We start from the raw sequence: 1,153,433 nt of genomic DNA, 5'->3' as shown, positions 1-1,153,433 counted from the left end.
GAAGAAGAAAGCTATATAATCTTGAAACCAACAGAAGTTGGTCCAATAGAAGAGATTACCTCACCCATAAGAAATATTGGTCATTTCCACTGTACTTTGATATAACTCCTGAGCCTCAACTCTAGACTGTGATAAGTGCCTGCAGGGTTGGATTGTGCTGTGTGTCGTATGTACAATTGGTCATGTCTACATTTGAGTGGTAAACTTTTGCTTATCTAACAGTGTGGTTCTGGCTGAATTAATAAATCGTTCGTTAAGAATAGGTAAGTGTGCTGATTTGAGAAATACTATTCAAGTTAAAAGTTGACCTGAGAAGAACCCAGCATTACACTAGCCAGCTAATGCTCCGGGACTCCATAAAAAGGGGTTATCCTATTGGACTTTATTATGTATCGGCAAAGTAATGTCCCCAAGGTCATGGACAGAGCCAGGAATAGAATCCCTGATTCCAGTGCAGAATACTATCTACTGGACAACATTGTCTCTCTCAGCGGGCTTCAACTCCCCTCACCCACCTCATGTCTCCCACCTTTCACACCGGTGGCGGAGCCAAGTCAGGGGTTAACCCCCAGCTTGCTGGTTCTGAGGTACTTCCTTTCTCTAATGCAGCATTAACAAGCCATCGTCATGCAACATAACACTTCACTCTTACAGAGCCCCTTTTCAACAGCAGATCTCAAGGAGCTTTACGAAGAAGGTCAGTTTCCTTGTGCTCATTTTGCTGATGGGGCAACTGACACACAGAGCAATGAAGTCATTTGCTAGGGCAGCAGGCGGAACCAGGAATAGAACTCAGCCCACCTGAGCCCCACTCAAATTTGCTGCCATGTAATGGGTAGCACATTGATCTGGAAAAAACATACCACAGATTCACATAAGGAAAAAAAAGGCCTTTAAACTAGTGCATATAACCCATTTTAATAGGGTAAAGTTACTGGTTATTAACTGCCCAGGTTTTCTCCTTAGAGGGTTTGGTTGTCCGGGCCTTTAAAATACAGAGCTTGACAAGAAAAGATGGTGGCAATACACTTGTATATGTGAAATGTAGCTCAAGATCTGAGGCATGAGGAGGCCAGACTGTGCCTGGATATTCAGTGCTGTGGAAAATTATTTAGTGGCTTCGTCTACCATCTCGATTTGGTCTTATTCACTGCGTGCTGACACTTCACCGTCATTCTGCATGATTTCTGCACTGTACAGTTATGTGAAATATCACATTTCATTAGATTCCTTGCAGCCAGTCACTCTCCATAAATGTAAGCATTTTTATCAGGCGAATGCCATTGTACAGCAGCCTCCTTACCTGCAGGAGGATTTGGGATAGTCAGGGGGGAGGCTCAAGGTTGGGTGATTCAGTCCTGGCTCACTGCAAAACAAGAGTTTATGTATGTTCTAAAGCAGTGTCATTGTATCAACTCCATTTTCCTCTTGCACATCTCTCTGGCCCTAAAGTCATGGGCCCAGATTTTTAAAGGTACTTATGTGTTGCTGCACTCAATACCACAATGCCTACCTGATTCAGGGGCCGCTGCTTTTCAATTGGCTTGTGAATCAGTTAGGTGTTGCAATACAATGCCTGCATACCTTTACAATTCTTAAAGATTAGATGGGTGAGGTGATATCTTTTACTAGACCATAAAAGAGCAAATGCAAAACCAGAACATCCTCCCCAGAGGATTCACCATCTGTAACCCTCTGACAGCTCCGTACAACTTCAGATATGCTGAACAGCTTTGCAGACGGAGTTCAGAAAAAACTGAGGAACCATCTCCTCCACGTCACATATTCCAGAATGGACAACCTCAAACAAGAAATCATCACATGCTCTCACACACTGGAAGAAAAAAAAATCCGGAAACCTACCCAGATATCATGCAGGTAACCCAACACAATATTTAAAAAAAAAAAATACATCCTGATGACAGCCAACCAACACAGAAAGTAGAACCAACTACAACAACTTCACAATCAACAGAACACCAGCTCCAGGAGAAACCATGACACCAGGACCCACCACATAGGCCATTCACAACAACCCAACATCACCAACCTATTAAGACAACCCCTAAACAAAACTGAATTATCTGTACTCTCCAAGAGACTAAACTTCTGCACCACCACAGAACCTGATGGCCCAATAAAAAATATTACCTCTCCCACCTTGTCTCTCTCATATCCTGAGACCAAAACAGCTACAACAACATTTTTAAAATGTGGGCTTTTATACGCTCAGTCACATCTGGTTGTGCGCGAACATACACGCACACACTGAGTTACTTCCTAGAGGTGTGAATCAGCAAGGTGCTCAAGCACACAAGCAGTCAATGGAAGTACTTACATGCTTCAAGTTAGGCATGTGCCCAAGTGCCTTGATCAATCAGGGCTACTGGCCTGATTCTCATATTTCTCAGGGCTGATTTACAGTAAAAACTCACTTTGGCATAGCTACATCTCCCAGGGAGTGAGAAATCCCCATCCTTGAGAGATGTAGGCCATGTCAACACTAAAAAATTATGCTGACTCAAGTTACATCGGCATACAGCTGCCACAGTTAATATATCGCTTGTGCGTGTATGTACTTGGCTCCTTGTGTCAGCAGTGCATGTACTCACTAGGAGCACTTGTGTCGATACAGAGTGAGGTGCATCGTGGGTATGTATCCCAGTGTGCAACTCACCACTGTCCAGTGCACTGTCTTTTGGGAAGTTTTGGCAATGCAGGCATGGGGCCAAAACAAGTCATGATTGGGAGCATGGAGTCAACTTCCCAATTTGCAATTGTCTCCATCCCATCATGTTATCTGTATCCCATAATTTTCACACCTTTTTTCTCAAAATCCCACGAACCTACATGGCCTTCCTAGCTGGCCACTATCTCTGTCAGAAGCATGGAGTCTGCACAACTCTGCACTATTGTCCTGAGCATTGCAAGCATACAGCGCACAGTTCTGCAGTATCTGCAGAGCCAAACGAAGAACTGAATGACTGGGGAACATGATGATTTCTTGGAGGACCAATTGCTGTGAAACATAGTAAGAACCAATTTGAAGTTGTTGATGGCATTCACAGAGCAGCTCCAGATGGCATAGCACCACTTCTAGGCCTGAGAAATGAGCTCCGATGGGCGGGATCACATCATAATGCAGGTTTGGGATGTTGAGCAGTGGCTGCAGAACATTCAGATGTGCAAGGCCACATTCCTGGATCTGTGTGCGGAACTCATCCCTGCCAGGTATCGCAGGGACACCAAAATGAGAGCTGCACTGACAGTGGAGAAGCGAGTGGTGATCACATTGTGGAAACCTGCAATGCTGGATTGCTACCGGTCAGTTGGGAATCTGTTTGGAATCAGGAAATCCATTGTGGGATTTGTTGTCTGGCAAGTGTGCTCAGTCATTAATCTGCTCTTGTTTCACAGGAGTGTGACTCTTAGCGATGTTCAGGACATAGTGGATGGATCAACAGCAATGGGGTTCCCGAACTGTGTGGAGGGAGGGTGGTAATAGATGGCATGGATATCCCAGGTTCAGCATTGGAGCATCTTACCATGGAATACATCAACAGAAAGGGTTACTTTTCTACGTTTATGCAAGTGCTGTGCTTCACTGACATCAGTGTGAGCAGGTCAGGGAAGATCCATGATACTTGCATCTTTAAGAACACTGGACTGTTCAGAAAGCTGCAAACAGGGACTTTATTTCCCAACCAGCAGATTACCATTGTCAATATTGAGATGCCAGTAGTGATCCTGGAAAATTTTAAGGCCCAGCTTGACAAAGCCTTGGCTGGGATGATTTAGTTGGTGTTGGTCCTGCTTTGAGCAGGCGAGTGGACTAGATGACCTCCTGAGGTCTCTTCCAACCCTAATCTTCTGATTCTATGGGGGACCCAGCCTATCCCTTAATCCCTGGCTCACAAAGCCAAACACCGGCCACCTTGGCAGCACCAAGGAAAGATTCAACTACCAGCTCAGCAGGTGCCGAATGAGAGTTGAATGCACTTTTGGTCGTTTGAAGGGATGCTGGTGTTGTCTACTCACAAGATTGGACCTCAGTGAGAAAAATATCCCAATGGTTATAGCTGCCTGTTGTGTCCTGTGAAGCGCAAAGGGGTAAAAGTTTCCACTGTGGTGGCAGGCGGAGGTGGAGCAACTATCTGCTGAATTTGAATAGATACAAGAGGTATTAGGAGGGTTCAGTGCAGAGCTATATGCGTGAGGGAAGCTTTGAAAGAACATTTTAACAGTGAGCCGGAATAACATGTATTGTTGTAGTTTGCTCTACCTGGCGCTGCTCTTTTGTGGCCTAATAGGTGCATTGACAATGTTATATTCCTACATATACAGCTATCACCACACAGTTCCTATTAATTTTATTTGTAACCAATCCTATTAGTTGTGTGACACTGTGCCGTAATAGGTAATTGGTCACTTTTAGAATTGCTGAGAACTCGGCAGCATATGTTTGGAACTAATAAAGTTGAATTATGTTCTAAATAATAGAATTTCATTTTGTAACAAAATCAGTGCAAAAATACCCCATGCAATTTTACAACAAATACATTAAAACGTAATATATTCATAGAACAGAATTTATTAAAAGGGAAAGAACATTCATGTCGATTTCAGCTATGCAAGTTATTTCCATTTCTTGGAATGCTGCATTTGTTTGTTTGTTTTAAACCAATTTTTTTCAGTTTTTGATTTTGAAATTATTTGTTGTTGTTTTAATTTTGGGGTGGGAGGGTTGATGAAAAAATCAAAGTTATTTTTATTGCAGAAATGTTTTCCTCAAACTTCTATGGGTTTTCCCAACCAACTGTAGTTAGCGGTTTGGATGAAAAATAAGAAACACACATATATAACCTGAATCTCCTCCCACTTTTAGACTCAACTCTTTTTTGAAATGATTGGATTTTTTTCTTTTTTATTTCCCACTTTGAGTTTTTGTTAGAGATGGATTCGAGGGAGGATACTATGTGATATTCCTAATCAGGGGAAGTGAAAGTGTCTGAATTTTCCCAAGAAAACCTGTGAACATAAGATCTCTATCGCAGTTTTACAGACTGGAGAGGTTTGGATGAGAAACAATAGATAAGCATCCAAGCCTTTGAGGGCTTGTATAAGGAGGGCCAAAGTTCTGATTCTCTTCAGGGTCACCCATCACTAACTCTCATACACACATACCTGTAGATACATGTGTAATTGTGGACACATGCTAATAAAAACACAAACCTGTAGCTCAGTGTACAAGCACACATAACACAGTATCTAACGAAAAGAAAAGGAATACTTGTGGCACCTTAGAGACTAACAAATGTATTTGAGCATAAGCTTTCGTGAGCTACAGCTCACTTCATCGAACAGCTGCCATTTACAGACTGTCAGAACTGTTCTCAGAGCGCACTGGAAAAAAAATTTCCATCCCATGAGACTTTTCAAGATTTCAAAAAAAAAAAAAACAAAAAACAACAAGGAGTCCTTGTGGCACCTTAGAGACTAACAACAAGGACTCCTTGTTGTTTTTGCTGATACAGACTAACACGGCTACCACTCTGAAACCTGTCAAGATTTCAAACTTTTTTCCCATTCCAAACTGGAATGGAAAGTTGAAATCTCAAAATTGTCGGCGAATGGATAATCAGGGGAAAAAATGGATTGGGGCAGTCAAAACGTGTCATTGTGATCATGTTGAAATATTTTGTGTTTGACTCTTTTTTTAGTATTTTTTTAAACAAAATGTCATTTTGAACCAAACCCAACAATTTGTTGTAGCCAGCGTCGCAAGATATTTACGTGCCAGATGCGCTAAAGATTCATATGTCCCCTCATCTTCAACCACCATTCCAGAAGACATGTCCATGCCAATGACGGGGTCTGCTTGATAACGATACAAAGCAGTGTGGACCGACACATGTTTATTTTCATAATCTGAGTCAAATGCCAGCAGCAGAAAAAGTTGATTTTGTTTTTTGGTGGTTCAGGTTCTGTAGTTTCCACATCTGAGCATTGCTCTTTTGAGACTTCTGAAAGTATGCTCCACACCTTGTCCCTCTCAGATTTTGGAAGGCACTTCAGATTCTTAAACCTTGGGTCGAGTGCTGTAGCTATTTTTAGAAATCTCACATTGGTACCTTCTTTGCTTTTTGTCAAATCTTCTGTGAAATTGTTCTTAAAACGAACGTGTGCTGGGTCATCATCTAAGACCGCTATAACATGAAATATATGTCAGAACGTGGGTAAAACAGAACGGGAGACATACAATTCTCCCTCAAGGAGTTCAGTCACAAATGTAATTAATGCATTATTTTTTTAACGATCATCATCAGCATGGAAGCATGTCCTCTGGAATGGTGGCCAGAGCACAAAGGGGCATACGAATGTTTAGCGTATCTGGCACATAAATACCTTGCAACACTGGCTACAAAAGTGCCATGCAAACACCTGTTCTCACTTTCAGGCGACACTGTAAATAAGAATCAGGCATCAGTCTCTCCCGTAAATGTAAACAAACTTGTTTGTGTTAGCAATTGGCTGAACAAGAAATAGGACTGAGTGGACTTGTAGGCTCTAAAGTTTTACATTGTTTTGGTTTTGAGTGCAGTTATGTAACAAAAAAAAATCTACATTTGTAAGTTACATTTCACAACAAAGAGAGTGCTCTACAGTACTTGTATGAGGTGAACTGAAAAATACTATTTATTTTGTTCATGATTTTTACAGTGCAAATATTTGTAATCAAAAATAATATAAAGTGAACATTGTACACATTGTATTCTGTGTTGTAATAGAAATCAATATATTTGAAAATGTAGAAAACCATCCAAAATATTTAATAAATTTAAATTGGTATTCTATTGTTTAACTGTGTGATTAATCATAATTAAATTGTTTAATCGCAATTAATTTTTGAGTTAATTGTGAGTTAACTGCGATTAATCGACAGCCCTAATTTTTATTATAATGAAAAAGTTCAAAATATCTCATTTTTATTCTTCACTGGACCGAAAACAAATTTTGAAACTTCAAAATTTTTCACGAAATGGAATTCTCGTTTTGCGGCTCTCCCTATTGACCCCCGAGTCATTTGACTCCATTAATTCTGGAGACAAACAGCTGTTACAATGTCCCAAGGGATCTTTATGCATCAACTTACTCTTTGTCATGAGTGACCCTAAGTGACCTCATGAAAGGGGCTCAAACACCCAAATCCTCACCTCCCATTTGCAGTTCAGTGACTCTCTCCTCCCTGCCCCTAATGTTGCCCTATGAGATATAAATATGTGACCTTATTTTGAAAGGAAATTCCTTACTTGCTTGCAGCTCCATCACTTATGCATTATAGACTTTCTACTCAATTGCAGCATAATCTTGTAGGAATTTATTATGCATCCTGTATATAAAACAGTATGTACCCTCTAGAGAGACCATCAAAAGGTAGTTAATAGAGATGTTAAATTATTATTGGTTGAAAGGCGCTGATGCCCTAGAGTAATCAGATTCCCTCTTTCTCCTGCTTGCTTCATATACTATATGTAACATATACAATTAATAGTGCACATATATCAGTCTCTAAATATATCTCTGTGAAGCCTGCTTGAAAGTTAGAGAAACTGATGCATAAAACATGTGGAGTCAAGCAAAGATGTCACACTAGGGCACATTACAAGTGCTAGCAAAAGAGTTGATGGATATGGTAAAGGAGGCACTGAAGAGAGTTCTTTTATGCTGTTTCCTCCTCCCACTATTTATTTGTGCAGGAAACCAGTCAAAGAGTTGGAAGTGGCTGAGTGGGGGTAAATAGTCACATTGTAGTTTATTAATGGTCATGAAAAGGTGTAAAAGGAGACCTGCCACAAGCTGCCGGGACATTGGGAAGGGAAAGGGTGTGTTATTAGATTAGTCCCAAGGGTCTAATGATTAGAGTAGATAAACCTTGTGTCCAGTTGGACAGGGTGCTGGACTGGAACTCAGGGAACCTATATACTCCTCTCAGGTCTGTCGTTGACCTGCTGTGTGACCTTGGCCAAGTTACTTCATCTCTATTCTGCTTAGGTTATAAGATCCTCAGGTCCCTTAGTATGTGCAACAAATAGGTCCCAAACTCGTCTGGGACTTCCACACTATTATAATACAAGTTAATATCACTACTAAGGATAATTATAACAGCTCATAATATAAATAGTAACTATGGAAAGTAAAAACAAAATCTCCTAGATGTAACAATGTCTGATATATTGTAGGAGCAAAATGATTCAGAGAAATCCGTCCAATAGCAAATAAAACATGCCAACAGGGGGAAGTGGCAGAGCAGCTGGAGAAGAGAGAAAATGTCAGTATATAAAAAGCACTGCACAGGAACCAGAGGAACACAACTCAGCAGCAACCGTGCCCTTAATCACACACAATTCCACATGGTGCTGCAAATTCAGACTTTAGATTTCATATATTTATTAAAAAGAAAAGGAGGACTTGTGGCACCTTAGAGACTAACAAATTTATTTGATCATAAGCTTTCGTGAGCTACAGCTCACTTCATCGGATGCATTCAGTGGAAAATACAGTTCTGTATTTTCCACTAACAAATTTATTTGATCATAAGCTTTCGTGAGCTACAGCTCACTTCATCGGATGCATTCAGTGGAAAATACAGTGCTGTATTTTCCACTGATTTTCCACTGAATGCATCCGACGAAGTGAGCTGTAGCTCACGAAAGCTTATGCTCAAATAAATTTGTTAGTCTCTAAGGTTCCACAAGTCTTCCTTTTCTTTTTTGCGAATACAGACTAGCACGGCTGCTACTCTGAAACCTGTCATATATTTATTGTTTTGTCTAAACTCTGCTTGGCTACCTTATCTGGAAAAAGGAGGGAAACATGATAGGATCCATTTTTGATATGTCTCTGCCATTCTGCTGGATCTCTTTCATTCTCAGGATACACCCACAGTCGTATGGCATTGGAGGAATCAAAGAGGAGAGTCAGGGTAAAGCGCACTCTGTAGGTTGTTACATAACATATGAAAGGAGAGTTTACGCTCATTGTGGTCTCCAGGAGTAACCTTGGATTAGGCTTTTCTCAGGTGGAAAAACTCAGGCAGGAAGAAGCAAAACTAGTGTTAAACTATGGGATTGGCGCAAGAGTCAAAGGCAGGCCAACTCCTTCTGTGGACAGGTCATTGGCGCCTGTTCCAAGCTTTCTGAAAAGGGAAATTGCCTGTGAGGAGTTTCTTGCCCACCTGTGGTCACGGGAACAGGACTCGTGTAGAATAAATAAATAAACAAATTGAGACCAGACTGAGTCCCAAGAGCTCCTGAGCTGACTAAACGAATGTAGGTTGGGTCTGTTCTATTCCTGTAACTCAAGAGGGAAGCCTGTCTTACTTTGCTTGTAATGCAACATAAGATGAGAGGAGTTTAAATGTGTGTCAGCTGTCTGTTGTTTTAAAACCATTTTCTATGATGTTTTGTTCTAACTACTAATATATCTACTTGTTTTAAGAAGGCTGTTGGTCCCTGTATAGATCTGGTGACAAACTCCCAAAGGGCAAAAACACAGTTGCCCAGTTGGACCTGCTCAATAATAAACAGTTGACATAGATAGACCAAGACCTGGGTACAACAACTTAAGAGCAGTAGAAATGGGAAATTCCATCTGAAGACAGGTAAACTATAGAGTGAGTAACAATAAGTGCTGGAGATCTGGGGTTTGAACCCTGCTAACCACCAATGAGTAGGGTCATTACACTTGCACAGGGGATCATTCAGATGATTTTGTCAAGGACGCCAGCAGTGGTTGGAGTAATCTCTTGCAAATAGTTCCATTGACTTCAATTTAGCATCATGTCACTTTCAAAACAGGCTCTGAGATTAAAGAGTTGTCAAGACTTCTGAATCATATTACAACTCTGTAGTTGTTGTTTTTTTGTATACATAACATATGTTTGGTATCTTTAAACACAATTACTTTTGTATAATAAAAGTGTTGATTTGATGATGTGACATTTTCTGCAAGTGTGTTTAACTCAGTTTATGTTTTCATAAGTTGCAATGAAACTCAATTATGTATGTGTAATAAGGCTCTTGATTGTTACACTTCTACTTTTCTGTATAATGAAGCCAGCAATTAGAATTTGGTTGCTCTATGGCTTAGGAAAACATACTTGTTTTGTAGACAAAAGACTCTTAATGAGCATGTCTTTTTTGAAAGTGTTTGAAAAAAGGTCAATAACTCAAACATATAATTAGTATTCTTAAAAAAAAAATGTTTCCAGACAATACAATAACTTTTGAGGACAAACAGTCCAGATTACATAAATGTATGCCTTAGAGTGGACACAGAAATAAATCAGAACATGTTTCAGCATCAAGGTTATGCACACACAGAGCTATATTGCTGAACTTGCACCTGTAAAATACTCACGTCTGGGTGCATGCTAAATATTGTAATAGGCCCTGAAAGGGTCTCTCTAGGAGGGGAGATTTAGGACTGATCAGAGACTGGCTCAGTGGTAGACAGCTGAGTACCTCTCTCCTAGCAAATCAACTCTCTTTGGGGGTGGAACTAGTGACAGGAGTCATTTTGGAAGGTAAGAGAGGGTGGCAGAACAGAGCAGGAAAACCAATGGGAGTTTGGCTTATCATCTGGGAGAATTAGAGCCCTGATTAGGGAAGGCTCTAAGTGAGGAAGCCTCAGCTGGACAGACTGAAGAATCCTTGTTTGGGGAAGATATAGGGTGAAATCCTGGCTCAGTGAGGTCAGTGATAAAACTCCCATTGACTTCAATAGGGACAGATTACACCTTTTGGGTTACATCTACACCACGAGTTAAGGGTGTGATTGCCCTGCTCATGTACACAGTCTCCGACTAGCTCTCATCAAGCCAGCACAAGCGCAAATAGCAGAGGAGCTGCGGTGCCATGGGCAGCCATAGTGGTGGCAGAGCTGAACCAATGCCAAGTACCTACTGACCGCTTGGAGGCAAGTTCGCACTCAGCACAACTCAGCCAGGCTTCTCCTACTGCTAGCAGTGCTACCATGGATGCCCTGCCACTTATTCTCATGTTCGCTCCATGAGAGAAGGGGAAGCACACTCCTAGCTTGTAGTGTAAACATATCCTTAGTCTTTGGCTGTGTTCCTCTCACTTACATCCCTGGGCCTAGAGCAAAAGACTCAGTGTTATTCATAAAGCTGGTCAGAATATTTTCATTGAAAGGGTTTTTCTGTTGGAATTTGCCATTTTGACAAAGCAATATTTTTTACAAAGTCTTGTCTTGGGGATAAAAAACGGAAAACATTAATTGAAAGGTCCCATTTTGACATTTTCAGAATGAAAAGTTTTGATTTTTTTAACTTGGAAGTGACTCTGTTTTGAAAATTATTTTATACATATAAAAAATGAAAAGTCCCTAAAAGGGTTGAAATTGAAACAAAATGCTTCAGATTTATCAACATGAAATGTTGTGAAATTATTTTTTTTCCCTAATTTTGTTTTTTGAACAATTTAAAATTTTGGCTTTTTATCCCAAGTTGGAATGATTTTTTTTTTTAATCTTGAGACTTTTCATGGGACAGACAGTTGGAAATTAGATTTGCTTTAGTTATTCACTATTATGTGAGTCCAGTCATTGTGTTTAGAGCTCGTTGAAATCTTTTGCAAGAAAAGTATTTATGGTGAAAAATGGCCCTTTGTGAAAAAAGAATTTTTTGCCCAAAACAAAATTTTAGTGAATGCCATTGATTTTTTTCATGAAAAAAATGTAACTATTTTCTAGTAACATTTTTATTGAAATTGTTTTTAAAGCATTAAACTTGTTTAATAAAAAAATGCCTTTTCTTTCTGAGACCTATAGTTTCAGTAAGTATTTTTTCAAAAGACGTTTCAATAAAAACATTGATAAAATAGATTCCCAGAATTTCATGAAAAATATATTTATTTAGGACCTAGCAAAATGGAAAAAAACCTCAAAATTTCATTTCTGAAAGCTCTTTTCCCCATTTTCTGACCAGCTCTCCATTGTGTTTATTTCTATTATTTAAGAGGAATTTATTTTTAATTCAAGTTTGTCCACAAATATTTAAACCTAGTTTCAATCTGAATAGGCAAAAAGCCTCTTTTTGAAATTCCTGGCCTCATCTTTGTAATAGTACACCATGCTGAATTTCTCTTCATAGGGGATGATAGGAGCTCACTAGAGTTGCATGACATCTTTTTTGGCCAAATCTTTTCCAATTAAAATGTAGATTCAGTACCACAAACACTTCTTGACTTTGTGTTGATTCTGATGAATGGTTTCAACTAGAAAAAACCTAAAAGACAAAAACCAAAAGGAATCATTTTGATTCAAAACAACTTGTGATTTCAAAATTCCCTTCATTTTTTTAATAACAATGTAGAAGAAACAAAATGAAATGTTTCATTTTGATTTCAAGCTGAGTTGAATAAAACATTTTGTTTGGCTTGCAATGACACTTTTTCCAATTGGCCAGAAATTTTTAACGGATTCTTTTTTTTTTTATTTGACCCTTTTTAAAATATTTTTTGTAATTTCCAGTGAACTGGAAAATCTGTTATTTGCACAGCTCTAGATGTGACTTATGTATACAGATGTGACTGTTAAAAAGTCTCATAGCTTCCTGAGAACTGTTTGTACTGAAAGGCTTTAAACTTTCATAACTTTCATATTATATGGATGTTATTGCTTACTTTATCTGTTTATTTAGATTCTATATTCACTTGCCTTAAACTTTTGGTGCATCACTGACAATCAAAATACAAATTCTAATAAAATAGAAAATACCTTCCTTAATCCATAAATCCTGAAAGACAGACCTTCTGAAGTTTTTTTCTGACAAGTAGCATAATTAGAAAACCTGACCTATGAGGAAAAGTTACAATAACTGGGGATCTTCAGTCTTGAGAAAAGAAGAGTGAAGGGGGATCTGATAACTGTCTACAAATATTTTAAGGTCTGTTGTAAAGAGAAAGGGGATCAATTGTTCTCCATGTCCACGGAAGGACAAGAAGTAATGGGCTTAATCTACAGCAAAGTATATTTAGGTTAGATACTAGGAAGAATTTTCTAACTATAAGGGTAGTTAAGCTCTTGAATAGGCTTCCAAGGGAAGTTGTGGAATCCCCATCACTGGAGGTTTTTAAAACAGGTTGGCCAAACAGCTGTCCGAGATGGTCTAGGTTTCCTTGGGCCTGCCTCAGCGACTTCTTGAGGTCCCTTCCAAACCTACATTTCTATGATAATCTCCCTCATGTTGTCTCTCAGAATTCCCCCACAAGAGGGTTTACTCTTGTGAATAAAGTTACTCATGATTAAGTCTTTGCATACACAATCTTAACTCTGCCCCATAGTGCTTATGTTCTACAACTCAGGGTGTGAACCTTAACCCCAGTTCCAACCCCTTTATACTGGGCAAAAGGGCCAGCACAGCATAAAGGAACCCTAAAAACTCTGTAGAAAGCCAAGGTGGATTCCTCCAATGGAGGCATTCCTAGGACAGACAGAAGGCCCGCCTTCTCATACCCCCTTGCAAGTTAGGTGGAGCTGTGTGTTGAGGACATGCCCCTGCTGCCTCCATCCCTGAACCTAGCATGCCCTCAGGAGTGTCTCTTCATCACACAGCACCGCCATGCTTCAGGGCCATACTGCGGCCCACAGGGCAGCCCCGGGAGGCTGTTGCAATTTAGATGGGCCCCTAGGGCCTGTCTAAATTATACAGGGTTTCTCCAACCCAGATTTGGCTTAAAGCCTCCTTACCCACCCCTGCACTGAGAGTTCTGTCCTGTGCCTTTTAGAGGTGTGGGCCAGCACTTTACCCGCTGTCACTAATTACACAATCATGTACAGTTTCTCAAATACATACAATAAACATAATACAGTTTCTTCCACAATCTTGGGTACCCATGTGTAGACTCTAATGATCTATGTATGTCAGACCAAGGCCACGGAAGTGATCTGTATGAAAAGTACATAGTCCATAGACAATTTACTACAAAGATTTACAACAGACTGTAATAGGGGGAATGTATTGATAAATGCAGAGATTAGAAAGAAACTACCAGATTAATTATCAACAACTGCCATACTATCTAAGGTGCCTCAGCAATACAATTACACAGAAGCAGCTTAATACCATTAAATACTTTGTACCAAGAAACATACATGCTTTTTATGTCGTTTTATGGAAAAAAAATCCATTTTCCATTTCCTTGTACTTGTACAATTAGAGATACATTGATAGCAGCATGCAAGTATAAATTCTGTACACAGATTCTCATTAAAGAGAATTCAGAACAATATATTTTTGAAGAAATTACATCCAGTAGTTCAAAAAGAATAATATTTTATTCAGACAAGTTTGAGGTTAGAATATATATATATATGTGTATATATATACATATATATATATTCATTGTTAAAATTACTCTGTTTCTGCAAAATAGCTTCTGAAATAATACATTGCTGTTCAGGAGGGTATCTGTCTTTAAAAAAATCCTTTTAAATGTCCTTGACACTCATATACTATGCATTATTAAATTATGCACAAAAATATTACATTAAAAGAACATTATTAAGGTTGCAAAGTCAAGCACTCAAAAGCCAGCAAATACCATAATTAAGGTTGCCAGTGTGACCTTAATTCAGCCCATTTGTGTATATGCATTATGATATTGTCTTCAGTTACATGATCACATTTATGCATCTTCCCTCTCCATGAAAAATCAATGCGAGTTAGACATGTAAGCACTTTTGAAAATTCCACTAGGCATCTACCAGCATCTTTATGTTTTTAAAAACGTTTACAAATCTGATCCTAGGCACCCAACTCCCACTGACTTTCAATGGGAGTTAGGCACCTAACCTGCTTAAGTGATTTTGTTTAAATCCTTCTAGGTCCCCAATCCTCAAAGGTATTTAGGCACTTAACTCCCACTGATTTCTGAACTTTTGAGGATCTGGACTTAGGTGCCTATCTGTATCTTTACTCACCTAAATATCACTGTAAATCTGCCCCAAAGGCCCTGAATCAGCAAAGAACTTAAGCACACACTTACCTTTAAATACCATGATAATTCACTGGGACTTGAGTACATACTTGAAGTCAAATATGCATGTAAACACTTACCAGAATAGGGATGCTTTCCTGAGTCATGAGTTTGCCCTAATTATCTCAATGTGTTGATAACTCTGAAAACTAATGCTAAGCAGTAGAGCTGATTGAAAAATCCCCATTCTCCCCCCCTCCCCCCATGAAAGTGGCTTTTCTACTAAATGGACATTTTTGAAAAAGCCATTTTCATTCCCCAAACCTGGGTTTTCATTGAAAAACCAACCCTCCTGCCCCCCAGCCTGAATATTGCATCAGCCTTTTGCACTCGTTAAAATAAATGTGTTGAAAGTCACACCTCAGAGTTAAACTGCTGCAACTTTCTCATGCAGACAAGCCCTTAAAGTAATTTTTTATCTGCTGCTTCGGATTCATGCATGAAAGAAGGTTGGTCTCCTAATTAATGCACTGAGTTGGACTCACGAGATCTGCGTTCAGTTCCTAAGTCTACCACAGAGATTTCCTGCGTGGTCTTGGGCAAGTCACTTCACCTCTCTCTTCCTCAGTTCTCCATCTGGAAAATGGGAGTAATAATACTTTTGTGTCATGGGGCTAATTGACTGGGAAGCGTTCAGATGTTACTGTCAGAGGAGCCCTGTAAAAAAGATACACATGTTGTCCCATTAGAGTACCCTTCTTGATGGCCATCCCATGAACTGTTTTCCAACTCTTCGCATGTGTAGCCAAGTAGAAAGTGTGGGATCATCCCGTACCAACAAACAACCCTGAATATTTAGACTGTAAGTTCTTATTTAGATGGTAAGCTCTTTGGGGTATAGATTGTCTACTCTTCTGGGTTTTGACAGCACCTACCATAATGTGGCCCCACTCTTGGTTGGCCGTAAGGCACTCCTGTAATAAACACGGTTGTTAATAATACGATTGCTTGGAATGACTATCCTCATCAGCTTCCTTTGCTTAAGGTATAAAAAAGAAATGAACACCTGGGGAGAAGTTCCATATACAGCAACATTTTACATTTTATAAGCACTTGTCCCCAAATGAATGGATAAGTGACCCCCAAAATATGAACAAAAACTCCTAGCTCGTCTGCATCTCCAGCACGGGGCTGTGTAAATTAAATAATTATACCCTCAAATAAATAAACAGTCTTCTAAATCTTATTATAACAAGTGACTGCATCATTAAGTAAAGGGCAGATGCTCCTTAAGGAATCATTTCAGCAGCGGCTGTGTCTTCTCATATGTGTTTTATCTCTTTATCTATTAGCCAACATTATGGAGAAGGTGGTTTGTGTTTCGAGCCCTGGCTTTCATTGTTAAATACTTGGCATAGCACAGAAGTGATAGGGTGTATTTTTAAAAGGCTGTCTAGGGGGTTGTTAGCTTGTATCCTAACCCACCTGAGATATGGCTGCTCTTTGGGCCAGTTCAGCAAAGCACTTAAACATGTGCTTAACTTTAAGTACGTGCTCAAATCCTATTGAAGTCAATGGGACTGAAGCACGTGTGTAAGTGCAAGGTCCTACATGCTTTGGTCTCAACCCTGCAAGTTGCTGGGCATCTCCTGACAGGTTCTGAGCACCTCAACTCCTTTTTATTTTAAGGGGAGTTAATGATGCTCAGCAGTGCACCTTGCAAGATCAAGATGGGTTGAGCTGACAGAGCTCTAGAATGAAAGATCTCCATGGGAAAAAGTCCAGGGAGCTATAAGAAACTGGTCACTGAGAAGGTGTTGTTCTTTCCTCTGAAGCACCACTGACTCAATGCCCCAGCAACAAGTCCATAAAGCTTGGCCCATTGAAGCTGCACCAGTTTTGCTCCACCTAAGGGTCCTGTCTGGGCCCAAAGGTGGCAAGCAGGATTAGATTGTATGTGCATTGTCACGTCTCTTGATCATGAAACTCATCTGCATAACTGACCCCAGGAGAAGCCCATCAAGAAAGGAGAGCATCGGCAGACCCAGTGCGGGGGACATGTCAAGGTTCCATGGTACCTGCCTTCAGGGTTGTATTTTTTAACTAGTATCTGGTTTTCAAGAGCGCTGAATTTACTGAGAAGAATTGTAAAGAATGAAATCCAGTACAAAGTGCTGAAGACATTTACAGTCGAAATGACCTTGTCCCACACAAGGACCAAATGGCTTCATGAGGCATTATCTTATAATTATTTCAGACTAATATTAATGTTTAAAAGTTAGTATTTTAATGGGTGTGCATGATCCTGATGATGCAGAGAAATCAGATGTGGCTTTTACACTGCTTTGCTCACACACCTCACATACAGACAGCAGACAGGCAGCATAATTCTCTTTTGAGCTTTGGGTACAAAACAAATCATTATAGTTTTTCATGTATGCCAAGTTTAAACAAACACCTGTAATGCTTAGCGATTGAATTGGCTCCATATACTGTATTAGTGTCAGCTTCCCTTAAGGACTTGACGAAGTGAGCTAGTTTTGTGTGTATGGGGCAGGTTGTGAATCCCCTCCCCCCCACCATACTCATCCTGCATGGACTACCATGTTTTTAGTGGCATGATCCTTCCTCTATTGACTTCAGTAGCAAAGCTCTCGAACTTCAGTTGCGTAAAGTCAGGGCTTAGCTGAATAACTCCTCCCTACTATGTATTTCCAGAGGGACAGGAAATTAGGAGTCTTGTTTATACAGAAGTTCATGGAAACTACAGGAGAGGAATGTGGTTTTATCAGATGATGGTGGAGATCATTGTTATCAGAAGGACTGGTTGAAAATTTTTCATCAAAATCACTTTTGATAGAAAATGGCCTTATTCGTTCCAAGTAACATGTTAATGGGCTTTTTTTTTTTTTTAATTTTAAACATAAAAACAAAATAATAAAATGAAACCCCAATTTGTTTGGCTTTAATTTTTAAATGTCCACGGTTTTGGATTCTGCTACTGGGAAAGAAAGGGGGAGGGAAATGGGGGAGAGAACTAAAGAAAAAACAAAACAAAAAAGTTCATATTTCAGTTTATCTCCAAAAAGCATGAAAAAACCATTACAAGAATTGTTTTTAAAATCCCTAAAATTTCCCATGTAAAACAATTGTTATTTATTACCAGCTCTAATTATGATTATTTATATTACTTTAGAACAGAGGCCTCTACTTAGATAAGAGGCCTATTTTGCCTTAGGGACTTGCAAACATAGAATAGGAGACTGCCCCTTTTCATTCATAAATGGTCCTTGTCACAGGCTTCCTTGCTGTTTATGGGGAATTGGGCTCAGCTTTTCCTGTAACACAGCAAGTATCCCCTAGCTGACCCTGGTTGGATGGTTTTATTGGAATTATTGGACACAGCTAGGAAAGGGTCAGGAAGGCCTGCACTGGAAGAGAGCTCAGATGGGAAGAGACGCATCCAGGACAGACAAGCCTGGGTGTTCCCTTTCCTGGGGAAGGGCCTGGTAGGAATCGGGCAGAAGGAGAACTGGGGAGAGCCCATGGCGAAGGATGTTCCCTGCTGGCTTTTGCCCACCTGTCTGAGCTTCCTTCGTTTCCGTAACTTGTTGATGACTCTGTTCACTGGCTAAATGCAAATTAAGCAGAGCACACATTCCTTTGTTTGCCAATTTATGTTTGGACAGGGCTGTGGGGTTTGGATCGTGTTGTTAAGCAGCCCTGGGAAGCAGCCCGAAGAGTTGGTGCTCAACTGAGGAAAAGCTCACAGGGAAAACTTAAGAGGGATGGAAGTTCAAGCCCAAGGAGGCCAGAAATGGTTTAAGTTTATATTTCCATTTGGGATTTTGTCTGTGAGTCCCTGCCTTGAAGGAAGGGTGAACCTAGAGAGATTGTGGAGCCTGAAGGATGCAGGTAGTAGTGGGCCCAGGAAAGACCCGTGGAAAGGGTCTATTGACAGGTTGGGTAGGAAGAAGCCCAGGAGGAAGTGAGTTGCCGTGCTCTGCATAGACAGACCTGCTTACTAGTGGGTCCCTTGGCTGGAAGCCACATGAGAGGGTGGCCTGTATTCCTCTACAGGCCTACTGAGAAAGGTAGTGAGATGACTCCGGAGGCCAGGGGTGGAAGGGCCAGTGCGTCTGGACTCAGGTCAAAGACTCGGCATGAGACTGTTAGACTTTGTTTTGTTGGACTTTGTTAGCCCAGAAAGGATGATACTTTAAAGTGATCCTGCTGCAGGGCTTGGTCACAGGAAGGGGCAGATCACTAGGGCTGGTGCATCTGTCAGCAGGAGGCACTAGATGAGGAGAGCCTGCCACGCAGTGTTCTGCTATGAGGGCACACACCAGTGGTGAGTCCACTCTTCCACCCTTGCATTACGAACTGGAAAAAGAATCATCAGGAAATTGGACTGTTTTCCAAAATCACAAAGGGAGAGAAAGAATTTCAATGCTCACACTTTCCTAATTTCATTCAGAATCTCTCTCGCACAGCCCAGTGGTATCGTTAGAGGGTAGTACATATGAAAATGGTGGGCCAAATTATCTGCTGGTATCCGTTGGGGCAGGTCCATTGAACTCAATGGAGCTGTGTTAGTTTACACCATCAAAAAAAAAGTGGTCTTATGTGACTACCCTTTAACTAGTGGCAGACTTAAGATGGATCAGAGTGGACAGGCAGCCTGGCCCTTTCCTGATCAAACAAATCAAAATGCTTTGGAAGTGTAAAGGGGGATGGTCTGTCAGCAGAAGGAGGTAACATAATAAGAGGATCAGGTAATATTCTGTCCTGTATGATAAGAGAGGAATCTTGCTTTTGGAAGACTCAACTTAGCTCTTGTGACATACCAGGGTACAGTCCAGACCAGTGGGGAGATATGTCACCCTGCCCTGCAACCATGGATGCCTTACAATGCCTTTTTGAAGTAGCTGCCACTCACTGCACCACTCACAAGCAACCTTTCAGCATGCAAGACATATTGTGAGTGTCTGTATGTAACTGCAGCCTTCTGGCTACATGTGGGTTACGCTCTGGCTCTCACCAGCCTGGGTTAGACTGCTGGGTGACACACCCCAACACACCCCCAGCCCCAGATTTTCCCCCAAAAATGTATGTCCTGTACTGCCCAGCCCTCTCTTGGATAGTACAGATATTTTTAAGTCCGGTATTCTTTTAAGGGAATAATGTGTCAGCTTCTTATCTCAAATAGTAATTCAGACACTTCAATTTAAACACACTGGATTAAATAAAACAGTAAAACAAGTTTATTAACTACAAAGAGAGAGATTTTAAGTGAGTACAAGTAATGGGGCATAAAAGTTAGAAATGGTTACAAGAAAATAAAGATAAGACATTTACTAATGCCTAATTTAACAAACTATATTAGACTCAGCTGAAATACTGTGTCCAATCCAGATGGAGTACTGTGTCCGATTTTGGTCACTAATGTATAGAAAGGATGTGGAGAAACTGGAAAGAATCCAGAGGCGAGCAACAAAGATGATCAAAGGGATGGAATGCAATCCATATGAGCAAAGGCTGAAGGAACTGGGTATGTTTAGTTTGGAAAAGAGGAGATTAGGGAGGGGTGACAACGGTCTTCAAATACTTGCCATAAAGGCTTGCCATAAAAAGGATGGAGAAAAGTTTTTCTCCCTCCCCACAGAAGGCAGGACAAGAGGCAATGGGCTCAAACTACAGCATAACTGATTTAGATTAAATCTCAGGAAAACTTCCCTACTGGAAGAACTGTAGGACAATGGAACAGACTGCCTAGGGAGGTTGTGGAAGCTCCTTCACAACAGATTATTGACCAAACTCTCATGTCAGGATCCCTTCCCAGAGTCTAACACCTTTTTCTCTTCAGGTGCAGTGGCTGCAATAGGTAGGAAGAGAGAGAGGGGGGTCCTGTGGCATGTTTGTCCCTTCTTTTCATAGTTTCAGTCCCGCTCTTGAAAAACATTTCCAGCTGGGAGACAAAAAGTCTATAGGGAAGGATGTTCCCTGATGGCTTTTTCCCACCTGTCTGAGCTTCCTTCGTTTCCCTACCTGGTTGATGACTCTGTTCATTGGCTAAATGCAAATTAAGCAGAGCACACATTCCTTTGTTTGCCAATTTCTGTTTGGACAGGGCTGTGGCGTTCGGATCATGTTGTTAACACCATATAAGGGAATCTTGTAACTTCACATACACTTTTATTACACATATTTTACCAGGATATTACTGACGAGCAAATTCTAAGTTTTCAAATGATTCCTTACAAGGCATAATTTGTACACAGATTATTATGATAGTGTGTAGGGTATGGATACAGGGGTGTATTATGTCACAGCCCTGCATTGGGCAACGTTTCATTCTGAAGAGAGAGGAATCAGGACCTAAATGTCACATTGATGGACGCACTATTAACATTAAATTGCATTGTATTGGGTAGAAAGGAACAGCTGCATGGAAGTTTTCAGGGACCTGCAAGGAGCCAGATGGAGGCAGCGAGGTGAGTTAGGATCCAAGCAGACCAGTTTGGTCCAGGAAAGGACATTTTGGGCCAAGAGACTGAAGTCAAAATAAAACCCAGAGGCATGGAATTCCCGGCAAAGGTCAGGGTTTGAATTAAAAGTGGCCACATGAAATCCTAGTAAGCAGGCCAAAAAACAAAGCCTCTTTGAGGAATATCCAGGAGGTTGATTAGGCTCATAAGCCAGCACTGAACCATCTCCCAACTGTGTCTCTCTTCCGGAAGCTGCAGCTCCACATGAGGAGTGGCTCTGTCTAAAATTCTTTGTTTTAATTAGCTGAAGTCAAGTTAAGTAGTGAATGGATATGAATGCTTAAGGCACTATTGAGAGAGACAGAACACCCATAGGTGCCTGTTGCCAGAGGGAAGGAAGTGAGCTACCTCTCCAACCACTAAGGGACAACCAGAGGGCTGGAGTTCCAGCCTGTGGCCCAGAGACAGTTGAGATAATGAGGAGAGTATTCCAGAATGCTAAGAAGTTAATAATCGCAAGGAGGAGGCACGGTGCCAAACAAGCATAGAAGAGTGCTATGTGCTTCTCAGCTTGGCTGTTGCTCTGTCTCTGCCAACAGCAAAGGTTATTTATTTTTATGATTGACCCCATGTAAGAGAGAATCACTCTTGGGTGAAACGACTAAGTGCTAGGCAAGGATAACTGAGGTTCTGATTTCAGGCAAGGATAACAGAGGAGGCATCATGATCTAATGAGTCAGGTATGGCGTGGAGAGGGAGTGTGGTCCAGCAGATAGGACACTGGGTCTGCCATCACCAGTGATTCTGCCACTGACCTACTGTGCCACCTTTGGCAAGTCATTTCATCTCTCTGTGCCTCTGCTTTCTTCTCCACCCTTTACCTGTCTTGTCTATTTAGACTGTTAGCTATTTGAAGTAGGGACTGTTGGTCTGTGTACAGTGCCTGGCACAATGGGGCCTTGATCTCGGCTGAGGCCTGTAGCTACTACCAACAGAATAACAGTAATCATGGATTGCTAAGTGTTTGTATTGCTCCTTGTAAACTTGGCATGCTCTAAGAGGGCTATCTAATTTACTGATAGGGCTTGTCCGTCACTCACCCTAGTATCTGAGCACCTGAGAAGCTCCTATTCATGTAATTGGTCCTTCCTCATGTGGGCAGACCCACTGAATTAAATGGGGCCTCTTGAATCGCAGGATTGTGCCCCAAGTGATTTGTATGGCCTGAACCTGTTTCCACTGAGGTCAATGGAACACCTCCCGTTGGCTTTGATCAGAGCAGTATTGATCGTGCAATAATAAAGTGCCTGGTCCTGCTCCCTTTGGACTCAGCGGGAACTCCTGGAAATCTGGTGTGAGTGCTGCATAACTATAGAATGTTTCCATGGTCTCAAGCACAGCTTACATAGGGGACTAGGTATGCATGAGGCAACAGGTACAATGGGATGAAGGCAACAAAGCAGTATGAGCACAAACAAAAACAGGCATGCCTTAAGCAGCAACTAGAGAGCTCTCTGGCCAGGAAGTTCCTATATTTATTAAGCTCCCCCTGCAACACATCCTGATCCTCTTTGGTAACTGGGGGCCCAGGAATTATATACCTCCTGCACACAGTGGTGAAAGAAGCTTCTCTGCTAAATTATGTTTCCTCACCCTCTTATTCCAGCCTTACACCCTTTGCCATGTGGACAGATAGGTTTTAAAGCCAGCAAGGACTATTACAATCATCTAGTCTGACCTCCTGCATAACATAGGTGATAGAATTTCACCAAGTGGCTCCTGAATCAAGCCCATAGCTTTCGATTGAGTTAGAGCATAGTTTGTAGAAAGATAAATTGCGAGCAACTTAGAGGAGGAACTGGTTTCTTTGTTACTTATCTGTAGAGCGCCTAGTGCAATGGGATCTGATCCTTGAGTGAGGTTCCTATGCACTATGTCAAGGTTCCTCCCCCACTCTGAACGCTAGGGTACAGATGTGGGGACCTGCATGAAAACCTCCTAAGCTTATCTTTACCAGCTTAGGTCAAAACTTCCCCAAGGTACAAAATATTCCACCCTTTGTCCTTGGATTGGCCGCTACCACCACCAAACAAATACTGGTTACAGGGGAAGAGCTGTTTGGAAACGTCTTTCCCCCCAAATACTTCCCAAAACCTTGCACCCCACTTCCTGGACAAGGTTTGGTAAAAAGCCTCACCAATTTGCATAGGTGACCACAGACCCAAACCCTTGGATCTGAGAATAATGAAAAAGCATTCAGTTTTCTTACAAGAATACTTTTAATAGAAATAGGAGTAAATAGAAGTAAAGAAATCCCCTCTGTAAAATCAGGATGGTAGATACCTTACAGGGTAATTAGATTCAAAACATAGAGAATCCCTCTAGGCAAAACCTTAAGTTACAAAAAAGATACACAGACAGAAATAGTTATTCTATTCAGCATAATTCTTTTCTCAGCCATTTAAAGAAATCATAATCTAACACATACCTAGCTAGATTACTTACTAAAAGTTCTAAGACTCCATTCCTGTTCTATCCCCGACAAAAGCAGCATATAGACAGACCAAGACCCTTTGTTTCTCTCCCTCCTCCCAGCTTTTGAAAGTATCTTGTCTCCTCATTGGTCATTTTGGTCAGGTGCCAGCGAGGTTACCTTTAGCTTCTTAACCCTTTACAGGTGAGAGGAGTTTTCTTCTGGCCAGGAGGGATTTTAAAGGGGTTTACCCTTCCCTTTATATTTATGACGCACTATCATGATAATAAATAAGAAAAATCAGTTACAACAAAAGTCACTTGACCAGATCTTCATCTGATATAAACAGACACTGCTCCATTGACTATGTGAGAGCTCCTCCAATTTATATCAGCTGAGGATCTGACTAAGTGGGAAAACAACTGTTAGCGATTCCTGGTTTTTGCCCCTTTCATTTTATGCTGCACTGATCAGTATCCACATTTTATCTGCTACTTTTTTATTTACCTCAGTGCTGGTAGCGTTGCCTAATTTAATGATCAAGTTGTTAAATTTTCCTGATTGGGCTGTGTCTTCCCTTGATTTAGCGACGCCTTTCTGGAGTGCGGTTGTTGCACACTTTGCTGATTGAGATGCATAATTTAATTTAATAAATGGAGCAAGTTTACTATCATTTTTGCATATTTTATTATTAGGGAAGATTCATATTTTGCAGCTCTAGCTTATTCATTCCCCTTATTTATTTATTTTTGGCAAAGCCAGCTGCGCAGACAACACTTGTTCAGCTGCAAAACTCCGCTGACCAAGCTGTGCAATTCAGGCACTGAACTTCTTAATCTTTTCCTTATTAAGGTGCATAGACGAGCAGTGGAAATTCCAGATGCTTTTACTTCAGCTGCCTGAGCTCATGTATTAAACTGTCGACAAATCTGTTGAGGATATCATTTGTTTTAAGACCATTAAAGTGCATTTTCTGTAGTTTTAGCTATGGTTTTAGATTCTTTGATAAAGCAAATAAAGATGCAATCAGTTGCTTTGTAACTCTCTCTATTTTGCATATAGTAAGTGGCACAAGCTCTCCAGAACCAGCGGCGTCAATCTTTGGAGAAACGTTTATCCGACTGTTTGAAAGAAAACCTAAGCATTTTGCTATCTGAGATTCTGAAGACACAGCAGGTTGGAAATACTCTAATTCCTGTTCAGTTTATTTTGCATAATATATTGGAGGAGGGGGAAGGGGAAACCAGCCAGAAACTGGACTAGCAAGCATAGAATGTAATAGCTATATAAACAGTGATAACAGGCAGCTCAATCAGCAAAGAATGCAGCATGATTATGTATAAAATTTCATCCACTAAAGTTCACAGCATGATCAGAAAAAGTAGGCAGCCCAATCAACAGAGCATAAAGCTCCACTGGCGATGAATATGGTTTGAAAACTCAGCTATCCAGAGGATTCAACGGGATCAGCAAAGTTCTAAAAGGTGGACTCGGAGACTTGCTGGATACAGCAGTATAAAGTCGGTAGAATGCTACCCATCCATCTTGTCGGTGATGTCCTGCTTCCCATGGTATGTCTGGCATCGAGCAGTCAGTGGGTTCCTGTCTCAGTGATTTTGTGGATGCAACGATAAATGCTAAGGTCGCATTCAGGGTGGAATCTTCCACTTTGAAAGATTGTTGTGGAAACTGGTTACTGCAGATTTTCGTGCACACAAAATCCTGTGTTGGTGCATGCAGATGCACATGCATAAATCAGGTATCACTATTACTATTTGTTATTAGAGTACCACAAGCCTTTATCATCGCCCATCATATCTCAATGCCTTCCAAAACATTCAAAATCTCACTAAGCAAGCCCCAACACCCTGCTGCCTGCAACTTGATTCCTCAGCTAAGGAAATCAGGTTTTAGGTCCCAATTCTTCCAGGTGTATGTAAGCATATGCCTAACTTTAAGCCAATAGGAATATTTACATGCTTAAAGTTAGTCACATGCTCAGGTCCCTTGCTGAATCAGGATCTTTATTGTTTGGGAAAGCTTGGGCAGAGAGGTGAGGTCTCACAGCTCCATGATCTAGAAGTGGCTGGGTATGTGTCTATGACAGTTTGTTGAGGGAGCTATTTAGAGATGTGGGCCTGCTGCTAAAAATATTTGGTGAACACCCAGCTGCCCCATTTGATGGCTTAAATTGAGACCACCTTTTGGAAATGTGATTTTGTAAGGTGACACTTCTCACGCAATGAATGAGAAAACTAACTAAGGCAATGGTTCTCAAACTGTGGGTCATGACTGCAAAGTGGGCCATGACCCCATTTTAAAGGGGTCGCCAGGGCTGGCTGAGACTTGCTGGGGCCCAGGGCCGAAGCTGAAGCCTGAGCCCCAGCACTTGGGCCGAAGCCAAAGCCTGAGGGCTTCAGCCCTGGGTGGTGTGGCTCAAGTTACAGGCCCCCTGCTGGGGCTGAAGCCCTTGGGCATCAGCTTTGTGCCCCACCTCACCCCAGGATAGTGAAATTTGGGCAGGCTCAGGCTTCGGTCTCCCCTACCGGGGTGGTGTAGCAATTTTTGTTGTCAGAAGGGGGTCACCGTACAATGAAGTTTGAGAACCCCTGAACTAAGGACTAGATTTTGTTACCTTTACTCCTGTTGGGTGGTGACTTACACCAGTGGACCCAATAACTTATGAAATTCTTTCTGGAAAAAAGATACTTGCCAGCATGAATGAGGGCATCAGGATTGAACCCTGACTGAATATTAGACCAGGGCTCTAACCAAAACCCCAGATACAGCACCCAAAGGCAAATCTAGATCTGAATGTTCTGGCCTCCACCTACTTCTATTAAATATCCTAAACGTAGGCAATAGGCAATGCAGTCAGATATAAATAAGAAGTGACTCAAGCGCAGAATTCAGACCAATCCTGAACAGAGGCTGCCCTACCTTTGGGATACCTGGCAGATTTGCTTTCATTTCATTTTGGGGGTGAGCCAAACAAATTTTCCTTTATCCTCCTCCTACTTTGTTGGGTTGGGGCACGAGCAGGGGTGAGGTGGAGAAATCGGTTCTGCCGCTCTCCATGTCGTATCTGTTTTATGAATAGAGGGCATCTGTCAGAGAGTGCCTGGTCCCTGTGAGTAGAGCTGGGCCCGGCACCCGTTTCAGGAAGGAAATTCACAATAGAGTGGAGCTAACTCCGATAGGGGGTCCCTAGAGCAAGGGGCCAGGTGCTCAGAGAAGATGCCCTGGGGCTGCTGATCCAGGAAGGGAGCAGCACTGACCAGAACTGGGAAGCTACGCAGAGCAGGAATGCCAGATACCCCTGGGAGGGGTGACCCTGAAGCCTGAGAGAAAGGAGTTGTAGCCCAGTGGGCCAGCTTACCTCTATTGTATTCACTGCTTTGCATTATATTCAGCTTTATTAGATTTAGCAGTAATGCCAGGAACCTACAGGCTTGTATCCTTTAAGACATTGGCTTCAGTAATTAGCTTGAGGCCTACAATCTTTGGCATAGATAAACTTAGGTAACCTATAATTTTTGGGGAACTGGAAGTAGAGTGTGAGAGGAAATTTTGTCCATAATGACATCAGCCAACCACAGACACATGAACTAACACCAGCTTCTGGAAGGTTTTGGACGGAACGTCCAACTGCAAGAATACTATGACAACGAATTGATGTATATGATAATGGGGTGAAATCATAAATATACTAACCTATAGAAGGACACCTTAACGTTGGTAAGGGGAGAAAATACAAATAAGGAAGAGGTGAGAAATGCTTACTGAATATGCATTAGGCATGGTAACGTCAGCATAACATGTTATAAAAATGGCTCCCCAGCCTGTGGGCAGTAGGAGAGAGAGAGATGTAGCCCTTGAGAGGGGCCAGAATGATGGCCAATGGTGAAGATGAGGAAGGTGATGGTGATGAGGAAGATAATGGCTAACATTTCAGGTTGTTCTGCAAGGGATGGTGTGAGTATGGATGTTCAGATGTACTTTCTGTGTTATCTCTATCTACCTATCTGAGTTAGAGTGTGTGTGACTTTGCTAAATGTATTAATAGATTATTTATTTGTAAATATAGAAGAGTTCCTACAGCGTGAGGGTTGCAACTGTGTACACCGGGGTTCCCAACTATATAATAATTTTAATAATACTGGGCCTGATCTTGGGACAAGAACCTGTCAACCCTCCAAGTGATAACTGGGAATTCATATTCATAATCTATAGATCAGGCTTCAGAGTGAGTTAAGACTGTTTTCTGTTTGTTTACTTGCCTATTTTAAGAAAATAAAGAGTCTTAAGGAGATTTAGCATGTCAACGTGTTCTTGGAAGCTGGGGACAAGCCCTGCTCTGTGCTAGCTTCATTCTCCAGGGTTCTTGTACCAGGATTTTTTATGAACAGCGCTTTTTCGCACTCACACACGTGCGACTGTGCAATAGTAAGATTGCTTCTGTTTTCGAGAGTACAGAAAAAACGGTTATAATCAGTCTCACTAGGACATCTCTTTTCATCATATTTCCACTGTCTCTCCCATCCTGTGCAGTGGCCACCCCCTTGGCTGACATAGCAGGGATTGAACCTCTAGAACTAAAACCATAACATGCTACAGCATAAGTGAGAGTGCCATAGGTGAGGCTGTAACAGACTCATCACCTCTGAGCAAGGGGCATGGTGGAGGGCCTATAACACACTCCTCAACTTGGGTACACATGAAAGATTGGCAGCACTGAAAACTGAGATCTTTACTTACCTATAGACCAAGTGCCTCATGGCAGATGCTCATGCAAAACTTTCCACCCATTTCCTGCTAACAGGAGAGAGATTAGTTCAGTGTCTGTGCCCAGTGCATCCTAGACATTTCTGCTGATCCTGTCACCAGGATGGCAAATGTGAAATGTATGCCTATCTGTCAAGAAATAGACAGAGACCTCCAGCACATCTCACATAGGCTCCTGACCAGTCAGCTGATATAGGAATGACTTTCAGAGCCCTAAAGGGTAAAACCTCTTTATTCCTTTCCAGTCTCCAAAGCCTTCCACTCCCCTTACATCAAATGAAGCTAGATGAAAGCAACTCAATGTTGCAAGTCACTGCAGCTCTGCAAGATCATATCTTGATCTGCAAGACCATATATTTTCCATCGAGATTTGTGTCTGTACAGATTGTGTACTGGCCACCTCTACCTTCCTCTCTGTGGCATGTTAAAGCTGATGATGGCTGAAAAACTATTGCTGGGGAGCATGTATTACAGTACGGACTACATCATGATGGAGAAATAGAGAAAAGAAGCAGCAGAAAAGACAGACATGAGACATGAAAGTAAGGAACAGAAAAAAAATAGCAGAGGGAATATAAAACAGTGGCTCAGCAAGTGGGGGCATGTCTGTACTTGAAAATCTGGCATGTTTGACACTCAGTGTGAAACACAATGCATGCGTTCTCACAATAGTCCTCACCCCTATCGCTCCCAAACTGATGTTGACAACAGATTTCCCGCTAATGCAGGCAGGGTCAAAGAAGTCCAACACTCACTGCAATAAAGCCTGTTATGCATCACAGGTTACTGGGCTTGAGGCAGGAATTACTGGGTAAAATTAGCTGGTGCTATGGAAGAGGCCAGAGCAGAAAATCATAATGGTCCTTTCCAGCCTTAAAATCTTCAATTCTGCAGATTTGCTTCTATCAAGCAAAAAGCACAATTTGCTACAATGAATTCTGAATTCAACTGACGTCGTCCACAGCAGTCAAACAACCATGTTGAACACTAGCTCGGGAACAATGAGAGAAGTGCTATATTTTAGGGAGGTTGTCAAACATGGCACCTCATCTGAAAAAGAGACAAGCCAACATTTCCAAAAAATATTTGCTAGTAAGAACCTGATTTTCAAAATTCCTGAGCCTTGAGCAGCTACCACTGATGAGAAGGACCTGAAACTCTTGAAAATCAGGCCACATATTTGAATAGCTAAATATGAACTTAAGATCCTAATTTTATACACCCATTTTTGGTTTGCTGTCAAACTGAGAGAACATATATAGTGGGGTCCAACAAGGCTCAGTCATGGGTCTGGTACTATTCAATATGTACTCAATTACTTGGATAATGAAGTGGAGAGTATGCCTATAAAATCTGCAGCTGGCACCAAGTGGGGAAGGGTTACAAGCACTTTGTAGGACAATTAGAATTCAAAGCAGCCTTGACAAAATGGAGAACTGGACTGAATTCAACAAGATGAAAGTCAATAAAAATAAAAGTATAGGACTGCACTTAGGAAGGAAAAACCAAATGCACAAACTACAAAAATGGGGCATAACTGAGCCAGTGGCAGTACCACTGAAAAGGATCTGGGTTTTATAGTGGATCACAAATTAAATACGTGTCAACAATACGGGATGAATTACGAAAAAGGCTAATATTCTGGGGTTTATTAAGAGGCATGTCGTACGTCAGACACAGGAGGTAATTGTTCCGCTCTACTTGGTATGGGTGGGCCCTCAGAGGGAGCAGAGTGTCCAGTTCTGAGCACCACATTTTAGGGAAGATGCGGACAAACTGTGAGACTGCTCCCTGAGGAGAGCAACGAAAATGAAAAAAGATTTAGAAAACCTGACCAATGAGAAAAGGATAAAAAAAAAAACTGGCCATGTGAGCCTTGAGAAAAGAAGAGTGAAGGGGGCCTGATGAGTCTTCAGATATGGTAAGGGCTGCTATAAAGAGAACGGAGTGATTGCTGTCCATGTCTACTCAAGGTAGGACAAGCAGTAATGGGCTTAATCGGCAGCAAAGGAAAAACTTTCTAACTACTGTGATGCATTCCCCCCACCCTCCGGGATGCCACCTGATGTGCTGGGGTACTACTGAGTCCACCGGTTCTACCAATCTGGGTTCCCTAACACTGCCCTGCTGAGCCAGGCCCTCAAGCCTCCTCCAGCAAGCGCACACACACACACACACGTAGGGCCACACCCAGCTGCAGAAAGACACAGACACTGAGATCAGCTCTGTGTGGGAAGATTCAGCTCAGGAATTGCCCAGCACTCAAGTGTGCATCCCCTCTGGAGCGTAAACCCAAAATAGTATTGTCTTGCGGTGCACAGAAAACTGTACAGAGTAACCTCATTAAATTTGCTCCTTCCCTCAATGTGGAGGAAGATATGCACAGCTTTTTGTCACCCGGTTATGGATTGCACAAACTGGTTTAGAGAAAACAACAAAAACTAGTTTATTAACTACAAAGGATAGATTTTAAGTGATTATAAGGGATAGCAAACAGATCAAAGTAGATTACTGAGCAAATAAAACAAACACAGAAACTAATCTTAATACACTAAAGAAACTGGCTACAAGCAGTAATTTCTCACCCTAAATGTTGTTTAATGGCAGATTGCAGAGTTTCTTGAAGACAAACTGCTCTTGCTTGCAGCTTAGAACTCCAGGAATTCCTTTCACAGGCCAGACACCTTCTAGCCTGGGTCCAGTCCTTTCTTCCCGAGATCAGTCTAAACTGTTTTCAGCAGTCATCCTGAGCAGGGATTCAGTGAAGAACTGACCCTGATTAACTCACTTCCCTGCCTTAAATAGGATTTACATATGTTGGAAATCCTTCGTTTTCCTGTTTGATCCCCACCCCCTTTGTGGAAAAATACTAGCAGTCCAAGATGGAATCCCATACCAGGTGACATGATCACATGTCCCTGCAGTGTCAAAGCAGTCATAAGTCCTCAGGAAGACTTCTCAGGAAGGTGGGACATTAGCATCTTCAAAGTCTTATTGTTCTCCCTAATGACCCATCCAGACTGATTGCATTCTGTCTGTTGGGTGTTCCCCAGATGTAAACCCAATTGTAATAGATACATAGTCAATATTCCTAACTTTAGATACAAAAAATGATACATGCATACAAATAGGTTAATCATAGTCAGTACATCATAACCTTTCCAATGATGCCTGACATAAACCATCCTGCATATCTTAGTTATGCCATATTCATATTATAACAATATTTTTATGAGGAATATAGGGCATCATGTCACAACTACGAGTGTAGTTAATCTCTGGAACAGGTTTCCAAGGGACATTGTGGAATCCCCATCATTGGCAGTTTTTAAGAACAAGTTGGGAAAACACCTATCAGGGATGGTCTAGGTTTACTTGAGCCTGCCTCAGCACAAAAGGCTGGACTTGATGCCCTCTCAAGGTCCCTTCCAGCCCTACATTTCTATGATTGGTTGAGAAAGCTTAGCCACAGCCTGGATAGTGTAACAAAATGTAAGATCCCTTTGCTCCCACCAAAGCAAGTTCCTTCATCTTTAGATGAATGTGTTGTGACAAAGTTCCTGCTCTACCTTGGTGGGTCTTGTGCTTACTGGTGGATTTGCTCACTTTGGAGCTTCATGGCAGCCCTCAGCTTGGCCGTTTTTCTGAATTCACAGTCCAGGTTGACTCCTCCTGTATCTGACCAGGAGCTGGGAGGATTTGAGGGGAACCCGGGTCCGCCCTCTACTCCAGGTTCCAGCCCAGGGCCCTGTGGAATGCAGCTGTCTAGAGTGCCTTCTGGAACAGCTGTGTGACAGCTACAACTCCCTGGGCTACTTCCCCATGGCCTCCTCCCAACACCTTCTTTATCCTCACCATAGGACCTTCCTCCTGGTGTCGGATAATGCTTGTACTCCTCAGTCCTCCAACAGTATGTGTTCTCACTGTCAGTTCCTAGTGCCTCTTGCTCCCAGCTCCTTACACAGGCACACCACAAACTGAAGTGAGCTCCTTTTTAAAACCCAGGTGCCCTGATTAGCCTTCCTTAATTGATTCTAGCAGCTTCTTGATTGGCTGCAGGTGTTCTAATCAGCCTGTCTTAATTGTCTCCAGAAGGTTCCTGATTGTTCTGGAACCTTCTCTGTTACCTTACCCAGGGAAAAGGGACCTACTTAGTCTGGGGCTAATATATCTACCTTCTATTACTCTCCTATAGCCATCTGGCCTGACCCTGTCACAGTGTTTAGAGGAGTTTGACTTTGTACCACAGGATATTGTGAGAAAACTTGGCACTGTACAATATCAGTACAGCATATAATTAAGAATGGATTAAGAACTGGCCAACTGTGAGCTCAAAAAGCAGTTCTGAATGGTGAACCATCATCAGATGTGGCTTTGTTTCCAGTGGGGATCTAAAAGGACTAGTAGTAGGCCTGACAGTATTGAACATTTTAATCAATGAGATGGAAATAAATATCAAATCACTGCTGGTAAAATTCGTGGATGACACAAAAAATGGCAGAATGATCAATGATGAGAACAGGCAGTCATAGAAAGAGATCTAGATTGTTTGGAAAGCAAGTCACTTTCAAATGAGATGTGTTTCAATACAATCCAATGAAAGGTCTGAGAACAAAGAGTAGGATCAGGAACCTACAGCTACAGAATGAGAACTGTATCCTGGAAAGCAGCGACTCTGAAAAGGATTTAGGGGTCATAATGGACAATCAACTCAATATGAGATCCCCATGTGATACTGTGATAAAAAGGAATAATGTGATCTTGGATGTATACACATGAAAGTAGTGAGGTGATTTTCCTCAGCATTCAGCATTGATGAAACTGATACTAGAATTAATACTGCCAACAGTTCTAGTGTCCATATTTTTAAAAGGATGTTGAAAACTTGAAGAGGGTGCAGAAAAGAGCTACAGAAATGATTTGAGAGCAGGAAAAAAATGTCTTACAGTGAGCGACTGAGAGCTCAATCTGTTTTAATCATCAAAAAGAAACTGAGGGGTGACTTGATTACAGTGTATAAGTACCTTCATGGGGAGAAATTACCCTGAATTAAAGGGCTCTTTAATCTAGCAGAGAATGGCATAACAAGAAACAATAGCTGGAAAGTGAAGGCAGATAACTTCAAATTAGAAATAAGGCACATTTTAATTTAATTTTATTTTAAACAGGGAGGATGATTAACCATTGGCACAAACTACCAAGGGAAGTGGTGGATTCTCTATCTCTTGATGTCTTCAAATCAAGGTTGGGTGTGTTTCAGGAAAATATGCTTCATACAAACACAAGTTATTGGACTCAGTACAGGGGAAACTGGGTGAAATGTAATGGCCTGCCATCTAGGAGGTCAGGCCAGATGTTGTCGTGCATGGTCCCTTCTGGTTTTATAATGTGTATTCCAGATTATGATGGATTTCCCATAGGATTTTTGGATGGAATCCTACCCTGTTTTTACTGGCAGAAGGACACAGCACAGGCTAACTTCCTTAGTTCGAGGTCCCTTTTTTCCTCCCTCTTTGCAGCCATAATGAGACACAGTTAGGTGTGTGTTACCACCAGATAACTCTCATCTTGGGTCACTGAACGCGCTCCTCCTTTCCTTATTCTTCACAAATCCCCCAAGGCATGTGTTATCTCACAGCAACACATGCCTTGTCGCGTCTTATTTCTTCACTCCGAAAAAAGGACAAACAGTATGGGAGAAAATGAAAGATATTTTCCCCACAGTTTTGTGCATGCGCGTGTGAGCGCGTCTTTTGGGCTTCTTTGGTGGGGAGGGAGGGGAAGCATTTGGGAGATACAGAGAATTAAGAATTGAAAGAGCACAGAGATAAAGCAAAGAAAGATGTAGGAACAGCAGCACACCTTCGTTACATAGCAACAACACAGCTGGGATAATGGATTGTGATGAAAGAATTCCAAGAAAATTACATACACACACAAGAAAAATGATGGTAACAAAATATAGGCAGAAGAAAATTAAGAAATGGTGTATAAAGAGCCAGGGTATGCAAGGAAACTTGGAAGAGGAAGTAAAAGGATTGGCAATGAATCACACAAAAGCAGAGCATAGTGGTGGTGTGTGTTCAAGGAGTCTTTTTTCCCCCTTCTTGTGTGATGTCTTAACTATTGCAGTGAGGCCAGATGATGGAGCATATAGGTGTCCTACCTCATAAGTAAATAGGAGCCAGTGTAGTCAAGTGCTAAATTAGAAGACTTGGAATCTGGAGGCCAACATTGCGGCGGGGTTTGGTGCCTCGTTTCTTGGCTGCCCAACTTTAGACATCTTAAAGGGGCCTGGTTTTCATAGGGTGGGTGTGCAACTCCCCTTTGGAGTATTTAGGTACCCGAATACCTTAGAGAATCAGAGCCCAGTTGCTTTTGAAAATATTGGTACTGGTTTTTATCCCTGACTCAGCCACCACCTCCCTCTGGGTCTTTAGCCAAGTGACTTCACCTCTGTGTCTGAGTATCCTTGACTGTAAAAAGTGGATGATGTCACTGACTTGCCTTTGTAAAGCTCTTAGGGATGACCAGCCAGAACAGCCAATGCACTGTTATATAGTGCATTGGAAAGGATCATACCTTGTGTGTAAGTGGCTAGCAGTTCAAATGTCCTCCATTGCAGGAAAAGGTCAATGTTCTCTTCTCTTTGGAGGTCAGACTCCATGATCTGATGGCCCTGATTGCCCTTAAAATCTATGAATGTAAGTGTGAAGTATTATTGTAGGACAACATTTATAAAGTGTCTTAACTGGCCGCATACATACAGCTCTTTAGAATCCATGGGTTACATGGTTCCTACCTGCAATGGTGGAGACCAGATTCTTCCAGCCCTCGCCTAGCTGCATTATGGCTTCATGGTAATTGCAGCTCCCGGAGCACTGCAGACTCTTCTCCCTGGACACAAGTGAGCGGGGAGTGGTCATGGATTAATAGGTCTTTCCTCTTTCCCCAATTGTGTGCTGCACATCATAAAATGTCAGGCTTCAGAGTAGCAGCCGTGTTAGTCTGTATAAGGTGCCACAAGTACTCCTTTTCTTTTTGTCATAAAATGTGTGATGCAAAGTATTTCCCTCCCCCGAGGAGCACTGGGAGGAATTGTGGGTCTAAGAGGGGACAGTGAGGCAATCCATGGGGCAGTGAGCCTCTTCACCAGCCCTTTTTCAGGCATAACCTAACTTTATATAGACACAAGATTCACTTAATCTACTGCTGAATGCAGGCACCAATGGTCCACAGCATGCTATACACCAGTGGGGCAAAGGACTGGACAAAAATACTATGGGAAGCCTACCATACACATTTTGATTAAAAGTGATCTAGGAGGCCAAATTCATCCCTAAAAGACTGCGCCATGCCACCATGGAGGAATTTGGATCATGAACCATAACAATAATTCAGTGTAGACATGATGATTCAGGTTTGAAGGTCTCCTCCAATAGACCAGCACACAGGAAAGTGCATGGGAATCTTTTTTTTTTCTGTTGCAGCAATGTGCATGGCTGAGAAGACCCTGTTATATTCCAACCCTGTATGCTTGGACCACTCGGCCATTCCTCTCTTACAAGCACCATGATTCTCTAGTTACAATGGTCCTCCAGAAGAAAGTATAGCACATACTGTGTATTCATAGAAATGTAGGACTGGAAGGGATCTTGAAAGATAATTTAGTCCCATCCACCCCATGCTGAAACAGGTCTAAGTAAACCTAGATCATCTGACAGATATTTGTCTAACCTGTTCTTTAAAAAACCTCCAGTGAGAGGGATTCCATAACCTCACTAGGTTACCTACTAACGGCAGACTGGATCTATTAAGATGTAATGTTTGTTATCCATTTGGGGCCTGATGCAAAGCTCATTGAAATCATCGCAATCTTTTCACTGATCTCAGTGAACTCTGGATCGGCCCCTTGCTGCAGACACATTGTCTGCATATTATATGCCACCTCTTTTGTATGTAGACAGCAACTGTCACGGTGTCTAAATTTTAGCACACAGTTTAGTTTGATTTTCTAGGTCTTGGTGCCATGTACAGAATGTGTGTAGGATTCAAGTGGTGCCTCCAGCAAGCATGAGTTCTGCAGAGGGAATGTCATCTCATCTGTTTTAGGCTTCTTGTGAGCTGCCATGAAAGAAAGAACTCAAAGCTGTGGGGGGCGGGGTATGTTTGCAGTCTGGGGTATTTCCTAGCATTGGTGGAAAAGATCTCGCTTCGGGCCATTGCGGACCAATAAACAATTCATTTTTATATTGTTCTAATTAATTTAATTAAGTTAACTTCCAAGGTGTGTTAAGAAGCAATGCCTCGGATGATTAACTGTTCCCATATCAAGGTGTTTTCACAAACACATTTACCTTGATTAGTGTACACATTATTATGTAATTAAATACCTCACACAGAGGAATTTATTAGTGCCTCCTTGTCTCCTAACAAATAAAGCAGCCCTTGAATTCTCTCTGAAAAGAAGCTTTCATAAACTAGGTGAGAAGGACAGATAGAAACTCTGAGAGAAATATAGTCATAGTATGGTCATGCATGCAGGTTCCTGGCCATGTCTGAAATGATCATTCTGAGCACTCTTGAGTTTGTAACATCACAAAGAATGGGAGATTCTTTCAGGGGCCTTTGACTCCCAGATAACTCTCTGGCTAATTAAACTCCTTTCTGCACACTTGGCCGTTAATGTCTATCCATCAGAACCTACCGATCACCAGCTAGTCACTACATCTCAGAAACAACCTGGCCCAAGTTCTGTTCTCAAGTACGGACTCAGCAAAGCACTTAAACACTTATTTAACGTTAAGTATTCCTATTGACTTCAACAGGACTTTAACATTTGTTCAAGTGCTTTGCTGAGTAGGGTTGAACCATGCTGAAGTGCTTTGCTGAATTGGGTCCAAAGCTAGTCCCACTGGCTTTAGCGAAGCAGTGCATATGCAATTGAGAGCAGCCTTTGCCCCTATCTCCATACTGTATCTGGTATTTATTAGGCGTGACCACAGTATTTCAGCATTCTCTGCTGGGTTTGTCAGTAGATCATAAATTGCACTCACCATCTGATGAAGCAATGAGGTTTGCTTTATGCCTCATTGATCACTTTTCCAGGCATTAAAACCTAGGATGAGCAAAACTCAGATGCTCAGAGGTTCAGTTTGGAGACTCGACCAAACTTTATAAGAATGTATCATGAATGCTTTGTGTCTGGAAAGGCTTTTGCTGGGCCATGATTTGTCATTTAATTCTCTGTAACTAATTACTTATTCAGGGTGGGTTTGAAACACAATGGGCATGAAACTGGTTCTAAATGGGCCTCAAATAGTAATCTCTGGGTCCCCATAGGCTTGAAATTCAGCACAGTGTAATTCAGTTTGACTTCACTGGGAGTTGCCCCAGTTTATTCATGGAAGGCGAAATTCAGTTCTGTGCAAACAGGCCACACAAGGTCCTATTTGGAAGACCCAAGAACTGTTCAGGTCTTCTGCTGGCCAATCTTCACCTGGGTGGATTTCACCCCGCCTGAATATGACCATATGAATCAAGAATTGCTGGTGATATTTCAGTACCCCTCACACTTGAAAACCAGCAGCAACCACAACATGGGTTATTTTCAAAATGTTAGCAAGTGCATCTGCTCTATTTGCCCATTGTTCATCTCAACCAGGAAAGACAACAGAATCCAGATCTACCAGGTTTAATACAGAACTCACACCACTTTATGGAACATGGGGACAACATAAGATTTGGTAGACTGGAGCAGACCAGTCTTCTTGCTGGAAGGTTGCAATGTAACACTACTTTTAATCTTAGAATCCATACACATAACACACAGTAACCAAGACCAGTCTCAGACCGGGTCCATTTCTCTGGTAAACTTTCTCCAGTAGTGGTCAGCACCGATGCTTCAGAGGAAACTGCAAGAAACCTCTAAATCTCTATTTCTTAAAGATTTATTTAAGCCCTGAAACGTAAGGTTTAATCTCTCTTCCAAATGATTTTTAGCATTAATTATTCTAACTCTGGACATTCTTGATATCAGTTTAAGTGTCCAAGCCCTCTGAGTCTTACTGTATTCTTGGTCTCCCTGACATCCTGTGATAATGCATTCCACAGTCTAGTTACACATTTTGTGAAAAGGAGTACCTTTTTAGCAGGTTTGAATTTGCCACCTGTCTATTTCATCCACTGTCCCTTTTCTTCTGGTGCTGGGAGAAGGGGAAAAGAGAAGCTGTTGATCTTCTTTCACATAAAGAAAAGGAGTACTTGTGGCACCTTAGATACTAACAAATTTATCTGAGCACAAACTGAAGTGAGCTGTAGCTCACAAAAGCTTATGCTCAAATAAATTGGTTATCTCTAAGGTGCCACAAGTCCTCCTTTTCTTTTTGCGAATACAGACTAACACGGCTGCTACTCTGAAACCTTCTTTCACATAATCTCTCTGTGTCTCTGTTCACTGTCTGCTAAAAACACTTCCTTGGTCTGTCTTGCCCGCTCTGATTTAAGCTGTGCAGGGCAGGGACTCTCCTGCTCTGTGTCTATATAGCACCTAGCACAATAGGGTCCTGACCTTAGTTGGGGCCTCTAGGTTCTACTCAAACTGTCATTATGTACTGGGCCCCTTTCCCTCTTTGTTATATTCCAGGGAACATAGTGGTATGTTAGCAATTGCTATGTGGACTATCACTGCAGTACCAGTCTTACATGCCTTTAGGGGAAGAGAGAGAATTGATTAGGCAGGGGTATCAGTTTCTTTAATTGCCTTCCCTGTACCGATAGGATTCTGTAGCTCATTTCCTCTCATTTCACCTCTTCCATCTAAATAAATTAAAACAAAATGAATGGGGTTGCTGCCACTCCCTGTCCTTTTCCCCCATCAGTGGAGCATCAGTAGCAACTGCACTGTGTGCAGAGCCTTAGGACCTGCTGTGAATTTGCCTGCACTGTTTACTTAACCTCCAGTAACAGTTTCAGGATTTCCATTATTGCAAGAGTACCTGAAAGTTTCATTGAGCTAGGCACTGTATGTTCTGTTCACAGCATACACACGTCAAAGTTATATAAAAACATCAAACTCTTGCTGGAAGGTTGCAATGTAACACTACTTCTAATCTTAGAATCCATACACATATCATGCAGTAACTAAAACCAGAGACAAAGCAGGCTGCTCCCTAAGGCAGAGAGGCACAATTCACCCCATCTTGCTGTATGAGGACTCTTTGTACGTTTACTCTGATTGCCTATTTACCTACAGAGCCCTGTGGCCTGCAACAAGATGAGAAAAACCTCTCACTCTTAAAGTAATAGCTTACAATTTAGACACAGTCCTAAATATGCCTCACTATATATACACATAGTAGCAGAGCTCTGGCTCTGAAGAGTTTACAGTCTAAAGAGATAAAGGGTGGGAGAGAGGAAATATTATTATCCTCAGTTTTCAGATGGGAAATTGAGTCACAGAGACATTAAGAGAGATTACTGAGGGCAGGTCTACATTACGGCAGGGATCAATGCTCTGAGATTGATCCACCTGCAGTCGATTTAACAGGTCTAGTAAAGACCCACCAAATCGACTGCAGATCGCTCACCAGTTGACCTTGGTACTGTCCCCCCAACGAGAAGAGTAAGGTAAATTGTCTGGAGATTTTCTCCCATTGACCCCCCGCAGTGTAGACCCTGCGGTAACTCGCCCTAAGGTACGTCGACTCCAGCTACGTTATTCACGTAGCTGGAGTTGCATAGTGTAGTTCGACTTACCGCGGTAGTGTAGACATAGCCTTAGATTGTAAACTGTTTGGGACAGGAATCGTCTTTTTGCGCTGTTTGCACAATGCCCAGTGCAAGGGAATCCTGTCCCATGATTGGAGCTTCAAGATGCAACCACAACAGTAAATAACAATTAAATGCCTTGTCCAAAGTCACACAGGAAACCCACTGGTAGAGCAAAGATTGTGCCCTGAAAATCCAAATACCTGACCAGAGTCTTAACTACAAGACTCTCTTTCTCTTTGCAAAGACTCTGGGTTACCTAAGGCCCTATGTAAACTAGCTTGATGCTGTTTCCCATTCAACTTGTAGTGAACTATACACTTGCTTTCCCAATGTATGCTACACTATTATATACAGACATCACCTTCCCCTGTAGAGAGGATAAATTAGGTGATATTTTCTGGGAATCTGGAAAATACTCCTGAATGCCAAGTGAATCAATGTTGAAATAAGAACAAATACAGTCCCTTCAAATGGGACAAGAGCTTTTCAGTTCCGTGGCAGTGAGAGAGAATTATGTTTGCCTGGGGCCAGCTCCTCAGGGAGCGAGGATTGATTCTTTATGATTGATGACTCAATACGTGAATGCCAAGTCATCAGTTTCCTGTGTTCATGGCATTGACTGCATAAAGATAACTTTTCCCTTGTTCCTAAGCTTGGATACGGTCCTCACCTGGAGCACAGCCCCGAAGGAGTCAGGTACAAAACGTGAATCAGTTCCATTAAATAAGAGACAGGTGGAAACGTGGAGTTGGAGCAAGAACCTTGCCCAGCTTTCAGGAATAGACCATATTAGAAAGAGTAAGGTCAATGCAATCCTTAGGCCCTGGAACATCCACGAGATGCACTGAGTGCAAAAATCACAGGTCCTCAAAGGAAAAATCACATGTCGCTTGCCTATCATGGTTACATATTCTTAGTGCAAAGTAAATACATACATTTCACATTGATTTTGTTGTCTAAAGCTTTTGTCTAGGAACACTGAATGGCAATTTAATGTTCATTCCTCTACAACATCATAAGCCGCACAGCTCTATAATACAAAGCCAGTTAAATTGGAAAGCAGAAATATTTAGTTTTATTTCTGTGTTTATTTTCATGCATCAAAAACACAATGCTCAACACATTACAGAGTTAGGGGCTTGGTTCTACCTCCGCTAAAAAAATTCTGCAACCAGAAAGAGAAATTATGATTCCATCCTCTGCGAAAATACCTGCCCTTATCCCTCCATCCCAAAAAACAGAACCAATGGATGGATATATGGATGTCTTCTGTCTGCTAAATTTGGGACAGATCTTCCGTCCTTTCTGCATCTCCATTGGTGCCATGGGCACCTAAAACTGCTTTGTATAGTCAGTTAAGTGTTCCCCAAGCGGAAGGAATGCTCACTTGACAGAACTGTTGTCAGCTGTTCGTGCTCCTCCAGTGTAGGGGACATGTCAGAGATGCGGAGAGGAGGGAAGATGTGTTGGACTGCAGAGGAAGTAGAGAAGGAGTATGATGCCCCTCTGGTGACCTGGGCTGTCAGAAATGTTCCAACCAGCATATATTAGAGCAACCTTGTTGGGTGCGCTACCTTGGACTCAGAGAATAGTTTGGCCTTGGTCAGCCACAAGATCAAGGGAGGGAGAGAGACCATATTGTTATACATGGGACTACAAATGTATCCTAATTGCAATCTCAACCGTGAAAAGCAAGTGAAAGTTCGTAAAGTGTCACAGTAACCTACAACCCTAAATGTTCATAGGAACAGCTGCAAAAAGGTAGACAGATAGAATTAGTCTAAACAAAAAGGTCTACTCATATAACTCAAAGTAGGTATTAAGATAATGCCTGGTAAACAAGAGAAGTGTGGGACTGGAAATCAATGGACCAAGTTTGGGGTGTGAGAAATTAGACCTAGTTGTTAGACAAAATAATGAGGGAGTGGGTTTTCCCACCTGCTACTCCCCTTTTGGGGGCCTCAGAAAGATACTTTTTTGGGGGAAACAGACCAGCAGAAGATGCAAAGGGGAAGCGTAAGTGCAACAATGGCTGACTGAAACAATGGGAAGGGGCAAGCTTCACAATCACGGCTGCCACATCCATCATTTCCTAGGACCCTGGGATCTACTGTGACATTGTTGGGCCTTTGTTGTCCTGATACTGAGAAATATCCTGACCAGACTGGGCCAAGAGAGGGACCCAGCTGACATCTCCGCCTCCACTGTCTACATCAGAATCCCAAATGCCACCTGGGATGTGAGATTTTTTGTGTGTGGGTCCCCCACCCCCAACCGCTTGGTGTCCTTTTCCTTCCCCATCTTATATCTTCTCTTTCCTACCCCTCACCTTTCCCCTTATAGTTAATAAGAGTATGGCTTAGCCAGCCAAGACTAAGTTTTGCAGCACTGCTAAGCCTGTGACCAGAGGCTGGTAAAAACACTTCCCTAAATAGCCCAGCGCTGGTACAAGTTTGCTAGGTCTCAGAGGGTTTGACAAGACCGTGCTGTGTCTGTGTTTTCTAGCAGTGAGCCAACACCAGAGACAGAAGCTGCCTTTTCTATCACAGGTGTTCTTTTCCCTGTCCTTTTGTATGTGTGTTTGTCATGTTTTGTCTTTTAAGCAATGGGCATGGATGTTAGCAACAACAGCGATTCCAGCCCATCTAAACAAATATTTTCTCTTGTTCCCCAAAAGGACAATTATTGCCATCTAAAAGACTGCCAGAAGGGGGAGGTTTCCTTTTATAAACTTCCTCCAGCTAGAGGGAAGAAGAAAAAAGGGATGTTATTAAAAAGAAAGCATCAACACATTGCAAATGTAAACGATTCTTTTTTCCTGTACCTTTAATAAAAGCTTAAACAATGACTTTCTGTCATGTGTTTGCTGTGGTGCTAAGCAGGCGGAGGTCTCTGTGTACCAAATCCTGAAACTTGTTGAAAACTGTTTAATGCTGCATAGTGACAGGGTCAAGTCAACACCTTGCAATCTTCAGGCCCTGTCATGGATCCACAGAATCAGTGCTACCCCCACCCCCAGCTTTGGAACAGTCTCTTGGAGGAACCCTTTTGATGTGCCAGACCCCTAATGGGTCACATTCTTCCTTCCTAGTCAGCAATGCGGGCCTCACCACCTCGTGAGACTGAACCCCTGGAACTTCAGTCATTCCTGCTTCACACCATGACTCTGCTCAGTCAGACAGACTCCTGGTAGAGAATTGTCCACTCTTCAGGGACTAATGCACCTCACTAAGTATTTCCAGGGAAACTCAAGCAGCGTTTTCAAAACAGTCGGGTTTATTAGTCGACTGGAACTTAACACAGGAAGTCAGTCATTTAGTACAGAGAACTGAAGGTTAAAGCATAGACCAGTCTGGTCACTCCAGAGCCCTAGCCAAGCTCTCATGACTCCATTTTCAGGCATCTCAGTCTGACACCCCTCAGTCAGTTCCCAGGTGAGCGTTTCCAACTTCCTCCAGAACCCAACACTTGTCCCCCACCTTCCAAGTTGGGGGTCTCTGCTCAGGTTCCCTGCTGAAAGTGTTGATCCGTGAGCCATTGGAAGTTGCATTGACTCTCTGGATCACTTGGGGATCTGGGTCAGTTTCAGCCAGTTCCTTAATGACTCTATGCATTCCACCCAGACAGGGAGGTCTCTCTCTCTCTCACTCACACACCAGTATCTCTTAGCCTGCCCCAAGAGCAAACAATCATTTTTTCCCCTGCGGGGTAGCAATGCACCATGTATGGGCAGCTGCCAGATACATAGGATTGACAGTAAATATTAGAAAATTTCCCACTTTATCACAAGTTCATATATTCTACCTAAATTAATACAACAGTAGTTTACAGGCATCTTTGTCTCCTTGACTCCTTAGCTATGCTGAATGCAATTGTAGAGCCAGCCCTTTGTAAACTAGAGTGAAGAATGGATTTTTTGGTTCTGCTGAAATTTTGAAAAGGAAAAATAATTCAGGGTGGGAGGAGGGATCAGTCCAAAACCAAAAAAAATTGAAATTTTCAGTGAATCAAAAAGTAGAAAAAAAATTGTTTGGGGTTGATTGAAATGTGTCATTTTGATTTTGATCATTTAATTTTTTTGACTTTTTTTGTAAATAAAATTGAAGGACATTTTGAAGTGAAAATTTGTTTCAAACCAAAACATTTCATTTTGACAATGTCAAAATGTTTCTAGTATTACTAATTTATTATTATTATTTATTATATTGTATTATATATTATTATTATTATTATTATTATTATTATTATGGAACAGTTCAACAAAATTGACCCAAATTTGCAAAAGATTTGGAGTTGCCAAATCTTAATTTTTCACTGTAGGAACGTGTTGGCTCAAATTTCAGTCAACTGTAATGTAAATACAATGAAGAGCGGTTTCTTGTGGGGGGGGGTGTCCTCTTTATTCTTAGCCAGGCCAGCTGTACAGTGAGAATTACCTTTTTGGTGATATTTTTCATCTTAGTTCAGATATTTTTAGTCTCATTATCAGATGAATTCAAAGCTGGATCTCAAAGCATGACTCCAGCCTGCGCAAAACAAAAGTAAGGCAAAAGAAGATCCCAAAATCCCCAGAGAAATGAAACAATCAACCACACGTATATCTTATAGCAATAAAGATCTTAGAAAGGAGTGCACTTCAGACTACAGTTCTTTATCCACCAGTGAGGGTGTGAATGTTTGGCTCCATGTTGACTAACAATCTGTGATCACTAATGCTTAATGTTTATCTGGTGATTCCACTTCCTTGATTAATATTTAATAATACTGATATCAAAAATGGTTACCTGGGAGCATTTATAATGCATCTTATTAATGCTACCGGAGATGCAATATTACAATCATCCTTTTAATCACATCACATTGCATTTGTCCTACTCAAAGGCACGGAGTTATCCCATACCTCACACTAATACTTTCTTGACTCGAAGATTATGTGCCATGTGCTAAGAAATCTGTATAGAAATAGGTTTGGGTTATTTCTCCCTCCTCCCCATCCCTCCCACACTGCTTGATTTCTTTTCCTGGCTTATAAATATATGATGGCTTGTACATTTAAGTTGCTTTCTAGCTTGTTTTTAAGTAGCAAATGCTTGAGGATGAAAGCCTGAGAGGCACACAGTGTATTTCCCTCCATGTCATAATAAAAGGGGTGATACCTTTTGAAGATTCTGAAACCACTGCTAATGATTTTCCATGAACTTTTGATGTAGGGAGAGAAGAAAAAAGGATTATATTGAAGAGGGGTGATCCAGTTCAGAACACACCGCAACCAACTCTCCACAACTACACCTCAGCCTTGTCAAATCAACTCATTATGTAGGGCCTGATAGTCCCCCAAAGGATTGGGAAACATGGCGTACAGTGACAGACCCACAACAAACTGCAATCATCAAACTCTCCTTAACCCACACTGTACCCTGGCCAATTAACCCAAACTTGCCCTTCATAATCCCAAAATACTGGAAATCATGCTTTATAGTGATATATTTAAGGGGTTCAGTTTATTTCTGTTAGCAAAAAGAAAGTTAAGGGGGTGATATGATTACAGTCTATAAGTACCTAATGGGGAAATATTTGATGCTGGGTTCTTCAATCTATCAGACTAAGATACAAGACTCAATGGCTGGAAGAGGAAGTTAGACAAATTCAGACTGGAAATAAGACTGCAAATTTTTTAACAGTGAGGGTTGGAGCAATTTACCAAAGATTGTGGTAGATCCTCCATCATGGACAATGTTGAAATTAAGATTGGATGTTTTTCTAAAAGGAAATTCTGCTGTTCAAACTAGGATTATTCCTGAGAAGTTCTCTGGCCTGTGCTACACAGGAGGTCATGCTAGATGATCACAGTGGTCCCTTCTGGCCTTGGAATCTATGAAATTCATACATTCCTAGGGCTAGATCCTCAGCTGGTGTAAATCGTTGCAGCTCTGTTAACTTCCGTGGAGCTACCCTAATTTACACCAGCTCAGGCTCTGTCACAGAGATTTTAAGTCCATTATCATTTAGTATAACCCCTTGCATAATAAAAACCAGAGAATTCCACACAGTGATTTGTGCAAAGGAGTCAACAATTCTTCCCCATTGTACAAACATTTTGTTACCTGGTTAGGAATATCCTCATTATTTATTCGTATTACAACAACTCTAGTCCAAACTGGGTTAGTTGCTTTGTGGGTCAAAAGTTGCTTCTCACACTCCTTTACCCCTCTGTTGTCCACACACAGGTTGGGAGCACGGTCTTTGTTCCCCAATTGCTGTTTGTCTGGGTGGGAGCAGGGAGATGCCCCCTGGGGCACAAACCTTGTTTTATATCCACAGAGTTCTTCTAGCACTACATAAACCAGAAATAACGTCCAAGCTATGGTGGACCTAACCTATAAGTGCACTGCTAGGCTCAGAGACTTTGAAGGTCATCTTGTGGATTCTTCAGTTAGTAGCTGTCGTTTAAGGCTGAGGTAATAAATAGCATCATTATTATTGTTGTTATCTTACCATCCTGAAGGATCCTGAAGAACTTTCCAGACATGAAGGATTATGCATAGGAATCACCCCAGTATTTAAACACATTCTCACCTAGGGTGAACTGCAGCCGCTATTTAAGTGCACAGGCAGAAAAGAACGCCCTGTGCAGTAAATAGCAGTCAGATGCTTTAGTGAGGCAGAGTGAAAAGTGCAGTGCTCCTTTAGAGGGGGTCATGCACCATCTGAGGTGGCGGCAGGCGAGTAGAAAGCCCCATGCGCTAAGAGTCCCAAGGTAAACAAAGTCCAAAAAGGAGCAGATGCTTCGGATAATGGCTCGCCTATGCAGGTAGACACTCTGCTGTCGTAGCTGGGCAGGTCCCAAGATATTGGAGAGACAAAGTGGTGACATAATAACAACAGAAGTCGGTCCAATAAAAAAGATTACCTCAACACCTTGTCTCTCGGTAGGTGCTTCCACATTCCAGAATTTCCTAGTGCTTTCAGTTTTTGCTAAGACGAGTCCCCGTCAATTTCTTGACAATTTTAATTACAATGAGGCCTCCTTATAACGACTTTAGAGGCTCCATTCAGTGCTTCCTTTCATTCACATCTTATCTACCTGCCATCTGGGATGAACTAGCATCACCTTTCACCTGCCACCATGCTTCATTCAAAATGCAGAGACCAGCGCCAGGTTAGCCTTGCAATACTCAAGCGGGCAAAGGCCTTCAGTGCTTCAGTCAACTGTCAAACAGCAAAACCAAAACAAGTGCCCCTGGTCTGCTGGTCTTGAACTATGGACATCATATAAGGCTGTTCCGGTGATAGACCCTTTCTGATTTAAGTCGCGAGCTCCCTTTTAGGGATTATAATGGCATGTCTACATGGAGAATTAGTGTGCAGCAAGCCCGGCTGTGAATCTACAATGAATCAACTTGCTGCACAGTAACATTCCATGCCATCAGTGCACTGGTAATGCCAATGTCCCTTATACTATGCTCATGACCATAGCATTGGAGACCCTTTCAGGAATGCATTAAGCAACATGACTCACATCTGTCTCGTGCTGTTTGTCCTCTCATCCACTTCCCAGGGGGAGAAGCGTGTGTAGCTGAGTGTCTTGTTTTGGTACAAGCTTTTTGTTGCTATTCATCTGTCTGCCTAGACACACATGTAAATTATGCACTGTCAGCCAACACAACAGAAGTCCTGTTTACATACAAGGTCAATCTGAGGATGTGAAGTCCACATAAAGTCAGCACCACAGGGAGTAAACCACTGGGGACAAACAGAGTTTGGGGCAATATATGGAAAAAGCAAAAGGACACCTTTTTTATCCTGTACTTGAGGAAGTAATTGAGTACTACGATTACATTCATGAAAATAGGATCCCAACCAGCCTGGGTCAGAAATGCTGCAAGAAGACTCTGGGTGTGATATGACTTCTTCAGACAGGAGGGTAGCCTGTTAATTTAATTTAATTTCTAGAAAGTGTGTTATGATTTTGTTTTATATGCAGCTTTGCTGTTTCCATCATTATCCTTACTCCCTATGTTGTCAATCTTAATCTTTGATAATAAATTTAGCATTGATTTCATTCTAAATATATCTCAGTGCTGTGATGTTATCTAGGATCTGATCCTCAGCTGAATCAAGGTAGTGTGTGTGCTGTCCCGTTGGGGATAGCAAACCTGTTATTTCTGTGGGTATCCAGTGTCAGGGGCTGGATATCACAGGGGTAGGCTTCCAAAGGGACTGGGGTGTACCTATTGTTTACCTGAAAAGGATAGAGAGGGTTAGCATTGCCCTGAGAATATTGTTTGTGTGGCTAACAGACTGTTAGTGGTGGTTAAGCACAAACAGGTCTTCCTCTAGCTGGAGGCAGTGAGGAACAAGTTGACTCGCAGTTCTTGATACCCCAAGAAGCATCAGAACCTCAAAAGCACAATCCCTCCCTGCTGTTTAGAGACAGTGCTGTCTTCCCTTCTTTCTAAGTCTGACCAGGTCCATGGGCTTCTGTATGTGTGGCCATGGTCCCACCTCCTTTTCAGCCCCGGCAGTGGATTGTATCCCAGGACCCATGGAAGGACACAGTCTCTGTTCTACCTTGAGTTCAGGGACTTAAGTTCTCCCTAGCCCTTGCACTGAGATCACAAAGGATGGGGGGAAACAAAGTGTCTTTGCTCTTCCCCCATGCACCTATTCCATGGACAATCCAACTCCACTGAGTCTCTGGATACTAGGACAGCAGCATGTTCACCTTGCGATTGAATGGGGGTAACATGGGGTGAGGACCTTGAAGAGATCTTTGGGGTGGGGTGTCCCCACTGTAGGGAAATGACCCCCCCAAATTTATCTTCAGTTTGGGGACAGAATTTTTACAAGGGGCTCCTATGAGGCCCTCTGAGATTTCCACTGATTAAATATGAAGAGTTCTAGCAGGGTGAGAAATAGCCAGTCCCACACATTAAGCTATGTTCACCTTGCATAGTTGCTTCAGCTTTTCCAGATAGGCACTGCAATAACCACCCCTTCCACGGAGAAACCAGAATCTGGCTCTCAGAGTTTATCAATCATATAATAATTAACCTATTAAACCTAAAATAAATGCCTAGTTAACTGTGTTTAGGCCACTTCTCTGCAATTTAATTACAAAGCAAAGTTAATCGGATTTAGGAAGGCAGGAGTCTGAGATTTTTTTCCCCCTACTCTAATGATAATTTCATTTAGGTTTTTTTCACTCCTTTTTCAAAGTTAATTTAGTGCTGGTAAAAAGGTACTGGAAGGACAGCGTGGAGTCTGATATCCTCTATCTCTCCACAGAGCAGATCCAGTATGAGTAGGACAAACTTCCCTCACATATTTCCACCATTGCTACCCACAATATTCTTCAATCCTGACCTAGAAGGACCAATTATATGGGCATAGATTTTAAAGCCAGGAGGCACCACTGTGATCATTTACAGTATTGCCAGCTCCAGACATTCAAAAATCGTGTCAGGTCCCCCAAAATCATGAGATCAGCTGAAAAATCATGGGATTTAAAAGTATGTGTCATGTTCTTTTCATTTGCCTCCTGGTTTTAGAGTCTTTTGGTGTCACATTCTCAAGCTTTAATCTGCAACCACAAAGGCTAGAAATGTTCCTTTTATTCTGAATGAAACTGAGATTCTCTCCTAATCCCATGCCTCCAGCAGCTGGAGTTTTAAGGGGAAAAAACACCCAATATCAAGATAAAACCGTGAGAGTTGGCAACACTGTAAATCTTGTTGGATCTCCTTCCAGAGCACAGACAGTGGAATTTAACCCAGTAATCCATGCACCATGCACAGTGACTTGTGGTTGAATAAGTCCTCCATGAGTGAGGGTATCATCCAGTCATCATGGATTCTAATTCTGAAGTCTCACTTCCCCCCTGCCCCCCCAAAACACCTCATTCCAGTGCTCGAGTCATGCCAGAATGCTCCGGAATATTGTTCCTGTACTTCATTTTAGGACAGGGGTTCTCAAACTTCATAGTATCCATGACTCCCTTCCGACAACAAAATTACTACATGACCCCTGCAGGGGGGATTGAAGCCTGAGCCTGCCTGATTCCCACTGCTCTGTTTGGTGAAGTCAAAGCCTGATCCCCACTGCCTTGGGCAGGGAAGAGGTCAAAGCTGAAACCCAAGGGCTTCAGCCCCAGCCAGGGGACCTGTAACCTGAGCCCCACTGCCCAGCAAGTCTAAGCCAGCTCTGGCGATCCCATTAAAATGCGGTCCTGACACACAGTTTGACAACCTCTGTTTTAGGAGCTGGAACAATGTTCTGATACTTCTGCTACTACTGGGCCAGGCAGCTCCTTCCCTTTCTGGCTGCAGAGCATCCTCCCAGCTGGCAGGTGCTGGTGCCAGGGCTGAGCGGGGCTCGGTGGAAGGTCAGCAGGGAGGGTGGGGGCATGCGTGAGCCAGGGATGCTTCAGCCAGGACTGGGTGGGGAAGTGCAGAGCCCAGAGCCAGGCAGTAAAGGAAGCCAGGTAGTGGGGATGCCTGGACAGTGAAGTGCCTTGTGGGGAACAGGAACAAGGGCACAAGTAGTGGGGAGGTGGAGACAGGACAGGTTCTGCTATTTCTGAGGCTTCCCCCGCTTTTTTTATCTTCTCCCCCACCCCCCAGGACCTCCTAATGCCCTGCATTCTGTCACTTCCTGTTTTAGGACTCCAGCATTGTGTAAGCCATCACCTTCCCCAGACCTTATTCACACTGATGCATGCCAGAGGAGAATCAGATCCTTCAGTTCCTTTCCATCCTTCCCCACTCTGCTGGGACTGGTTGTGGGAATGACTGCTGAGATGGTGTTTTTTCACACCTTGGACATCTGCCCACAGGAACGGGAAGCTCAGACCCTCCGTTCATTTCTCAGAGGCTGCCGAGCTCCAGTGTACTTTTTAAAGGTGATGTTTCTGGAGCACAGTTCATGTGTTTTCCCCCCTCTACGAGTGCCTTGAATTGGTGCTAGCTCTACCAGGCGGCTTCACAACTGCTTTGATCAAACCAAATACTTTCAGCTTCCTGATTCATGAATAAACAAGAGGCAAATAAAGGAAATAAATATCTGCTTGGAAATTCTTTCACAAAGCTTTCAAACAAATCCACACACACACACACACACAGATGTGCATTTCCCATTCTCCCCAGTGCATAGTGTGTGAAGGTGAGAAAACACCTCTTTCAAGTTGGCCCACACGGGGCTTTTGTTCTTCCTATTCAAGGGATCTAAACATAGAAGAAGAAAAAATCTATTGCGGGGGTGGGGGAAGGTACACTTTGGAAATACTCTCTGAAAGGCCCTTAAAATGATATAAGAAGTTCCCATCTCAGACAAGTTGCTTTTAACACAAAGATACAACAAAGTCATTGCTGCCTTTAATCACATCAACTTTATCACATCCTGGGTAGGTTTGTTCCGTCTATATTGTAACACTTGGCACTTATTTAGGTAATGGATAACCTATCCGCATCCACACTAAGATCCTTCACATCCAAAGCTTTCCCAGTAACGCTGGCAACAGGTGTGCAACTTCATAGCTCCTCTGAACACCACGGATGAAAAAGAACCGAAACAGCATTTTTGAGGCTGTATAGTGGAGACCTCCTCTTAATGCCACATGCCTGGATCCTAGCTAATGCAGGAATTACAGACACAAAAGACCTATAGGGATATTCGTTTCAATTAAAGCTTTTTTGTTATGATGTCATGGTAGGGGGTCTATTTCAGACCACCTAAACAGGAGGAAGAGATGGATGAGCCTTTCTTTAAACAACTAACAAAATCATCCAAAGCACAGGACTTAGTGATGATGGGGGACTTCAACTACCCAGACATCAGTTGGGGAAATAATTCAGCAGGGAAGATTATCCAAGAAAATCTTGGAATGTATTGGAGATCTTTTTTTTTTTTTTTATTTCAGAAGGTGGAGAAAGCTACTGGGCGGAGGCTGTTCTTAATTTGATTTTGACAAACAAGGAGGAACTGGTTGAGAATTTGAAAGTGGAAGGCAACTTAGGGAAAGTGATGATTAAATGGTAGAGTTCGTGATTCTAAGGAATGGTAGGAAAGAAAACAGATGAAAAGCAGCGCACTGGCCCTCAAGGTTGGGGGTTGAGTGTGACAGGCCAGCAACCTATCGCATAAAACATTAGGTCATAGGGACACAACAAGGTAGCCATTCTGGCAAACCGCTATGGGCCAGCCTGCAGCAGAGCCAATCTCCTGGCAACTTAATGAGTGCGGCTGGCCCTGAAAGAAGCTGCCACATTGACTTCGCCACCTGATTGGCTGCTGAAGTCATGAGGCTGCTACTTAAAGTCAGCAGCCGCACCATCTAGTGGTTGCTTAATGTATTCCTAGCCTGTAGCCACACTTGGTCCTATCCTTGCCTCTGCTGTCTCTAGTCTTGTGCCAGCCCCCATCTTCTTCCTGACTTCTGAGTCCTGGCTTAGACCCTCAGCTCTGCTTTCTGACTACAACTCTGGTTAACACTTCAGTTTGGGCTTTGATTTCTGCCATTGGCTATAAGCCTTGACTTTGCTCCTGGACTCTCCTGTCTGGAGTCATCTCTAACGGATAGGCCAGACTTTTGCTCCAACCTTTAGGCCAGACTACCCATGAATCTGTCATTGACACAAACAGCATGAAAGCCAGGCATAGCGGAGCCTTGCTCAGGCCCCAAGTGACATCTGACAGAGTGGGAAGGACTCACATTCATGTATGGGAAAAAGTAATTGTTAATGCTCCATGTATTCTTTAGATGATCCCAACAACAGTAGCGTTGAAAGCAAAGTACTGCGTAGGAAATTAATCCATTTTTTTAAATGAAAAGAAGGGTCAATGGACCAAATCTGGAGGTAAAACTAAGGAAAACTTAGACCTCATTCCAGCTTCCTCAGTATGTAGGCTATACCAACTTTGCGGCAGATGCTTTGCCCCTCTCCATTCCTTTTATGCCACTCAGGCAGTGTAAAGGGAGAAGAGATAGAGGCCGCAACTCACTTCCTGGGGCTACCCCTTGCCGACAGACTCCCCACCAGGCACAAAGCCAGCAGAGCCAGCTCCTTTTCCTCCTCCCATCAGTCCTTGGCACATGGGCTGTGGTGGAAGCAAGCTGGGCTGTCCTTCGTTGATGCATTGTGACTGTTGTCAGCTGGCACAAAGTAAAGTGGTTTAGGGGACGCTCTAACCTGTGGCTTCAGCAGTGGTTGGTCAGAGAATCAGGGAACTGTAACTAGTAGCTTGATGCCCTTCCCCCCACCCCCCTGGTGTGCCCCGGGCTGTGTGTTGTTAAGACTATCAAATGTGTGCTATTTTCACATCATCTCTGAGTATGGCCCAATATCTCCTACTTCCAGACAATTCTTTTCCTTTCTCCTTCTGCATAACATGCATAACATGGTAACATAAGAACAGGTAACAAAACCGACCAGTGAATATCTGCCTCTCATGCCCCCTCACAAAACTTTGTGGTTCAGCTGCCTATATTAGGTTGAAGTAAAGACTCTCTTGATAACATTCAGCATCCTACTTGGCCATGATGGAAAGAAAGCCTCCTTGAGAGGACCCAATGTGACAGTGACTCACCGGCTGATGCACCCCTACATGGGATTGTTTGGAGTAGCAGGGTCTCCTCTTTAAGCACCTTCCCTGCCAAGAGCCACTTCAGGCCTACTCCTTCTCATGACATGACTTAGCCCAGAAGGGACTTCAAGTGACCTGAGCGGAGGGCCAAGTCCAGTACAGCTATAGTCCAGTGCCTTCACATCAGGTTTTCAGCCCAACTCCAAACTTACTAGTCCTTTTCAATCCTTGTCATCACTGGGCCTTCCCTTTGCTCTGGGTTCAAGCCCAGAGACCCTGTAATAAACAGCTAAGGTCTGTCAATATGGACCTACCACTGCCTCCCTGGGATACTTCCTACCATGGCCTGTCTCTGGTCCTTTCCACCAACCTCTTCCCAGGCTCACTCTTCTGCAGATCCCAAAAGGAAAAGCACCACAGTCCTAGGGAACAAAGTACCTATAAAAGTCCTGTTCCAGGTTTACCTGCCCCTAGGGAGGCTCTGGCATCTAGAAGTATCTGGTTCTCTTATGGCCATTGCCAGGACCTCTTTCAAAGGGATAGTACAAGAGACCCCCTACCTCCCAGTCAGCCCACTACTGAACTGAGCTTTTCCCTTTCAGTTCCTCCGTCCAGGCTTGAGACGTCTCACAGTTGAAGCAGGGCAGGGCTAACTGAGCCCACAGGCTATCATTAACTCCTTCCTGCCCAATGCAGGGTGTGTACACCCCATCACACTCATAAAGCTTGTGTGATGACCACCACCTTGGATGATTCCAGGGGTAGAACCAGGCTCATCTAGATCTAAAACACCGGTCGCTACCGCTCAAGCTAAAGAAGCAGCCACTGATACCAACCTCTGTAACATACTCCCATGCTCTTTGCACTCAAAGGCATGAATAACGCACACTGACCAATAGGTTACACTAGCAGATTTCACAGCATGGAGCTAGTGCACGAGAACCAGAAAGTGAAAAAAAACCTACCAAGAAAAAGTGAAACATTCATTTCATTGTCATAGCTAAAGTGAACAAACAACACAAATGGGACCTGTTTTCCAAAGTCTTTATGTTCTCTTTATCTAAGATCGGATTAGTTAACATAGGGAAACTATTTACGTTTTAAAAAAAATATATATTGGACCAGAACCTCAAAAATCAGGATAGTTCAGCTTAGGCCAATGAAATACCACTGACTTACCCACACTGAGGATCTACCATTTATATTTAACCTAACAAAACCATTGTTGCTTTATTTCCATATTCAAAGAAAAATATAATATACTGATGCGATCTTCTCTACGTTTCTCTCCTGAGAACAAACACAGTTGAAATCATGATCTTTAGGATTTTCAGGGCTCACAAGTCTGAGTCTAGCAGTTTGTACTGTTGTGTCCCAGGATACCAAGAGCTCCTTAGCAGATTCAGTAGTGAGGTATGTAACTAGGAGCTTTATTGATCATGTCTGGCTTGCCTGAGCATTCACAAAACATTAACTAAACTCCCATAGACCTGTTTCAAAACACACTGGACTCATTGAAAAACCTTGAATGGATTCTGGAGGGGAGTTTCTTTGGTTGCTCCAAAGTCTTGCTCAGGATCCTGGAGGTGATGTTCCCAGGACAACATTACAGGAATAGCCTGTTACTAAATTTGCCCAACACTTCCCATTATAAGACCACACATTCAGTTGCTTATACCATTGCCCAGCATAAACAATTCAGGCTGAAGTTTTCTACTCTGGGTGTCTTCTGAAGGCTGAAATAATTTTAGGACATTTCAGCCAAAATGATTCTGCTGTTTCTGAGAATGAGGCAGGGCATAAATACATTGTTTTGCCCATGTTAAAAAATAATGGTGATCTCTTTTTGAAAGCATTAGTGCGCTCATGTTTTGGAGCAGGGGCTTGAAATTTGGCAGGAGAGTGGCCTTTTGGCCAGGCTTGTGTCTTTTGCAGTCCGCCTGAAAACATGCCCAAATTTGGCCAAGTTATGAGCCTTTGAAACATCATAGTCACACACACTCAGTAGAGACTTAGATTTTAGCGGCTAAATTCCCTGAAGATTCTGTCCACACTGAGCATGTTCCAGCCTGGAGCAAAGCTTTACTTCTCCTGAAATTGCCACTCTGGGCTGCTGCAGGGTCCAGGTCTGGGCACTTGAACTGAGAGTAGGAAGATTGTTTCCTCAATTAGCTCTCTGCTGAGTGCATGTGATGTGGAGAAGGAAGCTGCCTAATTCAGATGCAGAGGGGTCAAGAGCCAGACTGGGGATGGGGAGTAGATTGGAACATGCGGGGGAGACTGGGACTGGCTGTGTAAGGAGACTGGAGCTAGGACTGGAATCCAGGTATTGGGAGCTGGAGCAAGGGGTAGGGACTGGCTGGACAAGAAGACTGAGACGGAGAAGTAGTGGGGCAGGGGAAGGAAGCGAAGAGTGAGGGAAGACAGATGACAAGGAGCCAAGGTGTGGGGAGAGAAATGGGACCAGCTGGGCAAAGACTCTGGGACAAAGATCTGCAGGGGGACAGTGAGATTAAATGAGGAGCCCAAGGCAGGAGGTTGGGGCTGGGTGCTAGCAGAGATGGGGAATTTGGGTGGTGGATGGTGGAGGTGGTGAGGGAGTGGATGAGGAACAAGATGGGGGGAGGTGGAAAACTGGGACTGAATGGGCAAAAAGACTGGGTACAGAAATAAGAAGGAGAGTGGGGCTGGAACAGAGAGTCCAGAGGGGGAGACTCGGACTTCCTGGGCTAGGAGATAGGGAGTGGGATGAGAATCCTAAAGAGGAGAGGCTATTTGTGGCTAGGTGAGGAGAATGGGACTGGGGCCAGGAGCCAGGGATAGGGAAGAGACAAGACTGGGACAGGGTGGAGGAGAGGGGGGTAGAAGTAGCCGTGTTTAGGGGGAATGGGCAGAAGAGTCTGTGCCGACCAGAATCTGAAATAGAACTCAAGATTTCTGAGTCACATTATTCCCCTGTTGCCAGCAAATATCTGTGAAACCTACCGGCAAAGCATGTGTTTCATCTCCTGTAATATTGGTTCAAATAGATCATGCCAACCTACTGTTGCTATCAGTTACTCTACAAGCTAAAGTAGCAGCAATCTGTTTGGTGGATCTGTTTTTTCCACCGACCCCGCGGCCTCATTCAATGCACAGAATAGAGCAGTCCTGGGAACAAATCAGGGCTGCGCAGTGAAAGAGACTTGTGTCTGTAGGACCCCTGCTTCATTTGTTGCAGAAGTTGGAAGGTGTGTGTGAAAGAGGAAGGGCCACAGAGTCTTGAACAAGACGAGGGATGGCCCTCATGGTGAAGGCAATTTCATGCTGCCCTGGAGAACTGAATTCTCTCCCTGGAGTTCCTAGGTGATGCTTATCATGTCACTTTAACCAAACGGTTCACACATGGTCACTCGTTTTCCATGGTTCATTTTTTTTCTGGTGCCTGACTTGAGACGCTGGGGTCTGATTTTCAGAAGTGCTGAGCACTCACGGCTGGGACGGACGTCAACGAGAGCTGTGCGTTGAACATATAAAGTGCTTTATAATCATAAAATCAAGTCCTAGGCAGCTCAAATCGGGCACGCAAAATTAGTGGCTATTCTTGGCGCCTCAGTTCCCCAGCTGTAAAATGGGAGCGTTAACCCCTCATCTCACAGAGCTGTTCCGAGAATAAATTCACAAATGTTTGTGAAACACTCAGGTACTATAGTGATGAGCGCCACAGAAAAGCCCTGAGGAAATTAATCACTCTATCTTGAGAGCAGGGTTTGAATAGTACACAGTAAATAAGGCCTGGCACCACACACTGACCAATGAGGAGAACAAAATATTGAATAGCTGCTCATGAAGTGAGCGCAGTCCATCCCGTACACTGAATGAGGCAGGGGTCCTGTGGAGAAAATAATATGCAATCATGTAATTAAAGACTGTATCATAATGTATACACACAAGGAGAGGGGAACAAATTCCTGTTGCGCAGGCTACCTCATTTCAAGTATTTCCTAACTTCTGGGTACTTGACTTTTCAGCCTTCAGAATGTTCTTCTAACAAAATTTGTGTGTGTGATAAATGTATATGTTCTGGTCCAGATCTCTCACTCTCTCTCTATATATATATCATATGCCAGATCCTCAGTAAACTGAGTGTAAACTAAAGTAACTCTATTGTCTTCTGTATGGTTATGTCACTTCACACCAGCTGGGGATGGTCCTATCTATATTGTCTGTCTTTTTCACTGAGACACGCACTGCCGTGTACAGCGAGTTAATATGGAGGCTTTAGCTTTCTGCCTCTATACTGGCACAAGTCCACTGATAATCCCTGGCATGACTGATCCAGCTAAGTGGCCTGTATACAGAGGGTTAACCTCAGTTTGAGCCCTGAGTCTGTTGTCTACTATGTGACTTAATAATAAGTTCAAATTATGGAGTACAGTAAGGTCTAGTTCCATTTGCGTCAAACAGCTGACTCTAGCTATGCACAGTTCAATTACAGGATAAGAGATCCTGTAGTTAATGTTATTTTGGGAAACCAAGGAATTTTCGTGCCAAAGAATTCAGAGAGATGGATACCGTGACAGACCAACTGCTTGGTACAGCTGTCTAGCTGGTCCAACACACCGCCTGCAATTCAAAATCTGTATCTATGCCTACATCCCAGAGTGCTAACCAAAAGGAAACAAAGTTGCACAGGGGCTTCAAAAGGGGTGATAGCTGTGAAGGAGACCCTGCCTTGACACCTGATTGCAAAAGGGGCCTTCTAGAGAGCAGAGGCTCGTGTTTAAAGATCCCTCTGGAGGACTTTATGTGGCATTTTTCCTTTGTAGATTTCAAAAGCCTGTGACAAAGCAAGGGATTTTATAGATGGGTAAAGGGACTTGCTCAATGTTCTGGGAAAGGTCAGTGGCAGAATGGGGAAGAACACCCAAGTCTCATGGCTTTTACACCATGGCCCCACACAGCCTACCAAGTCACATCACCGTGCATACAGAGTTTACAATATGTTTTCCATTCTTTCACATGGAACAGAGAACTGTCCTGAGTATGAGACAGAGGGGTGCTGTATTGGGCTTAGAGTACAAGACAGGCACTCAGGACTCCTGGGTTCAATACCCAGTACAGCATCCAACACTGAGAAAATCATTTAACAACATGCTGTGCAAATTAATTCATGTCTGTAGATCCCTTTGGGAACCTCTGAGTTTACCAGGCTATAGAACGATGAAGCATTGTAATAGCTCTGCCAGAGCAAAGTGAACATGGCTCAGGGATTCGAATCCAGATCTTTTAGCCTTATAAGCGAGGGGCACTAACCACTGGACTATAGGCTTACTTGGGGCATGGTTTTCTCAGGTCTCGTCTACACTGTAATTGCTACAGTGACGCAGCTGCACAGATGTAGTGCAGACACTCTGTGCAGACATTATTCCATCTCCCCAAGCAGCGGATAGCTCTCCTACCAATATAGTGCTGTCCACACCGGGGTTTAGGTCGGTGTAACTTACGTCGCCCAGGGAGGGGCGGGGTCATTTCCCATGCCTGAGCGATTTAAGTTATACCGAAGTATGTGCTAGTGGGTACAAGCCATCAGTCTCTCCTGTCTGTATTAAATAATTAAATATTCTTGCACCAAAGAGGGAGAGAGATTAACTGACTCTATAACCTGTGGTTAGGTCACTCACCTGGGAAACTCAAATTCAAGTCCCTGCTCCAACAGCTGACCCAGGGAAGTTATGTATTTGGGAATGGGAGGAGTAGCGGATAGAGGACAATTTTCCTAGGAGGATGTGGTCCATCTGTAAAATGGGAACAAAGCACTTCCCTCCTTGATAGGGATGTTGTGAGGTTAAACACATTAAAGATTGTGAAGTGCTTATCTGCTAAGGTAATGGGGTGAATATAGATTCTAAAGCAGGGGTTCCCAAACTGTGGTAGCGTACCCCTAGGGGTGTACAAGACATCTCTGGGTGGGTGCATGGGAGAAATTGTATAATGGTGGATTTTATGTATTAATTATTTTATTTATTGCATTTGCATAATAGGCTACTCAGGTGAAGCTTTAAAACTCTTTGGGAATTTGTTATATAAAATAAGGTCATTAATTTACTTCAAGATGTACCGATGAGAACACAGCTACACAGAGACGCTGACGTACAGAGCCCTGACCTCCAATCACTGTGCAGCCAGCCCGGGCTCATCTCCCAGCGACTGTCCAGTCTAACTGAGCTCAGAATTTAGGGATTTTTTTCAGTTGTATACTTTGCACTATAACTATATTTGTACGTAACAGTGAAATATGGCCAGATGGCTAAAGACAGGCAGTGTTCAGAAGACTACACCAAATATCACTGATGAGAAGGGTACATGGACAGCTGGAAAATATGGAAGCGGGTACGCAACAAGAAAAGTTTGGGAACCTCTGTTCTAAGGAGACTGTCCTCACAGAATTCAGTACATGCTGAGTTTGCAAACCAAGTATGTATTTGTCTTATCTGGGGAGTCACCCACCTATACCCATTTCTCAGAAACCACCAAAACAAATGGCTCTGGTAGGCAACCTCAGAAGGGTAACAAAGGCCTAAATGGGCCTGGGGACTCAAATACTCTGTCATCCTTCGGCTGTGGGGCTTCTGTAACAGGGCTAGGGCACTGTGGGGAGCAGTGGCTGATGCAGCCTTTGCTGTGCTGCTCTGGAAGTGCATAGACTAGGACAGATCCTCAGCTGGTGTTGCTCCATTTGTCAATGAGGTGATGCTGATTTACACCAGCCGAAGATCTGGCCCTGAGAATTTCAACCTGACACCACTCGCCAGCACCAACGTCTATTTTAAAACAAAAGAGTCCCGCTCCCCTTCATCCCGTAATCTGTCATGCACAACTTCCAGCTTTATCGTACTCCCAGTGGGCCTATGGTCTGTCTCCGTCCTGTAGTAAATAAACTTTCTTTGTCTCCAATCCCATGCCAGTTAATGTCAAAGAAAACCAGAATCCATTATGCTCATACTGCCCATTCAGCAGGTCTCTGCGCTATACATCAAATGACACCCCCCCCCCCGCCAAATCTACTGCCTGTAACTTATTTTTGTTCCTTTTCTTAAAACAAAGGGGGAAAAACCCAGCTGTTCACTCTCCCAAGAGTGCCATTGAAGTTATCTTCCCAAATGCATTTGATTTTCTTTTTTCAAAAATCAGTTTGAGTCTGATTGGTGTAAAGCCTGACTACCCTCTTGCCTTGTCCCTGAAGATCCCTGCTGGCGTGCTAACAAGGGGGTGAGGCACAGCTGTGCTAAGAAACTGCCAACAATTAAGAAGTAATTGTTTAAAAAAAAATCAAACTCAGCGTCTTCTTCTTTAAAACATAGACGTGGAAGATAGGAAGGTAGGAGGCCTCCTGATGCCTTTCAGGGTATTTCTACGTAGCAGCTGGGAGGTGTAATTCCTACCTTGGGTAGACATACAAGAACTCACTCTGCTTGAGCGACCATGCGGAAATTAGCAGTGTGGTCACAATGCCCGGGGCAGTGGCTTGGGATAGACAGTCAGTTCCGTCCCCAGGGGTTGGGGTGGAGTTGTACTTGGGCAGCTAGCTGGAGCCACTGCCCGTGTAGCTCCGGTTACACTGCTAATTATCCTGTGCTAGTTGTCTCTTCCCAGACTCTTCACTCTGGTATCTGAGCAACTGAAGTTAGGTATCAGATCCAGTGTTGAAAACTTGGGGTGCAATCCTGGCCCTGCTGAAGTCAGTGGTGAAGCTCTCATTGCTTTCATTGCAGGTGGCTACACTGCCATTAGACACCCCATGCCAGCTGATTTGGGCTTGGTCCGTGAGACAATTTAATTGCAGTGTGGATGACTGGGCTGGGGCTGGAGCCCAGGCTCTAGGACTCCGCAAGATGGGAGGCTCCCAGGACTCGGGCTGCAGCCCATGCCAGAACATCTACACTGCTATTGCTCAGCCCAAGCCCAGCAAGCCGGAGTCAGCTGACGCAGGCCAGCTAGGGGTGTCTAATTGCAGTGTAGACATACCCAGTGAGGCCAGAATTTGACCCTAGGCCTGCTGGGCGTAAGGCCAGCGTTCAGTCCACTAGACTGAAATTCTTCTGCTTATTCTCCTCTAGCCCGGCAAGGAAGTGGTGAATGAGGTTGCATAAGGCAGAGAATTAGTTTGGGGTGGGGAAGGGGGTTGGAGGCTGGCAATTGTCAACGAAACTCTCTGTGTCAGATCCTAAAAGATGATATCAACTACATCCCCCACGGAAGCAAACAGGACATACAGGTGCCCAGCTGAGAACTAATACCACCCAGAACTTGATCCTTTGTTGGGGTGTCACCGCTCCATTAGTTTAATATGAACAGTTAGATCCTCCACTAGCTGTGTTAGCCTGTATTCTCCATGGTGCTGGAGAAGAAGGCTGGCCCAGAGTTTAAGTCACTAAACTAGGACTTGGGAGACCTGGGTCTAACTCATCATTCTGCTACAGACATTCTGTATGACCTTGGGCAAGTCTTTCAGTTTCTCTATGTCTTAGCTTTGCCACCTGTACAATGGGGATAATAGCAGTGCCCGACCTCATAGGGGTGTTTTAAAGATAAATATATTAAAGACTGTGAGGTGCTCAGTGATTATGGAAATGAGGCGATATAAATACCTAAGATAGATAGATTACTTTTATTTCATTCAGCTTGCTTGTTTCTTGCCTGCCTGAACTGCAACTTCTTGGCCTTTTAGCTAAGATCCAGCTAGTATCCTTTTAATAACCAATACACCTTCTATCAGGGGATTGCTTCCTGCTTAGGTCTTTTCCAACTCTTACTTCTATCAGCCTAACTGAAATGTTCAGTGTATGTCTGTGAATGCTGATTTCCTTGTCAACGGTTGGATTTGCCCATCAAGAACTTTTTCTCCAATTGCTTTTCAGCAGTCCACCCTTTCAGTCTTTATGTAAGCAGTTAATCTAGATTCCAAAACGTTAGGCAGAAAAGTGGAATCCTGGCAATTTACTAGTAGACTTCCCCTGCCCCACCCCACCCCCCACAAACCTTTTAGAGCAGGGGTTCTCAAACTTCATTGCACCGCGACCCCCTTCTGACAACAACAACTACTACATGACCCCAGGAGAGGGAACCTAATCCTGAGCCTGCTTGAGCCCCACCACCCGAGGTGTGGGGGCCAAAGCCTGAGCCCCACCACCCTGGGCAGGGAAGGGGGTAAAACTGAAGCCCACGGGCTAAGCCCCAGGCAAAGGGCCTGTAACCTGATCCCCGATGCCCAGGGCTTCAGCCCCAGGCAGTGGGGCTTGGGCTTCAGCTTTGGCCCCAGGCCCCAGCAAGTCGAATCCAGCCCTGGCAACCCCATTAAAACATGGTCATGGCCCTCTTTGGGGTCCTGGCCCACAGTTTTAGAGCTAAGTTGGCTATGACAGCTGGAGATCCAATCTTTCAGATGTTAACTGCCATATTTGAAAACAAGTACTGTAAAGAAAGAGAAAAGACAAATTCACGGGCTGCGGCTCTGAGGGTACATTGGATATCAACGGCTGAATGGATCTTGGTCGCTGTGCGAAAGTTGTGCTCTCCTTGTTCAGCAGGTCTGTGAATGCAATGCTGTAATGTTTGGCTCATGAGATCAAGACAGGAGAGCTCTCAGGCTTACAGTAAGAACCTAAGGGTAGATGTGGATTAAAGACAGAACCAGATGCTGAAGAGGATTTTCAGCATTCACATTCCAAAGTGTGTTGTGATAACACACTGTATATGACGCACTAGCAAATTGCCTCTCATATGCTTAACCCATCACCGAGTGCTATATGCTTGATAAGGAAGCTACATCCAGCTACACAAGGGCTCCAGTTTATTTATAACGTTTCATCAAGGAAACCGCATGAAGCTCATGCAGCGTCTTTCCAAGGAAGACCTGGGGCTAAAAAGACATGGTCAGTATTACATGCAATGAAGAAGGTTCACAAGGCAGTCTAATGGCAAGAGCTGATAAAAGTGGAGTAGGATAGTGGATTGTAGTGTGAGGGGTAGAGAGGCATTTCTCCCTTCCCCTTTTATTTTTAAATTCTTTCTAAATCACTCTTTTGATGCCAGCAAGGAGCACACGATATGTGTGAAGACTAGCCAGTGTGGTGCACCTCTCAGTCCACTAGGTGGCAGCTGGGAGAGCGGGCAGTCACAGAGGCACCCTCTCACTCAAATTTGGGACTGGCCCTTTAAATTCTTCTGCTTCTCAAAGAAAAAATAGAGAAACAATGAAAAAAGAAATCAATACAAATTCCATTACAAAGGGGGATGAGCTGAGATTTTTTTTTTATCAAGAAGGCAGGTGCTTCAAGAGTTAAGGCCAAAATGTTGTCCTGAAGAACACACCTTGTTGTTTCCATATGGTATGGTCAGGGCAACCTCCTGTTGCAGGGAAACTCAAGGGGATGTTATGGATGGAGTTTGAAGTTTGCTCCGAACTTTGTAGCTAACAATCAGCCCAAGTCAGATATTCAGCATAATGTCGTTTCTAATGTTTTTAGCACAGAATAGTAATAAGGCAGGTGCTTTTCAGTCAGTGTTCACAAGAGGTAAGTGACTATCAAGCCCCTTATCTCCAACAAAGTTGCCATGTGACCTGAGTTCATGGAGCACCTCAACAGCAAAGCTCAGGACTGGATGGCAGTGGATGCTGCTGAGACCTGGGACAACACACAAGGCCTTGCTGACTTATCTATGTGTAGCCCTTCTGCCAGGTGGAGCCAGCAGCAACCAGAGCCGGGTTCAGTATCTAGGGGTTCCTTTCCATTGATACAACACAAAATCGGCTCAAGCCCCCACCCAGTAACCTGGGAAATTTACACACCACCCCTGAGCGCCTCTGAGAGGCAATGCTTCCCCTCTCACAAGCACAGAGTCTGAGTGTGGAAAATAAACTTTTAATGAAAGGAGGGAGGGCACTCCGTGTTAATTTGGGAAATTACCGTAAACAGTGTTCACAAACATAAACCATGAATAAAAGATTGGGTAGTCTCCTTTTCCCCTCAGGTTCTCAAGTACAGCAACCCAAAAGTCCCTTTCACATGCCCGACCCTTCTCTGCACCCCACTCAGAGCTGCACCTCTGAACGCTGGGTCTGCACTGACCAAAGACAACATCTGTAGAGTTCACTTCCTGCCCTGGGTGGGTTAAAGAGGGTACCTTACACGCTTCACTGCTCAGGCACTTGCTCGCTGCCCCGTTCTGCCAGCCACCCTGCTGGCCGCTCACCAGCCACCTGCTCGCTGCTTCCGCCGGCCGCCTGCTCACCGCTCTTGCCACGCCTCTCCACCAGCAGCCCCGCTGGCTGCTCATTGCGCCGCTCCACCAGCCGCCCTGCTGGCCACTCATTGCACCACTCCGCCGCACCAGCCACTCGTTCACCAGCTGACTGCCAGTCACCTTGTGCTGCCGCCTGCCTCTCTGCTGTGACCCCTGCACATCAGTCTCTTAGCAATTTTTAGCTCTTTGCAGGCTGGGTAGAAACACAGTCCTACCACAACTGAGTTCAGCTCTGATTGGGCATTTGACATTACATAGAGGTTCCTAATGAAGCCTGTTTAGCTCTATTCTTTGAACAGTGGGGAGGAATAGGTTAAACCAGTCTAGGGAGGAGTCTTGAGGGTGTGCAGCCTGTCCCCACCCCTCTTGCTTTCACAGGGCTCTGACATTCGAGTCCCTGGCTTAACAAGGTTCTTCCAACTGAGGATGGCCCCCTCATTTGGGACAGGTTAAGCACAGTCCTGCTTTCTTGTATTCCTACAATAATTACAACATTGGTTACCATATTTCACTACCCCGGCATTCAGTATTAAGGTGATTTGTACCCAACACCAGCCAAAGTTGATCACTTTGACACTACTGTATCTGCTGAATATGTAAGCAGAGCTGGAACAAACTGTATTTACATAAACACACCCATAGTCTCTCCCCCTCCCAGCTAGCTGTCAAGGAAGCATTCATTCAGACCCTGCTTGTATATGGATAGTACAGTCCGTGCCCTACAGATGTATGTGACAGCTGCTGTCTTGGCTGACCTTGTGGGACTGAACCTCCATAGCTAAATACGAGTGGCTACGACTTGATCTAAAGAGCCCCACCTCTGTAGCTGTCAACTCACATCCTCTGCAGATTGGCACAGAGGGGGGCCAGTCACTCTCACTCACCAGTGGGTTACATGTACTCAGAAACTTCCTGCATCACAGCTCATAGTGGAGAGTTATCATGTCATCTTCTTGGTACTTTCACGTCTAACGTTGTGACCGGGGTGATACCCCTATGGGGACTGCACTGTACCTGAATGAGTCTTTTACACAGATCCCTTTCTCCCTCCACTGCTATCTCACTTGTTCATTGAAGACTTGATCCTGCCCGGTGCTGAGCTCTCTGGACCTGAACCAGAAAAGTGCGACTACTCACATGCTGAAAGTTAAGCCCCTGCTGAAGTGCTTTGTTGAATCAGGACCAAAGTGTGTTGATGATGTGAAATGGAGATCTGAACAGAACAGTGCTTAAGTAACACAAGCAAGGGACAGAACTATTGAAATGTTCCTCAGGTCCCTGATCAGAATGCTGACCCAGCAGCTATTACAAAGATCTGATTGTACTCTTCTTAGCTAGGGCCATTCAGGCCCTCCCCCACCACAGCTGCTAATCTAGTTGAAGTGAATAAAATAATGGTAGAAAGTGAGGCAAATACGATCAGTGGGTCTGATCCTTTTCCTACTTCTAGCACTGCACCTATGTGATTCCACTGATTTCAATGTGGTTACTACTGAGTTGCACAGGAGGAAACAGGAGGAGCACCAGGCCCAGAGAGAACTGGTTTCTATTCCTCTCTCAGCCTCACACTTGAAATGCAGCTTTCCTTAACTTACTTAGCCTCCTTGTGCCTCAGCTTTCCAAGATGCAAATATCTGGGAGACTTAGCTCATCAGGGCCAAATTCTACTCTCTCTTACAGTGGTTTCAGTGGAGTGCAGAATTTTGTCCTTGCTGACTGCAAAGTGACAATAGATCCTTAGATGAAAGGTGAGGTTGAATCTGCAACTTTAGCCTTGATCCAGGAAAATACGTAAGCATAGATGTGAACGGAACTACCAACATGCTTAAAGTTAAGCATGTGCTTATATGCTTTGCTGGATGGGGAGCTAAGGCATAATATGAAGGCTGGTCTAGTGTACGTATCTTGTAGAAAGGTTGTCTCTAGTTGGCATAGGAGGGGACTCAAGAAATCTACATTCAAATCCTAGTCCGCCATAGACTTCCTGTGTAACAATGGGCATGTTACTTAATAGAGTCTCTACCTAAAATTGGTACCTCTTAGGGGTGTTGCCAGGGTAAAATCCTTTAATGACTAAAGGGTTATGTGTACTTTGAGCTGGAGTTGTGATTCCCAGCTCTTGGAAACATATCCCCGCTAGCTCTCATCACGATAGCTCACTAACAACAGAGCGTAGCTGCAGCTGTGCAAGTGGCAAGACAGATTAGTTGCCCCAAATACATGTCTGTGGATGGGATATGTCTCGGATGGGTACATAGTGTGGCCACTCCATGTGCAATGTGCTAGTTGGAGGAGAACTAGTGTGATTATGTCTCCTCGGGCCGGGAATTACAGCTCAAAGTGCAGAGGTACACTAAGAGGTGCTCAGGTGCACTGTGATGAGAGCAACATAAGCACATAAGTCGATATCTGGTCTCTGACTTCCTTTTGGCCTGTGAGTCAATGTCATTTCCCCCCTCCCCGCACAGACACACATCTTTTACAGCAGAAAACTCCTGACAACATTCCTTCATTTAGGTTTCTTTAGTGTTTTTTTTAAAAAGTTCTTTAAATTGTCGCCTTTGTGCAAATCAAAAAACCCCCAACCTACTCCGCATTCAATTTATAAATTGTTTCCATTTACATCATGTTCCAAATATAATGAATGGTGCATTCTGAGTTTCAAAGACTCTGCTTTTAAATGTAATATTTTAGGTTAGTAATCAGAGTCTATTTTGAATATGTAGCGCCTACAGTACATATGAATATGCTAATCAGCTGAACTTAATAGTTCTCATTTGTATTAATGCAAATTAGGTGGCTGTTCTTTCCACCAAATATTTTCCTTGGTATTTATTGGACAAATAGAAATCCCCCCTCCCATAATAAGTTCTCCTATTTCATCTTAACACTTTAAAGGGCGTGTTTTATTTTAGCTTAATCTAATTTCATTGAACAAAATTGCATCTAAAGGCAATATAAAGCTACAATTTTTTCCACATCAAATAATAAAAATGGCTGTTAATTTTACATGAATTTGACCTTTTGGTTTTTGCATTTCAATTAAACTTCTCTCATAGTGCGGGTTTCAGAGTAGCAGCCGTGTTAGTCTGCATTCGCAAAAAGAAAAGGAGTATTTGTGGCACATTAGAGACTCACCAATTAATTTGAGCATAAGCTTTCGTGAGCTACAGCTCACTTCATCGGATGCATCCGATGAAGTGAGCTGTAGCTCACGAAAGCTTATGCTCAAATAAATTGGTTAGTCTCTAAGGTGCCACTAGTACTCCTTTTCTCATAGTGCAGTGGATATAGCCCTGTTTGTAGGTATCTGGCTGTTATCTTAGCACCTCCTCCCATGTGGTATCCACCGACTTTGTTGATCTTCATTGATCATTAGTCTGATCTTGCTTCCATTGAAGTTTGATGGTAGTTTTGCTATTGACTGTAAGCAGAGCAAGTTCGGGTCCTATATTTTTACACCTCCATATGAATGGCATCAGGCATCAGAAATGAAAACAAGTATAATTGTACAGTGCTAGAATTGCAAGTCATGTACAGTCAGAATTTCAAAAGAACTCAGCACACTGTGAATATGAGTTATGTTAGTGCCGATCTAGGAGTCAAGCTCTTCTGAAAATCTGCCTCTTGTTCTCGGGTGCTGAGTACCCAAAAATCTAGCCTTGAACATCTTTGCAAACCTGGTCCAAGCAACCTGACCTGGCAATTCATGTGTTCTATCCTGTTGAACTCCATCATAAAGGCTAGAGCTAAGCCAGAAGGCAATTCAAGAAGCAGAGGTGACAAAAAGACTGTAAGCTCCTTGGGGCAGGGACCGTCTCATTGTTCTGAGTTTGTACAGCACCTAGCGTCATGGAGCCCTGGTCCATGACTGAGTCTCCTAGATTTTGTGGTCATAATAATAATAATAATAACAATAAAAACATCCAGATGAATGGTCCTGACCTCTAGTGGCTCCATGGAGATCCCAGAGGATCACAGAAAAACCACGGGACAGATCTCCAGAAGATCTAGCCCCGTGTGTTCTCTTCGGAGGAGGAGGCATTTCCAGCATGGGGATAATCCATGTAAAATAGGGGACAACTTGGCCCCTAGGTAAGTGCCTTCTTCAGAACAAGGTTGAGCTACCGGTCCGTTACCCGTAGCACTGCCGCTAAAAGTGGACATGCTCTATAGCTAAATCGTCGATAGTAGTCTCCAGGGAGGGGAAATTTGAACTTTTCTGCAGCCCTAAATGCAGTTTTAGAATAAACTTCTGAAGAAGAAGAAGAAGAAGAAGAAGAAGAAGAAGAGAGTTCATGGCATTTTTGGCAGCTAACTAAACCCTGTGCTTCCACAAAGGGCAGCCCCCAACTCTGACCCAGAGAGCAGGCTGTTCCTGAGTATAATCAGGGGGATTGTACTCCAGCAGAAAGCTATCTCCAGCCTTCTAATGACAAATGCTTATGTTTTGAAATGGGGGGGGGGGAAGAGCTAAGAAACTGTCAGAGCAGCTCAGGATCTCCATTAGAATGCAGAGTGCTCCAGAGTAATTACAAAACAGCTGTAATGGAAAATTGGTAGTCAAACCCATTTTCCACCAACTAGAACGGTGAATGGGCTCCATTATGTCCCTAATTCTCATTAACTTAATTTGCATAGGAAACAATGAAGGAATGCCTAATGAGTTAGTCCCTCACAGCAGCTTGATACCCCTGGAGCTGGGGTTTGATCCCTAATTACAGGACCTGTGGCAAAGCAGGGGGAGATTTTTACCCTTACATGGGGGAGACGAAAAGGTTGTCACTGCTGTTTCACTGGAAAGAGAGAGAGAAAGAGAGAGAGAGAGAGACTCTATTGGCTACTCCCTTATTAATCTCTCTGTGGATCATAGCACTTCCTTTCTTCATTGTCTTTGTTCAAACTGGAGGCTCTTTCAGAGGGTAGATTCTAAGAGAAGACTTCGCGCTCACTCACCTGCCCATGGGGAGGATGAGCTGTGGCTGAGTGCTACTCCCCCAACCAGGTGAGGATGGGGGAGGAGGGGCTCCTTCTTCTACTGGGAGGGAGGGAAAATAGTTCTGCTCCTGACACTCCTCACTACTTTAACCCCCGTCTGTATCAATGGGTGAAGGGGTGCATGCCCTGACACTGCTTGGGGCTGCCCCAGAGATTGATGGCTTTGCAGGATTGAGCCAGATCTGGGAACTTCAGTACCCGATGCCTGGTGTGATGCCATCAACTGTAGTCACTCTTGCTGGGGCAGCAGTCTGCTGTACACTATGCCTGGTTCATTATGATTTGTATTGCAGCATTGCCCAGAAACCCCAGCAGAGATCAGGGCCCATTACACTAGGTGCCGTACAGACACAAAACAAGATCATATCTTTTTTTTAGAATGGTTGAATGCAATGCAGATAATTTCTTACACTGAAAATGCATCTTAATTGTGGGCTCTATTGTGCTTTTCAGGTGAAATCAGCCCTGAGCATAGAACCTGCACAAGAACTATATGCTTCACTCAACACAAGCTTTTGCTTATCATTACAGTTTGCTATTTGAATTACAGTTGTGCCTATAGGCTGAGATCAGAGACCTCCTGTGCTAGGTGTGAAACAAACATACAGTAAGTTAAAGCCCCCGACACAAATAGTTTACAAACTAAATAAATAAGACAAAGGCAGTATCACAATTCCCACTTTACAGGAGAGCTGCAGCAAAGAACACTCAGGTGGCTTCCCCAGGGTCACACAGGTAGGGTTGCCATGATTCAGGTTCACAAAAAGAGGACGCTGCTGGAGAGGGGGGAAAGGGAGCAGGGGGATACTCTTTGGGGGTGATGGAAGGTTGTATGTGCACTGGGGGATATTTGGGGGTGCTGGAGGGGAAATCTGGGGGGTGCTGGAGAGCTGTATGTATACTGGAGGATATTTGGTGGTGCTGGAGGGGCATGTGTATTGGGAAAGGGTATTTGAGGCATGTTGGAGGGGGTACCTGGAGTGTTCTAAAAGGGTGTGTGTACTGGGAAGGGTTATTTGGGGGTGCTGGAGGGGTGTGTGTGTACTGGAAGGTATTTTGAAGTGCTGGAGGGGCCTGTGTAGTGGGAGAGGGTATTTAGGGGGTCCTGGAGGGATGCGTGTGTACTGGGAGAGGTACTTGGGGTGTGTTGGAGGGGGTACCTGGCATCTCTCTTGAGGTGGGGGGTAGGGTTGCTCCCTGCCATTGTGGCAGGGTGGCTGGGTCAGACCCAGAATGCAGCAACAGCTGTCAGTCAGCACCTCCCTGCGGGGCTTTCCCCCTCCTCAGGGAGCCAGGACCTGGGTGGGTGGGATCCGGCAGCTGCGAGAGACCAATCAGATACAGGTGCAAGGGAGGGCCCAATCGGGGCTCTCCCTGAGCTGCAATGTCTACTCTGCAATTAAAACCCAGATACTGCCTCTTATTTAAAAATCTGCCCCAACAGAGGGTGGAGGATCAAAAAAAGAGCAGTCTGGAGGAGTTGAAGCAGAGAGGATTGGTGTTGGAGCAGAGAGCAATTTGGAGGAGTTGAAACAGAGTGGATTGGTGTTGGAGCAGAGAGCAGTTTGGAGGAGTCGAAGCAGAGTGGATTGGTGTTGGAGCAGAGAGCAATTTGGAGGAGTTGAAACAGAGTGGATTGGTGTTGGAGCAGAGAGCAGTTTGGAGGAGTTGAAACAGAGTGGATTGGTGTTGGAGCAGAGAGCAGTTTGGAGGAGTCGAAGCAGAGTGGATTGGTGTTGCAGCAGAGAGCAGTTTGGAGGAGTTGAAGCAGAGTGGATTGGTGTTGGAGCAGAGAGCAGTTTGGAGGAGTTGAAGCAGAGTGGAATGGTGTTGGAGCAGAGAGCAGTTTGGAGGAGTTGAAGCAGAGTGGAATGGTGTTGGAGCAGAGAGCAGTTTGGAGGAGTTGAAGCAGAGTGGATTGGTGTTGGAGCAGAGAGCAGTTTGGAGGAGTTGAAGCAGAGTGGATTGGTGTTGGAGCAGAGAGCTGTTTGGAGGAGTTGAAGCAGAGTGGATTGGTGTTGGAGCAGAGAGCAGTTTGGAGGAGTCGAAAGAGAGTGGATTGGTGTTGGAGCAGAGAGCAGTTTGGAGGAGTTGAAGCAGAGTGGATTGGTGTTGGAGCAGAGAGCAGTTTGGAGGAGTTGAAGCAGAGTGGATTGGTGTTGGAGCAGAGAGCAGTTTGGAGGAGTTGAAGCAGAGTGGATTGGTGTTGGAGCAGAGAGCAGTTTGGAGGAGTTGAAGCAGAGTGGATTGGTGTTGGAGCAGAGAGCAGTTTGGAGGAGTTGAAGCAGAGTGGATTGGTGTTGGAGCAGAGAGCAGTTTGGAGGAGTTGAAGCAGAGTGGATTGGTGTTGGAGCAGAGAGCAGTTTGGAGGAGTTGAAGCAGAGGAGAGTTTGGAGAAGTGCTGTGGTGGGCTAAGAAGACCAAGACCCTAGGTAAAGGGACACCTGGTTTGTGCAGAGGGAGGGCAGGAAGCTCCACAAGCTGAAGGGCAGGAGAGGGAAGTAGCCCAGGGGAAGGAACCGCTAGTTCTAGTTGTTTACCGCTATCCCTAGGGCCCCTGGGCTGGGGTCTGGAGTAGAGGGCGGGCCTGGGTCCCTCCCTCTCCACTCCCCTCCTCTAGGACACTAGTGGGGCAGTTAATACCCCAGTTCAGGGGCAAGAAACGGTGCCCTGAACCCCACCCCACACCCCCCAAGAAGAGAAAGTGTGAGACCCATCATAGTAGTGCCGTCAATTTGCCACAGAGGCTAATGAGAGAAGACCACACCACATTTGGATGGACTGTCTCTTCCCACGCAGACTTGACTGCTGTATTAAAATCCTCCGAGGCATCCCGGGACTAACGGGGCACCTCAGTCTGAGTCCAAGACACATGAAGAGCTAAATCCGACAGACAGCTAGAGCCCGTCAGGAATGGGCTATGCTGCCCAGAGTGCTAACACACCTAGCCAGCAGACTTGCTGTCTCTGTCACTGTCCCACTGAACCTGCTTTGAACTAGTGATCCTGAGCTGAAAGGCTCTGCAGCTGCTTCCCATTATCCCGGGCCACCCAGTGACCTTTAACAGCACAGAAACTATTAATGAGCTAATAAGTTCAGTGCTATATTGACACAGAGAGAAAAACATCTGTTTGTGTGCATCCTAGGGTACAAGTTTTAACCCACAAAGTCAATCAAGCCCCTTAAAAGCCACTACACATTGCTGCAAATAGATATTGTCATTGTCCAGATCCTCGGCTGGTGTAAATCAGAGTAACTCCATTAAAATGAATAAAGCTATAGTAAATCACTATTCACTTGATGTAATTTTTTAGCTTGGTCCAGTAGATATATCACTGAGCTGGAAATCTGGATTCTCTTTCCTGCTCTTCCACTGACTAGCTATGTGACTTTGGGCAAGTCACTTCACTTCTCTTTGCCACTGTTTTCCCTCCCACCCTTTGTCTGTGTTCTGTATTTAGATTGGAAGCTGTCTGGGGCAAGGACTTTTTCCTGTTATGGGTTGGTATAGCACCATGTGCAATGACGCCTTAAAGGGATAAGAGGGAAGATTCTCTCATGGATTGGTAACTGGTTAAAAGATAGGAAACAAATGGTAGGAATAAATGGTCAGTTTTCAGAATGGACAGAGGTAAAGAGTGGTGTCCTCCAGGGATCTGTACTCTGCCCAGTCCTATTTAACATATTCATAAACGATCTGGAAAAAGGCATAAACAGTGAGGTGGCAAAATTTACAGATGATACAAAACTACTCAAGATAGTTAAGACCCAGGCAGACTGAAAGAGCTACAAAAGGATCTCACGAAACTGGGTGACTGGGCAACAAAATGGCAGATGAAATTTAATGTTGATAAATGCAAAGTAATGCACATTGGAAGGCATAATCCTAACTATACATATACAATGATGGGGTCTAAATTAGCTGTTCCCACTCAAGAAAGAGATCTTGGAGTCATTATGGTAGTTCTCTGAAATCATTCACTGCAGCAGCAGTCAAAAAAGTGAACAGAAAGTTGGGAATCATCAAGAAAAGGATAGAGAATAAGACAAAGAATATCTTATTGCCGTTATATAAATCCATGGTACTCCCACACCTTGAATACTACGTGCAGATGTTGTCGCCCCATCTCAGAAAAGATATATTGGAATTAGAAAAGGTTCCAAACAACAAAAATGATTAGGGGCTTCCATATGAGGAGAGATTAATAAGACTGGAACTTTTCAGCTTGGAAAAGAGGTGACTAAGGGGGATTATGATAAACGTATATTAAATCATGAGTGGTATAGAGAAAGTAAATAAGGAAGTGTTATTTACTCCTTCTCATAATACAAGAACAAAGGGCCACCAAATGAAATGAATAGGTAGCAGGTTTAAAACACACACAAGAAAGTATTTTTTCACGCAACGCACTGTCAACTTCTGGAACTCCTTGCCAGAGGGTGTTGTGAAGGCCAATACTGTAACAGGGTTCAAAAGGGAGCTAGATAGATTCATGGAGGATAGGTTCATCAATGGCTGTAAGCCAGGATGGGCAGAAATGGTGTCCCTAGCCTCTGTTTGCTAGAAGCTGGGAATGGGTGACAGGGCATGAATCACTTGAGGATAACCTGTCTGTTCATTCCCTTCGGGGCACCTGGCATTGCCCTCTGTCAGAGGACAGGACACTGGGCTTGATGGACCTTTGGTCTGACCCAGAATGGCCATTCTTATGTTCTAATCATATCAGGGCCTCCTGGCACTGCTGCAATACAACTATAACAGCACCATCATAAAGATGTCATTTTATAATGACATCTTTTGAGGTCAACCTTTTGAAAAGCAGTCATCGATCTTCAGTTCCCAACTTGAGAACCTTGGCCTTGATTTTAAGCTGCACTGAGCACTCAGAACTCCAGTAGAAGTTGATAGGTCCTGCAGGTGCTCAGAAGCAATGAAAAATCAGACCCAAGGTGTCTCATATTGGCCAACAAATATTGAGCCACTCAAAGTCAATGGCCATTTGGGTTTTTTTGAAAAATATAACTCAGATAAACACTGCTCCATGTGGTTAATCATATTTGTTTAATTAAGGTAACACATCTGCGCAGTAAATAGCCTGTGATCGGTCAGTAACATAACTTTGTACAAGTGCAGAAATAATTGGATAATGTAATGAAATGCATGGCGGAATTTTTTAAAAGGAAATATAATGAGATTTCATCATTTTATATGTGCAGGTAATTAGTTCTTTAGAAATAAGAGGAGAGCAAATTATCTGCAGATTTGAACTGGCAGGAAGCAATTCAAATGGCGCAGCTGAAGAGGTAAAAATGATCTGCTTTAAATCACTTGAAATTCAAACCAAAACTGTTCCTGGAGGAAATCAGATCAGTGACAGGCGCTGACAGGATCTGTTTTGTAAAACAGAAGCTATTAGGCCTTCAAAGTATATGGCCTTCATTTGCTTTTGCCCAAGTCTCACGTAGACACAACACTCATTGAAGTCCATGGGCCTGATTCTGCTTTCACTAAACCTCCTAGCCGTACCCTACGCATTTTGAAATTACCTCCCTGAGACAGATTCTAGCTGCATGCGGTGACATGAATATCCTCTTGTGTGCCTAATTTGAGTGCACAGATACCTAATGTCAATGGCAGTCAAGCATAGGCCCCATGCCCCCTCAGACACCTAACTGGCCATGTGCACAGCCATAGAGGTACAGACAGCTATTTGCGCCTTGCTTTGAAAGCCTACCCCTCTCTCTGCTCAGGGGGACCCAATATTTTATTGATACACTTCCACCCTCTACTCATCTTTAATATTTAAGCAGGCTCTCACAGCAGGCAGCAGGCAGCTCATGGAATGCAGGTGGCCCTGCCAGGGGTACGCTGGGATAAATGCCTCCTGTGGAATTTGCATTGCTTTTGTTCTTCTCCTCCGAATTCTCACAAACAGTCCCAATTTGAAAATGCAAACAAACAAGCAGAGATCTAAACTTGCTCTGAAGGAAGCCTAACCCCCCTGAAGAAAGTTCCCCTGGGCCACTGCTGATTTTGGTTTGGTTTGGTTTCACTCTTATTTCTCGCTATTGTTTTCTTTCCTTTGTACTTTGATGTTTCTTTGGGGACTTAAGTTTGAAAAAAAAAGAAGAAGAAGAACAAACACAAAGGCATTTACAGTATATTTTTGCTTGGAACAGGCCTGTTGACAGAGTCAGGGGAAAACAAGGGGATAAAGGATTAGTGAGAAAGCAGGCGAGAGGAAGGCTGGTATCTTAGCTTCCTTGAGCTAGCCTTCCCCAGGGTTTCCACTCTAGGCATGCATCTCCAAATCCATCCAGAGCGCCAGAGTAAATGCCCTGCCTGACACAGACATTCGTCTGTTGTCCCATCACCCAGCAGGCCCTGCCCCTAGCCAGGCTAGTTCTGCCCACCACACCAGCCAGGCCCACCAGAGGAGCAGGGTTGCAAGCAGCTTGTATGACTGACCTCACTTAGGCCCATCGTGGGGTTTGAGCATAGAAGCTTCAGTGCTAAAATGTCTACTGCTTGAGCTGAAAGACTAAGGACCAGTCCTCAAAGATATTTAGACACTTAATGCCAACTGGTGGCTAGACACCTAAATACCTTTGAGGATCTGGGCCATAGTCCTTTAGATGAACGGCTTTCCACTCCTGGGAAGCTATAGTCTGAAGTCTTCTAGCATGCAGCAAAGGGCAAGAGCAAGAATGGTCCAGCAGTTGAGGGCTACTTCAGGAAACCCAGATTCAATTCCTTGTTCTGCATCACCTCATCAGTAGTGTAAATATTTCTAGCCCCACTGAAGTGAACGGATCTGACCTATTGTCTTTGTGATCACATGCAGCTACTCATTTAACTATGCAAATAAGAAAGTTGCTTAATGAATATGATATCAGGTACAGCTTGGGCTGTGTAACTGTGTATTCTGACACTGTGTTCTTGCATTGCTTTACTTTGCAATTTAGGTTTGCCCTAGAATCTGCAGATCCACACATCTGAACGGATCTCTTGTCTTGCTCTTAAATAATGTTGACTGTAGTAATTGCAACAATCTTCCAGGTAATTATAAACCCCAAGCTGGTCTTTTGTGGTCAGTGAGTCTGTGGACAAGACCAGTGGTAATTCAGAATATAGGTGGCCCTGCTGTACATAGCTTTGAACTGTAATAAAGGTAGATCTTCTTTGCTTTAGAGGTTGTGGTGACTTCTCCCTAGCTAGAAAGCAATCTCATGTAATCACTGTAATTTGTTCTGAGTGTCCCCAGGACCAGATAGTGGGCCTCATTCTCCAATTCCGTGCCACCTTATGTCATTATTTATACCTGTGCAAAGTGGACAGAGAATGCTACCAATCTCTAGGCTTTAGCCTCATTTTGGGCTAGATTGTGGCTCTCCCAATACAGGGGAGACTCAAGGAGTCATGGCCTGCCAGATCACCACTTAAAGGGCTGGGGAATAGAAGGTTCCATGGAGAAGTGAGTGGGGCACAGATGGACAGGGTTAGGGAGTGGCTGAGTGGGGGTAGGGAGAAAAGAGGGAAAGGGGAATTCAGCTGGCTGGAAAATGAGTTTTTTCACCTTCGAGATTTTTGAGTGAAATAAAAATCCCTTTCTTTTTTTTTCTAAGAAAGCAGCCATTTACTGTGAAAATTTCCATTTAGTTGAAAACCCAAATTTTCGACCAGCCCTAATTGTGAATCTCTGAGTCACAATTCCCTCCCAGGGCTCCTCCTGGAGCATTGCAGCTATTATTATTATTTGTCTTTTGATGACACCTAGGAGTCCCAGTCCTGGTACAGGAGCCCTTCATGGTAGCCACTGTACAAACCCAGAACCAAAAGCTGGTCCCTCCCCCAAAGAACTTTCAATCTGCAATGTGTCATTCCTTACACTGGGCATTGAGGCTCCATATAGCCCTTTCCACAGCTGCATGTGACTACACAAGGTGTAGGTCACCAAGCAATTAAGTCTCATGTGCATTCATCTCATTGCCCTCGGGGTTGTAAAATTGAGAGGTTGTTTGCATGGCAACAATTGCCTGTGAAAAAGCATCTTTTCCCTTTCTTTGCTTGGACCAGAGAAGACTAGTTGATGACCCCAGTTCAGTCACAAACAAAGAAAAGAAGTCATAAACACCGAGTGATTTATTTGTGTGGACAAAATGATTTGATGTTGTTCCTCGTTGACAGAATGATCTGGCCAGAATTACATTCTATTGATAAACCTGTGAGGAAATGCCATTCATCGACCACATGATGTTAGGGGTTGGGGGGAAAATGCATTTGACCACAGAATATTATTTTTCATGAGTTGTCAGTCATTTCTAGGGATTTGAACAACCTCATGTTTGCAGTCACACTTACATCCACTCTGTCTTCTTTTTATTCATTTAACCATTTAGTCCTTTGCCTGGACGTATTTCTATCAGTCTAATCTAATTTGGCCATGCATTTCTAGTACCTGGGCACCCAAGGCGGTGATTAGAGGTGTTAGAATGGTGTCACATTAACTAAGAGCTGATATGATGACCTTTGCCTTATACCAAAACATGACCTCTCTTATTAGGGGAGAAAACAATTGAGTTAACTACAAATAAAAGTCACATGCTTCTGTGCTCCTGCTTTTCCCCTAAAGCTATTCCAGATCCTGCCCGAACCAGGAAGCCCTAAGAATTTTTTGTGAGAATCTGATCTTGTGAAAATCCCAGCCCAGTAAAATTTGCCAAGATCCAAAGAAGTTTTTATTAAGAAATCCCATATTTTGAATGCTTAGCCCCCTGGATCTCTGGGAGATGTTGCAGTTCCACCAGTGCAATCTTCAAGACCCTTGAAGATCTATTAGTTGTTTTGTGAAATTATCCCCAAACTCCCCTTTGTAATGCACCAGGATCCTAGCCTGAAATAATTGTTCTGAGCTTCTGCTACACTTGCTGCCTCATTCGGAATGTGCCAGCATTCCTCTTCACTTGTATGTTGCTTATGGTTACCCTGCTGATATCTAATGAAGACTAACCTGCAAAAATATCTGCAGCACAGAGTGGTGGGGGTGGTCAAATTTCAACACAAGAGAAGAATTTGTAGCCAGAAATATCTGATATATATATATTTAGCTTCCTTTCCTCCACTTCTGTCTTGGGGGCCTGTCCATGATCTTTTGGTAACATACACACATTCACACTCACACATGATCTATCACCCTCAAGTAAGGGATTGGGAGGGAGAGGAGAGGAGTTCTGATCTGGACCAGTCTTCACCAGAATTAGAAATTGGCTTTAGATCGAAGAGGATGGTGAAGGTTTGATGTTTTCTTTTTATTTTTTTTCCCCATGCTACCGATCATTAATGTTCTAGTTCTATACAGTAACAAAAACCCCCTAATCCTGAATATAATTAAAACAATATGAAGTAATATTAAAGGGGGAAATGTAGTCCATAATCTCGTCATTAACCCCAGTGTCCTGGCCAAATTTAAATTTGAGTGACTGCTCGATGATTTGACTACTTATAATTTCTACTCTAGTTTTAGCTGGGTATTGTAGTCTTCTCTCAATAAAATACAGTGCACCATGATTTTGCAGCTTCTTTCCACCCCAAATGGGGTGCATTGCAGTGGGAGAGGGAATGATTCTTAGTCATATAAGGTGAAAACTTGGTCCTTTTGTAGTCAATAGGAATTTTGCCATCGTCTTCACTGGGGCCAGGATTTCCCCCATAATATCTATTTTATGCTAAAGATTAGCCTGGGACATGGAATTCAAATTTCCCTGGAGTTTAGGGGGAGTTCATGTCCAGACTGGAATCCAACTTTGTAGCTGGTGCCTCTCTTCATAATGGGTCTGTGATAGGGAGCTCAGAGGGCAGGCTAGTGGTTAGTGCACAGACTTCCTGCCCTTGCCTCTCTATAAGGTTGATAGGTTTCAGAGTAGCAGCCGTGTTAGTCTGTATCCGTAAAAAAAAAAAAAAGGAGTACTTGTGGCACCTTAGAGACTAACAAATTTATATACCTGTTCTTGACCTTAAGCTGGGGATCTTCAACTTTCTAGCCACATCGGGATTTAAGCCCTTAAGAGGGTTTTGTAGGAGGACCAAGGACCTCTTTCTCCACCAGGTCTCATCCCAGGGCCATGTGGGAAGCGACACCAACAGGGATGTCCCTGCAGTGAATCTAAGTTGCTTCCCTGGACTACTTCCCACCTATAGATCCATTCAGTTTGTGGTCTGTCCCCTATAGTCCAAACAGTCAATAACCTTACAACAAAAAAGTCCAAAGGAGCACGACCTGCAAGTTCTCCAAGGAGGTGATGGTTAGAGAAGGCTTTTCCTGAGGGTCTTACCCACTCTGTGGTCCCCTCTCAGGCTCCACCTTCTGCCTGGCTTCTGGGGTAAGGATTGTTCTCTCCTACAGACCATCCACCACCCTTTCCCTGGGCTTCTGAGCTCCTTTTAACCCTCTCTTCCAGTCAGAGCATACTCGGAAGGTCTGGAGGGGCAGGGCTACCTGGGCCCAATATTGCCTTTTAATCTCTTCAGGCCCAGTGTGGGGTTTGTAGGCCCCATCACAGGGTCAAAATCACAGAATCTGAATATCCTGAAATTCTAGGTGTTTCATTGTTCTGATTCAAATTTGGCCCTTTTATATTATATATCCTATAGCAAAGCATCCTAGGATACTGTAAGGTCCTTTGTGACATATAGTCATAAGATATTATGGATAAAAATTCCTAGTAGTGAAAGCAATTGGACTGCAGTAAGTAGATTATTGCAGGAATCAGCTGATGTACCATCGATGCAGATACCCAAGAGCGTAGGGGAGTGATGTAGTAAACTGACTTAAAAGATGCAGAGTTTCAGAATGGGTAAAACAAATGGTTTAAATGCACAGAACATCACTAGTCAACAGTTCAAGACAGGGAATGAGGAATAATAGTGTAGACAATTAAAATTGCAGAAGGAATTTGAATGGGTAGAATAAAATTACACTTGTCAGCATATGACCAAGACAAGAGAATGGAGACCCCTCTTCTTGTGAAAAGTGGAATTGGCTTTTTAGTTGCTAGAAATATCCAGGACCTTAGTTTTAAGTCTCATTCTGAAGGACAGCATCCCCAGCAGCACTTTGATCCCACATACCATGTCGGGACCTTGCTTTAAAATGGATTGAGAGGTGAACATACTGGATGGGGACTCAGGATGGTAACTGGTTGGGACATTTCCGACAAAACATGTTTTGGTCAGAAAATGTCGTTTCACCAAAACGAACATTGTTCTTGAGAAAGGGTCAATTTTGATGAATCTCCCAATTCCAAAAGGTTTTTTTGGTGGGGGAGGGGGAAAGGTTTCAAATTGTTAAAACATCCCATTTTGACATTTTTGAAACAAAAAGTTTCTGGATTTGATGCAAAATGGCTTTTTGTTTTGAAATAGTTCATCTGTACTGAAAAAAAGGTGGTTGTTTTTTTTTTTTTTAAAAAGGTCAAAATTAAAATGTAAAGTTTCAAAATTATCTAAATAAAACATTTCAATTGACCCTATTTTGTATTTATTTATTTATTTTTGCATGATCAGTTCATCAAAATGTGCACAATTTTGACTTTTAAGCCCTTTTCAAGACAGGAAAAAAATGTCAAACTCTCAAAAACTCTCAGAGGACACGAAAACTGTCTTCAGCACTGTTCTACTCAGCAGTGGCTATTGGAAGGGAAATGGGAATCTGTCGTTATAATTGGGTCTCCAAATATATCCTAATTGTGAGCTCAGCTGTAAAAAAAATAAGTGAAAGTTCATAAGATGTGAGAATAACCTATAATAATAAGTGTTAATGGGAAACAAAAGGCAGACAGAAAGGCTGAATTAATCCAAACGTAAAGGGCAACTGATATAACTCAAGGACTGTGATAAGATCATGCCTGGTAAACAAGAAAAGTGAGGAACCAAAAATCAGTGTGTCAGAAACTAGGCCGAATAGGTTGACAAAATAATGAGAGGATGGGCACTCCCTTTTGGGTTTCTTAAAGAAAGTGACTTTGGGGGGGAAATGGCTACTGAAGTGAGCTTCACCATTATGGCTGCCACCCCTGCCATCTCCCAGGACCCCAGGTCCATATCTTCCTGATCCTGAGAGATGTCCTGACCAAAGAAGACCAGAGAAAGGGACCCAGATGACATCCCCAGTGCTACCAGCTCTGGATGAATCCCAGACACCACTTAGGATATCAGACTGTGTCTCTCTCTTCCCCGGCCCCCATGTGTACTTTTCTTTCCCCACCTTATTTCTGCTCCTTCCTATCCCTCTCCTTTTTCCTTTTCTCGAATAAGTGTCTGGCTTAGCAAGCCAACAGTACTGTAAACCTGTGATCAGGTAGAGGTAACTAAAAGCAATGCACTGAACAGCCTGATGCTGGGACAAGTTTTCAAGGTCTCCGTATGGCTGATAAGACCGTGTGCTGTGCTTGTGTTTCTCCAGCTGTGAGGTTGGAAGTGAGAGTCAGTGCCAGGGACAGAAGCTGAATTTTCTATCTTTGTTGTTCTTTTCTTCCCCCTTTGTGTGTGTTTGTCCTGTTTTGCCTTCTAGGAAACGGGATCAGATTCAAACAAAAAGAGTTCCAGCCCATCTCAACCCACTTCTCTTTCCCCGCAAAGGACAGTTATTAACATCTTCAGTGCCATCTAACAGATGTCAAACAAGTGGGGGTAGAAAGGTTCCTTCTAAAATCTCTCTCCAGCTAAAGGGAATAAGGGATGTTGTTAAAATGAAAGTCTTACTTAATACTTTACATTTCAAATGCTTTAACTGTTTTCCCTTCTTTTCTGTGTCTTTAATAAAAGGTTAACATAATGTTTAATGGTGTGTTTGCCATAGTATTAAGCAGGCTGAGATTTCTGTATACCAAACCTGAAACCTTGTTTAATACTGTTTTATGCTGGACAGGGACAAGATCTTGATAACCGTTTAACTCTTTGGGCCCATATTTTCCATCTAAATATAACAAATGCCAAGGATGTGTCTGACAGTCCAGAAATTCAAGTCAACTGAGTTGTTTTATTATCCTAGTGCATCCTTGAATCTATGCATACATTTATGCTCCTGCATTGGTCTGTAGAGTATAGAACCACTGCCATGCCACTCATAGATTTGCAAAAAAACTGCCCCTTTTTTTTCAATTAGTGTGCTTTTTATTAATAATTTTTGGTATTTCAGTCACATGTAGAGGCCTTAACCAAAGTCAGGGTCCCATGGTTCTAGAAGTAAGAACCTGCCCTTTCCCTGAAGAATTTAGAATCTAAATAGACAAGACAGAGAGACAAGGTATTATTATTACTCTTTTACAGATAGTGAACTAAGGCACAGCAAGATTAAGTCATTTGCCTGTGGTCACACAGCTAGCTAGTGGTACAGTTGGGAATCAAACTCAGATCTCCTGAATCTCAATTCAATGCCTTAGACAAGGGACCATCCTTCCCCCAATGACGTGTCACACAGAAGGGGACTCGAATAAGTCCTTACAGATCCAGTCAGAGAGCAGAAAGTGGTTTGATTTTGGTAGATGAGAGAGGCATAATCTGAGCCTGAGACTTCTGAGTTCCTATCTTGGCTTGGATATTTTTATTTTTATTATTATTTGTACAGCAACACCTAAAAGTTCCAACCATATTGTGCTAGGCACTGTACAGACATACAATAAAAGATAGTGCCTGCCCAACAGAGCTTACAATCTACACAGACAAGGCAGACACAGGGTGAGAGATGAAACAGAGGCAAAACGATTTGTCTAAGGTCACATCAGTGAGGAAACTGGAAATAGAACCCTAATCTCCTGAGACCTACCCACTAGACCATGCTATCTGCTGTTTGGTCCATACAAGGGGCAAGATCTTTTCTTCCAGCCTGTTTAATGGGACGATGCCATCCTTCCCCTCCTCCTTCCCCCCTTCTTCTTTCATTTCATATCCAATCAATATTATCTGACAACACACAGGTCAGCAACGATAGCAGTAATATCAGCAGCATGGAAATTACAAAAGAAACTATTGTTTGCCTTGAAATTAAGGGCTACTGAAATCAATAGTACATTTGAAAATTGATATCGATCACATCATGTGTGTGTGGTGGGGAGATGCTGGGGGTTAAGTCCCCTCCCAGCTACATAATTTCTGTTTCATTTTGACAAAGCCAATGAAATCAACCTAAAAATTATACACATACAAATCTTTTTGAAGCAATTGAAAGGAGAAAAATATTGACATCTCATAATTGGATTTCCCCCCTTACAACAATAACAGAGCCTGTTTTTGTGATTATTTTCCAGGGTTTGGATGTTGGGTTATTGTTTTTGAGGTTTGCTCTGGGTTTGCTTTATTTATTTAAAGGTTTCTACTCAAGTCATATGGAGAAGAAGGGAGGAATAAAGTCTGCAAATGCCAGTCGGATCAAACAAGCCAGGAATAGTAATAGTTATTGTTTGGCGTGTTTGAGACCTACCGTGTGACAAATTGATTTGAAGTCATCATTTGCTTAAAAAGGCAGTAAATGAAACTTTATGAGATGGGGACAAAGTAACGACACAAAATTGCCCATCCAGAACTTCTGATGGTTATCAGTTAAATAAAATAAATTAACTGTTTTTCCCCTTCTTCATAATGTCGGCAAAAATCATATGCAGCCAAAAATATTCTTTATCCTAGTTCCTGAGTGAACCAACAGCTCATATGGAAGTGGCTAGTGAGGACAGAGTTTGATGGTTAATGACTGAGGGACTGTAAGTAGCCGAGAGTACTACAAAATGCCAAACAAATAGTGTCACGTCTTGAATACTACCTATTCTTTTATTTTATATTTAGTGCTGGAGTGACAGCCCTGGACTCTGCAATCCTCTATCGACAGAACAGATATAGTCCCAGCAGTTGATATATAGATATATAGAGATATAGTCTCCGTCATCTACTTTTTTATGTGCACAAGAACAAGTCTGGCTATTTTGAGAGGCAGTGGATAGAAGCATCTGAAACAATTGGAAGGAATGAAGGCTGTTTTCCAACTTCCAACTTCTTTCTTCACTCTGTTCCAAGTAGGGTGACCAGACAGCCTGATAACATCGGGACTGTCCCACTATTTAGTTGTTTATCCTGCGTCCCGACCAATGTACGGTCAGGATGCCATTTGCCCGATATTTTGCTTCGGCGGCACAGTCAGGATGACATTTGTCCCTATATTTTGCTTCGGCGGCGCTCTGGCTTTTTTTTTTTTGGCTTGGGGTGGCAAAAAACCTAGAGCCGGCCCTGATGGGGGGGCGGGGGGTCAGCCTGTGGCTGCCCCCCCACGTGTCCCGATATTTTGTTCTTGTCATCTGGTCATCCTAGTTCCAAGGTAAAATGTCTGTCAAGATTGCGAGATGTTCTCAGCGATCAGTTCATAGTGTCTGAAAAAAATGGGTAAGATTCTCAACCACAGTAATCCCTGATTGGTTAAATACTAGGGAGCGCTAAGCATCGGGACAGATGATAGGCTCTTCCCAAAGGAGAATGCATCACATCCAGGGTGTTCCAAGTCAGTGTTGGCCTGATGTGGTTTGTTTTGTTTTGTTTCTTTTCCCCCTAAGGTACCTTTCATGGAATGGAGTTGCTGGAATCCAGTTATTTCTCCTGCTGATTCCATCACTGCCAACATGACAAAAAAACCTGAAACAATGGACAATATGACTATAGTTCATGTGCCAGGCATGGCATCCAAAAATGTGTGGCGACTTATGTTCCGATTAACAAAGAGCCTATGCTCACAGGTGTTGTAGATACTGTTATTTATTGATTATATAGCATCTATCACAAGCTTCACAGCAAATTTTCCTGAAATATAAACTGCCCAAATTTTGCTCTCTGCTACATCTTAGAATTACAGCGCCACAGACGGAAGACAGGGTCAAAGATTGCAAAGTTTAATGAGTATTCTTTTCAACATTTAATGTCAGCAGATTAATCTTATCTAGGCAGTGGGACAGATTGTAATGTGAGTTACATGTCTGTTGGTCTACAATAACACCACTTACCCATCTCCTACTCTCAGGCCTCCCCAACTCTCAGGCTGCTTTCCACAAGTCTTCTTCTTCCCCAGCCCTGCATTGGCTTCTATTCACCTCCCAGACTCCCAAATTCCAATTCCTCATCTTTGCCTGCCACGCTTTGCACAAATGTCATGACAGAAAAAACAGACCAGATTCTCATCTGGTGTAAATTGCCATAGCTCCATTGAAGTAAATGTAGATCAATCAATTTACGACAGAATCATAGAATCATAGAATCATAGAATATCAGGGTTGGAAGGGACCTCAGGAGGTCATCTAGTCCAACCCCCTGCTCAAAGCAGGACCAATCCCCAACTAAATCATCCCAGCCAGGGCTTTGTCAAGCCTGACCTTAAAAACTTCTAAGGAAGGAGATTCTACCACCTCCCTAGGTAACCCATTCCAGTGTTTCACCACCCTCCTAGTGAAAAAGTTTTTTCTAATATCCAACCTAAACCTCCCCCACTGCAACTTGAGACCATTACTCCTTGTCCTGTCCTCTTCTACTACTGAGAATAGTCTAGAACCATCGTCTCTGGAACCACCTCTCAGGTAGTTGAAAGCAGCTATCAAATTCCCCCTCATTCTTCTCTTCTGCAGACTAAACAATCCCAGTTCCCTCAGCCTCTCCTCATAAGTCATGTGTTCCAGTCCCCTAATCATTTTTGTTGCCCTTCGCTGGACTCTCTCCAATTTATCCACATCCTTCTTGTAGTGTGGGGCCCAAAACTGGACACAGTACTCCAGATGAGGCCTCACCAATGTCGAATAGAGGGGGACCGATCACGTCCCTCGATCTGCTCGCTATGCCCCTACTTATACATCCCAAAATGCCATTGGCCTTCAGATAAAGATCTGGCCCACTAATACTAATAATAAGCTCAGAAACCTAAATTCAGACCATGGTATTAACCGAGAGCCACTGTTCTTTAACTATCCTGTTTCAAACTGTAGTTATATGTCATTTTAAGCCTGCTTATTTCAGCAATTCAGCATGAGCATCATTTTTTTTTTGTATTCCTATATTCTTTTGCTACAAAGCATTTGAGTTCACCTTTAAGTTATTTATGTATTTATTCGAGAAATCTCAACTGAGAAGCATGTGATTTTCCCTGAGGCTTCTGCTTTTCAGGTAGCATAGTCTGAAATATGAAGACGAGAATACAAGTTGTCTTCAGTCAGTAACTTGAACTGGGTTTGAACTAGGAAGTGACTTCTAAGACAACTCTTTTTAATGGGGGAGTCTAAAGTTAAGTCCCTAAATCCACATTTAGTCACTTACGTGCTGAATTATAGAAAAGCTGATTAACCCCCAGCTCCTAATGAAGCCAGTTGGATCTGCAACTTTGAAGATCAGGCCACTGGAGGCTAATATCAGGTCCCAAGTATTGACCTAACTGGCTAGCCCAGTCAAGGTCATCCAGCAAGACAATGGCCCCGCTAAGATTAAAACTCTTAAAACCAATGTTTAATTTGTGCCAGGGCTTGCCAGGCTGAATCCAGGCACTTCTGGGCTTGGCAGTTCATAGCCATGGCACCTCTGGGCTTGCCGCATCACTTATGAAAGTAAAAAAAATGGTTTGAGCCCCAGAACCAAATTGCTTGAGGCCCAGCACCTGTTTCATTACAAATTAAGCACTGCTTAAGATCTAACTGCCATTTTCATACAGTCTCCAGTAGAAACATTCCTGCCCTAATCAGAGGTATAATCTATCCAAATATGCTAGTAAATTCTGGATTTTCATACCAGTAAGATCTGATGCAATGTTTGTATTCTATATACTTGGGTTTGTTATGACACATTTTACGTATCCCTGGATTGGGGAAACCTAACCACTTAAGGAATCTGTCTTAATGGCATCTGAAGGAAAAAATCAAGCAGAGTATGGCATTTGGGGTGGAAGTGAGGGTGGCCTGGATGATTAAAAGCTATGAAAATGTAATGGAACAAGATCCAACTCAATTAAAAATAATAATAATGATAAAAATAACAATTGTGTGGGAGATGTGGAAAAAAATGTTCAGTGATGAGTGACTAGCAGATTGGAAGTACGCCCAAACCTGTCCCATGCTAGAGCATGCCAATTTCTTGAAGATGACAGATGATGGAGTTTTCTTTTAGTGCACTCCATAGAAATGCAGTACAGCCCCTTCTCCATTCTCCCAGATGCATAAGGCTCAGTAGGCCATTAATAGATTTCTCAGATATTATTCCCCTGCCATCATTCTTCACCCTCTTCTACTTTTCCTCTTCTCTTCTCTATCCTTTCCATCATCTGGATTACTCATCACTCCAATGTCAAAAAAACATATTTCTCTTTTATTTCCATGCAAATCTGTTGGTGGCACTGATTTTTGTGTCCTGCACTTAGGCAGGAAGAATCCCATGCCCCTCTACCAGCTGGGGACCAATTGGCTAAGCAGCAGTTTTGCAGAAAAGGACCTGGGGATTACAGTGGGTGAGAAGCTGGATATGAGTCAGCAGTGTGCCCCTGTTGCCAAGAAGGCCAATGGCATATTGGGCTGTATTAGTAGGAGCATTGCCAGCCAATTATTCCCCTCTATTCGGCACTGGTGAGGCCACACTTGGAGTATTCTGTCCAGTTTTGGTCCCCCTACTACAGAAGGGATATGGACAAATTGGAGAGAGCCCAGCAGAGGGCAATAAAAATTATTAGGGAGCTGGGGTACATGACTTATGAGGAGAGGCTGAGGGAACTGGAGTTATTTAGTCTGCGGAAAAGAAGATTACGGGGGGATTTGATAGCAGCTTTCACCTAACTGAAGGGGGGTTCCAAAGAGGATGGAGCTACGCTGTTCTCAGTGGTGGCAGATGACAGAACAAGGAGCAATGGTCTCAAGTTGCAGTGGGGGAAGTCTAGGTTGGATATTAGGAAAAACTATTTCACTAGGAGGGTGGTGAAGCACTGGAATGGGTTACCTAGGGCGGTGGTGGAATCTCCATCCTTAGAGGTTTTTAAGACCCAATCTGACAAAGTCGTGGCTGGGATGATTTAGTTGGTGTTGGTCCTGCTTTGAGCAGGGGGTTGGACTAGATGACCTCCTGAGGTCTCTTCCAACCCTAATGTGCTATGATTCTATGATTAGAGTTAGTCAATTTTTAATGTTGATTTTTCTATGAAAGCTTTCATCAAAATTTTGAATTTCAGCAAAAAAGAGAAAAATGTTGAGGCAAATTCTGCAGTTTTCCTTCTCCCCATTTTTTAGCCAGTTCTTCTCTATATATTTGTTGTTCTGTCACCGTGGTATTTTAAGTACTGGACAACTAAGATCTTTATAGCATTGTCCATATTGGACTTCGTATTAGATTTTTCTCTTCCAAGTATTAGGAATTTTTATAAAATATTTTTCCAGTTTTTATGGCTTCCATGTCCACATATTCCTGTCCTATGTGGTGGGAAGTCTATAGGAAGCTAGCCAGGTTTGACGTAGTCTTATCTCTTTCAAGAACTCATTCCAAAGTTGGGCACCCTTGACTGAGAACGCTTTAACCCCAGTCATCACAAGCATCACACTAGATCAGTGGTTTTCAATCTTTTCTCATGTGTGGACCCCTAAAAAATTGACTGGAGGTGTGGGCCCCTTTGGAAATCTCAGACATAGTCTGTGGACCCCCTACACTAGATCTTGCTTTTTTTTTTTTTTTCAGAAGTGGACAGCTCTCTCACAAAGTGGTAGATGGAGATAGTCTGATTGTAGTGCACAGGAATTGGGGAAAATCCCTTTAAATAGCTTGGAAGCCCTCTCTGTCTCCCATTCAGAACCCTGCCAGAGCAGCAGTGTGCATAGACAGCTAGGTCTTATATACTTGTACACCAATAATAAAAAAGGTTACTTAGAATCCAGCTGTGCCTGTCTGGTTTCCTAATATTCTTAATGTTGTGTAGACAGCAAAGACACAACAACGGGCAATGAGGATGGGATCCTAATCCAGGAATAGAATGCACTAGACTGTGTTGTGGTACAACATGGAACTAAAAAATGATCCGGTGCTGGCTGAAATGTATGACATTACAATGTGTGGATGGAGTCATGGACACAAACAACGGAGCCTAGCTTCCTTTGCTCAGAAAGAACAGTTAAGCGTATCTCAAGATGACCTAATGTGGCACCAGAATGGTTATTCCCGTGAAGCTCAGGTCCCACATAGTTCAAGATTTACAAGAAGGCAATTTGAGAATTGTAAAAATGAAAGTCCTGGCCAGGGATTGATACACAAATAGAGGAAATGGCAAAACAGTGCCAAGCTTGTCAACAAATGCATCGCATGCCTGTCTAAACATGTTGCATCCTTGGGAGTGGCCAGCTACCCAAGGGCAGCAAATCCACATAGCCGATGCTGGACCATTTATGGGGCATAGGTTTTGGATTGCAGTAGATGGTCATTCTAAATGGCCTGAACTTTTCTGTATGAACACCATTAGTTCAGCACAAATGGTGGATGTGTTAAGACCCTTGTTTCCAAAGATAGGAGTTTCTGAACAGGTTTAAGTGACAATGGAACACAATTCACATCTCAAGAGTTCTAGTTGTTTGTTAAAAGAAATATTATCAGACATCAGAGAGAGAAGGTTGGTGAGGTAATATATTTTATTGGACCAAGTTCTGTTGGTAAGAGAGACAAGCTTTCGAGCTACACAAATCTCTTCTTCAGGACTTACCTGAAAGCTTGTCTCTCTCACCAACAGAAGTTGGTCTAATAAAAGATATTACCTCACCCAACTTGGGTCTCTAATACCCCGGGACGGGCACCGCTACAAGAGCACTGCCTACAACAATAGTATCGGACATGTCATATCAACTCCTCACCTTTCTCTCTCAAATGGATAAGTGGAAAGATTTATTCCGACCTTCAAGCAAGCAATTCAAGAAGAAGAGGGCTTACAACATAATGTTGCAATTTTTTTTATTGGCCTATAGGAATGCAGTCCCTGCGAGCCCAAATCATGTTTATGGGATATAATTTAAGGTCTCACCATGTAGATAGGTGGAGTGGCCTTGTATATTTATATATCGTTAATAAACCTGGATACTTAGAATCCTGTGGTGCCAGTCTGGTTTCCCCATAGTCTTAATGTTGTGTAACGAGCAAAGACAAAACAGTAATACTGATTTTCTTTTTAAATACGCATTTTATAGGAATGTAGAGCTAATGCGTGTAAGCGGAGGCAGTGTGGTCTAAAAGATAGCGACACACTCTGGAGATCTGGGTTCTGGTTTTGGACTGGCTGTGTGACTGTGGGCCAACTGCTTTCTCTCTCTGCCCCTGTTTCCCCTCCAGGTATTGCCTGCGTAGAATTCTTCTGGGCAGGGACTGCTGTTCATTATGCATATGAACAGCACCTAGCAGAAAGGGGCCCTGCTCTTGGCCTTTAGTTGCCACTGCAATACAAATATTAATAAAAAGAAAGTATTTTGTTCAAAGATGTCCATGGCAGAGCCTGGGATACAACCCAGAACTTATGACTCCCAGTCCTGGGAAGTAACCAAAATATCATCCTTCTCCAAACTAAGAGTCAGCCGTTGCTACCCTGTGCCTTTCTCAAACTCCAGTAGACGACGAACTAACTCTTCATGCCCAAGTGCCATATGCAGCCCCAGGTTCTTCATTCAGTGAACCAGCTATTACCAAAATAAAATGCAGAGGGAGAGAGAGAGAGAAATATTTCTGCTGCCCTATTTCCTAGCCACATAATGCAGGCAAACTAGTTTGGAAGTACTCAATAAAAGCCACTTGGATACAAACACATTAAAAAGTTGCCACACAAGCAAAGATTTTTTTTGTGCACCTCTCTCTTGTCTCATCCACAGCCTGTCCAGAGGCAGAGAGAGTGACAGGTGTAATATCCTCCCTCTGAAGTTGTCTGCCGGCCGGGGACCAATGAAAGGAATTGGGCTTGTTTCTTGGCTTCCTCATGAGAGATCAAGATTCCTAAAGGGAAACTGGTGATGTTGATTGTCTGAACGCTTGTGCCCCGAGCACAGATGACATGAACCTTCACTCATGGAACATAGGTAAGTTTGTTTTGTTCCACAACAGCACGCTCTGCTGGGAAAGCTCTGTCATGTGCTTTTGATACAGGAGTAATGGTCTCAAGTTGCAGTGGGGGAGGTTTAGGTTGGATATTAGGAAAAACTTTTTCACTAGGAGCGTGGTGAAACACTGGAATGCGTTACCTAGGGAGGTGGTAGAATCTCCTTCCTTAGAAGTTTTTAAGGTCAGGCTTGACAAAGCCCTGGCTGGGATGATTTAGTTGGGGATCAATCCTGCTTTGAGCAGGGGGTTGGACTAGATGACCTCCTGAGGTCCCTTCTAACCCTGATATTCTATGATTCTATGATTCTACAGGGAGGGCTGTGCTTTTGTAAACAAAAATGTCTAGAGGCAAAACTTCCCCGCCATGTGCAGAAGACATTGCCATTGTACTGGGGGAAGATGGACAATCTTGTAAACAGCACATAGGAGATGTAGGCACTAAGGGGATATGGCTTCATTTCTTGCCTCCGCTACAGACACTTTGTGTGACCTGGACCATGTCACTTAAGGTGTGAATTTCAAAAAACACTCATGATTGAGCTAACACTACTCCTGCTGAAGTCAAAAGGAGTTTTACCATTGGCTACAGTAGGAGCAGAGTTAGGCCAATACTAAGCATTTTGATCTTAATCTCTCTATGCCTCAGTTCCCCATCTGTAATATGAGGAAAATTATACTTCTTTTCTCCCACCTTTTGTCTGTCTTGTCTATTCAGACTTTAAGGTCTTTGGAGCACAGATTGCCTCTTTCTACGTGTTTGTACAGTGCCAGTCTGGACTTTGCCCTTTCGGGATGTGTCTACACTTCATTTGGGGCATGCCTCTCAACCCAGATAGTAGACTCACACTAGTTTCCCTGGAGCTAGTGTGCTGAAAATAGCAGTGTGGACATCACGGTTCTGGCAGAGACTCAGGCTAGTTATCCAAGCTTAGATGCACGGGGTTGGGTGAGCCAGAGGGCCTGAGCTTTAATGTCCGCATTGCTCTTTTTAATGCACTAGCTTGAGCAGAGCTGGAGCAAGTCTGTCTACGTGGGCTGCGAGACTTGCTCCCATCTGCAACCTAGACATACGCTACATGCCATCATAATATATGCAACAAAATGGCGTCCCTGGCCTCTGTTTGCCAGAAGCTGGGAATGAGCAAGGCGGGATGGATCACTCGATGAAACCTGTCTGCTCATTCCCTCTGGGGCACCTGGCATTGGCCACTGTCGGAAGACAGGATACTGGGCTAGATGGACCTTTGGTGTGACCCAGTAGGGCCATTCTTATGTTCGTGTGTTCTTAAAATAAATACATAAAAGATAATTTGCAGAAATGAAGTCATTTGGGATCCAGAGCTTAAACTCCCCCCTACCCCCTGAGATTGGAGATATTTGACCTAGGGTGTTGGTTAGGCCCAGAGGCAAGACAGTTGTGATCCTGGCTCAGATTGTAAACAATTCCCACGTCAGAAGTTGCTCAGGCACAGCCTTTTGGATCTGGTCAGTCTCCAGTCACACATCGGTTATTATTCTATAGAACATGGTTTATATATAAAAATCACTTCCTGCATAGCGGTAAGGAGGTGGAGTGGAACAAACTGACTCGGTAGGGCTCGTGTGCACCAATTCCTTCACATGGACAAAATCAGAACTGCTGAAGCCAGAATACACACCTTAACACACTTCAAACCACCTTCACCAAACAAGGACACTCTACCAGAGAAGTAGATCACATCATCGAATGGGCCACACAAATACCCTGAGAGAAACTGCTTTAAAATAGGACAAAAAATACCCCTCCAACTGCACAAGCCTAATTATCACCTACCTCCCCACACTGGAACCAATAGAGGGTATCATTAAATAATTACAATCCATACTCTATAGGGACTACGTGATGAAATAAATCTTTCCCCAGCCCCCTCTTCTGGCCTTCAAGCAACCCCCAGTCTCGCCAAGCTCATTATCAAAAGCAAACTCCCCACAGACCATGACCCGCCTTCTCAAAGCAGTGCCACACTTCCTATAACAACACATGCAAAACCTGCAGACATATCTCCACTGTTACAATGATCAAAAGTCCCCACCACATGCCTTTCAAGAGCCTGGATCCTACACGTGCCTATCACAACATGTGGTGTACCTCATCCCATTCAGTAAATGCCCCAAGAACAACTATGTGGGAGAAATCAGACAATCACTGTGCTCGTAAATGTACTGACACAGAAAAATGACAAATGAAAAACACACCATATCACTTGCAGGTGAAAACTTTTCACAGAATGATCACTCCATATCTGACCTCTTAGTCCTTGTCCTCAAAGGAAACCAGTGCAACACCTTCAACAGAAATGTCTAGGAGCATAAATTCATAACTTTACTAGACACTAAAAATCATGGTCTTAATAAAGACACTGGATTTGTGGCCTATTACAACAATCTGTAATTCACTAACTCCTGCTTGTGTGTCCTATGATTGCAGAGGTGTTAACTGGCCACTTCATCTTGAATTGTATCTTACAATAAGTGTTAACTACTTATGCTAAACAATCTGTTTCACCTGGTTTTTAGCTGTGACACTCTTAATACCTGTCCCAGACCTGAAGGAGAGCTCTGTGTAACTGGAAAGCTCATTCACCCACAGAAGTTGGTCCAATAAAAGATATTACCTCACCCACCTTGTCATTCTAATACCTTGGGACCAACAGAGCTACAACGACACTGCCTAGATTAACTGCCACAAGCTGCTAACACAACTGCTAGGATTACAGCTACAGCTATTCAGGAATTTTTCAGTGAAACTATTTTTGCATCAGAAAATGCAGATTTGACGAAACAAAAACTTTTCAAAAGCTCAACTAGATGGGATTCCCTCTTGAGTTACAGGAATATAATAAACCTGACTCACATCCTCCTAGCCAGCCCAGACACTCTTGGGACTTAGCCTGGTCTCCGTTTCCCTTCCAGAGACATGTCCATCTATCGGGAACTGCCTTATCTTAAACTCACACCTTCCCTTTGAGCCTTAGCCTAAATACCATTTGCTCAGTGGCTCTCATTAAAGGACCAGGTTTGAAGTCTACCTTTTGCCGCAAACTGGTTTTCCCTAATTGGCCATCCAAGAGCATGGCACTCTGATGGTGGCTCCATTGTTTGGCTGTTAGACCCATTCAGCCTTCATGGTTTGCAATCACAGGCCTTGTGTCAGTGGCAGGGGCATGCGCTGAAAGCATATGCTTCCCCAACATTGCAACACACCTCCTCAGAAATTCTAGACATAAAACCCAGTTTGGGGTGCAGGTCAATATCCACCACCCTGCACCCCTGCAATCTTCATAACCACCCTCTCTGGAGCACCTGCTTTGATTTCAGTGGCAGACGAAGGAACTCGTCATCACCAGAAACTGATCAACACACTGCAGGGCTGAGCCTTGGAGGACGCTTCTTCTGCCAGCACTACCAACATTAACCCACCTGAGAAACTGACATCAGGTCAATTTCTCTGTCCCTTTATGAGCTGGTTTTGTGAGTCACCAAATACCCTCAACCTTCCTCCTCTGCATTCTCACAGGATCAGGAAGTTGAACTGAACGCCCCACGGGACAGGGTCTGTCTCTTCTTCTGTACTTTGTGCACGGGTGAAAGCTTTCTCATTCCTCAACTACTAATAAATAATTGTAATAATTAGTATTATTAATAATGCAAGATCTCAGAGTATATAAACATTGGTAAAATGGAGCATCTTCAGACTTCCACGAGCACATAGAGGCCCCCCAAGGAAATAAAATTATCCAATCAGAGGGAAATGTCTTGCAGCCAGTGTAACTTTGGGAGAAATGTTATGTATCTAATCGGCTTTTGGTGCTCTCTCAGGAAACACTCATAATTGTGTATTATTTGTTAGGCAGGAAGAGTACACTCGGGGCTGATGGATGATTTTTAATTATCAAAGCCCTATGTGAGATGAGTTTGGTGGGTCTCAATCAACTACTGAGTGGACAGGGGTACAGAAAGGACATAAGACACCCCCACACACACATTTAGCACTAGTCAGCCCTCCTGTTGGCAGTCTTAGCAGAGAGACTCTGGACTGAGCAGGTCCCAAGGACTAAACTTCCCTCAATCGCTGCCTGCATTGTACTTACCTGGGGTGAAATTCTGCCCTGTGCAAAGGGTCAGGGCAAGGATTATGCACCATCTAAGCTTGATTTCAAAGGCTTAAATGAGGCCTATGCCTTTTGCTGGCCCTTTGCATAAAGTGAACTTCATCATCTGGGACTAGATACAATCTTTCAACCTTCACCTTTCTCAAGGCACGAAAGGGAAGGAAAAGGTATATTGTGTAACCACAAAGATAAGGCCCAGTGGCTGCTGCAAGCAGTTCATACTTACAGGGCCTTTGCCCACCCCGTAGCTAGACCTGGCCTATGAACTTCTGCCAATAGGGTGAAATTCACCTCAGTGTAGAAAAGCCACAGGAGGAATATGCACCATGTAAGCTCTATTTTGAGGGTGCAGAATTAGTCCTCTGTGGGATGGGCACTATCTTAGCCAATAATGGGGGCTTGAGCTGGGGACTTCCAGAGGTGAAACACAGGAGTTGCTCCAGCATGAGCTAAAGAACCAACTTTCTTTAACTGGCTCTGTAACAGATCCATATCTTCTGCAGTTCGGCACAGGGGAACCCTGTAACACATGCTCAACAGAGAGTAAAATCTGCCCAGCAGTGAACTTTACCTCTAGGGCCCTGCATTCCCCATGACTTGTTGCATCCTGAATCCTACCCCCAGTCCTCTTTCTCTCTCCTCCACTTCCCCAGCCTGGTAGATGGGTCTTGTCATAAGTATAAAGGGAAGGGTAAACCCCTTTGAAATCCCTCCTGGCCAGAGGAAAAACTCCTCTCACCTGTAAAGGGTTAAGAAGCTAAAGGTAACCTCGCTGGCACCTGACCAAAATGACCAATGAGGAGACAAGATACTTTCAAAAGCTGGAAGGAGGGAGAGAAACAAAGGGTCTCGGTCTGTCTATATGCTGTTTCTGCTGGGGATAGACCAGGAATGGAGTCTTAGAACTTTTAGTAAGTAATCTAGCTAGGTATGCGTTAGATTATGATTTCTTTAAATGGCTGAGAAGAGAACTGTGCTGAATAGAATAACTAATTCTGTCTGTGTATTTTTTTTGTAACTTAAGGTTTTGCCTAGAGGGGTTCTCTATGTTTTGAATCTAATTACCCTGTAAGGTATCTACCATCCTGATTTTACAGAGGGGATTTCCTTACTTGTATTTACTCCTATTTCCATTAAAAGTCTTCTTGTAAGAAAACTGAATGCTTTTTCATTGTTCTCAGATCCAAGGGTTTGGGTCTGTAGTCACCTATGCAAATTGGTGAGGCTTTTTATCCAACATTTCCCAGGAAAAGGGGGGGTGCAAGTGTTGGGAGGATTGTTCATTGTTCTTAAGATCCAAGGGTCTGGGTCTGTAGTCACCTAGGCAAATTAGTGAGGCTTTTTACCAAACCTTGTCCAGGAAGTGGGGTGCAAGGTTTTGGGAAGTATTTTGGGGGGAAAGACGTTTCCAAACAGCTCTTCCCCAGTAACCAGTATTTGTTTGGTGGTGGTAGCGGCCAATCCAAGGACAAAGGGTGGAATATTTTGTATCTTGGGGAAGTTTTGACCTAAGCTGGTAAAGATAAGCTTAGGAGGTTTTTCATGCAGGTCCCCACATCTGTACCCTAGAGTTCAGAGTGGGGAAGGAACCTTGACAGGGCTTTATTACAATATGCACTCCCGTTTGCCCTGGGAAAGTGTTAATCCTGGGGCTGACTGTCAGTCTTGCAGTGGCTGGTGGGGTTTTTATGAAATTAGACATATTTGTCTTGATGCTTAGTAGAGAGCATGAAATTCAAATCCCTGTGTTTGGCATTCTGCGGGCTAGCATTTTTAATATTCAATGACATAACTTCATTGTGGTTTTGACAACACTATATAGGAGTTGTGCTTACCACTGAAAATTAAAGCCACCGAAAGAGTTGACAACAGCAGAATTCTGATGCTTCCAGGCTCCTGAAGTGATTGTTATTCCAGTTTGTCTAGAAGTGCTTATTGTGTTTGTAATACCGTCAGTTCCACTTAAGGGCTACTTGAAGTCAATGCAATACAGGTAAGTACGAGAGAAACCTTTCATTCTTTCTTCCTGAACTGTTTATATCTCTGTGGCTTAGCTGCATTTTCATTTTGCCTATTGTTTGATTCATTAGATTATTTCTTGATATCTCACCAGGCTGACCATTCCTTTCTATCTACCTAGGTACTTATCTAGCTGTCAGCACCACACTATCTAAGCACCTAAGAATCATTAATGGAGTTTTATCTTCACAAAGCCCTTTGGAGGCAGGGAACTCCTATCCCCATTTTACAGATGAGAAAATCTGTGTGTATGCACGTATGAAAACTGGCTATAGTGATTGCCTGAGCCTGTCCTCCATGTATACTGATCATGCCACCAGGCCTGAGCTGATTATGTGTATATTACACTCACAGTCCAAACTCAGAGTTAAAAGTTAATTCAAAATATAGAAAACCAAACATGTTCAATCCCAAAGTCAAGGAACGCTGTTGGTATGATTTGATATGCCCAAAAAGCAAGGAACCCAGAGGTCCCCCCAGACTGGAACTGTCATATCTCAAAGCAAAGTTCTTTGCCGAGATCTGCCCAGACAATCTCTGTCCTTGTTATTACTGTAGCATTGAGAGACTCCAGTAATGATTAACTGTGTTGTTAAGTGATGTACCAAACGCGTGGGGAGGAGCCAGCAGGCACTTACAGTCAAAACAGAAAAAGGGTAGGAGAGGAAATAGAGGAGTAGCTATTTTTCTAAGGTCACCAGCTAAGAACTCATGTTTCCTGGTCCCCCCAGAACAATGACTTCTTCAGAGGACACGCCGACTTTCCTTAGAACTGCTGTTTTGCTTTCCAAACTAGTAGATACTCAATGGTTGCACCATCAGCCACAGTCCTGCACTGAAAGCATATTGGAAATGAGATCTATCATGTAGGTCAATGCAAAGTAATACACACTGGAAAACATAATCCCAACTATATATACAAAATGATGGAGTCTAAATAAGCTGTTACCACTCAAGAAAGAGATCTTGGAGTCACTGTGGCTAGTTCTCTGAAAACATCCACTCAGTGAGCAGTGGCAGTCAAAAAGCTAACCGAACATAGGCACCAACTCCGTGGGTGCTCCAGGGATTGAGCACCCATGGGAAAAAAATTGTGGATGCTCAGCACCCACTGGCAGCCCCATGGTTCAGTGCCTCCCCCACCTCCCCAGTGCCTCCTGCTCGATGGCAGCACTGATGATCGGCTCCTCCCAGCACCTCCCATCCGCTGTGATCAGCTGTTCCGCGGTGTGCAGGAGGCGCTGGAGGAGGGTGAAGGAAGAAGCGGGAGGAGGGGCAGAAAGAGGCGGGGTGGGGGGCAGGACGAGGTGGAGTAGGGGTGGGGGCTTGGAGGAAGGGCTGGAGTGGGGGCGGGGCCTGGGGCGACGGGGGTTTAAGAACCCCACAGCATCTGAGTAAGTCGTCACCTATGTAACAGAATGTTGGGAATCATTAGGAAAGGGATAGACAATAACACAGAAAATATCATATTGCCTCTGTATAAATCCATGGTACGCCCACATCTTGGATACTGCATACAGAGGTGGTTGCTCCATCTCAAAAAAAGATATATTGGAATTGGAAAAGGTTCAGAAAAGGGCAACAAAAATGATTAGGAGTATGGGACAGCTTTCATGAGTTGAGATTAATAAGACTGGAACTTTTCAGCTTGGAAAAGAGAAACGAAGGGGGAACATGATAGAGGTCTATAATCATGACTTGGGTGGAGAAAGTAAATAAGGAAGTGTTATTTATTCCTTCTCATAACACAAGAACTAGGGGTCACCAAATGAAATTAATAGGCACCTGCTTTAAAATATACAAAAGAAAGTATTTCTTCACACAACGCACAGCCAACCTGTGGAACTCCTTGCCAAAGGATGTTGTGAAGGCCAAAACTATAGCAGGGTTCAAAAAATATACATTCATGGAGGATAGGTCCATCAATGTCTATTAGCCAGGATGGGCAGAGATGGTGTCCCTGGCCTCTGTTTGCCAGAAGTTGGGAATGGGTGACAGAAGATGAATCACTTGATGTTTGCCCTGTTCTGTTCATTCCCTCTGAAGCACCTGGCATTGGCCATTGTCGGAAGACAGGTTACTTGGCTAGATGGATCTTTGGTCTCACCCTGTATGGCCGCTCTTATGTTTTCATGTCCAAGAGCAGAATGTTACCATCAGTTTTTACAGAGGATTCAGTTTTAGAGCCCGATACTGCAAACACTTGTAACCATGAGTAATTTTACTAACCACGTGAGTAGCCCCATTCAAATAAATGGAACTAGCCATTAATGTATAGTTACTTCCCTTTGTAAAAACAATGAGGAGTCCAGTGGCACCTTAAAGACTAACAGATTTATTTGAGCATAAGCTTTCATGGGTAAAAAAACACTTCTTTATGAATCTGAAGAAGTGCTGTTTTACCCACAAAAGCTTATGCCCAAATAAATCTGTTAGTCTTTAAGGTGCCACCGGACTCCTCGTTGTTTTTGTAGATACAGACTAACATGGCTACCTCTCTGATACTTGTTCCCTTTGTAAGTGTTTGCAGGATCAGTACCGTTGTGATCACCTCTTCAAGGACTAGATCCTGCTGCTCTTAGACATTCTATCAGGGTGATATTCACCCCTTTGAAAAAGGCCAGAAAAAGGTCTGTGTACCAAGATTAGCTGAAATTTAATGGTTCACAGGCCTGGTGCTGGATTTCTGCTTAGATGTGAATTTCATCCTCAATGACTATATCATAGGGTATTGTATAGGTCAAAGTCAAAAGGGCAGATTCTGCTCTGCTGCAGAGGTGGAAAGTCCTCAGCTGTGGAATGGAATGGAAAAGCTGATCCCTGTGCCTCTCTGCTTGCAGCCCCGGTCCAGGGGTCAGGCAGAAGGAGAAGCTGGAACTACTCCCTAGAATCCATTAGGACCTTTGCTCTTACCATTGATTGTACATGGAGGATACTCAGAAACAACAGTGGTGGGCAGCAGTGTAAAGTCCTAAGATTAGATGGATAGGTTTCTGGGCTCTCCCCTGCAGACAAATGGTCCCTTGGGGCCCATAGCCAGGTACTATAAGATAAAACAGTCTTTCAGATTGCTCTAACCTTCCCCGGGGCAGAGAACCACAGAGCTGTACCATCTGTCTGACAGCCCCCCAACACAAAGGTTTAGGCCCTAGTATCTCAGTGGTGTCCTCACTTGGACAAAGCTCTCTTTGGCATCATTGAACCTTTCAAGGCTTCAGTGAGAGTTTTGCCTTGAGTGAGGGCTGCAGGATGTAGTCACTTTTTTTTTGTTGTTGTTAAAAAGACACACAGTGAAATCAAGGCAGTATGCAGCTCACAGAGATGAGATTCAAATGAGCATCACACACTGAGCAGGTCAGCATGCATTTATCCCTGAGAATGATGAGAGACACAAAGGATCACATGCTGAAACAAACACCTATGGACAAAATTCTGCATTCACTTCTACCTATGCATGCCCTCTGCATTCATTCCAGTGCAGAGTATCAGAGGGGTAACTCCACAAAAACAACGAGGAGTCTGGTGGCAGCTTAAAGAGGGATAGCTCAGTGGTTTGAGCATTGGCCTACTAAGCCCAGGGTTGTGAGTTCAATCCTTGAGGGGGCCATTTGGGATCTGGGGCAAAAATTGGGGATTGGTCCTGCTTTGAGCAGGGGGTTGGACTAGATGACCTCCTGAGGTCTCTTCCAACCTTGATATTCTGTGATTCTATGATCTGGGCATAAGCTTTCATGGGTAAAAAACCCACTTCTTCAGATGCATGGAGTGAAAATTACAGATGCAGGCATAAAAATACTGGCACATGAAGAGAAGGGAGTTACCTTACAAGTGGAGAACCAGTGTGGACAAGGCCAATTCAGTCAGGGTGGATGTGGTCCACTCTCAATTAATGAGGAAATGTCAATACTGAGAGGGAAAATTGCTTTTGTACTGAGCCAGCCACTTCCAATCCCCAGTGTAGAGTTCACACACGCTTCTGGCAATAAATAATGTGCCAGTGTAGACTAGCCCTTGACTGCGCAACCCTTGCTCACATTGGTTTAATTGGAGCCGCTTACATGAGCAAAGGAAGTGCTCACCAACCTGAAGGCTGCCCAGTAGGAAAACATAGGAGTTGCCATACTGGATCAGACCAGTGGTCCACCAAGTCCAGTATTCTATAACTAATAGCAACCAGATCCAGCTGCCTCAGAGGGAAAAAACCTTGCAGGAAACAATTATGATGTAACCTGCCCCCAGGGAATATACTCTCCTAGCCTCTAAGAGACGGAGGCTGGGAAATGACTACTGTAACTCTAGATATTCCCGTTATCCACAGAAACGGCTAATTCTCCTTTGGATCTGCTAAATCACTGGCCTGAATGAGACCCTGTGGCACTGGCAATGAATTGCTGTACAGCAATCTCGCCCCGTGGTCTAAATAAACACTCACACTTTTGTTTCTAGGGTTGTTACAGCCATGTTGGTCCCAAGATATTAAAGAGACAAGGTAGGTTAGGTAATATCTTTTATTGGTTGATCCAATAAAATATAATTACCTCACCCATCCTGTTACACATATATCTTTTAGAGTAGCAGCTGGGTTAGTCTGTATCTGCAAAAAGAAAAAAGTGGGCTGTCGCTCACGAAAGTTTATGCGCAAATAAATGTGTTAGTCTCTAAGGTGCCACAAGTCCTCCTTGTTCTTTTTGCATATATCTTTGTTATTTCTAAACCATTTGCCCCACCCCTAAAAAGAGAATTGTTGTCTCCTCGTTGAGGACTATCACCATGTCAAGTCTGAGTTTTGTTTTGTTTTTTAAAGTGGAGTAATTTCTGCAAAATGAAAGCCTCTAAAAGATGCCTTCAGGCAAGAAAAGTACTTTCGATTTCCCTCTGACAGATGTTTCAATACTGGGGAGTTGAAAATCTGCTTTGGGCAGAGAGCAAGTGAATCAAGGAGGAGCAGGGGCAGCCGTGCAGCCGGAGAGCAGCAGCGGTTTCCCCTTCAAAACTCCAAGACTGCGGGAGAGGGGAGATAGCAGGGGAGGGGCTGGGGACTAGCCTCCCCAGCCGGGAGCTCAAGGGCCAGGCATGATGGTCCCACAGGCCGGATGTGGCCCGTGGGCCGTAGTTTGCCCATCTCTGTTCTGGAGTCTAAGAATAAAAGCAGTGTTACATTGCAACCTTTCAGCAAGATGTTTTTATCTACCATCTGTATGTATTTGCCATGAACACAGCAAACCCTAAGGCTTGTGGGAAGATGTGAATAGTCTCATTGGTTTCAGTATGTCAAAGGGGCTACTCACACGAGTCACAATGTGCAGAATCAGGCTCATATTTTTCATTGGTGCTGGAAAAAATATCCCCAAGCTAACACCAGTCTCCGTGGGTTTAGTTTCCTGTACAAACGCTTGCAGGCTGACGGACATAAAGCTCACCACTCTCATACCATATTATTCTGATCATGAGGGTTTTGATGAAATTCCTTCTTTATCCCCAATCCATTTTATTTTTATCATGGTGATTGCTTACTAGTTTCCCTCAGATTACTTAGTAGCTGGGCATCAATAGATAGCAGTGCTAAAGGGAATAAACTTTAGGGTTTGCACATAGACCATCCATCATGGAGAGATGGGTTTGGGTATTTTTCTATGATTCTCCTTGGTGGTCAGCTGAGTGTAGTTCTGTTGCTACCAACAGTGGGGGATTACAGGTGTCTCTCTGCTGCTTTCACATTGCAAAGTAGGGGGTTATTGATGGCATTTCTTTTCCTCATCTCTGAACCTCGAAGGCTTGCGATGCCAGGGCAGTGGTGTGTAACGTATATGGGGAAGCATAAAGGCAGAGGAGGGCTTACCCTGTGTGACTTTGCGCCCCTTTGCTGCCTCTGTTTTCCCTCCTTCCCCAGTTAATCAGACTTCACGTGGTGAGTGTTTTCTCTATAGTTCTTCCCTCTTGCCAGTCTGGTTTATTAAGATAAAGTTCAAAACACCACAGATCTTCCCCTTAGCTTTCATAGCTGGCTGGTACCTTTGGCTCACGAGTCTTAGTCCTGACCCAGCTAAGGCTTTCCTCCTGTCAGGCTCCTGCTCCCTCTCACCCCAGTCTTCTAGTTAAGAGCTCCGGATAGTTACTCAGCCTAGGCCTCCTCACTGGCCTTTTTCTGGCTATTGTCCTGCATTTTAATAGAGCACTCGCTCCCAGGTAGAGCAGTTTGGGAACTTTTCAACCAAACTGTTTTTCACTGGAAAATGCTGATTAGTCAACCCCCCAACTTTTCCTGCAAAAAGGACTGTTTTGATAAAACTTGCATCAAGCAGCTTCCTCAGATCCATGGTCAAGTTTCTGTGAGAGAAAGCCTCTTTGTTATGGCTGATTATTTTTATAGATTGTTGTAGCTGGGCTAGGCAGTGACCTCAGAGGCAGGAAACCCCACTGAAGCCAGTTCTAGTCCCTCCTCTGGTGATTCATATCATGGAGTTGAACGGTAGTCTTCCATAGCCCAGCTGAGTGCTTTGGCTACTGAGGGGTGGGACTCTATTAGACCCTCCTCTTGGAGCTGTTCCATATTGTATAAATAATTAAATATTTATGGGGTCAGAGAGAAAGGTCTTGGCTTTGGCCTGATGGGGAACAGGATTTTTTTTTCAAAATTCTCCTGGGACAGGAAAACCGTTTCCAACCCTGGAGCCTCTCCTCTGACTGAATTCAGGCCACACTCATATCCCCAGTAATCCTGGCTCTTAGTCTCATGCTCCCCATCACATGACTGTTGTATTCATTCCTTTCACCTGCAGAGCTGGGCTAAGCCTGGCACAGATGTGGCTTGTCTCATATACTGTGTTGTGGGTCATACCACGAGAGGACCTAAACTGGCTCTTTATAAAAAGAACTGTTTACAGAGGTGCTGTAACTACTGCTAACATTCTAGCCATGTGTACACAGACTAATTTCCTGGTCCTCCTCCAAACTTTCTATCCTGCAACGTATTCTTCTCCCTCTGAGTTCCACGCAGGTTGCTCCAAAGCTGATCCCAACCCTCTTCTAAATGGCCAGTTTACCCTGTAACTGCTTAGAGAAAAATGCAGATTGGGGAAATTGGTCTCTCCCTTATATGGATGCACAGTTAGGGTGTAAGGCCCTCTATGCAGACTGTATAAGGGCCATGCAGGATTACAGCCCATGGGGAACTCAGGGACTGCTTCCTTCCTTCCCACCTCCCATAAATGGGGCAGAGATGGACACATAGGACACAGAACTATGGCTTCCACTGGCTAATAGAGCTGACTGACTGCATTCAGTGGGGAATCTGCATCCCATAGGGAGGGTCAAACCCAGAGCTAATCACAGACTCATAGAACTACACGGTTAGAAGGGACTGCAAGGGTCATCTAGTCTAATGCCTTGGCCACTATGCAAGATTGCTTGTGTCTAAACCATCCAAGACAGATGGGTATCTAGCCTCCTTTTGAGCTTCCACAACCTCCCTTGGCAGTCTGCTCCACTGTCCTATGCTTACAGTTAAGAAATGTTTTCCTGACGATCAAGCTTCAGCTAAAAGAAGAGCACAGGGGAACTTCCCTGAGTCCTAGGTTAGCACTCAAACCACCTTTTCTCTTGGCACAACCAAACTGTGCTTGCTGTTTATGAAACTAGAGGGCTCGTTGATTATTTTTGGTCCTCAGTTGTCAATTATTACCATTCAGAATATCCATTTAGCTCATGCCTTTGGGCATCCATACATGGCCCTGCTCTGGTTAGTCTCTAGCCCAGAGTAAAGGAAACAATGTGACAGTATCTGTACCCTGCAATGAGGATGGGAGGCATCGGCTATATGTAACAGCATCAGGTGCCAGGCAACAGCTTGAGAATTAAAGCTAATTCCTCTCAAACGTTCGGCTGAGGAATTCCAAGCAAGATCAAGAAGGGAGGGGGATGGGTGGCGGAGAGGGGAAAGGTGAGGTGTTTTGTCATTAACAATATAGCCTCACTTATCACTTACAACTGGAAGTGCAGATAGCAGTTATTACAAGATGTACCATTAGTACCAAAGCTCATTACCGCGCTGTAATCCTTGTAAGCATTTGTTACTGATACCAGTGGAGTTGGCAGCATCGTTTTATATATATATATATATATAATATATATATTATATATATATATATTATATATATATATATATATGGCATTGAAAAGAGAGCCAGACAATCAAGGCTTGAAACATTTTCAATGAGCATCACAGGTTCATCCCTGCTAAAAGGGACTCTCATAAAGTGCTTTAAGCTCAAAATGTAGGTGTTTTCCCTCCCCCCAGCCCACAAAGTGCTTTTATTGCACCTCATAGAAGGAAGGGTGTCCTAGTGAACAGCACAATTGATTAGAGTCTCTGGAGACCTTCGTTCTATTCCTGGCTCTGTTGGGTGACCTTGGGCAAGTCACTTTGCCTCTCTCTGCCTCAGTTTTCCCCTCTGCAAAATGCGGATAATAATCCTGGCATCCTTTGTAAAGGGCTTTGAAATCTACTGATAAAAACACTGTATAAGAGCTAGGCATTAATAATAATAGAGACTGAATGGTTCTGTATTCCAAATTAGAACCATTTTACCTTTTTATCATCTATTTAAATGAAAAGATAATAATAATAAATAATAAATACCTAGCTCTGTATATTTCCAGCCCAACCTTAACATTTAAATTTAAACTTTGGGTAAAGGAGCCAGTAGCGGAGTTAGTTCAAAGAGGAATTAATCCAGGGATGTTCTGTGGTCTGCACTGGGTCCCTTCTTGATTAGAATCTATGAATTGATTCCAACCAGTTCACCCCATTATTTTTACAATGTGGTCAACCCCAAGCATTCAAAACTCGTGAGCCACTCCCCAAAATAATAATGAGATATCTTAAAAATCGGGGATTTAAAAAAAACAGGAAGTGTTGGGTGCCTCTCTGCAGCCATGAAGGCCAGAGACTTGTTTTTGAAATGGAAACTGAGATTCTCACCTCATTTCATGACTCGGGGAGCTGGGGCTTTGACAAAAATACATCAATTATCATAAGACTTATTATCAAATCACAAGAGTTGACCACATTATTTATGAGCTCAAGGGGCTGATGGTCCACTTCCTCATGCCGGCTAATCATTTCTACCTGTACAAAGTGGGCGTCTGTCTAGTACTACCCACACAGAATACTAATGTATTTCATGCACTTTTCTCAGGTGTAAATGAGATGGAAAAATGGGGCCTCTTGGTTTTAGGGCCCATTTTAGGGTGTCTAATGCAGCTTTGGGAGACCAATTTCAGGTTAACAATTTGACTGCACAAATTCATCTTGATTCGAGTTAAAATAGGGTGCTGATCTGGATGTTACTCAAGGCACAAAAAGGTTCTGTGCTAGAGGTAGGATTAGCACTGCAGAGTTACTGGTCTCCAGCACCGTGGTCACATAATACCTCACTCCTTAGCTGCAAAGCCTGGATCTCCTCTCAGTGGTGTAAGCCCTGTGGCCTAACGCAGAGTAGGAAGCTTGCTACTGAGACCTGCTGGCAAGCAGGGAGAAGAGAATCCCAGGGCTGCTTGAGAACTCCAGATGGACAAAAGCTCCATAGGGCAGGTAGCTCTTTGCTGGCATCTACTGGCGAGCAAGGGGAAATGACTGAATGTGCCAAGCCTAATTTGCATCTTAGTTATGTCACGGTTTGGGGAATTTGGGTTAAAATACAGGCAAGTTTTGAGTTTAGGCCAATAAAACACCATTGTCCCCATTGGGAAATGAAAGAATGTGAGAACTGCATGGAACATGCCTGGAACGAGGAGTTACCACGACCAAAATCACAATCCGGTACGGTTGAGTAGCTGTGCCTAGAGAACTCTAGAAAGAAGAAGAGTGAGAAAAAAGCTTCCTACTTGCTGCTGAGAATTCCTTCCTACCGACAGGGATTCTGTCCTATAGGCCAATGATTTTTCTCCAGAGTCTGAAGACCGAGCTAAGATGCCCTTGAGGTGGCAGAGGGAACCGAGGTGATAGTGCTGAGGTGGACTTGAGGTGACGGTGCAGTAAATGAGGCCCTGAAGCAGGTAACAGCATTGAAGTGGCTTGGACTGAAGCCTCAGACAGAAGTAGCTTAGATGAGGGAGTCTGGTTAGGGCCACCCTATCCAGTAATCAAAGTTGTAATCACTTCAGATGGGGTAGGTGAAAGAGCATCTTATGGAGAATGGGCAAGAATCCTTGCATGATCCACTGCAGATCTAATCATAATGGCAGAGTTTACCTTCTCTCCGCTCCAGTGGACGGATCACCTAAAAGAGGAGGGGGAGGGGCCTAGACCACCCCACTCCAAAAATTGCTCAGAAATCCCCAAGTCTGCCCTTCTTGGCAGCTCTGTCTCTCTATTGACACCCCCAAGTCCTTCTGCTCCAACATGGCAGGCCAGTGCCAGGAATAAAACCCAGGTCACCTCAGTTCCAGGCCTGTGCGCTATCCTGTAGGACTTGCCGCCTCTTTATTAAGGACTTTTTTGATTGATTTCTGAAACAACCCTTCAAGGCCTCTGCTACCTCCAACAAGGCAATAGGAAAATGGCCTGGTCTGTTCATATGTGGCCACATCCTGTACTGACCGGTGATAATAAGAGATTCACCACACAAGCGGGATCTGTCGTGTAGTGGGGAAGAGTGTCAGGAGCCACATTAGTAGTGGTTGTTGCAACAGGAATAGAAATGTCTCCAAAATCAAGCATTGTCGTCAAGAGGCTCTGTAGCCCTCTACAGAGACCCAATGCTAGGTGCTAAGCTATAACCCAATAGCTTATCCTGCTCTGCCCCCAGACCACAGGGAGCTGTCAGATAATGTCCCACCTTCCCATCACAGTTGGCTCAGTGGCTCTTTCTGCCTTATCACTAAATACTGCAGCTCGCACTCATAATTCTTATGGAACTTCCCCCTCCCCACTTCCCTTTGAATGATTCATGTTGAAGTTGGAAGGATTAAACAATATGTTATCTCGTGCACTGGTAATCGCTGCGGGTTAAAATCTTGCAGTTTGCAAGAGAAGTCGTGTTGCTTAAGTTATGCAGGGACCAGAGGCTGCAGAGCAATAGAATCTTTCTGTAGACTTTTATCATGCCTACTCCTATAATGTATTATAAATCATTACCTTCTTAGTCAGCATCCTGGAGCCGCCAATAGTCTAAAGCATGCTTTTCTGTTCCTAAGAAATCGGTGAGTAAATTGACTGCTCAAGAAAGGGGTTGATAAGTAGCATGGATGGATGTTGTACAAGATTCACACACACACAGCTCAGCTCTTGCACTACAGTACAACCTCCCTGATGTTCCAGTGCTGACTAGCAATGCCCTGTCACTGTGGGAGTGTTAAATTCCCTGTTATTCCAGTCTTCTTTCAGCTCCTCCCAGAAGCTTTTTCACTTGAGTTCAGACTTGCAGCACTGCATCTGATTCAAAGGCTACTGAAGTCAACGGGAGCCTTGCCATTGACTTCAGTGAACTATGGATGAGGGCTATAGTGCAGATGCCCTGACCGGTTTTGCCAGGGCTCCTCAGTCTTGATCCACAACATTCCTCACTACTCCAGTCCTGGGTCACCAAAATGTTCGGTCAATGACTCTCATTCCTGACTTGCAGTACCACAAGCTATTCCAGTCCTAGAAAACCTCTTCCCAGTGCTCCTGAACTCTCACCATTTCACCTTGTAATATTTGGTGTTAAAGCCCCAGCTCCTGGAGTCAGGAGAACCTCAGCTTTTATTTTAAAAGAAAATAAGTTTCTAACTCTCATGGTTATGGAGAAAAGCTTGAATGTGACCCAAGCACACCCTCAAATGGAAAGCAAAGAAAAAGAACCCCATAGTTATTATTTTAAAAATATATAATTTTAAGAAAATCTTGGGATATTTTTTGGCCTGATGCCTGGGTTTTGAATGCTTGGATAGGCAATATTGTGCCAGGCTACCCCTTGCTTTTCTGGTCTTGCCACTTCAACCCAGTTCTGAGCCTGTTATGAGGTTCAAAAATGTTGGCCCAAATTTTTCAATAAACTATTTTTGCTGGTCTTTGTTGATGAAAGCCATTCCCGGGGTATAACAGTTCTGCCCAAAACTACTGGAAATCTCATGAGAAATTACTCCTAGAATAAATTTTCAACAAAGGAAGTTTGGATAATCTCTGGATACAGGCTGCTGAGCTGTTGCCTGGTCTATTAATTGTGCATATAGCGATCAATCAGAAATACCAATTAGCACTCTGTAGTTTAGTGGGGTCTTGCCTCGTGATCAGACCCAAAAATATTAGATTTCAGAGTAACAGCCGTGTTAGTCTGTATTCGCAAAAAGAAAAGGAGTCCTTGTGGCACCTTAGAGACTAACCAATTTATTTGAGCATGAGCTTTCGTGAGCTACAGCTCACTTCATCAAAGCTTCATCAAAGCTCATGCTCAAATAAATTGGTTAGTCTCTAAGGTGCCAAAAATATTAGAGTTACTATGAGGGCCCCAGTGTTCCTGAGGGAGATAATCACACTTAGGAAAGATATTTTGTCCAAGTGATATTTTTATTAAACACAGTTAGCAAAAGCACAAACGCTCCAATCCAGCAAAGTAGAGAGAGATAATACTGAATGGTCAAAACGTCCAGCATCTGAGCATCCATATACTCACACCATCCCCCGCAGAGACATTAAAAATGGTGAGACAGGTGATCCACAAGTGGTCCTATCTCTGACATGCCAAGAAGATCAATGGATAGCTCTATTGTAGGGCTCTGTGGCTGCCATGAACATTCATAAGGATGTTCGGCCTCCTTAGTCCCTCTCTAAACTTCCTCACCCTGATAAATTTGGGGCCCTCTTTCCTTACATGCTAAAATAACATTTACCTCAAGGTCATTTTCATATGCTTCAATGGGTTACCATACCACTCTTGCGGTTGAACTTCTGAGGATGTTCCTATCCTAAAAGATCCAAAATGAGCACTAACGTAGTTTGTGGTTACCAGTCAGAAAATTAGTCAGACTTGTTTCTGACAGCAGTCTGTTCTATGATACCTTATGACCAAGGCTACTCCCAGTCAACTGCTTATGCTAAATGTGTGTTAAGACTTTTGGGCCTCATGCTTCAACTTTGCCTAAGCTGTTGTCTTACAGGCCTTGGACCCTGTAGGTTTCTTGACTTACTGCTTTCACTCATATCTATACCTTACTTATGCCTTACTTAGCAAGTACTTATACCTACAGGCGACAGGGTGTTCATCTGGTGCAAAGTCTGACTGAATCGTTATTAGAATTAATAGGGATGAAAAGGAGTCTCTTTCCACATATTTATTCTCCTGTTCCCCGCTTATGTTTGCTATAGCGAGAGCTTTACCCCTGGGATGCTAAATTCAACCCTTCAGAACCCTACTGGGTTCAAAAGAGTTGCTCACAGTTTCAATGGGGCTGAATTTGGCCTGAGGTGTTTGTCTTTGTGGCAGAGGTAAATAAATAATGGGCCAGATCCTCAAGTGTCCTGAAGCTAGGCTCCGCACTGATGAAGGGCTAAGTTTCCATTTCCTCTCTGTCCAGGGATATTTGGGATACCTGGGCACTTGCTTGGCTGCTGATTCAAGTTAGAGCAGCCTCCGGGACAGATGAGATTAGACAGATTAGAAGAGTCCTGTCTGCTCTAATTTATGCCATCTGGCTCAGCTCATTAGGGGCAATTTTTCCATCCCAAGAGTTCCAGAGTATAGTATTCTCTGGCCAATCCCCAACAGAGCAGGAACCTGGGGCATAACACTACTTATGGTGGCTTTACACTTTTTAGAGATTCCCCTGGGCCAGGAGGATCTCCATCTAGCTTAGAAGACCAGGTTTTTTGTCTCCTTTATGTCATAAGAGACTGAGTGGGGGAGGGAGGGAGGGACCAGGAGCTAAAGAGGAAGGATGGCTCAGTGGTTAGGGCACTAGTACAGATCTGGGTCCAATTCCACTTTCCACCAAAGGCTTCCTGTGTGACCTTGGGGAATTCACTTAGCTGCCTCGTGCCTCGGTTTCCCACCTGTACCACTCTGGCCTACCTCACAGAGGTGTTGTGAGGATAAATGCATTACAGATTGTGAGGTGTTCAAATGCTACGGTGATGGCGGCCATCCTGTTACGAAGCGACATCGTCCCTAGTGGGTTAGTGACTTCTGTAATATCCTCTGGTCCTATATTCCCATCCAATGGTCCCACAGGCTTTTTTAAAAGTAGATGCATGCCACAGCGAGAATGGATTATTGCTTGTTCCGGACTGACATGGTGCCCTGAGGGCCCTTTGATTTGTTCTACAAGGCATCTCATGGATCGTTCTCGTTCTGGACCATGACGGAAAGCTGATTCATTCTGTCTATCCTAAATGACCTGTGACTGAGACTCTCTGTGTGTCACAGGGGTGGCAGACCGGACGGCTGAGCTGGAGAGGGCTCACGTGGGCCATCCCTTAACCGAGCCAGCCCATAAAGGAGAACCTCAGGTTAAACAATAATAATAATTTTAAAAAGTGTGTTTCCAGCCCTTCTCCTTGAGGAAATAGCCAAGAAAGCCAGGCAACCTGAGCAATAGGCCTGAAAAGCACATGAAGCTGGGCTATACAATCTGCTGCAAGAGGCTGGGATGGGGAACACCTCATGATTTTCCCTCCACTCAATTATTAATTATTAATGATTATTGTAACTACCATACCATCTAGGAGCCCTCACCATGGACCATAATCTCATTGTCTTAATAAAATGCAATCAGACTGTTCAGATTAGTTTGTGTCCTCAAAAGTTCATACCTGGCCCTCTGCTTAGTGAGTTGATAACGGTGATGTACAATGAGCCTGGGAGTCAGGAGGGCCTAGCAGGTGGCATTCTGCACTGGAGTCAGGAAATCTGCTTTGTGACATCGGGCCAGTCCTCCTACCCTTGGTCTCAGTTGTCTACAGGGAGAGGAAGTGCTCAGGGGAGGGACTGTCTCTCATTGGGTGCTTGGGCCAGGGGCTCCGATCTCAGCTGGCCCCTCCATGTGCTACTGTTTGCAAATAATAAGCATGTAGGCATCATCATGCCATCTAGCTACAGCACAGTTAAGAGAAGGTTGTTCCCTTTCAGCATTCCCTATTCATGCTGTTCTATTGCCACGAGATGACTATCTCGGAATACCTGTCTGATATAAGGACAGACATTTGTTGGTCGGGTGCATTAGTAGTGGTCATCTTAAGGCAGGATGTCCCCGACAGAGCTGCATGGAGACTGCAAAGCAATCAGAAAGAACTGTTCCAACTGCACTACACGCCAAGGAGGATCCTCAGAAATTATTTGCTGAACCCAACTGAATAAAATAAATTGGAAGGAACTGTGATTTATACACAGACAATGCACAAACAGTAATATGTGAAATTCACCCAACAAAGGAGCTATTAAAAATATTATCCATCACTGATTAGGTAGTTCTATCTCCCCATCCCCTACTGTTTATGCTGGAAAAGAAATAGGCATATTTCTGTAGCTATCTATCTTAGTAATTATGTGCCCCCATTCTTTGGGCACTTTACACTCTTTAATCATAGAATCATAGAATATCAGGGTTGGAAGGGACCTCAGGAGGTCATCTAGTCCAACTCCCTGCTCAAAGAAGGATCTAATCCCCAACTAAATCAATGCGTTTATCCTCAGAACACCTCTGTGAGTTAGGACACTGCTATTATCCCCATTGTACAGATGAATCATAGAATCATAGAATATCAGGGTTGGAAGGGACCTCAGGAGGTCATCTAGTCCAACCCCCTGCTCAAAAGCATGACCAATCCCCAATTAAATCATCCCAGCCAGGGCTTTGTCAAGCCTGACCTTAAAAACTTCTAAGGAAGGAGATTCCACCACCTCTCTAGGCAACGCATTCCAGTGTTTCACCACCCTCCTAGTGAAAAAGTTTTTCCTAATATCCAACCTAAACCTCCCCCACTGCAACTTGAGACCATTACTCCTTGTCCTGTCCTCTTCCACCACTGAGAATAGTCTAGAACCATCCTCTCTGGAATCACCTCTCAGGTAGTTGAAAGCAGCTATCAAATCCCCCCTCATTCTTCTCTTCTGCAGACTAAACAATCCCAGTTCCTTCAGCCTCTCCTCATAAGTCATGTGTTCCAGACCCCAATCATTTTTGTTGCCCTTTGCTGGACTCTTTCCAATTTATCAACATCCTTCTTGTAGTGTGGGGCCCAAAACTGGACACAGTACTCCAGATGAGGCCTCACCAATGTCGAATAGAGGGGGACGATCACGTCCCTCAATCTGCTCGCTATGCCCCTACTTATACATCCCAAAATGCCATTGGCCTCCTTGGCAACAAGGGCACACTGCTGACTCATATCCAGCTTCTCGTCCACTGTCACCCCTAGGTCCTTTTCCACAGAACTGCTGCCTAGCCATTCGGTCCCTAGTCTGTAGCTGTGCATAGGGTTCTTCCGTCCTAAGTGCAGGACCCTGCACTTATCCTTATTGAACCTTATCAGATTTCTTTTGGCCCAATCCTCCAATTTGTCTAGGTCCCTCTGTATCCTATCCCTGCCCTCCAGCGTATCTACCACTCCTCTCAGTTTAGTATCATCCGCAAATTTGCTGAGAGTGCAATCCACACCATCCTCCAGATCATTTATGAAGATATTGAACAAAACCGGCCCCAGGACCGACCCCTTGGGCACTCCACTTGACACCGGCTGCCAACTAGACATGGAGCCATTGATCACTACCCGTTGAGCCCGACAATCTAGCCAACTTTCTACGCACCTTATAGTGCATTCATCCAGCCCGTACTTCTTTAATTTGCTGACAAGAATACTGTGGGAGACCGTGTCAAAAGCTTTGCTAAAGTCAATAAACAATACATCCACTGCTTTCCCTTCATCCACAGAACCAGTAATCTCATCATAGAAGGTGATTAGATTAGTCAGGCATGACCTTCCCTTGGTGAATCCATGCTGACTGTTCCTGATCACTTTCCTCTCATGTAAGTGCTTCAGGATTGATTCTTTGAGGACCTGCTCCATGATTTTTCCGGGGACTGAAGTGAGGCTGACTGGCCTGTAGTTCCCAGGATCCTCCTTCTTCCCTTTTTTAAAGATTGGCACTACATTAGCCTTTTTCCAGTCATCCGGGACTTCCCCCGTTCGCCATGAGTTTTCAAAGATAATTGATAATGGCTCTGCAATCACAGCCGCCAGTTCCTTTACCACTCTTGGATGCAACTCGACTGGCCCCATGGACTTGTGCACGTCCAGCTTTTCTAAATAGTCCCTAACCACCTCTTTCTCCACAGAGGGCTGGCCATCTACTCCCCATGTTGTGATGCCCAGCGCAGCAGTCTGGGAGCTGACCTTGTTAGTGAAGACAGAGACAAAAAAAGCATTGAGTACATTAGCTTTTTCCACATCCTCTGTCACTAGGTTGCCTCCCTCGTTCATTAAGGGGCCCACACTTCCCTTGGCTTTCTTCTTGTTGCCAACATGCCTGAAGAAACCCTTCTTGTTACTCTTAACATCTCTCGCTAGCTGCAGCTCCAGGTGTGATTTGGCCCTCCTGATTTCATTCCTACATGCCCGAGCAATATTTTTATACTCTTCCCTGGTCATATGTCCAACCTTCCACTTCTTGTAAGATGGTGAAAAGAGGCATAGAGACTCTATCACTAGCCTGGGGTCACACAGGAAGCATAGGGGGAACTGAACCCCAAGCTCAGAAGCTAGCTGCCACTAGGCCATCACCTGACCATGGAAGAAAGGAGTGAGATGGCCTGATGCTATTTACCAACAAGCCATCAGCTGAGGAATGGACTCTACTGGTGAATGGACATAGGGGATCAAACCCAAAACAGAATGTGGTTGGATCAGATCCATTTCATACAAGGACTGGTCTCTCTCTCTTATACTTCCTCAAGCGTGTCTTGCTGATAAAGTCTCACTGAATTGAAGTGCAGTGGTGGGGGTGGGGAATATCTTTCCCTAAGAGTCTATAACCTTGAATTTCCTTGTGTGCTACCCCCCAAGGGTGGCTGCAATGATAGCTCCAGGTTTGTGCTTCAGAAATGGCCTATGATGTATGCCAGGGAGCTTAAAGGAAAAAAGATTATCCTGGCGATGCATTAGAATGAAAGTGTCAGACCCATGCGTTGAATATATTCTGGCACAACTATTATCCTCACTAATGATGTTTCCATGAAAACATAAAGATCAAGGAAAGAAAAAGGAATAACAACAACATCTTTCATTGTGTTGCTGCATGTCTGATAAAGTCATTAGGGAAAACAAGAAAATGGCTTTTTGATGCTGATGCTGCATAAACATGTTTTCTGGAGGAAAATGTTTTCACATTATCTTAAGAGATGAAAAAGGGGAGAGATTAAACTCCCAGGCCTCCTGTATGCCTCCTGTTTCCCCTCAACCCCATTTACAGGGGATGCATGGTATTGAGAAATGATGACAAAGGTTGAGGAGAGGGACATAGTCATCATCTGAAGGATGTAAACACCAAAGGAAAAAAATGAATTCAGGCACCAGATTCGCTAAGGGTACAAACCGACAAAGCTCCATCGAAATGGAAGGAGCAACAAAAATATATACATCAGCTGTAGATCTGGCTTGTACTTGTTCAGGGTGGACAGGAAAGGAAGGATAGCCTTGTTGTGGAATGCTGAATTAGGACAGAAGAAATCTGGGGTCAGGTCCTGCCACAGATTCCTGGCATTTCCGTTGGCAAATCAAATTAATTCTCTGTGCCACAGGTTGTCTATTTCAACGGCATGCTTTTCTGTACGGGGACTGCCTCTCGCTGTGTGACGTTGTAATGCTTTCCACAATGGGCTCCTGGTCTGGATCAAGGGATTATAGCAATGCAGATAATTAGAGCCGGTTGAAAGTTTTTGAAATTTGATATTTCAAGGGGGGGGGGATTGCTGAAAGTTAGAAGTAAACAAGAAAAGGATGGGGTGCGGGGGGGGGGTGTCGATGAAAACCAGCCCCTTCACATCAACTTTTTGGTTGAGAGAATAGGAGCGTGTGCGTTTGTGTGTGCGCGAATCCGCAGAGTTAATCTCATTAATTTTTCACAGAGACGGAAGTTTCCTGAGCTATCTTCTCAAATGCCCATGGTCTGTGCCAAATGTAACCTCAATGCCACCTGCCTCACCGGGCCTTTGAAGGCACTAATTAGCTCTACCACTTTACAGGGACTCTAGAAGCAATTTTGCTTTCCTGCTGTCTGTTTCTTTAATTCCAGCCTGACTGTTTTTTTCCCCTTTCCTTTTCTTTTTTTCTCTTCAACCTCATTTTGAAGGTCTGGCAGCTCAGATCCATAATGGTCTCTCCTGCTGGATGGCATGATAATTGGGACTCAGAGTTCTAACGGTGTTCTGGATGTGTCGTCATCAAACAGCAAAGCCCTCATTAGAGCCCAAGTTGTGTGTGTCTTTTTTCAGTGGAACTTTTACATTAATGGCTGGTAGGTGTCTGGGAGCAAAGATCATAGGCTCTTTTGTTAGTCAGCCTTTAGATAAAGGTTTTACCCACTGAAGTGAAATAGTTCACTTCATCCCACTGTGTTTTCCATTGTAAAAGGGATGTGTCGATTTCTCTAGGCTTTGGATGTGGTGCTTGATATGACAAGGAAGCGCTCTCCAAACTCTAATTGTCCTGAGGTTGCATTATTTATGCAGGAGAAGCATAAAAGGGCTATTCTAGCATATAGGTTTTTTTCACTGAATTATCAATTTGATCCTTCCTTATGATAGAGCCACCTTCTCCCTGCTCACGACAGAGCTGCAGCATTTATTCACAAGAAGTGGACTTCACTAAAACAGGGTAGAGTAGTCTAATGGTTAGTGTGCCAGACTGGGAGACAGGACTCCTGGGTTCTATTCCAGATTCTGCTGCTGATTTGCCTGTGCAAAGATTCAGTACCTCAATGCACCTGTAGGAAATGGTAATCTGTATATTTCCCTGCCTTACAACGGTGTTGTGAGAACTAATGCTTGCAAAGTGCTTTGAGATCCTTGGATAAAAGAGGATGAGTAAGCGCGAACTAAGTTACCTCCATATTACTGACCAAGACTGAGGAACAACCAAATTAGAAACTGTCCCCCTCGAGAATCCATCTGAGGTGTGTGAACGCATTTGGCCCCACAAGTGATGGCGCTCTCACCGCTGGGATTTCTAAAGAAAGATGGTAGAAAGTTTTCTGACAAAATGTTTTGCCATCAGAAAATGTCAGCTCCTCGAAAGCAAAATGTATCATGGAAACAAGTCAATTTGGATGAAATTTTGTTTGGTTGGGGGGAGATAGAACATTCCAAAATGAAACAGAATGTTTTCATTTTTCATTTCAAAATGACTTTTCATTTCATTTTCTTTTAAATTATATAAAGTAAAATATCCAAAATCAAAACTGTTCTATCAAATTAAATGTTTTGTTTGACCCCAGATATTTTTTCCAGAGTTTTGTTTCATGGTAAATTTTGATTTTTTTTATTTTCATTTTGTTTCTTTTTTGAACAGGAAAAATGGTGGGATTTCCTGTGAAATAGGAAATCCAGTTCCCCTCCAGCTCCTCTAGCAAAGGCAGACTGGACAAAAATACGAGTAAATATATAATGCGGAACAATCATCTTTTTGCACAGAAATAGACTGGGTGGGGCTTAATTGTTTTGTTTTGTTTGCTTGTTTCGTTTTCCATCCCTATATTCTCTGAGTCTCCAATATATGAAACAGTAGAAATATTCAGCTGTTCGGTTACATGTCTGTAGTAGATGTGTAGACATCACTATACCATGATTTAAAGGATACCCCTATTATGTTGCACACAGTAATTAAAATCACACTGTATTTAGGGGCTCTCAGGCAAGACTCCCAGCAGGTCAGATTCTGATCTAAGTCATATAAATCTAAATCCGCAGAAGCTCTACTGAAGTCAATGGACCTACACCAATGAGAAACAAGTGTGAGATAGGGTGACCAGATAGCAAGTGTAAAAAACCGGGATGCGGGGGGGGGTTATAGGTGCCTATATAAGAAAAAGCCCCCAAAATCAGGACTGTCCCTATAAAATTGGGAGATCTGGTCACCCTAGTGTGAGATCACATGGCTTCGGGGTTTGAACTGGTCAGCAAAGAAGGTGCAAGAGAGAGGAGATGGTTCCCAAGCACCAGTGTCAATTAAAGAAGCCTCAGAAAGGTATAGCTACTACTTTGTACTCAATTTGCATAGGTGCAATTGATTACACATGGTGCAGGACAAAGAAAAATCAAGCTCTGGGTATGTGTGAGTGCATGAGTTTCTCCCTCCTTTTGCTGCAGGGCCAGATTCGGATCTCTGTTATGCTGAGGTAAATCTGCTGTGGAGTTACTCTGATTTACATCTCCAGAAATGAGATCAGAGATCAAATGAGTGAATAGGAGAAATAGAGAAAATGGACCCAGACCTTCAGCCAGTGTAGATTGGTGTAGCTCCAATAGAAATACACTGATCATACCAGATAAGGTCCATTTTCTCTCTTTCTCTCTCCTGTTCATTCCCCTTTTCCTATTCCTCTCTCTCTGCCAGTTTACTCTTTCTTCATCAGTTCTGCCTACACTGTTACAATTATTTGATGCCTCCCTGCTTCTAATAATTCCAATGACATATACAACAACACCAAAAATTATCACCCGTAAAATGATACTCCTCTCCAGGATTCTGAAAAAAACAACCCGCCTTGTTTTATTTTAAGTACTGATCTGAGTGCTACTTTTAAGGGGCTGTCTTGGTGATTAAACCTATGTCTGGACCCATGAAGAGAACTAAAAAAAAAGAGGGAGCCAAATGTCCGCATAAAGGAGGAATAAAAATCCAGAGAGAACATCAAATGCTGTATATTAACACAGGGAGAAAGTCAATGAGCAAAATGCTGAGTGTACCACTGACAGGAATGAAAGAGATTAAAGGATAAATTCATCCCTGGCATTAGTCCAGTGGTTTCCATAGAGTTACACCAGAGATGGATCTGGACCTAAAAATTCACTTACCTGAAAAGAAAAGGAAGAAAAGACTCCAGGATGGGATTTTTTTTGCCACATTTGCAGCTGGGTTAAATCCCTCCCAGGAGGTTAGCTGCTGGCACTCACTGGCAATGGAGAGATGCCCATCACCATTACTGATTATTATTGTTATTATATATTAGTTATGGAAGATTTTTTTCCAGTGAGATCAGCACCCATCATGTGCCCAGAGTGCTCTGCCCCATGGAAAATCTGGCCCTGGTTGTGGGTGCTGAGCATTTTGAAAATTCTAGCCAGAGTGCCCTAAGTGCAGATGTCTACCTATGGACTTCTGTGGCCCACTGTGATGGGGTTTATCGGCCCCAAACCAAGACTGAGACAGGAGAAGGGTGGGAGCAGTACTGAGCCAGGAAAGCTCCATCCTTCAGGCACAGCCAAGCATGCTCCTAGGGAAAAAGCCACTATAGAGAGCCCCAGCAGCCCAGGCAAGGAGGGGAAGAGAGAATTCATTTCCTGGAGGAACACTGCTCTACAGCAAGAGGGGAAGAAGCCCCTCCGAGGAGGTCCGGCTGTGAACCTCCACCCCGCTTTTGACCTTACTTTAGTGGGAGAGAGAACTGCACACGGGGTCACCTTCATCCACCCACAGACTGTGGGGTTTTGAAGCAAAGGATTTTAACCCAACAGCAGCCAAGCCCCAAACAGAGGCATCAGGTGTTGTAAGAAGTGGCCCAGGGGAAGGTGAGCAGGAGATTGGCCAAATCCAGGCCATCCCAGGCTGTTACACTTTTAAGCCCTGGACTGGGACCCAATGGAGTGGGAAGGCCCGGGTCTCCCTACCTACCCTAAATTGCCCTATTCCTAGACCTGGGTTTGGCAGGCCAAGGGATAACTGGTAAAGAAGCAGATCCAGCTGGGACCCCATCCAGGAGGTCCAGGACATTGAAAGAGAGCCTAGAGGTGGAGGTCCAGACGACTAGGCCTGCTGACTGAACAAACAACTCCACTACACCCCTTTCTCAGTGAGAGAAACACAATAGGCAAAATCCAGACTCCATTGAAGTCAATGGGAAAAACTCCCCTTGACTTCAATAGAGCTCTGATTTCATTCAAAGCTTATGCTCAAATAAATTTGTTAGTCTCTAAGGTGCCACAAGTACTCTTTTTCTTTTTGCGAATACAGACTAACACTGCTGCTACTCTAAAACCAGTCAATGGCCTGATTCTGCAAACATTTGCTGCTGGAGTTAGGGGAAGGATATCTTCCTATTGACTTCATTGGGCTTTGGATCAGGCCATAATATGTCCTAAATGAAGGCTATAGACAGAAGAAATCACTATGTGAAAGACTGGGTTTTGCATTAGCAATAGGCAGACAAGAGGAAGAGATTACAGCAAAACAAGACACTGAAAAAGAGATGGTTTGTTCTTCCAATTTGTTTCTCAACTCACTTTTTTTCAGCTAGCAGTTGGGAGTGGAGATGGGATGGAGATAAACAGGCCACATGCTGCACTCAGGAGGTACAAGGGTATTATTACTCCCCAGTTCATAAATGTGAATGAATTGCCTGTTCTGGGTTTGTCCCCAGATAATGAGAAGTGCTTCTGAGATTAGGAGATTAAATCCTGACCTTTATGTCAAACCCAAAGGATCCCAAAACATTAGGGAAACTGAGATACAAGTGCTGGTCTCAATCCTGCATCAAGATACAGCAGTACAGACCCCTGTATTCATGAGATGTTCCATTCATTGCAGTGGTCTGTGCTGGCAATCTCAATGTACATAGTCCCACAGCGAAAATCCATCCATCAGGCAAAGTTAAGGTTGAGAACGTAAATATGAAAATGTCAGGAGATTCTCTGAATAGAAGCTAGACAAATCTAAACTCCCTGCCACTCCTCCTTGTTGCCATGCCAACTTTCAGATTGCATCCCATCATAGGGACTGTACACAATCTCACCTCCCTGGGGACCATGAGGTTTTTGGGTACTTCCATCTCCTCCTCTTTGTCTTGCTTGAAAATGTATCCTTCTCATCCTGGTCAGAATTTCCCTTAACTAAATGCAAACAATAAATTCAGTCTCTTGATATTTTAGAAAACAAATGGACATCTATTTTGCTGGGGGAAGGGGAGATGTGTGTGTCGGGGGGTCAGAATCCTGTAAAATAGATCCTCCCAAAACGGCACTAATATTTTGGGGAAAAATGCAGTCCCAATAATTAATAAAGAAGAAAATATTGTACCATGTAATACAATTGTGGGGGAGGCTGGTGAGGTAATAGGGTGATAGCTGGTGTAAATCAGTGTAACTCCATAGTCTTAAAGTGTTCAGATGCCACGGTGATGGGCGCAGTATAACACAGATTCAATTTGATCCAAGGATGTCGCATTCTTTGAATTGCACATTTTCCATCTCCTCACCTCTGGCTTCACTGGCATCTCTGCAGAGCCTGCTAAAGTCTACAAATTTGACCGGCTCACTGCTCACACCTGAGCTCCGAAGTGGGTTAAGTCGGGAGGGCTCTAGAGACCTTTCTATTTAGACAACCCACTTGGCAGTGGGGAAAGAGAGTGAGGGCTTCCTCTGGAGAATGTCAAAACTAGGTCAGGCTGTCTGACTGAGTTAAAGGGATCATATGTTACTGCGGGTTCTTTCTTCCAGCTCTTTTCTCCTACGCAAACCCACAGCACACCAACACACGCTCCAACAACAACAATAATTTCAACTTCTGGCGTATCATTAATCTGAAGACTTTAAAGCAATTTCCAAGCAGTAAGTAAACTTCTCAACATGCCTGTTCTATACAGAGGTTAGGTCCAAGGGGACAGATTATATTACCCACTGCGTCCCCGATATATAGCTCCATCAATGTATAGATTCTGTACTGGAGCTGCGATGGCTTGGGAGAATTCCCCTGGTACTGGCCTGGTGGCCCCATGCTATTGCCCTTCCAAGTCTTGGCATAGGAGGCATGCGGGGTGGGGGTGAGATTGGTTGGGGTGGGGATGGGCGGAGTAGAAGGGGAAGCAGGAGTGGAAAGGCTTGTAGCACATGATACTATGGGGAATCAAGATGAAGTAAAGCCCATAGAGTCTGCCATAATTTAAACATTTAGACAGAAAAAATATGAATTAAAAGAGGAGTTCTTAAAAGCATTTATTAGATGGCCAAAAAGCCATGATTTCACAATCAAGAAAGAGGACAACTTTGGCTATAAATAATGACAGGTTTCAGAGTAACAGCCGTGTTAGTCTGTATTCGCAAAAAGAAAAGGAGTACTTGTGGCACCTTAGAGACTAACCAATTTATTTGAGCATGAGCTTTCGTGAGCTAGTCTCTAAGGTGCCACAAGTACTCCTTTTCTTTTTGGCTATAAATGCATCCTTTTTCATTGGTGAAGGCAATAATTATAAAATAAAAAAGTGATATATAACAAATGGAAAATAGGGGATAATAGATAGTAATTGATATATGTTAGAAGCTATGAGGAGTAGAAAGTTGATAAGGGAAGCTAAAGACATCACAGAAAACTCTGTGGTTAGCAGGGCTAAGTTTAAGTTTATTAGTAGCAAAATAAATTGTATCAATGATATAGGCCCATTACTATATAGGTGAAATGGTAAAACTGAAAATAATAATGCAGAAAAGGCAGAAATATTGAATAAATATTTGGAGTATGAGGCGGTTTTACTCATATCTTATGAGGTTGATAAAGTATTTTCCAGCCCATTATAACTGAGCACAGTGTCGGACAACATCTATTAGGGATAAACATTTTTAAATCAGCAGGACCAGATAACTTGCATCCAACAATCCTAAAAGAGTTGGCTAAGGAGAACTCTGGTCCACTAATATTAATTTGGAATAAATCCTTGAATAGCAGGGACAATTCTAGAAGAATAGAAGAGTATGAATTGTGCTAATATTTAAAAAAGGCAAACCAGGTGACCTGGATAAAACTATTTGCCAATTAGCCCGACATCATTCCTTGACAAAATAATGGAATAGCGCTTATGGGATTCAACTGATAAAAAATGAAGGGATAGGAATATAATTAATGCCAGTCAACATGGTTCTATGGAAAATGGATAAGTCTGATTTCAATCTTTAATGAGATTACAAATTTGGCTGATAAATGAAACTGCATAGAAGTAACATACCTAGATTTTTGTGAGGCATTTGACTTAACACCACACAGTATTCTGATTTTAAAAAGATTAGCACTGTACAATTTCACTAGAGCATATGTGAAATGGGTAAAGACTGGCTAACTGACAGATCTCAAAAAGGAGAAGTCAATGGAGAATCATTATTGAATGGGGATGTTTCTGGTGGGGTTCCACAGGGATTGTTACTAGGCCTAGTGCAATTCAACATTTCCATCAATGGTCTGGAAGTAAATATAAAATCACAGCAGTAAAATTTGTGCATGATACCATGATTGGCAGAGTTGTAAATAATGATGAGGACAGGATAGTCATATTGCATAACTGGATTGCTTTGTAGCTTGGGTCCAGTGAAACAAAATACACGTTACTACAGCCAAATGTAAAGTTAACTTTTTGGAACAAGGAATGTAGGTCATACCTACATGGGGGTAGCGTATCCTGGGGAACTGTATCCTGGAACGCAGTGATCTGATAGAGATTTAGAGATTAAAACGGACAAACAACTCGACATGAGCTCCCAGTGTGACTCTGTGGCAAAAAGGGCCAATGTGATCACTGGATGTAGAAACAGGGAAATTGAAAGTAAAAGTATGGAGGTGACTTTACCTCTATATACAGCATCGGTGAGACTGATATTAGATTACTGCATACAGTTCTAATGTCCACATTTTAAAAAGGATTTTGAAAAATTGGAAGGGGTTCAGAAAAAAGTCACAGAAATAATTCAAGGGCTGGAGAAAATGCCTTACAATGAGAGATGTAAAGAGCTCTATCTGTTTAGCTTATCAGAAAGAAGACTGAAGGATGGCTTGATTACAGTGTACATGTCCTTCACAAGGATAAAATGCTGTGTAATAAAAGACTCTTTAATCTAATAGAGAAAGGCATAATGAGAACCAATGGCAGGAAGATGAAGCCAGACAAATTCAAATGAGATATTAGGCGCCGTTTTTCTTCAACTGTGAGGACAACTGAGTTCTTTAAGTTCTGAACAAAGTACGAAGGGACGTGTGGATTCTCCATCTCTCGATGCCTTCAAATCAAGACGCTAGGCCTTTCTGGATGATTTGCTCAGTCAAACACAAGATACTGGGCTCAGCATAGCATCACTGGGTGGGATTCTCTGACCTGTGATACAGTGGCTGATCTAGTGATCACTTCTGGATTTAAACTCTGTGAATCGATCAAGTTAGAACAACCAGGGACTACTCTAACTTATGCGAGGCACTGTTTCAACCCTTAGAGCAATCCAGAATCTAGAGGGCGTAAAGCTGTTGTAATACCAGTTCTGCCCCTCTCCCTGCTTCCTGCCCCCTGCTGCTTCTGAGCTGAACTTTCTGGAGGTGCAGCACCAAATCAGACCCAATATTTTCAAGAGTGAGTGTCTCAAGTTAGGCTCCCAAGGATCATCATTGCCGGCACCTTGTGCAAACATTTACCCAGTGCCAAATGGGTGTGCAATTCTACCATTCTGACCAGGCAGTCTTGTACCCCAATTTTGCACTCATTTTGCACTGGGATAAATGATTTGCACAAGGTACAGGGGAGCTGAGAATAAGGACCCTGAATCTTCCTTTAGGTGCCTAAGTAAGTGGCCTGATTTACAGAAGATTTTCAGCTCCTACTGAACTCCATGTCCTTGACCATTTTTCTCTGTTCCCCTTCATCCAGAGGACTAATGGGAATATTGAAGCCAGTAGGGATGGCGTAAGCCACCTGGGGATTTCTATACACAGCTGGCCAGAGTCAAAGGTTTTACAGCCACTTTGCCTCACCATAGTTCAGTAGAGAGCCTACCATTTAGCAGTGTTGTGTGACCATTCACATAGTGCAGACGTGATCAATAATACCCAATTCCCTAATCCCCTTAGGTGGCTTTGAAAATCTCAGCCAGAGCTTTCTATTTCACTGTTGAGCCTCGGCACTTTGCTTCAAAGAGATTGCGGTATATCGGGACATAACACCTATCACCAGAGTAAACCGCTGTACAGAAAATGTAGAGGTGAAATATGGTGCCCATAAAGGACTTTATTCTTCACCCTGTGTAGGCTTAAACTGCTATTGTGTTAATTTCAGGGGTTAGGGGTTTTCCCTTCACCCCTACCCAGGTTCTTGACACGCAGATAGAAAGCAGAAGACCGGAAGGCCGAGGTGCAGGCAATGTGACATTTATTGGGGTTAGTTTCAAGCAAGCATATCCATATCTCTGACTCCACAGAGCCTTTTTCCAAGTGTCCTTCCTGCTTAGCAGACATAATTATACCTGCAGTGCATGCCCTTGGTCCCACCCCTTACAATGTATGGTGATGTTCCACTTCGGAGGGTCTTGAGTCTGGGGGCTTTGGTCCCACCTCTTTTGTATCACACTGGAGGCGTAAGGAGTGAGGTTGTTCTCTGGCCAATGCCAGGCTTTTCTTTGGCTTTTAGTGTTTCTTATATCTTCCCCTCCATTCCCCTTGCCCCTTCCAACTGGCTGCTTGACCTTAGCATGAGGTAAAAGTCGAGGCAGTCTTCAAGTGTATGCTCATATATTGCACTCTTACCAGACTCAGCAACACTTTCGCTCTGTTCCTTACTTTTTCTCATTGTACTAAAAGCCCCATCTGGTTGTGGGAAATGCAACACGCAGTGGTTTTGTTCTTTGTTCACATGTATTAGTAAGGATATAAGAGCATCAAAAATAAAACCCAGAATTCTACCTCAGGCAAACAAAGAGGCCTATATACTAACATGAATTAAGCCATATATGTTGTGTTGGTAGGGGGGTGCTTTTCAACGACAGATAAGTTATTAGTGTGATTCTCTTACTGTATAACGTTAAACATGTATGATGGGTTTTAATCCTACAATCTGCAAGGCTATGGGAAGTCCCTAATTAGTTATGCTCTGTACCTGGGAGGTGATTGATTAACTATCTCCTGGCCAGAGGGGGCAGAGCTAGGCTGTCTAAGGACGAAGGGAGAGATCTAGGTGAGAAGAGCTTGGAGAGTTTCCTTCTCCTGGGGAACAGCCTCCAGGAAGGTCTGGGAATTTGAGGCTGGCTGTGGTCAGAAAGCAGAGCTATAGGAGATGGATTCACTTCTGTTGTAGGGCCCCAGAGTGGAGAGGAGCCCCGAGTTAGGATCTGTGAGGACCGGGAAATGAGATAGAAGCCAACGAGGGTCAGAGGGCTAGGTTAAGAGGTACTAAGGTTCCCAGCAGAGAAAAGCCTGGGGAGCCAGTACCTGAAAAAGGGGGAAGAATTGAAATCAAGCTCCAGGAGGGACCGAGAACTTATTGACCAGAGTTGAGCCCTGGAGGGACAAAGGAGCTTTGGTATTGCTGAACCCTGGAAGAGCACTACCTTGTTAGTGACTTGGCCAGAGGACTGAGACATAGAAGACCTGGTGGGACAGTCTAGTGACGAGACCTGCTGGCACTGATCCTTAAGGCCAAGGAAATGGCCCCCAGGGTGGCGGAGAAAGGCAAAGTGTGCCTGCAACTCCACGTCTAGCCATGGGGGGTGCCCTAGAGCTAAGAGTTTACCTTTACAACATGGTTCAGAGTTTTGAGTAAAGAGACCTTGGCCTGCTTAGACCCTTGACAAACATTCTAAAAAAATCATGCAAAAATTTGGAAACTTTGATTAGGATACACAGTGAAAAAAAATCCAAATGAAAACTTTATTATTGAAACTGAGTGGTTCTTCAAAACAATCTTAATCAGATGTTATTCAAGTCCCCTTTTCAGAGGGAGGATATTGGGTAGAGCCCCTTATTTTATAAGGCAATCGTTCAGATATCCTGGTTTCAAACGATTGAGTGCCTTAAAGATAAGGACCAAAGACTTGAACTTGACTTGATATTGTATGGAAAGTCAGTGAAGAGAGCTGAGGAAGGGTCTGATGTACCTGCGGTGACCTGTGTAGCCAAGGAGACATGCTGCAATGACTGTATTACAGGGAGATTCCTAAGGGCTTATAGCTTCATGTGTTGAATTGCTGTAATCCAGAGAGGACGTGATGATGTGTACAACTGAGACCAGGTCATCATTACGTAGTATGGGTCAAAGCATTCCAGCCAACTGGATATGGTAGAAAGAGTTACATGCATATCCTGCTATATGTGCATTTAGCATCAGTGAGGAATCCAGGAGCACTCCTAAACTGTGGAATGAATTAACCAATTAGGATCCTGCAACTTCAACCAACGGGGACTGTTCTGTGGATGCAAATGCTTCAAATTACTTTAATTTGCCAGTTAACATAAACTCCACTTTAGAAGGGTTTGTTGTTGTCATTTTCCTTTTATATTATTTCTATCCTCCTTTGTTTCAATGTGTTTATCACCCTCCTTAAGATGAAGACAATGATGATTTAATATTATGATGATGCCCAGTGGCTGCCCTCATGGCTTGAAACCCAATTGCATTAAGCACTGTACACCTGTATAAAGAAAACAAAATTCCCTGGCCTGAAAAACTTATAATCTAAGTAACAGATAATCAACAAGAAGTTGGTACAACAGACAGGAGTGGGAGAGCACAAGGAAATAATAAGATAATTCTGAGTAATGAAAAAAAAATGGAGGTAAGACTCTGGGGTTTTTAATCACCTCAACTATCTTAGCATCCTGCACCAGGATGCTGCTGTCGGTGTTGATCTCTATACTACACCACAACGGAGCTGAGTCTTTGCAAAGGGAAAACGGGAAGGGGAAGGAATTAACCAATATTTAGTGTGCACTCCTGTGTCAACGTTGCTTAAAAATTCATTTGGTGTATTTGTGATTTAGTTTTTACAAGTGCTCATTATTTATGGTCACTGTGTGGATGCACAAGAACATTAATTATGCCCCAGATTTGTACACAATCTGAGTATAGCTGGGTCTGATGTCTCCATTCCCCTTTCACCATTTTATAAGGGTCTTGCATGCTGTATGGCTTTAAAAATGAATAATAGGATATCTTCATGGCTTAGGATCCATGATGTGGCATCTGAAACAATTGATATCAGGCTTACAGGGAAACTGCCATCTTTGCAAAAGTATTATTGTTGCATTTTGAGGCCCTAGTTAGGATCAGATGTCACTGTGCTGTGCACTCTACACACATATAATAAAAACACCGTGCGAAAGAGTTTACAGAGTCAGACTAAGTAAAGTTTATCCTAATTGGGCCTGATCCAAAACCTATCCAAGTCAGTGGAAATATTCCCATTCATTTAAGAGTAGAAACAAAGACTGTAGGCCATACTTACAGGATAGGGGACTCTATCCTAAGAAGCAGTGACTCTGATAAAGAATTTGGGATAGTGAGCTGAACATGAGCTCCTTAATGCCATAATGTAGTCAAAAGAGTGAGTGCAATCCTTGGATTCATAAAGGGAGGAATTTTGAGTCGGAGCAGAGAGGTTATTTTACCTCTATATTTGGCACGGGTGCAGCCATTGCTGGAATGCAGTGTCCAGTTCTGAATTTGACATTTCAAAAAGGATGCTGATAAATTGGAGAGGGCTCAGAGAAGAGCTACGAGAATGATTAAAGATTAGAAAACATGTCTTACAGAGATAGACTAGAGGAGTTCAATTTATTTAGTTTAACATGGAAAAGGTTAAGGGGTCACTTGATTATGGTTTATAAATACCTACATGGGGAACTGTCATAACCATATAAGGGTAACTTAGAATTCCTCCTTACCTGTAGGGGGTTGAGAAGCTCAAATAACCTGTTTGGCACCTGACCAAAAGGACCAATGGGGAAAGAAGATACTTTCAAATCTTGTGGTGGCGGGGGGAAGGCTTTGTTATGTGTGTACACTTGGGAAGCAGAGAAGCATCAGGTCAGAAAACTCCTTCTCCTATAAATCATCCTAAAAGTCTCTCATATTACAAAAATTGTAAGTAAAAGCCAGGCAAGGCGTGTTAGATTATCTTTTGTTTTGCTTGTGAATTTTTCCTTTGTTGGAGGGAGATTTATTCCTGTTTTTTGTAACTTTGAAACTAAGCCTAGAGGAAGTTCTGCTGTGTTTTTGAATCTTTTGTTACCCTGTAAAGTTATTTTCCATCCTGATTTTACAGAGGTGATTTTTACCGTTTTTTAAAATAAAATCCTTCTTTTAAGAACCTGACTGATTTCTCTATTGTCCTAAGAGACAGGGGTTTGGGTCTGTGATCACTTTGTAACCAATTGGTTAGGATATTATTCTCAAGCCTCCCAAGGAAAAGGGGGTGTAAGGGCTTGGGGGGATATTTTGGGGAAATAGGAACTCCAAGTCGTCCTTTCCCTGATTCTTTGTTAAATCACTTGGTGGTGGCAGCGTACCCTCCAAGGGCAAATAATTTGTGCCTTGGAGAAGTTTTAACATAAGCTGGTAGAAATAAGCTTAGAGGATCTTTCATGCAGGTACCCACATCTGTACCCTAGAGTTCAGAGTGGGGAGGGAGCCCTGACAGGAACAAATATGTAAGAATGGGTTCTTCAATCTAGCATAGAAAGGTCTAACATGATCCAATGGCTGCAAGTTGAAGCTAAACAAATTCAGACTAGAAATAAGGGGTGAAAATTTACAACACTGAGAGTAATTAACCATCAGAACAATTTATTCAGAGTTGTGGTGGATTCTCCATCACTGGCAATTTTTAAATCAAGATGGGATGTTTTTCTAAAAGATCTGCTCTTGAAATTATTTGGGAGAAAGCTCTCTGGCCAGTGTTATACAGGAGGTCAGACTAGATGATCACAGTGGTTCCTTCTGGCCTTGGAGTCTATTAATGTAGGTGCAAAAAGAAAATGAGGACTTGTGGCACCTTAGAGACTAACCAATTTATTTGAGCATAAGCTTTCGTGAGCTACAGCTCACTTCATCGGATGTATACAGTGGAAAATACAGTGGGGAGATTTATATACATAGAGAACATGAAACAATGGGTGTTACCATACACACTGTAACGAGAGTGATCACTTAAGGTGAGCTATTACCAGCAGGAGAGCAGAGGGATGGGGGACAATCTTTTGTAGTGATAATCAAGGTGGGCCATTTCCAGCAGTTGACAAGAACGTCTGAGGAACAGCGGGGGGAAAGGAGAGGGGAATAAACATGGGGAAATAGTTTTACTTTGTGTAATGACCCATCCACTCCCAGTCTTTATTCAAGCCTAAGTTAATTGTATCCAGTTTGCAAATTAATTCCAATCCAGCAGTCTCTCATTGGAGTCTGTTTTTGAAGTTTTTTTGTTGAAGAATTGCCATTTTTAGGTCTGTAATCGAGTGACCAAAGAGATTGAAGTGTTCTCCGACTGGTTTTTGAATGTTATAATTCTTGACATCTGATTTGTGTCCATTTATTCTTTTACATAGAGACTGTCCAGTTTGACCAATGTACATGGCAGAGGGGCATTGCTGGCACATGATGGCATATATCACATTGGTGGATGTGCAGGTGAAGGAGCCTCTGATAGTGTGGCTGATGTGATGAGGCCCTATGATGGCGGCTCCTGAATAGATATGTGGACACAGTTGGCAAAGGGCTTTGTTGCAAGGATAGGTTCCAGGGTTAGTGGTTCTGTTGTGTGGTGTGTGGTTGCTGGTGAGTGTTTGCTTCAGGTTGCGGGCTGTCTGTAAGCAAGGACTGGCCTGTCTCCCAAGATCTGTGAGACTGATAGGTTGTCCTTCAGGATAGGTTGTAGATTGTTGATGATGCGTCGGAGAGGTTTTAGTTGGGGGCTGAAGGTGATGGCTAGTGACGTTCTGTTATTTTCTTTATTGGGCCTGTCCTGTAGTAGGTGACTTCTGGGTGCTCTTCTGGCTCTGTCAATATGTTTCTTCACTTAGCAGGTGGGTATTGTAGTTGTAAGAATGCTTGATAGAGATCTTGTAGGTGTTTGTCTGAGGGGTTGGAGCAAATGTGGTTGTATCGCAGAGCTTGGCTGTAGATAATGGATTGTGTGGTGTGGTCAGGGTGAAAGCTGGAGGCATGTAGGTAGGAATAGCTGTCAGTAGGTTTCTGGTATAGGGTGGTGTTTATGTGACCATCGCTTATTAGCACGGTAGTGTCCAGGAAGTGGATCTCTTGTGTGGACTGGTCCAGGATGAGGTTGATGGTGGGATGGAAATTGTTGAAATCATGGTGGAATTCCTCAAGGGCTTCTTCTCCATGGGTCCAGATGATGAAGATGTCATCAATGTAGCGCAAGTAGAGTAGGAGCATTAGGGGACGAGAGCGGAGGATGAGTTGTTCTAAATCAGCTGTCTATCCTTGCAACAAAGCCCGTTGCCAACTGTGTCCACATATCTATTCAGGGGACACCATCAGAGGGCCTAATCACATCAGCCACACTATCAGAGGCCCGTTCACCTGCACATCTACCAATGTGATATATGCCATCATGTGCCAGCAATGCCCCTCTGCCAGGTACATTGGTCAAACTGGACAGTCTCTACGTAAAAGAATAAATGGACACAAATCAGATGTCAAGAATTATAACATTCAAAAACCAGTGGGAGGACACTTCAGTCTCTTTGGTCACTCAATTACAGACCTAAAAGTTGCAATTCTTCAACAAAAAAACTTCAAAAACAGACTCCAATGAGAGACTGCTGGATTGGAATTAATTTGCAAACTGGATACAATTAATTTAGGCTTGAATAGAGACTGGGAGTGGATGGGTCATTACACAAAGTAAAACTATTTCCCCATGTTTATTCTCCCCCCCACCCCCCTCTGTTCCTCAGATGTTCTTGTCAACTGCTGGAAATGGCCCATCTTGATTATCACTACAGAAGGTTTTTTTCCCCCCACTCTCTTGCTGGTAATAGCTCACCTTAAGTGATCACTCTCGTTACAGTGTGTATGGTAACACCCATTGTTTCATGTTCTCTATGTATATAAATCTCCCCACTGTATTTTCCACTGAATGCATCCGATAAAGTGAGCTGTAGCTCATGAAAGCTTATGCTCAAATAAATTGGTTAGTCTCTAAGGTGCCACTATTACTCCTTTTCTATTTGCGAAAACAGACTAACACGGCTGCTACTCTGAAACTTAATTTCACAATGTCCCGTTAATCAGTTGGATACTCACAAAATGTAATGCTTGGATCATATTGAACAAAATATGCCAATCAAGACTGCCGAGTTACTTGAAATATGACATAAGAATATTGGAATTCACATCCTAAATTAGAACTAAGGTCCATCTAGTCCAATATCCTGTCTCTGGCCTTGGTCAGTACTGGATGCTTCAGAGAAATCTCCTAGTGGACAATTATGGAGCAATCTGCCCATATGGGACGTTCCTTCCAAAACCCACTCAATTAGTGATTGGTTTGGCCCAAAAACCCCTGTCCTAGGATTTGGGACACTTGGATTCTATTCCCAGCTCTGCTGCTGATTTGCAATGTGATGTTAGACAAGCCATTTCCCTCATACCTCAACTGGCTCATCTGCAAAAAGGAGCTGATGCTTACCTTGGTTTATGCAGTGCTTTGAAATCTATGGGTGAAATATGCTATGTAGAGGCTAAGTATTACTGCTCCCGGTTTACATCTCCCTGACTGAATTGACGATAGTAGTATTGCACCTGATACACACTGCTGTGAGGAAGATCAGTATTGTATCTTTATCACTCTTAGTTACATAGCCCCAAGGGCACCCATCATTTTTAAGATGAATAAAAAATTGCGGGTCCCCGCTCTGAGGATCTTACATAGATCCTTAATTCCAGCCGTGTTAAAGTAACCTCCATGGTCGCATGCGATTTTTCCAGAACCCTGATCTCTAACTGCATCGATCCAAGAGTAACAATAAATAAGCGGGATAATGAAGCGATTGGCTTCTTCAGAAAGGAAATGTCAAGCTGCATATGGAAACATCACCAGCAAAATAATGGCTTCTGCTGCAGTAGTAGGGGTGAGGCATTGATCACTGAACAGACATGGGCAGTGGTATGTTTGAAAGGATTTACTTGCAAATACGGGATGGGGGGGATGGGAGAGGTAGCACTTTCCATGCTCCATCTGAGAGGAGAAATGCTGCAATCCCTTTGGAACTCAAGTCAGCTGGATTCAGGAAAGTGCTCTTTGTATTCCTGATACCGCTGCCTCCTTTGCCCCAAGCAATATTTCGGGCCTTGCAAGGTTCTTTCTGTTAGGACGAGAAATCAGTGAGAAGAGTCATTTCTTATTATCAGTGTAATCTTGTTTGTTTTCAACAAATGTAGGCACGATCCTCTTTCCCTGAACACAGTAGGCAAAAACATCAGCAAAACATTTCCTTGTTCAGAAATCCCCAACCCTGCCACTCCAGGGAACTCTGTGCTTGAGGTCATGTCTACACGAGCACTGTTGTCAGTATAACTTATGTCGCTCAGGGGTGTGAAAAAACACCCCCCTGAGTGACATAACTTACACCGACAGTAGCACCAGCGTGGACAGTGCTATGCCAGGGGGAGAGCTTCTCCCGCTGATGTAGACTCATAGAATCCTAGAAGATCAGGGTTGGAAGGGACCTCAGGAGGTCATCTAGTCCCACCCCCTGCTCAAAGCAGGACCAACCCCAACTAAATCATCCCAGCCAAGGCTTTGTCAAGCCGGGCCTTAAAAACCTCTAAGGATGGAGATTCCACCACCTCCCTAGGTAACCCATTCCAGGGCTTCACCACGCTCCTGACATAGCTACTGCTGCTCATTAGGGGTGGTGTAATTATGTCGATGGGAGAGCTCTCTCCCTTTGGCATAGAGCAGCTACAAGGGAGATCTCTTAGTTCACGTGACTTGGCTCTGAGCTGCCGTGCGGTCTAATGCCTGGGTAGCAGAGCCACAGCCCCAAGTTATTATTTATGACACAAAGGGGCACGGTTGCTCCTTCAGAAAGAGGGGGCTTGGCACAGCGATTGGCTTTAACAAGATCTATGATGGTCGATGGGTCTAAGAGTCACCGGCTAAAGGCAAGGGGACTACCTGGTCAGGGCAGACATTCAAGGCCAGATTTTGTCCATTAGGCTCTAGCCCTCTTTGGCCACTGAAGAGCTGCATCAATCCAGGTGGACTTTTGGAGGGCAATTGTGGCTTAGGTTAGTGCGCTACCCACCCGAAAGAGTGTGCATGTAACGTCTGCCATCTTAGCCAGCACCACGGACCTCCAGAAAAAGAATCGTGAGTCTGCACAGTTTGAGTTAAAGAGCAAGCTCTGTAGATGGGGAAATGAAGACCCAAATCCTCTGTGGATGGGGGGCATGTAACAAACACTGGCCAATGGGTTACATGGACACTCTTCACCGTGTCTACAGCATGTGCTCCTCTCTGCAGCCGGCCAGTTCTCATGGCCAGTGTGGAGAGATGTGCTGGGTCATGTTACCCACTTCTCACTGTCTCCAGTCCCTGTGCTCAAGGGAAAAGCAAGGACTGTAAATATCCCTGGCATCTAGAAGTCCCCCTTCTGCCCTCCCCCAGCCCCCTTTCCTGCACTCCCGTGCAAAAAGCAGGCATAGATTTGTCCCTAAAGATCCACTGGCACTTTCTGGAAGAGCTGGGGTTTGCCATGTCGTCCATGGCCACCATTTCCTCACCGGCCACATGTTCTGTGCAATTTCTGTCTGCCTGATTCCTACCCCTGCACCCCAGAAATGGCTCCATTGCAATGGCAGAGGTGAATTAAATGTTTGCATCTGTACAGTTCATAAAGCACTTTGGGATCATTCCCGGAGAAAGGCTCCATATAACTCTATTAGCTTGTAAAGCAAACATGGAGAAATAGCCTGCTGGTCATAAACAAGCTGTCTGCAATTTGTCCTGGGCAATATATGCACTGGATCTTATTCAGAAAACAAGATGTGCTTTTTGTTTTTATACTGATGGGCATCGCTCCCAGGGATTCAGTCCTAATATAAATATTGGTAATAGACATTGTATATCACTCTTTTCAGTAATAGAGTTTAAAAGGCATATAGTGGCAGTATAAATACACATGGGTATATCTGAGTACTCTGTTAGTTACAGGCAGACTGGTCTTGGCTGCTGCTCCTTCTGTATCCTCCCACACCATCCAGTGCACAGGGCATCCACCAGTTTCCACCATTTATTTCAGTCTTGTGCTGGTCTGTTCAGGCTTCTGAGTGTCACATTGATGGGTCTGGCATTTTTTTCTATTGGTTGGTGTCCTGTTTCTCCAGGTCACCCTCTTCATTTTTTTCCAGATGGTGTTGTCCATATCATCACTTGCCACGGAAGTTGCGTTGGTAGCATCCGTAAAGCATGTCCTAAATATGTTCTTCCTCTACCTTTCCTTCTTCTTTGTACCATATTTGATGCTTTAAATTGGTTTGCTCTACTTTAGAATTTCCAATGTGGCAAGAAATTCTTTTCAAAGAACTCTGAAGATCTTCCACGGGCATTTACTTTGAATGCATTAATTTTCTGATCAATTTCTGCTACCGATTTTCAGGACTCTGCTCAACAAAGGAGGACAGACATGATGACTAAGAATTCATGTCTTTGTTTCAGTGCCAATCATGCCACTTTTCCAAATCTGTTCACACCATGTAAGCTGTTGGCAGCCTTTGATATTTGTTGCTCGCCATCTGGCACGGTGTCACCATCTTTGCACAACTCACTCCCTCGATAGTTTGTTTGTCCACTCTTGTGGTCACTTTTGGGGCATGGGTAGCCGTATAGTTTGTCTTCCTTGTTAAATGAACAAACCCACTTGTTTTGCAGTATCTGCAAAATGCGGGTCTTTGCTTCCGTTGAGCAACGTGTTGAAAATGTCATCAGCAAAAATGAGGTAATCCAAATGTGCTTTATCATTTGCCCATAAAATTGCTCAGTTGCCCTCTGCAGTTACTTTCCTCGTGACACAGTCAATGACCAGGGCAAACAATAGTAAGGACATAATACACTCTTGCTTACTACAATTGTCTCTGCAAATCATTGGCTGATGTTGTCAGCATCTCTGAATGCACATGCAGTGTCTCGGCTGTTTAACATGCTATATATCTGGTGTATGGTCTGTGTTCTCACCAAGCCTCAGGGTACATCTACACCACAAATTAAGGTGTAAATCACAGGTAGGCATACCTGCACCAGCTTTTAATATAGCTAACATTGGTAACAATAGTAGTGAGAGGCATGGCAGCATGGACTTCAGCACAGGGCAGTCATCCCAATGTAAAACTATTGTGCACCCCAGGGAAGTACTTGAGTGGCTAGTCTGAGCTGAAATTCATGCCACCCCATCTTCACTGTTATTATTACCCAGCCTAACTAGGTAGCTAATAAAGCTAGTGTGCCTATCCCTGCTACAATCACACCTCAATTTGTGGTGTAGACATACCCTACACTGCGTCCAAAAGGATTAAAGTGATCCTTGGATGCACAAACAGAGGGATCTTGAGAAGGAGTAGCAAAGTTTTATTACCTCTGAATTTGGAACCGGTGCAACCATTGCTGGCATCCTGTGTCCAGTTCTGGTGTCCACAATTTCAAGAAAGGTTTTGATAAATTGCAGAGCATTCAGAGAAGAGCCATAAGAATGATTAAAGGATTGGAAAGCCTGCCTTATGGTGATAGACTCAAGGAGCTCATTCTATTTATCTCAACAACAATAACGTTAAGGGGTGACTTGATCACAGTCTATACGTGAGTACATGGGGAACAAATATTTGATAATGGCTTCTTCAGTGTAGCAGAGAAAAGTATAACACGATCCAATGGCTGGAAGATGAAGCTAGACAAATTCAGATTGGAAAAAGGGAGTAACATTTTAATTGTGAGGTTGATTAAACATTGGGAAAATGTACCAAGGGTTGTGATGGATTCTCCATCACAGGCAACTTTAAAATAAAGATGTCATGACTTTTCTAAAAGCTATGCTTTTGTTCAAACAGGAATTATTTCAGGGGTGCTCTAGACCTGTGTTAGAGAGGAGGTCAGACCAGATGATCTCAATGGTCCTGTCTGGCCTTACTCTATGAATGTATAGTGTTATGCTTTTTTGAACAGCTGAGACTTTTGGCATTCCGGTGATTTTCCTGTAGTCCTGGTGAATCATGAGATAGGGGACAAAATCACAGCAATGTTTACCACTAGGCCTCTGCTACCAGCACCGACGTAATTTTAATGGTTGTCCTTTTAAGAACTATTAGAGCAACCTCTATGGCTGTGCACTGGTGGAGAGCGTGTCAGCCTGTCTTTCAAACGGTTCAAAGAGTAGGGCTGAGTGATTGGGTGTTCGAATCCCACACTGAGCCCAAAGAGGTTAAAAGGACAAGACCGGGCCCAGTTAGCCCTGCCTCTACAGGCCTGCAGAGCATGCTCCAGCTGGAGAAGCAGGTTAAAAGGAGCTCAGGACCCCAGGCTATGTAGGGAGAGTGAACAAACCCTTTTCCTGGAAGGCTGCGCCTGAGACAGAACCATACTGCTGGCAAAGCCCACAGGAGTGCTTTCTCCAACTCCCATCAAGAACTGACAGGCCCTGAGGGGCTCTACTCATCTCTGAACTGTCAAGCTCCTGATTGTTTGGACAATAGCGGATGTGGCCCAAACTGAAAGAGAGTATGAACGGGAAGTGGCCCAAGGCAGCAGACGAGGAGCTTCTGTGTGGAGGGCTCTGACAATGCTACTCCCCAAGAGAGTCCTGGGCTGGGACCCAGAGGAGAGGGAGAGTCCAAGTGCCCATATCCTTCCCAGTTGACAGCAAGGTCCCAACGCAGACCAAGATTGTGATGCCTTCATCTTAAGATTAGGGGCCAGGCATCTCTACCCCTTTTGCTTAGGAGGTGTGAGACTGGAATCTAGTTGCTCTGGTCACGAGGCCCACGGGGAACTGTACCACAGGCTGGTCAAAAAAAATTCTGTCAAAATGTTCTGGGTGGAAATGTTGGTTTTCAGCTAAATGGAGGAAATACAACTGAGTGAATTTCAATTAACGGAAGTGTCATAAATATAAAGGGAAGGGTAAACCCCTTTAAAATCCCTCCTGGCCAGAGGAAAACTCCTCTCACCTGTAAAGGGTTAAGAAGCTAAAGGTAACCTCGCTGGCACCTGATCAAAATGACCAATGAGGAGACAAGATACTTTCAAAAGCTGGGAGGAGGGAGAGAAACAAAGGGTCTCGGTCTGTCTATATGCTGCTTTTGTTGGGGATAGACCAGGAATGGAGTCTTAGAACTGTTAGTAAGTAATCTAGCTAGGTATGTGTTAGATTATGATTTCTTTAAATGGCTGAGAAAAGAATTGTGCTGAATAGAATAACTATTTCTGTCTGTGTATCTTTTTTGTAACTTAAGGTTTTGCCTAGAGGGATTCTCTATGTTTTGAATCTAATTACCCTGTAAGGTATCTACCATCCTGATTTTACAGAGGGGATTTCCTTACTTCTATTTACTCCTATTTCCATTAAAAGTCTTCTTGTAAGAAAACTGAATGCTTTTTCATTGTTCTCAGATCCAAGGGTTTGGGTCTGTGGTCACCTATGCAAATTGGTGAGGCTTTTTATCCAACATTTCCCAGGAAAGGGGGGGAGGGGTGCAAGTGTTGGGAGGATTGTTCATTGTTCTTAAGATCCAAGGGTCTGGGGCTGTGGTCACCTCTGCAAATTGGTGAGGCTTTTTACCAACCCTTATCCAGGAAGTGGGGTGCAAGGTTTTGGGAAGTATTTGGGAGGAAAGACATTTCCAAACAGCTCTTCCCCAGTAACCAGTATTTGTTTGGTGGTGGTAGCGGCCAATCCAAGGACAAAGGGTGGAATATTTTGTACCTTGGGGAAGTTTTGACCTAAGCTGGTAAAGATAAGCTTAGGAGGTTTTCATGCAGGTCCCCACATCTGTACCCTAGCGTTCAGAGTGGGGGAGGAACCTTGACGAAGAGATATAGCAGCCCGGTGAAGTTGGAAGAGTGCAATAAAGAAATAAATGCTAACTCTATACTTATAGCTTAAAGTGACTGAGGAAAGTGCCAGTGGTAGAATGCTGGCATTTTGGAAGAACTGTGTAAGCACTGAGATTGCTAATACTTGTCTGGTTCTGTTTAAGATGTGATACTCTGATCAGAAAGCCCTCTGGAATTTAGTAGGGTCCAAACCAATAGGTGTTTAATCTGTCTTTCTACAGTATTTATATGGGCATTATTAGCTTAGTATTTGAACATCTCAGTTCTTAATATATTTATCATAACAAAAGCCCCAGGAGGGAGGGAAGTGAATTAGTCCCATTTTATAGATGAGGCGCTGAGGCACAGAGAGATGAAGTGACTTGCCCAGGGTCACACAGGAAGTGCCTGGATCCCTAAATAGCACTTTAACTACATTTTTATTCCATAGAAATTTAATAGGGGGTCTATAAAAAATACTCTTAAAAAATTCCAAATGGAGCTCCTACTCTAGATATGACGAACCATCCCTCAGAATTCTTGCAGGGTTCTAATATTCTATTAAATGGCATAGAAGGGTCCAAAACCTCTAGAAAGCTCTCATCAGCGATCCAATTCTATACAACTTTCCCATAAAGGTAGTGGAGGCCACGTAGAGGGTAAAAGCTACAGTGCAGTGGTCTGAAATTAAAGCTGTTGCAGGTATATAATTTAATGTGACATTAATTGGGTAGTGGGAGAGCATAAATGAGAATCATGGAGTGTGTGTGTGTGCTGGAATGTTTTGTTAAAGGGGGAACATTGCAAATGCTAACCTCAGCAACCCGGAATAAAGAACGGTTGAGTCTTATACCTCTGGGCAGCCGTTACTGTCAAAGGAGTTGTCAGAAAGGACGAGTCTCAGCTGATGTAGATCAGCACAGCTTCACTGAAGTTACACTTGGTCAATGGAGCTACACCAATTTACAACAGCTGAGAATCTAGCCAAACTTCACCTTTAGTGGATGATTCACAAGGCATGTCTGCACTGCACATTTAAACCAGACTCTTACCAGGGTTTTAGACCGTCCCCCCTGCCATCCATATAGAGAAACCTCTGATGTGGGTTTGGAGATGCTTTAAGCCCAGGCTAGCCCACTGGAAGTGTGGCTTAAGCCTGGGACCTGGTTTAATTTGGGATGGAACCCATCCACTTTGTAATGAGGATGCCGACAAAATCACTTTGGTGCTGATAGTCTGCCTATGTCCTTCCCACAGTTCCCCCTAAAGAACAAACAAGTTCTCTCTCAATTGTCACAACTGACTACAAAAGAATCCTAGAGAAAAAACCTGCATGATCTTCATCCGTGGTTCAACTGTGCTGTAAAGATATACCCAACGGAACTCAGCTATTGCTGTGTGAAATCCTTGGACTTTTAGCATGAGATCAGTCACTTTAGACCCTTTGAAACTCCCTTCGTCCCTTAGTACAAAACAGACCAATGATGCTGAGCTTCAGGACCAAAAGCTCCTCCTTTGCCCAGGAGGAGATGGGAGATAGGTAGCTGGGTGTGTGATTGATGTTCCCATCGCAATTGCATACATCTCTTTTCTAGCTGGGATGTTTTAATTTTGGGATGGTTGCTGTGTGTGTTAACTTGTTGGTGCATTTTGTAAAAGCCTAATGGATAGAGCTCTGGGCTGCGACTCACAAGATAAGTGTGCTCTCCCACTGACCTGCTATGTGAACTTGGGCCAGTCACTTCACCCAGCAATGCTGCTGTTTCCCCTCACAAGCAAGCAAACCTGACGAAGACTGGAAGTTCTTTGGGGCAGAAACGCTCCCTGACTGTGCCTTCCACAACAGAATCCTGCTGTCTTCCGGGGCCTCCACTGGGAGGAATCATGTGCCTCAAACAGAAGACCAGGGGTGCCCAGGAACTGCTCAGACTGGCAGCTCACCCAAATCAGTGGAGAAGGGGGCTAGCAAAACTCTAACTCACAAAGGGCCCTGCCAACAAAGCTCCTGAATGCGGGAGACATCCAGCCTCACCGTATGGCTGTGGCGCACAACTTAAGCCAGAAAGAGACACAGGAAGTTGTCTGAGCAGCTACGTGAATTCCTGTCTAGCCGCTACTGTGAATCCTGCTTACTTGTCTGACTCGAGCCCAGCCTCACACCCTGCTTCCTATCCTCCTTACCCCAGACCCCCATCTGTTCCTGGTTCCTGCTTTCCTGCCTCGCTCCAGGTCCCCATTCCTATGCCCTACCTCTGATCCTGGCTCCAGCTTTGATGCCTCACTCTGTCTCCAGCTCTGACCTTTGGCTGGGCTCCTGACTGTGACTCCAGCTCTGGTGCCAGGTGCCTGGCTCTAACCATTGGACCTGACTGCCCACACCCTGGTGCTTACATCTAGATACTATCATAATACAAATAATAAGGATGCCCAAAGCTTTGGGAGGATATTCTTATATTGCAGAGTAGTAAAAATCAGACTGTACATTTCTACACTATTTATATTTTCTGGGATCAGTCTCAAATAATTTTGATTTATTAATCTGATTCTGGCTAGTGTTCCACGGTGCACCATTGTATGGTATAAAGTCAAATTCTTCCATGGACTGTACACAATAGGGCTAGATGGGGTAAAAATCCATACAGAACTTAGCCCTATTTATATATGAGAATAAAGACACACACACACACGCACATTTTGACTTCACCCACCCTCCTCACAGTACAGAGCTTTTCTAATTTTTGTTTCTCCGTGCAGGGTATCACAGGCTCTGTGATTTGCTGAAAGAAAGCTGTAGAGTATGTTAATTTCTGTGGGACTTAGGCGGACTCATAACTCTTGGAGATTAATAAGAACCCAGGAAGTATCTATCTTCTGGTGATGCTTTCATTTGCGCAGTAATAAAGCTTGCCTTTCTTGTTTAATAAAAACAATGAGGAAACAAATGGGTGTGCAGATACTGGAACTTTTGAGGAATTAATTCAAAAGCATGGAGGAATGTTTTTTATCATGCTGTAAGCACCCAAAAGGTGAAAATCAATCTTCTCTGGAGCTGTTACCCCATATGTTACCCCAAACTTAAGGCACAATCCTGCAAGGGTGCTGGGCAGCTATTGGAAAATACAGAATGAATGTTCTCCTGCAGGTTGCTGAGCACACAGCGTTCCTGGGAGATGCTGAGTCATCATATAGTTGCTATGGTTAGGAAGGGCTGCATCACCAAATGCCAACGCTGCTTCTGTTTCCTCCACCTGCACCTGTATCCATACAGAGAACCTGACCATGGATGCCTCTACCCAGATCCTGGTGTGGATTTGCAGAGACTGTGGCCTTCATTTCCCACTCACAGAAAGTTCGGCTGGGGGAACCATCCAGTGTGAAAGGTGTCTGCTGGTGGAATCTCTTAGGAAGCAGGTGGGAGAGCTACAGGAGGAGGTGACTAGGCTGAGGAGCATCCGTGCCTATGAGGAATTCATTGACAGTGTTCACTTGGAGACATCCAAGGCTGAGGAAGCTATCCAGCTAGAGAGGACTGCTGTCACACCACCGGGGGAGGAGAATATGGCTCTGTCACAAGGAGGACTGGCTGTTGGTTACGTCTGGCAGCTCCACCCCTACTCCCAACCCACCCACCACAGTCATGAAGAACTGTTATCCTGCCCTGGCAAACGAGGGATGAGGAACCAACCCCAAAAGTGGAGGAGAAGAAGCTCTGTACTCCCAAAGTTGGGAGGATCTCAGCCACAACTCCCAGGAGGAAATGTAGGGTAGAGGTGGTTGGTGACTTTCTTCTGAGAGGGGCCAGAGATGCCCATCTGTCAGCCTGACATGGCATTCCAGGAGTCATATTGCCTGCCAGGGGCCCATAACTGAGATGTTATGGAGGGACTATTGAGGATCATCTGGCCTTATGTCTACTACGCCATGCTACTGATACATGTGGGCCCTCATGACACTTCAGTGTCTGACCCTGAGCAGATCAGAAGTGACTACAGAGCTCTGGGAGTAAGGATGAAGGAGTTGGAGGTGCTGGTGATGCTCTATACGATCCTTCTGGTCAAAGGTAGGGGCCAAGGCAGAGATAGATGCATCCTGGAGGTGAATGCCTGGCTGTGAGGATGGTATTGCCAGGAGGGCTTTGGCTTCCTTGACCGCAGGATGCTGTTCCAGGAAGAAGGACTGCTAGGTAGAGATGGGGCCCAACTATTGAGGAAGGGGAAGAGAATATTTGGATACAGACTGGCTAACCTAGTAGGAGGGCTTTAAACTAAGTTTGAAGGGGGCAGGTGACAAAATACCACAAGTAAGTGCAAAACCTGTTGAAATGGCAGAAGTTTTAAACGTCTTTTTTTTTTTCAGTTTTCACCAGAAAGGTTAGCAGTGATTGGTCATCTAACATAGTGAATGCCAGTGAAAATGAGGTAGGATCAGAGGCTAAAATAGGGAGGGAACAAATTAAAAAATATTTAGACAAGTTAGAGGTCTTCAAGTCACCAGGGCCTGATGAAATGCATCCTAGAATACTCAAGGAGCGGACTGAGGAGATATCTGAGCCATTAGTAATTATTTTCAAAAAGTCGTGGATGACGGGAGAAATTCCAGAGGACTGGAAAAGGGCAAATATAGTGCCAATCTATAAAAAGGGAAATAAAGACAACCCACGGATTTATAGAACAGTCAGATTAACTTCAGTACCCAGAAAGATAATGGAGCACATAATTAAGCAATAAATTTGCAAATACCTACAAGATAATAAAGTGATAAGTTACAGTCAACATAGATTTGTCAAGAACAAATTGTGTCAAACCAACCTAATAGCTTTCTTTGACAGGGTAACAAGCCTTGTGGTTAGGGGGAAGCAGTTGATGTGGTATACCTTGACTTTAGCAAGGCTTTTTTTTACTGTCTCACATGACCTGACTTACAAACTACAAGTAAATACAACCTAGATGGAGCTACTCTAAGGTGGGTGCGCAAATGGTTGGAAAACCCTTCCCAGCGATAGTTATCAATCAACCTGGAAGGATATATTGAGTGGCTCCTGCAGGGATCAGTTCTGGATTTGATTCTATTCAATATCTTCATCAATGATTTAGATAATGGCATAGAGAGTACACTTATAAAGTTTGCAGACGATACCAAGCAGGGAGGGATTGCAAGTGATTTTGCGGACACGATTAAAATTCAGAATGATCCAGAGAAATGGTCTGAAGAAAATAGGATCAAATTCAGTAAGGACAAATGCAAAGTGCTCCACTTAGGAAGGAACAATCAGCTGTACACATACAAGTGGGGAAAGACTGCCTAGGAAGGAGTACAGCAGGAAAGGATCTGGGGGTCACAGTGGGTCTACCTATGAGTCAACAGTGTAACATTGTTGCAAAAAGAAAGCAAACGTCATTCTGGGCTGTATTAGCAGGAGTGTTGTAAGCAAGACATGAGAAGTAATTCTTCTGCTCTACTCCCTGCTGATTAGGCCTCAGCTGGAGTATTGTTTCCAGTTCTGGGAGCCACATTTCAGGAAAGATGTAGACAAACTGGAGAAAGTCCAGAGAAGATCAACCAAACTGATTAAAGATCTAGAAAACCTGACCTAAGAGGGAAGATTGAAAAAAACTGGGTTTGTTCCATCTGGAGAAGAGAAGACTGAGAGGGGATCTGATTACAGTTTTCTAGTACATAAAAGGCTGTTATAGGGAGGAGAGAAAAAAATTATTCTCAGCCTCTGAGGATAGGATTAGAAGCAATAGGCTCAAGCTGCAGCAAGGGCAGTTTAGGTTGGACATTCAGAAAAACTTCCTGTCAGGGTGGTTAAACACTGGAATCAATTGCCCAGGGAGGTTGTGGAATCTCCATCAATAGAGATTTTTAAAAGCAGGTTTGACAAACACCTGTCAGGGATGGTCTAGATTAAATTTAGTCCTGCCATGAGTGCAGGGGACTGGAGTAGATGACCTCGTGAGGTCCCTTCCAGTTCTATGAGTCTATGCTCAGCAGCTTTCAGGATCAGGTCCCATTGCTTTAGCCTGATGTGTTAAATGTGCTTCATTATTTGTATTACTGCAGCACTGAAGGGCTTAGCTGTGTTAAATGTACACAGAGCAAGAGACAGTCCCTGCTCTGAGACACTTACAATCTAAACAGGCAAGACAGACAATACAGATTAGCAAACCACCTGTGATATATGTTAGTCATGGTGTGGAATGCGCTGCTGGAGGGTGCTCAGATGCTCCCATGATGGGGGCAGTATAAGAACTTCCACAGCACAGAGTACTGGAATTGGTGGGAACCGAATCCAGGTCTGCTTGATCCCGATAAACACATTTTCACCAGTGCCTTTTGCTTAGTTTCATCTCCCTGCCCCAATACATATTTGTTTGCTTGGGGACTGCCTTTTCTTTCAGTGAAACAAATAAAAACCGCAAAAGCAAATTTCTTGCAGATATGTCATATGAAATTATTGCTGTTTAAAATTATAATCTACGGTTTTTCTACAGAAAAGATATTTTAGGATTTTCTTTGTTTGGATTTTAAGATATGCCTCTCCCCTTTCTTTAAGTGCATGTATAACTGGTCAGTGTGTGCTACAGTTGTACCCCGAGGCCTGCTCCACAGAAGAGAGTAGTCTGCTACATGCCCTGGCAGCTGGCTATTCAGGTCAAGCTGTGGAAATGCATGTTTACAGGTCTCTGGCTCGACCCCTGGTATCAGCAAAGATGGTGGCTCTCACACATATGCAAAGCAGAGTGAGAGTGGATCTGTGCATGGATGGGAGACCTAGCTGGAAAACCAAGGGAACTATAAAAAGTAACTATGGTGGTTTAGTAGGTGTTGCTCCCCCTTCGGAGTCAGTATCAGCTTCATTCTCTAGGAGCAATGCTGTTGTGCTAAATTTCAAAAGCAACATCCTATAGCCATAAATGATTCTCTTCATTGGCACAGGGAGATTAACCCCAGCATGGTGGCTAGATTCCAGCTTGGATCTGTACATTCTCCCTTCTGATATACACTTTGCAGTTTCAGTTTGATACCATATTTCCCTTGTCCTTTTTTCAGTTTATTTCTGTGGTGTTAAACAGCTTTCTGCCTCTAGAGGCATTTCAGTGATGGATGGGATAATTCCATCATGCATGGAGCAGAAAGGCTTTGGGATCTTTGTAAGCTAGAGTAGCTATCAGTGGTTATAGACAGGAATGACTTTACATAATAATGTGCTCTGTATTATGGCTGTAGTTGTGACATTTCATTGAACCCCAAGTAAGGGTCAGCCCATGCTTTCATAACCCACTACTGATGGTGTGTTACTGGCCCTCCACTCTGTGCCGATCCAAAGAGGCAATGAGTTTGTTGCTGCACCCAACTCTAGAACTGTGGCATTTTTGCAGCTTGTGCTTTTAGCTCTGGAGGTTCCCCAGTTCTTTCCCTGCTCCTTGGCCAAGATGGCGGCTGCCACACTTTCACTGTCCTGAGAGTACAGCAGGAACCAGGCAGTGAGTCTGGCTTCCCCTGTTTCTCTAAATGGAAAAGGAATGTCAGCTGACCTATACCTCAAGATCACACAAGCCTGAGAGTTTCACCCACTTACAGGTATTGAGCCCAATAGCCTTTCTGTGGCTAAAGCCTATCTTCTAGAAAGGCATCCAGCTTTGACCTGAAGACAGAGAGGGATGGAGACGCCACCCCTTCCTCTGGTAGTTTGTTCCAATGGCCAATCACCCTCACTGTAAAAGAAATGTGCCTTGGTTCTTGTTCTGCCTTTCTCTGCTAGATGGAAGGGCCCAGAAGATGCGCTATTTCACACACCCCACCAAAGCTGGCCTCACCAGAGAATCTCTCAATCTCTCAGTGCTAGAGCAGTGGTTTTCAACCTTTTTCTCCATTCACAGACCCCTAAAAAATTCTGCATGGAGGTGTGGACTGCTTTGGAACTTTGAGACATAGTTTGCAGGCCCCCAGAGGTCCGTGGACCACAGGTTGAAAACTCATGTGCTATAGGGAAACGCCAAGGCAGCCTACTGCAGCTGTAATCAGTGTCTGCAAGACAGAGAAATTCTCCACTAGCCAGCAAAGGGGCCTTTGTGGCTCCCTTATGCTGCTACAGTGGCAAAGGGATGCTGTAGTGGGACCTGGAATCCCACCCTCCTTAAGGCTTCCATGAATGGACTTTTTCTTGCAATGACCCTGATTCAACAAACACCAATAGCCTAGCTCCCGACAGTCATTTATTTTGAGGTTCATATGCCACAATGGTGAGGATGACAGATTGCTAGACAGAGGTTGGTTAATTAGACCCAGTATCGAATACCAGAATGGACACGTTTCCAATAAAGGGATGGATTGGGTTCCTGGGATCTTTACTCGACTCTGCCTCTAACTCAGGGTGATTAAGGGTAAGTGACTGAACCACAATACTGACACCTCTGTAAAATGGGGCTTATAATACATCCCTATCCTGGAGTGGCATGGCAAATATTAAAGGGTTTTGAAAGCCGTGGATAAAAGGTGTTCAATGCAAATTGAGCAGGGGTTTGGACTAGATGACCTCCTGAGGTCCCTTCCAACCCTGATATTCTATGATTCTATGAAATGGCATGACACATAAAATCCACTGGTGGCTTTCATTTTTTGCAACTTTTTTTTCCTCTAGACTCTCCGTAATGCTTACACATAATTTCTATAACAGTTCCTTTAATGATGCTTCTGACTGTGGCACACAAAGGAATTGTTCGGCTAGGTGGAACAAAGTGCAACCAAGGTGGAAGTTCTATCCTCTTAAGCCTTTTGGAGCTGACACTACACTTAGCTATGGGTTAGGATATCATATAAGTAACTGTATTACACTGGGTCCGCTTCTCCTCCTACCAGTTTCACTGCTCCTGACTCTAACCTTCACTTAATAAAACTGTGTTCTAGCCACAGGCTATGAGTATTTCAGAGTCCCCGTGACTAGTAAAGTCAGGGACCTTTGCTATACAATAAAAAGGGGAGGAAATATTGTGATAAATAGCACTGCCTATCATTTCTTTTTCCTCCCCTCCCGAACACAACTCGAATCTCTACTTTGAAAAAGAAATACCTTGTATTTTAAACCACTTGCTTCTTAAATCAAGGACACTGTTAAATATTCTTAAATAAAATACTACTTAAAATGGGTAATTTTACACGAAGTGGGAGAGAGATAGCACAGGCACATACAGTATATCAGACGGAATTAGTTTTTCATGCTACAAGATGTAAACAAATCTATTTAATTAGAACACCTTGTTGTTATTACATCCAGAGTCATTTTTCATTAAGGCGGGAGTGGGGGAAAACTGTCTGCAGTGTTCCACAAAAGATCTAAAACTGGGTTATTTTTAAGTTGCCTTTATTTTCTGATTTCCATGTGTATTGCTGTTGTGCTAGGAGGCCCCAAATGCAATCCGGGCTCCATTGTGCTAGGTGCTGTATATACACATAGTGAGAGACAGTCCTTACCCTGAAAACCTTACACTCTGAAGAGTCAAGATAGACAGAGGCACAGCTAGGTAAAGTGACTTGTTCAAGGTTATATAGCAAATCAGTGGCAGAACAAGAACCAAAACCCAAGTCTCCTGCCCCCCCCAGTCCAGTCCCCTAGCCACTAGAACACACTGCCTCCCTAGCTTTACTGCTGTCTATAGATCAGCTATCACCTTCTTAGCTGAGCATATCTCAAACATTTCATTTCATGAAAATATTCCATCCTCAGGAAGTGTGGTGGGGTGTATAAACCTCACACTGGGACAGAAGGGGTTAAGGAGCAGTTCTAGTCCCAGGTGGTTCCATCCCTCCACACTTGCAGAGTCTGCTGCAGCTAGAGGAGGAACTTAAAGAGAGTCAGACAGCTCAAAAGGGGCGCAGACAGGATAGGAGGAGATACCTATCTTGGGAGCTTCTGAGTAAAGGTACAGCAGCAGTCTTGGCTGCAGAGGAGAGGTCTGCAAATGGTAGCTACCCCAGGACCTAGAGATATTTTCTTAGCCCTAAGGAACCCTTCATGTCACCCTACCGACATCAGGTACATCATTTGTGAGGTTTTGACCACACCTTGGACTGGGAGTGTAAGTGGTAGGAAGTGACCCCCAGGGAGGAAGCCCCAAAGCACTCTGGAGTGTTTGCTACCACAGCATCTTATAGGGCCATGGGTTGGAGCCCAGTGGACTGAGCTCCCCTACCAACTCCCAACCACTGAAGGGAGCACAAAACCCCTTCCCCTGGAGATAAGAGTGGGGCGGGACAGAGACATTGTAAACCCTGATGCAAGGGTGTGCAACCATAAGGCCCAGAAGTGGGCTGAAGAACCTTTCTTTTATGGAGACACTGGACTCTATATTATGTTGGACTCTTATCCCCCATATCTGGGGTGCACTTGACTGGCAATCTGGCTGGGGGGCAAGTCGCTACATACAGAAAGGTGCAGCACCATAGCATCAGAGTGATGGTTGGGAAGGGTTGTCAGAGACAGGGGAGAGTTGGGACCCAGTGACCCAGCCACTAGCTGGCACCACTAGTAAGCCCAGCTCATCACAGGAAATATTATTATCCCTGTTGAATAGGGCGGGGAAGTGACTTGCCCAGACTCACACAACAAGACTATAGCCACACCAGGAATTCAATCCATGTCTCCATACTCCCCAGTCAACTGTCTTGACCATAACACTATCCTCCTCCATCTCCTTTAGTGTCCATGAATGATGCTCAATTAGCAGTCCTGGCATGGCTTGTCAGCTTCCCCACTAGTGTGACTCAGCTTGAGCTAGAAAACTAATGTCTAGGCAATGAAAGGGTGGGATAATTCTTGATGACCTATTTAGTCCTTGGCTTCTCTCTTCCATGGTTGTAAATTCTCAGCTTGGGCTCTGCTTCTCTTCCTTGGCAGCACAAGACCAGCAGTTGTACAAACTGGATAATCGGGCTTGCTGATGTCTCCACGTAAACTATTACTCAGGTAAAATTAATTTAAATTCAAAGGACGATTCAGCTGGCCAGACAGCATTGATACTGGGCAAAACTAGTTCTGGTTCACCCATCTCTAGGACACATCCTGCCCTTTCTCATGAGACTGCCTGCATGCAGTTTAAGTCTACAAATATTAATAATGGGCCAGAGCTAAAGAGCTTAGAAGCCTTAGTATGGTGAAATAGTGGTGGCATGTCCTACATAGGAAGAACTGTTAGTACTGTTACACGTTCCCTATAGACTAGGTTGTATCTTTGAACCTGTCTCAGCAGCCATATTGGGATCCAGGAAGGGGGCGGACGAAGCCCACCCACTGCTAAAGGATCCTCTCCCTGAAGCAGATGCTCTGCTATCCTGCATGGGTCCTAATACCATGTTCATCTTTGTACTACCTGAGTGCCTTCCGGTAGTGCAATAAGCAACATCCCTAGCATCTGTCATGTGTGTGTGTCTTTGTATGCGTGTGTATGTATAAAAAGAGATCTGCCCTCTTGTAGGAACTTTTTCCCCAGCATTCCTTTCTGTTAGCTGGCCCTTTAAATCTCACAGAGACACACAATTGAAACCCTAACGTGCCATTTTGCACCTGATTGCTGCTCTCCTTCTTTTCTAGCTGTCGTGAATATTCTTAGCTCCTGTTGTGTTTTCTTTCCTTCTTCCTTTGCCACACTGCACTTCCATAGTTGGCATTAGCTCTGGGATCTTGGTGCTGATCCATCTCAAGAGTATGGACTGTAAAGTAATTTTGAGCCAAATAACAGCAAAGCACCCTCTGTAAAACTGGCAGACTCCAGAGCACGATTCCTCTCCTGTAAGACTAAGCATGGAACCTCTGTAATAAGGCAATTTGTTTAACAGAATTGCCTTGATCACTAATAGTTTTCCTAGCTGCTGTATCTTTTTATTTTTTTAAAAAAATGTAGATTGAAATGAATGAATGAAGTCAAGAATTGATAGCTGGCAATAGGGAATCTTTCCAGCACCCTATTATTTAAGGGGAAAGAATGCCTGTGTAATTCAAAAATATTTTTATTTATAATTTTGTGTTCTTATGTAATAGTTCTGTTCTGTTATTGCTCAAAAGCCTCAGTCAGGACCGGGAACCCACTGGGCCAGATTTTTGAATGTGCTCAGAACCCAGAAGCTCCTGTGATGATGTTTATTAGTATATTTTCAAGAGGACTCTTCACCCAACTAGCTGAATTGTTTTGAATATGGCCCATTGTGCTAGGTGCTGTACATATCCAGGCAACAGGGATTACAATGGAGACATCCAGAGCTAAAAGTGTGAGTCTTTCCAGCTTGAGATAAAGGGCCATGCTTTCTAGCTGGGAAATGCAATGGAGTAAAATCAGCTGTGGATCAGAGGACATGTATCCCATACCTACATATTAAGAGACAATCCCTACCCCCAAAAGCTGACAGACAAATGATTAAGCACATTACTAACTTTGAGCCGTTGAGTAGCCCATTTAAGACAACGGGATGACCTATATTAACCACTGGAACAATTTACCAAGTGTCAGGGTGGATTCTCCATCACTGACAATTTATAAATCAAGACTGGATATTTGTCTGAAAGACATGGTCTAGGAATTATTTTGGTGAAACTCCATGGCCTGTGTTATATAGGTGGTCAGACTAGATGATCACAGTAGTCCTTTCTGGCTTTGTGCTTTAAGCAGATGCATAAATGTTTTCAGGCTTAGAGACCTATAAAGGATGGTGGGGAGACAAGGATGCTCTGAATATTAATAATAACTAGCTGTTGTAGAGTGCTTTTCATAAGTAGATCTCATAGTGCTTGTTAGGGGGCTTATTCCTTCACCCACTTACTTCCCTGGTCCTTCTCGCATGAACAGAGAGCAACAATACCCGAAGTCCAAAGGTGCAAACAATTCGATGTTTATTAGGGTGAACTTCCAGCAAGCATGATTCCAGTTTCCTTCCTTAGTGTCCTCCTTCCCAGCTCTGACACCACAGAGCCTTACACCTGTGTCCCTGTTCCCATTCCTGCCCTTAGCCAAACATGATTCCAACTTCCTTACTCCCATTCCCTGTTCCCATTTCCCTCTTTAGCAAAACATGATTCCAATTTCTCCAACCCCATTCCCTGTTCCCATTTCCCCCCCACACACACACACTTCCTGATTGACTGCAGACTATATAGTAAAACTTGAGTTCGGCTTTGCTATACCTTAACCAATCATTTTCCTGAATTTTAACTAACCAATCCGAACATATTGTAACATGATTATTTAACCAATTATATCCCACCACTTTAATTAGTTTACACCCAGCAAAATTAATTATACAGCAGACAGGAACAATCACAGAACCAGACAGAGATTATATAGAGAAACAATAGCAAAGTGGGAACTATAATGACAAAACAATACAGAAGTGAGGATTTCACATCCCAGCTATTGATAAGTGAGTTCTTGCCAGACAGGATGCTATCAAACTAAGTTTCCTTTTACATTTTCTAGGCACTTCCCTTTCTCTGGAGGCCATAGGCACTATCAGGACAGGATTGTATTTCTAAGAGCCCAATAGCACCTTCTTTCAATGTGACTAGTTTGGAATGTGAGGATATGACCATTTGCTTCCCAGCTTATGGCTGCCTCTGCTGCTTAGCCAATGGCCTTAGCCTAAGAACAGGGCCTCAGACTGTCACAGTAAGAGAAGGCCCTTACACAGGCAGACAGTGATTTTGATTCTCTTTTGTACCTCTATAACTAGCCAAGTGATAAGAATACACCTAAATTTTTAGAGTATAGGCCTTTACAGACAGACCTGAATATCTATATCCTAACAGTGCTTTTCACGGGAAAGCTAAATATCATCACCTCCATGTTAGAGGGGGAAACTGAGGCACAGAAGTACAGTAACTTGTCTAAGGTCACTCAACATGCTAGAGTTGGGACTTGAAGTCTGCTGAAGCTTAGTCTAGTCACTAGTGTGCTATCCATTAGGACATACTGCCTCTCATATATATGCATTTGCAATTTTTAAAAAGTATGTTTTCTTTATAATAAGTCTCAGCTATGTCCACCTGCCCCTCCACCTGACAATGATTACTTGGCAGACTTTTTTTATCAACATGCAGCAGAGGAAGAAGGTAGAGTAGCTTAGCTATTATGTGAGGAGGCAGTGTGGATCTGAAACTTGGTTGACACGCAGGTCACCTGCCTCTGCTACTGACCTTCTGTGTGCCCTTGGGCAAGTCCCTTCCCCTCTCTGTTCCTCTTTCCCCCCTCCCGCCCTTTGTCTGTCCTGTCTATTTCAACAGTAAGCTTTTGGGGGCAGTGTCTGTCTAGCTGCGTTTCTACAGCACTTAGCCCCAGTGGGCCCCCAATCTCAGCCGTCTAGTCACTACCATAATATGAATAATAATGACTCTGTACTGGAAATGTCTATTTGGTGTACTGATACGAGGCCTGTTTTGTATTCCTCTGGTTCTGTCCTCTTCATTAGCGATGCTTAGATGCGAAACAAAGAGCTGATCATCTTCCCGTAATTAAACATTAGGAATGATATTTTAAAGAATGCTGAGTGAACTTCAGTGCTCATGAAAGTGAGGGATGAACAGCACCAGCCTAGTAAATATCTCTAAGAGCATGCTTATCTGGGCATGCTGTCAGTGGCAGGCTGGCCTTTCAAGGCTCGATCTGCAGAAGCCGCCAAGCAATAAGCAATCAGATTCTTATCTGAACATTCATGCCTACCCCCTGCTTCTCTCTTCTGACCACTCTTGTCTTTAGGTCGTTTCCCTTCTTTTCCTCGAACAATCTGTCTCCTCTTCAGGGGTCCTTGCTACTGATGGTGCTATTTAAGGGCATTTGGGTAACCTATCTCACCTTTCCAATGCCAGCAGGGTCTTTTTAGTCTACTGCGTCTCACTTATCGTGTACCCTGGGGCTTCCCAGGTGTTTATTGTTTATTGCCCAGCTTTCACCATGAGATCATAATATCTGGAGGCTTGCCTCCCTGCAGAACTGCTGACCTGGCCTGGGAGCTTGCATGCTCTGGTGTTTTGTTTTGTCTCACTGGGCCATCAATATACATGAATGTATAAACAAGTGGGACGTCCCAAAGTGCTGCTATAATTTCAAGAGGCGTTTTCAGCAGAGCCCAATGGAAGGATTATCTATGAATGTATAATACTTATATGGCCTCATCATCCTAGCTGTTTTTATAGAGAACAATGATATCTCCCCTTAGCCTTCATTTGGTTAGGCTAAACAAGCCAAGCTCTTTCAGTCTCCTCTCATTAGGTGGGTTTTCCATTCCATTCTTGTTCCAGTACTTGACTATCCTTAGAGTTAGAAAGTTTTTTCTAATATCTAACCTAATACCTAACCTTGCTACAGATTACTTCTTGTCCTGTCATCAGTGGAGATGGAGAAGTATTGATCACCATCCTCTTTATTACAGCCCTTAATACATTTGAAGACCATTATCCGATCCCCCCCTCAGTCTTCTTTACTCAAGACTAAACAGGCCCAGTTTTTTTAACCTTTCCTCGAAGGACAGATTTTCCAAAGCTCATATCATTTTTGTTGTTTTCTGAACTATCTCCAATTTATCCCACATCTTTCTTAAAGTGTGGCACCTAGAACTGGACACAGTACTCCAGCTGAGCCCTCACCAGTGCTGATTAGAGAGGAACCTCCTGTGGCTTATGCATGAAACTCCTGTTAATGCACCGAGAATGATATTAGCCCTTTCTGCAATTACATCACATTGTTGGCAATCAATTTGTGATCCACTATATCCCCAGACCCTTTTCTGCAGTACTACTGCCTAGCCAGTTATTCCGCATTTTGTAATTATGCATTTGGTTTTGCTTTCCTAAGGGTAGTACTTTACATTTGGCTCTATTGAATTTCTTCTTGTGGATTTCAGACAAATTTTCTAATTTATCAAGGCCATTTTGAATTGCTTGGTGTCCCAACTTGTGTCATCTGTAGATCTCCTCACTCCATCATCCAAGTCATAATGAAAATATTGACTAGTCCTGGAACCAGGACTAGCCCCTGCAGATCCCCCTGAAATATGACCCTTCCGGTTTGATAGTGAATCCTTGATAGCTACTCTTTGAGTATGCTTTTACAACAAGTTGTGCACCCACCCACTTTATAATAATTTCATGTAGACCAGAATTCCCTAGTTTGAGTATGAGAATGTCCTGTGGGACTATGTCAAAATCTTTACTAAAATCAGGATCTATCACATCTACAGCTTCTCCCCTATTCACTAGGGCAGTAACCCTGTCAAAGAAGGAAACAAGGTTGGTTTGGCATGATTTGTTTTTAACCAATGCATGTTGGTTATTACTTATTATCCTCCAGGTGCTTACAAACTGATTGTTTAATAATTTGTTCCAGGATCTTTCCAGGTATTGACGTTAAGCTGACTGGTCTATAATTCCCTGGACCCAATTTGTTCCCCTTTTTGAAGATAGGCACTATGTTAGCCCTTCTCCAGTCCTCTGGGAACTTACCCATCCTGCATGAATTCTCAAAGATAATCAAAGAGGATTCTTGCATTGACCATAAGGTGTCACTTTGGTTACTTACCTGATGCTCATGCCGCATATCAGAGGTTCTTTGGAAGAGGATTGATCTGGAAGTCTAACGAGAATAAACTTTCCCACAGGATTCCCATTGCTTCCAGATTTGATTTAGGCAGGAAATGCCACAAGAATGTCCTCTTTATTTACCAAAATATTCTCTGACCTCCATTCCAGGTATTGCAGCCCATAGGGCTAGCTTGCCTTTATTATATTCATTGTTTGCATTAGATTCTGCCTTTATTATATTCAGCAGTAATGCAAGGAACCTACAGGCCTGTATCCTGTAAGACATTATCTTCAGCAAGTTAGCATAAGGTTGGAGACCTGTGAATTTTGGCACAGATAAACGGCCCAACAGAAACCCCAAGTATTGGGGAGCTGAAGACAGAGTGTTTAAGGGGAATTTTTGACCACAGGAACATGAATTCAACCACCAGGGGGCCATGGCAACAAATTGACGTATATGATAATAAGTTGAGATCATTGATATACTAACTTATAGGAGCAGGACACTCCAACATTAGTAAGGAGGAAATAGTGAGGAAATGCAAATAAGGAAGAAATAAAGAGAAACCCATCTTGATATGCATCAGACATAGTGGCATCAGCGTAACATTATAAAAGTGACATCCCAACCTATGGGCAGGAGAAAAGAGAGAGAGATGTAGGCCTGGGAAGGTGCCAGAATGTTGGCCACTGGTGATGAGGGGGAAGGCGATGGTGATGAGGAAGACGATGGCTAACATTTCAGACTGTTCTGCCAGGGATAGTTTGAGTATATGGATGTTCAAGTACAGAAAAGGTTGTCACAAGGAGGAGGGAGAAAAATTATTCTTCTTAACCTCTGAGAATAGGACAAGAAGAAATGGGCTTGAATTGCAGCAAGGGCAGTTTAGGTTGGACATTAGGAAAAACTTCCTAACTGTCAGAGTGGTTAAGCACTGGAATAAGTTGCCTAGGAAGGCTGTGGAATCTCCATCATTGGGGATTTTTAAGAGCAGGTTGGACAAATGCCTGTCAGGGATGGTCTAGATAATACTTAGTTCTGCCTTGAGTGGAGGGGACTGGACTAAATGACCTCTCGAGGTCCCTTCCAGTCCTATGATTCTATGATTCTGTGTTCAAATGTACATTCTGTAGTATAGATTCATAGATTCATAGATATTAAGGTCAGAAGGGACCATTATGATCATCTAGTCTGACCTCCTGCACAATGCAGGCCACAGAATCTCACCCACCCCATCCTGCGATAAACCTCTCACCTATGTCTGAGCTATTGAAGTCCTCAAATCATGGTTTAAAGACTTCAGAATGCAGAGAATCCTCCAGCAAGTAACCCGTGCCCCATACTACAGAGGAAGGCAAAAAACCCCCAGGGCCTCTTCCAATCTGCCCTGGAGGAAAATTCCTTCCTGACCCCAAATATGGCGATCAGCTGAACCCTGAGCATATGGGCAAGATTCACCAGCCAGATACCCAGGAAAGACTTCTCTGTAGTAACTCAGATCCCACCCCATCTAACTTCCCATCACAGGCCATTGGGCCTATTTACCATGAATAGTTAGAGGTCAATTAATTGCCAAAATCATGTTATCCCATCATACCATCTCCTCCATAAACTTATTGAGTTTAATCTTGAAGCCAGATAGGTCTTTTGCCCCCACTGCTTCCCTTGGAAGGCTGTTCCACAACTTCACTCCTCTGATGGTTAGAAACCTTCATCTAATTTCAAGTCTAAACTTCCCGATGGCCAGTTTTTATCCATTTGTTCTTGTGTCCACATTGATACTGAGTTTAAATAATTCCTCTCCCTCGCCGGTATTTATCCCTCTGATATATTTATAGAGAGCAATCATATCACCCCTCAACCTTCTTTTGGTTAGGCTAAACAAGCCAAGCTCCTTGAGTCTCCGTTCCTAAGACAGGTTTTACATTCCTCGGATCATCCTAATAGCGCTTCTCTGTACCTGTTCCAGTTTGAATTCATCCTCCTTAAACATGGGAGACCAGAACTGCACACAATATTCCAGGTGAGGTCTCACCAGTGCCTTGTATAATGGTAGTAACACCTCCTTATCTCTACTGGAAATACCTTGCCTGATGCATCCCAAGGCCGCATTAGCTTTTTTCACAGCCATATCACATTGGTGGCTCATAGTCATCCTGTGATCAACCAATACTCCAAGGTCCTTCTCCTCGTCCGTTACTTCTAATTGATACGTCCCCAGCTTATAACTAAAATTCTTGTTATTAAACCCTAAATGCATGACCTTACATTTCTCACTATTAAATTTCATCCTATTACAATTACTCCAGTTTACAAGGTCATCCAGATCCTCCTATGTGATATCCCGGTCCTTCTCTAAATTGGCAATACCTCCCAGCTTTGTATCATCTGCAGACTTTATTAGCACACTCCCACATTTTGTGCTGAAGTCTGTAATAAAAATATTAAATAAGATTGGTCCCAAAACCGATCCCTGAGGAACTCCACTGGTAACCTCCCTCCAGCCTGACAGTTCACTTTTCAGTATGACCCACTGTAGTCTCCCTTTTAACCAATTCCTTATCCACCTTTCAATTTTCATATTGATCCCCATCTTTTCTAATTTAACTCATAATTCCCCATGTGGCACCTCATCCAATGCCTTACTGAAATCTAGGTAAATTAGATCCACTGCATTTCCTTTGTCTAAAAATCTGTTACTTTCTCAAAGAAGGATATCAGGTTGGTTTGGCACAATCTACCTTTTGTTAAACCATGTTGTATTTTGTCCCATTTACCATTGACCTCAATGTCCTTAACTACTTTCTCCTTCAAAATTTTTTCCAAGACCTTGCATACTACAGATGTCAAACTAATAGGCCTGTAGTTACCTAGATCACCTTTTTTCCTTTTTTAAAAATAGGAACTATGTTAACAATTCTCCAGTCATACGGTACAACCCCTGAGTTTACAGATTCATTAAAAATTCTTGCTAATGGGCTTGCAATTTCATGTGCCAATTCCTTTAATATTCTTGGATGAAGATTATCTGGACTCCCCGATTTAGTCCCAATAAGCTGTTCGAGTTTCGCTTCTACCTCCGATATGGTAATATCTACCTCCATATCCTCATTCCCATTTGTCATGCTACCATTATCCCTAAGATCCTCATTAGCCTTATTAAAGACTGAGGCAAAGTATTTGTTTAGATATTGGGCCATGCCTAGATTATCCTTAACCTCCACTCCAGTATCAGTGTTTAGCAGTCCCACTTCTTCTTTCTTTGTTTTCTTCTTATTTATATGGCTATAGAACCTTTTACTATTGGTTTTAATTCCCTTTACAAGGTCCAACTCTACTTGACTTTTAGCCTCTCTCACTTTATCCCTACATGTTCTGACCTCAATAAGGTAACTTTCCTTGCTGATCTCTCCCATCTTTCACTCCCTGTATGCTTTCTGCTTTTTCTTAATCACTTCTCTGAGATGCTTGCTCATCCAGCTGGGTCTACAACTCCTGCCTATGAATTTTTTCCCCTTTCTTGGGATGCAGGCTTCCAATAGCTTCTGCAGCTTTGACTTGAAATAATCCCAGGCCTCCTCTGCCTTTAGATCCATAAATTCTTCAGTCCAATCCACTTCCCTAACTAATTTCCTTAATTTTTGAAAGTCAGCCCTTTTGAAATCAAAAACCCTAGTCCCAGTTTTATTTTTGTTTAGCCTGCCATTCAGTTTGAACTGAATTAGCTCATGATCACTTGAACCAAGGTTGTCCCCTACAACCATTTCTTCTAGGAGGTCCTCACTACTCACCAAAACCAAATCTAAAATGGCATCCCCTCTAGTCGGTTCAGCAACTACTTGATGAAGGAATCCGTCAGCTATCACATCTAGGAAAATCTCAGCCCTATTATTATTACTAGCACTCGTCCTCCAGTCTATATCTGGGAAGTTAAAGTTTCCCATGATCACACAATTTCCATTAGTATTTACTTCATTAAAAACATTAAAGAGCTCTCTATCCATATCCACATTAGATCCTGGCAGTCTATAGCACACCCTAAGCACTATCACAGGGGAGGCTCTAGTAGTTTTCTTCCCCAATGTGATTTTTGCCCAGACGGACTCTGTCTTATCCATTCCATCGCTTCTTATTTCTTGACATTCTAGCTTATCATTGATATACAATGCTACTCCACCACCTCTACCTTTATTTCTGTCTTTCCTAAATAGCACATACCCTTCAATACCTGTAGTCCAATCTTGACTACTGTTCCACCATGTTTCTGTCATCCCTATAATATCTGGTTTCACTTCCTGCACCAGTAGCTCTAGTTCCTCCATTTTGTTACCTAGGCTCCTCGCATTGGTGTACAAACATCTTAATTTTTGCTGTTTGGCCTCACTCACATTCTTTACCCGACTAGGCACGGACATTCTACAGCCAGTATGACCTATTAGACTGGAACCCACACTGCCCTTCCTCCTTATGTCCATTCTCCTACTGATGGCTGTATCCTTTCTTACTTGGTTTTCTTTCCTCTCAATGCTAAAATCCGGCGTGGAGATTACCTGGACATCTCCCAACCATCTCCCCCAAATTCCTAGTTTAAAGCTCTCTTAATCAGTTGTACCAGCCTCCATCCTAGAAGTCTATTTCCTTCCCTACTCAGAAGAAATCCATCCCGAGAGAACTGTCCTCTGTCCATGAATGCCTCCCAGTGGCCATACATCCCAAAGCCCTCCTTATAGCACCACTGCCTGAGCCATCTGTTGATAGTCACAATCTTGTCACACCTTTGTTGCCCTTCTCTATGAACAGACAGAATCTCACTGAAGATCATCTGAGCCTCGATTTCCTTAAGCGTCTTCCCCAGCCTGGCATAGTCTCCCTTGATACGTTCCAGCAAGAATCTACCGGTTTCATTTGTTCCCACATGAAGGATAATCAATGGATTCTTTCCCGGTCCCTTTAGGATCCTTTTCAACCTCAAGTCTACATCCCATATCTTAGCACCTGGAAGACAGCACACCCTTCTATTCTCTGGATCAGCTCTTGTTACAGTCCTGTCTGTTCTTCTCAGTAAGGAGTCCCCGATCACATAGACCTGCCTTTTCCTGGTGACGGTGCTATTCTCCAGTCTATCCTCTGTTCCCTCTGGCTGCAAGTTCTTTCCATTCCTATTCTCCCTTGTAATCCTCTTCAACCCATTCTGTATCCTCCTGGGGCTCATATTTAGTGTAGTCTCCATTGACTTTTCCCTTTTTCCTATAGGACTAGCTACTCTTCTCTTCTTCCTTGCCCTTCCACTTTCATAACCACCTGCTGAGCCCCTTCTTCATTTTTCAACTCTGCAAACCTGTTCTTGAGCTCTATTTTTTCCTTCACTGGCCCGTCTTTTCCTCTGCCTGGTTCTCTTAGTCACATGCTTCCACTGTCCACTTTCCTCACCCAGCAGTCTCCCCTTAGAATTCCTCAGTCCTGCTTCCATCTGCAAGTCTGAGCTTTTACCTTCAGCTGCCTCATGTCTTTGCTCCATAATCTGCTTGAACGCCCTTCTAAACCCAACCAGACTGTCCACCTGCATCTCCAGTCCTCGGATCTTTTCCTCCATTGGCTCTATCAGACAGCATTTCATGCAGACAAAACTCTTACCAGGTCCCCCCTCCAGGATCATGGACATACCGCAGCTTCCACATCCAGTCATCTCCATTGTGTCTTCCACTACATGGGTCACTCCCACTGCTGCCTCTGTATCGGTCATAGCCTTCCCACCGAAATCCTTTTAATCTGGGAAAGACAAACCATACCAAAACCCACCACCTACAGCGAAACCAAACCCCAAACGAGCACCACAAGACAAACTCCCCTTTCAAACTCCCACTGAAACTCCCCTGTTTACAGCTCTGTTTGCTGGCTCCTGGGCCGCTACAGCTGTCTGTGCCGCTGCCTGACTGGCTGGCGACTTACCTTACTGATTTGGAGTGTTTGTCACTGTGTTCAGTGTATTAATAAACTATTTGTAAATATAGAAGGGTTCCTATAGTCTGCATGTTGCAGTTCTGCACATTGGGGTTCCCCAGTAAATAATAATGTGAATAATACTGGGCCCAATCTTGGGACAAGAACCTGTTCACCCTCAAAGTGATAACTGGGAATTCTTAAGTAATCAATATAATTAATACATAATCTATAGATCAGGCTACAATATGCAATCTGAACCCTGGGCTACGCTAATGTGCTACTGACTCATTAGGCTAGATTTTCCACTCGTGTGAATTGACGAAGCTCCACAAAAGTCAATGGACCTGGGCCGATTTACGTGAACTGGGAATCTGAGTATTTTATTCCGGAACAAATGATAAACATTTTCCAGCAAATGCAATTAACAGAAGTCTTCTGTTTTCCCAGGGGTTTTGCTTCTTTCCTTAGCTATGGCCCTGAATAAATTTTTTGTTCAAGTAGGAAAACAAAGGCCTAGATTCCAGTCCCTCACCCGTCTTTCTGTCAGCACACAGCTCTACTATAATGGATTTGTCTAAGGTACACCGTTCGTGTGGGATATTGGGAGCCCATCATTAAAATCAGTCTTATTTCCAGATTTTGGTGAAAGCCTTGGGTTGATTCTTACCTAAACTAAGTTGATTCTCCTTCTACAATGCTTGAAACAAGGTGTTTGTGTTTTCCCCCACTATTTCTCAGTAATTTGAGGCTGGAACATGACTGCAACCAGGGGAAAAAAGTGTTTAAGAATAAGAAATTAAAAACATTTGTCTCTAGAGGCTGATGAGAATTAATAGGGAAGAAGTTTGCTTAAAAGTAAACATTTCTCCTCTATCTGCAGTTCATGTACTACATGTTCTGCACAGAGGTTTTTTTTAAAAAAAAGATTGCTGTTTGTATGTATTTGCACTCAAAAATTAGTACAGGATTATCTATAGCCATCTGGAAATACTATTCTCTGTTTGTCTCAAGGGTAAGGGCAGCAAACAGGTTGTCAGAAAATAAGATCTTCCTGAATCATTGTACCTTTCTAGAATGGAATGTGACTCAAATGGTGTAAGGTTCTGAAATGTTAATAAACTCACAGATTCATAGATTTTGAGGCCTGAAGGGACCATTAAATCATCTAGCCTGACCACCCATATAACACAGGCTAGAGAATTTCAACCAGTTACTTCTATATTGAGCCCAGTAACTTGTTTGAATAAAGCATGTAGATATATGCTTTCTACTTCTCTTTTACAGAAAGAACTGCAAGCGCAAATGCTGGCATCCCCTGAGAATGGCTGATCTCCTTAAGTTTCAAGACCAGTTTTTGAGATTTCAGAGGCTTGGGGAAAAGGAAGGATAATCTTGTAGTTTAGGGACTAGAGTAAGTCTCAGGAGATCTGGATTCTCTTCCTAGCTCTACCTTATGCGTACCAATGTAGATGTAACCTATTCTGGTACTTACCCATGCATATGCACATTTATGTAGCCCATACTCATTCTGAATGTGACATATGCTGAGCTGGACATGGATACAAGCTGTATGTATGCATACAAATGCATTCATACTGCCACTTTTTGGTACACGTGTTTGGTGTTAGCATTTCAGGGGTGGTATGCAAGGGTTCTGTGCATCACAGAAGACACTCTTGGAACCATCTTGCTGTGCATTGGTAGTACGGTCCACCGCCTTCATGCATTTATCGATGTCAGTTCCCACTCACCCTTCTCTCCCTCCCAACTTGGTGGAAGAAATGGAATGAGTGACTGACAATGTGTTTGTGTGTTGCAGTACGCAACCGGTGAGAATCTTGGGTGAATAGATTTGGACTTTTCCCACAATCTGAAAATTAATGACCAGTATGGTGACTGATCCACTGCATCCCCATGACCCAGAGATGCCAGAGACTACCAATGTTGTGACTATATGTCTGTGGGTGGATTGCCGCTTCTGGACAGGAGAACCTGCTCAAGGAGGTGGGATCACATCGTCTTGGAAACCTGAAATGACAACCAGTGGCTGCAGAACTTCAGAGTGAGAAAGAAAATATTTCTGGAGCTTGGTAAGGAGCCATACAGTGGCAGAAAACTCATTTCCGTAGACCCATACCAGTGCAGAAATGGGTGGTTATTGCCTTCTGGAAGCTGGCCATACTGGACAACAACTGGTCAGTTGCAAACCACTTCAGGCTGTGGAAGTCAACGATTGGGTTCATGATGGTGTCAGTTTGTGATTCTGTCAACACTCTCATCTACCCAAATAGGGTGACCAGATAGCAAGTGTAAAAAATCAGGACAGAGGGTGGGGGATGATAGGACCCCATATAAAAAAAAGCCCCAATATCGGGACTATCCCTATGAAATCGGGACATCTGGTCACCCTATACCCAAAGGGGGTCGTCATCATCAAAGTTCCGTAAATTCTAGCTGGGTTCTAAACAATGAGATTTCCAAACTGTGGGGGATCAATCAGTGGTACCCACATCCCCATACTTAACCCACCAAAAGGAGCGAGTGAGTACATCCATTAAAATGGTTCCTATTCATCCCTTCTTCAAGCCTTAGTGGATCACAAAGACTGGCTCATGACCACTGACATCGGACACACAAGAAAGGTTCATGTTGTCAAAGTGCTGAGGAGATTGGGATTGTACTTGAAGCAGGAGAAAAGGACTTTATTCCCTTGAAATGAAGTGGTTTTGTACCATATCTTTGTGCTTAGTGTTATTCTGGGGCACACCACATACCTGCTCCAACTCTGGCTAATGAAACCCTACCCCGGCATCAATGACCCTGCAAAAAGAGAATTGAGCTTCAAACTAAGCAGCTGCCGCATGTTAATGGAATATCCATTAGTGTGGCTGAAGGCTCGTTGGTCATGCCTAGATGCTCAGTTGGATGCAAATGTGACTAACGCCATCAGCATTATTGTGGCATGCTGTGTGCTTCATATCATTTGTGACATTAAAGGTGAGAACTTTAGGACAGAATAGGGACAGAATTGGCTGTCAAAACCTGTACAGACAGACTGATCCAGTGATTGTTTACATTGGTGCTGGATCACATCGGGCCAGGGACACCAAGATGAAATTTCTGCCTACATCTTGGTTGGAACACTGAGCAGCCTGTGGATGACCTCAGCCTGATCCCAAACAAAGCACCACACCGCACACACCTGCTGTAAAAACATAACAGGGAACATTCATACTCATTGTGTTTCCAACACACAGTTTAGTTCCCCTCCTACCAATGGTCATTAGCTAATTGGTTAGATTGTGACTCACTGTGCGTAACTGGGGGAGATCGCCTCTTCTGGTATAACACCTTTTGGTTTGGTTTGGGTCTGCCCAGTTAAATTTCATTTATTGTTCTTTTGTTTTGTGTTCACATTCACAACTGTTCACCGGACCACAGTTTGGAGGGGGGGGAATATACAGTATTTGTAGGACTTTGAGAAGAGTTGATGAAGAATTTGGGAGGGGCTTTTCCAACTGTTCTGATTGTGTGCAGGCATAAGGGCACTTCCTGGCTGCTAACTGTGAGTTACCCCATGGTTCAAAGCGGTAATGGCTGGGGGCTTGAGTAGGCACCATTTTAGCTCTGTTCAGTATGTTGTGGAACAGTTACTTCACTTTTTTCCTCCAATTCTCTGTGTTGTAAAAACCCATAGGGAACTTGATCCACCCTTAGCTTTACTAACGGGGGAAGGAAAAAAATCTGTTATTTCTGTGCACGTTGTGCTTTCCACATGTCTCCAGCTTACTAGGTAGTCTTCAGATAGCGCTGGAAGAGTGGGGTTAATAGGCTGACGGGGGTTTTGGGAGGGTCACAGACACCATGCAGTTTTGGGGTCTGGGGAGTTATGGGACTCAAGAGACCAACTGGTGGGGCCCAAAGCTGGAGGGGAACAAAAAATGTACCCTTTTGTCACAGCCAGAGTGAAAGGTCCACACAAAAGTATCGAAACTAGTAAATGTAGTGTAGCACTGAACATTTTTTAGAAAAAGAACTGTGAATGAAAGCAGAATGGATCAGACCCCCAAAAAACATTAGAACTTTAATGCCTACCACCCCACGTCCTTGTCTGGGGGAGATGAAGGCCAAGGGGGGAACGGCTGTGGGAAATGGTCTAGAGGGACAAATGGGAACATCTCCTGCGCAGGGTTTGGGAGTCGGACATATGATGGACTTCGGTAACAGGCTCAGGCTCATTGTTCCCCTCCTGCATGGTCACAGGGCTCCTCCTGGGAGGAGTTTCGGCTGCCATTGCAGGTGGTGGTGCCTGGAGTCCTGCAGCTTTCCCCCTGTTATTTGGGGCAGGGGGATTTGGATCCTCTGCTTCAAGAACACTCTGGGCTGCAGACACAGGAGGAGGAGCTGGAGGAGGAGAAGGAGCCAGTCTCCAGACCCTGGCAGTGTCTATTGCAGCAAATGGGACCCAAATCCTTTCCACCATTTGTCCCTTTGGGCAAGCTCCCACTCCCTGGACCATTCGTCCTGCTTCAGGAACTGGATCACTATTGGCTCCAATCTCTGGCAAATAACATTCCTCCCCCTCCACAGCCCGTTCCTCCGTTTCTCTCATAAAATCAAACTGCTCCTGACTCCTTCTATCAATGCCAATGAGTAGTCCTCAAGTGTCCTTCTCTGTCTGCCCCCACTGTTCCTGGGCTGCTGCTTTTGGTTCCCGGGTACAATAGGTTCACCCTCCTTAGCCTAAGGTCCTGACAAGTCACTCAGAAGAGCAACATTATATTTTTTCTTTCCTTTCAAAGCAGCTAAGAAATCCCCCTACATAACATAAATTTCCTGTTGGAGGCCACACGATAGATACTTCTCAGGGATGCAATTGTCTCATTATCCTTATATCTCAGGCAACTTTTGCAGTCCCCTGAGAAAAGGAGCACCTGTTGAAAATGGTAGGTAGCAGGAAATAATTGTTTTTTTTAAAATATATGTCTGTGTGTGTGATTGGGCTGGGGGGTGGGGAGAGGTGCATTTATTTCAGAGGCAATGCTAACTGTTCCCAATGTCTTCTTTTAAGGGCAGGCCATTGGTTGAAGAACATAAGAGTTTTGAAAGTACTAGACTGGAAAGGGGAAGTGATTTTCCATTCCTGTAATGGGGATCTGGCAATCTGTGCCAGAGAAATATCTGTGTTGCTTGTAAAAAGAAAAGGAGTACTTGTGGCACCTTAGAGACTAACCAATTTATTTGAGCATGAGCTTTCGTGAGCTACAGCTCACTTCATCGGATGCGTACCGTGGAAACTGCAGCAGACATTATATACACACAGAGATCATGAAACAATACCTCCTCCCACCCCACTGTCCTGCTGGTAATAGCTTATCTAAAGTGATCATCAAGGTGGGCCATTTCCTGCACAAATCCAGGTTCTCTCACCCCCTCACCCCCCTCCAAAAACCACACACACAAACTCACTATCCTGCTGGTAATAGCTCATCCAAAGTGACCACTCTCCATATCATGAAGGTAGGGTCTGGTGAACTACGGAGGGGCACCACGCACATTTTTGCTGCCATAGAACCTCAAGAACCAGCTGGAGTTTCTGCTGCATTGGAAATTTGCAGACACAAGTTTATGAGACTGGGAGACAATCCAAATGGAAATGGACTATATACTAAGTCAGTGGATGGGGCCTGCATGGAGTGGGAGAAGAAAACCATCGTAAATGGCCACCAGTCCCCAGACCAGCCCCTGCAAAATCAGGAAAATTCTGGTCTCTTCATCCAATGAAAGACAAAGAAAGGAATGGAGGAAGAGAGTCACACAGCAACTTTACTTTGTTCCATTAACCTTAAGATCAAGACCCCAAACCACTTGCCTCCCCACTACAAAAGTCCACCAATTTGGTTTGTGTAGCTTCCAGAGCAGATCCCCCATTCACTCCCGGGTTCTGCAGCATGGCTCCGAGTGGGGAGATCCCAGACACCCGGAACCAGGAATGCTTGAAAACATTTGTACGGTAACAGAGGACCACTGCTGCATTCCTTGGAGAAGCAAAGGCCCTTCTCCTTCCCGTACGTAACCAGTCCTGATACTATCCCCCTTCCCATACCTTCCACACAGCACCCATTTATAAAGGTGGTGGAGGTACTGTACTGAAAGTGTGTGTTCCTGAAAGGAGCAGCAAACAACTGTAACTCTGGAGAAGCAATAATCTAATACAAATGTCTTGTCTCTGAAACAGACCTTTCTGCCCCCGCCCCTGCTTTCAGCCTGTTGGCCATCAAACACAGACTCAAGGGAAATATGATCGGTCACTGAAAATCTCTTCTGTAGTGTCTGTCAAAGATTTTATAGTGGCTTGTGATAATTCAATAAAATGTTGAATTTACAGTTGAGGCTTGGCTGGCCACTGTCAGAGGGCAGAATTTCCTCATCCTGGATTCCTTACTGCAGATCGTCCTCCCACAGCTCTGGTGCCAAGTTCAAAACCCAGTGCTTTATTTATAGTGTGAATAAAACAGAACAGGTTCCCCACAGCTCAAGTTTCTTACATTCTCCCTAGTCATAGGGTGAAAAAAACTCATCTCCCTGAGATCCTGGGCATGTCTGGCTCTTCCTTACAGCCTATCCCTTTCCTCCTTCCTCTTCCAGTATCTCTTTTAGCTCTCTTCTGTTGATGATGTGAGCCACCTTGATTATCGGTTAATCATTCAATCTTTGTAAATTATCTCTCTAACTTACTCCATATGGGGATCTCTACTGAGCGCCAAGAGTGGTGAGCTAGCCTCAGGCTACTCACACACCTCCCCCATTTTTGTTTTCCTCTAGGCTCTTTTCTCCCTCCCGTGGTCTCAGTCTTTCCCCTACCTTCTCTATCAAACCTTGTCCTAGTTCAGTCCCCTTTTCATTCCTCTCAACCTTGGGGTTTTCCCCCAGGATTTGGTTCCTGGCTTGTTTCCCATCTAGGATTTTCCCATTTCTTCTTTCTCCAGCCTCTCCACGGCTTATGGGCCTTTTCATTAATACCACACTTGCTCTACTCCTGCCCATTCTGGCTATTTGGGTTTCCAGGCATTCCTCCTCCCACCCATCGCCTTTAAAGGAAAGGGGGTCCTATCTGCTGCAGTTAATACCAGTTGGGGAAAGGTTCTGACCACCCCAACTCACTTCCATCATATGTTCCCCACATTTCCAGAGGTACTCTCCACTGGACAGATTTTTCTCCTCCGTATGAATACATGTCAGTTTTACTCTCTCTCCTGGCACCATCCAATAGGGTTTCACTCAGTCTCTCCTGCCCACCAAGCACCCAGCAACAGAGAGTATCGGGAATATCCCTTGTCAGCACCTCAGTTTCACAGAGATGGCGGGCATCCATTTTGACTGGCCCACGAAGGATTACTGTCCACTCAGAGAAGTCAGCAAAATTACAGTCTATATATGGGCAGCCTTTTCCCAAATATCCTGAACCCCCGGCCCTTGTAACACACAATTGGTTGGTGTATGGATGGGAACTCCTTCTTGTCCTCCCTCTTCTTTTCCTGTGGTCTACCCTCCCTGACTCCCCACTTATCCTCCCTGGGTCATTTTGAAATGGACAAACTGGCTTATGCCTACCTCCACAAATTCTTCAGTGAGTTTTACAGCAGCTTCTAATGTAGTGGGTTGGTGTCACCAAACCCAAACCCCAGTGACCTGAGGAGGACACTGTAACAGTTGCTCCAAAATAATGGAGGTCATGACCTCCCCAATTCCATGGTCATCAGAACTTAGCCACCTAGCGGCCCAATCAATCAATTTTTGGGCAAAGGCCCTAGGACATATAGCCTCTGACCATCTTGCTGACTGAAACTTCTGCCTGTACCATTCAGCAGATACCCCCATTCGATCTAGAATGGCTGCTTTTACTCTACTGTAGTCAGCTGACTGGGCATCACCTATCCCCATGTAACCCACTTGTGCTTCTCCTAAGGGTAGGGAGCACATCAGAGGGTCCATATTCTCTTCTCCCAGTCTGCTTCTGATGCCACCCTCTTAAATGTTATTAAAAATGTATTGGGGTCATCCACCTGACCAATTATTGAACAGCCCCAAGCCCAATGCTTAGCTATTACCCCCAGCCAGGGGACTCACCAGCTTCTCCATGAGCTGCATCTGTACCTGGCTTATAATAAATCGCTGTGGCTGTGTTGATGTCCAGCTTGCCAAAATAACAAGGACCATCTTTCTTGTCGTTGGATCTGTTGAAACTCTTGGGGTGTTTTCTGTAACTCCTTCTGTTATTCCACTATCCGGCACATGAGTGCCTCCATGCTGCCCCAGTCCACCATGCCTTCTTGTCGGCTCTCGTCTCCAGCCCTTCTTCTACACCAGAGAGTGGAAGCCTCCAGACAAGCCCCCATTTGTCACAGGGAGGGGCTCCCTCACCAAGGATTCCTTTCTGCAAGCAGTCCGCACACAGCACTCTGGGCAAGTTCAACACCTAGAGTTTTATTTACAGTGTGACTATCACAGAACAAGTTCCCAACAGCTCAAGGTTCTGACATTGCCCCTAGGCACAGGGTGAGAGCTCTCATATCCCTGAGATGTTGGACATCCCTGGCTCTTCCTTCCAGCCTCCCCTTCTCTTCTCTTCCTCTGCCTGCCTCTCTTCTAGCTCTCCTCAGCTTATGAGCTGAGCCACCTGGTTAATTGATTAATTATTCAGTCTTTGACCAATTATCTTCCTCATTTGCCCCATGTGGGGACACTGACCAATTGCCCAGAGTGATGGGTCAGGCTAAAACTCCTCATTCTGTCACAAAGACCATTTGAGTGAGGGGAGGATGGCCTTTCTCTGTGTCTGCTAGGGCCACCTCACGCATGTTCCCCATTGCCTCCCTGCCCTGGCTTTCATCACCAACCTGTCAGATAAGGAGGCCAATAGTCTTGAGGAGTGGGTCGTGAGTTACCTCCCTCTAAGTACTGGAAGCCCTGGAGATCATTGGGAATGGGTGACAGGGGTGGATCACTTGATGATTACCTGTTCTGTTCATTCTCTCCTTGACACCTGGCATTGGCCACTGTTGGAAGACAGGATATTGGGCTAGATGGACCTTTGGTCTCCCCCAGTATGGCCGTTTTTATGTTCTCATGCGGTCCAGCTCTTTGAAGAAGGCACATATTGCAGGATTTTTCCTGCACCTGGAGTCTTTTGCTTTCTGGTACCAGAGCTTGAGGTACTTTATCACTTCCTACCGCTGGGGCCAGAGTTCAATGAATTTCTGCCTGTGCCATCCTCCCCAAAACTTCCCAGTACAGGAACTTACACCTAGTGCTGTGGGAGAAGTTGTAGAGGCCAGTGTACTCCAACCACACATTGATAAGCACCCATGGCAGCCCTCAGACCTTGTTCCATATTCATGTGTGCCGGTGAAAGGAGTGCACTGCAAAACTGTTCTAAAGTGGTCAGCGCAGCTCACTACTACCGGTGAAGACTGGGACCTTTTAGAGATTTGAGTAACGGTCAGGCAGGAAAGGATCAGTGCTTTGGGGGGACAGGGCTGGAGGACTACTGAACTCAGGACCTGGTGCATGCTATTTAGCCCCATCCACTGCAGAAACTGTCATGGTATGGGGCCATGCCTTTGCCCAAGACATGTTGATACACACAACCCTCAGGCATGTTAGCATTTTTCCCCCATACACACCTTGAAACCTGTGCTTCTGGGATTTAATGTGGACAGTGAGGAGGTTTTAGCACAACCACATGCATGGATCCATGTCCAGTCACCCATGTGGATGTAGATTCAAACACCATGTGCAAGCTTGGGAAAGTTGCTTAATCTGTACATCAGTTCCCTGTCTGTAAAATGGGGATAACAATACTTCCTTTCTCTCACACTTTGGCTGTCCTCCAATTTAGATTGTAAGCTCTTTGGGCTGGGGACCATGTGTTTGCACAGCATCTAGCACCATGTGAGCATCTAGTACCAGGAGCACATACCAAGTGAACCTTGAGTAATGCCTGACCAGGGATATGGGAGGTGTTGGACTATCGGGCTGATGTGCTCAGTAAGCTGCTTGATATGTTTGCCTTTCTGCTTGTCTCCCTTCTCCAAGAAACTTCCTCCTTCAGTGCTTTGCAGTTGTTAGGGTATGTATCAGGTTAATAGGGCATACAGAAGCACCTCTGAGGCAGAGTGAGCCCCATTGGGTACATGCCATGTCAACTGGAGTCATTACACAACTCAGCCATCACATGAGAGTCTGTTGCTGGGGAAAGGATAGTATCACAGACATGGTTGGTATCTCCTGAATCATGGTATCGCGCAGCACTTTGTACCTCTTGCCTAACACAACCTAGCAGAATGCCATTTCTATACAGACTTTAAAATCTCCTCCTGAAGAGACCATTATTGTCCCAGTAGAGAGAGTCAGGCACCCAAGGAGACTGCACTTGATAAGCTCAGTCCTCACAGCTCCACTCAAAGTGTCTGGACAGCCAGTGGGACTGACGGACATGAGGAAGCCCCCAAAACTTGATGTTAAAGGGACAGTAGCACTTGGGTCAGTGAAACTCTCAAAACCAAGAGACAGCCAGAGAAAACCAGTCAATATAGTTTGCGATGTCTTTTATCATGGAGCTGCACCAAGTCATGACTGGAGAGAGGTGCACATTTGCTGCAGCCTAGGAATACTTGAGAAAAGTAAAAACAATCACACTCAGATCTCTTTACTCTGCAGTGATTGTGGGAGGCTATCATTATATACCAAGACTTGCATTCCAGAGGGTTAGGGCACTGGATGGGGATTCAGGGGATCTATGTTCTATCTTTACCTGTGCCACTGACCTGCTATCTCACCTTGGCCCACTCACTTCCCCTTTGTTTCCTCTCCCACCCTTCATCTCTTCTGCCTACTTGGATTGTAAACTTGATGGAGCAAGGACTGTCTCTCTCTCCGTGTTGGTACAGCGCCTCGCACTGATAATAATAATATCTTGCTCTTCTGCAGCACTCATCTCTAGGTGCCAATAATAATCTTGTAGTACAGTGTGAGATTGTGTTATTTTTTTCAAATATTGCATAAATAGAGTCTAGCAGAATAGAATAAAATATAAAGTAAAAATAAATGGCTCAGTCAACTCATCTTTAATGCTTTGCAGCGTGACATTTATTTTGTCTAATGGAATGCGACTTTCATACACCAACTGGAAATTTAAACTTGGCCACAAGTTATGATGTCCATTACAATACACTTTTATTATGTTACACTGTATTGTTGTTGTTTCTTTAATCTATTGCTAAGACCCTAACCGTATGTCTGCGTCGATGAAACCCATCTGTCAAAAGCACAGTGGGGACATTATTATGTAAATGTTTCTAGGTCCTCCTTTTGGGGAGTAATTTAATATACCGTCCTAATATTCCAGCCAGAGGGGAAAATGTTTATGAAAAATTCTTTTTTTTTTCTTGTAGGAAAAAGGGAAAGTCAAGTTGAATTTGGTTTTCTAAAAAAAAAAAAAAAAAAAAATCAGCTCTCTCTCCCCACCCTCTGCAATAAAATCTTTTAAAGGTAATGATTCTTTCTAATATTTTTTTTCACAAACCAGGAGCTAGGTAGCACAGCTATCTCTTCTATATTACATTCATATTTCAATAACCTAAGTATTTTTAGCAGGTGCCATGTTGGAATATTTCTCTATTAGATTATGTTGTAAAATATGCAGAAAGGTATGTAGATTTTGGGGGGGATGGAAGGGGGGAATATTTATGACAGGCTTCAAACCACAGCCAAAATCCATACATCTAAATTTTCTTGCCTTGGAGGTACTTTGCCATTAGTTAAAAGAATGAGGCCATTTGTCTGGGTGCAGGCAAGCGGCTAAAATAAAAACAAAAGACACGGTTCAAAGGAGATTCCTGATGGCAAAACTCCTGCCCATAGGAGCAAGGACTGTAGGATCTGGCACAATGTGGTCAGCAGAATCATATGCCACTCTCTCAAAAGGCAACTGTTCTTGGTGCCAGTGATCTAGTAAAGGTACTTACATGTCCCCCAAACCCCTTATCATAGTATCGCAGCACCTCCACAATCTTTAATCTATTTAGCCTCACCAGACCCTTCTCAGCTAGGGCAGTGCTAGCTATGATGCCTATCTTACAGATTGGGAACCAACACATAGAGCAAATAAGTGATTTCCCAAGACCACTCAGGAAGCAGAGATTTGAACACTGGTCTTCTAAGTGCCTCATCCAGGGGGCCATCCTTCCTGACAATCTAGCTGCTCATTTCAGGGGAGTTGGATCAGGCTGCTAGATACCATTCACTAGGCACATTTAGTCTTAACTTGCCAATCTTCACTCATTTGAATAATCCATCTTGGGGCAAGTCAAGTACCATTTGTATGTCCTATGCATGGTCAGTGATTAAGTGTTGTCCAGACTGAGCCCCCAGCATAGGGCAGCTAGATTTCTGCTCCTGTCGAAGTCATGTTCATTTTATGATTGACATCTACAAATAGCCAAAAGTGGCATTCCTGATGAAGTCATGAGGGGCTGACTGTAGTGGCTGCCTACGCTTGTATTTGATTCAGCATTAGGAAGTTATCAAAATACGTGATGGGAGAGGTACAGAGAAAATGTGGGAAGGGAAGGATAATAGAGGAGAAAAATGTGACAACTAATGACGATCCAACTGCAACAGGTTCATAGGTTTGGTTTAGACCAGCACTCAAAAGTTCAGGGAGGGGAGATCCTCAATCTTCAGATTGTTAGGTGGGCAGATACTGCAATACTTTGGAATTATCAACATTGAATTTCAGCTGCCATTTTGCTGCCCAATCACCCAGTTTTGTGAGAGCCCGTTGTGACTCTTTGCCCCTTATTCCAGATCATTTCTGAATATGTTGAACAGCACAGGCCCCAGTACAGATCCCAGGGAACTCTGCTATTTACCTCTCTCCACTTTGAAAACTAACCCTTTTTTTCTACCCTTTGTTTCCTATATTAACCATTTATTGATCCATGACAGGGCCTTCCTTCTTATCCCATGACAGCTTACTTTGCTTCAGACCCTTTGGTGAGGGACCTTGTCAAAGGTTTTCTAAAATCTAAGTGTGGACTATATCCACTGGATCACCCTTGTCCACACGTTTGTTGACCCCCCTCAAGGAATTCTACTAGATTGGTGAGGCATGGTTTCCCTTTTCAAAAGCCATGTTGACTGTTCCCCAACATATCATGTTCATTTATGTGTCTGATAATTCTGTTCTTTACTATAATTTCAAATATTTTTCCTAGTACTGAGGTTGGTCTTACCAGCCTGTAATTGTCAGGATCACCTCTGGAACCTTTTAAAAAATTGGTGTGACGTTAGCTATCCTCCAGACATCTGGTTCAGAGGCTGATTTAAGTGACTGGTTAAATGCCACCGTTAGTAGTTCTGCAATTTCATATTTGAGTTCCGTCAGAACTCTTGGGTGAATGCCATCTGGTCCTGCTGATCTATTACTGTTTAAATATATCAGTTTGTTCCACAACCTTCTCTACTGACACCTCAGTTTGAAACAGTTCCTCAGATTTGTCACCGAAAAAGAATGGCTCAGGTGGGGGATTCTCCCTCAGATCCTCAGCCGTGAAGATCAATGCAAAGAATTCATCTAGCTTCTTCACAGCAGCCTGGTCTTCCTTGAGTGCTCCTTTAGCATCTTGATCATCCAGTGGCCCCAGTGATAGTTTGGGAGGCTTCCTGCTTCTGAGGTACTTTAAAAAATACTGTTAGTATTTGATCTTTTGCAAGTTGCTCTTCACATTCTTTTTTGGGCTGCCTAATTATACTTTTACTCTTGACTTCCCACAGTTTATGCTCCTTTCTATTTTCCTCAGTAGGCTTTGACTTCCAATTTTTAAATGATGTCTCTTTGCCTCTAACTGCCTCTTTTACTCTGTTGTTTATCCATGGTGTCATTTTTGATCATCTGACTGTTTATTATTTATTTATTATGTAGGGTATACGTTTAGTCTGAGCCTCTACTATAGTATTTTAAAAGTTTCCATGGAGATTGCAGGCATTTCACTCTTGTTACTGTTCCTTTCAATTTCTGTTTAATTAGCTTCCTCGGTTTTGTGTAGTTTTCCTTTTTGAAGTTAAAATACTATTGTGGTAGGTTTCTTTGGTATTTCACCCCCTACAAGGATGTTAAATTTAATTACATTATGGTTACTATTACTAGTGGTTTAACTATATTAACCTCTTGGACGAGATGCTGTGCACCATTTAGGATTAAATCAAGAATTGCCTCTCCCCTTGTGATTTCCAAGAAGTAGTCACTTCTGGTGCCTATAAATGTTATGTCTTCACTTCATCCTGAGATGACATATAAACAGTCAATATGGGGATAGTTGAAATCTCCCCTTATTGTAGAGTTTTCCATTTTTGTAGCCTCTCTAATCTCCCTGGGGCATTTCACAATCACTGTTACCATCCTGGTCAGGTTTTTCACGCAATTCATGGTCAACCTGTGGAACGCCTTCCCAGAGGATGTTGTGAAGGAGAAAACTATCACAGGATTCAAAAAAGAACTAGATAAGTTCAGGGAGGATAGGTCCATCAATGGCTATTATCCAGGATGGGCAGTGATGTTGTCCCTAGCCTCTGTTTGCCAGAAGCTAGGAATGGTGACAGGGGATGGATGACTTGATGATTACCTGTTCTGTTCATTCCCTCTGGGGCACCTGACATTGGCCACTTTCGGAAGACAGGATACTGGGCTAGATGCACCTCTGACCCAGCATGGCCGTTCTGATGTTCAGTAGTATATTCCTACTCTCCAGAGTTATTATTCAAGCATGGAATTTCTATCCATAGACATTCTATGTTACAGTTTGATTCATTTAAGAGTTTTACTATATTTGACTCTATGCTTTCTTTCATAATAGTTCCACTCCTCTACCAGCACAACCTACTCTGTCATTCTTACATATTTTGTACCCTGGTATTACCATGTCCCATTGAGTATCCTCATTCCACCAAGTTTCTGTGATGCCTGCTATATCAATATCCTCATTTAATAGCAAGCACTCAAATTCAACCATCTTAGTATTTAGAATTCTAGCATTTATATACAAGCATTTATAAAATTTGTCAATATTTAATTTTCTGCCTTAGATTATGGTGACACCTTATGTCCCAGTCAGGGTCCCATTGTGCAAGGAGCTGTACATGCACAAAGCAAGAGATATGTCCATCCTCAGAGAGTTTGCAGTCTAAACAGACAAGATGGATACTCAGGGAAGAAAGGAAAAGTGAGGCACAGAGAGATGAATGACTTGTCCACAGTCACACAGGAAATCTGTGGGGTTAAGAGACGATGCAAAGAGCAGCCAGAGAAAGCCATTTGCAGAGCTTAGCAAGTCTGATTGGTCCAACAAAAGGCAGGAACTATGTTACATAGTCTTGAGTGCCATCTACTGGTACCTTTTCTATTCACTAATATTTACATATGTAAGTAAGAGCCCTGCTGTAACTAAGCCTGGAATTGAAGCTACCTTTTCTATACCTTAGTCCAGGAACTAAGCCGCAAAACCAGTCTTCCTCTCATTTAACACATCACCCTGAAACAGCCTTCAGGTGGACTTACTGCTTGCACCTGGTTTTCCCCACGTTGACAGCGCTTCACTAGTACCTCACCAGTGTGATATATATATGACAGAGTGCAATAGGGCTCTAGTTTAGATTGATGAGATGTCAAAGACAGAATCAGCCAATCCCTTCTCCTAGATGCTTGTCCTAGGCTCAATCAATAGCATGCCCGGCTTGAAACATTGCATCATCAGAACACATTTTCATTGGCTGATTGTATTGTGAGTGCCTGGCACTATATCTAGCAGCTTCCACTGTTTTCAAACCGGCCCTTTTGTGAGATCTGTGGCTGTATACGGTTCCTGTAATCCTACAAGGTGCTGAGCTGATGGGAGGCCCTAGACTCGGGGACAGCTAAATACTTTCTGGATCTGGCCCAATAACTGTCTCGTGCACCTATCCTGTCTTTTTCCCTCCCCTCGGTCACCCACTCTTTTAGGGATTTATTAGTCTTGATAGGGGGTGATCAGACATTACTTTCATCTCCAAAGCCATATGTGATGTGAATGCCTCTGGATGGACTGGCTGGCAGTGGGGATTGAACCTTGGACCTCTAGCTAGAAAAAAATACAACACTTTAATGCCTGAGCTGAAATATGTCACTGCTGTTAGAACAAAGGCTACAACTGACTTATCAAACTGCCACAAGGTCTATCCTCCAGTGGGGGAGAGAGCCACCCCACAAGCAGGTAAAGTAAGATTGGAAGCCCCATTTTATGCCACTTGTGCTTAGCTTCAGAGGAGAAATCCATATGTCAGAGAAGAGAAGGCATGTCAACTTTTTAGTGAAGCCTTTCCATTTCAACCCAAGATCCTGTTAAACCTCACACGTAAACAGATTGGACCTATTCAGGACTTGGGTGGGAGATTTCCAAAGATAAAAACAAAGTGCTTCAGGAAGCAGTGTTAGTGAATGAAAAGGTGGAGATGGCGTTCCCTCTGAGCCATACGAAAGCATGTCAGGAAATTAATATTTTTTCCTGAGAGGTTTGATGTTTCAGTGAACATTCAAATATTGAAAATTCCATCCCCCCACAGAAACATATTGATTCACAAATCCTGCCTTGGTACCTCCTAGGGGCTGTTGTCCAGGAGCCTCATGACCCATTCTCCTGTTGGCGGGGCTGTCTGGTTGGGCTACATCTCCCACGATGCAGCATGAGTCTCCCCTCTTGGAGAGGGGAGACAATGCACCATGTGAATCTGTGACCATGGTTCGTCAAGGGAAATGTAGCCTGTGGAGAAATGAGAACCTTCTGATTTGTTTTATGGCAAACGTGACTCAGGTTTACCTCTCCCCTGTTGGGTGTGAAGAGGTAACTGAGAAGGAATCACCTAGCATGGATGAACTACGAGGAACTAATGTCACTGAGGGTAATGAATCCAAATCCCTGGATAGGTAAATATGTCTGGAGAAATACTACCCCCTAGCAGCAATTACATAGACAGGTTTTGACCAGGTTCAGAGACCCAGAAAACAAAAACTGAGAGCTATATGAAGTGATCAGCCTGATACAGAGGCCACTGGATCCAAGAACTGATAAGAGACTGAGACCAAGAGGGACAGACCCTGCAGAGAGGGGTTGGAGGACTTTGAAACCTACCAGGGTCTCCCTGTGGAAAACGGTAAGGCAGGAATGCATACAAGCTGGTTATTGGTTTCAACCTATGGATTCTCTGTAATGCTTTTGTTCTGAATAAATACTGCACTTTATGAAGCTGGCTGGTCACTGTCATTTTCCTGAGAGAACAGGAAGGCAGGTGCTGAACTAGACTCAGACTTGCTAAGGTAATCACAGTGAATTGTAGAGGCACCTGGAGCCTACATCTCTAGTCTGAAGGGAGAGGAATTCCAGTTGCCACACTGAGAAAGGTGACTGCTTGAGACCTGAGTGGGATGCTGGCAAAGAGGTCAGTTGTCTCTGGAACTGGGACATACTGCAATTAGGGAGCCTGGCCCATAGAAGAGAATGGGGAAACCAGACTACAACTCCCATGACACATTGCAGCCCCAGATCCAAATTAAACTATTTCCAGTTTCAGAGAGAATATCTTATTTTTCAGCCATTTGAATTTTTTTTCACAAAAAAACCCACAAACTTTCCACAGCAAATACTTTTTGTGAAAAAAATCATGTAGATGAAAACCCAATTTCCAATGGAAAATTTTGGACCAGTCCTAGTCAATACCTTACCCTGTGTCCCAGCATCATGTCCTGAGACACTGAGGTGCTTCCTTTCAGATGAGATGTAAAACCAAGGCAATAATAGCACTTCCCTACCTCACAGAGGTGCTGTGAGGTAAAATACATTAAAGATTGTGAGGCTTTAAGATACTGTAGGGACGGGAGCTATGTAAGTATCTCAGATAGAACACACCTGTGATGACAATGTCCTTTGGTCTTCTCAGGATTCTGCTGTGTGTGGGGATAGCCAGACACCCCTGGGCTCCCTGTAAACCCTCTGTCATAGCAGAACTGGGTGGTGAATGCTGCCCCCTATGCATCCTATCAGAGAACTTTGCTGTGTGCAAGCTATTAAAGATGCTGCAGGACAACACACAGCAGGGGGATCAGCTTTTAGTAAGGTCAGCTGTGCTCCGTGATTGGCAGGGCAGCATTTGCTGATCAATAGCTGCAAGAGATTATTGATCCACCCACCAATCTGAACTCTTAATTACTGACATTTAAATGTCAGAAAATTTAAGATAGTTTATGTCACCTGACTTTAATTTCTTTTTCCAGAAGCCTGCCCTGGCAAGTTCTCATCTGGGAGGAGCAAAACCTCATGCCCTTCGGCTCTGATCTCGGGTTTGCCGATGTAAATCTGGAGTAACTCTATCAAATTCACTGCCTTTTGTCTGGATTTGCACTGGTGGAGTAGAGATTACAATCTGGTGCATTGTGTCCTTATACTGGGTGTCACTTAAAACTCTGGAAGAATCCAAAAGAAGAGCTTGTTTTCTCCTCTTGACCTACTCCCTATTCATCATAAGTAAAGTCTCCAGGTTTGTCTACACCGTGTGGCTGTGTGCACAAGAGGGGTGTGAGTTCTAAAGCATCCCAATGTGTTACACATCCCTGCCCCATGCAGACCCTGCTGGCATGTACTGAAAGTTCCCTAGTGCACATGAGCATTGTATTGCTGGGCTTTAGGAGTCTAAATGAGTAAATCACTTTTGCAAATGATATTTAGGCTCTTACATGAGACATTGCAACTCTGAGCACAGCAGCATCTAAATACTTCTGGAAATCTGGGCCTAAATGACTTGCCCAAGGTCACATAGGACGTCTGTGGCAGAACTGGGAATGATCTCAGGTCTTCTGAGTCAGAGTCTTAGCCAGATCTAGCTTTCTTTTCTGTGTGTGTAAGCTGGTGGTGTTCTTCAACATGGCCCCACAGCAAAAGAAGAACTGTTTCCAGATTGCAAGAGAAAGAAACCACCACAAATTTGTTTATTAAGCTACGAGGCAGCTCAGTACTCTCATCATGGATTGTACTCGTCTTGCACTGAGTTTAACATATCCTAGAACTACCAGAGACCCTGCTTTGAAGAGCTGAAAGTAATTAATGGTGGGGCGGGGAGGGCAGGAATACTAATTTTAATTAAAAAAAAAGAATTTCAGTTCACAAAATCGAATGTATTACTGATATTTTAAATGTCCAGCTGCAAGAGAGAACCCCCAACGTGTGTGGTGACTTAGACAGCTATGGCACCAGTAAAGATATTCCTGGAAATACCATTTTCCCCCTTGTATATGTATATCTGATGTTATCTGGAGCATCCAAAAACGTGTTTGTGTATGAAGCCACCATAATAGGATTTTGTGAATTGTTCTTATCTAGGCATTATATATGCATCCAGTGGGAAAACTTTACTTTAACCAGGTACATTATCAGAAAATAACAATCTGGGGCATAAATATCCCAAGTGTGCATCTTTTTTATGAGGTTGAACAGTTCAAACAAAACACATTTTTCCCATTATTTGATGTTTGATTATTATATTTTTCATTATTATGATGATGTTCAGCTGCCAGTGTTGGATTTGTACACGGGCTTTGTCTATTACATTAGGGCGTTCCTCTAGTCAGACAAGCATGTTCTGATAATAGTGCCCAACAGTAGAAGAAAGAAACGGTGTAAGTCAGTGACAGTGGTTTTTGGAAAGGACTGTCTCTCTGTTATTTACACCTCTCCGGTGAGCACTCTGGTGCTGCTGAGCTCTGGGGACAGTGAGGCCCAGTGGGGCAGCATGAACGGTGTCTTGTGGCACACAATGTTGAGAACTGAGGTGATAAAAGAGCTTTGAAGCTCCCACCAGTATCAATTTCTTCTACTAAACCCCATGGTCCTATGAGAGTAGAATTCCAAGGAAGAGGAGAAAGGGGCACCAGCCGTGTAAATGTACCAAGGCAACACTCTTGGAGAGCTGCAGGTTCTGGTACTGATAAGTAAACTTTTTCTTTCTCCTCTGAGGTGGCCTCCATATACTTCCTATGGTGGTGAGCAAGAAGATGGGCTGAGTGAGTTCTGATTAAACAAAGTTTGCAGAACTGCTCTCCCAAATCAAGCACTGGAGCTGGAAGCCAAGGTGAGAGATAGCCGTGCTGTGTCCACCGTGTATAGAGAGTGGGAGGCTCTATGCATTGCCCATCTGGCCTTGGATTAAGGATAGACAGACAGGAGAGCTCAACTGATGGATGTTTACAGGGAGCATGGCATTCTCAGATTACAGAAGCTGAGACTCCCTCTGCACAGACTGGATACATCTGTGATAGCTACAGTCGAAGGAGATCGAGGGGTGTGAAGTATGACAGAAGTAGAGGGGGCCATGGGACCCATCTGGCCAGGAAAAAATCTTGCTGTTCTGGAGGAGTTCGGCTCAGCAAATGTCCACAAACCCATGAGAAGGAAAGTGTTGGCTTGTACAGAGATCAGAATTGCCTTGATGAACAATATCTTCTGGTTGAGCGTCAGGATGGATTCTCCACAGTTTGTCTTTAGATTGAGGGACAGAAACAGGGTGCATATTCCCTCCACGGACTCTAAACCCTGACGCATCCATTCCCAAACCAGCCAGTCTTTCAGATTTGAGTATAAATGGGTTCACTAATGACTTTAAGATACAGCCACTATATCCAAGGACTTGATAAACACTCTGGTGCTTGGATTTCATGGTGTTTAGATGAGGTATAAGACACTGAATAGAAAAAGACTCTCAGTGCTATAGGAAGACTTTTGTCTTGTACCAGCAGAAACATGGAAGCGCCCAAATTCCCATACTCTTCACAAACTACGCTCATGAACGATGACAGGTGGAGACTCTTTGGCATAGCCTCGGTCAGTACATATCTCATAGCATATTAATGGTCTCCCTGGCATACTCACCCATGTGCATTTATGTAGATTAACACAGATTGCTTCAAAATCCCAAAGGCATCTATGAAGTATCTGCTGGAAATTTTGAATTAGCAGAAAGCCATTGGGTTCAGGGATTCTCTGCTTTGAATGATGGGTTTTTCTGTCTACAAATATTTTTCACACTTAAGTGGCGATGGATTGTGTGCCCATTTGCGATGTAGTACTTAATGGGGAATAACTCAGGCAGACTCCATCAGCTGTTACACAAGAGGGCTTTACAATGCCTGATTTTCAGAGGTACCCGCACTTGTAGCTTCCATTCAAGTTGTCTGTAGTTGTGGGACTGACCATCTATGAAAATTCCGCCCTAAGTACAATCCCATCTAACAAAGGGCTATAGTTAGTGTATTGATGTGCATCATTTACTGTCATTTTGTTACATTTTGTTGTGTGTGTGTGTGTTCTGAAAACCATAATTAATGCATCATAATCAACCATTCCATTTCTCAGCTCTCTGTACAGTGTGAGTCCCGCAGGCCTTTCTCAGAGTCCAGCTGGCGTATTTGTGCATTCAAGCTTCACTTCCAGCAGTTATGCCTGTTGGTAAATAAGCTGCACAATCAAAGCAGTTCTCATTGCAGGGAGTGACTACTAGACAAAGGAAGGTAAGAAAGTAGGACACTAGGTTTAAAACTCCTAGCCTTCTGCAGTGTCATACTTGGGATGCACCATGAAGCTGCTTCATGCAGACAGTTGAGCAGTACCGTATCCTCTCCACACAATAACAGAGAACACTGTGCAAGCTTGGCGATAGCTGAAACCTAGTTCTTCAAGCCCCCATGATCATCTAGTCCTGTGGCAAAGGAAAATGAAGGACATTTATTTCTTCTTGTTGCTTTCTTTTTTCTTAAGGGGAATTCTTATTCCCACACACCAATTTCAGGCACCTACCACTTTTGCCTGCCCAAAATAAGAGTGAACTTCTCATGCAGTGCTACACAGAGGTCCTCCAGCTAATGAGATGGACTGCAGTCTACATGATGGTGATACATGGTATGTATCTCTAGGCCTGGGGAGTAAAACCACCTTGAGTTTTTCCATTGAATGTTAATGAGTCCGTAAAGCAGTTCTGCTACCACAAGAGTAGATTCTGCCACCCTTACATCTGGTGGGGTAGCATTTACTCACTCATCTAATTGATTTCAATAGAGCTACTGGCCTGCCTACGTGGTACTAAGCATGAGCGAGGGTTGTGGAATCTGATCAGTCGACTTTGGAGCTACAGCATCCAGTGGCACAGGAACACTGTTTCAAGTGGGGGTGTTGCACCTCCCCTAACCCCTGTCTGCATCCCCCGCCGCCCCCTAGAACTGGGGACAGGAGCCGGGACCTTGCTCCAGGATGGGGGATGTGGACGGTGGACAGGGAAGGGCCGAGGCTCGGGCCACAGCTGGGGATGGGTGCGGAGCCCCGGGCGCGGGGCCAGGAGCGGGGCCCCAGGCGCGGGACTGGTATCAGGACCCTGGGTGTGGGGCCAGGAGTGAAGCTCTGGGCGCATGGCCAGCAGCTGGGACCCTGCAAACAAGCCCGGGAACAGAGCCCCAGGCACGGGGCTGGCAGCTGGGACCCTGGGTTGGGGGCCGGGAGTGGAGCCCATGAAAAAGCTGGAACACGCCACCACCACCCTTGCCGCACCCCTAGTTCCCACGCCTATGATAGCATATGATCTATGGTGAAATTCCATGGCAGGGAGGCGGAAGAAAAAAAGTAACAATGATACCTACTTATTCCTGACATCATAATTTAAATACAATTTATTCCACCAAATAATAATACATTGTTCTTATATAGTGCTTTTCCGCAATAGATCTCAAAGCACTTCACGGTCTTTAATATATATTTTCCTCACTTCACACTGTGAAGTAACATGTAGTTGAGTTGTGGTAGCAAGGCAAATAATCAGTCGTCTTGGTTAAGGGTGGGATTTCAATTTCCTTAGGTGCTTTTGGAAGTCCCATCCTAAATGACCGTCTCAATTAAGAGACTTTAGTTTTTTTCAGTTCAAAAAATAAACATATCGTTTAGAAAATACTGCCCTGAATAAAATAAAATAAAAATGAGTTTTACTGTATTTCTTCCTTTGTTTGACTTTTCTTTTCTTCCACTTAATCTTTGACAACTTCTGTATTAAAAGTCCAGAGCTCAGAATTTCAGCCTGGCTAATCACCACTTAATCGCTTGGCATCTGCAAAATGTATACCCCTGCTACATAAATTCTGCCCCAGACCCCATGCTATAATAGTGTTCTGATTAAGCAGCAGGCATTACTGTTCCTCAGCGTTGGCGACATTGGTTTTCTGAGAGATGTCACAGAAAGGCATCCAACCTGACTGGCGTTTATCTCACTTAAGTGAATGAAGTACATTGTACAACAAAACCTTCTTTTAAAAACCCCCTATTTTTGGTGGGGGGTGGAGGTGATTTCTGTCCAACAGTCCCAATAAGGAAATTGCACTGTTTTAATTCTGTCATGAATAATAACACTTTGCACTTCCACACACAGGGACAGATTCTCACTTGGTATAATTTGGCATAGCTCCACCGAAAACTTGCTTGTTAGGGGGCTTATTCCTTCACCCACTTACTTCCCTAGTCCTTCTCGCATGAACAGAGAGCAACAATACCCGAAGTCCAAAGGTGCAAACAATTCGATGTTTATTGCAGTGAACTTTCAGCAAGCATGATTCCAGTTTCCTTCCTTAGTGTCCCCATTCCCAGCTCTGACACCACAGAGCCTTACACCTGTGTCCCTGTTCCCATTTCCCCCCCTTAGCAAAACATGATTCCAATTTCCCCACCCCCATTCCCTGTTCCCATCCCCCCCTTAGCAAAACATGATTCCAATTTCCTCACCCCCATTCCCTGTTCCCATCCTCCCCTTAGCAAAACATGATTCCAATTCCCCACCCCGCATTCCCCCCCCCTTACTTCCTGATTGACTGCAGACTATATAGTAAAACTTGAGTTCTGCTTAGCTATACCTTAACCAATCATTTTCCTGAAATTTAACTAACCAATCCTAACATATTGTAACATGATTATTTAACCAATTATATCCCACCAGCTTAATTAGTTTACACCCGGCAAAATTAATTATACACCAGACAGAAACAATCACAGAACCAGACAGAGACCATACAAATAAACAATAGCAAAGTGGGAACTATAATGACAAAACAATACAGAAGTGAGCATTTCACATCCCAGCTATTGATAAGTGAGTTCTTGCCAGACAGGATGCTATCAAACTAATTTTCCTTTTACATGTTCTAGGCACTTCTCTTTCTCTGGGGGCGATAGGCACTATCAGGACAGGACTGTATTCCTAAGAGCCCAATAGCACCTTATTTCAATGTGACTAGTTTGGGATGTGAGAATCATAGAATATCAGGGTTGGAAAGGACCTCAGGAGGTCATCTAGTCCAACCCCCTGCTCAAAGCAGGACCAATCCCCAATTTTTGCCCCATATCCCTAAATGGCCCCCTCAAGGATTGAACTCACAACCATGTGTTTAGCAGGCCAAAGTGCAAACCACTGAGCTATCCCTCCCCCCCCAAAATAAACCCTGGGTTTAGCAGGCCAATGCTCAACCCACTGAGCTATCCCTCCCCCTAACGATGTGAGGATGTGACCATTCGCTTCCCAGCTTATGGCTGCCTCTGCTGCTCAGCCTAAGAACAGGGCCTCAGACTGTCACAGTAAGAGAAGGCCCTTAAACCGACAGACAGCGATTTTGATTCTTTCTTTTATACCTCTATAACTAGCTAAGTGATAAGAATACACCTAAATTCTTAGAGTATAGGCCTTTGCAGACAGGCCTGAATATCTATAACCTAACATTGCCCTAACCTGCTGTGCACACCAGCCCTGGTTCTAGCAACCATGAGATTGCTAGTGTTGATGGACCTGCAGCATTTTGACCTCTGTAATCTTGCTCAAAGCAATTCTGGATGCCATGATGCTAAAAATCATAGAATCATATAATCAGAAGGGACCTCAAGAGGTCATCTAGCCCACATCCCTGCACTCATGGCAGGACTAGGTATTATCTAGACCATCCCTGACGGGTGTTTGTCTAACCTGCTCTTAAAAATCTGCTCTTAAAAATGACGGCAGAAGCTGGACAACACAATCAGTCCCATAAGCATTGGTACTTCCTCTATATTGAGGATTTTGTCCAATTCACCCACCAGTGCTATCTGGGATTTTGAGGAGTTTTACAAACATTAACTAATTAAGCCTTTGAAACAGGTAGTTACTAGTGATCACCTTTTATAGGTGAGTACTGTGAGTCACAAAGAGATTATACAACTTTTCCATAGACCTAGATGAAGTTTATAGCAGAGATTAGAACGCACCCCCCAGGATGTGACCATTGTGCCTTCTTTATGAGCCAATTCCTTCCTCTCTGAGTTGCAAAATCGAGTATAACACAGACTGTAGTGCAGATTTTCCACGGCCATGCTGAGATGTAGGAATTCTGCAAACAAAGATGGATGCTTGGCATACCGATTGGCATGGCAACACCCAGAATGCTCTTCCATCTGACAAATGTGGTCATTGCCTGAGCTCTGGGAGCAAACTGAATGTTTGGAGCATTGCTTGTGAATGCACTTAGTTATTTTCCATCTGTTTTGCAACCCCTTATTGCAGAAGGCTTTTCACGCTTTTAGCCTTCAAACTTTCATTGAGTGTGGAAGCACAGTTTATAAATAGGCTAGAGTCTTTGTTTTTTAAATGCCACTTAGATCTGGCTTTACTGGAGTTTATAAACATGCTATGTTCAATTTTTATCGCTCTCTTTTTATTGGCTCAAGAAGGCAGTTTGTCTGTCAGCTACTCCTGTTTACCCAGACTGTTTTATGGTAGGCTGTGCTCAGAGACCTGCTGTAGAGTAAAATAGCTGTTATATAACCAATAGTGTTTTAAGCCAAACATATGTTGCCCCAAATCTGTTTATTTCACAAAGGGTGAAGTTTACACTTGTGGAGAGGTCCAGCATGAGGTCTGTGCACCTTTTAAAAGCCACCTACTTCCTATTTTAAGGATGGAGGTTGGACTTCCCTGTCAATAGCTAAGGTGCAGAGGTCATAATTTTGTGAATTTCAGCCATATCAAATTAAGTGATTTCTTTCTTCGAAGAGCAGGAGACATTTGACTTAACTGTTAGCAAGTAAGAAAACAGGCCACAAAACTGTTCTGAGGAATTGTGGGCTATTTGATGGAGGTAGGTATCAGATTGACAGAGCTGGATACCTAAATCTTCTCTTCACCAATAGGAAAAACAGAGTTGGAGCGATGTCACATAATAGATGCACTGGCATTATAAACACTAATGTGTTTTAGCCCTGACTTGGAGGCACCAACTGCAGAGATAAGAGGAAAGTTGGACGTTTGCACACTAGAACCTGGTCTGAGATGGTGTAACAGGGTCTGCTGCTCACCACTCAGCTGCGCCTCCTCATGGCTCCTCTGGGGAATTAGCTCTCCCTGTCCTGTGGTCTCACACCTGTTGCCTCAGTCCCTCACGCTGTGACCCCCTAGTCAGGAGCAGCAGTGCCTCTCCTTCGTGGCTTAGCCCTCCAGCCAAGTCACAATCCTCTTCCGTTTCTGGGGTCTCACCAAAGTCTCCTCCCACAAAGTCCCAGGCAGTCTCCATCCGCGCTGCCTGCACCACTCCCGCAGTGGCTGGTCAGGGAACCTGGGCCTGTCCTCTACTCCAGGTCCCAGTCCAAGGACCCTCGAACTAGCAGTTCAAGTCTATACTCCCTCAGACTTTGCTGCTCCTCTCTGGGCTGCTTCCTACACTGCCTTCTTCAGGCTCCTACTCTCCCCCTTGTATCAGGGAGTGTGACTGCAGGCTCACCTTGCTACAACCCTCCTCTAGCCTCAACTCCTGGGCTTCATAGAAGCCCCTGCCTGTTCCTGACCAGGTGAGCTTCATTGTCAATGAGTAGCATGGCCCTTAGCTACTGCTGCCTTAACCCTTTCGGTGCTGGTGTGGGGCGAACACTGCATCACAGGTAATATTTATTTCATTGAGACCACCCCGCAGCAATGACAATTTGGGCACGACTGGTCTGGATTCAAAGCTTTTGACGCCTACTTTGGCAAGGTCACCGATTCCTTCCCCAGAGCTTCCCCGATTCACATACATTGTGGCAAGCGCTTAAGCATGGGTTTAAATCCATCCCGCTTCAGGACAGTCGCCAAGCCCCTGCTTGAGCGCCATTGCCCCAAGTGCATAGTTAGGCACTTGTTTAAGTGCTGCCCTGAACAGGGAGAGGGTCCTTTATTGAGTCCCAAGGGAGTGGATGGACTCCTGCCCCCCTTGGAATCAAGGGCAAAACTCCCACTGACTCCATGGTGCCAGGAGTTTACTCCAATATTGTTTTAAATAATAATTGTTCGGACATAGGATTATTTGAGAAACAAAGTGAGTGTGGAAAGGCCCCCTCGACTCAGCTCTCTAATGCTTTAGAAATGATGTGTCTATATTTTCCCATCCGTGGGCTTGTGCTAGGGATGTATTTGGCCCAGAGCTCTAATGATTAATATATATATAGTGGAGAAAGGGGGGGGGGGAAGCCATTTTCTTTCATAAGATGAACATACAATATTAAGGAAACTGAAAACTACATTTCTAAAATTGTTTCCATTTCAGCTTCCTCCTGACTATGGAGAATCAATACGCCAGAAGAGCATAGCCTTAAACGTTAATATTACAGAATAAAATTCATTTTTGATGGATTGATGGGCACATTTTCTTAAGGCCAAGCCATAATGAATATAAACTTTTTCTGATACTCTCTCGCCTTTTTCCTCTTCCCCCACGGAGAACTTAGTGAATAATAGGACAGCACTAGCCTGCGCACAGAACCATCTATTATTAGGCACCAAGAGGTTTTGCTGGGACTGATGCCCTCACCCCTGTATATTCACTCATAATCACAAGGCGGAATCAGAATAAGAGAAAGTGCTGTTGTTTGCTCTGCAGTCCTGGCTCCCTAGTCAATCAAGAGAGGCTTGGCTGACGTGTCGCTGGCTAATAATTCCCTGGGGAATTTCGCTGCCCTAACTACATGGTCCCTAAATGTGCTGTGCTTAAAAGCAAATCCATGTCCACCCTAATTTCGACATGAAGTTTTACATCATGTCACACTTGCTTTTCTTTCCGAATCAGCAATAACCAGCTAGTGCTTCACTAGTAATTCTGTTCAGACACACAGACTGGGTTTGAAAAAAATAATAATTCACTCCGCCACCTCCTGCAGCTGTCCTGGCGCTTGATGCATTTATTCGCGGGAGTGGGGCACGATCCCCTTGTTCTTGTGAGCCCCAAAGTCTCATTGACTTTAACGGGAGTTATGGATGTGAAAAGCCTTCAAGATCTTCCCAGTGTCTCTGGGATGGGCTCTAAATTGTTTGCATTGGTTCCCCGCCCCCCTTTTATAGCTAGAGTGGCCCAAATCCTGATTCCACTGATGCCGGTGGCAAAACTCCCATTGAGTTCAGTGAGAGCAGGATCTAGCATACAAGGTTCGTGAGGGATGGCAGCTGATTGGTCAGCAAGATGTGCTACAATGCTATTGAAAAGGGTTGAATAGCCCACAACAGATACTTCTGTTTCTTCTTTATTCTCTTTTCCCTGTCTTTTTTTTTATTTTTCCATCTTATCAATTATACGTACAACACCGGGAGCCAAATTCCACTGGACCCTTGGAAAAAGGTCATAATGCTCCAGTAAAGTGCATTTGGCCAGCACATTGTATTCCAGTTAAAAGAAGGAATAATTTGTGCAAAGGTGCTTGTCTGTGAATCGTGTCCTTGTCTGGGCAAGGTGTCTAGAGAAAGGACCACAGCCTCTGAGCACTTGGCCATGGCTGATTTCTGCCCTCTTCCCCAGAATATAGCAGAATGAACACTTCTGAACTTGGGTGGAAGGTGAGATCACAGCAGGTTGCTTTCAGCCATGTCCTGGCGCAAGTGCTAGAGGAGCCAACTAGGGGGGGCGCTTTTCTTGACCTGCTGCTCACAAACCGGGTAGAATTAGTGGGGGAATCAAAAGTGGATGGGAATCTGGGAGGCAGTGACCATGAGTTGGTTGAGTTCAGGATCCTGACGCAGGGAAGAAAGGTAAGCAGCAGGATACGGACCCTGGACTTCAGGAAAGCGGACTTTGACTCCCTCAGGGAACGGATGGGTAGGATCCCCTGGGGGACTAACATGAAGGGGAAAGGAGTCCAGGAGAGCTGGCTGCATTTCAAGGAATCCCTGTTGAGGTTACAGGGACAAACCATCCCGATGAGTCGAAAGAATAGTAAATATGGCAGGTGACCAGCTTGGCTTAATGGTGAAATCCTAGCGGATCTTAAACATAAAAAAGAAGCTTACAAGAAGTGGAAGGTTGGACATATGACCAGGGAAGAGTATAAAAATATTGCTTGGGCATGTAGGAATGATATCAGGAGGGCCAAATCGCACCTGGAGCTGCAGCTAGCAAGAGATGTCAAGAGTAACAAGAAGGGTTTCTTCAGGTATGTTGGCAACAAGAAGAAAGCCAAGGAAAGTGTGGGCCCCTTACTGAATGAGGGAGGCAACCTAGTGACAGAGGATGTGGAAAAAGCTAATGTACTCAATGCTTTTTTTTGCCTCTGTCTTCACTAACAAGGTCAGCTCCCAGACTGCTGCGCTGGGCATCACAAAATGGGGAAGAGATGGCCAGCCCTCTGTGGAGACAGAGGTGGTTAGAGACTATTTAGAAAAGCTGGACGTGCACAAGTCCATGGGGCCGGACGAGTTGCATCCGAGAGTGCTAAAGGAATTGGCGGCTGTGATTGCAGAGCCATTGGCCATTATCTTTGAAAACTCGTGGCGAACGGGGGAAGTCCCGGATGACTGGAAAAAGGCTAATGTAGTGCCAATCTTTAAAAAAGGGAAGAAGGAGGATCCTGGGAACTACAGGCCATTCAGCCTCACCTCAGTCCCTGGAAAAATCATGGAGCAGGTCCTCAAAGAATCAATCCTGAAGCACTTGCATGAGAGGAAAGTGATCAGGAACAGCCAGCATGGATTCACCAAGGGAAGGTCATGCCTGACTAATCCAATCGCCTTTTATCATGAGATTACTGGTTCTGTGGATGAAAGGAAAGCAGTGGATGTATTGTTTCTTGACTTTAGCAAAGCTTTTGACACGGTCTCCCACAGTATTCTTGTCAGCAAGTTAAGGAAGTATGGGCTGGATGAATGCACTATAAGGTGGGTAGAAAGTTGGCTAGATTGTCGGGCTCAACGGGTAGTGATCAATGTCTCCATGTCTAGTTGGCAGCCGGTGTCAAGTGGAGTGCCCCAGGGGTCGGTCCTGGGGCCGGTTTTGTTCAATATCTTCATAAATGATCTGGAGGATGGTGTAGATTGCACTCTCAGCAAATTTGTGGATGATACTAAACTGGGAGGAGTGGTAGATACCCTGGAGGGGAGGGATAGGATACAGAAGGACCTAAACAAATTGGAGGATTGGGCCAAAAGAAATCTGATGAGGTTCAATAAAGATACGTGCAGGGTCCTGCACTTAGGACGGAAGAATCCAATGCACCGCTACAGACTAGGGGCCGAATGGCTAGGCAGCAGTTCTGCGGAAAAGGACCTAGGGGTGACAGTGGATGAGAAGCTGGATATGAGTCAGCAGTGTGCCCTTGTTGCCAAGAAGGCCAATGGCATTTTGGGATGTATAAGTAGGGGCATAGCGAGCAGATTGAGGGACATGATCTTTCCCCTCTATTCGACATTGGTGAGGCCTCATCTGGAGCACTGTGTCCAGTTTTGGGCCCCACACTACAAGAAGGATGTGGATAAATTGGAGAGAGTCCAGCGAAGGGCAACAAAAATGATTAGGGGTCTAGAACACATGACTTATGAGGAGAGGCTGAGGGAACTGGGGTTGTTTAGCCTGCAGAAGAGAAGAATGAGGGGGGATTTGATAGCTGCTTTCAACTACCTGAAAGGGGGTTCCAAAGAGGATGGCTCTAGACTGTTCTCAATGGTAGCAGATGATAGAACGAGGAGTAATGGTCTCAAGTTGCAGTGGGGGAGGTTTAGATTGGATATTAGGAAAAACTTTTTTACTATGAGGGTGGTGAAACACTGGAATGCGTTACCTAGGGAGGTGGTGGAATCTCCTTCCTTAGAGGTTTTTAAGGTCAGGCTTGACAAAGCCCTGGCTGGGATGATTTAACTGGGAATTGGTCCTGCTTCGAGCAGGGGGTTGGACTAGATGACCTTCTGGGGTCCCTTCCAACCCTGATATTCTATGATTCTATGATTCTATGTTGCTGGAGATGGCTATTCAACCATATGCTGTGTGTACACCACCAGACCAATCAGATTCTGACCAAGGAGTGAGAGTAGAGAATGATTATTAATTATTGGTTTTGTTGGATGCAGAAGCATACCACACAGCCTCAGCTGCCTTCAGGACCCTTGGTCGTTTGTGCCCACTAGCGCCATGCCATGGGGACATTGCTGCACCCTAGGGTAAAAACTGAATCGTGTGCTTACTATGAAGCTAAAGGCTGTGTCAGAGTATTATGGTAGATGCTTTAAGAAGTCTCAATCATGTGAGTGCTGAACAACATCAACTCCCACTGGAAATCATTGGGAGGGCTCTTAGCATCTTCAAGGATCGGGCGCTAAACAGAATTGTAAGTATTGTGATGGGGCAAGGGCAAATGGCTATGGAAAAGTAGTGGGAGATAGATATATTAGCTCCAGGCTAAACAAATCCCTGGTACCAGGATAAGTGAAATGGCAGCTGCTCCAGGTCAGTTAAGACACCTGGGGCCAATTAAGAACTTTCCAGAAGGCAGGGAGAAGGCTAGGTTGATTGGGACACCTGAAGCCAATCAGGGGCTGGCTGAAACTAGTTAAAAGCCTCCCAGTTAGTCAGGTGGGTGTGCACGTCAGGAGCTGTGGGAGGAAGTTGTGCTGTTGGAGAGGCTGAGTAGTACACACCATATCAGGCACAAGGAAGGAGGCCCTGAGGTAAGGGTGAAGTGGAGCTTGAGGAAGTGAGGGCTGCTGTGGGGGAAGTAGCCCAGGGAATTTTACATGTTATGTTTCTAAAAGGTCAGCTACCATAGCTGATACTATTAGGGTCCCTGGGCTGCAGCCCGGAGTAGAGGGTGGGCCCGGGCTCCCCCTGCCCACCTTTGCCCCCTGATTAATCACTGAGACTGGGAGACAACAGAGACTGTGCAAGGAAGGATAACTTCTCCTCACCTCCCTCGCTGGCTTTTGATGAAAATGGCTCAGTAGACTATGACCCTTGTCTCTAGAGAGAGAAGGGTTACGTGGAGGGTCACAGTGAGCCTCTGAGGCTAGCGAAATCCACCAGGAAATGCGGTACCCACAAAGGCAAGGACAGAACTTTGTCACAGTATTTATTGATGATGTCTTGCTATCTGACTGACTGATTGGACCTGTGCAGGGCACCATAGGTGGAATTCTGGCTGTGTTGAAGTCAGCAGGAATTTTGATACCCATGGCTGTAATAATTTATTTATATTGTCATGCCTAGGAGACCTAGTCATGAACCATTGTGCTAGGTACTGTACAAACCCAGAACAAAAAGAAAAAAAAAACCTGCCACAAAAAGCTTCCAATCTTTCCTAAGGAGTTTGCAATCTAAATATGTGGGCTAGGATAATGTTATTGGCTTTTCTAGCCATTCAGTGATCAACATTTCAAGTAAGACTTCAGAGTTCCCCATGCATTTTATGCAGAGTCCTTGTACCTCTATTGAGTTTATTCATTCCTATGTATTCATCAGGTTTGGCAGCACCCAAAATGTGCCAGCTGATTTTCAAACAATGGTACTAAGTGAAGAGCTTTGAGATCTATACAAGAGCACAAAATTAGTATAAATGTCTTCTTTAAAAAGCAATGTATGTATTGGGCCAGATCCTTCAGCTAGGATAGATTGGCATAGTCCCATGGACTTCACTGGAGCTACATCAGTTTACACCAAGGATTGCATGTTTCCAGCTGTGTTCAATGGCATGTGGTGGGAGTTGAGGTCTTTGTAGCTAAAAGATCATTTGATAAGTCTTTGGCTCCAAGTTTGCAGAAAATTTCTACTCTCATGTACACTGATGTAGATGTACATTGACTTCAGTGATGTTACACCTGATTTAGATTAGACCAGAATTTGGCCCTCTAGCCTGCTCTTGCAGGGCTGTGGACTCTTTGTAGGTCTTTTCAGTCTCTTATTTTCACCCTGAAGCTCTCAAGGTCTAGACAGAGGTGGCTCTTGCTTCTCAGAAGCTCCATCCTTGGGAGACTTTGTTCCCACCTCTGCTTGCTTAAAAAGCTGCTTTTGTTCATGAAGGAATCATTTCCCTTTTCAAGATGTGTCAGGCTGCACTGTATATCCATTAATTTTGTTGTGGCTCATTTTCTGTCACACTCACGATCCATTTTCTGTGCCATTGCACGCTGAAATGCAGGTAATTGTTGCTTTGGCATTTCCTGTGACCTGGACAAATTAGCTGGTAAGAACATCTTGTTCTAGATTTATTTTTTTCTCGGAGACCCGTTGATGTCTCATGAAAACTGTTGAAAGTAACACTTTGTTCATTCACAGGGCAACTCAATTGACTTGGATGCACTTACAGCAGGTGTGAATTTTGCCCTTCTGGCTTTTGCTTTTGCTTCTATCTCACGCCTATAATTACTTTCATTCCTTAATGAAAGAAGAAAAAAATACTGTCAAGGTGAGTGTCACAAAGATTAGTTTCTCATGAAAGGGAAGGCTGATCTTGTGTTTAAAGCATAGAACTGAAAGACATTTGGTCTTGATTCTATTACCAGGGCTTCTTGTGAGACCTTTGATAAATCACCTCTTGATGCCTCAGTTTCCCCATCTGTGCGATTTGGAGGAATAATGGCATTACTAACACTCCTTTACATCACAGCAGTGTGGAGAAACTTCCTGACCAGCTTTACATAGCGGGGTTGTACGAGCAGCCCTATTGACTTTAACAAAAGTACTCACATGAGTAAGAGTTAGGCATTAATTATTTAATATTTGTAAACCATTTTGAGTGAAAATTGTGTTTATTTCAGAAGGTCTCCTCTCAGCCTTTGCTCCTAAATTTCCCCAGAAATCATGAAACTCTCTTTGTGACATAGAATCATAGGACTGTACAGTTTTGGCACCATGTAATGTGTCTTTTTCTTTTGCATTGAGATAACTTCTAGACAGCTGTTATACACCTGAGATTCTTGGATTTCAGGCAAGGAACCACGTTGGCACTGTAGCCCTGTGGACAATAAACATGTCTCCAAGATCTGGCTCATACACATTCAGAAAAATGGAATGTATAACCCTCTGTAATAGTGACTTGAAATAATGTGGCAAGGACCATAGTATATTGATCTAGATCTATCTTTTGAAATGATATCATAATCATCTCTACAGCAACCAGTTGTGATGTTCTAAACAGAGGATTAGTAGTGTGTACCACGCAAAAGAAGTGCCAAGTGAGTAGGTAACACCACCATTGCTGTGAGTGAGGGGAGAATACAGATTTATTCACCGATGTTGCACTCACTTTTGCCTATTCACCATGGTTTACACAATACAGTGAGGAATCAGGCTAGAAATTTGACCAACAAGGTTTTTTTGACAAACATATGCTGCTTATCATTCTGATGTTGTCTAGAAGTTCCTTGGTTTGTTTTACTCTTAATATGCATTCCACTATTTGACTAGGTTTATAAGTTACACATAAGAAGTGATAATTATCAGGATCATTCTTTTCTTCTTTTTCAAAGATCATCAGTAATACCACTTGCTTTTTTCCCAGTTTCTGTTCCTTTCCTAGATTTTCGATTAGGTATTTTCAAAAATATTTATCTTTTGTAAAACTTGATTGGTTGTTAATTCTTCAGACACACAATGCTGCATATCCCATGGACTGGTTGAATTGTTGTGTTCAGATTTCCTTTGAGCAGTGTTTCATGAACCAACAGTGGCTATTTGTTGTTTCTTTAATTCTTCTTTTTCAGGGGAATTGTAAAGCTCATTATGGTGTCTTAACTAGAGTTGAGCGGGAATTTTTCATTGGATATTTCTGGTTGTTAGAAGAAGACCATTTATCAAAACTGAAACTGTTTGCAGGAAAGGGTTGAGTTTGACAAATTTCCCAATTTGAAAAAATGTTGGAGGAAAAACATTCAAAATTATTTACATTTTGAAATCAAATTTAATTCATACTTAAAATGGGTCGAAATCAAAACAAAATGTTTCAAAGTTATCTCAATGAAACATTTTGATTGACACAAACTGAATGGGTTTTTTTTTTCAGTTTGTTGATTAGCAAAAATTTTCAAGATTTTAACTTTTTGTCCCAAATCAGGATGGGAAATTTTTCAAAATCTTGACACGTCTCATGGGATGGGAAAACCGTATTTTGCCCAGCCGTAGTTTTAACATATCCCAAATATGGGGGAGTTTTTAATACTTCTTCCAATCAGATTTACTTATTACTACTGCTAGAGTTCTTAATTCCTCAACATTTCCTTTCCTAGAATCAAAGGCTCCATCCAGCAAAGTCCTTAACCTCGTGCTTAATTTTAAGCATGTGTAGTCCTTGAAGTCAATAGTGCTGCATCACATGGTGAAAATTGAGCTTGTGCTTAAGTGTTTTGCTAAATCTGGACCGAACACCTATGTCCTTCTGCGTTACTTACCGTGGTGAATTCAAAAGGCAATTCTCCCCTAATACTCTCAATGTTCTCACTTCTGCTTTACCCGGTGTCCACACATTTCCAGTCATAAAGGGGTCTGGGTTGCACACAAGAAAGCTCTTTGTTCAGCCATATTTGTTTGTTTTCATACCAAGCAACACATAAATCTCAGTAGCTAAATTTCTCCCCAGGAGCATGGTATCATGCAGTTTACACCGGTATTGCTTTTTCGTTTGTTTGCTTTAGTCGAAGCAACAATTTTTTAACAAAGCTCTTCAAGATGCAGGCAAAAGAAGAAAGGGAAAATAAAAAGAAGTCCAACCACATCTAAGCTTGAAAATCTCTCCTGCATGTGGGAGGGGAAGGAGAGCATGGTTCTCAGATAACCTTACAAAAATCCAGGACTCATATTGCCCTTAAAGAAAACCTCAAAGTCGAATCTCCTTTGACCTCATCATTTAATGGAATCTTGTTTGGTCGCTAAAGAAGTCATCTGATTATCTTGAAGTCAGACTCAATATTTTCCCTGGCATGAAGCTAATTAAAGGGCAAGGAATATTGTACATTACGCAATTCCAATTTGGCTAAGCATTATGCATGATGCTTCTCTGTCTCTTTCTCGCCGACAGATACAAATCTCTTCTTAAAGCTCATTTCTTCTAGAAGGCTTCTAAAGTGCCGCCTGTGATGCATCTGAACATCAATTAATTCAAATAATTACTAAATGAAAAATGTGTTCAAGTTGCATGCACTAGCCGTGCAAGTCAACATGGCCAAGTTCCTCAAATGTATTTAAGTTCCTCCAAGGGAATTAGGCACCTAAATACCTTTTAGGATTTGGGCCCATGTAAAAATATAGGGCCAGATCCTCAACTGGTGTAAAGGAACACAGCTCCATTGACTTCAGTGTAGCTGCTCCTGTTTACACCAGCTGAGGAATTGAACTACAGTCCTCTCCTTTCTCTTTCCACTCTCCTCCTCCTCCTCCTTCCCTGTGTTGTCCTCTCTCCATGTTTGGCAGTAGGAGGAGTTGTAGGAAGGGAATGGTTCTGTGATTCAAGCAGCAGGAAGGGGTCCAATGGGAAGTGGGTCCCTGGCCCATGGGTTGTGGAAGAAAAGCAGCCATGGGAGAAGGTGATAGGAGGAAGATGAGCTTGGGCTAAAAGCAGGAGAGACTCAGGAAAGAAGTAGTGGGATGGAGCTGGGTATGTGACTCAGGTTCAGAAGAAGCTTAGAGAAGGCAGCTCAGGCCCTGAAATTAGGACAAGGGGTGAGTTTCAGAGCCTGAGCCTCAGCACCAGTGGAAACGTCTACATTGCTATTTTTAGCCCCGGGAGCCAGAGTCAGTTGACCCAGCTCTCACGCTTTGGGGTCTTTTTGCAGTGTGTGCCACTCACCCTCACAGAGTCAGCTTCAGGAAGCTCAAGGCAAATTTTAGTAAAGACGCAACCACCAAAATGGCTGAAGAGAAGGAACCAGCTGGCACACAGCACTACTGTGGAATTTTGTCTAAGTAAACCAGGCTGAACCCCTCCTCTTATGGAAAGTGCTCTTGGATCCTTAATGTCCATAGACGGCCACCAAGGCCTGGGGTTTGATAGTCTCCTCTGAAAAACTCAATGACAGGAAAGTGCAGGGAATATACGCAAACATGCAGGGCTGGCATGCCTGGAAGAGCTGAACCTGGGATTCCAGAGAGTCGAGATCTCTCATCCTTAAAGCTTCAGCCACTGAGCCATGAAAACTCATTCTTAGTCTGTCAGAATTTTCAGAGGCTGGATTTTCTTATATTTACAATTGTATTTAATTTTCTAATTCTGCTGCACAGAGAGACCTGGGAGTGAGGGGGAAGAAGATGGTGGCAGAGGGGGAGCATGCTTTATAAATAAAAGGATTAATTACTATTAGTCTGATTTTATTTTATTTTTAGGATTGATTTGTTTAATGCCTATAGATGGCAATTGCATGATGGATCAAGGGAGATGACTAGCAGTGATTGGCAGGAATAAAACAGTCCTCCTGCACTGGGAAAGCAAACATTTTATTTAAGGAAATGGCAGTGAAACCCATCTTAATAAATAACTGAGCCAAGTTGACTTAAGCACTTATAATGCCAGTGTCTGTGATAAGCAATGAAAACATTAATATAAAATGCTTCACCATAAGCGAGTACAGTCGAGCTCCGAATGAGGTATTAGAGCACAGCATTCTCTAGAATGGCATGCTTTTAAAGTGATGTTTATGATCATTGTTATTTTGGTAACAATGCGGGGGGGGCGGGAGAGAGAACAGAACAGCAACAATTGTTATCTGCTAAAGATAATTTTATGACAGCAATTGTTATCTGCTATAGGAAGGGTTCCTAATAAGACCCAACATAAAGCTCTCGTCCCAGTGGGAGAACATCTGTGCTAAACTGCAAAGGAGGTAGCTACCACTGGGGTTGTTCCGAGTGCATTTCCGATCCCGTCGCAGACAGAGTCTCATGAGCAAAGTCAGGTTAGAAATTAGTAGATTTCCAACCACCAGAGGGGTGAGGTTCTGGTACAGCTGCTTAAAAGGAGCTGTGGGAGCAGACAACTTTGTTAGTTTGAAGAGAGCTGGACAAATTTCTGAGTGCAATTGTATGACGGTGTTGCTTGTGAAAGCTGGGGGCAGGACTCAACCTTTTATGTCTTATGTTCCTAAAGCTCATGCTTCAGGATTTCAGCCGGCCACCAGCAGAGGGCAGGAAGGGATCTCTTCTCCCAGGATATTCTGGGAGGTTTTTTTTTTAAAAATCTTGGTCTTATGAAGCAGCACGGATGGCCACAGCTGAAGATGGGACTATAGGTGGGGATGGCCAGGGCTCTGAGGTGGCATGGAGCATTCTTTCTCTCAGGTGCTTGGCTGGCTGGGTCTTGCCCACATGCTCAGGGTCTAACTGATCACCATAGGTGGAGTCTGGAAGGAATTTCACCCCAGATCAGACTGATCAGATCAGATCGCACAAGGTCAGACCGATGAGCTAGCAGGCCCTTCTGGCATTCAGCTCTATGACTCAGATATAAATTCCCAAGTGCTGGATCTCTGCCCAGCCTTCCTGGGCTGTAACATGGTAAATGGGGTATAACATCAGACCTCCCAACATTTCAAGTGGCTAAAGCAGGCGGCCCAGCCATTCAAGTTTGGCCCTTCTGCCCCCCCCGCCGTAGATGGAGATGGAAAGGTGGATAGGCCAAATTGGATTGGGAGCTTGGAGAGGTATGCTCCTCCTCCCTCTCAATTTCAGCGCCTCTTGTCTCCTTATACTGTAACCAAAGGGAGAAGAGGAGAGAGCAACAGGCAGAGTGATTGGCTGCTATGTGCTGCCAGTCATCTGCCTGCAACAGCAAAGGAATTTGACAGAGCGGCTAGAATAGTAGTAATAGGACAAGCATTACGGGAAGGGTCCTTCCCTCTCCCATGAAGTCATGTCACGAAGTCATGCTCTGAGTAACCCAGGGAGTGGGTATATTATTATGAGGCGTCACTAGATAGAGGTATCACCAACTCTTACAAGTTCTGCTTCACTGAACGTATAGGCAGCTAGATCTTGGCAGAAATGGTGTTAGTGGTACAGGTGTTATTTTTTGTTTGTTTCATTTCATTGTTTTGGAAACTACTGGACATCACCAGCAAAGTACGTTCACTGCCTGAAATATGTTATAGCTGTGGCCTACAGCATACGCTGATGTAAGAAAACATTACAGAGGTCCTAGACCTCTGCAGCTGAGTCTTCATGCGGAGCACATTGCTGGACCCTGTGTCACAGGCTGGCCGGCCATTTAAGTGGAGTTGGGTTCAGCCTCACCTGTGCTGGATGAGCTACCCCCTGCCCCTCAGCTGATCCTGGTGTACTGGGGAGCAGATGGCTTGGTTCAGTCATCGGACACAGCTGGGAAGAGGCTGGGTGATTTTTCTAAAAGGCTGGGAGGGCTCAGTTGGGGAGAAGTGCTGCAGGAGGGAGGTTGTCTTCTGGAACTGGTCCTGAAGGGAATGGGCAGCAGGAGAGAAGAAAGTTGCTGTGGCAGGCCCTGGAGAAGTCCAACCCACAGGCATACAGCCTAGTGGTAGACTCAGAATGAGGATCCATCCTGAGGAGAACACCCAGGGGGAAGGACTCCAGGCAAGTGGCCCTGATGGTCAGTGGCTTGGGTAGGAACTGGGCCTCCAGGGAGAAAGTCCAGAGGGCCATTACACTGTATGACAGTGAGGCAGAAGGGTGGCCCAGCCTTGGTGAGGAGTCACCAAGAGCAGAGAAGCCCTCACACAAAGGTGACTAAAGATCCCTTTGAGAGTTGCCAGGAACAGAGTTCTCAGTTCATTATACTTGTTTGGGAACTTTGAAATTCTAAAGGGGGTGGAACTCTGGTGTGACTAGCTAGTGGGCTCAGCTAACACATCACTGGAGTACTTTGGATGGGGGAAGATGGCCACTCTGAAGTGAAACTGAGGCAGGGTGAGTAATGCCCCTGTGGGCCACAAGGGGGTGCTACAGAGCCTGAGCCTGCCTCAGGAGGGAGGGAGCGTGCCCACAGATGACTGAGCAGCATAAAGGGGAGTACCACACCCCTCAGACACCTGAGAGAGGGAGTCATGATTTCCATGGGCAGAGCAAATCCTGTCATTAATGAGCCCATTCTCCTGTCAAAGGGAGTGAGCATGCAGCTATGTACTGAGCTGGGGGTAGGAGTACCAGCAAGAAATGAAGTTAGGTGACCAAAAAGGCTGGATCCTGCACCTGTGGAAGTCAATGGAAGCTTTGCCGCTGTCTTCCAAAGCTGACCAGCTGGTTTTGGTGTCTGGGGATATTGGAGGAAGGGGGTGATTTTCAAGGGCACAAAGGGGAGTGAGGCACCCAAATCCCATGGACTTTCAAAGAATCCTTTGAAAATCTCCCACAGGTCCCATGTGTGCTTCTCAGCGTGTATTGCCCTTGCTCTTGGGGAAAGCTCGGGAGCTCCCTTGCCATAAGCCTGCCGGTTAAACAGTAGATGTTCTGAGCTTCCCACCATTTCTGACCTCAGTTCAGTTTTCACTGGGCAGTGAATATTTAAAGCTGGTGGATGGTCTCACCAACCAGGGAATGTAAATAAAGGTCCAAATCTCAGTCCTCTAAAGGTCTTTCCTCAGGGCTTGTTTGTTAGCCACCAGATCATCACAAAATCAAAACCAAATCAACTGGAAAATACTGGACAATATTTCTCCTGAGACTTCCACTGCTGTGGCCATTCAGAAAGGGAGAAAACACTCCCTTCCTTTTGACCGGCTTCCCCTTCCTTTTACGCTCTGCCCTGAGCAACTGCATATCCACAAAGAACCTGTTAACCCTTTACAGACTACAGTGTTTTTAGCTTGTCACAGAGTGGAGGAGGAAGGATTTTCAGGTGGTGGGAACTGGTTAGATGTGGCCCAGTGTTGGGCAGATCGAGGGAGCTAAGTTGCTGGGGAGGAAATTGGAATGTATTTCCAGGCTGGTTCAGATGTGTGCACTGGTTTGCTGTCTGGCTTGGGTCCCAAGGAGGTCTGAAGAGTGGAATTACCTTGCTAGCTTCCCTCCAGACAGTCCAAACAATACTTGCCATCTAAGCCTTGTTTCAGTTCAGATCTGAAGTAAAATTGTATTGATTGTTTTGGGGAAAGAGATTAAACTGTAAATGTATATAAGCCCTTTCCTCCTGATTTATTTATTAATTATTTGGTATTTTACTTCTACTCATTTGAATGCTGTGTTTATATTGGCCCTGATCATGCTATTATTTAACATTTACCTCCTGGTAACCAAAGAAGGATGCATAATGGCTCTAGTCCTCTTTGCCATTGTCTTTTCAGCCATGCTCTTGTTTCCATTCGAGGACTTTCATAGAGGTGTAAATGTCCTGTTTAGATTGGACAGGGGTCTATTCAATCAACAGTGAATCAGGGCCTGCACCAAGGTGATCAAACAGATATTAAGAGAGTTCTTGTTTGCTTATGACTGTGCCCTCTTTGCACACACGCTCCAGGACATTCAGCTTATCATGGACTGCTTTGCTTATGCCTCAAAATGTTTCAGTTTCACAGTCAGCCAGAAAAAGCACCAGATGGCCAGCATTATGAGTGTCATGATCCCATCGTCACAATTAACTATATGCCCCTCAGCTCGGTCAGAAGATTCTGCTACCTGAGTAGCATACTTCCCAGCAATGCCATGTTGAATGGTGAGATCATTCAGCGCCTACATTCACCCACAGGCTCTGGAGTGAGTGTGGAGTCTTCCTCAGTACAAAGATACAAATCTATTGCAGGGTTGTACTCACCTCACTCCTCTACAGCTGTGAGACATGGACGCTCTACTGACACCACATCAGACAACCATCATAGTTATCCTCATCATATTATGGTAACGTGTAAAGGCCTTAATCAGGCTGGGGCCCAGTTGTACTAGGCACTATACAAACACAAGGGACCATTCCTGCCCCAATGAATCCTAGTTGGGCACATGGAACTTCACACTCAAAGCTCATTGCACAATGAGGACCCCAGTTTAGTTCATGGGACATAGGGATTGTCTACAGAACCAGTAACTCCCCCATGTGAACACTCTGGGCACAAACTAAAAGGTACCTAGTTTGTACTCATGTAGGCCTATATTAATGTGAACTAGGCACCTTTTAATTCTCACCTGTGGTGTCTACAATGGAGTTTACTGCACAGAATTCTAGTGCTTCCTGCAAATCACACAACCCTAAGCTGAATTCTGGGGTCATGTGGACATAGTCTTAAAGTGAAGCACTATAGGGAGATAAGAATTGCCAGACTGGGTCAGACCCCTAGTCCATTTAAGCCAGTGTCTTGTCTCAGGCAGTGGCCAACAGCAGAAGCTTGTGTAAGAATTCCACAGCAGCAGATGTACAATAATCTTCCCCCAACATTAGGATTCACCCCGATCTCTAGTAGCTAGAGATTGGCCGAAGCCTTGAAGCATGAAGTTTATTATCCCTTGAACAGCAAATGTAATGATCAGTTACAATAACTCTGGATGTTCTCGTTGTGTTACCCTGGCCCTTGAGCTATGTTCTTTTACCCCATGGCTCTGAGATCATTCCACAGCAGGGATAGAATGATACCAACAGCTAACCCCAGAGGAGGTAAACATGGCTGGTTGTAGTGGGAGATCTTCATTTGAGTTGGGTAACTTAGAGAAAGCAGGAGCTGCATCCAAAAGGTCAGATCATCTTCAATCTGCAAAAAGAACCCATGTCGGGTTGCAATTTCCAAAGGGCCTACAGGCCTGTTGAGAACTGGCCGCTTAACTCCATTACTCTCTTTGGAGAGTTTCCCAGCCTCTAAATCACCTTGTCTCAGACTGAGCTCCTCAGTCAGAATCCACACATAGAAGTGGGAAAATTAAAGAAAAGGCGAAGGACGTATTATTTTGCCCAACTCTCAGGATCAGGGTAGTTTGTTCTTGGGCCTTAAGTATTAGGTTAGAAGAAAAGGAGGACTTGTGGCACCTTAGAGACTAACCAATTTATTTGAGCATAAGCATAAGTATTAGGTTGGTGTTTATTTTGTTTGAATCTGTTCATCCAAACTTGGATAAACAACCTCCCTTCAAGTTATTTCCTTAATCAACCAAAATAGTACAACCAACAAACTGGCCCTATATCTGTGGGGTTGATCAATTAAACATGTTTTGGATTATTACCTTGGGGTGGGGGGGGCAGAGGGAGTAGCATGGGTCGTGGAGGATGTTCCCAGAATCCATTTTTATCAATGGTATTTATATGGCCCATCTTACCATAGCATCTGAGAACCTCATAAACATTTATGCTTACAACTTCCCCATGAGGTAGGGCAGTGCTATTATGCCCATTTTACAGATGGCAAACTGAGGCACAGAGCGATTAGTTGACTTGCCCAGGAAGTCTGAGGAAAAGCACAGCTCTGAAGATAGGTCTCCTGAGCTCCAAGTAGTACCCTAACATGCTGGGTGCTTGAATATAGATACAGCACAACTTTAAACTGAGAGGCAGAAGGAGAAAGAATTGTGTTAGGTTAGAATTTTTAAATGGAAGGATGATATGCCTCAAAATAAAGTAAAAATCTGACAACGCAGCGTGCATGTTATCTGACAGTCATTATGTGTATTCCCAGCCTGCAGTAAAATGTAATTATAAATTTGAACTGAACAGATGTATTATATGGAAGTGCTTAAAAAATTATTAGGAACAGCTTTTAAATTAGTGGTAATAAAGCGATACCTGCAGTCCCAGCTTGTTTTTTCCCAAGTTCAATAACAAAAAAAAACCCCTCTGTTTATGTTGGTTTTATTATATATATGTCCATCTGTCTGTCTATGTCATCTATCTCTAATTTATTTTCATGTATACCTATATATCCCTCCGTGAGTAGGAAAAAAAACCCTACAAGTCAAGGTTCTTAAATTTGCATTCTAGATAATCACAAGGGCAGGAAATCACAGTGTTGTGGTTGCTGGCACATCTTTGTCTATGTGTGCATCAAAATCCAGTTTTTAATTACATGATCATATACCCCCTTCTCAAATAACACAACAGAGTAATCACCAGTTGCTGGAAATGAACCTGGGACCTCCAGAGGTAAGCATATAAGCCTCTAAAACTTGAGCTAAAGGCCTAATTCCCTTCAATAGGAGCTTCAATAGAATTGTAGCCTCTATGCACCAGGCACAAAAAAGGGACATGTATCACACGCTGACCTGGGAATCACAATTAGAGCTGGCGAGCAAATGGAACCATATTCTCTTGGACTATGCAGTACTATGGAACTCAGAATGCTTCATGAAATCAGGTTGGCTTCATTTTGGAAGAAAACTGGAAAAAAATATCCCTGCCGCTGTCAAAATGGAACAGTTTGATCTCTATGGAATAAAACATTTTGAATTTTCATTTTGTAATGTCTCCATTTTGAAACCGTTCTATTTTGGATTATAATACAATTTTTTTTTTTAAATAAAAGTCAGCCTAGAGAAAACCCTTGCAACTGACACACAGCAAAACAAACACTTGAGGTATCTCTTCATGGAGAATTTTGAATGTTTCCACTTTCACTCTGAATGAAGCCAATTTCTAAAATCGTGAAGTCCTTTCTGAAATGAACCTCTACCCTCTGCGTAGCTCGACTTGCAACAGCATGCATTTTTCTTTGCTAAAACTTCCCACGGGTTTGTATAACACCTTATCATAACACTTCAATTGGTCATTTAAACGAATTTTGTCATCAGGCTTGTTTATTTCCGCCAGTCAGTGTTACGGATCTGTCTTTGTCCAACATGAAACTACATGTACTGGATGTATCGCTCATTATTATACTTCTCGTTCCTGTTATGTATAAAGTCCAATCCATAAGGGAAATGTGGAGGATTATCTATTGTACTGAAATGGCCCTCATTCCTGTAGTGTTTGAGTGCCTCACACTCTTAAATCTCGCAACCACCTTTGGAGGCAGGGAAGTAGTAGTTTCCCAGTGTTACAGAGGAGGCCCTGAGGCACAGAGTGGCTAAGTGACTTGCCCACGATCGCTTCGGAAGTCTGGCGCAGAGCAGGGCAATGAAGTCAAGTCTTCTCAGGCTAGTGCTGTAACCACTGGACGGTTCTTCTCTAGAAGCAGAAGACGCACTGGACTTGTGGGAAGCGGACAAACGGTTCAGGGCTAGGAGTCTTGTCTCAACAAATTGACCTAGGTCAGTACTTGTGTGAAATCCAGCTGCAAAACCCCAGAGCGCTGCAGGATCACAAGTGGGGTACTCTGGCACACTCACAGCAGGGCCAAGTGGGTGCTGCAACCACTCCCGGCCTTACTCCTCCAGCTGTGGCTGCCTCCTTGCAGCGTGGTGACCTGTGCTGTAAGCCTGCTGACAATCACTATACAATTAACTAAGGCTGTCTGCACCTTAAACAAGCTAACAAAACTCAAAGTTAAGCAATTCGCGGCAGCACTTGAGAGTAAGGCTCTCAGGTAGCACTGAGGCACTCCATCTCCATCCCGCCTCACCTCACACTGCCCTGAGGAGAAGGCAAGCCTTCTTAACTGGTCTGCTGGCCTCTGACTGATCAGTTTCCCCTCCTTGCCTTTCTAGGCCTCTGGAAGACTAAGGGTTGGGGCTGGGGGGGTTGGTAGTCTGGTCTGAGTGGGTTTTCCTTGTCCAGAGAGGTGTCAGGGCAGTAACAGCTCCAGTTGGGGGTGGGGAGGGCGAGTGGCAGAGAAGGCCTGATAGGCCAGAAAGGAAAGATTGAAAAAAAAAATGGGTTTGTTTAGTCTGGAGAAGAGAAGACTGAGAGGGGACATGAGAACAGTTTTCAAGTACATAAAAGGTTGTTATAAGGAAGAGGGAGAAAAAATTGTTCTTCTGAACCTTTGAGGCTAGGACAAGAAGCAATGGGCTTAAATTGCAGCAAAGGAGATTTAGGTTGGACATGAGACAAAACTTCTTAACTGTCGGGGTGGTTAAGCACTGGCATAAATTTCCTAGGGAGGGTGTGGAATCTCCATCACTGGAGATTTTTAAGAGCAGGTTAGACAAACACCTGTCGGGTGGTCTAGATAATATTTAGTCCTGCCATGAGTTCAGAGGACTGGTGGAAATAATGTTGGTGGAACCACTTCCAGAGGGAGTCAGCCAAATCCCATGGAAGTCAATGGGAGTCTTTCAACTGACATCATTGGTCTATGCATTGCCCCCTTAGTAACTGAAGAGAATAAAAGTTTACTCCCCTTTCCGTAGTGGTCTGGATATGTTGTCCCTGTAACAGAGAAAATAAAAGGTGCTTTTAAAGAGAGTCATTGTCAGAAATAAATAAGTGACATGTATTGGCATATCTAAGGAATGGCATTCAGTGGAAAAATGAGGAGATATTTATCTGATCTTTATTGCAAAGAGGGTTTATTTCCTGAGAGAATGCTTAGGAGTTAAGCGTCCATGAAACAGCCTTGGAGTAAATAAAAAGACATATTAACTGCAGCCTGGAAAGCAAAGGCTGTGGTAAGTCTGGCTGAATTAGGGTGCTGATTTCAACATAGGGTTTGGGTTTCACTCTCTCTTAAATTGAACTTAGGGGGTGAATTTGATGCTAATGATAGAGATGTACCAGAGGCTAGGGGTAGGTGAAAACTGCAGTGCTTGTTTCCTAAGGTGCACCTCTCTTCTTTAATTATTTGTAGTGCAGGTGTTGAATTGGAAGTATCAGCTTCCTAACCCTTCTATTTTTTCAGGGTGGAGTTCACTCCATGCACCTAAAGCTGAAGTATCCAGGTGGAACATGAGATGGTGGTGTAGGTCCACCATAGCCCTCAAATCAGGGACAGCATGAGGGATGCCCACTCCTAACTACAGCTGGTAAACAACTGGTTGTTTGGCTTGTTTTCTGTTTTTTGTTCACTAGCAGGACCAAAAAAAATGAAGAAAACAAAACTTGGTTTGGATTTAATTGAATCTGGACATTGTGCAAAATGTTGGCAAATTCCAAAAATCAGTCGTGAGTCAAACAAAAACAATGTTCGACGTGCAACAAAACAATCTCAGGATTTGTAAGAGCTACATTCACAAAATGGCCAGGAGGAGGCAGTAGTGCTGGCCTTGTAACTTTTAGCCCTGTGGCTGCGTGAGATGAAGGTTCAGTTCTCCCCTCTGCCTGCTGCGGAGAAGGGGTTTTAAATTGAGAGAATAGGGTACATTGTAGGAGAGTAGAAATGGGAGATATCGGATTTTTCAGTTCACTCACAATTCCAAAAAATGGGGAAAAAATTATTTCAAGTCAAACTAAAATGAAAACATTTCTAAATTTTCAGTGAATCAAAAAAAGGGGGTTGTAATAAAACATTTCATTTTGATCTTGACCCAACTCAATGTTTTGTTTGTTTTGAGTTTTGGCATTTTGACAAAAGCACAGGAGGACTAGATCCCCAAAACAGGGGTGGGGGGCGCTGTGAAAGGAAGTAAGCCACCTCTCTTTAGCCCAGTGGTTAGGGTACTTTTCTTAGAAGTGGGGGTTCCTGGTTCAATTACCCCTCTGCCTGGTGCAGAGAAGAGATTTGAACTTGCGTGGTCCATACTGCAGGAACGTAGCTTAGCTAATGAGCTATATGGGATTATCTGAGGTAAGTCTTTGTCTCAATCTTCCATGTTGAAATTATTCTATTGTTAGGGACCTACCAAATTCATGGCCATGAAAAAACATGTCACGGTCTGTGAAATCTGGTCTCCCTCTGCAAAATCTGGTCTTTTGTGTGCTTTTACCCTATACGATACAGGTTTCGCGGGGGAGATCAGTGTTTCTCAAACTGGGGGCGGTCCTGACCCAAAAGGGAGTTGCAGAGGTGTGACAAGGTTTTTTTAGGAGGGTCACAGTATTGCCACCCTTACTTCTATGCTGTCTTCAGAGCTGGTGGTCGGAGAGTGGCGGCTGTTAGCTGGGTGCCCAGCTCTGAAGGCGGTGCCCTGCCCTCAGCAGCTCAGAAGTAAAGGTAGCAATACCATACCATGCCACCCTTACTTCTGCACTGCTGCCTTCAGAGTTGGATGGCCAGAGAGTGGTGGTTGCTGACTGAGGGCCCAGCTCTGCAGGCAGCAGCAATCCCATATCATGCCATCCTTACATCTATGCTGCCGCTGGCGACATCTCTGCCTTCAGAGCTGGGCTCCCAGCTGGTAGCTGCCTCTCTCCTGCTGCCCAGCTCTGAAGGCAGCACTGCGGCCAGCAGCTGCATACAAATAAGTACCACAACCGCCCCCCACAATAATCTTGTGACCCCTCCACAACTCCTTTGTGGGTCAGGACTCCTACAATTATAACACTATGACGTTTCAGATTTAAATAGCTGAAATCATAACATTTATGATTTTTAATATCCTAAGAACAAAGAATTGACCAAAATTGACCAGGAATTTGGTAGGGCCCTATCTACTGTGTACAAATAATTAGTCATTGGAGCAGTGACTTGCACCTAAGTCTCCTACATTGTAGGTGAGTGCCCTACTTACAAAGCTAGAAAGTCATCCTCATTTTTTTTCCTAGCCCATGTTATTCATTGCCATTCATAGTGGCAATTCATGATGCCAGTGACTAGTCATCTATAGCACCTCATTGCGTTTGGACATCCTTAGATATATTTGTCACATCTAGACCTTATATTGCTAAGGCATCTTTCTGCCTGAAAGATTTTAAAGCTCTTTATAAACTGGGATGTGGGGGGCAAACTATATACAGGAATTGTTTCACCTATCACTGAACTACCCACCTCGAGGGTGGGTTATGGCAGCTTTTTCACTACTCATAGCAACTCCACTTAACAATGTAGAACATGAAATGAAACAATTGGAGTTGGTATCTGGTAATTAGATACCATAAGGCCATTTGAAGCTGCAGGATTAATGTACATAGGCAGAATATAATGACCCAAGCCAGACTTTGTCAGGGACCCTGGGGTTAACAACACAACCCCTGGAAAAAGAGACCTGGGACTTACGTTGACCAAAAGGGAACTATTCCACTTATTTAACGACTTGTATATCATTAGCACTGAGATGCGCCATTTAGGATCAGGGCACTGTACAAACACCTCGTAAAATACCGTCCTTGCGCCAAAGAACTGACACCCACTCCTTGTATTAAGTTAGCCTGTAACCAGGAAGTGGAGTGGATAGCGGAGGGAGGCTTGGGTCAGTCTGCGCAAATTTTCAGAAACCACGATGGGAATGGTCAGGCCTAGTGGTCAGAACCATGGCAGTCAGAGCCAGAATCAACAGTCCAGCGCAGGGGTGGAATGAGGCAAGAGCAAGGCTCAAGCAGGCTAAGGCTTGGGTAGGTCTGTTGCCACTATCAGGCAGGAGAGAGTTCCAAGTCGTGGGATGACATGGAGAAGACTGGGCTTCTGTTCCTACTGTGAGGTTTATATGCCTGCCCTGGGAGTCACCTGACTACTTCCTGTCCTGAGGATTTGCTAGAGCATAATACAGGTCTATCAAATTACGTCTAATATGTACTCATGTCAGCAGGACTCTGCACCACACATCTCTTGCTGCAAGAGTGACTGGGTGGGGGGCTGGTGTTAGTCCATTGAAAAGGGAGAGGTTTTGACTCCAACTCAACAGAATATTTAAGCACATGATTTAATCCCTGTGTAGTCAACGGGGCTACTCACCTGCTTCAAACTAGCCACATGCTTAGCTATCTGGTTGTCAGGGACACCAAGGAAAAGTGCATGACATCTTATAAATATCCCCGAGTCAGTAGCAACACTTTTACTTGTGAAGGAAGATGATTTAAAATTCCAGTAGAAAAGCATCATGACTCTACCAGTGACCCCCAACCTTACAGCTTTGTGTGTTAACCAAAAATGTCATTTTTTTCCTTTGGAATTTACTGCGGACTAGCAGTGAGAGTTCCTGATCATAATCAGTTACACGAGAAATGGTTTATTACTTACAAAAAATCACTTAAATGAAGGGAATTATAAAATCATTTTTACAGTAGTCTTTGGATAATAAATTGCAGCGTCTTAAATATGAGTAGATTCTTTTATCTGAGTTTATCTTGTTGAGATGGATCAGAATACTGTAATCAATCACTCAGCTTAGCCATAAAACGGTTCCCTCATACATGTGTATTCTCTTAGAAACAAAGTCATAACGTTTACAAATAACAACTTATTGGGTTTCAAGGTTAGCCTGGCTCCACGTTCAATATTATCTGACATTTTATTGGCTACTGCACAAACTTTTGCCTAATGCAGTCATTTTACTTAGAAAAATTAATTGAAGGGTTGACTATAATAAAGTAAATTTAGGGGGGGAAATAGTAGGAGGACAGAAATAAAAATCTGTTAAAGTGAAGAAATGGCTGAGGAAACAAGCTGTGGAAGGACAGGGAGGAAAAGGGAAACACTGTTAATCTAAAGTGAAGTGTCACAGGGTGATCTGGTCTTTTAAAGGCTCAACTGTGCCCTGTTTGATCAACCTTCCCAGGTGAAGGGAACAAATCCTGGGGTCACATGGTAGATGATGGCAACTCAGAGCCAGGGTTGCTGGGATGGAGAGGACAGCCTGAGTCCAGAGAGTAGGCTAGAGACAGGGAGCGAGCAAAGGTGCTTTCTTGAAGCTCTGAGGTAGACAGCTGGCTTGGGAGCACAGGTGCTGAAACTAGGGGTGCTGTTGCATGCCTTGGCTTGAAGTGGTTTCCACTGTAGACAGGGTTTACAGTTTTGGGTCAATGGCTCTCAGCACCCCTGCCTGGGAGTGCAAGGCTGCCGGGCGCAGGCTAGAAGCCAATCGGTTGGAGGAGAGCCTCAGCAGAAGGGACTAGAAACACTCTCTAACTCCTGTCCTGAATTGTTCCAGCTCTGCTCCCTTGCCTGGCTTCTGAATCCAGTTCTGACCATTGGTGCTGGCTGCTGGCTTTAACCACTAGGTCAGACTGCCTTTATGCTGGTCCCTGACAGCACTGGCTGGTGAGTGGGATCACAGGGGAATACATAATAACTTAGCAAGTGGGAATCACGATGGCCAATATTTTGGCAAGTGATTAGCGACAGTGAAAGTCTCAGCTTGTGTGTGTCCAAGGTGAGGAACTTTAAAGGAGTCTTATTTTCCGAAACTGCTGAGCATGCAGCCTGTGAAAATCAGGACCTTAGCTGAGCACTGAAAAGAGGAGGCAACCCAAATTGCTAGCTAATTGTGGGAAATGTAGGCCTATAACATTGATTCAAACCAACTTGGGAGCACTTAGGACACATTTGCCAATAAAGGATCCCAGGGGGAAAAAATGAAGTAATGAGTGTTCTGAAAATTAATGAATGCAGCCAAGACTTTCCAAGTATGGGTGCCTGAAGTAGGCACTCGAGTTCCAAAGGTGCCGAGTATCCTGCAGAGCTGGTCAGAAATTCCCCAGCAGAATTCTGCTTTTCTGTGGGAGAATGCTGGTTTGTTGAAGTGTCTTACTGAGATGGTTTGATTTTTGACAAAGTTGCAATAGAACTTTGCCTGGTTTTCTGCCAGCTGCCCAGCAACCACCTGACAAATTGTTAGGGAGTTGGGAAGCCCAGGTCTTCCATGCTCCTAGCTCCTCTACAGCTCGCCTGACTGTATGGTCAAGCTTCTGCTCCCCATTAGCCTGCCAGGGGGGCTGCTGAGGAGCTGGGTGCACGCACTGGCTTCCGAACTCTGAGGCTCCTGGATCAGCGGGGACTTGCAGCTCCCAGGATCATGGCAGTTTGGGCTTCCGCCATCCACAGCTCTGGAGCAGCCCACCAGCAGACTGCCTCTGAATTGGGAACCCCAGGGTTTCCTGGGCCTCTGGCTCCAACACAGCATGCCAGATGGAATTCCCTGGAGCCAGGGCTCAGTTTCCTTTTCCAGAGACGTTTCAGAGTAGCAGCCGTGTTAGTCTGTATTCACAAAAAAAAAAAGGAGTACTTGTGGCACCTTAGAGACTAACAAATTTATTTGAGCATAAGCTTTTATGAGCTACAGCTCACTTCATCAGATGCATTCAGTGGAAAATACAGGGGGGAGATTTATATACATAGAGAACATGAAACAGTGGGTGTTACCATACACACTGTAAGGAGAGTGATCACTTAAGGTGAGCTATTACCAGCAGGAGAGCCGGGGCCGGGGGGGGAAGGCTTTTGTAGTGATAATCAAGGTGGGCCATTTCCAGCAGTTGACAAGAACATCTGAGGAACAGTGGGGGGGGGGGAATAAACATGGGGAAATAGTTTTACTTTGTGTAATGACCCATCCACTCCCAGTCTTTATTCAAGCCTAAGTTAATTGTATCCAGTTTGCAAATTAATTCCAATTCAGCAGTCTCTCATTGGAGTCTGTTTCTGAAGTTTTTTTGTTGAAGAATTGCAACTTTTAGGTCTGTAATCGAGTGACCAAAGAGATTGAAGTGTTCTCCATCTGGTTTTTGAATGTTATAATTCCTGACGTCTGATTTGTGTCCATTTATTCTTTTACGTAGAGACTGTCCAGTTTGACCAATGTACATGGCAGAGGGGCATTGCTGGCACATGATGGCATATATCACATTGGTAGATGTGCAGGTGAACGAGCTCTGATAGCGTGGCTGATGTGCATCCAATGAAGTGAGCTGTAGCTCATGAAAGCTTATGCTCAAATAAATTTCATAGAATCATAGAATATCAGGGTTGGAAGGGACCTCAGGAGGTCATCTAGTCCAACCCCCTGCTCAAAGCAGGACCAATCCCCAATTAAATCATCCCAGCCAGGGCTTTGTCAATCCTGACCTTAAAAACTTCCAAAGAAGGAGATTCTACCATCTCCCTAGGTAACGCATTCCAGTGTTTCACCACACTCCTAGTGAAAAAGTTTTTCCTAATATCCAACCTAAACCTCCCCCACTGCAACTTGAGACCATTACTCCTTGTCCTGTCCTCTTCTACCACTGAGAATAGTCTAGAACCATCCTCTCTGCAACCACCTCTCAGGTAGTTGAAAGCAGCTATCAAATCCCACCTCATTCTTCTCTTCTGCAGACTAAACAATCCCAGTTCCCTCAGCCTCTCCTCATAAGTCATGTGTTCCAGACCCCTGATCATTTTTGTTGCCCTTCGCTGGACTCTCTCCAATTTATCCACATCCTTCTTGTAGTGTGGGGCCCAAAACTGGACACAGTGTTCCAGATGAGGCCTCACCAATGTCGAATAGAGGGGGACGATCACGTCCCTCGATCTGCTGGCAATGCACCTACTTATACATCCCAAAATGCCATTGGCCTTCTTGGCAACAAGGGCACACTGCTGACTCATATCCAGCTTTTCGTCCACTGTCACCCCTAGGTCCTTTTCTGCAGAACTGCTGCCTAGCCATTCGGTCCCTAGTCTGTAGCTGTGCATTGGGTTCTTCCGTCCTAAGTGCAGGACCCTGCACTTATCCTTATTGAACTTCATCAGATTTCTTTTGGCCCAATCCTCCAATTTGTCTAGGTCTCTCTGTATCCTATCCCTCCCCTCCAGCGTATCTACCACTCCTCCCAGTTTAGTATCATCCACAAATTTGCTGAGAGTGCAATCCACACCATCCTCCAGATCATTTATGAAGATATTGAACAAAACCGGCCCCAGGACCAACCCCTGGGGCACTCCACTTGACACCGGCTGCCAACTAGACATGGAGCCATTGATCACTATCCATTGAGCCCGACAATCTAGCCAACTTTCTACCCACCTAATAGTGCATTCATCCAGCCCATACTTCTTTAACTTGCTGACAAGAATACTGTGGGAGACCGTGTCAAAAGCTTTGCTAAAGTCAAGAAACAATACATCCACTGCTTTCCCTTCATCCACAGAACCAGTAATCTCATCATAGAAGGCGATTAGATTAGTCAGGCATGACCTTCCCTTGGTGAATCCATGCTGACTGTTCCTGATCACTTTCCTCTCATGTAAGTGCTTCAGGATTGATTCTTTGAGGACCTGCTCCATGATTTTTCCAGGGACTGAGGTGAGGCTGAATGGCCTGTAGTTCCCAGGATCCTCCTTCTTCCCTTTTTTAAAGATTGGCACTACATTAGCCTTTTTCCAGTCATCCGGGACTTCCCCCGTTCACCACGAGTTTTCAAAGATAATGGCCAATGGCTCTGCAATCACAGCCGCCAATTCCTTTAGCACTCTCGGATGCAACTCGTCCGGCCCCATGGACGTGAGCACATCCAGCTTTTCTAAATAGTGCCTAACCACCTCTTTCTCCACAGAGGGCTGGCCATCTATTCCCCATGTTGTGATGCCCAGCGCAGCAGTCTGGGAGCTGACCTTGTTCGTGAAGACAGAGGCAAAAAAAGTATTGAGTACATTAGCTTTTTCCACATCCTCTGTCACTAGGTTGCCTCCCTCATTCATTAAGGGGCCCACACTTTCCTTGGCTTTCTTCTTGTTGCCAACATACCTGAAGAAACCCTTCTTGTTACTCTTGACATCTCTCGCTAGCTGCAGCTCCAGGTGTGATTTGGCCCTCCTGATTTCATTCCTACATGCCCGAGCAATATTTTTATACTCTTCCCTGGTCATATGTCCAACCTTCCACTTCTTGTAAGCTTCTTTTTTATGTTTAAGATCCACTAGGATTTCACCGTTAAGCCAAGCTGGTCGCCTGCCATATTTACTATTCTTTCTACACATCGGGATGGTTTGTCCCTGAAACCTCAACAGGGATTCCTTGAAATACAGCCAGCTCTCCTGGACTCCTTTCCCCTTCATGTTAGTCCCCCAGGAGATCCTACCCATCCATTCCCTGAGGGAGTCGAAGTCTGCTTTCCTGAAGTCCAGGGTCCATATCCTGCTGCTTACCTTTCTTCCCTGTGTCAGGATCCTGAACTCAACCAACTCATGGTCACTGCCTCCCAGATTCCCATCCACTTTTGCTTCCCCCACTAATTCTTCCCGGTTTGTGAGCAGCAGGTCAAGAAAAGCTCTCCCCCTAGTTGGCTCCTCTAGCACTTGCACCAGGAAATTGTCCCCTAAACTTTCCAAAAACTTCCTGGATTGTCTATGCACCGCTGTATTGCTCTCCCAGCAGATATCAGGAAAATTAAAGTCACCCATGAGAACCAGGGCGTGCGATCTAGTAGCTTCTGCGAGCTGCCGGAAGAAAGCCTCATCCACCTCATCCCCCTGGTCCGGTGGTCTATATCAGACTCCCACCACTACATCACTCTTGTTGCTCACACTTCTAAACTTAATCCAGAGACACTCAGGTTTTTCTGCAGTTTCGTACCGGAGCTCTGAGCAGTCATACTGCTCCCTTACATACAGTGCTACTCCCCCACCTTTTCTGCTCTGCCTGTCCTTCCTGAACAGTTTATAACCATCCATGACAGTACTCCAGCAATCCATTTGTTAGTCTCCAAGGTGCCACAAGTACTCCTTTTCTTTTTTCCAGAGAAGTTAGACATTTGGGGGCCTTATTCCAAAGCAGTAACAACACCAAATATCCAAATCCTCCAAAATGAAATTCCCTTTCTGTGCACAGCTCTAGTCCCCAGCAGTGGGTGCTCTGGAGACAGACTGAGAGCCCCAGAAACTGAAATCATCTCTCACAGAAAAGGTGGTGGAAGTGAAAGCTTCCTTCAAAAGGTGCTTTGCCTAACCTCGAGAAGCCAATCCCAGGAATGAGTAGAGCAGCCTCCACAGTCTCTTTCATCCTTGTCCTCTTTAGTGAGACTTCCACCAAGGCAAGGGGGGCAATGGTTATGATGGAAATTCTCCACTAGAATTTGAACCTGCTGATTGAGGCAGTACAAACATCTCCGGATGATGATATTGACTTTCAGTCACTGGTATTGTGGACTGGTTGCAAACCAGTGACCTGCTAGTGATAGTCTCACCCTACCATTACCAGTCCCTTGAGTCTTCAGACCTTCATGCAGCATACAGTTCTAGGGCTGAATTCTGTCTGCACATAAGTGTGTGGATTGGAATGAGTGTCTGCAGTGATAGCTGGATGTATCCCTGTGAGTGTAACTTTTGGCCTTTAGCAAGTAGATGGTAATTAGAGCGGGGTGAATAACTTTTTCTGGTTGTTCTCAAACAAACAAACGTGTTTCAGGGTGACCACAAATGAACATTTAAAAAAAAAAGAAAAGCAGTTAACTGAAAAGTTGATTTTTTTTTTTTAAAAAAAAGAGTGGAAAGAAGAGGATTGAACAAACCATTTTATTTTGAGGTCTCTTATTTTTTTAATAAAATTGGAGACAATTTCACAACAATGTGGTTTTGAACTGAAACATTTGGAAAATGTCAATGTTATGTTTGGCAAATTTGCAAACTGTTTTGGTTGACCCGAATCTGCAATTTTTACCAAAAAAGAAAAAAAATCTGTCCATTTTTTGCCCAGCTCTAGTGGTATTATTTTTCACTTACTTTTCCTTCCTTTTGAGGATCTCAAAGCACTTCATCAAGACAACTAAGGGTGATTAAAGATGGGGTTTTCGTTCCCATTGAAATGATGGGTAGATTTACCATTAACTTTAATGTGAGCAGAGCTAGGCCAATGCTGACAGCTTTTGCCAATCCTATGCTGTGTGACTTAGTATCTACATGATAGCTGAGCTGGGAATATAATACAGGTCTCTGGAATCCCCCATGCCCTTGCCCATAAATCACAGGTCGCTTCTCTCAGATACATGTATACATACAAAACAAAAGATGATGTAAAGGAATATATGAAAGAGGAAAGGAATAAATTGAAATTAAAAGAAAGGGGTAAGAAGAAAAAGGGTTAATAAAAATCAAGATAGATAAAAGTAAACAAATCCAATGAAAAAAATGCTAGCTAATTTATTTAATCATTAGCATTTTTGAATCTTAATGAGGCCTGATTTCATAGTAAACAAGAAAAATGAATTTCAGAACCCAGTTCTGGTCATGTTCAATTTCTATGCTGTTGAGGTTTTGTCCCCTTTTAATTGTGGGGTGGGAGGCAGGGGACAATGGTCTTAAAGTAATACTAGTAAGCACTGCAACTTTGAAAACTCTAAGTATATGAAAAGGAGTCTTTGACGGGACTGCCTGTGATAGCAGAGGATGAGTTGATGACTCAGGAGGTTCCTTCCAGTTGTATGTTCTGCTCTGTGTGTGGTTTAGGTTATTATTGTTTATTAATTGTCTGACAGTAGCACCTAGTATCCAACCCAGATTGGGGCCTCATTGAACTAGGCAAGAATGAAACACAGCCCCTGCCCCAGAAAGCTTACAATTGAAATAGACAAGACATTCAAAGGATGAGGAGAAAGGAATGTAACGTACATGTAGAGTGAACAATGTGGTGACTTGAAAATGATTTACTAATTCCGTATTTCTTTCCTAGGTGTCTAGCTGCTGGGTCTAGCCCATATGCTCAGGGTCTGAATGGTCACTATATCTGGGGTCAGGAAAGAGTCTTCCCCCCTGTCACATTGACAGAGCCCCTGCGGGGTTTTCACCTTCCTCTGCAGTGCGGGACATGGGTCACTTGCTGGTTTGAACTAGTGTAAATGGTGATTCTCTGTTCCTCAAAGTCTTTAAATCAAGAATTGAGAACTTCAGTAACTCAGCCACAGGTTATGGGCTTATTGCTGGAGTGGATGGGTGAGGTTTTGTGACCCGCAAAGGACAGGTGGTGAGAATAGAAGATCATGATTGTCCCTTCTGGCCTAAAATTGTACGAGTCTTCCAGTTCTACGTTTGTGTTTGTTTTGGGGAAGGACTGTTTAATTTAGTTTATTTTTTTTTTTACTTTCTGGGTGGGAGTGTTTGTTAGATGGAGGTTAGAAAAAACAAGGAAGAGAAAGGAGACATTATATTTAGTGGGTTTGTTTGTGTATGTGTATTACATACACATAATAGAGATGCTGCATATAAACCATGTGATAGTTCTATAAAGTGAGTAAGGGCTTTGTCCCATTGGTTATCATATATCTTCCACTCTAAAAATAGAGTGGTTTGTGACAAATATTCATTGATCTCAGTGAATATTTATTCAATTGGCAACATGTGCAGTTATAGGCACTACAATGGACTGAGTGGAGGAAACAGTTTTATCTTCATTCAGTGGGAACCTGCTGCAGCAGGGGTAAAGTACATGGGCTTTGAGTTCGAACAGTGAGGGCCAAACATTTGTAGTTTGGTTTCATTCAGAAAATCACTGACACACCCAGGAGGGGCCGGGAAATACCAGCTGCTTCCTATGAGGCATAAATCTCCTCTTAAGTGCAGGAGCCAGCTTTGCAACATAGCGTGGAAAATGAAGTCAATTCTGTGAAGATCTTTGCATCAAGCTGAAGTTTCTGACTGCAGCTCCAGAGTGAAATCCTGTCCTCATTGGGTATGTCCACACAGCAAAGGAAGACCTGTGGCTGGCGGGTGACAGCTGACAGGCTAACAGGGCTTGGGCTGTGGGGCTATTTCATTGCTATGTATACTTCTGGGCTCGGGACCCTGTGCGGAGGAAAAGTCCCAGAACTTGGGCTGCAGCCAAGCCCAGAAGACTACACAGCAGTGAAACAGCCCAAGCCCCAAGCTGGCTGTCACAGGCCAGCCACAGGTGGCTAGTTGCTGTGTAGACATACTCAATGAAGTCAATGTCAAAACTGTCAATGATTTCACTAGAGTCGGGATTTCAGCCCAGGTGTCTGCAGCAGACAATGGTGGCAGTGGTTGAAAGACATTAAACAGACATGGTTTTGCCCGCAGTTAGGTCTCAGAAACAACTCCACGTGTTGTCATTATAATCAACACATTGATAACGTTACACTTTTCATTTAGATTTGCAGGTGTAGCAAGAATATGAGGGTTGCCTAATTCAGAGCTGGTTAATTTTTATTTTATTTGTATTTTTTGTAACCTACTCAATACATTTTCCACCTAAAGAGATACATGGGCTTTGAACCAAGGAAAGTTTTGGAATTAAAGTCACTGAAACTCATATGTGCATAACCAGACTTAATAGATTTTTATTTGGCCTATATTCCTATAACATACCTCTGAAAAAGTCATTGCAGGATTGGTGTCGTGGGTCCTAATTCAGAAAAGCATTTAAACAAATACTTTAATCATATGCTTAAATCCATCACAATTAAGAGCCTTGCTGAAATGAGGCGATAGGAACCGATCCTGCAAAGATTTACATATATATTTAACTTTATGCACAGGGAGTTGTTCCAATTGTCTTTAGTGGGGCTACTCATGTACGCATGCATAAGTCTTTCTCAGATCAAAGACTAAGTGAACAGGCTGTACGTTAAAGCAACCTAGATTGTTTTGTTTGATCTAATCCAATAGATTCTCCCCCACCCTCCACACCCCAAGCTAATCCATTTCTCATCCTGTCATGGCATATTTTTTTTTCTCTGATGCTTGACCAAAAGAACATGAAACTAATTTATTTCCATAACAGTGACTTTTCCTAAATACAAATGGCGCTTTGTTCCAGAGAGTTCAAAGCAAATACGATATTTTTTTAATGCCACAAACATGTATTTCCTCATCCTCAGAAGGACAAAAATAAGACAGCATGTCAATTAAAAGCACAGATTTCTCCCCTGGAATCATAGTTGGCTCCCTTATACTATCATCTATCTATCTCCATACTTCCATCCAAAGATCTTAAAGCCCTGACCAATATCAGTAGGTGAGGTGTGATTACGTCCTGCTGGTTGGCTAACAATTTTGTACATCCTGTGATTTGTATTACTCCATCTCAACCCCACTTCTTCCACCACTCCACTTGTTACACATTTGACACACACTTTGGAGCAGGGACAGTCACATATGGTATGTTTGCATGGGACCTAGTGCAATTGGGCTCCAAAACTGTTGACTTCTAAGTGTCACTGCAATGTAAATGTTAAACCACACTATCCTGGTAAGGTAGGTAAGTGTTACACCTAGTTTAAATAGAGAGAAACTGGGGTAAATAGAGGTTAGGCAACTAGCCCAAGATCACCTGAGTTAGTGGCAAAAATAAATCTCCACTCTCCTGATTCCTAGTTCTCTTCCCTTGCCACTAGACTACTCTTCAGCCACAGGCCTCTGCCAGAGACAGGATATGGGGCAAGATGGATAATGGTCTGACCCCCTATGGCAGCTTTTAAGTTCATCTTCCGAATCTAAGTTTCCTTCTTCTGGGGCAAAAAGAAATGTGTGGATGTGATAGGATCACCAAAGTGTCCTCAAGGAACCATTGTCCTTGTCCCAAAAACCCAGCAGAATTTCTGGAAATTTGGCTCAAAGTTATTTCAGGACTGAATTATGAGGAGGACACTGCCAAAGATCAGGAGTGAGTCAGAGAGACATATTGGTGTAGGCCCCATACTGGACTAATAAAGGGTTGTGAGGTTAAAGTGCCCCCAATCTGTCTGAAGGAAATGCTATTGGTCGTATAAAAATTGATGTATAAAAATAATATAGCACTAGGAACAGGCAAGGAAATAGAACTGGTGGAAACTTCCCAGATTTTGAATCGGATGAAAAAAATTGTCACATATCTTAATCAAAAACTGTAAACTTGGGGGAATTTCTACCAGCTCTAGCAAGGAACTTTTTATACATAAAGAAACAAATGGTCCCTAACAAGCTTGCAATCTCTGTAGAACAAGACACATGTGAGAGAAGACACTGGGCAACCATTCGGCAGAGGGAGAGTGCATGAGACCAGCACAGCAGTAATTGCTTGAAGAGATGATTTTTGAGGAGAACAGAGAGGGGTGCTCAGCAGGTCAGGACATGGAGTATCCATTCTATGGCTGGGCAACATTTCTGGGGCAAAACTTTTTCGAAAAATGCGGATTTAGTAACAACCATTTTATGAATTCATGTCTATTTTGCTGACTTGCTTGTTTAGGAAAAAAACGGAAATATTCAAAGCATTTTTGTTTTGATACTTTTGAAATGAAACGTTTAACTTTTCAGTTGAACCAAATCTTTGTCTCCAATGTCCTTCCATTTTGTTTTTTTAAAAAGTCAAAAATGGTCAAAATGAACAAAAATTAAGCAATTTTTTTGAAACAAAACATTTAGTTCAACTCAAACCAAACTTTGTTCGACTTTTCAAATTACCCAAAATGTTTTTCGATCTTAACTAAAATGATTGGATAAATGTAAAGTAATACGCATTGGAAAAAATAAGCCCAACTATACATACAATATGAAGAGGGCTAATTTAGCTACAACTAATCACGAGAAAGATCTTGGAGTCATCATGGATAGTTCTCTGAAGACGTCCACACAGTGTGCAACAGCAGTCAAAAAAGCAAACGGGATGTTAGGAATCATTAAAATGGGATAGAGAATAAGACAGAGAATATCTTATTGCCCTTATATAAATCCACGGTACACCCACATCTTGAATACTGCATACAGATGTGGTCCCCTCATCTCAAAAAAGATATACTGGCATTAGCAAAGGTTCAGAAAAGTTCAGATTAGGGGGTTGGAACTGGTCCCGTATGAGGAGAGATTAAAGAGGCTAGGACTTTTCAGCTTGGAAAAGAGGAGACTAAGGGGGGATATGATAGAGGCCTATAAAATCATGAGTGGTGTGGAGAAAGTGAATAAGGAAAAGTTATTTACTTGTTCCCATAATATAAGAACTAGGGGCCACCAATGGGCAGCAGGTTTAAAACAAAAAGAAGTTCTTCTTCACACAACACACAGTCAACCTGTTGAACTCCTTGCCTGAGGAGGTTGTGAGGGCTAGCACTATAGCAGGGTTTAAAAGAGAACTGGATAAATTCATGGAGGATAAATTCATTAATGGCTATTAGCCAGGGTGGGCAAGAAATGGTGTCCCTAGCCTCTGTTTGTCAAAGGGTGGAGATGGATGGCAGGAGAGAGATCACTGATACCTGTTAGGTTCATTACCTCTGGAGCACTTGGCATTGGCCACTGTCGGTAGACAGGATATTGGGCTAGATGGACCTTTGGTCTGACCCAGTGTGGCCACTCTCATGTTCTTATGATTGGGTTTTGTTCACAATTTTTGAAAATGCCAACACACCACACAACTCGTTATTCGCCCAGGTCACGCTCCATGTGCAGGTGGTAACCTCATGCACATTACAGAGGCAAGAGGGAGAACAGGAGGCATAAGGAACAGCAAGGCAAGATGTAAGAGTGGTATAGGGGAGTAAGTAAGAGTGGTATGGGGAAAATAAAAGCAGAGATATAGGGAGTGGAAAGGTGTTTTTGGGATGAGGCGCTAAAGGAGGTCTATGGATCCACCCGAAGTGTGGGCTGGTGTGGCCTGAGAGGGAGAGGATGAGGAAATAAGGTCTTTACTCCAAGCTACTTGCATTTTTTAGCAACAAAAGTTTGATTCCAGCTGGCCTAAGAAAACAAAAAAAAAAGTTAAAAATGTGCAGTAGTATTCTGAAAAATATTACTTTTAAAAAATGCCAATTTTTGACATTTAATCCACCTTTTATGTGTGTTTGTGTGCAGTTTTAAAAAAATCTGACATTTTTTATCATTTTGGTGGGATGGGGAGTTTCCATCAAAACCCAAATTTTTCAACTAAAAAATTCACTGAAATAGCAAAATAGGGTAAAATTTGACCATCTTTAATTCTGAGCCTGTTCTGTGATTGCAGAGCAATAATGGGGAACCCTCATATTCTCTTGGGTTTTCTAGTTTTATTTTGAATATTTTGAACAGGCTCAGTAATCCTCTTCAAGACAAACAGACACAAAAGCTATAGGCCTGGTTTCTCAGCTGGTTTAAATCACTGTAGCTATACTGATACCAATGAAGATGTGCTGATTGACTCAGCTCAAGATCTCACCCGAGCGAAACTAGAAGCCAACCTGTCTGTGCTCCCCCACATCCTCAGTAGAATATAGCGCATAGCTCCTGTATTTTGTGGCTGAGTACTATGGTGATTGTTGCAATGCAGATTAGAGTAGGGAGAATAATAGGAAAGATGGAGAGAAAGGAGATGACAGGCAGACAGATATGAAAACACTCAGTCTCTCTCTACTATGAGGCTTAATTAATGTTCAGAAAGATTTTTGAGATCCCTGGATAAAAGAGGCAGTCTATGGCCAGAACATGCTTTCACCTGCTTTATCATTATTACTTATTTGTATTATTGCAGCATCTAGGAACCCTAGTTTTGACCAGGGCTGCATTGTATCAGGCACTGTACAAACATAGATGATCCCCGCCCCAAAGAGCTTACCATCCAGATAGACCAGGCAGGCACAGGTTAGGCAGAATGAACAATGTAACTGAGGCAAGTATCTTGCTAGTTCCCTGATTTTTTTTTGGTGAGGGTGAGGTGTGACGGGAAGGGTCAGCTAAATGGGAAGGGAAGTGTCCAAAGGGGAAGGGCAGCAGAGAAGAAGGTTAGAGGGCCAGGCATAGAGTGAACCTGAGTGTATTAACTGAACAGCAGTTTCCTAAGCACTTGAAAACCAAACGTTTGTTCCTTTCTAATACTGGGGGTTGTTTTCCCTCATTAAATACAATTTAAATAATAATAAGGGAGCCTTTTTTTTCCCACCTACAAATTTTTTCTTCTTCCCTGCAACAAATATAAATGCCTCGGGGTGATAAGAGGATTGAACCCTGCATGGTGTTTTGCTTCGTTAGAATGTTCCCAAAAATGACTTCCGCGGGCGATGGGGAGGTGTAAATGAATGTTGCAGTAAATTGGTTCCTGTTGTGGGGCCAACAACAGAGCAGGCAATCCTCTGACTGTGGAGGGTTACCGCAATGTGCGTGCCATCTGGCAAAATGATTCAGTCCCCTTTGGTCTCCGTAGGGATACAGTGTGTTGGCTGATTTTTCATGGGCCTGAATCCTACATTTAATACGGTATCCTGAGATCAAGTGAAAATAAAGACCCTAGCTATCCCTGAATGCCATTAAGGAAATAAAAGTAGGAAGAGGTTGGAGGTGGTATATGGAGACTTGTAGGTCCAAATCCAACTGAAGGACAAGATTGTACCTTTAGTCACAGCAGCCCTGAGCAAGCTGAGGTGGCATTGTGATTCTGAGGCACCATTCCTTCACTGCTTGCTTCAGCAGGAAGGGTATTAATTGGCTGCTGGCCTACGCCAGCTACACTGGCCAGTGGGTGAAGATGTTGGAGCCGGGACTCTGCCCATTCCCTGTCCGCCTGCTCTGAATGAGGTGTAAATGTTCAGTCAGTGCCTTCTTACTTCTATGCACTAGGTGAAAACTTTAGAATGCCCAAGCATAGGACGTAAGAGGAGTTTTTACTCATCCTTGAATGGGCCCGTAGGCTAAGTCGCTATCTAGCCCTAAGTCAAGTAAATAAAGTCATTATCATATCCTACTTGTAAGGAGTTGAACTGGGGACACCAATTGGACAAAAATCACCCATCCAAAGTGGACACCTAGCCCCCTTGATGGGAGACTTAGCAGAGGAAAAACCCAGGACCAAGAATTATAATCATTGTCATTTATTATTTGTATGACAAGTGCAAAATCATGTCACAGGGCGCTTGATGCTGTATAACAAAGAAGAGAGTCCCTGCCCCAGAGAGCTCACAGTCTAGATATCAGACCAGTAAACAAAGCAGTGGGAGAGAGGAAAGAGTGTCCAGAGCTGAGCAGAAAAATGGTGGGCTTAGATAGCTGTTTGCCCAGCCAATGGGGCTGCAGATACTGACCCATCATCATGTGAGGCCATTTGAGCTGATGGCATGGCAAGGAAGAATCTTGTGGTGTAGATAAATAGATAAGTTCAGTTACCAGGGCTGTCAATCTGGTGCATTTCATCAACGTTAATTTGCCCAAAAGAAAAAAAGGGAGGGGAAAAAAACACCAAATGTACTCCTTACAAGTTGTTCTATGGGGGATGGAAATGCAAGCAGCATGAATTTAAGGCTAAAGCACAGGGGATAATTTCCAGCATGAAGAAACAGAAGATTTACAGCTGAGGTGCAGTCTCAAAGTGACTTTACAAAAGCTTTCTCCCCATCCCATCCCTCTCCCCCTCTCTGCAGCCTCCTTGAGATCTCATGTATCATTGTTTTGTGCACACCACTTTCCATGAGAGGAGTTTAATGGCATTATAAAAGTCACATTGTGCACAAATTGGGAACTTCAGCGCCTCGGAACTGCTCTGATGCATACACACTTTCAAAGTTTTCAAAGCAGAAATGTAGAAGGCACTTCAAGGCACAAAAACAGCCTTGGCTAAATTACTTCCTATTAGTATGTCACATATTTCTTATATACGACTGTGGTTTCATGAAGTGACAGCCGTGCTTGACAATAAAACTTTGCACTCTTTTTTATTTATATTTTTCCTGATTTTTTTTATTCCTTCCTACATTATATAATGTCTGATACTAACCCACACATATTTCTGCTACCAGTGAGACCAGTGCTGCTTGCTTTGCTTACCAATAAGCTGCGCAGTTCTCTCGACTCAACCTAAGAAATAAGATGCCTGAAATGTTAAGTTGTTATAACAGTTGACAGTTATCACAGAGAGCAGAAGGAATCAAGAACAATTTAACACGCATGGAGGTTCTAACTCCCATGACCCATTTAACGTTAAAGGTGGAGACCCCTGAGAGAAAAAAATGTATCCAAAACCACATTTGTGGCCTGTGTAAATTACACCTTAAATCAGTGAGTCTCAGTCTTTTCCCTAACATGACCACCCCAATGCAACAGAAAAAAAATCACAACTTTTCTCCCATTTATATGGAAATAGAAGGTAGTTTTGACCCCCTGAAACCTGTTTTCAATTTTCCCCACTCCCCATTTCATCATGACCCCAAGCTGAAAACCCATGCTTTAGTTTATTGAAAGGAAGAATCCAATTTGCTTCTTACTATCGTTTTACTTCCTGTGTGTTGGTTGGACTTTGAAATTAGAACGGTTAGTTTTTACTTTGTGTTCACAGTCAGTTTCCACTTCTTGGTTCTCAGTTATGTACACAGTGCTCTGTGGTTGAGTTCAAGATGTTATACGGAGATATTTAAATTCTCAAACCCTGTGTGCTTTTCAATGTTCTCTCTCTAGCTCTCAGTTTCATGGAGTGGGGAAATTATTTACATTGTTAGAGAACATTTTTGTATCATACTTACATTTTGAACCTAAATTAAGGCTGAAGGGCCTATATCCTTATATGTTAGCATATAAAAAGCTAATGAGCCTATGACAAGGAAACTATGCATACATCATCACCCTTTGGAATAACGAGTTAAGACGAGAAATTAGCCAACTTGCAGTGGTCTAAAACTGTAAAAAATGTACTATATTTCCAAGGGGAAAAAAAGACACTTGTACAAATCCTGATCTTTATCATCCTCAAAAGCTTTATTTCTCCAGGGTTTTTTTGACAGCATATGCAATAAAGAATATAACGTTTGTGATGAACATAAATTGCTAGAAGCATCCTATTATAATATGGTCGTGTCAGCTATTACAAAGTTCATGGGGAAAAGGAATACATGCAATAAAGGACATGGTGGAAAGTGTTGTTCCGAAATATCACAATTGTAAATCCTTGCTGGCTTGTGTGGGTGTGTGCGGCCTGCCGTGCCTGATCAAAAAGATATAGGTTTGTTGATGGATCTATTATATAGTCTGTCCCTTTAGCTCAAACTGTAACTCCTGATGCCTTTAGCCCTGGACATCCGCAATTCAATTCTGGTATCAACCAAGCTGTTATAAAAGCTCTGTTTCTTTTATCTCTGAAAGCACAGATGAATCCAGCAGGACCACAATGGAACCTGTAGCTCAACCTGACCACAGTAAACATTGTATCCAAAAGGGGATCTACATTAGAAGGGTATAACCCATCCACAGTCTTTGAAGTCAAATCAAATTCCTCATCCTGCAAACTACACATCACAGATCAGGGGCCCAGTTTAAATCTGGACAAGACAACTAGTTGAAGTCCTAAGGTAACCCTTTTTTGCCCCCACAGTAATGGGTTCCCCAGTGGTAAAGAGTTAGAATGATTATAACGGCCTGGATAAGTCACTTGCTCCTTTCTAGTTAGCAAGTATTTTAATCTTGTGGTTTTCCTGGTTTTCCCTTTTTTCTTATTCCTGCAGAGGTAGTACATCCTAACACAGAGAACAATGCAGGCCACACACCCAACTCTTACCTTTGTAAGTATTAGGCGAGGTAGCATAATCATAGTATGGAATAAGGAGTGATTTGATCAGAAAAAGACTTATGTTGGTCACCTTAGTTATTATGGAAAAATATACCATAAACATAAAACAATAATATCAATCTTGTTTTTATGTTCATGCACACAGACAAAGAAAAGGAAACATGGTAAATTTGGGCTCAGTTTACGTAGATGGATAATAAGACTTTCAATTATTATTGCATTATTTGTAAGTACGTGGATGAAAAATTGGGTGACAATATGCAAAATATATTTTCTGCATATTATAATATTTAGTAATGTCATTTGATTTTTTATATGTTTCATTAAATTGTTTTGTGGCTTTATTATCTACCCAGATGCACAGCTCAGAAATACAATTATTCAGATTTAGAAGCAATAAAATTTGGCATGCATTTACTTGTATTCAGAATTCCTGCATGTTAAAGAGAAATTACTGCATTCTCCCCACATAGCTCTATTCTCATGCCTTTGCTGAACCATTCATTAGATGGAGCACATTATAGAAAATACACCATTTATGTTAAGGAGCCCTCTGATAACAGATGTATTTGTACAAAGCAAATATTTCAATATATCATAGCCTTTTGATCATGACTGTAATAGAGGCAAACCTATACACATTTTCTGTAATGCATATCACTGTTATATGGCTATTGAGAAAAAAATGAGTGCTATATATTATGTGTTGTAAGGAAAGGTACCTGCAGCCATAGTTGCAGCTGTTGACAATGCTTTGAAAACATTATTGAAAGCAATACAAATTGTTCTGCTTTATAATGAATGTCTCAAATCCGCTTTTAAAAACGTGTCTCCCAGTAGAAGCACAGGGAGTTTTCCAATGGCCATTTTCAGCATGTCCTTTCAGCTGGTTCCGGGAATCAAGTTCTCAAACATATACACACAAAGGGGCCAATCCTGTCCTAACCCCTCAGTAGTTGTGATCGGTCCAGTGGCAAGTGTAGGGAATGTGTATGTCCAGGGAGAGGGAAGGATGTGCAGAGCTGGAACAGAGATGTCTGTGGATCTGAGGATCCCCGACCCTATTAGCGTGGAGGACTGCATCGTGGCCAATGGATCCACACCAGGGCCTGCAGTAATGGCCACAGGATGTCATCTGAGGGGAAAGGATCACACCTAGTGTGGAGCATCTTTGCTTAAAGACCACGTGGGCTTTGTAGCAGGGATAGGATTTAGCCCTAAATATTTGCAAGCACTCACACAAATACTGTAAACACACAGAAGTTACTACATTTCACTTTTCTCTCTGCTTGCACAATCTGAGTGCATCCCACTCACTAACACATTTATCCTTACAACACCCCTGTGACGTAGGGCAGTGGTACTATCCCCATTTTGCAGACAGGGTGCTGGACCAGAGGAACTTGACCCAATTGATCTGGGAAGTCAATGGCAGAGTTAGGGATTGAACTCATGTGACTTGGGTACCAGTCTACTTCCTTAACCATAAGCCCATCTTTCCAGAAGAGTTGGTGGAGCCTAAATTCTACTCTGCTTTACACTAGTGTCACTCCATTGAATAATGCCAGTTTAAGAAAGAGAGCAGAATTTGGTCTCTGAGCAACAGCATGAATTATTTAAACACATCTGAACAATTTTTTCAAAATGAATAATTCTTCTGCATCTGGTGTAAGTCCATTGACTTCAACAGCTTTCCTCCTTATTTACTCCAGTCTGAGGGCAGAATCTGTGGGCCTTAATAGTTGAATCAACAAGTTATATGAAGTTTTGGGGTGTTTTTTTTTTTAACCAAAAGAAAAGCTCTGAGCTCATATTCAGTAGAGTCAGACCAACTTCATGTTGCGGTGTGACATTTAAACAGATTGTAGAGGAATAAGAGCTTCCAGATTTCCAATGTGAGCACTTCTCTACTGATGTATTCTGTCTTTCAGAGATCGCAGCTGCCTTTTGATGTAAGTGTTCACCGCGTTCCATCCACCCTATTTTATTCTCCATCAGGAAAGAAATGTTAGTCATCACCCTATCAGCTATATAAAAAATGGCTAAAATAAATACAGGGCCTAGTATATATCAGCGGGTGTTATTCTTGTTGTAAGTCAAAAGAATACCATTGCCACCAAGTTTGCTCCAACCCATCTTGTAATATTGCTTGCGTGCTGAGCGCTACAGCTGGGATTTTCAAAGAGGGAGAGGGGCTTAAACATGGAGTTATCCCCCATAACTTGGAATAGAATGGGGTCTAAGAGTGCATATGGCATTTTTCAGCCTACTCACTGGTTCTTGCCCTGTGCCGTGTTTGTACTCCCCCGACCCTGCAATGGGTGGTGTGACGGTGGTAATTTAAATGAACACGACTTATGAGGAGAGGCTGAGGGAACTAGGATTGTTTAGTCTGCGGAAGAAAAGAATGAGGGGGGATTTGATAGTTGCTTTCAACTACCTGAAAGGGGGTTCCAAAGAGGATGGATCTAGACTGTTCTCAGTGCTAGCAGATGACAGAATGAGGAGTAATGGTCTCAAGTTGCAGTGGGGGAGGATTAGTTTGGATATTAGGAAAAACTTTTTCACTAGAAGGGTGGTGAATCACTGGAATGTGTTACCTAGGGAGGTGTTGGAATCTCCTTCCTTAGAAGTTTTTAAGGTCAGACTTGACAAAGCCCTTGCTGGGATAATTTAGTTGGGGATTGGTCCTGCTTTGAGCAGGGGGTTGGACTAGATGACCTCCTGAGGTCCCTTCCAACCCTGATCTTCTATGATTCTATGATTCTATGATACTATGACTAGCTGCCTTTCCAAACGACAAGCATTAATTCAACCATGCATTGTTGGAACTAGGCTGGGTGCAATTGCAAACGTTGACTGCATTTTGTGACATACACCCCCTGCCTTTCCAGCCTCACTCATTATTTTTCAACTGACTATAGGGGGAAGGGGTAGCTCAGTGATTTAAGCATTGGCCTGCTAAACCCAGGATTGTGAATTCAATCCTTGACGGGGCCATTTGGGATCTGGGGCCAAAATTGGGGATTGGTCCTGCTTCGAGCAGGGGGTTGGACTAGATGACCTCCTGAGATCCCTTCCAGCCCTGATATTCCATGACTAGCTCTATCATTAATCGGTCTATCTATTTCAAAATGTGAATGAAATTTTACATTTTCAGAAGAAAAAAATAAACAGGGATGAAAACTTTGCAAATACCTCCCACCCCCTCAACACACAGACACACATACACTTTTCCTCTCGCCAACTCCAATTCTTTATCTAGTAAACAGTGTTACGGCAGTGTCCTGGGAAGGTGGGGCTGCACACTACTCTGAAAATGCTCCATCAGAGCTTTATCCTGATCTCTTGAGGTAGGAATTCCACAGGCTGTTCCACCTCGAACACTGTGCCCTAGGATCTGTCATCTGCAGCATCTGTGGAGCACAGCTGTCTTCTCTATGGGCTAGGGATGGAGAGTCAGTCTCAAACACAAACAGGTCGTAGCCTTCTCTGGCTCTCGTAGACTAGGACTTTTAATTGGATGTGGAAACATATGGGAAGGCAGTGGAGAGTACACATCTTCAAGTGTGTTTTAAACCCATCAGGTCTGCTCTTGTCTTGTCCCTCTAGGAGGTGTGATCTAGAAGGAAGAGCCCAGACAGCTGAGGGGCAAAGGTAGATTGAGGCATCTTTGTACTTTCTAGTTTTGGGGTTGTTCTGATGCTTGAATGACATACATTAGAGCAGCCAGTAATTAGTGTTCAAGCACTACCGCCACCCCAAACAGGATCCAGTGCCTAGGCTTGGAAGTTGACCAGCTGAGGCCTGAAGCTGTGTGTTCAATTGAGGAATATCCTAGTAATAAACTAATGGCCCCTACACTGGAATTTTCTGTTACTTTTTTGCAGCTTGTGACATTATTGACATGAACTGGGATCATATAGATCATTGTTGCAACCAAGTGGCACCAAATCTTGTAGTGGCACCAAATCTTCTATAAAGGGGGTCAAATAAGGTATCTAAAACAAGGTTAGGGTTTGCTGGTTATGATTATGCTATCTGTATGCATGTATCATTTTTGTATTTTAAGTTATAAGTATTGGCTCAATACTGTCTGTAGTTCAAACTTGTGCTATGCTTCTGGGTGACACCCCAGACAAGTTGGTATCAGCTCTGCCTAGCCTGCTTGATGGCCCATTAGGGACGATCAGCTATACAACTGACCCATTGAAAGAAGGCAGATACATCCAGCGACTCAGCAAGGTATGCATTGACATGCCAATGGACAGAACTCTGAGGTGTTTCCATGCCATGTGCTGGACAGCTTGTCTTTGGGGCAAAGAAAGTAGAAACCACATGGCAAGAGACTATAAAAAGCTGCTGTAGCTCCTCCATCTTGTCTTCAATCCTGCTTCTTACCTCTGGAGGGATTTTGCTACAAGCGGAAGCTCTGCACAAAGGACTGATGACCCATCCCAGCTGTGGATGTACTCCAGAGACTTGATTTGAACCTGCAGCTTATTCCATCACTGCTACAAGCCTGAACCAAGAACTTTGCCATCACTGTATGTAATTGATTCCATTTAACCAATTCTAGCTCTCATTTATATCTTTTTTCCTTTTATGAATAAACCTTTAGAGTCTAAATGATTGGCAACAGCGTGATTCGTGGGTAAGATCTAATTTGTATATTGATCTGGGTCTGGGGCTTGGTCCTTTGGGATCGAGAGAACCTTTTTTCTTTTACTGGGGTATTGGTTTTCATAACCATTTGTCCCCATAACAAGTGGCACTGGTGGTGATACTGGGAAACTGGAGTGTCTAAGGGACTAACTTGTGTGACTTGTCGTTAGCCAGTGGGGTGAGACCAAAGTCCTCTCTGTCTGGTTTGGTTTGCCTTAGAGGTGGAAAAACCCCAGCCTTGGGCCGTAACTGCCCTGCTTTAAGCAATTTGTCCTGAATTGGCACTCTCAGTGGGGTCCCACCAGAACCAGCATCGTTTCACAGCTGTAGATGGATTTCCCTAAAAAATAAAATACAGTTGGACTCAGAGTTCCAAATTTTGCAAAAAGAAAAGGAGGACATGTGGCACCTTAGAGACTAACAAATTTATTTGAGGATAAGCTTTCGTGAGCTACAGCTCACTTCATCGGATGCATTCAGTGAGCTGTAGCTCACGAAAGCTTATGCTCAAATAAATTGGTTAGTCTCTAAGGTGCCACAAGTCCTCCTTTTCTTTTTGCAAATACAGACTAACACGGCTGCTACTCTGAAAATAGTTCCGAATTTCTATTTTATCCCCCCCACCTTCTGAATTTTTGACATCTCTTAAAAGTTCTTCCTTGTATACGCAGCAAGCCAAAGTAAGGAGACAAAACAGTGACAGGGCAGCTCCATTCCCCTTGTTTTATCTCTCTGCTCATGTACACAGGCATTGACTACAACTCTGTGCATCTAAGACAGGATTGTTTTGCAGTTTCCGGAGCTACCTCACTGTTCTTAGCATTGAGCTTTGAAGCTTTAGAGTCCTCACAATTGCTAATGTCAAAGCACTATGAACAGGAAATGGTGACTCTGGAGATTTGGGAGCTTTGTTCTCTGAGTTCCCTGTTTGAAGCTAGTCCCTGGTAGGTAGCAAACAATTATTATTATTTCATAGTTGCTTGGTGCTCTACATGAAGTGAGTTAGAGAAGGGACATGATAGGCCTCAGATATATAAAAGATTGTTATAAAGAGGACAGAGATCAATTGTTCTCCATGTCCACCAAGGGTAGGACAAGAAGGAATCAGCTGAATTTTCAGCAATGGAGATTTAATATTAGGAAGAAAACTTCTAACTCTATGTCCTCTTAAGCACTGGAACCTAGGGAAGTTGTGGCATTCCCATCAATGGAGGTTCATAAGAACAGATTAGACAGACACCCAGGTAAACTTAATTCTGCTTCAGCAGGGGTGTGTGGAGGGTGGACTAGATGATCTCTTGAGGTCTCTTCCAGCCCTACATTTCTATGATTCTGTGTCAGGTCAATCAGTTGCACCAATGGGCTCTCTGTTGGCAGTCTCACCATTTAAGACTGAGGGGCCACTTCCCAGATCAAAGCTCTACTTCTTGCTCTTCTCATGTGACTTTAGGGGAAACAATCAGGGAAGGTCACAAAATCCAATGCCACGGTACTTTTGTGCCATGAATAGAACTGGGAGATTTTTTTTTCAACTAATTCACCAAAAATGCATTTGGTGGCACTGAAAATCTTCACGAATTTGGTGAATAATTTTGGCTGAAAAAAACCCTGAACACAAAACTTTTGGAAATGTCCTCACAGTTAATTTAGAAAGTGCCAAAAATACCCAGGAAACCTTTATTCAACCATGTCCTAATTTGTGAGTGGTCAATTTGGCAGCCTTCATAATGTCATCTTAATGCAGGCTTTTTTCCCCCAAGTATAATCCTAAACTTATTAAAAAGTAAACTGAAAATGAGAGATGTGGCATCAGATTGAGACCCACTTGGGTCCTTAGCAGCTGTAGTAGGTAGAGCTTCTCCTTTTAGGGGATTACTGTAGGGGGATGGGACACTTTGCCAGTGGGTTTTCCATATAGGAATATGCTCTAGTGGGCACAGACTCTTCTGCCTCTCTGCTCCCCTAAGCATAATGCTTTGTGCTTCATCCCCACCTTTCCCTGTCCCAGTCCCAATCCTGCCTCTTCCCCATCCTAAACTCCTCACCCCAGTCTCACTTCCTTCATCTCTCAAGTCCCAACCTCTGCTAATCCCGACTCCAGTCTCTTCACCCAACACGTTCTGCTCTCATCCCTCCTGACTCCATGTCCCAATTCCAAGTCTCAATCCCAGTCCCAGTATCCTTGGCCAGCATTCCCAGTCTCCATCTGTGGCTCATAGTACTAGTCTCCTCATCCAGCCAGTCCTAGTCTCCCTACCCCATCACCCAGTCACCATTTCCCTCTCCATCTGCCCCCTCCAGCCTCCAGGTCCAGCCTCCCTCCATCCCAGGCTCCTTGTTCCAATCTATTCCCACCCCCCACTAAGTTGGCTCTTGTCCCCTCTATATTTGAATCAGGCAGCGTTCTCCTCTATGCTGCCTGGGCCCAGAAGGTGGGTCACGGAGAGGACAGAGGGTATGTCTACACTGCAATTAAAAACCTACAGCTGGCCCATGCCAGCCAAGTCAGGCGAAGAGGCTTGGGCTAAGGGGTTATTTAATTATGGTGTAGCTGCTCAGGCTTGGGCTGCAGCCTGAGCTCTGGCACCCTCCCACCTCTCCGGTTCCTAGAGCCTGGGCTCCAGTCCAAGCCCAAATGTCTACACCACAATGAAACAGCCCCATAGCCCAAGCCCTGCGAGCCTGAGTCAGCTGGCACCAGCCAGCTGCCAGTGTCTAATGACAGTGTAGACACACCCAAAGAGACCGTCTCTCAGCTGTCAGTTCAGTTCTGCAGCAGCGCAGAGCAATAGTCACAGGGAATGTTCCACTTAGCCCGGGGCTAGAACACGCCCACTATGGAGGAAACTTTGGGAAATTCAGGAGAAGGTTTCCTGTGCATTCTGGCGCTGACTAAATGAACCATTAGGGATGTGCCTTTTGCTGTCCCGGTGAAAATCTGTCCACAGTTTGCCAAGTTATAAGCTGCTGAGTAACAGTTCCCACATGCTCAGTAGAGACAACTTAGATTCCCATGCCACCAATGGGCAGCCATGCAGTGCCCCATCCAAGGAGCACTGTGGAGATTAGATACCACAGGAAGTACTGCCCAAGGGAGCCAGAGGGACAGAACCCTGTGGCCTTCTGATTGGCCCATGTTCACTATTTAAAAGGAGGTTGGCCCAGGAAGTCGTCTGGGCAATCCCACAGACTTCTGCTGTGATGCTGGATCTCACATTGCTTGCTGATCTCTAGCTTCTGACCCTGACTCCAGCCTGGTAACTACCTCAGGGCTCTGACCCCAATCTGACCCTGGCTCTTGCCTATTGATCCTGGTTCCAGTGATTATGCTGATCCCTGCCACCCCATGACTGTCCTTGTCTTAGTGACACCAGGGCAGCTGTGACTGCTAGGCCAGATTGCCTACACCCCAACCCCTTACAGTTCTTTGGGGGTGCAAACTAAAAAGTTCCTAGTTCACATTAACATCGACTCCTTCAACCAGGACTACATTAATGCAAACTAGGAACGTTTTAGTTTGTGCCCACATGGGGGAGTTACAGCCCTGGGGCACTCATGGCTCTTCACACCCCTGTAGTCCAAACTGTAGGGCAGCAAAGTCATAGACTGTGTCACTCACCCACGGAGCATGGGATTGAACCCAATGTTTCTCAGTTGCTGGCTAACGCCTCTCCATCCACTAATCTACAGGCACACTGAGACTGATGCACCCGTCCCATGCAGAGCCCAAATGCACTCGGTGGAGCTCCATGTGGATGCAGCAGTCTGCTTGCTGGTTGGACAATGTAAGACTGGGGCCCAAGGTTGCCATCTCTATCATGGGGAGGCTACTACCTCTGCATTGTAAACACAAATATCTGCAGAGCTAGGTCTAGATCCCTGGACCTACAGCTCCAAAACACAAGCTTCTACTAGCTCAGGAATTAAAGGAAGGACTGTAAGCTGTCACCTAAGGAAAGACCATTACTATAAATAATTAATAATAGCAAAGAATGTCTATTCTAAGCTGCGACCAGCCAGTAGAGGGCAACATATTCATGCGCTAATAGGTACTGCTTGATCTTGCGTCCACTGAAATCAATGGTAACATGGCTCTCACTGACATCAGTAAGTGCAGGATTGGGCTAGTAACTTCAGTTAGAATGAGAGGTGTTTGACACATTTCAACTTCTGGGATTTCAACAATATTTCAGATTGCAATATTTTTTATTATTTTTAAATTGACAAAACATTCAACGTTTCCCCCCACATTTTTGACTTTTTGAAACTTTGAATTTTGAAATTCAGAAATAGAAAAAGGATTTTTGTCCCCCAAAGGTCAGCAAAATGTTGTTTGCTTGGTTTTGTTTCTAACTACCTCTAATTGAAATCAATGAGAACATGACTGGGCCCAAATTATCCACAACAAAAATCATTAATTACTTTGTTTAATTATAATCTATGCTCCTCAAATGTAGTGTGTGAGTTTTCAAGGAGACTTAGTTGTCTGTAAAGTTCCAAGGGATAGTAATAAGCTGTTTTTTTTCACCAGAAAGAGACCAAAAAATGTAAGACAAAAGTCAAAATTTCAAATCAGGGTCATTTTCTTTAATGACATGTTGCTGAAAAAAGTGCATTGGTGAATTTTCTTCAAACCGTATTAGAAGTTCAGTAACAATCTCTGTTGCTTTGAGAATAAATCTGGCATATTTTAGACCAAACAAAATTTTCAAGGCAAAACTATGCTGAAACCAGGCTTTAAATTATTTCAGTTAAACTTTGATGAAACTGTTGAAGGTACAACTTTACTGAGAAAAATGTTTTTGGGGGTTTCTTTTTCTGCACTTGAGTTAACTAACATGTGGTAACTAACAAAAGGTAAACCTCTAGTGAAAAACAGGCAGCTGGTAGTTTTAACGTGGTATAGTAGGTTGAGGGGAAGACTATGGGTAGTCTGGAAAGAATTTTATTTTTATGGTTTTATAATTAGTATGTTTATTTTTAGGCATTATTTTTTTTTCAATTTTCATCTATTTAAATTTTCACAGTTGCAGGAAATTATGGAGAAGGTCAGAAAATGGGGGAGTCAGACAATTATTTAATGACTGTAGGTGCTCAGTTGCAAAAAGTTGAAGTTTTATAGCTCTTAAAACACAAATTGTCAACATCACATGTCAAAATACGCCAAGTAAACACCCTTAACTCAAACTCTGTAAGTTCTCCAGCAACGTTTTTCTTACTTTGCCTATCTGAAATTTTGATTATTGTGGACGGAAATATTTATTATCAGCTTGTGTGTGCACAGTGAAATCGATGTGTACTTGCATTTACAAATACAAATCGAGTCCTTTCAGGTCTAACTAGGGGGGGACTCGGGTTTATGCAGATCTGCCTAGAGTTGACTAGGAATTTACCTTGTTTTAGTTCTTAGCTAATGTGAGTTCAGAACACACCTTTTCCTTCTAGGGAAGACAAGGCCTATCTCACCATAATATGCAGCCCCAGGGGATGGGAATATTGAGGATCATTGCTCTGCAACAAATGTGAAGGACATTAGCTAGTTACATGATGAGCCCTTTAGGGGGAGGGTGGTTAGGAGCAATTATTCACCCAGAGTATGGGCAGGGAAAGAAAACAAAACAGCCTGTTACAAATGATAAAATATCTTGCTAAAGTGGAGGCCTAATTTGGAAAATATTCATAAGGCTTCCTAGGCTGGGGTATTTGAGACAAAAATAGCACTCTTCTCGTCAATGATGTATAAGATTGCTTTAGAGAGACAAGACAGAACGTACATAGTGAGACAGTGAGCGAAAACACTCTTAATTGTAGACGTGTTACAGTTTAGGGAGTAGAAACTCCACTTGCACTGCTGAATTTTGTATCAATGCTTCCATGATCAGCACAGACCTGGCCTTTGGGGGCTGGTGAAGTTATAGCTTCAGGTCCTCCCTGAACGGTGAGAGCTAGAAATGCCAGGGTTAATCTCAGCTTCCATTTATAAAGTAGATCTCTAGCCCTCCTTGCAGAAGTAACCTTGAAAATATACACTGACCAATGGGGATGACAATTTCCCATTTCCCATGAATCCTAAGTGGTTAGGATTTTCAAAAGCCATTGGAGTCACACAAGTCCCACTAAAAGTCAATGGGATTTTTGCTTTTAAGTCACCTAAACCCTTTTGAAAATCCTACCCAATGAGTTATTCAGAGTCTCCTCTCACACACCTCCAGAGAGAGGGAGCTGTTTGTTAATTGTCTTTGTCATGGGGCTTCCAGGTTTTGAGAAGACAGCAGATCAGACTGTAAATGTAGGAGGCAACGCCCTCTAGGCTTCTATAGATGGTACCATGGTCTCCACAATCACCCCTCACCTGGCTGTAACGAGCCAGGTCTTCCGCTTAGCAGCCAATATGACCTCCAGCTAGAGAGACAGATAGTGATAGAGACAGCAGTCTAGGGGGCTGACTGTGATATTGGAAGCAAGTGATTTTGGCAAGCTCTGACACTGACATCTTGATTGGCCTTTGTCAAGCCATTCAACCTTTCTGACTTCGGGCCCATCCAACCTCTAATGAAGTCAAGAGGTATCTTTGGGAGTCAGGTTAGGCCCAGAGTTTTCCCATCTCTACAATGGCAACAATAATGCCTGCCTCTTTGGGAGTGGGGGAAGGTGGTGCATGGCTGCGGTGATTAACTACATTTTGAAAATACTCAAATTCACCTTTCATTAGCTGGAGGCCTAGCAGCTCTCAGAATCCTGCCTGATGTAGTCAATGGCCCCTTTCTTCTAGATATGAAATGAGCCAGCTGCGTTCTGCTGTAACCCAGGCTCACCTTGCTAACCCTCCCCAGAATCCTCCAGCGTGCCCGATGTAGGACAATGTGATCAACTGCTGTGGCGCAATCAGCTGGTTGGGGTCTCTGATTCCCAAATCACTGCTCCCCCTGCTAGATCTGAGACAGGTAGCCCTGGGAGAGCAGGTGGTCGCAATTTCACAGCAGCAGTGGAGGAAGATAAAGGGGATCAGGACTGGTCTGTTAGAGGGTGGGTTGCCCCCAGGGGCTGGAGAGACTGGTGCTAAGCCAACCTAGTTACAGAATGAGCCCCAGCTGAGAGGAATAAACAAATTCCCCAGAAAGAACAGAAGGTGGCTGCAGTACAGGGAGTGAGAGCCAGACTTAAGTGGTGATAAAGACCAGCTGGGGAAAGCTCTGGAGACAGAGAGAGAGAGACAGGGCCAGGGCCGGGGAGCTACCTAGCTGAGAGAGTAAGGCAAGCTCTCCAGGCAGGGAGAGACCCTGATTAAGCAGGGAAGAGCTGGACAGACCCAGCATGGAACTTAAGAGGCTGGGTAGGAGAAAGCAAGAAAGGTAGTGAGAAAGAGCTGCCACACCTCGCCTGGCCATGGGGGGACACCTAGTAGTGAATGACTTCACGCTTCTTAGCATGTGCGCAACATGTCTCAGGTGGCAAGTGACAAGGATTCATCACCGAATTTGGTCCGATGGTTGGATCATTCGTTTCCCCAGCCTGGGCCAGGTGCTGACAAGGAGAGCAACATGTACAATGATCCGTGCCTCCCCAGTAAATTCACTGATATTGCCCAAATCACAAACCTAGCCCCCATCTTCTTCCCCCAGATTCCTCCACTCAGCCCCCTGTTTCACTGCCAGCACTCTGAAGGGACTCAAGCTACAAAGTCATACCTGGATGTTTCCATGCAGGGGTCTCGCCACAGAAGAAATATATTTCAAGCCCTCTCCCCGCAACCCTGTCAAAAATAAAACTGTGTTTTTCATTTAATTATTATTTGTATCAGTGCCTGTAGGCCCCAGCCAAGGTCCAGGCTTCATTGTGCTAGGTTGTGTAGAAACACGTAGCAAGAGTGTCAGGAGCCTGCCACTGAGCCTGGTACTAGCTAGTTGACCTACAGTTGAACACCCCCAATTAGCAAGCCCCCTGACTGGCTGGGAGACATCACCAGACCTGCTCTTAAGTCTGGCAGCAGCAGCAGGCCAGGGCCGCTGGAACAATTTTTATAGTGGGGGGTGCTGAGAGCCATTGGATCAAGCTGTAAATCCTGTATATGATGGAAACCACTTCAAGCCAGGGGGGCGGCATCAGCCCCTAGTTCCAGCACCTATGCATCAGGCCAGCAGCTACTCAGTGCTTATGTCTGCAGCTGTGATTCCTACTTGGCTCCCAGCCTTGCTCCTGCTCTGCTGCAGTCTGCTCCAGCCCAGTGTGGTTCCTAACCCTCAGCTCTGACACTTGGTTCCTGACTTTGCTGCTCCAGCCACTAGGCTTGACTACCCACACCCTGGTCCATGACAAAGAGTCCCTGTCACCAACAGCTTTCAGTCTAAATAGACAGGAATGAAGGAATGGTTATATTATCTCTATTTTATTGACGGTGAGTCAAGGCTCAGAGCAACTTGTCTGTGGTAGCTCAGGAGTTCGGCAGCAGAGCCAGGCTCTTCTCTATCCTAGCTCAGAGCCCTTAACTACACAATCAGTGTTTTCCTCTTACAAATTATGGACTAGTTAAAACTCATAGGAGACTCAAGCTTCAGATGATCCTCTTTATTCTTCTCTTTTAGCTCCAACCAGATTAATCTTGCTTTCCTATGTTCACAATAGCTTGCGTTGATTTCACAATGTAATCAATCCCTGGCTGCAAAGGTATAGAAATCAGATTGGTCAGCTAATTCAGCTTTGTGTGCCAGCCACTAGAGGGCAACATAACCACAACCATGGAAGCAGGTCTGATTCTCTCTGGGAGGGAACAACCGCATCACACACAAGCCTGGCACTGTGCTACAATGGCAATGTGTACAAAGGACTGATGGGAAAATAAAGGCCCACACCCACTGAATTCGACAGCAAAATTGCTGCTGAAGGCCACAGAGTTGGACTGAGGATTAATTTTGCTCATTGGTCTCAATAGGAACAGTACTGAACGCTGCGAGGACATGTGCCATTGACAAAATATTGTTTTTTGAATGATCTGTGAAAGCATGTTGAACCCCTTGAGCAACACCCATTTTGTACTGGATCAACGGCCCCCTGAAGTCAAGGGGAGTCTTTCCATTAACTTCAGGGGGCTCTGGAACAGGTCCTAGGTGAACTCAAAGGACACCCCATTCCATTGCATTCCATACCTTTCAGTGGACAGTGAGAATAAGGCCATATCTTGGCTTTGTGGCATATTGGCCAAGGTTAACTCAATCACTCAGCTATGGAAACATACCAGGCCAAATTCTACTATTGGTGTAACTCCATGAACTTGCACAGCATTATGCCAGCAAAGAATATGGCCAACTATCACCAGCGTTTTAACCATTCTAAATATGGGTTCCTCAAGGGGCAAAAAATAACACAAGAAATTTCCAGGATGGCTTCCCCCCTCCTTCCCCCACCCCCCCGGCCACCATTTTATTGTTAGCATAGTGTAAAAATAAATAAATAATTAAACACAAACAAAACGAAGATGAACTAAGGACATGAAAATACAAACAAAAAAATTGAATTTGTATTTAAGATTGTGGCACAAGGTGACTGACAAGCTGGGCTACCCTGAGGTGAGGCCAGCACTCCCTCCTTCACGCCCACCATTGTCTATTAGTGGTAGTAGTATAATTCATATTGGGTCAAATTTTCAAAATTGTTTAAGGGACTTAGGAACCTAAGTCCCATTTTCAAAAAGGGATTTAGGCACTTAAACTCTTAAGTCCAACTAATTTCCAATGAGACTTAGGCTCCTACAACTCATAGCTTCCAAGGCCAGAAGGGACCACTGTGATCGCCTAGCCTGACCTTGTCTATAACACAAGCCATAGACCTTCCCCAAAACAATTCTTAGAGCAGATCTTTTAGAAAAAACAAACAATCTTGAGTTATAATTTTTGCCAGTGATGGAGAAACCGCCATGATCCTTGGCAAATTGTTAATTACCTTCTCTGCTAAAAACTGATGCTTTATCTCCAGTCTGAATCTGTCTGGCTCCAATTTCCAGCCACTGGACTGTGTTATACCTGTCTCTGCCACACTGAAGAGCCCATTACCAAATATGTGTTCCCCGTGTATGTATTTATAGACTGTAGTTGTCACCCCTTAACCTTGTCTTTGTTAAGCTGAATAGATAGATTCAAAGAGATCATTCACTCTAAGGCGTGTTTTCTAAGTCTTTAATTGTTCTTGTGGCTTCTCTGAACCCTCTCAAATTTATCAACATTCTTCTTAAATGGTGGACACCAGAACTGAACCCAGTATTCCAGCAGCAGTCATAACCGAGCCAAATACAAAGGTAAAATAACCTTTCTACTCCTACTCCAGGCTCTCCTTTTTGTGTAGCCAAGTTATGCCCAATTCTTATGTCACTTCTGAAAATGAGATATTACTAACACAATACAGGATTCAAGTTGTCCTAACTGTCCTGAACAGTGTGGGGAATGTCCTCACTTTCCCACTAGGAAAACCAAGAGGGTAAAAATGTAGCTTGGTTATATATGAGGACTGACCAGTGAACAATATATACATTGGGGCTTTAGTATAGAATGCAGCAGCAAACTCAAGGAGTTGTCACAGGATGCAACAGCTGAGGAATGCCTATTATAAAGTGATTTTTATGAAGTCTCTGCAGTAGGCCATGAACTTTTTAAAAAAAGAAATACAGCAGATGGGGAAATTATAATAGCAGGTTCTACACCATCAGTGATTTTTTTTTCTCTTCTTTCTCATCAGCATGAATCTGGTAGTGAAATCAGCAGAAAGGCAATGCACAGGTCCAGTGCTGGCAAGAATGAAGTAGACCCTAGGGAAAGTCTAATTGGACAATAATTGTAGGTTATTATATACTATGCTCCAGTACAGTGGAAAGCTGGTCAGCTATTAGTGAGGTTGGAAGGAACAATCAAGAGGACAAGGATAAAGTTTAACATCTTCAAGGTACAGCTACTCGATGGCAAAGCTGTGGAACTGCGGGATGAGAACAGAGACCAGTGACATGGACAGAGAATGGTATCCTACACCTGAAAAGGGATTCACTGTTGAGGGAGGAAGGCCACTGGAATTCTCTGATCACATGTTTGTGAGAGGCTGACATACTGTGGGGACTGAGGCCATAAAAGCACCTAAATAGATAGTGTGATGGTGGATCAGATTTTTTGCTGATGTAAAACAGCAGTAGCACCATGGAACTGATGGGAGTGACACTGATTTGCCCCAGCTGGAGTTCTGGCCCATTGCTTCCCCAAAGCCCGCTATGGTAATCACAATCAAGCAGCAAACAGGGGGGTTGTGTGAGGCAGCTCTCCAGGGGGAAGGAGGAGTGCTTGCTGCTTGACGGTAGTACATAGAGTGGTATATTTGGGGGGCCCTGTTCTGAGCCTAGCCATCTGGTAGGCAAGGCTGAGAGCTTCTTAGTGAGGTTTTGATCCCTAATCCCTTTAGGATCCATTAACGGTTAAGCAAGGGGCGGGCCTATTCAGGGACAACAGGAGTTTAAAAGGCCAGCTCCAAAACAACCAGAGGAACTAGCGAATAGGAGCAGCAAACGGAAATGTTGGTGGGGGAGAAGAGAGAGAGACAGATACACCTAAAACATTCTCTAACATAGGCCAATAACCTCTCCCCCCCCAAAAAAAAAAAACCCTCAAACAACAAACAGAAATACCAAACACAAAAGCCGTGGGAGTAAAATCAATGCAGGCAGAAGTCCAGCAACAGGTTGGGGGCTCTCCAGATTATTGCATTGAGTGCAGCATTTATGATTCCCTGTCTTGTGGGCAAGTGGCATCTTTTTGAATTCCGTGCAAGGAGCTCCTGGCACTCAGAGACCGAGTATGGGCTCTGGCGATCACCGTGGCTGAATTGGAGGAGCTAGGGGAGACAGAGAGGTACATAGAGGAGACATACTGGGAGATAGTAGAATGCTTCCAGCCCCCGTCTGACAGCCTCTGTGCTGTTAAGGAGGATGAAAGTCTCAGGAGGATGAAACATCAGACTTTAGGAGAGGGAAATGCTCCCATAGTTGGGACCTTCCTTCCAAAATGATGTCATGGCATCCTCTCGCACTGAGGATACCTCTCTGGAGGAGGAAATCCCACTTTTTAGGAAGAGCCAGGTAACAATAACAAGAGATTTGAACATTAGAAATGTAGATAGCTGGATTTGTGATGACTGGGAGAACTGCATGGCTAATTGCCTTCTGGGTGAGAAGGTTGCAGATCTCTCAAGACGTCTAGATAGACGCATGTGCAGTGCTTGGGAGGATCCAGTGGTCATGGTACATGTAGGTACCAATGAGATAGGGAAAGGTGGGAAAGAGGTCCCAGAGGCCAAAATTAGGCCACTAGGTAAGAGATTGAAGTCCAACCTCCATGGTAGCATTCTCTGAAATGCTTCCAGTTCCATGCAGAGGCCAGTTAGAGAGATTGCAGGGTCTCAAGAAGATGGTGTAGGGAAGAGGGTTTTAGGTTTATTTGAAGCTCTGGAACCTTTTGGAAAAGGAGGAGCCTAAACAGGAAGGATAGACTCTACCCAAACCAAAATGGAACCAGACTGTTGGCATGCAAATTTTAAAAGGTTTCAGAGGAGTTTTTAACCTAAGGGCTCAGATAAAGGTGACAGGTGCAGAGGAGCACACATCTGAGATAGAGACATCCCGTATGGGAGGGTCTATTAATGGGGCTTTTCTATATCCTAGTAAAGAGGCAAAGATAGAAGTTAATAAAGTACAGGTAGGAATTGAAGAGAAACAGTCAAATGAAAGAGTCTCATTCAATTATATCACACGAAGGCAGACAACTAAAAAGTGACAAATTTTGTAAGTGCTTGCATACAAATGCTAGAAGTCTAAACAATAAGATGGGTGAACTTGAATGCCTGGTATTAAATGAGGATATTGATTTAATAGACATCACAGAAAATTGGTAGAATCATGACAATCCAAAGGGACATTCTAATACCATTGTACAAAGTATATAGCAATGACAGAAAAGGTCATGCTGATGGGAGAGTGGCATTACATGTGAAAGAAAGCACAGATTCAAATTTAGAAAAAATAATCTTCAATGATTCAAATTTTAATATAGAATCTCTATGCATAGATATTCTGTGTTAGAATAATAAGTGTATAGCACTCTGACCACCTGACCAGGATGGTATGGGGATTTGATGGGGATTGTGAAATGCTCAAGGAGATTAGAGAGTCTAGAAAAACAGAAAACCCAGTAATAAGGGGGATTTCAACTATCCCAATATTGACTAGGTATATGTAGCCTAAGGACAGGATACAGAGGTAAAGTTTCTAGGCAACATTAATGACTGCTGCTGGGACCAGCTTGTCCTGGAACCCACAAGGGGACAGGCAATTCTTGATTTAGTCCTAAATGGAGCATAAGATCTCGTCCAAGAGGTGATTATAGCTAAACCACTCAGTAGTAACGACCGTAATATAATTAAATTTAACATCATTGTGGGAGGGGGGAAACACCAAAGAAGTCCACCACAGAGCACTCATGGAAGACAAGGATATGGTAGGAAAGCTAAAGGAATTATTTGCATTGGTCTTCATTGCAGAGGATGTGAGGGAGAGTCCCACCCATGAGCCGTTCCTTTTGGGTGACAGATCTGAGGAACTGTCCCAGAGAGAGATGTCAATAGAAGCGTTTTTTAAAGAAATGGATAAATTAAGCAGTAATAGGTCACCAGGAGCAGATAGTATTCACCTAGGAGATATGAGGAAACTCAAATATGGAATTGCAGAACTATTAACTGTGGTATGTAACCTATCAGTTAAATCATCTTCTATACCAGATGACTGGAGAATAGTTAATGTGAATCCAGTTTTAAAAAAAGGGATCCATATGTGATCCTGGCAATTAAAGACCAGAAGCCTAAGTTTAGTACCAGGCAAATTGTTTGAAACTATAGAAGAACAGAATTATCTCTATAATCTATCTATCTATCAGAGACATAGATGAACATGATTTGTTGTGGAGGAGTCAACACTGCTTTTGTAAAGAGAAATCATGCCTTACCAGTCTACTAGAATTCTGTGAGGGGGAGGTCAACAAATATGTGGACAAGGATGATCCAGTGCATATAGTGTCTGTGGACTTTCAGAAAGCATTTGACAAGCTCTCTCACGGAAGGCTCTGAAGCAACGTAAGCAGTCAGGGGATAAGAGGGAAGGTCCTCTTATGGATCAGTAACTGTTAAAAGACAAAAAAACCAAAGGGTAAGAATAAGTGGTCGGTTTGCAGAATGGAGGGAGATAAATAGCAGTGTCCCCTAGGGATTTGTACGGGGACCATGTTGGTCAACATATTCATAAGTGAGCTGGAAAAGGGGGTAAGCTCTGAGGTGGCAAAGTTTGCAGATATTCAATTCCAAATCTGCAAAGAGATACAAAGGGATCTCACAAAACTGGGTGACTGGTCAACAAAATGACAGACAAAATTCAATGTTGATAAATGCAAAGTAATGCACATTGACAAACATAATCCCAACTATACATACAAAATGAGGGGGTCTTAATAAGCTGTTACGACTCAAAAAAAAGATCTTGGAATCATCATGGATAGTTCTCTGAAAACATCAGTTCAATGTGCAGTGGCAGTCAAAAAAGCTAACAGAATGTTAGGAACCATTAGGAAAGGGATAGATAATAGGACAGAAAATATCATATTGCCACTATATAAACTCATGATACACCCACACCTTGGACACTCCATGCAGTTCTGATCACCCTATCTCAAATAAGACATATTAGAATTGGAAAAGGTACAGGGAAGGGCAAGGAAAATTATTAGGGGTATGGAACAGTTTCCGTATGAGGAGAGATTAAAAAGACTGGGAAAAGAAGCAGCTAAGAGGGGATATGATAGAGATCTATAAAATCATGAAAGGTGTGCAGATAGTGAATAAAGAAATGCTATTTACCCCTTCGCATAACACAAGAACCTGGGATCATGCAATGAAATTAATAAGCAGCAGGTTTAAAACAAACAAAAGTAAGTACTTCTTCACACAACGCACAGTTGCCAGGGGATGTTGTGAAGATGAAAACTATAACTAAATTAAAAAAATAATTAGATAATGTCATGGAGGACAGGTCCATCAGTGGTTATTCTACAAGATGGTCAGGGATATAACCCCATGCCCTGGGTAACCCTAAGCGTCTGACTGAAACTGGATGACAGGAGATGGATCACTTGATGACTGCCCTGTTCTGTTCATTTCCTTTGAACCATCTGGCATTGGCCACTGTCAGAAGATAGGGTACTGGGCTAGATGGACCATTGGTCTGACTGAGTATGGTCATTAAGCCAGAGTTGTTTCTTGCCATACTTCTGATCTTTCCTATGCAGTGACATCTAATTAATATCTGTAGAGTGGTTTGAGATTCTTGGATAAACGTCCATATAAGTACCAAATCTTAGGAGGTTGAATTGTCTTTTGTCTGCTGTCAAATACAAGTAAGAAGTGGCACATGAGTGGGGGTTCAAAAGATAAGCTGGTAAGGAGACAAGATAACCAGATTAGGGCAAATAGGATATAGCCGATAATGAGAGTAATTGAGAGGCCTGAAAAGCAGACAGAGATAACAGGATTTATTGGAGAAGGTAAATATTGGTTGACAAGGTTTGGGGATACTCAGTGGGAGAGGAAAAAAAAGCAGTTGGCAAAATAATAATCCAAGGACCTGGGAGAAGAGAGAGGAATGATTGTAAGTGAATATAACACAATAGAAAAGACAAATTACCTAGAAGTGGACTGGGAACAGGAGCAATGGATGAAATGAGATAAGGTAAAATGACAGGAGCTGAGGGTTGGGAATGAAACCATATATATTTTCTCAACCAGGGACCTGAAGAATAAAGTCTAGATCTGTGGTTAATTCAACTCCTTTTTCTGTAAAATCTATTTTGTCGTTGTTCCTGCTTTTACTCCTGCTAATAAATGCCAGAAAAGCAACACATGAAGGCTTTAAGTCTGAAGAACGTGTCCAATCTTGGCCCAGCACCAGTGAATCCTACTTGGATCAACCAGGTCCAATGGCTCTGAAAAGAGAATTACAGGTACCTCACCAATGCCAGCTTAAATGCACCAAGTAATTTAGGGGCTGAGAGAAGATGCCAGAGGCAGTGTAAATGTGTGTGTGTATGTAGCCCAGGGAAGGGAAAGCCTCATTTATCTTTATGGTGGTAGTTCAGGGTCTTTTCCCCCCTGTAATGTGATAGTGGATCAGGAAAGACTGGTTAATATGGGACTCAATCCTGCAGCCTAGAAATCAATGGGAGCTTTGCTATTGACTTCAACAGGTATAGGATCAAGCCTGTGGTGAGATAGTAAATGTCAGGTATTTGGGGGCTCAAAGAGATTGGAGAGGAAGGATGGTCCAACGGTTAGAGCACTGACTTGGGAGATGCAAAATCAGTTTCCTGCTCCACCACAGGCTATCTGTGTGACCATGAGCAAGTCACTTAGCCTCTCTGGGCCTTGGTTCCCCATCTGTAGAATGGGGTCACAGCGCTTTCCACCCTGGCAGGGTGTTGTGAGGATAAATATATTACAGAACTGTGGGAGGAGCCAATACTACAGTGATGGGAGCCATGTAAGTATAGATAGACAGTGGAGGAAAATATTTTCTGCTCCTGTGTGTGTGTGTGCGTGAGAGAGAGGGAAAGAGACGGACAGTGGATGGAGAGGGGGAGTGTTAGAGTGGATACTGGGACCGTGGTCATGCTTCCAGCACAAATACACATCTGTAATCTGAGACCCTACAGTGCATTGTGGTCAGTGAATAATGTGTAGGGTATTTTGAATGGTGCAACTAACGCTATTCTCAGGGGTGGCCAAGTTTTAGAGGCAGGAGAGACGTGCTTCCATCGTGGCTGGAGAGGGACTGTGACCACAAGGGGAGGGAGGGGAAGGTTGCAGGCCTGACTACACAGAAGCCAGTGCAGAATGCATTGAGAGGTGAAATACTGGGCAAATGCAAATGATCTTTTCCCCTGATTAGCCAAGGAATTGATTCTTCCACTCTCCACAGCAGAGTGGGGTAGGCTGGGATAGTTGAGACACACAGTCAAGTTGTGTTGACCGCAAATTTAGATTGGGATGCAGGGAGACTAAAAATGCGTAGAAATGTTTTCCTGGTTTAAAAAAAAACCCTAGATTCCAGAGTATCCAGCACCAGGAAGTGAAATGTCTAAAACCAAGGGTAAAACTGACCAGGCCAGTTTAGAATAGAATCAGAGAAGATTAGGGTTGGAAGAGACCTCAGGAGGTCATCTAGTCCAATCCCCTGCTCGAAGCAGGAGAACACCCACTAAGTCATCCCAGCCCAGGCTTTGTCAAGTTTCATCATTTTTGCTCAGTGAAATGCAAAGTAAACCTACTGACACAACTCTAAGTCATCAGACTGAATCCAACACAGTTGGAACAACCCAGCTGTTTGGTGGCCTTCAGGACACAGGACTGGTGGTCTCTGTCCAGATCCTAGTGTACAAGTGTCTGCACTAGTAAAAGCTCTCCCAGGACTGGTACTAAATAGCATTCTTCACTGCCAGTCCCTCTGCTAAAGGTGGTCCCTGCAGGTCAATGTAAATTGATGGAGACAGTCTGAGGAAGTTTGAACTACCATTTTCATGCTGTGGGTGACGCTAACCTGTAGATCTCAAAACGCTAAGGAAGGTAAGTATTGTGATCCCCATTTTACAGAGCTTGAAACTGAGGCACAGAGAAATGACTTGTGGAAGGTCATAGCCAAGAAGAGAACCCAGATCCCTTAACACCGTGTGCCCAAGCCACTGGACCATGCTGCCTTTCACAAAGGGACGACTTTAGTCCGCAGGGCTGTTCATGTGGTATATTTCAACTGCTCACACAGGAAAAAGGGTGACAAACAGCATAAATGGTGGGAACATAAATAAGATTTTGAAGGTTTTGCTCAGTTTTAATAGTCTAACATGTTTATTAATAGGAGTGCGCATGTGAGAGAGAGAGTCGAATACTGACAATGTCTCTTTAATTATCTAGCGAGAAGGTTTTCATTACACCTACAGTGGAGGGGAATCATTCAGCAGCATGGCAATAGAAAATTTCAAGAGACGAAAGACATGAATGGATTTTTTTTATTCTTTCTTTCGTCTTCTATTATGAACCATTTGTGAAGAATCCTTTTATAGATAGATAATCACGTATGTACTTACTGGGTAATCCAGAAGGGAAGGAGGCACTGTATACACAGAAGAGAGGAACAAAATGAATGCAGCGCTGACCTAGCTCAGGGTGCAGCACCTGGGCATAGAGAAGAATTTGGGTTTATAAATTGAACTTCTTTTCATACCCAATGGGTCCCAAAATGCTTTACATACAGTACAATGAGCCTGGTGCTGGGAGTGCAGAGACTGCGTAGGCAAACACAGCAGTCATTGTATGCTCGGAAATAGCTTGCATGTAGCATTATGTATTAGAATCTGCTTTAGTGAGAACGAGACAGAATGTTTGTCTTGAGATTGACATGAACCCTTCCTCCTTTCTGGAGGTGCCAGGGGATCCTGAACTCCCATCTGGGCTGTCACCGGAGAGGAACACAAAGGGAATGATTCAGTGTAGCAGAATCCTGCCTTTCACCCTCAGTAGCAAGACACCACTGTAATCTGGCCCTGGCCTATATCCTTCCCTCCTGCTGCCTAAATGGCTCCCTGGCCTCCCTTCTCTCTGGACTGTTCCCATGTTCTACTTCCCTTATTCTTGGCTTTGGGACAACCCTATGCCCACTGGAGTCAATGGCTTTGTCTACACTGAAAGTTTTACAAGCAAAAGTTCTGCTGGCCGAGTGCCACTGAAATAACTCTTCCAGCAGAGCATGCTGACGCTCAGCTGCTTGGGCTGGGGCAGTGTGTACCAAGCTGCCCCGGGAGAATCGTGATGCACTGCGTGTGTGTGTTATTTATTATTTGTGTGACCGTAGTGCTCGGGCCCCAGTCCTGACCCAAGATTCCCATCGTGCTAGGATAGTCCCTGCCCGCAAAAGCTGACACCTAAGTTGGCATCCCAGTGTCCTCCGCACCATGTCCAGGCGCACTGCCTTGTGGGAAGTTGTTGCTGTGTGTTGTGGGATGTCTGCATGCCTCTGGTGGAATTGTAAGGGGCTGGGGTCTAATGTCCACACTTGCTATGTTCTAGTCTGAAATCATCTATTCTTATGCACCACTCATGAATTTTCTGCTGGAGTCTTTCTACGGACTACCAGAGATGTTGGATCAGCAGCTGCTTCTGCTTGTCTGTACGGCACCCTCCCTTCCCTTCCTCCAGAGTCCATCTTCAACCTCCGCTTCTTCCATGGATCCTTCCTCGCTTGAGCTCACCAATAATCTCTTCCTTACCCTGTCCTTGTTTGTTATGTCCATTTTAGGCTGTCATCCTTTTAGACAGAGAACTAGTCTTACCCCATGTCTGTAACACAGCATGTTATACAGACTGATATAAAGGATTATTAATAATAAATAAATGGATATAATATTTATCCATTTCTCATTCTAAGCCCTCGTGCAGCATTGCTGTGTGCTGTTAAACAGCTGCTCTCTGCCTCTTCAGAGGTGACTGCATTTCCATGGTATGGATAAAATATCAGAATATAAAGATGCTTGAGACGGTGAAAGCTACAGCATAATGTGACACAAAACTGTGGGCGTGGTAGAGTTTTTAATTACACTTGGCATTGCCAAGTTTAACTGCCAAGCATCATCTTGCTGGAGTGTGACTGCACTTACTGCACAGTGCTGTGGGAGCAGTGTAAGAAACGATAACCCCATTTCCTTCCTGCATTGATATGGTCTTAAAAACAAGAAGATTTGATGAACCATTAAGAGCCTGATGTTCTCATTCAAGTCAACAGCAACTCTTCCATTGAGTTCAATGGGAACAGAGTCACACCCTCCATTAAAAAATGCACAGACAGTGTTCAACCTAATTGGAGCTTGGGTTGCCATCTGGGATGTAATAGATTTCCTTACAGTTTGTATCACAAGTGGTGCCAGAAGACAAAGGAATGGAATTGAGGTGGTGTTCTCCACTCTTCCGATGGTTTTACAATGATGCAACTCCATTGGCTTCCGTGGGATTGCTCCTCCATTTACCCTAGCGTGCGGGTGCTCAGTATTAGGACCGTCATGTTTAAAAAATTAATTTGGAATAGAGGGAATGACTCACACAAATCGGTGAGTGCTCACTCACACAAGCATGGCTGCGTGAGGAAGTGTTCACCAGAGGGAGTAAAGGTTTTACATTTGCACCCCAGGGACAAATCCTGAAAAGCTGGGATGCTCAAAAAAGTGCCTGTGGAATCTAAACATTTTGAGCACGTGACAACCATTGGAGAAGGATGACCTTCCACGTAAAGCACTGGAGAGCTGAGTTAAATTCCCAGCTTTGCCACAGACTCTCTGTGTAGACTTGGGCATGTCACTTCATCTCTTTCTGTCAGTGCTGTTCTGGAAGCAAGTGTAATGTTGCAGTTTGTCTAAATCTGTGATGTCACTTGAAGACATCAAGGGTCTTATTTGGAACTGGTTGGGAATTTTCAAAAGAAAAGGGTTTGTTTGTTTTTTCGGGGGGAGAGGGGCTATCTGTCTTGGCAAGAAAATGTTGACTCATCAGAACAAGAATTTTTCACAAGAAAGGGCTGGTTCTGACTGCATTTTTGTTGGGAAGCATTTGCAGGGCCAGGTTAGAATGTCTGGCTAAAAGAGCAGAGCAGACCGCAAAATAACCAGGTGATTAGGACTCTCACATGAGATGTGGGAAGGCCCAGGTTCAAGTCTTTAACCAGACTGTTGGCTCTTCTGAGGTGGGTGTCTTGTTACCCGGGGTTTTTCAGAACCCAAAGCAGTGGAAACTTAAGTGTATCTCTCCAGGCGGTGTTAGGAATAAATCAATGGGAACAGTGCTTCCATCTGATAAACGATCGATACAAGCAAGCATGCTCTTACCTAAAGCTACTATTTATGAGATATTAAGCACATACACACATACCCAATAGGTTTAGGACATCCCAGATATAGTTACCCACACTCTGAGATGGTTTCAAGTGATCACCAGCCAGGCTTCCAGGGGGCCCTCTTTCCATCCAGCTGATGGGGAGTTTAAATGCCGGCTCCTTGCCCGAAGAACTGCTCCCTCAGAATGCTCGGGGTACTTTTACCTAATCTTTTATAGCTAACGCTAACAAAGCACGTAACCTATAGTGACTCTACTGCATCACCGATTCTCCTAATTTCAACACACTGCCCATTACCTCAAAACATGTCTAGTGTTTCTAGCCATAACAACACTATATCAGGAGGCACCTAAAACAAAGGTCGCTATTCACTCACTCCCCTCCATAACTTTCTGTCGCATCCTCCCATTCTGATTAACAAACTGCAAGTATGCAGCTGTCTGACTGTGTCTCACAAAAGCCTAAGATTATTCCTAGGGGTGTGATGTTTGGTTTTCAGCTGGCAGTGGCTGACTGCATACAAAATGGCTGACTGCAGTACTGTCAAGTTCTGGGGTACATGCAGAGATGTCAAGTTGCGGGGTAACAGTCTCTCCAATTGTATCTGTTCCAAACTGTATTAAATATTCATTGGGCCAGAGAGAAAAAGAGAGAGAGACTGTACAGTCCTGTGGTTAGGGTTATTCTGTGGTCTTTCTCTCTGTCTGTTTTTTTTTTTTCCCCGCACAAAAATCAAAAGGTGTCAGTTTGTGCCTGCTGCGGAACAGGAAAAAAAATAAATCTCAAACATTTTTGTGAGATGGGAAGACGGTTTTCTGCCCCACTCTATTACCAACACCGCTGCACAGAGTACTACTCAGTCCAGTTCACAGAGAGGGAAACTGAGGCACTGGATGCATAAGTGACCTGCCCATGGCTACCTGGTGAATCAGTGGCAGATTTGGGAATGGGAATCCAATCCTCCTGATTCACAGCCCTGTGTTTTTGCCACATGATCATCCTTCCCTTTTGAAAAAATAACAATTCCAGGTTCAGGAATTTTGGGGGTTATTCAGTCCAAAGCAAAAAATACCCAACCTAGGTATAATACCCAACCCAACTCACCTAGGTCCTGATCAGCAACCAATTGAAGTCAATAAAAGGACCCTCTATTGACTCCAATGGGGTATAGAGTGGGCCCAAATACAACTGGCTGTTCTGTTCTGAAATAAGTTTAGGGCCTAAGTAAGTTTAGGTGTTTCTGGGCCTAACTCTGAGCTGGGTTTATACCCAGGGGTAAACCCATTGGTCATAACAGAGCTACTCCCAGGTTTAAGTAAGACAAAAATCTGTTCCTTCCAATATAGATTTAGAATTATGGAGAGTCAAAAGCAGCATGTGGCAAAAATATGTCCCAGAATATTAAGTCCAACTGGGAAATAAATGGAGACTGGGAAAGAAGTGGAGACTGTTAAATTGATGAATTGGTTCATGCAGTGGCGCAGTGCCCTCCCCAACCTCCTTTCCCTTATTGACTTCTGATTTTCAAAACTACAAAGTGCTATATTGCAAGAATAGCAAAATCAATGAGACACGATAACTGGGGATAATGTGGTGTATAATCTATCATTGACCGAGTCAAGCACTTTGAAAGGGGGTCGAGGGGAGCTGCACCGACTGGTTAAACTCTTTTTTTTTTTTTAAATAAAATAAAAATGTCTCGGGGAGACTTTAATAAAAAAAAACTCCTTGGAAAACTTTCAATGCCTATAAACGTTTGAGACGAACTTTATGAATCAAAACAAAGGTTTGTCAGTGAGATAAGTTCACTGAAGAGGACTGTGTGTTTTGAGGTTTGGGCTGTGTTTTTTCCCCTTTGGTCCTAATAAAATTATAAGTGACTGGCTGTGGGTTTTATTAAACAGCAGTTGTTTGGAATACAAGGGCAAATCCTCAGCTGGTGTGAGTGAGGACAGTTTACAGCAGCAGAGGATCTGCCTTCTGAGCTGCTCTGGCGTTAGCTGCAACTGTTGTCTGCTACAACGTTTGATGTAAAGAGCTGTTCTCTTCAGCTTCAGCTTCGTGTATTCTGTAATCACATCTGGCCTCTCTGTCCCACTCAGGAGGCCCAGATGGATGGGGAACTGACCGCAGCTGGACAGAAGAAGATTCTCCTCTCAGAGGGGAAATGCAAGTATGCCAGCACTGAGCCCTGCATCTGCTCTTCCTACATCTCGGCTTGTTGCGGTGAGAGGGAAAAGAGAGAGGCATTGTATAGTCTATGCTCTATGCACATAGAGTCCATTAAGGACCCTGTGTGCCTCATTGGAAGCTCCCAGAAGCCCAGGCTGGCCTGAGATAGGTAACTCTGTTTCATGCAGGCTTTTCATATTGTGAAATTTGATTTTAGTTTGAAAAAAAACAACCCACAAATTCTCTGCAAAAGGAAACGGAGTTGCAGAAGCCCACATAATGGGCTGCTCCTGAACTCCGGACCCTGGAAGCCCTGGGATCCACAACTCCAAGGCAATCTGACTGGATGGCTGCCCCAGAGCTGCACGGGTGACCTGCGGGAAAGGAGGAAAGTTTTGAAATAGGCCTGGCAGACAGGATTCTTGGGTTCTGTTGGACCTTTGTTGAAATCCAACCGACCCCACAAAGCAGCCTGATTTTGACAAATTGAAACATTTGCTAAAGGGATAAAATAAAAAGGGTATTGACAGAATTTTTTTGACCAACCCCAGTCAGTCCTGAGAATCAATACGGAACTGATCCCCTGTCAGGCAGCCCACCTGCACTGATCTCAGGCACAGGAGAGAAACAATCCCTTTGACTCCAAAATCAGATCTCTCTCTTGCTCCTGAAAACCCAGGCCTGATCCTGCAACATTCATGCCCAATCGTACTTACATGTGTCAATTGTCCCATACAACTCAAGCCTATGCAGAGGTAGAATCACAGCATGTGCTTGTGGATGGAGCATCAGACTGGGATCCAGGAGCATATTAGTTATGAGTCTGATCCTGCAACTGACTCCATCTATGGACTTGGGGAAGGTATCTGATTTCTCCATAGGCTTGACCCTTTTTTCCATTGAAATCAATAGGAATTTTTCCAGTGATTTCAGTGGGAGGAGGTTTAAGGCCCTGTGCCTCATTTCCCTCAGACAATGGGGCTGAATTAAAGTTGTACAGGTTACCTTAATATTGGCTTTTCCTAACTTTTGAGAGCTTGATTTTACAACCTTAATAATATTTTTTTAACATAGTTTGTGTGTGTGTAATTTCCTAAGTTTTTAAAAAAGCAAACTTAAAAAAAAAATTCAGTCATATGGCATTACGTGGTCACTCACATGGATCCTGGAGCCCTTAGGACCTCCCCACTGACCTCTGCCCCTTAAGCCAATGAAATAACTAACACCCCTATTAGGTTGTCATCCTCTATGCAGTTGAGCACTAGAGGGGGATGTGACCCTTTGCCAGGGGGGTTCACAACATTTGCTGACAGCAGAGGAATGGTGAGACTTGGGATTCTTGGGTTCCATACTGAACTCTGGAGAGGAATGTGCTCTCACAAGCCCAGCCTCTCCTCAAGTAGTGACCCTTTCTGCTCTGTCCCTTCCAAACTGTCCCAGTCTTGCAACTTCCTGATGCCTTCCTTCCTGGCCCAGCATCCTCATCTAGACACCCTATGTTCTAATCAAGCAGCTCTCCCCTGGGCCCAGCATGCAGTTCACTGAGAGCACAAGAGAGACACTTTCCTTTCTCTCAGTTCCTGTGCCAGGCCCTAGGCACCACCTCATGGCAGCCCAGATCTGTCATTGCAGGGAAAATCCTATTCAGTCCCAGGTGGAACACGAGCAGTGACAAAATGGAATTCAGTTGCTAAAATCTAAGTCTCTACTGATCATGTGAGAACCACAATGTTTCAATGGCTTATAAATAGGCCCAATTTGAGCAAATGTTCACAGAGGCGTCGCTAGGCACATTCCTGACACAAAGGTCACCTCCCTTTCTCAGAAAGAGCTGAACCATTTTTGCTGAAAGTTTCCCACAGACTGCAGCCTGAGCTAGACACCTGGCATAGAAAACATTAGCATTTGGCAAAGCTCTAAGCAACTGGAAAGAGGTCTTATAATGGGAAGTGTTGGGCTACCTTAATAATAGGTGATGCTCCCAGCCCTACCTATAGCAGAGAGGTAGGCTAACTGAGGATGCAAGGGTGAAGAGCAGAACAGAACTGGTTTTGCACAGAGATACAGAAATATATAAAGATGATCTATTAGATATATATTAGCTGATGGTAAGTGGCTTCTAATTTAGTCCCTGCATTGGGGTGAAGTTTACCCTTAACTCCTTGGGGCAGTAATCTGTTATATTTTCAGCATGTTTTACCTCTTCCCCAGCTCTGCATTAGTTAACGGCACCATATAATTAGAGATGACTGTTCCAGGTATAGAATTTGGGTCTAGATATTGGGAACATTTACATTCATGGTTTGGGTTTGATTTTTTTTTATAAGGAAGGGTGCCATTTCCATATTTATTCTCTGGTTTGTGATATATAGGAGGTTAGATTAAATCATCTGATGGTTCCTTCTGGCCTTAAAATTATGACTCTGGTTTGGGGTTTGGATTTTAAACGTCTGTGGAGATGGTGAATGTTCAGGTCTGAGTGTTTGGTTTGGTCAAATAATAATAATGATGAACCATCAAGAGTAATCATGAACAGTTGGATGTCAAACTCAGTGGGTTAATTTCGTGAGGTCCCACAGAGGTCTGGCCTATAGTCAGTATTTTCATTAATGACTTGGATAATGGAGTGCAGCGTGTGCTTATTTGGATGAAACCAAGCTGGGAGGGGTTGCCAGCACTTCAGAGAGCAGGATTACAATTTAAAATGAGAATTGATCTGAAATCAACAAAATGAAATGCAATAAAGACAAGTTCAAAGTACTGGACTTAGAAAGGAAAAATCAAATGCACCAATACACCCTGGAGAATAACGAGCTAGACAGTGATATTGCAGCAAAGGAGTTGGGGGTTACAGTGGATCATAAATTGAATATGAGTCAACAATGCGATGCAGCTCCAGAAAAGACTAATATCATTCTAGGATGTAATAGCAGCATCACATTGAAGACAAGTTGGACGAACACCCGTCATGGATGTGTGACGTTCCCCTGGTGTTAACTGGACCGGTGATCTGCTAGTCCACTCCAGTCCTCAGCTCTGGGAGACAGCCTTACCCTGCTCTGCTGTGAGAACCCCCACTCTTGAGCCTTCCGAAGACACCCGACATGACAAACTTTGCATTGGATACCACACAATCATATTATAAGGATGAACCTGGGGGTGTAGGGTGTTCCCCCCAGGTACAGAACGTCACAGGATGTTCTAGGTAAACTTGGACCTGCTTCAACTGCGGGGTAGGGGGGTGGACTAGATGATTTCCTGAGGTCCCTTCCAGCCCTACATTTCTATGATTCAGTAAAAGTGAATAAATACTAAAGAACTGAGATTTTCTTATGCATTTTTCTTCACTCAGTATTACCTGTTGCGAGCATACTGTTTCCATACTGATAAACACACAGGTAACTAGCTATCTATATGCCCCCTATAGCAATACAGCCCCTTTCCCATAGTACAAGAGTGCTTCCCAAACATTTAAACATACAGGAACAAATGCTGTAAAAAGATCAGCCTGAACCAAACTCATAACTGCAGTTTCCCAAAGATCTGGGGATGCCAGGGCTGAGAACAGCCCAAAATTTTAAAACACTGTAATGAGACTAAGGGCATGTATACACTTACCTCCAGAGTGATCGATCCAGTGGGGGTCAATTTATAAGTTCTAGTGAAGACACGATAAATCGACCACCGAGCACTCTCCAGTCGACTGGCGCAGGCGGAGTCGATGGGGTAACGTCAGCAGTCGACTTACCCCAGTGAAGACACCACGGTAAGTAGATCTAAGTACGTCAACTTCAGCTACGTTATTCACATTGCTGAAGTTGCGTAACTTAGGTCGATTCCTCCCCCTCCCCAAGTGTTGACCAGGCCTAAGACTCTACTCTCTCCCAACATGCAGACACACAGTTATAGCAGCTATTCAGTCTCCTGCCCCCGTTTCATAGGACTGTGATATTTCCCTGACCATATGCTTGGGTGAGAATCCTCACTGGTCTATCACGTTGCTCCTGTGGTCTTGACCATTTTGTAAATCCTTGCATTACACCTTTTATTTGCTTACCAGGCTCCATCTGCCTTCAAAAGACTCACCCAAAGATCATTCACATTTCTTATGTTGGAGAGGAATGGACAGGATCCCTTGGGAGTGAGAAGTAAAGACAGAAGGCTTGATCCAAAGTCCATTAAGGTCAAAGGGAAGACTCTTATTAATTTCAAAGGGCTTTGGATCAGGCCCATAAATGTTAGGCAGGATTTAGGGGTCAGACCTTATTTGTAATGCTGGATAAACTGATGCAGTGGTTAGACAGCATGGTGCTGAGTCTGATGATAGATAGATGATCAGGGAAACAAACTTAAAATAGCAAACAGTTTAACTTTTCTTTAACAATGCAACTAGATTTTAAAATGAATCTCAGATTGGAGGAAACATTTCTGAAGCTTGGCTGTAGCCTCTCTTTTCATCTCTGTCTACAGTATTTATATACATGGAAACATGCACTTTCAACACTTAGTAATCTGCCATACAACTGCACTAGAATGAGGATACATGAAGTCAGTGGTGTTACTATCCATCTTGATATCACAACCCACAAGCAGAAGAGTAAAACAGAAACTTGAATGAGTTTTGCAAGGTGAGCATTGCACTCATGCAAATATACCCACTACTGAGGTTGTGCTCATTACATTTATAGAGTAATGTCAGAGGCAGATGGCCTAGTAGCTGAACCATGGCCTGGGATACTGGGAAGTCCTGAGTATTCATAGTGGCTCTTCTGTTTCACTTGAGGCTTTGAGCCAACATTTTCAAAAGTGTCCACTGATCTTTGGAGTACACCTTGAGACATTTAGGGTCCAATTTTTAAAGCTATTGAACACCAATAGTGACTGTTGATATTATAACCTGATTAAAGTGGGTATCCAAAAATGGACTCATTCTCAAGAAGTGAAATTTGTCCCTTTGTTTTTCGGTGCCTCAGTTTCCCCACCTGCAAAATAAAGATCGTTACACACCAAAAATACATTAAAAGACCATTATTAAGGTTGCAGAATCAAGCATTCAAAAGCTAGGAAATGCCAGAATGAAGGTTGCCTGTGCAATCTCCGTTCAGCCCCATTGTGCATATGCATTAAAGTTAGAGCTGAGCAATTAATTAATTTTCAGGTCAGGAGATAAACTAAAAACTTTGAAGAACAATATGCTCAGTTCAAAATTAAACTGATTTTTTTTCCCCTTATCAAAACAAAAAATACATTTTGGACCAAGCAAAAGGTTTTATTGAACTCAAAATTATATTTCCCCAATTTTTCATTTTATTTTGAGTTGTTTTAGGTTGCTGTTCACCTTTTCTTTTTTTAATTGGCTAAATGTCTAAGCTAAATGCTGGCTTGAAATGACAAGCCAAAACAAAACGTTTCAAAATGGCTGAAACAAACATTTAGACTTTTCGATTTTTTTTCAGCCAAAACTATTTGCCAGATTTGATCCAAGTTCATGAATAGTTTCAGTCCCCTGCAATTCAAATGTCAGCCCACTTAATATTTGCTGAAAAAAGTTGCCCAGTCCTAATTATAATACAGTCTTTAATTATATGATCACACTTTTTTTCACAGAACCCGGGCCTCATTCTGGGCATACAACGGATGATGCTCACTTAATGATATTTGCTGACAGCAGAGGAATGATGAGGCGTGGGAATCCTGGGTTCCATTCCAGGCTCTGGAGGGAAATGTGCTCTAATGGACATAGACTCTTCCGTCCATTCCCCCCAAGCATGACCCCTTTTGACCTGTCCCCTCCAACCTGTCCCTGTCCTAATACTGCAAATTCCCCATACCTGACTCCTTGTCCCAGTCTCCTATCCTCAGGCTTCTCAACCGAGCCTTTGCCCAGCAAGGCCTAGTCTTACCACCCTGAACTTCTCCTCATCCCAGTCTCAGTCTCTCCCCCATTCACAGTCATAGTGTCCTTGCCCAGCCAGTCCCAGTTCTCCCCTTTCTGGATTTAGATTCATAGATTCATAGATATTTAGGTCAGAAGGGACCATTATGATCATCTAGTCTGACCTCCTGCACAACGCAGGCCACAGAATTTCACCCACCACTCCTACAAAAAAAACCTCACACCTATATCTGTGCTATTGAAGTCCTCAAATTGTAGTTTAAAGACCTCAAGGAGCAGAGAATCCTCCAGCAAGTGACCCGTGCCCCATGCTACAGAGGAAGGCGAAAAACCTCCAGGGCCTCTTCCAATCTGCCCTGGAGGAAAATTCCTTCCCGACCCCAAATATGGCGATCAGCTAAACCCTGAGCATATGGGCAAGATTCATCAGCCAGATACTACAGAAAATTCTTTCCCAGGTAACTTGGATCTTACCCCATCTAAAACCCATCACAGGCCATTGGGCCTATTTACCATGAATATTTAATTACCAAAACCATGTTATCCCATCATACCATCTCCTCCATAAACTTATCGAGTTTAATCTTAAAGCAAGATAGATCTTTTGCCCCCACTACTTCCCTCGGAAGGCTATTCCAAAACTTCACTCCTCTGATGGTTAGAAACCTTCGTCTAATTTCTAATCTAAATTTCCTAGTGGCCAGTTTATATCCATTTGTTCTTGTGTCCACATTGGTACTGAGTTTAAATAATTCCTCTCCCTCTCTGGTATTTATCCCTCTGATATATTTATAGAGAGCAATCATATCTCCCCTCAGCCTTCTTTTAGTTAGGCTAAACAAGCCAAGCTCCCTGAGTCTCCTTTCATAAGACAAGTTTTCCATTCCTCGGATCATCCTAGTAGCCCTTCTCTGTACCTGTTCCAGTTTGAATTCATCCTTCTTAAACATGGGAGACCAGAACTGCACACAGTACTCCAGGTGAGGTCTCACCAGTGCCTTATATAACGGTACTAAAACCTCCTTATCCCTACTGGAAATACCTCTCCTGATGCATCCCAAGACGACATTAGCTTTTTTCACAGCCATATCACATTGGCAGCTCATAGTCATCCTATGATCAACCAATACTCCAAGGTCCTTTTCCTCCTCTGTTACTTCTAGTTGATGCGTCCCTAGCTTATAACTAAAATTCTTGTTATTAATCCCTAAATGCATGACCTTACACTTCTCACTATTAAATTTCATCCTATTCCTATTACTCCAGTTTACAAGGTCATCCAGATCCTCCTGTAGGGTATCCCTGTCCTTCTCTAAATTAGCAATACCTCCCAGCTTTGTATCATCTGCAAACTTTAGTAGCACACTCCCACTTTTTGTGCCCAGGTCAGTAATAAAAAGATTAAATAAGATTGGTCCCAAAACCGATCCCTGAGGAACTCCACTGGTAACCTCCCTCCAACTTGACAGTTCACCTTTCAGTAGGACCCGTTGTAGTCTCCCCTTTAACCAATTCCCTATCCACCTTTCAATATTCAATTTAATTTCTGGTGGCCAGACCTGCACTCTGATATGGCCTTCAGCAGTCCAGAGCTCTTATTGCTAGGGTTGTTCTGCTTATCCCCAGTATGGAGCGTGCCTAGTGTGGATGGACTATTCAGGGAATGTAGCTGCTAAAACAGATTTACACAGGGAAACAAAAGGCACATCCCTGACACAAAGGCCACCGCCCTGCCAAATGTCCGTTTCCAGCTTCAAAGCACACAGGCACCAGAGCTTTTCAAAAACCAAGGTGGCCACAATTTTTTTAACATGGGCAAAACAACATATTTTTCTATAGGTTTGTTCTCAGAAACAGCTCAACAATTTTGCTGCAAATTAAAGAAAAAAAAATCACCAGAGGCAGATACCCATCATGGAAGATTTCAAACCAAGCAGTTAAAGTATGACAAAATTATTATAAGTAACTGAAAACAGGGTCTTATAATGGGCAATGACATGCAACCTTAATAGCAGGCTCTAGTGTACTAATTTTTCCCTACCTCAGTGGGGTACTGTGAGCATTAATTGCTAAAGATTGCACACTGATTTGGTGATGAAAAGTGCAGTAGGAATCTGAAGTATCATTGTTCTTACAATACAGCCTTGCCCGCTTTCATTACTGATTATGTACAGAGAAATTGTGGCAGAACATATGATGGAAAAGGGATGAGGAGATAATCTACTTGATATCCACTTTCAAAGGGCTAAAAAACATGTTTACAGTGGATACAGCATAGATAATGGGAATACCTGGGAGATGGTTGTTTAATAGAATTCACTGAGTGGAATTTAGTTTGTGCGTGTGTGTTTTTGTATACAAATGCCTATCTACACACACACACACTTCCAGTTTTCAACCACTAAGAAGAGATTAACACAGTTTATCGCCTAAAAATCACCATTCCTAGTTTAATAAGAAAAGGCCGAGCTAAGAAACGCTCCCTTTTATTGCGATGAGAATTTTTTCTGCCTGCCTTTGGTCTGAGCCCTATCCAAAGTCCTTTCAGCCACAGGTATTTCTCATTCCTCCCCTCAGCCACTCTTTGCTATCCTTACTAATGCAGAAGAGCACTGATTCCCGTATTCATTCAGGGCTCAGCCTTGCAAACACTCATGTGAGTAATCCTTCCTCACATGTATAATCCGTCTGATCTCAATGGACCAACTCCCAAGAATGCAGATCACTGCCATGTATAAGGGGTTGCACAACTGGGCCCGTAACCAGGTGCACACATTCTTGCCTGACTTAAGAAGACACAAGCTCTTTTCATTTTGTGGCATGTATCAAGGGCCCAGACGCAGCTCTCCTGATTTATTTTAATGAGACTAGGGCTGGACATTCCTTACCAAGTGTAGTGAATGCTACTGTAGGTATTCCCAGTTAGTTTGGTAGGCATGGCAGGATCGGGTCCTTCCATAATAATTGGGGGTGTATAGGTTTGGCCTGAGATTTGAACTTTCTTTTTTTTAAATGATGTCATAGTTTGTTTGGAAATAGATCAGGAAAATAATCAGGTAAACAATCTGTGAATATGTGTGTTGAATTATCAGCCCAGAACTCTAGGTGGGTGAAGGGTTATTTTTTTTTTTAAATATGTGGATTTGTCCAGCAATTTATTGGACATTGTTAAATTTGTCAGATAAATTATTCGACAAATACCAGTCTATTTATAAATTCTCCCTCCATTAACCTTAATTGCTATTCCTTTATTTCTTCTCTACCTGATAATGCAAGCTTTTATACAGGATGCAAGTTGCGGGGACTGGGATTTTACTTTTTCTTTGTCAGACGTTGTTCTAAGAACATAAGAACATAAGAGTGGCCATACTGGGTCAGACCAAAGGTCCATCCAGCCCAATATCCTGTCTACCGACAGTGGCCAATGCCAAGTGCTCCAGAGGTAATGAACCTAATAGGTAATGATCTAGTGATCTCTCTCCTGCCATCCATCTCCACCGTCTGACAAAAAGAAGCTAGGGACACCATTCCTTACCCATCCTGGCTAATAGCCATTAATGGACTTAGCCTCCATGAATTTATGCAGTTCTCTTTTAAACCCTGTTATAGTCCTAGCCTTGACAACCCAAGGAGTTCCACAGGTTGAGTGTGTGCTGAGTGAAGAAGAACTTCCTTTTATTTGTTTTAAACCTGCTATCCATTAATTTCATTTGGTGGCCCCTAGTTCTTATATTATGGGAACAAGTAAATAACTTTTCCTTATTCACTTTCTCCACACCACTTATGATTTTATAGACCTCTATCATATCCCCCCTTAGTCTCCTCTTTTCCAAGCTGAAAAGTCCTAGCCTCTTTAATCTCTCCTCATATGGGACCCGTTCCAAACCTCTAATCATTTTAGTTGCCCCTTTCTGAACCTTTTCTAATGCCAGTATATCTTTTTTGAAATGAGGGGACCACATCTGTATGCAGTATTCAAGATGTGGGCGTACCATGGATTTATATAAGGGCAATAAGATATTCTCTGTTTTATTCTCTATCCCTTTTTTAATGATTCCTAACATCCCGTTTGCTTTTTTGACTGCTGCTGCACACTGCGTGGATGCCTTCAGAGAACTATCCACGATGACTCCAAGATCTTTCTCCTGATTAGTTGTAGCTAAATTAGCCCCCATCATATTGTATGTATAATTGGGGTTATTTTTTCCAATGTACATTACTTTACATTTATCCACATTAAATTTCATTTGCCATTTTGTTGCCCAATCATTTAGTTTTGTGAGATCTTTTTGAAGTTCTTCAATCTGCTTTGGTCTTAACTATCTTGAGCAGTTTAGTATCATCTGCAAACTTTGCCTCCTCACTGTTTACCCCTTTCTCCAGATCATTTATGAATACGTTGAATAGGATTGCTCCTAGGACTGACCCTTGGGGAACACCACTAGTTACCCCTCTCCATTCTGAAAATTTACCATTTATTCCTACCCTTTGTTCCCTGTCTTTTAACCAGTTCTCAATCTATGACAATATGTTCACTTCAAGGGCCTGATCTATTCCCCCTTTCCCCCAAAGTCAATGGAAAGCCTCCCACTGACTTCCTGAATTTTAGGATTATCCTCCGCTCCCCCACACACAATGCTTAATGCTGCAAAAATAATTATGCATGTCAGGACCTTTACTTATGTGAGTAATGTTATTACCATCAATGGATCTTCTCACGTGATTAAAGCTACTCACGGGCCCAAGAGTTTGCAGAATTGGGGCCAATTGAAAGGAAAATGAAGTAGCATTCCCAAACAAAGGCTTGATCATGCAAACCTCTGCACACATGATTAGTGCTCACCTGTGCGAATGGTTCCATTGATTTTGCTTCTCCACTGACTTCAGTGGCATTGCATTATGGGTCAGATTCTATCACCCTTCAGTTGAGTAGAGCCTCATTCTCTGAGGACCCATATTGAAACGAATCGGGCTACTCTCAGAGTAAGATGCTGCTGGCCATGAGAAAGGGGGGGACAACTGGACCATGGATATTTATTTGAAAGTAGACAGTAGAAACTTTAATAATAATTAATAATACTTGGATTTAGTTTTTATTCCTTTTATTTCTATGTTCTGAGCAGCGACTGCTTTCCCCTCCCTATGAGCAACTGTAGCTTGCTTTTGAAGACTGTAGTCAGGCCAAACTCTCATGGACTGCAGAGGCAGTTTTGTCTGGTTAAGGGCTGGAAAAGTGGGCTTACTGCATTACCTAGGGGATTACCTGGGAACAGTCCTCACCTAGGAACCATGGAATAGGCTCAGTCTATACCCCCCCCCTTTAATTATAATGGTTTAAAAACCAATGTAGTTAAAATGGTACCACCCTTTATACTGGTCTAAAGGTGCTTATGGGGGTATAGCTTATTTCCATTCATTGAATAGGCTATATTGCGATAAGCACCTTTTAACTGGTATGTCTGTGGCAACGGCATTTTAGACTTTTATACTGCCGCCCATCACCACTGTAAGTGAACACTAGGGGGGTTTATCACTTTATATCTGCTTCTGAGCCATGACAGGTATAGACATACAAAACCTGTATGTGAACCAGCCCTAGGTAGAAAACTGTCAAAAGGACACCCTGGCTGAGCAGTAAAATTATTCGTTCCACCTGCCTGTTTTGTTGTTGTTGTTTTGTTTTAAATTGGCCTGCATTTGGAATAGCAGTTTCATGCACTAAAATGTGTTAACAGATCTGCCCCTTGAACGGTTGGAATCAATGTTGGAATCTGTTTCACCTTTGACTTCGGTGGATGTTTATTCTTTTAGCCTGGTTTCACATGTATTAATTCAAAAGGCCTTCCTGGCTCCTTGGCATATATTTGATTTAAATCACAGTCTTTCCCCAGATCTCTTCCTTCAGGATTTCTTTATAACGAGCTCTTCTGTGTGGTTGTACATAGGCTGGGATATGGGCACCAGTCAGCATTTGAAGGCAAGCAGTGCTTAATTTGTAATGAAAGAGGTGCTGGGGCTAAAGCAATTTTTACTTTTATTTTTTACATTCATAACTGATGTAGCAAGCCCAGGGAACTATGAACTGCCAAGTGCAGAGGTGCTGGGGCTACGAACTGCCCAGCCTAGGGGTGTCAGGGCTCAGACCTGGCAAGCCCTGGCACAAATTAAACACTGAAGGTGAGTAATTCAAGGGAAATGCAGGTGGGGAGGGGAGAAATCTTAGCCTGGTCAGTTTCCCAAAGCGTTGGATGCATCACTTGTGTACACATTGCACTGTGCTGTGAAATGCTCTCCGAAAGGAATGCAAACTTTCACACACACACACAAATAGCACTCCATAATTTAAGTGAGGCACTAAAATGGGATGCCATCCATCAGACCTTTGGAGGGCTCTGAAAGAAAGCTGCTTCTCATGACCAGTGTGAGATATTTAAAGAGCAATAAAAGAGAAGGACCTGCCACAGGCAGGGCTTTGTAATGTAGGTCTGAGTTACCGGGAGAGCGATGATACAAGGGAAAGGCTGTCCAGTGCTGCCTCCGCCCTCTCCTGCACCTGCTACCCACTGTGAGATGCTTGGCTGGACAATGCATTGGCATGCTGACCGGCTGAAAAGCCGAGTGTAGGAGCAAGCAGGATCTCGGGGGATTTTAGCAAGGAAGGAACTGACTCCCCCCCTTCCTCCGCCCGCGAAGTGAATAAGAGCTGGGGCCGAGCCCGGCTTCGCTACTCCAGTGGCTGGCCCCGAGTTTATTTTAGTTACCAAAAAAAAAAAAAAAAAAAATTCCGGCCGGATCCTGCAACCTTTTCCCCAATCCCAAATCAAGGGGATCGTCCAGGAATGCAGGATCGGGCCCCTGCCTCATGCTCCCACTGAGTGCTATGCAGCCTCGGCTCATTTAATGCATCAGACAAACCTAAGGACAGTTTCATTTAATGTTGTTGTAGTTTCTTTCTTTCTTTCTTTAAGGCAGGAGGTAAAAAAAAGTGTTTTTTTTTTTTTTAATTCTTCTATCACACTGGGAGAATAGCTCTGTCAATAGCCGTTTAGAAACGCTAAAAAATTAAAGGAATAGCCTCCTTACTCCTCTCCCTCCCGTTTACAATAACACGTGTTACCCCGCCCGCCACACACACACACACACACACACACGGTCTCCAGGCTGGAGCTGATGCACAATGCGGTTGCCTAACTGCTGTGGTTTTCTGTGCCCCTCACTGTTGCTCCCTGAAATTATGGGGTGACGTGGAGGGGGAGATCATGTAAAACCATGACAGCTCCCTCCCCTGCTTCAAATCTGAGTCCAGGCAAGATGAAAATTAGCTGACTGATTAATCGATATATGGCCCCGTTATGGGAGAAAGGAATAATAGTTTGGTGTGTGTGCGCGCACACAGAGACACACAGAGAGAGAGAAACACACAGAGAGAGAGACACACAGAGAGAGAGAGAGAAAGAGAAGCACAGAGAGAGAGAGAAACACACACAGAGAGAGACACAGAGAGAGAGAGAGAGAAGCACAGAGAGAGAGAGAAACACACACAGAGACAGACACACAGAGAGAGAGAGAGAAAGAGAAGCACAGAGAGAGAGAGAAACACACACAGAGACACACAGAGAGAGAGAGAAGCACAGAGAGAGAGAGAAACACACACACACAGAGACAGACACAGAGAGAGAGAGAGAGAGAGAGAGAGAGAAGCACACAGAAACACACACAGAGAGACACAGAAAGAGAGACACACACACAGAGACACAGAGAGAGACACACACAGAGCGAGACACACACAGAGACAGAGAGAGAGAAGCACAGAGAGAGAGAGAGAGAGAGAAATCAACCAAGAAGGTGCTTTTCTTTTTCGGCCCAGGTAACTTGAAGTCTGCAAAGCAGCTTTCATCTCTCCTCCTCCTGTTTCCCTTTCTCTGCTGGTAGCATCAGCCCCGCCAGCAAGCCTCCACAGATTTCATTCCAGTTTAAGGGAGGGGGGGAATGCTTTGAACGCTGGTAATACCCTTATTTTAAAAAACCTTGTGCTCATGGGGGTTTGGTCTGTTTTTTTTTTTTTTTTTTTTGCCCCCTCCGAACGACAGGAAATGAGATCTTATATATTTAATAGAGTACAATTTAATTGTCTATAATGCATTGTTCGGACGAGCATCTCTCAGCCCTGATGAGAACAAAATACGTTTAATGTTTCCATCAGAGAGAGAGAGACAGACTAGTCTGATGGTTTGGGAGTCGAACAAGGAAATCTTATCTAAGCCGTCTCTTCCCCAGCACATATACTCCTTTACAGCCCACTCCCGGCACTGATTGCATGTAAAATACAGGATCATCATCACCATCAACAGTAGTCCTATAGCTTCCCCCTTCCTCTCTAAAGATCTACAGTAATACAGTCCCCCTTTCCTGCCTTGATGGCATAATAACATAACTAAAGAGCAAGCAGGGTAATTTTTTTTTCAGCTGCAACAAGATCAGACAGAGTAAGAGAGAGAGAAATTATACAGCCACAACAGTAAGAGCAGCCTGTGATGCTGAGGCTTCCTCCTTCTCTGAACTGCTTTTAAGATCAATTTCATCATCATCATCATCATCATCATCAGATTTAATAGAATAATAAAGCCAGAACACCTTGGGGTCCCCCCTCCCCAAATAAAAGGCAGTTTTCCGGGTGATGACTGAAATTAAAACACGCCAGCGATTGATCGTAAGGCTTGCAAAGGAAAAGGGAAGGGGGGTGGGGGTGGAAATCATCATCATTGCTCCTAAAAATGCAATCGCTCCCCTTTGCTCACTTGGCACAATAGAAATTGACTCTCTCTCCAATAGCCATGCGCCTAATGCTATTTATAGCCAGGGGCTGGGTTGGAAGGTACCATTGAGCTTCTCCCAGGCAGGCAGACGGGGGAGGTGGGGGGGGGCTAGCTGGGAGGAGGGGGGTTTAGCCAGGGTAGAGGCAAAAGCAGATCCCACCCCCTCCGCCCCCGGTCCCTACCCTGCTCATCCACACACGCACCACCCCCTCGTCTGGCTGGGAATTTGAACCGCTCCAGCCTGTTTAAACGGAAAGGACACAGATCCTCAATGTAAAAAAAAAAAAAAAAAAAAAACACACACAAGAACAAGAAACCAGCCCAGACCCAGGGAGCGAGGCAGAGAGGGAGGAGTGTGTGTGTGAGTGTGTATGTGTGTGTGTGTGAACGCGGGAGCGAGAGCGAGCGAAGAGAAGCGAGGGTGGGGGGGGAAAGGGAAAGAAGATTTTCTCTATGTATATAAAGATGGCCACGTTAGCAAACGGACAAGCAGACAATACCAGCCTGAGTAGCAATCACACCAACCCCAGCACCAACGGGCACATGAACGGATTAACCCACAGTCCCGGAAACCCCGCCACCATCCCCATGAAGGACCACGATGCCATCAAGCTCTTCATTGGGCAGATCCCCCGCAACTTGGACGAGAAGGACCTCAAGCCGCTCTTCGAGGAGTTCGGGAAGATCTACGAACTGACGGTGCTGAAGGACAGGTTCACTGGCATGCACAAAGGTGAGCTCCCCTCCAACTTTCCCGGGAGAGCCGGGGAGTTTGGGGGGGGCGCGGTGGGGCGCAGGGGCTGCCAGACCCTCCTAGAAAGAGAAGCAGAGCGAGAGGAGGGAAGGGGGTGGGGGACATCGCACATGGTTTATTTATTCTTCTTCTCCTTTTTTTAAAATATATATATATTTGCTTTTGCTTTGCGCTGCGATGCAATCACTTGAGGCAGCCGGAGAGCGCCGGGAGGGAGCCGGGGTTGGCCAGAGGCAGCTGTCCACAGATCGGTGGTGCTGAAAGGACGGGGAGGGCTTATTTATTTATCTTTCCTAGCGGCACATTTCCACACCGGGTGTGTGTGTGTGTGTATTTTACAGCTATTCCGTGGGAGAGATCCAGGACCTTAAAATAAAGGGATGGGGGAGGTTGAGTTAATTTTGTTAAGGGTGTGTGTGTGTGGGGGGGGACAATAAAAGAAATCCCAGGCAGGGTTCTTTCTATACAATTGCAAAGTAGAGAACAGCGGGGCTCATTGAAAAGGAGGGACTATTAGACCATCCCGAGCAAACCTACCGTGCATACACAGCGACACTTTTCTTTTTTTTTTTAGCGTGGATGCTCAATTCTCCGGGCATGTTGGAAGAGATCAGTAACTTTTGGGATTTTATTTTAAGGGTCTGGAGCAGCGTTCATGAAGCGTTTCCTTCCGCCCTCCTTCCCCCCCCCCTCGCCCTCCCCCCCAGGTCTTAGCTATAGCGGCGGAGTGGGGTCTGCAAATGTTTCATCCTCGGGGCTGTTATGTTCGGATGTGTAGTTGGGATCAGCAGGAGTTCAGTGCTTGCCACCAGGTTGATCGCCAGGCATGAAAGTGGGACTAAACTGAGTAGTTGAAGGCAATTTACATAGAAGACCCGCTTACAAACAGGATGCGCTGGCAGCCCAAATGAACGCCGTTAACTCCTGAGGTTATTGTTATTATTTATTAATTCTTGTTTCTTAATTTTTATTTTATTTTATTTAGCATTGCTTTTATAAAAAAGGACACCGCCTTGATGAAACAGAGCACAGATATGAATGGGTGGTCCCTTTAGATCCAGGGCTGGGGGAAGTCAGATGTATTACATTAGGGTTTAAATCTCAACTTCTGTTAACCCCGCAGACTCCTAGTGGACAGAGTCCCAGAGAACAATTTCGTTGGGTTAATATCTATTCCGCTTGCTTGATGAGTTGTAAATCGTAAAGTTAACGGCATGTTTAGCAGTCAACACCCCACCCCCCGCCCGCCCCGGAAAAGAATGCAAATATAACCCTATAGACAAGAAAACAAGAATGCAAATATAACCCTATATCCAAGAAAACAATATACAGAGAAAAGAGACTGAGGAGGGCATATAAATTACAGGGTATTTTCCCTCCCCCCAGACGATCAGTATAACTTAGGAGCTTTCTCACCTTTCAGTCAAGCTTCCTAGAAACCACATCAAGGTTAGTGTTTGGTGTGTATCGTTTAAACAACTCGTCGGTAAAAATAAGCATCAGGAAGGCGAGGTCCTAGGAGACTGTCTCTGGCAGATGCGGGGTAGTTCCCGTGGGCGGTGTGTGTGAATGGTGCGGGTTTCTTCCTTAAGAAAGAGGAAACAATAGTAATGAAGAATACAAACTTTACCACAGAGCTTCCTCTGAATGCAAAATCCAGGGCATTTGGAGATGGCATCTGGCTAGAGGCTTCTTGGATTTAGTCTGTAATTATTTCTAGCTCTGGGCAAACTTTAATGTCTTCCTATTTTGTACACTACGTATCTCACCCTGTAGATCATGCATTGTCCGCAGAGATGTGTGTTTGTGTGCACACACAGAGAGGGAGCGAGCACTTCTCTTGCTGTCTGAATAATGTTGAGCGAATATTCCTGAAATAAGCAAGCCGCTAGGACTTCATTCTCCTCCAACTCTATATTTAAAGCTGCCACCTAGGTTGGGGGACCGGTCAGGGTGGATCAGCCCGGGCTGCTGTAGAAAGCAGACTCCTTTTCAACCTCTTAGTACTTCTGGACTTCGGAGTGGGGGGGTCTTGGGGGGGGGGATGCTGATGGTTATTGTCATGGAGCGGGGCTAGGCACCGAGATGCCAGCGTTTGAGAGATCGTTTTCATGTAGTCCGTCCGAGAAGTGTCTGAACTCCGTTCGGGTGATGCTGCTGATTTATTAGCTAATCCTGATCAAAATGTGCCTCTGGCTACCTGGGGGGAAAAAATGACTTTCTTGCCACTGGTGATTAATTACTATTAAGTCAAAAAGCATGACGGGGCTTTGAAAAATTAGGATTGTGTTTTGCTTCTCGTTTTTTTTTTTTCTTTCTTTCTCACTCGCCCCTTTTTCTTTTGTTCTCATCTAAGTCGGCAACATAAAGCAGAATATTAACTCAGATCCCCCCCCCCTTTTTTTTTGGCATGGTTGAAGAATGGCATAAAGATCCTCTAACTTAGATCCAAGAGCGGAGGGTGGCGGTATAAAAACCCCAGACGCTTTCCACAACTGCAGCATAATGAGCGTCCATAAATTGATCCCTTTCCCTTAGTCGATTTCACGCGCAGACCTAGCCGTGGGGGTATCCCAGTGAAGGATGTCAAGGGTTAATGGGAGCTGTAGTTTATTTAACTGTGTGGAAAGCGATCCCTTTAATAAATAAATAAATTGTATTACTAAAAAAAACCACAAACAACCCGTAGAGTAAAAACATGGAGATCAGTCATCTCCGGTGTAAAGCCACTGAAATGAATGGAGTGGAGGTGTGCGTCTCAGCAATAGTAAAGAGATCCCTGTAGGGTTTTTCTCTGTGACATGGGAAATTGAGAAGAATAGATCTAAAGGTAAAGTCAGAGATTGTCGTCCCCCCCCCCACACACACACACACAAAAATCCATCCCAAAAGCTTATGAGCTCCCAGGCTCTGTTACAGTGATTCAGACTCTGACATCCAGCCCAGATACTTGATAGAAATACATTTGTTTTGCAGGCACGTGTGTGTGGAAGTGTAAGGATCGCCTGATCCCTGCGCAGAAAGGTTTTCATGGCATGGTCTTAACCCCTATGTCCCCTCCATCCCCCGCTCCTTCCTCCCGCTCCTCTCCCCAATGGGGCAAGAGCAACACACTCATATCCTCTGCTACTTTATTGTGTTGTTGGGAGAGGTTTGTGCGGATGTTTTGCCAGCAGAAATCTAGGCAGCTTTGACCCCCCCCCCACACACACACACTGATACACACACACACAAAGAGAGAGAGAGAGAGTCAACTAATCACAGACTAACAATTTAGCAAGCCATCCATTCATAACTTCCCCCCTCTTGTCTGGCAGCAGAGTATGCTTAAAGGCTGAGTTACTGGGAGACATAAAGGTTAGTGCTCTCAGGACAGCCATATTATAATGCATTATTTGAAGTCATTTAAGGCCCATTTTAGTGGTATTTAGTATAATATTTATGAATTAATGTAATCAAAATATAGAACTGTCCCAACAGACTTAAGCAGCCTTTCCTACCGATGCATACTGGTACCGAAAGCCTGGAGTGGGTTTTAATTTGAAGCACACAGGCCTGCATAATATTCTATTTAGGAAGTCCGAATAGATCTGTGTATCCTACTCTCAACTGCGATTCAGTGAAACAGAGGCAGGTTAGTGCACTTAAAGAGAGAGGTTCTGGGGGCTGGTAGGTACAGCATTGTCCTGAAAGCTACAATGTCCTCTCAAATTGCCTCTGAAAAAAAAAAAGAACTCAGAGAAAACCACCATGGCAGTCACATTGTTAGGATGATGTACTCAGATGACCCAAATCTCACTCAACAAATCAGGAAAGGCAGTTAGCAAGATGCAGTACCAACATATCAGTTTATTTCCCCTGTTTGCCATACCCTCTTCTCAAAAGCATGACTAATTTTGGAATTTCTGACACCTGGGGTAAAGGTATGCAAGGCTTATTTATATTCTCCCATGAGAGAGAGAGAGAGAGAGAGAAAGAGATTGCTCAGCATGATATCAGTTTTTAGGATACTTCAGAAATTCAAAATAATAACAATGACTATTAAATTAAGAGGCACAGATAGATTATAAAGATTTTGGGAAATGAAAATTTAGTCAAAAAGGAACACAAGTAAATACAGGTGCTGAATAAACACTTCCATAATTGAAACATAAGGTTTGCCTGGCTGAACACTATGCATGTAGTATTTAGTGCGGTAGTAAAGCAGACAAGTTTTAGGGAGGAGAATGCACAAATAAACTGGAACAAAAGAGTGGAGGCTTTATGCCTGCTGTCTGAAGAACAATCCCTGAAAACAGGCGAAAGACAGTTGGATAGCTTGATCTAAGAGAGGAAAACAAAACAAGCAAAAGACAGATGAAGAAAAAACCTCAAACAAGCCTCTGTACATTAACAACACCCCATATAGATGTATCTATATCTATGTACATTTTATGTCAAACAAATAGCGCAGGTTGCTTTGCAAATTAAAATGCTAGATTTTAAGTCTTTTTTTCCAGTGGCCTGGACATGAATTCTGGTTTTGTATAGCATCTGCACCCAGTACCGTTATGGTTGTTACCATTGTGCCAGCATTTCCAATACAAACACCAATTTTCAGGGGTCTCTCACTTGGCTGTAAAGTTTTGCATTTATCAAATGAAATAATAATAATTACTATAACGTGCTTAGTTTATAGTTATATAACTGGGGGTGGGGTGGGTGAGAAGAAAGGGGGAAAAGTTTGTAGTTCTAGGAGCTTTTTTAAAAAATTTCTACAGCTTAAACCTACATTTCATACATATTTCTAAACTGAGATTCTTCATGCCAGTCAGTAACAACACGTATTACTGGGACGAAAAAGTCTTTTTAAGGGGCTGACTTATTTTTAATGTGAGGCCAACAGAGTAACATGTATGAGAATCATAAAAGGAAGGCCATAAAGGCTGTAATAGCTTCCAAATACCTGAAGGATTATTGAGCATGGTCATTGGAGGAACTGACCAGAAATGACAGTCCTGACAGTAGAAAACACTAGAAACGTTGTCGCAGTGAGGACCAAGCCTGTGATCCGTCTAGTCCACTCTACGGTCTCTGACAGTGGCCAGTGCCAGATGCTTCAGAGGCAGGTGCAGGGCACCCTGTGGGGGATGATTCAAACTGGATATTAGCAGAGTCAGGCAGGCAATGGAACAGTCCTGGGAGGGAAGTTGACAGAGTCATGGGGAATTTTGCCTGAGTGAAGAGGGAGTAAAGCCACAGGAGCTGTATCACATTCAACATAAATTTGGATGCAACCCTTCGAGAGGGAGGGCGGATTTAGGAACTTCTCTGTGCGTTGCAGGTGGGCTCAGCGCTCAGGGGCTGAAAGATCAAGGAAGGGCCCTTCTGGCCTCGAGAACTGCAAATACGCAGCAACTTCTTCAGCCAGGCATAAGAGGGTTTTTTATCATGCATACCGTATGCGCATGCAGGCCAGCCGCATTGACCTGGCAGACCATGACGACTCTGAAGGAGCTGTTACGGTCCCTCACGTCAATCGAGTGTGACTAACGGAGGGTTTATGCGACAGGCAGTAACGGTTTCAAAGGAGAAATGATTGGGGGAGATGATACCTGTATTGAAAAAAAAAGAAAAACAAAAAAAAAACCCCAAACAATTCCAGCAACTTAAATATGTCTTGGCTGTAAAGTTACAGTAATAGTCCAGAACAGCAGAAGGCCACAAATTTCATAGGTGCTCATCTGCCAACTCCTTTGTATTTGTGCCCTACAATACTTTGTTCCTGTGCTTGTCCAAAGCAGGTGAACGGTTACATGAGCTAAGCTGAGCACTGTCCTCACAGAGAACGAGACTACAAATCTAAGCATCCTCCTCTCTTTAGCACCAAGGGCCGGCCCTCTCCTTCCCCTATGGAAGTCAATAGGTGTTTTACCATCTGCTTCGATGGGAGCAGGATTGGGCCCCAGGTTTGCATGCAGTCAATTACCTTCCCACGCGAGCCCTGTGCTAGTTGTATGGGCCGCATGCTTTTTAAAAGCTGTGGGTGGTGGATTTACATAGTAAACCACAATATCTCCGGTCGATGTTATCAGCTGTCCTACACTTCCAGGGCTGAGCTCATCTCTTTTCCTAGATTCCCTTCAATGGAATAAAGTAATACTTAAAGGAAGGAGGGAAACCAACAAGAGAAACAACTCTTATTACAAGTCTCTTCCCTCCTTTCTCACTCACTGATGCCACAGGGAGTTGTGCCAGAAATAGCTGTGAAGGACTGAGCCTTATCTATTAAAAACTGCAATGGGGATGGGGAGGGGAAGGCATCATGGCAGGTAGAAATTAAGGCTGTTACCCTACCGTAGCTCCGTGGACTGAGCTGTGGGATATATTATAGGGATCTTTTTCTTCCTAAGTCCTCCATGCCATGGCATGACTGAGATCTCATGATCTTATGGAATGATATTCTGCACGCTCTGTGCTGCAATACTTGGTGTGAGCTGAAGTCAGGGTGTCATCGTGGGATTTGCGTTTGTTTGCTTTTGTCACTTTGAGCCCCAGCCTGGATACAACATGCAGGTGAATGCAGCTTTTAATGCGCATTCATTATACACAACTGACATCTTCTCTAAGGAAGAGAAGGCTTATTATTGTAGCTGCTTAACATAAAGATGGATGGGAACACTAAGCCTCTCAAATAAAGTGCCTGACCATATGTAATGACTAAAAATAAATAATATACAGGTCTATTCCATGGAAATGAATGGAAAGACATATAGATATAGACATTGTGTTAAGTTTGTCAAGCAGGAGCAACCAAAAATATTGATCAAGGCAAGGGGAAAAATTGATAATGAACTGGACTCCAACAAGATTTTAATTGACAGTGACTTCCATGAGCCAGCTTTGGACAGTGTATATAAACTGACCACAATGGAACTTTATTGCAAGGCTCTCTCCTTTAATTAATTGTCACCTTTGTTAAGACTGGCTACAGATCAAAGGTTTAAATATACTTAACAGGTTCTTAGTAACAAACCCTTAACATGCATTAGAAATATCCGACAGCTGAGCCAATGAGGCATACAGATTTCGATCTACCTCTCCCTTATCTGTTTATTTCTCCCTCCTTTATTTGAACAGGGACAACCATTGCTTAACATTAACCATTTCATAGGACGGGAATGTTGCTGATGCTTTGTCACTAGGAGCCTGTTGTTGTCCGGACAGGTGGGCTGTAAAGATATAAGTTAGAGTATTTTGCAGATAGTGGATCACACTAATGTGCATTACAGATAGACAGGCAGATAGACAGACATTTTCTCTTTTGCTTATGCCACACAATCCCTCTTTTCCCGCACTGCTGTTTAAATCTATAATTCTCTTCTTTAACTCTGGAAAAGATTATGGGATGTCATTTGTATGGAAGGTGCTGTACTGAATAGAGTTGTCTATGTAATGTTTATACAGAGAGCTATACTAGTGTATACACAATCATACATATATTGTACATACATATTCATGAAAACACATGTTCAGTATACACATGGATAAGTATTTATGTGTGTGTGTGTACAATATGAACATAGTCACATATCTCTCTAAATATTTCACTTGTCAAATACAACATTACGGAAAGATTATTCTTCGGCAAAAGTAACAGGTGACTTGACTTCTTGGAATCAGTATGTGAAGAGTTGAACGTGATATGAAGCTGTTTGTTCATTGTGCTAATTTAATGATACGGTCACACCTAATTAATCCATGTCTGGTTTACGCGTAGCTTGTCTGGGTCTCAAAAATATTTAAAGATAACCAGGCTGACTTTACAGTGCGCTGAACGTGTGGCTCCTGACATGAGTTTTCTTCAGAGAGAAGAAAAATGGAGTTTTGCAAACAGTGTTGGTCTGATTAGATCTGACTGCATACTTGGACAGTTTCTAATACAAATATCTACGCACACACAGAGCATGCATGCACACATGTGTATATAAAGGACAGACTTCTCTTTGCACAGAGTTCCCCTTTTTTTCAATCTCTAAGGGTAGATTTACCTCACACAATAGGCATCACTCACTGAAAACACACAAATATCTTTGTTGTCGTCGACAGCTTCTTGCAGGTGGATGAATAAAGCAGCATCAACCTAATAGTATCCCTATATAACAGTGCTTTCTTACCAGGATCCAGAGGGATGAAGGCTTTCAAAAGATCAAAATATATATCACAGAGTGCTTGTAGAATTCCCATGATTATATTTCCTCTACGTAATGTTCTAATTCACCATTTGATCCATTCTAAGGGGACCAGTTTTTAGGAAGGGCGGGAAGAACATTACTTTATTATCCTAAGATGTTTGAGGGTGAGTGAAAATCATACCTAAAATTATATACAGCAATACAGTAATGAGCTTATCAATACTTCTTTAAGGAAACTGACAGCCTTTAGGAGAGATTCAGTTCTGTGAGCAAAGGTCACGATGTAGATATATTCTTCATTAATAATATCGATAGCTTTGTTGACCAATCTAACCAGAGACTGTATAAAGTAACTGCTGTAACAGTTAGGGAAGGAGGACAATGCAGAATTTACAAAATTGTCCTGTAATGTTAATAATATTGATTGATGCTAATAATATACTAAGGTTACAGATCTTTTGAAGCACTTCTTTGAAACGTTGCATGCAAGACAGATCCCGTTCCTGAGCAGATTGTGTTGGCTTGAAACTCTTTGAAAGCTAACACAGTGAAAACTCTGCTTCACTGCCTATTAAAAGCAGGGCTCATCCCTTCCCCGTTATTCAGAGAAAAGAATGTTCACCCTGTCCAAACAGAAAGTGACCCACTTCTCTGCTATCACACATCTATCTGTATCTTTCTTTTACATAAGATCTTTGCATGACTGTATCACAGCCGCAAGGGGATCAGAGACATTAGAAATAGCAAAGACTCTTTGGGCCACCTAGTCTAGCCCTTATCAGTGAAGGATTGATCCCTAAGAGCAATTTTGCTTTGTTAGCCTACCTGGTGATGCAGAAAAAAGTGTCTGGTTATTTTCTGGTTATTCCCTCCCCCCTTTTTTTTCTTGTTTTTAAAATATTTTAATTTAATTATTGTGAAAAGAATCGAAGGGGAAGGAATGCACTCTCTCTCTCTCTCTCTCTCTTTACAAAGCAGACAAGGATCTGATCCAAATCCCATTGAAATCAACAGAAAGACTCCCCCTGTTTTCAAGGGGCTTTGGATCAGGCCTCAAGTTAGAAACAATTTTGCAGGATACTGCTCATGAGACAGAAACTCCCAGTAATATGGATTGTGACTGCCTTAAGATTGTTAATTGTATAAATCTAGACATGCAGACCAGCTTGCTTCAGAATCTCCTAACTACTCCCTTCAGCTGTATGCTGTCTTATCTAGGTTTGCTAGTTCATTCATTTGGTTATACCATTCAGCTTGAAGTGTCTCATTCTAGTCGCCGTACAGTAGTTTCAGGATGGTGTGCCTCGCATTATTCCTTGTTTCAGTGTAGAGGGCAAGTGTTTTCCTTTTGCAGGGGTTTAATTGCTTTTGAAAGCTATTTATTTGATCAGATTCAGTCTTCCATAATACATGGATCAGTGGTCTGATTTTTCACTCTCTTCTGTGACATGTGCCGTTCCTCATTTATGCGACCCCTCCCTACATCAGAATGTTTTGGGGGTTGTTTTTTTAAAAGACGACAAAGAAACGTAGGTCTCATTTGATAGGCTGGCAGTAAAAAAAAAAAAAAATACCTTGGTGGGAAAGTGAAGGTAAAAACCCTTGCAAAAGTCTTCAGAAGACATTATTATTACATTGTTGTTTGCAAGAGATGGTACATAGCTGATTTAGAGGCCCAGAAAATAAGTATCTTACAAATTATTTCATTCCAAGTTCACCATGAGCATAAGGGATACAAATAAAAACCAAAACCCAAACCAACCAACCCATCAATACATTGCAGGTGAATTTGCACATAAAGATGTTGCTGGAGATAACAGTGATACAGTGGTGACAGTTTTTACTTTCTACTAGTGGGGATACTAAAAGTTAATGCCACATTAACCAAAACAAAAGAAAACATTGGTGTTCATTCTTTACTATTCACTACTGGCTAATATATGGCAGGGCTGCCCTCTTCTGAGTGTTACCAGTGCTTTCTATTGTTTTCCAGCTAGGGACAGAGTATGATCTAGCCGTGATGGGCTCATAATGGGCAACCAGAACTCTTGGGTTCTAATCTTAGCTTTGATAAAGACTCAGCAATACAACCTGAGCAGGTCGTTAAACTCCGAGGCCTGATCTGAAGCTGTGGAATCAATGGAAAGACTTCACTGGGTTTTGGATCATACCCATAGCTTCTTCATCTGTCAAATGGGAAGAATCAGACTTCTGAGGGAAGCGGGGGTATGATGTGAGGCTTAATCAATACTGGTAAATGATTTTGAGAGTCTTAGATGAAAGATGCTAAATCAGGGCAGATTATTGGGAGCAGCGGAAACACCCAAACCCGAGTTCAGGCTTTAAAATGTGGGAACAGGATGAAGAAATGGATCTCAAACGTTTTGGCTGAGTGTCTATTTGGGCCTGCTGAAGCCAATGGGAGTTTTGCCATTAAGCAGGCTCAGGCCCTTTCTTTATAATGTTGGTGCCTACAGAGATGTACTCATGCACTAACTCAGGATTTTGAATGGACTATTTAAAAATGAATCATATAGGAGCTATGTATAGTCATTATTGTTGCTCCTTAGGGAGCTGTATGCCTCCGCGCTTTGGGAAAGGGCTATGGCAGGCCTTTCTGCTCTAAGGGCCTGGTGCCAAACCTGTTGACTTCAATGAGTTTTGGATCAGGCTTAAGCAAGTCCTTAGCGAGCATCAGGGTCCTTAGCGAGCATGGGTCTGTGGTGGCAGGAAGTTGCTCCCGCCTGATGGCTCCTCAGTGGTTTAGCTTAATTGTGTTGGTGGTCTCTGTCCATTGGCTAGGATGTGACCCAAAGCCTAAGGAAGTCAATGGGACTTCTCCCATCTGGCTTCAGTGGGCTTTGGATGAAGTGCCTAGTGAACAGAGGGCCACTTCACAAAAAACTACCACCACTATGGGCATGAGAGGACAGGAAAGGAGGCCATGGAGTGTGAACTCCCATTATCCTTCCATGGCAGAGTGGTCCAGTGCAGGGGTGGGGTGGGGGAACTTCCGGGGTTCGCTATGTGGATAAACAGAGGATTCCAGTGGCCAGTCTGTCAGATCAGCATGAAACTCATTTGAAAATCATTTCAGCGAAAAGGGGTTTTTCAGGGTCTCTCCCACACTAACCAGCTGGCAACCAATACTAGCAAATTGAACAGGTGGGTTTTGTTTTCATTTTGTTTTGGGGTGTTGCTTTTTGGTTTTTTTTTTTCTACTATGTCAATATTACATTTGTCATTTCTCATCCCCCTTCCTGCTCATTGTTTTGAAAGCCCAACACAGAGGAAGTGGGGTTGGTGGAAGGGTGGCTCTGAATTGCTGGTGGCGTAAACCCGCGTTTTCAGCCTCTGGTTGCTTGCGGTCAGGTTGATCCACTTTTGTCGCTGACATTCTGCGGACGGTGGGAAGGCAGGTTTTGTGTGTGTGTGTCCGTGCAACATGATGGTGTCTGACGGCCTGAAATCCAACTTAGTCTCCGTTTCGCAGGCCCTGGGGCAGGAGGGAAAGTCTGTGTTTAATTATTTATATATTTGCTTAGCTTTACTGGCAGCATGAAGGGGAAGAACGGTGTGTTCTTGTTTGAGAAGAGGGGGCTCTGTGTTCTCTCCAGTCTGGTCTCCCCAGCAATGCGGGGCGGGGGGGCGGGGGGGTTGTGTTTTTTAAATGATCGCTCGCTACTGACTGGTTTATAGGTTGTCTCCCCAGGCTCAGTTCTCAGATCCAGGCCTATGCTTTTACTTTCCAAGTTCAGTTCCCAGGCTCTTCCTCTCTGGGTCTGGTTCCAAGGCTTGGCTCTTTAAGCTTCGTCCCAAGGCCCAGTCTTTGCCCCCTAGCTGAAGTGCCAGCTCTCACTCCAGGAGTTCAGTTCTTGGGCTCGCTCTGTCGAACTCCAGGCTCAGTTTCCCAAGGCCCCATGCTTGCCTCAGAGACACACTTCTCATAGCTACCTGCTTGCTTGTCACATTCACTTCCCAGGCCTGCTCACCTTTCCCACGCTCTCACTGTCCTGACCAGATTCTTAGCTCCATACTGTTGCTGCCCAGGTTCCCTGATCCACGTTAAGTTCTCTCCTTGTGCTCTTGTCAGCCACTGCACATGCTCTGGGTCCATTCCTTGGACCTGCAATTTAACTCCCATCATTCTAGCCTGTCCCCGTGCTTCTCTGCCCTCCACCAAACAGCAGGGCTGGAGGCATGCTCAGTATTTGTGCAGAAGATAGGCCGCTCTGGCCAGCCGAAGTAAAAGCCATGGCAAGCATTAGAAAGGAGCGGACTCTGTCCATCCAGGCCAAAGAAAGCAGTCTCAGTAGAGAGAGGATCAAGGCTCTGTATCCTCCTTTGAAGATCAAAACACAATACAATATATCAAAAGCTATATAATGTCACCATTTTTTTAGCCAAATCAACACCAGATTTCTCCCACCAGTGCAATGATCCCTCACATATTTTCCACGGGATTATGTTTTCCCTGCAGGGCAAGAATGCTACTTCTTACAAGCAGATTTTCCTGTAGTTCTGAAGCTTTTTCATATCTTAAATCCTTTCTCCCCACCCCCCAAAAATAAATAAAGAAAACATCTCAGAGAAGGGAGGAAGCATAGTCTGAGATGACGGGGACTGGGAGGCGGGAAAGCTGCGTTCTGTTCCCAGCTAGCATCCTGTATCATCTTGAGCACAGTCTTTAAACCAATCTGTGCCTCAATTTCTCTGTGTGTAAGAAAGAGAACCATGATGCTCAGCTTTGCACTGATCTTTATGTGGAAAGCATCCGTCTGGGTTCAAAGTGTTTATCATTATTATTAGGTCTGGCTTATGTCTGTGCTGAAGGGCTGGGCATTTCTTGATCTAGCAGGCCAGTGCACGGAGCACCTAAGCTAAAATCTCCTTTCTTACTATCCACTCTGAAAGCATCAGTGGCTGTTTCATAATCCATGGCAGTCAATGCGCTCCAGTCCTGCAGATCTGCTTGCTGTTTTCTGCCACCCTTAGCTATATTACCTTGCAAACGCTTGCATGCCCATCCCCTGTCCCTGCCACCATGGCTTACTTGTAAAATTGCTGGTTGTGTGCATATGTGTGTGTGTTTGTGTGGGCAACGGCACAAACATCTCCAAGCTGCCGAGCAAGGTGTCGAGCATGTTGTAATGTATTTACCAAAGGATAATGCAAACCACAGGCAAAAAGTACAGAGAGGAGGAGAGGAAAAATACTTAGAGCCGGGGAAGGTTGAGTGTTTGGAAGGAGGGGGATTTCTCCCCCATAACTAATAAATCAATGCCCTACCTTTGTCTGGGGCGAATGAATACATTTCCTGGTTTGTTGCTTGTTTGTTTTCGTAGAGGCCACCTGAAAACACAGAACAGTGGAAAGGAATCCAAAAGCATTTAGCAGCTTCTTTAGAGATGGCAAAATTCAAGTCGCATAGTCAGAGGATGACTATTACTTATGCTTGGCTTTACTACCAGAGAAAGTGTCGGATCATCTATTCAGATCAGGATAGTCAGCTATGCCAAAGGTTTAATCAAATATTAAACATGGTCAGTAAACTTGAACCAACGTTGGACGTGCAGCAGCACCGCTTTCATTCAAGCAAGCACTCTGGAGGAGAAAGTTTTCTCTCATCGCCATCCGACTGGGGTTTGCTGCAGGCAAAGGGAGCTTGTTTTAGACATGCACACATCTATCTATCTATCTATCTATCCATCTATCCATCTATCTATCTCCTTGTGAGTCTGTGTGCATAAGGTATATTCCTAAATGTGAGATATATGCACATACATACACATGCAGAAATAAATGGTGTGTGTATATGTGTTATGCACACACACATAGCTACACAGAACTGTGTGTGTATATATATATGTGTGTGTGTGTGTGTGTACATATTTACCTACAGGTGTACGTATGCATACGCACACCCACAAATCTACCTATATCCTGTATGGGTGTGTATGTGTACATATGGATGGTATATATATGCTCCAACACTTATTTATTCTGATTGAAGGGGTACTCTGGGATGGAGTGCTTTGCAGGGAGGTATGGTTTATGACTTTCCCTCTCCCTTCTATTATTCATTCTCTCTGATTTTTATCTAATCTCTCTCTGATTGTCCTGGTGCTGCTTAATAGCCAAAGTGAATTTTTATTACATCATCAATATAATCTCCAGATAATCAGCATCTGTGTGCGCTGCAGTGTACCCTTTAGCTTCTCATCTGTGTTCATAAATAATAAGAATGATAATTTGGGCCTTTTTTTGTTTTGGTTTTTGGTATCAGGCTAAGAGCTCCAGATGGAGTGCTTCACTCCAACTAGGTTGTTCTTGCAGTTTTATAACCCACTATGTCAGCCTGACTATTTCCCAGATTAATTTTTGGTGCCTTACCTTTAAATCACAGGTGAATTTATCCATGTATTTTCCGTGCAATAGAGATGTATGTTAATTGAACGATACCATGACGCTGTTAATATACACATGGACCCCTTCATATACAATTTGTTCATCACAACAGTGTGCTGAACTGTTTGCCCCCCCCCACACACACACACAAACCCCTAGCTCATCTATAGCTTTCTACAGGTAACTATCCCTTTTCTTTGATATGGTACCTCTAGTTGTAGGATCAGGAGACTGGGAGGCGGGATTCCTCGGTTCTAGTCCTGAGTTTTTCATTAGCTGGCTGTGTAACATTCATCAAGTCACCGAGTGCTGAGAGTTTTGCAGGTCAAGTCCTTAAAATTCTTTGTACCTCAGTTTCCACCTCTAGAGCCTGAGGTCCAAATAAATGATCAATGCACATTGGAAAGCATTATGCCAGCTAGCCACACAAAATGAGGGGGTCTAAATTAGATGCTACCACTCAAGAAAGAGATCTTGGAGTCATTGTGGATAGTTCCCTGAAAACATCCACTCAATGTGCAGCGACAGTCAAAAACGTGAACAGTTAGGAACTTTTAGGGAAGGGCTAGAAAATATGACAGCAAATATCATAATGCAGCTATATAAATCCATGGTACACCCACACCTTGAACACTGCAGGCAGTTCTGGTTGCCCCATCTCAAAAAAGACATATTGGAATTCGAAAAAGTAGAGAGAAGAACAACCAAAATGATTAGGGGTATGGAACAGCTTCCATATGAGGAGAAAATGAATAAGGAAGTGATATTCACCCATTCACGTAACACCCAGTGAAAAGAGGCAGTAGGTTTGAAACAAACATAAGGAAGTCTTTCTTCACACAACACACACGCAACCTGTGGAACTCATTGCCAGGAGATGTTGTGAAGGCCAAAAGCACAATTGTGTTAAAAAAGAATTAGATACGTTCATGGAGGATAGGTCCATCAATGTCTATTAGCAAAGATGGTCAGGGATGCAACCCCATGCTCTGGGTGTCCCTAAACCTCCAACTGACAGAACAATGTATAGACATATCAATACCTGCTTTCTCCTGAGAGCACACTTCTTCTGCAAAGCCTGACAGTGATAATGCATACAAGTTAAATGCTGTACTTAAAAATTGGCATCCTGGTTCTTTAAGATTGAACATTCATCCAGCACATAAACTGTAATATCTGTGACTGAACCGACAAGGCTGGAGTTGGTTCTTCTATGTTTGCCCTGCACTGAACATGAGCACATAGCCAGAGCTCAATCAACTAAAATACAACCAAGAAATACAAATTGCACACACCTGGGCACATACGGGGTACTTTCAGATCAATGTACTATACAGCAATGTACCCAGGAGGTTGGATACCTATCTCTTTAAGATGAAAGGTTTCAGAGTAGCAGCCACGTTAGTCTGTATTTGCAAAAAGAAAAGGAGTACTTGTGGCATCTTAGAGACTAACAAATCCGATGAAGTGAGCTGTAGCTCATGAAAGCTTATGCTCAAATAAATTTGTTAGTCTCTAAGGTGCCACAAGTCCTCCTTTTCTTTTTAAGATGAAATGGAGTTATGACACATTGGCCCCCATCCAGCAAAGCACATGGTTAATTTAGCCAGGTGAGTAGCCACACTGAAATCAGTGGGTGTTTTGCTGGATCAGAGACCTTGAGACCTATCTAAGGTATATAAGGAAGCTCTAACCTAGTAGAAGTTTTCTGAGATCTGGTGAGAAAGTATCGCACCGTGACTCAAAACTATGCACTTTAGACTGCAAGCTATTGCAATTGTAAAGGAAGCCCTCAGCACTGTGAATACATGAAATGGCTCATCCTACAGTCTCCACAGCGTTTCCTACCTCTTTATAGACTCTTTCTGGCTTTTCTTACAGAGAGTGACAGGTCAGAGCAGTTCAGGAAGTAGTTTTGGTTCCTGCAAAAATGTGGCAATGAAAACAACAAAACAGTTTTCAGTCTCATCCAAAGTTTTCGTTTTGTCAGCCAAAGCCCCTCCCAAAATTCCATCCAAATCAGACCTTTTGTTTGGAAGAAAAATCCTAGAGGGAAGAAAAAATTTGCATTACAAAATTTCGACCAGTTCTATTGAAGATTAAATAATCTCCCCATTCTCCTCCTCCTCCTCCTGCCCACAACAATCCTTAAATAAGGACTCAGTCCTGTAACTGGGGGGAACTAGTGGGGCTCAGCACCTTTCAGGACTGGGCCTTGGCTCCCTGCAGTGCAGAAGACGGACTCTTTGCATTCCGTGTGAGAGAGGATGACACACTGTATAACGTCTCCCAGCTGATTTGCATGTCTTTCTGACTTGTTTGCTTTTTAATTTATTGCATGTGTATTGCCATGGTTTATTTATTTATCCCCCACAACCAACCATCCCCGAATCTACCAGCTAAATCCCTTGGGGTGGTACGAATGCAGCCTCATCCTTGACAAAAATCTACCTTGAAGAATGAAGAGCATTCCCTATTTGTAACTGGAAGACATGAAAAGGAACGCATCACTTATCTGAATTTGCTGTTCATCCAAGCACTGTTTATGGAGATTTACAATACCTTGCCTCTGCAAAGAGCTCTATTGCGCAGCGAGCGCTAGGGGATTTTAGGTGGCGGTATTAGCCGTGGTATTAAAAATGCATTGGAAGGCACGAGGTGGGAGATTAGTTGGATAGAAAGACCCATGAATGAAGGGTTAATTACATTCAAAGAGGCCATAGTAGGGAGGAGAAGAGGCAATAGGTTTCTTTTCTTCAAAATTTACTAAATAGCTGGAAACACGGTTTAATGAATTTTAATGGGATCATTCTGAATCCCATGCATATTGCATCTGCTGACTGTAGGAAGTCAAGGTATTGTTGAAGGGAAGGGTATTGCCCTACTTTAGGTTTCACAGTTTGGTATTTTTTTTTTTAAATCCCGCAACAAGCACTTTATTCAGAAAATATACATTTCTATACTGATTAAAAAAATGCCCTTGCAAATGGAAAATCTTGCACTGCCTGGGAGTGCACAATACCATAGATTATTCTACCGTTCCATAGCACATGTGCTTTACATTTATTGAATCAAATTGTGCCGTCAAGATTAAGGTGCCTTTAGCATCTCTCCCTGCTAAGGAGCCCTCTGTCAGGAGTTCCGCTGTCAATTACATCATGTAAATCTGGGGTCACTGATTTCTTCTGGGATTAGACTCATGCAAATGAGAGCAGAATCGGGCCCCTTCTGGTGGGGAGAGAAAGAGAGAGATGGAAGAAAGTTCTCTTTTATTGAAAACGTAGGTTGTCTGGGCCAGCATCAGGAGCTGTCCAGCTCATTTCCATGAGGGCTCTGGCAGGGCATCAAAAAGACAAGGTGAATCCGGTACAACACAGCCAACACAATCGTACTGTAGGGAGAGCATCTGATGTAGCAGCGCATCACGAACATCAATGGGTTCAGCTTTGTAGTGCCCACATGAGGTAAGTCAGTAGCACCATCCTTCTTTGACACAGAGGGAAACTGAGGCAGGACAGTTAACATGATTCACTATGGAGTGCATCAGAGCCAGGGTCAAAGCACAGATTATAACTCAGGAGCATCTGGCTTCTAGTCCTAACTATCTGTCTGTTTCAGATACATCTATGTTGCCAATTCCCCTGGTAGCTGGGTACCAACCTATGTTCTATAGATAAGGCAGGATACCGGCTCAAACAGCAGATAAAATGAAACAGCCAGAATTTCTGTTCACTAGAGGGCCAGTCCTGAATGGCTGAGACCCCTCATCTCCCATTGAGGTCCTAGTTTCTATCCCCACTGGCGTTGATGGGGATAGCAGCTTTCAGGATTGGGCTCTTTACATTCAGGGCTTGTCTACACCAAAGATACACCGCTTTGACTGTATTAGTATAATTAAAGTGATATAGAGCCCTACTGCGCATGCAGTTTTACTGGCATACAGGTGCTTATAGTGGTCTAGCTTATTCCCAAAGGGAAGGGACATGAACTGGTATAATCACATACATGCTAGGGGTGGTACTGATATAACTATTTTGGTTAAAAAAAATCACATCCCTATCTGATCTAGGTATACTGCATCAAAAACTGTCTGTATAGGAGGAGTCCCAGAGCCTCTTGAGATAAGTGACCGAAAACGTCTGAAGAACAGAGACTGCCTCATGCTGCAAAGCTGCGATCTAGATGTGAGTTCGCGCTGCTTGCAAAGACTTGTATGGATCTCAGATTTTGATTTGTCATATTATGGCGACAGGGGCCAGCTACCAAATTCAGCTCTGGATCTTCTTCCCCAGCGTTCAGGGCACACAGATCCATGTTGCTTTTTTCAGACCTGTCTACTTTCAAGCAGGCAGCAGAGTGCCTGGTTTAATGGAACCAATATGTTACCCAGGCAAATAAATGCCAGACAAAATGCCAAACATGTTACCCTAAATGCCAGCATTCCGGGTCCTGAAATCAAACCGAAATGCTTTGTCATCAAAGTGATCCTTCACCAGGCCATTTACTTGGTGTCTATTGCCTTAATTCAGCTGGAAGGAACCACTGTCCCTTTCCATCTTTCCCAGATATATGCCCCTCTTAAGACATTATCAGCTTGCCAGCAGGGTGCTTCCACACTGGCCACAGCTGGTCTGAAGCTGTCAGCATTCTCCAGTAAAGTGTTAAACAATACTTCAGATGAGATCAGGCTGTTGTTTCTCCACCCCGCTCCCCCTCGCCACCCCCCAGATGCTGCAGCAAATGGTTTATGTTTACTGTGTGCTAAAATTACACAAAGACAATGTCTTTTTCTCCTCATGCTCATTTCCGGGGGACTGTTCTCTCCTGGGGAGGAAAAATCAGACATCTGGGCTTCTCTTACAAAATCAGAAAGTATTGCGAGTCTTATGAGAAACTCCCTGTTCTGACCGATTGCTCTGTTCATATCCGATGAGCAGCCCAACTTACTGGTGCTTAGGCAATCTCTGACCTACCTTGGGACCATTGTGGAATTTCTCTCATCACTAGTGTCTTCTGTTTTACCCACTCTTCTCTACCGATTCCCAGTGCTGCAGCAATGTACCCTCAGGAGCGGCAAGTCAGCAGATGTGCGTTCTATTCCTAGCCCTGCCTCTGGCTCACTGCGTCAGCCGGGGGCACGTCACTTCCAGAGAAAGTTTTCAGAAGGGGCCACTAAAATGTTTAGTGCCTCTGTGTTTTGAGTGCCCAGCTTGAGATGTGTAGGCATCTCCAAATTGGGCTCTCAAATTGAGTGGCCATTTTTGCAAATTTGGCTACCTAAAAAAAAAAAAAATCATTCTGTGCCTCAGTTTCCCTCTCTGCAAAATGGGGACAATCATACTTCCTCTTTTGTAAGGAGCACTGAGATCCTCCAGATGTGCTAGGCGTTGTATTACTATACCATCCATGCACAGGGAATAGGTGTGTCATCTCAGTATCGTAGATATTGAATGAATAGATATTCCCTCGTAACCAGAACTGTTCCTGGGCTGTTGCATCAAGAGGGGAGCTGGCCTTGTTTGGAGAATGATCTGTGAAACCACCAAACCCCTTTTCTATTTCAGTCTTCTTATGCTGGGGATAACGATTGAACAACTGATGCCTGGGAATAAATTTTTCTCGTAGGACGTCTATTTGAGCACTGACCCTGTTATTAATCAGCCTGGATTTGCTATAGGAAGGACAAAGGTCAGTACAGCTTGACTCGCTGTGTCTCTCTGACACACCAGATACAATGCTGCCACATTGTGGCTTGTTCTTATCGGTTCTGCCGCACACAATGCACACACCTTATGCTTGCCTCCTGGAAAGGAGCATTTCCACTGTCTCTCCAGGGAGGACGGGTTGCTTGATGACTCATGCACCTCTCATTTTTGTACACACCACCCAGCTCGATGGTTTTGCGCACACACCAACAAAAAGACCCCGCACCAATGACTGTAAATTACAAACAGGTTGCATGTTTCAAGGGCTTTGTCAAGCACGTCTGTTTGGGCTTCATGCAAAGTCAAATAGAATGTAGTGTGCGTTCAGGGGCAGGCAGTATTTGACTTCCATCAGTTTCAGACACAAAGCCGCTCATTGTAATCATTGTTGCCACGTGGGACTCAGTCCTCCAAACCCCTGCTCAGGTAAGGAGTTGCTTTCAACGGGTCTGCATGTCCAACGGAATGCTTGCTGGATCAGGCCTCTGGTCTTCCTAAAAAAAATCAACCATTTGTCTCAATCTACTGCCATGTTCCCAATTCTCCCCCGCCCCCCCACCCGCCTCCCGCGCCCTTCCTTCCTTCCTTCCTCTGAAAAATCCCAGAGCAGGACAGGAAATTAAACCCCTCCATAAAGAATCTTTGGTGTCACACTGGCTTTTCACTCATTTATTGTACAGTCATTATTTGCAGGGATGGTGGGCAGGGAGAAGAAAGTTACTTTATTCATTTAGTAGAAGCAAGAGCTTTCAGAAGAGCTTTAAAGCAACCGGCCGCACCCACATGAAATAAATATATCGGGTGGGAACTGCTACCATCTGTCTGTGTATCATCAACGTCACAGCTTCCGCCTCGTATTAATATCCTCATTGTGCCGCCTCAGGGCTGGTTCTAGATGCCCATTATTAGGGAGCGAGGTGAGTATTCAGGGAGGTGGGAGGGCTGGATGTCACTGTTTTAGAAAACAACATTCCAGGGGTTCAGGGGCTAGTTAGATCCCCAGAAAAACTTGGATTTTAAGCATTTAGAAAAGTAACATTTGGCTACTGTGTCAGTATTTTGTCATTGTCACGTCCGCTGCTTAACACTGGATACCTCCGTACATATTTTGGCCTTTCTTACAATAATTGGGGGCACCTTGAGGATCATTTGGGGGGATGCCCCTTTTGCCCCCTCCCCTGCTAGCACTGGGCCTATGTCGGATGTTAATGAGTGCTAGGTGCACTGGAGTATCATCAATGTGTTTGGAGGCTGCTCTAAATCGAGGGAGTAAATGAATGAGCTGTCCAGGAAGGCTGTCTCCAAGCCACGCAGAGCCATTCCCTCAGCTGCTCAAAGGTTTCTCGCTTTGCCAGGCCAGACAAATTCCACTGCAGCCTGGATGTCTCTGTTCCCTGCTTATCTTCAGATCCTCGGTGTTCTCTGCTGGGAACCCATTTGCCTGTACGTACTGAAATATCTGACGAGTCTGGTCTTTTGCACCCCACTGAGACCATGGCTGCGCTGCAGACCCTGTGCTGGCATAACTCTGTCGGCACAATGTAGACACAAAATATGCCAACAGAAGGTGTTGTTCTGTGGGTACAGTAATAGCACCCGGCAAAGGATGTTAGCTAAGCAGACAGCAACACTCTTCTGTTGGGTGTGTCTTCCCTGTGGGTTTTGTCGGCACAGCTGCATGGGGTAGGGGGCGTGATTTTTTCACATAGCTATACCAGCATAATTTTGCCGTGTACAGAGCCACTATGCAGTGTGGATTAGTGTGCTTTTAAAAATCCCATGCATATTGAGGCCAGGTAATATTTCAGAGGCGAATACCCCACCAGCTCCTGACAGAGTCAACCAAGAAGACTCCCGCACAGGGCCGTCGCACCATTCTTGGGGCATGGCTACAGGCTCAGTTTTGGACTGTTACTCATTCACGCTCATGAGAGGTGTCACTTGACAGCCCCTCTGACTAGCGGACCGTTGCCAGAAGCAACACAAGCTCCTCACATCATGCAGTTCCTCGCATGCTGCAGCTCTCCTCAGTCTTTGTGTGGAGGGATGAGGCGGGAATTCAGTCTCTGGTCAATCCTTGGGTGCTCTGAGGGTATGTCTACATGGCAGATGGGAGCGTGACTGCCAGCCCAGCTAGACAGACACACTGCTTGAGCTGCAGCATGTGTGTCTACTCAGGCCGGGAGCACACACCCAGACCTGACCTGAGGGGACGATGAATTGCAATCAGGTTTGTGGTGTGGACACCTGGGCTGAGATCCACCAAGTCACTTCACAGAGGTCACCACACAACTATCAGGTCCTAACAACTTTGGGTAGGTGATGAATGGGACCGAAGTTTAACCAGTTCTTGAAGAGAGGCGCTCTATCTCATCCCCAATCCCATGAGCTGTCCCATCTCCACTGCTACTTGGTTTCCTGTCCTGCATTGCAGAAAAAATCGTGAAGCACCTCTTCTGGAGCGATTTTGATAGCTCTGGAATTATTAATGCTCTTATTAGAAGAAAGACAGGGGGGAAAAAACAGGAGATAGGAAATGTGGTTCAGTAATTAGCTCAGAGGAATGGGGACTAGGACTCCAATCCAGGAAAGCCCACGTTGGGGAGGACAGAATAAATAAAGTCACTTTATCTGACTGGAGTGCCAGTGTCATTCTGCCAACCTGCCCATTCAGGCCCATGCAAATAACACAGGAAAACGACTGATGAAAGCCCTGATCCTGCAAACACGCATGTGCTTGATTGTTGGCCCATTGATGTCATTCGTGTATGTAAATGATTGCCCCAGCAGGGTGTGAATACACAGGGGGAAAGGTGAGACATGATACACACAGTGCTGTCAAACATACAAGATAAACATTCTCAAAATATTAGAGACTTTTTTCTTTCTATTTCTTTGTTATAACGGCCAGATCTTCAGTGGGCGGAACTTGGGACAGCTCCATTGAATGGACCTACATTGATTTTCACCAGCTGACAATCTAGCCAAATGCATGTAGGTGTAGCTCGTAATAACAGGAGGCAGAAATGTGACTTTGAAGTTGATGTCTCTTCATCACCAACTCTTGTTAATTAAAGGCCAAATTAAATTAAATTAAAGGCCTTTACTCCTACCGATCAGCCGCTACTCACAGGACTAGCCCCATTGAAGTCAATTTCTGTAAGTAACTGCTCATCAACGCAAGTAAACTGTTCACAATCTGACCCTACCTATACTAGAGTTGCAGTGTACTGGAAGTAGACATGAAAAACAAGTTTACTCTGGCATCGTTGGTTACAGCGTAGGATAAAATATATGCATCATACTTACTTTATCATGAATGGCACTGTTAACGAGAGAATGTGTAGTATTTGCCTACAGTGGTTTTTACTGCTTGGGTTAAAGATTGCATTTTTCAGAGTGAATTTTCTAGTTGGAGAATGCACCATTACACATTATGAAGAATTATTATTTAGAGGCTGGGATTTCTGGGATTTCTAAACTATTGCACATTTAACTTTCTTAACTATAACTCTTTCTTAAAAACCGTTGTTGTTCTTGTTGTTGTTTCCCAGGTGAGGAATGACTTGTTGATATGCAGCAAATAGTAATAAGGTGTGATTTCCTTCCAGTTACAGATATTGGAGCAAAGTGCACATAATGGATGTATTTTTACATCGGAGAGGTTACATCTGTGTACAAAAACAAAGCCATTTTGGCAGTCACGTTACAGATTAAGGGCTGGATTTTGCACCAGCTAAATCAATGGGACTTTTGCCACTGATTTCAGTGAGAGCAGGATAGGGAGCTGAATTGCCATTGTAATGAGTAACTAAGAAATAAATATTGACATAACTAGGTCAATAATGGTGGTGTTTTTAAGTGCTAAAACTGTTCATTATAACAATAGTGTTTTTTCATGCTCATTGTAACTGCAGTGTAGCTACAGTACCATGAAAGTATAATAATTTATTTCCATTGTTTGTATTACAGTGGCTCCCACAGGGCACAACCAAGATCAGGGCCTCATTGTGCCAGGTGCTGCACATACATATAATAAGAAAGAGTTCCTGCCCCATATAATGTACCTTCTCAATAAACAAGCCAGAGAAAGGATGGGAGGGGAAACAAAGCCACGGAGAGATGAAGAGACTTGCCCAAGGTCACAAGACAGCTCAGTGACAGAGATGGGACTAAAACATAGGTCTGCTAACTCCCAGCCCGGAGCCTTAGCTAGAGAGAAACAAGGAGTTATATAACAGCTACCATCACTCCCCCCACCCCCAAAAATGAATAGAAATCAGGAACAATCTAACTAGAAATGCTTAAGCAAACTCCCAGGAAGGAAAGTCAGCATAATAGGGAAAGGGATTTATTCTCACAAAAGGGTACTCTTGTTTAAAGCAGCAGCCAGGAATGCTGGGATATGCCTCCAAGAGACACACGCTGGCATGGACCAGAAATGAAGCCATCCCCACATGAACAGAGAGAGTTGTGCTCTGCTCTGTGTAATACGTGAAATGTGTAAGTGGTTATGGTCCCTGGAGGCACTAGGGCATATTACTATATATAGGACTGTTCCCAAATTACAGTACATCTTCCCTTGGCTGTAGCATTATCAGAGTACAGGGATTTTTAAACCAGCCCACTCCAAGCTATTTTCCTTTGTTCACTGTGTAGCCAAGTGTTAATCATTGCATGGAAATGAGATAAAAATCCACGGTGGAAGTAACCAAAGGCAAAATGTGTATATAAATAGAGAGGTTTCTGGGAACTAACCATTGTGTTTTGTTTTTCAAAGCATAATAGTAAAATTATATCTACTTTAAAGAGGTTTAGTTCACCAAAACTCCTTATTTAACTGGTAGTGGATAGAAATAGGTACTGATCATGCAAGGAACTTTATGGAAACAACCCATTGACTTTAGTGAGGCTCTATGGGTATGCAATAAAACACCAGTGGCTAGCCTGTGTCAGCTAACTTGGCCTGCGGGGCTGGTGCTGCAGGGTTATAAAATTGCATTGGTGATATTTGGGCCCAGGCTGGAACCCGGGCTCTGGGACCCTGCAAAGGTGGAGGGTCCCAAAGCCTGGGCTCCAGCTCAAGCCCATATATCTACAGTGCTTTTTTATAGCCCCACAGCCCAAGCCCTGCAAGCCTGAGTCAGTAGATGTGGGCCAGCCACTGGTTTTTTATTGCAGTGTAAACATACCCTTAGAGACCGGAGCTATACAGGCTGGCCAATTAGCTCAGATGTACCTGGGTCAACTGCATGTATTGGCCAAGATTGCAGCTATCACCCTTGAAGAATGGCAAACAGGAAATTGCCCCTTGCCTGTGTGGACAAAGAATGAGCTTTTATAAATGTTTCTTTGGGGGACTGATTCTGCAAGGATGCTGAGAGCCTTCTGGGTATACTTACAACTGCCTCAGGGCAAAGAGGGGTAGGGTAGGACTAGATGACTTCTTGTGGTTCCTTCCAGACTTACATTTCTATGATTTTATTATTCTGTTAGGTACTGATATTCATCTTCTTTTGACCTATAGGGAAGTTGAGATACCTGGGTTTATTCTCCCTCGTCTTTACATCTGCAATTGATTTCACACCATACTGGTTCCAGATATTTCCCCCCCCCCCCCGATATGTTAGGGTTTCTTTTTTTAATGGCTTCCTTCCCTTTCAATATTTTTGTCCAACAGCTATTTGTTTAGTAATCTCCCCTTAGGGATTAGCACACTAATAGGCAGTCAACAGAACAAGAAAGAAAGAAACGTAAAGGATGAATACTTGGGAGAGAGCATTAATCTTTTCATGTCCTGATTCTAGTCTGGTACATTCGCTATATATATATGTGTTGACTCTACCTGACACATCTACAGCATCATTCAAGCAAGATTTCAGGGTGCTTTGTAAGCATTAGGGGCACCTCTACACTTACAGTGCTGCAGGGCACAATTGTATCTCTACAGCAGCGCTGCTGCAAGGAGTGTAGTGAAGACGTTCTATTCTGACAGGACGGAGTTCTCCTCTCGACATAAAAAAATCCCACCCCCTCGAGCAGCATAAGCTATGTCTGTGGGAGCAGCTCTCCCACCAGCATAGCGCTGTGCGTACCAGTGCTTACGTCGGTGTAATTTATGTTGCTCAGGGGTGTGGAAGTGGGGAATGGTTATTCACGCTCCTGAGTGATCTAAGTTTTGCTGACATAGGTGGTAGTATAGACATAGCCTCAGTCTCCCAATGTTCATGTGAGTTAGGGAAGCAGTATCACCGCCATTGTGCAGAAGGGTAAATGAAGGGAAGGAGAGGTTGACTTTTGCAAGGTTGTACAGTGATTCAGTGACCGAGTCGTTCTCACCATTTCACAGCATTCCACCAGTCCCTTTACATCTGTGGCCCCAACCCTGAAAACACTTAGTTATACATGTGTTTAATTTTAACCACATTCATGCTTCCATTAAACTCAATGGGTCTGCTTCCATGTTGGACTTAGGCACATGTGTAAAAGTTGGCCGGATTGAAGTCTATATTGCTATACTGGTTGTTTCCTCCTCCTCAATTTGGATTGGATAAAATACCATCAGATAATCGTGCTCTAGTGTCTGAAAAACAGGGCACATGTGCAAATGTACAAGGGAATTCAAGAAAACAAGATGGCGGACAACAGACACATCAGATTGTGGAGGATTTCCCCTAAAATATACCTCTGCTTCTCTTTTGAAGAATGTTTACTTGTACATATATGGTCCTTAGTCAGGTTTTATGCTTTTCACTCAGTTCTTTCCCAGAAAAACTACCAATCTAATTTGTCATTTAGGACTAATTTAGCACTGTAGTAAAAGCTTTTGAAAAATAATTTTTCCTGAAAATTGCTACAACACATTTTGGTAGGAATCTGTTAAAAGCATTCTCCCCCCCCCCCGCCCCCCCGCCTGCCCTCTCGTGACTGCGTATTAAACACTTTTTCAGACTAATTCTTCTCACTTCTAGCAAGCAGACAATGGGACTACTCATATGCATACGATTAAGCACGAGGAAAAACAGCTCAATAATTGTATTTGAAAAGCCTTGCATGCTGTTAATATTCCTAAATAACTCATGCCTGTGAATAAATTTACAAAAAGTTGTGCATGCCACTAGCAGTGTTTTAAAATACCCACAAAACACAGGAACCCATGAAAGCCAATAATTTTAACGTCCTAACATGATCATACAATCTGTCCTCAGTTAGGCCCTGATTCTGAACAATGTATGTCAATAAGAGGTTTTGTATTGACTTCGATGTGGATATGATCAAGTCCTGACTCCTCAATTAATTCAAATAGGTTGCATGGGTATAACTCAAGGCAGAATTTGTGCTCTAATATAGTTTTGATTATAATATTTCCTAGTAGACCCGGTTGGGATTTCTTTACTGAAGGTTTTTTCACTCAAAAAATTCAGTTCATTGGAGCAGAAACTGTTCAGGAAACAGGGTCAGTTTGGACATATCTCCTGAGAAAAGGTTTTGGAAAAGAAAGTTTTGAAATTATGAAAATGTCTTGTTGTCACATTTTCAAACCAATTTTTTGAGTCCAAACAACCTTTTGTTTTGAAATTTTAGTACATCTAGACTAAAGAAAGATTAAAAAAAGAAAGAAAAAGGTCAAAATGGAAACAAAATATTTCTGAATTATTTCAAGAAAAGTTTTCTATTGACCTGAGCCAAACAATTTTTGGGGTTTCTCAGTTTGTGAAAATTTTTGAGATTATTGACTTTTTGTCCTGATTCGGAAAAGGAATTTCCGTTGAAATCTCTATAGTTCTCACAGGATGGAAAAATTTTTATGTGCCCAGCCCTACATCTTGGTACAGGAAATGCCTGTCGGACGCACTACCCAGAATCCTTTTCAGGAATGTAAGTGTGTTCGTGTTTGGACAGAGAAAATAAAACAAGGTGGATTATTAACAGCAAATCTCAAGGTACCCACTTTACTATTGGTAATGATCTGGGACTCCCTCCTCAGGTCTCATGGTAGCACCTTGTTTTGTTAGATACATACAGCAGAAGGAGCTAGTATTATTATTCAAAAGGCCATAGAGTTGGTAGATGTGCTCCTGAAAGGTGTATGTGGGTTGCAAGAAACTGCAGGTCAAAGGTTTAATAAAGCAGTATTACTAGCCCTCCTCCCCGAGCATTCAAAAATCATGAATTAGACTGCCCCCAAAATCATGAGCTTTTTTTAAAAAAAAAACTTTGGGGTCTTTTATTTGCCTTCTGGAGTTTGATCCTTTAGGGTTCATGTTCTCCAGCTTTTCTAAGCCAACACAAGAGCTAGAAAATAGCCATTTTTAATGAAAGCTGAAATTCTCACACATTCACATGCTCCCAAGAACTGGAGCTACCCTAAAAGACGCCAGATTACAAGAGACTCCGAAATGGATCCCAAGAGTTGGAAATACTGGTGAAGGAACAATAAAAGGAGCTGATTGACTATTTATTCAGCATATGAAGGCATTCTGAAGCTGACCTCTCATGGTTTCACTGCCTGTCTCCTGATTTATTTGCTCTTTGTCTTAAAGCCTCAGCTCCTGGACTCATGTGTCTTTGAATCTCAGCTTTCATTTTATTTTAAACTTACATTTCTAGCCTTCACAGTTGTGGAGAAAAGCTTGAGAACACTACCCCTAAAGGCTTGAGAAATCAGAAGGCAAATAAAAAGAACACCACATGTCGTTATTAAAAAACCCTCATGAATTTGAAGCCAGTCTCAGGATTTTGGTTCCCAGATTGATGATTTTTGAGCAGTTGGAGTTGGTAATAGTGCCATAGACCCCCCCTACAGGTAAGGAGAAATATGACATACACAACTCCTTAGAGACCTTTAGCAGTGGGAGCTGTGTGAAATATCTGCCACACAAGCAAAACTGATATATAACTCACCCTGGTTTCATGTTTTCTCAGAGACTGGCAACTCAGGCCCAGGTTAGTTTTAAAGCCCATCCATTCTTTCAGCTGAGTCCAGACCCTCGTTCAAGGGAGACTGGCCTGATGTTTGGTTTTACAACATGTAAAACTTGGGGTGTCGCAGAGAGTTGACAATGATGGTTCAGTCTGAGATTAGCTATCAAGGCTCAAAATGAAACTGTGCCCATGTCTCCATTTTATTTGGATTTTTAGAAAAGTTCCTGTTGACTGCTCGCCGGGGGAAATGTCCTGCTGTTCAGAGAGCCCCTTTGGGCTAAGTGGAGCATAGGTTTTGTCCAGGCTCTCTTCAGAGGGGCAAATTTCACTGCTAGGCGATTAACAATAATAACCAATCTTATCAATACAGCAACAGCCAGCTATCTACTCTGCTCATGCTAACAGCCTGTCGGGAATAATCAATTCCTATCTCTGCCTTCCTGAACCCGCCTCCCTCTTGAAAGCCTGGAAAAGAAGATAGGCCATACCGCATGACCAGAATCTCAACAAACTTTAGTCTTGCTCAGGGGAAGATTTAAAGACAAAATGCCCCATGGGCAAATGAACAGGTAGAGCCCAGAGCCTAGGATTTGGGGTAGGCAGTAGGAGGCAATGAAACAAATCCTGCCCTTGAATTGATGCAGCATTTCTTGTTCTCTTTTTGTTTGTTATTTCTACCTTTATGCTCCTTCAAGCTCTCACTTTTATTGTTCTATTCTTTCCTGTTCTTCTACTATTTTCACCCTTTATGTACCACTTCCCAGCTAGGTCTCTGGACAGAAATCCCATCTCTGCTACTAGCTTGGCTGGTGAGCTTGGGCAAGTCCTGGCACTGCTCCGTGCCCCAGTTTCCCCATCTGTAAAATGGCAATAATGATCCTGATCTCCTTTGTAAAGCACTCTGACATCTAATCTAGCTACACAAACACACACACACACACTGGACCCAGTCCTACAGTCGTTCTGCACATGGGGTTTCCCACTGAAGTTACACAAGGTGTTGCATTTGGAAGGCCTGCAGGGTAGGCGAGTAAGTGCACTGTATGTAATACACAGAGGGCCTGATCCAAAACCCATTGAAGACCATGGGAATCTTTCTATTGAGTTCATTGGGTTTGGACTCAGGCCCATACTGAGTAATTGAAAAGAAGTTTCTTCATCACTATCTCTATGCTCCTTTTACAGCTACAAAAGGAGTAAATTTTGCACCCTGTATCTGAGGTTGCTGTAATAATATGACGGTCTTATTTATGCCCATCAAAGACACCCAGGCAAAATTGTGGGCTAGTTTAGATTTATATTCAAACCATTCTGCATCCTCAATCCCCCCCACCACATTGCCTCTTCCCCATCCCTCTCCAGAATACATTTGCATCCTTTAAATGATCTTGTTTATTCTAGATGTTGGAATATAGTTATCTGAATATTAATTATGGCTTTAGTGAAGTTCATCGGCTGAATGCAGGAATTGAGAATTCTTCCTCAGTTGCAGCCACCTGCTTAGATTTCTGTGTTTATCTGCTTCACTGAGTTTAAATCAGTTTCTGTAAGTGAAAGTCTGTTGCTTTGAGCAGATGTTAATGCTCAGAAATAGTGTACAGCCTGCTATTAGCATATGTACCATAATGCTAATAAATAGAGGCATGTAGCACCCTTGAAGGTGATTCTGATTTCGATAGCTCTCCCCTTCCTCCACCCAATCCGCCTCCCTTTGGAGAACCTTTGGATTACATGTGACTGCAAGCAAAAGACCCTTCCTCACCCTGGCTCCCACCCCTGGTGAGACTTTAGGGAATGGTCTGGTCTGTTTATACTACAGCTGGATGATTAATGATATTGTATATTGTAACTAAATTGTACCGCTATTATCATCAGGTCACTGCTGACAACTAGATATATCATCTCTGGGGTTTATATACAGATAACAAATTTAACTATGTGAATAAGTGAAGGCTCGCTGTTCTGCTAATGCTAATGCAAATGTTTCCACCCACTGGACTTCGGTAATGCACCGTAGGTGGGGATTTCATTACAGCAGCTGCCATTGGGTACCACAGCCAGAGTGGCTGGGGCATCGGTGGTATTCCTATTATCATCCTTGGGTTTGGGTACTGCTACATGACAGGAGCTATGTCAGCCCATAGCTGCATGTAGTGTAGACACTTATTAGAGCGATGGAGGGGTTTTCCCTCACTATAGGAAATCCACTTCCTCCAGAGGTGGTAGCTAAGTCAACAGAAGAGTTAGTCTGTCAGTCTAGCTGTGTCTACAGTGGGGGAAAGATCGACCTAACTACATCACCCAGAATGTGAGATTTTTCACAGCCCTGAGTGAAGTAGCTAAGTCAGCCTACATTTTAGGTGTAGCCCAGATCTTTGTTTTTGTTTTATCCCAAGGATTTGGAATAAACCATCTATGAAAATGGACAATCATTCAGAATAAAATTGTGCACAAACAGCAGCCTTCTGCCAAATCTCAAATCAAAATGACTGGGTGTTTGATAAGGTTTGGTTAATTGATTTCTAGCCTGAGCTCCCTGTATACTAGGGTAGATCATGAAGCAGATCCACGAACAGAAAATCTGTTTTCATGTTTTGTCCAGCCCAGTCAGAGTGGGAAGGGTTGAAAACCTCAGGAGAAAGCCAGGTACTTTGAGATTCCTAGCTTCATTTCTAGAGACCAGTGCTGCAAACCTTACTCCGACAAGAAGTCATTCACATGAGTCACCGCCCCGTCTTCAATTAGAAGACTTGCATGAGTAAGGACTAGTCGTGTAAGTAAGGGTTTGCAATACCAGGCCTAAAGATTAGTTGGGAAAGTTTTGGCTAAGCAATAATTCACACTGAATGGAGCCTCTACCCTTTTTTGCTACTCATCCATCAGTCACTGACACATGCCATGCTAGGTTTCAGCCTAGAAATTAATTACTACAGTTAATATCTAGGAGCATCTCTGTCCTTATATGCACCAATATAAATCAGGAGCATCTGCAGCAAAGTCATTGGTATTACACCAGTGTGACCAGAATCAGGCGTGTGATCAGAATCAGGTCCAGGGTCTTTATGGTGACTTACAAAGAATGGGCGTGATTCTCCTCTCCTGGTGGTGTAAACCTGTGCTGACACAGGTAGAGTGAAGTGAAGAGCAGGTTCAGGCTCATTAATTAATACTCACAACAGCCTTGTGAAATAAACTGGCTGCTATTAAAAGTCAATGTTTACTCACAGTCCTCTCACCTGAGATAACAGCAGTATTTTCCTCAAACTTAGAAAAGGAAATACCTGGTCCCAGATTCTGTAGTGCAGTAGCTGTTGGCTTTCTCATGGCAATCGCTGTAGGCAAGTATTCATCCCATTTTCCGCATAGGAAAAGTGAGGCAGAAAACAAGTGATTTCCCACAGAAGAAAGTGGAAGCAAGTCAGTGTCAGAACTGTGGCATTCCCAGCATGTAGTTCAGTGATCAGACCATACCTTTGCCTGATAATTCTATTAGATCTGATACACCATGCTGCCCGCCTTAAAGACACAGTTACATGAATTCTGCCAGCGGGTCATGGCAGGAGATTTCACAATAGTCAGGAGTGAAATCAATGGGCATTAGTCGCCTAAACACGCCTCAGGGTCTGGGCCCAGAGTGTGAAAGCTGCTCCAAAGCAAGGGTGGCAATCCAGTTGTAATGGTGTAAGAAACTGACCTGGCCCAGCTCAGTCCAAACTGGTTTCTTAAAAAATTAGAAAGCTTTGCAAAATCTCACCCTTCTGTCATCTGAATGCTAGGGCCTGATCAAACTGAGCTTTTTGATATTGCCTCATCACTAACCATCACACCAGCCCGCCTGATCATTTAACTTGACAGCATGCACCTTATATCCAGGATATCCATCATCAAGACAGCTCTTGAGCATCTGATCAGAAGCAACAGGCAACTGATATCTGCAGAGCTTAAAACAAAGAGGAAAGCTGTCCTCTTTTTCAAAACAGCCCATTCAACAATTTAAGAGTCATAAAATACAGACTGATCTGTATCAATTCATTTTTATTCCACTGACCTTTGGCTCTTCCTCCCCCCAGCTATATCTTTCCCTTTCTGTACTTATTGATCCCAAACTAGGCTATTAATCCTGAACCCAGAAAAGATTAGAGATAAATCAAAAAGTGCTTGTCGTTAGACAGAGGTGTAAAACTTTATGTTGCAGGGTGGGACGAAAACAAGCAAGTAACCCAAGGCAGGAGAGGAAGGGAAAGAAAGAAAGGAAGGTTAGAAATTTAGGTGTACACAGAAAAAATGTCAGAGGAAGGGCAGAGAGACAGAGCTGCAGTGGCATCTGTGTTTATGCTGCATGTGATGGGTTTCATAGAATCATAGAATATCAGGGTTGGAAGGGACCTCAGGAGGTCATCTAGTCCAACCCCCTGCTCGAAGCAGGACCAATTCCCAGTTAAATCATCCCAGCCAGGGCTTTGTCAAGCCTGACCTTAAAAACCTCTAAGGAAGGAGATTCTACCACCTCCCTAGGTAACGTATTCCAGTGTTTCACCACCCTCCTAGTGAAAAAGGTTTTCCTAATATCCAACCTAAACCTCCCCCACTGCAACTTGAGACCATTACTCCTCGTTCTGTCATCTGCTACCATTGAGAACAGTCTAGAGCCATCCTCTTTGGAACCCCCTCTCAGGTAGTTGAAAGCAGCTATCAAATCCCCCCTCATTCTTCTCTTCTGCAGGCTAAACAATCCCAGTTCCCTCAGCCTCTCCTCATAAGTCATGTGTTCCAGACCCCTAATCATTTTTGTTGCCCTTCGCTGGACTCTCTCCAATTTATCCACATCCTTCTTGTAGTGTGGGGCCCAAAACTGGACACAGTACTCCAGATGAGGTCTCACCAATGTCGAATAGAGGGGAACGATCACGTCCCTCGATCTGCTCGCTATGCCCCTACTTATACTTATACTTTGTCAGAGACTCTCAGAGCATGGTGCCACCTCAGGTGATGTGTAGCTTTAATGGGGGCGGGGGGAAAGCAGCTGAGACTCGCTGTCTCTTCCTCGGTCTTCCTTTGCAGGGACCTATGGGCCATAACTCTTTCAGGGCAAATAACAAGCATTTCCCCATCCAAGTGTAAGCACATTGGCACTTAATCCTATTTTATAAAGGTTATAGTTTTACATAAATCACTTGCTCTAAATGCACTTTAGTCATCCTCTTTGTGTTAAGTTTCTCTTTAAGCTTAACCGGGCAAGGAAGATTTCTCCCACTGACCCTTTGGACATGACCCCACTGAGATTTAACTAGCCCCCCCCCATGCTAATATCCCTGGAGGAATTCATACTGATGCCGGAGGCTAAGCAGATTCCCTCGCCAGGGTGGGGGAATTAACTTCATCTTTCCCCCGTCTCAGTCAGGTCCAACAACCCACCAGCCTGATTGCCTTACGGAGCCTTTACATGTCTCATTCTTGCCTCCATTGTTAATATTTTGTGGAGGGAGGTGTGATCAAGCCACACACCGTTTCCTTGACCAGCAGAATACACAGCCCTTATGGGGCATGCAAGGAGCCCCTGTAAGCCGAAGGATCAGGCATCAAAAGAGCCTTTCGCAAAGGGTTGTGCAGCTCTAGACATCATCGTTCTGGGAAATGGTAAAGCAGTGGGGTATTCCAATATGGCTGCTTTTGGTTTCTTAATTAGTCTGCCACGCATCCCCAGCAGACAAAGTGCAAACACTGAAGTCTCACATTATAACTTGGAACAAGAGAACAAATTTAAACACCACACCACCACCAAAAAAGAAGGAAATAAAAGCTATGTGCTATGCAGGGAGCAGTGGAGGGTTGGATAAAGCCTGGACCGCGATCCAAGAAGCAGGAATTTTTATTGAGGGTGGACACACAGGCGCTTTGCACTCAGCCACACCCTGTTAGGAGTGCACAGTAGGATGCTGTCACAGGCAAGTGAGAATAATACAAAGTTTAAATTCCCAAGAGTGGTACAACTCGGCACTTTGTAAGCTGCCTCCTCTGCTATTCCTGGTGCTCTTGGGCAGTCAAGAGCTACAAGAAAGCTGTTCCAAAGACCATGCTTGCTTCCTACAGGCTCAGACGCCATCCGGTGCAGGTGAATATACCAGGCGAGGTGGAGAATCTGAAGAAATAGGAGTTTTCCTTCTCCCTGGCAATAGAAGAGGAGGCATAGAGCTGGGGGACATTTTCTGGACTGAACTTTTTTTTTCCCCACCAAAAAATGCAGATTCAGGTCAACCAAAGCATTTTGCAAATTTGTGTCGAATTCGCCAAATTGTTTGAGTTAAAGAAAAAAAATATCCAGACAAGCCAAAACTATGACATTTTCGAGATGAAACAATTTTAGTCCAAATGATTGCTTGTTTCAAGTTTTCCAATTTCATTATTTTCTGGAAAAACAAAAAGGCTTAAAAAACCCCTTAAAACCAAAATAAAACATTTTGTGTGACCCAAAACTTTCTTTTTTCTGTTCAGCCATCAAACCAAAACAATAGTTATTCACACAGCTGTATGGAGCGGTAATGCCAGATGGAAATTAGGTAAATCCTTTCCATGCAAGGCTTTCTAGTCCTCCCCTCCGTTTCCACTGCCGGACATGCAGTTTCTGATTGTTGTCAGGAAATACAGTGTACTGAATGGAGGATGCTTTCTGCTATTACACTGGCACAGTGATGGGTGGTGTTGTGATGTGGGCACTGGACTGTGCATGAAGAGAGGTGACTTCTGTCCTATGGAGTAATGCCGGACAAGCCACATCACCTCTTTGTGCCTTAATTTCCCCTCCCACTCTTGTCTATTTAGACTATAAGCTGTATGGGGGAGGGACTGTTTCTATGTGTTTGTAAGTACCTAGCATGATGAGGCCGCAATCTTGACTGGAAAAAACGAGGAGTCTTTGTGGCACCTTAAAGACTAACAAATTTATTTGGGCATAAGCTTTCGTGGGCTAGAACCTACTTCATTGGGGTTTTCTTAGGCACTACTGCAACATAAATAATATTCTTCGTGTCAAACGATAGAGGTGAACCAAACTCAGAACATTTTCTCCCCATTCCTTCTGAACGGAGGTGGGTCAGCTAGGGTCCAAACACCCTGGTCTGTGTTTTTGCAAAACCCAAGCGGAAAGGTCTTGCAGACTGAAACCCAAATACTGCTGTCTCAGGCTCTGGCTGCCTGGAATGTCCAGATATGCTTGGCCCTCCTGCTTTTTTTCATTGTTGTGCTGACTCTCTGTTTCTCAGCTCTAACATGGGAAGCAATGGGGTTAAAATGCTGCAAGGGAAAAAATGGCCTCTTGATATTGGCATCCTGGCAGCAAACAGGAAAGAACAGGTGATTCCCATTCAGACTTTCCAGAATTAATAGGTTTGACATAAGCTTCCAGGGCCTATTTCAGAGCCAGTCCAAGCAGGCAGAGCCCTACTGAGGTTTCAGTGAGGTTTCAACTCTTTACATCCAGTCTGTGTTTGGCCTTCAACTTTTGGAATATTACCTGAACAGCATTGTCTGGTATCACTAATACACTCTCCACCTTGAGGGACCCAGGATAGTAACAGAACAGAGATGGTGAAAGTCACTCCAGTGCAGATGGGCAATTTAAGTACTATGTGCCACTTAAGTTCCTGAAAATAGACACTGTAGGGGAAGTAGTTTTGTCTAATGGATAGAGCACTGGGATAGAACCCCAAAGAGTTAGGTTGAATTCCTACTGCTAGCCTGCTGTGTGAGCTTGGGCAAGTAACTTCATCAGCTCCATGTCTCAGTTTTCCTACCTGTGAAATGGGAATAATGATACTGACTCCTTATAAAGTGCAGGGAGATCTAGACTTTTGTCCACAAAGTGACTTTTGCACCTAAGACCTATTAATTTAAATTAAAGTTAGGAATATGAATACCATTGAGGATCGGAGCCCGACCATATGAAACACAGTGAGATTTCCTAATAAAAAGAGCTGTATAAGAGCACGGTATTATTATTAGCCTTTATAGAGTTGTGACTTGATTTCAGTCTGCACGGGGAACAAATATTTAATAGTGGGCTCTTCAATCAAGCAGAGAAAGGTACAAAGTGATCTAATGGCTGGAAGCTGAAGCTAGACAAATTCAGACTGAAAATAAGAGGTACGTTTTTGATAGTGAGGGTATTTAACCAGTGGAACAATTTATCAAAGGTCATGGTGGGTTTTCCATCATTGCTGATTTTTAAATCAAGATTGGATGTTTTTCAGAGAGACCTGCTCTAGGAATTATTTTGGGGAAGTTCTTTGGCCTGTGTCATACAGAAAGTCAAATTAGACAATCACAATCATCCCTTCAGGCCTTGGAATCTATGCATTCCATCCACAGTCAGATGTGAAAATAAAAATCTCATAACCGGGCAGTGACTACATTTCTCTGCGTTCACAGAAAGTTAAATGATCTTCAGTTCTGCCACCAATTTTGTGTGACTTGGAAGAGTGGTAGGAAATTCTAATTCCCTACAGTAACAGGGACATCACACTAGAAGAGCAATGACAGAGATATTTCCTCCCAGGAGCCAAACTGCAACAATTCACGATTTTGCCCCCAAGTGAGGTGGACCTATTTATCATTTGTATTATGGTAGCACCTGGAGACTCCCCACTGAGACTGGGACCCTGTTGGGCAAGGTGCTATATATGGGTGAAGCGTGAACCGCCAGCTGGGGGAGGCTAGCCCCCAGCCCCACCCCTTCTGCCCATGACCCACCCACCCGCTGGAACCCAGAGCTCCTCCACCACGGCCGCTGGCCCCAGCCCCAGGCTAGCCTCCCCAGCCCCCTCAGCCCTGGAGCGCCGGGAGAGTGGGCAGCGCGGCCCCATCCCAAGCCGAGGCCACAGCATAGGAGGAGCTGCAGAGCGAGAAGCAAGAAGGGGCCTGCTGGGGACAGAGCATGAGTGGGGCCATGCCTGGCTGTTTGGGGAGACACAGCCTCCCACAGCCTATGATACATGCTGCGCATGGTGCTTACAAACACATACTGAGAGACAGTCTCCAAGGAGCTCACAGTCTAACTAGAGAAAAGAGATGAAGGTGGAAGGGAAAAGGGATGAAATCATTTCACTGTGCTCAGCAGCAGAGTAGGGAATTAAGCCAAGGGCTCCTGAGTGCAGTCTGGTGTCCTACCACTAGCCTATGTTTTGCCATCAGGTAAACAAACATAGCCCTCATCACTGCAGTATCTGAGTATCTCACAGTCTTCAACATATTAATCTTCACAGTGCCCCTGAGAGGTTGGACCACCATTTTTAGAGCCGGAGAAATGAGCTATACAGAGCTTAAGGAACTTGACCATGGTCACACTGGGAGTCTGTGGCAGAGCACAGAATTCAATCCAGGTCTTTCAAGCAGAGCTGGATGAAATTTGGGGGACAATTTTTTTTGGCCAAAAAACAGAGTAGGGTCAACGGAAACATACAGTGAATTCATGTTGAATTTGCTGAATTGTTTTAGCCAAAACACAAACAAAAATACATTTTAAAAAAGGATTTTTTTCCATATCTTCAAAATGAAACATTTTGACTTGAAACAAATTTACATTTTGAATTTGGCTTCAATTTTATTTGTTAAGAAGCTTAAAAAAACTCAAAACCAGAATATTTCATTTGACTTGAAACTTCCCCCCGCCCCTTTTTTTGGTTCAGTGTAAAGTTGACCCAAAACATTTTTTCCTGTTTTGTGTCTGTGTGTGTGTTTAATCAGTGAACTGAAAAAAAAAATCCATTCTTTGCACAGCTCTACTCTGAAGTCCTAGGCTCCTAACCACCTTCCTCTCTAACATACATTGGAAAGAAACCATTGTGACAATTTGCTCCTGGGTCGAATTTGCAATGAGACGGAGTAGAAAAGAAATTTCCCTGCACAAAGAGAAGCAAAATGAATTAAAACGGTTGCTTGGCTCAAAGCCCTGGTTTCAGAATCAAGACGTTAGAGACAGCAATGGCCATAGCTTGTCTCCCTTGCCAATGCAGAATCCCCGAAACACTGGCTGGGTTTCTCTTTGGTGCGCATTGTTTATTTTGGGATCTGTAGTAGTTGTCTGGTCAAATCAGTCGCATGTGCTCAGTGGTGAATGCAGTTACTCAGATTGTTCCAAAGAGCCACCCCTCCATGCTAAGCACATCCACATCAGCAAGTCAGCTGCTTCCCCACAGCTATGCCCGTGATTCCTAACCAGCCACATCTACACACACACACACAAAGGATACAGAAATGCATTTAAATTTTAAAGTCTCTTCCTCTAGGGTTTCTTGTTAAAGCTACGCTGGAAATAATGTTGTGCTAGGTCGGGGAAATGCAAAGCCTGTGCTTTCTTTAACAGAAAGAGAGAATGCTACCTCTTTGAAAAGAAAACTTCCAGCTTGGCCTCAAATTTATTCCAAGCATGACAGAAAGGAGTGAGACACTATTTAAAAAAAAAACAAACAAAAAACTGGTTAAGGCCTAAGAAAGAATGAATAGCAAACAGGTTCCCCCCCCCCTCCCCGCTTCCCTCCCTCGTCCTAATAGAGTAGCAATGCAGGTTCGGATCTAGTTTTCAAACGTATGCATAGTAGGTTGCTCATGCAAAAATGCATGCACAGTTGCCATGATTGTGCATGCTGGCTGGGGTTTTGTACATGCAAATAGACGAGTGATTATGTGGTGCATGACAAGCCAATTCCATGCTCACATACCCAATGTGAGTACACTGTCATGCTAACCGCACACACCAGTTAGGCATGCAGCTGGGCACACGCTGGGCACAGGCAGGCGCATGCCGTTTTGAGCCCAGGAAATGCAACTTGGTATCTGAATGTTTGAGACAGGCAGGAGGCTTTTAGCATGGCTGAAAGATGAGTCACGGCTGGCGTCGTGCTCTCTGCACCAAGCCTGCTTTGATCCACTCCACTGGCCCAAAACAGCACTAAAGCAGGCATAAGCGGCTCCCTCTTCACCACATAGGTCCATCTGGGGTGGAGGTATAAAGTCATTGTGCAGCAACTGACTAGGAGGCATGGCCAGCTAAAACAAGGCCTGGCTGGAGTAACCCCTGCCTCTTATAGCTGCCCCGTTGGGCTGTTGGCAGCTGACTGGGCATTTCCATGGCACGTAGACAGCACAGGACTGGGACTGAGGAATGCATGGTAGTATAATCTCTTTACCATCCCAGCTAGGCCAACCACCACTCAGGTACAACCAAGGATGGGACCAATTTTATTTTATTTTATTTTATAATAACTGGTTAACTTCATTTCACTTGCTGGAGCATATCAATAAATTGACAGCTCTCACGGAGGGAGATCCAAGCATCACCCACAGTTACAGAGAGATCAGAAAAGCACAAATATTTTATAAATGTTGCTTTTAGGTGTATTAAAAGTAACTTGGAGGAGACAGTGGGGGGGTAGAGTGCTGATTTGATTGCACATACTGTAGGAATTTAGAAAGTAATATGCTTTTCATAATCGCAAAGGACCTGGTCCTGCAACGAGTTCTTTGAAAACAGACTTCTGCAACGACTCAGAGCCCCCAATGAAGCTGAAGTGGCTTCTCATGGATGCAGCAGCTCAGTGCAGGATTTGGGCTCAATTTCCCCCACCTTGCATTTATAAAGCTACCTACTCAAGTGGTGTAAATTAGTGTCACTTCACTGAAGTCAATGGAGCTGCACAGATTCATCGCAGTTGAAGATCTGGCCCATATAGCATATTTTATTACTAGATAGAGTATTAAGTGTCTGTTTATACAGACTAAAGAAGATACACTAAAAGAAAGTTAATGTTACTATGAGAACAATAGCTTTTCTTCTTCCTTACTTTTGTGAGTTTAAATTCATTACTTCATTACATTTAATTTCCTTTTTCCCCTCTAAGATGAGAAAGGCTCAGATCCTCAAAGGTATGTAATTTCCTCTTATTTCAGTGGAAATTAGGAGCCTAAATACCTTTGACCATCTGGGCCAAATTGCCTCAGCTTAATAAAGTTAGTCCACTTAAAAACTATGTAGGCTTCACAGTTTGCATTTCATTGAGATGAAAGAGGCAAAGGAGGTATAAACATATCCCTTTGCTCTAGCTTTGTGGTGAGCAGCAACCTGGGCTAATGGGGCAGAAACATGCTGGTTTTCATTGCAACAACTCTACCTACCTAGTGGAAAGATACTTTTTTTTTTTTAACATTTACGATCTGTAGCAGTTTTATAAAACTGAAATGCAGAGAATTGTAATGGCACCCAATCATGATGCATGCAGCGGATCTTTGGACCAGGATATCAAAGCAGCTCTTTGTATTTCATTTAGACATTTACAATCTTCTTCACACAGATTGTCCCAGCTGCACCAGGCAGGCTAGGTAAGGCAAATGAAAAGTTCCCACACCCACTTTGGGGACATCACACATGAGATGAAGCATCATTAGATACTAAGAATCTTAGCCCCTGCCTATTGAGCATGCTCAGAATCAATTTGTTTTACATGCTTATGAATAGTTTATATTTAACTCCCCCCCAAAAGCACCTGGCAAAGAAATGGCTCCATAGAAATCAAGCTTCTAGTCCAGGGCAGTTATATATTCAGCTATCGCTGACAAGTGCAAGATTAGAAGCAGCACATAATCAACACCTTCCTTTGCTACTACTTAATTTCTACTAAATCTTGCTTAGCTACAGCTGCCCCTTTATAGAAACTTTTCCCCAGCATGCTTTTCTGGGGATGGCCCTTTATATTTGGCAGAGATCACTGGCTGCAGCCCTAAAGGGCTAGTTTGCAAATGGTGGTTTGTTCCTGCATCATTCTGTCCTAGCTGGTGAGTAATCATAACTCCTGTAATGTTTCTTATGCCTGAGGTGGATTGCATGTGCTGAAAGGAAGCAAGGTCCAGAGCTACAAAGGTAGATTGAAATCAATGGAAGTTAGGAGACTAAATACCTTTGTGATTCTGGGCCCAAAGGTCTTTCTCCTTCTTTAAAGCTTAAAAGTTTTGTTTCTCTTCCATATCTCAACTGCGTCTGAAGGGATTTTCCTGAAACTGTACCAGCCCCCAGATTCACGCCTGTCCTGAGATTAAGCATGGGCAATTTCAAGCCAATAGGAGAATTGTTCAGAAACCTGTGAACATGTAGAAAACTGAAGTCCTGTTCTCCCACAGCAGGATACAAGTAACACTCATTAGTAAAGTGTTAGAATACATTGAACCCTGAACTGCAGACACTTTCATGGACTTTATTTTAGATTGTAAGCGCTTCAGGTATCGGACTGTCTCATACTAAGTGTTTGTACAGCTCCTGGCACAATGATCTCAACTGGGGAGCAATTTTGATCCACATAATAGAATAGGGCTCTGTGCAGGTGTATATGTCAGCACATGCACCTATCTTTGCAGTGTTGATGCTTTTAGGTACCTACATAAGTATTTGATAAATATATTCCTTTATATCCTACAGTTCTTGAGCACTGCTCTTTCACTGTAGGATGATAGTAAACCCCTTTGGAAAAAAACAGAGCGCCACCATTTGATAGGTGGGCAGATAAGATATGCAAACATAACAGTAAATCTTTATTTAGGTTTCTGAGCTATTCTGATTAATGGCTGCATTTTTCCTTCAAAGGTTCTAAGTACTTTTTAATGGGTATGTATGGCATGATTGTTTAATTTATTGTACTCTCCTTTGCTGCTCACACTTCCATAGACACTGGAAACTCTGTCATTTCTTTCCCCTTTTGCAATGTCCCAATTTTGCAGCTACATAGGGTTGGTTTCCCTTGTCTGCTTCTTGGGATATGCAAACCAACTTGTCTCTGTTCTGTTTATTTCCTTGCATTTATTTACCAGAATCCCAATCTCCAACCGGGGAAAATAGGCCCTGATCCTGCAAACACTTACATGAGTTTTTAACTTTAAGCACATGAGGTAGCCCACTGAAATCAATGGGGCTACTCCAGTGCTGAATGTGAAGTGTATGCCTAAGTGTTTGCAGGATCTGAGCCTTAGGTGGCTAGCTGACTCTAGCCGTTTGGGATGACTAGCTTGGTTTGCAGTGGAAAGAGTGCAGCTCAGTGTGGGCTGCTCTTGGACATCAGCATAATTTGTAATGGCCCAATTCGTCCATGTAGGCCCTACGTAAACAGTGGTGATACATTTCTCCCTTTCTTTTTCTAAATGGCTTTGAGACTGTGTGGACTGAAAATGAATAGATGGTTCCAGTGTAAAGTACACGCCAGATGTGAGGTGTGTATAATTGAGAGACTCAACACTGATGGGATGCAGCAGCCCTTTGAACTGGAGAGGGAGGAAATGGTAAAAGTCTTCCTCCACTTTAGGGCTTGTGTTCTGTAGTTAGCTATAGTGACTGCCAGTCATCCCACCCCCTGCTGTGGCCCTGAATACACATTTCCCGACCTGTGCAATCCTGTTCTATGCGGAGTTCACTTTAAATCCTTTAAGTCCACGGAAAGGTCCCTCCAATGTGTCTTAGGTACTTCTGTGGCTCATGTTACTTTAGTATCTGAGCACACTATTTCATGTAGTTAGCCTCACAGCACCCCTGGGAAGTCAGGCTGTGCTGTTATCCCCATTGTACAAAAGGGAAACTGAGGCAGAGAGAGGCTAAGTGACTTGGCCAAGGTCCTGGAGGACATCTGTGACAGAGCAGGGAATTGCACCCAGGTCTCCCAAATCTCAGGCTAAAATCTTAACCATGTTTGAGATATAGGGATTTATAACAGAGCCCAACCCTGGGAGCGTACTTTGTAGCTGTAAATAGTTGAGCAGCCACAAATCTATCTGATCTCAGTGGCAGCTCAGCGAACTCAGGGCTTCACAGAATCCGGGCCGCACACAGGGCCTGACTGTGCAAAGTGCTGAGCAGCCCCACTGGATTCTCATCTCTTTCTGAATCTGACAGGAATCCAGGGGTGAGGGTGCTCAGCACCCTGCAGGAGCGGGCCCAGATTGAGGATTGCATATAGAAAGCTGGGTTGGGGGGGGGATCATGCCAATCAAAGGAACAGCCTAAACAATCAATGCCAAGGGACAATTTCACGCACAGGCTCTGTCCCTCGTTCGCCCGCTGACAGTCCTGATTCAAAGAAAAGCAAACAGATGGGAAAATACGATTACTTGCAGAGTCACCAGAAATCCAAACAATATTCCATCACAGGTGCTAGGCCAGAGCGCTAATTCATCGCATGCACCGTGTTATTGGAAGTGGCCCGGCACGCTAGCAAGGCAATAGATCATGATAAAAAATGTGTAAGTGCTCTGTTATCACCAGGTTAACATGCTTTGCTATGCAACCTTGCCGGCTGGACAGAAACATCCTTACATAATGACACACAAATGTGTGTGTGTGTTGGGGGGGGAACCCAGCAATTTGCTCCAAGAAGCAAAATCAAATCTTCCTAGCATTTAGTGTGTATATATGTGTGTGTGTCTATGCACACACACTTATTTATATATGAATATCTATCTATCTATAGTTAACCACTACATATATAGGAAAAAACCCAAGGGAACTCAAGACTAGAAAGCAAAGATGTTAAAGAGTCATTAGCTTTTTGCTATTCTTCCCAGTTCATCTGCATGATTAGGAGTGTTGATAACCATGAAATTCACCAGATATTTGCTATTGTTTCATTTCTCAAGAGCTGACAAGGCTGTTCAGATCCGGATAATCAGGATGCACTTTGTTGATAATGTGGATGAATCAAAAGCCATCTTCCTGGCTGGCAGATGGGCTCTTACAGGCGGAGAGGGAGAGAGAGCGGGGGGACAGACAAACAGTGTGTGAGAGAGATGGAGAGCATGGTGCGTGGACTGCGCAAGAGAGAAACGGTGCATCATACACAGTGTGTGTGTGAGAGAGAGGGCAGTGCACTGTGACAGCGAGCGTCATGCACAGCGTGCGACATGCAGAGCGTGACACAGATTGAGAGAGTGTCGTGCCCAGTGGGCTGAGAGAGCGCACGTGGGAGTGAGGAACCAGGTGTGAGAGACACTGAGCCTGAGCATGGTGCTGTGGGAGCGGGTGGCGCTTGAGATGGCTGTGTGTCACAGGGCATATCCCTGGTGCCTGGTATAGACGAGGGAGACAGTGTTTGTCACGCTCAGCTGTGTGGTTGAGAGGGAAAAGGCGTGAGGGTGCGTGCCCAGGGAGAGGCAGTCACGCAAACAGAAACAAACACAGGGAGGCCCCCCTCCATCTGTTGGTCTTGCACTTCTTTCCCCTCCTGTTCCCAAGTGTCCCTGCCCACACCCTGCTAGCTGCGTGAGGAGAGGCCCTCATCAGCGCTTTGGCTGCAGTGAGGTGCCCCGCAAGCCAGGAACGCCATGTCATGGTTCTCTCTTGCCTTGCGGAAGGCGCGCCCCTGGGTATTTTTAGCAGGTCCTTTGCGTTCTAAATGCTACAGGCTTAGCGCTGCCGGGTACGCTCGGTGTCATTTACCTTCGGTGTAACAAGAAATAGGAGCTGACTCAGGGATTAAGGCATGTCAAGTCAACACAAATAAAAAGCCGGGGAGGATTAGTCAGAGATGAATGCAACACAAGGGCTGGGTGTTAACTGCAAGGGAAGAAGGCACCTGTTCTCTCTCCTCTGGCGAGTGGTTGGGCAGCGTGTACCATATATGCCGTGGTGTTCTGAGGGCACCGTTCCCTAGAGCAATGGAAGTTTCTTAAGACACCCAGATAAAGGATTGTGCATCTCACTGAAGCCTTCATGCCAATGATGGCTCAAGCTGCGTGTTCCCCTCTACCAGACAATGGAGAGTTGAGTATTGCCCCTCAGATAGTATCAGGGGGAATAGTGGTCTGTCTGGGGAGGGGGCTATTTAGAGGGGAAAGCCATCCCATCCCACTGAGTAGCAACCATCAGTGCCTCCTAGCGTAGCCCACGGGTCCATGTGTGTTGTGTCCCCCTCTGTACCTCATCCTGAAACGTGAGTCCGCTACACCACCTGGCTCTTTAGCTCAAGCTTTGGTTTTCGTGCTGGAGGCATTCAGTGGGGAGGGGCAGAGGTATGTCTACACTGAAATCCAAGGTGCGATGGCAGCAGGGGTAGACAAACCCGTGTCAACTTTACCCACGCTAGTGAGATCCGGCATAAAGCATGTGGATGAAGATGCAGGAGAGGCAGCGTGGTCTAGTGGCTAAGGCACTGCTCAAACAGGGGAATCTGCATCCTATTTCCCGCTCTAATGCAAACCGCCTTGACAAATCACTTCATGTCCCTGTGTCTCAGCTCCCCAGCTGTAACAAGAGACTAATAACGCTTCCTTCCTTCACACCCTTTGTCTGCCTTGCTGATTTAGATGATCAGCCCTTCTGGGCAGAGATGGTCTTTTAGGAGGTGTTTATACATCACCTCACACAGTGGGACCGCAGTCTGGTTTGGAGCAGCTGGGTGCTGCCGTAATACCAGCGCTATGCGCACTTCCAATAACAGGACAGACTTGTCCACATGGGGGTGCTCCAAAAGGGTACTTCAACCCTGATGAAAGACATTTGGAGCTGTGGGACTCGTGGGACTGTGAACATCGGGATTTAAGGGCCTGACTTTCAGTTCCCTAGACACACACACGCACCATTTGAGGAGGGTGAAGGAGCTGGCCTGATTGCGGCCGCCTTTGGGCTGGGGAGGGGCGATGACAGAAATAAAGATGGCTCAGCGTTGTTGACCTTCCACCTCTGTTCTGCCTACACTTCGGCCTTGTCAGAAGTAAATGGCCATAATGGGCCTTGGTACAAGACATTTGATAGCCTCTGGTCAGTGTCCCAGGAATTATGTCCTCAATGAAAACGGCTCTTTTCATCTCTCCCTTTAAACTTTCTACATCGGCTGTCAAAAAGATGCAAGAATTAATTGAGAAGGAAAGCCAGTGCCACCGCCTCAATTCCTCTTTCTGTCAACCCTGCTGGAGAGCCAGGTGTAAGTGTTGCATTGTCTAATCCCCACCTGGGCTGTGATTTGGATCAAAGGAAGAAACGATAGCTCGGGACTACTTTCTGTTAAATCATGTTCCGGTCTGTGCATCACTGACCCCACCCCACCTCCTAGCTAATTCCACTCCGTCCCCAATGCAGGGAATCCAGGCTACCCTCCCGCTCTGTTTTATGTAATGTCTATTCACTAGAATGAATCTTTTTTTGTGTGAAGGGGGTGCGGAGGATTGGTGGGTTTTATTAATGTATTTATTTATGCTTATGTATGTATTCAATGCTTTTGTAAAGCACCAGGTTCAAAGTCAGTTTGATTCAGAGGGCAGGATAGAGGCAGAATCTCTGCTTTCTGCCATTGACCTGCTGTACAATGTTGGTCAACACATCCCATCTGTAGCTTCTGTTTCCTCTCCCATTCCTTGTCTGTCTTGTCTATTTAGAGTGCAAGCTTTCAGGGGCAGGGACGGCCGCTCGCTCACTGTGTCTTTGTACAGCACCCAGCACAATGGGGCCTTGATTTCGATGGTAGTCTGTAGATGCTCCTGTAATCCAAATAAGAAATAATCATAAATTTGAAATTCACTGGCTGCAGAAGCAGTGGCCATATGAACTTCTCCATGCTTCTCCTTCCTCCCAAAATATAGTTCAACCAGAGCAGCGTGCTAGGGGCCAATATGGTCTCCAAGGCACAGGAATAGGGGTCCGGAGGTTGATAGAGTCACAAGGTCTTCAGTTCTATAGCTGTCTCAGCCAGTGATATTCATGTGTTAAACATTATGCGGGCGAGTAGGCCAGGGCATACGTCTCTGTAGGATGATACACGTCACTTGTCCGATGTAGTGTAGGTATATGCAAAAAGAAATGGAGTACTTGTGGCACCTTAGAGACTAACCAATTTATTTGAGCATGAGCTTTCGTGAGCTACAGCTCACTTCATCAGATAAGTGATGATATCATGCTCAAATAAATTGGTTAGTCTCTAAGGTGCCACAAGTACTCCTTTTCTTTTTGCGAATACAGACTAACACGGCTGTTACTCTGAAACCTGTAGGTATATGGTTAGTTATTATTTAGAGTAAATTTGTGCCTGGAGTTGTCAGGCAGGATCAGGATCAGGGCCCCCCTTTATGCTAGGTGCAGTACAGACACACAGTGAGAGTCCCTGTCCTGATGAGACGGCTGAGAAAGAACAGTAAGTGGCACAGAGATGTGAAGTGATGTCCTGGAGGTCATGCAGTGGGACAGTGGCAGAGTTGGCAATAGTGTCCTAGCCACTTAGAGTGTGTCTACAGAGTGAGCGGCAGCCCATGGCAATGAGTCTCAGAGGTCAGGCTCATGCAACCGTGCTAAAACTGGTGCTGTGTAGACATTCAGGCTCAGGCTGGAGCTCGAGATCTGAACCCCATCACCCTCTCTAGGCTTCAGAGCCTGAGCTCTGGCCTAAGCTACAATGGCTACACAGATATTTTAGTGCTGTTGTGTGACCCCTGTGATCCTGAGCCTGGCAAGTCCCAAGCTTTGAGACTTATCGCCTGCCACTCGCTCTGAAGACACACCCTTAACTACATTGTGCCCCATGTTCTTTAATTATACACACCCAAGCGCACAAACAAATACAAACCATTCCGATCTACTTGCTCCTTCATCTTGTCATTAGAGCTCTGTGAATAACCAGTTTATCAGTTTGATGGCTAACTGAAAAATTCGGGGGTGGGGGAAATCGTTGTGGGTTTATCCAAAGTGGAATTTAAAAAAAAAGTCAAAGATATTTTATTTTGGGTTGAACAAAATGTTTTTTGACCAGAAACTAATTTTTGTTCACCTTTTTTAAATAAAATCAAGGTAAAAGTTGACAAGAAAGACATTTTGAATAGAAAAATTTAAAAGTTTCACTTTGAAAATGTCGAAAGAGAAGGTTTTGCCTTTTTCAGTTTCTTTTTTTTTTTTTTGGCCAAAACAGTTTGGTGAATTTGACACGAATTTGCAAAATGGTTTGGTTGACCTGAGTCTGGATTTTTTGGTGAAAGACAGTTTTGTCCGAAAAACTTACCTCGCTTTACTTGTCATGTGTGGTGGTGTCCCCAAGAGTCAGCTGGGTTGAAGTGAGGGAACACAGAGATGACCTAATGGGGTAGATTATTTGGCAGAAATCCATTCATTGTCTGTTCTTGTTTTGACAATATTTAACTAAGGGAAAAGTCTTCACCAATGCTACAGGCTGCATCTGCCAGTGGTGTATATCAACGCAGGTCCATTGAAGCCAGTAAAGCTATGCTAATTTACACCTGCTGAGGGTGTGCCCTTTGTGAGTATTTCCAATGTTAAATTCCTGCTAGGAAGGGCTGAGGGGGAGGGGTGCATTTCTTTATTTTACTTATAGTACCATGAAGAGGAGATGGGGGTGGGGCAGCGTGAATGCTTGTGGCATGGACTATGAAGCCAATATCACGGCATCTGAAGACTAAACCAATGAAAATCTCAGTCACATGAAATGTTTGATATCTGATCTTTCACTGTCTAAATGTCATAGAAAGAAAGGATCTCTCTGATATTTCAAGGAGCTGCAAAGTCTGTGATGACATGCCAGTATCAAGATTTGCATATTTATTATAGATAAGCTGTCAAAATGTATGTTGTCAATTTCACCTTATACTCAGAATTTAATGATGCACATAAAGGACAGAAAATCTTTAATATTAATATTAATATGATTTTAGATTATAAGACTTCATTGTGGATATCAATCACCCAATCCTTAAGGACACGTCACTCAAGTTGATATAGTTTATAGAAAATTAATGTACTCCATTCTGTATGATCTAGTACGGGGGTGGAGGTTGGAAGAGGGTGTAGGGAAGTAGGGGAGTCCATTACTACACTTCTTCACGTGTTAACTTCTGCCAGAGCTTACTCCTTGGTGAGCTATGGCATCTGACACCTTTTGGGTTGTAAGTGGCACTGCTTAGACTGCATTCCCGCTCTAACCTGGAATGGGATTCTCACTTCACTGATGGATGTACATTGCCATGTCAATGTTTGCATAAGCAGCTTGTGTTTTCTCAACAAGAAATGCTGTAGAAGAACAATTTCAATTCCACCTGCTGTCTAATAGCATCATGGAGGTGAGTATAGCAACCTCCATGCACTTGAAGGGTGTAAATACTGAGGAGGAGGGGGAATGTGTAGAGTAGCCCCGGTGGTTGATATGACTAGACATGTAGCAGGATGCAAATGAGCACAGGAAAATGGGCTGGGATCAAGGAAAGTTTCCTAAACTTGAGCTCTATTAGGCAGTGGAATAATATCCTCAGGGGGGTGATGGAAATGCTGGTGTATATAACAAGCTTCTTTATAACAGAACTGGGCCAAATGCTGGAGAATGTTCTATGGGTACACCCCACTGACCTAGGCAAGAAACGAAGGGCTTCATTCTCCCACTGCATTGTACCTTGGTCTGTCCTTTCCATCTGTACAAAGGGCAATCAAATCAGCATTTTACACTGACTTTGCACAAGTGTAGATGATTGCACAAGGTGCACAGCACTGATAAATCAAGCCCTAGGTGGTTTTTCTCTGACTCTTGCATCTATCATACTTAACTTCAGCTATTATAGGGGAGTTTGTAGTCAGACTAGGAAGGATGGTTTTGTGGATTAAGCACCGGGCTGTGATTCAAGAGATCTGGGTGCAGTTTCCAGCTCTCCTACAATCTTTCTGTGAGACCTCAGTCAAGTCGCTTAATCATTCTCAGTGCCTCAGTTCCCCATGTGTTAAAATGGGCATAATGATACTTCCTTTCTGCCACCTTTGGTCTTCCCCATCTATTTAGCCAGTAAACTGTTTGGAGGCAGGGACGGTCCTTTAATAGGAGTTCATACAGTATCTAGTACAATGGGGTCCCCACCTTGGTTGGGCCCTCTAGGTGCTATCAAAATAAAAATAATTACATCATTGATGCCTTCTCTGACACTCATTTCCTACATGACCTTGGGTGAGTTCTTTCTCTTCTTGTTGCCTGTTTTACCTCCCACCCTTTGTATTGTCCATATAGATTGTAAGCTCTTTGGGGAAGAGATTCTCTCTCACTAAGTGTTCGTGCAGCGCCTAGCACAATGGGGCTCTGATCTCAGTTGGAGGCCCGCAAGTGCTACCATAATGCCACTAACACCACTGCAGAACAGCATCGTAGTCAGGCACGAGGGAAGACATCTCAAAGGTCTTCTCGTTACAGCTCATGGCAACTGATATTGCCTAAACAGTGTATGAGAGCACTTTATAATATCAGAAATAGACAGGCTGGGGAGCTCTTACAAATATATGACAAATGAAAGTCAGGGCCGGGAGAGCCCTGACTCTCAGCAATGAAATCATGAAAACTGGATCAATGTAGCTAGTTACTGCTGGAGTTTGTATACATACATACTTTTCTTATCTATGAAAAAGACAAAGTCGGAACAGGCTCAATAAATCAAAAAGTGGGAAGTGGGGAGGGAAATGAAAGAACTGTACTCGCACTGCTTCAACAATCTTTTAACAGAGCCGAATTGGTGTGGATTTTGTATTAGTGGCTCGGATAGCAGGGGGGAGAGAAGGAGGGAGGAATCGCCTTCCATCTTATTTACATCCATAAGCTGATGGATGAGCACCTTGAACTTTTTTCATTCTGGTAAGAGTACGAAACATTTCCTGGATCCAATGGCAAAACACTGAATCAGGAGAATTCTTTATCTTATGCCCATGTCTTTAGAGCAGCTGCAAAATTGACCAAAAACCCTAACCGATTTATGAATCTTATCTATTCCCCCCACTTGTTAACCTATCTAGGACAAGTGTTCCCATGCAGATCTGTCTCTCATCTGTTTCCTGTCGTTCTCTTGGTTAGTAATATAAGCAATGAAGTAAGCCTGGCAAGCTGTTCCTTCCCTTGCACGTTCGGTCCTAGTTGTATCTGTTTATCTCCTTGTCTCCAATATCTGCTTCTATCTATTCGTGTGTCCCCTTTCCCATGTTTTATCCGTTAATACCTCTTGTTCAGCTGAGGATAAACTCAGTAATAATTGCACTATAAAATGAAGAGTACACTACATGTCTCTTATTGCTCAGGGGTCTGTTAATTGGAATTTATAAAGTTCAATAAACTGTAATCCAATAAGACCTAAACTCTTATTCATTTATCTTAGAGGTAATATCCGTGCTGCCAGCAGTACTGTGGGAGAGGTTGAGCCATGAGCACTCACATGCAGAATGTGTGTATATTCTGCAGCCTCACAGTAGGTACTTTGTTTCTGACTTCCTGCGGCCATGCCAGCTTGTCAAAGCTAAGCACCATTGGGCTGGCTCAGTGGCTGCATGGGAGACTTGTAAGGAATTCTGTGGGAAGTGGTGTGGGTGATGGCAAAGATAGCACTTTTCCCTCCATATCCCAGCTTGGCACTCAGTGGTTCTGTGCTACAAGAAGTGCCCTTTTCTGGGTGACATGTTCAACAAGGCCATGATAATCAATGACCACTAAGGAAGCCATGGAACTTTGTCTCCGAAATAAGGGTGTTAATCCTGAACGCATTCCATCTCATGTTTTTAGATGCTGCCTACCTAAATTCCCCTGGCTGTGTCAATGGGATAAGACTATTCAGATCCTGGACTAAAATACTTTATTATTTGCACTGGGTACCATTGCTGTGTTTCAACTCATGCGTGCCCACAAATCAGTGATGTGTGGAGTCCTCCATTTATACTTCAGTTTTGTTCCTGTGGGATCTTTCAAGTTGAAGGCTGCTATACAGATGTTATCAGCTCTCCTTGCAGTACATTGCATTTTACAGATGGTCTATGACTCCAAAAGTCACTGGCGTGCTGCTTGAGAAAGAAAAAGAAAAGCAGGGGCAGCGTACTCCTAGCCTATATTATATTTCAAGTCCTTAAAATAAACAGCCTCCTGTTGGCTGATATAGAGGCAGATTGGATGCCATGTATTTCAGTATCAAACAATTACGCATTATGTAACCTGATCCTGGCTGAGATTTCACCAAATATCTCCTTGGTAATGCAGCTTAGACAGCAATGTAACAAGCAGACAAGCTAAATAGACAGTATGATAACCAGTGATTGGGTTACTTTATATGTTGGATATAGGAATTTTGGACCCCAATCCTTTTTTCTCCAGGAAGCACCTGAAGTTGTAGGTAGAGCCATGGGCATGGTCTCCAGCTAACTAATTACAATCCTTGTCCAGTTTTGAAGATAACTATGATTATTGAATGTCAAGCTAATTGTTTTATTGAAAACAAGATTTTCATGCATGTATTTCATTTTGAACTAGTATATTTGGAATTTAGTCCAGAATTATTTTTTAAAAAAAGTAATTGAAAATGAAAAATTGGTGTTTCATCTTAATTTACATGAAGGGATAAAAATCATTTCTCAACCAGGGCTATGTGAATGCCTGTGGCATGCAGTACAATGTACTTTTGCATTTGATTTGTAGTTACTGTAGGTCCTACTTTTCTTGTCAGTGAAGAATGCCCCGGATTAAGAAGAGTTGTTTTTATTATTAATGGTGGGTGAACCTCAAGAGAGGATGAAGCATGAAGTTTCTATCCAGTCTTTACTCATAAGAATATGAGAATGGCCATACTGGGTCAGAGCAAAGGTCCATCTACCGATAGTGGCCAATGCCAGGTGCCCCAGAGGGAGTGAACCTAATAGGTAAAGATCAAGTGATTTCTCTCCTGCCATCCATCTCCACCCTCTGACAAACAGAGGCTAGGGACACCATTCCTTACCCATCCTGGCTAATAGCCATTAATAGACTTAATGGACTCAAGTGAAAGTCCAGTAGTGTCAATGGGACCAATATCTCAGCAAGGACAGTGAGGGTAAAATACATCTACACTGGAAAACAAAAAACATATAAATAAAAAAACAAGTGTGTTCTTAACTCAGGTTACCTAACTTGAGTTAAAATAGTGATGAAGACACGACAGCTTGGCTTTTAACTTGGGTTAGCAGCTAGAGTTCAAGCTTCTAGGGCAGCCTGGGGTTGACTTGAGCTGCTAACCTGAGTTAAAAGCGGAGTTTCTGTTTTCACTGCTATTTTAACTCAAGTTGGCAAAGCTGTGATAAGAACTCAGTTTTTTTCTACAGCGTTGACATAATCCTGAGTGAGAACTTCAGATTTCTGACCAAGATTTGGATAAGCACTGACTATCTAAGGGTATGTCTAGACAGCGCAAAAACCCCAACAACAAAAAACAAACACCCCCCCCCCAAAAAAAAACATGGCAGTAAGTCTCAGAGCCTGGGACAAATGATTCAGGTTCATGGTACAGAAATAAAAGCGGCAGTGTAGACATTCTCACTTGGGCCTCTGAAACCCAACGAGGAGGTAGAACTCAGTCTGAGAGGAAAATCTGTACGGCTGTTTTTAGCTCCATACCGCAAGCCCAAGCCAGTTGACCCAGGGTCTGAGACTTGCTGTTGCAGGCTTTTTTTTTTCTTCTTCTTTTTTTTCTGTATAGACATACCCTAAGCCTCACAGGTGTGTAAAATGGTTTGAGAATTTTAAGGGAATGGATGGTCTTCTGATTGACAGTCACTCACTCACTGGACTGAGACTCAGGAGATTTGTACAGTGTTCAGTTAATATTGTGTCAGGTCCCAAAGAAGTGGTTAATTGATAGTGCAGTAATTAGAATGCAACTAATATCTTTTGGTTTCAGTGATACCTGCTGGTATCCTGCTGTGAGATGGTACAGCCCCAGATGCAATGTGAAAACCTAGCATTGTTTTCAGAGTCACCCAGACTATTCTGAACCCCAAAGTGAACTTAATTTGGGCATGTTTTGGATAGGTTCTTATTTCACATCAGCCAGCTTGTCAATGTCTACTCTTTATTCAAGGTGGGTGAGGACTGCAGTATAAATGATTAAGATCCAGAATGGCAAATGCTGTAAAGTAACCAACGGTGCCATGAGCTAAGGCAGTATATATGTAGCTCCTGTCCCAGGCCTCATTGGTAATGGAAAGCCAAATACCTAAGAAAACTGAACACTTCAATTAAAACACACCAGGTTGTCCATCCCGGAGAGTGTCAACTATAGTAATCTCTTCAATGCCTTCTGCTGCTGCATTGCAGTATTGGACTTTAGAGAGCCTAATCTCTCAACAAGGCCCTGATTCAGAAAAATCCTTTGTGATATTCTTGGTTTCCACTGAATGAGATTTAAGCATGTGCCTGAAGTGAAGCATGTACTTATGTGCTGTGCTGAATAGGGATGGTTTCCTGAGCTGGAGAGGGGCTCAGTTCTGCCCTTGTTTACAATGAGGTTAGTGAGATTGCATGTGGGTACCTGAAGGCTGATTGGAACCTTTTTTGTCAAATAATGCACCACGCTTGTTTGGAAATACTTATCACTGAACGTGACAACATCTTAAAATAACACAATGCAATTAATTAGCTATTATTATTATTTATTATCATTAATTGTATTTATTCCTTGCATAGCACCTGTAGTGTAACAGATAGTTCAGAATCAGATGTCAGTAGTTTAACATCTTTAAAACGCTTAGTACTTTCCCCCCCATCTTCTATGTGAGTGGTAAGTAATAATATAATCTGACATTTCCAGGATTCATCCAGAAGGATCTAAGCTATATACTGGGATTAAATTCACCTAGTACTGAAATGCATCTACCTCTGGGGTGGAATGTAACAGCTCTTTAACAATGTATCATGACGCTCTCATTAGTTTAGTGCTGGGAGTAAAGATGAATGCCAGACCAGATTGAAAATGCAGTGGGAACACATTATTATTTAATATTTAGCATAGCTGTATGAATATTAATATTTCAGTAATACCTATAGGCTCCACTTTCTGATTGGGGCCCCATTATCCTAGGCCCTAGGCACACATGAGATGCTGTACAAATATGAATGCAACTAGATAAAATGTATAAAGTGAGGCCTTCGGGGTTAATAAGTTACTATTGCAAAGAATGCAAGGGATCTTTGATGGCAGAGGCAATCAGGACCTCTGGGTTTTGCATCTGATCTGAAAGATGGTACATTCAGGAGTAGAGGCCAAGATTCTAAAAACAACCAGGTACCTAAAGTTAGACTTTTAGTTCTATATTTAGGCATTTCAATGTGCAGCTTGATTTTTCAAAAGTACCAAGCACCCAGCAACTCCCATTGAAATCAATAGGGACGTCTCATTGCTCAGCAGTTTTGAAAATCGTGCTGCTTATTTTTTCTGTTGAAGCATTGATTTCTAGTTCCGTGATGTGTCAAGGTAAGATGTGTGTCGGTTAGGGTCACATAGAGCTTTGTATTTTAAGTAGGAGAGTTCTCTCCCTTTTTTTCCTTAGTGCGTAGTGCTTCATTTTTCTTCCCTTTTTTTTTTTCTCTTTGAGTTGCAATCCTGTGTTGCTGGTGGAGTGGGTAGAAATTGCTTTGCTGTTCTGCTGTGAACTCTTTGGAAGTCTTTTATAGCACTGTTAATTTCATTTGCTGTTTGGTCATAGTATTTAGAAACATATTCATTAGATTTTTCAATGACCGCTGTTTGAAGGTCTTACTTGTATTGTTCCTCTGGATCTTGGGTAATGTTTAGAGATTTTTAATGGTGTGATGGCATTTGCTGTTCGCTGAAACATAGAACAAATTGGCTGTGGTCTGGTAAGTATAACTAACTATTAGTTAGGGTTGGGCAGAAAATGGTAAGTATTTTCAATGAAATTTTTTGCAGGAAACAAAACAATAAATCATATCCTTAAACAATTTTCATGGAATTTTCAGTTTTTCAATAAAGCAAATATGTTCATTTCAATTTGAACCAAAACCAACAGTTCAGTTTTCATATATATATTACACAAACCTGAAATATTTTGATCAAAATGATTTTTTTTCCACAGAGAAAAAATGTGTTTGCCAAAAAGCTTTTTTTTCCCCCTCCAAAAAATATGTCAGCATTTTTTGGATCAGTTTTACAAGAGCATTTTTCACTGAAATCTAGGTTCATTATGCAACAGTCCGTCATCCAGTCACCCTTTGCGTAGTTATGCATAAACCGGCCTAAGGAATTCTTTCCCATTGAGAATGTATATCCCAAGGCTTTTGCACGGACTTAATATCATCTTTCCTTCTGGTTCTCAGCCTGTGTGGGCCTTTGTATTCATGAATAAGAATTCTACTCAGTTCTTGAAAGGTGTTGATTTCTGACTGGATGCTTAGGAAATAATCTTGGTCATAATAGGAGAATAGGTGGGGTGTATTGAGAGCACAGTGGTACAGATCAGAGTGCAGGTGTAGGAAGTCTCTGAATATTTTGACTCACGGGTGACTTTGGCCTTTCTTTGCAGGACGGATGTATTTTGCAAAATCTTTGAGAGAAATTAAAGAACACCAAAGTATTGACACTTTACTGTGTCTTTAGTGGCCTAGTAGCCCCACTGAGGCAATATGTAAGGGCACCTCTGCCTTACCGGGCTTCATGTAATATGATCATGTCACATCATGATATTTTCTGAACAAAGTCTGAAATTTGGGGCTTGTTTCCAAAGACTGAGGAGAATAAACTTTGTATGGTCCAGCTGCTTTAGAGTAAAAAGTGGTCATGTTCCTAATGTTATAAATACTGACTTCCGGTATGTCCAGAATTCAAATTTGGGAGTTAGTTATCTGTTACATTTAGTGGTTTTCTAACATTGGTCATCTTGTCTGCCTGTTGATCTGTGTAAATTGAGCGGTGTGTCTGTCTGCTAGCACAGCCCTGTTGTTGATGGTGAGGCTGGGGTGATGTTCTGGAACCAATAGTTCTGGTATTTTTCTCTGTAGGTGACATTCTGCTAAGGGTACTTGAGACCTTCTGTTGACTTGGTGGGTGGGTGGGTGGTGAGATTGGCTTGCTGTCCAGGGCTAGGTCTTTGATTCGAGTAGTGAATATTCCTACTCCTGAGTTGTTAAGATGTATCTTATCACAGAGGTGATAGTCTGGGAGGTATTTCATTGACATGCAAACCATGTGCCCACTGTTCAGTATGGAGCAGCTATTTTGTGAATGATCCCCTTTTATAATTGCAAGCAGTTTTTCTCATGGGTAGCAGAGAATCTGCCTGCTATAATTTAATTGGCTGTATGCTGCACAAAGGGGAAAGAGGGGAGGAATGACATGATTCAAATTCTTTCTCCTGCCACCAACCAGGTTGAGTGGGACCGTTGTTTTAAACTGTTGTCAGCAGGATTAAACTAGATATTTTAATAAGTCTTTTCCATGTCACTTTCCATTCTTCTTCTCTGATTCCTTTCTCCAGCTCCCTCTAGTGTCTCTAAGTATGTAGTGCATCTGCTCTTGCCTGTTCTACTTAGTTAACATTTGCTACCAATGGAACAGCGTGTAAATGGACTCTGAACTTCATGGGGTTCAGTTACTGGAAGAAATTCCAGTGGGCTTATTTCTGAGCATACTGTGAATATACTTTCCCCTCCCAGTTCTGCACACCTGCATGAGTCTACCCCTATATATACCCAGATAATCTGCAACTAAAATCTCTTTTGTGTATCTGGAACAAATTATGCTGGCCCTTTGCCATGCAATGAAATCACACAGTTTTGCATTACACTCTCAGAAGCCTTAATTAGTGAAGAAGGCAGCTGTATTCTTTCAAAAATACATCTATTGGTACAAACTGCTGCATGATGGTATGAAAGAAAACATGCCAATGTTTTTCTTTGCACTCCCAAGGCTCTCAGAGTTGACATGCAGGTAACATGGGCTGGAACTGGTTACATCTGGGCTGTACATTTTCTCCCAATAATAAGAATAGGTGAAACGTTTTTTTTTTTAAACCAATTGTCTGTAGTACATTCAGATGATTAGAATGAAATGTGTTTATGTGGAAATGGCATGTTCCTTTCTATCCTATCTAGTTACTTCTATGGCCCTTATCACTACAGAAGTCAGAAATCATTTTTATTTCAAAGGGGAAAAAAACCCAAGATTTTGTATTTGGCAAAAAATTTCTTTCTAATTTTTTTTTTAATGAAAATATGAAAGCCATTTTTGGGAGGTGGGGGGCAGGTTGGTCTTGGCAGGGAAACCCACAGAATAAAAGGTTCAAAGATGAGCAAATCCGTGAAGCTGATACAAGACGGAAAGCAGTGGAAAGATTTAATTTGGCTGCATCGTCGCTGCTGAGTTGACCAATGGGAATAAAAAAAAAGTACGTTCTGGGGGTTTTGTTGAAAATTTGAAACCCAGCTCTTTTTGGTTTGGGCTGGAAAATGTTTGGTTTTCAGATGTGGAAAACTGTGGTGGGTGGGAATTAGTTTTATGATGAAAACCTAAGAACACGTAGAGGAAAATGGACATTTTCCATGAGGGAAAAAAATTTTCATAAAAAACAAAACAAAAAAACCTCTCATCACTTTTTGCGATCGGACATTTTAACCCGTTCTGTGTCTGAGCAGCTCACAGACATGGATGGATTGTTATTCTCACAAAACCGCTGTGAGGAAGGGAAGTTTTATCCCCATTTTACAGATGGAGAGGTGATAAAGCAAGTTGGGTCACACAAGAAAATTGTCGCTGGAGCAGGAACTGAACCCAGTTCTGCTGCATCCCGAATGAGTGCCTGACCCATTACAATATGGAGGCAGGTTTCAGAGTGGTAACCGTGATAGTCTGTAACAGCAAAAACAATGAGGAGTCCTTGTGGCATCTTAGAGATGAACAAATTTATTTGGGCATGAGCTTTTGTGGGCTAAAACCCACTTCACCAGATGCAGCATCTCCTACTGGATAGAGCCCTGGAGAGGACCCAGGAGCCCTGGGTTCTATTACCAGTGTTGTCACTCCTTGCTAGGTTACCTTGGTCAAGTTACTTCCGCTCTCTATGCCTCATTTTCACCATCTGTAAAACGAAGATAATGATGCTGACCTCGTTTGTAAAGTGCTTTGAGATCCACTGATGAAGAGTGCAACGTAAAAGTGAAGTATTTATTTACATTATTCTTCCATCCTACCAGCTGCCTACATTGCCTTCTACATGCATTTGATTAGTGTATCAGAGGAATTGGTTATGGCGATCCATAAATGAGAGGAAATCAAGGCAATGGAAATTTAGACTGAATATTAGTGGTGGTCTTGTGTGTGCGTGGTGTGGGGGGCTGGAGATTACCTGATGATATCCGTGCAATTGTCTCTCATGGAAAGTGCCAAAAAGATCAGTGGAAAGGGCTGGAGCTAGTTGAAATTTTTGAAAAGTTTGAATTCCCCCCAAATAATTAGGGGGAAACATTGACAATATTTTTAACCAACTATCGAGTTGGCTGACATTTTGAAATTTTGTTCAGGGAAAAATATGACTATTTTATGGAAAAACTGCATGACATTTAGGGTAGTGGGTGAAATTTGTGAAACTGCTCTCCTTTTTCTGACCAGCTTTAGAGCAGTTGCATGTCTTCATCAATAGCATATTCTTCCTCATACACCCACTGTGAAGTAATGTTATCCTTAATCAGTTTCCGGCTCTTTTAGCTGGTCTCTGTCTATTCCTTTACAAAGTCCTGACTCAAGTGTGGGCTTCCTGTGATAGTGACCTCCAGGTTGAGGCAGGGCGTCCTAGGGTATGTCTCTGTTGCAGAGTTAACTCGGCTGATTAGCACTCATATTTGAGGACCTGAGTTCGTAGAGTCATAGATTCCAAGGTCAGAAGGGACCACTGTGATCATCTAGTCTGACCTGCTGTAGAACACAGGCCAGAGACCTGCCCCATAATAATTCCTAGAATAGATCTCTTAGAAAAAAAAAAGTCCAGTCTTGATTTAAAAATGGCCAGTGATGGAGAACCCACCACAATCCTTGGTAAATCGTTCCAGTGGTTAATTACTCTCACTACCAACTATGTTCGCCTTATTTCCAGTCTGAATTTGTCCAGTTTCAGCATCCAGTCATTGGCGCATGTTACACCTTTCTCTGCTGGATCAAAGAGCCCATGATCAAACATTTGTTCCCAGGGTAGCTACTTATAAACTGTCATCAAATCATCCCATAACCTTCTCTTTTCTAAACTAAATACATGGAGCTCATTGAGTCTATCACTATAAGGCATGTTTTTCTAATCCTAGTTAGGGTGTGAGCAGCCACACTGCAAAGCCCTATACTGGATCCTCCCTGGTGCCATGCCCATTTGTCACTAGGACTTCTGGTGCCCTATCCCATGTACTATAGTCAGCTGAGCTGCTCTGTGATTCTTTCCCAGTGGATTATGGGGAAACATGCCTGTTCTTCTGGGCGCACAGGTGGAATTGTGGGAAAGCATTGGAGGACCCATAAGGAGCTCAGGGTTTAGCCCACATCCTCACTGCAAAGTTGGTGGGGTTACTAGCCTCGGAGAAAGCCTCTCTCGACTTTAGTCTGTTGCCCCAGATGGATCAGCTAGCCTGAGTTAAACACTCCATTAAACTTGGGTGAGAGCGTTTTGTGTGTGGAAGGGAGGAGGGGTTAGGGGCAACCTCTGAATAGGAGCCCTGGTTATATGTGCAGTGAAGACATACCCGTCAGTTCTGTCTACACTGTACACTTAAACTGGACTCTGGGTTTTAGTCTTTAGCCCCCTGACCCACTTTTATCCATATAGGAAAAACCTCTGACCTGGGTTTGGAGGTGTTTTAAGCCTGGCCTAGCTGATCTGCCTGGAGGCATGGGTAAGAACCCGGGCTCCTCTTTATCTTGGGTTGGAACCTGCCCACTTTGCAGTGAGAACACAAGATAAATCACTCCAATGCTGATGGTCCTCCGATACCCTTCCCACTGTTTCCCTCGAAGGCAGTCCAAGCTCTCCTGTAGTTGACATAAATAATTGGGAACGAATCCTAGAGTGTCTCAGCACAAAGAACCATGGGAGAGGCTCCCAGGCGTGTGTGGAAACACCATAATGCAAGTAGGGCTTTGCAGTGGGGCTGCTCAAACCCAGTGCTGGTCACCAGAGTTAACGCCTTTAACGCTCCTGCCCAGAATGTTGATTTGCTGAGAGACTCAGGGTTTAACCTACACAGATTAAAAACCGATGTAATTAACTCACTGCACCCCCCTCCTGTGCATACACTTCTATTGATTTCAGTTGACTGAAGTAAGCTAGTCCAAAATAAACTCTTTAAAATCAATCGAAGTGTGTCCCTATGAGGGGATTGCACCTGTTTAGATCATTGCATAAACTCTGTGTAGACCAGCCCTGACTAATTATGGGTCTCTGAGGAAAAAAGGTGTGTTCTGGCCTCATGTCAGCGAACACGTGGTCATTAACACTAGGGGCTTGTCTGCACGTACAGCACTATGGTGCTGCTGTGGTGTGTTAGTGAAGGCACTAATACGCCGATCTGAGAGCTTCTTCCATGGGCGTCGTTAGCTACTGCCTCTTGGGGAGGTGGATGATGTTGCCAGGAGAAGCTCCCTCATCAACATAGCACTGACTACACGTGGGTTAGGTCGGCATAACTATGTGTGTATTTTTCCCACCCCTGAGCGATGTAGTTATACCGATATAGGTCTGTAGTATAGATCCGGCCAAGGTAAAATCCGAGTGAAGGCTAGGCCATTTGTACCTATCACACATGTTAGCAGGTCAAGATATGGCGAAGTCTAAGATTTTATCCTTGTGTTATCTCTCGCAAAGTAAGAACAGGAGCCGTGCAAATACCTGACTTTTCATTTAGCCGGTGAGGAGTAGATGCTGGTGCCATCCCCGTTATAACCTTTAGCCTAGTGGTTTGAGCATGAAACAATTCCCCCCCCCACACACACACTTTTCAATTTGCCAAAAATTCCAAAACATTTCAGTTTCGGATAGGCCCAAAACTAATGTATTGTTATTGGGAACTGCCAGCGAACTGAAAAGGAGAGACAAGGTGGGTGAGGTGATGTCTTTTATTGGACCAACTACACCTGGTGAAAGAGACATGCTTTTGAGCTCCACATAGGAGCACATCTCTTTCACCAGTGGAAGTTGGTCCAATAAAAGATGGACCCACTTTGTCTCTCTCATATCCTGGAACCAGCATGGCTACAACCACACGGCAGTGAACTGAAAAATCAGTTATCCACACTGTTCTGCTCAGGACAACTGGGTTCTTTACCTGGCTGTGCCACCAGACTCCTGGGTGATCTTGGACAATTCACTTCTCCCCTCTGTCTCTCTTTCTTCACTTGTAAAATGTAGAAAATGATACCGACCTCCTTTGTAAAATGGTTTGAGAGCTACTGATGAAAAGTGCTGTATAAATATCCAGGTATTAGTGTTATGGTAGCTTGCACTATGGCTGCCTAGACTGTATCTATTCTCTGGAGAAATAGGACGCCATTCTCCTGGGCTGTTAATCCAACCTCTGTCACTTGTCAGGAGTATTAAACTCGGAAGTAAAGTTTAAGACTTTTTTTTTTTCAAAAAATGTAAATGTGCAAGGGTCAAAGGCAGTGAGGTGGGTGAGACAGGAGAAAAATCTTCTGGGGCGAAAAGATCTTTGGATGAGCTGTACAGATCACATCTCTGCAGTTTCATGACTGATCTAATTGCTTTGCATACAGATGAAAACCTCCCGTTCTTCAACAATAAGAATTCACAGTGAGAGAGGCAGCAAAATGCAGCTGTTAATGTCTGTTTTTTGAGTTTTAGGAGATAGACATTTGTAAACATCGCTAAAATCAGAGCTCGGCACTGGAACAATGAATGCATCGTGTGTGCTCAGAAAGATATTTCTGATGGTTTTTTTCTCTGGACCGTAACATAGAGCATTTATTTATATGTTTTTAAAAGGCGCTTTCTTTGTTTCCACATGGTCCAATTAAACTGAACAGCTTTTGAAAGTGAAATAAAAACCAAGGGGCAATGGTTTACAATCCCAAACCTGGGACTGAGGGTTGACACATATTTGTCACCCTGAGCTGAGATTAAAAATATTGCCCACTTCAACCTTAAGGTGTTAAGGGAAATACTTGTTAACTCCCCCTAGTAGCTCTTTAGGGTACTGCAGAGGAATTCTGCAAATAGATTAAATATCAATTACATACAATCATGCTTTAGGCTTGAATCCGTGTTGCCCAATAGCCACTTTGTGGCTCCTAGTCCTCTCTCAACCACAGCAGGCCCCATGGTGGAGGGAGCATTCTGGGATAGATTGGAGCAGATCAGGGACAGGAGGAGATGCGGCCAGGATACTCCTGTGATCTTGCAGCTCTATGATGACCCACAGAGGCCATTGCAGCAGCGGGGCCAAGATAGAGCGGGCCTCCGAGACTGAATAGGAGTCGTGCAAGCCACGTCTCCTGTTTCTTGATGAAAGTGTCTGCTGAAGCCAGGGGCCAGGCGATCAGAAAGCATCTAAACCCATGGCTAGGGGTGATGTACTAAGCTTTGGCCAGCCCAGCTCAGAGATGAAATCTACAGCTGTTTGAAAAATCACTAGTGGAATAGCTTTTCCATTGGGAAATGCTGATTTGAGGGAAGTGATATGTTCTTGCCAGCTTGGCCAGCTCCTTAGCAGCCCAGCCGGTAGAGATTTGGAGAGCCGGGAATAGATCTAGTTAAAACATCACTGCCTGGGATGGAGTGGCCTGGAGGGGCTGGGGAATGTCTAAGCTGCTACTGAGGAGAAGGTAGTCCCACTGGGATAGGGAGCGAAAGGTCACAGAACTGGAGGAGACACTGCCGGGGCTTTGCGCTTTGCAGATGGGAAAATGCAAGGTTGTATACAGGGGAGCCACTGATGGTCTATGGAGTCTCTCAGAGCTCTAGGTGAGTAGCTAGAATCCAGCTGCAGTGAATTCGTGTCTTACCATGTGGTGACTGGTCAGAGGCCTACGTGCGACGAGTTTGGTGGGTCTCCGTCTGGAATCTAGTGGATGAGGTGTCCAGGCCACACAGCCAGCCACTCCCCTGCTTTGTCCTCTCTCCCCTGTTCTTGGCGACCTCAGCAAAAAGCCAGCCAGGGAAAATGACTGCTCTTGCCCCTGCAGGGCCTAAGTCCTGTGTGGCTTCCTGAGGATCATAGAATATCAGAGTTGGAAGGGACCTCTGGAGGTCATCTAGTCCAACCCCCTGCCCAGAGCAGGACCAATCCCCAACTAAATCATCCCAGCCAGGGCTTTGTCAAGCCTGACCTTAAAAACTTCTAAGGAAGGAGATTCCACCACCTCCCTAGGTAACGCATTCCAGTGTTTCACCACCCTCCTAGTGAAAAAGTTTTTCCTAATATCCAACCTAAATCTCCCCCACTGCAACTTGAGACCATTACTCCTTGTCCTGTCATCTGCTATCACTGAGAATAGTCTAGATCCATCCTCTTTGGAGCCACCTTTCAGGTAGTTAAAAGCAGCTATCAAATCCCCACTCATTCTTCTCTTCCGTAGACTAAACAATCCCAATTCCCTCAGCCTCTCCTCATAACTCATGTGTTCCAGACCCCTAATCATTTTTGTTGCACTTCGCTGGACTCTCTCCAATTTTTCCACATCCTTCGTGTAGTGTGGGGCCCAAAACTGGACACAGTACTCCAGATGAGGCCTCACCAATGTCGAACAGAGGAGAACGATCACATCCCTCGATCTGCTGGCAATACCCCTACTTATACACCCCAAAATGCCATTGGCCTTCTTGGCAACAAGGGCACACTGCTGACTCATATCCAGCTTCTCGTCCACGGTCACCCCAGGTCCTTCTCTGCAGAACTGCTGCCGAGCCATTCGGTCCCTAGTCTGTAGCGGTGCATGGGATTCTTCCGTCCTAAGTGCAGGACTCTGCACTTGTCCTTGTTGAACCTCATCAGATTTCTTTTGGCCCAATCCTCCAATTTGTCTAGGACCCTCTGTATCCTATCCCTACCCTCCAGCGTATCTACCACCCCTCCCAGTTTAGTGTCATCCGCAAACTTGCTGAGGGTGCAATCCACAAAATCCTCCAGATCATTAATGAAGATATTGAACAAAACCGGCCCCAGGACCAACCCTTGGGGCACTCCTCTAGATACCGGCTGCCAACTAAACATGGATGCTCATGCTGTTCCTCCCTGCTCTGTGAAGAGAAAAATTCAGTATCCAAGGCTTGCCCATAGGGCACCTTTCACCATAACAGGCTGTCAAGCACTTGCCTGTGTCCCTTTGACAGCCAAACAAAGCATGTAGGTGGGAACTTGTGCACTTTTAGTACTGGTCCCCGTCCCCCCGCTGACCATGTCCCTGCGTTGTTGCCATGGAGATGGCAATTACTCGAGGAGGTTTCTAGGATCTGATGACCCTCCCCACAGTCTCACCTCCCACCTGCGGAGGTGCTGACATTGAGCTAAGGGTCAAGTCCTCATCTAAATGTTTTGCTTTGCAGAATGACACATTTGGGGGGGGGAGGTGGCAGCAGCACAGAAAACAATTTGTCAAATTACCTACAAAACCGGGGCTGGGAGACTTACATTCTGGTTCCTTCGGGGTACATAAGCGTAGGGTGGAAATGAGCAGCCTGAGAAGTCACCTTTTAGTCAGAGTCAGAATGTTTGTTTTTTTTCTGACTGGATTTTCTCGGTTTTCTCAGAGCGTCTCACTCTTATCATTTTGTTATTTGGTCCCCAGTCTCCTGCCTATATTTAAAAGCTGAGAGACCATGATTTTTATTGACATTTGTCAACTCCCAGGTAAGAGCCCACAGAATCTCTCTTGTGCTGGTGGGAGAAAACTCTGTGGTGTCCTGAGGAAGAAGTTGGAAGGAGAAATGTTATTAGAACGGTTAAAATAAGAGCCTGGAACATGGGGCTCTGAGTTCGCTCCCACTCCCCACCCACTGACTTATTTAACAAACTGTGGCCTCATATGTACAGACACTAGGGCCCTAAGTGGGGATTGAACCCAAGACCTTTGGTGACAAAAGGACAGGCCTCACCAGGGAGGAAGGCTGGTCTAGTGGACCGAGATTCAGATGGCCAGATTTTGTTCCTCACTTAGCTACAGATTTTCTGACCAGTTTCAGAGTAGCAGCCATGTTAGTCTGTATTCGCAAAAAGAAAAGAAGTACTTGTGGCACCTTAGAGACTAACAAATTTATCTGAGCATAAGCTTTCATGCATAAGCTACAGCTCATGTCATTGGATGCATTTTCTGAGTAACCTTTGATATGTCACTTCATATGCCCTATGCCTGTATCACCAGTCGTCCAACCTGCACTATACCTGCAGCCTCTCAGGGGAGGGGAATATAGAAGCAAGCAAGTCCAAAACTTTCAGAAGGAAAAGCTCCAGTGAACATTCCTTCATGCAAACCACCACCTGTGTTCTGGGCTTCTGGCCTGAGCAAGAGCTGAGGTCGACTGTGCTCTCCTCAGATTGGAAAGTGACAAGTATCATTTATAAAGGCTTAGTATTCAGTTAAGTGTAAAGTGATGGAAGGTGTGGTGGATCACTGCATTGGTGCACTTGCACCTCATCCACATATCTATGCAAGTTCATGTCCAGTTTGAAGCCAGCCCTGAAAGGATTAATAATATCAACAGCATTGTCAGACCATGCCATGAGGTTCTGCTCTGGGTACCTTTCAGATTTTCTCAGCAGAGCACAGAGATGCAATTAGACAGTGAGTGATCTTTGAGGAAATGCTTGGCTTTCCTAATGGCCAGACATTTCTCTGGCACCTTTGGTCCCAAAGTGCATTACAAAACCGTATGTATACACAAAGGAAACCTCTGGCCCACTACTGACATTCAGTCACCGCTGGGGTGATGGGCTATAGCTGTTTAGCAGCAAACTGCAACATTACACAGCAGTTTGGAAAGAGAACTGAAGAAGGGTGCTGAATCAAATTGATACAACAGGAGGAATTTAGGTAGGCAACTCAAATTAGAATTTGGCTAGGTTATCTAGACTAATGTCCTTTATTCTTGAGAAAATATCCTTTATTATTGCAGGGGTACCCAGAATGCCCTAAGCACTTTCTTCCCAAACACGTAATTTAAAGAGCATATAGATTTAAAGACCTAGGCAGGATGGGGTAAAGGGATCTATCATATGTGCAAAATTTCCTTGAGATGGTGATTTCAAGTTTTAAGTATGGGGCTGTTTTAATTACCAAAGTAGAGGGCATAAAATATCTATGGATGAGAAGCAAAAGATCAAAGCAAGCCATGGAATTGAATAAGAGACCACTCTCAAACAAGCCCACCATAACTGATCATTTTAGCAATCAACCAAGATTCAAAAAGTTGTACAATCCCCCCCACAACTACCCATTTATGGGGAAGTTATTTCCCATAATTCCCTTTCAGTCTCGGTATCTTCTTCCTATTGTTCAGCATTAAACACAAGACTACACCGCCCAGGATTCTCTTCCTACGTTCAGATACAATTCAACTCTTCAAACCATGTATTTCCAAGGTGAGTGCTTTCCTGATTGTATAGCCACCTTCAGAGGTATCACTGCCAATTAGACCTCCCAAGGTGGTCCATATATGCTCAGACCCCAGCTTGACAAAGCCCTGGCTGGGATGATTTAGTTGGTGTTGGTCCTGCTTTGAGCAGGGATTGGACTAGATAACCTCCTGAGGTCTCTTCCAATCCTAATATTCTATGATTCTATGAGACCCATCATTCCACCCACTTTGCACAGATATCAAATTAAATAGGCAAGGTGCAAAGAAGTGTTGAATAAAGTCCAAGATCTTTACTTGGCATCGCAACCTGGTTTGAGCATATATGAGTCAGTCACCTTTAGGTCTATCTGCCCAATCCAGCAGTGCTCGGACTGTGATACGTGAACCACTGGTGGTCAGCAGAGAACTGGCTGGTCACATGTTGCTGGCTTTTCTGCCTTGTTTCGGCTATGAAAAGAAACTGCGAAAATATATAAATACTTCCCCTGTGTTTCTCATCCATGTGAGCCATTGCTGCAGTTGCCTCAGGAAAACTAGGTCATTGTGAAGGGGCGGGGGAGATATGGTCCATACCATTCTCTTGTAGACCCCTCCACTCCCAATCACAGACACCATTAAGATAGTTTTTGCTCCCAAAAAGCTTCAGAAGCCCTGATGTAATCTATCCAAGTTCTTATACAATGCCCTTCATTGTAGCACCCAAGCATCAGCCAAGACTGCAAGTTCTCTTCTGTTGGACGTCTGTGTAGTGCAGGATTCCTCTTTGCCATGCCTTGTGGATGTGGTTACCGCGCTCGCTGACAGAAGGATGGTGCCTCTCGGCATTTGTGGTCATGCATGATTACAATGTGCTTCACTTCCCAGCTTGTCGAGTTCACGATCTAGCCCTCACAGCTGTCCTTAAGCACAGGCTACACATTTGACTTCGTGGGCTACTGGGGAGCACCAGCTGTCCGGTGCAAGCTCTGTCTGTCACTAGCCAACCCCTTATCTCCTCCTCCTCCTGCTTCGAGAAGGTGAGAAGACTGTGGGGTCTTCCCCTCTGGCAGCAGAACTAAAATGCAGCTCAGCAAATAGTTGTCTTTGTACCACGGCGAAGAAGTGCCCAGGATGTGTTTGATCATGAACGATGTCCTAAAAATATGTAGGTACTGTACGGTGGGGGGGGGGGGAGGAGGCGTGACTTCATAACAATGCTGCAGAAATCCATCTGGTTGTTAATACTCATGCTAGTGTGTCTGTGCACTGCTAACTTCTGCTGGAAAGAAGCAGACATCCTCCCCCAGGATTTTGGTAGGGTAGGAAGCAGGCCCAGTGGATAAGGCAGTGGGGAGACCTGGGGTCAATTCCTAGCTCAGCTCCAGACCTGCTAGGTGATCTTTAGCAAGTCGTTTAATCTAGAGCAGTGGACGGAACACTGGACTGGGACTTGGGGGACTTGGGATCTATTCCAGTTTGCCACAGGCTGGCTGGGTGATCTTGGACAAGTCACTACACCTCTTTGTGCCTCAGTTTCCCCATCTGTAAAATGGGGAAATTACAAAGAAGATATTAAGTCCTTTGAGATCTAATAATGAAAATCACTCTAAGTGCTCAGAATTATGACCCTGTGCCTCAGTTTCCCCTCTGTACAATGGGGGCAATAATTACCTACTTTGCAGGGGGTCTCTGAGGATGAATTCTATTAAAGATTGTGAGTTGCTCAGATACTCTGGTAATGAAGGCCTTATATGTACATAGCTGTTTCATAGCATTGCTAATAGACAGCCTCCATGTGGTAGAGTCCTGTGCTTTAGAAGCAGGAGGATATTAATTTGGTCCCAGCTATTTGTGACTGTCCTGCGTAGCAACAGTTGTAAAGGCCTAACTTGTGAAGGGTTTGTTCGAACACTTACACAGTGCTTCTGCAAAGTAACAGCAGGGAATGGGAAACTGGGGCAGAAAGATTGTGATTTGCCCACAGACACCAAAATCAATCAGTAACAGAGCTGGGATTAGGGTTTTCAGACTCCCATTCCGGCACTACGAAAGTTCGTCCTATTCCCAAACACAGGGCAACGTCAGTGGTTTGGATCCCGTGTTAAACTCTGCTGCTTGACAAAGCATGATCCTGGTGTTTCCACAGAGCCATGGGGCTCTGCAACAGAAGGCTGCTGTGCAGTAAATTCATTGTGTATTGTGCAGGGGACCATTAGTTAGCTTATTATTAATACATGTGTGGGCTTTAATATACCAGTGTTGTATCTGTCAGCATCTCTACCAGGTTTGCTTTTGTCCTTTGTGTTTTCCCCAAACAAGCTTATACAATTAGTTTCTTCTTGTTTCCTAAATTATTTTTGCTGCTCCTAATTATTTCACACTCCATATAAAAGAGTTATTGGGGTAGGTAATGGGAGGCGAGGGATCGCATTGCCAGAGCGTTGCAGGCAGTGGGATGGTAAAGCAACTTTGATTTGTTTTATTTATTTATTTTTTGGCTCAGCAGTGTTAAGAAGAACTGAAGACTCCTAGGGATTAAGGGAAGATATGATCCAGATCTGTTGGATCATAATTTGGGGTCTTCAAAATTGAACAGAGAGCAGTTTGGCCCTGCCACTCATTTCACCTGAGCAAGAAGTGTGCTTAGATCGTCTTAGACCAGCATGTAATAGAGTTCATTCCCAGATCCTCAGATAAATGCTCCTGTCTTGAAGAGCAGAGTAATACTATCCCCTTTGTGTTTCTAGCCCCGTAGCTCCCATTCCCACCTCTTTCTGTCCCTTCCTTTGGATGCATGGGATTAACTCCCTCTAAAACATCAGTTATGGTTTTGCATGTGTCTGAGAAAGAGACTGGACTTGTACTTTTGGAGTTGAAGGTCACCCGCTCTCCTCTCCCCATGCCTTGTATGTGTGGATAGCTGAAAACTGTGGGGGGCACGTGTGCGAGATACAGTCCTGCATTGTTACCCCAGGCTCCCTTCCCTAGCCATTAAGAAAAGAATCAGCCCTTCATGTGCTGTGTTTGGCCCAGCAGTCCTGTAGGGCTTGGATGCTTCTATGGATCCCTATGGCCTGTGAGCTTGTACTGGATCCATATCAACCAACCTGGCCCTGGTACTTTCAACTCCTGTGTGCCACTGAAGTTGTGTAAACATCCCTGTCCTGTCCATGGTAGGGTTACTCACTGGACAAATTACTGCAGTATTACAGCAGCAGCTGGACTTGTGCTAAACTGCTAGTGTAAGCAGGACTCAGATGTATTTACTGCTATGTCATGCTCAGAGGGTAGGTGTCAAGCGCTTGAGCTCTGTCTGCTCACGCTATGTTGCTGCACTTCTGCTGGCATTTGCTTTAGTACAGGTACTAATTTTTCTAGCATATACAAGGCCGTAGAGTGTAACCTGGAGCAGGCTCACCCTTCCCAGGTGGGGAAGTGAGCTGCAGCTCACGAAAGCTTATGCTCAAATAAATTGGTTAGTCTCTAAGGTGCCACAAGTCCTCCTTTTCTTTTCACTGGTGTCACAGAGGTTCTTTCTGGCTTAAGGTTCCGGCTGCTCCCAGGGGATTATTCCCTTCTGTGTATGCCCTCCTCCTCGGTTTGTGACATTCTGACTGTCCTCCCCAGCAATGATTGGAGTACCATCAGGGTCATGGCTGGAAGCAATGGGCTTGTGGATAAGTACCAGGACAAAAAGGAGAACTGGGTTCAATTCCTGGCTCTGCTGTAGAGTACCTGAGCTACCTTCTGCAATTCATGTGTCAGTTTCCCCATCTGCAAAATAGAGGAGCTGTGAGGTCGAATTAATTTGCATAAGGTGCTTTGAGATCCTTGGACAGAAGTTGCTATGTCTGAGTGCAAAGTACTGTTGTTTATCACAAGCAGCAAGAACAGCTTCACCCTCATCAACAGCAAAGGTCTAAAACTTCCTGTGTTGGAGGGAGTTCAGAGTAGGGCAACCAAAATAACTAAGGGCTGGAAAAGACTGATTTTATGATGAATGGATAGGCAGAACTGGGCCAGGCAGTGACCAAAGGGTGGCGTGAGGTGGACAAAGATACGGTCGCTATTTTAGTGTTTGAAGGGTATAAATACTGAGAAAGGAAAGGATTTGCTTAAATTGTTTGATATGGGAGTGGGATGAAATTAGACAAAGGAGAACTTGGGCTGAATCTGAGGGCAAAGTTTCCTAATGGCAAGATCTAATATACTGTGGAATAGAGCTTTCCCTTGGGAGACTCTCTCTTGGGATGCTTATTACTAGACTGTTCTAAGCACTGGTGAAAAGGCTGCACTGAAATGGATTGCATGGCCCAGCGGGCCTTTTCCATCTCCAGCTGCATTGATTCTACGATCCCTGGTAGTGAACAAACACATACTGAGCAGGGGAAAGGGAAAACCACAGAAAATATATGAAAAAGCAGCCAAAATTCCTCTAAATAGAACATTTGTCAGTTTTCCATGAGGCACCAATGGGTCTTTAAGCTCTTCCCGGCTTTGAACAAATTGAGAATGCGTGCTCTGTGTGTGTGTGTGTGTGTGTGTGTGTGTGTATTCTGTTTCTTCAGGGTGAGTTGGGGGAAGGAGAAGGGGCAGAGGAAGACGCATCAATTTGGCGCATGTTACATTACAAACTTCTTGGGAATAGATCAAATTAATGAAAGGAAAAAATGGGGCTTTGACAGTGTGTTTGGTTTTACGGGACTGTATTGTTTTATGAGAAGCACTTATACGAAAAAAACTAAGAGAAAACTCACTTCTCTGTCTTTTTCTTTCTCTTGCTAAGTAGATGCTATGGTTGTTTGTGGTCGTTATTTCCCAGTAGAAATGTTACGTTCTGGAGCACTGCCTGGAATGGCGTCAGAGCAAAGATTTTACAGACAAAAGACCAAACAAACACAAAAGCCCAAACCCAACACAACAGTTATTAGGGCTCTTTAGGGAGGAGATGAACTAGTATGTTTCCCAAAAAAGGTCACCCCAATATTGTGCTTTAAATCCTGAGGACCCCATCAAATTCCATTCTACTATATCACTCTGATACAAATACTGGTCATGTATTTAGCCTTGTAGGCTCTCAAAGAGCTTTGCAAACATTAATTGAGCATCACAGCACATGCCCCCTTTTTGGTAGGTAATGTAACATTAATTTTTATTTTACAGATAGGTAAACTGAGGCACAGAAGGGACCGAGTCCAACATTTTCAGACTTGGCCATTGATCTTGAGGTGTCCTATTTAAAGCCCTTAACAGCTGATTTTCAGTGCTTCTGAGTACCTTCAACTATAACCAAAGTCAGTGGGAGCTTCATATGCCCATTGTGTCACTTTATAGCTGCCAGTATCCTAGACCCTTGTAACTGAGACTAGGAAATAGTAAAGAAACAATGGTGCCTTGGCAGATGAGGTTCTCCTGTCTGGAGCAGGGCAGGGACCTGATTTTCCATTTATTCTGTGGTGGTTGTTTTTTTTCCCTTCCATTGCCAAATGGAATGAAAAAAAAAGTTCAAATTTTCCCATGAAATAGAATTTCCCTCCCCCAACTTCCCCAAATGTTTTGGGTTGATCAAAACATTTCATGCTGATTTTGATGATTTATTTATTTTTAAAAGTATATAAAAACAAAGAATTTTAATTTCCCAAAGTCCCTTTGAAACAAAAAATCAAAAATTTTCATTCGGAAAATGTTGGTGGGACATTTTAATGCATTGTTTTATTTTTTCCCCCCATAAACAAAATTTGACCAGAATGACACATTTTTCGAATTTTCAGAAAAAACTTTTTTCTTTGCTCTCCCCCTCCCAAAAAAAATAAGTTTAATTGAAAAATTCCCAACCAGTTCTACTCCTGTCCATAGACAAGGGAGCTCCATCCAGCCTCACCCTGCTGGCCCTCTCTGTAGCATTGGATATCGGTGATCATCAGATACATTTATCCAGCCTCCAAGAATTTGCTTGTGTGAACACACACGCCTAAACATGCCTCAAACCAAACACCAAGGGTCATGATGGTTATGGTGGCTCTTCCACCACCAGAACACCCACCTATGGAGGGCCACAAGGGTCAGTCTTTCCAAAGTATTATTTGAGATATATGTGAAATTGTTGGAAGAGCTTGTGAGACCACAGGTGTGCAAGCAGTTTATGGTGGGAACCGAGGCTAGCCCTACAGCTTATAGACCTCCACTGGAAACAGCACATCACTCTGCTCTCTCAATTCTTACTCACAATCAGCACCTGTGGAAAGAGCTGGCTGGATTGCTGGTAGGAAGAGGGGAAGTGCATTTTGGAGATGGACCTGAAGGAGAATAGGTGGATAAGCAAGCTGCTTTCAACAGCAGCAAAGTCCAGATCTATAACATGACTGCCCTGCCCTCGCCTCAAGTTCTGTCAGTGCACCCCAGTCCTGACCTACAATGCCACCTGTCATGCCAGTGTTAGTTCTTTCAAATTACAGCCAGTGCCCTTCACACCCAATCGTATTTTGGTATCTAAGGTCCCAAGTTACCAGAGTATCTGGGCACCTCCCAGTCCTTCATGGATTTATCCTCATAACACCTATGTGAGTTCGGGCTGTGCCGTTCTCCAGCATTTTACAGGTGGGGAACAGAGACCCAGAGAGGATAAGGGACTTGTCAAAGACAGGAAGTCTGTGGTGGTGCTGGGAATTGAACACAAGTTTCCCAAGCTGTAGGTGCTATCCCTAAATATGGGGCCAGTCTTCCAATGGTGTCAGTGATTTCATGATGTGGACAAATGTCCACTAGATCTGTCCAACCCATTTACACAGTGACCTAAGGCAGCCTGGAAGGGTAAAAAGTCAGCAGATTAACTCCTGAAGTACCTCCCCACCTTCCCGTTTGCCTTTAATATTTTGTTGTTAATGGATTAAACTAAAAGGGATTAGCCATTTCAATTTCTATTCTGCTGCTTTCTGCATTTAACATGCTCCCTGTAAGTGATGAATTATTGACTATTTAAATGAGAATCCAAACAGTCTGAAAGAGGAAGACTGCCTTATCACTAGCGATGCTAAATCTTGGGATATAGGTTGGGATATTCTTTTCTCTTTTCAGTTAACCAACAGGGTGCCGGTTTCCGAGTGCACACCTGCTAACCCAGCACCTCAGGCTTTTGTCTGGCCAGTGTCTAATGGTCCCAGAGAGTTAAATGTTGTTAAACGTGTGAAATTTAACCTATATTATTGATATTGGGTTCAGACCAAAGTGTCTGCAAAGTGGCTTAAACAGAAGAGTTCATTATAGAATAAAGCACATTGGCAGGAGACCAGTTCCACCTGCCCTTAAAATTGTTCCGATTTTTTTCTTTTTAAAAAAAAATTGCATAGATTTAAATATAAAGTCTAAAGCCTTTAGGGCTCAGGGATCTGTCCTGTGAAATAAGACAGGCTCTCTCCAGGTGCCCCAAAGAGAGAGGGGCTGGAGCAGCAAGAGAGGGCAGGGGCTTGGAGCATCATCAGTTCTGGATAGCTGCCTAGGGCAGGGCCAGCAGTGCAACAGGGATGGGAGCTCCACTGGGACTGGAGCAGTGTGGCAATAGCCGCTGTGGATTGCTATGGGGGTAGCGGTCGGAGAATTCTGGAAGTGGGGGCACCCCCACAGCATCCTCGTGAAGAGGAAGGAGTAACCCTCAACTTGTGCCCCATAAGTGACTCACGTTCAATCGGGATAGGTCAATCCAACCTGGGGTGTGGGTGGGCAAGGAGGATAAAACAGATGGGGGCTGATTCTGCAGCATGCTAAGCTCCGTCAACTTGAGGGGAAGGAGAGTTCTGTAGAGAAGGCACTGGACTGGGATGCAGGAGGCCTGTCTTTACCACAGACTCCCAGCAAGACCTTGGCCAAATGACCAGAAGGAACCATCTTGATCATCTAGCCTGACCTCCTGCACATCGCAGGCCACAGACCCTCACCCACCCACTCCTGTACTAAACCCAGAATCTCTAGCTGCATTACTAAAGTCCTCAAATCATGATTTAAAGACTTCAAGTTGCAGAGAGTCCACCATTTACTCTAGTTTAAACCAGGAAGTGACCTCTGTCCCATGCTGCAGAGGAAAGCAAAAAACCCCTCTGCCAATCTGATGTGGGGCATCTTCTGCTTTTGGAGGATCGGGGAAGGGCACATCAGTATTTCATGTCAACTTCTTGTTTTACTTTCTGACGGCTTTGTAAAAGGAATGGTGCATATACTCATACCTGAGCCGTTAGATGGTTTTATAAGCCTCATGCATTTTGAGCATTGGTTGATGTAGGGTGTTTGGGGACAGGAACGTGAGGAGAGAGTTTGTGTGTATGTCAGAAGCAGAGCAATAAGACAGCCATTTGGCTAGAAGTTTGGTTAACTCTTAGAGCATTAGTCTTTAGTAATAATAATAATAAATAATACCTACCTCTTATATAATGGGAACCATTGTCCTCTATCATATACCCTAAGTATTTAAATTCTTCCCCTCTTTCAAGTTCTTTGCATGTGATATCCTTTATGGTGTGTCCTCCTGCCTTGGTTGTCATAGCTTCAGTCTAAAGAAATAGCCAGCATTCACTCTAAGCCCAGTCCACTCAAAACTGTGTTGACAGTGTTCAAAGCTGTCTTGCAGGAACCCACAGTCTTCCACACACATCATTAAGTCATCAGTGAATGGCATGTTCCCAGATGGCTCCCGTCATATAGTGTCCCTTATCACATACATGATAACCACAAACAAGAAAGGGCTCAGCCCTTTGACCCTTGATGAAGGCCAGTGTTTACTGGATGGTGTGGCAAAGCGGGATAGTTTTATTGGCAGGAGTTTGGAATGGCTGGGTTTCACGTGTGACAAAGCCACTCTTGAGTTACAAAAATAACCCCAAATGAACACCATGAAAATGTATCTTTCTCCCCAGCATGATCAGGCATTCCAAATGCAACAAAATCTATTACAGGACAATATTTAAGAATTTTGGGGTTTTTTTTAGTTTTAACATATTTATTGTATTTTTGTATACAAATTGGTGGATCCCATTGGGCTAGGTGCTGTACAAAACCCTAGGCCATGTCTACACTACAAACTTACATAAGTATAACTACGTTGCTCCGGGGTGTGGCGCCGGAACAGGGGGAGCCATGGAGTCAGGGCCCTCCCACTTTTTGCCAGGGTGGACCCAGTCCCTTTCCTCCTTCTTCTGCCCCAAGGCCCCACCCCCTTGGTCAGGCCAGTGTGGAGTCTAGCCGGGGAGCCTGGGCAGCTGTAGGGAGCCGTGGCACAGACCCTCCACCTGCCCGCATGGTGCAGGGGGGCCCAAGCAGCCCATATCCCTTCCCCCTGGGCTCTCTGCCCGGCCCAGGCCAGGTGGAGGGGCCTTGACTCTGTGCTGGCTCCCCACAGCTACCCGCTAAAAAGTTGGGTGGGGGAGGAAATTCAGGTGCACCCATAATTATTTTTTTTTCAATTTGTTTAGCAAACCAGAAACATCAAAAAATTGTTTCAGATCAAAGGGAATGTTTTGTTTGACCCAAAATGAAATGTTTTGTTTTGTTTTCAATTTTGTTTTACCTTTTTGGAAAATGAACTTGCAGTAAGATTTGAAATGAAAAGTCATTTTGAATTAAAACATCAAAATATTTTGTTTTGATTTGTTTGGAATTTTCTTAACCAAAACCATTTGTCAAATTCAACATGAATATGTGAAATGTATTGCTTGACCTGAAATCTGCATTTTGGGGGACACACACAAAAAGAGGTTTGTCTGAAGAATTGTTGCCCAACTCTACGCACAATTTAACCAGATGAGACAGACAAAGGGAAGGATGAGGAAAGGGAGCCCCAGAGAGGTGAACCCTACTCAGCAATTTAGTGACAGATCTAGATTAGAACCCACATATTCTGATTTCTTGTGCAGTTCCTTAACTACTGGATCACACATAACACTGTTACTGCAAGAAGTCTAACTGTTCAGATCTCAGAGGGAGATTAAAAATCGTAATAAATATTTAAACACCTGTGAAGCTAAGGTACAAGAGCTGTTCCAGAGGGGAAAAAAAATATGATTTGGGGGGTCTGATGGCTGCTGTTATTTTGCTGAAGAAGTTTGTGTTTGTTTTAAAGGCTGGAATGCCAAAACGTCACCCTTGGTTGACTCCCTGATTTTGCACTTCGCAAAAGATCCCCATCTTGGTAGCAACGGCAACAAGGAAATAACAAAAGAAGACGACAACGATGTGTAGTGTTTTCTGGCAGGAAATAGCAGATTAAATTTATCCTGACTGAATTTCTCACAATTGCAGGAAGGGGGAAAAAAAATTCCCAGGCTTTTCAGACAAATAAATGCCATTTAGTACCAGGATAGCTATGCTATGCACCGTTACCTTCCCTGGGCAGTGGGCAAAGCACAGTGGTAGAACTTTCTTCAGTGGGATCTCTATGGAGGTTTCTGATTTTGCCAGCAGTGCTCTGCTGACACACGCTACAATAATGCCGTGGTGTGGTTCTGAGCATGGGCACAAAGCACAGGGGAGATGGGAGAAACACGGGCATTTGTATGATGCTGCGGCATGGGGTGTGAGCCAGGGAGCAAAGCACAGGAAGAGGTGGGGTAATGTGGGAACCCGTGTGATGCTGAGGCACAGTACTGAGTTGGAAGCAAACCACAGGGTAAGACCGAGCAGGGTGTTTGTGCCCAGAATGCTTTTGTGCAGGACTGAGTTGGGTGCAGAGTGCTGCAAGATCGGCCCAACTGGGCTTTGGCCTTTCATTTTCCCTCACAACCTTCTCATCTTTTTGTCTCACTCAAGTCCAACAACGAGCAACTGGCCACGAGAGTCAAAAGTCAGTGCTCTTCTTCCCGGGGGTGGGGACACATGAGTATGCCTGCCTGAGGCGCGTGAGCCCTGACTGCTGGTTTCTGTGCCCCACAACATGGCTGCCCTTCTCCTCTGCCGCTGACTCCAGCCCACGTGCTCTGGACATGTAGCATAAGGCAGGCTTTCCAATCGGAGGGTTTACTCTAGCCACCGCCAGATATATAGCTGAAACATCAGTGGGTCTCTTTTTCTTCCTCCTGTGGCAGCCTGGTAGCATGCCAGAGGGTTGTGTGTCGCCATTCTCTTCCTAATGCAGAGTGGCTAGAGTTAAAAAAAGGAGAGAGAGAGATGAAGAGTCATAAAAGCAAAGTAATGTTGCCACTAAGCATGATGGGTAATGATATGCAAACGAAGGAAAGGCAGTACAATTGCTGAAGTAGCCATTTGAGCAGAATGACCCTTACGTTAAGGAATGCGCCTTTTAAACTTAACCGAAAGGAAATAAATCTAATTGACGGATGGGGAGTGAAGCAAGATTTGAAAATACGTTTAAAATACTTCAAAAAGAGTTGCTTTTTTGTCTGTTTGTAAGCGGGGTGGGGGAGGGAGGGCAGGGTTTGTTCAGAGACGTGGGGCTGGAAGGAAAGCCCAGCCTGAATCTCTGGAAAGGAAAGAGAAAAGGGGGCAGTGTGGTGTGTTGGGCCAGCCCAGCCTAGTCCCGAGCTGCAGTGATTGACATCAAGTGCACTTGCTGGTCCTGTCTTGGGCCCGTTTGACAGCTGAGCAAGGGGCCAGAGAGAAATTAATCTGCTGTAAATGAAACTAAATGGATTGCAGGGTGCTGTTTGTGACCAGAGTAAGTGGCGAACGGGTTCAGCATGCAAAGGGCTGCAATTTAGGCCAGGATGGCTACACTGGGTCATTCATCTTCCCCACATAAAATGAGAGGAACCTAATCCTTCCGTCGAAACAAGGAGAGCAAGGTGGTGGGGGGAAGAAGGGTGTTTTAGCAATGTAACCCCAGGGCAGCCGCCTTTGGAATAACTAACTATTAAAGCGCCACTCATGCCCCTGCCAAAGGAAAGGAAAGGGAAGCATTAAAAAAAATAGTTAATGGTTGCAATTCTGGCGGCTTCAGTCCTAATTTAACCCTGGTGACCTGCTGCCTGGCTCCAAACGAGATTGAAAATGTTGCATTCAACTGATGCTGGAATGGCAATTAATTCTGAGGCGGATGCGACAGCATGAGCTAGTGGACTGTGCTCTCAAGGGGAGTCAGGACACCTGGGTTCTGCTCCTAGCTCAGCAAGTCCACTTGGGCAAGTCAGTCCATCTCTCTGTGGCCCTTCCCACCCTTTGTTTAGATTGTAAACTCTTTGGGCCAGAGGCTGGCTGTCACTTGTGTGTGTACTGCACCTAGTACAAGGGGGGCCCATTTTAAGTGGGGGGGCCCCTCTGTGTTACAACCTTAAAAGAAAGGTTCTTTCACAAAGTGACAGAAATGCATGTGTGTATGGATCTAGCTCTCTGTCTAGATGCTTATAAGGATCCCCACTGCTGTTGTAGCTGAGCCAAAACGTGTATACATAAATGAATTGATATCTCAGTGCTCAGATATTCTAGTGATGGATGCTACAGAAGAACCTAAACGTAGACAGAGAGGCCTGAATTAATGTCTCACTGGTGCCTATCAATAGCCAGTGGCTGCTGCTGACATGCAGTGTCTCAGTGGGCTAACAGTAAAGTCTTTAAGTAAAAACAATTATTGAATGTATAATGTCTAAGTCCATTAGTTGTGTCCTAGTATTGACTGACGTTAGATTAAAAAGCATGTCCTTATTGCTCTCTCCTGTCATGGATATGCCAGGAAAGGTCAGTCAAAAAGTATAACTGAACTGTGTACTCATGCATCCATAGCTACGACAGCAGGAAAGGGGCCACCAGGGAGGAGAACCAGACTTTGGGGAAAGTCCAGATCCAAGTTTCATTTCTGTCCCCTAACCTGTAACAGGTGAACCACACCCCCTCATCCAATCACCGCAAGTTAGTCTGGATCCAGTTCTCCAAACACCCGAGCTTGGTCCCGTGAGATGGGACATTGGTAAAAATTTTCCAAAGTGCTTAAATGACCTAGGAGCCTAAGGATATGGCTGCACAGCAAAAGCTATGCTCAAGCTAGCCTGACTCCATGTAGCGCAGGCACCAGTTGCAGTGAAGACAGTGCAATGTGGGTTTCAGAACGGGCCAGAGAGCCAAGTATGTACAGAGGTCTGTGCCGGATTTGAACTATCTGCATTGCTATTGTTACCCGCACGAGCTGAATGGAGGCTAGCTTGGATAAGCTACTGCTTCCACATACCCTAAGTGCCAATGGGACTTGGACTCCTCAGTGAATGAGGTGCTTTTGAGATGTGTAACCAGTATGGCATGAAACAGAGATTTTGCTTTTTAGGGCTTTTGGACAAATTTTTCCCCTGGGTTTGATTTGTGTAGGGTTCATATTCCCATGCCCTCCCCCGCTCCCACTTTTCCTTTGAACTTTCAGTTCTGCTCAGCCTCAGAATTGAAACCGCTGTGTCTTGTGTGGTATCTTGTGCGGTATCTCAGTGGAAAACATATTTGGGGTCAGGAAGGAATTTTCCCCCAGCTCAGGTTGGCAGAGACGGGGGGGTTTCATCTTCCTCTGCAGCCTGGGGCCACAGGTCATTAGCTGGTTTGAACTAGAGTAAATGGTGGATTCTCTGTAACTTGAAGTCTTTCATTCAGTATTGGAGAACTTCAGTAATTCAGCCAGAGGTTAGGGGTCTACTACAAGAGTGGGTGGGTGAGTTTTTGTGGCCTGCAATGTGCAGGAGGTCAGACTAGATGATCATGATGGTCTCTTCTGGCCTTAGAGTCTGAGAGACCTGGGGTGCTCTGTTGAGTAAGTGCTGTTCATGCATTCTGAAAATGCTGGGGGCAGTTTTTAACTGAGTCACTCTCCCCCGAAAACAAAACAATCCTACAGTCAGGATTTCACTAGCTGTAAGTTGATTGTTTTGGCTATTTTCCTTTTTTCCCCAGCATTTTTCCGTTGTCCCTTCCGATGCCTCTGCATTCCCTCTAGGAATGGGCCTGAATCAAAACCCTGCCTCCAAACAACCCTCAAGTTTTGGGAAAGTTTGCCTTCCAGGCTGAACTTTGTGATTTAGAGCCATCGCTGGTTCTTTTTCCTCCTTCTGCCTTTGTGTGTCTGCTGCATTCTTCAGAGGTGCGTGCCAAACTGCAAAGCTGAGAGTATCGTCTTTCCATAATGTTGATGCCCTGGAGGGTAGTCTACCATGCTGAGTACTACGACAGCTTGTCACTGTGTAGCTCCTTTCCTCCCAGAAGATCCCAAAGCACTTTATGAGCTGATTTGGGAGGAAGGAAAATGTACTGTCTATAATTTGGGAACAGCCAAAACAGGCTCTGTACTGGCATGGAGTCAGAATCTAGATTAAATAGCCCTGAGTGACTAACCACAGAATAGGTATAGAGAAAACAAATGGTCTTGTGGCTAAGCCACTGAGTTGCAACTCAAAATGATTTGGGTAGTTCCCCATCTGCAATGGGAGAATAGCATTGTCCTACCTCACAGAGGTGTCATGAGGATAAGTACGTTCATGCTTGTGAGACACTCAGCTGTTACGGTAATGGAGCCATGTTAAGTACCTTACTTTCCTCTCACTTTTTGTCTGTTCTCATCTATTTAGAATGTAAACAGGACAGGGACTTACTTACTGTATGTGTATTGTGTGCCCATGTATAGGTGCCCTTCATTGGACACACTCTAGGCACACTACCGTAATACGAATAAATGAAAATAATCTACACAGTACCATTGGGCAATCCTACCATTGGGTAGATTTTGAGGTTGCAAAGGCCCAGTGCTCAGGGTTTTGCTGTGCAAAATCAGGAGTGGGTCTGGTCCTTTTTCAGTGTTATCCAAAGACCAGGATTCAGATTAAGGATTGATCCATATTACATATAGTTGTCTCTTCACCCCGCACTGGAGCCCAGCCAATAAAACTGGTTGAAATTTTTAGTGGAGAAAATATTTCCACCTAAAAATATGGTTTTGTCAAAACCATTTTGGGCAAGAAAATGTCAATTCTGTCAAAAAGAAAAAAAAATCAATTTACCTGCAAGCAATGTCGAAGCAAATATATATATATAGAGAGAGAGAGAGTCAACATTTTGAAACAAAAACAATTTTTGAATCTGGGACTGGACGACAGGGGATGGATCACTCTAAATTGCCCTGTTTTGTTCATTCTTTCTGAAGCATCTGGCCATGGTCAGAAGACAGGATGCTGGGCTAAATGGGCCATTGGTCTGATCCCGTATAGCCGTTCTTTTGTTATTATGGATACAATTGTCAGAGATGGAATTGGAGCAGAGCCCTGTGATAAACTAACTCCTCAGCTTTCCCTCTCCTCTCTCTGCACATGGAAAAAACAACAATATTGTGGGATCGTTAATGACTATACTAGGGTAGTTAAATTCTTGGGTTTATGTCCCAGTGTGGAGTGTAGCACATCTTGTAACATAGTGCTCCCAGTAATAGCTCACCTTTTGAGTCATCAACACCTCATGGTTGTTGCTTAGACATCTCTCATCTAAATGCTGCTCTGGCCTAACCATGCTTGGCTTGTGAAAGCTGACCCAAACATGGACTAAGAAGGAATTGCTGGGTGCGGTTTTGTGCTGTGGAAGTAAGAGTGACGAGACGCACGGATGGTATGTTACCCTTCCAGGTTGGGAATCGGAACTGAGTGGAGTTGTTCTTCTGGGGACATAGAGTTTTGCCTGTCCCCTCAGAACCAAAGGGGCAGTGGTATGGCTGCAGGATATTCACTCAAAACCTGCTATGGTCTTAGATATGGCAATGCATAGCAGAAGCAAGGCTGTGGGGATACTGGCTACATTTCACAGAGGAGAAAGGGCGGGGGGAGATGGAATGTCAAAGGAATTATCTGAAGTGGACACCCCAAAATGAGTGTGTGGTAGAATCACCACCGAAGAGAGCTCATCTGATGGACTGACTTGTGCACGAGGGCATTTATTGTGCCACTGTGTTGTGATATGATGTGCTTGTGCTGTAACACAATGTGGTGATGGTCCCTGGAAATTGTTTCTTGACCCTTTAATGGCCAGCAAGTTAGGTATTTTGACTATTGGATAATGTAGTGGATGAAGGTTTGAAAAGTGAATAGCCTTATCTGCCATTTTGGACATGAAGCTACTGTAAGATTGATCCTTGTAGCCTCCATCTCTGGTTAAGAGTCTTTGAAAACACCAGGTACTAGCATGCAATCCAGTGATGTCTAAAGATAGGGAAAAATGCCTAGGGATGAAACTCCTCTCTGGCAATAGGATAGTTAAGCCATGTCTACAGGAGGAGATCTCTTCAGCCCGGAGATGCCCCCATCGAGGGCCTGGGAACCTTCCTCCATCTGCAAGTTGAATGCTCTCCTTGTAACCATAGAAACATGATCTGTTGCAACTAAATCAAGTGACAATACAAATAAAATTAATAATGTTTGGTTCCTGTCAGAAATCGTACCAGTTGTATTAAGAGATTGGCAGGCAAGACTGTGAAAAGAGGATTGACAGGTAAGTGACTGGGAGATTTAGAAAGAAGAGGAGGTGCTGAGAAACAAAACAATACTTTTTGCTTCTAGTGCAGGAGATACTTTCATTATTTGTAATAATCGACGTATCCTCTGTGTTCTGAGGGGACTGTTTTCTTATGATGTAGAAACCTCCATGCTTTCCTGCCAGTTTGCCCACTGAGCTTCTCAGTAGCCCACCTAAGCTCCCAAGGTGACAGCCTAGCTGGGGTTTCCAGGATCCAGGTTTATCTCCAGCCTACCAGGTGGGATGAGGAGGAGCCTGGAAGACATGGGAGCATGGGCTCCCAGCTCTGTGGCAGACCACTAGGGGGGCTGGCCCTGAACCAGGCACTTGATGGCTGCCAGGATAGCTTGGAGCCAGGGCTCCATTCCCTTTCACAGAGAAGGTGGAAAAGTTTGATTCCTTGCCCAGATGCCAGTGCCTTTTGCCCCACCCTATCACAGCAACTGACAGACATGCTCCTACCCCTCCTCCAGGCCAGGTGTCTCCACTGGGACCACTGCAAGGCAAGTCTGAGCTGGGCCAGGGAGTCCCACCTGCTTCCCGGTGGCCAGCCCTATCCCATGTGCTGCAGTGAACATAAGATTGGCCACAGTGGATCAGACCAGTGGTTATTCTCTCCTGGTATCCTGTCTTCATACAGCAGCCAAAGCCAGGTGCCTCAGAGGGAATGAACAGAACAGGGTAATTGAGTGATCCATCCCCTGTCGTCCACTCCCAGCTTCTGCCCGTCCAAGGCTAGGGACACCCAGAACATGGGGTTGCCTCCCTGGCATCTTGCCGAATAGCCATTGATGGACTCATCCTCCAGGATCTTAGCTGGTTCTTTTTCAAACCCAGTTATACTTTTGGCCTTCACAGCATCCGCTGACAATGAGTTCCACAGGTTGGTTGTGTGAAGAAATACTTCCTTTTGTTTGTTTTAAACCGGCTGCCTATTAATTTCATTTAGTGACCCATAGTTCTTGTGTTATATGAAGGAGTAAATTACACTTCTTTATTCACTTTCTGCACACCAGTCAAGATTTTTAGACCTTTATCATATTCCCTCTTGTTTGTCTCTTTTCCAAGCTGAAAAATCCCAATCTTTTAAATCTCTCCTTGTATGGAAGCTGTTTCATACCCCTCATCATTTGTGTTGCCCTTCTCTGTACCGTTTCCAATTCTAATATATCTTATTTGAGATAGGGTGATCAGAACTACATGCAGCTTTCAAGGTGTGAATGTATCATGGGTTTATATAGTGGCATTATGATATTTTCTGTCTTATTTATCCCTTTCCTAATGGTTCTTAACATTCTGTTAGCTTTTTTGATTGTCACTGCACATTGAGTGAGTGTTTTCAGAGAACTATCCACGATGATTCCAAGATCTTTCCTGATTGGTAACAGCTAATTTCAAGCCCATCATTTTGTGTGTATAGTTGGGATTATGTTTGTCAATGTGCATTACTTTGCATTTATCAACATTGAATTTCGTCTGTCATTTTGTTGCCCAGTCACCCAGTTTTGTGAGATCCCTTTGTAACTCTTTGCAGTCTGCTTTGGATTTAACTATCTTGAGTAATTTTGTATCTGCAAATTTTGCAATATCACTGTTTACCCCTTTTCCCACATCATTTATGAATCTGTTGAACAGCACCAGTCCCAGTACAGATTCCTCGGGGACCCCAACTATTTATCTGTCTCTAGTCTGAAAACTGACCTCTTATTTTTACCCTTTGTTTCCTGTCTTTTAACCAGTTACTGATCCACGAGAGGACCTACCCTCTTATTCTATGACTTCTTAATTTGCTTAAGAGCATTTGGTGAGGGAGATTGTCAAAGGCTTTCTGAAAGTCCAAGTACACTATATATCCACTGGATCATTCTTGTCCACATGTTTGTTAACCCCCCTCTCTCATTTCTGTCCCTCGACCTCCATGCGTGTGGAACCATAGCGGGGTCCCACTCTTGCCTTGACGAGATACTGGGTGGCTGGACTGCGGAAACATAGATCCTCTCCCCCCCAAAAATATTTCCATTGTGGGGACACTAGCCCCCCTTTGTCCTCTCCCCTGCTTAAAATGCTATGTATAATTGGCTGTTTCTCAGAATCAGTATCGATATCCTTACCAAAAAGCTTTGGATCAATGAAGGTTAAATTCAGAGAAGTACCTGAACGTATAGCTATGACTCAACCTAACCATTTGAGATGTAGTTTTCGCTCCTTGTAGATCACTATCATGGCCCAGAATTCTTATCTTGTTTGTTCTAAACAGGCTAAGCTCTCCTCTCCTACTTTCTGACGTCAGCTGGGGTTCTCCAGTGAGTTTCAGCCTCCCAGTCACTCAGCAGCTGTTCGCTATTTATATCCTCACCAACGGAACAAAATAAAAGAAAACTGCATCATTAATGTGTGTTTGTTTATGTTTCCAAGCATTCACTAGCCAGTGATTTTGGCATTCGTTCACTTTAGAGATGGAAAGATAAGACCTGCTAGGTCATTCTGTCCGTCTCCCAGCCAGTAAAATATTGTTCCCTGTGGTAGGTTTATCATTGCTTTGTCCAGTCCAGTTTTGAATGACTCTAGCAAAAGGGCTTCCACCAGACCTGTTGGGAAGACTAGCCACACTCCTATAGATCTTAGCCATTAAGAAATATTTGCTGACATTCAGCCTATAGCTTTATTTATTTGCTTCCATGCCCTTCTTCCTAGTTTATGTCCCCTTGGACCACCCTGAATGACAGTGAAGGAGGGGAAAACAGGGCCAATCAGGATGCCTTGTTAGCCATTCTGGTGCACTCGTGAGATTATACTAATGTATCAATGTACTATGTCATTGAAATCACTTCCTGTCTGCTGGAATCAATCTCAGTCAGAAAAGAACTCAGCGGCCGGCTGCCTGAGTATGACAATACCAAAAACAGAGTGGAAGATTGACCAGTCAGCCTTTGATGGATTGTCACTTAAGATCTCTTTCCACTCCAGTCACTTGACACTGTGATTGTTTAGAAGAGGGCTGGCTTTTTTTTTGAGAGAGAGGTTCTTATGTATTTAAAATCAAAATTTCTCTCTGTTTGGATGAAGGAGTGTGCTGAAGTTGCAGTAAGAGGGAATCATGAAAATCAGACATGGGTGAAGGATGGTTAGGTCACCAGGTGCACCCTGCCTCAGTCTGTGCAGGATTGCTCTCTGCCTTATAGTCCCCATTGCTTGGCATAGTGCCATTTTCTGTGTCTCGGGGAATGGAACTTCCATTACTTCCCTTATTGATTCATTGACTTTAAGGTTGGGAGGGACCATTATGGTAATCTAGTCTGATGTCCTATGTAGGTCATAGAATTTCACCCAGTAATTCCTGCATGGAGCCCAGTAACACAAGCCTGAGCAATGTAGGTTCTGAATCAGGGAGGTCGTGACCCCCAGCGAGGTTGGGAATGGATTCAGACACTTGCAACCAGGCTCCCTTGTATAAGGCTAGAGGGCAGAGAGCCCTTTCTCTTCCCTTTGTAATATGGGATCATGGTATGGAAAAAGTTGAGAATTAGTGAACTAGGGCATATTATGTAGAAAGACTTCCAGCCATGATTTAAAGGCTCCATGGGATGAGGAATTGCCTTTGTAAGACTCTTCTGCTGTTACAATTGCTTATTATGGTAGCACCTAGAGGCCCCAGTCAGGAAATAGGGCTACATTGTGCTATATACCATATAAATGTACACACATCCAGCATGATCACTGCCCCCAAAAGATTAAAGACTCAAAGAGAGAACAGCTAAAATAAAAAAACAGACACTGAAACCATGACTTAGTAGAAGCTAGGCTAGGAAGCTTTGCTGATGTCCAGCCTAAATATTCATTTGTTGAATTTCATGTCATTACTCTAGTTATTATTCCCTAGCACCATCCCAAACAATTCCTCTCCGTATGTAGTGTTTGCACCCTTCAAAGCTTTGTAGCTGGCTATCATCTATCCCCCTGAGTCATCATTTAGCCAAGCTTAGTTCTATTGACCTTACTTATAATTGGAAAAGGTGCAGAGAAAGGCAACAAAATGATCAGGGGTATGGAACAGCTTAAAAAGATTAAAAAGACTGGGGCCGTTCAAAAAAAAGGAGTACTTGTGGCACCTTAGAGACTAACAGGTTGATAGGATAGAGGTCTATAGAATCATGAACAGAATGGAGAAATTGAATAGGAAAGAGTTAGTTACCCCTTCATATAACACCAGAAGTGGGGGTCACATGTTGACATTAGGAAGCATCATGTTTAAAACAAACAAAAGGCAGTACTTCATAACATCCACAGTCAACCTTTGAAACCCATTGCCATGGGATGCTGTGAAGGTCAAAAGTATAACTGGATTCAAAAAAGAATTAGATAAGTTCATGCATCAGTGGCTATTAAGAAAGATTGTCAGGGATGCAAGCCCATGCTCTCGGTGTCCCTAAATCTCTAACTATGAGAAGTTGGGACTGGGTGACGGAATGGATCACCCAATAGTTGCCCTGTCCTGCTCATTTCCTCCAAAACATCTGGGAGTGGCCACTCTCAGAGACAGAATACTGAGTAGATGGACCATTGGACTGACCCAGTGTGGTTATGTAGAAGTCAGTCCTTCTGGCCCACTAACCATGTTTATTGCTCTTCTCTAAATTCCCTTTGTTCCCTCAGTGTCTTTCTGGTGCTCAGAACTGAAGACTGCCTCTGCTCCGTGATGCGATGCCTCTTTCTAGACTTCTCCCCCCCACCTTCACCAGACCACATTTGCAAGATCGTGCTGGTCCACCGTCACCTATGGTGTCTTTTGGCATTACTGCTTTTCAAGTTCCTTCTTCCAGCTGAATTTCCAGATGTTTTATCCTTGGGTATTTCCTGTCTGTATTTCTAACCTCTCTAGGGGCTGAATCCTTTAAGGTGCTGAGAGCTGTCAGCCCCCCCCCCCCCCCCCCCCCAATATAGCTTAAAGGCACTGAACGTGTAGCTGCAGTGCTCAGCCTGTTAAAGGATGCAGCCTGTAGTTCGTTTGCAACACCGCCCAGTTTTGTGTCATCTGCATATCTCATTAATGTGCTATTTACTCCCTGTCCTAGATCATGACTGTAAATAAGAGCAGATCTATTGCCCCCAGCTACCTTTCCCACCTCGATGCATTGACACTTATCACACGTTGTCCTCCTGCCAGAGCACCTGAAACTCTTCTCAGCAGCCAGCCCAGTTAGAATTCATTCTCAGAGGAAGGTTTTTGTGAGGCGCTGTATCAAATGCTTGACTACAGTCTAGCTGCGTCCCATCTAGTCCATTCCTTTCATTCGCTAGTTTCATAATTCGATCAAAAATAAGTGCCATCAAGATCTCTCTCTCTCTCTCCACTAGTGACACTCTAATTCATCTTTTCCATTTGTCTGGAAGTTGGACTTCCTACCCTTCAAACTGGCAAGAGCCCCTTTTAACTTAGGAGACGGGGGGGGGGGGGGGGGCGTTAAATTACACAGATCTTCATGCAATTAATATTGCTAAGTTTCTCTCCTTCCCAGCCCCAAAGATGGCTGCTTTGTACCTTTGTGGAAACTGGAAGCCGTAGGGCCTCTCTCTGTGTAGCCTAATTTATACATCCTTTGTGATCAGCTTGCAGTGCAGGTACTCAAATACTATGGTGATAGGCATGGCCTATATATCTAAATTGGTACAACAATGCCGTCTCTCCGGTCTCTACCTCACAGGATTAAGGACTGTGAGGAGCTGAGGTTCTACAGTAATTGGGGCCATATAGGTACCTAAGATAGATAGGTCTGTGTCTTAGCTAGTGAGAGTTATTTAGACTGTAAGCTCCTCAAGGCACTGTCACTCACATCACACATTTTCAGCACTTAAGAGGAAGGATGGTCTTAAATTTAACACTCGAGTACTGGGTTCAATTCTGTACTCTGCCACATTCTCCTGAGTCACTAAATCTTTTTTCTCCTGCCTGCTGTGTGTCTTGCCTAGCGTAATTACATCTTTGAGGCAGGGACTGGCTGCTGTTACGGGTTTGTAGTGGGCCTAGCACAATAGGGTCTTGACCTCTGTTGGTGCTGCTGTAATTCTAATAATTAACAAGTAATGTGACGAATGTCACTTTCTGCAAACTCTTCGTTCTGTTGGCTTTTTACTTGCACCGCTAGGTAGAACGCCAGAGTGGGGATCACAGTTTTTGGTTTTACTATCAGCCCTTCCAGTCATTTTCTGTGTTGAGGTCCAGGACACTTGCTGTGCCCCATTTTACACAGTCCTAGAGAATGTTTACTGTGGTTTTACCTCCGTATGAGGCCTCGTTATTGCACTGACTGCAAAGCACTTTGTAATCTGCTACTGAAGCATGATTTATAGAATGTGCTAAGTATTTCACAGAAGTTGGGACACTTTTAGCTCCTTTTGATGATCTTGACCCATTTGGTAAATCATCAGTTTGGCAGTGACTAGACAGTGGTACAAAGTGTAAATCACCTTATTATACTGAAACCTATCAATTAGGGATGAGGCAAAGGTCACCGTAGGCTAAGACTAAACCATGAGAAATTTCTTTCCCAAAAGAACACTTTTAAAGAGAGATTCCAGAGATTGAAAATCAGGGTGTGCAAAGGGAATGATTATTTATTATCTGCATTGTGGTTGTGTCAAGGAATGAACCAAGAATGGATCCTCACCATGGTAGGTACTGTGCAGCGTAGAGTAATAAATAGTCCCTGCTCCAGGGAGCTTACGATCAAAATAGACATGACAGACATGGGGTTAAGGAAAGGGATGGAACATGCAAGCAGGGATGGCTAGAAAACCTCATGTTAGTGCCAGGATTCTTGGGCGGGGGGGGAGTTAATTCCTTGGCTGAGGTTTTGTTAAGAGAAGATTAGCTAATTGGAAGGATGAAGGGAGGGAGGGGAACAGGGCAGGGGAGAAGAGATGAGAGAGGAAGCAGTAAGGTATAAGGGACAGGAATGGATTGATACTGAGGTGATAGCAGGTGAAATGGAGGAAACAGCCAAAGAGCAGCAGGGAAAAAGTGGCCACAGTCACAACTGTAGAAAGCAGCTTACGTTTCTGGTACATTCGATAATGACCTGACGCAGACCAGGGAGAGCGCTTTTACATTTCACCTTTCTGGCTCCTTTGCTAGGCCTGGCTTATTTTTGAAAACTCATTATTTAAAGAAGGAGAATTTAAGCATTTGGACCAACATGTCAATCTTTTCTTACCTCAGCATAGAGCACAAATCTTACTTCTGGGTGAGCTGGGACCATAAGAAGGCTATACTGGGTCAGACCAAAGGTTCGTCAAGCCCAGTATCCTGTCCTCTGACAGTGGCCAATGGCAGGTGCCCCAAAGGGAATGAACAGACAGGTTAGCATCAAGTGATCCATGCCCTGTCACCCAATCCCAGCTTCTGGCAAACAGAGGCTAGGGACACCATTCCCGCCCATTGTGACTAACAGCCATTGATGGACCTATCTTCCATGAATCTATCTAGCTCCCTTTTGAACCCCATTATAGTATTGGCTTTCACCATGACCATAACATCCAGGATCAGGCCCTGAGTTCAGTGTCTGAGCAGTGTAGAATTTATTCAGACTCACTTACTGCCAGATCCTGTGATCCGTACCTCAGACAAAATTGAGTAAACACAATTGTGATGAAAGGAGCATGTGTGTTTTCAGCAGAGGGAAGTGCGTTGTTAATAAACCAGAAACTACACATACAAGTTGGTACTACTACTGGGTGTAGTTAGATTAACACTGCTAGCTCCTCAAATCCCTTCCAATGCAAAGACCAAGAATCAAGTGCAGGGCAGGATTTGGCCTTAAGTGAGTACGTGCGTGAGGTGGGATAAGGAGAAGTGTTGCGGTCTGGATTAGATTTAAAATGATCTTCAAAGCTAAATTAGCATTCGGAGTCACAGATACTGGAATTTTACAAGCTGTTCTCATGAGATTTTAGTCCCAAATCAGACTTCTCTTGAAGTCAGCTGATCCTGTGAGATTTCAACCAGCTTGAATTGTGAATCATGTGGGTTCAGTTGTTCTCAGAAAACTTCTGCCACCTTGGTCTGAAAATCTCACGAGAGAGAGCTGCTGCTTGCACAGAAGCAAAAGTGCCAGGAACATGCTAATGTGCCCTTAAGGTATGATCCTTATGTGTTCCTGGCATTGAACATTGAATAACTAACCTTTGTCTGACCATAAAGACTGTATGTATGTGGTCTGCAGTTCCTACAGTTGCATCATCCATGAATGATCCTTGCAGACTTCTCATTGCTCATTTCATCATGGGATGAAAATCCAAACTCCTGTTGTGTAGCTAATTCTGAGAAACAATGGGAACAAAAGTTGGGTCCCAACTTTAATATTTCTTCACAAGGGGGTTGTGCCGTTCACCTGGGCAAACTATTGTGTTATCTTTGCTCTTGGTTTGGGGACTGAAATGCCAGGCTATGAGGAAGCCAGACATGGCAGAGAGAGGGATCAAAGTTTTGGTGGTGGTCAGAAAGGGCCATTTGATTTGGGCCATTTCAAAAGGCAGCCAGAGGACCCAAGGGATGGAAAGTGCCAATTTTTTGAACTCCAAGTCACTGATAATGAGGCTGCTGATGGATTATTTGAGAATTCTGGAAACATGGGAAGCAAAATTGGAAAGAGTCCCTGAAAAGCAAGTGGGACTGATGATCAGTGATGAGGGGAGGGGAAAAACAGTTTGAGAAGCATCTAGGAATATTTCAGAATCCACGGAGTGATTCAAATGCTACTAGTAACAGAGAGAACTCCAAAGGCAGGACCCAGAACAGCAGGTTCAGAGCCTAATTAATTTGCGCTCACACTTAGAAAAGGATTTAACACATGATGAGCTGAACACAAGTGACAGAGAATGATCAGATAGACGGGTGTAGCTGGAAGCAGGAGTACAAACCTCTGCAAGCAAAGCTCTTGCAGAGCAGTTCTTACCCGACTAGAAGCAGGAAGTATTGTTATAGCATGGGAGATGCTCTTCTTGCTGGGTTTCAGGCCAAATTTGTCAGTATAAGTAACTTTTGCATACACATCTGGGCTATTGGATGCTTCTACAAAGTGAAGCCAAACTGACACTAATGCAGTTCACTTGTTACTGATTAGAGTACAGCTTTGTTATCAAGAGAGGAGCCTCTCATTGGGGCTACTGACAGAAGTTAGGTGTTGCTGAACCTGAGGAAGGATTTTGCATGATTGGACTTTGTCTATTAATGTATAATTTAAGGGACAATACGTGCAATTTTAGATGAGTTAATGATCTCTTAGAAATGTTAACTTTTGTGTTTCCTGACTCTTTGATTCTTAATGTGCTGCATGAATGAAGGTTTTGGCTTGTGTGTGTGTAAATATAATATAATATAATAAATTCAATTGAATGGGAAATGCTGGCCTTCTAAGACTTGATGGCAAACAATTTCAAGAGGAAAAAAATGAGCATTCCACACAACAGGGCTTTTCAAATGTTAATCTGCCTTGTGAGGAATCTGACAGAGAAGATGATGTCCAGGAAGATTTATATGCCTGTATTTCCTCCAAACAGTTAGCACTCCGTGGTTATGGTGGGGTGGAGCTAGGCAGAGGAGGTGACAGCTCCAACCCTGTGAATGGTTCTTCACCGAAGATGCTAACTTTCCTTAAAGGCACTTAATCACTATGAAAACACCGGATAAAGAAATTAGATACAACATTTCCGATCCCAGGAACACTCCGGTGATCAATGCTTGAAGGATTCGCTCTAGACTGAGAAAATTAGAATAATTTCAAACACAGAGAATAAGATCCAGGATAGCTCAGAGGAAAAAGGTCCTTTCTCTCTTTGAATTTCTAGACTGGAGGCATCATCTGAGATGATCACTTCAATAAAGGAGTTCTAACTGGAAACATCTTTTTTCTCTCTGTTGGTAGTTGAAATCTCTTTTTTTTTGACAGAGGAAGGATTGGGCAATAGCCTGGATTTTGGGAGACCTGGTTCAAGTCCCTTCTCCTCCACAGACTCTGTGTGTGATCTGGAACAAGTCATTTAGTCTTTCTAGGCCTCAGTTCCCCATCTGACTAATGGGGATAATAACACTGCCCTGCCTGTCAGGTGTGCTGCAAGGATAGATAAAAGATTGGAAGGTGCCCAGATCTATGTGGGCCATGTAAGTACCTAAGACAGATAGACTTTTCCTTATTTTCTTGTTTGTACAGCACCTGCCATGATGGCGCTCTGGTTCCTGCTTGGGGCTTCTAGGAGATATCAAATAGGGACACTCAGGGATGCTTGATTAACATGTTTTTTTTTCATTATTATTATTATTATTATTTATTTAAATAGAAACATGACAGGTTGTGTGTGTGTGTGCACGCACACACAATTAATTTGTGCACTTTTCACAAACTGATGTAGGACTCAAATAGGTTCAGTTTGTGACCCTCCCTTTGATATGAAATCCTTGAAGAAGCAGTGCAAACAGTGTATGCTTCAAGAGAAATTAATCAGCCTCAAATACAACGATGCATCACAGGAACAAGGAGTAATGGTCTCAAGTTGCAGTGGGGGAGGTTTAGGTTGGATATTAGGAAACACTTTTTCACTAGGAGGGTGGTGAGGTACTGGAATGCGTTAACTAGGGAGGTGGTGGAATCTCCTTCCTTAGAGGTTTTTAAGGTCAGGCTTGACACAGCCCTGGCTGGGATGATTTAGTTGGGGACTGGTCCTGCTTTGAGCAGGGGGTTGGACTAGATGACCTCCTGAGGTCCCTTCCAACCCTGATATTCTATGATTCTATGAAAAGGTCTGACCTGATAGAAACTGCATCAGCAAGTCTGCTGGTTAGTCAGCCTAGGTCGGTGCTGCTTTTGAAAGTTCTGTTAATAGGTTTTTTTCCCTTGCTGAGGCTCCAATTCTGATCTGAGTTAACCTGAAGTAACCCCAGAAGGTGAAAATGGTTATTCTGGTTTGACATTGATGTAACTGAGATCAGAATCTGACCCATGGAATCTCAGGTGCGAGGCAAGATATTATGAACTCAGTTACACCAGCGTATCTTCGAAGTAATGGCGCTGACTTTTTTGGGGCTTCTCTGGATTTACACCCATGTCATTGAGATCAGAATTTGGTTTATAGTGTCGTGGCTTTCATCTGAGGATCTTAAAGCACCTTGAAGAACCGACGTATACATGGAAGCACAGAAAGATTAAGGGCCTGAGCTAAAGCTGACTGAAGTCAATGAGTGTATCTCCACTGGCTGGGAGCCACACTTTAAGTGACTTGTTCACAGGCACACAGCAAATAAGTGGAAAAGCTGACACTCTGAGTTGTGTTCTAGCCACTAGGCAGCACTTCCTCACCCAGAAATAAAGGTGTGACCAGCATGTATATAGCATCAGGTGTATAGTTACAAGCATGTTCTGTATGAGGTTATGTACAGAGATAGAGAAAATCATATAAGATATCATAAAACATACATCAGCCAAAGAAACAGTCGTGACTTGCTAAGTGCTTGTCCTTTGGTCTAAACAGTGGGCAAAGGAGAGAGGCTGTGCCAGGATACTTGTGGCTCTTTGCCAAAATAAAGCAAGGAAGGGGGAAAAAGCCCTTAATTACAACTATTAATAGTTGGCCAATATGCATCATCTTCATCCCGCAGATATATCACGGCATTATTACTAGAGGTCCAGATAATGCACAATCCCTGGGGTGGCTGAAGAAGAACAGAGAAAATAAAAAAGAGATCCTTGCCTATATATAGCTGAACACCACTGGCTATGTGAGCAAACTAATTCAGTTCAGTCTGTGGTGAGATGTCAAGCAAAATGGATTTAGATTCTGTGGGCCAGATTCAGATTTCAGTGACACAGGCATAAATCAAGCATAATTGAGGTGGAGGGTAACTCTGGATTTCCACGGGCATTGCTCGGATCAGAATCTGTGCCCATGACTGTGTTTCACCCCCAATTTATGCAAATTCTTCAGGGGATTCGTTATAGGGTTGGAGTCACCATCACCACCACATTATCTACATGTATTCCATGCAATTATTATTTTATTGAATTCTCTGGAGGTAAAATTAAAATAGAGCTTTTCTTTTTCCATCTCTGCTTCTGTTTTTGTTTCCCCTTCTCTTTAACAACCCAGTCTCCCAGGAGAACACTTGATACATCCTCATGCTTCCCAGAGACTGCAGTTCAATAGGCTGAGAGTTAATTAACATCTGGGAGTTTCCAGATGTTTATGTACTATCGCAAAGAGCTGGCCATTGCTAGCAAATGAACAGCCAGAAAAAGGTGATCCAAACAGAGCACCCTTCAGTTAATTAATATGTGTCTGGAAAATTCAGCATGGTCCAGAGAAGCTAAATTGAAATTAGGAATAACTAAGAAAAACCCCTTCATTATCAACAAATAGTTGATTAGATTTTTTTTCAAACCCAGATATAGTTCCTATGCACTGTAGTCATGTATTCTCATTGTTGCCCATACAGTTAGCTGACAGAAAAAGGCACAGCCTTCAGCCTACCTTCGTTTATAAGATGTACTTCAAAAATACCATTAAGTGAGGATACTGTATTGGGCTGGATGACTCAAGCGATTTGTTATAAGGTATGAAGCCTTTGTCTATAAGTCAGGTTCAAGTCCAGTCCAGGTTGCTGAAGGCAAGTTGTTCTGTGAAGTGAGTTGTTGAGTAGGATGGCTCCAGAACTTTTCATCAAAATAATTTTTAGCAGAATGTAGTTTCTGCAAAATTGAAATTTTTGTACGGAAAATTTTGTTTGTCTTTTCTTCAATTTTTCTGTCTGGAAAATCAAAAAATGTTTAGCTTCAGAAACGTTTATTGAACTGAACCTTAATGTTTAATTTTGAATCAGTTCAACATTAGGCCTGCCTGTGTTTCCTGAACATTTCACACGTGTTTGAATATCTAATGCCGTCATTGTCACCTATGGGCTGTACTCTTTGGCCAGACTACATTTCCCATGATGCACCACAATTCCTCTTCTGACCAAGCCGCATAATATATCATATTATTCACATGACTGTGAGTGCATTGTGGGAGATGTCGTCTGGCCAGGAAGCACAACCCATAGGAGAGAATGGTGGTAAGAGACACCAGAACTGCAACTCCCATGAGGTGACACAGTGCCATTGGTTTCAGAGTGGTGGCCTTGTTAGTCTGTATCAGCAAAAAGAACGAGGAGTACTTGTGACATCTTAGAGACTAACAAATGCATTTGAGCATAAGCTTTTGTGGGCTAAAATCCACTTCATCGGATGCATGTAGTGGAAAATACAATAGGAAGATATATACACACACACACACTCACAGACCATGAAAAAATAGGTGTTGCCATACCAACTGTAACTAGAGTGATCAATTAAGGTGAGCTGTTATCAGCAGGAGAAAAAAAAACTTTTGGCGTGATAATCAGGATGGCTCTTTCCTAACAGTTGACAAGAAGGTGTGAGAAACAATAGGGGGAAAAATAAGCATGGGGAAATAGTTTTAATTTGTGTAATGACCCATCCACTCCCAGTCTTTATTCAAGCCTAATTTAATGGTGTCCAGTTTGCAAATTAATTCTAGTTCAGCGGTTTTTTGCTGGAGTCAGTTTTTGAAATTTTTTTGTTGTTGTATGGTGTCTTTTAGGTCTGTAATCGAGTGACCAGGGAGATTGAAGTGTTCTCCTATCGGTTTTTGAATGTTATAATTCTTGATGTCTGATTTGTGTCCATGTATTCTTTTACATAGAGACTGTCCAGTTTGGCCAATGTACATGGCAGAAGGGCATTGCTGGCACATGATGTCATATATCACATTGGTAGATGTGTAGGTGAATGAGCCTCTGATAGTGTGGCTGATGTGATTAGGCCTTATGATGGTGTCCCCTGAATATATGTGGACAGAATTGGCAACGGGCTTTGTTGCAAAGATAGGTTCCTGGGTTAGTGGTTCTGTTGTGTGGTGTGTGGTTGCTGGTGAGTATTTGCTTCAGGTTGGGGGACTGTCTGTAAGCAAGGACTGGCCTGTCCCCCAAGATCTGTGAGAGTGATGGGTCATCCTTCAGGATAGGTTCTAAATCCTTGCTGATGCGTTGGAGAGGTTTTAGTTGGGGGCTGAAGGTGATAGCTAGTGGCTTTCTGTTGTTTTCTTTGTTGGGCCTGTCCTGTAGTAGGTGACTTCTGGGTGCTCTTCTCGTTCTGTTAATCTGTTTCTTCACTTCAGCAGGCGGGTATTGTGGTTGTAAGAATGCTTGATAGAGATCTTGTAGGTGTTTGTCTCTGTCTGAGGTGTTGGAGCAAATGCAGTTGTATCTTAAGCTTGGCTGTAGACAATGGATTCTGTGGTGTGGTCTGGATGAAAACTGGAGGCATGTAGGCAGGAATAGCTGTCAGTATGTTTCCGGTATAGGGTGGTGGTGATGTGACCATCGCTTATTAGCATTGTAGTGTCCAGGAAGTGGATCTCTCGTATGGACTGGTCCAGGCTGAAGTTGATGGTGGGATGTAAATTGTTGAAATCATGGTGGAATTCCGCAAGGGCTTCTTTTCCATGGGTCCAGATGATGAAGATGTCATCAGTGTAGCACAAGTAGAGTAGTGGTGTTAGGGGATGAGAGCTGAGGAAGCGTTGTTCTAAGTCAGCCATAAAAATGTTGGCATACTGTGGGGCCATGCAGGTACCCATAGCAGTGCCGCTGACTTGAAGGTATACATTGTCCCCAAATGTGAAATAGTTGTTGGTGAGGACAAAGTTACAAAGTTCAGCCACCAGGTTTGCCATGACATTATCGGGGATACTGTTCTGATGGCTTGTAGTCCATCTTTGTGTGGAATGATGGTGTAGAGGACTTCTACATCCATAGTGTAGAATGGCCAGGATGGTGTTTTCTGGAAGATCACCAATGGATTGTGGTTTCCTCAGGAAGTCAGTGGTGTCTCAAAGATAGCTAGGAGTGCTGGTAGCGTAGGCCCAGGGTCTGAGGAGAGAGTCCACATAGCCAGGGAATCCTGCTGTCAGAGTGCCATTGCCTGAGATGATGGGGCATCCAGGATTACCAGGTTTATGGATCTTGGGTAGCAGATAGAATAGCCCTGGTCAGGGTTCTAGGGGTATGTCAAGGTTCCTTCCCCACTCTGAACTCTAGGATACAGATGTGGGGACCTGCATGAAAGACCCCCTAAGCTTATTCTTACCAGCTTAGGTTAAAAGCTGCCACCACCAAAGTGTTACACAAGGAATAACAGGGGAAGTGCCCACTTGGAAACGTCTTCCCCCCAAAATATCACCCCAAGCACTACACCCCCTTTCCTGGGGAAGGCTCGATAAAAATCCTCACCAATTTGCATAGGTGAACACAGACCCAAACCCTTGGATCTTAAGAACCATGAAAAGCAATCAGGATCTTAAAAGAAGAATTTTAATTAAAGAAAAAGTAAAAGAACCACCTCTGTAAAATCAGGATGGTAAATACCTTATAGGGTAATCAGATTCAAAACGTAGAGAATCCCTCTAGGCAAAACCTTAAGTTACAAAAAGATACAAAAGCAGGAATATACATTCGATTCAGCACAACTTGTTTTATCAGCCTTTTAAACAAAACGGAATCTAACGCATATCTAACTAGATTGCTTACTGACTTTACAGTAATTCTGACCTGCATTCCTGCTCTGGTCCCGGCAAAAGCATCACACACACAGACAGGACCCTTTGTTTCCCCCCCACACCCCTGTCCAGCTTTGAAAGTATCTTGTCTCCTCATTGGCCATTTTGGTCAGGTGCCAGCGAGGTTATCTTAGCTTCTTAATCCTTTACAGGTGAAAGGGTTTTTCCTCTGGCCAGGAGGTGGTTAAAGGTTTAAAGGTGGTTAGCCTTCCCTTTATATTTATGACAGGTGTGTCTGTGCAGATTTGTTCTTGTGCTTTTCAGGGAGTTTCTTGAGCAGATGGTGTAGTTTCTTTTGGTAACCCTCAGTGGGATCAGAGGGTATTGGCTTGTAGAAAGTGGTGTTGGAGAGCTGCCTAGCAGCTTCTTGTTCATATTCCGACCTATTCATGATGACGACAGCACCTCCTTTGCCAGCCTTTTTGATTATGATGTCAGAGTTGTTCCTGAGGCTATGGATGGCATTGTGTTCTGCACAGCTGAGGTTATGGGGCAAGTGATGCTGCTTTTCTACAATTTCAGCCTGTGCACATTGGTGGAAGCAATCTATGTAGAAGTCCAGTCTGTTGTTTTGAATTTTAGGAAGAGTCCACCCAGACTCCTTTTTGTAATGTTGGTAGGAAGGTCTCTGTGGGTTAGTATGCTGTTCGGAGGTGTGTTGGAAATATTCCTTGAGTCGGAGACGTCATAAATAGGATTCTAGGTCACCACAGAACTGTTTCATGTTCGTGGAGGTGGAGGGGCAGAAGGAGAGAGCCTGAGATAGGACAGATTCTTCTGCTGGGCTAAGAGTATAGCTGGACAGATTAACAATATTGTTGGGTGGGTTAAGGGAACCACTGTCATGGCCCCTTGTGGCATGTAGTAGTTTAGATAGTTTAGTGTCCTTTTTTCTTTGTAGAGAAGCAAAGTGTGTGTTGTAAATGGCTTGTCTAGTTTTTGTAAAGAGCACTTCAATCTCCCTGGTCACTCGATTACAGACCTAAAAGTCGCAATACTACAACAAAAAAACTTCAAAAACAGACTCCAACAAGAAACTGCTGAATTGGAATTAATTTGCAAACTGGACACCATTAAATTAGGCTTGAATAAAGACTGGGAGTGGATGGGTCATTACACAAAGTAAAACTATTTCCCCATGTTTATTTTTCCCCCTACTGTTACCCACACCAGATTGTCAACTCTTGGAAATGGGCCATCCTGATTATCACGACAAAAGGTTTTTTTCTCCTGCTGACAATAGCTCACCTTAACTGATTACTCTCATTATAGTTGGTATGGCAACACCCATTTTTTCATGTTCTGTGTGTGTGTGTGTGTGTATATATATATATACACACACATCTATATTTTCCTGCTGTATTTTCTACTACATGCATCCGATGAAGTGGGTTTTAGCCCACGAAAGCTTATGCTCAAATGCATGTGTTAGTCTCTAAGGTGTGCAAGTACTCCTTGCTCTTTTTACAGTGCCATTGGTAGATGTAGTGTGATATCGAATTGATTGTTTTGACATTGTTCATAGCTTTTTATTCTATGAATATAGATAGATAGATAGATATAGATCTTTCATCCTGATTTGGGATGAAAACAAATGTTGAGATATCAAAATTACCTCCAAGAGGGGAAATTCCTTTTTTGCTCATCTCTACTTCTGCGTCTGTCTAGTTCCTTAACACATTTTAAAAAATGTCCTCACAATCCGCACCGATTTAGAAGTCAAGGCATACAGACAGCCACGGGGTGACTCCTTCAACTTCGAGTCAGGTTTGTGCCACATTGGCAAGAGGTATGGAGAAGTTTGCATTGTTGCTGTCTGCTCTCTTTCATTGTTTGGTGGGAATGGGATAACCCTCTGGTGCCATTAATCTTCCACTCTAAATTCACTTAAATATTTGTTTCTTAAAAAGGTACCACTGAGGCTGTGCCATCAATTTCCCTAATGAGAGGCTGTCAACATAAATTATAACTCTCAGGCACGTTGTGTATTATGGAGCATGCTGAAAAGTTACTTCAACAAGACTTTTTTTATTTATTTTTTTTTGCCTGAAACATTCATTCCCTTTCTTCCCTGGTGCCGCGCCATGTGCGAGTCACTGATTAAATTCCCTTCTTCCATTTCAAAATCTTGATGCCCTGAGTGCCTTGTTTGGGGAGCCAGTGACATTTTGATGCCCTCCGTTATATACAGCGTGCCTGGGACTTCTTTGCAATTCCAGGGCAGGCACATATAGCTGTGGAAAGGATTTCATTTTGGTTTCTTCCTCCTGATAACTCATCGCACTCTGGCTGGATCTCTGAAGGAAATGCTGCTTTTATAATGAAAGGAGGGTCCTTCTGCCTGAGACATCTGAATTATGGTCACAGCGTGGCCAGCATTGCAGGGTTTCATTATTCTAAGCTGTCGTCATAGCCATCACAATAAAAGGAAATATATAACTACCATGATGGAAGCTTTACACTATATAGTTTATCTCTATAACAGTGTGCTATGATGTACCTAATTAGACTGTATCAACTGGTCCAGGTCTGCTCCCAAAGGGAGATTTTCTTATTGTGTCTGGTCAGAGAGCTCTCTGCTTATGATTTATCACTGAAATTAAATTTAAGCATTGTTTCCCATTTGATTATCAAGCTGTAGGTGACTTTTAAAAAACGCTTTTCAATCCATTACCCTCCACTCCCCACCCATGAGCCTTCACTGCCACTGTCCCCACTCTTTCCCAAAATAAATAAAATCACACACACACACACACACACACACACAGAGCACCACTGGAAGTTGAAAGAAGAATTGAAGGGTACCAATTAGAGAGAATAAAATCATTGCTACTCAGAGCTGTTCTGCCTCCTTTCCTTACCTCGCTGCTGTTTTACTTCTGACGTGCACAGTCATTGATGCATGATACATGTGAACAGTTGGAATATACGAAAAGGAGCCGTCCCCACACACACAGACATTAGATAAGATGATCCAGCAGGTGTTTCCCATCTCTGATTCTAACGATCATCCAATTTGTGGGAGTTAGTGGGGTGAGTTCTTCAAGAAAATATTTAGAAAACTACCTTTTAACTTATTCCATCCTCTAACCCAGTGGTTCTCAACCCGTGGCCCATGGGATGCTCGCAGCCAATCAGCACACAGCTGCGGGCCATACAGGTAGTATTGGATGTGGCCCACATAACATATCGTTGGTCGCATATGCAGCCCACAATGGTATCTATGTTGAGAGCCTCTGCTCTAACATATTCTATTTAGAACTTCTTAAAAGAGAAAAGTGACCTATTTTATTTCTTCTGTGTTAGCACCTAAGGACCCCAGTCAAAGATCACCACACAAATAATTTAAACACCACACAAATAATACAAAGGCAATTTGTGTCCCGGAGAGCTCACAATCTAAGATTTAAACAAAGTGTAACAAGTGAATAAACAAAGAGGAGCTGGTGGATCTATGTATACTTAATCCTTCCTCAGCAAAGCGGGATAGACAAGATGATCTCTTTAGGGCCTGTCAAGGTTCCTTCCCCACTCTGAACTCTAGGGTACAGATGTGGGGACCTGCATGAAAACCTCCTAAGCTTACTTTTACCAGCTTAGGTTAAAACTTCCCCAAGGTACAAACTATTTTACCTTTTGCCCTTGGACTTTCGCTGCCACCACCAAATGTCTAACACCGGTCACTGGGAACGAGTCCGTTTGGAAATGTCTTTCCCCCCAAAATCCTCCCAAATCTTACACCCCCTTTCCTGGGGAAGGCTGGAAAAAATCCTCACCAATTTGCATAGGTGAACACAGACCCAAACCCTTGGATCTTAAGAACAATGAAAAAGCATTCAGTTTCTTAAAAGAAGAATTTTAATAGAAGAAAAAGTAAAAGAATTACCTCTGTAAAATCAGGATGGTAAATACCTTACAGGGTAATTAGATTCAAAACATAGAGAATCCCTCTAGGCAAAACCTTAAGTTACAAAAAGACACAAAAACAGGAATATCCATTCCATTCAGCACAGCTTATTTTCTCAGCCATTTAAAGAAATCAGAATCTAATGCATATCTAGCTAGATTACTTACTAAGTTCTAAGACTCCATTCCTGTTCTGTCCCAGGCAAAAGCATCACACAAACAGAGAGAGAGGCTTTGTTTCTCCCTCCCCCCAGCTTTTGAAAGTATCTTGTCTCCTCATTGGTCATTTTGGTCAGGTGCCAGCGAGGTTATCCTAGCTTCTTAACCCTTTACAGGTGAAAGGGTTTTTCCTCTGGCCAGGAGGGTGTTTAAAGGTGTTTACCCTTCCCTTTATATTTATGACAGGGCCCTTCCAGCCCTCTATTTCTGTTATTCTAAGGCAAGATAATGGAACATAAATAGACAGTTGTTGAGAAGACTTCCCCTTTCCTTCTTCCCAGGTTTGGAAGAAGCTCACAGTTTGATGGACAAACCATCTAAAGCTTGACTGGTCAGATATCTCCAGTCAAAGAAGCTGGGGTGGGGGCAGAGACACAGGTTGTAGTTGTTTTGTAGTAACTTGCTGGGAAAGTGTCCTGTGCATGATAAGCAGTTCTTGTGCCACAGTGACTGGCAGCCTTTCCGTATACTCCAGTAAGGGGGAATAATCTGATCACATTGCATGCACAACTAGGATATTGCAACATTGGCCTGTTGCATAATGAGGTTTTTTACTTTCCTTTACCATTCTACCATGGCAGGCAATGGCCCCTGCAGTTGATAGGCTGTCCCGCTAGATGGACCAGTGATCTGATCCACTGTGGCAACTCTGAATTTCTAATGCTTTCTAAAGTGATACGATGTTTGGACTGTTCATCTGGGCCTCAGCGTAATTGCCTTCGTATGTCTGGCTTTGAGCAAGCGGGGAGTGCCAGGTGGTTATTCTCCAGTGTGAATGCAAATGGGGGGTTACTCGGGGATGCGAGCCAGGTTAAGTGCTATGTGTCATCCTCTGCAGTTGGAAATCCCAAGTCCTTGTGTGCCCCTTACTCTGGATGTATGGTACCAAAGGGGAGCATGAGGATTTAATCATGGTCAACAGTGTGCTTAGGAGATCTTGGTTCCACACTCCACTCCTTGTCCGCATTGCTGCAACTTGGTAGGAATAAAATGTCAGTCCCATATCAACAGCCCCATTAATGTCGGAGTGGGTTCCTCTCTGCTCTGCATCCTGCTCCATGCTTTTACCCAGCATGGATAAATGCAATGAGGCGGAATCACCCCCCCGATGAGCACGTGCTGGACACAGTTTCCTGTTATCGTGAGAGCCTGGGGAAAGGGATTCATTCTATTCCTGGGAGAGTATCCCACTAGGGAAAGGGAGTCTGCAGCTCCCTCGCTGGAAAAGCAAGAAGCTGAGCATTGTTCTGCATCCTGCTCCTAAGCTGATCCACACCAAAGCTCTGTACTTAACGCAGGGTTGTCTTTCGTTTGCAGGGTGTGCCTTCCTAACATACTGCGAAAGGGAGTCTGCCCTGAAGGCCCAGAGTGCGCTGCATGAACAGAAGACACTGCCAGGGGTGAGTCCAGATTGCTGTTTTCATCTGCATTGGGTTGTATATTACGTTCCCATTTGGGGGTAGGATGATTAATGACTGTTGTTGCTCGGATGAGTCCATATTTGCATGGGGCTATAAAATCAAGGTGCCACAATCCAGCCTAGACGTTTCCAGACGTAGCAAACCTCAGCTTGTTGTTGTATCCAGAAGCACACAGCGGAAAATAACCCATTTGGGGCTGGATTCTGCCACCCTTTGTCATGTGAGAAAGAGGCTTTAGGGCTCAGCCTTCTGATTCGTGCATGGACATGTGTGTATGAGGTAACACCTCCACTTCCCCGCCCCTCCCCCCCTCGACAAAGCAAGGCGTGGTGGCAAAAAGAAACGGTTTGAATTATTGAGTTATCACAGACTGAAAACATATTCTTCATGACAAAGTGGTTTGACTCAGTTGCTTTAGTATTCAAGCAGCTGTAGCAGATTGGAAAGGCAGTGAGACAAGGAGAAAAAAGAGAGAGAGAAGAGAAGAACATGAGATAATGAGGAAAATTATTCACATGAGCAAGATCTGAGGTTCAGACAACACAAGCAGAACTAAAAATAGAAACATCACTCTGAGGGGAAGACCTGGCCTGCAGGGGCGGATTGAGACTGGTCCTTGGGTTTCTCAGGCCAGTGGTAAGGGTTGGGGGTGGGGGAGACACGGGTGTGGTTGGTGTACAGGGACAGGGAGAAGCACAGTGCAGATCTGATTGCAGCTGGAGGGAGTATCTCTGCCTGCTCTGTCTCATGTGGATAAAGGATCAAGGACTCAGGAGGGACAGAGATGTGTCCATAAAGGTCAGGGGGCAAGGGGTATGTGTAGAATGAAGAGGCTGGGAGCAAAGGTTTACCCATAAGTCTGTACACTCAGAGTTTTGAACAAGGACTGCATTACTTTAATCTACCCCTGTATGCAAGCTGGGAGTTGCTATCACTAGACTCAAGTTACTCTCAACTGCTGAGAAATTGTTGCTTCTCCTGATATGTCCATGGCCCTGTATCAGTCTCTAGAACTGACCTATCTTTTCATCCCCTTACCAGTGCAGATGCCCACACACTCACGCGTTCGGTGCGATCTTTGTCGTAACGGGTGTGGTTTGTTTGTGTATGTGTGCGCGTTGTTCACTAAGAATACCTTCACGCCTGGTGACAGCTCCAACAAACTAGTTCTTCTCAAAAATATGAGTGGCTCTGGTTGCATTGTTGCTACTCAGGGGTGATTCCTTCCAGTTTATTTTCTTTTTAAATCCATGCCGTCTCTGTGCCTGGGCTACCAGCTAAAGAGTATGTGTGTGCACATACTCACAAAAGACAGATATTTAGCTTAGGGATGTTTCAAATAACAGCTTCTTCATTTATATTTTATTGAGCATGTTTTAGAGGCATACGCATGCAAAAACACAGGGATCAAGATTTTCAAACCTGAATCCATAATTAAGTGGCTAAATTGGGGTCCTGATTCTCAAAAACGGTTGTTTATTTAGTAGAGCCATTCACTGGGAGTTGTTGGATACTCAGGAATTGAAAAGCAGGCTATTTTAATCATGTCCAGAGCTCATATCATTCCCATGAGGTCAAAGTCATGTCTCAGTGAGGCTGGTGTAAAACTGGAATAACTCAACTGAAGTCCATGAGAGTTGCTGGGTGCTCAGCACTTTTGAAAATCCGGTGAAAAATTATTTGCCTAAATATGGAGTTTGAGAGCCTGATTTTAGACACCCAGATTTGTAGTGGCCAAGGTGTATGTCTGTATGTCTATATAAACAACAAAGCTCTGAGGGTGAAATCCTGGCTCCATTGAAGTCAATGGCAAAGCTTGTGTTGATTGCAACAGGGGTAGGAGTTTACCCTTAAGGTTTTATGTCTGATACTATGAGGGTCTGAGTACCTCTAGCTTTTATCAATTCAAATTCTGACCTCATTTGCAATGCTCTAAACCCAGACTAACAGCATTGACTTCAGGAGAGTTATTCGTGTTTAACACTGGCTGTAATAGTGATCAGAATCTGACCCCAAGGGCAATGATGAAGGCTCTGTGCTGAAATAAGTGACCAGAATTTCAAATATACTGAGCACCCACCAGAGCCTTTGGCTTCAATTCCAATTATTCCTCTTGGGATCAAGCCCTTCTTTCTCCCACCCAACCTGGCTGCAGACACCTTTCCATCAAGTTCCTGAACTCATCCTCTGGATGATGTTTCTCTAGTTTGTTTCAGGGAACCAGCCTTGTCTTTGATAAGCTCTCATGCCAGGATATTATTTTATGGCTCCTATGCAAGTAGCAGGGGAGTATTTTATGACATACCTAACTGGGCTTGATGACATGCACTGGCAATATTAAGCATAATTCATCACCATAAAATGAGAAGCATGCCTTAGGTCAAGGGTCAAAGTCCTCTCTGACATGAGTTTACAAACAATACATATATAACACATTCCCTTCACCTGCTAGTTTCTGTGACACAAACAATACTACTGAAGAAGCATGAAAATAATTAACAAGCCAGGTATAGAAAGGGGAAAGTAATACATACAGTAGATCACTGAATTGAGGCTTCCCCCCCAGTAAATTATACAGTACTTGCTCTTGTATTACTACTGCATGCATATTTGCTGTTATAAAACATAGAACTGAGTCATTTGTAATAATATGCACATAAATGCAAATGTATGGAAATGATGAGGCACCAGAATTTTGTGCATAGATCCAAGCTCCTGCCTCTCAGCTGTGTATCACTGTGTTTTTAGTGGAGTGGTTACATGCACATATTTTACAGTAATTACTTTCTGGATGTGCTTTGTAAGATGACAGAAATATGTTTCACATATTTTCTTGTTATATGTGAGATATAAAGTCATCTTGTGGAATAATCAAAACACTGCTAAGCAGGTGTGTGTTGATTAATAAAGTCTTTATGGTCCATTTTTTAGGGGGAGAGTTGTGATAAATATTTTGCGGGAAGTAGAACGTAATGTAAAATATCAACTTGCTTGTGAAATCTTCTTCAGCCCACTGCTTGGGACAGTTTGAAAGTGTCTTCTGCCTAAAACTGAAGGACTGGGTGTGCGTTAGAACACTATTGTGAGTGCCAGGCGATTCAAATTTTAACATTTACTTGTGATTGTTTATTTTACATATAATAGAATAGCTGGATGATGAAGTATATTAGTTTTTTAATAATTTATAGAAATGCTTTGATGTTGCAGTAATTACATTAAAGGTCACATATCAAAGGTAATTTGGGTGAGCAGCTGTGATGGTTTCTCAGAAGCAATCAATATTGCTGTCCGTGGTGCTGATTTCACCAAGGGGACTGCCAGATTAAAGGAGGCTTATTACCAGCCAGACAGACACAAGGGAAATCAAGAACAGATTGGAGAGATGCACTATTCTCTTTCCCCGCCTATAATTAACACTGTTCACCATAATCTGTGCTAATCCTTCATGCTGGGAAAACCACTAGCATTTTTAGACATCTCAAAGGCAAATTAGGCAAGGTGGAATATTTTAATAGGAGGGGGATGGGAGAGAATACAAAACGTAAAAGTTGATTCCCCCTTGGGAATTCTGAGCCTGGTAAATCTCCCCATGATGAAAGTTCAATATAAGAAATGCAGTCCATAATCTAGGAGAAAGCAAAAATATGACCCCAACAATGACAGTGCAGGGGACATGAGAATTATGTGCCTGCCCGCTTCGTTTAATATTAGCTATTGGCCCCGCAGAGCTCCATAGGAAATGAAATCAGGGAAATAAAATTGTTTTAAGTGTAGTCATTTTCATTACAAATTATAGCAAAGTCAACTTTTCCCCCTTTCTTTCTTTCTGAGGCTAACGTCAGAGGATAATGCTGAGAAATGTAATTAGGCTATCAAGATCGACTTTTATTTATGACACAAATAAACTGAGCTCATGTATGATAAGCACGGTTGCATTTTTTCTCTGTTTCTTTGTGGTTTCTCAGACACAGGGACTGAAGGGGCTGTTGGTTGTGGGGGGCTGCCTGTTTTCTATAAAATCAGAACTCACCAGCAAGGCTCCAAAGAATAAATATAAAAAGGGATAGCTGGCAAACTGTTAACCTCCAAAATTTTAGGTGCCTTTCCAGACTTTGAAATCCATCAAAAATTATTTTGTCGTCTTATTGAGAGGGGAGAAATAGTACTGCAGCTGTATTATATTTCTCAGCAACTTACAGAGTTTCTATTTTGCTTCTAATAGCACCCAATCTGTTGCTGTCTTTATGCCGCCCAAACCAACCTATGCCATTCCGTACTACATCTAATTGAGTGTTTCTGTAAAAGCAAAGGAGGGTAAATATGTGTTGCAATAATATCAGGAAACTGGGGGATGTCAAGGTGCTCTGAAGCTCCTTTAAAATTGGAAGGAAACGATAGCTATTGAATCCAGAGGCGTGGTTCCTGTTTCATAATTTACTGAAATTCTCATGTGTGTTACCAATCATGCCTTGATGAAATGCATGTGCATGTTACCAATCATGCCTCCGTGAAATTCATCATGTGTAAGGAGTGAAATTCAGCCCTTAGTTACTGAAATCCTCACAACAGGGCTTAAGTGAGACTCAAGTAGTGCATAGACCTTGCAAGGGCCCTGTGCACAGGGTATGAATTTCATCAAGTCTAGTAGGCTGTGCTGTAATTTTACAATATTAATTCACTTTTTAATGCTTCAGTGGGTTTCCTAGAAGCTTGTTAGGAAACTATGAAGTCGCATATTGCCCTGCACACTGCATTAGGCCAAAAGCTGGATTTAGATCCCCCCCACCGCCCTGAAAAGTTTTCACTACCAATGTAAGTTGTAATTTGGTCAGCAGTGGCAGGCTGGAAGGATTCCATTGATTAAAGTAGCCCTCTGAACATACAAGCTGCTCACCATGCCCTTTAGATTTTGAAAGAAAACACATTTAATTGTTCCCCTGGGAGAACTATGCCTGTTTCCAAAGTTAAAAAATGAAGATGAAAAGGAGCAAAAACAGATTTGAGGGAAGAGACTTGCAAACACTGAGCCTGTAGAAATTCTCCTTGAAATCTTCGGGCATCCACGTCATGGTTAAAAAAGATTCTTCTCCCTCCTCTCCCCAGGCTGATCAGAAGGTCAAAGGCTCTTTGGCTCTTTCTTCAGGGAAAGGAAGGGTGTGGGGGGAGTAAAGCCACTTTCCATTTACTAAAAACCCCTGTAGTTTGGCAGTGCTGTGCTATTCACCAGATGAGATGAAACACCTGGGTCCTATCTGCTTTGTAAACATTAAAGTTCCATTTCACTAGTTAAAGATTGGCTTCTGTAGCCCCACTCCCGCAACCACAGGAATACAAAGTAAACTCACTCTCTACGTTCCAGTCCAAAGAGCTTTGGAGGAAAAGGCTACAGTGTAAGTGTTGTGTCAGAACCAGTGTGTGTGTGCTGCCGTCTCACCTCAGACCAGCACTCTCATTACATCTGTAGCTTCCGAATAGGTCCCTTTTAGATTTGCAAAATTCGAGCAATGAGATCTTGCTTGTCTTTTAGCTTTAGAGGAAATTAATATATACATGAATATATAACACTGTATATGTGTGTGTGTGTATATATATACACGCCCACACATATCTACAGGAAAATTAAAATGAAATTCCAAAGATTGTATTATCTCTCTCTCTCTCTTTTTTTTTTTTTCATTTGGATCTCAAAGGACAATTGTTGAGCAATTCAACAAAAGCCGTTGTTGGACCTTCATTCGCTTCATGTGTTACTCAATGACAACTTTTCTCTTTCTGACGTGTATGCCATAGGAGGATCAATCTAATTTTATGTACAACTGTAAAGATGAATGATAAGTAGAAAGGATTCAGGCAAGTACAAGCTGAATAAATTATAAAGGGCAAATGATGACAAGGCTGGGGATCCCAGGAGACAGTGATGTGATAACAGAAACTAAAGACGAATTCATGATGGATGTAGTTAGCATGTACTGAGGCTGTTAATTCTTCAGGGTAGTTTTACAACTTCTTGTGATTGGAGCAATCAAAGTATTTCATTTTAAAGAGGTGCTATATATTTTCACTTGTCTGCTGTGCATATTTGTATGTATGGCCTCATTTATATGCATAACAGTAAACTCCCATAGGCTAGTCAAGCTTACCTCCCATCAAAGGGTCCCTATTCTCCAAACCATAATGCCCCTGTTTATGCATAAATAAATAGATAATGTGTAACGATTTGAGGGCAAACCTGGATCTCAGCAAAAACATTTCCATTTTCATAGCGGCACAGCACACACCAATCAAATCAGCTCGGGGACTCATCCAGTGAGAGGATGGGTGCCCTCAGTTTCTGTCAAAGCCAGGCGTGGAGATTGAGTTAGGCTCTCATAATATCCTTGTTCAGTGTGTGTGTGCGTACGCACACACATTATGTAACTTTAAGATAGGTCATATTTTGGGCTTAAGCTACTCAAAGGGAAGCTGATGCAACGTCTAAGGTTGGAAACAAATCTGACCTCTTGGTTGTATGCTTTTGTTTTACATCCATTGTTCATTATTATTATTAAGGGAATTAACATGGATTAACATGGTTAACATGAAAATTAACATTTTCACCCTAAAAAGTTTTTTCTTCTCTGTGAGCGATCTTCACCCTGGCCTATGTTTGTACACACCAGGCCCTTGATTCTGTCCTCACTTGCACCGGTGTACATCAGCAGTAATCTGACTGAGAGATCAGTGGAGCTACATGGTGTGGGAAAGAGGGAAATCAGCCCTGTATCGGTTGCTGTTAAAATGATGGTGAACCAGAAACCAGGACTTGCAGTGGGGACGTAAAACATTACTAAGAATTCTTCAACTAGGAGGTCTGATCCTGCAAAATGCTGAGCATCCACAAGACTTACTGGGCCATATCATGCAGTCCTTACACTGTAATCAGGCAAGTTCCAGTTGAAGATCATGGGAGCTGAGGGCACTTGGTGTCTTGGGGAAGCTGATACACACCTTTCAGGGTCAGGCCCTTACCACTTAATGGGCCCATAACTCTAAGGCTTTCAATTGCAATACTCTAGAGTTTTGAGCCATGACCCTTCTGTGGAGCATGCATTTTTCAAGGGAAAAGCAGGAGCATCTGTATTAGTAAGCAATTATGATCCTGTTTTCATGTAATCATCTCTCAATAATAAAGAATGAGTGAGGAAAAATGCAGAGAACCTTTGATGTTTTTCTCTCCCTGTGTATCTAGACAGACAGGTAATTCTGTGTAACTGGAGGCAGAGAGCCAAACCTGGCAGTCATTATTTTACTCTTAGGGTGAAATTTTCAAAAGCACGTATGTGACTTAGTCCCATTTTCAAAGGTGAAACTTTGGAGTTTCTTTGAGACTTAAGTATCAGAGGGGTAGCCGTGTCAGTCTGGATCTGTAAAAGCGGCAAAGAGTCCTGTGGCACCTTATAAACTAACAGACGTATTGGAGCATAAGCTTTCGTGGGTGAATACCCACTTTGTCGGATGCATGAGACTTAAGTTACTTTTGAAAATAGGATTTAGATTCCTAAATCAATTACGCCTTTTGAAAATTTTACCCTTAAGGCTTGTCTACACTTGAAATCCTGCAGTGGGTGCAGCTGTAGTGTTTCAGTGAAGGCATTACCTATGTCAATGGGAGCGGTTCTCCCATCAGTATAGGTACTCCCATCTCCCCAAGAGGCAGTAGCTAGGTCTACAGGACAATTCTCCTATTGACTTAGCAGCGTCTATACTGAGGGTTAGGTCAATTTAACTGCATCGCTCAGGTGTGGCTTTTTCACACTCCTGAGCAACATAGTTATACGGACCTAATTTCCTAGGTTAGACCAGGCCTTTGTCTTTACTCTGGCAAAATCCCATTGATGTAAACAGATACAAGGGAGTAAACTATTTTGCCTTAAACACTCTCCCATCTCCAGCTGCAATTCAGCAAGGTAGTTCAACATGTGACTAGCTTTGAGCATTGGAGCAGTACCTTTGAAGTCAATGGAATTACTCAGGTGCTCAAAGATAGGCATGTGTTTAAATACTTTGCTGAATGGGGGCCTTTTAGTGCTAATAATGTAGTGTAATTACAGTGTAATCTCCCATCATAGTCCTCTGCTTCAGAACAACTTCTAATGTGACTTGGCATAACATGACCTACATAATATCTAAACTTAACTTCAGAGGCTCTTTTCTTTTTTTTTTTTGGCAGGGGGGAGGGAGAGATGGGGAATGACTAGACTTGGGTCTGTGCTATCAGTTCAGGCAAGTGGGTATCCGAAGTGACTTTGTTCTGCTGAGTAGCTGCAGTGCAAACCTTAAAGTGCCGCCACGTGTGTGAGCGGCTGCACTTGGCAGATTCCCAGCAATGTCAAAGCTTTCTGATTAGTTTCTGTAAGTACAAGGACAAAATTAAGCCTAACCTATTTTTCAAAGAAGAAATGTGCCTTTTTCTCTTTAATGGAAATGTGATTGTATCTTGTTTCCCATACTTCCTCCCCCCCCCAACCCCCTCCAAAAAAGTCTTGTCTTATTAATGTATATTTTAAAAAGCATTTTAGAACTCGGGTGGATTGTGTGTGTTGAATTTTGACCTTGGATACATGCTCCAAATCAGCTCCTTGGTGGTATGGGGATGAAGTCAAACTCCTTCCTTGCCCCATTATGTGTGGGAAGCTAAACCCCCATAATCCTTTGCTGCTTCTGTCTGCTTTCCACCACTGTTAATTCGTTCTTCAGCATGCCACCTGGATGGTGGAGTTGCATATTTGTTTCCTGGCCAGGCACTGGCAAAGCGAATTTTGTCCAGTTGTAATTAAGCTCTTCCAAGCTAATGCTCAGGTTGTTGCTTAACTCGCATGTTGAAGTGCTGGGTTTATTTATCCCTTGTTCTGTGCATGGCTTGATCAACTCTGCTCTGCTGCTATGAAACCATTTCTGGTCAATGGGTGTGTTTTGAAACCTGTTGAGATCAGCTTCTGATGTCACTTACACTGCACCAGTTTGTTCAATGGAATAATTCCTGATTTACACGAGTATAAGCAAGATTGGAATCAGGTTCATTCTTTGTGCTTTTTTGTTGCTGTTAAAGTAACATTGTTGAGTGACAATAGCCCTAGGGTTAGGGTTTAGTGTGTAGTAAAGTATTTCACAAAAACTGTCAGTAAAGTTTTTTAAACGTTAGATTTAAAAAAAAACAAAAACGAACACAAAGGTCTCAATTATACCACTGTGAAACTGGTGTGAGATCAGAATCAGGCCCATAGATACTTATATGTATATGGACAGACACATCTGTCTGTCTAATATTCACAAACTACTCATCTTTTCTTTTAAGCCCCTTCCTCACCTGTCCTCTGTTGTTTGCTGTTGAGATGTCCACTCCAACCCCTATCCCTGCTAATGATGTTAGCCATTGGTTACAATCCCCTTTGCACTTTCTCCCACACTGGCCTTAAACTCCCCATAAATATCCACAAAGGCCACTTCAGTGTCATCCTTCACAATTTCTCCTTAATGCTCGCCTTTGGACACTGGCTAAGCGTCTGGCAGTCTGTGACCATTGCTCGCCTGGCTAGCCATGTCACATTGTCGCATCATTTCCATATGCTCCCTTCGCCCCTCACACATCTGTTTGTTGTGTTCACTGGATGTCTCATCTCTTATACTTCGATTAAAATATGTCAAGGTAGGGACCATTGTTGTGAGTTTGTGCAGTGCCTTGCACGGCTATCCATGATGATGATCCATAGACATTACTGTAAAATAAATAATAGGTAATGAGATCAGCCCTATACAATGAGGGAAGTTGGAAAGTTCTGCCCTGCAATCCAGATCTGAACATCTTCAAAGGGATGTTTCAAATCTGGAGCTTTGGTTTGGGTCCATCTGTATTTCTGGTATTAAGCCTGAAACATTTTCCCTCAGTGCTGTGAATCCAAACACCAGAGACTAGAGCTAATGCCTCCGAAGCGAGTCTGTCCAACCTCATCCCATTGTCTCTATTGAGTGAAGTGCAACAGTTAAACAGACTCAGATCAGGTATATTTACAATTATTTCATTTTGGATAATCAAATGTGATGTTCATTATGCAGCTAAGAAATATGGTTTTCAATAGAGCGGGCCTAATTCTGCACTCTGTCTACTTGATGTAGACAGGGACACTTCATTGCCTTAAGTCAGATTTACATCGATGTAACTCAGGTCAGAATCAGATAGGCTTATCCTGGTGGTGTCCCTTTAAGATGCCCTGAAAAGCCACCTCCCTTCAGTAGGGCTTGCACTTTAGAGATTCAGCCTAGGGACCTGGAAGGTCATTTGTTTCTTTTCTGGGACCGAGGCTGTGCTGTTGAACTTGCTCACTTTGGGGAATCCATTGCTGTTTGAGCATCTCTTTACTCTCTGGCATGGAAAGCCTGACTGACAACTCAAGTCACTCCCGGGGTCTTGGCCTTGCTGCTGATTCTCTGGACAGGATTCCAATCAGACTCCCTCATTACTAATACCTGTCTTCCCCATTCTTAGCAGCTCAGGGCATTATTCGTGCTCTCAGTGGAGTCTGGTGTAAATCCTGAATGATCCCAGTGGATTTATACAAGTGCTGCCGAGACTGGAATTAACGTTTCTGTTTTAAATCTCCCATTTTTCTTTGTTTCTTCCCTTTCTTTGCAATATGTACTCTTTCTCTCCTCCCCTCCACAGACCCCCCCACAGCAACACGCTGTATTGTCGAGCACTCTTCACCAACATAATCACATTTGGGCCCAGTGTTTTTCCTGCAGACCCAGGAGTGCGCAGTGCTTAGGCCTCCATTATTAGTTTACACAATAAATGAAGCCCATTAGAAGAGGATAATCAGGGCTTCGAGAAGGCCACCTCACTCGTTATCCAAGGAGGTTATGTTAAGCCTCTGTAGTTATTAATCAAACTTTCCCATGCAGATAGCTGAAGATTAAGAGCCACATTTATCCTCTTTATTTATCATTCTTTTGCATTGATGTGCAAACACTCTTTATTATCGTTACTTTTATTATTATTCATGGCCCGGCCAGTTGGCCACAACTGCTTCTCAGCGTTGTTTGAAGTCTAGGCCTATCCAGAATGGTGTGATGATAGAGCTGAGCCACTGGAGGGCACTCTGGTTAGATTCTGGAAAGAATTGCTGGGTGTCCTAGAAAGTCTCTGCTGGCCATCCCTGCATTGCTATATCTTACCCAGAAGGTCGAAAGACAGGAACTCTCCTGAGTCAAAGCTCATTTTATTTAGTGAACGAGATTCAGAGCTAGTGTAAAATGGCTGCACCTCCCCCCACATCAGTTACACTCACTGATACCAGATTTGAATTTGACCCCCAGGCTGGGGGGATGCATGGCTGCTCTAGCTTGTCCCATCCTTATGGACCTGCTCGATGACTCCTTTGGGCACAAGTTTTAGGGAATAAAAGCTCCTGATTGTGAAGAAAATCTGATCCTTTTTGAGTCCTTCCAGCAGGGCCAAAGGAGGATGACTAACAAATAGAGCTGGTTAGAAAATGGGAAGCGTTTTTTATGAACATTTTCATAAGAAACTATCTTAGCCATGTCACTTGTGGAATTTGTGCAGCCTCTTAAATTGCCTCCTTGGGTAGGTTCCAGGTTCTACCCTAAGGCAAAACATGGGAAAAGGAAAGCATGGTAGTAAACCACTGGCCAATCCAGCCTGGGAGAAAGGATCGTCTTGTTGAGCTAAGGCGGTGGCTCTCAGCCTTTCCAGACTACTGTACCCCTTTCAGGAGTCTGATTTTTCTTGCCTACCCCCAAGTTTCACTTCATTTAAAAGCTATTTGCTTCCAAAATCAGACATCAAATATAAAAGTGGGCCAGCACACTATTACTGAAAAATTGCTGACTTTCTCATTTTACCATATAATTATAAAATAAATCAACTGGAATATAAATATTGTACTTACATTTCAGCTTATAGTATATAAAGCAGTATAAACAAGTCATTGTCTGTATGAAATTTTAGTTTGTACTGCCTTTGTTAGTGCTTTTTATCTAGCGTGTTGTAAAAGTAGGCAAATATCTAGATGAGTTGATGTACCCGCAGAAGACCTCAGTGTACACCGAGGGGTACGTGTACCCCTGGTTCAAAATTACTGAGCTAAAGCACGGAACTACCACTAGGAGAGCTGGGTTTCATTCCTGCCAGAGATGTCCTAAATGATGGTGGGCAAGTCATTTCATCTCTCTGTGCCTTGGTTCCCCTACTGTAAAATGGGGATATATAACCTACCTCTCTTTCACCCTTTGTCTGTCACGTCTATTTAGATTGAAGTTCTTCAGGGCCAGGACTGTATCTCACTCTGTGTATGTACAGCACCCGGCGCACACAGACCCTGATCTCAGTTGAGGTCTCTAGATGATACCATGGTATAAAAAAATAAAAATAGCTGGTGGAATGTGCCTTTTCTTGAATGAAAGGTGAAGTCTCAGGGTGATGTTTGTCATTCAGAAAGGAGCCCTGTCTCTTTTCCCTTCCTCATGACTGATCTGAAAATAAATAAGGTAAGAGTGACATTCTTAGTATTACTTTAAAAAAAAAAAAGAGAGAGAGAGAGAAGGAGAATTTCTTGTAGACTCCTACTACACTTCCATACACTGTATTTGACATCTGTAATAAAACTCGGGTCAGATATATCTTTCAATAAAAAGAGGCATCCCGCAAACAACCCTGCACTAGTACTAGGGTCATGTCAAGAATAATAAAGAGAACTATTGTCACTGCATTCAGCCTACTGCTTTGTGCTGTTCCCCTCACCCCTCCCTTTCTGCTCCTCTCCCAGACATAATGCAAGATGTTTATCAGGTTCTTCTGCATCTCTCCAAGGGGCAGGGAACGGAGGCTGGTTAGCAGCAGTGAGGGCTTGTCAGTGTCGTTCTGCGTGCCACCTTCTTCTTCAGCAGCCCCGGGTGAAGAAAAATATGGGGAGATGGATGGCTTTGTTGGGTCACCTCTGTCCTTTCTCCCTGTTTGGATGGATGGTTGTAGGGGGGAGGAGGGCATCTTCCAAGAGTAATCTGGCTTCTCCTAACGTTGCTCCCTCTAGAGATGCTATGGTTTTGTTTTCTGTGATTGAATTTGACAGTGATGGGGTAACATGACATTATCCTGCACTAGGAATAATGTGGACAGGGGCTACTCTGCCAATCCGTCTCGCTCCTGAGCACGTTTCTTGCTATTCCAGCCCTGTGGCCCTTTACGCGATCTGCCAATTCAACTTGATCCTGCCCTGCTACACTCCCTGCTATTCCAGCCCCGTGGCCTAGCTTACATTATTTATTGTTACGGTGCATTATTTGTATTGCATTAGCATTAAGTAGCAGGGCCCCGTTGTGCTAAACACTGTAAATACACGCCACACAAAGACAGCCGACTTAGCTCTTCTCTGCATAACGCCTCTGTTGCAGACTGGCAGGCTGCTCTGCCCAGGCACCTCTGACCTGACCTGCATAATGCTCTCTGCTATTCAAGCCCTGCATGCATCTAGCGATGCCCTGCCTTTACCCCACATGCTGCTCTTCTCGTTTTGGAACTCTGCCTGCAGCCATGCCAGTCCTGAACTTCGGCTCCCTTTGCTAATCAATACCTTTTGCTATTCTGGTCCTTGAGTGTGTCTCGAGCATAGGCTTTCAATCACACCAACTTCTGTATTGTGTGATCTAGACAAATGGAAGCTGGGAGGGGGAGACCAGCAAACTCATTTTCACTTGTGATCCAAGACAGGCTTTGACGCCAGGCTACCATAGGTGAAAGGCTCATGCTCCTGCTTCCTTAACATCTGCCAAGTAGCTTCTGCTGCTGCTTATTGAATCTCCCCTTTCCTGAGGGATTGTATTTTTTTTTTTTTTTTGCTGTAGGTGAAAAATTGACATCACGTCCCCATCAGGGTTGCAATACTTGCTCTCCTCTGCCTGAAACATGGTTACACTTGCTGGCTCACACATCCAGAATTCAGCCATTTGATGCCTCACACCTGTATTTTTTTTCCCTTTTCCCTTCAATTTCCAAAGCCTAGTGACATTCTTTGCTGTATTTCGGGTGCTGGCGCAGATCAAAGTCCTCACAGGATCAAACAATCTGCCTTGTGCAAACCTTATGGTAACAAACAAGCTCTTTCACTGACAGAAACACGCTGCTCTGCTGTATTTTCAGCAGCCTATCAGGCTTGATTCGGAGGAAGCTTTTGATTCCACAAGGAAACTTTCTCTCTCGCCCTCCCCCTCAGAGACGGCAGAGGATGCTCTCTTTGGATGCCGGGAACAGGGGAACGCGTTTTTGCTCAGTGACTTTGGAGAGAGACATTTGTTAATACAGCCATGCAACTGGTTTGCACAGAAGCTGTGGACGTTATTTTATAGAGGATAGGGGAGGGAAAGTGTATCTAGTGGTTAAGAGCAGGAGACTATGAGTCGAGGATCTTGCCTTCTGTTGTCAGCTGCTGCAATGGTTTGTTCTGTGAGCTTGATCCAAGTCACTTCTTATGTCTTTGCCTCTATTTTGCTATCTAGAAAATGCTATTGAACTGAATCCTGAGCTATGCAGGCCGAGTAGCCTTTGCCAATGCATAGAGGGAACGGGCAGGGCCAGGATTTGAACCTGGGAGCTGTGCCTGGCAGAGCAGAGCTGGCTGATTTTTGTTTGGTTTGCTGGCAACTGCAAAACATTCAAAAGGGAAACATTGGTTTCAGGTCAGACTGAAAACCCAATTTCTTGACATTTTCAGTCGATCAAAACGTCGAAAAAAAATCATGTCAGGTCAAACGGAATGTTTCATGTTGACAAATTTGAAATGTTTCCTTTTGATTTTGACCCTTTTTAAGCATTTTTATTTTAAGTACAAATTAAAAGCATATTTTGCAGCCAAAAGTCATTTTAAACCCAAAAAATCCACACTTTTCATGGAAAAAAATTTGAAATAAAACATTTCATTTGGGCAAAACTGACATTCATTCCTAAACTATTTGATTGTTGCCAAATCTGCACTTTTTGCTTAAAAAAGAAAAAAAAAGCTTTGGCTGAAAAATGTCACCCAGCTCTAGTACACAGGCAATGTGAGTCTTATTTGGCAGTTGTGAGGCATCTTTGATGTTTGCAAAACTGCACTGAGACCTAACTATGAAGTATTGTTCACATCCACACACGGTCCTGTGATCACCTTGGGTCTCTGAGGAGTGTTGTAAACCTCATGTTATGTACTCATGGAGAGTTACAGTTGTAGCCTGGAATTTTCTTAAAAGGCCTTATGTGACTTAAGAGCACAAGCGCCATTGAAAGTCACTTAGGGAATGGTTTTACTTCAGAGTTAGACTGGGTAATATGCACCAAAATGTGAAAACCCTGGTGAAGAAACACTCCGGGTGTGAGTGTCCCCACAGCAAAGCCCTTCCAGCATTACTGACTATGTTTACACTGCAAAAAACAAAAAGACAGAGAGTCTCAGAGACGAGGTCTGCTTAGTCCACTTGCAGGGTTCACACTACAGGTTTAAAAATAGCAGCGTAGACAGTCCTGCTCAAGCTTTGAAACCTGACGATGAGGAGTGAATCTCAGAGCCCCAGTGGGAACATGTACACTTCTATTTTTTTATACATAGTGCAAGCCCAAGTCAGCTGACCCAGGCTCTGACACTCGCTGTTGCAGGGTGGTGGTGGTTGATTTATTTATTTATTGCATTGTAGACTTACCCTTCGGGAATGTTTTCACTACAGAGTTAGCACGGGGAACATGCACCTGAGTCTGCATACGCTTGGAGTAGCCTACCACAGGGGCAAGCACCCCCACAGCAAAGACTTACTCGCGTTACTGTTTCTTCACACACTCATGGGTGTCTGAAAGCGCATCCCATGGTTCGTTCTGCTGAGGTGCTCTTGAATTTTCTTTATGCTGAGATGCTCTAGAATTCTTTCCCTGTCAAGTGTGGGAAAACTTGTCTATCTTTCGAGGGGAATTGTGGGAAGGCACTGGAGGACGATGAGCAATTGAGTGATTTAGCCTTTGTCCTCACTGCAAAGAGACCAGCCCAAGTTAAACTAGAGCCTGGTCTTTAACCTATAGCCGGGGCATAAAGCACCTCCAAACTTGGGGCAGGAGTTTTCTATGTGGACAGCAGAGTGGGTTGGGCTAAAACCACAGTAAGAACCTGTGTTATCTCTGCAGCGAAGACATACCATTCGACGAGTACCTTTGGTTCCAGAAACTCAAGAGACTCCTTTCTCACCATCATTAGTATACCTCCCCTACATCACTGCTGTCATTCACCAGCACCGTCATCCCACTAAACCATCTTCAACTCATGTGATTGTTGCCTAGAGCAGGTTGAAATTTGTTTGCATTTCTCAGGTTAAACTTTTTTGGGGAAAAAAACAACAATCTTATTTTTGTTCAAAATGTTTCAGACTTTTCTAGGGTGGGGGTTTGATTGTGTTTTTGGAGGGGAGGATGGAAAATCTCTAGGTGATTTTTTTTTTCAAAATGAAATGGAAATTTTGGTTTTCATTTTGTTTCAAACAGTTTTGTATCAACTCTTTTTTCACTGTTTTACTCCCTCCCTCCTGTATTTACCACTGAAGAAATTTTAAAAAGAAAGAGTGGGATTCCCTCTCCCAGTATTTCAAACCAAAAATGTCATTTGTTCATTAAAATGTTGCCAAACATTTTTTTTGCCAAAAACTATTTTTTTGTGCACGCCTGTTTGTGTGAGCGCATACAAAGATTAGTATCAAACCCCCAATATTTATCATAAAAATTGTGACCAGCTTTCTTGTTGACAACCAAGTGCAGCCATGTTACAATTTAGTAGACTAGGTCTTAAGGATATTGTCCCTGAACCTATGCTGATTTACACTGATATACTTCAAGTGACTATTGAGATTCAATTATATTGCTTGAGTTTATCACTGGTGTAGGTGAATTCTAAGTCAAGTACATTGCTTCTAGAAGGAAAATTAGAGATAAAAATGCACCCCCAGTCCCCGCTCCTGCATTGTTTAGTTGTGTCTTCAAGGAGCTAGAGTTTTTGGTGGAAGAGTCTTGTGACTTTCATATCCGTATCAACTCTAGTATTCACGGGTATTTGGCACCTTGGCCCTTGAGGGTAGAAAAATAAGGCTCAAAAGTCATGCTATCTATCACTCTGGCCATATGGTCAGCAGATTTGGGGAGACGATACCATTTCCCATTGGCATTGCTAACACCCGTTGATCAAGCCGTTGAGATCTTGTCCCCTTGCTCTCTTCTGCTAGGTTCCATGCAGAGTAAATAACTCCTCTTCTGCCTGCTAGATAATATTTATTCTCTTTCATTTTGACTAAAGGGAAGAAGAGTGGTTTTCTGTGTTAATTGTCTTCAATATTTCTAGGCTCCGAGTCTCATAATCAACATTCGCTCATCTTCTGACGGGTAGGGGGAGGGATGCTGTCCTCAACTGATTTTAATTCATTCAGGCCCTTATTTTTCCAGGAAACTTCACTGGGGATTAAATTTATCTTCCCCAAGAAGGCCCCCTCCTCCCATTGCAAGAAGCTGAGGCAGGAACAGCCGCAAATTATGATAAAAATCATTAAAATAATTGTACATTAGTGCCCTTGGCTCAAGGAGACCAAACTTCCACTGGGGAATAAATTGGTTAAATTAAATGAATTTTGATAGTGACTTTGGCATGGGAGATTGTATGGGGGTAAGCAGGAGATTGAGGGGAGATTTGAGAGGAGATGAGCCCCAAAAAGTTTATCAAGATTTTAAAAATGCTTTGTAAGCCATTAATTGGAAAACTCTTTCAGATAATCATTTCAGACGGCTGTCTAGCACCCAAGTATCACAGTTAGAACTGGTCAAAACCCAGGAAACCAGTTTTATGAGAAATTCCATTATTGTTAATATTTCACAGGGATAGAAATGAACCCAATTTTTTCATGACACTTCAATTGCCTTTTTGTTGTGCTTGTTAAAATGTGTATCAAAGTTCTTTTCCAATGCATATTTGGCCAGCTCTAATCAAAGGATGCTGTCTAAATTATGACCCAGATTCTCTGAACCAGCTGAGCAGTGCTTGGTATCGGTTCAGAGGGGCCAAATGAGATCTCACTGACACCTCTTCATGCAAAACCTGTGTGTTTGGTAGAGGTCTCCTATCCATGTGGCGAAGCTGCCTAGTTGGTGAGATCTGATGACTTAATGGCATGAAGCAGTGTGGGTGCATGGATAGAAAACAAGCTTTTTCTCAAGCTTGGATCAAAACAGAATTTCAGTGAGGGAGCAGTTCCTCGTGGAACAAGGTGAGGAGTATCCTCAAGAGTTTTGTACAGTGGCTCTGTAGATTAGACATTTAGAAGTGACACTTTAGTGCAGAAAACCCATCTTAGTCATTTGCAGAAAAAAATAAAGGCTAGTTCAGGCTTTTGACATTCGGAAAGAAAGTTGGTAAGAAGTTAATAGTGCATGGAAGAGACAGCTTGGTATGGAAATGGCCAGTGGGTGGAATTTTTCAAATGCTGAGTATTGGCTTAACGCTGCTCTAACAAAAGGCAGTGGTAAAACTCCCACTGACTTCAGTGAGAACAAAGTTAGGCCAACACTTTAAAAAATCCCACTTAGTCTTGGTGGGAGGGAGGGAAACCTTTTTACAATGTCTCTTCTGATTATACATGGAAAACTGAGGCACAAGACAGTTATGTGACTTGCCCCTGTCTCAGAAACAAGAATGCATTTCCATAGTTCCTCTGTGTACCCAGAGGGACAGACAAGTTCTCCCACATTCACTAGGAAAGAATCATAGAGCAGCTCAGCTTAGAGTAGCACAAAGAACCGGGGGATATGCCCCCAGAAGCCCTAGTGACACACCTGGGGGAGTGTAGCACTAGTGAGGACACTAACTCAGATAGAGTTTCCAGTGTGCCTGCTAGGCTAATCCAGGTGCTGATCACCTGAGTGAACTCTGCAGTGAAGACATACCCTTGGAAACTGAAGTACTTTTGTATCTTCAAAACAGGCATTAACATGTTGCGTTTCCTATCACCGTAGATGATGATCCACTTCTAAGGATGAATGGTTAGTTTAGTCTTCGTGGCTCATTCAATCATGAGCTACTTTTCTCAGACTGAAAGCAAGCGAGGACCAATTCTGATGTGATTAGAGCTGGACACAAAAATCTAAGCAAAACACTTTTTTGTGTTGGAAAATGCCGTTTTGACTAAATGGAATATTTTTGCTAAATTGCATCAATTTAAATGAAAATTTCCCAGGAAATAATATTTTCAAAATGATTTTTTTTGTGTTTTGAAATAGATTTTAATTTATTTTTTCACTTGTATGTTATTTTTTATTATGGGTGCATTATGCCATGGTATGTCGCTAATAGTGCACAATATGACGAGTTATGTGATGTGATATATTAGGGGCTGCTGACATTTCATGTTATGTTTGACAGTTGGAAGAAGAAAATAACAGTGTCAAACGGTTTCAATACAGCATGAAAAGAAGACGTAGTGAACTAGAAAAAAAGATCCAGTGTTTCAATTTACACTAATTGGCAGCTGCCCTTAATGGTTTTAAAAATGACATCAAATATCAAATAAAATAATAGAATAGTTCATATATTATGTTACAAAACTACTACTGACCTATTTTAAAATTAATTACAAAATAATAAAAAGGATATAGAAATAAACATAAAATAAATTCCAAAATGGAAATTTTGTTTTGAAGCAGACATTTTGAAGAAAAAAATTTAAAAAAATATTTCAAAATGGATTTTTTTCAGCATTTCTTTTTTGCAGGCAGTTTGGGAAAAATAATAGTCATTTTTGTGTGGATTCAGAATGAAAACAAGTGGCAAAATGCCAGTATTTTCCATGAAATGGAAATTCTGAATTTTAGCCAACTCTAGATGTGACCCACCAATACCTGGTCAAGTATAGCCATCACAGGTCAGAGAGAACATTGTGTAACCCACACACCTCCTGGGTGTGGTGTTCTGTCCCATCTGGTGGCACCGAGACCACTTAGAGAGAGAGAGAGAGAGAGAGATTAATGAGTTTGCTCTACAGCCTTAGCTAACAGGCACTTGGCTTTTAGTTTATGCAGTAGAGGCTCATGCACGAAGCTCCAGAGGTCCAGGGTTCGATCCTGCCCACAACCGGGGTCTGTCAGCATTACAATTGCACAGCAATCAGGTGTTAGTGACCAACGCCCAAGGTGAACTGGTTGTCTGGAGGGGAAAAGTGTCCATATCCTGTTGTTAATTCATGAAGAAATTGAGGACCTTTGCACTCCAAAATGAGGGTTGCACAAGGCAATCAGGGCTAAGCACCCCCTTCTGGAACCAGATTTTCAAAAGTGCCCCCTTCCAGGCAACCTAAATAGTGGCCAGCTTGTCAAAAGTGCTCCTTCCCCAGCTGCTTCCATTGTGACAACATGCAGAGTTGTTTTGAAATCCTGGCCGCTCACTTTGAGGCCTAGATGGAAGGAACAGAGCTCTTCTAAAAATTGGGCCCTTCCTGGCCCTGGGAGTGTGGTCTAGTGGATAGAACACTGTTCTGAGACTCAGAAGAGCTGGTTCTACTCCTGGATTGGCCAATGGGTGACCTTGGGTAAGTCATTTCATTTTCTGTGCCTATCTTTAAATGGGGATAATGGTACTTACCACCCTTTGTAAAGCTATCTAAGAGCTAGATATTGTTGTTAGTGATTTTTAAAAAAAATCCCTATCATCATGCACAAGAGGGCTCGTGCATTCTGCTTTGCCATTCCACCGTGGTTGGACGCTGGCTACAGTAAACTGAGCAAACACCAATCAACTTCCAACCCTTTCTCTTCAAAACACCAAATAATATATATAAAAAGCTACTTTGTTACAACCCCATCTGAAGTGTAGGGTATTCATGGGAACAAGCCAAAGGCCTTCACCCTGTCTTTCCAGCCTAGTTTGATGCAATTCTAATCTGATTATTAAACTTGTAGCAGGCACGGTGCCGGCAGAAATTTTTTCTTTTTTTTTTTTTTTTACTGGGGGATTTTCTTTTTGGTTGATGTATGTGTTCCCTGCCATAAATACTCACCCGAGAAGCAAAGGTTATTTGGTGACTGCTTAGCTGCTTCACTTTATGAAATGAAACTCAGGGCCTGGGAGAGGGATCAGCAGCAGAAGAGTACTGGGGGTTGTCAAAGGAGGAGGATCGGTTGGTTAGGATTGCAGCAGTCAGATTATTTTGTCTGTCTCTCTTTGTTTCCCTAAGTGCTTTTAGCTCCAATAAGATGTGTTGGATTCACAGCCCCGGGAACGGAAGTGCTCAGTTTATTCACAGTAGAGGTATGGTCCTGGCTGATGGCATTAGGAGCTGCTAGCCACAATACCTTGACCCTGTTCTGGAGCAGCCCAGCTCTGGGAGCAAGAAGTAAGAGTTCATTTCCCAGGGCCCATTCAATCCTTGGCTCTCTGATACAGGAGGTCAGACTAGTTCTAATGATTTGTTCCGGCCTCAAACCCTGTGACTATATGGTGTGGATGCATGTCTACTAGGATCTGGACATAGGGTGCCAGATTATATCACTAAAGCCACCAGACAGCTTTCAGATAGGGAAGATGTTTGGGCATATTTGCCCAGAGCTAAAATTCTCTACCTTATCAGTTGGCTTTTAAAACAAAGACATAGTGAACTTTGTAGGTGGAGCTAGTGGAAAACATTTTGACACCACCTTTTTTCCCCCATAAAAAATGCCACTTTGTGGAAAACAAAATGTTTCTTAGAAACATGTTGGTTTCAATGACTTTTTTATCAGGAAGTCTTCTCTCCACAATCATATAATCATCGAATATTAGGGTTGGAAGAAACCTCAGGAGGTCATCTAGTCTAATGCCCTGCTCAAAGCAGGACCAGCACCAACTAAAGGATGACATTTTCCATCCAAATGGGGGAGAACCTCTCTACTGCCTGATTTGGAGTGAGCTGGAATGAAAAACTCTGCTTTGAATCAGGCAGAGTGGGGACTTCCTAGGCACTGTCCTGTCCACTCGGCTACAGAGGAAGTCCCCTGTTCTTTTTCGCTGTTTCTATTGGAAAAAAAAATAGAAAGGTCTCATTTGTGGAACAAAAACACAGTTTGAAACTTCAGTCCTTTGAGAAGCAAAACTGTTATTTTCCAGCCAGCCTTATTTATGGGGAGATGTCTGTTGTCTATCACCTCCACTTTCAGATTGGGGCTAGTATGCCAATTACCTTGTATTAATGTGGTTTACTCTTGTGACGTATACGTGAGCTGTTCAACATTAGGAGAAAAGCACAAAGAATCTGTCCTTCCATGACTCTAGGCTGGGAACGTGGCTGTTAATGGATATCTGGCAATAACCAGATGCTAGAACAATTTTTGGTCTAAACCTCTCTTCCCTGTGGTCTAAGTGGGCCATATGTGGCTTTCAAGCTACACGGGAAACTCCCTCTCATTTGAAGTGAAGGCTGTATTTAACCCTAGAAGAAGAAAGTAGAATCCTATTTCACACTGCTCAGTGTAGGATGACCTTTACATTAGAGCTGAATCTGACCCTTAATGTTCCTAGAAACCAGAAGTAACTTCACTGATTGCAGTGAAGTTCCACCAGTGTAAAACGGATCAAACCCTCATGCTCTTAGCCTACATGCTCAGAGGACTTAATATTTCGATGCTCACGTGCGCTCCTCACTCTCTTTATTAAACTATTTATCTGAGAGAACTTCATATTTTCTTTTAGGATAAACTGGAGATAACACAATCTGCTTGTTTTAATTTGCAAGGTTAACTGATCTAATTATCTGTGTGTGTTTATTTAAATCCTTTCGAGCACTATGCGATTGCAGGTGGCTGCTTTGTATTCCACCAACAGGAAATCTCTTAAAATGAGATGATATAGCTCAGCGGGTCTTCTCGTATAGAGGATTTTCTAATAATGTATGAATTTATTAGCAGGCAAAGATAAATAGAGGGTTTATTTACATTAAACAAATGCATAGAGAACTCCCCCCCACCCCAAACCATGGCCTTACATTGGTGTTATAAGAATTATCCAAATGTAATAGAAAGCTTTTAGTTAAGCCATGGGGATTTGGTTCCCAGCTCTGCCATAGACTGTCTATGCGATGTTGGGCAAGTCACTTAATCTCTCTAGGTAAATTTTTCCTAAGTGATTTAGGGATGGTTTCCATCCGAAATGTGTTTCTGGTGTAGCTATGTCATTTAGGTTGGGAGTTTTTACCAACGTAATTATACCGGTGAAAGCTTGAGAGTGGATAATTCAATTATATCAGTGTAGCCTGTTTTACCGCCCCAACAGGAATAAGCTATACCCATAGGAGAACTTTTGTACCAGCTTAACTGCATCCAAACTGGGGGAATCAGCTACTTTAACTGTACCGGTATAGTTAAAGCGGGAAAACTTTCTTATGTAGACAGGCCTTAGCAACCAAAGTCCCCTTTTCAAAAGGAGTCCAAGTGTATTTGAAAGTGAATGGGACTTAGATTTATAAGTACTTTAAAACACTTTTGAAAAGGGAACTTAAGTATTTTGGAAAACTTTGCCTCTCTGCCTCTGTTCCTCACACATACATAGTGGAGCTAGCCAGGGTTACAATGTGGTCTAATGGCTGAGCACTAGGAACCAGAAAAGCTTGGTTCTGTTCTTGGTTCTGCCACTGCTGGGTTACCCTGGGCAAGTCTCTCCACCTTTCTGTAAAATGGGGATGATTATACTGACATGACAGTTAGAAAGCTCTTTGAGATCCACTGATGAGGAGCACTGTATAAGAGGTAGGTATTATTATTATACTAATATTGTTTCTCCCAGCCTTTGTCAGTCTTGTCTAGTTAGTCTCTGCCCCAAAGAACTTGTGGTCTATCTTTAACTATATTTGTACAATAGCCCAAAGTTCTTGTGGTGCTTCTAGGTGCTGCCATAATACAAATGACAATAATTTCAGAGCTTTCTTGGATACACCTGAATCTGCAGTTTTACTGAAGGTATCCAGCACCTGGTGCTTATGTGAGACAATGGCTGACTGTTACCAGAGAGCTGTAAGTTTGTGTATATGTAACTAATTGATTAATAGAGAAGGAGCTGGTAGGTGGTACTCAAGACTGTGTAGCATGGACTTTGGGTTTGGTAGGACCAATAAAACTTGTTGTGTCACTGCAAATGGCTTCCCCCTAGGCAACTCTTTATGTTAGCTCTTAATTCTGACCATATTAATGGGCTAATACATTTCCCCTATTAGCACAAAACCATTGTTTGCAAAGCAATCAGAATCATTTGCTCCTGTTTTCTGAATGCAAGGTGGCTCAGTGGCCCAAGACATTCATCTTATCTTTTGGGAACTTACTTCTCCTTAGCAAAGCTGATATCTCGCTCCCCTTAAGCACCTGCCAGTGATAAATAGAAGAGAGAGACAGGTGTTAATCTCTTCCGGCTGCCACTCCCCCAGGGAAAGACACTTCTTGATCCTGGCTATGATCTGAAGGAGATCACCTTCGATTAGATGAAACATCAGTGAATATTTGAAGCCGAAGTGATCTGTTCGGCTATGCAATTCTCTTTTAGGGGAAGTGGCAGCCATTTAAACTTAGACTGGACAGAGGAATGCCGCAGATGCTGCAAGGTACAATCCTGCTTTGGCCACGGTGTGAAATACCATTGGCTTCAGTGGAAGTTCAGGCTCACTTTGCTGATCTTGCTTACTCTTCAGCCATCCTTTGATATGCTGTCGAACGCAGAGCCAGCCCCTGAAGTCTTCACTCCGGTGATGCACAGTGGTTACTTCTGGGACTCAGATGAATAAAACCCCGACGACCGAACCAAATCTAAATAAGGATGTCAGAACTTTGGCCTAAAGTATTTATTCAACTGAGTCCCAGGGAGAATTCCAGGCTTAATACTAAAATACAAATATGAGCATTTCACCTGTTGTCCTGTGCACGGACGAAGTTAATTGCCTAATCTCAAAGCCAACTGCCCTATAGTTTTAAGAGGTTTATGTATGCGACTAATTAAGCACTGCCAATTTGGTAGCTAGCAGCTTTCTGCATTTAACAGTCATTGATCTGGGGACTGTTCTGAGTGGTATTTCCATTTAGCTACTGCCAGGGCTGCAAGCTGGTTGCTAAAGGTGTATGGGGTCGTGAAGAGGTGCAGAAGTCAAGTGCAGATTGGACACCTTTGCGCGGCCTTGATTCTCCAAACCCCGGCCTTGAGGACTAAAAATACTAGAGAGCTGAATGCATGCACTTGCTGCATGGAGCACCATTACCCCCAGGGGACACTGTTTTGGCAGAAGTGCATTGTGGGAGCTGTAAACGAGCAATAGCAATAGTACATCAAAGGGAAGTTAATTAGTGGGGCAGGATGGTCCCTGTAGCATACAAGGGAATCCGGTTTTAAAATGTCAGAGATGGATGGGGAGGGGATACCCTTCAATTAGCTAGTTATAAAGGTTAGCAGTACAGAGACACACGAGTGGCACAGTCACCTTGCCCCGGTATCCCTCTGAAAGTTGGGCCGCATTCTGGTGGACCAGTGCTGAGGTAAATTCTGTCGCCGGTGTGCACCTGTAGCTCATAACGGTGTCAGTGGGAGGCATACACTTGCCTGAACTGAACTCAATGCTGCTCAAAAAGTGTCACTTGGAGGAGTTCTCGCCAGAGCGGTGCTATTTCCCAGAAGCAACAATATGCCACAAAGATATGAAAGAAATGGATGCTCCCCTGGCTGGTTAAGAAGGTGATCTAGATAAAGAAAATCACCTGCCACCTGTGGGCTTCCAAACAAGCCTAGAGTTACAGATAACTGAAGGAACCACTTTTACCCATCCCCAATATTAACCCCTTTGATATTCGATACTGTACTAGAGAGGCTCTAGTGAAGGCTGTGTTGGTCATATCATTATTAGCCCTAGTTTAATATAGGCTTTAATATAATGTTTTTGAACACTGTGTAGGGCTGAGAAAAGCTGGATCTCAAGGTACTTTCATGAATAGGGGATTTAGCTAGAACACTGTCACAGAGCAGATAAAGGACATCTCTGAATTGTGATGAAAATTTAGCAAGCCTGGACTGATGAATAGTGTCAGACGGAACCTGAACAAAAGTTTGTGGTTACAACATAAAATCAAGGAATGTTTGGTTCTTTGGACTGGGTTGCTTGTCTCATCCATACCTGGGGCTAGTGATGGGCCTTAAATTGGAGCTTCAGACTTAAGTACTCTGGGACTCTGGAAAAGTTCAGATTTGGATCCAAATCTGAACTTTACAGCTCGGGTCCATTGCCACGCTTTCTAAATCCTAGATCCCAGGAGATGGTTTAAGTGCCAAACTTCTTGGCACAGCCCCTTCTCTACCTGAAGTACAAAGTAAAACAAAAGAGATGAGATTCACCCCCAGGAAAGCAGAAGAAATGTTTTGCACAAACCCCTGAAAATTGGAGGTCTGGTGTTCAGTGATGAGCACTCCTAGCTCCTGTACTATTCAGTAGGATGCACAGTAGCACTGATAATCAAACCCTGAAATTATTAAGATTAATGGAGCCATTTCTCGATGGCTATACAAGTCAGCCAGGCTGGCTCTCAACTGAATTTTTATGAAAACTCAGGAGGAGGCCAGTAATGAATTAGGAAAGTTGATTTTTTTGTTAAAATTCCAGAGGAAAAATAAAGAAAAATCTTCTTTTTGACAAATCTGTTGTGGTTTCTTCAGTCAGAAATGTGCTCACTGGGTTTCTGGGCTATTCTAGCCTGAGACTGTGTGTAGAGCTCTACCTTTGCCTGGAAGTAGAATAAAGATATATGTTAAGGTTTTCGTCGCTTGTGGGTTTTAATGGGACAGGTGCTGCACGAATTAGGGAAGCAACAAGGAAAGGAGACTGGCTCCTGAAGGTGGCTCTCCAGAGGTGGAGAGGGAAGGGGTGTGTGTGTGTGTGTGAGATCCATTCAGTAACCAGCGGTGAAAGGAAGAATCAAGAGCTCCATTGCATAATGACAAGGGAGTCACTGAGCCTGCTTGAGCTGAACAGGAAACAAGCTGAGGAGAAAAGTTCACTGACTGCTTAATTGCAGGGGGTGCTCTTGTCCCACTGTGTACACAAATCCTTGTCAATAGCGCTGTGGCACTGCCTGTTAATTAATGATTTACTTACACTGACCCTTGACCCCGAGGCAAATAAAGGGAATTTGTTTTGCTTCTATTAACTCCTCTGCTCACTCAGCAGAGGCCCTGCAGTCTCCAGGTTTCCCAGTATTGCCTGGCCAGCTGGGAAGCTGGGTGTGTCCTTCCAGCCAGGGTCTGGTGGGGTGTTGGTCAGTTTAATTTAATTGGAGTTATTCCTGATTTACACCGGTGTAAGTGGGCAACAGGATCAGGCCCAACATCCTTTGAAAACAGTGTCCATTGGCCTGATCCTCCCCTCACCCTGGTGGGACTCCATGGATCGCAGGGGAGTCAGTGTACATGAGATCAGAATCAAGTTCCTCGTGTGTGCACATTTGTAATGATCTCATCATTTCTTGTATTGATTGAATCCCGATGCCCCCAGTTCTGCCTTCAGTTAAAGCATGGCCCAGAAGTTAGGGTGTTAGCCTGGAGTACTAGAGACACGGGGTGACTTCCCTACTCCACCTGAAACTCCCTGGGAGACCTTGGACAAATGATTTGGGCTTGGTCTGCACTTAAAAGTTAGGTTGATATAGCTACCTTGGTCAGGGAGTGTGGAAAAAACCCACATCCCTGACTGATGTAGCTATGATGACCTAACCCCCAGTGTAGACACAGCTGTGCTGGCAGAAGAATGCTTCATTCCATGAAGTTGCCCTTGGTTCAGGGATCTGGTGTTTTACACTGTTGGAAAAAACCCTTCTGTTGGTGTAAACTGTAGCTATGTAGCGGGGTTATTCTGGTTTAGCTACAGTGACGTAGCTATGCCAGTGTTATCTCCATAGTCTAGGTATACAATAGTCTCCTTGTGCCTCTTATCGCCCTCTGGGGATAGTAGCACTTCCATGCCTCCGAGGGGGTCTGTGAGGATAAATACATTAATGATGGTGAGGTGCTCGGATACGATGAGAAAAGGGATCATATAAGTAACTTCAATAGCTCACACATAGGTGCTAGTTGGATTCTTCAGTTTTTGTTTTTTTTTTAACGTTATTGCTTTGGGCAATACATGTGGAAATGCCACATGTAGTTAAATCAGCGTGGAGGAACCTCTCAATAGTAACATTGCTTTCTCATGAGGCGTCTTGGTCTGTTTCAATTTCTCATTAACAGATACAGGGTGACTCAGAGTGGATTGAAAGGCAGACGGACTCCTCTCTATCTGAGGATCACATTGTTATTAAAGTGGCTGGCAGTTACCTTGGTGGAGGGGTCACCAGCTAGTGCTCTAATCAATAGAACAATGCTTTTTATGTAAGATTTACTCCCAATCTGTTCCACTTTTGCAAAGAATATTCATACCAATCGATAATGAGCCGTGATGACAAACTAGCTCATTTCAGTGGAATTTGGTGTCATTAAACTGTTTTAAAATGTTGTTTTTCATACCTTTTTTTAAAAGATGAAATCTTTTTGATGAGCAAATTTGGTGCTGGAATTGCAAGCCCTGAAGAACGAGCAAGATTCTGATCTCACCCTCATCAATCTGGAGTGACGTAGTTGAATTCAGTGGAGTTCAGGGACAAGTTTTGGCTCAAGATCAGACTTGAATTTAAGGCTTTTTATGCCCAGAAGCTGGTTTATTGCAGGTGTTGATCTGGAAAGCTTCCTCAGCATTGCTCACTCCTTGACCCTACAGCTGGTCAAAAAAATTTTGTTCAAACTTTTTTTTTCCCAACAAGAAAATTACCTTTTTCTCTAAAAGAAAGTTGTCACTGAAAATAAAGCCTTGATATTTCATTTCTTTTTAATTGTTCTGGTTCATGGTTTTCAAAACTTGAAAATCTTTTAGCTTTTTTTCAGAGGGTGGGGTGTCAAAAATGGAAAATTTAGACAAAATATAAAATAAAATTATTTTCATAGAATCGTAAAGAAATGTATCATAGTCATAGAAGGGACCACTAGATGATCTAGTCTGACCTGTGTATCATAGGCCACCAACACCACCCAGCAACCCAGATGTGAACCCAATAACTAGAACAAGACCGAAGTATTACAGCCCTCAGGAGACTAAGCTGTTGTGTACCACAGGCAGAAAACAGGAGGGAGTGAAGTACACCAGTGCGTGAGGCCCCTGTCGTGGCAGGGAGTGTCTTGAGTGGGAAATACCCAGATGACAAAGTCTGCTTGACCTTTTCCTAGAAGGACCCTTCTATGAGTGAGAAAGGAGTTCAGCTTCAAACTCAGCCTCTGAGACTTAGGAACTTGGGAATTGGCATGTTAGGCTGGACGAGACAAACAGTGCACCTAGTCCAGCAGCCTGTTTCAGAAAGAGGTCAGAGCCAGATACATCTAAGGCAAGTGTAAAACCCCCAGAGAGGACAACTGTGCAACAAGATGCCCAGGGGTAGGAGATGAAGAGAGGTGCAGTCTCTAATCCCAGGCAGTTACAGTCTGGGACAACTCCCATTAAAGTGAATGGAACTTTTTCTGTCGACTTCAATGGAAGTTTGGACCTTGGGCACCTTGGCTTGTGTCTTGGAGCAGGAGGCACAGATATCTACGTTGATATTTTGTCCTGGGCATAGTGTGAATTGAAAGCAGTCTTTTTATTGAAGTACATGTCTGTCTAGGGCTTGATTCCATCCTGCACCCATACTCTGATCTGGGTAGGAGAGTGGTGGGGTTATCGTAGATGAGCACAAGTCCATGGGGCTGGATGCGCTGCATCCGAGAGTGCTAAAGGAGTTGACGGATGTGATTGCAGAGCCATTATCTTTGAAAACTCATGACGATCCGGGGAAGTCCCGGACGACTGGAAAAAGGCTAATGTAGTGCCCATCTTTAAAAAAGGGAAGAAGGAGGATCCTGGGAACTATAGGCCAGTCAGTCTCACCTCAGTCCCTGGAAAAATCATGGAGCAGGTTCTCAAGGAATCAATTCTGAAGCACTTAGAAGAGAGAAAAGTGATCAGGAACAGTCAGCATGGATTCACCAAGGGCAAGTCATGCCTGACTAATCTAATTGCCTTCTATGATGAGATAACTGGTTCTGTGGATGAGGGGAAAGGAGTGGACGTGTTGTTCCTTGACTTTAGCAAAGCTTTCGACACGGTCTCCCACAGTATTCTTGCCAGCAAGTTAAAGAAGTATGGGCTGGATGAATGGACTATAAGGTGGATAGAAAGCTGGCTAGATTGTCGGGCTCAACGGGTAGTGATCAATGGCTCCATGTCTAGTTGGCAGCCGGTATCAAGTGGAGTGCCCCAAGGGTCGGTCCTCAGGCCGGTTTTGTTCAATATCTTCATAAATGATCTGGAGGATGGTGTGGATTGCACCCTCAGCAAGTTTGCAGATGACACTAAACTGGGAGGAGAGGTAGATACGCTGGAGGGTAGGGATAGGATACAGAGGGCCCTAGACATATTAGAGGATTGGGCCAAAAGAAATCTGATGAGGTTCAACAAGGACAAGTGCAGAGTCCTGCACTTAGGACGGAAGAATCCCATGCACCACTACAGACTAGAGACTGAATGGCTAGGCAGCAGTTCTGCAGAAAAGGACCTAGGGATTACAGTGGACAAGAGGCTGGATATGAGTCAACAGTGTGCCCTTGTTGCCAAGAAGGCTAACAACATTTTGGGCTGTATAAGTAGGGGCATTGCCAGCAGATCGAGGGAAGTGATTGTTCCCCTCTATTCAACATTGGTGAGGCCTCATCTGAAGTACTGTGTTCAGTTTTGGGGCCCCCCACTACAAGAAGGATGTGGAAAAATTGGAGAGAGTCCAGCGGAGGGCAACAAAAATGATTAGGGGACTGGAACACATGACTTATGAGGAGAGGCTGAGGGAACTGGGATTGTTTAGTCTGCAGAAGAGAAGAATGAGGGGGGATTTGATAGCTGCTTTCAAGTACCTGAAAGGGGGTTCCAAAGAGGATGGATCTAGACTGTTCTCAGTGGTGGCAAATGACAGAACAAGGAATAATGGTCTCAGGTTGCAGTGGGGGAGGTTTAGGTTGGATATTAGGAAACGCTTTTTCACTAGGAGGGTGGTGAAACACTGGAATGCATTACCTAGGGAGGTGGTGGAATCTCCTTCCGTGGAAGTTTTTAAGGTCAGGCTTGACAAAGCCCTGGCTGGGATGATTTAGTTGGGGATTGGTCCTGCTTTGAGCAGGGGGTTGGACTAGATGACCTCCTGACGTCCCTTCCAACCCTGATAGTCTATAATTCTATAATTCTATCAGGGAGCCTACTGTCCTATGTAAAAGAATAAATGGACACAAATCATACTGTCCTATAGGAAGGTCTGTGCCAGTCCCAGTCCAATGTAAGTTAGAGGCTACTCTAACTTCCACCATTGTGTGATCCTTAAGGGACCATACACTGGCTGAAGATCAGTGTAGCAGAGCTCCCAGCTGTTCCTCAAGTTGGGATTGGATATTGGGGGCTGACGGAAGGGGCAGCTTTGTGTCCTCTGCCAGGGGAATTCTAAGTTGGCCAGTTACTGCCAGTTACCCCACATTTGAGACTCTGGCCCATAATAATACTAGATACTGCCATAAGTGCAGGGGACTGGACAAATGATCTGTCAAGGTCCCTTCCAGTCCTATGATTCTATAATCGGATCTAACCAAAGTAGAATCGGATAACTTGGTTAAGAGGGGAAAGGTATCTGCTATTAGATGCTTGTTGTAAATTTGATAATCCTTCCATTTCTGACATCAAAATACATGATGTATTTGCTGCCTACAGTGGACAATTATCTCCAACTCCAATTTTGAGCATCCCCGGATGCACGGACTAACTTACCTCACCCTTTGGAATACTGCCAGTCAGTCTAACGCTGAGTGGAGCACAACTGTGTTTATGGATTGTTAGATTTCTTAATATCCTAATAATTCCCTTTCTTGGGCCAGACAGCAGTGTGACTTCTTGCTATACCAGTAAGCAATATCAGCCCATTCCCCGGGAGTCCAGATCGTGGAGCGATACAGCATCGCAGGGGACCAGCGTCAACTTTTGTCAGCAACAGGCTAAGTGGCTGCAGAGCTGTATTCCAAATTCTTCTCTGACAAAACTGGGAAGTGTTTTGAAATGTAGTTTTCCCTTTTCTCCCGCAAACCCTGCCACCTGCAACGTTACTTTTGAATTTACTGATTGAAGGGGAGGAAACGAAGAAACCCTGAAAAACAAATATCCCCTTGCAATCAGCTTCCTTTTTCTTTCTTTTTTTATCCCCTTCTCCCCTGCCCGCAAATCCTGGTCCCAGCTATATGTTATGCAACGAATGTGTGTGTCTATGGGCAGGACTGGGCCTCTTCAGGTCAATGCCAGTACACAGACAGGAAGGGATGTGCCACATCTCCTGTCGTTACGGCATATTTAGGGTGTTACCCAGGCTGACCTGCATGCTTTCCAGACGTACAAGAAGGGGATGGTCCCTGCTCCAAGGTGCTCACAGTGTAGGGACAGAAAAGTAGCCAGAAGGTGGGGGAACAGAATAGGCAATTTATGTATTAGTTGTATTGTCTTAGTGCATAACAGCCCCAGCCATGGAGCAGGACCCCATTGTGCTTAGCGCTATGCAAATACGGAACAAAAAGAGGGTCCCAGCCCCAATTTAAGTTCCAAGCTACCATGCTTCCCTGTAGCCAATATGGGTGAAATGTGTCTGTAAGAGGAGCTTACATGTGGAAAGGGCAGAAGCCTGGCGAATAAGCTCAGGGGCATCATACCATGCATTGATGTCTGCTGATGGAAAAGCTCTACAGAAGTTTCAAAGATTCTAAGGCCAGAAGGGATCACTGTGATCATCTAGTCTGACTTCCTGTATAACACAGGCCATAGAACTGCTCCAAATTAATTCCCAGAGCAGATCTTTCAGAAAAACATCCAATCCTGATTTTAAAATTGTCAGTGATGGAGAATCCACCACAGCACTGGATAAATTGTTCCAATTGTTAATTACTGTCAGCATTAAAATTATATGCCTTACTTCCACCAGAATTTGTCTAGCTTCAACTTCCAGCCATTGGATTGTGTTAGATTAAACTGCCCATTATTACATATTTGTTCCCCATGTAGGTACAGACTGTAATCAAGTCACTCCTTAACCTTTTCCTTGTTAGGCTAAGTTGTTTGAGCTCCTCGAGTCTCTCACTATAAAGCAGATTTTCTAATCCTTGAATCATTGTCGTGGCTCTTCTCTGAACCCTCTCTAATTTTTCAACACTTTTGAACGGTGCACCCCAAAACCGGACACAGGATTCCACCAGTGGTTGAACCAGTGCCAAATGCAGAGGTTAAATAACCTCTTTGCTCCTACTTTAGATTCCTCTGTTTGTGTATCCAAGAATTGCATTGACCCTCCTTGCCATAGCGGCATCACATCTGGAGTTCATGTTCAGCTGATTATCCACTGCAATGAACCCCCCCCCATATTTTTCAGAGTTGCTGCTTCACAGGATAGGGTCCCCCATCATGTAAATGTAACCTACATTCTTTGTTCCTAGTTGTACACCACTGGTTCCTATTTAGCTGTATTAAAGCCCTTACTGTTTGTTTGCACCCATTTTACCAAGCAATCCAGATTGCTCTGTATCAGTGACCTGTACTTTTCGTGATTTACGACTCCCCCGATTTTTTGTTTTGTTTTGTTTTCTGCAAACCTGATCAGTGATGATTTTATGGTTTCTTTCAGATCATTAGTAAAAATGTTAAATAGCATAGGGCCTAGGACAGCTCTCTGAGGGACTCCACAGGAAACACATCCACTCAATGATGATTTCCTGTTACAATGACAATTTGAAACCTATCAGTTAGCCAGCTTTTAATCCATTTAATGTGTGTCATATTGATTTTATATTATATTTTTTAATTAAAATGTTGTGCAGCACCAAATCAAACACCTTCCAGAAGTGTAAATATATTGCATCAACCCTATTACCTTTATCAACCAAACTTGTAATTTCATCAGAAAAATTCTCAAATTAAGTTTGACTATTTTCCATAAACCCATGTTGACTGGCATTAATTACATTGCCCTCCTTTAGTTCTTTATTAATTGATTCCCATATAAGCTGCGCCTGAAATCGATGTCAGACTGACAGTCCTATAATTCCTGAGTCATCCTGTTTTCTTTTTAAAATATTGGAATAACATTAGCTTTCTTCTGGTCTTCCAGAACTTCCCTGGTGTTGCAAGACTTATTGAAAATTAACATTAGTGGTACAGAGTTCTCAACCTGCTCTTTTAAAACTCTTGGATGAAAGTTATCTAGACCTGGTGCTTTAAAAATGCCTAAATTTAGTAGCTGCTTTTTAACACCCTCCTGAGATACTAGTGGAAAGAGTTTTATCATATTATATGTGACTACATTGTCTGTTTGCTTTCAAAATAGAGAACAAAAATATTTCTTGAAAAGGTATGCCTTTTCTGCATTATTACTGATAATTCTACCACTTCCATTTAGTAGTGAAACAATACCATTGTTCCTAATATACTTAAAAACAACAACTCTCCTTCTAATTGTCCTTAACTTACTGGCCATAGATTTCTGCTTAGCATCTCCCATCAATTTTCTACAATTCCTAGCTTCTGATATATATATTCATTACTATCAATTTCCCGTTTCTTCCATTTGTTATATGTATTGTTTTATTTTTATTTCGTATAGCAACCTTCACTTCCCCTTTAAACCAGGTCTTTTTTTAATAAGAACTAGGTATTGTATATTACACAGGGGAGAAGGAAGCACAGAGGTGATTGTGGAAAATACTGACAGACGGATTTCACACTGGTAGCAAGGCAAAATTAACTTTCACCTGAGCCACCATTCCAAACTGCCTCTCAAGAACTGAAGGCTATAGATGAAGGCTGATTCTGTTCCGGCATCCAGGATTGGTGCTTCATTTCTGCTGAAGCACAGCCCCATTTCAGCTGCCGTGACATTGCTGTCATGCAGGTGAGGTTAACTCCACCATGTGTGGGGTGGATTCCTTGCTGCCATTTAGTTTAGATATTTCTTCTCATTTTGTAATTTCATAACCTCGGCAACAAACTTCTCCCCACCACTCCCCCGTTACCATAGTGGTTTATGAGTTCTGTGCTCTGCAGTCTATTAAGGTTCAGTTCCCGGCCAATAAAAATGAGGAATTCACTCCTGCCATTCCACAAAAGGCGTTTTAATGCACTCGGTCGCCTGGAAGCCAAAACGCAATAGTTCTGTATTGCTGGTAGTTGTGTAACATAAAGCCTTAATAAAGGTTTATAAGGGAAGGCTGTGAAATGGAGGGGATGGAGCTCAGCTTTACATGCAGCTGTGATGGGGAGTCAAACAATAGAGAATGTGTTGATGGAGGAGGGCAAATAATTGTATTCCATTGGGATGTCTGTTGTTCTAATGACTCTCTTAAGGCTTGGTCCTCTGGTTTGCAAGGCAAAACTCCTATCAACTTCAAGCCCCTCCACAGGGCTGCAGGATGAGGCTTGTGGAATGTCATGCTACATTAATGTGAATGTGTTTTGACAGGCTTCTTGCACATGGAGGGAAACTCCCATATGTATTGTCTTGAAGCATTAATCCGTTCCTCTGCTGCCCACTCTAAGGGTGATCTGTGTTTCACGAAGGCATCATCGCCACTGCACTCCATCGCCTTCTGCTGCGGCTGTAACATCAATAGACCCCGGCTGTTGGCAGGCAGGATCGAACCTGGGATCTCTGGAGCTTAGTGCATGAGTCTCTATTGCATGAGCTAACAACCATAAGGTTGTTAGCTAAGGCTTTGGAGCAGACTCATTAATCACTCTCTAGGGCTATGTCTACACTACTGGGGTAAGTCGACCTACGCTATGTAACTCCAGCTACGTGAATAACCGCGAGGGGTCAACGGGAGAAAATCTCCCATCCACTTACCTTACTCTTCTCGTCAGGAGTAGAGCACAGGGATCGACTGGAGAGTGATCTGCAGTCAATTTGGCGGGACTTTACTAGACCCGCTAAATCGACTGCCGGTAGATCAATCTCAGAGCGTCAATCCCTGCGGTAGTGTAGACTTCTACTAGATGGGACAGAACACCACACCCCGAAGGTGTGTGGGTTACATAGCATCTCTGAAAGTAGGATAGCATCCTGGGGTTAGGGCCAGGCCTGACCGATGTCGATTTGGATAGGTCTACACTGCAATCAGGACAGCCGGCTCCCAGCTAGATCACTAAAAAGAGCAGCATGGGCGGTGGCACGGAGAACCGCCTGAGTGTGTACTGAGGAAGTGTGTGACCCTGTGACCCTGACTACACAACTTTTTTTTTTTTTGTGAGCTAGTATGATCAAAGCTAACTGGAGTATGTTGACATATGCTGCAATTATGTCTCAGTGTAGACATACCCTTAGCTGGTCACATGGAATAATTAGATTCTGCGGACTCTCAACTTTCATTTAAAAAAAATCAAAAAGTAGCCGGTCTAAATAATATATCTATATTTTTACCAGTGGCTTTTTTTGCCTAAAAATGAAGTTTTTGTTTTTCTACATTTTCCACATATTCAATGAAAAAGAAATCGCTTCTTCAATTTTCAGGTTTTGTGTTTTTCTGTTTCTCCCTTCCTCCCTTTCCCTACTCACATTTTGTTCACTAGAAAAACGGTGGCATCGAAGGAGGAGAGAAAGGAGGAAAATGGGGAAGCCAACGTTTTTATTCAGCATTTTTAAATATTCTTTTTTTGAAAACTGTGGAACAAAAATTGGTTGGAATTTTTTTTAAATGAAAAATCTTCCATTTTTCAATCCGCTCCAACTGATATGAGTTTCTAGCCAGGGATGTAAAGACAACATTGAGCATGTAACCAGAATGTAAGTGTTTTTGTGATCTCTGCCTGCGTCTGCAGGGAGCCTGAAACAGTGACTTTGGGAAGTGTAAATTTTGAAGCCTCCATTTAATCTCATTTGTTAACTGGTTTCAGAGTAGCAGCCGTGTTAGTCTGTATTCACAAAAAGAAAAGGAGGACTTGTGGCACCTTAGAGACTAACCAATTTATTTGAGCATAAGCTTTTGTGAGCTACAGCTCACTTCCACTGAATGCATCTGATGAAGTGAGCTGTAGCTCACGAAAGCTTATGCTCAAATAAATTGGTTAGTCTCTAAGGTGCCACAAGTACTCCTGTTCTTATTTGTTAACTGTAAAGCCTAATGATGACACGGGAAAGTCAGCATTAACTCTTTCATTGCTGGTCTCCCCAGTTTGAGGAAGAGGGAGAAAAGGATCTCAAAACATCTCTCACTCCATTATCGACTTGCTAGGATGCCATGATTAGCTGGTCACCCATTTGTGCCATAAAAAGCAACATCGCACACAATGAACATTGAACAAGGTCAAGGCCAACCTCCAATCTGTAATGTTGCCCTCAACACCTGGGAGCTCTTAGCCCGTGACATGATCCGATGGCAGCAGCAGCTCTGTCATCTTGGACTGAACGATTCTGAGAGCTTGTGGATTGTTGTAGTCCAGGAGAGATGTGCAAGGTGGGAAGCTAAAAGCAGTGCACATTCATCGACAGTTGTTTCAACTGTGGCACTTGCGGATAAGACTGGAGGTCCAGAATTGGTCCCTGGTCTCCCAATAAGTGACCGTAGCTCATCTGTCGAAATCAACAGGAGACTCCATGGGTGTTATGGAGGATAAATACATTAAAGACTGCAAGACACGCAGCTGCTATGGTAATGGGTGTCCTATAAGTAAGAAGTTGCAAATGCTACAGACCCAAATGCCAGCAGGAAGAAAACTTTAGCATTGGCAGTAAATCATCAGGGGAAAGAAAAGTGCTTGAAAGAATACCCTGAACAAATTAAATCTCGGGGCCTAAAGACAAAAGGAGGGGGAATTAATTTTATACAGATATGAAATACTCTGAATCAGATAAGTCTTGTCATTAGAAAAGGCACTAAGCAGCAAATGCCTGGATAATACTGCCAGTTCTGTGCTGCTCTTGGAACCTCTAAATACATTAAATCCATAAAACTAAATGAAAGCAGCTGCAGTTTTATAGAAATAAAAGGCGCTCATATTAAAAAGCTGAAAGCTTATGAAATGAAAGAAATAATAATAATAAAATTAGAGGGAGGGAGGGGGAGGATGGCAGCATGTGGAAACAGGCTGCCAGGAAAGGCATCATACAAAAGATGCCCCATCAATGTGTGTAAGGCCTAGGGAGTCGAAGCAGAAATCTTACTCTCTGCTTCCCAGTACTTTGTTTATTGCAGAGGACCAGGATGGAAGGTGAAACTGGAGGTGGGAGATGATTGCAGACAAAAAAGAATCATTTTAATTTGTAGGCAAGTTTGCTTTGATGAGGAGCCTGAGTCTTATTGATGTTACAGTGGCACTCGGAGGCCCTGACCATGCTTGGCACCCTGTTGTGCCAGGCACTGTACAATCACTCCCTGCCCTGGAGAGCTCAACGTCCGAATACGTGACAGACAAAGGAATGGGAGAAAGGAAGCGAAACAGATCACGGAACAGTGGAAGAAGAGATCACACAGGGAGTCTGTGGGAACTGAACCCAGATCTCCTGATGCCCACTCCACCCATGTCACAAACTTAGCTTAGCCATGCTTCGGTTTACCCCACTGCACAGTGGAGGATGGAAATACTCACCCATGTCTCAGGGATGGCATTGAGGCATCATTAATTCCGTGTTGCAAAGTGCTTGGAGATCCGGGCATGAAAGGTGCCAAGTGAGTGCCAAGTACGTACATGCAGCCACGTCTGAGCCATTTAAGCAAAGTAGACACTGACCACGGTTGATGCATCCTGTGCTTTGATTTTTCGACCCGCTCCTTGATTAAGGAAGAACAGCCCAGACACTTGGAGATGGATGAATGGCTCGTTACGGTGCAGCTGGACAGTCTGTGGCTCTTCAATCCCATGCATGCCTTTCCTTTCTCCACCATAGGCCTTGAGTTCTGAGTACCCTTGCTACTGGATTGCATATGTTTCAAAGCAGAACAGGCCTTTAGATTGCAGAGCAGCCTGTTCTGTTTTCTTAGCTCTGTTATTGCCTATGAATAGGTCTTCTCATGTGCTGTTTGGAGGTGTGTGTGTTTTTTCTTGAGCACAACTTTTAACTTGTTCTAACTGGATGCGTTTGTCTAGAGGTAAGGCAGATATATTTTCCACCTAACAGAGAGTAATGTGTGTGTGTGTCTCTGATAGAGACAGAAGCCCCCCCGACCCCTTAGTTATTTCCCAAGTAACCCTCCATGGCACTACTTTTTTCACCTATTCAGGAAACTTGTGTGCAAACCAGAGACACTAAATCAGTGTTAATAATGAAATCCTCTCTAGAAAAGGATCCACCCTCAGATTAAGACAGATAAAGAACCTAACAAACAGGAAAAGACACCGCCTGTCTCATTGCTCAGGGAGAGAATTAATTTCTGCAGACTTAGAAAACTAAATAAAAATATTTGCTTTAAATGCCAAAGTTTTGCATTACTGCATCACCTGCAGCTTTCAGCCCAAGGGGGTTTTGCCATTCTCATCCGTAGCAGACAGAAAAGGCTTACACTCTCTTCGCCTTTTCCGTAACCTTTCAGTCAAAATAGGCAAACAGTCCAAAACAAAGTTCTTTCTTTTAAAAAGGACCAATTATTGTCACTTTTATTTGTCACCCTTCCTCAAGCTGCCTAAGTATAGCCAAAATCACCGTGAGCAATCAAAGATGGCAAAACTTCCACAACACACAAGCATTTGAAAGCCTCTGCATTTAAACAGAGTGCAAGAGCTAGTCGTAAGACCAGATCTCTTGGGTTTTCTTCTTGGCTCTGTCACTCTGCGTGGATTAGGGTAACCAGATGTCCTGTTTTTTGGGACTTTTTCTTATATAGGTGCCTATTACCCCTCACCCCCTCTCCTGTTTTTTTTCACAGTTGCTATCTGGTCACCCTAACCTGGATGAATGGACAGACAGAAAAACTTACCTACCTCTCAGGAGTGTTAATGCATCTTAGTAAAATGCTTTGAGATTCAAATTCCAGATAGGCTGAAATACTAGCCATTAGAAACCCATTTTGGTGCCCTGTTTGTTCCTGTATTTATCTTGCCATTGCCTTTCTTGACTCATTTTGGTCAATGGGGGTCTCAAACATTTTGATTTGCTGTAGGGATGCAAAGGTGAAGTGAAGTTGTGAGATTATTTTTACTGTCTCTGATTCCTCTCACTTTGCTCGAAGAAAACTCCAAGAGGGCAAGTATTCTAGTCCCGCAACACAGCGCGTGTCAAGCGTTACCATGGCAACCTGGGTGTAATTAAGGCCTGTTTCAGCTGCTAACAGCTGTGTGCATTTTATCGGCTGTGGCTATATGTGTGTGAATCTATATCTCTGCATATATCCCTATATCTAAAATTGCTGCTTCTCTATATCTATATCAGTAGAGAGACAGATGCAGTCATGTTCAGAGTTCTTCCTGCTCTAGGAGTGACTGTGAAAGCACCAGAGTTCTTAATCACCTCTCCTTATCCCTAACTATCAGTCATAATGAAGTGTGAAGAAATGCACATAGCCAGAGAAGGAGCCCTGTTCAGAGGGTTTGAGTTCCAGCACCTCTTTGAATTGCTCTTAGCCCCTGCAAGCTTCCTTCCCATTAAGAATGGGAAAGAGAAGGCACTCTGTAGCTCTCAGTGGCTCTAGTGAATGTGTAGAGTTCTGAAATACGTCACTTAACTTCTTTGTGTCTTCCCATGGCATCCCCCTGCTGACAAAACCCTCCATCCAACAGCCCCTCATTTACTTGGTTCATGTACTTGAAATGTGTAAGGTATATGAATCATAGACTATCAGGGTTGGAAGGGACCTCAGGAGGTCATCCAGTCCAACCCCCTGCTCAAAGCAGGACCCATCCCCAATTTTTGCCCCAGATCCCAAATGGCCCCCTCAAGGATTGAACTCACAACCCTGGGTTTAGCAGGCCAACGCTCAAACCACTGAGCTATCCCTCCCCGTGAGTTGTGGTTGATCTTGTACCAACACCCTCCTAGGAAGGTCACCTGTGATTACGAAGCTTGGGACCTCTGGTTTTAAGAGAAGAGCATCTGCTAAAGAACCAGAACCCTCACTTGACAGGCACTAACACTGCTAAACCACTATATATGGTCTAGCCGCTAAAAGGGAACCAAAGACGTACGTTGTGTCCGTGTGGGTTACACAAATGTCACTTAACTGGCCACTGTCTTGTTCTTTTGTGATTGCGGTGAAAGGAAATACACTGGTCACCACTTCGATTCTTAGTTATCAGAATTTTTTTGTGTGAGCATATATAATGATAGCAGCCTTCAATTACCTGAAGGGGGGTTCCAAAGAGGAGGGAGCTCGGCTATTCTCAGTGGTAGTAGATGACAGAACAAGGAGCAATGGTCTCAAGTTGCAGTGGGGGAGGTCTAGGTTGGATACTAGGAAACACTGTTTCACTAGGAGGGTGGAGAAGCATTGGAATGGGTTCCCTAGGGAGGTGGTGCAATCTCCTTCCTTAGAGGTTTTTAAGGCCTGGCTTGACAAATCATAGAATCATAGAATATCAGGGTTGGAAGGGACCCCAGAAGGTCATCTAGTCCAACCCCCCTGCTTGAAGCAGGACCAATTCCCAGTTAAATCATCCCAGCCAGGGCTTTGTCAAGCCTGACCTTAAAAACCTCTAAGGAAGGAGATTCTACCACCTCCCTAGGTAACGCAACAAAGCTCTGGCTGGGATGATTTAGTTGGTGTGGGTCCTGCTTTTGAGCAGGGGGTTGGACTAGATGACCTCTTGAGGTCTCTTCCGACCCTAATATTCTATGATTCTATGTGCGTCTCGACATATATACGTGTATATTTGGCATGAGCACACACAAATATAGACAAGTACCATTTCTAGCACAGGGTGTTAACTCTTCTTTGAGCGTGGGGTACTGCAGCAAAGCTCAGAAAATGAAATCATTAATATCTATTCTTATTTTATATTTGTATAAAACACCATACATTATTAGGGTTCTGGTGTGAACGAGCCCTCAAGATCTTAAGCCTCTGATCTGTGTGAAAGGGAAAGACAAGGAGGGAGTGGAGTTAAGAGAAGCTCTTGGGGAAGATGACTCACAAAGTGAATGCTGTGCAATCAAGGCAATGATGTTGTTCAAAAGAAATTTAGCTGTAGATAGACCTTTTACAGGTCAGATTTTTTTTTAAATGGCCTCTAGGTTTGCACCTGCAATAATTGGTACGCATATGCACATTCAGGCAGAGTTTCTGTGTGCCAGTTGGATCGCTAGATATGTAACAACCAAAATGCATGCAGGCAAATGCAGGTGTTTTCATATACCAAATTGCAGGTGCCAGTTTCAGAGGCCTTAAGGGCTATATTTTGAAAGATGTTTCTACATGGCCATCCTTCCTGCCAGCCCTATGTCATGTGTGCAAAAGCACCTGTTTTGACTTGTGCACTCTCATCACCTATTTGTGCAAGAAAGCCTGTAAATTCTATATTTGCACAAGCAAGAGAGTGCACAAACCAAAGTCATGGTTTGAAAAATTGACCCTCTGTGGGCGTAAGTGTTTTCTAGCAGTTAGAGCATGGAGGGCGGGAGACCTGGGATCTCTTCTTAGTTCTGTTTCTGTCAAGTCACTTAACCTTAGTTGGCAGCTCTGTAGCATGGTACTTTCTTTAGAGCCATATTGTGAGGCCTCAATTACATTTGCATAAAACTTTGAGATCTTCAATTGCAAGGTATATTTGTGCTGATTGTTGCCATCGATCCCTGATAGGCATTTGGCTAAGGAAAACTGCAATACACAGTTGGTGACACATTTTGAATGACAGCGCAGCAAGAGCCAGAATGAATTCACAGGCAACTAATGCAACCCAGAGGCCAGGCTGTATATTATTTTGAGGGCTGAAAGAATCTAGAGAGAAGAGTACTTGCAGATATTTGTGATGAGGGAATCATTTTTTTTGTGGGGAGAGGATTTGGCCTGTTGTTGTTGTTGTTATTATTACTATTATTATAGATTTGGATCTGGAATTCCATGGAACAGTGTTAGAAATTAAGGCTGATTAAAAACGAGGAAACGTGAACACTCTCTTTGGGGGAAAAACGTGTCCCTTTTTATGGGTGAAAACACTGATTGTTTTTATTTTTTTATTTATTCATTTATGTATTTTTACCAGCTCTGTAGCTGGTCAGAAAATGAGAATTCATTCTTTTTGTCAAAATAGATGTGAAAAATTTGTCCTTTGCTGTCCAAATATTTTGAAATTCAAAAATGTTTGAAACTGAAAATGCTTCTTAGTCTGAAGGACTATCAACACGTTAAAGGCTTGGTATTTCATGCAGTCACAATATTCCAGACGTACTAAACATGAATCTTTAATTCCAGTGGTATATAATTTGTCCACTGGTAAAATCTCTCTGAATCAAAGGGGGATAATATAAATAAAAAATAACCAGGGTACTCAGAAAGATAGGATATTGAAGTCAGAATTCTAGTGAGCTGTGAGCGTTGGAAACATTTGGGTTGGGACTGTAATGGATCTAACTATGTAGCTGTTTTACCATTTGTCTTCTATATGTTGCGTATTTAAATCTCACAGGACTCTGATAACTATAGACCTGGGTTGCCATTTTGTCTACTGTTCTTTGCAGACTCTCCCAGAGGAAAATGCACCCACTGTGCTCTTGACATAAAAATAAAGGGAAGGGTAACAACCTTTCTGTATACAGTACTATAAAATCCCTCCTGGCCAGAGGCAAAACCCTTTCACCTGTAAAGGGTTAAGAAGCTAGGATAACCTCGCTGGCACCTGACCAAAATGACCAATGAGGAGACAAGATACTTTCAAAGCTGGAGGGGGGGAAACAAAGGGTCTGTCTGTCTGTGTGATGCTTTTGCCGGGAACAGATCAGGAATGCAGTCTCAGAAACTCTGTTAAGTTTCAGAGTAGCAGCCGTGTTAGTCTGTATTCACAAAAAGAAAAGGAGTACTTGTGGCACCTTAGAGACTAACCAATTTATTTGAGCATAAGCTTTTGTGAGATACAGCTCACTTCATCAGATGCATTCAGTGGAAAATACAGTGAGGAGATTTATATACACACAGAACATGAAAAAATGGGTGTTATCATACACACTGTAAGAGTGATCACTTAAGATGAGCTATTACCAGCAGGAGAGTGGGGGTGGGGGGGGGAGAAAACCTTTTGTAGTGATAATCAAGGTGGGCCATTTCCAGCAGTTAACAGGAACATCTGAGGAACAGTAGGGGGTGGGGGAAATAAACATGGGGAAATAGTTTTACTTTGTGTAATGACCCGTCCACTCCCAGTCTCTATTCAAGCCTAAGTTAATTGTATCCAGTTTGCAAATTAATTCCAATTCAGCAGTCTCTTGTTGGAGTCTGTTTTTGAAGTCAATTTGTTGTAATATTGCGACCTTTAGGTCTGTAATCGAGTGACCAGAGAGACTGAAGTGTTCTCTGGCCGGTTTATAAATGTTATAATTCTTGACATCTGATTTGTGTCCATTTATGCTTTTACGTAGAGACTGTCCAGTTTGACCAATGTACATGGCAGAGGGGCATTGCTGGCACATGATGGTATATATCACATTGGTAGATGTGCAGGTGAATGAGCCTCTGATAGTGTGGCTGATGTGATAAGGCCCTATGATGGTGTCCCCTGAATAGATATGTGGACACTGTTTGCAACGGGCTTTGTTGCAGGGATAGGTTCCTGGGTTAGTGGTTCTGTTGTGTGGTATGTGGTTGCTGGTGAGTATTTGCTTCAGGTTGGGGGGCTGTCTGTAGGCAAGGACTGGCCTCTCTCCCAAGATTTGTGAGAGTGATGGGTCGTCGTCCTTCAGGATAGGTTGTAGATCCTTGCTGATGTGTTGGAGAGGTTTTAGTTGGGGGCTGAAGGTGACGGCTAGTGGCATTCTGTTATTTTCTTTGTTGGGCCTGTCCTGTAGTAGGTGACTTCTGGGTACTCTTCTGGCTCTCTCAATCTGTTTCTTCACTTCCGCAGGTGGGTACTGTAGTTGTAAGAATGCTTGATAGAGATCTTGTAGGTGTTTGTCTCTGTCTGAGGGGCTGGAGCAAATGCGGTTGTATTGTAGAGCTTGGCAATGGATCGTGTGGTGTGGTCTGGAGGCATGTAGGTAGGAATAGCGGTCAGTAGGTTTCCGGTATAGGGTGGTGTTTATGTGACCATCGTTTATTAGCATCGTAGTGTCCAGGAAGTGGATCTCTTGTGTGGACTGGTCCAGGCTGAGGTTGATGGTGGGATGGAAATTGTTGAAATTGTGGTGGAATTCCTCAAGGGTTTCTTTTCCATGGATCCAGATGATGAAGATGTCATCAATGTAGCTCAAGTAGAGTAGGGGCATTAGGGGACGAGAGCTGAGGAAGCGTTGTTCTAAGTCAACCATAAAAATGTTGGCATACGGTGGGGCCATGTGGGTACCCATAGCAGTGCCGCTGATTTGAAGGTATACATTGTCCCCAAATGTGAAATAGTTATGGATGAGGACAAAGTCGCAAAGTTCAGCCATCAGGTTTGCATTATTGTTAAGTTAGTAAGTAATCTAGCGAGAAATGCATTAATTTCCTTTTGTTTAATGGCTGGTAAAATACGCTGTGCCGAATGGAATGTATATTCCTGTTTTTGTGTCTTTTTGTAACTTAAGGTTTTGCCTAGAGGGATTCTCTATGTTTTGTTTCTGATTACCCTGTAAGGTATTTACCATCCTGATTTTACAGAGGTCATTCTTTTATCTTTTCTTTAATTAAAATTCCTCTTTTAAGAACCTGATTGATTTTTCATTGTTCTTAGAATCATAGAATATCAGGGTTGGAAGGGACCTCAGAAGGTCATCTAGTCCAACCCCCTGCTCAAAGCAGGACCAATCCCCAATTAAATCATCCCAGCCAGGGCTTTGTCAAGCCTGACCTTAAAAACTTCTAAGGAAGGAGATTCTACCACCTCCCTAGGTAACGCATTCGAGTGTTTCACCACCCTCCTAGTGAAAAAGTTTTTCCTAATATCCAACCTAAACCTCCCCCACTGCAACTTGAGACCATTACTCCTTGGCCTGTCCTCTTCTACCACTGAGAATAGTCTAGAACCATCCTCTCTGCAACCACCTCTCAGGTAGTTGAAAGCAGCTATCAAATCCCCCCTCATTCTTCTCTTCTGCAGACTAAACAATCCCAGTTCCCTCAGCCTCTCCTCATAAATCATGTTCTTCAGATCCAAGGGTTTGGGTCTGTGTTCACCTGTACAAATTGGTGAGGATTTTTATCAAGCTTTCCCCAGGAAAGGGGGTGTAGGGCTTGGGGGCATATTTTGGGGGAAGACGTCTCCAAGTGGGCTCTTTCCCTGTTCTTTGTTAACACGCTTGATGGTGGCAGCATACTGTTCAAGGACACGGCAAAGTTTGTACCTTGGGGAAGTTTTTAACCTAAGCTGGTAAGAATAAGCTTAGGGGATCTTTCATGCAGGTCCCCACATCTGTACCCTAGAGTTCAGAGTGGGGAAGGAACCTTGACAGCTCTCAAGGAGACAATATTTTTATCCTTTCTTGTTTTGTTGTTCTAATCTACAACTCATGACATCTGAAAAGATGTGTTTGCTCATTGTGTGTAGGGAAACGTAACAGGGGAGCAAGACCAATATTTACAGGACCAGTCGATTTATCCAAACATAGTTTTTGGAAAAAGTGATCAGAAAGAAAATAAACCAGACTTTTTAGAAAGTAGGGGTGCTATGTTTGATTAGGAAGGGTAGGTGGGAAAATGGAATTCACAGACCCAGAGTTCAGACAACTACAGGCTCTGGGATGACGTACAGATTCAGCAGCTTAAAAGTTTCATTTGGCTGTGAATAGATGCCAAGGAATATCTACCAATCAAACAGACTCCAGTCCTTTTTAACACAAGATTTGCTTTAATTATGAAAAGTATATATTAATTCCTCATCACACTCTAATCCTTAACCAAACTTCTCCTTAGCCTCTCTTATCCAGTAACTAGTCTACCTTAACTGATATAAATCCACATATCCACATCAAATATATTCATGAACCTCTCTCTATATATGTAAAATCTTTTAAGTGCAGGTTTAAGCTAATGGCTATGTGTCTGTTATTTAATACCCAGCCTTTCTTGTGCTGCTCCCATTGTAACCTGACACAGATGCCTCAGTCCCTTACAATCAGGGACTGTTTCTCTGCAGTGTTTCATGAATCCGTGCCAGCCCATAAATCTCTTAGATTAGTGTGGAGGTGTTTGGTGCGACTGTGCTTTGCTCACCCCCCCTCGGTCCCTTGCTGACGAAGCTTGAAGTTGGCTGCGAGGGATCAGGAGTTTTGATGTTGGTTTTCCTGTCTGTATGCTTTGTGAATTAGAATATCAAACCTGGTAGCAAATCTTCAGGCATCAACCCTACTTTGCATCAATTAAAAACATCAAAACCAAAGTCTCTCCTGGTTCCTCCTCTTGCCACTTGATCTCTTACTCCACTAGATAATGTAACTCTTTTCCTAGCTCCTAGTTCCCGTGTTCCTTCTTTTATTTTGGATTCTCCCCTCCCCTGGTCTCTCCTAACATTTTTTTTTCTTTCCATTCTTTCACTCTTCCCTAACGGGGGAAACACCCTGATGGAGTTTTGTCATCTAAGATAAATGGTAGAGTAAGATCCTTTAACCAAAACTGCCCTTGTATCTAATTCAGCCCTAGTTTATTTTTATTAAGACCCATGTCTGGAACAGTTTTCATTTCAAAGCACTTTATAACAATGTGTAAATATCTTCATTCCCAGTTTACAGATGGTGAATTGAACCATAGAGCAGTTTGGTAACCTTTCCAAAGTCACACAGCAAGTCAGTGGTAGAGCAAGGAACAGAGCCCAGGTCTCATGATTCCTAGTCTTGTGTCTAAGTTTGTTAGATAAATCACTATTATTTAGACTTTGGATCAAAACCAAACCCTGAATCTGAACTTTGAGGAGTATCAGCTAGAGGGCTAAACTTTTTGGCCTAGACCCACCTCTCTTACTGTCTATTTTGCATAAATGCCATGGGAACACATTGCACTTCAGAAAAAGACAGGAATCCAGTTCTATGTTGCATACCGACCAACTTAGATGAATACAGTCAAAGTGCATGAAAGCAGTTCATGCACAAGAAGGATGCTCTTTGAGGAATTTGTATGAGTGTCTCTTTGTAATCCCATGGACCATTTGGCATTAAGGTTCTAAAAAATAGGACTATATACTGAAGTATCTCCTACTTCGACCACATCACTAATGAAGAGGTCCGTAACATCATCACCCAATGCACTGGGTCATATGAAGACCTCCTGACGACCGTGAAGAAGCACAAGCTGAAGTGTTACGGCCTTGTAACAAGATCATCTGGCCTATCCAAGATAATCCTCCAAGGGACAGTACAGGGGAAGAGAAGAAGAGGTAGACAGAAGAAGAGATGGATTGACAATATAAAAGAGTGGACGGGATTGGACTTCGCGGAGACTCAAGCACTGACAGTCGTCGGGGGGGAGACAATTGGTTGATTGCCCATCTGTGATGGTGCCCCAACAACCAATGTGGTTAGGGAAGTGATGATGAGTATACTGAAGATACTTCCATATTTATGTAAATCCCCATGTACACACACAATTTACTGATTATTTTTATTTGGATTAGTGAAAAAATAAAATGGGCATTTCATAGATTTTAAGGTCAAAAGGGACTATTGTGCTCATCTAATGTGACCTCCCCTATCAAAGGAATTATTTTGGGGAAGTTCTCCAATCAGTTATGCAGGTGGCCATATTACAGTATCACAATGGTCCCTTTTGGCCTTGGAATCTATGAATCACACAGGCAATAGGATTTACCTGAATTAATACCTGTTTGAACTAGACCAATATCTTTCCGAAAAAAAACATCCAGTCTGGATTTAAAAATTAACGGTGATGGAGAATCCACCACAAACCTTGGTAAATCGTTCCAATGTTTAATGACCATTGGAATTATAATTTTAATGTCATACATTTAGAAAAGCAATAGTGCACATACTGTCATACTGTAGATCTAAATGACCCTGTCTCAGTCAGCTGAACCCTGCTGAGTAGTCCAAAAAGAAAATAAACCCAATCTACAGGCTCTTGTGTTCGTGTGTGTATCACTGCCACCTGTTGGATGGAAGAAGAATTTCTCAACTATCTTGCACAAGTGAGGTATCGGTAATTAACATTCTCTTTTAACCTGTGGACTCTTCACACTGGTGTGAAAAAAATAGATTCACTGCAGGATAAGTACAAGTCACTTCTTACCCCTGTGTAGCATATATAGCCATTGTTGAGTGTGTGTTGCCTTTCCTCGATCCACAGAGCCCGGCAATTGAACTCGAGGTCTGAAGGCTCACAAAGTACCTGATTCAGTGCCTAATGTTGGCCAAAATGGCCACTATCATATCTTCACTAGTGTCAGAACATCCAGTGTGGAAAAGCCCTTGGCATAGTATGGGAAAGAGGACTCATGGGGTAAAGACCAGAGAGGTACCATTTTCTGTTCCTAAATTAACCATCTTGAGATTTCTGACCAGACTGCCGGTGCCATAAAGGACCGATTGATAATACATTGACAAGACTTAGGCCTCTACTGTGCTGAGACCACTGTCTATTATGAGGACCAAGCCTTTCGTGTTGTTTCCTTGTATTCCCCTTTTGGTCTGTCTGTATCCATTTCCTCTTGTCTTATGCTTAGGATTGTAAGCTCTTTGTGGGTAGGGACCGCTTTTTTGTTCTGTGTTTGTCCAGCACTTAGTACAAAGGAGCCTGCCCCATGATAGGGGCTCCCAGGCAATACGAAAATACAAATGATAGTAAATCATTTCAGTGTGTGCTTAATCTTTTTTTTTTTTTTTTTTTTTGAAAGATGGGTTCATGTATTCTCAAAGAAGCTTCAAGTTTGTAAGGCTTAGGCACTCTCCTCTGTTGCTATTATCCTCTGGAATTTAAAAAAAAAAAGAAAAAAAAAGGAAGATTCCTGCAGCAAAGTGAAGGCCTCAAAGGGCTGGATAATAAAACAAAATTACTATGAGCATGAAGGGTGGAAGGGAGAGTAAGCAAAGAAACAAAATCAAAATGTCCCAAACGGGCATGTTGGATTGCAGGTGTATGTGTGAGCACATTCTTGTGTTTCACTTCCCTCCCTTAAAACAAGCCCAACTGATTTATTTCAAAATTTGTACAACCCTCCCCGCCCAAAAAAAGGAGGGAAGAAAGAAAGAAAAAAAAATCAATTGAAGCTGAGAGAGACTTTGTTTGCCAAGTTTCCTGCCTCTGTTTGGAGTGAATTTTTATGGCCAAGTTATAAACCTTTGAAAATAGGAGTTTCTAATGGAAATGCTGACCGACCCTTTATACAGTGACGTTAATGCTGGCCGCTCTGAGATTGTCCTTGTCTTTTTATTTATTTATTTTCCCCTCTTTGTCCTGAAGGTCCTACTACCTTCAGCTTGACCTCAGTCCCCGGGAAGCTAAGGGAGGAATTCAATCTCCATTCCAAGGGGATTTTCAGCCTGTAAAGCGGGAAGGTGGGAGGGAGGGAAAGGGCTGGGAAAACATTATGCTTGGGATATTAACACTCCCCAAAGCATTCTGTACTGCTGCATTGTGTGCAAGTCTCAGACATCTCTTCCTTCACTTTCCTCCTCCTTTTTTCCCTAGCAGCTAATTGCCTCATTAATGTAAACACTATCCCTCCATCCAGCCAATTAACTTGCTAATTTTTAAGCTAACAAAAAAAAAAGTTAGCTTGAGAGAAGGTAAAAATTATAATTGGTTGTATGTTCAGGTTTTTCTTCAGCCTTTTTTTGGGGGGGTGGGGTGGTTCATATATGCCTTTTTGGGGTTGGCTGCCTGCGTCAGCTGAACTGAAAGGGGTTGTGATGTGGAGCGGAAATTATCTGTTTTTATATAACCCATCTTCTCATTCTGCACTATATGGAGTGAACAGGTGCCTCAAAATCACAGGTTTACATGGGGGTTGCAGTATTCCCTGTGAACATGGTCTAGCCAACAGGACGCTAGACTGGGAGCCCAGACGCTTGGGTTCAGTTCCCCTATTTATCTTAGGTCCTTGTGCATACTTACTGTAGCATCTGAGCACCTCACAAACATTAATGTGAGGTAGGGAAGTGCTGTTGTCCCAAATAGAGGGTTTTACATATGGGGAATTGAGACACAAATGAGACTAAATGACTTGCCCAGCGTCATACAGAAATTTATGGCCGAGCAGGAACTTGAACTGAGATCTCTGTGGTCCCAGAGGAGCATCCCAACCTTGGGACCATCCTTCCTCTCGCTCAGTGACTGCACTTTGGGCAAGCCGAGTGCTCTAGCAGGGAAGGCCCTTCTATCCAAATGGGTCTGTGTGGCACAAAAGGGTCACCATGCACCTATCAATCAGGATCTGTGATGTAAAGAGACTTGTCTTTATAACCACTCAGCAGTAGACATGCCATGGACTCCCTATGTGCTCCCAACAGACCCCTACATATGTGCTCATTTGAGCTGAATCCATTAGTTATGCATAAGGGTAGATGAACCTCCTGGAGAATGAGAGTTTACAAACCTCTCAGGCCACCTTTTGGACTTGCAAAATGAGTTGGAGTTTGGAAACAGTTAGAGTGGTGTTTGCTCCTTTCCCCTAGGACTCGCAGTTGCCATGACAAGTGAAAGGTCAAGAGTGGTAGGTTCACCTAGAATTTAGGCTGGCATAAGTTAGGCACTGTATATAAACTATATAGACTGTATTTCTTTTTTCATTCAAATTTTTCACTTCCTTTCTCTGTTCTCTTTTCTCCTCAGTCTCTCTGTCTTTTTGATTTTTCCTCTGACCTCTTTCTCCGTTGGCTTTTTGTCTTCCTCTCCCAGCTCCTTTTTCTTTGTCATTCCTCCTAAGCATATGGCAAACCCAATAACACTGACGCCACAGCGGACATTTTAACCCAGCGTGTTTGAGTGGGCTTGAAATTAAGTGCCATGGGGCAGCCATTCCTCATTCTGTGTGCAAGCCTGAGGGAGGGGACCTAGGTAATTGAGGTATGAGCTCATCTCTGGGTTTCTTAAGAGGTTCACCCTCCTTGTCCCCCTTGCCTGGCAGTAGACAGTTGCCTTTAACTTCACCCTCTGGAATCATATCTCAGTTTAGAAGTATGTGTGTACTCTGCGGTTTGCAGGCAGTTTCAGTGAATCAAAGCCACCAAAGGAGTTAAAAACTGCTAGGTACTTTTATTCTCTTCTGAAAAGAACTGAAGTCCATAGGATTTAATGAAGGGTGAGCATATGGGCTTGGAAATAAAACAAATTTACCTGAGCCTTCTGTTTAACACCTCTGCTGTTTCACCTGGGCCCCCTCACCTTTCGATGAGAAGATGGAGAATGTTGCTACATCCTAAGAACTGGCCTGACCATTGTACTTTAGGCAGGAAGCATGGTCCAGTGTTTAGGGCCCTAGCCTGGGCATGGGGAGACATGGGTTCAATTCCCTGTTCTGCCACAGAGTTCCCATGCAAACTTGGGCAAGTCACTTAAAGTGAAATTTGTAAAGTGTTTAAGCACCTAAAGTTGCAGATAGGCTGCTAGTGGGATGGCTTTTAAAAATCCTACTAGGTGCCTTTCTACAACGTTAGGTGCCTATATGCCTTTAAAAACCTGGTCTTTAATCTCTCTGTGCCTCAGTTCCCCAAATGTAAAATGGGGATCGTAGCACTTCTCTAGCTCAGAAGGCTGCCATGAGGGTAAAAGATTGTGAGACACTCAGATACTACAATGATGGGGTAGGCAGGCCATTCATCCAGCTTTAAGTCCTGCTTTTCTACCTTTATCCCCTGTCTGGTACTGAGACAAAACCTGATGTGGTTTTGTCCCGAATCAGATGGGCAGGCCCAAAAGTACCAGTATTCTGGGGAGGTGCGAGTGGCCACCTATATGTACTGGTAGCTAGATAGAGTGCAAAGTGCTCCTAGTAAGCCCCATACCTTGTGTGACCCGCTCAGCCACAGTGTCCCCTGGCATTTTTGTGAAATTCTAAATAGGCGGCAGTGAGTCTTAGTACACCTGCTGTCTCCAGCTAGGGAGGAAGGCCAAGGACCTTCTCAAGAGACAGACGGGAGGGCAGAGCTTCTGCCAGCAGGATCCCTCCTCCAGAGGCCTGGATAGACCAGATATACTTTTGGGTGCCCATCTGGACTGAAGCTGTGGCCCTTTGGAGCATTCGACCATGGCTGGATTTAATAGATCACAGTCATGCCTCTCTACTCGCTACACAAGATGGAAGTCAAATACATGCTGCATGCTTCGGTGCCCCTCAAACACTTGTTTAGCATCTTAACTTTATTTCTTGGTTTCCATTTCTCCAGAACACACAGGGCTTGATGTTTTCATTGTTGTACACAAGAGCATAATTTTTTTCTTTGTAGCCTCTGGCTGTTGCACCACTGTTACAAGATTCCTCCTAGGAACAGCAGGGCTGAGATATTCCTCTTTATTATGTGCTTTTTCTTGCTCTCTTTTCCCCCTCCTCCCCTCGTTCCCCGTGCCTCTTTGGTTCCAATTAAGCTTGCTTTTCTAATTAGCATCCCGATCTGGTGCATTGAGACCAAAGAAGGGAACCAGAAAGCCACGGCAGAACCTCTGATGACCCCAAAAGAGCACCGTGGCGCTGAGAAGCTGGCATTTCCTAAGCTGGAGTTCGTTGAATGACTCTTAATGAGAGGAAGAATCAGGACAGTCAGTGGAACTGAGGGATTATACTAGGTATCATTGCTTGGGAGGAATACCTTGTTTTGGACTAAGGCGGTGCAGAGCACATTCCCTCTCACCTTCTATTTAAGGTGGTATCTGAACAGCTCACCATCTTTAATCTACTTGTATACCCAAGACACATGTGAGGTAGAAAATACTGGTAGCCCCATTTTACCCATAGTTTCTCTGTGCCTCAGTTCCCCAGGTCACAGAGGAAATCTGCAGTGGAGTAAGGAAGTGACTCCTGGTTTCCTCCCTGTCTTCTGGGGGTGAGCATGGACTCAGGTAGAGCTATGGAAAATTCACTTGCTATTTTGTGGCATCATGCCTGCGAATTTCCACTGCGTAGACATGTGCTTTGTCACCAGTGTGCTGTATGGTGTGAATGAGACTCAGGTGTTGTCACAATGTATTTGCTCCTGGTGGGATGCCTATGTAATGGGCACTGCCAATCACATGAGTTCCCGGGGCAAGCAGCCGTAGCAGACAGCAGCGGAGAGAGGTGGAATGGGCCATGCACACGTCTCAGAATGAAGAAATGGGGGAAAGCAAACAATGGTAGTATGTAAGAGAGCACGGCTTCAGGTTCCTTTTGCTATGACAGTGGTGGTGGTGGGGTGAAACGTGATGGGGCCTGGGGGAAGGACCCAGTCCTGCAGCCGGGGCAGAAATGACAAAACTTCCATTGACTTCCATAGTTGTGCGCTCCAGCTCATTCATTAGAACCCTTTGCAGGTCACAGGCCGCGTCCCGTTCCCACTGGCGTCGATGGAAGCACTCCCAGAGAGATCGGGGGAGGTAGCGCAGGCCCTTGTATTTTCACAGTATGCTAGTCAGTACTTTTTGCAGCCAGTCCAATCTTTACCTTTCCCCATTGTGACATCCAAGCTGAACTTGTTTCACTGTCGGGTGCAATCTGGGTATTCTGTTTCATGCCCAGCCATGTGTATCGTTTCGTTTCAGTCTAAAGACAACAGGCCAGTTACTGAAGTCCTTTCTCAGCCATTTTTCAGGCAAAACACCCAGTAGAGCCAACAGGAGTAACTTGTTTTTTGCACTTTCCCCAAGTAGTATCTGGATCAAACTATCAGGACTTGGCTGGATATTTTCAAGGCACTGTGGCTGATTCTGCCGAGCTTGCTTGCGTTAATAGGTAAAATGAATCTGTTGGCTCTACAGGAGGATAAAATAGTGAATGGGGATCTAGTAGGTGAGGTTGTCATCTGTGTCAAGGTCTGCTTGGAGCTCCGGAGAGGGGGATGGTCTGTCTCTGGCACTGGCTTCCTGACTCTCTGCTCTTTTGCAGCTCTTGTCCGGATGTAGCTTAGACCAGTGGTTTTCAACCTCTGGTTTCCGGACCCCTGGGGGTCTGTAGACTGTGTCTAAGAGATCTGAGAGAGGTTGTCATTACCATAGAACAGTGGTTTTCAACGTGTGGTCTGTGGAACCCTGAGGGTCCACAGACTATGTCTAAGATTTCCAAAGAGATCTGCACCTCAACTGGAAATTTTTTTAGGGGTCCACAAATAATAAAAAGGTTGAAAACCACTGGCTTAGAGCGACCCTTGGCTGCTGTAGCCTGTATCAGCTGGCAGTCTTTCAGATGAGAATCACAAAAGCACATGGATGCTACGGCCATGCCTATGGCCTGCCCTCTGCACTGCAGACAGTGACCACAGTGGTGCAGAACCCACCTTTATACCCACTAAGAGTTTCCTTCGTCCCAGGGGGATTTCCATCCAGACAGTCATTTTCATCCATGGCTGGTATCGGTGCCTTTGCACTGCCTGAAAGGTGAAGTGGTTGAATCAGGGAAAAGCAGCTGGCCCAGTAAGGACGCATTAATGTTTGGTATGAAATATTCTCCTCAACATACTCCCATATGTTCTAACCTAGCAAGGATATGCTTCTTATTTCTCCCTCTGCCCATGTTGCTAGGTCGGATCTCAGATCTTTAATTCTATTCAGATTTTTTTCCCCTGAGAAGACAAGACATGAAATTGCTCTGCCAATAATATTAAAGGATGTATCCAATAGGTACAGTATGAGGAGATTTATCACATTACTGAAGAAATTAATAATTACAACAATATTAATTTCATTGCTCAGCTGCACCCCGCCCCAACCAAAAAAACAAACAGACCTTTCTACCTGAAGATAAACACCTCATTTTAATCTGTAAGGAATACAGTTTTAACAATGAGTCCTCCTTGTGGCACCTTAGAGACTAACAAATTTATTTGGGAATAAGCTTTTGTGGGCTAGAACCCACTTCATCAGATGCATGGAGTGGAAAATACAGGAGCAGGTATAAATATGTGAAAAGAAAGGAGTTTCCTTACCAAGCGTGAGGTCAGTCTAACAAGATAATTCAATTAACAGTAGGATACCAAGCGAGGAAAAATCACTTTTGTAGTGGTAATGAGAGTGACCCATTTCAAGCAGTTGACAAGGTGTGAGTAGCAGTAGGGGGAAATTAGTATGTGGGAAATTAGGTTTAGGTTTTGTAATGACCCAACCGCTCCCAGTCTTTATTCAGGCCTATTTTGATGGTATCCAGTTTGCAAATTAATTCCAGTTCTGCAGTTTCAGGTTGGAGTCTGTTTTTTAAGTTTTTTTGTTGAAGAATTGCCACTTTTAGGTCTGTTATTGAGTGACCAGGGAGATTGAAGTGTTCTCCTACTGGTTTTTGAATGTTGTTATTCCTGATGTCAGATTTGTGTCCATTTATTCTTTTGCGTAGAGACTGTCCGGTTTGGCCAACGTACAGGCAGAGGGGAATTGCTGGCACATGATGGCATGTATCATGTTGGTAGATGTGCAGGTGAATGAGCCCCTGATGACGTGGCTGATGTGGTTAGGTCCTATGATGGTGTCCCTTGAATAGATATGTGGACAGAGTTGGCACCGTCAAATTAGGCCTGGATAAAGACTAGGAGTGCTTGGGTCATTACAAAATCTAAACCTAATTTATACCTGCTCCTGTATTTTCCACTCCATGCAGCTGATGAAGTGAGTTCCAGCCCACGAAAGCTTATGCCCAAATAAATTTGTTAGTCTCTAAGGTGCCACAAGGACTCCTTGTTGTTTTTGCTGATACAGACTAACACAGTTACCACTCTGAATGCAGTTTTGTTGCTTTGGGAATATTTTAAATGCCAAAACAACAAAAACAAATAAAAATACCCTCCCTTTAATTTTATTGATTTCAAACCTAAATCTTTGATCATATTATCAGCAGCTGGGGTTTGTTTCTTCCGCACGTTTCTTCTGTCATTCCCTCTTCACGCCCCGTAGCGTGCCTTCTTTTTTCCTGCTAGGATGCTCTCCGCATAGACAGCTCTGCATTAGCCCCTGAATTTCAAACCCTGGAAGGGTTTTTATTAATAGTAGCAGTAAAATTGTCTCACCATGGTTGCTCTAGCCACAATTTGTTGGAAAACTCTGCTGGGAAACTTGCAAGGGACACCTTGGGGTCTAATGTACTTGCATCTAATTGGCAAATCTGTTCAGGTCCCCGTGTTAATATAAAACTGTTTTGTTAGTTGTAAAGTACGTATAAAGTACTGCTAATAATGGCTTCAAAACTGAGCTCATATGGGCCTCAGAGGTCATCTGAAGAATAGAAATTCAATGCTGTCTTAAAGCTTCCATGCTTTTAATGAGTAAAATTGTATTAATGTTTCCATAAGTAAATTCCTCAAATATCTCAGTTTCCGTAAGGGAAAGTATGACCCTTTTGAACGAATTGTATGAATTGAGGGTTGGGGAAAGGGGCTCCTTTGAAAGCTATGGAGATTAAATCCCTCTGCTTATCTTCTGTTTGAACCAGAGTTTACTGAAGTCAGCAAAAAGACTCAAGTTGACTTGAATGGGACCCTACAGAAGAGCTATAGCACACGCAGTAACATTGAGTTTCACCAGCGCTGTTCAGCCAATATGCCCTAAGCTTGTTCTGCAGAAACTCTTGGTGCTGAGATCTGCAAAAGGTTCTGCTAGACATTTTTGCATGATTTTTTTTATCATGTCTTTCAGGCCATTTTGCACCCTTCAAACTTGACTTGTCCATAACATTTGACCAAGAATTGGTTTTTTTTTTCACATTGGAAAAATGCCAAAATTCCAAATTTTCAGTGTAGACTTCTGAATTTTGAATGTCAAAACCATCTTCTTGTCAGGATTGGGGTATTTTTGTTGGAAAAAATGGTCTCATTTTCACTGGGAAAACTGCCCCTATTTGTGAAAGCAATGGCAAACCTGGCAAAATATTCCACAAAATGTGCCCATTTTGAAGTTTGTAAGAAAATGCGAAAAACCTTGCACTTCAAGTCATTATGTTTCCTTTTGTGGACATTTCACACTCCTCTACCTAAGTAAATAAGAGGTAGATCAGACTCTTTTTGCTGAGCCTGTCAGTTGTGGGAATAGTTCTTGTATGAAGGACACTGGTCCTCTGTGAAGTGGGAATTCAACATACAACATAGTCATGTTGTGATATGTTGGCATGTATATTGGAAGTAACTTCTTGCTTTGGTTGAAATGATGGAAAATCTAGATTTAAGAGAACAAACCAAGACAGAAGGAGAGAGGCAAGATAGAGAAGAATTAAGCAAGAAACAATAGGAAGGGTAATGGACCATTATCTATTTTTTGTAATGTTTCTGTTATTTTTGGGTGTGTGTGTCTGCAGTTGATAGTCTATTGGCTTCTGTGACGTGGTGTACAAAACCCAAACTGGGAAGGAAGGGGTTAAGGAACAGCTCTGGGCCCAGGTGGCCCTGGCCCACTGCACCTGCAATGCCTTCACAGGCTGGAGGAAGAGTTTTGAAAAGGGAACAAAGTAGCTCAGCAGCTGGAAGACAGCAGAGGTGAGCTGACCTGTGCTTAGCTCCTAGGAAGAACGTCCACAGGAGCACCTGCTGCCTGAGGCCTGCCTATAGTAACCTGACCAAGCCAACAAAGAAGGGGCCAGTGATTCTCTGAAGGTAGAGAGTTTATCTTGGTGGTTAACTCTTTACTTTACCCAGTGGGAAGAGAGGAGACTGGTAGGAAGAGATCCAGGGAGGTAGCCTCATTGCACTCCGGGTTGCAGGACTACCATTGGGTCATGGATCGGAGCCAGGTGGAGAGAGTGGGCCTGGATTCTCCTACCTCCCCCTAAAGAGGGACAGCGACAAAGTCGAATCCCTCATGCAGGGAACCTAGTTGGGGGTGATGCTGAAGATACAGGGGTCCAGACCCCCTGACCCAACAGGTAAGCCCCATGCCCCTCACTTGATCCCAAAGACTTCCCCATTATGGGACTTTTTATATATGCCCAGAATGGGGAGCCTGGCCAGAGAGCTTGTGTCAATGAAGGGACAGACCACTGCAGGGCAGAGTGGTGCTCTGAAAGGGGAATGCCCAGGAGGAAGACAACCTGCCAACAAGGCGGCATTGGCAGAGACTGTTCCCCTTCCCAGCCGCATTTCCCCCCCAAGAAAGCCATGTAAATCCATGCCATTGTATCACCGTGAAAGCATAAGAAGACAGTTTGAATTTCTTTTTTCAATGGCCGAGATCAGCACTGTTGCTTTTGTTTATGTGGTGCATGTAGATCTTCCTACATCTGACAGGTGCGCCTCTCCAGGGACCTTTTTGTCAGCCTGGAATTCTCCCTCACAACCATAGCGAAGCAAAATGCGATGACCTGATTAGCATGAGGACTGCTGATTCACCAGGTGGGAAATGAGAGAAGATTGCTTATTTGCTAATGTCAGGCATCAGTTCAAGGTAACTGTTGACCCTTGGTCAGGTCTCAGGGAATGAAGTTAAGTGGTACTTTGGTCATTCTGCCTTGACAGAAGAGACAAAAAATGATTACAAACCATATTGAGTAAAACAAAACACCCTCCCACCCAGAGACAATTGGTAGTGAAGCTCTCCAGTGTATTATCCATTTGAAAATATCTTCATCCATCTTTTTGACTTTCTGCTTAAAACACTAACCTAATCCTAACCTAATCCCTTTCAATTTTCGAGGAGAATTGGAGAGTGAAGAAAAACAAAAGCATGCAAGAGAAAGCTTTATGCTAACAGCTGGGTAAAAAAGAGTATATAAATTACACTGCCACCAGTCCTTACTAATGTCAAGTCATTCTTTCCCAGATAAAATCACGTGAAAGGTGTTTCATTTATAGGAGAAATTAATTGCTGTCTGTATGATTGAGCTGTGTGAAAAATCCATTCTGTGTGTCCCATGTCTTTTTTCCCCAGTTGGGTACAATACCACTTGTTCATGATGAAACAGAATTTCCCTGGGTTTAGAGATATGGATCACTTGGTGATGACCTGTTCTGTTCATTCCCTCTGAAGCACCTGGCATTGGCCACTGTCAAAAGACAGGACACTGGGCTAGATGGACCTTTGGTCTGACCCAGTATGGCCGTTCTTATTGGTAATAAAAAAAGTTGCATTGAACCTATTAAATCTTACATGATGTTTGCTCTTATTTAAACAATTCATTATGACTGGATATTCATTTAAGGCTCTGATCCAGGAAAGTTCTTCACCATGTGCTTGAGTCCCGTAGACATCAATGCATGTATTGAATTGGTTTCCTGAATTGAGGCCTTAATGCATCATTGCTGCCCAGAGTGGGTGAGCACCTAAGGGCTAAATCCAAAGCCCATTGAAGTCAACTGGGATTTTTCTCTTCACATCAGTGGGTTTGGATCCAACCCCCCCCCCGCCCCCGGGTCTTCATTCACCCCCAAAATGTTGGTAGTTCTTTTAAAGCTGTAGGGAACCTTATTGCTATGATTTAAGGTGATGGAAAAATAATTCTCTAAGGAGAGAGTGAGTTGCTCAGCTAGATTTTCTTGTTCGATTTAAGAGTTTTTTTGGTTCTGAAAACAAATGTTTCATTCTCTGGCCAGTTCACATTCCAGAAACCAACCAAAACAGCTAACACTGCCGGCAGTTTCAACAAAGGGATGGAGACTTTGAATGGACCATGGAGAATGTATGGGCTGGTCCACGCCTTCCCAAAGAAACATCTGCAGAAAGGGAGCAGGGAAGGCAATCTCTGTGAGGCTCCCTTTGTGGAGTTTCTCCCGGGCAGAGGCAGGGGCATCCTGATGTTCGGATTAAGCTGTCTCAAACCTTTGCATTTATTCATATGGAGGATTTATGCTTTATCACCCTATAATTCATTGGTAGGGCAACTCTTCGCAGGGCCTCCATTGAGTCCTCCCTTAAACACAAGGTATTCTCACTTCACAGAGGGGGACTCTACAGGTAAAGGTAATACAGCCTCACGTTCTGATCCCGTTGCGGAAGCAGGAACATAAACCAGGCCCTATTTGATTTACTATGTTCTTTCACTAAACTTGCTGGGGAGGGGAGCCTCTGTTTCCGGGCGGATGATAAAAACTGATGGTCTATTAAGAGCTCCATCGGTGGGAATGCTACTCCCCTGCCTTCTGACAATGGACTTCAGTAACTGACAGGCAATTAGCAGGAGCAGCTGTTCATACCAATAGGCCTATGTCCAGTTCTCCCCTTCTCACCTGTTACACTCCTTGATAACCAAGAAGGATGACATGCCAGAGTGCAGGCCACTTTGTGTCTTGTTCTTGTCCTCTCTCCCATCATTCAACATTGTTCCCAGTCCCCAGGATCCTTTGATCTGCTCCTGGCTGTGTTTAAGGCCGAGTCGGGAGCAACTGAAATTAATGGAAGTTTTACTCCTGGCTTCAGAGGGACCAGGATTGGCCCTTATATTAAACGCCATGCTATGGCATCTGAACATGTGTTGGCCTGTTCCTTTGCATCTGGTAATTAAAAGCCTCAGCATGCAATGCAAACGGTGTGAGCAGCAACTCAGTAGCTGTCTGTGCATGGGAGTGTGTTGGAACGTGGGGCTTAAAACGCCCTGTTGGGGTCATTCTGGATTTATTTATTCGAGATCAACGTGTTTTGGAAATATTAGAAATAACTTATCGGCTCATTGACTGAACATTAAGACACTATTTCAAAAACACTAAGAGGAAGAGCTAACATTTCATTTGGATCTAAATGATGATTGTATCTATGTTAGAATGACAAAATCCCAGGCACTTCTACTTATTTACCCTGGCTTCTTGCCTTGTAGAACTGAAGTCAGTAGGTAACTCCAGTCAATTAGCTTGTAAAATTACTATTTTACCATCGTACCTAGAGGTCCAGACTGAGATCAGGCCCCCATTTTGCTAGCTGCTGTGTAAGCACGTGTTAAGAGACAGTCCTTGCCCTGGAGAGCTGGCGGTGTAAATGGATCAGACAAACAAAGGGAGGAAGGGGAAACATAAGCACCAAGAGGTGACGTGGCTTGCCCAAGTCACACGACAGATCAGCAGTCGCACCATGTGTCCTGAGCCCCCTTCCAGTGATCTGTCCAGATGAGCCCATTGCCATTGCTGTTCATTGGCACGATTTAAGCTCTCTGATACAAAGTTTTAGCCCATGAAAGCTGATGCCCAAATAAATGTGTTAGTCTCTGAGGTGCCACAAGGACTCAAGGACACAAGGAGGAGTGCTGGGCAGAGACGGGCTCCGTCTTACGAAGAGAGGGAAGAGCATCTTTGCGAGCAGGCTGGCTAACCTAGTGAGGAGGGCTTTAAACTAGGTTCACCGGGGGAAGGAGACCAAAGCCCTGAGGTAAGTGGGAAAGAGGAATACCGGGAGGAAGCACAGGCAGGAATGTCTGTGAGGGGAGGGCTCCTGCCTCATGCTGAGAATGAGGGGCAATCAGCAGGTTATCTCAAGTGCTTATATACGAATGCACAAAGCCTTGGAAACAAGCAGGGAGAACTGGAGGTCCTGGTGATGTCAAGGAATTATGACGTGATTGGAATAACAGAGACTTGGTGGGATAACTCACATGACTGGAGTACTGTCATGGATGGTTATAAACTGTTCAGGAAGGACAGGCAGGGCAGAAAAGGTGGGGGAGTAGCAATGTATGTAAGGGAGCAGTATAATTGCTCAGAGCTCCGGTTCGAAACTGCAGAAAAACCTGAGTGTCTCTGGATTAAGTTTAGAAGTGTGAGCAACAAGAGTGATGTAGTGGTGGGAGTCTGCTATAGACCACCGGACCAGGGGGATGAGGTGGATGAGGCTTTCTTCCAGCAACTTACAGAAGCTACTAGATCGCACGCCCTGGTTCTCATGGGTGACTTTAATTTTCCTGATATCTGCTGGGAGAGCAATACAGCGGTGCACAGACAATCCAGGAAGTTTTTGGAAAGTGTAGGGGACAATTTTCTGGTGCAAGTGCTAGAGGAGCCAACTGGGGGGGAGCTTTTCTTGACCTGCTGCTCACAAACCGGGAAGAATTAGTGGAGGAAGCAAAAGTGGATGGGAATCTGGGAGGCAGTTGGTTGAGTTCAGGATCCTGACACAGGGAAGAAAGGTAAGCAGCAGGATATGGACCCTGGACTTCAGGAAAGCAGACTTCGACTCCCTCAGGGAACGGATGGGTAGGATCCCCTGGGGGACTAACATGAAGGGGAAAGGAGTCCAGGAGAGCTGGCTGTATTTCAAGGAATCCCTGTTGAGGTTACAGGGACAAATCATCCCGATGAGTTGAAAGAATAGTAAATATGGCAGGCGACCAGCTTGGCTTAACGGTGAAATCCTAGCGGATCTTAAACATAAAAAAGAAGCTTACAAGAAGTGGAAGGTTGGACATATGACCAGGGAAGAGTATAAAAATATTGCTCGGGCATGTAGGAATGAAATCAGGAGGGCCAAATCGCACCTGGAGCTGCAGCTAGCAAGAAATGTCAAGAGTAACAAGAAGGGTTTCTTCAGGTATGTTGGCAACAAGGAGAAAGCCAAGGAAAGTGTGGGCCCCTTACTGAATGAGGGAGGCAACCTAGTGACAGAGGATGTGGAAAAAGCTAATGTACTCAATACTGTTTTTGCCTCTGTCTTCACAAACAAGGTCAGCTCTCAGACTGCTGCGCTGGGCATCACAGCATGGGGAGTAGATGGCCAGCCCTCTGTGGAGAAAGAGGTGGTTAGGGACTATTTAGAAAAGCTGGACGTGCACAAGTCCATGGGGCCGGACGAGTTGCATCCAAGAGTGCTAAAGGAATTGGCGGCTGTGATTGCAGAGCCATTGGCCATTATCTTTGAAAACTAGTGGTGAACGGGGGAAGTCCCAGATTACTGGAAAAAGGCTAATGTAGTGCCCATCTTTAAAAAAGGGAAGAAGGAGGATCCGGGGAACTACAGGCCAGTCAGGCTCACCTCAGTCCCCGGAAAAATCATGGAGCAGGTCCTCAAAGAATCAATCCTGAAGCACTTACATGAGAGGAAAGTGATCAGGAACAGTCAGCATGGATTCACCAAGGGAAGGTCATGCCTGACTAATCTAATCACCTTCTATGATGAGATTACTGGTTCTGTGGATGAAGGGAAAGCAGTGGATGTATTGTTTCTTGACTTTAGCAAAGCTTTTGACACGGTCTCCCACAGTATTCTTGTCAGCAAGTTAAAGAAGTATGGGCTGGATGAATGCACTATAAGGTGGGTAGAAAGTTGGCTAGATTGTCGGGCTCAATGGGTAGTGATCAATGGCTCCATGTCTAGTTGGCAGCCGGTGTCAAGTGGAGTGCCCCAAGGGTCGGTCCTGGGGCCGGTTTTGTTCAATATCTTCATAAATGACCTGGAGGATGGTGTGGATTGCACTCTCAGCAAATTTGCGGATGATACTAAAGTAGGAGGAGTGGTAGATACGCTGGAGGGCAGGGATAGGATACAGAGGGACCTAGACAAATCGGAGGATTGGGCCAAAAGAAATCTGATGAGGTTCTATAAGGATAAGTGCAGAGTCCTGCACTTAGGACGGAAGAACCCAATGCACAGCTACAGACTAGGGACCGAATGGCTAGGCAGCAGTTCTGCGGAAAAGGACCTAGCGGTGACAGTGGACGAGAAGCTGGATATGAGTCAGCAGTGTGCCCTTGTTGCCAAGAAGGCCAATGGCATTTTGGGATGTATAAGTAGGGGCATAGCGAGCAGATCGAGGGACGTGATCGTTCCCCTCTATTCGACATTGGTGAGGCCTCATCTGGAGTACTGTGTCCAGTTTTGGGCCCCACACTACAAGAAGGATGTGGATAAATTGGAGAGAGTCCAGCGAAGGGCAACAAAAATGATTAGGGGTCTGGAACACATGATTTATGAGGAGAGGCTGAGGGAACTGGGATTGTTTAGTCTGCAGAAGAGAAGAATGAGTGGGGATTTGATAGCTGCTTTCAACTACCTGAGAGGTGGTTCCAGAGAGGATGGTTCTAGACTATTCTCAGTGGTAGAAGAGGACAGGACAAGGAGTAATGGTCTCAAGTTGCAGTGGGGGAGGTTTAGGTTGGATATTAGGAAAAACTTTTTCACTAGGAGGGTGGTGAAACACTCGAATGCGTTACCTAGGGAGGTGGTAGAATCTCCTTCCTTAGACGTTTTTAAGGTCAGGCTTGACAAAGCCCTGGCTGGGATGATTTAATTGGGGATTGGTCCTGCTTTGAGCAGGGGGCTGGACTAGATGACCACCTGAGGTCCCTTCCAACCCTGATATTCTATGATTCTATGAATGTGCTCTGGACCCAGAGAGTTAAATGATTACAGTGAGTCATGGAGAAATATACCAATAAGAAACAAAAACAAATTAGAAATATTATCTCAGAAACTTGCTCTGTATCCCTTCTCTCTTTCTTACTCTGGATCACTGGATGATAATCCTCATTTCTAGTCATCCTGGGCCTTTTTCCATCTGACTCACAGGCTACTTAATGTATCACTACCTCAGTTATATCATTCTCAGTAAGGCTGAATGGTTGTAGTTGAAGGCCTAGTATGATGATGATTAGCCAAGATTTTCAAAAGTGACTCGTGGTCTTGGGTGCTAGAATGTATAGATGCCTAGCGCGAGACACCTTCAAGGGGCCTGATTTTCAGAAGGTGGGTGCTCAGCACTATCTGAAAACCAGGCTCCTTAAAGGTATATCAAGTTGGGCATCCAAACACTGAGGCACTTGTCACATTTGCAAATCTTGATCATGGCATTACAGTGTACCATCTAAGCCGCCCTTCTAGTGATCAGAACTGGGCCATATGCAAGCAGAGCACCATCCACTTCAGTGGAGTTCCACATGGATCGATTACATAGAGTGTCTTGTAATCAAACAGCTGCATGGGTGGGATTACAAGAGCGTAGTCTAAATTAACCTGATGTATGACAAAGGATTTGGACAAAGACAGGGATAAGTGAGGTGGCAGGAAGCTGAAGGCTACAGCAACAAGATTCTGTGGCTGCCAGTGCGCACACCTTGAAACCAGATTTATTGTTTTATTTTTCTTCCATCTTTCCTCCTCTTTGCTTTCCTTCTGTCTATTCAGACTCTCAGAATATTGCCTAGTTTAAAGGACAGGAACATTTTATTTGATCTACTGAACAAAACAAAGCAAAAAAATGCAACAATAAGGGTAGTATGTATTCAGCAAGCAAGGTAAGGGCTACAGTGGGAAGGTAACATATTTTATTTGATTTCAGAAATCTGCCTGTGAAAAGCCCAGAATCAGACTTTTATTATTCCTGGACAATCAGCTGATGAAAAGTGGAAATATAACTTGGAGGAAAAATTGGAGAGACTGCAAATGAAACATATTCAGGTTAAGGACAATAGTCTTACACATTCATAGTAATCTGGAAGTGTCCCATGTGGCATTACAAACATTACCAAACAGTTTATAAACTTAGACGCTGCAAGCTATTCTATACATACAAATCACTACGCCCCCACAGAGCCATTGAAGTCAGCAGGGTTCCCGGCAGGTGCAAAGGCCAATTGCAGCGTCAGAAGTTTAGGGTGAAATATTGGACCCACTGAAGTCAATGGGAGCTTTGCCACTGATTTTGGTGGGGCTGGGATTTCACCTTTAGGGTACATCTACACAGGGATAAAAGCCCAGCAGCAGGGTTGTGGTTGGCCTGGGTCAGCTGACTTGGGCTTGTAGGGCTCAGGTTGCAGTGCTAAAAATTGCTTTGTAAACATTTGGGCTTGGGCTGGAGCCTGCGCTGTTGGGCCCTCCACCCCCATGGGGTCCCAGTGCTCCGGCTCCAGCCTGAACACAAAGGCCTACGTAACCCACAGTCCTCCTGGATGTGGTGCTCTGTCCCTTCTAGTGGCACCGAGACCACTTAGAGATTGAGTCTGCTACAGCCTTAGCTAAGAGCCATGTGGCTTTTAACTCATGCAGTAGAGGCTCATGCACTAAGCTCCCGAGGGCCCAGGTTCGATCATGTCCGCTGACAACAGGGGTCTGTCGGTATTATACCTACAGAGCAATTTTTCAGCCCCGGAGCCCAAGCCCCATAAACCCTTAGTCAGCTGACTTGGGCTAGCCACGGGTTGTTTATTCCAGCGTGGACATACCCTTCGAGTATAACCCTGGAGTGTTCATGGCAGCTGTGTTAACAGCACCAGCAACCTGACCGGTTGGCCGGAACAGTGTGACCCCCAACTGGAGCTGGGAGGGGGAACGATAAAGGAGGCAGAAAATAATTACCCTTCAAGGGGACAGACTTGCAGATAAAGGTTCTCTGCATCCAAAGTGCCTCTCCACAGACGATCACCGTCCAGACAATAAATGAGCCTTTCTGCAGGCGTCACTCACCCCCTGCACATCCCTAGCCTTAACAGGGAAAAGATCTGCTGATCCAGACTGAGTGGAAGATGCCCTTCATTGTTCCTGTAGCACAGCTGCCAGGATATTGCTACCTTCAACAGAGCCATCTATCCAACGCTTACTGGTAAATTGGAGTGCACATCACATGTTCTCTCAGGCTAATGATGATATAAGGGAGTAGAATCTGTTGGTTGCCTTTGTAGCAGCTGCAGACAGCCTGAGCTATTCGGCAGAAGAGGAAAAAAGTTTCTGAAGCTCACTAGCTATTGTCAATCACAGATGAACTGTCTCCTCTATTGGCTTTAAAAAAAAAAAAAAAAAATCCACGGAGCCAAATTCTGATCTTAGTTATACTTAGTGTTAATCAGGTGCAGATCCATTCCCTTTGATGGAGTTACCAGATTTGCATTGTTGTAACTGAGATCAGAATCTGACCCCATTTGTCTGGAGATTCCCTTTCTCCTTCAGTTTTTACCCATGAATGCAGCAAGAGAAGTGACACCACATTGCTACCAAAAAAAAAAAAAGAAAAAGAAAGAAGAAAAGTAGCATTACAGAGTCTTCTCCTATCAAAGTCGATGGGAGTTTTGCTGTTAGCTCCAATGGAGCAGCATTCTGCTCTTGCACTCAGAAAATCAGCCTTTAAAGCAGAAAAAGTGACAAAAGGTGTGTGCTGATTTCTTGTCCCATAAATGCATGCCATTTAGAGGAAAATTAAAATCTGAAGTAGGGAAATGAGTGACATTTTCAAATGCAGTTCTTTCAATAGACATTTTGCTCTGATTTCAAAAGAACATTGTTATGTGTTAAGGAAACCACAATGCATTACTAAAAATGTACTTACTGAGGTGCAAGAACTCGTGTGAGACAAACAATGCATAGCCATTGTACAGAGTCCTCGGTTAATATGATATTAACAATTGATTGAGTCTGTGTTTTATTTTATTCTTGTCATATTAATTATTGCCAATTTCATCTGAAGCATCTTTCTGACTCTTGTTCCTAAATAGGTCATTTCTGATATTGACGTCATTGGTCACCTTGTTAGGGACAATAAAATATCAACAACAAATCAAAATAGTTATTTTTGTAATAATTAATGGGTGTTTTATTGAGCTTTACTGGCCATAAAATAAATCTGCAGGATCAAATTCTGCTCAGTGGTGCACCTGTGAAAACCAGGTGTAACTCGACTTAAGTCATTCCTGATTTAGGCTCCAATCCCGCTGACCCTTATTAATGTGAATGGCCCTATTAACTTTAGTGGAACTGTTCATGTGAGTAAGAGGTTCTAGAACTGGGGCTTGACACTGGTGTAACTGAAGGCAGACCACTCTCCTTAAAATAATATCCAAGTATTTAACCGAATCTGGCACACAGAGTTCAATAAAGTCAGTGGAGCTATACCATTTTACACCAGCTGAGGATCTGCACCATAAAATCTCATTAAAATCAAGACACCACAAAATAAATGTAAAAACATACAAAAGAATGTGTTTTAATGCTTGCTATCTAAATAACATGTAATACATTTTAAACCCACTCTATACAAGATACTGTATACATTTATACCTTTTAAGGACAATGCAGAGAATTGCTTTCACTGTAGTCAAAGCCAAAAACTATAGCCCTATCTCAGGAATAACTTCCATTGTTATCATCATCGTTTAAGATTTAGTTAGTTAGTTATAGAGTTTTGCCTAAACAAGCATTGCTCAATTAGACCTGTATCCTGTAATGGCTGTTAGTTTCGATTGAGATGAACATCTATCCAAATAGCCGACCTGCTCTAAACTTATTTGCAGTGTTTTTGTAGCCATGTTGGTCCTAGGAGATTAGAGAGACAAGTTGGGTGAGGTAATATCTTTTATTGGACCACTTCTATTGGTGAAAGAGAGATGCTTTCGAGCTTACACAGAGCTCTTCTTCAGGTCCTTCACCAACAGAAGTAGGTCCAATTAAAGATACTACCTCCATCACCTTGTCTGTATAAAAATATCGCTCCTATGCACCACACTCCATGCAAAAACGTTTTAAAAAATTGTTTCACGATGATTCACAGAGCAGCAATGACACTCCAAGGAAATGAGGAGAAAAATGTGAATCTTATTTTTTTCAGTTTTGTGTGGAAATGAAATTGGACTTTCTGCAGACATTCCGTCTCTGAATCTCCCTTTTTCCTTTGTAGTCGATTTTAGTGTACTGTCTTGCTTTTCTTTGTCCCCACCCTTCAGAAAATAATCCAGAGGGTGTTCCATCACTGAATGGAAATCTTTTGGGGGTGACACTATGCTAATACCAAATAAATAACACAATCAAACCCAAACTCGTTAGTGGGTAGGTCACCCAGCCAACCTTTTTAAGACTCTTCTTGATGCTAAAGGGAAAAAAAAATATGAATCAACAGGCAGGACAGGAAGACCTTGTTGTTGCTGAATGACACATCCTGGGAGTGAATTGTCCTCATTAGCATAGTGTCACCCATTTGTTTTCCTTTGTTGAGGGAAAGGACTTCAGATGACCCTCTTGAAAGTTAGTTTGTAATTCCTCTTTTCTAATCTTGGGAAGCTGGCTTACCTCTCTGTTTCTGTAGGTCGACTGCATTTTTTTTAAGGGCAACAGTACATGCTCTTTGAAAAGCAGCATCCTGATGTTTATAGGCTTCTTATTCTATCCTGTTTAGATTCTTATATCAGTCCCGAGGTATGATATTCTAGTCAGGTTCCTATACAGTGCACCTCACAGTTGAATCTGAGCATCCATCTGTCATATTTTTCCCCTCCTATTTCTCTCCCTCAGGTTTGTTGCCTCTTGTTGTCCTTCATAAGAAGGAAACAGGACTTGTTTGAATTGAAGATGAAGTGGTATCTTACTTGAAGGACAGTACAGTATTGCACATCTCAAATCCTCACAGAACATGTCTACAGCCAGGGTTGGACGTCTCATGAGGATAGACTTCTGTTATGGTTTCCTATTGTCTCCTGGAAATGCCTCACAACATGCCCTGTCTTAATGGGGTTTGGGTTCTAGTTCTAATGGAAAACAGGAAGCTCAGAGTTGTGTGTCCAGTTAAAACAACAAACAACAAGGGAAGAAAGTTCAAGATTCAAAGCTGAGGTTTGGTTGGAGGTTTTGAGGCAAAGGTCTTAGGTTGGTCCTCATCTAAACTCAACATGCGAGTTATCACTGATAGCAATAGTTCTAGAGTGAAAAGTACATAAAGCAAGAGTGGGACTGTTTAATCTAATCTAATTTTACCTATCTATCTGTCCAGGAGATAGGGGGACAGTGTGTGTGTGTCTAATAATATTACAATTGTAGTTGAGGAAGGGAAGATATTTTTCTCTCTCTCAAGTGTTTAGGGGAGGAAATAGATTAATGGGTGGCATATATTGGGGTCATTATAATATGGGTTGTTCATCTTAGGTTTTTTAGGCATGAGGAGGCCAGTATATTTACTATAGATTTTTTTTAAAAAAATACTTTATTCTAAACACTGCAAAATATCCAGCGTTTGAGAGAGGTGCTAATAGAATGAAATAACTAATAAATAAAAATAGATAACTAGAGTGTTAGTGTAACCCACCCACCTCCTGAGTGTGCTGTCCTCTTTGGTGACGCTGAGACCACCTAGAGGTTAATGAGTCTGCTACAGCCTTATCCAAGGTGCATGTGGCTGTTAACTCGTGCAGTAGAGGCTCATACACTAAGCTCCAGAGATCCCAGGTTTGATCCCGCATGCCGATGACTGGCATCTGTCGTTGTTACACTAGTATTTGGAGGGTGCATATAGAAGAGGTGGAATTTGTTAGGGTTATCTTAAACCTTATAACTAGGAATGATGGGTGGAAATGTGCTAAGGGATATTTAACTAGCCGGGAGAAAGTATCCTATCATAAAAATTCTTAGGCTATGGGTAGAGTGGTGGAAATCCCCTGGCTTTGAACTATACGTATCTACACAAGCAGAAGATATCTGATATTAGGGGCTCTTTAATCTAGCTGACAAATGCATAACAAGATCCAATGGCTGGAAGTTGAAGTTAGAAGAAAAATAAAACGGAGAGCACATGCAACTTTCAGCATCAATGGTAACTAACTTTTGAAACAGCTTACCAAGGGATGTGATAAATTCCCCATTGCTTGTGGTCTTTAAATCCGATATCTTTCTAAAAGATACGCTCTAGATCAACCTCAATTTCTTGGGCTCAATACTGGTCACTTAGGAAGCAGGAAAGAATAATTCTCTCTACTGCAGGAATTACTGGGTGACGTTTTATGGCCTTTGTTATAGAAGTAGTGTAGCCTAGATGATCGTAGCATCCCTTCTGGTCTCGAAATCTGGAAGTTGATGACTAGACAAAGCACTGGGGGATAATACTGGGATGGAACCTTTCAGCGCTGACCAAGTGGGATGAACTAGATGACCTAATAGACCTTCTTAATCACTAATGTCCATTTGGTTATGGTCATCGAAGCTATCCAGTTATGGTCACAGAGTGATCTTTCCAGTGGACACACTTTGCAAAGAAACACTGCTCCCAAAGCAAAAGGAAGCATGATGTTCACTCTGTTTTGAAATACACCTTAGCATTGCTGTGCACCCAGCTATCCAACATTAACACCGAGTGTTTGCAATTAGATGGCCTTATTGCAGAAGCTCAGCGGTTCCTTGAATCTGCAGCAGGAAATGGCTATGCTGTGATGGTATGGATTATCCTCTGTCGGAGAGCACCCAGGCTCAGTGACGCGCTAACTTAATTCTCTGTTTTACAGCTGCCATACAAAAATACCATGCCTGATTTCAACAGAGAGCTGGCTGTTTGTCTCTCCGTGCAGTCTGCGTTGTGGCAAAGTGTCCTTATTCCCTTTCTTTCCTCTGATAATGATGCATCTCGTTGGGTAGGTTCGCTAATTTGGGTAGGGAGCTGCCTGCCTGGGTGTTTGTAATGAGCCTTGGCTTAATGAGGCCAGCAGATTTGCCTCATCTGTAAAGAAAGAATGGAAGTGTTTAGTATGTGATAAATACATGCAGCTTCGTGGGCAGAAAGGAGGAGTGAGGGTAAAGCAGCCATTTTGTAATCCATGGCAAGGGGTAGCATCCAGCAGGCATATTAGCATCACTGCACTCCCATAGCCAGCCCTTTATTATTTGTGTTATGGCAATGCCTGGAGAGGCAGGATGGACCAATTGTTAGGGCACTAGCTCAGGACTTATAATTTGCTGCTCCAGGATAGACTTCCTGTGTGGCCTGGGGCCAGTCACGTAGCCTCACTGTGCCTCAGTTTGCCATCTAAATGTGCCTCAGTTTCCCACCTGTGCTGTGAGGATAATAACAATGCTCTGCCTCACAGGAGGATATATAGGTTAAAGATGGTGAGGCACTCAGCTACAACGGGGATTCTTAAAAGCCTCTCATTACCATATCACAGCTGAGTTTAAGACAAAGCCAGCAATAGAATCCAATTGCTGCAGTGCTGTTCCCTTTCCACTAGAACGTTTCTGCTTCCCTCACTGCTCTGCTGGGGCAATGCTTATTTGCAGAAGGATTAGGAGGCCAACTCTGTTCTGGAACTCACTTGGAGATCCTTTATCGCTCAGGCATGGGCATAATCCTGCAAGGTGTTGAGTGGTTTCATCTCTCACTGACTTCACTGGAATTTGAGTATGCTCAGTACCTCACAGGATCCAGTTCATATCTGGGCCTCAGCCTACACATTCCTTAAATGGGGATACTACTACCCCCCCCACTCCAGACTTAATGAAGTGAGAGAATGCAAGCATCTCTCACGAAAGACACTGCACAGAGTAAGTGCCAAGTATTCGGTACCTCTCAAGAGGTGTACGGTAATCCATTGAAGACCACGTTAAACTCCTATTGATTTCAGTGGGAGGAGGGAGGCCCGGAGGGAAAATGCCAAGGGGCCTAGTCAATGTTGGGTTCATGTAAGCTTTGATCCTTCACCAGAATTAAAGATTCCTCTATTCCTTAGTCATTTAGCCCTTCCAGCAGAGAAATGGAAGGAGAGGGGGAAAAAAAAACCATGGAACATGTAAGGTAAAATTAATTAAGTATGCTGCTGGCGGTGTGCTGGTACCCTCGGTGAAAAGCTCACTGCTTAGAGCCATAGAACGATCAGGCAATGAAAAATAAAATAAAATAAAAAGCTTTAGATTTACGATTCCCATTCTCATGTGTTCTCACCGTGGTTCATATGGATTAGGACTTAAGTTCAAACATTCCCTGTGGAAACTGGGGCTTGCTGACTCAGAGCAAACAGCATTAGAAATACAGGTTAAGCAAACTCAGAACTATTCAGGTTCAATTCAAGTTTCAGCCAGTTTGGTTAGAGTGTGTGTGTGTTTGTCCGTGCAATTTTTGACTCTGCTGCAGCAGCATTTGTAGGATAAATGGAAGTCCAGGGTGCTCTGCAGCGGACAGTTTTTCTAACCCTTGCATTAGGAGAGGTGACGTCCTAGACCTGAGGTTTGGAACTTTCATCTAACCCTTTCCCCACCCCCAACCAACCCAAACAATGGGACACTTACCTCTGGCATGATTCTTGCTACCCTGTAAATGATGACATGTTAGAGAACAATTTGGGAACCTGGAAAATGGCCCCCAAAATGAACTGCCTGGAAAAATAAGGGAGAAATAAAGGGATTTAATGAGTATTTTGACTGAGACCCCCCTGCAGAATTCAGCCCATCTATTATAATTAGTAATACTAATACTTAGCACTTTCCTAGAGCTACTCCAATGAGAGATTCAAAGGCACAAATGGCAAGTTCCCCTTGAACAGCAACGTGAGTGGGACATCAGGCTGCCATTTGAATCTCTGGTCTCCGTTATTAACAACAATTTTTATAATGGTTGTGCCTAGACATCAGGATTGGGACTCCATTCTGTTAGAGTATAACACACAGTGAAAGACAGTCCCTGCCCTGAAGATCTTACAATCTAAATAGGCGGACACAGGGAATCGAGCTTTATTTGTTCAAAGTCACAGGTGAATGGCAGAAGAAACTAGAACCCAGGTTGTCTGACTCCTAGGCCAGCATTCTGGACACTGTACTATGCTACCTCTTCACCAAATCACTCAAGTAGCTGGCCAGCCTGTTATCTGGTATATTTAATGAAGGTGCCATCTAGGTACACTCGCACATCTATAGGCAATATATAAATTCCAGGGTGGGCATTTCAGAGCTGCCTGTGAGATTTAGATGCACAATCTCAGAAGAGAGAACTCAATGAAAAGCAGGGTGGATCTTTTGTTCAGGTTAGCATTTTGCTTCAGTACCTTCTCGAGATGGGCCTGAAGCAAAGCACCAGATCCAAGAGCCTGTGAACACCAAGGAAGTTGGGACCTAGAATTGAACTCCACATCTGGCTCCTGTCTCTGCAATGGGCTGAACCCATCTCTGCTCCCCAACTAAACTTTGGGAAGGCCTCTTCCTAGATCTCTCTCCAATCGTGGGCCTATCTCTGGCAACTTTCATATTCCAGAGGTTAATGCAGTAGATCCCATGTTTCAAAAAACCCTACTTTATTTTAGATTGAACTGTCTATTCGACCACACTGTAAATGACCCTGGTGTTCAGCCCTGGAAACCACAGAGTGGCTTTGATAGAACCAAGTAATGAGGAAGCCAGTTTCCTCACCCTCACAACCTGGCATGCATTGGTGTCATTAAACGGGAGCCTCTTTCCATGGCTTTGCTCCTCTGCAAAGAGTCATCTGATTTCTGCTTTGGGAAATGCATTACAGATGCTGAGAGAGAACTCACCTGCAGGTTGCTTTGCACATTGTATTAGGATTTTACTCTATCACAGAGATTTCTTTCTGTCTCTTTGGACTTCTGCAGCATCCCTGCTCTAATCCATGGACCTGGTTCTCATCTAACTTCTATATCGGTGTAACTCCATTGACCTGACAATAACTACTCCTAGTTCATACCACTGTAAGAGAGATTAGAATCAGGACCTCTGAACTGACTGCTGCCTCCCATCTGTCTGTCTTTGGAACCAAATGGAATTACCTGATCTCAGTAATACTAGGGTCAATCTGGAGTAACTCCATTAATGACAGCCTGTTGAATCTGCATATTGAGAGAGAGTAAATGCCAGTTGTGTGAAAGTGAGGGGACTCACTAGAAGGTGTGGAGGGACAACCACATGTCCATGGTGAGGAATGGTCCTTCAGAGGCTCAACTAGCCTGTTGTTAGAGTAAATCAGCTCAGATTTGTCAAGTGACTGGTTTGCAAGGAGTTATAAAAACTAAGCTGAAATGATTGATTGTGGGAGGAAGAGTATAAATCCATCACATCCACTGGGGCAGGTCCTGAACCGGAAATTACCTTATGCTGCTCCTGCACTAGATCCCTAAATACTTCCCCCATCCCAGTATAGCACAACTGTAATCACTCCTGTTCATCCAAGACCTTCCCTAGCTATGCAAGTTGAGGTAATGATTTGCCCCTAAATAATGTGTGTTTCTATTCATCTTTGCACACACTGATTGTGTACATGGAATCCCTGTCCCAAAGAGCTTCACTGCTAAGACAATGGTCAGGACGCCTGGGTTCTGTTCCTGGTGATGGCTGCAGACTGTTCCATGACCTTAAGCAAGTTTCTTAATATCTCTGTGCCTCAAATTCCGCATCTGTAAAATGGGGATAATGTTACTTCTTTTCCTTTGTAATCTGCTTTGAGCACTATGGATGCAAAACACTATATAAGACCAGAGTGGTAGTATTAAAACCTGAGTGGTTTTGAAGCAATACACCCAAGAACCATATAGACAAATCCATAGTGGAAAGTGTGGAGGTGGGCAAAAATTTTCAGATTTGTTGGGGGTGAGAGGCAAAAAATGCAGATTCAATGACACCAACACATTTTGCGATTTTGTGTTGTTTTTCCTGAATTGTTTCAGTTGGAAAAAACCCTCCCTCCCCACCCACCCCCAAATCTAAACACGTTTTGACATTTTTCCAGTGAAATGTTTCGATTTTTCAGTTCAATGTTTCCTTTATATTTACTTTTAAAGACTCCAAAACATTAAAAAAGATCAAAATCAAAACAAAACATTTCTATGTTGTCAAAACAGAACGTTTTGTTCAACCTCAAACTGTTTTTTCCTTCTTTTCAATTTGCTGAAAAATTTGAAATTTTTGTGTGTGTTTGCTAGTGAGCTGACACATCTATTATTTGCACAGCGCCAGGTATGTCTGGATTGTAGCTGAATTGGAAAGGGGAATATTAATGAGTCTTTTGAAGGACATGAGAAAGGGACTTGGAGTAATGTCAATTTGGAGACTATAGCAGGCATAAGAGATGTCTTGAATTGAATGACAGAATTGTGGGTGTGTTTATTTGAAGAAGTAAATGTAGAATATCAGTTAGACTAGTGTATTTAATCCTTCTGGGAGTGGCTTTGAAAATGTACCTCTAGGTGTCTGAGTTTTTCCAGGTTGCCAGCTAAAGATGAAAAGAAATCCAAACACACCTACACAATTACACCTGCCTATCAGGCTGCATTATCACAGGCTTCCAGTGGCGTGCACAGATCATAAGATTTTCTCATGGCTTATGTCACCAGCAATGTCCGGTACAAATCTGGCATTTTATCGTACGTTTGGTTCTTGTTACGTCGTACCTAATTAGACAGCAGATCCAAGTATTGAACACGTATTCTTTCACTAGCTATCTGAAATTAAAGCTAATCATAAAGACATTACAGCACATACAGAGATTTCCTTTATTACAGCATTAATGTGACCTTATGTCGTGCACCCCATCTGATTAGCGTGCAATACCTTGGAGCAAATCAGTTAACACTCATGCATCTACTGAAGTGTCAAAGCAATACCATGCGTCCCCTAAATGATGCACAATAAATATTCCATTCCACCTTTTCCAGCATCTGTCTTCCTTGGTCGGACGCATCCATAAATCGACGTGGGCGCCCTGCTGTTGCAATGCTGTGATGCCGTAGCACAAATTAGAAGTTCCTTGCCTGATTAAGACCTACGGGTCAGATCCGCAGGTAGTGTAAACTGACATAGCTTCGGTAGCTTCCAGGGCTGGATCAGCTTTAGTGGATCTCTCGGTTTTTAACCCAGCTGGGAAGCTTACATTTGCCATATAATGAACATGTGTGTATGTGTGTGCCTATAATATAAACAGGTTATGATGTTTAAAGTCACCTTAAAGCTACAATAAAGAAACTATCTATGTTCCATGATATCTTTTTTTGGAAAGTGCCTGTCACTTTAGGAACACGGTTCTCAGTGGTTTTCAGTGGGGGGTGTGCCGATAAATCCATCGGGTGCGTTCTGATGATCTTTAATTTATGTATGTCCATATATGTTTGTATAGGGGGGTGACTTCCTTACCCCAAAGACCTTTCCAATCAAATAGCCTGATTCTGATGTCTGTCACACCAGTGTAAATCCAGCAATACCCTACTGAAGCCAAGTTAAGCATGTCATAAGAACATAGTGATGGTCACACTGTGTCAGACCAAAGGTCCATGTAGCCCAGTATCCTGTCTTCTGACAGTGGCCAATGCCGGTGCCCCAGAGGGAATGAACAGAACAGAGAATCATCAAATGATCCGTCCCCTGTCGCCCATTCCCAGCTTCTGGCAAAGTGTCCTTAAGTGCTTTGCTCGATTAGGGCCTAAGAAAGGATGTGCATGCTAGAGCCATCTCTTAACTCTTCCCAATATCCATTGTCAGGGCAGGACCATAAATTCAAGGTAGAAATCCGAGCTCTGTGCTGTGTCAGGATCCACCGTTTGCTCCTAAATTTTTCAGAATACATTTGTTGTAACGTTGATAGCCGTTTAATCGCTTGGTAAATTTGAAGTTTGCTAGTGACACAGTGGCTGGGATCCCACCCTCTAGATTTGGACTGCCCTTCCTTCCTCCTCCTGGAGTAGAACAGTTATAGTTTAATTCTGTACCTCAATTATTTATTATTATCTATTTTTCATTATCCCCTTATTTATAATTTAATTCTCTAACCCTGTGATGCAATTCATAACCTCCATTATAAATTCTGTGAAATACTGGAGATAGATTTGCAGGTAGGGAGAAGTGTTTTATAAAATAAAGTGTATTTTTTTTATTGTTGTTATGAGAGAAAAGAAAACCAGTGACCTCTGGCTTTTTCTTAAGACATTCAGGAATTTTCAGACATGCTGCGTACCCAAAACCTTCCACTGAGCAATCTGAAAAAAGGGCTAAATTTGTATAAGTCCTTTATCTTTCTATGAATTTGTACATACTTCCGCATTTTAGAAACTCCCCTGTGAGATAGGGCATTATTAGCTTCAATTTACAGATGGGGAAACTGAGGCACTAGGGAGCTTGAATGACTTTTCCTCGGTTACATTGAAAGTCTCCGTTTGAACCTGGAATTGAGCTCAGGTCTTCTGAGTCCTAATCTAGTGCACTAATCACCAGACCAATCTCCTTGCATCTTGTCTGTTCCCCAGCAGCTGCCATTGTTCTGGATTTTCTGGGTCTGAGTGCTTTTGCCAATCTGGTCACTTGCTTTGGGTCCAAAATAGGAGCTAAGCACTTTGTGAAAGTCTGTTCCTCTATTCTCAAGATGTGCCAATGCTCCCAAACTCTAAGGGCATTCAGTTCCAGTTGTGAGTTTGGAATATCCTCTTTCTATACGGACCAAACCAAAATCCCTGAGACTATGTGAATTTCACAGCTGGATCCTGTGGGCCTGACTCTTCTCACCCTGGTGCAAATCAGAAGTAAGCCTCCTGAAGCCAATGGAGTTAGACTGGTGAAAACAAAATGACCACCAGGACTTGATTCTGCTATGGGCTCTAAATGAACAAAAACAACAAAACAGGTCTGAACACTGCATCCTTTGAGATTTGGGTATATTGGTGCCTCTTGCTTGATCATTCCAGATCCTCCTATAAAATAGCTACAGTGGGTAGGCAGGCTTTTCTGCACAGGTCCTATCTGCTTATTTGAAGTGGCCTAATGCACTGTGGTTTGTTTTGTTTTTATAACTGGCTACTAACCCTGGAGGGGTTGGTTGTGCTCTCCTACCAGCTTTTTGAGAACAGAGGGGTGTCCAGCAGCAGGCAGTGGCCCGCAAATTAGCAGTAACCTCTGCCCTATTGTGATCCTCTGGTGGAATACGAAAGGGAGTGGGGGAATGGGAACTGCCCACCTGTTTTGGTTTATGAAATGACTCAATTGTGTCTGAAGTTCCGTCTTCACTGCAGAATTAACTGTTGTCCTTAACCCCCTTTTCCACCCATACAACCCTCTCAGCTGACTTTTGTGATTCTTTAAATCCAGGCTGGCCGGCTCAGTTGGGGGCGTGGCTTACAGCCAGGGTTCGCTTGGGCTGCTAACCCATCCACTTGGCAGTGAGGACACAGGCTAAATCACTCAGGTGCTGATGGTCCTCTCGTGCCGTCCCACAATTCCCCCCACGTGCCCAGGACAGGTAAGTTCTCCTCCAGTGAATTGGGTAAGAATCGTAGCGTGGCTCAGCTGAATGCAGCACAAAGAACCAGGGATGTGCCCCCAGGACTATTAGTGACACACATGGGGGAGCAAGTGCAGCACCAGGGTGGGCCCAGTAACTCGGGTAAGGCTTTGCTCAATCTGGCTTTTCAGATCTGGATGCTGATCGCTGCAGAGCAGGCCCCGGTGAAGATGCACCCTGAATGTGGACTCAAAATAGCACTTTTCAAAGCACTTTGCAGTCATGACAGTTTCCCACGATCCCCACTGCGTATGGATGGGAGTCAGTGTGGACAGCTTTCCCTCTGTGCATGCTGCCCCCACACAAAGGCAGTCAGAACCGGTATTCAGACTCAGAGAGCTCCTGGCTCCCAGCCCTACCCTCTGACCATTAGAGAGCCCTTCTCTGAGTCATGGTAACAGATTTATTGCAGCTGTTCGCCTTATGTCAGAGAGAGAGTCTTGCAACGGGAGAGCTCATCTTGCCATGAGAGCATAGTGCTCCCTTTGCTGCTTGACTGTCATCACATCCAGAGCTGGCGCAGATGTCGGGGCTCTTCCATTCTGGGAAGTCAGCTGCCGATCTTCATCCAGGCATTCAAACCAAAAAATTAGTCTCCTCTGCAGTGCTAACCCACAGAAGTCAAGCTGGGAAGATCTCTGCCAGCCAGCCTGTTGTCCGGGAGAATGACAGTAAATGCTATAGCGGCCTGCCTGGGGGGCCCAGAGATAGAAGGGTGAGGATGGAAAGCAGTATATTGAAGGTGGAGGGTGAGATAAGCAGATCCGTTTGCCTGATGAAGAGACAGACCTGAGCTCCTCTTGACTTCTCTGCATTTCTGTCTTTTAACTGTGTCTTTCATCCAGCAGGTGCAGGGTTATGGCTGTCCTGCGCTCTTTGCTTTGCAGACCCGTCCAGAAATGTTTAGCATGTGGCATAGACTTACTAAAGGCAGCAAATGTGGAGCTGATGCTGTCACATACTTCTCCTTAAGTCATGATATAAAACACACACTCAGCATTCCTGGGGCTTATCAAACCCCGCTGTACATTACAACGTAAAGCAGAGTGTGTGTGTGTGTGTTTACTTCATTGTGAGGGGAAAATAGGGAAAAGAAAACACTTTTTTTTTTTCAGAAGGTTGTCAACTGAAATGTATTCAAGAGATGAGTGCATTTCCCAAGAGCTATTTCAGGTGTTTTCTCACTCCTTTTAGTCAGGCAGAAAGATTTTAATTGTAGTTTCTTTTTCTGTTTAAAATTGAAATAAGGCGATTTGTTGGCAGACCCAGATCTCTGCTTACATGAGACCTGATAGAGAGGGTCTCCGACAGATCAATAGAATTTAGCAGCAAAGTTCATGGAATGGGTAAGCCCACTCTACGAAGCGCTGTTATAAAAGTGCTGTTGGTTATGGCGGAGATTTTCAAAGCCTGTGACATCTCAGCCCGTCGGTCATATTTCCAATATGAAATTTACCAAAATGGGACAACGTTTTTGATGTGGTTTTAAAGAAAAAATCAGAGACTATTTTACCTGGGTGATTTCTCTTTTCCTTTTCTAGTTTGTCCAAGGCAGTGGCCTTTGCAGAGGCTTTTTCATAGGTGTGTTACCAACCCAATGGACAGTTGCAATTACCCAGTCTACCATGTAGATATAAACAGTTAAAGACTCTCTTGTGGTGAGGGTATTTAATTTGGATAGAACAACTCCAGATATAGAGGTGTCTTTACAATCAGCTTTGCAGTGTGTACGCTGCAATGCCGGGCCATAATGAGGTGGTCGGGTTCTGATTCATTTGTATCTGAATGATACAGCATGGTCTAGTGGTTATATCAAGGGACTGGCAGTCGGAGACCTGGGTTCTAGTCCCAATTGTGCCACTGGACTGTGGGCAATTTACTCCTCATGCCGCAGCTGACCTGTTCTGTAAAATGAAGATAATGTACCAATGTTCACCTTTGTGAAGCACTTAAAGATCTACAGAAGGGCAAAGACCTGTAGAAAGGTGAAGTCTTATTAAAGTCATGGGGGGAATGAGAAATAATGGCTTTTTATAAAGCTATCACCAAGATCCCCTAAGAGGTGGGACTGCTGTGATGAGCACAAACCAAGCTGTTTCACTGGTCAGATTGGTGCAGCAGGCCCATATACCAGCTGAACCAAACCCAGTTGTGGGTGTATTAAGCTAATAAGCAGCTCCTCTCTGAGCTCCCCTGTCCTGTGCTTCCCTGGCTCATACACTAGACACAGGGAGAGAAATAGACTAGCCTCGTGCTTGGGATTTTATGATGGAGCGTAAATCAGGTCTGCCTGTACTTGACCAAGGTTGAAACCCACAGTGCTGCATGGTAATTAGATTTTTAAAAGATTTTTTTTCCTCTGGTTTATTTATATAGCAGTAATTACCTCCAGCACACAGTCGGAGTGACTGCTTGTCTTTCATGACCACACTTTTACCCTTTCATTTGACTGTCCTGGGCTTCTGTGGTTAATACAGAGATTCATTCATTATACCCTGGCCCCCATCCCTGCCAGTCCTTGCATAGTCGCAGAGCAGGACTGGGGCATGCCAGCTTCAGAGTGAGTGGAGGTGATAAGCCAGGCTGAGCGCTGGACGTTAGCCCTCGGCACATAGCACCTGGATGGCTCGCCCCCGGCCCTTCTGTGCCCACTCCCTCAGTCTGAGCGCAGGGTATAACGACAGGGCCAGCTGCGGGCTTCGTTGGGATCCTCGGCCTGTCTGTGAGGCGCTCAGCTCCCTGCTCCCCTCTTCCACCCTGTTCCTGTCAGCAGGCAGGAGTAATTAGGCAGTGGCGTAGCAGCGCCGGGTTCCCCGCCCAACACTCCACATCGGTGCTGGCAACTACGTTTGTGCCTCAGTGTGCCTTGACCGGGCGGAGAAGGTAGAGGTGTGAGGGTGACGAGGGGTGGGCAGTGACTGTTAAAGGCTCAGAGGCTTCGGCTAATGTTTTGATCTTGCTCCCACTCATCTTGGGACACCTTTCTTGTAACGATCCCCTTGTGCTGAAATGGGCTGCGGTTACTTCAGTCTTACTCTAGTGAGGCCTAAGCATCTTCCCTGTGCCTGCCTTCAACTCTGGCAGTAGCTCCTTAGCTCTGTCCGTCTCTTAGATACTTATCTGGTCCCCATCACTGTAGCATCTGAGCACCTCACAACCCCCCTGGGATATAGAGCAGGGCTATTATTCCCATTGTACAGATGGGAAACTGAGGCACAGATAGACTAAGTGACTTGCCCCAGGTCACACGGGAAGTCTGAAGCCAGCAGCACCGCGTCCCAGGCTGGCACCCTCACCATCACTGGCCCATCTTTCCTTCAAGGGTCAGATAAACAAACGTTCGCTTCTGCACACTAGCAGAAACATCAGCTTGTTCTCAGAGGGCAACTGGAACTAGAAACAGCTGCCGCCCCTTTAAATATCCCAAGTTCTGGGTGCCTTCCAGTTCATTTGCTCAGCACGGAGAAAGACTGAACCTCTGAACCCCTCAGGTTTGGAATTACTCTGGGGTTTGCAAAAGGATGAGATGTACCATTAAAGGGACAGGCTCAGAGCTGAAATGGAGCAGCATCCGTGGCAGGGAGCAGGGGACCATGTGCAGCAGGAACCGTGGCATGCCCGAGCAGCCAGATGAATAAATAGGCGTCTCCTTGCAGCGAGATTGAGATGAACAAGAGGCATTAAAGCTTCCCCCCCAAAAGCAAACACCACTGGTGAGTCAATAAATGGTGGAGTTCATAAAGTGGCATTTACCTCCACGGCGCCGGCTGCAATAAATTCCGATCAGGCGTTCACGGACTGTCTCTGTTCAGAGGGGCTTTGGTTCCTTTCGAGCCCCCTGGGGCTTGCTCATCCGCCTCCTGCAGGGCCTCTTTTTGGGACAGCCCAGCCGCGGCTGAACCAGCAGCAACTTGTCAGTGCGTACTGGGATGTGTTCCCATAGACTATACAGAGAGGAGCCAAACGCTAGGTCCATCTCCATCTGCTCCTGGCCACTGCATCGGATGTGCAGATAGGGCACACCTATGAAGTCCCTGCTCTCGCCCATTGCAGGTACATCTGTTAGCATTTCTTTCAGACTAATGTCTAAAGCAGAGGTCCCCAAATGTTGGGGCACGCCCCCTAGGGGGGCACAGAGGAAAGTTCAGGGAGGTGCAGCTGGGGCCTGGGCCAGCCCCCACGTGGGGCACCACCCAGCTCCTCTCCCACCCCGTGTGCCGGCCCCACTCCTGCCCCCCCACACAATAAGCCACAGCCTAGGCCCCCTTACTCCTGTCTGCATCTCTGACCCTCCCCCCCCCGGGCAGCTGGGGATGGGGGGAGGGGAAAGGAGGTTGGGGATTAAGGGGTACGGGAGGCTGCAGGAGGGAAAGCGAGGTTGGGAAGATGGGGGGGAAAGGCTGGAGAGCTGGGTAGTGGCTGGGGAGGGAGATGGGGGAGCCGATGGGTGGTGGCTGGGAGATGGATAGTGGCTGGGGATGAGAACGTAGGGCAGGGAGATGGGGGAGCTGATGGGTGGTGGCTACGGAGATGGATAGTGGCTGGGGAAGTGGAGGGGACATGGGGGAGCCGATGGGAGGTGGCTGGGGAGATTGATAGTGGCTGGGGAAGGGGAGGGAGATGGGGGAGCCAATGGGCGGTGTACAGCGGGGCTGTGAACACCCCCCGGTTTCCCATCTGTTGCTCTTCTTCTCTATTGAGATTGCAGGCTCTTGGGAGCAATGCCTGTGCGCGCCTGTGTGTACAGAACCTAACACGATGGGTTGGTGGAGGTCTCTAGGCGCTACCTAATCCCAGCCAGAAATAACTTGCTGCACTCACGCTCGGAGCCCAGCCTGTAGCATCTTTCTAATCGCCATCGTTTCCCCCTCGCTGACTTTCCTTGAAAGGACAACGTCAAGATAAAACATCAACTATTTACTCCCATGCGCACATACAAAAATCCCTCCTGTATTACTTCTAACACCTCGGATGATTAATTTGGACATGATTTCAATCATCTAATTGACTTCTCGCCATTCAGGCTGTTTACATTTGTTCTTGGTCTGCTCTCATCTTGGGCAGTGAGACTTGGGGGCGGGAGAGGGGGCACTTCGGATCATCATCCATTCTCCCTTTGGGCCTCTTCCACTGTTGTGTTTTGTGTCTCCAGCCTTAGAGGACTGCAGGGATTTTTTTTTAAGATGGATTAACAATTTAGGGCCTGACCCTTTAAATGTTACTGACTGAAAGGCTTACTTCTATGAGTCATGTTATGGAAACCATCCAGCAGTAAGCACTATATTTGGTAGGAAATGTTTGTAGGATTGGGCCCTTAATGCCTCATTGGAATCTCAATTAGGTCAATAAGAAGGATCCCAAAGTCTTCAATGGGCTTTGAATGCTTTCTGTGTAAGGGCCATATTCTGATCTCCATTCCAGAGTAACTCCTTACTTGAATGCAGTCACTTCAGGTGTTTGCCAATGCAGCTGAGATCAGAATCTGGCCCTAAATGTCAGAGTTGCAATACTTTACCTACACCTCCTACAAATGCATGCATGAATCCCATGGAGGTCAGTGCAGCCTTTCATTGGCCGTTCCACACAATTTGCTCCGTAGGGTCCCTTCAGAAGAAACCCAGGATAATCCAACGTGCTTTCTGCTCTGCATGGAACCCAAGCATTTTGCCTGCAAGAAGGAGTGTGTCCTGATGTCTCTTCATCAGAGTTCCCGTTGGTGCAGCCTCCTCTAGCATGGTATGCACCTGTTGTCTGCCTGCCACTCCAGAAATGACTGCAGTACGTGTCTGCTGTTTGCATGTGCACCTGTGAAATGCATGGTGCTATGGGAACCGAAGATTAAGATCGTATTGCTAAATTGCAAACCAAAAATAAATGTTCTTTTCCTGATCTCGTCAGAACAGCTCTGTCTTTGCAAAACCAGAGAAGCTTAAGACCCTGCTTTTCAAAAAATGACTAATGATTTTGGATGCCCAACCGGAGCCATTTTAAAGTGCAGAGCACCCATGCACTGAAAACCAGGCTCTATTATGGCATCTCAGATCGAGGACCCAGAACCAATGGTCACTGAGAGAACCTTAGTCTGGGTTTGAAGACTGAACTCCTTACATTTTCTTTCAAAACTCACCCTAGTTTATCAGTGATGCTACCTCGTGGGGCTTTGAAGAAACAGAGGGGTGGAGCTTCTTCAGCTGGAGTTTCCCGCTGCTGGCATTGCCCACAGCAATTCACTCCTTGGTCCTGGATCGTGAAAACTAGATTTTCCTCTGGGCAAAGCCAATAATCTCCAGTGGCTCCCCCAGCTCAGAGAGGTGGATGCTTAGGAGCAGAATTTGTACTTTGCCTCCCACACATGCTTGGGGGTTATAGTTACACTACCGGACGGAGAGCTTTGGGCGGGTTGTGCCCTCCTGGAGTTCCAGGAAGTACATGCACCGGAAGGTCCTCAGGATGGTTCAGCACACTCTCCTCTCTGGCTGGCACAAAGGAGGGGCAGGACCAGGGTCCCATCCTCTTTGAGTTGGCTTGTGTGTCTGCCACCATCTTGGCCAACTCAAGGGGTTGAATCGGGGACGGCCAGAGCTAAAAGCACGTGCTGCTACAGCGTGAGCTGTAGGGCCCATCTCTGCAGCTGGGGGCTGTAACACACCCCTGTCCCCTGTGGATTAGGGAGAGAAGGCAGTGGGGTGCATTTGCTCTCCTGGAGGTGCTAGGAGAGATTGTGATTATGCCTAGTCCTTGCCAGAAAGGAGATTCCTCCTTGCAGTCTCCCATCTGCCACATGTAGGGACAACTCACAATCTAGTCCTTAATCACAATATATTTCACTTACAGTCATTGTGATTGAAACAGTTACAGCTTCACCCTTTGTCTAAGGAATGTTGATATTCATGCTATTCTCTGTACTTTACCCAGAGAACATGACTGTGATTTTAACGGCTTGCAAATGGTTAATGGAATGATTTTAATGCGTGACCAGCGAACATGCCTCCGTTTATCTGGAGAGCTCAGTATTGTTCCTAGAAGTGGGCAGCATAATCCCCATTTTACAAAACTTGTCCAAGACACCATTCAGTGAATCAGTGGCAGAAGTGGGGTTAGAATCCAGGCCACCAGATTACTAGCCATGTGACCCAACCACTAGACAGGAAAGTAAACACTGGTTCAGTGCATGAGGAGGTCCGGTGCAAGCAGCAGAAGATTTGGGACCAGTAGACCTACGTTCAATTCCTATCTTTGCCACTGATCCGCTGTGTGACTTCAAGCAAATCGCTTAACTTCTCCATGCCTCAGTTTCTCCATCTGTAAAATGGACATAATCATGCTTTTAACCAATTTTTTGTAGTGTGCTTTGAGATTTACCCACTGAAAGCACTACAGACAAGCTAAGTCTCCCCATTTGTGAGGACAAGGTGGGATAAGTAAAATAGTGTTTATTTTCCCAATTCTTTTTATATAACCCACGTCTGATCCAATTTGACTTGTGATATCCCAAACAACCTTCTGGATGCAGAGCCACTGTGTTTCGGTGGCCTGGAGTTCATGGTTTCCAAAGGGAAGGGTATTGGGAAAATATCTTTATAAAAATTAATCTTTGCTGAACTGTTTAATAAAATGGAGAGCTACCTTCTCCCCCACGATTAATATTTGGGGTGAAGGGAGCAAGAGCATAATACCGGGTAAGGAGAAAGCAGAGAGTTAAAAATGCAGTCAGCAAATGGTGGGAACAGCCCACCGAAGAGTTAAGTGACAGAGCCTTATTCACTCATATGAATTAATAATTGATTCAGTAACAAATCACTAATGTTGCAGTAGTCATGGTGAATAAGATAATAAATGTGTCCTGTCCAGGGAATGCAATGTTGTTAGAATTCAGCTGAAATTATTCATAAATGTGCTACTTTTCCTCATCTCCAACTACTGCTAGTTTAGCTTTTCTGTTTAATCTTCCTAAGCTGTCACATTAGATGGTGGAGCCAGTCACATTCATATACAGTGGAATATTAAGGGGAACTGCGGAGACATTATGTCAAATTTCAATAGATAATAGACACAAATTGGGAAACAAAGTGCCTCCATCCCTTCTCCCACTTCCCTTCTGGCTTAAGTAAAACCTACACACACACACTCTCTCTCTCAAAAAACCTTCAGATATGATCTACCTCGTGGAATGTCCGATCCCTTTTGGTACCCCTGTTCACACACAAGGCTTGATGGAAAGGCCATTAAACTCAATGCGGGAGTGTTTCCATTGACTTCAGTAGACTTTGGATCAGACCTACAGACCAGAATCAATGGGAGTCTTTCCGGTGTCTTCAATAGTTGTTGAATCAAGTCTGTAGAGTGAAATTGACCCGTGTGCAGAGGGGCCAACGCAAATCCTATGCACCATTGTAAACCCTGAGGTTTGCCAAGGGAAACATGGATGCTAGATGGGAGGGCAGTATCTATGAGGAAAAGCAAGAGCAGAAGTCTGGGAAAAGTGTAGGTTGTATAGGCAGGGAATTATTGAACAGCCGGTCACTAAACACTAGAGAGGGCCAGAGGAAGATAGTGGATTGTTGGAAAGGATAGAAAAGTATTGAAAGCCTCGGATACCAGGGAAATACTGGGTACTAAAATGTCATTAATCTATCAGAGAAAAGCATCACAAGAACTAGCGGCTTTAATAGTAAAGGCGATTAACCATTGGAACAAATTACCAAAGTAAGTGGTGGAGTTTCCATCTCTGTGTCTTCAGACCAATCCTGGATGTGCTTCTGGGAGATATACTTTAGCCAAACACAGGTTATTGGGTAACTGGTGAAATTCTATGGCCTGGGTTATGCAGGAGATCAGACTAGATGATCTAATGGTCCCTTTTGGCCTTAAAATCTCAGATTAAGGTGACTGAGGAACAATAGTGGATGAAAGCAGAATTGAAAAGGGCTGGTGAAAGTCGGAAAGCAGTCAGAAGAGCCATAGGGATTAAACAGAGTCTGTGGGGAAGCCAAGAAAGAATCAAGGGCAAGTGAAAAATGGTGGGTTAGAAACCAAGAGGGCAGGTGGATTACCTGAGGCAAAGGTAGAATGAAAGGAAGCTGCCTCAGCCTGGACTTCTAAGGAAGAAGGATACTGAGCTGGGGAAGCAACGTACCTCCTCTGTCTAGGGTTGGATTGAGAAGGTTGAAGGGGCTGAGGGCTTTCTCACCCTGATCCAGACTGTAGCCTAATTCTAGAGGTGTGGGCCCACACACACACTTGCAGTATTCAATAGAGGACTCATTACAAACAGGGGATGTCACGCTGAGAGGGGGGAGTGCATGCATTTATACCAGGATTGAGGGCTTTTGCAGTCCTCCCCAACTCTCTAGTCTTAGAAATATACATAGTTTGCACTGCCATAGTGATTTCCTCCAAGGATCTCAAAGCCCTTTACAAACATGGTGCACGGTGTTCCCATGATGTACCTAGGGACTCACCTCACCCACCCACTGAAATGCAGCCTTCTCTGGGATGGAACACTGCAGCTACTCAACAGCCTGCAGTCCAATATTTAAGGCTAGGAAGTGGAGGAGACCTCTGCAGCCAATTGAAACTGCAGGGAGAGTTTAGCCAAGAAGTACGTAATTTCCTGAGCTGGAATTTGGCCAAGACAACATTGTCATGCCTTCATTCTTAAGAAAGGAGCCATGGGGTCTGCAGTGGTCACAAGGGATCGGGACCTTGGCTTTCTCTCCTATCCTGAAGGTCCTGGTGTCTGGAATGTGACACCTAAGGCCTGGTGGCGTGAAGAAGAACAGCACCTCTGTAATCAGAGCAGAGACGCGTGCCGTCCCTGCCTCCATCTGAATAACCCACTCAGCTTGCTGGGGAGAGCAATTGGATGGCATGTTTCTCTGATGGGCAGTGATGTCAGGTTGCTTCCACATGGCAAGGCACGTGCAGCAGGGTTGCCTTAATCTGCTCCTCCTAAAGGCTCTGTGTTTACTCAAACTCCACTGCATGCTTCTTCTCAGTGTAAATAAAACACACCTCCCTTGGACATTTCAGAATAAGGAGGTTGGGGAAAAGAAAAATACAGCATGTTGGAGACCACACTCCTTCCCCTCCCCTGCCCCTTTTATTAATTGGCAATGGTCATTCTCTGCTGATGAGGACGCAAGGTCCCTTTAAGTGATATCCTGAGCACTTCTTTGTATAAGGAAGGGAACAGATAAAGTGGAAGTTAAATGGGAGAAAAGTGCATGGATGGAGCCTTAGGCTGGTCATCTGGCACTGTCCACTCCTCCTGGGTCTCCACCGCCCTGCTCCCACTTTCTCCCCATACGCACATACTCTTCTTTTAGTCTCAGTAAGTTATTAAAAACGTGGCCATCACTGGCTCCCAGGGTCAATATGTTGTTTTTAAATTTAAACATGAATTTCCATTTCATTGAGCCTTCAGGCCTAATGAGATGTGCTTTGACAGGAGCAGCTAGCTGGAAAAGGCATGATTGAGGAGCGAGCCAATAATATTAACGCACAGCAGAGTGTGCACCCAGAACGCCGGAGCCACAAGCCTTGATTCGCTCCTATCCGGGGCTCTGGCTCCGGCAGGCAAGGGTTTGTGCTGCAGGCCCTGCAGTGAAATGTCAAATGCATTTAACCATCTGTGAGCTCTTCTAGGCCTTGCCCAGCGCGGAGCAGCTACAAGAAACGCCTCTGGATCGGGATGGGGAAAGGAGACCAGTTCTGCCCAGCTTACAGGGGTGTTCTGAGGCTAGATGCATTACTGGTTTGGAGGTGATCCGATCCTATGGCTGTGGGGCCTATAAAAATATCTAGATCAGTGGTTCTCAACCTGTGGTCCACGCCCCCCTGGGGGTCTGCAGACTACCTCTGCAAAAGACTTAGACTGAAAATGGACGCAACAGAATTCAACTACATTTACAGACAATAGATTTCCAAAGGGATCTGCACCTCCATTCAAAAATGTTTCGGGGTCCACTGATCTAGATAATAATAATAATAGTACCCAGCTCTTATCTAGCACTTTGCCTGCTAGGTGAAGAATCTGTGCCCCAGTCTAGTAGGGGGCTCCAAAGCAGCTGAAAGGCTGCAGCAAACGGCCGACCAGCAGGGCTCTGAAAGGGATTTTGAAAAGTATATGAGGGCACAAGCGACTCAGGCGAGTTCAACCTGAAGTGTTGTATATGTTGGAGAGCATCATGGAGATGCAGACTGAGACTGGCTAAACCCGGGGCTTGAAATCCTTTCTGTAAGGATCTATCCTCTCCTCAGGTCTAAGGTGTTACGAAGTGGCCCGTGTTTCTCAGACTTTGCAGCTGAAAGACACTGCCATGATACTGCCAGAGGGATTTCAGGAGGGGCACAGATAATTGCTTGCAAGTTGAGAGGTCTGTCCACATTAGGGCCGGTTGGACGTTTTCTGTTAAAACTGATTTTGGATGGAAAATTGAGGTTCCAACAACATGAATGTGTTTGAAGGAAGTGCTTGTTTGCTGCAGAAAATACTTATTATCAAAACTCAAAAAAAAGATTGGGTGAAAATAAAACATTTGCAATTTGTGTGCCAAAAAGGTTTGGATTTGAAAAAAATAGTCAAAAAGTTCCAGGGGAAAATGCCAATGAAAACCATTCAATTTTCACTTTTTTTTGAGGGGGAGGGAATTACAACAACCTGTACTCCAAACCTCCTGAGGCTGCAAGGCCTGTAGAAAATGGCTCTCTCAATGCCATTTGTGTTTTTTCTTGGGGGAGAGGGATAGCTCAGTGGTTTGAGCATTGGCCTGCTAAACCCAGGGTTGTGAGTTCAATCCTTGAGGGGGCCATTTAGGGATCTGTGGCAAAAATTGGGGATTGGTTCTGCTTTGAGCAGGGGGTTGGACTGGATGACCTCCTGAGGTCCCTTCCAATCTTGATATTTTATGATTCTATGCTTCTGGTTGGGCCAGGACTTTAATACGAGAATAGCCTTCCCCACGGTATTTCAGTGCTTTTGCTCCAGGCTGGAATCCTGAAGGGCAAATTCAACCTAATATTAAAATTGAAAACTACATCAGAATGATAGTGACCGGCAAAGAGTGTTGAACATTCAGCACTTTTGAAATGGGCTAGTTATGGAGATAGGCAAAGCTTTTGGGGGGATCCCTGGGAATTTTTTTCCTGGAACTGTTTGCTCTTGGTCTCGATCCAGCAAGCACTCAATCACATGAGTAACATCACCCATGTGAGTAACCTCTTTGAACTCAATGAGACTATCGTGAAGCATGTGCAGAAGTGCTTGTGGGAGCCAGCTATTCTTCTGAGCTGTAGCCTGGTGTTTGGGACCACAGCTTGTAGCATATTGTACTGATGAAGCTGCCTGTCGTATCAGGAGACTGGACTCTATGACCTTCCAGTCATGTGTTTCTATGTTTTGTGAGCTAGGGGATTCTATGCTAGTACTGCTTAATTTTTAGAGTAAAGATCATAAACTGGTAGAGTAGAGCGGCCCTGTTCTGTTATATCCCATTCAAGTTCCTCTCTCACACCCATAAGGGAGCCCCTACAGACTTCGTTGTGCACCCCTGGACTTTAAAATGTGACACAGAGCTTTCAGATTCCAAACAACCACCCCGCTGTGCTTTTTCCACACCTTCCCTCCGAGGTTCTCCAGAGCACTTTTATAGCTATGAAGTAATTAAGCCTGACAGCTCCTCTGTGGAGGCCACATATTCAGCATTGCTGACTCATGATTTGTTCACAAGTCTGGTGATATTTGATGTTTTCCTTAAAGTTCCAACCCCTGGAATTTTGTGATTTATTTAAAACAAACAAACAAAGTTTCTAGCCTTCACAATTGCAAAGCTGACTAAAAATGTGAACCTGCAAGGTTCAAAAGCCGGAAGGCAACTAAAAGGAACCTAAGACAATATTAAAAGTTTCACGATTTTTCAGCCAATCTTGTCATTTTTGGGGGGTGGCTGGCTCAAGATGTGTAAATGCTTGAGGTTGAGAGGGCTAGGGATTTTAATTTCCATTTTACACCAGAGAGGCCCCGATGGTAAAGAATTTGCCCAAGCTCATTCCAACCATCAGTGGTAGAGTCAGGAATTTCACAGATACTAAGGTCAGAAGGGACCATTATGATCACCTAGTCTGACCCCCTGCACAATGCAGGCCACAGAATTTCACCCACCCACTCCTGCGAAAAACCTCTCACCTATGTCTGAGCTATTGAAGTCCTCAAATCGTGGTTTAAAGACTTCAAGGAGCAGAGAATCCTCCAGCAAGTGACCTGTGCCCCATGCTACAGAGGAAGGCGAAAAATCTCCAGGGCCTCTTGCAATCTGCCCTGGAGGAAAATTCCTTCCCGACCCCAAATATGGCGATCAGCTAAACCCTGAGCATATGGGCAAGTTTCACCAACCAGATACTACAGAAAATTCTTTCCTGGGTAACTCAGATCCCACCCCATCTAATATCCCATCACAGGCCATTGGGCTTATTTACCATGAATATTTAATTACCAGGTGTCCAAGCTCCCAGTTCCTTGTTTTATCTGCTAGACAACTCGCCCTCCCAATGAAGAGGCGTGAGCCAGGCATCATGGTGGGGTTGCAGGGGTTCGCTGCTTTCACATGTAGATCATTTTCCAGAAGCTCGGTTTCATGAGTCAGCATTTCTGAGGGCAATAACTTACAGGAATAAACAGCGCGCGAACGCTGAGTTTGCTCAGGTAAATTTGGTTCTAAAGTGAGTGATGTGCTTTGTGGTAATCAGGTACAGTTGTGATTTGAACGCTTTAAACCCTGTGAAATATGTTCTCTGTCCGTTGGGGCTGGCTTGATTGTTTCCTCCCGTACCTTTAGCTGTCTTTAAAAACAGGATCCTTTATGGGGCGTTCTATATTGTCACTACAGAAAAGCGAATAGCGAATGTGGTGGTGGTGGGGGGGGCGAACACAATTCTCCCCGGTTTATTGATTTTGGGGAATTGCAAAGGGAAGCTTAGAGATCTGTGTGTGTAGAGGGTGTGGGGAAATCGGACTGAAGTACATCATGGCCATGCACAGGTTTTTCCAGAGTGCTTTTCTGTTCAGCAGAATCTTGGAAAGAGTCAAACTTTTTCATGTTCCCTGCGAATTGGAGGCTTAGATCTCTGACCTTTTAAAAATCCATTTAGAGTCTCATCTTTCAGAGATTTAAACAAAAGATTTTGACCTCGAGGGCTCTCCTTTTACACTTGATGAGAAAGAAAGGATAGGAAAGAGGGTACAGCAGAAAGAAAGGAGACATAAATTGAATGGCTGAAATCTGACGGTAATTTTCCAGGCAGGAGTGGGAAGAAGAAGCCTGAAAGGATATGTGCATTGTGTCTTTAAATGAGTAGTGAGAAGTCGGGCTGGGAAAGATGCTAGGAAGAGACAGACTAGCGTTAGAGATAATGCTGTTTTCCTCACTCAAATAAAACTGCTTGTTCAGTGGTAGAGGAAAGGGATTCTTCCTGTTTTTCCTTCCCATTGGCCCCCTAGCCAGCTTCTTGCATGCATTTTGAATACATTCAATAGGAATGCTACCATAATAGCTCAATGTATCTTAGAGGGGCGAGTCCTGTAAGACGCTGGATGCTACCATCTTCCACAAAGTGCCATGCCATTCTTCACCTCTGAGGCCCTATAGCAAAGTGATTTCCTGTCTACAATGTTAGAGGTGGCTGCAAACGAGTATTTTGACCCCCCAAAAAACCACCTTTTTAACCAGATGGAAATCATCGCAACAAAATATTTAGTTTTATCTAAATGTTTTGGGATTTCAGCAAAAACCCGGACATCAAACTTGGGGGCAGGGGGCATGGATAGCTGACAACCCCAAAATCTTGGGAAAATCAAAAAATGGTGTGAGGAAAAAATGTTTTCTTTGAAATTTTTCATGAGAAATCAGTACATTTCCGTACTGGCTCTGAGTGGAGTTTCACTATAACAAAGAGAGGGGATAATAGGAATCCCCTCAGCCCAGGAATGGTGACAGGCCCTTTCTTTTGGTGGGAGGAAGCAAAAACAGCTGTAATTAATGGAAAGAACATCTGTCAAGCCAGACTGCCCCTATGAGAAACAGTCATTGCAAGCTGGAGAGCTCAGGATCCTCTTCCTCTGCTCAGCTAGACATTAAGTGATGTGCCCAAGGCCAGAGGGGAAGCCAGTGGCTTACCAGATTGGAAGTCAGAGATTCTTGCCTCTCAGCCTCTTGTTATCTCGTGTGACCAACATTTTTCCAACCTCAGTAAACACTAGGGTTGATTCACATCTGAGGAGGAGGTCTGGGGAGAGAGGGAGATCCTTCTGAATGTAAAAGCACGCTCTCCACCCTTAATCTGAGCCCTTCTTTGAGCCAGTGGAGTACGTAGCCTGCACTATACCTCAGAAAAAGACCAACTCCCAGAATCGAGCCGCTTACAGTTCAAAGGCCCTCGTCATGATGTGCACAGATTCTGTCAGGGATGCATCAGAGGAGGTGGGGCTCTGCAATGGTTTTGGAGTAGGTAAGGGTGAGAGTGTGGCATATAAGCAGGAAGGTGTTCTGAGTGACACAGTAAAAGTCATGAGGTTTGGTGGCAAAAGGCACGGTCAGGAGAGAAGCCTGGACTGAGGGTGGGTTGGAGGAGGTGGTGAGAGGTGTAGGCTGGGAGAAGCTTATGTTGAGCTTTGCAAGTGGAGAGCAGAACGTTGAATGCGGCGGGGAAGCTATACATGATCACAAACCATCCCCTCTTTGCAGAGGGTAAAAACAACATAACAGTGCACTTCAAAGCCTTGATAAGCTTTCCTCTTGGCTCCTTCCCTTCCTTGTGGTGTGATTTGAAAAGCTGTGTATCCCCGTGCAGTGTAGGCTCCAAATAATAGCTCAAGTGTGTGAAGAAAGGAGCAGATTTCACACGTAAGAAAAGCAGGACAACATTCCATCTGGGAGGCAGGGATGCATGTCCCTGAAGGATCTGCAGAGGTGTGTTTAAAACAAAAATAACAAGGGAGGTTAAAGGAAAGCTGCAGTGATTAGATATAAGGGGCCAGATCCTCATCTGGTGTAATCAAGCATAACACCATTGAAGTCACTGGAGTGATGCTGGGTTATATACATCTGAAAATCTATCCCAACGGTTTATATGACCTTCCCCTGGTGAAATTAAGGCCAGATGCAGTCTGAATAGCCAGCAGAATCACCGAGAGCTAGATATTCTGTTAGAAAACTTTGCATTTCTATAATACTATCCATCTGAAGATCTCAAAGCACTTTATAAACATTAAGCCTGCAACCTTTTAAGGCAGGCAAGCACCAACTCAATGGGAATTGGGAGCCTAACTCCTTTAGGCTCCCTTAAAAATGTCAACTTTAATGTATTAAACCTCAACACGCTTCCAGGGGGCAAGTAAGTATTATTCTCCCCACCATACAGATGGGCAGACTGAGCTACAGAAGGATGATGGGACTTGTCCCAAGATCACATAGGAACTCTGTTCCAGAGCTGAGCTTTTGTCTTTGGACACCTGATTGTGTCTTTTAACCGCTATGTCGTCCCTCTCTCTGCTACTGTGTGGGATAGTCTCCTAAAAGAAGCGATGGAAACCACAGTCGGAGGTATGCACAACTAGATTGTACAAGATAATGGTGGGATCCGATGGTGGGGGATACCCAGGATTGGTGGAGACAGGCTGGAGGACCAAATACATCTTTTGTGTGTGTCTTTGCCATGATAGAATCCCTATGAATTATAGAATATACCGATATACAGAATTATGTAAGTAGATATGCAGATCCCATGGTGATTGGGTGGCTGATGAATACAGTTGTCACTGTCCCCAGAACCATCTGTGACCCTGGAGTTTGTGAGCTTGTCAGCTGCCATTTTATTGCTATTTTCAAGCAAGCTAAGTTCAGTCTGGTGACGTAGTTTGGGACATAGGAGGGGCACTGTGATTTAGTGCATAGAGCACTGGACAGAGACTTGGGAGACCCAGGTTCTACTTCCAGTTCTGCTACTGACCTTGGGAAAATCATGTAAATGCTCCATGCCTCAGTTTTCCCATCTGTACAGTGGTGATCATGATACTGACCACCTTTGTTTCAAGCTCTATGAGATCTGATTTGGAAGCATGAGAGAGGCAGCCAGGTTTTGACACACTTGTTGTACGTGTTCAGAAGACTCCTTTAACCCGTGCTCCTGAATCGGTGTGACTGCAGCTAGTTTCTTCTGCAGGAGACAGGCGGTTGTGTCAGAAGGAGAAAGTCCTGCCATTTCTCCCTCCATCCGCTCTCCTGAGTCCCCCCACCCCATCGATCCTATTATATCAAAGGATGCACAAGGCATAGGCATGGTCCTGCCTAGGGCCGTTCAGTGCTGCCCCCAGATGAGGCTGGAGGCTGGTGGAGAGCAACGCGTTTCCTTCTCCTGACCCCAGCCTCACTCACCAGAAAAACTCCTCCTGCACATCAGCTTGTTCTCCGGCTAGCCCTCCCAGCAGGCCCGTGGACTGCGAGATATTTTCATAGCAATGCTCTTCATAGAAGATTAGGGTTGGAAGAGACCTCAGGAGGTCATCTAGTTCAATCCCCTGCTCAAAGCAGGACCAGCACCAACTAAATCATCCCAGCCAGGGCTTTGTCAAGCTGGGCCTTAAAAACCTCTAAGGGTGGAGATTCCACCACCTCCCTAGATAAACCCATTCCAGTGCTTCACCCCCCTCCTAGTGAAATAGTGTTTCCTCATATCCAACCTAGACCTCCCCCACTGCAACTTGAGACCATTGCTCCTTCTTCTGTCATGTGTCGCCACTGGTGGAAAGTGAGCCAATAGGCTCAGACCCCTGTGTTCAAAAAGGGAGCTTGTCGTAAGCACGAAATGAAAGCAGACACCAGCTTCTTGTATCGATTTATTTTCATTTCAGAGGGTTCCCTCCCCCCCCTTTTTCTTTTGGCTGAATAGAAGGTTTTGAGCAATCTGTTAGTGATCGTTGCTAGCACCCACAGCGCAGACTGCCTGCTCAAATCCCTGAGCGGTACCACCACTGTTCTTTATCACCTGCCTCCTGGTTTATTCCAGGAAGGGGTCTGCTGCTGTTGAGCTTGCGGTGCTGTTCGTTTTCCAGGCCAGGGGCAGGGGAGGAAGCTCAGCCAAGCTGTTTGCTCAAGATTTGGAAGAAGAAAGAGCAAGACAACTCCTCTCCCTCTCCTTTCCCCCCAGTCTTCACCCTGCCGGCGTTTATTCTCTGTCTGTGCCTGTCTGTCTGTTTTCTCGCTGTAAATGTCAGCCCACCATCCTGGGTGATGAGAGAGGAGTAGGGGATACATGGAGAATGGATACTCACCCCACTCTGATGCTCCTATGTTTGTCTCTCAAGGGATGCAGGTTCCCAGAGGCTGCTCCTAATGATGTAGGCCTACTGGAAAGGAGCCCTTTAGCAAGGGCTGTTTGAGTCTCCTGGTCCTGGTTATTCCACTGGGAATGCCATCCCTGCAAGCGTAGGGCCCTCTGGGTAATGCAAAGACAAGGTGGCACAAGTGTAATGTAACATGCTGGTAAAATGTGTCATATCACCCTCTAGTGGTTGAGCCACATAGAGGATAACAGCCTATTACTGCTACCCTCTAGTGGGGTTTGCCTGTGGCTCAAATGGCAGAGGTCTGGGCTTTGGTGCTGAAGGGGCTTCAGACTTAGGAACTTCCCCCGTTTTGTGGGATTTCTTGTTGAATGTGTCTGCAACCTGCTCCAGCCCTGTAGGGGGAGGGGATAGTGGCAGAGGGAAAACAGATATTACTTATTTTCTCCCACAGGGCCCAAACAGTACATAACTGACCCTCACAACCCTCCCGTGAAGGAAACAAGTATCGTGATGTGGTTGCTTTAGATGTAGAAACTATAGCACAGAGAGGTGAAATGGCTTGCCCCATGTCACACAGTGACAGCTGTCAGGAAAGGAGCCCAGGAATCCCTGACTCTGTTCCCCACTAGACCGCCTGCCCTCCTCACCACTCTGTGTAACTTTGAGGTGAGGGGTCCTTCTTTGTCCCAGAATGTTGTGGGAATGTCTGACATGCTTTCGGTTTTACTCTGTAAAACAAACTTCCAAAGCTGGGGCTGGCTGGTAGCTCCTCTTTTGACTCCTTGGGATTTACTGTTCCTCCCCTTCATATTTAATTGTGTTTTTGAATAACCAACATATCATTTGGAGAGCAAATAAAATCCAGAAAGACCTGTTGCAGGATGGGTTCATAAACCAAACGTCACTGCTGGAGAAAGGGGAGGAGGAAAAAGCCTTGTGGTTTGTTTGTTTTTTTTTCCCTGTGCAATTAAAAAAAAGCTCTCAAACAGCTGTAAATCCAACTCTGACACACTTTGTAGGGGTGAGAAATAACTGCACTGCTGATTACACCTGTTGTTTGGACAGCCTGGGAGAAGCTGGCATCCCAATTGCCAAGAAAAGCTTTGCACTTCTGTCACGCCTGCATAGCAGGATCTCGGCACTTTACACATGGTAATAAACACAGCCTGGAACACCCCAGGAGGGAGAGTAGATCAGTAACCTAGGACTCATTTGTCACTATGCTGCAAGCCCCAGCCTGCAGAACTAGTCGGTCTAGAACACACGTCCCCTGGCTCCAGAAAGACAGCCTGACAGCTAGACCTGGTTGGGAAATGATTTATGTTTTTCCCGTGAAAACCGTTGACAAAACTTCACCTCGTTTTTCATTTTCTGCAACTTATTTTGAGTTTGTGTTGAAAACCTAAATGGTTTCAATTGCTGAAAACTGAAAAAAGTTTGTTTGCTCTTATGAAAACCTGAAAACTTTTGATTAAAATGGTTTGATAACAAATTTCCAGGTAGTCAAAAAGCCATTTTCCATTGGAAAAAAAAATGTTTTGATGGGAAATTTTCAACCAGCTCAACTGAAACCTACCAGGAGAATCTTCAGTCAATGTCAGCAGTATGAAGTCTGTGACACACAGCTGGGCAATTCTAATTCTGTGTTCAGATCTTGCACTGCTTCGCCAGGAAGATGTCAGCAAATTGAAGAGTTCACATAAGAGCAACAAATATGATGTAGGGCTGGAGAGGTCTGATTTATGAGGAGAGATTAAAAGAACCAAATATGTATAGCTTGGCCAAAATATGGTTAAAGAGAAGAGGATATTTATATCCATATATTCTGCAAGAGCATAAATTCCAAGGAAGGAAATGAACTGCTCATATTGGTACAAGGGGGGATTTACTAGGACTTGTTGTAGGTAATTAAACAAAGGAAAATATCAGCTGAACGTCAAGAGAACTTTGCTAAGGGCTAAGATAATGAAAATAAATAATTATACCATAACATGTTCAAAGTGCTGTAATAAACAGAAGCTAACTAATCTTCACACACAACATTTCTGGGTAGTTAGGGCAATATTCTTGTTTATTCCCTTTTGCAGATGGTAAAATTAAGTCACAGACAGCCTGATTCTTCTCTTGCTTACATTGGCTTCAGTAGGGTAGCTCCTGAATTATAAGCAAAAGGAGAATCAGGCCCGTTAAGGGGCTTGCCCAAGGTTAACTACCATGAGATTCTTTCTGCTCCCATTGACCCTTGTCTTCATTAGAAAATCAAGTTTAACTTGATTTTTATCAGCTGAGTTCTCCAAAGTGATGATGCCTGGTCAGTGCAGAGAAGGATGAGTTGTCATCATGTCAGCTAGTTTTGGGTAAATCTTATTGGGAACACTGTTTCCCCATGAGTAGCTCACCCAATGATGACCATGACTGGTCTATTTCTGCACAGACTGATTAGTTGAGAAGAGCATTTGGTGACCTGACTCAGTTGTGAACAATCAAACTCTGTGACATTTTCAAGGGAAGATGAGCCCATTGCAGTTAAAGGGAGTGATTTTCTCCTGCTTTGCAGCTTGTGCCCAGTCACCTTCTCTGCAAAGTAAGTATGAGATACTGCCATTCCACTTTGCAAAGGCATGACAATGTTACCAGGCATGTGGAGAATCATTTTCCATAGGAGTTTTGCAGTGAGCCGGGAGCAAATCTGGGATTAGAGCCCCTGATTTGTAGCACTGTGACGAATCCAATGCACCACTCTGCCTCTCACTCCATTGGGCTGTAGGCTCCTCTTTAAGGGAAGAGGCAGAAGTCTTGTTGCTTGGGACATCTAATTCTCTGGTAGCCTAGACAGAACCCTAGCAAACAGCTCATAAGGAACACTCCCCTATCGACCTAGTGGGACTGGACAAGGTGAACCAATACTAGGTGTGTTCCGTCTCTGGACATGTCTACACTGCAGCTCAAGAGTTAATTTCCAGTTTGGGTTGGATGGACATGCACTAGCTTTGCTCAAATTGGCACACTCCAAAAATAGCAGTGTAGTTGTAGATGACAGCTCAGGCTAGCCTCCCTCACCCCACCAGTATGTACCTAGCATCTTGGACGGAATTGCATTCTTGTGGGTAACCTAAGTTTCTGCCCATGTTGCTGTGGCTACCCTGCTGGCATACATACCTGCGCTGGAAATTATACCTCCCAGTTTCACTGCAGACGTAGCTGCTAACATCTCTGAGCCTCATCCAGTTCCAAATCAAGTCAAGAGGAGTCTTTTAGTTGACTTGATCAGGCTCTCGGTCAGGCCAGGAACCTCTGTGGTCTTTCTCGCTGTGTCTGGAAAGCGTTTCACGCCAGTCAAGAGGAAAGCAGTCTCTTCTATGCCACGCACGGTGTCTTGGACAAAAAGTATCATCAGACGCGTAAATGAAAATTTCATAAGCGGTTTATAAAAAAAAAAAAAATGGGGGGGGAAAATCCCTTCAAATCAATGCAAAAATATTCCACAGTGGAGACATTTTGATTATTAAAAAAAAAGAGAGAGAGGCTGCCTGAAATAAGCAAAATTTCAAGCTAATGGGAATCTCATTCATTATTTAATCCACTTCTTATCTGAAATGTACAAAAAAATGGAATCTAATATGGCGTATGTATGTTGTTGTCTTAGCGAAAAGACAGGGAGCAAAGGCCTGCAATTTCACTTAATATATTAAATCCAACTGCAGGCTTTGAGCCAGATTAATAACTCTAGCGAGCTAGAAAATCCCAATATATATTTTTTTCTAGCTCCATGCATGATGTGGCTTGATTCATAAGCAGCCCCACTGCTGGGCTTTATTAAATACAAATAAAGTATCTCCTCTATTGCAAAAGCCCACAAGGTGACAGAAAGAGGGGAGGGGAGAGGGTCTGCCTTTGCTAGCTAGGATATATTTTCTTTGGTTTCTTTCTCCCACCCTCCACCTCCAAAATATGTATTTATGCTCAGACATAATAATGTGTGTGTAATTTGTTCCTGATGACCAGGGAGTACTCATGAAAAGGGATCTGGGATCTTCTTACCCTCAAGTGGTCACGACTCAATTTTATGTCTCACTCGAAACATAGACACCTTAAGTAGCACAATGATCCATAGCACCAGACTGGACACTTGGTTGGTTGCTGATGCCAGTGGGCTACAGAATGACATACAAGTAGCTCACTGCAGAGACTCCTGCTTAACTGGTAAAGTGTGATGCAGAATTGCCAAGCCCCAGGGTTAAAAAGTCATGAACAGCAGGCTCCCGAGTGGCATGAGATTATTTTACCAACCCTAGAATTAAAAATAAGAATACTAAACTTTAGATTCCTTTTCCTTCAGGGGTCTGTGCCTTCAAGGCTACACTCAGCTCATGTTTTCAGGCATTTGATCGGTTCGTCGGCCTTCCAGGATTAGGGCTTTATAAAAAGCCCCAAATGTTGTGAAAGCATGAAGGGATCGCAGAGTGGGCATGTTTACAAATTATGGAAGGGAGTCCTGTTTAGGGCATCACTTAAACATATGCTTTATGTAACGTTAAGTGTGTGCTTAAGTACTTTGCTGAACTAGGGCCTCCATGGGCACCATACTCAAAAAGTTATTGGACTCAGTGCAGGAGTAACTGGATGAAATTCTATGGACTGTGACATACAGGAAGTGAGATTAGGTGATTTAATGGTTGCTTCTGGCCTTAAAGTGTCTAAATCTATGCAGATATACCATGTTGGGGTCTGAGGTCCTGAGCAGTGCTAGGTCTGTGGTGAGTACTTGGATGGGGGACTTCCAAAGAGATGTAGAAATGCCCAACTTCTGCAAGAATGTGGTGTCATATTCCATGATGCTCAGTCCTTAATTATATTACAGTAGCACTTAGAGGCTTCAGTCAGGTGCAGGAACCTATTCTGCTAGGCACTGTACAAACACAAAGTAAGAGATGTTTCCTGCTCCAAAGAGCTTATAATCAAACAGACAAGACAGACGAAGGGAGATGTTATGCCCGTTCTGCAGCTGGAGAAGTGAGGTGCACAGAAACCAAAGTCCCACAGGAAATGAAGTAATCCCTGTAATTTACAGTGTGTCTCAGGGATGGTGCTGAGTCAAAGTAAGGCTCTTGCCATGTTCTGATCTGTGGGTTCAAATCCAGTGACTCGATAAAAACAAACAAAAGGATCGTTTCATTTCATCTACATCTCCTAAGAAAATTGAGTTTGAATTCTACTGGAAAAAGATAGAATAACCTCACAGAGGTAGTACACCCAGCGGCTTTTATCTTGGGTGACTGAAAAGATGTATAGAGTACTTTTATTATACAAAAGCAAGCAAGCAAGCTAGGATTGCAGATTATCATATGTTAGGAAAAAAATAAGAGAATAGAGAGGTTTTGTTGTTGTTGGCTTTTTTAAAATTGTGTGTGTAAAAAGTTATTTAAAAAACACAGTTGCTTGATGGATTTTTCCACTCACTCTTGAAGTGGGTCCAGGGATTCCAATCCGGAGCGCATTGAGCTGATGGAGATGATGTCTGAAAGGACTGAGGAAATGGATGTGATGCAGGAGGAAGGAATGTTTTCTGTTTGTGTCCGCCAGGCACATTTTCATGTTTCTAGCTGGGGGTTGCCCGTCAAGATGATCATATATCGTCGCTGCATCTGTCTCATCCTGCTGGCAACAAGTGAGAGTCTGAGGAGTCTCAGGTGTTCGTGGAGATGAGCAGGGAAATGGGGCCATGCGTACATCAGGCTCTAAAATGGCCGTGGAATGCAGCGTAGTTATTTATTTGTATTATGGTAGCGCTTAGAGACCCAGATCAGGGATCGAGCCCAATTGTGCTAGCTGCTGTACGCACATAACAAATTGATGATCTCTGCCTCCCAAAGGGCTTATGTCCAAGCATATGATGACAGACGACAGGTGGATACAACGAACGGAGGGAGCACCAGGTAACGGTAAGCTGATTATGATTGTGTTGGTAAAGAGCAGAGCTAACACACGAGCTGCCTAGTGATGGTTGCATGGTTTGGAGATGTCATGACAAAGGTGAGTTTCAAGGAGGGAACTTAGGGAAGATGCTGTAACAACCTGCTACGGTCTCTGTCGCGTGCTCAGTGAGCTCAGGTGTTGGAACATTAGAAACACCTGCAATATACGTGGGGTCGAGACATCATCATTGGCAAGATATTTGTCTGGACTAGACTTCAGGGAGGTTCTCCCAAACCTACCTCAGTCCCCCCACAACCCCCCCCCCAAAAAAAAGAAAAAGGAAAGGTTCCGTGATTTTAAGGCCACAAGGGATCGTGTAGTCTGACCTCCTGCATAAAAGAGAGAGGAGAATTTCACCCAGAGATGCTTGCATTGAGCCCCAATACCTTGTGGTTGAGCAAGAGCAGATCTCTTCTCAATTTAAAAAGTCCAAGTGATGGAGAATCTGAGCTGGTGTCTTTAGTTTGTAGGGTCTATGTATGTCTGTGTGTCATATAACATACACAGTTTGTTTTTGTCATTAAGTCTGCTAAGGAGGACATTTTGAAAAGCTCAGGCTTTCTAAACGTGGGCATGTATACTGCAGAGGCAGCACTGAAAGCTAATTTGAAAAATTCATGCTGGACAGTAGGAGAAGATGTGCCCTTTAAATAATGGTCAGTGACCTGTGAAGAATTTCCTGAGTGCAGGGGGACCTCAGTGGAATTGTTTTATGCCTACGAGTGTGTGGCTCAGCAGTTCCTACTGGAGCGATAGGAAAGGGTATATTGCTTTCCTTTGATTCATATTGTAAGGGATGGTTCTAGACCCAAAAATATAGTTTTGTAAAACATGTAAGTTCAATAGAAACATTCCTCGGGCTTAAAAGAAAAAGAAAAATCCCCTTTGACTTTGCACATTCCCTTGCAGTTATGGTAACTCAACCATTGCAACTTCCTCCTTTGGGTCCCTCCGTATGGCACACCACTTCCAATGGCCTGCAAATGCCAGAAGTTAACTGATTGAGGAAGGATGGTCTTGTGGTTAATTCACTGGCATTCATGAGATCTAGGTTCAATTCTTGGCTTTGCCATGGACTCCCTCTGCGGTCTTTAGCAACTGACATCCCTGAGTTCCACAGTCCCCCTTCTGAAAACAAACGGGAGCAACATGTGCTTTCTCCCACCTTTTGTCTATCTTGTCTATTCAGGTTGGTGTGCACTGTCTCTGTAGGTATGTGTACAGTGCCTAGCACAATGGAGCGCTGAACTTCTTTGGGTGCTACTGTAATATAAATAATAAATTGAAAAGCACAAGAGCAAACATAACCCAAAGGGGGAAAAAGCACACAAATAATGGTATTAACAAAACATGAGGTCTTCTTCCCCATTCATCCACACACGGCTTTTCTGTTCATCAGATTCCCCTTTCCTCATGTGTACCATGTTTGTGTAGATGACAAGTTCTCAGCTCACAAGACACTGTTGCAGGTGTGCAAAGCTCATAAATAAATCAAACAACAACAATGATGATTGCTCTAGTGGTCTAGAGGCTCGAGATGAAATTGACAAGAAGCAAAAGTGAACTGGATCAGTCTGTTTTCCCTGTGCAAGTGGGGAGAACTGCAAAGTTGGAGGAATTGCCAATTTGGAGGAGGAGCGTAATATCATACAAGGAGATTTGGATGATCTTGAAAGCTGGAGTAATAGAAATTAGATAAAATTTAATAGTGCAAATTGCAAGGCATTTAGGGACTAACAACAAGAATGTTTGCTACAAACTGGGGATTTATCAGTTGGAAATGAGAGAGGAGGAGAAAGACCTGGGTGTATTGGTTGATCACAGGATGACTAGGAGCTGCCAATGTGATGTGGCTATGAAAAAGGCTAATGCAATCCTAGGATGCATCAGGTGAAGTATTTGCAATAGAGATAGGAAGTGTCATTGCTCTTGTACAAAGTACTGGTGGGACCTCATCTGGAATATTGTATGCAGTTCTGATCTCCCGTGTTCAAGAAAGATGAATTCAAACTGGAACAGATGAGGCGAAGGGCTACTAGGGTATCAGGAATGGAAAACCTACCTTATGAAAGGAAACTCAAGGAGTTTGGCTTACTTAACCTAGCAAAACGAAGGCTGAGGAGAGAGATGGTTGCCCTCTATAAATATATGAGAAGGATAAACACCAGGAAGAGAGAGAAGTTATTTAAGTTAAGGGCCAATGTTGGCCCAAGAACAGATGGATATAAACTGGCCATCAACACGTTTAAGCTAGAAATTAGATGAAGGTTTCTAACGGTCAGAGAAGTGAAGTTCTGGAACAGCCTTCCAAAGGGAGTAGTGTGGGCAAAATACCTAACTTGTTTCAAGATTAAGCCTGGTAAATTTATAATGGAGATGGTATGATGAGATTGCATACAATGGCTTATGTCCCATCCACAACTGTTGTTAGCAAATATCTTCACTGGCTGGAGACAGGACACTGGATGGGGAGGGCTGTGAATTACTACAGAGAATTCTTTCCCAGGTGTTTGGCTGGTGGGTCATGCTCAGGGTCTATCTGATCGCCATATTTGGGGTTGGGAAGGAATTTTCCCACAGGTCATACACAGAGACACTGGGAGGGTGGGGTTCACCTTTCTCTTCAGTATGGGGTGTGGGTCACTAGCTGTTTTGATTTAGAGTAAATGGTGGATTCTCTGTCACCTGACATCTTTAAATCAAGATTTGAGGACTTCAGTAACTCAGCCTTAGGTTATGGCCTATTATAGGAGTGGGTAAGTGAGATTCTATGGTGTGCAATGTGCAGGAGGTCGGACTAGATGGTCATGATGGTCTCTTCTGGCCTTAAAGTCTGAGTCTATGAAGCAAACAGTATTAATGGTGGAAAAGTGAATTCTATTTTCAGGGCTTTGGAGCGGAGCCCGCGGAGCAGCTCGTGGAACTGCAGGTTTTTGCCTGGAGCTGGAGCAGAGCTGGAGCACAGCTCCAAAGCTCTGATATGTTTAATATTCTTTCAGTTTTAATAAAAATAGTACTTATCTAGCACTTTTCATCAATATATCTTAAAGAACTTTACGAGGAGGTTGGTGGTGTTATCCCCATTTTACAGATGGGGACCTTGAGGCACAAAGGGGGGACGTGACTTTCCCAAGGTCACCTAATGGACCAATGGTAGAAGAGAGACTAAAACCCCAGTCACCAGAGTCCTAAACCAGGCTGCACTGCCTCTCTAATAGCCTGTGATGTGTGTAGATACATTAATGTGGGGCTTTTACCTGACAACATCGCTTTTAAATAACAGGTTACAGCTCATGAACTAGTTGTCTGTTCCATGCTTGTTTTGTTTCTTCAGGTAAACTAAGTATGTCCTTGCACATAATTTCACCTTTTCAACCAATTAAAACAGTGAACCCTACTTTCAGTTGGAGTTGAATGCTGCTTTCAAATCAAAACCCCCGCTCCAAATTTGGAAATAAAATCTCAACTGGACTGGAACCGTTCTGAGTTTCTCTCTCTTCAGTGCTCTGAGTTGTATGGAAAGGCACGAATGCCCCTTGAACTCTCGGGAAAATTCTCATCCCAGTCTCAATCTGAACTCTGGTTCCCAGGCCCAGCTCTGCTTTTTGCCGTTTATAAAGCCATCATCTACCTAGAGGAGGAAGGGGAACAAGAACCAGTGGCTGAAGCCAGACAAATTCCAATTAGAAATTAGGCACAAACGTTTAACAGTGAGGGAGACGAATCAAGGGAAGTGATGGATTCTCCATGTCTTGGTGGCTTCTAATCCAGACTGGATGCCTTTCTGGGCTGTGTTTTAGCCACACACAAGTTATTGGGCTCCATGCAAGGGTAACTGGGTGAAATGTAATAACCTGTGTTATATTGGGGGTGGGGGGCAGACTAGGTGATCTACTGATCTTTTTGGCCCTAAACTCTTTGAATCTATAAATCATATCTTCTTTTAAATCCTGCTTTAAAATTAACCTCTGCCCAAAGGCCTACAAAACCCCTTCTGTTCTATTCTTTTCTGTTATTTCCCATATGGGTTCATTGCTGGTGGTAACTGAGCACCTTCTAGAGGTGCAACACAACTGCCGTCGGTCATGTGTGGTTAGTTCTATCATCCTCTCCATGGGAGGAGAATTGTGCGTGCAGTCTCTCGGACTAGTGTTTTTCCCCACTTTTCCCAGGGCAGCAAAGCCTTCACAAAGGGTGGAGGTCTGTGTACGTGTGAGAGGTGGGGTGGGACAAGCAAGGGAGGAAGGTTGAGAGATGCTTGAGAAATTACAGGTGAGCAAATAATTTGTCGTAGAGGGGTTGTGTTTAGCCCAATAATCACTGTGGTTTCTCTCGAGGGTGTTGAGATTTACCAGAGATGAAGCAAAGCCGGTAAGAAAAGAAATTAGAGCACTCATTAAACATCTTTATTTATTTTGTTTATCTTAAATCGCTTACAAAAAGATTTATTTTTGTGCCAAAACCAGATACTTCGATGAAAAATGACCCATCCCTGTAGGTCCCCACCTACCTCATCTCGCTAAAATTGACCTCTCCATTAGATCAGCCGATCGGTAGATCATAACCCGGCTTTAATGGCAGTAAAAGGGAAAACCAATTTAGTTTCAGCTTCTTTGACAGGCGCACATCTCCGGGACTCGGGGCAGACTGATCAGATGTCTTTTCTGGTTGTTGCGGCAGTCTTTGCTAAACATCAGCAGCTCATGATCTCTCCACAAATGTCCTTTTACTGTTGGTGCTTCGTGTTAAAAGAGTTATTGTGGATTTCACAGCAGATGTTGCCATGGACTGGATTTGTGTAGCAATGAATATATAATGTCACCCTCTATTGGTGGCAGTAAGGGACCTACTTTTTCAACTACTAACTAAGGTCCTGAGCCGTAGCTAAAGAGTTAAAGCTAAAGAGTGTGTTTTGGAGTTTAAGTGCCAGGGTTCTAGTCCTGTCTGCAGGGGAGAAAGAGAGCAACTTATCTTGAATCTGTTTTATTTCAGATATGTATGTATTATACTGCACTACGTTTTGAAGTGGGCCTCACAATACAATGAGCTATTGTGGATCTGCTGAATATCTAGCTGCAAGAGCTTTGCATGCATTGCTTTAAAATTGATCTGTCCATATTTAATTTACTAGTGTGCCAACCTTTGAAGCTATATCTGATCTGCCATGGTATGGTTTTGAAAATACAAAGATACAGGCTGGACAGTGTGCTTAGAAAAGCATGGGACCGGTATAATGTTGGTAGGTTGGGCTGGTGAGGAACACACTTTTCCACGTTTTGGTCAATGTACCCCACGTATTATTGGTAGCACTGTCCTCACAATCTCACCAATATCTTAACCATGATCTAAGGCACCATTCTAGTACTAGCCCTCAACACACAGCACGGCCAATGCACCTCAGTCCTGACCGACAAGGCCGCCTACTATTCCTTGCCTGCCTCCCCTCTCCCATTTTCACAGGAAAAAGTCAATTTGTCAAAACGGATTTTTAATTTTTTTGTGGGAAAGGGTCAGTTTTGACAAACTTCCCATTTCAAATTTTTTTTGAAAAATGAAGTTATGAAATTCTCAGAATATGACTTGTCAGCATTTTCCAAATGAGAAGTACCTTTTTTCCCCCCAGTTCAAAAGAACTGTTTACTTTGCAATGTAAGCTAATTTATAAGGAAAAGGAAAAGTTTGAAAACAAAATCAAACACTTCAAAATTATCAAAACAAAATGTTTCAATTGGCCAGATCTGAAATACTTTGGGGACATTCAGTTTGTGAAAAATTTTGAGATTTTGACTTTTCATTCTGATTTGGAATGGGAAAAGTTTTTGAAATCTCAGAAGTTCTCTCAAGATGGTAAAATCATTTCCTGCCCAGCTCTAGTTCCGCTCCTGGTCTCTCAAAATTCCGTCCCTGCTGAAGCACCCTTTGTCCTTCCACTCTTCCCCAGACTAAATCCCGGTTACCCTGTGGAACTCATTACCCTGTGGAGCTCAAATCCCAGTTACCCTGTGGAACTCAGGATTCAACACAAGGCTTTATATAGATAACAAAACTATACAGAGATAGAATGGTACATATTAAATATAGAACACAAACAAAGACTTTAGGAAAGGATCTAAACTCGCATGCTTCAGGGCATACGTCAACCTGTATCTTTTAGGGGTGAGGAGGAAACTTTCCATGGGGACAAATTATCTCATCACTGCCTACTGCAGAGTTTCTTGTACATTCATCTGAAGCAGTTTGGACTGACCAGAGACAGGATCCTGAACTAGATGGACCATGGTTTTGACCCACTTTGGCAATTTCTATGTTCCAAGAGAGGGTATATAATTGTTTTAGGTTAGGTGATGTTGAGGCTATTCTAGTTTTGAAATATCAGCCTTTTAGGCCTTGATATTTACCAGGAGGGGGAAAAAATCATGAACCTCTTATAAATAATTCAGCTGGGCCAGGTGCATTCATGATTTCAGGTGAGCATATAAAACCAGCTTTGCTTAGATCCCAACCTCCCGATAGTTTTGAAGGCTATAACATCCCTGCAAGCGCCTTTCTCCCCTAACCCTCTCCCTCCCCTGCAATCTACACACACAAGGCCTTCAAAGAAATCCCAATTCACTTCCAATGTAAATCTTCACAACAGGAAAAACCTTCCATCGTGGGGGGTCCATGGGTTTTAAGGCCAGAAGGGACCATCGTGATCTGTGAAAATGTTGGATTTGGCTTGATTTCTCTCATAAACAAAGATCATTATCTGCTCTGGGAAATAAAACCAGTAGAATCTGGGCTGTGGAGGAGGATTTGTTTCCCCAAGATATGATTTTATTTCACCAGTCCGGAGTTAAAAAGCCCAATCCATAAACTCTCCCGTACGGCAAATTAAACTCACTACCCTGCATCCCTGTCCTTGCAAAATGAAAGTCGCTTCAGGCTGCTATCCTGAAACACAGGAAAACGCGAAGAGACTTGCTCAGACCTGCCAAGCTCTGCCTCATCGGAGCCAAATCCCATTGGCAGCGTTTGGTGGATGCTGGTAGCCGCTCCAAAAAAACAGAAGGAGGCACCTGGCTTCGAGGTATGAGATGGAGCATTGAAGCACCACAAAAAGAACTCCTCTTCTGGCTTCATATAGGAATTACTGGGTGGAAGTTATATGGCTTCTACTGTCCAGGTGGGCAGAGAAGATGATCACGACGGTCCCTTCTGGCCTTAAAACCCATGGACCCCCCACGATGGAAGGTTTTGCCTGATGTGAAGATTTACATTGGAAGTAAATTGGGGTTTCTTTGAAGGCCTTGTGTGTGTAGATTGCAGGGGAGGGAGAGGGTTAGGGGAGAAAGGCGCTTGCAGGGATGTTATAGCCTTCAAAGCTATCGGGAGGTTGGGATCTAAGCAAAGCTGGTTTTATATGCTCACCTGAAATCATGAATGCACCTGGCCCAGCTGCCTCATTTCATGATGGCTGGGGCAGAGGGGGAAGGTCCAGGGGGTCAGGCTGGGCTGAGAGTGATGTGAAGTGGATTTGAATCCTGATTTGGTGTGTGACTTTGGACAAATGACTTGATATCTCTGTGTCTCAGTTTCCCCATCTATGAAACGGGGACCATGATACTCAGCTACCTGAAAAGGGCTTTGTGAGACCTACGTGAAATCAGGTTTGTAAAGTTTTCTATAGATGTTAGGCAGCAGCAGAGGTAGGAACAGAACAGAGGAGTCCTGGTCTATCAACCCCATGTTTATGCTTCTAGACCATGCCTGGTCTAAGCGACATTGCTGTGTTACAAGACTTCCAAACTGTGGAAGGTTTGGCAGGCTTTAAAAGCCCGTTGGAAGTTTTAAACAAGCTGCTGCTCTAGTTTAGTAAGCTATAGATCAAGTTAAAAAACCCCCTACCAACCACTCTGACAGGGGATGGGTGAAAAACACTTCTGCTAGTCAACGTTTTCAAACAGTGTCGCCAATTTCTTTCTCCCTCAGCTTCCTCCTTAGATCACAATGAGATCAAATATGAACAAGACAAATATGATCACCATTTGTCCAGCCATCACTGAATGAATGTGTGCAGGAGATTTCTGATTGGAATCTATGAGGTCAAGTATGCTGTTTGTTTGTGCCAGTCTCCTGAAACTCCAAATATGCTCATGAGATTTTACTCACATAGTCCTCTTTGAATATACCTCTGGCCATGCAAACTTTTAGCCCAAAAGGAATTTCTTTCTCAAAGTTAGGAGCGCGTGAAAAAGCTGGGTTATAATGGAAACCTCATTACAACCTTAACTATAATCTGCTGCATCTGTGCTTACTATAGTATCTAAATCATATGTAGCTACAACTGGCTCTGCCCTATCTAACTACTCACCCAGGCAGCTCTTTGTCTCTCGCATGTTTGTTCTTTCACTAGTTGAGATTAGATAAACACTGGGGCAATTAGCTGATGACAAGAAAGAGTCCATTACGAATTCCTGAAAATTAAGCCAGGTTTCAGAGTAGCAGCCATGTCAGTCTGTGTCCGCAAAAAGAAAAGGAGGACTTGTGGCACCTTAGAGACAAACAAATTTATTTGAGCATAAGCTTTCATGAGCTACAGCTCACTTCCACTGAATGCATCCGATGAAGTGAGCTGTAGCTCACAAAAGCTTATGCTCAAATAAATTAGTTAGTCTCTAAGGTGCCAACAGTCCTCCTTTTTTTTTTTTTTTTTTTTTTTTGAAAATTAAGCAAAATTCAAGACTTGCTGACCCTGTGCACTTTTGCTGGATTCAAGTCCAAGAGATGGCTGCATTATCATCTGAAACATATCTGGATTCTCACAAGTTTCAGATGATCTGCTTGTAGAAATCTCCTCAAAAAGTTGTGCCGAGCTGATTTTGCTTCCTTAGAGAAAGTGACCAAGTTACTTGTTTCTGAGGCTGTTTCAATCTCTCCTTTGAAGAAACTGTTTCAGCATAAAATGGACAACAAGGAGTGATTGTTCAGTGATGTTCAGCTGGTGGCTAGTTCCCAGCAATCTATTCCTTGGGGCATAGCATGCTAGAGAAATGTGGTTTGATTGCTTTCCACTGGGACAGTCAAAGGAATGAGATGTGTATATCATAATGCCATCCCAAAGAGCAAAGTAATGAATATTCCAATTAGTCCATGTGTTAACCTGGTCCCGGAGATGCACCAAGCTGATGAGGCTCTGAGAGCAATGGAAGGAGGAGTTAGTGTTGGGGGGAAGGGAGGGAGGGAAGATCTGGTTTTCAGCTAACTTCCACTAAGCCATTGGTTTTGACAGGTCTGCCTGCCCTTTAGGTTAGTCTCTGCAGCCTTCTCCTGCTCTGTGGAGTTGTCATGCATGCATATGGAGCTGGGGTATCATAAGAGGAAAGCATTTGTATCATGTGGGTTAGAGAAACAAACCTGATTGATTTCCCCCAGGGGGATCAGTGAGTTCAGAAGCTTTCAAGCCCACGTTTGAAGGATTTCCACCCCCATATTCCCTGCAATCTGAACAGCATTTCACAGAGCACTGCACAGAATTTGCAGAAGACAGAGCTGGGAGAGAACTTATTCAGGTCGTCCCATTTGGGCAGGCCAGGATTGTTCACGACATCATATCCTACAGCAGGAGGAACGGTACGTTGTAGCAAGCAATACCCACCCCTCCTCCCACATACCAAAGGCTGACATTGCAGGGCAGGGGAATAGAAAAAGAAAATATCCTCCTGGGGGGAAAACATGCTCCTCCTTGCAGTTCTTCCTAGCTCCGGATTTAGTTGATCTCTAGGAGAGTTGATGCACTGCAAGGCAGTTGGGGAACGGTCTATCCAGCCGAGCACTGCCTGTAAAACAACCCTTTCACAGGGATCGGCCTATTTTTAGTCCGTTGGCGTCTGAGTTCTGGAGAGCAGGGGTATATATGTGTGTGTGTGAGAGAGAGAGATGGTTATGAAAGCCCTGGCTCCGACCTCCTCACTTTTAGCAGGTTATTGTCTTAAATAGAACATCCAGCTTGCAATTCCCTGTTTGATCCTTTGAAACTCCAGCTCAGCCACCTGATAGATAATTTTCATTCCCCCCTTCATGCGCCCCCTCCACCCCCAACACTCTAACACATTATAGCAGGAACTAATTTTGTCTGGACTATTATTAGATCATGAGATCAGGGTAACATAGAGGTCGTAAAATGTTTCATTCTCTCTGAATGGCTATCGTGCCCCTATCAGGTACCATAACGTTAGGCTTGCTTATTGTGCAGATTGCTTGAGTTGCAAATTGCACATTATCCAGTTTAAACACCTGGCATTTACATTCATTATAACCTCGATGCCCCCCCCCCCCATTATGGCCTCCCTCGAGGGCCTTCCAATTGGTCAGGAGCGCAAATGAATGTTTTATGATTATGATGACTAATGTGAGGGGCTCTGGAGAAAGAGAGGGAGAGAGAGGACTTCATGGAACACTTTGACATGACATCCCTGTATGCCAGAGAAGTGGGTGTTTCAGGCATGACTTTGTCTGATTATGTAGCATTCAGCGTTAAACTAAAGAAGGAAGACTTTAATTATAGAACAAGGGAGGATGCCCCAGTTGAAGGAAGCAGTGGTTTTGTGGACTGCAAATTGGGAATTACAGGATGCATCCCCCGCTCTGTCACTGATTCACTGAATGACCTCAGGCAAGTCACTGCATCACTCCATGACTCAGTTTTCCCATCTGTAATACGATACCAGCCTGTCTTAAACAGAGAGACGAGGTGGGGGAAGGAAATATATTTTATTGGACCGACTTCTGTTGGTGAGAGAGACAAGCTTTCCAGCTAAAACAGGATGAATTTATTAACGGGTAGGGAGAGCTTAGAGGTTATCCCACTGGTAACCTTAGAAATACACCGATTTTTAGCTACACCTTATTTGGTCTTTCAAAAGAGAGAAGGCCAGATTTTTGAAGGTATTTAAACATATAAGTCCCATTGATTTCACTGGGAGCTAGTCCCCTGAGTAAAGACTAAGGGCCAGGTTTTAAAGGTATTTAGGCACTTAACTTCCTTTGAAATCAATGGGAGTTAGGCACCTAAATCACTTTAAAAACCTGGCCCTTAAGTCTGTTTGGGGGAGGCTTGGCTTGGAGACAAACCAAACGATGAACCCTGGGTGTGCAGCAGGGGTCTGGAGTTCAGATTTTGTTATTAACATTACAGTAATACCTCAAGACCCCGCCTGAGAGCTGGGTCCGTTGTGCTAGGAGCTATCCAACCCCAGAGTGAAAGGCAGTCCCTGCCCCAGAGGGCAACAGTGTAAACAGACCAACAGAGAATGGATAAGAGGGAAATGGAGGCACAGACAAGTCAAGTGGAATGCAGTGTCTTCCCTGACTTTTAGCCACAGCTCTCAGCTACACTGTGTGAGAACAAGGAATGGGCTTTTATGAATAACTAGACATCTAGGGCCTGAGGCAAAATGCCCCTAGACCCAAAGATCCTCTGTATGCTGGGGTGTGGCTTTGAATCTGACTTGCACAGTGGGCCCTATCTCTATAATGGGCTGCACTATTAACCCAGATCTTACCCCTGAAAACATTGCAAGCCTGGAATGTTCCTGACGATTCAGACCTGACTACTGCAATGTGGGGCCCAGGTTTATTCAGAGCCCAGTAAGCTCTGGTGAGTGAAATTCACGGGCCCCCTAGAGCCCACTGAAGTGAATGGTGAAATTACCATTGGCTTTGTTGGTATGGAGGGGGGCTCACAGTTTCTGCTGCTGAGGTAGACTGAAAGGGCCAGATCCTCAGGTGGTGTAAATCAGCATAGTTCCACTGAATTGAATAGCAGAGGACCTATTCATACCAGCTGGGGATCTGGCCCAATGAGGGGAACCACATTTTTGAAGCGTATCTCTGCATGTGGTGAGGTGAGGGGTGTGTGTGTTGGATCTGTGTATGTGTCGGGCTGTATTATTTTGGTATATGCGGTTGGGTAGTGTGTTATCTAGGAGGGGGTGGCTGCGGTGTGAGTGTATTGTTTTTGGGTAGATGTGGAGGTGGGGGATGTATTACTCGTGTGTGTGTGTGTTGGGATGGGGGGTATGACTGTTTGTGTATAGGGGTGGGTGTGTTTGTTTAGTTGTGTGTGTGTTGGGGGTGGGGAGCTACTATTTTGGGGGGAGTGAGCTTGTATAGTGTGTGCATGATTTTGGGATGTGTACATGCATGTGTGTGTTGGGATAGGGATTTGCTATTTTGGTGTGCATCCATTTAAGAAAAAAAAAGTGAATTCTCTTCCTTAACTGGACAGAAGCCAGAGTGGAGGAGCCGGCTCTCTCTGCTGGGAATACCACCCAATAAAAAGCTTTCATTAACGCGCATTACTCCCAGAACACCCATTCCTCACACACTGACAGAGAGAGAAGGACACAGCTAGGAACCAGGAAGCTGCAGGCTAAACATTAACAGTCATATATGCCCTAGATCTTGAGTCTTTTGGCATCTGGTGCGTTTTACTGTCTCCTTCCATGTATTCGAATTACATCGTCTCCTCTCCATGACAGCCTGTCCAGCTCTAGCTTCAGAGAAGGAGCATCACAGAAATTTAACTACTTCTTGGCTTCACTACCATGCCCTTCAGCCAAAACCTCTCACCATTTCCGCCAACCTAACTCCAGCATGCCCAGGAATTATTTATGATGGGGAAGCTGGACTTAGGACAAGTTTGCCTTTCTTTTGATTCCTCATCAGGAGCAGGGAGAGCAAGGGTATGGTTGTGCCAGTGGTTTCATTGAGGCCAGGATTCCATTCCTGGCATTGAGCTCAGATGCCACCTCCTCCAGTCCCATGACTAGAGAAAGAGATTGAGAAGAAGAGGGTCTTCCTATTAGGCCTGAACTCAGGACTGGCAGACCACACAGGTGCCCTTAAGAAGCCTCTAACTTTGCTTGGGGTTTTTTAAAGCATTCCAGGTTATTGCTAATGCTGTGTCTTCCCTCGGCCCGCACGTGGAGATCATAAGAACGGCCATACTGGGTCAGAGCAAAGGTCCATCTGACCCAGTATCCTGTCTTTCAACAGTGGCCAATGCCAGGTGCCCCAGAAAGAATGAGCAGAACAGGCAATCATTAAGTGATCCATCCCTGTCATCCATTCCCACCTTCTGGCAAACAGAGGCTAGGGACATCATCCCCGCCCATCCTGGCAAATATCCATTGATGGACCTATCCTCCATGAACTGATCTAGATCTTTTTTGAAAGCTGTTATAGTCTTGGCTTTCACAACATCCTCTGGCAAGGAGTTCCACAGGTTGACTGTGCATTTGTGAAAAAATACTTAATTTTGTTTGTTTTAAAACCTCCTGCTTATCATTCCAGGATACGCTGAGAAGATAAAGATATACAGATGAAATGCTGCATCTCCCAGAGATTGTTTCTTGTCTTAAATAATTTTAATTAGTAAATACATAAATGAGACTGAAAGTTGTCCAATAGAGGCTGAGGCACTGAGATATTTTTAACTCCTGCCCGCCTTATTTTTTGTTTTGTTTCATTCTCTCTGAGCATTTTGCTGGTACTGGGTGGTTTTCCTTTGTCTCAGTCTGGACTAATGAGATGACTACAGGCAAGGGTGATGGGTATGGAAGCAGGAAGGGGAGAATGTATACACCGTTTTTGCTGGAAAAAAAAATCCAATCAGGTGGTTAGAAAAGAAAAGTAAGCTTTTGAATACAGTCTTCTGATGTGCACAGAGATGAGATCATTTGCCACTTGGCCAAGTAATCTAATCTAATCTAGTCTAATCTATCTATCCTTCCTGCAGTAGTACCCTATTTACTATTTATCATTTGTATTACAGTAATGCCTAGAGGCCAGGGCCCCAGGGTGCTAGGCACCATATAAACACGTAAGAAAAGCTTGGTCCCTGCCTCAAAGAATTTACAATCTAAGTGTAAGACTATAGACAATTGGTGGATACAACAAACAGGTAGGGGAACACAAGGAAACAATGTAAGGATGATGGTCGGCATACACAATGCACAGTCAACCTCTGGAACTTGTTGCCTGGGCATGTTGTGAAGGCCAAATGTATAACTGGGTTCAAAAAATAATTAGATTACTTCATGGAGGATAGGTCCATCAATGGGGGCTAGTCAGGATGATCAGGAATACAACCCATGCTCTGGGTGTCCCTAAATTTCTCACTGCTGGGACTAGGTCACAGAGATGGATCACTCAATAATTGCCCTGTTCTGTTCATTCCCTCTGCAGTATCTGGCATTGGCCACTGTCAAAAGACAGGATATGAGCTAAATGGACCTTTGGTCTGACCCAGTGTGGCTGCTCTTATGTTATGTCAAAACAGTGACCATAGAAAGTCAGCAAGTGTTTTGTAGGCATGACAGCAGAAAAAAAGTTTTCAAGAAGGTTGGCTTTGCAGATCGCCTGCCCAGCACTGACTATAGCATCTATAAAGACAAGGTGGGTGAGGTAATCTTTTATTGGATCACCTTCCGTTGGGGGGATAGACCAGCTTTTGAGCCACGCAGAGCTATTCTTCAGGTCTGGGGAAGGTACTGCTACCTTCACAGCAACATGTGAGGTGGAACAGATTGTTTAGTATAAGTTGTTAACACATATTGTAAAGGACCGTTGCATTTTGCTGTGACCCTGGGAGTACCTTTCCCAGACTTGAAGCAGAGCTGTGTGTGTCTCGAAAGCTTGTCTCTCTCATCAACAGAAGCTGGTCCAATGAAAGATATTACCTCACCCGCCTTGTCTCTCTAATATCCTGGGACCAACCCGGCTACAACTACACTGTACACATAGAATTTATGTCAGTTATGATACCCTGGATTGAGTCATCTGCTGGGATTGAACCCAAGACCTCTCTGTCTAAAAACATAAATATCAGTTCTTTGAGCTAAGGGATTAAATTAATTAGCTGCAGGCAACAGTAGACTCACAAACCTCTTTCTGTGGACTAGCCAGCAGACACAGTGGAAGCCCTACACTGAGTTAACGTGGGCTGCCTGTGTATTGCAGATGGTTGAAATTATTCACTTTTGATTTTTCAGCAACAAAGAAAAATCAAATTTTGACTAAAAAGCAAATACCATCTTCAGCTACTGAAGGCCTACACGATGGCTGGAAGTTTATCTGTCAGTCTCTTATGGAAAAGTCCTATAGAATGTGGGAGAGATTAAACCCATAGGATTTTATAGAAATGATTCTAAAATGTATAGAATGTATTAGAAAAGAATATCCATTTCAGGGGTGTTATGAACCATCCTAAAGAATCCTACAGTTGATTATAATTGTTCGTTCAATCCTGAGAGTGAGTTTTGGTGTATATATCATCTGTGTCTGTATGTCCATATTGTGTGTTTTTGTATAAAATAATACGTATAGGACAAAGAGACGTAGATTTCGATAGACATACTGGTTTGAACGTTATTACTGGTTTTGAAGAAATTCCAGAGGAACATAGGCATTGTTAGTCCAGATCAATGCTCCACTTTACTTTTCTGCCTCCAGCACCAGATGCTACAGAAGAAATGCTAAAATCCACATAAAGGACAATTATGGAATAACCTGTCAAGTTTTGTTCCTAAGCATTGCCATTCATTGTTGACTTATACCTTGAAGCATGGGGGTTATTTCCCTAGCATTTTTTATTCTATTTAGTGTAACTCTGTATGTTTTCATTATGCATGTGAATGTCTTCTCCTTTTTGGAATTGTGCTGACGTCTTGGCTTTGATGGTACCTTGTGGCAATCAGTTGCACAGGTTAATATATGCACAAAATATACAATTTTTGGCCAATTTTAAATGTGTTTTCCTTTAAATTTATAGGAACTATATCTCAAGCTGGTAATAGCTTTTAAAAATGGGGGAAATGTTTCAGATATTTCCACGGTATATGTGTGTATACATGTTTGGCGAAATATTCCCTAGATATATTTAATCTTGCTCAGTGCAGGGGGGTGGATTAGATGATCTCTTGAGGTTCCTTCCAAGCCTACCTTGCTAAAATTCTATGGCATGTGTATGTTTATGCAGGTGTACATAACATTCACAGTCTAGCACAAAAAGTCATAAAAAGATACTGTAGCTGGAAGCTGAAGCTCAACAAATTCAGACTAGAAATAAGGTGAAAATTGGTCATTAACCATTAGAACAACTTGCCTTGGTACCTAGTGGATTCTCCATCACTTGAAGTCTTTAAATGAAGACTGGATGTTTTTCTAAGAGAGAGGCTCTATGGGCTTAATGCAGAAATTGCTGGGTGAGGTTCTCTGGTTGGTGTTATGCAGGAGGACAGACTAGATGATCATAATGGTCCTTTCTGGCCCTAAAATCCATGAATCTATGTTCCTGTCAGCTACAGACAAACAGGGCTGGAAGGATTTGATTTTTTTATTAATTTTGACAGATGTATTGATGTTACTGGCCTAGTGGATGGGGGGAGGCTGTAGATGTGCCATATCAGGATGTTAGCAAGGCTGTTGACAAAGTCTCACATGACAATCTCGTAAGCAAATTAGAGAAACGTGATCTAGGTGACACTACTATAAATTGGATGCAAAACTGGTTGAAAGACTGTACTCAGAATAGTTATCAATGGTTTGCTGTCAAACTGGGAGGACATATACAGTGGGTCCTGTGGGTATCAGTCCTGGGTCCAGTAGTATTCAACATTTTTATGGATGACTTGGATAATGGAGTGGAGGTTAAGCTTATAAAATTTGTCGATGACACCAAGCTGGGAAGGGTTGCTAGCATTTTGGAGGACAGGATTAGAATTCAAAACAACTTTGACAAATTGGAGAATTGTTGCAAAAACAAATAAGATGAAACTTAGTAAAGACAAGCACAAAGTACTACACTTAAGAAAAAATCAACTACACAACTACGAAATGGGGAATAACTGGCTAGGTGGAGGGTATAGGGGATCACAAATTGCATATGAGTCAGCAATGTGATGCAATTGTAAAAAAGGCTAATATCATTTTGTCCAAAGAGATGGACAAATTGGAGAGAGTCCAGAGGAGAGCAACAAAAATGATAAAAAGTTTTGAAAAACTGATCTCTGAAGAAAGGTTTGAAGAAAAAACAACAACCCTGAACATGTTTATTCTTGAGAAAAAAAATATGGAGGGGGGACCTAATAGTCTTTAAATGTGTTAAGGGCGGTTATAAAGAAGTCCGGTGATTGTTCTCCATGTGTGCTGAAGGTAGGACAAGGAATAATGGGCTTAATCTGCAGCCAGGGAGATTTAGGTTAGATCTTAGGGAAAACTTCCTAACTCTAAGGATCCTTAAGCACTGGAATAAGCTTCCATGGGAGGTTGCATAATCCCTGTCGTTAGAAGTTTTTGAAGAACAGGTTAGATAAACATCTCTCAGGGATGGTCTATGTATATTTGGTCCTGCCTCAGTGCAGGGGGCTGGCGTAGATGACCTCTTGAGGTTCCTTCCTGCCCTACATTTCTATGATTCTATGTTCATTTCCAGTTCTAAGTTGTTGTGGGGTTTGTATCCCAATTGTTAGTGGGTTAGGTGCTGTTGTGGTGGTTTTTTACTAGTGCAGTGTATTTTAAATTTTAAAAAATGCAGGACTTGAATCACGATTTAATGATTACAGCAGTTGCAATTCAGGATAGATTCCCCTTGTGAAGTGTAACAGGGATGTATGTACCCAATAATACTTTATTAAAATTTAAAAGTGTCCATTAGAAAAACCTATAGAATCGAAAAGCAAAACCAGATGCTTTCTGTAGGGTTTTTGAAATCACCTTGTAGAATTGTATAAAATAGATTCAAATCTCGACTGAGTTTTGTTGGATAGTTCTAAAGAATTATAGAGGTATTATTTTGTCCTATAAAATTCTGTAGGACTTTTCCACCAGAGTAAGATGTGAGCCAGATCCCCAACTGGTACAGCTGATTTTTATAATAGAGCTACTCCAATATACACTTTCTGAGGATCTGGCCCATAATATCTCATCATAATTGATACTAGCAATTTCCTATTATTTTCCTGCTAAATTTGTCAGCCCCAGAACACCCTGCTTAGCTACCAGTTCGGTGCTCTTTTGAGGTTTGCTCCCTGTTAGCCATAATCCTCTTCCCCCAACACCCATCTGCTCTCCCATATAGTGACCAAAAACACCTAAGCTTGTGTGAAACGGCAGCAGCTCTGCCATGCTGCCGCTCATAAAACTTCTTTCAAACCTGGCAAATGAAGCACTTAATTTCCCTGTCCAGAGTCACATCCTTAAATTGATGTTGACGGATTTGCTCCTGGCTGGTGTGTGTAAAAGCCCAAAGAGGTCCCCTAGAACCTCTCGTATTAGCTCTTTCCTTTGACATTTTAGCATATGGGCCTGATTCCCAGCTGGTATAAATCAGCTGTGTGCCAGTGAACTCAGTGGAGCTTTGCCAGTTTACACCAGCTGAGGAACAAGGTTTTTTTGGGGGGTGGCGGGAAATGACGGGACTCAGCTATTCTATGAACGAGCATCCTAATTCTTTTCTCCCTCTACCTTCTGATTTCCTCCTACCTCCCCAAAAGCCTGTCTGTGGTCCCCACTGCCCCCTCCTCCTTCCCCAAGCCAGTCAGAGTGTGAGTCTGCAAAAGTTTTGCAATAATTAGTGCCGACCTCTGGCTGCTCACTTCTCGCTACGAATCCTGGTTGTCAGCTCCACCTGTCAGAGGGCTGCGAGGAAATGAAGCATTTGGAGGCACAGAGACGTGGGAAGGAGGAGGAGAGATGTCCCCGCGCCACAAAGCACATTGCTATTAAAGTGTCAGTTATTTGGTTTACTGTTGCAGTTTGTGTGAAGAGTTTATGGATCAGCAGATAACAGTAATTATCACACAGACTTTTCATCTAAAGTCTAATCTAACCTTTTATAGTTTTGTACCACTAGGCCTTTTTTTTTTTTTTTTTTTTTTTTTTTTGGTAAGGCTAATCTGGTTACTGTGTTCCCCTCCTCCCCCCCCCCACCCCATGGTCACTAAATCATCAAAGCGGACATCTTCCTGCAAAAAAAGATGCATAGATTAATTGAGAGAGGGGGCGGGCAATAGGGTTTTACTAATCAGGGGAATTTATTGTGATGAAACCCAGGAATATATTAGCAGTGCTAGAAAGAAAAAAGAAGCTAGGATGAGCTGACAGGCCACCAGCAGACCAGAAGCATGGGACCTGTGCAGAAGAGTATATAGAACCGCGGTTAGCTTTTGCATACACCACTCCTGATGAACCGTAACTTTGTCAAAGTCAGTGGAGTTCCTTTGGATCTGAGGGCAGAATATGAAGGCTGTCTGTAGAGTACTCTTTGAACCATAATAGAAAATTGGGGGGGAGGCGGAAATAGTTCCCATCATCGTTAGAAGTGGTTGAAAAAAAAAACATGCCTTTTTGACCAAAATGAAAATGTTTATGTAAAATTTTTATTTTGGTCAAGATATATTTTTTCTATGAAAATAATAGATTTTTTAAAATGTCCTCCCGATTCAGTGGGGAAACAAACCGCACATCATCATCATTTATTTCTGTTACCATAGAATTTAGTCTATGTGCTAGCTGCTTTCCCAGAGTGTTTACAATCATTCTCATTTGATATTTTTCGGGGAGGGGGGTGCGGGCAGAAGGCAGGAAGAGAGAAGATGCACAGAATCTGAATGTATTATTTTAAATATGCTTACATATTTTTTGGCAATCTCTAATTCTTTTTTACAGATGGGAAATTGAGGCAGAGAGCTACCGAATGATTTGCTTGTGGGCTCACAAGAAGTCTGTGGTAAACCAGGGAATTGAACTTGGGGTTTCTGAGTCTGAGACAAACACCCTAGATATAGGACCATCCTTCTTCTCAACCCTTATGCTACTGGAGGATTTTTCCCTATAGTTTATTTTCTACTGCTTTATCCAGACCTCCCTTAAATGACCAAAGTGTTGGGGCTTTTGACACTTCCCCAAGAGATATTTTCAGCTGAATCAGCCTCATCATTAGGTACTCTAGGGCCTAACACCTAGGTACCTCTGAACTCAAGCTTCAAAAGATTTGTCAGTTTTGACGAGAATTTTGCAATCCCATCATGCTTGGAGGCACTTTGAATCCCTTGTGCTGCGTGGGAAACCCCCACATTTATGCTGTCAAATTGCAGAAAGTTGCCATTACCCCTTCCCAGGTGGTGCACTAAAGAGCAGATCCTGCCACAGTCCAGTGTGTTGGGGTGCCTTAGGATACACGGGCTTTTTGGTTTCCAAGGGCATATTAGAATTTGGTAGAAGGCTTCAGGATGTGGTGGAATTTGGGGAGCAAAGATGGGTCTGAGAAAAAGATGGGTTCCCTGGCATTAGAGCAAAATAGCCTCCCTAACTCTTCCCCCCAACACGCGCGCACACACATATACCAGATTTAGTCTGAACCCAAACTGACCCTCGTTTGAAATGCAAGCAACATGTTTTCATTATTATTTCATTTCCCTTCGCACTTTGCCTCTGTGCTTCCTGGTTCCTGAAGCAGATGCACTAAAATACTGTGACAAATGTTCTTGTGGTGGGTTTTGGCCTCACTAGAAGCAGGCAGTGCTGATAAGTTCCCAAGAAGCATTTTTTTTTCATGAGAAATTCATCCTAACTGAGCAAATCCAAAAGGTTTGACTATAAGCACACAGTTTTCCCACAGTGCACCCATGTGCCGAATGTTGTCCAAACAGAACCTCTTCCTGGGCTTTTCCATGATTTTCAAATTAAAAATAAGAAAAAGAAACTAAAGCTTGAGCTCCTTCCTAAGGTTGGTTGTTTCAAGTGTTTCTCCCTGCTGGACCACTGCTGTCCCTGACCTGAGTTCCCTCTTCCTTCAGAGAGACATTTAACTCCTTGTTTGTATCTAAGAGGTCCGAGCTGGTCTCTCTGATAGGGTGAGTTAGCAGCGTACCTCTGCCCCTTTTGGCAGCATCCTATAACCTGACCCAGTTGGGATAATTCCAAATATTGGAGGTTTGTCTCTCATGATATATATGCCACACATGCCATTGTCCTGAGTAAGAGCCTTGTGGGAATTGGCATTGTGTCTTTCCTGAAAATTCGGTGAATAATATTTAGCTCCTGCAGTCACATTGAATCTTAATGTCCCTCTGCGATGTTATCAACACACGTGTTGCATCTAATGACCCTGGGCTATAGTCAATTTGTGTAGGAGGAGAGCAGAGGAAACCAGTTTGGAACTGATCAGCTATTATCCCCTGATAGAGAGAAACTGAGTTAATGAATTATGCCAAAAGAATTGAGAGACTGAGGGAGTCTAGTGTGACAGCAAAGGAGACTTTCTTAGCTAATACTTTCCATCTGCATCAGTCAGAAATAAATCTCTTCCCATCCACTTCCCCCCATCCCGAAATACTGGAACCGAGGTTGCTTAGAGGAGAAACTAAAGCCAAACTGAAGTGTTATTAAGACATCTGTGTGTCTAATGAAAAGTTACTATGCAGGAGAGAGGCACAAATCATTATGAATCAATTTAACCCTGGCCAAAACTGTGCAGCATAATTCATACTGGAGTTTGAGTTAAACAGTGGCATTTTAAATATAGTGGAGTGTCAGGGCTGTCTCCTGAAGGGGCTGGCCTATAAGGCATTACAATATTTCATCTGCCAGTCCAAAATGCATTTAGAGCAGAGGAGCCACACAGTGTATGGCTCCATATATTCAGATTTACCATCGATGACTGGTGGTGGTGGTGGTAGTTATATTTTTTCTCCTCCTGAAACTTTGCTTCTGTTAATAACAGAGGGAATGTCTCATGGGGCTTGTGTCACTGGTGTATCAGGAGTTAGAATCCCAGTAGGGTTAGATGAGTCTTTCAGCCTTCTAAGTTAGGAGTTCCATGTGGTTTACTCTTTTAGCCATGGCCTCAAATCCCAGAGAGGCAGGATGGCCCAATGGTTAGGGCACTAGTGTAGGGCTGGGGTGACCTGGGTTTAAGTCCCTGCTCTGCCACAGATTTCCTGTGTGACCTTGGCCAAGTCAGCCTCTCTGTGCCTCAGTTCCCCATCTATACAATTGGGATAATAGCACCGCCCTACCTCACGGGGGGGTTGTGAGGATAACTTTAAAGGTGTGAGATGCTCAGATAATGGGGACAAATAAGTATCTCAGACAGCTTCTTTCTGTTACCCAAGGATACTGTAAATTCCCTCCCCTCAGCAATTTGCATAACGGTCCTGATTTGCCTTGGTGTCCTTAGCCAAATTTCCCTGCCCTCCACTGCCCTGGAGGTGACTGTACTCCAGTGGGTATTTTGTATCTGTGCAGCCTTGGAGACTTAAAATACCACCTGTCCTGCAAGGAGGAAGAGTTCTATTTTTTGCAGGAACTCAGTGTCATTCAATGGAATCTACCTGGCAGGGCAGGAAACACACAGAAGAACATGAGGACTCTTATGGCTGCTGGGACTGCAGCGTGTATGGCATGCTGGGATGGAAAGCACAGTGGGTACCATTGACCCTTGTGCATAAAATTGGGGATTGTGCATAACAGTGGGGATTGGTCCTGCTTTGAGCAGGGGTTTGGACTAGACGACCTCCTGAGGTCCCTTCCAACCCTGATATTCTATGATTCTATTATAAAGCCGACATGAGGGCTGTGCACCACCCATGTCCCACTCCAACCCTGTTTTAAGGGAAATTTCAGTAGTGCATAGGCAGGCCTTTGGCTGGCTCTCTGCACAGGGATGAAATTCACCCTATATGGATGTAACGTGTTTCATGTGTGAATGTAATATTTTATTTGACTCAAGGCATGCTGCATCTGTAGCTTGTGGTTCAGCAAAAGCCCTAATGTTCTATCTGAAGGGACACAGAACCCAGCTCCACCTAACCTAAAACCACAAACCAACATCAGCAGTGGCAAAAGGGAAAAACCACAACCCACTTCATCCTGACGTTTGAGGTCTGGAGCAACCAGCACTGGAGCTCAGGGTAAACCAGGATTTAATACAGTCAGACAGGGATTTGGGCAGTCCTGGTCAATGGAAAAAAGCCAAGCTGTTATTTTTGTTTTGGTCTGAATCAGAGAAATAGTAACGTTTCCAACCTCCCATTAACCTGGAGGATTTTTCTTATTACCTCAGTTTAGGGAATATTTTTATACTGGGAAATATGCCATTTCTCCCAGACAGCACTTCGTGGTTCTAAAATTATTTCTCTGCCTCAAACTTTGAGATCGTGTTTTCATATTAAGCCCTTACACCTCCTTTCCTTGGCCCCCATTTGTCTTCAGTGTTAAGCTAAGACCTTCTCAGTTACCCAAAAATATTCTTTTGTTTAAATTTCTTCCCTAAAAGTACCTCCATCTTCTTTTCTCCTGAAACTGGAAGGAAACTGCTTTAGCAAGGACATATGACTGCTTGCATTGCAAACACTACCCCATTGTCTTTTCTCCTGAACTCCAGTCCACCTATCCAGTGAGGACCTTGTTGCTTCCAGTCTGTTTATTGCTGAATTTGACAACATAACCAAAATCAGCAGCTAGTTTGACTGTGAGCAAAAGCCAATGAGCGAAAAATAGGCCTTTCGAGTTTGGTTGTAAATTGATTCTAGGTCTTGCTGTGGAAGTTGCAGCTGGGCCTTTGACATGTGGGGTAAAATTCACTCCTCTGTAGGGATTCCAGGACATGGCCTAGGCACCGCTTGAGGCATTTAGAGACTGCTGTGATGTCCAGCTCCTTTAAATGGTTGAGCACCCTGTCCTCAGTGCACATCCTCAATTCCAGTTGTTCCTGTTTGTTGCCAGAACAATGTCACCACAGCAAACAGGTGTGTTTAAATCAGTTCCTCCTGTGTCTGTCTCCTTCACTTCTGGGTCCAAATACAACAGCCTTGCCTTGGGCCTCTCTGCGCAGAGGTGAATTACACCCACAGTGAATGCAAACTGTAAAACGTTTTAGCTCTAGTAATATTTTGCACTTACACTGCACCTTTCATGCATGGATTTAAAAGCTTGTTGCAAGCATTGAAGTTGCACAACTGTCCTTCTGGGTAAGTAGTATTATTTACAGCTGGGTGAGACTAAGCTACAGAGAGGTTAAGGTGTCAACCTTGGGTGCTTAACGACAGATTCTTAAAATCGTATTTAGACACCAATATAAGTGGCCTCATATTTGAGGTTTCAGACCTCCCAAAACCCAGGAGATTCATTTAGGTGCCTGACTACAAACATTCAAGGTTGAATATTTTATCCTCAAGTAACTTGACAAAGGTCACATGGCATGTCATTAGCAGAGCCAGGAACAGAACCTGGGAGTCCTGAAACCCAGTCCGGATACCCACTCCCCTGCACTAAGCACATTCCGTCTCTTCTATTAATATACCGGTGCGAGACTGTTGACTGTATTGTCATGTTAAAAGGCATACACATTTGCAGTATTACTGAATTTGGCCAAGAGCAGAAGTTCACTGTGAACCCCCAGAATTAATAAGGCCATTTTTCTATATTTGTTCCTCTCAACATTTTACATTGAGTGGTTGGAGGTGGTTGTTTTTTTCCACTGTCGATGTGAAAACAATGTTGTGGTCATAGCAAAGCAGTGGATTTATGGACTGCCATTGGCCATTTTTGCCAGGGGGAAGCTGGAGAGAGAGATGGAGCATTTTTCAACCATAGAGTGGCCCCTAGATTCCAAGCCAGGGCTGAAGAGTGTTGACAAGGTGCAGTGTGATGCAGAAGCTTGAGGTGGAACTGCCCATGCAATTCCAGCTCAGCAGATAAATGATGGATGACAAGAGGACTTTCAGACCCCACATCTGTCAAGCTGGTGTTTCGTGGAGATTCAATTCACTTTAACTAAAAAACAGGAAAACACCTGCTTAATTCCTCGCCCACATATATTTTGTAACAACAGCACCAGTGAGAGGCTTTTCCATCCCTATACACCCATTGCTTAGTGTGGATTATCAAGACGTCCTGATTGTCTTCACTGTGTTGCTTCAAGAACCATCAGAGGTGATGTTACGTTGATTGACCCAGTAAAGCTTCTCTTGCAAAGAGGTGCATCCCCTTTCAAATTATCCCAATGCTGGCATGCTCATTTCTATGGAAGGGACGGTGTTGGTTAGATGTTCCTATCTGTGTGGGACTCTTCTGTTTCAGAGGAATCATATTTCCGAAAGCCAGGCACTCACATGTAACTGTTCTCTCTTTGTGGTAGAGAGAACAGTGCTCTGCTTACAGAGCCCTCAAAAATGGAACAAAGAAAGTTCGAGAGAGAGAGAAGTATTTATCTTAGGGTTCTGGAACATAATCCTGGAATGAAAAGGACTTCTTAGCTCAACTAGTTCATCTTCTGACCAGTGCAGGACTATTGTCTGCGGTACACAGTGCTGTCAAGTGCTTTGTCCGGAGTATTCTTCAAATGACCTCTCCAATACTTACCACTGGCAAACACACCGGTCTCTGGAGCATTGATTCTGCCATTGTCTGTTTGAGGACTTGAGCAAATCTTTGGAGCTAGAGAGGACGCTTCTTTTTATGGTTCACACACTGGATTTTAGGACTCGGCAGATCTAGGGCTCTTCCACGGACATCCTGTGTGTGACTTCATTTAATCACTTTCTGCCTCAGTTTCCCTCATCTGTAAAGTGAGGATACTACCACTCCTACTTGTCTTGCACCCAATAGTCTTGTCTTTTTGGACCTTTGACTTCATTGGAGCGACACTGATTTACGCCAGCTGAGATTTGGCCCTGACAGCCTATCTGACTGTACTCCAAAGCCTGGCACCCAGTCCTGTGAGGTGGGTTGTACCCTCAAATTTCATTGAAGTTATTGGGAAGTTGAGGGTGATCAGAATCTTCTGAGGAACTGACCCCTTGTGAAGTTGGCCTATCTCTGCTGAGGCTAGCTAGTTGTTTTGCCAAAGCCCCTGTGCCTGGCTGCTGTCTAAACAGACGGTGGAGTGTGTTGCTTATGAGATGAATTGAAAGAAGAGGAAGAGCAAAGCAATCTGCAGGAGGGAAATTTCACAGCAGCTTAAAAAATACGTTTGAAATATAATGAAAGGTCTCTTTGGATTCCAAAAAAAGGCTGATGCATTGTCTTGTTAACAGTTTGAGAGCATCACTGAATATAGCTGAGGGAAGCTTTCTCCATCTTCTCTAGCACAGATGTGACTGTCAGAACCTTCTGAACCCGAGTGGAGCTTTGATCCTCTCCAGCTTTGCCCCAATCCTGAGATGTAAGCAAAGAAAGGCAGGGGAGGGGAGATTACCTGGCAGATCTCTGGTGACATGATGGATGCCCATTGCTGAGGCAGGGTTAATTGCCATGATGACAGCGCTTCCCAAGCATCCTTCCTTTCTCTGTTAGCCCCCTTGCTGCATGTGTTGTTTTGATCTAATTTGTTCAGTTGAGTGGCTAAACAAATAACTGCAAACCCACTGCTTATTCAGACATGTGGCAAAGGGGGCAGCTCACAGAAATTATATTTCCTTGGATGTCTTATGATGAACAGGTTGTGGAGGAAAGGACTGGGCAGGGAGCAAGAGAGGCGAGGTAAAAGAAAGGGAACTTTATCAATGGTAGCTGACTATTATTGTGTTCTCTGGCAATAACCCAGATCATGGTGAATTCTGTTATTCACAGAGGCGTGCTATGCAATGTTATAGGAATTCCGCTACAACTGATCCTCTGTTAATGTCCCCAAAGTGCACAAGAGCCACGGGCTGGAGGGGAAGAGTGAATTTCTACCCCGTGGCTTGGTGTTTGCATTCACTTCTTAAAGGCAGCTCATGCAATGGGATCTGCGCCGGCAAACCCTTCAGCCCACACGGAGTCTTAGTGTAGTCAGATGCAGGGTTTGGGCCTTGATTTTTATCTTGTGGCCTAGTAATTCCACCCATTTTAGGCATTAGGCACCCAGTGAATCCCATCTCACAGTTTTCATTGCTTGACTTTCAACTCAGTTTGTATAGGGCACCAAATATCCCTCAGATAGGAAGGCCCAGTTGTCACTACTGAGTTGGGCCGGGCTTGAATTTGGGAGACTCCAATGAAAGGCTTTGTTGCCCTTCGTTGTTGTTGTTGTTATGCATTTGTGGTAGCTCCTATGACACGCTAGGTACTTTCCAGGCAGAATAGGAACTCCCCAAAGCATCCACAGTCTCAAACCAGAGAATCAGGGGTTGGGCAGGTGGGGTAAGACTTATGAGTAGTCAAGGCGATGTTTGGTCAGGCCTTGGCAATATAAGGTCCTTTAGCCCCCTGCCCTTCCCGCCCCCTACCTTTAATGTATTTATGTTATTCTTCAGGATAAAGTCAGTGGGGTTCTCTGTAGAGAGCACAGGAGAGGTTGGTTTTCAGGAAGGACTTAAATGCTGAGGGGGTAGGGAAGGGCATGCCATCCATGTGGGCCTGTGTGGAGGAAGGCATGGAGACAGTTACAGGCATTGAGGTTGGCACTTTGCGGCAGGACCTGTCTCCTATGTTGTGTTTATACAGCTGGGTCCTGACGTTGGCTGAGATTTCAAAGTACTACTCTAATACAAACAATAAGTAATAATATTTGGGCAGTGTATTTAGGGCCCAATGCTGCAAGGTGCTGAGCATTGTCATCTCCCATAGCAGAGCATTGAAGGTGCTTGTCACTAGAGCGGGGCAGAAAATGTTTTTCCTGTCCCATGAGAGGGTTTGAGACTGAGCATTTTCCTGTCCCAAACTGGGCCAACAACTGAAATCACAATTTTTTAGTAAACTGATAATCCAACAAATAAATCTTGGAGCAGGTTAACTGAAATCGTTCATTTTGATTTTCACCTTATTATGGGTTTTTTTAACCTTTTTTGGTATACCTTAACTTAAGTTTCACAATGGAAAGTCTTTTCAAACCAAATAAATGTTGTTGGTTTTTTTAATTTCAAAAATGTCAACACAGAATATTTGCCCAATTTCGAAACTTTTTTTCAAAACAATTTTGAATCGAGAAGCCAACACTTTCAATTTTGGACCAAAAAACATACTTTGTTGGAAAATTCCCTGTTAGCTCTATTCATCACCTCTCAGGATCAGACACCTTGACTGGGGAGTTCTTTGGAGCAGGCACTGTCTCTGTCCTCAGGGACCTGAACTCCACTAAACTATGTTGCCACTAAACAAGTAATGATATGTTGGGTGATATTCAGCCCCACTCAGAGGGCCAACATGAGCCCTCGGCTCCACTTTCCCACCAAATAGGACTTGCATAAGTGGACCCTATGGGTGTCTACACTGCAATGAGAGGTCTGCTCTGGAGAGACACACCAAGCTAGCTTTGATCTACAGCAGAACCTCCGAGTTACGAACACCAGAGTTAAGAACTGACCAATCAACCACACACCTCATTTGGAACTGGAAGTTCACAATCAAGCAGCAGCAGAGACCCAAAAAACCCCGAACAAATACACTACAGTACTTTGTTAAATGTAAACAACTAAAAAAATAAAGGGAAAGATTAACAAAAATGGATAAGGTAAGGTAACTCTTTCTGTGCTAGTTTCATTTAAATTAAGATGATAAAAGCAGCATTTGTCGTCTGCATAGTAAAGTTTCAAAGCTGTATTAAGTCAACGTTCAGCTGGAAACTTTTGAAAGAACAACCATAATGTTTTGTTCAGAGTTATGAACAACCTCCATTCCCGAGGGGTTCGTAACTCTGAGGTTCTCCTGTAGTGAGCAAATAACAATCGCAGAGAAATCACAGCGGCGTACAAACCCAGGGTCCTGGGCAGGCCTGTACAGTTGCGCTGCCCTGACTTCACTGCTATTGTTGTTGGAGTTAGCTCGATCAAAACTAGCTTGGATAATTCTACGCACCCTGCAGGCACAATTCTGATTACAATGCAGACACACCCTAATCTTGTGCTGGCCACCCGAACGGCCATCGATTTCACCCTTCGGTGATTTCATTTTGTAATGGAAGCTTCTGTAGAAAACGGTCTGACTCCAGGAAACAATTTTGTAACACACCTCAGTGTTGCCACCCCGAGCTGGAGAAGTGACCGATCTGAGTGAGAAGGAAATCCTCAGAAGCAGGGAACCACAATCTGCTGAAGTGTATAAAAATATGGCCATCAAATTGTGCCCACACATGGGTGTAACACCCTTTGGCGTCAATGGAGTTAGATCCAATTTACCTAAGAACAGAATCAGCCTGAGTGTCATTTGCAGTGTAACTTGATTGCCACTTTTTTCCTGTTAGATTTGCAATCTAGTTTCACAAGCTGCCTGCTTGGCTTCAGTGGGTAAGGAGGGCTATATCTCAGGTGATATTACAGTAGGCTGAGAAGCTGCCTTCCTTTTCTCTTGACTCCATCCGCTTCTTTGTTCCATGGCATGTTTTCCCTTCGCCCTTTCCATCCGACTCATCTCCAGACGTTCCTGGCACTCTGACAGAAAGATCCTCTCTGGAGGGCAAAAAATCCTTTACAAATCTCCCCGCCTCTTCCCCCCTTCCTCTCTACTCGCTGTGGGATACTGCCTTCTCCTGCTTCATAGGGAGAGCCCTGTGACTGGCGACCAAACATCAACACGCTGAGCTTAGAGCCCCAGGCTGTTTTTCTTGCTGTTGCTAGAGAACACAGCCCCCACTAGCTCTGCCCTGAAGCTCTTCTACCAGGGAACTGCATTCTGGTTCCTTCTTCCTTCTCCTCCTTTCCTTCTTATTTTATAATTATATTTATTTGAAATTGAATTTTAAAGGTTCAGCCCCTAAAGGCAGCGAGATGTAATTTCTGGTGGATATTAAAACTGTATAAAACTGCTCATATATCCCCCATGAAAACCAGCTGGTACTCAGAGGGAGACTGACACTTACCTTCTTACCAGCTTTGCCAGAAAAAAATCTATTCTATTTTTCTTTACAAAATAAAATAGGAATTATATAATGCACAAGTGACAGTTACTACTGGGTTATAAACTGACACTCATACCAGTTTACCCCAGTTGAGGATCTGGCCTGGAACGTCTCGAGTTCTTGCTACTGTTTGTATTGCCTTGAGATCCCGAAGACGATCAGGACCCCTTTGTGCTAGTGTTACAATCTAAGGTCCAGATTCTGATCTGCTTACTCTCCTTGAGTGTCTGTCTTCTCAAATAGAGCCATTGGAATCAATGGGATAGGAAGGCTAGTTAGTGGAGGAAGGCTGGCCTAGCAGATGGGTGCTTGGACTCAAATTCAGAAGACTTAAATTCAGTTCCAGGCTCAACCACAAGATTCCCTGTGTGACCTTAGTCAAATCACTTGATCTACTGGGTGCCTCTATTGTCAGCCTATACAGTAGAGATAATAATACTCCCTTTCTCCGGTGCCATCCCTATTTGAGGCCAGACTTTGCCATGCCTTCATACTTAGGTGACTTTCATTACTGTCATATCTGAGTGCTGCCCTTGTATTGCAGGGTTTTATCCTCACAGCCTCAGGGGAAGCGGAGGCACAGAGGGTTTAAGAGACTTCCTCCAGGTCTCACAGGGAGTCAGTGGCAAAGTCAGAACTTCTGAGTCCTTACCAAGTGCCAGGAGCCACCTGCCTCTTTTAATATCCGGGATGGTGTTCTCCCAGTACATAGCCATGGAAACTGATTGCCCCAATGCAACAAAAACTCCCTCTAGACTCTCCACCTCTTTTCATTCTCAGTGTAGAGAAAACGTTCAAGGCTCTCCTCCTCTCTCCCCCCCATTCTGGGCTGATTTGTTCCAGGAGGTGTTCCCCAAGTCGTTCATTTCCCGCTCACCACAGCCCCTCTCCACCTGACAGATCGCCCCTAGATTCTGCTGTGCATCCTTCTGTGAGGCTGACGTTGCTGCCAGGGCATTGCTAACTGGCTGAGAGCAGATTATGCTCCTACCAGCCCGTAATCCCCAAGAAATATACTGCACCTAACTTTTGACTTCACTGTCTTCAGCATGGGATGGATTTATCCGCTGTCCTCCGCCCAACCTTTCCCAGCTTCCATCACATCATCCAAAGGGGGTAAGCAAGTGAGCCACTTTTAGTCTGCTTGCACAGGTTCAGCCACTTGGGTGTGGAGGAAAGGCATGTCGCTCTCCAATCTTTTACTACCATAATGATGTCCCCTGAAAGGTGTATACCGGCCCCAGCAGTCTCACACCCGGTTCTCCCATCCCCACAATAGTCCAGTGATTGCCCCTCTGTTTGCTTGTCTACTGGTACACTGACTACCTGAGCAATAACAATGCTCAGAGCTTGCCTCTTCGCACTTTTCGGCAGCACTTTTACATGTGGCTAACTAATCCTCCCAACAGAGAGCAATATTGATGCACAGAGAGGTGAAGTGACTTGCCCGAGGCCATGTGCGGGAGTCAATGTCAGAGCTGGGGCTAGCCCACAGCAGATCCTGATACCCCAGGTTCAGTTTATAGCTCTGTATTAAAGCCCCCTGCCATTCAGCGAGGTGTCAAAGCCTGCTTGACCCCTATCTAGAATAACTTCAGCCAGTCAGGTCCTCCAGACCTTGGTGCTAAGCATTGGATGGAGATTAGACTGCAGCTCTGATCCCATTGCAGCATTGTAGGTCGTGTAATTGCTAGGCACTGCCAGTTAAAGGGCGGATCTCGCTTGCCCTGGTGTAACCCCCTTGACTTTAGCGGCGCTACGTCCGGTTAAGCGAGAGGAGAGGGCTGGATTTACAGGAGTTTTGTCACCACCCAGGCACTCCTGTCATTATGCTTATTTCGGTCCCTCAGTGGGAATTGAACTCCTCAGGAAATCTAGCCCCGACTGAAGGGACTAAACATGAATCTGGCCCTGTCTGTGTATGAGGACGTGAGTGCTAGGAATGGGATGTGCTGGGCTCCGAGCCCGATCAGTAATTTGTTAGATGCTATTTGGAAATATCCTGTGAGGGGAAATCATCCTTTATTCTTTTTAACTGCGCCAGCAAATCTGCTGATCCAGGGAACAGACGACGCACCAAGGAATTTTATCTCAAGCTCCTGGTGCGGAGGAGAAAACGTTCAAGGCTCTCCTCCTCTCTCCCCCCCATTCTGGGCTGATTTGTTCCAGGAGGTGTTCCCCAAGTCGTTCATTTCCCTCTCACCACAGCCCCTCTCCACCTGACAGATCGCCCCTGAATTCTGCTGTGCGTCCTTCTGTGTGGCTGAGGCCTTAACTCTTGCATGGTGTGTCGTGATGTTAATTTTTCCATCCAGCTCCGCTAGGGGTGAGCTGAGGCTGAGTGTTCAAGCTCCATTTCCTTGCCTGATTGTCCCGCTGTGGTTGCCGTATGATGGATCCCAAGTTGCCTTTCTTTCATTCCGTCACTTGCCTATACAGGTGACTGTTTTTTCTCCATTTGACGTAACCCTGGCAGCCTGGAGTCGTAGGAATCCACTTCATGCAGCGTTCAGGTGATACGTCGCCCCTAACCCAGTATGGTCTTAACCAGCAGCCTGTGATGTCCTACCATTTTGAGGTCCTGATTTCCACCCCACATCCACCCTCTGGCTTCAGGACTGGAGAGGGAGATGATAGGTAGCATGATTCCTCTGCTCTGACCTCCACAGCTGAGCAGTGAGAACAGCAGAGGAAGCAACCACAAGTTCCCAGCGGGATAGAATACCTTGCTGAATTATTATTTGAACCCTACTTTGTCCTTAGACCTCCTCAGCTCCTCTTTTTCTCTCTTCCTTGGACCCACAAACACTAAATGATCCCAGAGTCGTGAGGTGTGTGTGGTGGGGGGGAATTGTCAGCACCTCCTCCCACCCCACTCCCAAAATCAACATGCTGCTTTCTTCCCTTTGATTTTTTTAAGCAGTAAATTAAATCCGATCTTGCATTTCCAGGAGATCTTGTCGGGATGCAGAGCTTAGAGGGATATAAAGAAGCTCAAGTTGACTGACCTCTGCAACCCCCAGATAGATAATGTTTGATTACCTTTATTTCACCAAAGCTGGTCTGTTTATCTTGTAATTCATGGGGGTTTCACGGGCTCCCTCTGGTGGCTAATGTAGCATGTGTGTTGGAGGAGAGGAAAATATAAATGAAACAGTTTGAGGGCTCTGTGTGGTGGGGGGTGGGGGGAGCAGTGCATAGGTCCGGTGTCTGGATTGCACATGCTTGTGTTAATCTGTGTCTGTTTCACAGGTGGTTGTTTCTCATTTGTTTAGTCCTGAATGCTTTTAGATTGAAAGAATGGGAGGACCTGCTCTGCTCAAGGTGTTTCGGGATCATGCTTTTATTCCAGCCTCATCTATGACTCCCAAGGTGTGAAACAAACAAGCAAACTGTACAACACATACACACACAGAGTAATGGCCAGATATTTGCATTATTCCCACTCTCTGTGGAACCCGGCTGTACTGCAAAGCTTTGCAATCGGGTTCTGGGGGAATTACAATAACACTAATGTATTGCTCCCCTTCATCGTGCTAGTGAACTGACGCACACTAAGCTATAAGGTTCAAATCCAGAGCGGTTCATGTTCGGAATAGCTGAGGTGACGGTAGTGGGATTCCTCTCAGTGGTGTATTGGCAAATACATTCTTGTCATTTTATTGCTTTTCTAAATGAACCTGCCCAAATGAGAGCTGTTCTCCAACTAGAACATGTTGCTTGTGTGTGTTGCATTTCCCTGGGGAGGTTCTACTTTGTTGGTTTGTTTTTGTTTTTTTTTAAGATAAAAGTTTTGCCCAGTAGTTTCACTTGAAACTTGGTCGAGCTTTTTGGTTTGTTTTTTTTTTCAACACTGAACCATGCATGGCCTAATGGTGTGGTCAGGCCTTACAGTGCCAGGTTCAAATCCCAGAGCAGCACATGTGAAAATCAGGGGAGCTTTCGCCTTCGGTATGCAGGAAGTCAAAACTAGATGATTTAATGGTACCGCTGCCTTAAAATCTATTAATGTGACTCAGATCCACCCAGAGCTCCCTGTTTCGGGAGCGAGTAAAGGAAACCTGCATGTTGAGGGAGACATGTTCAGCCTTTTTCACTTTGCACCTGCAGCAGTAGAGACCTGAGTTTATGGGCCTCTGAGTGTGTGTGGTTTGTGCCTGAATTCAGTTACAATTTGGCCTGCAATAGAGAGGGCAAATTGGACCTACCAAAAGGGAGGCTGCCCTGAGGAAAACAGACCTATAATGTCAAATCCGGGCAGACATTGTACGTCTGTGCGTGCCAACGAAACAGAACAAATCTATGCAGCAGTTGCAGGAGCATGCAGAGGAAGGAGGATGCCCGTATTGTGGTTCTCTTGCAGATCTATCATGATCCCTGCCTGCAGTACCACAACAAGAACGATGGAGGGGTGTGGCCAATGGGTCAGAAGGTGTGGTCTGCATATTAATATACATATGCTAATTTCTCTAGCCTCAGCAGACAGCAACAGTCCCAGCCAAGCCAGTGTCTGGTGCACTGCAAGATATTTACACTCTGAGAGGAGAAGACACTATCCAGAGGGGGCTTTCTTCTGGCTATTCATGGCCTGAATACCAGCACATATAATTTTGTAGTAGTTACAGGTGCCAATTTAGAGGAGATGAGAATTCCTCCTGCTAGACAGAATAGCCAGTTTCGTCCCAGGAAGCCTGATCCTATTTGTGGGTGTGGCTCTTCATGTACTTTGATTTGTGAAGGACAGAAGGATCAAGCCCACAAATATGTGCATTGATAGTCTTCATTTATTTTATTTTCTTGCGCACTGAAGTTTGCTAGGTGCATCCCAGAAGACCTAGGAAGACACAGCCATGACTCAAAAGAGGTTACAATCTAATGGGCCCAAATCTGCTACTGTTACACTTGAGTATTGGTTACAGGTAGTCCCATCGAAATAGATCCCTCAGCTGGCATAAATCAGCACAGCTGTATCGAAATTGATTGCGCTCTGCCGATTTGCACTAGCTGAGGATCTGGTCAATTTCATTGGAGTCTACTCATTTATTGCCTAATCCAATGCCTCTGAAGTTAGTGGGAGTCTTTCCATTGACTTCAATGGGATGTGAGTCAAGCGCTAGGTCAGGTACGACTCATCAAGCATCAGGGTTGGAAGCATCTAGCTCAAAGTCAGGTCCCACCCAATGTGACTGTGGGTAGGGGGATCAAGCCCGCAGTTAATAAGGATGATCTTGCATTCCCCTCTAAGGTCGCAGGAAGCCATTCCACAAGGTGTCTTCACCGGGAGAGAAACAGGTCAAGGACACAATCATGTGCAGGGCAGGGGAGGGGAGTGAGGCGTCAGTCTGTGATCTTGAGACAGAGAAATGCATTTCTGTTTAAGCCAGAGCACACAATTAAAGTGTCGGAGTCAGCTGGAATGCTGCTTGCAGCGGCTCCTGGTATCTGGCCACTTTGTGGATTACTAATAGTCTACGCAGTGTGCTGTTTACCAACTACAGTGAGACCTCGCTCGCCAAAGCGGAGGAGGGGGACAGGAGCAGGGGAGCCAACTCAATGCCCTGCACCTAACAGCTGCATAACAATTGTCAAAATATGTGGAAATGCCAAAATTGCACATGCAGATGCAATCCCTGGGAGCCAGCGTGGGGAGCACCCCCGAGCCATACAGAACAGCCCCCCTCTCCGCCCCGCTGGCTGCTCCACCGCAGACCTCGGCTGGTGAATTTTAAAGAATCTGCTGTGTTCAGAGAGGAAGACGTGAGGGGATTTTTCTTCCTTTCTTTTGCTTTTCCTTTCCTTTGAATGCAGAGAAAAGGCCGGCTGCATAGTCAGAGTAGAGACATTACAACATTGTGTGTCTGTAGGGTAAGATGCCTTCATGCTCTTTTCTGTGCGCTAGATCCAAGACAGCCTTTCTGTAGATGCACAGAGTGGGGATGCAAGCAGGAATAAGGGATGCCCCTCCCTCATTCAGATTGCAAAAATTCTGGGTAAAATCCCACTTGCTGTGGTCGGGGCACTGGGCTACTACTGAGATGTTCCCTTGGGACGTCGGCAGGGTTGCAGAGAAACATACGGTTTAGTTCAACCGTAAGTTGTTGGGCTTGCTGCAGGAATCACCGGGTCTGTGCCATGCAGATGATCGTAAATGGTCCCTTCTGGTCTTAAAAATCGAGGAGTACAGAACACCTGGATGCCTAGATGTTAGAGCTTGGGAATGCTCTTGCCGAACAACGAGGGCACGATTTGGTTTCTCTGCAGAGGGCTGCTATGAACGTTCTATTCCAGATTCTGATCACATGGTTTGCACCGCTCCAAGTGTCGCTTGCAGTTTGGGGGTTCAAATGAACACCACCACCCCCCAATTCAGCTAAATAGTCAGATTTTCACCTGGTTGAGACACACAATCATCAATCAGGGCAGCTACACTGGAAACATTCCCACCCCTTTCAGCAAGTCCTGGTGTTTCCTGTCTGCAACAAAATCCCCAAACCAGGCATGTCTGGCATTGGCTCAGGTTTCATTGTGAACATGTCCTCTGCCTCTGCACATGGTGCCAGATTTAAAAAGATATTTAGGCACCTAAAGATGAATGTCAATCGGAGTTAGGTGCCTAACTCATTTAGGCATGTTTGAAAATCCCACTGCGCCTTTATCTGCATCTTTAGTCATCTTTGTAAATCAGGCCTTTATTATCCATCTATCCACCTTCAGCCGAGACAGGATTTTTCCCTGCAGTCTGTTTTCCAGCCTAGGAATAAATGTCTCAAAAGATGGAGCTTGTATGTTAAAGGACATGCTGTATGGCTCAAACCAATGGTCCATGAGGGTTTGATCTCTTGCCTTTGCATCAAACAATACTTGATGTTCAGGAAGACTTTTAAAAAATCCCATAATGCACCTTGGCAGGGAGAGAGAAAACAAGAAGTCTTCCTTGACCTCTCTGCGGGGTGGGGGAAAAGGAAGGGAGGAACATTCAATAGAGCTGTTTGCAAAATATTCAGTGCACCTCTTTTTAGACTGTCAAAAATGCTGTTTTGTTGGGAAGGATTCTCTGTTCCAGAATGTGGGGGTGGAGGGAAGGAGTGCTCACCCTAGAATAGCCAACAGCCTGCTAGTTAGGGAATAGACCTAGGTGACAGAAGACCCAGGTTTGAGTGTCAGGTCTGACACTAACAGAGCAAAGACTTGAACCGGTGTCTTCTACGTTCCAGGTCTGTGTCCTAAGCACTGCACGACTGGCTCTGCCAGGGCGGGGGACATCTCATGGGTTGTTTGTTTTTTTCCGGTAAGGAATGAAACCAAATTTCCAAACCTCTTCATTTTCTTTGGCCAGGCCTGCATAGCTTTCTGCTAGTACATGCCTGCAAATACAAGCACGCTCACCAGCTGCAGGATCCTCCTCATACACGTACGCCCACATGCAGACATGGATGTGCTTACACGGTGTCCATTCCTCCATCGGCTTGCAGCTTTCCCCCACCACACACACACGCTACAGAAATCCGCCTCTGATACAGTCAGGGTAAGGTGACTTTTTCTTGCCATCTGGGTGTTCGGTGGCACAGATCTCTGGTCTGCCTACGTATGCATGTTGCCCCTTCTCTCCCAAAGCTGGCAGCGAAAACAAAAGAGAAAGCTTCAAAAGCACAATGTCAGCTGCCTGTGTCAGTGTGGGTTGAAAGTACAGATCACAGTGAGCTCATCTCCCAGTAGGAAAAGGGGACTTGCATTTCAATAAATTTACATTCTACAGAAGAGTGCGGAATAGATTGCTTTGGGGAACTCTCTGCGTAGTTGACTGAGCCCTTGAATCTCACAGGAATGGTTTGATGCCACCTGCTCTAACACTATCATGCTCTCCACGTCTTCTTAATTTAAAACCCGCGTCTCTGGTTCATTGCATTGTGTGGTTAAGTTTCCTCCTAGATTGAGTGAAAGGTGCCGGCTTAACAGATCTAGCGAATGGAGAACTGAGTTTCTCACAGGACAGGTATAGCACTGGCAATGACAGTGTTCGCTTCGCCTGTGTTGCCACGTAACATGCCTTGGTCTTGACTTAAAGGGAATCCATCTAGGAAGCGTGAGGCTAATTCAGCCTCCATGCCCTTTTGATCCTTGTCTTTTCTCCTGGTCAGAGCTTGTGGAAGTGTTCCCAACTGAAACAAATTCCTGGGCTAATATGGGGGTTACTGAAATCAATATTTTTTGTGCAAGGTTGTCAATTTTGACGAAACTGTCTGATTTTTCAGTGGGAACATTTGAGACAAAACTTTTTTGTTCAAAATCGAGATTTTCACATTTTGAACGCTGACATTTTGAAAGGGAACGTTTTATTTTGATCAAAAAAGGTGGATTGCAATTTTCCTTTCGACATTTCAAATTGAAAATTTTCAGAACTTTTCATTCCATGAACATGTTCAGTATTGCAACTGTTTGCCCCATTTTAGAATGGAAACAGATGTAGAAATATCAGAATGGCCTGCAGGACAGAAATTCCAGTTTCCAAATGGCTCTATTCCAGATTAAGTGATGTGTCCTCTAGAAATTTAAAAAGCTTGTCATTGATACAAATCCCAGCGCAGACCACTAGTGAAATAAAAGGGGTGCAATCCAGTTGATTGTTTGCTATAACTTATTGGTGGGTCTGTATGATTCTCAGCTGGTGGTTTTCTGCATCACAGTTTTAAAGGCAGTCTGAAATGAGGCCAAAGATTGATGGGGGCACAGGATCTGAATGACTGTCTCATAACCAGTGGTAACTGCTGCTAAGGCAGTTTGGTGGGATGGAGAGGTATCCTGCTGTACCTTTCTGTGGACAAAAAGAGGACTTTATTTGACCAGTCCTTCTGGTGCTTTGCGATAGGAGTAAAAGAATGCTCCAGTGTTTAGGGCACTAGATTAGTATACAGAAGACCTGGCTCCAAATCCCTATGCAACCACAGACATTCTGTGTGGCCTTGGGAATGTCACTTAGTCTCTCTGTGCCTCAATTCCCCATCTATAAAATGGGGATCAAAGCACTTATGCTGGGGGAATTGTCCATGTAAAATACTTTTAAGACTGAGAGGTGCACAGGTGTTACAGCGATGGAGGCCACGTAAGCACTTAAGATAGAGTAAAATGGAGATGGTGAAGGATCAGGTGAAATACACCAGCAACCAAAAGTCGTGACCGGCTACTTGGGAATTTTAACTCCGTGCTGAGAAATACAGCTCACACGCAGTCCATGAAAGGCCAAAGGCTGGAGCGAAAGGGTCATTTTAGCACCTCCTGACAGAGGAACGTTCATTTAATGCCGAGAGGGAAAGGCAGAGCAGAGGTGACATTAAGAAAGAAACATTGTAATCTATTACAGGGCCTGGGCCGCCCTTGATCAATATGGCAAAGTCAATAATAGCTTTTGATTCCAGCATATTAGGCAGACTGTCAGATTCATGTTTACTGGAAGTTTTTACAAATAAAGTGAAGCATGGGACTTGAAGGAAAGGGACTGTGGAGTTGAAAATCCCGGGTGAAGGGGTGCTTTCTTCCTACAGTCACATCTGGAGCTCTACACTTTGGAGAGCTTTTCCAGCAGAAAAGGACCATTTTGTATAGTTACTGAAAGACAGATAAATTGTGTCTCCTGCTAGCACAACATCTGTGAGGCTCAGAGTCACGAAGGATGCAAGGGTGAGCAAGGATGATTTTGTGCAGTTTGTTGCCAATTCTTGTGATTTTATCACAAGTCTTACAATATTAGGAGTGTTTTCTTCAATCCCCACCTCCTGGAGTCAATGGATTCCATGAGATTGAGTTTTCTCCTTAGAAAAGGTACATTTCTATCCCTTGTGTTTGTGCCAACAATCTTAAAAACATAACTCAAGTGTACCCTAAAGGTTCGGAAACCAGCCGGCAAAAAAAATGTACCCATTCATTATTTTAAAAAAATGATTTTTGAGGTCTAATTCATGATTTTTAACACTTAGCATTGACAGTACTGGAGTCAGGATATTGGGTTCAGCAGAGAGGCTTCTGGAAGGATAAATCCATTGATACTTGAGGGGCACATGGATATTACAGTGACGGGGAAACGCGGGACTGCCTGGATCGAAATACAGTATGTGGTTGGTGCTATAGTACCAATATCTGTCCTACCAAGCATATCCCCAAGTAGATCCTGGAGTTTAGTCACTCAGGTACACAGCCAATACATAGAGGTAGAGGAAATAAAGGTACATACAAAGTAGGAAAAAAAGAGATGTTTCCAGATGGGCTAGAAAGTCATTGTGGTGGAGAGGAAAAAACAGGGAAGTGAAGAGATGCAGAAGAGATGGGTCTTTAAGGATCAGTGTCAAGATTGTGCTGGAAGCCGGAGGAGAGGGAAGACCAATGCTGGATGAACACTGGGTGATAAGAGAGAGCTGAAATGATGGACTGGGAAGTGTCCCTAGAAGATTTTAAAAATTGTGGAGGGTGATTTGTGGCCGGGGTGTGACTGAGGCTGCTGTAGCACTGAAGTGATGGGGCCGTGCATCACTCTACTAGAGAGCAGCTACAGAGGGATGTATAAGAAAAGTGACTCAGGTCTTTATCTGATCCTCCTTGGTGATGTGTTTTGTTCCCTGTTAGGTATTCGGTGCATCTGATACATTTTAAATGTCTATAGGTTTTTTGGGCTTTGCTGCATCTGCCCACTGATACTTTGCCCTGATGTTTCCCCTTGCATCAACCCCTGGTTGCCTGCGTTGGATTTGTGCAACATTACTAGGGCCAAACTTGTGGGGCATGATGTCAGAGGATGACCCAAAAGGAGGGATGCAAGGAAAATTATTAGTGAAAGGATATTTCCAATGGGATTTATGTGTAATGTAGAGTCACAGAGCTTTAAAATGTGACTTCTCCATCATGGTATTTCCTTCCCTGCAGTGCAGATTCCATTCGATTCCAGCATTTGGATGCTACGTTAATAGGTACGTAGATAGACTGAATATAATTGACACCCTGTAAAAACAAGATGCACCCTTCCTGCAGGAAGCAGTTTTGCTGTGGTTCCAGGACCGTAGAGAAATTAATATTTTTGGGGTCTTCCATTCCTCAATTCATTGAGGTTGCCTGTCCCAATCCAGTCCAGTGACTGGAAGCTGAGAACCATCTGGTGGTACCTCGGTAGCTTTTGTGAAACAAACCAAGGGATATTAGTCCAATAATGTCCGCATCACAATAAACAGCCCCACACTTGGCCCCTAACTGAAAGTCTGAGCTGAGAAGGCCCAGGCCGGACTGATCCTGCAACGACTATTATCCTCTCACCACTCACAGTGAGTTCCTGCATGACAGGGTTCAGGTGTAACCCACTCTTCCATAGTATGGCACATCCCCCTCTGTGCCTGATTCATAGAATCTGCCGTCGGGCTCAGTTGCTGATCCTGGTTCTGTACCTCAAGCTAAAGAGGCAGATGGTTTTAGTTCCAGAGCTCTCTGGTTCAAGCTTCATTGCTGGCCAAGACTGTGGTCATCCCATTGGCAAGGCGGCATGGAGAAGCTTGCACTGCATGTGTTCTGTTCGTTGCTGGGGCTGCCCTCCTAGTGCCATTCTCCAGCAATAAATGAGCTAACAAACCTTTTTTAAAACAGAGAAATGTCTACGTTTCTGGCCTGTTAAACGCGTGGGCTAAAGAATGGAGAGAAAACAAATTCAGAACCTTACAATATATGACAAGGTCCCCGCAAACATTTACACCCCAATATTAGAGATGATCTTCCACCCAAACTCCAGGCCTGATCCTGAATTATGATCAGAATGTCATGACCCAGATACGCAGCTAATGTAAACCCATGTAGCTCCATTGGCTACAATGCCTTTACACCAGCTGAGAATCTGGCCCCTTATTTCTTCCATGATCCAAACCAAACTTCCCCAAACTTGAGGGTTCAAATGTGGATCTGAATCCAAAAATCTTCCTGTATTCTGGAGGGGATGTTTCAACTCTATATAGATATTCAATCCAGATTCACATTGAGCTGTGAAATGGGATCTGGATTGGGGTTGTTTGGGGTGAATGCACCTCTACCTAATATTTAGAAGAAGAAAATAAGTTTAAGTGTTCCAAATAGTTCCCGTGATATTGTCCTTCTGTTTGATTTTGTAACTTGTCCATAGCCCTTCTTTCTCTCTCTGTCACTCACAACCTCCTGCACACACAATCAATGGCATTTTCAGGAACATTTTGGTTGTCTTTAACAACTGAGCATCTCATAACAAGGTCTCAGACTGTGGGAAGGAGTGTGAAAGAGCGAGAGTTCGGCCAGGGTAACTAACTCTCTTTAATGAGCCCCTTGCAAATTCTCCTTGCATACTTACAGACACCCCCGCAGTTACTTAAATGGGTCTTATTGGTCACCGGGTCTGGAGGTCACCCAACAGAATGGATTTGTTAAAAATAGGAACGAGGGTTCAAGACATGGGGTCAAGAGAGATTAATTGAAAAATCTTCTGCAGGCCCGACATCATCTGTGGAATCTGCAGTGCCCAGACGCTTCCAGCTGCTCTTGGGTTCCTTGAGAATGTAAATGAATGGCTCTCTTTGTGACAGCTTGGTGGTTTCCAGTCTGCGTTTTCTTTTCCTCTGTCCATTTTTTTCTACAGCAGAATGGAGGGTGGTGAAGTGACAAGTGTGGAGTGTGTGCGGGGGGGTGTGTGTGTGTCCGCCCATCCTACTACCCATTTTGCAGGTGGCCATGCAGTCAAAGCAGGATCGCATGGTATCAAAGCACAATGCAACCACTTACAGCAATGCAAAGTTGTAGGTGCTGAGCTGGCTTTCCACAAGCCACAACGAATATCACTGCTGGGAATTCACCTAGGGCACTGCTGTGCAAGCAAACAGCCATGGCTCATCTTGGGAAGTTCTCCTCCCTCCGTATGGGCAATCAGAGTTCCAATGGCCCCTGAAGAATCTAACCAGGGCTAGTTATGTGGTGGTGCCTAGAGGCAAATGAGATCAAAGCCCCATTGTGCAAGGTGCTGTACAAATGCATATTAAGAGAGAGTCTCTATCCCAAAGTTCTTATGGTTTAAATAAACAAGAAAGACACAGGGAGTCTTGTCTTATCTCTGTTGGACACATTTACTAGCCAGATGAAGTGACTTGCCCAAGATCACACAGCCGGTCTGTGGCAGAGCTGGGAACTGAACTTAGATCTCTTGAGTTCTAGTCTAGTGCCCTAATGACAATCCAGCTTTCTTCAGTCTGTGCTGGGCCATGCCACTTTGGGAATGTTTAGCTGGCTGTATGTCATTTGGCTCCAGGCTCACCTCTGCTATTGGGGTGAAAATGTGGGCAAATGTATATATACACTGGGGTCCTATACACAAGAGTGTGAATTTATTCTCTCTCCTTTCTTCAGCATGTGCATTTGGCAGGAGAGGAACTTCCATAACAGCAGTGTCATTAGTTCCAAGCTGCTATCAGTTCAGGGCACAGAGCGGAGCCTTGCCCAGTCCATCTACGCAGCCCCAACATTTAGCCGCCTGCTCCATCCCCAATTTCCTGGGCTACTGTGGCAGATCATTTATTTATTTTTTAAAAATTATTAGCCGTTGAGGACCTAAAATTGTTGCTGCCTGCACAGCTCTAAAAATAATATAAATCGGTACCAGGGGACCACTTTGATTTTGGCTGCATGAGGAAGTTTAGTAACAAAAGAGAAAGAAGAGGCCGTATCGACGCATAGATCTCTATAACTAGGATGCTGTGTCTGCAGCCTCCCGGAAAGTTTAGAAACCCATTAGAAAGTTTAGTTCTCATTGTACCGCTCTGGCTGTTTCCTTGGTGTAAGCATCTCTGCCTTACTGCAGCCCCTACACAGCCATCTCTCTTTGGCTACTTAGTGCTGTGTTGTCACAAGGGCTATGCCAAAGGGGCGGTAATGTGGTCATGATTGGTGAGTGGTTCCATCTTGCTCCGCTGGAAGTGCAGTGATACTATAGAAGCAGATGTGGTCTGAGTATCGGGGGCCAGGGGTTTGAATTCTGATCTGAACTCTGGTACTCACCGCTCTTCGCTTGGGATTTTAGCCCAGCAAAAGCAGCGGGCCTGTGTGCACCACCACCAGCAGGAAAGTATACCAGCTAGGAAGGGTGTGATGTGGCCATCAGAGCAGTTGCACCAGAGAGTGGTCTGAGGGTTTGGGGGCGAGGCTAAGAGCAGGGAGTGGTTTGGAGAAAAGTGGGTGTGGTTGGGACCTAGTGAGTTAGGGACTTGACCCTTCAACTGTTGGGAAATTTGCCTGTGACAATTGAAGCCCACTCAGCAATCTGATAGGTTGAAAATTTTGAGGGATTTTACGGACTCCTTTTCTGGGGTATAAATACATGTTTGGAATTACTTGGTGCCTGCTCTTTCTGCTCACAGGCTGGTTCCCTCTGCTCTGTCTGTAGAATATGTGAGGACATCTTCATCTTCAGTCTAAATTCCTTGAGTCCAGGGATGAACCTAATCCTCTGTGGCTTTGTGTTCAGCATTTACTATAATGACCAAGACTTCAACCAAGAGTCTCATGGTCCTTGGAGAGATGCTGTAACAGCTGAATCAAGAGACTATGATGGTAACACTTAACTCTTATATACCATCCATCCAGATGCCAGTGCACTTTACCAAGGAGGTTAAGTAGTGTCATCTTCATATTAGAGTTGGGGAAATTGAAGCAAAGAGTGGCTCCGTGATTTTCCCAGGATCGCACAGCAGCATAGTAGCAGAGCTAGAGGCAAAATCAAGGTCCTCCTGAAGCCCAGTCATGTGTCCTATCTACAAGACACTGCTTTTCCTCCTTGCCCTAGAGAGCAAGCCTCTGGCTCAGCTGCTCGGAGAGGTTCCAAGAGTTGTCTAAGCAGGAAGTCATTCTTCTTGCATATCTTATCATGCCTCCTTGAACATCCCCCTTTGTCCTTTTCCATTCAAATGGAGAGACTGTAAATCTGTTTAAGTAACATGATAATGACTGACAGAATGGTTATGATGTCACTAAAATGAGCTATATATAACCAACCTAGTGTATTAGCGGGAGCAGACAAGACAAGGAGATGGGTGAGGAGAAGGGGGGTGGAGTGCTTTGAGTTAAATACAGATGTTTATTAATTACCAACTCTGAGGAAGTACTTAAGGGAAAACAGCTCAAGGGGCCACTGGCTCGGTTGCAGCAATACCCTTCCCCCCCCCTTTTTTTTCTGCTGATGTATAAGAAGTTTAATTTTAATATTGAAGGGTTTTTTTTTTTCAGTCTAGGCACAAGGGGCCTAAGCTGTCTGATCGGTTTCACTGACATAGCACAATGGAGATGCTGCTCAGAGATATTAAAGCCTGGTATTATCAGCTCAGTAGTGTAATATCATTTTCATCTCATCCTCAATAGATTGTCCCCGCAGTGACACGCTGCCAAAGTTGAATGAATGAACGGACCCGTAGAGGCTCCCTGAACGCTGGGCTAGGGGAATGAAATAAATAAAGGAGAGAGAGCACCAATGTCAAATGCTAACGGGCACACGGGACGCAGGAGGTTGTCGGCTCTCTCCTCCTGGCCCTTCATAAGTGCCACAGTAAGTCAATAGGAGGTGGGTGTGTGGCCTTGGCCAGGCTGGAGCTAAATTGCCCTCGAACTGGCAGGATTGTGCTGTTAGCTGGGTGACTAGTGAGTGAAAAACCTGGCACTAATAGGCCACCCCCTGCTGTAAATTATCACTTCAACGTGTCCTTACGTGGTTGCCAGAAGAATGGCCCTAGGAAAGAATCCTGTAGAGCAGTACCATAATGACGCAAGCCAAGGAGCTGGAGGATGGACTTGAAAGGCACTGGACTGGAACTCCGGAGACTTGGGTTCAGCTCCTGGCTCTGCCATAGGAATCCTGGGTGACTTTGGTTGAGACACGAAGGGGGTGTCTGCACTGCAATCAGAGGTGTGACTGCGGCATGTGTGGACGTACTCGAGCTCGCTTTGATCTAGCCAGCTTCAACAACTATAGCAATGAAACTACAGTAACATGGGTAGAGCACGCCTGGGACCCTGGGTAGATGCTCGAGTAGCTAGTCCGTGCTGCGATGGTTTCACTGATATTATAATTGGAGTGAGCTAGATCAAAGCTAGATTGGGTAGGTCTACACATGCCCTAGTCACACCTCTGCTTGTTGGGTAGATGTATTCTTAATCTCCCAGTTCTTCAGTTCCCCACCTGCAAAATGGGGCTAATACTATCTTCCTCTCTTGCAGCATAGTTGTGGTGAGACTAAATGTATTCATGTTTATGGGGCACACAGACGACACTCTGGCAGGGACTACGTGAATGTAAAAACAAACAGACATCCTTATTCTGTTCAACTTCAGTGGGAGTTTTTTGCTGTGTAAGTACTGAGTTAAACACTGAAGAAGGACCTCTAGGTTTGGCCCTTTAGCAAAAGTACTGTAAATTGCAAAGTTTTGGTCCGTTGCTGCTATATACTTCTTTGACCTTCTTAAAAAACCGACTCTATAGGCAACTGATTTTGCTGATCCTGCAGGTGGTCCCTTAAGACAAGCTTTACTTACATACTTGATTACTCATTGTGATGAATCTAACCCAGGGACACTCATTTCAAAGTGCTTCCAGATTCTGATCATCAGCCCCTTTCTCAAACACTGAGCACCTCCTGCAGCCCATTAGAGAGGGCTGTCCCCATTTCAGATTTCATCAATCCTAGCTGAACTAAGCAAGCCAGTCTCATTTTCCTTTCAGTTGCATAGTCCAAGCTGTGTACCTGCTGCCCGCAGTTGGAGGAATCATCTGCCTGAAGATTCCAGGCTCGTCGCTACAGTCAGAACCTGGCAGGCATAACTCATTAAAGATGCATCTAACAAAACCCAGACCCAGAGAGGTGCTGATTGGTGTTTCATCCATTGTAAACAGGTCTTGAACCTCATCAGCCAGTCAGGAAAACCAGCAGAGAAAGGGCCCACTTAACTAATTAAGTCTTCATGAGCCACTCTACAGGCTGCAAACAACAATCTGCTGTTCTTACAGTCCATCCCAAACAAAAAGCAAAACAAAGAAAAACCCTTGAACTCTTCCGTCCTGCACTCTGGCTTCCTTAGAAACTATTCAAATTCATATTATTCGTTGGTATCTCAGCTGTAGAACCAATAAATATCTCAGACTGTGCTCAGGGTCCCATGAGAAACAGGATTGTATTTCACTTTCACATGGCAACGGCTGATATCATGCGATAGCTACCACTGTGCTCCAGACAGAGCAGTGACATCAGCAGACCCATCATCTTTGCTGCCTTGTGAGTGATGCTCTTGGAGGGCCTGTTGGGTAAATTCTCTTTGCCTCCAGGAGTGGGCATTGATCAAGTTCCCTCTTGAGCTCAGGGTGTTTGAGGTGGGAGGGAGGCCTGCCTTTCAAATGCACGAGTCTCTCCAAAAACTTGCAAAGATGACCTATAAGCAGTTACTTGTAGATGTTAGTATATTTTTGTGTCAACTAATGTCTGCCCTATCTTTGCCAGTACATCCCCAAAAGGCTTTTTAGAGTTAGATGATGTAGTTACTATGCTAAATAATACATAACAGCAAAGGGAGACAGAGATCAAGGTACACCAGATGGGAGGAGGGGCAGATGTTTTTAGATGAGATTTGAAAAGTGATGTAGAATCAATGTGGTATGGAAATAGTAAGAGGCTGTTTCAGGGAGGAGGAGCTGCAGATAGAAAGGTTCTAATCCCAACACTGGCGAGAGTCTATTAAAGGACACAGAGGACCCTAGTGCCAGAAAGGCAAAGGGAGTAGAGCAGGGACAATCTTTTCATTATGTGTGTACAGTCCCTAGCACAATGGGACTCTGATCCCTGATGGAGGCCTTGAGGTGCTACCACCTAGGGAGGTGGTGGAATCTCCATCCTTAGAGGTTTCTAAGGCCCAGATTGACAAAGCCGTGGCTGGGATGATTTAGTTGGGGATGGTCCTGCTTTGAGTAGGGGGTTGGACTAGATGACCTCCTGAGGTCTCTTCCAACCCTAATCTTCTATGATTCTATAACACAAATAAATAATAATGAGCAGAAAGCCATGAAGTTGGTTGAGTCCGGGGGTGGTCCTAAATCGAAGGAGGGTAATGCTGATCTTTAGCAAACTACCAGGCAGCCAAGGTATGAGCTATGCCCAGGAGAAGTTATAGAGAAAAGGTGGGCGGGGCAATTTCTTGTATTGAACCAACTTCTGTTGATGAGAGAGTCAAGCTTTTATAAAGCTCTTCTTCAGATCTTCTTTAGATAACAGCAGATACTAAACTACATTCTAGGGGTGCTCTGACTCACGAGGATCAGTTAATCCCTGCAGAGAGCTTTGAACAAGTACTACAAAAGGCTAAGCATTATTATTCCATTAAGTATCCAGTGGACGAGGGATACCTGACAAAATCTGCTAGAGTGGTTTGAAAGAAGCTGGCTGCTGCCAAAACATTGTGGGGTGAGTGCTGTTGAAGATTGGGACCAGCCAATGATTCTATTAGATCCCCGTTTACCTCACTACTTCTCCTTTACCTCTTCCAAGGCCTGCATTAATTCTGTAGCAACCAATGGAAACCAAACTGAATCACAGAGACGTTCTTATTTTAGGATAAGAGTCAGTGAAACAAAAATAGTTCTCATTGGCAAGAACCTCTCCATATGCTCAAGGGTTTAAAATGTCAGATCTGTCTGGTTTCCGTTTGAAAGAGTCCTACAGAGTTTAACTGTGATGAGACCAATAGGGTTCTACAGAAATTACTTTTAAATTACCAACGACTTTAACAGAGAAGGAGAACCCATCTAGAAAGTTTTATTTTTCTCTCTCCTATGGAATTTTATATCAGAAGAATAATTTTCTATCAAATTCTTTAGGTTGGTTAGAAAACCAAAAACCAAACCAAACCACACAAAACCAAACAACAAGAAAAATCCTATCTAAAAATTAGCATTGCTCTTCTGAATTCTATAAAGCCTTCTCACTTTTACTCCTCTTTGGAGGCGATGGGGCAGGAAAAAGAGAGTGTAGGAGATGGGAAAAATATGCCATCCAGATTACTAGCATACACACATCACAAGGAGCGTCAGCTTCTTCAATCTATCCCTTCTTTTGAACAAGTGATGAAGTGATGCCAGGGTAATTTGGAGGGGGCAGAAGTGTGAATTTATCATACTGTCATGCTGTCCATGAGATCTGTTTGGGCCTTTGAATCTCTAATCTTACCAAATAGCTGCTGGCTGTCTATATCTATAGATATCTAAAGCCTTCTGTACAGGCATGCTTCAAGTATCCCATTTGAACATTGGGTTGCTCAAATTGCTTTGCAGACCTAATGCGCGCTATTCTCTTACTATGTTCTTCTGTATGCAGTGTTGTTGTAGCCATGTTGGTCCCTAGGATGTTAGAGAGACAACAGGCATAAGGTAATATCTTTTATTGGACCAACTTCTGTCGGGGATCCCTCGTCCACTGGATACTTTACTGAATAATAATGCTTAGCCTTCTGTAGTACTTCTTCAAAGCTCTCTGCAGGGATTATCTGATCCTCGTGAGTCAGAACACACCTAGAATGTAGTTTAGTATCTGCTATTATCCTCATTTCGCAGATGAGGAAACTGAGACAGGAAAGCAAAATGACTTGTGCAAGGCCTCACAGCAAGTGAGTGGCAGGGCTGGGGACAGGACACACGGCCTGTTAATAGCCAATCCAACACACAGTCCTCCAGACCAGGGGTAATCAACCTGGGATTTATGAGACTGACAGGTGTCAATAGGTTGCGACTCCACCGCTGTCCCCAAATTGATAAACGGGAGAGGCATCCTGGCGGGATGGGAGAGGATTGTCTTGATGTGTGAATGGTTGAGCCCAGCTGCTCCAGACCTTGCTGTCCGTAAATAGCACAGAGACAGGCATGCCTGAAGGGATGGCGGGATTCAGAGGAGGTGCAGAGCACACAGTGTAGGAGGAGAATTGTGATGTGCAAAAAGGCACTTGTTGAGAGGGCGGGTGGGTGGTATCGATGGTGATTAGAACAGATGCTGCTGATTTGTTGATCATCTGGTAGGGTTGATCTGGACCTCTCTGCCCTCCTTGTCTTCATCCTCATTCATATGAGGAAGCAGCCACCCCCATTTCACTAAAGACATTTCCTGAGCTTGCTAATCTTCCATGAAAGCAAGTGGGGTCACTCTCCACCTTTTTTCCTCATCTCGACAAGGCTTGTCCCCTAGAGAGCCAAGAAGAAAGGCACTTTCTTGTTGTCATCTGTGCAATTATCAGCTTTGAACAAGATGGCAATTTGTTGTTGTTGTTGATTTCCTTTGTTATGCAAATGTGCCAGCTCATTCTCCAAGTGCTTTTTGCCCCCCTCGCACAGCATAAAAAGGAATATTACACATTTAATTTCATGTTATCATTTGTTTCCCTCTGAGATTTCCTCCAGCCATTTTTCGGTCTCCTTCAGGCCAGTGGGAACTAAGCAACGGTATTTTGAATTCTGACTTTGTCACTTCTATTTACTTTTTATCATAAAGGGGTATTGTCAATAGGTCTTATGTGGCTCCTATAAAACCCATTTAGGAATTTAAACCCCCCACTAAAACACAGAATTTATGTTTCCTTTTATGATTTACGAGTCTAGTTTCTTAAACTCCACTTTTAATATTCTAGGCATTTATATTCAAGGCAATCAGCTAACATTCTGCATGAGCCTTAAAGTTGCTTGTGCAAAAGTAAAGAGAATAAAGAGAGTATAATTGAGAGACATGGGCCCAAGCCACAAACTTCAGAATAGGAACTTCTCCAGAGTTCTGTGGTGCTGTAGTCTCTCACTTGGTTATGGTCCATTATTGTATAATCTATATATCTCTCCCTCTTCTCCCTTCCCACCTCACCCCCATGTGAAATTAAGTAGGGGTAGGAAATATTTATTTTCCAAACCTCAAATGGCTCCCAGGTCCAAAGGCACCCAGGAAGTTCAACCCGTCTGTTTCCTTGTGAGTCCACAAAACTGAGCTGGAAATGGATCGAGAACAGGCTTTCCTATAATTTCTGCTCCTTTCTGCTTCCAGCCAAGTGTTAAATGCAGTAGGACCAGTCTTTGTACTGGCATAATAAATAAATAAAAGAAAAAGAAGAAAGGAAATCAAGGGGAAAAAATTAAATCACGTAGACACTATGATAACCTAGAAAAACATAAAGCAGACATTTTTCTGAACCTCAGGACAGGTTTTGAGTGTGATCGGGCAGCGTTCTCATTTGATCTGACCCACAACCTAGGTCCTAGTGGGTTCAGACTCATACGTTTGTTGTGATGGAAGGGGATCCAAAGGAGCTCAGCTTAATTCAGTTCCCTCCTTCATTATAGATAGCGGGCCAGATTCCGCTCTCAGTTATGCCAGTGTAAATCTGATGTCGTTTCATTGGGTCAGTAGTGTTATTCTGGATTTAAACTGACACAACAGCAGAATCTGTCCCAGTGCATAAAAATCATGCACCCAAATTCCTCTACATTACTCCCATGGCCAAACTCCTATAATCTAGCATGGGCAACACACACAGAGGCAACCTGGCAGGTCACGCGGGACAAATGGGACCCAAGAGTTGGGTATTTATTACAGAGAACTTTGGGGAGAGGATCTCTCTTTACTGCGCTTGATTCTATGCATGGGGATTCTGAAAGATCGTATCTTGGCCCAGTGCAAGAGATATGGATGTGGTGGAGGGTGTGTTGGAAATTGGCCAACGAAGAAGACTCCAAAGACTTAAATCATAGCACATATTGAGGTGGCCAAAGTGGACTCCATGGGCCATATGCAGCCCACAAAATCAATTGTACCATCCTGCCTGAGGACAGCTGCAGGGCATTCAGCTCTATCATGGTCCTCGTTCAGGCCTCATCGGGAGTATAGATGAAAGCACAGGGTAGATTAAGGGACTTGCCCAGCATCATACATAAAATTAGTGGCAGAGCTGGGAATTAAATTTAGGCCTGGTCCGGTGCCCTATCTGCTAGACCATCCTTCTGACCCGTAATTTGCTGTGTTGGCAACTTTAGTTAGCTCAAGCTGCTTGTTCATATTCAAGTGAAAGGTCACTGCAACGTGCTTCATTGCACAGGAACTCTCGGGCTTGTGATAAGTTGCCCATGCAGCTGTCATGTGGGTAGCGTCTAGGTGTCCTTGTGCTATTTACTGTTCATTGTGCCATTCACTGTGTCTATTATTCTTAGCAGTGAGCAATACAACCTGTAGGAAAATGAATATATTGTTTTGTTTAGATCCTTTAATCCCTTTGTTTGCACTGTGTGTCCTTTTAACTGTGTGGTGTTGGGTTGTTTTTTTTTGGTTGGTTGGTTTTTTTTGACCGTCTGCTCTGGACAAAAGATACTGAAATTTGAAGGTTTACCGTGATCTTTGCCTATGGATCTGTTAAACCTGTGAATTCGAAAATGAGGGAGGCTTTGATTTGTCCTCAGTACTAGGAGGTAGGGATGGGCACAAGCCAGAACTTTGCATCCGAAGAACTTGCACTCTTGGGAAGTTCAGAGCTGGCTCCAAACATTGCAGCTGCCCCCTATCTCCATGTAAGCACCTGAATCAAAACTCCAGTTATGACCCCTCCCACCATCACTATCTGCACCCACCACAAACCCAAGGAAAGTTTGGATCCAAACTGGGCACTGTGGGGCTGTCTCTAGTAGGATATAGAGTGATTCTTAGTGGCAGGGAAGTGACATGAAAATCAGATCCACCTGAGCCCTGCAGTTGTGGTCAGCTTCTACTATGATAAGGGCAGGCTTTTTGTGCTTCCCACCCCATCACATGTGATTTCACAGTCTGACCTTCAGCTGGCCAGGATAAACAAGCAATGTCACCAGATTGTGCCCAACTTGTACCTAATGTGAATCCATTGACTTCAGTGTCGCCACTCGGTTGACTTCATTGCGGTTACACCAGGTACGGCTTTGGGTCAGTGTGTGCAAAGTGGGACCATCTAACCGTTCATGCCTGTGCCTTTAAAGGAGTCAAGTCATTCTCTAGACCTCGGATCCCATAGTATGGGGCCTGAGCTGGTTCTTTCTAGTGATTTTAATGAGCACGCAGAGGTGCAAGTCCAGGATGTCCCCCACCCTTTACTTCCAGCTCCGTGCACAGTAGACACATGGCCCGTGCTGCTTACCAAAAATAGGTCACAACTGCCAGTGCATGTACAGCAATGAGGCTGTTCTTTGCCATATAGTCAATGCTTTTTTTGCCTCTGTCTTCACTAACAAGGTCAGCTCCCAGACTGCTGCGCTGGGCATCACAACATGGGGAGTAGATGGCCAGCCCTCTGTGGAGATAGGGGTGGTTAGGGACTATTTAGAAAAGCTGGATGTGCACAAGTCCATGGGGCCGGATGAGTTGCATCCGAGAGTGCTAAAGGAACTGGCGGCTGTGATTGCAGAGCCATTGGCCATTATCTTTGAAAACTCGTGGCGAACGGGGGAAGTCCCAGATGACTGGAAAAAGGCTAATGTAGTGCCAATCTTTAAAAAAGGGAAGAAGGAGGATCCTGGGAACTACAGGCCAGTCAGGCTCACCTCAGTCCCCAGAAAAATCATGGAGCAGGTCCTCAAAGAATCAATCCTGAAGCACTTACATGAGAGGAAAGTGATCAGGAACAGTCAGCATGGATTCACCAAGGGAAGGTCATGCCTGACTAATCTAATCGCCTTCTATGATGAGATTACTGGTTCTGTGGATGAAGGGAAAGCAGTGGATGTATTGTTTCTTGACTTTAGCAAAGCTTTTGACACAGTCTCCCACAGTATTCTTGTCAGCAAGTTAAAGAAGTACGGGCTGGATGAATGCACTATAAGGTGGGTAGAAAGTTGGCTAGATTGTCAGGCTCAACAGGTAGTGATCAATGGCTCCATGTCTAGTTGGCAGCCGGTGTCAAGTGGAGTGCCCCAGGGGTCGGTCCTGGGGCCGGTTTTGTTCAATATCTTCATAAATGATCTGGAAGATGGTGTGGATTGCACTCTCAGCAAATTTGCGGATGATACTAAACTAGGAGGAGTGGTAGATACACTGGAGGGCAGGGATAGGATACAGAGGGACCTAGACAAATTGGAGGATTGGGCCAAAAGAAATCTGATGAGGTTCTATAAGGATGAGTGCAGGGTCCTGCACTTAGGACGGAAGAACCCAATGCACAGCTACAGACTAGGGACCGAATGGCTAGGCAGCAGTTCTGCGGAAAAGGACCTAGCGGTGACAGTGGACGAGAAGCTGGATATGAGTCAGCAGTGTGCCCTTGTTGTCAAGAAGGCCAATGGCATTTTGGGATGTATAAGTAGGGGCATAGCGAGCAGATCGAGGGACGTGATCGTCCCCCTCTATTCGACATTGGTGAGGCCTCATCTGGAGTACTGTGTCCAGTTTTGGGCCCCACACTACAAGAAGGATGTGGATAAATTGGAAAGAGTCCAGCAAAGGGCAACAAAAATGATTAGGGGTCTGGAACACATGACTTATGAGGAGAGGCTGAGGGAACTGGGATTGTTTAGCCTGCAGAAGAGAAGAATGAGGGGGGATTTGATAGCTGCTTTCAACTACCTGAGAGGTGGTTCCAGAGAGGATGGTTCTAGACTATTCTCAGTGGTAGCAGATGATAGAACAATGAGTAATGGTCTCAAGTTGCAGTGGGGGAGGTTTAGGTTGGATATTAGGAAAAACTTTTTCACTAGGAGGGTGGTGAAACACTGGAATGCGTTACCTAGGGAGGTGGTAGAATCTCCTTCCTTAGAAGTTTTTAAGGTCAGGCTTGACAAAGCGTTGGCTGGGAGGATTTAATTGGGGATTGGTCCTGCTTTGAGCAGGGGGTTGGACTAGATGACCTCCTGAGGTCCCTTCCAACCCTGATATTCTATGATTCTATGATATCCAGGGCTCCCCTGGTGAATCGCTACTTCGGATCTTGCACCGCCAGCCACAAGCACTCCAGAGAAATGCCTTCACCAGGGACAAGCCATTCCCTTCTCTCCAGAGTCAGTATCATTTAGGTTCTGAGGCCTTCACCAGCTAGTTTTCCAAGAGTGACAGGTCCAGATTACCCTTGTCTCTTGGAAGCTCCGATGAGGAGGGGCAGCTTTCCTCTCACAACGTTCAGAATTATAAATCAAGCCGCATTTGAAATGCCACTGACTCACCTGGGGTAGACGGATCAAAAGCAAATGAGCAGCTAATATCCATGTGGTATTTCCTGAGCAGGAAGCCATTTAGATCACATTAGTTGCTGACATATTGAAAGTAATAATAAAAAAAAAAGTTGAATTTTCTTAGTTCTGTGAGACACACAAGTGCAAGGTGAGCCAGAGATTTGCGTTCCAAGGAGCAGAGCACAAGTGAGGTCTCAGATTGAAACTAAACTAGGTGAGATCAGTGCAAGATATGTACTTGAGGGTGCTGGCTGTTACTTTAGGTGGCTCCCTTCTGCTGACCCCCTACCTCCACAGGGTGGACAATTGAAATGCCTCCTGAGAGGGAACATCATGGGTGGAAGACGACACCCACTGGTCTCATGGCTTTACAAAGCTCATCAGAGTTTTCTGGAGCCCTTCCTGCCTGAGAAACCTCTCAGCTGGGGCAATTAAACACTGGCACACACACAAGTCCTTGTGATGGCGAATCCACGGGAAGGTATGTCTGAGTCCTCGTGAATTGATTCTTTCACTGCAATTCCTTGAACTGTAGTCTAGAGAGGAGGGGGGAGAGAGAGACGTATTGTTTTCCATTTACTTGTGGGATAAATCGCCAAGAGCTATAAGAACTATGGTCCTATGGTTAAGACATTGGATTGGGACTCAGGAGACCTCTTCAATTCCTGGTTCTCCCATGGGCTGCCTATGTGGCCTTGGACACGTCACCCAGTTTCTCTGTGCCTCGGTCCCCCATCTTTAAAACTGAGAGAATGTTTTCTTTCTTCCAGCTTTTTTCTATTTATATTGGAAGCCCTTCAGAGGAGGAGCTCTCTCTTGCTATGTGTGCTATGGGCCCCTGATCTCGGTTAGGGAATTATGCAAATGCACACTAATAGTAACTGGTCAGCGTCCAGGACCCTCTAGTGCTTTGATTGTTGAGTTGTCGGGGTGAAACTTGATGACATTGTGCCTCTGATGTTTCCGTTGTTACAAAGTGATGCACCACAGCGCGATAATATTGCATTGTAACATGGCAAGACAATATCACGTGACTGCAGTGGGTGGGTTTGGTCCTGCGTGACAAGCCTTTTTAGGTGAAAACGTTACTTCTAGTTTGCAATACCACTCTCATAAGGATTGCGGCGACGTGGCACCCGACTCTGCCACCAGTTGCTTTGAACCAGTTACAAATCCCGATAGATCTCCTTAACCGCGAAACCTGAGTGAACCAGCTACATCTTCACTCTGCAAAATGGCCCGCAGCAAAGAGCTATCCTGTGACATGGAGCATCACGGAAGAAGACCCCCCTCTAATCTCATTGCTGTACAGAGCTCTTCAGAGTTTACTGGAGCCCTTGCTGCCTTAAGGCACGTGCTGCAATCTGAGGTGTGGTTGCAGGACACGTAGACATTGCAGAACTAGCTTTGGTCTAGCTAGCTCAGATAATAACGGGAGTGAAGCCGCGGCAGCATGGGCGAGCTACTTGGGTATGAACCCAGGGTTCTGGGCAGCCTGAGCTGCTGTGGTTTCAGGGCTATTGTCATTGGAGCGAGGTAGATCAAAGTTAGCGCGAGTATGTCTATACCCTGCTGCCGTCACATCTCTCACTGCAATGTCGACATACCCTTAGAAACACGTAAGCTGGGACAGACAGACATTGACACACTCAAATCCCTGTGGTGGCTAATTCATTGTAAACCAGAGCTGAGCCTTCCTTCATTGACTGTTTCAGTGCAACTCCTTCCTGGCCACAAGCTGAATGAGGAGCAAAGATGCAACAGCAAGGTTAGGACGCAGTAATTCCAGTTCCCAGCCCCTAGCCAAGCATTGCGTTTTGCTGATTCAAACACAGCTATTTTCAGGGTTTTATGAACAGACTCAAATTCACTTGTAATGAACCATGTGCTAATGCCCTAGTCTATTTCCCCCCTTCTCTTCACATTAATTTCCAAAAAAGCATGTCTGATTTTGTAATGAGCTACACAACTGTCTCTCAATTAAACCAAATTTTACTGCTCCTCAGTTGAGGTTGAGTGGCGTGATGGCTTAATTTTAATGAAGGACCAGCACACTATAAAATCTACAATAATTCTTCACCAGTTTCGTAAAACCCTGGTTCCCAAACTGCTATCTGTGAAGGAGTTGCTGCCACAGAGCTCTTAAGGATGTTAATGGAGCTGCATAGACCTGTTGAAACAAAACCAGCCTTGAGGTTTTAAAGGTTTGGGATTTCCAAGCCAAGCTTGAGGGTCACCTTTTAATCACAACACATGTCTAACCTCTGCCATTGTGCTGGGGGCTTATCTTTTGTCAGAGGCTGTATCTTCCTCATTTTATACAATCGTGTGCCCGGATGGATGCCTATGAATATACAAGTAGCTGGCTGGTGTAGAAGGGAGATTCATAGAATCATAGAATATCAGGGTTGGAAGGTACCCCAGAAGGTCATCTAGTCCAACCCCCTGCTCGAAGCAGGACCAATTCCCAGTTAAATCATCCCAGCCAGGGCTTTGTCAAGCCTGATCTTAAAAACCTCTAAGGAAGGAGATTCTATCACCTCCCTAGGTAACACATTCCAGTGTTTCACCACCCTCATAGTGAAAAAGTTTTTCCTAATATCCAATCTAAACCTCCCCCACTGCAACTTGAGACCATTACTCCTCCTTCTGTCATCTGCTACCATTGAGAACAGTCTAGAGCCATCCTCTTTGGAACCCCCTTTCAGGTAGTTGAAAGCAGCTATCAAATCCCCCCTCATTCTTCTCTTCTGCAGACTAAACAATCCCAGCTCCCTCAGCCTCTCCTCATAAGTCATGTGTTCTAGACCCCTAATCATTTTTGTTGCCCTTCGCTGGACTCTCTCCAATTTATCCACATCCTTCTTGTAGTGTGGGGCCCAAAACTGGACACAGTACTCCAGATGAGGCCTCACCAATGTCGAATAGAGGGGGACGATCACGTCCCTCGATCTGCTCGCTATGCCCCTACTTATACATCCCAAAATGCCATTGGCCTTCTTGGCAACAAGGGCACACTGCTGACTCATATCCAGCTTCTCATCCACTGTCACCGCTAGGTCCTTTTCCGCAGAACTGCTGCCTAGCCATTCGGCCCCTAGTCTGTAGTGGTGCATTGGATTCTTCCGTCCTAAGTGAAGGACCCTGCACTTATCCTTATTGAACCTCATCAGATTTCTTTTGGCCCAATCCTCCAATTTGTCTAGGTCCTTCTGTATCCTATCCCTGCCCTCCAGTGTATCTACCACTCCTCCCAGTTTAGTATCATCCGCAAATTTGCTGAGAGTGCAATCCACACCATCCTCCAGATCATTTATGAAGATATTGAACAAAACCGGCCCCAGGACCGACCCCTGGGGCACTCCACTTGACACCGGCTGCCAACTAGACATGGAGCCATTGATCACTACCCTCAGATTCGTTTAACTACATTACAGGTCTGCCTTAAGTTTGGAAGTGGAGGTCTGAAGAGTCCTGCAGAAGGAGCTACTTTGTTTAAGGAGATGTCTGAATGCAAAAATCAATACTGTATTTCTAACTTTTTTTTTGAGTCTCATCCATCTCTATTAATGTTGCTTGGGGGCATTCTAGCGTCCGCACCCGTCCAGTCATTCTTGCGGTCTCTTCCCCAAACAGATCATTCCCTCTCCTAAATCTCGCTCTGTATTGATATCTCCATTGGTACAAGGGGCCTTTCCTCATTTTATTCCCAATTGCACTGTGCTCCTTCCCGGTTCCGTTAGGAGATCCCAATATCTTATCCCTTCATAGGGTCAGTTATAATCATCTCGTCTGACATCCTCTATAATTCTGCCCAGCGGTTCCTGCATCTGGCCTAACTGCACCCAGTCTCCATGGAGCCCTCTGTAAACTTGGCTGAGCATTTAGTCATTGCAGCAATGGCACCAAAGGCTCCTTTCCATCCTCCTCTGTCCATAAAAATCTCTCCTGCTTCCCTTATACCTGAATTGGGTAACAAAAGTCACCTTCCTCTGTGAATCACGAAACCCTCTGAACCTTCCTGGGTAGGATCGAAATGTGGTGGGGTGTTTGATCCTCTCCCAGCGCAATGTGGCTATTTTGTATCTTTGGGACCTTCATGCCTATTGGCCATGAGCATTTCAGAGACACCCCCAGCAGCTTATGTATGTTACATCTCTATTAACACTAGGCAAGCCCAAACCTTTCTCCTTCCTTCCCCTTCTCTTATTCTCTCTCTCTCTCTCTCGCTCTCCTAATATGAAGCAACCATTGCTATTCTTTAAATCAGAGAAACTGACAGCAGGCACCACACATGCTGTTGTAAAATGCCATAAATCATGGTGAGGAGCTGTCCCGGATCAAGCCGAGATGTTCTGAATTGCGAAATCGTCCTGAAGCACTGCTGACCGTTCCTCATCCATCACGTGGTGGCAGTGGGGGGAGTGCACGCAGCTGGCTGAATGTCACATGGCTGTCATGGCTCCGAGACTTAAATTCACTGAAAAAAAATCCTCCAGGAACCCTGGGAGAATATAACAGCCTTGTGCTGGAAATGTAAATGCAGGCAAACACAGGCTGGAGTCCAGGGCTGGCAGATCGAAACCTGGGGCAAAGCATGAGACTTTGTGGAAGTATTAGAAACTGAGAAACTAGTGGGATCAAGTGGACTCAGGGCTTATACCAGCAAAGGGCTGCAGAGCGCATCATGTGGGCAGCAGTCACAACCTCCTTCTCTCTAGGTGAAACGTAAGAGGCCAGTGAAGCCCCCAAACTGGGGTCGGGGGGCGCGAGGGACAGTAAAAGTACAATCTGAGAAGACTGTAGCTACCTGCTGCCCCTTGAAGTGAATCCCCACTGGGTTGACAGGAGTGTTAGCTGGTGCAGTGAGGTGGGGAGCGAATTCCTCTCTACAACCACCCTCAGTGAATTCCTGACAGTGCTGCATGATATGACAGCTAGTGACGTCTGTTCTTATCTCACCATGGTCCTGCCAATGCATTTGAGGTCATTCCGGTTGTCCTAGCCCTTCAGCATTGAGGTTCCCTCCAGACTGGGACAGGGACTAGGTCCCTCTGAGTTTAGGTATCTTATTTAAGGAACTCCTTCTCTGTAACACTCTCTGTGGCCAGCTAGGCACTGCGTAAGGCCATTTTATTCGGGTCAGTGCCTCTTTGGTCATTTGGCCTCCTTGAAGTCACTGGTTCTTCCTTTTAGAAAGATTTTCATCTGCCCAAGTTTTGTTGGAGCGGTTGGTCTTTTGCTTTAATTATTTTAATGTTGTGTGGCATGTTTGTTGCTTAGAGATGGCCCCTTTAGATCTATACAGTGCAGGCAGAGCGTCCGCAGAGAAATTATTCATTGCATAAATGGATGCGGGATTCCAAGCACTGACCCAAGGGAGCTGGCAATGTGACAATTTTCACTTCCTTTATAGCCATAAAGAAGGCATCAGCCTCTCTGTGCAGTAAAGGCTAGAGGAACTGTGACTTTCCGACGCCCTTCTTCTCTTGACTAGTCAAATAACCAGTGGAAGATGATCTTCAAAAAAGAAGCAGCAAAGTGGTTTATAAGCAAAACACATAATTTGAGGGGGAAATGAAAAAGTTGTAAAATCTTACTAAGCTCTTCTTTGCCTCTCGCCTGGAAAGTTACAGAGGGAGAGAGAAGCACCAGTGGCTGAATCTTAAATAATGCAGAGGATTGGGGTGAACAAAGTATCTCAGAGCTTCTTAATTGCTTGAATTTGCACAGGGCTTCTGGTGAGATTTCCAGCATGTCAGACTTCTAGCCATGCTATATCAGTACTGTGGCACTTCTAATTCAGGATGGGGCCAGGGAGTGCGAAGATGGATGTGAAAACAAACCCTAATGTGGTACCACAGGTTTGCCTGGGAAGCCAAAGTCCTTCATATCTAAACATGAAAGTTTTGGGCTCACTGTGAGTTTGCAGGGAAGGTTCTGGCTGGTGGCTCTTCCATCTGAACTGGTTTTCATCAGCCTTGGGTATTTCTGTTCACTGCCGGTGCCTGTTGATCTTTCTCCCTTCTCATTTGGGGCTGGTTCTTCGGCTGCACTGGTATCCCGTGCTGTACAGCTGAGGAAGCAATAGGGGGAGGACAAAGGTATTTTAGGGTACCTTTACACCTCTCCCCTGTCCTGGAGCCATTCAAGAGCTTGTTCAGCCTTTGGGGCAACCTAAAGCCAGCCCTACCAGCATCTGGGTATTGCTGGAACCCCTCAGAACACCGGTCATAATCCCTTTCCCCTGATTAACTCCGTAAGGAGTGAGCCACAAGGAAGGCCCATTACTTTGGTTTTACACCACCCAGGGATTCATTTATACCAGGGAGTCGTCAAGTAGCTGGCTCCACTGGCTTTCCAGCTGCTTTGCATCAACAAAACAATGCAATGGATCCAGAGAGGGGCCAAGTGACCCTTTAAGGGACCCTGATCTGCCGTGGCTTTGGGTGTAACTCCCACGGGATCTCTGCTCTGGTTTCAAGCTGCGCACAGTCAGAGGGGAACCTGTTGACAGAGGGGACTTTGATGCTGGGATAAGCCTGAAATAAAGTGTGTGTTTATATTAGAGATTGTCCTAAAGCAAAACCCTGGGCCCAAGCACTCCCTGAGGTTTGTAAAAGTTCCTCCCAAGATCCAAATTTTGCAGTTAAAGTCCATCACTACAAGCAAATCTCTTTGGCCGTTAAATGTACTAGTCTCAGTGAGAGCATTTATGCTAAGCCTGTGAAAGTTGGGCAAATTTATATTTAAATCTTTTAAGCCACAGTTACCCCAGGGTTAATGTAGACTAAACTTCTCTGAATTTTCACTTCAATGGGATTGCACCAGATTAATGCCAATGTAACTTGGATGAGCATCTGGCCCAGCACATTCTGTTTTGCATGGGCTGGAAGTCCCTCTTACACCAACACAATAATGACTTCTCAAGGGGAAGTCCTGGTTAACTCAGCATTTCTAGAGAACTCTTGCAGCTCTTCAAAGGAAATTCTGATACGAAACTCAAGCTCTATCTACACTAGAGATCTTACAGTGGCACAGCTATACTGATTCAACTGTGCCGCTGTAAGATCTCTCGTGTAGCCGCTTTATGCCAACAGGAGAGAGCTGTCCCATCAACATAATCAAACCACCCCCAACGAGCGGCAGGAGAAGCTCTCCCACCGACATAACACTGTGCATGCTACCACTTGTGCTAGCAAAACTTATGTCACTTGGGGGAGGAGGGGGTAGTGTTTTTTCACCCCAGAGCGACATACATTTTGCCGCCATAAGTGGTGGTATAGACATGGCTTCAGAGTTAGAACAATGAGGAGTCATTGTGGCACCTTAGACACTAACAAATGTATTTGGACATAAGCTTTTGTGGGCTATAACCCACTTCATCAGATGCATGGAGTGAAAAATACAGTCGGCAGGTATAACTATACAGCACATGAAAAGATGGGAGTTGCCTTACCAAGTGGGGGGTCAGTGCTAATGAGGCCAATTCAATCAGGGTGGATGTGGCCCATTCCCAACAGTTGACAAGAAGGTGTGAGTATCAACAGAGGGAAAATTACTTTTTGTAGTGACCCAGCCACTCCCAGTCTTTATTCAGTCCTAATTTGATGGTGTCCGGTTTGCAAATTAATTCCACTTCTGCACTTTCTCGTTGAAGTCTGGTTTTGAAGTTTTTTTGTTGAAGAATGGCCACTTTTAAGTCTGTTATTGAGTGTCCAGGAAGATTGAAGTGTTCTCCTACTGGCTTTTGAATGTTATAACTCTTGATGTCTGATTTGTGTCCATTTATTCTTTTACATAGAGACTGTCAGGTTTGGCCAATGTACATGGCAGAGGGGCATTGTTGGCACAGTATGCCATATATCACAGTGGTAGATGTGGCAGGTGAACGAGCCCCTGATGGTGTAGCTGATGTGGTTAGGTCCTCTGATGGTGTCCCTTGAATAGGTATGCAGACAGAGTTGGCAACAGGGTTTGTTGCAGGGATTGGTTTCTAGGTTAGTGTTTCTGTTGTGTGGTGTGTCGTTGCTAGTGAGTATTTGCTTCAGGTTGGGGGGCTGTCTGTATGCGAGGACTGAGTTAGAGTCTCTGTCGCCCTGCAGCTTGTGTAACCATTTACCCTTATGCAAAGCAGGGTCTTTAAAATGCCTCCTCTTATTTGGCAGTGTTTGGCGCTCATCTTGCAACGGGGCAAATGAGGAGGGGAAAGGCAATGGAGAAAGCAGGATTTGCCCCCTGCTCATTAAGGGGCAGATCCTGAGCTCTTTATTCAGTCAGTACCCAGGCAAAATTCCTATTTACATTATTGGCTGACTCATCGACTTCAGTAGACATTTGCTAGAATAAGGTCTGAGTTTTGAAGCTCAGGAAATGCCCTAGAATAACTCTCCCCCCTTCCCCCCCAAAAAAAAATTACAAATAAAACCCCTCAACCCTTAAAACAATCTCCTTTATGAGGTAAAAAGTCACAAGGTAGCCAAAAGCACCCCCTTCCATCCTCATAATGCCTGAATGTTTTCTGACAGCTGACAAACTAAAAAAGACGGGGCTGTCAGAAGCAAAGAATGGGTCTCCTCCTTTTGGCTGGTGTCCCTCTGCTCGATTCAATTAGGATTGATCAAGTTGTGTCAAAGGTCCCTCCTGTGTTTCAGTGGTCACCAGGAGCTTTCATGATGACTAATGACAGGCAAGCCTTTAAAAGAAAGGGGAAAAATACTAAGGGCTATATAGGTTTTTTCGGTTTTTCTCTTTTTCTCCTTATGTTCCCACCAGGTGCGTTAACTTTATAACTCACCAAATGAAATTCATTCATCAGTATCACTTCAACTCTCTTTCCCTCCCAACCTCCCCCGCTCAGTCTAGGAGCAAAACAGTTGCAAGCGGTAAAACCTTGCTTTTATTCTGCACACAGTCTGGAGATTGTAGCACCTAGCTTCAGATATAGGTAGGAAGGGGAAATGAGCAGGACTGGCCCTCTTGGGGCCTCGCCTAGATTTGACGTCTGATGGACTGGCTCAACATCCCCTTCTGGTTCCAGAAAAGATAGGGGCAACTCATCGCTTGGCCTCTCTTCTGGCAAGTCATTGCCTCATTTGGACAAGTCTTGAAGATAAGCTTCATGTCCAGCCTAGTTGTCTAATGATGGGTATCCCTCTCCCTTCAAGGCACAAGTCATCCGCTAACTATTGGTAGTTAGAAATAAACTTTCCCTCGGGGTAGATTATCTCATAGTTGCCTGCTACATAGTTTCTTATATCTTCCTCTGATGCAGCTGGTATCGGCCACTGGAAAGGATACGGGATTCGATGGACCACTGGCCTGATTCATTATGGCAATTCCTGTGTTTCTATGTGTTTGCTCAATCCTGAGCTCGAGTCTGCTCTGTGATGGGCAAAACTCAAGGGGTTCCTAAAGTCCGTTTGGATCAGCAGCCAAAAGCTCGGATCTGGACTACACCGGAAGTATGCCTGGACATTATGGCATCCACGAAACTGGGCCAGGAATCTCTCAAGAACAGCCTGTTCTCTGAGAACTCTGTCACCTGATTTTGTCTGGTCTGGGTGGGAACAAAAGCAGAACTTGAAACTTTTGAGGTTCGAGATCTGTCAAAACATGAGTTGTGAACTGTTGAGTGGTGGGGACTGGGGAATTATAGTGATAAAATATAATGCTTAGTTCTTAATGCTGTTCATTAGTAGAATTATAGAATCATAGAATATCAGGGTTGGAAGGGACCTCAGGAGGTCATCTAGCAGGACCGATCCCCAATTAAATCATCCAAGCCAGGGCTTTGTCAAGCCTGACCTTAAAAACTTCTAAGGAAGGAGGTTCCACCACCTCCCTAGGTAACGCATTCCAGTGTTTCACCACCCTCCTAGTGAAAAAGTTTTTCCTAATATCCAACCTAAATCTCCCCCACTGCAACTTGAGACCATTACTCCTTGTTCTGTCAACTGCTACCACTGAGAACAGTCTAGAGACATCCTCTTTGGAACCCCCTTTCAGGTAGTTGAAAGCAGCTATCAAATCCTCCCTCATTCTTCTCTTCCATAGACTAAACATCCCCAGTTCCCTCAGCCTCTCCTCATAACTCATGTGTTCCAGTCCCCTAATCATTTTTGTTGCCCTCCGCTGGACAATCTGAAAGTGCTTTACAAATAGGGTCAGTATTATTGTCTCCATTTTAAGGATGGGGAAACTGAATCATGGAACAGTTAAGTGATTCCCTAATGCTACCCAGCAGGCCAAGAACAGTCCTGGGACTAGAACCCAGATTTCCTGAGTCCCAGTCTAAGACTCTACCCACTAGGGATCACTGTCTCCTGCTGGGATTGCTAGACTGGAGCAAACCCAAAGGTCCATTTAATCCAGTATCCTGTCTCTGACAGTGGCCAGTACCAGATGCTTCCGAGGAAGGTGTATGAATCCTGCAGCAGGCAGATTTGGGGGTTCTTTATTGTATTCATCTCATCATCCTAGAAGCAGGAGAAGTATTTCCACACTTTCAAACAGGAATTAGTTATGTGCAGCGCTCAGGTGTCTATCTAGTTCTAAACACATTTTCTGAAATTACAAACCCCCTTGAAAATCAGTTATTTCCTTTAGGAGAGGAGGGTTTAGAGCATCTTGAAAATACTCTGTAAATCCCTAATATTTAAAAAGAGAGAAAAAAGCTCTGGAGGTTTTTTTTGTTTTTTTGTTTTATGGGGGGAGGGGAGATTGGTTTATTTTTTTGCAAGACCTCAGAATACCGCCAGGTTCTCCCAACCCTAATTCTTATTCTGACTGGGTCTCTCCTGCATGTATCTTTTGAATACTTGGCAATTTCTGCCTGACCAGGATGCCTGGTTTAAGAATGAACTGTCAGCTCTGGCACTCAAGAGAACGTCAATCACTGTGTGCTAGAGATGAACCTGAACGAAAACCACAGATCTGAGCACCCCTGAACTTTGAAGTGTTCAAAATCTGGAACCAATATTTGTGTCTTGAGCCCTCTCCCTGCTATAAATGAGAAAATAAGCTAGTGAGGCCCTCGATGTGGTTTACTTTTAAGCTGCGTGGCGATCGTAACCGGCGCTTATGTGAAACTCAGCTGTTTTATTTCACAGGGGCTGACACCACCTGGCTTTAGCTGTCAGTTTCAGGCTCAAACAAGCCAACAAAACTCCAAAGCAATACTTAGTTGAAACCAGCAAGTTACACCTGAGTTCACATAGCTGTTTGTAAGCAGGAAGCAGATTTCCAAAGACACAAAGTTAGATTCCCAAATGGAATCAGTGGAAATTGGGCATCTAATTCTCATTTGTGTCTTTGAACGTCTCCCCTTAGATGCAAAAGTCGCTTGCCTGGTCTACACTGAGGGGCAATTGATCTAAGTTACGCAACTTCAGCTACGTGAATAAAGTAGCTGAAGTCGACGTACTTAGACCTACTCACCGTGGTGTCTTCACTACGGTGAGTCGACGGCTGCCACTCCCCCGTCGACTCTGTCTGCGCCTCTCGCGGCGCTGGAGTACAAGAGTCCACAGGACAGCGCTCGGGGGCCGATTTCTTGCGTCTAGACTAGACGCGATAAATCGATTCCCCGCTGGATTGATCGCTGCCAGCAGATCCGGCGGGTGCTATAGACATACCCTTAGTGGTGGGAATTTATGGCTGCAATGCATGCTATAACTCAATAGGGAAAAGAGCCTATGGTAGCATGGAGCAGAGTGAAGATTGTAAAGCTATCGCATCTGTTTATGAAACACCAACACATTGCATTTATTAAGAGCCTAAACGTCGAAGGATCTCAAAGCACTTTAAACCCACTGGTGCATTAATCCTCACACATGCCTTGATGCTATGATTTATTATGCACATTGTACACATCAATAAACTGAGGCATAGCGCAGCTAAGTGAGTTAGTCAAAGTCACACAGAGAACCAGGAATAGATCCCAGGGATTTTGATTCCCAGTCAGCAGCCACTGTCTCTATGGTGACAGGCACTACATAATTACCTAGATAGATAATTGCCTGTTCCAAACAAGATGAGGGGACCCCCTTGTGCTAAGTGTTATATTTAAACATAGTAAGGGACAGACCTTATAATCTACATAGACCATATAGACAAAGGAGTGGAGAACATACCAGGTCCTAAAGGGCTCTTCAATCTAGCAAAGATACACATAGCTAGAACCAATTGCTGGAAGCTGAAGCCAGACAAATTTGAATTTGAAATAAGGCACAGCTTTTTAACAGTGACGATGATTAACTATTGGAATAAACTATCAAGGGGTGCGGTGGATTCCCCAGCTCTGGATGTCTTACGGTCCAGGCTAGATGTCTTTCAGGAAGAAACACAAGTTGTTGGGCATAGTATAGGGGTAACTGGGTGATATTCTATGGCTTGTGATACACAGGAGGCCAGACTTGAAGACTGAATGGTCCCAAAATGTATGAATCCATGAAAGAATGAAGTGACTTGATGGGACTAGAACCTTGCTCTTCTTCCTCCTCTCAGTTCAGCGTCCTAGACACTAAACCAACCCACACATCATCCCTCCTCATTTGTAATTTAAGATGATCTACTTTGTACTAAGAATATGTTTAGGGCCATGTTCCTGGGAGTCTTTTATATAAGACTCTGGAGAGATTAATATCCAGCTGCGGTGTGTACTGTCAAGCAACTCTGGAGCTTAGCGTTCCAGAAAAAAGCTCCATGGCTTTTATGGCAGCTAAGGCTTTGTCTGGGCAAAACCTTTCTGTTTCTAAGTGCCTGGGATCTGCACTTTGAAAACCGTCAAATGTTACTAAAATATACATCAGAAAACCGTGCAGATCTGTTAAGATTTCTAATCTTTGCTGGAGAAAATCAACTTTTCAGCACCTACAGAGAAAGTAATTCCTGTCTCCTCTCCTTTCAGAAAATCAGACTGGATGGTGGAAATGCTCCACGTCTTTGCTATTTAATGGCAAATTGATTTGGAGAAATGGCAGCAGTAGTTCTGAAGTCATTAAGCAAGGCTCCATCATTCCATCTTGCACAGACGAGCTGTAAATAAATGGATGGAGCTGTCACTGCTGATGGGGGACCCATGGTTGTCAATGAGACCCCTGCCCACTTCCTTCCCACCTTTCCTTTTGAAAACTAATATCCATTGCTTTTCATGCAATCAGTTACTTTTCATCTAATAGTTGGAGGTTTGGAGGTGTAAGTTTTAGTGGATCAAAAAGCCAGCAGAGACTGGGAGAAAGAAGACTAGCACAATACCATATCAAGCTTTTAATATGTATTGCCTCAGTGGGTGGAGAAGAGTGCAAACATGGTGAGACTTTTAGCAGCCCCTGGCGGGACAGACACGGAGGCTCGCCTGAAAGAAAGATAGAAAAACCAGAGAAGTGTTGTTTGGGCACATGATGCCCATTGTGGCCCGGATTGTCTCAGCATCAGTGGTATTGATCCGTAGGTACAGGTAGGCTTCAAATGACCATGTCTCCCCACATTGTGATATCCCGGTCATTGAAAGCAGCTGGAGATTGCTCTTTCTCTCCCTGAATCGTGCTACTGTTACCACTGTAGGTCACCAAATACACACTCCGCCTAAGGGATTACAGACAGGAGGTCGGACTAGATAATCGTAATGGTCCCTTCTGACCTTAATATCTATGAAACCTGCCTGATGGATTTGTGCCTATGTTTAGATGACTCCCTGCTGCTGCCTTGCATAATGACAGGTTTCAGAGTAACAGCTGTGTTAGTCTGTATTCGCAAAAAGAAAAGGAGGACTTGTGGCACCTTAGAGACTAACCAATTTATTTGAGCATAAGCTTTCGTGAGCTACAGCTCACTTCATCGGATGCATACTGTGGAAACTGCAGAAGACATTATATACACAGAGACCATGAAACAATACCTCCTCCCACCCCACTCTCCTGCTGGTAATAGCTTATCTAAAGTGATCACTCTCCTTACAATGTGTATGAAAATCAAGGTGGGCCATTTCCAGCACAAATCCAGGTTTTCTCACCCCCCCCCCCAAAACACACACACACACACTCACTCTCTTGCTGGTAATAGCTTATCCAAAGTGACCGCTCTCTCTAGTGGTCACTTTGGATAAGCTATTACCAGCAGGGGAGTGAGTTTGTGTGTGTGGTTTTTGGAAAAAGGGCAGGGGGGTGAGAAAACCTGGATTTGTGCTGGAAATGGCCCACCTTGATTTTCATACACATTGTAAGGAGAGTGGTCACTTTGGATAAGCTATTACCAGCAGGAGAGTGGGGTGGGAGGAGGTATTGTTTCATGGTCTCTGTGTATATAATGTCTTCTGCAGTTTCCACAGTATGCATCCGATGAAGTGAGCTGTAGCTCACGAAAGCTTATGCTCAAATAAATTGGTTAGTCTCTAAGGTGCCACAAGTCCTCCTTTTCTTTCCTGCTGCTGGTGTGGGGAGGGAAGGTGGTTTGGTCATCTCGCTAGCTGCAGAGATGGTGTGAATGGGAAACAGAATCTGCTGGGTCACCCAATCCAATCCAGAGCATGCTGCTGGTGGTTGCTGTTTGTTTGTGATGTGCTAACACTGTGCTTGGGCTTGTGCAATGCACATAAGGTAACTCTTACCCTGGGGAGCTTATAGTCTACCAGACAAATATTAGGACTCATTGGGAGGCCCAGAGGAAAGTGCTGGCCTAAGTGGCTCTTTGTTACCCAAGGTGAAACGAATTGGTGGGTCTTGATCTACTTCTGCTGGTCATGTAAACAAAAGGCCCATTGCTCTACTTGGCTGCCGAGGAGGGAGTCTCAGCAGCAGGGTCCCCAAGGACAGTGTGGACCCCACTGACTGACCCCACTGAAAGAGGGAATGGTTCCTTGTTTGCTGAATTAACTCACAAGCAGCCTAGAATTTTGCACCCTTTTCTGTTTTTGTCCCTTGCAAATTTCTTATAGTCTCTTGCAGGAGAAAGAACTACACAGGATTTCAGGGGTGCCAAATACACCTACTTTCTGTATGTCTCTTCCTTCTAGCCTGATTTGGGATACTTCGATGTATTTATCCCAGTAGATTCTTTTTTTAACACCCTCTTTATACCTTCTTTATTATAGCATGATCCCGTTATGGTTGCAAATTCCTCCATTCCCTTCTTAGTCAGTTCTCCTCTTGTTAAGGGGATGAACTGCTTTCTTCTTCAAGAAGATCAGATTATGATGGATGAAATAGAGGGAATAATTAAATTAGCAGCATAATGGCAGTGTAAACCTCAATTAGAAAAATATTTCCATTGTAGTAAAATTGGCCATAAATTTTAGAAATCATACATTTTTGTGGCCTCATAATTCTCAGCTTGAGCAATGCCTATCACTCAATGTTCATGCTTGTGTGTGTGGTTTCATGGGTGAAAGAACATGTTTCCATTGCTAGGAGAACTAACAGGAAAAAATGACTCCTAACCTAACTGACAGATTTGGTATTACGGTCAACTAAAGTGAAAGGATACAGACTTTATTCTGCCCTCATTCACACTTACCTGATCCTACAAAAGTCAATATGGTTGTTTTGGTGTGATTGAGGGTCAAGCATTATCCTATATACCTATCTTTCCTACAGCCCATCTGCATAATCTCCATTAGATTAAACCAGGTCTATGGACATCACAAAACCAGAGAATAAAGCAGAAATGGGCAAATTTTGAAAGATTCAGCCTGCATAAGCATTCACCTTCTTCAGATCTCTGATTTGAAATGGATCCACCCCCTTTGCTCTGAAAACTATGTAACAGGCCTTTCCATGAGGATTCCAGTATTTTCTGTCTTTGGCTGGGTTGGAATTAAGAGTGAGCTTTTCTGGTAGTGGCCTGAGGTTCCCACTGCCAGCTTCAGCTAAAATCAGGAAGTCACAACATGTATGGAAAAAATTGCAAAGAAACTTGACCTCTGGAAAATGCGTAGATGAAGGCTTGAGTCTGCTCTTACTATATCTAAGTAATCATAGAATCACAGAATCATAGAATATCAGGGTTGGAAGGGACCCCTGAAGGTCATCTAGTCCAACCCCCTGCTCGAAGCAGGACCAATTCCCAGTTAAATCATCCCAGCCAGGGCTTTGTCAAGCCTGACCTTAAAAACTTCCAAGGAAGGAGATTCCACCACCTCCCTAGGCAACGCATTCCAGTGTTTCACCACCCTCCTAGTGAAAAAGTTTTTCCTAATATCCAATCTAAACCTCCCCCACTGCAACTTGAGGCCATTGCTCCTCGTTCTGTCATCTGCTACCATTGAGAACAGTCTAGAGCCATCCTCTTTGGAACCCCCTTTCAGGTAGTTGAAAGCAGCTATCAAATCCCCCCTCATTCTTCTCTTCTGCAGACTAAATAATCCCAGCTCCCTCAGCCTCTCCTCATAAGTCATGTGTTCTAGACCCCTAATCATTTTTGTTGCCCTTCGCTGGACTCTCTCCAATTTATCCACATCCTTCTTGTAGTGTGGGGCCCAAAACTGGACACAGTACTCCAGATGAGGCCTCACCAATGTCGAATAGAGGGGGACGATCACGTCCCTCGATCTGCTCGCTATGCCCCTACGTATACATCCCAAAATGCCATTGGCCTTCTTGGCAACAAGGGCACACTGCTGACTCATATCCAGCTTCTCGTCCACTGTCACCCCTAGGTCCTTTTCCGCAGAACTGCTGCCTAGCCATTCGGTCCCTAGTCTGTAGCGGTGCATTGGATTCTTCCGTCCTAAGTGCAGGACCCTGCACTTATCCTTATTGAACCTCATCAGATTTCTTTTGGCCCAATCCTCCAATTTGTCTAGGTCCTTCTGTATCCTATCCCTCCCCTCCAGCGTATCTACCACTCCTCCCAGTTTAGTATCGTCCGCAAATTTGCTGAGAGTGCAATCCACACCATCCTCCAGATCATTTATGAAGATATTGTAATGTACTGCTCCTCATGAATATACCCCTTAATTTTCAGAGGATATGATAGGCTTTGTACAGGACCTTAGAAACATGCCATGAGGTGTTGAGAAAATGCACCAACTTCGGGGGAAACATTTGCACTGCTCAGCCATGAATGATTATAGGAATCCTTGGTGTTCACTGAGACTTCGGTAGGCTGGCTTCTGTGGTCACAAAGGGTATGTCTGCACTGCAATATCAGCCCAGAGTTTGAACTCAGGCTCAAGTCCAACCCCCCTTCTGTCTACACACAAATGCCCTAATCCAGGGCTCGGACTCAGGGTCCCAGGACCTCTTGGGGGCAGAGGGTCCAAGCCTGAGTCGAGCCGGGACCCAGAGTTTAAGCCCTATTGCTTTGAAGTGTAGACACAGCCTCACGCTCTGGAAGTCAAAAGTATCCCATAATCACATGGGCCAACTTTCTTTGTCCTCTGGACAGTCATGTTTAGTGGACAGTCAGCTTTTCCCACACTGCACCACAAACAAAGGGTTAGAACAGCCACATTTTGGGAGGGCATGAGGAAGTCTGGGATATGTATGGTTGGATGTGGGCCTGCATCATCCAGTGTAGAAGCTGAAGCCCCTGATTGGGACCCAGGTTTCAACAATTCCTAACCTGGGATTACAAATGAGTGTAGATGCTCAAGCCCTAGTTTAGCAAACCTGGGTCTGCTAACTCAAGTTCTGCCAGTGCTGGGCTTACATTGCAGTGTGAACATCCCCAAAGTGGGCTTTTTCAGATTACCCTGTCCTCCTTTTGTGGGCACTGAAGTTCCCTCTCAGTCTCTGGCAGCAAGAGATCAGACCTGAATTCTTGTGCAGCAGTGAAGGGCACCAATCCCACAGTCACTGAGCTGTGATGGCAAACTTCTAAAAACTGTCCCACGAAGAGCCAGCATTCCTCTTGGCTATGAACAATCAAGTGACAGGCCATTGAAATCTCAGTACATGGATACTAGTTCTGGAGGGTTTTTTTGTTTTTGTTTTTTGTTTTTGCTTTCAAATCCCTGGAGGACAAGCCATGTAATAATGATGCTTTGCATCTGTTGGCCATCTGGGATCACAAAGTGCTTTATAAATACTCTAGGCCTGCTGACGCTGCGGTGGAACGAAGTAGTCCATATTTTGCAGAAGGGGAACTGAAGCAAAGGGAGGGTGGTGCATGACTCAAGTAGGTCCCACAGCCCGTGGTCAGCAGCAGATCCAAAGGTCCTGAGCCTCAGTCCTGTGCTTTAGCCACTAGACACCACTCCTTCATTATGGATGACATTCTACAGTGGAAAGAAGCGGGTGAAAGGGAGCCTCCGCTCTTCCTCACATGAGCTGAGTGGCGAGATGCTTGTTAATATCATAGGGGCAGGTCTCAGAAAAGATTCAGATTCCATGGCTGAAAAGGACCATCTAATCTGACCTCCTGCATAACACAGGCCAGAGAACTTCCCCCAAAAGGACTCCCTGCCCCTTTTTACCATCCCTGTAGCCTGCGTGATCATACACTGTATGGCCTGGTATTGCTGGGGATAAGTGTCGCTCTTCCTCTTATTAGTGTTTATTATCATAACTGCTCATTGTATTGCCCATTATGCTAATGAATTAGAACAACAGCCCTAAATGTTTGTTGTTATATAAAGCTCATTAGTCTCTGAGAGGGGCTCAGTGCAACATGAAGGTTGAGGATCTCAGTTGCAGGAATATTACCAATTAAGTCCTATATGAACGTGCAATTAGATCGGATGGCATGCTTGATTTACATTGCTTTATGGCTAAGCAGGAGAAAGAGCGTTGCACTGGCAAAGAGCAACCTGCTCTCCGCTCACCCCACCTGCCACGGCCAGAGTTACCGCAACCGGGCAGGCAGCTGGGAAACAGGCAACGTTAGCAGGGCGGTGGGTCAGCTGCTTGAATTCTCCAACCACTGAGACAGTAGCTGTGTGTACATGGTGCAGGGTGTTTGAGCTGCTGCTCTCAACTCCTGTCTTCCATTATGGAGCAGCCCTGGCCCCTCTCTCCCTGTGTCCATCTCTCTTCCTTTGGCTCTGTGTGGTGCCTCTCCTCAGGCCTGCAGGCATGGCAGGTCCATCCCCACATGCCTTGACCCTCCAGGACAGCTGGGAAATGAGCCCCGCTCAGCGATGGCTCAGTTTACAGCCCAATCTGCACCACCCTCCTTGTTTGTACACATGAGGGAATCTCATTTCCTCTTCCCCGTAACGGGCCTCTCAGGAGGAGAGGGGAGGAAGAGCTCTCTCCTTTGGCAGGATTTCAGTAACACTGAGGCAAACACACATTCTACAGCCATGAGCACGCCCCAACTCCCTACTCCCATCCGCCTTTTGGTCCTCATTTCCACATAGCGCAATGAGGGCCGGAGTAGGCTGGGGCCTTTAGGCTCTGTCATCATATCAGTAACAGAGAGGCTATTGCAGTGTTAGCCATTGGATCAGAGAATGTGTTGCTCTATTTTAGACTCTGAGTGCTACCCCTTACACAGTTGTACAACAGTTTTGGGAGCTACAACTGACAGAGGTTTCCATTACAAGGTGGTGTTAGATTTTTGGATAGGAGATTCAAATTCCTTCCCCTCTCTTTATACTAACAGGGTGATCTATGTTACACGCTTGTTCTGGACTTTCTTCTCAGATTACCATTGTACAGCTGCCCCCACCGGGATTTCTTTTCCCAATGCAAAAGTTTTGACATCTCTGCTGAAATAACAAAAGCTCGGAAAGCTAGATGGAAAGGAGTATAGCAGCTCCTGGAGAAACAAAGGCGTGAAATAGCTTGGAGATGAGTTAAAGGCTTTAAAAGATCTGTCTGAGTGAAAGGCACAGTATGACGGTCTTGAATGAAAGGGAGTAGTGGGGTAGTCAGACATCAGAAGAGGCCTCTTTTGTTTTGAAGAAAATATTCTTCAGAAAAGCTGCCTGGGAAGGGGGGGGGAAACTCAGCAGTCGTAGTAAAAAGGGAAGAGTTGTAGAGAGGGAAAGAGAGAGACATGTGCAAGCATGTGTGTGTTTGAGAGTCCCTTCCAACATGGTTCATGGTTGCATCCCTAAGTCTGGGACAGAGAAAGAGGGACACACACAACTTGGGATCAGGCAACACTACAAAGTTTAGCTGTGTATGGTGCAATAACGTTTGCTGCACCAATGGTTTGGCAAGAGACAGACCATAGCTCCTTCCTTCCTTCCTTTTTCTTGTCAATGAAAGATGCAGAATCTTCAGTCCTAGAGGCTGATGTCCCCCCTCCATCAAACAAGCATAGCATGGACAGTAACCATGCCAAGCTTCCCATGCTGCCCATGGCAATGTCTCAATCCTGTCTTGGTGGGGCCGTGTCTAGCACGGACAGTATATCAATCTGCTTCTCCATGCCAATTCACCTCGTCTCTGCTGCGAATCCCAACAAGGTTGCCAGTTACTTAGAACTATTGTGGGTGGTCGGGGCGTGCGGTCCGCTCTCCACTCGGATCTGCACTGGGACCCACCAGCTCATTCTGGATAGGCCACCCAAACAGCCCACAGTTCTCTTTCCATATTTACCGATCTAGGTTGCAGTTGAACCAGTGACGTACAAGGGAAAGGTTCCATGGGAAGTCCGAGGTATCTCAAGTTGGACACCCAGTGTCCCTGGCCCACTTTCTGTGTTTCACCTGGTTCTTTTCTCATAGATTCCATAGAGTTAGGGCCACAAGGAACCATTAAGTCATCTACTCTGACATCTTGTATATCACAGGCCATTAAATTTCACCCAGTCACCCCTAGGGTGAGTCCACTAACTTGGGTTAGGCCAAAGCATTTCAATCCTCAAGAGACTAAGCTGTTGTGTGTCTCCGGCAGAGAACAGGAGAAACAAAGGTGCAGAAAGAAAAGAGTGGACATGCCACCTTCTTCCTCAGCACAAAAGCTGTACGTGGCCGGTGGGGGAGGACTGGGTGGTTATTAGTGGGTAGGCCTCTTCTCTTTTTTCTTGTGGATTAACTAAAAGGAACTCTCCCTTTCGGTGCTGTGGCTACCGGGTAGTCTGAGCTTCTAGCCCTGCATGCCCTGCTGCCTCTTGACGAACTGAGAGGAGGAGGAGGAGAGAATTCTAATGCAGGCTGAGACAGGAACTGGCACTGGCCGTTCTGATTCTTCATATTTGTCTGAGAACGCCGTTCTGCCGCGTCTCGGCTTTAACCTTCAGTTTAAAAGACGGGGGCAAGGGGGGAGAATAAAGATGTTTAATGGCTAATTTTGCTACAGCGATCTTCATAAGCATGAACTCTGTGGAGGTCATTTACTGTTAGGCAGGTTTTAAATCAAAGTTCTGTCACCTGCACTTCTGTATGCGGCTACGGGGGGAGGAAAGCGTAACCAAACGGCGCCCCCAAGTGCATACTCTGGGAATCACAGTGAGCTCTGCAAAAGAGGCAGGGAAATGGTCATGTCCAAGACCACTCGGACCTTGGAATAAGTACGCTATGGCCCAGGTTTCGAAAGTAGCCTGATTTCAATACTGGCTCTTCACCAGGAGACACCTTAGGAAAATAAAACTGGCCCAAGGTGCTGAGTCATGTTGTCTTCATTTGGCATTGTGCATCTCTCAGCACTGTGGAAAAGCCCAGGCCTGAGGTATCAAGGGTTCAGAATCAATGACTGGGCTGTAGGCATCTCCATCCTCTTCAGCGAGCCTGGTGCAGAGGCAGCCAAAATGCTGCTGCTGACATTGCAGGATGAGAGAGTCCAGTACAGACATGTCCGTGATCACTCCTGACTGGGCTTAAACTTGTTGGTATTTGAAAAGTTCAGTTAACTTAAGGGAGGGGAAGGGGGAAAGTTATTTTTCATTTTCATGTTTACCTTCGGGTCTGATTTCTTGCGATACTGGTGCAAGAAGGGGAGAGAATTAGTAGAAAAGACCAGAGGTCTGCTTGCTGTATTTCCAGCTGTTCTGCAAATATCATAAGACAACCTGAAATCATGAGACTGTTATGATTCCATATCTTGTGGGAGGTTGCATCATTTGGGCTACAGAGAGACCCAAACTGGAACTTTGAGTCCAAACCTATTGGGACCATGCAGGATTCAGATTTGGATCCTCTGAATCCACTTATACGATTCTAGTTCTTGGTCCAGTCCCAAACTGGAAAGCTCCAATTTCTTCTGGTTCTGAATCAGATGCAAAGGAAATCTCATGAGACCCGCTGTTATCCTCAGATGCTGTCTTGAGATGAGAGGTTGTCTGGCCTCCACTATATTTTTTGTAAGTTTGACCCCCAATATGTCATGAGAATAGCTTGCTAGAGTTTGGTGCTATCTAATCCAAATCCTTCCCCTCATTCAGCCTTGAAACCAGTCCCTGAATGCCACCTTGACCTTCATTCAGATCCAAATCCCACTTCCTTGCCACAGGTTTATTAAGGTTGCATCTACAGAACGTTGGGTGCAGATGTTAGCTGGCCAAACTGCCAGATGCTCTCCCTCCTGTAATTGCAATGGAAGTGATTGGCTAATACATCAGGGGCAGAGGAGGAGGAGAAGAGTCAAAAAGCGGGTTAAGTGATTTTGCTTAATTCAGCCTAAAGACAGTGTTATAGCAAACAAGCTCATCATCATAAAGAGTTCTTATTAAATTGAAAGTGTACAGGATAATTAACTCTGCTCTCGAGTGTTGGTACATTTCCCTTTGCCTTCACTAGGTTTCCTGAGCATGCCCAGCATTTGGTACTTAAGATGTTAAATGGTGATTGAGACGATTTAGTTAAAAGGTTATGTTAAAAAAATCTATTCTTGCACACTCATGCTCACACACACAGTCTGTTGCACAGTCTTATTTGCCTTAGACCAAGCTTTAAGTGAAACTCGCATCAGCCGTAAAGATGGGCATCTTTTGAGCTTCTTGGTTCACAAGCTATTAGCCAAGGGATATGACTCAGACCACATCACTGGATGACAAGGACATTATATTGTCAGCATCACTAGTGTCGCTCCTTTAAATCTTCCCATCTGTACATTACACTTTCAGCTAATCTGTTCTCTGTTTGTTTTCCTAACATGGTCCTTTCACGTCCTACTCAGCGCTCCATCTGACCAACCTACTCTTTCCCTCCCCTCTCTTCCAAAGAAACCGACGCATCCCGATCGAACCAGATTGACAGCTGTGTGACAGATGGATGGACAGAAAGCTGGACCGGACCAAACTCGTTCGCGCTTTAAAAATTGACAATGCAACCGAAGTAGCGGAACGGGGAGAGAGAGATTGGCAAATGGAATAAATGGTCCCTGGAAAGTTTGTGATTAATCTTTGCACTGTCAAGTAATGGCCTGATAATGCAGGAATTTAATGGGAATGACTACTGCTCGTTCACAGGCATTCATTAGTGTGGAGTAAGGCAGGAGACAGTAATGGGCATTGTTCCTTTCTTTGCAAATTGGGAGCATGTTGTTTCAGGTGCACCATCTTCCTCCTTATTCTTTCCTCCCGAATGACAGGTTCACACCTCCCAGCTCTAACTGATCCTAAGGGGTACACATTATAGACTCACGTTCCCTTCTCCCAAACCACTACCACATAAACCTGCTCTTATCTTTCTGGCCCATTAAAAAATTCTCCTGTCCAGCAAAAAACAAAAAGGAACTCCGTGTTATCCGCTGGAGTTCACCCTAAAAGAAAGGATGTATTTTAAAGGGTCGGCAGCACTCTCTCCTGCTGCCCCATTGCTGGTAATGGGTGTAAAAGATTTGGAGGTTTGTTCTGGCTCCTTCCCTGAATGCTCGAAAATCCATTAGATCTAACACAGATGAGCTGAAAAACCCATGCAAGCAGATTGTCTCATGAAATACTTCCTGCCTCCAGACCCTGAATTTCATAACAAAATGAGGAGTCTATAAACCCCATCAAGAAAACCTGATCTTGTGATATATCTAGCCTGATTCCTGACCAAACAAGTCCTGAGATACATTTGACCTTTTGGGGAAATTAATTCAGAACCTCCCAAAGTATAAGATTCTCCCCTTGCTACTCCAAGTGCAGTTAATTGCAATGTAGACCATGATGCATGTGATTGGGTGCTACCTCCTCCCCAGTTAGAAATGGCATGAAAGGAGGAGAGGGAGAAGCTTTCTCTATGATAGTCTCAGGTAGCAGCATCTAAATGGCAGAATGGGTGGAATTAGTAGGAATTTTAAAAGCAGTGTTTGTCATTATATCTGTGGAGTCATGTCTAGTATTTAGAGGAGGGGACAGGGACCAGGGCTTACACTTTCCAAAGTGGCTAATGATTAGGGGGTGCCCAACTTGAATTGCCTGATTTTCAGAAAGTGCTGAGCACCCACTTTCTGAAAACCACCAGCCCCTTAACATGTCTCAGGCTTGGCATCCAAAATCACTGGTCACTTTAAGGCTCAGAATTCTCTGCTACTGACCTTTGCCACGTCATGTAAATACTCGGTGTGTCAGTTTTTCCAGCCATAACATGGGAATAATGCAACAATAGGGTAATTATGAAGGTTAAGTAATGTTCACCGAGGGTTTTGGAGACCTTTGGGTGACAGGAGCTACAGCAAATGCAAAGGCCAGGCATTGGACAGAACTAGAGTTGGTTGAAAATAAGAATTTCCATCCTGTGGGAAGTTCCAATATTTTGATAATCATCCTGAATCAGTACAAAAAGCCTAAATACATTTTTTAAATTTTTGCAGCATGCAAAGTTCCAAAAAATGTTATGTGGAAATATCAAAACATTTCGTGTTGGTCTGATTCAGCATTGAACTGTGTCTGCCGGAGCGGTCCCGGTGCCTCGTGGGAGTTGTAGTTCAAGTGCATCATGCTTCCTGATTAATGTTGAACTGATCAAAAATGAACCATTTCCTTTCAGGTTTCCCAACAGAAAATTGAAAGTTTTCAGCCAAAATCACGACAGAAAACTCCTGACCCATTCTAGAAAGATTATTTACTCGTTAGCAGATGGACTCTCCTCTCTAATCTCTTTAAGAATCTCTGTCATGCACGTTCGTTCAGAGAGACAGCCCTATTAGAAATGTCCGATCCATGAGATTTATCCATTCCCCGGGTGCAAATAAGGACAGAATTTGGAGGGTGGATTTTGTGCATAGTCACAACTGAGAACCAGGACTCTTGAGGTCTGCAGACAAAAGATCCACACAAAGTCCTCCCCAGGGCTAACCTGGTGGTAGGAGCCATGCTGGGCTTGTCTCAGATTGAAGGAGCTGATTTGCATATGGTTTTGCATAAAGAGCCTAAAGTGTCAGGTAGCCCAATGGTTAGTTTCCAGTGCTGTAGCAAGTCAATGTGCTTTTTTGCTCTGGGTGTCGTGTGTCTTGCTGAGGGGCTGATCGCAAAGCATGGTGGGATGGAGAGGAAGAGGAGGATGGAGATGTTTAGTGCAAAATCAGGAGTGAAGCGATGAGCAGAAGAGATGCACTGGCAGAGCGCTGCATGTTATAATACCAGCCTGGTACAGAGTGAAGCACCCCAGGACTCAATGACACTAAATGATTGGGTCACCTTCATGTCAGCAGGGAGGGGACTGACTGGGGAGGGTGGGGGGGCTGGGAGAGGGCAGCCCAGTGCTCAGTCACATTGGTGCAGCTGCCGCGCTGGGGGAGGGAGGCTACGGGGGGAGGAAGGAAGCTCATTATGACTGATAAATAGAGGGCTCCCGTCGTCAGCAATGTCATTGCGTTCACCTTTTTCACGGTCCCCTCTTTCCAGCTGTGTAATTAATTAATGGATTGGAAGTGCTTAGTTTTCAGTGATCTACAGGTTGACCTTGCACCTTCCTCGGCTTGTCTGTGATTGTTATCAGCAGGCCCAGCTTGCAGAGACCTTTGCACCTCGGCACCCTGCCCTGGAGATGGAGAGAATGGGCCGGATTCTTCATTGCCCTGTGTCTTGTGCAGCCCTTTGCCCTGCTGCAGAGTGATTGTAAGCTACCAGTCGGATTGACTTTGCGCTGATCTCTGTATTGACCCAAGGTGCGAGGCAGTGGAAAAGCTGGCCCAGTATGGGCAGAGAACAATGTGAGGATGACTCTAAGATTGCTTATTTGGCTGGATGAAACTTACTTCCCAGCTACTTTCTCCATTGCTGCAGTGTAGTTTCCCTGCAACTCATTCACACACCGACATAATCACTGGAGAGAAAGGGTGATCCAGAGGTGGAAGACTTTTCTTGTGGGTTAGGCACTGGCCTGGGACTCAGGGACCTGGGTTTACTTCCCACCGCTACTATCGACTTACTCTGTGATCCTGGGCAAGATAGTTTGTCTCTCTGTGCCTCAGTTTCCCCACCTGTAAAATGGGGGGAAACAATATTTCTCTGCCTCCCAGAATAAATTTGTTGATGACAGATACTGTTGGGATGGGGCTATAGAGAAAATTTGAGCTATTTAACAGAATTCCAGGTAGTCCTGTGGAGTGCAAACCCCAAACCAGGAGTTAGAGCCCTGTGCGGGATTGTTCTTCAATCCCACTCCCACCTGCTCCTGCTAATATGGCAGCAGGTCCAATGGGACCCACGGGATCCTAGTCCCATGCAGGGCTCTGCCAGGAAGTGCTTAATGGCATCAGGCAGCTTTGCAAAATTCTCATCCACTCATCGCCCTTTGTAATCAGTGAATAAAATATCGTTCATTTTTTTACAGTCAACATGGGGACACAAACGTGGTGATCTGGCTGGGAAATCTTCATGACAATTTTGAAACCAGGCTTAGGACATTGAGATAAACAAGATGGAAACAATTATTTTGTTTCTGGTTCATTGGCCTGAATATAACACAGGTCAGTAGAGACCAAAAGTGCATGTTGCCTGCTGAGCTTTGTTAAAATTCCTGACCGTAAGTGTCACAATGGGAGCTGCTGAGGGCTTTTTACGAACTGGCCACAATCTAGATGACCAAATGGAAGCAGAGCAATTTTGGAAAATCTGTCCCCCAAATTGGGGGTGGTGAGCCCATGAAAACCTGAGCTTTGTTGTCTCCAGTCTTGTCCGTGAGGCTGCTAGAACAAGCTCTACATAAATAACGTCCCAGCACCAACTACCCCAAGGCCTCCAGATGCCTTAATAAAACAACATAAACAAACTAGGGCCTAGGCCTCCAACCAACCCTTCCTTGCGCAAGGGATCCTTATTCAGCTGAGTAGCCCCATGGAAGACAACGGGACTGCAGTATGCTCAGTACATGTAAAGATTACTTGAGTGAGTTGCAAGATTGAGTCCTTAAACAGGAAGTCAAATTTTCAATCCAGGGTTCATCTCTAATGACTGGGGTTAACTTTTCAAAAGGCCTCAGTTGCATTTTAGCCCCTTAAATAAAGGACAGATTTTCAAGAAGGGGAGCAGCTATCATGTGAAATGGCCAGGTTCTCTAAAGACTGCACCCTGTGTTCTCTGTGGCCTAACCGGAACCTAAGATCTATGGAGGATCCAGCCCCTCAGGTGATTCTGACCATAGAAAGAACCAATCAGTCTAGAAAAGGAAAGCAACCAAAACCCCAAAGCCGGTTTCAGAGAGTGATTTCCTTCTGGTTCTGTCTTAGCTGCTTGCAATTACGGAGCTCAGGTATCTTGAGGGACAGCATTTGCCAGACAGTCTCTCCCTCTCCATCTTTCCATTCGGTCTCCTTGCGCTGTTCTTCACAGCCCCGTTAGATACGTTCATATTCCTCCTCTCCAAAGCTGCATCCGCATTTCAGATAAAACTTTGGGCCACCGTTGTGGCAGCCTTTAAAGGGCTACGGCACGCTGTTCCTTCGTCTCCTCTCCTCCTCTGGAGAGCAAAGGCAAACCAGAAAAACGATATTAATGTGCAAATTAGCGCAACCTGACTGGCTCCAGATTGCTACTTAGAATTTGCATATTAATAAATGTTTTTGTGACAGCATTTAGCAGATCAAGAAAGGCAGAGATTAAAAAAAAAGACAACAAGATTTTTAAGCTTTTCCCTTATATTTCCTTCTGTTCCCACTCCCACCCTCCCAAATCTATCCATATCTGCTTATACCATATCCATATGTGCTTAGGCTGCATATGTATAGGTCAATGCATGTAAATCTGCCCAGCTCTTGACAGATGTGAGCTTTTGCAGAACAGCCCTGCATGAAGACAGAGGAACAGCTCTGTGCTGGCAGGAGCTCAGCAGATTTGATTTTGTGTGTGTGCATTTGAGTGAGGAGGGTGTTGGGAGGGGGGGAGGAGGAACTGGACATTTTTCCCCCTTTCAAATCTTTTCCAATAGGCACTTTTATCCTGTTCAACTGAATAAACTGGGACTCTTGAAACTGTGATCTTGACAGATGTGAGCCTTTTCCGAGCTGCACTGGAAAAAGAGAGATAGTGTAAACCTCCAGGGCATTTGGGCTTAGCAGAGCCAGTGAAAAGGGTTATTTCCCAGTGTGCTGAATAATGCATTCCTCTGAAATCCTTAGTTCTCTCTTTCTGTCCTTTCTTTCTCTTTTCCTCCTTTTTCTTCAAATACAGATGGCCTTCCCAGTCTCTTCGCCATCTCAGGAAAGTTGTGATCCAAACCATTTTCCAGGTGATGGACTTTCTAACTATCTCACGTGCACGTGGTCAGAAAATGAAAAAGTCAGATACATGAACAGGGCAATTCATACATCACTGCTGCATTAAGGATATATTCCCCTTCTCGGTTAATTACTTGTCACATCAGTCTTGGGGGAAAGCAAGCTGGCTGATCGCCAGACTCTTTTATTTCAGGAATCTCTGTCATGTGCATGTTCGTTCAGAGGGACTCAGCCCTAGGAGATTTATCTTCCCAATTAACTTTCATGTATCTGTGATTTAAAAACAACAACAACTAAGAAACAACTTGGAATTCTCTCCAACTCCCTCAGTGCAAACCACTGCAGCTCTCTCTGCCTCCTGCACATTGCAGGGCTTTTATCTGGAGATTCAGGTGTTTACCTGGTACCACGATACAAAGTGCTTACATTTCAGAGATGCCGAGTACCCACAACTCCAGCGGAAGCCAATGGAAGCAGTGAGTACTTTCTGCACCATTGCAAATCCAGCTGCGGATGTCTCCACCCACTAAGAAACTGAATAAAAATGAAAATCCCCTTTGGAATTTGTTTCCCCATCCCGCTTGTATCAGGTTGGTATGATCAGCCAGGATTTGCTTCAATGGGCCATAATAGGAGAGAACGGTTTTTACCCTCAGGTCACTGTTTTGGAATCAAGAACAAGCTGGACCTAAACTGCAGAGTTTGCATCTGGATCTCAACTGCTCCCAGTCTCCGGGGGGTGCTAATGTGGAAATTTTGGTTCAACTTATTTTACCAGTGTGGGCGTCCATGCACTGAGCTACTATGAAGTTCAGGGGGACTTGTGGCCTACGGTTTGATGCAAACCCATCTCTAAGTGCGGCTCAAAAGTTGCTCAGTGTCCCACATGGAATAAATGTGGTGCTTTCAGTCCATTTCCCAGGGAACAAGGCTCTGTGCCGCGTCACAACCAGCATTGTAACAATGGGCACTAATTGATGATGTGGTTGGCAGCGCCAGGCATCAGTGAGACCCTGTTACATTGACTATTTGCTCCGAAATGCCTGCTCCACCCTAAAATCGGTCCATCAAGCCAGCGTTGAGACTGGCGCAGCCCATGGTGTACGCATCCTGCAGCTGGTGTACACATCCTGTGAATAAATGGCTGCCATTGGTCTCCAGGGCTGTCAATCTGGCTTCATCTTTCAGCAACACTAAATTCACCCTAAAAACATTTTTTAAGAAGCGCTATGCAAATTCTCCTGCAGGGCTGGGGGATGTGGGAAAGCCACAACCCCCCACGATTTCTCAACCAAAGAAATCTCTGTGCATATGAGACACACTGCAGTGGGGGCTCAAGACGTGCTTCCCCCTATTGTGGGGGATTTAATTAGGGGTTGGGCCCTAACCCATTCGCTAACTTGGATCCAGATCATGCCCCATAGATCCGCATGACGGGTGAAACTATGTCCCAGGGCCCTAGAAACCTTATGGTGGATCCACATGTGTGTAAGAAGTGGGCGAGCAGTGAAACTGGCAAAGGCACAAGCTTTCTCTCTCTCCAAGGTACTCCTGTGGCCAGTATTATCACAGCATCTGAGCCCCTCACTGTGGCCAATTGGAAACTGCATTAAAATGCGAAGCTATCACTTTAGTCTGTAAAGGGTTTCCTGGTGCTGCATTCAGGCTAGGAGGCTCTGCAGTGAAGCATAAGATCTGTGTCTTTTGGCAGGCAGTCTGCAAAGAGCCAGCCTAGAGTAAGGTGGGATGAGTTGTGTTTCTCTGTGTTAGGGCGCAGCCTGCTTTGTGTGTGTCTTAGGGACTGGGACGTGGATGGACTGACCTAGCGGTCGGAGCAGGAGCCAGCAGCTGGGAAATGGAGCCGAGGCTGAATGCTAGGGCCAAGGGTCAGAACTGGAGTTGGAGGCAGGGGTCAGGAACCCAGCAGGAACTCAGGAACCAGGACAAGGCAGGGATGCAGGGCTCAGGAATCAGGCAAAAAGGCAGGGTCTGATGTAACAGCCAGCATCTAACCCACTTTTATGGACAACTTCCTGCGTCTCTTTCCAGCTTAAATTGCGCAGCTGGACCAATCAATGGGGCCGGGCACTGCTCCCTGGTGGGGCTAGGGTTTCATAACCTGCTCAGCTCACCCCATACTAGCAAGCTGCTAGAGAGCAGCTAGAACAGAACAGCAGCCTGCGGCCATGGTTCAAGACCTGTGGATCCTCACAGTGTCCCTGTTTTGGGGGTTTGTGTGTTAGGATTGTGAATTCTAAGAAATGAATTAGATACATTGCAACCTTCCAGTAAGAGTATTTTCACCTGACTTCTCTGTGTGTATGCCATGATCGTAATACTCACCATCTGTTGTGTGTTGATCCTCCCAACTCCCCTGGCATAGGGGGCTGTTATCCCCATTTGACAGATGGTGCACAGAGAGACTAACTGATCTGCCCAAGGTCACACAAGGAATTGAACCGAGGTCTTCCAGGTCTTTAGCTAGCTTAGACCCTCCTTCCTTCAAGCAACCTATAGGAAATCTGTAATAACATTGAATAGAGACTGAGGTTATGTTTACACTGCAGCTTATGACGGCCTAACTGGTGTCACTCAGGGGTATGAATAAACCATGCCCCGAGCGACATAAGTTACACCAGCATAAGTACTCGTGTGCACAGTGCTACATCCATGGGAGAACTTCTCCCACCGACATAGCTTCTGTCACTCGTGGGGGTGGGTTTTTTATGCCAACAGGAGAGCTCTCTCCCATCAGCATGCCGCATCCTCACCACACGTGCTGGAATGTAAACAGCAACCACTGGGATGGGGTTACTTTCCAGGGGGTTCCTAGAAGAGAGAACCTCATTTTCTTCTGGACGCTGAGGGCAGGAGGGATAGAGGGGAGTTGGCTGGCCCCTGGGTAAGCGTTAGCGTGGCGTATCTTTTCTCTTCCTCCACTAACAAAACAGAGATTTAAAAGACGCACAGCGGAAGCACAGACCCCACTGAGGCCATACATCAGTGAGTTTGCTGGCAAGAGCGAAGCCGCCGTGTCTGGGCAATGTTTGTGTCAGGATTATCTGACTCCCAGTCGAGCTGCAAACAAGCCTGATGTCTTCTGTCAATAGCAGCGCGTGAGCGGAGAATCACAATTCCTTCTGAAAGGAAGTTTGGGAGCTCGTCCAGTAAAAGAAGGGATGGGGAGGCTGAATTCTTAGACTCATCAAAGTTGGGGAATGGGACAGCCTAAACTATGATCCAGTCTAGTGCCTATCCCTGGAGCCAATGCAAGATTGTCCTCTAACATCCATTTTCTAGTGCTTTGTTTAGTCTAATTTTTAATGTCCCAAGTGAAGGAGCATCCACTGACATTCCTTGGGAGGCTGTTTACAATCTGATTCATATCACTGTCATGAATTTTACCCCTCGGTATCCAAGCCTATATTTTACCTTTCTTAATTTCATCCCATGACTTCCAGTTATATTCCCGCATTAGTCTAAATGATTCTAGAGCAGCTTGGTTCTGAGCATCTCCTTGAGTGACAGCTTTTGATGTCAGTATGTATGATGACACTGCTTCCATTCCGGGGGTCTGAAGGTATTTTCCACTCCTTGAGAGGCAGATCCGTAGCATTATCCCCAAGTAGAGCAGTCAAATTGTTGTTGCCCACTTCTCAACTTCTTCCCCATTGTTGGAGTATCCCCAGATGGTGGTGAAGTCACCTATAATGACAGCCTAGGGAGGTCATGGAATCTCCATCACTGGAGATTTTTAAGAGCAGGTTAGACAAACACCTGTCAGGGATGGTCTAGATAATACTTAGTCCTGCCATGAATGCAGGGGATTGGACTAGGTGACCTCTCGAGGCCCCTTCCAGTCCTATGATTCTATAATAAGGCAGTTTTTTCTGCCAGGGAAAAGTTGGTTGGCCATGCAAACTGTTCACCTGGTGGTTTGTAAATAGAAACTACTGATTCTTGAGTTCAATCATTCCAAGTTCCATTGTCACAGCAGTGTTTTTCACCAGTCTTTTGTCACATACAAGTGCCATGCAGCCATAGATGTTACTTTCAATATCTGCAACAATATGCACGTGCTAGGGATGTTTGGTGCTGTTCTCACTCCATGTGTCCATTGAAAGAACATGATGTCTGCTTTCATGCCAGATAGACTGTCCGTCGTCTTTGCAGAAAATCCCTCCACACTGAAATGAACGGTTTTTAGGGCCATATTTGGCTGAGCCCCTGAAAAGGGCTGTTTATGTCAACATCTGTGTCTGTCTTCTGTTGCGGTCTTGGTGTCTATTGTCAGATTTGTTCTGTCCCATGGCTAGTGACAATGGCAGATTAACAAGGATCACACCAGGAATATATCTGACTCAAGCCTGCTGTACAACTTAAAGGACAAATGTTCCTTCCAGTGTGCATGGTGGAACAAGGGGTATAAACCCAACCTAGCTTCTGTCACCTCTGAAAATGCTTCAGAAGGAAGGTCATGGCAGTGATCCCAAGATCGGGGCATTGGCCACTGTCGGAAGACAGGATACTGGGCTAGATAGACCTTTGGTCTGATCCAGTATGGCCATTCTTATGGACAGTATATAGAACCAGAAGCAAATAGGATGCAGCCCGGGTCTTGCATTGGGCTTATTTTTTGAAGCCGATCGTTGTCTGGCAAACTTATGACTTGTTCGCCCCCTGCACTTATCTGTCAGCTGGAGGGGAGATAGAGTAGGCTACCATGGACCGTGGTCATGTTTGCAGTGCATCCCTTTGAGGGACATTCTGCCTGGATATGCTGAAAGCAGTATTCAAGCAACTAAAGTCTTTCACAGCAAGAGCTTGTGGTTTCTATCTCTACCCAGCAGGGCCTGAGCTCTCTTATTTGTTATGTCATGTCTTCTGAGTTGTCCTGCCTGCAGAAGGTTCTTGATGAGGAAGGGAAGCTCTCTGTATTCATTAATTCATTTTTTCTTTTGCTGCGATTTAATGTATGATTACAAGGGGGGCGAACGAGGAAACCAGCAAGGACGATCTATAGCTGCAGCAACGGTACAAACCCGCCGTCACCATCTTCCCCATTTCCCTCCCCCAACCCCCACCCAGTGTGCATCTCTCTCTCTCTCTCTCTCTCGCCTCTCTCTAGTGTTCGTCAATAAATATTCAATTAATGTTTTCATATGATAAAGATCTATGGGTGCCAGATAAGCACATCCTAGCAGGATGAATGGTGCTGCTCAGTCTTGCGGCTAATTCTATGCAGATGCAGAAAGTCTGCTGGAAGTGACTTTACAAAATGCAATATTCAGGGATTCCTGTTTTATTTTTTAATGCAGACAAGACTTTAAAAGCCTTTATTTTTGACAATTAATTTTATGTACTATTCTTCTCAATTATTTATGTTCCCTGAATGATAAATGTGTAGGAGGGGTGGAGGGAAAAGCAGGTCTTTTCCTCTTTATTTATTAATTTTAGACCTGAGTGATGTGGTAAGCAGATTAAAGCCCTCTATCAAGAGGTAGGAGATCAGTTTATTACCAAGCATGGTTCAATGGGTAGAGAGCAATGTGGGGGGACTGAGTTCTAGTCCTGGCTTTGTCACTGATTTCTTGTGTGTCCTTTGGCAAACCACTTAATTCCCTGCATCTCACTTTCCTCGCCTGCAGGATGAGGATACTTATTTGCCTTAGAGAAATACGGATGAAAAGTTCACATGGGCCCAAATTGTTTCAGCTGGAAAAAGCCTCCCAAAATTCTGAAAATTTTGAAAAAAAAAATTAAGATTTGGGGAAAAAAAACCTTTTTGTTTCAAATTTTCTTTCCATTTTATTTCAAGAAATATCTTAAATATTTTTTTAAGAAAAGGTCCCATATCAATACAAAAGCATGAAGTGTTTCATTCAATCCGGAGCATTTTTTTTCCCAACTTCTCGGTTCTCTGAGAATTTAAAAAAAAAATCATTTTGGGTTGATCCAAAATAATTTTTCAAAAGATTTTTTGGAGCTGCCAGTGGAGCAAAAAATCAGTTATATTCATATAACTCTTCTTGAAGCCTCCTGAGGAAGTCCGACCCTCTCGGATTTCCATCCTATTGCTGAGACTTTTGGAGATGCAACAGGGATGGTCCTTGGGGCCTTTGAGAAATTGATTCTAAAGATGGGATTACTTTAGAGCAGAAGAGAGGAGACCCCATTTGAGCAGCACTAAAATGGAAAGGGAGACGAGCAATTGGAGATGTGCTAGTTGGGGGAGTTGTTTGAAAAGAGACTTTTTCCTTGAGATATCGAATGGATTTTTTTAGACAGTACTTCACCTAAATCCAGGAGATATTTTGGGACTCAGAACTCAAACCAGTATCTTCCCTTTGCACACCTTGCCTACCAAGCAATGATGCAGTTGCTAAGAGAGAATTTCTGTCAGCCGTGGATGTTCTAGGTTTTTAAGAACAGGTTGGACAAAAAATTGCCAGGGATCATCTTGGTTTATTTGGTCCTGTTTCAGCGCAGAAGGCTGGACTTCATGACCTCTTGAGGTCTCTTCCAGCCTGACATTTCCACGAGTCTATAATCCTTTTATTTCAGGTTCATTTATGAATCCCCTTCGAAATTTCTTTTGGCACTAAAGAGATGTGCGGGAGTGACAGTGCTGGAGACTGATCTTCTCTCTTGAACAAACTCAGGGATAGAGCAGGTTGAAAAATGGGAAACTTTTTCCAGAAAAATTCATCCCGTTTTTGAGGTCAGAATTCAAAATGTCAGTCATTTTTTTTTAACATTTTTTTTTTCAGGCCATTCTATTGTTGATTTTAAAAAAAATGGAATGAAAATTTCTTGCAAATTTTTGCAAAAGAAGTCATTCCTTTTTGAGAAAATTTGCAATATCAATGAGAAATGTCATCAAAAATCTAAATTCAGAAATGTGCAACCAACTCTGTTTAATATTTCCTGATTCCCACTCTGCTGCACAGCATGGCCACAAGGATCTTCAGACAAACAGAAATGAATAGGACTCTAAAAATAGAGTTCCACAGAGAATTTTCATTAACTGTTAGCAGTAGAGGGCTTTTGATGTGCATTTGAGCAGTTCTGACTCCATCCAGTAGATGGCAATGATAACCACAGAGAGTAGTTAGTTAATTACAGTATTTGTCTACATAGTAGTTACAGCAGTGATGACAAGAGCAGCACTAATATTCCCTATACTGTCACTGGGCCTCTACCCTGACCTTTAGAGAGGTGGTGAAAATGCCCACATACTATATCACACTGGTACAAATGGTTGCTCCAGGAAATGTCTGTCTCTGCTACAGTGACAACCTGTAGGGGCAAGAGATTAGTTCAGTCTCCATCTTCCATTAAATCAGCTGGCAGCTCCAGTGAGGTTGCCAACAAGTGGACCAACTAGTACCGCTCATGACAATTAGATTTGTGGCACAAGCATCTGCCCACTAGGAATTGGACTGAAACCATCTATCCACTACACACGACTTTTAAACAGTGCCAACGTTCTATTATCCTGGGAACAGGTCCAGTACAGGGTCATGGGGCTGAATGATTTCCCCCTATCATTCCATCAACATGCCCCTATCTGGGCTGGAGAGACCAAGTGAGAACAGATCAGAGGCTCTGGCTCGTTACACGTCTTCTGAGCCTGCCAACATGGGCACCAAATTAGTGCCAGTTCTGGTGAGTTTGGTGCTATGGGATGCTCATCCAATAGGAAGAGGGCTGAAACTACCAGCTCATTATTACAGGGGTGTTAAGAAAGGACTAAGTTCTGTGGGATTTTATTTTTTATCATGTGGCACAAGGGACCCAGGGGAACTTATTGGACTTCATTGTCCAAAGAGCTAATGCCAGAGCAGCTTGCTAAAATTGATTTGAGGGTGGAGTCATTTGCTAGCGAAATAATTGTCTGCCAGAGGGAAGTATGACCAGGAAGCAACTGAAAACTGCTGCAGAGTTCTGAATCAAGACTCATGCCTATCGTCCCACAGTAAAGCACTTTTCAGTTGGAATTGCTTTTTCAATGTGGTTTTAAACATGAAGTGTTGGCTTGGGGTAGGGGGATCTGCTGTGGGTAAAACAGAAAACAGAACTGACCGAAAATGTCAGTGAAACCTGTACCTGGACTGAATCCAAATGCAATATTTTTGACACTTGTTGTTCTTTATCTCCCTTCCCCAATGCTCTCCTTCCTCTTCTTGTTTGTTTGTTACATCCCCTAGTAAGGTCAGTAATGGAAGCATCCAAATACCAGAAACATCTTGAACCCAACACGATTGCAAGGTGCTCCGATGCTCTGGGGATGGGACCATGTAAGCACTGGACAGTCAGAGAATCCAGTGCCTCAAATGCAAACCAACCATGTATGGACATTTGTGGGTGGTGAGCCTCTGTTTTGCATCAGTTTATTTGCCTTGGGAGATAATGCATCTATTAATGCTTCAGTGGGGAATTGGGGCACTGTTATGCAAGATGCTGTACAGACATAACACTTCTCTCTGTCTAGACAAGTGCCTCTCATTTCCTCACCTCTTCCTTTTGGGGTTCAATTCTATAAGACATGGAGCATTCCTGCAAGAGGCCGAGAATCCTCAATCCTCACTGAGGGCAGTGGGAGTTGGGGGAAGTTGACATCTCTCAGTGGAGTTGTCATAAATATAAAGGGAAGGGTAAACACCTTTAAAATCCCTCCTGGCCAGGGGAAAAACCCTTTCACCTGTAAAGGGTTAAGAAGCTAGGATAACCTCGCTGGCACCTGACCAAAATGACCAATGAGGAGACAAGATACTTTCAAAGCTGGAAGGGGGAGAAACAAAGGTTCTCTTTGTCTGTGTGTTGTTTTTGCCAGGAACAGAAAAGGAATGGAGTCTTAGAATTTAGTAAGTAATCTAGCTAGATATGCATTAGATTCTGTTTTGTTTAAATGGCTGAGAAAATAAGCTGTGCTGAATGGAATGTATATTCCTGGTTTTGTGTATTTTTGTAACTTAAGGTTTTGCCTAGAGGGATTCTCTATGTTTTGAATCTGATTACCCTGTAAGGTATTTACCATCCTGATTTTACAGAGGTGATTCTTTTACTTTTTTTCTTCAATTAAAATTCTTCTTTTAAGAACCTGATTGCTTTTCATTGTTCTTAAGATCCAAGGGTTTGGGTCTGTGTTCACCAATGCAAATTGGTGAAGATTTTTATCAAGCCTTCCCCAGGAAAGGGGGTGTAGGGTTTGGGAGGATTTTGAGGGGAAAGACGTTTCCAAGTGGACTCTTTCTCTGTTATATATTTGTTAGACACTTGATGGTGTCAGCAATAAAGTCCAAGGGCAAAAGGTAAAATAGTTTGTACCTTGGGGAAGTTTTAACCTGAGATGGTAAAAATAAGCGTAGGGGGTTTTTCATGCAGGTCCCCACATCTGTACCCTAGAGTTCAGAGTGGGGAAGGAACCTTGACAGGAGTTCAGCACCTTGCCAGATTAGCCCTCAGCCTCCAATGGTTTGCCACAGGCTGGTGAAGAATCTGCACCAGACAGTGTTCAGATATTTAAAAGAAGAGATTAACAAGCAGCATTGCCTAGTGATTTGTCACTTTCAGCAGCAATGGAAAGGAGATCTTCCAAAGTTAGAAGGGGGGGGTTCAGTTAAGCACCCAAAAATCCTGGGAGCTGTGTGTTCTGTTTTACCTAACTCATCTAATCTCGCCATGGTATCCTACAGCCCATCACCCGGGTATCTAAGTGCTGATACTGATCGGAGCTTCTTTGGACTGCCATAAATATTTGGGCTGTAAAAGTCACAAGAACAGACTTGTTTGACTGGAAATATCAAAAGAACAACCACCGCGGTTAAGATATGTTGGTGCTGCCGATCCCCGCTAGGAAAAGGAAGGTTGGAGGGATGTAAAAGTGAAAAAATAATGAAAGGATGGGATGGGAGTTAGATACTGAATATTTTGAACCTTTTTGAACCCTGCAAAAGTATCCACTGGGGTTTGAAGTTTGATGGGTTCTTATAGCTTCATAAGGCTAGTAAGGGCTATTGGAATCATCTGGTCTGACTTTACGAATAATACAGGCCATAGCATTTTATCCCATCATTCCTGCCGCAAGCCAATAACTTGTGGTTGAAGTAGAGCATCTTGTTTTCTCCCAGCTGGTTTGCTGAGCCCTAATTTGCTTTCTTAGGAATCCTGTATCCAGAAGGAAGTGTGTGAACCTGCTGAGTACAGCAACAAGCTGTAGTCTGGACACAGAATCTTTTCTGTAAATGGCAAAAGGTTTCTTTCAGCCCCTAATTTGCAGTGTCAGAGTAACCCATTATCAAGACGATTAAATTTAAAGAGACTGCAGTAAATGCTAGCATACAGAAGACATCAAGAATCATTAAAATGTAATTGGAAGCAAAGCTTAATGAGGTAAAAGGAAAAAAATACCCAGCATCCTTTTAGGTTCCTTTTCTCCCTTCCCCTACTCACTTTGTCTGAGCTAGCAGCTACTGTATTAAACAATAATAATATTCATAATTTGTAAGACAATTTGATTAGCTGTTATTTGCAACATCTAGAAGGCATGCCAAGACTCAGGGAAGTTTTGATGTGAGGGGTCAATGACACCCACAGACTGTAAAGGCAAACTGTGAATTCCCTGCCTTAATCCAGTCTCAGAGTTCACCATTGGAGGTGACCAGGTCTCCCTTTGTTCATCCAGAGTTGACAAACAGAACAAAATGAAAACAGCTTCCTTCAGCATCTTTGAGCTGTTGGCGAGACTGCGCCAGGCTCGGAAGAGTAAATTTCCTCCATTCCCCTCTACTGAGAAACAACGAGGGCAAAAACCCCAAAGCTAAGAGGCCCGTAGGCATCTGCAGCTTGGTTGATACTACTATGATGTGCATTGCTAGCACTCCTTGCAGTGGAGCTGTTCTGTTCATTTCTCTGGTGGGGAGTTTGACAAGACCAAGGTTGGTTTGGATCCAACTTCTGTTTTGCCTGAGTCACCAGACCTTGTTGGGGGTGGGTCGGGGGAAAGGTACATACCGTTAAGTCTGAGCACTCCATGCTCTCAGCCATGTACATCTGCACTCCTACATAGATCTGCATCTTTCAGGTGTGCACAGTTATTCTAATTAAAGACCAGGACAGAGCTAGGCAAAAATTCATTACCAAACTCTCAAACCCTGTCAAAGGCACTTGGTCTTGCTGGAGACTCCATGCTCAGCCCAGATGCACTCAGGGTGGACAATCTGTACCAGCCTTGAGCGAAGGTGGGACAGATTCATGGTGGTGTTCAAAACTAACGTTAAAACTCCTTGGGTCTAGATCTGTATCTTCCCAATGAGCAAACCAAACCCCTGCTCAAAACATGCCTTGAATTTTGGCTTCGAAATCAAGATCTGAATCCAAATTATCCCAAATTTCAGGTTGTTCAGACTCACCCTATTACATAGCCTTGAGCTGCAAATGCAGAGCGGGACCTACAAACAGAATTTAGGTTCATATCCATCCCCTGTAAAAACCATGCAAAGTTCATGGCTTCGACACAAAATGAAGTCAAATATGGCAGTTTTGACTGAGATTATTTTTAAAGAGGGAATGTGGTCTGGTAGTCAGGGTGTTGGTCTGGTGCTGAAGACAGCAGGGTTCTAACCCTGTCTCGGACTGGGACCTTTGGTGATCATTCTGCGTAAAATTTTCAAAAGCACTTTTTAAAATTGGACTTAGGCACCGTTAAACATCTTACCCTTCCCCCCTCTGTGGCTCATTTTCCCCTGCCACTCTCTGGCTGTTTTGTCTATTTAGATTTTAAGCTCCTTGGTGCAGGCACTGTTTCTGACTATGTGTTTGTCCAGTGCCTAACACAACGGGGCCTTGATCTCAGTTGAGACTCTCTCTATTCATTCCCATAATACAAATAATAATAGAAAAGGGACCTGGACAAATCATTTCCAAAGAACTGCTGTTCTCATATATAACGCAGATGTGCCTGACATAGAGGAATTCTGCGATACCCAATGATCTGTTCTGTTTAATAGTTTCCTTTCTCCATTTTTTTAATGGCAAATGGAATCTGAGTTCCATTCGATATGGGGAATGATTAGTGGAGTACAATCTGCAACAGCTGGCCAGGTAAAAGCCTCTTCGGGATCATTAGTTGGCCGCAGCGAGACTAAAACAGGTCAATTTCACAAGGTTAAAAAGGATTACTGCTGAGCAGAGAGATCAAGGATTTGAACAGGCTTGGACACTGAAATCTCCTCTCACCTTTAGAGTGGGTCGCATTGACAAGGGGTGAGCTCTCCTGTTCTGTGGACACAAAATTCCAGTCTCCACAGCTGCTAACCCAGCCGTCTTTCCATATTCCCATTAAGAAAAGGAAATAATAATCTATTTTAAAGGGCCATGGTATTTGGAACTCAGTATCCAATTTTCCACAGGCACCAAGAAGAAATGTCTCCCTTCCAAAACACCAGACAGAGGAAATCTAGACTGCAATTTTAGTTAGAAAAGTGAATAACCCTTTCCGATCTCTACCTGTCTTTGAGTCACATCTGCGCACTTTACGGACACAAGAAAGTTTTTACGGCTGTTCGATCCTCAGAGCCAACATAGCAACAGGAGGGTGAGGTTGGTTCTTTTTAGCTTGCTACTTTAGCGGCAACCTTGTCAGCTGCACTGTTATTGCAGGATCTTTCTTACTAGATGGAAGAGCCAGAAGGTAGAGAGCCTGTTTTTGTTTTTTCCAGATTCCAGGTTGAACTTGCAATGCCAACCCTTGATTCATAAACAACCGAATTGCTTTGATATGAACCGTGTTGAGTGCAAACACCCTTTCTCATGAACAGAAGTCATGGAGCTAACATTCTGTGCCACCATTTTGAAGATTTAGGGTTTATCACCTCTTTCAATACAGCTTCATGAGTGTAACTGAAGACAGAATCAGACTCTCACTGTATGGTGTTGAGATCTTTAATGTCTCTGTTAGCTTCTGTGTTGTGAGGCTCTTGTTTCTCCTGGATGTTTTGATTATTTAGTCTCAATCATCTCCAGAAAATTCTCCCTCTAATGGGTACTCTGCTGAAGTCAGTGGAATTGCACAGTATTAGAGCTGGTCAGACGTTGTTTCTTGTTTTTCTCCCAGAAAAAAGGTCTGACTTTCCTTTAAAAATGACTTTTGGGGGGGGGGGGGGGTGGAGAGTTGTATAGAAACATTTCCAGGTTTTCTGTTCTTTTGACAAAAAATTAACATTATTGAGGAAAGCACAATCATTTAATCGACACTGCAATTTTTAATCAGTTGGGGGAAATATTGATGGAAAGTTTTTGACCAAGCCCTATACAACATAGAAGCCAGAATAGAATTAAGCCCTGTAGATATATACATCGGAACCCCATGAGGGCAAAGTATCAGGGGGTAGCTGTGTTAGTCTGTATCTACAAAAACAACAAGGAGTCCGCTGGCACCTTAAAGACTAACTGATTTATTTGGGCATAAGTTTTCATGGGCAAAGTCATTTTCTCCTTAAAACCGAGAATCAGGGTTTCACTGCAACTGGACAATGCTTTGAAATGACTTTCTACGGTGGGGGCAGGATAGCAGGCATCACAAAAAAGGACAATAAAAACTCCGAATACACATTATCATAGAACTAGGTTGCCCTGCAGCTGCTCCACTCTAGGTATATTAACAGCTCTGGGATTCCAAGAAACTACTGGACAAGAATAAGCGTATAGCTGGCAGAATGACCACAATGGACTTTTTCATTAACGACAGTCTCGCAAAGAAAGGGCTTGCTCAGGCAGAACAATCAGAAAGCATGGGGCTGCAATAAAAGGCGATTGAGATTCCCATTCTCTCTTTCTTAGAGGGCTCTTTCTCCCTTTCTGTCTCTTTTTCCGCTCTCTTTTGTGGTGGTGGTGGTGGTTTAATGCGAAGGGTCCCCATGGGCCGATTTAAATCTTCCTCTGAATTAGCATTCCCATTCCCCGGGGAGGGCAGTGGCAGTGATGACTAAGGGAAAGGGTGATAAATGTTAACAGAAACACTTTTGCAGAGTGCTGATGTTGTGTTTTTAAAACGCGCACCTGCACAAAAGATGCAGAGTGAGGGAAATTGCTCCATCTTTACTGGAGACAAACGCACACGGAGACACGGACATTACAGGGATGACTCGGTGAAGCTTCACCGGGGAGTTGTATGAAAGCCCCGGGGAAAGGAAATGAATGAGTTAGAGAGGAAGACCAGTCTGTGGACACTCGACTGGCTTCAATTTCCAGCTCTGCCACAGGTCTCCTGTGTGACCTTGGGCAAGTCACTTAGGCCCAGATATTTAAAAGTATTTAGGTGCCTAATTCCTATTGAAATCAATGGGAGTTAGGGACCTAAATACCTTTAAAAGCTGGGCCTCTGTCTCTCTGTGTCTCTGTTCTCCATCTTTGATGGGGATAAACATTTGGAGGGGCAGGGATTCTCTCTTCCTGCTCCCCGTACAGCACCAGCACAATGGGACCTTGATATCTACTGTAATAAAAATGATAAATACTAACAATATATCCAAACTTGGGTTTGTCTACAGCTGCAAGTGATGCACCAAGGGGTGTGTCTACACTGCACACTAAGCGCGGGACTGTGGGACCAGGGCTTGTGGGCTTGGTGATCCCATGGCTGTGCTTGAGCATCCACACTGCAATGGAAATGGGTTTACAGTCACTGGACTGGGTCTCACAGCCATCTTAACATGTCCATATTGTGATCCTTGGCTCTTCTGACTTGGGTATGCAGCTTGACCTGTATTCATGCTGCCAAATGATGGAGCTTGAACCCGAGTCAGAGTGGGACTCGGGCTTTGATCCACCCCCCTAGCAGGCTCCTCGGACCAGCTCCCGAGTGCTTGCTGACCTGAGTCAGACTGATTTGTGTGTGGATGAAAGCGGGGCTTGGGCTCAAACTTGAGTCAGACCCTGGGCTTAGTGTTCAGTGTAGACATACCCTAAGTGGCCGGTATGGGCCCTGCTGTGCATGAATGTGGCACTATTTGAAATGGGACTACGGTAATGGGCGCGAGGGAACTTCCAGTGCATGCCTGCAGTTGGTGTGCAACATGCTGGTGTGAATTCACATGTCCATCCCTGCTGGTGTGGAATATGGCACCAGGCAGAAAAGCTCCTCGTTTGGATGGTAGGCCAATGCTGGAGTGTGAAACCGGATCGGAGCTGAAATTTGGTGCGAGTGGATCTTGTCAACCGTCAGACACCCTGAATGGTGGAAATCTCATGAGATCAGCTCTTCCCAGGAGCTTTCCAGAACGTTGGGCTGAAATCTCTTGAAAACTCAGCTGTGTTCTTGTGCAAAGCCACAGCAGAGCTGGGCAAGAGGCCCCTCCCATTTCTGGATGAAACTTGACATGAAAAACAGTGTCTGGGGACAGGTCAGCATCTGAGGAATCAGGTCCTGCTGTCCCTCCTCTCCACCTCACCTGAAATCCAAAGGGGGTGGAGTTGGGAGTTCTGTGTTTGGCTTGTCTCTAATAATAATGAAGAGTACGTAACAGGTTGCTCTAAAATTGATATATCATTTCCCTTTGCTCCGCCTCTTCTTGGGTCTGGCTTTTAATGATCTTCCAGGGCAGGGCTTTTCTCTGGCATTGTTTCTCGGGTGTCTTTATTCATTTGTTAAATCGTCACAATGATATCTTACATTCTTTCATCCATCAGGGATCCCAAAGTGCTGTACAAGTGAGGGGCTACACGGTCCCCTAAAGGTGCTGCCTGGCTTTGCGGGGCGGGCATGAGGAGATGCCACAAGGAAGTGGAGCAGCTGTAGCTGACTCGGCTAGAATTCTTTTGGGGGGCTCCCCAGGGAGCACGGTGATAGCTCGGCCACCCTATAAATGGGTACTGCATGTGCCCCCCCACTGTATCTGACCTCCGCTTTGCTGCCTAGCTTGGAGTGGAGCAGAGGCATGTACCACAGCCTCGGCTCTCCAGCCACATTGTTGCTGGCCCCTGGCCCAAAAAGGAAAGTACTTTTAACCCTCTCCTCCTCTTTACAACAGGCTGTGTCAAATGGGCCTGATCTTATGATGACGACAGTACAATGGGAGGAAAGACAACAGCGTGTTGTATTAATAGAGATGGGCTCAAGTGCCAGATTGGGCTCTGGCTCTAGATGTCCAGCTCTTGATTTAGTTGGGGATTGGTCCTGCTTTGAGCAGGTGGTTGGACTACATGACCTCCTGAGGTCCCTTCCAACCCTGATCTTCTATGATTCTGTCCCCGCAAGTCCAAGGCTGTTTGTTATCTGGTGTGTTGGCTCTGCCCAAAAGGCAGGAACCATCTGCAAACTTGGGATGCAAGTTCAGGTCTGAATCTCCGCCACCCCCCAAAGCTTTGGCATGTTCAGATCATGGAGCTTGCTTCACGCCCCCTCCATGGTTGCATGTACATAGCACCCTCCATCTGAAGATCTCAAAGTGTTTTGCAAGGGTGAGGCAGTATTCACGGTCTTCCAGGCATTGAGAGGTAACCCTCTCACTGTAGGCTCTCATAGCAAGAGAAGCCAGGTCGCCTGACCCCTGGCTGCAACCAACAGACCAAGCTGCCGTCAGTGTATTGGCACAGCCTCATAACACACAACTCAGAAGAAGTTGCAACCCTCTGCAAACAGCAATGCACTGAGCCAGCAAAGCGACGGACTTCATCCAGAGAGGAAGGGAGGGGCCAAGGGAGAGAGACAGAGTCAGAGGCAATGTTTAATTAGGATGCTAATTTCATGACATCATGCCTCTTGGCCTTTATTCCATTAATGAAGCTGAAAGTAGGCCACAAACTACAGGGATTTACTCTTCCCTGTTGGGACTGTTATATTTGTCCGTCTGCTTGCATGGAAAATGCAGCATCATTCCCAGTTGTTAAGTTATTCCATAAACATTCACCATCCACTCTCCTCTTCCTGTAGCCTCATTTATATTGCATGCTTAATGCCCTGTATAATTTGGCTTTCTTTACATACTGATGTAGGGAGATAGAGAGATTCTTAAAGAGGGATGGGCAAAGATAGTTCAGGTACAGCCACCCCTGAGTATTCCCCTATGGGTGAAACTCACCATGTAAGGCCTGGATCCCAGGTTACTGAGAGCTCCTTAAATAGAAGCATTGAAACAGGGTAACGGGGAATTAATGTTAGCTTGATAGATTATATCTGCACTGTGAGATGAGTACTGAGATTCTTTTAACTCAGTCCTTACTTGGACCAAACTTCCATGAAAATAAATGGGAACTTTATCTGGGTAAAGACTGATTAATAATAGCTCTCATATAACAAATTTCATCTGTAGCTCTCAATGTGTTTTACAAAGGAGGACAATAGCATTGTCCTCGTTTGGCAGATGGGGAAACTGAGGCAGAGAGGGATGAAGGGACTTGCTTGAGATCACCTAACTGATCAGTGTGAGATGAATAGAACAGAGGCCTCTTCCAGTGCTCTAACCACTTGGCGAGAGAGCTTCTGCACTGCATTTCTGTCTCCTCACAATGAGGGTGAGCCAAACACCCCTGGGTGGGTCATCTGCAGCTGGCATTGAGCCTGGGATGTCTTGTATCTAAAAGCATCAATCGCTAATGCCTGAGCTAAAATGCCCAGCTGTGTGAACTCAAAGCCGCTAGCGGACTCATAAATGTGGTCCAGCCATTGAAACAGGACATAAAGCCACACTGTAAGCATGCAGGGCATCTAGTCATTTAAAGCGCAGATCCAGACTCTTGTGGTGTATTCACAGATGTTAACGTCAGGCGAATCACTATGACGATCTAGTCTGATCTCCTCCATAACACAAACCAGAGAATTTCACCCAGTAATTTCTGTAGTGGAAGGAATTGTTCATTAACACTAGAGCTGAGCAAATAAAGCAATAAAAACATACTTTTTATTATTATTTTGGTGACTTTTCTTCTGGCTTCTTTTAATAGACTTTTAAGTTCATTCTGTCTCCCATGTTAATGACCTTTGTATGTTCACATTCCATAAACGTTTATGCCCTTGAGGATTACTGGCAGGAATATCTGCAGAAAGAACATTTCAAAGACATGTGCCTGACCGTTTGTGGAAGCTGACTTTGAGATTCTCATGCAAAAATTTGCGCCACTCACCCAACCCCAGTGCAGAAACAGTACCGTGTGACTTAATGTGACCAATCACAATTAATCAATGTAGTTTGAATTTCAAATATCACCATCCGTCCATAGGGTGAAGAATTTGAAAATTGGTCAACTAGATGTTGATGTTCTTCCACACCTGCAACCTCAGAGACTGCAGCTAGTGCATGCAAAACGTGGTGATAATTCTCACCTAGCGTATGTTACACTTGTGCTCCAGAGATTCTGCATACTTCCAGTGGGCTTCTCAATGCAATTCAAGGCATTGGTTTAGATCTATAGATCCCTTTATTGTTTGGGTTTTGGGTATTTTAGAGCTGGCCCCTTTCTTTACAGACCTCACTCTGATAGTTAGGCTCAGCTGAGACACTTGGGCTAGCAGCCACGAGGTCGGTATGCAGGAGTCAGGGTAAGGGCTTCGACTCAGGAAATCAGTGCGCCCCTTAGGCCAACAGAGGCCGTGTGTGCAGATTTAGGTGCTGATGAAGAACGTATCTGGTCACACTTTTACCGGGGAGCTTGTACGAGGGATGTTGGCAAGCTTTCATTGGCGTGGTGGGGAAGGGGGAGTTATTTTGTTTGCAAGAGCTAATGTTGTTTTAACTGATGGCTGGAACGATCAGCAAACTCTGTCTGCAGATCGAAACTAAAATCCCAAACCTCTTGTGTTGGGCTAAGCAGCTCTTCTAGCCTCAGTTCACAACACAGGGTTTTCTCCTGCCCCCTTTCACCTGTGTTCTCACAGGGCCTGTGCTAGCTCTGTGTGCTCCTGAGAGCCCTGTGTAACGTTCATGTGGCTCTAATAACTCCTCCAGTCAGAGAGGCACCCAGCCCCGTCCTTGTCAGCACTCACCCCTGCTCAGAGCTGTGGGAACTAGGGGTGTGGGGGGTGCTGCAGCAACCCCAGGTTTTGCATGGGGTCCCAGCCCTGTGCCCAAGGGCTCTGCTGTTGGCCCTGCGCCCGATGACCTGGCTGCCAGCCCTGGCCTCAGACTCCCATCCACCCCCAGCTCTGGCCACAGCCTCGGCCACCTTGCTCCTGTCCACATCCCCCGCTCCCGGAGCCGCGGCCCTGCTCCTGGCCCCAGCTGTAGGGGGGTAGTGAGGGGCATGGACAGGGGTAAGGGTGGGGGCGCAGCTCAGCACCCCATTCTGAAAACTCTTCCGGCGCCACTGTCCCTGCTCCCTTCTCTGCGTGGAGCACCCCATCTCTCGCTCACGTCCATGCAGAAATAGCATCCTGCCCCACAGCCGTTCATTGGGCTGAGCAATCAGGATCAAGAATCCCACGCGGGCGCGTCTGTCTTGTGTGTTGTTTTATAAATACATCGTCCAGTCACTGGGTCAGCAGCATAAAGGCTTCTCTCTGAAATATGGGAGCCTGACAAGTGCTTAGCAGATGCCCCAACGGCCTGAATTGGGTCTCTGTGAGAGGCTCCTCTCAGCCACGGCAGCACACACTGTTCTAATGGTGCTGTGCCAAGTGACTTCTGGGTCAGTGCTGATCTTTGGAAAGAAGTCTCAGTGGGGGATTGATGACAGAGCTCCTCTGACCTGAGGAAGATCGGCAGGAGGAACGTGGAGACGGTGGTGGGGTGGGGGGACGCTGGCAGACGAGCCACATGGTTATCAAAACCTCTTGAGCCTTAGAGTGTCGAGAAGTTCGGAAGCCTTTAAACTCTCCTCACAGGCTGTTTTCCAGGGAAGGAAAACAGCTTTAATCTCCTAGAAGAATCCCAATTTGTGTTTGAAAGCATATGTTTGTGCTGGGAATCAAGCAGCCGGCTCTGCGGTGCTTAACTAGTAGGTCAATGGGGCGGCCTGGGAATTCAGCTCTGCCGTCAGTGCGGAGAGTTTATCTGCACAGACTTATGCTGTCAGGGCAGTAACCAGGAGTGGCATTTGCACCGGGGAAGGAGCTGGGAATGCAGGTGCTCTTAAAAAAGCCTACAAAGCCCCTGGCCCCTTTCCGAATGCAGACTGGCTATCGGGAAGTGCTTATCCCTTCACCCTGTGGAACTGGTTTCTTCGGTGAGGGAGGAAGGCCGGAGGACGCTGGCTGGATTCAGGCTGAGTGCGGAGGTTTGGGATGGGAGCTGCCTTCCTTTGAAGCATTAGGGGCCTGACTGACCATCACTTTGTGCTGTCACACCGGTGCAAATGCTTCCATTCAGATTTGGTGGCATTTTAGATCCACTTTGCATTGGTAGAATCAGCTACACTAAGGGCTGGACAACAATGAATGAGGCCCTGCACCTTTCGGCTGCTTAAGGCAGGGTCCATAGACTGGTAACCCTGTAGTCTATTTTGTTATGGTGGAGCCTATGGTTTTGATGTGGGCCTGATCCTGTAATGTGCAGAGTACCCTCAGCTCGCATTAACTTCAGTGGGAATAAATCTGAGATAAACACAGAATGTGTCGCTCAAAACCTTTCATTCTGAAATATTTCCTTTTGATTTTGACCACTTATTGAGATGTATTTTACAGAATATTAACTTCAATTTCAAAAATAAATGCCCTTTGGAACCGAGAGAACTTTTCATTTTAAAAATGTTGAAATGGGAGGTTTTGACCATTTTAAAACTTTTTTCCCCCATATTATTTCCAAACTGGAGATCAGGTGAAACTCTCCCTTTCTTGGAAAAAGTTTCCTTTTTGACAAATCAGCCTTTTTGGACCAGAGAAGTTGTCAAGAGATTCACAACCCGCTCAAATTCTGCTGCTTCGCGCTGCTCCTCATTCTGAAGACCAACTTTTCTTGAGCCTAATGATGAGTACTGGTCTGCTGCCTCTGCTTTAAAAGCAGAAATGGGCTGGAAAAGAGAAAAATCGGGATAGCTTTTTTAAGTGAGTTTGGATGTATTGCCTTGACTCAGACTGTTTCGGCTTGTAGGCTGCAGAAGGAGCATCCTGAATTTTGCCACTGCCAGGGATGACACACCCATCTCTCTCTCCCCCCCTCAGATGTACTCTTGATGATATTTCTTTCCTCATCCCACAACTCTGGGGTGTCAGGAATCACGGCCTGCAGCAGAGTCGGTCTCTGGACACCCTAACACGCGTGGCTGCTCAAAGCATTTGCCCATGATTCCGACTGCTCCTGCGCTTTGTTTGTTCCCAGCCTTGCTCCTGGGTTGGCCTCACTCCCGGTAACCCGGCTCTGATCCTCCACTCCAGTTCCTGGCTTCTGACTCCATATCTGGCCCTTGGCTCTGGAAGCTGGCTTCTGACCCAGGTTCCGATTCCTGACTAATGACTCCTGCTCTGACCACTGGGAATGACCAGCCACCTCCTGGTCACTGACACTGGGCCCTGGTAATTTCCCCCTGTCCTATGGTAGCCTATCATCCACACCACTAACACCTCCATTTAATTCGCCCTCGTTTCCCCTTCTTCCACCCAGAAGCGTGCCCGGTACGATGACGCGACAAACACATTCCTCCCCTCTCTCTCTCTCCTCTCCGGAATTTGGATCAAACTCAGACAAATTGGGAAGCCGCCAAGCTCTGTGAAGCCCTGTGCTTGGTGTAGCAGAACAACCTGTCGTGTGCGCTTTGAAAGGGTCTCTAATATAGGCACAACATGGGGGTGACCTCTTCACCAGCAGAGCCTTTCACTGAACCTGTCTTTATTAATGTAGACAGACGCAGAACGTCCCTTCCAATACTCTTTCTACCCGAATGCACAGGAAACCGCCCGTGCTTTTTGTGACCCCGCTGGGGGCCGCAGAGATTTCCGTCTTGCAATTAGCTGCTCTAATACCTTTGGGAAAAAATATTGTGGAGATGAGGGGGGTTGGGTTTGTGTGAGGTTCCCTTCCTTAATTAATCCCTGCTTCCTTCCCCTTCCTCGGATTCCTCCCCACTCCCTCTCCACCATTTGCATGGCCTCATGCCCACTTGTTTGGCTTCTCTGAGGACGCCTGGCAATGCGGCGCTGCATCAAGTGCCCACATTGTAAACTCCCTCAGCGGTGTGGGACACGGCATACTGAGAGAAGGGGTTGGGGGTACTGCCTGTCAATGTATCCCTTGTTCAGTCAGACTGTTCCATGGGGTGCATCTTTATTCTTTTCATCCAACTCCCAGGCAAAGCTAGGATTGTCCCTCCAGTCCAAGAGCTGATGGGCCGAGCCACCACATTGACGTTCTTAGTGTGTGCGTGTTCTTAATACGTATGTTTCCCCAACGTGGCTCGATGTGTCATTCCCGCTTGGGGCTGGGAAAGGGCGAGAGGGACCCTTCTGCTGTCTAGTTAGATACGTATATGGCCCCCGAGCTCAGGCCAGTGGTACCCAAGCACCTCACAAACATCCCTGTGCCCCGATGAGCAGGGCAGTCTGATCATCCCCATTTTAAAGATGAGGAGCTAAGGCAATATGACTTGCCCAAAATGGTAGGAAATATGTGACAGAGGCAGGAATCCCAAGCCATATTATAGTTCTGTAAGCACAGTGGCTCCAATATACCAGGGAATATGCTTCATTTAATAATACCCAGCTCTTATATTGTTGGTTGCTTTGTTCATTAATGCAATTTCCAAAGTGCTCTCACCAACAGAAGTTGGTTCAATAAAAGCTATTACCTCACCCACCTGATAGCTTTTTATCTGTAGATCTCAAAGTGCTTCACAAAGGTGGACAGTGCCATTATATACTTTTTACAGATGGGGAAACTGAGGCACAAAGAGGGGCTGTGACTTGCCCAAGGATGCCCAGCAGCATTCTGGTCCAGCAGGAATAGGCCCCTAGTCTCCTGAATCAGAGTCTAGTGCTCAATCCACTAGGCCACACTACCTCCACTTATTACATTGGCTGCTTTGTCCATAATGCAATTTCCCAAGCCATCCAATCCAGACTTTTTCAACTCCAGCAGGCAGGGGCAAAGACAAACACCGAGAGACTTGGCTGGCACCCCTGAATGTACTGGGGTTCGCTCTGAGGGCTGCCATGCCTTGAAACTATTTGCAGAAGGATCCTCTCCGGAGTAGCAGTGATCCAGAGACATGAGCTCAGGAAATTAGCTTTGGACCATGCGGGGGCGTCATTCCTCGAAGCACCACACTCAGGCAGAACTGAGGTGGCCATTCAGAGAAATGATCAAAGGAAATAGTTGATGCACACTCCGTCCACTAGCCAAGAGCTCATTCTGCCTTCAGGCTTCTGAGCAGCCCTGATCAAAATAGAACCAGGAGAGAGCCCCACACCGAGTGAGACTTTTTTCAATCTGCCACACCAGCCAGCATCTTTGGCATACCTTTTTCCTTGCTGATTTGTATACAAGCAGATTAAGATTTCTATAAACAGGCTGGGAAGGACTTTGAGATTCATGTCAAGAACGTAAAATCTTAGCTCTCCAATGATGCGTGTTCGGTGACAAGTTGCTGAATTGAGTAGGTGATTTCAGCCCAGAAGAGAGCCGCCATGTGCCCATACCACCCAAACCAGCCTCATCCCTGGTTCTTTTGTTGGCAGCCAAAGGACTGAATGGGCCAACTACCACCATGCCCCTAGAGGTGGTCCTTCTAGATTGTTGGGAGGAGGTAGCATGGAGAGAGGCTATGCCTCTCGTATAGCTGATAAGGGCAGTAATTTTGGACTTAGGACAGTACTGCAGGAAAGAGAATCTGGAATGACGTGTGACTGCTTATGCTGACCACAGTGAGGAGTTCGATAGTGGAACCAAACCTAACTAGAGCAATACTGAAATCAAATCATTCTCCAGCTGGAAAAATTGAAATTTCTCAGGTGAAAAATGAACAGCTAAAAAATATACATGGAGGTAGATTCTATCTTCGAGATTTTGGCCCTGATTCTCATGTAGACTGAAGCCCCTTTATGCTGCTCTGATGGTGAACCTAAATTACATTTACACTCCCCTTTACACTCCTAGGGCAGTGTAAATGGGGAGGAATGTGTGGGGAGAGGGAGCTGGTTTAGATGCAGCAGTCAAAGGGGAACTAAAGGAGTTGACCTCATCACAATAGACAGACACTTTATAAGCCTTGTGTAGACTGGGGATTTGCCCCGATCAATCATCGGCGTAGCTGCATCATTGCAACCCTAGGTAGACAGGCAACATCAATATCTGCATTAGTGGTGCTCACTCCCATTTTCAGCTCCACCAGTTTAAATTGCAGCATTGCCTGTCTACACTAGGGATTTGCCGCTATGGTGGTGGTTGTGGGGCAGGTACCCATGTCTAGACATATACCAGCAAGGGCTCTTTTCTTTTCTTGGAAAACTATCAAGATGTTCTCTGGAAGATTAATACCTTCTTCTGCTCCAGTCCTCCCCTCTTTACATTTTTATCGCTCTGGATGGCCCAACCTTTCCCTCTTAACGCTGTGCTCGATGGTGATATAAAACCCAGACGGAAGCACAGAAGGCAGCAGCCAAGTTAGAATTTAGGTTATGTCCTCTGAGTTTTTTCTCGAAATACTGCAGGCTTAATTTGTTGCTTGAGCATCTCCCATATTTATAATAATATCCTCTATTAAACAACATGCCATTAGCCATAATTTCCGATGTTATTTATGTATTTATTATTCTTGTTTTAGACATATATAAACAAAGTGTGATTTTTTTTTCGTGTCAGAATCAGCCATGCTCGTATGCCTGTGTTGGGGTGTGTGTGTGTGTGTTTATTTTCCCCCTTTACGAGCAATTATAGGTAGACTGAGTTTTTTCTCTTTTTTAAGAGGTGGCCTAACGAAAGATGGGTAGGGTGAAAATGGGTGCAATGCAGTAAACCTGGAATCGATGCAAGGAACCCAGAAGGTCTGCTATGCCCTTGCCTCATTAAGAACTCCATATCTGCTCACTGACTAACCTTGCAAATCAGTTCATGCTCAGTAAAGGAAATTGATTACTTTCCATTGCAATTAACATCTGGTCCTGGGTCAGATCATTAGGATAATTTGTTATAGAAAAAAACCAAAGGAGCTAGCTACAGGGTAATAAAGTTTCTTCTGGACCCAATTAAAGAGGCATTCTCTGGCTTATTCTGCAGGACTTCAGCCATCTCTTAGGGCTTCTGCACGGTAAAAGAGAAGCATAAGGGGTGGAAGTTTGGTGTGTCGGTGTAGATGCCATGTGAGTAATTTACCTGACTGCAGGAAGTGAACATTCTCAGCTCGGTATTCCGGGTTGCTTTCTGGATTTCTGGTGTGATGTATGGAATCTGTTTGGTGAGGAACATAGAGATAAAGGGATGGTGGTGACAGGGTGAACCTCAGGGGGGCAACATTCCGATATTTTGTTTGGATCCATTCACAGAAGTAGATTCATGTTGCATTTCACGTTCTGATTGGCTCAGAAACTTGAAGTGAAACTCAGCTGAATCAACCGAGTTTAGCCGGGTTGGAAATGAAACGATGAATCCCTCCCTTTAAGCAAGTTGGACCTGAGTCTCAGATTTGTAGTATGACCAGCCAAAACGACTAAACACAATCAAGTCTCTGCACGTTTTCTTTGCAAACAGGTTTGTATGGCGCAAGGAAAGCCTCTTTAGGAACTCTGCTGTAGTTGGAAATAGAGACCATGTGCTTAACAACAAACCATAGTGCTACAAATCCATGGCTGCCTAGCACTTCATGAGTGTTGTTATACTGCATTCTGTGGCCACTCAGGATTTCATAGTGACAGCAAGGATAGAAATTGGATCTTCCTGCTTTACAAACATAGGCCCCTAGCATTTGAGCTCAAGAGAATCGCCTTTAGCAGTAGAGGGTCTATGAAACACAGTTGGACAATTCTGATTCCTTTCAGTAGCGGGCAACCTCACACATCCACACTTTTCAGTCTATTACAATATATTTCCAATGAGGAAGTACCATGTTAAACTGTAGTTAGGTCTCTGACATACACCATGCTTAATTTACCCTATAGTAGCTAAGGATGCACAAACATATGTAGGTAAAATAAGAGCTGTTTCTCTCCAAACTTTTGTCCAAATCTTAAACCAAACTTTTTTGGCGGTTTTGGGAAAAAATGGTAAACTCCACTTTCCCCCACCCCAACTATGATTTTATTTCATTTTCATGCAAAAACAACAAAGAGTCCAGTGGCACCTTAAAGACTAACAGATTTATTTGGGCATAAACTTTCGTGGGTAAAAAAACTCACTTCTTCAGGTGCATGGAGTGAAAATTACAGATAGAGGTGTAAATATATATTGGCACATGAAGAGAAGGGAGTTACAAGTGGAGAACCACTGTTGGAGGCCAATTCAGTCAGGGTGGATGTGGTCCACTCCCAATAATTGATGAGGAGGTGAAAGAGAGTGAAAATTGCTTTTGTAGTGAGCCAGCCACTCCCAGTCCCTATTCAAGCCCAATTTGATGGTGTTAAGTTTGCAAACGAATTGTAGCTCTGCGGTTTCTCTTTGACGTCTGTTTTTGAAGGTATTTGGTTGAAGGATGGCTACTTTTAAATCTGTTATAGTGTACAGGGAGACTGAAGTGTTCTCTTACTGGTTTTTGTATGTTACCATTCCTGATGTCTGATTTGTGTCCATTTATACTTTTATGTAGAGACTGTCCGGTTTGGCCAATGTACATGGCATTGTTGGCACATGATGGCATTTTCATGCGGGGGATCAGTATTAGAAATGCTGGGATAATGTGAGGGTCCCCATGGTACCCCCAACTTGATCGGAATCAGGAAGCACTGCAAAACTCTTCAGATATTTAACCCAGTTTTGTAAACGTAATAGTTTGGATAAACTTTGCATAATCATCTAGGTTTCTGGGCGATCATTCAAACCTAAAGCCAGAACTTTTGGAGGTTTACTCATGCACTCTAATCTCTTTGCTTTGGCAACAATAGAGAAGAGCCCTAGTGGGAGCTTGCAGAGGACTTTGGGCTGGCTCTATGCATAGGCGTAAATTTCACCCTCAAAGAATTTGATTCATATGGCTGCAAATCCATAAACACACTGGTTCCAGTAGTCCTTTGTCACATGGAGTCATGTCAGTGGGGGTTGGAAACAGCACATACATTTTCTAGCGATGGATAAACATCAGATAGTTCTGGATAAGTTTGGATTCTTATTAAAGATGGACCTACCTCAGACCTAGAAACCCCCTCACTTCTGGGGTTTCACAGCTAGCCCCTATTTCTATCACAGATCTGAAATCTGGAGGGAGCTGGAAGCAGTTTTCAAGATCCAACTTTGGATCTGAATTGTGCAGCTTAAGCACTGCTGCGTCCCGAATGAACGTGAAGCTATACACTGTGCTGAAATCAGGCCATGACAAGGCCCTGCTTGATCAGTTTAAGGGTCCACAGTATTTCTCATGAGGTTTGCCTACATTCAGTGGAATATTATATGCAGTAGCAGCCGCTGTGTCCTAAGCACTTTCCAAACAAGGAGTTGGGTCCATTCTTCTGCGGAGCTCTCCATATAAGGACAGATAAGCAGACAGGCTAGAGGAAAAGGAAAACAATAGGCAACATATGTCAAAGTCAACAGAAGGCACTTGAAACACAATGGCAGAAGTGTGAAGAGGGATTTAAATGCTGATAGGGTAGGGCACTGGTGAATGAGAAAAGGGTGGTTGTTTCATGCAGAGGATAGGATGCAACATTTAAGAAGTCATAGAAGTAGCATGGTCATCCACAGGGCCTTCAGAATCAATAAAGGCAGCCCTATAGTGAATGCCTGCACTCGTTGTGGACCTACTGCATAGGATCTCAGCCATTCTCCTAACTCCTGGGCTGCTCTGAGAGAGTCCTTTTCCTTGCTGCTTTCTGACGCTATTTCCTTTTAAAGAAAGGCCCATTTAATATGTTGTAAAAAAAAAGAAGGATTTGGAATTCATTCTTGTCAAGGCCAACAGCTGATTTGTAAGATTGCTTCTAAATTGATAATTAACCTATTACCGGGAGCGGGAGGGGCACCGTTTGTCGAGAAGTTAGAGCTGATACATAATGTGTGTGGGGGGGGGGGGCTGGTTATATCAGGACCGTGGCTCCACTCTTCGATCACTTTGGATGTTACCTAATCATGCATTATATTTGAACATGAATCACAGCTCCTTGGTCTTTATGTTTCCTAAGCCAGAGCTTGACACACGGAACTATGGGTAGATCTCATTTATTATTGCTTAATTAAAGGCTCCGTGCACAAAGAGATGCCTCTCACTTCACTTGAGCTAGCCAGCATGATCATAATTGTACTGATGTCGGGGCCAGCTTTCTAAGTAGCTAATGGAAGACACTGTGAGGAAGATCTCAGCTATTCTGCTGGGAGTTCTGCACAACAAAAGTCACATTCATAATTTTAATTAAGAAATGGGATATTTTTTTTCCATTGGGCTGCACGGGAGGGTTTGTTTGTTTTCCTGGTAAAGTGCCAGGCCCAAGCATTACAGGGTTGCAACAGGAAGATGCAGGGACAGACACTGTCCACTAGGATTTAATGAAGGGGGCATGGTGGCCTACTGGAGTGAAAACAGGACAGCTAAATTCTGACTGCAGAATCTTTACAACGGGTGATGATACAAGAGGCAGGTAACATACAACGTGTCCCGGGGGCATTCGCTGGGGTCAGCAATTAGGACAAACATTCTTCTCGACTTGAACAAATTTTGACCTGGAGTTGTCAAGAGAGGGAGCGAATAAAATATCCAAACCCCACAATGGCATTTTAGACTGCCTGGCTTTCCTGGTGGCAAGTGCATTTTAAGGAAGCGTCCTGCATTTCTGGGATGTGGTAAATTCTGCCTGAGGCAGAGCTGCACTGCTGGCTAAAACTCACCTCCTCTGTTTTTGTTTGTTGGCTTCCACTATAACTAAAGAGGAGCAGTTTGTGTCTACACTACGGCCAAGGGAGTGAAGAACAGCTCGCGTTGTCGTACCCGTGCTAGGCTAAACGCAGGCAATACCTGGCCCCCCTGGATACATACTCGCTCGTGAAACTGGCCCTGAAGCCCACACTGCGGTATCCTTGCTTGTATTTTTAGCAAGCTAGCCAGAGTCCAGCTTGTGTGGGTATGTCTACATGAGCTGTCTTTCACACCCATGGCTGCCATGTGGACCCTGAGAGAGAGAGAGAGAACAGGAGCACACAGGGACGATGCCACTATTTCAAATAAGTTCGAAATCACCGTAATGTGCAAATAATGAGCGGCCGGTTGTCCTCAGGGAAGAAGGGAGCAGGGTCTGATGAATAGTAAATAAAAGTTGCTTTCTACCTGGAAATGCCGCCGAATGTGCCGGTGCCCTTCAGACATGATTATTGCAGCTAGATGCTCTGAATGAGATTGGGGGGCACGTTGTGCTTGGCGCTGTACAAACCGTAGCGGGTACGTCTACACTGCAGCAGTATCGCCAGGGCAGCCTGTGCACGTATGTAGGATTGTGGCCAAACTGCTATTGTTAACATGTCTACCCAACATAGGATTACACCTTCCAGCTGCAGGGTAGGCCCACCCTGCATGAGAAAGGCCTCGCCACATGAGCTCACTGTCTAACTAGACGAAGGGTGACAATACTTACCAACGTGTAGAAAAGTAGTCCAGCAACGTAGACAGGAAGGTTGGATTTGGTCTTTGAATTCAATTTATGTGGCTATGGGAGTTTCCCCCATCACCAGATCCTTGGCAGCATATATTGTTCTCATTTATACTGGTGTAAACCCATTGTCTGTGGTAGGGCAGAGGCAGCCAGTGATGCATCCTCCCTGATCTCATTCTGATGGGGTGCAGGAGAAATGAGTCACTGCTAAGACTAGGGTGTCTGACTTCTGAAACCAAAAGCTCTTCTGTTGCTTTGGGAGAGATGAGGTTGCTCTCCAGCTTCCCAGGCCGCCGAATCTGGAGATTGTACTAAATTAACCCCTTCCTTATAGCGGGTAACCCTTTCGCCCAACCCAGAACCTCTGCTTCCATTTTAAATCCAGGAATTGAAATTTAGGAATCCTCTCTCTCTATTTTTGAAGTGATGATATACAAGACAGAGCCTAAATAACTGAACTCAATCTCTGAGAGTTTAGAGCTCTTTTCTCAGTGATTGGAAGGTAAAATGAAGAGGAGAATGTCTTCAAAACAGGAAGTGGCCTGCAGACTTGTATTTCAAAATGGGAGTTTGGTTTGTGTGATGACGAATCGCTGTTTCCTAACCTTCCATGTTGAAATGGACAGGAATCCTAGTAACTTCCTAATAAAGAATACAAAATAGCTGAAGAAAAGCTGGAAAGATGCAAATCGAGTTAAATTTAATTACACCGGTGTCCTTGAAATTACATAGCTCCAACCTTGTGTGTGTCCAAACTATGTCTACACTACGGGGGTTGTCCTGACGTAGCTACATTGGCATTATCACATAGTGTAGATGTAGCCTCCTGTGATGGAAGGGGTTTACGTATTGCTGTGGGAATGCCACCTCCCCGAGCGACCGTGGCTAGATTGATGGAAGTATTTTCTGTTGACCTGGCTGTATCTGCTTCATGGGGTAGATCAGCATAGCTGGAGTGCTCAAGAGGAATGGATTTTTCACATCCCTGAGTGCCATAGTTATGCTGCCATCACTTTAAGCGTAGGCCGTAGACTTCACTAGACCCGCTAAATCGACCCCCGGTGGATCGATCGCCACAGCGTCGATCCACGGTAAGTGGAGACAAGCCCTCAGGTGAAGTGGCAATTTCCACTCAGTCCCAGCATGTGAATGGGACTGACTCCGGCTTTACACACGTGTAACTCAGATATCTCCGCTTAGTCCAGAAGAGCTACTGATTTGCACTAATGCAACTGAGATCAAAATGCTGTGTATGTTCCTTTAAGCCAGGCTCAGTCCGAAATGACATCATCTACTGTGCCACATTTAAAGCGACACTGGCATGTTTTGCAAGCCCAGTTTTGTTCTTTGTCAAATCCAGCCCATGCATTCTTTCCGTGGGTGTTTTTCAGTTCAAAGCAAATAACTGTTTTTGTTGGGAAGCAAACAAACCACCAAACGGTGGAAGCTCATCACGTAGGAGCAACCCTAAATTAACAAACCAGAGTGTGCAGCCCATTGTGCCTTTGTAGCCCTCACTAGTAAAATGCTGCATGCATCTCAGTGCTTGTGAACAACCCTACAAAAACAAAACAGCGCTTGCCACTTAGCACTCGTAAGCAGCCAGTGCTGATAAACCAGAGCATGTAGTGTAGGGCCTGTGAGCAACCCTGTAATAACAAACCAGTGTGTAAAGCCCAGGATGCAAGAGTAACCCTACAATAATAAATCACTTGGTGTAACCCACATAAATGGCTGCACACTAAGAAAACCAGGGCATGCACTCCAGTCCCTATCACCAGTTCTACAGTCATGAACCGGTGTGCACGTGATTCCCCATAAAACTAGGACTGGAAGGGAGATCCTGGATCATTGAGTCCAGCCCACTGCTACTGCTGGCAACCTCATCATATAATCCCATTCCTAAACCTATTCAATTCCATCTTAACCCTACAATAACAAACTGGTGTGTGCAACCCAAAGCACTCTACAATAACAAACCTGTGCTTGTGCACAACTGAAAGGGGGGGACATCTCACTGAGGGAACCGGTTTTAATTTCAAGGGGGCTATTGTAAGCTATAAAAAGTCACTTAGAAAATTCTGAAGATTTTTTAGCATCAACCAAAACCACACAGCACAGGACTACAGTAGGCAGCCTCCCAATGCTGACTGCCCAGGGAACATATTGACCCGCTATCCTGATTCTGTTTTAATCAGAGTACTAAGCTTTAAGTGAGTCTGGCATACTTAAGCTGCACCTACATTGGCCAACATTCTGTCTGTTTCATTTTCTGAAACTTGGGATAACTAACTTTATGATAGTGATGCTGAGTAGCCATTAATTCTCATTTCTTTCAGCTATTCCTCAACTCCAGCTTATGAGTTCTTCAATAAAAATCTCCCAAAGTTACCTTGGCGACTCATACGTTTGCCAAGCTGACAGATTTATGACAGTTACATATATAAATATTTATATGCTGCGGCAATTCAATTGTTAAGGGCAGATATACACACTCGCCCAGCACACGCGCTCTCGCACGCCCTTTAATGTTCTCAGGTCAGTGTTCACGCACACACGTGTATGCGCTCACACGCACTCGTGTGCTTTAACAGACACATGCCGACTGTTACACATTCACATGCCCCAGACCCGCAGAGACTCTCACCCAAGCCAGAACACACTAACCCACCTGCAACTTTAAGACGCACACACAGACTCTCAAATGAACCAGCACCAACATCACCTCCCACAAATATACGCAGTCAATCAGGCCAGAACGCAGACATGCTCTGAAACAAGCACGTACACGCCTTTACAATCATGGTAACACATCCTGCCTACCACAAAGACTCTCCAATAATCTAGCACCTACAAGCAGATCTTTATGTAATAGTACACACACGCTCAGTCAAACAAGCCATCGCTTACATCCGCACGTTCTCATGCAATCCCTCAAGCAAGCCAGAATCACTCCCACACTCAGGCAAGGCAGGATTCAGTCACACCTCATACAGTCAGATACAGATTTTTATTAATCCCATACAGGCAAACTTACAAATACACATGGACAAATTCTCACACAAGACGAGACAGTTTCTCTCCCCGACCTCCCCTCCCCACACACACACACAGCCCTACTTTCCCTCTTTCGATTTTACTTTTCCCTGTTCGTAGCATCGGCCCACACTAACAATCAGCACAAATATTTGGCCTATAAATTCTGCTGATGAGTTCAGCTGTTTGGTTGTCTGGCAGAATAGATGGCAATGATACAAAGTCCAAAGGGGAAGAGACGGGAGGGGGGTCATTTATATGTTAACGACAGGAGCAATTTATTGGTGGAGCATGGATCTTTTATTTTCCCGAGGCCCAGGACGTGCTTTCTCAGCAGTCGTTAACCCAAACCACGCTTGTAAGATACACATACCGCTAGCGCTCTTTCCCCTTGTTTTGTTTGAACATCTAAAAATAAAATCACTCTTTTGGTCTTAAAAATAGAACTGAGATGAAATCTCCTCCTCCACCCGGCTCCTGCTAGCAGATGCCTTCCCCCCTCCGTATTGATGGACAGTCTCGGTGTCTGTTTAGATTTTGTATGTGTGCATTAATAAAACATCACAAGGAAGTTGTGGGAAAGAGACCAAAAACCTCAGCAGTGACAACAAAGTGCTTTTCCGTTCCATGCTTGCCACTTGAATTCACCGCGGCTCTTCCTGATCTTGACGCACACTGGCTTGAACAGCATACGCAGAAGGAAGAAAGAAAGCAGCAAAAAGGTCATATGAGCATGTAGGGTGTATTTTTTCTCCAGCTAAAGGACTGATGTGATGCAGGAATCCCATCCTACCAGTTGCCAGGCCAAATTGTTGCCACTAGGGTGACCAGATATCCTGATTTTATAGGGACAGTCCCGATATTTGGGGCTTTTTGTTATATAGAGGCCTGTTACCTCCCACGCCCTGTCCCGATTTTTCACATATGCTGTCTGGTCACCCTAGTTGCCACATCCCTAAATTATGCCAGATCATCCAGGAAGCTACATGCAACTGGAGTGTTGAGGTGAGAGTCAGGAAGTTCTGAGTTCTAATCCAAGCTTTGCCACAGTCTCAAGAGGTGGCCAGGGGTAAGTGACTTAGGGCAAAGTCTCCCCAAGTGGCTTCTGATTTTAGGTGCCTCAGTTTGGAAGTGCTTTGACTTGACACACCAAGTGTTGGATTTTGGGAGGTGATGAGCATCTGGAACTCCAAACAGACGTCAGTGCAAATCGCGGCTTCTGAAAATTCAGATCCAGCATGGACTGAGTGGGGTAGCCACTGGCCCTCTTGAAAACGTTGGCTTTAATTTCTCATCTATAAAATGGGAATACATCCCACGCCTCCTTCCCAGAGGCCTTGTGAGGAGTTTGTTAATGTGTGTGTAGCCCTGTGAACATGGTAAGTGCTAAGCAGTGTTATTTATTTACTGTTGTTATGAGTAATGATGTCTGGGGAATCCCTTGAGAACATCAGAACCTGTCCAGTTCTCTGGTTGGTCCTTGAACCTGAGTCAAATCTTCTTTAAGACTGACAATATCTGGATTTTTTTTTTGCAACCTTTCACTCTCACCTGCCTATGCATTTCTGGGCTATTAAAGGGTTGGGAAGTGTTGTATAATCTAGCTCTTGATATATATCTACCCTACTTGGAAGCGGGAAGTCCCATGGCATTCTTATGAGAGTTCCATCCCACTATTGCAAACTCAGCAGAATGAACAAGTGCCGGATCTAAACCTTTAAAGAGTTTGATGTTCAACCCTCACTTATTTTTGGTTGCTTAGGATCTGGTTCAAAGCCCTTTGAAGTCAATAGAAGGCTTCTGTTGACTTCAGTGAGCGTTGGACCACATTTTATTGTATACTGCCGTCTACCTGTCTGATCTGTCTGTCTAATTACAGATAGTTGTAACACCACATCTCATCTCTTATTTTTCCTTCTCCCTTTTCCGTTAGTGGTGACCTGATAGATCATGCATCTTTTCTATTATTGCAATACTGTGTAAGCATAGTTTTACTCTAAAACATCACAAGAACCTTCAGTCATTTTATTTTTGTTCTCTCTGTTAAGAAGAAAAGGATCCCATAACGAAACAGAAAGTTGAGCCTGTCCGGCATCCCAATTCCAAAGCTTACAGGTCTATTCAGGTTTAGGGTTTTGTTTCAGATCATTATGGATCTGGAGGATAATGTTACCAATGTTCTGGGCACAGGCTGGATCTAGGGATTTTATTTAGGCCCATCTCGAATAGGGGAATCATAGAATATCAGGGTTGGAAGGGATCTCAGGAGGTCATCTAGTCCAACCCCCTGTTCAAAGCAGGACCGATCCCCAATTAAATCATCCCAGCCAGGGCTTTGTCAAGCCTGACCTTAAAAACTTCTAAGGAAGGAGATTCCACCACCTCCCTAGGTAACGCATTCCAGTGTTTCACCACCCTCCTAGTGAAAAAGTTTTTCCTAATATCCAACCTAAATCTCCCCCACTGCAACTTGAGACCATTACTCCTTGTTCTGTCATCTGCTACCACTGAGAACAGTCTAGAGCCATCCTCTTTGGAACCCCCTTTCAGGTAGTTGAAAGCAGCTATCAAATCGCCCCTCATTCTTCTCTTCCGTAGACTAAACATCTCCAGTTCCCTCAGCCTCTCCTCATAAGTCATGTGTTCCAGTCCCCTAATCATTTTTGTTGCCCTCCACTGGACTCTTTCCAATTTTTCCACATCCTTCTTGTAGTGTGGGGCCCAAAACTGGACACAGTACTCCAGATGAGGCCTCACCAGTGTCGAATAGAGGGGAACTATCACGTCCCTCGATCTGCTGGCAGTGCCCCTACCTATACATCCCAAAATGCCTTTGGCCTTCTTGGCAACAAGGGCACACTGTTGATGCATATCCAGCTTCTCGTCCACTGTAACCCCTAGGTCCTTTTCAAATCTGTTGGACCCAGAGTCTTTCTAGTGGCTGCAAGTCTGAGAATCAAGCCAGGCTTGGGCATTATATTAAGTGTGCCATTCTGTCAGGAGCATCCACAGTGGAAATCACTTTCTAGGAATTAAAAATGACGATGCACCATAAATGTTCATCTGTGCTTTTTGAGGGTGAAGTTAAAGAAGTAAAATCAATTTGCTGAGTAAGCTTTCTTGCACCTCTTTTCCTTTCTTCAAAACGGTGGGTCTTCAAATACACCGACAACCACGTTCAAAGAAGCTGTGTGTGTGTGTAGCCATTTTGAAGTAGGAACAGAAGTGAGTAGAATCCTTTAGGAATTTACTGCAACTCAGTAATGGATTTTGCTTGTTTTCAGGCCTAGTTTTAAAATATCTTGTAAAAAAATATATATATATCCCCAATGCATACTGTGTAGGAATTAATGTGGAGCTGGAGGAAAATTACTCTGCCTCTTATGCATTAAAAATTCCCAGTGACAGGAGGCTCAAAACATTGCAAAAATGTGTTCTTTCTCTCTCTCTAATATTTTAGCAGCTGAGTGTAATTCTTGATTATTGTGGCTTTTGATATACTGGAAAGGGGACCTTGAGTATGGGATAAGTGCTCCTAGTGTAGCTGTAAGATATGCAATCTAGAACACATAATATTATATATGTATAACAGAGTCTGATGCATAGGAACCTCAGGCCAAAGCAGAACTAGCATTGGGCTGGCTTAAGCCAAATTCAAGCCCTATAGCATGTGGGCACAATTCCCTGGTGTAGCCTCATTGGTACCAATATGTAGGCTTGCCAACTTTCTAATTGCAAAAAAACCCGAACACACCTGCCCCTGCCCCTTTCCTAAGGCCCCACCCCCGCTCACTCCATCCCCCCTCCTTCCATCGCTCGATTTCCCCACCCTAATTTTCAATGGGCTGGGGTTGAGGTGTGGGGGTGGGATGAGGGCTCTCGCTGGGGGTGCGGGCTCTGGGGTAGGGATGAGGGGCTTGGGGTACAACAGGGAGCTCTGGACTGGGGCCGATGGGTTCGGAGTCTGGGTCAGGGCTCAGGGATGGGTCAGGGGGTTGGGGTGAGGGATGAGGTGGAGGGTGTGGGCTCTGGGAGGGATTTAGAGTGCGGGAGAGGGCTCCGACCTGGGGCAGGAGGGGGTGTGGACTCTGGCTGGGGGTTTGGGCTCCGGGGTGGAGGAGGGGGCTCAGGGCTGGGGCAGGGGGTTGGGGCATGGGAAGGGGTGCAGAGTGCGGGCTCCAGGAGGGAATTTGGTTGTAGGAGGGGGCTCAGGGCTGGGGCATGGGGTTGGGGTGCAGGGGGGGTGTGGGTTCTGACCTGGGGCAGTGGGTTGGGGTGCAGGAGGGGATGAAGGCTCCGGCTGGTCACCTCAGTGCTCTGTGCCTCAGTTTCCCCATCTGTAAAATGGACATAATGATCCTTGTCTTCCTTGTAAAGTACTTTGCAATCTACTGATAACTTCCTTTCTTTGTTCCCTCCCTGGCTTGTGAACACTGGATACCTTACACTAGCCTTTGAATTTACACACACTCCGTGAGGGAAAGCAGAATAGAATTTTCCCCCTTCCTTGCTTGTGCTCTCTCTGAGTTCCTTCATGCAGCAGTAAAACACCTATTGGCAATGCAGCGATTGTGTTGGAGAACACAGCGGCAGCTTTATGATGCAGCGGGAGATGTCGTTCAGGGTGGGACTATGACTAAGAGAAATGTGATTAAGTTAAGCAAAGAAAAACTTAGGCTGACTACCAACAGAAGTCTCTTCCTCATATTGAGAACACTTACTCTGTGAATGTCAATGGCCATTCCGAGGGCAGCGGTGGAATCGCATTGCTCGTGGTATTTAAAACAAGATGGAGAAAATATGCTTTCAATGCTATGTCCTATATTTCCAAGTATACCACAATCATAGAATATCAGGGTGGGAAGGGACCTCAGCAGGTCATCTAGTCCAACCCCCTGCTCAAAGCAGGGCCAATCCCCAATTTTTGCCCCAGATCCCTAAATGGCCCCCTCAATAACTGAACTCACATCCCTGGGTTTGGCAGGCCAATGCTCAAACCACCGAGCTATCCCTCCCCCCCTCATCTTGCACTGCTATGAGCCGGATAACCTAATTGGAACGGGCCAGATTTACAAAGCAGTTTGCCGCAGGATGCTAGAGCCAAACCTGTGTGACTGCTCTAATCTGCATACCCAGTCACCGTAGCTGTGGCTAGGAATTGGTTACACAAAGAGCTGATTTGCTGTTTACCCTGCAGAGTTACCTGCTTTGTTAACTGCATGCGCAAATTAGGTGTGCAACAGTGCTCCCATTTCGTGTAACTGTGCCTATAAATTGCCTGGAAATCTGTCCCAAAAGATCTCTCCCATCACTAGCTTAGATCATTCTGTTTGCTGAGTAATAGATCACCCAGCGTTGGACAATAAAAGCAGCTTGGTTTTGAGAGGAAATATCAATTAAATGGGTAAATAAACTGCTGCTAAGAATGGGGTTTTTTTTGTTTGTTTTTCACATAAATCTCCTTTTGTGTAGCCACCAGAGCGGGAAACCTGGAATTTGTTTAGGGTCTTTCTCAGGCTGTGGATGGTAATTAGTTCCTTCAGTCACACTCTTTCTTGCTGTTCAAAAGAAAATATTCCTTATAGTTTTTATTATTATAATTTAGTAGTAGTATTATGAAAATATACACCTGAGCCAAATTCTACTCTCCATTCAAACCATGAAATTCCCATCGACTTCCATAGGATAAAGGTTTAGCTGTGGCCAGAATCTGCCTTTATGTGAATGCTTGAGCAGAAAAAAGATGGTTGACAGGATCCCAAGACTAGAATAGTATCTGAGGGAAATAGCATAGTCCAATGATTAAATTCCAGGCTGAGGATTCAGAAGGTCAGTGTTTCCAGTCCCAGCTTTGCCCATGATTTGGGTGACAAAAATATATAGATCTCACTTTACAAAGTGTTTTACAAAGGAGGTAGCATTATCCCCATTTTACAGATGGGGAAACTGAGGCATCACAAAGTGAAGTGACTTGCCTGAGGTCACCCAGTAGGCCAGTGACAGAGCTGGGAATAGTATGTGGATCTCCTGAGTCCAGTGCTCATTCTGCTATGCCACTCTGCCTCCCTTAGGAAAGTTACTTCCCCTCTCTGCACCTCAGTTTCCCCACCTGTAAAATCTGTCTAATGATTTTTCCTTTGTAATGTGCCTTGAGACCTACGGATCAAAAGGCCTATATATATATATATATATATATATATATATGTCTACTATCACAGTCCCATTTGTTTATCCTTTGTGTTCACACAGCACCTCATCCAACAAGGGCTCTGATTGAGTGCATACAAAGAACGATGCTATCTTCTTCCAGCAGAATCCTGAGAGAGGGGGACTGTGCCTAAAACAAGACTGTGTGGTGGGGGGGAGAGGAGAGAGAATCTTTTAAAGGTAGCAACACATCAATGGTTGATTCTAGTTTACAAACGCACACCCTGCCTGCCAGATGCAATCGGCTCCATCCGCTTTCCTTCCAGCCCACGGAAAACTGTCTGTACAAACGATCTCTAATGTCCTCACCTGAACTTTACAGCTTTAAGGGGGAGAGGAAGAGAGAGTATTTTTCGCTTTCTGAGGGCTCAGATCCATCTCAGACTCTGCGGCTGTGGGTTGGGTGGGTGGACCTCTTGGTATTGAAATACCTGATTCATTAGTGTGTCGCCTTAGCTCCTCTTTGCTCTCCTTTGGGGGATATTCCAACAGTGAGGAACAGCTGCCTGGTCCAGGCGTTCTTCCCCATTCAGCTTTCCCCTGGCTTCAGAAGGGAGTAGATTCTCATTTGGATGCCTGAACAGACACTGAGTGTTTTGTAATTGCACCACTTAGATCTTCTCTGGCAAGCCCAGACCCAAAGCTTTCAACCCAGCTCCTCAGGGACCAGCCTGGGAGGAGCTAATATGGTCTATTTTTGGACCCCATAATCCACATACTGGCCTTTCGGATCAGGTGTCGGAGGCTTTGAGAGAGTCCTGAGAATACTCCATGGAAACGTTTTGTAAGGGAGATTCCAGACAGCTTGGTATGGTGGGCCTGATTCTGGCCTCGTTACACTAGTGTAAATCAGGGTGACTCCATTGACTGGGGGAGGGATAACTCAGTGGTTTGAGCATTGGTTGTGAGTTCAATCCTTGAGGGGGCCAGTTAGGGATCTGGGGCAAAAATTGGGGATTGGTCCTGCTTTGAGCAGGGGGTTGGACTAGATGACCTGCTGAGGTCCCTTCCCACCCTGACATTCTATGATTCTATGACCCTCATTAGCCCGGTTCTTGGTGACTCCATTCCTGTTCTTGGGACGAGGGGGAGGGAGGGATTTCAGCCACCTTTGTGTTCCCCACGTTTCGGAGTCTGTGGATTTTAGAGATGCCTCAGGTCTGTTGTAACTTGTGTGCTGCTTCCCATGCCCCCCAGGGCAGCAGAGAATAGCTGTAGAGCAGAGCACTCTGGTCAGGCCCCCAATGCCCCCTGCTTCACCTCTACCCCAGGGGATAGGGCAGGGCTGATGTAAATCCCGGAGACTGGCTAGAGGAGCTATTCCTGGGCGGATGTTTCCATTCATTGTAAGGCCCCTTTGTGCTCTCAAAGTGGCATAAAAAGGCCACAGTGTCACTGTCAATTTGAGCCCAGTCGAGTCACTTCAGCGTCACTGAGATCAGAATCTGGCTACACATCTACAGGATGGGACCTGATTTGGGAGAGAGTCATTATAATGCACCATACTTTGTACAGGACCATTCCCAAATACAGCATCCACAAATAATTAACGGAGTTCAAACATTTGCAGAGTCAGGTGTCAATTTCCTTTTGCTGCTGCTGTTCAACCTGGTGGGCTGAACAGAGGGCCCAGCCCCCAGGACACTTGTTCTCGCTCCACTGCCTACTTGTGTGTTATCTGAGAGGTGTGAGCAAGGGTGAAAAGGGCATATTGGTCAGGGGAGGTTTTAGATGACAGTCTCTGAGATGAAGAGATTGAGGAAATCTGCTGCAGAGGAGAAGTCTCTCTCACCGCGGGTGCAGGCAAAGAGTTGAACTAGGTGCTAGAATAGGAAGAGGAGGAAAGAGGAGGTAGAGGAGAGACGGTGCCTTAGAAATAAGCCGGAGCGGGCCCATGGCAAATGTGGAATGCAAAATGGCACCATTCTGAGCAGAGCCCTGAGGTCTGAAGAGGGGAGTCATTGGGGGTGGCTGATGGGGATGAGCCTTGTACAGTTCAGAGGATGTAGAGAAAGGAAGGGCAGCCAGTTTTTAGGCAAGGGGAAGGACTAGACCAGGAGCAGAGCTGGGCCTGAGCTTCCCGTCCTCTTCCCACTCCCAGCCTGTGAGGAGCACAGCATTTCAGCACCTGCCTGGCTCCCTGCTACAAAAGATGCATCAGTTCCACAATCTCTCCTTAAGTATAGCGTAAGGGTGGTAGGGCACTGGAGTGGGACTCAGGAGAGCTCCATTCAGTTCATAGTTCTGCCACTGGTCTGCTGTGTAACCTTGGGCAAGTCCCTTCCCGCCCTGTGCCTCAGTTTTCTTGTCTGTTAAAGGGGAATGATGACATTGACCACTTTCATAATGTGTTTTGTGATCTAGAATGAAAAGTGCTGTGATAACATTAACTCCTGCCTCCTAGGGGTGCATCTTTGGGCCCAACCCTGTGAAATGAACCATGGGGTGAAGAAGAGAAAGGAAGCAGCCTCCTAGGGTGCTTGACTGCCCAGGAACAGCTAGTAAAGTGTGGAAAGCATCATTATGATTATAATTAGCAGTTGCTGGGGGAACTTGGAACAATGACATTAGATCTTGGCAGGAAAGTGACAGCTTTTCAATTCCCCTTTAAGGAACTTTAGGTGCCCTGCCCTGCATTCCGCTCAGAGGAAAGCACTAGTGTTAACTTCCATATTCTATCTTGGTCTCACTTACTCCTGCATTAGTATGTGCTGCAGTAATAACCCTAATCATTCTCAAAGGCCAAGTCCTCAGACGACAGTTTTCCAGAGAGAGAGACCCAAGAAAGGAAGTGCCTTGATCTCCTGCTTAAGATAATGCCATACCTGGCAAACACATCCCTTGATCACATCAAAGGGGTTCATTTGGGTAAAATTACAAAGGCATGAAAATGAGCAGGGACCCCTTTGAAGTCAAGACAATTGGTGTCATCTTGCTGGTCATTTCTTATGGAGGTGACGCCATCTTTATTAATAATAAAATGGAGCACTTGGATGGTTGCTTTCATCGTGAAAGTGGCTCTTACGCAGTAACTGATCTGTACAGCATCCCTATGAGGTCAGTCAGTAGTATTATCCCTACTTTAAAGATAGGGAAACTGAGGAAGGGAAGTTATGTAGCTTGCGCCAAGCCACAGAGCAAGTCAGTATCTGACATGTAATTAGAAATATCAGTGCAGATCCTCCCCTGGTGTAAATTGTCAGAGTTCCACAACAGAGATGTGCCCCTGGGAGTTCTTGGCTTCCAGTCTTGTGTTTTAACCACTAGGAAAATGTGCTCTTTAATCTCCTACACATTCCTTCCTGGAGGTGGGGAGGATGATTGTAATGTAGTCTGTAACAGCAGGTTGGAACATTTTTGTCAAAACAGTTTTGCACCAGAAAATGCCATTTTGATGAAGCCAAAATTGTCCTTGAAGGCATATTGATTTCCACAACATTTGGGTTAGGGGGTTTTAAAAAATAGTTTTAAAAAATGTTGAAATTTCCCATGTCGGCATTTTTGGAACAAAACATTTTGATTTTTCATTTTGACATTTATTTTACGTTAAAAATAAAAAGCTCAAAACCAAAACATTGTTGATTAACCCCAAACAATTTTTCCCCAAGTTTTCTTTTTTGTGACAAATTTCAAAGTTTTGGCTTTTTGTTCTGGTTGAGGTTAAGCTTTACAAAAGGGTCCTGAACTCAGAAGAGTTCTCAGGGGTATGACACCAAATTAAATACAAAGTTCTGTATGACTCTCCCCAGGAGTTCCCTGCTCTAAACTCTTTCTGAGAGCTAGGCATAGAACCCAATTATCCTTCCTCCCAGTCCCTTTCTGCTCTAGCCACTAGACACCACTCCTTTCTAAAGCTATGAGTAGAACCCAGGAGTCCTGACTATCAGCCCAACCTGCTCTCAACACTAGAGAACACTTCCTTCCAGAATTAGCAATTAATTCTAGGAAGCCCTGATTCCCAGTTTCCCTGCCTAAACATGAAACTAAACTGCCCTCCTTCATCCTGACTCCCCACTCCCCCCGACTCTAAATCTGACCCTCTACACTCTAGTTTTCCCCTCTTAGTGCCAGGTATAAATATATCCCTGATAGAAGGTTGCTGAACAAGGTTACCAGTCCATAGGCTGGCTTCTAGCAAAAACGTGCCACCCGCCAATGAAGTGGGTTTGAATTGTCACGAGCACTGACTGGAACGTAGGTAGAGAATCACACAGGACAATTAAGTAAAGTCCAACAAAAAACAACGCACATGCTGATGTAGTACATATTGGAAGATAGATTAACTTTACCATTTCATCTGAGCATTGCATGCTACAGTAAATATCAGAGGTAATGATATTGACTTTAAGGTTTTACAGCTCCAAATGTCACTTCTGCTCTATCTAGAACTCCTTTTGATTTGATTTACATTTCCCCCTCCATCCCTTCCTCTTATGCTGAGAGCTGCAGAAGGAGGCTGCTGGAAAGTGGGTCTCTCTCTCTTGTCGGTTTTAATGTCACTGATCCTTGGCCCGGGCTTCAGAACTAACTCACTGGCTCTTTGTCTCCTGCTTTCATTCTGATTGTAAATAACCCTGTTCCAGGCTTGGGGTGGGTCAAGTATCAGCAGCCTGCAAAGGATCAAGTATCAGCAGCCTGCAAAGGGGGATTACTTGCTAAAGGTTGCTGTGCAGAAAGGTCAAAAAAGCATTAGCAGAAATTTCAGCCGGCCAACACCAGTCCAAGGAATTGGAAAGGCTCATAAGCATAACGTGTATACCGTTCTCCCAAGCCCTTACTAAATAATCAGTACGGTGCCCCGATGGCACAAGTAGCATGGTCTCTGTTTGGCTATAGATGGGTCAGAATTGAACCCGTTGACTTGACTGTTCCTGCATTATGAATCTGGCCCCTTCCTCTATAATGGGCTGAATTGAAACCTTGGATTTGAACAATTCCAGATGTTTAGAAAGTTTGGGCTACGTCTATCATTTAGACTAGTGCTGAATAGGAAATGGTTTTACCATCCCGTGAGAGTTTTTGAGATTTTGACATTTTCCCCCATCCCAGAATGAGATAGAAAGTTAAAATGTTCACCAATCGATAATCCAGTACATGAATAAGTAAATAATAAAGAAAAGGAAAAGGTTAATGCCAGTGAAAATATTTTGCTTTGATTCGGACCATTTTCAATTGTTTTAATGTTTTCTTTTAGTATAAATTAACAAAGTTTTCAAAACAAAAAGTCATTGCGAATCAAAAAGCAAAACTTTTTTTTTGTTTTGAATGTGTCAAAATGGGACATTGACAATTTTGAAACTGTTTTTTCACAAAAAGTTGCGAAACAGGAGGGCTGACAAAACCAATTTCATGCCAACAGTTTTGGTTTGGACAAATCAACATTTTCTAGTTAAAAATAAAAATTGTCAGCAAAATCCCAGCCGGATCTAGTTTAGACCCATCTCTACATCCAGGAAGGCTGCAGACCTGGTCCTTTAAAATGTGTCCTAGTCCCTATGAAAGGTGGTGTCTTTTTTCCTTTCTTTATTGTAAGTGTTGCTGAATGGAAGTCAACCTCCAGAGCAGAAAGAATTTGAAAGGGCCTGTTCACAAAGGCAGAGAATTTAATGTACTAGCTCACGATGAAACAAAGAATCAATGACAGAGCCAGGTGTAGAAGCCTGGAGATTCCAGCTCTCAGGTCATTAAAGGGGAGGGTACAAAGAGGGAGGATATGAGGATTCATTTAGCACAGAATCATGAGGTTGAGAACAAATTTACTCAATGAAACAAAAGAGGTTTTTTAAAGTATATTAAGAACAAAAATAATCCTGACAATGGTACTGGTCCATTGCTAGATAAATATGGTATATTAATAATAATAATAATAGAAAAAGCAGAAGTGTCTAATAAATATTTCTGTTCTGTATCTGGGGAAAAGAACCAGATGATGGAGTCTCATAACATTCTTTCCATTCCACTAGTACCTCAGGAGGCTGTAAAACAGCAGCTACTAAAGTTCAGCATTTTTAAATTAGTAGGTCCAGATACCTTGCATCCAAGAGTTTTAAAAGAGCTGACTCAGGAGATAGCTGGACTGCTAACGTTGATTTTCAAGGAGTCTTGGACTACTAGGGAAGTTCTAGAAGACTGGAAGAAAGCTAATGCTGTGCCACTATTCAAAAAGGGTAAATGGGATGAACTATAATTATAGTCCTGTCAGCCTGACATCAATCTCAGCAAGATAATGGAACAGCTGATAGCGTAATAAAGAATTAAAGTAGGGTAGTATAATTAATGCCAATCAACATGGGTTTATGGTAAATAGATACTGTCAAACTAATTTGCTATTTTTTGATGAGATTACAAGTTTTGTTGTTAAAGGTAATAATGTTGATATAATATACTTAGAGTTCTGTAAGGTGTTTGACTTGGTGCTGCATGACATTTTGATTAAAAAACTATAATGATATAAAATTAACATGGCACACAGTAAGTGTATTGAAAGCTGGCTAACTGATAGATCTCAAAATTTAATTGCAAATGGGGAATCATCATTGATTCGGTGTGTTTCAGTAGGTACCCCAAGGATCTGTTCTTGCCCCTACACTAATTAACATTTTTACCAATGTCTTCGAAGAAAACATAAAATCATCACTGAAAACATCTGGGTGGGATGCACAAATTGGGGGAGTGGTAAATAATAAAGAGGACAGGCCACTGATTCAGAGCAATCCAGATAGCATGGTAAACTGGGGGGCAAGCAAGCAATATGCATTTTAATATGACTAAATGTAAATGTATACATCTAGGAGCAAAGAATACAGGCCATACTTTCAGGGCGAGGTACTATATCCTGAGAAGCAGTGACTCTGAAAAAGATTTGGGGTTCTTGATGGAGAGTTAGGGGAATATGAGTTCCCTATGCAACGCTGTGGCCAGAAGAGCTAATGTGGGGGGACACACATAAAAAAGGGACTCTTTTGTAGGAGTAGAAAGGTTATCTTACCTCTGTATATTCGGCACTGTACATTGGAGACCACTGCTGGAATACTGGGCCCAGAATTCAAGGAAGATGTTGAGAAATTGGAGGGGAATCAGAGAAGAGACACAAGAATGATAAAAGGATTAGAAAATCTGCCTTATCCTGAGAGACTCAAAGAGCACAATCTATTTAGCTTAACAAAGAGAATGTGAAGGGGTGACTTGACCACAGTCTATAAGTATCTACCTAGGGAACAAATATTTAATAATGGACTCTTCAGTCTAGCAGAGAAGGTCTAGCAGCGTGATCCCATGGCTGGAAGTTGAAGCAAGATCAATTCAGATGCAAATAAGCCATAAATTTTTAATGGTGAAAGTAATTAACCATTGGAACAATTTACCATGGGTCATGGTGGATTCTTCATTACTGACCATTTTTAAATCAAGATTGAATGTTCTAAACACACACACACACACATTTTATAAGGACTAAGGTACTTAAACACACCTGTAACTTAAAGAATGTGAATAATCTCATTGACTTCAATGGGAGTGTCCATGTTCTTTAAGGACCCATGTGTACAGGTGCTTTGCTGAATCAGGATCTCAGTGAAAGTTCTTTGGCTGAGAGATGTCTAAGGGGCTGAGAAATAAACACACCCATTTGCCAAAGGTGCCACAGGGAGCCCATGATAGACTTGGGAATAAAAGGTCTGATTCTCGTTTACACTGAGATTCCTTTACTACAGTGTAAAGGGCCTTAATGCGGGTGTCAGTCACATTACATTTTAAGGCCCCTCAACACTGCCAGGACGGTATAAATGGACCAAAGTTTAAATGGGAATCTGGCCCATTATCTCAGAGTCCTGACCATCAATCCCTTGCTTTACGCAGTAGACAACACTTCTATTACTGGAGTCCCTTGAACAGTAATCAACATATTTGGCAAGGAAAGGCATAAAGAATAAGAGACGTTTAACTGAGATTTTATGTTTTTCATTCAGATGTATTGTGGAGCTTCCCTTTGCATGAGAGTCTCACTTTCGGTCTGGATCTCCACAGATTGTAGCCTAATGTACTGTATCATTACACCCCTGAACCTGCTGCCCTATTGATAATCCAGCCCCGCCTCACGCAGACTTTGTGGGAGTTACACGTGCCTATAATAACCCCAAGTCTGGGGTAATTACTTCCGACCAGAACACGGATGCCTCCCAGAGCTAACATTGAACAGCATATGCTAAAGCTGTGCTTTAAAGGTGATGTAAGTAATACACACAGAATACCCTGTGGATGCTGGAACTGGGAGAAGACCAAGATGTAACCTTCAATCTGATTGCTTTGTGTGTGGATTGTCTGATTATTTCGGGGGAGGGAGGAACAGAGCAGTTCCCTACCTCACCGCCCGACGCTGAGAACCAAGCAGCTTAAACCTATTCAAAATCAAAGTTGCTCTAAAAAGGAAGGCTAGTCTTGTGGTTAAGGCATTGGGCTCTGACTCAGGAGACCTGGGTTTAATTCCTTGGTGTGCTACAAGCACCTAATGTACCTTTCCTGTACCTCCGTTCCCCATCTGTAAAATAACAACAGCCCCTGTCTCCCAGCCTTTGTCTGTGAACTCTTTGGGGGTGGAGAGTCTCGCTTACTAGATATCTGCACAGTGCAAAGCACAATGGGTGCTGATTGTGGGCAGGGCCTTTGTTTGCTACTGTATAAAAATAATTGCCTTAGGAACAGCTCAGGGTCAAGTTAAAGAATAAACAACTGTTCCTCCTCTGCATTCGGACTCTGTTTCAACACAGAGCGACCTGGCAGACTGCAGCCTCCGCTGGTCTATGCTGCCCCAAAGGGACGGGGGAGGGGGAATGCGTTTTAATTTACTCAGACATGCCCTCCTTTGTTGTGCTGTGCTGCAGCTCTAGCCATTTCCCGGCTTCGGTAGTCCGTGCCAGATTCAATCTGAAAGGTCAGCCAGAGGGGGGAGGCCAGGTCACCGCAGAGACCTGGTCTGTCGGAACACTGTCTTTAAGTACACACATATTTACTGCCCCCTGTCGGGAGGCAGGGAACTTGTCCCATGGAAATGCCGGGCTTTGTGTGGTGGCTTTACCCAAATTGTGCAAGGAGGAATGGAAATGAGACCCTAACCTTCTATAATGAATATACGGCCAGACCCCGGCATGCACAGTGCATTCATGTGCTTGGTTCATCTGAACTCTAACTCCTTTCCTGGCCTTTCCAGAGAGAGACGGGACAGAAGTGAATGCTCTTCCACCTCAGTGAAAATGCCATTGTATTTTGCTTCTCTGGTCAATGGTATAATTTCAGTTCATGATGTTCCACAGCAGGGGACTCTCAAAAATGCATAAACCACAAAAGGCAATGGATGGATGCTTATCCAATGGTTACCCAAATTCAACTGAGCATCTTTCATCAGGTTGGAATTCCGGTGGCCAATATTTCTTGCTGATGGATAGGTTGGAAATCTTTCTGTCTTTGGGTTTTCTATTGGTGGCCATCACCACAGCACCTGAACAAGTCACACATTAAAAGGCCTTTTGTCGATCAAGCTGAAAAACTTTCAACAAACCTTTGCCTGCCCCCGCCCCCCCTCACCCTCCATCCCCCCTGGAAAATTCAATTTCAGGGAAACCAAAACATTTAGTGGAAACGTGTCAGTTTCAACAACATTTCCTTTGGGAAGTTTTCTCAGGTCTAAGGTGGAACTGGGAAGAGAGCTAGACAGACCAACAGACCCACCCACCACAGTACAGACTGGTGGTTAGAGCATTACCCTGGGATGGAGTAGACCCATGTTCAGCTCATTCCACATCAAAGTGGAAATACATTCCAAAACCTTGAAATCTTTCACAAAATGGAAATGTTGTTTTTCAGCCAGCCCCAGTCTTTGGCTCTTCTCCAGCCATAAGGAGCTGTGCTTGGGGTGGGTTGGTTGGTTTGTTTGTTTTTTGGTTTGTAGGGAAAGGGGACAACTGTTATTGCTATTATTATTTATTTGTATTGCAGTGGTACCTAGAGGCCACAATCAAGACTGTGGCCCCATTATGTCCATTGTGTGCCAATCACTGTGTTCTATTAACCAAATGTCATCAAACCTAAAAGCTTAGATTTGTTTCCAGTCTCAAGGTTTGGGGCTATTTTTCCCATTCCCAATTAATCACAGAATTTGGTGCCATTCATTGGAAGGTTCTGCCTTTTGGGATACGCTTCTGTAATCAACTTGGTCTATTCTGGTAGGCTAAAAAAGAGTTACTATGTCACATAATGGCAGGTTTCAGAGCAGCAGCCGTGTTAGTCTGTGTCCGCAAAAAGAAACGGAGGACTTGTGGCACCTTAGAGACTAACACATTTATTTAAGCGTAAGCTTTCGTGAGCTACAGCTCACTTCATCGGATGCATGCAGTGGATGCATGCATCCGATGAAGTGAGCTGTAGCTCATGAAAGCTTACGCTTAAATACATTTGTTAATCTCCAAGGTGCCACAAATACTCCTCTTCTTTATGTCACATACCCACTCTGTATCAACTTTGCACTATCACACCTGCTGTTACTCTGTAAGGAAATCCAGCTGTCTGCCACGGATAGGTCAAATGACCGTTCAGGACCAGCAGGGAGAGAAAGTGTGTGTGGGTGAGAGAGAGAGAGTGAGTGTTCTACAGAAGAAAGGAACTCAGCAACTTACTACGTCCATGATTTCCTAACATGGACAAATGCAAGGATAACTCAAGTTGCCAACTACATTACAGATTAATAACTGGCCTGCATTTAGGATAAACACCGTAAACAGGAGCAACGAGATAAAATTGAGAAAGAGGCTTAGGCTGAATTGCAGGAAAAATTCCCTATTCTTGGAGTCAATTTGACACTGCAGCCATCTCCCAAGGAAAGCATCAACACTCTATTGCTTGACTCAGTTACTGTAGAACTATAGAGGACAAAAAGCTGGGAAATATACTGTAGTGAACCATTGTGTACTAGGAAAGGGATGGACTAGCTAACTTAGCTGGTATCTCCTGTCTTTTATTTCTATGATTCTTTATGACTTCATTTACTTGACCTTACAAGGTGCTGCGAGATGCTTAGTACCTTCACTGAATCAATGGCAGTTATATGGATGTTCAGCATCACACAGTCTTAAATGACATAATTTTATATTAACCTACAGAGTGCTGTTACTGTATGGTGTGATCATTAAAATGGCATCTGTCTGTTCTGTAGTGGTGGTGAAGTGTGAATGGAACACCCGCCTCTGTTGAAAATGCTGGTTTATGATCAAATTATTATTATTGTAGCATGTAGAGGTTCTGGATCAAGGGCCAGTGTGCTGGGGCTGTAGTTTCTTTCCCCAAAAGCTAACAATCTCAGACTCCAGTCCTGCAAGCATGATGGTACTTACAGGGTGCTTATCATCAGAGTACCTGAGCACCTCACAATCTTTAAATATACTTATCCTCACCACGCCCCAGTGCAGGGCTGTGCTATTATTCCTTTTTACATGGGGAACTGAGGCACAGAGAGGCTAAGTGACTTGTATAAGGTCACACAGGAAGTCTCTGGTGGAGCAGATAATTGGATCCCAGTTCCCCAAGTCCTACTTTAGTGTTTTGACCATAAGAACACCCTTCCTTTGTTGCTAACCTGCTCAACTGTACGGCCGTGAGTGGTCCCAGTGATGTCCCACCGGGGCCTAACTAATCAACCGTTTTCTATTGATCTTAAATGGTAATCTTTTTGAGGTAGGGACCTTGTTTTCCTAGCACCGAGCACAATGGAGCCTCTATCCTGGCTGGGGCTTCTGGGAGTCACCAGAATATAAATTATGCAGCTCACGGCCATCTCTAGTTACCTGGGTTATCCCTGTGGGTATAGACACTAATTCATAACAAATCTAGGTTTAACTTCTACCTCTCTTAAACCTTTGTTATAGGTGTATGTCTATCTTTAATCTATTCTGCACTGCAGGGGAGTTTGACACAGCACACAGAACAATGGACCTGTTAGAATCTAAAACCATGGCTTGGTCTGGATTCTGCTCTCCTTATTTCCTTTTTCTCCTTCCTTCCCCGCACACCAACTCCAGGGTTAGCACGCTCTAAAGTCAGTGTTAAAGTAGAGTAGGTCTAAATGTGGATGTCTGTGTAGCTGCAATGATGTGTTCTGAATTCACTGACACTTTGATTGTCTGTCAAAGTGCTTTTGGGGGAGAGGTTAGGATTGGGAGCCTTCTTAAACTAGTGTTTGCTAGTGCTTGGAGATGAAAGACCCTAAAGATCTATGATTATCCTTTTTAAAATGTTATCTTCCTTTATTATGAACGGTAACAATTCATGAAAATTAAACATTAACATAGGCCTATTTTGTACTCTCTTATGCACACAAATATGCACACACTCCACACATATATATATGAAAAATACAATGGGGTAGATTGTAATTCTACAATCTGCCCTGAATAAGGGACAGAATGTAACTACACTGATCTAGGAGCAGATCAGAAGCACAGTTCTGTCTCAGCTCTCCCATAACTCTGTGGAGAGAGTAAATTACTTCGCTCCTTACTATATGCCCGGCTGGCCACTTTGGCTCCTTTCCATCCCTCTTCACCCCTTCCTTAACCAGACACTTGCAACAAGGATATCAGGTGAGTAGCCCCTGCTCTCCCTTCCATGGCTCAAATCACAATCTGCACAAGAGAGTAAAAGGAAGCCTTCCTGACTGAGTAAGGACTGTGACAGCCTTGTCCCTTGTGTATATGTGTGTATATGTGTACACACCCACACACATATGTTAATGACAATTTCATTCTGTGCACTGCTAGCTGATGCATAGAGATCTATCTTCTCTTTGGTTCATGAGTTTGGAATAAAGGCATTGACAGATCACAGGTTCCTTATCCCATTTCTAAGACAGGCTCTGAAGGTTAAAAAGAAATGTATCAAAGGAAATGAAAGAAACACACAACAAAATGTTCCTCCAACACTAAAAGTCAAAGCTGAATTTGATATTCAGAACTTTTTTTTTTTTAACTGAAACCTCCAATAATTGCCTCACGTTTGTGGGAATGTAAATTACTCTTTTTTGGTCTCTATATGGGGAGCAAGGAGATGAATAGGAGTCTAAATTGGTTTTGCTTCCTGTTCCCCGTAGTGGATGCAGGATTAGTCCACTGTGCCTCTTTGCCCTTCCATTTCCTTGAAGACATGGGAAACCTTCATTTTGCCAGTAGTTAGTTACTCATTAAAATGAATCAAACAAGCCAGATTGTAGCAGGCATTTCAAAACCTGCTATCTGTCAAGAATTTTAAATTTAAAATTAACATTGAGTCCTCCTTTAAGACAAAAACCTTGACCTTAAGTTGCGTAGTGATTGGCAAGCACTCCCCATCCCCTGACTCGATTAACATTTAAATGCCATTTTGTGTGAATATGAGTGGTGCCTTTGGAACAAACAAATTACTAATGTCTTCCTGCAGGAATGGAGCATCAGAGGTGCCTTATTAATTTGATGCCTAATTGAAAATCCTTCTCTTATTACTGGGAGGTCAAAAGGGGCTGTGGTGTGTGTGTGTGGAGGGGGGGACTGGGCAGTGGTAACTCATGGCCCTTACAGGTGATATGACAATTAATCCAAACTTCTTTTATTTTGCTTCAGGGTCAATGATACAGGAGTGAGTGGGAGGAGAAAGTATTTTTAAAGGGATGAGTGTGCCTAGGAAAGAAAAATGTTTAGGATTTGCACTTCTAGAGAACCTTCTATGAACCAAAGCTTGAGTAGTAATTTGCAGACATTAATTAAGCTGTGCGGCATGCCATAGAGTAGATTCATACAATCCAGATGGGTAAACTGAGGCGTTAAGTAAATTTCATGATCACTCACCAGATCAGACCCAGAGCCAGGAACAGAACCCAGGAGTTCTCAGCCATCAAGGACCATGCAGAAAGCATTGTGGTCTCCAAGGAGAGCAATGTATTTGTATCTGAATTTGGAAACAGTTAAGATTCAGATCAAAATCTGGATCCAAAACTTCCCCCTTGGCCCAGTCTTTAATTATGAACCCTCCACCCAAATGTGACTCTTTCACCAGGCCGCAGCCCAGCACATGACAGGCAGTGCCTGATCAAGCGAAGCACTTGATCACGTCCATAACTCCATGCACTTGAGGAATCCTGCTGATTTCATTGGTGCTACTACTGCTGAAAGTTCTGCATGCGCTTAAATCCTCTGCCATATCAGGGCGCATATATACGTAAATATAAATCCAGTTAATTTAGTGGGAATAATAATCCCCAAATCTCCACGATCGTAAGGAACCCGAACCCCAAATAGTGAAAAGACCGCATTAATTAGTAATGGCTGAACCTTCAAAATGTCTGTATGTTCAAGCTTGGTACATTTCTGATGAGTTTATAGGAGGGGGTTGCTTGTGATAGCAGGATAGACTCGCTGACTGAGGAGGTCCCTTCCAGTCCTACATTCTTATGTTTGCTTCCGAGAAGCGTCCACAATAACGTTATGAGTTTAGCGTGAAAGCTTTTATCCTTGTCCCAAAGAGTTCACAGTCTAAACTGACAAGACAGACAAAGTGTTTAAGCCTCCAATTCTGCAAACACTTATGCATGTGCTTTAACTAAGTGTCATCGGAGTCCATGCAAAAGCCAAACGTAAGCATAGAGTTTGCAAGATCAGGACTAAAGAGTTTGCCAAGGTTAAACAGAAGTGTAACACAACCCAGATTTTCTAAATCCTCATCTAGTGCCCCATCCTCTTCCAAAGCCGTTCCCCCCAACAATGATGCTAATGCACTGGTATCTTCTTTCCTAATATGTTTCTTTTACATCCCCACTATTTGGGGGAATAGTACTCAGCGTATCTTGCAGTTTCGAGCCCCTGGAGACTCTTGAACTTCAAGGATGTTTGAAATCCCGAACCAGATCTGAGTTTTGCAGGCAAACCCATCTCTAATATTTCCCTGCTTTGCGTCCCAGTGAGAGATCTTGGCGGGGGAGAGGATAAAAGAGAATGCTTTGCCAACCAAGGCATTTCTCAGCCAGCGCTAATTGTGCAAATGGGGAGGAATTTGTAAGTTGCAAAGGTGCTGCTCAGAGAACAGCAGAATTTTCTGCTATATCTGATAAATAAATATGAATATGCAAATTACAAATGGGCTTCTTTCCTCCCCCCAGGATAATGCCCACTGTCTCTGTCAAATTATGTCAATTTGACATTGCAAATTTCCAAGTTACACAGAGGAATCCTTATACACTGGACCCAGGACTTGCGTTCAGAGCAGGGGTTTTTTTACTGTCTCATTAATTCTGTGTATGGTGGTTGCTCAGTCACTTTACAAAGTTACAATATTCAGTTTCTGAGCAAAGGTTGATAAGACGTATTATGGTTTTAGCTACTCCATTGTTTCGCCTCTTCCAAGTGGATTCCCAGTAGCTATTTCTCTCCCTCCCCTTCCTGCTGGGAGTGGACAGTGAGCATTCCCCTCTCTTAGAAACACTGCCTGGCAGAGCACGCTTACATTCTGTGTTGCACGTGCTCTGCTTTAGGATGCCTCTTCTTCAGACCTTTGAATTATAGCCTGAGGAAAGGCTGCTTCTGACCCAAATGTAAGCGGGGGAATAGTCCCACTCTTGTGGGGAACTTTCCTGGCTTCTGCACTACCCTGGTGAAGTGGGCTAGCAAAAGGATCCGAGTCCTTGTTCCCACTTCCTTTACCCAGTGGCCTCCCTGCCCTTGAGGACTCCCCTTCCACTCTTCTGTCTGGCAGAGTCCTCGTAACCCCAAGAAGGCTGGGACCAGGATTCCTGGAGGGCTCGACCCCCAACCCTGCTGTGGTCACCTAGGATAGGGGCTAGGGTGTCCCCACTCCGGGGTACTCTCTCTGCACTGGGCACTTCTCTGACCATTACATACAAGTTAAAGCAAATGCAAGTTATTTAATCAACAATTAATTTTTAAAAAGAATAAGGAAAAATGGGAAAGGTGAAGGGAAACCAATCACCCCGCTCTGTGGCAGGGAACACCACAAACAGTGTCTCTGGAATGTCCGGGCAGTTCACAGTCTGTTCCTTGTAAGTCCCAGGCCCCCTGCTCAGGCCCTGGCTGTGCTGCAGGGATGCTGCGGGTTGGACACTCGCTCTGGTGGTGGCCGCACGCTCTCAGGCTCTAGATGGTAGGACCCTTCTTCCCTGTCGGGGTTACGATCCAAGCCTGGCCTGCAGAGCCCCTTGGCTGAGGCGTCTCCCTGTGCTGGGCCCACTGCCCAGGGTCCCCCTCGCTCTCCCCAGCTGCTCACCACACCCAGCTCCAGACTGCTCCATCCCCAGCTCCACCACTCTGTCTCAGGACTGCTGCTGCTTTGCCTCCAGCTCCCTGGGCTGCTTCTCTGGCCCCTCTGGCTCTGGTTGCTGCAGCTCGGCTCCCAGGACAGGTCTGCTCTGCAGGCTGCTTCTGTGACTCTGCTCCCAGCACTGACCTGCTCCCTGGGCTGTTTTCTGGCCTCTCTGGCTCTGGTTGCAGCAGCTCTGGTCCCAGGGCAAGTCTGCTCTCTCTGGGCTGTGCCTCTGGCTTTGGGGCTGCAGCTCTGCTCCCAGGACAGGGGCTGGTCCCTCTGGATCTGGCCCAGCTCTGCTCCCCAGCTCAGCTTGGGCCCCTGCTTTCTCCTTAGCTCGGCCCCACTCTGTCTGACCCAGGCAATTCCAGCTCACACAGAGGACGGGACCTCCCTGGCCTCCTGACTCCCGGATTAGCCTGCTCGCCCTGTCATTCAGGCTGACCTGGAGCATTGGACTCTTCCCATTGTTCCTAGGGCCTGGCAGTCTCAGGGTCCTGATTCCCCATTGACCCTTCCCCCTTTGAGTACTGGGAGCTAGCAACTAAAACACCTCCACTGAATGTTAGTAAGGGGGCAACAGTCCCCTTACACAAACGCAAGCACGCAACTTGTGGGGAACTCTGTTCTTGCAAGATTTCCAGCTCAGTGGGACTAAAAGGTTTGGGTCTCTTGGATGGGTCTGCAGACTTCGGTCTATCTAAGGCAGCGGTTTTCAAACTTTAGCAACCTGAGGACCCCCATTTTTATTTAAAATTTTTCACGGAACCCCAAACCTCCCACTCAGCCCCAGGCTCCTCCCCCACTCCACTCCTTCCCCCAAGGCCTCACCCCATCTCTTCCCCGCCTCTTTCTGCCCCCTCCCCCGAGTGCGCCCCAGCTGTTCCGCAGTGTGCAGAAGGTCCTGGGCGGGGAGGAGGAAGAGTTGATCAGTGGGACTGGTGGCCCTGGACATGACTCGTGGACCCCCTTTTGAGAAACCTTGATCTAAGGTACTTGCATGGACTCCCTCATTGTACTATCTGAGCTCTTGATGGTCTAGAAATGTTTTTATCCTCACACACCCCTGTGGGGGAGGGCAGTGTACTCTCTCCATTTACAGATGGGGAACTGAGGCACAGAGAAGCTAAGGGTCAGATGTTTAAAGGTATTTAGGTCCTAACTGCCACTGGTTGCATGCAATTAGGTGCCTAAATACCTTTAAACACACTTCCGTGGTCACACAGGCCAGCTACGAGAATTGAACCCAGGTATCCCAGGTTAGTACCTTAACCACTTTTCCTCAGCACTTTCAAGTGTTCAACTGAATCGAATCCAGGTTTCAAGCCTTTTCCTGGCTGCTCATCACTATAGTTCCTTTCTGTCTATTTGTGTTGGAGTCATATGTGTGACGTCTGTGTGTTATCTACGCCTACCTGGAACACATGATGGAGAGAGCTGGTGTAAAGGTTTCATCTGCATAAGTTTGACATGTGCACCTTGCTCACAACATGCTGAATGAAGTATTCATTTCTGCCCACCAGCAATTCTATTACTCTCTTGTGATCTCAGCCTTGTTTTTTCCATCTAGAGGAGATGGATCAGTGGGCAGAGTGCAGGTGACGTGGTCAGAGGTGCGTGATAGATGCAATTTATCACACCATTCCACTGTTTATCACATGGGGCTGCAATTTATCACATCACCTCCATAAATCTATACACAAATATCCACATGCTCGGTGTAATAAGGTCAGAAACCTGAAAAGCATGTTTGTTTTTTGGTTCGGGTGTTTACGAGCTGGATACACACATATAGCTCTTCCTGCCAAGTCATGTTGACTTAACCTTTTAAGCAGAATCCAAACATAACAAGATTCCTTTATTTCTAAGCTGGATGATCTGGAATAATGATCATTTTCTGGGAGGCGGGGGGCTCGTCATAAGTAAAAGTCCGATACTGTACTTAAATCAGTATCCATGCATGCATGGGAGAACTCCGTGATCTCAACATCACTGAAGAAAGAGCTGGAAAAGACGATCGAGCTCCTGAGCCTGCCAATGCAAGATCATTCTCTGATGTATATTTCCCATTGTTCTGTCTGATCTAATATTCAAAGCAATGAAGTTTTCCCATTTCCTTTGGTAGGTACTGGCTAATGTATTTTCCTTCTTAGGAAAATTCTCCATGATATTAAGCCTACAGTTTTCTTTGCTTATTTCCATATAACATGATCAGCATGTGGACATTTTGTACAAGAGCTGAGAGCAAATTGTACTCTACATAAAATTATCCTCCTGTATCATTCTCACCTAATAGTAATGGGGTCCTTTAGCACATCCATAGCTTCCATCAGCTTCTACCTTTCATGAATCTGTCATCGCTAAAAGTGGGGAGGAGGGTAGACCATATCCCACTAATGTGAATGTGGAGTAACACTGTTGACTTGGTTGGAGTTACTTCAGATTCACACCAAGTTAATGGGACCATATTGGCCCCATGCTGCGACACAGAGGATCGTACAGGAAAATATAATGCTAACTAGAAAAGTGTACATATTTTCCATAACATTTTTTTAAACAGGGTGTCTGTGTGTGTGTGTTGGATTGGGGTTTTTTTAAGTGTCAGTTTTTAGGGTTTTGACAAAAAGTAAACATTTGTCAGTAACATTATTCAGCGTTTAGTTTTTGAAAATAAAAATATTGAAAATGGTTTTTTTTAAAAAAAAATCAAACAGAATGTTGGGTTTTGGTTTTTACCAAATAAAGGGAATTTTGAATGAAACAAAAAAAAAATTCCATGAAATGTTCCTTTTGGGGGGGGGGGCGGCGGCGAGGCTGTTTTTTATCCAAAACCAGTTTTGAGGGAAAATTTTCAAACAGCTCTAGGAAAATGAGGGGCCTTACAAGATTCTGTAGGATTCCTTCAAAATAGCATTGCTGGAATCTCCAGCTCCTGCTTCTGCATCGTTGAGGTTTATAATTCATGAAAACAGCACAGGAACATCGGGTTGTCAAGGGACAGAGGGAACGTTTTGGGGCATGCAGCATGAAGGAGGGCAAAGGTCTGTGTGTGCTCATGTTGGGATTCAGGGAAAGAGTGGGGTCAGTGAGGGATTTCAAAATGAGTTTGCTTTTATTTAATCACAGACCCAGCATCCTTCCCGGCGCTTCAAAAAGCTTTCCGTACAAACCAAATAAAATGCATGATAAAATATGGACTCATCACAACAAAAATTCAAATAACCATCCTGGTACATGCCCATAAATAAAGATCCAGCGAGTGAGACACCCGCAAAATACATTTTCAAAAGGCTTTTAAACCGATTAAGGGAGTCTACTTCATGTATATTGAAAAATGTACTGGTACAGAGCAGCCAGCAGGCCAAGGAAGAGTAGGTAAATGGTAGTCCAGACTATTAGTTTGCAAGAACTATAAAACAAGATCTTGTAACAGGTTGCTCCAAGAAATAAGTCATTGTTAAATCTTACAGGGAAGGTTTAGGTGGGGTTTGCTTGTTTATCTTTTTTTAATAAAACAAAGTGTTACAAGCCTTAGCAATAGCTCATCCATCTATACGGTGAAAAAGCAACACTGTCATTTCAGACTTCTGCTGTGTGCTTCACTTCAGCAGCCTAGCTTATGAAATAGAGCTGGGAAGAGTCTGGTGTCTTCTACAAGCCGGGCAGAAAAAATATGGGATGATTTTCACTAGAAACATTCTGGAGGGAAATCCCTTGTCTGTATCTCTGTTCACATGGAAGACTGCAGTTTGAATTACCCCTAAATCTCAGGCAGTTTAGTTTGGGATCTGGATAGCTAAAATCCCAAATCTGGGCATTTGCCTCCCTGGGGTTTTCTTTGTGATCTAGTCATGACCTTCCCCATTGTTGTATATGGTAGTCTTGCACTCAGTCCTGAGTCAGGGGTAGCACAGGAGGGGAGCTGCCCCAGGGGCAGACCATGACTTAGAGAATCACTGCTATATTTTGCTCTGAAAGGAGGAATACGTTCTTTCCCCTTTTGTGGGGAGCAATTTACTCTCCTTCCTGTGCACCTGGCCTGCCACTCCAGCTACCAGATGAGGTGGCGAAGCCAGTGTTTTACAACTCTCTGCCCACTCACACTGGGAATTTGGGGAAAGGAGCCCTGCTCTCCCTGTTCTGCAGGTGGATTTATAATCTGAGCAAATTTAAGCAGGGGTGCTAAGGGGAGCTGTATTCCCCCATGCAGCCAAGTAAAGCCTTCAACAGTCTAGCTCCAAGTGACCAGGTAGCAACGAGAACTTTAGATCTGAGGCTCGAATCCAGGGTTTAGCTTTGGGCTCTCCCACATGGGTCCGCAGATCATCTTTTGAAAAAAAAAATGCCCCCAGTTTGAGTTATGGATTTAGATAATACAATGAGCAAAACATGACTTTTACTATTTATTTAGGGCTAGGTTGTATGCAGCACAGCCCTGAATGAAGGGCAGTGCGTAGCTTGGAGAGGCAGAGCGTCTGCCATGGCTACCTTGTTGTTCAAAAGATGTACGCGCAAGTAGGGCTTGTCTGCTCTGCGATTGACCACCCGTGGCTGGCCTGCGTCAGGTGACGCAGGCTCGCAGGGCTCAGTCTGCGGGGCTATAAAACTGCAGTGTAGACACCCAGGCTTGGGCTGGAGCCAGGGCTCTGGGACCCTGCGAATAGGGAGGGTCTCAGAGCTGAAACTCCAGCCCGAGCCTGAATGTCTGCACAGCAATATTAGCCCTGCAGCCTGAGCGTGAATCAGCTGATCCAGGCCAGCCACCGCTGTGTCGCTGTTCTTTTATCCCTGTGTAGACATACCCTTGCAGGGGGGGCGGTTATCTGCTTGTTGGGTTTATGTTCCCTGGCGGGATGATAAATTTCCCAAGTCCCTGCATCATTTGGTCAAGGGGGACAGATATCATTCTAGTTCTTTTCTCTCCGCACCCTGCTCTCCCATTAGCCAATCCAATTATAGAAAATCAAATAACTTGCTTGAGCCAGCCAAATTCAATTACACAGGTACTTCTGGGCAGATTTTGGCAGTGAATAGTTTGCTGGCTTTACCCAGGCTTTTGTCCTTAATAGAATGCTCTCGGTTATTCAGCAGATCGTATTAAAACAAAGCAAAACCACACATAAGTAAGTGGAGAAGAACTGTGGTTCAGACACCTGTTGGATGTAAATTATTCCACTCCCTCCTAATGCCTTCACACCAGAATGGAGAGGTACTAGAACTCCTCGCCACCCTCACCCCCACTTTTATGACTGCCCAGGAAATACAACCTCCAAAAGCTGGGATGTAGCATGTTAACATTATCAGAAGAGCCGGATGGAAAACAGTTTTTTCCATGGAGAACAATGACTTTGGGGTGAAATATCAAAAAGAGAAATATTACACCTGGAAACTGGGTGCCTCATGGGTGTTGTAGTCCAGGTGCTGCATGCTCTGTGCTCAGACTAGATTGCTTATGATGCATCACAGCTTCCCTGCTAGGTGAAGGGCAGTGGTGTATCATGGGAGTTGAAGTCCATCTGGGGAGCACCGCCCATAGAGAACAATGGTGACATGATGCAACCAAACTACAATTCCCAGGGAGTCCCTCGGTGGCATATCTGAATTATCATGTTTATATTTCTGGTTGACAGACATTCCAAGTCAAAATTTCCCATGGAAAAATTCTTTTTGGGGAAAACAATGTCAAAACCCAGTGATGTATTATTCCCATTTTACAGAAGGGCAAACCAAGGCCTAGACAGGTTAAATGACTTGCCCACGGCCATATGTTGAGTCAGTGCCAGAGTTGGGAATGCCATATGATCGCTCTGATTCTTCATCCCTTGCACCAGTCACTAAATACCCCATTGCATGGATTTGATGCAGTGCAAAAGGCAAATGAAGAAACAGTATGTGAACCAACATAATCTGAACCTCCCTGCAGTTACAAAGTGCTGTCTAAATACTCCATCATATCCTTAAATCTTTTATAGACTTCAGATGGAAATATTACCAGCATTCTGTGCTCCCTTAGTCCTGAGGTTGTATTCATGACCTGGTATAACCTATCCCATAAAATGAGAAAGCAGGTCTGCATTGGTAATGAGCCAGAACTCAAATCTTTCCTTCCCCACTTGGATAATATCTGTTCCTCATCCTCCTAATAAACCCCTATACCATTCAAACGAGATATAAAACTGACATCCCAGCCAATCGTCATTAAAGAACCTTTGGTACATAATCCATCTAAGGCAGGGAGTTAGCCTTGGTGCCCTGGGCAATAACTAGAACTATTAGTGAAAATTGGTGCAGGAATCCAGTTTTCCCTTGAAATATATGGCGAGACATAAGGAGTTTCCAGTCTGTTTTAGTCATTACATTCTGCCTACTAAAAATGTGACACCTCCCTCTACCTTCGTTTCAGTTGATTATGGCATTTGTCTTCCCTTTTCCTAAATGTTTGTGCCCTGGTGCTGTATGCTGTTGATCAGTTCCCATGTTCTGCCCCAGGTGTAGCTGCGATTCAGTGTGAAAATGCTTTGATCCTAATGTAGCCTTATCTAGACCAAGAACTGAGCAGAATCAAGGGGTAGAGTAGCGGAAAGAATATGTTAGACCTTTATTGGGTAACAAGAACATCCAGAGTTACAATAATAAGAATTTTTTAAAAATCAGATCTTTGCAAGGGGTATACGCTTTCCTGCTTCAGCACATAGAACAACCTCTAATGGGGTTTAAAAAGATGGTGTCCTATGAGTATGTTATACCAGATCTTCCTACTTGAAGGGTGTCTTGCAAATTCCAGAGAATGAGCTGGTAGGTTACTGGGCTAGACAGACTATCTAGATCCAGTATCCATCTATCTATCTGTCTATCTAACGCATTTTTCAAATGCTCCTCACATCCAGTGGTCATATACATAAAGTCCTGGGAAAAGCATCAGTTCAATTTGAAAGGATCCTTTCGTCCTTTGGAATGGTCTCGAATGAAAAGCGCTATATTACTATGACATTGTAATATCCACTGTGCTGCCCTCCACAGCTCCGCCATCCAGAAACCCACTCTGCTCATTCAAAAGTGCTACTGCCCTGCCAGGGCAGAGGCTGGCAGAGAATTATTAATTTCAGCATTATTCTTGTATGTTGGGAGAGCGTCCTAGCTCAGGGAAAGTTTGTCTGGGGAAGCTGCAAGGTGGGAACAAGCTGCAGCTTGTATTTCAATGTTAGAAAGTCAAGATGAGCCATCTGTGAACAAAGGAGACTCTAGACAAGCTGTTTGAGGACACTGCAGACAGCAGTTGAACGATCATTCCTTGGACACAAGATATAGAGGATAGCCTGTGACTCGTGCAGCCATATATAAATCACGCCACTTTTTTTCCCTCCCACCAGTCAAACAGTCAGTGTTTTAAAGAAGACTTTGTCATATTTAATAGTGCTGTCAACCTTGCAGTTTTGCTGGCCTGTTAATAAGAAGTCCCAAAATGACATGTTTAACCACTCTACTCCTGGAGCTGAGCTAAGCACTACAAATCCGAAGCACTACCATAGGCAGGGCAGAGGCTGAAATTAATGCCAATGGAGTGTGGAAACAATGGGCTAAAATCATCCCTGGGCTAACTCCAGTGTTTCGTGCAATGCTGGTGGAGAACCATAAAAGGACCGAGACTGACTGTAGTGGCATTCCAAGGGCGTGCCTTGGGCCCATCGTCTGCTGAAATTGATTATGAGGCACACAGTGGGCCAAGGTAATTCCTTCCTCTCTTGCCTCTCAGTACATATATGGCTCACATCACCATAGTAGGGGAGTGGGCGGAGTTGACATTAATTATCCTTCCAGGGGCAGGGCAGGGGGAGCCTTTGGGAGCCACGGCTTGATTTTTTTTATTATTATTATTATTCTTTCTCCAGCTTCCTTTGTGACCTGAAATCAGGTTTCCCCTTTTCCCTTACAGCCCGAACCATCCCAACGCCACTAAGCAGCGCCAGGAAGACACATTCTTTGCACAACCCTCAGGTTAGGTGAATTAGCCATGATCTCCATTGATGCATGAAGTGGGGAAGAAGGGATGTACATACAAGCACATAGAGCAAAGAAGCCCCTGAGCTCAGGACTGTAATACAAGAATTTAATCATTACAATGTAAAACCTTGTATTTACTGTCACTGCTTATTACAGAAACAGGTAGTCAGAGTAAACATCTCTGGGAGCACCCCAAAAGCCCCAACTGGGATTGGTGTCCCATTGTGCTAGGCACTGTACAGTTGTCAAAAAAAGATCCCCTGCTCTGAAGAGTTTACAATTGAAAGACACACAAATGAAAGGTAGGGGAGAGGGTACGACACACAAGCAAATGAATATGGTGATGGATTGGTCCAGCTTCGGTAGGTACGTATGGTATAATTGGGTTTTGTTTGTTGATTTTATTGGAGGGAGAGGTAGGGACTAGGAAAAAGAAAGGGGAAGAGTAACAGTTACAGCTTGTCACCTGCCTAACTAGGATTGGCAGGCTGGGTTCTGTTGACATCATGTCAGAGTCATTGAGTTTAAAGCTAGGAGGGACTCCCAGATCATCCAGTCCGACTTTCTGTGCATCACAGGCCGCCAGCACCCACACACGAAACCCAACAACCAAAAAGAGCTGAGAATATTACAGGCCACTTGACACTAGGCTATTAGGTGCCACCAGCAGAGAAGAGGAGGGATTGAGATGCACCAATGCCCAAGGCCCCTGCAATGGCAAAGAACTGATGTGGTGAGATATACCCAATTAATCCCAGCAAGTGACTCGCACACTGCAGAGGAAAGTGAAAAAACCCCAAGGTCACTGCCAATCTGACGGGGGTTGGGAGGGGGAATTCCACCCCCTCCCCACCTATGGTGATCAGTTAGACCGGAGCATGTGAGCAAGAACCCTCCAGCCAAGCGCCTGAGAGAGAGAATGCTCCATCCCATCTCAGAGTCCTGGCCCTCCCCATTCAGTGGTAAGATTCAGGGAGGGATTTGGAGGAGGATATATTAGTGGCTGTCTGGATTTATCACAGAGTGTTTCCGCTGTGAAAGGGGCAGACTAGGGGAAAGCATGGATGTGTTGCAGTGAGAAGCTGGGCTGGGAATGGTGACAAAGTGAAGATGAGGACTGAGGTTGCTGGAGGTTACAATGTTAGGTATGTCGGGTGGGGCCAAGTTGCGAAGGATCTGGAAGATCTGGTTTCAATGGAGAGCAAAGGGTGAAAGCCGGATTGGAGAGGGCCAAGAGCAGAAGTGGAAGAAAGGGACTCCAGTCAGTGTCTGTAGAGGGTGCACTCCATGCCTTTGGAAAAGAAGAGAAGACAGATTGGGCAGCAGCTTAACCGGGAGTTTGGGTAAAGGGTGGGTTTCTTTAAACAGATGAGAAACCAGAGCACGCTAATAAAGAATTTTGATCCCTTAGGGATTCAGTGCAACATGTCTGTCCAGTGGGAAGAGGGTGGGGGGAGGGAATTGTCTCCCTTGATAGACGGTCTGTGTTGTTGCAATGCATTGGCCCATTTAAGCACAGGAATAGATCAGTGGCGAGCAAAGTTGATATAGTAGCTCAGGCCATCTCTCATGAAGGAAAGGGAGGAAATCTGTCTGTCCATCAGTCACACGCTGTCATCACCGATACAGCATATTTTCCTGCTGTAGCAGCTCATCAAAACAGATGATTTGCATAGCTGGAATCCTCCTCCCATCTTGCAGGGAATGACCACAGTAACAACAGATGACTGGACTTTATATCTATATTAAGGAGCAGCAGCAAAGAATCGGAGATATTTGCTCTCCTCTGTGTGTGTGTGAGAGAGAGAGAGATTTCTCCCAGCACACTAGGCCATCTTGCAGAAAAATCTCTCTGCCCAGGTGGCCCAAAAGTAAACTCACAGCTGGTTGGAGTCAGGGTGGGGTTTTTTTTGTTTGCTTGGTTGTATTCTTTTCTTTTTTTTTTGGGGGGGGGGGGGGGGGAGTGGTTGTGTGTGTGTGGTTTTGCCTTATTTAAAACAGTTCACACTCCTGCAGCAGCTTTTCCTTCTACAAACTCCCTCTTCTGCTTCAGCCTTTTGATCCACGTCATTTCATCTCATCTGAAGAAGTGGGGTTGTCAAGACTATTTAGAAATCAGCCCATTTGGGGGATGACAGATCCCTACCTGATTGATTTGTGGGGTTCACCCCACCCATGCTGGCTTTATTTTTTATTCATAGAGGCACTGAACTTGTTAATTATTCATGTAAAGTGGCACCATTTGCACCACTGAAGTTTGGCTCGTCTGTCGCATAAAAAGGGGCACGTGGCTCAAATAGACGGGATGCAGCTTGCAACTGAAACTTGCCATCTGAGTCCAAAATAGACCTTTCCTCCCCATAGTTTAAAGAAGAAGAAATAATTGGTTTCCCCACTCTGTAAAGTGAGTAAGTGTGAATAGTAAGTGTGAAAGAGAGAGATTTGGCAATTTCTTTTGTTCATGTAACTCAGCGAGTGCCTGATCCAACATACACTGAATGCAATAGGAGTCTTTCCATTGATTTCAATGGGCATTTCATCAAACCCCTAAGTATGCAGGATTTGGCATATTGGTTTAGACCATTTAGCATCTACCCCTGACGTCTTCTTTTCAGTAGTGGCAAATAACAACAGAAGATGAAATATCCCATAATGGAGCCAAGTTTTTGCATAATGCTATGTGGCAATGTGGTGGGGTGGAATTTCTACCTGACCCACACAAGCAATTACATTTCTGCCTAGAAGCATGAGAATTTGATTACCTTTATCGCAGCCCACAGAGTGGTTTTTGCTGCAAAATATCTGCTCAGTTCTGTTGTGAAACATTTAACTTAATATGCATGATGCACAATGTGTCTGCATTAGAGTCGCTACTGAAACCTTAACCTTTGCATTTCCTGGCATTTTGTGGCTTCGGATTTGCAACATTAACATTGCATTAACGTAGGGCTCCGCATTTAATATGGATATGCAGTCATTTGTAAATCAGTTTGCAAAGCACTTTGGGATCCTTCTGGCTGAAAGGCACTATATGAATGTCAGTCATTATTACTATCATTATTATCATTATAAGTTCATGAGGAGACAAACAGCTACATTAGAATAACATCAGGGGGTAAATTTTCAAAGCAGCAAACAGGGATTTAGCTGTGCACGGGGTACATGAATGCACAGTAAATGGAGGTACACATGGCTTAAGCAGCATGCACCACTTTGGAAACGAAGGCTTCAGGGTCTGATCCAGACCTATTTAAAAAAAACAGAGAGCAAGTTCAGAGTGAAGACTTCAGTCCTTAACCTTAGTGTGACTGAGCAAAGTGCTACCACCACTCTTACATGAATAAGAGCTGCCCACTGGCCAAACAGGATGAGTTAAGCATGGAATGACACCCTCACGTTCTGACCTTCCTTGTATGTAGCTACCTTTTCACGTTAACGATCACAATGTAATGACACACTCTTTCTCTCGTTTAGCAATGCTACAAGCAAAGAGATTTTCTAAAATCAAGTGCAGGCACGCACATTTAAAAACACAATTATAAAGTAATTGACTGAAAAAGTAAGTTATCGTTAGCAAGTTTCATGACTGAAATAGAAATTGTTGTAAACGGCAAAGATTATCTACCAGTAGAAACTGTTTTTTTATAACATTTCACCCAGCATACTCTCAATAGGGATATATTTCATCAGTTGTGCACACACATGTAGGAAAATAATATAAAAATAGTGCTTGAATGGCTTACATTACATGTGCACAGATACTTTTGTACAAGCTACTTGGCCAAAAGATGTTATTACTTAGTCAGAATCTAGCAGTCTGTACATAGGACCTTGTAGTGGGAATTCCTGGGTTCTAATCTCAGTTCTTATGTGTCCTCTCTGGCCCGGAGCAAGTCACAAAGGCCCATGCTTTCAGGTGTGATCTCAAATTTTGGATGCCAAGTGGAAGACACCTTGGGCATGATTTTCAGAATGGCTGAGTACCTCCAACTCCGAGTGAAATGGAATGGGAACACGGCATGCTCATCCCCTCTGAAAAATCAGGTCTAACGCCTCTCAAATTGAGCATTAAAAATTGACAATCAGGACCGAAGTAGACAACCTATAATCAAAGGACCAAATGGGGTGGATGAAAGAAACAAGGTCACTTTTGAAAATGTGGGTCTAATTAACCTACCTGTGTCTTGGTTTTCCCATCTGTAAAATGGGTTAATAACAGTCCCGTGGTCACAAGGCTGATGTGCAGAGAAATTAGGTAATATTTGCATCATTGTTTTAAATAAAGAAAAGCACTGTAGAAATGCAAAGCAATTATTGAGGATGCTTTGACAGATGCATGTTGATAGACAACTGTATGTGAAAATCCAGCAGCAAATCCTAAATGCACCAATTTAGCAATAACATACTTCTATAGTAAGCTTTATGGATTAAGAGACCCAAAGGGATTTGGATTTGGAATAGAACAGACCCCTCCAAATTCCGTATTGGCCATGTATTCCCATTATAATCCTGCTGTCTTTACTGTATTTTCATGTTGAGCTTGAAAAACAACATTTATTTTCCTGTCTGTTTGAGGATCCCTCAGCTGCATTGTGCTTGATTATAATTCAGACATTAATTGAGGAACAGGGGGTGAGTCTCTGTTTCTTGCAGTGGCATTTCTACTGGGGACTTTCTGATGAGGAGATGACAATGGAATGCTCCCACTCACGTTGTCCCAGATTTCTCGTGAGATGGCCTCCTTTAACAATCCCATGATGCATTAGGCTCCAGAGGCTCCGCCTCTGGTTTTCTCATCGCGTTTCGCACAGCCAACAGCCCCATTCCCAAGTAAATTATGGCAAGTGGGCAGGTGGGATGTCTCTGATGTGTTCCCCTTTCCATGCTCCCCCTTATTCATGGGAGGTCTTCCCCAAATCCATTAGTAAGCCCTCGCTCAATCAGATCTTTCTAGACCCACTTCTGCCGTAATGACCATAAACAAACCCAGTCAGTTAATGTTGGCTTCCAGAATAGATGAGGTTAGCTGGTGCTTACTTTGTTATTAAATAAAACTTGCTTATCTGATTGCATTCCACTCTCTTCTCCCTTCGTGTCACTTATATATTTAGACTGTAAAGTCTTTGGGACTGTGACTACATTTATGTCTGTACAGCCCCTAGCACAATGGGACCCTACTCCCCCCCTGCTTCTCCAAGCCTGTTTTTCTTCTTGTATGCAGACATCAGAGCTTAATGTCCCCATCCTGTAACCAGAGAATAGCCTCTGTAATAAGGAAGGCTTGGCATTGTAAACCATCCTCCAGATGGCAAGTTAAGCACTCTTCCATCACATAACTTATTGTCTGCAATGCTGCTCCTGCTGTTTCCCCTTATCTTCCTGTTTCATTTCTAGAGCATCACTTTTAGAAAGACATCCAGTCTTGATTCAAAGACTTCAAGTCACAGAAGTTCCATCTCCCTGTTAAAAATTGTTTGCCTTATTTCTAGTCTGAGTTTGTCTAGCTTGAGCCATGGGGTCTTGTTCTGCCTTTGCTTCCTATACTAAAGAACCCTCTGCTATCGTAATTCTTACCTCCACTGAGGTGTACACTGTAATAGAGTCATCTCTTAACCTTCTCTTTGACAAGCTTCCTCTGTGAGACAGGCCTCAAATCATTCTTGTAGCTCTCTTCTGAACATGTTCCAATTTTTCAACATCCTTTCTGAAATATGGACACCAGCACTCAGACAAACCCTTCTGTGATGGGGTGTCTACCCCACATAGAATTGGAAGGGGGTTAAGATGGCCTGGCAGGCCAATTATCTCCACAGGCTGCACCTGGAGGAAGAGCCAGGGAGCAGGGAACTACCTGGAAGCATGTACAGCTGTGCAGGAACAGACAGGGTGTGTATGACGCAAGGTAGCTGGTAATAAACCGGGGCTGCTTGGAAAGGCTGCAGGAAGGCAGGCAGCAGTTACTCCCTGGGAAGAGAAAGGAGGGTTTGGGAGCTGGTACACCCAGAGAGAGAAGGAGAACTAGCTGTGGTAGGAAGCAGTCCAGGGAAGGAGCATGAGGGCTAAGACAGGATAGGCCAGAACTGCTGAGCTGAGGGTCCCTGGACAGGATCCCGGAGTAGAGGGCAGGCCCATGTTCCACTGGCAGCCACTCAAGGAGTGGTATCATTGGGAAGTGAGAGGGAAGACTACCTAGGACTGCTAGGGAGAAGGGACTTTGCAACCTGGAAGTGTGTGTGGGGGGGACAGAGGGCTGAGTCAGAAAGAGGACACTGTGGTTTCTGGAGCAAGAGAGGGACCGCAGACCAGAGAAAGAGACAGCAAGCAAGGCATGAAAAGGGGGGGAGGGGCAGTGAACTCAAGAGTTAATCCCCAGAGTGACCAGGAGGAGGTGCCAGACCAGTAGTGAATGGTGCACCTCATGACACCCACATTTCTATGATTCTGTGAACGGGACACCCTGTTCCACTAACAGTCTCACTAATGCTGTACATATAGGTATAGGCATATATACCACCTCTTTGCTACGTGACATTCCCCTGCTTATACGTCCCAGGGCGGCGTTCGCCCTCTGAGCCGCAACGTTGCACTGGGAGTGCATGTTCAGTTGGTTATCCACTATGGCCCTTACGTCCTTTTCAGAGTCCTTGTTTGCCCACCCTGTTAGTGTGATCTGAAGTCTTTGTGCATTTTGTTGTTGTTGGGTTTTGATTTCCTGGTCTTTGAGTTTCATTCTTCTCACTTCATTCAGGTGTGCAGCTGGTAGGTAAAGGCCTTATAGAAGAAGAGGTATTTCAAAGAGAAAGAGGGTGGAGGCAGATTAAAGGTATTCCAGGCATAGCTGGTTATGTGGGAGAAAGCATGTATTTGGGCCAGGGGGAAAGGAGGAGTGAAAAAGAAAAAAAGCATGAGCAGTTGGCAGGAGCTAAATCAACTGGGTCTTGAAGCCAAGGACAATGTCCTATTTTGTATCTATAAAACTAGTGGCAGTCCCAGGTTTAATTATTTCCTTTAACCGCAACGTTAATACTGGTGGAGATCAATGCCAAGATTAGGGATGTCCAAGTCAACGTGCTGTTAAGCAAATTATTTCCCCTGGCTTCCCATAATCTGTAGCATGAACCGTTGGTGGTGTCTGCAGCTCCATCAGATGATGCCTCCTCCAGGGTTCTGTCTCTTTAATTTAGTCATCCTAACATAAACCACACTTGCACAGTAGGCAGGAATACCAGGTCAATAGAACCATCCAACCAGTGTGTCTCGTGCATCCCTGGGACTGCCAGAAGGAAGAGATTTCTTTTATAGTACTATTTATGTGAAATATTTCCACTTCTTTTTTTTTTTTTAAACTCCTCTGTCACTTTGATTTGATCTGCCGTTCTCTTTGTCGTCATGATGATACTGCTGCCTAGGAGAACCATAAATAAATAAATAAGCCCCAGCATAAACACCCCACCACGTTTACTGGTATCAGCCAGTGACTGTTGTTAGTGGCTCCATGGTACGTGGGACAGTGCTTCAGACGATGATCTGGCTACTTAGAGGGAGCCTCAGAGCCTACTGCCCTCGGGAGCCACTTTGCAAATGTGCCTCCAGTTGGAACGTGGTGAGAATCACACTAACTCAGACTCACCTCAGAGCAGCCTAAAAAAGTGTCCGGAAATGTCCATAATGGACCTGATTCAAAGCATGCTGAAGTCAATGAAGGGCTCCCACTGACTTCCATGGGCTTTGGATCTAACCCATAGTGAAGATTATTATATCACCTACTACATCTAGACATGTCTTCATTTGCCTATTCTATATTGCTACATATTCCCGCCAGAGATCCCCCTCGATTTTGATCCCTATTAGAAATCAGAGTTCCTTCTCAGTAGCTTCTATTGGTTATAAAGGTTTGGACTCGCCTGATCGATGGATTGACTGACTGACTGACATCCCAGAAATGCCGTGTGGAGGTTTGAGCAGATGTGATGAATAGTGATAGTTCTTCTCTGGACAGAGGTGGTGAGACCAGAGCTAGAATACGGTGTGTAGCTACAGGGACATTGGGTATCGGAAAAATGTTGAGGACAGCTGGGTTTTTTTTTTTTTCAAATGAAAAATTCCATCACTTCAAAATAAAAGCATTTCCATGAAACATACCAATTCTGATGAAGATTTCATTTGGAAGTTTTCTCAGGTTCTGGATAAAATTTCTGGTCAAAGCCAGGAAACAGGTAGAGACATGTAGAAGAGCTTAGCAGTTAGACTGCTCACATGGCATGTACAAGACCCAGGTTCAATTCCCTTTGGGGTTCACATCAGGGACTCGAATCTTGGTCTCCAACATCCCTGCGGGAAAACCCTAAACACTTGATTATTGTAGTGCATCTCTCTCCGTTTTGGAAGGGTTTTCATTGTGCATCAAATCAAAAGCAAATTTAGAAACTTCGGGGTTTTCATGGAATGCAATTGTTGTTTTCCACCAGCCCCGGTATTGACAAACTAGACAGAATTCCCAGAAGAGTAAGAAAAGGGACTTGATTTAAAGAGAGAAAAAGAAAAAATAAGCTTGCCTTTAATGTATGCCAGTACTGCAAACACCGGGAACCAGACAATATGATGGGTGTGGCAAGAGGGACTATTTAGGGATGGCTCTCTTTGGTGCTTAAGTACAGCAGCAATGAGTGCTATATGGAACCTTAAGACAAATGGTATGTAGGGGACTTCCTAATGGTGAGATTTATTTGCTTGTGGAATAGTCTCCCCAAGGCAAATGACGGAAACTCAAACCCTTGGGTCATTTATTAGTGTGCATTTGGCATGAGGATGAACAGTGTGTCCTAGTAGGGCGTCTCTATCTCTGATTTTGATGAATTCTAGGCTCTCCAGGGAACGAGTGCAGACCCTTTTTTCCCCAACACCTTTCCCTATAGAGACATGACCCGGATGAGCAGAATGCTTCCCTGCAAGCCCTTTGTTCTGCTGGGCCAGCGGCGATGCTAGTCTTTTTACAAAAGCCAGAAGGATGGGGGTGGAGAGAAAGTCTTTGGGCTTTGGTTTAACTCAGAGCACCTGCTGTCTTCCTGGGTGCCAGAATTGTATAGCCTTCTTGGGAGCCAAGATGTAATAGCCTTGTGTGTGATAAATAGCAGCACGAAACGTGCTACAGCAAAGCTTTTCTGTACTATCATAATTGTAGGTGCTGACTTGGTGCAATATATCTTCGCCAGCCTGTAGTGATAGCATAAATAGCTGTTTTTAACTATGGGATCAGGACAAGCTGATGCAGTGATTGAGGGAACGTATCCAGCTAAGTGTAGTCTGCCTTTGACGTGCCTCCTTTTCAGCCCATCCTAGCTGTGCTGTAGGCATGACTGATGAATTCCTACTCCATCAATGTCAGAATGTTGCAGCTGGTAATGTGGGGGCAGATCCTTAATTGTCATAGTTCTGCTGAAATCAAAGGGGTTACAACAATTTACCCAAGTTGAGGATCTGCCACAACTTCATCAGGCAAGTCACCAAAGAAAGGGGAGCAGAAATGGCAGGGAAATCAAATGGTTCGGAGGTTTGTTGACGGGCTACAAAGACGCAAATGTCTAGGTCATCAGTTCTGACTCATTGCCACCTGGTGTCTGTTCAATGGCCCCTAGCAATGGGGATCACAGCCCGGTTCCTATGAGATCTCTATACCACTACGAAACTCCAGCACTGTTGGCCTTATTGATGGTCTTTGCAGAGAAGCTGCAACTGAAGGGGTCACAGAAGCTACTCTCAACAACTCTTTCCTTCTAGAGATGTTCCCTTGGCCAGGTATGACAGAGCTTGTGCTGTCACTGCCTTGCCTCTCGATTTGAATACATTTGTCCTGAACAAACACAGACTGAAAAGGTGGCCCGGTAAACTTGGTATTTTGGTACATCTTGGTACCACTCTGATACTTCAGCTGAGGGCTCGTAGAGTAATTCCAGGCGGGAAATCAGTGAATTTAGGAGCGGGGTTAAGGGTGGAAGCTGCCTTCCCAACACTTATTTCAGGGATTAAAGGGAAAATACTCCTCTTCCAAAGCTGTTGAGTTTAAAATGGAGTCAGCTTGATATATGAGAGCATGGTTATTAATTATTTTGTTTACAGTAGCACCTGTAGGCCCCAACTGAAATCAGGGCCCTGTCCTGCTAGGCACTGTAGAAAGACATAAACAGGCCCTGCCCCAAAGAACTTACAATCAAAACAGACAAAGGGTAGGAGGCAAAGAACCCACATCCCTTGACTCTCACGTCAGTGACTTATTCGCTGAACAGCCTATTGAGAAAGGAGTCTATTTGTATTTCTGTGTCTCTCTCTCCCTTCGGCTCAGTCGGCTGTCTCTCCTTGTGCTGAGAATACATTCTGCATACCTTATCCATTTCCTAACCATCAGGGGAAGACATGGCTGCAGCGTACAAAAGAGAATTAGCAGCCTGCTTGCAATCTGAGCACTGGAGTTCTTTTGCAAAAGATGCTTGAAGTGTGTGAGCTCCTGACAACCCTGCCATAGAGACTCCCGCACATCTGCATATTAGCCATACCTGACAACGGGGTCGATGGTGTGTGCCATCAAGACGCTTGATATATTTCACTTCAAGGGCTTAATTAACACGACGAAACACACACACACTCAATGCTGACACCAAGGAAAAAGCCAGAACTGAGCCTGCATTAGGTCAGATTAGGGTGAGCACCAGAGAACCTGGTTCTGTCATCGGGAAAATATTCAAATGAAAGTACAGGGAGATCAGAGGGAAGATTATATTCAGCTAGGAATTATAGCCCTGGAATTTTAAATGGCTCCCTGTCCTATGCTGGATTCTTGCTCTTTGGATGGGTTCCATTGAGGACTATTGGAAAAAAAAAATCCCACTCCCACTTAGAGCAGACTATTTGAATTTGACAAATCGTTTCGTTTGAAAAGAACTTTTTTCCCCCCCCCAAAAAGTTGAAACGTTTCATTTCAAGTTTTAATTTCAAAACAGCTTTTCTTTTTCAAATTTGGCCAAATTAAACACACAAAAATCCCCCACACAAAAATGGTTGAATCGAATAAAAACACTCAGCAAACCTCAGAGATACATTTGTTTCAAATTGACCTGAAATGTTTTGGAAGATCTGAAATGAAACTTTCTCAATTTTTTTGCTTTGATGGAAAATTTTTTAAAAAATGGTTTCAAATCAAACCATATTTTCCTCAGATCTTTCGGTTCAGCCTGAATAAATAAATCTATTGAATAAAAAAATCCATTATTTGCTCAGCTGTAGTATATGTGTGTGTGTGTATGTACACACAGACACACAAATTGAGAACTATAGTGTAGCAGCACTGAATAAGCAGATTGCATGGAGGGCAAGTGACCGAAATATGTTGCATACAAAATGTCACATGTTTAAAATATTTCTAGTGCATTAACAAATCAGTGAGTGAATGGGCTTTATTTACACAGTGTCCCCACTTCATATACATGAGTTCAGTGGCTCTCGGCATGGGTCTGTTTTTCTCTTTCCCACTCTCTTTCCAAGGCTAGCGAACTGCAGGTGTTCAGAAATCACAGATTTCTGTTTATTCACAAGCTCGAAAGAAAATGTTGGAAAACAGAAACTGTTTCTGGCTGTGGATGGTCTCTCTGGTTGTTTGTGTTTTTGAATATCCCCCCCTCCCTTTTTGTTGGCAGTGAAATCTCTAAACACACAGGCAAAAAAATACTGGAAATCAGCAATTGGGCACTTTCTCTCTGAATTTCACATGCTGATGCGGTTCTGTGTTAGCCAAAAATAGCATCAACAACAACAACAACAAAAGAAGAAGAGGAGAAAAATGTTTAATGCAAATCACTTGCCAGTGATTTTTTTCCCCAACGCAATAGCATTTACACTATACTGTAGTGCAGCTGGATGTTGATCCCCCGTGGAGAACTCTGACTAAGGTACCATTTAGAAACAATTTGGCTGATCCATCATATATATTTCTGGCAAATCTTTTCCCTTGTTTCTTCTTTACTAAGAAATTGTGATGGATGCAGCTCAGATTCAGAGATTCACCGCGAGGAATCATCTACTGAGGCTTATCTGAAGCTTAGACCACCTGTGGAGGTCCTATGAAGCCTTTGGGTGCCCATCCCAAATGTAGACAACCTATGGTCGTTCTTAGATGTCAGTTGAGTGCCAACATCAAAAACGTAGACATTCTGAGGAAAATCTTGGCTCCATTGAGGTAAAGGGCAAAAAATCCCATACTTCAATGGACCAGCATGCCACCCCCTGTATCTGGTTCTATCCGTCCACTGGATGGTTATGCTAAGCTTAGCCAGACTGTGAAAATATCATCCATCTACCCATCAAGGTCTCACAGTGTCAGATTCAATCCAGTGCTGTGCCCAACTGTCCCTCTCTCCAATCCACCAGTGACTGCTCAGTTGTCCACTATTGAAAGTGTCTAATTTCTCATATACCTTAAATGTCTATGATTCTATTATGAGTCTCTTTCCCCACTCTCGTATTTATCTTCTGCACCTGAGAATTTTGAGGATGGATTGTGAGATGCGCTTGCTTCTGTGCTAAACACAGGCACCTCCGCCTTGATTTTATTTTCTGGTGCTTAATTAGGCTGGTGCACACTGAAGTCTGCAGCACACAACTCTAAACAGAACCCTGGGAGTCTAAGGCTAATGTGGTTGCCCAAAACTTATTTGGAAAAGATTCATAGATTCATAGATACTAAGGTCAGAAGGGACCATTATGATCATCTAGTCTGACCTCCTGCACAACGCAGGCCACAGAATCTCACCCTCCCACTCCTGCGTTAAACCTCTCACCTATGTCTGAGCTATTGAAGTCCTCAAATTGTGGTTTAAAGACTTCAAGGAGCAGAGAATCCTTCAGCAAGTGACCCGTGCCCTATGCTACAGAGGAAGGCGAAAAACCTCCAGGGCCTCTTGCAATCTGCCCTGGAGGAAAATTCCTTCCCGACCCCAAATATGGCGATCAGCTAAACCCTGAGCATACAGACAAGATTCACCAGCCAGATACCCAGGAAAGAATTCTCTGTAGTAACTCAGATCCCACCCCATCTAACATCCCATCACAGGCCATTAGGCCTATTTACCATGAATATTTAAAGATCAATTAATTACCAAAATCAGGTTATCGCATCATGCCATCTCCTCCATAAACTTATCGAGTTTAATCTTAAATCCAGATAGATCTTTTGCCCCCACTACTTCCCTTGGAAGGCTATTCCAAAACATGGGACAGAGAGTCCGATGCCACAAAAGAGGAGCACAATGAGGGACAGGAAAGTCAGGATGGCTGGGGCAGAAGCAATCAGATTTCAGTGTATGCTTAAATGCTTTCCTGAATTAGGATCTTTATTCGCACTAGAGATGGGCCTGGACCAGAATCCCTGAGCCAAATTCTCTTGGTCTTTGAGAAAATTCAGCTCCAAACCCGTGGCTTTGTGGGGTCAGACGCATGTCTGCTTGCATATCATGTTACAAGGCATGGTTCTTTGTAAGTGTTTTACAAGGGAGGGACCCAGTGGTAGCAGATGACAGAAGGAGCAATGGTCTCAAGTTGCAGTGGGGGATGTCTAGGTTGGATATTAAGAAACACTATATATTAGGAGGGTGGTGAAGCACTGGAATGGGTTACCTTGGGAGGTGGTGGAATCTCCACCCTTAGAGGTTCAGTTTGACAAAGCCCTGGGTGGGATGATTTAGTCGGAGTTGGTCCTGCTTTGAGCAGGGGGTTGGACTAGATGACCTACTGAGTTCTCTTCCAACCCTGATCTTCTATGATTCTATGACTCATTAACCCATATGCAGATGTGGAAATGGAAGCACAGAGAGATGAAGTGGCTTCCCTACAGTGCTGTTAATACTGCAGATCTGATGTATCAGTTGCAAAGCAAGGGACACAAGGCAGCTCAATACTCTAACCACTCCACCACTCTGCCTCCCAGGTAGCATTCTATCTGGACTGTGTCCCCAAACACTTTAAGGAGATTGATAAAACGAGACCGCAGATTACAAATTAAATTCCAGCATGAAAGAATGGTTCCTTGTCAGAATGGGTTTCATACTATTCTACAAGGTGACAGGTGCTCTTTATTTGGGCAAAGTCCCGCCTGTTCTACGGCATATCTTTTTATATGAAACGTACACCTAGAGGGCTTTGTTATTGGAAAGCTAACCTCTCACTTGGCAGCCAAAGACATTTCTCTGGTGATGTGCATTACAATCCATGCACTACCTTTATATCACTCTCCTTATTATACACCCCAGTAGTTGTCCCAATTAGTCACAAGATCACCCTGCTGTACAGACGTCCTGTCTGACCTTAGACAAGTCACCTAATGTCTCTGCACCTCAGGTCCCCCTCTGTAAATGGGACCTTTTAATTTTCAGAAAACATCTGTGTTTCCTTTATCTATTTATACCTTCCACTTCAGGCTGAGATCTCATCTCGCCTCTTAGCGGCTGGTCTTTGCTTGGATGGGAGACCTCCAAGGAAGATTCAGATGCTGTACGAAGTGTTGCTGGTGATTCAGTAGGAAGTGCTCTTCTAACTGAGCCAGTTTTCCATCTGAGTACAAGGGGAGAGTGCTGCGTGGCTGCAGACTGTGTTTTAGATAAGACATGAAACCAGGCAATGTTGACTCAAGTGGTCATAAAATATCCTACGACACTTTGTGCAACAGTAAGGATCTCAACCCAGGGTCCTGGCAATAGCCTAACTCAGATCATTGCATTCCGCTTATTGAAAGAGCCCTTTACAAAGGTAGTATAGTTAATTATATGTTTCTTGTGCAAGCAAAGTAGATGGTCTTGTGGTGAATGGGAATCAGGAGACTGGTTCTAGTCCTGGCCAAACCACAGATTTCATGTGTGGCCTTGAACAAATCTCTTGCCTGTGTTAATTTTCCCTTGCAAAAGAGGCCCAGCAACACTTTCCTCCCTCACCGGGGTGTTATGAGGTTAAATGCATTAGTATGCATTAAATACACTAAAATTCAGTTGATGGGAGGTATCACAGAAAGTGACAGAATGATTGTCATGATCCTAAAAAGCAATGTGTTGCTGATGGACAACATCAGCTGTTTTCAACCCGAGAAGTAGCTGCATTTCATTGGTCGGTTCATAATTCTATATATATACTCTGTAAAATACTTTGGCCTAATTCAAAAAGAAGCCAGACTGGACAAAGCTCTGGAGAATATACTGTAGGGAATGATCCTGCAATTGGACAGTTTGGATGACCTGTACTGGCAGATAATTTCAGCTCTGTTTCTATGAAGCTGTGAAAAGAATGTATGTAAAAATTACGTGATTGTCATTTTCTCTGTGTCTGTTACAGTGAGAGGAGAGAGATGCACAGAAAGTCCATGGATCTGATCCAAAGTCATTTGGGAGTCTTTCCACTGCAAGTCATAGAATCATAGAAGATCAGGGTTGGAAGAGACCTCAGGAGGTCATCTAGTCCAATCCCCTGCTCAAAGCAGGACCAACGCCAACTAACTTCAATGGACTTTGGATCAGGCCTCATTCATGCAACATTTATTCCTTAGATTTGCTCTTCTCCTCTTTCTCATGCGAAGTCATGGGTGTACAAGATTTACCATGGTTTTTTATTATTGTTATTTTCTGTTGACTTATTGGTCAGCAATAACCCCCATGATAAATTCCAAACATAAAACACATCAAACTCCACAAACCCAATGGATCACCACTTGGGACAAATAAAAAACAGAGAGCTGTTACTTAGCAGCCCTTGGAAATAATTAGGAGCTGTGACTAGTGTCTCCCTAACAATCCAGAGCTCTGGCCCCATGGCCTTTGGTTTTACAATATCCTTGGTAAAAAATAGATCCTTTGAAAAGCATGGGGCAGGGGGGTATGAGGGAATTGCATTTCCTCAGGGTCGTAAATGACATTTATTGCCACAATGTAACCGTAATGAAAATATCCTGAGTATAATTTAAGTTTACTAGGCACCTACAAAATATCCTGCTTTTTCCTGTCAGAAAGCACTCAGGTAGGAGCAGCTGCCAGTTAGATTCCTGGGCTGTCTGCACATTTCTATTGCACTATCAATTTTGCATAGTCCCTTTGATACTCTCAGTTGTAGATGTGGGTGGTTCAGTCCACATGGCAGTTGTGAGGTGTGTGGCTGCACAAGTATGCACTCAGGGTCCTGGGAAAGGGGGACTGGCCAATGCAGCTTCCAGTGCTGTTGTAGCTTCACTGCTCTTGTTACCCGAGCTAGATCAAAGCTAGCTTGAGTATGTCTACCTGTACTCCCTGCAGTCACCCATCTCCTATCCAAGCTGTACCATCTAAGTGCCTGACTCCTCCAAAGCCGCAAGCAGCTAACGGCAGAAGGGTTAACCACTGGCCTGTGTGACCTGTCCCACTGGCCACCAGCAGAAACTGAGCAAGCATGCATAATGAGGGAAAAGCAGAGCTATCCAAAGTGCTTTAGGCTGGGGGGACATGGGGGAGGAGGAGCCATCTCTGGAAAGGGCAAGGTAAAGCAGAACTCATTCAGCTCGTCTTGTTTGATGCTATTCTTTGCCAACCTTAATTATTTTTCTGTTCTACAATGGCAATTGAGTTATGGCTTTTCCTAGAACGTTTGTGTCCTTTCTCTGCTGCAGGGGTGTGTCCGTGTTTTAAAGAAGAATGAATTGAGACCAATCAGTGCTGCCTTGCCCAAAGCAGAATTTATGATGTCCTTGTTGGTAGAGACAGAAATTAGAGGGCGGGGTGGTATCAGGGCAGGAGAGAGAGATTGGCCAAAGATAGCATGCTTTGGTGTCCAAACTGTTTCAGCTATTGAATGCCTATCATAAATGGAAGGCTTTACTACATGTTCTTTGTGTCACGCTGTCCCATGGGTTGCATCTTTGCCACCTGTCAGGATCATATATTGCCTGCATGTTTTGTTTTATTCCAGTGCAATCTGTCACCTGCTCCAAAATACATGCATGCTTGTGGGCTGCATTCTTCAAGCGCTTGGGTATGGTTAAACAATATGGTTAAACAATATGCTTGTCCCATCCTTATTCTGAAGAGGTAGTTTGTGTTCTGTTATGAGGAAAGATAGTCTAGTGGTTAGGGTGCTGATGTGGGATTTATGAGATTTGGGTTCAATTCCTTACTCCACCACCGACTTCCAGTGTGACCCTGGGCAAATCACTTAGCCTCTGTGTACTGTAGTTCCCCATCTGTATAACAGGATACAAATATTTCCTTTGTCTTCCAGGCAATGGTTGAGGATAAATGCATTGAAAACTATGAGGTGGTCAGATACAACAATAATGGGTCCTTGGGTACATAAGGAGGGCCATACTGGGTCAGACCAATGGTCCATCCAGCCCAGGATCCTGTCTTCCGACAGTGGCCAAAGCCAGGTGCTTCAGAGGGAATGAACAGAAGAAGTAATCATTAAGTGATTCAGCTGCCATCGCCCATTCCCAGCTTCTGGCAAATAGAGGCTATGAAGACTTCAAAGCACGGTTTTGCATCCCTGCCCATCCTGGGTAATAGCCATTGGAGGACCTATCCTCCATGAACGTATCTAGTTCTTTTCTAAATCTTGTTATAGCCTTGGCCTTCATAACATCCTCTGGCAAAGAGTTCCACAGGTTGACTATGCATTGCATGAAGAAATACTTCCTTTTGTTTATTTTAAACCTGTTGCCTATCTTTTTATGATCAGAAAGAGAGGTCCCCTCAAATGCCACCCTCCAGACACACACAGTTAATTGTACAGCTTGTGTAGTGACCATTGGCTTCCCTCGAAATAAGTTCACTGACATAATCACACCCAATATTTTACACCCACAAACATAGTCACACTCTGTGCTCATTAGGGCAAAGTTTCTTTAGAAATAATGCTCTCCTCCTCCCCGCTTTAGCCACCTACTTTCTTGCTACCCATTGTGGAAGCCACATGACCTCTGGGATGCTGCTTTCTAGATACGACTCTACAAATCAGGAATTGACTCCGTAAGCATCAGTATCCACTGATTGGTCAGTAAACATTGAAGATGATAGATGAACAAAAATCTCAGGGTTATAGTTCACAGAGGTTTTTTGATGCTCATTAGATACTGCCCTCTCTGTGTAAAGAGTAAGAATCATAGAATCATAGAATATCAGGGTTGGAAGGGACCTCAGGAGGTCATCTAGTCCAACCCTCTGCTCAAAGCAGGACCAATCCCCAACTAAATCATTCCAGCCAGGGTTTTGTCAAGCCTGACATTAAAAACTTCTAAGGAAGGAGATTCTACCACCTCCCTAGGTAACGCATTCCAGTGTTTCACCACCCTCCTAGTGAAAAAGTTTTTCCTAATATCCAACCTAAACCTCCCCCACTGCAACTTGAGACCATCACTCCTTGTCCTGTCCTCTTCTACCACTGAGAACAGTCTAGATCCATCCTTTTTGGAACCCCCTTTCAGGTAGTTGAAAGCAGCTATCAAATCCCCCCTCATTCTTCTCTTCTGCAGACTAAACAATCCCAGGTCCCTCAGCCTCTCCTCATAAGTCATGTGTTCCAGTCCCCTAATCATTTTTGCTGGACGTTTTCCAATTTTTCCACATCCTTCTTGTAGTGTGGGGCCCAAAACTGGACACAGTACTCCAGATGAGGCCTCACCAATGTCGACTAGAGGGGAACGATCACGTCCCTCGCTCCTGGCTGTTTATCTGGTTTCCAAGTATTATTATTATTTTGTGTTCCTGTGGACCCCACAGCACGGTCAGGGCCCATTGTATGTACAGGTAAGAGATTATAGTTTAAATCGATAGGACAGAGGCAAGGGAAACAAATGAATTGATTTACTCAAAGTCACACAGCAGATGAGTGGCAGGACTGGGTGTAGAACCCACATCTTCTAAAGTCCAGCTGGTGGCCTAGCTCCCAGGCCACACTGGCTCCCAGTTAGTGAATAGCTCCTGCTCCCCATAAAGGGAAAGAGTAGAGGACAGAATATGACTGAAAAGGAGGGCTAAGCTGTCTTTTGTAGGGTGGGTAGGGCATATTCATCAGATCCCAGGGAACACTGACTTTAGTTTTGTTTAGCATCAAATTTTATTTCTATGAAAAAAAAAAATAAGCAGGTGATGAATTTTGCTTTCCCATGAAATAAAATGCCAACACTTGTTAAGCTGCATCTTCATCGCTGCCTTGGGGGTATTTGATTTCATGAATCTGATTAAATTATTTGGCTCTGACTATTTCTTTAATATTGCGTTATAAAATATATTTCTAGTGGCTTCAGTGGTGAAAGTGCTTGCTGTACTTCCTTTAAAGCTTGCCTCTTGGGGCTGGGGGAAGAACCCTTATTAAAGAGTTCAGTGTTAAAAGTCTATGGCGGCAGGAGAATTACTCTGAAACAACTGACACATACCTATACTTTTCATAATGATTGTAGAGGCCGGCATACCAGTGCCTTTCAGGGTAAGAAAGGGTCATCAGTAGAGCTGATGGGAATTTCACAGTGAAATATTTTTCAATTGGAAAATGGTGATTTATTGAAACCAAAACTTTTTGCAGGAATATACCTGGTTCGATGCAACTTTCATTGGGAAAGGCTTCCCAGGTCCAGTATGGATTTTCTGGTGAAGGCCAGAGAAAGAGAGTGGTATTCGTTCCAGAACAGACAATAGCCCCATGGGCTGGGCACACATTTAGATTGTGGGTGATGCAGGTTCAAGTCCCTGCTCTGTCTGATTCATGCTAGCAACCTAATACTCAGTTGCCCACATAAGAACTGCTATACTTGATAAGACCAATGGTCCATTGAGTCCAGCATCCGGTCTCTGACAGTGGTCAGTACCAGAGCTTCAGGGGAGCATCCAGGGTAGTTGGAGTGATCCACCCCTGTATTCTCCTTCTGTCAGTCAGAGGTTTATGGTCACCCTGAGCATGGAGTTGCATCCCTGACCACCTTAGTTAATACCACTGATGCATCATCCTCCATGAACCTGTGCATTGTGTGAAAAAAGTACTTCCGCTTGTGTGTATTAAACCTATTATCCATCAATTTCATTGAGTAGCCCCTTGGTTTTTGTGTTGTGTGAAAGAGTAAATAAAACTTCTTTATTCACGTTTTCCTTATAGACCTCTATCATATTCTCCCTCCGTCATCTGTTTTTTAAGTTGAACAACTCTAATTTTTTTTGTCTCTCCTTATGTGAAAGCCATTCCATATCCTTGATTATCTTTGTTGCCCTTCTCTGAATCTTCTTAAGTTCCACTATATCCTTATAGAGATGGGGTGACCAGAACTGGACACCGTATTCAAAGTATGGGTACACCATCAATTTAAATAGTGGCATTAGGGTATTTTCTTCTCTTGTTTTCTATTCCTTTCCCAATAGTTCTTAACATTCTGTTAGCCGTGTTGACCACTGCTGCATATTGAGATAAAGTTTGCAGAGAACTAGCCATGGTGACTCCAACATCTGTTTCTTGAGTGGTAACAGTTCATTTAGAACCCATCATGATATTTGTGGAGTTGGGATTAGTTTTTCCAATGTGCTTTACTTTGCACTTATCAGTGCTGAATTTCATTTGCCTTTTTTTTTTTTTTTGCCCAGTTCATCCAGATTTGTGACACTTTGCAGTCAGCTTTGGACATAACTATCTTGAATAATTTGATATCATCTGCAAACTTTGCCACTTCAACATATTCATTAATGATCTGGAAAAGAGAGTGAATAGTGAACAGAACAGATCCCAGTGCAGATCCTTGGGGGACCCTGTTGTTCACCTCTCTCCATTGTGAAAACTAACCATTTCTTCCTACCCTTTGTTTCCTATTTTTTAACCAGTTACTGATCCACAAGACAACCTTCCCTCTTCCTTTATGACTGTTTAGTTTTCTTAAGAGCCTGTGGTGAGGCACCTTGTCAAAGGTGTGACATGAGTGTTCTAACCACTGGTCTATTCTGGACGGATGGGTCTCTCTCATCATCATCTTCCCTCCCCTTCCCACCATGAAAAACTTCAAAAGGTCTCAGTTTTATCCTGATGCAGAATGAGAAAATATTTGAAATCTCAAAAATTTTTCACAGGATGGGAAAACCATTTCCTGCCCAGCTTTCTAGCCATCGGTGATTTCATCAATAACAAACCCCTACCTGCAGAGGTTTAGCATATGAATGTCTGATCATAGCCAATATCAGAGTGGGTCTGATTTATATCCATCTTCTCCAATATCCCACAGTGACAAATTCCTAGAATTTGGTCTCTGTTGAAACTTTATTATGTATATTATGGTAGTACCTAGAGGCCCAAGCTGAGATCAGGGACACACTCTGCTGAACAGTGCTAAACAGAGTGTAGACACATAGGAGGAGACAGCCCTTGCCGCATGGGTCCTACAGTCTTAATAAACAGGACAGAGAAAGGATGAGAAGGGAAGCAGAAGCACAGAGAAGTAAAGTGATTTGCCAAAGGGCAAGTGACAGACGGGTGGCAAAACTGAAAATAAAACCCAAGTCCCTTGGGTCATATGACCTCTCATTCATATGACCTCTCATTCACCCCTCTATTTTGAATATGAAATCAACACTAGTAGCTCTCTGTATTTATGTAGCTCCTTCCAGTACTTATGAAGCTTGCCTGGAGGATGTGAGGGTAGAAACACAAGTCTTATCAAAAGGCCCCAAGACTTGTGCTTCTAGGTCACTCAGGTACTTTTGCAGCCTCCATCACAAATTCCTTATTATAGCCACCGAACAGGTGACGTGTGAGCAGAGACTGTTCTGGTACCAGGCTAGGTCAAGATACAGCATTGTCCTTTTGGACCTATGGTCCATGACCCGAAGCCCATCAGGGTCAATGAAAAGGCTCCAATGGGCTTTAGATCAGCCCCTGCGCCCCTTTCTGAAAAGCCAGGCCACACCCTCAAAAGCTACGTCTACACTGCCAGCGAGGGGTGTGATTCCCTTGCTTGTGTACGCATCGTGGTAGGTGATGAGAACTAGCATGAGTCTGAATAGCAGTGTAGCTGCAGCCTGGCCCAACCCGCCTGAACCCCAGGGGTGTGCAGCCATGCCCACGCTGCTGCTGTCTGTGTTAGTGTGACATTTATACTTCCACTAGCTCTCATTACAAGCAGGGAATCGCACCCCCTACCTCGTGGTGTAGACATAGCCTCTAAAAGCTCCATCCATAATACTTCTGTCTTGGGGGGAGAGAGAAAAAGACACCTGTCTCTCTAACACATTTCATCCTTGGTCAGGAAGTGGTCCTTCTTCTGTCTGTGTGCGTTAAAGCTTTCTTGCTTGTTAAGTCTTACAGGTAACTCAAACTGTATCACTTCTCCAAGAGTGATACATAATGTGTATAAATGTATACAATAATCGTTAGGAGCGACTCAACCGTCTGCTGCTGGTTTGCAAGATAAATGACGTTAATCAACAGGATGCCTTCAGAACTTTTGGTGAATCATTTATTATGCTAATTGGGCCACTTACAGTAAACTGTCAATGAGCAGAAATCTTTGACAGTTTGGAGGAGATGATGGGCTAATTATTCAGCATATGCCAACACCTCTCCCCTTTCCCAATTTTGATAATATAATATTAATGAGAGGAGATAATGGTAATTGCCTGACCAGACCCCAAAATAGAGGGAAAAGTAGTGAAAGACAGATGCGGTTGTGAAGCTGAAGTTTCTCACTGTGACAGGTGCAACACCCCAACTGAGAAGGTCGATCACACAGAGATCTTGCAAAAATTTTGTTGTATCCCCTAGGTTACTGGGACCTTTTTAATTAATACAAGAAAATCCAATATCTGCTCTTGGTTATATATGCAAATTAAGAGCAACTCCACTGACTTCAGTCAAGGTACTCTGAATTCATACTAGCAAAATTGAAATCAGAATTTGGCTCTGAGCTTTGGTATTAACATACAGATCAAATAGGTTGATTGGATACACCCTCTGCCTGAAAGGAACGACAACTCCTAAAGTTCCTAGATTGCATGAGGGGCTCATTGAAAAATCTCGGCAGGATTATGGAAGGGACTATGTTCTGGTCTGAAGCATAGAATGGATCTCTCTAGGATATGACATCTCTCCCTGCCTGTTTATTTAAGAAGCACATAATTAGTTATATTACTTTACAGTAGTGCCGCTTTTGCTCTTGAAACCATGCCAGGGATGGAGAGACCATCTGCTCTTGGGAGTGTCCAGTGCAGCAGACTGTAAGGTTTTTGAGTGAAAGCCTTTTAGTCTTCTGACATGCCATGAAATTACTGCTATTTATTTACAGTTACACCTTTTACATAGTCGGCCTTCCCACGGAGCCCTGTGGAATTTACCAATTTATACTCCGCCAAGATTTGTATGCAGAAATTGTCATATTTGCAAGTGTTCCCTATCTTGTTTCCAGGTTGAGCTATTTGCCTTAGATAAAACAAAAACATCCACTCTGTGCATGAACTGAATTGAACCCTGACCTTTGATTGGGTTTGCAAAAGTCAGGACAACTTTTTTTTTTTTTAATTTGAGTTTTTAAATTTCAAGCACCTTTCTCCATCCTATTTTTTCAGTCAGGACAAGAATTCGAAATACTAAGATAATGAGATCGAGATTGTTCTTCACTTCCTGTCCTAAACGGTTCTGTGCAGTGTTAGGAACCAGTCTTGCTCCCATTCATTTTAGTTAGAGCAATTTAATTTCACCCTGAAGCGGTTGCACTTTGGTGGGGGATGAGAAATGATTCCAATATTACAGCAAGCGTCCATAGCAATCAGTATTGCGGAGGTTGAATTCTAGCGTCCATCGTAACTCTCCCTTTTACGCTTACTCCAAACTTTCTCAACTTTCCTTTTTTCTGAAAATTTCCATTCTCGGTGTCCTCCAGGAGGATTGAACAAAGTCAGGTATTCCACATTTGAACTATGCAAGTCCTGAGAAGAAAACAATATACTCTGCTCCAATGTTACATATTTTCAAAACAATCTAAAGACAAAGGGTCCTAAGCTGGTGTAAATCAGTTTAGCTCCTTTGACATCAGTGCTGATTTCCACCAGATGAAGATCTGGCCCAGAAACATCATTGTTAACTTGTTGTTTTGTTTTTGATTTTTCATTGTTGTTAATCCTTTAAAAAAAAAAAAACAAAGCTCAGTCTGAAGAAACTTGGTTACTATCGTTAAAGTTACAAGTGTTTTAAGCATAAACCTAATGTTAACATTTGTCAGTAATTTAAGGAGGGGGGAGTTTAAAATAACTCTTTTATTTCAAAATAATCCTAGGAAACCTGAAAATTTTAAGTTAATAAAAAATCATCACCACTGTTGAAGATCTTTATCTGCTTATCTAAGTGCCTATATACCCATGCTATTTACATTTTAAAGTATTACCCTTGGGGATGTTAACTTTTAACTCTCTCTCCGTCACACACACACACACACACACACACACACACACACGTGTACAAAGGCCACAATTTCATCTGTCTATAATTAAGCACCTAAAGGTAAAAAAATGTAAGTGCCTATGTGACTTAGGAACCTACGTGCCATTCACTTTCAATGGCACATAGGCACCTAAGTCATGTAGGTGCCTTTTGAAATGTTACCACTAAATCCATAATTAGGCATCAAAGTAAAAGTGGCCCTATTTTCACAGGTACTGAGCCCCTCCAGCTCCCTATGAAGTCCAGGAGAGCAGCACCTCTGAAAATCAGGCCCCCTTTATTCATGTGCCTATCTATAGATTTAGGAGCCAAACTTTAGATCCTGAAGTTGGAAATTGCTAGTCTTAACCGCTAACGTATCAAGAGCAATGTTCGTCATTATAAGCCTGATCCAAAACCCACTGAAGTCATTCGCTGGCTGTGGATCAGCTCCGGTCAGTGCAATAAACCACACTGCCAAAGAGCGACATAGTCCCCTGTAAGACAAACACTGTGGCTTTTAGGTTATACGCTGCAGTCACCGGGTGTGATTTCAGCTTGCGTGGACATCCCCGAGCTAGTTTTCACCTCATTAGCTCAGGTACTGATAGCCGTGAAGTTGCAGCAGCTTGCGCTTCGGTGTGGGCGAGCATCCGGAATAATTCCCCAGAGGGCTTGTGCAGCCTGTTCTGAAGCCCATGCTGCTACTGGTCCTGGAGTGTGATGGAGCACAGGACTCACCGCCGTGGCGCCTCCTGCTGGCCATTCTGGAATTAGCTCAAGTCCTTCCGCGGGGCGCCCACCTCCTCCGGTGGTGTCTCACACGCCGCTTACTCCCACTTTACTGTCTCCACCACTCTGGGACCCGCATCGCTGCCCGGACCGCATCGTTGTCTTCTGGGCTCTGCTGTCTCCCCCACTTTGGGGGGGAACCAGTAGTCTATAGTCCAGCCACTCACCTCCGTGGCCTGCTGCAGTCACCCTTGCTCCAGGGGCAAACTGCAGTCTGTGTTGGCCACTTCCCTCAGGAAAAGTGGGGGCAGCACTTGCACCTTATCTGCCCTTCCTCAAGGGCCTCAGTCTGGCAGCGGTCAGGCAGAAGCTCCTTCTGCTCTGCTACCCTGCCCCACACTGTTCTAGCTTTGGTGCTCCTAGGCAGCCAATCCTTCTTCCTAGCAGGCCAGGGAGAGATTGCCCTCTGCTCTGTTGAGCAGCCCTTTATATATGGCCCCTGCTGGCCCTGATTGGCCACTGCAACAAGCCACCTCCCGATTGGCTCGCTTAGTGAGCCCTCCTCTAATTGGAGGGTTCTGGACAGGCTCCCTCTGGCCTGTTTTAACCCTTCCTCTTCCTGGTGTGGGGCAACCACCCCACTACACGGAGCTAGCTAGATGAAAGCTAGCTCAGGTATGTCTGCAGGAACTGCCAACGCTCCCCATGGTTGCACTTGTGGAAGTGGTTTCTGTTAGAGCTCTGTGAAACTTTTGTAGCAAAACCAGGGTTCAGATTTTGTCACAAACTTGCAAATCAGGCCAGCATCGCCAGAAGTTCCACTCAGGCTCCCTTTGCTGATGGACTTGAGGGAGCAAGTGGCATGGATCTTGAGGGAACATGGGCTGACGTGATTTTGGGACAACACCAGGCACAACTCGTCACTGGGGGTGGAGTGGAGAAAATCCACGTGCAATGAAAACCGAAATAAGGGTTTGAAAAATGCTTGTGAGCCAGTTAGTCCCTCCCCAAATTAGCCCAGATCTAGTTTCTACTGCACCCAGCTCATTGTCAGAAAACGAACCTGTTATTCGATTGCATAAGAAAACCTTTGTCCTATGTCCCAACCAGCTGGGTTAGAGACAGCCAGATCTTCCTGCTGTGGCCAGTCTGGGAAGCTCTCCTCGTTTGGCCAATAAACATGCAGAAACTGTAAACTACAATCAGATAAAGAGACAGTATGATTTGAAAACATTGATTGAACAAAACACCACCTTGTACACTGGCTGTCAATTAGAAGGTGACTGGGCAGGGGAGCTGAATATTGAGGAGGCCGTTGGATTTTCAAGCACAGGCAGCTGCAGAATGTAATAATGTTGCCAGACTCTCCAGACCAGCAAGTAGCCCATGAGCTCTGCCTTGAATAAAATCCCCGAGTGCTTCATGTCGGCCATTTGCTCACTTACCTTGTGTCTTGATCATAGAATCATAGAATATCAGGGTTGGAAGGGACCTCAGGAGGTCATCTAGTCCAACCCCTGCTCACAGCAGGACCGATCCCCGACTAAATCATCCCAGCCAGGGCTTTGTCAAGCCTGACCTTAAAAACTTCTGAGGAAGGAGATTCCACCACCTCCCTAGGTAACCCATTCCAGTGCTTCTCCACCCTCCTAGTGAAAAAGTTTTTCCTAATATCCAACCTAAATCTCCCCCACTGCAACTTGAGACCATTACTCCTCGTTCTGTCATCTGCTACCACTGAGAACAGTCTAGAGCCATCCTCTTTGGAATCCCCTTTCAGGTAGTTGAAAGCAGCTATCAAATCCCCCCTCAGAAGAGAAGAATGAAGACTAAACATCTCCAGTTCCCTCAGCCTCTCCTCATAAGTCATGTGTTCCAGTCCCCTAATCATTTTTGTTGCCCTCCACTGGACTCTTTCCAATTTTTCCACATCCTTCTTGTAGTGTGGGGCCCCAAACTGGACACAGTACTCCAGATGAGGCCTCACCAGTGTCGAATAGAGGGGAACGATCACGTCCCTCGATCTGCTGGCAGTGCCCCTACTTATACAGCCCAAAATGCCATTGGCCTTCTTGGCAACAAGGTCACACTGTTGACTCATATCCAACTTCTCGTCCACTGTAACCCCTAGGTCCTTTTCTGCAGAACTGCTGCCGAGCCATTCGGTCCCTAGTCTGTAGCGGTGCATGGGATTCTTCCGTCCTAAGTGCAGGACTCTGCACTTGTCCTTGTTGAACCTCATCAGATTTCTTTTGACCCAATCCTCCAATTTGTCTAGGTCCTTCTGTATCCTATCCCTACCCTCCAGCGTATCTACCACTCCTCCCAGTTTAGTGTCATCTGCAAACTTGCTGAGAGTGCAATCCACACCATCTTCCAGATCATTTATGAAGATGTTGAACAAAACCGGCCCCAGGACCGACCCCTGGGGCACTCCACTTGATACCGGCTGCCAACTAGACATGGAGCCATTGATAACTACCTGTTGAGCCCGACAATCTAGCCAGCTTTCTATCCACCTTATAGTCCATTCATCCAGCCCATACTTCTTTAACTTGCTGGCAAGAATACTGTGGGAGTATTACTGTTGATACTCAGTTGATACTCAGAATACTGTTGATATTCAGTGATCTGCCCTGGGTTGAGCAGCACTCGACTTGGAGAGGGAGCTGTCTTTCTGAATTAAAAGGATAAGGATAATAGCCATCAGGGTGGTATTCTGCAGTGGTGAAGGAGGAGGCGGCCAACTCTTTAAATTGGTTCGAAAAATTAAGTGGGCTTAGGGGAAGCACAACACGAAAAGGGATGGTTTCAGACCCAATGCTAATCCTCTTCGCTGTGTAACTCACTTGCCGGTGTCAGTCTGTTATACTCCACCATGGTAGAGCCTGCTTCTTTAGTTGAAGCTGTAGAGCATTGTGCATTTAGCTCTGGAGGACCTCAGCTGAGTCTCTGATGGCAGTCGTCACATAAGTGGAGGTTTGGCTGGATTTCAGACTGCTACAGACCTCGGGGCTAAGGGCAAGCTTCCTTTGTCCAGAGGAAGAATGGAAGCCACTGGTCAGTGAGCATTACAGGTACCCCTTTGTGCCTGATCTATAGAGGATGTGAGTCTGTATTTGCCCCTGTTGGTTCTTTAGCTCCGGCTGTAGATTTAGCTCTGGAGATACCCAGTTCAATCCCTGGTGTATAGGCCAAAATGGTAGCCAACACAAGAGTAATGTCAAAGTATCCTGGCACACTCGGTTCCTCTGTGAAATGGATGGTACTTCACAGCTTCATTCAGTTCTGTCTCCTTAGGTGATCTGACTTGGGAACCTGTGTTTGATCTGGTACAAGGAGAGACCCTAATCCAAACTTTTTTGAACTACTGCAAAAAAAGTTCTTTCACCACTGAGGTGGAGCCAGTTCTTACTATAACTGACCCATCTGACGCACCCCTATTCAAACCTGCTGGCCACAACTTTTATTTGTAAGCAGACTTCCCGTAGGCAGGGTCTTCGGTTGATTCATGTTTGCCGGAGGGGAAATGAAAATGTGTGAGGCAGGGTTTTCTTGATGTTTTCATGTGGTGCAGAGATTTTAGAGTCAAACATTGGAGACAAAAGAGGTTGGAATGTCTGTGTGTTGTGGGAAATCGGTCTAAGGATATTTTCCCAGTACACTTCTTTATCTGGACTCCCTTTAATCTCCAGACTGATGACATATCAATTAGAGATGGGTGTGTGCCTTCAATTTTGAGTGAGTTTGGAATCCAAATCCAGATTGCACCACTAACCCTTACCTCTATAACAGCCCAAATCAACACCCTCCCATGAGGGGAGAAGGAGAGGGGACTTGAAATCTAGAGCCCAGTTTTGCAGCCCTGCCCCGTCTCTGTTTCCTGTGCTGGTTGCTAGCTACTGGGCTCCCTTCCAAACATACTGTTTGCTTTCGGGATAGTTTCTCTACATCCTGATTAAAATTCTAGACAGTTTGTTTCATTCCCATAGCCCATAACACCAAATGGGGCCTACTAAACTTTTTACACAGAATATAGATTCCTGGGATGATCTGAGTAACACATTGGAACCAGATTTATTTATGAGGAGCTCACATGCACACACAAACACACATGTAAGCACTCATACACCCACATATGTACACACACACTCATATCCCCGCAAACACTCCCCATGAAGTCGCGCACGCTGACCTGTTCACGCGACCTCCACCTATTCAATGTACATATCGAGTAAACAATTATACACACACACACACATACCTACCTGTCATAAGGCAACTGAAATGCCAGCTGCCTTTGAAGTTTCCCGAAGAGCAGGCAAACGAGTCAACAGTGCTGGCCAAGATCACATCATTAATCATCTATTAGCCGAGCTTGTGTGCTCCTGTCACCTGTCACTTCGTAATGCATGCAAATCACTCCAAGAGTAACATTTCCAGCCTGACATTTCCAGGTCCAAAGCTGGGATCAACCCGGTCTTTGTGTTAGAGACAAAAGGGAAGCAAAGGAACAAGCACAGAAAATGCTGGCAAGCGACTGAGAAAATAAAGGAGGAAATTGTAAAATGACCGCTAAAAGCCCATGAGAGTTGCACAGAGAATGATAGGGGTGCTTCATTGTTTTTAAGTCCTCTTATAACATTTCTTCAGAATTAGATCCCTGCTGTAGAAAAATATATCCCTGTTATGGTTTTTAAAAACTGGTGTGAGTGTGTTTCTGTTAAATTGTATATTGTTATATATTATTTGTATTGCCATAGTGCCTAAAAGCTCCAGTCCCGGACCAGGACCCCATTGCGTTAGGTGCTGTACAAACACAGAACAAAAAGACTACCCCTGCCCAGAGAGTTAACAGTATAAGAAAAGAAACTAGAGATGGACAGGCAGAGAGACAGATGGAGGAGTACCAGGAGACAGTATGTGATGCAGACCAGTAGTCGTCAGCATCAAAGCTCCAGCAGCCCAGCTGGACCATTCCATATAGAATCATAGAAGTTTAGGGCTGGAAGAGACCTCAGGAGGTCATCTAGTCCAATCTCCTGCTCAAAGCAGGACCAACCCCAACTAAATCATCCCAGCCAGGGCTTTGTCAAGCTGGGCCTTAGAGGTTTTTAAGGATGGAGATCCCACCATCTCCCTAGGTAACCCAGTCTAGTGCTTCACCACCCTCCTAATGAAATAGTGTTTCCTCATATCCAGCCTAGACCTCCCCCACTGCAACTTGAGACCATTGCTCCTTGTTCTGCCATCTGCTACCACAGAGAACAGCCGAGCTCCATCCTCTTTGGAACCCCCCTTCAGGTAGTTGAAGGCTGCTATCAAATCGCCCCTCACTCTTCTCTTAGAAGAGGGTCACATCTCTCCGCCTATCCATCAGTTTACGCCCATCACTGTATTATCTGAACATCTTCTATGGATGTAAAGGTTGCATGGCAGGGTTCTAGTGGAATTTATACATCTGATGCTCACTTTCCTTCCCAGTTGTAGAGTAGCTCTGCATGGAGTGTGCTGGGATGGGAAGTACTGTTCATGCTTTCTTCCACCCCATATTATTTTCTTCTTCCTGCTTTTTCTCCCCTCCCACTTCCTGCCCATTATTCCCCTCCCTTCCTTAGGGCCTCAATTCATCAAAGCGATTATGCCCGTGTTTAAGTCCATATCTAGAAAAGTCGTTAAGTCCATACATAAATCCAGTTGAAGTCAGTGGAATTTAGGCACGTACCGGAAGTTGAACAGGATATTGCTGAAGGGGTAATTTGGTTCTGATGGAAAGGTTCATCAGCAGGGAGAAGGGATACACTCTGGATTACACCCATGCAACCCTGCAGGGTGTGTGGGGGGGGGGTGTCACTGTCTGTAAGTGAAGTTAGGATTTTACCCCAGTTACTCTGGAAGAGAGAGACTATTGAGGGATCAGGGGATGCTACAGACAATCAGCACAAGATTTCGATCCCTGGCAGCACTTTCAGTGGAAGGAGAGGGTAGAAATAGCCTTTCAGATTCTTTCCCCCTCCATCCCCCACTTATAATGCAGAGATGAATCAGCTTTATTACTTAATCCCTTTGCTGTTCGGGTGTCTGAAATGGGTTAGGTCTAGGTAGGGATTAACCCTGACAGATCCCATCTCTGGATTTCAAATTAAGGCTGGGATATAAGTGGGGGAAGGGAGTCATTCCAGCTAGTGAATCCGCAGGCTATTTATTTTTCAGAAGAATTTGATTATTATTTATTTATATAAACAAACTCTCGATCATGGAGGCAATTAACCCTGCTTCCGATTCAGGAGCCCTCACGATATTATCTATCTGGGAGATTTTAGCAGCTGCATTCAGGCTACATGCAGAGACAGATGTCTGTTTTAAATATGAAGTTTTTCCCCCTTCAAGGGATCTGAACTTAGTCTTGGATGAGTAGTAAATCCTACTTTGGAGTGTAGTTTGCAAAGGAAAAAGTGTGTCCTTGTAGCCCCAGTCCTGTTCTGAGATGTGGGTCATGAGCAACTAGAATTTAAAAAATCATGAAGATATCATGGATGAAAATTAAATCTTTTACTGGACAAGAAAGAAAGTGAGAGAGAGAGAGAGAGAGATGAAAAGAAGACATGGAAAAAAGACCAGGAAAATAAAAAGTCGAGAAAGTAGAGACAGAGAGGGGAAGAAGATGATCTGGAAAAAGGGGTAAACAATGAGGTGGCAAAATTTGCAGATGGTACAAAATTACTAAAGATAGTTAAGACCCAGGCAGACTGCAAAGAGCTGCAAAAGGATCTCTCAGAACTGGGTGACTGGGCAACAAAATGGCAGATGAAATTTAATGTTGATTAATGCAAAGTAATGCACATTGGGAAGCATAATCCCAACTATACATATACAATGATGGGGTCTAGATTAGCTGTTACCACTCAAGAAAGAAATCTTGGAGTCACTGTGGATAGTTCTGTGAAAACATCCACTCAATGTGCAGTGGTAGTCAAAAAAGCGAACAGAATGTTGGGAATCATTAAGAGAGAGAGAGATAATAGGACAGAAAATATCGTGTTGCCTCTATATAAACCCATGGAATGCCCACATTTGAATCCTGTGTGCGGATGTGGTCACCCCATCTCAAAACAGATATATTGGAATTGGAAGAGGTTCAGAAAAGGACAACAAAGGGGGATGGAACGGCTTCCGTATGAGGAGAGATTAATAAGACTGGGACTTTTCAGCTTGGAAAAGAGACGGCTAAGGGGAGATATGATTGAGGTCTATAAAATCATGACTGGTATAGAGAAAGTAGATCATAGAATTATAGAATCATAGAATATCAGGGTTGGAAGGGACCCCTGAAGGCCATCTAGTCCAACCCCCTGCTCGAAGCAGGACCAACTCCCAGTTAAATCATCCCAGCCAGGGCTTTGTCAAGCCTGACCTTAAAAACCTCTAAGGAAGGAGATTCTACCACCTCCCTAGGTAACGCATTCCAGTGTTTCACCACCCTCTTAGTGAAAAAGTTTTTCCTAATATCCAATCTAAACCTCCCCCACTGCAACTTGAGACCATTACTCCTCATTCTGTCATCTGCTACCATTGAGAACAGTCTAGAGCCATCCTCTTTGGAACCCCCTTTCAGGTAGTTGAAAGCAGCTATCAAATCCCCCCTCATTCTTCTCTTCTGCAGGCTAAACAATCCCAGCTCCCTCAGCCTCTCCTCATAAGTCATGTGTTCTAGACCCCTAATCATTTTTGTTGCCCTTCGCTGGACTCTCTCCAATTTATCCACATCCTTCTTGTAGTGTGGGGCCCAAAACTGGACACAGTACTCCAGATGAGGCCTCACCAATGTTGAATAGAGGGGAACGATCACGTCCCTCGATCTGCTCGCTATGCCCCTACTTATACATCCCAAAATGCCATTGGCCTTCTTGGCAACAAGGGCACACTGCTGACTCATATCCAGCTTCTCGTCCACTGTCACCGCTAGGTCCTTTTCCGCAGAACTGCTGCCTAGCCATTCGGTCCCTAGTCTGTAGCGGTGCATTGGATTCTTCCATCCTAAGTGCAGGACCCTGCACTTATCCTTATTGAACCTCATCAGATTTCTTTTGGCCCAATCCTCCAATTTGTCTAGGTCCTTCTGTATCCTATCCCTCCCCTCCAGCGTATCTACCACTCCTCCCAGTTTAGTATCATCCGCAAATTTGCTGAGAGTGCAATCCACACCATCCTCCAGATCATTTATGAAGATATTGAACAAAACCGGCCCCAGGACCGACCCTTGGGGCACTCCACTTGATACCGGCTGCCAACTAGACATGGAGCCATTGATCACTACCCGTTGAGCCTGACAATCTAGCCAGCTTTCTACCCACTTTATAGTGCATTCATCCAGCCCATACTTCCTTAACTTGCTGACAAGAATACTGTGGGAGACCGTGTCAAAAGCTTTGCTAAAGTCAAGAAACAATACATCCACTGCTTTCCCTTCATCCACAGAACCAGTAATCTCATCATAAAAGGCTATTAGATTAGTCAGGCATGACCTTCCCTTGGTGAATCCATGCTGGCTGTTCCTGATCACTTTCCTCTCATGCAAGTGCATCAGGATTGATTCTTTGAGGACCTGCTCCATGATTTTTCCAGGGACTGAGGTGAGGCTGACTGGCCTGTAGTTCCCAGGATCCTCCTTCTTCCCTTTTTTAAAGATTGGAACTACATTAGCCTTTTTCTAGTCATCCGGGACTTCCCCGGTTCGCCACGAGTTTTCAAAGATAATGGCCAATGGCTCTGCAATCACAGCCGCCAATTCCTTCAGCACTCTCGGATGCAACTCGTCCGGCCCCATGGACTTGTGCATGTCCAGCTTTTCTAAATAGTCCCTAACCACCCCTATCTCCACAGAGGGCTGGCCATCTCTTCCCCATTTTGTGATGCCCAGCGCAGCAGTCTGGGAGCTGACCTTGTTAGTGAAGACAGAGGCAAAAAAAGCATTGAGTACATTAGCTTTTTCCAGTTGGAAAAAGTTAGGGTTGGAAGAGACCTCAGGAAGTCATCTAGTCCACCACCTCCCTAGATAAACCCAGTCCAGTGCTTCACCACCCTCCTAGTGAAATAGTGTTTCCTAATATCCAACCTAGACCTCCCCACTGCAACTTGAGACCATTGCTCCTTGTTCTGTCAGATAAAGAAGTGTTGTTTACTACTTCTCATAACACAAGAACTAGGGGGTCACCAAATGAAATAGGCAGCAGGTTTAAAACAAATACAAGGAAGTATTTCTTCACACAACACACAGTCAACCTGTGGAACTCCTTGCCAGAGGATGTTGTGAAGGCCAAGATCATAACAGGGTTCAGAAAAGAACTAGATAAATTCATGGAGGATAGGTCCATCAATGGCTATTAGCCAAGATGGGCAGGAACGGTGTTCCAAGCCTCTGTTTGCCAGAAGCTGGGAATGGGCGACCAGGGATGGATCACTTGATGATGACCTGTTCTGTTCATTCCCTCTGGGGCACCTGGCATTGATCACTGTCAGAAGACAGGATACTGGGCTAGATGGACAGTTGGTCTGACCCAGTAGGGCCATTCTTATGTTCTTATGAAGAATGATAAGGGAAAATGGAGGGACGTTAAAAGGAGAAAGAAAGGGAGGAATGAAGATGAGAAAGAGAAAGAAGGACGGGTGAATGGATGTGCTTATTTTTCTGGAACAGGCCATTTTTAACAGAAAGATGAGAGAGACTTTTTGTGGTGTTGTCCTTAACTGAGTTCTACCACCAGCCAGCATCTCATTTTCTGACAGGTAAATAAGACTAGCTAATTGGTCCCTGGTTTAAGAATGGGATAGCAAGCAGAGCCTGTGCCTTATGAATTGGGATCTTGTCCAATTTCTGCTCCTAGCAGATGTGATCTCTTCGGGGTTCCACTGTAATGATAAATTGAAACATCTGAATGTTGCGTTCCCAAGTCCCAGCGCCCAGTTCTGTGAGTGGAGAAAGAGGATCTGATCGAGTTTCCTTCCGAAATGACAAATTGTAATTTCCAAAAACATGATTTAGTCCATTTGCAAGCCTAACAGGCGCAGAAGCCTGGGGAGGGGAAGGTGGGGGGAAGGGGGGTGTACCAAGGTCACCAGCGCCTGGAGGACTCAACTCTGAAAGTCGTGATCTCCTCCCTGGATAAAGTCTGAGCACATGTCGAGTCAGAAACACTTGAAATCAAGGTGACACTTACAAACACTTTATTAATAATTAATACGTGATTAATGAAAATTGCTTTTTAGCAGATAAGTTGCTCTAAGACACATTAGAGCATGTTTTAGGGAGACGTGGATAAATATTTGCATGCATTCTAGTTTATAAATGCTTAGTAATGGGCTCTCAACTTTCAGGTGCTCAGTGCCATGTATCCCCACGCAGGTGAGCGAGATATCTTAGTGTTTATATTCAGAATCCATTTCTATCAATCACATATTAATTATTATTAAGAAAATATTTGCATGTGTTGCCCTTAATCTCAGGTCTCTTCCCTCCCTGTACTCATCCAAGACCCGAGATTAAGGGCAACACGTGCCAGATTCTCAGCCATTGTAAATGATGAGATTTCCATGGACTGCACTGATTTACGCCAGCTGAGGTTCTGGCCTGGGCAGCTTGGCCCCTTTGTGAGTTTTGTCTCACAAGGCAGGGAGGAGGATCTATAATAGCAACATTTCATGGCTTTTTATTCTGTTATCTGTCTTGCACAGGGCCCCAGCTACTCTAGCGAGTGGCTCACAATCACTAACAAATTGGAACCTCCCAACCCCTGTGGGAGGAAGAGCTGTGTATGTATCCACGTTGCACAGAGCAGGAAGTGAGGCAGAGAGAGACTTAGGGTATGTCTACACTGGAGCTGGAGGAGTCATTTCTGATGGCGCCAACAAGCTAAAATGAGCGGTGTAGATGCAGCAGGACATCCAAGCCACCGAAGTATGATCCCATCTGAAACCCTAGGTACATCCAGCACTCAGGGCAGCGAGCCTGTCCCATCCGGGGTGCACTTCTACGTTTAGCACACTAGCTGGATCAGAGCTGGTGTGAGTATTTCTGCTCAAGCTGGAAATGACACCTGCTGCCGCAGTGAAGACCTTCCCTAAAATGACTTCTCTGTAATCAGGGTAGGAATCTGAACCTGGGTTTTCTAAGTCACAGGCCAGCACCCTAACCACTGAACTGGCCCATTTTCGGCTGAGGGGTACACTGAATTTCTCTGGGGGGTGGTGAGGGAGGAGATGGCTGCTATAACTTGTACCAGGAACAAAAGGCCATTGGATCAGCATGGTGCAGGGAAGCTGATGCTTATAGGAAGGGCAGGGTGGGTGGTATCAGCAATACATTATTGTAGGATTCCCCAATGTTGGGTAATGAGCCCATGGTTGGCTAACTTCAATTTAGGGCCACGATTGAATGAGAGCACAATGCAAAATCTCAGCATTGCAGGAGAGCACCTTGAGGTGAGGTTTTCAAATCAGACTAAGGTATTTAGACACACATTCACCATTAAACCAAATGGAAGATGTATGTCTAAATCCCCTGGCTTGAACGCACCATCTCAATGCATTCATAACTATTTTATTTCACACTGGGAGGGGGAAACAACCATAAACTCCATCCACTTACCCAGGAAAGTTTAAAAAAAGAAAAGAAAAGAATCATCATTTTGTAGACACCTGGCCGTGTGTCTGAATGTTGTGCAGAGCTCTGTGAAAATTGAACTTTGTGTGTCATGGAAATTCTGTGACTCTCGGATTGAACTTGCTTTGACTGTCTTGATGCCCCTTTTACGTTCACTTTCCATGGCTATTGCAGTGAATGTGCTAGCCGGCAGGAGCATTCACAGAAATAGTGAACAATTGTGGAATATATACAGATTGGTGAATTTTTGAATTCCTAATCACGAGCATTCACTCTGGAAACACAACTTCAGAGTTTATGCTCATTCAGTCAGGGAACGGAAACAACTGATCTATGTAGATATTTGCGTGCCCTCCTCCTCATGCTATGTGAGTGTCTCACCCTCATGACTGAACATATCCTCTCGACACCCACCTCACCCCCTAGGAAAGAGGGAAATATCTCCATTGCAAAGAGGCAGGACTGAGTTTACGGGGAGATTAGATGCCTTGCCGAAGGTCACACAAGGATTAGGTGGCTGAGCTGGAAATCAAACCCAGGTCTGATCCCCAGTCCATCTTTCCAACCAACTACTGCTAAAATAGCATACGTCTTGGGTCTGATCAACACTAGCCAATGCAACTTGAAGTTGGGACATGAGATCCTCTGTCATGATGAAACTGATTGTGATCAATCTGCAGGCCAGAAATCATTCCCACACATTGCTTAGTGAATAATTTCAAATAATGAATAAATTTGGGAGAATTAGAAGCTGCTCAAGGATGATTCATGAATAACATATGCATATATTTAAAAGCAGAAAAATAGTTCAATAAATGATTCTCTGAATGATTTGCTCAGTTTGAATACCCACCAGCCTCTTGAACCAGCATCATGGAAGGCAGTGTGTCTCAGTGGATAGAGCACTGGACTGGGTCTCTAGAGAACTCTGTTCTATTCCCTAGCTCTGCCACTGGCTTGCTGGATGACCTTGGGCAAGTCACTTGCCAATTCCCACCTCCCGCCCCACCACGTAAAATCACAAATAATGACACTGATCTCCTTTGCAAGTGGTTTGAGATCTACTGAGAAAAAGTGCTATGTAAGAGCTAGGTGATGGTGTCATCCCCTATGCATAGTGGGTGTAAAATGCTACACACAAAAATACATTGCACAAAGAAACAGTTGTACAAATCCAGACACACCCCCATGCTGCCTGTGCAGTGTATGTGGCAGGTGTGTGATTCTGGGGTTTGCTTTTGTGAATGAATCATGGAAAGCAAGCGCTGCTCAGGTGACAGCAGTCAGTTTTCCAGTTATCTTACTGCTCAGTCATGCCACCACTACGAACCACTGTGTGAAACTTCCTGTCGAGTGGGCATCACACGTTCCCTCTCTGAGTGACTCCTGCAAGGGGCTGGGTCAGGATGATCTCTGCTGCCTTGTCCAAAACCTCCTGAACACTGGCCAGCGAACAATTGGCTATGAGATGCGCTAGGGCAGGGATGTAATGTCTCCCTGGGTATTATGACAAAGGAAACAGAGCCCCAGGTGATTACAAATAGATTATAAAATACACTATCCCCTCTCCTCATAGCTATTTAGCTATTTCTAAACAAACAAGTCATCTTTAATGCTGTGTCTTTTCCTAAAAATGATCTCTGCCGACCAACGTACTTATATGGCCATGTTACCCTTGTGTCGACGTCATCCCCAGTATTTAAAAGTAGAAATGACAGTAACAATCTCTCTACTTCTCAGACTGTAAGAAGAAAAGTCTGGTGAGCTTCTAGGTTTTGTCGTGGCGGGATGTGTGTGTTGCTGTGTGTGCTAGGGGAGGGCGGGGGTGATGCTTGTGTTAGTGAGACGTTGGCCCAGTGGTTATGATGCTAGTCTGGGACTTCAGACATCTGGGTTCAATTCCATACTCTTCTACAGGCGTCCCGTGTGACCATGTGCCAGTCACTATGTGCCTCAGTTTCCCCCTCTGGAATGTGGGGAATAATAGCACTGCTCCACCTCCTAGGTAAAGATTGGGGGTGCTCAGATACTAGGATAGGGGGAGACATATAAGTGCCTTAGATAGCGTGGCTGTGTCTCTGTGGAGTGACAGGTGTGTGTAGGAGGGTTTCTCTAGCTCTTTCTCTGTGAAAAATTTATTGAGGGAAAGCTACGCCCAGACCTGAGTTCTGCATTTCGTCATGAGCATACTGAGAGTAGCAGAGAAAATGGCACAGAAAAGGCTGCATGGTTTCAGAACAGGGTAGAGTCTAAGATGCCACAAAGAGCCCAGTGCGTCCTGTGGATGCCTGAGCCCACTTTACTGCCCACGGCAGACAAACAGAAATGCATGGCACTTTGTAGCTGTCTCTCCTTAACCTCTGACCTTTTGCTAAAAACATGTATGTAGTATCAGTCCTGAAGCAGAGCTGATCTTCAAACACACACACATGAACAGAGTATGTTTAGGGGCACGGGCATGCGTTTTTCAGTGCTAAAGGGGCGTGGAGTGCGAACTATTGGCTATGATGTTGTGAATAAGTCTTCCCCTCCCCTCTCGACCTCTCTTTCCCTGTTCATTCTTTTCAATGGCAGTGGGAAATGCCGTTTCCTTGCAGGATCAATCTATCTATCTATCGGATCATGTGGGACAGAGCTCAGTGAGCCATCTTAGAAGAGACTATGCGAGAGCCACTCTGATGTAGGGACGAGGATGTGATGTGATGTGGATCCGGGAGGGAGGCATTGTGCAGTGATGCAAGGCCAAGGAGGGGGCGCTGTGGTGCGGAGCCAGAGGGAGGCGCTGTGGTACAGATCAGCAGGGCACTGTGGTTCCATGGGAAGCCTGGCTTAGTCTGAAATGTTCTCTAGGGAAATTCTGCTTAGAGCAGGCTTTTCTAGTGCCCTGTCCTAGACTGTTCCTAATGGCAACTCCTGTTATAATTAAACTCTTCCTTTAATGAGATACTAAATCCAGCCTACGAGGAAGGCTCAATGAGGATTTTTATCTGTGCCAGGAGACATTTCCACCCTCGTCTTCTCCTGTCTCCCGCCCCCTCTTGAAGCCTTGGTGTGAGGTGTCTTTCAGTAGCCTTCAGTGTCTTCACAGGGAGACTTAATCTGCATCTCTGATGATTAGTTAGGTCTATTTTTAGCCTGGTGGAATCTGGGAAGGATAAAGAGGGATAGGAAGGGGGTCGTTTCTGTGGCTGGCGAGGATGTGCTGTCCGGATAATCGCCAGAACGGAGCTGATGGCCAGATGTGTGAGTGGATTTAACCCTTTCGTGGACTTCCCAGTGAGGATCTTCATGTGCTTTTCAGACAACAGGGCCTCCCTCTGTTGTGGCTTTGGAAAGCAAGTATTCTGCTGCAGGCAGTGCCGGGGGGCAGCTCCCATGGAGGGGCCTATGACAGATGGAGTCCCTCCGGAGATGCTGGGGGAGTGCACACAGGATGGCGATCAGCAGGAAGTGCTCCCCCTTGTCCCAGCCTCATCCCTGCTCCACTCGCACCACAGGCGCGAATAATCCCCAGATGCTGGCAAACCAAGGACCACATCCCCAGCTGGTGTAAATCAGCCTAGCTTCATTGGGGTGCTGCTATGTGACACCAGCTGAGGATCTGGCCCAGAGAGTGCTGTGACAGATCGGGAACCTGGCGAATCCTGGATTCTAATCCCATCTGCGTCAGTGACTCACCTTAGACAGAGCCTCAGATCCCCACGTGTGAAACCTGCCTCACCGGAGAGCTGTGGGGATGCTCAAGGGTCTGGGCAGCACTTCGAAGAGGCAGGGCACTGTATTGTAGTGTGAATAATTCTTCTTATGTGACAAGCCCTGCCAGGGAAATTAACTAAGGGTAAAAATGTTCAAAATCCCATTTTCCAAAGTGACCTGGGCACTTAGGAGTCTAAGTCTCATTGAAAGTCAGTGAGACCCAGGTTCAGGAAAATCTGCTTTCCAACAGGTTACCAGGGAAACAATTTTTTTAGAATTTGGGAACATTTTCCAAAAGCATCTTAGTGACTCAGGAGACAGAGTACTCCATTAGACTACGGGGTAATCACCCAAGGGGAAAGATAGAAGCCCTGTTGTTTCGAACTAGACTGAACAAGGCAGTAGACATTATACAGATGGGAACAAGCCTAGGAAGGCTTACGGGGGGGAAAATGTGTGATGAAATAGTGGGGTGTTGTCCTCAGTCTTTAGCTCCTTCCAACAATGGGCTCAGATCTGAAGCCTGTACTGAGTGCAGCATCCTGAGGTTGGGGGCAGGGGTGGGGTTGCCTGGGTGTAACTAGGAGAAGAATTAGATCCCTGGTCTCAGGTGGGAAATCAGTGGGAGTTTTGCCTGAGCAAGGAGTTGCTCAGGACCACTTTATAAATGTTAATGAATTAAGACTTCACAGCTTCTCCCATCTCTGGGGGGTGATCGTTATTAGTCTCGCTTTGCAGGATGAGAAACTGAGGCTCAGAGAAATTAAGGTCCAAAATGTCAACCTTGGATGTTGAAAATTATCCCCGTAAATCCAAAATGAATCTCTCAGTAGGGCCTAGTTTTGATGGTTTCTGAGCAGCTCCCATTGTTTTTGAAATGTTGGCCTGCGCAATCACACAGGTATATGGCAGAGGGCCTAAATTTTTAAAAGTACTTAATCATTTTGGATGCCTCCATTTTTGGAGGCCCAGCTTGAGGCACATTACAGAGGACCCAAATTTCAGAGAACGAGTGCTCAGCCCTTTTCTGGAAACAGGACCCTTTTGTGTGCCTCATGTTGGACACCCAAGTCATTTTTTAAAATGTAGACCCAGCACTGCTGACTCCCACAACTCAGGCCTGTCCATTACACCACAATCCCTCATGACGATGCCCACTCTGGGTCTATGGTTCAGCCTACATGTCACCTCCAGCCCCCCAGAACGATCTTCATTTAACCATCAGAATTTTGTGGCACAATTTTACCATCTCAGTAATGAAGTTCAGGAACCCCATGCTCCCCAAACATTTTCATCAGAGGACATGCTTGTCTGTCATTTACACACACACACACTCAAACTGCCTCCTTGCATGGCTGAGTATGTTCTCTGTCAAGTTCAAGCTGAACTGCAAGCTCCAGGGCATGGCTCCAACGTTTTGGTTTTTCAGCTAGGTGCTACTTCTGGAGTGTTTGGACAAGCAGTGCATCATGGAGAGGGAAGGGGGGGGGTGTCAGCAAAAGGCCCCGTGCTAATCTTCTCCTTCAAGATGGGGCCCTTTTGGAAACCTGTTTTAATATTCATGGTCTTTAGGTAAATAGTCTCTGAGTCAGGCTGTCGGTTTCTGCAAATGTGGCTGTCTAGCTGAGCTACTGCACATTTATCAGTGAGTAAACAGTGACAGGAGTAGGGGGATTAGGGAATTAAATTAGTGTGTAACCACTCTCCTTCTCAAGTTTTTGGCATTGCCTTGTGTGTGTTTTGTTCCAAGAAGTTTAGAAAAAAAAATATCTCTCTCACACACACACATACATGCATACACACACATGCTTGAAATCTCTGGTTTCCTTTTCTCTCCTTTCTTTCGAAGGATGTGATCTCATCCAAATGAGATCATTACAATCAGAATCAAGTAAGCAACAGATAAGGCCTGGGAGAAACTTGCAGATGCCAACCCAGGTCTTCTGTTTCCCTCCTGGTCCTTTGAAGATTCTCCAGCTGGGTTTCCCAACTGATCTGCGCTGTTCCAGTGGGATGAGCTAGCACTTGCCTTCTTTTTTTGTTTTTGTTTTTGTTTCTTTCCACTACCCTTCTACTTCCCACAGGACGTAGATTCTGCCATCTGCCTAGCAATTATCAGGTTTCAAGCCAGATATGCAAGTGGCCTCGGCAGAGCCAGTTTCTTACCATTTTTGTTACCGTGCCTTGACACTCATCCACACACTCCAAGGTCCCCTCCCCTTTCTTATTCAGTAGAAGGTGACACTTTAATCAACTTTTGGAGCTAAACCATGGAAATTGAAAATCACACCAATTAGATCTGGATGTGGCTAGGTTCCATCTTGTCCATCTTTCATAGAATCATAGAATATCAGGGTTGGAAGGGACCTCAGGAGGTCATCTAGTCCAACGCCCTGCTCAAAGCAGGACCAATCCCCAACTAAATCATTCCAGCCAGGGCTTTGTCAAGCCTGACCTTAAAAACTTCTAAGGAAGGAGATTCTACCACCTCCCTAGGTAATGCATTCCAGTGTTTCACCACCCTCCTAGTGAAAAAGCTTTTCCTAATATACAACCTAAACCTCCCCCACTGCAACTTGAGACCATTACTCCTCGTTCTGTCATCTGCTACCACTGAGGACAGTCTAGATCCATCCTCTTTGGAACCCCCTTTCAGGTAATTGAAAGCAGCTATCAAATCCCCCCTCATTCTTCTCTTCTGCAGACTAAACCATCCCAGTTCCCTCAGCCTCTCCTCATAAGTCATGTGTTCCAGTCCCCGAATCATTTTTGTTGCCCTCCGCTGGATGCTTTCCAATTTTTCCACATCCTTCTTGTAGTGTGGGGCCCAAAACTGGACACAATACTCCAGATGAGGCCTGGTGCATGGGATTCTTCCGTCCTAAGTGCAGGACTCTGCACTTGTCCCTGTTGAACCTCATCAGATTTCTTTTGGCCCAATCCTCTAATTTGTCTACATCCCTCTGTATCCTATCCCTACCCTCCAGTGTATCTACCACTCCTCCCAGTTTAGTGTCATCTGCAAACTTTCTGAGGGTGCAGTCAACACCATCCTTCAGATCATTAATGAAGATATTGAACAAAAGCAGGACCGACCAGGCCCCAGGCCCAACCCTTTGGGCACTCTACTTGATACCAGCTGCCAACTAGACATGGAGCTACCCATTGAGCCCGACGATCTAGCCAGCTTTCTATCCACCTTATAGTCCATTCATCCAGCCCATTCTTCTTTAACTTGCTGGCAAAAATACTGTGGGAGACCGTGTCAAAAGCTTCGCTAAAGTCCAGGAATAACACATCCACTGCTTTCCCCTCATCCACAAAGCCATTTTTCTTATCATAGAAGGCAATTAGATTAGTCAGGCAAGACTTGCCCTTTGTGAATCCATGCTGACTGTTCCTGATCACTTTCCTCTCCTCTAAGTGCTTCAGAATTGATTCTTTGAGGACCTGCTCCATGATTTTTCCAGGGACTGAGGTGAGGCTGATCTCTGGATCCTCCTCCTTCCCTTTTTTAAAGATGGGCACTACATTAGCTTTTTTTCAGTCATCCGGGATCTCCCCCGATCGCCATGAGTTTTCAAAGATAATGGCCAATGGCTCTGCAATCACATCTCCCAACTCCTTTAGCACTCTCGGATGCAGCGCATCTGGCCCCATGGACTTGTGTTCATCTAGCTTTTCTAAATAGTCCCGAACCACATCTTTCTCCACAGGGGGCTGGTCACTTCCTCCCCATGCTGTGCTGGCCAGGACAGTAGTCTGGGAGCTGACCTTGTTCGTGAAGACAGAGGCAAAAAAAGCATTGAGTACATTAGTTTTTTTCACATCCTCTGTCACTAGGTTGCCTCCCTCATTCAGTAAGGGGCCCACACTTTCCTTGACTTTCTTCTTGTTTCTAACATACCTGAAGAAACCCTTGTTACTCTTAACATCTCTTGTTAGCTGCAACTCCAAGAGTGATTTGGCCTTCCTGATTTCCCTCCTGCATGCCTGAGCAATATTTTTATACTCCTCCCTGGTCATTTGTCCAATCTCCCACCTCTTGTAAGCTTCTTTTTTGTGTTTAAGATCAGCAAGGATTTCACTGTTAAGCCAACCTGGTCACCTACCATGTTTAGTATTTCTTTCTACACATCGGGATGTTTTGTTCCTGTAACCTCAACAAGGATTCTTTAAAATACAGCCAGCTCTCCTGGACTCCTTTCCCCCTGATGTTATTCTCCCAGGGGATCCTGCCCATCAGTTCCCTGAGGGGGTCAAAGTCTGCTTTTCTGAAGTCCAGGGTCCGTATTCTGCTGCTCTCCTTTCTTTCCTGTGTCAGGATCCTGAACTTGACCATCTCATGGTCACTGCCTCCCAGGTTCCCATCCACTTTTGCTTCCCCTGCTAATTCAGCATTCAACACCATGGATAGTGTGTGCACGCCAGCCTTAGCCTTTTGGTTGTTCAGCACCATGGACAGAGCATGCACCACTTGTCCTTCAGGGGGCTTTCACATGCAGAGAGCATAAAATGGGGAAACTGGAAAGAAAATTTACTCTTTCTTAGCTATCCCAGTGTGTATCTCAGCCTGTGCTAAGCCAATCCACTGGCTTAATTGCTACTTCAGATGGATTAGTGGCACCTTTCTGTCTCTCCAGCCTACAGGGTTTGACTTGTAATGCTGTTGCTGTTTTCCAGTACTCTACCTCCTCAGCTTCATTACCACCAACAGGTCGTGCAGAACTCTGCAAACCACTCACACCAACCTCTGTAACTCTCCCTAAGTTCTCAGTGTCTCACGCTCCAACCTTAGGGGATGACCCTGCTGGGGGTACTGCTCAAAACTGGGTCTAAAGTCCAAGTCAACAGGACTAGGTCCAGTAATAGTCACTACATAGGGTTGTGTTTGCAAAGCCTGGAATCCACTTCTTTTCAGGAGCTGGAGTATTTTAAGGTCTCATACTGGGCATGGGTGGCACATGGGGCTATTCAATTAACCCTCCCCTGATTGTTTGTGGGCATGGAGGCAGCGGAGGTCTCCATGTGGCCCCTGAACTTCCTTGCAGAGGATGATGTAATGTGAACTATGCCAGCTGCACCATCCCACCCAGAAGACATAGGAACCAGGGCAACTCTTAAGGATAATGGTGTGGGAAGATCCCATAACAAGTTGTGGGGAATGGGTATCTGGGGGCGATTGGGAATAGGGATCATTTATGAACTCCAAACTCCAAGCTGGATAATGTGCTGTGAAACCAACCAAAACCCAGTGTTGGCTGGTGCTGTTCAGCTCTGATTTCCAAATGCTTGTGGGAAAGGAAGAGTACCATAAAATTGAAGATGCCACTTTGTGCCCCCACAAACTCCCATTAAATTGTATTCACATTTTAGGACCGAATGCATTTGGGATTTCCACAGAAGGTGAAAAATGAAGCTACCACCCTGAAGTAACTTCTAGGGCTGAAGAAATAGCCATGCAAAAGCTAAAGCTACTGCTACTGCCAGTGTGGTGTATAGTCCTCTAAGCCATGCATTGTGATCCCTGCCTAGCATGCCTTCCTCCTCATGGCACATCTCCAATCAGCAGCACATACAGATGCCAGCCGGCTGGGAAAGGAGTCAGGGCACATGCTCCCATGAAAAGTCCAACAGTTTCAGTGGCCCCTGTTCCCAGGGATGTGTTCAAAGGGAAAGTCCAAAACAGCTCATACAAACCTAGTCCCTTTTCCTTCTTCCCTGCCCTCCCCTCCCATGCTGGGTGGAATAATCAGGCTTCCCTAGACATTTCTGTTCCCTGTTTAGTTTGTGTTTTATGGTACATTCTTTATTGCCTCCAGAGCTGTCTGTGCCTCTGTAACTGTCCTGTAGACAGGCAGCATTTCCCATGCAGGTGGGATTATTTTATTTGGTTGTTGGGCCGAGAAGGGTGTGAGGATCTTTTCACAGAAGCTCAGTTGTGAGCCCCACTTTGCACCCCTGCAGAGCAGTAAGGGGGCACACGGAGACTGCCTGTGGGGTGGGGGGAAATCAAGTGCCAATACGCTGCTACTGCTGTTGCCGTGCAGAGGGTTGGGGAGTGGGAGAGTCTGTTTCCCAAACACACAGGCTTTCCCTATGTAGAAACACATTCAGCAGGAGGGCAGAGTTTGTCCTGTCCTCCCTCTGGACACATGTTCCCTGGGGAAGGGTGTTTGGATTCCAGAACCTGCAGATACCCTGAGCTAAGACTGTGTGTGGGGAGCCATGCTGCCCACGCCTGCCATGGGTTCCCTGCCCTTAGGCAGTTCCATAGTGCAGTGGAGTGAGGAAAGTTAACATACATTAATGATCACATGGTCATAGTTAAACCACGTCCCTGAGGGCCTGGGGGGAGCATGATGATGCTGAGAACAGCCATCTCCAGCAACTGGGCAGCTTTTGCTAGGCCAGGGTAGAACAGGGGACCACTCATCCACAGCCCTCCTCTCCATCCTGCAACTCTGATCTGCTGGTCGTCTCCCCTCTCTCCAGGATGGTTACAGCAGAACGGGCCCATAAGGGCAAGCTCCTGTTTCTGTATATCTGTTCTTCTTGATGACTGTGTGTGACGTAGACTCGGGGATTCCTTCCATGCACAGTGACCCTCTATGGTTCTTAGAAGGAGTCAATGGCTCGTTGAAGGTTAATTCCAGCTGGACTGGAGACCAGACACTAAAAACCGAACCAAACCCCTGTGTGCGGTGCTGTGACCCGAACAATAATGCGGGATGACGCTGGAGCTCAGGGATTGCTCTTAATGGGAGGTACTTGAGAGAAAAAAGACCACTGGCATAATCAGTGCTATGATGAAGGGGTTTCTTTGCTTCCAGCAATGTAATATTGTAGCCTAATGCATGCAGGATGAATCAGCTGCCTCCAGTATGTTTGGAGCCAGGTGCGTGTGAGGAGCGGAAGCACCAGTTTCAAACTAAACTGCAGTGGGTTGTGTGGTTGGAGTGGGGTGAGGAAAGCCCAGGGCCTCTCCTGGAAATGACACTTCTGTGGTTTATGTCAGGCGGAACAATGCTGCATAATGCATTATGGGCCGGCTGCCTCTTATTTAGAGATCACGAGCTAATGAAGGCACAATAGAGATATTGATGCGGCTGCTAAAATTTCAGCTATGGATTGCAACTTACTAAACAGAGCAGAGGAGCTGGGGAGGAAGGGGCGGTTTAACTCCTTCCTGCCCATCCCAGCCACACATCCACAGAACCAAAAATGAGCTAAGCAGAGGGCCACTGCCTGGGACATTACAAAGACACTAAAAGAATGCCCTGGGTTCTGAATTTCTAATTTTATTGTAAGTGTCCTATATTGGTCTTGATGAAATCAAAGCTTTTACCACATAGACAGGCCCTGATCCTACAACTGAATCTCCTGTAACTAGACCAAGCCTCATTGAAGGAGTTTAGACGATGAGCTTTTGTCACTGCACCAGTGAGTTGCTCCACTCTACCTAGGGAGTAGAGCTGGGCAACTTTTCTTTCCCCTGAAAATAGTACATTTGCCCAAATTGGCATTTTTCAGGGCCCTGAAACTATTCACAAATTTGGGTCGAATCCAGTGACTAGTTTTGGCCAGGAAAAAACCTGAAAACAAACATTTTGGAAACGTGCGCACAGTTTTATTGAGAAAATGTTGTTCCCAGACGGATACTTTATGTTGGAAATGTTGTTGTGAAGGGACTTTTTAACCATTTTGTTCAACCCAAGTGAAAATGTTCCCATTTTCCTTTCCATCAAGAAAAAACACACAAAAAAGGAAGAAAGAAGTTTGGGTTCTAAACGATCCCCTGCCCTTGGATTGTTTAGTTCAGTCACCGATCCGAAAAAGCATTTGTTCTCTCAGCTCTGTGAGCCAGCGAGAGTGGATTCTGGGTACGTCTACACCACAAATGAAGGCTACTTCTACACCTGGAGCTCTGGGTCCGATTCCCCAATCACACAGACATACTCCCACCAGCTCCGATTGAGCTAGCTCACCAAGCATAGTGGTGTCACCATGGTAGCACAGGTTAGCCACCTTGAGTTTAACCCTGTCCGGGCCCTGTGGGTACGTGCTCGGGGCGGCCAGCCCATGCCTCTCCACAATGCTGTCTGTGTTACTGCAGCTACGTTACTGTTCCTAGCACAATGGCCCCATGAGATCTGGCGTGCGCACGTCTCCGCATGCTGGGAATCACGCCCCCAGCTCCAAACTTAGATGTAGCTTTAGGTGTAACAATGGCATGGATAGGCATATTTGCACTACCTATAATCTAGCTGGTGCAGGTAATGGAAGTGAAGGCCTGGTGGTGCAGGCCTTAGCTTAGGCTAGCCACCCAAATGCAAGCCCACCAGGGACCCTGGGTACGCTCTCGGGTTGCTGGTCCGTGCCAGGATCCATTCTGCAGTGTCTTCACTGGTACTGTTGCCCACGCTAGGGAGATTCAAGCTAGCATGCCTGCAATGCAAACACCCCTTCACGCGTAGGGCAGATATACCCACGAGTGACCATGCTGTGAAACATGGGGGGCTGGGTTGGCAGCGTGACTGGATTAGCGGGCAGTGAGTTGTAACTCAAATTGCTGCATTCCCGTGGTACTACTAGCTGCTCTATCAGCAGCACTTGAGCTTCAGACACAACCACCCCTACAGCCCAAGACGTATGAGCCAGTCAGCGCGAGCTTAACGCAACACGTCATTTGAGCTCAAGCGTTGTGTGTGTGGACGGGTGTCGGGTTAGGGGCAACGCTCGAGTTATAGCTCGAGCTCATGATGCAGCGAAGGAAAACCCTTCATGTGGGTGCAGGGAGCTTAGTAAGAAAAAAATCCGGGTTTTTGCATACAGTGCATTAATAAGTTAGAACGAAAACAGCTTTATACAGCGGGATGAACACGTTGCCCAGAGTTCTGGGATTTGAGGAACCTTTTCTATTTTTTTCCTCAAAAACCAGATGGAGTTTGCCAACCTTTCTTCCCTGTAATTTAGGTCATTCTGAGGTTGCTGAAATGGAAAAATATGTTTCCCCAGCTAAAGAGGGAACTCTGTGTGCTGTATATGGATTGGCAGAAACCCCTACCTCTGTATAATTTATAGACACCAAGTTCTGGTAATTGGTAGGATAGATAAGATTTGGATGGATGGATAGGTAAGTACTGTGGGTATTTTTTCATTAGGATTTTTCTCTCTTCACTCTGGCACCTTTCATGGTGTCTGTTTTTCACCCGGCCTCATTTTTCACCCTGTTGTTTTTGTGTTTTTCCCCCCTCTCTCTTCCTTTGTTCACTGCTTCTCTGAATCAGAACATGAACTCAATAATATGAGAGTTGAAATTTTCGAATCTGTGATGTTCTAATGACTCTGAAATTAGGCAGAAGAATTTCCCCGATTCCCCCGCCACCTCAGCTCCTGAATAGGTCTTGTAGATTACATAGGATAACAAGCCATAAAGCTTTCTTCCCCCGGAATCGTCCTGACTCAGAATTTGTAGGAGACAGGGCTGCTTTTGCCTGTGTTGTTCCTGTTACAGCATCGTCACTACAAAGATAAAACACAGAGTTACAATGCAAGGAGCATGTTATTTTACTGCAAGGCATAGTCTGACAAGTGGCCATATAATGACAATCGGAACCTAGACACCTGGAACCTAAGGTGCTTAGATACCTTGGTGATCACAGGGAGCACTAACAACAGGCAGATGGCTGGAGGGAGCCGGAACCCTTCTCACTGTCCTAATTCCCGTGACTGTGCTTGGAAAAAACCATGCTCTCACCCTGCTTCTCAGCTGAGATGTAACAGGCAGGGGCTGGAGTGAGGGGCTCCCCTGGATATGGGCTGGAGAGGGACTTCAGGCACAGACAGGAGTAATGGATGAGGGGTAAATAGCACTATCCCAGGAGCAGTCCCAGTTCTTTCTCTGCTTCCTCCTTGCTCCAGAGGGTGGCGGGGAGTGGGGGAGGGGGTAGTAATTTGCTCTTGGTTTATTCCTGTAGCAGGTGGTGATACATTCCCTTGCCCTCCTCTGATGGCTCAGCAACTAAGGCCAGTGAGTTCAGGGTTGGAGCTGAGCCAAGACTCTCCACCCACCTGCTGTGGAGAGGGAGTCCGTGGGCACCCATCACTCACTCACTCCATCATACCTGAGCCCAAGATCCAGGTAGCCCATGCAGAGGTGTAGAGACAGGTTCTTCCTCCGTTGTCTGGGCGCCTACCCCAACTCACAGGCTAACCCTAAGTCTTCCATCCTCTTACAAAGCACGGGCCCTGCCCTGCAACCTTCCCTTAGTAATCTGCACTCCAGCTAGCCCAACCGGCTTCAGCAGCACCTCTGGAATGAGTGAGGATTACTCATGCAAGCAAGGACTGCAGGAGGTAGAGATCAGCGCCCCAAATGCCGACTAGCATCCCAGGGGGAATTGCCCCTCATTCACATGGCATGGCACTTGAAACAACACAGTACTTTTGCAACGTCTTTTTTAAAATCATATTCATTTGAAAATTCCAAATTTCCTTCTCTAATCATGGGCTGTTAGTGTGAGGATTGGATCGCATAAGGGGTTGGGCAACCAGACAAGGCCGGGGTTGAACATAAACAAAGTGGGGACTATTTTGAAAGCACTATTTGCCCAGATTAATACAATTTATGAAATAACAACCACTGTGGTGCCTTTGTCCCAGCAAACATTTGCCTTTTGGATAAAGCCTTGTTTCATTTTATTTGTCCACTCCATTTCTTTCCCCGACCCGTCTGCGAGCCCCGCGGGCTGCAGACGGACACAGGGAATCTCTGCCATCCCTCCTCACTGAAGTGGAACGGTGAGAATTGCATTTCTTTCATTCTCCTCTTGCTGTCCTGAAGGGTGGGGGTGGACCACAGGGTCTTTCTCGCTGAGCAGAGCAGAGTCATTCTAACACCCCATCTCATTCCACTGCCTGCCATAAATAGTGTTGGGGTGGGGTGAATTTGAAGTTATAACACCCAAAGTCTCTCTCTCCCCCTTCCCCTCCATTCTCTTTTTCTCTTTAAGTATTATTTTTAATCTCACTGGGACACAATATGGGAATTTCATCCCAGGTATTAGCTTCAGGAGTGAGTTAGTTGAAACTATAAGACTATGCATGGTCAACCATCTCCTTGTGGAATCAACTCCTTGCTTTTCTTTTTCTGTTTCTGTTTCCTTTCCTTTCCTATAACATTTTTTAGTGTTAGAAGAGAGGTTCTGGTTTTATTCTGGACTTCTGGTCTTGTACAAGAAATCTATCTATCTGTCCATCAATCTAATCTCATCTCATCTCTTTACCTTCCTACCCCCGCCCTTTCTCTCTCTCTCTCTCCCCCATGTCCATTTGGGTACCTAGTGTCTGAATACATCATTTAAGAGCAGTCATTATCGCTGTCCAAGAACAGGATATTTTCTCCATCTGCTTACCCCCATCTCTGCACGGCTTCTTTAAGGAAGGGGATAATCTTGCTGACCATTCCTTAGCTGCCTTTGCCTTGCAAAGAGCTGTGCCTTTCATTGGGCTCTGAAAGAGTTGGGGAGTAGGGGACACAAGCTCATTCTGGTCTCTGGTAGGGAATAGAGAGAGATTAGTGAATTTACATCCCAGGAATGTGGTAGGATCTTCCCCCACCCTCCCTGCATTTAAATCTCTGGATTCCAGAAGGGATAGTCCTTTCTAGTGGCAAGGCTTTATTTGTAGCTTAGGGTAGGCACAGGGCTGATTATGTTTCATTCAAATAAGCATCACTTAGTGGAACTGTCCTCACAAATGCTTTCCACTGATGAGCAGTCCCTGTTCTGCGGAATGCGAGACAGGCTGTTACAGGCAGCAAACCATGGATTTCACTCCCGCCGTTAAGACGTAGATCAGAACAAGTAAACCCTGATCTGTGTGCCGTGCTATAAAGTCAGTCAGGGCGCTGACAATGTGGCAGTTAAACAGTGTGGCAATTAGAAGGGCTTAATTTCTGCCCCATTAATTTCCATCTCCCTGCAGTGAAGAAGTTTACATAATAGCACCAGGCTGTGAAGGGTTTGTTTTTTCAATCTGTATTGTTTCTAACAACGTAACCAGGTAAATGCCTTGATAGACTAGACCACATAGCCAAGATAGCATTACTAATTTGATTATGTCGCTGTGACATTATTAACCCACTCAACCATCCTTGGGATGCTTGGCTGCATCCTGAATGATATACGACGTTTCCTTGCCCACACCTATCTTAGGATGTTCCATCTCTCTAATCTGTCATCGTCTAGAACTACAGTATTCCACAACAATCGCCTACAATACTCTGCCTTCCGACCAGCTGCCTAAGTGTTCTTTGCATCTCTCTCTATCTAGTCAAGTCAAACACCTCACAATGGTATGGTATGTGTTCCTTGCTTTTTGGATGGCTCAAGGGAAGTGTTAGAAGCTTCATGCCCAACGCCCATTAAGCTCTGCCAAGCAATCATTTCTCTGTGACTGTGCCACCCTACCTTTGCTGATTTTCTCGGTCTGTTGCTCATCATTACATTATTATTATTCGGTATGGCACTGTAGGCATGGTCCTGTATTTAGGTATGGTACTGTTGTTTTTCCTAGTGCCTAGGAGCCCCAGTATGGACCCAGGACCCATTGTGCTGGGTGTCGTAGAAACCCAGAACAAAAAGATCGACCCCGCCTCAAGGAGCTTGCAATCAAAATGTAAGACAAGAGACAACAGACGGGACGCCGGAACAATTAGGACAGTGGGGATGCTCAGACTGTAAACCCTGTCTGTGATGGACACCACTTCAAGCGCCCCCTAATTCCAGAAGCTATGAGAACAGGTGGAGGGACACAGGGGGGTACAAGGAATCAGTGACACCATATTGCTCAGTACAACAGTCAGTGCTTTCAGCAGCCTAACCATGGTCATGGTTTTTATACGCAATGATTTTAAGTGTTCTTGGAGAAGAGCAACTTTGTACTTGGTGGTGTGTACAGCTCCTAGAACAGTGGGGTGCTGATCTTTTATCGGGCCCTCTAGGTGCTACCGCAATCCAAAGAATACATCATAATATTAAAATGACACAGCACTAGAAAATATCTGATAGGGCACAATCTTGCATTGATTCCTGGGGGCACTGATGAAGTGACCTAATAGGTCTTTTCCATTTCAAAAACCTATGATTCTCTGATTCCATTATACGAAGCTAATCATAATAATAAATTAATAAAGATGGCTTCTGCCACACACACCTTACCATGACCGGGCCCCCAAATAGATAGCACTTTAGCAGTTTTTCATTTCTTCGTTCAGTAATAACCAACAAAGAGTGGCTCAGATGATTAGGAAGAGAAAAGATGCTTATGTTTAAGAGAGAGATGGTGATCCGCAGCCTTTGTTTCAAAGCAATCGGATTCTAGAGTGCACTTGGTCTGTGTTTCGTCTCATTTGCAGGAATCCGAGGAATCAGTCTTGATTCATTCCCTGCACTAGTTTGTAACAATGTGAGGTGTTAAATAAAGAGGCCTGATTATGCTATTACCCTGGTGCATTTTGGTAATGTCACATTTCAGTAGTGGCCTGGTGATGTTGGTGAGTGCAGCCGGCTCTTCAGAGCTTCAGGGAAAGTCAAGTAGGGGGTTGATTTTTCCTTATTTTTTTCCCCTTTAGGCCATTAGTTGCCATAACAACCAAATGCATTTTGTTGTTGTTTTTCCTTACTGTCGCAGTGTCCCATGATTTTGCAAATAGAGCACTTTAAAAACACGTAGCCTGCCCCACAATCACTGCAACGCGTGCACAAGCATACACACCGTGGACACTCGGAAAACACACACACACACACACACTTTGACACACACACGCCCCCCACCATGTCACAGACACACACACACAGCTTACCACACAACAGATGGAAACACAGATGCACCCCACCCCATCACAGTCCCAGATACCACCCCACTACAGACCAGCGCTGAGTACACACATCTGCACAGACACACACGGCCAACCACAACACAGGGACACTTACGTATTTGTGAGTCACCACACAAGAGACAAAATAATACATTGTACACATCCCCCCGTGCCCCCTGAACAACAGTACACATGACACACAGCTTTCCACTGACAACAGTTTCAGTTTATTAGACCCCCCCGCCCCACACACAACCCCCCCTCACACAGACACACTTATACACAGCACTTGTTGCACATACCTGTATTATACACATGAACTATACACACCTGCCATTTACACCAACACATCACACACACACACAACTTACCACATGCAGGGCTTAACTGTCCCATGCGTGTGTGTACACTACACACCTGAGCCACTCATCAGGCGGCACGCAGCTGTGCTACACACACACACGATAAGCTGATACGCAACACACACAAAGAAGGAAAGAAGAAGAGGGATGATTTAAAGAAAACAAAGCTCAAGATGAATCCGTGTGTTCCCTCTTCAGTGTCCTGGTGGGCTCTGAAATCTTGGAAATGTTAAATAATAGTTAACAGGTGAGACCATCAACAGAGGGGACAGTGGATGTACTGAAAGCTGCTCCAGAGCACCTGTCCCCTTTGCTAGGGAGCACAAATCAGCTTCTAGGGTTCTCTCCTTCATTCTTGGGGGGGTGAAAAAAATTACAGCACAAGGCTCTGAGTTTAATTGCTCTATAATGCCATCTTGTGGCTTTTTGACTCCTGCATCTAATCTTTCCCTGTTTATCACATTACTCTCCAAATGAGGCAATTATTATGCAATCTGCACAGGAAAGAAATCAGAGAAGGAGTGAGGGGGATATCAGAGGAGGGGAGAAGTTTCTCCTTAGCTGCCATTGTTAAGCGCTGGCTAGATGCTGGCAATAACATGCATCTACCGGGATGCACCAGCCACAAAGCAGAGTTTACTAGAGCTGGGTAGGAAACGGCTTTCCCATCCCCTGAACAGTTTTGAAAATTTGAAAAAGAAATTCCCATCCTGAAGTGGGATGAAAAGTCCAAATCTTGAGAATTTTCACAAACTGAAAATCCCCCGCCCCACCAAAAAATTGGGTTCATTACTGAAAAGTTTTGTTTTGTTTCAAAATGAAATATTTAAATTTTGATTTTTTGTTTACTTATAATTAGCTTAAATTTCAAAAGTCATTCTGAACCAGTAAACTGTAATTTTTCACTTTGAAAATGTCAAAAAAAAAAAAAAACCAAACACCCCACCTGTTTTGACAATTTAGAACCCTTGTTTCTTTTCCTACACTCTTTTGAGTCCAAAAACGTATCAAAATCAGCCCTTTCCCCTGATGTTTTGGTTTTGATGGCTGCGCATCTTCTGATGAAGAAAAAGTTTTGTTGAAAAACTCCTGACCAGTTCTAGTACCAACCTCATCAGACCCTCCAAATGAAATTGTGGGGTCATCAGGAATCCAGCCCCAGCCCACTGTGGCTGTGGTGAGTTAGTTCTATTTTATGAAAGATCAGGCCCTGGAATAGTATCTGTTTTGTGCCAGTGGATTAGCTCTCATGTCAGTTGACAAAGCAAAGTGATTGTTTTCTATGGGCTTGTCTATGAGTGAGTGATTGCCTGGCACGCCAGCCTGCAGTGCCGTGAAAGTGCCACTTCACACACTATGACTTGAAAATGCGCTATTCTAAGCCACGCCCCAGGGCTTTCCCTGAGCTGTAGAGTGTCCACATGGAATGTTACTACCTGCCAAGCCGGTGCACTCTGGATTCACACCCTGGCTGTGTAGACATGGCCTAAGGAGCTGAAGAGGTGGCACCCGATTCTGGTTTCACTTACACTGCTGCAAATCAGGAGCAGCTCAGTTGAAGCCGGTGTGATGTCACCTGTGTAACCAGGGCGTCAGTGAGAGGTGAACCAGGCTCAGAATGTCCTGGCCCTTTGTTGTAGGTAGAGCTCTGCGAATAGTGGATTGTGGTTGTTTGTATTTCACATAGATTCAGACTTAGAGCCCTTGGATTCAAACCTGCCCCTCTCCTTTCTGCAGAGGGTCAGCTCCAGAACTAGAAGCACTTCCTATACCCATTTCCCAGTTCCTGTTTTGAAGTGACTGACTTCCCCCCAAGAACAGCTGAGTCTCGTGAGCACAGCTGACCTGGTGAGATGTCTCCTATCTGAGCTGGTGGAAATCTTGAAAGACACCGTTCAGGGTCAAAACCTTGTGAGAATAGTTTGGGAAGAATCCTCGGTCCTCATACACCCTCAGCGCTGAACCCCAGCTAATCTAAGTCTGTGTCTCTAATGAATAATAATAATGATAATATCGGTATCATTAAATACAAATGATGCAACTAGGAAGGGAATAACAAATATACAAACAGGTCCCGGCCACACAGTCCTTACTTAGGCAGGACTCCCATTTAAATCACTGGGGTACATCCTGCTCTCCTTTACTCCAGCAGATGCTCAAAGATACTCTACTGACTTCTGCGGTGTGGCTCTGGGTTTACCCACTGGAGCTGTGAGCAGAGCCTATCCCAGTGGACTTTTTCCCTCAGTAAGGGCTGCAGAAATGATCCGCCAGTAGCACAGGACCGACTCAAAGCCGGTTGAAGTCCCATTGACCTTAGTTGGCTCTAGACCATGTCTTTGTTCCACATATCAGCAAACTCTGTTGAAAGAGAGAAATGCAACTGATTGCACTGGGAAGCAGCAAAGCTTGCACTGGGAAGCACCCAGCGAAGTTTCAGGTGTCGCTCTGTTGCAAGCTGAAGCAATGTAGCTCAGGGCCACATTTAAAGAAACACACCTTTTTGTTGTTGTTCCGCAGAAAGCAATGAAATATTTTGGAGGCATCTAATATGTCTCTAGTGAGGAACATAGCTCATTTATCCACTTTGCATCATAATCAAACATACCTAGTCAGTGACCATTTTTTTAGAGCTGTTTTGTTTTCTCCATGGGTCGAAACCTGGCATGAGCAGCAAATTACCTGTGAATTACCTGCACAGTGGCCAAGAAGCCTATTTACCACCTCTACCTAAATTCCTTGCAGGGAATTCGGCACCTCTCCAGCGAGAACAAACATCAAGGACAAAATCATTTACAGGGGAGTGCTAGTCACAGCTGTCCTGCTCTCTTGTTTGCAGCTGGGAGATTATATGGTGGGGAAAGCAAACACAGGCTGGGAAGCAACAGGGGGTGTTAGCAGCAGGGGCAACAGAAGAAAGTTTTTAGTGCATGTCTCGTGTCCATCTTGGCGTGGCATTTATTGGGAGCCTGTTCAATCCTCTGAATGAAATGCAGAAGAAACGAAAACTCTCTTAAAAAGAAAAAGAACCTTGAAGCTAGAGACAAGGGCAGAGGGTTAGGGCAAAAAACGATGCAGGTAAGGGATGGCTCAACTAGTCAGGACCAGTCAGAGATCTAGACCTCTTAACAAAATGCTGGGATGGGCAGAGCTCTACCCTTTATTGCACACTGTCATTAGCCAGCCATGCAGCCAGGCACTTAAACGCACTCAGAATACATATGTGCCTAGACACGTGCATGTCCCCGAGAGAGTCAAAACCCAGCGTCGCCATCCAGTTCATATCCTGGTTGACAACCCAAACCTTTGTCCTACCATGGGCCGAATCCAAACTCCCTGAATTGAGATTGAACTGGTGGGTGGGTGTGCCTCTGGGCACTTGGTGCCTCCTACTGGATGGTTTCAGAGTGACTACATTGTGTCATAGCCCCTCTATTGATTGTGGAGATCCTCCTTCTCCTGAAAAGTTAGGGACTTGGGCTTCTAAAGCAGAGGTGTCTGAGATCTATCCTTTCTGCCCCTGGGATGTTTCATGTATATGACAGAGTAACAGCCACAAAGTACGGCATGGCCACAGATTTCTTATGATACAATATTTCTTATTTTTTTCACTGTGTCTATCTCCATCTAGTCTATTTTATATGACAATAAGATGCCCTCCAAAGTCACTTAATGACACAGCTCTGCTTCACATAATGTCCTCTATGAAACCCTGCTGCTGAGGAGAGGGGAATCCGTGACTCAGACACATGCAACTGTAGATCTGCAAGCATTCATGCATGTGTGGTACACGTGTTTGTCCTCAGAAAGCTCCAAGTCTTCTTAGAGACATACACTGCTGGCTGGAACCTGCAAACAAATACTCTGCTATGCTCTACGCCCCCTCTCTCTTTATTCTTTCACTCACACCCTTTCTTGGATTTTTCTCTCTTCTTTTGCTTTCTCTTTCCTCTCTCTTCCTTTATTCCATCCTTTCTTCTTCTCTTTTTTCTTTTGTTCTGCTTTCTTTCCTCCCCCACCCTTTAGTCTGTTTGTTCATTTTTCTTTTTCTTTCTTTCATTCATTCCTCTCTCTTCTTCTGCATTTGTTTAGAGCAAATTTTCAAATCTATAAACCCATTACAGCAAAGCGCCGGTGCTCCAAGCCTGCAGATGTGGCCGGTCCCAGAGTCCAATAACAGGACGTATTTGGAAAAAAACATTATCAGTAATGTGGAAATGGGTTGTCTTGAGGGTAAAATTTATCATCATTACCCTAATATCATCTCAAGCCTCGGCTGGAGCAGCAGCTAAAGAAGACACCAAGGCTTAATTCAGTCAGTGCAGGGAAAGAGAGACAGAGGATGGGAAGTATGATTTATGACGGAAATCAATGCAATCATAATACTTTATGCTTGTAACATTGGGCTGTTCCAACAGTGTTCCTGGATCACATAGGCGACTTTCCGCCAAAAAATTGTGGCAAGATATGGAGGGGGGGCTGCAGTGTGATTGGGCCCTAATTTGGAAGGTGGATGGGGACACATTTTGGTTGCGGTGGCCTGTCTACCCTCAGGTCCCTGCAGGGTGACATCATGCGTGTCTTGAAGTCTGAGTCTACAGGACAATTTGGGAATGTTCTCCTGCTGAACGACGGTGGAACAGTAAGGGAGGGAAGGAGGAGAGAAGGTAGGAAAGCCAAAATTGGTTGCACTGAGAAGAGCAAGTTCCTGCAGGGAGCCATATTCCCAGTGGAAAGGTGAAAGAAACAATGGAAGTGGTTCTCTTCTGATTGACTCAGGTTTAAATCTGGAGTATGTCACTGAGGTCAACGGAGTTATACCAGTTACGATTCAAATCAGCCCATCAGTCTAATTTAGTGATGGGCAAACATCAGAAGGCTTGGGTTCTGGTTCCTGAAAGCTGAGATGTTCTTCTAATGTAACAGGATCTCTGGGTCCTGCAAAACCAGGCTGCTTGCACTAACAAAAGTGCAAAGCCCATGCATGCACGATGCAAGACGCCATGCACAGATTGATCAGTTAAGCCTTGTCAAGGTCTCTCTCCCATTTTTCATGCATGATCTCTGAAGCACACAGATGTGTACCTTGCACTTCTGCTGGTATGGTTGGGAATGCCACCACAGTTCTTCCCATAGCTGATGAGGCAGGAAATGCTGGCAAACACCCTTCCATATGGTGCGTTGCCGTTAGTATTGCTGATCAGAATGGGGAAATGCAGAGTCTCTCGGGGGAAACGAAGAAGAATTATTTAGTTATTATTTGTATCCCACCCACAGCACGCGAGGTACTTTAAAGACAGAGCTTGTGATTCAGTGAAGGGGAGGGAGGGGAATTAGCTCATTTAAACCTAGAAATAGCCAAAAAAATTGTCACAGAGACATTTTTTTATGAAAAATGTCTTTTTGAGCTGAAAACATTTTCACAGGAAATTTTGGTTTCCTTTGACATTGTCTGATTTGCCAATGAAAAATCAAACTCTGAAAAACTGAAAATCAGTTTCAAGTTTTGTCTTTTCATAAAAACAAACAAAAAAATCATAGGATGATTTGGAGAAGGGGTCTTTTGACATTTCCAGAGGGAAAGGGCAGTTTTCAACCAGCTCTGCCTAAATGTCAAAATAATTTAAAAAAAAAAGAGTTTGGTCCAGTTGGAGTTTTGGGCAACAGTTTGTGAGGGGAATAATGAGTGAGAAGATCATTCATAAAAATCAGTTCGCTGAACTCAAACCTCTTAATAAAAATCGCCTCCATTTTCTTATAGCCATATGTAGGATTAGGTCTTTTTCTTGGAAAAGCCACATATTGAGAACTGCTTGATTGGGTCAATTGCCTTTTGCTCTTCCATGGCAGGATACCCATCTAAATTCTTCCTTTCCACTATAAGACAGGCCTGTCTTGCTATCTGGATTCATATACAATGTTCAACCAACACCTTAAGATTTGAGCTCCAATCCCCTGTGGATAAATGTGCTCTAATATATTCATTGATTCGTAGATTTTTATGCCAGTAGAGACCATTATGATCATCTAGTCTGACCTCTGGCATTAAACGGGCCATAGAACCACACCCAGTAATTTCTGCATCAAACCTATAGGGACCTAAGAAGAAGAGAGTTCTCCAAGCAATTATAAAGTGGATACACAAAGATGTCTCTCGCTTTCTCTCCCCTGCTCCCTACCAGTCTTCGTGGACTGGATTTGAGGTGTGTGTTTTCAGTTGCCCTTGGACAAAAAAGGAGAGAAATATCTTGGGAAAGAGTGATTATGTGGCTGCTGTGCTACAGGGCAGGTAGTTCAGAAGCAAGTGGGGTTCTTTTCATGTTTTTCTGTCTGAATCTCAATTCATCTGAATGGCTGCACCAAAAGACCCAGTCTGCTTTCACGTTGGATGGCTTTTCAGCAGTACGTGATGCAGCCGAGTGGTTGGCCTGGGGACTATACCATAAAGAACAATCCAGCGCAGGAAGGATGGACCAGATGGAATTGAGTAAGTCTCCTCTTCTCTCTCCATCCATGAATAATTCCACCTGGGTTGCATAGTTTCCACCAATGCTTCCTGCTTAGAACCAGCAGAGCAGAAAATAATTGTCAGGCAAGGGGGGACCCAAAGGGAGAGGCTCCCTTCGTCTCAGTGGGATCTCAGAACATTCAGCAACTTGCTGGGTTGGGGCCTCATGATGGGGCTTCCCAACAAGGAAGGAGCAATGCTCAAAAATATACAACAGAGCCTTGCCAGTTATGTAAGAGCAGGGCTTATCTATGAGGTCTTTGTGTTCGGCTAGCAGGAGTGCCCCTTGCTGCAACACTCAACTTATAAAGGATCCCTACATTGCACTAGTTGCAAGGATGGTTAAAGAGGTAAAAGAAAAGGGGAGACGCCACATCATTCCTCTCCACTGTATCCCCCTGGTCCTCACAGGACAGTGATGGATGAGGCTTAGTGATTGTGAAGAACCTGTTCTCTCTCTGATTTGGCATTTTCAGCTTGGTCAGTCATTAGGTCTTTCTCTTTTGGACTCGCTGTGATCTCATGTCAGGGACTGGGTGGCATTTTCAGTTCTGCAAGGCTTCCTCTCCCGCTGCTCCCCAATACACGCAAGTATCTCCCCCCCCCCTCCCCCCCGCCACCACACACACACAAATATAACCCCAGCCACCACAACAAGAGAATACCTGAAAAATTCAAAGGAATTTAGCCTGACTTTGTAGAGGTCTATGATTAATGTAGCCCCTGAAGATAGATATGTCGCTTCCCCTCCCCTTCCTTTATTCTAGCCATCTTTATTTACTTTGTGTGCTGTGATGAAGCTGGTATTTTGGTATATTTGTTGTATCTGGAAAAATTAATAAAAGATATAAATGGAATAAAAGCAAAACACCCATTTCCTAGAGAGATTTACTTTGTGCACTTGGATGTTGCTTAGACTTGCCAGATGCATTCACAAATGGTGCCATCACTGTAAGGAACTCCAGCACAGTGTTGCCATTCTGTCACAGTCATCTTGCATCTAGAAAAGTTTGACGGTGGCCCCGTGCAGGCTGGAGAGAAAGAGGTCTAACGAACGAATCCAGAAGTAAAAGTCACAGATGCTGGGGATGCACACCGCACCCATACGTACATGTACAATTTGCCACACCACACGCAACCCAAAAATGCCTCACCTAGAAGGCAAACGACTACATACTCAGCAGAGACGTCACCACATTTAAACACCAGACAGATGGACAAGCCCCACATACAAACACACGCCTACAACCTCAGTCTTCCTGTCATGCACGCTTCTGTGCGTGTACACACACACACACACACACACACACACGTACGTTACCAGAAGTTCCTTAGCAGGGGGAAAAAATCCTATTATATAGCCTGACTGATGCTTACTTTTTAAGTACAGTCCATAGCTGCCACTCGAGAGCTCAGGGAGTAGGCCTCTGTGGATCTGATAATTAATCAGTAATGCATGGATAGGGGATGAAAACCCCTGCAGTTAAGGATCAAATCTCAGCACTAATTTCTTAATTTAGCAAGAGAAATATTCCAACCACCTACTCAGGCAGCTGAATGGCATTTCATTTACTATCCTATAACTTTACATTGACTGAAAAGCTATTGTGTGTCTTACTTGCTCTATGGTACCTTTGGCATGAGTTGGTTTGATTCAGGTTCAGAACGAACCACATGCTCGTAATCCAAGTAAGGGGTTTGAAACAGCAGAGTCTTTCTGCCGGTGGTCTTGAGAGCTGTCTCTTGTTATTCGGACAGCTGGTGATTCGTGATATTATTTCTTATGTGTATTACCGTAGCATCCAGTACCCCATGGTCTAGGCACCATACAAACACAGAACAAAAAGACACAGTTCCTTCCCCTTAGAGTTTACGATGAGACAACAGATGGATGCAGACAGACAGGGGAGTTCAAGGAAACAGTCAGACGGTATTGGTCAGTGTGATCAATGGGGGTCTCCACACACCAGCAGGCCAGTCATTGTCAAGTTGTGGGGTGGTTGTTTTTTTTGTAGGCATCATGACAAAGGAAAGTTTTGAGAAGGGTTTTGAAGATGGATAATGAGGTAGCACTTTGCTGATGTTTATGAGGAGCATCTCCCCAGTGGGAGGAGTAGCATTCACAAAGTGGCACCAGCAGAAACACTTTCAATATTGCCAGGCTGGGAGACTGCCTGGCCAGGAAATTGGTACTGGGTTTCTGAGCCTTTCACTTGTAGGTCACCAGTTTTCTTCCAAGAGGACAGGCTCTAGTTCAACAAAACAATTGGGCGTGTTGCAGGAATTACTGGGGAAGGTTTCTGGGCTGTGTTGTTCAGAATAGATGATCATAATGGTCCCTTTTGCCTGAAAAGGTGTGAATCCAGCCAGGTTGGTAAGCCACTGCCATCCAATTGCTCTTTGTTCCCATACGTCAAATGAACTAGTGGTTTCAACCTGGCTCCTAGTTATCAAGTGTCCACACCACAAAACCACCACCTCAGATGGCACCAATTGGTGACTCTTCTTGGTGCCTCAGCAAAAAGGTGAAGCCGAAGCAACCATGAAAGCCAAACTGTTGTTCCATCATTGGAGATTAATGTTGAGATCTTCGAGCAAGGAGAAGTGTGGGGAGATTTGCATCTTCCATTGATTAATAGAGGGCTTCAGTCTCCAGTGCTATCAAGCCAGCACTTTTCACTAACAAGAAAGTCATTACAACTGTACCCGATAAATCCAGGTTATTATTTGCTGGATCCTATCCAGCATGTGGCACAAACTCTGAGTTGGATTTTAAAATTTGTTTTCAAGCAACTGGGGCCTGTCTGATCTACAGAATCTATGCCAACATGGTCTGCTAGTGTAGACCCAGCATACACAGACAGGAGGATTTGTTCTGCCCTGTGTAGGAATGTTCTGAGCAATGTTAGCTAAACCAACGGAAACCCTCTCTTGTTGGCGTACATCTGTGATGCCCTCAAGACAAGGTGGCCTCTGATTTGCAATCTCCCAACTCCACCTTTGTTTTCGCAGGGACCAATTGGGGAGCAGGCAGTGGTTGTGACATGGCCAAAGAGGGTGAGGAGGGACAACCTTGTATTTTTTTTCTTTCTTAAAGGCTTGAAGCTTAAGATATTATCTGCAGGCTACGTTGTGTGCCATGTTTAAAGACAGTGCTCTTAATAAACACCGACAGCAAATCAGGACAAGAACAGACGCAAGTTGTTTCAGGCGACTTCTGTCAAGCGAATGGTAATGCAACAGGATTAGTGGCAATCCTCTCCATATTGCAGGGAACAAGTCGCCTGCAGATGAAGTGCTCCAGGCATTGCAGTGGGTCCTTGATAGTCCAGAGCAGACGTGCGGAATGCATCATTATCAACAGCTTTCCTATCTGCCCGTCCATCTCCAGCCGAGGGTTTGGTGGTGGTGGTCGCGGTGGTGGCATGCTGTTGATTTTCATTCTGGAGGCATCTAAATGATCCCAAAGCTGAGAGGTTCGTTCCCCAAGCTGCACTCCTCACCTCCCTTATTCCGCCAATGAAACCGGACGTGCCTTTAATGTTGGAAGTGCCAACAGTGCACCAATGGGAAGGCAATGTTTTGAGTCAGTGAGCCATAAAAGGGCAGGAGATACTGTCCCCGTAGAGAACACATTTATTTATATTAGCGCAGCTGCTGAAATTGCCTGCTCCGATCATAGCCCCTCTTCCCCAGCGCTGTTATTCTGACAAGCGTGGCTGCTGCATACTGTCCATCACTCATCTCCCCACCCTGTTAGAGGGAATGGCTTTATGGCTCTGACCTGGGACAGCTATTCTGGGTAAAATCAGCCCTCCTCCCCTGCAGATTTACACTCCACAGTCGGACCAGTTTGGACCGGCAGCACTGGAATGGCATAACGGGCCTGACCAAGAGTTCTTTATCCCGGTCTGCCAGATCAAACTGTATGGGCTGCTGGCAACCAGTGTAAATCAGAGCACCCATTTATGGTGTATGCTGGCTCTGCCCCAGAGCTGGGGATTGCAAAAATGGCTTAAAGGCACCACTGCTCCCCTCCTCCTGAACTGAACTGAGCACTCCTGGGCCACAGTTAAGGACCCCATGTTCCCAGCCTGATTGGGAAATGCAACATCTTGAGCACAAGCCTCTCCCTGTGATATTTCCAGTCAATGGTGTCAACTCCAGTGATTGGAGCACTAACCTAAGAGTCAGGAGCCCTGGGTTCTATTCCCAGCTCTGCCACTGGCCTGCCAGGTGACCTTGGGCAAGTCACTTCCCCTCTTTTTCTCCTCATCCCTTATCTAGTTGGACTGCAGACTCTTTGGGCCCATGTCCCCAGTATGTTGCACTGTAGGCACGGACTGGGGAGGGGCAGGGCCAGCAGCGCAGTGTCTAGCATAATGGGTCCTTGATTCCAGTTGAAATATTTTCATCCTACCGTGATCATCATAATTGCATGGCAGAGGTTTCTCTTCCCTTCAGTCTGCTGTGCGTCTCCAAGAGCCTTGGCATTCTTCACCAGCCAGGCACAGAGCCAGCAGGAGTAGTGCAATCTTGACACACACCCCTCTGCCCGACATGAAACACCCCCCTGCTATTACAATCCCAGATCCAGGCATATCGGTCCTGACCCCTTCCGTTTTTTACCAGCGCTCCCCAGTTCTGACCTACGTCCCCCCCTGCTGTTCCAGTCACAACTCTGCCAAAGCGCTTCTGTTCGGACCTGCAGTAGCCCTCACTCTATTCCTTCCCCGGACCCTCTCTGGCTCTGCCAGGAGTCTCTTGAGAGCAGTGCATGGTGCTCCTTCTAATGCTTTTCGTCTCTCCACCTGGTTCCCTCAGCAGAACACAGCTGGACCTGGGTTTTCATACATTCTGCAGTCCCCTCATAAACTTGGGGCAGTCGGTGTGGGGACAGCTTTTTAAAGCTGTATGGCAGGCCCCGGTCTGATTATGAGTTTCATGCAGCAGTCAGTCACCTCCCAAGGTTGTCCTCTCCTCCCGCCTCCAGCCTGAACCCACAGCTCAGAAGGAAAGGAAGCCAGTGTGGAGCCATCTCCCAAAGCAAACAAACCTCCAGCAAGAACAAAAGGATCCACATGAAATCTCCAGCTTTTCCCCCTGGCTTGTTCTCATTTCAGGCCTTGCAGGGACCTGCTTTAGCTTTTCCTGAGTTTCTCTTTGCTTTGTCAATGAAAACGCTGCATTAAACAGGAGTCTGAAATCGGCTTTCTCCTCCATGCTGTTTTTATGAAGTGTATAAAATAACTTAATCAGACACATACCGAGAATCACACACACACACCTGAGATGAAAGTGCCTCATGTTCATAAAGAAAGATATAGTGCGAGTGGCATTTCACACTGAGGTACCCTGGGACCATCACATGCCTTGATGAGACCAAGAGAGCTCAATAGGCTTTCCAAACCTAATTAGTACTTAATGATCTGGAGAGACACGGATGTCCATCACCTCTGCTTCAGCCCCTCCGTTCTTCCTCAAATTCTTAATTAACCTTTAAGGATATGATGTGCTGATGAGTTTCCTAGGATATCTCATTGATTTCTTTCACACACACCCGCATGCGCGCCCACATAAAAGAGTCTCTTGTAAAACTCACAGCCCTGGTGCGTTCCACGCAAAGGCCCTGCTGATCAATGTTTATTAATGAAGCGGTACCTCGAAAATTGTTAATTGATGGCCATGTACAGAATGCTGTCTGGAATTTAACCTTATTCATCATTTAAGTATGTTGGAGGCTAGAGCGTGATGTTAATTAATAGCTCAAGAACAAAGTTGGATCGTTCCGCTGTGGATTTGGGGGAGAAAAATCGTAGGAGCGAAGGCAAAAAAAAAAAAAAAGTGGTGATTAAATTAAAAAAGAGAGCAAAAAAGTAAGAGAAGATAGAGCCCAAGTCAGTGTCATTTTCAAGATGACTCACTTTGTGCTGATAATGAAATAAAAATTTGCTCGTGAGCTTATGTAATATTTTACTATCGTGTCATATTTAATCAACTCTGAGATTTAACAAGCCCAGAAGAAGGTCGGGAGGGGGGAGGGGGAGTTGCTAGGAATGGAGTGAAAACAGATTAATAAGTTTTGAAAAGTTAATAGCCAAGTTTTCAGATTAAAAAAAAAATCAATGTTGGTAGCTGAATTCACCAGGGGGAAGATGACAAATGGAGAATGCCTTACTTAAAGTTCATTTAATAACAATCTAAATACGTGGCGGCAATGTAGGATGTGAGGCGAACAGCTGCATTTTTCCAGGGTTTCTTGCATTCTCTCTGTTTTCAGTAACTGTTTGTTCTAAGAGCTAGATCCTCAAACCTATTTAGGTCATTTAATCCACTACCATCACCCAATTTCTAATGTATTTATCCTCGTCAGGTGAGGTAGGGCAGGGCCCTATCCCCATTGTACAGATGGAGAACTGAGGCACAGGCCAGCTACATGATATGGCTCAAGACACATGGAGTGGAGCAGGGACTTGCACCTAGGTCTCCCCATACCCAGGCTAGTGCTCTAGCCACTGGATTATCATTCCCAGAACCTTGCAGAGCTGCCCCTCAATGTTCTGTACTTACTGCTATTTCATGATGATTTATATTAGAGTGTTACCTAGAGGCCTCACTATGTTCCACCCTGGGCATACACTTAGTGAGAGCAATCCTTGCCCTGAAGAGTTTACAACCTAAAGAGACAAGAAAGACCACAGGTGGGAAGGGGAAAGAGAGGCAAAGTAGCTTCCTTAAGTTCACATTTACAATACACTGGCAGATACTGGAACAGAGCCCATGTCTTTGGAGACCCTGTCCACTGGGCCAAACCTCTATGAATAGGTTCTGCTGAGTACCCATAAGCCCTATTGGGAGTGAAAAGAAATTCAGGTCTCCAGCAGTTCTCAGGATCAGGCCTGTAAGAAAGAATGCAGCTCCTTGGATTTAGGAGACAACATCTCACAACTGTGGGGGCGTGCCTGGGAGCTTGTTTGATCACCCTAGGGCCAGGAAGGAACTTTTCTCTGCTGTTGTGCAGCAGTGCAAATGGGCTGGGGCGCGAACGTTCATACCAAACTCTCTAGCCACTCAGCCCCCTATTTAAGAAGCTGAACCTGACCTGATTTCAGTGGGATTTGAGGATGCTCAGTATTTCAAATCAGGATTTTGGACTGTAACTTCTCTGGACTTTGGTCTGAAAATTTTGCCCTCGGTGTATTATGGGGGAACGGGCATGTCTCTTTTGAAAAAAAAAGAAAATCTTGAAAACATTTCTCATCGTCCTCCATTTCCTACCTTCTGCCCCTGTTTTCTCTTCTTTTTATCAAATCTATAGCCAAAGCCTCACTTGGTCGGGTCCATTTAAAAACTTTCCAAGCCACGCACAATACAACAGAATTTAAGCAATGAAGGAGCCGCAGTATATATTGTATTCACTGCAGGTGCCCTTAAACACCGGCCGCTTTTACTGGTATTTACCTTATTCCCCTTACTTGCCATGTGGGATTCTCGCAAATAACATTGAACTAGCTGTGTTGGGAAACGGCAAGTATTGAAAGCTGTGTTTCCAAAAACACGGGGCACAAGTAAACACAATTTCATTATTATATTAGTGTAATTTATGTATTTGTTGTTCTTTATTTCTCTAATGCTAAATCCCATTAGTTTGATTGCTATTGAATCATAGAAGATCAGGGTTGGAAGGGACCTCAGGAGGTCATCTAGTCCAACCCCCTGCTCAAAGCAGGACCAATCCCCAATTAAATCATCCCAGCCAGGGCTTTGTCAAGCCTGACCTTAAAAATATCTAAGGAAGGAAATTCCACCACCTCCCTAGGTAACGCATTCCAGTGTTTCACCACCCTCCTAGTGAAAAAGTTTTTCCCTAATATCCAACCTAAACCTCCCCCACTGCAACTTGTAATTTACATTGTGGTAGAGTATAGAGAGACCACGGCCTCCTTGTACTCCCATGTAATAGACCGTCCCTGTCCCACGGACTGATTTTGTTCTGTGCTTGTACAATGGGGTCCTGGTCCAGGACTGGGGTTTCCATCTAGGCACTATGATCAGACAAATAAGGAATAATGGTGCTCCTGTAGCCCCAAAGCAGCAGCCCCGTCTCTATGCAGCAAAGCACTTCTGCAGGTCCTTAAATCCCATTCTCTTCAATGGGACCTAAGCACCTGAACGAAGTGCTTTGTTAAACGGGGATGGAGGTAAGCATGTGCTGAAGTGGAGCTGTGGGGATCACAGTGGGATCTCGAGCCCCGATAAAAGTCCATGTGTTCTGCTGAGCAGTTCCTGAGAGGGACTGAGTGCCGTCAACGCTCCACACTGAGCTGGCAATTCAGCACCTCGTAGGATCCGGTTCTTACTTGGACACATGCTGCACAAGGCACAACACTTCAGGTGTGTGGAGCTGCAGAAGCTTTGTCGGTGAGGAGATCAGCATAGGAAGGCCTTGTGAAAGCAGGAGAGAGAAAGTGATTGTACTTGCCACAGGGTGGAGGACAGCTGGTCCTGTGGTTAAGGCACTGGACTGGGATTCAGGAGAACTGGATTCACTTTCCATTGCTGCTAGTAACTCACTAGGCAACTCAGCGAAACACTCTGTGCCTCAGTTTCCCTCTGTGCAAAATAGGCATAATAGTGGTTCTCAACCAGACAGGGAGGGTAAATCCATGACTACCTGTGAAGTGCTCCAATACTGCAGTGGTGGGGGCCAGATAAGAACCTAGATAGGAAGGAATAAGAAATGGGAAGCTTTTCCCAGCTGAGGGTACAGAAGAAAGAAGGGGATAAAGGGAACAGGAAGGAAAAGTAATATGGAGGAGTACAGGGAATGGCAGAGGAGCAAAGGACCGGAAGGACCCCCTGGGTCATCGAGCTATTGCAAGAGGTGTCAGGTGAGATGAGAAAGCGGACATCTGGACAGGGACTGTGCTGTCCAGATTTCTGACAGTGAGGATAAGAACCGTGGAACTGACCCTCTAGTTTGAATTACATTCACAATTATGATGTCAGCAAATTCTTGCCTGTTACCCTACTGGTGACTGTGTGGAGTCCGTATCTAATGCACCCCTGGTTACTGATTATTTTCAGGTTTGCAGGAGTTATCCAAAGCTTCTAGAGAATCTGCGTGAGATCAGAGTTTCACATTCGGTAACCCAGACTTCGCATCTGGGGCCTAGTCTGCTGATACCACACTGGCAGGCTTTCACATCCGGGAATCCAGTACATGGAATTTAAAAACCAAACACCTAATTGAAAGCTCTTTTCACTTCCATTGCATGGGACAACGGCAGCTGCAGTGTCTGACAGCAGCTAAACAAATTGGAGACAAGCCATTTCCAGGCACTGTTCCCTTCCCTTGCCCCTTTCAACTGCCTCCTATTATGGTCCCCACAGAGTAGGACAGTGAGCTCAGAATCTGAGATCCAAATTGTTTTTTAACCATTAGCATACCGGCCTATTTCAGCCAACTCAATATTTAGGAAGATGTGTATATTGCATAGCTCCTGGGCATTAGGGGTTAATTTGTATTTATTTATTTAATGAGCTTGGTGGCATGGTGTTTATGAAGGTGATCAGTGTCAGGCAGGCTTTCACTCTGGAAAGATTCACATCTGTAAAAAGAGGCACTGGAATGTTATTGACTAGGATGGGGGCTTCTGAATCGCCGAGGGCAATGCAGAGCAATGAGTCAGAGGCTGGCAGCTGAGTGACTATGCCCTGAGTGGCAGCTCATGTCCAAACATTAAAATCTGTTGAGTAAAATAACATGTTGACTTTGTCCAGAGGGATTCACTTCTAGTCTGTTCTGAAAGAGCCACAGGATCTGTAGCTGCAAGAGAGATGACGGTATCTAGCTTGATAGTTAATAGATGATGTGCTAATAGATGGTGCTCAAGAATATGCAGCGTTTTCCATAGGTATTCTAGAACCAATGTTGTCGTGCTCTGCAAATGGCTTCCATCGTCCAGCTCTTTATGGCATGTGCTTAGCAAGTGGCAGCATGGCCTAAAGGATAGAGCACTGGCTGGGGAATCAGGAGACGTGGGTTCAATTCCTGGCTCTGCCGCTGAGCTGCTGTGTGACTCTGAACAAGTCAGGTCACCTCTCTGTGTCTCTGTTCCCACACACACACACTAGACTGTAAGTGCTTTGGGGCAGGGACTGTGTCTTGCGGTGTGTGTGTACACACCTAGCACAATGGGGACCCGATCTTGGTTGTCTTAGCCACCACTGTCATGCAAATAATAGTAATGCAGAAGGGATGTCAGTGACAATGCTCCGTGTAGGACAGCTCTTGGTGGGGGTAGGGTATGGGGGACCAGGCACTGCCCACATCTAGTGATGTGGGATTCTAACCTGCAATCTGCTAGCCTCAGTGCAAAAGGGCAACCTGCTGAGCGTCTTGAAGTCAATGGGCATCCTTCGCAGGAGGGACCACTTAAGGCTCGATTCTCTCCTGTGCCTAGCATAGTTCAACACAAGAGAGGAGAAAAAGCAGGAGGGAACAGAGCCAACGTACTGATACTCAAAGCAATTTAGCCCACTCTGTCATGCCCCAAAACACCCACTCCTTCCCCTCCACATTGGGGCCAGGATCAGGACACCTGCAACCACAGAGAGTCCCCCTCTGATGGGAAAATTCCTTTCTGCTCAGTTGCAACCAAATTCCAACCTCTTAGGCCAGACTCTGGTCTGAGAATCTGTCCCTTCAAGGAGCCATTCTCAATCACTCTGCCTGGGCGTGTGGCAACCTGTGACTTACCCTTCTTTCCTTTCCCCATTCCTGCTACCTTCTCACCCTACCTCTATCCCTAGTCAGCACATTGTTACAGTCAGCACCATCGTGTCCATTTGCCATCTACTATATCCCCACCCCCAAACCACAGTCTGTTCTTCTGTCCTTCAGGCCCCAACTCAGCAAACCAACCCTATTCAGCCAGTCAAACATGCGCTTAAGTGGTTTGTTAAATCAGGGTCATAGGCTGTAAGTTATGTGGGGCAGGGGCTCTCTCCACACCTCTGGTTTATGTAGAGCTTTGCACACTAGGGATCAGACTGTGATTAATAATTGTGATACTAATAGAGCGTATGCTGTAGCCTTAGAAAGAGCAGCATTAAGGAGCTGGTTCACGATAAAGCAGAAGGGGGTCTCTTCTCTATCCTCCTGTGACTAAGCTAAAGGCTGCTGGCTTGCAGGAGCCCAAAATGTATGTTGATTCAATTCCCTGTCCTCGTCTCAGGGCTCCTCTGGAACCAGAGCATTTGTTGAAATGGAATAGAACGATCATTACAAATGCTAGTCATTAACGGTATGAACTTCGGTAGCCATTCAACAATGTCATTCCCCAAGCACTGACTGTTGAGTTTTAATGACATTGTTCTATTAAAGCTGTTCAAATCCACCATTTGAGAGCCGCCTGGCTGCTGTCGTCAAAAAATAATAATAATACTTTGACCTTGATGTCCTCGTCCATCTCTCCATCCTAGTCCTGTTTGGAGGCAATTATTGATACAGTATACGTCCTGTATATAGGCTGCCACTCCACCTCCTGCTTGCAGCAGTTAGGGGAGCAATATAACCTCACCGGGTTTTACCATCTCCTTTGTGCTGCCCTCGCCCCAACAGCTTGATTCAGCACTAGACACACAACAGTGGAGCTTTGCAAATGCGTAGATGATATGAGATTCTTCTTATGACTCTGCACTTGTGAGCGCCGGACAGTCCCCTGTGTTGTCCTAGAGTTTAAGGTGAGAAGGGTCCACAGATAGGATTGCCAGCCCTCCGGGATTGGCCAGAAGTCTCCAGGAATTAAAGATGAATCCTTAATTAAAAATGGTCTCCATGTGATTAAATCTCCAGCTCATCTAGTCTGGCTGGCTGTAGGGCACAGGTCACTAACAACCCCCCCGCCACACTCACACCAAGCCCGTTAACCGAAATTGGATCAAAATATTGCATCCCTCAGGAGACTAAACTGTTGTCTGCGACTGGCAGAAAACAGGAGGGACTGAGATGCCACCAACGCCTGTGTCCCCTGCAATGGCAGGGAATTGATGCAGTGAGATAAGGCCAGATGATCCCAGCGAGTGAGCCAGGCTACAGAAGAAGGTGAAAAAAACCCTAGTTCTCTGCCCATCTAACCAAGGAGGAAAATTCCTTCCTGCCCCTGACCAGAGTGATGAGTTAGACTCTGAGGATACAAGCGAGACCTGCCAGCCAAGCAGCTGAAAGAGAATTCTCAGTACCACCTCCGAGCTCTGGCCCACCCGATGGGTTTGTGAGCAAAACCAGTCACACTTGTATCTACCCAGTCCCCAGCTACCATTTAATTACCTAGAGCAAATGTGTCTATCTACAGCACTAGAATAATGAAATGGGCCAAATCTTGAAGCCGCTCCCATTGGTATCTGGTTGCCAAGCATGGGACCTATAAGTCTTAGCATTGACCCAGCAGGACCGTGTTCTCTCCTCCACCCTCAGGGGACTTATAACTCCTTCTCCCTCTTCCCACTCACTGGTAAGGAAAGAGAAATGGATAGCTCTTAAGGAGGCAAGAGATCAGTTCATCCCGGTCTCCCATGGTGTTGAGTAACATACCCACAAACTCTTCATGGTAAAGTTCCAATGAGCTTCATCCAGGGGGCTGGGGGCTGCCTCATACGGTTGATTACAGTATTCTAGGGTTGGATTGGGGCAGAATGAGGTACTTTAAGCAGATTGGTCCTAGCCCTTCAAGAGGGCTTTAGAATTGAGAACCGAGTCCTTAATCCGTCCCTAGGTCCAGTGTGAATGGGAGGTCAGGCTGAGTAAGGAAGGACTTATTCCAATAACATCTATTAACCAGGACTTGAAACTCAATAGCAACATAAAGGCATAGTATTTGGCTTTGTAAAAAAAAAGTGTAAGTTATTCCACCTAGAACTGGTTTTGCCCATGGAAAATTTTGACAAAAATGATTTTTTTTTTCAAAATTTTCCATGGACTATTTTTACTTTCCAGTGAAAAATCAAAATGGAAATAGTTTCATTTGGAAATTCCATCCTAGTGTCTCATGGGCATTGCAGTTTGGACTATTCACGCTCCCATTGTCCTCGGTTAGCTGGGCTCCCTGATTGGACTGCATCTCCATGGTGCATCACGGTCTCCTTTTTGGGAAAAGGGAGACTGTGCATCATGGGAGACTCTGGGCATGATGTAGCATGGGAGATGTAATACAGCTCATGAAGGAGAATGGAAACGTGAAGATCCAGAACTGCACCTTTCTTGAGGCACCCAGGTGGAACATATCACTGGAAATATTTTGATTTGGGGGCATTTGGTTTTTGACCCAAAAATATGTTTTTCCCCCCCAGAAAGCAGACACTTTTTGCAAAACAATTTCATTTAGTCAAAAACTCAGTTTTCTGCCAAAAAACTATTTCAATGGAAAATGTATGACCCATCCTAATTCAAATGCTCATGACTGAAGTTACTGATTAGTAAGAAAATAGGTACAGCAGCAAGACGAACTTCCCTCAGAGTGTCCCATTGCTCCTCAGAAGGGACTGTCTCATAAGCAACAGGTGAGGCTCTAAGAAACAGGGGTTCAGTACCCAAATTGAGACATGACCTGCTGGGGTTTTGCTTTTAATCTCCAAGCCTCATTCCCGAGTCTCTAGTCCCACCCCCATATTTGTCCCTTCTGAAATTCTTTCTCCAGTTCCACCCTTTGTACTACAAGGGATCATCAAACCACCTCTCAGCTGAAGCTACCAAGAAAGGGACATTTGTTACCAGTTAGGATATTAGGTTTTGTAAAGTGGACACTTACCTCAGCAGACACTGGACTGAGACTCACCAACTCAGTTCACACATAAACTCACATCAGCACCAGAAGAAGGTCATAATTTTTAACCAATTCCAACCAGCATCCAACCACCCTGTCACTCCTGTTATCCTCTTGGCAAGCCAGTCCCTTACAGTATCAAGACCTGTCTCTAGTGTGTTCCTAACTACTCGTTTGTATCAGGGGCTGGAAAGCACCCTTGTTCACACATATCAAAGCCACCAACTTCATCAGTTGAACTATTGCACACTTTTCCCCTCTGCCCGCAAATGGGGATGTACGGTGCAAGTGAAAGCCGAAAACTCCTCCACTGCAAGAGTTGGGATAAAATATCCTCTGAGCCATATATTTTATGTATTTTCTTTTACTTTAGCTGTCCATCCAGGAGGTGGTGAGTGATACTCACGTACTGTTAAGATGGACTCATAATTATCTTCCATTTATATAGCACTCTCCATCCAGAAGGACCCCACTCCAAAGTACTTTGTAACTTTAATAGCTGATTGTTCAAACTCTATACATCACCTGTATCTATCGCGAGGTTTAGAGCACGTCCCTTACTGCTGAAGAGCAGCTACCTCTGAGCTGGGACATGGCAGGTGTTTAACAGCACACATCAGTGCTAACTAACAGCATTATCAATCATTTCCCCGCTTTGACTGATGGGTGAGCTCTTTGAGGTAGAGATTATTATTGTTTACTATATCCATGTACAATACCTGACATAACGGGGCACTGATCTTGATTGGGACTTTGATATGATCCTGTAATAAAAATAAATAATAACCAGAGGCATGGTTTCCCAGTGGTGGTGACAAAACACTGGGAGTCACTTGACATAGGTCCTGAATCCGCCTTTGCTACTGACTCGCTATGTGACATTGGGTAAGTCACTGGGCTGCCTTTTTCATTGTTTGTTTGTTTGTATTGTAGTAGTGCCTAGACACCCCAGTCAGGGAATCAGGGCCCCATTGTGCTAAGGCATTGTACGAACACATAACAATAAGATGGTACTCGAGCGGTCTAGATTACAATCTAAGTATGTGACAAGAGACAACAGGTAGATGTTTGCAGTGTTGTTGTAGCCATGTTGGTCCCAGAAAGTTAGAGAGAACTAGAATCATAGAATATCAGGGTTAGAAATGACCTCAGGAGGTCATCTAGTCCAACCCCCTGCTCAAAGCAGGACTAATCCCCAACTCAATCATCCCAGCCAGGGCTTTGTTAAGCCTGACCTTAAAAACCTCTAAGGAAGGAGATTCCACCACCTCCCTAGGTAACGCATTCCAGTGTTTCACCACCCTCCTAGTGAAAAAGTGTTTCCTAATATCCAACCTAAACCTCCCCCACTGCAACTTGAGACCATTGCTCCTTGTTCTGTCAGCTGGTACCACTGAGAACAGTCTAGATCCATCCTCTTTGGAACCCCACTTTCAGGTAGTTGAAAGCAGCTATCAAATCCCTCCTCATTCTTCTCTGCTGCAAGACAAGGTGAATGAGGTAATATTTTGCATTGGACCAACTTCTGTTGGTGAGAGTGACTAGGTTTTGAGCGACACAGAGCTCTGTTTCAGGTCTGGGCCTCAAGATCTCTGTGTCATTCAAAAGCTAGTCTCGGTCACCAACAGAACTTGGTCCAGTGAAAAATATTACCTCATCCACCCTGTCTCTCTAACAGGTAGATGTAACAGACAGACAGAAGGAGCACAAGGTGACAAGGGGCTAGTCTATACTGCGCCACCATTCTGACTACGTTAGTGTGAACCAGGAACCTGTTAGTTCATGCTCCCGGCATCATAATGGACAATTACCCCGCTATCCACAACCACAGACTTCTACATGCAGGGCAGTGTAGACATTTCCAATCAGACCATTATGAACAGTGTGATAAGCATCAGTCTTCCACCTCTCATTGGTAAGATAGGGGTATTTGCACGTGATCACCCTTCCTAGCACCTGAAAATCCTTAAATGAAGCATGCTATGTAGGTGAGATTTTAGGCAGGTAACGTGAGGTTGGAATTTACATAGAACAGCTCCTACTCCTTGATAATAAGCTAGAAGATCTTTAATGACCCTGTGCTGTAAGGACTACAGCTGGGTGAATCACAGACGTTTCCGTTCACTGGCAATTCTGAAAAGTCACGAAATGGTTTCAGGTTGAACTGAAAACACTTTTTCTGAATGTTTTGGCAAATTGAAAAGAAATTGCTTCCGTCAGCCAAAACATTTTGATTTTGACCATTTTAAACCATTTTGATTTTAAAAAAAATTAAAGGACATTTGAAAACGAAAAGTCATTTTGAACTGAAAGGTCAAAATGTGTCATTTCGAAAAGGTCAAAACAAAACATTTCGAGTTTTTCAGACTCCTTTTACTCCCCCTTCCCCCCCCCAACTGGCAAAAACTGACGTGAATTTGTGAAACATTTTGGTGTTGTGACTCTACATTGTTTGCTCAACAAAAATGTTTTGGATGAAAAATTTCACCAGCTCTAGTCTGGGCTACGATTTTCCCTCTCATCCATAAGATGCAGCACGTCAGAAATGTCTTGTCTCTGATCCATAAATGACACACCACTCCAAATCCATCCAACCTGCCCCCTTTGAAAAATAAAACAAAAAACCTAAAATAAAAGATGCATTATTAGTAATGATTACCATATGATTTGCTGTTATTGTTCAGTATGTTTTGGAACAGATGGAAATCCAATTAGCTTATTTATTTCTTCAGCCGTTCTATGAAACATTCATTTCAGGGCCACTCTTTGCCTAGGTTGGAATAAAGAAATATTTTCATGGGACTTTGTGTTTGAGATGGTTTGTCACGTAACTTTTTTTTTTCCTCCTCATGAAAGGACGTTGCTGGCTGCTAAGCAACAGAGTAGCAGTGTTTTCTATCCAGGGACTACAGTCCTCATCAGACAGGCTTTCAGCTGAGAGTAATTCTATTAATTAGGGCTGCCGCAAACTTCCCCCTTCAGCTTTCCCCTCCCCTTCTTTCTTCTGTTGCAGCTATTGCTATTTTTAATTAATGTGCCAAAATGTTGGCTCCTAACTACAGCACGGAGTGAGAAAGACAAAAGGGTAGCAGTGGGGAAAGGGGAGGGGGTCACCTGCCAAAGAGATGATTGGTTTGGCTAACTCTTTAAGAGAAAGGCAGATTTGCCTGTCACTTTCCTTCAGGATAGTTGCTCCTAACCTGGGGAGAGAGCCAGGGATGGTTTTTAATGGAGCCATGGCTATGGAGCTAGAAATAGACAGACCCACTGAGAATCTTAGAGCGGCATTCTGCTTGGGGGCAACTCTGTGGCTAATATCATGATGCCGTCTTTATTTCTCTTCTCCTCTTTTGTTTAAATGGTTATAGAACCTTAGACTCTGAGTTCACTTAGCTTCGGTTTATCAATCTGTCTGTACCATGCTGATCACCATGATATTTCTCCTCAAAAATCCAAAGCTTCTGATTTTGAAAGCACTTTTGCTGGCTGCAGAATGGATATACATAGCAGAGAAGGGCCCAAGCGGTAAAGTTCAGAACCAGGGTTCAATTTAAGAAGGGATATAAAGATGCCAGGTTCAAGACCCTCTCTGGTATCACAGTACTCTGCATCTTAAAGCGCTTTGCACCACTTCATTAATTTAACTTTCAGAAAATATTATGAGGTAGGTGAATTTTATGATTCCCAGTATGGAGATGAGGAGACTGAAATACAGAGAGGCAGTGCTGGGATTCCATGTGGCAGCTGGGATTTGAAGGCAGGCATCAAACTGGTAGACGTTTTATTTTGTGGAAGCATTTTTGGAAGAAAATTGGATTTTTAACCAAAATGAAAAATTATGCAGAACATTTTCATGTTGGTCAAAAGTGACTGGGTTTTTGATGAAATAAAACATTTCCTGTCAGTAAAATTTTTTTGTCACTAAATTTGTCAAAAATCCATACATTTTTACCCCCCAAAATAATTTTAATTTTAAATTTAAAACTGATTTTTATTTTTATTTTTTGTCTTTTGGTAGAATCTTAGAATCATACAATATTAGGGTTGGAAGAGACCTCAAGAGGTCATCTAGTCCAACCCCCTGCTCAAAGCAGGACCAATCCCCAACTAAATCATCCCAGCCAGGGCTTTGTCAAGCTGGGCCTTAAAAACCTCTAAGGATGGTGTCAATCTTTGGTATCAGACTTTTGGTGAAAGACCTGAGAATTAAAAAAAAAACAAACAGAAATTCACCCAAAAAATTATTGGCATTTTTCAAACAGCTCTAGTTCTTGACTTCCATTCATGTGCATTAGGTAATGCCTTCTTTTTAAATGGGATCCACTTATTTTACTTTCAGATGAGGGAAATAAGTATAATGAACAGATAATCAAGATGTCTTGGTCCAGTTCTCTAAAACTGATACATCACTGCTTCTGTGAAACACTCACAATTTTATCATAAGTCTAGCAACATTTGATGTTTCTCTTAAAGCTCCTGCTCCTGGAGTCATGTGATGATGTGAGAACTCAGCTTTTTCTTGCTTGCTTGCTTGCTTGCTTGCTGTTTCTAGCCACCATGTTTATGGAGAAAAGCTTGAAAATCAGAATCATAAAGACTCAAGAACCAGAAAGTAAATAAAAGGACCTGTCAAGCTTTCTGGAGTGGCTCCTGAATGTGGGTGCCAACCTCAGGGCAGACTGTTACAAACCAGGGCACAAACCCCAAATTGGTTGTGTTTCTATAATTAGATTTCACCAACCAAGGAACAAGTGTGAACTCCTCAAGCATTATAACAGCCTTAACATGGAGTCACAGACAATCCTGTTAGGCACGCCAGTCTGTCTTGCCACCCAGGCAAGACTGCCTTTATGATAGATGGGTCCCTTACTCCAAAAATCAAAACTATATTCAGGTTACTCCCAGTCCCAAAGAACTAGTCACTTGCCCCAGGTCAATTGCACCTTAGTTCACATACCAAAGACAATGCTTGTAGCCAATCCTGTAATTAACTAAAGATTTATTAACTAAGAAAAGGAAACGAGAGTTATTTACAAGGCTAAAGCAGATAAACGCACACACAAAAAAGTGACAGTTTTAGGTTCCAAAAAGTAATAGAAGCTGCTATAATGTGCAAGCTCTATATGTCCTTTAAGGCTAACCCAAGATAAGAAGCTTGGGAATCCCTAGTTTATGCTTAGAAATATGGCCCTCTCCAGATTCCAAGCATCATAATGATGAGAATTTCTTCTTGACAGAGTTAAACAGCTATGCTGTGTTGCACCCCATAAGTAGCTGCATTTCAGAAATTCATGTTTTATTTCACTGTTATGTCTACAAAAAGTTGTGGGATCCTGTGGGATGGGATTGGCTTTGTGTAAATATAAGTTACTATGATTTGAGTGTATTTATGTGATTTTTGGTACCGACCAGTTATTTATTTATTCTAGCAAATACAGCAGGGAATGGTAGAAACATCCCCGATGTGACACTTTGCCGGGAGGGGTGAACATTGTGTAGTTTGGAGGGTTTGCAAATGTTATCGACGAGTTCACAGACTTTGCCAAATCACTCCAAACCTCTGAGGTGGGTATTACATTTTCAAGGGAAATTAATATATTTTTTGTAAATATTTGTACTTAAAAAGGCACCTTTGTCACATATTTAGTGAGAAACCCATTCCCCACCAAGCAGTGTTACTCAAGTATTAAAGGCCTATGTTTTTCCTAATGAAGGTAACAGGTTCTAACCCTGCTAACGATCTATGACAGGACTCATTATATTTTCATGAGAATTTTTCACCCTCCCTCCTTCAGCTCCATTATTCATCCACTTTTTAATTTTCACTCTCTTGTTTTTGCTCCAGTTTTTGCCTTATTTCCCCTCTCTGCAATTTTTTTTCAACGGTCTCTTCTACGTGTAACAGGAACACACTCGTGTTTGGGTCAAACTTTCAAATCCACGGTGCTCAAGTAGATTTGCAATAAATCTAGAAGTGTCCTACACACACACACTATTCCCTCAATGCAATATGGATCTCCAGAATTAGCACCATTGACTAACATAATCCAGTTTAATCTCAATCCGTAATCACAAAGCATACTTCTTTCTGGTGAGTTGGCAGTGGCTGGCCTGTTATCTTAGAGGTGAAGTAAATAAAGATTCCTGGGGCCCTTATATAAGTCACACATAAGCCTTCCTGTTATTGATGTGTGACTTAAAGTGTTGTCTAGCAGTGAAAAAGTCATGGTGATGATAAGCTCATCTCTGCTTCAGTAATTCCTAGCTGGTTCATTAGAGTGCATCCCTGGCTAGAATTCTATTTTTGATTGTGGCTGGTTGAATCATATCACCCACCTCCTAAACAAGAGAAAGGGGCAGAGGGGGATGACCATACATGGCCACTTTCTCTTGCTGTCTCCTTGTTTTTCATGGGCAAACTCCCCTCTGTTGCCATCTCTATTTTGATTTGGGGTTAATAAGTGGGTTAATTTTTATCAGATCAAGGCAGATGACGGGGGTAAAAAAACAAAGGAAGAATGATCAGAAGCAGCAAGTTTTGTCATTTAGAAGGAGACCTGACTAAGGAGATGGTGGGAGGTATAATTCAGGAAACTAGATTGGTTGGCCGAGAGCTCCACTTACTGGTACCTGGCTTGCGCTGTAGGAAGGAAGGGATGTGAGAAGAGGATGGAAGAGAGCAGAGCAAAACCCCCAAATACACCTAAAATAAAAAATGAAGCTCAGAAAAGCTTCCTCCTTATTCATAAGCTAATTGCATGCTCTCATGTGTTACTGAGTGCAGCAGTGTTCTTGGGTGCTGTACAAAATGCAGAGGAAGTTACCTGGCCACATACATGGAGGATCTGGGGTCATAATGCTATCTCGTGCAGCTGACTGTTAGCTCTCTAGACACTGAGTCTGCCTGCATTGCGGGGGAGGTCTTTGAGACGGCCCTCCGGCCCCAATCTCATACACGTTTACCCATGTGCTCCACTTGCACATGTGAGTAGTTCACTTCAGTTTGATGTGTTTCAGGGTTTGCAGGGTTGAAGCCTATGGTGTATGTTTGCATTGCAAAAAAAAAAAAGTGTCCTTAACTGGTGTTAGCTATCCCACATCACCGAATTCGGCTTCAAATAGTAACTTGGCTTTGGACTCTGATTTGCAGCTCGAGTTCAACCGCAGCCTGGATGAGAGTTTTAGCTGGGTGGATGGACAGGACAGGTCATATCTTAGCCATGTTGTGCAGAAAGAAGCTGCAGGACTTAGACACAGCCTGGCTGTGAGGATCTAGCAAGAGGTCCCAGGTTACAGGGAGCTGAGTGACAGGTAGAATCCTGGTATTGTCCACAGTGATTGAGAAAGGAGATAGGGGGGAAGGACTTGGGGGCAGAGGGAAAGATTAAGAGCTCTCTTTTATCCACCTGGAGTTTGAGCTGATGGCTAGACGCACTCCCTGGTTCTGTCCAGAAGCAGAAGTGTCAGAATTTGGGGGGGAGCTCTTGTGATTTCTGAAAGCCTACAATTAAAAACCAAAGATTTGCTGTTTTTTTCCCCAATTTGCAATGGACTCAAAGGTGTAAACTTTAAGTTCAACCTGAACTCCTCCAAAGTGAAAATATAGTTGTAAGAGTCATAAAACTTTCATGGCCATAATTATTCCCTATTATTCCCATCTCTATGCAGTCTGGATGTGATAGGACTAAAGAACTGCCAATCACTAGCACTGAAAAATCGAGTCGGACCCCCAAAATCATAATATTGGTTTATAACTCATGAGAGTTGACAATATAATAGATTTGGGGTGTCTTTTTATTTGCCTTTTCATTGTTAAGCCTTTGTGGGGGGTCTTATTTTCCAACTTTTATCTGCAACTCTGAGGGCTAGAAACCTATTCCTTTTTTTTCATTTTCATCACATGACTCCAGGAGCTGACACTTTAACAAACACCAAATAATGTGTTAGTGGTGCAGTTCTTCCCAGGACACTACTAGCCCTTTCTCTCTTCAGGGCAACATTTGCAGTGAGACAAGTTCAGGCCAGTTTGTCACCTGGAATTGACTCTGAGTTTGTGGGTTTTGTTTTTTGTCACTTTGGACTTGTCTACAGTACTGAGCCTTTGCCAGTATATTTATGCCAGCAGAGCACCCTAGTGGAGATGCAGCATAAATTGACAGAAAGAGTTCTACCTTCCCAAATAACATTAGCGAAGCCACCAGAAGTACTCTTGCATCTGCATCTTTGTGTCTACACTACGGGTTTTGCCGTATGTTGGCTAGGGGGTATGATTTTTTTTTCCAGCAAAACTTTGTAGTGTAGACTAAGCCTTCATGTCCAAACTTTTTTTTCCCCAGCATGTACTTTGTGGAGTTGCTGTTAATCTTTCAGGAGAGATTATATAAAACAGACACTCAGTGAACCAGATGACGTTTATTGGGAATATGATGACAATGTTTTAAAAGGCAATAAACTGAAGAAGCTCTGAACTGTTATTCCCAGCCTCTACTTGTAATAAGTGCTCAGTGCATTGAGGAAACATACCATGTAGTAATCAGCTTGCACACTAATGTGAGTCTTAAGAAAAGTTTGTTTAAAAAGACAGCTGTTACTATTGTTGTTTTAAAGCAATTTCCTTTTGTAAATCACTGCTGAGTTACACCGACAATGGCCAGAACTAGCCACCGTAACCCTTTGTGTGCCACAGCTGGGGCATTATGTTTGCAGGCTGCCAATTTTTGTTATACTCCTGTGGAATGATTTATTAATCATTAATATTGTTTCTATCAGGGCAGCACTTAGAGACCCGAGCTGAAATCAGGGCTCTTTTCTGGTCAGATCCTTAGAGAGAGATGATCCTGAGGAGCTAGTTGGGAATCTTCCACCAAAATATTGTTTCGATGGAAAATGTGGTTTCCACAAAATTGAACTTTTCTGCAGGGAAATGTTGATGTTGTCAACCGTTTTTGATTTGCTATTGCGAAACCTGACACCAAAGAGTTTAGTTTCTGGTCAGGTCACCCCCAAATTGAAACATTTCAGTTGGTTGAAATGTTTTGTTTTGAGTTAGTTCAACATTAATCTGTGTCTGCCGCCTCTACCCCCATCCCTGGAAGGTGGTGGGGTTTTTTCTTTTCATTCTTTGCCTCCTGTAATTAGTTTTATTCTGGGATATAGGGCATCTCCCTTCATCTGATGTGGGGGACCTGTTTTTGGTATCAATCCAGAACTCAAATAGGGTTGAATTGTTAGGATGCCTCATGGGGAGTTGTAGTTCTCCCCATTCTCTCCTATTGGCTGGGCTCCCTGGCTGAACTACATCTCCCATGTTACACCATGGCCTCCCCTCCGCTGAACTACCATAGCACATCTTCGGAGTCGCAACACTGCAGTGCATCCTGGGAGAGAGAATCTAGTCAGGTGGCCTAGTCCATAGAGGAGAAAACGTGAACTCAGTTTCCCCTTCTGTAAAATAGGCCTGTGCCATATAAACAGTTATGACCCTCACCCGGGCGTTATTCATTAACTCTGAGATCCTTAAATATGTGGATGCTGTCTCAGTGCAACGTGTCATTATTACAACTGTCTTTAGCAGGGCAAAGCACGTTCCCGGGGCGATAAAGCGTGTGAAGCCCTAATGAGCGCTGAGTAGAGAACTTGCCTGACACTGACGTTGTCTCTGCTGGGCAGCCGCTGCTGAGGGGCAACACTTTCCCGTTTGTACAGGCGGGGAACTGAGGAACAGCCAGATTAAGGGCCTGGCCCACGGTCATACAGGGAGTCTGTAGCAGAGCTGCCCGCTGAATTCCGACCTCCAGAATCCCTATCCAGTGCTTTAACCGCGGTACTCTCCTTTCTTCCATGCAGAGTTGCAAGGGGGCAATTCACGTACCATGCTGATCCAGCCATCCATAGGGCGGTAGCAGAGTTAGAGCCCTGTTGCTGGCCCTCTATTAGTCCTGCTGGGCAGCTGCTTTCTGTTGCACAATCCAAGGCACTGTCTACGGCTTTGCTCAGGTGGCTGCTGCTGCTGAGTTATGCAGAATTCCAGCGTGCTTCTGTGTGTTCGGTTCCATTTAATGGCTCTGGGGGACCCCAAACTCAGAGAGTAGATGAGTTCGTGCAGGAAGTTCTGGTTTTTTCCCTGTTACCAAGCAAGCACTGTCTTCCTCCCTGAATGAAACCTTGCAGAGGGAAGTTCTGGGCATCAGGTTTCTAATGATGATACCTGTTGTCTGTGACTGAATAGCATGTACCTGCTCCAACAAAAGGAGATCAGACACACTGTAGCTATACTATCCTCCCCATCCCCATAGGGAACGGCTTACGAGCTAGAGGTGTTATTGGGGACGGGCAGATAGATCCTGCCTTGTTCCGTCAGCATCACTATTCTGACTATTTCTGACTATTTGATTAGACTGTACACTCTTCAGGACAGGCGCTGTCTCTGATTACATGTGTGTACAGCACCCAGTACTGTGGGTCCCCAATTTGATTTACCAATAGCCATCGTTCCACAAGAGCTAGCAGCCCTGCCCATCCTCACAAGCTGCAGTAGCCTTCCAAGCTATGCGGAAGGGGAGAGTGTCAGGCATGTCTAGTGGTTAGTGCTGGGAACTGAACCACAGAACACCTGCTGTCACTTGCCAGCTTTGCTTCTCACCTGCTGTGTGAATTTGACCCATTTAGTCTCATTATGCCTCAGTTTCCTTTTCTGTAAAACTGCCCTGTGCTATATAGTTACCCCATCAGCTGGGCTTTATTGCTTAACTCTGAAATCCATAAACATTATCATTATCAGATAGTGCAATGTGTCCTTATCACAACCAGTCCTTAGTGGAACTAAGCACATTCCCAGGGCAATGAAGAGTGTGACACCCTAATAAGTGCTAAGTACGGTATTTGCCTGGTACTGGCTTTGTCACTGTTGGGCAGCCACTGCTGAGGGCCAGTGTCACCCCAGTAGAACTCCTGTCCGATGGGCAAGCCATGTCAATCCATCATTTGTCCCAGTGTAATCTTGGGAGTTTTCCCATTCAGGCTAAATCAGGCCATCTTAATTGCAGGCTTAACACACTGCATATTATCCACCCCCTTCCAATGTGATTTATCTTGATTAAATGCTAATTTGTAACTCATACTACCTATGACAAAGTTACTTACTACCGGGGCACCTGGATGCCAATGCTGTTTTTTGGACCGAGGAGGAGGAAGCAATATATCTATCTACATGATATCCATGCTTGCATATAGTATTTTACATGTGTGACTGTATCATGCTAATGGGTGAGATTTTCAAAAGTGTTCAGCAAAGGCCTAAATCTGATCCCACTGAAGTCAACGGGAAATTGCCGTTGACTCCAATGAGAGCGGAGGTCCAGATCCCCAAAAGTATTTAAGTGCCTAATTCTCATTGTAAGTAATGGGAGTCAAGTGCCTAAATACTTTGAGGATCGAGGCCTCAGTGAAAATCCAACCCTGTATAAAATATTAGCTATATAAATGGCCTGATTTTCAGAGGTGGCATGGCTGATCAGCACCTCTGAAAATAGGGCAAGTGTGTGTATACACAATGCAATATAATGTCAAGTGTGTGTATAGTATAATATATATAATAAAAGCTTTTTATTATATACAGTATTTTGTTAACAAGAACTTGATCCTGTAGCACATTTTCCCCCAAGGATCTTAAAGCAGACCTGAGTGGGAAAAGGTTTTTTCTAGCCCATGAGAATTTTTTAGATTTCCAAAAATTTTCTTGTTTTGAACAAGGATGTCACCTCATAGTCTCAAAAAAAATATTGCTAACCCAAAATCCCCAAAACATTCAGATTGGGTTAACTGAAACATTTTGTTTTGATAATTTAACATGTTTTCTTCATTGAATTTTACAGTAAATTAACTTGAATTTCTAAATGAAAAGTTGTTTCAAACAAAAAAAATCTTTTTCCCTTAGGAAATGTCAAAACAGGGGAATTGTGACAATTTCAAAACTTTATTTTTCAAAAAATGTTTGAAATGCGAAATTTGTTGAAACCAACCATTTCCAGAGAACCATTTTGTTTTCAACAAAACAGCATTTTCTGAGGAGAAAACACCGCATCAGAAAATTCCCAACCCGCTTTATCTTTAAGCACTTTCCAGACATATATTAATGAAGTCTGACAATCCCTGTGAGGGAGATGAATATTATATTTATTCCCATTTTACAGAGGGATAAAATGAGGGATAGCAAGCAAGTTCTCAGAGGAAGCAAATAATAAACCCAAGGATGAAACTCAGGAGCCCTGACTCTCAGTACACTACTCTAGCCATTAGCCCATACTTCCGCTCTATGACATACAGGACTGTTGTATATTACTGGTGTGTTCTCCTTTTGACTCTTTTGATAAGCTTCCCAGTTGATAGGAAATGCTCCTTTTTACTTGGGGAACTAATGACAGTGGTGAGGATTGGTCGGGGGCGGGGTTGGAGGCGAGTTAATTAATTTCAGGTTTTTTAATCTCTTTTCTTTTGTACAAAACCATAAAACAAAAATTCTGTGTAAGCCACATGTACCTCCAGTAATCGAAAGAGAGGCAAGAATCTGACTAATAGATATTACGTTCCATTATATGGTCTTGAAGTCAATAAACATTAGGTTACCTTCATGCAGTGAAAAAAGACCAGATTTATTAAAAAATCTTATCTGGAGGGTTTGCATTTCAATAGGATGTGAATTTGCATATTTTAACAATAACCTCCCATCATTCTGTCTGATCTGTGCTCAGTTGGCCATACAGATCACTTTATCTTGAATAGATTATCACTGGTTTAATAAACCCTTCATAATATGCAGGTATAACAATGGTACTTCATTGGATAAAGGAGGTATTAAAGTTCTTTTTCTGGAAATAGGGGTGGCCCAGCTAGTGATTAACTTTATACCTTTGTACATTCTTGTGCTGAATACACGATTAAAGGCGAGCGTTCCCATTATTCACATTCAAAACCCACTGGCTCTTCAGAACTCCTTTTAACTCCTTATTGCCCGTAATGGCTAGAGAGACCAGGAGGAACACAGGAATTGATCAAGTGAAGTCTGACATGGCAGTAGCCAATAGCTGATGCTGCAGAAGAAGGCAACATCTCTCTCCCCTCTTCTTGATTCCACTCACATAGCCAGTTGTGCAGTTCTACTCCATGGAGAGTGGATTGGAATCCTACCTGGTTCCCCATGAAGGGTACTATCTAATGCTCTTCCCAGCAGAGGGTGGAAGGGTTTTAATGTGGATGACTCAGTGGGTTTGTTGGTTACTGTTCCTGCAGATATTTAACCACACAATTATATTTTTTGTTCCTCACTCACTTTTGTTTCTTTAAGAGAGGTTCCATTTTCCAGTGACTGTAGATTATAAGAGATGAGACGAGCTATGATTCCCCTAATGATCATCCTTCTGAGCTACCATACTTCTAGATCTCTTTCTTCCTTTCTCTGGACAAGCCATGTTCGTGCTTGCTTTTTCAAAGCTCCCTTCATGAGCTGTTTGCTCCTCGAAGACCAGCTGACTGATGTGCTGCCTGACACCGTGGCTAGTGAATAATTGAAAGTTATTGACATACAATAACCTGGTATTATTGACCATAAATGATTTAGTTAAACACACACACGGCCTCTCCGTCGCTTCTATTTGTTTGCTCTTAGTCAGACACAAGGCTAGGTTAGGTATGTCTGGCTTCTTTCTAGCAGCATTCAGCATCTGCTACTTCTGCTGTGGAGCGCAGTGGAAAGTTTTGACATAGAGTTCAATGGCTGCCTAACCTCAGGGATATCACAGGAATGGTGCTTCTAAAATGTCAGAGCTCCCATTGGTGCTGGGCCATGGGTGCTGAAGAAGGTGAAGTACCCATGAATGTGGCATTTATACAACAGAGACTGAGCGCTGTGCAAGAAGGCTACAGGCCTCCCTCCAATGCACACTGAAGTCAGCAGCTGTCTTTGCACTGACCTCAGTGGATGTTAGATCAGGTCCATAGTTCTTGAGCCACCATCACTGTCCACATTCATTGCAGAAAGATGATGTGTTGTTTCTTTGATGTTAGGTTTCTTTTCCCCTTCAAGTGCCAGAGATAAACCCCAGACTTAGGGTCAGTTGAAAGGAACTTCTCTGGCTTTTCAATTTCTCACTATAGTAGGTGATAACCTTTACACAAGCTTTTGTGGGCTAAAACCCACTTCATCAGATGCATGCAGTTGAAAATACGGTAGGAAGATATATATATATATATATATATATATATATATATATACACAGAGAACGTGAAAAAATGGGAGTTGCCATGCCAACTCTAACGAGACTAATCAATTAAGGTGGGCTATTATCAGCAGGAGAAAAAAAACTTTTGTAGTGGTCATAGGACCTAATCACATCAGCCACACCATCAGGGACTTGTTCACCTGCACATCTACCAATGTGATATATGCCATCATGTGCCAGCAATGCCCCTCTGCCATGTACATTGGCTAAACCGGACAGTCTCTACACAAAAGAATAAATGGACACAAATCTGACATCAGGAATTATAACATTCAAAAACCAGTCGGAGAACACTTCAACCTCCCTGGATACTCAATTACAGACCTAAAAGTCGCAATAATTCAACAAAAAAACTTCAAAAACAGACTCCAATGAGAAACTGCAGAACTGGAATTAATTTGCAAACTGGACACCATTAAATTGGGCTTGAGTAAAGACTGGGAGTGGATGGGTCATTACACAAACTCAAAACTATTTCCCCATGCTAATTTTTCCCCTACTGTTACTCACACCTTCTTGTCAACTGTTTGAAATAGGCCATTGTAATTATCACTACAAAAGTGTTTTTTCTCCTTCTGATAATAGCCCACCTTAATTGATTAGTCCCATTAGACTTGGTATGGCAACCCCCATTTTTTCATGTTCTCTGTATATATCTCTCCCTACTGTATTTTCTACTCCATGCATCTGATGAAGTGGGTTTTAGCCCACGAAAGCTGATGCCCAAATAAATGTGTTAGTCTCTACGGTGCCACAAGGACTCCTCGTTCTTTTTGTGGCTACGACTAACCCGGCTGCTACTCTGAAACCTTTACACAGTAGCTTCCTTTGTTCTGAGCAATTGAGGGGCACTGTGGGCGGGGCAGTAGCTGGTGTGTACCCACAAACTTTAACTTGCGAGCTTCCCTCCTCAGTTCAGTCCATCATATCCAACTACAGCTGTAGGTGACACACATTCCCAAAATGACTCCTCATGTAACCCTTTCTTCCAGTCTGTACAATGAACTATCAGACTAGCAATATCTGTGTCTAGATACCTTGGATTTATAGTGCTTCTAAGAAATATAAATTCCGCTTTGCCCACACCCCATTTAATCAAAACCTTGCTTGTTTAAGCAGTCTGTTTTATTACATTACCAACCTATGAAACCGTTAACTCACTTAGAAGAAGCAACTCTTGAGCACCTGGGGTGTAATATTCCAACAGTATACATTATGCTGAGTGCGTTACGGTATAATAACACTCAGTGCTTATATAGCTCTTGACAACTTCAAAATCCCATACAAATGCTGTCTGACTAATCCTCGCAATGCCTCTTGAGGTAAGGATTAGTATCCCCAGTTTACAGCTGGGAAAATTGAGGCAGGGAGGTGACTCTAGAGCCCAGATTTTCAACAAAAAAAACCCAGACCATGGCCAGATTTTTAAATACTTAAAACCCACAGTTGGGGCAAATTTTCAGAAGATTTCAGCTGAACTAGAATAGTGATAAACATCCCTCCCACAAGGCTTGCAGGGTTTAATTGGTTACTGTTTGAAAAGCCCTCTTATAAATGCTAAGCGTTATTGTTAAAAGTATTTTGGTAACAAAAAATAACTGTCTGGAATGCAATATTCCATTACCGAGACTTATGCTTATCTGTCTCCATCAAATTAGTGTAACTATTAGCAACACTGAGTTCACTTCCTTTGTTTGTTTCCTTGGCAAATAAGGCACCGTGAACAACTATGGCAGTCACTACATAATATTAAAACAAGGAGAGAGGATATAATAAAATATCATATATACTTTCATTCGCAACATCTGGCGTGCTTTTATGCTCCTACCAAATTTTAGCATCAGTGAGATGATGTCAAGTAGATTGGACCCTACGTTTAGGGGGAGTTGGTTTTAAAAAAAAACAAAAAAAACTGTATTTTATTAAACAATATGAGTGAAAATATTTCCATACTATTTTTTTTAATCTACAGTGAAAACAGGTATGGGGGCAAGTTTAAACATTTCCTTGTGCAGTTAGAGCCCCTAAACTCTAGGATCTTGTGAGGTCAGACACAAGAAGTGAAACTGATTGGAAATGGAAAATGAAACTGGCCAGCCTAGACTCCCTGTCCAAGCTAAGTAAACTCCAAAGAGGAAACAAACCACATAAAAAGTAAAAAGCTAATTAGACTTTCAAAATTAATTTTACCAACTCCAAGCATGCAAAACTCACAAAATTGTCTTAAAAATCACAGGAATTTTAAAATGTAAACTTTAGGGGTCTTTTATTTACCTTTTATTTGTGGGGTTGAAGCCTTTAGAGTTTGTGCTTTCAAGCTTGTTCTCTGTGTGTGTCACAATAAAATCATAAGAGTTGGCAGCACTGAAAATGCTTATAAATATGCCCTGGTCAGGACCGCTTTTAAATATACATCAACACGTGTTAAATATTCAAGAGATGCACAAGCATTGTTGGCTAAAAGGAGATGGTTTCCCAAAACATAATTGTACTCAGTGAGTCTGGCTCTGATCTCTTTCACCCCAGTTTTACCCCAGTAAATGTAGCTACCCCTAATCTACATTGGCATATGTAGAATCAGGCCCAGATTTTCAAAAGCAGACAGTGTACTAAACTATTCTGAAAATCTCATTGTATGTTTGGGGACTCACTGCGATTGAGTCAGATGCCAATTTAAAAGGGTGAGCTCTTGCACAGGTTTTCCTGTAAGTGATGTTTATCCTACCTGCACTTCTTTCAAACATCATGCTGTGTATTTTTCATCACGCCGTCTTTACTGCTGTTTAGAACAATGTTGCTGTTCCGTGGGCTTCATTCACCCCTATGCTGGTTCAGACTCATTGACTTCAGCTGGAGTTACTTCTGGTTCATGTGAGAGGAGAATCAGACCCTGTGAGTTCAGACATGTACCATTAAAAGGTTAATGGCTGATACTGCCTGAAAGTTTATTGCTGAACTTTTAGTGTCTCTAATCTTTGATCAAATGCTATGGCAAAAAATACATATATATGCTGCCAATGAGTTTTCTCTTCTTGATGAGATCTCGCCCATTCGTCTACCCCAGCATTACTCTGGGGCATCACTGGAGATGAAAATGTTACACAAGCAAGCTAATGGTTTGAGCCAGTGACCTAGCGAAAAGCCAGTGGGAGTTAGGGAGAAGGGAGTAAATAACTCTGAGCTCTCGGCTGTGATGCGAGGGTGTCTGGCAGATTCCGGCCATTAGCCGACGTGGACAGGTGAACCTTTACACCAAATCAATCATCATATTTATTCTAATTGTGTCGTAATAGTCCCCCAGGAGCTCAGTTCAAATGAGCTTGACATTATTAAAATTTTAATGCCCAGTTTTCATAGCTGAATGAATATTTAAAGGGTATGTCCTGGGTTTAAGTTATGATGATGAAGAAATTAATGGAATGTCTTGTTTAATGCATTGGTACATGTTGATGCAAGAAAAAAAAAGTGGTGTTCAGAAAAAAGAAAGAAAGGCAATGTTTGGGTATAATTAGACAGAAGAGGGAAGTGTCGGTGATGCATTAATCTTGAGGATAAGAGCTTGCTGGATGGCTCTCAGTGGAGTTTCTACAGGAAATATTTCTTATTGGGGTGGGGGAGGAAATGGGGCGTGGCCATAGACCAGCAGCAGAGCCAGCCGTGGAAGTGACAGATCAGAAGAAAATTCCCATTAGCCTTGAAATATCGTCCTATCTGTCCATTTGTTTGGCACAACAAAATTGTTAGCCTGCAACAGTAAACCGTTTGCTGGCTGAGGCAGGATCAAAGAGCCTCCTTTGTTCCTCAACCAGGGTGTTCGTTTACTCAGATCAGCTTTGAAGGATGGTATAATCTATCAGGGGTACTCATCACTGTAGTCATTCTGATATTGTTCATTATCAAAACATAGGACCTGATGTTATACAGTGATGCAAATGGGGAATAGCTCCTTGAAGATCAATTGGTCTGATCCTCAGCTGGTGTAAATCGACATCACTCTTTTGACTTTATTGGAGCTATGCCAATCTACCCTAGCTGAAGATTAGGCCTAGCATCGACTGAGATCAGGATAGATGCTCTTTTACACAGAACTTTGCAGAGATTTTTAAAACCTCCCCCTCTTACTCCCTCCCCAACTGAAGAAAGAAGCGTTTGGGTGCTTTGGTAACATTCATATGACAAAGGCTCCTATAATTATATAAAAGTAGACGCAAACATTCCCTGGTAGGTGAGAGTGGGCCATTCTCTGGACACGTGATGGGTTTAAACTGGCAGCCTCAATAAGCCCTTCCATCCTCCAAGAGATGAGGACATTCGAGTTAGTGCTCTGAGTCCTTTCACTAAAGGGATACTGTCAAGATCGGATATTTTATAAGAATAAGATTTTCTTGTTTTACTGCTCACCCCTTCAATAATCAGAGGCCTGATGCTGTGCTTTGCTCAGGGGTTTGTCAATGTGCAGTTCCACTGGTTTAATTTAAGGTGTGATTTGAAGTCACAGAGTAATAGACTGTGAGGAGGCATATTTCAGTTCAAACAGGCTTATTTCAGTTTAGCTGAATTCAGTTAGGCCTTGTGTGCATGAGAAAGTTTCCCAGGTTTAACCAAATGTGTGGTTTTAAGTGTGACTCTGTACTGGTGCAGCTTGCCTCTACCTCCTAGACGCTGTTCTGTGGGTGGGAATTACGGGAATGCCGTGTGTGCCAGGAGGTGGCATACATCAGCCAAGGATTCCTTTATGTCATGGGAATGGTCAGCTGCCCACTTGTGGTACCCCCTCTTCTGGCCTTCCAACAACCACCCGCCCTTGCCAAGCTCATTCTCAGAAGCAAGCACCCCACACACACCAGGACACAACTACTCAAAGCAGCACCAGACCCAGCCAGAACAACAGCTGCGAAACCTGCAGACAGATCTCCACGGCTATGATGATCAATTGCCACCACAACATGCCTTTCAAGATCCACGAGTCTTACACATGCTTTTCACAACATATGCCGTGCCTCATCCGGTGCATCAAATGCCCCAGCAGCAACTTTGTGGGGGAAAGCAGACGCCCGTTACGCTTTCGAATGCGCTCACACAGAAAAACGATAAAAGACAAAAACAGTTTGGCACCCAGGGGCGACCATTTTTCACAAAACGGTTACTCCATATATGACCTGACAGTCCTCATCCTCAAAGGAAACCTACACAACACCTTCAACACCAGGCGAGCCTGGGAGTTTCAATTCGTAGCTCTGCCAGACACTAAAAACCATGGACTCAACAGGGAGATTGGTTTGATGACTCATAACAACACTCTGTAACCCACTAACCCTCCTATGTCCTATGACTGTAGAGGTGTTAATTGGCCACTTCATCTTAAATGGTCTCCTGGAACATGTGTTTAACCTTCATGCTAAACAGTCTGTCCCACCTTGTAATTAGCTCTGACACTCTGATTACCTTTTCCAGACCGGAAGAAGAGCTCCTTGTAGCTCGGACGCTTGTCTTGTTCACCAGCAGAAGTCGGTCCGAGAAAAGGACATTACTTCACCCACCTTGTCTCGCTCACTTAGGGTCTGTCTGCATTGCAGCCAGGCATGTGAATGGCAGTAGACATACCCGTGCTAGCTGTGCTCTAGCTAGCTTGCTAAAAATAGAAGTGAGGATGAGGTGGCATGAGCAACAACACCCAAACCTGCCTGATGCCCCCGGCTGTGTTACTCACTCGTGCACCACAGTGTCTTCCCCTCTCTTCTTAGACGATGGCTGGCATGAGTACATCTGCACAAGCTGCCGTTCGCCATCACCCCCGCCCCCCTTAGGGTGGCTTTAAGTCCCCTTTGTTCCGCCTGAGTGGTGCAAAGGGGACTTTGCAGGACCAATAACATGGCCCATTATCTTCTAGCTGTAAATCGAGCGAAGACGGGTCAAGGCTTTGCTTGGCCCTGCAGAGGGACACAATGAGGCAGAAGTAAGAGAATGCCGACATGCTAAGGGCAGTGGCAATGTTAGCCCCCCGAAAGAGGGTGGGAAGGTCAGACTAGATGATCATAATGGTCCCTTCTGACCTAAATATCTATGAAGGCTCAGGGGGAGCCCCAGGTCATGGCTCTCAATGGAGCTGGCCTGGCATAAAGGAGAGCACATCTCACGAACGGGACAAGGGCATAGAATGTGCTCTCAGAAGGATGTTCTCCAATGGGAGAACAGAATTTTACCTACTGAGTCTGGCACTGGGTGAAATTGACTTATTAATTTACACAACTCTAATTGCACATCTGTTTGTTAAGCAGTGTGGCCTTGCAAGATACTTACATGTGAGTGAGGGGTTTAGCAGTGGTTCTGATCTCGGTGGCCATGCACAGAAAGCCACAAGCATGGCGGGCCTCATCCTGCAGGGCTGATGATGGCCAAGATCCCACTGAACTCATCTCTGAAATCAATGGGGTTTTTGCCTGCAGAAAATCTGTAGGCTGGAGCTACTGACCTGGTGGTGGATTCACCATTTGGTGCTGGCTTCAGAGGCCGAGAGAGCGAGCTTATAAAATGAAATGCACTGTTAGAAGGTGGCCAGGACCCAGGGTCATGGGTGCAAACTATGGATCTGAATAGAATAGCATAGAACAGCATAAAATTGCAGTTTAACTGCCGTGCAGTCGGAATCCTAAAATGAATGGGATTTTGTAATTTACCACTAAGAGCCTGATCCTGCAGTCCCTGACCCTGCCTGTGTAGCTTCATCGGCCTCCAAGGGACTGCTGGTGTGAGCTGGCATTTTCAGGCTTAGACCCGAAGTCATTTATGACAGGTAGCTGCACAGCTCGATGAGGCTGTTTTACAGAATGAGTTGATCCTTGGCTCTTTTGGAGGTGGATTTGCATATTAACTAGTGGCTTGTTCGGTGACCAGCTCTTGCAAAACAAAGCTGGTGATGTCCCTCTCGCTCTGCAAAATCAGACGTTATTGTTCCAGGCGTGCGGTGATACGTTCTTCGAAACAGGCTTAATCCTGCCAGGCACTGAGCGCTCCAGTGAGGTGCTGAAAGCCTTCCAGTGCCCATTGGCTTCATTTAGGAGCTGAAGCACTCAACGGTTGAGCCCCGGGCAGCGGAACATTCCAAGGAATAAATCGTAGCACGTTTTGAATTGTAAAGACTTTATATTGGTATGAACCAGATCAGCAAGTGCTTCCAACCCAGCCCAAAACACTTCTCAGTTAAGAAGTTTGGGATTTCAAGCCAAAGGTTTCTGTGCATGAACCCGCACTGAACTTAAGGCCCCTCTAGGTTCATCTATATACACGAGACAAGTGGGAAGATGAATCGATAGTTAGATGGATGGATTATAATGTGTTTTATATGATATATAGAAAATACTCTTGGAGTGCAGGGATGGCCAGTAGCAATCATTCTCGGAGGTAGGCGCCAGAGCATTGAGTGATTTGTAAAGGTCAAACCCTTCAAGATATTTTTTTCATATTTCACGCAATCCCATTTCAGATCTTCTCATCTATTTGTGTACACGTCTCTGACACACGTCTCATCTGGGACGGGGAGAATGGAATTAAGAGTCCATGCTAGACAGATAAGGTTTGGGATAGAATAATCTCAGAAACATTCTTCATTACCAGCACTTACCCCCTGGATGCTGCCATGGTATTTTCCATAACTTTTTTATCACATTGCCTTTCACAGTTGTTTAATTAACTGGGGAAGCTCGAACCGTTTTACTTTGCAAGCGAGAATCCGCAGACTCGCCAGTTTGTCGTAAGGCTGCTGGTGCAGTCAGGCTACTCTCTTCCAATACCGTTGGAGTTGTTATTTTTTTCATTTAGTTGTAACTAAAAGATCAGAAAATTGAGGGTCAGATCCTCAGCTGGTGGAAATCGATGTAGCTCTGACAATTTCAAGAGAGCTACAGCAATTCACACCAGCTGAAGATCTGATCCTAAATCTGGTCTCTGTAAAAGGGAAAAGGGTTGGCTTGAATCTGCTGGCACTGACTGCAGGTTCACACTACCATAATTCCATTCACGTCAGTGGAGTTAGTCCTGACTTACTAGTCTAAATCAGAATAAGGCCCAGAACTTTGCAATCAGATATGAAATACAGTCAAATTGTAAGTTAATTTCCAGTCCTTTCCAACCTTGACATTAAAAAAGTTTATATTTCCTTGGTGCCTTTAATATTGAAAGATCATTCAGTAGCTGTGGGCCCAATGCTACAAACACTTATCAATGTGAGTAACTTTGCTCACATGAGTAGCCCTGTTGATTTTAATAGGACTATCTATGGGAGTAAAGTTACTCACATGTACAAGAGAAAGGTTGGGTCCTGAATCCCAGAATGCTTTGCAGACTATGGGCTCGCTCGCTAATCCTTAGAGGTGCTGAGCATGCTAGCCCAGATCCAGCAAAGCACTTAGGCACATGCTTAACTTTAAGCACATGAGTAGTCCCCTGGGCTTCCTTCCTGCTGGCCTCTGGAGAGCTGTCGTTTGCCCACTAGTGAAATGAAGCAGACTTTGTGGGGAGATGTGGTGGCAGTTGCACTTACAACCATTTGGAACAGGAAGTGAAGGTGAATATGCATCTGGTGGAAACTGCAGGGTAGTTACCCAAACATTGGAATTGGTCTTCAACTCTCAGTTAACACCCCAATGCTGGCAAAATGCCACGAGATCTTTAAATAACCACAAGTGATTTTTATAGTAATGACACCGATCTCTTATATAGCAATTTTCTTGTAGATCTCAAAGCGCTTCACAATCGTTATTATATTTCTCCTTGCAACACCCCTGCAAGGTAGGGTTGTGCCATTATTCCCATTTTGCAGATGGGGAACTGAGACACAAAGAGACTAAGTGACTTGCCCGTGGTCACACAGGAAGTCTGTGGCAGAACATGGAATTCAACCTGGGCCTCACTATTAGCAATGAACATACACCCATAAAGCATCGGACAATACATTGTTTCCAAAGGAGAGTGCCTTGTGCCTTATTAACAGCTGGGGCATTGGTTCAGTGCTGTCTTAGAAATCAGAGGGCTACCTGCTGAACCATCAACTCCACTTCATACAACATCTGAGTGCTCCTGGGGTTCTCTTGAAAAGGCAGGATAGAAAGTGGGGAATTTTCATCAGTTTCAGTGGGCTCAGGGTCAGATCCCAAGCACTGACTTGGCTTGCCCCTACTCTACTGTGGGGTCCATGCTATTTGCTGTACAACTTTCTGCCTAAATCTGTCTGTCCTGTACCCTCCTGATTAGTCTTTGCTGTGACATTGTGTGTTCACATAACTCCACGTCTCCATTCGATGGATACCTCAAGCTGCAAGTTCTCCTAATTGTTCACAAGTCAGACATGGTTGGAGAGGAAAGAGCTAGCTGTGTTGAGGTGATCTAGTCTGTGTTAACTAGAAAAGGAGGACTTGTGGCACCTTAGAGACGAACAAATTTATTTGAGCGTAAGCTTTCGTGAGCTACAGCTCACTTCATCGGATGCATGCAGTTACTGAATAAATTTGTTCGTCTCTAAGGTGCCACTAGTCCTCCTTTTCTTTTTGCGAATACAGACTAACACGGTTGCTACTCTGAAATCTGTGTTAACTGAGGCTATGTTGGGGGAATTGAGGCTTTGCTTGTTCTTGAGCAGGGAAAGCTGCTAATTTTCACTTTGTGCATCTACTTCAGAGATGGAAATGACTGCTTGTTCACAAGTATCAGGGGGGAGCCGTGTTAGTCTGTAGCCACAAAAACAAGGAGGAGTCCGGTGGCACCTTCAAGACTAACAGGTTTATTTGGGACTAAGCTTTCGTGGGTAAATACCCCACTTCTTCAGATGCATGGAGTGAAAATTACAGATGCAGGGTTGTTACTTGTTCACAGGAAACTATAATAATTATTATACATTATTATAATCATCATCATCATACCTACTACCTCTTATATAGCACTTTTCATCAGCAGCGCTCTTAGGGCTGTTCCATGGAGGTCAGTAGCATTAGCCCCATTTTAAATATAGAGACACTGAGGCACAGAGCAGTAAGAAGTGACTTACCCAGCAGACTAGTTGGAGAGCTGGGAGTTTCCTGAGCCCCAGGTTAGTACTCTGTCCACTAGGCCACACTGTCTTCCTCTAAGCCTAATAGGCTGTGGAGAATGAAGGGTTTTCCTCCTACTAGGCTTAAAAGTGAAGCTTTGGGCAGAAAAGTGACTAGGTAGAAACGGCTCCTTCTTACTTGGCCGATCCATTCCCCATGTGCCTTTAAAGCTCTAACTAGCATCATTAAATCTTTGATTGATTTGTAAGGTCAAAAGGGACCCCTGAGATCATCTGCTCTGATGTCCTGAACAATACAGGCCATAGGATTCCACCCAGAGATTTCTGCATTGAGTCCAGCAACTTGGCCCTATACTGCTAGTTATCTGGCTGGTTGCAGCCCAGCTCTGGGTGAGGGAGCTGGATTCTGTTCTGTCTCATGCATCATCAACATAATTATTAATCAAATTCCAATAATCTTCTTGTCCTTCTCCTCCTTTCACTCTCGCTCTTTGCGTCCTGTCTCAAATCAGTTTGCCAGCTGCTTGGGGCAGGGTCTGTCTTTTTTACTTCTGTGTCTGTGCAGCACCTTGCACAATGGGCCCTCCGTCCCAACTGAGGCCTCTGGACACCATGGCAATAGAAATGCGAATGAATGAGGTGGTGAGCTGGGGAAGAAGAGGGTGGAAGGGACAGAGAGGGAAAGAGAAAATGGAGAGAGATGGAGTCAGTGAGAAATCAGCTGTCTCTCTTTTCCACCATCCATTCCCAGGCGATCCTTCTACATGCTCTAAATTAATTTCAAAGCCAGAGGGAGCAGAAAGGGGAGTGGGATGGGGGAAAGAACCTTAAAAAAAAAAATCACAATGCAGAGAAGCGTCCGTCCCCTGTCTAATTCCTGCGCTGGCCTGTAGCCGATGGTGCTGTGAAATATACAGCAGCAAGCTCTGACATTTCATTTCTGCAGAGAATTGGAAAAGGGCTTGCTGTAATTCATCGCTTCTTGTAACTCAAACCCTTTCTGACAGGAGTACCTGCACTGTCTTCTAACAGTGGCAGCACTCCTGCTATAATTGGACATGAAAAATGATGTCGTGTTTGGACATGTAGGGAAGATTCAGCTGGGGGCTGGGTGGGGCGAGTCGTGGGCTAAAGTGGGATGGCAGGGGCTGGTTCTGGCTGGTATTTAAGGTGTCAGTATTAGCAATGTGGGGGATGGGAATGGCTAGGGGGGCATCTGCCTGGGGACCCAGGTATGCAGAAGTGTTAGCAGCATCTGCAGTGCAATCCCTCTGTTGGGACTGAAGCTGCCAGGTGCAAAGGATCATGGGAGACAGGAAGCTTTACTCAGAATGGTACTATGGGAGGTTATTTGTATGAGCAAGGTAAAAACTCCCAAATCACCCGTCTGCCTGTTTACATGTTTTATTTATTAAAGGGCCCGATGCTCCCCTCCTGTAATGGAGCCAGATCAAATGGGCATGGGAGCCAGAAAACAGCAGCACCCACAGAAGTCCCAACTCAGGTGGGGAAACTGAGGCACGGGGCACTGACATGACTTGCCTGAGGACAAGTCAGAGGCAGAGCTGGGAATACTCCTTGGGTCTCCTGCATGGAGAACGAGTTGGGACTAAAGCCTGCAATAAGGAGGATTGCACTGTGTGAGATACGGCGGCCTGTACTATGCAGGCGTTCAAGCGCAATGTTCCTGGATGAGGAAAGATGGCCCAGTGGTTAGAGCGATCGCTTCAGGCCTGGGTTCAATTCCCTTTCCTCCCACAGACTTCTTGTGCAACCTTAGGCAAGTCATTTAGTCTCTCTGCACCTCAGTCCCCATCTACAACAAAGCCTTGTCATGACAGCACCGCAAAGTGGCAGCGTAGAGCACCCAGTGGGGTCAGATTAGCCGATCACGAGGGTCCCTTCTGGCCTTAAACTCGATGCATCTGTAAAAGGGGCATAAAAGCACTGCCCTAATTCACAGGGATTTGGTGAGGAGAAGTACATTGAAGTTTGTGAGACACGCAGGCACTGCTTATCTGGGGCCACATAAGTACCAAAAATAGACGGATTGTAAGAGCAAAAAGAACGAGGCGTACTTGTGGCACCTTAGAGACTAACAAATTTATCTGGCCATAAGCTTTCGTGGGCTAAAGCCCACTTCATCAGATTCATGTAGGATCAGTAGGAAGATATATATACACAGAGAACATGAAAAAATGGGTGTTGCCATACCAACTCTAACGAGACTAATCAATTAAGGTGGGCTATTATAAGCAGGAGGAAAAAAAAACTTTTGTAGTGATAATCAGGATGGAGGTCCTTTCTCGCCTTAAAATCAATGAATCAGATTAAAGGGAGCCATTCTGTCTTTGAAACGTATAGCTGAACGAGTCTGGGATAAATCCATGTGTTTACTAGTCTGTGGTGAGGTCACGGGTGAAATTAAATAATTTCTTACCCTAGTGTCAGCCCAACAAGGATCATCTAGAATAAAGAGCCACAAACATTGCTGTATAGTAAAGCATGGGCAAAGGCGAATTGGACGAGTAATATAAATAGGTCATTTCCATCCCTAATCCTTGTGGTCCAGTGATTCTGTAAATGCTGCTGCTCTGTGTCATTAGAACAGAAGAATGGCCACAATGGGTCAGACCAATGGGTCCATCTACCCCAGTGTCCTGTCTTTTGACAGTGGCCGGTGTCAGATGCTTCAGAGGGAATGAACAGAACAGGGCAATTTAGATCCATCCTCTGTCATCTAGCTTCCTCATTTTATGTAGTTCCCTTAATGTGGTGGGTTTCTTTGGTATTTTCCCCACAACAGAGATGTTAAATTTAATTACACCCTGGTGGCTAGTACTGAGCAGTTCAGCTGTATCACCTCTTGGACCAGATCCTGTGCTCCACTGAGGACTATATCAAGAATTACCCCTCTCCCTATGTGTTCCAGGACTAGCTGCTCCAAGGAGTAGTCATTTATGGTGTCTAGAAATCTCTCTGCATCCTGTCCTCAGGTGACATATCCCCAGTCAATATGGGGATAGATGAAATCTCCTGTTATTGTGTTTTCTGCCTTAGTGGCCTCTCTAATCTCCCCAAGCATTTCACAATCACTGTCGCCATCCTGGTCAGGTGGTTGATAGGATATCCCTGCAACTAAACTCTGATTGTTCAAGCATGGAATTTCCATCCATTGAGATTCTGTGGGACACCTGGTGTCATTACTTCATTTGATTGTATGCTTCCTTTCACATATAGTGCCACTCCCCAACCAGGGCAACCTACTCTGTCATTCCTGTATATTTGGTACCCTAGTATTATCATGCCATTGATTAGCCGTATTCCACCAAGTTTACGTGATGCCTTTTATGTCAATATCCTCATTTCATGCCAGGCACTCTAGTTCACCCATCTTAGTATTTAGACTTCTGGTGTTTGTATATAAGCACTTGTACATGTTGTCATTGTTCAGTTGCTTGCTTTTGTATGTTATACTTAAATGGGACTTGATTGTTCCTCACTAGCTCCTATCTGTTCTTTACCAACTTCTTTCCTTTAGTCAGTAAAGGCAGCTATTAATTGGATTAACAACATTACGGTTCTTCTTTGCTCCTGTGCTGGAGGTTTCTGTTCCTGCTCAGCACCATGATCCCTCTGCCATTCAGCACGGTGAATCCCAGTTGAAATCTCATGTTTGATTAGGACACAAAATTCCCCTGCCACTGTGCCCACTTCTGGCACGGATCTGGCAGGACGCAGTTAGCATTTCAAAGGATTTTTGCCTCGGAGGTGGGGGCGTTCTCAATAAACACAGTACCAACTGCCCAGGATGTTCTGGGGCAGATGGAGAGGGGTGAAACGGAACCTGAATCTCATCTGTATCTTTGAAGGGAAATGTGATGTGCTAGTGAGATGTCCGTGGAAAACTCTCTGGGTAACTCATCTGTGCTGACTGATGGCTTCTGGCAGTCCCGTGGTTACATGAATGTTGTAGTGAGGTCCTTCTGGCACTGTATTCCTATATCCAATTTTACACTGATTACCCATGGGCATCATTCCATTAACTTCAACGGAGTTACTCCCCACTCACACTAGTATAAGTGGGTGGAAAACCAGACCCATTTGGATCCTGTTGGATTCAGATACCAACTGGACGTTCCCAGCTCATGCCCGCCAATGTCATATGCTAAATGGAAATGTCTGATCTGATCATCTACAAACTTTGGAGAATCTCAGATCCAGGCTTCAAGGCACAGAGCCTCTCCAGCTGTAACCCAAGGGATGTGATGTGAGCCTAGAGGGCCACAAGATCTCCCCTGAAAAGCACCTCACACATTCCAGGCCCAGCCACTTGACCCCATGGAAGATGCTCCAAGAGGGCCCCACAGGGTGACCTGGGGGATGGGAGTCAAAGGACCCAGGCTTCCACCTCTGGATCCGCACCCCTCCCAGTGCATGGTAGGAGGCAGCACAAGTTAATAACGTTGATTTAATGTACTCTTCCCCTTACATTCCATGGGCTCCCCTCCTTTAGAGGGCTCAGTGAACAGCTGCGTCATGTACCCCATGTGCTAGCTGTGAGCGGACTCCATGTTTCTAAAACTGGATCTCTAGTATGACAGCTCATTGCAGAGGTGCTGCAACTGCAGCTAGCATTCCAGCCATGTGCACACAGACTGGCTTCCTGGGGCACCCTCCAAACTCTTCCCTCTTGCAACCTGTGCTCCTCCCTCCAAGTTCATTGCAGGTTGTTACAACATGGAGAGCCATGGAAGTATGTCTCCTGAAGGCACCATGCTCTCCAGGGGTCAACAAAGCCAACCAATAGGTGCAGAGACAAGGGGGCTCCATGAAGATGCCTCTTGCCACTGGCAGACCCCCCTGAGATCCCTGGATTAGGATCTGGGCCGAGGCTTCCTCCCCAGAAAAGCCTGTCTCCATCTCTCTCCCCAGATAGACACTGCGTAGTAAACTCTGAGTGGTGCACCTCTCTGAATTCCCTTTCTTCTAGGCAGGTTATTCCCCCATTAGGGAAGGGCTCCTCTGCCTGTTCCCCCCCTCCTCTAGCCCTAAGCTGCCTCCCTGCTCCCAGACTTTCTCCACAAGAAGAAAGTTTTATGATGGAGAGAGGGAACTCAATTATTTCGCTCTCAATGTGTCTCCCTATAATTGGTGTCTTTCATGTCAAGATGATCTCAATTTGTATTATGGGCTCCGTGCACACAGCACTTTCTCTTTGGTCTATAAAGAAATTGTCAAGTGCATAAATCATAGTGCACATTAAATTACGCTATCCTTTTACTTATTAATTTCCCCAGTTTTTTCCCCTCCACTGGATTCTTCTTCCCTCCCTCTTTCTCTCCTCTGCCCATTGCCTATTCTCTCTTCCTCCCTTCCACCCTCTCTCCACCCCTGTCTGATGGCCCATTTTCAGAAAGTAGTGACCAGTGGGTTCAGTTTCCCTCATCATTGTCCAGTACTCTGACTCTTTCCCTACACCTCTTGCAGTTGATCACATCAGACCCTTCACCCAGGGTGATGGGAAGGAGCTGTCATGGCTTTCCAAGAGCCCACAGTTGAATTGGCAGGTGTCTTTACATTGATTTCAGTGGGCTTTGGATCAGTCCCAACTTGGGATGTGTCACTGATGTTATGTAGTGCACTGTTCGATCAGGTCTTCCTCTTGTGGCTAGCCACACCAACTGTAACAACTTACTCCCCTTAACGCCAGTCTTGTACAGCGGACGTAGTACAGGCCTGTGATTTGGCTGTTGAAGATCCTGGGTTCAGTCCCAGCTAATATGTTAGTATTCTGGCCAAGGCTACTCACAATTCCAAAACCAGAGAATGGCAAATGACAGGGCCAAGTTCTGCTGCCCCTTTTGCTGGTTCAAATCCCTTGACTTCACTGGCCTTGCATGGGCATAAGAGTGAGCAGATATTGTCCTCTAGGGTCTAGAGGCACTGAGCTGCAAGACAGACCTCTCTTCTGTTGAATGTGAGTGTGATAATAATTGTAGTCTCTTTGTGTCTATGTACATTTCCCCCTCGAGACAACAATGCAGCAGGATCCTCTAGGCCCTCCATCATGTTAACCTACTTGTCAGCCACTTTGATAGCTTTTTAATACTAAATATGTTTGCGGAGCAATTAGAATAAATCTAGACAGTTATGAAATACTTTCCGAAAGCGGGGCCGAGGCCGGGGGGGGGGGGGCAGGGGGGAGCCAACTTTGCTGTTCAACCGAGACTAAGCAAAAATAATGGAGGAGGGAATCAACATGGCTGGACTGCAGGGTAAAAGGAGACCAGGGCAGGTTAGAGGAAAGGGCTTTGGAGGTCCTAAATATATAACTACTCAAGTCACTGGTCAGTGGAGTGGCAAGAATGGGGAGTGCTAGCCATAGAAGATACAAACAAAGGAGCATGCTGTATATCCCTCTCACAAGGTCAGATGATTTAGCATTAACATGTTTGATGCTAGCATTATCTCTCTCGCTCTGCCACAGTCCGTGCAAAAGAGGAAGGAAGGCTGTTTGCAGCAGAGCCTTTAGGAGGGATTCTGGCCATCTCAGAAATCCTCCTTTGTTCTCCCTGGGAGCAAAAAGCTACATTAGCAATCCTGCTGCTGTTACAGCAGGTTCTTCGCTGGGCCTGACTGGGGACCTCTGCTGGCCAGGTGCAGGGTACGAAGGGCTCACCTCACCCCCCCACCCATCGGGCCTCCACCAGCGCTGAACCCCCCAGCCACATGGTCGGGAAGTAAGGGAGCGAGGGGTTCCTTGCCCCGTCTCCCAACCCCAGCCCTTTTACTTCCTTCTTTTAACTGTTCTGCATTCTTGTTGCCTGCTCTTAAATAGCCACTGTGTTCTGCATATGCAGAAAACCCTGCTGCTAAAAGGAGCACACTAAAAACCCAACGGCACGAGTAGGGGATCTGTGGGCTCCGTTGTTAATTGCACTTCTCTCTCTCTGTTTTTCCTTGCAGATGAACAGACCAATCCAGGTGAAGCCAGCGGACAGCGAAAGCCGAGGAGGTAGTTGACTACATTGCTCCTAGCCACTGCGCTAAGTTTAATTGTTGTCTCTGGCTTCTCTCAGGCAATGCGCTGATCAATTAGCAGCGTAATCACTGCCAAAGAAATTCCCTCTGCAGCAAAGATTCTCTTTATTAAATCTCCTTTCCTTCGTCTCACTTTCCTCATATTCAATTATTATTTGATTTTAAAAGGCAGGCAGGTGCCAGCGATTGCCTGGGAAACAAATAACTGCCTTGTTAAGAAATGAAGCATCAGGCACTGACTTATCAAAGTTTAACGGCACTGACAGCAACTTGTCTCTTGCAGACCGTGCTCTGCCATTAGGCCAAACTGCAACGATGGTTCAGTTGGGTTAGAACACTGTGTCTCCAGCCCTCATGTTTCACTGTGGTGACTAAACGTGGATGGAAGCTTCTCTGCCTTTGGAGAAAGCAAACTTACTCTGAGATATTTCCTGCACCTGTACTGGTATAGCGTGATGAACATACCGTATAAACTAGATTCTCAGCTCAGTGACACGGAGTTACCCTGGATTTGCACACGAGTAACTGAGATCAGAATCTGCCCCTGGCCCATATCCAAGTCCCTTATTTAGTGACCACTCAGTGGGTCACCCCAAATGGGTTGCCTCCATTAGGAGGCAATTTCAAACAAAATTGTGTTGGAAAGCTTGGAGATGCTTCACTGGGCTTCCCTAAAACAGGAAGTTGTCTGTCAGATGTGGTCCCAGCACAGATTTTATTGTATACAGAAGGGTTATGTAGGCCAAGGACTCTTTGTTATTCAGTGTTATGTATTTATCAGCCTCTATGGTATGGCTACATCTCTCTGTTTCTATCTACATGATGGTTTCTTCCTACTCCAGTCAAATCTCTTCCTATTCCTTTAATTGAAATAAGAGGTTGATATTGTTGATCACACTACCAATAAGGCTGTCAAGGACAGCTTGCATAGTGCATGCTAGTGATTATAGAATCAGTATCAGTGTCTGAATAGGCCAGAGTTTTCTGTTAATAATAATCTGGTTCTTCTCTGGGTAAAAACTCTTTGGGCCATTTTTCATTAATGTAAATTGCCTCTTTCTATGGGCAACGATTGAATTATCCAGCAATAGTTGTCTAAAGTGAATGAAGCAAATCACAATAAAAGAGCAGAAGTTATGTTCTTTTTAGTCAAAAGATTGAGAGATCCAGTGGTTTGATCAAATACAACCAGAGGCTGAAATTCACCAGTGGCTGGATTCAACTGGAAGGCATAGATGACAACCTGGCATTATGAAATGGTGGAACTGGTGGGTTGACAGAGATTCCATAAGATTGGTTATCTTATGGTGTAATTGTGTCGGATGGGAGTCTCTGGAATAACTCCACTACTGTGTAATCAAATTCAGGGATCAACCTTGCTCTATTGGAGTCTGAGGGGCTACTCCTATGAACAAAACAAGATTTGGGAATGGCATATTCCAATGGTATCGATTAGGAATGGTCGTGTCCCGTTTCTTTCATTCAGCAAAGGAAAATTTAAAAACCGTCTCTCAGATCCTCAGCTAGTGTAGAACAATGGAATGTCATAGTTTTCAATGGAGATATGTCGATTTATGCCCCAGCTAACGATCTGGGCCCATATCTCCATCTGAATTGGCATGCCCAGGGCACTTGTCAAATGATGACCTCCTGGGTCAGCTGCCTGGCAGACAGCTGGGGCCAGATGCACATTCCGGCACAGCCCAGGATGACAGCGTGTGTGAAGGGGTGGTCTTTTGTCTGCTTAATTAGACACACCAAAAAATAATAATTAGGCCAGCCAGTTTGCTTAGTGCCTCCAAATCACTCCCTTTTATGCAGATCGCTAATAGCAGACACATGCCTGGCTTTCTAGAATGGGTTTTAAGCCTCTCTTGCCAGCAGCTGCTTTCAGGAAGGTGGGTTTGAACTGCAAAGTGCATCGGTGGCTGTTTAAATCACCTTTACCCATCACACTGACAATCGCCTCCCCGCTGTATTTTTAGCTAATTATCTCCCCTCTCCCACCCACTATCCTTGTTTATTGTGTCTCTCTGCCAGGATCATAAGATGGGGCCCAAACATTTGGCATTGAAATGAAAGCCACGTTGTCCAAATTCCCCACTGACAAGCTGCTTCTGGGCTAGGGAAGTTGCAGGACAACATGACTCAAGGGCAACTATGGGAAAAAAGAACAATGGGCACCCAGGGGAGGCACTGTATGAAAACTTAGACTCTGTGAGCCCACTGGTTAAAGCAGGCACAGCAAGCAGAATGCTAAAGAGGAGCCTGTGTATCTTAGGCGCACATCAAAAGGCATCATTAGGGCTGCAAGATAAAGGTCAACTTCGACAACAAAGAAACTTAAGTTATAGCTATAATACACAGCACGTGTGCCCTGTTTGAAGAGGAGAGGGACTGGCTCTAACCCACAGCTGTACAGCAAAAGCCCCTGACTTTCCCAAAGTCCACCAGATACACATGACACTCCTTTCCACCACCACCCTCCCCTCTCCCCCTCCTCTGGGGAAGTGTTTGGTGCCCTGTCATAGCATTACAGGGAGAACAAAGTGCTGTTTTACCAGGTAGTTCACTGGGATGCCTTTACGGAAGGCGATCCCTGTGAAATGAGGTCTTGTTCTCTGTTGTGATGGACACATGAGTTCAGATCAGATAAGAAGCCCCGCATTTCCCCCAATCCTTCACCCTAAAATTGAAAGAAACCTGAACCCAGAATCTACTCCGAGAGAGGAAGAAGTCTGGTTCATATCATACTGCATCGGTTTTGCATTTTTCACTCCCACCTCCGTGCCTTTTTGTTTTCCTTTCCTTTCTTTGGATGTGTTTAAAAACACTCCCATTAAAATATTTTGGCGTCTGGTTTGGAAGATGACAGCACTTTTCAGTACTCTTTGTTATTTTCATTAGCCTAAGTGCCCATCAAATTAGAAATACATGATTTTTTAAGTTATATTTTTCTTGAGAAAGCAATGGTTTAAATTAGAGGGGGAAAGTGTTTTGCAAATTTCACAAGAGTTTTAAGAAATTCCTGAAATTCAGAATTTAATAGAGTGTGGAATCCTCTCTACAGAATTCTTAGTGAGGGGTCAAATAACTTATTGAAAGGTTATCATTTTTATTACATTCTCTATCAGGTTTTATCCAGGGTAAAATCAATAGGTCTCTGTAGGAAATTAGTCAGGCTAGACATTATTCTAAAACTTAGCACAAAACTCTGGTTTCATAGAAGTCAATTGCAAAACTCACCTTTACAGCTGTGATGTCAGGATTTCACCCCATAGTAGAGATTGTAATAGATCATCACCATAGCTAACGTAATTCTCCAGGGAAAGGGGATAACTCCCTGCTAAGTTCTGTCATTGTGAAAACATCCCTATTGAAGTGTTAGCAGTTTCTATTCGTTTCTATGGGACTTTTGCGTTAAGACAGGAGATTCTGGCTTCTAACCCCACTTTCCGCCCTGAAGAAAAGTGGCAAAGTTAACCAAAGTTTTCCAAATCTCAGGAAAGGTTTTAGGTGTGGTAAGTGATTTGGGGGAAAAGTTTTGAACCAGTTCTTATTTTATTTTATTTTCTTCTTTGCATCCGATGAAGTGAGCTGTAGCTCACGAAAGCTTATGCTCAAATAAATTGGTTAGTCTCTAAGGTGCCACAAGTCCTCCTTTTCTTTTTGTGAATACAGACTAACACGGCTGTTACTCTGAATCCTTTTCTTTTTATTTTATCCTGACATTCCCCCGTCTCTAGCATTGACTAGACACTTTGGCTGCAGCACTTGCTGTTAACTTGGAATAAACACAGCCTCTAGATTCCCCTGGCTTGTATTGGGCAAAAGATTTTTAAACACAAAGGACTCTTCTTCCACTCCAGTTACTCTGTTAGTGATGTGTAGATGGATTGTTCCCTCCCAGAGCTGATAAAAAGGATCCATATAGGATAACATGCTAAGAGAGAGATACACAATGTGATACACTGACCCAGTGTTAATCTCTGAATGAAAAGACCCTGGGAGTGGTGTCAGGAGATCTCCCGGGCCTTATGTAAGATTCACAGGAAATTGCTAGACTAAACAAAACAAAAAGCAAGTTAAATAAAGTCCAAAGGTGGTTGAGAGTTGAAAGGTAGCAGTGCCCTGCAGAGAGGGATTAGAGGGTTTTGCAAGAGAGTCTCCATTTAATTCCATGACAGTGTTTTCTGCACGCAAGACATCACAGAACAAACACCTCTCTCTCTCTCTCTGGCTTTCCTGGATGAAAGATGTGATGGCAGCTGCTGTAAAGTTTTGATTGCCATGAATTTCCTATGACTTGCATGATTTCATTATTTGGGGAGGCAAATGTCCCTCTAATCAGAATGGTTTCCCTGTAAACAGTTGCTGGAAAATAGAGGGGTGGAGGGTAGATTCCTTTCCATAAGCTAGTTTTGAAGCAGCCTGGTTATGAACTATTTAGTTTTCCTTATGCTTGGTTCTGATTCATCCTAGTTCTTGGGTAAAATGGCTTTACAGCTACCCATGGCTTGATGTTCATTCAAGGTAAGCAGTACATTTTTGAGCATGCAGGTGGAATATTACTGTAACATTCAAGAATAATTTGAACTTGTCCGTGCAATTTCAGCTATGGATCTTGAAGCACTTGTCAAACCTTATGGACCTGATTGCCCTGTGCCATGGGAAACCCAATGAAATGGGGGATAAAGAGGAGGAAATCTCAGGGCAAATCTTCTGTTCTGTTGAGGGTGGGTGGTGCCTATGGGCATCTTCTCGCTGGACTTCCTTAAAGAGAAGCCACCTTGCAAGCTGGGAAGGGGGCTGTGGAAGTGTCACCCTTGCTCCATAATGACAGTGGACAGAGAAGGGCAAGCCTTCCAGTTCTGGCACCTGGCCTACAGTCGCTCTTCCTAGACTGACCACTCCCCCCTCTCACACTGATCCCCAGACTCACGCAGAGCCATCTGGGGGAAGAGCGGAAGCTCTGATGCAGGAGGCAGCTAAGCCCCCTTTTCATGCATGATGAGGGAGATCCATGCTGAGCAGATCTCAAGGGCTTGATGGGGGCCATTGTTAACTCTCGTGACACCCCCATGAACTCAATAAGAGTCATCACAGCCCTTTTACACCAAGAGAAACTGAGGTATGGTGTGACTTGCCTATTGTCATCCAGTGAGTGAGGGCCTCCCTGTCTCTTGCTCTAACCACTGTAGTCATTACTTTCATTAAGGACCAATATTACTGTCAGCTTTGTATGTATATGAAGAACTGGTAACAGCTCCGGGACCGGGAATCAGGACTCCTGGGTTCCATTCCTGCTTTTGCCACCCACTTGCTGGACATGTAACATCCCTGGGCCTCAGTTTGCCCTGGATCCTCATCCCAGGCTATATCGGTTTAAACAAAATCTCATTGACGCTCTTATGCTCGCTGCTTTGAAAGATGATGCCCACGTCTTTGTGAACGGCATCTCCTTTTCCCCCTATATCCCCTCCTCCGGACCTTTGCCCCAAACAAGACTGTCTTACAGGAGGAAGCAAAAACAGAAAACATCTATTCGTTGCATATTCAATACTGCACAATAACATGGGGCTGAGTTGCAGTATCACTGCATGATGGGGAGAAAACAAGACAAAGAAAAGGCTGTTTAAAAATAATCTAATAGGGGCTGCTTAAAGAAATCCAGTGGGATGAAAGGAGAAGATAAAATAATGAGTCACGGGGGAAGGGAGCCTGATACTAGGCTCCAGGTGCAATTTCGTGGGCAGCAATCTGGTCTCCAGTGGGGGGCATGTGCCAAGCCCCATTTGCAGGGTGGGGACAGTGGGGACAGCACTAAAGGGGATTGTGGAACTGCTGCAGATGTCACTCTGCAGAGAGTTTAAACCCAGGTCTCTGCCCTCGGTGTTTGGCAGCTGTTGAGTGCAGTGACGGGACACGGTGTTTTTCAGTCACATTATCCTGTAGTGCTTCACCAAGGAGGTGCAGAGAGGCTAAGTGACTTGCTCAAGTTGGGAGGGGTGAGGACTGTTAGGGGGCTTATTCCTTCACCCACTTCCTTCCCTGGTCCTTCTCGCATGAACAGAGAGCAACAATACCCGAAGTCCAAAGGTGCAAACAATTCGATGTTTATTGGGGTGAACTTCCAGCAAGCAGGATTCCAGTTTCCCTCCTTAGTATCCTCCTTCCCAGCTCTGACACCGCAGAGCCTTACACCTGTGTCCCTGTTCCCATTCCTGCCCTTAGCCAAACATGATTCTAATTTCCTTACCCCCATTCCCTGTTCCCATTTCCCCCTTCAGCAAAACATGATTCCAATTTCCTTACCCCCATTCCCTGTTCCCATTTCCCCTCCCCACACCCACCCACCCCATTTCCTGATTGACTGTAGACTATATAGTAAAACTTGAGTTCTGCTTAGCTATACCTTAACCAATCATTTTCCTGAAATTTAACTAACCGATCCTAACATATTGTAACATGATTGTGTAACCAATTATATCCCACCACCTTAATTAATTTACACCCAGCAAAATTAATTATACAGCAGACAGAAACAATCACAGAACCAGACAGAGATTATACAGACAAACAATAGCAAAGTGGGAACTATAATGACAAAACAATACAGAAGTGAGGATTTCACATCCCAGCTATTGATAAGTGAGTTCTTGCCAGACAGGATGCTATCAAACTAAGTTTTCTTTTACGTTTTCTAGGCACTTCCCTTTCTCTGGAGGTGATAGGCATTATCAGGACAGGATTGTATTCCTAACAGCCCAATAGCACCTTCTTTCAATGTGACTAGTTTGGAATGTGAGGAGGTGATCGTTCGCTTCCCAGCTTATGGCTGCCTCTGCTGCTTAGCCAAAGGCCTTAGCCTAAGCACAGGGCCTCAGACTGTCACAGTGAGAGAAGGCCCTTACACTCGCAGACGGTGATTTTGATTCTTTCTTTTATACCGCTATAACGAGCCAAGTGATAAGAATACACCTAAATTCTTAGAGTACAGGCCTTTACATCTATATCCTAACAAGGATATCACGTGTAGACCTACCCAAACTAGTTTGATTTAGTGAGATCAAAGCTCGCTCAATTCACAACTGCAGTGGCATGTGTCTATGTACCCACGACCCTGAGTGGGCAGGACTAGCCCATGCTGCCATGGTTTCACTGCTATTGCTACTAGATCAGAATTAGCCGGGGTATGTCTACATGTGCGGCAATCACACCTCCCAGTTGCAATGTAGACATACCCAAAGGTAGAGAACCAGGGTTAGACCCTAGATTGCTTGATCAACCCACTAAAAATGACTGAACCTTCTGGATCCGAAACTCAGTGAAATCAAAAGGAATCTTTCCTTTGATGTCATTGAGCTATGGAGTAGACTCGCTTTGCCTAAGAGAAGTTAGAGGTTCTGTGGTATTTTCCCTGTAGAGTTAGGATAACCCTGACCTGGCATCCCCTTTCGCACTGAAATTGTTTCTAGTGGCACATCTGGCTCTCCGTGGGACTTTGATTAAGGTCACCGGGCAACAAACATCTCCCTCCTTGCTGTAGAAACCTAAGAGTAGGTCCTCATGCCTGGGAGGGAGCTATTGCTAAACGCACAGGACTGAATTCTCAAAACCAGGCTAAACACAAGAGCAAACAGGTACCTGGGCATGCATATTATTCAGCATGCCTCTGGATGATTCTTTTCAGTGCCTCCACAGTCCCCTCACTATCAGTTAAAACATCACATGTGTGTCTGAGATAGCGGGCCCTGAAAAGCGTTATATGCAGAGATCTTATATTTTGATGCGTTGCTTGGATTATTGTAATGGTCAGTGCATTACATTCCACCCTCACCTATCAAGCTATGTCTCGGGGACACATGAGTGCATTCTCTCACCCCGGAAATTGATAGATAGATTCCTACCAATGGTATCAGGTTCCAGAGGGGGAGCCGGGTTAGTCTGTATCAGTAAAAACAACGAGGAGTCCTTGTGGCACCTTAGAGACTAACACATTTATTTGGGCATCAGCTTTCGTGGGCTCTATTTTTCACTCCATGCATCTGATGGAGTGAGTTTTAGCCCACAAAAGCTTATTCCCAAATACATTTGTGAGTCTCTAAGGTGCCACAAGGACTCTGCATTGTTTTTAAGCAGTGGTAACTGGATCAGACCCATAGCACATAATTGTCTGTACATTAAAGTTACGTGTACTAAGGAGTGTATTTTTAAACCAAATATTAAAGGAATAAAAGAATAAAAACATTTTTCATGAATTTTAAGTAGCTTTATAAGAGGGCACATAAGGTATGTCTACACTGCAATTAGACACCCGCGGCTAACCCATGTCAGCTGAGGGGCTCGGGCTAATGGGCTGTTTAATTGCAGTGTAGATGTTTGAGATCGACCTGCAGCCCAAACTCTGGGACCCTCACACCTCCCAGGGTCCTGGAGCTTCGTCTCCAGCCCGAGTCTGAACATGTAGACTGCAGTTATAAAGCCCCTTAACCCGAGCCCTTCGAGCTCGAGTCAGCTGGCACGGGTCAGCAGTGGGGTTTTAACTGCAGTGTAGACAAATCCTCAGTCTGCATAAGAGAACTTACAGAGGCAGCATGGTCCAGTGTATCACATGCTCAAGAGATCAGGAGTCCATTCCTGGCTCTGCCACTGACTTACTGGATGACCTTCAGCAAGTCACTTAACCTCCCACCCTTTGCATTTCTTGTCTATTTAGATTATAATTTTTGATGGGTAGGGACTGCCTCATACTTCAGGGATGCACAGCTCCCAGCACCATGGGGTTGGCCGAAGCATGTAGGTGTTACCATAATACAAATGACATTGAAAATAATGTACATGGGAGTAGAACTTAGGGACTGTGAATGGCCAGCCTTTCAGATGTGCGGAGCAATACGGGCCACCAATTCATGCACGGACATTTGAGGTCTTTTTAACAATAGGACAATGACAAACTACCCAGGGGGGGAAAAAACAAAGGTTCAAGTGACAACAAATGTAACCTTATAAAATTCCACCTCTGTAAACACAACTCAACACCCTAGTTGAATTTGGGGACACATTACAATCCTGGTAACTTTGTAACGTAAAGGTTGCTTGTCAATGAGTTATTAAACGGCATTAATAATGCATTTATAGCCATGTTTCACAATTAATTTGCAAAGTATTTATGGCACAGAACAGTTGGAATGCATTAGTATAATCACTCCAAGTGCATTGCCTTTATTGCAAGGGCTTTGCTCATCATTCTAATTGGCTTGTTATTACACAGAGATGTAATAACCCCTCTCTGCATAGTTGTTTATAGCACATCAACAGCAAACACATTCCCTTTATTGGAAATGATGTGTGTTTTATTATAATATAGCCAAATAAGTGCAATCCTTGTAGATGAATGAGGTTGCTAATGAATTGGCTCCCTGAACAGTTGAAAAAGCAAACCTGTTGTTATATATTTTGCTATCTGAGGTATAATTGTAGTTATGGTTACAGCAGTCTTCTTTAAAAATGAAAAGTCACAATGGAGTTATTTTTTTCTTTTCAGTGCTCAAGAGAGAAGGTTTGTTTGGCTTTTACTTGTAATTTACAAAATACAAGACTATGGTTGAAATTTTCAAAGCATCTTCCTAGGAACTGGGTCATTTAGGCAGCTCTGAAACTCTCATCCTATATAAGTATATCTACCATTAATGTATTATTTTATATCTGCGCAGAGGTGATGATCCACAGTGAGAGCTAGAAACCAGGACCTCTCATCTCAAAAATACAACTTGTCACTTGAGCTGAAGGAGAATCTCTGTTTGCTTTAGTAGCGTTGGGGCTTGTAGCCTTTGTGGTTCACCAGCCATTAGGGGGTGATAGAACCACAAACACTACAGCAGACCTGACATTCCACTTCATAAGGGGCAGAAATGCAGATACAAGCTTCCCATGTTACACTTTCTCAGATACTGTCTCCTTCATTACCATGGTATAAACCACAGCTGTAGAACCAGTAGAAAAATGCTATCCATTTTCCATTAACAAAAATAAATTAAATGAAACATCAGCGCTCCATCCAAAACTGCAGCAGTATTTTCTGGTTCATTGGCTAAATGAAAACTGAAACATTTAGTTTTATGTTTTTGAAAACTGAAAAAAAAAATCTTTTTTTTTCATGAATAATTTTCAGTTCTATTTTTTAATCAAAAACCTGGAAGATGTTTACTTTTTCAAAAATAAAAATCTTCCCAATAGCTTTTTTTAAGTAAAAAAAAGCCATTTTTCAGCCACATAATGTTTTAGTAAATATAATTCTCACCAGCAGCATGAAGCGACCATCTCCAATGGGTGTTCATTATTAAAACTTTTGAAAACAAAGTTCAGGAAAGAAAAAGTTTTTTTAAAAAAAAACCCTGTTTTTAAAAGATGACCAAAATGTTGTTTTACTTTTGTGTATTATTTATTTTGGGGTAGCTATTTTAAAGTAAATCTTTAATTTACCTGAAAGTTAATTTCTTTTTTCAGAGCATGAATATGGAACAAGTAGCACTCTCCCTTCTACACGTAAGCTGAATACAGTCATTAAAACAGGAAGAATTTGGAAACAGTAGCATATTCACTGCAAAAGTCCACTTTTTGCTCTGAAGGATTTTTAGGTAATGAATGCCCCATATTTGCCCACAGGGGCTATGTTCATGCCTAACCCATTCACTAATCAATGTGGATAATATTGTTGAACTATATGCAAAGCAAACTTTGTGCACCATCTTGGAGAACAAACAGGTTTGATGGTGGGCTGATTTCTTGTAGATGACACAGCAGAGGTTGTGGAGTAGCTCTACACATGCAAATCCAAAGCTGACGAAAGCAGTTCCATCATCTGGTTTCTCTCCCAAGAAGATATCTTAGCTCTCAAAATGACAATCCATTTTTACTTTGGACCCATGTTTTTAAAAAGTACCCACCAAGCGACGCATTAATTATGGGGCTCTAATTCCTTCAGGAAGCTCCAGTGAAGCACTCATGCTTCTGTCTCACAGTTGATATCATCAGGCCCCCACAAGTGAATTATAGCCCCTATCATTCATAGCTGCTTGGTTTTGATTCTATATGTCATCCATGTTTCCTCCTTGGCATATATATGGCTTCCCTTAACTCATCAGGGAAACTGACCTTGTCTATGTACAGAGCCTTTGTCAGTATAGCTTTGCCAGCAGAGCCCCCTAGTGGAGATGCAGTGTAAGCTGAGGGTAGTAGTTCTGTTGCCATAGCTACACCACCTTCTGGAACCACATTAGCTAAGCCGACAGAAGCTCTCTTCAGTTGGCCTAGTTGTGTCCACAATAGGGGTTTTGCTGGTATCGCTATGTTGGCTATGGGGCGTGATTTTTTTCCCCACGCACTTTTCCGACACAGCTATGCCAGCAAAATGTAGTGCAGTCTACGCCTCAGATCCAGTGTCTTACTTAGCTAAGTAGCCAGCACTTTGTGCATGCTCTGGAAGCACCATCCTGTTCCTGGCTCGGTAGGTTTGACAGTGATGTGGGATTAACATGGACATCATTAAAGAAGGGCCTGAACCCAGATCCCAAGTCTGAAAGTAACACCCTGGCTTAGCCCACATGGTTATATCTCCCTCTAGTGTCTTGCTCCTATGACTCTAAAAGCCTGATGCTCACAGCTCATAAAGTTACTCACTTAGTACTCAAGTACTAAGGAGCATGTGCTTTTGGACCCTGATTCAATAAGGTACTTAAGCATGCCTGACTTTAAGCACCTGGGTAGTCTCACTGAAGTCAATGGGACCACTTACATGCTTACAGTTAGACACGTGCCGAAGAACTTTGCAGAAGTTGGGCCTTGATGAGGAGGACTTGTGTCCTGTCCATGCTGATAACTTGTAGTGCCTGGTCACAAGTCTGTTAGATGGAAACCATGGAGACGTGCATGCTTGAACCTGGACCATCCTGTGATTTCCATGCTTCTGTCTTCCAGCGCAGCTGAGCTGTGGGAAGGACCCAGGGTTGTTTTAGTGAGCCTTAAATAAACAGAACCTTGTATAATCTCGCACTTTACAGATATTCAAGCCTTCATAGAAAGTGCGGGCTGTGTATAGACAAGTCTGATATTCAGGCCATTGTAGCAGGTGCTCAGCTCTTCCTGGAACCATTTGCTTGGATGCAAACCCTTAACTTTCCTGGGTAATCCACATTCTTTTTTAAAAGTGCATTTTAATATGGTGCAGACACCAGGAAATATCTGAACAGTACTTGATGCCCTCTGTTGTTTGCAAAGAGATTTAGAATTGAGCAATTTAAAATAAGACCATCTCAGTCCTGCAATCTTAAAGCGGGCTAAACTGTCATTGATTTGAGTGGGGGTTTTACTGTGTGATGACTGAAGAGTCTTTCCCCTTCGCTACAAATGACAGATACCTGTTCAGAGCCTAGATTATAGGATCAGAATTTATGACAAGTTTTGAGACTCACAAGGTGCCATAGGGCAAAAATACTTTCCCCCCTGTGGTCTGCACTGCAGAGCTTAGTTGCTGTATAATCTGCACAGTGTACGTGAACTCATTTGGGGGCAGATTTTTAGAATTTAGCCTTCCGAGCTCCTTGATAAATTGGATAGCGCTATGAGCAACATGTGTTACTTTTACCCAGAGACAGTCTGGGCTTTACAGATCCCTAATGCACTGGGAATCATGAAACCTGGATTCTTATTCCTGCTTCTGTCACGGGTCTGCTGGGTGCCTCTGGACAAGTGACTTCTTTCTGTGCCTCAGTATCCCCACCTGTAGAATGAAGATAATGATACTGATCTGTGTGAAGTGCTTTGAGATCTGCAGATGATACACAGCTTTAAAAAGCAGGTAGGGAATAATTTAGGTTAGCCTTAACAACGAAGGGGTGATCTTACCGTTCTTACTGCCAATACAAATTCACTGAGTGAACCAAGTATCATTAGAGACATTGAGTTCTTGACCCAGGAATCACATGTTGTTTATAAGAAATGTTCAGCTGTGTTACTTACAAAGCACCTTGCATTATCCAAGCTGAAAAAAATCATCATAATCATATTTACTTTTCCCGATCAATGCTTTTCTTTAGTGAGGTGTAATTTTTGCATCCCATTCAGCTTGAGCAATGAAAGTAAACTGGTCAGTATCCCTTTAAAGTCCATTGCAATTTCTATTTTTTTTCTGTTCCATTATTTTTAATGTCTTACGCCATGTTGTCACTTTGGTAATGTAAATCACGGTAACTCCAGTGGGAGCTGCTGCTGGCATAGCTGAGACTAGACTATAGCCCAGTGGAACTACTCAGATAAGTAAAGTTACTCACATGCATCAGATCTGAGCCCTTAGTGGGGCGGGGGGGGGGTTGTAGCACTGAATGCTTTTAGTAGGCATGCACGACCCGCACAGTACCTCCTGCCCATGAAAATGTTGTCTGACTGGTAATTAATTCCCCAAATCTTTAGTTTATCCATCTCATGAGTCACTGAAGAATGGCCAGATGCATTGATTATAAACCACAAACACTGAAGCTTGCAAGTAGCCATTCAATTAAGTCGAAATTATGCTGCCACAATGTAAGACACATTTGATTTGTTTCTCCTGATGCTCATTATTTTATTTTATTTTAAATATGGATAACAAGGACAAGGCGTGGGAGACCAGCCCAGGAATCCCAGCCCGATGGAATGAAAATGATGTGATTTAAATAAGGCCTCGTTAGAGATGGGTCTAAATCAAGCTACTATCCCCACGCCCTGCATCAGAATTATTGTTATATTTTATTTGTATTGCAGTAATGTCTAGCAGCCCGAATCATGGGGCAGGACCCTATTGTGCTAGGCTCTGTACAGAACAAAAAGATGGTCCTTGCCCTAAAGAGGTTACAGTCTAAGTCTAAGAAAAGAAACCATAGGTGGAGATGGACAGATGAGGGAACACAAGGAGACAGTGACACAGGAACCGTCAGTGGGATGGGCAGCGGTCTCAACATACCGTCTACCCAAACTTTGTCAAGTTTTTGTAGGTGTTATGGGAAAGAAGGGTTTTGAGAAGGGCTGTGAAGGAGGATAATGAGGTAGTAACGTGGATATCAAGTGTGAGGACTGGAGAAGCTTGGGCGAAAGCACAAAATACAAGAACACCTTAGAACTCTGGCGAAGTTCAAATCCTGATCCAAATTTGGTCATTTCCCCGTGTCTGTGATGAGCTGAATTTATCCCTCTCCCCTGGAATATTTGGATCAAGCTCTTGAACTAAACTTGGGATCATGGACCTATCTCTAGACATTACAGGAAACCTGATTTTTGATTAGGAAGGATGGGTAGACTGATTTGGCTCAGGCAAGAACTGAGTGGGAACTTCTACCACCACCAGATCAGAACAAAAATGTTTCTTGAAGTTCAAAGCTCTTTGGTTTCCTCCACATTTGTGTTCACGTGACTCTGTGCTTTCTCCTCTTGGCCAGGACTGTAAGAGGAAGGGCCAGAACATTGCTATTCTCTGTACTTCTGGCTGGACTGGAGGAACACAAAATTCCTAGATTAATAGCTTTTAAGGCCAGAAGGAATCTGTAGATTCCTCAACCTGTCCCTGAGATCTCCCTGACACAGTTTAGGAAAGCAGCAAGCCAGTTCCTGGTATCAAAAATTTTGAGAAACACTGTTGTAGATCATCTAGTCAGACTTCCTGCACTACATAGTCAAATTTGCATTTGACGAAAGCATAAAGAAATCAAAACAGAAAACTACTCTTCTGAGGTTTCCTGCTCAACTAGGAGATCAAAGAGTTTGAAATAAGTTTGGTTGAACTTCATCGGAAGATTGGTTCCTTCTCTGAACCATCTCCGGTAAGCTTTTCCTCACACTCATCACACCTAGCACACATTTTGATTAATCACAAGCCATTTTAGTGATGAAATCTGAATAACAATTAGAGCTGGTAGCATATTTTTCCCCTCAAAGTCTTTATTTTGGTCAAAATGTCTCCATGTTTTCATAAACCAATCAAACAAAAAAGCCCAGAAAGTGAAAACACAATATGTTTTCAGGGACTAGCGTAAGTATTCAGGTTTGGGGTTCAGCTGCCATTCAAAGTGTTTGGTCTTCAGTTTTCAGAACCCTGACTGGGTTTTATCAAAAATGGGTCTCTGGAACCACCATTTTTTCCCAGTTTCAGATTTTCATCAAATAAGTAAAAATATTGTTTTCCGGGGAAATTTAAAACCAAATGTTTTTCAGAAGTTCCTGTGAAAAAGAATTGGTCTTTTTCCATTGGCCCTAATAGTAATCCTTTGTCCTTCCCATCTGATGATCTCAAAGGGCTTTATAGACACTGGTGAATTAAACTCCACAATACCCTTAAATGCTAGGGAAGGGAAATAGTATTCCCATTTTATAGATAGGAAAACTAAGGCACGGACATATTAAGGGACTTCTCTATGGTTACACAGGAAGTCCGTGGGCAGAGCAGAAAATACAACCCAGATCTCTTGTCTCCCACTCTTGTGCCTTAAACATAGAACCATTTTTCGCCTTCCTCTGCAGCGTGGGGCACGGGTCACTTGCTGGAAAATTGTTTGCACCTTCAAGTCTTTAAACCACGATTTGAGGACTTCAGTAGCTCAGACATAAGTTGGGGGTTTGTTACAGGAGTGGGTGGGTGAGATTCCATGGCCTGTGTTGTGCAGGAGGTCAGACTACACGATCATAGTGGTCCCTTCTGACCTTAAAGTCTATGATTCTATGATTCCTTTGTCCCCTCCCCTCCACAGAATGGCATTGTTACTATATTAAGAGAACTGACACCTTCTCAACACCACCAGAGTATTTAAAATTGGTGAACAGATAACGTAGGGACAATTCTGTATTTGCCAAGCAAACCAGCAGGTCTTTGTGGTCTCTAATTTCTATGATTCTTCTGACTCCAACCAAAGAAAGTGGTGGAATTTTATGAAAAATGGCTGTCATGATCTACCACTATAAATGATCTCGGCTTTGTAGCACTATAGCAGTTCAACACAGATCAAGAATAGGGCTAGGTAGCAGTAGGGGTGTCTGGTGTGGGCTGCTGTGTTAAAACTAACCTGGACAAAGCACTAAAAAACATACTGTGGGGGAATAATCCTGTGCTGAGATATGGGGACAGTCAGAGGGGTATTTTTTTCAGTCTAATATCTGTGATTTTTATGAATCTCCATTAATATAGCAACGCCACTGAATCCTGATCTCTATATCTCCATGCATCAGGTTACGCAGTTCGTTCTGCATGCTCAAAAGCTAATGACCCAGATGGGCTCTCCCTCACTCCACTTGCCAATGATAACATCTGGGCAGTGCTTTTCTTGCCTCCCAGAAGGTTCATTTACAAACTCAGCTGAGACAGGTGTGCTGTCCCCATTACCTCCCACTGCAATTTCTGGCCAAGGTTAGCCTGGGCCCACAGGGGCTGAAAGGAACCAGGGTGAAGAAATCCTGCATCACATTGAGCTTTACCTGGCCATCTAACCAGGAAAGGCTTCATTTCTCAGACATTAGTAACACATTGACCTTTAACAACATCACAAGCCTTCACTCTCTTTAAAGCATTATATTTTCCCTTGGGGAAAAAGCGCGTCGCTAAGGGTTGCAATCAGCAGTGGATCATAAGGCTGGCTGTGCTATTCAATTGCCCTGACTGATTTCGGATCCATTTATGTCTAGCCTTTTTAAAAAAAAAAATCTCAAATCTAAAAAAAGAAGTGACCAGGCTGGGAGTGACATGTGATGAACAGATTGCACCTTTAGAAAGTAGTTAGCAGAAGGGGATTAGCTTTGCAGCCTATTATTTATTAATTAAAGGCAGACACCTTATTTATACCAATGCTGATGACATTAATCCATGCCCGTGCTTTGGGACTGCATTATCCCTCCGGTCTCCTAGCGTTGTAATGATTTTGATTAAGCTGTTGCAAGACTTGGTGCTATTCTTTCCTTTCTACCTCACCTTCCCTTTCTATGACTCAAGAAGGTGGATGGCCTAGTGTTCTGGGAACTTAGCCTGGACTTTAGAGACCTAAGTTCAAGTCCTTGATGTACCACAGGCTTCCTATGTGACTGAAAAAGGGGAAACTTCCCTACCTCACAGGGGTGTTGTCAGGATAAGGACTCTGAGATGCCGTGGAAATGAAAGCCATAAAGTACCTTAGACAGATGCAATTGAGCTACCAAGACTATCTTATCCATGTCCACCTCTCTACTTTGTACACAGACAAGTTAGCCTCCCTGATTCATGACAGATAGCTCTGTCAGAGATGTATCCAAAATCCATTTAATCTGGGACATGGAAACCCAGCTCAAGATTCATAAGAATAATTATTTTTGGCTTATTATAATTATTTTTGAGTGCCAAGAAACACGCTAGATAGCTCAGAAACCATGTCAAGATGCACTTCCTGACCTGTGATGTAAACTGAACCAAATGCAACAAGTGTGCATCACAAGCAATCAAGAGGAGAGAGGAGGGACCAGAGAAATCGACACAATTTGGCTGAGAACCCAAGCCGTCAGTGCGAATGTGCCTTGCGTTGGGACGTGTTGGGACATTGGTGAAGGCCCGTGTGTCACTAGTGTCTGCAGAATGATATCTGGAGATTACTGCAATAGCAGAAGACTGGACTTGGTGACCCAGCAGCTCCCTTCCAGTCCTATGCACTTATGAAACGTTTTCTGTACATTCGTACAGCACCTAGCACAATGGGGCTCGGGTGCTAGTTGGGGACTTTAGGCACAATTATAATACACATAATAACAGTAAGGGGGAAGGAAGGGAAAGGGAACAATATTACGGCCAACTCCTTGTTGTTTTATCAAGTGACTCAGAAAGCCTGGGTGCAGCTTGATGGGTCTGTTAGAAGAGGGACGGGGTCTATTGAAAATGGATCCACAAAACTTGCATTTGGTTCTGAGCTGGGACTTCGGACACCCCAAGTTTCAGAGGCCTGGGATTTTGCTTCAGGACTGTGTAAAACAAGAACCTGCAAACTGGCCATAGAGCATGGGGTACTTATGGGCTGCTATTCGAATGTGATTGCACCCCACTCATGTATGTTGGTTAGAAATTCCTGGAATAATGAAGATTATTTAGCCTTTTCTGTTGCTCCTGCCCAGGTCTAATTCTAAGGTATAATAGAAAAATTGGCTACATTTTTTCCAAAGCCATTTCATCCATCCCTTAGTGTACTGTCCTATAATTCTGTAAAGAACTTGAGATGGGACACAGCTGCCAATTTAGGATCCAGACCTGGCTGCAAACCTTCCCCAAATTTGAGGATGTTTAGATCTGGGTTTTTCTTTGTCAGTTGTAAAACTGGAAATGGAGGTCATGAGTAGTTGCTCAGTATTCAGAGGCTATTCAGATCTAGAATTTGCTTTCCGGCCCATCTCTAGTCAACACGTTGGTTTCTGAACATTAAAAGGAAGAGTCATTTTCCTTGGCATATTCTTCCCTGGATATGGATTGTTTTGATACTATGGTAACGCTGCAGTACAAATATTGTATTGTGTTGTATTAATGGATAGATACGCCACTGTAGCTACCATTAGCATCAGTATTCCTTGATGAATAGAAAGGGGGATGCAGATGCCAAGGTGTGCACATTTCTGCTTCTTGGATGTTTGTCAGTTAAGGGCTTTTAGGAACAATTATGATTGAAAATCCATGGCTGTAGTTTGTAAAGAGAGAAATAAAATAGCTCACGGGCTTTGCTGTAATTAACTTCGTTCCCACTATTTATTAGTGAAAAGAAAGGATGCTAAAATGTACTGGCGTTGAATACAACCCATGTTGTGATAAGCTGGTCCTTCTAATTCAGTGGTGTGGCCTGTTAGCCAATTGCATCCTGCAGATTTCTAAAAGAGTTCCCTTATCTGTAGTGTACAGACACAACCCAAGGAGAGCCAGATTTTCCTCTACATCTGAGCCACAGTCGCTCCAGGGCAGGGGAGCGTCAACAAGCTAGTTATGGGTCCCTGATCCTGGTCTATGCTGGCTCCAACCTCAGTATGAATTAGAGCAGCCTAGGGACCGCTCTAACATATGTTAGGTTTGTGAGCAGCAGGTGTAACCAAGTTGCCACACAACCTCATCCTGCCTCAATAATGCCCTTTGCTAGGGAGGGAGATGTTTGCACAGGAAACAGCTCTGTTGGCTTTATGTCAACACATAATTCCCAATTGCTGAATGGAATTTTCTGGTGGCTAGTTACAGTCAGATCATAACATAAGAATGGCCCTACTGGGTCAGACCAAAGGTCCATCTAGCCCACTATCCTGTCTTCGGACAGTGGCCAATGCCGGGTGCCCCAGAGGGAATGAACAGAACAGGTGATCATTGAGTGATCCATCCCCTGTCACCCATTCCCAGCTTCTGGGAATGAGAATCTGGCCTGCAGACTACAGACCGTGTTTCATATTGATCCAAGCATCATTGTATTAGACATTGTAGGCTGCAGTCTGCATGGGCTGCACATTTGTATTGAAGATGGAAGCTTCTGCAATTTGCTATTTAAATGCTGTGTAAGGGAGTCCTGCCAAGTTGGGCAAACTTTGGACACCCTGACCAAAGCATATGAAAAAAACACAGTGATGAGCATACTATAAATGCTTAGATGGATTAGATTTGACCCGGGGTTCTCAAACCATAGAACACTTGCTGGTGACCAGCAGAGAGCCGTATGACCATCTGGTCATGACTCATTGTCCTTCCATGACAATTAGCTAAAATACATTCAATATTTTCCTAACAGTAACCTTTCCATGTCAACAAGTGCTGTAATTACCCAGGGAACATTTTGTGATCACGAATGGCGGGGTGGGTGGGTGGGGTCTGCATGACCATGAATGGAAGGGGTACAGAGATGAGCTGGGGGTAGAACTGAAAACAATCTTGGCACATGAAATCATTGAGAGCTTGGCCCAAAGCCCATTGGGGTCAATGTGGAGCTTCCCAGTGACTCTAATGGGCACTGGATCAGGCCCCCTACTGAAGATTTGCTTTAGAGAAACACAAAGAAAGGACCCTTCAAATAACCGTCAGCTTGATGCAGATTTGCTTATAGTCACTTTGCAGGGTGTCAAGCCAAATATTTAAAAAGCCTGAGGCATCGTCTACAATGTGAAACCATCGAAACAAACACAAAGGGATTCAAAACGGTTACAAAGGGAGCAAACGGGAAGATTTATTCGAGACAATCTTTCCGGGCACAAAGGCTGTCGCGCGTGCCTTAGCAGGGCCAGATGAGACGTACAGACAATTAGCACCTTTTACCGTTGAATGTATCCATTCATTTCACCAGGGAACCTGCTGCCTAATTTATTTGGAGCTGAGATGTGAACTGAGGCAGATTACCCTCCGAAAGCGTGGCCATTGCATAGGCAAACGGGGAGGCTTTTTGGCGACTCGGTGTTAACAAGACCGTCTGAAGAATTAGCCCAGGGCTGTGGAGGGCTGAGTGCAGATTTTAGAAAAGGAATCCACCTTGCCCGTTCCTTTGAGAGATGCAGCGCCCACCAGGTGCTACTTGTATATTTTAAATTTTGAAGTCCTGGTGATCTCCACAGCGAGAGACTCCCAGCTATGAATGTGCTTCAAATGTTAAACCTTAGCGGCAACCTTGTTAAACCCAACCTTCCGATCCCTTACCGGGCCCCTGGCAAAGGGCAGAAGAGAGGTTGATTTCATTCAAATGCATCTGGTCTGGTGTAAAATATAGAAAAACAGGGTCTTTCCTCCCACCTTTACCATCACAGCAGTGTGCCACTGGTTAAGAAGGGCCACAGATATTTTTTAAATGGCCTGTAGAAGAAGAATAGTCCAACCCAACCTTTGTTTCTGGGGTTTTATTTGGAATGAGCTGCACGCTGAGCATTTTACTGTGCATTTCCAGGATTGCAGTTAGGATAGACTATAACTGATAAGCAAGCTATGACACTGCTATATGGGAGATAATAATACCTAGCGCTTATCCCGCATGTGTCATTAGTAGATCTCAACGTGCCTTATAAAGGAGGATCACGATCATTATCCCCCATTTTAGAGTTGGGGAAACTGAGGCACAAATACTTGCCCAAGGTCAGTCAGAAGGCTAGGTTAGTAGCAGATCCAGGACTAGAACCCAGGTCTTCTGAGTCTCAGGACAGTGTTCTATTCACTAGGGAATGCTGCCTTTGACTTCCAGTTCTGTTCAATTGTACTCCTTTCTCCCCTACCCCTGGGCTTGTGGTGCTTATAGGAACATGGCAAAGAGAGCGCACTCACCCTCTCTTCATGCATTAGAATATGCCTCATCTTGCTCAGTAGCTGCTCCTTTGGACGAACGGGGAACAGCCCTGATGGGTGCAGAAAGGTGTCCCATCTAGCCCTGACCTATCTTGACCTTTAGGACATTGTCCCTGTGGCAGAAGAACGCTTCTCCGCTGCCTCTGTGAGGGAAAAAATCTCCTCATAACGTTGAACAGGCGCTGGCCCCAATCCTGACCGCCGGCTCTGTGCGACGAGACGCTGTCCCTGCTAGCCAGTCAGTTACATTCTCTCCTATATGCTGCCGTGGAAATGCCTAAATGCCTCAGCATTAGCTCAGGCCAGGTCAGATCCCACAAACCAACGTTGGGTCGGGATATCGTCCTTTCAAGGCTCCTTTGAAGGCTTGGGCTTTTCTTTTTACCGCCAGCACCAAAATGCCAGCAAGCCTCAGAACAGCGAATATCCCTGCAGCGCAAACACAAGCTTGCTTTAGAGAAATCATTCAGCGCCTTGAAGCCTCAGCCTTGCCCTTTAAAATGAAGGGCATGTTTAGGAAAAGCACTTTTCTGCTTCTAGGGTTTTGCAGTTAACATCCTGGGCAGTGAGGACATCAGCTCAGCAGGGCCAGTCTTTGGAAGGGAGACCTGTAAATCCTACAGTCTGGTGCTCTGCCTTGTGAGATGTCACTGGAGTATTACTTCCACATGGTGCTGGGGGGTTGGGCCAGCAGAGGTGCTAACTATCTGGTGCAACATCCCACCAGTGAAGACCCAGTGGCACTTTTTGAGTAGAGGTGGTTAATCCTGATGCCATGGCAGAATCCCTCTGTCGGTTTCCTTCTGATTTCTCCTCATTTTAACTGGATGTTGGACTAAAGTCTCAGCTGTTGTAAACAGATTCATCTCCCCTGGCTTCGACAGCGCTTCACCCAGCAGGGAGTTTGGCCCACTTGTTTTCTTCTTCATTTCCTGTCCAGAACCAAGGGGCAGTGTTGCTGCGTACCCTTGAATAATTGCTGCATCCCAGCAGTGGGTGAAGAAATGAATCTGCTGGAGAGTGGAAATGGTGTCTATATCGTGCGTAAAGTGTTTTTGGAGCCTTGAGTATGAAAGGTGCTGCTAACTGTAAGATATTACTTATGATTTAATTGGGGATCGGTCCTGCTTTGAGCAGGGGGTTGGACTAGATGACCTCCTGAGGTCCCTTCCAACCCTGATATTCTATGATTCTATGATACTCATCTTTATGTCAGGTTATCAGCAGCGCTTCACTGTGAATAGAAAAAGTTGCCCTCCTTAATTACTATATAAGCAGGTGCTAAGAAGTCTTCATTCAAGGACCATGATCCAGCATCTACCATGAAACTTCATACTCCAGCTGGCCTTTTGCCTTGGTGGGTTCAGAGGCTTGTCAGATGGAATCAGAGCATTTGTGCCGTTATTCTCAGAGTGTGGGCAGCGCATTCTGAAGTGGCTTTGAAAAGATCCAAATACGTGGCAGTATCTCTTGGCACCAGAGGAACGGAGTTTCAGCTTTAATTCTGAAATCCCTTTGCTTTTCTGAACAGAAGTCAAACCCTGTGTGTGGGTGTGGGTGTAGGGTTTCATATACGGCATGCAAGCTATGGGTGAAGCTTTCTGTCAGAGCTCTTTGATAGAGAGCTGATATACCTTGGCTACAAATCTCAGAGAATCAGTGGAGTTAAAAAAAAATACCCTATTCTTTCAAGGACGGCCTGGAACGACAACTGGAATACGCCCACCAATTGGCACCGGTGCTACTGCAGCCAGTATTTCAGAGAGTGGCTACTAGAAACCAAGGTCAAGCCAGTGTTATTGCTTGTCATGAATGTCAGAAATCGATTTTTTTTTTTTACTCTTTATTTCTTTTGGGTATTTTTTTAAAATATGTGCAGTTACAGTTTGGAATCTCACTATGATCTGTTCTGAATAAAAACTCAGTTTTATTCCTCTCATCATATAAAACCCCTTATTATGTGTGTGTGTTCTCCACCTCCATACCTCTGTGCTGCTGTTAAAAAATCCATGACAATTTTTCCAGATTCCCATTTCCAAGTAACTGCTTAATCCCGTTTTCTTTCTTGTAACCATCATCTCGATGCTATAATATCAAGCAGGTAAAGGAACAGTCAGGTTTTGTTGTTCTCAATTAAATTAACGTAACTAACAATAAGTTTTAAAAAGTCACTCTGGATTTACCCTAGGGTAAATGAGAGCAGAATCCAGTATAGAGACTCCAGCCAGAGAAGTTTACTTTTGTAAGATCTCTGGCCTGAAGCTGTAGAGAGTAAGGAGCTTGCGACTGCGATCTGTTCGTGAACAAGAAAAAAAAAAAGACAGAAGCTCCATAGGGGAAGGAGATCTCTGCCATCATCTATAAGTGAAATGGCTGCAGAGAGAGTTCATTTGCATAAGCTTTCTACCCAGAAGTCCTGCAGGTGACATTCTGGGGACTCACCAGAACTTAGGGTGACCAGACAACAAATGTGAAAAATCAGGACAGGGTTGGACGTGGGGATGGGAGGTAATAGGAGCCTATATAAGAAAAAGACCCCAAAATCGGGACTGTCTCTATAACATTGGGACACCTGGTCACCCTACCAGAACTGCACATGAACTCTGAACTGGTGAGGGTAGTGGAACTGAACTAAAAATGGAAGCAGGGAAAAGGGTTTCCTCTATCGTTGTCCAGAAACGTAGCCCTGGTGACAAGGACTCTGCTCAAGGGTCTTATATGCCATCAACCCCTCTCCACTGAAGACCTTGCAAAGAGATGATGAAAAAAGGTGAGTCTACAATGAGAGATGACACAGAGATCCCTATCTGGATCTCTCTACAGCACACAGAGACATGTCATGACTTAATTATATACTACAAGTAAACATATCATTGCCAGGGTATTGGCAAACGATCAGGTAGAACCTTCACCAGGGGAACCAGGAAGAGGTTCCTATCCCCCAAATAGCAGGGGCTGTTCTAGTGTGTAAAGCGGGGAATCGGGCCCCAGGAGATACATTAGTCAGTGAAATGGCTGCTTAGGAGAAGTGATGGAACCCCTAGTGTTCGAGTCATTTAAAAATTGGACGATATAGGGAATAATTTTGCACTGGCTGAGAAGAGTGAGTGTACGGACTAGATGAACTAATGTGTCTTTTCTATCTGTAATTGCTTTGATTCTGATGAAGAAAATGGAATAAGGCCAGTGCAGCAAGGGAGCTGGGAAACCCACTGACGGGGAGGGTTAACACTTGTCATTCTTAATCAGACTGTTAGAATCCTCTGACACATGGGCTGTAAAGGATACACACAGAGACAGCTCACGTGAGTCTATTTCTCCCCATTGGCACAATCTCTTTATGACTGTTTGTGTTAATTAGCTCTCCTGCTCCACTCCTCAGCAGAGCTAAATCTGTGATGATTGTCATCGAAGGAGCAGAGACAAGGACTTGTGACTGGCCCCAGTGACTTTGCTGTTCTTCAAAAGACTCTGGCTTTCTAGGCAGCAGCCTTCTAGTTATCCTTGGGCAAATGGGGGCTGAGCTGCACATGGGACAGAAAGATTCTCTCTTTGGGCCAGAGCTTGGAAGTACTGAATACCACAGAAACTGATTGAATAAGGGCCTCTGCCTCTTTATGTTGAAGTATGAAAAATTGGCCCAATATTTATAATAATCCAAATAGGTAAATAAAATGAACAATATAAAAATAGACAGGACAGGGACTATTTATTTCCAGTGCTACTCCAGCTCTTCAGGCCCCTAAGCACAAGAGCAATGGGCTTAAACTAAGGCTGTCAAGCGATTAAAAAAATTAATTGTGATTAATCGCACGATTAAAAAAATTAATCGCGATTAATCGCACTGTTAAACAATAATAGAATACCATTTATTTAAATATTTTGGGTGTTTTCTACATTTTCAACTATATTGATTTCAATTATAACACAGAATACAAAGTGTACAGTAGCTCACTTTATATTTATATTTGATTACAAACAATTGAACTGTAAAAAAACCTAAAGAAATAGTATTTTTCAATTCACCTAATACAAGTACTGCAGTGCAAGATCTTTATCATGAAAGTTGAACTTACAAATGTAGAATTATGTTTAAAAAATAACTGCATTCAAAAATAAAGCAATGTAAAACTTGAGAGCCTACAATTCCACTCAGTCCTATCTCTTGTTCGGCCAGTCGCTCAGACAAACAAGTTTGTTTACATTATAATGAGATAATGGTGCCCGCTTCTAATTTACATTGTCACCTGAAAGTGAGAACAGGCATTCCCATGGCACTGTTGTAGCCGGCATCGCAAGATATTTACATGCCAGATGCTCTAAAGATTCCTATGTCCCTTCATGCTTCAACCACCATTCCAGAGGACGTCCATCCATGCTGATGATGGGTTCTGCTCGATAACCATTCAAAGCAGTGCGGAACAACGCATGTTCACTTTCATCATCTGAGTCAGATGCCATCAGCAGAAGGTTGATTTTCTTTTTTGGTGGTTCGGGTTCTGTAGTTTCCGCATCGGAGTGTTGCTCTTTTAAGACTTCTGAAAGCATGCACCACACCTCATCCCTCTCAGATTTTGGAAGGCATTTCTGATTCTTAAACCTTTGGTCGAGTGCTGTAGCTATCTTTAGAAATCTCACATTGGTACCTTCTTTGCATTTTGTCAAATCTGCAGTGAAAGTGTTCTTAAAATGAACAACATGTGCTGGGTCATCATCTGAGACTGCTATACCATGAAATACATGGCAGAATGCAGGTAAAACAGAGCAGGAGACATACAGTTCTCCCCCAAGGAGTTCAGTCACAAATTTAATTAATGCATTATTTTTGTAATGAATGTCATCAGCATGGAAACATATCCTCTGGATTGGTGGCTGAAGCATGAAGGGGCATACGAATGTTTATCATATCTGGCACGTAAATGCCTTGCAATGCTGGTTACAAAAGTACCATGCGAACTCCTCTTCTCACTTTCTGGTGACATTGTAAATAAGAAGTATGCAGCATTAGCTCCTGTAAATGTAAACAAACTTGTTTGTTTAAGTGATTGGCTGAACAAGAAGTAGGACTGAGTGGACTTTTAGGTTTAAAGTTTTGTATTGGTTTGTAAGTTGCACTTTCATGATAAAGGGATTGCACTACAGTACTTGTATGAGGTGAATTGAAAAACACTATTTCTTTTCTTTATCATTTTTACAGTACAAATATTTGTAATAGAAATAAATATAAATTGAACACTGTACACTTTGTATTCTGTGTTGTAATTGAAATCAATGTATTTGAAAATGTAGTAAAATATCCAAAAATATGTAATAAATTTCAATTGGTATTCTGTTGTTTAACAGTGTGATGAAAACTGCGATTAGTCGTGATTAATTTTTTTAATCACAATTAATTTTTTTTAGTTCATCATGTGAGTTAACTGCGATTAATTAACAGTCCTAGCTTAAACCATCGCAAAATTCAGGGTAAAATGTTATTGCTGTTAGAAGAATCTGGACAACACGACAAGCTCCCATGGAAAAATGCGGAATCACTTTCTCTGACAATATTCTGGACGGCACAATTATAAATCATGGTGATGTAGACATATAGAAATTAATACCAACACAGTGGGACCGCAGGTCCTGGCCTTTTAACTTTTACTTTCCTAAGGAAACCAAATGTCATTTTCCATTGAAAAATTTAAAAAAATGTCCTCCCATACCCATTTTTACCTTCTTTTCTAAACTTGTCATGAAATATACTTCCCTTTTGTTGAGTAGCTCTGGAAAGCACTTCTGCAAATCTCTGGGTCAGAGGAATTCACATGGGTCACAATGGGAGGCTGTGGTGGAACAAGAAAGTGAACCCAGGTCCTTAGTCCAGTCCAGTCCTTATCCACAAACCCATCCCTGCTCTCTAACAAGTCTATTATTAAACCATCGGACTCAGTTTACCTTGTTTTAACTACGCTTTCAAAAAAGAAAGAAGTAGTTATAATGAATTAACAGCCATAAAACTACAAGCAGAGAGAAAAAACAACCTACAGCAACTTCTTCCAGTCCCAAATCAACCCTATTACAAGGAAATGGGACACTCAGGCAAAGATTATTAAAAAATAATCCATTGTGTAATAATGACAAACATTTCACACCTCACATGGCAGAAGCAATAAATCCCATTGATTCCTCCAAGGCAATTTACAATTAAACACTGATTTGCAAAAAATAAATAAATAAAAGTGGAGTTCTTTGTACCCCCCCTCACATCGGCAAATCAAAGCAATTGGAGCGGAATTGAGAATAATTACCAGATGTGTTGCTTTGTGCTCAAGCCGGCGCCGGTTATTTACAACCGCCAGTGATGTTCCTTATTTATTCCTCCGACTGGCCTAATGTCTATTGCTATTCAGTTTTCTGTTATTTAATCATCACCTTCTGAAAAAAGAAGTCTCCCTTTTTTTGGAGGGAGAGTGGAGAAAGCAATGTTTTTTAAGCCCAAACATAGCCCAAAGCTCCAGAGTGACATGGTATTTTGGGGCACATCGTACAACATCAATATGAGCCTTGCCTTCAATTTATTGGCCTTCTACACGTGTGCAATCGATTTGATGCTGCTTTAGCTCCCGGTCCAATGAATATATGTTTTCTCCTCTCCTCTTGTGCATCTCTTCTATGGCAGATATTTCTGGTTGGAAATTGACCTGCAGTCTTAAAATCATTAAGAGGGTTTGACACTCCCCAGGGCGACCCAGAACAGTCATAAAGTTGCAGCACATATAGTCGTGTAGAAATACAAAGAAGCGTTTCCAGGTGAAAGGACCCATGGATGCTGATTTTTTGGTTGGGTTAGTCTTTTCAGTCCCATTTTTAATCAGAGTGTTCTCTACTTTCACTGGAAAAAAGGACAAGGGGGGAATATTACCAGAGGAACTAGTTTTAGACGTGGGATAGACATAGTAGGATGTCTAACCTGTCCCCTCGACTAGTATATTATATAGTGTAGTCTAGTGTTTAAATGTGCCACGCGATGGAACTTCCACTACTTTCCTTGTTGCATGTGCTGGTAAATCTCACTGTTGAGAAGTTTTTTCCTCATATCCATCCTAAGGGACAGAGGAGGAGAGATATTGATTTACATCAGCTGAGGATCTGGCCCTTTACTTCTCCTCCTCTTTCAGTGTCATCCCAATACTTCTAGTTGTGACCTCCTTGGGCCATCCTAAGCAATTCCTCTCACTTCTTGGTGTTGCTCCCTTCAAAGATTTGTAGTCGGTTCTTTTTACCATTAAGCGCTGATTACTGTAGTATAGAAGGGAAAAGATCCTCATGCCATAACGTCCTGAGTGAAGATGCCAAGTGGGAAAGAGATGGAAGATCAGGAGCGTGGATGAGACGGGGGCATGGAACACGAAGCTTTTCAAGATGAAACGCGTGCACCTCTTCTTCCTGGAGACTCAGTCAAACGCAATGTACCCAGCTACACAAAATGGGCCGGCTCCCCGCCTTCCTCAGCAGGTGTAAATTTGCATAGCTCTATTGACCTCAGGGGCACCACACCGCATTATACTAGGGCGACCAGACAGCAAGTGTGAAAAATCAGGACAGGAGTGGAGGGGTAATAGGAGCCTATATAAGAAAAAGCCCCCCAAATGAGGACTGTCCCTAAGAAATCGGGACATCTGGTCACCCTACATTATACCGGCTAAGCATCTGACCCAACGCTAGGGAATGAAGGTATCACGGCAGCCAGCGACTCTGCACGTACGTAGCGTTAGGGATAGAAACCAGAAATCCTTTACCACTGCCTACAATGGAGCTAGGATCTCACTCCGGGGACTTCAGCGACAGAAGCGCAGAACGAAGGGAGAATCTTGGAGCGAGTTAGGGGTTACAAGCCAACTACTAGAGGGTGACATAACAACACACGCTTGAGCAGCTCGCACATGCCCCGGTACCTGACTGCCCTGCTGGTGGATTTCTTAAGGGCTGAAGGCACTCCATGCCTCGCTGGCTCCGTGCCCTTTGCCAGTCTGATACACGCACGTGCAGGGAGAGGTGTTCGTGCAGTTGATGCCTAACAACTGCAGCACAGCTTTCGGCAAACACACAGTACACAACGCCCTGAATAGCCCAGGGCCCAACTTGCCACCATGTTCCAGCAACAAATGAGGCCACTCAGCTCCTTCTGTCACTCTAATTCCTTCTTTCATTCATTCTGCTCTTTAAGTATTCAGCATTTCATGACAGGAAACAGGCTGGCTTCCTGGTCACTCAGCAATAAAGGTATTCTGGGCATGGCAGAGTTTATCCAGGGCATAGTGGTTATTACCTCCTAAAAGGGAACAGTTCGTAAGTTATCTGCATATCTCTAGGAGTTATTCTCCATTTGTCCCAGACATTAAAAGTCCCATACTCCTTGTCATAAGTGTGTTAACCACAGTGTCTTGGCTAAACCCTAATTCCATTCACTGCAGGCTCCCGCCTCAATTTACCCTTTGTGTTTTCAGGTGGAGAGAGCATTTATTTATGTCAAGTCCTCAATTGGTGTGTAGAAGTATTGCAGTGCATTGTTAAACAGGTGGCCCCGCTCCACTCCAGAGATGGCTGCATTTCCGTGGTGGACAAGTGGTACTTATCGCTCCAGCCCACACTGCCATGCATTGGTACAATACTGAGCTGGAGGACAGGAGTGGAAGAGGAGGGGTGTTATTTTGCTGGTTAATTATTTGCACTTTCGGTCAAGCGACCCTAACTATTTTTAGTTACTCATCAAAACCAAAAACTGAAATGAAATGGACTGGAATGGAAAGGTGGTCTCTGGGTCACTCTCCGGATTCTGTTTCACAAGATGCAATCTTCCTCGATTTCCAAAACCAATTTTCTCCCATCATCTTATAAAAGTAGAGGTCATCCTGTGAAATGTGATATCTCGCCAGCATTTATAAAGGAATGGGGCCTTCCCCAGGAAAAGAGGGTTCATTAAATTATACAGCTGATCAGATTGCTGAAGCCTTGATTGGCTGACAGCCAAAGTCAAGAAATCCATGGGGAAGGGGTGAGTGCCACCACTCAAATAATACTCTGTAACGTCTGCGGCTGAGATAGGGCATTTCAGTCACAATGTGATCTGATGGTAACAGGAATCTGAGATGTGGAGTGTGTGGATACATTATTTTCCCATCGGGGGAACAGGAGAAAGGAAACATTCAGCAAGCTAGCCCTGAATTTCCTAATTTTGCATCCGTTCCAGGGCACCACTTCGTTATTAATCACCACTCACAATATTATTTAATGATATATCTTTGCACTTACATAACTCCTACCCCCACATGATCCCAAGCACTTTGCAAACTATGTGCCAGGCTATCTTCACCTACTACCGAATTGCAGCCATCTATGAGGTGGAACACAGCAGCCGTGTGAAACATTTGCAAAAGAAAGTACTGTTTCAAACCCCAATTGCAGACAAGTCTTTATGATCTGGACCAAAAGCCAAGGGAACTGGGCTTTAGGGGCAAGCAAAGACTTTCCTATGATTTCTAGGGAGAGATTTTAAAATTTGGGTTGGAGCCACGTAAAATGTGGTGGTTACACTTGGTTTCATGTTCTGCCCCCAGGTCAGGCAAAGCTTGGTGACTTTGATGCATACATTTTGCATTGGAATTGTGGGTTCATGAAACCCCACGCTCAGTATGGGGAGCATGCGTGAGTGGGATTCGAAGATTGAACCTATGCAGTCCATCGCTGCCTAGCCCACTGGGAGCCAAACCTGCTGGTTCCCATAGCTTCAGGGCCAGATTCTGCAAACACTTAAATACGTAGGTAACTTGACTAATGCAAACATAACCATTGGCTTCAATGGGGCTACACATATGAGTAAAGTTAAGTACGTCCACAAGCATGTGGGGCCTTAGCAGTAATTTTCTCATGGCACTGAGGGTAGCACCCCAACAGATGCATCAGCACTAGGCTCATTCTCTGAGCCCTTGCAGGTCTGGTTTCAAACCTTTCCCTTCTACTCTCAAATGGGCAGGCTTGGCAGAATGTGCTGATTTTTTTATCATTTGGATGAATGATACTGGTTTATTTTTCAGCATTTTTCTTCCGTTTTCATTGGTTTAAATGTTCAGTTTCAGAAATTATGGGGGCATCAGACATGGGGGAATCACACAATAATTATTTAATGACCACCGATGTTGAGATTCAAAAAAGTAAAGCTTTATAACAGATCAAACGCAAATTGTCAACATCACGTCAAAACATGTATCCTTAAATCAGACTCTCTCATACGTTCTCAAGCAGCATTTTTCATAGTTTGCCTATCTACAAATTTCCATGATCATCGATGGAAATATTTTTTTCACTGGTTTGTATGTGTGCAGTGAAATAGCTGTTTACCGACATTTAGCAATAAAGATCTAACCCTTCCAAGCCTATAAACAGGCTATTCCCCTGGAGGTTTGATTTTGCCCATTTGGTAAAAAGTGAGAATGAATCCAGGTTTGGGGAATCTTAAACCCCCTCCTGGTGTATTTTAGTATCTGAGTGCAGCATCTCGGTGCTCAGAGAAAGGGCATTGTTGACTAATGTACGCTGGGTAGCATACACACATATTAAGCATTAAGTAGCTATATAAAGGATTAATGTAGCAGTTATAGAGCCCAAATTAGCCTATACCTTTATTATAATCCTGTTCACTTATGCTAAGTATCCCAAAACACTTTGCCGTAGCTGAAGTAAGCTTCGGCTTAAGCAGATAGGAAAACTGTCAGTATCTGGACATAATTGTATCCTCACAGCAACAGAAAAAGAGTTACTCTCACAATCCTGTTTATCCGAGTACAGGCCTAGGAAGTGTCTTCATGCCTCTGAGTACCTGGGATGCACGTACCCAGAATTAAGATAAGAAACAGAACAACAAGTTAGGGAACTGGGACAAACTGATGGGTTGGATTTTAGAGCCATGCAAAGAGATGTGTAACTTGTAAAATCATATGGATGTTGCCAGCTGCAGTGTGTAACTTGAGGAGCACAGCTCCTGCGTGAGGGGAATGTAACATTGCTGCACAGGACTGCTTGTCGGAGACGGGTGTTGAATAGACCCTTTCCCCTGTACTGTATTAATGAACCTGACTGACGCTGGTTATTTGGCCTCTTGAGTATATTTCATAACAAACCAAAGCGGGGTCAAGCAATGGATTATACTATTTATCAACAGCTTTCTCATGAGATTCCCTGGCCTGACTGAAAGCAGGAAGTTTCTAGGGCAGCCTAGACTCAGAGACTCCCATTCCAGTTCTGCAGACCCCAGAGGTTTGGCTATTTCAGATGGGCAGCCTAACTTTTGGCTGCTTATATGAAGAAAACTCATGGTACTGCATCCATTTTCCGTTCCTCATGGGCTCTAAGGGGCAGTTGGCTTTGGCAAGTAGCTGGCTGCATGATCTCATAGCTCTTGTCCATTTCTACCTGCCATGACTTTAGGGTAGAATAACTTCATGAAAGTAGCCAGTTTGAAATTACTCACATGTTTCAGAGAGGGGGCTCTTGTGTCTCATTTTCTTTAACCATCTCCACAGAGATACAGCCTCTTGGAAAGGTGGGAGACAAGCCCCCACTAGATTACAAACGCACTGACATTTGCTGCCCAGTTCACTCTGTGGCAGCAGATATGGGCTGAAGGACACTATTTCAACAGCCAAAACAAGGACTTTCTGAAGTGCAATTTATATTCCTTTGTTTTGATTCTGCTAATCTGTTTAAACCAATGAATTGAGCTTCCACTTTATAAACGTCCTAGCGAGCGGAGCACAGATACTGAGTCACCTCCATCAGGAATAGCAAGAGCAGCCATGCGCATCTTGTTCTGCATTGCTTTTTTTCCCTTTATGTTTTTTGTGGAACATTGTAGTCTGTGCTGTGTTTGTAACACCCTGCAGGAAGAGTTCAGAAAGAGCATGTGATCTTACAAAGGGCACCGGGTTTTCCACCCGAAGAACTTAAATTCCTTCACAAACATTGCACAGAGTCTTCCAAACTTGCACGCCTAAAGTTAGGCACCAACATCTATATCTAGGCACTTCAGTCAATGCTGGGATTCCTAGAGGTGCTGAGCATCTATAACACACTTGCTGAGTGGGTGTTGCATCCCTCCCCAGTGACTGGTTTACAGGGGATAACAGTCTCTTGCTGCTACCAGCCAGTGGAGTTACCCTTCTAGGTCAAGGAGCAGAAGTCGGAGCTAAAGGCCCAAGGTTCAAACCTAATAATGACTTGGTGTGGGAGGTTGTTATCCACCCACAGATCCTGTTGACTTCAGGCTTGCTCTCTCTCATTAGTTTAAATAGGAGCAGTGGGTGTCAGTGTTCGAGTCAGGCCACTCACTCTGGTGCTTATGTATGTATTTAGGTCCCTAACTTCAAGCAACCAAGTTTGAAAACTTTGGCGGAATGAATTAACCAATGAATTCATCATTTACAGGTGGGAAACTGAGGCACAGAAAGGATAACTGGCCTAAGATGGCATTTGCAGCAACCCTACTGGGAATGAGAAGCAGTTGTATCGCCTTACCTCCATGAGCTATCCAGGACTCTCCCTAGCTGGTCATGGCAAATTGTGCCAGAGACATCCCTGAGCTGGGTGAGTGGAGAACTCTAACCTCAGTCTCCGAATAGCCAAGCATAAACATGCAGTTCCAGATTGGATGTGGGTTTGGGAATTTTATTCCTGCATCCACCCTGTTGAGTAACTCAAGTCACACACCCGTCTCCTGCTCTTCTCTGTAGACTTCAGGCAGTTGGGAGACTATTGATTGTGGAAAACAAGAGTTAATCTGGAGAGACAGACAAACACAGAAAAATAAAGTGCATTTGAGTTTAAAAAGAAAAAGTTAGCATGATCCCATTGAACTATTGACAAGGCTGTCACAAATATCTCCTTGTCTCACTGTAAATAAACAAGCTTAGTGCTGTTATTTTAGAATAAATGGCCAGAATAGGTTTTGTATTGACTTTCTAATACCCACTCCAGAGCTGGAAGAAGAAAATTAAAGATAATAAAGTAAAAGTGCAAACCATAAAAGAGGAGACAGCCGGCGCATGGTAAACCACAAGCCCTGGTCCTCTCTGGTCAGCTCTGGGTGCCAGTAGCATGATGTGACAAAGGTTGGCATTGGAGATAAGAATTTGAGGCTGCCAGTGAATCCCAGTCTATATTTGGAATGATGACAGCCTCAGGATGATACCACCTCAGTCGGGGATGATTCAAAGCCCGGTGCTCATGTCCTGTCCTCGCTGGGTGCGCTTGCCAGCTGGGTGGTGTTTGTAGCTGTTCAAAGGGATGTGGTTGACTTAGTTTAAGAACCACAGCCCTGGGGTGTTCCTCTTGTCATAGTAAATTGGGCCTTTCCTGCTTTCTCCAAGCGTCCACCTCAGGCAGAGGTGTAGCTAGCAGTGTGAGTTCTGTGCAGTGCCCATGTATATCTCCATATAATGGCACCAGGTCTGGTCCCAAGCTCTCCTTGTTTCTCTTCCCAGAGAGTGCATCCTCTGGCTCTGCTACAACCAATCTGCTTGCCTCTCAGGACTGGCCTGGCTGGTTCTTGGCCAAAAGACACCCCCTCCCTTAGGTTCTTTACCAAGCCACCCAGCTGTATTCACACACCTCTTCCAAAAGCTCTTCCTCCAGAATCTTCTAAACCCCTCTCAGGCACTTTCCTGGGCCCTTTTGTTTCCTTCTAGTGACTTCACTAGAAAGGCCCACTAGTTCCTTCCAAGCTTATCCCACACTGAGGAAAGAAAGCTGCTAATATCCTTGTCCCACTTCCCAGCCTGCTTATCCCTCTGTTACTGTGCCAGACACTTGGAGCCTTTCCATCCAGACTCAGTTCCATCTCTTTTTCTGCACATTGGAGAGATGGGTTCCTCCATTTAAGCAGGATGCGTTCAGCGTAATGTCAGCCCATGGGGTAAGTAAGTGCTGGCACAGTGGTGAGTAACACAAATAATAGGTTTCCACCCGCCTCAGGTTAGCTGCACTAGGTATAACTCCCCATCCCACTTGTTCAAACGCACAGACGGGCACCTCATCTTGAAATAGGCAGGCGCTGCGAATCAGATGCATGGAGAGACTGTGTGTTAGAGCATCTTTAAAAAATAAATAGTGACGAGTAAGTACTGAGTAGGGGCAGAAAAGAAGGTGGGTACCTGGTGCACTAGGATCAGAGAGACTTCCAGGAGCAGGGAGCATCATGGCCGTAGTTCCAAGCAGGTACCTGAGGACAGAATGTGGCTTAACATCTCTGAAAAGCCACCTCTCTCCCGTGCCGTAGTACTTTAATAGTTGGTCAAAATAAGGTGCATCGGTATATGTGCAAAAAGATTAGGGCTGGAAGGAACCACGGTGACAATCTATTCTGACCTCTTGAAGCATACATCTATACTCGATAAAGGTAACTGTTTGACCTGGTATTTTCAAAGGCACCTCTAGACAAAGACACCCAACTCCTATTGAAAGTACATGGGATTTGGGCAGCTCACTCCCTTAAACTCCTTTGATAACCCCAGGCTTCATGCATCTATATTGCTGGTAGACTGGACACAAATGCCCTGACTGTGACATTGCCTATGAAGCAATGGAAGCCCATTATCCCTGCAGCACTGGGCTAAAAGTGCTTTATCATATCAACAAAGGATTATCCGAGGACAGGAATAATAATAATAATAAACCAAAAGGCGGGGGATTGGAACCATTCACAGCAGGTCATTTTTCCTGGGCTGAAATCACACGCCAGGGTTGATAAGATGGGTATTTGAAAGAGTATTGATTTGACTCTTTTAGTTTACACTTAAGGCTTAATGAGCTTCTTGCTTCTGGCCTGCCTTTTATACTCAGCCCCTGTCATGAGTATTTACTACCAGTTTGCAACTCCAAGAAATTTTGTCCCAAGTCCTGTGACGAGTTGGAAAGGTATTAGGTTCCCAGTAGGAAGCAAGAGTGGCTATTTGGGCTTTTTTTTCCCCTCTCCCCTTTTCCAGGTTGTTGTACCTGGTCTTAATCCCTCCACCAAATGCGGATCTTTGAAATTAAGGTCAGTGAAATTCCTCGAAAAGAGATTTTGTTTTGTTTTTATTTGATCAAAGGTAAAACGTAAATTAGCATCGTGGCTTCCATGTTCACATGTAATACACACACCCATGGAAATGTTTGGCATTATTATTTGTGTTCTAATATCACTAGAGGCTGCAACTGAGGACCTGTTGTGCTAGGTGCTGCATATATGCGTAGTCAGAGACAGCTCCTACTCTGAAGAGTTTATAATCTGGATAGACGAGGCAAGTGTGAAAACAAAAGCAGAGAGATGTGAAGTGACTTGCCCAGGGGCATAATGTAGATCATAGAAACATAGAATACCAGGGTTGGAAGAGACCTCAGGAGGTCATCTAGTCCAACCCCCTGCTCAAAGCAGGACCAATCCCCAACTAAATCATCCCAGTCAAGGCTTTGTCAAGCCTGACCTTAAAAACCTCAAAGGAAGGAGATTCCACCACCTCCCTAGGTAACGCATTCCAGTGTTTCACCACCCTCATAGTGAAAAAGTTTTTCCTAATATCCAACCTAAACCTCCCACACTGCAACTTGAGACCATTACTCCTTGTCCTGTCCTCTTCTACCACTGAGAATAGTCTAGAACCATCCTCTCTGGAACCACCTCTCAGGTAGTTGAAAGCAGCTATCAAATCCCCTCTCATTCTTCTCTTCTGCAGACTAAATAATCCCAGTTCCCTCAGCCTTTCCTCATAAGTCATGTGTTCCAGTCCCCTAATCATTTTTGTTGCCCTCCGCTGGACGCTTTCCAATTTATCCACATCCTTCTTGTAGTGTGGGGCCCCAAACTGGACACAGTACTCCAGATGAGGCCTCACCAGTCGAATAGAGGGGAACGATCACGTCCCTCGATCTGCTGGCAGTGCCTCTACTTATACATCCCAAAATGCCATTGGCCCTCTTGGCAAGCCTTCAGTGGCAGGGTCAGAAAAAGAATCCTCAGTCTCCATCTAGTGCACTATTCACTAGGCCACACTGCCTCCCTTAGCACAAATAAATCTAAAAATGTATTATTTTAACCAGCCTCATGGACTAGCTTTCTTATGAGTCAATTCCTAACCACTGGCAAAGCGTGCACCAACACTTGTTCTTCAAGCTTTTATGACCGATACCTGAAGTTTCCTACCCATAACCCAACCCATTCAATGCATTTTTATTTTGTATAACCTCTGTTATATAAACTGAATCCCCCAAATCCAAGGGTTAAACTAGAAAAGGTGAGATCTGAAAACAGATGGAGATTTGACCATGTGGAGAGCTGAGATAGGCCCTGCATCTGGATCTGGTTCCAAACTGCCCCAGAGTTCAGGATTTGGGCCTCACAGAGATAGGCTGGGGCTCTGAACTCAACTGCGAATGCAGAATCTGGGTTTGGATCCAGGTTTTTGGTCTGGAGCCAGTGTCTAGTGAAGAGATGTTGCACCACAGGGCTGTTCCAGATGGCAGGAGATGCAGAGGAAAAACATTTTTTTAAATTGGGATGGGGGAAGGAGAGGAGATTGGCATTAAATAAGTGGGAAAGGGCTGGCGGAGGAATGGGGAGAGAGGGTGCACAAATGTGAGACATACTGGAGGATGTCCATGGCTGTGAAAACCGATCTGTAGTTTGAAGTAAAGGCAAGGTGGTTCTAAAACTGGTGGCCTTCCACAGTTTTTGTAGCTTCTGCTGGGCTGAGTTTAGTTAACCCAAAAGGTTCCATGATTGGGCTGGGAACTGACTATTTCTAGGGTTTACAGATGGCTGTGTTGGTAGCATTCGTCTGGGGAGAAAAGAGAAGTTATGTCAGCAGGTCAGATCAGGATTCTTTCATGAAGGATTTCCAACCCATCCTGTGTGCTCAGTGCCAAAAATTTCCTCAGTTCCCGGCATGTTCTCCCTAGGCCATTGGCAGACTTTAGCATAACTTGGGTTAGGAACTAGCAGGGGAGAGAAGGGACAGGGAGTGCATGCCAGTGGGATTCAATAATATAGGCATGTAGCAATGGAAGAGACCAGGAGTTAAGAAGGAAAGATTACCCCACCGTGCTCCACTCCTGATGCACCAGCATTCACTGCACACATAGGCAAGGCTACCCCTCGCTCTAGACCAGTACGGCCCCTCAGGCACATAGCCTTTGCTCTGACAGTCTGGGCTCCTGATGGCACCAGATCCCTGAATGCTTTTAAAGTTTCCCTGTTGCCCTCCTCACTCCAGCCACTAAATCTCTACATCCTGCATTTGTTTAATTGGCCGGATGAGGTGATTAATAGCCAGGATGTAGGACAAGTCTGTTCTACTTTAAAAAAAAAAAAAGTTTCTCTAAGAGCCTGCATTGGAAGGGGTGAGGTTAGTGAAATGTATCAACTTCTGCATGAAGTCAAACGTCTCCTTTGGGTAAGGAGATGTTCGCGAATGCTATTTTTTTTTTTTTAATTATTATTACTACTTGAACTGGCCTTCTCTTGTCATCAGTATTTTAAGTATGAATTGGAGTAAAATCTTGATTATATTGTTTGTAAGGAGAAAGCACAAGGAGCTGGGATTTTAAATACTCAATGACTTTTTTATCAGTGCAAAGCCATCTTTTCCAAAAAGCAGCGATGTGCTTTATCTGCCTCACATTGCCATCTGTCCTTTCCAGAACAGGTGGTTATCAGGAGGAATTTTATTCCGGACTCCTGTTTTGATAACACTTAAAACTATTTAAAAAAGAATCCCAAACGAGGAATGCTGCTAAGTGAGTGGTTAACTACTTACGAAGGGCGAGTCTGAGGCTGGCCTGGTTACGGAGGAGTTCCGCTAACATAAGCTCTTTAGAAGCAGGCTGTGCTGAGATGCCGTGGCATTTGCACGTTCATTGAAATCAGGCGAACAGTCCAAGAGCCCCAGATATTTAAAATCTTTGTGAGCCCTGGTTTGAGAGCGGAATGTTCTGGTCTGCAAAGCGTGAAAGCCTTGCTAGTAATAATTCATGTCGACAGCAATATGCTGGAGGCTAAAGTCTTGAAACAGGATTTGGCCAGGTGTGTGTGTGTTTGGGGCTGGGGAGGGGGGGGATGTGGAATTTTTGTTGCGATCCAATAAACTCCCATTTATCCAAAACCCTAGTATCCAATCCTCTGCATTATCCAAAGCCTTCCTTGTCCCCCAGCGTGAGACAGATACATGCTCTCTGCAGCATGTATCTCATGCTGGGGGATGGAGGGCAAGGATGGCATTTGGATCATGCAGAGGTTAGCATAATAGAGCGGAGACACCCCCCCCGCCTCCCAGCCAGGACTGTGAGGAGGAGGCGAGCCCCTGGCTGTGCGGCAGGCCACCCTGCCGCTGTCTGGCCCCTGTAGCAGCAGAGGGAGCCTGCTGTCACAGGAGCGGGCAGGACCAGAGTGAGAATGGCTGTGACAGGCAGGCTGCAGAGGGCACTGCCGCAGGGCTGGTGACACTCCATGCCTGCAGGCGCAAGGTGCAGAGAAGGCTGCGGTCTTGGCAGGGCAAAGCAAAGTCCTGGCTGAGGGTCTCTGCTCTGCCCCACCAGGACCAGGGCCTCTTCCCTGCACTTTGCGCCTGCAGGGACCAGAGTCACCAGTCCTGCAACAGTGCAGGGAGTCCTTTGCAGCCCTGCGGCCACAGGAGTGAGCAAGCGGGGCTGAGCAGAGACAGGACTGCGAGGTAGAGGAGAATGAACCGCTGCCCCGGAGGAGGCCATCCCAGTGCTGAATGGCTCCTGCTCTCCCGCTCATCCAAACTCCCGATTATCCGAATTAAATCCGCATCCCCAGTGCTATTCGGATAATGGGGAGTGCTCTGTATGTGTATTTATCTGGACATATATACACAATTACACACACATAGATATATAGTCATATGCATACGTGCATATGTACACACACACACACAAGAAGTGAGTCTGTCTCTCCTTGCAGCAAGAAGTACTCAGTTCCAGACACTCCCTGGTGGCTTTTCAGACCTCTGCAATTTTGTATGCAAAACAGAAACCTGGTGCAGTCCAAGTCTTCAGATTCGGCCGCTGGTCCTGGCCTGCGGCTGCTCCTCTGGCTGGGAGAAGAAGGGCCTGTAGGCATCAAGGCAGCATGGAAAGTAGCTACATCTAAATACTTCAACACATAATTTCTTTCCCCTGCCTTTGATTCAAATCTCCTCTAAACCTCAGAAGCATTAATACTGTTAGTGGGCTTGTGTGTGCCGCATGTGGGTGCCACTGGATTTGATTCCTTCACACAACTGACTGGTGAATAATTTAGCACCAGTTTTGCTTTGAATGGGACTGGAAAGAACCACACTGAAAACAAAGCTAGTCTGCTTACGGCTTCCAGGAGGGGCCTGCTTTCTTGCTCCCTCTTTCCTGGGCTAGGGAAGATTTTAAACAGGGAAGGGACTGGGTGTGTGTTTGTGCAAACCGCACAGCCTGGTGGAAGCTGCCATTTGACATGCAGTAATTTCGTACCCTCCCTGCTCAGTAAAAGGATGCTTTTTATAATCTGAGAAAGGACATTTGCGTGGGGTGGGAAATGACCAGAGGCCAGGAAGTATGGACAGGATACAATCTCCTTCCTGGTCCTGAGTGGGAATGGGGCTAGAATAAGAATTTACCCCAAATCTGACCCTGCATTTCAAATCCATCAGAATAAAATTGTGTATTTATTTATTTATTTCCAGCATTGCAGGTCTCTGTACTTCTTGGATTCAGCCAGACCCAGAGACAGCAAGAAAAGGCATTTTTTTCTCTGGGGTCGGGGGCAGTATGGGATACGCAGAGAGGAAGCCAAAACTTCGGCCAGCTGGGTTGGATATGGGTCCAAGCTTTAAGATGGGTCTTTGAATGGGACCAGAATTCTGACCCTTTGGAGGTTCATATGCTGCTGATCATATAGGGTCTGTTGTTAGCTTCTCCAGTGTGGATTTATGCAGCTAGGGTAATAGAGGGATGAAATTGATCAAGATGCAGATAGCAAGCACCAGGTCACGTGCACCATGAGTTTCATCATAAGGCTTAAGAGCTTCGTAGACCATGTGCTGGCGTTCTGCACAGGGGTCAGTGTCACCCACCAGAGAAAGGTTAGTGGTCAAACCACAGGACTGAGAATCTGCAGATCTGGATTCTGTTCCTGGCTCTGCTGAGCTTGGACTGCGCGCTGAGCCATCCTGGGACCATTTTCCCATCTGTGAAATGGCTATTATGAGAGTTAACCACCTCACGGGAGGAAGGGGGGGGGGGTTGTGAGGCTCAATTCAGCAGTGCCTGTAAAAGCACTTGGCGATCGTCAGATGGAAGGTGCTATGGGCACAGGGTTGCCAACTCTGTAATATTTAAAAAACGGACACTCCAGCAGGAGTGCGGGAACCTCCCCACCCTGCCGCTTCTCCCTCGAGGCTCCGCCTCTGCCCCATCTCCTCCCCAAGGCCCCACCCCTTCCCTGCCCCTTCCCCCGTGGCCCTGCCCCCTGTTTGCTCCTCTTCCCTCCTGCTCTTGTCACTCACTGCTCTTCCCCTCTCCCCCACGCACTGCCTGGGTCAGGAGGGACTTGTCAGTGAAGCCAGGGCTGGGATCTGCAGCCGTCTGACGCAGGTAGAAGGTGGCTCCGGCTCTGTAGAGGCTGGCATGGGTGATGGCCTGGTGCCTCCCCGCCACCAGCAACTGGACTTTTGGTGTCTAGTCAGTAGATCTGACCGGACCCTGTCAGGTCCCCTTTTTGACCAGACTTTCCGGTTGAAAACCGGGCACATAGCCACCCTCTATGGGCAAATCCCAGATCAGTCAGGACTGGAGCTCTTTCTCAAGGAGATGCACTGGAATAGATCTAACAGAAGTCATGGGCTTGATGCAGAAATTAGTCAGTGAAGTTCTGCTTTCTGGGTGGTTCCAGAGGTCAGACAAGATTATCACAATGGTCCTTTTTGCCCTTAAATCATGAATCATGTCTCATGGCTTTTCAAACAGATAGAACAGTGCACTGCATGGCTAGATTGTATTATCTTTGTTCTGCCTGGGTGGTGTCATTCATATTAGAATTCAGTTATATGTTTGTAGTCCTATAAGAGGAAACCAATGTATGCCCTGAGAGGGCCTGGCATCATATAAGATGTATGTCATGGTGTAACACTTAATTTCCTTGCTCTCCTTGACCTTTGCACTCCTGTAGCATCTTTCAATGGAGGCTGTCAAGGTGTTTCATAGACATGAATGCATTAAAGATTCATGGTCCCCTGTGACACCATACCCATTTCACAGAAGGGTAAAACAAGGCACAGAGAGATTCAGGGGGAAAAGTTCACACTTAGAAACCTAAAGATAGGCCCCTAAACCAATATTTAGCTATCTAAGTAAGTGACGTTGACACTTAAGATAGGACAAGAAAGATTTTAAGGCTTGCCTGGGAGCAAGACTCTCATGTGCTTTGGGTAGAGCACTGGACTGGGACTCAGAAGCTTTGGGTACTAGTTCCTAGCTCTGCCATTGGCAGGCTGTATGACCTTGATCAAGTCATTCACCACTCTGTGCCTGTTTTCTGTCACTCCCTTTTCTTATCTATTTAGACTGAATCTGCATTACAGCAGGAACTGTCCCTCTCGGTATGTACAGCACCTCACACAAAGAGGTGCCGATCCTGTGCTGTAACCTAAATAATAATGTGTATGATAGCAAGAGGATGAGATTCAAAAGGAAGGATCTCACTATCTCACTAAGGCAGGTTGCTGGATGGGGCTTAACCCCAATCACCCGCAAGCCTAGTGAATGCACCCAATTACTCATACCTGCAACCGTAGCTAATTGACTCCTAGCCAGAGGGGGTGGAACTAAGCCATAAGAAGAAGACTAAAGAAGCTCAGTTTGGGGAGGTATTGCAGAGGAAACAGGTCTCTGTGGCTGAGAGAAGCCCAGGGTTAGGGTAACAGAGCTAAGGGGGGCAGCGCACTACGGGGGCAGCATAGGGAAAGCCCCGAGATAGGGTTTTGCAAGTTCAAGGAGAGCACTTGTACTTGTATGGCTCGACAAAGCCTTGGCTGGGATGATTTAGTTGGTGTTGGTCTTGCTTTGAGCAGGGGGTTGGACTAGCTGACCTCCTGAGGTCCCTTCCCTGATCTTCTATGATTCTATGACTTTAGTAGCCCAAAGGGGCAGCCGAATTATTCAGACTCATTTGGATTGTTCATTATACCATGAACTTTGTAACTTGGCTGAAGGGCTGAGCTACAGAAGACCTGGAGCCAGAGGCAGTCACCCAGCAGAAGGCACTGAAGCCGAAGGTATCGGCAACGTTAGGCCTGGCTACAAGGGGACATTCCAGGGGTGAGTGTGCCCTGCCACAGTGGCTCTTCACTGAACACCCCCCACACACATACCGCCAGCACCCCCTCTATGACAAACTGCAGAGAGGAGAGGTGCTTGAAAGAAAACTCAACACACAACTTCAGCAGTGCCCCAGCTCTGCGGCGTGCTGAAATCCCTCCAAAGAAGCCAGCCTGCATGAACACTAAAATACCAGCTCGCCAACAGGAGTAACCAAAGAGAGCGAACGAAACGAGCGCTCTGAGGAACGAAGAGAAAGGAGAAGGGGGAAGCAAAATCCATGAGTGAAGGCTTTATAAATGTCCCTGGCTTGGGAGAACGGGTTTAGCAGGCCCACGGTGAATATTCCACTTGGTGCCCCGCGGTGCTGATGTTCGAAATCACAGCTCTGGAGCCCTTCTCACGCCGGTCCCTGTGTTTGCTTTTTCAATCAGTGAATATCAGGTTGTCTCTTTCTGTCTCTGCGTTCGGCTGTGCCAGAGCTTAAATGAGACCTCAGAGAGAGCAGTGCTCCAGACCTTTGAAACTGTTCATCTCTCATGCCCCTACCACTATTAACTGATCAATTCCCCCCCCTTCCGTTTTCCCCCCAGTAATTCCCTCCCACCCTCTTTTTTTTTAATACATCCAGTAAGTCAATCAGTTTCAAATTATTGGTCCCAGAGACAGATGTTTGGTGAGTCATTTAGCTGCACGAAGTTCTTCAGACAGTTTGCTTTTCTACCTCCTGTTCGGTTAAAGGATCTTTTGAGGCTTATTTTTCCTTTTCAAAATGTCTTTAACTGCCGAGCGCTCACTCCCACTGGGCAGACTAATGATGTTGGACACAATATGTGTGAACATCTCTTTAGAGGCTATCTCCCGTCGGCAACATTCTTGCCTATAAAATCATTGTTTATTTAGTCCTTAGGCCCAGGAACCATCTGCAGTCCCCTTGGCTCCTGTTGTTTTTAAAGTCCTATTAAGTTTCTCCCCTTCTCCTCAGAGCATTATTTTATTTCTAAACAGCCACAGACAACTTCCTGTCAACGCAGCTTCTCATAGGCAAATTAGAGATGACAGTTTCATTCTTTTGACTGTGGCAGGCTTGCCTCCGATGTTATTTAATGTGAAAACAACTGTTATTTATTTTAAAAATAAAATAAAAAGAAGAACTGGGAGGATAGCCCGGGGACCTTACGTTAAGAAGCCCACGCAACTTTAAAGCATGAAGGGTTGGAAGGGCCTACTTTATGGTCATGGCAGAAGACAATCAATTAGTGGTGACTCTGTGTCATTCCAATCTGTCTTCCTCTGACAGGGGCTGAAAATTTGAGGGCGGGGGGGTGCTTTTCCCCCCCACTCCTTTTTCTGCTGAATAAGCATGTACCGAATTCACAGCACAACATCAAGGAGGGGAACAGATAGTGCTCTGGTTTAAGCCAGCATAAATCCAGAGCGAATCTGTTTATTCCCATGCAGTTACTCTGAATTGACATTGGTATAACTGAGGTCAAAATGAGGTCCAGTTCAGAGGCTCCTGCCATGTGAAGCAGCCAGAACGCCAGTTTCACTGGCCTCCGTGGAATTCCCTGGCACAACGGGAAGCTCCTGGTAGCACAGAGATGATATAAGGGTTTGCAACCCTGCAGCTCCACCCGAGAGGAGAATGCCAGAGCATCCCTGGGCTGTGACTGTTCTCTGCTGCTGGAACAGCCACTTGAGACAATGGGAACCTGGACATGACTTTACCGGAAACCAGAGCCGTCCCTGGCCAGCACTAACATACAAGGGCCACGAAGGTAATCTGCAGCCACCTTTGCTCTTTCCAGCCCTCCTGACCTGCACCGTGGCCCCAGGCAGGCCTGCGTGAAGGCAGAGACGCCCTGATTCTCCAGGGGACCCCAGTTATTTCCCCCCACACACACAGCTCTCAGCCAGCACCAAGCAGCTCCTACTCCACACCACACGGCACTGGAGCCAGGAGGGAGTCAGAGGCCTGCCAGCCTCTGAGACACCTCCCACCACGGTGAAACAGGATCCCCTGGGGATCCAGGTTTGGCGGCAGGGTCTGGTTGGGCCCAGTGCAGCGTTCTCCCTGTCTGGCTGGGGGAAGAGGGAAAGGGTGCAGCTTGCTGCTGGTGTTCTCTTCCACTGCATCCCTCTGGGGTGGGATGGGCTGGGGTGGGGTGGAGGAGCCAGTGCCAGCCTGGAAGCCAGTGGTTTGAGCGTTGGCCTGCTAAACCCAGGGTTGCGAGTTCAATCCTTGAGGGGGCCATTTAGGAGGTTCTGGGGCAAAATTGGGGATTGATCCTGCTTTGAGCAGGGGGTTGGACTAGATGATCTCCTGAGGTCCCTTCCAACTCTGATATTCTATGAATCTATGAATCTATGTCCATGGGGAACAGGAGGCTGACAGCACTGCAGAGAGGTTTAGTGCTTCGTCCCCGCAGGATCCAGGATGCTTAAGTATGTCTAGACTGCACACTGAGCCCAGGCTCTGACTCTGGTTTGAGCCCAAGCCCCCGACCATCCATGCACAAAACAGTCTGACTCGGGTCAGCAAGCACTCGGGATCTGGGTTTTAGGGCCCTGCTATGTGGGTCAGAGCCAAGTCCATGACTCTGGTCCAAGCCCTGTCATCTTGCATGTGGACACAGCTCAAGCCACAGACCTGAGTCAGAAGGTCTGCTTAGAGCAGCATGGACGCGTTAGCATGGCTGTGAGACCCGGGTTTACACGGCAGTGTCGATGCTCACACATGGGCTTGGAAACACTGAGCCCACGAGCCCGGGTCCCACAGACCCAGATTTACAATGCAGTGTAGACACATCCACGGAGGCCTCATCCAGAGGTGAAAGTAAGCCGGTCTGGTCCAGCGTACCTGTAAGAAAGTGCTGACCGTACTGGCAGGGCCGCAGATGGGAGGAGGCAGGGAGCACAAAAGGGGCAGTTGCCCTGGGGCCCAGAGATTTAAAAGGGCCCTGGGCTCCCAGCCGCCGCTACCCCAGGGCTCCGGTGGCTATTTAAAGGGCCCGGGGCTGCCACCACTGCACCTGTGGCCTGAGCCCTGGACCTTTTAAATCACCTCTGAAGCCCTGGGCAATGCAGACTGGGCAATGCGGAAGGGCTGGCTGGGGGATTTTGGCCCCAGCCCCGCCCCTTCCACCCGAGGCCCCGCCTGAGTCCCCGCCCATTCCAGGGGCCCAGAGCCGCCGCCTTCCCCCCCCACACCCACACACACCTTGCCCAGGACCCCGGCCGCCCTGCATACCATTAAGTCATTTAAGTTACTTTCACCCCAGCCTCATCCCTGACTTCACTGCAGCTCCCAAACTCTTCCACTGAGCAAAGGAAACTGGTGGGGAAGATCAACCCTCTGTCTTTTCCCCAGGACCCACTCTCCCCCCAGTGGTTTGTTTTTATTCTGAGAGATGGTCCCCACTCCCCGGTCTTCTGGAAAGCATTAGGGCCTGGTTTATGCTTGGCGCTCATGAACGACAGTCGTTAGAATCCAGTGAATGCAATGAGCATCTGGGCCGGAGGTGCTTATCTGAAAGCACATGCAAGGGAATATTGTCACCGCTGAGGCTGCTCTCCACTTCCAAGGAGAGACAGAGTAGAGGAATGACAGGCAGGCAGAGGCCAAGATTCAGGAGACCTGGATTTTCTTCTCGGCTCTGCTATTGACCTGCTGTGTAACTCTGAGCCTTGCTCCTCTGTGTGCACCTCTTTCCCCTCCCACCCTGTGTCTGCTTTGTCTGTTTCGATTGTAAACTGGGGCTGTCTCTCAACTCTCTGTGCGTGTAGCATCCAGCAAAAGAGGGTCCTGATCTCAGATGGGCCCTTTAGATGCTATTGTAACAAATAGTAATTATTACTATAACAACCTGCGCATAGTGAAAGAGACCTAGTGTGCCCCCCATCCGATATTGACAAGGGGTGTTAAAATATATATTGGAGGCCGAAATATTGTCCAGTATCAGCAAAACTGAATTTCACAGAGAGGATACAAAGTGGATTAACAAAACCCAGTAAAGGGGCAGGGGTGATGCCTTGGGAAAGGTTTCTTCTGAATGCAACAGCATACATGAAAGAATTTGGGGACCCCCCCCAATCAATATCCAAACTTTTTGCATTTCTGTGTGAGCTTCTATAGCAGCTCTGAACACAGGGAAGGTCTGTGGGGACAGAAAGGCAACGGGTGGGGAAGAAGGGTCAAATAATTTCAGTTCATTGGCAGTTTCGAAAAGTAAAACAAAAAAAATTGTTTGGGCTCAGACTGAAAATGCACGTTTTGAAATTTTTGGTGAGTCAGAAAGATGAAAAAAAAATGTTTTGGTTGGAATGATACATTTCATTTTGACAAAATCCAAACACTTTGTTTTGATTTCAAATGTTTCAAAACATTTTGGGATCTTCTTTTAAATACAAAAATTAAAGGCAACTTTGAAACAAAAAGTCATTTCAAACCAACATTTGAGATATTTTCACCTCTCAGGTTTTTTTTTCCCCCTTGAAATGAGCAATTTGGCAAAATCAACACAGATTTGCAAACTATTTCTCTGTCATCGAATTGACATTTTTCAATAAGCAAAGTTTTGGATGAAAAATTTCACCCAGCACTAGTGGTTAAGCCTGAGGACTGGGAACCGGAAAATCTGGATTCTAGGCTTGGCTCTTTGACACAGGGCCTGAACAGAATAGAAGAGGCAACCTGTATGACCTAAGGCAAGTCACTTATCCTCTCTGTGCCTCTGTTTCCCCACCTGTAAACTGGGCACAACAACACTTCCCTAACTCTCAGAGGTGTTCTGGGGCTTAATTTATTAATGTTTGTTACACCTTTTGAGATCTTGGGTAGGAGACGGTTATCAAGTGGAAAGTACATTTTTATAAATTCTAGGAAGAAAAACCCCACTTTGGAATAATGTTGTAACAGTTAAACACCCAAGTCGCAGGACATGAGGATAAGGCTTTGTAACTTTAACTGTACCCTCTTCTTAGTATGCATCACAATGAAGAGTTTAGAGCAGATCCTTACTTGGTGTAAATCAGTGTAGTTCCACTGAAGTTGAAAAGAAATGATATTGCATTGTACAGTATTATCTAAGCAACAGTACAATTAAAGGGCATTGAAGGCTATGTGGATAGAGACCAGCGGGGGAGCTGACCCCAGACTGTCTCTTAGATAATACAATATAACTTCATATAATTGTCTCTACAAACTTTGATACACATGCCTTCTGTACTTACATTTTTTTACTATGGTATTGGTCCACTCTACTGTTGTTGACTTAGACAGCTAATCGTCTTCCTATGGTAGTATTTTAATATTCTGGGGTGCTACCATGTAGGTTGTGTTTACTTTTTAAATAGCAGGGCAACTTTACTGAGAGGAATATGGCAGCTCCGTTACTTCGAAGCTCATTTAGCTGCACACTTAAGTGCCCTATGCACGCCAGTAAATTTTCAGTATCATTTTATGCTGCTGCTCTACATAATCTGTTGTGTACTGTTCTATTCTGTATAGGGTTTTGTGGCCTCCTCATTACTTTAGCACCTGAGCACCGTCCAGTAGTTGGAGAAGTGTGCCTTACACTTGGAATGGAAGGTGGCGAGGTTTGTGATGCTCCCTGGTTCCACAGCCCCAGACGAGCCCCGGAGAAAGCCCCAGCTCCTGTTATGAACCTTAGCTGGGTCTTCTTATGCTAGGTGCTCTACATACGCAGAAGGAGAGAGAGGTCTTGCCCTGAAGAACTTACAGTTAGAAGGGCAAATAACAGATTTATTGGGTTTTTTTTTTTTTTTGGCTTCACTGGCCATTCTGAAAAAAAATCATTAAAAATACCCTTTGCTGTCCAAGCAGACAAAAGTTAGGAGGGGAAGCGGAGGTGAAGCAACGTTTCCAACGCAGCTCAGCAGGTCAGTGTCAAAGATGAGAAGCTAGGACTCTGGACTCCTTAGCCAGTGCCTGTAGCTTGTTTACCACACAGCCTCTCTGGGAGTTGTGACAGGCAAGCTGCCTGATTCAGGTGTGGTTTTTTCTTATCTGTTCATGCACTGCATAGCCTCAGCCACTTCTGGACAGGCTGCCTAGAAGAATCTGCCTGTTCGGGCCCAAAAGCGTGATCCTTCTGGGTAATGCTTCGCTTCTATTTTCCCCTTTTTTTACAGCCCACGTTTGTCATAGACAAAGCTGTTTCCTCTTTGGTTATTGAAATATCATTGCTGCGCTACTGGGGTGTGTGTGGGGGGGTTCCTGCATCGCTTACTCATTTTGTGTAACCTCGACATGAATAATCCCGTTGAAGTCAAGTGTGTTTTTAAGAGGGCCCTACCTGTGGACCGGATAGGGACCTTGCGGATTAGATCAGGATATACGGGGCTGTGTGGCAGAGATAGGGAGAGGAGATACAGTGGGGCGGGAGAGGGACATTTTCATCATGAAATTGCACAGTGAATGAGAGTTGCACCAAAAATAAGGTCATTTTTGTTTAGGGTGCCTCCCAGAAGAGGGGGGTACAGTGGATAGGGTGCTAGTCTAGGACATGGGAGACCTGGGTTAAATCCTCTGCTCTCCCATCAGCCCCATGTGGAATCTTGGTCAACCTCACTGTGCCTCAGTTCTCCATCTGTAAAATGGGGATATGAGCCTTTCCTCACAGGGGCAAGGATAAACCCATTAAAAGTTGTGAGGTCATCAGCTACTACAGTAACAGGGGACAAGTATGCATCTAAGAGAGAGCACTGCTACATTTTTTTAAGTAGTGGATGCCGCACTTGCCATTGGGAAAGGCGCCCTGTGGGACATTGCACTGCCAAGTGGTGAGGTGCTGATGGGGTCAGTGAAGTGAGACTGTTCCACCAAGCGGCCGACTGGCTGGCGTTCCCTCGAACTAGCTTCCTCGTCTGTGAAAGATGCCTCCATGCACCGCAACCAGTTGTTTCTTTTATACAGAGTGCGTGGGGTGGGGGGGAGGAGGAGGGGGAAATTACTTTGAGCCAGCACAATTGAACCGAGACAGTATTTGGATGTGACTGCAATTAAAACAGAAGGTCTGGTAGATGTAGGAAAGAAATTCCAGCTCACGGAGTCCATGGAGAATGCAGCATTTTGTATCCACAGAGGCAGGCATACATTATAAATACATCTGTAGCTACTGGGATAGGTGTGAAAATGTAATTAACGAAAAACCTGTGGAGTTTAAATGGACTTTTAGTTGTTTCTTTTTTTTTTCTTTTTTTTCCCCAATGCCCCTCTCCCTCCCTATTAAGTTAAGTTTAGACTTGTGGTTCTCCTAACTCCCACTGGCACAGTGTAATTTAGCAAAGGTTGTTCCAGGAGAATTTGAAATTAATAATTTCAAATAGGCAAATCAATGATATTTAAAAGCTCCCTCTTGTGTGTTTGCACAATCTGCACAGGTATAAAAGCTAATCACATCTTGCTAGGGAGGAACATTTCTCATAGGTTTTAAGTAGAGGTTGGCAGATTTGGAGGTGGGGGGGGGAGCATCGGGTTTCATTTGAAGTAGGGGGGGGTGTGTGTGATTTAATATTTCTCATTAATTTAGGGCCCATGAAAAGTAACGATCTGCTTAACCAGAGGAAGGAATCGGCAACATTCTCAAAAGGTCACATGCTTTTGCGTAACTATGACAACACCCTCGATTAGAGTAGAGGGGCCTGAAAGGAAATAGGGTCAACTGGGGGCAAAAAGGGGCGGGGTAAATAACAAGGATCTAAAGGAGCGTTCCAGTGCGGGGGCCAGTGAAGTGAAAGGTGCTGGTCTGTCTGTCTGGTAGGCACTGTTCCCTCTAAGCTGTGCACGTGTGCACACAGATCCTAAACCCCGTGCACACGGCGAAACACCGCGCGCCCATTTGTCCCGCGTCCCGATATCGGGGGCCACGCACCATCACCGCCAAAGTCCCGGGGCTGGCGTGGTGGCGTTTCCTGGGGTAGCTCCCGGCGGCGCACCCGCCCGCTGGCAGGAGCCGGCAGTGTGGGCGGTCCCTAGGCACAGGGGCTCAGGGGGTCTCAGTGTGCTGCGCCGGCTCCCTCCTGCCCCATCAGAGCTGCGGGGGCGGGGCTTGCAGGCGCCAGCAGTGGGCAGAGAGCCCTCTGCCCCCACAAGCCCCCCCGGACCCGACCCGACCCTAGGAGCCCGAGGGACCTGCTGGCTCTTAGGGTCTCTGAGCGCTGCCGGCACTCCACGGCTCCAGCAGCTCCCATTGGCGCTTTTCCCAGCCAATGAGAGCCACGGAGCTCGCGCTTGTGGCGGGCGCAGCTCGTAGAGAATCTGGAGATGCCCCCACCACCCCCCTCACCGCTCTGACCCTAGGAGCCAGAGACCGCCCAGCAGGGCGGGTGAGTGCAGCCAGGGAAGGGGGCAGGGTGTTATGGAGTGAGTGTCTGGGAGGGTCTGTGGTGGGGTGCTGGGCAGTGGGGGCCTGTTGGGGGGTGCTGGGCAGAGGGGGAGATCTGTGTGTGTCAGGGCACTGGGCCTTGAGGATCTGTGTGGGGCATTGTGTAGTTGTGGTGGGGCTGTGGGGAAGGGCACTGGGAGGGAGGGAGGAGAAATCTGTGTGTATTGGGAAACTAGCGAGTGGGGGGTTCTGTGTGGGGTGCTGGGCAGCTGTTGTGGGGCTGTGGGCGGGGGGCACTAGGCAGGGGTGGTGGTGTGCATAGCATTCTGCATTTGTGGTGGAAATGTGGGAGGGTTGTGGGGGGGCTCTGAGCATAGTGGGTTCAGGGGGTGCAGGGCAGGGGAGCTGTGTGGCTCTTTTCTTCCCCCCGCCAAACTCACCCAATGTGTCCTGATACTTCACTCTTGAGATCTGGTCACCCTGTTTAGGTTAATTTAACAGTCTTTGACATTTTGACCAATAAGGAAATTAAAATGCATGTGTAATTACATATTTTATTCTTGGCTGATAATCATTTATTTATATTTTTTAGGAAAATTTTAAATTTAAAACACAAACCCTTGTTTTTGTTTTTTTTTTTTTACTTATGATGTCTCTATCTGAAAACCCATATAAATTGACACAAATTGCAAATTAAAACTTTGTAAATGTATAAGCATTTTACTCGCTTGGGCACATTTGCCTCATGGAGCACACATTTGAACTCTGCTTCAAAAATTGGCACAGAAGAAATTTTTTGCGCACACGGCCTGTCAAAAATTAGAGGGAATGTTGCTTGTAGGGTAATGATCTCTGTTTATGCACCAAGCAGGTACAATGTGTACAGCAGCAAGGTAGGTTTCCTTCACACTGTCCTTACCCACCATTCTCCACCCATGACCCACCTCTAAGGGCTCAGGGAGCAGGTCAGTCTTGGTGACTTTTCTGCTGCCAACAACAGCACTCAGAGGTGAGATGGCTGCATGTGGTAGATCGCTGGCCATTGGAAACTGACCGGAGAGCATCCCCTCATTTCCAGCATGGCAGTGTACACCCTTCAGATAATAATGGCTTTTGGTTTCTAACCACATTTGGTCCCATATGAGAAGCCCCATTGAAGTCAATGGGACTGCTGGTGTGTATAAAGTTACCAGCTGTCATAGTTACCCCATGGCTGGGCTGGATGGAAAAAACTTACCTTGGGCTACAAGACTCCATATACCCTTGCCAATGCCTTTAGCCATCCAGTGTAAACCAATATGCATTGACCAAAATAAAAGGCCCAGATCCTTAGCTGGTGTAAATCCACATACCACCCTTGACTTCAGGGGAGCTCTGCCAATTTGCACTAGCTGAGGGATTTGGTTCCAAAATCCCTAAGTGTGTGGTGTCATCAAATCTTTGTTTCATTTTATTTTTAAAATAAGCAGAATAGGAAATTGCTGTTTGGAATATCTGCAAAAGACACAATCCTTGCACCTTTTAGTTGGCCCTCATTTGGGATCTGATCCTGCACCACTGAAATCTTGACTTCTGTGGGTCCAGGTTTGAACCCTCGAGATCTATAATAAATTCCATCTCACAGAGACCTTGGTGTTATCTCACTTTAAATCACTGTAAAGTACAGTAGACCCGACTTACGGTGACTTTGGCTGAAAGTTACTTCTGTGCTTCATCATGTGAATATTTTAGTTCCACTTTTCATCCTCCATCTATTAGAGCACATAGAAGTCAACGTGACCACTCATGTGCTTGAAGCTGTGGTTAAAGTGCTTTGCTGGAGTGGCGCCATACAAGAGCCACTGACATCGGTTTTGGTCCTCACTAGAACCTCTGTTTATAGTACTGACGTTTTCTTCTTCCTGTGGAAAAGAATGACTTTCGCTACAGAAGGGTTCCAGTTATTCTGACATCAGGAATATGGGGTAATTTAAAATGTTAGTCCTGATAGAAAAGTGGGGACTCCTTTACCATTCTCACTTCTTTGCAATATTCTTTTTCTAGCGTCCCCTGTGGATCACACATCCCCTCTTTTGGACCTTTGGCACTATAATGGGATTCTTGATCACCAAGACAAAGTGTATTCGTAGTCTTGTATAAAGTATACTGATCAAAGTATATTGATGTCTTGTAAGCAGTTCAGTAGTCTGGATCTGATGTCTAGAACAGAGCATAGGAATTGCCAAACTAGAACAGTCACAATGGTCCATAAAGTCCGTTCTCCTGATGCTGTCCAGGATTAGATGCTTCAACAAGGTGGAAGAAACCTGCAGAGATTTCTTGCTCATAGGAGGAGTTTCTTCCTAGCATCCTTAGTTAGTTAGCCGGCTTCTATTGTGTGGATTGAGGGTTTCTATCCCTTATACATTTATAACTGTGGATCCATATACATTTGTAATCATTTCCTAAATCCTGCTAAGCTCTTGGCCTCAATTTCTTGTGGCAATGAGTTCCAAAACTTGATTGTGCAACAGGTAAAAAAGCATTCTGCCATAAACTACAGGGCACCATTTATTTACTAGACGAGTATCTTTCCCCTGTGCTTCTGCATTAAAAGATCCTGTTCAGCTAGCCCTGCCTTATCTGTAGAAGAAAGGGCAGCTGTTTTGTGCTGTAATACTCTTTCAAAAAAGTTCCAAAAAGGAGGAAGTCTCTGACATTTGTATTCTCCTTGCAGCATCTCTTAATAATTCAATTCCCATTAGAAGTGCCTGTGTTGTAGGGGGAAAAGATTTATAGAGAGATTTCACTCCAGGTTGGGTTTTTGTCTTTCTGTGTTTTCTTGGCATTTATCATGCATGTTTTAATTTGGATCTGAGTCTTTCTACCATCTGGTCATTATTGCAAAGAAATATTAATTTTCTCTGAGTGACATGGGCTTCATTCATCATGGAACTAGCTGATTGCCCCTCGATTTTTTTTTCCTTTACTCTAAATGAAGTCTAAAGTTACTTAGCACTGAGTGTAACATGGATCAGTGAAGTTTCTGAAGTTAATAGCATCCAGTACTTCTGCATTGCAAAAATGGTAGCCCTGATCTTTTCATTAGCTCTGGGTGGGCAGATCCCCTGTGCCTGCACAGAGCTGCTCCCACAGCACCCGTTGCAGCATTGGGGACTGAAGCAAACAGAAAGGGCTAGAGATCATCTAATGCTCAAATTCACCTTCCAATATTTAGCCACGAAATGCTGCCAAAGGCCAAGTGCAACTGAGAGGATCGAGCCAAATGCTCTTCTCACCTGCACTTGTGGAAGCCAACAGGGGAACAAAAGTTGGTCCAGAGAGCTGTATGAAAATTCCCGGCAGCTGGTGTTTGTTGCACAAAGGAGCCATCCTAAAGATCTCCCCGCCCCCCCATCCTTGAAGTTAATGGAAGTTCTTCATTCAGGGTCAAGCCAGGACCTTTGGGGAAAATTAGACGGTGTTGCTCTCCGACCATTTTAGCCCAGTCCCATTCTCTATGTAAGAGGCTTTGTTTTATGCATGCTGTTACCCAGAGGACAGCGCTAGAGAGTTGAGAATGGGTGTGGGGCTCAGAACTACCCTGGGCACCATGGGATGTGTGCAGCTGTACAGGAATATATCCTTCGTACCTCTCATCAACAAATTGCTTTCAGCTGCTATCTTATTGCACATCCTCGGACAAAGCTGGTTCTGCTTGACAGTTCTATGGACCGATCTATTTGGCAGGGTTATGTCCTTCGTTTTCTTTGCGACACCAGATTCTTGTGGAAAGGAAGAAAAGATTCCGTGGTCTGTCAGTGCAATGAATGTTGGATGTAGACTGAGGGCCAGATTCAGAAGTCCTGCATAAGGTAGTACAAGTTAGACCAGGGGTACACAGAGGTTTTCCAGGGAGTACATCAACTCAGCTAGATATTTGCCTAGTTTTACAACAGGCTACATAAAAAGCACGAGCGAAGTCAGGACAAGCTAAAATTTCATACAGCCAATGACTTGTTTATTCTGCTCTGTATACTATACACTGAAATGTAAGTACAATATTTATATTCCAATTGATTTATTTTATAATTATATGGTAAAAATGTGTGATTTTGAGAGCAAGTAATTTTTAATGGAGGTGAAACTTGGGGGTACACAAGACCAACCATATTCCTGAAAGGGGTACAGTAGTCTGGAAAGATTGAGAGCCACTGAGTTAGACCACCAGCCTAGACCCTCTTCCATTCATGCAGACTCTCTTGACCTCCTTACACCCTCATTATTGATATATCAGGGCGGCTAAGTGCGAGTTACTCCCACTTAGATTCACTTATCTATTGGCAGAGCAGTAGCAGGTTGATCTGTGGGAAGCCAAGTGAAAGCAAGGGGGCAGGGCTTGACCTACAGTACCGTATATATCACCTCTGAATTTGGTTCTTGACCTCGGGCTTGTTAGCTGGGGTTAGCAGGATGGAAGATGGAGACAGGTAGACTTTTGCCTTCACCAGCAGGGGTCACTGTGGCCAAGGCAACGTGCTTATATTGTCCGGTGCACTCCGCTCCATCATGTGCAAGCTGGGCGTATTGAGCAAACAGAGAGGACGACAAAACAACTCGGTTCATTGCTCAGCTTCAGTTCCAGTGCCGTTTTTGAAGTCAGAAAGCCCATTCTTCTTCCAGCACAGCAAAGGTTTTGGAAGAGGTAGAGTAAGAGAGAGACTACGTGTCTCTTTGCTGAAAGGGAATGCTGAGCACTCTTTAGTGGAAAGCATGCTCAAAATATACAAGCAGCTTAAGGAATTCATTGTGGATCATAAGTTACCTCCACACCAATCCCTCCTCACAAATCCTTGGGCTGGAGTTTCCTCTCATTCACAGTGGTTCTATCCCAGTGTAATTTCACTGATGTCAGTGGAGGTGCTTCTGATTTACACAAATGTAAGGAGGACCAGAACCAGGGCCTTGGGTTTTTTGACATCCAGGCAAAGAGAAGAGCACCAGAATCATCCAGTGCAGCAGTTGACAGAGAGAAGAGAGTAGGCAGTAAAAAAAGAGGAAGCCCCAGATGTTGACAATGTGCTGAGGAAAGGTTGCCTTTCCTCGTTAGTGATGGCACCAAGTTTTCCTGGAATTCATTTTGTGACTGTCTGTCTGAAGAACATCTGCTCCCTCCGATCCAGACCTACCATTGGAATAAATTATCAATATCTGGCAGCAGCCCATTATTAATGGCTGGAGTTTTATAAGATTCTCCAGCTTAATAATACCGAAGCTAGCAGCCAGAATTCCTCCCAGGTAGCCATGCATTTGTCCCTTCTATTCTTTTTATTATTATTATTATTTATTATTTTCTGTTTTCTCTTCAAATCTGAGTATCATCGCATGATTTTTGCCATGGCTCCAGAAAAAAAAGCCATTAGTATACTATAAATCAAAAAGAAAAATTACATCCTCAAACTTAAAAGCCTCCCCTGAGTGTTTTGCTATTATTACCTGTGCAAGGTTTTACATGTGGCTTCAGAAACATCTTCTTCCATCAGGAATCATCAGGTAGCAAGATTGCTCACTTCCATGCAGGAGACAAGTTTTATTAACTTCCTTTTCAGCATATACTCTCATAGTTAATGATGCAGCACACCTTTGAGGTGTCTTAATGTAGGCCGTTTATCAAAAACTGCAACTGCGTATAAATAGGACTGTGTTCTTTCAATATGATAAATCCCAGCCAGTGTTGGGATGTTCTACATCTCTCTCTTAAGTATAGTAGCTTCCTCTAATTGCACAGTTTGACTTTCTGACAAATGCCCTTCCACTACACGTTGCCTCCCGTATGCATATACGCAAACATATGCACAAGAGAAAAGTAAGTGCTAATTGTGTCCTTGTTCATTCTCCAGTTCAGCAGTCCATTGCTGTTCAGCAAAACTTGTAAGCATGTTTTAAAGTCCCACGGAATTCAACAGGACTTAAGCAGATGCTTAATGTTAAGCACATGCTTTAAATGTTTGCCTGAATTTGGGCCTACGGACTCGATTAAAGTAAGAGGCAAAACTCCCATCAGCATGTATGGTGTAGAATAAGACCCTCCGGGCCTTAATTCCACCTGAGTACCACCTATGTGTAGAGCTGGTCAGGAATTTTTCAATGAAACATTTTTATCCCAAAAATGCCAATTGGTCCAACCAAAACTGTTTATGAATCAGCAGCAGGTTAGATGAAAAACCCTATTTGAAAAATTGTTCTTAAATAATAGTTTTAAGAGTGTCAAAATTGCCCATTTCAACATAGTTGAACCAGAAAGCTTCCAGTGTTTAAGTCAAAATGAAATTTAAGTAAATTTACACTAAAAATAGGTTTACAAAGGAAGTGGGGAGGGGAGGTCGAAATCAAAATGAAACATTTTGGAATTATCAGAATGAAACTTTATGATTGACCCAAACCAGAACATCATTTTTTTTTTTTTTTAATTTTCAGCTTCTGAAAATAGGAGAGTTTGACTTTTTGATTTGAGATGGGAAAAATTCTTATGGGATGGAAAAAACATTTCCCACCCATTCCTGCTTGTGTATCAAGTCCTTTGTCTTGAATGGGACTATTCAGCTCCGTAAGTGTATTTCAAGCAGAGATGGGGTGGTTGCACTGGGCCCTTAAAACCGGATTGGAGGCAGCAGAATGACCCTCTGATCAAAGTAGGCTTTGGATCAGGCCCTAAGGAAATGCAAAGCTTGCTTGTTCCCCAGGAAAAAGAAATCATATCAGGAAATATGGTTGCTAACTAAACCCACAGATTTCCCATTGTCACTCCTGTGATTTGTTAAGAATTGGAAAGATGTTTGGTGCTGTATGAAATACACAATAAAGACAGTCTTTGCAAGGGGCTATCTAAGGCCTTGATCCTGCAATCAATCCATGCAGACAGGCCCCTGTGTCTTCCCAGCCCCAGGAAAGCCTGCACTGTTGTGAGGATCTATGCATGTGGAGGCAATTGCAGGACTGGCACCTTAGAGCTTACCATCTCAGCAAGATAGATACAGAGTACACAGGACACACAAACAAATAAATCTGTCAGTCTTTAAGGTGCCACTGGACTCCTCGTTGTTTTTACAGGACACACTGGGAAGCCCAGAGGAGAGGGTTGTGATGGGTTACCCCCGCCCCTCTGGGATGTCACCTGGTGTACTAGGGTACCACTGAGCCCACCTGTTCCACCAGCCTGGGCTCCCTTACACTGTCCTGCTGAGCCAGGCCCTCAAGCCTCCCCTAGCGCACACACACACCCACACAGGTAGGACCACACCCAGCTGCCGAAAGACACCGACTCTGAAATCAGCACTGCGTGGGAAGGCTTCAGCTAGGGAATTGCCCAGCACTCAACTGCACCCCACCCCTCCAGAGTGTAAACCCAAAATTGCATTGTCTTGCGCTGCACAGAGAACTATACAATGTAAGCTTATTGAATTCGCCTCCTCCCTCAATGTGGAGGAAGATATGCACAACTTCGCCCCCCTTCCCCCCTCCCACATTATAAATTCCACAAGCTGGTTTTAGAGAAAATAAAAAGAAGTTTATTAACTACAAAAGATCGATTTTAAGTGATTAGAAGAGCTAGCAAACAGATCAAAGCAGATTACCCAGCGAATAAAACAAAAACACAATATAAGCTTAATATTCTAAAAAACTGGTTACAAGTAGTAGTTTCTCACCCTAAATGTTGTTTTAGGCAGATTGCAGAGGTTCTTGAAGGCAAGCTGCACTTGCTTGTGGCTTAAAAGTCCAGGTATTTCTTTTACAAGCCAGACACCTTTTCCAACCTGGGCTCAGTCCTTCTCCCTCCCATCCCCCGCCTTTGTCTTTGTTTCTTAGAGGTTCTCAGCAGTCATCCTGGGTGGGGATTCAGTGAAGAATGAACCCTGATTATGTCACATCCCTGCCTTGAATAGGTTTGACACATGGTGGGAATCCTTTGTTTTCTAGGGTGATTCCCCCTGCCCCCCTCAGTGGAAACATACTGGTATTCTATCATGGAGTCCAGTACCTGGTGACTTGATCACATGATCCTGCAATGTTAAAGCAGCCATGAGTCAAAGACCATTTGTAGCATCCCAGGAAAGCTTCTCAGGAAGGTGGGAGATTAGCATCTTCAAAGACCTATTGTTCTCCCTAATGATCCACTGAAATTTTCCCAGATAGCCAGTCAGACTGATTACATTCCATCTGGTAGGCATTCCCCAGGTGCAAACACTTTTTTAGCACAGATGTATAGTCAATATTCTTAACTTTAGATACAAAAATGATACATGCATACAAATAGGATAATCATATTCAGTAAAGCATAACCTTTCCAATGACACCTTGTGACCGAATCATATCATAATAATACTATGAAAAATACGGGAAGCAGTGTCACAGAGGTCACCAGGATTATATCTGTATATCTACACACAGAGGCACACAGGTGCTGCTTGAAGGACCAAGGCTCAAGACACACAACACAGCACCTCTGAAATACAAGATCCCATTTGTCTCATCCCAAAATCTGAACCACTCAGAAAGCAGATTCCCTTTTGACAAATATCAGTCGTCACTTCTCCACCTCCATTTCTCCATCTGCAAAACCCTTGTCTCACACGGGGGGCTGCGAACACAAATTAGTTAATTATGTAAAGTGCTTTGAAGATGAACAGTGACACCTTAGTGCCAAGTACTACAATTCAGAACAAAAATATACTCCATACAAGATTTTATTGAGGAAGAAAAAAGATGATTATAGAGTTCAAATCACACTCGATGGGAAAACATTAAAAAGTGGGAAAACATAAAAAAGATGTTAAAAAACTGGATTTGCTTTAAGTAATTCAAAAATTCAGAGGAAATGCTTCCATTAGTGCAAGACTGCATTGTACCAAATTGGCGAAAGCCAGTGTAAATCTTGCAGGGAAAGTCTCACATTCCCCTCTTCCTCTCTCAGTGTGTTTTATAGTGTCCTGACTCCAAACAGTGCATACTGTGATTGAAGACAATGGAAGTATTCACATACTTAAAGTTAAGCAAGGTGTTTGTGTTGCTGAACAGGGATTGAGTTAAGTATGTGCTTAAAGTTGAGCATGCACTTAAGGTTGGGACATCAAAGCCTAAGAGAGATAAATGCCAATCTCCCATTGGACTTCAATGGGAATGGGATGCCTAATTCTTCTGAGTTTCTTCTGAAAATTCTTGGCTAAGTACTTTGTAGAATCATGGCCAATATAATGAAAGAAAAGCACAAGAATGGGATCACCAGTTATACCAAGAAAGTCTTGACTAAATTTAGTTTAGAGCTGCACTGATTTTTAGGACAATATTGTTAAATCCTTGATGAATCTCTTAGGATCTGATCCAAAGTTGAATGAAATCTATGGAAAGGCTTACATGGCTCTGGCTCAAATCCTTACCAAATTGCAGTGCATTAAAATATCACAACCAAAAGATTCCTGAAGTGGTCTGTGAAACAATGAATGAATTCTGAGCTCTGCTGTAGGAATTCATCCCTTCATTAAAAAAAAATGTAACAGAATGTTCAAGTGATATCAAAACTGAAATTAACAGGAGTTCTGAAAAATTCCCCAAGCTGTACATGGGTATGATTCTTTTGCAGGGGAGAGGGTGTTCTCTGTATGCTATTTATTCCAAGCTAAATTTAACACATCTTGAGAATGAACCAATTTGTTAGAATACAAGTCTTTCTTTCTTTCTTTCTTTCTTTCTTTCTTTCTTTCTTTCTTTCTTTCTTTCTTTTCTTTTCTTTTCTTTTCTTTTCTTTTCTTTTCTTTCTTCAATCTGGGAGGCTTTAGTGTAAAAATGGCTCTAAGGATATCACACTCAGTTTTATTTATGGTAAATTTATAATAAGGATGTTCCTTGTCAACGTCTAAGAGATTTGTTTATTGTATCTCACTTTTGAAACTGCTGATATTGATCGTTTCAAGAGGTTGCCTTAAAGGAAGAGGGGAAAAAACCCAAGCAAACCAAAAATGAAAAGAGATGACCATGCTGTTATCAATTACTTGATAATGAGATGTGAGTGGAGAATTTTAAATCTTATTCCTAGCATTACTGTGGAATAAACAATATATTTACTGGAAATTACCCTCCAGTGATGAATGGCATGGTTTAAAATGTAGTCTGCACTAATGGGGAGTCTCTCTTAATAGCTAAAGCACACATTCCAAACTGCATTTTTTTAAAAATGAAAACCGAATTCGCTGTTTATGCCACAAACTGAAATTAATGAATCACCTTTGCAAGTATGAAACAAGAAAAATCCCAAACCCTCCGAAAATATTTCAGGCATAACATTGTTTGCTGTCATTTCATCCCATTCCCTCCCACTCGATCCCCTTTCAGTCTCTGGCGTTTGATGCCCCTGATCTTTCCACAGCGTGGATTCTGTGGAAATGATTCTGACACTAGTTTTCCCTTCATTCATCCACCCACCTACATCCCCACACTTGCTCCCCCCCAACACACACCCTCATGTAGGATAGGGAATTGAACATTAGTCACAGCAGATTCTAGCAATGACAGACAGTAATTTACCATTTTATTGTGATTCAGTGCCTTGGACAGAGGCACACAGTGCCTGTCGTGCTGTGTTCATCACCGACTCTGGGAACAAGCATTGCTGTCAAATAGTAGAGTCCATATAATGAGGACACCTAGGTATAACATAAAGGATTCACAGGCAAAGGACTTCTTTTGTAGGGCTTAAAACCTCTAAAGCAGTATGAGCTAGTTAGAGAATGAAAAACTTTAGAAGTGATATAGTCAGATATTTTTGCCTTACATCTATTTCGTGTATCAATAATGGTATCAATAGAACAATATGTAAACCTTTGTATGGAAAAGACTAAGTGATCTGTTTGCATTATCTAGTTGTGTTGCAGAGAAAACCTAAAATGGTGTTGGGATGACGGGGGAGAGGAAACCCTTCTACCTATCAGGAACGCTGTTGGATCATCTCTAATGAGATTTCGGATTATTTTCATTTGTCTTCATTTCTAGCCTGCGTGGCTCTGCAGGGCATTATTTCATAAAGAGAAAGCTAGAGGTGGGCCAGCAGGTTATTTCATGCACATCATGCCACAAACAGCTGTCATGGGGAAGAAAATTGACACCTGAGTTCAGATTAATCCTCCCCATCAGACTTAATTGGAAATAATGGATCTGATCCTCAGCTGGTGTAAACTGACATAGAACTACTATCTTCTATGATGCTAAACCAATTTATATCCACGAGGATCTGGCCCACTGTGTTTTTGTGTGTATATATATATATATATATAGTATACACATATTTCAACTTCATATCTATCTGTCTATTTATCTATCATCCCTACGGGTATCTAAGTGTGCCACAGTATCTCAGTTTATCCTCTAAAATATTTTCTCTTCAGTACTAGGGTTCTGTTAGGTACGTAGCCTGCATTCAGTCAAGGTCTGAAGACGAAACACAAGGAAAGATTTGAGAGCATACATGAAAAAACTCATCTAATCTGCCAACACTGGCCAAACCTCTCACATTGTTCATGGAATTCAGACAGCAGCCCTGCTAGGAAGGAGCTGAGATCTGCTAGAGAATTCTGGCTGTTGAGATGTGAAATGTAGAGACAGAGCTTTACTTGGCTTCAAATTCCTGGCTATTGCTGCCACACAATCTAGCTTTCAAAGTGTAGTGGGGCTTAACAAGACTGATTGCAACCCTAGACGCAGGTCACCCTGTTAGGGTTTATCAGCGTGGAATTGCAGACTGGCATGGTATAACTCTGCGAGTGTGTATATGTGCGTGCATGCATGCATGCATATAGGTCACACTCTTGCTTGCAGGGGGAGATAGGTCATTTATGTCTAACAGGTCTTTTCCATCTCAAATTTCCATGGACAAAACACATATATAATAAAATGTCTCTAGGCTCTGTGAATAAACCATTGCACAGTTTTCACTGACCAAACAAAGTGGAAAAAACCCCAGTGTATGCTACATATAACCTTTTCCAAACCTTTTGGTTTCTCACCAGAAATCAGAGCATTTACACGATATCATGTGGTAAAGAACAGTGCTTTTAGTGCCTGCCATTTCAGCACCATGGACAGCAGAACTGCATTATTAGGTGGCTGAAAGTATTTCTGGATGGAAGTTATACCACATGCTTTTATGCTTCCTGATTTGCACAATCATGTAAGTATGCACAAGATCATCTGTTTATTATATCAACATTAATGCAATCTTAGACATAGTGCTATGGAAATTTGTCTCCCAACAGTTTGGCATCTCATTTGCAGGCAAGGTTATGTGTTCTTTTAAGAAGAGTTGGAAACACAAGCCAGTTATTGGTCCCAATGTAAATTTAGGGAAGTGAATGTTCTAGTAAATGTGATTGAAATGTATTTTGAAGCTGAGGAACTCTTGAACTTTTGTATTGTCAGTGTCACGTATAAATTTGAATATTAGTGAAGCTAAACGGATTGATTGAGTTACTTTGAGGAAGTGTGAGACATAAATGCAACCCTTCAGTTACTCTTATTACACTTTCATTTCCCTTACTGGAAACTGTAACTGCCTGATGGTACACAGGTAACAGGTAGCAATATTTTGCTTTTTTATTACTTGAATCTATTAATCAGTCATTTGTTAATTTCCCTCCCTACCTTTTCCACACATAAGAAAGAAAGAAAACAATATGTGAAATTGAAAAATGGTGCTCACTGAGGGGTTTAAAGACACTGAAATTTGAAATATGTATTTAAAGGTCAATTTCAACAGTAATTATGTTATAATGGTGAAGCTCTTTGAGAATGCGAAACACAAGATTAAGATGTTACCAGGTGGAAAGTGGCAGAAGCCTCCATCTTTGCGTGTGTGTGTGTGTGTGCGTGTGCACACAGGCGTGCATGCCGTAGTGTTTTTAAGTGAAACTTCAGAGCAGCCACCACGGTATCAGAACAGTGTGCACAAGTGAAATCTGCTATCCTTTACACATGTATAGAATTTCCGCTGCTATCCATGAGTGTGTGCACTGAGTATGCTCTAGTGTTGTTAGCCTAGGATAGGCGTTCAAGAGTGTTGTTATTTTTTTATTATGATTAATTTGAATGACAGAACTCTTAGAGGCGTCACTGAAGATCATGTGCTAGGTACTGTAGGGGCACAAAGTAAGGCCAGTGGGACTGCTCGTGCTTAAAGTTAAACAAATGCTTACGTGCTTTGCCAGATCAGACCTATGCAGACAAGACAAAGGGAGGAGTATTGTCCCCATTTTACAGATGAGAACAAAGGTCCAATGAGATTAAATTCCTTGCTCAAGGTCACATGGGGAGTCCGTGGAAGAGAGGGAAACTGATCATGATTTTTTTGATTTTCAGTCTGGAGCCTTAACCACAAGATCATCCTTTGTCTATTGGTTTTATTTCCAGCTCAGCCAATGTCTGATGGGGCCCTGAAAATGTCATTTAACCTTTCTGTGCCTCAGGTTACCCATCCATAAAACTGAAGATAATACCATTGCTCTGCTACCTCGTGTGGGTGTTTTGAGGCTGAATTAATGTTTTCAAAGTGCCTTTTGATCCTTGAATAAAAATCATTCGGTAAATGTGAAGCACTATGAGAACTGACTCCGAATGATTGGCTGCTGTAATCTTTCTTCTCGTATGAAATCCAGCGTGTGACGTAAACCCACTACCACCCAAATGAAATTATTTAGAAAATGTAGGTGGGGATTTTCAGCAGCACCTAATGGCGATAGGCTCTATCATCCGGTCAAAGTTCTTAACTCCTTTAGGTTCCTTTGAGAATCCCAACCTCACCACACGAGAGAGCTCCCATCTTGTCCATGTAGCCTGTGCTCTAACAGTAATGGGTTCTGTAAGATACTTGGCCACAAGAGCCAATCCAAAGTACAATAATAAACCAAAACATGATGTATATTAAGAAAATATCATCACTTCCCATACTATCTCATCAATATTGTACTTATACTATTAATTAAATGTCTGCAACTGAAATAATTTATAATAGAGATTCAAGAACTCAATAGACTATTAGTGAAGTCAGCTTGTTTCATTCCAGAAGGATTAGACAAAGACTTATTACCTTATGAAAGTCTTAAACAGTTGCTGGCTTAGAAATGTTTCTCGCCAGGATGGCTGTACAGTGCTAATGAACATGTTATACAGTATAGATTATGAGACGAAGTACAGTTTGTCTCCACTCTTTTCTGACATATTTCCCATACAAATTAGAATAAAAGCTCTTACTTGTATCCTAATGAAATAATAATACACAACTTTGCAATGATCTCCCAAAACCTCACATTTGACAAATTCTAGCCACTTGTCCCATTGGGTTTTCAGCTGAATTTAGTGTTGATGAAAACTGCTGGATGTAAAGCCAATGATCTGGATTCTCAGCTGACATTAACCAGTGACTTCAATGGACCATTGCCACTTTATGCCTGCTGACAATCTGGCCCCATCTCTGTTAATATCTGTAGAACAGGTCACTGCAAGCTTTCCTCTGACTCCTCCAACTACATGCCTCAACCCCAAACTGGAGGGATCCCCACACTGGGGCTGGAAAAATCATCCATTCCCATGGGCCCTTCACAACTTGGCCTCTCAACTATGATAGCCAACAACGGATGAAGCTGTTGCCAATGACATTAGTAATGTGGACACCATTTTCACTGAAACCCTTGCTAAGACCATTGGCACATCCCACACAGGCTACCAAACAGACACCAGGTAGTGACAACTTTTGGTCATTGCCAACTTGAGTTGTTCAAAGACACAATTTACATTTGTTTTTTTCTTTCTTTGAGGGCCTTCTGGGAAGCATTCCTGCCTCCCGATTTCTCCTCCTTCCACACCTTTCTCAAGGCCATATATCAGGGTGATTATTCTTTATCCAACAGATTGAAGGGAGCTTCCTTCAGAACCCATAAATTTTACTGCTAAATTGGCCAGAAGGGTCTCATCAGAACAAGGTAGGCCTTTTACCTACTGCTACTGCCAGTAACTAAGGAATCTGCCCTCCATTTTCCCCAGCTCCTGTTATTTTGTTGTTGTGGTTTTAACAAGCATCATAGCAGGGCATTGCCTCGCCACCATCTCCGGTTCAGATTCAAAGAATCTCCCTTTGATGTGCATTAAAGGTTTGCAGCCACAGGGTGAGCCTAAAGCTGGGTCATGTGTTTTGTTATGACGTTCCCACTACTTCAATTTTGTCTACAAAGGGCAAATGGTAAATCATCTTACTGAGAGTTAACGGAGCATTTCTGCAGCAATGGGGGGAAGAGTGAGAGAGTTTTAAAAGTGTAGTCTAATCTTAGCCAGTTGAAATTCTCCTTCCACTCACTTACCTGGCATTCTTCACTGTCTTGCCTTTATTCCTCCAGCTCCATCTATATTTTATTTTATTGGATCACTTGTGCTTTTGCTATTTCAATTTCAGATCCAGACTTCTGCTTATGACAATGTTTTTCACTTCTCTACATACACCCATGAGCTCTTTACAGACATTAAATAACTAAGCCTCACAGCACCCAGATGGTTTTAGGTCATCTGAGGCACAGGGTGGCCAAGTGGGTTGAATGTCAACTCACTGCCAGGCAAAGAACCCAGGAGTCCTGAATCACCTGCCAGATGGAAGAGCACTAAGTAGAGTGTTTATCTAATCTAATTTAATCTAACACTAGTCACCCATAGCTTCTCCCAGGTTAATACACTGTCTTAGTGAGCTCCCCAGTAGACTTCATGGCAACTTCTGCACTTTATCTTTCCCTGTTTCTAGAAATTGCTGTTTGGTGGACATGGAGGATGGAAGTGGGTTGCACATGGTGCAGACGTCATTCTGAGAATGATGGGAAAGGACTCTTTCATTTCACTTGCAAGCGCCCTTTGTCCAGGCGCTGGTTTACTGGGTAAAATTTGGGATGATCTCAGATGGGTGCTGAACAATGGAGCTCATCACTCTTTTCCTTTGCCACAATTTGAGGTTATAGGCCCTGAGGTGTGCCCAGTGGATGATCAGCATTTGTCATTCTCTGCCCATAGGTTCCAGCAGAACCTCTTTTCCCAAAATTAAAGAAACTGGTGGAGAATTATCGCGCTTGGACATCATTCCTGTCTAGAGCTATGTGTGAGATAAGATGCATAATCATGCTGTTTCTCATTCACAATGTTGAACCGCTTTCCAAATCAGCATCAGCAAGCAATTTCCCCCCATGGACTCTGGGTTTCTTAAACCTTCCTTTGAAGCTACGAGCAGGGCTAATGTATTGGGATTAGGTGCATATATGCCACATTCCTATCTATTTTAGGTATTTACATGACCCCCGATACCATGGTATCTGTGCACCTCACAGCCTCAAATGTGTTTATACTCAGGAAATGCTATTCGCCCCATTTTCCGGATGAGGAACAGAGAAACTAAGGATATGTCTACACAGCACTCTAAGCTCAGGTGCTGACTCAGGTTTTATCTGAAGCTCCACATCTGTCCACACACAAATCAGTCTGCTGCAGGTCAGCAACGACTCAAGACCTGGGTCCTAGGTCCCTGCTAGTGGGTTGGGTCACAGCCTGAGTCCTGTTGAGACTTGAGTCCAAGCCCTGTCATTTGGCAGCGTGGACACATGTCAAGCTGCAGACGTGAGGCAGAATGTCTGCATAGCGCAATATGGACATGTTAGCCGCAGATGTGAGGCCTGGGTCCAGAAAATGTAAACCCAGGTTTATGATGCAGTGTGAGTCCGATGTGACCTGGGCTTAGTGTGTGGTGCAGACACAGCCTATGTGACTTGTCCAAGGAAAACTCTGGCAGAGCAAAGGGTTGAAGCCAGGTTTCTCAAATCACAGAACCATCCTTCATGGTAATTTCTTGGGATTGCAGGGGGGCAGTGATGAATGCATCTCAGACCATCCCACATTTGTTTCTATATTATCCTTTGCCTCCAATTTCTGTCCTTTCCCCTTCAACTCCTCACCTAATTAATAAGTGTATCATCCTCTCCAATGGCCGCTAAGTGCATTCAAACTGTCAGTGGAATTTATTTGGGGGGGGGCATGGTTAAAGGTCTACTCTTCCAAACAATAAAAGATAAATAAAATCAACCCAGACAAGGTTATTTCATATCCCTCATTGCCAACACATGTTTTTAAAGCCCTAAAATGTGTGATCATGTTTTTCTCTCTCCCCTCTCTCGCCGTCAACAAAAATAAAATACATTTTCGAATCAAGATAAAGCCATCAAAGAACTAACTAAACATGATTAGAAAGGACCTCTCCTTAATGGGAAAAAAATCATGATTTAGACCTGGCTGCTTTCCAAATATCCGTGTGCAATCAACCAAAGAAACACATTTTAGAAAACAGAATTGTAAAAGTAACTTTGAAGAATTGGTTGCCATAGAAACAGATCTGTAAATACTTAACTGCAAACATTAAGTGACACAGTGATATTCCAGAACCCAGAATGCCTTAAAAGGATGTTAAATTTCACCCAGCTCTTTAAATAATCAACTCGGCTATGCTTTGATTTTCTTTTTCTTTTTTTGTCTTCTTTTCACACCATTCAGTACAATCGCATCCCTGTTCTCAGGCATATGTGATAATAGAAATGCCAGAACTGTTTTATAAGAGAGAGACCTGATCTTTTATAACATGGGGGAGCACTGAGTGTGGGCTAAATGCAACCTGTGAAGTCTGAAAAATATAACCTAGAGTCACCCTTTCTCCCTGTAGCTCCAGGATCAGGAGAAAGCTTGATTGACTGTGGGTTTTCATTTCAAGTAACACCCAAACCACCAGTAATTTTTTGTCACCTACCATGGACAAATCAGGTTCCAGGAAATAATAGGGTGTAATGGGGTGTACCAGGCATTTGCTGCTCCCTATTAAAGGCCCTACTGCCTTGGCACACCCCATCCTATGAAGCTGTCCTTTTGAAAGAGAAGAGCAGTGAGCTCAGACCAAGCAAGGCCTGCCAGCATCAACTGCTCTTCTCTTCCAGGACAGCTTCATAGGGCGGGGTGCGCCTCGGCAGCATATCTTCCAGTAGGGGGCAGCAAATGCCTGCTGCATCCTATCACATAGAGTTATGGGCCATTTGAAATTAAACAATTATGCGCATTCATATGGGTCCCAAACTTCAGAAACAGACTTTAAAGAGAAACAGCGGAACTAAAATTCATTTGGAAATTTAACACCATTAATTTGGGCTTGAACACCGCCTCATCTGTTATTGGGAGTGGACCACATCCACCCTGATTGAATTGGCCCTGTCAGCACTGGTTCTCCACTTGTGAGGTAACTCCCTTCTCTTCATGTGTCAGTATATTTATGTCTGCATCTGTAATTTTCACTCCATGCATCTGAAGAAGTGGGGTTTTTACCCACGAAAGTTTATGCTCAAATAAATCTGTTAGTCTTTAAGGTGCCACCGGACTCCTTGTTGTAATCTTAATACTCTCACTCTGTGTTAACTTGGTCCTTGCTCAGCCTATATTCTCATTGGCTTCAATGTGAATTTTATCTATGATAATGATGGAGCAAGGCCCGATGCAAGAATTTGAGCCATATGCATTGAATGCATTTCCTCAGGCTTCCAGTATGGCCCTTGGTGTCAGAGCGTTTGAGTACCTCCGACGTTAGGCCCAGTACTGACGTCCTCCTTCAGGCACAACTGTTACTGAGTGGATGTGGAGTGGTACATCCTGTAGGTAGCATTAGCACCTTATCCAGAAAGCTGCCCTGCCCTTTGATAAAATGGATGGAGCTCACGGTGCTGGTGTTAGCCCCCAAAAGCCTAAATCGTACAGGATCTTGTTATCCAAAAGATACTTCTCTCTCCATCTGGCCTGGCCAGAGCAGGCACTTGAGATGGTATCCCCACTCGATATAAGTGTGCTGCCCTTATCTGGGAGGAGTCCTTGATTCTGGAATTCTCATCCATCCCTGCACTGCCAAGAATCCAGATTTACTAACCTTCTGGGCACACTGCAAATACCCATATATTCTCCCAGGCACTAAGGGAGGCTGAGAAGGCCACAGGCAGAGGGATGGGAGTGTGAAGGCAAGTGACCAACTCCACCTTGTGCATGTCTTCAGGAATCACCATGGTTAAATATTTAATCCCATAAGTGCACCAAAATAGCTGTGTCCATCCAACTGCCTTCATCATCTTCTTCGCCTTGAATCCTACTGATGTGGATTTTGCCACTGATTGAACTCATCATGTAACTGAGCTGTTTGGAGGTTTTTACTTAATTTGCAGGGGCCTTTGGAGAAGGACGGGTGGTCTTGAATGGTGTCTGGATGCTCTTGTGCAAGAGGAAGCAAACGGATGAGGGGGATGGTCATTCCATTCGAATCTCTGCTGTGAACCAGTACTTGGATTTGCATCCCGAATCCCTGCACGACAACCTGCTAGCATTTGCAAACATGAGTTTAGCTGCAGTTCTAGGAAGACCTTTAATAACCTGCTTGTTTTCCTGGTACTGGTGGGTTTTGAGGTTTTTCTCTTCCCTGTAGGCTGGCTGTGTTATTCTGCTGAAAGCTGAGCAGTATTATCCTTTAAGCTGATTTTTCTGCCCCGTTTAGGAAGAGAAGGGAAGAGGGGGAAAAAAACTAGTAGAAGCCAGGGAGGAAAAAGCGAAGAGGAGGGTAAAAGAAGAAATAGAATATGAAGACCCCCTGATCTCTAGAGTTGTCATCTGTAACTTAAACATTCTATTCTGCAAAAGTCCAGCCAGGTGCAAGAAATTCTATTCTCTCTCTCTAGCCTTTGGGGTCACTGGACTGAACAGAAAAAAATAGAGGGATAAACTGAGCCTTAGATAAGTTAGTGATCAATTTTTTTTAAGAGGCACATTTATCTGGGATGGCTGAAAAGTTCTAAGCGTTAGCGCTCCTTTCTCCAATCTCTCTCTCTCTCTCTCACACACACACACTCCCACAGAGAGCATGGAAGCTGTTGTATGACTGAGCACCCTTTGACAGAACTCTGTCTGATCTGAAGGAATGCATGCTTTATCCCTTTAAGCGGATTGGGAAATACACAAGTGTATAGTGAGAGTAAGGAGGTGGAAATCGCCCCCACATACACACAAACATACTACCCTTTTATTATTGTGGCAGGCAGATCAAGTGTAGGGGGTACCGGCTGAGGAGGTATATATCATTTACGAAATCAAGTGTTGTCAGCCTCGGTATGGTGGTGATGTGTGTGTGGTAGGGGTTGGTATAGCATGTCAGTTCACTTTATCACAGTCCGGGCTTTCGCCTTGTCACTCAGTGCTTGCCATGAATCTAAAAAGAGGCTGGCCTTAATAACTTCACACAAGTACTGCATTGCGAGTGACTTTAGAGACGGGTGACAGCAAGCAAGGAATTATAATGAGTTGCTGCAAATGCCTTCTTCGCACAAATTACAGCTATTTTCCTCTGAGCCCGTGTGCCTTGCAACACTTGTGGTATTTCAGTTGAGGAGCAGAGGGGATGAAACAAAAAGCCACTGTGCTCTGGCTCTGCATCTTTCCCCCTTTTTTGTCAATCAGAGAACTGATTTTCCTAGTGGGAACAAAGTATGTTTAGCCGAGAATGTTTCTGGCTTCCCTGCAACCTGGGGGAGAGAGGGAAAGAAAGAGGCGGGGAGAGAGAAAGAAACTCTTTCTTTTTTTTTTGACCAACATATATCTAGCCATTTCCCTCTCCGGATCAAATCTAGACCCCATTGTTTGCTTCAAGGGTCACTTTTAAAGTTAGTGAAGCTTTGTCGCCCATGGGGTCTCTCAGGAGAAGTTAACCAAAGCTTCTTCGAAAATATATGTGACTGGGCAGGACACCCACAAGTCTTATTTAAATGCAGCCTAGCTGAAGTGTGATTGCCTTCCATACATTACCTGCGGCATGAGGGCAAGGTTGATCCACTTGTATGCTTTTAGGTTACCGTATAATTCAACCCATGAGCCATTAAGTTCATAGCTCAAGGAGGAGTTCATATCTCAAACCAAGTGCAAGCAAGTAGGTTGGTCATGTGATGGTGTTCATGTACAAGCAAATCAGCAGTGGTCCGGAGAGACTCTTGACAAGTTGCCAATGTGTAGTCCTCATAGTGATGCCCCTGGATGATAAGAGGAAGTGCCATAACTTCTGTCAATTACATTCAACATGCCTCTGTTGATACCTTCTCATAAAAATAACTTCCTACCGTTGATATGATCTGGTGGTCTTGTTTGAGCTAGTCTATCCTGCAGATTGCAGCTGGATCCAGCTGACAATTCTTACCTCTTAGACATATGGTATTTCAAACAATGGATAGGTATAATAAATAGAGCAAGTGTATTGAGATCAGCACAATGTGAAAGGAGAACTAGTGATGTAACCTGAAGTTCTGTGAAGCATGCTTTTGCTCTTCACCATGGGCCTGATCTAAAGTCTTCTGAAGTAAATGAGAAGACTCCCTTTGACTTCAGTGGCTTTTGGATCAATCCCCATATGGGCAAAAGGGTCATCTAGTGGTTGCCATATAAGTCAAGGGGTCAGTCGTTCTAATCCCAGTCTCTGATATTGACTTGTTGTGTGACTCTGAGTGAGTAGCTCAAAATAGCTGTCCCTCAGTTTGACCATCTGTAAAATGGGGACAGTCTTACACACCTGCCTTAAATAGTCTATTCCACTTTGGTGTTTTAAAACCTTACCAGTGTTAGGTCTCTTGCTGTTTGCTTAGTGAGCAGCTCTCATCTGTCAGGATCAACCTAAAGAGTTGGTAACACAAGGTGGAATGACTTCAGTTATATTGGGGTTGTTCTTAAATGAGAGGAAGAATGCTTAGGTAGTTTAGGTCCCGGTTAAATCAGGTGATCTGGGTTGTATTCCTGTTGGTGCTACAGATATCTTTGTGACTGGGTAAATCTCTCTCTGCTTTAGTTTTAGAAATGGGGATAGTACTTCCCTACTTCTGAGGAGGGTTGTGAGGTGAAAATGACTGAGGTTTAGAAAGTGATCTGAGATGTAAGGCACCATAGAAGTGAACAGTATTATTAAAGAGGAGGAATGCTCAGAAAAGGAATGAAGAACAGTACATTCTTACTCAACACAGTCTGACCCCTGTGCATCTTGGTGTCACAGTTGATTATTTACTGGTGGGAAAAGGTTGTTATCCCTGCAGAGTCAATGCACTTCCAGTCTAGTCAGTTACAAAATATGAATTACAAGTAGTTTCAGGCACTATGAGTGTCTCTGCTGACTTTTGTTGTCCTACAAGCATATTTTCCTAATATTTTAATGTTTTTTCTCCCCTGTTGCCACATGAAAGACCACCTGCTGTCAAATGCAGAATGACCAGCATGGCTTTTGTGACTGACAGAAGTATGGCTGTTTAATTTGATGGTTTCCCTTTAAGAAAAATTGAAGTGGATTCCATTTTTCTGAGCTCAACATCAACACAATAATCAGTAAAGTTCCCAACACAGCCCCTTTATTATTACCGATGATGTAAATGGCAGCGAGAGCCCAGTTTAGCTGTCCGATCAGAGGTGGGTTTTGCAGGGTTGGCAGTTAGAAAAATCAACTTTTAATTTGCAAATAGAGGAAAGTGTCCACAGACACCATTGACGGACTGTAACTCTGAAGCCCACAATTTCACTGTAATAGAGGCACTATCTGGCTGTTGTTGCACGTCGGGCCAAATTCAGAGGTGAGTCTAAGACCTTGTCCCCAGGAAACTTGCACTGGTTAGTTAGACTGGTTTAGTTAAACCAGTGCAGACCCCTACCCAGACACTCTTATTTCCATGTGAGTGGCTTAGTTTTGTTTAGCTTAAACCTGTTCCTAAGTAATATAAGCGAAACAGAAATCAGAGCATCCACAAGGCCCTTTGCTTTGGTTTGACTCAATCCATTTTTAATTGAGCTGAGCTACAATACGAATTTCAAGCCAATATTTTAACATTTCTTTTTTTTTATCATGAATCAGAAGAAAAAGTCAAAATATGGAAACTTTTCATAGAAAGAAAAAGTTCCAAAAAATGTCGATTCAGAAATGTTTTAAACATTTCATTTTGACATTTTCCATTGAGCCAAAAATGTTTAAACATTCCCAATCAAACCATTTAATTTGAGTCAATTTGACATTAAACAGCAACTGCCTGATTATAGAATCATAGGACTGGAAGGGACCTCGAGAGGTCTTCTAGTCCAATCCCCTGCACTCATGGCAGACTAAGTATTATCTAGACCATCTCTGACAGGTGTTCGGAGATTTTTAAGAGCAGGTTAGACAATGACATAGATTCCACAACCTCCCTAGGCAATTTATTCCAGTGCTTAACCACCTTGAAAGGAAGTTTTTCCTAAAGTCCAACCTATCACGGTGCTTCAGATGTACTTCAGGCAAGGAGTTTAGGCTATAGAAAAGAATGCAGGCATGACGCAGCTCAACTATAACTCCCAGGAGAAATAGAAGATAACAGTGATTTTTTGGTGGGAAAATTTCATTTTCATTGAAAATTTTAATTTTTGATGAAATTTTGAAACAGGAAATTTTGACCAAAAGTGTCCATTTTTAAAATATATTCATACTTTTCAAACTGTAGGAAAAACTTAAAGGGGAAAACAATTTTAAGTGAAATGGGGTCCTTTGCACCAAAACAAGACTAATTTTGTACAAAAGGAAACTTCTTTTGTGAAAAGTATATGCCTTTTTTCAACCAGCTCTACGACTACGCTTCCATGCAAAAGCTGCTCTCTGTTTTGTCCAGCCTGCATTAGATTATGAGCAGTGCCTGGCAGGGAGCATGACTTATTTAGTGCTACTGAATTTATTATTATTATTAATTAAATGCAGAAATAATTATTAATGCAATCCTCAGGCCGGAGTGAATTCAATGACTAGCCTCTCTGGTTACTTGGGTTAGAGTCCCTGGATAAATCTTGTAAAAAACTCATTTAGGATTCTGAAATAGCTTTTGGGGTGAGGCAGGAAAAAGGAAGGAAGGGGTAGAAAGTTGGCTAGATTGTCGGGCTCAATGGGTAGTGATCAATGGCTCCATGTCTACTTGGCAGCCGGTGTCAAGTGGAGTGCCCCAGGGGTCGGTCCTGGGGCCGGTTTTGTTCAATATCTTCATAAATGATCTGGAGGATGGTGTGGATTGCACTCTCAGCAAATTTGCGGATGATACTAAACTGGGAGGAGTGGTAGATACGCTGGAGGGCAGGGATAGGATACAGAGGGACCTAGACAAATTGGAGGATTGGGCCAAAAGAAATCTGATGAGGTTCAATAAGGATAAGTGCAGAGTCCTGCACTTAGGACGGAAGAACCCAATGCACAGCTACAGACTAGGGACCGAATGGCTAGGCAGCAGTTCTGCGGAAAAGGACCTAGGGGTGACAGTGGACGAGAAGCTGGATATGAGTCAGCAGTGTGCCCTTGTTGCCAAGAAGGCCAATGGCATTTTGGGATGTATAAGTAGGGGCACAGCGAGCAGATCAAGGGACGTGATCTTCCCCCTCTATTCGACATTGGTGAGGCCTCATCTGGAGTACTGTGTCCAGTTTTGGGCCCCACACTACAAGAAGGATGTGGATAAATTGGAAAAAGCCCAGCGAAGGGCAACAAAAATGATTAGGGGTCTGGAATACATGACTTATGAGGAGAGGCTGAGGGAACTGGGACTGTTTAGTCTGCAGAAGAGAAGAATGAGGGGGGATTTGATAGCTGCTTTCAACTACCTGAGAGGTGGTTCCAGAGAGGATGGTTCTAGACTATTCTCAGTGGTGGAAGAGGACAGGACAAGGAGTAATGGTCTCAAGTTGCAGTGGGGGAGGTTTAGGTTGGATATTAGGAAAAACTTTTTCACTAGGAGGGTGGTGAAACACTGGAATGCGTTGCCTAGGGAGGTGGTGGAATCTCCTTCCGTAGAAGTTTTTAATGTCAGGCTTGACAAAGCCCTGGCTGGGATGATTTAATTGGGGATGGGTCCTGCTTCTGAGCAGGAGGTTGGACTAGATGACCTCCTGAGGTCCCTTCCAACCCTGATATTCTATGATTCTATGACTAGACCATCTCACTCCACACAAGTCAAGTGAGCAGGATCAAGTGCAGATGAGAACAGAGATGACTGCTTTCCCAAAATTGTCCCTTTGCAATTGCATATGTAAATTACACACATTCAGCTGACCTTGAAATGCATTAGTCACCCCTGAACTTCATTTCACATTCCACTTCAGGAAAAGCAGAGAGGCTAAACTTTATGACTGGGGAGTCCTTGAATCTCTCGCAGAAGAGGAACCCCAGCAGTTTAGCTTAGCAGGACCTGATTTCTTGAGCATGAAGGACCTTTCTCCATCCTTCCTTTCTCCCATCCTCCCCATTCATTTTCCTTTGCTGACCCAGGGCTCCAGTGATGCACTGGTGGAGAAGTGACAATAGTCTCAAGCCGGTAGTCATGGCTTGCGGATGGAGGGTATACAGTTCCCGCTTTCTGTGACAGGCTGGCTCCATCTAGACTTCAAAGCGAACCCTAGCAGCAATGTGGGGGAGCTGGCTGAGCGGGGCAGCAGAATAAAGGGTGTGTGCACAGTCTTGGGGCATATGGGTGTAATGGTAGAGGTAGAAGAGTTACATGGTAGATCTGCTGGAGAGGGGAGAGGCTGATTGTGGAGGTGAGGTCTGTGAGTTGTGTGTAGGGAAGGCTGTGGGACGTGTCTATGTGTTTTAAGGAGGAGCATGCCGATGACTTGTGTGGGATGTCTAGAGAGAGAGATGTGGTGTCTGAGGGGCTGTGTGGCAACGGCAGGGTGTTGAGAGGGAGGAGTAGGCAGTGTGTATGTTTATATGGGTGTGTCTGGGGAGAGGTGTGCGTGTGAAGGGTTGATGTGGGGGTGTGTAGTCTGTACAGGAGGGGGATGTTGGAAGGAGCATGAGTGTGAGTGGCATGAGGTGCAGGTGGTGTGTGAGTGGGTCTATGTCTGTGTCTAAGCAGTATCTCTGATAGAGTATGTCTTCTATACACCCCGAGTTCCTGCCCCATCCCCAATACCCCATCAGCAGTGGGTGAACACACTCTGGGGCAGTTAGATGGTGCACTCCAACCTTGGGTGAAAGCCACCCAGAGCTAACCCCTGGTCAGGCTTGGCTTTGAGAGGCAAAGGCACCTGTGGGTGATGGGGACTCGGTAGCTACCAAAATGCCCACCCTCATGCCACAGGGCAAGGCCAAGAAGTAGTGAAAGCAGAGTTCTTTGATTCTGTGTTAATTTGACAGGGCAGCGGCTACAGCCCAGTTCAGCAGAGCCCTTACTTGATGTCACAGCTGTGAATTCTAGGATTTTCCTTCTCGGAGAGCAAAAAGGAAGGAAACAAGAAAGACTTTGGTGACATCTAACCTACCGCTCCCTAAAGAGCAGAGGGAGAGAGTTGTCAGATGCAAGGAGGTAAAGGACCCTCAGACTGCTCCCACCCTCCCCTTGGAGAATGTCTCACTCCAGCTTGTGTTTTGTACAGAACAAAGAGACCTTGCTGTAAAGAAAACCCATTAAATTCTCCCTGTAGTGGATTTATAACACCTTGATTTACCAGCAATGGTAATAGCTTCTGGTCCATATTACCTAACAGCAAAGGAATCATGCTTCAAGGCATAAACTGTTCTTTCATGGGGCCAGGAGGGTATTTCTAATTGCATTTATATATAGCTTTGTGCAACTGGCCAGATTATAGGGGTAGGGTGTTGTCCGGGCAGGATGTCAGACATGCTGGACCAATGTCATCTGATCTGGCACTGCAAATCCTATTCTCTTATTTTACTACTGACATCGCTTTCACTGCAATAGACTGGGGTACTGAGATAGCAACCTAAAACAAATCTCTGGGATAAAATGCCCTGTCCATTTAATTTTAATTTATTTTCTCCTTTGATGGACTGTATCTCGCCGTCTTAGAGTGCCTGACAGAGGGGGCCAGATTCTGATTGCAGTTACACTGGTGTAAATCAAGGCTCAATAATGGAATTCCTTCAGAATTTACACCAGTGGGTGACAGTAGACTCTGGCCCAATAAGTCTTTTTCATCTTTAGCTATTATGTTACTACCAGCCATATTTGCAGCATGCTGTGCGATATGCTTAGTGGACTACATCTGGATGGGTTTCATTTTTTCTCCTGAGCTCCTACAGACAACACAAAGGGGTCAGTTATTATGGGGATTTGTCTTTGATGTCAAAGATAAACCACCATAACTAGGGTACTGAAACCTAGTTATGCTTACCTGTTTTGGTTTGCAGTTTGGTATCATATTCATTTCAACGTCTCTTATCCCACATGTTGAGGTAGCTTTAGAATAGGCTAATGTTGAGGTAGCTTCAGAATAGGCTAGCTCTAAAAAGAAAAACAAGCAAATGCTCCCTCCCCTGCTTCCCCTCTTGCATGAATGCTTCTCAAATTGGAAGTGGCAGATGGCAGTGAAATGAATGGATTAGACATTGAAGAAGTCTATCTTTTTTTCCAAGAGGAGCTCAGGGAATGCAAAGTCCCACTGATGGTATTCAAGTCTGGCCTGCAGAGATCCTTCTGCAACTGGGCATGATGCCTTTTGGCTCCAATTGAGCGGACTATGGACTGGGGCAGAGCAGGGATCTGGGAGTCATAGGGGATCATATAATAAATATGTGTCAACAGTGTAACACTGTTGCAAAAAAAGCCAATGTCATTCTGAGATGTATTAGCAGGAGTGTTGTATACTAGACAGGAGAAACATAGAATCATAGAATTCAACTACCTGAAGGGGGGTTCCAAAGAGGATGGAGCTCGGCTGTTCTCAGTGGTAGCAGATGACAGAACAAGGAGCAATAGTCTCAAGTTGCAGTGTGGGAGGTCTAGATTGGATATTAGGAAACTCTATTTCACTAGGAGGGTGGTGAAGCACTGGAATGGGTTACCTAGGGAGGTGATGGAATCTCCATCCTTAGAGGTTTTTAAGGTCAGGCTTGACAAAGCCCTGGCTGGGATGATTTAGTTGGGGGTTGGTCCTGCTTTGAGCTGGGAGTTGGACTAGATGACCTCCTGAGGTCCCTTCCAAGCCCGATATTCTATGATCCTATAATTCTAATCCCAATAGTCTATGATTCTAAAAATCATGAGATTTTAAAAAAGAATACATTTGGATTTCATTGTCTTTGTGTCGAGGTTTTTGAGCCGTCGGGGTGCTCTCAGTTCACATTTTCAATATTATCTCTACATGCCACAGAGCACGGACTTTTTTTTTTCTTCTCTAACTGAAAGCTGAGATTCTCACCCATAATGGCTGTGCTCCACGAGATGGCGTTAACTCCCAAATAGCCAGAGACACATGATAAGGTAATCAGGGTTACAGCACCATCCGTACCCACTGTTTTGTTGGCTTCTTTGAAACAAACAGGTAGATTTTAAAAAAAATAATAATAAAGTCAGAGTAGGTGCAAAAATCAACCAATCACTGCAAGAGGGAAAAATAGAGAGAACTGGTGAAAGGTGCCAGAGATCACGTGGGAACAAGAGGCGGTCTTGTCTGCGCAAGTAGTCATGGAAGATTTGTTGTAGGACATATGACCTGATGATCGGTTTGGGCACCCCGGTTGCTCACAGAGGTCTGGTATGGCAGCATAAAGGCTCCTGGAGCTCAGCTTTGGGGTCAGGAATAGTCGCAAAGAGATGACCGTGACTTCAGGTAGCTCTACAGAACATGTAAAACTAATTTCATTGGCATTCTAAGTAGCATGAAAAGCAGCAGCGGCTGAACGAACCCTGTGCTCTTCTCAAACAGAAGGACTTTTATAAGACCAGAAAGATGGTAAGGGAGAAAAGCCAAACCCTGTGGGGCGCTGAAGCAAAAAACCATCCTAACGGGCCCCATGGCTTAAGAAAGACCTTTTGAATGATCAATTCCCTGACGTTGTTCATTGATTTTTTTCCCCTGGTTCTCCCTTATCTTTCCTTCCCTGTTGATATCTTTTTAATTGATTCCTGATTACAGATTACACCAGTTACAAACTCTTATTTGTTGAACAATGGAGCAGGCGTCCTCCCTGCCGCCCCAGGAAATGCATGCCGGTCTTGATCATTTAAGAGGGTTCCAGATGAACAAGCCGTCAAGAGCTTAAGATGATACTGGTGATAATTAGTTTAAAAAAAAAAAAAGGATGGTACAGATGTCTTCTCCCAGCAACTACCTTGTTTACATTTGCCTTCCTTTATAGTACTACGAAACCCTGTATCCTGTAAGAATTACCATACAGTTGAAGTTGCAACTGAGTTCAGAATGTGCTTTTTGGACTCATTATCAACTCCAGCTCTGTTTGCAATGCTTAGCGCATAAATTATTTAAATTAAACTAACTGCATAAATTATTCAATTTTTTTTTTCTTATCTCCAACAGACACCACAGAAAATTCAGTACTAGCCAGGTTATGCCTCAGCACCAGTGCAAGTCTGGTCAGAGAGGAGTTCCAAATATATCCCAGGAACCTATACAACATTACCCCCCATTAAATGCCAAATATTCTTCCTTTGGATGCACGTGATTCTGCTCTCACATGTAGGGGAAATCAGGAGTGACTCCACTGAAGTTGATGGAGTTATACTGGTGTAAGTGAGATCATACACAGAATGATTAACTTAGAACCTGTGCCAAATTGTCCCATTAAATGCCAAATATTCTTCCTTTGGATGCATCCACTGAAATCACTTGGAATCCCAGGCCATGCATCTGACAGCAGAGTTTATTCCCATGTAGTGAATGAGCCAGAGAAGTATTTCCAGGGATCCCTTCTGGCTTCCTAGTTCCATTGTCACTTGACCTGTGTAAGCTGACAATGGTAAAGGTTGATCCCCAGTTCTTTGCTGGAGGAGATACTACTAGGAGCACAAGCAAGGCCTGTTCTCTGTTGTCTTCTTCCTGATCATCAGTTGCCTTTCCAGCCCTCGGATCTGAAGGTACCTTTATGGAAGTGCTTGATTGTGACTGGGAGAGATTGGTTCAAAGATATGTGCAAGCAGAATGTTCATTTAGGTGCTATGGAACCTTTGTGGATTACTCTTATTACCTGAAACCCTTTCTTTCATCAAGAGAATATTTTTGCCACATGGTTTTTAATTTCACATAAGAACATCAGAATAGCCATGCTGGATGAGACCATTTAGCCCAGTGGCCTGTGCCAGATGCTTTAGAGGGAATTAACAGAACAGGGCAATTTATCAAGGGATCCATCCCCTGTTGTCCAGTCCCATGTTTTGGACTTCTTTAATATAATAAATAAAACAGTCTTTTGGTCTCCTGATCATGTCTTTGTTTACATCCATTGTTTGTGAAGTGCCCAAAGTAGGTCTCATTTAAAACTCTTACAAGACTCAGCCATCAGGCTATGCCTTCTTTACGTTCTTGATGGCATTGTTTTGACATTGGGGGAGCAATTAATTTTGAAGCTCTTCAGGCTCATCCTAGGTCATCCATACAAGCCTAGGGAAAGCTAACAAATAAGGGAGGCAAAATCAAAACTCTGTGTTTCCGTGTTGTTATAGTTATCAGGGACGGATACTAATCCAGGGTACAGAGAACAAGGTATCTGGGTAGTTAAGTGTAGTTTGCAGGATAAAAGGGGTGTGAAGAAGGTTATCATGGACCTAATGGAAAGTGAGGTCACAGTTCAGGTGATTTAAACCAGACAATGTGACAGCATGGCCAGTTCTCTCAATTTTATTGAAAGTCTTGCAACAGTTGATGTTTTTTTTCTGATAGCCCCAGCTCCTGGAATCATGAGAATATGTAAGAACATTCCTTTTTTTTAAAATAAGTTTCCAGGCCTCATGTTTGTGATGAAAAGCAAGAAAATATGAATCCATAAATCTCAAACACATGACAGCAAGACAAAAACAACCCCAAAGTTATTGTTTTTAAAAATCTGATGATTTTTAAGTCATTCCTCTGATTTTGGGGTGGGGGCTGACTCCTGTTTTTTGACGTTGTGGGGTTGGCAATAACATGAGATGGTGCAAGGTATGTTGTTACAATCATTAAGAATGGATGCTGTATCCTGTTTTTTTCCTAGACCACAAGCATATTTGTGTGTGTGTGTGAGAGAGAGAGTGAGTGATGGATAAGGCTATACTTCCACTGGCTTTCACACTGGCCTGTATTGGACAGATAAACACAGTCACCCTAGTGGTATTGTATTTACTTCTTCCTTATTTACTTTGTTTCTTTTATTTCACTTTAGGGGACCAGGCTGAAATTGACATTTTTTTCCCTTCACAAGCCGCCTCCTCTCTCAATGCAGGGTCTCTGGGCGCTCAGTTAAGCCAGACAGTGGAATGGACTGGCTGTAAATAGAGTGCTGATAAATTGGGTAGATAACGCAGCCTTGGTCTGGCTTACCCTGGTGCACAGAGTAATAGAAAGGCTCTTCCGCCTCTGAAAGGTCATCGTATTGACAAGGGGAACAATCAGGAGGATGTGTCTTTTGCAAGATGCCTGTCACCAAACACCGCTTACCCAGGAGGTCTGGAGTGAATGTTCTGAAGACATCACATTCATGCCTCCTACTCCCTTCCCCAGCCCCCTCGGGTGTCTTGATTTAACAGTTGCTAAGGCCTGTCCAACCTGGTGAGACTTCCTGGCATAAGAGAAGCCTGAGTAATGGTGCAGCTGCTCTCTGACTTGATAAACAGCCTCCGGAGCAGCTTGAGTTGCAACTGAAATCAGCCCAGCCTGTAGGCGTTTTTCTGGGTCGCCCTGAGAATCGGGGCATAACGGTGCTGAGTTCTGAGTCCTCCTTTTTGGACCCTGTTCAGTGAATACTGAATGAACCGCTGCCTCGTTCTACTTGGCTAAGAGGCTATTGTGGGAATCAAGAGAAGGCATGGGACTGCCCAAGGGCGCATGACTCTGCCTGACTTCTTTAGACCTCAGAGGCAGGGTGAGAAGTCTAAGAGATGGTAGATAACTCTCCCTACAGGCGTACTCACAGAGTGTTTTAATGTATATGTTCATTGGATGCGGGACATCAGGTGAGAAACGCCTCCTGCACTGCCCCATTCACTTGATGCATCACCGTGGAGCTGCCAATGTGTTAACGGAACATCAAAACTTAGAAGAATATTATAACTTGCTTCTGCCAGACAGAAGTCATGGCAGAAACCAGTGGCAAAGGGATTCACCTAAACGAGTGATCAGAGAGGCCTCCACGTTCCAGAATCCCTGCCTGTTGCCTCTTCTAAGCAATTAAAGAGGACACATCATATCTTCCGAACTGCAGAGCCAGGAAAGGGCGGGACAAAGGGGGAGAGGGGAAGCTTTGGAAGTTTCCAAAAATAAAAGGCCTTGTCTAGACTTGAATGTTCATTCTTGTTGTGACACTTGTTAATTGATTGCCAATTGCCACGTGTTACACCAAGACTGACAATGCAAGTTTAGACAAGGCCGAAATGAAAATGTGGGTGTGACTTCTCTCTGCTAAATTAAGCGACATATCATAGTTTGCAATTGGAGGGGTAGTGTGGAACTGAACAGAAAGCAAGGATATGCACTAACTCCAGGGTAATGCCATGGCTGCTTGGTTAGCAGCAACCTCTCCCACAAAGAGGTTAAAGGAGTGTGCCCGATCTGCCTGTCTGCTCATCTGTTTTAAGTATGATGCCCACACGTTATAGAATATGAGAACAAGGAGCACATCTAGAATTCCAGTTAAGTAATGCCTTTATTGCAGGCCCTGGCAATACTGCGCAGGTCTCAAATGCTGATGCTTTAGATGGTGTATCAATGGATTTTTGCTATTTCTCTCTGGGTTGCTGGGTTGATTAGCTGTAATGCTAGTTTCATAGCTGTTAACGGCAGCACTGTTGGCCTGTTACCAGCAAAACTGTAAAGCTCTCTGATGATTTCTTGATAAATCAAGGTGGAATTCTGGGAACGTTACTACTTCACATTAAGAACTGGCATGTGCTGGATCATCAGTTCGGCGCCTTGCATCATTTTCTGTAGCTCCAAATTTGAACTGACACAGATTTGGAAACCTCAGCTAGATGGGAATTGCAGGGAACCTGCCTGAAATGAAATGCTTTGTATTTAATGCAGAAATGGGATGCCTTGGGATGATGAGAATCTGCTGGCTGTGGGGAGCTCCAAGTGAGCACAAAGATTGCTCTAGATGGAGGCGATCTATGTGTTTATGCTACTGCTGGAAGGTGGTGTCACAAATCCCAGGTCTGCAGCCTTTGCCTTGGCCAGTGCCCCACAGAGTCTCTAACGACAGGCTCATTATGTGGCAAGATTTATGCTCCTTACAAGATGCTGATCCCCGTCCAGTTCTGGCTTGGCTCAGACAGCTTGTGCCATCTGGTTGGAATCTCTCTCCATGCCTACAACAGATCCTTTCCTGAACTCTGCAGAGCCCCACGGTGATGGAGCCCGGCGTTGCTGGCAGACATTTCGTAACAGCCAGCTATGAGAGAAAGCAACCATGGTGCTATTTGCTCTGTGCGCTGAAGTGAGGCGAGAATCCAGGTCAGTCAAGGCCTCTCGGCACTGCTGGAACACAAAGAATGGCTTGGCACATCCCCTCAGCGACCTCCCCAGCCACGAAATAACAGCTGCCTTTTCTCAGGAGCTCCTAGGTTGGGTTGTAGTGGAAACACCACACACACACACACACACACACACACACACACACAATCAGTGACCTTGCCTGTGAGTTCTCCATAAGTAAAATTATTTTCACTTAAGCTTTCCAGGAGTCACTGAGCTCTAAATCACAGTGGGAAGAAAGGTAATAGGGCCCTCAGCCCCTGACCCTCACCTCAGCCTTGTCCAGTGGGCAGGAACTGGGTAATGTACTCGGCTCCTGTTACAAAGCTAGTCAGGGTTATAACCATGATTTTCATAATTGGGTTTTAACGTACATAGAAACCACCCAGCAGCAATAATAGCTTTGCACCAGAAGTGCCTTAAGATGGAGGAGAACAGCTCCTCTGAAGTGTTAAGAATCCCAGCACATTTATCTTAATAACTTTTATTACAGCCTGCCAGTTTAAACCTAATGACTAATTTATTGTATAAAATACCAGCAATATATTTTTTGATTTTGCTAATTAATTATCTCAGACAAAGGTGATATTTATAAAACTGCCCAGAAACGGTATGTGCATTAAACTTGCCTGGCAGCAGGAGATGAAATTATTACTAATATGGGATCAAATTATTCCTGTATTGACTTAGTTACTTTATTACTTCGTAATGGATTTCTTCATTATTTTCCCCAGGATTGGAGCATTCATGATTGCATTAAAGTCTGTTAATCTATGCAAATATCATTAAGAGCTACTAATAACCACAGCAACTTTCCTCAGTTTCAAGGAATGTACTAAATACTTTCTATGCACATTGTTCTGTTCTGTTAGCGTGATGAGATTAGCTGAGCATCTGAATCCTTGGGACAGTGGGTAGGTCCAAGTGCCTTCTGAAGACATTATCCCTTGAGGGTTGGTTAATTAGGGAAGAAAGGTGGTCTTGTGGTTCAGATGCTGGTATGGGATGCAGCAGATTGGGGCTCAATTCGTGGCTTCCCCTGTGTGACCTGGGACAAGCTAAATTTTCAAAAGTGGTCACTGATTTTGAATGGCCAACTCGATACACTTTGGCCTCCATTTCAGAGATGCTGAGAAACCACAGTCATGAATGCTCAACAGAACAAGCCAAGAGTGTCTCACTTTGGGCACCTAAAATCAGTGGCCACTTTTGAAAATTTTGGCCTTCATCTCTCTGTGCCTTGGTTCCCCATCTGTGAAATGGGTCTAATAAAACCTCCCTCCTTTGCAGAGGGCTTTGTGGGGATACGCACTTTAAAGGCACATGTATATTATAGCAGTAGGGCTATAGAGACAAAAAAGGTGGGGGGTGAACCTATGTGGTTAAATTATTATATTCACCTAAAACACAGACTCAAGTCTGAAACTTTGCTGAGGTTTATATATATACTTATTACAAAGTTCCTCCTCTACCTTGGTGGGTCTTGCACTTATTGGCGGATTTGCTCGCCTCAGAGATTCTCGGCAGCCCTCATTTTGGCCGTTTTCGTGAACCCACAGTTCAGGTCAACTCCTCCTGTGTCTGAACAGGAGTTGGGAGGTTTGGGGGGCACCCGGGCCCGCCCTCTACTCCGGGTTCCAGCCCAGGGCCCTGTGGAATGCAGCTGTCCAGAGTGCCTCCTGGAACAGCTGCGCGACAGCTACAACTCCCTGGGCTACTTCCCCATGGCCTCCTCCCAACACCTTCTTTATCCTCACCATAGGACCTTCCTCCTGGTGTCTGATAATGCTTGTAATCCTCAGTCCTCCAACAGTCCGCGTTCTCACTCTCAGCTCCTAGTGCCTCTTGCTACCATCTCCTCACACGCGCATGCAAACTGAAGTGAGCTCCTTTTTAAACCCAGGTGCCCTGATTAGCCTGCCTTAATTGATTCTAGCAGCTTCTAGATTGGCTGCAGGTGTTCTAATCAGCCTGTCTGCTTTAATTGTTTCCAGAAGGTTCCTGATTGTTCCTGAACCTTCCCTGTTACCTTACCCAGGGAAAAGGGACCTACTTAACCTGGGGCTAATATATCTGCCTTCTATTACTCTCCTGTAGCCATCTGGTCCGACCCCGTCACAATATATATTACTTTTTTAAAAAATCTCATTCTTTAGCACTTTTGGATTTGGCCAGAAACAGAAAGAGAAGCATTAAAATGCCACAGGAAAGGTTCAAATAATAGAATATTAGGGTTGGAAGAGACCTCAGGAGGTCATCTAGTCCAATCCCCTGCTAAAAGCAGGACCAACACTAACTAAATCCTCCCAGTTTCAGGAGAATTTCAGAGCTGAACAAAAAATCCCCAGAAAGGGTCAGAATTCTCACTAAGAAAACCTATTCTCATCAGATCTTCAGAGCAAGCTTGAGAACAAAGTATCTTTGCTTGAGATTCAAGATAAAAACCCATCCATTTTTTTCTGATTCAAATTCAGAAGAGGCTGGCAGCATATGAAATCAGTGTTATCTGTTGGTCATTTGCTCAGCAATCTATATTTTTATAAGAAACAGGATAATGGGCAAGATTGACCATGATCTGCCCCAGTATGGCGGCTCTTATGTTCTTATATGAAATTGGGTGATGGGTTGATTCTGTCCAGTTTGCAGAGAAATGTTCGTACCACAAAAAGCCACCTTCATTGATATCTTCAGTAGCAGGCCAGGAACCGAATGAGCATGAAGACTCAGGGTTTAGAGACACTAGTGAGGACAGTGAATGAGAGAAGCTTGAATTAATACTAGTAATGCTGTACACGTTGTCTGGGTGCAGGACTCCAGTTTCTATCTGCCAAATTTCAACAACACTAACTCTGCTAAGATTGACAGATAGCTAGAGGTGTGGGTAGAGAGACAAAAATAGTATCTATCTATCTCTATTATTTGAGATTAGTCTAATTTCTGATTTCCAGTGTTTAGATATCAAAGTTATAGGCAACTTTGTAGCTAAACACACACAAATAAGAGAAAACCAGACAAAATGGAAAATTGTTCAAATGCATGAAATTGTATCTGAAGTGGAATTCTGCATCCCTGCTCACATCTATCTATCTATCTATCTAGAGGGTTAGGGTCTCCCTGTCTTTTATTTATGATCTAGATCAATCATTTATTCCGGAGCCACGCAATCCAGAATGCACATTTCAGCTATCAAAGCTGCCTGATCATTGCTACAGTATTGCTCTTTATCTCTGCAATGTTACATCCTCCCAAAGGGCCACCGCATCATTCCCTGAGTGGCACCTGCAGCCTTATATTCAAATTGACCTTAACAAAATTGATTAGGTCCAATTACGAGAACAACCTGAATTCTGGGTGCCCTTGTTTGCTCTGCTGGTGTGTGCACCAAAGCCGAGAGGCAGGCAGGCTTTGAAAATGCAAAAAGGCTTCAGGTTTTGATGGAAAACCGTGTTCTGAACTATAAACAGTCACGGCAGGGTTGAGGTGGTGACAAGCGATTCCACAGCTTCGGGGGGTTACTGAAACTTTTATTGTGGGTTTTTTGTTTTGTTTTTTGTTAGCAGTGAATATATCTTTCCAAAGTCTGTATAAAAACCAGCTGGTGTGAAATTCAGAGCTGCCGCGACATCAGAACAAGCCGGCACCGGCAATGGAGTTGGATTAGCCATTTGCACCTCTGTAAATGGATTAACAAAATGTGATTGTTTGGTGTTTGGCTGTCAATCTGCATTTGGCTCCAAGAGGGTAATTTTAACTCGCAACGTGTTAAAAAGTAATTCCATAGATTGCAGCAGTCTTGGACCCTGTGAAACTTTCCGATTTTGCTGATGAGCTGACCTTGTTTTGTTATATAAAACACTCCCTGAACAGTGCTTTGGAAGCAAAAGCGTCATTCTAATAGTGGGTCCTTCTAATAGCGGGTAGAGGAGAAACCTGTCTTTTGGAAGATGAATGGCTATCATTCAGGATTACAAACAAACAGGGGGAAGATGTTGACAATAAATTACAATAGTTGGTCCAAGTTGTCATTTATTATTTATATTACCATAGCACGGAAGAGCTCTGGCCGAGGACCCCAGTGTGTTAGGGGCCGTGAACAAAAAGATGGCTTATAATTTATGATAATGCTGATACTGAGAGTTTATACCTCTGTTGTTATCCTCAAAACACTTTACAAAATGTCAACTAATTAATCCTTTGCATTTATAGGGGATCTGTTATCCAAAGATCTCAAAGCACGAACAATTAATTATGCACCCCTCCCATCTTATTCTTCCATTTTACAGTTGGGGAAAATTGGGAGGGGTTAGGGTTAATTGTGTGGAAAAGTGCTTTGAGGTCCTTGGATGATGGAGCCCCTATAAATGCAAAGTATTGGTCAATTGAGGTTAGAATCATAGAATCATAGAATATCAGGGTTGGAAGGGACCTCAGGAGGTCATCTAGTCCAACCCCCTGCTCAAAGCAGGACCAACCCACAACTAAATCATCCCAGCCAGGGCTTTGTCAAGCCTGACCTTAAAAACTTCTAAGGAAGGAGATTCCACCACCTCCCTAGGTAATGCATTCCAGTGTTTCACCACCCTCCTAGTGAAAAAGTTTTTCCTAATATCCAACCTAAACCTCCCCCACTGCAACTTGAGACCATTACTCCTTGTTCTGTCATCAGCTACCACTGAGAACAGTCTAGATTCATCCTCTTTGGAACCCCCTTTCAGGTAGTTGAAAGCAGCTATCAAATCCCCCCTCATTCTTCTCTTCCGCACACTAAACAATCCCAGTTCCCTCAGCCTCTCCTCATAAGTCATGTGCTCCAGTCCCCTAATCATTTTTGTTGCCCTCCGCTGGACTCTTTCCAATTTTTCCACATCCTTCTTGTAGTGTGGGGCCCAAAACAGGACACAGTACTCCAGATGAGGCCTCACCAATGTCAAATAGAGGTGAACGATCACGTCCCTCGATCTGCTGGCAATGCCCCTACATATAAATCCCAAAATGTCATTGGCCTTCTTGGCAACAAGGACACACTGTTGACTCATATCCAGCTTCTCGTCCACTATAACCCCTAAGTCCTTTTCTGCAGAACTGCTGCCGAGCCATTCGGTCCCTAGTCTGTAGCGGTGCATGGGATTCTTCCGTCCTAAGTGCAGGACTCTGCATTTGTCCTTGTTGAACCTCATCAGATTTCTTTTGGCCCAATCCTCTAATTTGTCTAGGGACCTCTGTATCCTATCCCTACCCACCAGCGTATCTACCTCTCCTCCCAGTTTAGTCATCTGCAAACTTTCTGAGGGTGCAATCCACACCATCCTCCAGATCATTTATGAAGATATTGAACAAAACCGGCCCGAGGACCAACCCTTGGGGCACTCCACTTGATACTGGCTGCCAACTAGACATGGAGCCATTGATCGCTACCCATTGAGCCCGACAATCTAGCCAACTTTCTATCTACCTAATAGTCCATTCATCCAGCCCCATACTTCTTTAACTTGCTGGCAAGAATACTGTGGGAGACCGTGTCAAAAGCTTTGCTAAAGTCAAGGAACAACAAGTCCACCACTTTCCCCTCATCCACAGAGCCAGTTATCTCGTCATAGAAGGCAATTAGATTAGTCAGGCATGTCTTGTCCTTGGTGAATCCATGCTGACTGTTCCTGATCACTTTCCTCTCCTCTAAGTGCTTCAGAACTGATTCCTTGAGGACCTGCTCCATGATTTTTCCAGGGACTGAGGTGAGGCTGACTGGCCTGTAGTTCCCCGGATCCTTCTCCTTCCCTTTTTTAAAGATGGGCACTACATTAGCCTTTCTCCAGTCGTCCGGGACTTCCCCCGATCGCCATCAGTTTTCAAAGATAATGGCCAATGGCTCTGCAATCGCATCCACCAACTCCTTTAGCACTCTTGGATGCAGCGCATCCAGCCCCATGGACTTGCGCTCGTCCAGCTTTTCTAAATAGTCCCGAACCACTTCTTTCTCCACAGAGGGCTGGTCACCTCCTCTCCATGCTGTGCTGTCCAGTGCAGTAGTCTGGGAGCTGACCTTGTTCGTGAAGACAGAGGCAAAAAAAGCATTGAGTACATTAGCTTTTTCCACATCCTCTGTCACTAGGTTGCCTCCATCATTCAGTAAGGGGCCTACACTTTCCTTGACTTTCTTCTTGTTGCTAACATACCTGAAGAAACCCTTCTAGTTACTCTTAACATCTCTTGCTAGCTGCAACTCCAGGTGTGATTTGGCCTTCCTGATTTCACTCCTGCATCCCCGAGCAATATTTTTATACTCTTCCCTGGTCATTTGTCCAATCTTCCACTTCTTGTAAGCTTCTTTTTTGTGTTTAAGATCAGCAAGGATTTCACTGTTAAGCCAAGCTGGTTGCCTGCCATATTTAGTATTCTTTCTACACATCGAGATGGTTTGTCCCTGTAACCTCAATAAGGATTCTTTAAAATACAGCCAGCTCTCCTGGACTCCGTTCCCCCTCATGTTATTCTCCCAGGGGATCCTGCCCATAAGTTCCCTGAGGTAGTCAAAGTCTGCTTTTCTGAAGTCCAGGGTCCGTATTCTGCTGCTCTCCTTTCTTCCCTGTGTCAGGATCCTGAACTCGACCATCTCATGGTCACTGCCTCCCAGGTTCCCATCCACTTTAGCTTCCCCTACTAATTCTTCTAGGTTTTTGAGCAGCAGGTCAAGAAGACCTCTGTCCCTAGTTGGTTTCTTCAGCACTTGCACCAGGAAATTGTCCCCTACACTTTCCAAAAACTTCCTGGATTGTCTGTGCACTGCTGTATTGCTCTCCCAGCCGATATCAGGGTGATTGAAGTCTCCCATGAGAACCAGGGCCTGCGATCTAGTAACTTCCGTTAGTTGCCAGAAGAAAGCCTCGTCCACCTCATCCCCCTGGTCCGGTGGTCTATAGCAGACTCCTACCATGACATCACCCTTGTTGCTCACACTTCTAAACTTAATCCAGAGACTCTCAGGTTTTTCTGCAGTTTCATACTTGAGCTCTGAGCAGTCATACTGCTCCTTTACATACAATGCAACTCCCTCACCTTTTCTGCCCTGCCTGTCCTTCCTGAACAGTTTATATCCATCCATGACAGTACTCCAGTCATGTGAGTTATCCCACCAAGTCTCTGTTATTCCACTCACATCATAATTCCTTGACTGTGCCAGGACTTCCAGTTCTCCCTGCTTGTTTCCCAGGCTTCTTGCATTTGTGTATAGGCACTTGAGATAACTCGCTGATCGTCCCTCTTTCTCAGTATGAGGCAGGAGCCCTGCCCTCTCGTGCACTCCTGCTCATGCTTCCTCCCGGTATCCCACTTCCCCACTTACCTCAGGGCTTTGGTCTCCTTCCCCTGGTGAACCTAGTTTAAATCCCTCCTCACTAGGTTAGCCAGCCTGCTTGCGAAGATGCTCTTCAGGTTAAGAGGTTCAGTTGCCTTCTCCGCCACAGACTTCCCTTGTGACCTTGGGTATGTCACTTAACCTTTCCGTGCTTTGGTTCCCCATTTGTACAATGTGGTAACAGCACTGCCCTGCCTCACAGTGGCGTTGGGAGGGTAAATGAATTAGAAATTGTGAAGCGCTTTGATAACTGCTGATTAAAAGTGTGGCATAAGAGCTAGGTATTATTATTATTTAGGGGCGTATTCATAATATCACAGCGCGTCAGCTGCAGATCCAGGAGGAAAAAAAAACCAGGATTCCCACCTCCCTGTGTCTTGATCTATCCATTTACCTATCTTATGGTTTTCAATAGCAGCCATCACTGTCGTATCTAGGTGCTCTGCCTTCTAGACAGCACGGCCTTTACTGCTGCGAGGGAAAGACGGTTAGATCGACAGGTGCAGCAATCTCTTTGCTATATGTCAGAGGTGACCAAACTGTGGCTCGTGAGCCACACACGGGTCTTTTGTAGATAAAGTGAGGCTCATGGAGCCCCTAATGCCCCCCGCTCTCCACCTACCAGACTGGGGGCAAGCTCGGGACCTCTGCCTTGCAGCGGGGTGGTGGGGTAGGGGCTTCAGCCCTGCAGAGCGCACCTGCCAGGGCTTAGGGTTTCAGCAGGAGTGGGGCTGAAGCCCTGAGCCTCAGCAGGCTCCTGCTACGGGGTTGAAGCCCCAAGCCGTGGCAGGCATGCCCCAGCTCTCCAACTTGTGAAGATTGTCATATGCGGCTCCAAGGGCCGGTAGGTTTGGCCACCCCTGCTGTATGTTTCGCAAGCCAGGGCTCCGCTCCTGCAGTCGTATTGGCCAATGCTGGCCCCTGCACTCTTTGACTTCAAAGGGGCTTCTCGTGGGCCAGGGAGTGGGGGGAGAGGGAGGATGGCTGCAGGAGTGGCACCAACTGCAGGATGGGATCCAGGGAAGGGCTTTGCAAGCCAGAAGTCTTTACCTACCATTTGTCTCCCGATCCATATTGACTGCAAAGTCCCACTTTGCCTGCTGCTTAAAAGGAGAGTTGATTGTGCTTCTGCTGTTCGTTCCGTGTAGGGTATCAAGTATCAGCTTGGGGTAGTAAACGGGGAACATGGATATTCCTTTCTTTAAAAGCATGGGACACTCAGAGCCCCATGCTCTGAGTATCCCTAGCCTCTGTTTGCCAGAGGCTAGGAGTGGACACCAAGGGATGGATCACTTGATAATTGCCCTGTTCTGTTCATTCCCTTCGAAGTACCTGCACTGGCCACTGTCGGAAGACAGGATCCTGGTCTGGATGGGCCATTTGTCTGACCCAGGATGGCCGTTCTTATGTTCTTAAAACAGATAATTGGCGTGCATCGTACCTTGGCATGAAAAGTGCAAGTAACATAGAGAACAAACACGTTTCAACGATTTGCACGGAAATCACCTGATTTGGGGCCATCTCAGTCCCTTTGCCGTCGGGGTAGAAGGGATAGAAACGGCATGTGGTAGCATCTCCATTATGCCCAGGCATTACAGTAAGGGGGAGTGGGGAGAAGCACAGGTCTCAAGCAGTGTTCCCCCACAGCTCCTCTTCTCCTGTGGAGAGAGCGCTCCCTCCTCTTCCAATCTCCTTTCTCCAGTTATCCTGCGTCATCTGACTCAGAGGACACCGTACACTACAATAATGGGTGAAGGATGCAGCTGTTCTATCTAGCCCCATGGGATTTTAGTTCAGGGTTATGCTGTGTTTAAGGCCTTCCACCCTTGGAGTGGGGGAAAACGTTTTACCACAAATTAGGGTCACCCAGGGCTTCTAGTAAAGTGCGACGTCTAGGCACCAGGTGACATTTTAGCCTAGCAGGTCAGTCCTCATGCAGAGTTTACATCTAACCTGTGATTTTAAACCAGTTTAGTTAATCTGCTGCAAAAGACTGCGGGGACACTTGCACCAGTTTAAACCTGGCTTATTTTACTTTACCTGCAGTCGATTCAGAGTAGGTTCAAACTAAGCCAAAGTAAATGTCCACGCAGGGGTGTGCACAGGTTTCACTAGCCCGATTTAACCAAACCAGTTACATTAAACTGAGTGCAAGTCAGTGCCTAGACAAGGCCTGATTTTCTAATGCTGATACCTATGCAGTCATCTCAATTCCAAGCACTGACGCTGGGCCAGATCCTCAACTGGTATAAATTGGCAAATCTCCATTTGAAGTCAGTGGAGCTACACTAATGTACACCAGCTGAGGACTTGGCTGTGTTGTGCTCTGGTGGTGATCTGCATTGCCTAGCTTTGCTGAATCCCTTGCCTGGAATGTACACATGGCTTAACTTCATGCCAGACTTCTTTGCATTGTGTGAATACTAATTGTGCTTCTAGGCAGAAACTTATATTAAAATTAATAGATAATATAAAAAAAAAAATACAGAGATAATTGAACTGACCCAAAATAACCTCTCTCCTTCTGTCTTGAGCACTGGAGTTTTAGCACAAATCTCTTTTACTGCCGTGGCTTATGTTGTGCCACAAGCAAATGCAAAGAGCAATTAAACATTTAACATGATTGTAAGGAAAAGAGAAAAGCTGCTGTTTAAGTGCATCGAGGAAAAAGAAAACCAGCCCACAGGATCTAATGACAGACCAAGGGAAATGATGCTAGGGATGGATCAGTTCAGTTCAAGAGCTTTGTTTATCCAGGATCTGGTAAAACATTTTGAAAAGCAAAATATTCGCTTTGCTGAGCTTCTTAACAGGATTTTCAAACAATCCTAATGTCATGAAGCTGCCGGGTGGATGCCGATGCTGCTTCTGGAGACCAAACAATGTGAGTTTCAGACTTCCTTTGTGCTCCTTACTGTAGAGGGTTACCTGGAGACATTTGAAATCCGCCTCTGAAAGAACTTACGCTTTCATAAGCTCCGGTTACCCCTTAAGAAAAAGAAATCTTTAGTCCATAGCAAGTCTTTAATGAATTTTTTTTTCTTTCTCTCTGTCTGCTTTCTTTCCTTCCTGACTTATGATTTCGTCTCCATTTAAAAGAAATAAATAACCCAACCCATGAGTGATTTCAATGAGCACAAATGTTTACAGCAAAACAAATTATGGAAGTGTCTTTCTTTCTTTCTTTCTTTCTTTCTTTCTTTCTTTCTTTCTTTCTTTCTTTCTTTCTTTTTCTTTTTTCACTATGTCTACACTGCAGATCCTGCCACCATAGTTATGTTGGACAGGGGTGTGAAGAGGTGTGATTTCTGACTGACATATGTGTCTTGACAGAACGCCCCCCGCAGTGTAGAGATGGTTATACTGGTAAACCTGCACTGTTGCTGGTATAACTTGTTTCTCTCTTTGGAGGTGGGGTTCGGTAGACTGGTAAAAGCACAGCTTTGGAGTTTTAGCACAGATGTATATCCAGTATATTCTACCAGTTTGCCTGGATGGTACAGGGGTTCTATTGCTGACATAGCCTGAGAGTGCTAGATGTAAGCTTAGATAGATAGATGGTATTTCTTTCCTGAGGCTTGTTCAGAATCTGTGGCCAGTGGGGGAGGTTTAGGTTGGATATTAGGAAAAACTTTTTCACTAGGAGGGTGGTGAAACACTGGAATGCGTTACCTAGGGAGGTGGTGGAATCTCCTTCCTTAGAAGTTTTTAAGGTCAGGCTTGACAAAGCCCTGGCTGGGATGATTTAGTTGGGGGTTGGTCCTGCTTTGAGCAGGGGGTTGGACTAGATGACCCTTCCAACCCTGATATTCTATGATTCTATGACAATCAGCTGTTATTACCCACCTTTAAAGTCTTTAAACATTATTTTTCTTTTAACATCACTTTTAAACCCGATGTATCAATTTATCATCAACTAATTCCTTACTGACTTAAGCCAGATTTAAATTGGTTGAAGAGCATCCACACAGGGCTTTGCATAGGTTTAATTATATTAGTATTATTTATTTTATTATCGTAGTACCTAGGAGCTCTATGCATAGAGCAGAACCTGTTTGTACCAGGCGCTGTACAAACACAGAACAAAAAGACGGTCCCTGCCCCAAAGAATTTGCAGTCTGATATGTGAGAGGAGATGACAGATGGATAGAGACAGACAGGGGAGGACAAGGAAACAATGAGGTAATATTGGTCAGCGTGCCTGGCAGTTGTCACATTGATTCAAACCCACAACTTTAGCTAAGCTGGTGCATCTTTTGTGTGCAGACAAATCCTGAAGTAAAATGGTGACATCACAAGAGTACAAGTTGAGTGACTGGGGCAGAGGTTCTGAGACAGGTGGCCCCAAATTCTTTGTGTCTTAGGAATACCTATTGACTTCACTGGCAAACAAGCATTTTGGAGACAGGGAGCCTTCATTTTAAAATTGCAGCATTTCCAACCCCATAAAAAAAATCTGCGATAGCTCACAATATACATTTTCTGAAACCCCCAAATGGTTTCCCCTCGCAGAACCAAGACATGGGCAGTGGGCGAATCCCCCACTTGGGAAGGCGAGCCCGCTGGCCCTGCCCCTTCTGCACAAGGCCCCGCCCCCACCTGCTGGAGCCCTGAGCCTTCCCTAACCCCCAGTGGCCGGAGGAGCCCCAGCCCACTCGTGCCAGCCGGCCCCAGCATGGGGCCAAGTTGCTGGCCCCAGTGCCGGTCTGCTGGCCAGCCCCAGCGCCACGCCGGGCTGTCCCTGGCCACCCAAGCTCCAGGCCGCCAGCTGGAGCTGAGCACCTAAAGGCTTCAGGGGACAGGGGGATGGAGGGTGGGGCCTGGGGACAGAATATGGGCAGGGCCACGACCTGGATTAGGGGATGCTTAACCTGCCCTGGCCATTGATACCCACCGCCCATGGCCCCAGAGTGAGAAGCAGTTCCTGCCGTGAACAACATACAGTCTAACCAGACAAAGGATGGGAGGAAAAATGACAGATCAGCAGGTCAGATCCAATAAGAGAAGGCAGATCTCCTGAGGCCCAGTCCAGCCCCCTGTCATGAGGCTACACTGCCTTCACTACAATACAAGGGAACAAAAACTAGACAGAGTCCCCATTTTCTTTCAAAATTCCTTCATAGGCCTTTAAGGACCAAGGTCTCTAATGTTTGCTCAAATCTTATTTAGACAGAACTCCCGCTGAAATCAATGGGAAATGTGTCCATATAAGAACTGTTGGCATTCATAACAACAGAACCCAAACATGCCTATGGCACAATTAGTCTCTCAATTTGCCTGCTAGTGTTTATTCTTAGACTGCAATATCAGACACAAAGCTGCATTTTGTCTGCTAGATTGTGCCAGTAATACAATAAGGGTCTAATATATTAATGAATAAGGATCTGTAATATGCTAATATTTCTGCATCACATTAATATTCTATTAGACTAATGCATTATTATGCTAATACGGTCTATTAAAAATGCAAAATATAATTATGCTCTCTGTATGGATCTTGTACTGAAATACCATTCTTGCCCTAGCCCACATTTATTTGTGTGTGTGTGTGTGCATATTCCTCGAATTGTTTTGTCTGCTGTGAAAAGCTCTGGAGTATTCACTGGACATATACTGATACTTTCCACACTATGGACCAAACCCAGACCTGGCTTATGATGATGCAACGCCATTGTCCATGTGAAATGGGTTAGGTGAGCCCAGTGGATAAGTGCCCCATCTTTTAAAGTCTTAGGGGCCCAGTGCTATTCCGCTTAAGACTCAGAACCTGGATTTCCTTGAGTGCAAAAGGAGTTTTGCCATTGACTTTGATGGGCACAAAGTCAGCCGCTAAACTTCCATTGACCAAAATCAGGACAGCATTGGCCCGATAGCTATTAACACTAATTGAGCCCCCTGCTGGCAGGTGCAACAGGGAGGATGAGGATTGAATTAGACATGTGGCTAGAACCACCCTCTCACTCTTAGATGTGGAAGGTTGCGGCCCATAGGCAGTAGCCCCTTGCGCTAAGCCATACTGCCCCTTCTCAATGGATAAACAGAGATTCAGCCGCTGAGGTGGTCAGTCCATGTCTTTGACAAGCAATTAAAATTAAAAATTTAAATATGGGGGGAGTCCAAGATAATTTCAAAGCCACACATATGGCCCGGGGATGAAGCCAGAACAGTTCAGTGCCATTAACCTTCTTGGCTCAGATCCTCGGCAGGGGTAAATTGTCCTAATTCCATTGATTTCAGGGGCGCTGTGCCAGCTGAGTCTCGGCCCCCTTGATCCTGCAAGAAGAGGCGCGCCCTCATCTCCCACTGGTGTCAAGAGGAGTGGACGGCACTCAGCACCTTGCCACATTGAGCCCTCACCGAATCCTGAGAGGTCGTTCGCAAAGTGCCTCCCGCCCTTACGCAAACCCCTGTGAGCTCCTGAATAATGGAGTCTGAATGAGAGGTCTCCTGGAGTTCTTTACATTGCAGCTAAATGTGCACTTGATTGCTTTTAGATGGGCCAATTAAGAATGAAAAGAGAAAGTGAACAGCATGGTTTAAAAAAAAAATAGCCCGGTCTGCCAAGTTTATGAACAGGAGCTCAAAATGAATGTTGAATATTCCACTTTTGACTCTCAGAAGAGTTTGCAGGTGGGAGGCCGAGGGGTTGTTTTGTGCTATACCCGTCATCCTGACTTTGTGCCTTGGTCTTGTTTCTGTGTATTGCGGTCACAGGATACCAGTTGTTTGGCTGGGAGAGTGCCGTACTTAACAAGAGACTCTGTTTACAAGATGACATGGAATTTGGGCTCAAAATGTCTCCCCTGATGGTGATCATGCACAATGTTTTATCAAAGGAGCTAGTTACTGAAAACCTGGATTTGTGCTGGAGATGGCCCACCTTGATTATCATGCACATTGTGGGGAGGGTGGTCACTTTGGATGGGCTGTTGCCAGCGGGAGAGTGAGTTTGTGTGTGTGGTTTTTGGAGGGGGGTGAGAGAACCTGGATTTGTGCTGGAGATGGCCCACCTTGATTGTCATGCACATTGTGGGGAGAGTGGTCACTTTGGATAGGCTATTACCAGCAGGAGAGTGAGTTTGTGTGTGTGGTTTTTGGAGGGGGGTGAGGGGGTGAGAGAACCTGGATTTGTGCAGGAAATGGCCCACCTTGATTATCATACACATTGTGAAGAGAGTTGTCATTTTGGATGGGCTATTACCAGCAGGAGAGTGAGTTTGTGTGGGGGGGGGGTGGAGGGTGAGAAAACCTGGATTTGTGCTGGAAATGGCCCAACTTGATGATCACTTTAGATAAGCTATTACCAGCAGGACAGTGGGGTGGGAGGAGGTATTGTTTCATGATCTCTGTGTGTATATAATGTCTGCTGCAGTTTCCACGGTATGCATCCGATGAAGTGAGCTGTAGCTCAGGAAAGCTCATGCTCAAATAAATTGGTTAGTCTCTAAGGTGCCACAAGTCCTCCTTTTCTTTTTGCGAATACAGACTAACATGGCTGTTACTCTAAAACCTGTCATGTAGCTTTGGGGGCTTGCTTCATCTTCAAAGAGCAAAGAAGACAGAGCTGCACAAAACTTTCATTAATGAAACCAGGGCCCTGGTGAAACGTGCCTTATTTCTGTTTTCATTATAAAACTGGAACTTGGGCCTTGCTTACTAAGGTTTGTCAATCTGATGTCCCTCGGAAAGTTTCAGGCAACCCTGGTGAAATGTACTGATTTTTTGATGTGTGAGCGAGATCATCCGTCCGTGGCTGTCCCACAGAAAAGATAAAGAAACGTTAGTATCAGTACCTACAGGAGCGCTCCTTGAACGTAAGTAGTGAAAGCCTGGGCACTGCGAATTGACGAACCAGAGCACCAGTTCCCCATGGGGTGGGTTCTGATTGATACATTCATTCTCTTTATCATCTGTGCAATGTGGATTAGCACAACAGGCTAAGTACTGAGCGAGTCTGTGGCCATGTTTCAAGCAGAGTTGTACAAAATCAGAATTTCATGGGACCATTTCTGTTATTTCCCTTCAATGGAATGTCCAGCTTAACCCAACCCCCAATTATATATCTTTTTTGCCAAATGGCACTGAAATGGCTGTTTGCTCAGAGAAACAGTGAGCTTTTGACTTTCCTTCTCATTTTAATGCAGAGTTCACTTTGCTCTGAAACAAGTCTCTTTTTTTAATTCCAAAAATGTGAAATTAGTGATGTATTTTTCCCAGAAATGAGCCCACTTTTGACTGTGCAAAAACCAGCAATAAACTCTCTTGATGGGCAAGCAAAATATGCCCTTCTTTTATTCAGCATCATCAGAGTAAGAGATAAGTGAGTAGACTTTGTGCCAGGGCTGGTAAAATAACATGATGATTTTATAATGCTGTGTTAGACCCTTCTTGCTTTCCATTTGAGCCACCTAAAGACTGTGTGTGCTTTTTGCAAGTATGTGTGGGGAAAGATTGGATAGTTCAGATTAACTCCTCCCAAGCTACCGCATTTGTGGCATTGTATGTATAGTGCTCAGGGCTCCTTTGGTGATCTAGACATATGAAACATAATTAGTAATGATGCTGTTGATCACAAATGATTATTATTTCTCACAGGAGCTCCATTCCATTCAGTGTAAGGGAGCTAGGGGCTCCTGTCTTACTGTCCTATGATTTGCAGTGGCATGCTGCTTCCTCTCTTTCGCTACCCTGTGCTATATCTTGACATACTTTGTGTCCTCGCCTGCCATTCTGGGTTCTGACCTGCCATTCTGTGTGCCCTCTCTTGCCATCTTGTCACAGAGCATGATGGGAGATGTACAAAGCTACCTCTACCTGCCTCGTTGTTCATTTATGGACATGTCACAGTTATTTCCCATCTGTTTAAGTGGGGATTTGATGTTGTTGGGGTTTGCGCTTCAGAAATGACTGGGTAGGAGACACACCCATCATCTGGGCAATAGAAATGCTTGGGTCATGTTATGACCTTTTGTCTTGAAGTCTGAGGTAAGTGCATCTGATTTCCCTGCCAGGGACTATCCACAGTGTAGTATGCTGCAAGCACTGTGGTCAGGAGAAGTCTGGCCTTCAAGCAACTTCCCGTTATTATTATTATTGATCTATTCATTTATTCATCTATCTTTGTTTGGCTTGTTGCATGCCAATGATGAGCTTAATGCCATGAGAACGGCTCAAGGGGAAGAGAGTTAGAAGCCCAAAGAATTTAAAGCCCAATCCAAACGCTCTCGTGAAATATACTGTGCTCCCTGTGACTATCTGAGTTTGCTGCTGCATCCCCCTTTCAACCGAGGGTGTGAAAAGACATAACCTCCATGCAATGGAGAAAGCTGGATTTGTAATTAAAGGGCATCTTGGGAAAGTTTCACAGACCACAATTCCCTCCCCATAATGCTCTGTCTTTTCACGGAGAAGCACTTTTCATCTCTTTCTCTCGCTTGTTCTTTCTTCCCCCTCAGTCCGAGTGCAGGCATGTGTAAAAAAAGTCAGGCAAAGAGGGATGCCTAGATCTCTTCAGGCAAAGAAAGAACTGGAGGTTAATTAAAAATAAAAAGGCAGAATCGCAAACTGCTATCCTAACACACACACGTACCCCTTTCGCCCCGCGGGTTCATTTCTGAGTGAAGCTAGCCAGGGCCAGTGTGGAGCAAAAGGCTTTAGAGGAGAAGGGGTTTTGCAGTCTTAGAAAGAAAGAAAGAAAGAAAGAAAGAAAGAAAAGAAAGAAAGAACAAGTTGGTTGGTGTAATCCTAGCAGCAGTTTTGACTACGCCTGTTGATCCCTAATTAGTTTTTATTCATCTTTAGTTTGACGAGTCTTCTTTCCCAAATGAGGAGAAAGGTTTGTGTTTCTGGGGGTGGAGACAGAACAATATGGCATAGACCAGGGATTGCTGGGCACAACCCCTCCTTGTCTTCATCTTCCTTTGTCCATCACACGCTGTCCATCTTCCTGTCTTTCCTGCTGTCTAAACTGGTTGCCAACATCTTTCTCATTCTGTTCTTTCTTTTTCATTCATTTGCTGATCTTTCTCTGCTCTTCTCTGTCTCTTTCTCACTCTCCATCTCCTTCAGTTTCTTTTCTTCCCTCATTTACACGCTCTCTCTTTCTTTCTATCCCTCCTGCTTTTACCCATTGCCTTCTTTCAGCTCTTTCTCTCTTCCATCCTCTGTGGATCGCCCAGCCATGTGAGAAGCTCACCCAGACCTGTCTGGTGAGGGACTAGTTGGCGCCATCAGTGTTGCGGGATGGAAGACTCAAACCCTCTGACAACCTTGCCAACGTCCATCCCACAGTGCAATGAGACCCTGGAGTGGTGCTGGCCTCTGGAACATGTACTAGAAGCACTTTTAAACAGGAAGAAAGATTAGGGGCCAAAAATGATCACTGGGAAATGAGAGTTGCAGCAACAGGAGTAAACCATCCTGCTCAGCTGGCCTTTATCTCTTGGGCCCAATCCATCTGATATCACTCCGACCAGTGTATTGTTCAAACGGAAAGATCACAGGGTGGTTATGGGGCAGTGTGTGCTTTTCTGCAGCCAGGCAGTGGTGGAGAAATTGTTCCATCTTGGAGGCAGTATTTATCAGTGCTTCAACCCTCCCTCCCAATCACCCCCAGTTGTGACAAGCGTCTCTCCACTGAGTTTCTTATTACAAACCAAGGTCAAGGAAGAAGATCCTTGGAACCAGTGTCTCCATTCCAGGTAGCTGAAATTTTATGCTTCTGCTCAGATCACCCATACACCCGCCCCCCCTCCCCCACCCATTAGAGGAGTTAACTTCTAATGAAATATTTTGCACATCCCTACTGCTGCATTACATCCCACCCGCCATGCCTTGACAGGCTGCATCAGTCAATAATGATGCAATATTAAAGGGTAATGACACAGCCACGCAGAGTAATGAGAGAAAGCAATTTCTCTCACTATTTAGCCATTTACCGATCAATTGGATTTGAAGCCGTCAAGTTGAAAACACGGGGAGTGGGCTGAGACCGAGCAGGGCCGACGCTCATCCCTGTAATGCTCTGTGTTCTGCTCGGCTGCCTGACAAAAACGGTATAAGCAAACACACTGAGTTAAACGCCATTCACAGTCTGAAGACAGATGAGGGCAGATGGAAAAACTTGGAGTGAGGACTACTGGGATAGTGAAGAATCTGGGGTAATGGGCCAGTAGGTAGGAGAAGAAGGAAATAAGGCAGAGGCGCTGATTTCTGAGTTTCCGGGGGGTGCTTGACCCCTGGTCTGCCTCAGGCCCTGTCCCCATTCCACCCCTTCCCCCAAGCCTCCGCCCCCACCCAGCCTCTTCCCACCCACCGATCTGCCTCCTCCCCTGCCTCTTCCTGCCCCTGCTCCCCCTCACCCAGCACCTCCTGCACACCACTGAACAGTTCATCACTGGTGGGTGGAAGGCGCTGGGAGGGATGGGGAGGAGCTGATGGGTGGGGCCCACCAGCAGGCGGGAGGTGTTGGGGGGGAGCTGATTGGCGGAGGTGCCAATGGGTGCTGCCAATGGGATTTTGCTTCAGTCCACAAACATGGGACAGCAGAGGAAAAACACTGAGAGATTTCTTTCTGTAGTGTAAATAATGTTGTTGCATCCATTTAAATAATTGACCATAGCAGAAATAAAAGGGCAGCTCCAAAGCCCTTCTCTCCTCCGTGGATCTCAAAGCAGTTTGCCAACATTCATTAATTCTCACAAGCCACCCCGTGGCATAGATAAGCACTGACTGTCCGGATTTTACAGAGAGAGAAACGGAGGCACAGAGCAAACCTAAGTGACTTGCCCAGGAACAGAATCCTAACCAGGAGACTGTATTGCCTTCTGTGACTGGAAGGAGCAATCTTCTCATTCCGAATGTGAACACTTCACCATTTGGGAAGCAGCGTGGCCTAGGGGCTAGAGGACTAAACTGGGGTTCAGGAGACCTAACTTCTGTCGCTGGCTCTGCTGTTGGGTGACCTTGGGCAAATTGCTTCACTTCTCTGTGCCTCAGTTTTCCCATCTGTAAAATGGGAACAATGAGTCTTCCTTTGTAAAGTTCTGTGAGACAAGTGCTATATAAGAGCTGGTGCTTATTATTAATGGAGGTGTTTTCACCCTGGGAAATCGGGTCAATCCATCATAAAAGAAATATGTCACGGGCAATATGTGTATCTGGTGGATTATTATATTGTTATTTTTTACCTCTGTTTGTTAAGCACGGACTGCATGCCCAGCCAGTATATAAGGACACACAGCCAAGTACAGTCTCTCCCTGAGACAATTGAAATGATCTAGCTTTGTATTTTGAATCCGCCCAGAATTTGGATCTGGGCTTTGGATTCCAGCCTATCTCAGGCTGAAAGAGATCCCCCTAGATGGAAAATGGTTTGAAATGGAAATATACAGGTAAAGGACGTCCAAAGGGTAGGGGAGGGCAGGAATGGGGGGGACACCAGAGCATGCCTGGTGCACAGTGTCAAACAGTGACAATTCCAGAAGGCACAGATCACCATTGCTCAACGGAATGAGTGGCACTTGGCACAGGGTGAGACGGCAGGAGGGTTAGTGGGATGCTGGAGATTAGGAACAGATGAGTGGTCCAGGAGGAAGTAGAGTGGCAACAGGGGAGTGAAATGCGAGAGCATGGGGAGAAGGAAGGGAAAACGCCTGTTTGTTTTTATTTTATTTTCTCTGAGCTGATTATAGGACTAATCCAGCGACTGCAGAGTGTAAATCCTGCACAAGTGGCAGAGATTATTGCAGCTGGAAGGTTTGTGATATATTTTAACCTCTTGGCTTCACTTCAGCTGCAGAAAGGGAGGGGGGTGAAGCAGGAAACCTGCCCGGAAAGGACCTTCCCAAAGCCTTTGAAATCAATGGGACTCTTTCCACTGATTTCAACGAGCTATGGATCAGGCCCTAATTGTGCAGCATCTGCAGAGGCAGATGGCACGACTGTCTGGCCTCTCTGGAATGGAGGAAGGGGCAGTCACTTACTCTGACCTCCCATCACAAGAGATGTTAGGACACCTCCTTAACAAACCAATCCCCTAGTCCTACTGTCATGCCATTGCCGGTGGTGGGGGAACATTCCTGTATGTCACCTCAATCCAGCTCCCAGTGGAAAGACTCCCATTGCTTTTGGTGGGAGTTGGATGGGGCCCTTATGGGAATGCATGACCTGTTTATGTCAATCCTCCATGCAGGCAAGACCAGCCATTCAGGACCTTCGTTCAGCTGACCATGAGCCATGCCTCAGCCATCTTGGGTATCTCTTCACTGCAGAGTTAGCCCGGGTGTTGCCCCTAACCACTCTCCTGTCTACACACAAAAACTTCTGGTCCACATTTGGTGGTGCTTTCAGACAAGGCTAGCTGGCCCGGCTGGGTGTATAGGTTAGAGCCCCAGATTTCCTTTCCCTCAGGCTGGCACCCATCTATTTTGCAGTGAGGACACAGGCTAAGCCACCTGAGTGCTGATAGTCCTCCAGTGCCATCCCACAATTCCCCCCATCTGTGCCCAGAAAGTTCTCCCACAATTCCATGGGAAACCATCCTAGAGTGGCTCAGCTGAGAGCATCATAAAGAATCATGGGATGTGCCCCCCCAAGTGCCAGCACCCCACACACAGGACTTCAGCACCAGTGAGGAGACAGTAAACTCAGGTAGGGCTTAGCTCAAACCTGGGTTAGGCTAACCTGCGTGCCAATCACCTGCACTAACTCTTCAGTGAAGACGGACCCCTGGAGACTAGATTATTTTATTGCTTTCTCCTTGGGGTTACATCGCAAAACCATCCTCGTGCAAAATGATCCCCTAGTGCATGGCATTTCATTCTAGAAGAACACACCGCCAGCACTTATGTCGTCCACGCTGGCTACCTGTTGGTTTAGGGGAGGAGTTTTCGAGCGTTGGTTTTAGCTCCTACAGTCATATGTGTTTTAAACCCATAAAGGTTTATCTCAAAGACTACGTCTCTCTAAGTCTGAGTGAAGGCCCCTGAGCTGGAGTCACTTTGTTTAAATGGGAAGGGGCTGCTAACCTGGCATTTTTCAAAAGGGCCTTTGATTTGGTCCACCCAGGCCTGGATTTGTTAACCTTCCAGGCAGGCTGTAAAGGCTGTCTATCCTCTTGGGTGATAGGGAGGGGTTAAATAAGGGTGAGAGGAAGTTTGCCTTTGAAGTTGTGATGGGTTCGACTCCCAACTGGCATTTTTTCTTTTAGTTAAAATATATCCTCTGCAGTGGCAGAAAAACAAACATTCCAGTGTTGTACTAACCTCGCCCAAGAGGACCAGAAAGGGAAACTGATCTGGATTGTAAAAGTCTGCACAGCATCCAGCCCAGCTGGATCCTGATCCCTCTTTGGCTGCATTGTAGTACAAATCATCATCAGTGAAAGAGGAAGGACGGCTTTGTGGTTAAAGCATTGGACTATGACTCAGAAGATCAGTATCGAGTCTCAGGAATCTCTACCCCAGACCTGCTGCCTGACTTTGGACAGGCCATTTAGGGCCAGATCCTCAGCCGATGGAAATTGTCAGACTCCACTCAACTCAATAGTGCTATTACAATTCACACCAGCTGAGGATCTGCCTCCTGATCTTTCTGAGCCTCAGTGTTCCACCTGTAAAATGGAAGAAATAATGCTTGATTGTGAACTCTTTGGGGCAGGGACTGTCTATTACTATATGTAAAGCACCTGGCACCCTGGTCATAGATATGATCAGTATGATGGTGCATCCAAGTACCACCATTATATTGATCACGTGGCAGAAACTGTCCAGGATAATTTCATTCTTCAGGCTGAGTGAGATGCAAAGTGGAACAAAGAGCCCCAACGCGATATTTAAATTGCTTTTGTTTCTTAATCACTGGAGGGGTTATTAGCAACACAGATAAGGAAACTTTAAAATATAGTATTTTTGGCTCCTTTTCAGACTTTCCTGTATGTCTCAGGCATTTGAGCCTCACCAATATATCTTAGGCTGAAGCAAAGCATTCAACCAAGTTACACACTGAATAGGACAAATTCTGTTCTTTTTTATTTTTCTTTATTTATTTTTGCTCTGGGCAGACTTTTTAGTCCTGTAAATGGATTTCCTTTAGCTGTGAATGGTGCTTGTAATCATTTCCCCTTCCCGCGCTCCCCACTCTGCTGTTTCTCTCAATACATTGGGAGCTTCCTTTCTTTTTTTGCAGCCCTAGATTGTCTCCTTGAGAGCTAAGGACAAACTGGCAATAATTTATGTTATAGCGCGATACAAAAAAAATACATTACACTATAAATTATGATATGAAGGGTAAAATGCCAGGAAATATGCCAAATGCTGGTGGAAATCCCATTAGACAACAGAGTCCTATAGCAAAAGCATTCCCCACAGAAATCGTCGGAGGCTTGCATAAAGCTGTTGGGTGGGAATATAATGTAACAGATAAAATGTATAATCAGTCAACTAGAGATATGAAATTTTTACAAACGCCTAAAAAGAAAGGTGACTTCCATTTAGAGCTACAGCAATTTCAGATTTGGTCACTTGGGATATTGTAATGCCGGCTACAACTTGAACGGGGAAAAAAAGTCTGCAACGTAAGGGGTGGGGGAGCAAATGTTGCATATGGCACTGGGTGGCCTCTGGGATTTTATCCTGATGGGAGATTCCATTCCCACCTGAGTGGCTGTCTTGCGTGACCCAACCCATTCCTCCCCCCCAGGCCTGAAGCAATGGCATGCTTGGTGGATCCTACATGAGAACAGGGACCAGGGGATGGGAGGCATTGCATAGGAAAATGCCACAAACTGGTTCAAAATATGGCCCAGCTGTAAAGCTTGGATTAAGATCTTGGTATGTGTGGAGCAAAAAATTTGGCTTGGATCATTTTAGAAACAAGAACCCAATGGGAAGCTTGGGTCTAAATCGGAACTTTTTGGATGGGCTTGCTCTGATATATCATCATCGGTATTTTTCATTAATTTCCCTGTGGTGCCCACCGTTAATCTAATTGACTTGTATTAAAGTCAGCACCTGCTGTTCCCTTTCACCCAACCTCTGGCCGCCTGTCTGTCCTTATTTCTGAGATCCTTGTGTTATGTCTAGGCAGACACATGCTATTTCCACTCGAGCTTGCACACTGAAAATAGCAGTGTGGACATTCTGACGCAGGTGGCAGCTTGGGCTAGCTACCCTGAGTACAAGCCCAGCCGACCCCTCAGTCTGAGCTCAGGTGGCTAGTCCAAGATACCACGCTTGCTGCTCATGCTGTAAAAGCCACACCGCTATTTTTACCACGCTCGCTTAAGTCTGTGTATCCAGGATGTGTGCTCCCAGCTGCAGTGTAGACATACCCTGAACATCTGGAAGCATCCAGGGCATTATAGGTGCTATCATAAGCTAATAATAAGTCATGATTTAACTGGGAATAGGTCCTGCTTCGAGCAGGGGGTTGGACTAGATGACCTTCAGGGGTCCCTTCCAACCCTGATATTCTATGATTCTATGATAGTAATAACATAGCAACCACAGCGTGCACGGAGAATTCCAAACACAAAAGAAGCATGAACCCTCCTCCAAGGAGCTCGCAGTCTGAAATCAAACAAAACAATATGCCAAAAGAGAAGAGGTAGAAGTTTTGCTAAACAATTGACAGATGTCAGACATGTAAATTCTACTCACGTTTACCCCTCACGTGTAATACTGTCAGTGAGCAAGTTTCTCATTGATACCACAACTAAGATGAAACCAATACCGATCTTAACCTTCACCCAAAACTTTACCCCAGTCCAATCTGGAGAAGATGGGATCAGTTCTGGATATTGCTGGTATTTTATTTATTTGTGTTATGTTAAATTATACAACAGAATGGATCCTGTGTAAGAGAGAGCATTCTCCTGATGGACTCAGAATGACACCGTTTCTGTTTTCCCTTGAATAAATAATTGTGTGTGTGTGTATGTATAATTTTTGCTACCAAAAAAAATCCCCAACAACCCAATCAATGGAGAGAAAAGCAGCTTTGAGCACCTTATTGAACTGACCTACAGAAAAAGCTATGGAGCTTCAAGCCCAAACAAGTCCCCGATAAGATGTGAAATGCAATGGAAAAATCATTTAGAGAGAACAACAGAGAAGCTGATTTTGCTCTAGTTTTACAGGCTGGTTCAATAAAGGTGCCTGAACTCTCCTTTCTATGTAATTCTAAAGAAGGGTCATTTAATTAATACATATATCCGGAGGAATAAAAACAGAACAAACTTAAAACAAAGATCATATTTCATGTTCAGCATTCCAGATCTATCTATCTATCTATCTATCATCTAACTATCTATCTATTCTTCTTCCTTCCTTCCTTCCCACATATTTGCTTTCTTATTCTCTCCTTCTAGTGGTGTATGTAATGAATAAATAATGGAAAAAAATATGGAATCATAGAGAAAAGAGAGACAAGAGAAAAGAGGCACTGCTTACGCTCTCTCTTTCTGTTTTTTTTTTCCTCCTGGAGTTTCTGTTATTCCCATATTGTGTGTGTTTCTAACTTGGTCCTCATGATTTTATGGGATGATCATGTATGGTACAAACGCATTTGTGCACACATCATATGCTCTTCTCCGTCAGTGTGTTTAGACCATATCCAGGACACATTCCAAGGTCACTTATAGATTTATACTGGCTTCACTGTGTTTTACGCATCTCTGGTTCTTATGCATGGAGCAACTAATGACGGAACCCGGAAGAGGGAGGGGAAGTCACAGGACCAAGGGCCTGCTTTCACCATGGTTTTATATCACCGCAATTCCACTGACTTCACGGGAGTTACTCCTGATTTACACTGCTGTCAGAGCAGAATCAGCCTCTTGGGGTATGTCTACATGGTAATTGGAAGTGGGATTGTAGCTTGGGTAGACGTGCATTAATCTAGCTAATGCAGCTAGAAACCATAGTGAAGATGCAGCAGCATGGACCCTAGTGAAGGCTAGTCACACAAGGGTTCCAGACAGGCTTGTACAACGTGCATTGAAGCCCGTGCCACCAGGGCTTCACTGCTATTTTTAGCCACACTAGCTAAATTAAAGCTAGCACAACTATGCCTACCTGAGCTGCAGTCCCACCTCCAACTGCAGTGTAGCCATAATTTCATCATGCCTTTCCATTTCCCCACGGTACAGTTAAAAGTCTGGATAGCAGCTTGAGATGCTCAGGTGGAAGGCACCACAAAAGTGCAAAGTATCATTCTCATGCAAACCACAGGAAGATACTGTAGGGCTGGGTACACAATAAATAGGATAAATAGAGCACAAGGGCATAGATTGTAAGATGTATGGCACAAGACCTGTATCTTCTGGGTGTTGGCACAACGGTAGAGCCTTGGATTATGCATGATTCCTCTGAGTGCTACAATAGAAAGACATGAATACTTTCTTCTCCTTACGTGACATCTCCATTACCGGAGGTTTACAATCATAGGAGCTCATTCTGTACAGTCCTTGGCTAACCGCTCCTTTTGATCCACCCAGGATACCCCATCGTTCATCCAAGATCTTCTTTTTCTGCCCATGTTGTTCCGCCAACAACTTTCCCTTCCAGTGCCCGTGAACATGCGTTGCTCACTGAATCTCTTAAAATGTGCCCTGCACATCCAATCTTTCCTTTCATACAATCTCTGACTAGCATTTGCTGAGTTCCAGTCACCCCCAGTACTTCTTTCTTGGTTACATGGTCTATCCATAGTATTTGCAGACTTCTTCTATACTTTCTTTAAGAGGAATTAGGGTTAAGATACTGGCCAGAGGTCCATTCTCAGCTCTGCCAGAAGCTGGGACTGGATGACAGGGAATGGATCCCTCGATATTTTCCCTGTTCTGTTCATTCCTTCTGAAGCATCTGCCATTGGCCACTGTCAGAAAAACAAGATATTGAGTTAGATGGACCATTGGTCTGATCCCGTATGGTCGTTCTTATGTTCACTGAGTGACCTGGGGTTGCTTTGGGCCTGGTTTTCAAAAGGGCATTGGGGCTAAGTTCTTCTGAAAATCTGCCCGTGATGGCTAAGGACTTGAAAATCTGGTCCTTGATCTCTTAGTGCCTCAGTTTCACATCCATATAATGGGAGGATAACATTTCCTTTCCCTGTCTGGTCTATGTACATTAAAAGTTGTCAGTGGGAGGTTTGTCTGTTACTTATGTCTCCGTACTGTGCCTAGCATAACGGGACTCTGGTTTTCCCTGGTGCTTCTAGTGGCTAATGTCATGCACATAATAATAACAATACACTGTAGTGTATCGGAATAGGGTAGCATCCCTTTAAAGTAGTTTCTGAACCCTCACGTAGCTCTCACTGTGTTCTATGAGTCAAAAGCGAACAGAAACCGGCAATATATACGTCGCTAGGCCTGGCGTGATTTTATATATTTAGTAACATAGTTATTTGGGACCCAGCTGTGCCCCTGTAGTTTTTTTCATTTTATTTCGTATGTAAAGAACAAAAGGCACCACACTCGAGAGAGGGTATTTTCGTTTTCTCTTCCTAAAAGTGAATTCAGGGCAGGAATTTCACTGGCAGGGAAAAGAAGGGTTAATAGGAAACTTTTCAGTGTGTGAGAGAGCAGAATAAGCTTTCGTTCTTCGTGTAGCGAAGCAGGGGAGAAAAGCTTTCTTTCCCCTCAAACGCAGCCTGGCTCAAAGAAACGGGAAGACTCGATCTACTTTTTTTTTTTTTTCATGTTTTTCCAAATATCACTCCTGCTTGTCACAATATTTATAAAACCCCTCTTGCTATCGCAAGCTGCACAGCCTTTGGCTCAGGCTCCTGCTTATGCAAAACAGGGTCATAAACATGTCACTGTGTGTTTGATAAATCCATCTTCCTCTTGTCATTGTCACCGAGAAGCTGAGATGACAGGAGATTACGCCGTCAAATCGCCGTGGAAACGCCTGCAGAGTTTATGAATTTTCATAGGCTATAAGTCCTCTGTAATGGAAAGTGGCACCCAGAAAAAAGCTTACTATTTTTAAAGACTCTGTGTGTGTGTGTGTGAAATTATAGCAATTTACACACGCTGAGGATCTGGACTTAAATCTGTGTGTGCACATACGTACATAGGCCCAATTCTCGTTTACACTAAGGCCCCTTTGTACCATTCTAACAGTATAAAGGGCCCATTCAATGAGTGTAAATGCCTTTTTAGTGTACATTTATTGATTTAACACACATTTCCTGAGCATTCGCCATATACAATTTTGAAATGCTTGTAAGTTAGTTAAATCAACCCCTCTCCTCCACTCCTTTGTTTTTGGCTACCAAAGCCACTAGCTAGGCCTCAGTGAGAAATATAGCCATGCCAAGGTTTAAAGGGCAGTTGTGTAGTGTATTGAACACTGTGTTAAAACGGTAGACTGTCCCTTTACATTTCAGAGTGTTTTCCTGGTCCTGCTTGCAGACTATGGGGCTAGGGGAAATGTGTGATCTGGGCCAAGCAGCCATCAGTCAGTAGACTGCCAGCCTATTGTAAAGTGGGGTGAGTTGTGCTTCTTTCTCTCTTAGACAGCAGCCTGCTTTGTCTCTCTCTGTTTTGGTTTCTTGTGTGTTATCGTTCTGAATTCTAAGAAATAAAGTTGTGTTAGTTGGAACCTTCCAACAAGAGTATTTATGTATTTATCAAACTTCTTTGTGTGAATGCAGTGAACAAAACAAGTTGTTTTCTCTGTATCCATGTCTAAAAATAATGGTTACCAGTTTTCTAATAGGAATGTGTGCCTTCCTAACCCCTCATTATACTCTAAACAACAACGACCTTTGGAGAGAACCTGTGAGCTCAATCCTGCAAGATGCTGAACACTGCATGTTCTCTTGGTTTAAATTGGTGAGAGTCAAAGGTGATCAGCACTTTGAAGCTGGTTGGGAATTTTTTAATGAAACATTTTTTTCTGGAAAATGCCCATTTGTCCAAAACAAAGCTTTGACTGGGAAAGTCTCCATTTCAACAAATTTCCAATGCAGAGTCCTTCCCCCTCTCCCCCCCCAAAAATTGTCAAAATATATTGTTTCAGCATTTTAAAATGAAAATTTCTGTTTTTTTTTTTAATTCAAAATGACTTTTTGTTTTGAAACTTAAATTATATTAAAAAAGTAAATGGTTGAAATCAAAATGAAATGTTTCAGATATTTTGGAAAAAAATGTTTCAATTGATTCAAGCCTTAAAAAAAAAAAATTCAGATTTTCGGTTCACAAAATTAGCTGTCTCCATTGGGGGCAGGAACATTTTCTGAAATCTCAAAAGAAATTTGCAGTATGGGAAAACTGTTTCTCACCCAGCTCTACTCAGTCCCTCACTGCAGTACTCAGAACCTTGCAGGATCGAGCTCTAAGCATGGACAATAATTATGCAAAAGATGACTGTTTAGAATGTTTTGTATGTATGAGACCAGAGGGTTAGAATGGAAACTGTTCTCAGTCTTAACAGAGCTCTTAGGCTACAGATATACATGGGTGTAATTTTTACAAGTGCCTATGTGATTTAGGAGTACAACTTTGCCTTCCAGTGAAATTAGTGCTCCTAAGTCACTATGACCTTGTCAACTTATAAAAGTTGTGTTGCCTTACCTGGCCTAGTTAAAGCAATACAACCCCTAGTGTGGACATAGATATGCCAGTATAAATGTGCTTAGTATGCTAGCTTATTCCCATTAGGGATGGGAAATAAGTTGTACCAGTAAAAGGAACCTCGATACCCATATAACAATATTGGTACATTATATATAAGGCACCTATATAACTATATTGTTTAAAAAAAAATCACACTCCTAACCAACTTAGTTACCCTGGTATAAGAAAAGTGTGCATAGACCATGCTGTAGGCATTTTTAAATATCCTATGTGTGCACACACACGCATACACCTTAAAAAGTGAAAGTAGAACTCAGCCTTAACTATAGCAGCTAGTACGGTTCTTACACTCTGCGTGTGTGTGTGTGTTTGTATACTTAAGCAATGCTCTGTTCAAAGAAACCAGATGTCAATGCAGTGTTTAACCAAACGATCTCGTGTGGGGGTCAGTTTGAAGCCCTCAGTCAGTGTTTATGGCCCTCTTCTGCGGTCTCCCCTCCCCTCAAATCACAGCATGCTTTATTATGTCTCAGCTCTCCTTTCGTTCTTTCCCCCATATTTAATTTGAAGCCAGCTCCCTGTTATCGAACTGGAAGTGAAGCTGACTGTAATTATAAAAAGAACAGGAGGACTTGTGGCACCTTAGAGACTAACCAATTTATTTGAGCATGAGCTTTCGTGAGCTACAGCTCACTTCATCGGATGCATACCGTGGAGTCTTCAGCCACCCAGTTATCAAAACCAGCTCTCAGGGTATGTCTACACTGCAATAAAAGCCCCATGGCACAGCCACGACTGGTCCGGGGCAGCTGACTTGGGCTCGCGGGTCTCAGGTTGCGGGGCTAAAAAATGCAGTCTAGACAGTCAGGTTTGGGCTGGAAGCCAGGTTCCCAAACCCCGTGAAGAGGGGGAGGCTCTCCAGCCTGAGCCCAAACATCTACCCTGCTATTTTCAGCCCTGCAGCCCAAGGCCTGCGAAGCTGAGTGAGCTGACCCAGGCTCTGAGACTCAGTGCCATGGGTTATTTACTGCAGTGTGGACACCTCCTCAGAGACCCTATCAGGCTGTCGCAAACAGGCAGTGAAGGGGTGTAAAGCTAGCTGCGGGTGTGTGTACAGAGACTTACCCAGTGAGGACCAGTTTGCCAGCTCCTGAATTCCAGTGACCTAGTTTGCACAAATAATAATAGCCAGGGACAGTGCTCGATGTTTCAGGGATTATATTGCCATTAGCTGGGCACCTATGTCTGCAGGAGTGATTTAGTACAAATCTGCCTGGATTCCATAGATAGGACTCAGGGCGGCTAGTCTGTGGGACCATGCACTGTAGCCCATGCTACCGCACCTACACGACTATGCTTAGGGCAGTAGCTCAGTGACAGCTAGCATGAGTGTGTCTACCCAAGTCAGAAATCACACCCTTAGCCCCAGGTGTAGCCATTGCCTTTGAGCACAGAAGGAATTTTCTGAGTGTTTTCAAGGGAATCCGTCAATTACTTTGAGTTAAAATTAATTTAAAACAGTCTTTTCAGAAATTTAGCATCTGTGCTAGTCTTTCCTTTGCCCTGGTCTACGCTGGGGGGGGGGGGAAAGGGAGGATCGATCTAAGGCCTCGTCTACACTACCCGCCGGATCGGTGGGTAGTGATCGATCTATCGGGGATCGATTTATCGCATCTAGTGTAGACACGATGAATCGATCCCCAATCGCTCTGCCGTCGACTCCGGAACTCCACCAGGGTGATAGGTGGAAGCAGAGTCGACGGGGGAGCAGTGGCCATCGATCCCGCGCTGCGAGGACGCGAAATAAGTGATTCTAAGTCGCTCTAAGATACGTCGACTTCAGCTACGCTATTCTCGTAGCTGAAGTTGTGAATCTTAGATCGATCGCCCCCCCCTGTAAACCAGGCCTAAGTTTTGTAGCTTCAGCTACGTGAATAACGTAGCTGAAGTCAACTTACTTAGACCTACTCACTGCGGTGTCTTCACTAAGGTGAGTCGATGGCTGCCACTCCCCCATCAACTCTGCCTGCGCCTCTCACTGCGCTGGAGTACAGGAGTCAACAGGAGAGCGCTCGGGGGTCGATTTATTGCGTCGAGACTAAATGCAATAAATCGACCCCCACTGGATCGATCACTGCCCACTGATTCGGCAGGTAGTGTAGACGTACCCTTAGTCCCAAATGATTGTAATAACAGAGTAATACAGACTTCAAACTTTCCATATCGTTAACATTAATTTCATTCCTATGCTACACTTGAAGAAGTTAGGATACAATTAAGCTAAATGATTAATAATTGTTATATCTAATTCCCATGATTATATAAGCTACAAACAGGAAGTCAATAGCTCATTTAACTCTTAAGTAGGGTTGTGACATCAGCGATAACTCAACAAACCATAGCCTTTCCTCTAAAGCTAATTTGCCTGTGACAATTCTAATGACTGCAATGCCTTGATAGTATGAGGTAGACTGGACATGTTTCAAGAGTTCTCATTGGTAGATTACCAGGTCCAACATTCACTGCTCTTTAAACACTGCTGGGCGGTCTGTTAGCTTGGACATCAGTCCCCATAGTGATGCTGCCTCACCTCCACTGTGCATTGAGGTAGCATTACCAGAAAAGCTGAGACAAGAGCGTCTTAAAGCACAGAGACACTGGGGTTCATGGACTGGACTCACCCCGCCCTTTACATAACACTGGTCTCACTATCATAGCTCTTCAAACCAATCAATCAATTGCAAATTAAGGACCAGTTTTTCCAGAACAGGTCAGCTTCTTTCCACTGCTCTGATAATGAAAAGCAGCTGCAAACCCAGCCTAAAGGGGTGGTGTACTCTAGCTGCTTTGCGGTGATCTGGTGTACCAGCGAATTTGTCCTGAAAAGGTGAAATCATTGGCAAAACTCACCCAGGCTTCAATAGAGCCAGGATTTCACCCTGCATATCTTCAAAACATTAGAAATGTTGTACGGTAGCTTTCTCGTTAAGTTTCTTGATAGGTGTTAATGAGCGAACATTTTACTTTAAAAAACAAACAAACAAGGAAATTCCAAGACAAAACAAATATGTTAAAGAGAAGAGTCTATATCAGTAACTTCACGGTAAAAACATTGCAGGAATGTTGTAAGTATTCCAAACCCAAACATTACATATCCAGGACTAGATCACAAGTGGTCCCTTCTGATCTTGGAATGTATGAATCTATGAAATTCAAAGTTATGGTTCCACTTAAAAGGAATCCAAACATGTTAAGTCATAGAAATACACAGTTAAGGTGCCCAAACAACCTTAATTCTGCCTTGTAACTCAAACAAGCTTATGCTCAAATAAATTGGTTAGTCTCTAAGGTGCCACAAGTACTCCTTTTCTTTTTATGTTTTTAAGAATTAGTTTAATCTAATCTGGGATAACAAATATTCCACATATTGTAATCATACAGTTATTGCACATTGTCATTATAGAAAATTAATATTGTTTGGTGCATTTAATGTGCATGTTCAGTTGGGATAGTTATAACATCCCTGTAATGATTTTAAACTTTGTTACTGATACATATTCTCACCTTTAACTCCATTTTAAAGCTCTCTGTGTATGCTATTCTTTGTTGCATGCTGTGACTTGTTAGACCGTTGCTGATATCCACCTGTGAGGTAGCTGCATGTCAGTGGTGAGGCAGTGATGCCATGTACATATAGAATCCAACTCACCCACTTCTGAAATGCAGCTATCTCTGGGGTGAAAAACAGCTTTGTAACACCACACGGCAAGGAAGAATAGCTTCCCCAACTGAAACTGATTCCCAGTTATCTGGGCCAGGGGAAGGGGGAAACAAACACCATGAATTTAGATGGCAACCTGTCTGTTTGATCATCACACATACACAGCCAGAGTAGATTCATCCCTATTGTCCTTCCCATTGTGGCACCCCGCTCATTGTACATTCATTTCCATTGTGACTCTCCCTTTATATATTTTACATGCAGGGCCTGTCTCAATTGTATATTCAGGCTCTGGTTTTAGGAGATCCATCCATGGGCTCAGCTGTTCCACAAACAGATCTAATAGCAGTAGTGTGCTCAGATGTGCATGATGGGTAATAGCAGAGCAGATTGAGCTATATTGTCCCAGGAGTTCATATATTTTGATACACTCATAGGGTACACATCATCCTGCTATGATAATGAGGCCAAGTCAAGCATCTCGGGAATGCAATAAGAGGGATTACAATACTGTTCCTTAACTCATTTTCAGTACACTTTTTTCTTTCTTTTAACCAGCCTAATCAGTGACACAATCTACTTTGCACTAAATTCCCAAACTGTGCGTTCCATTTCCCACCCCCACCCCCCGCACTGCACTCCCTCCGTCCAAAGACACACATTCACAGAGACAAAACGAAGGAGTGTGTTAGGCATCAAGGAAAGTTAAGGGCATGCGTTTCAGGAGCAGCATTCGCATTCATAGCAACTGAGGGTTAAAAATGGCAAGGTTAATCATTTTCTCTCCCAAAGCCGTGTCACGTAATCAAGTGAAATAAAACTGACAAAGAATGTCAGATGTAAGCAGAAGGCTTTCTTGTTTGCTGCTTTACTATTAACCTTCTCCTTTCTTTTTTCTCTGGTGCTAGAAAATGAGTGTCAAATTCTGCCCTCAGATGCAGCCATGGGGCTGCCAACCATTTCAACAGAAGCTGTGCACACTCATCTGGAGGAAGAATTTGGGGTTTTATGTTTGTTTCACACTTTGCACCTGAAAGCAGAAGGATAACACTAGTTTTCTCCCTCCAACCTGCATCCATTTCATGACACTGTGGCAGTATTACCCACTTCAAGTGTTCAAAAATCAGGAGTCAGGCTGCGTAGGTTCATAAGACTGGTTTAAAAATCAAGAGGTATTTTTCAGTAATACGTCTGGGATTCTTTTTTATTGTCCTTCCGTTTTTCTAAACACTCCCCACCACCAGCAGGTTTCACATTTTCAAATTTTCTCTGCAATTGCGAGGGCTAGCAACTTACTTTGAAAAAAACCCGAAGCTGAGATTCTCACATAATCACATGACTCTGGGAGCTGCAGCTTTAAGAAAAAACACCGAATATTATGAGACATGGTTTAAGAGTGTTGGCCAGTGGACAATCGGCAGCATACTTCCTGATGTATGTCTTAATATTACATTCATGTAGCGTCTTACACATGGAAGATTCCTGTAGTGTGTTGGGACTGTCTAGAAAGGAATAAGTTTTCCCAACTCTGAAATACAACCACCCTGCGAGAGTAGCCAGCAGCAATTTTAATGATTCACAACAACACTAGACAACAGTCTCTAATCAGCTGGTGTAGATCAGTGTAGCTGCATTGAACATACTGGAACAATACTATCTACACCAGCTGAGGATCTAGCCCAGGGACTGGATATCATTACTGTGTCTGGTTGAAACTAAATTCATATCAAGGTAAGCTGAATTCCTGCTTTAAATTTGCATCTCTTTAATACTAACATAGATGAAGGACTAGAAAATGTGTCGTAAGGCAAAATCATAATAATATTGATTGTCTTCACAAGTGTGTTGTGAAACTTCATGCTGTCATATCTGTAATGCATTGGGAGGCACTTAGTTATTATATACGTGCAAGGCAGAGAAGAATCCTCCGTTCATACAAAGGGCCAAGAAACCTGTGTCTTGGTCTAAATTAGACATTGGTTCAGGGCTCAGGATCGAAGCCAAACCTGGGTTCTAGGAAAGGGTTTCATGGCAGGGTTGGCATCACTGAAATCTTAAAGTTTCAGAGATCTCATGAGATCATGGTGGCAACTTCCTGAGATCAGCTCTTCTTATCAGATTTATGCCACCTCGGGGAAAACTGGAACCAGAATATAGGCCTCTTGGTCATTTTTGTTTTTCTGATTCATATATTTTGGCCCCATCTTAGGCTGTGGGTGCTTTGCTCTACCATTGACCCAAATCATAAGGGTGAGTATGGCTCAGGGTATGTGAATGCAAATTCCCTTCCATCCCACTCACCCCAAAATGAAGAAGTAGTTTGTTTCACTAGCAATAAGTGAAGGGGCAGGCCAGCCAGAGTTGTAGGAAAGAGATCTTTATTAAGAAAGGTGAGAGGCCAATGTTACATGCTAAATCTCTATGTGGAATAAGACAGAACCCTGGCTTACGTACCTGAGCTCCCAGCACAACACAAAACTAACCTGCTCCTTAAACCTGACCCTCTTTCCCCACGTCCACTCATCACGCTGCACGGTTCAGATTTGCAGTTCCAGCTTGGCACCTGATTTGGCTCTCTATAGTCAGGGTGAGTCTGTCTCACACACCTCTAGGTATTTAGACTTCTTGTATCTGCTGGCTGTGGATTTCCATTTGGTCTGATGCAGCAAAGATTGATGTGCATTCTGTACAGCTTCAGTACTTTCCCCGACTGCTAATGCCTCAGCTACAGCACAACGGCATGGGGATGAATTAAAGCACCCGTTACGCTAACTTGTTTTTCTTTTTGTAAGATCATCCGACTTCATTTACTAAATCAGAAGTGACAGGCAGGGATTGCATCATGGGTTTATTCACTCGCTCCCTTCCTTTCGGAATGTTTGGTTATGCTGAACAGAGACCACATCGACTAGATCCCCTACCCCTCTGATCTCAAACCCTCCACGCAAATAACTGGACTCTTTTTAAACACACCGTGGAAATGGCAAGGTTTGAAAGAGAAATGATGTATTATAGCTACAGGACATGTTGACTGGGTTTGAGATGGGAGAGGGGGGCAGAGGGAATGAGGTGTGAGAATGCAGGATATTTGCAGTGTTACTGAAGAGGCCATTAGCAGGATAATCATGTGGGGCAGATATATCTCTTCTCCACCCCGAAGTGTAGTGGCTGTATACCCTGTGGGTCCAGTAACTGACACACAATGGAGTCCGACCCCCAAAGACACACTCAGGATTTTATTGCTCATTACGCCCTCTAAAATGCCCCCAGGGTCAATGTCACAAGATGGGAAAGCAATGAAAGCCCCCATCTGGTTACACCCTCACCACCCCAGAAGATAGCTGTAAATTGAGGAGGAACCCAAATGTTATGGGATGACATGATGATGATGGGAAATGATTTGAGTGATACTGTGGGTGGGTGGAGCTGAATATTCAGACTAGCGCTGGTCCCCAATATCCAAGTTCAGATACAAATTTTGAAACCCAACAGGTGCACAGAAGCTGGGTTTCGGTTCAGACTTTGGTAGCGGGAGGAGCTGATCCTGGACTGGGGTCTGTGTTCCGAAATTTAGGCTCATCTCTAACCAAGCCCACCAAGTGTGAACAGCATCTGGATCTGAATATCAGGCTGTTTCTCAGTCCCTGGTGAAGGGATGTTATAAAGAGAGCAATTAATGGGTCATTGGTCTTAGAAGACAGAACAGGTAGTGATGGGCAGGGATACATGTAAATTCAGAATCAGAGAAAACTTTGACACCGTAAAAGCAATCCAAGCAATGGAATAAAGTGCCCAGGGAAGTGGTAGAATCACAGTCAGTGGAGATGCTCAAAGCTGGCCAAGGCACCAATTCATCAGAAAAGGTTTGAGAATCAGGACATAAATTATGCCACTGCATAGAGGAAGGGCTATAGGCTAGATGCTCTACTAGCAGATCCATCTTCCCTGATAAGCCTCTAACTTTGCCTAATCCCCTCCCAGACACAGGTCTCCCTGCCTCCTTGTGCAGCTATCCACAGCCCAAAAACTCTGAATTTACTACAAGGGGAAAAAAATGGAACCCAAGTGCCATTAATAGGATCTATGGCAGCGTTCTGTAATACATCAGTCCTACTTATAACATAATAGCCATATAACTCATACAAGACTCCGGCTCATGTGAAGCATGGAGGTCTACATTACGCAGGGGAGGAATAAGCAACACAGTCACATATCCTGTAGCTGGGTAAGATTACAACGCAAGCAGCAAGCTTGTCATGCCTGAACTGCTAAAGGAAAGTGCAGGCTGGGTGAGGTAATAATATCTTTTACTGGACCAACTTCTGATGGTGAAAGAGCCAAGCTTTGGAGCTCCACAGGGCTCTTCTTCAGGGAAGTACAAGGCACGGAAAGAGTTCAATATGGGTGTTTTATTAAAGGTGGGCCATATTCTTTATAGGAGAGCTTCAGAGATTCTGTCAGAGTGAGTGTGTGTGTGTGAGGGGGGTAATTGGCAATCATTGTTGCCCCTGAATATGGTCCCATCAAGTGAAGGGAGAGGTGAATGGAGCCAGATCCCCAGCTGGTGTAAATGGGCATTGTTCTACTGCAGTCAATGAAGCGCTGCTATGAAGTTGAAAACCACATTCTGTAAAAACCGCTAAGTATAATTAACAGTTACCGGTCTACACCGTGATATTCAATTCTGGATCAATGGTCGCACTTCCCCAAGGCTCGGAAGGCTTTCAGATTAGGGATTCTGCTTCCCGGCAGTATAGAGATAGATATAAACCTTGGCATTTGGCTCCACGTTTGGATTAAGATCCAAGCTCTTGTCAAGCTTGATGAGTTTGGATTCAGGGTTCCACTTACAGAGCTGGGACCAAGTTGTAAAGTTTGGGTCAGGATCTGGAAACAAATTTGATGCCCTCAATGGTTGGATCCAGCATTCAAGTTTGGGTATGATTATCATTGTTGCTATTGTTCTTATTATTGTTATATTTGAGTAATTACTTTGGGGCAGGCTGCCCCTCCCCACTTAGTCACACTCCTGTGGAGTTACTCATTCGGTTAGTTCCAGGAAAGTCAATGGAACTAGCTACTTAGGTAAATACTCACCAATGTGAGTGAGGGGTTCACAGTCTGGCCCTTTATTTTTAAGAGTTGAATTCAGAGTCTTTTGTTCCTTCTGTCAAAGGTGATTGATCCTGCAAGTAGTGGTGAATCTTAAAAAACTTGGCCCTCAGTTCAGACATGCTGCAAGAGTCACAGAGGTTTAGTGTCTGGACTCTTAAACACACAGATTCTAAGGCCAGAAGGAACCACCATGGTCACCTCACCTGGCATCCTGTGTAGAATCATAGAATATCGGGGTTGGAAGGGACCTCAGGAGGTCATCTAGTCCAACCCCCGGCTCAAAGCAGGAAACTCTAGCCATAGGATTCCCTGAATTAATTCCTTATTCAAATCCAATAGCTGTATCTGACATGGAGCAGATCTGTTAGAACAACATCTATTCTTGATTTTTAAAATTTCCAGTAATGAAAAACCCACCACAGCCCTTGGTAAGTTGTTTCAGTGGTTAATGACCCTCTCTGTTAAACAATGGGTTCCATATTTCTAGCCTGCATTTGTCTAGCTTCAACTTTCAGCCATTGGAATCGTGTTAAATAGCTTTGTCTGCTAGATTGAAGAGCTCATTATCAAATATTAGTTCCCCCTGTAGGTACTTATAGACTACAACTAAATCACCCCTTAACTTTCTCTTTGATAAGCTAAATACATTGAGCTCCATGAGTCTATCACTGTAAGGCAGGTGTTTCAATCTTTTAATCATTCTCATGGCTCTTCTCTGGCCCATTTCCAACTTTTCAACACCTTTCCTGAAGTGTGAACATCAGTATTGACACACTATTCCAGCAGCAGTTGCACCATTGCCGGATACAGAGGTAATATAACTTCCCTAATCCTGCTCAATTAAACTCTGAAGGCTGGAGATCTCATGAGCAGGTTACCTCTTGAGTTTTCTGGTAATCCCTGCTTCCAGGTTCACTAGAGGTAACTGGGTTAAATTCTCTGGTCTGGGCTATACAGGAGGTCAGATGAGATGATCTAATGGTCCCTTCTGACCTTGGAATCTATGAAATGCCCTGAGCCATTTCCCCCTAGGTTTAGGCATCATTCACTCTGGTCCAAGGCTGGAACCAACAAGCACAGAAGTGCGGAAAAACAATAAATAATTAATAAACAAAAGGATCTGAACATTTGGAAAGGTTTAGTTCTAGCTTTCACTGAATACTCAAAGGTGTACAAGGAGCATGGCATGGATTCTAGTCTATAACCATATTGGTTACCTCTGGATATTCAGAGCGCACCCAGGTGGCTATGACCCCATGATGTGCAGAGTGGTAGTTGCCATGGGTACTCTTGGTTCTATTCAATATCTTCATGAGCGATTTGGATAATGGCATAGCCACAGAGAGTACACCTATAAAGTTTGCAGATACCAGGCAGGGAGGGGTTGCAAGGGCTTTGGGGGACAGGATTAGAATTCAAAATGATCTTGACAAAGTGGAGAAATGGTCTGAAGTAAATAGGATGACATTCAGTAAGGACAAATGCAAAGTACTCCACTTTGGAAGGAACAATCAATTACACACGGCACACATACGAAATGGGAAATGACTGCCTAGGAAGGAGCACTGCAGAAAAGGATCTGGAGGTGATGGTGGATCACAAACTAAACAAGAGTCAACAGTGTAATACTGTTGCAAAAAAAGTGAACATTCTGGGATGTATTAGCAGGAGTGTTGTAAGCAAGGGCTTGTCTTCACTGCCAGGGTAAGTCGACCTAAGTTACACTACTCCAGCTACGTGAATAACTTAGTCCTACCTTTATGTAGGGGACTGAAATAGATGACTTATCAAGGTCCCCTCTGGTTTGACATTTCTAAGATTTCGATGACCCTTGTGTGTGTACAGTGTGTGTGCTGGTGCAGAGGAGTTGATGAGTCCACTGCAGAATCACCCTCTGCAGCCAGTCCATGTGAATGAATGCACAGGAAAAAATGATCAGTCGCTCTTATCGCTCTATATGCCCAACCTGAAACATGGCGCGGGAAAATATCCTTAGGGGTTGCGGAGAGAAATGAAGGAGAAAAAAACCCAGGAAGCATACTGTTCAATTACACTGTAAGGGATGGGTGGATGGGGCAGGGGAGAAAGAGGGGGTCACTGTTATCAGGGGATAATTGCACCCATAGGGAAATTAGGAGGTACAAGGAGCCGCAGATCTCCTCTGCTATCCCAGAAGAGCGATTAATTGGTGATAACTACACCCCTGGAGTTGCCTTATTGCCATTATGAAGTCCTTAGTTTTTTATTTATAAATGAAATATTTAAGCGCCTGACTTTGATCGCCAGGATGTGCTAGTTAGTGCTGGCGTCAGCCACGAGGTGCTGAGATTAAAGATTAATCAAAGGCAGAGGATTCGCCCACCCCTTTGGAATGCAGAGTGGTCAGTCATGGAGCTGCTCATGAGGCCCAGGGGTGTCGCTCTTTGCTTAGTTTGCATCAGTTGTTTTGTGGACTTAGTCTCACCCTGTTGCCCTGCAGCTTGCCTACACACCTGCGTGGGTGACCTGCACAGGCGTAAGAGCATGATTCTGGTACGAAGCCAACTGCTGGAGTGGAGGGAGACTGCGCACTGTCTTTAACAGGCGCTGGTGCAGTGTTACCCAGTGGCTGAGTGGTTGGATGTACAGCCCGTACTTAATATTTGTGTATTTAGAACCCAGCACACGCTCTCATACATGCAGGGAAAGGTTATCGGTGTAAAAACAGGCACGGGATTATTATAGGGCCTGATCCAGCCCCCCCTGAGGTGCGTGGAAAGACTCCCGTTTTCTTCAAAGTGTTTAGGATCAGACCCTTCGTAAACAACCTCTTGACTCCTTGTAGCTGCAATACCAGACTGGTCCTCGATGAGATGCTCATTTTCTTTCTCTGTAAGAAAGATTGCTCCCCTGCAGCAGTCCACAGCCCTCTGCAAACCAGTTAGCTCACCATTCAGCTTAATGGGAATTGTCAAGAGATGCAACAAACAAGGTGGGGAAAGGAGCTGCTTTGGAAACATACAAGTTCATTCCAATAAGCACTCTATCTATCTCCTGCCTGAATTTCCCTTCCTGCACCTCTGATGCTCACTTTGGAAGGTAGGTAAATACATTCACTCCTTGCCCTGCTACGTGTGCGTTGGGAGCTCTGTTTGGGTGCTGTTTAATCACAAATATATTTTCTCTCTTTCCCGATGCCAAAAGGAAATCATCAGCAGGGGCTAGGAAAGACTTGAAATCTTGTGGTGTCTGGTTAGATAAGGTTTCCTTCTCTCTTGCGCTTTCTCCCTTACTCTCTTTCTCCTATGATACAGTTAAGAAGCCTAATAACCTCTTTTCCCTGCCAGATACCATCATGCAATTGGAAATACTATTGTTTTCTTTAGGCAGATGGTGATTCTGGTCCTTTAATCCTCTCTCTAAACTCATTAGAAAACCTGGCCTCAGATCAAGCCTTAAAAAGAAAAAAAGCAGAGTGAGAGAGAGAGAGAGAGAGATGGATACCAAGGTGATGAGGCTGGTATAAGATCCTGAATAGGAACTATTATTATCTATTTGTTTTTGTAACTGGCATTTTTCACTCTGAGGTCTGCTTCTTTTCCCACGGCTAGTCAACTCTCACCGGCCTTTGTTTAAATACATACGTGTTGGTGGGTGCATGTAATCAAAGGCATCTCTGCTTGTTTCACACTCTGCCTGGCATGTCATAACAGCCCAGTATGGAGTCAAAAGCACGTGCTCCTAGGATCTGGCTTTGCTCTACATTGATACGGGCTGCACTGCATGTCTCTCTTGGAGCAGCGTGAAGGGTTCTGTGGGGCCGTTCCAAGTAGGATGAATTGCAGGAAGGTGATGGGAGGCACTGCCTCTGCGTTTATCACCCTGGGTCCAAGCTACCCACGCTTGGCAGCACAGCAAAAATGGGCCATTGAGCCACAGGCCAGTACAGGGTCAGTCCCAGTATGTCTCAGAGCTGTCGTCATGGCTCCTGATGTAGGGGGCATGTCTAGGCGTGATTGGTCTCGCGCTATGCTCTGGCTTTTCTTTCTTCAAGGCCATAGGCAGCCAGACACAAGTTATTGTGGTCTTGAGGTTACTGTAACCTGTGTCAGGGTCAAATCAGTGCCCAGCCAGCCCCAGAATAGGCGAGAGTCAAAGATGCTTGGATGTGCCCAAGAAGCAGGTACTGGAGCACTCCCAACCCTAAATATAGCTTGCGAGTCATGGTCGGCAATTTCATTCCAATTCTCAGACGGGGCGTCATTTGCTCTGGAGCAAGGAGGGCAGTTGCACCCGCACCGAAGACCTTGGTTTATCTCCCCCCCCCCACCCCGCAGACTTTTCATAGGTCTAATTTCCCTACTTCCCACCCCCCACCCTGACTTTTCAGGATATAATGTAATCACATACAATATTCTGTATGAGGACACAACTTTGCCCCCCTTGTCCTCAGATTGAACAGCTTGTGTGACTTCAGTATGTCAAGAATTTAGGAGCTCTGAGTCTCCCAAGCCCTCTTTTTAGGGAAGGGGTGCCTCAGAGAGAACCATCTGCTTTGTAGGCAGTACTTACCCAGCTCCACAGTACCCCTCATTCACAACCTGATCCAGTAAGGCACCGAGCGCCCTCACTTCCCATCAGTACTAGAGGGTTTGCAACTCCCTGTAGGAGCTGACCCACTGGGAGTCTTGCCTGAGCAAGGACCATAGCACTGGGCTGATAGTAGACTGTCATCTTGTGCAATTGAGTCAAATACTGTGACTGGACTTTTTAAATGGACTGTATAATTTTATGACTGTGGCAAATAATTGGGAATGAATAATTCATCCAACAGGTTTTGATTCTTTTCATGCTTGCCGAATATCCATGAGCAAATCCTGATTTCCTCTGGTTTATTTATTATTTGAATTTATTTGATACATTTCCCCCTCACTCCCTCATATTTTTTTCACTCCATTGATTGATCGGAGACAGTTTTGTGAGAGTTCACTAGCCAGCATTCAAAATCATTAGTAGTAGCAGTATATCAGAGATGGATGGGCCAGTGTTTAGGGCACTAGCCTAGGCCTTGGAAGACCTGGGTTCAAGTCCCTGCTCTGCCACAGACTTCCTGTGCCATCTTGGGCAAGTCACTTAGCTGCTCTGTGCCTCAGTTCCCCTTCTACAAAATGGGGCTAACTGCCCTGCCTCCCAGGATATTGTAGGGATAAATGCATTAAAGATGATGTGGTGCTCTGATGCTGTGGTAATGGGTGAGGTCATATAAGTTCCTTAGGTTACTATGGTAGTGTGTAGGAGCACCAATCAGAACCCCATTGTGCTGGTAGCTGTCCAGACAGGTAATAAAGAAGACAGTCCTTTCCCCGGAGCGTGTACACAAATAGGATGGATAAAATAACTCAATGAACAAAGTTTAGGCAGAAAATGGAATCTTGTGTCCTCACTTCCCTTGCCAATGACACAGTGATTTGCAGGCATCAAAGCAGAGAGAGGTTTTAATTCAGGCTCTGTTGCATAAGTAGCTATCTGCAGAGGTCGGGGGGATTTTAACTCCCTTGTGTGCAGCACTATCAAATTGGCTAGGTAGTTTCCACTGTCACACCAGGATACCTTACTTGATGGACCAAAGGTCTGAGCCACTGCAGTAAATCCTCTCTTCCTTCACTGACACATTTGGCTTTGCATCTTTATGAAGGTTAGACTTATGAACAGATGGTCTTAAAATTCTACCTGCCATACTGGGGGAAGTTCTTCTTTGTAAGTTGGGTGCCATTGAATAACACTGAGTTCCTGCCAAAAGACATTCCTGCAGTGTAACTGAATGGTAAGTAGGGTAGTATTTTCAATAGAGCTGAGCCGTGGTCTAACTCTGCCCTGACTGAAGTCAATGGGAGTGTTAACTATTCACTCCAAGGGGAGCAGACTTAGGTCAATATGGGAAAATCCTGTAAAGGCCCCAAGATTGTAAGGTCTTCTCTATCTGAGTCCTGCTAGAAAGGAATGATTCTAAAGCTACAGAATATCCAAGCTGAAGGAGAGCGAGATTAAGGGTTTTACTATTGTGTACAGGAGGAAGAGGATATTTTGGAGAAATAAAACAAGGGGATGAAAACACCAATCTTACTATTCTTCCTTCTCTGCCCTGCAGTATGTGGGGGTGGGGAATAGGGAGAGAACCTGGAAATATCCAGCCTTCAGAATCTTCTTCTAGACCAATGAGCTGAGTTCAGTGAGGTCAAACTCAATGTGTTTTATGGTCTCTTCCCTCATCTTTTTGAACTTCTGCTCCGTTTTCATTTAAGATCTCAGAATGCTAGGATAACTAAGATATCCCTGTTTCACCTCCCGTCCCCCCACAACAATGTAAGATCTCTTTTGTTATCCTAGCCATATGTATTTCTACCCATAATGCTTACTGCTATACTCAACCACCCAATCAACTTCCAGTCAGAGAAGGTGCTTTTCTTTCAGGCTTTTGTATTTGTTTACAAGGCTGTCTTGATTCAGGCTAAAGTGTTTGCGGCACTCAGCACTGTTCAAGTTACTTTCAAAAAAGTAATTTTTGCAGATTCCTCTATCCAGAAAGTCACTGTCAGTTGCATGTTCTTGATCACTGTCTCAGGAAGAGATGGACACTAACCAGAACCCAGCCTGTGCAAACTCACAGGGAATAAATTGTGGTGATAAAAAAGATTTTCAGAGGCAAATGTTTTGATGATTTGCTGATACCCTCTGGGAAATCATTCTGATTTGGAAGAGGGATGAACTAGATGGCCTAATAATGGAGCTGGTCAGGAATTTTCGGACAATGTTTTTTCATCAGAAAATGCTGATATGTCGAAAACAAAACTGTTTGCAAGAAAGTGTTGGTTTTGATGAATCTCCCAATTTGAAAAAAACATTGACAAAAATGTTCTGAAATTGTCAAAACATCCCATTTTGACATTTTCAAAATGAGCATTTTCATTTTCTTGTTCAAAACAACTTTTTGCTTTAAATTGTAGGTAGATTATTCTAAATAACAATAACAAGGGTTAACAAATTGCAAAGATCAAAACCAAAGCAAACTCATTTGAAATGATCAAAACAGAACTTTTTGATTGACCCAATCCAAAAAGTTTTTGACTTATCAGTTCACAATATTTACAAGATTTCAACTTGTCCTGATTTGAGACAGGAATTTTTTTCAAAGCTATTTCCCACCCAGCTTTATCTAATGCGTCTTTTTCACCCCTAACGTCTATGGATCTATTTGACAGTTCCCAGTAAACCCCCATAGCAGGATCGGATCACTGGTATTTAGAATACTTCGTATGATCTTCCCTTTAGAATACTTCGTATGATTTAGATCTTCGTTCTGATTTCCCAGGTGATAAAAGTTTTCATTGAAAACAAAATCCTTTTGACTGCATCAGACTTAGCAGTTTCATTGAAAAAAAAGTCATTTGCTGAAAAATGCCTCTTCAGGTACATTTAGCTGTTTTCTGCTAGCAAATTTTTACATTAAAATGGTGTGCGTCTATTGAGGAACATGAATGAAAATGACAAACGCATGTATATGGGAATTGTGCCCGGGGAACTGCAACAGCTAAATATGGAGCTGGACCACTGTAGGGCCACACCCCTTTGCTCATGCTTGACTTATGATCCTGGCAAGCTGGTGGCTTTTAGATGTAGCATGGAGAACAACATAGGAAACATCTGCCCGCCTCCCTCACTCAAAGACCCTACCAGTCCAATCTTTCTCCTCCTCCAGGCAGTGCTGAGTCTGTGAACTGAGCTGCAAATGATTTATTCTTGATCTATTCTCTCTTACCACTGAGGGACTATCTTTGTCACTTGATTGCCGAGGTACTATCTTCGTCACTTGAGAGTCATCAGTATTAGATACACCACCCAAAGCACAGGAAACACCACTTCCTACAATTCCAAATAGTCTGAGGCTAATGGCAACTTTGGTAGTCTTGATATCATTGTTATCTCAGTGAAGACTCTCTGGCCAGTTAAAACATTTAAGACATTTCTCATTTACAGTGTAGCAGTTAAATTGCAGACAGGGAACAATAGAGTCCCAGGCAAATGCTGGAGTTAAACTTTTAGAACAGGATAACTAATTTTGTGATAAATCACATTTGCCCTTCTCCATGACCATGCCAAGTGTTGAGTGGGATCATGCCACCTCTTGCGTGTTGAGTGCCTTCAACTCCCAAGGAAGTCAATAGCAGTCAAAGACACTCAGTACCTTGCAGGAAGCGCTCAGCACTTCACAGAATCTTGCCCCCTAAGGGAGACATAAGCAAATCTCCTTGTTTTGAATCATCAGGTAGTGAATACTACCAGAGTCAGGATATGCTGTGTTTGATGACCCAAGGGTCGGAGCCCAGCATGGCAGATCATTCTCTTTGTTCTTCTCTCAGACTTTAATAAGAAATTTCATAGTACCTTTATCTAGGCCTCTCAACCTGCCATGGCCCAAACATGGGACACAGTATGTGATCTAGACTTAAAAGCAGGGGGGCACACACAAAAATTATTCATGCAAGAAACTTAAAAATCCTGTGGGTTTCCTTCCTCTAGCATAAGTCACTCTCCCTGTAGCCTCAGCTCCATGATGCTGCATTTCTCTTGTCAATAATTTTGAATAATAAAAGTGTGGGAGGGTGTTAAAATTTGTGTAGAACATAGGTTACTCTGAGACAGAAAAATGAATATCTCTCAATATGAAGGACAGTTGAAATCCGTGCCACTAGCTATGTCCCTAGCAACCTCAGCATCCCATAATAATAACCCCCTTTGACTTTTCCTACAATCATGCAGAAAATGTGGCCACCTCTCTTGGGGCTTGGAATAATGGCGGTCTATTTAACCTTAAGTAAATTACTAAATAAAAAATCTCTTCTCCTTTGAGTTGCTCGGATCTGTCAGATGTTGGGTTTTCTGGGTGAAAATGATGTGTGTGTGTGTATATATCCACACACACGTGCCCGCACACTTTTTTTAAGAAAAAGGAAGACGCAGCATAACGTTGGCCGTAGTCCAAATCCTGTTGAACATGCCACCTGGAAGAAACAGAGACATCTGGAAAATCATTCCACAATCTCTGAGGAAATTGCAGGAGAAATACAGGATGATTGGAAGACCAGCCCTTTGTGGAACTCTTTCTTTATCAGCCAATTTCACTTTAAATTCATTTTTCTTTTTTTTTTTTTCCTAAGTAGCATATGTTCAGGACTTTGATAAGAACTCTTTGGGTTCTGGGGGTTTGTTTATTTATTTTCTTTGTAAAGGGAAAGAGTTTTGAAAAGTTTTGAAGGAAATGAGAGAATGCCAGGCAGAAAGAAAATCATAAGAAATATCCTATAGTACTACAGCTAAACAGATAGAAAGCTAGGTAAATAGATAGCTAGAGAGATATAGATCTATGTAGTACTACAGGATATTTCTTATGATTTTTTTCTCATGTGACATTCTCTCGTTTTACATATATCTATATATATGAAAATCTTAAACCGGATTGTTCCCTCCTGCTACATAGTGATACAGGGCAATAAGGCCCTCCCTGCTGCATGATTGCATGAGACTAACCTGGACTGCAGCAGCTCTGGGCACAGAAGAAGGGCTACTTGACTGATACTCCCCACTACAAGCAAGTGAGCAGGGACAAGATGGGGAGGAGTAGGCAGAGATATGCTAGGTAGGAGCTTGCCAGTAGAACCATGACTCCACCTCTCTTGCAAAGGGCTGACTCAGGCTGTGTGGGGCTAGTGGGAAAGAAGACCTCTGGAGGAAATGGGCTCTGGCTGGATGCTATGCAATGCCTCATACTCAGGGCTATTCTGTTCTGTTCGGGTTCTTATACTGTTCCCATCACCACTGCGTATGAGCTCCTAAAGCCTCAATCTAGCCCTCTATAATTTCTTTTGGGACAGGAAAGCAAGATCAAGATACTTACATGAAAGGCTCTGATCCTTCTGTTGTGCCAGCACAAATCTGGAGTAACTCCTCTAGAATCAATGGTGTAACAGTGAGAGCAGGGCAGGCCCTGCAGCTTCATCCAAATGCCGTGCTCTTTGATGTTTTGTTTTCTTATTTGAGGGACTGGGTGCAGCAGTATGGATGGTGATGGTGGGGAGATGGATATTATCCCTGGTTCGTAAACATCTTGAGCATTTGGAAGCTTTTCAGCAGATAATACTTTGGCAAAGTATTTCTGAGCCAGCCACCTGCATCTGTTTTCTTTGTTTATTAGAGTAAGCTCCAAAGATGAGAAGATACAGGTGGAAGCTTAAAGCCCCCCTTCCTGCCCGCCTCCCCTTGTGTGTTTTAATCCTAATCTGTATCAACAAAGATGAGTCGCTTCTTTAACACACACACAAAATGATATTGAGGCCCGCTGAGGAGAAACGATGAGCTTGGATTCCATAATCAATCGCTGAGAAATTCATTCGTGCCAGCACAGACCTTATGTGCACGAACAGCAGTCCCTACAGCCCTGCCTGATTTAGACGAGCTTCATGAACAGCCGTTCTCTTCAATCACACAGGGCTCTTTTCTTTGCTTAGGAGCATACCCTTATAAGCCTCTGTCTCAAGGAAGAAAAAACCCAGGAGCTCAAAGTCTGAAAATTTCTCTTCACCGCTGACTGCCTTTCTCACATTGCCTTTCTCACATTGTCTTTCAGATGAGACATAAACCAGACACCCTGACCACTCTGTGGGCATTAAAGATCCCATGGCCTTTTTCATGAAGGTGTAGTTTCAACTTCCTGCTTTTCGCTTGTGTTATACCTTTCGCTGTTAGATTGAAAACCTTATTGTTAAATATTTGTTGCCCATGTAGATACTGTAGACTGTAACAGGGGTGAAAGTAACTAAAAAGTCTTACTGGTACGGGGGCCTGGCTCCAGGCTGCTGGAAGGGGCGGGACTTTGGGCAGAAGGGGCGGGGCATCAGACAGAAGGGGTGGGGCTGGGGTCAGCCTGCCCCAGCCAGCCCTTCAGTGCAGTCCAGCCCACGCCGCCAGGATTGCAATGGCAATTTAAAGGGCTCAGGGCTCTGGCTGTTGCCGCCGCTACCACAGCAGTGGCTGGAGCTCTGGAACCTTTTAAATCACTGGCCCCCGGGGAAGTTTCCCCTTCCCCCCCATCTTGGCGGTCCTGGGGGTGCAAAGGGGGCAGTGACGTTAAAGCACTTCCGTGGCAGCACTTTAACATCGGCTGTGTACGAGCCTGTACCAGCGACCACTTCTTACCGCTACGCCGTACCGGCCCACTTTCACCTCTGGACTGTACTCAGGTCACCCCTTAACCGTCTCTTTGTGAAGCTAAATAGATTGAACTCCTTAAGTCTATCGCGATAAGGTATGCTTTCTAATCCTTTAAGCATTCTCATTTCTCTTCTCTGAACCCTCTCCAGTTTCTTAATATTCCTCTTGAATTGTGGACACCAAAACTGGACACAGTATTTCAGCGGAGAGCACACTAGTGCCAAATATAGAGGTAAAATAACCTCTCTACTCCTACTGAAGATTCCTCTGTTTATGCATCCCAGGATGGCATTAACGCTTTTGGGCATGGCATCGCATTGGGAGCTCATCACTCTTAGGAATCTCTTCAATGCTAAGTTCTACAAAATAGCATCGGGGTGCCTTCACCACACACCCAGTTTTTCGGGAGTATCTTTTGCCTACATTAAGCATAGAGGTCTAATCTGAGATACGCTTGAATTTGTTTCTGTGCAGCTCCTTTCTTTAAAGTACCTCAAAGCTCTGTATAAAGTCTGGAGGCTGGACAGGCGGCGACTAGGTTGGGAAAATATGCCAATCACTATATGCTGAAATATTCGCCTCCACACCACGTTGAACACTGGAAGCTGCTTTACTGAACGAGGGAATAATGATTGGGACAATGGGGCTCTGAGTCCTTTTGAAAAGTGCCGTGGGACATTTTATCTTCCAGCTGGAGAGGCTACAGAGACAAGCAGAAGGATACTGGCTTGCCTTTGGTCTGAACCCATTTAACATAATTCTGGCCACCAAGGTACTCATTCCTTTTATAAAGCTCTTTTCTTCTATTCCTCTTCCTCGACCTTGCCATTCGGCTCCCTGTGAAGTAATGTGAAAGCATCTGTTGTCTCTTTTGTTTAATTTGTAAATACACTCCCAGAGCTCTGGGAAAGCACATGTAAGACTGAGAGTCTACCACAGTGTTGGTCATCAGAACCTAAGTCATAAACGCCTGTTCATGCCCTTTGGGAAAGGCCCTTCATCCTTAGAGAAATGTGCCCACTGTACATCAGCTGACCTAGGGCCAAACATAGAGAAAAAACAGGCTTGTGACATTTCTCCAGATGTGGAGAGTGTGTGTGTGTTTCCTGCGATACCCAGGTTGATCCAGACACAGTGGGCCCAGCTTGACTGAAGTCAGGAGAGTTACAGCAGGGACAAATTTGACTGAGTACATTTTACAGGAGATAGGCATCTCATGTGTATCTAATCTGTTTGCTCAGGAGTGGAGGGTCTTTGCAGATGAATAACGTACGCAATTAATAATATTGGGCCAGATCCTGAGGCTATTGTTTGGTTTTTTTACTCAGTTCTTGCGGAGGCAAAATTCTCACTAATTTAAAAGGGAGTTTTGCCCAAGTAAGGGCTGAGGAAAGGCCTCACAATTTGACCCGTTATTATTAATTATCATTAATTTTCTTATACAGCCAGATCCTGAGAAGCTAAGCACCCCCAAAATCCCATTGACTTCAGCAGCAATTGCAGATTCTCAGCACCTTTCAGGATTTAGCCCACAACTTGTCTCTCGCTGCTGAAGAGATGGCTCATCCAGCAACTATGTAACTTGTGACTCAACTTCTCTGCTCTGTGCGTGACTTCAAGCCTGAGAAAAACAAAACCCCAAGTCTTCAGCTGGCAGTCCACAGACTCTGAAACTGTAGGAGCATGTGATGGAGCGTATTATATTGCGTGCGATGCGTCACCACCCTCCAGCAGAATTCCAGATCCAGGGTCTTCCCTGCTAGTGGTAGCCTACGAAGCAGAGAGAACAGAGTTTGGTTTTCAACTCTTAGGTTGAGTGCGAGGCATTAGAAGTTAGCAAACAAGTGTAAAATCACCCTATTTTTTGGAAGTCATCAACAGGAAATAAATGTAGAAACTCATAGATATTTTTCTGGTTGTAGCCAGATTTTATTCAGAACCCTTAGCACTGATAAGTCTTTACACACAGTTAGTTCATCATTTTTATGTCAAGCGAGTTGTTGTGGGGATAAAGATGGTCCCTTCTTTAATTAACCCTCATGCTACCCCTTTGAGTCAGGTATTATATTATTATTCCTATTTTGCGGACAGAGAAGCTGAGACAAAGAGATGTGAAGCAACTTGCCCAAGGTCAGACAGCAGCCTTGTGGCAGAGCTGGTCTTCGAACTCTGGAGTTCTAGCCCCAAACTCAATCCATTAGACCTCTGACTTTCATTACCCATCTCTCTCCCAAAGTATGTCACCTGCCAATCTCCCTGTGCCAGTGGAAACTGGGGCATCACCACTGACTTCAGAGGAGCTATGCCGAACTACACCAGCTGAAAGTTGTGGCCTGAAACCTCCATGTTCCCTCACGCCAGCAACACATGCAAATTGTGGCAGGTAGATGCCATGATGATCGGCCCTTCTATAAATGCACTGACAGACCGAGACAAAGAGTCCATTATGTCTGACTTCTCTAAATGGGCTGAGTGACCTAATAGAGGTTAATCCTTATTCACTGTTTAACAACATTGTAGAATGATCCAGGAAGCTTCAAACGCCCCGATTCTTCTTGGTAGTAATTTTTGGACCCCTCTGAATTCTTCCAACTGGCTTTGTGCATGGCTATTTACACTTTACTCCCCCCTTGGCCCCTGCCTCAGCCTTGCCAAGAATTTCCTCCACTGTTAGTATTTGTGAAGCATGAAGAGAGTGATGACAAGCGAGGGATGTCATTAAACTATGCCGAGAGGAGATGTCATCCTCCATGCAAACATCTTCCTGACACTCCACTTTCAAACGATTTCAGAAACTGCACTCAGATGATTTCAGGTCGGGTAGGCCTGTCAGTTCTGATGGGGCCCATGCGTGTGCCTGGGTGCAGGAGACAGCTCTGTTGCTCTTCATCTGGCTGCTACATGCATACACACACACACGTACGCACACACACCCACACACTAACAACCACACCTGATTATTTTCCGTGCCAGCCCAAGACAGAGATCCTTGAAACAGTATGCACCCGATGAAGTGAGCTGTAGCTCACGAAAGCTTATGCTACAATAAATTGGTTAGTCTCTAAGGTGCCACAAGTCCTCCTTTTCTTTTTGCGAATACAGACTAACACGGCTGCTACTCTGAAACCTGTTGGGAAACTCAAACTTTAGCTGGGAGTGAAAGCTTTAACATTTAGAGGTTTCTTATGTAATGCAAATGAACTAGAGAAGTGGAAGGCATCCCAAATGCCACTCAATGCATTTATAAAAAGATAAGGTGAATGTGTCCTATGCTACCATATCAATTCATTACCAAGTGTCAAGTAAGAGCCTGGAAGCTTGATTGGTTGATGAAATCACATGACCCAAGTGTTATCTTGCAAGAACACATGAAATTATTAAGCCTGAGCAGCCAGGATGTATAGATATACTAACCATTTCTACTAATCAACCAATCAAAGTCCAGGGTTTCTTTGTTTCCCTTTATAATAAAAGCATTTTTATCTAATTTAAAATTCAAGGGATTTTGCCACTTAATATATTTATATTATTTACTCTAATATCTATTTGAAGTGCTTTGTTTATGTATTATTCATTTGATCTTTGTTTTCGGTCTCCATTGTTGGCCTCAAATGCAATTTTAATAGCCTCCAGGTCAGAGATCAGGGAAGCAGTCACTTTGATGCTGTGTTAATTCACTGACAAAAGGACATGAAGTTTGCATGAATAAGGAAGCTTTTAAAAACACAGTTTCAAATCAGCACCCCCAGGACTGAGCTGCATAAGAGCTGGGGTATGCGAAATTTTAATGTAGACAAAATAAAAATGCTTGCTTTGTGGTGGTAGTGAGTTGGATGTTCAGGTATAATCCCCTAAAGCTTTTGAACAGCATAGGAGAAGAAAATGTACTGATATTGATAGCCTACACTTACGGCATAAGCCAGCATCCTCTGGGATCTGTGGAAAGATTCCCAGTGACTTCAGTGGGCATCGGATAAAGTATTTAGGGCAACTTCCATTTGACAATCTCAAGAGGACTACTTCCATGAGTAAAAGTAAGCAGTGCATAGATGCTTGTAGGATCATGGACTTGATACATACATGGCACATTGGGCACTACTATGAGTGTTTTCTGCCAGGCTTATCTGGCACATTCAGCAGTGCAGGACAACCAGGACCCTATGCAAGGTTTATGTAACATGTGGCTTTTGTGTGTCCTGTCAGGTCCATTGCATGATAACAACCTAATACTGCAGCCAACTAACGGATTTACTGCAATATCAGAGACCCAGGGGTTTGGTGCGGATGAAAGGACTCAGGTTCAGTCCCCACAACAGATATTTTATTTTTGCTAGATTCACCTAGTACGTTTTGCAGCAGTTGATGAGTTTAAAAAGGTGTAGGGATTTCAGTTCAGCCTCGTAAAATCCTTGTGGGTATTACTGGTGTTTCTAGATAACAGCACAGCTGCAGCTCTCTTACCAAAGAAAAAATATGCTTGGCCAAGAGGAAAGCTCATGTAGTCTGTGTAGGAGGGAGTGAATGCGACGAACAATGCTAACTTGAGCGTACAACTGCTGCCCACTGGAAAGCTGGCCTGGGCAGGTAGTGGAAGTATAAAGTGATCAAAGGAGAAAAGCATTGAAAGTGACAGGCAGCAGATGTAAATAGAGTTAATTTTGCGTAATACCCCACAAAATTCCATTTTAATGACTGTCACTCTCTGTTCTGCATGAGATGAGGCACTGCTAAACAAGAGAGAGTGAGATGGAGGGTCCAGAAATAGAAAGGTGAAGGCAGAGGTTCCTGAGAAGCAGCAGCAATCACACAGAGAGCATATTTATATCAACAGACCCATGAGCTAACCATCCAACATCAGGTTACACTGGTGGCCGGCATTCCAATAATACCGAAGATACTTGTGGAAGTCTGTACAGAATGGAAAAAAAAAAAAGGAAGGACATGAGCAGTAAATTATGCAGCTCACATTTCAAAGAGAACCCTAGCAGAGGCTGGTGGAAATAAATAGATTTATGGCGCTGGTAAGCAACAGTGGTACCACAGTGGCTTGCTTTCTTCTTTTCTTTCTTTCTCCTTCTCCTGCCCCTGCTTCTCTCTTTCTTGTACCCATTCCCCTTCAGTTCAAGAATTCAGTCTTTTCGTTGTCTTGGAACCAAAACTTCAATGGAGAGGGTGTGTATTTTCCCTAAATTAATCAGTTGGATTATTTTAACTGGCTCAGTCAACCCTCTAGTTGTGGCCAGTCATCATTTCCATTAACAGCAGCGAGACACATTTTTCTGCAAGATGAAAGGAAAAAAGGAAAATCGGCAGATTTTTGAGGCACTGACTGAATGGGTGTCTTCTCCCCTTCCCCCTGTATCTGCCCCTTGCCTAGGTTTGAAAAGAGTGTGATTGCATGCAGTGAAGGTCTCCTGCTGAGTTAGAAGGGAGATGCGGGAGGAGGAAGGAGAAACAGAAAGAAAAAGAAAAGAAAAAGAAAATTCCACTTGATTAGCCTGTTAGCGCTGGTTGGATGTGACAATTCCTTGAATATGGATGAAGCCTACAAGAGAGATGATCTGCCAGCAGTAGTTGTTACCAAGGAAGTAAGTGATACTGGAGGTTAAAGGTCACCTGCCTTGCAGGCTAATGAAGGAATTCTAGGAGACAGAGCGTTTCCATCTGATTAATACAAGGCTGTAATTCATGCTCTACCCACCCCCACATCTTAACCATTCTCCTTTTCAAAATAAGACCAAGGCTATGGTTGTTATTGCCAGTGGGATGTGAAAGAGAACGTCCTACAAAGAGATTCTCCCTTTGTAGGTATTATTTTGCCCAGTAACTTGCGCCGCTTTTACCCTCTGGCACAGAGTCCGAAGGAAAAACAACCCAACGTCTTCACTCCCTGCAGACACTCTTCCAGTTGTGGTGTTCGCTCAAGGTCAACTCTGATTTTCTGCGTGTCAGGGAAATGGGTTGTTGTGGTTAGAATGGGTTGATCAAACAGGCTGCGGAGGGGGGCAGCAGGAAATGATTTATCCTTAAAGGTAAAGTTGGGTTGGCGAACGCAAAGAAAATAACCCAAGAATTCTCAGTACACTCTCTGTAGACAGGGACCACTGGAAGCATGCCGTCTGGAAGGGCCCTCATTAGGTCATTATGGGCTTTGCTACACTTGTGAGTTAAAGGGCATTAAAGCAGCCCCGGGCTCCCTAACTCACAACCCTTCCACCCTGGCAAGGCACTTAGAGCACCTGGACTCTGCAGCTGGAGCGCTCCTGGTAGTCCACCTCCACCAGAAGCATAGCGCTTCGTGTGTCTCGGCTGAAACTCCCCAGCGTCAGTGTGACTGAGGGGTTGCATGACTGCGCTCTGATCGGCCTCCGGAAACATCCCATCATCCCCTTAAGTCAAGTGGCCACTCTTGTCGTCGTTTGGAATCGGCTGTAGGAAAGTGGATATGCCCTTTCAAAGCTCCGTTTCTGACAGCCAGCTGCTTATCTGCTCTGGGACAAAGCAACCATTAGTGTGAACTGCTGCTTGAGAGGTGGGGGGAAGAGGGGTCTGCTGCTGTCTGAACTTACAAGACAGCATGCTGACATGCTCTCAGCCCCCCCAGAAAACACTCTCTCCCCCCCCACATACACACAACACACTCCCTGTCACACTCCACCCCCCCACACCACCATTTGAAAAGCACGTTGCAGCCACTTGCAGGCTGGGATAGCTACCACAATGCACTGGTCTGTGTGCCATTGCAAGAGCTGCTAGTGTGGCCACGCCAGTGAGCTTGAATCTGACAGTGTGGACGCACAGCAGCGCTTTCCCTACTGCGCTCTCTGAGGGCTGGTTTACCTCCCAGCGCTCTACATCTGCAAGTGTAGCCAGGCCCCTAGTCCAGTCCCCTGCACTCATAGTTGCCCTTTAGGACTCCATCCTGCTCCCATTGAAGTCAATGAAGGCAAGAATGGGCCACTAATCAGCAGTATGGGCAAAGGCTAGAAAGCAGAACCAGAGGGCAGGGAGTGGCAGTTTGGGGTCTGCCGACTGGTGGCCAGACACTAGAGTGGAATGGAACATGTGACAGTATACCCCTTCCAGTAGGCAATATCGGCCCCACCCTGCAATCTTTTAGACAGACAAAACTCTCACTGAAATTGGTGCACGCAGCAAAATCAGGCCTGGAGCACAGGCGAGTAACTGCATATTAGTGAATCTAAGAGCTGAATTGGTGACCCAATGGGCCCTGGACAGCAGGACTTCCAGCTTCAGCCTGTCTCAGCTGGAAATCACTCTTTGCAAGAACAGACCCTCAGCTGGTGTAAATCGGTGTAATTCCATTGACTTCAATGGACTTACATGTAGTATCTATGTGAGGATCAAGTCCACATATTTTACAGGAGGGCCAAAGGCTTTGACTGACTTCTGTGCAGTAAGTATGAGCATTTACCCAGCATTTCTGAATGTGATACAGATACAGTCAATGAGGGGCCATGAAGGGTGGAATTTGGTGAATGGGTCTGAGGCTGCATGGATTTCAGTGCAGGCTCATGCTCAATATATTTCGATTGGAGATGAGGATAAAGTGCTTTCCCCTGTTCTGAAACAGAGAGAGGCTGGAACTTTTCCATTGTTGAGCTATCGCTCAAAAACTTTGCTAGACCATCAATTGAAACGGCACAATTGAGAAAAGATGCATACACTGAGCACAGTAGTCCCAGGGTGACAACTGTACATGGATAGTTAAGGGGTTGTAGTGATGTGATACATCTATCCCAGGGTGTTGTGAATAAAGCGTTCTTCCCCCGCTCCCTTTGAAAGCGGAAGAAAGATGCCTAAAATTCCTTATCCGAGGCCAAGCTGACTGAAAGGAGCTCTGTGCTTTTCTGCTGAAGCTGGGTATAATTTAATCTCCTTGTATAACATTTTATTGGGCCCGCACTTTCAAAGATACCGTAGCAGAATTTATTAACAGAATTTACACACCACTGGCGTGAAGACTTTACTCACCACCTGATAAAGGCAAAAGCTGGAACAGAGTTAGATACTAGCTTTTTTAATTGATTTGATCTTTTGTATTTTTTTTTACCCCTTTTCAGTGCGTGTGCTTATATAATATGCATGTGCAGGTGTATACCTCAATTATTCTAATTTATCACTGTATTTCAAGGGCCTGATTATTAAAAAAAAATCAGGTGTACAATTGTGTGTGGAAAAATTATGCTCACAATTGCACATTTAATTGGAGGTAACATGATTCTGTGTGCAAAGTGGGTATTTGCATGTTTAAATGACGACCTGTGCATTTCTGTGTACAGTTGAGGTCCTCTGCTTGCAAAAGTTACATGTGCAATGTGCTGCCATGCACCTAACCTTTAGAAAATCGGGTCCTAATTTCCTGTGTAGTGTCCCAAGAACTTTACAAAACAATGGGTATTATGTATCAGAGGGGTAGCCGTGTTAGTCTGGATCTGTAAAAGCGGCAAAGAGTCCTGTGGCACCTTATAGACTAACAGAGCATAAGCTTTCGTGGGTGAATACCCACTTTGTCGGATGCATGCACGAAAGCTTATGCTCCAATGGGTATTATTAATACCAAAACCAAATCCAAATCCCTAGATCTCAAACCTCCCAAATTCTGGGACATTCTAGGACACTGAGATTCTGGCTTGAAGTCCTGAACCCATATTTTAAATTTGTGTATGTGCATAATATCTAGACAGAGACACAGGACTAGATTCTGCCACCCTTTCTCACATTGAGTATTAGCTTACCCTGGGAATGGTTCTGTTGGAATCAGTGGGATTGCTTGATAACTAAAGGACTGCTCAGTAGATGAGTACGGGTATCAGAATGTGGCCTGTGGATTTTCAAAAGTGCTCAGCACCTCCAGCTCCCACTGAAGTCAATTAAATTTGTGAATGCTCAGCACCTTTTAAAACTAGGCATGCAGATTGATCAGGCTGTAGGTAGCTGACAGATAGACAGGCATAAGATGAAGAACACTATGGACGGTTCTATTTATCAGTTTCTTTCCACATACAAGCCTACAATTTGTCATAACAGACGAGACCAGTGATCCATCCAATCCAGTATCTTGCCTCCAGCCATGGTCTATGCCTCGTGCTTAAGAGGAATGAGATAACCCACCCATATAGCACCTGGACAACTATGCAGTGATGAAGCTGGGCGGGGAGGAATTCCATCCCAGACCCGGCAGTGGTCCCCTTATGTCCTGAGGGGAAGAACATCTGGGCCAGGCCCTCAGCTGGCATAAATCATCGCTGTTCCATTGAAGTCAATGTGGTAATGTTGATTTACACCAGCCGAGGATTCGTCTCTCTTTTAGTTTTTAGGGTGCATAAACTGCAAGACATCAATGGCCTGTAATGCAGAATGAGGCCCTTCTCCTCACCCCAGCACATCCAGAGCAAACTTGTTTGTCTTGAAGACTCATAACTAAAGCCTCCGTGGGAACCCTCTGATCTCCACACATTTGTGGAGGGAGGCAGGGACATGGTGAGTCAATTCTCCTGGATTAGGCAGTCGGATGAATGCTTTACATTTGGATTTCTCAGCTGTTGCCTCAGACTCCTAAATTGGCTCTTTCTTTGGAAGACCAGCTGGCCATTCAGTGGTTCAGTTCCACGGCTCCATAGCACTTTCGCACGGAGGCATTTCCGCAAAGCACATTTCATTCCCTGAGACGCTCTTGAGCCCCAGCGTTGGAGATTTGCATCTGTAAAAAGGACAGCGAGAAGGAGACAGCCAGGCTAAGCTTTTGTAGCTGTCACCAGTACTGTATTTGTTGACCCTCACCTGCGTAGCAATGCAGCCCGAGACAAAACAGAAGTGCTTTCCTCTTGACAACTTGTCCCCTCCTCCTTGCTCCCCTTATTCTAGCTGGGAAATCAAAGCCAGGCTCTCCCACTGTTAGCGATACAAATCCCAGATTAGATAGCCACAACCAAAAAAATATTTAACAGTGCTAGGGCTGGGGAAGGATCAGCATCTGTTTTAATTAAAAATCCACTTCCATTGATTTTTTTTTTAAAGGAACTCATTTGAAAGAAAATGAAGAAAATGCTTCCCCCCGCCCCAGTTCATTGCATGGCTTGTGTGTGTGTGTGTGGGCTCTTAGCTCCAAATAAGCCTTTGATCATCTGATTGCTGTCTAGGAAAATAAAATAATTGACTAGGGTTTGTCTCTTTGCAAACATGGGAGTTGGGAGGAGGGCTGGACGTCTGGGCGACAAAGCACAATAGAAATGTCAGAAAAACACGGGGAGGGTGAGAGAAAGGAGAAAATAAATACAAAGTCACAGCTGGTGAAGAAAACAGACTATTGGTGCCCACAGGCTGTAAGGACCAAGCACACAGGCCCAAGCCAGGGAAAAAAATACCATACAAGCTGCTCTCAGCCATAGTGAATTCTTCTCCGAACGTGTGTAACAATTGCAGGCATTTCACCCTATTAAAATTGCGCTAAAGCACACCCTCGCAAACCAGTATTCACCAGGAGAGCGCACTTCTCCTCTCCTCCTCAAGTGGTATAATAATATACAGCACAGTACAGAAAGAGAAGGATGGTTCAGTGGGCTCAAGTCCCTCCTCTGCTTCCTATGTGACCGTAGAAATTACTTGGATTCTTGGTGCCTAGGTTCTCCATCTGTAAAATGAGGATAACAGAACTGCCCTCTTCACAGGGGCATTGTGAGGTTCTCAGGTACACTGATAACTGGGCCCAAATAAGTAGCTATGATTGATGGCATGCGCTGGATATTCAGCTGGTGTCATTTGCTGTACATCTGTTGATTTAAACGGCACTACGCTGATTTGCACCCACTGAGGACCTGGCCCTCTAGATTGTAAGTAATTAAACTTTGAGACACCCTGAGAAGTATTGTGGATGGTGACACTGAGGCTAAGAAAATCACTTCTCCAGGCCACAGACAACTAGGTCAGAACAAGGCCCGGGACCCAATTCAGAAAAGCACTTAACCACATACTGAAATCTGACCATGTGCTTAACACCCCGTTGATATCAATGGGACTTACGCATGTGCTTGCATACTTAGTAAAACTCTGTGATTAGGTCCTGTTAAGGTCACATAAACAGGGGGCCAAAGTCTCTCGTCTTTGCTCAGGCACAACTCCCGTTGATCTCGACAGAGGTTTTGCCTGGGGTAAAAGGGAGGTGTCTCTTCACAGTTCATCCCCTTTCTCTATCATGAAACAAACCCAACACCTCAGGTGTGAACACCCACGAGCCTTTGGGGAAGCGTGGATCCAGATCCGAATCCAAACTCTGCAGCTCAGAAAAGGATCCTTCTAGAAAAGTGAAGACTTCACAATTTGTGGGCAATATAAGCTGCAAACATGGATGAACAAGGAACTTCAACATGTAGTTGTATGTATCCTCGATGTGTCTCCTAGAATAGCTTGTGCTCCAGGAATGGAGCTGGAGGTAGCCAAAGAGAGACAGCCACCTGTGGAAAAGGCTGACCACCTCTTATCCTCCAAGAAGATGGTCTCCCAGAGCTTTTGGAGTCTTTCCAGCTGGCTATCTCTTCAGCCATCCAGCCCTTTGCTGCTAGCTATGCCTTGGGTATGGAATTCTGGAGCATGGACTGCACATTGACCTATATACATACACATGATTTTAAATCAAAATTCCCAATAGTTCATGGTTTAAGGGTGAAATCTAATTTGGTAGTTTCAGGATGAGTTTTGCTTTGAGTTTGGAGGTCAATTAAAAACCCTGGTTCCAAGCTAATCTTAAGGGGCTGTTAACCTTATCAGTGAAACTCTATGAAAATTGTTTCATGATCCCTGTTAAACCAAATCTATCATTCCCGCCACTTGATCACTCTTTGCAATAGTTCAGCTGGTGCGTTCTGTTCTATTCTATAATTGGTTCTTCTACCACACTCATCACTGTTGTATCACAGTACCTTCCAGTAGTACATTGAGTGATGTGACTAGCGTCTTCAGATGAGTAAATAGTGTGTGCTTCTCTACAGTTAGTGTTCTGAAGAGGAAAAGAAGTCGCAAAACCAGAGACAGATCATCACAATTTTGTGGCTTTCAAGAAAAAGTGTTTTCATTCTCTCCTAAAAATTAGGGTTTTTTTAATTTAAAAAGGTCATTTTTGCAATGAAAAAGCAGGCAAGTTCCGTGGGATAAATTAATGAAAATTCACAGTATTTGAATACGGGTCAGAACTTGAGGTGTGCCCTAGGACACCATGAGGTTTGATGTTATCCATGGCAGCTGGTTGAAAATCATCGGAATTGCTTGGCAAAACTTTACTGGCTTTTTGAAATTTAGAAAAATGTCAACATTTGAGAAATTTCAGTAGCTCTTGGGTAATCTTTCAAAAAGTGCTTAAGTGAGGTTAAGCACCTATGACCCACTTTCAGAAGTCACTTTGATGCTTAGAAACCTAAGTCCAGTGGGTCTGAGGCTCCTAAATCACTTAGGTACTTTTGAAAGTTTTATCTTTAACTCTCCACTCTTTACACCTCTTCCTGTCTGTATAATTTCCTTCTTAATAAGGCTGCTCCACTTTCTGGATAAAAAGAAAAGGAGTACTTGTGGCACCTTAGAGACTAACCAATTTATTTGAGCATGAGCTTTCGTGAGCTACAGCTCACTTCATCAGATGCATACCGTGGAAACTGCAGCAGACTTTATATATACACAGAGAATATGAAACAATACCTCCTCCCACCCCACTGTCCTGCTGGTAATAGCTTATCTAAAGTAATCTTCAGGTTAGGCCATTTCCAGCACAAATCCAGGTTTTCTCACCCTCCACCCCCCAACACAAATTCACTCTCCTGCTGGTGATAGCCCATCCAAAGTGACAACTCTTTACACAATGTGCATGATAATGAAGTTAGGCCATTTCCTGCACAAATCCAGGTTCTCTCACTCCCTCACCCCCCTCCAAAAACCCACCCCATACACACACAAACTCACTCTCCTGCTGGTAATAGCTCATCCAAACTGACCACTCTCCAAGTTTAAATCCAAGTTAAACCAGAACATCTGGGGGTGGGGGGGTAGGAAAAAACAAGAGGAAATAGGCTACCTTGCATAATGACTTAGCCACTCCCAGTCTCTATTTAAGCCTAAATTAATAGTATCCAATTTGCAAATGAATTCCAATTCAGCAGTTTCTCGCTGGAGTCTGGATTTGAAGTTTTTTTGTTTTAAGATAGCGACCTTCATGTCTGTGATTGCGTGACCAGAGAGATTGAAGTGTTCTCCGACTGGTTTATGAATGTTATAATTCTTGACATCTGATTTGTGTCCATTTATTCTTTTACGTAGAGACTGTCCAGTTTGACCAATGTACATGGCAGAGGGGCATTGCTGGCACATGATGGCATAAATCACATTGGTGGATGTGCAGGTGAACGAGCCTCTGATAGTGTGGCTGATGTTATTAGGCCCTGTGATGGTGTCCCCTGAATAGATATGTGGGCACAATTGGCAACGGGCTTTGTTGCAAGGATAAGTTCCTGGGTTAGTGGTTCTGTTGTGTGGTATGTGGTTGTTGGTGAGTATTTGCTTCAGGTTGCGGGGCTGTCTGTAGGCAAGGACTGGCCTGTCTCCCAAGATTTGTGAGAGTGTTGGGTCATCCTTTAGGATAGGTTGTAGATCCTTAATAATGCGTTGGAGGGGTTTTAGTTGGGGGCTGAAGGTGACGGCTAGTGGCGTTCTGTTATTTTCTTTGTTAGGCCTGTCCTGTAGTAGGTAACTTCTGGGAACTCTTCTGGCTCTATCAATCTGTTTCTTCACTTCCGCAGGTGGGTATTGTAGTTGTAAGAAAGCTTGACAGAGATCTTGTAGGTGTTTGTCTCTGTCTGAGGGGTTGGAGCAAATGCGGTTGTATCGCAGAGCTTGGCTGTAGACGATGGATCGTGTGGTGTGGTCAGGGTGAAAGCTGGAGGCATGCAGGTAGGAATAGCGGTCAGTAGGTTTCCGGTATAGGGTGGTGTTTATGTGACCATCGTTTATTAGCACTGTAGTGTCCAGGAAGTGGATCTCTTGTGTGGACTGGACCAGGCTGAGGTTGATGGTGGGATGGAAATTGTTGAAATCATGGTGGAATTCCTCAAGGGCTTCTTTTCCATGGGTCCAGATGATGAAGATGTCATCAATATAGCGCAAGTAGAGTAGGGGCTTTAGGGGACGAGAGCTGAGGAAGCGTTGTTCTAAATCAGCCATAAAAATGTTGGCATACTGTGGGGCCATGCGGGTACCCATAGCAGTGCCGCTGATCTGAAGGTATACATTGTCCCCAAATGTGAAATAGTTATGGGTAAGGACAAAGTCACAAAGTTCAGCCACCAGGTTAGCCGTGACATTATCGGGGATAGTGTTCCTGACGGCTTGTAGTCCATCTTTGTGTGGAATGTTGGTGTAGAGGGCTTCTACATCCATAGTGGCCAGGATGGTGTTATCAGGAAGATCACCGATGGATTGAAGTTTCCTCAGGAAGTCAGTGGTGTCTCGAAGGTAGCTGGGAGTGCTGGTAGCATAGGGCCTGAGGAGGGAGTCTACATAGCCAGACAATCCTGCTGTCAGGGTGCCAATGCCTGAAATGATGGGGCGCCCAGGAGTTCCAGGTTTATGGATCTTGGGTAGTAGATAGAATATCCCAGGTCGGGGTTCCAGGGGTGTGTCTGTGCGGATTTGATCTTGTGCTTTTTCAGGAAGTTTCTTGAGCAAACGCTGTAGTTGCTTTTGGTAACTCTCAGTGGGATCATAGGGTAATGGCTTGTAGAAACTCGTGTTGGAGAGCTGCCGAGCAGCCTCTTGTTCATATTCCGACCTATTCATGATGACAACAGAACCTCCTTTGTCAGCCTTTTTGATTATGATGTCAGAGTTGTTTCTGAGGCTGTGGACAGCCCCGCAACCTGAAGCAAATACTCACCAACAACCACATACCACACAACAGAACCACTAACCCAGGAACTTATCCTTGCAACAAAGCCCGTTGCCAATTGTGCCCACATATCTATTCAGGGGACACCATCACAGGGCCTAATAACATCAGCCACACTATCAGAGGCTTGTTCACCTGCACATCCACCAATGTGATTTATGCCATCATGTGCCAGCAATGCCCCTCTGCCATGTACATTGGTCAAACTGGACAGTCTCTATGTAAAAGAATAAATGGACACAAATCAGATGTCAAGAATTATAACATTCATAAACCAGTCGGAGAACACTTCAATCTCTCTGGTCACGCAATCACAGACATGAAGGTCGCTATCTTAAAACAAAAAAACTTCAAATCCAGACTCCAGCGAGAAACTGCTGAATTGGAATTCATTTGCAAATTGGATACTATTAATTTAGGCTTAAATAGAGACTGGGAGTGGCTAAGTCATTATGCAAGGTAGCCTATTTCCTCTTGTTTTTTCCTACCCCCCCACCCCCAGATGTTCTGGTTTAACTTGGATTTAAACTTGGAGAGTGGTCAGTTTGGATGAGCTATTACCAGCAGGAGAGTGAGTTTGTGTGTGTATGGGGGTGGGTTTTTGGAGGGGGGTGAGGGAGTGAGAGAACCTGGATTTGTGCAGGAAATGGCCTAACTTCATTATCATGCACATTGTGTAAAGAGTTGTCACTTTGGATGGGCTATCACCAGCAGGAGAGTGAATTTGTGTGGGGGGTGGAGGGTGAGAAAACCTGGATTTGTGCTGGAAATGGCCTAACCTGAAGATTACTTTAGATAAGCTATTACCAGCAGGACAGTGGGGTGGGAGGAGGTATTGTTTCATATTCTCTGTGTATATATAAAGTCTGCTGCAGTTTCCACGGTATGCATCTGATGAAGTGAGCTGTAGCTCACGAAAGCTCATGCTCAAATAAATTGGTTAGTCTCTAAGGTGCCACAAGTACTCCTTTTCTTTTTGCGAATACAGACTAACACGGCTGTTACTCTGAAACTTTCTGGATAGTCAGTGAAGGAGTGCGTTCGGTTCCCACGTATATGCCTGGAATCCTTCTCATCAGTTGCACGGTGCTTTGGGAGAGATGATGCAACTGATCTGGGGTAGACCTGAGATCTGGAAGCAGCTGCTGCACCTGGCTGAGCAGAAACAGGGTTGTTTTTTTTTTAAGTGGGGGGCAGATGTTGAGAAACTCAGCCCCAGAGAGCACCTCCCTCTGCTGTGATGTCTACAAATCACTCCTGCCTGGCATTGGTTAGGCCAGGGATGCATTCTGCCTTCTGCTTTTCTGCCAAATTTTGTTCATTTTATTGTTGTTTTGTGCTCCTAATCCACACCCATTGGATTTGTCTGTTTCATCCATCTGTTGCATCCTGTAATGTGCATTGTGAGTTCTCTGGGGCAGTGACTGTCTATCCAGTGCCAAGCACAATGGGGTCCTGATCCTTCATTGGGGTCCGTATCTGCTACTGCTGTAGAAATAATAATAATAATATCGGGGTCTAATCCAAAGCTCATTGAAGTCAGTTGGATCTTTTTCATTGACTCCATGGGCTTTGGAACAGGCTTTCAGTGAACACCCAGCTGCATTTGTGATGTCCACAGAAGTCTTAGGTCTGTTCTTAGATGTGATGTCGTAGGTGGAACCCCCGAGAAGTTATATTTGCTGGTGGATGGAGCAGCATTTTGTCCCAATTCATATTTGCAAATTCTTCTGAAGACATCTTTTATAAAAGGTAAATTTACACAAAGCCAAAGCTGGTTGCTGGGGAGAGATTGAGGGGGCGGCTTGTTTAAAGAAGCAATTTGGACATACGCATTGATAGAAAATGAATGTACACCTTCAGTGCTGGAAACAACAGTATTTATGTGTTACATTTATTTCGTACTACTGATGGATGGATGGATGCTATCGGTTTGAATCTCCTCGGGTCAATAGTAACCAATGGCTATTTAGCAGCCTCTCTCAAATGTGTTGGTGATCATAGTCCATTTCCTATTGGCTATGTGTCAACATCACAAATACCAACCAACCATGAAGCTAACCGTCTACACTCAGAGAGACTGAATTTACCTGCCACACCCATGCCATGTGGTACATTGACAAAGGGTAGCATTGAGGATTCTTATGTTGTTGTTCCCAGTGCCATATCTGTTCTGTGAGTTAATAGACGACTTTGGTGTTCAGGATTGTCAATCTAGGTGTTTTCAAGAGCCCCAGTCTCTGAAGGGACACAAAGATATATGACAGGGATGAAGCAGAGGGGGAAAAAGACATCTTTACTTGTGAGACTTTAAAACCTTTAGTTTCCCCAGCAACACCTTCTGAACACTTTGTGATTCATAGCAAGAATTTTGCCATCAAAATAATTTATTCTCTCACTCCCACTATGGGAGCTTCTTATTAACTAGCAACACGAAAGCAGCCAAAGTTTAGGAACCAGAGCGAGGAAATCCATCCTTCGTGATGCCTCCTCTCTATTGGTTCATTACCTCCCCTTTGTAGCTGGCTAGCACATCCATGCGTGAGCGCACGTGTGTGTCATCTGTGTTAATACATATGTATGTGTATTTTTACATATCAGTTCTATAGGGCTCAGCAACATCAAAAGGAACCTGGATAATCACGGCAGAAGATAGAAAAGATCAAACAGAATATCTTTTAAACAGATCTGAGAAGCTTAGTTTTCATCCAATGTTACTGCAGGAGCTTTTCCTCCACCCCCTCCACCCCTCCACCCCACCCCTTAACTTCCATGAGTTTCTTTGATCTGTTTGATGTCTTTTTCAGCTCCTCTTTCAAAAATAATTCTTTTAAAATCTTTTTTCCCCCTTTCCTTTCCCCCAAAGTCATGAAGGCTTCTGTGGGTAAGAAACTAGCTCAACGCAATACCTCAGCCCTCTCCCCACAATGCCTTCATGCTGCCTCTTCAGCTGAGAACCTTTGGCTTCAGGGGAGATGGACGGAATAAAAAGGGCACCGAATGCAATGTTACTGCCTTCATGTCTGGGATTTTCCTCCCCGTCCCTGGAGAGTCCTCTTCGGCTTTTGTACGGGGCTTCGTTTGAGGTGACTGTTCTTCTGTCAGCCCTTAAACTGTTTGTTTCATAGACAGACATAGGGCAGGTTTGATTTTAAACCTGAATCGCCTTTTCTCGTTGATCACAAGGTGGGAGCTGGTGTCAGGAGACCCTGGGTTCTAATCATGATTCTGCTGCTGCCTCTCCAAGTTCCCGACCCTCTCTGCGTCTCTGTTTCTCCCTTTTTACGTCTGGTAAATTGACACTGACTTGGGTGACATTCTGAGGGCCCCCAGAAGACTCTGTGCATTCTCACAGTCCTGAGGCCTTCAAATACCTTCTGTGCTGCAGGAAGGAAGGGTTCTTCTTTTTACAGGAAATCAGTGTTACTCAAGGAAAGCTCAGGCCAGAATTGTGAAGGTTCCAGCCCTTTGTATACCCCAAGCTAAGGTTCTAAGTAGGGATAAGTTGCATAGGGGGCCTTGTGCATCAGGACTGAATTTCAGCTGGAGTGGAAATGGGTTTGTGTCACACATTTGTTCTCCTCGGGCTGAGAAACAACCTGTCTGACAGCATCCCGTCCTGCCCCTCTGGCCCTTCCAGGGTTTTAAGAGGGTTCAGGATTGTGAGTGGAATGGTGCCCATTAACCCAGGCTGACGCGACTCCAGAACCAATCTCCTCTACCCCAGATGCCAGCAGTCACCCACTGCAGTCCCTGCTATGCCACCCCTACCGCTCGCTCTTCTGCCCCTGCCCTACTCCATCCATGACACTTGGTTAGAGCGGGGAGAGTAAACTGTCATTCATACTCCTTTCCCCATCAAAACCAGTTGTAAAGAGACAGAATTATATGGATGGCAGCAGGTAGGAGTCCACTGGGAAGTGCCAAAGCCTGAAAATCCCTTCCCCCCACCCCGCATTCTCTCCTCCCATGCCTACCGGTTGTGAACCGTGGTTTAAACCTGCTTTTCCTATTATCATTGCAAATGGCAGCAGGCTTGCAAGAGCCTCTTTGCCTGCAAAAAGCGGCTCTGCAGCACATTCTCTGTGGTATACAGCAGTTGTAAGAGAAAGCTAAACAAAATCGACTGGGCAAAATTGGGTTGAATTTATGTGGTGGTTTGTTAGACAGGATGACAGTCTGCTGGGGACTGAGCAGAGGATGCCGGAATCATTTTCCTCTGGACCTCGAGTGGGCTCCAGGCATGGTCTGATGGACTGCAAGGCTCTTGTTTCACCCATTAAGCTTCCTCTTCTCTCCTCCATCTTCCCCTCTCCAAACCAGTAACACCTTAGCAATTTTAGCTATGGCCCTGTGTTCCCAATTAATATGATTTCAGCCTCCCTGAGTATTCTCGGAGCTGAGATAAAATGTGGGAAGTGTAAATACCATACACACACACGCAGTACTTACAAGAGTGGCTAGTCTTTGACGCCATGGTTCTAGCAGCAGGTTGGTGAGTTTGTAGGTAATAAAGAGGAGAAAAACTGAACTATTAAAGCCCAAGTTTTTAAACAAAACTGAAACTGCCCTGCAGATTGCAAATCTATTTTCAGTCATTCCAACTCCAACCAAAACACTAATAATAATAATTGCAGTTCTCAGGCTTTTTCAAGTAATTTTTTATCCAGCAGCCTCCTACGAAGTACAAAGCCATCTCACGCCTGTCAGCCCAGCTGGGCTGTGCTCAGTCCGAGACACGGGGTGCCGGAAATTTAATCCTGAATTCCCCAAATCTAATCAAAATGGCACAAGCCATGATTAATAATTCACCACTTTATTACTGATCCGATGCCTCGGACTATCACAGTGCCTGAATAATTGATTCGCCAAGAGGGGCGATATATCCTTTCCTAAAGTGAGGAAAGTTTGACCGGAGAGTTGCCGAGTAAAGCTGTCTAAATGCTTTTAAATAGTTTGAGCCTACATTTCTGGCATTCAGTCCTTTTCTGAGGACAATCCAGGAAGAGGGAGCCAGTTAAGTTTTATACCCACCCATCACAGTACATGTGGAATAAGGATAGAAACATACCTAGAGAGAAAGCTTTATATTCAAATACTGCCGCACACATAGTATAGCTATAGAAATGTGCATCGAAAGAAAAATTTACACTCAGCCACTGCTGTACAAATGGAAGAGGGAAGGAAGGAAAGGCGGAAAACAAAGACAATAAACAGAAAGAGACACAGTGAAAAAGAGTTGTATATCCTAGAATCATAGAATATCAGGGTTGGAAGGGACCTCAGGAGGTCATCTAGTCCAACCCCCTGCTCAAAGCAGGACCAATCCCAACTAAATCATCCCAGCCAGGGCTTTGTCAAGCCTGACCTTAAAAACCTCTAAGGAAGGAGATTGCACCACCTCCCTAGGGAACCCATTCCAATGCTTCACCACCCTCCTAGTGAAATCGTGTTTCCTAATATTCAACCTAGACCTCCCCCACTGCAACCCCCACTCCTACCACAAGAGAATGGATATGTGTTGATGTAGGGTCCAGTCAAACTACTGCTAAAGTTAAGTGAAAACTTTTCATTTATTTTAACAGGAGTCAGCTCCCCTCCAATTCCACAGGGTACAAATAATTCCCATTGACTTCAGTAGGGCATGTCTACACTTCAGGCTGGAGGCATAATTCCAGCTTGAAGAGACATACTCACACTCGCTCTGCTCAAACTAGCATGCTAAAAATAGAGCGTAGCCATAGTGATGCAAGCAATGGGAGGGGCTAGTAACCCAAGTACAATCCTGTCTGAGACGTTGGGTACATAGTCGGGAGGCTAGCCCCGCCCACTGCTCAGATCATTGCAGCTGCCAGCACAGCTGACATGGGTATGTCTGCTCAAGGTGGAATTCACACCTCCAGCTCAAAATGTAGACATACCTTGAGAGATCCTGGGAGAGGGGGAAGAGTTGGGCTCTGTGGCTTTTATTCCAAGGGAGCCATGGAAACTCTTTTTTTCCGGCTTTGGCTCATGAGAGTTCGTGCTTCCCTGAGTCTCACTTAGAGTTTGGAAAATCAAAGCAAAACACCAAGTTTTGCCTTGTATCAGGCTGCAAAATGGACACGAATCTGTTCTGCAAAGTTCAGGTCCCGATCCTAAAGTCCCCAAAGTTTGGAGGAATGTTCGGATGAGAGGGGGGCAGTTCAGACCAGGGTTTCAGGCTGGAACTCTCTCAAGGACAAGAAGCAATGGGTTTAAATTGCAGCAAGGGCGGTTTAAATTGGACGTGAGGAAAAACTCCCTAATTGTCAGGGAGGTTAAGCACTGGAATAAATTGCCTTGGGAGGCTGTGGAATCTCCGTCATTGGAGATTTTTAAGAGCAGGTTAGACAAACTCCTGTCAGGGATGGTCTAGATAATACTTTATCCTGCCCCAAGTGCAGGATACTGGACTAGAAGACCACTCAAGGTCCCTTCTCCTGCTACACTTCTATGATTCTAGTGAAAAATCTTCCTAGTTTTGCATGATTTTCAACCAGAACCATAATTCTTCTTTGTGTGTCATTTAATCTTTCTATGCTTCAGTTCCTCTGTCTGTAAAATAGGAGATCATGAGACCTACCATTGTAAAGCACCTTGGGACCTCTGGTTGAAAAGCACTAAAGACGTGCCAAGAACTATAAATATTATCATCATCTAAATGTGGGGATGGATTTATGATAGCATAGTTTTTGCAGCATCAATGGAATCTTAGCCATGTGATTTTAATGGAAACCATGACACGAATAACACAAGCAATGCTTTGAAAATTATACAGGAGGTCGAACATTGCTTTAACACTTTAACTTCTGCGAGGTGGACACAGGTTAATGTGCGAGGTGGACACAGGTTAACCAGCAACCAGCATAGTTCCTGTATAATTTTGAAAAGTTTCATGGACAACTTCTACAGATTTTACACATCCAGCACCTGGGATTTTGCAGGGAAAGACCATACCTTTGTGGCCACCCAGAAACCATGCTTTTTCGCTAATGTCCAGTTTATTTAAATATGATGGACTGTACCCATGAGACAGCAGCAAAGCAGTTAAGGAGTTAACATAATTGGAGTGGTCTTATTTATTTATTTATTTTCCTTTGGGTGGTTAAATAGAAAGCAAGCCTTACTGCCTTATTACGATCATTGTGCTGAGATATTACATTAAAGGAGTTTGGGGTTTCAAATTGAATGTCAAATATAATATCTCACTGGAAGCTTGAAATGTGCAGCTGAGCTTCTCAGCTCTGGAGGGTTCAGGCAGTTAATGTGACTGTCCAATAGCATGCAAACCAAGTGATCTCCAATTCAGCTCAGTGAGTTTTCTTCAGATGCTCGCTGAAACTTACGAGGGGAGGGCGGGAAAGAAGAACTGACGGCTGTCAGGCGGCTGAGGACTTAGAAAAAGGGAGCTCAGTGTAACAAATTGATTGTAGAGAAATTGATTGGAGCAGTCTATCGCTTCAGCTTTAGCATCCAATCATAACTAATCAACGCTTTGTCACTTCAGACTGGAGCAGGCATTGCTGTGGGGTGAGGGAAGAGAGAGAAGTATATCTTTCATTTTCTTTGGTGGAAAAGTTCTTAGCTGGAAAAGAGCCGTGGGAGTTGCCTTTGGAGTAGCTAAGACATGATCACGGTTTACCTTGAATTCTTCATTATTTTCCTGTTCTGGCCTGATTTTTTCCCCTCAGTAAACACCTGATAGAGTATCTCAGATGAAAGGGAAGGTCCCTGACTCAATTACTTCTAAAGGATGCTACAGGGTAGGACCAAATCTCAGTGTGTTTTTCACTTCAAAAGAGTCTCGGAGCAATTCAGAGAGCAACCTCCAGATGAGACCAGCTTGGCCCAATGTAAGGAGTTGTTATAGCGAGGCGCTCAAGAGTTAACCCTTCATTCTTCTGATTTCTCCAAGGTTCTGGGCAGGTGAAAACTAGGTGATGTTCAGCTCCCATAACTCCATTGACTTCAGCAGAATTGTGCCCATTTTTATCAAAGTCGAATTTGTGCTTAGCTCTCCAGCAAGACGCAGACACAGTCACGTCTCAAGTGGCAGGAAAGAGCTGTCAACTTGACCCATGCTGCTGTTCACCACAAACCCCGCTCTTGGGTTGCCCTTGAATTGTAACTCACAGGCTCAGAACATGTCTGCTCCTCTTGGAGAGTTTCTCTGTGTGTGTGCCTTGCAGTATGGCCAATGGGGTGAAAAAAGAGTCACGTGTTCTCAGATCTCTTAAAGTACCTTTAGCTTATGTGATAAATCTTCTGCTGGCTTACCAAGAGGTCCCCAGTCCAAGTCTCAGCTGAGGCTAATGTGTGGAAAACGAATGCTGCTAAGTGAGTTCAGCCACCAAATGGGGCTGAGGTCTAAAGAGATTTCCCATGTCTGGTCACGGACTGGCAAACAGAACATCACAGACATCTTCCAGTTCACTAGCTCACTCATGGTACACCTCCTCCCCAAGGTCACAATTCAGCAGATCATTTGAGTGCATACTGAGGTACAGCAAAGCACTTAAGCATGTTCTTAAGTCACCTGCACTTAAGCACTTCGCTGTATGGGTATAGACTGCTGAATCAGGCCCATGCTAGGACAAATGACAGTGGAATCACTCAAAGAGAATCCTGGAATTCAAGAGGTGTTTTGCCTGTGTAAGAAAGGCAGGAGTGTGTCCAAAGCAGATGAATACAGAATACAACCCAGCAATATAATTAAATGATTTCCAGTGGGCAGCTCATTGGGTGTGACAGGGAATCCATGAAACAGCTCCAGAAATACAGTGTCTTTTTTTTCTTCTACCTTAACCATGTCCTTGCAGGTCAATGAAGGAAGATGGCAACTTTAGCTGATGCTGTGATTGCTTACAGTGTTGCATATTATGCTGGAAACGAATTAGAAACAAAAAACCAACCAGGTAGAGTTAAGTTTGCATTTTATAGCCCTGTTGGGAAATAACATGGCAGGAGCAGCTCACTCATCTACAGACGCATTATATTTCGTGACAAACTATGGTGCATTCAGAACATCCATCAATCATAGAGATAATTTTCCATCTCATCAATTATGCAAATTAAACCACAAAAACTATGTTCAAATCACGGTAAGGGCTTGACATAAACCCAGGAAAGCGAGGCAACTCAGAGTTCAGTTTGAAATCTCATCCTCCCTCCCTGCACCCTGGTGTGCACTGGTATTGCAGTGGGCCACCGTGACCAATCTGTGTTCACATTCCTGCACCCACACCGGTCTTCAGCAAAATTGCACACAAAGCGAACTGCACGCACAGCAGAATGGGGAACACAACTGAAGATGTTTTGCTCCAAAACTTCCACCGACTGAAATTCTCCATTCACTGCCAATAGTGGTTCTAGGCCTTTTATCCTCTTTGTAGGCCAGAGATTAATATAATTACACATATTTTGGCAGGTGCATAGCAGAAGGCAGAGTCCAGTTTATACAAAGGTCAGCTAATAGTTCAAAGAGAAACTGCTGAGCTTCAGTTCATTTGCAAATTTGACACCATCAGCTCAGGATTAAACACAGACTGTGAATGGCTAGCCAACTCCAAAAACAGTTTCTCCTCCCTTGGGGTTCACACCTCAACTGCTAGAAGAGGGCCTCATCCTCCCTGACTGAATTAACCTCATTATCCCTAGCCTGATTCTTGCTTGCATATTTATACCTGCCTCTGGAAATTTCCACTACATGCATCCGACAAAGTGGGTGTTCACCCACGAAAGTTTATGCTCCAATACGTCTGTTAGTCTATAAGGTGCCAAAGGACTCTTTGCCGCTAATACGCTAATACTTCTAGCTCCCTCTGTCTAATGACCAGTGGACACGCTCATTTTCAGAAAGTCCTCTACAACAGCTGGACACAATGGTGTGAATTAAATAGTTCAGAATGCAGAGGTCAAGATGACAGGAAGGTCTATGGGCAAGATTAGGGTTGGGATTTCAGGATTTTGGACCACTTTTGCTATCAAAGCCACTGGTTTTTAACCGTTGATATGTAGTCATGGTAAAATCCATTCAAGATATAGTCCATCTGGCTTCAGATTATAAACCAATCACTAATTGATGGGGTTAGCAAGAAACTTCTCCATATGCAGTTTATTGCATAAGTATCCACTTCAGGTTTCTTGCATCTTCCTCTGAAGTATCTGGTCTGGCCACTGTCAGAGACAGGATATTGGACTAGCAGGAGCAGGAGCCTGATCCAATATGGCAATTCCTATTTTCATATACAATTTTGCTCAGTGATACTAATTTGCCAATTCAGTCACTAGCAGAATGCAGTCATTTCAATCAGCAAGTCCAATTTTTTCACGGCAAGAATTAGCAAAGTAAAATTGGCAGAGGCTGAAATTTCACGTAGTGAAAAATTAACTTTCTTTACAGAAAGAAACAAATATTTTCCATTTTCCAATAGAATAGACAGCTTTTCACTTGAGATGCAAGATTTCAAAAGAACAATTTTCCCTTTGCTAAAATCTATCTATCTATCTATCTATCTATCTAATGCAACCATCATTGAAGAATTTAGGCACTATGTAACAGGAAGAAGATAGACAGATAGATAGATAGATAGATTGTTTACACACACCCACACACCACAAAACTGACTTTCATCTGATTTACCACCAGAGGCACTGTTTCTTTACTGCTTTGATCACAAGTGGGTTGATTGTTCTTCCTGTCAGTTTGGTGGTCAGGCCTAAACGTCTGGTACATGACCACAGGCTGTTAAGGGTAAGAGAAGAACCATAGTGCATTGAAACATGTCAGTGAAGAAGTACTTTGGAGATAATTGCCCAGTGGAATTATGCATTGCAATCACTATCACGGTAGCTGCATCACAGTGTGGTCACAGCAAACCCCTGCAAATAAAGCAAAATTAATTGTATAAATAAATCGAGCACATTAACTCAGTGTGAAGGTGACAAGCAACAAGATAGCCAATGTAACATACTAGTGAAAGTGACAGGACATTATATAGTCAGTGTAACATGCTAATGAAGGTAACAAAAACTGTTTATTCCATACAGTGAGTGAACATCATATGGAAATATAGGAAGTTCAAGCCACATCCCACTTGCCTTACCCATGCCACTTCACTAGGACTGCTTCTGCCAGGCAAGTCAGGCTGGACCCAAAATAGATAGATTCCTCTGCATACTAACATATTAGATACATTATAGAGAGCTTTAAAAACAGAATCGATCTATCCTGCATCAGTCTATTAGAATTAACCGAATAATATGAATCAAGCCCACAATGCAATGGTTTTGGTACATGAATGACTTGCAAAGCAGTCCCATGAACTGCAAATGCATCCTGTGTCCAGGAGCATTTGCAGAATAGTTCAAGTGAACCTTTTTTCCCTTCACTAAATCCTTGGCTGTTTGCAAACTGTCCATCTTAGCCATTGAGTGGCTATTAGTTGCAGTGCGTGATTGGCCGTGTGGTATATTTTTTGCTCCCTGTTGCAGGACCCATACTTTTTAACAGGAGACTATCGAATGGTGGATGATGCATATTCCAATATGTATTCTTGAAATTTAGGGGGGGATTTGTTAATATTTGTTAATATTTCCACCCAAACCATGTGGGAATCCCAGTATGCTCAAATAACAAATAGCACACCCCCTTGAATAGGCCTTCGGTAATTCAGTTGGGAATGTTACCATCATCAGTTTATTATTTATATTATCTTAGTTCCTCGGAGCCCTCCTCATGGACGGGCTCTACACAAACACAGAACAAAAGACAGCCCTTGCCCCAAAGAGCCTGCAATCTAAGTATGAGACAAAAGAGACGGATGCAGACAGACAGGGAAGTACAGGGCAATCTGCTAAATCACAGGAACTTGTACTATCGATGGGCAATATTTTGCTGTTAATGGCCTCCAGAGCAGTCCTTGTCACATGCACAACAGAGTAGAGTGCAGCGGAAGTTCTGCGAGCCATTCAACGGTCAAGGCTTTGCCCATCCCTTTGGGTATGTCTACATTTGTGGGGGGGTTGGTGGGGGGTGTAGAGTACAGACACTGCACGCTCAGCGAGCGTGGATAAAAATAGCAGTGTACGTGGAGAGGCGCAACCTACGCAAATAAAGTAAAGTTCCCTACACACCTGAACCCTAGGGTATATGCCCTACACAGACTTTCTACACACCCAAGCTAGGCCTCCCCTGGCTACCCCGCTACTTTTAGCCGTGTAGCACCCCGCTGCCTCCCCACTGCTGGAGCCTTTCCCCACCACCCACAGGGAAAACGTCAGTAGCGTGGAAATGCTCTGGCAGGAAGAGGCAGTGTGAAAAGGCTCCAGAGCCTCTCCCCTCTGCTCTCTGCCAGTGGAGCCCCCCCCCCCCCCGAGCCTTTCCCCTCTCTGCCGTGTGACAAGCACGGCGGCAGCCTGCCGTTCATCGCGGCGGGTAGCAACATGGGCGGTGCCAGAACTGAACGCATCGCTGTAAGTGTACACCTGGCCTTAGAGGGGTATGTACGCGGGGAGGTGGGAGCAAAGAGCCTGCCTACTCCTGGCATGGCTTTCACCGAGCCAGCCGCAACCACAGGCCTTGGACGGCATCCCCAAGGAGGGGGAGGAGGAGGACGGAGTGTGGTCCAGGACTTCCCATTGGACCAGCCTGCTGCAGCATCCTAGAGGGAGTCTAAGAGGAATACAACCCTTCCCCGAGCCACCCTCTGGGGCGAGGTAGCTACTTATCACCTCACAAGGTGTGTGACAAGCACATGACTCTAACTGGAGAGAGGATAAGGTTCAAACTGTCATCAAAGTGTCTCTCCCCTGCAGGTGACGCCTTCGGGTCAGGAACGGGGTGGGAAGCAGGGGAGCATTCACTTGTGCTGGTTGTGCCTTACTCTGCTTCAGTCTGACCATTGAGTAAGGTCCTGCACTCCATTCGATGTCAGCAGTGAAAAATCCCTTCAGTTTGGAGAGCAAGGGGTAGTTTAAAGAACAACATCTCACCGTGACCTCTCATCTCAGCTCCCATCATCAATCAGTGGCCCGTCATCTCAATAGTTGTGATGATTGTCTACCCAACAGAAATATTGTCTAGACCCAAAAGGTGCCAAGGCTTGAACAGCGAGGAGTCAGACAGAACACGGCATTCAATGAAAACAGCTAACCCAGAATGGTTTGTTAGGGCTGCATTCACATTTCATGGTTGTTAGGCTGGTCCATGTATATCTTGATTTTCAAAGGGGGACCAAATGTCTTTGAAAATAATATTCCTACTCCTTCTCCCCTCCCATTTTCTTCTGACCTCAGGAGAGGTTTTCTCTCAGACCCATGTGGACTCTGGTTTCCTGATCTGCTTGTATGTCCAGATCTCTCAGCAGAACATGTGCCTGGAGAGAGAACAGATGATGAGAGCTGAGGTTTGTTGTGCAGACCGGAGGAGATTTTTACCATCTGAAAGATGGAGCATTAATAGCATGGGAATAGAAAACACTTAATGCTTGCATTAACAAAGTCCTGCTTCTCCCTGCAATCCGTTCCCCCTTTGTCTTCCACTAACAGCAGCGTGCGGTCAGCAAGATGTCCCTGCTCCCCAGCAATGGTGGGGCTCCCCAAGGTTTGGCCTGGTACGTGGAAGTGGCTGTTACATCTGCAGTGACTCTGCTGCGTATTTAATGTGTACGTGCAGCCATAGCAATCTGTTCTGTGTTGGGGGTTACGCCACAGTCTGAATTGCAGGAAGCCTCTCTGCTGTTGAACTAGAAGAGGGACATTTGAGTTCCTCGCTCCTTTCTACCTTTGATCCAAGGGGTCCCCGCTGCTGTTGGCAGGTGCTGTACTGGGATTTGGGTTTGCGCCCAGTTTGTTGGGGACATCCAGGCATCAGGATCGGCATGGCAGCCTGCACAGGCATCTTTTGTGTTCTTTACCTACGGCATTGCTACCCTAGTACCTGGGGCCTGATCATTGGCTAGGCTCCCACTGACTTCAGTGGGCTTTGGGTTAGGCCTCAGATGCACAGCCTGAGCCCTGGCCAGTATCCCAGCTTTCACAAAGTTCACTTGAAAGCATAGCCTCTGGGACACGACAGCTCCACGTGGTGAGGCTAGAAAGACAGCCACTTGTGAAGTGATTTGGTCCAGCTACAGCTAGTTCCCAGTTGACAAGGGTCCAAAACACAAGAACTACCACTCATTGGCAGCTTTGCCTGCAGTCCCAATGAAGTCCCAAGGATGGAGCTCGGCTGTTCTCAGTGGTGGCAGATGACAGAACAAGGAGCAATGGTCTCAAGTTGCAGTGGGGGAGGTCTAGGTTGGATATAAGGAAACACTATGTCACCAAGGGGGTGGTGAAGCACTGAAATGGGTTACCTAGGGAGGTGGTGAAATCTCCATCCTTAGAGGTTTTTAAGCCCCGGCTTGACAAAGCCCTGGCTGGGATGATTTAGTTGGGGCTGGTCCTGCTTTGAGCTGGGGATTGGACTAGATGACCTCCTGAGGTCTCTTCCAATCCTAATATTCTATGATTCGGCTAAGGTGTGAATGGCCACGCAGAAAGATGACGATCCTTCATATTTGGAAGTGAACCTTCCAGGCCCAGATCAGTCAATCTATTTGTCTAACTGTCCATCGAGGTTCATATATTTCCCCCCTCCCCATAGCATCCCGAGGCACATTGTTTGAGCAATGTGAGGAAGTTCTCTCTGCCTCGGCAGAGAATGGCAGTCGTCAGTCTCGTTCACAAGCAGTAACCTCAGAAACAAGCAAAAATTAAATAGGAAAGGAAGTTGGTTGCTGCATAAATATCCCAGAAATACTGGAGGACCAGTGAAGTTTAGCTAGTAGGCCATAAAAGGGACATTTACAGCCTTTCCATTCTCCCTCTTCATACACCACTTGGTACTTTCAACTGCTTGTTTTAATTAGGCAAAAGCTTTTATTTTGGCTGTTTCCAGGCCATGAAAATCCTGCCTGGAGTTCATTTAAAGCAAGAGGCAGAATTGTTTCCACAGGACACATTGATTAAAAAGCATTAGTTCCCCCTTCCTTCCCTTTTCTCATACACATTCTTCCCATTTAAAAGTGATATCCCTCTTAATGACTTCCCCCCATAGATTCATAGATTTTAAGGTCAGAAGAAATCATTCGGATCATCTAGTCTCACCTACTGTGGGACACAGGCCATAGAATCTTACCCGGTGAGTGGTGTGTCAAGCCTAATTCCTTGTGGTGGAGCTAGAGCGTATCTTTTCTAAAGTCATCCAAACATCTCCCCTAGGCAGCACAGGGTGCCAAATTACTCCCTGGCTTTAAGTCCACTGATGTCACTGGGCTGACAGCTTGGTGGAATTTGAAAAACTGGCCAAAGCCAGTTTGGTAGAGGAACAGAAAAGCTTAGTCAATGAAGATGTGGTTAATGCACCTGACTTTGGATTCAGAGGTAGATGGGTTCCATCTTCTAGCTTTATAGGCCACTTTTAGTATTCACACTGCCACTGAGATGAACATCTTTCAGCCCATTGCATCTGTCAGGTACCAATGATGCAGCCATACAAGCTGGACTCCTGATGGGTAGATATAATATACTAAAGGATCACGGCTAGTTTTTCTTTCTCCTCTTTCCAATATTAGATAAATAATTCCCCATCAAAAAACCCAACGTGCTTCATTGATAGCAGCCAAATACATGGCTTAACATGCCTGAGTTATGTCCAAGGATGTAGGAGAGCAGAGGAATAAAGCTATAGTCTTTCACAGAATCTCATTTTCCCTGCTTTTCTAGATTCCCATAAATCTGCTTGTCTCTGTCTTGGTTTAATTAGAGATTATTGCCCTGATGACACGTGCAGCTTGCCAGACCCAACTGCGTTAAATTCACCCCGTGGTTCTTCTCTGTTGTCACTCTTTTTGCTTGGCTTTATAATACTCAGTACAACGGCAGCAGATATGGCTCGAGAGTTCAGGGTTTTTTAATCAATTTATGGCCCCGATGTTAAGATCTAAAATTCAGATGTATTGCGGACATAATCTACAGAAATGTAATTTGTCGAAAGTTCATTTCTAAGGCCTCTTGTGAGGCACACAAGGAGGAGATGAAGCATCTGGTAGCAAGGCCTGTAGGAGGCTCAGATTAAAAGGAAAAGATGTAGATCTTATTTTGTTCTGGTTTAGTTTTGAAGGTTGCTTTGCACACCACTCCTTACGCTGGGGTCAGTTGTGAGCACTTGAAAGTAAAGGTGGCAGTGGTTTCAAGTTTAACATCTTCCTGCGAGAAGCAACAGGCCAGAGAACTGTAAAGTGTTGATTCATCTCGTGATGAGGCCATATTTAGAAGACTATATTCTTCTCTGGGCATCTGAAAAAGATGGAAGCAACTCAGAGAAAAGCAGCAGAAATAATCAAAGGGAAAGGGTAGGAAGGTTGCAAAGACTTAAGTATTTATCACTTGAGCAAACAATTGCTAATGTGGGCACATGATAACAGTCCAAGTATTTCAAGGGTATATAAATCGAACGTGTAACATTATTAAGGTGGGCCAAGCAGACTATAATAAGGAGAAATCAGAAATCAAAGAAACTGTATGATAAGTATCAGGAAAAGTGAGATCTTTTTGATGATAGTAGAATGATCCTTCAAATGATGTGGCAGAAACCCCATTGATGGTGTTTGATTTAAAACTGGACTGGACAAAAAAACCCAGCTACTTTCCTGTAAGGACAATCTTGCATTGCAGTTTCTGGTGGGACTAGTAATTCTAACGGGTTTTAGGAATGGGTAGAGGGGGTGGACAGCAAGAATGATAACAGTGGTTTAGTTTGGACTTCACTCTATGCTTTGTTTTGTATGACATCAGCAGCTTGTATTTAGTGACTATGTGATTTTTATTTAAGCATTGCATAACACAGCCCTGGTGGAAGAGGCAGCCTGCCATTGTCTGTTCTGTCCCCTGCAGTCCAAAACCCCACCTTCCAAAAGGGAAGATAACCTTGGGTCTCTGCAGCCCCAGCGTGCCTCCTAACAATAGCAGCTGCTTCATACGTACTGTGCTTTTATGAAATCACAGCTGGTCTGAGCAAAGGCTGCTGGCGTAGCTGGGTCATCAATTGCCATGGAACAAATCAGTGTTTTTGAGCAGTGTTAAGGAAAAAAGAAAACACACATGGCAGTGATGAAGCAATAATGATAATTCACTTCCCCTAACGCCGTTTGCTCAAGGATCTCAAAGCACTTTGCAAATATCACAGCATCACAGTCTTCCCTGTACACACTGCACACTTGATGGGCTTTGATAATATATGCTGCCAGGACTTGTCTTGTGTATTGCTTATCACAAATCCAATTGTTATTATTATTATTGCAATTGCAACTGCCCCCCCCCCCATTGTGCTAAATTCTATACCCCAAAAAATGATAGTCCCTGCTGCAGAGTCTTGCAAATAATTGATATGGCGAGAGGCAATAATTGACGGGAAGCACAAAGTTGCGAGATGATTTTGATCAGCAAGATAAGCAGGATACAAAATAGGCTTTAGTCAGACACAAGATATTACACTCAGTACAGGAGAAGCTGGGTGAAATGTACTGGCCTGTGATATAGAGGAAGTCAGACTAGATGATCTAATGGTCCCTTCTGGCCTTAAACACTATGAATCTATGAAAAGCAGCAGTCACATCGTATTAGCTGCCTAACCATTAGAGTGGGTGACTGAGTGTGTATGTATGTATGTGTATTTGACTCATTTCTATGTCCCCTCTCTTTAGTGGATGGTATTTGCTTTCTTTGAAGTCGTCGCTGGATATTGTATCAATCCATATTATGGAGACATCATTGAGAGAGGCATAACAAGGAGCAATGGCTTGAATCTTAAAAAAGAAACGTTTAGGTTAGACATTAGTTTTAAAAAAAACATCTTAATGGTAAGCCCAGTTAGGCATCGGAAGATCTGTTTAAGAGCGTGGCTGAGGTGCTGTCACTAGAGGTGTTTTCAAAGGACATTTTGAAAAGTACTTGTGGGAGAAGTATAAAGGAAAATCCTGCTTGCCACCCAGGTATTTTAAAGACACACACACATATACATACACATGCACTATAGAATTAAGTATAGCCCTAGAGATGTTTTCAGTCTCCTGTTGTCTGGCCATTTCACTGATCTTTTATGCTGCATGAAAATTTATGTTAATATACTTGGCATTGAGTGTGTAAATACTGCATTGTGTAGTCCTTGTTCGACATGAGTCGTTGGCCGTGGGTGAGGCCTAATTTCTTGGGAGACGGGGGAAGGGGGAGTGGAATGGATCAGCAGGGTGGAGACAAAATGTCTGTACTAGCTAAGTTAAGGGAGAACACCCAGGGAATCCCTAACAATGGACAAGATAACAATGGCCAAGAGAAGCCTGGAACATAAAATGAGGTAATGAGTAAATCATGGATGAACAGTACGTGCTGTACTGGGATTGGTTCCTACAAAGTGATGAAGCCAATCCCAAAATGTGTGATGCAATGTATAGTAAATGTCTATAAAAGAAGAGGTTTGTTGTGTAACTTTGGTTGTGTGGTACACCCTATACCCATCCCCTATGCTTGAGTCTGATCAACTCAGCATAGCTTTGCTTTATGCCAAATAGAGCAACCTGCGTGACGAGATTGGGCTTGAACTGAGTTCTTGGAGAACCAAGTGGAAGAGGTCTCAGGGGAACCCCAACACATTCTTAGTGATAGAATTGTAGGGCCCAGTCCTCCAACCCTTGTTCGCTTGAGTACTCTTTACTCTTGCAGCAGTCTCATTAAAATTAATAGTGAGCAAGGAATGCGCGTGTGAGCACGTGAGTGTATTGAAAGCTGAGACCATTATATTTCATTTCTTAGGGAAGCTCTTTGCTGTACTCAACTCTGAGCAAATTCTTCTTTCTGAAATAGTTTCAAACAAACACAGCTTCTCCATTCATCAGCTGCTGGTAGGCCAGTGCTAACCAAAGGTTTATCTACCCCACAGTTGGAAGATATGATTGCAGCATGAACTGGCAAATCCTCTCTAGCTTTAATCTAGCTAGCACAGCTGACAAGATGACACAGATCCCAGCACGGGCTAAAAGAAATCAAGTACGTACCCAGGGTTCCAACTGGGCTTGTACAGCCTGCACTGAAGCCCATGCTGCCATGTCTTCACTGCTATTTTTATCACACGTCCAATTGCAGTGCAATCCTGCAAGATGTCAAGCTGTCTGTCTAGTCCCTGATCCATCCGAGCTCTTAAACCCATGCTTAACTTTGAACGTGAGTTCTCCCATTGACTTCAAAGTGAAAGTAACCTTTTGTTTTATCAGGCCCTAATTTGTTAATCAATAGGTGGCTAAACGAAGATGTCAAGTCCAATTGTATCCCAAATCTTTTGACTTCTGGAGTGTCCCCATTTGCTCCACACAGATCAGTCCAGGAAGATATTTTTCATATAAAAATTGCTATTTAGGAGCCATCATTAAACCTCAGGCATTGTTACCTCTGGAGTTGTTGGCTATGCCCAAAATAGATTGATTTGTCTATGGCTCAGTATTTGAGTCTTATTCCTCTTACAAGATGGTTGGAGGACGAGGACAGATGGGCCCAAGTTGCAGTGGTTGGGTATGGATATGCATTGCTTTGTGTCTTGCCCATCTTAAATAGACAGGAGAGGGAAAGGTACAATGGGACATTCACTGTGAAAGCAAACAGGATTTTCAACAGCACTCAGCAATGCTGGCCTAACTGTGCTCCCATTGACGTTAATGGGACGTTAACAAGAGTTTTACCACTGACTTCAAAGGGATCAGAGTCAGGCTTTTGAAAATCCCACTCAGTGATAGCATTGAAAGGACCGATCACAGAGAAGATGGAGACAGACATTGGCCTATCTACCATTGCCCCTCCCAAGCAAAATCAACCTCATTCCCTGGACACTAGATGGACAATGGAGATGCTAATCCCATTCCTAGTTATATTTCCCAACAAGCCAGGCCCAGAATGTAAGGGGAGTGTGAAGCCAGGAGCTGACAAGCTGTTTTACTTTGACTTTCTTGGAATGGGGGAAATACAGAAGCCAAAAATATCTGGATGATGGCCACTGGCACTCAGCTTTCTGCTTTCTCTCTCTCTATTCCTTTTGGAATATAAAATTGATTCACACAAACATAGCTGCCACTGGATGAGAGAAAAAACATATATACTTTTCTACATTGCAAATGAGAGAGAGAGTGGAATTAGGAGGATCTGAATCTCCTTCCCCTGTTGGCAGGAAGAACGGGGGGACATTTTGTGGCCTGCACATTTTCTTTCCGTACATTTCTGATCCGTGAATTCAGAGTTAGTGGAAGGTGTTGGACTGACAGTCCCGGAGACAGAAGACCTCTACTGAGCCACAGCATGGGCAGCTCCCCCTTACTACTGCCTGTCACCCTAACTTTGATAATCTCCTCTGGGTAGGTAAAGAGAGCAGGGCTGTTTTCTGGCCATTCAGCCCTTGGCCTCTACATTGAGACTGTCCATTATGGTGATGGGTCTTTTGGGAATGTGGATTCATCTAAGAGCTAAATTCTTCTTGCGGAGGCACTTCCACAGCCCCACTGACAGAAGTTCGTGAGGTAATGTATGTTTGTCATTAGTCCATTATTCCCATTCCCTCTATTACAAGCTCCCTATGTACTGTCAGAGGAGGTCAGAGTAGACCCAAGTTGTTCTCTGTGTTCTCCTGCATGGAGGTAGCTGGCAGGGTTTGGCACTGCCTTGTACAGCTGTCACCTGCCTAATTAACTAGGTGACATTATGGAAAATGCATTTTTAAATAGCACAAAATTGGCTGTTTAAAAGAGCTTCGCTCCATGGAACATTTCAGCTGTGCCGATGCAAATCTAGAGGAACACTGCTGAGGTCAGTAGGTTGCTCTGCGTTTCCACTGGTGCACCTAAGCTCAGAATTTGGCCCTAAGGTGAAATATGAGAAGCTGTGGATGGGGTTTTAGTGTCTTTATAGCCTCATGTATGAGCTTAGATACTATGGTGATGGGCACCATGGATAGAAATGTGTAGGACAGATGGATAGATTTCACTCTGTCTCTGTTACTCCAGCTGTAAAACCTAGAGGAAGAAATCGCCGGGATGTTGTGAGGATAATTTACTTAATGTTTGTGAGACACTCGTGCTGTATTGACAGAGCCAACCAATTGTATAGATCAATACCTCGATATCCTGGACAAAGATGACCTCTGATTAGGGTATGGCTAAGCTGCAACTGGGAGGTGTGATTGCAGTACATGTAGACATACTTGAGCTGGCTTTGATCTAGCTGGCTTGAGTAACAATAGCAGTGAAACTATGGCCACATGGAAGGCTGCATAGGCTAGCCCCAGTTGTCCAGGACCCTGGGGATGTATCCAAGCAGCTGCTAGCTCATTTATGTCTACATATGCTGCAATTACTTCTCCCATTTACAATGTAGACATACCAATAGTGTTATTGTAATGGTTAGGACCTGATATGATGTTTGCATTGAGATGTGTCATTACAGTCTTAAGCTGCTGCAACCTACCTCTCAGGTCCAAGAGACTACGGCTTAGAAGACACTGACCCTGTTTAGATCACACTATGCTTCACACAGGCTCAACTCTTGTTTTTCTTTTTCCTCCTCTCCCAAATTCAGATGACAAAAGCCAAGCTAAGAAAACATCACAACACTCCCCAAAGCTTTGCAACACCTTCAACAGTTCACCTCCGATTAAATGCATCCTTCCAATAAACAGTCTGGTGTTTCATTGGCAATTGCCCCACAGTTAAATAAACTGAAATTACTCCTCTTCTTCTCCTGCCTGGCTCTGTAGACCATAGAGGTCCTTAGCCGTTCTCACAATTCACACCTATCTCTTTCTGCCAGAGACATATTTTTCCCAGAGAAGGTAATTCAAATTAAGAGCTTTTTGATCCTGCTCAGTACTATCCCTCCTTCATCTCCTTGGTCAGCCATGACATCAGAGACCATAAAGGATGTCCTATCAGGAGATGCTTAGCTGGTCTCTTTTCCGTCATCCTAAACACCTATCCTGCCCACTGAAATCGTTGGGTTTTCACTACATTTACTATACTTGGTTCTCCATAGACCTCCCACAGTTCCCAATTAGATCTTCTTCTCCACACATCATTCTGCTTTACTGGCCCCAAAATTCATCTCAGCACTTTTTTTGAAGGTATTTTGCTGTCTTTCTTCTTTTCATTCCAGTGCTTCCCAAAGAGTTTTACAATATCGGTTCCTAGCTTTTATTCTGTTCTTATTCAGGCAAAACTCTGACTGACTGCAATGGGATTTTTGCCTGAGTTAGGTCTTCTTCAAAATATGACCCTGTGTATCTTCAGAATTTTCTTTATCCCATACTCAGAGGTGTTTCTTCTGGGGTGAAATGCATCAGCAGTTTAAGTGAGCATGGCAATGCTACACATCAGGTCAAGGACCTGATATAATGTCCGCTGAAGTCAATGGAGATATTCCCATTGACTTCACTAAGCAATAGATTAATCCCTTGGACAGGAAGTGAAGAACGTTGAAGTGGGCAAGTCTTTCCAACCAGACTAATGACATTCTTTTAGGCTATGTTATGTTGGCTGACAATCCACCAACCCTGAAGACCAACCAGAAAGGCCCTTGGTCATTCAGCCATCCATCTGCTTCCTTGTGGACTTTCACACTGGGGGTCTCTCTTGAGTAGAGCTGGTAGGAAAGTTTCAAAATTTTGATGAATTTTTTCATCAGCATTTTGAATTTTTAAGAAAAAAAGTTGTTGACATTTTGGAGGAAATGTTCACAAAAATGTTGACCCTTTTTTGACCAGCTATGTGCTTAGGCTGAGAAAAAAAGCAGGCCCATGAAGAGTTAACTTTTATCCTCCCATCTTTCCATCTCACACACCCAGTTCATGTCCCTCTGTATAACACCAAGGAGCACACAAGCAGTCAGTGGGGAAATAAATTTGATTGTTGCAAACCAACATCAGATATAAGACAAAGCTGCAAGAAAAAAAGGGGAGGGGTCCTGAATTAATCCTGTTTCCTGCTTCCTTTTAGTGTTCTTTGTTTTTTCCAAATAATGTATTTTAAAAATGCTAGTGCAACGACTTTCCTCTGCCACCAGTGCTGATGGATACAATGGTTTGACCCTAATGTGCAAATCAGCTTATTTTGGAAGGGAAAGGGAAAATTTTTAAAAGGATATCTCCCTGCACAGTGCGTTTCCATGAGTCTCCTGGGATGGTTGCTTAATTGACATGTCTCTCTCTGTCTTCAAGGGTCCGTGTCAATTCAGAAGATACTGTACTGAGTAGTGTGTGTATATAATATACACATCCACAGAGAGTGAGAGAGGGGATGTGACGGGGTGAATGGATGGATAGACAGACCAGATCAAGTGAAATTCTTTTTTCCGTTCTTTTCTTTGCTATTCTAACCCATTCCAGTCACAGACAAGAAGATACCCTACACCTTGTGCAGGTGTTGGCAGGGGGCTCTTTTCTGGCCCCAAACTGTGTCTTTCCATTGGGCCCAATAAGAGACGTCACATTTTCTGTCCCGTGCATGTTTTCTCAAGGGCCAATATGGCTACAAATGTTTCCTGCTGTCGCACTGACTCAAACTGTCACCCTGCTCAGCTCGGAAATGCAAATCATTCCAAACCCAAGAGCTGACTTGTCACTCTCCTGATATATTGGGGAACAAATGACAGGGACATCTGCATCCTTGCCTGCTGCTGCTTCTGCCACCATTTGCTGGGAGGTGGTAGAGGGGGGAACATAAATATAGATCTTGTTTATAGTTCTCCTCCCCATCATTTTTTCATCCTGTGGCTTTGGCGCGTCTGTAGAATCTCTGAACTCTGTGGTTACTGGTCACATTGAGGAAACTTCAAACAAAGCGAACTTCATTCAGATGTTCAAATGCTTTCACTGAACTAGACACAGGCCCAAGCTGCAAAGCTGGGATGCAGAGCTCACCTCTTCTACAGGTCAGGGGAGGTTACATCCAGGATTTTGGTGCTGTCCAATGTGGACAAAGGGACCAACCATGAAACTCAGATTTGGATTCACAGTTAGGTCATAGTTGGAGCCAATAAAGGAGCCAAAATGCACAGAAAGATAGAACTTCATGCTAATAAGTTGTCTAGCTGTGTCCTCCACCCTTAGGCTTTACTCTTGCTACTAGGAAAGTGTAACGGGTTGGCAAGCTCTCGTTAAAGCAGGGTTGAGATTGTCCCGATACTCCCCATTCAGCTCATCTTTCTTTACCCTGCACTTGTATATGGAACATTCTACAGCTCTGCTGGACAGGATCAGTGATGGACAGGTGAGAACTATGGTACAAATGGAGGAAGCAGGACTAAATTCCTCAGAAACAAATATAAGTGATGACTGGTAAGATGTCCCCGAGCCATCAGGTATTCACCACCACTGGGAAATCAGACTCAAAGGACCAGTGGTTTGCTCTCATAGGGTATGCTCGACATTCCGAAGACATTCCCATTATACTGACATGAAATTATCTCCATGTGAAATGGAATATTGGGGCCAGGAATCCTAGCCAGCCTTAGGAACGGCAGATATCCGGTATGCCAAAAGCTATAGGGTATATTTCTTGCTGAAAGTTGATTTGGAAATCAAGAAAATCTCAGGTCTAATTTTAGGTCTATGACATGTATGGAAGTGCCAAATCCTGGCTTTTCCAGGGCACAGTTTGACAAGCTCTGAGCTGGTCAGATCTCCTCAGTTTAAGCAATGTCATGTCAGGCCAGGCCTGGAACAGGAGAGTTGCAGGGGAAAACCAAGTTGCTGCAGAAACCAGTGTGGGTGATTCACTAGTCACCTCTGGGGTACTCAGCCATCTGGTGTGGTGTTAGGAGGCGCTGTGCAGTTTGAGATGCTATCTCTCTGATGAGATGTAAAACAGAAGTCCTGACTCTGTGTGTGCATTACAAAAATAGCTCTGTCCTTCCACGTCAGTCGTTTGGTTTTTTTACAGCACTGACTATAATCCAGTTTGGGCCATTATGTTCTGCCAACTCAAGCTCCAGTTGGATGCAGTATTCTTCTTCACTTACAGTCCTAATCTGAGGTGCAGTGATACTGTGCACTTACCAATACTGTTGGTCTTGTTATACCCCAGAGGTAGCTCCACTTCAGAACATAAGATAAGAACGGCCATACTGGGTCTGTCCAATGGTCCATCTAGTCCAATGGCCTGTCCTCCGATGGTGACCAGTGCCAAATGCTTCAGAGGGAATGGCCAGAACCAGGCAATTATCGAGTGCTCAGGGATTCCTCAATATATAATGTGTACAAACAGTGAGTAAAGGCTGTAAAGATCTATGGGGACAATACCAATGTATATTCATCATGATTAACAATCACTCCCAATGGAACGTTAACCTGGAATAGTTTGATTTCATACAGCTAAAACTTGCCCCCTCCTTTGCTTACAGCCAAGGCCCCATGTGTGGTAGAACCATTCCAGTCCTGTTGCATAGGGTCCCCACACCAGCTGTTCCAAGGGGGCTCCCTGCACATCCCCATGCGGTTTGAGAGGCAGAATCGGGGATGTGTCATTGCAGGTTCAAGCGATCTTTCTTCACATCGACCCCTTGGCCATTTACCCCTCCCCCATAGAGCAAGGAGACACAACAGCACCAAGACACTACTGCAGCCTCGATACCTGCTGCCTTGCAATCTAAACCAGTGTGGGGAGAGAGTGTGTTTGTCTCCCTGTAGTGGCTGGACCACAGCGATTTTATGAGCACATGGTGCTGTAGGGGAGGTTGCAGAGGCTCGCGCTGTTAGTAATATAGGTCCCAAGTTCAGACACGACTATTGTCCCAAGCATGGGGTGAATTGTCCCAGCAGGCCTGAATTTGTACCTTCCCTGCCTCTGCAGAACCCCGTGTTTGGTGCAGAGAGTGGGAAAGGGCTGTCCAATCCAGCATTCTGAGACACTAGCCAAAGAGTTACTTTAAATTGCAAAGCTCTCCCTCTCCAGCACCAAGCCACTGATGGGAAGATCTCAATGTTTATTCATCAGAATCACTGTAGATATTTTCTTCAGAGGGAGACTCAGGACTTTAAGCAAAAACCATCCATCATGACTGGGGAGAGTGCGGGGGAGCACTTCACCTTCATGGATTTTTTCCCCCTCCCTCCATCTCACCTTATTCATGTTTAAATGGATAGAAATTCATCTTTCTCTCCAAAGAGCCGGTTGGCTGCAAAGCTCTCAGTGCTTAACCAAGCTGCTCATGTTGGGAGCATTTTTCAGGCTCTCTGTCTCTCCCATCCCCAAGGGCCCTTGACTGACATCTCTTCTCATTTTTATGTTTGACACCTCAAAAACCAGCCTAAACGAATGGGCCCTATTTGTAAAAGAAAAGCAACTTTTCTCACAGCCAAAACCTACTTCTCGCCAGGAGAGAAATGAATCCCTCACAAAACTTTCTTTCCTACCACTTTCTGTGGGAGGGATGCATGGCATCTGCCGTATTAGTATGTGGGAATGTTTACACGGATATTTTGATAAATGGGCGTGGATCGATACGTGGGTGTGCACAGCTTGTATTATGTTTAATGGCTCTTCCCTTTGCAGACTGAAAAGGAAGGGATGCAACTTGTAAAAGTGGTCAGCTTTGAAGTGACACCATGTGATATGCGTATTGCAGACATGGGGGGGGGGTGAGAGAGAGAGAGAGAGCAATACACCACCCCCTACTGGAGGGGAAAAGAGCTGCTCAACTGCATGTCACAGAATCTAGTCTGCTAGCAGCCCCTGGAGATTCTGACCAAGAGCATGGGACAGAGTTCTATACAAGTGAGGTTTCTCCTTAGGTCCAGCTTAGGTCCAGCTTTATCAAATATAGCTACAGATCTTTCCTATTAAAAAAGAAATCCTCCATTCCCAGGTCTGACCTGTCTGCAGCAGTGTTCTGGGTTGCAGCGTCGTGCCGTATTGCTATCCTGGAGAGTATCAAAGTTCAGGTCCCACCCTCATCTCAAGCACACACACACCCAGGCGTCCAGGCTGGCAGTTTGCACTTAGCACCTATGACAGGTTTCAGAGCAGCAGCCGTGTTAGTCTGTACCTGCAAAAAGAACAGGAGGACTTGTGGCACCTTAGAGACTAACAAATTTATTTGAGCATAAGCTTTCGTTGGCTACAGCTCACTTCATCGGATGCACAGAATGGAACATATAGTAAGAAGATATATATATACTTACAGAGAAGGTGGAAGTTGCCATACCAACTGTAAGAGGCTAATTAATTAAGATGAGCTATTATCAGCAGGAGAAAAAAACTTTATTCTCTAGCTGACTGCCTTGCAGACTGACATCAATGGGTTAGGAGGGGGAGCCACATCCGCAGTCACTGCATCCAGGGAGAAACCAGCATGTGGCATGGTAAGGAATCACAGAAAGAATTGTTCTCCTCTCACACTGAACAAGGAACTTTATTAGCATGCGGAAAACAGTGTTAAAGCTGCTCTGTCTCGCTCTCTTTGCGTAGCTCTGTTAGAATCTTCCCCAGCCAGCATCCTGCTTTACAGTTTTAAAGAGATGGTAGGTCTCTCCTCACGCACACAGCCAAGAGACCTAGTCTCTTTACCTTGTAGTAAACTCTCCAGGGCAGGGCTTGTCTCTTTTCTGGGTTTGCACAGCACCCAGCGCAATGGACCCTGATGCTGGCCTTTGGGTGTTACAAGAAGAAGAAGGAGTACAATGTTGGGAATATACATGAACCCCAACAAACTAATGAGCTGTTCTGTCTGTTGTAATCCATTCTTCCCAATAGATAAGTGGGCAGGAGACCTCAGAGGAGATAATCATCTGATTCTTCTTCATACATGCTGATGAGCATGGTATAAAAGGGACGGATGGGTTTTCCGTAGAATCATACGTTAGAGAGAATCAACCATTAACACTTCCTTATTCAATGTTCCATACACCCCTCCCTCTTAATTTAACCATTCAGGGTAAGATTTTCAGAGGCACAAAGGGCAGTTGGTCATCAAACTCCTCTTTTGCTTTTATTAAAATACAATTGCTTTTGTTTCCTCCCGTTCAGTTTAACTGTTGAACCCTCAGCCTCTGAACCACTGACCGTCCCCTTGAATTGCAGGCTGATAGAAAATGAAGACAGTCAGGGGTTTTTAAAAACAACTATTATCCGAAACAATTTATGGCCTCAGGGTCTATGTGTTGCCTCTGGACAACATTCAGAGGTAGTTCTTAGAGGTGGCTGGAACACAGAAGTTTCAGTTTGCAGAGATTCGCGTGAACAAGTTTCGTTGATGTGTTTCTTCTTCAGTCTCCGATTTGCCTGCACATCTGCTGGGATGAGTTACTGAGGCTGGAGCAGTGACGTTCAGCAACAGTTGGCTTTTCTAGTTCATGACAGAGGGTTTCTAAATCAGTCATTCATTCATTTACCCAGGATTGCATTGCTCCTGATGAGCTGTTTGCACACATCACCAGAAAGAGACAAACCGATCTATTTGAATAAAATGCTATCGTTCTCCAAAGACAGCGAGAAGCAATAACAACCTGTCTTCTGTCTTTTTAATCTCAGATGGTTGCAACAAATGAAGCTTCCAACTTTGTAGAAGGCAGTTTTCAGAGATACCGTGTAACAGCTCAATCCCCAACTTGTTGGTATGGACTATAGCACATAAACAGGGGCTTGTGGCCATTAAAAATACCTTGGCACTTTGGGGAACTGTAAGAGAGTTTTCAGAGTAGCAGCCGTGTTAGTCTGTATCCGCAAAAAGAACAGGAGAACTTGTGGCACCTTAGAGATTAACACATTTATTTGAGCATAAGCTTTCGTGAGCTACAGCTCACTTCATCGGATGCATTCAGTGGAAAGAGAGTTAGCACCCTTGTCCTGGCCAAATTCCAGTTTGATAAGTCTCTCCTGCCAGCCTATATTTCCCTTTTTGTCACGTGGCCATGGCAACTGGATACAGAATCCTGCCTCGCTTGCTGCCCTAAACTCTTGTGTCTTGTTAGTGTGAGGTGGTAAACAGCTCCCACAATCCACCCCAGAAGTGGCTGAATTTTAGTGGTGGGTAAATAATTCTAAAAGAAAGACAGTCAGTTGGACAGTATGATGGCAGCTACGTAAATCATCTGCTCCACCTCTCCCTGATGCAGTATTGCACAATTATAAAGGTAACCACTGCAAAGCAAACAGTTGCCATGTGGTACCTCAGATGTGGCAAATATGTGGAAACACTGGGGAATCTCAGTTCTCACTGTTAAACGAGGAGGGCTTAATGGTGCATTTTGTGGAATCTTACACATTCCTCTGAGGCATTAATTCCCACTGGAGATGTACTGTACTCAAAGGGTCATTGTTCTGCTGATATTCTAACTTCATATACAAAACAAATCTTTGAGGCTTGCATCTCACTACTTATCCATACTAATATGATATGAATCCACTTAACACTAGAAAGGAGCCCAGAACAAAATTCCAAAACCCTCTGGATTCTGAGGGTGCTCAGATCGTAAATATGTTTCCAGATCTGAAGTTCGGAAACGGTGCATTTCTTTATAATGGGCTGAACAAAAGACCTAGACCCAAACACACTCCAAATTTTCAGGGGAGGGAGGCATTCAAAATCTGGATTTCCATCCAGATTTAAACGTTATGGCTAGACCCCCTCCCCTTTACTTAACTCTTCAATGAGTATGGAGCATAGCCGAGACAATGCAGAAAGCTAAGTGAGTGAGGTGAATGTTTCACCATAGCTCTCATATATTTTAGAACTGACTGTGAGGGACAGATCCGTAGCTGGTATAAATCGGCATTCTTTGGGGTGACAATCCTTTGTACCAGCTGAGGCTCTGGCTGTGAATCTCTCTTTAACTGCTTGGCAATTTAATAATCTGAGCCTTTGACCTGGGCGTAGCTTGCATTTGCAGTACTAATCCATACTCGTTCATGTGGGCCTTTTGACATCAAAGAGATGTGCATACCAATAGCCCTGTGGAATGCCCAAACTGCGCTATGTAAATGCCGTAAACTGAGAGCGAATGTCTTTGTTAAGTCCAGGAGGAAGTGCAAGAAAATCCTATTTGCTGACGTGCAAAAGGCTTTGTAAGCCAGAGCCCTCAGCCTGAAATCGCTTGATTTGTGGATCCTTGCGATTAAGTTGAACTGAATGACATGCAAAGCTGGCAATTGAGATAAAGAATAACTCCGGGCCAGGGAATGGAGGCAGCTAAGATCTGAAAACAAAGGCTGCTAATCTTGCGCTCATCATCTTTGAACAGCTAATGCTAAAGTACAGGTAAGACTTAGTTGATGCCTTCCGATTGCTGGACTCCATGTTGTCTTTTGTCTCTGTGGCTGGCAGGCTGCTCCTCCTCCAGCATTCCCCTCCTCAATCCATTTCTGTCCCCTTAGGCTTAGAGAGAGTGTTTCATCCCAGCAGAGTGTTTTTGCCTATACAGGAATTGCTTAAATAGGTAGAGAATTCCTTTCAAACCACTGAAAGTTTCCCAGAGGATCCCGCTAGAGAGGGCCATCTCATCACGTCTCTGAGTCCCGACCCTTTCCTCTGCCCTGGGTTGAATCCAGAGGGGCTTTTGGAAAACTCAGATTGCACTTCAGCTGCAAAATGTCTCGCATCGCCTGCCCAAACCATGAGATGGCTGCCCCTAAAGGAAAGGCCCCATCACAGCTAGGCTGAAACAGCAGCCTTGTTCACCTCTCCAGCAAAGGACTGTGCTTGTGGCTATGTTGCTAGACTGGGAGTCCGGAGAAATGGATTTAATTTCTGATTCTGCTTGTGCGGTCTTGGGTGAGCTGCTTAATCTCTTTGTTCAATTCCCCACCTGTAGGTTGGGAATAATGGTGCTTCTTTTCTCCCACCATTTATCTTTCTTGTCTATTTAGACTGTAAGCTATTCAGGGCAGGGGCTGTCTCCCACTGTGTCTTTGGATAGCCCATAGTGCAATGGGGCCCTGAATTCGGTACAAGGTCCCATCTAACCCCTCATCAGCTTGGGTAGGATTGTCCCCTAAAGACCCAAGAGCTTTGTTCAGATTCCCATATTGGGCATTCAGAAGTACCCACTTTGCTATGCAAGTGGGCAGTGCTGGCTTATACCCACAAGTCATGCTGGAACTTGTGTCCGTGGGTGTTCCCGCTGCTCAGGTTGCATTAAGTTTCAGGGCACTGGCCAAGGCCTGCAGTGTTTTAAAGCAAAGCATCAGGACTGGCCAGTTTCCAGAGGACTGGAGAAGCCAGTGGAAGTAAGGAAGGAGGAGTCAGGCTGGGCCTTCTGGGTGGAGCTATTCCAGCCTGCCTCACCAGCCATAAAGTCCCATTTCTTCAACCTGCATCCTCCAGCTGCAACCCTTTGCCTGGCAACAGGAGTAAACAGGGGTGGGCATCTCTGAGCCGTCTCAATAGCCAGGGCTGGGCAGAACCAGTATGGAACCCAGAGACGCACCATGCTAAAAGGCTGGTAGGACAGTATGGAGAGTCCAGCCAAAGAACTGGGCCCCACAGTGAGCTCTGCAGAGGGCTGTGTGAGGAAGTAGAGAGGGGGAAGTTAAGCACATCCAAGAATGAAGAGCTGGAACCTCAGCAGCATTTCCACTGTTGCCTGTCCTCAGCTGACCCATAGACGAGAGCTGGTAATCATCAGCCTGTCCCCGGAGCATCGGGTATATCAGGCTTTCAATAGAACCCTTGATGGTTTAACCGCTTGCATTGCATCTTGCCAGCCTCGTACTGGAGCATCCCAGTAGGAAAAGATGGGATGCCCAAGACCCCATTTCTACTTGTCAGCTGAGAATGCAAGGGGGTTTTAGGGCTGAACCATGACCACAGGGGAGGTGGCCTCTGGCTGGCATAGCCTTTCTCCCTCAGTACCAACATGTAGGTCTGTGCGGTATGGGTTAGTGGTGCCATTGCCTTTGCAGAGAGTCCATCCCTGGTAGGGCAGTGTGTGGACTGTGCTGCCTTTAAGTGGCATATGAAGAGTCTGAAACGTTCAGATGTCGCAGGTTAAAAACTGTTCCAGGATTGCAAGTTTGGCACGTTGAGGATCAGTGGGAGATTTCTCTGGGGATTTGGAGCAATTGAAAAGATCGACTTCCTCTCTATAGACAAGTTTTAATAAGGCTGAAAATAAAATGCTCTCTCTCGCTCTCTCTCCGCCTTTTACGGCAGTGGAGATCCAAAGCGCCCCCCCCCCCCCCCGAAGTTTCAATAATTCCAACTTCAGCTTTATTCAGCCAGATTGGTCTGAAATTCACCTGCAAAAGTTCACGAGGTTAAATGGCATTCAGAACAAACTCCTCTTGTTTCCAAACTCATGTATAATGCAGGAAGGGAACTTTGCTCAAAAGCAGCTGCGGCTTGCTGCTAAATTCACAACGACGTTCCGAAAGGGAAGCACAACGGCAAGGGGAAAACGGACAGTGCGGCAGAGAGAGGCTGGGGTAGGAGGGAAAAGAACACAGACACCAAGGTTTACTTTTTATTTAGTATTGTTATTATCATCCATTTTTGTATGGTACTATGAGAAGCCCCAGTCATGATCAGGACCCCATTGTGGTAAGCGCTGGGCAAACTCAGACTGAAAGACAGTCCATATTCCCGAGAGCCGACAGTCTAAATCAGGGGTGGGCAAACTACAGCCTGCGGGCCACTTCCGGCCTGTCAGACATTTTTATCTGGCCCTCAAGCTGCTGGGGAGCGGGCTCAGGGGCTTGCCCCACTCCGGTGCTCCAGCTGGTGAGCGGGGTCAGGAGCTTGCTCCATTCCAGTGCTCCAGCCAGGGTGCAGGGTCAGGGGCTTTCCCCGCTGCACCCGCCCGGTGCCCCCCGATCCCCGACTCACATTCCCTTGCTGAGCACCGTCTTCAGGTACGCAGAGCCACACTGCGCAGGCAGGACTTCACCGCGCTGTTTCCGGGATCGGAACCCCGCCCCTAGGCAGCAGCACCACCCCTCCCAATCCCCCCCACCCCGGTCTCCTACGGCCCCACCCTCGAGAGCCTGGAAACCACCCAGGGGCCACACCTATCCCAGCTAGGGTGTCTTCGCCCAAGGCAGTGCCTGGTACGGCCACCTTGGTGTCACTGCCGGCAGGGCCCCTAGGAGTCCCTGGTGCTGCCCCGTAGAGCTCTCCCCCCCATGCCACACCCCATGAGTTTCCCCTCCTCGCTCCCTGGTAACATTCCTTATAGAGCGCCCCCAAGCTACACCCCATAGAGTCCCCCTCCCCCACCGGGCATTCATGGCCTGTCATGCAATTTCCATACCCAGATGCAGCCCTCAGGCCAAAAGGTTTGCCCACCCCTGGTCTAAATCAATTGGGAACATGGGAACAGAGGCACAGGGAGGGGAAGTGACACACTAAAGATCACAGTCAGTCTAGAGAAAATCAAAATTGGTGCAACATGTCTTCTTGCAACCCTCTCAGCAAACATTTCACATGAGCAATGTATCCTCTAGACTCCCAACACAGCGACAGCACTGTAAACTCCATCCGTCCATATTTGGTGCAAATTCTGCAGTCCCACTGTAACTCAAGAAGGATACCAATCAGATTAACTGGCAATTTGACATGAGAAAGGATGGGGTAAGGACGGTGGAATCTATCCCTCTGGAATCTGCAAATCCTCAAGACATTCGTAATATAAATCATTATGGTCAGATCCTGCCCAATCACCTTCCTACCCACTATGGTCCCTTTGCACCACTCCACAACATAGCCACAAATGGAAGGTGTTGCCAGAAGATGACAACTACCTTAGTGCTTCTATAGTGGGAGTGCATTTAGGGTCTGACCCAAATGACAGCAGGAGACCGTCCTGTGTTTTCATGCTCCCATTAAAGTCAGTGGGAATCTTTCTACTGACTTCGGGGGGGTACTGGGTCAGACCCATAGAGCTTAGAACATACATGACAAGACGCCACCGTTGTATGCAACAATACATCAGCAGCCTCCATATAATATCCATCACACTTTAAAGCCCCTTGTACAGCAATACCATCCTCCCTTATCTACTGGTCCATTTGTCTTGGGAGTCAGACACTAACAAACACCTAGGTTGTTATTGATTCGCTACTGAACATGTTGAATTGTTAAACCTACTCATGAATTCCAATACTGATCTGAGATCTCAAACAGCTTTTCTTTCTTTCTTTCTTTCTTTCTTTCTTTCTTTCTTTCTTTCTTTCTTTCTTTCTTTCTTTCTTTCTTTCGGTGGTGTCATTTTTTTTAAGCATTTGATTTAATCTTTCAATTTTCTGGAACAAGAGTAGCTCAAAAGCATTGAATGCCCATTTCTAAATGATAACTGCTTAGAGACGAACGGTATCTTTCATTTGAAGGATCCCAAAGAACCTTTTTACACAGATAAATATTTTGTAAAAACAAAAACAAAAAATCTCCATAAAAAGAGAGAGAATGTTGCAAAGTCAGGGTGGAAAAGTTAGGCAATGCCAGAATTAAGGTGACACAGGCAATTTTGCCCAGTTGTATGTATGTGTTATGATACACTCTTTAATTACATGACCACATAACATTTTCCCATACTGATTGGACTACTGGTTACAGACAAAGAGGCGGGCACAAAGATTTGGCACATTCACTCTGAAAGGCGTAGGTGTCTCAAATTCAGCACCCAAAGCCACCCAAAACTTGTGAAGATCTTGCTGGATTGCATGGTCTGCTGGTGGCAGGCTTCAGTCGTAGAACCCATAGAAATCCAGCGTGGGGGGGTTCCGACCCGTTCTTTGAGGTAGGCAGTGTGTGGTCATTGTAGTCGTGGCCTAGGGTCTCAAACACTAATCACATTTGCAAGTTTGGTAGGTAGGTTGGGTTGGCGAATGAGAGAATGTGCTTAGCAATATAAAGTGGCTGAACAGCGAAGACAAACATGGCAGAGTTCATTTTAATGTAAACTTGTGAGAATCCAGAATGTTGCATTTCTGCTTCTTCATGGAACATTCTCTCTCTCTCTCTATTTCCTGCAACATTTGCTGCATTACAGTTAATGGAATTTATGAGAACGACTTGTAATTCTCCAAAACTGCCATGTGCGGTCATTTTAGCTGGCGCAATGTGAATTATGCAATAACCCATTGCCTTAATTAAAACAAATTGCGTTTACTGTATCAGTCTGTACTATAAATCACTCCCCAGGGCCCCTCTTCCAGGTTTCTACGTGGCCTGTTCTTGAGAAATGTTGACAGCAGCCTCCATTACCACAAACATTTTTGAGCATTTTTTTTAATCTCCTTCCCCGCTTTAAAATCTTTGAGCTCCCTGCCCTGAAATACAAAACAAATCCCATCCAAGGGGTAACAGCAGCGTGGCATGAAATAGATAAAATGCACCATTCCCCTCTACTCTCCTTTCTCTTGTAAAACGCACATCTGTAGAGAGTCACGATGAGGAGATGAAGTTTATTAATTGCAGTAATGATAACAATAAAAGGACAATCAGAAATCTGTGGACTAGTTGTTTTCAACCCAAGTTAGGAGGTACCAGGGATTCCTCACACCAGACACCATAATTAGAGTGGACAACAAGACAACCAGATTATTAGTCCTTTGTGTAGATCCTGTTTAATAAGGAGAATGACCACTGGGTATTTATATTCATTTGAGCTCAGAGCAGCTTAAGAGGAAGTGTTAAATACACCATATCATACTATAGGATGGAGTAAACTGGCATCTAATTTAGAACCCTAATCCAAAGCCCACTGAAGTTAGTGGAAAGACTTTCTGTACTTCACTGGGATTTGGAAAAGGCCCTTATGACCCCAGTGCAACAAACACCCCTATTCAGCGAAGCATTTAAGTTCCATGGATTTAAAATTAAAAATGTATACTTCTTGACTGTATTTTCCACTTCATGCATCTGATGAAGTGGGTTTTAGCCCACAGAAGCTTATGCCCAAATAAATTTGTTAGTCTCTAAGGTGCCACAAAGACTCCTCGTTGTTTTTGCACATTCTTAGGTGATTTGTTGAAGAGGGCTATAGTTAAGTACATGTTCAAGTACCTTACTTAGGGTGACCAGATTTTCCCAAGGGAAAATGGGACACCCCCAGGTCAGCCTAAACCACCCCACCCCCACTCAGGGCCAGCCCAAGTAGGGTTGCCAGTTTTGGTTGGATGTGTTCCTGGAGGTTGCATCACAGGACATCATCTTTAATTAAAGACTAATCTGTAATTCTGGGAGACTCCAGGACAATCCTGGAGGGTTTCCCACCCTAGGCCCAAGCCCTACCTGCCTCCCACCGGCGCGGAGCTGGACCGAGGTCCTCCTTCCCCCAGGGCTGGCCCCAGCCCCCCCCCCCCCGCCATCCTGCCATATGTGGAGCTGGTCCTCCAAACCCTCCCACTGCCCGTCCGTGACCTCCCCTCCCTCCTGTATGGCCCTCTTTCCCCCCATGCATCAAGCTGGTTCTCCGATCCCCCCTGTTGCCCGTCCTCACACAGGGCTGGTTGTCCGAGGCCGCTGGCCCATGTGCGGGACTGGTCGTGTGAGCCCTCTGTCTATGTGTGGGGCCGCCTGAGCCCCCCCGTCCCTCCCCCGCCTTGGGATGGGCCAGACGGCCAGAGTTGCTCTCCCTACCCCTCCCTCCAGGGCACGGCTGGCATTGCCACTCGCTCCTCCACCTGCATGTTCCTCTGTGCCCCACTAGGGGTCCCACCCCACTTTCTTGACAAAACTGGGAATTTATCCCTTTTTCTCTTGCCAAATGATGAGCAAATGGGAGAGCAAATGCCCAGTTTTGTCAAACAAGTCAGGACGTCCAGGACCAAGCCTAAAAAAAGGGACTGTCCCGCCCAAAACGGGACATATGGTCGCCCTAACCTTGCTGAACTCGCGTCTTGATCCCCAGTATGTAGGTTTAGGGCTTCATCCTTGTCCCATTTATGTTGTTGTAAATCAGGAGGGGCCTCCACTGAATGCAGCATAACTCCATCGGGTAAAACTAAAGGCTTGTCTATGTGGAGGTTTAATGCACAGCAAGCCGGGCTGTGAATCTGTAGCACACCAGCTCACCGGGCACTAACTGGCTATGTAGACCCTGCTTCCACCCACTGAAAGGTCTGCAGTGTACTTTGATGTATTTGCTTTTCAGCCAACAAAGTGCACTACAGAACTTTTAGTGTCCGCATAGCCAGTTAGCGCACGGCAATCTAGATTATACGGGTTTACCACGCATTAGCTCTCCGTGTAGACAAGCCCTTAGGATGGGCTAAAGCAAATCCATTTTGAAGTTTCAAGGGAATATTCAAGATCTTTTGCAGGATCCTTTTATCTCTAGCAATTATTTTGGATGCTGAATGTTTTACAACAATTTATGAGCCAAGGTGATCATTTTGTGTCTTAAAGGATTTGGCAACTCAAGTTACTTGAAAGTGTCTGAAACCTTGTCATCAATAACCTAAGCAGCAGGGTCACTGAACATAAAATCAGCCCCTAGCGCCTGACTGAAAGTCCACTGAAGCTAACAGAAAGAGATCAATGGGCTTTGCATCAGGCTCATAGAGACTAACCTAAACTGAATAAACCTGCATGTTTATTTTCCTCTTAATAGGTACAAAATCATAAACCAGACAGGATTTTCTGCAGGCATGGTAATGCTTGCACACTTGTTGTGAAGATTAACTGGCTTAACTACTGAGATGATAAACATGTCAATATGTGTTTTCTTTGCTTAAAAATTAAATGAAGAGGTGATTGGAAATGTCATCATTTCAGCTATTCCCGTAGTCAATCAGCCAAAATCAACTGGGTGATTATTAGTATTGAATACACTATTTGAAAGCAGACAAGCTGAAAAACTCTCAAACATGTTTAGAAGATTTCAGAAATATCTGTATGACTTTTGCCTACATATTTGATTATTCTTGTGTTGTACTTGATTACCTAGTTTATTAAGTACCCCCCAAAAAACACATTGATTGATGCAGTGTTACGGATGGAATGTTAAATGCAGAAAAGGCAGGAAAGTCAAAGCAAGAGAGTCAACAGCAAGTGTGACATGTTTGCACATTCATATCTAGAAGGATATGGCCGGTGTACATGCTAAGCACATGGTTTTCAATCCAAACAATGTTTGAATTGTCTGAGCATGAAAATAAGCAGCTGACTCTCTTTTTAATGGCAAAACCCCAGTGGTTTTTCAATCTCAGATAACTCAAAAATGGCCAAAGAGATTATCTTCCAACTTTCCAAATGAATTCACTTTTGGACTGTGAATAAGAAAGCATGAGAAAATTTCAGCCCCCAAAGGTAATTTTGGGGAAAAGTGATAAACCACTGAAAATAGCAGCATATAATGAAAGTGTCATCTCAACCATGAAAGGTACCTCAATGCACTGAACAGCCACCGTAAAACATGATTGAAAGGAAGTTTAGAGATATTGGTAATGGCTTCAACATAAGGAGTGTGGCTATAAAGGATGAGAGGATGCATGGCTAAAACTGCCCACTGCAAATCTTTGAAGAGCATCTAACTATCCAGGCGTGCAGGAAATGCGTGATTGCTACCCAGACTGCTCATGCAAATCTGCTAAGACAGAAAGACCTTCAAACACTTCAAGATTTTACTTCCTTTGAACATAGAGCAGTTTTTTCAGGTTTGAAAAGCTTTGTGTCCAATGCACATGGGGAGGGGATGTTGGCTAGTAGTTAGAGTAGGAGACTTGATTTCTGGGAGCCAGGACTACTGGGTACTGTCCCTGGCTCTGCAGGATAATGTGGTCTACTGGTTAGATCAGGGGACTAGGAGTCAGGACTCCTGGATTCTATTCCTGGCTCTGCCTCTGACTTTCTGTGTTACTGAAAGACTCTTTGCATCTCAATCTAGCCTTTTCTAAAATCAGTAAAAATAATGCTATACCCGACTTCGCTAAGGTATTTTGTGGCTTAATTAACATTTGCAAAATACTCAGAGAACCTCTGAAAGACATTCCATAATGGTAAGGTAACCGTGGCAGCTGCACAAAATGACTTGCGTCTATTTTAAAATGTCTGTCCCTTATGACATATGCAGGGAGAAGAATGGGAGTCATTTTATTCAGGGCCAGTCCAGAAGCTTTCCTTGAGCACATTTAGTTAGCACTAGAGAGGCTAAGTTCTGATCTGGAGCTACCTTTTGCATGTCTTATGCTTCAGAGGATGTTCCAGCCATGTGATAATGGGAGAGTATCACAGAAAGAGTGGTTTTCTTCTACTTCTCTCCAAGGAGCTTTATTAAAATAAGAATAATAATATGGAAAACAGTCTGATTCCTAAAGCTACTCTCTTTGCTTCACTGTAGAACTTCTCCCTAGAACCTTTCTCAGCCTCTCCTCCTCACTGGCTGCCTTCTATAGATTGAAAGAAACAGTACATACATCCCTGTTTTGGACTTGCAAACCCCTCCCAAAGTTCCCGGTTGGTCAAATCTAGGAGTTTGGATGGCTTCAGCGCTATCTAGCAGTAGTCACTCTTGTTCCTGAGCACTCTTCTTAAATATCGTCATGCAGAACCAATCCCATCCTGTGCTCAGATTCCTAGGACCACGCAGTCAGTATGGCCAATCTCAAGCATTCAAAACTCATAAGCCAGGCCTCAAAAAAATCATGTTTGTTTGTGTTTTAACAATGGATTTTTGGGGAGGAGGGGTATCTGTTATCTGCTTTCACAGCCTTTAAGGCATCTTTGGGTCATGTTTACAATCTTTTTTTTGGCAACCACTAGGGCTAGAAACCTATGTTTCTTTGTACTGAGAGCTGAGATTCTCGTGTAATCCTATGACTCCAGGAGCTGGGACTTTGAAGAAACATCAAATATCACAAGACATTTGCTAAAACCCTGAGAGCCAACAACACTGTGTATTTTATGCATCCCCATCAAATGGTCTACCCAGCTATATCACTCGTTTTGGTGTTGGTCTTTGTGAGGGGGCAGGGCGCAGCACACACCACTGTGGTCGGCATGTCCCATTGGCTGGTTTAGGCAGCACCCTGTCTAGTGTGCTGGCTTTTGTGACTTGCAGGCTAAGGCACCTATCTCTCACCATTGTGACTGGCAGGCCTAGGCACCTAACTCAGGCTTTGTGAATCACCGTGGTTTTCTAGGTGCCTAAAGGTTAGATGTTCTGACACCTGGCATCACAATGCCCAACTCCTTTTGTGCATCCGGGCCTAGACAGACAGGTAACAGAGGAAATGCATAGGAAGCATGCGCCAGACTTTTATTTCACACCCTCTCTTCCTTGTTTCCCATAAGCATCCCCAAGGGGACTTCTGCTTTGCTAATGCTCCAGCATCCAGAACTCAGTCCCCTTTCAAAGACTGTCCTGCTGCCATCGTGACTTAGCCCAAGTTCGCAAGCAGCTCTCCTGGGGTGCAGGTGGGAGACTATTGAGCATGTAGAATTCCACGCCAAGAAATAAGTGGTGCTAACCACCAGAGAGACTCTAGTTGTGGATTATCTGATAACAGCTCAACTTAAGGTCAGTCCTTAACAAAAAATAAATGTGAAGAAATCTATCTGACTCATTTGCATTACTGCTCCCACAATTTCTGATTCTTGAGCTCGCTCCCCACGATGGCCTCCCTTTCCTCCCGCGCTCTCCTTCCTGTGATATGATAATGTCGCTCATGAGAAGATACTGTATACGGTATTTTTCCCAGACTGGATTCAGAGCAGGGGGAGTTCTTCTTTTCTTGCTAAAAAAAAGTCTCAGAATAAAGTAGAAAAGGTTCTTTAGGCACGGGGAGAGTTAAGCTACTGGTTAGAGCACGGCACAGGGGTTCTGGAATCCTATTCCCACTGATCTTGAGCATATGATAATAATAATAATTAATTGCAGGCTTCTATAATATACTTCTTCATCGGTAGATTGCATAATACCTGCCTAAGATGGGCATTGGAAGAACTGATGACCCTCTACCAAGTGGAGCAACTTTACCAAGGGTTGTGGTGTATTCTTCATAACTGGCAGATATGCTGTACTTAGCAAATGTATAATTTAACACAGATGCTGCAGTTCAAACATGAATTATTTTGGGGAAGTCCTATGGCCTGTTAGAGACTAGATGATCACAATGGTCCCTTCCGGCCTTGGAATCTGTGAGTCTTTGTTTGAGCAGCTACATGAAACACACTTCCTCGGGCAAAGGGGTCAATCTGAAAGATCAGAAGAAAAAAAATCTGGTTTGATTTGAAACAGAAACAAGTGTTTACACTGAATTGAAAAACACAGGGAAAGTAATATTCTCTAATTGACTGAAGTAGATTGCGTCAACTCAAAATGATTGGGGGGGGGTTCAACTTGTTTTGAGTCAAACAACATGATTCCATTGACTCAAAACAGGGTTTTTCTATGTTTTTTTTTTCGTTTCATGTTGGCCGTTTCAGATGTATTTTACTCTTTTTGTGTAAATTGTCCTAATTTGAATACGTGTTTTGAATGAAAACATTGAAATGCAACATTTTGGCCCTTTCAAAAAACGAACATTTCCAAATGAAACGGATTGCCAAATTTAACCCAAAGTCGGCTAATCATGTTGGTCCCCGAAAAATGCATTTTTGTGGCAAAAAACACAATTAGTCGAAAAAGTTTTGCCCTGCTCTACCAACAGCCTTTCCTGACTTAGTGTTAAGGGGTAAAATAAACAAAAACATCTTTGACAGGCTCCAGGCAAATTCACGTTCCTATGATTAAAGCAGGACAAGGTCTAAAACCAGATGAGACAAAAGCGGCTCTTTCTTTGCTGAGTGTCAGTCAAGGTGAAGAGGGGAGTAAGCAAGACATGACCACATTAAAGGTGATAGCCAGGGCTGCAACTCAATGGCACAGTGGAATTACCCACCAAGTTCTATGTGTGACTCCCATTAAAGCCAGTGCAAGCGAGCCACACTGAATCCCCTGCACGCTAAAGGGAAAATAAAGCTCACTGAGGATGCATGGGAAACCTCTTGTGTGCAGACATGCTGAGTGTTTATTGTAAAGACAAGTCTGAGCCTCAAACTTCAGATCTAAACTTTCCCAAAGTGCAGCTCTGCTGTAGGGGCTTACCTCCAGCTTCTGTCATCAAGACTCTATCGTTCTCTTTCCCTTGTTCGTTATTACCAGGGAAAGAGATTTTCATGACACGGGAATCTTTGACAGGGAGGGTCCATTTATTATTATTTATATTTAGATAGAGGCCCCAACCAAGATCAGGGCCCATTATGTTCGGAGCTGTACATACATGTATAAGAGAGAGTCCTGGCCACAAAGAACCTACAATCTAAATAGATAAGGCAGACAAAGAGTGGGAGAAAGGAAGGGTAAGGGATCATCTTGTGTTCTGGGTTTGCACAACTCCCAGCACAACGGGGTCCGGTCCATGACTATGTCTCGTAGGTGCTATGGTAATATAAATAATCAATAGTAATAATAATACTGTCCCCATTTTACAAAAGAGAGATATTAAGCAACTTTCCAGGACCACAGAGTCTATGGAAGGACAGAGAGTTGAGCCTACATTTCCAGAGAGCCAGTTCCAGAGATTACCGTTCCATTTGCTTCTACTGCTTCTTCCACTCCATGCAGCCATAACTGCCTCCTTGTATCACAGTGATTAGCACAGCCGCCACTTTTGACATCACAAACAGGATTACAGCTCCTGGTCAAGGTCAAGCAACAGGGGCAGACAAACTGATGTGGGTGGCCGAGATCCTATTTTCTAGCAGGTGTCTATGATACTGCTGATAAAAACCAGTGGAACTGGAATTAAAGCTAAAAATACGGGACCAAACTTTGCCTCTGGTGAGGAGCCGCAACCCACACTGCAGTCAATAGAAGTGGTATTTCTAGTGGCCAAATTTGACCCATTTTACAATAGAATTATCTTGAAATAGAAAGTCTGGTAATGTTTCTTTGGTTTTGTAATGAGCCATCAGTAGATTTTATAAATTTCCCCACCAAAATCTGGTTTTATGAGATCTATCTTTCTTTTTCTTCCTCTCATCTGCCAGCGAGACATAGTAAAAGCTGATGCATTCAGCAAGCGAGATGTCCAGAAGGTGTCTCCTGGATCTTTTCCGATCTGAGAAGCAGCTTCTCTTTCCTCATACTCTCATGTCTAATAACTCTCAGTCTCCGTCCTCCAGCCCCAACCTCTGAACCAGCATCTCTCAGATGTGACCCTCAACCTCTTCACAGCTCTCTCTGTCTCTGAGATGTCCAGAGATCATCCCCTCACTGCCTTCTGGAGGGTACTTGTTATGAAGATTATATGCTTGAATCAGCCCCAGTTTCATGTCTCTGTCATCGCCCATCATGTTACTGCAGTGAAGGGGACAGGAGGAGTTTAGATGGTGTCCTCCACTGTGACACAGACTCATCATCTCACTGTTTGTTGGGGGATAGCAGCAGTGCACTGTTCATGGAAAGGGAGCCTCAAATGACTGACTAAAAATTGGAGGTGACCTAGATGTACAACTTACTGCCCAAGAACAATGTGACAAGCTTTCTTTACTGCCAACCTCTGAGGTTAGGGAGGGTTATTAGCTGAAGGGGGATGAAGGAGACAGTTGTATAAAGTGGCCTATGTGCTTTGTTCTTTTTTTTTTTTTTTTTTGTATTCTTATTCTCTCTTTCCTACTTAGTCCTACTGACTTTCAGTGGATCCCATGCATGGAACACCATAGGGGAGAAATTGCCTTCTACTCTGGCTAGTACACATTGCCCGTAATTTTATTCTGGATTAGGAAAGTCAGTGCTTAAAATGTAAAGTGGTTAGGGAGAAGGAATGCCATATTTTAGGAAATTCCAGCAGGAGATTCCTTCCTGCTGCATTTAATTTTAGACTACAATGTGCATATCTCACACACACACACACACTCTCTCTCTCTCTCTCTCTCCTAACATGGGTTAAACCCAGTCTGCTCTATCCTGGCAATATTTCAAGCAGAGCATAGTACAAAATTCAACTCGCAGGCTAGATGAATTTACAGAAGGGGTCAAAGGCTATAAACTATAGGAAATGGAGATTAAGCCCAGGGGAGTCAATGGCTATGTCTACACTGCAATTAAAGACCAGTGCCAGCTGATTCACGCACACGCCGCAGGGCTGTTTCATTGCAGGTTCGTTCAGGCTCAGGCTGGAGCTCGGACTCCAGGACCCTGCGAGGTGGGTTTGAGAAATACACCCTCTGGGGGAGACAGATCCAGTGATCTGTGAGCACAAGCAGGCTGATGTACTGAGGGAGGCCATCGCAAAAGCAGTTACATGCAGAGGCTCACATTCACGTGTTCACAGACACCGAGGTGCTTCCATGGACAGGCTGGCCCGTAAAGTTGTGCTTCTTCCTTTCAAAGCTGATGAGATTTTCCCAACATGTAAGAGCAGCTTTAAAGGAGAGGATTTATTTGTGAGCAGATTCATAGCAAGAGCCTGGATTTTGGCTCAATGGAAAATTGACCAGAGAGAGAGACACAAAGACCTACATTATTATCCACACTGTACTCATGGAAAAAACATACAAAAATTAATCAGTGATCACATAGGATCTCCTAGTTGTTGCTATATCACGAGCCATGCTACTCTGAACTTCACAGCAACAGCAGGAATAGAACCTCCCACCCACAGAGCACAGCCCCCCTGCCACTTGAACTTGAGGAAAATCTCCATTGGATAATAGCAATATAGATCTCATGACACACACAGTTGAACAGTTTAGATTCTGGGCAGTAGAGTGGTGCACATTCATACTAGGTTTGGTCCCAGTATTGTAATTAAAGCTGGGCGAATAAATGATTTTTTGGTTCAGTGGCCAAACCAAAAAATGAAAAAAACAAAATTCAAGTCAGGACGAGCCGAAACAAAAATGTTTCAACTTTTTCAACGAACCTGAATTGGTTGCCGCCGATTGAGTTGTGGAGTAGGCAGCGTGGCAGTAGCACCCATCATAAGAACGCACATCCCCCTCCTGCTTCTTGGTCACACACAAAATTGACATTTACCAGCAGTGACAAGCCCAGTCATGTGCCACCGACATGACCACGCTGAAAGCTGGTAAACCAGACACGCTATTAGCAACTTCAGCCTTCCAAAAGAAAGCACCAGAGACGAATGACAAGTACCGGCTGTGACTCAGGCCAAACATGGGTGATTTAGGAAATCTGTGCAATGGGCTGGCTCTGTTGAATGGAGAGCCTGACAAACGGTAGGCAGAGAGGCATACAGACATATCAATGGACGGATGGGTAGGACACAGAAGACATCTTAGAGACGTGGTCCCCAAACTGTGGGGCATGCCCCCTCATGGGTGTGCAGGAATGTTCAGGGGGTGAGCAGGGCCCAGATCAGCCCCCATGTGTGAACCATCCAGCCCCAGTCTTCCCCCTGCTCCGCTCCTGGCCTTGGCCCTGACCGTGGTCCCAGCCCCAGCTCCAGCTGCGCTCTGGCCCAGGCCCCAACCAAGGCCCAATTCCCAGCCACAGCCCCACTCCCAGGCCCAGCTCCCCACTGCAGCTCTGGCCCTGGCTCCCAACCACAGCTTCCAGGGGTGGACACAGCTGAGGTAAGGGTGGGAGGATGCGAGTGAAAAAGTTTGGGGACCACTGTCTTCAAGAGTCATGTGTGCAAGCAATTATCCCACGGCAATCTTGCCATGTCACCTCTAGCTTTCTAAAAGGCACCTAGAGACCATAGCTCTATCCCACTCTTGTTCTACTACTGTATTGCAAAAACAGATTTAAACTAGGGCTGTCAAGCGATTAAAAAAATTAATTAAAAAAATTTTAAAAATTTGTAATTAATCGCGATTAATTGCACTTGTTAAACAATAATAGAATACCATTTATTTAAATATTTTGGATGTTTTCTACATTTTCAAATATATTGATTTCAATTACAACACAGAATACAAAGTGTACAGTGCTCACTTTATATTTATTTTATTACAAATATTTGTGCTGTAAAAAACAAAAGGAATAGTATTTTTCAATTCACCTCATACAAGTACTGTAGTGCAATCTCTGTATCATGAAAGTTGAACTTACAAATGTAGAATTATATACAAAAAAACTGCATTCAAAAATAAAACAATGTAAAACTTTAGAGCCTACAAGTCCACTCAGTCCTATTTCTTGTTCAGCCAGTCACTCAGACAAACAAGTTTGTTTACATTTGCAGGAGGTAAGGCTGCCTGCGTGTTGTTTACAATAGCTCCTGAAAGTGAAAACAGGCATTCTCATGGCGCTGTTGTAGCCAGCGGAGCAAGATAATTACATGCCAGATGCGCTAAAGGTTCATATGTCCCTTCATCTTCAAGTTCAACCACCATTCCAGAGGACATGCGTCCATGCTGATGATAAGTTCTGCTCGATAACGATCCAAAGCAGTGTGGACCGATGCATGTTCACTTTCATCATCTGAGTCAGATGCCACCAGCAGAAGGTTGATTTTCATTTTTGGTGATTCGGGTTCTGTAGTTTCCGCATCAGAGTATTGCTCTTTTAAGACTTCTGAAAGCATGTTCCACACCTCCTCCCTCTCAGATTTTGGGAGGCACTTCAGATTCTTAAACCTTGGGTCAAGGTCTGTAGCTATCGAAAGAAATCTCACATTGGTACCTTCTTTGCATTTTGTCAAATCTGCAGTGAACGTTTTCTTAAAATGAACAACATGTGCTGGGTCATCATTTGAGACTTCTATAACATGAACTATATGGCAGAATGCGGGTAAAACAGAGCAGGAGATATGCTACTCTCCCCCAAGGAGTTCAGTCAAAAATTAATTCCTGCGTTATTTTTTAACGAGAGTCATTAGCATGGAAGCATGTCTTCTGGAATGGTGGCTGAAGCATGAAGGGGCATATGAATGTTTAGCATATCTGACACGTAAATACTTTGCAATGCTGGATACAAAAGTGCCATGCGAACGGCTGTTCTCACTTTCTGGTGACATTGTAAATAAGAAGGTGGCAGCACTATCTCCCATATATGTAAACAAACTTGTTTGTCTGAGCAATTGGCTGAATAAGAAGTAGGACTGAGTGGACTTGTCGGCTCTAAAGTTTTACATTGCTTTGTTTTTGAGTGCAATTATGTAACAAAAAAATCTACATTTGTAAGTTGCACTTTCACGATAAGGAGATTACATTATGGTACTTGTATGAGGTGAATTGAGAAGTACTATTTCTTTTGTTTATCATTTTTACAGTGCAAATATTTGTCATAAAAATTTAAAGTGAACACTGTACCCTTTGTATTCTGTGTTGTAATGTAAATCAATGTATTTGAAAATGTAGAAAAACATCTAAAATATTTAATAAATTTCAATTGGTATTCTATCTTTTAACAGTGTGATTAAAACTGCAATTAATCATGATTAATTTTTTTGAGTTAATCGCGTGAGTTAACTGTGATTAATCAACAGCTGTAATTTAAACCTTTTCCAGGTGCCCTGTTGGAGGATGCAGGTGCTCATAGTCAGTTGCGTGTCACCCAACACACCTTTCTAGTCTTCCAAATAGACTTTGCAGCGTAATCCCCAAATACCTCTCAGTCTGGCTGCTTTTATCCGGGATTCAAATTTTTTCTCACTGCTACAGTTCCTCTGCCTTTATCTCCATCTCAGCAGTTATGCCCCCACCTCACTGTAATATAATCTCTTGGGCCTAATTTTCCATACCAGCCCATCTCTATTAGGACACTCAATGCCATTATGCAGCAAGCAACACTTTCTAACAATGACCTATTGATTATATGCTTCATTAACAATGATGAAATCCCTATGAGAGGTTTATTATTCTTGTATTGTATTTTATTATTTCATTTTATCATTAATAATTACCTCTACACTTCATTTCGGTATCACTCACTTTCTTGAAAGGAATGACAGGTCTCGTTCCAAAGGTTTACGAACAATGTCAGCAAAGAGGTTCCTTTCAGCTTGAAGATAAAACAGTCGTCCAGCGTCATAAAACCATCACTGTAAAGTGTGGGGAAAGTTGCTGTTGATTCTATAACCACTCTGGTTCTACAAACGCTTACTGTGTGACTTTACTCACCTGTGTAAATTTACTCACACAAGTAGTCCCATTGGGGTTAACAGTGAGTAGTGTTACACATATACTTAAGTGTTTATGTAACCCACACACCTTCTGGATGTGGGGTTCTGTCCCATCTAGTGGCACCGAGACCACTTAGAGAGATTAATGAGTCTGCTCTACAGCCTTAGCTAAGGGCCAGTGGACTTTTAGCTCACAGGTTAGAGGCTCATGCACTAAGCTCCAGAGGTCCCCGGTTCCATCCTGCCCGCCGGCAACCGGGATCTGTCGGTGTTACATTTACATGATCACGGCCTAAATCAAGGACTCATGTTTTACCTAAGCCTCTGCCCTTCAAGTGCCTACACAGACAAGAGCATCCAGATACCAGCTGAACATGAGCTCCTGATATGACGCTAAAGCCATATGCATAAAGAGGAGACTCCTGAGTAGGAGTAAAGAGGTTATTTTACCTCTTTTTTTGTCATTGGTGCAACTGCTGCTGGAATTCTGCATCCAGTTCTGGTGCCTACAGTTCAAAAAGGATGGTGATAAATTGTAGAGGTTCAGAGAAGAGCAATGAGAATTAATAAAGGATTAGAAAACCTGCCTTATTGTGATAGACGCAAGGAGCTCGCTCTATTGAGCTAAACAAAACTGATTTGGTGGATGGGGGAATGTGGCGGACATAATATACCTGGATTTCAGCAAGGCTTTTGACTCAGTCCTACATGACATTCTGATAAGTAAGCAGGAGAAATTGGGCTCAACAGAACTACCATTAAGTGGATACCTAATTGGTTAAAAAACAGCAAAGAATAACTATTAATGGAATGATGTTGGATTGGAGGGATGTTTCATGTGGGGTTCCACAGGGATCTGTTTGTGGTCCGGTGTTATTTAACGTCTTTATTAATGACCTGGATGTCGGAATAGAGAGCATACTGATCAATTTTGCAGATGAGACAAAGCTGGGGGGAGTTGCCAACAGTTTGGAGGATAGAGCTAAAATTCAGAGGGATCTTGATAAATTGAAGAACTGGGCTATAGACAATTAAATGAAATTCAACAAAGACAAAGGAAGGTGCCACAGTTAGGGAAGGAAAAGCAAGTGCACAAATACAGAATGGGGGAAAACTGGCTTGGCAGCAGCGGTACTGCCGAGAAAGGATGTGGGCGTTTTGGTGGATCACAATGTCAACATGAGTCAGCAATGCAATGCTGTTGCAAAAAAAAAAAAAGAAAGAAAAAAACAAATGCAATTTTAGGTTGCATTAACAGAGGCCTAGTGTACAAGTCATGGGAGGTGACAGTACCATTCTGCTCAGTGCTCATTAGGCTTCAGCTGCAGTACCGTGTCCAGTTTTGGTCACCAGTGTACAGAAAGATGTAGATATACTGGAAAGGAGACAGAGGCAAGCAACAAAGGGATGGAATGCAAGCCATATAATCAAAGGCTGGAGGAACTGGGTATGCTTAGTTTGGAAAAGAGGAGAGGGACATGATAGTGGTCTTCAAATATTTGAAAGGCTGCCATACAAAAGATGGAGGAAGGTTGTTCTCTTTTGCCACAAAGGGCAGGACAAGAAGCTACAGCATAGCAGATTTAGATTAATTCTCAGGAAAAACTTCCTACAGTGGAACAGATTGCCTAGGGAGATTGTGGAAGCTCCTTAACTGGAGGTTTTCAAATGGAGGGTGGATAACCATCTGTCTTGGATGATTTAGACACAAGAAATCCTGCATCTTGGCAGCGGCTTAGACTAGATGCCCTTTGCGGTCCCTTCTAACCTTATGATTCTACGGTTAAAAGGTGACTTGATTAAAGTCTATAAATATCTACATAGGGAACAAAATTTAATAATGGGCTCTTCAGTCTAGCAGAAAAAGGTATCATATGATCCAGTTGCCAGAAGTTGAAGCTAGACAAATTCAGACTGGAAATACTGCGTAAATTTTTAATGATGAGAGTAATTAACCATTGGAACAATTTACCAAGAGTCGTGGTGGGTTCTCCATCACTGACAATTTTTAAACCAAGATTGGATGGTTTTTTTTGAAAGGTCTGCTCTGGGAATTAGTTTGGGGAAGTTCTATGGTCTGTGTTATGCAGGAGGTCGGCCCAGATGAGCACAAATTATCCCTTCTGGCCTTGGAATCTATGAATCTGTGAGCCATGGAAAGTTCAACTCTCTTGGGTAATATTTGTTGAGAGTTCCCTTTACTACATCTTGTGGAATAAAACAAATCTAACTACATGGGCAAGACATAATTAGGTTTCAATGAATATTATATCATGCCTTTGGTGATAATCCTGGTGTTTCTGGTTGAGAAAAGGCTTTAGACAGCACTGAGGGGCAGGTGTGAGTTATGTTAATGAGAATTTAGGCCTAGATCCACAAAAGTGTTTAGGCTGCTATCTTCAATTGATTTCAATGGATCTGGGCCTTAGCGCTAATGACAAGTGTCAGACTGACAAGCATGAAGACTGACGGCCATTCCAAAGAATAGCCCCACTTAATCCCAATGGACCCATGGGACAGAGAACAAGGCCAAGCTATCTCTTCTCTGTTGCTTTGGTGGGATACAGGGCAAGAGTTAGTCAAAGTATCTCCAGTGTAAATGACTGAGGGATTCCACTTGTATTCCAGTTAAAGTGAATCTCTGTATGCAGGGAAAACAAAAGACTCAGTTGTTCCTATGCACATACTATATGAAGTAGGGCCTGCAGCCTTGGTCACCTACTCCCTTCCACACAAGAGCACAAGGTAAAGGAGAGGTGTGGTACAAGCAGAGCATGGGATCACCTGAAGACATGTGCGAAGTGTGTTACGCCAGTGGTTCTCAACCAGAGGTACACATACCCCTGGAGATCTGCAGAGGTCTTCCAGGGGGTACATCAACTCATCTAGATATTTGCCTAGTTTTACAACAGGCTACATAAAAAGCACGAGCGAAGTCAGCACAAACTAAAATTTCATACAATTATTTGTTTATACTGCTCTGTATACTATACGCTGAAATGTAAATGCAATATTTATATTGCCATTCATTTTGTAACAATATGGTAAAATTGAGAAAGTAAGTAATTTTTCAGTGATAGTGTGTTATGACACTGTTTATTTTCATGTCTGATTTTGTAAGCAAGTCGTTTTTAAGTGAGGTAAAACTTGAGGGTACGCAAGACAAATCAGACTGGACAGGTTGACACAAGTTGAGAGCCACCGTGTTACATCAAGCATCTGCTTTCCCTGTACCCCATGTCCTCTCTCCATTCTGGTTGGGCCTAATCCAAAGCCTCATCAAGTCAATGGGAGTCATTCCATTGACTTCACTCACCTGTGACCAGGACCTTTGTGCTTATACATGGAACTCAACACACTTGCATGCCAAAGGATCAATCCATGTGTGTGTGTAGAGCAGTGGTTCTCAACCTGCGGCTCGCAGGCCACTTGCAGCCCAATCAGCACAGAGCAGCAGCTCATGTGACATCCTCAGGGCCATATAGGTAGTAGATATATTGTGTGGCTGCAACCCACATGACACGCAGAGAGCTGCATATGCAGCCCACAATGGTAAATAGGTTGAGAACCACTGGTACAGAGAGAGAGAAAAAGAGAATGTTCAAAGGTGAGCGTGTGTCTAGATTGGTGGATGGATACATAATTTATACAGTACCATAAACACACATACCAGCCTCTTTTTTTCTATTCCCCCACCCCACCCCCGTACCCTAAGTATGAATAATGCAAAGACAAAGTGAGCTGCATTTTTATGGACACGGTTGAGACCGGCAGTTAGGAATAATGGTTGTCTAATTGTAGTGCTGTATTGTGTGCTGTGTCAAAGCGTGGGCGAGTAATTGCAATCATCAAACCCCTTTCAGAGTGTGTGCAAGCCCCTGACCCTTGATCACCTGCCATCAAGCCTATCTCATCTGCCACACAAGCATTTTCTGGGCAGAGGAACTCGCGGAACGTTTTTTCAGGGATGGGGCTGGGGGGGGGTGGCTTTTTATGTAGAAATGTGCACACAGTCGCCTTCCTGAGAGCTAATTTAGGTGCCAGACATTAAAAAAAAAATTATACAAAATAATACGGTAACCAGCAACTGAAGAAAAAAATATAATTGATTCTCATGGGCTACTGAGTGTTACAATTTGAATGTCTTTCCATTAAAATCTTCGTAAGAGCCACGGGAAGGAAGGAAGCAAAACTGGGGTGGGATGGAAATCAGGGGTTTGTTCAACGGCTACTGCTGAGATGAAAGAGGAGATCGTTTCAGACTGCGAGCAGTATTGATAACCGTATTTCTATTTTTATATATTAATATAAGCGGCTTGACTCACTGGGTGCTTGCGAAATCGTACAAACAGACTGTTAGCTCTAGTGTTTTGAGTGAGGTTCACTGAGGAATCGAGCATATGCCGTGAGAAAATAGTTGCTTTGTCTCTTGTCTTGCTCTGAATTCTCAGCCTGGCAGTGTCTGCGTGGACCTGTGTTCTCCAAGCATCAGTTTACACTCCATCAGTCCTGTTAATGTTGGCAGAGTGCTATATAGATGTAGAGTGCTATGTAAGTGCTCACTGTATATATCTGTCTATAAGAGAGGGGAAATGGGTGGTGATGTGGTGGGCAAGCTTTATCAGAGAGGACCTGCGCAACTCTCTCATGGCTGCACCTTTCGGGAGTAATGCAACCACCCCCACCTCGCAATAAAATCTGTTTATACAGAGCGTTAGCTATATTGTCCATAGAGGCAGATCGGAGGGTGAGTGGATGTGCAGTTAGACAGGCCCAAGCTGAGACTTCAGGTTCCGATTTAAACTGTTGCAAAGCCTTGACTTGGGTTTTTGTTTAGGTCAGATTTTATCACTATGGTGGCATTAAAGACCCACAAGCGGACTACTCCACCCCAGCTTCAACATCTGCCTTTGCTGAAAGAAATACCTGATGTTCACGGCTGGCAAATACAGGTGGGCCAGGACATATGCGTCTGTTCAGATTTTTGTAATGAGGAGCTCTGTTAGGCTGTGTAATTAGTCTCTCAAGGGAAGTGGTAGAAGCCCTATCATGTGGTTGAAATCAAGCAAAAAGAAATTTAGGCTGCGATATTGGGAATAATGTCCTAATGGTGAAATCTATCAGACTGTGGAAGAGTATCCCAAGGGAAGTGGCAGTAATTCCATTATTTGAATTACTTAAAATGAGAATGGACAAACCGCTTATGAATGCTCAGTAGGAAACAATCCTACCTTGGCAGGGACAGGACTGCATATCCTAATAGGTCTTTTCCATCTCTGGTGTCTATGATTTACCCTGACACTTCTCTCCCATACCTCAGCCCCCTCCCCACCATGAATCAGATTCATTTTCTATCTTTGTGCATTAAAAAGAAGAATATAGATGCATTTTACAAAGCCTCAGCATAATGATGTAGAGAGATGCCATCACAGGCAAGTGGCTGCAAAATGCCAGATTGCAAACCCATAGACAGTCCAGATTTCCCGAGGGAAACTTAGCACAGCCGCAGAGGGTGTCAGCTAGGCAGACATCTGTGGGGAAGTGGGCTGAGCATGGGCCTCGGAGCTGGGAGATCAGCATTCTAGTCTTGATTCTGCCACCAATTAGCTGTGCAATCATGGCCAACTCATTTAGGACCCTGCTGCCCTTGAAGTCAGTGGCAGGACTTCCATTGACTTCAACAGGAAATCAAAGAGATCTTCTCTGCCTTGGTTATCCCCTGTGTGAAACATGGAGAATGATGCCCTGCTGGCCTTTCTGACATCCTTTGAGATTGGTTACTACAAAGAGTGAGCTAGCCCAACTAGAATATACCTGCCCCCTGCCGGGGTTGGAATATGCCAACTGTGCTCTCAGGAAGAGCAGCTATAAGTTTGTAATCCCATCACCATCTTCCATTAATGCCCAGTCTGCATGTATCCAGCATGCTGCCAAAAGACTTGTGTCTTCACTATTTTTCCTACCCTACCCACATAGGCCCTAGTCATGGACTAGGACCTAATTGTGCCAGGCGCTGTACAAACACAACAAAAAAGCCCCCACCACAAAGCGCTCACTCTCTAGATAGAAGACCAGAGACACCAGATGGATGCAGACAGATGGGGGAGTGCAAGGAAACAATGAGCCAATATCAGTCAGCACAATCAGTGGTCCCAGTACACCATCAGCCAAACCGTTGCCATGTTGTATGTCGGCAGTATGGCAAAGGAGAGTTTTTGAAGGAGGCTGATGTGCGAGATCCGTGGATGTTTGACGGGGCGCTCATCACAAGTGCGAGGGAGCCACAGGGGAGAAAGCACAAATATGCGTGTTTGTAAATTTAACACCCGGGTGTTCAGAGCTGGCATCATGCACCGGTCAGAGGTGGGTGTTGACACTCTGACAGTGAATGAGAGCTGACAGGTGGGGATAGGCCGTGAAGGGCCTTTCTGAGCTCCTGTCTGGACACTGAACCATGACAGCGACCGCTCAGTGTTATAAAACCATGCTGACTGTTACCAGCAGGGGCATCCCCAGGCAGGGAAGGTCTCCCCTTGGCTGCTTGTTTCCCTCTCCATGCCATCAGATGGGACCAGCCTATTGAAAACTCAGCCCCTTCGAGCTCCCTGAAACAGCAGCAGCTGGAAGGGAAATAACAGTAAAATTCTATGGCTGTAATAAAACGCATTAGCCATCTGAACACTCATTTCAATCAAATAATGCAGCCCATTCATATTTAAACAGGAAATATTGTTTAATGTTTATGGTAATGATCAAATCAAATTTTAAAAATTAAACATGAAATTAAACATTAAAGCGAAGGTCCAACATTTGGCACGTGGGCCACCAATGGAAACACACCACTGCGGGACCCAACGCCTGCAATGATTGGGGGCTGGCAGCATAGCTAATCTGACCTCTTTGTTGTTCATCAGTGCAGCATGTCTGGGGATCTGCAGAACAGGGGCACCTGGGGGTGGCTTTTGGTATTGCAAAAACTGAGCGGTCAGAGCAGCCAAGGCTGATGATGCAGACTGGGCAGTGGGTCGACAGTTATCCAGAGCCACTGTGGTCCCTCTGAGCCAACCTGCCACAGGCAGACAGCAGGAGACGGAAGTGCCGCCAATCCCTGAGTCCCTTGCAAGGGCAGGGAATTGTTTAGTGGCAGGATACACCGAGATGATCCCAGCAGGCGACCCATGCCCTATGCTGCAAAGGAAGGCAAAAAACCTCCAAGGTCCCTACCAATCTGACTGGGGGTGCGGGGTGGATTCTTTCCTGAGCTTAAATCTGGAGATCAGTTAGACCCTGAGCACATAAGCCAGACACACCAGCCAAGCTACTGAGAAAGAGGATTCTCTGTACTATTTCAGTGCACCGGTCCACCCCAACTGGTATCCCATTTCTGGACATGGCTGATCTCTGATGCTCTGGGAAAGGTGAACCCCTCTCCAAGCCCGAATCACAATTATTCATCAGGGAAAAAATTACTTCCTGACTCTTCCAGGAAACTGGGGCCATTTCTTTAAGCTGTGTTGACCTCAATGAAACTATGCTAATTTACACCATTTGTGGATTTGGTCGAGTGGTTTTCCAAGTACTTAAAGCCTTGTGATGTTCACCCAACCATTGTTTATAAGAAAGATGAGCTTGAGCTACAACCTATGAGCTTGTAGCTGAACTTCCCCATAGTTCTGAGATGCTTGGGTTCAGGGTTCTGGTTTGCATCCATCTCTAGTTTATTAGAGATTAAATAAAAACTAATGTTCAAGACATATTGCGGGTGGAAGCTATGGGGACAGAATGGAATCACCCATGTTGGCATTTGTTAAAGATACGAGGACTAACACTCTGATGCTTGCCGTAGATCCCATCATCTGGCCTGATCACAAGCACTCAGATCCCAGGGTTTATACCAGGCTAAATTCTGATCTCACGTCAGTGTGAAACCAGACTCAGAGGGTTTCCTCCTTCTTTCACTTACACCAATGTAAATCTGGAGTGACTCCATTGACACCGGGCCTGGTTGTCCTCCGATAGCACCTAGGCAACTACACTTGAAGTTAGTGGAGTTCCTCCAGGTTTACATTGCTATATGTAATGTTGGAATCAGGCCCAAGTTTGCATCAGCATGAGATGAGATTATGTCTACTTTTAGGACCTCATTACTGGGCAGCATTGCTCATCTCCCAGTACCAGGTGGGCTACCCTTTTGCTCAAATAGTTTGATCTTTCCAGGGATCATGTTGCTGGTGGATATTAATTAATATTAATTTAAAATTATCAGTGCTTCGGCACTCCACCAAATTACATTTTGATCTTAAAAACTCTCCCGGAAAGGTGGAATCAATTCTTTCCCCTGTGATAGCCTGCCTGCCTGGGTTCATGGTTGAAGCAGCACACATGGAAACTCTTTCTTTTCTTTTTTCTGTTTTTTTTTTTTTTCCCTGACAAGACAGAATAAATTAGCTGGGAGACTACAGCAAAATGGTGAGATTTATCTTAACCTGTGACTACCGCGCTCATCCTTGTACCATGCACTTTAAATTGGATTGGGATCCTGTAAGAGGCTGTCAAGGATTTTGTTTGTTCTGCTTGACATACAGATGTACAATTGGTAAAACTGCATCTTATCTTAGTAATTGTCTACAGTGCTAAGTCTGTACCTAGTTATTGACTTCAAAAGTCAGGTTTCATCTGTGCTGCTCCTTGATTTCACATCATCCCACCAGCCCCAGCTCTATATACATCTTTCAGTTCAGCTCCCTTTGCTAAACCATCCCCCCACCCCTCACCCCTCTTAAATGTTTAGTTTGTGCTTGGATATTTTTAATCAAATCCATTTATTTTATTACACATTTATTGATTTATTCTGTTGGGTGAATGTTTTAACTGGTTTCCTTGGGGCTGCTGCTGCTGTTGAATTTAGGATTTGATTTGTCGGGAAGATCTGTCTTGGGCATTAGAGCGGCCTACCGTTGTCTAAAATTTGCTAGAAAATAAATGAAATGGGGTTTTCTTTCAATTTTATTTTGGGGGAAAAAATAAATAAATACGTGGCCAGGATATTAATCTACTTTAAAAGGTACCTGTACAAAATATACAAAGAATGAAATGCCCATCTATGTACTTATCTAACCTAGCTATCATCATAGTAGCTCAGCATCTTTTAATACATGTATAGGCTAATGAACCTCAAAATTTTTCACTCAGATGCTTATCTGAAGTCTTTACATTCTTTGGTATTCAGACATGGGCTGTGAGTAGAACTGGTCAGGAAATGGTACTTTTTCCCCACAGAAAAATTAGAAGAAAACAAGCAAATTTTCAGAAGAAAAGCTTTTGGTCAAATAAGTCAAACTTTTCTGTGAAAAGCAGATACTTTCCATGAAATATTTAGCTTAATCTAAAACCCAATTTTCTGTTGAAAATCAGTTTTGATAAAAAAAATTTGGACCAGCCATAGCTGTCTCCTGAGAAGAGACTCTGGCAGGGGATTTCTGGGACTTCCTTCTCTTCTGGTGCTTCTTTTCAGGTCGGCTGGGAACACCAAAAGAACCAACTTATTCAGAGTATGGCCGCTTCTCTCTCTTCCTTGTTCCCACTGGAAATGGGGCGAGCAAAAACCCAAGAATGTGAAAAATAATTAAAAACATTTCAAGAATCTTGAAAAAGGGTTTGATTTGCATTTACGTTGAATCTTGGGAAGAAGTTTGCAGCATTTCTCTTCTTCCTCATTTGAAGTGGTTTGGGTGTCTTGGGGACAAACTAAAAACTAAAATGTAAAGTGTCTGACAGAATACAGTGGCTGTAGGGATCTGTTGTGGGTCCAGTCCTGCTCCTACTGAACCCACCAGCAAAACTCCTTTTGGAGTTTAATGGAAGCAGAATTGTGCCCTTTATGTCCTTCAGAAACAGCAGAGAGAGATACTTAGCCATCAGACTGGTTTCTCAATAGAGTTATGCAGGATCCAGTCCTGTTGCCATTGAAGACATTGGCAAACCTACCATTTTGTTCAATGAAATCAGGATATGATAAAAATTAAGAAATTACTTGTATATGTATTTATCATAAAGACAAGAAAAGTCATTTCACCTCTGGGGACATATTATAAGTTGTGCTGACAGCCCACAACAGTGTCGAAAAGAACCTCTGGGGTTGGATCCATTGTCAACCAATCAAAAGTTAAGATTATACTTAAAATAGGGGCTTGATATGATAAATCCATTATTCATGCCCAGAACGATTGGACACCATGGACCAAGGCGTTGGCTGGAATGGCAGGATGGATCCATAATTCCATTCAAAATGCTGAAAGATATGGCTAAGACACCAGCCCTATTTTAGCAAAAAAGTCCAGTGGTATCTTTGATGGCTGTAAACGGTCAGCTTCTCTGATTTTGTCTCATCAGAAACGGAGCATCTCTGGAATACATACTATAGGTGGTTTGTGTGCTTCCTTTGCCGCATTTGTTCTGATCTGTCACTAGGAAAGTGATGCTGTCTTTTCAGGGTTAAATAGATCTTTTCCCATGGTTAGATTTCAGATTATCAGCGTTTGCCCTAAAATGAAATGATGCTAAAGTGGTTGGAAGGATCTGCACAGCTACAGTACCAAATGTCTGGTACATAAAGGTGGTAATTGGAACATGATGCAGGTCGGGGGTTATCTGCTAGAACAAGAGTTGTATTTGTGTGTCAAGTTTACCCCTGTGCTTTTACTCAGAGGCAGTCTTATATCAGGGCTTTCTGGGAAATACAATATGGCTTTTATTGTTTGCAATTTATTATTTTTTATTTTTGCATTATTTTTTTTTATTCTTGTGGGGCCCCTGGGTGCCCATAACAATGTGGCAAGTAACACAGATCCGCAGTGTAGCACTGTTTTCCCTTTGCAAATAAATCCATGCAAATACCGCAAATCCATCTCCGGGCATTGGCAGCTTTCTAACCTAAGGAAGAAATGGCAGGGAAGGAACCTCATTATGCTGCAGACAGTGCTGCTGGAGATCTCTCGCTTGACTTTTGAGGATATATGTTTCCCTTCACTTGGCTTCTCCCCCCCACACCCCCTTTAGAGATATGTACAGAAAGATAACTGAGCAAAAAGGGCATGTGCTGCATGCAGGGACCCTGAATGGCAGCCTAGCAGCAGGAGTTAATACCTCAGGGGGATACAGTACAGAAGGGAGCGAAGGGACAAGTTCTGCTTTCAGATGTTCATGCACATCTGTTATTGGCTTCAGTAGGGATCTCCTAGAAGGTGCATCTGAGAGCTGAATTTGAAAATGTCTATATTTAAAAAGTACCATTTCTGGAACTACAGTGGTCCTGGAGTTACACAACTTCAAGGGAGCTAGACGGGTATAACCCAAGGCCAGGTTTGGCCCCTCAATGCCTGTCACAGTCCCTTCTGTGTCTGTTCCTCGATTCCAGCCACCAGCCACATTCGTGTAGCCTTTGCAACTATGAGGGAGCATGCGGCAGTCATTACAGAAGACAGGGATTAAGAGACACCCCAAAGAGAGTCTCAGGGGTCTCTTCTCTTTGCCCCAGCAAGCCTAAATCAAAAGACAAATTCTGCCCTCAGTACAACCCCGCAGACTCCCAAACAAAGGGCCAGTGAAGAATGTCGACATCAGTGGGGTTGTATGGGGATAACAGAGAACAGAATTGGCCTATTGTGATCTCCAGGCATCCAACCCACCTGTGAACTAGGGACTGAGCCATTGGGGTGGGATGAAATAAGAACTGACTCAAGCCTTTTCCCAGAGCCTGAAATGAGCCTTTAAGGTTCTAAAAGTTTCCATGATTTTTGAGTTTGTCTCGTGGAATTCATTATTCACCATGGTCCTTCCTGTTCTTAGCCAAGGAAGGAAGTGGAGTTGCCAACATTTTTCTCATACAGCCTGATCCAAAGCCCATTGGAGACAACGGATTAGGCCCACAGTCTTTCCAGCATGTCCTGATGGGGATACATTGTGAATCTCCTGAGACAGCCTCAGCTTGTGGGCTTCCCTGCCAGCTTTCCAGATCCATCAGGACTAGCCATAGAGACTAGGTCAGGTTTCCCAACTGAAGTCTACCCAGGCCAAGTTAATGGCAGAACTGGGGGGGTCTTAGTCAGTATCCTCCTTGGTTAAAATCCCCTGGTGAACCCCAGGGGAGCAAAACAAATAGGAAGGAAGGAAGGCAGATTTATTAAATACAAATGAAAAAATCAGGACATAATGTTAAAGAATTATCTGAAACTCATGTACACAGATACCATGCTGATGTGCTTGGTATAAGTACTAGAATAGAATAGAATAGAATAGAAACTGGAATCATCTGAGTAGTTAATTTAAATAAAAACAGCTTCAAGTTGACAGTGTCCCTTTAAATCTTTAGATACTACAGTGATATGTGGGCACTCTAGAAAACACTGGGGGAGAGAGAGATGTTTGTAAAATGCTTTGAGATCATCAGATGAAAGGTACCATCATATAAACATGATACTTTATTATTCCACTGAGGGGGGGAGGGCAGGCATTCCTCAGGGAACTCGCAGCTCTGATAATACAAGCTACTCTACTGTACATAAACATTTCCTCTGAATATTGCCCATGTTTGTCAGATGTCATTCCCTATTGTTCATTGCCATTTACATGTTGGCAAGTTGACTTTTACTAAGGTAAGAGTAGGTTAAAGATTTCAGATTTAATACCGGAGGCAGTCTCCCCCCTCACTCCAGGCTCAGCTTTCTCAATTTCATCCTGCACTGACATTATATCAAGCTGTGTTTCTACCCAGTGGGGACAGCCTCAGATTATTTACAAAATGCAACACAGACGTCAGACTAAATGAAGACGAAAGATGTGCAGCAGTGTGATTGCTGTCTGCACCTTTCTAAGAACTGCTTATTAAGGAAACACTCCTTTTAAGCTGTAATCTTAGTCATAAAAATTAGATAATAGTGATATGATCTGACCTGACAACTAACAATATCTATTGATCAAATTCATAACAATGCTAATGCCAATTAACAATTAATAACAAATAATACTGTGCACATAGATCATGTCATCTATTCAAGGAGTTCAAAATCCTTTATAAAAATTCATTAATTAGGCCCCAAAACACTCCATTCCTCATTGTACCGCTTACTTTTAGCTTTTACTAAGGGACTGTTGTCTGGAGGATTAGACCAGGGGACTGGAAGTCAGGACAGCGGGGTTCTCATCCCACCACTGCCATTGATTCACTGTGTGAACGTAGGGAAATGTTTTCACTGCTCTGTGACTTAGGGTCCCCAGCTGTAAAATGGGCATAATGATACTTACACTTAGAGGTGATTTCGGAAAATGTTTGGCAAAAGAGTTTTTTGTCGGAAAAAGCTGTTTTGAAGACACTATAACACTTCATGAATTCCTCTTGATTTTGAGTCAATTTCCCACAAAAGAAAAACTTACAGAAATGGGGGGGAAATAGAATTTCCATTGCATGGGAAATTTTGAAAATATTTGTTTTTGTTCTGAGTCACAACTGAAATGATGAAATTTCCCATGCAGTGGAAATTCTGCATTTCAACCAATGCTATGAACAGGACCCATCTCATAGAGTTGTGAGGCATAATTAACCTGTATATATATTTACAAAGTGTTTGGCACTTATTATGTGGCAGCTTCTGTATAAGTGCAAAGTGTTATTACTATAAAGTATGCTGATGTTGAAAACTCCAGAGCTGCAGAATTATCTAGAATGTCACCATGTTTAGAATCATTTAGCCCTCGAGCTAGGAATTTTCTTTGTAGGCTAACAGCAGAATACAGCACTAACAGTAGAATAATTCGCCATTAATATTTCGTTCTGATTAGCTTTGCCTCATTTTTCTCCTCATGCATTATCTGCAAGCAGACTGGAGTGATCTCAAATGTATTAACGTTCAGATGTTTATTATTTGATGCATGTTGGGGGCAGGGGACAATTTTTTTTAACCCCTATAGATTTTATCATGCATAAAGGACCGTAGTTACCTGCTATGGGTTGTGGGTTGGCTCACAGTGACAAGTTACTTAAGACACAAACTATTTTATCTGTACCCGGACTGAGTGAACATGCAAGCAAGCACATCCAGCCAGAATACATACACAGGCAAATGTAGGCCCGATCCTGCAAGTGATTTCACATGTGCTTTAGTTTTCGCATTGGGAGTAGTTCCATTGAAGTCAACGGTGTAAATCAGCTGAAGATTGCTGCCGTGAATGGAACCTTGAAATTCCCTTTCTGTGAACATTCATGCCAGTAAAACACCATCACATGAATGTTTGCCGGTAGCGAACCCAAACAGACTGTGATATGACAACGATACCCAGTTTTATATAGCACATTGCATCTATAGATCTCAAAGTGCATTACAAAGCAGGTCAGTAGTATTATCCCCATTTTACAGTTGGGAAAACTGAGGCACAGATATGACGTGACTTTTCCAAGGTCACCCAGCAGCGGAGCCAAAAATAGAACCCATATCTACTGAGTCCCAATTCAGTGTACGGTACTCTAAGCCACATCTCTTTCTAAATCTTTGAAATATTCAACCAAGTATTCATACGTCATTTTTGGACCTATATACCCACCTCTGCTTAAGAAGCTGGATCCCTTTCTGGTGATTCTTCTTCCCCTGGCAGGAGAAGTAATCCTGCACTGAAGCAGCAAATGGTTCATTTGTGGGCTAAATCTAATTTCATGAAGAAGATGAATATTGACGTATTTGAAATCAGACAGACTCAGGAGTTCTCACTGTTTGTGTCCAGTTGCACCCACATGGCTCCTGCAAGCCAATATTAACTAATCTAGTCTAGCAATGAGAGCTTCACAGTATTTGATCTAGCTTCAAAGAATCACAAGAGTTACAGATAGCAGCCCATCCAATCCCTCTCCCTGGTGATGTAGGGTTGTTCCTTACTGTGTATTGTCTAGTGTAGTCATGTCTAATTCTAAAAGTCTCAAACAATGGGGCTTCCACCTCTTCCTTTCTGGGACAATTCCATAGCGTAACACATCTCTCCATCAGGAAATCTTTCAGCCGAAGTTTTTCCTTTCTTAAGTTCATCCCATTATGCCTAATTGTAGACCCATGACCCACACCAGTCAATTCTTCCACCTCCTTGGTGCTTGTACCATTCAGGTAGCTGCAAAGGGTTAACACATTCCTACCTGTTTCTTTACTATGGTTCTTGTTCCTTATAGTTGTTCTTCCCAATCACTTATTACTACTTTTATTATACATATATTTATGCGCACACATGTGCATGACATGTATATATGTATAATGCATGCATGTATGAAAGTGTGTATGTAGTGTGTGAGTTTATGGATGTACACATACACACAGGGCCATAAACTCTATTGACTTTCAATGGAATTTCATCAATGTACACCAGCTGAGGATCTGGCCCATTAATATATATATGTACACAGAGAGAGAGAGAGAGAATTTACATTGAGGACTAGGTGGAAATAATTCTCCTGGTTCTCTCTGGACATTGATGGCCCTTAAGGCAGTTGTCATCATGCATTAATTTGCCTAGCTCATTCCTTTTTGTCTTAAATGCCATATTACAAAATGTTACGAGGCCCCCTGTCTCTTGGCATACCCACATTTCACCTGGGCATGTAGGGAAGCATGCCATGATCCATCCTGACAGACGTCAACAAGCATCTCATCAGGGGCTCAGCTGTGTCACCCCCCAACGATATTGCTTGGCAAGATCACTCCTTGTCTACATGACACTCTTTCCTGCCCCCAGGGGGGATGGGCGGGGCTATGCTAATTGGTTCTGACCCTCCAAGATCTGTGGGGGAAATTGCCATCATGCTGCACAATGTGCTATAGCTGTCAAATCTAAACCAGAACGCTGCAACGTACTTAATTCTTTCCAGTGCATTTACGGGATGGCAGAGGTCCTCGGGTGGGTTTTCCTCAGGCTGTATCTTGGACCAACTGGGATAGATTTGTAGCCCTGCAGTGAGTGGCAAATTTGAGCTTATTTCTAATGAGAGCATTTTCAATGCGTTTGCTGTTGGTTTTCTTTAGAAAAAACCCAACCTATTCCTTCTGGTCCGTGCTGTGCCATTTCTTTCGATTCCATTCAGTGTGACATTTTGGGGTATGCAACTGTGTTCTTACTGGAGGCATCCGAGTGTTCCGGACATGCTGAGGACACTGAGCACCACTAGAGGTGCAGTCTACTCGTGTGCACCTGGACCGTCCAGCAGTCCTGCAGGTGCATAATACCTGCATATGCCTGGAGAACTCAGCAGCTCTGCCGGTGAATTCTACTTGGGTACACCCAGAATGCTCAGCAGGTCTGCAGACTCGGGCTGTCAAGCAATTCAAAAAACTAATTGCAATTAATTGTGTGATTAAAAAAATTAATTGCGATTAATTGCACTTGTTAAACAATAATAGAATACCATTTATTTAAATATTTTTGAGTGTTTTCTACATTTTCAAATATATTGATTTCAATTACAACACAGAATACAAAGTGTACAGTACTCACTTTATATTTATTTTTATTACAAATATTTGCACTGTAAAAAACAAAAGAAATAGTATTTTTCAATTCACCTAATAAAAGTACTGTAGTGCAATCTCTTTACCATGAAAGTTGAACTTACAAATGTAGAATTATGTACAAAAAAAGCTGCATTCAAAAATAAAACAATGTAAAATTTTAGAGCCTGCAAGTCCACTCAGTCCTACTTCTTATTCAGCCAATCTCTCAGACAAACGAGTTTGTTTTTATTTGCAGGAGATAATGCTGCCCAGTTCTTGTTTTCAATGTCACCTGAAAGTGAGAACAGGCATTCTCATGGCACTGTTGTGGCTGGATTTGCAAGATATTTATGTGCTAGATGCGCTAAGGATTCATATGTCCCTTCATGCTTCAACCACCATTCCAGGGGACATGCGTCCATGTTGATGATGGGTTCTGCTCAGTAACGATCCAGAGCTGTGTGGACTGACACATGTTCATTTTCATTATCTGAGTCAGATGCCACCAGCAGATGGTTGATTTTCTTTTTTGGTGGTTTGGGTTCTGTAGTTTCTGCATCTGAGTGTTGCTCTTTTAAGACTTCTGAAAGCATGCTTCATACCTCCTCCCTCTCAGATTTTGGAAGGCACTTCAGATCTTAAACCTTGGTTCAAGTGTTGTAACTATCTATAGATATCTCACATGGGTACCTTCTTTGCGTTTTGTCAAATCTGCGGTGAAACTGTTCTTAAAATGAACAACATGTGCTAGGTCATCATCCAAGACTGCTATAACATGAAATATATGACAGAATGTGGGTAAAACAGAGCAGGGGACATACAATTCTTCCCCAAGGAGTTCAGTCACAAATTTAATTAATGCATTTTTTTTTTAATGAGCATCACCAGCATGGAAGCACGTCCTCTGGAATGGTGGCTGAAGCATGAAGGGGCGTACAAATGTTTAGCATATCTGACACGTAAATACCTTGCAATGCCAGCTACAAAAGTGCCATGCGAATGCCTGTTCTCACTTTCTGGTGACATTGTAAATAAAAAGAGGGCAGCATTATCTCCTGTAAATGTAAACAAACTTGTTTGTCTTAGTGACTGGCTGAACAAGAAGTAGGACTGAGTGGACTTGTAGGCTCTGAAGTTTTACATTGTTTTGGTTTTGAATGCAGTTATGTAACAAAAAACCCTACCTTTGTAAGTTGCACTTTCACAACAAAGAGAGTGCACTACAGTACTTGTATGAGATGAATTGAAAAATACTATTTCTTTTTTTCATAATTTTTACAGTGCATTTTTGTAATCAAAAATAATATACACAGAAAATAATATACACCGAATATAATAATAAATAATATACACTGAAATCATATACAGCGAATACAAAAATAATGTACACAGAATACAATGTATATGAAAATGTAGGAAAAACCCAAAATATTTAATACATTTCAATTGGTATTCTATTGTTTAACAGTGCGATTAAAACTGTGATTAATTTTTTTATCGCGATTAATTTTGTTGAGTTAATCGCGTAAGATAACTGCGATTAGCCAACAGCCCAACTGCGGACATGTTCTATTTAGGTGCCCCGGGAATACTTACGTGAACCATGTGGCTCAAAAAGGAAAATGAAAACTCGAATCTTTTAAACATTTAAGATATTTTTCATTGGTGGATGTCATGCATGATATGAATAGACATTAAATTCCCCACATTGTCAGCAGCACACCAAATATAGTTGGAAGTAGTCGCTCTTTTTTAGGCCTTGCTGTTAGTCCTCAAAATAGAAGCGATGTCTAAAAGTTCACATTCCAAATCAAAGAGCAATTTTTGTCTGAAATCATTAACACACCTACGAAGCATCAGTTCAAGATGTCCCACCCATACCGACAATCCCAGCTTTCTCAGTAGCTGCAGGATATACTACTATGAATTCGGCATGAGTGAACTGTCAAACCTGTCTGGATAAATTCAGAGTTGACATGAACCTTCACCTGAAACTCAAGCTGAACCTTTCCTGAGGTTTGAAAGAGTTCTGATGGCATTTCCCCTCCAATAACCACTTTTCATTTACTCCCGTATCTGCACTTCCTGCTTCCAGCCAGAAATATATTGTGTCTACGTAATAATTGCAGGAAAAATCATGTGGTAGCAAGATGTCCACCTGTGTTTTGCATATTTTGCCAGTTATGGGTAATTTGGCTTCACTCTGAATTATCTGAACCTGAATCTCCAGCTCTCCATTACTACCATGACCATGGATGACGTGTAAATTAATGTGGACCAATATGGTGCCAACACAGTACAGTATTCCAGGTGCAGCCTGGTCTCATCTAAACCTTAAGAGAGAGGAACTGTACGAGCCTGTTCCAGTCTACGTTGCCCCGTATAAACAGCCCAAAATTGATGTGGTGCCCTGGAAAAGCAGGAATGAAAACAGCAGAACAGGTCTCATCCGCCAACCCCTGCATTAATTTCTTTCTACTTTTGTGCCAGTTCTTTGGCTGCTCTAGTGAATTAGCATGAAACGCTTTGTTTGTTTCCTCTTAACTCTTGGAGAAGTGCAGCTTGGGAGGTCTTCCTGCTCACCTGGCACATTGCCCTTTGCCTTGCTTGACTGGCACCTAGAGCAAAACACTTTGCGGTGGGGTAATGTAATTAGGTTCCTTTTCAAACCATCTGTGTTCTATTGGACTGTGGGAAAACCTTGCAAGAAAAAATGGTGGTGGTCCCATTACTTGAGACAGTTAAGACTCTACTGGGTGAAACACTGGAGCAGAGGAATTGCCAGAGTGGATCAGACCCGTGCTCCATCTCATCCAATTACCTGTCTCTGACAGGAGCCAGTACCAAATGTTTTGGAGGAAGGTGAAAGAAGTCCAGCAGTAGGCAATGATGGAATAACCTGCCCATCAAGGAATCTCCTTGCTAGCCTCCATGAATTACAGGTTGGCTTTTGTCCTGGTGCAACAGGATTTATATCCCTTCCCAAACAATTATCTTTTTAATCACTGAGTATTGTAATTTTCGTTGTCCTCGTTATCCATACAAATTCCTAGTCCTTTTTTTAATCAGATCCTGTAGGAAGCCATCACACACAGGGTCCCGGGAGGACTGGTTTAGATTTATCAGGTGGGTTGCATTCCTATGTTCCATGAGTCTACTGGAGCAAATGGGGGTTGACTGTTGTGATATGATTAACAAAAGGGACCAGAGTAAATAGTGCCTGATTTCCTTTGAGCAGCCTAGATTTATACCCACACAATCAAGAGCTTCAGTGCTGGGAGAGAGAAGAGCTGTCAGGGCTATGTCATGGTGAAGGCATCCCATCAGGTGGAGGGGGAGCTTCCCTGGGATCAGGCTTGTGAATCAGACAGATGACTGACAGGGGTTAAAAGCTTCCTGCTTGCTTTCCTGCATTGCCTCCTGCGTGGTAAAGAGATCCCTGTCCCTCACGCAGAAGGTGTTCTAAGATTTCAAAGCATTTTGATGGAAACACTGTACTGACTACACTGGGCTATCGTGGCCTTTGGCAGTAACATCCAGCTGAGCCTCACTCCCCATGTCCTCAGCTGATCAGACTGATCATAAAGCAGGTTCGGTCCTAAAGGACCATCTGCTAAAAATACCAGAAATCCCCATTAGTTAACGTCACAATGATGAGAGGTGTCAGATGGAGCCTGGGGCCTCTGCTTAGTCACAGAACAGCCTACCCCAGCCCTGACTATGGGGTGAAAGAGAGCTCAATCCCCTTGACCCATCCCATCCCTGACTATGGGGTGAAAAAGAGCTCAATCCCCTTGACCCATCCCATCTTTGGCTTCTCAACTGAGGCCTCCAACAAGGCGGCCCCTCTGTGCTGACTTGGGTGGTGGCTTCTGCAATGGGCATACCTGTCCACTTGGAACTGGACTGAAATCTCTAATTCTTTTCCAGTAGGCCACACTGCCATAATAGTAATAAGAGGGTTGGATTTTCAAGGAATCCAAAGGGAGCACAAAGTGCCACTGAAAGTCACTCATGTTCCTAAGTCACTTAGGCACTTTTTAAAATTCTTCCCTTAATTAATAATAAAGACTGGGATTTTCAAAAGTACCTAAGAGAGTTAGATGACCAACTTCTATTGAAACTGAGCACATCATTCCCTTATTGTTCCTGTGGAAATTGCAAGCAATAACAATAATTTTGTTCATTGCTGACGTGACTGGCTTTTAATCAGTTTGGTATCCAGATGGGATAAATCCTTGTTCCATTCACTCCTGGCAGCACCCTGATCCTGCATATCTCCAGGGGTAGAACAAGGAATCGCCAGACTGGATCAGTCCCATTGTCCAGCTAGTGCAGTATCCTGCATACAAATGGCAAGCATCAGCTGCTTCAGAACAAAGTTCAAGAAACCTCCCTATAGGGCAGACATGGAATAACCTGCCCTCACGAAGGTCTCGTGTGCACTGATCCACAAACAAAGTGTTCAGCTATCACAGTGACGAGCATGGTATAAACGCCTAGATAGGGAGATCAGACCCCATTGTCGATCCCCTGAGCTCTCCATTTTCCCAGCTTCATGATGTAAATGTCTCTATGTCTGAAAATAATTGCTCCGAATATACGGCATTGAAATAAGTTTGTTTCTCCAAGAGCACGGCCTGATTCCCTTTATCAGATAAGCAGTAAATTAACTGCAGCATGGGCTAGCTACCAAGTCCAGTTGTGAGCCTCCGGTCTAAATGTTCCATTAACGATTGCCATTTCCGAGGCGGGGGTGGCATGGCTTTGTTTTGTTGCTCTGTCTCTGGTAACTGCCGGCTGAGCTTCGCTAGCTAATGATGCATTTGCCAGGGGAATACAGGTGCAGTTCAATAGCGCATGGCCTAATGTTGAGTATGACCCGTTGAGTGTGATTAAATGGGTTTCACTCGGCTACAACACAACATTAGAAACATTTTCACACTTTGCAAGGCAAAACATTCAATTAAGGGAGCAGAAACAGGAGATGAATAAACATTATATTTCCATGTTTTATTGGATTGACTCATTCAATTGGTTCCTTCTAATAAATAAGATCCGGCCAGACTTAACAGGTCCCAGTGCTGATTTTCTTTTATTACTGTAGAGCTGGGTTGTTGTGGGTTTTTTTAACCTTTCCATTTATTTAAAATGCTCTGGATTTCGGATTCAATTTCTCTGCTTCCTATTTATTATTGTTTCCTTGAAATAGGAACTTCAAGTACATTGATAAATGGATTGAAATGTTGTCTCGTTTCACTGTCGCATCTGCTGCTGTGCCCTTTGCAGCAAGGCTGTTTTGCAATCCTAAAGCACTGGATTGCAGTAGATATTAATCAGACTAAAGAGCTGGGACACAGAGGAGGACGTAACAGATTACAGATATTCCAAATGTGGGGTCACCCATGAGACAGTTTAGGGGTGCTACCACCAGGTGCAGCTAGGAGTAATGAGCTGCTATAAAGACATGGGGAAATTAGGCTGAATATCAGAAAGTTCTTCCTGGCTGTGAGATCTGTTGAATTAGAGAGTGCTCCCCCTAAGGATTCATAGATTCTAAAGCTAGAAGGGACCATTGTGACCATCTAGTCTGACCTCCTGTAGAACACAGGCCAGAGAACTTCCCTGAATTAATTCCTGTTAGAACTAGAGCAGATCTTTTAGAGAAACATCCAGTCTTGATCCAACAATCTCCAGTGATGGAGAATCCACAACCCTTGATAAATTGTTCCAATGGTTAATTACTCTCACTGTTAAAAATTTGCCCCTTATTTCCTCTCTGAATTTGTCTAGCTTCACCTTCCAGCCATTGATTCTAGTTAGACTTTTCACGGCTAGATTGAAGAGCCCAAAACAGCAGAATATCCCCCTATTACTAGGTTTCAGAGTAACAGCCGTGTTAGTCTGTATTCGCAAAAAGAAAAGGAGTACTTGTGGCACCTTAGAGACTAACCAATTTATTTGAGCATGAGCTTTCGTGAGCTACAGCTCACTTCATCAGATACATACCGTGGAAACTGCAGCAGACTTTATATATACACAGAGAATATGAAACAATACCTCCTCCCACCCCACTGTCCTGCTGGTAATAGCTTATCTAAAGTAATCGTCAGGTTAGGCCATTTCCAGCACAAATCCAGGTTTTCTCACCCTCCACCCCCCCACACAAATTCACTCTCCTGCTGGTGATAGCCCATCCAAGGTGACAACTCTTTACACAATGTGCATGATAATGAAGTTAGGCCATTTCCTGCACAAATCCAGGTTCTCTCACTCCCTCACCCCCCTCCAAAAACCCACCCCCATACACACACAGACTCACTCTCCTGCTGGTAATAGCTCGTCCAAACTGACCACTCTCCAAGTTTAAATCCAAGTTAAACCAGAACATCTGGGGGGGGGGGAGAGGGGAAGGAAAAAACAAGAGGAAATAGGCTACCTTGCATAATGACTTAGCCACTCCCAGTCTCTATTTAAGCCTAAATTAATAGTATCCAATTTGCAAATGAATTCCAATTCAGCAGTTTCTCGCTGGAGTCTGGATTTGAAGTTTTTTTGTTTTAAGATAGCGACCTTCATGTCTGTGATTGCGTGACCAGAGAGATTGAAGTGTTCTCCGACTGGTTTATGAATGTTATAATTCTTGACATCTGATTTGTGTCCATTTATTCTTTTACGTAGAGACTGTCCAGTTTGACCAATGTACATGGCAGAGGGGCATTGCTGGCACATGATGGCATAAATCACATTGGTGGATGTGCAGGTGAACGAGCCTCTGATAGTGTGGCTGATGTTATTAGGCCCTGTGATGGTGTCCCCTGAATAGATATGTGGGCACAATTGGCAACGGGCTTTGTTGCAAGGATAAGTTCCTGGGTTAGTGGTTCTGTTGTGTGGTATGTGGTTGTTGGTGAGTATTTGCTTCAGGTTGCGGGGCTGTCTGTAGGCAAGGACTGGCCTGTCTCCCAAGATTTGTGAGAGTGTTGGGTCATCCTTTAGGATAGGTTGTAGATCCTTAATAATGCGTTGGAGGGGTTTTAGTTGGGGGCTGAAGGTGACGGCTAGTGGCGTTCTGTTATTTTCTTTGTTAGGCCTGTCCTGTAGTAGGTAACTTCTGGGAACTCTTCTGGCTCTATCAATCTGTTTCTTTACTTCCGCAGGTGGGTATTGTAGTTGTAAGAAAGCTTGACAGAGATCTTGTAGGTGTTTGTCTCTGTCTGAGGGGTTGGAGCAAATGCGGTTGTATCGCAGAGCTTGGCTGTAGACGATGGATCGTGTGGTGTGGTCAGGGTGAAAGCTGGAGGCATGCAGGTAGGAATAGCGGTCAGTAGGTTTCCGGTATTGGGTGGTGTTTATGTGACCATTGTTTATTAGCACTGTAGTGTCCAGGAAGTGGATCTCTTGTGTGGACTGGACCAGGCTGAGGTTGATGGTGGGATGGAAATTGTTGAAATCATGGTGGAATTCCTCAAGGGCTTCTTTTCCATGGGTCCAGATGATGAAGATGTCATCAATATAGCGCAAGTAGAGTAGGGGCTTTAGGGGACGAGAGCTGAGGAAGCGTTGTTCTAAATCAGCCATAAAAATGTTGGCATACTGTGGGGCCATGCGGGTACCCATAGCAGTGCCGCTGATCTGAAGGTATACATTGTCCCCAAATGTGAAATAGTTATGGGTAAGGACAAAGTCACAAAGTTCAGCCACCAGGTTAGCCGTGACATTATCGGGGATAGTGTTCCTGACGGCTTGTAGTCCATCTTTGTGTGGAATGTTGGTGTAGAGGGCTTCTACATCCATAGTGGCCAGGATGGTGTTATCAGGAAGATCACCGATGGATTGAAGTTTCCTCAGGAAGTCAGTGGTGTCTCGAAGGTAGCTGGGAGTGCTGGTAGCGTAGGGCCTGAGGAGGGAGTCTACATAGCCAGACAATCCTGCTGTCAGGGTGCCAATGCCTGAGATGATGGGGCGCCCAGGATTTCCAGGTTTATGGATCTTGGGTAGTAGATAGAATATCCCAGGTCGGGGTTCCAGGGGTGTGTCTGTGCGGATTTGATCTTGTGCTTTTTCAGGAAGTTTCTTGAGCATATGCTGTAGTTGCTTTTGGTAACTCTCAGTGGGATCATAGGGTAATGGCTTGTAGAAACTCGTGTTGGAGAGCTGCCGAGCAGCCTCTTGTTCATATTCCGACCTATTCATGATGACAACAGCACCTCCTTTGTCAGCCTTTTTGATTATGATGTCAGAGTTGTTTCTGAGGCTGTGGATGGCATTGCGTTCCGCATGGCTGAGGTTATGGGGCAAGTGATGCTGCTTTTCCACAATTTCAGCCCGTGCACGTCGGCGGAAGCACTCTATGTAGAAGTCCAGTCTGCTGTTTCGACCTTCAGGAGGAGTCCACCTAGAATCCTTCTTTCTGTAGTGTTGGTAGGGAGACCTCTGTGGAGTAGTATGTTGTTCAGAGGTATTTTGGAAATATTCCTTGAGTCGGAGACGTCGAAAATAGGATTCTAGGTCACCACAGAACTGTATCATGTTCATGGGGGTGGAGGGGCAGAAGGAGAGGCCCCGAGATAGAACAGCTGCTTCTGCTGGGCTGAGAGTATAGTTGGATAGGTTAACAATATTGCTAGGTGGGTTGAGGGAACCATTGCTGTGGCCCCTTGTAGCATGTAGTAGATGCATCATCTCTGCCATGTACATTGGTCAAACTGGACAGTCTCTACGTAAAAGAATAAATGGACACAAATCAGATGTCAAGAATTATAACATTCATAAACCAGTCGGAGAACACTTCAATCTCTCTGGTCACGCAATCACAGACATGAAGGTCGCTATCTTAAAACAAAAAAACTTCAAATCCAGACTCCAGCGAGAAACTGCTGAATTGGAATTCATTTGCAAATTGGATACTATTAATTTAGGCTTAAATAGAGACTGGGAGTGGCTAAGTCATTATGCAAGGTAGCCTATTTCCTCTTGTTTTTTCCTTCCCCTCTCCCCCCCCCCCAGATGTTCTGGTTTAACTTGGATTTAAACTTGGAGAGTGGTCAGTTTGGACGAGCTATTACCAGCAGGAGAGTGAGTCTGTGTGTGTATGGGGGTGGGTTTTTGGAGGGGGGTGAGGGAGTGAGAGAACCTGGATTTGTGCAGGAAATGGCCTAACTTCATTATCATGCACATTGTGTAAAGAGTTGTCACCTTGGATGGGCTATCACCAGCAGGAGAGTGAATTTGTGTGGGGGGGTGGAGGGTGAGAAAACCTGGATTTGTGCTGGAAATGGCCTAACCTGACGATTACTTTAGATAAGCTATTACCAGCAGGACAGTGGGGTGGGAGGAGGTATTGTTTCATATTCTCTGTGTATATATAAAGTCTGCTGCAGTTTCCACGGTATGTATCTGATGAAGTGAGCTGTAGCTCACGAAAGCTCATGCTCAAATAAATTGGTTAGTCTCTAAGGTGCCACAAGTACTCCTTTTCTTTTTCCTATTACTAGGGGTATTTAATACTCATATGGACAATGCACTGTAGGGAACCATCCTGCACTGGCAGAGAAATGGACTAGATAAATCACAGCTAAAAAATCTTTCCTGTATCTAATCTCTGTGGTTCCCCATTCCACATGCAACACCAGTAGATCAGGGGTTCCGTCCTGTGACATGCGGACCTCCCTCAATTCCTTGTGAAGTCAGCAGGACTTGAGACTGTTCAGCACACTGCATCTCCTGGAGTCAAGAGTCTTCTGTCTTCTTCCAGTACTGGGAGCAGATTGCTGTCACAAATGTCTGTGCCACGCTACAGAATGATCAATCCTCTATTAATACGAACCCGCTAGCTACAGCAAACAACAACTATGAACATCCCTGTTTAATACATCACTACAAATATTCACTGGCAATTATTTTTTTATTTGAAGATGGTCATTGCTGTACTTGGTGCACCACAAAGCCAGGAGCAGGAAACAGCCCCTCTCCAATGCAGTTTACATCCTAAAGAGCTGAGGTGAAACCCTGGCCCCATTGAAGTCAATGGGAATTTTGCCATTCACTTGAATAGAACCAGGATTTCACGCCTGATCCTTCTCCCATTCAGCTCAGTGGCAAAAATCACCATTGGCTTGAGTAAAGCAGGATTGCACCCTAAAGCCCGAACCCTGCAAAAAGTTATGCACAGGCTTACGAGATTGGGGCCTAAAGGCGTAACTGGGTGACTTTTCGCAAGTGTAGCCCTGAGAAGTGGGGCTGCTGTTCACCCTGTATCTTTCTGGGCGTGGCCCGTTTTCAGCTGAACCCGCTCGGGAGACATCCAAAGATCCTGCAGACTAACGCTGTGCCACAATTCAGTGTTGCACTCGGTGCGAGGCAGCTGGGGTCCTTGACAATCCGGGCATTCCTGTCCCTATCTTACCACAGAGAGCACCGCTGTACAGCTCACATAGACACGCCACTCAAAAGCTGAGGTCATCTGAAAGTGAGCAGGGCGTGACCTGCAAGTTGTTTAACTCCAAAATCAGGAGCCAGCAGAGTTTTGCAAGGGATTTCTTTCTCAAAGTACCTCCCACAGCACTGCCCCTTCTACTCCAGTGTGAACGTGTCCTGCACTGAGAGTAAAGACATTTCAAATGGCTCTAATATGAGATTATCTGAGCCTTGCCCCCTCGTGCAGCTCCATAAAGGCTGCTCAGAGCCAGGTTTCCTCTGGTTTTTCTCTTATCCCTTCCAGGCACCGTGTTGTTGTATCAAATGAAAAAATGGCTACCGTTTCCAGTTCTCTGACCAGTTCAGCCTTCCCAAACATAAATGTGCCTCTGGAATTCTCTTTCAAAGGAGCACCTCGCACAGCACCGGGGAGCCGCCAATGCTTCCATTGTAACATGCGGGATGAACTTAAAATACCATCAATAACTTCTGTTTATGTGAGTTCCTTTCAGTCTGAAAGTCCCAGAAGCATCTGCCACATTTTACAAACCACACGTGTAGCAAACCCATGGCCACCAAGGAATTTCACAGCTGTGTGCTACACCGGTTGCAACTTCATAGCAACAGCAGGGACAGAACTCAGATCCTCCTGCTCCAAGAGCACAAGTCCCCTTACTACTTAAGCTAAAGGAGAATCTCCATTAGCTCTTTCGTGTGTAGGTTCTATGGTACACCATGGAGCCATTTGAGACTATCCAGAAGAGGGCAGCAGTGTACATTCTTGCTAACCATAACATTACATATAACATATAAACTCCTGTGTCCTGGGAGCATTTCACCCAGCACCAAAACACAGCTTCTATTTAGATGAATCATGGCAGCTGATCAATAAGACCCAGTAATGCTACAAAATAGCTCAGCTTTAGCCATGCAGATTAATACTGTATCCAAGTAAAACTGCACAAAAGGAATTTCAGGAAGGCCAAATCGCCCAGCTGGCATTTGGTCAAGCACTTGGGCTAACACCATTTGTCTGTCTGTCTAGCCCTCAGTCCATCCAGGCATTTATATCATATGTCTCACCATAAACAGCATTTGAATACCCTTACTCTTCGGAAAAGTGCAATGGGTCTTTGACCACATGGATTCAGGACCTTGAATGTTCACTTCATTTAAAAGACAGGCTCTGTTCTATTTAGTGTCATATACAGCCCCCACCACCCTGGCACTTGTACCCACGACTTGCCCATGACCTGCTATTTTCTCGTCTGCCAAATGCCCCATCTGGAAGGACCAACTTGGAAAAGCCATCTCCTGGCATATCTGATAACTATGTCCCACCCCAGAGCTTTGCTTGTCTGGCTTGGGGCATGATGGCCAAACTCTGAGAATGAAAGTTGGAATGGGAGTTTCACTGCTCAGGGTTATGGGGAGACAGCTGTGGGGCAGGATCTAGCACTGTGCTTCACTTCCACCACCCCTACTACACAAGAGGAGGGAGGGAAATAAATATATCCCCGGCTGCCCATTAATTTAAATCTAGACCCTGGCAGAAGTCAACGAACTGTAATTTATGAGGTGTCAAAGCCTGAAAAATTCCTTTTGACATGGTGTTTTCAGTTATTACAGTCAGTCTTGCAAAGCGACACCACGGTTCTGTTTGGGAGCCTTGCAGCGAGCAGCGCAATAGCAGAGGGCAACCGGGGCTTTCTGACTGTGTTTTTCCCCCTCCTCCCGCCCCACTCCTCTCAATCATTCCAGCTTCCCACCACAAGCAGCCATGGGGAGGAAAACCAGCCTCACCCAGGGGCACTGGTCCCACCAGCTGCTTAGCATTCTTAAGAGGCACTCAGCACCTTGCAGGATCAGGCTGTGTCAGGATGGACGGATGATGTGAATGGAGAGGAGACAGTGAACCTTGAACTCCACTAAACTGTGTTAAATACCCAGGAAAGGGGAGGAAGTCGCTCTCTGTCACATTAAATAATTTGGTTGGTTCATGCTACCCATGCTGGACATTCACCGCTGTGGCTACATACCTTATTGATGGCACCGTTTCATTCCAGGCAACATCTATTCCATGAGGTTCTCCCTGGTCCTAGCTGATGACCCCCACCCCTTTGTCCCTTTGCTCTGCTGCAAAGCGAATCAGAGCATCTGATGGCTCTGAGGGGCCTTCACTGAAAGAAGTACCTGCTTTCCTATTTCTGATACTTTCTCATCTCTGCTAAACTCTCCTACCAGTTTGCTCTGCAGACAGCAGGTCCAGGTTCCCAGGGGATGAAATTAACCAGCATTAACGATCTCAGGGTCTGGCTCTGATTTAGGGTGCTGCGTTTTGGGATGGGGGGGTGGCATTTTGACTGTGGATCTAAAGGACAGCCTGTCGGACCCCACCCAGTGCCCCATGGGTCCCTGACCTGCTGTGGAACAGCAGCAGGGCTGTTCTCCCGGGTCACTTAATGAGGGGTAATCATGCCGCTGCCAAGTCAAGCTTGAACTGAAAATGTTTCAGCTGCCTCAGTCCAACTCCGAGTTCACACCAAGTCCAACTCATTTTCTAATCACTTGGGGGAGGGGGAGTTGTCTAAAAACAAATGTCATTTAGCCCTTTATTTCCAAAGCTTTATTTTCCTTACACGCACAATTGCTCTGTAATTTTGGTGGTTGTTGGTTGGGGTTTTTTTTCCTGAGTCTTGATTTCTTTCTTACAGCCCATAAACCTGTTTACTGTCTATTCCCTGCACCACATACTTTGCACTGCATTCAGGTAGTCCCAGCCTGGCACAGCACGCATGCATATATATTCCCCTCACATACAAATCTCAGACTAGGCTGAACCCTGAGCCCCAGACCCCCCCCCCTCCTTTTTTTTTAACTGGCCAACCCTGCACTTCATGAAATCAGCTGAGGCCAGATGCAGACAGGCCCAAAGCCATCACATTCTCCAGCCATCTTCTGTATGGCTCACATCACGGAATATCAGAAATCTCAGGTGAAACCATGTTCCCGCGGGAATTCCAGAGCAGCTGATTTCCCTGATCCAAGTGTGTCTCCAAAAGTGTCAAATAAGCAGCTGAAGTGTTGGCTGTTTGTATGCAGCCTGTAATTGGAGTCATTCTTTCCGTACTGCGTGTTGACAGTCAAGGTATAATGTTTACAATGAGGATGACATCTAGCAGTGGTATAAATAGACAGTGAGGCGTGGCTTAGACGAGTACCTTAGAGTGACCTACATGCCGGAACCCCAGCGTATATGCCCTGCATGGCTCTCTGTGCAGCCATGCATGCCTCTCATGCCTACTTGGCTATTTTTTAGTCGTGTCGTATCCTGCTGTCTCCCCACTGCCTGAGCCTTTCCCCGCTACTGGAACCTTTCACAGCGGCATGCAGCCATGTGCAGCAATGACAAGTGTGGAAGTGGTGAAGCTTCATTGGTTAATGTCTGAAAAGCACCCTTGACTGAAAGATGCTCTAGAAGGCAGTAGTTTCGTATTGCTGTAAAGTCTATTAGCGATGGCTAAACATGAAGTGTCGAGAGTTTGGTTCAGCTTAGGGAAGGTCGTAAACAAATCCCTAGGTCTGAAAGTAGGCTCGGCAGCTTTCTTCCAGGTAAACTAGGGGACGGCGTACCATTCGGATTCTGAGCACCACTCACGGACCAGATCTGGGGTTCAGGCCCATTCCTAGTTCAGAGAAATGCCCAGAGGACCAAAGGCTTCCCTGCATGATGGGAATCTCTTGGGAGTCACACTAAGGCCCTCTCTGGGTGACATTTGCTTTGCCCCCAGGTGATCAGAGGAAATATTAATTTGGAAAAAGAAAAATAAGCTAGCTTCATTTTTTAAGACATTCCATTCAAGTTTAGGGGCAACTTTTCAGGAGAAGCGTTGAGTTTTCTCTTTATCCAAATCGGTCTCCACAGCCTTACTGTAACTATGGCATTGTTTTCATTCAATCTCTCCAGCTGTTCTTGGTTCTTCTAAGGGGTGCAGACTGTTTCATTCCAAGATCCTCCAGGTGTAATCCATTGACAAAGCACCTGGTGTGCTAGAGGATAACAGCCAACTACTGCTGCCAGCTTTAACTCAAGTAGTAGAGATCTGTGCTGTGGTGTTGAAGGTCTTGACAGGGGAGCCGGAATGGGGCCCCGCCCCCACTTTTTACTGGCCATAAGGGCAAGTGCCGGGTGGGAGGGGGCAGAGAGGAGCGAGCGGGGGGTGGGGTCTTGTGGGGAGGAACCAGCCCGGGGCGAGATGTTGAGGGAAGGGGCGGCATGAGGGGGGCCTGAGGGAGAAGGGGCGGTGCACGGGTGGAGGCTTGGGGAAATGGGCGGGGCCTTGGGGGTGGCACAGCGTGAGGGGCGGGACCACGGGCCCTTCCGCAGCTCCTGGATCCTGATTTCAAAGCCTGCAGGGAGGGATCATTATAATGACACAACTGTTTTACACTGGGCCATGAGTCTTTGAGATCCTCCCCTCCTAAGGAAAACAAATCTGTTTTGCCTGTCACTAGAGACAGTCATGAGCAGCAAAATTTAGATTTCTGGAACATGATCGTTCTTGAAGTTTTGGGATGTTCAGATCTGAAATACAGTGTTCAACAGAGAACACGTTAAAATGGAACTGACCTTAAAAAATCTATTAATCCTGATTAGTTTTTATGGGCGATACTCATTTTTACCTGCCTCCTGATAGGGCAGCTCACTAGAGAGGGTCTTTCCCAGAGGGAGCGTGCTGAGACCATTTGCTGGCTCTCTGCGTCAGTGTTACCACTCGCTGTCCCGTTTCACAAGGAGACACGCTGCTGCCAGGCGTCCAAAGCCTTTGCAAAGCAGAGTGAGTTACAACCTACATGTAAGGGGACTGTTGCCCCCTTACTAACATTCAGTGGGGTGTTTTAGTTGCTAGCTCCCAGTACTGAAAGGGGAAAGGGTTGATGGGGAATCAGGACCCTGAGACTGACAGTCCCCAGGAACAATGGGGAGAGGCCAATGCTCCAGGTCAGCCTGAATGACAGGGCGGGCAGGCTAATCGGGGAGTCAGGAGGCCAGGGAGGTCCCGTCCTCCGTGTGAGCTGGAATTGCCTGGGTCAGGCAGAGTGGGCCCGAGCTGAGCTGGGGAGCAGAGCCGTGCCAGATCCACAGAGAGCAGACCCTGTCCTGGGAGCAGAGCTGCAGCCCCAAAGCCAGAGGCACAGCCCAGAGAGAGCAGAGTTGCTCTGGGAGGAGAGCTGCAGCAACCAGAGCCAGAGGGGCCAGAAAAGCAGCCTAGAGAGAGCAGACCCTGTCCTGGGAACAGAGCTGCAGCCCAAAGCCAGAGGCACAGCCCAGAGAGAGCAGATTTGCCCTGGGACCAGAGCTGCAGCAACCAGAGCCAGAGGGGCCAGAAAAGCAGCCCACAAAGCAGGTCAGTGCTGGGAGCAGAGTCACAGAAGCAGCCTGCAGAGTAGACTTGTCCTGGGAGCAGAGCTGCAGGGAGCAGAGCCAGAGGGGCAGAGAAGCAGCCGTGCTGAGGCAGAGCAGTGGAGCTGGGGCTGGAGCAGTCCGGAGCTGGGTGTGGTGAGCAGCTGGGGAGAGCGAGGGGGACCCTGGGCAGCCGGCCCAGCACAGGGAGACGCCTCAGCCAAGGGGCTCTGCAGGCCAGGCTTGGATCGTAACCCCGACAGGGAAGAAGGGTCCTACCACCTAGAGCCTGAGAGCGTGTGGCCACCACCAGAGCGAGTGTCCAACCCACAGCATCCCTGCAGCACAGCCAGGGCCTGAGCAGGGGGCCTGGGACTTACAAGGAACAGACTGTGAACTGCCCGGACATTCCAGAGACACTGTTTGTGGTGTTCCCTGCGACAGAGCGGGGTGATTGGTTTCCTTTCACCTTTCCCATTTTTCCTTATTCTTTTTAAAATTAATTCTTGATTAAATAACTTGCATTTGCTTCAAATTGTATGTAATGGTCAGTAGGTCAGAGAAGTGCCCAGTGCAGAGACAGTACCCCGGAGTGGGGACACCCTAGCCCCTATCCTAGGTGACCACAGCAGGGTTGGGGGTCGAGCCCCCCAGGAATCCTGGGCCCAGCCTTGTTGGGGTTACGAGGACTCTGCCAGACAGGAGAGTGGAAGGGGAGTCCTCAAGGGGAGCGAGGCCACTGGGTAAAGGAAGTGGGAGGGAGGACTCAGATCCTTTCGCTAGCCCACTTCACCGGGGAGTGCAGAAGTCAGGAAAGTTCCCCCCAAGCGCGGGACTATTGCCCCGCTTACATACACATCTCTCAGCCTGCCCAGGACCAAAAAGGCCCGAAAGATGGGAAATGGGGAAAATAATAGCACCGGGAGCTTTAAAGCACAGAAAAGAGGCTCTGTAAAATGACCCCTTTTCCCCACGTGTGTGTCTGAGTTGTAACTGCTGACTGCTGACAAAAGAAAGATGTGGTTCCTTGCAGCACTGCCATGGCCGGTTCAGTTCCAGGAAACATAAGCTGGATTCTAGTCTGGGTCACCCATCCTGCACTCCCAAAACATCCTCAGCTCAGACCTTTTCTGAGTGTTGAGGAGGTGAGAGGTGGAACGAGCCCTGCAGGGTCGTGGAGAGCCCATGTGACAGATAGACACAGGCAGTTTCAGACTCTGATCTGGGGCAAGCAAAGAAAGTGACTTTGATCAGGCACCTCACGGAGGCAGGGTGCATGTGGTTGTTTTCACACTTGCTGGTCTGGCTGGGGACCTATTGGAGGAAGAAATAATTTCTCCAGTACCAAGGTTCATTAGGCCACATCCCCAGAAGGTATACTGGTGCTGCTCCGATTTGCACTGGCTGAGGATCTAGCCTATTGACTTTAATGGTGCTGCACTGATTGACACCAGCTGGGGATCAGGCCCATTGACTTCAATGGAACTATACCAATTTACACCCGTTGAGCATTGGCCCATTGCCTGTTAGCTCAATTTCATGATTTCAGCATTTCTAGAGTGAATAATTTGCCATCGTAAAAGTCAGATACCAGCATGTTCCCATGGGATGGGGGCCAACAGGATTAAAATGGGAGATCTCCCCCACCACACACACCCCTGCTTGTAACAAGGGCAAGACGAGATGTATACATGCAGGCCACATGGAGCAAATCAGCTGAGAACAGGAGAGCAAAATTCCTCCCTAACACACACAGTCACATCCTGCTGCGGCAATGGTAGCTGCTGCTAATGTGGTTGATAACAGGAGATTTGTTCTGCAGGTTCCCTGAGACCCAACTGTAAAATTAAATTTGGGCTTTGAGGATGAGATCGGATGTCAGCGGATCCCTTGAAGCGGATCCCTTCCCTGTCCAAACATTTGCACTGATCTCATGGCTTCAGCTCCTTCTTCTGAGCCTGAGCCTGTGAGATGCTGAGCTCTCTCCTGCTGCTCTCTGTCCTTCCTGTCAGGGGTCCATCTCCCTGCGATTGCTGCAAGGAAACACAACCTAATTCTCTGCTCCCAGCTCTTCTTTTCTCCTACCAATGGCGCCAGTCAGGCACATTGTACAAAACCTGGGCGTATGAGCCACACTAGGGGACGCTATCCTGATGGAGCATAGTTTATTCAGATTCCAAGACCAGAAGGGACCAATGTGATCATCTAAGCTGACCTCTATAACACAGGCCATAGAAATTCCCCCAAATAATTCCTAGAGCGGGTCTTTCCTGTGCTCTCCTGGATCTTAGGCTCACCGGGGGATTAATGGAGACCTTTGAAAATTAAAATATATCCCACTCCATAGAGCTGGTCAGAAAAGGGATTGTTCATCCCACCAAGGCATTGTGAGACTTTGACATTTTTCAGGAAACAAACATTTTAAAAAGTAGTTTCAGGTCAATTGAACTGTTTCATTTAGATTTTTACTGTTAATGTAAAATAAAGTACCTTGGGAAAAAGAAGTCATTTGCAAACCAAAAAGAAAAGGAGGACTTGTGGCACCTTAGAGACTAACAAATTTATTAAAGCTTCTGCTCAAATAGATTTGTTGGTCTCTAAGGTGCCACACGTCCTCCTTTTCTTTTTGCGAATACAGACTAACACGGCGGCTACTCTGAAACCTGTCATTTGCAAACCAAATGTTCAAAGCTTTTTTGTTCCCCAAAATGTGAAACCAGGACATGTTGACATTGTGGGGGGTTTTGTTTGTTTTCAGTTTTTGTTCCCGACACAAAATTGCATCAAAACCGCTACGCTGCAGCAAAAAAAAAAAAAAAAAAAAAAAAAAAAAAGGGGGGGGGGGAAGGGGGCAGTTTTGTCTAAACAGCATTTTCCAACCGAAAAAACTGTTTCAACCAAAATTTTCCAACCAGCTCCACCACGTAGTCGATAACTAACGATACGCATACAGAGGTCTTTTTTTGTATAGCTCTCTCATAACTGCTCTTCTTTCTCCTTCACAAAACTGGCCTGTGAAGAGCTGCATGCTCGGCTCTCAGGAGCAGCAGCATGCGGGCTAAGCTGTCTTGGCAGCGAGAGGCCTGTTTATGAACTCATCTTTACTGCCAGAATAGCACCCCGCTCATCTTCACCTTTCTTAAAGGTTAACCTCATTTCCTTCTATTAGTTGGTTTTAGCGAATGCCATTCGGCGCGGCAGCTCGAGAGCTCTGTCAGCAGCTGGAAATGACACTGGCATTTAAAGCTGGTTGGGGAGGGGAGAAGAAGGAAATCATCTTTAATAAAATGGTTGCGGGATGAGGGGGATGCTAAGTAGCATCAAAGAAATCTTGCCATCCCTAGCAAAAAAAAAAAAATACAATCCACGGAGTGGGAAAGGTCTGCCCTGATTTTAGGATCACTTCCCATCCTGGAGGGGTGTGGAATGGACCCTCAGAGACATTGGCCTGATCCAAAACTCACTGCAGTATGTGTGTGTTTCCACTGACTTCAGTTGGTTTTGGATGAGGGCCCCATGTGTGATTTCACTATGGGAGGATTCCGTTGTGTCTGTGTTCAAAAAAGAGCTAGATCAGTTCATGGAGGACAGGTCCATCAATGGCTATTAGCCAGGATGGGCAGGGATGGTATCCCTAGCCTCTGTTTGCCAGAAGCTGGGAATGGGCGACAGGGGATGGATCACTTCATGGTTACCTGTTCTGTTCATTCCCTATGGGGCACCTGGCATTGGTCGCTGTTGGAAGACAGGATGCTGGGCTAGATGGACCTTTGGTCTGACCCAGTATGGCAGTTCTTATGTTCTTAGGTTTTCTCTCTCATTAAAATCCCACGATGCCGTCCCTGGCTTATGACTCCTTGCTAGTTGTGGTTGTGCTTGAGGGTCCAAAGGCTATTATTCTTGGTTTGGGTCCGCTTGTTTGTGACATTTGTGAAGCTAAAATAACATCACCTGGGTGGGTGCTTGGATTTATTCAGCCTCCCGGACCTGGGGCACCGAGGGTAAGAACAAAGCTGTTATTCTGTCTGGTTCCTTGACACATTAACAAAGTTCGTTCCAGAGGCAAGCACGCGTGCCGCTCCAGAACCCGTGCACATCAATGATGACGATAGCGTTTCTCCGGGTGGGGGGAAGGCCCTGCCATCCTTCGCCTCATTGCTCTGTGTCAAGGTTCCTCCCCCACTCTGAACTCTAGGGTACAGATGTGGGGACCTGCATGAAAAAACCTCCTAAGCTTATCTTTACCAGCTTAGGTCAAAACTTCCCCAAGGTACAAAATATTCCCCCCCCCGTTGTCCTTGGACTGGCCGCTACCACCACCAAACTAATACTGGTTACTGGGGAAGAGCTGTTTGGACGCGTCTTTCCCCCCAAAATACTTCCCAAAACCCTGCACCCCACTTCCTGGACAAGGTTTGGTAAAAAGCCTCACCAATTTGCCTAGGTGACTACAGACCCAGACCCTTGGATCTTAAGAACAATGAACAATCCTCCCAACACTTGCACCCCCCCTTTCCTGGGAAATGTTGGATAAAAAGCCTCACCAATTTGCATAGGTGACCACAGACCCAAACCCTTGGATCTGAGAACAATGAAAAAGCATTCAGTTTTTTACAAGAAGACTTTTAATAAAAAATAGAAGTAAATAGAAATAAAGAAATCCCCCCTGTAAAATCAGGATGGTAGATATCTTACAGGGTAATTAGATTCAAAAACATGGAGAACCCCTCTAGGCAAACCCTTAAGTTACAAAAAAGATACACAGACAGAAATAGTTATTCTATTCAGCACAATTCTTTTCTCAGCCATTTAAAGAAATCATAATCTAACACATACCTAGCTAGATTACTTACTAAAAGTTCTAAGACTCCATTCCTGGTCTATCCCCTGCAGAAACCAGCATACAGACAGACACAGACCCTTTGTTTCTCTCCCTCCTCCCAGCTTTTGAAAGTATCTTGTCTCCTCATTGGTCATTTTGGTCAGGTGCCAGCGAGGTTACCTTTAGCTTCTTAACCCTTTACAGGTGAGAGGAGCTTTCCCCTGGCCAGGAGGGATTTCAAAGGGGTTTACCCTTCCCTTTATATTTATGACACTCTGTGACATCAACAAACACCCCTGGCATGAAGGAGGCTATAAGAGTGGGGAAGGATGGAGGGACGCATTATCAGCTACAATTAATATACCAAATAACAATGCATGTAAGCTAAGAGTCTGATCCATAGCACATGGGAGCCAGTGGGAGTCTTTCCATTGACTTCAATGTACTTTGGATCCAGCCCTGAGTCCCTGGTGTTATTTCAAGTACTGATATAACGTCCCTTGGATAGAATGTTGCTGTTCAAACGTACCCTCTGGGTATGTGGATATGTTGGGCCAGGTTCTTCCTTCATGCCATCCCACTTATTTTGTGGATCATTTGCAGAGTTGGTCCAAACATTTTTGACAAAACAGTTTTCCATCAGAAAGAAAGAAAGACCTGAAGAAATAGCTCTGTGTGGCTTGGGAGCGTCTCTCTTTCACCAACAAAGTTGGTCCAATGACAGATATTACCTCATCCGCCTTGTCTCTCTATTATATGGCTAGGGCACTGCAAACTTCCGTCAGAAAATGCACTTTCATCAAAATCTAAACATATTTGTGGGACTGTGTGGATTTCCACAAAACTTTTGCCAGAAAAAAATTCAAAATAAATAATTTTGACTTTCTCATTTTGTTTTGAAAATGTCAAAATACTTTGTTTTCATAAGGTAAAACTGTTTAGTATCAACTTTATTGTTCCGATTCATTTAGTTCTGACTTTAATATTATACTAAAATATGAATTTTAATAATATGTTATATATTTATTATTATATATTATGTTTAATAGTTTACATTACCATGTTTCTAGGTTAACAAAAATAAATGTTTTTGCCTTATTGAAACAAAATGTGTTGACACGCTTGAAATGAAATGATTCGACATTATCAAAACAAAACATTATTGATGTTTCTCAACTGAAATCTTTTAGAATTTCTATTCCACAATAAATGTTTAAATTTGATGTTTTGTTCCCATTCAAAGTGAAAACAAATTTAGAAATGTTGGAATTTCCCATGGAACAAAAATTGTTTTCCAACCAGCTGTAGGTATTTGATTGCACTGGTGTAACTGAGGGTAACAAAAGAAAGGCATGCAGGGTGAAAAATAGACAGAGAGGTAGTAGACAGATAGTTTAGATTATATAGCAAGCAAACCAATACAGTGTTAGAAAGGAGACTAGCAGCCTAAGTCTGTCCTCATTTACCAATATACAATCCCAATGGATTTCCAAGAGCTGAGAAGGAGAATGGTTGAGACTTTGGACCAGCTCTCTGGATTCTATTCCCAGCTTTGCCACTAACCTGCTGCGTTACAAAGTCTTTTAATCTCCCTTTATGTCAGTTCCCCAGCCATAAAATGGGCGTGAAAATAAAACTTCTTTTGTTTCTTCTTTCTGCCTACAGTGTAAGCTCTTTGGAGCAGCATCTGTCTCTCTCTATGGGCTTGTCTACACTATCGCATGGGGTTGATCTAAGATATGCAACTTCAGCTATGTGAATTGCGTAGCTGAAGTCGATGTACTTAGATCTACTTACCGCAGTGTCTTCACTGCGGTAAGTCGACAGCTGGCACTCTCCCGTCGGCTCTGCTTGCGCTTCTCATTCTGGTGGAGTACCGGAGTCAACGGGAGAGCGCTCAGCCGTCAATTTATCGTGTCTAGTATAAATCGACCCCCCTCTGGATCGATCGCAGCCCACTGATCCAGCGGGTAGTGTAGACAAGCCTTATGTGTATGTACAGAGCCTAGCACAATGGAGGCCTGATCTCAGTTGGTCCATCTAGGTCAGTGGTTCTCAACTCTGGTCCACTACTTGTTCAGGGAAAGCCCCTGCTGGGCCAGGCCGGTTTGTTTACCAGCCGCGTCCGCAGGTTCGGCCGATTGCGGCTCCCACTTGCCGAGGTTTGCGCTCTAGGCCAATGGGGGCTGCGGGAAGGGCGGCCAGCTCATCCCTCGGCCCGTGCCGCTTTCTGCAGGCCCCATTGGCCTGGAGCGGCGAACTGCAGCCACTGGGAGACGCGATGGGCTGAACCTGCAGACGCGGCAGGTAAACAAATCGGCCAGGCCCGCCAGGGGCTTTCCCTGAACAAGCGGTGGCCCAGAGTTGAGAACCACTGATCTAGGTGCTACCCTGATACAAATAATGCTGATAACTTTAGCAGGAGTTGCGCTTCTGTTTGTGAAATCAGCACTTGGCCCTCAGCCGTTTTATGCAGGAAAGATGTTATTTAAAATGATGAGCTGTGCTGCTGTGTTTGTTTTGTTTTCTTCTTCTCCTTCTTCTCCTTCTTTGTTTGTAGATGTAGAGAGAGAGAGGAAGCCGGCGAGTTTATAAAAGCGAGGGAGAAAGGAGTTGAGGTATTTTCTGGAGCTCTTTAATGACATTCTGTATAATTTGAAAGTGGAGAGGGGGGAGAAAAAGGGAATTAGCAAAAAAACTGGCAAAAGAAAAGTGGAATGTGGAGAGAAGCGTGTGGATGAATTTTAATGCAATCAGAAAGCTGTAATAATGGTAATAAAGGAATATATTCAGACGTCAAGAGAGGGAGAAGGGAACAGGACCCGCGACGCCAGAATTTAAATTAGACATAGGCGTATAATTCTCTTTTTTTTTCTCCCCTTTCTTCAAATGAAGGAAATGGAATTTTTAAGCACGGCGAAAGAGGGATTAACAATTGGCAGGTTTTCAGCCCTTTGTCTTTTGGCGAATCCCATTTAATCACCGTCTTTAATATTAAGGAGGCTGCAGCCAGGCAGGGCTGTCTCAGGCTTGGGGGAAAAGGGATGATATACAGAGGAAAAGAGAGATAACAGTTAGGTTCAGGCGATTGTGAGGAAGTGTTTCAATTACCTCCACTGAAGTCTTTAAAAACTGAAGTTTAATTTGATCTGAAATGCCGTCACAGCTCCTGCAAGAGAAAATATGTCCTTTTTCCCCCACTTTCCATGTCCGTGCTGTTACAGCAATTCAAGGCTTGAGTGGTGCAATGGATTAATATCCTGGCTTTTTAGGCTTCTGGCGAGGGTTTCAAACCCTACAGGTTACCTGAGAGATGAATTTAGGGTTTTAAACTTATTTTCTTGACCTACCAGACTTCACACCACTGGCCCTGCAAAGTTTGTCAAGAATCTTTTAAGATTTGCACTGAACAGGCGTGAAAATTGAACTGCCCTGTAGGCTCCGTCCATACTATGTGCTATATCAGTGCAGAAGAGTGTAAGAATTAAGGTGTGCTAAATTCATCGCATCCAAGTTCTGTATCAGAAGTGGATTACAGGAGCAGAACTCAGTGTTTGAGCTCTCTCTCCAAGCCACACTTACAGGTACTGATGCGGTCCAGAGGTAACTGGACCCGATATTAATTTGAAGTATCAGTTCATAGTTAAAGCTGTGATGGCTTTATCTCTCTAATTGGGAAATCTGATCAGTTATATTTTGGATTGGTGAACAGATTCTGATATATAAAAATACCGAACCCACAACTTTTTAAGAGAGTCATAAAAAGTTCAGTAGTGAGAAAAATATATCTACTTGCACACACCACTTCTACAGTGTTCTCACCTCCTTTTGTGTTTGCTTCCCATTAATATTCCAGTGAACTAGTTTACCAGCAGGGATGGTCATGGAATAGTGAATTGTAGGCAAATGCTGCTGACTATTCAAGAAACAAAAACTGATTTTCACAACCAGAAACCTGATTTGAAGTGTGATGGTGGGAAGAAAAACAGGCCACATGATCTTCACATTGAATCAAATATCAGGTCAGATTTTGAATACTCACCAAAAAGCTACACACCAAAAGAGCCATTCACAGAAATGTTTTAGCTGAGAATTTCAGGTCATGAATAAACTGGGGAGAATCCTGATCTGTTTGTGGACAATTCAGAAAAGGGGAAACTGTGATCTACTCTATTGTGAAGGAACCTATAGGGAATAGAATTGAAATTCATCTTAGAAAATATTTGTTGTGAACTATTTTTCCCAGCTCTATACTGAACACCCGGAGTGCCATAAAGAAACCTATCATTTAACACGTAAGTGTGGAATTACACCTCTTTGCTGTCCTAAGACAGTGGTTCAACTCGCCAGAACTGCTGGTATTTGCCTTGAAGCTATAACTAGAGCTGGGCAAAATTTGTCAGAAAAATCATTTATTTGCTAAAAAATGTTGTTTCAGCTATTCACAAAATGCCCAGAGGAGGAAATGCCATGGTGTACTTTCCCCTTCTTCCCTCCCCACCCAATAATCTTTAGCCCAGTCCTTAGGGAACTCACCAGGGATGTGGGAAACAAAGTTCAAATCCCCGCTCTGGATCAGACCTGAACTGGACTTTTTTGGTTCAGTAAAAATGCCCCCAAACATTCAGATACAATTCGACTTGAACTAATTTTTTTCTCCAATATTTCAGGACTGCCACCAAACTGAGAAGCCAGTTATTCCCCCAGCTCTGTTCATTACCTTAGGACAGGGGAAGTGATACTCCTGTTAAAAGGGTATTTCAGTGATTGCAGGAGTGATAAAAGGTGCTAGGGCTGAAAGCTCTGGAGGTGAAAGACTTCTGTTGATCCCTGAAAAAGGCAGAGTGTAGCCTGCTCCCCACATTTTGCCTGGTGAGAGCACTTCGAGGCGTGAGAGCGGAACTCTTTCTCCATTGCCCATACAATCTGTGTCCCGCTCTTCTGACACTTCCAAGAAAGGCACCATCTAAGGTCAGCAGCGGTGGAGTTGCTTTGGGATCTGCCTAACAGGAGGTGAACTGAAACTGCCTCTTGTTTCGCCAGGCCAGGCTTGTGATAAGCACTGAGATAGTCTAGTGGGGGCCATGGTGGGTTAAACTTACTGTGGGCAAGGAAAGGGTTATTGACATTGAAGCAACTAATTAGATTACCAATTCCAGGCATGCAATTAAAATAGCTCCAGTGATGCACTAGTGAGGGGTCATATTGATATGATCCAAGTGCTGAAAGAAATGACAGCTGTAATCCCAAGGCAGAGCAGGATTGCTGGGGAGATTGTCGGCTGTGTTTATTACAGATGGGTGGGGGGCTGAATTTGGGAGGCTGCTTCTGCTGAAGGTTGCTCAGAGATGACAAGCTGCACCTCTGACATAGCCTGCCCAGCGGATGATAAGGAGTAAACAAATGGCAGTTACTAGAGGACAAACTGGAACCTCACCCCGCCCCCCAAGCCTTGCAGGTCCCTGGACTTAAATCCCCAGTTCCAAAATCACTTGCTCCCTTTTGGACTGAAGTGAATACAAAGCTAGAAAAGGGCCTGTTTTGCAGTTTGGCTTGAACTCATGCCCTTGCCCGGAGGAACACACTGCGTTTTGGCTTAGGGCCTGATCCATCTTCCATTGCAGTCACTGGGTGTTTTTCCATCATCGGCGCTGGGCGCTGGATCAAGCCTTTAGCACCAGATTGTGACCCCCTTACTCACACTGAGCAGTGCCGTACTCCAAAGTAGCCCCGCTGACTTCAGCAGGTTCTGAAGGTGAGCTACTGGGATGAGTTGGTAGTCAATACGGGTCAGGGTATCAGAGCCTGTTCTGAGCGATCCAGGCCTTGACCTCCAGGCGAGATCACTGCGATGCACTGTGTTTGCGGTTATCCTTGCGCACCACTGGTCGGCTGCGGGTAGTGAAGGATGCAGAAGCACAATCACTCAAGGACCTTTTCCCAAGAGTCACTCTGAAGTCAGTACTTGCTCCCAGCCCTCCCAGGGGAGTCAGGCACCTAACTAGCTTTGCTGCCTGTTATTGAACAAGGCTTTACATGAGGAGCCAGAGTCTTCTTTGACTCACCTCTTTTATACATCCTTTGACTCCGCTGGGGTAGCATGGGGCATTGAAAGCTTTAATAACAGCATGTAGCTCTGAACTTCTCAGGCTTCTGAGAGCTTTGTCAGTGCTGTGGTTGTTGCTCCATAGACAGAGATGGGTCTTTTTGCCCGAGGGTCCAAGGACATGGATGGATCCTCAGCACATCCCTGTCAACCGGGCTGGAGCACCACCATATTCATTTTACAGTGTCTTTTTTATTCCAGTGCTTGTAGAGTGCTTAGCAGAATGGGGCCCTGATCCTTGATTGGGGTCCCTCAGTGGTACTGTAAGAGTAATGGTAAAGACAATCCCTCCTCCTTAATAAGAATAATGAAAGATACAAAGGTTATGTGACTGTGCCTGATAGGACACAGCAAATCTGTGGCAAAACTCAGGATAGAACCCTGACTCCCAGACTTAAAAGAAGAGAAGGATGTTCATAGGCTCAGTGAAGATGAAGGGCATTTCATCTATTGCTTCTTTCCTTTGGCATTTCCGATGGTGATTACTTTATAGGAACTCTCTGACTTTGTACAGCATGGCCAGGATCTCTTTAAAATTCAGGACTCAAGGTACAATTGTACAGTTAAAAAAAACCTTGCAAAAGAAGTTTTTCAAGGGGGTAACTGGGGAGTAGCACGCTTACAGGAAGATGGATCTACCCTTCCCTCCATGGGACAATTAAAGCCCACACCTGGGCTTATGGCCATTTGCACTTGTCCCCATGACACAGCTGTTCGGATTTGCTGGTATTTTCTCTAGCCCGGGCGTCTCTGAAGCTTCTGTCTCCAGCACCAGGAGACTGGCATCTGTGCAATCATAACTCCTAATGTAAGGGATATAAAGAATCTGTTAAATAGAACAAAAGTGGGAGAAGGGGGAGAGTTACACCCAAGGAAACTGCTCCAGCTGAGATATGATTAGAGCTCCCAAACACCACTGGGTTGCGATGAGCAGGTGAACTCAGCAAACATTTTAAAGCCTGCAGCAGAATTAGAATGAGGATGTGTTGTTTGAAGGGGGCTATGCGGGAGGAGAGTAGATTTTGTTCTTGTTGTTTTGAGTTAAGTTGTTGGGGGCGATTGGGGTTTTCTGTCCTAATTTCCGAAACCGCTCCATTTTACAAGGTTCATGTGTTTTTCAGCAAGGTACCATGGAGAAGTTAATTAGCTAATTTACAATTAGCTACAACAGAATTCGTAATTGCTTCCCCTGTGGAAAGGGACATAATCATCATCTCGCAGCCGTAGGACTGCTGTGAGAATGGCAGTAGGAGCACGCGGCTCGGACCACAGGAAATGCCCTGCTTTTAGCCTACTGAGCTGCCTGATTAGCAAATGTGACGAGGGGGAGAGTTGTGGGGGGACTCCTAGACAGAGACTCAGGATGAGGGATTTAGCCTGAGCCAGCAAATTCAGATTCGGAACTGGAGCTGGTTCCAAACTTTCCCAAAGTTCAGTAGCTCAGATCTGGAGTTCCCTCCCTATGCTTTGGCCCAAGGTAGACACTACCTCTGTTCTGAAAGCTAACACAGCTGAAGGGCTATTTTTGCTTCCTGTGGTGTAACCCAAACTGGCACGTGGGTCACTTGTGATCTGCGGGGAACTTTGCATCGAGCTGGCTGGTCACATGACACTAGCTTCACGCACCCCTCCCCCACCTTCTTTCCGGCTGCTGCCATTGGCCTGTAGGCTGCTTGCTGCAGAGAAGAACCTGGAGGCCTGTACAACCTGCTGGGAACAAAGAGAAGAAACCGGCCCTTGGTGCCTGTGTTAGCAGCTGCTGAGGAGAGCAAAACAGGAGCTGCCTTCCCAGGACACACTGAATGCAGCAGGGCCCCTCCTCGCTGCAGAGTGCATAGCCTGCTGGAGTGGGTAGCAGACCGCTGGGGAGATCCACTCTACCTCTCGCTCCCTCTCTGCTCGGGTGTTGGAGCATCTTTCCAGGGTGCTGGAGGACACAGGCTCACACACCCTGCAGATGGATCTGAGCTCTGCTGCTGGTCACTAGTTGTATGTGCAATCCCAGTCGCAACTGGTAACATTTACAAGCAGAAAAGAATAGTAGTGAGACAAACAGGGATGAATAATACTAATAAGGAATTAATTAATATCTGGATTCGTAGCCAAAAGGCAGAAAGGCAGCAGGGTGAGCCCTGAATGTTAGAAAGTCAGCAGTTGCCTTATTGCATTTCCTCATGTGTTTGCCTTTGGCAGGATCTGAAAAGGTATCTGTTGTACCTACCTATAGAACGTACACACATCTGTATGGTCCCTGCTATAGCACACACACACACATCTGGATTGTACCTGCCTATAGAATGTAGACACATCTGTATTTTACCTGCCTATTGAATACACACCCACCCACTCATAATCTACCCACTCGTATCATATGCCATGGCAATGAGCTTGTTACACAGATACACAAACTCATAGCTTTTAAGGCCAAAAGACATGGTTGTGATCATCTCTGTCTTCCTACATGACACAGGCCACAGAAGACAGTTAGATCTATCTCTGTATTATGGAGGTACTGGTTGCAACTTCACAGATAATAAGGTTGAAATCTGTTTTTCTGCTCGAGCAGGGATTCAACCTCTTTGTTTAGTATGAAGAATACATACAGAGAGCGAGAGAGAGCTAGCTACACATACATGTGTGTGTGTGACCCTGATGTTTCCCCTAGGCCCTTCACAATCTCTGTGAGTATCATATACATCCTTTGCCCTGCAGAGGGTCAGGCATCCTGCATCTCATTGTCCCTTCTGTCTTTTGAATTAGCACTTTCCCCCACTCAACACTCGGTGTACAACATTCGATTATTGCACCTTTCTTGCCTGCCGTCTCCTTCCCTGGGCCCGTCTGACACCTCTGCCTTACGCTTATCATGGAAACATAACATTTAAATACAGATAGAACAGGGAATAATTTAACCCCTATTCACGCCAAGAGAGGTGCCCAGGCCTTCATATAAACACAGCCCGGGAGATTTATAGACACCGTATATTTAGCTAACAAGATACATTTCTTCACCCATGTGAAGCCAGTGACACTGACTCAAGCGAGCCCTAGCCGGGCTGACAGAGGAGCCTGCGGGTGGGAAGCCTTGTTACATTGTAATATCAGAGGTGTCATTAAGGGTACATCTTCTATATTTGTTTTTTTGGTTTAGTTTCTCCAGCTTTTGATGTCCCAGCAGAGACCAAGGTACCTTGCACTGTTGCTGGAATGGATGGGGAAATGTTGGCTACATACAGTTACTCTACGGGGAGGAAGGGTGACCTTGTGGTTAATTTATATTTTAATTTATTCATCATGTTTATTACTGTAATGCCTAGGGACCAATCAAGACTGGGGCCCCATTGTGCTAGGTGCTGTACAAACACAGAGCCCTAGAAAGTTCCTGCGCCAAAGACTTACAGTCTAAATAGGCAAGGCAGATGCAGAATAGGGGAAAGGACCAATCAACACAGTAGCTGCAGCTGGTCGAGCAGAGCAATCAGTGGGATGGCGGAAAACGACCTGTTAGGGAAGAGTGTTAGATAGAAGGGGATCAGCTAAATAGAAAAACAAAGGGAAGGGAGAGGGGTAAGGGTGACATAAAAGGCAAAAAGAGGGAGGGAGGAATGTCTGAGAGTCAGGCATAGAATGAGACTGAGGTAATGAGACCGCAAGACTGAGATCAGGAAAAGGAGGCTGGAGCAAACAGCCAATCAGCACTGAGCAGAGAAATCACAGTCAAAAGTGTAGAAAATATTACCAGTGTCCACCAGTGCTGGCTTTATTCTTGCTGAGGATTCCTAAGAAGGAAAGGAACCAGCTTGATTCTCAGATTCTAAGTTCAGGTTTTTTTCTACTAGGCAGTTTTTACTCGTAAACTGAGCTTAATTGATCTGAAATCACTGAGACATAATAACCGTGGGGCTCAGTGGAGCTGTTTGTAGGGAGTCACTTTTCAGAGCATAACCCCCCTTTTTCTCCAGCTCAGTCAATCGGGATGATGATTTCCACCTTCTTCAAAGGGCTGTTCTGAGAATGACGTAGCCCATGGTTGCAAAACTCTCTGAATGTGACAAGTTCAGAATGTAGGGTATTCAGACCCACAGGCTTGCATGGAATTCAGATCCAAGTTTGGAAATTAACACACACACACAACGTTCCGGAATGGTTTGATCCAGGGGATTGGTCCAAGTCCAGGCCCAGTCCTGAACATTTGATGTCTCTCCCTTTCTGTTGAACTTCCACTGTGCAGACATTGCCTTTCCCTTTGCAGCAGCAAAATCAGCGTGATCTGAATGATGGGACAGTAACCCAGTGCAGTGAACTCTCATAACAGGATGCTCTGGAAGCATCCCCAATAGAGAGAGTATATAGTGTACATTCATCCCCATGCACAACACACCGTGTCCAATGCAATCCCTCTCCATTTTGCTCTGCTGGCCTAATGGCCTGACTCGTGCTCTCTCAGACATATTTGATGAAGTTGAGCCGAGTTACTGTGGCGCACAGCATGTCAGCCTTTTGTTTGGGACTTGGCAAAGCATCTGGGGGCACTGGTGGTGTGAAAGGTTCAGTGTAAGCTCATTAGTGGATTACGGGGCTGTAATTTCAGTCGCATGCAAATGAATCCAGGTGGACGTCGAGATCAGGAGCCCACTGAATGTTCCCAGCTGCTGCCGTGCTCCTCCGCTGTTCCCATTCAGTGCACGGGATATGTTATTATAACATCGCAATGAGCTTTCTTGCAGGGCTGGAATGCAAAGAGCAAACATAATGGTTGGTTAAAAGACTGCCTGGGAGCCGGTGGTTGTTCAAGCGACTCATTTCACCAGCCGGTTGTGTGAACAAATAGGTGTCTGAGACAGCAGTTGCCATAAATCCCTGTTATAAAAAACACTAGGCAAATATTTTCAAAAGTGATTTGCAGTGCCCAAATTTGAGTCATCTTAAAGGGGCCTGATTTTCAGCAAGGCGGGTGCTCAGCCCTTTCTGAAAATCAGACCATTTTAAGGTGGGTCAACTTGGGTCCCAAAGTCACAAACCGCTTTTGAAAATCTTGGCCCTAAAGCCATGGGTAAGTGAGTAGAGGGTCTCAGTCCAATAGCTGGTGGTCATGTGGCCACCTGGTGGACGTGTCACAAAACTGGCGGTGATGGGCACCTTTTGCTCACAGTCTTCAGTGAGTTGCGGATGACTGAATGTCAGGGAAAAGGGAGTCAAACCAAATAATAAATTATTTGCATAACATACCTAGATTTATGCTTTGCATAAACTAAACTAGACAAGGCAGTCTCAGGCCAAGTCCACACTAGGAACTTTTGCTGCAATTATAACATTAGTTAGGGGTGTGAATTTTGTCTGCCACATCGATACCGGCAAAAACCCTAGAGCAGACACAGTTATACCGGCATAAAAGTGCTTTTCTTGGGAGCCAGTACAGGCTTTACTGGCAAAAGCACTTTTTTGCCAGTATTAGCTATGTCAACACTGGGAAGGTTTGCTTCCATACCCATACCAGTGTAGTTATACCAGCAAGCATTTTTCTAGTGGAGACTTGGCTTCAGTTGTGTTCAAAGATCTCTCTTTTCCCTGCACCTCACCTCCATCTGGGGCAGCCAACCCTCCTTATCATAGAATCATAGAATATCAGGGTTGGAAGGGACCTCAGGAGGTCATCTAGTCCAACCCTCTGCTCAAAGCAGGACCAATCCCCAACTAAATCCTCCCAGCCAGGGCTTTGTCAAGCCTGACCTTAAAAACTTCTAAGGAAGGAGATTCCACCACCTCCCTAGGTAACGCATTCCAGTGTTTCACCACCCTCCTAGTGAAAAAGTTTTTCCTAATATCCAACCTAGACCTCCCCCACTGCAACTTGAGACCATTACTCCTTGTTCTGTCATCTGCTAACACTGAGAACAGTCGAGATCCATCCTCTTTGGAACCCCCTTTCAGGTAGTTGAAAGCAACTATCAAATCCCCCCTCATTCTTCTCTTCCGCAGACTAAACCATCCCAGTTCCCTCAGCCTCTCCTCGTAAGTCATGTGTTCCAGACCCCTAATCATTTTTGTTGCCCTCCGCTGGACGCTTTCCAATTTTTCCACATCCTTCTTGTAGTGTGGGGCCCAAAACTGGACACAGTACTCCAGATGAGGCCTCACCAATGTCAAACAGAAGGGAACGATCACGTCCCTCGATCTGCTGGCAATGCCCCTACTTATACATCCCAATATGCCATTGGCCTTCTTGGCAACAAGGGCACACTGTTGACTCATATCCAGCTTCTCGTCCACTGTAACCCCTGGGTCCTTTTCTGCAGAACTGCTGCCTAGCCATTCAGTCCCTAGTCTGTAGTGGTGCATGGGATTCTTCTTCTGCACTTGTCCTTGTTGAACCTCATCAGATTTCTTTTGGCCCAATCCTCTAATTTGTCTGTGTCCTTCTGTATCCTATCCCTACCCTCCAGCGTATCTACCTCTCCTCCCAGTTTAGTGTCATCTGCAAACTTTCTGAGGGTGCAGTCCACACCATCCTCCAGATCATTTATGAAGATATTGAACAAAACCAGCCCCAGGACCAACCCCTGGGGCACTCCACTTGATACCGGCTGCCAACTAGACATGGAGCCATTGATCACTACCCGTTGAGCCTGATGATCTAGCCAGCTTTCTATCCACCTTATAGTCCATTCATCCCACCCATACTTCTTTAACTTGCTCCTTCTCCAAACCAGTTTTCCCCAGACACCTAGACACACAGTAGGGTTTTTGACTTACTGCTTTCTCTCAGGCTTTGCCTAGCCAAGGCCTAAAAAGATGTTTCATTGAGGATATGACTAGCTTTAATAGCGACCTTTCAAAGGTGTAACACTCCATCTCAGAGATTCCATTGCACAGAGCAATTTGCCCAAGGAGTAAAGTGGTTTCTGATGGGCCATACACATTGTATCTTGAAGAAGATGGTTTCATCTGGCTGTGGGGGAGACTTTTCTACAGTTGAAGCTTTCCCTTTCTCCCTGTGCCCACTCAATGGTTAGGAAATATTCCTTCATTGGCAGATACATGCAGCCCATCACAGAGATGTGACCAAGGGGGATGCTGGAAGCCCCTCAGACTCATAGAGCTATAGAGAACATTTATAATATTTAGTCCATTCCTTGCCATTGGAGGATTAAATGACTCAATTACTTGAAAAACAGTCTAGACAAAGCACTGAAAAATGTACAGTGTGGAAGTCTGAAACTGCACTATCCCATCTTCCTAGCTCCTATTTCCATGGTTCACAGTAGCTCCGGTTAAGACAGTCATCAAAGCTATCACTTTCCTTATGCATGCCTCTAGAAAACAAGCCTTTGAGCTGTCCATTACTTTAGCTGCTTCAAGTGAGATGGGAATAAAAGAAGGCATGAGGATAACCCAGTGTGTTTTGTTCCTACGATTTCAGTTCTGCCTACTCAGATAAAGGCGATGTAAAGGCTGGTCATCTTCCTACTCTAGCCATCTGTGCATTTTCTATACGCTGAGTGCTCTTGGTTCATCAGGATCACCCTAATGGGGTAGGGTTCTAATCCACTGCATGAAAAATGACCTTTAGCTCAGTTTCTAAGGCAATTTGGTAATTTACAGATGACCCATTGGTATGTGAACATTGATCAAACCAGTTTAAGCAGAGCAGTTTGCCTAAATCACCACTTTCTCAATGAGTAAAGCTGGTGCAAATCACCCATGTTCTCAGCCAGGAAAGGAGTTTTGTAAATGGGCATTCTGGTCAGGTTCAGGTTATTAACATGCACGTTTTAAAAAAAGTCAAAGTATTTATTTACTAACATGCATTTATTCAAATTGGTTGCATCTGTTCTGTAAACTGCTTCCAGAAAAAAAAAAACATCTTGGTTCACACACATTTACATAGTATTTAATGAATGATGAGTCACACATTTATGAAGCATGTGTAAATTGCCTATTTACATACACAATGTAAACAATGTAAATTTCCTTTTTTCCCCTTCATGCAGTGATATTGTATAGTGCTGCCCGTAACAATGCAATGAATAGAAATCCATTCTAAGAGTGGATCCAGTGCCCACCGAAGTCCATGAGAGTCTTTCTATTGACTTTGGTGGCCATTGGACTGGGCCTAGGATGGTTTGTCGAGGTTTGTTCCTTTTAACAGCCGGGTCTACATTAGGAGCTGTTGACCAATATAGGTATAACGGTATAGAATAATGACAAAATGCTTCCAGTGGGGACACTGCTTATACTGGCAAAGCTTTGTTTTCACTGGTGTAGTTTATTCCACACATATACCACACCCAAGCTAAACAAGCTATACCAGTAAAAGTGCAGTTTTTCTGATAAAACTGTGTCTACATTAGCAGTTTATGCAGGCACAGCCGTGTTGATCAGGGATCATACCTTTTCACACCCGACTGACATGCCTGTACTGTAAACATAGCCTTACTATAAGCCCAAAGGTAAATACAATGCTTGCCATTAAAAAAACAACATCTACCAACAGAGCACAGTGGTCTAGCCCATTAGTTGAAATAGGAGCTATCTCAGATATCTCAGATATTTGTATTAGTACCTGTCCTATCTCAGATACTTGTATTAGTAAATTTTGGCTTTAAATGGTGACCACTGCAAGTTTGGGCAAGTTTGGGCAAAATCCATTCCATTGGCTTCAATCAGCTGACCTTCAAAAATAGTTTTCTCTGTGTAGAGATCTGTGTGTGTACATAAATGTGTTTATATGTATAACGTGTATGTCAACGTTTATATATATTTATATAAGACCAAAATCTTCATTTACAAGCTGGGGCTTCCATTCCATTTAATTACTTCCCTCGCTGCTCTAAATCAAAGACCAATGCAAAACAGAGCCACTTCTGTTAAACTTAATTATTTTCTCCTGCAGCTTATAGGGTAAAGTGTGGCTACTAAAAAGGGCACTTCCTAATTGAAGGTTGGTTCTAAATGCCATCCTTGTATGCATTCCCTTTGAATGGCAGTCTGGAAAATCCCAGTGTTTTATTTCTGGGGACTCGGCTGCAAAGACTGAGCAGAGAGAACTGACTCACGAGGCTTGGGGCATCAATTTTCAGAGGTGACTAACTGGTTTTAGGTGCCTCGGTTTTCTAGTGCTCAACATGACGCTCGGCACTTTCTAAAAACCAGGCCCCTTTAAGGCGTTTCCAGCTTGGCATCCAAAATCCATAGCCACTTCTGAAACTGTTTGCCTTGGATGGGGGAGGGCCGCGTCTCCCTCCCACCTCTTTCTTTTGCATGTTGTGTGGAGTCACATTGGCTTTCGCACTCCTCCTGAAATATGGTAAGCATCTCTTTATTTTGTTCCAGAAGACAGAAAACTCTTTGTGGGCATGCTCAACAAGCAGCAGTCAGAAGACGATGTGCGCAGGCTATTCGAGGCGTTCGGGAACATTGAGGAGTGCACAATCCTCCGGGGACCCGATGGCAACAGCAAAGGTAAGACGGCTCATGCTACACGGTGCATGGCCCCTGCAGCCAGCACCAACCTCTGAACAACAGCATCCAGTAGACGAGGGTGACTCAGTGGCTAGATGAATCTTGCCTCTTGGATTGATTAGGGCCAAACTTTCAAATTAAGGTCCCCAAGGAGTGGGCCAAACTCTCTGCTGCTGTAAATGGGCCACGGCCCATTGAAGTCCAAGTACACCAGCTGAGTTTGGCCCGGTCTCTGCAGGATATGTGTGCCTGAGCACAAAGAACCAGTTGCGTGCACAAAGTACATGCCCACAAATGATTATGTGCGTACACTTCTTTGCATGCATATCAGCTTGCATGCATCACTGCCCACCTTGTAAGTGCGTGTTTTGTGAGCACCACCTAAGTACAGTACTTATTTCTGAAAATGTGCCCACCCATGTCCTGTAAAATTTGCTTTCATAATCTGCCCTGAAGCAATTCAGAGCCACATTTTCCTTTGTCTGCGTTTGTGTGCCTTCAGGTGAAACATGCTCATTCATTCTCTTAACACAACCAAGTGTTCCACTTGCCATCTTCAACCACTAGCTCTTCCCAAGTCCCAGATGATTTTATTATGTGTATTACAGGCCCCAATCCATATTGGGCCCCATTATTCTGGGTGATGTACGAACCATAAGAGACAGTCTCTGTCCCGTAGAGCTAATAGTCAAATAGACAAGACAGAGAGTGGGAGGGGAAAAAAAGAGGCCCGTAGAGAGAAAAGGCCTCTCTAAGCTCACACAGCTGCCTAGCGGCAGAGCCAAGAATGGAACCCAGGGCCCCTTTCTCTTCTCTCTCACCTCCAACACAAAAGTTCCTCTTCATTATCATGTGTAATTCTCACTGTAGCCACTCCAGGCTATCAATATTCATGCCAATACTACAGAAATAGTGTTTTAGGGTTTGCTGCAGCACCCAATGAAGCCAATGGGAGTTTGACCATTTCCATTGGGAGCATAAGCAAAAGTAATGAAATATCAGAAGGAAGGCAGTTCTTGTAGTATGTTCAGTAGAGCTGGTCAAAAGATCCCCATTATTTTTCATGAAAAACATGTTTTTAAAATGGTTATTTTCCCCTAAATTTCCAAAGAAAACAAAAATTGAAAAGACGTCAATTTTCACAAAAGAGGTTTGATTAAAATGTTAAATTTGGGGGTGTCGCTGGATAGCTGGACCTTTAATGGGAAATGGGTCTCAGCCTCACCTGTGAGACAATTAACTCCTCTCCGCGGGTGGGGAATAGAAAGATGGGCCATGTGATTCCATCAAGCTTCCTGGATAAATAAAGCAAAGGCCTGGGAGAGGGAGAGAGAAAGGTCAGCAAAGGTCTGGAGAAGGTTGCTGAGGGTTGCAGAGAGCAGCAAGTCTCCTGCAGGAGACCCTGAGATTGCCAGGACCAGGCATGCAGCAGAAGGTGTGCACCTGCTGGTCTCTGAGCCAGAGAGAGTTGGGGAAGGCTAAGAGTCAAAAGAGCAGAGCAGCCAAAGGGGTTTATCTGCTGGTCTCTCTGAATGATAGAGAAGACAATTCAAGGGAAAGGAAGGACTCCAGGTAGGAAAGCCTGTGAGTGGCTGCTTGGAGAGCAGGGAAGGACTCCAGCTAGAAACGTCTGGGATTGGCAGCTTGATGAAGGGTAGACTGGGCCTGAAGAAGAGCAAGAGCTGTGAATGAATTGTTGTGTTGTGGGTTCATGGACTTTACTGTGGGATTTTGAGGCTTGTTTCAACTTGTTTGTTATTAGACCAGCCCCAAGCAGGGGTGTCATTAGCTAGGGGAAAGCCTTTGTGGATTAGTTCCAGGAACCTCGGAGGGAAACTGAGGCAAAGCCACCCTTGGCCACAAAGAGGCAATCTGGAGACAGTGACTCAGTTTCAAAACCCAAAATCTTTTACCCAAAAAATTGCGGGAAGGGTGCTTTTTGTGCCCCTCGCCCCCTGAGAAAAGCCAGGTAACTTTGACCAAAATAAAAATTTTCTATGATCAAAAAGCCAAATGTTTCAACTAGTTGTAATATGCAGACCAGTATTGCAGATTCCAATAAGCATTCTGACTTCTGAGTATGGAGATCAACTTCTGAACTTATTTTCTTATTTGATTTTTGGACATTTAAAAATAGAATTTACTCCACCATTAGCAGAGTCTAAAATCAGGGAAGCCAGCAGTGTCCAAGGAGGCAGAATGATGCAGCTGAACTGAGAACCCAGATTTCTCAACTCCCCGTACTGTGCTTTTCCTAACTGGAAATGGTAGAAGCCCCATCACTTAAAGCTGGCGTTGGCAAAGTGGTGAAGAATGTATAGAACAAAGGAAATGATCTTGCATTTTTCCCCAGAAGAATGGAGTGAATAATCACATGGACCTAACTTTCACAGCAAGGCATAATGTGTGTGTACAACGCAAAGACCCCCAATTGCATACAAATAGGAATCTGCACTTGTAAGAGAGGTAAATACACACAAAAGGGCCATTTTGCATGTGCATATACCCACTAGCTTGCACAAACTGCAGGGTAACAAATGCACATATATTTTTGAGTGTGCGCCCATTGCACTCGTCGGTATTTGCCATCCCCAATTTAAAAGCTCTTCTATCAGGTTTCGAAGGCAAATACTTAAAATGCGAAAATTGGTCTCATTGGATTGACTAGCCAGTTGTTGGCCCTTTTGAGACAGTACTTACCACCTGGCCGCATGCAGCTGCGGGTGTTCTGTCCTTGAAGCCTTTTCTCCAGCGTCAGCATTTGAACAAGAATTTTCCATCTAATATCAGGGTCATTCTTCCAGCCATTTCCTAGAAAAGTATCTTTAATTTAAAGAGGAAGCCCTCCTCTCTTGACAACGAAATGCATCCATTAAATATTGATCGGCATGTAATAAATAGTTCATCAAATGTGCTGGCGTGGGTGAAGAAGACACCAGCCCTGCTGTTGCAGTTCATATGTCACCAGCTATTTTGACATGTGACAACATCGACGGGCATATTTCTGCAACACGAAGACGGAGGATCCTAACCACAGTGACATATTTGAGAAAGACTCTGATATGCCTGGAAAGTCACTCTCAGCCAGCAAAGATTCTTCATCTTCAGACAGGCCACAGCTTGTCACTGTGGTAGGAAACAGACGGGGGAAAGGGAGGGTGCCATCCGATATACTCTCTGCTCTGAGAGTGAATGTCTGGGAAAGTCGAACACCAAGAGCAGAAATTGGATGCTAACACTGTGCAGGGAGGTAGCAATCATGGCAGAATGGGAGTGTTGTTCCACACCAGAGGATCTCAGCTTTCTCCCAGCCACGATTCCCTCCAAGCCACTTACTTCATCACATCTGATGAAGTGAGCTGTAGCTCATGAAAGCTTATGCTCAAATAAATTGGTTAGTCTCTAAGGTGCCACAAGTACTCCTTTTCTTTTTGCGAATACAGACTAACACGGCTGTTACTCTGAAACCTTACTTTTTGAGGGTCTGATCCAATTCACGTTGAAATTAATGGGATTCTATCCACTGATCTGAATGGCTATTGAATCTGGCTCTGATTCCATAGGGCTCACTTTTCTGCTTTTTCACAGTCCCATGTGATGCATCAGTGCTCCCCCAACCCTGTTACTCATTATGGAAGTATTAGCCTGATGGTGGCTAGAGAAGAAGACACACACAAATGCCAGCCTGTGTCTTGATGTATTTTTTCCAGCCCTTTTGCAGACCCATTGTGAGCTGGACAGGTTTGCCTGTAAATTACAGCTTCATCTCCTGAAAGACTAAAACTTAAGAACATAACAGCTGCCATGAGTCAGACTAATGGTCCATCTAGCCCAGTGTCCTGTCTCCCAGTACCAGAGCTTCCAGGGGAATGTACAGAACAGGGCAATAGTGGAGAGATCCACCCCATCTTCCCCTCCTGGCTTCTGGCAGATTGAGGTTTGAGGTCACCCCAAGCATGGTTTTGCATCCCTTCCCAGCTTGGCTAATAGACATTGATGGATCTATCCTCCATGGATTTACCTAGTTCTTTTTTGGAACTCAGTTATACTTTCTGCCATCACAGCATGCTATGGCAGTGAGTTCCATGGATTAATTTTGTGTTGTTGTTCAATAAAGTATTTCCTTGGTCTCCCTCTGTCCTTGTAGCTCCTTCTACTGTTCTGTCTGATCCTGCTGTTGAACCAGCGCTGTAAAGCAGATTAAATGAGTGTAGTGCTGTGAATGGGGCTGGATTGACAGAACACTAATCTCCCCCACTACATACCCACCTCCCTGCCATTCTGCCAATATCTTCCCAGAGAGGGCCAGTCTCTAGGGGTTAGAGATTGTTCAGTCCAGCCATTTTTGTCCATTAGAATTAACCTGAGACCCACCAATTTACTTCTCAGAGTTTGCCAAACACCAGTTGGCCAAGAGCCCCCAGCATTTTCGGCTCCTGTTTAGAAAGCCATCCCGAACCAGGAATGCACTTAAATGTATGAGGCCAGATTTCTAAAGGTGTTTAGGGGCCTAACTCCTATTGAAATCAATGAGAGTTGGACACCTAAATACCTTTAAAAAATCTGGCCCACGGATAACTTTAAGCACTTGCTTAAGCACATTGGCAAGAACAAGAACAAGAGGCACCAGACTCCCCAAGGTCTTAATGAAAAAAGAAGCCAAGAACCCTTTTCTTCTAGCCTTTTTCTGTGTGTATGAAGTGAATCACTTCATTTGAGGAAGAAACAAGAACGTTCTCACCCTTTCTCTCAGTTGCTCCCAATTCCTAGTTCTGAAAACTCACTTGGGATAATAAGAACAGCAGGAAGACAGGCTGATTCTCTCATACATAGCTTTTCTGCCCTTAACCACAGTGGCATTCCAATATTTTAATCGTATAAGGTCATAGAATTGGAGTAGAGGGTTGTGAGGGGGAAGACAGAGTAAATATATATCTGATATATCTGAGAGTGTTGCCAGCTCTCATAACTTGAGTCTTGGAAAGTTGGGTGCTTCCCATAAAGTCCTGGCTCCTGGAGTCGTCAGGATTTCAGCTTTCACTTTCTAAAAAACAAGTAGGTGTCTGGTTCTCACAGTTGCGGGGAAAGGCTGGAAACAAGACCCGGCTGTAATCTAGATGCTCAAAACCCAGAAAGCAAAAAGAACCGCACATTTATTATTTTTAAATACTATGATTTAAGCCAGTCTTCGGAATTTTTAGGGCCGATTCATGAGTTTTTTGAACATGTGAGGTTGGCAGCACTGCACTGACTTCTGATAGATGGCCCCTTCGTGAGAAAGTTCCACAGGGTTTTAATGTCTCATGAAATGTCAGAACTAATCATTAATATGTGATTATGTCATTCTCTTGTGGCTGGATGCCCACAAAGCACAGATCACCAATACAGCTGAAATAATTTCCCATTAGCTCAGACATTGGGAACCTGTGGTTGTGGAGTGGAAGGTTCCTTCTAAGTTCTTTCCCTCCTGATGATGTCCAAGTAGCCATGCGACGCGGTATGGCTGGTGTCTGCAAAGTTAATTGCACACGGTGATCGCTGGTGACAAATATCCAAAGAATGCCAAACAGCAGAACTGGTTGGAAATTTTCACAAGTTTGAAATACATTGGCTTGAAATTCTGTGAAATTCTCCATGTTGAAATTTTTGTTTCCATTTTTTGACCCGCTGTAGTTGACAGTCTGTATGCAGGGAGAACTTTTTAGGGTGAGTTAGTTGAAGAACTTGGGGATGAAATAAAAAAAACCAGGACATTTCTTTTGGAATTCAGGAAAACACTTCCTGGTAATAAGGTCAATGAGGAAAGACCTCTGAAGAAAGTACTAGAAGCCCCACTGGTGGAGCTATTGAAATCTGGGACAGATGCAGCCTACGAGAATATACAGTAGGGCATGTAGTAGTTTCCTGTGATAACAGGGGACTGGACTCAGCCCAATGTCTCTGCATCATAACACCCTTGTGAGGCAGGGTAGTGCTGTCACCCCCATTTTACAGATGAGGAACTGAGGCAGAAAGGAGCTAAGTGATATGCCCAAGGTCACACAGGGAGTCTGGGCAGAGCAGGGGATTGAACCCTGGTCTCCCAAGAATGACAGTACTTTTCTTCAGTGCACGGTTTGTTTTGCTGATGGAAGGGAAATGAATGCTTTCTTGTCTATTGCTTTAGTGAATAGAGTTGGTTAGTTTAGGTGGAGAAAGCTGAAAAATCACCTCAGCCACTGCACGCTTGGAGACGCCGAAGGAAAAGGCAGTGACGTGCTGACAATCCCATGTATCCGTTCTGACGGGTGGTTGACGAATACAGCTGGTCAACATTTTCTGAATTTCAGTTTTTCATCAAAGTTTTGACCAAAACAGAAAGTTTGGGTGTCCTTTTTCACATAAATATTTGTGGACAAATTCAGCCCTGGTATATGACCTGTTCTCGTGCCAGCTGAAAAATTTCAAATCTCAATGAAAAAGGTCATCACAGTTTTGAATTTCAATAGGGGAAAAATGGGACCAATTTTCCCCATTTTTCTTTAAATATATTTTTCAACTAACTGTATTATATAAACTGGGGAGGAAAAGCCAGCCAGACTGGAAGGGGATAGACTGAGCTAACTTGGAGGGGCTCCACCCCACTGATCTTATGAGGTTAGACACTCCATTAATTGGAAAAACCAGTTGGGATAAGGGAAAGCAGGAAATTCAAGTGCCCCTCTGCACTCACCCAAAGCTGTCAGGCATAAAAGATAACCACAAAGGAATCAAACCTCAGTAATAATAAAGGCAATAATCACTGAGATCTGTCAGCAGCTGGTTCCAAGGAGGACACAGCCCTAGAGACTTATTCTCTCCTGCTCTCTCTCTCTTTTTTTTACAACTTGAACTTGAGTGGCAGCTCCATATTGCTAACCAGTTTAATTATTAGCGCGAGTGAGCAGAAGTCTCAGCCTTTGCTTTTCAGAAGCTATTTGGGATCAATACTGAGCCTTGACAGAGTTAATATTACCAGTTTCCATTTGCTGGTGCTATTTACGGAAGCTGTGAGGCCCCTGATTTACACACACAGAACAGCCAGCCAACAGGGAAGCACAGGGTAGCTATCTTATCTCATGAGACAGTTAGATGTGGGGAAGAGCTAGCAGGAACTCCAGGTAAGCTGCTACTCCACCTGCCAGAGGCCAGTGTGATACATCTCCCTGGAAGAACTAGTTATTTCAGGACACAGTCATTCTCATGGTGTTTTCTTCTTCTAAGACCTTGTCTAGAGTAGGATTTCGGCCATGTCTATCCTAGGGGAAAAGGTTAGACAAGGCAGCTGTAGTTTTAACACGTGTTAGCAGATCAAGGACATCAAGAGAGCCAGGGCTTCATTTCAACCAGCTCAGCACATGTCAAAGAATACGCTGCCCTGATCACACTAGACTTTTCGTTAGCACATGTGAGCTAAAATGTGCCAACTTGCCTTCTAGCCTCGCCCAGACAAGGCCTCACAACAGAACGTCAAACTGCTCGGTGAACTCTTAATGTGCAATAGCAGGATCCACATGGACAGTTCTCTGCAGTGAGCTAGTGTGCTAGAGATTTACACCCCCGCTTGCTGCATACTGTGCTTTGTGGGCAACAGACAAGACCTAAGAGTGGAAGGATGAGTTTGGACTTAAGGCATTTGGCTCAGACGCAGGAGATCTGGCTTCAGTTTATCATTGTTTTTTTGTGTGACCTTGAGCGTGACCCTTAATTTCTCTGGGCCTCAGGGTCCCATCTGTAAACGATATTTATAAATGCAGTTGATGATATTTCCTTTCTCCCACCTTTTTCTTGTCTTCTCTGTTTAGAGTGCACCCCTTCAGGGGAGGGAATGAGTCTTCCTAGGTGTTAGTACGGTGTCTAGCAATCATCTTATTGGTCCTGATCTTTGGACTCTCTAGGTGCTACAGGAAGACAAATAATCAATATGTTGGGCCTTTTTCTCCTTTCCATTTTTCTGCATTTAATCAGCTTATTTATTTTGATGTTATGTTTTTAAACACCACCACATATAATGTCTATTGCGATGTTGCAGGTTTTGCACACTGCATATTTCACCCCATTTGGCAAAGAGCACACAATATTCCCCCCAAAAAACTCCTGTTTGTTGTTCCATTTCTTCCCCACTAACGTATTAGGGTGAGCTGTCCCAGCAGAGATCTCCAGTGATGATGCCCGTGGGCAAGCTGCTGCGGCTGTCACCCATATGATGATGCCTATAGTGTACTTTGGGCTGTTTTTCTATTCTATTCTATGTGGTTTCTTATAGTGCTTAGACACGAGGAACCAGATCCTCAGCTGGATTAAATCAGTGTAGCCCCTGCTGAGTAGATGGCCCGACATTTTCCTGTGTTGAAGGGTATTGGGGGCCTCGGTTTGAGGGACTTGCAGAGGATCTCAACACCTTTGAGGGGGACCTTGATTTTTCAGGAAGCGATCAGCTAAAAATCAGGTACCTTTTTAGACATTTGGGCACCTGAGTTTGCCGGCAGCAAACTTCAAAAGCGCCTTCAGTGCCTAACCCTTATTTATTTCAGTGGGAGGTAGGTGCATAGATGTCTTTTGAAAATCCCACTAGGTATCTAGCTGCATTTTAGGTGTCTAAATACCATTGGTCCTTTGTCCAGAGCAAGAATTTCAGTTAATCTCAAAACCCAACAGGGAATGACAGCGGCAGAGGGGTTGTGTTGACACCCTGTGGGTTGAACAGAGTAAATTCCAACTCTTGCATAGCTCCCACTAATTGAGGCTTTGTGCAGAGAGGGTGGATTTCACTCCAAGAAACAAAGGAACACAGTTTGATAGCTGCAGCCAAAATTCTGGGCTACTGGACCCGGAAAGCTTTTGTATACTTGCTAATCATCCTCCTTTTAGAAGCAGAAAGTGTAAAAGAATCTCTGCAAATACTTAAACACCCTGATTTTGGATTATCTCTGATTAGTGAAAAGGAAGGTGAAGTATGTGATAATCGATCCTTATTGTTTCCAGCTGAAGTTTATCTATCTCACTTTCTCACGATGGTCTTCTCTTAGCCCCTTATAAATTCGATCCGTCTACAACTGCAATTGCTACACTTCCCCCCGAGAGGCAGTCTGAGTGTTGGAGGGGGGGGAAATTTACAGGTTCCCAATTACATTTTAGGGTTGGGCTTGTTTTCCCAAAAAAACCCAATGTTTTTAACTCCCATGCTTTCAATAGTCTCTTTTGTAATCCTCAGGGGTACGTGTGGGAGGATAGCCAGATAGTATGAGAAAGGGCTGAAAGCCGGGACTTCTGGGGGTTTTCTCACCTTGGCCACTGCTTATGTGAAAGTCTCTTATCTTCTTCTGTGTCAATTAAAATAGTTATAGTAATACCTTCTCCATACTGATGATGTGAGACTCCCTGCCCCTGACACAGGGCTTACTCCTGGGTAAAGTTACGATATGGTGCTCTTCACGCTAATACCTGAAGTGCCTACATACAAATTCACCACTCAGCCCCCAAACCTGGCTAGAAGAGGCTAAGAGAAATCACCTCTGAACACCTAAATGTAATCCCCAGATCTGTGTGCATTGTGTGTCCTCGCCGTGGCTGACGCACAGAGGATGTGACTCTGTTGATGCCCACAGCTCCAAGGCATGGCGCTCCAGCTCAAGTTGTCGTGACATTTGCTATTTAGCGCTGGAAGTCCAAGGTTCTATAGATGGCCTTGGCCAAGGTGGTGCCCATCCCATAAATGCAATTTCCTGTTCTCACCTCTTGTGTCATCACAGCAAGCTCTTTGGGGCAGAGATGAGCACTTGTGGACTGTAATGGGTGATGCCCATCTGTGGCACTCTGCAAATAGCAAATAATTTATGTAGATAGGAGAGACACGTGGGTTTTCAATAGAGTAAATCCCTTTCATGTGGCTGGTTGCGGTTGCCCATGTTAGACGCCTGCTGCCTTCGGATCTCTGGTTTTAAAACCCCTTCTCTTTCCTCTCCCTCCTCTTGCAGGGTGTGCATTTGTGAAATACTCCTCGCATGCAGAGGCCCAAGCAGCCATCAACGCCTTGCATGGCAGCCAGACAATGCCGGTGAGTAGCAGGCTAATGGAGGAGAACGCCTCGGGGATCTGTTCTGCCCATGCGGCCCAGAGGCCTGATGAAGGGGTGAGGGGAGGAAGGGCTGATGATTTATTGGTGCTTTCTGAATCTTCTTCCAGGGAAAATGGATTGCAGCTGAGGCGTGTGGGGCCTCGGGTTTGTTTAGCTACTCCATTAAAAGGCCAGGGTGGCACTGATATCATTTCACATACATGTGAGCTCAAGAGGTGCAGTGTCCCGTGACTGATAATGATAGAGTTTTGATTGTCTGCAAAGACACACGATCACACATGTTGTACCAGCTGGGCCAGATTTATCCCTGGGGTAACCCCACTGGTTGCACAGGGATGATTCAGGCTTGTTGCCAGTGTCTAAATGCTTTTTCTTTGCCAAGGAATAACGGTCTATATGGGAACAATGAGGAACCTTTTTGGTGTTCAGCAGAGAAAAGCACACAAATATGACGGAAGCAGAATTTAGAGCCAAGCTGAACTCTGATTTGCACCTGTGTGCAACCACAAAAAAGTGCAAAATTCGGTTCTTATCCTCATCTCTACAACTTAGAATTAAAAGTTGTGAAGATATTTAAAGAGTCTTCCTGGCCATCAACCTCAGATCACTCCATTTGGACAAACGCCCAACAGGGTTGAGGTTCCAGCCTGATATTTGGGGAAAACATGGTAGGCTTATTTTGCTCTCTCTCTCTCTCTCTCTCACACACACTCACACACACACACACACTCATCTGCCTTACACAGAGGAGAAAGCACAATTTAGAAACCTTAGGGAGAGACAATCTGTCCTAACATTTTTTGCTTTATGATTATTGGTTTGTGACTTTTATTACTAATTACCAGTAGGATAAATACTGCAAGGATAAAAAATATATATTGACAAATTGGAAAGGGTTCAGGAAAGAGTGACAAGAATGATTTGAGGTCTAGAAAACCTGCCTTAGAATGAGAGTCTTAAAAAGCTCAGTCTCTTTTGTTTATCCAAGAGAATGTTACGAAGTTGCTGGATCATGGTCTACAAGTATCTATGAGGAGAGAAGATTTTAGATAGTAGAGAGCTCTTTCGTGTAGTAGACAAAGGCAGAACAAGATCTGATAGCTGGAGGCTGAAGCTCAACAACTTCAGAAAAGAAATTAAGTGCACATTTTTAACAATGAGGGTAATTAATCATTGGAACAACTTGCCCAGGGACATGGTGGATTCTCCATCATTTGAAGTCTTTAAGTCAAGATTGGCCGTCTTTTCTAAAAGACCAGCTGTAGCTCAACCAGAAGTTATGGGCTTGATGAAAGAACCACTGGATGAAATTCTCTGACCTGTGTTCTGCAGAAGGGTCAGACTAGTTGATCATAATGGCCCCTTCTGGCCTTAAAATCTATGAATCTCTCAAGGTAGCGCTCCCAGACCGCAGTCAGGGATCAGGGCCTCACTGGGCTCGGAATTGTACAGACATGTAGCAAAGAGGCAGCCCCCAAGGGACTTACAATCTTTGTTAAAGACAAGATGCAAGAGGTAGGCAGGGGGAACCACAGGTGGGGGTTGGGGGAGAGGAGGAGGGTGAAGTAAGGGTAATATGAGCATGTTGTCTTGTAGCTGAGCTGTGCACAAAATATAGCTCACCACCAATCCAGCTGTTATCATGCCATCTTCCTTTTTCCTCACCATCCCTCATCACTCAAATCTATCTCTTGTGCATTAGGGTCAGAATTTGCACTGAATTTCTCCTCTGCCACCCCAGTGAAATCAGCTGAGTTTCTCAGGGTGAAGGTCAGTGCAGAATTTGGACCGTTGCCTCAGTCGTTTTTCCTGCTCACTTAGACCAAATGGTTATTGCTGTTTCTGTTAACTACTTGTGCCTGAAATATCCTTCAATAACCAAACCTGTGGCTTCTTAGAAGGCATCATACCATTAGCTTTACTCTGTATAGTGCCTTGCATCCACAAGGACTCCAGAGTGCTTTATAAATCCCACAAGTAGCCTCAGCACCCATCCATTTCAATGGAGCTGAAGGACACTCGGCATCTTTCAGGATTGGGCCATAGGGAGATTGATAATACAGCCATCTCAGGGGTAGAACGTGGCAGCTGTTTAACAGCACACAGCAACACTACACTGAAAAAATTGGACAGGAAGTGGAGAAGTATACTGCAACCTCTTGAAAGTGGAGGAAAAATTAGCATTTATTATTTGTGTGGCATCTTGGGGGGTGGGGGCGAGGATAAGGTGTTTTTCAAGCAAATAAGAATATCAGGGGTTCGATCCTGGCCCCCTTGAAATCCATGGGAGTTTTGCCATTGATTTCAGTGGAAGCAGGATTTCACCCCACTAAGCTTAGTCGGAATGAGACGGGTAACACAATGAGAAAGGAAAGCGGACCATGGGGGAAGGTGAACGGAGAGCAAAGGTTCAGCAGAAAGCACTCCTGGGAGAACGTTATGGATCAAAGACCAGATCCCCAGCTGGTGTTAGTGAGCATAGATTCCATGGAGACAGCTCATCTGAGTTTTCTTGTTGTGTCCTGTGTTTTTCTCGGAATCTTTCTTTTGAGGTAGGAAGCAAGGAACTATACATTTCCAAATGACCAGACTGCAATTTGACCGGCACCACAGAATTATCGCCCCTGCTCTTACCAAAGGTGCAAAATAGTCATTAATGACCCAAACGGCTAGGGCCTTGGGCCTGGTTTTTTGTGAGAGCAGTGCCAGTAAAACTAATCAGCTGCGTAATGGCTGCAGGTGTGGTTGTGACTCTCTGTTCAGGATACTCAGAACCGTAAGCCCCTGTGTGACCCCTCTGCCTCAGCAAGGGAGAGCTTTGCTGGGGCTTAGACAGTGCATCAGCTCCTTGCCACACCAGTCTATCTGCCTCACCAGCAATCTCCTCGAGACTCTGCCCATCTTAACCTTGCTGGGCAGGTAACCAACAGTGAATCCCAGTTCCTGAGTTCCCCAGAGATGTCTCTCCGCTATGTTCAGTTCCTCACTGAACACTCACAGAAATTACTGAGTTTACTGGCTCCACAGAGAAAGTACACACCCCAGCCTGCTTGGTTAGCTAAGGACTCCCTCTTTGTTTCACTGTAACGGCACTGAGATGGTTTATAGTCAAACTAAGAATAGGTTATTCATAAGAATAGAGATTTAAGTGATATCAAGCAAGATCACAGAAAAGAAAATAGTTACCAACAAAACAGAGCACACTTTCTAGTGCCTAAAACTTAATTCTAGCAAGGTATGTCTTTGCCTAAACAGCTTTCTCATTTCCTGCATCTCCAGCCCTTCCTGGCAGGAAGATCCAACATTCACAGAATCAGAGGGTGCTGTCCCCTTTGTTTCCTAAGTGGATATCTAAGGGGTTTCTAGGGGGTTCTCTCTCCTTCTTTTTATAGTCCAATGAACCTTTGAAGTGTACCTCCAGAAAAGGCTTTTTCTTCCCTGCTGCTTGTGCAGGTGCAATGCTGTCTCCCTCCTCCTCTGATCAATTTAACTTCTCTGGTTGGCTTAATCACTTTGTTTACCTTAGATATAAATGTACTCTGGCCTCACCTTGCTAAGTTTGCTGTGAGACCAGGCAAAGAGGAAAAACAACACTCCTTTTTCTAAGGAGTGGAACTCCGTGCCTGAGGAGGTTGTGAAGGCTGGGACTATAACAGGGTTTAAAAGAGAACTGGATAAATTCATGGAGGTTAAGTCCATTAATGGCTATTAGCCAGGATGGGTAAGGAATGGTGTCCCTAGCCTCTGTTTGTCAGAGGGTGGAGATGGATGGCAGGAGAGAGATCACTGGATCATTACCTGTCAGGTTCACGACCTCTGGGGCACCTGGTACTGACCACTGTCGGTAGACAGGATACTGGGCTGAATGGACCTTTGGTCTGACCCAGTATGGCCATTCTTATGTTCTTAAGGCAGACTTGTGTGCCCACTGCCTCCAAAACTTATTTTAGGAACATATTCCCACACATATACATAACTCTTTACATACACCATGTGATGAGATTCATGACCATTGTGTTGCCTGTTTTTATGTGATACTTTACAGGACACTATATGGCTAGATACTCTGACAACAGTGTATTGAGTATGCCCTTTGCCAGTTGGCATAAAGGGATGCTTAGGGTCACACCCGTCCCTTTGTCTTTTAGAACCAGTTCAGGAAGGTACTTAAGTGTATGTCTAAATCAAAGTCAATGGGCCTGTTCACTGGCTGGGAGTTGATGACGTACCTTGGTGAATCAGGTCCAGGATCTAGGGCCCCATACTTTGGAAGGAGAGGAACAGCACTTCTCTCTTTCCTCGCACTTCCTCCCATTCCCGTTGCTGTTAGAGCTAGGCCAGCTTGTCTGGCTGCAATGCCAACTCAAAGTTGTCCCTGTGGTTCAGTCAGTTTAAATGGCTCTTGCCTCGTCCTCGCGTACGACCAACGGGGCATCCATCATCATTCTTGTCAGGTCTCGAATTGTTCATTCTTGCAGCAGGCTCCTGTTTCTCCACAGCTGCCAGGATTATTGCTCCGCTGTGACTTCCTGTTCACACAACATATGCTGCCTAATAGTTTCAAAAGGCAACTTTCTTTTGTGGAAGTTTTTTTTTTTTAACCCTTTCCTTGGATAGAAGCCTAGCTGCCATTCATCACACGCTCTGTACCTCTGCAAGAATTTTTTTCTCCCTTAGAGAGACCAGTAACAGTGCAGGCAATGGTGGTACAAAAGGGCCATTCTTTGTTCCAAAGCAGCTGATTCAGGGAATTACTGCCCGTAAGTCCTTTGCCTCTGTATGGGGTCAACAATTTCATCCACAGCTGTTGACTGATGGTGCTTTTACAGCCTCTTTTACTATAGTATCTAAGCACCTCACAATCTTTTGCTGAGTGTATTTTACTGACTCTAAATCCTTTCATTCTATATGAGTCCAACAGTTTCATCCACATTTCTCTGTCTGTGATACTTATATGGCCCCATTTAGCCTGGGTTCCCTGGCTTCTGTCACTCTGTCCTTTCCTGGTTCTCCTCCTATCTCTCTGCTTGCTCCCTCAGCATACCTTCAGAGGAGGCTCCTCATCCCCCTCCCTCCAGCTTTCTATGGGGGTTCCACAGGACTTGATCCTTGGCCCTCTTCTCTTCTCCCTCTATACCTTCTCTCTCCACATACACACATTCAGCTGCCAGCTCCAGGCTGACTACTTACTGATCCACCTCTCTACACCAGACGTGTCTCCTTTTGTCTGAATTCAAACGTCAGCCTGACTCTCTCACGTGTCTTTGTAGATGTCTAGTGTCAGCTGAAGCTGAACATGGCTAAAACAGAGCTTTTGAATTTCCCCCCATTCCTGTCCCACTACTTCCTTTCTCAGACAACACCAGCATCCTGCCTGTCATTCAGGCCCATTACCTGCCCAGCATCTTCCACTTGGGCCTCTCTAGTTCCTCTCGTCCGGACTGTGTCTAAATCTTGAAGATTCTTTCTCCACAACATCTCTAAGATACGGACCTCCTTATCCATCCTCATCACAGCTAAAACGCTCATCCAGGCCCTCATAATCTCGTCTCGATGACAGCAAGATCCTTTTCTCTGACAAATGCCATCTTGCCCTGCTCACATCCATTCAGAATGCTGCTACAAAGATCACTACCCTGTCCTACCCTGTCCTACCCTGTAATTTTGACCATGTTCCCTCTCTCACCGAATAACTCCACTCGCACCCCCTTCTCTGTTGCATCAAGAATAAGATATTTGTCTTCACTTTCAAGGCCTGTTGCGAACTATCCCCACCCTATTGATCATCTCTCACTATCAAAATGTCAATTCCCACCTCAGATCACCCAACGATGCCCGCCTCCATCACTCACTTGTTACATTTTCAAACAAGCATCTTTGTGCTTTCTCCCCTGCTTCCCCATACACTTAGGAGGAGCTCCCCATCAACATGCACAGAAGGATCTCATTATCCTCCTCCATATGCCTCATCAAAATGCTCCTTTGAATCACAGAATATCAGGATTGGAAGGGACCTCAGGAGGTCATCTAGTCCAACCCCCTGCTCAAAGCAGGACCAATCCCCAATTTTTCCCCCAGATCCCTAAATGGCCCCCCTCAAGGATTGAACTCACAACCCTGGGATTAGCAGGCCAATGCTCAAACCACTGAGCTAACCCCCACTTTGCCAGGATACCTACAAAAAACTTGAGAATGGTTAGGCTATTGGTGCGCAGAGACTGCTGTCTCTCACGCTGACCAATGTGGTCGCATTGTTTCCATGTACTCCCCCATCAGTCTGTCTGTATCCATCTGTTTTCTCTTGTCTTATAGTTAGATTGTGAGCCCTTTGGGACAGAGTCTGTCTTTTTGTTCTATGTCTGAACAGCACCTAGCGCAATGGGGTGCTGGTCCTGAACTGGGGCTGCTAGGTCCTATGGTAATAACAAATCATCATTATTCAGAATTAAGTGTAGACATAGTGTAGGTCTCTCAAGTCCTATGCTAATGCTCTAGTCAATGGATCATCCTCTGTCCCATCCTATTAGTGCTTGCTTGTTCCCTTCTTCAGTTTCCTTTGAAAATCTGCTGGTGCTACCCAGTGCAAAATTAGAGTTTATTTGAAAGTGAGCAGACTCTCTAGTTAATCCTAGTTAAAGGGCTATGGATAGAGACCTGTGATCTGGAGAGAGAGGTGTGATCTTCACAAGTGCTGACCAATCGCATCTCCCCTGGATTTCAATGGGAGTTTTGCCTGATCAAGGTAAAAATTTAAGACTTCATGATTTGGCCTATTATTATTGTCAGCTCTAATAATGGAATAAACACCAGAGGTGTAGGGGATTGCCATGGTTAAGCACCCAAATGTTCACTTGCTCAACCAGAGCTTCTCAGGGATGCAAGGTCAAACTGGAAATATTCCTAAGGGAGGGTTTCATGATTGATTACCAAGGCTTCTTTCCCCGATCAAGCCACCCTCTTAGTATTCCGGCACTACTTCATCAGGTTCCAAGTCCTTACACTGACCTCCCCGAATATTGGACCAGTCCCCTACTCCCAGCAGGAATCCGGAAGTGCACACATGAACCAGAAATGAAACTTATTTCCCTCAGACAAGCTATTTGAATTCTTTAAACTTCTGCAAAGGTTAAGGGTTGTGTTTGGTGGCACAGATGCACGCTTATCTCTTCATAGATGTACTTTGTGACTTTTTCAGGGAGCTTCTCCAGCATCGTAAACTTCCTGGAGAAGTGAGAAGTGTCCGTTAAACTCTTCACAGCACTTGCTCCTTCTCTCAAGCCCCAAATAAGCTGTGAGGAGGGGGTGGTATGGAAGTGTTTCTACAATGCAAACTAGAGATACATGCTGCCCTATTCCTGCTTCCCAGCCTAGCTCATAAGGATGTTTCCTCCCTAGAGGATGGGTCTTCTAAGTACTTACGTGGCCTCTGTCACCTCTAATGTCTCACAGAAATGAATAGTAAGGTAGGGAAGTATTCTGATTCCCATGTTATAAGCAATGAGCTGAGGTACAGAGAGCAAGTGACATGCCCAAGGTCATACAGTTAGTTTGTGGCAGAGCCAGAAATTGAACTGAGGTCTCTTGAGTGCAGCCCAATAGCTTAACCAGAAAATGTCCACGCCAGACGCGTAGAAGGAGGAGGCCTTGTCTCTCCGTCCACACAGCCAGAACTTCATCATCTCGCCTTTGTCAGCCTCTTCCTCTCCAACACTCACATCAAGCCTCTCACCTCCTTTCAAAACCCCATGGAGACGATCATCTTCCTAGCTTGTCGCTCTGACCACATCTCCCACCTCTCTGAGTGCTTCCCCCTGCCTCCACCTTATCTAATTCAAGCTGTTTGTTATTACCTTTAAAGTTCTACATAAACTCTTCCATACTCTACTTACCAGCCCACAGATCTCCTCATATCGCCCCCCATTCCTTATACTTTAACAATTCTTCTGCGCCCCCTCCCTCTTTATTAATAGAGTCATAGACCATATGGCCAGAAGGGGCCATTATGATCATCTAGTCAGACCTCCTGTAAAGCACAGGCCTTCACCAACTGTTGATTGAACTAGAACATAGAATCATTTAGTTAGTGTTGGTCCTGCTTTGAGCAGGGGGTTGGACTAGAAGACCTCCTGAGGTCTCTTCCAACCCTAATCTTCTATGATTCTATGATATCCTTTTACCTGTCTGTGGAGGGCCCTCCCCAAATTACTCGCTAAAGTCACGACTACGGCTGGCTGACAATTTTTCATCGACAGTTCTTTGACAGAAAATTGGGTTTTTTTTACTATACTATTAGAACCGTAGTGACTAGGAGCCCCAGTCACAGCCCCATTGCGCTAGGTGCTGTACAAAGACAGAACAAAAAGACAGTCCCTGCCCCAAGGAGCTTAAAAGGAAAGAAAAAAATGGCTTTTCAGCTACACTTCGCGGAAAGTGTCTCCTCTCCACAGAAACATTCAGCTTTTCCTGGCAAAGCTGACAATGGAATTGTTTTCCTCTTGAAAACTTTTGGGCTTGGGGCAGTGTTGACAGAGTCAATCTTTTTCTGCTGAAAACAAAAGCCTTTTTCAACCAGCTCTGGTCAGCACCCTGTCTGAGGTCCCTTCCAACCCTGATATTCTATGATTCTTCCTACAGATCCTTCCTCAATATCCCCACTCTCCCATGAAGGCAATGAGAAATTCCCAGTTGCTTATGACTAGCTGGGCAGCCAGTTGAGACTTCTGCAATGGATTTTATTTACCTGAGTTTTTTAAACAACCGGAAAAGGGTAGATTCAGCACCATCAGCCATGTGTCCTGTTGCTCTTTACCCCAGCCATGACCCTGAAGATGCTGAGGTCTTCCTAGCTTTTCCTGTATTTAATAGCCCAGAAAAGCAGCTGTTTTGCTGCCTGCACTTGACATGGAAATTCTCTCTTCAGGCTGGAACAGATTTTGTAGTTCACTAGACTGGTGGGACGAAAACTCTGGATCGGATCACATAGGTCACTGGACTGGCGTTACTAAAATATTTATGAGTGTAACAAATTCATGCTGCAGCTGGGGCCATCCCGGTGGTCGTGCTCCTGCGGTCAGTAGCCACCCGGCACTTCCCGGTGAGAGTTTTCAGAGTAACAGCCGGGTTAGTCTGTATCTGCAAAAAGAACAGGAGGACTCATGGCACCTTAGAGACTAACCAATTTATTTGAGCATGAGCTTTCGTGAGCTACAGCTCACTTCATCGGATGCATGCATTGTCCTGGTGAGAGTGGTGCTAAAACTCAGATCCCCACTCGCAAGCACAGGTCCCTACCAGGTAAACTCATGGAGACGCTGCATTACATGGTGGGGCTGATGTCACGCAGCTGAGAGCTTCTGCATCCAACCAACAGAGGGCAGTGATACAAAAAAATACTAACCTGCAACATCACAGTATTATTACTATTGAGTCTTTTTATTATACATTCCTATAGTGCAGCTAACCTGTACAGTGCTTTACAAAGCATAGGCTGAGACCGTTCCATTACAGTGTGGTGGGGGGAGAGGGGGACAAACAGCTGTTGTCGTTCCACTGTAACATAGCAGAGGAACATTCAGCCAAGTTCGGGATGGGGGTAAATGCAGAGAAAGACGACAGGGGAGGTGGAAGAAAAGTGGGAGGAGATGGCAAGTAGGGGGAGGAGAGGAAACAAGCCGCTGAGGTCCTGATGAAGATGTATCTTGTGCAGCTCGCATGCACGGCGGTGTGGAAGCTACTTTTATTGTGCCAAAGAGCTGGGTAGGCAGAAACTCCCCAGGAGGAGGGGTGTGGTGGCTGCGGTGAGCAGGGCCCCACAAAGCCATATATCAGCTGAGGTATTTTTAACAATTATTTTGATATAAACAGCTCTGAACTTGAGAAGCTCCATGTAAATGGGAAGCAGTGGGGCTTGTAATTAGGTTTGTGTACACTTTCATAAATTGCTGGGAAACATCAAAGCCGTGATAGAAGGCTGTGGTGCACTTTATTTCCTTCTTCTGTTCTTCTGTTAATTGAACGGTTGATGTGTGGATAGGAAGTGCTGGCTTCATGGAGTACTATTTACAGACCCGCTGACAGCTGCACTGTGAAAATTAACAGGAACAGAGCAGCCTCTGTCACAGCTTTTCCCATAAGGGACTTACTTCAAATTGGATCATTTCTTTCATAGGAGAAACTTTCCTTGTCTGTCTCTCTCACCCCCCCCCCCCCCCACACACACACACAATCCACTTCCCATTGCTGGCTCCCGGCAGCTACCTGGTTTTTAATTTTTTTAAAGGCAGGTGTGTCATTTTCTGAAAAGTTGGGGAGCATTTGCCCCAAACCCAAATCCTGCCATATTCCATTCATGCCAGGAAGACTCATCCGTGGGAAGTCAATGGAGCTCCTCACTTGAGTAAGTTTGGCAGGTGTGGGTCCCAAGTGCATGAGGCCTCATGGGATGTGGCCCACTCCTTTAGATGCCAAGAGATGTTATGACTTCAGTCGGAGCAGGGTTGGATTCACCCTAGCGGATTCCTTCTCCACAACTAGACTCCAATTGTTTCTCCTGACTGTTCGTATTGGGGTAGCCCCAAGAGGCCTCAGCTAAGCTGATATCTCTTTGTGCTGGGCACTGGGTAGACACCGTAAAAGAGAGCCCCGTCCCCTGAGCTTACAAGGTAAAAGGCAAGAAATAGCAGGGAGGTGAAACAAATGGGTGGGAGGAAGGGTAGCAGTGACAACAGCATGGTTTGGAGGGAGGTTTGAGCATTGGCCTGCTAAACCCAGGGTTGTGAGTTCAATCCTTGAGGGGGCCATTTAGGGATCTGGAGCAACAATAAGAGACAGTATTTGGTCCTGCTGTGAAGGCAGGGGACTGGACTCAATGACCTTTCAAGGTCCCTTCCAGTTCTATGAGATAGGTATATCTCCATATTAAATTATTTGACTTAGAGGAGCATTGTGCACAGCTGTAATAAGCCAATCAATAGAAATGGTCACAGCAGCAGCACACCCGAGTCCCAGCAGAGAAGAGTTAACTCAAGGACACTTGAGTGCCTAAAATATTACGGTTAACAACACAGTGAGGGTGATTAGAAAGAAGTCTTAAGAGTCAAGTTTAATGGCACCCTTCCACCTCCTCACCTTCCAGTGCTTGTGTTCATATGTCTCCAGGAGTTAGGCACCTATCTCCAGTTGGGATTCTCAGCCAGGAACTGTAGATAGGCACCTAAGACATTTTTTTGCAAGAAAGGTGGCAGCACATGCCTAACTCCAAACAAAAAGGGAGAGAGAAGAAGGTGGGCCTCTGCCTTGTAACCTTTAGTCCAGTGGTCAGGGTACTTACCCAGGATGTAGGAGACCCGGTTCAATACTCTTCTGTATCTGATGTAGAGAAGGGATTAGAACTTGGGTTTCCCATCTCTCAGTAGTTGATCTAGCCCAGTCTCTGTTTGCTATCAAAAGTCACCACAGCCTAAAACTTATGGGTCAGTTTTCCCTCAGTCACCAGGTCCCCCAATAGGGGATAGACCTTCACAGTTTGGCCCACCCCACTCCTGCCACCACCACCACTTGTTTCACTTCCTTTAGCCAGAGGTTCCGGTAGCACCCCAGCAATAATATCCCTTACGTCCTACAATAAAATAAAATCAAATCCCAGGGCAACGTTCCCTCCCTTCCCCATTGTTTCATAAATGAACTAATAAATCAGATGTTTCTAGGCCCCGGAATAGAATGCCAGGCAGCCCGGCTGCCTGACAGGGGGTATGAATCATACCGGCACCGAAGATGGCCTTTTGGGGCCTAAGCACTCAACTGAGCTGCATTTCCTCTCTAGTCACATCTCCGTAGCAGTGCAGGCATCTGGCAGGACAGCTAAGAGGCCCAGGGGAGTTGATAGGCTTCAGTTGCAGTCTTTCTCTCTCTTTCTTCCCTTCAAACTGTTCTGCGCTGCAGAATTCATTACCTCCAAATGGGCTAAGAGGGATAAGCGATAGTGAGCCTCACATCTTTGCTTTAGACAAAAGGAGCTAATTGGCGCTATAATGTCCTTTTGTGGCTCCAGAGGGAGGAAGGAACTAAATCAACAACAGGAGGAGGTTGCTGGGGGGTGGGGAAGAAAGACAGAGAAGTGGAATGTTGTAGAGGTCCCAGATATTCCATGCTCAACACCTGTCTCTTTTGGACATTAGAACCTAAGAGGGCTAAAAAAATTTCCAAGCACTAACCTTTCCTGAGGGATCACAGCCATTTATAAACCTATGGTCCTGGAGACATAAAACATTCCCTCTCTTACAGGGGGATTTCTCGCCCAACAGAGGGAATTCCATTGGATAACACAGAGATCCTGTGTTAAGAACACATTCGTCCTGTAGAAGAGGAAGAATTACAGTCCCAGGACTGGATCTTTATTGCTTTGATGGTTTTCTTTCCTTTCTTGCACCTCTTTCTCACTAGGGTCCTGCTCCAAAGCCTTGTGAAGTCAGTTGGACCTTTCCATGGGCTTTCGACCAGGTTTGAATCATTCTGGATGCTTCCAACTATTTCCCTTGAATTCTTGTCTTCCAGCCAGCTCACCCTTAAAGCACGATATCTTCACTGGATGAAATGAAGAAGTTCCCTTGAAGTCTCCTCAGGAATGAATGAACCCCTTTCCTGCAGCCTACACAGATAATCCTCAGGAATCTGTGTGTGTTAACCCATTCCAGAATGCCTTTATTTGTAGGTGACTTGATTGGTTTTGGCCAAAGTGGTCAAATGTTGACCAAGATCATTTTTAAAGGTCAAGGTCACAGTACCAACTTTTGGATGAGATATTAAGCCGAGACCCTTGTAATTTGTGGTTGTGAAGGATCTCATAGTATTTTTGACAAAATTAGATTTATTAACCCAGGTGTCCCAGCCAAATTCCAATGAGTAATTACATTCTGGGTTCCTAAAATCCCCTGGCTCTTTCAATCAGATATGCCATTCTGCTTCACTTCCTGCCCTAAGCTCTTGCATGGTGGTGTGGTACACTGTTCAACAGCTGCCATGTTTCTCTAGTAGATTCATAGATTCCAAGGCCAGAAGGGACCATTGTGATTATCTAGTCTGACCTCCTGTATAGCCTAGGCTAGAGACCTACCCCCCAAATAATCCTAGAGCAGATCTTTTAGAAAAACATCCACTCTTGATTTAACAATTGTCAGTGATGGAGAATCCACCTCAACCCTGGGTAAATTGTTCCAATGGTTAAATGCTCTCCCCATTAAAAATCTACGCCTCATTCCCATTTGTTTCAGTCCAAATGGAAGCAGATTCTTTGGCATGTAAAGGGCCAGATCCTCAGCTAGTATAAATCAGTATCACTCCATTGAAACAAATGGAGGTACATTGATTTTACACCAGCCAAGGGTATAGCACCATATGGCCATCATCTTGCTGTGCCTCAGTTTCCCCATACGTGAAATGGTGATGATAATGCAAAGATGACATGAGATTAATTAACAGAGTGATGGTTGGCCATAGTTTTGTGATCCTCAAATGGAAGGTGCTGTGGAAGTGCAAAGACTTATTATTTAGGCTATCAAATTGAAATGTGTTAATGGAGAATGGATACAGTATAGAAGTGATTTGTAACATGCTTTAATGGGCAGTATATTTATAACTAAATAATGTTATTGCAGTATTCCTTATCCTGTGCAATATTCTAATTTTAAAACGAGCTATTTAAAAATTGTATATTTCCCTCATTTGCTGGCCCTTCTTTAACTCTTATTTCTTTTTAAAATCAGTGACCTGGAGTGACCAAGGGTCTATTCCTGGCTGAGCCATTGACCTGCTGTTTAAGTTTAAACAATTCACTTCTCCTATCAGTGACTATGTCCCCTCCCACTTTTTGTCCATCTTGCCTATTTAGATTGTAGGTCAGGGACGGTCTCTTACTATGTGTTTGTACCATGCCTCACGCAAAGGGTCCTGATCTTAGCTTTGTCTCCCATAATACGAATAATTGAGCGGCTCAAAAACTTTTGTTCAAAATTTTTTCCCATGAAGTGAGGTTTATTTTAAGACAATCCATTTGCCTAAAAAAACCCAAAAACAAACCAAATACCACCACAACAGATTTTCATTGAAAATATAAAACTTTCAAAACAAAAAAAATCATCCGAGAAGAAAAAAGGGTTTGGAGGGTTTCAGTTTTTCTATGGAAACCCAATAAAATTAAATGAAGACTTTTTTTTCTTTTTTGTCAAAATTTTTCATGGGAAAAAATACATTCTGACCATTACTCAACAATAACGATCGCCTGCCAGTAGTGCATGAAGCGACGTGAATAGCTCTGGCGTGTGTGGAATTATTATAAGTAGATTGAGCCACAAAATCCAGCTCTGGATTGGGATCCAAACTTTCCCAAAGTGTTGAGGTATTAAAGACTTGGAGTTTTGATTCGGGGGCCATCTCTAATATCTGAGGTATGTATCTAGTTATTCCTAGTTAAAATCCGGTACAGTTTCGCCACCAGTTAATACTTCAGTTACCTTGAAGGAAGTAACTACTTCAGCTCAGAGTGATACCAACTGACAAGTGTTTGGGGGAGTAAGACCTAACTCAAGCATCTACTCCAAATAAATTACAACTCAGGAGACCTGTGGATGGAAGTACCTGTAGCTACTATCTCTGCTTAGACATTCCCTTGCCAAGGGAGTGCCATTATCAAAGGCCTCTGTCACTCTAGTGCTGGATGAATGTCTCCTATCTCCTTCCGTCTCTGTCACCCACGGCTCGAGTGTGTCTAAACTGGATCTCAGGAATCTAAAGTAAAATTGCTCCTTGTGGCTGCCTTCCCACTCACCTTTCAGATGAGACATGACATGGAAAAATACCATGGCATATTTCACAAGAGGAGGGTAGTTCTTCCTGATGTCCTGGCCTAATTCCAACTTGTGTAATTACATTCTGCCTATCTAACGTTCCCTGTCCTCTGCAAGGTCTAAATGGATACACTGTTCTTTTTCACTTCCTGTCCTGAACTTCAAGCCCATATGCTCAGGGTTCAGCTGATTGCCATATTTGGGGTCGGGAAGGAATTTTCCTCCAGGGCAGATTGGAAGAGGCCCTGGAGGTTTTTCACCTTCCTCTGTAGCATGGGGCATGGGTCACTTGCTGGAGGATTCTCTGCTCCTTGAAGTCTTTAAACCATGATTTGAGGACTTCAATAGCTCAGACATAGGTGAGAAGTTTATTGCAGGAGTGGGTGGGTGAGATACTGTGGCCTGAGTTGTTCAGGAGGTCAGACTAGATGATCATAATGGTCCCTTCTGACCTTAATATCTATGAATCTATGATACCCAAGTGTCTTTACAAACTGGGGCCAGATCCTCAGCTGATGTAATATAGCATCCTTGATTTCAGTGGAGCTACACAGATTTACATCAGCCGATGTAGCCCTGTTTTCAGTCTTGGCAAGCAGCTTCTCCCATTGACTCTCAATGCCTAACTTCAGGCAGGCTGGTTTGAACATATTGCCCTTCGTGGCTTGTCTAAGGGCACCTATCCAAATCAGTTCCACAGCTGGGAATAGAACTGCAGGCCAAGATTCTCACATGTGGGCACCTAAATTCATATTGTGGCAGCTCAATAAGTAGCCTGATTTTCAAAAATGCTGAACCCCGAGCAGTTTCCATTGACATAGGTGCCGCGATATGGACACAGGGCTGGGATTTCAAAAGGACCCAAATCAAATGTGGGCACCTGATTCTCTTGGACATGTTTAAATCCCAGCCTCGAAGCCTAACTTTAAGCAGCCAAAACCTCTCGACTTCCCAGCCCTGGATCTATCCAGTGAGCTGACCCCACCTATACCAGGTATAGGTCACAATTCAGCAAAGCACTGAATTCACCCATGCTGCACTCCAGTGCGGCTGCTCAGATAGTTAAAATTAAGCATGTGCTTAAATGCTCTGCGGAATCAGGGCTGTAATTCACGAGTTTATAAAAATAATCTCTATATATTACTAGGGGGGCGAGTTGCCTCGCTGAGCCCCGAGGTTCTTACGCTTATAGGCCCTACTAAATATAAATATATGGCATTGTACTTTGCAGTGACATAATTTCTCAAGACTTTTTCATTGACAATTGTGCTGGAAGACATAGGTTTACCTGGGGTAGTACAGTATTATTTAGTCTTCTGTAAAGTTTATGCTTAATTTGTGTATACACTCCATTTGGAGGGCCATAACTAACAGGAAGCACTCCAGACATCCAGGGAAGAGATTTGTTTTTGTGCCCTTTTAATGAAATATCAATGGATGGATATTTTATTTTTAGTTGAATATGAAATTTCACAAGCGACCTGTCAAGCCCCTGTTTTCAAGTGTGACTTTATTTCACACGTCAAGACAGGCTGGGAAATTAGTTTTTCCCATAGAGGACTCTGATTAGGGATTACAAACTGAGTGTAGTGGAGGGGGATTTTTACCTCCATTTTTTTTCCCCTTGCAGCACCAGGCTGCAGAGTGTCTGCCTGTGCTGACTAAGGGGAGCAATATATTACCAGCTGCCCCAGGGGAACAAACAAGGATAGTCACGTTAAGTAGACTTGCCAGCCTAGGAGCAAACGGGAAATAATATCTCCCTCTACTATAGTGCTTCTCAGCAGTAGATCTCATAGCACTTAATAAAGGAGGTCAGGAGGAAAGGAGATGAGCTCCAGTTTTAGCCAGCCTGTGGCAAAGGAAATATATGGCACTGTCTCGTGTTCATTGAGGGCCTGATTCAAAACCAGTGGAAGCCAGTGACTTCCATGAGCTTTGGATCCGGGCCGCATGTGGTCCTTCATGGTCCAACATTCTCCGCTCCGAGCGGCACTAGGGAGCTCCCGTAATAATGCTTTGTGTGGAATTGTATGACAGGGAGCTGAGGTGCTAGGCAGGAGGTCAGGCTAAATTTTCATCGTGCGCCTTCTGGCTTTAAAAGCAATGAATCCATGAGGTGGACAAATAAGTAAGCCTTCCCCATCCACAGTATGCAGCAGCTTTCACCCATGATCTCAAAGCATTTTCCACAGATGAGTGATTTAAGCCTCTTTCCACCCTGTGGGCTCAGGAAGTACTGAAGGGGCCCAGTCCCAGGGAGTCCAATGGGAGCCTGTCTGTAGATGACAGTAAGCAGGGAGCCAATTCTATTATCCTCATTTTGCAGATGAGTAAGGCCAAATTCTCAGCCGGTAGCTACACCAGTTTACACCAACTCAGGTTTTACCAGCCTTGGGAAGTGATATATATTTCACATGAACGCCCTACAGAATTCATCACACACGTCCATTCGGAATCTGGCCAGTTTAATCATAGCATCACAGAATCACTTGATGATGACCTGTTCTGTTCATTCCCTCTGGGGCACCTGGTATTGACCACTGTCAGAAGACAGGATACTGGGCTAGATGGACCTTTGATCTGACCCAGTAGGGCCATTCTTATGTTCTTATGTTCTTAAGATTAGGGTTGGAAGAGACCTCAGGAGATCATCTAGTCCAACCCCCTGCTCAGAGCAGGACCAACCCCGACTAAATCAATGATGTTTAATTTAATGACCTTCAAGATCCTACATAATGTATTAGTAGCAGATGCTGGGGATGAAGTGTGGTCTTATGCTTAGTGTATGAGCCTGTAATTTAGAATAGCTGGGTTCAATTCTTGACTCTGCCACACATAAACTGTCGGTCGTCCAATTATTCTGGGCCTTAGTTCCTTAGCTATAAAATGGAGATAGCAACAGTGACTCTCAGTGATCTCCCTGTCTTGTTGGGTTTTGGGTTTTTTTTAATGTAAACTCTGAAGGGCAGGGGCCGTCTCTTGCAGGTGTACGTACAGCACCTACCGCACTGGGGTGCTGATGTCATTTGAAGCTTCTAAGCACTACTTGTAATACTGCTACTAATAATGTCACCCAGGAATCCAGACTTCCAGGCCTTTGCTCTAACCACTTGTCCAACGCCCTCCCTTTCACACAGTAGCCATCTATTACTTATTACTCAGCGGGATCCTTGTGGAAAATTCCCATTGGCTTTCATTTTGTTCTTTATGAGGATTAAAGGCAAAATCTAGCGGTGGTGGAGGAAAACATCTGCCAACTAACCATCCGTTGCTGCCAAGGTCTTACCTGCTTTGGCAAGTGTCAAGGTTCCTCCCCCACTCTGAACTCTAGGATACAGATGTGGGGACCTGCATGAAAACCTCCTAAGCTTACTTTTACCAGCTTAGGTTAAAACTTCCTCAAGGTACAAATTAATTTGATCCTTTGTCCTTGGAATATCCACTGCCACCACCAAAGTCTAACTGGGTTTACTGGGAAACGTAGTTTGGACACGTCTTTCCCCCCAAAATCCTCCCAACCCTTGCACCCCACTTCCTGGGAAAGGTTTGGTAAAAATCCTCACCAATTTGCATAGGTGACCACAGACCCAAACCCTTGGATCTGAGAACAATGAAAAAGTATACAGTTTTCTTACAAGAAGACTTTTAATAGAAATAGAAGTAAATAGAAGTAAAGAAATCACCCCTGTAAAATCAGGATGGTAGATACCTTAGAGGGTAATTAGATTCAAAACACAGAGAGTCCCTCTAGGCAAAACCTTAAGTTACAAAAAAGACACACAGACAGAAATAGTCATTCTATTCAGCACAATTCTTTTCTCAGCCATTTAAAGAAATCATAATCTAACACATACCTAGCTAGATTACTTACTAAAAGTTCTAAGACTCCATTCCTGGTCTATCCCCGGCAAAAGCAGCATATAGACAGACACACAGACCCTTTGTTTCTCTCCCTCCTCCCAGCTTTTGAAAGTATCTTGTCTCCTCATTGGTCATTTTGGTCAGGTGCCAGTGAGGTTACCTTTAGCTTCTTAACCCTTTACAGGTGAGAGGATTTTTCCTCTGGCCAGGAGGGATTTTAAAGGGGTTTACCCTTCCCTTTATATTTATGACAGCAAGCATGAGATATTTCAGACGAAGGCCTCATTTTTCCCCACAACCCCCTTCAATTCACAACGACACTCAGTTCTCAGAATTAACAGAATTCTAAAAGTCTGAATAAACAGAGGGGTAGATGCCAAGTTACTCTGTGCTGCAAATGAAGCAACAGCCATGGAAGAGAAGTCTCCTTTACATTGCATGGCATTTTTTGGTGATAATCCTCAGATTAAAGCCCTGTTTGACTCCACCACTTGTTTGTTCAGTGCTGCGTGGGAAGAGTTGCACTTAAGGAGCCATTTGCAGGGCACAGCGATCAATTTGATTGGTCCTATAAAACCAGCTGTACTGCATTTTGGTGAGCGCCATCTACTGGCAATTTGTCTATTAACTATATTTGCATATATACTAAATATATTTGCATATATACAGACATCTCTGTTTTACAGAGCAATCTTGTAACATGCTGCTTCTGTTTGGCTGCAGCCAGTAGACTTCCTTCTCCTCCTCCTTCAAAATTTCGATAACACTTCCAATACCAAATCCCCCACTATTTGTAGATTGCCATGTTTCTACAGCTTTTTTTTTTTTTTTGTATTATGGTAATACCTAAAGGGGCAAGCCAAGATCAGGACCCAGTTGTACTAGGCTGTCCAAAAACACAGTGAGACAGTGCCAAAGCCTGAACAGACAAGACAAACAAAGGACTGGAGGTGGGGAAAAAGATGTCCTGAGAGGCGAAGTGACTTGCTCAAGGTCTAATCCTGTCTCCTGCTTCCTCCCTCTCCTGAGTACCCTCTCCACTAGACCACTCTGCATTTTTGACACATGTCCCAGGAGATAACAATAATTCCCTTTACTCAGCTTCAAAATCTTGCGTCCTTTAAACTGTGTTCCTCCTTGGCTAACCCAGCTCTGCCGTGTTAGGCTTCTAAGCTGCACTGAGCCACCCAACCTACCCTGACCCAAAGCCTCTCTCCAGTGCGGCTGCAAATAGGTTCAGATCATTAGATCCAGGTTACCAAACAGCCTCTTGGATCAGGGTTAATTAAATGAGTGTTGAAATCTAATTAAGGACTGGTCGGGGCGATAATTAGCAGGAAATGTATGCATTAAAATATTCATTTGTCGATGAGCTGCAATTAAGAATGTGATTTGGGGAAGGATCAATAGCTATATCATGTGATTAAGAAAAAATGAGAAGTTGCCCAGCCTTGAGCAGAAACCCTGGTGAATGTGGATTTTATTCTGCTTCGCTCTCTTAATAACTCCTGGATCCCACCGTACAGCCTTGAATAGGGCATTCATCTCTCCCTCCCTTTGTTTTGCTAAGTCATTTGTTTCACTTCTTTTGTTCTTCACCACATTGTTCAGGCAGGTTATAGATTTATTAGCAAGAGGGAAAGAGTGGGAGAGTGACAGGTCAAAAAGAAAGGTTCCTCACCAACGAAAATCTCTTCCAGTGCTGCTAATCCAGGGGAACATCACTCATTGTGTGGCCTCAGACTGTTTCTTTATCAAGTTAATTCCTAAGCTTTTTATTCCTTACGAGGATCTGCAGCAGGTGCTGCATATGCATGTGCTGGGGCTCCTGCAGACGTATCTATTATTATTATTATTTATTAATTTGTATTATCGTCGTGCCTAGGAGTCAGAGACCGGGACCCTGCTGTGCTAGGCATTGTATGTGCATTAAAGTATTTTATTAAGATATTCCTAACGAGCAGCAAAGCAGCTCTGCCTTCAGTGAAATGGATATTATTCCCCAGTTTGGGGGGCCAGCAATTATACTCCCCCCATCTCCATAAGGGTGCACCTGTACTGGAACAATTAGTGCCCGTGTTGCAGCAACAGCCAGCAACAACGCCACTGTTCTGGTGCTAAACTGGGGCCACAGCATTGCTCCCACTACAGCTGTTCAGAAATTTTTCCGGTGGAATGGTTTTCTGTAGCGGAAGACTGATTTGGCGAAACCGACCTTTCCATGGGAATGGGTCCATTTAGATGGAAACCGCGCATGTTGCCCATGGAGACCTGCCTGGTTTCCTGACAGGTCCTCTGCCTTCCCAGGCTCCCAGGATGACTGCATCAGCTGGGCTCTCCAAACAGCAGGCTGTACGGGCTGCCAAACTTCCCAACTGCCAAACTTCCCAGCTACCTGGGCTGCCTGACTCCCTGGAAAAATTCTGCTTTGGTTCTCCCAGAACTAGATTTTCTTTTATTGTTCTCTCCCACAAAACATCCCAAGCCAGGATTAATATTTTTTCAAAAATTCAAAATTTTCCATGGGAGGGAAATGGGACCTGCCATCCAAGTCTAGCTACCAGTGCTGAGTTCTAGTGTAGACAGGGGCCCAAGCAGGTTGGCATTGCTGCTACCTTGGGTGTAGCTGCAGATTGCTGGCTGTGGCTGGATTAATAGTACTAAAGCTCAAGTGTCAAGGCCAATTAAAGCCAAGTTCTTGTCCCACTGAGCCTAAGACACAAGAGTGAGTGAGAGGTAGAACAGTGTACCTTGTCCCATTTCACAGCTGATTGCTTCCTACCAGTCACCTGCTAGGGTGATCTGGGTTTCCTTGTTTGGATAGAAGATCAAGGCCTTAGGAGTAAGAAGAAAACATGGTTCCATCAAGGGAACAAATGGAAGAAAGTCTAGCTGCATGATTAGTTTGAGTTTGCATGTGTTAAAAAGGCATATTAATTACCAGCTGTAGTTATGACTCATATATTACATGTGTTTACCAGAAAATCCCATATGTTAACCGCACTGTCGTTCTGTTACAATGCGTATGAAAAATATCAGTGTGCCTTCCATGTACTCTCTCCTAAGTGGGAAATAAGCCCAACCGTGTGAGATTTTCCAAAGTGCTCAGAGCTGGCTTATCTCTGTTCCTACTGAAATCTTTAGTAAAACTTCCACTAGTCTCAGCAGGAGCAGAAAGAGAGAGCAACTCTGAGTGTTTTGGAAAATCCCTACCCAACAACGATCAAGTCAGTGTCTCTTGAATTTGAACCCAAGCGGGTTCAAAGTTTGGCACAAAGAGTTTGCCCATCCCTAATTATTGCATTTCCACTGTCATTACAGCATGCCGTCTGTGCCAGCTTGCACAAAAGGGTTTTCACCTTGTTTTCCTTGCTGAGAAATTCCATTGCTCCAAATGAGTAGAGCTTTCCTAACTGCAGCTAACAAACTCTGCATTCATCTTCCCATGACCTCTACTGAGGTCACCTCTCAACTTTCTGCAGTTTCGAGATAGAGGAGGAAACTCTGATCCACTTATCACCACTTTCCCTTCCCTGACTTGACTGCGTCTCACAGAGATGCTGCAGGATGCTTAAACGTCTGCAGACTGTGGGGTGCTAAGTTCTGGAATCAAAGCTGACCCTTGTGTTCTCACCAGACACAAGCGTAAAAATAGTGAGTGCCAAGCAATTGCGGGAGGCAGGGGTCCCACAGGCAGGATCTGGCAGGGATAGAACTAACCCATTGCACTGTCCAAAAAATAAATCAGGCCAAATGTACTGCAGAAGTTACTAGCTTGCAGTGCAGTGGCACCAGCTCTCAGTGTAAATCCCTAATAGACCAGCAGCTTCACTAGGTGGAAAAGAACAAGGCCCACCTCTTTGCAGGGGGAATTTAAACCAAAGCAAAGAAAGGAGGAGCTCAGAGAAGAATGAGAGTTGGCCAGATGGCCCACTCACCCCACCCTCGTGGCACAGATTCCTTTTCCTCTTTGCTGCTGCTCTCTCCAGCCTGCCACAGGCTGAGATCAGCGTGGAACTTAAAGATCACGGGAGGATGCCCAGGGTTGTCTTCAAAGCCCACTGGAGCCGAATCTCAGCCAGTCTCTGTTACATGTGCAAATGCAGATTGCTCCCAGTAGGCACTAATGGGAAAATACCCCTGTTGTGTTCTCTCTTTCTGTTTTCCTACCTCCAGGGGGCCTCCTCGAGCCTGGTGGTGAAGTTTGCAGACACGGACAAGGAGCGTACAATGAGGCGCATGCAGCAAATGGCAGGACAGATGGGCATGTTCAACCCCATGGCGATCCAGTTTGGAGCGTACGGTGCCTACGCACAGGCAGTAAGTATAGCTACTGTTCTCTACACGTGAAGGAGAATTGCGTTGCCAGACACCATACAGACAATGGCACAGCACACAGAGACACCCTACAGGAGGAAAGAGTGAGGAAAGGAAAGAAAGACTGTGTGATTCCTTCATTAAACTGGCTCTGCAGAGATAGGTCAGAGACAAGTCTGAGCCACGAAGCCACTCAGCTTGCTGTAGGCTGGGATATTTCCCAGACAGTGCAGAAGGCAAAACGTCTGCTTCCAGTTATGACCAAACCATAGCCACGCATCCAGCCACCACTAAGCTACGTTCAGTTGGTCCAATCCATAACCACCAAAGCCAGACACCACGAAGCGTCAAGGATTTGGATAAAATGGGACCCAAATCCAATTCCACCCCAGTTTTTAGTGTTGTGTCACCAACATCCAACCCCAGATCGGTTTCAGGAAATGGAAACCATCCCGGGTTTAACCCTCTGGCCTTCCCAGGCTATAACCCCTAAGCTGCATCGGATTGGCCGGTGAGATAGCTCTCAACTGTATTCAGCCAGGCCCATATTTTCGACAGTGTCTTCTAATTATTTTGTGAACCCCCATATTCAGGCAGTCAAAATCAGTGGTCAGTGTAGAAAATGGCCGCCTTAGTCTTTGCATCTTCAGGGTCGTCAAAAGATGCCAGGTAACACACACATGCGCACACTCATACATGGTCCCTGCCCCAAAGAGCTTAAATCTGGGTCAGACAGAGGCAAAACAGTTGAGACACATTTACACAGGAACACAGGAGCTGCCCTGCTGATTTGGACTCATGGTCCATCTAGTCCAGTATCGCATTGTTGAGAGTGGCTGTTACCAGATGCTTCAGAGGAAGGTGTAAGAACCCTGCTGTAGGCAGATGTAAAAGTGATTCTGGGTGCCTCAGCATTGGGTGAACTCAGGAGCGACATGCAGACATAACAGCACAGATCCCACTAGCCACATAGCTAGCCCTCCGTGCCATTGCATGTGAGCACCTCACAGTCTTTAATGGCTTTGATCCTTATATTCTGTGAGGTAGGGTGAGGCCACTCTTTCCATTTTCTAGACGGGAACTTGAGGCAAACAGAGATCAGGGACTTGCCCAAGGTTATATCCGGAGGCTGTTGCTGAGTCACCAGTTGAAAGCAGGTGTATTTGAATATTACCCTAGTACCCCATTCACTAGACCATGCTTTCTACCCTACCAGCTTTCTCTAGTATGTTGGCACTCAGCTAGAGTACCCTCTGTCCCCTGTCTTGACTCCCCATCTTCCCTCTTTTTCGATGAAGGCCTAAGAAGCTTCCATCCTCTCCTAAGTGTTCTCAGCGTAACTGAAGGAAGTATGGGCTGGATGAATGCACTATAAGGTGGGTAGAAAGTTGGCTAGATTGTCGGGCTCAACGGTTAGTGATCAATGGCTCCATGTCTAGTTGGCAGCCGGTGTCAAGTGGAGTGCCCCAGGGGTCGGTCCTGGGGCCGGTTTTGTTCAATATCTTCATAAATGATCTGGAGGATGGTGTGGACTGCACTCTCAGCAAATTTGCGGATGATACTAAACTGGGAGGAGTGGTAGATACGCTGGAGGGCAGGGATAGGATACAGAGGGACCTAGACAAATTGGAGGATTGGGCCAAAAGAAATCTGATGAGGTTCAACAAGGACAAGTGCAGGGTCCTGCACTTAGGACGGAAGAACCCAATGCACTGCTACAGACTAGGGACCGAATGGCTAGGCAGCAGTTCTGCAGAAAAGGACCTAGGGGTTACAGTGGACGAGAAGCTGGATATGAGCCAGCAGTGTGCCCTTGTTGCCAAGAAGGCCAATGGCATTTTGGGATGTATAAGTAGGGGCATAGCGAGCAGATCGAGGGACATGATCGTCCCCCTCTATTCGACATTGGTGAGGCCTCATCTGGAATACTGTGTCCAGTTTTGGGCCCCACACTACAAGAAGGATGTGGATAAATTGGAGAGAGTCCAGCGAAGGGCAACAAAAATGATTAGGGGTCTGGAACACATGAGTTATGAGGAGAGGCTGAGGGAACTGGGACTGTTTAGTCTGCAGAAGAGAAGAATGAGGGGGGATTTGATAGCTGCTTTCAACTACCTGAGAGGTAGTTCCAGAAAGGATGGTTCTAGACTATTCTCAGTGGTGGAAGAGGACAGGACAAGGAGTAATGGTCTCAAGTTGCAGTGGGGGAGGTTTAGGTTGGATATTAGGAAAAACTTTTTCACTAGGAGGGTGGTGAAACACTGGAATGCGTTGCCTAGGGAGGTGGTGGAATCTCCTTCCTTAGAAGTTTTTAAGGTCAGGCTTGACAAAGCCCTGGCTGGGATGATTTAATTGGGTATGGGTCCTGCTTTTGAGCAGGGGGTTGAACTAGATGACCTCCTGAGGTCCCTTCCAACCCTGATATTCTATGATTCTGATATTCTATGAATGCCATGGAGAATCCTGCATGCCCCGATCTATCTCAAATCGCCCGCTCCTTTGGGGAACTCCCTCCCCTTTCTTGAGTTGCTCTCTCCCCAGCATGTGTGGAGCTATTGAGTTTGTGAGGACACTTCCTATCATGTACTTCTGTACCAGATATGGACTGGCTACAGAGCTCGCTTATACACACTAGGATCATCATAAGATCCTTTAATGCTCTTCCTGGTATGGCTAAGGTTAGCCTTTTAAATAAAGTATTTTACACAGTGCCATCTTGTGGCAGAACAGTATACTACAGTTTAGCATTCCATCACATCTCCCCCTTTTACGTTCTACTTTCCTGCCATTTACAATATTTATATGATCATGCTATCACTGAGGTTCAGTATGTATCAATCTATTAAGTGTCTCTGAATCATACTGTTTTTCTAATTACACGTCCCAAACACATTAACAACTTGGTCATCTGGCTGTCCATTAGTTGCAACGACTGGGTATAGTCCGTTTGGAATCCTTGAGTCTTCTTCTTGGTCTCCATCTGACATCTGTAGAGTTTGCTCTGTTGATCCTTCTTTCTGATTCTGTTGAATTCTCCACTGTTGGTCTCAGTCACATCTGACCTGGGTGCTGAATTCCTTTTCTTTATGACAGCTGGAGTTGTCCATCCTTTTCCTCCATCCATTTTGACGTACACAGTCACCAGATTTTAGACCCAACAGTTCTCTGAGTGACATCTGTTGTAAAAGTGTTCAAAAGCTCTTTTAGTCTTTTTATTTGATTTGGCTGCGTTCTGAATGTCTGGCCACTTTGGAGATAGATTCTTTTCCAAAGTTGCAATAGGAGTTCTGAGTTGTCTTCCCTTCAAGAATTGTTTAGAACTACATTCATTAGCTTGTATTGGTGCTGATCTGTAATTGAGAAGAGTGAAGAATGGATCTTCCTGCTGTAGGATTTTCTTGGCTGTCTGTACAGCTCTTTCAGCCTCTTCATTCACATGTGTGTAATGTGGGCTGCTAGGAATATGATCAAAATAATATTTCATTCAGAATGACTTAAATTCTGCTGCAGTAAATTGTGGTCTGTTGTCTGTCACTACTTGGACTGAAATATTGAAATAAGCAAAAGTGAACTTCAGTTTCTCGATTAGAATCATAGAATATGAGGGTTGGAAGGGACCTCAGGAGGTCATCTAGTCCAACCCCCTGCTCAAAGCAGGACCAATCCTCAACTAAATCATTCCAGCCAGGGCTTTGTCAAGCCTGACCTTAAAAATACACTTCAACACATTATGTCTTCCAAGTGCATTATTTCTATATACCTGGAAAAACAGTCCATTGTGACTAGGTAATGATGTCCTCTGAATTTGCATAAAACTCCAACTTGTCTCTTCCAAGGCCTGTCTGGTAGAGGTGTTGTTATTAAAGTTACTTTGTGTTGTGTTGATCTGTTAATTCCGCAACATTCATATGCAGATATTTACTCTTTATGTCCTGGCTGATGCCCGACCACCGCACTGACTGGTTGGTCCATTCACAGCATTTAGTTAAGCCCTTGATGTCTTTCATGGAAGAGATTTAGGATTTCTCCTCTGGTTTCATTTGGAATTATGATGCAGTTGCCTTTAATCATGAGTCCATCTGAACTGCGTAATTTTCCATGCACCACAAAATAGTGTCTTGTCACTTCCTTAGGGTCTGTTAGATACTTGGGCCAGCCACCGCTAGTATAACTTCGAAATTCCTGAAGTTGTATGTCTGTTGAGGTTGCTTTCTGTAGCTGGTGTAGTCTCGGTTTTGACATTGGGCTGCATGTCTCCACAGCATCCCCATGTGCCTTTATGTCGACTTCGAGCTCCCAGGTAATTGAGTGCGATGTTGGGCTCTCTGACACGGTGCCCGCTACTACTGCCTTTTCCCCTGGAACATGTTTAGTAACTGGGTTAGTCACATTAACCGCAACAATAGATGTTGGCATCTCAGCATTCCTCGATCCAGGTCTTTTCCGTTGATGAGGGTTATAAGCCGTTTATGGTCTATTACCAGTGAAAATGAAACCAGTCCACCCAGACACCGGTAAAAGTTCTCACCTTCCCATACACTTGCCAAGCACTCCTTTTCACTGTGTCCATGTCATTTTTCTGCTTCAGTGAGTATACAAGAGCAAAATGCAACTGGCTTCCACTCGGACCCATGTTGTAGCAACAATTCATCACCAGGCCATAGCTGCTTGCTCCATGCTGACCATTGTAGGTTTGTTCACATCATAGTATTTCAGAACTGGAGCTGTTGAGGTCATTTCCTTTACCTTTCTGAAGGCAATGTCTTGATTTGGCCTTCATAGCCAAGATGTTTTGGACATTAACAGTTCATTCAGTGGTTTTGTCACTGTGGAAAGGTCTCGTAGGTATTGACCAAGATAATTTTTCCTTCCCCAGGATACATCTCTGTTCTTGTGCATTAGTTGGTACATTCAATTCTCAAATTGCTTGAACTTTCTCAGGGCTAGGACTGATTCCATCTTTGTTTATTGTCTCTCCCCAAAAAATCAATTTGGGGTAGATGGAAAACGCTTTTTTCCTTGTGTCGCTTCAATCCAGAATGACTGATTAGGGTTAGGACTTCTTTGAAGGTTTTCTTGTGTTCTTCCACTGAAGATCCATATATCAGAATATCGTCCATGAAAACTACCACTCCATCTGTGTTTGTTAATTATACTGCCATCCTTCTTTGGAAAATTTCAGGTGCATTAGCAATCCCAAAAGGTAATCTTCAAAAGCAAAACCTCCCCAGGGGTGTGAAAAATGTAGTCAGTTTAGTACTTGATTTGGCGAAAGGGATTTGCCAGAATCCACTTGAGGCATCCAGCTTGGAGAATATTGTACTTCCTTTCACTTTGGGAAAGAAATCATCTAGGGTTAGAAGGATATATATTTTTCTCTCACAAGTGCTTCATTAAGTCTTTTAAGATCCACACATATTCGTATTTTCCCATTTTTCTTTTTCACTGGTATCACTGGGGCACACCATGCTGTTGGTGTTGAGATTTTCTCGATTATGCCAATCCCATTACATTCTCCTAAACTCAGTTTTCACTTTGTGAAGTAATGGGATAAGAATCTTGCGAGGTGTATGTAAGCGGTATGGTTCCTCATTGTCTCTTAAGATGATTTGTACTGGATCGCCTTTGAAAAGTCATATTTCACTAAATAGTCCATTGAGTTCTTCCACTTTTCTCACCAGACCCATCATGGCTGCCACACTGTGGCTGAGGAGCCTGTTGATCTGTGGTCGTTTGATCACACACACTGTGAATGCAAAGCTTTTGTCTTTGTAAGTTGCTTCTGTGGTGAACAGACCCATGCAGTTCAGCATCCCTCCAGGGATAGTCAAAACTGTGTCAGGTGACTTCAGCTCTGGGAGAGGTTGAAGATGATTGTAAGTCCCTTCTGAGATGACTGTGATGTCAGCTCCTGTGTCCGTTTGAAAGTCAATAGTCTTGCCATGCATAGTCAATTTCACTCTCCAGGCAGGCTCTATGTCATCACAAGTGATAGATCCCAGAAAAAAATGGGTCTTGATTGTCTGTAATATGAGTTAAACTCCCTGACTGCTTTGGTGTGGCAAACAGCTGCAAAATGTCTATATTTCGTGCATTAGTTATGCTGTGTGCCTCTGGCTGAACATGCATCATCTCTTGGGAGAGCACTTTTCCCACACCTTGTGCATGTAGGCTGGAATTTGTCCCTCTTAGCCTGAGAGTTCTCTCTCCTTGCCTCAGAGGTTTTATGATAATGACTTTTAACATTCAAGTGTCTGTTTACAGTTTCTAAGCTGGATTCAGGTTTTTCAAGTTGCTGTAGGTATTGCTGTCTCGCTAGTTCAGACTGCTTTGCTCTCTGTATACCCATGGCTGGGATTAAATCTCCCTTCAGTTGTAGATGTTGTGAAGGGGTTTATCTGGGTTATTTGGGTTTATCTGTTGACCCAATAACCAGTCTGTCTCTCATATTTTCATGTTTTGCATTCCCCAAATCACAGCTTTCAGCCATGCAGAGTTCTTATAAAACATTCCACTTTTCCTCCTGGTTCTTGAATTCTCTGGTGGAAACATGCTCTTTCTTAAATTATATTTCTCCAAGGTATAAAGTATGCATCAAATATAGCCAGAACCCTTTCATAGTTATCTTTGTTCCTGTCTACAGTAAAGTCAAAGGATTTAAAGATATGCTTTGCTTGCTTCCCTGTAGCATAAATTAAAGATGATACCTGTATATCCCCAGTTTCTTTGTGCAACTTGGTAGCAACATGAAATCTTGCAAAGTACTGTTTCCAGTCTATCCACGCTGAAGCTTTATCTAAGCTGAAATTCTCTGGGGCATTGAAGAATGGCATGTTGATGAGCTCCTGCAACCTTTGTTGCTAATCCTTCTGTCTGCAACTTTTGTGACTTCATTCCTTCTGTTTCTGGTCTTAGGCCAGGTCAACACCTCTGAGCGACTCAGTTAGACCAAACTAACCGCTTGGTGTAGACAGTGCTATATCAGAGATTCTGCTTCTCACGGCCGCGAATTAACTATGCTGCTGGGAGAAGTTCTCCCATTGGTGTAGTAGCGTCTTCAGTGAAGCACTAACCGTGTCACAGCTGCACCAATGCAGATGTGCAACTGCAGTGTTTTAAGTGTAGACCTGTCCTTAGTTTACTCCTGACACCGTGCCATATACTTCTGTGTCGGATATGGAGTGATTACAGAGCTTGCTTATACAGACCAGATATATTCATCATAAGATCCTTTAATGCTCTGCCAGGTAGGCTAAGGTTAGCTTTAAATAAGGTATTTAAAATACAGTGCAACCTAATGGCAGAATAGTATAATACAGTTTAGCGTTCTGTAAACATCCTGGGAACCCCAAGAAATTGCCCCCCTCACCCCAGAACCGCGCAGCCGCACTTTTTCATTCCTTCCCCATCAAGCAAGCTCATCTTTTTTTCCAGCCTCCTGTTTGTTTTATTCCCTAGTGGTTAGGAGAGGAGCCCTCGGCCACCCTTCCCGACTCCTCTCCCGACATGATGCATGAAACATCCTTCCCCCAGCCTGGCTGCGTTTATCCAACCTCCCCAGCAGTCAGCAGGGGAGCGGGCTGACCCTCCCTGCTGCCAGTCCACAGGGAGGTCAAGCTGCACCCAGCACCTCAGGGGCATCCCAGCTAGGGGATGCTGCCTTAGTGCCCCCTTGTGTAGAGGTATCAACTGGGGAACATGCAGGACCACAAGAAATGTGGGCCAAGAAGGAGCATCTCTAAGGGCTGAGAGGCAGAGAGATTCAATTGTTACTTCTCAGGCAGAAATGCTGCAAGACAAGTCAAAGCGGAACCCATTCTCTGCTCTCCCTGTTTACACATGCTTGCTTGCTTGCTTTCTTTCTTTCTTTCTTTCTTTCTTTCTTTCTTTCTTTCTTTCTTTCTTTCTTTCTTTCTTTCTTTCTTTCTTTCTTTTGTTTCCTTCCCACCTTCTTTCCTACTACCCATGCTTTCTGTCTCTCCCTCTCTGAAGATGTCCCGAGGCCTTGTATTGCACAAAGCACACCATGTAGAAGTGCGGCCAGTTTGGGAGGTGCCCGCTGCGCTGCACTGACCCGCTAGACCAAATCCGGCTGTAACCCTACTGACTGCAGCAGAGGTGGGGTCTGTCTTTACACCAGTGTGGGTGTGACTGATGATTTCCGTGGTCATGGATTCGCACTAAATGTGCTCTGCCATAGCTGTAAAGGTACTGACTGAATCCCTCCGGATTTACTCTGCTGTAACTGGCAGCAGATTCTGGCCCTTTACTTTTAACAGTGAAAGTTACCCCAAATCTGTTTTCCCCTGTAGTAAGCAAAGGAAATCAGGGTGGGAAGACGCTGGAGTGAGGATTTGTCTCTAAAGAAAGAGGAAGAACCTTTACTGAGCCTGTTCCTGCTTCCAGTGACACCAATGGGTGTTTTTCCATCTACTTCAGTGGAAGCAGGATATGGTCCCACCATCTTTTGCTGCTAAATATGTTAATGGGAGGGGATACATTTTAGAATTCAAGCCCTCTGATATGACAGGCTGGTGACACCAATTACCCTGGAGACTTCCGAGCTGTCTAAGTGACGGGATCACATTTCTGTGTGGCGTCTGCATAGCCAAGATGGGCTTGAAGCCTGTCTTTCAATCAGCAGAACTATCTTTGCCTCTTCCTATCTGTTTCATCTCCGAATCGCACACAAAAGAAAGGGAGTGAAGCGCTCGGGCTGTGCAGTGTCCCGTCAGCCCCAGTTAATCCACATTGGACTGCCAGCTCTTAGATACCAAGGTGATTGGCACCTAGAAATACCAGAGAAAGATGGAGAGAATGATAGAGAGACACGGAGTGGTTACAGATAGAGAGAAAAGGGGTGGGGGGGGCATTTTCTTTTGACGGGAAGATGCAATGTACATTTAAGAGCTCAGCCTGCTGCCTGGATGTAAGGCCCCAGCTAAAGGGAGAAGAAGCTTGGCCTAAAGTGTCCAGCACTTAGGGGACAGGGGTTCATTTTCCAGCTCTGCCAACAACTCCCTGTGTGACCTTCGGCACATCACTTAATCTCTCTCTATTCCTCATTTCCCCCATCTACAAAATGGTAATAATCCTTATTCAGACCGAAAGGCCCTTGGGGTAGGGACAGCACAGTGGGGCCATCATCTTGGTTGGGACCTCTAGATGCTACCATTAAACAGACAATACTAATGGCTCAATGGCTAATACCCTACTAGAGTATGACCTACATAAGGGACTCGACACTGAGTTTGTACTCATAGCCTTGCCTCCTACCTATTCCATTGCAGATCTGTTTTGGCCTGTGCACGCTCCAAAAGGCCAGACCAATTGATTCAGCAGTCCTACATGTCTACACTGCCTCCTGGCCACCCATCCCCTTGCTGATCAGAGAGAAGGCAGAGAAACAGAGCCAATTGGTCAGCCCCACCCTTTCCCACTGGCAGTGTCCAACCCCCATAACGAACCCATGGCTTTAGTCTGCACTGTTGAAGTCAATGGGAGATTTTCCCCTGGCTTCAAGGGAGCTGGATTAAGCCCCTACGGAGAGTCTTCTGAAGGTTCAGGGGAAGTGAGACACATTGAGGAGCCAACATCAGGGGTTGTACCGTATGATTGGAGGATTGCTAACATAGTTGCTATTTTTAAGAAAGGGAAAAAAAGTGATCCAAGTAATTATAGGCCTGTTAGTTTGACATCTGTAGTATGCAAGGTCTTGGAAAAAATTTTGAAGGAGAAGGTAGTTAAGGACATTGAAGTCAGTGGTAATTGGGACAAAATACAACATGGTTTTACAAAAGGTAGATCGTGCCAAACCAACCTGATCTCCTTCTTTGAGAAAGTAACAGATTTTTTAGATAAAGGAAACGCAGTGGATCTAATTTACTTAGATTTTAGTAAGGCGTTTGATACGGTGCCACATGGGGAATTATTAGTTAAATTGGATAAGATGGGCATCAATAGGAATATTGAAAGGTGGATAGGGAATTGGTTAAAGGGGAGACTACAACGGGTCCTACTGAAAGGTGAACTGTCAAGTTGGAGGGAGGTTACCAGTGGAGTTCCTCAGGGATCGGTTTTGGGACCAATCTTATTTAATCTTTTTATTACTGACCTGGGCACAAAAAGTGGGAGTGTGCTAATAAAGTTTGCAGATGATACAAAGCTGGGAGGTATTGCTAATTTAGAGAAGGACAGGGATACCCTACAGGAGGATCTGGATGACCTTGTAAACTGGAGTAATAGGAATAGGATGAAATTTAATAGTGAGAAGTGTAAGGTCATGCATTTAGGGATTAATAACAAGAATTTTAGTTATAAGCTAGGGACGCATCAACTAGAAGTAACGGAGGAGGAAAAGGACCTTGGAGTATTGGTTGATCATAGGATGACTATGAGCTGCCAATGTGATATGGCTGTGAAAAAAGCTAATGTCGTCTTGGGATGCATCAGGAGAGGTATTTCCAGTAGGGATAAGGAGGTTTTAGTACCGTTATATAAGGCACTGGTGAGACCTCACCTGGAGTACTGTGTGCAGTTCTGGTCTCTCATGTTTAAGAAGGATGAATTCAAACTGGAACAGGTACAGAGAAGGGCTACTAGGATGATCCGAGGAATGGAAAACTTGTCTTATGAAAGGAGACTCAGGGAGCTTGGCTTGTTTAGCCTAACTAAAAGAAGGCTGAGGGGAGATATGATTGCTCTCTATAAATATATCAGAGGGATAAATACCAGAGAGGGAGAGGAATTATTTAAACTCAGTACCAATGTGGACACAAGAACAAATGGATATAAACTGGCCACTAGGAAATTTAGATTAGAAATTAGACGAAGGTTTCTAACCATCAGAGGAGTGAAGTTTTGGAATAGCCTTCCGAGGGAAGTAGTGGGGGCAAAAGATCTATCTTGCTTTAAGATTAAACTCGATAAGTTTATGGAGGAGATGGTATGATGGGATGACATGGTTTTGGTAATTAAATATTCATGGTAAATAGGCCCAATGGCCTGTGATGGGTTTTAGATGGGGTAAGATCCAAGTTACCTGGGAAAGAATTTTCTGTAGTATCTGGCTGATGAATCTTGCCCATATGCTCAGGGTTTAGCTGATCGCCATATTTGGGGTCGGGAAGGAATTTTCCTCCAGGGCAGATTGGAAGAGGCCCTGGAGGTTTTTCGCCTTCCTCTGTAGCATGGGGCACGGGTCACTTGCTGGAGGATTCTCTGCTCCTTGAGGTCTTTAAACTACAATTTGAGGACTTCAATAGCACAGATATAGGTGTGAGGTTTTTTTTTGTAAGAGTGGTGGGTGAAATTCTGTGGCCTGCGTTGTGCAGGAGGTCAGACTAGATGATCATAATGGTCCCTTCTGACCTAAATATCTATGAATCTATGAAACATGCCCCCTTTTTGTGCCCTCTGGGCTTGGATGTGAAGGTTCAAGCTCTCTTCTACACCTGGCCTTTGCATATCAACCCACGTGGGGCACCAGGCAAGCCTATGACAGTGGATCTGGTCCTAATGACATAGATGTCTCTGCTGACACTCAAGAGGCAGAAAGTTGTATCGGCCCCTCTTTGCTCTTAATATAGCGAGAGCCAAGTTTCACAGCTTGATGAAATCTCTTACTTCAGAGACCGAATGAGTGTTTGTCTCCCAACTGAATCTTCTCGGCCTGTTTAACACCCCTCCCCCACAAAATAATGGGAAAATATTTCTTTCTTTCACGTAATACATTCAGAAGCATAGATAACAAGCAGCATCGAAGCCATGTGTGGTAAAAAGCAGCACAGAATATTAAACTCACTACTAGAGATCAGGTCCAGGTAAGCTGCCATAACAAAGTTTGTTGAGCTCCCTTTTTTTTTAACGAAGAGGCAGCTGACCCCTTAGTGATTCCCTTATATTGCTGCCACCCACTAGGCAGAACGGAAATCATTTGAGGGTAAACCAGAGAAGGTAGGAAAATTCAGACAAGAAAAGCAAGCAGAAAGGAAGGAGCCCCTGGAAAGTAACAACCATGGGGAAAGTGATTTAATTTTTGAAAATGAGATCAAAGCCATCTGTCAAGTTTGCATAAAAACGACATGCGAGTGTTAGCCATGGTGTCCTGGCTAAATTCCAGACGGGGGTAGGAACTAGATTCTGCAGCACAGAGCATGGGATTACCAGCTAAGGAAGGGGCTGGGAGTTAGGAGGCGCACTTTGACTTTGCTGTTTGGGCTTGGGTGAGTCATTTACTGTCAGTGACTCACCATTCCCCTAGCTGTGCAAAGGCGATAATAACGGCAATTGTTGAATTGCAACAAATCTCCGGTCACCCAGGATTCCGTGGATCTCGACAGGCAGTGGGCAGTGCAGTGTCGGGGCAGAAGCGGAGCTAGAACTTCTATCCCTTTGCTCTAGAAGCTCAGGGCCCCGCCCCGTTGAGCTGCAGAAGAATCATGGTTAAGGGTGTCGGATCCATGACATAAACTGGGTGAATAACGAGAGGGAAATTATTCCACCAACAGTAGATTTTGTGAAAAGAAAAGGAGGATTTGTGGCACCTTAGAGACTAACATATTTATGTGAGCATGAGCTTTCGTGAGCTACAGCTCACTTCATCGGATGCATTCAGTGGAAAATACAGTGGGGAGATTTATATACACAGGGAACATGAAACAATGGGTGTTACCATACACACTGTAAGGAGAGTGATCAGGTAAGGTGAGCTATTACCAGCAGGAGAGCGGGGTCGGGGAGGGAAAAACCTTTTGTAGTGATAATCAAGGTGGGCCATTTCCAGCAGTTAACAGGAACATCCGAGGAGCGGTGGGGGGTGGGGAAATAAACATGGGGAAATAGTTTTACTTTGTGTAATGACCCATCCACTCCCAGTCTCTATTCAAGCCTAAGTTAATTGTATCCAGTTTGGAAATTAATTCCAATTCAGCAGTCTCTCGTTGGAGTCTGTTTTTGAGGTTGTTTTGTTGAAGAATTGCCACTTTTAGGTCTGTAATCGAGTGACCAAAGTGTTCTCCGACTGGTTTTTGAATGTTATAATTTCTGACGTCTGATTTGTGTCCATTGATTCTTTTACGTAGAGACTGTCCGGTTTGGCCAATGTACATGGCAGAGGGGCATTGCTGGCACATGATGGCATATATCACATTGGTAGATGTGCAGGTGAACGAGCTCTGATAGTGTGGCTGATGTGATTAGGCCCTATACAATATTCACTCATTATCCTGCTAGCTCTATGGAATAGGGGGAAACTGTCTAATATATATATATATTTTTTTTTTTTTTAAATCACAAAAATGGGTTGAATTATTTGATGAATTTTATTTGCCTAGCGTTGCCCAAGTTGAACAGTTCTGCTGTTCTCATTCCCTCCAGCAGGGGGAGCCGATCTGTAGGCATAAACACGAGCTAGATCCTGACATTACTGCCCCCCTGGCTCTCCCATAGGGGTTTATTAATTAGCAAAGTGTTTGTGTAGTGCTTGGGAGGTGGAAAGCGCCCGCTGTTATTATTCTGAGCAAAAGAATAAGAAGACAAAGCAAGCAAAATGCTAGGCTGTTCAAAGACTGGGATAGACAATAATATGTTTATTTCATGATCCCGTGCTATGTTTTTCTGTAGCACCCTTCCCTCAGTCAATTCCCACATTGGCCAGGAGGGACTTTTTGTGTGACCTTGGGCCAGGCATTCAACCTCTCTGTGTCTCGGTTCCCTATCTGGAAAACAGGAATAATATACTTCCTTTCTCTTGCTCTTTGTCTGTTTTGTCAGCTCTTTGGGTCAGGCACTGTCTCTCACCATGGGCTTATGCAGTGCTTAGCATAATAAAGCCCTGATCTCAGCTCCGGCCTGTAGGTGCTATTGTAATACAAATAATTAATAGCACTCATACAGACTCAGCCGTGTTTGCATTAGTGAGGGGTTCTGTGCACACCCTAATAGAATACTGGTGGACTGTTAGGGGAATGTATTACAAAATCCAGCTGGCATCTGCAAAATACATCTTTTAACTCAGACAAATCGCAACCAAAAGTGTATCTGCAACCAAGGAATCTCTCACTGTCTAATTTCAAGTGTCTCCCATCTACCACTGTCAAGCTAGGGGAGTTCAAAATAAGTTGTGAGCCATTATTGCATAAAATCATAGGACTGGAAGGGGCCTCGAGAGGTCATCTAGTCCAGTCCCCTACACTCATGGCAGGACTAAGTATTAACTAGACCATCCCTGACAGGTGTTTGTCTAACCTGCTCTTAAAAATCTCCAACGATGGAGATTCCACAACCTCCCTAAGGAATTTATTCCAGTGCTTAACCACCCTGACAGTTAGAAAGTTTTTCCTAATGTCCAACCTAAACCTTCCTTGCTGCAATTTAAGCCCATTGCTTCTTGTCCTGTCCTCAGAGGTTCAGAAGAACAATTTTTCTCTCTCCTCCTTGTAACAGCCTTTAATGTACTTGAAAACGGTTATCGTGTCCCCTCTCAGTCTTCTCTTCTCCAGACTAAACAAACCCAATTTTTTCAATCTTCCCTCCTAGGGAGGAGTGTATAGATATTCCATACAATGGAAGGGTGTATTATTGTTGCCTCTTTCACTCTTGCAAATCATAGAATCATAGAATATCAGGGTTGGAAGGGACCCCTGAAGGTCATCTAGTCCAACCCCCTGCTCGAAGCAGGACCAATTCCCAGTTAAATCATCCCAGCCAGGGCTTTGTCAAGCCTGACCTTAAAAACTTCCAAGGAAGGAGATTCCACCACCTCCCTAGGCAACGCATTCCAGTGTTTCACCACCCTCTTAGTGAAAAAGTTTTTCCTAATATCCAATCTAAACCTCCCCCACTACAACTTGAGACCATTACTCCTCGTTCTGTCATCTGCTACCATTGAGAACAGTCTAGAGCCATCCTCTTTGGAACCCCCTTTCAGGTAGTTGAAAGCAGCTATCAAATCCCCCCTCATTCTTCTCTTCTGCAGGCTAAACAATCCCAGCTCCCTCAGCCTCTCCTCATAAGTCATGTGTTCTAGACCCCTAATCATTTTTGTTGCCCTTCGCTGGACTCTCTCCAATTTATCCACATCCTTCTTGTAGTGTGGGGCCCAAAACTGGACACAGTACTCCAGATGAGGCCTCACCAATGTCGAATAGAGGGGGACGATCACGTCCCTCGATCTGCTCGCTATGCCCCTACTTATACATCCCAAAATGCCATTGGCCTTCTTGGCAACAAGGGCACACTGCTGACTCATATCCAGCTTCTCGTCCACTGTCACCCCTAGGTCCTTTTCCGCAGAACTGCTGCCTAGCCATTCGGTCCCTAGTCTGTAGCGGTGCATTGGATTCTTCCGTCCTAAGTGCAGGACCCTGCACTTATCCTTATTGTCTTATAATGTCTGAACCATCCTGGTATATGCAGTGTTGTGGGAGCTGTGTCAGTTCCAGGATATTAGAGAGACTCTGTGGTTGAGGTAATATCTTTTACTGGGCCAACTTCTATCGCTGAGAGGATATTACCTCACCTGCCTTGTCTCTCTCAACCATTGTGGCTTAGACTTGGTTGGAAATTGTGCTCCTGGTGGAGAACAAACCTGCCCGCAGCCAGGAAAGTAAAAAACAAGAAGTTATAAACAAGTGAATAGAAGAGGAAGGTTTGTGCAACCTACTCTGTAAGAGTTGCTTCACCCATAATAATTCACTGGGCAGAGCAATGGTTTCAACCAGCGTACGATGTCACCACCACTGAGCTGGAACCACAGAAGCTGGTTAACAGCAGCCAGTCACACTACACAGTGGCTTAGGACAGGAAGTGAAGAGTGAAGTGAATCTTGCAGGAAATTCAACTTATTAATTATGATTATTATTACTATTATTTATTTGCATTATCATAGTGCCTAGGAGCTCCAGTCATGGCCCCGGGCCCCATTGTTCCAGGCGCTGTGCAAACAGATAACAGAAAGAAAGCCCCTGCCCCAAAGAGCTTACAGTCTAAGTGTAAGACAGGAGACAACAGATGGATACAGACAGATGGCAGAGTGCAAGGAAACAGTGAGCCAATACAGGTCAGCATGGTAGATGGTGGTCTCAGCACACCAGTAGCCTGGCCATTGCCAAGGTTTTTGTAGGCATCAGAGCAAAGGAGAGTTTGAGGAGGGGTTTGAAGGAGGACAATGAGTTTGTTTTGCAGCTGTTGATGGGGAGCTTCTCCCCAGCAGGAGGGGCAGCCTGGGGGAACTTTCGTGGGTCTGCTCACTGCTAGCTGTAGTATTTTTGAGGCCCAAAGCAAACTGGTGTGAGGGGCCTGTATGCGCTTCAACTCCAGAAGTGCAGGCTTGAGTGAAACAAAGTGGAAGCAAAGATTCCTGGGAGACTCTGCATTTCAACTCTGTCCCGAAGACAAATCCTGCCCTCATTTAGGGGCCAGGCCCAAGTGCTTCGTGTCTGACTGCAAGGGCCCTCTCTCCAGTCACGGAAGTCAGTGGGTGATGAGGCATGCTTGGCCCCTGGAGGAACCTTCAGTGGGTTCACAGGATCAGTGGTTGCAGAAGAAAGGGTGGGTGGAGATTCTTCCATCGGTGGGCAGGTCTCCACTGCCCAACCAATCATCTCTCTTCCCCCACCCCATCCCAATCGCTCTGCTTTCCTCCTGGCAGGTATTGCCCCCAACCCTTCCCAGTGGCTCATTTCTGTGTAAGCGACCCTTTAGCAGATCCTCCTGCTCAGGGACTAGGAGCTAGGGCTCTTCAGATAGCAGATAGCTCAGCAGATGCTCTCCATGAACATACACCACCCTGGAACCATCCACCGGTCACCATAAGCCCAGGCTTTGAATACTGACAATGACAGGGCTGGGAGAGGAGGGAATTGTCTATCAGATAAGGACGGGATAAAGCTCCTTAATTGCTCAGGCAGAGATCGTCCCAAGGAAGGAATAATAGAAAAAAAAATGCCTCCTTTGGCCAAGAAAGGAAAAAGCTCACTCACACACTGGGCCTCTTTTAAATGAAAGGAGGTTGGATAGGACATTTGTCTTCAGGAGGTAGCTGGGAAGGAGTGGGAAGACTTATTTGAATGCCCCAGGCAACGCTCCAGGGATTTTATAAGACAGACTGATGACCCTTGCAGGACTTGCCCTCCTTTCATAAATCTCCCTTGACTCACCGTAGGGGAGGGGAGACGGGTCTATTCCGTTCGCTTGTTTCAAGGTTACCGAGTTCCCTTTCCCGCGGTATAGTTCTATTCTTACAGTGCTGTGACTTTCTAAGAAAGCTTCCATTGCCATAGGATCAGAGCTGCTCCGAGATTTTCTGACAGAAAAGGCAGATTCATCGAATTCAAAATGTTTCCCACGAATGGGACAATTTCAGCCCATGTTCTGACAGAACGTGGACCAGTTTCCTGCCAGCTCGCTTGCCCAGCTCCTTGGACTGCCTCAGAGTCAGGACCCCGGAGTTTCCAGGATCCGTGGCTCTGGGGCAGCCAGCCATGCAGATTGCCCCCGGATTGGAGACCCCAGAGTTTCTAGGCTCTCCAAGGTGGAGCCAGGAGCTGTCGATGAGCCGGGAGCCTTGGGGTTTGGGATCCCAGGTAGAATTTCATTTAGACATTTTTGAAATGAAATAATTGGATTGTTTCAAAACAGGTTTTTGCTGGAATTTTCAACATTTCGACTTTTTCTTCAGACATGGAACTTTTTTTTCTCCAAAATTTCTCAAGGAAGGGAAATTCCCACTGTCCATTGTTCTAATCTGAGCATGTCATGATCTTCAGTGCATTTCTCCTCACAGCCACCCCTCTGAGAGAGGGCAGTGCTATGATCTCCATAGTGCAGGTGGGGAACTAAGGCACAGAGAGACTTAGGCCTAGTCTGCACTTACAAATTAGATCTACCTAGCTATGTCACTCTCGGGGTTGTGAAAAATTTCACAGCCTTAGCGCTGTAGTTAGGGCTACCCATGTAGCTGCAGCTAGGTTGACAGAAGAATTCTTTCGTTGACCTAACTACTGCCTCTCGGAGAGGAGGATTACCTACCTCAATCCCTTCCATCAATATTGGCCATGTCTGCACAGCTGCAGAGCCAAAGATCAACCCCTATAGTGTAGCCATGTCCTAAGTGACTTGCTCAAGGTCACATAGGCACTCTGTTGCACAGCAGAAACTTGAACACAGGCCTTCTGAGTTCTCGACAAGTGCTCTAACCCCTGGACCATCCTTCCTCTCTAAGTGTAAGTTAAATGTAACCTCCGCTCTTCCCAGCCTACTCCGCTCCCTCTACCAGCAGTACAGTCAATTTTGCGCTGCCATTCCACTGAAATCAGTGGGACTTTAGGGTGTCCACAGTGCGTTGACCTGTAATCGGCAGGTTAGGAGCAGCCTCAGTTTCTGCATGAACACAGAAAGGAAAATGCCATTTGTGACTCTGGATAGATGTAACAGAGATGGAGTAATGACAGTATGTTGCAAAACTGTGCATGCCTCAACCTGGGGTTGTATCAGGCCACCATTTCGTGTGCATTTCCCACTGTATACTTGTTGACAGACCAGGTGGGATTCGGCAGATCATTTTGAACACCCGCTATGTTTGAAACAATTGCAAACAGCTCCTGGACGTGTCATGAGCAGAACAAGAGGTTACACCATCCAGGCAGTCAAATGCTACACACAATTTGCTGGGCTCTAGTAACTAACATGCAACATGCATAATAGGGATTGTCTTTGGAACAGCATGACTATTAATTGTATTATGGTATCAGCGAGTTACCCCAGCCAAGATCAGGGCCCCATTGTGTCTAGTAAGAGATAGCCCTTGGCCTGAAAGTCGTACAGTCTAGATAAGACAAAGGAAGAATTATTATCCCCATTTTACAGGTGGGGACTGATGCCCAAAGAAATGAAATGACTTGACCAAGGTCATCCATGGTGTCTGTGGCAGAGTTCCAGTGCAGAGAGTGACTGGAGAGTCACAGTCCAGTGTCTTAACCAGGGTTACGAGCAAACGTTATGATATCCCCATTATTGGTCATGAGTAGTGTCTGAACCCGAAACCTTCAGCACCAAAACACAAAGCTGTATCACTTGAGCAGAAGGATTAGCTCCAGTAACTGAAACCAGTAGTAGGCCGTTAGCCACTCTGCAGACTAACCACCATAAACACCATAAACAAGCAGGTCACAAAAGTTTTTCCATCTCTGACATACCTTGAAGGAATAAGAGGAAAGTCTAACGCAGTCAGCCTAGACTCAGCTCCCTCCCAGCCCTTGAAGCTCTCCTTACCTCCGAGAAATACAAATTTGATCAGCAGTATTAAGCCGATCCTGGACCTCAGCCATCACTTACATAACCAGCCATGGAGCAAGCTCTGTCCTCAGCCAGACAGAAGAATAAATATCCCATGCAGGAAATGAGCTATGGGTCAGTAGACACCCAAAGGTAGAGTCAATCCTTGTTTAAAGATGGATGCATTCCCTCTCCCTTCCTCACTTTATTGGAGTACTTAATAAAATCACCTGCTCAGTGTCTGATCTGGAGAATAAATCCAATTGATGCCTACAACAAATTTGCTCCTTAAAGGGGACTGGCATTGTGCTGTAATATAAAAAGCTCATCTAATCACTCCATCAGTAATTACAAAGAAGAGTAAATCACTAATTAAAATGTGAAAGTGTCTTATGCAGTATATAATAAGGAAGGGTAATTAACAATCAAAAGGGAAGCCTCCACCTTGGCACTGAGTTGCTGTGTGTTAAGATGCAAGAAATAATAATATTCCAGTCTTATACAGCACTTTTAATCCATAGATTTCAGGCACTTTTACCAAGGAGGGCAAATATTATTATCCCCATTTTACAGCAGGGGAAACTAAGGCACAGAGAATTGAAATGGTTTGCCAAGGACACACAGCACATCAGTAGCTGAGCTGAGCCTATCTAGCTCCTCGGTCACTCTTTGTCCATTGGACCAGACTGCCTCTGCATTTGAATGCCCGGCAAGGATGCTTTCAACATTGTAAAGTGATTGCTATTTTTTTTATGTTTGTGGTTAATTTAGCAGCTTCTTAACTGTTAAATTTGCCAGTAAACAACAATAAACCTTCCCTTGCAATGGCTTTGAAAGTGTCCTTCCTTCTAATGCTGAGATCCATGGCCGACGTGCTAAACTACATCATCAGGCTGTCACGTTCTGATGGAGAAGGCACCAAAATAGCAGATTGAGTCAGTAGTGTCCCCCACAGCTCTAGAGCGAGTGAAGCAGCGAGAGACGTTTCTAAATGCAAGAGGTGCTGGTTTTGCCCTGCCCCGCTCCTTGTGTTCTCATTTACACCTGTGAAAAGAGAAAGTAAAATGCTGCCCAATCAAAATGCTCCTCTTACTCACCTGAATGGTAGCATTTGACATGCATTTTTCACTCCTGCTGCATAAGAGTTCATGAACAGCACAAGTGGAGAACCAGCTCATTGTGAGAACCAATGACTAGAGCTGGTTGGGAACTGGAATTTCCATCCCGGGGGAAATTCTGACATTTTGGGGACAAAAATAATTCTGAATCACAACGAAAAGCTAACATTTTCCACTAAATGAAAATTTAAAAAAAAACCTGATTTGGGACCATTGAAGCATTTCATTTTGTGTAGACTTCTATATTACACAAAAATGTTAAATAATGTTACCTAGGTAACATTAACTATAATGCATATCATAGAATATTAAATTAACAATTTGCCATAGCATAGAAGTCTAAAAAAATGAATCAAAACGATAAAGCCAAAGCGAAATATTTAGACAGTGTCAAAACTAAATATTCTGACTTTGTCTTATCTAAAATTGACATGTTCCCATGTTTCAGTTTTCTCCCTGCTGGAGAGTGAATTTGTGTGGGGGGGTGGAGGGTGAGAAAACCTGGATTTGTGCTGGAAATGGCCTAACCTGATGATCACTTTAGATAAGCTATTACCAGCAGGACAGTGGGGTGGGAGGAGGTATTGTTTCATATTCTCTGTGTATATATAAAGTCTGCTGCAGTTTCCACGGTATGCATCCGATGAAGTGAGCTGTAGCTCATGAAAGCTCATGCTCAAATAAATTGGTTAGTCTCTAAGGTGCCACAAGTACTCCTTTTCATGTTCCCATGATATGTTTCAATTTCAATTAGACTGAATTTTTCAGTGGAAAACTGTCCATCACAAAATTATTGATCAGCTCGAATGATGACTATGTAGATTCTTACCATTAGAGAGAGAGAGAGATGTCCTATGACATAGAATCATAGAATATTAGGGTTGGAAGAGACCTCAGGAAGTCATCTAGTCCACCCCCCTGCTCAAAGCAGGACCAACACATGTAACTTGTAACTTAATCGCTGCAGGTTTCCTCTAAAATGACTAGCCCCTGGTCGCAGAGTGAATGAGTGGTGCAGTGGAGACTGGAGTACTTGACTCCTCATCCTGTGGTTTTTCCTAGAACAGCGCTTCTCAAACTGTGGGTCAGGACCCCAAAGTGGGTCGTGAGGGGTCGCCAGGGCTGGTGTTAGCCTGGCCAAAGCCCAAGCCCAAGGCCCACCTCCTGGGGCCAAACCTGAAGCCTGAGCCCCACTTCCTGGGCTCAGGCTTTGGCTTCAGCCCAGGGTGGCAGGGCTCAGGTTATAGGCCCCAGGCCTGGGAATGAAGCCCTTCGGCTTCAGCTTTGTCCCCCGGCCTGGAGCGGTGGGGCTCAGGTTGGCTCACACTTCAGTTCCCCCTCCTGGGGTCATGCAGTAATTTTTGTTGTCCTAAGGGGGTCGCAGTGCAATGAAGTTTGAGAACCCCTGTCCTAGGACATGCAAGTATGAATTTCAGTGACTTAAGACCAATGGAAATCAGCCCATCTCACGCACATAGCAAAGTGTTTCCGATCCAGAGCCCACAGACACTGATTGAAAACGGTTGCCAGTGGCTTTTTCTGGCTTTGGACAAAACAAAGTCTAGCGCAGAACCACATTGGTCGAGCCGGCACTGTGGAAGAGCCTGAGTGACCGGTCTGTGCTTGCAGTGTCTCCTCTCTGGGGTTGCCCTGCTGGTGAGCGCGTGATATTTTTTCCCTGTTCTCTTTGTTCCAGCTGATGCAGCAGCAGGCGGCTATCATGGCATCCGTGGCACAAGGAGGCTACCTGAATCCCATGGCAGCCTTTGCCGCAGCCCAGATGCAGCAGATGGCAGCTCTGAACATGAACGGTCTGGCTGCTGCTCCCATGACGCCAACCTCAGGTAAGGAGCAGTCAACCACTGGGCAGCAAGGAGGAGTCGGACGCAGAGGGCTAGGGAGGCCGAGGTAGCTGTGCTACAGAGCAGAGAGAGGGGGGAATCACTCAGCGGGCGCCCAGAGGGTAGCAGGAAAACACAGAAAGGCATTCTACGTGGAAAGGCCTGATTGTCCTGCCATCTGCAGGGAGTCACCCCGCTCAGATCTGATGTCACAGTCAATTCTGAACTTGCCCTAAGTTTTGCGCACACTCCCGTGTGGCGTTCCAGTCTGAGACAGTCTAGCGAGAGACCAGAGCCAGGGTGTTTGGTTCTGGAGCTGAACCAATCCAGGGAGAGAGAGCTTCGGTTTGAGGCCCTTCTCTGCCAGCAAAGTCCACGCCATCCTTTGTCGTGCCATAGGCAAGGAGCAATCCTCTGGCTCCCCTGAAGCTGAAGCTTCTCTTTTAAGATGTCAGGGAAGAGCTGCAGCAGAAACCCTGCTAGCTGTGACTGCTGGAAACACAGCAGGATGGGTTTGGCCTGGCCCAGCCAAAACCATCAACTGTGCCAGCATGTGGGGTAGACTGGGGCAAAGCAGAGAAAACATCCCCCTGTACCTGACATCCCCTGTTCCCCTATGCTCCAGGAGAAAGGGTGAGTGGGAAAATATGCCGGAGGGTGGCGCTGATTTGCAGGGGAGGCCTGACAACAAAGGGGACAGCCCAGCAAGGAAGCATGATCTTCCACCCAGCAGGATAGCTTCAAGCAGAGCAGACACCTCGGCTCCCAGCACCTCACCCACACCCCTCTGTGGGGTTTTTGATACCCAAGCCTTAATGGTGAGGGCCACCGTTTTTCAAAGAAAAGCACTGAATGCAGCAGGCCAGATCCTGAGCAGCGCTGAGCGCTTGTCGTTCCCCATTGACTTTAGCAGGCGCTGCGGGTGGTCAGTGCCTCTCAGAGGCAGGTCGCTTGCTTAGGTGGGCTTAGATACCTGTAGCTGAGCTTGAAAATGTTGGCCTTAATCTTTCAGTTCCCCAGTAGTGTGAATGAGGATTAGACTCCGTGTGGCTTGCCGGGGGCGTTGTGAGTCTGGATGTGTGTTTGTAAAGGATGTCGGGGGAGAGGTGCTAACAGTAGCACAGTGTGATAGGGCAAAGCAAGAAAGGGAGATCGAAGAACAAAGAACCAGCCGCTACTGTCCATTTCAGAGCAGGGGCTAGACTGGAGCAGGAGGGAGGGCCTGGCCAAGGGCAGAGAGGCCAGGTGACGTATCACAAAATAACAACTGCTGCGGTGAAGTCAGACCGGGACATGTGCAGGTTACAGCCGCAAGGCAGGGTTATCAGGGAGGAACTGGGGACAAACGATGCTCAGTAGGAAGCTCGGGGGCGGGGGGCACAGTTCCTGCCGTAGGCATCTCTGTTATTTGTGGGATCACTAGGCTGTGGGAGCGCAGGGCTCTCCTGGCCTTCAGCTCACACACGTTTTAACAAAGAGCTTTCCTGCCCCAAGCCCTTCGGCCTGCAACATTACGCTGAAGTACTTCTGGCTGCCCAGCCAAGAGAACGAGAGCTGTCTGGCTCAGGGGAACCAGCCCCAAGTGCTGTGAGTCGTGACAGTGCCGGGGGGGGAGCAGGAAGGGCAGATGATGGGCATCAGCCACTTTGTGTTGAGTGCAGCAGCCTTATTTAGAGGGCACTGGGGAATACGTGTAAAATTTGGAGCTAGATTTCGCACACACTGTGGTGTGAGATTGCTCCCCCGCGGAGGTTGGTGAGGCTCATCTCTGGTCAAACTTTTCCCGTTTCCTGAGCGTTTAAGGTGATGAGCAAATATTAGCCAATCTGGTCTCACGACCACCATGGAAGGGAAGGGAAACTGAGGCAGGGGGCTTAGGGGGGTATATGGAGGCTTTCCGCTGCTGCCCGTTAGGAGTGTGCAGGGGCTCTGCTGCACAGGGCTGCTACCGAGCAGGAAGTCTGGCTAAGTCGGTCACCATTCTTCTGAGGCTTTTTTGAAGCATATGGTGGAGCAGCCTGGAGGCTGTTCTAAGTTACACCTGCTGCAAGTACAACAGCTGAGGATTGCCAGGGCAGTGGAATCCCAGCCATGACCCTCTTCTCTTGGTCACACCCCATATAATACTTACACCCACTCTGTATCATCAGAGAATCTAGACATCTGATAGATGTGAGATATAGGTATATGGATGGTCCATGGGAAGCCAGTGGAGAGTTATTCTCACTCCCTTTCCATGACCCAATGACTATTCATTGTCATTCGTAGTGGCAAGTCATAGTCATTCATGATGACAATAAATAGCCATTGAGTGCAGGGAAAAGGGTGCGAATGACTCTATAGCCTAGTCTTCAGGACTCCCTTGAGAGGGAGTGGCTGGAGTTGAAGTCCCTGCTCCAATGACTATTTATACAGCGTGGAACAACTTTAACAGGAGACAGTGGATTATGCAGCTACGGGTTTTCACACAGCCCAGAGTATAGGGCATGCGCCTACAACGTGGGAGACCCACATTAGGATTCCTTCTCTACATCAGGTAGAGGGGAGAATTTAATCTAGGTCTTCCAAATCCCAGATGAGTGCCTCCCAGTGGGCTAAAGCTCCTAAGGGCGATGGCGTCACCACACCACTGGTTGGTTTGTGAAGCTAGCCATGCTTTGCTTTTGTCACATTGCCTGAAATCAAAATAACATTTATAAAGTCGGGTCAGAATAAAACCTTTCGTTTCAACCTGACCCGGACTTTTTTTTTTTTTTTTACTTTTCCATTTGATGAAAATTGTCAAAATTTTTCATGTTTGTTTCAACCCCCAAAATGGAATTTAAAAAAAAAATAAGTTGGAATTGCCAGTGAACCAAAAAATCTCTTATTCACCCGACTCCATTCGACAGGACCCACTATGTTCCCAGAAATGCCAGGCGTGCACTTGTTAAGCCCATTCGTGCATCTTTTTTAATTTGACTTCACAGTCATCCTCTTCATTTTTTAAAATGTTCCAGGAACCTGGCTCCAACCTGTCTTCCAGAGTTTGGGCTGAATTAGGAGGTGTGTGAAATGCATTTGAGGGAGGGGGCTGCAAAAAGGTGTCAGGTAGGGCTTGTCTACACGGTGATTTTAAAATGGGTCAGATTGAGTTAATCTGGTTTGAAAATGCTTGCATACACACAACTGGGCACTAACTCCACCACTGGGCACGAACTCCACATTTATCAGGAACTCTGGACTCCTCTTTTAGACTCACTTCTAAATCTGGCGTTTTGCCTCTGCTCACCACTCTGCCACCTGCACGGGCTTTTCCTTTGTCCTCGCATCCCACTGAGAGTCTTGGGGGTGTGACAACTTTACCTTTGCAGCTCCTGCCCCTGTGTATCTTTCTTCGACATCTCATGTCTTGTCAAGTCTCCATCTCATGTCAGGGATCGTCTCTTATGCTCACTTGCCCTATACCTCTTTGTTTGCCTCTTCCTCTCTTATTCGCCTTACGCGGGAATGTGCTCATTTTCTTCTCATCACTTTCACTTGCGCCACCACTTCTCAGCATTCCACACCAGGAGTCAGTCCTCAGCTGGTGTAAATCAGCATGACTCCAGTGACTCCAATGGGACTACGCTAACTGACACCAGCTGAGGATCAGATCCCATATATTGTCCACTTCCTGTAACGATAACACACTACAGCACTTGAGGATCGTGTGCTCCATATAAAAGGAAGTAACGCACTGTTGGTGTGTTGGTTCTTGCGGTGCTGCTTATGGAGAGCTCCACGGACCTCTGCCCTGCTAGGATGCCGAAGTAAAACTTCCAGGGCAACTCGCATAACTCAAGGAGCTGCTCTCCTTGTTCGTGTTGCTGATCTCTCCTAGTTCATGTCGCCCCCACAACTGGTCAGCAACTTCTTTTCCCATCTGGTACCAAAATCCTCTGCAATCAGCAGCACAGCACAGCATCTTGGCACCATATCAAGGTTTCCTTCAAAGACTGGCGACATTTGCCTTTGCCAGCATTGTCTCACAGCTGGCTGTGAGGGGATGTACTTCACTGAAGTCTCCAGCAGAGGGGTGGACAGGCTGTGCACAGACCAGATCCTGAAATCAGAAGGTGTTTGCAGGGCCTGGCGCAGTGTCCGTAAGTCAGCACGTCCAGCCAACCCCATCACATAATGCCATTCATAAAGTCATTTGCCATTCATAATGCCATTCATAAAGCTCCATCTTAAAACCAGTTAGGTTGTTTGCCTCCACTGCTCCTATTGGGAGACAGTTCCAGAACCTCAGCCGTCTGATGGTTAGAAACCTTCTCCTAATGTCCAGCTTTCATTTACCAAGGGCTAGTTTATCTCCATTTGTTCTTGGGCCAACATTGTCCTTTAGTTTCAACAGCTCTTCCCCCTCCCTGGTATTTACCTGGGATGTGTTTATAGAGGGCAATCAGATCCCTTCTCTTTGCTATACTAAACAAGCCATGGTCTTTGTCTTCTCATGTCAGATAGGCCTTCCATCACCCTGATTTTCCTATTAGCCCTTCTCTGCACCTGTCCCAGTCTGAATTCGTCTTTCCAGACATCTCCGGTGGAGATCAATATCTGTCGTAGCCTCCATTTGCTCCTTGCAGGCTGTCATTGTCCAGAATAGATCTGGTTGACAAATAGTAACTACATTCCCTGGAAAGTTTGGGGAGAAGTGACATCAGTTTTGTTTGGTCTGGGTTTCCGGGTTTTTCACTGAAATTAAAATTTTAATTTTTATTCAACTTGATTTGAATCATAACAAAAAAAAATTCTTTTTTTCTTTCTTTCTTTTTTTTTTTTGGTTTCCACTCCCTTCTTTCCCTTTTTTCCTCTGGAAAGAAGGAGAGGGAAAGGAAACTGAAACCCAAACATCTTTCACTTAGATTTGAATAAAATTGATTCAAAACTTTTTTTTTCATTTTGACAAAAAATTTGATAATTATGACCTATACTCTGGTGGAGAGGAAGGATTGTCTAGTGGTTAGGGCACTACCCTAGGACTTGAGAGACCAGAGTCCAATTCCTTGCTCTACCACAGGCTTCCTGTGTGACCTTGGACAAGTCACTTAGTCTCTCTGTGCCTCAGTTTCCAATCTGTACAATGGGCACACTAGCACTGTCCTCGTCTAAGGGGTATTGTGAGGAAAAAATACATTAACGACTGAGAGGTGCTCAGATACTATGGTAATGGCAGCCAGATAAGTATCTAGATAAACCCAAAAAAGGCTCAGAGATTTTCATGTAATTTGAAAAGCCACTTTTAAATGTAAACCTTTGACCATCTGTAGTTATAACAGGTCTAGCCAGAGGCACCTTAGCTTATTAGATGCTCTGTTTCATGGGGGCATCATCCTTGGATGGCATTAACTCTGCCAGCCCTGTCATACCAGCCTAGTGTACCCACAGCAATCACAGTCTTGGGAGCATGAGGCCTGACTTGTTCCCTGAGAGCTCCAGCTCTTATTGGCAAAAGGTTTTCAAAGGTACTGACGCCATTCAGCTCCCATTGACTTCAGTGGGAACTGCAGGTGATCTTTGGGTGCAGAAGGGTGATCTTTGGGGCTTAGCGAAAAGCTAAGTCACCTTAGCATTTGTCTGCCGAACTCCCTGGGCCCATGAGAGTCCACTGGCTCACACAAGCCCTAACATCTCCTTGCAGCTGCATCTGGGGACAGTGTCAGCGGTTATTGATTCAGTCAAGGGCCTTCTTACCTATCTCTCTCCTTGCTTCTCTTGTTATAGAAAAACAAATCTCATTCCAAGCTGGTTTACGAAAAGCCAAGGAAACGCTTGACTTGGAAATCTTACCCCATACATTTCAAAATGTGTGTTTACACAACGGTAAATATATAAACAACGAGTCGATGGAGCTACTGCAAAACCAAATAGAAAAGTGGCTTAATTATATCTGCACCCTTTAAACCCGCTGCTGACAAGATTATCATATTTGCATTAGCTAGATTTGTTTTGTGTTGGTGGGAGCGGAGAAAGCGTCAAGCAGCAAACGCCTGGAATTCAAACGCTCTCAGGGTCTGAAAAGCACTGAATCCATCCCGTGTGGTACATGGCAGCCCTGACACAAAAGAGCACAAGCTCTTTTGCATATAAATAAGGCTTGAAAATGAATGCGTTCTGCAACTTAGTTGTGTAAATACCAATATAACAGCCAAATGCTTTGGCTGCCATGATATACAGTGTATGAACTATATCCCTGCACCACTTCTGTGCAAGCATCTGTGACACTGTATTCCCTTGGGAAGACATTTCCAACTCTAGGGCCTAGTCCACTATGGTGTTACTCCAATTTCACACTGCTTATGTATCTCCGTTCATGAAAACCAAATATAGCCATTCATAGAATCATAGAAATGTAGGCCTGGATGGGACCTCAAGAGGTCATCAATTCTAACCCTTTGTACTGAGGCAAGACCAAGTAAACCTAGACCATCCCATGAAAATACCCATTCATGAATAGCCAATTAATATTCATTTATGAAAAGCCTACCTTTGGAAATGTCCCCATCCAGTAACACAGCATTGTGTAACAGACACAAAACTTGCTACGAAGAAATGTAGAGGGTGAATTTCACATCCAAACCACCACACCCAGGAGGTACTGCAGACCCAACATGCATTATTGGTGTGTCTGTTGTTATTAGGAGAAGAACAGAAATTCTGCTTCAGGGAAGATTTATTTTCTTTCTGATTTGAAACAACCCCTCCCATCCCACCCGCAAATTTTGAAACAGAAACCTGGAAAAAAATGGTTTTGAAAAACCGAAAAATTGCATTTTGATAAATTCTAAACAAAATTCTGCCAGATGGGCTAATGGGGAGCTGGCTCTCCAGGCTTTAGGAAGCCAGGGAACTGTTGTATCAATTTTGATGGAATAAATTGGCCCAGAGGCTCAAAGGTGTTAACATGACTCTGAAGCTGTCCAACATTAAATAGTTTTAAACAAGATTTGGGGTTTGGTACACAAAGACCTCAGCCTGCTTAATACTATGGCAAACACACCATTAAACAGCCCTTTAACTTTTTCTTAAAGATACAGAAAAGAAGGAGAAACAGTTAATGCATTTGAAATATAAAGCATTAAGTAAAGCTTTCTTTTTAACATCATCCCTTGTTCCCTTTCTCTCTAGCCGGAGAGAGTCTATAAAGGCAAAATCTCTTGTTTGACAGTCTGTTAGATGTTTGCGGTGTTGTTGTAGCTGTGTTGGTCCCAGGATATTAGAGAGACAAGGTGGGTAAGGTAATATCTTTTATTGGACCAACTTCTGTTGGTGAAAGAGACACGCTTCTGAGCTACACAGAGACCTGCAGAAGAGCTCTGTGTAAGCTCGAAAGCGTGTCTCTTTCATTAACAGAAGTTGGTCCAATAAAAGATATCACCTACCAGATGAAGTGAGCTGTAGCTCACGAAAGCTTATGCTCAAATAAATTTGTTAGTCTCTAAGGTGCCACAAGTACTCCTGTTCTTTTTGCGAATACAGACTAACACGGCTGCTACTCTGAAACCTGACCCACCTTGTCTGTCTCATCTCTTAGAGGATAATACCTGTCCTTTTTGGCAAAAAGAGAAAAAGTTAGTTGAGATGGGCTGGAGCTATGTTGTAGCTGCCGCTGTTCAACCCCATTTCCAAGAAGACAAAGCAAGACAAACCCACCCAAAGCGGGAGAGAAGAGACCAGCAAAGATAGAAAATGCACCTTCTGTCTCTGGTGTTGGCTTTCATTTGCAACCTCACTGCTGGGAAACCCAGGCGCACCACATGGTCTTATCAGCCACTCAGAGTCCTGGCAAACTTGTACCAGTATCAGGCTTAGGGCATTGCATTTAACTTCCTCTTTCTGGTCACAGGCTTACAGCAGTGTTGCAAAATCTACAGTCTTGACCAGCTAAGACAGATTCTTAGTAGAGAGAAGGCAAAAGGAGGCTAGGGAAGAGAAGAAATAAGGTGGAGAAGGAAAAAGACACATGCAAAGTGCGGGTGAGAAAGTCTCACATGCCATGTGGTGTTCAGGATTCAGCTGGAGCCGGAGAAGATGGTGATGCCATCTGAGTCCTTCTCCCTGGCCTGGTCTGGTCAGGTCCATTTTCAAAATTAGGATGAAGAAGGATGGGGGTCCCTAGAGTCAGTGGGGATGGCAGCCAGAACATTTCCGACCAGCTCTAATTATCATCATTTATTATCTGCATTATGGTAGCACTTAGACTTCCCAACTGAACTCAAGGTCCCATTGTGCTAGGCTCTGTGCAGACACATAATCCCGACCCCACACAGATTACTGTCTGAATAAAAATGACAGACAAAGGCTGGGAGGGAAAACAGAGAAGTACATCTATCCATCTACTGCCATATATGCCCCTCTATCTTGTTTTCTGTCTGTCAATGGTATTGCTAATGTGGCTACTGTAACCCAGACACCTGGGTGTGGTGCTCTGGCCCCTCAAGTGGCACCAAGACCACTTAGAGAGAGATTAATGAGTCTGCTACAGCCTTAGCTAACGGCCCTGTGGCTTTTAGCTCATATAGTACAGACTCATGCATTTAGCTCTAGAGGTCCCAGGTTCAATCCCACCCACCGCCAACTGGGGTCTGTTGGTGTTAAACTAGCATGGTAGTTAACTAGATAGCAGTGCTCCATCTTGATCCTAGTGGCCTTGGACCATGTGTGGCCTTGGACTTCTAGGCCACAACTTGATCACCCTGCTGTTCAGAATTTGCCATTTATTCCTCCCCCACACCCACCTTTCTACTGTTCCTTCTATGTGAGTTTTGCATCTCTCACATCATCTGTGTAATCGCAACAACATATTTCCAAATATAGGACCAAATCATCAGCTAGTGTAAAGTGGTTTCCTTCCACTCATTTCAGCGGCGCTACGCTGACTTACTCCAGCTCAGGATCCGGCCCCACTGGGTTTATGCAAAGGAAAATTTTAAAATTGAGGGGAATAAACTTAAAAAAAATCCTCAGTGCAATTTTAAGTAAAGAAATCACATTTCCTATGCAAATAGAGGAGAGGTCAGGAAAAGCGACTGAAATGCTAACTAGCCTCTGTGACATTCAGACTGATGATGTGTGCAAAGAGTTTTGCCCTTGGACCTCAGGATGTCACCTCTTGTTCCCTGGACCCGCATACGGCATAGAGGGAATTTCTTCAGGCCAGCAACATCTGAAGCAAAGGGGAAGCAGCAACGTGTCTGTTCTGGGTAGCAGGAAGGCACTGAAATAGCATCCGCTATGATATAGTGAAAGCGGAGTGTTTGTGTAACCTTTGCGTGGGCTAGAGTTCATTTCTTTTCCCATCTCCAGTGCCTTAAAAAAAAAACAACTCCCACAGAAAGTCACTGGAGACCCAGAATTCAGTCTCTACAGATTTTCAGCAAGGATTGCAGAGGGTCAACCTCCCCACATTCAAGTCCCAAAAGGAACTAAAGAAATGAATTTAATTAAATAACTTTATAAAATCATACGATAAATAAATAATAAGCTAATTTTTACAGCTTGACATGGCTATTTTATAACCCACAGACATTACTTTCACAGTTATACATAAAAACAAATAAAGGAAACAAATTAAAATCAGTACCCACAGAAACACAGTGAGAAAAAACAGAGAGTTCCCAAAAGCTTAGGTTTTGTTCACCTGAGTCTCAGTTAGAGTCTTTGATCACCAAATCTATACAGTCTGCGGAATCTAAAACAACATCTTGCCCATATGCTCAGGGTTTAGCTTATCACCATATTTGGGGTCGGGAAGGAATTTTCCTCCAGGGCAGATTGGAAGAGGCCCTGGAGGTTTTTCACCTTCCTCTGTAGCATGGGGCACAGGTCACTTGCTGGAGGATTCTCTGCCCCTTGACGTCTTTAAACCATGATTTGAGGACTTCAGTAGCTCAGACATAGGTGAGAGGTTTAACGCAGGAGTGGGTGGGTGAGATTCTGTGGCCTGCGTTGTGCAGGAGGTCGGACTAGATGATCATAATGGTCCCTTCTGAAAAACAACATCTTCCCTCCACTTGCTTGTAGGAGTCTGCAGTTGGAATCCAGGAAGACTCTTCCTCTGCAGAAATCACTGCTAGCCAGCCAGCTGACCGATTAACCAATCACTCTTGCCCCTGGGAAATATTTTGAAAATACCTGCCACCTGGACAAGCTGATCCCTTCCAAAAGCAAAAAGAAAATTGCTCTTCAGAAATATTTTTAGTGAGTCACCTCTGGCAGGGATGCGGTAGAGGGTGTCTTTGTCAGAAGCAGGGAATCAACCCCAACTTTCATGTCACTTTGGTGGTGGGATTGTACGTAAGGCCCCCTGAAAACATGCAAGGAGCCTCCGTCAGAGTATTGCAGCTGGGTGAATGGTTATCACTTTGCTGGGTGTTGCTATTGGAGATCAGCTTCCCAGAGGCGAGGTTCTCTACTGATTACGGCACTGGATTGCAGCTCTGGAGAGCTGAGTGCTGTTCCTGTCTCTGCTGCATGACCGTGGGCAAGTCATGTCGTCGCTCTGTGCCTCAGTTTCCCCTCTCACCCTTTGTCTATTTCTTTTGTAAAATCTTCGGATCTTCTTACTTTGTGTCTATGCAGTGACTAGCACCACTGGGCCCTGGTCTCAGATGGAACCTCTAAGCGTTGCCTTAATAAAATATCATGATAATAAATTCAGACATGATGTGTGAGGCAGAGGGAACTAGACTCAATTACACTCTGTTACTTATTCCCACCTACTGCTGTGTAAGAATGTCTACACTGGTGCAAATTACATGTAGTGCATGAGTTAAAGCCTCTTACATGCCATTAGAGTCAATGGCCTAATTCAAATATAATATATTTAATAAAAGTGTATGCTCTAGTTCAAAAGGAATTAGTTTGGGGAAGTTCTATGGCATGTGCTATACAGGAGGTCAGATGTGATCATCTAATAGTCCCGTCTGGCCTTGGAGTCTATACAAAGGGAGGGGTGAATGACACATTAAGTGGGTATGCAGTACAGCAGAATCCATGTCAGTCCCAGGATATTAGAGAGACAAGGTGGATGAGTTAATATGTTTTATTGGACCAGTTCCTGTTGGTGAGCGAGACAAGCGTTCAAGCCACACACAGCTCTTCTTCAGAGGTAAAAGAAGAATGCACCTGGTCACATTAAATGGGTGTGAGTCTCGCTGAGTCTGGAAGGTGTGTGCTGGAGTAATTTACATGTTGGGAGGCTGCTTAAATTTAGACTACTCCTGGACTTCCTTAGGTCCTGTCTCCATTAGCAAAACTTAATCTGGTGCAAATACACAGATGCACTGAAGTCAAGAAGAGATGACTTCGTCTTATTCTGTTAAATTATGAGATTAAATCTTAGCAGTGTTGACCTTGTCTTACATAGGTGCCGCATACCCACACTGGGCTCATCACTGGTACACCTATTTCTCTAATGTAGGCAGCACGCTCGACTCACCCCTGAATTTAGCCATTGCTCTGTCTGCCTCTCTCAGTATAGCCAGAACGGCAAGGTGCATGACAGGGTTGGGTGAAACTGCACCAGTGAAAGGCTGTCCTTGTAGGGGTAGCTGTTATAATGCTACAAACTGTAGCTGTTCTTTTTTCCTTCTTGGACTAGCCATCTACTCAGTGTATTCTCAAACTGAAGAGCCTACTAGTTCAGAGGCAGGTCATGTGACAGCCTTGCCCGTAGGCCAGTCGTTGGATTCAATAAGATCAGAAGGTTGACATCTCCAAGACTAAAACCCAAATGACATGAGATTCTCTATGCAGGTGGGACTCAGAGTACTCTTCTGAGGCCAAACAATGGTTTGAAAACAAAAGCCTTGATGATTTGCCAATAAATTAGGCCAGACCTTAGCACCATTGGAACTATGCCAGTTGACACCAGCTGAGGATCTAGTCTAAAGGTTGTGATCACTGGAGGAAAAGCCCACTCCTGGGGTTAAACAAGCTCGGGCAAACCTCTCGTGTTACGCTCTCCGCAACGTGAGCAACTGTTGCACAGTCTTGCCCGTGATGGTGCAAACTGTCCATTGCATTGTGAGATGGTTTTGACCTTTATTCATTTTGTTATCTATAGGCGTCCCTCTGGTGTTCATCACCGTAGTATCCGGGTTTGCTGTGTGTGGTCACCACCTGTGGAATTCACCATCCTAAGGCTGGTTTTTTTCCCCTCTGTTTACTTCCTTCCTGTAGGTGGGAGCACACCTCCTGGCATCACTGCACCGGCTGTGCCTAGCATCCCATCCCCAATCGGGGTGAATGGTTTCACTGGCCTCCCACCGCAGGCTAATGGGCAGCCCGCCGCAGAAGCTGTGTTCGCTAATGGCATCCACCCTTACCCAGGTAAGCCAAACCATCCCGATTCTCAGACCCAGTTGGTTTCCATCCTATTGAGACGGTCCAGTGCTGATAACTTTATCTGATACGTCCTCTCTTTCTGAGCAATGATATCCTGCTCCAGTGTGTTTCTCTCTGCCATAGGAGCTACCTTGTAGCTGGACACTAAGGTCAGGAGATCTTACCTGGTAAGCCGGCCCCATGCACATATGTCCACCCTGCACATATGTGCGGCCAGGTCAAGCTGAAACCAACATGGTGCATGTGTGGCAGTTCTCCCAGGTGTACCAAAAGGGGGCTTGTTCCTGGCTGATCTTGTATGAGCTGTGCTGAGCCTGTCTCAGCTGAAGATCGTCAGCTACATCTCTTATGGCCGACTCTTCCTGATCTCCTCCCTGAATTCAGTTATGGGCAGAAGAGTGACTGTAGAAGGAGGACACTGTGGGAGTCTGTCTTGATGGGATGGGATGGGATTGGCACTCAGCTAGCCTGCCTTCTCCATCTCGTGTTGCAACCCATGTGCTGTAGCCGGGGCCTACACAAGGCCTTTCATGTGGTGGATCAGTGCCGTTCACTGACCCCCTGGTCGTATCCCTGCTCAACTCACTTAACAGCCCTGGAGACTGAAATCCTTTATGTATCCACAGAATAGGTCCAGCTCCACACCACAAATATGGCTCAACCCTGCACTGGAGAGACTGCCTCTAGGGTTGAGGGATTAGATCAGTTTCCATAGGCATTCAACATATAGCCTGTTTGCTATGGCTGACACAAAGGGCGTCAGTTGTGAGGTGGTGTTTTTTTCAGGTTTTGGCAGTCAGCAGTGAATGGGGGATATATTATATTATGTGTGTGTGTGTATATATATATATATAATTGATTTGGTACAACCAAGCCAAGGATGCAGCAACATCCCACGAGGCCCACCTATGCACCTAGATTTCTCTGTGGTGCGGTTATCTCACCATAACCATCCATCCCTCTTCAAGCTGATGAAAAGGCATTTCTTGCTGTTTTATACACAATAAAAAAAATGATTTAAATAAATGTTACTAATTAACACTAACCACCAGCTGGTGTAGGAATGTTTTACTCTGGAGCACGCAGCGATTAATCTAGCTCGTTAGAAAGTTGAACACTGAGTCAGTACTTCAGCCAATGAGTTTGCCTCATGCGACACAAAAAGCACTCCTTCCATTTCAGCCATTCCCTTGGAGTAGGTGAGCTCAGCCTCGCAGGGAACTTTACTGATGTGCTGTGGGGACGGGAAGTCTTAGGTGATAGAAGCAGAGCTGAGTAGATAATCAGTTATTTCCGTTTGGTGGCTGAACTGAAAAATCCAAAAAATGTTTTTATTTGGGGTCAAATGAAAACGTTTGGGGCTTCGTTTTCTTCCTTTTTATGGTTTTTCTATCACACACATACCCTTGTTGTTGTTGTTTTTTGGCTTTCTTCAATCTAGCTAAATTTCAAAACAAAATGTCATTTTGCAATAGTTTGGTCAAATGATCTAGCTATCTAACTGCTCACTTTAGCTAGTCTGTGTATGTATAGTCCCGTCACTGTCATGTTTGGAGCAGTGGAAACCTTTCTGTATGCACATGCATGAATCTGGCTGCCTCCAGATCTCATTCCCAACTCCAGTCTCAGCTCAAGCCCCAGGAAAGGTTCTGAGGGTTTTCAAGCTCGGTTATGGTTTTGACATAAGACTGGGTAAAAGTTGGAGGCATCTGTCCAATTTTGTGTAAGTTTGGGGGCTTATTCAAACCCTCAAACTGAAGCTCAAGGCATGTGAATCCAGGCAAAGAGAATGTTTGCACAAACACCTAAGATCTGAGGCAGTGAATGCTACTCACTTTTAGTTACGATTCCTGGTACTACTTGGTGAAATTCACCTTCGTTTAACTTGAATTATTTGACTAATGAGTTGATTAGGCCCATTGAGTTGTTATACTAAGGGGTCCAATCCTACCACCATTCCCCATGCTAGTCCAACTAGACTAACAAGAAAGATTTTCAAGATCAGGCCCTTGTGATAAAGCCTTGCAGAACTGCTTCATGGCGGGGTTTTTATTAATATTGTTTTATTCCCTGATAGCCCTGGCAGGAAGAGAATTCCTTTCAAATCAAAATCTTTACTGTTTGCCTAGCCCAGGCCTCTGGCTACTTAGAGAAATAGATTTTCAATTTATTTTACCTGGGAAAACCCAGGGCTTATATTAAGGGGAAATAGTTTTCTAGAACTCAATCAAGTTTCATAAAATCTGAAGCTTAAAGCTAGATCTGGTCAGGAATTATTCGATAAAACATTTTGTGTCAGAAAATGCCCATTTGTCAAAACCAAAATGTTTCACAGAAACATATCAGTGTCCATGAAACTTTCATTGGGAAGCATTTCTCAGCTCCAGGATGGAATTTCTGGTCAAATCAGGAAACAGAGAGCAAGTGAGAGAGAGTTGGGGGGTTTATTTTTGTTTGTTGGTTTGTTTGTTTACTAAAATATTTCAAAAGGTCTTGATTCATTCAAATGGGGAAAGAAATCACATTTCAAAACCTGCACATTTTTCACAAAACTGACTTCTTGTTTTCCCACCAGCCCTATATAAAATATTTTCAGCCAGAGATATTGCAGAAACCCAAATCGCTCCCAGGCTGGCCAATCCCAGCTAGTGAGGAGCGACGTGCAAACAATATGATTTGAAAAAACTTGGAACACTGTCTGTGCTCTGTGGACCTCTTTGCTATGGAAAATGCAGCATGTTACCAATCAGCCTTTGCCTAACTCTGCTCTCATTGAAGTTAATCAGACGTTTCTCCAGAGATCTCAGTGGGTCAGATTCTAGCCTACTGGTTCAGTGCTGCTTGTCCCAATTTGAGATGAGCCCAGAGGACAAGCCTGGATCCAAGCATTCCCAAAATAGGATTGATTTATTTTATTGTGTGTATCAGTTCCAACTTCCTCTCTGTACCTGTCTCAGGCTCTGTGCAAATGCCAAAACTTTAGCCATTGCCACGAGGTATTATTGAGGCCAAGAGCTTAGTAGGACTCAAAAGAGGATTAGACACTTATATGGATAATGAGAACATCTACAGTTATATTCGACTGGATAAAAACGTATGAAGGACACAAACCCTCATGCTTTATGATAGAAGCCAACCGCCTAGGGTTAGGAAGAAACTTTTAATGTTCAGCAGCTTAATCTATCATTGTCCATTATGAGATATCTTGCACCCTCCTCTGAAATATCTAATATTGGCACTGCCTTATACTCCTGTGGTTCAATGGTTCTATATACAACAATTGTAATTAAATTTGAAAACAGGGTATGTAACCATGTCTACACCCATAGATTGCACAGGAAAAAAACACAGATCTCCCATAATATATATGTTCACAGCCCCAAACCACATCTCCCCACCCAGCTTTCACCAGCCTCTGGTTTACAGTATACATCTGGCACAAAAATGTCCAGGAACATTTATTATTATTTATTTATTTAGCAGCATATATAGCACCTTGTGACCCAATTCATCTCTCCGTTACTCTTCCGTAAATGCTGAACAATTCCACTGTGGGTTTATACCATTGTAAAGTTTGGCAGAATTTGACCCACTGCCTTCCTTGCATGAAAATAGCAAAACATAGAACAACCGCTGTCTTTAGATACATATGGTCTGGAGTGTCAGAATCAATGTAAATTCCATTAATCATGAAGCCTATCTATCTATCTGTCTGTCTGTCTGTCTGTCTGTCACACCTAACTACTCTAGCATTCCACCAAAAATCTTCAATCTTTGAAACATAAAGGCAGGATGACATCATATAATTGCCTTCCCTTTATTTTTCCTTGGATTTTTTTTCTCTGTTCATTTTTCTTAAATAAAAGCTTCAAAACAAAACCCAAAGAGTGCAGTCACAGTAGGTGCAGCAGACACATCTGAAAAGAAATCCTCTTTCTTTTTTCTCTCTCCTCCCTGGCTCCTTTTTACCATTCTCTCCTGCCGGGCAGCAGAGGACGTGAACCCAATATCATTCAAGTTCACGTTGAACTTTTGAACCCACCGTGTTTGAGAGGGTTTGGAAATTAGGCAACATGAGTGCAGCTATCACAGCTTGTCAAGGGTGTGTTCTCAGCCTCCGTTCCTACAGCTTCACTGCACTGTGCTGTTGTGACCTACCAACGGATCCCATGCAATATCACTGCAGATCAGTCAGCCTCAGGCAAGCTTGCCCTCCTCTCACACCCGCCAAGCCTGGCCAGAATTCACTGTTCTGAGGTTCTCTCACAGTTAGGGATTCTGTCCAGGGAACAAATATTTTCCTTCCCTTTACGCTAATCTCAGGCCATTTGGAGAATTGCACTAGTTTATCTGCAGGCCCTTTGGCCTTTCAGTGTCTCAGTTCAGGGCGCCATTGAACATGGCAGTGTGTCAGAACATATAGCAGGAGCAAAAGCCTAATCCTTTGTGCCACGAGATTGTGAGCAACGTCACAGCAACCGCAAAGAGTGCTCACCGGCTCCGGGTTAACAGGAGTGACAGGGACTGCAGTCGGCCGGCGAGGCCTCGTACCAGCTGAGATGAGAGCTGAGGGCTCAGTGCTTCATTTACAGGAGCGTAAGAAATGTAATAAGAAAGATAATGACCTCTTTATGGGCTAGATTCTGTTCTCCGTTGCACCACTAACAGCCTGTGACCCTCGTGGAATTACTCTGTATTTATAGTGCGTAACGGACAGCAGAAGTTGGCCTCAGGTAGTGACCATTAATCCCTTTCCTCTGTTACTAATGACTCTGCTGTATACAGTAAAACCACACAGGTCACATTCTTTCACTAGGTCTCATGCACAAATACGGTGTCACTTTGGAAAATGGAACTGAGGCTCCTGACTCACATCGGTGCTTTTGAAAATTTTATCACAGGCCCCTTGCCCTACATCTTTGTGACCAAGTTGCTGCTTGTCCCCTTTTTGTGCTGGATGGCGTTTATACTCAAGGACAATACGTAGGGGAGAGGGCAAGTTATAGACCCATGAATTTTTCAAATAAGCCCTTCAAACCTACTGGCTTCCTAAAGCAGCCATTCTGATACATTCATAGAATCATAGAAGATCAGGGTTGGAAGGGATCTCAGGAGGTCATCTAGTCCAACCCCTGCTCAAAGCAGGACCAACCCCAACTAAATCATGCCAGCCAGGGCTTTGTCAAGCCAGGCCTTAAAAACCTCTAAGGAAGGAGATTCCACCACCTCCCTAGGTAACCCATTCCAGTGCTTCACCACCCTCTTGGTGAAAAAGTTTTCCCTAATATCCAACCTAAACTTCCCACACTGCAACTTGAGACCATTACTCCTTGTCCTGTCCTCTTCCACCACTGAGAATAGTCTAGAACCATCCTTTCTGGAACTACCTCTCAGGTAGTTGAAAGCAGCTATCAAATCCCCCCTCATTCTTCTCTTTTGCAGACTAAATAATCCCAGTTCCCTCAGCCTCTCCTCATACATTGCTACTGAACCAGGCAGATGTCATTGATATGGTTTATGCTACAGTTGAATGGATGACAGAAATCAGGAGCTTTTGGAAACCCATGTTTCCCCCATCTGAGGCAAAGAAGAATCATGTGTGAGGTTTGGGGGTTCACCCAGGCCTGTAAGGGTTTCAGTCACCACCTGCCTTGTAACCCTGGGTGTCTTGTAGCCGTGCAGCTTTGGTCCAGAGCTCTGACCCCAACCGTCTGCCAGAAACTCACAAGCCTCACCCTGTCTTTCCCAACTTGGTTACTCCTGGCAGGCTGCTCCTGGTACCCTTCCAGCTCTGAATCCACCCCAAAATCATCCTACTGCAGGGACCAGGCCCTCTCACTGGGCCCTTGCAGGGAAAGTTGGTGCCTCTCCAGAGTCAGCAAAACATTCCAACCTGTCAGCTTCCTGGAACCACACACAGGTTACTGAACTTACCCAGCACTGATGATTTCTCATGACAGCAGAACAAGTTTATTAACAAAAGAGCGTGGATTAAGTGATACCAAGTAAAAGGGATAAAGGTAGAGGCGGTTACAAACAAATGAAAACACCCCCCTAAAAGTCTAAAACGTAATCTAGCAAGATAGAGTCTTTGTTCAAGATGGTTTCTCTCATCCACAGTCTCCTTTCTGGCTTTTTACTGGCCAGGACTCATCACAGTGATCAAATCACTTGGTTTCTTTGTCTTCTTAAGGTGTAGGAAAAAGATGGCATCTCTCTCTGGCCCTTATATTCCCAAAGGAATTATCTTTGCCCTAAAAGTCAGGAAGGCCTCCTGACTCTCTGTGGGGTACAGGAGCCATGTTAATTCTTTGTCTTTCGAGTGCAGTCTCAGGATAGCCCCCTCTGGTTTAGCTTGATGGCTTTGTTTACTGCTAATATGTAAATTGAAGGAAACCCCCATTCCTTTGTCTAGAACAAACCTGTTTATCCCCTTTACCTGGGCTAGGCTGTCTGGTCTTAAACATGTTCTAGTAACATAACACAGAGAGCATTTATAACTTCACATGTAACCTTGTTACATATATTTCACGATTATATTATGGTGTGTTGTTAGTTTTCAGATGCTACCTCACAAGATGCATTGTGTACAAATATTATTACACTAGTGTGTAAGGTGTGTGAATACATGGGTGCCTAGGGTCCCCTCATTATCTTTGGTAGCATTAGTGGTTATGGGGGCATATTTTCAAAACCACCGTTTGGTGGGATTTCTGTTCCTAAATTCCCAAGGCGTTTTTGAAAATCTCCTCCCACATCCTCTGTGGGACTCCAGCCACTAGAAGGCGATATGGTTTCACACTCCTGAGCTGGCCGGATGTTACATCCCTTGTAGCACACATCACTAGCCAGGATGTGGTTTACAGCAATGTGGTCCAGTTCCCAGTCTAGAGCAAGTGGCTCTGATGAGGATAGATTGCCACTGATAAGGTGGAAGGTAGACAGGCTGCCAGTCTTTTATTAGGGGGTGAGCACAGTGGTGTCAAACCAATTGGCTGGAAGTAAAAAACAGAGAGATTTAGGCTGGAAATAAGGCCTACATTTTTGACAGAGAGGGTAATTAACCTTGGAACAATTTACCAAAGTTCATGGTGGATTCTCCATGACTGACACATTTTAAAACAGGATTGGATGTTTTTTCTAAAAGATCTGGTCTGGGAAATATTTTGGGGAAGTTCTAGGGCCTGTGTTATATAGGAGGCCAGACTAGATGATCACAGTGATCCCTTCTGGCCTCGGAATCTGTCAGTCTATGAATGCATGAAAGCCACATGGCAGAATGAAATCAACATAAAAAGCCTCCTGGGCAAGCCTGGTGGGATTAAACACACAGGCACTATGATCACCAGCTACACAGGACACCCTGTGGCCTGGGGAAAAAAGCATGGAGATTCAGTGTGACTTCAGCAGGATTTCTCTGGGGGAGTGTTGTGAACCTGGCAGGATCACCATGCAGGGAAAGGATGACAAAGCTAGTACCCTTGGCAGTTCCTTCACCCACACAGTTGATAAGAGGTCACTTTTAGATCTTTCCCAGGAGAATGCAGCCAAAATCTGCTCACACTGCCAAAATTTTCACCCAAGAGCATCTTCTATCTTGGCTACAGCCACACATATCCACCCTCATATCTCATTGCAAGGTTGATTCCCCGCTGTGCTCTGCCCAGGGTGTGAGCCTGGCTTGCTTGATTCTCTACTTCTCCACTGGGCTCTCTGGCATTCTCTCCTACCCCACCTCTTACACTTGGGAAAAGCTCCCAGCCAGAATCTGGAAAGAGCCCTCACCTTGTCCTCCTTCCAGTCCCTCACCAGCCCTCTCCTCTACAGGAAACTGTAGCCTAATAATGGTTAGCCGGGTGGCAAGCTGGGCTCACTGCTCCTGATTGGTTCAGATCTGCCCCCATCCTGGGATGTCTCTTATCCTGTCTCTCCCGCCCTGTGCCCAGGCCCGCTTGTGTCTCTCATCCGCCGGTCAAGGCGTCTTTTAGACTCCTTAGGGATGTCCACATGGCCAGTAGCCGCCCGCCGCAGTGGGTCTCCGAGCCCAGGTCGACTCGCGGGGCTCATGCTAAAACCAGCTGTGTGGAGAGTGCTTTTAAGTTGTGTCTCAGGCTGGATTTGTGGCTCTGAAGCACACCCCTTTCCCCTTAGCCCTTCAGAACCCAGGCACCAGCCCGAGCCACAATGTCATTTTTAGCATTGAAGCACAAGCCCCACCTACCCAAATCTGTCTAGCCCCGGTCAGAGGCTCCTGCCGTGGGCTGTGTAGACATACCCCGTACAGCTGAGACTGTCGTTTGCTTTCTGTTTGTACCTAGCACAACAGGGACTCAAACTATCTAGCCTCTGGGAGCTACCACAATATCTGTGTATTTTAAATAAATAATAATATATCAGGAGACTTGCGCTTTATCCCTGGCTTTGCTATTGACCTGCTGCGTGACCTTGGACACGTCACTTCAACTGTCCATGCCTCTGTTTTCCCTGTGTCTATTTAGCGTGGAAGCTCTTTGTGGCTCACAATGAGTTTGAATAACACCTTGCACAGCAGGGCCTTGGTCTGCGTTGGGGCACATAGGCTTTGCCATAAGACACACAGCGAGTAAAGATAAGAATTCCCAGAGGCAAGTTATATTAATTTAAAGCAGGTGGGGCCTCTTACCCCTTCGTTTTTCTACTCTGAACATACATGAACATACTCTGAACTTGCCATGTGGACAGGGACAGGGATTCTCAGCCCTGCAGGAGAGAGGCCAAAAGAACAGGTTCCCTGGGTCTTGTGAGGAGTTTCTCAGTGTGGAGGGCATGGAGGATGGAATAGCATGCCTTTGACAGCACAGCATCCTGCCCCTGTAAGGCGAAACGAGACCAGAAAGCACAGGATCGGTCGCTGTTTTCTGCCGGATCAGCACATTCTTTCTGTTATTGCAGTTATTGTTGTGTCTGAATACCTAATTAATTACAACAGTAAACGCTGGCTTCTTTAATCACAGCATCAGCTGTCCTAATCAATCTTAATAATATGGAATCCGTACTATGGCACCCATGAATTTTAATCTACATAAATTTCTTAAGACCTCTCGCAAGCTTGTTGTACGAAATGATATAATTATGGATATAGATTAGGGCTGTAGAGAGTGATTTAAATTGGATTTAAGGAGAAGGTGACTAGAGTCCTCCCACTCGTTTATTTATTTATTTATTTTGATCCTGACCTTGCAGAGGGTTTTCTTTTTGTGATTATTTTATTTCCTTCTAAACTGAAAAGCGGGTAACAGCATGGCCTGCTTTTATCACCCGACTTCACCATACTCAACTCCAAATACACACTTTCAATATCCACCCCTCTGGAACCCTGTGAGAGGTGACACGGTCTTAGCACCGCTCGCGGATTTCTTGGACAAGTTTCTACAAGGCTGCGCAAAAGGTCCCGAAGCCGCACCCTGAGGCAAGAGCCCCTCATCGTATAGATAAGGAATGATCGTGCGAAGCACAGAAAAACAGATTGAATGAAATGAATTCCTTGTGCGTGGCTGTTATTGACCATGTTGAGGCAGAGAATGGCAAGATGAGAGAAAGTTGCCCTAGATCATTCCACGGAAGGGAAATCACTGGCTCTGATAGGGCGACCTGAGGGTGCTCAGCAATACAGCTGGGGGAATTTTTTTGATAACTAGTAAATTAATTGAAAAATGAATTTTTCGGGGCAACAAAACTATTCATCAATTCGGGTCGAATTCAGCAAATAGTTTCAGACAAAAACAGAACAGGATTTTTTTTTTAAGTCAAAATGATTCGTTTTAGCCCGATTGAAATGAAACAGTTTTGACTTTTCGTTTGGCAATGGCATTTCATATAGATATGTCGCTAATTTATAACAACCCCCCCAAAAAGTGGGGAAAAAGCCCCCAAAATCCCAAAATGAAACAAATGGGGGGGGGAAATCATTTGGGGTGAAATAAAATGCTTCATTCCACTCAAAACAATTTTTTTTTTCATTTTGGGGAGAAACAAAAAAAACTCAGTTTCATTTTGAACTAAACCCAATTTTTTTTCAGATATTTCAATTCAGTCCCTGAACCGAAAAATCAGTTCTTTGCTGCGTTCTGCTCCACACCTCACAGGAGCAAAGAACTCACTTAAATCAAACTGAATGGATTTCAGCAATAACAGTTGCTTGGCAGCCTGTACACTGCATGTGTTTAAACCTGACCTGGGACAGTGAAACTACAATACTCTGGATACATTGGACCTCAGGGCCCAATCCAAATCCCACTGAAGAAAATGGAGAGCCTCCTATTTACTTCAATGGGAGCTGGATCAGGCCCTAATCTTAATCATCTCATCTACACCAGTGTAACTCTATTGACTTCAGTTCAGCTCCTACTGATTTACCCTGAAATATAAGAGAGCAGAATCCAGCCCTTTTTGTACGTAGTCAGTTTCACCTTTTGGTTACCCAGACACTGGCTAACTTGCAGCTGTTGTGTTTGAGTTACTGATGCCCGGGGAGGAATGGGATATTTATTACATGTTTTTCAAAGCACTATTTTCACTGAATTTCTTTTTAAGAAAACATATTAGATTCTGTAACCATCATCCCCATATGTTCCTAGGGAAGCTAAATATTGGGCCTAAAAGCAGCTGGGTGTCCCTTTAAAAAGCAGATACACGTTACAGTGACATGAAAGCTTCCTTGCATTTATTTGAAAGCGCTGGGATTTCGTGCTGACTTTGGGAAGTCATCCTTGGGGTTTTTTTGGCATTGGGCAAAGGATTCAGAAAGTGACATTAATGGATCTACTTTCTTTGAAGGACTTGGGAGTTGTTTCTTGACTTCTGCCTAACGAATTAGTGCTGCCTTCGTTAAATTTATATTTATGGTCGTAAAGTAGGTCATTGGCTTGCTTTATGTCTCCAGGTTTATGGAAGGTTATCTGCTGTGGTCACCTTGTGTCATCTTGGCCAGGGTCATCTTGCAAAGAGATGATTGTATCTGAGCAGGACTTTTCCCGTAGAGATATGGAAATGATCAAATTAATATCGAGGCAATCTCCTTTCCTCAGTCTCCTGTCCAGGGATAAGGCTCTTGCCCTGAGCTGCCAGCAAAAGTTACTCCTAACATCTGTTTGCACAGTGCACCTTTCTCTTGCATTTACTGGGCCAGATCCTCAGCCGCTGTACATCAATGTAGCTCTAGAGGCTTAAGCAGAGCTAACGTAACCTCCACCAGCAATCTGGCCTTTTGAGATCAGCTGTAAACAGTAGCCTTTTTCCTTTTCTGACACCATCTTCCAGATCCTCAGTGTGTAAGTGACATCAGCTTAGATGACCTTGCACATCGGCAGAATGGGTGTAAGAGCTATGTGAGTCTGACAGCAAGGGAGTTTGATTGCAAGGGTGTCTAACTTACACTTCTGTGTGCAACATCTCTGAATTTGGCCTATCATTTCCAGTGCTGTCAGTCCAACACCTTGTACCATGCTAACTTCAGCTTAAGTTTGGTTATAAAGGAGAAGATAGTGCTACAGAAAAGAGAAGTGTGTCTACACAGAAAGGGAAGGGGAAATGCCACAATGAACAGAAAAAAGAAAATGAGGACTTGTGGCATCTTAGAGACTAACAAACTTATCTGAGCATAAGCTTTCATGAGCTACAGCTCACTTCATTGGATGCTCAAATAAATGTGTTAGTCTCTAAGGTGCCACAAGTCCTCCTTTTTTTTTTTTTTTTGCGGATACAGACTAATGCGGCTGCTACTCTGAAACCTGTCACAATGAACAGAGCTGTTCCATTACCACAGCTGAACCCTGCCATTGAAAGGATGCTGGATGCCCTGGGACTAGCCCCTGTAAAATGTGGAACATGTGTTAATGGGCATGTGTGTGGTGAGTGATAAAACAAATCCCTGCACACACTCCTATGTTAGGACACAGAGAATTAATTCAGACATCCCCTTCACTTTGAATTTTAACTAGAGATATGAACCCCAGTCAAAACCCAAGATCCAAACACAACTAAACTCTGGGAAACTTTGGATCTGGATCTGAACTGTGTGGCTTGGGCCCATCTTAAATCCTAACTCCTGTTTCATTTCACTTATAGGTAAATTGAGATACAAACTGGCTGCAATACACATTAACATAGCATGGCTCTGTCTCCCTCTAGTGCCTAGTCTGTGCTGAGAGCTTCATGAATCTGCTATAGCTTTTGAGCTAAGGAAGCTGGGTCCTTTAGCTCAAGCAGTAGAAGCTTTCAGATCCACCGGTCCGAGGTTCAGCCCCACAGATTAGGATTCAGCCAGGGGCATCATTACACTACCGATCTTCCACCTCATCGTCTTTTCCCAGGGGTCTGGGCAAGGAATAAGGTACAGAATTAAGCTGGTTGTATGGTTCCCAGAGCCCCAAGCTGCTGGAGTGTTGCCTCCCTGCAGGTCTCTTTACTGGTGTGGAGATACAGGGCATCGCCCCTCTCCGTGACCCCACTCCCTGGCTGGCAGGTCTGTACAGAATGACTGGGGCTGCACCTATGCCCAGGTGCCAGCAGTAAGGCGAAAGCATTAGACTCCTGCATCTTCCTTACCTGTCAGTAACGTTCCAGGAGCCCAATCCAAAGCCTACAGAAATCAATAAGGAAACTTTCCATGGGCCAGGGGGAATTCTCCATGTGATCCCTGTGAGAAACCCACAGTTTCACGGTTTGATAATGCCCATGCTGACAAGTCTCCTAAAGGTAGAGGAAAATTACGACCTCTAAAAGCTTTGTATGGGAGGGACCAGAGCTGCATTTAGGGGCCTGTTGTTGCAAACCCTTTAAATAAAACATGTTGCCATTTTTTAATATTTAATCTTAAAAGGTTAAAAGTAATTTAAAATTAAGTTTCCTAAGATGATTGCCTTGGCCCTGATGACGAGAATGTGGCTTATAGGCTAGGTGAGCTTTCCATGGATGCTGGAGACAGACCAAGGGATCTAGGAGTCAGGAAGGCTGCTTCTGTTCCTAGCTCTGCCACTGAGTGGCTATTTGGTACTGGACAATTAATGTCCAGTCTGATTGTCAGAAATGAGGAGTAAATTCCATAGGGGCTGCCGGCATTTGTCATCTCTGTGAGAGCCGGCCATCATGAGCCTCTCTGTGCCTTAGTACCTTTATAAAAGGAGGCTCCAGATTAGAGCGGGCAGAGAAAGATAATTCCATAGAGCTGAGGATTTAGATAGCTCGAAATCTGTTTTTTTTTCAACTAGGAACGAAAACTACAAATTTCAAAATTCTCTGTGAAAGGGGATGGAGACGTAGGGTCCCTGGCCAGCTGCCCTGGATCCACAGACCCTGGAAGGTCTGGGGTCCCCAACGCAGGGAAGCCTGCATAGACGGGCTGCCCTGGTGCCATGGACCATGAAAGCCTATGCCCCCCCAGCAGCCTGCAGGGCAAGATGGCAGGTTGTATCCGAGCTTTGCCTGGTGTCTGAAGGAATGTTGTCAGAACTGAACCATCTCTGCAAAATGTTTCTATTTGGATTCATTAGCAAATTCCGAGAAAAAAAATGTTTCTCTGGAATGTTTCCAGCTAGCTGTACTCCAAATATTTATCCAGCACACAGAAGGGGAGAGAGGGTTGTAACTGGCACCTTGAGATCTTCTGGTGGTCACAAGACTTTGTTATTACTGGGAGGTTTCACCTAGCACTCAAGGCATGGACTAAACCATATTTGGAAGGGGAGGTGAATGTTATGACAACACAGTACTTACCCATTTTACATATAGATTAAACTCAGGCATGTATAAATTAAGGGTACGTAGCCTGGGTGATCAAAATCTGCAGCTGAGCACTCAGGTTAACTTAAGTGTGAGCATCCCCACAGCTACGCATAGCCCCACAACTGTGTCCTCTGTACTCGCCCTCGGTGCTTTATGCTGAAACACTCTAGGATTATTTCCCAGGCAATTCTGTCAATTACAGGAGAAGGTATCTGTTCCCTCAGGGGGAATTGTGGGAAGGCAGTGGGGGACAATCAGCACTCGGGTGATCTTGCCTATGTCGTCACTGCAAAGTGGGATGGTTCCAGCCCAAGCTAAAGCACAGCTCAGGCTTTAACCCTACCTTCAGCCTTGTAGTTGAGTGTGGGTTCAAAGCACAAACTAGCATGTGCTTTAAGGCTGTGTGTGGATGGTAGGAGGGTTGGGCAAAAACATGTGCAGACACATAGTCTAAGACGACCATGCATTGGATGCACTTCCTGCAATGTAAGCCCAGGATTTGAACTCAGCCTCAAGCCTAACCCCCATTCTGTCTGCACATAAATCGTGCTCACCTGGGGCCTGAGCCTGAGGCAAGCTGGGACCCAGGGTTCCAGCCCTATTGCCTTGCAGTAACTTGTGCTCTGGACTTTGCACTGGACTTGTGCTCTGGGAGTCCACCAGAAGAATCCCACGGGCCGACTTTCATTGTCCTCTGGACAGTCAAGTTTGGTGGGCAGTCAAGAAGCTTTCCTACTCTGCACCACGAACAAAGTGCTAAAGTGGCCACATTTTGGGAGGGCGCGAGGAAGTCTGCTATATGGATGGTTGGAGTTGGGCCCACATAATGCAGTGTACATGCTGGAGACCCCAGTTGGGAGCCAGGGTTCAGCAATTCCTAAGCCGGGGTTACAAATGAGTGTAGATGCTCAAGCCCTAGGTTATCAAACCTGGGTCTGCTAACTCAAGCTCTGCTAACCCTGGCCTTACATCTCAGTGTAGACCCCTCCTAAAGACTTGTCCTCAGGCAGTCTGTGGCAAAGCTGGCTCCCATAAATCTTGACTCCAGTCCCTGTTCTAAGCCTGCACCCACATGACCCATTCTCACAGCCCAACCAGTCAAAGAGATGCTTTAAACTCAGTCTGAGAGCTGGCCAGAGTTGGGTTCTGCCCTCTAAGATATGTGCAACTTGCCTCTGCCCTTGTCCCAAGCCCTGGTGAGGCAAGTCAACTAGGAAGACCTCCATTATGGTTAATATTGTTCTTTGACACTTCGGCTCAAATCAGATGGGAAGGGAGACACACAGGGAAGCTACAGAGCTCTCCCATAATTCAGTGGGCTGATAAGAGCCAGCCTGTACTCCTCCCTGTCACACATTCAGTGTCTCTCCTTCGCCTTACCAAGGGCAACCAGACTTTCTTGCGAGACCTCCACATCCTTGGCTGTGCCATCTGAGCCCTTGCCTCCAGCCACACCTCCATGCTCAGAGAAAGGAGACAGGGGAGGGGGGAAGTATCAGCTCCCTCAGGGATTGTCTTAAAAGTACAAAGCCTGGAGGGGGCCACATAAATGTAAAACTGTGCCGCACCAATAAATACAAATTAAACTCATAACAAGAAGTGAAATATTAGGGCCAAGGTGACATTCGGACTGGAGGTTCAGTCAAGCTTTGCTTTAAATATTTTATGGCTGCAGATAAAGAAAGAGCTTATCCAACGTTTTTTTTTTTTTTGTATTTTTTTTTTCATCAACCAGAGGGGAAAGGGAGAGAAAAAAAGCCTACCAGCTCTGGCTGCACTTGAACTAGACTTCAAAGTTTCACAAAAACAAACACTTTTAGGAGAGCATGCGGGAGGTTTGTGCAGAAAGAAAAGGCACTGGGAAGAGGACTAAGTGGCTTACACAGAGATTGGCTGCTTCCTCTCCTAAAGCTGTTGGCCAGCCTTGCTATGCCCTTTGAAACAGCTGCCGTATTCTGCCACAGAGGTGGCTGCATTTGTGCAGCAGATTAAGCAAAATTTTGTAAAGGGCTCTGGGAGGCTTCAGAGAGCAAATGAGTTTTTGTTTCTCTCTGCTCCCCATCTGTCTGTCCATGTCCATCAGTTGTCTCTTGTTCTGTGCTAAGATTTTAAGCTTGTTGGGGCAGAGACTGTCTTTTTGTGCTGTGTTTGTACAGTGCCTGGCACAGTGAGGTCCTGAGGTGCTACAGTAATACAAATAAATAGTAATAATAATAAGTTGGATAAATGGTATAGTTAGAGAAGGGCACAAACTCCAGAGTTGGGTCTAGATCTAAATTTTTCCCCGAAGTTTGGGATAGGCTCAGGGCTATCTCTAGTGCTCATTATTATAAGGAAAATAATGACTTCTCTGCGAAATCCAGGCTCTTCCTTTCATTTCACACCTTCCATCTCCCACGTACAGCTCCTCACCCTGACACACGCATTGTATGTAAGAAAAAGTAGAGACTCATCACGTCGTTGGTTCTTGCCTCAGTGCACCACACCCCCAGGCGTCTGTCTTGTGACCCTTATGGCTGAGTAACATTAAAGCTAGAGGACACACATTAAGGAGAGTCCTGGTTCTGAAAGGATTCTCTTCCTTTCTTTGCTTTTTCTTTTATTATTGTACATCTCTCCACTTCCGGGAGAGGAATGAGAGGAGTTCCAGAGGGCAGTGTAGAAAGGTTTGTCTCTTGAGGATCAGGGCACTGTTCGGAGCGGGGCTGAGTCCAAGAACAATTGATGCGTTCAGCATTGCTGCTAAGTAGATCAATCGTGTATACCTGCGCATGCCTGGAGTCACGTTTTGCCAGGCAGCGCAAGGTAGAAGTCCCCCAGTCCCACAAGATGGGTTCTCATGGTAAGAATGGGAAATAGCAGAGCTCTCCGGAGAAACATCTCATATGAAAAGTCCATCCCAATTTCAGGACCAAAAGCTATTCAGCTCTGTTTCATTTCCATCCCCCTCCCCTGCACAAGGACTGACAATACACTTCTTCTGTGATGGGTCGGTAAAACAAGAGTTGTGTAATTTGTTGTGTGGGATGCATATGCCGCACCTGTTCTGTGGGTTTCTCTCTCCAGGTTCATCTGTCCCGCCCCCTAAACACTTAAGCGGCGAGAAAGCCAGTGTGAACGTGATATTTTAATGCCTTTATTCCCTCTCTCTCTTCTGTCTCCACAGCACAGAGCCCCACTGCAGCAGACCCCTTGCAACAAGCCTACGCTGGAGTGCAGCAGTACGCAGGTCGTTAGTATTAACACTTTCTCCCAATAAACCTTTCACGTCCCCAAAGCCTTTAACCGCTGAATGTGCCTGAGGGGGTTGGGTGAAGGGAGCCATTCCCAGGGGCAGCACCAGGCCAGGGCAGAGAGGTCTGAGATTGCATTCCTCCCACAACAAAACATACGGGCCTAGCTTCGCTTCTACGGCCCAATCCAGCTCCCCTCGAAAGGCCAGGAAAGACTTCTGTTGACGTCAGTGGGAGCCGGATCAGGCCCTTACATCAGTGTGGTGGAAACATTGCAGATTTCCACTGCAGTTAGCGAGAGGAAAACCAGGCCCATAACCCCCTCTGCTTCCCTCTTTCTGTGATCACTGTGCAAATGTCTCCCTTGTGTAACGGCCGGAGGGGGATGCCAATGGCAGAGCCCCACACAACCTCTCCCAGCCTTTCCCCCGCTGAGAAATTGGTTTACATTTCCCAGCAGCTTCCCAACAAGGCCAGCCTCTGCTCCCCGTCACTCCGGTGTCAATGCAGAGTCACTCCTTTGAAACTGATGGACCGACACCAGCTGGGATGACTGGGCGCAGAGCGTGTTCAACATCCCCTCATGAGGTGACCCAAGCTGACACCGTGAGGAAGCCGCAACCCCAGAGTCATTATTTCCTGTGGTAACTAGGGCGGCCACGGGCTCCCGCTGAGGAATGGCTATTATCTCATGTCAGGGCTGTATCTGGGAACTTAATTTAATTCTTCATGTAAAGCTTCATTTGCTGGTGTTTTAGTTATTGTCATTTATTGCTCGTGAAGTTTGATGGATGAGCGGCAGCTCAACCCTTTGAGCTGTTAATTAACCCCTCTGCACGCATGTAGGCCCCTTTCCCCTCTCTCTGGGACTCAGGCAGCCCTTACGCTGTGTTTCTGAGAGCCAGGCATGTAATCTGCCGACTGTCGGACCAAATGGCTCCCCTTGCCCTATCAGCGGGGAGGAGAGCTGAGCATGGCAAAATTGTTCCTCAGCTAAGCACTGTTTCCACCCTGTGGAGCAGGAGGGGAGTAGGTGTGAGCTAGTCTTCTGCTGAGCGTGTAAGAGGATCCAAGTGAGTGTGTGAGAGACCATCTGGGGAGGCGGGGGTGGGGGTGAGTGTGTAGCAGCATGAGAATCAGCGTGAATGTGTTTGTGTGGAAGAGCGGGGGAAGGGAAGGGGGGTGTGCATGTGAGTCAATGTATGAGTCTCTCTTTGTAGAAAGGGTGTTTTAGTGGCCCCATCCTGCCACCTTTATGCCCTTAGAATGCCAAGGGGAGTTTGGGGAATGCAGCGTCAGCCAGTCCATGAGGCTTAGCCAGTCGGGGGGCCCATCACTATGGCAGCGTAATGTGCAAAAGGACAAAATGAGGCCCCAAAAGCCTGAGCGGTGGTTGTGCTGTGTGAGAAGGTCAGTGTGGGCTTCCAGCAGGAGGGACCTCTTTGTGTCCGAACCTTTCCCTGGCTGAGCTACTCTTGTTGGCTTAGGCGATAAACCCCATCCTGCCATCACCTTCCCTGTGTTAGGAAGCCCAAAGCCCCAGATACTTGCCCCAGACCCTCCCGACAAGTGCCTGAACCAACCCCTTCCCTTTCAAAGTCTACTGAGCAGATGGCAGGAAGAGCTTGAAGTGATGAGATAATATGGCAGACAATATAGGGCACATTCTTCAAGTCCCATAGCGAATCTGCCTCCCCATTGCTAGGAATCCAGCAAATCCATGTGATAACTTCAGGCTCCTTTTCCAAGCCACTCCTCGAGGGCCAGTGTAAAATAGCTCGTCCTTGACCCATCCATTCTCTCTCACGTGCAAAGCATGTAATGGCAAAAGAACAATAGACAAGGGTGTGCCTGTTGTATGGGCAAACGGGATTTGCATCCCCCCATCCTGGACCAGAAACTCAAAGCAAAATGTGGGGAGAGCAAAGCAGAACCTCGAGGGGGGAGATGTCAGCCACTGGAACCAGCTGTAGTGGGAGATGGGTCATATCAGAAGGGCAGGCCAGGGAGAGAGAAAGTGGGGCTGACTCCTGTTAAGAAGCCCGACCTGGATCCACCTCCTGTTGTCTAGAAGCTGTCCCTCCTCCCCAGCCTAGAATTCTCCAGCTGGCCCCCTGCTATCCAACCCTAGAAAATCCTCTGCTACATGGCACTATCTACCTGAAATTCACTTCCTGTCGGTTAAAACGGTGTTTTGGTTCATATCAATAACAACTGATTCCTTCAGGCCTTAACAATGAAATGGGATCCCTCCTTGATGCTTCTTAATATACATCCCCCTCTGCAGTGCCCCAATGTGGGGCAATTCCTTCCTTCATATCTGCTCCACACACACACATACACGCGCACACAACTCCCGCGGGAGTCAGCGTGCTCAGTGTAGGTCAGAATTCAAAGGCATCTTCATGTGTATTTTGTCCCACTGTCCAGAGGTCTAGAGTGTCAAATGTAGGCTGTGATGCAAGACTGTCCTTGCCATGTGATCCCACAGGGGACACCTCAAGGTTAGCCTGCTTGTGCTTTAGTCTCTCCATCTGGAAAACGAGAGGACAGATAATACCTACCAGTGCTTGAGTCAGGATGAATTAGCTAATGTTTGTAATGTGCATTAGGACCATCACATTAAAGGTGCTGCAGAAGTGCCTCGTTTTCCTGTGAGCTCTGCAGGGCAGGACGTTTTGAGACTCACTGTTGTAAATCCAGATATTCACCACTCCACTCCTGAATCAAAAAAGGGGCCGGACCTCTAACTGGGGGAGCTTCATTGACCTTTACAGGGTTCCCCCTGTTTATACAAGCTGAAGATCTGGCCTGAAGTGTTGCAGTTGATTAAGTCCAAGTGACTGTCAGTGCCCAAAGCAAAGGACTCCTAGACCTGCCAAAGCCTGGCATTTTAACCTGCACTGTGATATCCCTGCCATTTGAGTACGTGCTTCTCCCCCATATGGCTATTGCAGCCAAAACAAATGGGCTGAACAGAAAAAGAGCTCGGTGTGGTTATTGGGATGAAAGGTCTTGACTCCCCATTGCTGAAATCTTTCGATCTTTCTTCTCTCCTCTTCTTTCTCCTATAGCTGCTTATCCTGCTGCTTATGGCCAGATTAGCCAAGCGTTTCCACAGCCGCCTCCCATGATCCCACAGCAACAGAGAGAAGGTAAGTAAACAGGCTGTTCTCTCTTCCATATCTAGTAAGTCATCCCTATTGCATTGTATTCCCCCAACCCCCAAGTTACATAGAGCCCTGAAAACGCCTCATCATGTTGGACCCTCTCCTCATCCACTCTCCATCTGTTGTGTAATATCATCGGGCATTACTGGTAACCTATGGAAACGGTCACGCTTGCGGGGTATGTGCTTAGGTCCTCCCCGGGCTGCAGCCACTAGAGGGCAGCATAATTCAGAAGGTTTAATTATGTTGCGTACAGTAGAGGCCAGCTGTGGCGGGTCAAAAAAAGCGTTCCTTGAAAAGGCCCATTTCGTCCAGATCAAAACGGGAATGTGTCTGTTCTGACCAAATTTGAAACGGTTCATTTCAATCGTGTCAAAACATTTGGTATCGGTGGTGTCGTTCTGCTCCATTCCGTTGTCAACGTGCACGCTACAGTAAAATGTTGGTTTTAATCTTTCATTGTATATAGCACATTTAACATTGTCTATAACATACACCGTTGAATATTTTAACACAATATGAAAGTCAAAACAAAACTCAGCGAAACGACAATATCGAAATGAAACATTATGATGGTTCCAACTGTAAGTTCTTTGGGATTTTCATTTCATGAGAACATTTGAAACGGATGCATTTTGGTGGAGCATTTCAATCAGTCAGGCTCAACTAGATGCAAATTTCCACTGCTGCACGCCCTACAAGTGGAATTTATATGAGAAGAGGAGGTTTCCATACTGAAGAAAACATTGGCATATAATATGGAATCCATTCATCTCCCACCTTTGTCCTATTGCTTTCCCTTTTGCCTGGATCGCGGATATTTCTGCTTAAAGTGCACTGATGGTCATAATAGTGATTGTGTATAAAAGTCAGCCTCTCTGCTCCCTGAGGGGCTGCTTTGCCTCTCACTTACGCGGAGGTCAATTAAGAATAAGTTCTTTGAAGTCTGTGGAGTTACAGCAGTGTGAGATCAGAATCACACCCTCTGTGTCTTTGAGTCACATTGGCTCATTTCGGTGTTAGTACAACAGAGCGGGGCAGCTATGGGAGAGTGAACTTGATTCTGTCCTGCTTTGTAAAATATCATTAGCACTGCCAGGAAAGAGGTAGTAATTGAACTGACTTGCAACCTCACTGAATTCAATGGGAAAGACTGGGGTGTGTGGTCTCAGATCATAGAAATAAAGGGCTGGAAGGGACTTCAAGAGGTCATCTAGTTCAGCCGCTGTGCTGAGACCATCCCTGACAGGTGGGTTGTCTAACTTGTTCTTAAAAACCTCCAATGACAGGAAATCCACAGCCTCCCTTGGAAGCCTATTCCAGAGCTTAACTGCGCTTACCATTAGAAAGTTTTCTTAATGTTTAACCTAAATCTCGCTTGCTGCAGATTAAGCCCATTACTTCTTGTTCTACCTTCAGTGGACATGGAGAACAATCAATCACTGTCCTCTTTATAACAGCCCTTAACAGATTTGAAGACTGTTATCAGATTGCCCCCTCTGTCTGCTTTTCTCAAGACTAAACATACCCAGATTTTTTAACTTTTCCTCATAGATCAGGTTTTCTAAACCTTTTATTATTTTTGTTGCCCTCTTCTGGACTCTCTCCAATTTATCCACATCTTTCCTAAGGTGTGGTGCCCAGAGCTAGACACAGCACTCCAGCTGAGACCTCACCAGTGCTGAGTGGGGCCGGACAATTACCTCCCATGACTTACGTACAACACTCCTGTTAATACACCCAGAATGAGATCTGTCTTTTTTGCAACAGCATCCCGTTGTTGGCTCCTTTGCAATTTGTAATCTATTTGTCTCTCCCAAGCCCTTTTCAGCAGTGCTACTGCCTATCCAGTTGTTCCCCATTTTGCATCTGTGCACTTGCTTTTTCCTTCCTAAGTATAATACTTTGCACTTATGTTTACTGAATTTCATCTTGTTGATTTCAGACTAATCATCCAATTTGTCAAGGTAATTTTGAATTCTAATCCTGTCCTCCAAAGTAATTGCAACCCATCCCATCTTGGTGTCATCTGCAAATGTTACAAGCATACTCTTCAAGCCATTATCCAAGTCATTAATGAAAATATTGGCTAATACAGAACCCAGGAGGGACCCCTGCAGGATTCCACCAGTATGACAGTGAGCCATTGACAGCTACTCTGTGGCCCTAAACTCTCAGTGCAACTACACAGGTCTCCAGGTACACATCAACCCAGTGCTCTTCTCTCCGCACTGGCTCCCCACTGAATACAAAGTCCAACTCAAGCTCTTTGTCCTGATATTCAAATCCCTCCATGAGAGTGACCCTAACTAATGGAGAGATGTCCTCTCTCTCTCTCTCTGGCCCTGATTTCCCATGACAGCTACTTTCCATAGAAACCATGAAACTCTTGACTAGTAAGACGGAAACTCATGATTATGGGAGACAGAACTTCCCTAGCTGCTGGGCCTAGACTATGGAACTCATTGTCACAAGAAGTGAGAAAGACCATGGGCTTAACAGCATTCAGAAATAAACACATAACTCGTTTCTTTGATTTAGCTTTCTCTCAGTACGTTCCTCTCTCTCTCTCTCTCTCTCACACACACACACGCACACGCACACACGCACAAACTATTCGGTTTTACTCCTGCAGATAAGGCAAAGGAGAGAGAGGTTGTTTTGTTAGCTCTTCAACAACAACGGGATGGCTAACTACTACTTGTGATAGAAGACACATAGATGAATGGGTGGATAGACGGGCAGGCAGATAAAAAATGGCTTGTCACCTGAATTCTGATTACCACATCGTTATTGCTGGTGGTGGTATAGTATAACAAGCCAAACAATCCCAGCTGAGTTTTTTTCAGTTTGCAGGGCTGGCAATTAGAAAAGACTCTTTTGATTTGAGAACTGAACAAATTGGATCTGATTCACTGAGATAGAATCAGTGAGTGCAGGGGACTGGACTAGAAGACCTCTCGAGGTCCCTTCCAGTCCTATGATTCTCTGTGGGACTCCATGCTGTTACAGTCACAGTCACGGTTCAGAACATGGCTGCATTTTAAGCAGGGGCTTTGCTTCCTTCCATCTTCCTCTTTTGTGCTTGATCCCACAGTGGAATCAGACAATGCTGATTTCAGGCCTAACGTTTAAAGGTTTCCTCACCGTGGGTCCAACTTTCAAACCTGGGGAAGGCTAAAGTTCAGGACCTCATTCCCTGTTTCAACTAACTATTTCTAAGCCTTCATAGGTTTCGCTAGGTACATCCCAGGTCAGATTACAACCGGGTAGGATTCCCACTAATGTACAATATATCCAAGACTTCAGGGAATGCATCTGTCCATCTCTCTCTCCTGGGAGATCTCACCCACCTCTATCAGGTACCTGAGAGGTCTGTCTTCATCTCATGCTTTGGCAACATTTGTCTATTCCTGATCAAATAGAGTTAAAAAAAATCCAGTTCCATTTAAACCAAAATAATTTTTTTCATCAAATAAAAAAAAAACAAAAAAATGATTTCCAGTGGGCTGAAACATATCACGTTAAATTGAAATGAGTTTTTGTTTTTGTTTTTTTAGGTTTTTCAATTGATTTCAAGTTGACATTTTTAGTTGACTCCAAATGAATTTTTTTTTTTTGTTCTTCATTTTGATTCCACCATTTTGGGTGTTTTTCACCCTCTTTTGGGGGCGTGCATGGGCTTTTTTAAATTGGCCGCATTTGAAACCAACATGACGTTTTGAATCAAAAAGTTAAAACGAAATGTTTCAAAACAAAGTGAAAACATGTGGTTTCGACTCTTTCAAAAAACAAATTTCAATCAAAGCTATTTGTCAAATTTGACCCAGTTTCAAGCCTTGAAAAATACATTTTTCAACAAAAACTCAATTGAATTTTTTTCCTGTCTCTCCAATAAAGTCTCATTGAACTGAACTGAATTGCATCTCTCTTTCCTGGAGATAGAACAGCAGTCACTAGAGAAGGGAGGGGATAACCCTGAAAAAGGTACAGATGTAGGGTAAATCTTTGTATGATTTGTATGGCCACTCAGGTTCAAAAGTAATTTAGCTAAACAGACAACCGGGTGCCTAATTAGTTAATTACCCTGGTTCACTGGCATCCCCCCATATGGAATAAACTCTTCAGCAACCTCTAGGAAATGCACAAAATGCAAAGGATCGGCTGTTCCTTCCTGACAGTCCTTTTAGCAAATTAGTGGGGAAAATTGTGCTTAGCAAATATTCATTAAGGCTTCATTTTCCATTAATCCAAAAGGAAATGTGGAGAGCCTGTGACTTCAATCACGCTGAGGCCCAGGAATTTTAATGAGCTTTAAATGGGCATCTGTCAGAATCCTGACTTCACCGTACTTATCCTGCCAGCCAGGGGAATGAGTAATGGCCAATAAAAGGTGGGAGCGCCTAGGCGAACTCCCCTCCCCAATAGGAAAGGCAAAGTTGTAATTTGCTGTGTTACGACACTATAATTATGCCCTGATGAAGAAAGTGAGAGCATTAAAATCCTTTTTTTTCCCTACTTCGTACTGTGCTCCAGCAATAAATGATAGAAGCCCTGCTTTGCTGGGTCAGAGAGGTGCATACTGGTGGTCAAGGGAGACACAAGGATCTTCCCCCTCACCCTTTGTGTCTTTCTCACAGTCAGGACTGGGAGCACAGCTGGGTGCTCGGAGAGCATCCCCAAAAGCATGCACAGGAATTGGCCCTCCCATACACTGGCTAGCAAAAGTGAGCTACCATTGGGGTTAAGGTCAAAAGTATAACTGGGTTCAAATAAGAACTAGATATGTTCATGGAAGATAGGTCCATCAGTGGCTTTAGCCAAGATGGTCAGGGATGCAACCCGATGCTCTTGCTGTTCTTAAACCTCTGATTGCCAGAAGCTGGATCACTCAGTTATTGCCCTGTTATGGTCATTCCCTCTGAAGCACCTGGCATTTGCCACTGTCGGAAGACAGAATACAGGGCTAGATGGACAATTGGCCTGACCCACTATGGCCGTTCCTATATTCTTAAGAATAGAACAGGGCAGAAACCGGAAACTTCATTTCATGGAGGAGTTCGGGATTGCGACATTTGTTTTAGTTCCAGATCAGGACGAAACCTGAAGATTTCAAAATGATCCACGAAAGAAAATACCAAAAACAATTCATTTAAGATTGACCGAAACTTTCCATTTTGACAAAACTGAAATGTCTTGATCTATCCAAAATGAAATTTTCTGTTTTGTTTCCATTTTGATTTTTTTAATTCTATCGTATAAATTACAATACATTACATAACTTGAAATGAAAAGTCATTTTGAAAGGAAAAATCAAAATGTTTCATTCCAAAAATGTCAAAACCAGGACACTTCAACACTGTTGGAGCTTTTCCACACACACACACATTTTTGTTCTGAAACAAAATTTCAGCGAAATCTATGTGATTTTGCAAAGCATTTTCATTTTGACAGAACTGCATTTTCCAATGGAAAACTGCTCCATCAGAATTTTCCCAACCAGCTTCAGGTTAGAGTCTACTGCATGCTGCAAAAGGCTGCCAGAATTCTTGCTCTGGCATCTATTGCAGCACCAGGAAGAGAATGGCAGGTCCCTGCCTGGAACCAACGTGTAGAATATGAATTTCTGTGGGGGGTGGGGGTGGAGGTAGTCATTCTTCAGGGTGAGCTTCAGGGTTTCAACCCTGGCCAGGTTCTGTCTGAGTTTGGGCAAAGAGGAGGGTGGCTGAATATAGAATGCCATGTGTTTGTGTGTCTGTTCCCACTCATCATCACCAATTGCCTCAACAGGTGTTTGACAAAGATGACTGACGTTCCGCCTATAAACACCAGGGAGGGAGGGGGACCATTCAGAATGGTCCAAAAAGATGGATGTGGGGGGAGGTAGAACTAAGGTTAATGAGAGTGAACGAAGCAAAGAAAAATTCTGAACGGAATACCAAGAAATGCTTCTTTCTTTCCATCTCCATACATACCACTCTATCTAGCTGCCTCGCTATCAGTTCTATGCTAATGCCATCCCTGTAGTATTTGATCACCTGGCATGTTGCTTAGATTTGCATAGCAAGGTCCCCATGGGGTCTCCTGGTCTCCTCCCTTCTCTGGTCATAAGAAACTTGGCTTGGGTTGAGGGTTTTTTTGGAGGGAGGGTAGGCAGCTGTTGTAAATGTCACTTTGGTTATTTGGTGGGTCAGAGCCTGGATTGGCCAAAACACCTGTGGAAGTTGATCCCCACAGCCAGATCCCCTCCACTGAGGAAGTCTAGTGGCAAGATCTTAGCAGGTTTCAGAGTAACAGCCGTGTTAGTCTGTATTCGCAAAAAGAAAAGGAGTCCTTGTGGCACCTTAGAGACTAACCAATTTATTTGAGCATCTGCCAAAGGAAGTGGTGGAAGGCCCCCCTCTCACCCCCACCCCTGTTGCTGGATGCATTTAAAACATAGACCGTACAGAAGTACTGTTAGGGAATATTCTACCGTGGAACATTCCACCCCAGCAGAAGGTAGCTGAGAAGAGGAAGAGGCGTGTCCAATCCAGGTACTCTTTATTCAAACCTCCTCCCTTCTTCTCTTTCCCATCTCACCTGCAGGACCAGAGGGCTGTAACCTGTTTATCTACCATCTGCCCCAGGAGTTTGGGGATGCTGAGCTGATGCAGATGTTCCTGCCTTTCGGTAATGTCATCTCCTCGAAAGTGTTTGTGGATCGGGCGACAAACCAAAGTAAATGCTTTGGTGGGTAAAGATAACAAAACAATTAGATTCATCCAGGAAAGGGCTTTCTCTGAACACTTTGCCTTTCGAACTGCTTTCTCTTTGCTTACGTTTTTTGATTTCTTGATTTACTTCTGTCGATACTTTTTTCTCCCTTCCCCCTCCCCTTAATCGTCTCATGCTCAGAACTGTGTGCGCTGCTCAGAGACAAAAGTTTGGAAGGTTGCTAGCAGATGGACATTCCGGCTGCTGGCTACAGGGGAGAAAAATCCCCAAAACAAGCGTTTGGAGAGAAGCCAGTGGGGTCGGGGGATGGGTTTGTGGCAGTGTGGTTGGTCGGGGGAGAAAGTACAAGGCCCAGGGGGAGGAAAATCAGGCAGTGGGGGAAAGAAAGGCTCTTTGGGCCAGATCACCAGCTGATGTAATGCATTAGACTGCAGGGGAGCCGTGCTGATTTCCCTCTGCTAAAGATCTGACCTTCTGAGTGTAAGCCACTAAGAGAGGTCTGCTTCAAGGCCCTGCCAGCGGGCAGACGTGAGATCTGTGTTTTAATTCTCTGCAGGATCTCCCCTCCCCATCTCAAATTCTTATCATGCTGCTGTAAATGTCACACTCACTCCACTGCTGTTGTGGGGCAGAGCGGGACCCTGTCCACGTTCATCCATGTACCTCTCCTCACCAGTTCCCCTCCCTCTGAACCGCAGTTTCCCGGGGTGGTGGGTGTCTCTCGGGGTGTACTTTCTCTCTGATATCCCTGCGCTCACCACTGGGATCTGCCATGTGGTTCCTGCCGTCCCTTGCTCTTTGCACACATGCCCTTTACGAGGTGCAATGGGGCAAATTATATTTTTTAATTGCCCTGACTCAGAGGATTCTCTGCCGGCTGCTGGTCTGGAGCCAGCTTCTGGGGGATCCCTCCATATATCAGACTTTTATTTTCTTTTGGTTTTGATGCTTCTGTCAATCTCCACACCATGTCTCCCTTGCCCGTTCCCTCCCTGGTCTCCTCCACCTTTCCCCCTCAGACAACCCTTCCAACTTCTCTTGGCCGGTTTCCCACTGGAAATCAGTGCCGTGCTGAAAGCGGTCAGCTGGCTTGGACTGACTAGCCACCGGGAGTTCTTGGCCCCAACAGCTGCTGGTCTATACAGTACTTCCTGTCCATCCAGAGAGCATCTGAATGTGACTTTGGACAGACCACTGAGCTCCTCATAATGGGCGGGAACACAGAGTTTGTCTCAGCCAGCAATTGTTATCTTCACGCCCTTCTGCTCTCATTAACTCTTGGACACTGAGCGTGGAGGGGCCCAGTATGAGGATTCATCTTGGGGGATTTCAAATAAGCGTTACACATATGACTCAGTCCCAGCCCCTTCTTGTTTACAGCCCCAGTGGTGTCCTGCCCAAATGGGAGGACCATCCTACTTCTAGGTGTAAATGATAGATAACACGCTGATGGTATCCATAGCGTGGGACAGTCAAGTTGGAGCTTCTGGCAGTGAAATGGCTGTCTCCACGCTCTTCTTTATAGAGAACTAATGGACCTGGTTCTCCTCCTCCAGACAGAGGTGTAAAGCAGAGGGAACTCAGTTGATGTTAATGGAGGTGTGGCAGTGGAGTAAGGGAGATGAGAATCAGGCTCAGTGAGGTGGGAGGATCATCTGGGGGCTAGAGTGCTGGGTTCAGATTTCTCTCTGTTCTCTTCTCATCTCTAACCTGTCCTGGCCTTGTGATTTAGTCACCAATCTGTAACATGGGGATAGTCACACAACCCAAGCTCATGTGCTGGTATTCATTGATATTTATGCAGTGCTTGGAGATCCTTGGATGAAAAAGATGATAGCTGCAATGTAATAGGAGGAGAATGCAAATATTTATTTACTGTATGTTATAGAGCGGATGAAACCTAAAACAACAACCCATTTAGCAATCCACTGGGGCAGTAACCACCAAAATACTTGTGGGTAAGGAGGTTATCCCAACCTCTAAGTAAAAAGGTCCCACGCAGGTGTTTAGTCCCCAAGTTCAGCAAAAGACAAGGAGAGAAGCTTGGTAACTTCATTTAGGCTCTCAGAACCCGATTCTCAGCTCCAGACAATGCTGGGGCCCATGGCATAAGTTAGAACATCCTCTCTGAATTGAGCTTGGCTGCCTATGTAGCTAAGGGGGCCATTCTAGTAGCCAGAGATAGCCAAAACATAGAGGGATTTTCACCATTCCCTAGGCCTTGCCCCTTAGCCCCGGAACTAGGGGTATGACAGTGGCACACAGCAATTGCATTTGGTCTGTACGACATGGGGTTCCCCCCTACATATAAGGAATTCCCAGTTTGCCAAATCTGCCAGTTTTACAGCAACGCAAAAGTACAGAGAATCAGGTCCTCAGTCTATTTGCTGCTTTCAGTGGGCCTAGAGCTGGACCACGTTTTTCATTCAACGTTTTTTTTTTTCCAACACAGCATTGCTTTTCCTACAGGAAATGTCCAATTTTGATTATATTTGATTGAAAAATTCTTGATTTTCTGACAGAACATTTCACTTTTCAGATACCAAAAGCAAAAGCAAAACAAGTCAATGTATGCATTTTGTTTTGTTTGTTTTTTTCCAGCAAGAGCCCAAAATCTTTTGTAGAAAAAAATTCATCTAAGTGTTGTCATGGGAACAAAACGCACTTCCCAAACAGCTCTGCTCAGTGCTTACTTGCTGGTGGGGAAAACTGCAGCATGGAGAGTGCTGGTCAGAAACAGTTGTGAGTTGCCTTGGTACATGGTGATAAATACCTTGTACAACCCACGCTGTTCTTGCAAGATGGAGAGTTTGCTTCCGTGCTTACAGTGCTGCCAAACCCGGTGATTCATTGTGAGTCTCAGAATATTGGGTGCTTTTCTTAAAGTTCCAGCTCCTGGAGGCATGTGATTAGGAATGTCTCCACTTTCTTTTTTAAAAAATAAGTTTTTGTCCTCGTAGTTGCAGAGAAAAGCTTGAAAACATAACCACAGCAGGCATAATAAAAAAGAATTCATAAGTTATTTTTAACAGTATCATGATTGTAAGCCAACCTCTTGATTTTTGAATGTTTGGGGTTGGCAGTGCTGCTGGTCTCTGATTTGCAGTTTGCTGTTACACAGATATGGGAGTAGTGAGTATTCAGATATGATAATTAGAAATGGTTGAAAAAGGACAATTATTTTGCACGGAAATTTTTTTGTTTTTTATACTTCCTGAGAATTTTTTTTTTTACTTTTTCATAAAATAAGAAAGCAAAACATTTTTCAAAAATTGTTTCCAGTAAAAGAAAGAACGAAAGAAAGATTAGTATTTAAAAAATCTTTTTTAGGTTAAATAAAATTTCAGTTCTTTAGATTTTTTTATGCCAACAACTGATGTATTTTACTTAAAAATCAAACTGAAAAATTAATATTTCAATTTAATTTGCCTGTTGATGTGTTGATTTATCTCCATATCTCAGCGACGCCCACTCCATGCCCTGTTTTTTACCCTGTGTTTTTACAAGCCATAGAGTGGCTGTGCAGAGGGTTTAACTTTATAGTTCAGGATGCTATGCCCAGACTCAACGTTTCTCCCATAGTATCCACTTGTATTAAATTGCAGCAGCTTTGTGCTCTTTACCATGCACCATGCAAAAACATGCCTGCACAAGTCTCAGTTGTGTTTTTCCAGCAGGACTCTAGAGTTCTATATGGGATCATTAGATCATCCATCCATCCATCCCTTTTTAACTTGCCCTTCCATACTTCTTATGGTGCAATAGAGAAGCAGACACCTTTCCCTGTGAATGAGGACGTTCTCATATCTTCACTTATAATAAAAATATGATTCTGCTGGGACCAGATCAAACAAATAATAATAGACACTCAGTGCTTATACGATAAAAATGTCGTTCCTCAATCTGGTCACAAAAATTGAAATTGAGACCAATGTTTTTTTAAAAATTGTGCATGAAAAAATATCCTGTTTTAACCAGTTTATAGAAAGGTTAAACGTATCAAAAAATCAAAATTTTGATGAAACTTTAAGAAAAAGTTTCCCAAAAAATCAACAATTTCTTTTCATTTCTCAACCAGCTCTAGTTATCCTTGCTGTAAGATCCTGCAGTATTTTTCACAAGGTTTGGCACAGAAGAGGCAAATCTGTCATCATCTCTCTGAGTAGTGTATGTATGTTGCACTCTAAAGATGCACAGTGATGCACAGGATGTAAAAGAACTGAACGAAGAGCAGACCTCCTGCCCCGAGTAGCTTAGAACTTCACAGAGCACTGGGCAGCGGGAGGGTTATACGGTGGGAGTGGATCCCGGTGATGGCTGACATGGTGCATGCAACATTAGGGTCATCAGCAGCTGCTTCTTTTTCTCAAGGGCAATTGGTGAAAATTAGTTGAGAGGCTGATCCGAGTGTTCGATGTGGGCTGGCAGAAGGGACGATGTTGGGAATAGGGAGAGGAGACAAAGTGAGAAGCAGGGAACCTGTATCAAACAAGTGAAATGCATCTCAGCAGATCAGAGGTGCGCCAGGATTTGTTCAGCCCATTGGATCTTTTTCTAAAAGCTGTGCTTTAGTTCAAAGAAGAATTAATTCCGAGAAGTCCTACGGCTTGTGTTATAGAAGAGGTCAGACTAGATGATCACAGTGAACCCTTCTGGCCTTATAATCTATGAATAAGAAACACTAGACAGCAGTTTACATCTTTTTCATAGATTCACAGAAGCTAGAGATTGACATGCACTTAGGGTGCCTCACCTGTCACCCAGAGGAATCAGTGCACAGTGTACATTCTTCAGTACTTAGGCCTGAAAGCACAAAAGGAGTTAGGTGCCCAAGTCCTTGTTTTATGCTCCTACGTTCCAGTTTCAGGACCACGGTGGTGCATAAAACTCCCACTGAAATCCTGTAGGTGCCTAAACTCAATTGCCACCTAAGTTTTTGCAGTAAAAGCTCCCTTGGTACCTATGTTTCTGCTTCTGAGCATGCACGCAGCAGCATACCTGTCGATATCCAGGGGCCTAACTCCCCCCTAAAAGCGATTCACAATCCGGGGGAAAATAGACGTTCAGCTACCTACCAGGTCGGGCCCCTCAGGTGAAGTCACACAAAACAGCTGGGGCAAATTACAGGAGAAGGAGGAAGACTTCCCTTATATAAACTTCCCTTATAAAGTTTGCAGGTGATACCAGGCAGGGAGGAATTGCAAGCGGTTTGGAGGACAGGATTAGAACTCAAAATAATCGTAACAAACTGGAGAAATGGTCTGAAATAAATAGGAGGAATTCAGTTAGGACAAATGCAAAGCACTCCACTTAGGAAGGAACAATCAACTGCACAAATGCAAAATGGGAAATGACTGCCTAGGAAGGAGTACTGCAGAAAAGGATTATGAGGTCACAGTGGATCACAAACTGAATGAGTCAACAGTGTGACACTGTTTCAAAAAATGAAAACATCATTCTGGGATGTATTAGCAGGAGTGTTAGAAGCAAGACACAAGAATTAATTCTTCCACTCTACTCCGTGCTGATAAAGCCTCATCTGGAGTTTTGGGGTTTTTTTAGTCAGGAGAGGAGACGACCGAGAGGGGCATGATAACGGTCTTCAAGTATGTAAAAGATTGTTATAAAGAGGAGTGTGATAAATTGTTCTCCTTATCCACTGAGCACAGGACAAGAAGTAATGGGCTTAAATTGCAGCAAGGGAGATTTAGGTTAGACATTAGGAAAAACTTCCTAACTGTCAGGGTAGTTAAGCACTGGAACAAATTACCTAGGGGAGGTTGTCGAATCTCCGTCATTGGAGGTTTAAAGAACAGGTTAGACAAACACCTGTCAGGGATGATCTAGATCATACTTAGTCCTGCCTCAGAGCAGGGAACTGGATTAGATGACCTACTGAGGTCACTTCCAGTTGTACATTTCTATAACATTTAGCCTAGTGGTTAGTTTACTCACTTAAGATGTGGAAGACCCCTGGTTCAAATCCTCCCTCCACCTAAGCAGGAAGAAGGGATTTGAACAGGAATCTGCTATATTTCAGATGAGTGCCTAGCCCCGGGTTATTGGGTATTCTGATGGGGGAGGGCCTCTCTCAATGTCTCCTGATGAAGCTCTTCCATTGTGGATAAATAGAGTTATTGGAGCAGGGGGGGAAATGATGCTGGATCTCTCACATCAATATGCATTTTAATACAGTTAAATGTAAATGTATACATTGAGGAACAAAGACTGTAGGCCACACTTACAGGATGGGGACTCTATCCCGGGAAGCAGTACTCTGAAAAAGCTTTGGGGGTCACGTCATGGAGTGTAAGGCCAAATGGGACCAGCAGCTCACCGAGTGTGACCTCTTGCATATCACAGGCCACCAACCCCACCCAGCACCCACACACTAAACCCAACAAACAAAGGTGGCTAATCAGTCATGGTGGACAATCAGCTGAACATGAGCTCCCTGGGTGATGCTATGGGCAACAGGGCTAATGCAATCCTTGGATGTTTAAAGAGGGAAATCTCAAGTATAAGTAGATAGGTTATTTTACCTCTGTACGTGGCACTTGTGCGACCACTGCTGGAATCCTGTGTCCCACTCTGGTGCCCACAATTCAGGAAGGATGTTGATAAATTGGTGAGGTTCAGAGAAGAGCCACATCCCTGGTGAATGCCTTATGCACTGGGCTGAAAGTTTTGGGGGTAGTCCCCAGTGGCTTCCTGCAAAATTGGCATAGGCGCCTAACTCTAAAGAAGGTTCACAGCTAGGAATTGCAAGCAGAGCTAGGAATTCCCACTGCCTACTTTAGGTGGCTCCCTGCCTAGCATGCTGGTATTTTTTGTGCATCCCATTCTAAGGCTCTTGCCTCTCCCCAGCCATTGCTGGGTACAGAACTCTGGCTATGTGACAAGTGATTTCCCAGGCGCCCAAAAGTTAGGCATTGTGACGCTCAACGAAACTCCTAACACCTAAATCCTTTTGTGCATTCAGGCCTTAGTCCAGTCAATATGTGTCCATTCTCAAACGACAGGGACCTCTATTGCTTTCCTTAGGAGGTGGGTAGGGATCATTAAATAGAGCAAGATGGATTCCTCATTACAAAAGGCTTGCAGTCTAGCAAGAGAAAGGATAGTTTAGTACTTAGCATGCTGCTCTGGGACTCAGGACAGTTGGGTTCAATGACCTTTTCTCCCAAAGACAAGGTGTGCTTCCTGGAGCAAATAATTCAGGGCTGGATTCATAAAGGGACTTAGGCGTGGCAGTACCTAACTCCTGGGCATCCTGACGCCTATTGAATTCAGAGCCCTGAGTTAGGTGGCCAGGCTCCCCACACAGCCCCTGGGGAGAGTTAGGTGCCTAAGGGTATGTCTGCACTTCGAGCTGGGAGTGTAATTCCCAGGTTGAGGAGACATACCCGTGCTAGCTCTGATCAAGGCAGCGTGCTAAAATAGAATGCAGCTGTGGCAGTGGGAGGGACTAGCCACCCCAAGTACATACCCATCTCAGATGGTAGGCCTGTACATGGGCCAGTAACCCCACAGCTCCACTCTATTGTTAGCACTCTAGCTCGATCAGAGCTAATGTGGGTATGTCTCCTTCTGCTGGGAATTAACTCCACAGTTCAAAGTGTAGACGTACCCGAAGAAAGGGATTCTCAGAAGGCAGAAAGCTGGGCAGGGAACTCCCTAAGGGTATGTCTACACTGTAGTTAGACACCCATGGCTGGCCAGTGCCAACTGACTTGGGCTCGCAGGGCTCAGGCTATGGGGCTGCTCAATTGCTGTGTAGCTATTTGGACTCAGGCTAGAGCCTGGGCTCTAGGATCCTGTGAGGTGGGAGAGCCCCAGAGCTCGGGCTGTAGCCTGAGCCCAAATGGCTGCACTGCAGTGAAACAGCCCCTTAGCCTGAGCCCCGCGAGCCCAAGTCAGCTGGCACAGGGCAGCCACAGGTGTCTAACTACAGAGTAAATATACCCTAAACTGGCAAGGAGTGAGGTGCAAAGGAAAGGCCCAGATCTCCAAAGGTATTTAGGTGCCTAATTCCCACTAATCTGGGCTTCTAGGCACCTGATGGGCCAGAGGGAGGCACCTATCTCTGCTCAAGACTCTCAGCCCTGAACCGTCTCCTGGCATTAGGTGCCTGAGCCAGGTCAGCCCTTGCTTATGAAAAACCAGAGAAGGAGAGAGAGGCCCACCCCACAGCACCTCAGAGCACACTTAAGGGATCAGGCCCTGCTGGGGGGATAGGCAGGGAGATGCATCCGATGAAGTGAGCTGTAGCTCACGAAAGCTTATGCTCAGATAAATTGGTTAGTCTCTAAGGTGCCACAAGTACTCCTTTTCTTTTTGATATATGTATGTGTGTGTTGTGGGGGAGAGTGTATATGAAGAGATGCTATATGTTGGTATATAGTACATACTGGCCCGACTCATAAAGTTCATTCCAGTTCCAAAGATATTATTGGTTCAAGTAGTAATTCCCCATTTTAGTATATGGAATATATAAGGATGCCCAATGTGTGTGTATATTATAATAATTAATGTAGATAGCACCTCCACCAGTAGATGGTGCTATATCATGATTTTACTAAGCCAAAGTCTTGTATGTCATTATGTGTGTTGATCTGATCTTGGGGGTAAGCAGGAAGTTCAGTCTTGCCTTTATATACCGGAGTTGGTCCTTGCAGTGTCCCAATAAATCCCTGTGATTCTACAAGTGAGAATTACAACTGGTGGCAGTGGCTTCCAGATGTCAAAAGCATTTTTGCTTGAGAAGGAATTTACCAGAGACCGGAATTGTGAGCACTTGACAGACTTTAAGCAATCGCTCTCTGTGAATAAGATGGACTGATGAGGAAGCAGCACAGTACCTAGCAGTGGTTCTGGATGGTGATGCCAAAGCATTTTACCAGCAGTTTCCCAGTACAGATTGTGGGTCTTATACACAGTTGCGCAAACACTTATAGCACTGCTATGAGAGGGGATTGGCCCTTTTGAAATACCGGAAGGAATTGCAAGTCAGGAGTGGCTGAAAGGGGAACCCACGCATAGTTATTTGTGCGAATTAAGGAGACTGTTTCATAGGGTTTTCCCTGTCTGGGAGATGGCTTGAGTGAAGCAGAACCTGCAGCGCTGAATCTGGAACTATGCCAGGCGGCAAGCCATGAGAGAATCCTAGGTGAAACCTCAGTTTATAAATGCTTTAGAAGTGTAGAATCATAGGACTAGAAGAGACCTCGAGAAGTCATCTAGTCCAGTCCCCTGAACTCATGGCAGGACTAAGTATTATCTAGACCATCCCTGACAAGTGTTTGTTTAACCTGCTCTTAAAAATCTCCAATGATGGAGATTCCACAACCTCCCTGGGCAATTTATTCCAGTGCTTCACCACCCTGACAGTTAGGAAGTTTTTCCTAATGTCCAACCTAAACCTCCCTTGCTGCAATTTAAGCCCATTGCTTCTTGTCCTATCCTCAAAGGTTAAGAAGAACAATTTTTCTCCCTCCTCCTTGTATCAACCTTTTATGTACTTGAAAACTGTTTTCATGTCCCCTCTCAATCTTCTCTTCTCCAGACTAAACAAACCGAATTTTTTCAATCTTCCCTCATAGGTCATGTTTTCTAGACCTTTAATCATTTTTTGTTGCTCTTCTCTGGACTTTCTCCAATTTGTCCACATCTTTACTGAAATGTGGTGCCCAGTTGAGGCCTAATCAGCATGGAGTAGAGTGGAAGAATTACTTCTCATGTCTTGCTTACAACACTCCTGCTAATGCATCCCAGAATGATGTTCCCTTTTTTTTTGCAACATTGTTACACTATTGACTCATATTTAGCTTGTGGTCCACTATGACCCCCATATCCCTTTTGCAGTACTCCTTCCTAAGCAGTCATTTCCCATTTTGCAGGTGTGCAACTGATTGTTCCTTCCTAAGTGGAGAACTTGGCATTTGCCCTTATTGAATTTCATCCTATTTACTTCAGACCATTGCTCCAGTTTGTCCAGATAATTTTGAATTATAATCCTATCCTCCAAAGTACTTGCAACCACTTCCAGCTTGGTATTGTCTGCAAACTTTATAAGTGTACTCTCTATGCCATTATCTCAACCATTGATGAAGATATTGAACAGCTTCATGTAGCTTCATAACCTCCTGGTGAAGGAGGGTAATGTACTATGGACCAGGTTATATGCAATGTTCAAAATGTGGAAGCAGAAATTGGGGTTTCCTGAAAGGTATCAGCTGTTAATTCCCAGCCTCAGGGTGATTCCTTTATACCAGATGCAGCACTTCAAAAAATGATAGCTAGTGAAGTGGCTAAAAAATTGGAGGAGACCCAAGTGCAAGTTATTCACAGGCGACCGATGGGTCAAAAGAAAGACTGTTTCCTGAGTGGGTCCCAAGCCAGATGACATTTGCAGGTGATGCTGAGAAGAGCCGTCACTGAAGAAGGATTTGCCTGAGGAGAGGGAAGCCACTAGAAGTTGCTGAAGCAGTAGGGTCACAATCAGCAACTATTATAATGGCCAAAGTAAAGAACTACCTGTTAATCTGGGTCTGGAGACATCGACAGCTAGAAGAACCACAATGCTGTTGGACTCAGGATCTGAGATAAGTCTGATCCATGGTGAACACCCAGTGCTGAAGAGAAGAAGGGAGAAGGGGAAGAAATTTGTACTGCAGAAATTAAATTAGTGACTACTAATAATCAGCCACCGCTGACATCAGGAGAAATCCAGCTCCCTCTGAATTTGGGGTCTCTGCATCCTAAGAGGATTTTTTGTTGTGGTGACCAGTATTTCTAGTGCTGTTGTACTGGGAGTGGATTTCATTTGAGAGCATCACAAGAAATCCTGGGGTGTTGTGATGGGGCGTGTGCTGGCCCATACGGGGTTATTCAAACCCCAGGGGAGGCTGCGAGGAGCAGCCAATCAGAGAGGGGCTGCGAGGAGCAGCCAATCAGGGCCGGGCTTGCCCATATTAGAAGGGCTGCAGAGCAGAGCAGCTTCAGTCACTCCCTGGAGCTCGAGGAGGGAGGAGGACTGGCTGCCTGGCAGGCTGAAGGCAGCAAGCATCCTGGACATAGTGGTACTGCAGGAAGAGACCCGAGGAGCTAAAGGCAGCTCCTGGGTGGCTGCAGGGATTTGCAGGCTGAGGCCCCAAGGCAAGGGCAAAGAGGGTGCTGGGGCTCCGGAGAAATAGCCCAGGGAAATCTACTGAGGAGTCAGAGGGGGTGCCTCAAGCAGCAGCCATCTACAGGGTCCCTGGGCTGGGATGTAGAGTAGTCGGCGGGCCCGTGTTCCCTCCCTCCTGCTCGCACTCACCACTGAGGAAGTGGCTGGACTAAGGAACTGCGATATTCCCCCAGAAGGGGGGAGCATAGAGTGTGGCACAGATGGAGGACTGTGTCACTGAAGAGGACGCCGCAGTCCTGGGAGTGATATGGCTTCTAGAGTAGAAGTGACTGCGGCGAGGCGCCACCAGAAGAGGGTGCACTGGCAAGAAGAGCTCGTTCCCATGACAGCCGGCAGGAGGCGCCAGAGTGGTGAGTCGCACCCCGTCACAGGTGTCAGTAGAACACACTTTTCCCTGGACAGTATTCAGATACCCTTGCAGGAGGTGAGTAGGAGGAAGTGTGGACTCTGGGAAGCAATTTTTGGGGCCACAGAGGTGTCTCTACTGTGCCTTCAGGATGACAAGATGAACTGCTCCCAGTGGTCTCTCAGAAATAAATTTATGGTGAAGCCGGGTCATCATGCAATAATACTCCTAAGGATAAAGGACTGCTGTGGTGAACCTATAGGAGTGTTTGAATCTACAAATATGCAGTCAGGATGCAGAACTCTGTTTCAAGCTGGACCAAAGAGGGAGTTCTAGGGTAAGACCAATTAATGTGACTGACCAGGAAGTTCAATTAGTGAAAAATCAGACCATGGGGAGAGTGTAACTGGTGTCTCAAAGCCTTTCAGAGGGACAGAGATCAAGAGCTGTGAAGCAGCCCAATCAGTAAAAGAGCTGGGAATTGACTTGACAGAAGCAGCCATAGAAGGCAATTAAAGGAAGCAAATAGAACAGCTACTCTTCTAGGAATAATGAAGAGCTTGGCATATCTGATGGGGTGCAACACTGGATTTTGTTTAGGCCAGAGAGTGTTCCTGTGAGGTAGCCCCCACATTGGATTCCCCTGGTGTATCAGGTCACAGTGAAAGAGAAGCTAAATTTGCATGCTGGAGGATGGCCTGACAGGTGTAACTGTGAAAAAAGCCAAATGGAGACTTGAGGGTATGCATTGACTACAGGAGTCTTAATACACAGATGGTTCCAGATAGCTACCCATGTTAGCACATAGCAGATGCGCTAGATAAAATGTTAGGAGGAAATTATTTTAATAGTTTTGATGTGATATCTGGATACTATCAAATTAAAGTGACACTTCACGATAAAAAAACTCCTGCCTTTGTGACACCCTATGAACTGTTTCAATTCTGCAGAATGTCTTTTGGACGCATGGGGGCACCAGGCATGTTTCAGAGGGTAGTAAATCGTTAATCCCAAATGTTGAGAGTTGAAGACATCCCCACATATTTAGATGACTTCATTTGTTTCCATAAAACACAGGAGGAGCCTCTGGTAGGAGTGGAAAGGGTTCTAAAGCTTTTTAAGGAGTCAGAATTTAAACGTGCAGGAAACCAATGTCAGTTTGCAAAGAGTCGCATCACCTTCCTAGGACATACAGTCAGTGAGAATGGATTGGAGCTCCAACCTCAGGAACTGAAAGTTATAAAGGACTGGAAGGTTCCTACAGACTTGGAGGCCATACAGTGGTTTGTAGTCCACTGCAGATTCTTCAAGAGATTTGTAAAAAATGTCGCAGAGCGGGCAACGCCATTATACCAGCTAACTAAAAGCAATTTGGCTGGACGGAAGAATACTAGAAAGCATATGAGTCACTGAAGGAGGGACTTCTTCACTATGCTTAAATTCCCAGATCTATCCCAGCCATTCATGGTAACCTGTGATGCCTCAAATGCTGCTATGAAATTTGCACTGAAACAAATTGATGAGCTTGGTAAGTGCAGACTGGTAGCTTGTGGAGGTCACAGATTAAATAAGAGGGAAACCACGTATTCGGCTGCAGAACTGGAGTGTCTGGCTATTGCGGAGGCCCTGAGGCCTATCATCCCTAGTTACTAGGGACAGAATTCACAGTGTAAACAGATCACAGTGCCGTGTCCTGACTCCTTATGAAGCACAACCCAGAAGGACACCTTGGAAAGTGGATTTGCAAATTGTCTGAACATATGTTCACCAATCACCATAAGCCTGGAAAGCAAAGTGTGGTTGTGGATGCTCTCAGCTGGGTGAGGGCAGTGAGAATAGACTCAGCCTGCTCTTGTGAGAACAACTGGCAAGAACGGTCCAAGGAACCAGAGTTATGTTCAGGGTGCCAACAGATCTACTGAAGGAGATCCAGACTGTGGAGATTCAACACAGTTCAGGAACAATTATCCATTGATCTGACTGCCAACTTGCTAGTGTATGAAGGTAACAGGATTGTCTTGCCAGCAAGATTATACAGAATGGTACTGGAGTGTCTTCGTGATAACAAAGTGGCAGGCCACCGGGGAAGACGCTGAGCTGGGTATCTGACATATGATTTTGATTGGGCATGATTGCAGAAGTTAAGGACTGGATTTTTTACAGTCTTACCTGTCAAGAAAGGACACTGCCAGCAAGAAAAGGAAGTCCTTTAGGGGAAATGCCCCAACCAAGTAAGCCCTGGGAATTCATACAGATTGACTTGGAATGTCCACTGCCAGAAACACCGGCTACAAATCAGTATTTGACAGTAGTATATGACATTTTCTTGAAGTATGTGGTGGTACAACCATTGAAGGATAAAAGGACTGGCTACCTTGATTAAACATCTTGCGTGTGTGTGTGTATTATGATATACCCCTTAATTACACGATGACATGCTATTTGTTGCACATAACTCCTGCCTCCTTCAGTGGACAGACAAGGAGGTTACAATAGCAAAATGGAGAGATGGCCATGTTCTAGATCAGTGGTTCTCAAAGCCGGTCCGCTGCTTGTTCAGGGAAAGCCCCTGGCATGCCAGACTGGTTTGTTTACCTGCCGCATCCGCAGGTTCGGCCGATCGCGGCTCCCACTGGCCGCGGTTCGCTGCTCCAGGCCAATGGGGGCTGCGGGAAGCGGTGCGGGCCGAGGGATGTGCTGGCAGCCCTTCCCGCAGCCCCCATTGGCCTGGAGCGGCAAACCGTGGCCAGTGGGAGCTGCGATCAGCCAAACCTGTGGACACAGCAGGTAAACAAACGGGTCCAGTGTGCCAGGGGCTTTCCCTGAACAAGCGGCAGACCAGCTTTGAGAACCACTGTTCTAGACGAAGGTTGTAGCAGCGGAGACCATGAAAAACGGATAGATTTTGGCAATATTAATGAGGAAGACATGACAATGGATGCGGATGGAGCAGCAAAGAATGCATTAGTATTTTGGGGTGTAAATTAAGACATGGACAAATGAGGAACGTATGAACTGCCATAGCAGGTCCAACCAGGGATCCATCTAGTCCAGTAGCCTGCCTCTGATAGTGGCCCGCACCAGACACTCCAGACCATAGAGGAAATACCTTCCTAATGCCTTTCTGTTAGTATTTATTTGAATTTCTGTAGTGCCTAGGAGTCCCATTCATGGCCCAAGACTCCACTGTGCTAGGCTCTGTACAAACACAGGACAAAAAGACAGTCCCTGCCCCAAAGAAGTTAGGTGTAGACTTGTGCTCTGAAATATGAGGGGTTATCTCTGTCCGTTTTTATTCTATTCTATATATCTATGGATTCAGTTATTATCCATAGGAATGGCTAATGCTGTTTTGAATCCTAAACTCAATATCCTGTGGCAATGAGTTTTGTGGGTTTGAAAATGCGTTGTGAAAGTTTCCTAGACTGTAAAGGGACCACTATGACCATCTAGTCTGACCCTCTGTAAAACACAGGCCTGAAAATCTCACCCAGTGATTCCTGTGAGTAGCCCATCTTGTGGTCGAACTGAAGCATATAATTTACAAAGACATTCAGTCTTCATTTGATGGAATCCATCACACCCCTTGGTAATCTGTTTCAGTGATTAGTCATCCTCATTGTTAAACATCTGCCTCTTATTTCCAATTTGAAATTTGGTGGCTTCCATTTCCACAAATTGGATCTTATTATGCCTTTGTCTGCTAGATTCAAAAGCCCCTAAGTGATGTAGGAACCTTAGTCCTCTTATCAAAAGTGAACTCAAGTCTCATTGAAAGTCAATGAAATGTAGGCTCCAGGACCCTAAGTTGCTTTTGAAAATGGGCCTAAGACCCTTAGGTGCATTTGAAAATTTTACCGCATATCTGTACCATCTCTAGATAGGTAAAGGTCCTTTAGTTTCTCATTTTAAGGCAAGTTTTCCATGCCATGAATCACCCTTGTAGCTTTTCTTTGAACCCCTTCCCTGAAGCTATGGGAGCTGATGAGATCTAATAAAGAGAAAGGAGAGGATGGGATTGCAGATGGAAATCCAATTTCTGGAGCAGGAGAGGATGATGAAGAGCTGTCAGTGGAAATATGGAAGGACCAAGCCAGCCAGGTGGGAGGCAGACCAGGAGCACACAGAATCATAGATTCCAAAAGAGGAGAGAAATCAAAGGAGATGAGATTGATTGGCTATGTTTCAGGTGCCAGAGAAAACAAGGAGAGTAAGAACACTGATATGCTGCTTTGCTGTATTTAGGAAAATCACATCTGTCATTGGTGACTGGTGAGGACAGTTTTGGAAGAGTGGAGGTGGTGCACGCCAGATTGCAGGGGATCAAGGAAAGATCCAGAGGAGAAGGGAGTGGACAGCATTCTGGAAGACAAGGGAAGGCAGCAAGATGATAAAAGAGACAAGAGGGGGTGGCTCAAGAGATGCTAGAGCAGGTTTGTGAGCAGACGGAAAGTAGCCAGAGGAAAGAGATCAGTTAAAGATAAAGGAGAAAAAGGGAGTTAAAGGTGAGGACAAGAGGCGCTGGAGCCCAGGGAACAGTTTGAGGGGTGCCAAGTGCTAGTATCATATTATTTAAGAACAGGTTAGACAATCACCTGTCAGGGATGGTCTAGCTAATTCTTAGGCCTGCCCACGAGTGCAGGCGACTGGACTAGATGACCTCTCGAGGCCCCTTCCAGTCCTACGATTTTATGATTCGGTGGTTCTATTTACAAAATGTTATTGCAGTGTTGTGGGGTGGAACCAGAGCTGGAATAGCAGGGGGAGATGCAGGGCATGGCTGAAATGTATTGGCAAAGTTTCAGGGCAGGGGAATTGGAGGGGCCAGAACTGAAATAGCAGTGGGTGCAGCATATCAAGATGGGGGGTGCGGTAGCAGAACTATGTGGGGTCCCAGAACGGGGGCATTGTAGGTCAGGACTGATGCACATTGGCAGAGCTCCATGAGACCTAGGATTGGAACAACAGGGGGCAGAGCTGCATGGAAAAATCTTGCTTAGCACCTGCTCACACTGTGCCTCCACCCAGGCTCTGGGTTTGAGCAGAATCTAGCTCTGCCTGCACATACTGACAAAGGAAATTGAGAGCTGGCACAGGCAGTCCAGTCTAGGGTTAATTGCGACGTCTCATCCCCCATCCCCCACTGGCTTGGGCAAATCACTTCACCTCTCCTCAGGCACCCACAGGTGAAACGACCCCCATCATACGCGAGGCCGTTACTGGAAAGCATTCGAGAAGCAGAGTGTTGCTTGACTGCCGAGTATTATTAGCAATACTCTTATTAAGCTTATCATACTTTACCTTTAACTTGCTTTCAGATTTCATTGGTAAAGTCCCATCCCACCCCTCTCGTCCCTTCTCTCTTTAGCCCAAACCTCCTAGTGTCAGCAGACTGGGCTTTTGCTGCACCGGTGATCCAAGTTCAGGTCCTGATCAGACTCCCAGGCCAACAGGGAATCAGAGTGCCTAGGGGCAGAGACCCAATAAAGGTGGGGGCCCAGGGATCCCAACCGACCCCTGCTTTGCCACAGACTGATGCCACTACAAATTCAAGGTCCTGATCTCTCTGGTGGGAGAAGTGGGGACAGAGGTCCCAGACCCAGCTCCTCGCATCCCAAAACCCTGGGCCACCATCCCCTCATGCGGTCTCCTCCACCTCTTCCGCTTCTGGGCCCCCTCTGGAAGGAGAGATGGCAGCTCGTCAAGGACACATGTGGCAAGGTGAAGGGAGGGAAAGGCAAGCCCATACACACACAGATGCCTCTCAGAATATAACACATGCATAAAGCAGGATCCCGCCAACAGGGAAATTGGGGATGCAGCGCATGCTGTGACCTCCGCTACTTGGCTGGTCACCTGGGCTCCCCTCCTTAGGAAAATTCTGGTTGTGCCCCTGCCTGTGGGCTTACATTTTTAAGCACCCACTCCTCTGGAGCACGTTGGAGTTTGAACCTCCTGAGAATCTTCAAGCCTGATTTTCAGGGATGCTGAGCACCCCCTGCTCCAGCTGACATTAGCATGAGTTGTAAGCGACAAGCGCGTCTGCAGATGAACTTCTCAGCATATCAGGTCAGATCCCCAAAATCAAGACACCTAGAATGACAGGACACGTCTGAAAATGTTGGCCGGGGAGTCTAAGACAGCCCCGTTGAGCAAGGCGTGCCCCATGTGACGCCCTGGCCAGATGGAAGAATGTCATGGATGCTCAGAGGAAGGGTGCCCAGGGGACCTATTTTAAGGAAGGCAGTAAACAAGGTGAGGCAGGAACAGAATGCTCTGAGAGGGGCTCAAGGGCCTGCCAAAGGGCACTGAAGGGAAAGGAATGATTCTGATGTCAGAGCATGAAATGCCGGCTGCAGCAGGTGACACAAGCCTGCTGAAATGTGGCACCAGCAAATTTGAAGGGAAAGATCTTGCAGGTCTGAGGTGAGGAGGATGTTTTGTCACCCGCTCAAAATCTGAATGCAGGTTCCATCCCAGAGCACTAGGTTGTGGTGTACTTTGAACGCCCTCCAGCTGATAGGGAGTGGACTGTGTGAATCGGAGAGATGCACGGAAAACTTATTGCACCCCACTGACATCCACAGCCATTGCAGCTGGTCAGGGGAAGCTTCAGAAGGAGGGGGTGGTGAGGGAGAGGAGCAGTAGAAATGTTAGGGCTGTGAGCCACTATTCATTTACAAACTATAATTAATGTGGTGTTTAGATTAATTTCTGATGCACTCTCAAAGGTGCACTGAAAGCATTTTTCCTTTATTATAATGTTGATTGCTTATTGGGGAGATAAATCTAACTGTCAGTTATGCACTGACTTACCAAAACTTTCAGACCAAGCAAGCATGTATGCACAAGGAACAGCTGTTTGCAGCTCCCCAGTTAAAGGGACAGCTCTACCTTTCCCCAATAACTCCTATTAGGGAAAATCTATACACTATAAGCCGGGACTTTTTCTTTCTTGCATAGTTTAAGAATTTATTAAAAGAGAATACACAATCTATTTCTCTTTGTCTGTTTCGATCTCTGTCTAGACAGACAAATGATAGACATGTTAATCTATATGTAAAATCCATATACAAAATGACTGTAGCTGTCATTTATATTTTTGTGTACACGCAGATACATACACAGACATATATATATATATATACACACATATACACACCCATACCTTAAAAATGTTTTCACTTAATATGTAATTGCACTAGATCAGTGGTTCTCAACCAGGGGTACACGTATCCCTGGGGGTATGCAGAGGTCTTCCAGGTGGTACATCAACTCATCTAGATATTTGCCTAGTTTTACAACAGGCTACATAAAAAGCACTAGCGAAGTCAGGACAAATAAAATTTCATAGAGACAATGACTTGTTTATACTGCTCTATATACTATACACTGAAGTATAAGTACAATATTTGTATTCAATTGTTTTATTTTATAATTATATGGTAAAAATGAGAAAGTCAGCAATTTTCCAGTAATAATGTGCTGTAATGCTTTTGTATTTTTATATCTGATTTTTGTAAGCAAGTAGTTTTTAAGTGAGATGAAACTTGGGGGTATGCAAGACAAATCAGACTCCTGAAAGGGGTACAGTAGTCTGGATAGGTTGAGAGCCACTGCGCTAGGGGACTCATTGCCACATGGTAACTTTGGAGCCACAAGAATCCAGGGAGAGTCAAAAAGAGATTGGCCATTTATGTGGATAACAAAAATTCCAGCATTAGAACAGCTAACGTAAAAAAGAGGTTTTTCCACAGAACCCCCGTTTCATTCCGTGAAGAGGAGGGTTGGTGCTCAGCTAATGAGCAGCTATTCAATACTTTTCTGTGGCCACCATCACTACAGGATCTGATTGCTTCACGAACATTAATGAATGTATCTCCACAACACCTCTGTGAAGTGAGGGCATTTCCTCCTCCTTTTACACGTGGGGAACTGAGCCACGGGGACATTCAGGTCAAAAATATCCACCAATTTTGAATGCCCAATTTCGGGTGCCTAGGGCCTCATTTTTCAGAGTCCTCAGCATCATATAGCACTTCATGTGTTCAAAGCACAGCTCCCATTGAATTCAGTTGCAGTTGTGAATGCTCAGCACATCTGCAAATTGGACCTCAGGGCCCCAGGTTTGGGACCCAGAAAATGAGGAACTAAATGATTAGTGACAACCTGTGAAAAGTCTGGTTTAAGTGACTTATCCAGAATCACACAGGAACTCTTCCAAAGGCAAGGATAGATTCCAGTTCTCCAGGGTGACGTAGCCTTGAGACCTTCTTTTCTCTTCCTGCAGTCCCCTGCCTCATTCACTACACATCTTCCAACTTCCCACAGACCGGAGTCTCCTTCACTACACAATCCTAATTCATTCACAGAGCTGCTCTTTTGTGTGCCCTGAACGAATCAAAAATAATATGTGATAATATAATTAAACACCGTATCATACTGCATACAAACAAGAGAGCTACACCTTAACTCTGGCATTTCCTGAATTTGGAGTGCTTGACTTTGCAACCTTACTATTCTTTTAATGTAGGGGGGGGGTGATTTCCTAGGTTTTTATAAAAGCAAACTGAAAAAAACAGAAACTCCATCATGTGGCATCCTATTGACACCTGTGGCAGGGCAGACTAGGTCTGGAGGCCCCCAGCTGGAGGCCTGCATCACCCTGCCCCAGAATAGAGCAGCGAGAAGTCCTCCAAGTACTAGAGTGGCTGCAGAGGAGTGGCCAATCAGAGGGGCTGCTGGAGCGACCAATAAGGGGGCAGAAGGGCCAGATAAAAGGCAAGCAGCAGAACAGAGACTTCAGTTACTGTGTAGAGCTCAACAAGGGAGGACTGGGTTCCTGGCTGGCTAAACGAACAGCAGGGCCATGGACGACTTGCTACAGAGAGCTCACCAGACAGAACCAAGCCCAGGGAAGACTGCCAAAGATCAGATGCCTGACTGATTGGGTAGAAAAGGAGTACTTGTGGCACCTAAGAGACTAACAAATTTATTTGAGCATAAGCTTTTGTGAGCTACAGCTCACTTCATTGGATGCGTTCAGTGGAAAATATAGTGGGGAGATTTATATACATAGAGAACATAAAACAATGGGTGTTACCATACACACTGTAACCAGAGTGATCACTTAAGGTGAGCTATTACAGGGGAGGGGGGGAACCTTTTGTAGTGATAATCAAGGTGGGCCATTTCCAGCAGTTGACAAGAATGTCTGAGGAACAGTGAGGGGAGGGGAATAAACATGGGGGAAATAGTTTTACTTTGTGTAATGACCCATCCACTCCCAGTCTTTATTCAAGCCTAAGTTAATTGTATCCAGTTTGCAAATTAATTCCAATTCAACAGTCTCTCATTGGAGTCTGTTTTTGAAGTTTTTTTTGTTGAAGAATTGGAACTTTTAGGTCTGTAATCAAGTGACCAAAGAGACTGAAGTGTTCTCCGACTGGTTTTTGAATGTTATAATTCTTGATGTCTGATTTGTGTCCATTTATTCTTTTACATAGAGACTGTCCAGTTTGACCAATGTACACGGCAGAGGGGCATTGCTGGCACATGATGGCATATATCACATTGGTACGAAAGCCTATGCTCAAATTTATTAGTCTCTAAGGTGCCGCAAGTACTCCTTTTTTTTTTGCGAATACAGACTAACATAGCTGCTACTCTGAAACCTGACTGGATAGAGTAGCAGCAGGACCATGAAAGGTCAGTGCGGGCAGGCTGAGCCCAGGGGATTGAGCCCAGGACTTGTCCAGACCAGGTGAGTGTACTGAGGTAGACCTTGCTGGTCTGGTTACAGACTGAGCCCAGAGAGGGCTGCTGAAAAGGACTCCAGCTGAGGGTACCAAGATGGGTCCCAGCTGGGTGGTTGAAGAAGGCCATTTTGGGGCTTTGATAAGAACTTGGGACTGTGTACCCTGGAGGGGAGGACAGTGTATACAGCTCGGCCAGAGTGCTGAGTTGTTGAAGACCTGCCAAGAGAGCCATTGACCGGGGGCGCTCCACTGAAAGAACTAAATCCAGAAGCAGGCTCACACCCAGCCAACCAAATGGGGCTCTCCTGTGAAAAAGCTGTGATTGCAGGCATATTGGCCAGAGAAAGGGGGTGCTAGGGAGAGGTGGGTGGCAACCCTGTTGCAACACCCACTTGGTTCATCAGCAGGGTTGGAACTTTAGATCCTCCACATAAATCTCTGCAGATTTTCACAGGGACAACACAAGCACCTCCCTGACACCAAAACCCCCCTCCCAACAAATGTCAAGTCCCTGCTCCAAATTATGGGGGCGCTAGAGATTCTTAAAGAAATGGCTGATATATATATTTTTTTAAACTTGCAAAACAAAGTATTTTGCTCCAGCCTTGTTCTCAGAACATGAATGTCTTAGTGGAAGGCTGTTACCTCACAATTGTGACCAATGGCTATAGCTTTGGGTTAAAGGCATTATTGCCTGCTGGCCAGTATTTCTCCATATACAGTTAGCGCTAGATCCTCAACTGGTGTAAATTGGCCTAGCACTACTGAAGACATTAAAACTATACTGTCTTGCATCAGCTGAGGATCAGCCCTTAAACCTTAGCCCAGGTGTGTTTATCATTACAAAAAGAGAGAAGAAAGAGGACCCTGTTTCTATCACCTGCTCCCCAGCCAATAGCTGCTACAACTGACTAGCGCTGGGGCAATAGGACTAATTTAGGTTTTGGTCAAGTAATCCTGATTTAACTAATCAGATCATGTATGGGTGCATTTACATAGGTGATGATGATTAGTCATGTTGTGGATGAAGTTCCCTAGAACCCCATATACCATTCTGCCACCCAGAGAGCATTAGGGGACTTCTGGTGCCTCTTATGGAATCCCCCCTACAAGCTCATCTCCATCCGTCCCCTTGGATCAGAATCTCTACGCTATACTATCAATAGAAACAGTACATTCTTCAGGTTCTGAGTCTCATCCTTTTGAGAAAGGGAGCATCCTATACATCTCTTTGCCCAGTAGAGTTTCCGCTGTCCTTGGGTCTGGGTGTAAGAACATTTGTTTAAAAGGCCCAACACACGAGCACATTCCCAGTCTGTCACCGATGGCCTAACCCAAAGCTCACTGCAATGGATAGATGCCCATTGACTGCAATGGGCTTTTGGGCAGGTCCTGGGAGCATGCACACAGCTGGTACTCAGGCATTATCACACAGGAGATATTGTGGACAGCACATGATTGTCTGATCCATGTATGTGTATCCGCAGCTATATTATGACGTAAGAGAAGTTAAGCTTCAGTTGATGTTTACTATGGAAGAAGTAGACAGATCATCTTTCTGTCCATTGCAGCTCTTTGAGAGCACAGGGGGTGTCAATCAGCACTAAAAGGATGAATCTAACTACAGCAGGTTGGATCAGGGAGCAGTGTGGATTATTTGGTGACTTTTCCATTTGGGGTTCTATTTGTTCCCCTCTTCCCATTGGTACTAAATTATGTTCAGTGCCAATAGAGAACCTCTTGATCCCAAAACCAAGATCATTTTTAATTTTTTAATGGTTCATTGCATGTTACAGGGATTTTTTTTCTCATCAATTACACTATCATTAATTGCTGTGCTTCACACAGTGACCTACATGTAGAATTATTTATTGGGCTGGAAAGTTTCACTGAAAGCTATTAATCAATATTTCTAGCTTCTGAGCAGAAACTTTTAGACTACCCCCCACAAGCAGCTTTAAGTCTTTTAATCCATTTATTAAGAGATGCCCCAACCTGGTAGTAATGAAGCACAAAGCAGTAGCATAACAATGGGGATCTTTAAGATAGCCAGTGATCAGCATCTAGTGTAGCAGTATGACAAGAATTTGGGTTTATTTTTCACTGGCTTTTTAATGCCCACAAACCATTTTAGAGTCTCTCTGGAGCATTAAGGAGCCAGTGAAAATTAGACACCGTTTTTTAACCTAGGTCTTACTGCATCCTTCATGTTCATGTTTTCTTGCTATTGTTTGTTTATTTTATTTATTAATCAAGAAGCAATGCCCCACCCCATGGTATCTTATTGTACTTTTGATGCATCATTACTGTGATTTTGTGCATTGGGCCCAGGACTGGCCATTGGTAGAGACAATATAGATGGCCTGTTGATCAGTTTGGACATGGAAATGATGATCTTATTTAGACTCTTCTCCAATTACCCAGAAATCCAGTAGTACTGGTGAGAAACTAACAGTGGCATAGATGAAGCTAGGAGTTTGATCAGGTGGATGAAGACAGATGGTGGGAGTTACACCAGCTATTGGCATCTTGATATTACGCTACTCCTACAAAGCAAACTCAGCCATGGATTCAGCAAAGCCCTTATGCACAGCCTTAATTTTAAGCATGTGCTTACATCCCATTCACATTAAAGTTAGCCTTGTGTTTAAATCCACCCTTATTCAGCAAAGCATTCTGGCACATGTTGAGCTGCAGTTTGTTGAATCACAGCTTCAAGCGCTAGCCACAGCTCATGAAAAGACCCGCAGAAGACCCATGCTTTCAGATGGCAAGTCAAACTCCCTCTGTTGATCTTAGTACAGACTGATATGAGTAGAGACTCGGACCTCCACAGAAACGACCAACCTCCTCTCTTGTGAGTATTCCTGATTGGTGAATTTTCTCAGAGAAGGGCACAGACATCAGCTATCTTGGGCATGTTGAACCATGTGATGCTCCATGTTCAATGCAAACATGCATATTAGTCAGGGATAGGGGGAACATTGGCAATCTGAACACCACAGCTAGTATGAGACCTCTTTGTTATAATCATCCATATCAGATTTCTATCTTCTGTTTCTTATTATATTGGAGATGATCCTGACCAAGAATCCTGTATCCAAACTTCACAGCTGAGGGCTTGCTCCGTAATCTGAACATGCCCAAATTTAGTGAAAGTTCAGGTTCTGATCCAATGTTGAATCCAAACCTCAAAACTTGTACATGAGTATGGTCTTCTCCTACTTGCCAAGGTGTCAGTTCCAACATAGCAGAGTTTGTCCTGAAAGAGAAGCATAAGATGCTGTAGGAGGGAAAATTCCTCCTCGCTTGTACCATCAAAATTCAGGTCATCTGCCACAAGCAGAGGTCTCTAACTTCTTCCTAACAGTACCACCTCTTAGAGAGTATCTGGTGAACATCTACCCTGCACAGACCACTTCCCCTCCTTTTTGTGATCACACTGTGTCCATGTGGCAACCAGAGCACTTGCAGATATGGGAAAGTGACATTAGGAAGATTGGCAGAGTCCTGTGACACCTTATAGACAGACGTATGGGAGCATTAGCTTTCGTGGGTGAATACCACAAAATGTACATGTATCCGAAGAAGTGGGTATTCACCCACGAAAGCTTATGCTCCAATATGTCTGTTAGTCTATAAGGTGCCACAGGACTCTTTGCCGCTTTTACAGATCCAGACTAACACGCCTACCCCTCTGATACTTGACACCGATTAGGAAGATGTTCATGCAATTTTAGCTGCCCCTTTGTGCACTAAGAATTTTGATTAACTTTCTTCAAAAGGTCAAACTGTCTATTTTTATTCTTCATTCAGTCTCCCCTTCCTATCTGTCTCAGCTGAAACAAGCTGAAGAGCCATTTTCATGTGACCAGCCAGCTTCCACAGTGGTCCCCAGCCCACAATTTAGGACCTTCTGTTCTGAGGCTCTGACATCAGTTGTCAGTGACACCATGAATACTACACCAACTTATGCCAAATCAATAGGCAAGAACTATTATGCTAGATATCTCCGTGACCATGTGCTGTATCTGAATGAATGATGGACAGGCAGATGGATTGAGTCTAAGGGCAAAATGGACCATTTTGATCATCGAGTCTGACAAAAGAACTCAATAGGCCAAAAAGCTCAATATTTTCTATATCTGGCCCATAACCTTTCTTTGAGCCATAGCATGCCTTTTAAAAAGACAGACTTCAAGTGATGGAGATGACACCACATCCTGAGATAAGTTGTTCCAATGGATAATTACCCTCATGGTTATGAAATTGTTCCTCACGTGTAGTCCAAATTTGTCTAACTTCGGCTTCCAACCATTGGAGTCGGCTTCCACTATTAGAAATCTCTTCCCCATGTAGGTGCTTGTGGACTGTGGTCAAGTCTCACTTAACCTTTCCTTGGATAAACTAAATAGATTGTGCTTCTTAAGTCCTTTTCAGAGTCACTGCTTTCCTGGATACAGTCCCTTACTTTATAAGTGTGACCGACGCTCTTTGTTCCTAGATGTATGGCCTATGTATGTATGGCTGTGTTCAAATGCATATTGTTCAAATGGCACATACCTTACCAAGCGATCCAGGTTGGCCTTTATAGCTCACCTGTCCCCATCATTATTTACCACTCCACCAATTTTTCTGTCAGCTGCAAATTTTACCAGCATTGATTTTATATTTTTTTTCCAGATCATTGATAAAGGTATTGAATAGCATTGGGCCTAGAATAGATCCTTTAAGGACTCTACTAAAAACACCCTTATTGGATGGCAATTCCTCATTTGCAATTACTTTTTGTGATCTCTTGGTTAACTGGGTTTTAATAAAAAGAATATAAGAATGGCCATACTGGGTCAGAGCAAGTATCCATCTAGCTCAGTATCCTGTCTTTGAGCAGTGGCTGGTGCCAGATGCTTCAGAGGGAAGAACAGAACATCGTATTTATTGAGTGAGCCATCCCCTGTCGTCCAGTCCCAGCTTCTGGCAGTCAGAGGTTTAAGGACACCCAGAGCATGGGTTTTGTCCCTGACCATCTTAGCCAATAGCTATTGATGGACCTATCCTCCATGAACTTATCTAGTTCTTTTGTTAAGCCTTTTTACACTTTTGGCCTTCACAACATCCCATGGCAATGAGTTCCGCAGGTTGACTAGGTGTTGTGTAAGGAAGTACTTACTTATGTTTGTTTTTAAATCTACTGCCTGTTTAATTTAATTGGGTGACTCCTGGTTCTTGTGTTATGTGAAGGGGTAAATAATGCTTCTCTAGTCACTTTCTCCACACCATTTGTGATCATATGCCTTGTTAGCATATAGGCTTGGTTGTCAGCCTGCGATAGAATTTTGGGTTTGATAATTTTTTGATAATTTGGGTTTGATAATTTTTTGATAATTGTATATCTTATACTAATATGTGTGAATAACAATGAACAAAGACACCATGTGTTGCATTTCCCACAACCAGATGGGGTTTTTCATACAATGGGAAGAGATAAGGGATAGCGCAGTTACAGTGTTACTGAGCATGATGGGAGTGTAATATATGAACATACACTTGACAACTGCCTCAACTCCTTATCTCAAGGTAAGGTCAGGCAACCAGTTGGGAGGGCCAAGGGGGGATTTGAGGCAGGAGGTAAAACACTAAAAGACCAGAGAAACTCCTTACCCCTCCTATGGGGTACAAAAGAGGTGGGATGAAGACCCCCAACTCTCGACCCTCCAGAACAGAACCTGACCATAAGTTATAAGGGGTGTGACTGGGGCGTGCATTGCAGGTCTATTTGGGCCTGTTAAGGAGGAGGAGTGGGAAGGGGAATGATAATGGTAATGGACAAATGGGGGACTGGGAATAGGGGAATGAGGAACAGGGACACAGGCAAGGCTCTGCAGCATCAGAGCTGGGAACAGAACACTGGCAAGAGGGAGCTCCATTGGGGTGCGGAGCTAGGGGGTTCTGTTGGCATGTAGAACTGTAGTTGGGGGAGGGGAAGGGGAAAACTCTATCGGCGTATAGAGATAAGCCCGACTGGTGTAAAGGGCTTCGGAATATTGCCTGGAACAAATCCCCAATAAACATCGCATTGCCTGCACTTCGGACTTCTGGTCTTTTGCTCTCTGTCTGCGTGTCAAGAACCAGGGGAGCGGGTGAAGGGAAAGCCCTTTAACATGCCCCGTTAGTTGCCTCTTTAATATAGGCTGCATTGACTTTCTATAGTGCTATTTTTTTATCAGAATGTCATGCGGGACTTATGCCTTACAGAAGTCTACATGTATTATGTCACTACAGTTACCTTTATCAACCAGACTTGTGATCTCATGACAAAAGAATCGAGTTTTTTTTTTTACAAGACCCCTATTTTCCATAAAACTGTGTTGAATGGCATTAATTATGCTGCTATCTTTTCATTCTTTACTGACTGCATTCAATATCAGCCTTTCCATGATATTGCCCCACATCGGTGTCCAACTAACCAGCCTATAGTTTCCTACATCATCCTGTTATACTTTTTAAAGCTTGGCACAACAGTAGCTTTTTCTCAGGCCTCAGTGTACCCAGATTTGTTAAAAATCAAAGTTAATGGTTCAGAGAACTCCTTGGCCACTTCTCTTAATACTCTTGGATGCAAGTTATCTGGTCCTGCAGATTTATACATATTTAACTTTAATCATTGCTGTACATCCTCCCTAGTAACTGATGGAATAGTTTTTTTATTGTCACTTTAAGATATAAATACATCATCCTGCTTCTTTCCAAATGCAGAGCAGAAATATTTTTTATCTATATATCTATTGCACCAAGAGATGGTAAAAGACCAGCACAAGGTTAAATATTCCAAAAGTCATCCAACTCCATTAGACACTGGAAAATAGCCGAAATGATGTCCTTGGTCTTCAGACATACTCCATTACTGAGGATTTCAGTAGCTATAAATCACATTACAGTACAATACCTTCAAATACGCATGTACATTATAGAGCTACTTTCATACAAACTGTATCCTGAAATTCTTTACAGTGCTAAAAAATTGCACGACAGCAACTAGTGCATGGTTTAAGGAACATGGCCAGGTAAAGACCTTGCAGAATAATTAAATGAAAACCTCCATTTATCGACAGGACTAATAAACGAGGGCAGAGAGAAATTGAGAGGCATCAGCACGGGTGTAAATAGAAGAGATGAGAAATGAAAGGAGCTGAGGTAATAAGGAGGTGGAGGGGACAGGCTGCAGAGGAGCAGGCTCCGACACTGAGACGAGAAGCTGTTTTGAAGCAGACTGTTTCCACCCCCACAGAAAAGTCTTCCCACTTCGGTGCCTCACAATTTGGTGGCTTTAGCAATCAAAGTAAGGCACGTTCTGAGACAGACCAAGGGCAAAGCGATGCACTTTTTCCCCAGTAGGTGGGCCAGCAGCCAGACAATTGCATGTTATTATTCTTCATTATTATTTACTTTTTGTAAAGAGCTGTCAGCACGTTAGGAGCCGTATATCTTCACTCAGGGCACATTGTCCCCTAAGCAGGGTTTTCTGATGGAGGGCAAGGGGAGCTCCCTGAGTTTGTACTGCAGGGAGAGCCCATCTAATGATTCTATGGGCAGGCAAGGATTGATGTGCTCTGCCTCTGGGGAATGGGAAGGGCTTATCCCCCTAAACCAATGGCTCTCCTGAAATCCAGGTGAACTTGCAGAGATGCAACAGACGGCCAGTGATGGAAGAATGGTTCAGTGGTTGGAGTGTTATCCTGGTTCATTTCCCTGCTTTGCCACAGACTTCCTGTGTGACCTTGGGCAAGTCACTTAGTTACTCTCTGTACCCTCAGTTCCTCATGCGTAAAATGAGGATAAACGCACTTTCCTCCTTCACTGGGTGCTGTGGATAATACAATGACAATCGTGAGGTTCTCAGATACTAGAGTAATGGGGGCCATATAAGGACTTAAGATAGGTAGGGTAATACATCTGCCCTGCTACCTGTGCCAGCCCCTAGAGTGCAGGAGATCTGCTTCTCTGGGTCGTCCCTTGGATGAGCGCTTCGCTGAGTGGTGGGGAGCTGGCTCCAGTTAATGCTGGCATGGTCAGCATGACATTGGTCATTGTGTCTTTAAAAGTGAGTGCCTAATTTTCATGTGCAGTTACCACCACAGCGTGGACAAATCTGGCAGTTGCCCATGTAAATGGGCAGTTATGTGTCCAAGAGGCCACTTGTGTGTGCAATATACACAAATCATGCATTCAGTGATGTTAACTGCATGTGCAAATGAAGCACCCAATTGCATGCACATTTTTTGCCTGCAGTTTTAAAAGTCATTATGCAGCTAGCTCAATCCACCCTCCTCCTGGGTCAGGGGAAAGTACACCATAACCAGTAGCCACGTACTGACCTTAACCCTCCCTAATTTTTCACATCTAGTTTCCTTGAACCCTAACCTGTTATTTTCTCAGGAGCAAATCTAGACACATGGAATGGCAGCCTATAGCTATCTTTCCTTATTATTCTTAATTAATTATCAATAAATAACAGTCAGCCATACCTTTTGGATGGTACGCGATCACTGTTCCCTCTAAGCTGTGCGCAAGTGTGTGCCCACACAGATCCTAAACCCCACGCACACGCGGAACACCACGTGCACAACAATTTGCACAGCACAACAATTTGCACAGGAGACATTTTTTGAGCACACGACCTGTCAAAAATTAGAGGGAACATTGCCCATGATAGACCCTAAATAAATACACTGGCCTAATTTTTCAAAAGCGACGAGCGATTTTCATTGCCTCATTTTGGTGCATGCCCAGCTTCAGACGTGAAAAAATGGCCTGATTTTCAATGGCTCAGCATCTTTCTGAAAATCAGGTGTCTTAAGTTGAGCACCCAAAATCACTCGCCACTTCTGAAAACTTGGGCCACTGTAAAGAGGTTACAGTCTGAACAGATGTAGAATGTGAAAGCAACAAATGAAAGGGAGAAAGGAAGGGAGAAGCAAAACAGAACAACTGCAAAAAATCACAACAATAAATTATGGGACTATCGGGTGTTTTTTCTAAACAAAAGTACTTGTCTGGACTGTGGGCGTCATTCTGTGCTGATGAAATATACAACAGTTGGACCTCATGATTGCGCTGTGTGAGCTGATGCTGCAAGGTTTCTGAGTGTGGGTTTCCTGTGAGTGTTCCATTAGAAGGACACTAGATCTGCATCTGCTCTGTGGCAGAGAGAGTGGCCGTTTGGTCATCTGGGATTCATGTAGAACCCTATTTGAACAGTCCTCGCTCTGTGCTTGTAGTCATCCAGATGGTGCCGTTGATTTAGCGCTGACGGAAGCAATTTAGCATGGGACCCTCCAACAAACTATTGTATTTTGTGGACTGCATGCAGTTACTCAATCATTTTCTATTGACCGACAGAGGAGCTGTGAGAAGATTGGCTATGGGATGCATGGTCAGGAGAGCTGGGTTGTGTTCCTGGTTCTGTCGCTGGCCTGCTGTATGCTGTTGAGCAAGTCACGTTGCCAGTGTGTGCCTCAGTTTCACCTTTAGTCTGTCTTGTCTATTTAGACTGTAAGCCCTTTGGGGAAGGGGACTGTTTCTTATGATGGGTATGTACAGCATCCAGCAGAGTGAGGCGCTGGTCTCAGTTGGGGTATCTAGGTGCTACTGTGATAAATAACAAAAACTGGAAATTCAGCCTCCCTATCCAGTCCCAAACTTTCCTCAACTACCAGAGTTGCTTCCCACTTCCATTGAGGCTGCTACCTCCTCACCTGTGAATCGAACATATTAGGGATACGGAAAGGGAACAAAAGAGGACGAAGGATTCCAGTTCCCATGTACTTCTGACAACCACCTGCAATAAGTTATCAACCATTGTTTTCTGGAGTGGCTGTCAGAAAAGTGTGTGTGATGAATTATCTATATATTGGGCATTACTTCAAGCCAAATAGCTTTTGGCTTTAGCTGGACTCAGCCAGTTCAAGTTAGCCACTGATGTCACATGGGAAAAGTCAGAACATATTCAACCGGGGCCTGGAGTGAAGAGAAATGCCACCAAGATCAGTCTGAAGCTGTGGGCTACCCCATGATGACCCAGGGACACTACTTGGGGAAAAAAAGAACATGAAGCTGGAGAATAGGAGAGTTACATTTTTTTTCCACGCACAAAGTGCAGCCATGTGCTTTCAGTCTAAAACCACTTTGATTTGAGGCTAAAGGCTGTTGTCTCTGTTTCTGTACACAAGGAGAGTTCTCAAAAATGCTTGGTTGTGATACATGGAAAACAAAGGGACGTAAATTGAATTGGGGTCACTATTTTTTTTATAGTGACTCATTCATGGTTTGGTTTTTAAAGCACTTTTAACCATGACATAAAGAATTTCTTAGGCACAGGATGTTCTTCTGACAGAGAACAGCTAAGGGCTGCTGCTTTCCAGCCCCCATCCCAACAGTTCATTGTGACTAAGCTTTCCTCCACAGGCCATCCCAGCACCAAGAAGTTGAGGACAACAGAATATTCCCCGGGCTGCTCAGGCTTGGATTAGATTCTCAGCAGTGCCCAGCTCGATGGTAGTATGTATGTGCAGAACTTGCGTCTTCTGATGGAAGATGCTTCCAGTGCCAGAAGGAAAAAAGGACAAACGCTGGTTATTGGCTCATCAGTATGTCAAACCCAGGAATAACAGTAAATGAAGATGGAAAAGGCCTGCTAAGAAATCCAGTCCATTCCTCAGCCAGTGTAGCATGGGCCCTTGCAGTATGTTTCCTTCACAACTTCGGTTCTCATTTTAGCTTCCTGTTTCTCTTTGTTGGAAATATTAAGCCAACACAATCATGCTCCCGGAATCACTTGAGTTCCTGTCTACAAAGTGTGGGAAAATGAAGGTCTTAAGGGAGTGCCCATCCCTGGAGCAATATGCTTACAAAGAACTGCAGAAACCTCCCGGCAGTTAGCCACACTGAAGGAATCAGCTCTGCTGAGAGAGTGGATATGTTCTGTATCTTTCTTTCCCACTCATTAATTCGCTCATTGAAGCAAATTTAGTGTAGGTGACAAGAGTGCCAAGTCCAGGAGACCTGAAGTCCTTTCTTAGCCACACAACAGACACAACCTGAGCAATGACAAGTGCAAGCGTTCCTCTCTCCCTCCCCCCAAATGTCACCCTAACAATGTTATAACTATGTCCTAGAAGGTTCGTCTGTAGGCATGAGTTCGGTCACTCTCCATATCCATTCCATCCTCAGCTTCTCTGCTGAGATCTCTAGGAATGGGGCTGGTTTGGGTTCGGGCCTGTCTCTAATAGCAACTGAGCGATGTCTCATTGTTTGCACGGCTACATACATGCTGGACTTGATCCTGCCCTGTGCAGTCACCAAGCCGGGTGCTGAGCAGAAAGCCCAGAGGATCACATGCTGAAGAGAGCCTGCTGCAATGGACACCATGGTATTCCAGCCTAGTAGAAGGAGTGAAACCTAAGAGTGGCTGTGGGTAGGCAAGAGGCTCACTTGCATGTTGATAATTGTGCCTGAGGCTGTATCTCCTCACACCACCCGTTCTCCTTGCACCCTGCCACTAAGGGAGTGGGCACACAAGACTTTGAGACTTGCCATACAACCACTGAGGACTGGGCTGAATGCTTAGCCTAACTCATGCCCACACATGGCCACCATTTACTCTGGTGCTTATTAGCACCTCGCAAGGACCTGCAGGATCAAGGCTGAAGTGTTTTGGGGTGCAAAGCAGCGTTCAAGTACACCTCTGAAGTAGACATGTGATCTGCTCTTCCCCATTCTCCCCACTCCCCATCTGGGGTGGTTTAAATGGAAGAGCAGTCAGGGAGCAACCTTCTTAGTGCCCCACAGTGTTGCAACCAGGTCCAGCTCCAGGCACCAGTGAAGGAAGCAGGCGCCTGGGGCGGCCAATAGAAAGGGGTGGCACTCCGTCCGTCATCACGGCGAGCCCTGCAGTCCCTCTCTTCCTCTTCGGCTGCACTTCGGCGGCAGCTCAAGCTGGCTTGGTTTTGGGGTTTTTTCCCTTCGCCGCTTGGGGTGGCAAAAAAGCTGGAGCCCGCCCTGGACACAACCCATCCAAGACTCTTTCTGTGGTGGGAAAGGCATGCTGTGCTCTGAGAGCCCCTAAAAGTCCCACTTTTCTGCAGCCTGAAGCAACAGCCAGGGAAAGAAATGGGGGATGGGGAAAATCCAGCTCTCCATTATTCTGTCCTTGTTGCTGCCCGCTGGTCATGTCACAGTCAGGGAGGGAGAGGTGGGTCAGGAGAAGCCATGGACTCTGTAGCTGACAACTTTTTGGAAGTGCAGTGCAGAACAGGGAGGCATGGATCAGCGTTCACATCACACTCCCCATCCGTACCCAGCCCTGGTCGGGGAAGCTACTGATTCAACCAGCGGACCAAATTCGGAGATGAATCCTGGTCACGTACCACTTGAGGCACGTTGCACATACGCTAAGAAGTGCAGAACAAGGGAGATTCAACGCTCTGAGCTGCAGTCCTAGCAAATTTCTTGATCCTTTACTACCTTGGTAAATCATTTATTAGATCGGCCGTTTTACATAAATTTCTGAAAAAAACATAAAATAGATTTATCACAAAACCGTGTCCTCCTACCAACCATCTACAGACTGGTACATATCTTTCTCAGTTTATTAATTAACTGATGCACAGAAACTGCTTTAAGCTTTTTAACCTCTCCCTCTCTTTCTTTGTCCTTCAAGAGTGGGGACCACAATGCAGGAGAGATGTTAAAAAGTAGGGGGTGTTAACCAGAATGGGTGGTGCATTAAAGTAGTGCTTTAAAGTCAATAGCAGCAGACCCCAGAATTAAAGACATTCAGTAAAATGTTTAAGGCGTATTTTTTGTGCCAAATTCCCCTCTTAGTGTTGGCAGTTTAAAACTGGAGTAGATCTGCTGAAGTTGGTGGAGTTACTCTGGATTCACCCTTGAATAATAGAGAGCAAAATGTTGCTCATTGTCATTATCCTACTTGCAAAATTTCTTCAGAAGAAGAATGGCATGAGGTGGCAGTTATCTAATCCACTAGCAGGCATCTGACCTGAAAAGTCACTGTTGTCTATCAATCCATCGCCCAGCACTGTGGCATCTCAGCTTTCAAGTTGAACCAGAGCATCTCTGCTATTTGGAGTCCAGGTAGCTGCCTTACCAGCCTGCAAAGCATCCCCCAGAAATAATACACTCAGCTCTATACAACCTGTAACAGAACCTCCCAAGCACATCAGGCCACTCGCGGCCAAAACGATCACCTTTAGATGGGAGACATTGGCTCTCTGCTCCTGGGAAATGCCACACCAGCTTCTGGCTAGCAGAGCATTTTTCATGCCATGCACTGAAGTACCAGTGGAAAATTGTGACATTTGATGAAAGAAGTCTGAAAAAAGGACATTCTAAAGAACCCTTTAGCCTGGCCCAGGGTACATACCTAATACCAAAGAACATCCAGGTACCTCTCCCTGCTTTTTTTCCCTATGCCATCTGTGCAACATGGTTGGTGACCACCTTTTCTATCATCTTCGCAAGTGCCACCCCTTAGTATTCCATGTGGTGTTACACAGAACGGTCACCCTCAGAAGTCTACTGTAAAAGCTATGGCTTAGTAGCACCATTATAAGGCTTTGAGCTTGTTCAGACAAGAGAAACTGTCAGTGGACTAACTACATCATTGTCGTTACCCCAGTGTAAAGGCCTGGGTGTAGCATAGATGTACTGCTGCAAAACAAATCCTACTAAATCCCACTGCCTCTGTAGAAAAGCAGCACAATAGAGCATGTGGCTGAGACGCAGCTGGAGTTTCTTGTCTGTGAGAGTTTGACTAAGTTCCCACCTCGGGCACCGCCTTCAGGAGTGCCCGACCCAGAAATCCATTAATTAGCACTGCTGTAACATCAGGATGTAGATCCTAGACAGATGGGTCCTGGGCTATGGAAACGGTGGGCACAATGTATTTTGCAAGGGAGACAGCTGAGAGGGTGGAACCCCACATTCAGAGGTAGTTCAATACATGACTGTTGGTAGTTACCCAGCTGAAACCAGCCCAACTCGGCATGAGGCGTGTTCTTCTCATGTCTGGAATAAGAGCACTGAGAGCCTAGAAGAGAGTTGGGGGGGGAAACAGCTCTCATTAAGAGCTGCATTCAAAGACAAGGGCCAGGTGACTAGCAATTTCAACTTAGTGATCTAGGGAAATACACCCACTGCAGCTCCCAGGGCCTGCTCGTGCTCCACTGAAGTCCATGGGAGCTTTGCTAGCTCCTTCATTCGCAGTAGGATCAGGGCCCTATTGAGTGACAAGTCAGTCAACCAATCACACACAACCTAGAATCCTCACATTATCAGACCTCTTCTTGGCTGATTCATGATCCCAGGGGCAGGATAATTGTTATGTAACAACATCCAAGAACTGATTGACTCTTTCATGAGTTTCCTCTACCATTGCGCTCCAGCTTTCTGTCAAGAAATGAGGGGCAAGCAAATGTCAAGCATGAGGGGCAAGCAAAGGTCTTTGCTCCCATCTTCACCACTGCAATACCAGAACCTCCTCATCTGTGTTGTGCTCTAAGGGCAACTCCACAAAGAACTGATTACTGACTTTGGTGCTGGGGAAGGGAGCACAAGTTAGTTTCATGTGCTGACCCATCACTGCCACTTGAAGATGTGACTGCCACGCTCACGTAGGATATCATCTCACCTTGATGTAACCCTTAATTTCATTCGTTTCACAGCCTCTCACAGAGCTGCATTAACAGCCAAAGGCAGAGAGTGTGGGTTTAAGACTGGTTTGTGTGTGTGTCTGTGTGTGATTTGTGAAAGAAATCAGTCCTGTAGCATGTGAGACTTGCTGATAGCCAAGGATTAGCTCAGAGATGAGACACTGATGAGGACTCTGAGCATATGGAGGGGCAGGGCTGCAAACCACGTTCCATTCCATTGTCAGGGGCAGGCATGTATCTGTCAGCAAGGGCTCATCCTTAGCTTTTGGGGGTTCTAAAACTGCCTCTTTGCCTCACCCTGTTTATCAGCAGACCCTGGATGGTTTGTGCTGCCAGAGCCCTGTGTAGGGGGATGACCAGCACAGGCTGTTACACAGTATCCATGCACAGACCCAAGGGAGGTGGACAACACATGAGGATGCTCATGGCTGGAGCATGAGGGGCATTTCTGGCATGTTGTGGTTGCCTCATGCTTCGCCAGACACCAATTACCAGCTAACTGCGCACCCGGAAGGGAGGGCAGAACTCCCAGCAGTCTTCAGAAGCACAGGTTTCTATTGCTGGATCTAAAGTAGGACCCCAAGTAGTAGCTAATCCCATTAGCATCCGTGTCATTATAATGGCCTCCAGCCATTGGGAGGCGAGGCCACAATGACAAGCTCCGCTCTCCCCCATTACAAAATAATAAATAAGACTCCGTTCCAAGTATGTAAACTAGACTGGCTACTCCAGCACACCGTGGACTTGGTCTAGCTGCATCTCTGCTCAGCCTCTGTCCCAACATGCTGGGAACTGACCTGCCCTCGCTCGTCTGGTCCCAAAGTGGTCCCCTTAGCCCCTTATAATTACCCCATTCACATGTCCAGTCACTGAGGGTGATTCCCATCACAGCGAGCTCTACATGCCTACTTGCAAAGCGCAGTGCTGTCTAGATGCCATGCAGAGTAACCCGAGCTACTCATGTAACCCCCATTAGGGAAGTGTGGGTGTTTGCCTCCCTCAAAGGTGTGAATAAGAGTCCTCTACAGCTATCAGTTAACAGAGCTGCTCCTTCACTTCAAGTGATAACTGTTCAAGCTTTCAGTGCTGATGGTCTAGGGTTTGAGCCAGCTCAGGTTGGCATGGGAAAGTCATTGGGTTCTCCCATATTTACTTTGCCATTATAAGCAAGTAGTTATGGCTATATCAAGTTCCCTCATTCATAGATGCAGCAGAGAGAGGAGAAGGTGCTGCAGAGAAGATAAGAGGGAAACATCAAGGGTGGTAGAAGCAGATTTACCCCAGCCTTGGGAGAGAGAGACACACACAGAATAAGTGCCTTGAAAATGACTCATGACAAGTGCCAACTCGCAGTTAGACATAGCCTCACAGCTGCGTGCATTAATGCTGGGGTGCAAACACTCAGGGCCCTGGACTCTGTGTGGTGTAATGTCTGGAACTGCTTTCGGATCAGAAACTGTGATCTGTAACAACCCACCCCATTGGCAACCATCTTCCCCTCACCCTCCCTCCCTCCCACCCACCTCCCCAGTCCTTTCCTCGCCCACACCCCATGTTCATTCTAAGTGGTCTTGCATGTCGTGCTGCAGCCCCCTTCAGTTCGTTAAACCCCCCGCCTTGCCTCCTGTTTTGACAGGGTTTGTGAGTTTTGACAACCCCGCCAGTGCCCAGGCTGCCATCCAGGCTATGAATGGTTTCCAGATTGGCATGAAGAGGCTGAAGGTGCAGCTGAAGAGGCCGAAGGATGCTAACCGTCCCTACTGAAGAGTTGTGGGAACCGCTGGATACACATGACTAGCACAGGTAACTGCACGGGGGAGGGGATGTCACCTGTTGTTGTACAAAATCTGTGTTGTGGACCCTAAAGAAAGATTAGTTCTGCAATTCTCTGGCTTCTATCTTTTCCACTAGGTCTCTGGCTAGAGCCACACCACCACACGCACACATGCACACAAAACAGGAACTGTTTCTGTGTGCACTTTGGTAGAAAGAGGCTAAATGTGGGACAGGCCAATGTCCTCCTCCCTGTGGCATCGTGTGACTACGATGAGTCTTCCAGACCACTAGGGAGGATAGCAGCTGTTCCGGTCACCTGCTCAGCCATAGAAAGGATTCTGAGGCTGAAGACAACCTGTAATTAAGAGGTGGGAACCAGGCTGCAGTTTAATTCCAAGCAGTTGGACCAGTCCGGCGTATATAGCAGTAGCTCCATGTTGCAAATGTTCCAAAACATTTTTCATTCTTCGTATGGTATAGTCCATGTCCAGTTTCATCTCAGCGTGACAGAGTCCTGCAAATAGGTCTCCTTGACAACTAAATAGCCCCTAATATCTTCCTTGCTGAACTAGAGAAATGGATAAAGGAATCCATGCTCATGTCCTCCCTCAGCTTCTGTTAATTCCTTACTCAGATAAAACTCCCACTGAAGCCAACAGGAGCTTTGCTGGAGTGAGGACTTGGTTAAAAACGGAATAATGACCTCAGGATTAGCCTCCTGGACAGTAAATTGTTTTCTGTTGGGAGGCAGCAAACATGGTACGCTAAGGGAATTTCTAAGCACATACAACAGTGCCAAAAATACCAGCACAACTCACTTGTTTAGGTGGAATTTAAGCCTGCCCCTGGCAGCAAAATGGAGTCTAGGCTTTGGATAAACTTTTCGAAAGATCCGAAGTGTCCCATTTTCAGAAGTCACACAGGGTATGTCTGCACTGCATTGTAAACACGGATCTACAGGACCTGGGCTTGTGGACTGTCCTCTTCCAAGCCTGCACATGGTCATCCACATTGCCTTGTAAACTTGGATTTATGACTGCTGGACCCAGGTCTCCCAGCCGTGCTAACACCTCCACACTGCCCTAAGCAGACCTTCTGGCTTGAGCTGTGTCCACCCGGGCATGGACCCAAGTCACTGCAGGACTTGGGTTCTGAAGCGCCCCCTCAGTGTGAGTTATATGACTTGGGTCCTGAGTGCTTACTGATCTGAGTCCAGCTGATTTGTATGTGGATGGATGGGGGGCTTGGATTCAAACCCAAGTCAGAACCCAGGCTTAGGTTTCATCCACACAGGGATTAAAAAAACCCGGCTGGCCTGGGTCAGCTGACTTGGACTCAAGGGGTTTGGACTGTGAGGCTAAAAATTGCTGTGTAGACATTCGGGCTTGGCCTGGAGACCACGTTCTGGGACCCTGTGAGAGTGGGGGGGTCCCGGAGTTGGGGATCCAGCCTGAGCCCAGATGTCTGTACAGCAATTTTTAGCCCCACAGTCCAATCCCCGTGAGTCCAAGTCAGCTGACCCAGGCCAGCCAGGGTTTTTTAATTCCTGTGTGGATGAAACCTAAGCCCCAGTAAGCTGTCCCGAGTCAACCATGGCCATGCTGCAGGTCTTTTATCACTGTATCGCTATACCCATCGGTGCTTAGCATTTTCAGTGAGACTTTGGCTTCTAAGACCAACATCTTCAAAGGTACTTAGGCACCTAATTCCCATTGATTTATTTCAGTGGGAGTTAGGCACCTAAAAACCTTACGTGATTTTTGAAAATGGGAAGTAGGATCCTAAGTCACTTAAGTGCTTTTGAAAATGGATACATTCTGTTCCTGCAACAGCTGTTTCTCGTCTCCAACGCAAAGTAACAGCATTACTGCACTAAGAGTGTCCTGCCAGTTAGCTACTGATAGGTGGTGCTGAGAGGTGGTGCAGAAGCAGCCAGCCTGATAGGTGGTGCAGAAGCAGCCAGCCTGGTGCTGCATTGGTAGAACTCTGGTATTTCTGATGGCTCCTGCCTAGCATGGTGGCATTGAAACATCACTGATGATAGTTCAGTTCCTATCTTCAAGGACCAGAGGCATTCCTTTCCAAAAAGGGCATGACCTGGTTCATGGTTTGGCAAGTTACAGTGTGTCAGCACATGGTAAGGTAGAAACCATTGTCCCCGATCTGGTGAATGGATATTGCTCTTCTTCCTGATGACCATCCATAACTCTACTCAGCTCCTCTCCCACTGGTCCCAAAATGTTATGCATTGGCTGGTTTCCCCAGTAATTAGGTCCTAGGAAAATATATATATGGATGAGTGGTTTATTATGGAGAAGAAGTAGCCATCCATTCCGTAGTTAAAGCTATCTGCAAGTTTCTATTAGAAGGCCAGTACCAAAGATGTACCTGAACTGCAAAGATCAGTTTTGGATTTCCAAACTTTTCCAACATTGCGGGGTTTGGGGATCTAAGATTTTGATTCAGGCCATCACAGAATTAGGGGTCAACCATCAATTGCCCAGATTTGACCTTCCCCAACTTTCCAGGCTGTTCTAGTCCCAGTTTTCCATCTTTAATTGATATGCAGACTATCACTAATAATACCCTATTCTAGTCTTCATGGCAAAACTCTGTTCCCTCAAGAATCAATGCATTGGAGGCAAGACATGAAGTGGATTAAGAAACTCCCTCTCTGTAAATGCATTAGTTGACCATGTTAATTTCACACAGGTCATTTGACTCTCTCAGGGCGATAATGGCTCAAGAAAGATGCAGTCTTAGTAATCTAGTAACTCCTTTGTATGTAATTATACAAAGATGATGGCCAAAGTATTCTTCCACCCTTTTTTAAATACATTTTCTTTTCCTTGGTTACGACAAGGCCCCTTGGAAGCTTGAAACTGAAATAGGTTTCCATATCCAAATGCTTTTTTGCTTCATCATCCTGTGCACACGCTGGCTTCTTATTGCAGGTGCTGGGGGCATGCACGCTAATTTCTTAACCCAGTACACCGGTGCGCCTAAGAGATTTTTCAGTTGCATTTAAGAGATTTAGGAGTGCAAGTTCTGAGTTTTGAAAATCTCACCCTGAATGCTGAGCAGTGCACACTGGCTTAGAATTGTAGGGTAGCTCTGAGTGCTAAAGTATACACACTTGTTCGTTGTTATAGGTGAATCATGAGCCCTGGGCTGTGCACACTGGTTTGTTATTGTAGGGTGGCTCTTAAGCACTGGGCTGCCCACACTGGTTTGTCGTGATAAGACTAATCATGAGGGCTGAGCTGCATATACTGACTTATTATAAGGGGGCTGCTCCTGGGTAGGGGAAGTGGTTTTTACTAATAAATTATACAAAAAGTAATTGTCTGATCATGAGAAACAAGGTGGAGTCAGAAATCTACTCGTCCTTCAGAGCTTATTTTCTGCCTTGGCTTCTGTGGAGCAGAAACAACAGTTCTGCTCAGAGTATTCTAATTGTTGAGTACCTTAGCCTCCCACGCAGTCCAGGTTTTAACTGGGCTTCTCTCCGGTTTTTCAGTAAAACTGAGTAAGCTGTTACCATCCAATCTACTCCACACTCTGCCTATAGCGACTGTAATTATAAGGGGGTGCGGGGGGGTATGGTGCCCAGCACAGTAGGGCCCTAATCCTGATTGGATGCCTTCTAAATAAACAAACAATCATTATTTTCTAATTGCCTCATTCCTTGTTGTAAACGTTGACAGAGCTGAGGACCAGCTCGCTTGTAGCAGGAGATGTTTGCGCCGGCAAAATTTACACTTGCAATTTTGCACCTAACAGAAAGAAAAGCAGGTGCAGATGTGAGTGACGTGCGCCTTTGTCTGCCTCATATACAGCTGTGGCTGAATTGCGGTGGGCACTGGTGGAAAGGGAGGCTGCCTTTCTGAGAATGGGACCCCTTGTGATCATTGAAGAAGTTCATCTTGGGGAGGGGTTGGAATGAAATGAAGGTGGTAGTTTGGCAAGCTAGAACGGGGAAGACATTCCCTGACCAGGCGGTGTCATGGAGATTCAGAGGCATTCAGATCCTGTTTTAGGCCCATCTCTGCTACAGAGGAAATAAGAGGTACCATCAGTTAAGCATACTCATTGGAGGCCAATCAGTACATTGCACTGTCACAGCAACAAGATTCCTAAAGACAGCTCCCATGATGGGGACCGAAAGGCAGGGAGGCAAAGGTAGATAGATACTGCCAAGTTGTGAGGTAACCAACACACTGAACTGACAGAACATTATATATTAGCCTGGGTAGCGGGTTTTTTTCAGACTCAGTTCATTAAGATACTTAATTTTACACCTAGCTGTAAGCACACAAGTCATCTTATTGGCTTCAGGGCAGTTACATGTGCTTAAAAGTAGGCATGTGCCTAAGAACCTTTCTGAACTGGCAGCTTTCCAGCAGAAACATTTGTTTTATTGGACTCCTTTACAAAATTAGGGAGGTTGCCAGCAGAAAAGTGAGCTAAATCAAGCCTGATTGGATAACACAAGGATATTTTCTTTTCCCCCTCCCCGCCCAATAAAAAAATCCTCTCCTCGCTCAAATAATTCTCATGCTGGATTCATGTTTTATCTAATCTCCCTTTTATGACCCAATTTGGTTTAGGCCACATTGATGTAAAGTCCTTTGTTTTCCTCACTAATGCGCTAAAGTTGCTGTCAAACACTTCAAAAATTTTTTGCTGGGATGGGGGAGATAAGATCACAAGCCGCCGTGAGCGAAACCCAGAAGGCTTCAGGTGGCAGGACGCTTCCAAAATGGCTGCCTTCTGTTTGCTCTGTTCTTTCTCATCCCAAAGGTTGTATCAAAAGGAAGGGTGGGAGGGGAAAGAAAGCAGAAGAAACAAAAGAGGATCGCTTGAGGCCACAATCAATATATTCTATTACAAATCTCCCCGTAGGAACGGGAGGTTGAGGTAACTTTATGTGTCTGTCAGATCGTAAATGCATGAAATAATGAAAAAATAAGGCCTGGCATTCTTAGGAGCACTGGCGTACTGTAGATTACCGCAAAGATGTCGGTGCAGATTACAGTACCTAAGGGACAAGCGTATGAGCAAGAGCATAACTCTACCTAGCCACTGCTGGCACATTGCTAATAGTGAGAGCAATAGCCGCTCCATATTATCCAGCCACGGACATGTGGACACACACTAGCCCCGCCCCCACTTCCCATTGCCCTAGCCACCATAGTAAGTTGGGAGAAACAGTAACAGTTCAACACTGCCTAGAGGCCTGAACCTCCAGTTTGCCCTCTCTCATAATTGTATCACAAATCTCACAATATTTGGTGTTAGGTAAAGCCCCAGCTCCGGGAGTCCTGCGATTATGTGAGAATCTCTGTTTTGGGGGGTGGGGATTGTTCATTTGTTTACTTGTTTGCATTTGTTGGGGGGGGGGGTTGTATTGTTTTTAAGTACATTGCAACTATGAGGGCTAGCAGAGAAAAGCTAGGAAACTTGAGCAGAGTGTACCCTAAAGGCTTAGAAACCTGAAGGCAAAGAAAAAGTACCCAAAATGTGTCATTTTAAAAAAAATCTTACGATTTTTGGGGTCTGAGTTGTGATTTTTAACCACTTGAAGATGGCAATACAGGAGACCCCAACTGAGATCAGGGCCCAGTTGTGCTAAGCTCTGTACAAATACATAGTAAGAGACCGTTCCTGCCCGTAAGAGCTTACCATCTAAATAGACAAGACAGACAAAGGGTGGTAAGAAAGGAAGTCTTGATATCCCCCATATTATACCCATCACACTACAAGGTGAACCCCTCAGACCTGCCATGTCTCATTTGTATGAACAGAGACTGTCTCACTTAATTCACAGGCAGTTTTTAAAGTACAGCATCTCCCTCTTTTCTATGGGACATTTTATATGGCACCAAGCTTTGGGTTTCTTGTAAGTCTCCCTCATTCATACAGCCCTAGTGCCGTAGTTCTGTCTGATCACTAGTGGTAATACTCATCTCTGGGTAAAGAGCTAACATACATTGGTGCATAGGACTTATGCTGGTCCTCTGCGCAGGGGTGAATTTCACCCTAACTCAGCAAAGCAGTTACCCAGAGCAGTGCAAATGGCTGGCGAACCTGCCCATTACCCCAGTGTGGCTTCATTGTGGTGATTAATCGTCAGGAAAGTGTTACTGACGGCCTTGTAGCCTCCTCTGCTGGGAATATTATTAATGCCCAAGGTGAAGAGGGGTGGATTAGAGTAGGCCAGCCAGGAGTAATGCAGTGAAACCGAGCAAAGGTAAATGTAGGTGGAGTAGCAAGAAAAAACTTACTGATGCTGATACCGTTTTGGCTATGGAGAGTCTCCAGAGGGAAGTGAAGAAAAACCCCATCAGCAAAGCATTGGTGAATGCACTGTTGGGATCATTCTGCCCTGTCTGACATATCGGGGGAAATACAGAAGGCTGGGGCGTTCAGACTTGCAAACTTGTGTTGATGTCTGCTTTGACGCTTGTGCTTAGAAATAGGCAGAAAAGGGGGATAGTCTGCAGAAAATGTCAACTTTTTGTCATGCATAATGACAGGTTTCAGAGTAACAGCCGTGTTAGTCTGTATTCGCAAAAAGTAAAGGAGTACTTGTGGCACCTTAGAGACTAACCAATTTATTTGAGCATGAGCTTTCGTGAGCCACAGCTCACTTCATCAGATGCACGGTATGCATCTGATGAAGTGAGCTGTGGCTCACGAAAGCTCATGCTCAAATAAATTGGTTAGTCTCTAAGGTGCCACAAGTACTCCTTAACTTTTTGTCAGAAAACCAACCTCCCCAAAAAATATTTCAGTGTCCAGACAAAACTGTTTGGTTTTCAGGTTTTCACTTCTTCAATGAAAAACAAACAGGTTGAGGAAAGCAGACGCTATTTGTGGAAATGTTGGTTTAGTCAAAAACCCAATTTTTCCATTGGAAAAAAGTTTTGATGGAAAATTTTTGACCAGCTCTGTTTGTGACGTCAGATGACCTCAATGTAAAAAGGTTGTTATAAAGAGGAGAGTAATAAATTGTTCTTCTTAATTACTGAGAACAGGACAAGAAGCAATGGTCTTAAATTGCAACAAGGGATATGTAGACATTAGGAAAACTTCCTAACTGTCAGGATAGTTAAGCACCAGAACAAATTACCTAGGGAGGTTGTGGAATCTCTATCATTGGAGGTTTTTAAGAGCAGGTTGGACAAACACCTATCAGGGATGGTCTAGATAATATTAAATCCTGCCTCAGTCCCGGGGACTGGCTCAGATGACCTCCCGAGTTTTCTTCCAGTCCTACGATTCTATGATTCCGTGAAACTGCAGTTTTGACTGAATTTTCATTTGTCCAATCTACCTTTAAGCGTCCCAAGTCATGAGACTTGTACCACTTCCTTTAAAAGACTATTGCACACACTCATTGATCATACTGTTAGGATGTTAATCGTGATAATCCACCTAAACGTCCCTTAGTACAATCTAATCCAATTACTTGTAGTTATACCTCCTAGGCCCATAAAAACAATTCCTTTCCCTCCTGTACAGACTGTTATCTTATCCATCCCTTAGTCATCATTTAAGGTTTGCCTAATTTACAGAAAGTTGCATTGGTGTGACTATGTTGATGCAATAACTCCAGTCTTAATGCAGTTGAGCAAAGGGGTGCTTATTTCAGTGCAGCTTCATTCGGAAAGGCCTAACATTGGGCATTGGAAAAACCTTAGATCAACCAAAATGTTTCCAGGAATTCCTTCCTTTTTTATAGGTTTCAGAGTAGCAGCCATGTTAGTCTGTATTCGCAAAAAGAAAAGGAGGACTTGTGGCACCTTAGAGACTAACCAATTTATTTGAGCATAAGCTTTCGTCACTTCATCGGATGACGTGAGCTGTAGCTCACAAAAGCTTATGCTCAAATAAATTGGTTAGTCTCTAAGGTGCCACAAGTCCTCCTTTTCTTTTTGCTTCCTTTTTTATAATTCCAGTGATGACTGGGATTAAACATTCCCTCCCAGTGTGTTTGCAAGCCAGGCTTTGTGTAACACATGAAAAATGAAATTGACTAAGAGGGACTAATTCTCTCTGTTTTTATTATCTACGCTGCTAGTAAAACCGGTAAAGAAATGTGTTTTCCTTTTTGGCCTATCATTTTTTAACCCGACTGTCCTTTCAAATTACTAATCACTTTATTATTTTAAAATACTTAATTTCTGTTTTGTGAGCTGCAAATTCAATACCAATCTTATACTAAGAACTTATACTAAGATTGGCACACAATATAATGCACTGATGGAAAACTACAATAATTAATCGCTGCATTCGCTCAAAAATTACAATCAGTAATTACAGCGTCAAGGCTAAACTCCATTCAGCAATATTTGGAACTGGTTCCTCTTAAAAACAGGGCAGCTATTCAGGAGCATTGCTGTGTTTGCACCTAAATGAGTCCAGGTAGGTTGCTAAAGCATCCACGTTGTTTGTCTTGGGAGTGCTACAATAACATAAAGCAATACAACAAACATTTTATTTTAATTTATAGAGAGATCCTCATTAAAAACTGTGTCCTTCAATGTGTCCATATTAGATAATACGGTTATTCCAGAGGTAAACAATAGGTATGAAAGCAGCTTCCCAGTTCTCACCCTCTTGCCATCCAGTTGGCACTGATACGCTGAAATAACCTCTCTGAGGCTCGTTAGTACATTTCACAATTGGTCACCCCTTCTGAAGTGGGTAACCCCAAACGAAATTGAGCAAGGGTCTTGCTATAGAGATGCATACCTCTTAACAAACTTTCGAGAGCAGCCACAAAACCTCAGTGGTAGTGACTCTCCAAAGGTGTTTAGTCACAGCCAAGTGACTGAGGAAGTTCATCCAAATTCTCATATGGGCCAGAACTTGTAATCTTGCCCCTGATTGGAGGGCTCGTCTGCATGAATTGAACCTAGATCTAAACAACATGAGCTTCTACTGGCGCAGATCAGATCCATTAACTTCAAGGCAGAATTAAATTTCTATGCGGTCCAGCCACTAGAGGGCGTAAACATGAAGGTGGGGGGGGGTCAATTTATGAATTTGCCAGGGTGCCCGTTAGATTTTAAAGCTGAAATCTAACAAACTAGGCTTGCCAGTCTATAACAGAATCTAATAGAATAACCGCTTTTTACTGAGTCCAGGAAGCATTTGCTTACTCGTCGAACGCTGGGTTCTTTCCAGGTCAGCTTTCAACCTGGACAGTATTGCTCAAACCAGGACACTTGCTTATTCTTAATCAACCTACAATTTATCAATTCACCCAGAACCACATTAACGTATAATCAACAGTTCACCACTCAAATGGAGACACAACCAGAGGTTTATACATGTGCAAATTATGAGAGATTCTTGCTTCGGTGATTAACAATAGCCTCGGTTAGCCATGTTCATTTCTGTAATGGGGTAGGGGACTACCCAAACTTAGCTGATTCCTTGAACAAAGTGTCTCACATGATGTGAAACATTTTCTTGTCTTTATTGGTGGATCCTATTTTGGGATTGAAAGAGGTGAATAGCTTTTCTAATATTTTTATTTTAAGGGCCAGAAGGTATAATTAGTTATTCATCATTCAAGTTCCATACATCCCTTACAAGGGGAGCAAAGACATGCTCAGTTAGTGTGTGAGAGTTAATAGCATAGGGAGGGAAAAATCAAGAGGTACAGGCAAGGGAGAAGAAAGATGCTTTCAGCTGAAATTGGAAATGAGACAGAAAGGCAATGTGGTGGGGAGATTCAGAAGCTGCAGAAGAGAAGACTCTTGCACCAACCGTAGCAAGATTATGTGGCAGGACAAAAAGCCAGGGCTAGACAAACAGAGAGGGCAGAAAGAGAAATAGAGAGACAAGACGCATGAGGAAGGTGATGCAAATCCGCAAAGGGTTTTCAAAACAAGCAAGGCTGCTTTTCACAGGATTCTGAAATGAATGGAGACCCAGAGGCATTGCTCAAGATTGGGGGGCCTTGTGGTAACACTTCTTTGGGTGTATGAGAAGGTAGCACTCTGTTAACACTACAGTTAGAGGCAGAAAAGGCCTATCAGATCCTCTCACCACTAGCTGATGCAGAATTATTCCTTACAATACATTTGCTAACATTAGAGGAGAAAGGCATGAATGGGGAAGTCAGAAGCAGTGTAGTCAAGTCAAGGCACTTCCTCAGAAGCAGAATTGCAGACACAGAAGAGGAATGAAGAGAATTCAGAGTCAAGGATAATATGGATGGGCAAGGAGAACGGAGGGTCTAAAGAAAGGAAGGAGAGCTAGAAGAGAAGGTGTTGTTCCTATGGATGCTCCTCTTCTCCAATAGTAACTTCTGTCCTTGAAGTGTTTAGCTGAAAGCATGGTATCTGTGATGTCCTGTCCCTTTAAATGTTTGAGCATGCTCCCCTCCCCAGTGCAAAGCCTCACTTTCATGTTAGTTTCACTTTTGCAGCCAGAGCAATAAACCTACCAGAGTAGATAGCTGTGCTTCCATCCACTCCCTCTGCATCTGTCTGTCTATCTCCTTCTCCGCTGGCTCCAGAGAGATCACTTTTGGCAACGCAGCATTTCTGTTCTATGAAGGAACAGAGTTTCCCCTGCAAGAAGAAGTAAGCAAATAATACTTTTTAAAAAAGGGGACAGATGTTCACCTGGAGGCACAGGGTGGCAGGCTGCTGTTTTTGCTGCTGGGACAGCGTGAGTCGGCTAGCTAGAGAGGGAGAAGTAGGCAAATAAAGACAGCATAAAGGAATAGGCTGCTGCCCAGAGCTTGTGCAAAGTAAGCAGACAGACATAATGCCTGACCACGTGCAAGCATGCAGGCAGAGAAATAGCTTAGCCTGCACTGAGGGTCTATAGCCAACAAAGGCATCCCAAGTACAAAGGCAGCCAAAGGAGTGTGGCAAACACATATCCAGTGGAGGGTGATCGAGCGTAGATGGTGCATAGATCTTTTTTTTAAAGAATTCCCAGTGGAAAAGGCATCTGGGAGGCATGAAGTCCAGTAGAACAGTAGAATAGAGAAATGGTGCTTTTCTGCAGGCAATGTTGATGAGTTCAACAAAAACCATGAATCGTGGGTGGCATACCTCAAGTGTTTTGAGCAATTTGTAACTTGCAACACCATTCCAAATGGACAACCATTTTCAGCCTTACTGACAGTGATGGGTCGAAAGGCATACAGACTTCCACATGGCCTGTTGTCTCCATCTGTGTCTGGAACTGCCACGTACACTGCAGTTACTGCAGGAAATGCAGGAACATTTTTCTCCTAATCCATCAACGATAGCAGAATGATGTTGGTTTCATCAGGGAAGTGGAGAGTCAGGAGCACAGTTTGTTGCTGCTTTAAGGAAGTCGTCAGAGCATTGTCAGTTCAGACAAACATTAAGTGATGCCCTGCGTGACCGATTAGTCTATGGATTACACAATGATCAGGTCCAGAAGAAGTTACTGACTGTATCAGCGCTTACATTCAAGAAGACTGTTGAAGAGGCGGTTGCAATGGAGACCAGAGAGAACGATTCTCTGGAATTTAGTGTGAACTGAGAAGTTAACCTCCTACATCAATGAGAGAGAAGACCATGGAAATGAAAGGAATTTCCATGTGGCTGTTGCGTGCAAACTGCACGCTCTGAGGAGAATTGCTGGGCATGTCAGGTTATTTGAAGAAAGTGCCAGAAAAAAGTACACATCACCTTGACTTGTCACACAGTTCAGCTACCAGCAACACAGAATAACCATATATGCAAGAAGACACCTGTGATGACTGAACCTAAGAAAGGATCAAAGTCAGGAATTCATAATGTGGGAAAATACAAGCGCTCTTGAGACACTGACCAAGTCCTAACATTACACATGTTGTCAGAAGCTGGAGTCAGAGATGGAATCTGGGTTATACCCATGATCGAAGAATTTCCTACAAGCATGAAGCTTGATACTGGAGCTGCTGGTTCACTGATTTCTGCATCTACCTATCACTAGACTTTGTCAGAAGTTCCCCTAGAAGGAATCATCACGGTTTTGAAGACTTATCCTGGGGGAAAAAGTTAGTCCCAAAATGGATACTGCAGGTGAAAGTTCAACTAGATGGACAGTCAGTCATTTTACCCTTGCCTATGATTGAAGAGAAGTATCCACCATTATTTGGCAGATCTTAGCCTGAGAAGCTCAAGGTGAATTGGGCCAAGATCAAGACGATCGCGAAAGCACTGCCAAATCTTCAGGAAATACTGTACAGGCACACCAAAGGACATGAACAGATGAGCAATATTTCAATGAAACTTACTGTTCTCTGACAGCCAGCCAAAGTAGTGAAGACTAATAGAATATCAGGGTTGGAAGGGACCTTAGGAGGTCATCTAGTCCAACCCCCTGCTCAAAGCAGAACAAATCCCCAACTAAATCATCCCAGCCAGGGCTTTGTCAAGCCTGACCTTAAAAACCTCAAAGGAAGGAGATTCCACCACCTCCCTAGGTAACACATTCCAGTGCTTCACCACCCTCATAGTGAAAGTTTCTCCTAATATCCAACCTAAACCACCCCCACTGCAACTTGAGACCATTACTCCTTGTTCTGTCATCTGTTACCACTGAGAACAGTCTAGATCCATCCTCTTTGGAACCCCCTTTCAGGTAGCTGAAAGCAGCTATCAAATCCCGCCTCATTCTTCTCTTCCGCAGACTAAACAATCCCAGTTCCCTCAGCCTCTCCTCATAAGTCATGTGTTCCAGTCCCCTAATCATTTTTGTTGCCCTCCGCTGGATGCTTTCCAATTTTTCCACATCCTTCTTGTAGTGCAGGGACCAAAACTGGACACAGCACTCCAGGTGTGGCCTCACCAGTGCCAAATAGAGGGGAATAGTCACTTCCCTTGATCTGCTGGCAATGCTCCTACTAATGTAGCCCAATATGCCGTTAGCCTTTTTGGCAACAAGGGAACACTGTTGACTCATATCCACTTCTCGTCCACTGTAACCCCTAGGTCCTTTTCTGCAGAACTGCTGCCTAGCCATTCAGTCCCTAGTCTGTAGTGGTACATGGGATTCTTCCGTCCTAAGTGCAGGACTCTGCACTTGTCCTTGTTGAACCTCATCAGATTTCTTTTGGCCCAATCCTCTAATTTGTCTAGGTCCCTCTGTATCCTATCCCTACCCTCCAGCGTATCTACCACTCCTCCCAGTTTAGGGTCATCTGCAAACTTGCTGAGGGTGCAGTCCACGCCATCCTCCAGATCATTAATGAAGATATTGAACAAAACTGGCCCCAGGACTGACCCTTGGGGCACTCCGCTTGATACTGGCTGCCAACTAGACATGGAGCCATTGATCACTACCTGTTGAGCCCAACGATCTAGCCAGCTTTCTATCCACCTTATAGTCCTTTCATCCAGCCCATACTTCTTTAACTTGCTGGCAAGAACACTGTGGGAGACTGTATCAGAAGCTTTGCTAAAGTCAAGGAATAACACGTTCACTGCTTTCCCCCCATCCACAATTAGATTAGTCAGGCATGTCTTGTCCTTGGTGAATCCATGCTGACTGTTCCTGATCACTTTCCTCTCCTCTAAGTGCTTCAGAATTGATTCCTTGAGGACCTGCTCCATGATTTTTCCAGGGACTGAGGTGAGGCTGACTGGCCTGTAGTTCCCCGGATCCTCCTCCTTCCCTTTTTTAAAGATGGGCACTACATGAGCCTTTTTCCAGTCATCCGGGACCTCCCCTGATCACCATGAGTTTTCAAAGATAATGGCCAATGGCTCTGCAATCACATTCGCCAACTCCTTTAGCACTCTCAGATGCGTGCATCTGGCCCCATGGACTTCTGCCCATCCAGCTTTTCTTAATAGTCCCGAACCACTTCTTTCTCCACAGAGGGCTGGTCACCTTCTCTCCAGGCTGTGCTGCCCAGTGCAGTAGTCTGGGAGCTGACCTTGTTCGCGAAGACAGAGGCAAAAAAAAGCATTGAGTACATTAGCTTTTTCCACATCCTCTGTCACTAGGTTGCCTCCCTCATTCAGTAAGGGGCCCACACTTTCCTTGACTTTCTTGTTGCTAACATACCTGAAGAAACCCTTCTTGTTACTCTTAACATCTCTTGCTAGCTGCAACTCCAGGTGTGATTTGGCCTTCCTGATTTCACTCCTGCATGCCTGACCAATATCTTTATACTCCTCCCTGAAGGCACAACTCTGCCGTTGATGCTCTGCAGCCTCTGGTGGAAGCTGCTTTGGACCTCTTAGTGAACTTCAGAGTCTTGTCACTGGGTTCACACAGTGAGTGGGCTATACCCATTGTACCAGAGATCAAGAAGGATGGGTCAATCCGAAATTGTGGAGATTTCAAAGTGACATTGAATCCAATTTTATGTGCAGATCAGTATCCACTACCTCGCCCTGAAGATTTGTTTGCTGTTCTTAACCATGGACAGTGTTTCAGTAAATTGGATTTGCTCAATGCATACCTACAAATGGAGATTGATTCAGGATCTCACAAATATCTCGCAATCAACAGACGAAAAGGCTTATTTAGTTACAACAGGTTGCCTTTCAGTATCACATCAGCACCTGCCATGTTCCAGAAAGTCATGGGTGAGATTCTGAAGGGACTGAATTGAGTTCTTGTTAAAGGGAATGATCAAGAGGATCATCTTCAAAATTTGGAGTCTGTCTTGCAGGATTTGGAAGACCATAGACTGAGAGTACCTCAGACAAATGTGACGTTTTTCAAACCTTTAGCTGAACACCTTGGACATGTAGTGGATGCCATGGGTTTAAGGAAATCATCGGAGAAAGAGAAGGCTGTTCTTTAAGTGCCATCACCAGATACATTCGTTCTTAGGACTACTTAACTACTGTGGTGATTTTCTGCCTAATCTGGTGACGGTATTGGCACCTTTACATGAACTCGTACAAGCAAAGAAAAAATGGAAATGGACTGAAGAGCAGGGCTGGATTTCCAATTAGGCACAGTAGGCACATGCCTAGGGGCACCTAAAAGTTAAAAGTGGGTTAAAATTGTTCATTTTTTACAGAAAAAACAAAGATCAGGTGTAGGCGGGGGGAGTGCTAAAGTTGCTGTGTAAGGTGTAAATCCAGCCCTGCTGAATAGTGTGAGTGTACATTTTAAGAAAGCCAAAAACCTGTTGACATCAGCTGAAGTTCTTACGCATTGTGATGCTTCTCTGCCATTGGAATTGGCTTGCGGTGCTTCACCATATGGAGTGGGTGTGATTCTTTCCTACATTTTTCCTAATGACATGGAGAAATCTGTTGCCTTTACATCATGAACACTCACTATTCCAGAGAAGAACTATGCCCAAATAGAGCAAGAAGCTGTCTCAGCATGAGCTTCAGAATTTGGAAGTTGCATACCTATTTATTTTACCTTGCTAATGGAGCATCATCCATTACTTTCAATTTTGGAATTTTTGGAATTCCATCGTTAGCTGATGCTCGTATGCAACAATGGGCACCACTGTTTTCAGCTCATTCCTATACTCTTCAGTTCTGTAAAAGGATTCAGCATGGGAATGCCAATGGGTTGTCATGCTGACCATGCCAAAGTTCTCGTTGACCCAAAGAAACTTCAGACAAAGTGTTCTATCTCAATTTGATGGGTAGGTCACCCATCACTAGTACGGACACCAACAAAGAAACCACTATGTATGACGTGCTTTCTCTTGTGAAGGGGGTGGTACTACAGGGTACAGCAGGGATTGGCGACCTTTGATATGCGGCCCGTCAGGGAAATCCGCTGGCGGGCCAGGACGGTTTGTTTACCTGCAGCATCCACAGGTTCGGCCGATCGCGGCTCCTGCTGGCCCCGGTTCGCCGCTCCAGGCCAATGGGGGCTGCGGGAAGCGGCGTGGGCCCGAGAGATATGCTGGCCGCTGCTTCCCGCAGCCCCCGGTTGGCCTGGAGCAGCGAACCGCGGCCAGTGGGAGCCGCGATCAGCCAAACCTGCAGACACTGCAGGTAAACAAACCGTCCCAGCCCACCAGCAGATGTCCCTGACGGGCCGCATGCCAAAGGTTGCCAATCCTTGGGGTACAGTGTTGGATCAAAAAAATCCCCAGTTTACACAGTTCATGTCATGTCAACATGAATTATCTGTGAATCACTGCTGCATCTTATGGGGAATGTGAGTGATCATTTTGAAATCACTTCAATCTCAGGTTTTGGAAGCTCTTCACTGAGGTCATCTTGGCATTATAGCAATGAAGTCCATAGCCCAGAGTCATGTCTGGTAGCTGGAGATTGACAAAGAGACTGAGAGGAAGGTGGGGTGCTATGTTATGTGTCAGCAAATTCAGCATGATCATGGCCCAGCTCATGGTTGTGGTCTCAGTCTCCTTAGACACATATTCACATGGACTTTGCTGGACCTTTGGAAGGTTATATGGTTTTGGTCATAGTCAAAATGGCCAGTTTTCAGAATGACTTCTACTACAGCTACTATTGGACATCTTCGGACCTTGTTGAGCCAGTTTGGTTTACTGTTACGGTTGGTGAGTGACAATGGACCTCAACTGTGTTCTGAAGAATTTCAGAGGGTCCTAGTTTCAAATGGAATTCAGCACATATGCTCAGCTCCTTACCATCCTGCTGCAAACAGACTAGTGGAATGCTTTGTACAAACACTTAAGCATGCCTTAAAAGCTAACAAGTCTATTCTGAGTCATTAGCAGAAATTGGACAATTTCTTGCTTGTCTACACAAACACACCACATGCTTCAATCCAGGAGTCACCTGCAACTCTTTTCTTGAAGCAGTCTTTGCGGACCTGTTGAAACCTTCTACATCCTGATGTTGCCTCACAGGGTAGCCAAATCCCAAGCTATGCAAATTGATCATCGACACAAGACTCGTCATTGTTCTTTTCAAGATGGAGACTTAGTGTGGACTCACAGCTATGGTTGTGGAGTGAACTGGGTACCTGGAGAACTTGTGAAATGAACAGGACCCATTTCATTCATGGTAAAACTATCCAATGGTATTTTCTGGAAATAACATATGGACTAGTTGCAGCCTCAACTAGTACTGAACTCTGGGGATGTTCCAGTAGGACTTTCTGTTCCTCCAATTGAGCCTCCTTCCATTACAACTCCTAATTTTGATGAGTTTGTGGAAGAAACTTTGGTATCAGATCCAGTTGTTTCTATACTAGAACGAGTTGATTTCTTGCCACCGACTGTTCCTGTTGTTCATGACACTGCTGCACCATCATCACCATATTTAGCCCAAGAGAGTGAGAAAATCAGTTGTGTGCCTGAAATTAAAAACTGTTTAGTTAGTGAGTTGCTATTCCAGGGCAGACTGATACCTTGCAATTTAAGAGTCTACGGTAGTCCAGCCGCAACTTTTAGTTGGGTTATACAGTGTTCCATCTTAGCCATGTAAACGATAATGTATGTGTGTTTGGAAAGTTTTTTAAAGTAAGGTGTAGGAATACGATGTCCTGTCCCTTTAAAAGTTTGAGCCCTTCCCCAGTGCAAAGCCTCACTTTCATGTTAGTGTTGCAGCCAGAACAATAAATCCACCACAGCAGACAGCTGTATGTCTATCTCCTTCTCTGCTGGTTCCAGAAATATAACAGTATCTCCATCGCAGACATTCTTTTTGTCCGCTGAAGTTTGATATTGACAACACATGCCAAGGTCAGGGCACTGTGTGCTGGTCCTAAAGAACAGTGAGTTAGCAAGGGCAGTAATGTGGACAACCTGAAACCATAATGAAGTCAACATTTAAAGGATTCCAGGTCCACTCATGACTTACATCACTCCGGTCAATTCTACAGCATGTTTTGGTAGGCTGAAAATGGCCAGATCTTATTATGGCCGTCAGAAAGTTCTTCAGAGTTACTGCAGAGCCATACCGCGAAACAGGATGTGGTGGTTGCTAGGAGAGCCCTGCGTGCAACTTTTTTTTTTTAATTCTTTCCCCGTCCCACCTGCTTCCGCATTGTTTCTTGTATTTTTATCCCTCTCTCAGCTGCAAAAATCAGCAATCCCAATCCCGCACGACAGACAGATTTCCCCCTCCCCCCGCTACTAAAAAAATACCACAGTTGGTTAATATATGATATATATAAACAGAATTCAGACACAACTTTACCACAAATCTTGCTTAAATCATGTAAAAAATTATTTAACTCTTGTTATAATAGACATCAAATCTTTCTATCCCTTGCTTACATTTAAGTATTAAAAATAGCTGCTTTACATCGCTGAAATTCAATTTATGACAAACTGATGAGACAGTTCATGTTTTCCTGCAAATTACCATGGTCTGGTTTGGGGGTTTTTTTGCCCACCCAATCCTACGTGCAACAACGTATGTTTTACCCGGTCCCGCTGCAGGGGTCCTGCAAGACCCATGGGTCCCAGTCCCACTGTAGTTGCTAGTGCTTAAAAAGTAGGTATAAAAGAAAGGAGGGTAACACACTCCATGAAATTTACTCTGCTCCGGGAACCGGCAAGAATCTTAATAAGGTAATGCAGCGAAGCCTCCATCACTGTGAGCACCTTCGACTGATGCCCTTATGGTTTTGGGCGGCACACACAATCAGCTGCATTAGAACAGTTTCTCATTCGCATGGGCGGCTTCCAGTGGTATAGCAAATGCAATAATTGAGTATTTGAATTATTCATGAGGATGGTAACGTTGACGGGATACAAGTGAATCTCAACCCTCCAGGCTCTGAATGGTTTGATTCAGCTGTAGCACAGAACTGAAGGCTTCAGGTGTGAGCAAGGCCTCCCCAATATCTTTCCTCCTGCCCCATAACTAGAGTTGGGGAAAAGGTATCTTTTATTTCAAATTATTCCATTCTTCCACTCAGCTGAGCTTCACCCAACCCTCCTGTAAGATTGGATCGAACAGCAAACAAGAGGGGGGAAACTACAATGGCTGCCATTAAGTAGTTCCCAACTGAGAAGCACAATGAATAAGAGCAGAGTGCACGTTCCCTGGAAAGTTAATAGCCATTTAGATAATGGGACCATCTCCTCAGCTAGACTAAATTGGCAGCTCCACTAAGTCAATGGGGGGTGAAGTCAATGGAGCTACACCAGTTTACACCAGCTGAGGCCCAATTTGGCCCAGTGATCATTTCAATTCTGAATTACACCAGAGGGTATTTTAGTTATTTACTAGCGTTCACTGGGATGTAACATCAGAGTTCTGGCCATTCTATGGGCTTTCCAAAATGTCTCTGCATTGACATTTTTACATCCTAATGGATTCTTGCGATTAAGTGAAACACACTTTTTTAATAGAGCTGAGAGACCCATTTCTGAAGTGTGAGCTCTGTGCTTGGCCATCCTTGGAGCTGCTCTGAGGATTGTGATTAGACACTCAGGTGGCAATTGCTGGAAATCAGGTTCCCTGATCATTGCTGGGGCTTTTCTCTCCTATTGCTAGTATAGGACCAAGCCAATAAAATTAGAGATCTTCCCAACCAGGCCCCTGCCACACACACGACATAAAATCGCCACAGGGCCTGGCAAAGTTGTGATGGACATTTACCAGCTACCCTGTGTTTTACCCCAGCAATGAAAAACAAATGATATTTGAATCACTCATTTTAAAAAGAAACAAAACAACCTTCTCCCATGGTGAGTTCAGGCACTGCATTTTTCAAGGCTGTCCCACCCTTATTAAAATCACTACAGCAATAATGTGATCACTGTTGTGAGCTTTAAGGCCTGAGTCAAAGCCCAGTTAAGCCAACAGGCATCATGCCATGATTTTAGTGAGCTTTGGCTCAGGTCATCAGCTGATGGCTGTAGAATTCTGTAAAAAAAAAAACAAAACAAAAAAAAACCCTTTTTTTAAAAGGCTGGATTCCCCCCAAAAGAAAGAGACTAGCATATTCCTGATTTTTAAGCACTGTCAAACAGAGTGGGCCAGATTGTTTTGTAGCCCATGAAAACCCTGGGCTATAAGTCAGCTAAAATTTAACTCAAGTTGCTGGATAAAACTTTTTCTTTCTCCATCTCCGAGGAAGCACTCTACTCATGTTTAAACTTTGCATTTCACAGTTGTCTGTGAAATAAAATAAGTATATGCTTTTCATACTCTTTGTTTTCTCCTCTGTGCATCCTCCTGGCATGTCACACGTTGATGTTTCATAGTATATTGGGGTGAGAGGAAGCAGGGGGGAAAAAGCCTTTCTTCCCCCCTTTTTTCTTCAAATGTTTTGGAAATTAGCTTTTGGGGAGTAAATTCTTGACATGTCTGTAACATTCCAAACAGGGGACTTCACTCTTAAAACACAGGACAACAGTTTGTTCTTATGGTAATCAGGTTGTTCTTTAATATAGGGTTTGCTGTACCAGATAGACCAATTGTTCCTGTAGTCTAGTAGCCTGTTTCCAACAGTGGCCAGTACAAGACAGAGGAAGGGGCACCAAACCCTGCAGTGGGCAGTTATGAGATAATCTGTCCACAGAGAAAGTTTCCTCCTAACCTCAGTGCCAGATTATGTTCCTATTATATGATGGAGGATGCCTGCGATAACAGGGAACTAGACTATGACCAAGAGGTCCCTTCCAGTTCTGTGGTCAAATGTAGGGATTTTAATTTCTTTTGGTTTGCCTTTAGAGCCTTTGTCCTCATGATTTTTTTTTTTAATTTTCCCCTTTTTGGTGACACCACGCTTGTATGTGGTACCTTTCCTTGCTCAAGACTGCTCAACTTAATTATATTGTGATCATTGTTACATAGGCGCTCCCCTGTGGTGACTTCTTGAACCAACTCCTGTGTGTTACTGAGGACTAAACTGAGGAGAATCTCTCCAGCCATGTACTCTAGAATTAGCTGCTCTGAATAGCAACCACTGAAGGTGTCAGTATATGTTGGGCCAGATCACTGATGAGTATAAATCAGCCCTTAATGGAGCTGTGCTGATTTACACCAGCTGATGACCTGGCCTGGTGTATTTCTAAACCTTTTCCTGTTGCATCTTTTGACCAGTTTATATGCAGATAGTTGAAGTCACACATGGTTATGCATTAGTATACTTTGTTGCCTGTCATGATACATCCTTTGATGGATCTGGAGACTGGTAATGTAACCCCACTGGCTTGTTTGTTCTTTATAATTGGGCTTTGTGTTTAGATAGATAGATCCCTGAACATAACACATTATTCTAAAGTTTAAAAAGTTCTTAGCACTAAAATCCTGAAACAGCGGCTGGGAGCATCTCCATGTGGAAGATTTCAGAGGGATTTTTTCTGTTTCCTTTTATTAGAATAGCACTGTACGCCTTTACAGCATGTAGCTGTTGTAAACAATGTCCCTTTGCCTTCCCCGATTAATTTGACTAGGAGTTGGGGGAGAAGTAATGCCACTCACCAAGTAAGTTTGCCTGTCTTCTCTGGGGTCAATGTGAAGGAGAATGGGAGGGGGGATATTTATTTTGATTGCTTTGTTACACATTAGAATAAGTGCTATTTGTAGTGAAAGACTAATCTGGTTGACAGTGCGTCTGTTAAGCACGTGAAAGACGGTGATGATGCATGTCCCTCTGCCGAACCCCAGGGTGAGCCAGGCTTTTACTCTGTCTAAACAATCAGGAATAAAATGAGTTGTGTGCCTTTCTTATTATTTTTACCTGGGGTAGCAGAAAGGAAGCGATAGCAACACCATGATGCCATCTCGAATGCTGCCGCCGAACGAGCACCAACCGAGTATGGTCACGACCGGAGGCGAGCCATCCGTGTTTGTTTGTGTTGTGTTCCACAGAGTGGCAGGGATCCATTCCCTCTCAGAATAATCCAATTGACCAAAATGATTCATATTAGCAAGCCCATCTGTCTGAGGCCAGAGCAGAACCCCGGTGTTAGTTTAATAAATGACGTTCATTAAACGCAGCTGAAAATATAATCTGCAGAGACTGATGGGGTGAACAGAGCAAAGAATGAGCAAAAGGAGTTAGCAATTATCAGCTGTCATTTGTTCTCCTGGTACAGTGGAATTGGGGCTTGTTTGCTGAAATCTTAATTTCATTTAGCTGAGGCGGAATCCATCAGAGAGGCACAGGCTGCCGCTCTGACTGCTGTTTCTCAGGCCCCAGGGGAGAACAGGGCATTTTTCTTTTTCCTTATTTCAGAAAGACAACCTCCAGGTTAGGATGGACAGAAGAGGGCTGTTCGAAGATGCAAGCTACATCTTCACTGCAGAGTTAGCCCAGGCTCTTAGCCAGGTTTTAGCCCAGACCCCCTCCAGTCCGCTCAGAAAAACCTGTGACCTGAGGTTAGAGATGCCTTAAACTCTGGCTGGTTTATCAGGCTGGAAATATGGGTTAGAACTCACGCTCTGTTTTCACTCGGGGTGGACCCTACCCACTTTGCAGTGAGAACACAAGCTGAATCACTCAGTCTTCCAATGCCTTCGCACAGTTCCCCCCACTCGATGGACAAGTTCGCTCACAATTGAGAACATTGACTGGGAAAGAAGCCTAGAGCGTCTCAGCACGAAAAACCGTGGGCTATGCCCCCAGACACACATGGAGCAGAGCAGAAATAGTGAGGAGACAGTAATGCAGGTAGGGCTTTGCTGGAGGGACAGTCACCGGGCACCATACCCATAACTAACAATGCAGTGGAGGCATATCCTCACGACTGTGAAATCCAGACAGAGATCCCAAGACCTGGATAGAGGGATTAAATGAATGGTCTCTTTGCCACTAAAAATCTGCTCAGCAGGGCCAGTGCATCATCATAGAGACTCTAGTCCTCTCCTGCAACACAGTAACCGGCCTTCATGGGTAGATAGAACCTGATTCCTTGTCAGTCATTTACATCAACGCAAAGTGGGTGTGAAAGGCTCCCATTCTGACTTGGTTGTGTTGTAGATGCACTTGCATTGGTCTAAACTCTGAGCAGGGCAATGGCTAATCCAGCCGATAACGTTCGCCATCCAGGAGGCATCAGAAGTTCTTTATCCTCTCAGCACCTTGACTCTCCCGCCTTACCTCTCCAGGGTACCTGAGCACAGCAGGATTCCGATTTGCACACAGACCTGGGGGTGCAAATCCTTCACCTTGTCTCAGCTGTGGGTCAAGGGGCAACTTTCCGGCCCTTTTCTGGGTCATGAACCCAAACAGGTTGGGAGCCATTTCTCTAAGCAGGTGGAGGGACAGAGGCAGCTGAAGCTGCAGGGCCAGCCCTGAAGGAGGCTGGCGCATAATGCACCGCAGAGGGACACTGCAAGCACCACGAGCCATTGCTAGTCCCACTGTTACAGCTACCTGTCCCCATTACTATCAACACCTGTACAACCCAAAACCTAGGGCCCAGGGGAGCAAACTATGCTACTGCTTCTGCTGGAAAACATGCCTAATACTTCATTTCCAACTTGACAAGTAACTGAATATTCTTGCCCAAAAACCTTTCTTTGAAATGGAGAAACTCAAGGCCACGCTCTTAGCGGAGACCAACGCCTACCCATTCCTGGCCAGCTGGAGGCGAACTTTGCAGGAGGATTGATGGGCCACACTTGAGCATGCCCATAGCCATTTGAATGGTCTTTGGTGTATTCCAGAGCAGTGCACTAAAGGCTTTTATATGGGGAAGGAGGAGCCGATAATTGTCTTGCTGTAGGTCTAGTCATGGAGCTAATAAGCTTGCACACCTGCAGGGAGGCTCTTTGTTCTGCAGCTTGTCTCTGTAACAGTAGCAGGAGAGCTGTCCCAAATTCCCTCGGAATGGCCGAGGGCCCTTTCAGAGACGGTTCTGTGACAAAAGCAGTTCCTGGCTGAGTGTAGCTGAGATCCGTTGTGGTTACAAAGAAGTAAAATTGTACCTCTGTACAGTTATTGTGGGATTTCATCCTCAGTCACTGATAAGCTCACAGACCCATGGGGTGATTTCACTTTCTGAGACCTCCGCTAGACAGTGAAAGTGCACGAGAAACACCCAACCACCAGCCTCGGGAAAACACATAGTCCGCAGCTCACGGGATGAGTACAGAGTTAGGCCCAAATCCTCTTTAGGTGCCTAACGCCCATTGAACTCAATGGGTGTTAGGTGCCTATGTAGCTTTACGACTCTAGTTTCTCTGGGCCTCAAAATAGTAGCACAGCCCTACCTCACAGGGGGCTTGTGAGGGCAAATACAGCGAAGATTATGAGGCTTTCAGAGACTACGGTCCTGGGGGGCAGATAAGTACCAGAGATGGAGCAGTAAAGTTATTCACCTAGGGACGTGTGTTTGGCATAAGGCCCTAATTCATGAGCATTTGTACAGAGCCGTGGGATGGAAGGTGATCCAGCAGTATGAAGGATTCTTGTTATAGTTTTCTCAAGCCCACACTGGAGTTACAGCCTCATGGCTGAACAACTGCATTTCAGACACATCACAGAGTTGGGCTTTGGGGGGTTTGTTTTCTTGTGTTTTTAACCCAAAAATGAATTCCATTTAATAATTAATAGGGCTGTGAATGCTCATTGAGCCATCTCACGCTTTCATCAATTTGAAATATTTGGGGCACTGATTTTCACCTTACTGCTCATCGCTGGAGGTGCCTTTGAGTCTTAGAGCAATTAAAACGAAGCAGGAAATATTTTTAGTTGATTGCACTGTGCCCCTTGGAGGTAAATTGAAGCTGCAGGCAGAAAAATAAACGCTCAGGCGCAGTAATGGGGTGTTGCAAGCAGAAGCATATTCCTGGCTCTGTGATGGTTCATGGGGGGCTGCTTAGCTGACCAAACCCTGGACAGCTCAGGTTTGGGTACTTAGCAAATCCCCATGCCATGGGAAAGATTCTCACAGACAAGAGAGTCTCCGTGTACTGGATGGGCTGATAGTTAGGGCAGGTAATTAGGCATTACATGTTCCATTTCTAGCCCTGTCACTGGCCAATCTTGGCAAAGTCACTCAGATGACAATCCATTGCTCCCTGCTCAGAGAGTCGTGGATGAGTGAAGATCAAAGTGTCACCCCCAAAGCAGCCAAGGTGATTATTAATGGACCTGTTCCTGTTCCCTGACTTCAACGCTAGCAGGATTGGGTCCATTTGTGCCCTGTTGAAGTCAGTGAGAGTTTTGACATTCACATGGGAAGAGGATTGGTCCCATACCTGCTTCCTTTGAAGTCAATGCAGTCCCTTTCCTCTGCAGTCAACCTACTGTCCCTCAGCCGCAGCGCAGAGGCCCCGCAAAGCCCCGAGTCTGCAAAGACAGCCCAAGCAAAAGGCCTTTGAGAGTTTGGAGGAGAGGCGCAAGGTCGGGAGCCGGTGTGTAGGTTTAGGGCAGGAGCCGCAGACAAACCTGCTGCTCCTCTTCAATGTAGACTTGTATATCCAACACCGTGCATAGACCCCCTAGCAACACCCATGACACGTCCACATGTCCCTTCCACTACCTCAGCAGTGTGAGCCACAGAGAGCTCCTCCCCTGCAAGCCTGGAGCATGGGGGTCCCCTTGTGTAAATCACTTCCCCACTCACACCTGGCAAGCTGCTTTGGGCCATCGTGTTCCATGTAACCGGACGAGAGCCAGGGTGCCCCAGCTTCTCCAGGGACCGCACCTGTGGCCACACATCCCTCGCCGGGGTTCCTGCGGTCGGTGAACGGATCTGTAGCCAGTGCCTTGAAATCCTCAGCGCCGTAAAGCTGGGGCACGGCATCTCTGCCTCTCCTCTACCAACGACGGTAGATTATTAAAGTGTCAGGAAGTGCAGCATTTCGATGCATTCCTGTCAACCCAGAACAAACAAATGGCGAGCAGGTGCTGAGGTGCACGTACAGTGCCCCAGTTAGAACTGCTTTTCAAGCACATGCAGCTTTGTTCAATTAAAATTTTGTCGTGGTGCTTGGGAGCTAATGAACTCCCCGATGCCGCCTTGGTCTAACGCCCCAGCGTAATAAAGAACCCATCTTAGGTGCGGCAGAGCAGGGTCTCCATTTCATCTCCTGCCTGGCACTCAGCAGCCGTGAAGGGAAGCGTTGCCCTGGGACCAAACTCTCAGTTTGCCGTGAGACCCAAAGGCAGGACCCCTTCTACCCGTCTCTGCCAGGCTACCCGGGCGGAAGTTCGAGATCTATGGTACTTTGCAAAACTAGGAGCTGTCCCAGTCCACGTGACTACGGCTGGGTGACACCAGCTGCCGCGTGCTGACTGGCTGCTAGCCTTGCCTGCCGAGTCAGTGCCTCACCGTGCCATGCCCCTAGGCAGTCCATGCACCCGCTGCACTTCCTTTTGCCTGCACGGTCACTGCTGACAGGCTGGCGCTGAGGCCCTCCCATCGCGACCGTCTCTGTGAGCCATGCGCAAGGAGCAACTGTGGGACACTTGGGGAAACTTTGGGTGAGGAAACATGGGTTTACACGCACTCCCTTCCACACCGACTGATTTTGCATGAGATGGGGAATGCTGGCTGAGGGATGGGACGTTACGCCCACTGTTGGGCCATCCCACAGGGGAGTGACTTGGGTCCTAAGCTCATCTGGAAAGCAGGGGTGGAAGTGCCCGCCCATGGCACGACACTAATGCATTGGACATGCCTGCCTGGAGCTCAGCTGAGGTATCTCATAGTCAGCCTTCTCCAGCCTGCCCTGGCTCTGGGTTCAGGAGGCCTCTCTACTCCCCCTACTGGTGACAGGTTCAGGCCCTACCTCGCCATAGCCCTTCTTCCAAATGCCTCCCCACGCCAACAAAGCAGCCGACCGTGATGCCCTCGCACACCAACAAAACAAGTTGACCAAGGGTGGTTATTGGTATTTTTTTTTACCAACTCTAAATGTAATGTAAGTAACTTAAAAAAAACCTCCCATAACATCCCCACAAGGGATGTAGGGTTACTTGAGCTCTGTGGCTGAAAGACGTTATAGATATGAGCAGCAGCAGCTTTAATTCATCAGTAGGGAAACTGAGGCAAAGAGGGCAACTGTCTTGCCCAAGGACACAGAGCGCTGGCATTAGAACTCCAGAGGGCTGGGTTTTCATCACCTGACTTAGTGCACGGGAGCAAGCATTAACTGTCATGTGTGGCTGTATCTGTGTAATTGTCTGTCTCTCTCTATGGCGCTGGCCAGGAAACAAAATTTCAGTGCCACACAATTTTCCGGTTTTTGGAAATTGTTTTCAGACAAGATGAAAATGTTCGCAGCTCTGGAATCCCTCAATATGTTGTTTTGAAAACACTAAAAGATGGTGTTTCAAAGCAAAATATGCCCCCTGCCACAGCCAGGCTGGGAGCTGGGACTCACTCACTTCCCCAACTCCTAGGCCGGTTTGTTTCCTGGGTTGGCCCAATCCCAAGGCAGCTCGCTTCCCAGCTTGCCCACATCGGGGAGCCAAGGCACCAGCTCCCCAGGTGCCAGCTGGCCCGGAAGCCCTGAGGTCCCTGACACTAAAGCAATCTGCATGGAGGGCTGCCCTGGAGCTGTGGACCTGGAAAGCCTGGGATCGCCAACAGCCTATCCAGCATGGCATCCTGCCTGCGTTCCATGTGAAGTTCGTCAAAATCAGCAAATGCCAACGAAAACAATGTTTCATTGGAATTTTTCTGACCATCGCTAATATATATAGTAGACTGTAGCCATATGGGGGGGTACATATATAATTTACATACATGTGCTACACAGGTATATATGTACACACACACACCCCATCTTTTTTGTATCCTTGTCCTTTATTTGTTAAAATGAATCTTATGTCAAAAAAAACCCAACTCTTGTGGTTTTTAACTAATAAAGCTCTCACCTCGCACACGAGAACAGGTGAGGTGCTAACATCGACTACTGTCTGGTGGAAATGGCCAGGTGCCGTGAAATAGTGAGCCAGGACCTACCACTGGTATTGGGAACCCTCCGCCACACTGGCCTACCCCCAATCAGACACTCCTGCTCTGGCCGCCTGGCCCCAGCTGTGCAACACCATCAATGGCCCTTCACGGGCTCGTGTCAAGCATGCAATGCCTCAGTGGCGAGCCAGGGAGCAGAGCGCAGCTGACCTGTTCAAGCTGGGGTGGGGAGAGGAAAGATAGGGCACCCGCGCCAGAAAGAAACGGCCTAGGAGAGCAAAATTGCTAGAGGAAGTCAGAGAAAAGACAAAACAAGTGTAGAGATAGGCCAGGAGAGTGCGAGATTCTGGGGTGTAATAAAACAAATATTGACTGCCCCCAGGACCAACAGCTGTAAAGAACTGTCACGCAGGGGAAAATATAATTCTTCCCCCTCCCCTGCTTGAACATGCAACACACCAGAGCTTGGGTTGGTTTGTTTTTTTTTCCCATCAGGACAATATTTTATAGCTAATGCCTCCCAGGCAGTCCATAGTTGCATGTATTATCTTTATGTGTGTAGCATGTATGGTTCTGTCTCTCATACACACACACAGAGCCCTCCTTTCCAAAAGCCATGGGATTGCATTGGGGCTTGGGGCCCTATCTGTCTGAGTGGGGCTGTGTAGCTGGGTGTATGATGTTTAGCTGGATGGTGACAGGATGGTACGGAGTGGTATAAAAGTTTTAGCAGCAGTGCTTGGGATGAGCCCAGCACTAATAAAGAACAATAGTGTGGTGGCAGCCCTGGGGTGTTGTCCGTTTGGTAGAGGAGATGAAAGCCGCTTGTGAGTCACTTCAGGGAAGGGGCCCCTTGCAGATGGGACAGTGTGAAAGAAGCAGGCAGAGAGGTTTGTCTGAGGCGATGACCAAAAGGGAGATGGCTGGCCTCTCTGACTGAGCAAAAGTGAGAGCTTGGGTGCAGGGACAGGAGCAGACAAGAAAGGAAGGGCAGTGTTATGAAAGACCCTGGAAGCACAAAGCAATGAAATGAGAGGAGTGAGGGGAGGGCCAGAGAAACCCTTTAGCTGCACCAGCCCCAAGCAGGAACTGTGTCTGAGTCGCAAGCCCTCCCCCACGCTGGGAGTGACACAAAACATGTGAGCAGGGTAGTGTAAAGCCTGATCTTCCTGAGATGGTAAACACTGTCGGGGCAAGGCCCATGTCTACCTCTCTGTTTGTACAGCGCCTAACACAATCGGGCCCCAATCTCAGTCATAAATATTCAATAGTGACAAGAACGATCCTCCTCCATTGAAGTCAGTGGGAGTTTTGCCCTTGACTCCAATGGGAGGAAGTCACAAACCTGGATTTAACAACAGTCCATAGGAGATGGCGTAGTCTTAAGAGCAGGCATGGCAGAGGGGCCCTGATTCTATAGCCAATCGGGTATGAATCTGCCATGGCAAGAAAGCCATATGCATTGCGTGGAGTAAAATGCTAGGAAGTGCTTGACCATCCCAGAGAGTAAGAACTGCAGCATGCTTTTGTGTTACTACTGGGTTGAACATAAAAAGCAAGGACAGGGAGTGAAGAGAGGGGGATGTTCAGACACAAGAGAATTCCTCAGTCAACTTTAACATCCTGCAGTCTTTACTCAGGCAAAACGCCCACTGAGTCGAACATAACACCCACAATGATGTCCCCTCACTATCAGGAACTACGAGTGCAGCTTAAGAGCCTCCATCAAAGGTCGCTCCCTGAGCCCCGTGCATGCTGGGACAGGACTTGGGGCATTTCGTGTGGGCTGCGTGAGCACTCAGCCCAGGTGAAATTCTTCCAGCGCAGAGGGCATGCACCATTTCAGTGGGAAACCGGTCCGTTGCAGAAACACCCACTCAGATCTCAAGCCTACCCTAGCCATCACCTCTCTCTGGGCAGGGACCTGCCAGCCACTCCCTCCTGAGCAGGGAGTTTAGGCTAGTGCATACTGCGACTGCCATTCACCCCGTGCTCTTTGCTTTCAATCCAAGGCCAATGGCAGTGCTGTACCAGGGCTCATCCAATGCACAGCATATTTATTCAAGGAAACATGTAAAGCAATAATAACTAAAGGGGTCTAAATGCTCCTTGCTCCCTCATACCAGAAGTCACCCGCCATTCCTATGGGAACCCTGATAGGTTCTAGTCCTTCCAACCCTCCTGTAGCATTGGGTCCCCCCCGAGGATCAAAGGTAAGGGCCATTTGTTGTATCAAAAGGAAGGCCTCCTCTTTCCAGTCAAGTTGGACCTTTTATACCAAAAGCCCTTTCTTTGTCTCCTTGGCCTCTGGTACCTGTTTGCACCAGTACCCACAAACCAGCCCAGGGGGTGGTACATTGCTGGAGCTGTTTACAATCCCAGGGCCTGCAGTAATCCCCTCCCGGTAGTAGCTGTGGTAACTCCTTCATGGAGTAGAGCTCAACCCCCTAACCCACAACATTCCTACATATAATACAAAGCAGTCTTCAACAATACCGCCTCTGGTTGGAATAGCTGTCACACCGTCTTGTGCTGGCTCACTACATGGGCGTGAATTTCACCTAATAGTGCAGCTGTAGGCAATAAAGCATAGACAGTGGCCACCCTCGAAAGTTTTCCAGTGGGGCCTTTAATGTGGTGTGTCCTCTCCAGCAGCAGAGTCCAGGCAATACCGGGGGAAAGCTGCCGTAACAAAGAGAACTGGAAATGTTTTTAGGGTCACCACTGTAATCATGCACATTCCAGCTGCGTCTCAGGGCCCTGATTAAAGACATCCTCAGTAACTAGGGTCTCAACGGTCGATGAGAATATTGCCAAAGGACTGCTGTAAAAGACTTCCCAGTAGAGGCTTGGCCGGTGTGAAATTACAGGTCATAGTTGGCCTTAGCCTGTTGCGTAGAGGCACACTCCGGCTCGGCGTTCTAGCTCTCAGAGATGCGTTGCACCATCACTTCTTGTAGCCAGTCTCCAAGGCCGCAAGGCATGCACTCCCTCTCGCTTTGTAACAAAGTCTCACAAGTCCCAACGGCCCCATTTCCGTATCAGGCTGTAGCCCTGTCTTCATAACCCTAACATCTTTATTCATGAATGGGACGGCTTCTCTCTTAGCCATACCCAAAGCTTTTATCTGCTCCCAGAGAAGTGAACTGCTTATGAAAGAGATTTGGTTGATTTTTATTTGAATGCATTTGTTTGTTTGTTTTCAGTGAGTTTTAATCATTTATATATGTATAGGTGTGTGTATACATGTGTGTGTATATATATATATGTATACAGATATATATTTGTTGTCACATTCCCAATGTCTGAAATTTTAATCTAAAGGCAGAGAGGTACTGTGGTTGCCATTCCAGAGTTGACACACAGTCGCCGCCTAGTCCATGCATTAGGGAAGTTTGCAGTGTTGGTGTAGTCATGTTGGGCCCAGGTTATTAGAGAGACAACACGGGAGAGGTACTAGCTTTTATTGGCTCAACTTCTGTTGGTGAACCAGACAAGCTGTTGAGCATACACAGAGCTTGTCTTCAGGTCGGGCCCGCCGAGTACCTTTCCCGGACCTGAAGAAGCGCTCCGTGTAAGCTCGAAAGCTTGGCTCTTTCACCAACAGGAACTGGGCCAATAAAAGATATTACCTCACCCACCAGGTCTCGCTGTGTATTAGGGGAAGCTTCTCAGCTAACATGCTGGACTAGGGTGTAATCTTGCAGTGTAGCCCTGCAAAGAGGGCAGGCCAATCCCAGGAGCAGAGCAGGAATTGAACGGCTACTCAGAGTCCCAATCCAGCCCCTGCTGCTGCATGTGGGAAGTGCGTTGGGTCGGCCTTTCCCCTCTGTTCCAGCTTAGCCACACTGTCCAGCATGTTCGGTGGGCAAAAGGAGATCTAAGACTCAGTTCAGCACTCCTGACCCTGCAGTACCTGCTCTCCCCTACTGGTGGTTCTCACAACACAGGCACAAGCCCGAAGAAATATGGTGGCTCCTTACAGCTTTTTCTTCTGCTGCACATCTATCAGAATTCACAAGCTGGCCCGGTGTGACTAGTGCTGACTTTTTAATGGTGACTGTGGGGCGTGAGATATAGCAGCCATCCTACAATCCCTTTAGGGCGAGGCCTCGTGCACCAGCACTGACGGGAGGTTTATTCTAGCGCTGCCCTCTCTTTCTGTAGCAGAAACGGAGCTGAACCAAAATCCTGTCTGGGTGCATATATTCACCTCTGTACCAGGCATCATCCAAACACAAGTTCGATTCAAATTTTGAACGTGCAAGATCCAGGGGTTTTGGTCTGCCGATGGTAGTGACACAGACTAGGTAAATCCAGTGTAACAGCAGCAATCGGTGCAGTTACTCCAGATTTACCCTGCTGTAACAGAGCAGAGTCTGGCTGCTGGAGCCAAATCCAGAGTTCAGATCCTGGGTTTTGTTCAAGGCCATCTCTATTCTGGATAACATAAACCCTTCCCCTTGCCAGCACACACAGTTTGGCTTTGAGCAAAAGCCAATGGAAAGAATCCTCTCTGGCCTGCTTGCATGACTTCAGAACTAGAGTCTAAGACAATGTCCTTGTGACAAAAGAATGTGCAGTGAAATTCAGTAATGTGCAGTGACTTTTCAGGACTAGGCATGCTGGTGAGAAATCAACCCGCCTATGGGATAGGAAGCAAACACTTGAAGTACAGTACTTCTAGCTGTTGGTTGAGCCCGCTACTTTATGTTTCATTGTGTGCAGTGACTTTTAGGGACTTGATCCTTGCAGTGCTCATTCAGGCAAAACTCCCAGAGCAAGTTAAAGGCAGTTTTGCCTGGTAAGGACTGCAGGGTCAGGAACATATGGGCAGTCCAGGGGGCATTTTGCCTGAGGGAGGATGTGGGATCAGGCCTTTAGGTGGAATTTTGGGGGTTTTTTAGGCCATATCAAAACAACGGGGGAGTAAATTCACATAACCACACCAGCTGTGCCGCTGTT

At 44.4% G+C, this 1,153,433-nt stretch overlaps 1 protein-coding gene across 31 annotated transcripts; it reads left to right on the top strand.

The window, feature by feature from the left end:
* The first annotated feature begins 273,633 nt into the window (after positions 1–273,633).
* CELF4 (CUGBP Elav-like family member 4) lies at positions 273,634–1,120,711 on the top strand. Of its 31 annotated transcripts, none has more exons than XM_077818101.1 (14): positions 273,634–273,913; positions 380,038–380,120; positions 737,836–737,887; positions 856,114–856,123; positions 933,953–933,972; positions 988,197–988,322; positions 998,318–998,397; positions 1,021,299–1,021,439; positions 1,043,529–1,043,676; positions 1,055,881–1,056,030; positions 1,072,973–1,073,038; positions 1,076,114–1,076,194; positions 1,082,798–1,082,881; positions 1,120,584–1,120,711. In XM_077818101.1, the coding sequence occupies exons 1-14, from the start codon at positions 273,634–273,636 to the stop codon at positions 1,120,709–1,120,711; spliced, it is 1,449 nt and encodes a 482-aa protein (XP_077674227.1). The 31 variants fall into 31 exon arrangements, with proteins under 31 accessions (XP_077674227.1, XP_077674228.1, XP_077674224.1 ...); XM_077818102.1 differs by having other exon boundaries at positions 1,021,299–1,021,442; positions 1,072,973–1,073,035; XM_077818098.1 differs by having other exon boundaries at positions 1,021,299–1,021,442.
* Positions 1,120,712–1,153,433: the final 32,722 nt, after the last annotated feature.

This window comes from Eretmochelys imbricata, chromosome 5 (assembly GCF_965152235.1).
Source record: "Eretmochelys imbricata isolate rEreImb1 chromosome 5, rEreImb1.hap1, whole genome shotgun sequence".
Lineage (NCBI taxonomy): Eukaryota > Metazoa > Chordata > Testudines > Cheloniidae > Eretmochelys > Eretmochelys imbricata.
This window is presented reverse-complemented; position numbering and strand designations above follow the sequence as displayed.

Bases quoted from the DNA above. Each gene is read 5' to 3' on its own strand.
- CELF4 (XM_077818092.1), top strand. From the start codon at position 273,634: ATGTATATAAAGATGGCCACGTTAGCAAACGGACAAGCAGACAATACC. The intron at 1,021,443-1,043,528 runs GTAAGTATAGCT...TCTTTGTTCCAG, and splicing joins ACGGTGCCTACGCACAGGCA to CTGATGCAGCAGCAGGCGGC. The intron at 1,073,039-1,076,113 runs GTTAGTATTAAC...TTTCTCCTATAG, and splicing joins AGTGCAGCAGTACGCAGGTC to CTGCTTATCCTGCTGCTTAT.